The sequence below is a fragment of the Ranitomeya variabilis genome, chromosome 4 (assembly GCF_051348905.1).
Source record: "Ranitomeya variabilis isolate aRanVar5 chromosome 4, aRanVar5.hap1, whole genome shotgun sequence".
NCBI lineage: Eukaryota > Metazoa > Chordata > Amphibia > Anura > Dendrobatidae > Ranitomeya > Ranitomeya variabilis.
This window is the reverse complement of record NC_135235.1, coordinates 718,413,692-719,567,124: the sequence shown is the minus strand read 5'-3', so window position 1 is coordinate 719,567,124 and position 1,153,433 is coordinate 718,413,692. Positions and strand designations below refer to the sequence as shown.

Genomic DNA, 1,153,433 nt, shown 5'->3' with positions numbered 1-1,153,433 from the left:
TTTTATTCATTTTTTGATGTATTATTTTCATTTGTTTGTTTCCTTAATAAAAACTTTTTTAGAATAATTTCTTACTTATGGTTGGCTTCTTGAAGGTGACAGTGATTCTACTGCCATCTTGTGGTTGTTTACTTGTACTGTAGAAGTACCATCTTGAGTGATAAAAAAGGACTTTTGTGGATTATTTAAGTAAAACCAGTAGGGAGCACCTTTAAGAAGGTGCAAACTATTTACAAGCAGTTTGTATCATACACTGTTCATGATTCAGCAGTTCTGGATAACTTGTGCAAAAAGTAGAAAACAAACAAAAAGGAATAGGGATCCCGGGTCAACAAAGGGATCCCTTTAAGAGTAACCCTGAACGGGTTTTAGCAGCAAAAAGCAGGAACAAACAGTTAACTATGTACAGTTTCAGGTTTCCGAGGTTTAGTTGGACGGCTTCCAGGGCTGCACCTGGCACTTAACCCTTCTTGGCCTGGGAAAAGTGAGGTCCAGGGTTATACCCAGTGCTGGACAAACGCCGTTAATCCGTCTTGCATGTACGGTTAAATCGGACGCAGCGATGGAGGTCTGCGCAGCTTGAGTAGGGGCATTTGCTGCAGCAGAGGTAGCGGCTGCTGCAAGATCAGTCACTGGAACGGAGTCAGCAGCCGTGGCACTAGCAGTCGCGGGAGTGGTGTCAGTCATCAGGGCAGGGTCGTCTTTCATACCTGCTTCAAATGCGGTCCCTCCGGTGCCGATCTGCTCCGTCTCCACTGGGGTCTGGACCGCTGGTTGCGGGGCCTTGTGCTGCGACGTTATCATCTCCGTTTGCAGCACCTCGCTTTCCGGCAGGGCCTTGCTTTCTGGCTTCGGAGCGCTGGAACTTCTTTCTTGCTCCGGACCAGATGAGGCTGCCGACAGACGTCTGGCGAGGCTCCCGACGATGGTCTTCTTCCACCCGGCCTCAGTGCTCAGCTGCATCTGCAGGAGTTGGTGGGCCAGCTCATCCGCTCCGGCCTGCAGGAGGTCAGCGTCAACTGCGGAGGTCTGGCTGCAGTGCCTCTCCAGGTAGCTGGGGGAGTCCTCGGCTCCGACCCCACGCTCCGGCTCCAGGCGGCTGGCCATGGTGTCCTCCATGTCGCTGACTTCTTCTTCCTGGTCCTTTTCCCGCTCTCTCCTTCGTGGGCGGTTTCGCTTTCATTGTCTCCGCCCCCCATTGAGGATCAGTAGGCGGATCTCGGCTGCTGACGGACACGTCCTCAAGGGGCAGAAATATTTAGACTGGGCGGCCATTGTCTTTCGCGCTCTCCAGCTTGTCTACGCCCACTCCACGCCCTTCTTCTTCTCCTGCGCTCTCCTTAACGCTGTAATGGCGGTGGTTTTGGCGGGAACTTCTGGCGGCAAGTGGCAATACACAGTCTTTGCAATAAGTCACAGTCCAAGCATAATAAATCACAGTTCCAAGGCACACATGACCCGATTCATCAGGCTTAAGTAGATCCTGTTCGTGACGCCAAGTTTGTAGCGCCCCCACTGCCGCAGGGCCGAGGGGTACCCGGTACCGGGCCTCTGAGTCTCTGTTCTGGGGTTGTCACGGTGGCTAGGCCCGGTCCGTGACCCTGCTGAGGGGCGTACAGTGAATGATAGTTGCGGATGGTGGTGGTGGTGCGGTGCAGTAAATAACGAGGACACCAGGTTGCAGTCTCTTTACCTCTTTACTTAAGGTCTCTGGGTCCTCAGTCCGGAATACGGTTCACCAGGCTGCGCAAGTCCGGCCGGTCCAATGGCAGCTCCAGAGTTCTCTTTGCAGGTGGAAATCTGTGCCTACCTGCTAGCGCTATGTGTTGTGGTCCTTCCCTGCTGTGCTTACGGAAAGTCCCCACAACTGTTGTGTCTGTTTCTTAAGTTCCCTCACAACTCGATTAGATGATGTTCTGCTAATCTTCCGTCCCTCCCTGATGTTACGGTTAGGATGGCACCCGTATGACGGGTAGGCTCGGAGCTCTTCCGGGACCCTAGAGTCGCCCCTCTCCACAAGTTGCCCCCCAAGACTGCATAGGTGATTTAGGTGAGACAGCCCGCCTATGACTGACTGTCCTGCCGTTGGTTTGAAGTATTGCCTGAAGCTGAATATAGTAATACTTCCTCGGCGTTCCGGCCGCCGGTTGTGCGCCTCAGTAGGATGTTGCCTCGGTCTTACAGCACGACTCCTACTGGTATTTCTCCTTCTTGCTTTGATCTCGTTTCTCACTCAGCACAATATATCTCGCTTCTGTTCCTTTCTTAGGGCACCGCCGCTATGCTGAGCAGGCACGGTCCCGTGACGTTCCTTCTTGTAGCCAGGCCTCTGTCAGGGTCCCAAACCTGACAGGGACCCTATCGAATCTTCCCCCACAACACCCTCTGCCACCAGGTGTTGTCTGGTCCAACCCAGTCAGCTTTCTGTCTAACTTCCTGCCTGACCCCCAGTTTTCCCACAGTGGTGAGGAGTGGCCTAATAAATAGCACCCTTAGCTCCCCCTGGAGGCCCGACTGTGAAATGTATTGGTGTATGTGATACCTGGTCAGATGAACTCCTTCAGTGCCATCAGACGTACCATAGCCCCCCTTAGCGGCGGAGCCACAGTACTGCAACGACCAGGACTCTGGGGCGCTGCACAAGCACACCACTGAAAAGAGGTATATTAAAAAGTATATAATTTTATTCAAGGGTTTAATACACATAGTAAAACATCATGAATCAAAAAGTAGCATGAAACATGTAGGAGGAGATGAACAAGAGGAAAATACTGAAGCAAGTAAGAGTGGTGGAGTGGAATAGTAACAGGCTATGGGTTGGTGAATAGTGTTAAATATGCTTATTTTGCACATTTATTTAATCAGGACTATTTACCAGGTGTGTTACTCTTAAAGAAAAATGTCATGATATTTTCATAAAAAATGTAGTGGTTTATTAAATTGTCCACAGAAAAACCACATTACAGCAAAACATAAAATAGATGAAATAGTTACGAACAGATTGTCCATTTGTTCCTTTCAGCGTTTGTTCCACATCTTTCCCAAAGTTCTGAATGGTAAAAGCCATCTGTCTGTGTGAAGTCTGAAGTCATCATGGCTTCCAGTTGTTCCTTACTTCTGTGACTTGTCTGACCTCCATGAAAAATGATGGTGAAGGCAGGAGACAACCCCCACGTGACAGCCCCCTCCCTCCTTAAGAGACGTAATTATATATGTCCCACATAACCACGTGTTCTCTCTATATGGTGTTAACTTATACTCTGAGCTACAGTATATGTACAGTACATAAATAGCTTTTGTAATGTCAGCGAACGACAATGTGTTCATAACAGAATTGAGAATAAGAATAATTAATATTTAACAATTCCCCCTTTTGATGGTGACAGACATTGATTGGAACCCTCAAAGTAATCATATTAATAAGATCTTCTTTGGCAAAATAATTTAATGTTCATAATAATATAAATAATAATATTGTTGTACATACTCAATAACATAATGATATGTTGTTTAGTATGTTATATATTTTAAATGATTTCAACACTCCAATTAATATGAATTATAGAGCTATTGATATGGTTTCAATCAGATATATATATAATTCCCCCACGTGTTCAGAGGCCCATCCCGCAGTTGCTGAATTTCTGCCGTGTGTCCTACATGAAGCCCCCTCCTCCAGTTGCAAAGGTTCAGGGTCAGGCTTCATTGGGGATTGAGGGGATGTAAGTTTGCCAGTGGACAATAGACAGGTGACATCATTCCCCACACGTGGGGGCTGGACACACCTCGGATAGCTGGAGAGATATAACAGAGGACATGTGCTTGGGCCCGGTCTCTTGCTTCCTGGACGATCAGTGATGAACTCCTACCATGCTAATGTATCACTTATGACTTTATTGATTATGTGTTATTTTGAGTGACTATATTTATTATCTTTTATTAAGTAAATTCATTTTAGTTTATTCAATTGTCGTGTGAGCATTTATTTATTCATCACAATTCTTTGAACCTTAACAAAACATATGTAAATTCATGTTATAGTAAACTGTGACCAATATTCATATAAAATATATAATTATACTTCCCTATACATAATTGAAGCATCTCAGGTTCAATCATCATCTGATGTCATCTGGTCTTCATCTTGATGTCTTCTTCTTGGTTCTTTTCAAACAATCTTTATTATAATTCTTTTGAAATAGATGATAGCATGTAGCTATTGTAGAAACCGTGTATCATGTGTCAATCAAAGTCCATAAATTCAAATGTTGATAAGAAAACAAAGTTCATAAATGAAATGTAGCTTTAATATCTGTGCAGTGTCACCTTTAGAGACCTGGACTTACGTTGGCTCGCCTTGGATGTCATCTGGAATCTTCCACATCATCATCACTGGTCTTGGAACAGGTGTGATGTCTTTGGTCAGCACAACAAGAGTTAAATTGACTCTTCCTTGCTAAACATAGCACCATAGCCAGTCCTTAGTGCACAAAACACATGTCAACATTGTAGTGACAATTACCTTATTGTTCACCAGCTTTCATGGAAGTCTTATAGGTGATAGGAAACCACTGAAACATGATAAAACGTAATAACACAGTTCATTTTAGCATCATAGGATCATCGTCCTCTCCAATTGTGGGCGTCAGTTTAGATACTGTACTCATAGTTGTCAGTGATGGATACTGCAGTTGTGATTGTCAGTGGTGACATGAATTGCAATTGACAGTCTATTATTATTCAGAAATCTTAGCATTGTTACCTTGTGGAATTACTGGATAGCGGCTTTTTCTTCTTGCAACCATTAAGAATCAATTGAATTTGGAAATATGAAGTCTTTATTAACGTAACTTCTGTATCTTGATTTAAGTCTTCATTAGGCAGTGAACTGGTTCATGCAGCTTTACATGAACACCCGAGCCTTACACTATGGCTGGCCCGAATAACTAAAGCAATTGTTACCATCCACCTCTCATGTCTCCCCTTTTCCTCCTAGTTTTTAAGCTTGCGAGCAGGGCCCTCATTCCTCTTGGTATCTATTTTGAACTGTGATTTGTTATGCTGTAATGTCTATGGTCTGTGCAAGTCCCCTCTATAATTTGAAAAGTGCTGTGGAATATGTAGGCGCTATATAAATAAAATTATTATTATTGATTCCCTATTCTATACCAAATCTGGTAATTTACCTAACTTATAATATCACAGTGTACCATAGCAATCAATAATATCCATATAATTGTTATCAGAATGTTAATATGGAATTTATATTTGGAAAAATAAAAAATATAAATGATAATACATTATTAATAGTGTTGAGCGATACCGTCCGATATCGGAAAGTATCGGTATCAGATTGGATCGGCCGATATTCAAAAAATATCGGATATCGCCGATACTGATACCCGATAACAATGCAAGCCAATGGGACCAAAATATCGGAATTAAAATAAACCCTTTATTTCCTTGTAGGTTCATTCTACATGAAGGAAAACAACTAAGAATAATGTAGGATGTATTGGGGGAGGTGGTGGAGACATTAAAGGCATATAGGTTTAGCCCAATCAAATAGAATAGCAGGAATTTTTATTTTTTATTTTTTTTTAAGACGTTCGGAGTTACAAAGATATTGACTATGTTAAGATTTTTTTTATTTTGTCAGATATTGATGTTTCACTTCTTCCATGCTCTTCACCTTCATTTTTTAATTCTCAAACACTTTCTTCTTCATCATTCTCAGCAGCAGCATCTTTGACATCAACTTCTTCTTCTTCACCTTATTCATCTTCTTCTTCATCTTCTACCTATTATTTTTTTTTGTTACATTCTTATTCTTTTTATTAAACTATTCTTCTTCTTCATATTCTACTTCTTCATCATATTTGTTGTGAGTTTGGATTCTGGGCTCCCCCGGTGGCCGCTTGTGGAATTGGACTTGTCATCCTCTTTCCTGTTTCACCTGGTTCCATCAGTAGTGGGTGTCGCTATTTAAGCTCATTTCTCTGGTGGTTTCTTGCCGGTCAACAATGTTATCTGATGCCTCTCAGTGCTTGTTCCTGCTTCTAGACAACTTCTAGATAAGTTGGACTTTTGTCCATGTTTTGTTTTGCCTATTTGTTCCAGTTCACAGCTGAAGTTTTGTTACTGTGTCTGGAAAGCTCTCGTTGATCAGGGATTGCTACTCTGGCGTTATGAGTTAATGCCAGAGTTTAAGGTAATCTCTGGATGGTGTTTTGTTAGTGTTTTTCTGCTGACCATGAAAGTATACTATCTGTCTTCTGCTATCTAGTAAGCGGACCTCAAATTTGCTAAGACTATTTTCCTGCTGCGTTTGTTGTTTCATCTGAACTCACCGTCATTATATGTGGGGGGCTACTGTCTTCTTTGGAATATTTCTCTAGAGGTGAGCCAGGTCTTATATTTCCCTCTGCTAGCTATTTAGGTCTTAGGCCAGAGCTGGGCATCTAGCGATAAATAGGAAATGCTACCTGGCTATTTCTAGTTGCGCGGCAGGCTTAGTTCATGGTCAGTATAGTTCCATCTTCCGAGAGCTTGTCCCTCTATAGGCTTGCTATGATCTCTGCCTGCAGAGATCATGATAGTTTGACCGGCCAGTTAAGTGTTAAAGACCCAGGTTGAGAAAGGAGAGTTATAAGAAGTCTGCTGGAATTTTTTTTTTTTTTTTCCTCCAGTCTGCTTTGCTGCAGTCTTTTTTCTCTCTCTCCTCCTAATCTCTGTATGCTCTGTGTGCACCTGACAATAATGGATCTCCAGAGTGTAACTGCGGGTTTGAATAATCTCATCACGAAAGTACAAAATTTACAAGATTTTGTGGTACATGCTCCGGTATCTGAGCCGAGAATTCCTTTGCCGGAGTTCTTCACAGGGAATAGAGCTAGCTTCCAGAATTTCCGAAATAATTGTAAGCTTTATTTGTCCCTGAAGTCTCGTTCAGCTGGAGACCCTGCTCAGCAGGTTAGGATTGTGATTTCCTTGCTCAGGGGTGACCCTCAAGATTGGGCCTTCTCATTGCCAGCAGGGGATCCTGCGTTACGCGATGTGGATGCGTTTTTTCTGGCCTTGGGCTTGCTTTATGAGGAACCTCATTTGGAACTTCAGGCAGAAAAAACTTTGATGGCACTATCTCAGGGGCAAGACGAAGCTGAAGTTTTCTGCCAAAAATTCCGTAAATGGTCTGTGCTTACTCAGTGGAATGAGTGCGCCTTGGCGGCAACTTTCAGAGAAGGTCTCTCTGATGCCGTTAAGGATGTTATGGTGGGGTTCCCTTTGCCTGCAGGTCTGAATGAGTCCATGACAATGGCTATTCAGATTGATAGGCGTCTGCGGGAGCGCAAACCGGTGCACCATCTGGCGGTGTCTATGGAAAAGACGCCAGAAAGTATGCAGTGTGATAGAATTCTGTCCAGGAGCGAGCGACAGAATTTTAGACGGAAGAATGGATTGTGTTTCTATTGTGGGGATTCTACTCATGTTATATCAGCATGCTCTAGGCGTACAAAGAAGCTTGATAAGTCTGTTTCCATTGGCACCATTCAGTCTAAGTTTATTTTGTCTGTAACCCTGATTTGTTCTTTGTCATCCATTGCCACGGACGCCTATGTTGACTCTGGCGCCGCTCTGAGTCTTATGGATTGGTCCTTTGCCAATCGTTGTGGTTTTGATTTAGAGCCTTTGGAGACTCTTATTCCTCTGAAGGGGATTGACTCCACCCCATTGGCTAATAATAAACCACAATACTGGACACAAGTAACCATGCGTATCGATCCGGATCACCAGGAGATTATTCGTTTCCTGGTGCTGTATAATTTACATGACGATTTGGTACTGGGATTGCCATGGTTGCAGTCTCACAACCCAGTCTTGGACTGGAGAGCAATGTCTGTGTTGAGCTGGGGATGTAAGGGTATTCATGGGGACGTACCTTTGGTTTCTATTTCGTCGTCCATTCCCTCTGAAGTCCCTGAGTTCCTCTCTGATTATCAAGACGTCTTTGACGAACCCAAGCTTGGGTCGTTACCTCCGCACCGTGAGTGCGATTGTGCCATAGATTTGATACCGGGTTGTAAATATCCAAAGGGTCGTTTGTTTAATTTGTCTGTGCCGGAACATGCTGCTATGCGGGAATATATAAAGGAGTCTTTGGAAAAGGGACATATTCGTCCATCTTCTTCTCCCTTGGGAGCTGGGTTTTTCTTTGTCTCAAAAAAAGACGGCTCTTTGAGACCATGTATTGATTATCGGCTTCTGAATAAGATCACTGTTAAGTATCAATACCCATTGCCATTGCTTACTGATTTGTTTGCTCGTATAGAGGGTGCTAAGTGGTTCTCTAAAATTGATCTTCGTGGGGCGTATAATTTGGTGCGGATCAGGCAGGGGGATGAGTGGAAGACCGCATTTAATACGCCCGAGGGCCACTTTGAGTATTTGGTCATGCCTTTTGGTCTTTCTAATGCCCCTTCAGTTTTCCAGTCTTTTATGCATGATATTTTCCGCGATTTTCTGGATAAATTTATGATAATATATCTGGATGATATTCTGATTTTTTCTGATGACTGGGACTCTCATGTCCAGCAGGTCAGGAGAGTTTTTCAGGTTCTGCGGTCTAATTCTTTATGTGTGAAGGGGTCTAAGTGCGTTTTTGGGGTCCAGAAAATTTCCTTTTTGGGGTATATTTTTTCTCCCTCTTCCATTGAGATGGATCCCGTCAAGGTGCAAGCTATTTGTGACTGGACTCAGCCCTCCTCTCTTAAGGGTCTTCAGAGATTTTTGGGCTTTGCCAACTTTTACCGCCGATTTATTGCTGGTTTTTCGGATGTCGTTAAACCACTGACTGATTTGACCAGACAAGGCGCTGATGTTGCTAATTGGTCCCCTCATGCTGTAGAGGCCTTTCAGGAGCTTAAGCGCCGTTTTGCCTCTGCCCCTGTGTTGCGTCAGCCTGATGTGAATCTGCCTTTTCAGGTTGAGGTTGACGCTTCGGAGATCGGAGCTGGGGCAGTGTTGTCGCAGAAAGGTTCCGACTGCTCCGTCATTAGGCCTTGTGCCTTCTTTTCTCGCAAATTTTCGCCCGCAGAGCGGAATTATGATGTTGGGAATCGGGAGCTTTTGGCCATGAAGTGGGCTTTTGAGGAGTGGCGCCATTGGCTCGAGGGGGCTAGGCATCAGGTGGTGGTATTGACTGACCACAAAAATTTGATTTATCTTGAGACTGCCAGACGCCTGAATCCTAGACAGGCGCGCTGGTCTTTATTTTTTTCTCGCTTTAATTTTGTGGTGTCATACCTACCGGGTTCTAAGAATGTTAAGGCAGATGCCCTTTCTAGGAGTTTTGACCCGGACTCTCCTGGTAATTCTGAACCCACAGGTATCCTTAGGGAGGGAGTAATTTTGTCGGCCGTTTCTCCTGATCTGCGGCGGTCCTTGCAAGAGTTTCAGGCGGATAGACCGGATCGTTGTCCGCCTGATAGACTGTTTGTTCCGGATGATTGGACCAGCAGAGTCATCTCTGAGGTACATTCTTCTGCATTGGCAGGTCATCCCGGAATTTTTGGTACCAGGGATTTGGTGGCAAGATCCTTCTGGTGGCCTTCCCTGTCACGAGATGTGCGAGTCTTTGTGCAGTCATGTGACGTTTGTGCTCGGGCCAAGTCTTGTAGTTCTCGGGCTAGCGGACTGCTGTTGCCCTTGCCTATTCCTAAGAGGCCTTGGACACACATCTCGATGGATTTTATTTCAGATCTGCCTGTTTCCCAGAAGATGTCTGTCATCTGGGTGGTCTGTGACCGTTTCTCTAAAATGGTCCATTTGGTTCCTCTGCCCAAGTTGCCTTCTTCTTCTGAGTTGGTTCCTCTGTTTTTTCAGAATGTTGTCCGATTGCACGGTATTCCTGAGAATATTGTTTCTGACAGAGGTACCCAATTTGTGTCTAGATTTTGGCGGGCATTCTGTGCTAGGATGGGCATAGATTTGTCTTTTTCATCTGCTTTTCACCCTCAGACTAATGGCCAGACCGAGCGGACTAATCAGACCCTTGAGACATATCTGAGGTGTTTTGTCTCTGCTGACCAGGATGATTGGGTTGCTTTTTTGCCATTGGCAGAGTTCGCCCTCAATAATCGGGCCAGTTCTTCCACCTTGGTGTCCCCGTTTTTCTGTAATTCGGGGTTTCACCCTCGATTTTCCTCCGGTCAGGTGGAATCCTCGGATTGTCCTGGAGTGGATGCGGTGGTGGAGAGATTGCATCACATCTGGGGGCAGGTTATGGACAATTTGAAGTTGTCCCAGGAGAAGACTCAGCGTTTTGCCAACCGTCATCGTCGTGTTGGTTCTCGGCTTTGTGTTGGAGATTTGGTGTGGTTGTCTTCTCGTTTTGTCCCTATGAGGGTCTCTTCTCCTAAGTTTAAACCTCGGTTCATCGGCCCTTATAGAATATTGGAGATTCTTAATCCTGTTTCTTTCCGTTTGGACCTCCCTGCGTCCTTTTCCATTCATAACGTTTTTCATCGGTCGTTATTGCGCAGGTATGAGGTACCTGTTGTACCTTCAGTTGAGCCTCCTGCTCCGGTGTTGGTTGAGGGTGAGTTGGAGTACGTTGTGGAGAAAATTTTGGACTCTCGTGTTTCCAGACGGAAACTCCAGTATCTGGTCAACTGGAAGGGTTACGGCCAGGAGGATAATTCTTGGGTCAATGCATCTGATGTTCATGCTTCTGATCTTGTTCGTGCCTTCCATAGGGCTCATCCTGGTCGCCCTGGTGGATCTGGTGAGGGTTCGGTGCCCCCTCCTTGAGGGGGGGGTACTGTTGTGAGTTTGGATTCTGGGCTCCCCCGGTGGCCGCTTGTGGAATTGGACTTGTCATCCTCTTTCCTGTTTCACCTGGTTCCATCAGTAGTGGGTGTCGCTATTTAAGCTCATTTCTCTGGTGGTTTCTTGCCGGTCAACAATGTTATCTGATGCCTCTCAGTGCTTGTTCCTGCTTCTAGACAACTTCTAGATAAGTTGGACTTTTGTCCATGTTTTGTTTTGCCTATTTGTTCCAGTTCACAGCTGAAGTTTTGTTACTGTGTCTGGAAAGCTCTCGTTGATCAGGGATTGCTACTCTGGCGTTATGAGTTAATGCCAGAGTTTAAGGTAATCTCTGGATGGTGTTTTGTTAGTGTTTTTCTGCTGACCATGAAAGTATACTATCTGTCTTCTGCTATCTAGTAAGCGGACCTCAAATTTGCTAAGACTATTTTCCTGCTGCGTTTGTTGTTTCATCTGAACTCACCGTCATTATATGTGGGGGGCTACTGTCTTCTTTGGAATATTTCTCTAGAGGTGAGCCAGGTCTTATATTTCCCTCTGCTAGCTATTTAGGTCTTAGGCCAGAGCTGGGCATCTAGCGATAAATAGGAAATGCTACCTGGCTATTTCTAGTTGCGCGGCAGGCTTAGTTCATGGTCAGTATAGTTCCATCTTCCGAGAGCTTGTCCCTCTATAGGCTTGCTATGATCTCTGCCTGCAGAGATCATGACACATATTCTTATTTGTGACAGTCATTCCTGTAGTTGTTATCTATAAAAGTTTGAAGATTACACCTTCTGTTCTGCCTGTCACAAAAGAGATACAAAACGATTTGTCCGCGTTCAGTTAGGCCTGCAGCAGCAGGCTTTTTCCAGGGGCACCACGAGGAGGAACGGACTCACCCCCATACACTGCTTAGTCTTCTTCTGCTTATAATTTAGATAATATCTTTTGCTCTGATGTTTAGTCTTATGCTTAATGTTCTTCTGCTCTTTGTTCTGCAGCCTCTTGTTCTTCTGCTTCTCGGTCTTCCGGGTCGTCGTCTTTAGGGTCATGAACTTGGAAATGAAGCAGAAGGTACAAGAAGGCTGAGAAAATGCAGAGAACCAGCTGATTGAACTGGAACTCGGATGGCTACCCGAAAGGTCCAAGAGCCAATGGAACTACCGAGGACCAGCTGACGTTACTGGAACCCGGATGGGTAGCCGAAGGTCCAACAGCCAATGCAACTACCGAGGACCACCTCACGTTACTGGAACCCAGTTACTAAGCAGGAGGTACCCGTGCCAGAAAGCACTACCAAGGACCACCTGACGTTGGTGGAACATGGATACCGAGAAGGAGGCACCTAAGCAAAAGGCTCTGCCTGGAAACAGCTGACGTTACTGGAACCCGGATGGGTAGCCGAAGGTCCAACAGCCAATGCAACTACCGAGGACCACCTCACGTTACTGGAACCCAGTTACTAAGCAGGAGGTACCCGTGCCAGAAAGCACTACCAAGGACCACCTGACGTTGGTGGAACTCGGATACCCAGAAGGAGGCACCTAAGCCAAAGGCTCTGCTGGAAACCAGCTGATGGTACTGGAACCAGGGGGACCTATTCAAGGTTGTCTTCCTAGAGCCCCAACTAGCGGTGTTGGAGACAAGGGTCAGCAGGGGGAGCAGAGTGTAGGCCGAAGCCTGCACTGGATGCAGCTAAGTGTCTGTTGTGTCTGCGTGGCGTTTGCAGGACACATTGCCGGCTACACAGCAGGGGAACAGCTGACGTTACTGAACCCCACTGACACAGTGGCGAGTGTTTTTCTCTATGCAGCCAGCACTTCCAAGCACCAACTGGCGGTGTTAGAGCCCAGGGACTCAAGGAGGAGCAGAGTGTAGGCCTAAGCCTGCACTGGAGGCAGCTTAATGTCTATTGTGTCTACGTGGCGTTTGCAGGACACGTTGCCAGCTAAGCAGCAGGGGAACAACTGGCATTACTGAACCCCACTGACACAGTGGCGAGTGTTTTTCTCTGTGCAGCCAGCACTTCCGAGCACCAACTGGCGGTTTTAGAGCCCAGGGAATCAAGGAGGAGCAGAGTGTTGTGTCTGCTTGACTCTTTGTTTCTGCAGGTATTTTTTGCCACATTAGATGCTTGTTGTACAAGAATCATACCTTGTCCCATGGTTTCGATTATCTGAAAGGGACCTTCCCAGTTACTTTCCCATGGTCCATTCTTCCTGAAAGTTTTAATCATCACTAGAGCCCATTTCTTGAATTTGGATTCATATGGTGGCTCCATTCTCTGCATTCTTGATGCAACATGTGGAAGAATAGTTTTCCGGCAACAATTGCAACCATTTGGACCTTGCAACAGCATCTTTTTGAGGTGTGAACAAAAATGGTTCAATTGGAAAAATCAATGGCATTTTTCTTCCTGTCATTAGTTCAAAAGAAGTAAATTGAGTTGTGGAAGAAGTTGTTCCTCTCACACTCAACAGTACCAAAGGTGCGGCATCGACCCAAGTATTGCCTTTGTCCAATAACATTTTGGCAATTCTGGATTTTATTGTTCTGTTCATCTTTTCCACAATAACAGCAGGCTGTGGATGGTAAGGTACATGGAGTTGTTGTTGTTCCCCTAGAATAGTACAAAATGCTTGCATGATTTTTCCTGTAAAGTAAAGGCACAGATGATTGGCCTCAGGGAGACCAAAACATCCAACACCGCGGAGACACCATCACGTGTTTCTCAACGCAGTGATCCAGAACACTGCCCCCATCCCTTATGGGAAATATGCACATGCATGTAGGATAGCTGCGGAGACACCATCACGTGTTTCTCAACGCAAGCAGTGAATAGCCAGACCTTTCCCCGGGAAGGAACAACCACGGGAAGGGCAGCATCCAATAAAGGAAAACATCCAATACCGGAAAACCACCTATGCCAAGCATGGTATCCATCCACAGACAGCTGTTTCGGGGTGTTTGCCACTCATCAGTGTGGAGTAGGAATCTGGCTATTAGGAGCAATGTAAATAAAATACGTAGAGTAGGACTGCCCCATTATGAGATTGCCGTGAAGTGGCGGGGTAGCTCAAAGAATTGATCAATTATTTGCTAAATGTCTCATATTTGAAATACAGTTAGAATTCAGTATGTGCATGTGCACCTTTTGTATTGCGTTCTGACCATAAGCAGTGCTGGCTTCTCCCCCTTTTTTTTTGCTTTTACATTGGTAAGTGGCTGACCACCACTGTTGCCGCGCACGCTAGGTTATGTACACCATTCTTTCTGTTTCATTGTGATTGATAGGCTGCTGTTCACACACACAGCAGCCCTGCCCTGCCTCAGACTCTAGTTAATTAGGCAGCTGTGTCTCAGCCAGTCTCATCCTTTAACTTTGGTGTTGGTTTGGCAGTGTGGAGGCCAGATCTGAAATGTCCGCACAGGAGCTGATCGGCCTTTACCTGCGCTCGCCTTCCTGGCACCAAGGGAGTGATTCTGTAAATGCTCCAGGTACAGTTTGTCATGTAATGTTATGTAATGTGGTCTTTCCTTTTTTTTTTCTCACTCTCTATACATTTAGGAGGCCGTAATGTAAATAAAATACGTAGAGTAGGACTGCCCCATTATGAGATTGCCGTGAAGTGGCGGGGTAGCTCAAAGAATTGATCAATTGTTTGCTAAATGTCTTATATCTGAAATACAGTTAGAATTTATTATGTGCATGTGCACTTTAGATATTGCGTTCTGACCTTTAGCAGTGCTGGCTTCTCCCCTTTTTTTGAATCACTATTTCCACCTTTTAAAGATCATACAAAGGCCTGGCCTTGTCTGCAAAATATTCAATTAAGTCCCTTGAAAAGTTCATAAGACCCACAAAATGTCACAATGCCTTGTGTGATGTTGGAATTGGTAGAGAAGTAATTGCCTCTATTCTTTCTTGCAGTAGCTGTCTTTTTCCTGGACTCAACAACAGTCCTAAAAACCTGACCTTGGATTGGATCAATTTGACCTTTTTGGTGTTCAATTTCAACCCTGCATCATGCAGCAGCTCAAACAATTCTGTCAGAAGAGAAACATGTGATTCTTTATCATCAGTAGACAACAGAATATCATCAACATATTGCAAAATACAATCAGGCCTAGAAAATCTAGATAATACCTTTGCCAACGCCTGATGGAAAACACTAGGTGACAAATGTGCTCCTTGAAGTAACCTGCAAAACAGATATTGTTCATCCAGGAAAGTAAATGCAAACTTGTACTGACACCTCTTTTCAAGAGGTATACTGAAAAAACATTACTGATGTCCAGTACAGAGAAGTATTTTGCCTCTGCATTGAACCTTGCCATCATGTCATGAGTATCTGCAACAATGGGTGCTACATTGGGAGTATGTTTGTTAAACATCCACAAATCCAATATCATTTGATAAGAACCATCAGATTTTAAGACACACCACAAAGGATTGTTACTTACAGAATTAGCCTTTCGGATTACACCTTGATCTAACAATTCCTGTATGATCTTTGACATAGAATCAATTGATTCTGGAGGCAATTTATACTGACGTTGTGGTGAAGATCTCGCCCTTCAACATTTACAACAACATCCTTCATTGTACCAACCTCATTCCTGAACTGAGCCCAAAGGGAAGGAAAAAGCTGTACAATTCTGTCAATACCTCATCACCACCAGTTTCAGGCCACAAATGATCGGTTGACACAACATCATTTAAGCAAATACTTCCAACATGGCTATAATCACTAGGGTCAATGACTACAGGTTTATAACCATTAGAATCTTTCCAGATCACTTGATTTCCTAGATTGACTACCCATCCGAATTTCTGCACAAAATCTGTGCCAAGTATATTTTCAGAATCACGACAATACCAAATGTCAATTCCTGTTTTGAAAGAACTAGGTATTTCCAATATCACATTGGTAACTAAGGTTGCTTTATTTCCACTAAAACCAACAACTGTACAAACTGGTGAATCTGGTTGTAGCTTCAAATCAAGATTTGTAACACTTAATTGAGCTCCTGTATCAATAAGAAATACAACATTCTGTCCTGCGAAATTTCCATTGATAAATGGTCTTCCACAGTCATCCAATGTAATGAGTCACAAACTCCAATGGATGGGGTGTAGGAGTAGTCTGTGATTGTCAGAAGATGGAGGAGATGGGAGAAGACCAGTGTCCTTTTTAAAAGCACTTGGAATTCTGTCCCTGGACTCAGTCTCCTTCACGGTCATCTCTCTAGTCTGATTAATGGTGCATACGGTGACTGCGTTTGTCTGCTGTCAGTGTTAGTGAGTGCAGAAGAATGTAATGGAGGTGCAGAAGGTTTGGTGGATGATTTTGGCATGAGTCCATTTTCCCTTCCAAGCTTACCTGTTCCTTGTGTCCCTGTCTCTGTTTCTGCTCTCAAGAATTTTCTGCACTGCCATTTTAAGTGTCCAGGAATACCACAAAAATAACAATGGATATTGTTCCTTTGTGTAGTATTTTTACCTCTATGATCAATGTAATCTCTGTTCTTGGATGTTACTGTGGGTCTAGGTTTCAGCTGACTTCTTTCTCATGAACTACAGCTATTTTAGTCAATAAAAACTGTGGCTTCTTGTAACGATGGCTGAGCACTAGCCAATTGCTCTGAGGCAAGATCTAAATATTTGAACTTTTTTACAAAAAATCTGATCATGGATGTTGGCTCCGGATGAGGCCTAAGATCCATCACCATCCTAAAGGCCTGTTCAAATTTTTACCAAAAATGCAAATGGGTCATCATTAATATTAGTTCGTACATTTTCCAGAACATCAATTGTAGGCGTGGCTTCGCCAGTCGTAAACAGTATTAATTGTCTAAAGGTACCGTCACACTAAACAATATCGCTAGCGATCCGTTGTGTTTGACAGGCAGCAGCGATCAGGATCCTGCTGTGATATCGCTGGTCGTTGAATAAAGTTCAGAACTTTATTTGGTCGTCAGACCGGCGTGTATCGTCGTGTTTGACACCAAAAGCAACGATGCCAGCGATGTTTTACACTGGTAACCAGGGTAAATATCGGGTTACTAAGCGCAGGGCCGCGCTTAGTAACCCGATGTTTATCCTGGTTACTAGTGTAAAATGTAAAAAAAAAAAAACACTACATACTCACCTTCACGTCCCCCGCCGTCCGCTTCCTGCACTGACTGAGCCCCGGCCGTAAAGTGAAAGCACAGCACAGCGGTGACGTCACCGCTCTGCTGTTAGGGCCGGTGCTCAGTCAGTGCAGGAAGCGGACGCCGGGGGACGTGAAGGTGAGTATGTAGTGTTTGTTTTTTTTACATTTTACACTGGTAACCAGGGTAAACATCGGGTTACTAAGCGCGGCCCTGCGCTTAGCAACCCGATGTTTACCCTGGTTACCCGGGGACTTCGGCATCGTTGGTCGCTGGAGAGCTGTCTGTGTGACAGCTCTCCAGCGACCAAACAGCGACGCTGCAGCGATCGGCATTGTTGTCTGTATCGCTGCAGCATCACTTAGTGTGAAGGTACCTTTAGTCTGTCTTGTGCTATGTGTCGAATCATTATCATTTAACCTGGGTGTGGTCTGTAACCTTTTTCCCATATGTGAGGGTAACCATACTTTGAATATCTTGTTTTTTGTTCATCATTAAGATTGAATTCATCTGTGTTTGATTCAAAAATGTCCACATTATAAAAGGCATCCATCTTGTCATTAAAGTTTGGAATGTCTTTTACAATTTTCATTAACTGATCGTGTATTTTCAGATTAATTTGTGCTGCTCTGTCATGGAATTTTTTCTGTTGTAGTTCATCTGCCTGTAAATCTTCTACTGAAACATCTGGATTTTGTGTGTCTGGTACCAATGATGTGCTGGCATTGTCTTCCTGTTTGTTTGATCGTGTAACAACAGAAGCCTTTTTTATATCTTGGTGCAATTTGGACAATAATTCTGTAAAAGTATCAATTTGATCTTCCAATTGTTCATTATGTTCTGACAATATTAAACAATTTGGACAATCTAAGTAATCCCCGTCATACTCTTGTGTGTCACCTTGTGTGTCAGTATGACCAATGTCTTGTGTGATAGTAGATGCTTTATGTACAGTGGGGAAAAAAAGTATTTAGTCAGTCAGCAATAGTGCAAGTTCCACCACTTAAAAAGATGAGAGGCGTCTGTAATTTACATCATAGGTAGACCTCAACTATGGGAGACAAACTGAGAAAAAAAATCCAGAAAATCACATTTTCTGTTTTTTTTATCATTTTATTTGCATATTATGGTGGAAAATAAGTATTTGGTCAGAAACAAACAATCCAGATTTCTGGCTCTCACAGACCTGTAACTTCTTCTTTAAGAGTCTCCTCTTTCCTCCACTCATTACCTGTAGTAATGGCACCTGTTTAAACTTGTTATCAGTATAAAAAGACACCTGTGCACACCCTCAAACAGTCTGACTCCAAACTCCACTATGGTGAAGACCAAAGAGCTGTCAAAGGACACCAGAAACAAAATTGTAGCCCTGCACCAGGCTGGGAAGACTGAATCTGCAATAGCCAACCAGCTTGGAGTGAAGAAATCAACAGTGGGAGCAATAATTAGAAAATGGAAGACATTCAAGACCACTGATAATCTCCCTCGATCTGGGGCTCCACGCAAAATCCCACCCCGTGGGGTCAGAATGATCACAAGAACGGTGAGCAAAAATCCCAGAACCACGCGGGGGGACCTAGTGAATGAACTGCAGAGAGCTGGGACCAATGTAACAAGGCCTACCATAAGTAACACACTACGCCACCATGGACTCAGATCCTGCAGTGCCAGACGTGTCCCACTGCTTAAGCCAGTACATGTCCGGGCCCGTCTGAAGTTTGCTAGAGAGCATTTGGATGATCCAGAGGAGTTTTGGGAGAATGTCCTATGGTCTGATGAAACCAAACTGGAACTGTTTGGTAGAAACACAACTTGTCGTGTTTGGAGGAAAAAGAATACTGAGTTGCATCCATCAAACACCATACCTACTGTAAAGCATGGTGGTGGAAACATCATGCTTTGGAGCTGTTTCTCTGCAAAGGGGCCAGGACGACTGATCCGGGTACATGAAAGAATGAATGGGGCCATGCATCGTGAGATTTTGAGTGCAAACCTCCTTCCATCAGCAAGGGCATTGAAGATGAAACGTGGCTGGGTCTTTCAACATGACAATGATCCAAAGCACACCGCCAGGGCAACGAAGGAGTGGCTTCGTAAGAAGCATTTCAAGGTCCTGGAGTGGCCTAGCCAGTCTCCAGATCTCAACCCTATAGAAAACCTTTGGAGGGAGTTGAAAGTCCGTGTTGCCAAGCGAAAAGCCAAAAACATCAGTGCTCTAGAGGAGATCTGCATGGAGGAATGGGCCAACATACCAACAACAGTGTGTGGCAACCTTGTGAAGACTTACAGAAAACGTTTGACCTCTGTCATTGCCAACAAAGGATATATTACAAAGTATTGAGATGAAATTTTGTTTCTGACCAAATACTTATTTTCCACCATAATATGCAAATAAAATGATAAAAAAACAGACAATGTGATTTTCTGGATTTTTTTTCTCAGTTTGTCTCCCATAGTTGAGGTCTACCTATGATGTAAATTACAGACGCCTCTCATCTTATAAAGTGGTGGAACTTGCACTATTGCTGACTGACTAAATACTTTTTTGCCCCACTGTATTTGTGTTTCAGTTTTCTCAAAGACTAAATTATTGTACTCTCGGACCATGTGTGTGACATTTTGAAGCTTTCTCTGTAACTTGTTTTACTGAGAAAAACCTCTTATCAATTTTAAGATTCTATCTTCACATTGGCTACACAAACTAGACCATAATTGTGAATCTGTATGGCTATGAACAAACTTAACCCCTTCATGACCCAGCCTATTTTGGCCTTAATGACCTTGCCGTTTTTTGCAATTCTGACCAGTGTCCCTTTATGAGGTAATAACTCAGGAACGCTTCAACGGATCCTAGTGATTCTGAGATTGTTTTTTCATGACATATTGGGCTTCATGTTAGTGGTAAATTTAGGTCGATAATTTCTGAGTTTATTTGTGAAAAAAACGGAAATTTGGCAAAAGTTTTGAAAATTTCGCAATTTTCACATTTTGAATTTTTATTCTGTTAAACCAGAGAGTTATGTGACACAAAATAGTTAATAAATAACATTTCCCACATGTCTACTTTACATTAGCACAATTTTGGAAACAAATTTTTTTTTGCTAGGAAGTTATAAGGGTTAAAATTTGACCATTGATTTCTCATTTTTACAACAAAATTTACAAAACCATTTTTTTTTAGGGACCACCTCACAGTTGAAGTCAGTTTGAGGGGTCTATATGGCTGAAAATACCCAAAAGTGACACCATTCTAAAAACTGCACCCCTCAAGGTGCTCAAAACCACATTCAAGAAGTTTATTAACCCTTCAGGTGTTTCACAGCAGCAGAAGCAACATGGAAGTAAAAAATGAACATTTAACTTTTTAGTCACAAAAATGATCTTTTAGCGAAATTTTTTTTATTTTCCCAAGGGTAAAAGGAGAAACTGGACCACGAACTTTGTTGTCCAATTTGTCCTGAGTACGCTGATACCTCATATGTGGGGTTAACCACTGTTTGGGCGCACGGCAGGGCTCGGAAGGGAAAGAGCGCCATTTGACTTTTTCAATGAAAAATTGGCTCCAATCTTTAGCGGACACCATGTCGCGTTTGGAGAGCCCCCGTGTGCCTAAACATTGGAGCTCCCCCACAAGTGACCCCATTTTGGAAACTAGACCCCCCAAGGAACTTATCTAGAAGCATAGTGAGCACTTTAAACTCCCAGGTGCTTCACAAATTGATCCGTAAAAATGAAACAGTACTTTTTTTTCACCAAAAAATTATTTTAGCCTCAATTTTTTCATTTTCACATGGGCAACAGGATAAAATGGATCCTAAAATTTGTTGGACAATTTCTCCTGAGTACACCGATACCTCAAATGTGGGGGTAAACCACTGTTTGGGCACATGGTAAGGCTCGGAAGGGAAGGAGCGCCATTTGACTTTTTGAATGAAAAATTATCTCCATCGCTAGCAGACACCATGTCACATTTGGAGAGCCCCTGTGTGCCTAAACATTGGAGCTCCCCCACAAGTGACCCCATTTTGGAAACTAGACCCCCCAAGGAACTTATCTAGAAGCATAGTGAGCACTTTAAACCCTCAGGTGCTTCACAAATTGATCCGTAAAAATGAAAAAGTACTTTTTTTTCACACAAAATTTCTTTTAGCCTCAATTTTTTCATTTTCACATGGGCAACAGGATAAAATGGATCCTAAAATTTGTTGGGCAATTTCTCCTGAGTACGCCGATACCTCATATGTGGGGGTAAACCACTGTTTGGGTGCACGGCAAGGCTCGGAAGGGGAGGCGTGCCATTTGACTTTTTGAATGGAAAATTAGCTCCAATCGTTAGCGGACACCATGTCGCGTTTGGAGAGCCCCTGTGTGCCTAAACATTGGAGCTCCCCTACAAGTGACCCCATTTTGGAAACTAGACCCCCCCAAGGAACTTATCTAGATGCATAGTGAGCACTTATAACCCCCAGGTGCTTCACAGAAGTTTATAACGCAGAGCCGTGAAAATAAAAAATAATTTTTCTTTACTCAAAAATGATTTTTAGCCCAGAATTTTTTATTTTCCCAAGGGTAATAGGAGAAATTGGACCCCAAATGTTGTTGTCCAGTTTGTCCTGAGTACGATGATACCCCATATGTGGGGGTAAACCACTGTTGGGCGCACGGCAGGGCTCGGAAGGGAAGGCACGCCATTTGGCTTTTTGAATGGAAAATTAGCTCCAGTAATTAGCGTACACCATGTCGCGTTTGGAGAGCCCCTGTGTGCCTAAACATTGGAGCTCCCGCACAAGTGACCCCATTTTGGAAACTAGACCTCCCAAGGAACTAATCTAGATGTGTGGTGAGCACTTTGAACCCCCAAATGCTTCACAGAAGTTTATAACGCAGAGCCATGAAAATAAAAAATAATTTTTCTTTTCTCAAAAATGATTTTTTAGCCCACAATTTTTTATTTTCCCAAGTGTAACAGGAGAAATTGGACCCCAAAAGTTGTTGTCCAGTTTCTCCTGAGTACGCTGATACCCCATATGTGGGGGTAAACCACTGTTTGGGCACATGCCGGGGCTCGGAAGGGAAGTAGTGACGTTTTGGAATGCAGACTTTGATGGAATGGTCTGCGGGCATCATATTACGTTTGCAGAGCCCCTGATATGCCTAAACAGTAGAAAACCCCCACAAGTGACCCCATTTTGGAAACTAGACCCCCCAAGGAACTTATCTAGATGTGTGGTGAGCACGTTCAACCCCCAAGTGCTTCACAGAAGTTTACAACGCAGAGCCGTGAAAATAAAAAATCATTTTTCTTTCCTCAAAAAAGATGTTTTAGCAAGCAATTTTTTATTTTCACAAGGGTAACAGGAGAAATTGGACCCCAATATTTGTTGCCCAGTTTGTTGTGAGTACGCTGATACCCCATATGTGGGGGTAAACCACTGTTTGGGCACACGTCAGGGCTCGGAAGGGAAGTAGTGACATTTGAAATGCAGACTTTGATGGAATGGTCTGCGGGCGTCACATTGCATTTGCAGAGCCCCTGATGTGCCTAAACAGTAGAAACACCCCACAAGTGACCCCATTTTGGAAACTAGACCCCCGAAGGAACTAATCTAGATGTGTGGTGAGCACTTTCAACCCCCAAGTGCTTCACAGAAGTTTATAACGCAGAGCCGTGAAAATAAAAAATAATTGTTCTTTCCTCAAAAATTATGTTTTAGCAAGTAATTTTTTATTTTTGCAAGGGTAACAGGAGAAATTGGACCCCAACAGTTGTTGCCCAGTTTGTCCTGAGTACGCTGGTACCCCAAATGTGGGGGTAAACCACTGTTTGGGCGCACGTCGGGGCTTGGATGGGAGGGAGCACCATTTGACTTTTTGAACGCAAGATTGGCTGGAATCACTGGTGGCGCCATGTTGCGTTTGGAGACCCCTGATGTGCCTAAACAGTGGAAACCCCTCAATTCTAACTTCAACACTAACCCCAACACACCCCTAATCCTAATCCCAACTGTAGCCATAACCCTAATCACAACCCTAACCCCAACACACCCCTAACCACAACCCTAACCCCAACACACCCGTAACCCTAATTCCAACCCTAACCCTAATTCCAACCCTAACCCGAATCCCAACCCTAACCCTAATCCCAACCCTAACCACAACTGTAACCCCAACACACCCCTAACCCTATCCGTAACCCTAACCACAAGCCTAATCTTAACCATATTTCCAACCCTAGCCCTAATTCCAACCCTAACTCTAATTCCAACCCTAACCCTAAGGCTATGCGCCCACGTTGCGGATTCGTGTGAGATTTTTCCGCACGATTTTTGAAAAATCTGCAGGTAAAAAGGCACTGCGTTTTACCTGCGGATTTACAGCAGATTTCCAGTGTTTTTTTGTGCGGATTTCACCTGCGGATTCCTATTGAGGAACAGGTGTAAAACGCTGCGGAATCCGCGCAAAGAATTGACATGCTGTGGAAAATACAACGCAGCGTTTCTGCACGGAATTTTCCGCACCATGGGCACAGCGGATTTGGTTTTCCATAGGTGTACATGGTACTGTAAACCTGATGGAAAACTGCTACGAATTCGCAGCGGCCAATCCGCTGCGGATCCGCGGCCAATCCGCTGCGGATCCGCGGCCAATTCACTGCGGATCCGCAGCCAAATCCGCACTGTGTGCACATGCCATAACCCTAACCCTACCCCTACCCGTAACCCTACCCCTAGTTCTAACCCTAGTTGAAACCCTAACCCTAGTGGAAAAAGAAAAAAAAATATTTTCTTTATTTTATTATTGTCCCTACCTATGGGGGTGATAAAGGGGGGGGGTTTATTTATTATTTTTTTTATTTTGATCGCTGTGATAGAACCTACCACAGCGATCAAAATGTACTTGTAACGAATCTGCCGGCCGGCAGATTCGGCGGGCGCACTGAGCATGCGCCCGCCATTTTGGAAGATGGCGGCGCCCATGGAGAAGACGGACCGACACCGGGAGCCTCGGTAAGTATAAGGGGGGGAGATCGGGGCACGGGGGGGCGTCGGAGCACGGGGGGGGGTGACATAGGAGCACGGGGGGAGCGGACAGGAGGACGGGGGAGCGGAGCATAGGACGGAGGGGACTACGGGACAGATCGGTGGCTTGGGGGGGGCGATCGGTGGGGTGGGGGTCACATCAGTGTTTCCAGCCATGGCCGATGATATTGCAGCATCGGCCATGGCTGGATTGTAATATTTCACCAGTTTTTTAGGTGAAATATTACAAATCGCTCTGATTGGCTGTTGAAAGTGAAACTGCCAATCAGAGCGATCGTAGCCACGGGGGGGTGAAGCCACCCCCCCTGGGCTGAAGTACCACTCCCCCTGTCCCTGCAGATCGGGTGAAATTGGAGTTAACCCTTTCACCCGATCTGCAGGGACGCGATCATTCCATGACGCCACATAGGCGTCATGGGTCGGATTGGCACCGACTTTCATGACGCCTACGTGGCGTCAAAGGTCGGGAAGGGGTTAAACTCTATATTACTTTTCTTAGAATAATCATGAACAAAATCCATTTTCTCACCTATGGAATGTCTTTTCCGCTAGTGGATTGATCCAACCGTCAATGGATGGTCCTCCGTATCTTTACTGACTCCTCAGACCTCCGCCTGTATGGGACACATGCAGCTCTTTATGGTTGGAGACACAAATCTTCACTCCTCTGTAGGCTCTGTCTGATCCTTGTGACGTGAAATAGTGGAATTCCTGCGCCTTGAACAACAGGTGTTTAGCAGAGCTCTCCTCCCCCTGTGTGCAAGGAAAAGGAATCCACCCAAAATAGCACAAAAATCAGATTTGGCTGGGCTCCCCAAAATGTTAGAAAAAAAAACAAAAAAGTAAGAAAGTTTTAAGTAAGAGCACGGTGAGGATAGAAAGGAACGCAGTATTGAATTATGTGGATAAAACAAATCTTGTTTAATGTTTATTCAAAACGTGATTACAAAAATGAAGAACAGTAAGTTCATAGCACCCAAAAATAAGTATTAGATTATAAAAGAGAAAACAAGCATTCAGTGGTTCTTACATATGGTCTTGAAGTTGATGTGGTCCGGGTTGGAGATTCTAGAAGTATGAGAGATCTCCTGAACAAGAGTTAGGTCGGCTTATATACTATTTTGACCCATAGACTTACATTGGTTTCTATTTTTCCTGTCTCATAACAACATAAGATGATCTGACGCTATGTTCATAGCCTCTACCATATTAGAACACTAGTAACTTGCGGAATATGAATTAGTTTTTTGTACATTACCTCATTTTGAAATGCTTAAGCATATAGCCTGTGACCTTTAAGAACCATTTACTAACTCCAAATGGCCACATATTGACAGTTCTGACAAAAGCCCTATAGTCCTGACAAACAGAGAACAGATGTATCGGCTAAAATCCTCAGAATTAACTCATTCTCTCAATATACAGAGTATCTATTTGCTAGTTAGAACCTGCATATGTTAAGTAATTTATATTTTTTTATTATTGAAATACTAATATTTTACGGTGGCTTACCCTCCTTCTGGAGTGTGTCAATGACTGCCTTCTAGACATCTGTCCAGTGAGCAGTCTTCCTCATGATTGTGGAGCCTACTGAAACAGACTAAGGGACCTTTTTTAAATGTTTAGGAAGCCACTGCAGGTGTTTTTATTCTAATTTACTGACATAATGACTTTTGGGTTTTCATTGGCTATAGGATATAGTCATCAACAGAAATAAACGCTTGAGATAGATCACTCTGTAATGACTAATATAAGAGTTTCATTTTTTGCATTGAAGAACTGAAATAAATTAACTTTTTGATAATATTCTAATTTAGTTAGAAGCACTTGTATGTGACTATGTAAAAACAATTAAGAACTTAAAAAAAGCTTCTGCCCTGTGTGAATTCTTTGGTGGCTAGAAAGAGATGGTTTCTTCACAAAACATTTCCCACATTCTGAAAATGAAAAAGGCTTCTCCCCTGTGTGGGTTTTCTGGTGGCTAACAAGATTCGATTTCTGGTTAAAACATTTCTCACATTCTGAACAGGAAAAAGGCTTCTCCCCTGTGTGGGTTTTCTGGTGGCTAACAAGATGCACTTTCCTGGTAAAACATTTCCCACATTCTGAACAGGAAAAAGGCTTCTCCCCTGTGTGGGTTTTCTGGTGGCTAACAAGACTCACTTTGTGGTTAAAACATTTCCCACATTCTGAACATGAAAAAGGCTTCTCCCCTGTGTGGGTTTTCTGGTGGCTAACAAGACTCGCTTTGTGGTTAAAACATTTCCCACATTCTAAACAGGAAAAAGGCTTCTCCCCTGTGTGGGTATTCTGGTGGCTAACAAGATTCGCTTTGTGGATAAAACATTTCCCACATTCTGAACAGGAAAAAGGCTTCACCCCTGTGTGGGTTTTCTGGTGGCTATCAAGATTCGCTTTCCTGGTAAAACATTTCCCACATTCTGAACAGGAAAAAGGCTTCTCCCCTGTGTGGGTTTTCTGGTGGCTAACAAGATGCGCTTTGTGGTTAAAACATTTCCCACATTCTGAACAGGAAAAAGGCTTCTCCCCTGTGTGGGTTTTCTGGTGGCTAACAAGATTCGATTTCTGGTTAAAACATTTCCCACATTCTGAACAGGAAAAAGGCTTCTCCCCTGTGTGGGTTTTCTGGTGGCTATCAAGATTCGCTTTCCTGGTAAAACATTTGCCACATTCTGAACAGGAAAAAGGCTTCTCCCCTGTGTGGGTTTTCTGGTGGCTAACAAGATGCGCTTTGTGGTTAAAACATTTCCCACATTCTGAACAGGAAAAAGGCTTCTCCCCTGTGTGAGATCTATGATGTCTGACAAGAAATGATTTAGCTAGAAAACATTTCCCACATTCTGAACAGGAAAAAGGCTTTTCCCCTCTGTGGGTTTTCTGGTGGCTAACAAGATTCGCTTTGTGGTTAAAACATCTCCCACACTTGGAACAAGAAAATCTATTGTCTGCTTTGTGAAGTTTTTGTTGTTTGAGAAATGACTTTTCTAGGGGAAAACTATTTCCATATTCTGAAAATGAAAATGTCTTCATTGCTTTAGGGGCAGTTCGATTTTTAATGCTTATTTTGTGACTTTGATTTTTATTAGTACTAGGCAATGAATCAGAAGACAGGACCTGTTCCAAATGATCAGATGACAGATCTTTGCTGTGAAGGGATGATGGTATATTTGGAGTAATGGCATTCACTTCAATTGTATCCTGAGGGATCTCAAGATTATCTGATTTAAACATTGAAGATGTCAGCTGTCCTGCTGATCTCCTGGTACGGTCATCTGCCAAGAATAAAACCAATTATTTTAGAATAAAATATCCTTGAATTCTACATTTTTGAACATTTCTACTTAAACGGTCTGCAAAAATGGCAAGTTATGAAAAATTATTAAATTATTCACCAAGACAATGACAGTTTACTAGACTGTGTTCAAACCACATTAAGCATCCATGCTCCTGGAGCACAATCTGGGCACTATGTGTTGGGTAATAACTTGGGATATTTGCAATTTTCACTCTCCAACATCCACTGCGCGTACTAATATCTGGAAACTGCAGTGCAGTCAAAATAGTCACTATTCCTATAGATTAATTTATTGAGGGTTATAATTTACAAAATGGAGTCACTTTATAGGGATTTCATCAGATCTGGTTTTCTGCAATTTTGTCATATTAGGGATTCTGCAAATGGTGTGCCCCATCTCCTCTGGGATCTGCTCCTGCAATGTCTGCTTCGGAAATCAGACGCGGCTTACTAATTCTGCAGGCGATGCTGGTAACAGAGGTGGGGTTGGAACCAGAAGCTATTGGTGGTGCAGGCTCTTCCCAGCCACTAAGATTAGGGTGCCTGGCATCTGTAGTACCATCCAGTCTGGCAGTATGGGTGTGTATATTCAGCTGCAGTAATCTCTTCCCTGTTTTAGCCAATTGGAAAGCACCACACCTTTTTAATCAGATAAATTTGTATTAACCATAACAAGATTTACAACAGATCACATGTTCATACTCATTTTATGTTTTACAGTAAAATTACCCCCCCATGGAGGCCATATCAGGAGCAAACAATAATTCGTCCATAGTTGACAATATCAAACAGAGTTCCAGTTTACCATAAGTTGTACTCTATAATACTATATACTGGTATAACATTAATTAATCCTATCCAACCACGGCTGCCATACCGTATTTTTCGGACTACAAGACGCACTTTTTCCCCCCAAAAAAAGGGGGGAAAATGGGGGGTGCGTCTAATAGTCGCAATGCAGGCTTACCGTGGCGGCAGAGGTGCGGCGGCAGAGGTGTGGCAGCAGAGGTACGGAGATGAGGAGGCGCAGTGAGCGGGGTCCCTTTTCCCGGTGAGGTGATGCAGCAGCCCGGTAAGGCAGCAGAGCCGGGTGAATCCTGATGTTATCGGTGGGCGCGGCCATCTTCCTGAGGCCGCGCGTTCGCAGATGGAGCTCTGCTGCCCGGGGCTTCAGGAAAATGGCCGCGGGATGCCGCGCGTGCGCAGATGGGGATCGCGGCGGCCATTTTCCTGAAGCCCCGGGCAGCAGAGCTCCATCTGCGAATGCGCGGCCTCAGGAAGATGGCCGCGCTTACCAATAACATCAGGATTCACCCGGCTCTGCTGCATTACCGGGCTGCTGCATCACCTCACCGGGACTTTGGACTCTGTATACTCCATCCTTTTGCTTCCCAGGATGGGTGCAGCAAGGTTCAGGAAGGATCTCGTGGGCACATGGACTGGAGATGATAGAGGTAGTGGTGTACATTGTGAAGCGAGTATTCCACAGGCGCTCAGATGTCTGAGTCCTTGCTGCTTCCCGGCGCTCCTCAGCACCGCATGGCACGGCCGGCTCTCCGCCTCCAGCAGGGCTCGCAGCAGTACAGAGGCGCTTTTCCCACAGTGTCCGGTCATGGCGGCTGTGTCTCGGTAGCGGAGCTCCTCACTTATTTCCGGCTTCTGAAATAATTATTGCGCTGAGGAGCGCCGGGAAGCGGCAAGGACTCAGACATCTGAGCTCCTGTGGAATACTCGCTTCACAATGTACACCACTACCTCCATCATCTCCAGTCCATGTGCCCACGAGATCCTTCCATCACCTCACCGGGGAAAGGGACCCCTCTCACGCCATACCTCTCACTGTGCCTCCTCATCCCAGCACCTCTGTCGGTAACCACTGCTGCCACCCTCCCATGGACACCAGGCCGTGGCGTCGCCCACCTAAGCAGGAAGGGACCCTGCTCAGGTGCACGCCGTACCGCATCACCCCACCTCTGCCGCCACCATGCCTCCTGTGACCCTGCTCTGCCACCACCAGCCCTCAGGTAAGATACTGTAAATTCGGACAATAAGACGGACCCCCATCTTCTAAAAAAATCTTTTTTTCTGCAATTTTCACCCCAAATTTGGGGTGCGCCTTATGGTCCGGTGCGTCTTATAGTCCGAAAAATACGGTAATTTATGGAAGAAATTCAGCTTGTCCCTCCTGGTGTAAATACTTTTCTCAAGTTGAATTATGTGGTTCGTTTGAGCAATGAATTCACGTCTGGACAGAGGCTCCTCTCTAATCCAATATTTTGCAATCAGTTTCCTTGCAGCAAACAATAATCTTGCAATTACAGTTTTAGTCGTATTGTCAGTTAATATTTCCTCCACATACCCTAATATAGATATCAACGGATCCCTAGGGATAACGTACCCATACACCACTCCAATGCAGTTCAACACTACAATCCAATAGGACAAAATCTGGGACAATCCCAAAGCACATGCAATATGTCCGCCTGAGATTGAGAACACCTTGGGCAATCAGAATTGGAGTTCGAAAGCCCCACACCTTACTACAGCTTGAAGCATATTGCCGGAATCTGCCAGATACAGCCTAGATCTCCTCTAGCTCAGTCCTCTGTGCTCAGCTCCCGGCTTGTGTATTTGTTTCCTGTTGTGACCCCGGCCTGTTTACTGACTACTCCTATGTCTCCTGAATTATTATTTTCTCTGGCCTCTTGGTTCTGACACGGTTATCTGTCTATTCTTCTTCCCATCTTACTCCACAGAACAGTAGGTAACACTGTGCCCCAAGCCTAAGGGTCTCTGTATAAGTCCAAATCCATGTAGAGGGGTTACAGATGTTAAAGGGTAATGGGCAAAACGGTGACTATAGACAATAACACATCTACTGAAATGATCAAGCTGAACAATCATCCTCAGAAAAAAAAATGAGTAGTGGTGAAACTTCTCTGGAGTAATTGGAGTATGGGACTTGGTGGCTCTAAGCAATATAAACTATCGTAAGGACCAATATTTTCTGTCAGATAAATGTCAAGAAGAAATATTAGACATTTAAATAGAACTTCTTATAATAGTGCAGAGCTGAGGGATCTTAAATTTAGATCTCAGGCATTTGGTAACTGAAACCTTTTTCTAAACACTTCCAGGGAGTTACAGACTCAGATAAGTGAGGCAGGCCGATCCCACCACAATCAAATTATCATAAAAAATGAACAGCAGCTACCGGTAAATGTCAAAAATAAAAATAGATACCAATAAAAGTAAAATTAATTGAGACATCAGTAGGTTAAGTGTTTTTGAATATCCATATTGAATCAGGAGCCCCATATAATGCTCCATACAGTTCATGATGGGCCCCATAAGATGCTCCACACAAAATACACCCCATATAATGCTGCACAAGTGCTGATTATGGCCCCATAAGATGCTCCATACAGACATTTGCCCCATATAATGCTCCATAAATGCTGATTATGGCCCCATAAGATGCTCCATACAGTCATTTGCCTCATATAATGCTCCATAAATGCTGATTATGGCCCCATAAGATGCTCCATACAGTCATTTGCCCCATGTAATGCTCCATAAATGCTGATTATGGCCCCATAAGATGCTCCATACAGTCATTTGCCCCATATGCTGTTGCTGCGATAAAAAAAAAAATTACATACTCACCTCTCGTCGCTCAGGCACCTGGCACTTACTATATTCACCTGCTCCGCGTTCCACCGCTGCCAGCCGCCACTACGTTCCACGTCCACTGCACTGACTGCTCAGGCAGAGGGCGGCGCACACTAATTGCGTCACCGCGCCTTCTGACCTGAGCATCAATGCAGTGGACGGGGAACGTAGCGGCGGCTGGCGACGGTGGAACGGGGAGCAGGTGAATATCGCGCACTGCTTATACTCATCTGCTTCTGGCGCGGTCCCTGCTTCCCTGACGCCGGCAGCTTCTTCCTGTAGTGAGCGGTCACATGGTACCACTCATTACAGTAATGAATATGCTGCTCCACTCCTATGGGAGTGGAGTCGGGTCCATATTCGTTACTGTAATGAGCAGTACCATGTGACCGCTCACTACAGGAAGAAGCTGCTGGCGCCAGGGAACCAGGGACACTGCACCAGGAGCAGATGAGTATGCTTAGACAGCTGCCACTCCACCTCCCCTGCCGACCCCTGGGTATGACTCGAGTATAAGCCGAGAGGGGAAATTTCAGCCTAAAAAAATGGGCTGAAATTCTCGGCTTATACTCGAGTATATACGGTGTTTAGGATTGAAAACATAATGTATTTTATGACATGGAGTGAATCCATGAAACCAGGGCTCGAGCCATGCCAACACATCTCCTGCAGGCGTGAATAAATGTACAGTGGGTACAGAAAGTATTCAGACCCCTTTCAATTTTTCATTCTGTTTCATTGCAGCCATTTGGTAAATTCAAAAAAGTCCATTTTCTCATTAATGTACACTCTGCACCCCATCTTGACTGAAAACAAAACAGAAATGTAGAAACTTTTGCAAATTTAATCTAAAAGAAAAACTGAAGTATCACATGGTCATAAGTATGCAGACCCTTTGCTCAGACACTCATATATAAGTCCCATGCTGTCCATTTCCTTGTGATCCTCCTTGAGATGGTTCTACACCTTCACTGGAGTCCAGCTGGGTTTAATTGACCCCCGAAGCCTTTTTCAGTTTTGCGTTTTCGTTTTTCACTCCCCTTCTTCTCAGAGCCATAACTTTTTTATTTTTCCATCAATATGGCCATGTGAGGACTTGTTTTTGCGGGACGAGTTGTACTTTTGAATGACACCATTGATTTTACCTTGTTGTGTACTAGAAAATGGGAAAAAATTCCAAGTGCGATGAAATTTAAAAAAAAAAAATGGAATCTCACACTTGTTTTTGTTTGGCTTTTTTGCTACGTTCACTAAATGCTGAAACTGACCGGCCATTATGATTCTCCGGGTCATTACGAGTTCATAGACACCAAACATGTCTAGGTTTTTTTTTATCTATGTGGTGAAAAAAAAAAACTTGGTTAAAAAATAAAATTTGCGCAATTTTCCGATACCCGTAGTGTCTCATTTTTCGTGATCTCGGGTTGGGTGAGGGCTTTTTTTTTTTGCGCGCCGAGCTGACGTTTTTAATGACACCATGTTGGTGCAGATACGATCTTTTGATTGCCCGTTATTGCATTTTAATGCAATGTCACGGCGACCAAAAAAACATACTTCTGGTGTTTTGACTTTTTTCTCGCTATGTCGTTTAGCAATCAGATTAATCCTTTTTTTTATTCATAGATCAGGCGATTCTGAGCGCAGCGGCGCCAAATATGTGTATGTTTGATTTTATTTTTATTTTATTTTGAATGGGAAAAGGGGGGTGATTTAAATTGTTATATTTCTAAAAACTTTTTTTTTTTTAACTTTTGGCATGCTTCAATAGTCTCCATAGGAGACTAGAAGCTGCCACAACCCGATTGGCTCTGCTACATAGAGGCGATGATGTTCAGGTCATCTCTATGTAGCTGATTTACTCACTTGCTATGAGCGCCGACCACTGGGTGGCGCTCACAGGAAGCCGGCACTGATAATCATAGGGGTTTCCAGGAGATCTCAGATTGTCATGCCAACACACCGGTGACCCGCGATCACCTCACCTGACAAGTTGTCACCGGTGTGCGTATTTCCTTCGCGATTGCCAGAAGCAAAATTTAAATGCAGCTTCACAGTTTGACAGCGGCATTTAACTGGTTAATAGCCGTGGCTGGATCTCGATTCCACCCATGGCTATTGCGGGCACATGTCAGCTGTTCAAAACATGATGAAAGATGTGGGCTCACCACCGGAGCCCACATCAAAGGGGGGAAGTCTGACATCGGCATACTATTACGCCCGATGTCAGTAAGGGGTTAAACTGATAGGACTTGATTGGGAAAGGCACACACCTGTCTACATAAGACCTCATAGCTCACAGTGCATGTCAGACCAAATGAGAATCATGAGGTCAAAGGAACTGGCCAAGGAGTGCAGAGACAGAATTGTGGCAAGGCACAGATCTGGCCAAGGTTTCAAAAGAATTTCTGCAGTACTCAAGGTTCCTAAGAGCACAGTGGCCTCCATAATCTTTAAATGGAAGAAGTTTGGGACCATCACAAGTCTTCCTAGACCTGGCCGTCCACCAAATTGTGCAATCGTGGGAGAAGAGCCTTGGTGAGAGAGGTAAAGAAGAACCCCAAGATCAGTGTGGCTGAGCTCCACAGATGCAGTAGGCGGATGGGAGAAAGTCAACTATCACTGCAACCCTCCACCAGTCAGGCCTTTATGGCACAGTGGCCCGGAAGCCTCTCCTCAGTGCAAGACATATAAAAGCCCGCATAGAGTTTGCTAAAAAACACATGAAGGACTCTCAGACTATGAGAAATAAGATTCTCTGGTCTGATGAGACAAAGATGGACCTTTTTAGTGAAAATTCAAAGCGGTATGTGTGGAGAAAACCAGGTACTGCTCATCACCTGCCCAATACAATCCCAACAGTGAAACATGATGGTGGCCGCATCATGTTATGGGGGTGTTTTTCAGCTGCATGGACAGGATGACTGGTTGTGATTGAAGGAAACATGAATGCGGCCAAGTACAGAGATATCCTGGATGAAAACCACTTTCAGAGTGCTCTGGACCTCAGACTTGGCCGAAGGTTCACCTTCCAACAAGACAATGACACTAAGCAGACAAAGGAGTGGCTTCAGAAGGATCCCCAAATCCAGATGTGAAAAACTTGTTGCATCATTCCCAAGAAGACTCATGGCTGTACTAGCTCTATAGGTGCTTCTACTCAATACTGAGCAAAGGGTCTGAATACTTATGACCATGTGATATTTCAGTTTTTCTTTTTTAACAGATTTGCAAAAATTACTACATTCCTGTTTTTTTTCAGTCAATATGGGGTGCAGAGTGTACATTAATGAGAAAAAAAATGAACTTTTTTGAATTTACCAAATGGCTGTTATTGTAAATTCGCACTTGCTCTCACTGCACATTAATGTTGTCAATCATAAAAGCGAAGTTTGCTCAGAAAGACTGGACCTGGTCTTGTAGGGACCATATGAGCACATTCAGGAGCACAGAAGGGGGAGAAGGTGGATTCATCCAATATCAGGGATCTAAAAATGACCCAAGCGATCCATAATAGGATGACCAGCCAGAGACATAATATTAGGAAAGGTGTAATCTGTCTGTTTAGACATTTCATTTTAGAATATGAACGAGATCCCACCAGATTAATCTATCTAATAGGTCCCAAAGACTATACACACTTAAACCGGAGGATTTTCCATGTACATATATTTTTCTTTATATGTATTTTATTGTGCATCCAATATGCATTTTACATCTATTTGTATAGTTTTGTATATGAAGAAAGGTTTCTATACAAAATACTGCACCATGGCGCGGTTTAATTAATGAATTAAGCAATTGGATCAGTGACGCCGTTCTGGAGGATATAAAACACCCACAATGTATCATTTGTATATGCCTGAGGAAGGAGCTGGTTCACATCGGAAATGGGTAGAATATTAAAATGAAAAGTTTGTTGTTTTTTTTTTACGTTCATTTGTTTTGATGCCCAACTTTATGGCTCAGCACTTGGCAGCACTTTTCAAAGCCCTGATTTTTTCCTTCTTCCCACATCAGGGATTTTGGAAGCCAACAGCATCATTACCCTCCGTTTTCTCTAAAAGGCTCCTCATAATATTTTTCTAACTTGTCAGCACATTCTACGTACACTGTCATTTGGCTTTGTAGTTTACGGATCTGGGCAGGTAACGGTCAGAGTCTTCTAATCTCAGGGGGTAGTTGGATCCTCCAGGTTGTAAGTTCTATAGAAAAGGGCTTTCAATGCCCAAAGCCACTTGGACAGTTTTGGGTGGAGGAGAATGTTGTGGTCTAGAGGCAAAATGGTGATCACACGGTTGTGATACGGCCGGACCACACCACCGATAAAGCAGCCACAGCCGGTGACTGAGAAGAATCTGTGACTTCTCTGCATTTAGTGGTCACTACTCACCTGGGTAGTCATATGTAGGAATCTCCTCTTTACACCGCTCATGACCCCTCACATATGTCTCTGTAGTATTAATATGGGTCAGATCTTCACCCTAAAACAAATATTGTAAGAGTCACAGACAGACGGAGAAGTCACATCTATGATCAGCTCTAATCCTGCCATCTCCACCGTTCTCATTACACAAGTATAAAACATATAATACTGGTGGATAAAGTAACACTGAACACAAGACCTTCACAGCCGTCTACACATTGTGACAGTCACTGGTAACGTGATAGAGGAGAGATATGTGTCACTGCGCTTAACGGTGTCAGTGGTGTGAAACCAGAGCATTGTTCTCCAGCACACTACATTTTGTGAGGGTTAAGTTGCATAAACAGGGCTGGTTTTATGTGGACCTTCACAGAGCGGGTGGGAGAAGGTCCACTTTATCTCCCCTGGCAGACCTGCCAGGACCTGCATGAGACATGTGCAGCACCCCAGAGTCCTGGTTGTTGCAGTACTGTGGCTCCGCCACTATGGGGAGCTATGGTACGTCTGATTGCACTAAGGAGTTTCTCTGACCAGGTACACTCACACCACACTTCACACTCCGGCCACCAGGGGGGGTGGTCCTATCTAGTAGGCCACTCCTCACAACTCTGGTAAAACTGGGGGTTGGACAGGAAGACAGGGAGAAGTAGCTGGGAAGAGCTAGTGAGAGGACCTGTCAGGGATGGGATCCTGGCAGACTCCTCAGAGCAGAACAAACCAGTGAACAACGGGAATACAGTAAAGAGGAATTAGAACCAGAAGGAGTCGTGCTGTTAGACCGAGGCAACATCCTTCTGAGGCGCAAACAGTCGGTGGCCGGAACGCCGAGCAAGTAAGAGACTTTAAGTACTACTGCAAACCACGGCCGGACAGCTAATTACAGGTTGGCTGTCTCACTTAACACCTAAGCAGACAACGGAGGCAGCTGTGGGAGAGGGGCGACTCTAGGGTCCCGGAAGAACTCCAGGCCTACCCCGTCATACGGGTGCGTCCTACCATATCATCTGGGGGACGGAGAAAGCGAACATCAGAGACAGACAGAAACAGTTGTGAGGACTATCCCGGGAGCTCAGCAGGGAAGAACTACAACACATAGCGCTAGAAGGTAGACACTGATTCCCACCTGTAAAGAGAACTCCTGATGTACCTTTGGACCGGCCGGTCTCTGACAACCCAGTTAACAGCGCTCTGGACTGAGGTCTCCAAAACCTTCAGTAAAGAGGTAAAGAGACTGCAACCTGGTGTCCTCATTATTTACCGCGACCTGCACCCCACAACTGCACCGTTACAACACCACTTATTGCACCGGACGTCCCCCACTGACAGACAGGGCCACGGACCGGGTCTAGCCACCGTGACAACCCCAGAACTGAGACTCAGAGGCCCGGCTCCGGGTACCCCTCGGCCCTGCGGCGGTGTGGGGGCGCTCCAACTTGGCGTCACGAACAGGATCTACTTAAGCCTGAAGAATCAGGTCATGTGTGCCTTGGAACTGTGATTTATTGCGCTTGAATTGTACTTTATTGAAAAGACTGTGTATTGCCATTTACCGCCAAAATTCGCCATTGCCGCGCACGGAGGGAGGAGCCTTAGCTACGTGGGCGGAATCAGCCAAAAGAAGCGCGGAACGGAAAGCGCGGTAAGGCGCCAATCCCGGAAGAGGAACTCCGACCTCCAGCAGGTTCGTGGGAGGGAGGGACAGCCATGTCTGAGTCGGGAGGAGAGGAGGTGGCGGTCGCAGCCGCGGACGCAGGGGCAGCTCCGGTCCCCGCAGCGGACGGAGCCGCGGCCCTAATACCACCACCGGTAGCCGCAGAACCCGCTGTTCCTCCCAACCAGCCGGACGCTGCCGCTAACACAAAATCCATAATGCCCTTCTCTATGCCGTACCTGCCCGGAGCGGCTTGGCTTCCGCGATACTCTGGGGAGTCGCATACGTTCACTGACTTTAAAGAGGGGCTCTGCAGCCTGCTCGAGTTCTATCCCCTAACCGAGCCTCAGAAGGTCCATATGATAACCGGCCAACTCTTTGGGGCGGCTCTGAAAGAATTGAAATCCTGGCCCGCTGAGGATAAAGAAACTGCACAACAGATTTTTGCCAAGCTTAAAGCCACCTTTGATACTCGCACTGCTACAGAAATTAAACTGACTTTTTATGGATGCAAACAAAGGCCACAGGATAGCTTACGGGACTATGCCCTTAATCTCCAGGAAGCGATGCGGGCCATTAAGCAGAGTGACCCCGGCAGCATGCAGGATGAGGATAAAATCCTGAAGGAGCGGTTCATTGACGGGCTCCTGTGCAGTCACCAGCGGGGCCAATTGCACTTCCTGGCCATGCAAAATCCAGACTTGACTTTTGCGCAGTTTAAAGATAAAGCTATCCAGGCATTGCAGGAGCGACAGCCCAGCCGCGCAGTACCACCCAGGCGCCCCGCTCTCACATACCACCAGGAGGTGGCATCGGATACCCCAGTTGCCGCGGAGGCCGACGCCCAGAGCTTCGAGGACGACTCCCCTGCAGGACTCCGTCTCCAGATGCAAGAGCTAACCAAGAGCGTTGCTGCCCTGGCCCGGACGGTGCAGTCCCTACAGGAGGCCCCCAAAGAGAAGATCCAGTTGGCTTCCAGCCCGGAGGATGTCCCTTGGATGCGACAGAGGAGGACTCCGCCGACCAGGAGCCGGCCCGACAATCGCTTCCACCAGGATGGACGACCCATCTGCCGCCGCTGTCACCAGGTGGGCCATCTTGCAAGGTACTGTCCTTTAAACGAGCAACCCCTGGGGCAAAGGGCCAACCCCCAGGAGTAGGACGGTCAGGCCCGCAGCATTGGAGAACCAAGTATATTGGAGGACGACCAGTTCTCCCTGTAGTGATTGATGGAATCCCCTTGAATGCTTTGCTGGACACCGGTTCTCAGGTGACGACTATACCTTATGTGCTCTACAAACGGTATTGGGAGGACGCTGATATTACTCGTGGCCCTGACGATGATTTCACCATAATCGCCAGTAATGGTCAGCCGTTGCCACAAGTGGGGTATAAGGAGGTCACCATCAAAGTGGGGCGGGTGGAATTGAAAGCCCAAGGGATTGTGATTGTAGATATTGATCGTCGAGAATGTAATCCCATGATGACTCTTGGTACTAATGTTATAGAAAATTGTCTTGCAGAAGTGATTGTTTTGTTGCAACAGGTGGCAGAAACCGCTGGCCACAGTGAGCAACGTGCCCTGCAGAAGGAAATCAGAGCTCTGATGCAGAGACAGCAGGTAGAGCTGACTGGTGGTGAGATTGGTCGTGTCACTGTGAGTGATTCAAACCCCATCGCGATACCCCCCAAGAGTGAAATGTTAATATGGTGTCGAGCAGCCATAGGCCTCAGGGGTAAGGACTACCAGGCCTTGGTAGAACCCGTATATTCAGACAATAGGCCTACTGTTCTGACAGCCCGGGGGGTGGTCGATGTCCGACAGGGGAGAGTGCCCGTACGTGTCCTCAATTGTGGGGAGGAAGAGGTTCACCTCACCAAGTATACCACGCTCGCCAAACTGTTCACTGTCAATAATAGTGCAATACAGACACCTGAACCCTTGGTCCCGTCAAACGTGGCGGAGAACAAAGGTTCTGCAGAGCACTCGAAAGACTGGTGTCGGGAATTGCATGTGGGCACTGACTCTACCCCATCTCATCAAATACAGGGGGCTTACAGGGTGGTACACGAGTACGAGCAGGTATTCAGCAAACACCCCTCAGATTTTGGGCAGGTGAAAGGGATCCAACATCACATCCCCACGGGAGATCACCGACCCATAAAAGAGAGATATCGCCCTGTACCCCCAGCTCATTACCAGTGTGCCAAGGACATGTTACGGGAAATGAAGGAGGCTGGGGTGGTGAGAGACAGCTGTAGCCCCTGGGCAGCTCCGTTAGTCCTTGTTAAAAAGAAAGATGGTACAATGAGGATGTGTGTTGATTACAGGCAGTTGAATCGCATTACACATAAGGACGCATACCCACTGCCCAGGATAGAGGAGTCTCTGGCTGCCTTAAAATCTGCTAACTACTTCTCTACCTTAGATCTCACCAGTGGGTACTGGTAGGTTCCTGTAGCGGAGGCGGACAAAGAGAAGATGGCCTTCACGACGCCAATGGGTCTCTGTGAGTTCAACTACATGCCCTTCGGATTGTGCAATGCTCCCGGAACGTTCCAGAGGATGATGGAGTGCTGCCTGGGACACCTGAACTTTGAAACCGTGCTGCTATATCTGGATGACGTCATAGTCTTCTCTAAAACCTACGAAGACCATCTGAAGCACCTGGCCGAGGTGTTTGAAGCCTTGTCCAACTTCGGCCTAAAAGTGAAACCGTCCAAGTGTCATCTGCTGAAACCTAAAGTGCAGTACCTGGGCCATGTGGTGAGCGCTGAAGGAGTGGCCCCAGACCCCGACAAGGTCACAGTGATCAAGGACTGGCCAAAGCCCAGTGACCTCCACGAAGTCCGGCAGTTCCTCGGGCTGGTAGGCTATTACCGGAGGTTCATTAAAGACTTCACCAAGAAGGCCGCACTCTTGCAAAACTTGTTGGTGGGCCAACCAAAGAAGACCAAGGGGAAGAACACCCCCTTTGACTGGAACGGGGAGCTGGAGGAATCCTTCACCTGCTTGAAGTCGGCGCTGACGGGAGAAGAGGTACTGGCTTACCCCGAATACGACCAACCGTTTGTGCTGTACACAGATGCCAGTAATGTGGGACTAGGAGCCGTGCTGTCTCAAGTCCAGAAAGGCAAAGAAAGAGTGATCGCTTACGCCAGCAGGAAACTCCGTCCCACGGAAAGGAACCCTGACAACTACAGTTCCTTCAAACTGGAATTCCTTGCCCTTGTCTGGGCAGTGACAGAGAGGTTTAAGCACTACCTGGCCTCCGCGAAATTCACCGTCTTCACGGACAACAATCCGCTAACGCATCTGGATACTGCCAAACTCGGGGCTTTGGAACAGCGGTGGATGGCCCGGCTGTCCAACTATGATTTCACCATCAAATATCGGGCAGGACACCAGAATGCCAATGCCGATGCTCTGTCCCGAATGCCCAATTTACCAGAAGTGGGAGAAGACCCGGAGGCACTTGAAGAGGTGGAGCTGCCTGCCTTCCATCGCCCCAAGGCCACTCAGAACTCTCACCATGTGAAGAACAGGCACAAGAACTAACCGGATGCCACGCTGAATCCCCTGCCCCACCACGGATGGGCAGAAACCCAGGATAGTGACCCCACGGTCCGTCAGGTGAAGGAACTCTTGACGCAGGCTGGGTTGCACCCTGGCCCAGATGATCCACAAGAAACCCAACAGCTGTGGAAGGGGAGAAGCAAACTGTTTATCCATGATGGCAAGTTGTGCAGGAGGAGCATCGACCCACGTACTCATGAATTGGTGTGGCAGATAGTGGTGCCAAGGCGAGATGCGCCCATGGTTCTGGGAGCCTACCATGATGGAGCCGGACACTTCGGATGGAGGAAGCTGGAGAAGCTGCTCCGAGGGAGGTTCTATTGGATTGGCATGAAGAGAACCATTGAGAAGTGGTGTCGGGAGTGTGGTCCATGTAGTCTGCGCAGGAAGGACCGTGACAGTCAACGGGCTCCCCTGCGGCCTATCATCACCAAACGGCCGCTCGAACTGGTCGCGCTGGATCATGTGAAGCTGACACCTAGCCGGTCGGGCTATATCTACGCCCTTACCATCGTGGACCACTACTCCAGGTTTTTGGTGGTTGTGCCTGTCAAGGATCTAACAGCTAGGACTGCCGCCAGGGCCTTCCAGCAGCACTTTTGTAGGCCCCATGGCTACCCAGAGAAAGTACTGACCGATCAGGGGCCTGCATTCGAAGCGGAAGTGTTCCAAGAATTCTGCCAGTTGTACGGGTGTAAGAAGATCAGAACTACACCGTACCACCCTCAAACCAACGGGATGTGCGAGAAGATGAACCAGGTAGTAATCGATTTATTGAAGAACTTGCCTGTGGAGGAACGGAACCTGTGGCCGACAAAGTTGCCTGACTTGGTGGATATGTACAACCACATCCCAGTAAGTTCCACCAACTGTACTCCAGCGTACCTGATGCGAGGAAGGTCTAGTCGGTTACCCGTTGATGTGGACATGGGGGTCCTAGTACCCGAAGATACCTCGCCGGATGCAGATTGGGATGCAGAAAGGCAGCAAAGGTACCGCGAAGTACAGGAGTGTGTAGAGAGAAGTCTCGCCCAGGCTAGGCAGAAGCAAGAAAGGGACTACAACCAACACGCTCCTGCGATTCCCCTGTCACCTGGTGAGCAAGTACTTAAACGAAAGAGGAGATTACACAAGCTCGATGACCAATGGGAAGCAGAACCGTATACCATCCTGCCATCCGACTTCGACAACACAAAGGTCTGTCTCATCAGCAAGGACAGAGGGGAGACCTCGACAGCGGTATCCAGGGATCACCTTAAGGTCTGCCCTGATAAGTTAAAAGAGAGGGGCACGGCCCCAGAAATCTCCCCGCCGGTGGAAAAGGAGAAGATGTTCCATACTGTCCTTGGTGACTTTCCCCAGTCCTGGACTCAGATAAACCAAGCCGTCGTGGTACCTGTCATAATGTTTCAACAGCCGGACCCGCCAGAAACGATGGTGGTACCAGATCATCTGGCCCCGCTACCTCAACAAGCCTTACCTGATGAAGCCATGCCAACCATTGAGCCGGCAAATCCTCCCTCTGCTATCAGTGAATCTGCTGTACCCACTGTTGATAACCGCAGCTCTGAGAGCCCAAACCTGCCAGTGCTACCCAGACTCGCTAGAAGTGTAATTAGAAGACAGTGCACTACACCAGCGGTAGCAAGCATAGCGGGCCCTGTTAGGCCAATAGCAACCCCTGCGCTGCGAAGGTCCACACGCAGCACTCAAAATCAAACTCCCCTCCGCTACAAAACTTGGAGGTATTGATAAGGGCTGCTATTTAATTGAAAATGTTTGTATGCATATCTTTTTGTTACAGGTTTTTAAATGGACACTAGAGTAATGGACGGTGAATTGCTCAAAAACTTTCATAAGGGGGACCCCTTTGTTTACCCGGGGTCCCCGCTGTTTCAACCACTGAACTGAGAGTCATAAACTGTGCATGACCTAACTTTTGCAACGTTCAAGAATCCTCACCTCCCGTAAAGGGAAGCATAGTTATATTCAATTGTTATGCTATTTCAAAAATTTGTGTGTTTCCTGTTAACATGTATTATTGTTCTTGTTTTCCCAGTCCCGGAGTACTGGATTTAACCGAGGGGGAGTGCAGCACCCCAGAGTCCTGGTTGTTGCAGTACTGTGGCTCCGCCACTATGGGGAGCTATGGTACGTCTGATTGCACTAAGGAGTTTCTCTGACCAGGTACACTCACACCACACTTCACACTCCGGCCACCAGGGGGGGTGGTCCTATCTAGTAGGCCACTCCTCACAACTCTGGTAAAACTGGGGGTTGGACAGGAAGACAGGGAGAAGTAGCTGGGAAGAGCTAGTGAGAGGACCTGTCAGGGATGGGATCCTGGCAGACTCCTCAGAGCAGAACAAACCAGTGAACAACGGGAATACAGTAAAGAGGAATTAGAACCAGAAGGAGTCGTGCTGTTAGACCGAGGCAACATCCTTCTGAGGCGCAAACAGTCGGTGGCCGGAACGCCGAGCAAGTAAGAGACTTTAAGTACTACTGCAAACCACGGCCGGACAGCTAATTACAGGTTGGCTGTCTCACTTAACACCTAAGCAGACAACGGAGGCAGCTGTGGGAGAGGGGCGACTCTAGGGTCCCGGAAGAACTCCAGGCCTACCCCGTCATACGGGTGCGTCCTACCAAATCATCTGGGGGACGGAGAAAGCGAACATCAGAGACAGACAGAAACAGTTGTGAGGACTATCCCGGGAGCTCAGCAGGGAAGAACTACAACACATAGCGCTAGAAGGTAGACACTGATTCCCACCTGTAAAGAGAACTCCTGATGTGCCTTTGGACCGGCCGGTCTCTGACAACCCAGTTAACAGCGCTCTGGACTGAGGTCTCCAAAACCTTCAGTAAAGAGGTAAAGAGACTGCAACCTGGTGTCCTCATTATTTATCGCGACCTGCACCCCACAACTGCACCGTTACAACACCACTTATTGCACCGGACGTCCCCCACTGACAGACAGGGCCACGGACCGGGTCTAGCCACCGTGACAACCCCAGAACTGAGACTCAGAGGCCCGGCTCCGGGTACCCCTCGGCCCTGCGGCGGTGTGGGGGCGCTCCACATGATCATGTGATCAATCACATGATGGGGAAGTTACAGGGTTGGGTTGTAATAACCGAGCTCTACAGGCAGTCTGGGCTCAGCTAGCCTGGAGTGAGGACTCCAGAGGCTTTGTGGCTCCTCGAGAACAGACTGAACCTGTCCTGCTCCAGATCGGGGGGCCACTAGCAACACACGGACTGTGCTGCAGCATTTTTGTATTCCTTTATCATTTTGTTCCTGTTTTATCCAAGAAGGCTGAGTTTGTTTTCCCCACAAGTTGGTTTATGCTGCCTTACAATAACTCAATGAGGATTTAAAGAGACGGTGTTCCCATTTTTCCTACCTGTGTGCCACCACGTGAGTGAACTACCACAACATCATAAAGCCTCTTTCACACGTCCGTGTCTCCGGTACGCGAGGTGACAGTTTTCACACGTACAGGAGAAACGTACACATGTACACCCACTCAAATGAATGGGTCTGTGCACGTCAGTGTGTTTCCATGGACCGTGTGTCCGGCAAGTAGTCATGTCCGTTTTTTACTGTCAGCATGGACGGAAAAACGTACTGCACATGTGCACACGGAGAACACACATTGATGTCCTCCGTATGACACACATCAGCACCAGGGAAGAAGCGCTACAGTAACCGCTGTTCCCCGGCGGCAGGTGCTGAAAACGGCTCTCATCATTCTCCCCTGCTCTGCTGGCAGTCGGCGCGAGCAGAGGAGAAATATGAGAGTTATATTAAAGTCGAAACGATGACAGCAGGTGGGGGCTTTCGGGACTATTACTCCCATCATCCGACACTTGCTGCCGCTATAACAGTGACAGCAGGAGCCGATGATCGGGGTATTCCTCAGCCGCCACTTGCGATATAATGAAATAAATTAATGAAAAACTCGGTGTGGGTTCCCCCCTATTTTCTTGAACCAACCTGGCAAATATCACAGCTGGGGGCTGCAACCCTCAGCTGTCAGCTTCAGCAAGGCTGGTTATCAAGAATAGAGGGTGTGGAGATCTGGGGTTGTGGGTTATAAAAATCACCTAGGCAGGTTAACGATGCAACTAATTTTTTTGATTCCATACATCCATTGTTGTACAACAAATTAGACTGAGGCAGCACATGTTTGCCACACGTGTGCCGCAAGTATTACACACACGGACACGGATATCTCCGGTATTGGGTTTTCCAGGACCGGAAATGAACGGAAGTGTGAAATCGGCCTAAGGGAGATCTCATGACACCTTCTCTCCATCTACCTGATGATCCTGAGGAACATTGGGATCTTCCTGTTTACAGTCCTGTGGAAGAAGAGGACGGGGACATCTCTCTGGTGTTGTCCTCTTACTGGATAGATCTGGAGGAAACACATACAGGGACTGAATTCATTCTTTACATACAGATAATTATAGGCCGTGTGTATTTAGTCCAGTCTATTACCTGGTGATGTGAGGGGCTGGGGAACCTCCATCATGACGTCCTTGTACAGATCTTTGTGTCCTTCTAAATACTCCCACTCCTCCATGGAGAAATAGACGGCGACATCCTGACATCTTATAGGAACCTGACACACACAATGATACCGTCATCCCCCCGATCCCTTCATAGTGTTACTGTATAATGTCCCAGCATTGCCAGCAGTGTCACCTCTCCAGTCAGCAGCTCAATCATCTTGCAGGTGAGTTCTAGGATCTTCTGGTCATTGATGTCCTCATATATCAGGGGGTGAGGTGGAGGCCTTGTGATTGGGCTCAGGGGTCTTCCCCATCCCTCAGACACAGGGTCCTGACAGCGCTCACTAGAGGTCTTCTTCACTACTGTGTAATCCTGGTAATGGAGAGACACATTAATAAATCTCACTACAGACATTCCCAGAGTCCTCACCTCTCCAGTTCTGTCCATCTGTTATTCCCATAGATAAGAATGATGTAATGTGACGTCATCAGAATCTCTCACCTCTCCAGTAAGCCGGAAGAGGATCTCTAGGGTGAGGTGTAATATCCTTTCCGCCATCTTGTCTCTGTCCATATCTATCCTTAATGGGTAAATCAGGAAATTCTCTTATATAGAAGATCTTCACTGAGAGGATCCGATATTGTAGAGACCTGAATGAGAAGAAGATGAGCCGATGTAACATCATAAGAATCCTGTGTAATAATACAATTACTGGAGATAATAAGGGAAACATATGAGGAGATTTATTATTTTACAGTATTTAGTTTCCTTCTTTTCATCTACTAATAAAACCTATATATTTCGGCCACAGACAACAAGCAGTTTCTCCCTCGGAGTCGGCAGCTGAATACGTTCCTCATAGACTCATCTTCCATAACGCTAATTCTCGTCTCATTTCCCGACCCTGGAATCGGCATTAGTAATACTGCAGGAGATATTCATTACACGTGACAGGAGAAATAACGACTTCATGATGAGGACGACATCTTCATCTTCTACTACGGCTCTAGAGACAGATTTGTCCAGAATCCATCACTGACTCCATCCCCACCGGCCTCTATATGGAGGTTTCCCGTCTTCCCCGCACTGGAATCTTCTATCACGTTAGATCTCAGCTCTGAGTCACACACAGAAGTTTGAGGCTTTTATAGGAGATTGTCGGTAAGAACAAGACAGGAGATATCTGAGGCCAATGTCTCCATGTACGGGGTTTATTTCTCCGGATATGATGGTTTTCTTTGGTACTTTCCCCCATTAGAAGGGACACCGGTGGATATTGGGGTCTTTACCTGCTACAGTCCTGGTGGGATTTACTCGGTACAGTGGCCGTTGGACAAATATCACCATCAATTCCCCTCAGACTGAAGGAACATCGCTCCTCTACTCGGCTCTATGGATCCAGGATGAAATCCACTGCGGCCCCTGCAAGAAAAGAAGGAGGAAGAGCAGAAGTTGGGGGAGACCACCGTGGCCTGAGATTTCTACGGCTGCTCTGTGCACACAGGACCTGTGATGAGGTCACAGGAGGGGAGGAGTCAGGGGTCACATGATCAGGGCCCTCAGTGTATGCAGGACTCTGCTGTGCTGGTTGTCATGGTGCTGGATGAGGGGAAGTTCATGTGTGGGGTCAGGAGGGGTTTACAGTGTGGATGTAGCAGAGCCGTGTGTGTACGAGGTGTACGGAGCGGAGCCGTGTGTGTACGAGGTGTACGGAGCGGAGCCGTGTGTATACGAGGTGTACGGAGCGGAGCCGTGTGTATACGAGGTGTACGGAGCGGAGCCGTGTGTGTACGAGGTGTACGGAGCAGAGCCGTGTGTGTACGAGGTGTACGGAGCGGAGCCGTGTGTGTACGAGGTGTACGGAGCGGAGCCGTGTGTGTACGAGGTGTACGGAGCAGAGCCGTGTGTGTACGAGGTGTACGGAGCAGAGCCGTGTGTGTACGGAGCAGAGCCGTGTGTGTACGAGGTGTACGGTTAATCTCAGCTAGAAGAGTATAACCCATACATTTAAAACATAACTTTTACTGTCATCATTAAAATTGGACAAACAAATAATAAACAAAGTGCTCACGCCGAAAACAGTGCAGGTAAAAAACTGGTCGTATCTCACCAATTGTAGACTGAGGTACCCATATAGATGGATCAGGGTGCCCGGGAGGGTCCAGTAACAAGATGGAGCAATGTGAAAGGGGATGGGGAGTAATTACCTATTCCCCTGTCGTGCCCCAGCATTAACTCCTGTCCTTACAAGGACAGGCCCAGATGAGCCCTACACTGGACACCCCCCGCCAAATGTGTTAGTGAAAAGCACCTCCTAGGGAGGTAATTACTACCCATCCCCTTTCACATTGCTCCATCTTGTTACTGGACCCTCCCGGGCACCCTGATACATCTATATGGGTACCTCAGTCTACAATTGGTGAGATACAACCAGTTTTTTACCTGCACTGTTGTCGGCGTGAGCACTTTGTTTATTATTTGTTTGTCCAATTTTAATGATGACAGTAAAAGTTATGTTTTAAATGTATGGGTTATACTCTTCTAGCTGAGATTAACGGATTCCCCAAGAGTTGTGCAATAGCTTGGTCACTGCGAACTATAGCTGTAGCTGCATATATACGATGTGTACGGAGCAGAGCCGTGTGTGTACGAGGTGTACGGAGCGGAGCCGTGTGTACGAGGTGTACGGAGCGGAGCCGTGTGTGTACGAGGTGTACGGAGCGGAGCCGTGTGTACGAGGTGTACGGAGCGGAGCCGTGTGTGTACGAGGTGTCTGGAGCGGAGCCGTGTGTGTACGAGGTGTACGGAGCAGAGCCGTGTGTGTACGAGGTGTACGGAGCGGAGCCGTGTGTGTACAAGGTGTACGGAGCGGAGCCGTGTGTGTACGAGGTGTGCAGAGCCGTGTGTGCGAGGTGTACGGAGCAGAGCCGTGTGTGTGTACGAGGTTTATGGACCCCCCTGTTATGATTCCAATGGCAAAGAATCTCAGAAATTACAGCAAAGTCTGCAAACATAAATACCAGCTCATAGGGACGTGGTAACTAGGCTGACCATATACCTGATCCTAGCGCAAACACTAACAGCAGTGTCATGATCTCCATGGCCAGAGAACTAGCATAAGCCTCTATAGGAACAAGCTCTTGGAAGATGTAACTGTACTGACCATGAACTAAACCTACCGCATCATCTAGAAGTAGCCAGGTAGCATGTCCTACTTTTTATCCCTATATGCCCAGCGCCGGCCGGAGAACTAAATAATGCTAGCAGAGGGAAATATAAGACCTGACTCACCTCTAGAGAAATGCCCAAAAGGAGACAGAAGCCCCCCACATATATTGGCGGTGATATGAGATGAAACAACAAACGCAGCAGGAAAATAGTTTTAGCAAATTTGAGGTCCGCTTTCTAGATAGCAGAAGACAGAAAGCATACTTTCATGGTCAGTAGAAAACCCTAACAAAACACATCCAGAAATTACTTTAGGACTCTGGCATTAACTCATAATACCAGAGTGGCAATTCCTGATCAACAAGAGCTTTCCAGACACAGTAACGAAACTGCAGCTGTGAACTGGAACCAAAATACAAAAACAAAACATGGACGAATGTCCAACTTATCTAGTAGATGTCTGGGAGCAGGAACAAGCACAGAGAGGCTTCTGATAACATTGTTGACCGGCAAGCATCTAACAGAGAAGCCAGGTTATATAGCGACACCCAGATCTAATCAGAACAGGTGAACAGGGAAGATGATGTCACAAGTTCAATTCCACCAGTAGCCACCGGGGGAGCCCAGAATCCAAATTCACAACAGTACCCCCCCCTCAAGGAGGGGGCACCGAACCCTCACCAGAACCACCAGGGCGATCAGGATGGGCCCTATGAAAGGCACGAACCAGATCAGAGGCATGAACATCAGATGCAGTGACCCAAGAATTATCCTCCTGGCCGTATCCCTTCCACTTGATCAGATACTGGAGTCTCCGTCTGGAAACACGGGAGTCTAGGATTTTTTCCACAACGTACTCCAACTCACCCTCAACCAACACCGGAGCAGGAGGCTCAACGGAAGGCACAACCGGTGCCTCATACCTGCGCAATAACGACCGATGAAAAACGTTATGAATAGAAAAGGATGCAGGGAGGTCCAAACGGAAGGAAACAGGGTTAAGAATCTCCAATATTTTATACGGACCGATGAACCGAGGCTTAAACTTAGGAGATGAGACCCTCATAGGGACAAAACGAGAAGACAACCACACCAAATCTCCAACACAAAGCCGAGGACCAACACGACGGTGACGGTTGGCAAAAAGCTGAGTCTTCTCCTGGGACAACTTTAAATTGTCCATCACCTGCCCCCAGATATGATGCAATCTCTCCACCACCGCATCCACTCCAGGACAATCCGAGGATTCCATCTGACCGGAGGAAAATCGAGGATGGAACCCCGAATTACAGAAAAACGGGGAAACCAAGGTGGCAGAGCTGGCCCGATTATTGAGGGCGAACTCCGCCAATGGCAAAAAAGCAACCCAATCATCCTGGTCAGCAGACACAAAACACCTCAGATATGTCTTCAGGGTCTGATTAGTCCGCTCGGTCTGGCCATTAGTCTGAGGGTGAAAAGCAGACGAAAAAGACAAATCTATGCCCATCCTAGCACAAAATGCCCGCCAAAATCTAGACACAAATTGGGTTCCTCTGTCAGAAACGATATTCTCAGGAATACCATGCAAACGAACAACATTTTGAAAAAACAGGGGCACCAACTCGGAAGAAGAAGGCAATTTGGGCAGGGGAACCAAATGAACCATCTTAGAAAAACGGTCACACACCACCCAGATGACAGACATCTTCTGAGAAACAGGCAGATCTGAAATAAAATCCATCGAGATGTGTGTCCAAGGCCTCTTAGGAATAGGCAAGGGCAACAATAATCCACTAGCCCGAGAACAACAAGGCTTGGCCCGAGCACAAACGTCACAAGACTGCACAAAGCCTCGCACATCTCGTGACAGGGAAGGCCACCAGAAGGATCTTGCCACCAAATCCCTGGTACCAAAAATTCCAGGATGACCTGCCAACGCAGAAGAATGCACCTCAGAGATGACTTTACTGGTCCAATCATCAGGAACAAACAGCCTATCAGGCGGACAACGATCCGGTCTATCCGCCTGAAACTCCTGCAAGGCCCGCCGCAGGTCTGGAGAAACAGCTGACAAGATAACTCCCTCCTTAAGAATACCTGTGGGGTCAGAGTTGCCAGGTGAATCAGGCTCAAAACTCCTAGAAAGGGCATCCGCCTTAACATTCTTAGAACCTGGTAGGTACGATACCACAAAATTAAACCGAGAAAAAAATAATGACCAGCGCGCCTGTCTAGGATTCAGGCGCCTGGCGGTCTCAAGATAAATCAAATTTTTGTGGTCAGTCAATACCACCACCTGATGTCTGGCCCCCTCGAGCCAATGGCGCCACTCCTCAAACGCCCACTTCATGGCCAAAAGCTCCCGATTCCCAACATCATAATTCCGCTCAGCGGGCGAAAATTTACGGGAAAAGAAGGCACAAGGCCTCATCACGGCGCAGTCAGAACTTTTCTGCGACAACACTGCCCCAGCTCCGATCTCAGAAGCGTCGACCTCAACCTGAAAAGGAAGAGTCACATCAGGCTGACGCAACACAGGGGCAGAAGAAAAACGGCGCTTAAGCTCCTGAAAGGCCTCCACAGCATCAGGGGACCAATTAGCAACATCAGCACCCTGTCTAGTCAAATCGGTCAATGGCTTAACGACATCCGAAAAACCAGAAATAAATCGACGATAAAAGTTGGCAAAGCCCAAAAATTTCTGAAGACTTTTAAGAGAAGAGGGCTGCGTCCAATCACAAATAGCTTGAACCTTGACAGGATCCATCTCAATGGAAGAGGGAGAAAAAATATATCCCAAAAAGGAAATTCTCTGAACCCCAAAAACGCACTTAGAACCCTTGACACACAGAGAATTAGACCGCAAAACCTGAAAAACCCTCTTAACTTGCCGGACATGAGAGTCCCAGTCATCCGAAAAAATCAGAATATCATCCAGATACACTATCATAAATTTATCCAAAAAATCGCGGAAAATATCATGCATAAAGGACTGGAAGACTGAAGGGGCATTAGAAAGACCAAAAGGCATCACCAAATACTCAAAGTGGCCCTCGGGCGTATTAAATGCGGTTTTCCACTCATCCCCCTGCCTGATCCGCACCAAATTATACGCCCCACGGAGATCAATCTTAGAGAACCACTTGGCCCCCTTTATGCGAGCAAACAAATCAGTCAGCAACGGCAATGGGTATTGATATTTAACCGTGATTTTATTCAAAAGCCGATAATCAATACATGGTCTCAAAGAGCCGTCTTTTTTTGACACAAAGAAAAAACCGGCTCCTAAGGGAGATGACGATGGACGAATATGTCCCTTTTCCAAGGACTCCTTTATATATTCTCGCATAGCAGTATGTTCAGGCACAGACAGATTAAATAAACGACCCTTTGGGTATTTACTACCCGGAATTAAATCTATAGCACAATCGCACTCACGGTGCGGAGGTAGTGAACCCAGCTTGGGTTCTTCAAAGACGTCACGATAATCAGACAGGAACTCAGGGATTTCAGAGGGAATAGATGATGAAATGGACACCAAAGGTACGTCCCCATGAGTCCCCTTACATCCCCAGCTCAACACAGACATAGCTCTCCAGTCAAGGACTGGGTTGTGAGACTGCAGCCATGGCAATCCCAGCACCAAATCCTCATGTAGATGATACAGCACTAGAAAACGAATAGTCTCCTGGTGATCCGGATTAATACACATAGTCACTTGTGTCCAGTATTGTGGTTTATTATTAGCCAATGGGGTGGAGTCAATCCCCTTCAGAGGAATAAGAGTTTCCAAAGGCTCTAAATCATACCCACAACGATTGGCAAAGGACCAATCCATAAGACTCAAAGCGGCGCCAGAGTCGATATAGGCGTCAGTAGTAATAGATGACAAAGAGCAAATCAGGGTCACAGACAAAATAAATTTAGACTGCAAAGTGCCAATGGAAACGGATTTATCAAGCTTTTTAGTACGCTTAGAGCACGCTGATATAACATGAGTAGAATCCCCACAATAGAAACACAACCCATTTTTCCGTCTAAAATTCTGCCGCTCGCTTCTGGACAGAATTCTATCACACTGCATGCTTTCTGGTGTCTTCTCAGTGGACACCGCCAGATGGTGCACAGGTTTGCGCTCCCGCAGACGCCTATCGATCTGAATGGCCATTGTCATGGACTCATTCAGACCCGCAGGCACAGGGAACCCCACCATAACATCCTTAATGGCATCAGAGAGACCCTCTCTGAAAGTAGCCGCCAAGGCACACTCATTCCACTGAGTAAGCACAGACCATTTACGGAATCTTTGGCAGTAAATTTCAGCTTCATCTTGCCCCTGCGATAGGGACATCAAAGTTTTTTCTGCCTGAAGTTCCAAATGAGGTTCCTCATACAGCAAGCCCAAGGCCAAAAAAAACGCATCCACATTGCGCAACGCAGGATCCCCTGGTGCCAATGCAAAAGCCCAGTCTTGAGGGTCGCCGCGGAGCAAGGAAATCACAATCCCAACCTGCTGTGCAGAGTCTCCAGCAGAACGAGATTTCAGGGACAAAAATAGCTTACAATTATTTCTAAAATTCTGAAAGCTAGATCTATTCCCTGAGAAGAATTCCGGCAAAGGAATTCTCGGCTCAGATACCGGAGCATGAATAATAAAATCTTGCAAATTTTGTACTTTCGTGGTGAGATTATTCAAACCTGCAGTTACACTCTGAAGATCCATTATTAACAGGTGAACACAAAGCCATTCAAAGATTATAAGGAGAGAGAAAAAAAAGAAAGACTGCAGCATAGACAGACTGGCAAGTGATCCAATTAAGAGCACAGAGGAAAAAAAAAAAAAAAAAACTCTCAGCAGACTTCTTATTTCTCTCCTTTCTCAGCCAAGGATTTTAACCCTTTAGTGGGCCGGTCAAACTGTCATGATCTCCATGGCCAGAGAACTAGCATAAGCCTCTATAGGAACAAGCTCTTGGAAGATGTAACTGTACTGACCATGAACTAAACCTACCGCATCATCTAGAAGTAGCCAGGTAGCATGTCCTACTTTTTATCCCTATATGCCCAGCGCCGGCCGGAGAACTAAATAATGCTAGCAGAGGGAAATATAAGACCTGACTCACCTCTAGAGAAATGCCCAAAAGGAGACAGAAGCCCCCCACATATATTGGCGGTGATATGAGATGAAACAACAAACGCAGCAGGAAAATAGTTTTAGCAAATTTGAGGTCCGCTTTCTAGATAGCAGAAGACAGAAAGCATACTTTCATGGTCAGTAGAAAACCCTAACAAAACACATCCAGAAATTACTTTAGGACTCTGGCATTAACTCATAATACCAGAGTGGCAATTCCTGATCAACAAGAGCTTTCCAGACACAGTAACGAAACTGCAGCTGTGAACTGGAACCAAAATACAAAAACAAAACATGGACGAATGTCCAACTTATCTAGTAGATGTCTGGGAGCAGGAACAAGCACAGAGAGGCTTCTGATAACATTGTTGACCGGCAAGCATCTAACAGAGAAGCCAGGTTATATAGCGACACCCAGATCTAATCAGAACAGGTGAACAGGGAAGATGATGTCACAAGTTCAATTCCACCAGTAGCCACCGGGGGAGCCCAGAATCCAAATTCACAACACAGCAGCCGGGGAACGTGCCTACGTTGATTCTAGACGTCTTGCGCCAGCCGGAGAACTAACTACCCCTATCAGGGAAAATAAGACCTCTCTTGCCTCCAGAGAAAAGACCCCAAAGTAATACAAGCCCCCAACAAATAATAACGGTGAGGTAAGAAGAAAAGACAAACGTAAGAATGAACTAGATTTAGCAAAGAGAGGCCCACTGACTAATAGCAGAATATAGTAAGAAGACTTATATGGTCAGCAAAAAACCCTGCAAAATATCCACGCTGAATATCCAAGAACCCCCAAACCGACTGACAGTGTGGGGGGAGAATATCAGCCCCCCTAGAGCTTCCAGCAATAACAGGAATCACATATTGTACAAGCTGGACAAAAAATATGAACAATGCAAATGATCAAGAGTACGAAAGCAGGACTTAGCTTATCTTGCAAAGAACCAGGACCTGAAGACAGGAGCAAACAGAAGTGAACTGATTACAACGATGCCAGGCACTGGACTGAGAATCCAGGAAGTTTAAATAGCAACACCCCAGGCCTAACGAAGCAGGTGAGCACAAACCTGGTAAAAGACAATCCAAGTGCCAAATCACTAGTGACCACAAGAGGGAGGCAAAAAGTATAGTTCACAACAGTACCCCCCTTTAAGGAGGGGTCACCGAACCCTCACCAAGACCACCAGGGCGACCAGGATGAGCAGCGTGGAAGGCATGAACCAAATCGGCCGCATGAACATCAGAGGCGGCCACCCAGGAATTATCCTCCTGACCATAGCCCTTCCATTTGACCAAATACTGGAGCCTCCGTCTAGAGAGACGAGAATCCAAGATCTTCTCCACCACGTACTCCAACTCGCCCTCAACCAACACCGGAGCACGAGGCTCAACAGCAGGAACCACAGGCACAACGTACCGCCGTAACAAAGACCTATGGAACACGTTGTGAATGGCAAACGACACCGGAAGATCCAAACGAAAAGAAACCGGGTTAAGAACTTCCAAAATTTTATAAGGACCAATAAAGCGAGGCTTAAACTTAGGAGAGGAAACCTTCAGAGGGACATACCGAGAAGACAACCAAACCAAATCCCCATCACGAAGTCGGGGGCCCACACCGCGGCGGCGGTTGGCAAAACGCTGAGCCTTCTCCTGTGACAACTTCAAGTTGTCCACCACATGATTCCAAATCCGCTGCAACCTATCCACCACGGAATCCACCCCAGGACAGTCAGAAGACTCAACATGACCCGAGGAGAAACGAGGATGAAAACCAGAGTTGCAGAAGAATGGCGAAACCAAAGTAGCAGAACTAGCCCGATTATTAAGGGCAAACTCCGCCAATGGCAAGAAGGTCACCCAATCATCCTGGTCCGCAGAAACAAAACATCTCAAATAAGCCTCCAGTGTCTGATTAGTTCGCTCCGTTTGACCATTAGTCTGAGGATGGAAGGCAGATGAAAACGACAAATCAATGCCCATCTTAGCACAAAAAGATCGCCAGAATCTGGACACAAACTGGGATCCTCTGTCGGACACGATATTCTCCGGAATGCCGTGTAAACGAACCACATTCTGAAAAAACAAAGGAACCAGAGCGGAAGAGGAAGGCAACTTAGGCAAGGGTACCAAATGGACCATCTTGGAAAAACGAGCACACACCACCCAGATGACAGACATTCCCCGAGACACCAGAAGATCAGAAATGAAATCCATGGAAATGTGCGTCCAAGGCCTCTTCGGGACGGGCAAGGGCAAAAGCAACCCGCTAGCACGAGAACAACAAGGCTTAGCCCGAGCACAAGTCCCACAGGACTGCACAAATGACCGCACATCCCGTGACAAGGAAGGCCACCAAAAGGACCTAGCCACCAAATCTCGGGTACCAAAAATTCCCGGATGCCCTGCCAACACCGAGGAATGAACCTCGGAAATGACTCTGCTGGTCCATTTATCAGGAACAAACAGTCTGTCGGGTGGACACGAGTCAGGTCTACCAGCCTGAAATCTCTGCAACACACGTCGCAAATCCGGAGATATGGCCGACACGATCACTCCCTCTTTAAGAATACCAGCTGGCTCCGAGACTCCAGGAGAGTCAGGCACAAAGATCCTAGAGAGAGCATCAGCCTTAACATTCTTCGAACCAGGCAGGTATGAGACCGCAAAGTCAAAACGAGAGAAAAACAATGACCAACGAGCCTGTCTAGGATTCAGACGCTTAGCAGACTCGAGATACATCAGATTTTTGTGATCAGTCAAGACCACCACCCGATGCTTAGCACCCTCGAGCCAATGACGCCACTCCTCAAATGCCCACTTCATGGCCAACAACTCCCGATTACCAACATCATAGTTCCGCTCAGCAGGCGAAAACTTCCTAGAGAAAAAGGCACATGGTCTCATCACAGAACAACCAGAGCCTCTCTGCAACAAAACAGCCCCAGCACCGATCTCAGAAGCATCCACTTCAACCTGAAAGGGAAGTGAGACATCAGGCTGGCACAAAACAGGCGCCGAAGTAAACCGGCGCTTCAGCTCCTGGAAGGCCTCCACGGCTGCAGGAGCCCAATTAGCCACATCAGAACCTTTCTTGGTCATATCCATCAAAGGTTTAACAACGCTAGAAAAATTAGCGATAAAGCGACGGTAGAAATTAGCGAACCCCAAGAACTTCTGAAGACTCTTAACAGACGTGGGCTGAGTCCAATCATGAATAGCTCGGACCTTGACTGGGTCCATCTCCACGGCAGAAGGGGAGAAAATAAAACCCAAAAAGGAAACCTTCTGCACTCCAAAGAGACACTTTGAGCCCTTCACAAACAAGGCGTTATCACGCAAAACCTGAAACACCATCCTGACCTGCTTTACATGAGAATCCCAATCATCCGAGAAAACTAGAATATCATCAAGATACACAATCAAAAATTTATCCAGATACTTCCGGAAGATATCATGCATAAAGGACTGAAACACTGAAGGGGCATTAGAGAGCCCAAAGGGCATCACCAAGTATTCAAAATGACCTTCGGGCGTATTGAATGCAGTTTTCCATTCATCTCCCTGCCTAATGCGCACAAGGTTGTACGCACCACGAAGATCTATCTTGGTGAACCACTTGGCGCCCTTAATCCGAGCAAACAAGTCTGACAATAGCGGCAACGGATACTGAAACTTAACAGTGATTTTATTCAGAAGCCGATAGTCTATACAAGGTCTCAAAGACCCGTCTTTCTTGGCCACAAAAAAGAATCCCGCACCGAGAGGGGAAGAGGATGGACGAATATGCCCCTTCTCCAAAGACTCCTTGACATAAGAACGCATTGCGGCATGCTCGGGTACAGACAAATTAAATAATCGTCCCTTAGGAAATTTACTGCCAGGAATCAAATCTATAGCGCAGTCACAGTCCCTATGAGGAGGAAGAGCACTGGACCTGGACTCACTGAATACATCCTGATAGTCACACAAATACTCAGGAACTTCTGAAGGAGTAGAAGTAGCAATAGACACCGGCGAAGAATCGCAATGAATTCCCTGACAACCCCAACTTGAGACAGACATAGCCTTCCAATCCAAAACAGGATTATGGGTCTGTAACCATGGCAGACCTAAAACGACCAAATCATTCATTTTATGCGGAACAAGAAAACGAATCACCTCCCGATGTTCAGGAGTCATGCACATGGTCACTTGTGTCCAATACTGCGGTTTATTTTCCGCCAGTGGCGTAGCATCAATTCCTCTGAGAGGAATCGGAACCTTTAAAGGCTCCAGGACAAAACCGCAGCGCTTGGCAAACGATAAGTACATAAGACTCAGGGCAGCACCTGAATCCACAAATGCCATAACAGGGTAGGAAGACAATGAACAAATTAAAGTCACAGACAAAATAAATTTAGGCTGCAAATTACCAATGGTGACAGGACTGACAACCTTGGTTAGGCGTTTAGAGCATGCTGATATAACATGTGTAGAATCACCACAGTAAAAACACAGCCCATTCTGACGTCTATGATTTTGTCGTTCGGTTCTAGTCAGGATTCTATTGCATTGCATTGAGACAGGTGTCTGTTCAGACAACACCGCCAGAGGTTTAGCGGATTTGCGCTCCCGCAAACGCCGATCAATCTGAATAGCCAGCGCCATAGAATCATTCAGACTTGTAGGAATTGTAAAACCCACCATCACATTCTTAATGGCTTCAGAAAGGCCATTTCTGAAATTTGCGGCCAGAGCACATTCATTTCTGCAGCAAAGCTTCAAGCCACTCAGAGATAAAGGGGAGGAAGAAAAAAAAAAAAAAACTCAGAACTTCTTTTCCTTTTAATCCCACTTCAGCAATGCATTAACTATTTATAGGCCTGGCATACTGTTATGATTCCAATGGCAAAGAATCTCAGAAATTACAGCAAAGTCTGCAAACATAAATACCAGCTCATAGGGACGTGGTAACTAGGCTGACCATATACCTGATCCTAGCGCAAACACTAACAGCAGCCGGGGAACGTGCCTACGTTGATTCTAGACGTCTCGCGCCAGCCGGAGAACTAACTACCCCTATCAGGGAAAATAAGACCTCTCTTGCCTCCAGAGAAAAGACCCCAAAGTAATACAAGCCCCCAACAAATAATAACGGTGAGGTAAGAAGAAAAGACAAACGTAAGAATGAACTAGATTTAGCAAAGAGAGGCCCACTGACTAATAGCAGAATATAGTAAGAAGACTTATATGGTCAGCAAAAAACCCTGCAAAATATCCACGCTGAATATCCAAGTACCCCCAAACCGACTGACGGTGTGGGGGGAGAATATCAGCCCCCCTAGAGCTTCCAGCAATAACAGGAATCACATATTGTACAAGCTGGACAAAAAATATGAACAATGCAAATGATCAAGAGTACGAAAGCAGGACTTAGCTTATCTTGCAAAGAACCAGGACCTGAAGACAGGAGCAAACAGAAGTGAACTGATTACAATGATGCCAGGCACTGGACTGAGAATCCAGAAAGTTTAAATAGCAACACCCCAGGCCTAACGAAGCAGGTGAGCACAAACCTGGTAAAAGACAATCCAAGTGCCAAATCACTAGTGACCAGAAGAGGGAGCCAAAAAGTATAGTTCACAACACCCCCCTGTGTACACTGTATACACCCATATACCCCCAGCATCAGTCGTAGACCCCTCTGTGTATGCTGTATACACCCGTATACCTCCACCTTCGGTCGCAGACCCCTCTGTGTAGGCTGTATACACCCGTATACTTCCAGCTTCGGTCACAGACTCCTCTGTGTACACTGTATACACCCTTATACCCCCAGCTTCGGTCACAGACCCCCTTGTGTACGCTGTATACACCCATATACCCCCAGCTTCAGTTACAGACCCCTCTGTGTACACTGTATACACCTGTATACCCACAGCTTCGGTCACAGACCCCTCTGTGTACACTGTATTCACCCGTATACCCCCAGCTTCAGTCGCAGACCCCTCTGTGTACTCTGTATACACCCGTATACCCCCAGCTTCGGTCATAGACTCCCCTGTGTACACTGTGTACACTGTATACATCCGTATACCCCCAGCTTCAGTCGCAGACCCCTCTGTGTTCACTGTATACACCTGTATACCCCCAGCTTCGGTCGCAGACCCATCTGTGTTCACTGTATACACCCGTATACCCCCAGCTTCGGACACAGACCCCCCTGTGTATGCTGTATACACCCATATACCCCCAGCTTCAGTCGCAGACCCCCTCTGTGTATGCTGTATACACCCATATACCCCCAGCTTCGCTCACAGACCCCCCCCAGCTCTCTATCCCCCTGTAGAACTGACCCTGGACACACACGGTAACACTGCGGTCGTCGGCCTCTCGTCTCTCGCACATCTACTGATAACATAAGATGAACAGAATCCAGCCCTACTCACTGAATTCTGCCCGTCAGCGCAGCTCGACACCCTATTAATTCGACATTGGCGCCCCCACTGCTCGGCCGCTGTCCCTCTAATATCCTATAAATATAATAAAGCCCAACACTTTGCCGGCTCAAAAGGTTAAAAAATATCATAAACCCCATTTGTTTGGAGGCTCAGTTATTAAATGGATCCTTTATATCCACAACTAGCACCACCCAATTATAACACACCGATAACGTATTAAATATGGAGCAATCTGAGCAGGGAAACAAGAAGATTAGCACTCATCCATCAAAGTGTGCCTCAACGTGTTTCACCCTGCCGCATCATCAGGAGGCCCAATATAATGATGTCAGCTCATGATATATGATGCACATGTGTCCTCTATCGGAGGGTCCTTTTCAATAGCCCACTTGGCCAGACCACTAGTGTTGAGCGATACCTTCCGATATCGGAAAGTATCGGTATCGGAAAGTATCGGCCGATACCGTCAAGGTATCGGATCCAATCCGATACCGATACCCGATCCCAATGCAAGTCAATGGGACGAAAATATCGGAATTAAAATAAACCCTTTCTTTCCTTGTAGGTTTATTCTACATGAAGGAAAACAACTAAGAATAATGTAGGATGTATTGGGGAGGTGGCGGAGACATTAAAGGCACAGAGGTTTAGCCCAATCAAATAGAATAGCCGGAATTTAAATTTTTTTTATGACGTTCGGCGTTAGAAAGATTTTCACTATGTTAATTTTTTTATTTTGTCAGCTATTGATGTTTCACTACTTCCACGCCCTTCACCTTCTTTTTTACTTCTCCCACACTTTCTTCTTCATTATCCTCATCATTAGCTTCTTTGACATCAACTTCTTCACCTTATTCATCTTCTTCTTCATCTTCTACCTATTATTTTTTTTGTTACATTGTTCATATTCTTTTTATTTAACTATTTACTTCTTCATATTCAACTTCTTCATCATATTCTTATTTGTGACAGGCATTCCCATAGTTGTTATCTATAAAAGTTTGAAGATTACACCTTCCGTTCTGCTTTCACAAAAGAGTTACATTTGTCCGCGTTCAGTTTGGCCTGCAGCATCAGGCTTTATCCAGGGGCACCACGAGGAGGAACGGACTCACCCCCATACACTGCTTAGTCTTCTTCTGCTTATAATTTAGATAATATCTTTTGCTCTGATATTTAGTGTTATGCTTAATGTTCTTCTGCTCTTTGTTTTGCAGCCTCTTGTTCTTCTGCTTCTCAGTCTTCCAGGTCGTTGTCGTCTCCAGGGTCGTCGTCTCCGGGGTCGTCGTCATCGGGGTGGTCTTCAGGGTCATCGTCTCCAGGGTCGTCGTCATCTCGGTGGTTGTCATCTCTGGTGTCGTCGTCATCTTAGGGGTGGTCTTCCGAGTCATCGTCTTGAGGGTCTTGAACTTGGAAATGTAGCAGAAGGTACAAGAAGGCTGAGAAAATGCAGAGAAACAGCTGATGGAACTAGAACTCGGATGGATACCCGAAGGTCCAAGAGCCAATGGAACTACCGAGGACCAGCTGACGTTACTGGAACCCGGTTACTAAGCAGGAGGTACCTGTGCCAGAAAGCACTACCAAGTACCACCTGACGTTGGTGGAACTCGGATACCCAGAGGGAGGCACCTAAGCCAAAGGCTCTGCCGGAAACCAGCTGACGGTACTGGAACCAGGATGGGGAGCAGAAGGTACAAGAGCAAAAGACACTGCCGAGAACCAGCTGACGGTACTGGAACCCGGATGGGTAGTCGAAGGTCTAAGAGCCAATGGAACTACCGAGGACCAGCTGACGTTACTGGAACCCGGTTACTAAGCAGGAGGTACCCGTGCCTGAAAGCACTACCAAGGACCACCTGACGTTGGTGGAACTCGGATACCCAGAGGGAGGCACCTAAGCCAAAGGCTCTGCCCGGAACCAGCTGACGGTACTGGAACCAGGATGGGGAGCAGAAGGTACAAGAGCAAAAGACACTGCCGAGAACCAGCTGATGGTACTGGAACCCGGATGGGTAGCCGAAGGTCCAAGAGCCAATGGAACTACCGAGGACCAGCTGACGTTACTGGAACCCCGTTACTAAGCAGGAGGTACCCGTGCCTGAAAGCACTACCAAGGACCACCTGACGTTGGTGGAACTCGGATACCCAGAGGGAGGCACCTAAGCCAAAGGCTCTGCCCGGAACCAGCTGACGGTGCTGGAACCAGGATGGGGACCTATTCAAGCTTGTCTTCCTAGAGCCCCAACTAGCGGTGTTGGAGCAAAGGGTCAGCAGGGGGAGCAGAGTGGCACTGGCGGCAGCTTTGGGTCTGTTGTGTCTGCGTGGCTGTTGCAGGACACGTTGCCGGCTGCACAGCAGGGGAACAGCTGGCGGTGCTGAACCCCACTGACACATTGGAGAGGTGTTTGGCTCGGTGCAGCCAGCACTTCCGGACAGCAACTAGCGTTGTTGGAGCCCGGGCTCTGCAGGTGGAGCAGAGTGTAGACCGAAGCCTAATTGAACCGATTTTAAAGGTAACCTTTAACCCCCCCTCAGGGGATACAAACTACAAGAGCCACAGCTTGGGCAGCAGTAATGCTGCACAAGTCAAAGGTTGCTCTTTTAATTTTGCCCCTTGCACACGCAGAAAGAACCACGTATAACATTTAGGCCCTTAAACAGTCAAACTGTTTTGGAGGCGTGAGTTCCCTTCGTAATGAGACGCAGCACAGCTGGCAAACATGCCACCTTGGTGCTTGGCGTGGCCTCCTGAGCGTCGTTATTTGCTGCACAGGAGTCTGCGCTGTCGTGTTATCCCTTGGCCTTGCGCTGTTAGCGCTGCCCGTCCTCTGACATCATTTCATGTCGGCCGGTGTGGTTCGCGATGCCCATGAATCCCAGCCCCGCAGTGTCTTAACATTGTTAAAACACTGCGGGGCTGGGATTCATGGCCTGGCGCAGTACATATGTTCACCTCTCGCTTGGGTTCTTACACCTGCTTCAGACTATGCGGCGTCAGCTAATCCCTTATCGCATGCCACGGCCATGAAGCCGCACAGTCCGAAGAAGGCGGAAGGAGATGAGGGACAGGCGAAGAAATGCACCGCTCATGCCCGTAAATCACACCCTCGCAGTCAAAATAAATAAGACACCGAGGGGCGTTGTGTGGGGCAGGGCGGCCGCAGAGGCGCAGCCAGCCAAACAATGATGTCAGAAGACGGGCAGCGCTACCAAGGAGGTTGTTGCGTGTCATTACAAAGGAAAGTCACACCTGAAGGACGTTTTAATGGTCTCAGGGGACACATTTTTGACGTGTTCTGTTCCACGTGTGCAAGGAGAATAAGTGTATGAGCCACCTTGCACACATGCGGCATTACTGTTGTACAAGGTGGCTGTGAAACATACAAATGCCTGGGGGAGGGGGGAAAGGTTCCCTTCAATTTCAGTTCTTGTGTCTGCGTGGCTGTTGCAGGACACGTTGCCGGCTACACAGCAGGGGAACAGCTGGCGGTGCTGAACCCCACTGACACATTGGCTGGTGTTTTTCTCTGTGCAGCTAGCACATCTGGGCCCCAACTGGCGGTGTTAGAGCCCAGGGTCAGCAGGAGGAGTAGAGGGAGCAGAGTGTAGGCCGAAGCCTGCACTGGCGACAGCTTTGGGTCTGTTGTGTCTGCGTGGCTGTTGCAGGACACGTTGCCGGCTGCACAGCAGGGGAACAGCTGGCGGTGCTGAACCCCACTGACACATTGGCTGGTGTTTTTCTCTGTGCAGGTAGCACATCTGGGCCCCAACTGGCGGTGTTAGAGCCCAGGGTCAGCAGGAGGAGTAGAGGGAGCAGAGTGTAGGCCGAAGCCTGCACTGGCGGCAGCTTTGGGTCTGTTGTGTCTGCGTGGCTGTTGCAGGACACGTTGCCGGCTGCACAGCAGGGGAACAGCTGGCGGTGCTGAACCCCACTGACACATTGGCGAGGTGTTTGGCTCTGTGCAGCCAGCACTTCCGGACAGCAACTAGCGTTGTTGGAGCCCGGGCTCTGCAGGTGGAGCAGAGTGTAGACCGAAGCCTAATTGAACCGATTTTAAAGGTAACCTTTAACCCCCCCTCAGGGGTTACAAACTACAAGAGCCACAGCTTGGGCAGCAGTAATGCTGCACAAGTCAAAGGTTGCTCTTTTAATTTTGCCCCTTGCACACGCAGAAAGAACCACGTATAACATTTAGGCCCTTAAACAGTCAAACTGTTTTGGAGGCGTGAGTTCCCTTCGTAATGAGGCGCAGCACAGCTGGCAAACATGCCACCTTGGTGCTTGGCGCGACCTCCTGAGCGTCATTATTTGCTGCACAGGAGTCTGCACTGTCGTGTTATCCCTTGGCCTTGCGCTGTTAGCGCTGCCCGTCCTCTGACATCATTTCATGTCAGCCGGTGCGGTTCGCGATGCCCATGAATCCCAGCCCCGCAGTGTCTTAACATTGTTAAAACACTGCGGGGCTGGGATTCATGGCCTGGCGCAGTACATATGTTCACCTCTCGCTTGGGTTCTTACACCTGCTTCAGACTATGCGGCGTCAGCTGATCCCTTATCGCATGCCACGGCCATGAAGCCGCACAGTCCGAAGAAGGCGGAAGGAGATGAGGGACAGGCGAAGAAATGCACCGCTCATGCCCGTCAATCACACCCTCGCAGTCAAAATAAATAAGACACCGAGGGGCGTTGTGTGGGGCAGGGCGGCCGCAGAGGCGCAGCCAGCCAAACAATGATGTCAGAAGACGGGCAGCGCTACCAAGGAGGTTGTTGCGTGTCATTACAAAGGAAAGTCACACCTGAAGGACGTTTTAATGGTCTCAGGGGACACATTTTTGACGTGTTCTGTTCCACGTGTGCAAGGAGAATAAGTGTATGAGCCACCTTGCACACATGCAGCATTACTGTTGTACAAGGTGGCTGTGAAACATACAAATGCCTGGGGGAGGGGGGACAGGTTCCCTTCAATTTCAGTTCTTGTGTCTGCGTGGCTGTTGCAGGACACGATGCCGGCTACACAGCAGGGGAACAGCTGGCGGTGCTGAACCCCACTGACACATTGGCTGGTGTTTTTCTCTGTGCAGCTAGCACATCTGGGCCCCAACTGGCGGTGTTAGAGCCCAGGGTCAGCAGGAGGAGTAGAGGGAGCAGAGTGTAGGCCGAAGCCTGCACTGGCGGCAGCTTTGGGTCTGTTGTGTCTGCGTGGCTGTTGCAGGACACGTTGCCGGCTGCACAGCAGGGGAACAGCTGGCGGTGCTGAACCCCACTGACACATTGGCGAGGTGTTTGGCTCTGTGCAGCCAGCACTTCCGGACAGCAACTAGCGTTGTTGGAGCCCGGGCTCTGCAGGTGGAGCAGAGTGTAGACCGAAGCCTAATTGAACCGATTTTAAAGGTAACCTTTAACCCCCCCTCAGGGGTTACAAACTACAAGAGCCACAGCTTGGGCAGCAGTAATGCTGCACAAGTCAAAGGTTGCTCTTTTAATTTTGCCCCTTGCACATGCAGAAAGAACCACGTATAACATTTAGGCCCTTAAACAGTCAAACTGTTTTGGAGGCGTGAGTTCCCTTCGTAATGAGGCGCAGCACAGCTGGCAAACATGCCACCTTGGTGCTTGGCGCGACCTCCTGAGCGTCATTATTTGCTGCACAGGAGTCTGCGCTGTCGTGTTATCCCTTGGCCTTGCGCTGTTAGCGCTGCCCGTCCTCTGACATCATTTCATGTCAGCCGGTGCGGTTCGCGATGCCCATGAATCCCAGCCCCGCAGTGTCTTAACATTGTTAAAACACTGCGGGGCTGGGATTCATGGCCTGGCGCAGTACATATGTTCACCTCTCGCTTGGGTTCTTACACCTGCTTCAGACTATGCGGCGTCAGCTGATCCCTTATCGCATGCCACGGCCATGAAGCCGCACAGTCCGAAGAAGGCGGAAGGAGATGAGGGACAGGCGAAGAAATGCACCGCTCATGCCCGTCAATCACACCCTCGCAGTCAAAATAAATAAGACACCGAGGGGCGTTGTGTGGGGCAGGGCGGCCGCAGAGGCGCAGCCAGCCAAACAATGATGTCAGAAGACGGGCAGCGCTACCAAGGAGGTTGTTGCGTGTCATTACAAAGGAAAGTCACACCTGAAGGACGTTTTAATGGTCTCAGGGGACACATTTTTGACGTGTTCTGTTCCACGTGTGCAAGGAGAATAAGTGTATGAGCCACCTTGCACACATGCGGCATTACTGTTGTACAAGGTGGCTGTGAAACATACAAATGCCTGGGGGAGGGGGGACAGGTTCCCTTCAATTTCAGTTCTTGTGTCTGCGTGGCTGTTGCAGGACACGATGCCGGCTACACAGCAGGGGAACAGCTGGCGGTGCTGAACCCCACTGACACATTGGCTGGTGTTTTTCTCTGTGCAGCTAGCACATCTGGGCCCCAACTGGCGGTGTTAGAGCCTAGGGTCAGCAGGAGGAGTAGAGGGAGCAGAGTGTAGGCCGAAGCCTGCACTGGCGACAGCTTTGGGTCTGTTGTGTCTGCGTGGGTGTTGCAGGACACGTTGCCGGCTGCACAGCAGGGGAACAGCTGGCGGTGCTGAACCCCACTGACACATTGGCTGGTGTTTTTCTCTGTGCAGGTAGCACATCTGGGCCCCAACTGGCGGTGTTAGAGCCCAGGGTCAGCAGGAGGAGTAGAGGGAGCAGAGTGTAGGCCGAAGCCTGCACTGGCGGCAGCTTTGGGTCTGTTGTGTCTGCGTGGCTGTTGCAGGACACGTTGCCGGCTGCACAGCAGGGGAACAGCTGGCGGTGCTGAACCCCACTGACACATTGGTGAGGTGTTTGGCTCTGTGCAGCCAGCACTTCCGGACAGCAACTAGCGTTGTTGGAGCCCGGGCTCTGCAGGTGGAGCAGAGTGTAGACCGAAGCCTAATTGAACCGATTTTAAAGGTAACCTTTAACCCCCCCTCAGGGGTTACAAACTACAAGAGCCACAGCTTGGGCAGCAGTAATGCTGCACAAGTCAAAGGTTGCTCTTTTAATTTTGCCCCTTGCACACGCAGAAAGAACCACGTATAACATTTAGGCCCTTAAACAGTCAAACTGTTTTGGAGGCGTGAGTTCCCTTCGTAATGAGGCGCAGCACAGCTGGCAAACATGCCACCTTGGTGCTTGGCGCGACCTCCTGAGCGTCATTATTTGCTGCACAGGAGTCTGCGCTGTCGTGTTATCCCTTGGCCTTGCGCTGTTAGCGCTGCCCGTCCTCTGACATAATTTCATGTCAGCCGGTGCGGTTCGCGATGCCCATGAATCCCAGCCCCGCAGTGTCTTAACATTGTTAAAACACTGCGGGGCTGGGATTCATGGCCTGGCGCAGTACATATGTTCACCTCTCGCTTGGGTTCTTACACCTGCTTCAGACTATGCGGCGTCAGCTGATCCCTTATCGCATGCCACGGCCATGAAGCCGCACAGTCCGAAGAAGGCGGAAGGAGATGAGGGACAGGCGAAGAAATGCACCGCTCATGCCCGTCAATCACACCCTCGCAGTCAAAATAAATAAGACACCGAGGGGCGTTGTGTGGGGCAGGGCGGCCGCAGAGGCGCAGCCAGCCAAACAATGATGTCAGAAGACGGGCAGCGCTACCAAGGAGGTTGTTGCGTGTCATTACAAAGGAAAGTCACACCTGAAGGACGTTTTAATGGTCTCAGGGGACACATTTTTGACGTGTTCTGTTCCACGTGTGCAAGGAGAATAAGTGTATGAGCCACCTTGCACACATGCGGCATTACTGTTGTACAAGGTGGCTGTGAAACATACAAATGCCTGGGGGAGGGGGGAAAGGTTCCCTTCAATTTCAGTTCTTGTGTCTGCGTGGCTGTTGCAGGACACGATGCCGGCTACACAGCAGGGGAACAGCTGGCGGTGCTGAACCCCACTGACACATTGGCTGGTGTTTTTCTCTGTGCAGCTAGCACATCTGGGCCCCAACTGGCGGTGTTAGAGCCCAGGGTCAGCAGGAGGAGTAGAGGGAGCAGAGTGTAGGCCGAAGCCTGCACTGGCGGCAGCTTTGGGTCTGTTGTGTCTACGTGGCTGTTGCAGGACACGTTGCCGGCTGCACAGCAGGGGAACAGCTGGCGGTGCTGAACCCCACTGACACATTGGCTGGTGTTTTTCTCTGTGCAGCTAGCACATCTGGGCCCCAACTGGCGGTGTTAGAGCCCAGGGTCAGCAGGAGGAGTAGAGGGAGCAGAGTGTAGGCCGAAGCCTGCACTGGCGGCAGCTTTGGGTCTGTTGTGTCTGCGTGGCTGTTGCAGGACACGTTGCCGGCTGCACAGCAGGGGAACAGCTGGTGGTGCTGAACCCCACTGACACATTGGCGAGGTGTTTGGCTCTGTGCAGCCAGCACTCCCGGACAGCAACTAGCGTTGTTGATGCCCGGGCTCTGCAGGTGGAGCAGAGTGTAGGCCGCAGCCTGCACTGGAGCAAGTTGAAAGGGAACCTTTAACCCCCCCCCCTTCCCCCAGGCGTTTGTAGCTGAAAGAGCCATCTTGTACAGCACTAATGCTGGAAAAGGTAAACTTAGCTCTTTTAATTATGGTCCTTGCACATGCTGAACCTAACACTTATGAAATGTGTCCCCTCACACGGTTAAACCGTCCGGTCGGTGGAACTTTCCTTTGTCATGTGACACAGCGCAGCCGTCATTCTTACCCCCTTGGCGCCGTGCGCCTCCTCCTCAGCGTTGTTTGAATCTGTCCCGGAGTCTGCGCTGTTATGTTATCCCTTGGCCAGGCACACTTAGCGCTGCCCGTCTTCTGACATCATTTGGTGTCAGGATGGCTGCGCCTGTGCGGCCTCGCTGGGCAAGATCCCGCCTCGCTGTGTCATCTAATGTAATCACTCTGCGGACCTGTGATCCATGGGCATGAGCAGTGCATATCCTCGCCTCTCACTCCCCTCCCTACGGCTTCTTCAGACTGTGCGGCGTCACGGCCGTGGCATGCTATTAGGGATCAGCTGACGGTGCACAGTCTGAAGAAGGCGTAGGGAGATGAGTGAGAGGCGGAGGTTAAGATATGCACTGCTCATGTCCATGGATCACAGGTCCGCAGTGGGATTAAATCAGAAGACACTACGAGGCGGGATCTCGTCCAGCGCGGCCGCACAGGCGCAGCCATCCTGACACCAAATGATGTCAGAAGACGGGCAGCGCTAAGTGTGCCTGGCCAAGGGATAACATAACAGCGCAGACTCCGGGATAGATTCAAACAACGCTGAGGAGGAGGCGCACGGCGCCAAGGGGGTAAGAATGACGGCTGCGCTGTGTCACATGACAAAGGAAAGTTCCACCGACCGGACGGTTTAACCGTGTGAGGGGACACATTTCATAAGTGTTAGGTTCAGCATGTGCAAGGAGCACCATGAAAAGAGGCACTTTTTCCCTTTGCATCATTACTGCTGCACAAGGTGGCTCCTTCAGTAACAAATGCCTGGGGGGGGGGACAGGTTCCCTTAAATTTAACTTGTTGTGCCTGCGTGGCGGTCGCAGGACACGTTGCCGTATACACAGCAGGGGAGCAGCAGGCATTACTGAACCCCACTAACACATTGGCGAGGTGTTTGGCTCTGTGCGGACAGCACTTCTGGACGGCAACTAGCGGTGTTGGAGCCCAGGGACAGCAGCAGGAGGAGGAGGTGGAGGAGATAGGAGGGATTGCCACACACACAGCTGGGGAACAGCTGACGTTACTGAACCCCAATAACAGAGGAGGGACTGTTGGGACTGTGCGGACAGCACTTCTGGACGGCAACTAGCGGTGTTGGAGCCCAGGGACAGCAGCAGGAGGAGGAGGTGGAGGAGATAGGAGGGATTGCCACACACACAGCTGGGGAACAGCTGACGTTACTGAACCCCAATAACAGAGGAGGGACTGTTGGGACTGTGCGGACAGCACTTCTGGACGGCAACTAGCGGTGTTGGAGCCCAGGGACAGCAGCAGGAGGAGGAGGTGGAGGAGATAGGAGGGATTGCCACACACACAGCTGGGGAACAGCTGACGTTACTGAACCCCAATAACAGAGGAATGACTGTTGGGACTGTGCGGACAGCACTTCTGGACGGCAACTAGCGGTGTTGGAGCCCAGGGACAGCAGCAGGAGGAGGAGGTGGAGGAGATAGGAGGGATTGCCACACACACAGCTGGGGAACAGCTGACGTTACTGAACCCCAATAACAGAGGAGGGACTGTTGGGACTGTGCGGACAGCACTTCTGGACGGCAACTAGCGGTGTTGGAGCCCAGGGACAGCAGCAGGAGGAGGAGGTGGAGGAGATAGGAGGGATTGCCACACACACAGCTGGGGAACAGCTGACGTTACTGAACCCCAATAACAGAGGAAGGACTGTTGGGACTGTGCGGACAGCACTTCTGGACGGCAACTAGCGGTGTTGGAGCCCAGGGACAGCAGCAGGAGGAGGAGGTGGAGGAGATAGGAGGGATTGCCACACACACAGCTGGGGAACAGCTGACGTTACCGAACCCCAATAACAGATGAGCGACTGTTGGGACTGTGCGGACAGCACTTCTGGACGGCAACTAGCGGTGTTGGAGCCCAGGGACAGCAGGAGGAGCAGAGGAACACAGTGTAGGCCGAAGCCTTATTGGAGAAAGTCTAAAGGGAACCTTTAACCCCCCCCCCAAGGCGTTTGTAGCTGAAAGAGCCAGCTTGTGCAGCACAAAGGATGCAAAAGGAAAAGGTGGCTCTTTTCATTATGCTCCTTGCAAACACAGAACTAAACACTTATAAAATGTGTCCCCTGATACCGTGAGACCGTCCCGGAGGTGGGACATTCCTTTGTAATATGACGCAGCACAGCTGTCATTCCTACCCCCTTGGCGCCGTGCCCAGGGTCCTCAGCATTGTTTGATTCCGTCACGGAGCCTGCGCTGTAATATTATCCCTTGGCCAGGCACACTTAGCGCTGCCCATCTTCTGACATCATTTGGTGTCAGGCTGGCTGCGCCTGTGCGGCCGTGCTGGCCGAGAGCCCGCCTCGCAGTGTCGTCTAATGTAATCCCACTGCGGGCCTGGGATCCGTGGCCATGCACAGTGCATATCCTCGCCTCTCCCTCCCCTCCCTACGGCTTCTTCAGACTGTGCGGCGTCACGGCCGTGGCATGCTATTAGGGATCAGCTGACGGCGCACAGTCTGAAGAAGGCGTAGGGAGATGAGTGAGAGGCGGAGGTTGAGATATGCACTGCGCATGTCCATGGATCTCAGGCCCGCAGTGGGATTAAATCAGAAGACACCGCGAGGCGGGGTCTCGGCCAGCGCGGCCGCACAGGCGCAGCCAGCCTGACACCAAATGATGTCAGAACAGGGGCAGCGCTAAGTGTGCCTGGCCAAGGGATAACATAACAGCGCAGGCTTCGAGACAGAATCAAACAATGCTGAGGTGCCGGCGCACGGTGCCGGGGGGGTAAGAATGACGGCTGTGCTGCGTCACATTACAAAGGAAAGTCCCACCTCCGGGACGGTTTTACGGTATCAGTGGACACATTTTATAAGTGTTAAGTTCTGCGTGTGCAAGGAGCTAAACAAAAATAGCTACCTTTTCCTTGTGCATCATTACTGCTGCACAAGGTGGCTCTTTCAGTAACAAACGCCTTTGGGGGGGGGACAGGTTCCCTTACATTTCAGTTGTTGTGTCAGCGTGGCGGTCGCAGGACACATTGCCGGCTACACAGCTGGGGATCAGCTGACGTTACTGAAACCCAATAACACTGGGTCGTATGTTTTGACTGTGCAGACGGCACTTCTGAGCCTCAACTGGCGGTGTTGGAGCCCAGGAATTTAAGTTCAGGTGGTAGAAAGATGAACACAACAGGAGACCTGGATAACGTAGACAGTCACCTAATTATTTAATCAGGAAGAGGAGTGGCAAATTCCTGCGAGATCCAGGCCTTGTTCATTTTCAGGAAAGTAAGCCGGCCAACGTTATCGGAGGATAGTCGCATGCGACGGTCAGTTAGTACACCACCTGCAGCACTAAAGACGCGTTCCGATAATACACTAGCCGCAGGGCAAGCCAGCACCTCCAATGCATACTGGCCTAGCTCTGGCCATGTATCCAGCTTTGAGACCCAAAACTTGAAAGGTGAAGAGCCGTCTGGGAGTACAGCAAGAGGGCAAGACATGTAGTCTGTCACCATCTGACGGAACCGTTGCCTCCTGCTGACTGGAGCCGTCTGTGATGGTGTAGACTTTTGTGGCAGGCACAGAAAACTGTGCCACAGTTGGGCCATACTGGTCTTGCCTTGGGCAGAGGCACTGCTTCTGCTCCCTCTTTGTGCAGAGCCTCCACCACTGCCTGGACGCACTGAGCTGCTTTGTAATGCACTAGCAGCACTTCTCTCACTTGGAATGGAGAAGATGATGGAATTCACCAGTGTGTCTTGGTACTCCCGCATTTTTCGCTCCCGGTTCAACGGTGTGATGAGGCTTTCTACGTTGTCCCGGTAGCGAGGATCGAGGAGGGTGAACACCCAATAATCAGACATGTTGAGAATGTGGGCGATGCGGCGGTCGTTTCTCAGGCACTGCAGCATGTAATCCACCATGTGCTGCAGACTGCCAACTGGCCAAGAAACGCTGTCCCCTGCTGGAGGCGTGATCTCTGCCCGCTCGTTATCACCCCACCCTCGCTGTACACACTGAGTACTGGACAATTGTGTAACTCCCTCCTCTGGACGGATGTCTTCCTCCTCCATTGACTCCTCCTCATCCTCCTCACAAACTGTCCCCTGCCTACGCATTTGTGAGGAACCACGTGGCGCTGACTGTCCAGAAGATGATGGAAATGGTGAATCCTCATCCTCCACCTCTTCCACAACATCATCCCTTAGCGCTTGCAGTGATTTTTCAAGCAGGCAGATAAGGGGGACAGTCATGCTGACTAGTGCATCATCTGCACTCGCCATCCGCGTAGAATAATCGAAGGGACGCAAAACCTGGCAGACGTCCTTCATAGTGGCCCACTCTGTGGTTGTGAAGTCTGAACGGCGCGGAGTGCGACTTCTTTGCGCCTGATGCAGCTGGTACTCCATTACAGCTTGCTGCTGCTCACACAACCGCTCCAACATATGTAACGTGGAATTCCACCTGGTAGGTAGGTCACATATGATGCGATGTTCCGGCAGGTGGTGTCGGCGCTGCAGAGCCGCAATGCGCACTTTTGCCGTGCTGGAACGCCGCAAGTGAGCACACTCTAGGCGGACCTTGTGCAGCAGTGCATCAAGATCCGGATAGTCCCTCAAAAAACTCTGCACGACCAAATTGAGCACATGTGCCAGACATGGGATGTGAGTGAGGTTGCCGAGGCCCAGAGCTGCCACCAGATTTCGGCCATTATCACACACTACCATGCCTGGCTGGAGATTCGCTGGCACAAACCACACATCGCTCTCCTGCTTGATGGCATTCCAGAGCTCCTGCGCTGTGTGGCTTCGATTCCCCAAAGAAATTAATTTCAAGACGGCCTGTTGACGTTTGGCCACAGCTGTGCTCATGTCGGTCATAACAGGTAAACGTTCATCACGGGTCCATGTGGAGGTGGACTGTGACGGCTCCTGCAGCGAGGATTCTGAGGAACTGGTGTAAGAGGAGGAGTCAATGCGTACAGAATGGATTCCTGAAATCCTTGGAGTGGGCAGGACACGTCCTGCGCCACTCGCACGATCTGTACCCGGCTCAACGACATTAACCCAATGGGCAGTTAGGGAAAGGTATCTCCCCTGTCCATGTTGACTGGTCCACGCATCGGTGGTGAGGTGGACCTTGCTACTGACGGCATTCAGTAGCGCGTGTTTTATGTGTCCCTCCACATGCTTGTGCAGGGCAGGGACAGCTTGCCTGCTGAAGTAAAAGCAGCAGGGCACATTGTACTGTGGGACTGCCAATGACATCAAGTCACGGAAGCTGTCAGTCTCCACCAGCCTGAATGACAGCATTTCCAGTGACAGAAGTTTGGCAATGCCTGCAGTCAGAGCCTGTGCTCGTGGGTGGTTTGACGAGAAAGGCCGCCTTTTCTCCCATGCCTGTACTACCGATGGCTATAGACTGGGCTGGGAGTGTGTGGATGACTGGGAAAGTGGTGCTGCGGGTGGAATTACAGTGGGTCTCTGGACAACAGGGCCAGAGGTTCTTCCACGGCGATCCTGGGAGGAAGCCGAACCAGCTGCGTGTGAGCTGGAGGAAGAGGCAACACGAGCTGAAGAGGTCGTAGCTGCCGCTGTTCGTTGGCCTAGCTCTTCAGTGTGTTTTTCTAACTCCGCCGCGTGCCTGTTGCGCACATGTTTCCACATGTTGGAGGTATTGAGGTTGCTGACATTTCGACCTCTTTTGACTTTGTGATGACACACCTTGCATTTGACATAGCAAATGTCATCTGCAACTGTGTCAAAAAAGGGCCAGACACTGCAAGTCTTGGGAGCGCCCTTTTTGGCTTTTGGAACAGACATGCTCCTAACGGGTGCCAAAGTGGAGGCTACAGGCTGCGCAGTCTTCCCCCTCCCTCTACCTCTTTGGCCCGTTCTAGGAATCTCTTCCTCGGAGCTGCTCCCACCACCTTCCTGTCCCTCACGCCACGATGGGTCAAGGACCTCATCATCTAAACTACCCTCTGCCACCAACTGCTCCTCCTGAGTAGTCTCAGCAGCAGAGCACACACCAGAAAGTGACACCTGAGTGTCATCATCAGCGGATGCGGCCTGCGATGTGGTGACCGGAGGCACTGGCCCACCCGCCTCTTCAGAGGAACAGAGAAAAAGCTGTTGGGCATCACTGCACCCTGCCTCTTCTTCCATTTCTCCAATGCTGCTTGGCTGGCCCCCTGTTTCCAAGCCAAGAGATTCAGAGAACAGAAGTAGAGATGGCTCCTGTCCTGGGCTCTCTGTCTGCCTGGGCAATTTGGCAGGTGGTGAAGAGACAGATGGCTGCTCTCCAGTGCTCTGTGTCTGAGAGGATGTGGCACTAATTGAAGTCGATGCGTTAGCTGCCATCCATCCGACAACGGCTTCAATTTGTTCTTCACGCAGCAGCGGTGTACGGCGCTCTACGACAAAGCTGCGCATGAAGGACTGTTCCCTGGTGAAACTGGGTGCTGATGAGTCACCGGTGCCCGCAGCAGGCACAGAATCCCCACGTCCTCTCCCTGCTCCGCACCCACGTGCCTTACTCACTGCATTCTTCATCTTGGTTGACTGATAAAGATAAGCAGAAAAGTACTAACGGCTTTGTGTGCTTATTCCTGAACAGCTCCTAACAGGTATAAGAAACACTAATTTTCTAAAGTGTGGACTAGACTTTAATATGAGCTAATGTGGCCTACACAAATGTAAAATGGTGTCACTGGTGTGTTTGGTGAACTTTATTATTTATTTATTTTTTGGGGGCTGAACTGACAACAGAGAGAGCTGCAGTCACACGGAGACCGTGCAGACAGCCGTAAACGGCGCCGCAAGGCCCAAAAACCCTCCTCTATGTTATCCTATGTAGTGTTTTTCCACAAGTTAGCTGGATACGGGTGGAAAGACACTAATAGGAATTTTTGGAAAAAATGTGCAGCAGCCTGCACTACTTAAAACAAAAGGAAAATTGATTTTACGGTATGACGCAGTGAACAACCCTGAGCTGGATACAACCAGGCTATGGCTGCTCACAGACTACAGGGCGAGCTGCAGTCACACGGAGACCGTACAGACAGCCGTAAACGGCGCTGCAAGGCCCAAAAACCCTCCTCTACGTTATCCTATGTAGTGTTTTTCCACAAGTTAGCTGGATACGGGTGGAAAGACACGAATAGGATTTTTTGGAAAAAATGAGCAGCAGACTACACTACTTGAAAAAAAAAAAAAAAAGAACAGTATGAGGCAATGAACCACCCTCCCTGAACTGAATACAACCAGCTATGGATGGCCTATGGCTGCACTTAGACTAGAGAGTGGGCTGCACTCACACACACACACACAGACCTTGCAGATCGCTGTGAAAACAGTGCTACAAGGCAAAATCAAGGTGATTAGTAGGTGAACACAGCGGTTGCTAAATTAGCCTTTGAAAAGCACAAAGAAGCAAATTGCTATCTCTAAACTGGCCCTCAGTCAGCAAACAGCGTCCTGTCACTAACTGAATTCACAGCAGAGTGAGCGCAAAATGGCGCCAGCGACTTTTAAACTGCATCATGACATCATTTCAGCAGCCAATCACCGCCTTGCCAGTAGTTTCAGGCCCTCCATGCTGAACAGGATGTGCCCATGGAGCGCCCCCACTGCCGCAGGGCCGAGGGGTACCCGGTACCGGGCCTCAGGGTCTCTGTTCTGGGGGGTTGTCACAGTGGCTAGGCCCGGTCCGTGGCCCTGCCTGTCAGAGGGACGTCCGGTGAAAGAGTGGTGAATGATGGTGTGGTTGTGAAGTGCCGGTCGTAGTAAATAACGAGGACACCAGGTTGCAGTCTCTTTACCTCTTAACTGAAGATCTCTGGGTCCTCAGTCCGGAATCCGGATAACCAGGCTGCGCAAGTCCGGCCGGTCCAATGGCACCTCCAGAGTTCTCTTTGCAGGTGGAAATCTGTGCCTTCCTACTAGCGCTATGTGTTGTCGTCCTTCCCTGCTGTGCTTACGGAAAGTCCCCACAACTGTTGTGTCTGTTTCTCATGTTCCCTCACAACTCGATTAGATGATGTTCTGCTAATCCACCGTCCCTCCCGGTGTTATGGTTGGGACGCACCCGTATGACGGGTAGGCTCGGAGCTCTTCCGGGACCCTAGAGTTGCCGCTCTCCACAAGTTGCCCCCTATGTCTTCTTAGGTGATTTAAGTGAGACAGCCCGCCTATGACTGACTGTCCTGCCGTTGGTTTGAAGTATTGCTTAGGGCTAGATATATAAATACTTTCTCGGCGTTCCGGCCGCCGGTTGTGCGCCTCAGTAGGATGTTGCCTCGGTCTTACAGCACGACTCCTACTGGTATTCTCCTTGTTGCTTTGATCTCGTTTCTCACTCAGCACAATCTATCTCGCTTCTGATCCTTTCTTAGAGCACCGCCGCTATGCTGAGCAGACACGGTCCCGTGACGTTCTTCCTTGTTGCCAGGCCTCTGTCAGGGTCCCAAACCTGACAGACCCTACCGAATCTTCCCCCACAACATCCGCTGCCACAAGGTGTTGCCTGGTTCCAACCCAGTCAGCTTTCTGAACTAACTTCCTGCCTGACCCCCAGTTTACCCGCAATGGTGAGGAGTGGCCTAATAAATAGCACCCTTAGCTCCCCCTGGAGGCCCGACTGTGAAATGTATTGGTGTATGTGATACCTGGTCAGATGAACTCCTTCAGTGCCATCAGACGTACCATAGCTCCCCTTAGCGGCAGAGCTTCAGTACTGCAACGACCAGGACTCTGGGGCACTGCACTCCCCCCCGGTTAAATCCAGTACTCCGGGACAGGGAAGAAAACAACAATACAGGTTAGCAAAAGACATACAATTTTTGTGAGTGCAATAACAATAAGCATACTTGAACAGAGCTTCCCTTTATGGGAGGTGAGGACACTTGAACGTTACAAACATGGTTAAATACTTTGGATAACTTACTATAAATAACTTTTCTTACCCAACCGGGTATTCTACTTAGTGCAAATTCTCGAACAATAATTTAACATTGCCTTTAAGGACGTACACTCTGCATCCACAAAAGACCTTCTTTTAATCACATTATAAGGCAATTAACTTCATTCTCCTTCTTTAAGTCTGCAGGACCGCCTGTCCTAACGGCTCCAGACCTACTGCCTCTCCTTTCTATGCAGGACCGCCCCGTTCAGCCCGGGCCTACTGCCCTTCCACAACTATACACAGTATAGAACATATCATTTTTCTTTCAGTTTGAGGTCACCGAGCCATCTCTATATGGCTCCTAGGAGGACTCACTAACTAACCCTGTACGGGTTCACTTTCTGTCCTCATTCTTCTATCAACATTATCAAACACTTCTTACAATCAACTAGTTGGATACATATAACTTCTTCATATCAGCATTATTACTTTCTTTCATAACATCATTACCACTTTACTGTTTTAAGACAGTACTACCCATAAGTGCACAGGTAAACATCCCCTTTAAGAGGGGACCAAGTCTTTATAAGGTAGCACAGCTTCTTCAGCTACCAGTCCGTACACAGTAAGAACTCCGGTGCGGTATCTTCACAAAGAGTCCTTCTTTTATGTAAAACCAGTAAGGAGCACCTTTAAGAAGGTGCAACTATTTACAAGCAGTTTGTATCATGCATCGTTCATGATTCCAGCAGTTCTTTTCAACAGGAAAAAAAAGTAGAAAAACAACCAAAAAGCAATAGGGATCCCGGGTCAACAAAGTAATCCCTTTAAGAGTAACCCTAGACGGGTTTTAGCAGCAAAAGCAGGAAACAAACAGTTAACTATTTACATACTCGTGGTTCCGAGGTTTATCCTCATAGTAGGTTGCAAGGCATCGGTTGGTAGCGAACACTTCCTGGCCTGGGAAGATCTCTGTTCGACTTCTCATCCGATGCGGTATCAATGTCACTAGTCGGTTTTTCAGGTATAATCTGGGTTCGAATGTCAATTTTGGTAGTAAGTTCAGTGGTAGAGATAATGCACTCTGTAGTAGTAGTGCTGGAACTCGTCGGTTCAGAGGTAGTCTCAGTCAGGGCAGCAGGTAGCGCTGCTGCAAGATCAGTCGCTGGAACAGAGTCAGTAGCGGTGGCACTAGCAGTCACTGGAGTGGTGTCGGTCGTCAGGGCAGGGTCGTCCTTCATACCTGCTTCAGATGCGGTCCCTCCGTTGCCGGTCTGCTCCGCCTCTGCTGGGGTCTGGAACGCTAGTTGCAGGGCCTTGCGCTGCGGCGTTGTCATCTCCGTTTGCAGCATCTCGCTTTCTGGCAGGGCCTTGCCTTCTGGCTTCGGAGCGCTGGAACTTCTTTCTTGCCCCGGACCAGACGAGGCTGCCGACAGACATCTGGTGAGGCTCCCGATGAAGGTCTTCTTCCACTCAGCCTCAGTGCTCAGCTGCGTCCGCCGGAGTTGGTCGCCGAGCTCGTCCGCTCTGGCCTGCAGGAATTCAATATCAGCGGTGGAGGCCTGGTTGCGGTGCCCCTCCAGGTAGCTGGGGGAGTCCTCTGCTCCTACCCCACGCTCCGGCTTCGGGCGGCTCGCCATGGTGTCCTCCATTTCGCTGACTTCTTCTTCCTGGTCCTTTTCCCACTCTCTCCTTCGTGGGCGGTTTCGCTTTCATTGTCTCTGCCCACCATTGAGGATCAGGAGGCGGATCTCGGCTGCTGATGGACACATCCTCAAGGGGCCGAAATATTTAGACTGGGTGGCCATTGTCTTTCGCGCTCTTCAGCTTGTTCACACCCACTTCCACGCCCTTCTTCTTCTCCTGCGCTCCTCGTGGCACTGTAATGGCGGCGATTTTGGCGGTAATCCTTGTGGTAATGGCAATACACAGTCCTCTCAATAAAGCACAGTCCAAGCACGATAAATCACAGTTCCAAGGCACACATGACCTGATTCTTCAGGCTTAAGTAGATCCTGTTCGTGACGCCAAGTTGGAGCGCCCCCCACTGCCGCAGGGCCAAGGGGTACCCGGTACCGGGCCTCAGGGTCTCTGTTCTGGGGGGTTGTCACGGTGGCTAGGCCCGGTCCGTGGCCCTGCCTGTCAGGGGGACGTCCGGTGAAAGAGTGGTGAATGATGGTGTGGTTGTGAAGTGCCGGTCGCAGTAAATAACGAGGACACCAGGTTGCAGTCTCTTTACCTCTTTACTGAAGATCTCTGGGTCCTCAGTCCGGAATCCGGATAACCAGGCTGCGCAAGTCCGGCCGGTCCAATGGCACCTCCAGAGTTCTCTTTGCAGGTGGAAATCTGTGCCCTCCTACTAGCGCTATGTGTTGTGGTCCTTCCCTGCTGTGCTTACGGAAAGTCCCCACAACTGTTGTGTCTGTTTCTCATGTTCCCTCACAACTCGATTAGATGATGTTCTGCTAATCCACCGTCCCTCCCGGTGTTATGGTTGGGATGCACCCGTATGACGGGTAGGCTCGGAGCTCTTCCGGGACCCTAGAGTTGCCCCTCTCCACAAGTTGCCCCCTATGTCTTCTTAGGTGATTTAAGTGAGACAGCCCGCCTATGATTGACTGTCCTGCCGTTGGTTTGAAGTATTGCTTGGAGCTAGATATATAAATACTTCCTCGGCGTTCCGGCCGCCGGTTGTGCGCCTCAGTAGGATGTTGCCTCGGTCTTACAGCACGACTCCTACTGGTATTCTCCTTGTTGCTTTGATCTCGTTTCTCACTCAGCACAATCTATCTCGCTTCTGATCCTTTCTTAGAGCACCGCCGCTATGCTGAGCAGGCACGGTCCCGTGACGTTCTTCCTTGTTGCCAGGCCTCTGTCAGGGTCCCAAACCTGACAGAGACCCTACCGAATCTTCCCCCACAACACCCGCTGCCACAAGGTGTTGCCTGGTTCCAACCCAGTCAGCTTTCTGAACTAACTTCCTGGCTGACCCCCAGTTTACCCGCAATGGTGAGGAGTGGCCTAATAAATAGCACCCTTAGCTCCCCCTGGAGGCCCGACTGTGAAATGTATTGGTGTATGTGATACCTGGTCAGATGAACTCCTTCAGTGCCATCAGACGTACCATAGCTCCCCTTAGCGGCAGAGCTTCAGTACTGCAACGACCAGGACTCTGGGGCGCTGCACCCACACTTGGAATCATTCTCATTGGCTGATTTCGTACAAATTTGTGCAGTTTGAATCTTGGGAACTTCCGATTCCGGTATCCGATACGCGGCAAGTATCGGATCTCGGTATCGGAATTCCGATACCGCTAAGTATCGGCCAATACCCGATACTTGCGGTATCGGAATGCTCAACACTACAGACCACTCCTCAAGCAGTCCCTCATTATCTGTTGAATGAACACAAAGATTCAATCGTCCTGCACATGCTCCGCACCACAACATGTGTTCCACACAGGGACTCATAGATGGAAGCATACTGGAGGGCGCGCCAAGTTCCAGGGAACATGCCCGGAAATAACACGAAGTGCTGGAGCGCCTGAGCATCCCCTGATTCGTGTCATACTCCAGCCCTGGAACGCATGGACCAGAAGATCACTTGCTCCCATACTGGATTGATGTGTCCCAAGCTAGAACGCATGCCCAGCATATACCTGTAGTGATCAATGCCAATGTCAAATCAAAAGGAACTGACAATAGATATATGGGAGAGTCTGTGGGGCCATATAGTACCAACAGCTTCCTAAAGTGGGACAGCCACCACCCAGCCACCTCAGAAAGGTATACCCAAAGGGCAATTCCTCGGATTCAGGAGGAGCTGCTCTAGTATCTGGAAATTTCATAGACAAGAAGGTGAGATGTATGGCTGGATAAAGGATAAAGGTTATCCCCAATATATTCTAGATTCAGTCCGCACTTCTGCAGAAAATAAGAATAGACAGACCCTTTTACTGAATGAACAAAAGGAAAAAGAAGGCAGTTCCCAAAATTACATTACAAGGCTTATTGGCACGTTTGATAGAAAACATGACCACGTCAGAAATGTACTTAGGAGACATTAGGACATCCTAAGAATGGATCCGGACCCTAGGGAGATGGTGGGGACTACACGCACGATCACCTATAGGAGAGGACAATCTATGAGGAACCATTTTGTACAGTCTCCACAAAAAAACTACATATGGGGGTACATGGCTCAATAGGAAGACGTGTGGATTCTATAAGTGTGGAGACTCATTTCTGTAAATGGATGAGATCCAACAAATCTTTCACAAGGTCATCCACTGGGAGAACAGAGGGACTTCTCAAATTGTAAGACTGCGGGCGTAGTCTACGTAGCCACATATCTCTATCCCTTGGATTATCTGGGGAAAATGGAGAGTTTAGAAGGAGGGAGAGTGAACCTTTGGGAGACAAATGATCATGATTCTATAAGTTGTAAAGCGCTGCGGAATATGTTGGCGCTATATAAATAAAATTATTATTATTATCATGATACCCCACTAGCGAGACTACTGAGAGGGACACACTATGGGGGATGAATACAATCTGCTTCTCTGTGATAGAAGTGGTCAAACCTAGTCCCGGGTGGGAGATCATGGTAGGAATATGCTGAGAAGAGAAAGTGAGTGGATTTTCAGAATGGATTCACTTACCCTAAAAGGATTAAGTGAACAGATATCGTATGCTTGTTTTTGTAAACATAACCCGTGTTTGGACCGTTCATCCGGACTTTCTCAAGCCATTTGCTACTTCTTTCCCTTTGTAGAGCCTAGAAAATGGATTACAAGTATCCAAGCACACCACTGAAAAGAGGTATATTAAAAAGTATATAATTTTATTCAAGGGTTTAATACACATAGTAAAACATCATGAATCAAAAAGTAGCATGAAAATGTAGGAGGAGATGAACAAGAGGAAAATACTGAAGCAAGTAAGAGTGGTGGAGTGGAATAGTAACAGGCTATGGGTTGGTGAATATTGTTAAATATGCTTATTTTGCACATTTATTTAATCAGGACTATTTACCAGGTGTGTTACTCTTAAAGAAAAATGTCATGATATTTTCATAAAAAATTTAGTGGTTCATTGAATTGTCCACAGGAAAACCACATTACAACAAAACATAAAATAGATGAAATAGTTACGAACAGATTGTCCATTTGTTCCTATCAGCATTTGTTCCACATCTTTCCCAAATTTCTGAATGGTAAAAGCACTCTGTCTGTGTGAAGTCTGAAGTCATCATGGCTTCCAGTTGTTCCTTCCTTCTGTGACTTGTCTGACCTCCATGGAGAATGATGGTGAAGGCAGGAGGTGACAGCCCCCACGTGACAGCCCCCTCCCTCCTAAGAGACGTAATTATTTATGTCCCACAAAACCACGTGTTCTCTCTATATGGTGTTAACTTATACTCTGAGCTACAGTATATGTACAGTACATAAATAGCTTTTGTAATGTCAGCGAACGACAATGTGTTCATAACAGAATTGAGAATAAGAATAATTAATATTTAACAATTCCCCCTTTAGATGGTGACAGACGTTGATTGGAACCCTCAAAGTAAACATATTAATAAGATCTTCTTTCTTCTTTGGCAAAATAATTTAATGTTCATAATAATATAAATAATAATATTGTTGTACATACTCAATAACATAATGATATGTTGTTTAGTATGTTATATATTTTAAATGATTTCAACACTCCAATTAATTAATACGAATTATAGAGCTATTGATATGGTTTCAATCAGATATACATATAATTCCCCCACATGTGTTCAGTGGCCCATCCCCCAGTTGCTGAATTTCTGCCGTGTGTCCTACATGAAGCCCTCTCCTCCAGTTGCAAAGGTTCAGGGTCAGGCTTCATTGGGGATTGAGGTGATGTAAGTTTGCCAGTGGTCAATAGACTCCGGGATCGCCTTTGCTGGGGTCAAAGGTCACGTGGTTTGCGCATTGAACTCTGAGGCGTACAGCAGGTTTCGAGTAAGCTGACCTCAGGTCAGGTTTATTAATGTGAAAGCAACAAAACAAAACATAAAAATAAACCCTAGCCTGTCCGGCACTAACTCAACCAATGCGTTACTAAACTAACAACTGGGGGGGCTGCTCCCTCCCAGCTAACATCACACAGTACGTTACAAGCACCAACCATTCGTGGAGGTACCTTATGGGAGCTCCTGCTCCAACTGCTGACTCCTTGTCAGTCCTCTGGGGAAGCTGCCTCACGGGAATCCCCAACTTGCCTTTATGGCATAACTTCGTTAGTCCAGACCCTCCAGAGGACTGTAGCTTCCCCAAGTTCCACTGTGCGCGGCTCAGGGATATGGTCCTCCTCCCAGGACCTCCCACGCCAGCACGCACTTTCCAGGAAGCCTCCTCCCAGGCTTCCAACACAGGAACATACACAGCCCGTACACCGGGCCCTCAGGGAACCATGTGACCCACACCCTGGCCACACTATGTACCTGTATCCACGCTCACAGTAATGGATCACATGGGCTGGTCATGTGATCCTGACATCACTGCAGGTCCTCATAATCCTGCAAGGAACAAGGTACAGTGAGTGCCCTCACACAGTGGTGAGGAATATGGGTGGCCAGACCCCACATCAGGGGAGACTTATAGTACAGAGGACCTCCTCCTCTGCGACACATACCCCCCATTAACCACCATGCCGGACACTGTCTCATTATTACATCCACGCATACAACTGCCATGGATTCTCACGGCCTCAATACGAGTCCGTGCGCATACTGGGGAAACCATGCAGTGCCCCCTACCTGTTACAGGGGTCACTGTATCACATATCCCCCCCCTTTGTTCAAACTTATGGGGTTGAACACCTGTCACACACTTGGGGACCCGAGACCGGGTACGCAAGTCACCTTGCCCTACCAGCCGAAAGGGCTCACTCAGTCGGGTTTGGGCATCACGGTCAATCTGGCGTCGCAATCCTCTTGCACCCATATGACCTGTCTGGATCGACTCTTTGTCAACACGTCCGCTACCGGGTCTCCCACCTAAGTTACTCAGGCCTGAGCTAACTGAGACAACACTACTTTTATCTCTTTCATCAGGCCTCTTTCTGTAACCTCTCTGCTGGCCATTTCTTCCACGGTATTTATATCTTCTGTTAGTTTCATCTTGAGGACCTTCAGCCCTTAGCGAACCTCTTCGCCTCTCTAACCCGTGAGATGATGCTGGCAGCCACCTGTTTCCCATTTTCTGCAGCTCTTTATGGATCTGTTCCCTTTCACGTTTTAGCTGCACGATTTCTTTTAGGTACGCCACGCGATACCCCAGCAGCATCCAGATATTCTCAATGCTCTCTACGGACCCGACAATAACGAATGGTACCATCCCATCTTCACCCACGTACTGGGTCTCGTCATCTGCCGGAATCCTTAGTCTCTTCACACCGGATTTATTCACTATCTCCTGCATCACTCTCCCAAGTCTTCCGACGACTTTCGCCACCAGAGCCTTGGGCACTTGGATCACTTCTTCCACAAGGCCTAGCTGACTTTGCGCTTCTTTCGCAAGCTTCAGACGTCGAGCAGCTTCCTCATTTCTCAACAGGATCATCCGTTTCGTGTGGAGGCACTGTAGGTGCATGTCTCTCAGGACAGCCACCCTCTTCACTGTGACTTCCTTAGTCGACAGTATCACCAACTGCTTCGTCTCCAGTGCCCAGTGCACACTACATGCTTCTACTGCCCTTTTAAAGGCCTCATGCACACCCTCACTGGTACATGCATCTCGCGCCTCTTCGGGTACATCTATCACGCACTTGAAGAGCGGAGTCTCACTTTCTTCAGGAACAGATGGCTCCTGCTTTGCCATGGACCTTTCCCTCAAAACACCTGTCACAACCGGGTGACTATCTTGTTCTGCTTTTAGTGCCAACTCCTCTTCAGCTTTACCCTCTTCCAGACCCCTGGTCAAGATGGGCATTAGCAGCTTCACCTCGTTACCACTCTGGTAATGGCCCGGGAAGTCTGCGACCACCACCTCTTTCTCTTGTAGAGGGCCTTTTAGTGCTTCTCCGAGCACTACAATGTCTTCCTTTAGGGTCTTACACATACTTTGCCATCTGAACAGGTGACCTCTGAGCTCAGAGACTTCCTTCTCCAGCTCATCCAGCCTGTGCTCAGCCACTTGCCTCAAGACCCTTTCTCGTTCAACATGGTCTTTTACTGTCTCTTTAATCAATTCTATCTTGCTTCTCCCATCTTCTGGATTGGTGGAACATCCATCACTTGAGGAGGTATTTACTTCAGGCACCACTTCTTTGGTGGCCTCCTCCACTTCTATACCCTCAGTCTCTGCACTGTCAGCGTCGGCCCTCTCTTGGGTCTCAGCGGTGACATCATTAGGTTTGTCCCTTTTCCCTGGGACTTCAGAGTACTTCATACACCCCAGGTCCTCAGCACCTTCCGTCAATTCTTCACACGGTGCAACTGGTTCAGCCCCTTTGCCTCTTTTACGTCTCCGGCGACGGGAGGAAGACTTGCCATTTGTACCTGAGTCAACCTTCTTGCACTCTTTCCCACTGGCATCACCGTCTGAACGGGAGTCACCACCACCCGAACGGTCATCCAGGAACCAGCCATCCCCATCTAAACAGGTCATGTTCTCTGGAATAGCTGCCACCATTATCATGACTTCAGCCTGTGGAGCCCTGTCGTTTCTCTGTGTCAGTACGTCTGATAGCACAGCGTCATACTCCGCTCTAGTGCTTGTCACTGGCCATGACTTGTCACAGTCACCCCCAGAGTCTGTGTCACACCCCACAGTATGTGGACCCCGCAAGTCACTGTCTGGGTGTCAGCTCCACTTGTTTTATCCACCAGACCACTACCAGTCGTATCGTGGCACACTTCAGGTGACGTCAGGTCAGTTAGTTGGGCAGTCGCACCTTTACCTCTGGTCACCAACATATCTGACCTTTCAACTTTGGGAGGAACTAATGCTAACGTTGCGTCACTAAGTTGAGCTCGTTCACCATTTCCCTTGGTCAGGCCTACCTTAGGACTGTCAACTCTAGAGGGCGCATTCTCAACATTCTTACCTCCCATCCACATTATATCCACAAACACTTCACCCTTTTCCCACTTTGCTTCCAAATCTTGTCCTATTAACATAGGACACGGCAAGTTCGGGACTAAAGCCACCTCATGGTATGTGGAAACACCAGCTGCGACAACGTAGAGAGTGGCTACCTGAAGACGTTTAGTGTCCCCAGGTGACACCGAACTTCCTGGAAGGGTTCTCAGCAAAGACGCTTCTCTCCCCGGGTCTATCAACCCCCGCACACACTCTCCATCCAGACAAAAAGAACACAGTCGTGACTCCTCACTGATTGCCGCCCCTTTTTGGCTCTGCCCCCTTTTTGGGCAAGTGCTCCGCTTTTTGACACCACCCCTGTTTGGGATTCAGCCCCCTTTCGGGATTCCACCCCTTTTTGGGCCATTACCCCTGTTCGGGTTACCGCCCCTTTTTGGGACTCCGCCCCCTTTTGGGCAACCATCTCCTTTTGGGTCACTGCTCACTATTAGGGACACACCCCTCCCTGGGATACTCCCCGTGAATTTCCCCACGGCACTCAGGCCCCAGTTCGCACAGTACACCCCTTTGTCTCTGGGCTTGTACTGGCCCTTTAAGAGTCAGCACAACTTAGAAGAAAAAGGGGGAAAAAAAAAACATTTTTTTTTTCCTTTTATACGTCACCTCACCAGCTCCTGCTGGTACCGCCACAGCTCCCGCTGCAGTCACACAAAAACGGCACCTCCGGCTGCCAACCACAAGACACTGCAGCTCCGCCTGCTGTGGACCCTCTTGCTGCAATGGCAGCTATGCTCCACAAGGTTCTACCGCCGAATTCGTGGACCCGCCAATCCACAGGACGCCGCTTGTCCCCTTCGTAACCCCGCCGAGTTACAGCCAGACGCTTGTCAGCTTCGTAACCCCGCCGCGTTACAGCCAAACGATTGTCAGCTTCGTAACCCCGCCGAGTTACAGCCAGACGCAACCTTCGTGGCCCTGCCGAGCCACAGCAATTAAGTCCACGTGTGCCCGCATTCTCCACCACAATGTGACAACACACTCCGCGATCGCCTTTGCTGGGGTCAAAGGTAACGTGGTTTGCGCATTGAACTCTGAGGCGTACAGCAGGTTTCGAGTAAGCTGACCTCAGGTCAGGTTTATTAATGTGAAAGAAACAAAACATAAAAATAAACCCTAGCCTTTCCGGCACTAACTCAACCAATGCGTTACTAAACTAACAACTGGGGGGGCTGCTCCCTCCCAGCTAACATCACACAGTAAGTTACAAGCACCAACCATTCGTGGAGGTACCTTATGGGAGCTCCTGCTCCAACTGCTGACTCCTTGTCAGTCCTCTGGGGAAGCTGCCTCACGGGAATCCCCAACTTGCCTTTATGGCATAACTTCGTTAGTCCAGACCCTCCGGAGGACTGTAGCTTCCCCAAGTTCCACTGTGCGCGGCTCAGGGATCCGGTCCTTCTCCCAGGACCTCCCACGCCAGCACGCGCTTTCCAGGAAGCCTCCTCCTAGGCTTCCAACACAGGAACATACACAGCCCGTACACCGGGCCCTCAGGGAACCATGTGACCCACACCCTGGCCACACTATGTACCTGTAACCACGCCCACAGTAATGGATCACATGGGCTGGTCATGTGATCCTGACATCACTGCAGGTCCTCATAATCCTGCAAGGAACAAGGTACAGTGAGTGCTCTCACATAGTGGTGAGGAATATGGGTGGCCAGACCCCACATCAAGGGAAACTTATAGTACAGAGGACCTCCTCCTCTGCGACACATACCCTCCATTAACCACCATGCCGGACACTGTCTCATTATTACATCCACGCATACAACTGCCATGGATTCTCACGGCCTCAATACGAGTCCGTGCGCATACTGGGGAAACCATGCAGTGCCCCCTACCTGTTACAGGGGTCACTGTATCACAACTGGTGACATCATTCCCCACACGTGGGGGCTGGACACACCTCGGGTAGCTGGAGAGATATAACAGAGGACATGTGCTTGGGCCCGGTCTCTTGCTTCCTGGACGATCAGTGATGAACTCCTACCATGCTAATGTATCACTTATGACTTTATTGATTATGTGTTATTTTGAGTGACTGTTTATATTTATTATCTTTTATTAAGTAAATTCATTTTAGTTTATTCAATTGTCATGTGAGCATTTATTTATTCATCACAATTCTTTGAACCTTAACAAAACATATGTAAATTCATGTTATGGTAAACTGTGACCAATATTCATATAAAATATATAATTATACTTCCCTATACATAATTGAAGCATCTCAGGTTCAATCATCATCTGATGTCATCTGGTCTTCATCTTGATGTCTTCTTCTTGGTTCTTTTCAAACAATCTTTATTATAATTCTTTTGAAATAGATGATAGCATGTAAATATTGTAGAAACCGTGTATCATGTGTCAATCAAAGTCCATAAATTCAAATGTTGATAAGAAAACAAAGTTCATAAATGAAATGTAGCTTTAATATCTGTGCAGTGTCACCTTTAGAGACCTGGACTTACATTGGCTCGCCTTGGATGTCATCTGGAATCTTCCACATCAGCACTGGTCTTGGAACAGGTGTGACGTCTTTGGTCAGCACAGCAAGAGTTAAATTGACTCTTCCTTGCTAAACATAGCACCATAACCAGTCCTTAGTGCACAAAACACATGTCAACATTGTAGTGACAATTACCTTATTGTTCACCAGCTTTCATGGAAGTCTTATAGGTGATAGGAAACCACTGGAACATGAAAAAAAGTAATAACACAGTTCATCTTAGCATCATAGGATTATCATCCTCTCCAATTGTGGTCATCAGTTTAGATACTGTACTCATAGTTGTCAGTGATGGATACTGCAGTTGTGATTGTCAGTGGTGACATGAATTGCAATTGACAGTCTATTATTATTCAGAAATCTTAGCATTGTTACCTTGTGGAACTTCTGGATAGCGGCTTTTTCTTCTTGCAACCATTAAGAATCAATTGAATTTGGAAATATGAAAAGTCTTTATTAACGTAACTTCTGTATCTTGATTGAAGTCTTCATTAGGCAGGGAACTGGTTCATACAGCTTTACATGAACACCCAAGCCTTGCACTATGGCTGGCCCAAATAACTAAAGCAATTGTTACCATCCACCTCTCGTGTCGCCCCTTTTCCTCCTAGTTTGTAAGCTTGCGAGCAGGGCCCTCATTCCTCTTGGTATCTATTTTGAACTGTTATTTCTGTTATGCTGTAATGTCTATTGTCTGTACAAGTCCCCTCTATAATTTGAAAAGTGCTGCGGAATATGTTGGCGCTATATAAATAAAATTATTACTATTATTCATTCCCAATTCTATACCAAATCTGGTAATATACCTAACTTATAATATCACAGCGTACCATAGCAATCAATAATATCCATATAATTCTTATCAGAATGTTAATATGGAATTTATCTTTGGAAAAATAAAATAAATATAAATGATAATACATTATTAATAGTGTTGAGCCATACCTTCCGATATCGGAAAGTATTGGTATCAGATTGGATCGGCCGATATTCAAAAAATATCGGATATCGCCGATACCGATACCCGATACCAAAGCAAGTCAATGGGACCAAAATATCAGGATTAAAATAAACCCTTTATTTCCTTGTAGGTTCATTCTACATGAAGGAAAACAACTAAGAATAATGTAGGATGTATTGGGGGAGGTGGTGGAGACATTAAAGGCATATAGGTTTAGCCCAATCAAATAGAATAGCAGGAATTTTATTTATTTTTTTTAAGACGTTTGGAGTTACAAAGATATTGACTATGTTAAGATTTTTTTTATTTTGTCAGATATTGATGTTTCACTACTTCCATGCCCTTCACCTTCTCTTTTACTTCTCCCACACTTTCTTCTTCATCATCCTCAGCAGCAGCATCTTTGACATCAACTTCTTCTTCACCTTATTTATCTTCTTCATCTTCTACCTATTATTTTTTTGTTACATTCTTCTTATTCTTTTTATTAAACTATTATTCTTCTTAATATTCTACTTCTTCATCATAAACTTATTTGACAGGCATTCCTGTAGTTGTTATCTATAAAAGTTTGAAGATTACACCTTCCGTTCTGCCTGTCACAAAAGAGTTACAAAACGTTTTTTCCGCGTTCAGTTAGGCCTGCAGCAGCAGGCTTTTTCCAGGGGCACCACGAGGAACGGACTCACCCCCATACACTGCTTAGTCTTCTTCTGCTTATAATTTAGATAATATCTTTTGCTCTGATGTTTATTCTTATGCTTAATGTTCTTCTGCTCTTTGTTCTGCAGCCTCTTGTTCTTCTGCTTCTCGGTCTTCTGGGTCGTCGTCTTTAGGGTCTTGAACTTGGAAATGAAGCAGAAGGTACAAGAAGGCTGAGAAAATGCAGAGAACCAACTGATTAAACTGGAACTTGGATGGCTACCCGAAGGTTCAAGAGCCAATGGAACTACCGAGGAGCAGCTGACGTTATTGGAACCCGGTTACTAAGCAGGAGGTACCCGTGCCAGAAAGCACTACCAAGGACCACCTGGCGTTGATGGAACTCAGATACCCAGAAGGAGGCACCTAAGCCAAAGGCTCTGCCCGGAACCAGCTGACGGTACTGTAACCAGGATGGGGAGCAGAAGGTACAAGAGCAAAAGACACTGAATAGAACCAGCTGACGGTAATGGAACCCGGATGAGTAGCCGAAGGTCCAAGAGCCAATGGAACTACCGAGGACCAGCTGACGTTACTGGAACCCGGTTACTAAGCAGGAGGTACCCATGCCAGAAAGCACTACCAAGGACCACCTGACGTTGGTGGAACGCGGACACCCAGAAGGAGGCACCTAAGCCAAAGGCTCTGCCGGAAACCAGCTGATGGTACTGGAACCAGGGGGACCTATTCAAGATTGTCTTCCTAGAGCCCCAACTAGCAGTGTTGGAGACAAGGGTCAGCAGGGGGAGCAGAGTGTAGACCGAAGCCTGAACTGGAGGCAGCTTAGTGTCTGTTGTGTCTGCGTGGTATTTGCAGGACACGTTGCCAGCTACACGGCAGGGGAACAGCTGGCGTTACTGAACCCCACTGACACAGTGGCAAGTGTTTTTCACTATGCAGCCAGCACTTCCGAGCACCAACTGGCGGTGTTAGAGCCCAGGGACAGCAGGAGGAGCAGAGTGTAGGCCAAAGCCTAATTGGAGCAAATTGAAAGGGAACCTTTAAACCTCCCCAGGCGTTAGTAACTAGAAGAGCCACCTTGTGCAACAGTAATGCTGCAAAAGGAAAAGGTGGCTCTTATAATTATATTTATTGCACACGCTGAATGAAACACTTCTAAAATTTTGCCCCTCATACCGTGAAACCGTCTCGGAGGTGGGACTTTCCTTCTTAATGAGACGAAGCACAGCTGTCAAAAATCCCCCCTTGGTGCTGGGCGCAGCCTCCTGAGCGTTGCTTTTTTGTGTTCCGGAGTCTGCGCTGTTGTGTTATCCCTTGGCCATGCGCTGTTACATGCCCATGAATCCCAGCCCCGCAGTGTCTTCTGATTTATTCACACTGCGGGGCTGGGATTCATGGCCTTGCGCAGTAAATATCTTCGCCTCTCAGTCATGTCCTTACGCCTGCTTCAGACTGTGCGGTGTCAGCTGATCCCTTATCGCATGCCATGGCCGTGAAACTGCAGAGTCTGAAGAAGACGGAAGGAGATGAGTGAGAGGCAAAGATATGCACTGCGCATGCCCATGAATCCCAGCCCTGCAGTGAGAATAAATAAGACACTTCGGGGTGTGATCTCGGGCAGGGCGGTCACACGGGCGCAGCCAGACTGACAACAAATGATGTCAGAAGACGGGCAGCGCTAACTGCGCATGGCCAAGGGATAACATAACAGCGCAGGCTCCGGGACAGATTCAAACAATGCTGAGGAGGCGGCACACGGCGCCAAGGGGGTTGCTGCGTGTCATTACAAAGGAAGTTCACAGCTCCGGGACGGTTAATCGGTATCAGGGAACACATTTTATAAGTGTTTAGTTCTGCGTGTGCAATGAGTATAACAGAAAGAGCCACCTTGTCCAAATGCAGCATTAGTGCAGATTCCCTTTAATTTTTGTTGTAGTGTCTGCGTGGCGTTTGCAGGACACGTTGCCGGCTACACAGCAGGGGAACAGCTGGCGTTACTGAACCCCACTGACACAGTGGCGAGTGTTTTTCTCTGTGCAGCCAGAACTTCTGAGCACCAACTGGCTGTGTTAGAGCCCAGGGAATCAAGGAGGAGCAGAGGAGCAGAGTGTAGGCCGAAGCCTGCACTGGAGGCAGCTTAGTGTCTGTTGTGTCTGCGTGACTCTTTGTTTCTGCAGGTATTTTTTTTTTTAACCATAAAATTTTTATTTTATTAAACATTGTATAACAAAACAGCGTCGTACAAGTATTTAGTTTCTGTAAAGTGTGCATGAATAATAAAGGATATAAACTATGTAAGGCTATAAATGACCTTAATTTTACAAAGACGTAAATGACAAAGACAAGACAGTAAGGGGTAGAAGGAGGGGAGGGCAAAGAAAAAAAAAAAAGGGGAAAAACCTCAGTTAAATCGACTAATCAAGTCCGAACTCAGCCGCACTACAGGTCGGATCCCGCTGCATAATAATCCCACGGGGACCATATTGCCTGGAAGCGCACCACCGAGTCATTTAGTAAGGCTGTAAGGTGTTCCATCCTTCTGACATCCATGATCCGTCTAATGAGGATCTGAAGCGAAGGGGGACTCGGCAGCCTCCAAAAACGCGCAATCATCATCTGGCCGCCGTAAGGATATGTTGCAATAATGTTGGAGAGTTTGCCCATACCCGGCGCCCCGTGACCCAGGAGAAGCACCAGCAGGTTTAGTTCTATATCTGTATGCAATACTTTGTCAATGAGGGACTTAGCTTGACCCCAAAAAGGCACAATTTTTGGGCACGACCAGAATATGTGCATGAGGGACCCAGTGCTTCCTCCACATCTCCAACAGGAGGGAGGGACAGAGGGATTCAGTCCATGCAGAAACTCTGGAGTGTGATACCAATGCATTAGTATCTTATAGATATTTTCTTTATAGAGTACACACTGATGATTTTGCGGCATTCCTCCAAATGACAGACCACTCTCGGGGAGAAATACGCCGCTCCAGGGCGGCCTCCCACTTGCGCATGTATAGAAAAGATTCACCAGACACATCCCGTGGATCCGATAAAAGGTTATACATTTCTGAGAACAGACCCCTGGTTGTTATGGACCTGGTGGTTAGGTGCACCCGGAATGACCTGATGGTTAAACTAGTAATCGGGACAAGCTCTGGGGAAGTGGGAACTCTGCTGACCACAAACCCTACTCCTATCACACACACTAGAAATAGCCGTGGAGCGTACCTAACACTCCCTAGACGCCTCTTCACAGCCTAAGAGCTAACTACCCCTAAAGATAGAAATAGAAGCCTTACCTTGCCTCAGAGAAATTCCCCAAAGGAAAATGCAGCCCCCCACATATATTGACTGTGAGTTTAGAGGAAAGTCACAAACACAGGAATGAAACAGGTTTTAGCAAAGGAGGCCAGTCTTCACTAAATAGTCAGAGGATAGAAAAGGGAACTATGCGGTCAGCACAAAAAACTACAAAAACCACGCAGAGTATGCACCCCCAGAGCTTCCAGCTAGCAAGGAAATATCATTATAGCAAGCTGGACTAGAATTAGCAGTACTAAGAAATATATTCAGGAAGCAGTACAACAAATGAACTAGCAGGAACTTAGCTTCTGCTGGAGTAGACAGGTCATCTGAGAAGTCCAAGAGAGATCTGAACCAATACTGAGACATTGACAGCTGGCATGAAGTAACGATCTGAGTGGAGTTAAATAGGAAAGCCAGCCTAGCAATAAACGAGGGCAGCTGAGAAAGCCAACCTCAAGGACCAGCAGTTCCACTCAAAGCCACTAGAGGGAGTCCAAGGAAAGAACTCACCAAAGTACCATTCATGGCCACAGGAGGGAGTCCGAGAACAGAATTCACAACTGTACCCCCCCCCTTGAGGAGGGGTCACTGAACCCTCACCAGGGCCCCCAGGCCGATCAGGACGAGCCAAATGAAAGGCACGAACTAAATCGGCAGCATGGACATCGGAGGCAACAACCCAGGAATTATCCTCCTGACCATAGCCCTTCCATTTAACCAGGTACTGAAGCTTCCGTCTCGAAATACGAGAAACCAAAATCTTCTCTACCACATACTCCAACTCCCCCTCGACCAACACCGGAGCAGGAGGATCAACGGATGGAACCATAGGCGCCACATATCTCCGCAACAACGACCTATGGAACACATTATGGATGGCAAAAGAAGCTGGAAGGACTAAACGAAATGACACAGGATTAAGAATTTCAGAAATCTTATAAGGACCAATGAAACGAGGCTTAAACTTAGGAGAAGAAACCTTCATAGGAACATAACGAGAAGACAACCAAACCAAATCCCCAACACGAAGTCGGGGACCAACACAGCGACGGCGGTTAGCGAAACGTTGAGCCTTCTCCTGGGACAACGTCAAATTGTCCACTACATGAGTCCAAATTTGCTGCAACCTGTCCACCACAGAATCCACACCAGGACAGTCAGAAGGCTCAACCTGCCCTGAAGAAAAAGGAGGATGAAAACCAGAATTGCAAAAGAAAGGTGAAACCAAAGTAGCCGAACTAGCCCAATTCTTAAGGGCGAACTCAGCCAAAGGCAAGAAGGTCACCCAATCATCCTGATCAGCAGAAACAAAGCATCTCAGTTAGGTTTCCAAAGTCTGATTGGTTCGTTCGGTTTGGCCATTTGTCTGAGGATGGAAAGCCGAAGAAAAAGACAAATCAATGCCCATCTTCGCACAAAAAGACCGCCAAAACCTAGAGACAAACTGGGAACCTCTGTCCGACACAATGTTCTCCGGAATGCTATGCAAACGAACCACATGCTGAAAAAATAATGGGACCAAATCAGAGGAGGAAGGTAATTTAGGCAGGGGTACCAAATGGACCATCTTTGAAAAGCGATCACAGACCACCCAGATGACAGACATCCTTTGAGAGACAGGAAGATCAGAAATAAAATCCATGGAAATATGCGTCCAGGGCCTTTTCGGGACCAGCAAGGGCAAAAGCAACCCACTGGCATGAGAACAGCAGGGCTTAGCCCGAGCACAAGTCCCACAGGACTGCACAAAAGAACGCACATCCCGTGACAAGGAAGGCCACCAGAAGGACAAAGCCACCAAATCTCTGGTACCAAAAATCCCAGGATGACCAGCCAACACCGAACAATGAACCTCAGAAATAACTCTACTAGTCCATCTATCCGGGACAAACAGTTTCTCCGCTGGACAACGGTCAGGTCTATGAGCCTGAAACTCCTGCAGCACCCGCCGCAAATCAGGGGAGATGGCAGACAGAATTACCCCCTCTTTGAGAATACCAGCCGGCTCAGGGACTCCCGGAGAATCAGGCACAAAACTCCTAGAAAGGGCATCAGCCTTCACATTCTTAGTACCCGGAAGGTAGGAGACCACAAAATCGAAACGGGAAAAAAACAGCGACCATCGAGCCTGTCTAGGATTCAACCGCTTGGCAGACTCGAGATAAGTCAGATTCTTGTGATCCGTCAAGACCACCACGCGGTGCTTGGCTCCCTCAAGCCAATGTCGCCACTCCTCGAATGCCCACTTCATAGCCAGCAACTCCCAATTGCCAACATCATAATTACGCTCAGCAGGCGAAAACTTTCTAGAAAAGAAAGCACATGGCTTCATCACAGAGCAATCAGAACTTCTTTGAGACAAAACAGCCCCTGCTCCAATCTCAGAAGCATCCACCTCGACCTGAAAAGGGAGCGAAACATCTGGCTGACACAACACAGGGGCCGACGAAAAGCGACGTTTCAACTCCTGAAAAGCCTCTACGGCTGCAGAGGACCAATTCACCACATCAGCACCTTTCTTTGTCAAATCAGTCAAAGGTTTAACCACACTAGAAAAGTTAGCGATGAAGCGACGGTAAAAATTAGCAAAGCCCAGGAATTTCTGAAGGCTCTTCACAGATGTAGGTTGAGTCCAATCATAAATGGCCTGAACTTTAACAGGATCCATCTCGATAGTAGAAGGGGAAAAAATGAAGCCCAAAAAGGAAACCTTCTGAACTCCGAAGAGACATTTAGACCCCTTCACAAACAGGGAATTAGCACGAAGGACCTGGAATACCATTCTGACCTGCTTGACATGAGACTCCCAATCATCCGAAAAGACCAAAATATCATCCAAATATACAATCATGAATCTATCCAGACACTTTCGGAAGATGTCATGCATAAAGGACTGAAACACAGATGGAGCATTAGAAAGCCCAAAAGGCATCACCAGGTACTCAAAATGGCCCTCGGGCGTATTAAATGCTGTTTTCCATTCATCGCCCTGTTTAATACGCACAAGATTATACGCCCCTCGAAGATCTATCTTGGTGAACCAAATAGCCCCCTTAATCCGAGCAAACAAATCTGACAGCAGAGGCAAAGGGTACTGAAATTTGACCGTGATTTTATTGAGAAGGCGGTAATCTATACAGGGTCTCAGAGAACCATCCTTCTTAGCCACAAAAAAAAACCCTGCTCCCAACGGTGACGAAGACGGGCGAATATGCCCCTTCTCCAAGGACTCCTTTATATAACTCCGCATAGCGGCGTGTTCTGGCACAGATAAATTGAAAAGTCGGCCCTTAGGAAACTTACTACCAGGAATCAAATTAATAGCACAATCACAATCCCTATGAGGTGGTAGAGCACTGGATTTGGGTTCATCAAATACATCCCGGTAATCCGACAAGAACTCAGGGACTTCAGAAGGAGTGGAAGAAGAAATTGACATCAACGGAACATCGCCATGTACCCCTTGACAACCCCAACTAGACACAGACATTGATTTCCAATCCAATACTGGATTATGAACCTGTAGCCATGGCAAACCCAACACGACCACATCATGCAAATTATGCAACACCAAAAAGCGAATATCTTCCTGATGTGCAGGAGCCATGCACATGGTCAACTGAGTCCAGTACTGAGGTTTATTCTTGGCCAAAGGCGTAGCATCAATTCCCCTGAATGGAATAGGATACTGCAAAGGCTCCAAGGAAAAACCACAGCGCCTGGCAAACTCCAAGTCCATCAAATTCAGGGCAGCGCCCGAATCCACAAATGCCATAACAGAGTAGGACGACAAAGAGCAAATCAGAGTAACAGACAAAAGAAATTTAGGCTGTACAGTACCAATGGTGACAGACCTAGCAAACCGCTTAGTGCGCTTAGGACACTCAGAGACAGCATGAGTGGAGTCACCACAGTAAAAACACAGCCCATTCTGACGTCTGTGTTCTTGCCGTTCAGCTCGGGTCAAAGTCCTATCACATTGCATAGGCTCAGGCCTCTGCTCAGAGGACACCGCCAAATGGTGCACAATTTTGCGCTCGCGCAAACGCCGATCAATTTAAATGGCCAAGGACATTGATTCATTCAAACCAGCAGGCGTGGGGAACCCCACCATAACATCCTTAAGGGCTTCAGAAAGACCCTTTCTAAAAATTGCTGCCAGGGCACACTCATTCCATTGAGTAAGCACAGACCATTTTCTAAATTTCTGGCAATATACCTCCGCTTCATCCTGACCCTGACACAAAGCCAGCAAGATTTTCTCTGCCTGATCCACTGAATTTGGTTCGTCATAAAGCAATCCAAGCGCCAGAAAGAACGCATCTACATTAAGCAATGCAGGATCTCCTGGCGCAAGGGAGAATGCCCAGTCTTGAGGGTCGCCACGTAACAAAGAAATAATAATTTTTATTTGCTGAATGGGGTCACCAGAGGAGCGGGGTTTCAAAGCAAGAAACAGTCTACAATTATTTTTGAAATTCAGAAACTTAGATCTATCCCCAGAAAACAAATCAGGAATTGGAATTCTAGGCTCTAACATTGGATTCTGAACTACATAATCTTGAATGCTTTGTACCCTTGCAGTGAGTTGATCCACACAAGAGGACAGACCTTGAATATCCATATCTACACCTGAGTCCTGAACCACCCAGAGGTTAAGGGGAAAAGAGAGACAAAACACACTGCAAAGAAAAAAAAATGGTTTCAGAACTTCTATTATCCCTCTTTTGAGATGCATTAACACTTTGTGGGCCAGCTGTACTGTTATGGACCTGGTGGTTAGGTGCACCCGGAATGACCTGATGGTTAAACTAGTAATCGGGACAAGCTCTGGGGAAGTGGGAACTCTGCTGACCGCAAACCCTACTCCTATCACACACACTAGAAATAGCCATGGAGCGTACCTAACACTCCCTAGACGCCTCTTCACAGCCTAAAAGCTAACTACCCCTAAAGGTAGAAATAGAAGCCTTACCTTGCCTCAGAGAAATTGCCCAAAGGAAAAGGCAGCCCCCCACATATATTGACTGTGAGTTTAGAGGAAAGTCACAAACACAGGAATGAAACAGTTTTTAGCAAAGGAGGCCAGTCTTCACTAAATAGTCAGAGGATAGAAAATGGAACTATGCGGTCAGCACAAAAAACTACTAAAACCACGCAGAGTATGCAAAAAGACCTCCACACCGACTCACGGTGTGGAGGTGCAACTCTGCACCCCCAGAGCTTCCAGCTAGCAAGGAAATATGATGATAGCAAGCTGGACTAGAATTAGCAGTACTAAGAAATATATTCAGGAAGCAGTACAACAAATGAACTAGCAGGAACTTAGCTTCTGCTGGAGTAGACAGGTCATCTGAGAAGTCCAAGAGAGATCTGAACCAATACTGAGACATTGACAGCTGGCATGAAGTAACGATCTGAGTGGAGTTAAATAGGGAAGCCAGCATAGCAATAAACGAGGGCAGCTGAGAAAGCCAACCTCAAGGACCAGCAGTTCTACTCAAAGCCACTAGAGGGAGTCCAAGGACAGAACTCACCAAAGTACCATTCATGGCCACAGGCGGGAGTCCGAGAACGGAATTCACAACACCTGGTGTTCACGCCCCTCCTGCAAATATTCTCGAATTCCATGGGGATCGAAGCTCCCGCTTTACCATATAGGGAGTTAGCAAAATCTCTGATTTGTAGGTATTGAAAAAATTCCCTGTTGGAAATTGAGAAATGTTGCTTAAGATGATCAAAGGAGTGAATCTCCATGGTCTCCCCGTCTATAATATCCGCAAATCTAAATAGGCCCGCTTTAAGCCAAGGGTGAACCATAGGAGACTCTAAACTGCTTGGGAGCTGTGGATGATAGATAAAGGACACCAGGGGGGAGCAAGGTGACATGAGGGCGAATCTCCGTGTGCAGGTGTTCCAAATGTCACGCGTGAACTGCATGGGGCCTAAAAGGGGCGAAAAGGACTTAAATTGTGCTGGCGACCATAAAAGAGAGTTAGGGTGTATTGGGGCAATGTTGTGAATTCCGTTCTCGGACTCCCTCTTGTGGTCATGAATGGTACTTGGGTGAGTTCTATTCTTGGACTCCCTCTGGTGGCTTTGAGTGAAACTGCTGGTCCTTGAGGTTGGCTTTCTCAGCTGCCCTCGTTTACTGCTATGCTGGTTTCCCTATTTAACTCCACTCAGATCGTTACTTCATGCCAGCTGTCAATGTCTCAGTATTGGTTCAGATCTCTCTTGGACTTCTCAGATGACCTGTCTACTCCAGCAGAAGCTAAGTTCCTGCTAGTTCATTTGTTGTTACTGCTTCCTGAATATATTTCTTAGTACTGCTAATTCTAGTCCAGCTTGCTATCATGATATTTCCTTGCTAGCTGGAAGCTCTGGGGGTGCAGAGTTGCACCTCCACACCGTGAGTCGGTGTGGAGGTCTTTTTGCATACTCTGCGTGGTTAGTAGTTTTTTGTGCTGACCGCATAGTTCCCTTTTCTATCCTCTGACTATTTAGTGAAGACTGGCCTCCTTTGCTAAAACCTGTTTCATTCCTGTGTTTGTGACTTTCCTCTAAACTCACAGTCAATATATGTGGGGGGCTGCCTTTTCCTTTGGGGAATTTCTCTGAGGCAAGGTAAGGCTTCTATTTCTATCATTAGGGGTAGTTATCTCTTAGGCTGTGAAGAGGCATCTAGGGAGAGTTAGGTACGCTCCACGGCTATTTCTAGTGTGTGTGAAATGAGTAGGGATTGCGGTCAGCAGAGTTCCCACTTCCCCAGAGCTTGTCCCGATTACTAGTTTAACCATCAGGTCATTCCGGGTGCTCCTAACCACCAGGTCCATAACAGTACAGCTGGCCCGCAAAGTGTTAATGCATCTCAAAAGAGGGATAAGAGAAGTTCTGAACCCATTTTTTTTTCTTTGCAGTGTGTTTTGTCTCTCTTTTCCCCTTAACCTCTGGGTGGTTCAGGACTCAGGTGTAGATATGGATATTCAGGGTCTGTCCTCTTGTGTGGATCAACTCACTGCAAGGGTGCAAAGAACTCAAGATTATGTAGTTCAGAATCCGATGTTAGAGCCTAGAATTCCAATTCCTGATTTGTTTTCTGGGGATAGATCTAAGTTTCTGAATTTCAAAAATAATTGTAGACTTTTTCTTGCTTTGAAACCCCGCTCTTCTGGTGACCCCATTCAGCAAGTCAAAATTATTATTTCTTTGTTACGTGGCGACCCTCAAGACTGGGCATTTTCCCTTGCGCCAGGAGATCCGGCATTGCTTAATGTAGATGCGTTTTTTCTGGCGCTTGGATTGCTTTATGAAGAACCGAATTCAGTGGATCAGGCAGAGAAAATCTTGCTGGCTTTGTGTCAGGGTCAGGATGAAGCGGAGGTATATTGCCAGAAGTTTAAAAAATGGTCTGTGCTTACTCAATGGAATGAGTGTGCGCTGGCAGCAATTTTTAGAAAAGGTCTTTCTGAAGCCCTTAAGGATGTTATGGTGGGGTTCCCCACGCCTGCTGGTTTGAATGAATCAATGTCCTTGGCCATTCAAATTGATCGGCGTTTGCGCGAGCGCAAAGTTGTGCACCATTTGGCGGTGTCCTCTGAGCAGAGGCCTGAGCCTATGCAATGTGATAGGACTTTGACCAGAGCTGAACGGCAAGAACATAGACGTCAGAATGGGCTGTGTTTTTACTGTGGTGACTCCACTCATGCTATTTCTGAGTGTCCTAAGCGCACTAAGCGGTTTGCTAGGTCTGTCACCATTGGTACTGTACAGCCTAAATTTCTTTTGTCTGTTACTCTGATTTGCTCTTTGTCGTCCTACTCTGTTATGGCATTTGTGGATTCGGGCACTGCCCTGAATTTGATGGACTTGGAGTTTGCCAGGCGCTGTGGTTTTTCCTTGGAGCCTTTGCAGTATCCTATTCCATTGAGGGGAATTGATGCTACGCCTTTGGCCAAGAATAAACCGCAGTACTGGACTCAGTTGACCATGTGCATGGCTCCTGCACATCAGGAAGATATTCGCTTTTTGGTGTTGCATAATTTGCATGATGTGGTCGTGTTGGGTTTGCCATGGCTACAGGTTCATAATCCAGTATTGGATTGGAAATCAATGTCTGTGTCTAGTTGGGGTTGTCAAGGGGTACATGGCGATGTTCCGTTGATGTCAATTTCTTCTTCCACTCCTTCTGAAGTCCCCGAGTTCTTGTCGGATTACCGGGATGTATTTGATGAACCTAGATCTAGTGCTCTACCTCCTCATAGGGATTGTGATTGTGCTATTAATTTGATTCCTGGTAGTAAGTTTCCTAAGGGCCGACTTTTCAATTTATCTGTGCCAGAACACGCCGCTATGCGGAGTTATATAAAGGAGTCCTTGGAGAAAGGGCATATTCGCCCGTCTTCGTCACCGTTGGGAGCAGGGTTCTTTTTTGTGGCTAAGAAGGATGGTTCTCTGAGACCCTGTATAGATTACCGCCTTCTCAATAAAATCACGGTCAAATTTCAGTACCCTTTGCCTCTGCTGTCAGATTTGTTTGCTCGGATTAAGGGGGCTAGTTGGTTCACCAAGATAGATCTTCGAGGGGCGTATAATCTTGTGCGTATTAAACAGGGCGATGAATGGAAAACAGCATTTAATACGCCCGAGGGCCATTTTGAGTACCTGGTGATGCCTTTTGGGCTTTCTAATGCTCCATCTGTGTTTCAGTCCTTTATGCATGACATCTCCCGAAAGTATCTGGATAGATTCTTGATTGTATATTTGGATGATATTTTGGTCTTTTCGGATGATTGGGAGTCTCATGTTAAGCAGGTCAGAATGGTATTCCAGGTCCTTCGTGCTAATTCCCTGTTTGTGAAGGGGTCTAAATGTCTCTTCGGAGTTCAGAAGGTTTCCTTTTTGGGCTTCATTTTTTTCCCTTCTACTATCGAGATGGATCCTGTTAAAGTTCAGGCCATTTATGATTGGACTCAACCTACATCTGTGAAGAGCCTTCAGAAATTCCTGGGCTTTGCTAATTTTTACCGTCGCTTCATCGCTAACTTTTCTAGTGCGGTTAAACCTTTGACTGATTTGACAAAGAAAGGTGCTGATGTGGTGAATTGGTCCTCTGGGGCCGTAGAGGCTTTTCAGGAGTTGAAACGTCACTTTTCGTCGGCCCCTGTGTTGTGTCAGCCAGATGTTTCGCTCCCTTTTCAGGTCGAGGTGGATGCTTCTGAGATTGGAGCAGGGGCTGTTTTGTCTCAAAGAAGTTCTGATTGCTCTGTGATGAAGCCATGTGCTTTCTTTTCTAGGAAGTTTTCGCCTGCTGAGCGTAATTATGATGTTGGCAATCGGGAGTTGCTGGCTATGAAGTGGGCATTCGAGGAGTGGCGACATTGGCTTGAGGGAGCCAAGCACCGCGTGGTGGTCTTGACGGACCACAAGAATCTGACTTATCTCGAGTCTGCCAAGCGGTTGAATCCTAGACAGGCTCGATGGTCGCTGTTTTTCTCCCGTTTCGATTTTGTGGTCTCCTACCTTCCGGGTACTAAGAATGTGAAGGCTGATGCCCTTTCTAGGAGTTTTGTGCCTGCTTCTCCGGGAGTCCCTGAGCCGGCTGGTATTCTCAAAGAGGGGGTAATTCTGTCTGCCATCTCCCCTGATTTGCGGCGGGTGCTGCAGGAGTTTCAGGCTGATAGACCTGACCGTTGTCCAGCAGAGAAACTGTTTGTCCTGGATAGATGGACTAGTAGAGTTATTTCTGAGGTTCATTGTTCGGTGTTGGCTGGTCATCCTGGGATTTTTGGTACCAGAGATTTGGTGGCTAGGTCCTTCTGGTGGCCTTCCTTGTCACGGGATGTGCGTTCTTATGTGCAGTCCTGTGGGACTTGTGCTTGGGCTAAGCCCTGCTGTTCTCGTGCCAGTGGGTTACTTTTGCCCTTGCCGTTCCCGAAAAGGCCCTGGACGCATATTTCCATGGATTTTATTTCTGATCTTCCTGTCTCTCAAAGGATGTCTGTCATCTGGGTGGTCTGTGATCGCTTTTCTAAGATGGTCCATTTGGTACCCCTACCTAAATTACCTTCCTCCTCTGATTTGGTCCCATTATTTTTTCAGCATGTGGTTCGTTTGCATGGCATTCCGGAGAACATTGTGTCGGACAGAGGTTCCCAGTTTGTCTCTAGGTTTTGGCGGTCCTTTTGTGCGAAGATGGGCATTGATTTGTCTTTTTCTTCGGCTTTCCATCCTCAGACAAATGGCCAAACCGAACGAACCAATCAGACTTTGAAAACCTATCTGAGATGCTTTGTTTCTGCTGATCAGGATGATTGGGTGACCTTCTTGCCTTTGGCTGAGTTCGCCCTTAATAATCGGGCTAGTTCAGCTACTTTGGTTTCGCCTTTTTTCTGCAATTCTGGTTTTCATCCTCGTTTTTCTTCAGGGCAGGTTGAGCCTTCTGACTGTCCTGGTGTGGATTCTGTGGTGGACAGGTTGCAGCAAATTTGGACTCATGTAGTGGACAATTTGACGTTGTCCCAGGAGAAGGCTCAACGTTTCGCTAACCGCCGTCGCTGTGTTGGTCCCCGACTTCGTGTTGGGGATTTGGTTTGGTTTAAGCCTCGTTTCATTGGTCCTTATGAGATTTCTGAAATCCTCAATCCTGTGTCATTTCGTTTGGCCCTTCCAGCTTTTGCCATCCATAATGTGTTCCATAGGTCGTTGTTGCGGAGATATGTGGTGCCTATGGTTCCCTCCGTTGATTCTCCTGCTCCGGTGTTGGTCGAGGGGGAGTTGGAGTATGTGGTAGAGAAGATTTTGGATTCTCGTATTTCAAGACGGAAGCTTCAATACCTGGTTAAATGGAAGGGCTATGATCAGGAGGATAATTCCTGGGTTGTTGCCTCCGATGTCCATGCTGCCGATTTAGTTCGTGCCTTTCATTTGGCTCGTCCTGATCGGCCTGGGGGCCCTGGTGAGGTTTTGGTGACCCCTCCTCAAGGGGGGGGATACTGTTGTGAATTCCGTTCTCGGACTCCCTCCTGTGGTCATGAATGATACTTTGGTGAGTTCTGTTCTTGGACTCCCTCTGGTGGCTTTGAGTGAAACTGCTGGTTTATTGCTATGCTGGATTCCCTATTTAACTCCACTCAGATCGTTACTTCATGCCAGCTGTCAATGTCTCAGTATTGGTTCAGATCTCTCTTGGACTTCTCAGATGACCTGTCTACTCCAGCAGAAGCTAAGTTCCTGCTAGTTCATTTGTTGTTACTACTTCCTGAATATATTTCTTAGTACTGCTAATTCTAGTCCAGCTTGCTATCATGATATTTCCTTGCTAGCTGGAAGCTCTGGGGGTGCAGAGTTGCACCTCCACACCGTGAGTCGGTGTGGAGGTCTTTTTGCATACTCTGCGTGGTTTTTGTAGTTGTTTGTGCTGACCGCATAGTTCCCTTTTCTATCCTCTGACTATTTAGTGAAGACTGGCCTCCTTTGCTAAAACCTGTTTCATTCCTGTGTTTGTGACTTTCCTCTAAACTCACAGTCAATATATGTGGGGGGCTGCCTTTTCCTTTGGGGAATTTCTCTGAGGCAAGGTAAGGCTTCTATTTCTATCTTTAGGGGTAGTTAGCTCTTAGGCTGTGAAGAGGCGTCTAGGGAGAGTTAGGTACGCTCCACGGCTATTTCTAGTGTGTGTGATAGGAGTAGGGTTTGCGGTCAGCAGAGTTCCCACTTCCCCAGAGCTTGTCCTGATTACTAGTTTAACCATCAGGTCATTCCGGGTGCTCCTAACCACCAGGTCCATAGCAGGGCAAGCCATAATTTCTCTATTTCATTCCACTTGCTGTAGGCCCATAGGGACGTCCAGCAGGGGATTCTCCTCAGGTGAGTAGCCCAGTAGTATTTAAGAATATTTGGCACAGAAAGCCCTCCCCTGGTCTTATGAGCTGTGAGAACCTCCTTGGCCACTCTATGGCGCTTTTGTTGCCATATGAACCTAATAATAGCCACCTGAAGGGACTTAATTCCAAGACCGGAACTCTAACTGGGAGGGTCTCAAAGGCGTAAATCAGTCTGGGTAAAAGGCTCATTTTTACCGCCGCTATCCGACCCATCCACGAGAGAGGGAGTGATTGCCATTTAGACAGGCGGGCTTTTGATTCTTTAAAGAGGGAGGGGAAATTTAGTTTGTAGAGGGTCTTATATGAGGACGGAATATTCACCCCCAGATATTTCACAGCATCCTGTTTCCACCTGAATTTAAAATACAGGCGTAGGTGGTCCCATACCTCAGGGGGGATGTTCAGCGGCATAGCCTCTGTTTTGCTGGAATTGATTTTATACCCAGATAAGTCCCCATATCTCCTCAAAGCCCTCATGAGGTTCGGAAGAGACACGTGGAGATTAGTGAGCGTCAATAGGACATCATCGGCAAATAGTGCGATCTTAAAAGATTTACTCCCAACCATCACCCCAGAAATATTGGGGTCCCGTCGTATGGACGCTGCCAGAGGCTCTATGCAGAGGGCAAACAGGAGAGGCGACAAAGGACACCCTTCTTGGTGCCATTCGATATAGTGAATGGTTTGGATGTACAGAGAGGGAGTTTTATGGCTGCTGTAGGGTGGTTATATAGGGATCTCAGCACGGACAAAAATCCGCCCGAGATGCCAAAGACCCGCATTGTACTAAAAAGGAATGGCCAGGAGAGGCGATCGAAAGCCTTCTCGGCATCAAGGCTCAATACTAGTGTTTGCAATTTCTTTCGGTTTGAGACATCCACCAAGTCCACAACCCTCCTGGTGTTATCACCCCCTTGACGGCATGCAATAAAGCCTACTTGGTCTTTATGTATAATCGAGGGTAGCCATTTATTAAGTCTGGAGGCCAGTAGCTTGGTGAACACCTTCAAATCCGTATTCAAAAGGGCTATTGGCCTATAGTTTGCACAGTCCAAGGGGTCCCTAGGCGGCTTTGGAAGGAGGATGAGGTGGGAATGTAGCATTGTGGACGGGATTGGGTCGCCTTGCAAGAAGAAGTTAAATAATGAGGTCAAGTGAGGAAGAAGTGTTTTGGCGAATGTCTTAAAGTAAAAGTACATCAGACCATCAGGGCCAGGTGATTTTCCCATGGGCAGGGACTCCAAAACCTCCTCTACCTCTTCAGAGGAAACTGCACTATTTAGAGATTCAATCGCTTCACTAAGTAGGGAGGGGAGGTCTAAGGTAGCAAGATAGTCTCCAACAGCCCCTGAACCCTGGGATCCATCAGCCGATGGGGGACCAAGATTGTACAATTTTTTGTAGAAATTATAAAAAATATCAGCTATGGCATCAGGGTGATAGTGCGTCACCCCTGCAGCGTCTCGCAAGGCCTGAGGACATGAGGCCGTGGAGCGTTCCTTCAGCTGGCGTGCCAGGAGGTTATGTGCCTTATTGCCCCTTTCATAGAATTTCTGTCTAGAGAAAGTTAGCAGCTTCTCTGCCTCCGCCACATCTTTTAATTTTTCCCTTAGTCTGACCACCTCTTTCAAAGCGGCCAGAGAGGGAGATTCAGCGAGTGTCCTCTCATGAAGCTTTAGTTGAGAAGTCAAATGTGCCTTCTGGATCCCCGCGGATCTCTTGGCCCTGGCGCCCTCCCTAATACAATGGCCCCTCATCACCGCCTTATGTGCCTCCCACAGAATTCCCAGGGAGGAGACTGAGCCCGTATTGAGCTGGAAGAATTCCTCCAGTTGCTTATGCAATGAGGCCCTGACTTCGGGGTCCTTGAGTAAAGATTCATTTAAGCGCCAGTGGCCAAATCTAGGTCGCGAATGGGCTCCCTCAAGTTCCATGATCACAGGAGCATGATCTGACCAGGTAATGGAGCCCAGTTCCACCCCCCCAGCCTCTTGAGAATAGCAGAGTTTACAAAGAAGTAATCGATCCTGGTATGGGTCTGGTGTGGGTGTGAAAAGAAGGTAAAGTCCCTCTCTCCAGGGTGTGCCACCCTCCATGCGTCAAAGAGAACCTCAGATCTTATAATCCTCCGGAAGCCCAAAGACAGCTTCTTTACAGAGTCAGAGGGCGGCAACCCCCTGAGAGAAAGCCTGTCAAATGTTTCAGAGAATGGAAGATTGAAATCTCCACCTACTATCGTCACAGCATGGGGAAGCCCCCCTATGAGTGAAAATACCCCCCTCAGAAAGCGAATCTGTCCCTCGTTCGGGGCATAAATGTTAGCGAGAATATGGGGTGAGCCCCCCACCTGTGCCTCCAGGATCACGTAATATCCCTTAGGATCAGAGTGATTTCCGGTGACTTGTATAAGGCAATTTTTTGCAATCAGGATTGCAACCCCCATTTCTTAGTATTCGTGCTTGCTAGATATTGTTGGGGATATAAGTGGGCTGCAAACTTAAATGAGCCTGTAGAATCAAAGTGGGTCTCTTGGATGAAAGCCACGTCTGCCCTAGTGGAGCGCAGCTCCTGTAACAGCAATTTCCTCTTGCGGGGAGAATTAAGACCCCGCACGTTAATAGATACAATACGTGTCATCTTAGTTGCATTAAGTGGAATGTAGTGCAGGTGTCGGGACAGTTACCTTTGAAGGTGTAGGTTAACATAGAGGTTGTCTCAGCGTGGCTGGTCCACCAGATGAAGGCTGTGAAGGATCGAACTGAGGGTGGAAACAAAATTTGGATGGTTGGGTAGGATAAGAACAACAAGGAGAAGGGAAGACATAGACACTCAGTTAGTAAATTACATAACCAAAAAGTGAAAAAACATAGAAAAACAATTGAGAACATTACCCGGGGTTTAACCCGGAGAGGGATCCCCTGAGGAAACCCACTCTTGGCTCGGTGGGCCAGAGTGGTAGAAAGAGTCGGTCTCAATATCAATCCCAGGGAAGCCCTAGGATAGGTGGAAGTCTCCGAATCCGAGAGAGCCAGTCTATCTCCAGCCAGCTGCCCCTCCAATGTAAAGGGGCAACTGGGAAGCAACCGAAGTGGCCTTGGCGAAGCCCCCGCCACCCACCTTCCCGGGTGACCTGCTACAATTGTTTCAGTAAATGATGCGGCTCCAGAAACACAGAAGCAGCATTGTGTCCATCCCCCGGCAGGGTTTGGATGTCCCATTTCCAGCATCACAGGCCAGAAAGCAGAGGGGCCAGTCAGTAAGGGGGGCTTAGAGAAAAAGAATATGCGGCCTGTTCTAAACAAGCCTAAACTAAGAGTCAACGGGTATGAGGGGAAGACGGGGCGCGGCCGCCTCTCCCCCGCCTCCCCCACGCGCCCCGCGCCTTCCTCCCCCCAACTTGGTCCACACCGGTGGAGGGGGAGCCCCAGGTGCATGCAGGACCCATAGTGGAATGTTGACCACCGGGATCTCCAGGGTTGTACAGAAGGCCGTCACATCAGCAGGGGTGCGCAGAGTCGCGGACTTTCCATCTTTCCTGGCTGCCAGGGCAAATGGGAACCCCCATCTATACTTAATTTGGTGTTCCTGGAGTATTAGCAAGAGGGGCCTGAGGTGTCTCCGCTTCTGCAGGGTTATACGGGAGAGATCAGGGAAGAGCTGAACCTCTGTTCCCCGAAATGAGGGGGTCTGGTTCCGGGTCCTGGCTTTGGACATGATGTTCTTTAGTAGTAAAGTCGTGAACACAGCATATATCTCGGGGTTGAGTAGACATGTTCTTAGGCTGTAGCGCCCTGTGTGCTCTGTCCAACTTCGTTATATTGGTTGAAGGTGCACCCAGAATATTAATAAAGATGTCCTGCAGGATCAAATGAGGAGACTCAGAGTCCTCCACCTCAGGCACTCCTATCACACGTATGTTGCATCTGCGTCCCCTATTGTCCAAATCCTCCAAGTGGGACTGCATTTCCTCCATCACTTCTTGTTGTGAGGACACTAGCTGGTGAATTTCTGTCAGATGATTTCTTGTGGAGTCATGTTCCTCTTCCAGGGCCTCAATCCTCCCATTTAAGTGTTGTAGATCTCGTCTTACGTTGGCTATTTCTGCCCTGCATATGTCTTTGACCTCACTAATGAGGATCTTAAAGTCCTCTTTAGATGGTAGGGTTGCCAGAATAGACTGCCAGTCTTGGGAGGGAGGGGCAGGCCCCCTGAAGCTGCCATCAGGCTGCGAGTTAGGAGGATAGTTAACTGAACAATGTGGATGATGAGAGAAGTAGTATCCCTGATGGGGTTGGATATAGGCAGTGTCCTGTGTATTATTCTGTCCATGGACCTCCTGATGTAATGAGGAGCTGTTTGTTTGTGTGGGCTGATATGAAGGGTAAAGGAGGGGGGGGGGGCAACACCCTCCGGGGGGGGGGGGCAACACCCTCCCTCCCCCTCACCTCATGGCTGCTGTCAGCAGCAGTGCTGATCTGATCTCCATGAAGTCCTGCTCCTTCTGTGTACGGCTCATCCCCCGATGTAGAGGGGGAGATCTCCTCCTCCTCCCTGCAACCACCTGTCTCCTGAGTGCCATCCTGATGCAGAGCGTCGTGCCGGGAAGCTTTCTCCTCACTGCCCTATCTCTGTAAAGATGGCGCCTGTGTATCTCCCTGGACTTGTTCAAGGCCCAGAAAAGCATCCACAGCCGTCCGCTGTGCCGGCTGGTCCACCGCTGGCTGCTGTGTGGGTCTAGGTCTCCTGGGCCCCATGCTGACTGTGGAACCTGGTGATGCAGGGTGATATTATGCTATTTATAGCTGGGAGATGGCAGGAGCTCCCTCACCACACGTCTGCTTAGCTCGGCATCCGGACACGCCCCCTCTGCAGGTATTTTTAACCACATTAGATGCTTGTTGTACAAGAATCATACCTTGTCCCATGGTTTTGATTATCTCAAAGGGACCTTCCCAGTTACTTTCCCATGGTCCACACTTCCTGAAAGTTTTAATCATCACTAGAACCCATTTCTTGAATTTGGATTCATATGGTGGCTCCATTCTCTGCATTCTTGATGTAACATGAGAAGAATAGTTTTCCGGCAACAACTGCAACCATTTGGACTTTGCAACAGCATCTTTTTGAGGTGTGAACAAAAATGGTTCAATTGGAAAAATAAATGGCATTTTTCTTCCTGTCATTAGTTCAAAAGGAGTAAATTGAGTTGTGGAAGAAGTTGTTCCTCTCACACTCAACAGTACCAAAGGGACGGCATCGACCCAAGTATTGCCTTTGTCCAATAACATTTTGGCAATTCTGGATTTTATTGTTCTGTTCATCCTTTCCACAATAACAGCAGACTGTGGATGGTAAGGTACATGGAATTGTTGTTCCCCTAGAATAGTACAAACTGCTTGCATGACTTATCCTGTAAAGTGACATCCTCAATCAGAGATCATTCTTGGGATCCCCAAGTACAAAAGACATGATATACTAATGCTCTAACTGTAGACAAAGCATCATCTTTCCTGACAGGTAATATTTCGACCCATTTAGAAAAAACATTTACTACAACCAATGCATACCTGAGACCATTTTTACCTGATGGTAACGGTCCAACGTAGTCGATTTGTAACGTAGACCATGGACCATCTGCAGGTACGGTTCGGAGTAGTGGCGGTTTCTGTCCTTTTGGTCTTGGATAAATTTGGGCACAAATGAGACATAATTGAACAATAATTTATACAGTCTCTTCCATCTTTTCCCAGTAAAATATCTCTCTGAGAATGCCTAACAATTTCTGTTGACCCATGATTATATTTTGTGAACTCAACCTGTAGATGTTTTGGTACAACAGGACGCAACTCCCCGTTTAAGTCATGGCACAAAACCCCGTTTTCACAAACAAAGGGAGGTTTTGGATCAACCCGGGAAGCAACAAGAGATGTGTCTTTTTCTTGTTCTTCCACAAAAGAAGGGATATGCATGTCTGTTCTTTGAACTGCTAAAATCTCAAAAGTTTCAGGGTGAAACACTTCTTCTCCTGTCAGGGCTGCCTCTTTGGCTAACACATCTGTGGTTGCATTTCCAACAGATATTTCGTCAGATTTTTTATGGGCAGGGACTTTGACAATAGCAAAACCATTAGGGTTTTTTGATGTTATTTCAAAAATTGTTTTCAGTGTGTCACTATGTACAAGAGTCTCATTAGAAGAATCTACATAGCCTCTTTTCCCCAAACTGGCAAATAATCTGTCAGTGATCTAACAACATAGGAGCTATCACTGTAGATTACAATGGGACACTGATCATCAGCTTCGTTCAGCTGTAGTACCATTTTTATCACTTCTAGCTCTGCCCTTTGAGCGAAAAAATGACACAGTAATTTGTGTTTTACAACCTGTCCTATTTTGGGATAAAAAAATGTCATATTCTGAATAGTAGTGCCCATCTGAATAACATCTGGAACCATCTACAAAAATTGGTTCATCTGTTGCCTCTGGCTTCTGTCTGAAAAGCAATGGACTAGGATCATGAAAAGACTGTAAACAATCATGAGTTTGTCCTTCATATTGCATCAACTAAGGAGTAACAGATTTGGCTTTATAATCTACCTCAATTTGTATGGGAGACAATGACAATAACCAAATCTCTGTGACACACCTGGGATATTATTCTCAAAGAGAAGTTATAGTGTAGAATGAGGAGTTTGCAAAGTGATTTTGTTGAACCCAACAATGTGTTCAGTTACTTTAACTGCAAAGTATTCACCTACCAAGTGTCTTGCACAGGTCTCAAATCCTCTTTCAACAGGTGAGAGAAGCTTAGAAAAATAGCCCAAAATTCTCCACTCTTCTCCCTACAACTATAGCAGCACAGCAGACACAGATGTCTCTGATGTGTGTACTTGCAAAGCAAATGGAGCCGAAGGATCTACTGTGGACAAAGCAGGTGCATTTTGTAAATTCATTTTCAATTGTTCAAATGAAGTTTGTTGTTCATCACCCCAAGGACCAAAGTAATCACTATTTTCACCCTTTAAAAGATCATACAAAGGCCTGGCCTTGTCTGCAAAATATTCAATGAAGTCCCTTGAAAAGTTCGTAAGACCCACGAAATGTCACAATGCCTTGTGTGATGTTATAATTGGTAGAGAAGCAATTGCCTCTATTCTTTCCTGTAGTTGCTGTCTTTTTCCTGGACTCAACAACACTCCTAAAAACCTGACCTCGGTTTGCATTAATTTGTCCATTTTGGTGTTCAATTTCAACCCTGCATCATGCAGCAGCTCAAAACAATTCTGTCAGAAGAGAAACATGTGATTCTTTATCATCAGTAGACAACAGAATATCATCAACATATTGCAAAATACAATCTGGCCTAGAAAATCTAGATAATACCTTTGCAAATGCCTGATGGAAAACACTAGGCGACAAGTGTGCTCCTTGAAGTAACCTGCAAAACAGTTATTGTTCATCCAAGAAAGAAAATGCAAACTTGTACTGACAATTCTTTTCAAGAGGTATACTGACAAAACATTACTGATGTTCAGTACAGAGTATTTTGCCTCTGCATTGAACCTTGCCATCATGTCATGAGTATCTGCAACAATGGGTGCTACATTGGGAGTATGTTTGTTAAACATCCGCAAATCCAATATCATTTGATAAGAACCATCAGATTTTAAGACACACCACAAAGGATGGTTACTGACAGAATTAGCCTTTCGGATGACACCTTGATCTAACAATTCCTGTATGATCTTTGACATAGAATCAATTGATTCTGGAGGCAATTTATACTGATGTTGTGGTGAAGATCTCGCCCTTTCACATTTACAACAACATGCTTCATTGTACCAACCTCATTCCTGAACTGAGCCCAAAGGGAAGGAAAAAGCTGTACAATTATGTCAATACCTCATCACCACCAGTTTCAGGCCACAAATTATCTGATGAAACAACATCATTTAAGCAAATACTTCCAACATGGCTATAATCATTAGGGTCAATGACTTCAGGTTTACAACCATTAGAATCTTTCCAGATCACTTGATTTCCTAGATCGACTACCCATCCGAATTTCTGCACAAAATCTGTGCCAAGTATATTTTCAGAATCACGACAATACCAAATGTCAATTTCTGTTTTGAAAGAACTAGGTATTTCCAACATCACATTGGTAACCAAGGTTGCTGTAGTTCCACCTTTCCACTAAAACCAACAATAGTACAAACTGGTGAATCTGGTTGTAGCTTCAAATCAAGATTTGTAACACTTAATTGAGCTCCTGTATCAATAAGAAATACAACATGGATGGGGTGTAGGAGTAGTCTGTGATTGTCAGAAGATGGAGGAGATGGGAGAAGACCAATGTCCTTTTTAAAAGCACTTGGAATTCTGTCCCTGGACTCAGTCTCCTTCACGGTCATCTCTCTGATCTGTCTGATTAATGGTGCATACGGTGACTGCGTTTGTCTGTTGTCAGTCTGAGTGAGTGCAGAAGAATGTAATGGAGGTGCAGAAGGTTTGGTGGATGATTTTGGCATGAGTCCATTTTCCCTTCCAAGCTTACCTGTTCCTTGTGTACCGGTCTCTGATTCTGCTCTCAAGAATTTTCTGCACTGCCATTTTAAGTGTCCAGGTATACCACAAAAATAACAATGGATATTGTTCCTTTGTGTAGTATTTTTACCTCTATGATCAATGTAATCTCTGTTCTTGGATGTTACTGTGGGTCTAGGTTTCAGCTGACTTCTTTCTCATGAACTACAGCTATTTTAGTCAAAAACTGTGGCTTCTTGCAATGATGGCTGAGCACTAGCCAATTGCTCTGAGGCAGGATCTAAATATTTCAAACTTTTTTTACAAAAAATCTGATCATGGATGTTGGCTCCGCATGAGGCCTAAGATCCATCACCATCCTAAAGGCCTGTTCAAATTTTTACCAAAAATGCAATTGGGTCATCATTAATATTAGTTCGTACATTTTCCAGAACATCAATTTTAAGAGTGGCTTTGCCGGTTGTAAACAGTATTAATTGTCTAAGTCTGTCTTGTGCTATGTGTCAATTCATTATCATTTAATCTGGGTGTGGTCTGTAACCTTTTTCCCATATGTAAGGGTAACCATACTTTGAATATCTTGTTTTTTTGTTCATCACTAAGACTGAATTTATCTGTTTGATTGAAAAATGTCCACATTATATAAGGCATCCATCTTGTCATTGAAGTTTGGAATGTCTTTTACAATTTTCATTAACTGATCGTGTATTTTCAGATTAATTTGTGCTGCTCTGTCATGGAATTTTTTCTGTTGTTGTTCACCTGCTTGTAAATCTTCTACTGAAACATCTGGATTTTGTGTGTCTGGTACAAATGATGCGGCGGCATTGTCTTCCTGTTTGTTTGATCGTTTAACAACAGAAGCCTTTTTTATATCTTGGTGCAATTTGGACAATAATTCTGCTCGAGTATCAATTTGATCTTCCAATTGTTCATTATGTTCTGACAATATCAAACAATTTGGACAATCGAAGTAATCCCCGTCAGACTCTTGTGTGTTACCTTGTGTGTCAGTATGACCAATGTCTTGTGTGATAGTACATGCTTTATGTATTTGTGTTTCAGTTTTCTCAAAGACTAAATTATTGGACACTCGGACCATGTGTGTGACATTTTGAAGCTTTCTCTGTAACTTGTTTTACTGAGAAAAACCTCTTATCAATTTTAAGATTCTCTGCTTCACATTGGCTATACAAACTAGACCATAATTGTGAATCTGTATGGCTATGAACAAACTTAAACTCTATATTACTTTTCTTAGAATAATCATGAATAAAATCCATTTTCTCACCTATGGAATGTCTTTTCCTCTAGTGGATTGATCCATCCGTCAATGGATGGTCCTCCGTACCTTTACTGACTCCTCAGACCTCCGCCTGGATGGGACACATGCAGCTCTTTATGGTTGGAGACACAAATCTTCACTCCTCTGTAGGCTCTGTCTGATCCTTGTGACGTGAAATAGTGGAATTCCTGCACCTTGAACAACAGGTGTTTAGCAGAGCTCTCCTCCCCCTGTGTGCAATCAAAAGGAATCCACCCAAAATAGCACATAAATCAGATTTGGCTGGGCTCCCCAAAATGTTAGAAAAAAATAACACTTTCTTACTTTTTTTTTTTTTTTTTTTTTTTTTTTTAAAGTAAGAGCACGGTGAGGACAGAAAGGAACGCAATATTGAATTATGTGGATAAAACAAATCTTGTTTAATGTTTATTCAAAAAGTGATTACAAAAATGAAGAAAAGTAAGTTCATAGCACCCAAAAATAAGTATTAGATTATAAGAGAAAACAAGCATTCAGTGGTTCTTACAAATGGTCTTGAAGTTGATGTGGTCCGGGTTGGAGATTCTTGAAGTATGAGAGATCTCCTAAACAGGAGTTAGGTCGGCTTATATACTATTTTGACCCATAGACTTACATTGGTTTCTATTTTTCCTGTCTCATAACAACATAAGATGATCTGACGCTATGTTCATAGCCTCTACCATATTAGAACACTAGTAACTTGCGGAATATGCATATTAGTTATTTGTACATTACCTCATTTTGAAATGCTTAAGCATATAGCCTGTGACCTTTAAGAACCATTAACTATCTCCAAATAGCCACATATTGACAGTTCTGACAAAAGCCCTATAGTTCTGACAGATAACAGATGTATCGGCCAAAATCCTCAGAATAACTCATTCTCTCAATATATAGAGTATCTATTTGCTAGTTAGAACCTGCATATGTTAAGTAATCTATACTTTTTTATTATTGAAATACTAATATTTTACAGTGGCTTACCCTCCTTCTGGAGTGTGTCAATGACTGCCTTCTAGACATCTGTCCAGTCAGCAGTCTTCCTCATGATTGTGGAGCCTACCGAAACAGACTAAGGGACCTTTTTTAAATGTTTAGGAAGCCACTGCAGGTGTTTTTATTCTAATTTACTGACATAATGACTTTTGGGTTTTCATTGGCTATAGGATATAGTCATCAACAGAAATAAACGCTTGAGATAGATCACTCTGTAATCAAATTACAGGCCTAAATTTCCCCATAAGAATAAATCTACTGTCTGTCCATCCTTCTCTATTATACCAGCTATTAAGATTTTCTTTGAGATGGTAAAACAGGATATTGAAGCATTACCCTCAAGTATGGGTTCTATGCCTAATTTAACAGTTCAGGAGCAACGGGCCCTTTCTGGTTTACGTTCCAACAATAAATTTGTAATTAAGGAGGCAGACAAAGGGGGTAATGTTGTCTTGTGGCCTCATGATTTGTACCTCGAAGAAGCCCTTAGACAACTTGACAACCAGCGTTTCTATCGGAGACTCCCTGCTAACCCCATGGGTGTTTTTTCCACTAAAATGAGAGCCCTCTTGGATAGGGCCTTTGAATTGGGAGTCATTAGTGTCAGTGAACGAGATTTCATTTGGGTAGAGGAACCAATTGTATCAACATTCTATATGCTACCCAAAGACTACAAGGACCTGAATAAACTTCCAGGTCGACCAATTGTGTCAAGTATCGGGAGTTTGTGCGAAAAGGCGTGTATATACATTGATTTTTTTCTACAGCCATTCGTTCTCAAACTGCCCTCTTATATCAGGGACTCTTCTCACTTTCTCAGCATATACAAAGGTATCGCCTTATCCCCAGGTGAACTAATGGTCACTTGTGATGTAGACACTCTTTATTCTAACATTAACCATGATGACGGTTTGCGGGCGGTCACATTCTTTCTTGACCAACAGTCAAATTCTGACAGAGTGCATGACTCTTTCATTATTGACTTACTTAATTTTGTTTTGAGACACAATTTCTTCTTATTTGATAGGTCCTTTTTTCTACAGACATCAGGCGAGGCCATAGGGGCACGCTGCGCCCAAGCTTTTGCGAATCCTTTTTTAGGGTGGTCCACGGTCGTCTATGTTTCCAGCCTGCTCACCAACAAGGTACGACATTGTTTGCGGTTCATAGACGATATTTTCTTTATTTGGTCAGGTTCCCCAGAGGAATGTCTGGAATTTCTGGACTTTCTCAACCAGAATCCTTTCAATATTTTTTTGACTCACCAATTTTCCTCTGTTGCAGTTTGTTTTCTAGATCTAGAGGTCAAATGTCAGGACGGCATACTGTCTGCTTCCCTTTATCGTAAATCCACAGCGGTGAATTGTTTGTTGGAATATCGCAGTTTTCACCCTAGACATGCAAAAGATGGAATTCCCAAGGGCCAATTCCTTCGGGTGAGACGGAACTGTACTAATGATGAAGACTTTCGGAGAGAAGCCCACGACCTCACAGAAAGACTCAGAAAGAGGAATTATCCCAAGAAATGCATTTCTCGGGCATACCAGGGAGCAAGGTCACAGTCACAAGATGGCTTATTGGTCTCCACACAGAAAAAAGCGGACAACTATGCGCGCTTTATTACAGGATATCATACTCAGTGGACTCAGGTAAGGAATATCATGAATAACCATTGGAGAATTTTGACTACGGACTTGCAAACAGCACAAGTAGTTAGCCCACGACCCTTGGTGACCGCCAGAAGGGCTCCCAACTTTAGGGACATAATTACGAGGAGCCACTACACCAGACCCATATGTAGACTCAATCGTGGAATTGTCCGCAGAGGTTCATTCCCATGTGGTAATTGACCTGTATGTCAATACATGCATCCCACTCGTGACTCCTTTATTAATCCTACTGATCAGGTGCCGCACAGATTAAAATCTTATATTAATTGCAAAACCTCTAATGTTATATACACCATCATCTGTCCTTGCCCCCGTATTTATGTAGGCCAGACCTCCCAAGAGCTACGCCGGAGGATCCAAAAGCATTTCTCCACGATCAATACTGCAGAAATTGACAGGCAGAAAGGTAAGACTCTCACCACGGTGGCATCCCATTATTTCACTCATCATTTTGGGAGCTACATTAATACAAGGGTGGTTGGATTGGAACATCTAAGGGCTTCTGGTAGGGGTGGATCATTGCAGAAGAAACTGTTACAGGTAGAATCCCACTGGATTTACCTGCTCCACTCTATGGCACCTCATGGAATTAACGAGGATCTCCTCTTTACAGGTTTCTTGGGATGACTTCCTTTTTGCAGACAGACAGCCGGACCTTGTCTAGTGATAATTGTGCACATACCTCGCTGGATTACAACGTGCAGGACCACATCCTTCTATGTCCATTTATATTGGCGTATGAAGATGTATCTTCCTATCTCCCTTTTGGCCTTCGTGATGATGAGCGCCCTGGATATGAACAGTGGAAGAAATATGATTATTTCTGTTTCACCTGGATGCGCATGACTCATCAACCTAACTTGGATAAGGACTACTGTTAATATTGGAGGACTTTATGTATGGGACTGGGTGCACATTGGGGTATGTGCAAAATCTTATGTCTATATGATGTGGGTTTCATATTGTATATTTACATTAATTATCAAGTTTCCTTTCAGATCCTAGACAGCCAGCCGACTGCTTTTTACACAATCTAGGCAGTTTTTTCTTAACAACCCGGTTTCAGCGCATGTTATTTCTCCTATGTCCTTCTCTGCTCCATCTAGATATAGGCCCTTTTATCCCAATAGGCTTTTTTCTCCTGGTGTTTTGACAGTTATGCATTTATGGCTGCCATATCACCTGCTCCCGGGAGCCGCGCATGCGCCCTAGCAGCCTTTCCTCTATTGGTCCTCGATCCTCGGTTCTTTCACAGTCCGCCGACCTTTTGACCGGCGCCTGCGCAGTTCATTACTACAGGCACGCCTCCTTGTCCTCTCTCATGTGTCACTCCCTGCGCTTCCACTCCCGAACTTGATCAGCCACACACTGGTTCAGATTGATTCTCGTCACACCAGGTATTTATAAGCTTTATTGGTCAGTCTATGGCCACTTCCCCTGACGAAGCTTGTGACGGGGTGTACAACAGGCCGAGGGATGATTCAACAGATTTATTATCAAGAACACTGGAACAACACATGCAGGTAGATCTACAGAGTCCACAATTAGTCCAACGGAACAGGTTCAGGGGCACCTCCCGACAATCCTTGTGCCAGCTAACAAAGCAATAGTCCACAATTAGTCCAATAGAACAGATTCGGGGGCACCTCCCGATAATCCATGTGCCAGCTAACAAAGCAATAGTCCACACGAGTCCTAGGGATCCCAAAAAACAATCTCACAAACGACGAGATATGTCCTCAGCTCAAGTCTTGCCCCGTTCGCTTCCACAGTCACAGATGGACATGGAGTCTTGCCTCAGCTAAAAATCCCCACTCCTTCTCCTTCAAGGGTCAACTCACATCTGATCTCAAAAATAAGAATGGATTGTCTGAGCTCCTGGGATCAGCCCATGAAAGGGGTAGGGGTCACACCTTCTATTCAATGGTTGGGTCCACCAGAAGATTTTAGACTGGTTGGCTCCGCTTAGTCTATCCAGTCTGTGCATTTGACTAGCCACCTGCTGTGAGGCAGAATGGCTATTCCTTCACTAGTGGTGTTGACAAAGCTTAATTACATTATAGCTCAGGGCTGCAAGTATTGGGGGAAGGAGACAGGTTAATTTACAGTAAATACAACCAAAGAGAAGTCGCACCACATCATGACATATTATACAAAATACAGGACAGAGAAAAAAAAGTACATGACAAAGCTGTCTTAGAAACAGCGACACGCGTTGGGCCCTCCCTCCGTTACAGCCTACTCCTTGGGCGCTCAGCTTTATTCCATCCTTCTGGATTATTTGAGTCACTTATGCCCTCAACATCATCTGGTTGTCTCAGCATGGTCCCTCATCACCACATTCCAGGTGATGTCCGTGTGTGATCTGGAGATTACATTTTCTTGTACTTTTCCTGGGGCAATTGTCTGACCCCACTTGTGGCACCTTCATACATTGTTTTTTGGGGGCCATAGGACATGTGAGGATCGCAGTATTGCTGAGCCCTTATTAGGTGGTTTATTGAGTGAGGCAGCTGATACAATGCAGTTATAGCCTTACTACTTGTGGGCACTTCTCTGAGCACCAGGTGGCTTATTTGCTTACAACTACCAATATTGTATACATATTATAATGCTATTTTGTCTTGCGTTTGATGTATGCTCCATCATTACATGATAAGTCTGCTGTTACATGTGGTAGTTTCAGGAGTATGGACAAGGAGGGAGTCATTTTTGTATGTTTTAAATTGTTTTTATTCATGTTACCAATAACACTTTATTGTTGGTGGTGTGCAAATGCTATAGTGGCTTCTTTCTTGCGTTTTTCATAGATCACTCTGTAATGACTAATATAAGAGTTTCATTTTTTGCATTGAAGAACTGAAATAAATTAACTTTTTGATAATATTCTAATTTAGTTAGAAGCACTTGTATGTGACTATGTAAAAACAATTAAGAACTTAAAAAAAACTTCTCCCCTGTGTGAATTCTTTGGTGGCTAGAAAGATGGTTTCTTCACAAAACATTTCCCACATTCTGAAAATGAAAAAGGCTTCTCCCCTGTGTGGGTTTTCTGGTGGCTAACAAGATTCGCTTTGTAGTTAAAACATTTCCCACATTCTGAACAGGAAAAAGGCTTCTCCCCTGTGTGAGATCTATGATGTATGACAAGAAATGATTTAGCTAGAAAACATTTCCCACATTCTGAACAGGAAAAAGGCTTCTCCCCTCTGTGGGTTTTCTGGTGGCTAACAAGATTCGATTTCTGGTTAAAACATTTCCCACATTCTGAACAGGAAAAAGGCTTCTCCCCTGTGTGGGTTTTCTGGTGGCTAACAAGATTCGATTTCTGGTTAAAACATTTCCCACATTCTGAACAGGAAAAAGGCTTCTCCCCTGTGTGGGTTTTCTGGTGGCTAACAAGATTCGATTTCTTATTAAAACATTTCCCACATTCTGAACAGGAAAAAGGCTTCTCCCCGGCGTGGGTTTTATGGTGGCTATCAAGAGTCGCTTTCCTGGTAAAACATTTCCCACATTCTGAACAGGAAAAAGGCTTCTCCCCTGTGTGGGTTTTCTGGTGGCTAACAAGATTCCTTTTCTGGTTAAAACATTTCCCACATTCTGAACAGGAAAAAGGCTTCTCCCCTGTGTGGGTTTTCTGGTGGCTAACAAGATTCGCTTTGTAGTTAAAACATTTCCCACATTCTGAACAGGAAAAAGGCTTCTCCCCTGTGTGAGATCTATGATGTATGACAAGAAATGATTTAGCTAGAAAACATTTCCCACATTCTGAACAGGAAAAAGGCTTCTCCCCTGTGTGGGTTTTATGGTGGCTATCAAGAGTCGCTTTCCTGGTAAAACATTTCCCACATTCTGAACAGGAAAAAGGCTTCTCCCCTCTGTGGGTTTTCTGGTGGCTAACAAGATTTGCTTTGTAGTTAAAACATTTCCCACATTCTGAACAGGAAAAAGGCTTCTCCCCTCTGTGGGTTTTCTGATGGCTAACAAGATTCGCTTTGTGGTTAAAACATTTCCCACATTCTGAACAGGAAAAAGGCTTCTCCCCTGTGTGAGATCTATGATGTATGACAAGAAATGATTTAGCTAGAAAACATTTCCCACATTCTGAACAGGAAAAAGGCTTCTCCCCTCTGTGGGTTTTCTGGTGGCTAACAAGATTCGCTTTGTGGTTAAAACATTTCCCACATTCTGAACAGGAAAAAAGCTTCTCCCCTCTGTGGGTTTTTTGGTGGCTAACAAGATTCGCTTTGTGGTTAAAACATTTCCCACATTCTGAACAGGAAAAAGGCGTCTCTCCTGTGTGAGTTCTTTGGTGGGTAACAAGCTGCGCTTTTCGAATAAAACATTTCCCACATTCTGAACAGGAAAAAGGCTTCTTCCCTGTGTGAATGCTCTGGTGACTGACAAAATCTGATTTCTGGTTAAAACATCTCCCACACTTGGAACAAGAAAATCTTTTGTCTGCTTTGTGAAGTTTTTGTTGTTTGAGAAATGACTTTTCTAGGGGAAAACTATTTCCATATTCTGAAAATGAAAATGTCTTCATTGCTTTAGGAGCAGTTCGATTTTTAATGCTTATTTTGTGACTTTGATTTTCATTGGTACTAGGCAATGAATCAGAAGACAGGACCTGTTCCAAATGATCAGATGACAGATCTTTGCTGTGAAGGGATGATGGTATACTTGGAGTAATGGCATTCACTTCAATTGTAACCTGTGGGATCTCAAGATTATCTGATTTAAACATTGATGATGTCAGCTGTCCTGCTGATCTCCTGGTACGGTCATCTGCCAAGAATAAAACCAATTATTATTTTAGAATAAAATAGCCTTGAATTCTATATTTTTGAACATTTCTACTTAAACGGTCTGCAAAAATGGCAAGTTATGCAAAATTATTATATTACTAGATGGTGGCCCGATTCTAACGCATCGGGTATTCTAGAATATGCATGTCCACGTAGTATATTGCCCATTTACGTAGTATATTGCCCAGTCACGTAGCATATTGCCCAGCGACGTAGCATATTGCCCAGCCACGTAGTGTATTGCCCAGCCACGTAGTATATTGCCCATTTACGTAGTATATTGCCCAGTCACGTAGCATATTGCCCAGCGACGTAGTATATTGCCCAGCCACGTAGTGTATTGCCCAGCCACGTAGTATATTGCCCAGACACGTAGTATATTGCCCAGCCATGTAGTATATTGCCCATTTACGTAGTATATTGCCCAGCCACGTAGTATATTGCCCAGCCACGTAGTATATTGCCCAGCCACGTAGTATATTGCCCATTTACGTAGTATATTGCCCAGCCACGTAGTATATTGCCCAGCCACGTAGTATATTGCCCAGCCACGTAGTATATTGCCCATTTACGTAGTATATTGCCCAGCCACGTAGTATATTGCCCAGCCACGTAGTATATTGCCCAGCCACGTAGTATATTGCCCATTTACGTAGTATATTGCCCAGCCACGTAGTATATTGCCCAGCCACATAGTATACAGCACAGCGACGTAGGATATTGTGCAGCTACGTAGTATATTGCACAGAGCCACATAGTATATTGCACAGCTTTGTAGTATATTGCCCAGCCTTGTAGTATATTGTCCAGCCACGTAGTATATTGCCCAGCCTTGTAGTATACAGCAGAGCCACGTAGTATATTGCCCAGTCACGTAGTATATTGCCCAGCGACGTAGTATATTGCCCTGCCACGTAGTGTATTGCCCAGCTACATAGTACACAGCACAGCGACGTAGTATTTTGCACAGAGCCACATAGTATATTGCCCAGCCTTGTAGTATATTGTCCAGCCACGTAGTCTTGTAGTATACAGCAGAGGCACGTAGTATATTGCCCAGCCTTGTAGTACATTGCCCTGCCACGTAGTGTATTGCCCGGCTACATAGTATACAGCACAGCGACGTAGGATATTGCGCAGCTACGTTGTATATTGCACAGAGCCACATAGTATATTGCACAGCTTTGTAGTATATTGCCCAGCCTTGTAGTATATTGTCCAGCCACGTAGTATATTGCCCAGCCTTGTAGTATACAGCAGAGCCACGTAGGATATTGCCCAGTGACGTAGTATATTACCGAGGCACGTATGTCACAGGGCCAAAAAATAAAAAATAAACATACTCACCTAACGATCCGAGGGCCCCTTGTAGTGTATCATACTCACCATTCTTGTCGCTGCTCCTCTGCGTCCTGCCTCTCCTCTTCCTGGGATCCTGTGCAGATGGTAGTGCTCGGCTTCAGGAAAATGGCCGCGGGATGCCGCGCGTGCGCAGATCGAGATCGCGGCGGCCATTTTCCTGAAGCCGAGTTCCATTGCAAGTGCCAGGGCTGGTGGGAGCAGGACCTATGAAGATGTCGCGGTCACATGACCGTGACGTCACGGAAGGTCCTTGCCGCACACCAGCCCTGGGACGGGACCTCACCGCAAGCTGACGCTTGTCATGGAGCGGTCCGGGGAGCGTGGCGAGGAGCGAGAAAGGCGGCAGAGGGTGAGTATAGCAGGTTTTTTTTTTTTATTTATTATTTTTAACATTACATTTTGTACTATTGATGCCGCATAGGTAGCGTCAATAGTACAAAGTTGGGGACACACAGGGTTAATAGCAGCGGTAACGGAGTGCGTTACCCGCGGCATAACGCGGTCCGTTACCGCCGGCATTAACCCTGTGTGAGTGGTGTATGCGGGCGCCGGCGCCCGGCAGTGAGTGCGGGGAGTAAGCGGCCATTTTTTTCTGGACTGTGCGCGTCGCTGATTGGTCGCGGCAGCCATGACAGGCAGCTGCCGAGACCAATCAGCGAGCGAATAACCGTTACAGAAGGACAGACGGAAGTGACCCTTAGGCAATTATATAGTAGATTCACCAAGACAATAACAGTTTACAGTTTACTAGACTGTGCTCAAACCACATTAAGCATCCATGCTTTTGGCATTACTATAGTGAGAAGAAACCACTTATTTTACGGCATGTGTATCTCCTGGAGCACAATCTGGGCACTATGTGTTGGGTAATAACTTGGGATATTTGCAATTTTCACTTTCCAACATCCACTGCGCATGCTAATATCTGGAAACTGCAGTGCAGTCAAAATAGTCACTATTTCTATAGATTAATTTATTGAGGGTTATAATTTACAAAATGGAGTCACTTTATAGGGATTTCATCAGATCTGGTTTTCTGCAATTTTGTCATATTAGAGATTCTGCAAATGGTGCGTCCCATCTCCTCTGGGATCTGCTCCTGCAATGTCGGCTTCGGACACCAGACGCGGCTTACTAATTCTGCAGGCGATGCTAGTAACAGAGGTGGGGTTGGAACCAGAAGCTCTTGGCGGTGCAGGCTCTTCCCAGCCACTAAGATTAGGGTGCCTGGTATCTGTAGTACCATCCAGTCTGGCAGTATGGGTATGTGTGCTGTCAGCTGCAGTAATCTGCTCCCTGTTTTAGCCAATTGGAAAGCACCACACCTTTTTAATCAGATAAATTTGTATTAACCATAACAAGATTTACAACAGATCACATGCTCATACTCATTTTATGTTTTACAGTAAATTAACCCCCCCATGGAGGCCATATCAGGAGCAAACAATAATTCATCCATAGTTGACAATATCAAACAGAGTTCCAGTTTACCATAAGTTGTACTCTATAATACTATATACTGGTATAACATTAATCCTATCCAACCACGGCTGCCATAATTTATGGAAGAAATCCAGCTCGTCTCTCCTGGTGTAAATACTTTTCTCAAGTTCAATTATGTGGTTAGTTTGAGCAATGAATTCGTCGGCTCCTCTCTAACCCATATTTTGCAATCCGTTTCCTTGCAGCAAACAATAATCTTGCAATTACAATTTTAGTCGTATTGTCAGTTAATATTTCCTCCACATACCCTAATATACATATCAATGGATCCCTAGGGATAACGTACCCATACACCACTACAATACAGTTCAACACTACAATCCAATAGGAGGACAATCTGGGACAATCCCAAAGCACATGCAATATGTCCGCCTGAGATTGCGAACACCTTGGAAAATCAGAGTTGGACTTCAAAAGCCCCACACCTTACTACAGCTTGAAGCATATTGCCGGAATCTGCCAGATACAGCCTTGATCTCCTCTAGTTCAGTCCTCTGTGCTCAGCTCCCGGCTTGTGTATTTGTTTCCTGTTGTGACCCCGGCCTGTTTACTGACTACTCTTATGTCTCCTGAGTTAGTATTTTCTCTGGCCTCTTGGTTCTGACACGGTTATCTGTCTATTCTTCTTCCCATCTTACTCCACAGAACAGTAGGTAACACTGTGCCCCAAGCCTAGCGGTCTCTGTGTAAGCCCAAATCCATGTAGAGGTGTTAAAGAAGTTAAAGGGTAATGGGCAAAACTGTGACTATAGACAATTACACATCTACTGAAATGATCAAGCTGAACAATCATCCTCAGGAAAAAAAAAAAGAGTAGTGGTGAAACTTCTCTGGAGTAATTGGAGTATGGGACTTGGTGGCTCTAAGCAATATAAACTATCGTAAGGACCAATATTTTCTGACAGATAAACGTCAAGAAGAAATATTAGACATTTAAATAGAAATTTTTTATAATAGTGCAGAGCTGAGGGATCTTAAATTTAGATCTCAGGCATTTGGTAATTGAAACCTTTTTCTAAACACTACCAGGGAGTTACAGACTCAGATAAGTGAGGCAGGCAAATCCCACCACAATCAAACTATCATGCAGAATGAACATGTATCAAAAAAAAAAAAAGTTACATCCTCAACAACAACATATGTATGAGGGGAGAACTCCAACACTATACCGGAGTTGTTCTCATTTATGGTGGACTACTGGAGCTACTATGAGTCCTGACCAGAAGAGTAGAGAAAGTATTAGCACCCCCATTTCAGGAGAGATTACTGCACAATCCGAATTAACGTATATACTCGAGTATAACCGACCCGAGTATAAGCCGAGACCCCTAATTTTGCCACAAAAATTGGGAAAACTTAATGACTCGCATATAAGCCTAGGGTGGAAAATGCAGCAGCTACCGGTAAATGTCAAAAATAAAAATAGATACCAATAAAAGTAAAATTAATTGAGACATCAGTAGGTTAAGTGTTTTTGAATATCCATATTGAATCAGGAGCCCCATATAATGCTCCATGCAGTTCATGATGGTCCCCATAAGATGCTCCATACAAAATATGCCACATATAATGCTGCACAAATGCTGATTATGGCCCCATAAGATGCTCCATACAGACATTTGCCCCATATAATGCTCCACAAATGCTGATTATGGCCCCATAATATGCTCCATACAGTCATTTGCCCCATATAATGCTCCATAAATGCTGATTATGGCCCCATAAGATGCCCCATACAGTCATTTGCCCCATGTACCGCTCCATAAATGCTGATTATGGCCCCATAAGATGCCCCATACAGTCATTTGCCCCATGTAATGCTCCATAAATGCTGATTATGGCCCCATAAGATGCTCCATACAATCATTTGCCCCATGTAATGCTCCATAAATGCTGATTATGGCCCCATAAGATGCTCCATACAATCATTTGCCCCATATGCTGTTGCTGCAATAAAAAAAAATTACATACTCACCTCTCGTCGCTCAGGCCCCTGGCACTTTCTATATTCACTTGCTCCGCGTTCCACCACCGCCAGCCGCCGCTACGTTCCCCGTCAACTGCACTGACTGCTCAGGCAGAGGGCGACGCGCACTAATCGCGTCACCGCGCCCTCTGACCTGAGCATCAGTGCAGTGGAAGGGGAACGTAGCGGCGGCTGGCGACGGTGGAACGGGGAGCAGGTGAATATCGCGCACTGCTTATACTCATCTGCTTCTGGCGCAGTCCCTGCTTCCCTGACACCGGCAGCTTCTTCCTGTAGTGAGCGGTCACATGGTACCGCTCATTACAGTAATGAATATGCTGCTCCACCCCTATGGGAGTGGAGTCGGGTCCATATTCATTACTGTAATGAGCAGTACCATGTAACCGCTCACTACAGGAAGAAGCTGCCGGCGCCGGGGAACCAGGGACACCGCGCCAGCAGCAGGTGAGTATGCTTAGACAGCTGCCACTCCACCTCCCCTGCCGACCCCTGGGTATGACTCGAGTATAAGCCGAGAGGGGAAATTTCAGCCTAAAAAAATGGGCTGAAATTCTCGGCTTATACTCGAGTATATACGTTATTTAGGATTGAAAACAATGTAATTTATGACGTGGAGTGAATCCATGAAACCAGGGCTAGAGCCATGCCAACACATCTCCTGCAGGCGTGAATAAATGTACAGTGGGTACAGAAAGTATTCAGACCCCTTTACATTTTTCACTCTTTATTTCATTGTAGCTATTTGTTAAATTCAAAAAAGTTCATTTTTCTCATTAATGTACACTCTGCACCCTATCTTGACTGAAAACAAAACAGAAATATAGAAATTTTTGCAAATTTAATATAAAAGAAAAACTGAAATATCACATGGTCATAAGTATGCAGAGCCTTTGCTCAGACACTCATATACAAGTCACATGCTGTCCATTTCCTTGTGATCCTCCTTGAGATGGTTCTACTCCTTCATTGGAGTCCAGCTGTGTTTAATTAACCCCCGGAGCCTTTTTTAGTTTTGCTTTTTCGTTGTTCACTCCCCTTCTTCTCAGAGACATAACTTTTTTATTTTTCCATCAATATGGCCATGTGAGGACTTGTTTTTGCGGGACGAGTTGTACTTTTGAATGACACCATTGATTTTACCATGTTGGGTACTAGAAAACGAGCAAAAATTCCAAGTGCGGTGAAATTTAAAAAATAAAAGTGCAATCTCACACTTGTTTTTGTTTGGCTTTTTTGCTAAATGAATGAATGAAACTGACCTGCCATTGTGATTCGCCAGGTCATTACGAGTTCATAGACACCAAACATGTCTAGGTTATTTTTTATCTATGTGGTGAAAAAAAAACAAAAAACTGTTAAAAAATAAAATTTGCGCCATTTTCCAATACCCTTAGCATCTCATTTTTCGTGATCTAGGGTTGGGTGAGGGCTTACTTTTTGCGCGCCGAGCTGACGTTTTTATTGATACCATGTTGGTGCAGATACGTTCTTTTGATCACACGTTATTGCATTTTAATGCAATGTCGCGGCGACCAAAAAAAGCATAATTCTGTTGTTTTTGACTTTTTTCTCGCTATGTCGTTTAGCAATCAGATTAATCCTTTTTTTTATTGACAGATCAGGCGATTCTGAATGCAGCGGTGCCAAATATGTGTATGTTTGATTTTATTTTTATTTTATTTTGAATGGGCGAAAGGGGGTGATTTTAATTTTTAAAAACTTTGTTTTACTTTTGGCATGCTTCAATAGTCTCCATAGGAGACTAGAAGCTGCCACAACCCGATCGGCTCTGCTACATAGAGGCGATGTTCAGATCATCTTTATGTAGCTGATTTACTCACTTGCTATGAGCGCTGACCTCTGGGTGGCGCTCACAGGAAGCCGGAACTGATAACCATAGGGGTTTCCAGGAGACCTCAGATTGTCATGCCAACACACCGGTGACCCGCGATCACCTGACGAGTTGTCACCAGTGTGAGTATTTCCTTCGCGATTGCCAGAAGCAAAATTTAAATGCCACTTCACAGTTTGGCAGCAGCATTTAACCGCACAACACCTATAATATACCCTACGGTGGTTAGCCGCACATCAAATATCCACCTATAGAAAAGGCACCACACATCAATAATGTAAAAAAACACTTTATTAGTATCAATCAAGACCACAAATGGTCATAAAAAGCCTAATTAGGCAACAGGTGAGAGATAACAGAAAAAAGGGGTAGACAATTGGCAATAATTACAAACATATGTATATAAATTATCACTCTAATATCCAGATAACTCTCATTACAAAACAGAGGGGGGAACATGATGAATTTTATAGTTAAATACAGCAGGGTAGTTTAATAGATAACAAGTACAACATATCATAAATAGGAATGAGCATGTAATCTAAGTATAAAAGGCTAAAGTGCCATATGTTATTGCATGCACGGTATCCAAGGAGCACCACTTAGTGTAAGAACGCTATTTTACATAGTTACATAGTTATTAAGGTTGAAGGAAGACTTTAAGTCCATCTAGTTCAACCCATAGCCTAACCTAACATGCCCTAACATGTTGATCCAGAGGAAGGCAAAAAAACCCATGTGGCAAAGAGTAAGCTCCACCTTGGGGAAAAAAATTCCTTCCCGACTCCACATGCGGCAGTCAGACTAGTTCCCTGGATCAACGCCCGATCAAAGAATCTTGTGTATATACCCTGTAACATTATACTTTTCCAGAAAGGCATCCAGTCCCCTCTTAAATTTAATGAATGAATCACTCATTACAACATCATACGGCAGAGAGTTCCATAGTCTCACTGCTCTTACAGTAAAGAACCCGCGTCTGTTATTATGCTTAAACCTTCTTTCCTCCAGACGTAGAGGATGCCCCCTTGTCCCTGTCTCAGGTCTATGATTGAAAAGATCATCAGAAAGGTCTTTGTACTGTCCCCTCATATATTTATACATTAAAATAAGATCACCCCTTAGCCTTCGTTTTTCCAAACTAAATAGCCCCAAGTGTAATAACCTATCTTGGTATTGCAGACCCCCCAGTCCTCTAATAACCTTGGTCGCTCTTCTCTGCACCCGCTCCAGTTCAGCTATGTCTTTATTATACACCGGAGACCAGAACTGTGCACAGTATTCTAAGTGTGGTCGAACTAGTGACTTGTATAGAGGTGAAATTATGTTCTCCTCATGAGCATCTATGCCTCTTTTAATGCATCCCATTATTTTATTTGCCTTTGTAGCAGCTGCCTGACACTGGCCACTGAATATGAGTTTGTCATCCACCCATACACCCAGGTCTTTTTCATTGACGGTTTTGCCCAGAGTTTTAGAATTAAGCACATAGTTATACATCTTATTACTTCTACCCAAGTGCATGACCTTACATTTATCCCCATTAAAGCTCATTTGCCATTTATCAGCCCAAGCTTCTAGTTTACATAAATCATCCGGTAATATAAAATTGTCCTCCCCTGTATTGATTACCCTGCAGAGTTTAGTGTCAGCTGCAAATATTGAAATTGTACTCTGAATGTCCCCTACAAGGTCATTAATAAATATGTTAAAAAGAAGAGGGCCCAATACTGACCCCTGTGGTAGCCCACTGCTAACCGCGACCCAGTCTGAGTGTGCTCCATTAATAACCACCCTTTGCTTCCTATCCCTGAGCCAGCTCTCAACCCACTTACACATATTTTCCCCTATCCCCATTATTCTCATTTATGTATCAACCTTTTGTGTGGCACCGTATCAAAAGCTTTGGAAAAGTCCATATACACTACGTCTACTGGGTTCCCTTGGTCCAGTCCGGAACTTACCTCTTCATAGAAACTGATCAAATTAGTCTGACATGAACAGTCCCTAGTAAAGCCGTGCTGATACTGGGTCATGAGGTTATTCCTCTTCAGATACTCCAGTATAGCATCCCTTAGAATGCCCTCCAGGATTTTACCCACAGTAGAGGTTAAACTTACTGGCCTATAATTTCCGAGTTCAGTTTTTGCCCCTTTTTTGAATATTGGCACCACATTTGCTACACGCCAGTCCTGTGGTACAGACCCTGTTATTATGGACTCTTTAAAGTTTAAAAATAATGGTCTATCAATGACTGTACTTAATTCCTGCAGTACTCGGGGGTGTATCCCATTCAGGCCTGGAGATTTGTCAATTTTAGTGATTTTTAGACGCCGCCGTACTTCCTGCTGGGTTAAGCCGGTGACATTTAATGGGGAATTTTTATCACTAGCCATTTTGTCTGCCATGGGATTTTCTTTTGTAAATACTGATGAAAAAAAGTCATTTAGCATATTGGCTTTTTCCTCATCCTCATCCACCATTTCACCCAGACTATTTTTAAGGGGGCCAACACTGTCATTTTTTAGTTTCTTACTATTTATGTAGTTAAAGAATATTTTGGGGTTATTTTTGCTCTCTCTAGCAATGAGTCTCTCTGTCTCAATCTTTGCTGCCTTGATTTGCTTTTTACAGAATGTATTTAATTTTCTGTATTTATTTAATGCCTCATCACTACCTACTTCCTTTAATTCTCTAAATGCTTTCTTTTTGTCCCTTATTGCGCCCCTTACAGCTCTATTTAGCCATATTGGTTTCCTCCTATTTCTAGTATGTTTATTCCCATACGGTATATACTGCGTACAGGTCCTATCCAGGATGCTAATAAACGTCTCCCATTTTCTTTGTGTATTTTTATGTCTCAGGACATCGTCCCAGTTAATTGCACCAAGATCCTCTCTCATCCGTTGGAAATTTGCCCTCCTGAAGTTTAGTGTCCTTGTCACCCCCCTACTACCCATCTTATTAAAGGTTACATGAAAACTTATTATTTTGTGATCACTATTCCCCAAGTGACCCCCAACCCTTATATTTGATATGCGGTCTGGCCTGTTGGTTAATATTAGGTCTAGCAGTGCCCCCCTCCTTGTTGGGTCCTGAACCAGTTGTGAAAGGTAATTGTCTCTCATAGTTGTCAAAAACCGATTACCTTTGCTGGAACTGCAGGTTTCTGTTCCCCAATCTATTTCAGGGTAGTTGAAGTCCCCCATAATAATGACTTCTCCTTGAGTCGCAGCTTCATCTATTTGCTTTACGAGGATATTCTTCATTGCTTCCATTATTTTTGGAGATTTATAACAAACCCCTATCAGTAATTTATTATTTTTCCCCCTCCCCTCATCTCCACCCACAGGGACTCTACATTTTCATTAAATTCACCTATATTATCACGCAGGATGGGTTTTAAGGACGATTTTACATATAGACACACCCCTCCCCCTCGCTTATCTGTACGGTCATTTCTGAAAAGGCTATAGCCCTGCAAGTTAACAGCCCAGTCATGGCTCTCATCCAGCCACGTCTCAGATATCCCCACTATGTCATAATTATGCTCCAACAACATTAGTTCTAATTCATCCATTATTTTGGCGAGGCTTCTGGCATTAGTATACATGCACTTGATGATGTTACTCTCTATACCTCTATTCTTTCTTAAATTATTAACTGTTCTAACCCCACCCCCCATTCCACCGCCACCCCCAACTTCCTTATTTGTGCCCAGGTCTCTATCTGAACTATCTTCCCCTCCTATAAATTGAATACCCTCCCCCCCAATTCCTAGTTTAAGCACTCCTCCAACCTTCTAACCATTTTCTCCCCCAGCACAGCTGCACCTTCCCCATTGAGGTGCAGCTCCGTCCCTAGCGTAGAGCCTGTAGCCAACTGAGAAGTCAGCCCAGTTCTGCAGGAACCCAAACCCCTCCTTCCTACACCAATTCTTGAGCCACTTATTATACTCCCTAATCTCCCGTTGTCTCTCTGGCGTGGCACGTGGTACAGGCAGTATTTCGGAAAATACCACGTTGGAGGTCCTTGCTTTCAGCTTGCAGATCAGATCAGGACTAGCCTCCCTGGCACTCTTCCCTCTACCCCGCCTTCTATCTGTCACCCAGCTAACTGCCTCACTGTCCTGCAGCTCCATCCTACCATCCTCCCCCCTCATCTATCCCATTGAGCGTCTGCTCAGTGAGCAGAAGACTCCTCTCCATATTGTCTATGGATCTCAGTGTTGCCAGCTGCACATTTAGATCCAGAATCTGGGCTTCCAAACGCACAACTTGCTCACATCTCGCACAGCAGTATGCACCCTCGACCGGCTGATCAAGGATTGCATACATGTGGCAAGATGTGCACTGGATGGCATTAACAATAGTGGAGCACATTTCCTAATGGGGATTGCACAACACAGAAACGTTATTTAAAAATAAATACAAAGTATTAATTTAAAAAAAAAAACAGACAGCAATTCCTCCCTTGGAAACTCCCTGATTCCAAAGTCACTGAATCACAAGTCACACTTACTGCCGTTCACACTTACGCTCAGGTCACACTCGCTAAGCTGAAGATTTATAGATTTTTTTTTTTCCTATCTCCCCTCAACAGCAATCCACCTTGCTGTTCAAATGCACTTCCAAAAAGGAGTCCACCACTGTGGTGGACTCCTGGCCTCCTCTTTATTACTTGGTAAATATGGGTTGTTGTACAAAATAGCGTTCTTACACTAAGTGGTGCTCCTTGGATACCGTGCATGCAATAACATATGGCACTTTAGCCTTTTATACTTAGATTACATGCTCATTCCTATTTATGATATGTTGTACTTGTTATCTATTAAACTACCCTGCTGTATTTAACTATTAAAGTTATCATGTCCCCCCCTCTGTTTTGTAATGAGAGTTATCTGGATATTCCAGTGTTTATTTATATACATATATGCTTGTTTTTATTGCCAGTTGTCTACCCCTTTTTTCTGTGTTTGTTATCTCTCACCTGTTGCCTAATTAGGCTTTTTATGACCATTTGTGGTCTTGTTTGATACTAATAAAGTGTTTTTTTACATTATTGATGTGTGGTGCCTTTTCTATAGGTGGATATATAGCGGCATTTAACTGGTTAATAGCCGTGGCTGGATCTCGATTCCACCCGTGGCTATTGCGGGCACATGTCAGCTGTTCAAAACATGATGAAAGATGTGGGCTCACCACCGGAGCCCACATCAAAGGGAGGAAATCTGACATCGGCATACTATTATGCCCGATGTCAGTAAGGGGTTAAACTGATAGGAATTGATTTGGAAAGGCACACACCTGTCTATATAAGACCTCATAGCTCACAGTGCATGTCAGACCAAATAAGAATCATGAGGTCAAAGGAACTGGCCAAGGAGCGCAGAGACAGAATTGTGGCAAGGCACAGATCTGGCCAAGGTTACAAAAGAATTTCTGCAGTACTCAAGGTTCCTAATAGCACAGTGGCTTCCATAATCTTTAAATGGAAGAAGTTTGGGACCATCACAAGTCTTCCTAGACCTGGCCGTCCGCCAAATTGTGCAATCGTGGGAGAAGAGCCTTGGTGAGAGAGATAAAGAAGAACCCCAAGATCAGTGTGGCTGAGCTCCACAGATGCAGTAGGCGGATGGGAGAAAGTCAACTATCACTGCAACCCTCCACCAGTCAGGCCTTTATGGCACAGTGGCCCGGAAGCCTCTCCTCAGTGCAAGACATATGAAAGCCCGCATAGAGTTTGCTAAAAAAAAACACATGAAGGACTCTCAGACTATGAGAAATAAGATTCTCTGGTCTGATGAGACAAAGATGGACCTTTTTAGTGAAAATTCTAAGCGGTATGTGTGGAGAAAACCAGGCACTGCTCATCACCTGCCCAATACAATCCCAACAGTGAAACATGATGGTGGCCGCATCATGTTATGGGGGTGTTTTTCAGCTGCATGCACAGGAAGACTGGTTGTCATTGAAGGAAACATGAATGAGGCCAAGTGTCATGAAATCCACAGGGATTCCTGACCGCTGCCACCAATATGTCACGGATTCACACCGTGACCGTCACCCCTACGTCACGGATTGGGCTGACTTTAGGCCAACAGACGGCTATCACATGTGCAGGGGGCTTATCTTAGTTATCCCTCTACTGCTACAATGTGATGAAAAAACACACACAAGGCTATTGACCTCTTAGTTTACAGCAGGGGCTTATTTTAGGTATCCCACTGCTCTTCCATATACCACGAACTGCAGGGATCTATGTGTATCCCGCTTACAATTCCACTTAAAACTTGCAGCTCTCTGGCGCCCCCCTTTTCTCTCAGGTCAGATTAGGTACTGCACCTAGGGTAATTAGTCGCCAGAAAGGCTGCCTGCTATGTACTGGCTATTGGGCACGCTGCAGCGATGCAATAAACTACTCCCGCTCAGGCAGGAACAATACTTATCAACGCCGCAGTCGCTACAATGCCACCCAAAGACCTGCATGGTAAGCTGCCACCAGCTTCGATTAAACGGGTCCGAAGCTAACCCAAAACAGTAGCGTAATTCCCTTCAGGAGACAGGGTACGTTTTAGAACAGGAAGAATGAATTAGTATTAAATATTATACTCCATAAATGATTTTCAGGCAGTGTTTATAAAAAGTTATATAAAGATGTTACAATATGAGACAATTGCAAATATGTACAAGGTAATTATAAAGAAACAGGGAATAACTGAGAAATAACACTTACATGTGTTCAGAGCATTGCAGGCAACCAGGCTATTGGAGTTCCCATATGTCCCAGTGCATTAGGACTTGCAGTCAGGGCTCTTCAGGTAAAAACTGCCTGCTGGAAGCCTGCCAGAAACTTATAACCTGCAGCCTGTGACATCACAGAAAGGGCTGAGTTAAGATCACCCTCCTCTTTCTTCAGTCTTGGTAACTCTAACACAAGTTACTCTAATGGCTGTATCTCCGCTACAGAACATGTCATAATCATAACACACCCAGCATTCATCTCGTATTAACGTTGGCATTCTAATGAGATCACATATGTCTTATTTGTGATGCATAATTACAGAGAAATCCAAACTTTTTACCTGATGGAGTTAGAAGCTCATGTTTACAGCGGTTGACAGATCCACCGAGGGACGTTAAGAATATGTAGTTATTATTCTCCTATCTTACATCGTTTGCCTAATATCTTACAAAAACAGAACAAAGGACTTTCATGGATTCTGGAAGCTTCTCTACCAGTTTTAAGCTGGTACAACTGTCTATGCAGCTATGCCGGTCGTAAAAATTCCTCTCTTCAATAAAACTCCCCCACATACATTGGCAAGGCAAGGTCTTGCCTGAGTGAAAGGGAAGGGGGTTTTTTAGCCCACATCCTGGGTAAACAAGAGAAACTAAACTTATATGATATTTCATACAATATCGTGACACCAAGTACAGAGATATCCTGTATGAAAACCACTTTCAGAGTGCTCTGGACCTCAGACTTGGCCGAAGGTTCACCTTCCAACAAGACAATGACACTAAGCACACAAAGGAGTGGCTTCAGAACAACTCTGTGACCATTCTTGACTGGCCCAGCCAGAGCCCTGACCTAAACCCAATTGAGCATCTCTGGAGAGACCTGAAAATGGCTGTCCACCAACGTTAACCATCCAACCTGTCGGAACTGGAGAGGATCTGCAAGGAAGAATGGCAGAGGATCCCCAAATCCAGATGTGAAAAACTTGTTGCATCATTCCCAAGAAGACTCATGGCTGTACTAGCTCTAAAGGTGCTTCTACTTAATACTGAGCAAAGGGTCTGAATACTTAATGACCATGTGATATTTCAGTTTTTCTTTTTTAATAAATTTGCAAAAATTACTACATTCCTGTTTTTTTCAGTTAATATGGGGTGCAGAGTGTACATTAATGAGAAAAAAAAAAATGAACTTTGAATTTACCAAATGGCTGTTATTGTACAGAAATTCACACTTGGCCTCACTGCACATTTAATGTTGTCAATCATAAAAGCGAAGTTTGCTCAGAAAGACTGGACCTCGTCTTGTAGGGACCATATGAGCACATTCAGCAGCACAGAAGGGGAGAAGGTGGATTCAACCAGTATCAGGGATCTAAAAATGACCCAAGCGATCCATAATAGGATGACCAGCCATAGACATAATATTAGGAAAGGTGTAATCTGTCTGTTTAGGCATTTCATTTTAGAATATGAACGAGATCCCACCAGATTAAGACTCAATATATTAGAACAAATATCGGAACGTGTGTCTAATCGGTCCCAAAGACTTGTGAATAGGGAATCCTATTGGATTTTTAAACTATCCACACTTAAACCGGAGGATTTTCCATGTACATATATTTTTCTTTATATGGATTTTATTGTGCATCCAATATGCATTTTACATCTATTTGTATTGTATTGTTTACAAAGTAAGGTTTTAACACAAAAAAACTGCACCATAGGCGCGGTTTAATTAACGAATTAAGCAATTGGATCAGTGACGCCGTTCTGGAGGATATAAAACATCCACAATGTATCATTTGTATATGCCTGAGGAAGGAGCTGGTTCACATCGGAAATGGGTAGAATATTAAAATGAAAAGTTTGTTGCTTTTTTTTTAACGTTCATTTGTTTTGATACCTAACTTTATGGCTCAGCACTTGGCAGAGCTTTTCAAAGCCCTGATTTTTTCCTTCCGGCCATATCAGGGATTTTGGAAGCCAACAGCATCATTACTAGAGATGAGCCACCTCCCTAGTGTTCGGGTTCGGTTCGTCGAACAGGGACGTGTTCGATGAACTGTTCGTCGAACGTTCGACTAACACCGTCGAACCCCATTGAAACCAATGGCAGGCAAACACAAACACATACAAACACATGGAAAACACCTTAAAAGGTGTTCAAAAGCTGACAAACTGCTCAGAGAACACAACAAACACATGGAAAAGTCACAACTACATATAGTCATGCGAAAAGAAAAGAGGTGGAGGAGAAAAAGGAGGAGGAGACACAGATATAGGCATGTCATAAACTTCTAAAATCAAGAAAGGCTGGAGTAAAAATTTAAACTCACTCTACCAACACCCAGACGTCTTGACAAAAAAAATAAAAATCTTTAGGTAGAATGACGGCGGGTCCATTCAGAACACTTTCCTTAGTAGACGTAGTGGTACCCCCGTTGGGAGTTGTGCCAAAAAATGAACCCAATACATTCAGACTAATCCACCATTTGTCATATCCAAGGGGCAGGTCAGTAAACGACAACATCGACGCAGAACCAAGTACAGTACTATGTACTGTACCTCCTTTGACGAGGCAATCAGGCGGGTCAAGAAGTTGGTAAGGGGCACCCTAATAGCCAAAACAGACATTCAGGGGGCGTTCCGGTTACTACCTTTGCCTTCGAAGAGTGTCCTCCCATTGGGCTGCTTCTGTGAAGTAGCATACTACATAGATCGCTGTTTGCCCATGGGGTGCTCCATATCCAGCTCACTATTTCAGCCGTTTAGTTGCTTCCTCGAATGTGTCGTCATGGACGTTTGCAAGGCTAATTATCCATTACCTCGATGACTTCTTATGCCTGGGCCCAAAAGATTCGCCACAGTGTGAAAACACGCGGTAGTCCACCTGTCAGAAGGAGAGAGCTGGACACCCCAGAGCCGAGGGGTTAGATTGAGAAAGAAAGAAGGCGGTGTAGCTTGCTTCATGGGTGGGGTACTCTGCTGAGTAGCAGAAATTGCTACTAGGCCCAAAAGGATTTCCTGGGCCAGATGCCATTACAAAATAGTACTTAGGTAAACAGGCGGTGTGTGGCTGGGTTACTCTGCTGACTAGCAGACACTGAAGCTTTGGAGCAGACCTCTGAATCCCAGGCCATAGTATGAGTAAACAACTCTGCAGACGACCCCACCCACCTGGAATGGACGATGACAACGTCATGTAAAACTCAGCAAGGGGACTAAATAAAAGAGCCTCCATTTTTTCAAAAAATTCGGCCACAGACACCACTTAAGTGGCATCAATTTCGCCAGAGTTTTTTAAAACGGTTGGTGAGGTGATTTTCAAAAATCATCAAGCTTTTAGTCTCCCTAAGATGACACAGGGGTGGAAAAGTCCTTGCGGATCCAGGATTTGTTCATCTTGATGAACGTTAGTCTGTCTACATTGTCACTGAACAGCCGCGTGCGCTTATCTCTCAGCACACCACCAGCAGAGCTGAACACACGTTCAGAGAGAACGCTGGCTGCGGGGAACGACAAGATCTCCAAGGCGTGAGTGGCGAGCTCAGGCCTTTTTTCAAGATTGGAAGCCCAAAATGAGCAAGGGTCAAGTTCTACAGTCATGGCATCGATGTTATCTTGGAGATACTCTTGTACCATCCTCTCTAGGCGTTGGCTATGCGTCAGACTTCTTGTCTCCTGTGGCCTTGCAAAGGATGGTCTAAAAAAATCTTGAAACGATTGGAAAAAATTGCTGTTACCACCAGATACGATGTTACTGTTACGGTTAGAGTGATGACTCGATAGTCCCACGGTTGGCAAGTTAGAACTCAGAGATTGACTACGTGCACCACTGGTGTTTTGTAGAAAAGCAGATGTTAGATTCTGTAACAGTCTCTGCTGATACTCCTGCATGCGTGAATCCCTTTCTATGGCAGGAATTATTTTGCCAAATTAGCTTTTGTACCGGGGATCTAAGAGTGTGGCAACCCAGTAGTCAGCATTACTTCGGATTCTGACAATCCGAGGGTCATGTTGCAGGTAGTGCAGCAAGAAGGCACTCATGTGTCTTGCGCATCCAGGAGGACCAAGTCCTTCTTGTCTTGGTGGTGGCGAGGTGAGAATCATGCTTCCTTCGTCTGCCCTCTCCCCCCAACCATGCACAACAGAAATTTGATCAAGGTCTCCCTCATCTGATGAGTCTTCCATGCCCAGCGCCAGTTCGTCCTCCACTTCTTCCTCGCCTCCTGCACCTTCCTCAACAGTTTGGCAGCTACCATGCGCCCTCGGTAATTCTTCACCCCCAGCCTCCAATGCCAGCCGCCTTGGGGCAGCCAACCTTCTTGACCTTGGAGATATTATCCCTTCCGCATACGACTCCTCCTGTTCCTCCTCCTCCTCTTGTTCCACCACCTTACTCCGAACACTGTGTAAGGTGTGCTCCAGCATGTAAATCACCGGAATGGTCATGCGGATAATGGCATCGTCAGCACTAAACATCTTCGTTGCTATTTCAAAACTGTGCAGAAGGGTGCATAGGTCCCTGATCTGAGACCACTCCTGCAGCATGATTTGCCCCACCTCTTGAGCTCATTGGCCCAGGCTATACATCATAACGCATTGCACCAGGGCTCGTCGGACAGTGTAGACACTGCTCCTAGGCCCCAAACTATTAACTGGATGAGATGCAGTAAAAATAGAGATACACAGGCAGTATAGTTAGTTGCACAGGAGGGCTACTCTGCTGACGTGCAGACACTGCTCCTAGGCCCAAAACTATTAACTGGATTAGATGCAGTAAAAATAGAGATACACAGGCAGTATAGTTAGTTTCACAGGAGGGCTACTCTGCTGACGTGCAGACACTGCTCCTAGGCCCTAAACTATTAACTGGATTAGATGCAGTGAAAATAGAGATACACAGGTGGTGTAGCTAGCTTCACAGGCGGGCTACTCAGATGACTATCAGACAATGCTACTAGCCCAAAAGGATTTGCTGAGCTAGATTACACCAAATGCTGTGACAAACACTTGCACAGCACTGGTTCAGACCTGCCTGGCAAACAGTGCTATGAACTGCTGTAACCTACCCTGAAAAGGGCTGATATTACAACTAGTCCCGACTCCTCCCGACTCCCTAAACCTATCTCTCTGACAATTCGCTCCAAAAAAAAACACTCTTATACTGTATAGCGCCCACAGCAGCAGCAGTGCCGTCTAACACTAAGCTGCAGCAGTGAGGAAATGGTGGCGACGGGGCAAATGGCTGGTTCTTATAGGGCAAGGATATGTGACATACACAGCCAATGACACATGCCCTTGCTTGTGTGCATCACATGCACATTGCTGTGTGTGTGCACTGCTGATAGGCTGAGAGACTGCACTGCCCCTCTGTAAATGCGGGAAAGAAAAAAAAAAAAGGGAGATTGGCGCTATTTCAGCACAGATCTATCCTCGCCCCCCCCGCCCACTATACACTGAAGCAGTCTATTAACAATGATAAACAGTTTTAATGTGCAAATCCATCTAGGCTTTTGGTGAACAAATAGTTATCGAACAGAAACTCGAACAGCCGAATTTTAAGCAAATTGTTTGGGTTCGTCGAACGACTTGAACACCGCCCAAAACAGCTCGAATTTGAAATTGGCGAACAGTTCGACTCGAACACCGCTCATCTCTAATCATTACCCTCCGTTTTCTCTAAAAGGCTCATCATAATATTTTTCTAACTTGTCAGCACATTTACGCACGCAGGTAACGGTCAGAGTCTTCTAATCTCAGGGGGTAGTTGGATCCTCCAGGCTATACGTTCTATAGAAAAGGGCTTAAAATGCCCAAAGTCACTTGGACAGTTTTGGGTGGAGGAGAATGTTGTGGTCTAGAGGCAAAATGGTGATCACACGATTGTGATACGGCCGGACTACACCACCGATAAAGCAGCCACAGCCGGAGACTGAGAAGAATCTGTGACTTCTCTGCATTTAGTGGTCACTACTCACCTGGGTAGTCATATGTAGGAATCTCCTCTTTACACCACTCATCACCCCTCACACATGTCTCTGTAGTATTAATACGGGTCAGATCCTCACACTGAAACAAATATTGTAAAAGTCACAGACAGATGGAGAAGTCACATCTATGATCAGCTCTAATCCTGCCATCTCCACCGTTATCATTACACAAGCATAAAACATATAATACTGGTGGATAAAGTAACACTGAACACAAGACCTTCACAGCCATCTACACATTGTGACAGTCACTGGTAAGGTGATAGAGGGGAGATATGTGTCACTGCGCTTAACGGCGTCAGTGATGTGAAACCAGAGCATTTTTCTCCAGCACACTATGTGTTGTGAGGGTTAAGTTGCATAAACAGGGCTGGTTTTATGTGGACCTTCACAGAGTGGGTGGGAGAAGGTCCACTTTATCTCCCCTGGCAGACCTGCCAGGACCTGCATGAGGACATGATCATGTGATCAATCACATGATGGGGAAGTTACAGGCTTGGGATGAAATAACCGAGCTCTACAGGCAGTCTGGGCTCAGCTAGCCTGGAGAGAGGACTCCAGAGGCTTTGTGGCTCATCGAGTACAGACTGAACCTGTCCTGCTCCACAGCGGGGTGCCACCCACAACATACACACTGTGCTGCAGCATTTTGTTTTCTTTTGTTGTTTTGTTCCTGTTTTAGCCAAAAAGGCTGTTTGTTTTCCCCACAAGTTGGTTTATGCTGCCTTACATTAAAGAGACGGTGTTCCCATTTTTCCTACCTTTGTGTGCCGCCATGTGAGTGAACTGCCACAACATCATAAAGCCTCTTTCACACGTCCGTGTCTCCGGTATGTGTGGTAACAGTTTTCACACGTACCGGAATGAATGGGTCTGTGCACATGTCACCGTGTTTCCATGGACCGTGTGTCTGTGTGAACCACACGTAGACAAGTCCGTTTTTTCACTGTCAGCATGGAGGGCAAAACATACTGCACACGTGCAAATGGAGAACACACATTGATGTCCTCCATGAGACACGCATCAGCACCGGAGAAGAAGCGCTACAGTAAGCGCTGTTTACCCTCGGCAGGTGCTGAAGATGGCTCTCATCATTCTCCCCTGCTCTGCTGGAGGTCGGCGTGAGCAGAGGAGAATGATGAAAGTTATATTAAAGTCCAAAAGATATTAAAGTCCGAACGATGACAGCAGGTGGGGGCTTTGGGGACTATTACTCCCATCATCTGACACCTACTGCCGCTAATAACAGTGACAGCAGGAGCGGATGATCGGGGTATTCCTCACCCGCCACCTGCAATATATCGAAATAAATGAATGAAAAACCCGGTGTGGGTTCCCCCTATTTTCTTGACCCAACCACGCAAAACTCACAGCTGGGGGCTGCAACCCCAGCTGTCAGATTCAGCAAGGTTGGTTATCAAGAATAGAGGGGTACCCACAATATTTTTATATTTATTTAAACAAATCATTTTAAAAAATGGCGTGGAGTCCCCCCCATTTTTGACAACCAGCTTTGCTAAAGCTCACAGCTGGGGACTAGTATTCTCAGGCTGGTATGGGGTCATGGATATTGACCCCCAGCCTAAAAACAGCAGCCTGCAGCTGCCTAGAAAAGGTGCATCTATTAGATGTGCCAATTTTTGCGCTTTGACCGACTCTTCCCACTTGCCCTGTAGCGGTGGCAAGAGGGGTTAATATTTGTGGGGTTGATTTCATCTTTGTATTGTCAGGTGACATCAAGCCCACAGTTTAGTAATGGAGAAGTGTCTAAGACATCTCTCCATTACTAATAATATAGTTATATGGTAAATAAAGACACAGCCAGAATAAAGTCCTTTAATTGAAAAAATTACTCCTTTAATTTTCTCAATTAAACCATACTTATGACCTTGACTAATTCCACCAAAGCCCTCGATCTCCTGTAATAAAAATAAAATAACAAAACAATAATATACCATACCTGTCTGTCATTCTGTTCCACGCCGTAATCCATGTCTGGGGGATAATTAGTTTTCAACCTGGATGGTGCCAAGATGCGACCGTCCAGGCTGACAACCACTGGTAAATGAGCTGATGAGAGCGCAGCATCATTTACCATCGGTGACATCATCGAGGCCGGGCTGAACTGCGGTGACCTCAGGACGTGGGAAAATGCCAGTGATGACATCACTGCTAGTCACTGAGGCTGCGCTCGCAGCAGCTCATTCACCAGTGGTTTTCAGCCTGGACGGTCGCATCTTGGCACTGTCCAGCTTGTAAACTATTTAGCCCCCAGACATGGATTACAGCATGGGACAGAACAACAGACAGGACAGGTATGGTAGATTGTTGTTTTTTATTTTACTTTTATTATAGATTGAGGGCTTCGGTGGAATTAGATGATGCAGTAACTATGGTTTAATTGAGATTAATAAAGGAGTCTGTCATTTTTTCAATTAAAGGATTTTATTCTGGCTGTGTCTTTATTTACATACTGTATAGCTATAGGATTAGTAATGGATAGGTGTCTTCAGGGCTGCCACTAGGAATTTCGGGGCCCCATACTGGCAAAATTTTCGGGGCCCTTTGAGACTCCGCCCAGGCTCCACCCCAGCCCCGCCTCCACCCCTCAAACTGTCCAAAGTCCCACCGCTCTCTCTTGAAAAAACTCCACTTCTCACCACACATTAACAGTTCCCATCACCAGATCACACATATAGCCAGCAGCTTTTGTTTTATCCAAAATATTTTTCTAATCTGCCACCACAAGGCAGAGCTCTACTCTACGCTAACCTATTAAAAATTTGTTAAAATATGCAATACAATTTAGGTATATTTTTATTTATTTTTCAATTTTTAATATGACCAATAATATCATATACAAGGGACACATACCACTGCACCATGACCAGATCACATATTACCACCACAGTGACCTGTAACACCACATACAAGGAACTAATACTGCCACACCATGTCCAGACCACATATTACCACCACAGTGACCTATACCACATACAAGGAACAAATACCGCCACACCATGACCAGACCACATATTACCACCACATGGTGACGAATAATACCACATACAGGGAACAAATACTGCTACACCATGGCAGGACAACATATTAGCACCACATGGTGACAATACTAAAATACTGATCATTAATAAAAAAAACGCAATACTATCACCAAAAGGACCTTTATACACAGGAGATCTGTACTAAGTATGCAGTGTCTGTGTACAGGTAATACAGTGATCACCGGTGACATTATACACAGGAGCTCTGTATATAGTGTCAGTGTAAAAGTAATACAGTGAGCACTGGTGACATTGTACACAGGACCACTGTATATAGTATACAGTGTATAGTCTCAGTGTACAGGTAACACACTGACTCACCAGTGACGTCTCTAGGTGTATTTCTTCAGCTTCCCTTTTCATCTTAATCCAGCACAGACCACCGTCACTTCTGCCAGCCAGGAGTCGTCTCTGCAGGAAATAACAGTTATCTACAGCTCTGATGGCAGAACACATTACTTAATTTTACTTATCATAGTGTTGCTCTGCACAGTAACAGGACCGCCGCCCCCCCCCCCCATTTAAAACAGTATACTCAAAAAATAAAATAAATACATCTCTGCAGTAATAATATCCCTTTATTAGCCCCTAAGGTAATAATATCCCCCAGCCTGGCCCCATGTATCTCATTCCTGGCTCCAGCCATATGTTTTCCCATTCTGCCCTCATGAGTATTCATCCTGCCCCATGATCCTGCACCATCTGTTCCCATGATCCTGCTCCATCTGTCCCCATGATCCTGCTCCATCTGTCCCCATGATTCTGCCCCATCTGTCGCCATGATCCTGCTCCATCTGTCCCCATGATCCTTCCCCATCTGTCGCCATGATCCTGCCCCATCTGTCTCCATCGTATCCATCCTGCACCATGATCCTGCCCCATCTGTCTCCATCCTGCCCCCGTGTCTCACATTCTGCTGTCTCCCATCCTGCTCCCGTGTCACATTCTTCCCCGTGTCTCACATTCTGCCGTGTCTCACATTCTGCCCCGTGTCTCACATTCTTCCCCGTGTCTCACATTCTTCCCCGTGTCTCACATTCTACCCCCGTGTCATATGCTGCCCCGTGTCTCACATCCTGCCCCGTGTCCCACATTCTTCCCGTGTTGTTTCCATTCCTTCTCCCTGTTTTCATTCTGCCCCCGTGTTGTTTCCATTCCTGCCCCATGTTGCTTCCATTCCTGCCCCGTGTTTTCATTCTGCCCCGTGTTGTTTCCATTCCTGCCCCATTTTCATTCTGCCCCGTTGTTTTCATTCTGCCCTGTGTTTTCTTCATTCTACCCAGTGTTTTCATTCTGCCCCCTGTGTTGTTTTCATTCTGCCCCGTGTTTTCTTTATTCCTGCCCTCTGTGTCTCCAATCTGCCCCGGGCTTGCCGCATTCAGTAAAAAAAACCCCAAAAAAACAGCTTTCTTCTTACCTGGCCAGGCTCCAGCTCAGATCTCCATCCCAGACATTTCAGCGCGGACTCACCGGCAAATGACAATGACGTCATACGCAGGCGACGTGCGCGCTGACGTCAGCTGCCAGCCTCAGATTGGCTGGCGGCTTTAACTTTTGCCTTGCGGGCCCAGACGGGCACGCAAAGCAATAGAACCTGCGTCTCGGGGCCGGGCCCGATGGGCAGATGAGATGGGGCTCCCTCTGCCCACTGGGCCCCATACGCCAGTCAGGGCAGTAATGCCCTGATAGCGGCCCTGGGTGTCTTATAGACACTTCTCCATTAGTAAGCCATGGGCTTCATGTCACCTGACAATATAAAGGTGACATTAACCCCACAAATATTAACCCCAATTGCCACTGCTACAGGGCAAGTGGGAAGACCCAGGCAAAGCACCATATTTGGCGCATCTAATAGATGCGCCTTTTCTGGGCAGCTGTGGGCTGCTGTTTTTAGGCTGGAGGGGGGTGAAAAGCAATGACCCCTTACCAGTATGAGAATACCAGCCCCCAGCTGTGAGCTTTAGTGAGGTAGGTTGCCAAAAATGCGGGGGGACCCCAGTGTGAGGATATGGCCGCTTACTGAAGACTATCGGACAAATTAACGTAGAGCAGAGTCCACCGCTCTAAGGCTGCCGTCACACTAGCAGTATTTGGTCAGTATTTTATATCAGTATTTGGAAGCCAAAACCAGGAGTGGGTGATAAATGCAGAAGTGGTGCATATGTTTCTATTATACTTTTCCTCTAATTGTTCCACTCCTGGTTTTGGCTTACAAATACTGATGTAAAATACTGACCAAATCCTGATAGTGTGACGGCAGCCTAAGACATAAAGACTTTTTCCAGCACAGAGCACCGGTTACATTAATATCATTGTACTTTAATAGTTAATTTGCTTGATGTGTTTTATTAGTGATTTGCTTGCTTTATTTTATTAGTGATTTTCTTGCTCAGCAGGTCATGCTCAGGAATCAATATTTCTACTCAGTGGCAGTCAGCAGAGGAAGACGAGCAGGCTAGAGTTTATGTGAACCTAAAGGCTGAGTCACACTAAACGACTTACCAACGATCACGACCAGCGATATGACCTGGCCGTGATCGTTGGTAAATCGTTGTGTGGTCGCTGGGGAGCTGTCACACAGACAGCTCTCTCCAGCGACCAACGATCAGGGGAACGACTTCGGCATCGTTGAAACTGTCTTCAACGATGCCGAAGTCCCCCTGCAGCACCCGGGTAACCAGGGTAAACATCGGGTTACTAAGTGCAGGGCCGCGCTTAGTCACCCGATATTTCCCCTGGTTACCATTGTAAAAGTAAAAAAAAAAACAAAAAAACACTACATACTCACATTCTGATGTCTGTCACGTCCCCCGGCGCCGTCCACAGGGTTAAAACTGCTTTCGGCAGAAGTGCTGCTAATGCACGCGCTGCTGCCGAGAGCTTCCTGCACTGAATGTGTCAGCGCCGGCAGTAACATCGGTGACGTCACCGCTTGTGCTCTGCTTTACGGCCGGCGCTGACACAGTCAGTGCAGGGAAGCTCTCGGCCGGAGCGCGTGCATTAGCAGCACTTCTGCTAAAAGCAGTTTTAACCCTGTGGACGCCGGGGAACGTGACAGACATCAGAATATGAGTATGTACTGTTTTTTTTTTTAACTTTTACAATGGTAACCAGGGTAAATATCGGGTTACTAAGCGCGGCCCTGCGCTTAGTAACCCGATGTTTACCCTGTTTACAAGTGAACACATCGCTGGATCGGCGTCACACACGCTGATTCAGCGATGACAGCGGGTGATCAGCGACCAAAAAATGGTCCTGATCATTCCCCAACGACCAACGATCTCCCAGCAGGGGCCTGATTGTTGGTCGCTGTCACACATAACGAGATCGTTAGCGGGATTGTTGCTACATCACCAAAAGCGTGACGTTGCAACAATATCGTTAACGATATCGTTATGTGTGACTCCAGCTTAAAGGTACCGTCACACTAAACGATATCGCTAGCGATCCATGACGTTGCAGCGTCCTGGCTAGCGATATCGTTTAGTTTGACAGGCAGCAGCGATCGGGATCCTGCTGTGATGTCGCTGGTCGTTGAATAAAGTTCAGAACTTTATTTGGTCGTCCGATCGCCGTGTATCGTTGTGTTTGACAGCAAAAGCAACGATACCAGCGATGTTTTACACTGGTAACCAGGGTAAATATCGGGTTACTAAGCGCAGGGCCGTGCTTAGTAACCCGATGTTTACCCTGGTTACCAGTGTAAAATGTAAAAAAACAAACACTACATACTCACCTTCGCGTTCCCCGCCGTCCGCTTCCTGCAGCCACTGAGTCTGACTGAGCGCTCACACAGTGCAGGGAAGCGGACGCCGGGGGACGTGCAGGTGAGTATGTACTGTTTGTTTTTTTACATTTTACACTGGTAACCAGGGTAAACATCGGGTTACTAAGCGCGGCCCTGCGCTTAGCAACCCGATGTTTACCCTGGTTACCAGGGGACTTCAGCATCGTTGGTCGCTGGAGAGCGGTCTGTGTGACAGCTCTCCAGCGACCAAACAGCGACGCTGCAGCGATCGGCATCGTTGTCTATATCGCTGCAGCGTCGCTATGTGTGACGGTACCTTAAGGCCAGACTCTATCAATCTCATTTGTATCAAGGTCTCGCTCCCATTGTACTCCCAAACCTAGGCCCATTGTGTGGTTGGGGATACTAGATTCAGGGGAACCATCACCACGGGAGGTCTCACATACAGTCCCAGCTGATGGAATATGCCTTGTTCTGTGAGCTAAAGGAAAATGTTTAAGGGGGCGGGAGAAAAAGACATCGGGTTGAATCAGGCAGTTGTTGGAAGGATTTCGATGGAAGAGGATCCAAGCTGGAATGGATGGATGATCTATGGAGCTTTGGAGATTGTTGGCTGGAGGGGTATCCATGAGCTACGGTCGGGATATCCATTGTCTGGAGGAACATAGGCTGTGACTGCACACTATAGCAGCTGGAGATACAAAATCTGTGGGCCAACCAAAAGTTGGGAGACAGTGGGCATCGCCTGGTATGGAGCCAGTGGAACTACCGATCTCAGATTGGGAACTTGTGGACTGAGGGCATTGTATGTTGGCCTTCCACCTGGATTTGTTGTACAACCATGGATGTATGGAATAAAAAAATTAGTTGCATCGATAACCTGCCTAGGTGATTTTTATAACCCACAACCTCAGATCATCACACCCTCTATTCTTGATAACCAGCCTTGCTGAAGCTGACAGCTGAGGGTTGCAGCCCCCAGCTGTGATATTTGCCAGGTTGGTTCAAGAAAATAGGGGGGAACCCACACCGGGTTTTTCATTAATTCATTTCATTATATCGCAAGTGGCGGCTGAGGAATACCCCGATCATCCGCTCCTGCTGTCACTGTTATTAGCGGCAGCAAGTGTCGGATGATGGGAGTAAGAGTCTCAAAAGCCCCCACCTGCTGTCATCGTTCAGACTTTAATATAACTCATCATTCCCTTCTGATCCTGCTGATCGCTGGCAGAACAGGGGAGAACAATGAGAGTCGTCTTCAGCACCCGCCACGGGGGAACAGCGCTTACAGTAGCACTTCTTCCCCAGCGACCGTCTGTGTGGTACTGAGGCAGCACGTGTTTGCCACACGTGTGCCGCAAGTATTACACACACGGACACTGATATCTCCGGTATTGGTTTTTCCAGGACCGGAAATAAACGGAAGTGTGAAATCAGCCTAAGGGAGATCTCATGACACCTTCTCTCCATCTACCTGATGATCCTGAGGAACATTGGGATCTTCTTGTTTACAGTCCTGTGGAAGAAGAGGACGGGGACATCTCTCTGGTGTTGTCCTCTTACTGGATAGATCTGGAGGAAACACATACAGGAACTGAATTCATTCTTCACAGATAATTATAAGCCATGTATATTTAGTTCTATTACCTGGTGATGTGAGGGGCTGGGGAACCTCCATCATGATGTTCTTGTACAGATCTTTGTGTCCTTCTAAATACTCCCACTCCTCCATGGAGAAATAGACAGCGACATCCTGACACCTTATAGGAACCTGACACACACAATGATACCGTCATCCCCCCGATCCCTTCATAGCATTACTGTATAATGTCCCAGCAGTGTCACCTCTCCCGTCAGCAGCTCAATCATCTTGTAGATGAGTTCTAGGATCTTCTGGTCATTGATGTCCTCATATATCAGGGGGCGAGGTGGAGGCCCCGTGATTGGGCTCAGGGGTCTTCCCCATCCCTCAGACACAGGGTCCTGACAGCGCTCACTAGAGGTCTTCTTCACTACTGTGTAATCCTGGTTATGGAGAGACACATTAATAAATCTCACTACAGACATTTCCAGAGTCCTCACCTCACCAGTTCTGTCCATCTGTTATTCCCATAGATAAGAATGATGTAATGTGACGTCATCAGAATCTCTCACCTCTCCAGTAAGCCGGAAGAGGATCTCCAGGGTGAGGTGTAATATCCTCTCCGCCATCTTGTCTCTGTCCATATCCATCCTTGAGGGGTAAATCAGGAAATTCTCTTATACAGAAGATCTTCACTGAGAGGATCCGATATTCTAGAGACCTGAATGAGAAGATGAGCCGATGTAACATCATAAGAATCCTGTGTAATAATACAATTACTGGAGATAATAAGGGAAACATATGAGGAGATTTATTATTTTACAGTGTTTAGTTTTCTTCTTTCCATCTACTAATAAAACCTATATATTTCGGCCACAGACAACAAGCAGTTTCTCCCTCGGAGTCGGCAGCTGAATACGTTCCTCATAGACTCATCTTCCATAACGCTAATTCTCGTCTCATTTCCCGACCCTGGAATCGGCATTAGTAATACTGCAGGAGATATTCATTACACGTGACAGGAGAAATAACGACTCCATGATGAGGACGACATCTCCATCTCCTACTGCGGCTCTAGGAACAGATCTGTCCAGAGTCGGTCACTGACTCCATCCCCACCGGCCTCTATATGGAGGTTTCCCGTCTTCCCCGCACTGGAATCTTCTATCACGTTAGATCTCAGCTCTGAGTCACACACAGAAGTTTGAGGCTTTTATAGGAGATTGTTGGTAAGAACAAGACCGGAGATATCTGAGGCCAATGTCTCCATGTACGGGGTTTATTTCTCCGGATAGGATGGTTTCTTTGGTACTTTCCCCCATTAGAAGGGACACCGGTGGATATTGGGGTCTTTACCTGCTACAGTCCTGGTGTGGACCCTCCACCTGCAGAGCTGGACTCCAGTCCACATATATGGCTGCTCTGTGCGCACAGGACCTGTGATGAGGTCACAGGAGAGGAGGAGTCAGGGGTCACATGATCAGGGGCCTCAGTGTATGCAGGACTCTGCTGTGCTGGTTGTCATGGTGCTGGATGAGGGGAAGTTTATGTGTGGGGTCAGGAGGGGTTTACAGTGTGGATGTAGCAGAGCCGTGTGTGTACGAGGTGTACGGAGCGGAGCCGTGTGTGTACGAGGTGTACGGAGCAGAGCCGTGTGTGTACGAGGTGTACGGAGCGGAGCCGTGTGTGTACGAGGTGTACGGAGCGGAGCCGTGTGTGTACGAGGTGTACGGAGCAGAGCCGTGTGTGTACGAGGTGTGCGGAGCGGAGCCATGTGTGTACGAGGTGTGCGGAGCCGTGTGTGTGCGAGGTGTACGGAGCGGAGCCGTGTGTGTATACGAGGTTTATGGACCCCCCTGTGTACAATGTACACACCCGTATATCCCCAGCTTCGGTCGCAGACCCCCTGTGTACACTATATACCCCGTATACCCCCAGCTTCAGTCACAGACCCCTCTGTGTACACTGTATACACCTGTATGCCCCCAGCTTCGGTCGCAGACCCCTCTGTGTACACTGTATACACTGTTATGACCCCAATGGCGAGGGTCTCAGAGGAACGTGGAAGTCTGCAGAATACAAAAATCCAGCTCATAGGGCAGTGGTAACTGGGTTGACCATATATCTACTCCTAACGCCAACACTAGAAGTAGCCGGGGATCATTCCTACGTTGATTCTAGATGACACGCGCCAGCCGGAGAATCTAGCTACCCCTAGTAGAGGAAAACAAAGACCTTTCTTGCCTCCAGAGAAGGGGACCCCAAAGCTGGATAGAAGCCCCCCACAAATAATGACGGTGAGGTAAGAGGAAATGACAAACACAGAAATGAACCAGGTTTAGCACAGAGAGGCCCGCTTACTGATAGCAGAATAAAGAAAGGTAACTTATATGGTCAACAAAAACCCTATCAAAATCCACACTGGAAATTCAAGAACCCCCGAACCGTCTAACGGTCCGGGGGGAGAACACCAGCCCCCTAGAGCTTCCAGCAAAGGTCAGGATATAGATTAGGAACAAGCTGGACAAAAATACAAAACCAAAACAAATAGCAAAAAGCAAAAGGCAGACTTAGCTGATATAACTGGAACCAGGATCAGTAGACAAGAGCACAGCAGACTAGCTCTGATAACTACGTTGCCAGGCATTGAACTGAAGGTCCAGGGAGCTTATATAGCAACACCCCTAACTAACGACCCAGGTGCGGATAAAAGGAATGACAGAAAAACCAGAGTCAAAAAACTAGTAACCACTAGAGGGAGCAAAAAGCAAATTCACAACAGTACCCCCCCCTTAGTGAGGGGTCACCGAACCCTCACCACGACCACCAGGGCGATCAGGATGAGCGGCATGAAAGGCACGAACTAAATCGGCCGCATGAACATCAGAGGCGACCACCCAGGAATTATCCTCCTGACCATAGCCCTTCCACTTGACCAGGTACTGAAGCCTCCGCCTGGAGAGGCGAGAATCCAAGATCTTCTCCACCACGTACTCCAACTCGCCCTCAACCAACACCGGAGCAGGAGGCTCAGCAGAAGGAACTACAGGCACAATGTACCGCCGCAACAAGGACCTATGAAATACATTGTGAATAGCAAACGACACAGGAAGATCCAGACGAAAAGATACAGGATTAAGGATTTCCAATATCTTGTAAGGCCCAATAAAACGAGGTTTAAATTTGGGAGAGGAGACCTTCATAGGAACAAAGCGGGAAGAAAGCCACACCAAATCCCCAACGCGCAGTCGGGGACCCACACCGCGGCGGCGGTTGGCAAAGCGCTGAGCCTTCTCCTGTGACAACTTCAAGTTGTCCACCACATGATTCCAGATCTGCTGCAACCTATCCACCACAGAATCCACCCCAGGACAGTCAGAAGGCTCCACATGACCCGAAGAAAAGCGAGGATGGAAACCAGAGTTGCAGAAAAAAGGCGAAACCAAGGTGGCGGAACTAGCCCGATTATTAAGGGCAAACTCAGCCAACGGCAAAAATGTCACCCAATCGTCCTGATCAGCAGAGACAAAACACCTCAAATAAGCCTCCAAAGTCTGATTGGTTCGCTCCGTCTGTCCATTAGTCTGAGGATGGAAAGCAGACGAAAACGACAAATCAATGCCCATCCTACTACAAAAGGATCGCCAGAACCTGGAAACGAACTGGGATCCTCTGTCTGACACAATATTCTCAGGGATGCCGTGCAAACGAACCACGTTCTGGAAAAACACAGGAACCAGATCGGAAGAGGAAGGCAGCTTAGGCAAAGGAACCAAATGGACCATCTTGGAGAAGCGATCACATATCACCCAGATAACGGACATGCCCTGAGATAGCGGAAGATCAGAAATGAAATCCATGGAGATATGTGTCCAAGGTCTCTTCGGGACAGGCAAGGGCAAGAGCAAACCGCTGGCACGAGAACAGCAAGGCTTAGCTCGAGCACAAGTCCCACAGGACTGCACAAATGACCGCACATCCCTTGACAAGGAAGGCCACCAAAAGGACCTGGCCACCAGATCTCTGGTGCCAAAAATTCCCGGGTGACCTGCCAACACCGAGGAATGAACCTCGGAAATGACTCTGCTGGTCCACTTATCCGGGACAAACAGTCTGTCAGGTGGACAAGACTCAGGCCTATCAGCCTGAAATCTCTGCAACACACGTCGCAGATCCGGAGAAATAGCTGACAAGATAACTCCATCTTTAAGAATACCAACAGGATCAGCGACTCCAGGAGCATCAGGCACAAAGCTCCTAGAAAGAGCATCGGCCTTCACATTCTTTGAACCTGGTAAATACGAGACAACAAAATCAAAGCGGGAGAAAAACAATGACCAGCGGGCCTGTCTCGGATTAAGGCGTTTAGCAGACTCGAGATACATCAGATTTTTGTGATCAGTCAAGACCACCACACGATGCTTAGCACCCTCGAGCCAATGACGCCACTCCTCAAATGCCCATTTCATGGCCAACAACTCCCGATTGCCCACATCATAATTTCGCTCGGCAGGCGAAAACTTCCTAGAGAAAAAGGCACAAGGTTTCATAATAGAGCAACCAGGGCCTCTCTGCGACAAAACGGCCCCTGCCCCAATCTCCGAAGCATCCACCTCAACCTGAAAGGGAAGCGAGACGTCAGGCTGGCACAAAACAGGCGCCGAAGTAAACCGGCGTTTCAACTCCTGGAAAGCCTCCACGGCAGCAGGAGCCCAGTTAGCTACATCGGAGCCCTTCTTGGTCATATCCGTCAAAGGTTTCACAATGCTAGAAAAATTAGCGATAAAACGACGGTAGAAGTTAGCGAAGCCCAAGAACTTCTGAAGACTCTTAACTGACGAGGGCTGAGTCCAATCAAGAATAGCTCGGACCTTGACTGGGTCCATCTCCACAGCAGAAGGGGAAAAAATGAACCCCAAAAAGGGAACCTTCTGTACACCAAAGAGACACTTTGAGCCCTTGACAAACAAAGAATTTTCACGCAAAATTTTAAAGACCAACCTGACCTGCTCCACATGCGAATCCCAATTATCAGAAAAAACCAAAATATCATCCAGATAAACAATCAAAAATTTATCCAGATACTTCCGGAAGATGTCATGCATAAAGGACTGAAAAACTGAAGGCGCATTGGAGAGCCCAAAAGGCATCACCAAGTACTCAAAATGACCTTCGGGCGTATTGAATGCGGTTTTCCATTCATCACCTTGCTTAATGCGCACAAGGTTGTACGCACCACGAAGGTCTATCTTGGTGAACCACTTGGCACCCTTAATCCGGGCAAACAAGTCAGACAACAGCGGTAAAGGATACTGAAATTTGACAGTGATCTTATTTAAAAGCCGATAATCAATACAAGGTCTCAAAGATCCGTCCTTTTTTGCCACAAAAAAGAATCCCGCACCAAGAGGGGAAGAAGACGGACGAATATGTCCTTTTTCCAGAGACTCCTTGATATATGAACGCATAGCGGTATGTTCAGGTACCGACAAATTAAACAGTCTTCCCTTAGGAAATTTACTGCCTGGGATCAAATCTATAGCACAGTCACAGTCCCTATGAGGAGGCAGTGCACTGGACTCAGACTCACTGAAGACATCCTGATAATCAGACAAATACTCCGGAACTTCCGAAGGCGTAGAAGAAGCAATAGACACAGGCAGGGAATCCTCATGAATACCACGACAGCCCCAACTTGAGACTGACATAGCCTTCCAGTCCAGGACTGGATTATGGGTCTGTAACCATGGCAGCCCTAAAACGACCAAATCATGCATTTTATGTAAAACCAGGAAACGTATCACCTCGCGGTGTTCAGGAGTCATGCACATGGTAACCTGAGTCCAATACTGCGGTTTATTTGCTGCCAATGGTGTAGCATCAATACCCCTAAGAGGAATAGGATTTTCTAATGGTTCAAGAGTAAATCCACAGCGCTTAGCAAATGAGAGATCCATGAGACTCAGGGCAGCACCTGAATCTACAAACGCCATGACAGGATAAGATGACAGTGAGCAAATCAAAGTTACAGACAGAATAAATTTAGGTTGCAAATTACCAACGGTGACAGGACTAACAACCTTAGCTATACGTTTAGAGCATGCTGAGATAACATGTGTAGAATCACCACAGTAGTAGCACAAGCCATTCCGGCGTCTATGAATTTTCCGCTCATTTCTAGTCAGGATTCTATCACATTGCATTAAATCAGGTGTCTGTTCAGACAACACCATGAGGGAATTTGCGGTTTTTCTATCACATTGCACCGAATTAGGTGTCTGTTCAGACAACACCATGAGGGAATTTGCGGTTTTGCGCTCCCGCAACCGCCGGTCAATTTGAATAGCCAGTGCCATAGTATCATTCAGACCTGTGGGAATGGGAAAACCCACCATAACATTCTTAATGGCTTCAGAAAGGCCATTTCTAAAATTAGCGGCCAGTGCACACTCGTTCCAATGTGTCAGCACGGACCATTTCCGAAATTTTTGGCAATACACTTCAGCCTCGTCCTGCCCCTGAGACATAGACAGCAAGGCCTTTTCTGCCTGAATCTCAAGATTGGGTTCCTCATAAAGTAAACCGAGCGCCAGAAAAAACGCATCAAGATCAGCCAATGCCGGATCTCCTGGCGCCAGCGAAAAAGCCCAATCCTTAGGGTCGCCCCGTAAGAACGAAATAACAATTTTTACTTGCTGAGCAGAATCTCCTGATGAACAGGGTCTCAGGGACAAAAACAATTTACAATTATTCACGAAATTCCTAAACTTAAACCTGTCTCCGGAAAACAGTTCAGGAATCGGTATTTTAGGTTCTGACCTAGGATTTCTGATAACATAGTCTTGTATGCCCTGCACACGAGTAGCCAGCTGGTCCACACTTGTAATCAAGGTCTGGACATTCATGTCTGCAGCAAGCATAGCCACTCTGAGGTAAAGGGGAAGGAGAAAAAAAAAAAAAACTCAGAATCTTCTTTCTTATAATCCCTCTTCTGCAATGCATTAAACATTTAATACTGGCCTGGCAAACTGTTATGACCCCAATGGCGAGGGTCTCAGAGGAACGTGGAAGTCTGCAGAATACAAAAATCCAGCTCATAGGGCAGTGGTAACTGGGTTGACCATATATCTACTCCTAACGCCAACACTAGAAGTAGCCGGGGATCATTCCTACGTTGATTCTAGATGACACGCGCCAGCCGGAGAATCTAGCTACCCCTAGTAGAGGAAAACAAAGACCTTTCTTGCCTCCAGAGAAGGGGACCCCAAAGCTGGATAGAAGCCCCCCACAAATAATGACGGTGAGGTAAGAGGAAATGACAAACACAGAAATGAACCAGGTTTAGCACAGAGAGGCCCGCTTACTGATAGCAGAATAAAGAAAGGTAACTTATATGGTCAACAAAAACCCTATCAAAATCCACACTGGAAATTCAAGAACCCCCGAACCGTCTAACGGTCCGGGGGGAGAACACCAGCCCCCTAGAGCTTCCAGCAAAGGTCAGGATATAGATTAGGAACAAGCTGGACAAAAATACAAAACCAAAACAAATAGCAAAAAGCAAAAGGCAGACTTAGCTGATATAACTCTAACCAGGATCAGTAGACAAGAGCACAGCAGACTAGCTCTGATAACTACGTTGCCAGGCATTGAACTGAAGGTCCAGGGAGCTTATATAGCAACACCCCTAACTAACGACCCAGGTGCGGATAAAAGGAATGACAGAAAAACCAGAGTCAAAAAACTAGTAACCACTAGAGGGAGCAAAAAGCAAATTCACAACAATACACCCGTATAACCCCAGCTTTGGTCTCAGACCCCCTGTGTACGCTGTATACACCCACATACTACCAGCTTCAATTACAGACCCCTCTGTGTACGCTGTATACACCCATATACCAACAGCTTCAATTACAGGCCCCTCTGTGTACAATTGATGCACCTGTATACCCCCAGCTTCGGTCGCAGACCCCTCTGTGTACTCTATATTATAGAAGGAGAAATAAGAGTTATACTAGGCATATATACAGTAAAAAGGATTCAAAGTTTATTGAGAGTTCACATAACATATACTGCGCATAAAATTACACACATAGAGTAAAGTGATACATGTGCAGAGACAACACAATAGGGTAAACGAGACCCTCCAAAAACCCCTAGTCCCTTGGTACCTATCAATCCATCTATAAAGTGCATGTGCATACCGTCCTGGCACAGATAAGTATATCTATCGCCATACAGAACCCTTATATAAATATAGCCCCGCAATGGGGTAATGATCAATACATGGTGAGTTGGCGGACACTTACCACTAACAGGGGTTGGAGGGTGCTAAGCCGGGTGTGAAGAGAAGCCCCCCGACGCGCGTTTCGCGTCCCTAATCGACCGCTTTTTCAAGGGAGTACCTAATCACTAGCCAGTAGGACCTTTTAAGGTCAAAGAGTGTGTCACATGTCAAATTTGGGCCAATCTGAGTGGTTAGAAAACGGCGCATGCGCATCGCGTACCACAGGTCCTGGAAGTGTACCGGAGCGTCACGCACTACTGCGCACGCGCGGGGAACAAAAGGAATCCCCAGGCGTGCGAGCAGGGCAAAAAGACGCGCCGCTGCATATCAGGGATCCCGGGCCACGGCGCGCATGCGCACAACCACTGCATCACCAATATATGATGTTACAACCAAAACATTAGACCGGAAATGCTGCTGGTGAGAATTAGAATACAAGACTTAATAGTAGCACAGGAGACATCTACAGAGGTACAAATCACACAATAGCAGAGCAGAGATATCACAAAATATACATAGTACAGCTTTTAGATTTCGGTCAATTAAAGAGCAGTTCTCTCTCTGCTGGTTCCAGTAAGTGTCCTCTGCAGTGTTCTCCAAAATGATCATTCCAGTGATGCATGTGGTGTGAGTCTATACCCCAAATCCAACTCAGATACGGAAGATAGAGTCCCATAGATTTTTTGGTCCCACTGCAAGGTCATAAGTATAAACAGTGAACATTCAAGGACAAATACCAAATTAAAAACAATAAAACTAAAAACACCCTAAGCATAAAACAGTGGGCAGCCGGCAGATATAATAATACTAAAAGACAACAAGATGTACAATAGATGTATAGTAATCAGGACCCCAAAAAAGAGGAAAAGGACAAGGATTCATTCAAACCCCTAGGGGTCAGAGTGGCTTCAACCTGCGCCAGTATTTTTTTATAATCCCCCCCTCTTATGCCAAGATGGATTGCATCTATCCCCCTCACCTTCAATGATGATGGATCACTATTATGATGTTGTCTAAAGTGACGGGGGACAGTTTTGAGGAGGGTCACATCGGTCGCCGTCTTGGCCGCACAAATGTCCCGCACATGCTCTCGCACCCTTACTCTGAGTTCCCTTGACGTAAGTCCTAAATAGATTTTAGAACACCCACATGTAGCGTAATAGATCACGTTTGTGCTACTGCAGGAAATTCGGTGTCTTATGTCAAAGGTTTTTTTACCGTCGGAACTACAGAAGGTGGAGCAGCGCAGGACATTTGCGCAGGCAAGACAGCGACCGCATGGTATGGATTCTGGTGTCGGGCCTATAGAGCCAAATGGGTGCTTCATAGTAGGCACATAGTGACTACTGACAAGAAGGTCCTTCAAATTTTTGGACCTTCTTGCAGTCATAAGGGGGTAATCACCCAAAAGTGTTCCCAGGGAGGGCTCGGCACTCAAAATAGACCAATGTTTAGAAAGGATCCGTCGCATATCCTCCCATTCATGATTGAATGTCGATATGAACCGAATAGGTCCATTACTGATGGTATTAGTTCGAGCTCTGGTACCTTTGAGAAGGTCGCCACGTGGAGTAGCCCACGCCCTGCGATATCCATATTTGATGCACCGTTTCAAGTAGCCACGTGCTACAAATCTAGATTTAAGATCAGAGGCCTGTGCTTCAAATTTCGCATCCGACGAACAGATCCGCCTCATCCGGAGGAACTGTCCGACCGGGACGGCCCTAATGGTAGAGGAAATGTGAGCTGAAGACGCATGGATCAAGGAATTGACAGATGTCGGTTTGCGATATACGTCTGTCTGAATAGACCTATTTGCATCTACTTCAAAACTGACATCCAGAAAGTTAACCTTTTTGACGTCATAATTATAGGTCAAGAATATGTTCAAGGAATTCCGATTCAGCGTCTCCATAAATTCCCCCAGCTGCTGCACCGTCCCATCCCATAGAAAGAAAATATCATCTATATATCTATGCCAGCACAGCACATGGGAAGCGGCCCGTGGGCCCTCGTCACCAAAAATAAATCTCTCCCAGGACCCCAGGAAGAGATTTGCGTACGAGGGCGCACAGGCCGCGCCCATGGCTGTGCCACGCCTCTGTAAATAAAAATGATCTTTATAGACGAAAAAATTATGGGTAAGGACGTAGTGCAGCAACTCGAGGATAAAGTCACATAATGGGCCGTCACGGTCGGAGGTCCCCAGGAAGAGGCGGACCGCGTCAATGCCGTGTTGGTGGTCAATGCAGGTATACAGGCTCTCCATGTCGGCGGTTACCATCAAAGTATCATGATCCACAAAAATGCCATCGACCCTCGCCAGGGCGTCCGTTGTGTCCCGTACATAGGATGGTAATGACTCCACTAAGGGTTTAAGGTAAAAGTCAATGAATTGGCATATGGGTTACAAAGCCCCCCAATACCAGACACAATAGGATGCCTCGAACCAAGATGCCCTGGAGACCGAGAGAGAAAGAAGCCAGAGGGTTATAGGATAGTCTGGAATATGTTTCAGGATCCCTCAATTGTCTGAGGGCCTCACGTTCATATTTATCCTGCGGCCAGATCACAATGTTCCCCCCCTTGTCTGCTGGCTTAAAAACAACGTCAGGCAAAGATTGTAATTGAGATAAAGCCAGACGTTCCTTATGTGTCAGATTATCATAACGTCTCCTCGTTGAGAGCTTTTTGAAGTCCTCACTAAGGGTACAGTCTCACAGTGGCACTTTTGTCGCTACGACGGTACGATCCGTGACGTTCCAGCGATATCCATACGATATCGCTGTGTCTGACACGCAGCAGCGATCAGGGACCCTGCTGAGAATCGTACGTCGTAGCAGATCGTTTGGAACTTTCTTTCGTCGCTGGATCTCCCGCTGTCATCGCTGGATCGTTGTGTGTGACAGCGATCCAGCGATGCGTTCGCTTGTAACCAGGGTAAACATCGGGTTACTAAGCGCAGGGCCGTGCTTAGTAACCCGATGTTTACCGTGGTTACCAGCGTAAAAGTAAAAAAAAAAAAAACAGTACATACTTACATTCCGGTGTCTGTCCTCCGGCGTTCTGCTTCTCTGCATTGAGCGCCAGCCAGCCGGAAAGCGAGCACAGCGGTGACGTCACCGCTGTGCTTTCCGGCTGGCGCAGACACAGTGCCGAGAAGCAGAACGCCGGGGGACAGACACCGGAATGTAAGTATATACTGTTTGGTTTTTTTTACTTTTACGCTGGTAACCACGGTAAACATCGGGTTACTAAGCGCGGCCCTGCGCTTAGTAACCCGATGTTTACCCTGGTTACCCGGGACCTCGGCATCGTTGGTCGCTGGAGAGCGGTCTGTGTGACAGCTCCCCAGCGACCACACAACCACTTACCAACGATCACGGCCAGGTCGTATCGCTGGTCGTGATCGTTGGTAAATCGTTATGTGAGACGGTACCCTAACACATCTAGTGAAGACCTCAATCGCCGGGCTTAGAGACAAGGGGGGGAACCTTGTAGATCTGGGTAAGGATGAAGCAGAAAATCTGTTCACATGTGGACCAACCTGTTCATTCAAAAGATCCTCTAAATTCTGGAGAGTCTCTCTCTCGGTCTCACTCATGGGTTCACATAAATTCTTTTTGTGATGTAATTTCTTCAAAAGTAATTTTCGGGAGAATAAGTGCAGGTCCTTTACAGCTGTGAAAAAATGAAATGAGTTAGTAGGAGAAAAAGAAAAACCCTTTGATAAAAGTTTTAACTGAACAGCTGTAAGTTGATAAGAAGATAAATTAACTACCTGCAGCCCTCCCTGGGAATCGGATGGCGCCCCACTATTAGTTTTAGATTTGACAGTCTGTCTCGTTGTCCGTTTAAAATTGGATGTACCTCCTGAAGCACCACTCTGTTTGGCATTTTTTGAGATCACCTCCTCATCCCCTGAGAAGTTAGATCTATTAGATGTCGATCGTGACCTAGAATATGACGAGTTTCTAAATTGAGGCCTTGATCGCTCATTAGTATTTCACCATCTATAGACCCGTGAGAGCCTTTTGTCTTCCACATCTCTCTGAAATTTCTTACTTTTAGTGGTCTGAATTTCATTAGCCCACTTCTGAGAGAGGGAGTCCATCTCCTCGTTGAACTTTTTGAGGGCATCAGTTGTCATGTCCCTCCGTAGGATAACCTGTAGCTCCTCTATCTCGACCTCAAGAGAGGTCAAGGAGTCCTGGTTCATGTTTTTCAACAGTTCCAGGAAACCTCTCGAACATATGTTAGTTAAGGTTTCCCACTTATTCTTAAAGGTCTCATCTTCGATAGGGAAGGAGGAAAAGACCTGCACTCGTAAACCTCGGGGTATCAGATCCGTTTGTAAATACTTCTCCAAAAATGCTTGATTCCACCAAATACGTGTCCTTTTTCTTAAAAGGTCCTTAAATTTATTAATAGCATCTTGTATATTACTATCGGATCCCACAGAACACCCCCCAGTGTCATCCTGCACCGTATCATTGATTAAAGCCCGCCACGTCTGATCGCGAGCACGAAAGTCCATATTAGCACAGAGGTCAGCTGTGAAAAACACAGAGATAATTAGTAGCCACAAAAACCTCTCTGACATATTTTTGTCAGAAGACAAGGCTATAGTTAGCCCTTTTAAAGATAAGGGTATACCCACTCAGGATAACATATTATAGAAGGAGAAATAAGAGTTATACAAGGTATATATACAGTAAAAAGGATTCAAAGTTTATTGAGAGTTCACATAACATATACTACGCATAAAATTACACACATAGAGTAAAGTGATACATGTGCAGAGACAACACAATAGGGTAAACGAGACCCTCCAAAAACCCCTAGTCCCTTGGTACCTATCAATCCATCTATAAAGTGCATGTGCATACCGTCCTGGCACAGATAAGTATATCTATCGCCATACAGAACCCTTATATAAATATAGCCCCGCAATGGGGTAATGATCAATACATGGGGAGTTGGCGGACACTTACCACTAACAGGGGTTGGAGGGTGCTAAGCCGGGTGTGAAGAGAAGCCCCCCGATGCGCGTTTCGAGTCCCTAATCGACCGCTTTTTCAAGGGAGTACCTAATCACTAGCCAGTAGGACCTTTTAAGGTCAAAGAGTGTGTCACATGTCAAATTTGGGCCAATCCGAGTGGTTAGAAAACGGCGCATGCGCATCGCGTACCACAGGTCCTGGAAGTGCACCTGAGCGTCACACACTACTGCGCACGCGCGGGGAACAAAAGGAATCCCCAGGCGTGCGAGCAGGGCAAAAAGACGTGCCGCTGCATAGCAGGGATCCCGGGCCCCGGCGCGCATGCGCACAACCACTGCATCACCAATATATGATGTTAACCAAAACATTAGACCGGAAATGCTGCTGGTGAGAATTAGAATACAAGACTTAATAGTAGCACAGGAGACATCTACAGAGGTACAAATCACACAATAGCAGTATCACACAATATTCCGTATCTGAGTTGGATTTGGGGTATAGACTCACACCACATGCATCACTGGAATGATCATTTTGGAGAACACTGCAGAGGACACTTACTGGAACCAGCAGAGAGAGAACTGCTCTTTGATTGACCGAAATCTAAAAGCTGTACTATGTATATTTTGTGATATCTCTGCTCTGCTATTGTGTGATTTGTACCTCTGTAGATGTCTCCTGTGCTACTATTAAGTCTTGTATTCTAATTCTCACCAGCAGCATTTCCGGTCTAATGTTTTGGTTGTAACATCATATATTGGTGATGCAGTGGTTGTGTGCATGCGTTCCGCGGCCCGGGATCCCTGCTATGCAGCGGCGCGTCTTTTTGCCCTGCTCGCACGCCTGGGGATTCCTTTTGTTCCCCGCGCGTGCGCAGTAGTGCGTGACGCTCCGGTGCACTTCCAGGACCTGTGGTACGCGATGCGCATGCGCAGTTTTCTAACCACTCGGATTGGCCCAAATTTGACATGTGACACACTCTTTGACCTTAAAAGGTCCTACTGGCTAGTGATTAGGTACTCCCTTGAAAAAGCGGTCGATTAGGGACGCGAAACGCGCGTCGGGGGGCTTCTCTTCACACCCGGCTTAGCGCCCTCCAACCCCTGTTAGTGGTAAGTGTCCGCCAACTCCCCATGTATTGATCATTACACCATTGCTTGCGAGGCTATATTTATATAAGGGTTCTGTATGGCGATAGATATACTTATCTGTGCCAGGACGGTATGCACATGCACTTTATAGATGGATTGATAGGTTCCAAGGGACTAGGGGTTTTTGGAGGGTCTCGTTTACCCTATTGTGTTGTCCCTGCACATGTATCACTTTACTCTATGTGTGTAATTTTATGCGTAGTATATGTTATGTGAACTCTCAATAAACTTTGAATCCTTTTTACTGTATATATACCTAGTATAACTCTTATTTCTCCTTCTATAATATGTTATCCTGAGTGGGTATACCCTTATCTTTAAAAGGGCTAACTATAGCCTTGTCTTCTGACAAAAATATGTCAGAGAGGTTTTTGTGGCTACCCTCTGTGTACTCTGTATACACCCATATACCCCCAGTTTCAGTCACAGACCCCCCTGTGTACGGTGTACACACCCGTATACCCCCAGCTTCGGTCACAGACTTCCCTGTGTACGCTGTATAAACCCGTATACCCCCAGCTTCAGTCATAGACCCCTCTGTGTACACTGTATACACCCGTATACCTCCACCTTCGGTCACAGACCCCCTCTGTGTACACTGTATACACCCGTATACCCCCATCTTCAGTCACAGACTCCTCTGTGTATGCTGTATACACCCGTATACTTCCAGCTTCAGTCACACACCCCTCTGCATACTCTGTATACACCCGTATACCCCCAGCTTCGGCCGCACACCCCTCTGTGTACGCTGTATACACCCGTATACCCCCGGCTTCATTCACAGACTCCTCTGTGTACACTGTATACACCTGTATATCATCAGCTTCGGCCGCACACCCCTCTGTTTACGCTGTATACACCCATATACCCCCAGCTTCATTCACAGACCCCTCTGTGTACACTGTATACACTCGTATACCCCGAGCTTCGGTCGCAGACCCCTCTGTGTACTCTTTATGCACTCGTATACCCATACCTCCCAACCATCCCGGATTCAGCGGGACTGTCCTGATTTTGACAGTCAGTCCTGCGATCCCGGGCGGGACATGAGTTGTCCCGCACTGGTTGGGAGGTGTGTTATCACCCGCTCAGCTCCCTGAGTCCCTGCACCTGCGAAGCAGCTTATTCAGGCTGCTCTCGCTCTGTGCGCACAGGACCTGTGATGAAGTCACAGGATGGGAGGAATCAGGGCAGCGTCGGACTGGGGTGTCTGCACTGCCCCCAGTGTGTCCAGCATTCTGCCCCCAGTGTGTCCAGCATTCTGCCCCCAGTGTCCAGCACTGCCCTTAGTGTCCAGCACTGCCCTTAGTGTGTCCAGCACTGCCCCTAGTGTGTCCAGCACTGCCCCTAGTGTGTCCAGCACTGCCCCTAGTGTGTCCAGCACTGCACCCAGTGTCCAGCATTCTGCCCCCAGTGTCCAGCATTCTGCCCCCAGTGTCCAGCATTCTGCCCCCAGTGTCCAGAGTTCTGTCTCCAGTGTGTCCAGCGTTCTGCCCCCAGTGTGTCCAGCGTTCTGCCCCAGTGTGTCCAGCGTTCTGCCCCCAGTGTGTCCAGCGTTCTGCCCCCAGTGTCCAGCGTTCTGCCCCCAGTGTGTCCAGCGTTCTGCCCCCAGTGTGTCCAGCGTTCTGCCCCCAGTGTGTCCAGCGTTCTGCCCCCAGTGTGTCCAGCGTTCTGCCCCCAGTGTGTCCAGCGTTCTGCCCCCAGTGTGTCCAGCGTTCTGCCCCCAGTGTGTCCAGCGTTCTGCCCCCAGTGTGTCCAGCGTTCTGCCCCAGTGTGTCCAGCGTTCTGCCCCAGTGTGTCTCCAGCATACTGCCCCAGTGTGTCTCCAGCATTCTGCCCCAGTGTGTCTCCAACATTCTGCCCCAGTGTGTGTCCAGCAATCTGCCCCAGTGTGTCTCCAGCAATCTGCCCCAGTGTGTCTCCAGCATTCTGCCCCAGTGTGTCTCCAGCATTCTGCCCCAGTGTGTTTCCAGCATTCTGCCCCAGTGTGTCTCCAGCAATCTGCCCCAGTGTGTCTCCAGCATTCTGCCCCAGTGTGTCTCCAGCATTCTGCCCCAGTGTGTCTCCAGCATTCTGCCCCAGTGTGTGTCCAGCATTCTGCCCCAGTGTGTCTCCAGCATTCTGCCACAGTGTTTCTCCAGCATTCTGCCCCAGTGTGTGTCCAGCATTCTGCCCCCCCAGGGTCCCCCACTGCTCCGGGGGCCCCCCCCCCACCCTCCTTGAAGACGATACTCACCCTGCTGCCTGCTCCAGCGATGGTCTCGGGCTCTCGGCGTCAGCTCTGCACTGCATCTTCTTCCTGCTTGAGCTTGTGCGGTCATGTGATACTGATTAAAGTCATGAATATGCGCATATTCATGACCTTAATGAAGCGGTACCACGTGACCGCACAAGCAGGAAGAAGATGCAGTGCAGAGCAGACGCCGAGACCATCGCTGGAGCAGGGTGAGTATTGTCTTCAAGGAGGGTCGTGGGGGGCCCCCGGAGCAGTGGGGGCCCCCGGAGCAGTGGGGGCCCTGCCAGCAGATGTCAGTGCCTGGGCCCACCGGAGGATCCTCCGGTTCTCCGGTGGGCCAGTCCGAGCCTGAATCAGGGGGTCACATGATCGGGAGGACCTCGTGTACAGGACTCTGCTGGTTGTCACGGCGCTGGAGGAAGGTAAGCGCGGTATGTGTGAGGTCATGAGGTGTTTACAGTGTGGATGTAGCAAAGTCGTGTGTGTACGAGGTGTACAGAGCGGAGCCGTGTGTACGAGGTGTACAGAGCGGAGCAGCGTGTGAAAGGTGTATGGAGCAGAGTCCTGTGTGTAAGACATGTACGGAGCGGAGCCACATGTGTACAGAGAGTGGAGCAGCGAGTGTAATGTGTATGGAGCGGAGCCGTGTGTGTACGAGGTGCACGGAGCGGAGCCGTGTGTGTACGAGCTGTACGGAGCGGAGCGGTGTGTGAACGAGGTGTACGGAGCGGAGCCGTGTGTGTACGAGCTGTATGGAGTGGAGCAGCGTGTGCAATGTGTATGGAGCGGAGCCGTGTGTGTACGAGGTGTATGGAGCGGAGCCATGTGTGTACGAGGTGTACGGAGCGGAGCCGTGTGTGTATGAGATGTACGGAGCGGACCTGTGTGTGTATGAGGTGTACGGAGCGGAGCCATGTGTGTGCAAGGTATACGGAGCGGAGCAGCGTGTGCAATGTGTATGAGGCGGAGCCGTGTGTTTATGAGGTGTAGGGAGCGGAGCCGTGTGTGTACGAGGTATACGGAGTGGAGCCGTGTGTGTATGAGGTGTATGGAGCGGAGCCGTGTGTGTATGAGGTGTATGGAGCGGAGCCGTGTGTGTATGAGGTGTATGGAGCGGAGCCGTGTGTACGAGGTGTATGGAGTGGAGCCGTGTGTACGAGGTGTACGGAGCGGAGCCGTGTGTGTACGAGGTGTAAGGAGCGGAGCCGTGTGTGTACGAGGTGTAAGGAGCGGAGCCGTGTGTGTATGAGGTGTATTGAGCGGAGCCATGTGTGTATGAGGTGTATGGAGTGGAGCCGTGTGTGTATGAGGTGTATAAGGTGGAGCCGTGTGTGTATGAGGTATGAAGCGGAGCCGTGTGTGTATGAGGTGTATGGAGCGGAGCTAAATGCGTACGAGGGGTATGGAGCAGAGCCGTGTGTGTATGAGGTGTACGGATCAGAGCCGTGGGTATGAGGTATATGGAGCGGAGTTGTGTGTGCAAAGTGTACGGAGCGGAGCCGCGTGTATAGGAGTAGCTATGTGTGGCCATTATATGGTACGAAGAATCATGTGCGGTCATTATACAGTATGGAGCATCATGTGTGGTCATTATACAGTATGGAGCATCATGTGTGGTCATTATACAGTATTGAGCATCATGTGCAGCCAATATACAGTATGGAGCATCATGTGCGGTCATTATACAGTATGGAGCATCATGTGTGGTCATTATACGGTATGGAGCATCATGTGCGGTCATTATACAGTATGGAGCATCATGTGCGGTCATTATACAGTATGGAGCATCATGTGTGGTCATTATACAGTATGGAGCATCATGTGTGGTCATTATACAGTATTGAGCATCATGTGCAGCCAATATACAGTATGGAGCATCATGTGCGGTCATTATACAGTATGGAGCATCATGTGTGGTCATTATACGGTATGGAGCATCATGTGCGGTCATTATACAGTATGGAGCATCATGTGCGGTCATTATACAGTATGGAGCATCATGTGTGGTCATTATACAGTATGGAGCATCATGTGTGGTCATTATACAGTATTGAGCATCATGTGCAGCCAATATACAGTATGGAGCATCATGTGCGGTCATTATACAGTATGGAGCATCATGTGTGGTCATTATACGGTATGGAGCATCATGTGCGGTCATTATACAGTATGGAGCATCATGTGCGGTCATTATACAGTATGGAGCATCATGTGTGGTCATTATACAGTATGGAGCATCATGTGTGGTCATTATACAGTATTGAGCATCATGTGCAGCCAATATACAGTATGGAGCATCATGTGCGGTCATTATACAGTATGGAGCATCATGTGTGGTCATTATACAGTATGGAGCATCATGTGTGGTCATTATACGGTATGGAGCATCATGTGCGGTCATTATACAGTATGGAGCATCATGTGCAGTCATTATACAGTATGGAGCATCATGTGCAGTCATTATTAGTGTTGAGCATTCCGATACCGCAAGTATCGGGTATCGGCCGATACTTGCGGTATTGGAATTCCGATACCGAGATCCGATACTTGCCGCATATCGGATACCGGAATCGGAAGTTCCCAGGATTCAAACAGCACGAATTCAGCCAATGAGGAATGATTCCAAGTGTGGGCACATCCTGTTCAGCATGGTGGGCATGTAACTACTGGCAAGGCTGTGATTGGCTGCTGAAATGATGTCATGATGCACTATAAAAAACGCTGCCGCCTTTTCGGGCTCACTCTGCTGTGAATTCAGTTAGTGACAGGACGCTGTGTGCTGACTGAGGGCCAGTTGAGATAGCGATTTGCTTCATTGCTTTACCCAGGCTAATTTAGCAACCGCAGCGTTTGCGTTTAAAGAACCTTGCTTTTGCCTTGCAGCGCTGTTTTCACAGCGATCTGCAAGGTCTCTGTGTGTGTGTGAGTGCAGCCCACTCTGTAGTCTGTGTGCAGCCACAGCCAGTTGTATTCAGCTCAGGGTGGTTCACTGCCTCATACTGTTCTATCCATTTTTTTTTTTTTCTTAATAGTGCAGCCTGCTGCACATTTTTTCAAAAATTTCCTATTAGTGGCTTTCCACCCGTCTCCAGCTAAATTGTGGAAAAACACTACATAGGATAACATAGAGGAGGTTTTTTGGGCCTTGCAGCGCCGTTTACGGCTGTCTGCACGGTCTCCGTGTGAGTGCAGCTTGCCCTGTAGTCTGTGTGCACCCACAGCCAGTTGTATCCAGCTCGGGGTGCGTCACTGCCTCATACCGTAAAATAAATTGTCTTTTTTTGCTAATAGTGCAGCCTGCTGCACATTTTTTCTAAAATTTCCTATTAGTGGCTTTCCACCCGTCTCCAGCTAAATTGTGGAAAAACACTACATAGGATAACATAGAGGAGGTTTTTAGGGCCTTGCAGCTTGCTCTTTAGTCAGATCTGCAAAAAAATAAATAAATAAAGTTCACCAAACACACCACTTTGTGTAGGCCACATTAGCTCTTATTAAAGTCTAGTACACACTTTAGAAAATTAGTGTTTCTTATACCTGTTAGGAGCTGTTCAGGAATAAGCACACTAAGCCCTTAGTACTTTTCTGCTTATCTTTATCAGTCAACCAAGATGAAGAAGGCAGGGAGTAAGGCACGTGGGTGTGGGCGCGGAGCAGGGAGAGGACGTGGGGATTCTGTGCCTGCTGCGGGCACCGGTGACTCATCACCCAGTTTCAGCAGGGAACAGTCCTTCATGCGCAGCTTTGTAGGAGAGCGCCGTACACTGCTGCTGCGTGAAGACCAAATTGAAGCCGTTGTCAGTTGGATGGCAGCTAACGCATCGACTTCAATTAGTGCCACATCCTCTCAGGCACAGAGCACTGGAGAGCAGCAATCTGTCTCTTCACCACCTGCCAAATTGCCCAGGCAGTCAGAGAGCCCAGGACAGGAGCCGTCTCTACTTCTGTTCTCTGAATCTCTTGGCTTGGAAACAGGGGGCCAGCCAAGCAGCATTGGAGAAATGGAAGAAGAGGCAGTGTGCAGTGATGCCCAACAGCTTTTTCTCTCTGACTCTGAAGAGGCGGGTGGGCCAGTGCCTCCGGTCACCACACCGCAGGACGCATCTGCTCATGACACTCAGGTGCCACTTTCTGGTGCGTGCTGTGCTGCTGAGACTACCCAGGAGGAGCAGTTGGTGGCAGAGGGTAGTGTAGATGATGAGGTCCTTGACCCATCGTGGCGTGAGGGACAGGAAGGTGGTGGGAGCAGCTCTGAGGAAGAGATTCCCCGAACGGGCCAAAGAGGGAGGGGGAAGACTGCGGAGCCTGTAACCTCCACTTCGGCACCCGTTCGGAGCATGCCTCTTCCAACAGCCAAAAAGGGCGCTCCCAAGACTTGCAGTGCCTTTTTTGACACAGTTGCAGATGACATTTGCTTTGTCAAATGCAAGGTGTGTCATCAGAAAATCAAAAGAGGGAGAAATGTCAGCAGCCTCAATACCTCGAATATGTGGAAACATGTGCGGACCAGGCATGCGGCGGAGTTACAAAAACACACTGAAGAGCTAGGCCAACCAACAGCGGCAGCTACCACCTCTTCAGCTCGTGTTGCCTCTTCCTCCAGCTCACACACAGCTGGTTCGGCTTCCTCCCAGGATCGCCATGGAAGAACCTCTGGCACTGTTGTCCAGAGACCCACTGTAATTCCACCCGCAGCACCACTTTCCCAGTCATCCTCACACTCCCAGCCCAGTCTACAGCCATCGGTAGTACAGGCATGTGAGAAAAGGCGGCCTTTCTCGGCAAACCACCCACGAGCACAGGCTCTGACTGCAGGCATTGCCAAACTTCTGTCACTGGAAATGCTGTAATTCAGGCTGGTGGAGACTGACAGCTTCCGTGACTTGATGTCATTGGCAGTCCCACAGTACAATGTGCCCAGCCGCTGTTATTTCAGCAGGCAAGCCGTCCCTGCCCTGCACAAGCATGTGGAGGGACACATAAAACACGCGCTACTGAACACCGTCAGTAGCAAGGTCCACCTCTTATAGTTTAATTATATTAAACCTTAATTTTGAAACGGCGATACAAAATTAGCAAAGCCCAAAAATTTCTGAAGACTCTTCACGGACGTGGGCTGAATCCAATCATGAATGGCCTGAACCTTATCCGGATCCATCTCTATAGATGAGGGAGAAAAAAATAAAGCCCAAAAAAGAAACCTTCTGAACTCCAAAAAGGCACTTAGACCCCTTCACAAACAAAGCATTAGCACGAAGGATCTGAAATACCATCCTGACCTGTTTCACATGAGACTCCCAATCATCGGAAAAAATCAAAATATCATCCAAATATACAATCATGAATTTATCAAGATAATTCCGGAAGATATCATGCATAAAGGACTGAAACACAGATGGAGCATTAGAGAGCCCGAATGGCATCACAAGGTATTCAAAATGGCCTTCAGGCGTATTAAATGCTGTTTTCCATTCGTCACCCTGTTTAATCCAAAGACATACTGATAGGGAATTTAGATTGTGAGCCCCCATCGGGGACAGCGATGATAATGTGTGCAAACTGTAAAGCGCTGCGTAATATGTTAGCGCTATTTAAAAATAAAGATTATTATTATTATTAATATGAACAAGATTATACGCCCCTCGACGGTCAATCTTAGTAAACCAACTAGCCCCCTTAATCCGAGCAAACAAATCAGAAAGCAAAGGCAAAGGGTATTGGAATTTGACCGTGATCTTATTGAGAAGGCAATAATCAATACAGGGTCTCAAGGAGCCATCCTTCTTGGCAACAAAAAAGAATCCCGCTCCCAATGGTGACGAAGACGGGCGAATATGCCCCTTCTCCAAAGACTCCTTAACATAACTCCGCATGGCGGCATGCTCTGGCACAGACAGATTGAGAAGTCGTCCCTTAGGGAACTTACAGCCAAGAATCAAGTTAATAGCACAATCGCAGTCCCTATGAGGAGGAAGGGAACTGGACTTGGGCTCATCAAATACATCCTGGAAATCCGACAAAAACTCAGGAACTTCAGAAGAAGGGGAAGAAGAAATTGACATTAAAGGAACATCACTATGTATCCCTTGACAACCCCAACTAGTCACAGACATAGATTTCCAATCCAGCACCGGATTATGTACCTGTAACCATGGAAAACCCAGCACAACAACATCATGCAAATTATGCAACACCAGAAAACGACAATCTTCCTGATGTGCTGGAACCATGTACATAGTCAACTGTGTCCAATACTGAGGTTTATTCTTGGCCAATGGTATAGCATCAATCCCCCTTAAGGGAATAGGGCTTTGCAAAGGCTGCAAGGAAAAACCACAGTGTCTGGCGAACTCTAAGTCCATTAAGTTCAGGGCAGTGCCTGAATCCACAAATGCCATAACAGAAAAGGACGATAATGAGCAAATCAGGGTAACAGACAAAAGAAATTTAGGCTGTACAGTACTAATGGTGACAGACCTAGCGACCCTCTTAGTACGCTTAGGGCAATCAGAAATAACACGAGCAGAATCACCACAGTAAAAACACAGCCTATTCTGACGTCTAAATTCTTGCCGTTCTGCTCTAGTCAAAATCCTATCACATTGCATAGGCTCAGGACTCTGCTCAGAGGACACTGCCATATGGTGCTCAACCTTGCGCTCGCGCAGGCGCCGATCAATCTGAATGGCCAGAGACATTGATTCGTTCAAACCAGCAGGCTTGGGGAACCCCACCATAACATCTTTAAGGGCTTCAGAAAGACCCTTTCTGAAAATTGCTGCCAGGGCATACTCATTCCATTTAGTGAACACAGACCACTTTCTAAATTTCTGGCAGTATACTTCTGCCGCTTCCTGACCCTGACACACAGCCAGCAAGGTTTTTTCTGCCTGATCCACAGAATTAGGTTCGTCATACAGCAATCCGAGCGCTTGAAAAAATGCGTCTACATTAAGCAATGCCGGATCCCCTGATTCAAGGGAGAATGCCCAGTCCTGAGGGTCTCCACGCAGCAGAGAAATGACAATCTTCACCTGCTGAATGGGGTCACCAGAGGAACGGGGTCTCAAAGCAAAAAACAATCTGCAGTTATTTTTAAAGTTCAAAAATTTGGATCTATCCCCATAAAACAAATCAGGAGTAGGAATTCTAGGCTCTAAAGCCGGAGTCTGAACAACATAATCTTGGATACTCTGTACCCTTGCAGCGAGTTGATCCACACGAGAAAACAAACCCTGAACATCCATGTCAGCGCCAAAATCCTGAACCACCCAGAGATTAAGGGGAAAAAAAAGACAAAACAGGCTGCAGAAAAAAAAAATGGCTCAGACCTTTTTTTTCCCTCTTTTGAGATGCATTCAACACATTGCTGGCCAGCTGTACTGTTATGACCTGGTGGTTAAGGAGCAACATGGGACGAGCTCTGAGGAGGTGGTATCTGTACTGACCGCAGTTCCTGATCCTAACACCAACACTAGAAGTAGCCGTGGGATGTTCCTGTCACTCCCTAGACACCTCATCACAGCCTGAGAACTAACTACCCCTGAAGATGGAAACAGAAAGCCATCTTGCCTCAGAGAAAATCCCCAAAGGAAAGATAGCCCCCCACAAATATTGACTGTGAGTGGAGAGGGAAATGACATACACAGAATGAAAACAGTATTTAGCAAAGGAGGCCAATTCTAACTAGATAGACAGAACAGGAAAGAATACTGTGCGGTCAGTATTAAAAGCTAAAAATCCACACAGAGTTTACAAAAATAATCTCCACACCGATTCACGGTGTGGAGGGCAAATCTGCTTCCCCAGAGCTTCCAGCTAAGCTGAATATATCATACTGACAAGCTGGACAAGAAAAAACATAACATGAGCTGAGCGATTAAGTCCACAGCAAGTGGACAACCAAAAGAACAAGCAAGGACTTATCTTTGCTGAAAAGGCAGGCCATCAGAGAAATCCAAGGAGAGATCTGAATCCAACCAAGAAACATTGACAGCTGGCACTGGCTGAAGACTAGAGCCAGGCTAAATAGCAGAGCCAGGAGAGACGATCAGTGGAAACAGCTGCTAATGCTAAACCCAAGGAGCAGCAGTTCCACTTAAAACCACCGGAGGGAGCCCAAGGGCAGAATTCACAAAAGTGCCATTTATAACCACCGGAGGGAGCCTGTTATGGACCTGGTGGTTAGGAACACTTGGAATGACCTGGTAGGTAAACCAGAAATATAGGACAAGCTCTGGGGATGTGGGAACTTTACTGACCGCAACCCTGATCCTATCACACACACTATAGGCAGCCGTGGAGCATTTCCTAACTCTCCCTAGACGCCTCTTCACAGCCTGAGAGCTAGCTACCCCTAGAGAGAAACAAAGCCTCACTTGCCTCAGAGAAATTTCCCCAAAGTAAGGCAGCCCCCCACAAATAATAACGGTGAGTTAAGAGGAAAATACAAACATAGGAATGAAAACAGGTTTTAGCAAAGGAGGCCCGCTAATAACTAAATAGACAGAAGATAGCAAGGGAACTGTGCGGTCAGTATAAAATACTACAAAAATATCCACGCAGAGAATACAAAAGACCCTCACACCGACTCACGATGTGAGGGGCGCAACTCTGCACCCCAGAGCTTCCAGCTAGCAAGGAAATAGCATATAAGCAAGCTGGACTGAACTCATCATATACTGAGAAACATTTTCCAAAAACAATGAGCAAAAGTGAACTAGCATGAACTTAGCTTCTCCAGGAGGAGACAGGTCACAAGAGAAGTCCCAGAGAGATCTGAACCAATACTGAACACAACGACAGCTGGCAACAAGTAAAGACCTAGGTGGAGTTAAATAGGCAGCGAGCATAGCAGAAAACGAGGCAGCTGTGAGCCCAGCTAAAGGCCAGCAGTATCACTCAAAGCCACCAGAGGGAGCCCACGAACAGAACTCAACAAAGTACCATTCATGACCACAGGAGGGAGCCCGAGAACGGAATTCACAACAGGAGCCCAAGAACGGAATTCACAACAGTAGGATCCTTCAATCCCTGCCAGTTGTCCATTGTATCTTGGAGGGATTGCATCTCTGTCTGGCTCCTCTTGCCCTGCTGTCATTTCAGCTAAGATAAGTGTCTGTTTTTTTGTTCTCTGTTGCACGCATGCAGTGTGCTTTTATGTGCAGTGCAATCTATTGTGTTTTTGTCCAGCTTAGACTTTGTTTGGATTTTTCTGTCTTGCTGGATTCTCTGGGGATGCAGATATACATTCTATGTCTTTAGTTAGATGTAGAATATAGTATACTCTGCTGTGGATTTTTCTAGAGTTTTATACTGACCGCTTAGAACTCTGTCCTATCCTTTTCTATCTAGCTAGAAGTGCCTCTTTTGCTAAATTCTGTCTTTCTGCCTGTGTACGTATTCCTCTTAAACTCACAGTCAATATTTGTGGGGGGCTGCCTATCCTTTGGGGATCTGCTCTGAGGCAAGATAGTATTTCCCATTTCCATCTTTAGGGGTATTTAGTCCTCCGGCTGTGTCGAGGTGTCTAGGCCATGTTAGGAACATCCCACGGCTACTTCTAGTTGCGATGTTAGTATTAGGATTGCGGTCAGTACAGGTACCACCTACTCCAGAGATAGTCTCATGCGGCTCCAGGGTCACCGGATCATAACACACAACGGGCCTCTTGCGGGATCTGGCTCCAAGAAAACCAGAGTAACGGATTTCTCCTGAACCGTGTGGGATAGTTAGATCACGTTTGGATTCAATGGTAAGCTAATTTCGATATAAGATGATGGATGTGTGTGCCATGATTCTGTTAGGTTTGCAAGCATATCTAGGAGTTTTATAAGTTTTTGGTTCTAAAATGTGCACCCTGGTATCTAGGGGAGGGCGCAGGCAAACCAGCCCCTTTGGTGATGTCACAAGCCTGCAGGTATAAGTTACTGCACTCAACCCAACCTTTTTCTTGCCTGGGATTTCACTACAGAAAAACCCTCTGATGCACTGGGATATTTGGCTCCATGTACCAGCTTGGTTAGCTGAAATGATCTAAGCAAATGGGAGTTTTATCTTTCTTTAATCCATGTTTTTTTTTTATAATTGCTGTACATACTTTAAATTGTCTCATATTGTAAAATCTTTATATACCTTTTATAAACACTGCCTAGTCTTTTATGGAGTAAAATATAAAAAATTTACTAGCTTCGTTTTCCTTGCTCTAAAGCCCTAAGTCCTCTGAAGTTAATTATGCTACAAAATTGGGTTGGCTCTGAACCCTCTCTGTGAGAAATCTGAGCTGGTGGCAGCGAAGTGTGTTCTGGGCTAGGTGAATACCGCTGGCAGTGATGGAACCAGGTTTTATAAGCTATTGTCTAGCTGCGGCCTGAGCATTTATAATTCCCTCACTGCAGTGTGCCTGCTAGCCAGTCCACAGTGAAGCGGCCTGTCCGGCGACTAATTAGCCCAGGTGTAGTTCCCTGACTGACCTGAGGGTAAGGGGGGCACTGGAGAGCTGCAAGTTCCAAAGCAGAACTGGAAAGTGGGATATACATAAATCCTTGCAGTTCTTGATATTATAGCAGCAGTGGGATAACTAAAATAAGCCTCTGCTGTAAATTGATAGGTCAATAGCCTTGTTTGTATTTTCATCACTTTGTAGCAGTGGAGGGATAACTAAGATAAGCCCCCCTGCACATGTGATAGCCGTGTGCTGGCCAAAGGTCACCCCTGATCCGTGACATATTGGTGGCAGCACGGTGGGTATCGTGACAATCCTTCTACAATGTGATAGCCCTTGAGATATTTGTAGACAGCTATTAAGCCTCCTCTCAGTCATCTTTTTTGCAAGCTAAACAATCCCAAATCCTGTAAATGTTCCTCATAGGACATGGTTTGCAGACCGGTCACCATTCTGGTCGCTCTTCTCTGAACTTGCTCCAGTTTGTTGATGTCTTTTTTAAAATGTGGTGTCCAAAACTGGACATAGTATTCCAGGTGAGGTCTGACCAAAGAGGAGTAGAGGGCAATAATGACATCGGGTGATCTAGACTGTATGCTTCTGTTTATACAGTTAGGTCCATATATATTTGGACAGAGACAACATTTTACTAATTTTGGTTATAGACATTTCCACAATGAATTTTAAACAAAACAATTCAGATGCAGTTGAAGTTCAGACTTTCATTTGAGGGTATCCACATTAAAATTGGATGAAGGGTTTAGGAGTTTCAGCTCCTTAACATGTGTCACCCTGTTTTTAAAGGGACCAAAAGTAATTGGACAGATTAAATAATTTTAAATAAAATGTCATTTCTAGTACTTGGTTGAAAACCCTTTGTTGGCAATGACTGCCTGAAGTCTTGAACTCATGGACATCACCAGACGCTGTGTTTCCTCCTTTTTGATGCTCTGCCAGGCCTTCACTACCATGGTTTTCAGTTGCTGTTTGTTTGTGGGCCTTTCTGTCTGAAGTTTAGTCTTTAACAAGTGAAATGCTGCTCAATTGGGTTGAGATCAGGTGACTGACTTGGCCATTCAAGAATATTCCACTTTTTTGCTTTAATAAACTCCTGGGATGCTTTGGCTTTATGTTTTGGGTCATTGTCCATCTGTAGTATGAAACGACGACCAATCAGTTTGGCTGCATTTGGCTGGATCTGAGCACACAGTATGGCTCCGAATACCTCAGAATTCATTTGGCTGCTTCTGTCCTGTGTCACATCATCAATAAACCATAGTGACCAAGTGCCACTGGCAGCCATGCATGCCCAAGCCATCACACTGCATCCGCCGTGTTTTACAGATGATGTGGTAAGCTTTGGATCATGAGCTGGACCACGCCTTCACCATACTTTTCTCTTTCCATCATTCTGGTAGAGGATGATCTTAGTTTCATCTGTCCAAAGAATGTTCTTCCAGAACTGTGCTGGATTTTTTAGATTTTTTTTAGCAAAGTCCAGTCTAGCCTTTTTATTCTTGATGCTTATTAGTGGCTTGCACCGTGCAGTGAACCCTCTGTATTTACTTTCATGCGGTCTTCTCTTTATGATAGATTTGGATATTGATACGCCGATCTTCTGGAGAGTGATGTTCACTTGGTTGGCTGTTATGAAGGGGTTTCTCTTCACCATGGAGATTATTCTGCAATCATCTACCACTGTTGTCTTCCGTGGGCGCCCAGGTCTTTTTGCATTGATGAGTTCACCAGTGCTTTCTTTCTTTCTCAGTATGTACCAAACTTTAGATTTTGCCACTCTTAATATTGTAGCAATTTCTCGGATGGGTTTTTTCTGTTTTCGCAGCTTAAGGATGGCTTGTTTCGCCTGCATGGAGAGCTCCTTTGACCGCATGTTTACTTCACAGCAAAACCTTCCAAATGCAAACACCACACCTCAGATCAACTCCAGGCCTTTGATCTGCATAATTGAGAATGACATAACGAAGGGATTGCCCACACCTGTCCATGAAATAGCCTTGGAGTCAATTGTCCAATTACTTTTGGTCCCTTTAAAAACAGGGTGGCACATGTTAAGGAGCTGAAACTCCTAAACTCTTCATCCAATTTTAATGTGGATACCCTCAAATGAAAGCTGAAAGTCTGAGCTTCAACTACATCTGAATTGTTTTGTTTAAAATTCATTGTGGTAATGTCTATAACCAAAATTAGAAAAATGTCTCTGTCCAAATATATATGGACTTAACTGTATATCACAGAATTGAATTTGCCTTTTTTTGCTGCTGCATCACACTGTTGACTCATGTAAGAAAGACTTGGGTATACTAATAGATCACAGACTGAACATGTGCTGTTGCTAAGCCCTATTCCTCTCATTCTGTATATGTTTTTTCATTTTTATTGCCAGATGTAGTACCCGTATTTTCCGGCGTATAAGACGACTGGGCGTATAAGACGAACCCCCAACTTTACCAGTTAAAATATAAAATCTTCTTAAAAGTCGGGGGTCTTCTTATACACCGTATGTCGTCTTATAGGGCCGGTGACTAATGTGCCTCTTGGGGGGGGGGGGGGGAGTGGTCCTGATGACGACGAGGGGGCGTCTCACAGGAGAGTGAGTATCCCCCATTACCTCATCGTAGCGCTGCAGCGTGGGGTCTCTCTGCTGGGAGCAGCGGCTGCTGTGCTGTGGGGCGGCGGCTCCTCTTCTGCAGTGTGGGGCCTCTGTGCTGTGGGGTGGCGGCGGCGGCGTATCTTCATGCAGTCGGGCTCCTCCGGCATCTCCTTAAAGCCCGGAGGCCCCGCCGGCAGCTCCATCGGTGCAATGCGGTGGCCTCCGGGAAAATGGCCGCTGCTCAGACTCAGATCTCGTCCCGAGATCTCGGGAGACGAGATCTGAATCTGAGCAGCAACCATTTTCCCGGAGGCAGCTCAATAGGTGCGATGCGGTGGCCTCCGGGAAAATGGCCGCTGGGGGCGGCGCATGCTCAGACTCAGATCTCGTCCCGAGATCTCGGGACACGAGATCTGAATCTGAGCAGCGGCCATTTTCCCGGAGGCCACCGCATCGCACCTATTGAGCTGCCTCCGGGAAAATGGCCGCTGCTCAGATTCAGATCTCATCTCCCGAGATCTCGGGACGAGATCTGAATTTGAGCAGCGGCCATTTTCCCGGAGGCCACCGCATTGCACCGGCGGGGCCTCTGGGCTTTAAGGAGATGCCGGAGGAGCCCCGACTGCATGAAGATACGCCGCCCCACAGCACAGAGGCCCCACACTGCAGAAGAGGAGCCGCCGCCCCACAGCACAGCAGCCGCCGCTCCCAGCACAGAGACCCCACGCTGCAGCGCTACGATGAGGTAATGGGGGATATTCACTTTCCTGTGAGACGCCCCCTCGTCGTCATCAGGACCACTCCCCCCCCCCACCCACCATATACACCCGGCGTACAAGGCGATACCCAGCGTATAAGACGACCCCCGACTTTTAAGATTTTCAGGGGTTAAAAAGTCGTCTTATACGCCGGAAAATACGGCACATTTTTCCTGGTTAAAAACCATTCTCTTAGTTGCTGCCCACTGCTCCAGTTTATTTATATCTTTTAGAATCCTCTCTCTCTCTTCTGTAGCATAAGGGTACCTTCACACTGAACAACATTACAACGATAACGACAGCGATCCGTGACGTTGCAGCGTCCTGGATAGCGATATCGTTGTGTTTGAGACGCAGCAGCGATCAGGATCCTGCTGTGATGTCGCTGGTCGTAGCTAGAAGGCCAGCACCTTATTTCGTCGCTGGATCTCCCGCTGTCATCGATGGATTGGCGTGTGTGACACCGATCCAGCGATGTGTTCACTGGTTACCAGGGTAAACATCGGGTTACTAAGCGCAGGGCCGCGCTTAGTAACCCGATATTTACCCTTGTTACCATTGTAAATGTAAAAAAAAAACCACATACTCACATTCCGGTGTCCGGCATCCGCTTCCCTGCACTCCTCCTGCATCCTGTGTAACTGCCGGCCATAAAGCAGAGCGGTGACGTCACCGCTGTGCTCTGTGGGAGATGCCGGAGATGTTCGGCGCTGACACAGGATGCAGGAGGAGTGCAGGGAAGCGGACGCCGGGCACCGGAATGTGAGTATGTGGTTTTTTTTTTACATTTACAATGGTAACCAGGGTAAACATCGGGTTACTAAGCGCGGCCCTGCGCTTAGTAACCCGATGTTTACCCTGGTTACCCGGGGACTTCTGCATGGTTGGTCACTGGAGAGCTGTCTGTGTGACAGCTCTCTAGTAACCACACAACGACGAAACAGCGACACTGCAGCGATCGCCATCGTTGTCTATATCGCTGCAGCGTCGCTTAATGTGACGGTACCTTTAGGTATCCCAGCTAGCTTTGTGTCATCAGCAAATTTAATCAGTTTACCCTCAATTCCTTCATCTAAATCATTGATAAAGATGTTGAACAATACAGGGTCCAGGACCGAGTCCTGTTGTACCCCACTTGAGACATTCTTACAACTGGATGGCAGCCATTTACCACTCTTTGGGTCCGATCACTAAGTCAGTTATAAATCCACCTGAGGGTATGTGCACACGTTGCGGATTCTCTGCGGATCCGCAGCGTTTTTGATGTGCAGAAACGTTGCAGATCCGCATTTGATTTACAGTACAATGTAAATCAATGAGAAAAAAATGCTGTACACACTTTGTGGAAAATCTGCTGCGGAAACGCTGCGGTTTAAAAGAAGTAGCATGTCACTTCTTTTTTGTTACTCTGCAGCGTTTTTGTACCCATTCCATTATAGAAAACCGCAGGGGTAAAAAACGCAGCAAATCCGCAAGAAAACCACAGCAAAAATGCACAAAAAACGCTGCGGAGCCGCACAAAAAATGCGACATCCGCAGGTGAGTTTTCTGCCAGGAGAGGCAGAATCCGCACCAGAAATTCCTAAGCCTAATCTGCAACGTGTGCACATAGCCTAACAGTTGCCTTGTACATTTCATACTTAGTCATTTTTTTCAATAAGGATTGTGTGAGATACTTTGTCAAATGCTTTGCTGAAGTCAAAATATGCTATATCTACAGCATTTCCCTGATCCACTCAGTCAGTGATTCTGTTATAGAAGGAAATTAAGTTAGTCTGACATTACTTATTAGTTACAAACCATGCTGACTGTTTAATCACTTCATTCTTATCCAGATACTTACATACATGTTGTTTAATAATTTGTTCAAATATCTTGTCTGGTATAGAAGTCAGACTCACCGGCCTACAGTTCCCTGGGTACACCTTCTTCCCCCTTTTTGAAGATAGGAACAACATTTGCTCTTCTCCAGTCTTGTGGGGCTTCTCCTGTTCTCCAAGAATTTTCAAAGATTATGGAGAGTGGTTCAAAAATTTCTTCTGCTATCTCCTTCAGTACTCTGGGGTGTAATTCATCTGGACCTGGAGACTTGAATTCATTTATGTTAGCTAAGTGTTTCCTAACTATCTTTCTGTTTATAGATATCTTGTATTTTTCTATTCCCTTAATAGGACAGTGAAAATCAGTTGATGTTACATTTCCTTTCTGAGAGAAAACAGATGAAAAATAGGAATTTAAAAGTTTGGCCTTCTCAACATCCTTTCTTACCATTTTATCATTTCCATCCTGTAAAAATCCTATAGCATCTTTGACTTTTCTTTTACTTTTGACATATCCCCAAAATCCTTTTTTATTGCTTTTGACATCTCTTGCAAGCCTTAATTAATTGTCAGCTTTAGTTAATCTGACTCGTGCCCTGCAGGTTCTGCAGACAGCATTATATTCTTCTTTAGGGTATGTGTCCACGTTCAGGATTGCATCAGGATTTGGTTAGGATTTTTCATCAGTATTTGTAAGCCAAAACCAGGAGTGGGTGATAAATGCAGAAGTGGTGCATATGTTTCTGTTATACTTTTCCTCTAATTGTTCCACTCCTGGTTTTGGCTTACAAAAACTGATGAAAAATCCTGAACAAATCCTGATGCAATCCTGAACGAGGACACATACCCTTAGATAGGCCTCCCTCTTTCCATTTGATAAACATTTCTTTCTTCCTTTTTAGCATGTGTTTAAGTTCTGTGTTCATCCATCCTGGTTTACTTAAATGCTTCCTATTGTTCCCTCTTTTCGGAATTGTTAACGATTGTGCTTTGAGAATCTCATTTTTCAAGATTTCCCAAGTCATTTCAAATGGCAACTTTCTGGCATAAACCCCTTAACGATCGCCTATACACCTTTTAACGGCGGCAGTTAAGGGTACTTAAACTACAGCTCCGTTAATTAACAGCACGGTGGAAAATGTGTATAGCACCCCCAGAGTCGGATTTTCTCTGGGATTTCGGTTGCCGGGGGTAGCCGAGACCCCAGTGAACATGATTTGGGTCGGGTTTTACCAACCCCCGGGTTGCGATAGTCGGTAATTAACCGTTTACCGGCGGCCACAAAAAAAACCCTAAAACGCAATTTCCCATTTAATGTCTCTGTCCTCCGATGTGATCGCACATCAGAGGACAGAGAAATGGGGTCCCCGAACGCCCCCCGATACTCACCCGTCTCCCCCGATGCTCCTAGTGGTTCCCAATGGGCGCCACCATCTTTTTCCGGGGGAAAAATGGCGGGCGCATGCGCAGTGCGCCCACCGGCATCCGGCAGATCTTTGGGGTCTCAGCTGCCGGGGGTAGCCGAGACCCCAAAGAACATGATCAGGGTTGATTTTTACCGACCCCTGTTTTGCGATCGCCGGTAATTGACCGTTTACCGGCAACCGCAAGATGAAAAAAAAAGGCGGTTTGTCATTCTCTGTCCTCTGATGTGATCGCACATCAGAGGACAGAGAAATAGGTGGATTGGGGACCCTGTTATACTTACCGGTGTCCCTGGGTCCTCCTGCGTCCCCTCCTGGCCGCCGGCTTCTTCCTCCGTGAAGAAAATGGCGGGCGCATGCGCAGTGCGCCCGCCGTGATCTGCCGGCTGGCAGAGGAACATTCTTCCTCTTGTTTTATTTTGGTCACTGTGAGATCCTATCACAGTGATCAAAATAAAAATAATAGTAAATAACCCCCCTTTATTACCCCCTTAGTTAGGGAAAAACAATAAAATAAAAAAGTATGTATTTCTATTTTCCAATTAGGGTTAGGGCTAGGGTTAGGGTTGGGGCTAAAGTTAGGGTTAGAGTTGGGATTAGGATTAGGGTTGGGATTAGGGATACGTTTGGGATTAGGGTTAAGGTTAGAGTTGGGATTAGGGTTAGGGGTGTATTGGGATTAGGGTTAGGGTTGAGGTTAGGGTTGAGATTATTAGGGGTGTGTTGGGCTTAGGGATTTGATTAGGGTTAGGGTTGGGATTAGGGTTAGGAGAGTTTTGGCGTTGGGGTTTGATTAAGGTTATGGATTGGGTTGGGATTAGGGGTGTGTTGGGGTTAAGGTTGGAGTTAGGGGGGTTTCCACTGTTTAGGTACATCAGGGGGTCTCTGACGCGATAGCCAATTTTGCGTTCAAAAAGTCAAATGGTGCTCCCTCCCTTATGAGCTCTGCCGTGCGTCTAAACAGTGGTTTACCCCCACATATGGGGTATCAGCATACTCAGGACTAATTGGACAACAACTTTTGGGGTCCAGTTTCTCCTGTTACCCTTGTGAAAATAAAAAAAAATGTGGGCTTAAAAATCATTTTTGTGGAAAAAATATGATTTTTTATTTTCACTGCTCTGCGTCAAACTTCTGTGAAGCACTTGGGCGTTCAAAATGCTCACCACATATCTAGATAAGTTCCTTGGGGGGTCTAGTTTCCAAAATAGGGTCACTTGGGGGTTTCTACTGTTTAGGTACATCAGGAGCTCTGCAAATGCAACGTTACACCCCCGCAGACCATTCCCTCAAAGTCTGCATTTTAAAACGCCATTACTTCCCTTCCGAGCCCTGAGGTGTGCCCAAACAGTGGTCCCCCCCACATATGGGGTATCAGCGTACTCAGGACAAATTGGACAACATATTTTGGGGTCCAATTTCTCTTGCTACCCTTGGGAAAATAAAAAATTGGGGGCTAAAAAAATCATTTTTGTGGAAAAAAAATATATATTTTCACAACTCTGCAGTATAAACTTCTGTGAAGCACTTGGGCATTCAAAGTGCTCACTACACATCTAGATAAGTTCCCTGGAGGATATAGTTACCAAAATGGGGTCACTTGGGGGTTTCTACTGTTTAGGTACATCAGGGGCTCTGCAAACGCAAAATTTTGCCCGCAGACCATTCTATCAAAGTCTGCATTCCAAAACAGTGCTCCTTCCCTTCTGAGCTCTACCATGCGCCCAAACAGTGGTCCTCCCCCACATATGGGGTATCAGCGTACTCAGCATAAATTGCACAATTATATTTTCATTTTTTCATGGCTGTACATTATAAACTTCTGTGAAGCAGTTGGGGCTTAAGAGTGCTCACCACACATCTAGTTAAGCTCTTTGGGAGGTCTAGTTTCCAAAATGGGGTCACTTTTGTTGGGTTTCTGTTTAGGTACATCAGGACCTTTGCAAATTCAACATGATGCCCGCAGACCATTCCATCAAAGTCTGCATTTTAAAATGTCACTACTTCCCTTCCGAGCTTCGATGTGTGCCCAAACAGTGGTCCCCCACATATGGGGTATCAGCATGCTCAGGACAAACTGAACAACAAATTTTGGGGTCCAATTCCTCCTGTTACCCTTGGAAAATAAATAGTGAGCTAAAACATCATTTTTGAAAAAAAATGATTTTTTATTTTCTCGTCTCTGCATTATAAAGTTCTGTGAAGCACTTGGGCGTTCAAAGTGCTCACCACCATCTAGATAAGTTCCATAAGGGGTCTAGTTTTCAAAATGGTGTCAATTGTGGGGGGTTTCCACTGTTTAGGCACATCAGTGGCTCTCCAAACGCGACATGACGTCCGATCTCAATTCCAGCCAATTCTGCATTGAAAAAGTCAAACGGTGCTCCTTCTCTTCCAAGCCCTGCCGTGCGCCCAAACAGTGGTTTACCCCAACATATGGGGTATCGGCGTATTCAGGAGAAATTGGACAATAAATTTTGTGGTTCATTTTCTCTTTTTACACTTGTGAAAATAAAAAAAATTGGTTCTGAAATAAAATGTTTGCAAAAAAAAGGTTAAATGTTCATTTTTTCCATCCACATTGTTTCAGTTCCTGTGAAGCACGTAAAGGGTTAATAAACTTCTTGAATGTGGTTTTGAGCACTTTGGGGGGTGTAGTTTTTAGAATGGTGTCAAGTTTGGGTATTTTCTGTCATGTACACCCCTCAAAGTGACTTTACATGTGAGATGGTCCCTAAAAAAATGGTTTTGTAAATTTTGTTGTAAAAATGAGGAATCACTGGTCAACTTTTAACCCTTAAAAATTCCTAACGAAAAAAAAATTGTTTCCAAAATTGTGCTGATGTAAAGTAGACATGTGGGAAATGTTATTTATTAACTATTTTGTGTGACATATCTCTCGGATTTAATTTTTTCAAAATTTGAAAATTGCAAAATGTAAAAAATTTGCCATATTTCCATTTTTTTCATAAATAATTGCAAGTAATATCGAATAAATGTTACCACTAACATGTACAATATGTCATGAAAAAACAATGTCAGAATCAGCGGGATCCGTTAAAGCATTCCAGAGTTCTAACCTCATAAAGTGACAGTGGTAAGAATTGCAAAAATTGGCTCTGTCACTAAGGGGTTAAGAAACACTTAAAGAAATCAAGAACAAAAAATGTGATAGTCAGTAATGGTTACTTTTTTTAACCAAGCATAGGGAAAAAATTATAGAATCATGAAAAACAAACAAACACTCCAAAACATCACTAGTATGTTGTTGCACCACCTCTGGCTTTTATAACAGCTTGCAGTCTCTGAGGTATGGACTTAATGAGTGTCAAACATTACTCTTCATCAATCTGGCTCCGACTTTCTCTGATTGCTGTTGCCAGATCAACTTTCCAGGTTTGAGCCTTGTCATGGACCATTTTCTTCAACTTCCACCAAAGATTTTCAATTAGATTGAGATCCAGACTATTTGCAGGCCATGACATTGCATTGACCTTATATGTCTTTTTTTCAAGGAATGTTTTCACAGTTTTTGCTCTATGGCAGGATGCATTATCATCTTGAAAAATGATTTCATCATCCCCAAACATCCTTTCAGTTGATGAGATAAGAAAAGTGTCCAAAATATCAACATAAACTTGTGCATTTATTGAAGACTAGATGGTGGCCCGATTCTAAAGGTAGCGTCACACTCAGCGACACTGCAGCGATATAGACAACGAGCCGATTGCTGCAGCGTCGCTGTTTAGGTCGCTGTAGAGATGTCAAACACAGCAGCTCCACAATGATGCAGGAGCGATCCTGTGACGTAGCGGTGACTCACTTATCGTTCTCACAGGTCGTTAGCTCCATGTTTAACATTGCTGACATCATTGCTTTTGCTGTCAAACACGACGATACACGCCGATCTGACGACCAAATAAAGTTCTGGACTTCTAGCTCCGACCAGCGATATCACAGCGGCATCCAGATCGCTGCTGTGTGTCAAACACAACGAGATCACTATCCAGGATGCTGCAACATCACGGATCGTTGTCATTCTCATTGTAAAGTTGCTGAGTGTGAAGGTACCTTAACGCATCGGGTATTCTAGAATATGTATGTCCACGTAGTATATTGCCCAGCCACGTAGTATATTGCCCAGCCACGTAGTATATTGTCTAGCCACATAGTATATTGCCCAGCCATGTAGTATATTGCCCAACCACGTAGTACAGTATATTGCCCAGCGATGTAGTATATTGCCCAGCGACGTAGTATATTGCCCAGCGACATAGTATATTGTCCAGTGACGTAGTATATTGCCCAGTTAGAGTATATTGCCCAGTGATGTAGAATACAGTACAGAGCCACGTAGTATATTGCCCAGTGACGTAGTATATTGCCCAGAGCCACGTAGTATATTGCCCAGCCACGTAGTATATTGGGCAGTCACGTAGTATATTGCCCAGCTACATAGTATATTGCCCAGCCACGTATGTCACAGGTTAAAAAATTAAAAAATAAACATATACTCACCTTCCGCAGGCGCGTTGTAGTTCTGTCGCCTGTGTGGGGTGCAGGCGGCAGCTTCCGGTCCCAGGGTGTGATGACGTCGCGGTCACGGGACTGTGACGTCATGGCAAGTCCTTTTCGCGCAGGACCTGTCATGACGTCGCGGTCACATGACCGTGTCCCGGTCAAATGACCGTGACGTCACAGCAGGTCCTTCTTGCGCAGGACTTGTGATGACGTCGCGGTCACATGACCGTGACGTTATGGCAGGTCCTTCCCCCAGACCATCCTTGCCACCAGAACGTGCCGCTTGCATGGACCGGCCGGAGCATCACGAGGAGCGGGAAAGGCGGCGGAAAGGTGAGTATCTAATGATTTTCTATTTTTTTTAATTATTTTTAACATTAGATGTTTTTACTATTGACGCTGCATAGGCTGCGACAATAGTAAAAACTTGGTCATACAGGGTTAATAGCGGCAGTAACGGAGTGCGTTACCCGCGGCATAATGCGGTCCGTTACCACCAGCATTAACCCTGTGTGAGCGGTGACCGGAGGGGTGTATGCGGGCGCCGGGCACTGAGTGCGGGGAGTAAGGAGCGGCCATTTTCTTCCAGATTGTGCACTTTGCTGATTGGTCGTGGGTAGGGTTGAGCGAAACTGATCGGACATTTTCAAAAATCGCCGACTTTCAGCAAAGTCGGGTTTCATGAAACCCGATCCGATCCCGCTGTGGGATCGGCCATGCAGTCGGCGATCTTTGCGCCAAAGTCGCGTTTCATATGACGCTTTCCCCACCATTTTTCAGCAAATGAAGGAGTGCGGGCAGCGTGATGAGATAGGTTCCGGCTTGCTTTCTGCGGCCATCCTACCGTTTGGGAGGTAGCAATTTCCACAGTCAAACACAACCTATGCTTTGCAGGGAGAGAGAGAGAGAGAGAGAGAGAGAGAGATTTGATTCCCCATTGACTTACATTGGGTTTCGTGTGGTTCGGTCGATCCCCGACTTTGCGTGATAATCGGCCGATTTCACTTGACTCGACTTTTGAGAAAGTCGGGTTTCGCGAAACCCGACTCGATCCTAAAAAGGTAAGTCGCTCAACCCTAGTCGTGGGCGTTTTGCCATGACCAATCAGCGACTTGGATTCCATGACAGACAGAGGCCGCGACCAATGAATATCCGTGACAGACAGAAAGACAGACAGAAGGACAGACGGAAGTGACCCTTAGACAATTATATAGTAGATGTAATGACAGCCATCTCCCCAGTGCCTTTCCCTGACATGCAGCCCCATATCATCAATGACTGTGGAAATTTGCATGTTCTCTTCAAGCAGTCATCTTCATAAATCTCTTTGGGACGGCACCAAGCAAAAGTTCCAGCATCATCACCTTGCCCAATGCAGATTCGCGATTCATCACTGAATATGACTTTCATCCAGTCATCCACGGTCCACAATTGCTTTTCCTTAGCCCATTGTAACCTTGTTCTTTTCTGTCTAGGTGTTAATGATGGCTTTCGTTTAGCTTTTCTGTATGTACCGTATATACTCGAGTATAAGCCGACCCCCCTAATTTTGCCACAAAAAACTGGGAAAACTTAATGACTCGAGTATAAGCCTAGGGTGGGAAATGCAGCAGCTACCGGTAAATGTCAAAAGTAAAAATACATACCAATAAAAGTAAAATTAATTGAGACATCAGTAGGTTTAGTGTTTTTGAATATCCATATTGAATATATTAAATCAGGAGCCCCATATAATGCTCCATGCAGTTTATGATGGCCCCATAAGATGTTCCATATTAAAATATGCACCATATAATCCTGAGTAAAGGTTAATAAAGGCCCCATAAGATGCTCCATAGACACATTTGCCCAATATAATGCTGCACAAATGCTGATTATGGCCCCATAAGATGCTCTATAAAGATATGTGCCCCTTATAGTGCTGCACAAACCTTGATTATGGCCCTATAAGATGCTCCATACAGACACTTGCCCCATATGCCGTAGTGCCCTACAAACGTTAATTATGGCCCCATACAGACACTTGCCCCATATAGTGCTGCACAAACTTTATGGCCCAATAGATGCCCCATACAGACACTTGCCTCATATAGTGCTGCACAAACGTTATGGCCCCATATAGTGCTGCATAAACGTTATGGCCCCCATATAGTGCTGCACAAACATTATGGCCCCATATAGTGCTGCATAAACGTTATGGCCCCCATATAGTGCTGCACAAACATTATGGCCCCATATAGTGCTGCATAAACGTTATGGCCCCCATATAGTGCTGCACAAACATTATGGCCCCATACAGTGCTGCACAAACATTATGGCCCCATATAGTGCTGCACAAACATTATGGCCCCATATAGTGCTGCTCAAACATTATGGCCCCATATAGTGCTGCATAAACGTTATGGCCCCATATAGTGCTGCATAAACATTATGGCCCCCATATAGTGCTGCACAAACATTATGGCCCCTTATAGTGCTGCTCAAACATTATGGCCCCATATAGTGCTGCATAAACGTTATGGCCCCATATAGTGCTGCATAAACGTTATGGCCAACATATAGTGCTGCACAAACATTATGGCCCCAAATAGTGCTGCACAAACATTATGGCCCTATATAGTGCTGCTCAAACATTATGGCCCCCATATAGTGCTGCACAAACATTATGGCCCCACATAGTGCTGCATAAACGTTATGGCTCCATATAGTGCTGCTCAAACGTTATGGCCCCATATAGTGCTGCATAAACATTATGGCCCCATATAGTGCTGCTCAAACGTTATGGCCCCATATAGTGCTGCTCAAACGTTATGGCCCCATAGATGCTCCATACAGACACTTGCCCCATTTGCTGCGATAAAAAAAAATAAATCACATACTCACCTCTCCGTCGCTCAGGCCCCCGGCACTTTCAATAGTCACCTGCACCTCGTTCCGGTGCCACCCCATGTTCAGCACTGACGTTCAGCAGAGGGCGCGCACTAACTACGTCACCACGCCCTCTGACCTGAGCGTCACTGCTGAAGAGATCGGTGCCCAGAACGAGGAAAGGTGACTATCGCGCAGCGCAGCGCTCCCCTCCCCGTATACTCACCTGGTCTTGGCGCTGTGTAGTCCCTGCTTCCCCGACGCCGCAGCGCTTCAGCCTGTACTAAGCGGTCACCGTTTGTTGTGAATTCCGTTCTCGGGCTCCCTCCTGTGGTCGTGAATGGTACTTTGGTGAGTTCGGTCCTTGGACACCCTCTGGTGGCTTTGAGTGGAACTGCTGATCTTTGAGGTTGGCTTTCTCAGCTGCCCTCGCTTATTGCTTCTGCTGGCTTCCCTATTTAACTCTGCTCAGATCGTTAGTTTATGCCAGCTGTCAATGTCTCAGTACTGGTTCAGATCTCTCTTGGATTTCTCAGATGACCTGTCTATTCCAGCAGAAGCTAAGTCCCTGCTAGTTCATTTGTTGTTCATTGGTTTTTGAATATATTTCTCAGTACATGCTATGTTCTAGTCCAGCTTGCTATTATGATATTTCCTTGCTAGCTGGAAGCTCTGGGGGTGCAGAGCTGCACCTCCACACCGTGAGTCGGTGTGGAGGTCTTTTTACAAACTGTGTGGTTTTTGTAGTTTTTAATACTGACCGCACAGTTCCCTTTCCTATCCTCTGTCTTTCTAGAGAAGATTCGGCCTCCTTTGCTAAAATCTGTTTCATTCCTGGTTTGTCACTTCCCTCTTAACTCACAGTCAATATTTGTGGGGGGCTACCTTTTCCTTTGGGGAATTTCTCTGAGGCAAGCTAGGCTTCTATTTCTCTCTTTAGGGGTAGTTAGCTCTTAGGCTGTGAAGAGGTGTCTAGGGAGAGTTAGGCACGCTCCACGGCTATTTCTAGTGTGTGTGATAGGATTAGGGATTGCGGTCAGTAGAGTTACCACCTCCTCAGAGCTTGTCCCAGGTTTTCCGTTGTAACCATCAGGTCATTCCGGGTGCTCCTAACCACCAGGTCCATAACAGTACAGCTGGCCCACAAAGTGTTAATGCATCTCAAAAGAGGGATAAGAGAAGTTCTGAGTCAATTTTTTTTCTTTGCAGCTTGTTTTGTCTTTCTTTTCCCCTTAACCTCTGGGTGGTTCAGGACTCAGGTGTAGATATGGATATTCAAGGTTTGTCCTCTAGTGTGGATCAACTCACTGCAAGGGTACAAAGTATTCAAGATTATGTAGTTCAGAATCCGATGTTAGAGCCTAGAATTCCAATTCCTGATTTGTTTTCTGGGGATAGATCTAAATTTCTGAATTTCAAAAATAATTGCTCTGAAACCCCGCTCCTCTGGTGACCCCATTCAGCAAGTAAAGATTATTATTTCTTTGTTGCGTGGCGACCCGCAAGACTGGGCATTCTCCCTTGAGCCAGGAAATCCTGCATTGCTTAATGTAGATGCATTTTTTCTAGCGCTTGGATTGCTTTATGACGAACCAAATTCTGTGGATCAGGCAGAGAAAACCTTGCTGGCTCTATGTCAGGGTCAGGATGAAGCAGAAGTATATTGCCAGAAGTTTAGAAAGTGGTCTGTGCTTACAGAATGGAATGAGTGTGCCCTGGCAGCAATTTTCAGAAAGGGTCTTTCTGAAGCCCTTAAAGATGTTATGGTGGGGTTCCCCACGCCTGCTGGTCTGAATGAATCAATGTCCTTGGCCATTCAGATTGATCGGCGTTTGTGCGAGCGCAAAGTTGTGCACCATTTGGCGGTGTCCTCTGAGCAGAGGCCTGAGCCTATGCAATGTGATAGGAATTTGACCAGAGCTGAACAGCAAGAACACAGACGTCAGAATGGGCTGTGTTTTTACTGTGGTGACTCCACTCATGCTATATCTGATTGTCCTAAGCGCTCTAAGAGGTCCGCTAGGTCTGTCACCATTAGTACTGTACAGCCTAAATTTCTCTTGTCTGTTACTCTGATTTGCTCATTGTCTTCCTACTCTGTTATGGCATTTGTGGATTCTGGCGCTGCCCTGAACTTGATGGACTTGGAGTTTGCCAGGCGCTGTGGTTTTTCCTTGGAGCCTTTGCAGAATCCTATTCCCTTAAGGGAGATTGATGCTACGCCATTGGCCAAGAATAAGCCTCAGTACTGGACTCAGCTGACCATGTACATGGCTCCCGCACATCAGGAAGATATTCGCTTTTTGGTGTTGCATAATTTGCATGATGTTGTCGTGTTGGGTTTGCCATGGTTACAGGTTCATAATCCTGTACTGGATTGGAAATCATTGTCTGTGTCTAGTTGGGGTTGTCAAGGGATACATAGTGATGTTCCTTCGATGTCAATTTCTTCTTCCACTCCTTCTGAAGTCCCTGAGTTTTTGTCGGATTACCAGGATGTATTTGATGAGCCCAAGTCCAGTGCCCTACCTCCTCATAGGGACTGTGATTGCGCTATTAATTTGATTCCAGGTAGTAAGTTCCCTAAGGGCCGACTTTTCAATTTATCTGTGCCAGAACATGCCGCTATGCGGAGTTATGTAAAGGAGTCCTTGGAGAAAGGGCATATTCGCCCGTCTTCGTCACCGTTGGGAGCAGGGTTCTTTTTTGTGGCCAAGAAGGATGGCTCTCTGAGACCCTGTATAGATTACCGCCTTCTCAATAAAATCACGGTCAAATTTCAGTACCCCTTGCCTCTGCTGTCTGATTTGTTTGCTCGGATTAAGGGGGCTAGTTGGATTAACAAGATTGACCTTCGAGGGGCGTATAATCTTGTGCGTATTAAACAGGGCGATGAATGGAAAACAGCATTTAATACGCCCGAGGGCCATTTTGAGTACCTGGTGATGCCATTCCGGCTTTCTAATGCTCCATCTGTGTTTCAGTCCTTTATGCACGACATCTTCCGGAAGTATCTGGATAGGTTTATGATTGTATATTTGGATGATATTTTGGTCTTTTCAGATGATTGGGAGTCTCATGTGAGGCAGGTCAGGATGGTATTCCAGGTCCTTCGTGCTAATGCGTTGTTTGTGAAGTGGTCTAAATGCCTCTTTGGAGTTCAGGTTTCCTTTTTGGGCTTCATTTTTTCCCCTTCTATTATCGAGATGGACCCTGTTAAAGTTCAGGCCATTTATGATTGGACTCAACCTATATCTGTGAAAAATCTTCAGAAGTTTCTGGGCTTTGCTAATTTTTACCGTCGCTTCATCGCTAATTTTTCTAGTGTGGTTAAGCCTTTGACTGATTTGACGAAGAAAGGTGCTGATGTGGTGAATTGGTCCCCTGCGGCCGTTGAGGCTTTTCAGGAGCTTAAACGTCCCTTTACTTCAGCCCCTGTGTTGCGTCAGCCAGATGTTTCGCTCCCTTTTCAGGTCGAGGTTGATGCTTCTGAGATTGGGGCAGGGGCTGTTTGTCTCAGAAGTTCTGATGGCTCTGTGATGAAGCCATGTGCTTTCTTTTCTAGAAAGTTTTCGCCTGCTGAGCGTAATTATGATGTCGGCAATCGGGAGTTGTTGGCTATGAAGTGGGCATTCGAGGAGTGGCGACATTGGCTTGAGGGAGCCAAACATCGCGTGGTGGTCTTGACTGATCACAAGAATCTGACTTACCTCGAGTCTGCCAAGCGGTTGAATCCTAGACAGGCTCGATGGTCGCTGTTTTTCTCCCGTTTCGATTTTATGGTCTCATACCTTCCGGGATCTAAGAATGTGAAGGCTGATGCCCTTTCTAGGAGTTTTTTACCTGATTCTCCGGGAGTCCCTGAGCCGGCTGGTATTCTCAAAGAGGGGGTAATTCTGTCTGCCATCTCCCCTGATTTGGGGCGGGTGCTGCAGGAGTTTCAGGCTGATAGACCTGACCGCTGTCCAGTGGAGAAACTGTTTGTCCCTGATAGATGGACTAGTAAAGTTATTTCTGAGGTTCATTGTTCAGTATTGGCTGGTCATCCTGGGATTTTTGGTACCAGAGATTTGGTTGCTAGGTCCTTTTGGTGGCCTTCCTTGTCACGGGATGTGCGTTCTTTTGTGCAGTCCTGTGGGACTTGTGCTCGGGCCAAGCCTTGCTGTTCTCGTGCCAGTGGGTTACTTTTGCCCTTGCCAGTCCCAAAAAGGCCCTGGACGCACATTTCCATGGATTTTATTTCTGATCTTCCTGTCTCTCAAAGGATGTCCGTCATCTGGGTGGTTTGTGATCGGTTTTCTAAGATGGTCCATTTGGTACCCTTGCCTAAATTGCCTTCATCCTCTGATTTGGTTCCATTATTTTTTCAGCATGTGGTTCGTTTGCATGGCATTCCGGAGAACATTGTGTCTGACAGAGGTTCCCAGTTTGTTTCTAGGTTTTGGTGGTCCTTTTGTGCGAAGATGGGCATTGATTTGTCTTTTTCTTCAGCGTTCCATCCTCAGACAAATGGCCAAACCGAACGAACCAATCAGACCTTGGAAACCTATCTGAGATGCTTTGTTTCTGCTGATCAGGATGATTGGGTGACCTTCTTGCCATTGGCCGAGTTCGCCCTTAATTATCGGGCTAGTTCGTCCACTTTGGTTTCGCCTTTTTTTTGTAATTCTGGTTTTCATCCTCGTTTTTCTTCAGGGCAGGTTGAGCCTTCTGACTGCCCTGGTGTGGATTCTGTGGGGGACAGGTTGCAGCAAATTTGGACTCAAGTGGTGGACAATTTGACGTTGTCTCAGGAGAAGGCGCAACGTTTTGCTAACCGCCGTCGCTGTGTTGGTCCCCGACTTCGTGTTGGGGATTTGGTTTGGTTATCTTCTCGTTATGTTCCTATGAAGGTTTCTTCTCCTAAATTCAAGCCTCGTTTCATTGGTCCTTATAAGATTTCTGAAATTATCAATCCTGTGTCGTTTTGTTTGGCCCTTCCAGCTTCTTTTGCCATCCATAATGTTTTCCATAGGTCGTTGTTGCGGAGATATGTGGCGCCTATGGTTCCTTCCGTTGATCCTCCTGCTCCGGTGTTGGTTGAGGGGGAGTTGGAGTATGTGGTGGAGAAGATTTTGGATTCTCGTATTTCGAGACGGAAGCTTCAGTACCTGGTTAAATGGAAGGGTTATGGTCAGGAGGATAATTCCTGGGTTGTTGCCTCCGAAGTTCATGCTGCCGATTTGGTTCGTGCCTTTCATTTGGCTCGTCCTGATCGGCCTGGGGGCTCTGGTGAGGGTTCGGTGACCCCTCCTCAAGGGGGGTACTGTTGTGAATTCCGTTCTCGGGCTCCCTCCTGTGGTCGTGAATGGTACTTTGGTGAGTTCGGTCCTTGGACACCCTCTGGTGGCTTTGAGTGGAACTGCTGATCTTTGAGGTTGGCTTTCTCAGCTGCCCTCGCTTATTGCTTCTGCTGGCTTCCCTATTTAACTCTGCTCAGATCGTTAGTTTATGCCAGCTGTCAATGTCTCAGTACTGGTTCAGATCTCTCTTGGATTTCTCAGATGACCTGTCTATTCCAGCAGAAGCTAAGTCCCTGCTAGTTCATTTGTTGTTCATTGGTTTTTGAATATATTTCTCAGTACATGCTATGTTCTAGTCCAGCTTGCTATTATGATATTTCCTTGCTAGCTGGAAGCTCTGGGGGTGCAGAGCTGCACCTCCACACCGACTTTTTGCACACTCTGCGTGGTTTTTGTAGTTTTTAATACTGACCGCACAGTTCCCTTTCCTATCCTCTGTCTTTCTAGAGAAGATTCGGCCTCCTTTGCTAAAATCTGTTTCATTCCTGTGTTTGTCACTTCCCTCTTAACTCACAGTCAATATTTGTGGGGGGCTACCTTTTCCTTTGGGGAATTTCTCTGAGGCAAGGTAAGGCTTCTATTTCTATCTTTAGGGGTAGTTAGCTCTTAGGCTGTGAAGAGGCGTCTAGGGAGAGTTAGGCACGCTCCACGGCTATTTCTAGTGTGTGTGATAGGATTAGGGATTGCGGTCAGTAGAGTTACCACCTCCTCAGAGCTTGTCCCAGGTTTTCCGTTTTAACCATCAGGTCATTCCGGGTGCTCCTAACCACCAGGTCCATAACAACCGTTACCGCTCAATACAGTAATGAATATGCGGCTCCACCCCTATGGGAGGTGGAGCCGCATATTCATTTACTGTAATGAGCGGTACCATGTGACCGCTCAGTGCAGGAAGAAGCTGAAGCTGCTGCTGCTGCCAGTGCCGGGGAAGCCAGGGACCTGCAGGGACCGCGCCTGGACTAGGCGAGTATTTTTAGCAAAGCCCCCACTCCCCCTCTGACCCCCGGGTATAACTCGAGTATAAGCCGAGAGGGGGACTTTCAGCCCAAAAAAGTGGGCTAAAAATCTCGGCTTATACTCGAGTATATACGGTAAATCCCATTTCCTTTAGGCATTTTCTTACAGTTTGGTCACAGACGTTGACTCCAGTTTCCACCCATTCGTTACTCATTTGTTTAGTTGTGCATTTCCTGTTTTGGAGCATATTGCTTTAAGTTTCCGGTCTTGACGCTTTGATGTCTTCCTTGGTCTACCAGTATGTTTGCCTTTAACAACCTTCCCATGTTGTTTGTATTTGGTCCAAATTTTAGACACAGCTGACTGATGATTTCCCCTCTATTAAGGGTTTGATAATCCTCTCCTTTGTTTCAATTGACATCTCTCCTGTTGGAGCCATGATTCATGTCAGTCCACTTGGTGCAACAGCTCTCCAAAGTGTGATCACTCCTTTTTAGATGCAGACTAACGATCAGATCTAATTTGATGCAGGTGTTATTTTTGTATATGAAAATTTACAGGGTGATTCCATAGTTTTTTCATCAGAATTGAGTGATTCCATAATTTTTCCCTTATGCTTGGTTAAAAAAAGGAACCATTACTGACTACCACATTTTTTGTTCTTGATTTCTTTTAGTGTTTCTTAAAGACAGAAAGTTGCCATTTGAAATTAGTTTAGTTTTGTGCCATGTCTGTGATCTGCTTTTTTTTCTACTAAATTAAACAACTGAATGAACATCCTCCAAGGCTGGTGATTCCATAATTTTTGCCAGGGGTTGTATACATACGCACACACACATACACACACAAGTGCATCTCACTAAATTAGAATATCATCAAAAATTTAATTTATTTCAGTTCTTCAATACGAAAAGTGAAACTCCTATATTCTATAGTCATTACAAACAGAGCGATCTATTTTGTGTGCTTATTTCTGTTAATTTTTATGATTATGGCTTACAGCCAATGAAAACCCAAAAGTCATTATCTCGGTAAATTATAATACTTTATAACAGTAGCTAGAAAAATGATTTTAAAATCCAAAATGTTGGCCTACTGAAATGTATGATCAGTAAATGCACTCAATACTTGGTCAGGGCTCCTTTTGCATCAGTTAGGCTAAGTACACATTTGAATTCGGCAGTTGGAAGGGCTAGCAGAACGCACCGAGTAAATATAGAGATTTAATTATAATTGATGCGTTCGTAGCCCGGGGTCCACTGTGCAGGAGAACCTGCTGCTAGCAAAGGGCGAACTATATGGCGGTATGAGCTAACCCTGTTACTTCACAGAGTAGCCGAAACTCAAAGCACTGCGCCCTGTTAGACTTCACAGTGGCACAGGCTAACTACCCAACTGAGAGCAGTCAGTGGTCATGCATGCACACAAACTCCGTGCGGCCATGCGAGCATTAAAAATAGTTGCAGCACGTACAGGACCTTCCTAGAAGGACCAATGAGAGGCTGCCACAGAGCGTGAGCACCTACAGGACCTTCCTGAAGGACCAATGGCCTTAGCTGCAGTACCTGATTATGTACACAAAAATGTCCATAAACATAGTAATGCTAATCAGAGGGTTCCTCCACCATGAAAGGAAATCCCATAGGAAGCATGAAAGGGGTGTGGAAAACTTACACTGTCCCAAAAGATACAAGTAGGGTTGAGCGACCTTTAGTTTTTTAGGGTCGAGTCGGGTTTTGTGAAACCCGACTGTCTTAAAAGTCGAGTCGAGTGAAATCGGCCGACCACCGTGAAAAGTCGGGTTTCGGACGAAACATGAAACCCAATGCAGGAATTTTTTTTTTTTTTTCCTCTCTCTCTCGCTCTCTCTCTCTCTCTCTCTCCCTCCTCCGTCCCAGCACAGAAAATTTCGTATTGCATTCCAAATCCCTACTGCGTACAAGCGATAACATGACGATAGGCGTTCACTCCCCTAAGACCTATGTCATCACTCTGCCCACGTTCATTCATTGGCTGAAAAAATGGCGCTAAACGCGTCATATGAAACGCGACTTTGCCGCCAAGATCTCGTACCGCATGGCCGACCCCGCACAGGGATCGGGTCGGGTTTCATGAGACGCCGACTTTGCCAAAAATCAGCGACTTATGAAAATGCACGACTCGTTTCGCTCAACCCTAGATACAAGTATCATAACACACCACTCAGGAGACGATATAAAAATATAACAAATTTTATTGAAATATATTAATGCTAAAAGATGTAACAACAAACAATGAGCAGTAAGAGGAAGGATTATTAATACCCGAGTAAAGTGCATTAATCATGTGACCCTCGATCTCCACTGAGAGATCTTTCTCTGGGCATGCTCAGAACGAGAAAAGTAGGACTTAGTCCCAGAAGCATCTGCTCCCCGCTGCCCAGCACTGGCTTCAATGGCAGAAGCTGGAAAAGCAGCAGTAACCCTTTGCACATAGTCAGACTGAGCGAGACGCTGGGACCGACGTCTCCGCTGAGCAGGCTCCACTGCGGCAGGAGAAGAATGGGAGACCGCAGTGGAGATGGCCCGAGATTCCTCCTTTGCAGAGGCGGGAACTCGACCCCTAACATTACCCCCCCTCCTTGGGCCTCGCTACATTCGAAGGCAGCAATGAGCTGCGGAGCCCGAATGTGCTCAGCAAGCTCCCAGGACCTATCCTCAGGACCGTAACCCTTCCAGTCCACCAAATAAATTTTTTTGCCACAAACCACCTTGCACCCCAAAATAACATTCACCTCGTAATCGTCTGTAGACGAACCTAAGGTCCCGGCAGATGACTCAGAAAACCGGGACATGTATACGGGCTTAAGGACTTAAGGAGGGACACATGAAAGGTGTCGGTGATACCTAGGCGTGGAGGAAGGGCTAGACGGTAGACCACAGGATTAACCTGTTCGAGGACCTTGAAGGGACCCAAGTAGCAAGGTGCAAACTTAGTGGACTCAACATGCAGCCTGATGTTACGGGCGGAGAGCCATACTAAGTCGCCAGGAGCAAAGGTCGGGGCAGGGCGCCGATGTGCATTGGCGGAGGACCTCATTCTCTCCTTGGAGGCCCGGATAGCATCCTGAGTGCGGTCCCAAATGTCTCATGCCTCCACTGCCCAGTCTGCCACCCTGGAATTAGCAGAGGACACGGGCATAGGCACAAGAACCCGCGGATGTTGGCCGTAATTAAGGAGGAAAGGAGTCTGACCGGTGGAGTCAGCTACAGCATTGTTAAGGGCAAACTCAGCCCACGGTAACAAGGATGCCCAGTCATCCTGCCTGGCAGAAACAAAATGTCGTAAATAAGTGACCAGAGTCTGATTGGCCCTCTCAACCAACCCATTTGTCTAGGGATGATAAGCCGAGGAGAGATTTAACTCAATACTGAGTAGACGACAAAGCTCCCTCCAGAATCGAGACGCAAACTGGGGACCCCGGTCACTGACAATCTTGTCCGGCATACCGTGTAAGCGAAAGATATGCTTGATGAACAAGGCTGCTAGAGCCCGTGCAGAAGGAAGTCATGGAAGAGGCACCAAATGAACCATTTTGGAAAAATGGTCCGTGATCACCCAGATAATGGTGCAGTTACGAGACTTGGGTAAGCCCACCACAAAGTCCATCCCGACCATCTCCCAGGGCCTGTCCGCCACCGGCAGAGGGTAAAGCAACCCAGCTGGCCATTGCCGAGGGGACTAGTTCTTGGCGCAAGAGACATATGCCCGAACATAGTCTGTGACATCACGAGCCATATGCGGCCACCAGTATGTCCTCGCCAGTAACTCAGATGTCCTTTTGGAACCAAAATGTCCACCCACCCTGGACGAGTGTGCCCAAGAGAGAACCTCCGGTCGTAAACTGGATGGTACAAAAGTCTTGCCCGGAGGCACAGACTCTAGCAAAACCGGGGCCACAGTTCTCAGGCTCTCAGTGGGAACAATAAGCCGAGGCTCCTCTTCCTCCTCCACAGATGACACAATGGAGCGAGAGAGAGCGTCGGCACGAATGTTCTTCTTCCCAGAAAGAAAATGGAGGGTGAAATGAAACCGGGAGAAGAACAAGGACCATCTGGCCTGGCGAAAATTTAACCGCTGGGCTGTCTGCAGGTACACCAAATTTTTATGATCTGTGAAGACTTGGAAGGGAAAACGAGCTCCCTCCAAGAGATGTCTCCACTCCGAGAAAGCCAACTTAATGGCTAGCAACTCCCTGTCCCCGATGGAATAATTCCTCTCTGCTGGTGAGAAGGTCTTAGAAAAGAAGAAGCAAGGATGCTTCCGACTTTGAGCATCCTTTTGGAAGAGGACTGCTCCAGCACCAACAGATGAGGCATCCACATCCATGATAAATGGCTTATCTACATCGGGGCGATGTAGGATGGGAGCGCTAGCGAAGTGTGACTTTATGGAGTTAAAGGCCTTGGAGATCTCCTCAGACCACAATTTGGGATTTGCTCCCTTCTTGGTGAGGGCAACCAAGGAAGCTACCAAAGTTGAGAAGTGTGGAATGAACTGGCGATAATAATTAATGAACCTCATAAAGCGCTGCACCGCTTTAAGAGAATGGGTTTCCTGCCAGTCCATCACAGCCTGTAGTTTGGCCGGATCCATAGCCATTCCCTGGGAGGAGATGATATAGCCTAAGAAAGGTAAGGACTCCTGCTCGAACATACACTTCTCCAACTTGGCATAGATGGAGTTTGCCCGTAGGAGGTCGAAGACCTCTCCGGTGGGAGTCAATATCTGGAGAGTAGATGAGAATATCATCCAGATAGACTACGACTGAGGTGGAGAGCATATCCCGGAAGATGTCGTTCACAAAGTCTTGGAAAACGGCTGGGGCATTACAGAGCCTGAAGGGCATCACCAGATATTCATAGTGCCCATCTCTGGTGTTAAAAGCCGTCTTCCATTCATCCCCCTCACGGATGCGAATCAGGTTGTAAGCACCCCGCAGATCTAATTTAGTAAATACCCTTGCTCCCCGAAGCCTATCGAAGAGCTCAGATATCAAGGGCAAAGGATACTTATTCTTAACGGTGATGGCATTAAGACCTCTATAATCTATGCATGGACGCAGTTCCCCATTCTTCTTCTGTACAAAGAAGAACCCAGCCCCAGCAGGTGACACTGACTTCCTCATGAACCCTCTTGCCAGATTCTCTTGAATGTACTGAGACATTGCCTCCATCTCTGGGAGAGATAATGGATAGACTCGACCCCGGGGAGGCTCAGCACCAGGCAAGAGGTCAATAGGACAGTCATAGGGGCGATGGGGCGGAAGGGTCTCCACCGCCTTTTTGGAGAACACGTCCACGTAAGACCAGTATTGCTTGGGGAGAGAGGATAGATCTGTGGGTACCTCTGTAGTAGCAACCTGAACGCACTCCCTCTGTCACCTACCCCCACAAGATTCACCCCATCCCAAAATTCTGCCTGAGGACCACTCGATATGAGGAGAGTGGTACCGTAACCAAGGTATCCCCAACAGGACCTCATCAATTCCCTCAGGAATGACGAGCAGAGATATAATCTCCTGATGGGATGGTGACATGGACAGAGTAAAAGGGATGGTCTGGTGTGTTATCTGTGAGGGCAGACCCATTCACCACTCGTACCGTTACTGGTTGAGCTAGCATAACCAGGGGTATTGCGTGATGTTGGGCGAAGGCAGAAGACATAAAATTGCCCTCCGCCCCAGAATCCACGCAGAGCTCTACCGAGTGGGAAGATGAGCCTATAATAATTGTCCCCTTAAAGGACAATTTGGAGGCAAACGTCGCCGTGTCTAGTGTACCACCACCTACTACCACTAGACGCAGAACGTTTCCTCAACCGCTGGGGACATCTGGTGGCAAGATGTCCTGACTGCTGGCAAACATGACAGACCTTGAGTGCACAAGCGGTCCGGGACTTAGATCCCGCTTGTGACACTTCCATGGCCTCATGTGACTCAGGAACCGGGACCGGAGATTCCAGAGGTTTGGCGAAGGTTTGAGCCAGCAGAAACCTCTGCCTACACTGGGCTCGCTCTAACCTCCGCTCGTTAAAATGGAGGTCAATACGAGTAGAGAGTTATTAACTCCTCCAGTGTGGCAGGAATTTCCCTAGTGGCCAGAGCATCCTTAACGTGATCAGCCAGCCCCCTCCAAAATATGAGGATAAGGGCTTTATCCGACCACTCCAGCTCAGAAGCTAAAGTACGGAAGTGGATGGCAAATTGGCTGACCAAGGACTCACCCTGAGTTAATGCCAGCAGTTCGAGTGCCGTGTCATGGGTGACTCGAGGTCCTAAAAAGACCTGTTTCAGAGTGCTCAGGAACAGCGGAGCACTCTGCACCACACGATCGCCACGCTCCCACAGCGGCGTCACCCATTCCAACGCCCTGTCTAACAAGAGAGACACAATAAATCCCACCTTAGCCTGCTCTGTGGGAAAACGTGCAGCCAGGAGCTTGAGGTGAATAGAGCACTGACTCACGAATCTCCTACAAATTTGCTATCTCCAGAAAATTTTTCTGGCAGCGGGAGGCGAGATAATGTCGGAACAGGGGTGGCAGTGGACAAGGTTGCTGCAGCCACGCTAGCAGCCTGTACAGCAACTGCGGTAACATCCACAGCTGAGGTTGAGCTCTCGAGAGCCGCCAACCTACCCTCCAGCTGCTGGATATACCGCAAGGATTGCTGAATGTCCGCCATTTACTAGCCAGACCCTGGCGCTTGTATTATGTTAGGGCTAGCGGAACGCACCGAGTAAATATAGAGGTTTTATTATAATTGATGCATTCGCAGCCCGGGGTCCACCGTGCAGGAGAACCTGCTGCTAGCAAACGGCGAACTATATGGCGGTACGAGCTAACCCTGTTACTTCACAGAGTAGCCAAAACGCAAAGCACTGCGCCCTGTTAGACTTCACAGTGGCACAGGCTAACTACCCAACTGAGAGCAGTCAGTGGTCATGCATGCACACAAACTCGTCGCCGGAGGTGCCAGCATTCTAGGGGCTTATTTCAGCCAGGTCCCTGAACACAAACTCACATGACCACACTGGTGCAAAGCACATAAGTTAGAACAATACTAGCGCATGGCCGTGCGGCCATGCGAGCCTTAAATAGTTGCAGCATGTACAGGACCTTCCTAGAAGGACCAATGAGAGGCTGCCACAGAGCGTGAGCACCTACAGGACCTTCCTGAAGGACCAATGGCCTTAGCTGCAGTACCTGATCATGTGACCCTCGATCTCCACTGAGAGATCTTACTCTGGGCATGCTCAGAACGAGAAAAGCAGGACTTAGTCCCAGAAGCGTCTGCTCCCCATTGCCCTGACTTCAATGGCAAGCTCTGACTTCAATGGCAGAAGCAGGAAAAGCAGCAGTAACTCTTTGTACAGAGTCAGACTGAGCAAGACGCTGGGACCGACGTCGCTGCTGAGCAGGCTCCACTGCGGCAGAAGAATGGGAGACCACAGCGGAGATGGCCCGAGATTCCCCCTGTGCAGAGGCGGGAACTCGACCCCTAACAGCAGTCCTGCGTAGGGCTGCATACTTTTTCCCTTCACATCCTCACAGCTGCGCATGCGTCCTGCGTACCTATCTTAATATTGGGTATGCAGGGATATACGTTTGTCTGAGGATGTTTCCACATGCATCATTTTGACGTGCCGCTGAACGCAACATATTACGTTCCCGTGCAGTCGGCAGGCATGTCAAAATGATTCATGCTGACGTATCTGAAGACAAACGCATGTTCCTGAGTAACCAATGTTAAAGATAGGTATGCAGGACACATGCGCAGCTGTGCGGATACGAAGGGAAAAAGTATGCAGCCCTATGCAGGGCTGTCGAACGTAAATGTGTCCTTAGCCTTACTGCATCAATGTGGCGTGGAATGGAGGCGATCATCCTGCGACACTGCTGAGGTGTTATGGAAGCCCAGGTTGCTTTGATAGCAGCCTTCAGCTCGTCTGCATTGTTGGGTCTGGTTTCTCCTTTCTTCCTCTTAACAATACCCCATAGATTCTCTAAAGGGTTAAGGTCAGGCGCCTTTGCTGGCAAATCAAGCACAGTGACACTGTTGTTTTTAAGCCAGGTATTGGTACTTTTGGCAGTGTTGATGGGTGCCAAGTCCTGCTGTAGAATGAAATTTCCATCTCCAAAAAGATTGTCAGCAGAGGGAAGCATGAAGTGCTCTAAAATTTCCTGGTAGATGGCTGCGCTGACTTTGGTCTTGATAAAAAAACAGTGGACCTACACTGATTGTGAAACCTTCACACTAGACCTCAAGCAGCTTGGATTGTGTGCCTTTCCACTCTTCATCCAGACTCTGGGACCTTGATTTCCAAATAAAATGCAAAATGAACTTTCATCTTAAAACAACACCTTGGACCACTGAGCAACAGTCCAGTTCTTTTTCTCCTTGGCCCAGGTACGATGCTTCTGGTGTTGTCTATTGGTCATGAGTGGCTTGATACAAAAGAATGCGACACTTATATCCCATGTCCTGGATATGTCTCTGTGTAGAGGCTCTTGAAGCAATGACTCCAGCAGCAGTCCACTCCTTGTGAACCTCTCCAAATTTTTGAATGGCATTTTCTAAACAAACCTTTCAAGGCTGCGGTTATCCCGATTGCTTCTGCACCTTTTTCTACTGCACTTTTTCCTTCCACTCAACTTTTCATAAATATGCTTGGATTCAGCACTCTGTGAACAGCCAGCTTCTTTAGCAATGACCTTTTGTGGCTTATCCTCCTTGTGGAATGTGTCAATGACTGCGTTCTGGACATCTGTCAGGTCAGCAATCTTCCCCATGATTGTGGAGCCTAATGAAACAGACTAAAGGACCTTTATAAACCATTAGGAAGCCTTTGCAGATGTTTTATGTTAAATAATTCTATTTACTGAGTTAATAACTTTTGGGTTTTCATTGGCTGTAAGTCATAATCATCAACATTAACAGAAATAAACACTTGAAATAGACCACTCTGTTTGTAATGACTATATAATATATGAGTTTCACTTTATACTTTAAAGGGAACCTGTCACCCCATTTTTTGAAGATGAGCTAAAAATAGCGTTAAATATGGGCAGAGCTGGGCATTACATTAGTGTCTTTTGTGTGCCTTTATTACCCACCTATGCTGCCGAAATACCTTTGTAAAGTCACCGTTTTGTGCTGTCACTCACGCTGGTCTGGTCCTATGGGCATGGTGACAGCGCTGTTTCTCCCCCAGATCAGGCTCATCATTCCGTTGGTGGTGTAGTGGTGTGCGCATGTCCAACAGAGAATATCCACTGCCCAGGTGATGAAAAACAGCGCGATCTGCGCTATTCAGCCGTTTACCGGTGGGTGCGGCCATCTTTCTGTGGCCGCGCGTGCGCAGATGGAGCGCTCTGCTGCCTGGGGCTTCAGGAAAATGGCCACGGGATGCCGCGCGTGCGCAGATGGAGATCGCGGCAGCCATTTTCCTGAAGCCCCGGGCAGCAGAGCGCTCCATCTGCCACAGGAAGACGGCCGCGCCCACCGGTAAACGGCTGAATAGCGCAGATCGCGCTCTTTTTCATCACCTGGGCAGTGGATATTCTCTGTTGGACATGCGCACACCACTACGCCACCAACGGAATGATGAGCCTGATCTGGGGGAGAAACAGCGCTGTCACCACGCCCATAGGACCAGACCAGCGTGAGTGACAGCACAAAACGGTGACTTTACAAAGGTATTTCGGCTGCATAGGTGGGTAATAAAGGCACACAAAAGACGCTAATCTAACGCCCAGCTCTGCCCCTATTTAACACTATTTTTAGCTCATCTTCAAAAAACGGGGTGACAGGTTCCCTTTAATACTATTGTATTGAAGAACTGAAATAAATTACTTTTTGCTGATATTCTAATTTAGTGAGTATATAAATATATATATATATATACATATATATATATATATATATACACACACACACATATATACACACACATACATACATATACACACAGTACAGTAAATATATATATATATATATATATATATATATATATATATATACTTCTTACTAAATTAGAATATCATCAAAAAGTTAATTTATTTCAGTTCTTCAATACAAAAAGTGAAACTCATATTATATAGAATAATTGCAAACAGAGTGGTCTATTTCAAGTGTTTATTTCTGTTAATGTTGATGATTATGGCTTACAGCCAATATAAACCCAAAAGTCTTCAACTCAGTAAATTAGAATAATTAACAAAAAACATCTGCAAAGGCATCCTAATGGTTTATAAAGGTCCTATATATCCCCTTTTTTTCACGATTTGCATTCAGTGGATTATTAAAACCTTCCTCTAGTGTTAGCTTTCTGTTACTCTTTCTTATGTTAACGGGTCAGTTTTGACCCGTGTCTTAAATCACCCCTAGGTGTCACGGGGGAGCCTAGGTAGGCGAAAGTTAATAACCCGGGCTCCTGCGATATCCCTCAGACTAGGGAAACCCTGTCTGTCCCTCTCCCAGAGATTACACTGATGGTGTGCTTGTCTGGGCCGCCAGGCCTGACCCTGACTCCTGTTTCAGTACTAATCTAAAACCTCCACCCAGTGATAATTCCTCACACCAACCCTTACAGAAAGCACAGACAGGGAAAACTAAAAACTCACCACGCCGCAGACACAGGAAAAAGCTATAATGTGCACAGGGCAAAACAAACACAAATATAGGAAGGATAAATATGACAAAGGATTATACACCCCCAGATACGATATTTCCTCTCCAAAACCACCACTCCAGACCGAGATTACCAGGCACAAGTCACAAGCTATAATCGGCGACGCCCAAAGCCCAGCAAAACTATTTAAAGGCAGTGGGCGTGACAGCCTCCAACCCGAGTACCAGCTAGATTAACCCCGGGCAACCTGGATCAAGTATAGCCGGCGCCACTGAGCATATAGTGGACGAATGAGGAATTACCGCTGTCTGTCGGACGCCCTAGTGTGAATAGCGTCCGACATGACAGTACCCCGCCTTCTACGAGGGACCCCAGGGCCCTCACGACTTATAGGACTCGGCTTGTCTGGATGGCGGCGGTGAAACATACTGACCAGCCGGTCTGCATGTATGTCCGAGGCTGGTACCCAAGACCTCTTCTCCGGCCCATAACCACGCCAGTGTACCAGGTACTGTAATGTGCGGCGAACCATTCAAGAGTCAACCACCTTGGAGACTTCAAACTCTAAATTGCCATCCACCAAGACTGGAGGTGGCATCGGCGCCGCGTCCACGGAACCCACCACCTTCTTTAATAAGGATCTGTGGAACACGTTGTGAATCTTATATACTGTAGGGAGCTCCAATCGGTAGGCTACCGGGTTAATGATGGCGGCGACCCTAAACGGACCAATAAATCTTGGACCCAATTTAAGGGATGGTATTTTGAGTCTTATGTTTTTTGTGGACAACCACACCCAGTCACCCACACTCAGGTCCGGACCTGGCACACGTCTACTGTCAGCCACACGTTTGTACCTTGCACCCACGCTTAACAGGCTCTGTTTCACTCTCCTCCAGACGGATGACAGTTGTGCTCCTAAATGGTCCTCCTCAGGGACGCCGGAAGAGCCCCCCTGACTAAGAGTACAAAATTGAGGATGGTGCCCGTAAACACAAAAGAATGGAGACTCCCCAGAAGATTCCTGGCGGTGATTATTTAAGGCAAACTCAGCCAAAGGAAGGAACGTCGACCACTCCTCCTGATTGCCAGAAACAAAACAGCATAAGTACTGCTCCAAATTCTGGTTCATACACTTGGTCTGACCATTAGGGTCCCTTTCCACTTGCAAGAGAAAAAACGGTCCGTAATCTGGACCGAAAAAACGGATGTAGAGTATGCGATTGTCATGCGAGTGTTATGCGAGTGCAATGCGATTTTTAATTGCGCCATCCGTTTTACATCCGTATGGCATCCGTATGCAATCCGTTTTTTTTCTCTGCAACTATTTTTATACAGTCATTTACAGGACCATTTGACAGTGTTCAATGCCACAGAATGGTAATGTATCCGTAAAAAACGAACGGAATACGGATGGTCCGTATTCCATGCGTTTTTTTTCACGCACCCATTGACTTGCACTGGCGAGTCTCGTCCGAGAATCGCAGCAATACGCAGCATGCTGCAATTTTTTTCTCAGCCGATCCAGATTTTTCTCAGTCCGATTTTGGCTGAGAAAAAAAATCGCAAATGAAAAGACACCTATTAAATAACATTGGTCCGAGTGCAATCCGATTTTTTATCGGATTGCACTCGTCCGTTTTCCTCGCAAGTGGAAAGGGGCCCTTAGACTGAGGATGAAACGCCGAAGAATGTGACATCTTGATCCACAGCCGTGAGCAAAATGCTTTCCAAAATTTTGCCACAAACTGAGTACCCCTATCAGACACGATGTCAGACGGGACCCCGTGAAGTCTGACCACCTCCTGCACAAATACCTGAGCCAGAGTCTTAGCGTTAGGCAACAAAGGCAAAAACACAAAGTGCGACATCTTTGAGAACCGATCAACAATCACCATGATGACCGTGTTCCCAGCTGAGGAGGGCCAGTCTGTGATAAAATCCATGGAGATCTCCGTCCATGGCCTGGCCTACTGGGTACCCCGAGAGGAAGTAGTGTGCCAGCAGGACGGGAGCGGGGCGTCTTAGCCCTAGCACACGTGGTGCATGCTGACACGTACGAGACCACGTCCTGTCGGATTTTGGGCCACCAAAACCGACGCGACACCAAATCCAAAGTACCCCTAACCCCTGGGTGGCCAGCCAGGACAGCATCATGATGCTCCGCCAACACCTTTAGGCGAAGATGGAGCGGTACAAACGACTTGTTAATGGGAAGCTCATGTGGTACCTCCTCCTGAACCTCGGCAATCTCAGCCTCAACCTCGGTCGTGAGAGCCGAGACCACTACACCCTTTTGGAGGATGGGTACCGGTTCTTCCCGAGGTTCTCCCCCCGGAAAACACCTGGACAAAGCATCCGTCTTAGCGTTCTTAGGCTAAGTTCACATTAGCGTCGGGCGACGCAGCGTCGGGCGCTGCTGCGGCGACGCATGCGTCATGCGGCCCTATATTTAACATGGGGGGCGCATGGACATGCGTTGTGCTGCGTTTTGCGATGCATGCGTTTTTTTTTGCCGCAAGCGTTGGGCGCAGAAAACGCAGCATGTTGCATTTTTTTGCGTCCAACTTTCGGCAAAAAAGGACGCATGCGTCGCAAAACGCAGCGTTTTAGCGTGCGTTTTGCTGCATTTTTGTTTGCGTTGTGCGTTGCGTCGCTGACGCTGCGGTGCACAACGCAAATGTGAACGTAGCCTTAGACCCAGGTCGGTAAGTGACAAAAAAGTTGAATCGCGTGAAAAACAATGCCCAGCGGGCCTGCCTGGGGGACAGACGCTTGGCTGACTCCAAATAAAGCAGATTCTTATGGTCGGTAATAACAGTAACCTGGTGAACCGATCCCTCCAAAAAGTGTCACCATTCCTCAAAGGCCAACTTGATAGCCAACAACTCCCTGTTGCCGATATCGTAGTTACGTTCGGCGGGCGACAGTTTCTTGGAGAAATAGGCGCATGGACGCAACTCACTCAAGGATGAGCCTTGTGACAGCACCGCCCCCACTCCAACCTCAGACGCATCGACTTCCATGGTAAATGGTTTCAATATGTCCGGTTGCACCAGAATGGGGGCTGAAGCAAAACTGTTCTTCAGAAACTCGAATGCGCGCACAGCAGCCTCAGACCAGGCGGAGAAATTGGTACCTTTTTTTGTCATGTCAGTGAGCGGTTTAGCAATGGTAGAAAACTTTTTGATAAACTTTCTATAATAGTTAGAAAACCCAAGGAACCGCTGGAGCGCTTTTAGGTTATCAGGCCGTTCCCAACGCAGCACCGCTTGCACCTTAGCAGCGTCCATTTTAAATCCTGAAGCGGACACAATATAACCCAAGAAAGGCAACTCCTGAACCATAAATACACATTTCTCAAGTTTTGCATAGAGCTTATTCTCTCTGAGTAGCTGTAACACCTGCATAACATGCTCTAAATGAGTATCACAGACGCATGAATAGATGAGAATGTCATCAAGGTACACAATGAAGAATTTCCCCAGGAACTGAGAGAACACATCGTTTATGAAATGTTGAAATACAGCAGGCGCATTTGTCAACCCAAATGGCATCACCAGATTTTCAAAATGACCCTCAGGAGTATTAAAAGCAGTTTTCCACTCATCCCCTTGACGGACTCTTATGAGGTTGTACGCCCCCCTGAGGTCAAGCTTAGCGAACCACCTAGCACCAGCCACCTGGTTGAACAAATCAGGTATCAGTGGCATAGGGTATGGATCACGAACCGTAATCTGGTTTAACTCCCTGAAATCCAGACACGGGCGTAATCCACCATCTTTCTTCTTAACGAATAAGAACCCCGCTGCCACAGGCAATGACGAAGGCCTGATGTGCCCTTTGCTCAGACTCTCAGCAATGTAGTCTTTTAAAGCTTGCCTCTCAGGACCAGAGGTGTTAAACATCCTTGCTTTCGGCAATTTGGTCCCTGGTTTTAACCTAATAGTACAGCCATAGGGGCGATGTGGTGGCAATTCTGAGCAACCCTTCTCAGAAAACACATCTGTGAAATCCTGCAGAGACTCAGGAATACTAGGAGTCACAGCGGACACACACGTGGCCAGGCAATTCTCCTGGCAGAATCCGCTCCACTGGATTATGTCCTGGGTTTTCCAGTCAATCAGCGGGTTGTGCATAGTCAACCATGGAAAACCCAGAACCATTTGTGCAGGTAGATTGCTGAGCACCCTACATGTAACCTGCTCAAAATGAAGGACCCCAATGTGGAGTTTAACCTCAGCCACAAACTCCGTAATCTCCCCCGTGGGAGAGGAGCGGCATTGATGGTGACCACCCGGATAGGATGAGGCAGTTTTTCGATCCTGAAACCGGCAGTGCGCACAAACTCCTCATCAATGAGATTAGTGGCCGACCCACTATCCACAAAAACAGTGATTGGCAGCTCTCTGCCAGCGATCATAACTTTGGCAGGGAGCATGCATTGAGAAACCACTATGGAGGATATGCATAAGCTCAGATTGGCCTCCTCCACACCAACCCCTACAGAAAGCACAGACAGGGAAAACTAAAAATGCACCACGCCGCAGACACACTCAGGAAAAAACTATAATATGCACAGGGCAAAACAAACACAAATATAGGAAGGAGAAATATGACAAAGGATTATACTCCACCAGATATGATATTTCCTCTCCAAGACCACCACTCCAGACCGAGATGACCAGGCACAAGACACAAGCTATAATCGGCGACGTCCAAAGCCCAGCAAAACTATTAAAAGGCAGTGGGCGTGACTCAGCCTCCAACCCGAGTACCAGCTAGATTAACCCCGGGCAACCTGGATCAAGTCTAGCTGGCGCCACTGAGCATATAGTGGACGAATGAGGAATTACCGCTGTCTGTCGGACGCCCTAGTGTGAATAGCGTCCGACATGACACTAGGATACCCTAAAAACAGTTATTTATGATCCAATTTGTTTCTTACCTCTTAGTTACCTTGTTAGGGTTTTTCGTCCATGGAAGGATTGATTTTAGTATTTTGTTGTGGCCCCCTGGGCCTCAAGAGAATAATATAAACTTAAAAAAGTTTGTTATATTACCTGACTATTACTGAAGGGTTTTAGAACACATTTCTTAAATGTAAAAAAATACACATATATATATTTTATATTATTAACTCTAGTAACATCTATGGTGTTATGGGTCAATTTTGACCCATATCTAACTTCTTTATGAAAAAGGCAAAAAAACGGATTTATTTTATAGCACTTTAATAGAAATAAAAGATGAAAATTATATTAACATTAATAGCAATAATAATAAAAAGTAGCTTTTCTAGGTCAAACAAACAAACAAACAACAATCAATCAAGCAAATCAAATCAACAGAAATCAAGTACTAGTTTTTAGATGCATTAGTATTTAGATGCATGTGTGGCAAAAAGTGACACTTTTTGTGTGTTCTTTGCAGAGGTATTTTTTGCAGGCGAAGCACGATGTGTTTGTCTTTCTGTCCTTATTGCTAGGGCAGACCTGACACCTCTTTCTTTTAGAATCAAGTGGTCTCACTAGGGTTGTGGCTGTTGTGGTTGATGTTGAGGCAGGTCAGGTTGAGGAGGATGCTGGTGATGATGCTCTTTGTGTTGCTGTGGGTGTGGACGAAGCACTTGTTGAGCTCTGGAGTTTTCTGACCAAGGCTGCAGCGGCTGGATCTCGGAGCACTCGTTCCCTTTGGTCAATGTGTGCCTTGACAAGGGATCTTCCTAGTTCCTCAAGAAACATCCTCCGCTTGTTTTTTTTCTTTGAATTCCATCCTTGGTGAATGTGGGTCCACAACACAAATGAATTGCATGCTGACACATCAAGGATGTTGTAAAATACAACCATTGGCCATCTCCTAGTCATTCGCTGGCAAGTGTAGGTGGCAGTCAGCTTGTCCACTCCTCATTTGTTTTTGTTATAGTCCAGGATGATTCTGGGCTTTTTGTCACTACCTGATGACACAGCTGCATCTTTGTGAAGTGTGGACATCAGTACCACATTCTGTCGTTTTTTGGGGCAGTATGAAACAGCAGTGGTGGTGTCTGTAAAAACAAACTTTTAGGAAAGTGGAGCCCTGTCCTTCATCTGCAACAATTCAGCGGGCAGCTCAGGTTTGTTTTTTTCACTGTGCCCACCATGGTGATTTTCCTCCTGAGAAGTTCTTGTCCAAGGTCATAGCTGGTAAAAAAAATTGTCACAAGTAATGTTGTGACCCTGCAGTCCAGTAGTCATATTGAGGACTACACGTTTTCCTTGGTTTTTTTCAGGGATGCCGTTTGCAGATTTGCCTGTGTAAATCTGTAGATTCCATGCATAGCTAGTTTTTGCATCACAGGCTGCCCAGATTTTTATGCCGTATTTGCCTGGCTTACTTGGCATGTATTGCCGGAAGGGGCATTTTCTGCGGAAAGGGAGAAAACGTTCGTCTACTGTCACCTCTGGCCCTGGGTTGAACATCAGTGGAAGGAGCTGCACCCATTTCTCCCAAACATCCCTGATGGGAGCAAGTTTGTCAGATTTTGTTCTGGTGTCTCTGTTGTCAAATCTGAGGACTCTTGATATCATTTGAAACTTTTGAAGTGACATTGTTGCCCGGATAATATTCCTGCCTGTCGATGCGTCCCAGAGACTATCAGTGGCCTCATTGCAGGATTTGTACACTCCAGCAAGGAGAAGAACACCAATGTAGGCATCCAGGACATCATCATGAAGGTCATTCCACATGTTGCCGTGGACTTTTTTTCCTTCAAGGTTTGTCATAGCAATAATGACTTTTTTTTTATTGACAATGGCATAAACAGATCAAAACATGTCTTGATGTCACTTACTCTTGTCACAGCAAACCTTGTGATCCCAGGGGTCATTTTTATGACATGTGCAGCATCTGCCCTGCCATGTACATCTGGAGGTACTGAGCTCCAACTGATCTTGCCACTTTTGGATTTGAATCTTTCAGCGGGAGCAGCTTCAGCACCAGTGACCTCCTCATCAGACTGATCAGAACTGTCTGTGTCTTCCGGTTGATACTCCACATCATCTTCCTCCTCAGAAATCTGTTCATCTGTATCAGTTTGCTGCTGTGTGTCCTCTGATTCATTATCATCTAAGATATAATCCAGAATTTGGCTTACATCAAATCTTCTCCTCATTGTTGCATGTGTAAACTGGAGATGTATACTCTGCAAAGTACCAACTCTAAAGGTACCTTCACACATAACGATATCGTTAAGGATATCGTTGCAACGTCACGCTTTTTGGTGACGTAGCAACGATCCCGCTAACGATCTCGTTATGTGTGACAGCGACCAATGATCAGGCCCCTGCTGGGAGATCGTTGGTCGTAGGGAGTGATCAGGACCTTTATTTCGTCGCTGAACACCCGCTGTCATCGCTGGATCGGCGTGTGTGACGCCGATCCAGCGATGTGTTCACTTGTAACCAGGGTAAATATCGGGTTACTAAGCGCAGGGCCGCGCTTAGTAACCCGATATTTACCCTGGTTACCATTGTAAAAGTAAAAAAAAAAAACAGTACATACTCACATTCTGATGTCTGTCACGTCCCCCGGCGTCCACAGGGTTAAAACTGCTTTCGGCAGGAGCACTGCTATGCACGCGCTGCTGCCGAGAGCTTTCTGCACTGAATGTGTCAGCCCCGGCCGTAAAGCAGAGCACAGCGGTGACGTCACCGCTGTTACTGCCGGCGCTGACAGATTCAGTGCAGGGAAGCTCTCGGCAACAGCGCGTGCATAGCAGCGCTCCTGCCGAAAGCAGTTTTAACCCTGTGGACGCCGGCGGGGGACGCGACAGACATCAGAATGTGAGTATGTAGTGTTTTTTTTTTCACTTTTACAATGGTAACCAGGGTAAATATCGGGTTACTAAGTGCGGCCCTGCACTTAGTAACCCGATGTTTACCTTGGTTACCCGGGTGCTGCAGGGGGACTTCGGCATCGTTGAAGACAGTTTCAACGATGCCGATGTCGTTCCCCTGATCGTTGGTCGCTGGAGAAAGCTGTCTGTGTGACAGCTCCCCAGCGACCACACATCGACTTACCAACGATCACGGCCAGGTCGTATCGCTGGTCGTGATCGTTGGTAAGTCGTTTAGTGTAACGGTACCTTAAGCTGATTTGGCCATACATGCCTGGACATGTCCATAACTCAAGTTGTTGGAGATAGAGCTGGCTGTGGGCTGTTGGTTTATATTGTGTTTATGAGTTCAGTTTTGGGACTTATTGTTTTTTAACTTATACTAGACCTGGGTCGAAATTGACCCCAACAACACAAATGTTATAATTTTAATGAGAGCATTTTACAATTTAGTAAAATAGTTTTATTTTATTGTATTTTGTTTAAAAATAAGTTCCTGAAAAAGTAAAAAAGTCTTGATGCAATAAACAAATGTATGTAGAATTTGTATGCATTTAAAACCTAAAACGGGTCAGTCACGACCCTAACACTAGAGGAAGGTTTGGGGCAAAATGTTTTCTCAGACCCTCCTCAGCATGTCTTCCCAGGTGTGTTGCAGTTCCTTCTAATTTTTGCTGAATAGGAGGATTTGTGGGTTATGTTCCCTGCTGCCAGCTAATCCAAAACCAGACCAATTGTATAGTTGAAAAGTGGTTTATTCTACGCGTTTTGGAGTACACATGACTCCTTCAGGAAATATCACAAATACTCCGAAATGCGTAGAATAAACCACTTTTCAACTACACAATTGGTCTGGTTTTGGATTAGCTGGCAGCGCGGATCATAACCCACAAATCCTCCTATTCTGCGATTTAGCTACTGTCACATGCCGACCAGTGGATCTACGGCAGCCAACAATTTATGCTTGTGAATATTCTACATCAGGTGAGCAGTTAATTTTACAGGTAAATCTATAATTTGTGAGATAAAACACTATCTGCACTCCTTGTTCCTACAAGTTATTTTACTAGTCCTAATTTTTGGCAGCTCTTGCACTTAGTGTTTAGTCTTTATAAGGAGGCTATGTTATTGTAGGGCTAGCTGCTGGATAAGGGATAGCTTAGCATTAGAGGCATATAGGCAGGGTTTATTGCCTTACAGTCTTTGCTGCTGTAAGTTAAAACCAAAAGTCCTTTTTTTCGGGCTACGTCTATTCTTTTCCATGTTAATACCGCTGTTACCTGCACTGATTATAGGGAGAGTTGCTCTAGGAGGGATAGTATAGTATTAGAGACATAAAGGTAGGATTTATGGGCTTCCACTCCTTTCATAGGTCTACTGCTGAGGCAAGCTTAAAACCAAAAGTCCTTTTCAAGACTACATATTTTATTTTACCAAATAATACTGTAAAGTTTGCAGGTATTTATTATCTAACGACTTTAAAATGTGCAAGGCGTGAGGTAAGGGAAGATGGCTGTAGGCCGTGCCTGCAGGCCAGGATAAACTGTGTTTGCTGCGGGAGAGCACTATTTTTAAAACTGTCAAAAAATTATTCTAAGGCCCTCCTCTACATCAGTCCAGGGTATATTGCAGTCCCTCCCTCTATTTTTTGGCAGCCCTTGTACATAGTTCATAGGCTTTAGCAGTCTAGGAGTCCCACTGTTTTGAAAATTCTTTCTTTCTTTCAAGTTAAGTTCTTGCTTTTTCCCATCTTGTTCTTTCTTTCTTTCAAGTTAAGTTCTTGCTTTTTCCCATCTTGTTCTTTCTATTTCTCATTGTCTCAGGTCAGTATCATCTAATGGAAATGAGTTTTCCTTCTGCTCACATAAATCTCTTCCACAGTCATGACAGCTGGTTTCCATGAATTCTAGGACAAATGTAGGCTGTTTGTGGTCATCTGTAGACAGATATTCACAATGCAGCAAAATGTAATGTGGCCCAAGGAGGTAGTCATGGGAGAGGGCTTCATCACAATCTTTATAAAATTGTCAAAAAAATTAGCCCCACGTCATCCTCTAAGTGTCTTTGTAAGGGATCTCACAGGGGAAGGGGGCGGGTCAACTTCGCTCACCACGGGGGAGGGGAGAGAAGGACCCAGCAGGGATCTGCTTTCTGGCGCCACCACCTGCCTCAGGTCAGTCATGGAACTGCACAGAAGGCAAATAGTCGCTGAAAAGGCTTCCATTATAGATACGAGTTAGTGAGGTGCTCCCAGTGAGGGGGGATATATATCACCAGTCCAGGCTGGGGATATATATCTAAACTTCCAGGATGTCGCTGCCAGAGTTGCTCACTAAAACAGTACAACAGTATGGTATTCTGCCACCAGTTCTTCATTAGAAATAAGCCCCTTCCGACAGCAGGCTTATATCAGGTCAGGAACCAACCATGGGGTAGCCTATAATATACTGTAACCAACTGAGTGTGAGGACGTGGGGATTCGTGGACAGAGATAAAAGAGCAGCCCAAGATTAATTTTATATTTAATCGCCAAGAAGGCGCACTAGAAAATACAGTTATATATACAAGAGCAAAAATATACAGTGAGGAGTGTAGTACAAAGATAGGGTATAGATAGGTTGCAATTACCGTGTTATGTAGCATGTGACCACAGGAAGGCGCTGATGGATCACAGGTCAAAATCTTAGTAACAGGCTTTCCGGGCTACATCAGCTAATGTATCCTCCAGCCATCAGAAAAACTGAGGGGCTGCCTTATTTTTCCTAGGCTGCTACCTCACACATTTGCTCCCACCCCTGGGTGGTGCAGCCTCTCTCCTCCCATCTCTGAGAACATGATTGTCTGTCCAGAACTGTGGCTGGCCCATAACTTTGCGGCTAAAGCTCTGAATGGGTTGGTTGTACCGCCACTAGATTCCGCTGGATGTTATCTGTGCATAGAGTAAATTTGCCTACCGTATGTAATTCCTGGTAGCTATGCTTTATAACTCCATAATCGAGAGTGCTACATGTGGCTAAATAATATGGGCACGTGGGGAAAGGAATGCCGATTTGGATTATGTGCTTGGCTAGTCTCAGAGATATTGCATTCTGCTATTATAAACCATTTTCCAGATTCAATACCTCAGAGCTTGCTGTGACTTATTGTACCATGTGCTTAGTCACACAAAGGGACCAGCTGGCTTGCAGCTGCAGAATATTTCACACCATTGTGTCAAGAGCTTCAAAGAGCTTGAGTTAATTAAAGGTAAACAATGATCATGGGGAATGAATGCCAAGGGTGGGGGCACATTTCAGGAGTGGAGAAACATTTACTTTGTCCCTCACAATCTTCCATAGTGCATTGCAGTCCCTCTGTGGAGACATTGGGGTCAGCAGGTGCTCTAGTCCGCCAGCCGAAATCGCATGGACCAGAGCTCATCCCGCTGAATGCCCTCTCTCTTTTTACCTTGTGCGTAATACTAGTCAGACAACATAGGATAAGGGTAAAACAATGTGGCAATTCTTCATTGAACCACAAAACAGGCAAATATCACATAGATAAGTATTATGAATATTCACACTGATACACCTAGGTAAAATTGAAAAATGACTGGTGAACAGTGTGAGCTAGCTTTGGGCCTTGTACCGGTTCACACCAGTCAGTACAAAGAGGACCCATAAGATAGTATAACATATAGAATGGTCTGTGGGCAGTGTGGATAAAGGGGGAAGTGAACAGGATTAAAATACTGTAGACCTTGTGCCTATTCACACTAGTTTAATTGTAAAAGTCAGTCAATTTTCAATTTTACCAAGGTGTATCAGCACGAATATTCATAATACTTAGCTTTCAGGTAATTGTCTTATTTGCTGCAGATAAAACCTTAACACTTGCACCACTATTTTCATTTTATACTTCTAAATAACACATAGAACAGTAACAGCAAAATACCCAAGATGGTGCAAATTACAGTCTCAGCTGCTCTTATCCCAGCGAGTCAGTGGGTGTGACTTAAGAGCTTCCAGGGCCAACTACCTCAACCTCTCCCTCGGACAGGGAGGAGGTAACGGCAAGCTGAGGAAGCTGACAGTCCATTGAGGTACAAGGCCAGGTGCCGGGAAGGTCACAACCTGGCTTCTCCGAACATCTCCATGGAGCCAGGTGACCGGTGAGTCCCATTCCTGGCTTTCACAAATGTATCCATGGGCCTCCGGTGACCGGTGGATCCAAAGCCTGACTACCCCAAATGTATTCATGGGTTCAGTGATATTCAGTGATGGTCAGTGAAGCAGATGTATATTCTTTCAGCTGGGGCCTGGCTGGCATCCTGTAGAATGTCAGATCTGTGTCACTCGTGATAGAGCCACGATCTGGCAGCTATCCTGTAAAGTGTTCCTAGCTGTGGTAAATGTAAAGAGTCTCTAGTTCTTTGGATCTCTTGGCTATCTGGATGTATATTGTTAGAGGCATATCCCACTTATATAGCTCACAATTGTTGTCTTTCAAGCCAGCATCCAGACGTCAAGAGGAAGACGTGATGAGGTTAACTCATATCATTTGACCATTTAATCTATTTGCATAGTTCTTATTCCTTTGTTTTGTAAGTCAAAAAGCCACAAGGCCCACAAAATGGTCATTCAATAAATAAAGCAAACATCCATTGTTCAATAATCCTGCTTCAATGTCTTGCAAAGAAAGCAGACAATAAGTTGTAGGAGCTGATGTAAGAGGCAAACATTAGCCATTTAAAATGATCAAAAATGAACAATTAAGACACATGACAACAGCGTATGGTTTTTGAGCAACTGAAGAATAATTGCATAAATTCAAAAGTTGCCATAAAGATAACAGTATTCCTTACTGAAAATAGACATCTGGTTAATTAAAATAAAATGCTGTCATCACACCCTCATTTAAATTTTTGTTACACCTTGCACTTAGTGCATAGACTTTATGAGTCTAGAAGTCCCACTTCCTAACAATTTTAAAAGAACGTTTGAGATCCTCCTTTATGTCTAATACAGGGTGTATCAGAGTCCCTCTTCCTTCTAAGGCCGGCGTCACACTAGTGAGTTTTACGGACGTATGAGAGGTGCAGAAAATACGGATTGCATACGGTACAATGATTCTCTATGGCCCAGCTCCTATCTGCCGTAGTTTACTGATCCGTGTTATACGGTCTTGTACGGCTGTAGAAAATCGCAGCATGCTGTGTTTGTCAGGGTATTGCGCAAAAAAAAAAAAAATCACCAATGAAAGTCTAAATACAGATTACACACATACCATGCGTGTGACTTGCGAGAAATACGCACCCGTGTTCTATAGAAAAGCTGGTAATTCAGTGCGGTGTACAGTAAAATCATACTGACAGGTTAGAATAGAATAGGTAGAATAAATGTGTACACATTTTTATTTTTTTTTTTAATTCAGCGCTAGATTGCAGAAAAGCCGGTAATTCAATTGAAATCATATGAACTCGAGCCTGGGAACTTTTCAGAATATTTTCCCATGCTCGAGTTCATCCAGCAGAGGGTGCATCACCGCGACTTGAGGCAACTACAGGACATTACCCTGCATTCCATTCATTCACAAAGGAAAGAAAGAAAGGAAAAGCCGGCAATTGAATTACCGGCTTTTCTGCCATCTCGCGCCGAATTAAATATAAATAAATACAGTATATATATATATATATATATATATATATATATATATATATATATATATATATATAAGAGACTGTATATATGTTTTAACGAACATTTGAGCCCATGGATCCATTGTATGTCGGTTTTGCAAGTCTGCGAGAAAATCTCGCAGTACGGATGCCATACGGATTACATACGGAGGATGACATGCGCAAAATACGCTGCCACACCCTGCCTACGGATGACATACGGATCACTATTTTGGGAACATTTCTGCATATTATGGCCGTAAAAAACGGACCGTATTTTCATACGCTGAGTGTGACGCCGGCCTAATTCTTGGAAGTTCTTGCATTGTCTGCATAGGATTTGTGATTTTCAGAGTCCCTTCATAAAGTAAACAGGATGTGTCTCACTATGTCACACACCACATTTCCAGATAAGGTATTAAAATAACATTTACAATGAATGCTTTTTTCATCATTGTAAGCAATGAGAAAATGGAAAAATGCAGCAAAGGGGCTAAGTTTAAACACAAACTAAGGAAGTTTATTTTTTCTCTTTTTTAAATTGCCTTATATACAAGAACGAATGGTTTTACTTGTAAAGCACATTATATTTTCGTAATGCAAATGCTGAACCAGCAAATCACAATGGCGCTAGTCACAATGTGCCTGAAGCCAAAGCAGCAGGCAATCTGACAGGTGTGGTGTGTAAAACTGCCTTAAAACCGGTAAATAAATGTACAGTAGAAGATAGATTGCCGCGCTGAGAGGCACTTACAAGTGCACGTGTGGTCCTGTAAAGGGTGGTCGGACTTGCGTGGTAGTTTCCTACCCAATGTCCACTTGTATCAGATGTGGGAGCGTCCTCCCAAAGCTGCAACACCCCGTGAAAATGCTGGTGTTCACAGCGGTTAGCCTCGGCTGATGGCGCCGCTGTAGGAGTAGCGTGGTGAGCAGGGGGCGTGACTGAACGGTGACGTCACCTGTCCGTTAATGACAGATGTGTGTAGGGGCCAATCACCCTGTACATTTTTTTTTTGGTTTTGGATGTTTTGTTGTCACTCCTTAAAAGTGGCGTAATACTCCAACAACATTGATCCCAAAAGCGACCTGAGAGTCAGAGATGCATCCAGCCATCTTCCCCATGCTGTTGTCATTCCAATTTAGTGCAGTTTTCATCCATTTCAGCAATTTTCCTGCCCCCTCAGTCTTCCTGGAAAAGTCTGCTGAGCATGCGACCTGCTGACTCAAATATCGAGCACTGAAGTATTTTACCGCTCGCTCATAGCTAATAATGACTGCTATCTGTGTGGGATTTTAGATGTTTAAAAGGGTTGTCCACTACTAGGACAACCCCTTCTTATTCCCCATGATTGGTCTATTTAACCCCTTAAGAACCAGGGTTATTTCCATTTTTGAGTTTCCCCTTTTTCACACAGCCATAGTTTTTTTATTTTTCCGTCAATATGGCCATGTGAGGGCTTGTTTTTTGCAGGACAAGTTGTACTTTTGAAAGGCACCATTTATTTTACCATACCATGTAAGGGAAAATGGGAAAAAAAAATCCAAATGCGGTGAAATTGCAAGAAAAGTGCAATTCCACCAGAGGTTTTTTTTTTTTTTTTTTTTTTTTCCTTTTACTTTTTTACCATGTTCACTAAATGCTAAAACTGACCTTTTTTATTTAAGTGGTGAAAAAAAATTCCAAAGTTTGTAAAAAAAAAATAAATTTGCGTTTTCCCGAGACCCATAGCCTTTCCATTTTTCAGGACCTGGGGCTGGGTGAGGGCTTATTTTTTGCACACCGGTCTGACGTTTTTATTGTTACCATTTTGGTGTAGATATGATCTTTTGATTGCCCGTTAATGCATTTTTGCATTTTATTGCAATGTTGCAGCGACAAAAAAAAACATAATTCTGGCGTTTCAATCTTTCTTTTCTCGCTACACCGTTTACTGATTGGATAAAAAAATTTTATATATTGATAGAGCAGGCGATTCTGAATGCGGTGATCTCAAATATGTGTATTTTTTTTTTTATTATTATTACCGTATTTTCCGGCGTATAAGACGACCCCCCAACTTTTCCAGTTAAAATATAAAATCTTCTTAAAAGTCGGGGGTCTTCTTATACGCCGTATGTCGTCTTATAGGGCCGTGACTAATGTGCCTTTTGGGAAGGGGGGAGTGGTCCTGATGACAACGAGGGGGCGTCTCACAGGAAAGTGAGTATCCCCCATTACCTGATCGTAGCGCTGCAGCGTGGGGTCTCTGTGCTGGGAGCGGCGGCTTCTTCTCCGCTTTGTGCCGCGTGGGTGCTGTGGGGCGGCGGCTCCTCTTCTGCAGTGTGGGGCCTCTGTGCTGTGGGGAGGCGGCGGCGTATCTTCTTGCAGTCGGGGCTCCTCCGGCATCTCCTTAAAGCCCGGAGGCCCCGCCGGCAGCTCCATCGGTGTAATGCGGTGGCCTCCGGGAAAATGGCCGCTGCTCAGATTCAGATCTCGTCCAGAGATCTCGGGAGACGAGATCTGAATCTGAGCAGCGGCCATTTTCCCGGAGGCAGCTCAATAGGTGTTATGCGGTGGCCTCCGGGAAAATGACCGCTGGGGGCGGCGCATGCTCAGACTCAGATCTCGTCCCGATATCTCGGGACACGAGATCTGAATCTGAGCAGCAGCCACGACCCCCGACTTTTAATTAGATTTTCAGGGGTTAAAAAGTCATCTTATACGCCGGAAAATGCGGTATTTTTTTGAATAGGGCGAGGGGGGTGATTTAAACTTTTATATTTTGTTATTTTTTAATATTTTTAAAAACATTTTTTTACTATCTACTTGCTTCAATAGTCCCCATGGGAGACTAGAAGCTGCACTTGTCTGATTGCTTCTGCTACATAGAGCAGGGCTGCAGCTCTGCTCTATGTAGCAGATATGCTCACTTGCCATGAGCGCTGACCGCTGGGCGATTCTCATAGCTATACGGCTATGACAACCACAGGAGTCTCCTGCTGACCACAGGTTGTCATGCCAACCCATTGGCGACCCACGGTCATGTGGGAGGACTCTATCCTTCATTGGACGTTAAGGGGTTAAAATAAAAATATTTATTGTCACCTCCCATGCTGGATTGGCTTCTCCCCATGTGGATTCTAAGATGTTTAACAAGATGTGATTTCTTCACAAAACGTTTTCCATATTATGAACAGGAAAAGGCTTCTGCCCTGTGTGGGTTCTCTGGTGTTTAGCAAGATCCGATTTCCGGATAAAATATTTCCCACATTTTGAACATGAAAAAGGATTCTCTCCTGTGTGGGTTCTCAGGTGTCTAACAAGGAGATATTTCTCTACAAAATATTTTCCACATTCTGAACATGAAAATGGCTTATCCCCGGTGTGGAGTCTCTGGTGTCTAACAAGATCTGATTTTGCCACAAAACGTTTTTCACATTCTGAACAGAAAAAAGGCTTCTCCCCTGTGTGACGTTTCTGGTGTCTAACAAGATCTGATTTTGCCACAAAACATTTTCCACATTCTGAACAGAAAAAAGGCTTCTCCCCTGTGTGGCGTTTCTGATGTAGGATAAGATGTGATTTCTCTACAAAACATTTCTCACATTCTAAACATGAAAAAGGCTTATCCCCGGTGTGGAGTCTCTGGTGTCTAACAAGATCTGATTTCGCCACAAAACGTTTTTCACATTCTGAACAGAAAAAAGGCTTCTCCCCTGTGTGGCGTTTCTGGTGTCTAACAAGATCTGATTTCGCCACAAAACGTTTTTCACATTCTGAACAGAAAAAAAGCTTCATCCCTGTGTGGCATCTCTGATGTTGGATAAGATGTGATTTCTCTACAAAACATGTCTCACATTCTAAACATGAAAAAGGCTTCTCCCCTGTGTGGAGTCTCTGGTGTATAACAAGATCTGATTTTGTCACAAAACATTTTCCACATGCTGAACAGAAAAAAGGCTTCTCCCCTGTGTGGGTTCTCTGGTGATTATCAAGACACCATTTCCGGGTAAAACATTTCCCACATTCTGAACAGGAAAAAGGCTTCTCCCCTGTGTGGGTTCTCTGGTGTTTATCAAGATTCGATTTCCCGTTAAAACATTTCCCACATTCTGAACAGGAAAATGGCTTCTCCCCTGTGTGAATTCTCTGGTGCTTAACCAAATCTGCTTTCTGGTTAAAATATTTTCCACATTCTGAACAGGAAAAAGGCTTCTGCCCTGTGTGGGTTCTCTGGTGCTTAACCAAATCTGATTTCTGGTTAAAATATTTTCCACATTCTGAACAGGAAAAAGGCTTCTGCCCTGTGTGGGTTCTCTGGTGTCTAACAAGGAAATATTTCTCTACAAAATATTTTCCACATTCTGAACATGAAAAAGGCTTCTCCCCTGTGTGGTGTCTCTGGTGTCTAACAAGTTCTGATTTCGCCACAAAACATTTTCCACATTCTGAACAGAAAAAAGGCTTCTCCCCAGTGTGGCGTCTCTGATGTTGGATAAGATGTGATTTCTCTACAAAACATTTCTCACATTCTAAACATGAAAAAGGCTTCTCCCCTGTGTGAGTTCTATGGTGGCTATCAAGATGCGCTTTCTTATTAAAACATTTCCCACATTCTGAACATGAAAAGGATTTCCTTGCTTTAGGAGCAGCTTGTTTTTTAATGCCTCTTTTGGGTCTTTGATTTTCCTTAGTAGCCGGTACTGAATCAGATGACAGATCTTTGCTGTGAAGGGATGATAGTATATCTGGAGTAATGGCATTCACTTCAATTGTATCCTGTGAGATCTCAAGATCATCTGATTTTAAAATTGAAGATGTCAGCTGTCCCTCTGATCTCCAGGTACAGTCATCTGTCAAGAATAAAACCAAATATTTTTCAATAAAATATCCTTGAACTTTATATTTTTGAACATTTATCCTAAAACTGTCTGTAAAAATGGTCATTTGATGTATATACTCGAGTATAAGTAGAGGTTTTCAGCACATTTTTTTTGTGCTGAAATCACCCCCCTCAGCTTATACTCGAGTGAGGTGTCCAGAACATAGAGGGGGAGAGGCAGCGGCAGAGCAGCGGGTCACAGAGGTAGGACCCGGCTGCTGCAGCTAACTCCGGTGCCCGCTGCTAAAAAGAAATTAATATTCATGTCTCTGTAAAAGCTCGCTCAGTGTCAGCTGCAGCAGCCGAGAGGTCACGTGTGCTGCTACTTAACAGAGATGAATATTCATTCTGAATATTAATTTCTCTGAGGGTATGTGTCCACGTTCAGGATTGCATCAGGATTTGACGCAGGTAAAATCTGTACCAAATCTGCACCTGACATCACTGGCAGGTCACCTGCGTTTTTCATGCATTTTTGATGCCCCTTTTTTCATGCGGATTTGTGTGTTTTTGTAAGCTCAATAAAGATATACCTAAAAAAAAGGGTGATGTCATTTCTTGTCCAACCTCTTCATTTACATACTCCATTTTAGAATAATGTTTACACACACACAGACAGATAGATGATAGATAACAGATAGATCTACCGTATCCATCTATCGTATCTATTATCTATATATAAATAAATCTATGGATAGATATGCAAATGTGAAGAAAACAGCCGGACTGCACCACAGCCCAAAGGATATAGTGGGAACCGCTCACCTGCGCTTGATGGCCAAGATGTCTGATCATCGGGGGTGCTGTACAAAGAGTGCGGCGTGCTGGACGACGGGCGTTTCGCGCCTGGCTGACCTGTTGAAGCACCAGCCAGGCGGGAAAACGGCCGTCGTCCAGCACGCCGCACTCTTTGTACAGTACCCCCGGTTGTGAAGATGTTTTACAGTGTTTGAATAAAGTTACCTGCACCGGATGACCAGTGAGTGCGCTCCTTTTCTTCATTTGGGATTACTATGGATAGATATATCTATAGTTGGCTAGATAGATCGATAGATAGATAATAGATAGATACGATAGATAATTCCAAGCCCGATGTTTAGTATATCTATGTATCTATAGATATATCTGCATCGCCCCAGAGTCCTGGTTGCTGCAGTAGTATTATTCCTCCACCAGGGGGAGTGATATTACGTCTGGAGGCAATAAAGGAGATCTCCTGTCCAGGTATCACAAAACACACTACACACTTCACACTCCAGCCACCAGGGGGAGCAAAAGGTTCTATCTATTAGGCCACTCCTCACAGTTAGGTAAAACTGGTGGGTTGGTTAGGAAAGGGAGTCAGAGAGTTCCTGGCTGGAGACAGAGGGAGAAACGTCTCCAGGCCGAGCTGTCTGGAGTGATCTCCAGCAGATCCAGACTCCAGAAACGAAGGCATAGCAACAAGTGGATACCAGAGAGGATAATAGACGAGAGGAGCTGCATCCTTCTGGTGCGCGTTCCAGTAGAAAGGATACCGAGGGAGTAAAGTGCTCTATGCCATTGCTTCAGAGACTGGCAGGACAGTCAATTTCAAGTTGGCTGCCCGACCTTAATACCTAAGAAGACAGGTGGAAAACTGTGGGGGTCGGGGAGTCTCTAGGGTCCCTATAAACAAGCCTCAGGCCATCAGTCATACAGGTTTTTTTCTATCCGACCACGGGGAACAGAGAGAGAAGAGTAATAACAGTGAGGACTTCATTAGAGCTTAAGCAAGTGAGGACCTACTGTGTTACTGTGCGCATAGGAAGGATATTGCATTCCACCTGGATAAGGAGACTCTGGATTTGCCTTCAGACCAACCGTATTCTGCCTCCCCCGTGATCCTCAGTAAAAGGTAGAGACTGCAACCTTGTGTCCTCGTTATTCACCGCACCTTACACCATCACCATCCACACTCTGGGAAGCCCTGGGGATACACTTCACCTGTGGGAAGGTATACCATCAAGCTGCCATAACATGACCCCAGCGGACCCCTAAGCAGCGTCGGTCACCCTGACCGAATACCACAGGTGGCGTCACGAACACTCATTCTATAAACTCTTGTCCTGTCATTACTGGACGCCCCTCAAAGGGCCACGGGCCGAGTCGGGCCACCGTGACATCCCTCGAACCGAAGGACCCGGTACCGAGTACCCCATTGCCCTACTCTGGGGGCGATCCATTTCTATCTATAAATATATTTATAGATAGAGGATTATATAGATAGATGGATAATCTAAGGGGTACTTTCGTCTGTCTGTCTGTAACAAAAATTCCGAGTCGCTGATTGGTCGCGGCCGGCAGTCCGGCCGCAAATTGGCCCCTCCCTACTCCCCATCCCGGACCACCTTTTTTACTATTGATGCTGGCTATGCAGCATCAATAGTAAAAAGATATAATGGTAAAAGTAATAAAAAAAAATAAAAAAAATCACGCTATTCTGACCTTCCGTCATCTCGGCAGCTTTCCCGCTCCTCCTGATGCTCTCGGCAGCTTCAGTTCCCAGAGATGCATTGCGAAATTACACAGATGACTTAGCGGTCTCTGGCAAAGAGAGCCAAGTCATCTGGGTAATTTCGCAATGCATCTCTCGTAACGGAAGCTGCCGGCCGCATCGCGAGGAGCGGGACAGCTTTGTGGACAACGGAAGGTGAGTATATAACTATTTTTTAATTTAATTATTTTTGTGGGCTGTGTTCTTTACTACGTGGCTGCTATAAACTATGTGGCTGTGCTATACACTACGTGGCCGGCCGCGACCAATCAGCGATATTGGCGCGGAATTTAACCCCCACTCACAGCGCGAAATACATACATAGATGCATATTCTAAAATACCCAATGCGTTAGAATCGAGCCACCATCTAGTGTATATATATATATATATATATATATATATATATATATATATATAATCATCTAAGGGTCTGTTTATCTGTAACGGAAATCCCGCGTTGCTGATTGGTCGCAGAAGGCTGGCGCGACCAATCAGCTACAGGTACAGTCCGGCCATGAATTGGGGCTGGATTTAAACCACGCTTCACTGATTGCTCGCGCCCGGCCGGTCGCGACCAATCAGCGATATTGCAGCGGGATTTAAACACCACTTCGTAAATAAACTACATACCGTATTTTCCGCTTTGTAAGACACACTTTATTTCCCCCAAATTTGGGGGGGAAATGGGGGTGCGTCTTACAAAGCGGATATACCGCTTACCGTTACAGGCTGGGATGAGGGGGTGTCCACTGCCGCCCGCCACCGCTGTCGCCCGCCACCGCTGCCGCGATTGTCCGCTGCTGCCCCGGGTGATCCTGGAAACTCCGGTGCTGCGGGGGGCTCTGGCGACATTTTGTGAAAGACCAGAGCCCCCCGGCAGTTCCTCCATGCGTTCCTGTATGACTGACCCCGGGAAAATGGCCGCCGGAATCTCGGGAGATGAGATTTCAGCGCTGAGATCTCATCTCTCGAGATTCTGGTGGCCATTTTCCCGGAGTCAGTCATACAGGAACGCATGGAGGAACTGCCTGGGGGCTCTGGTCTTTCACTATATGTCGCCAAAACCCCCCCTGCCCCGGAGACAGCCCTGCAGCCCCGGGAACAGCCCTGCAGCACCGGAGCCCCCCTGCCATACCGGAGCCCCCCAGCAGCACCGGAGCCCCCCAGCAGACCCCCTCATCCCATCCTGCAGCAATGCTCCACTCCTGCCTCCAGAACGACCCTGGGACCCTGATCCACCGCAGCCACAACCCCTGGTGAGTAATAAGACGCATGGATTATAAGACGCCCCACCAATTTATTAAAAAAGTTTTTTCCTATTTTTCTCCTCAAAATTTGGGGTGCGTCTTATAATCCGGAGTGTCTTACAAAGCGAAAAATACGGTACATATTCTAGAATACCCGATGCGTTAAAATCAGGCCACCATCTAGTAGATATGTAATAGCAAGGCCGATGTTTATGAGTGAACGTTTAAATTTAAAAATAAAAAATGGGGGAAAAAAAATGGCGTGGGCTCCCGCGCAATTTTCTGCGCCAGAGGGGAAAAGCCGATGGCTGGGGGCCAATATTTGTAGCCTGGGAAGGGGGTAATACTCATGGCCCCTCCCAGGCTATGAATATCAGCCCACAGCTGTCTGTGTAGCCTTTACTGGCTATAAAGATAGGGGGACACCCCCCCCCCAAAAAAAAAAAAAAAAAACGAAAAAAAAACAAAACGTGGGGTCCCCCTATATTTTATAGCCAGAAACGCTATGCAGACAGCTGTGGGCTGATATTCATAGCCTAGAGAGGGGCCATGATTATTGCCCCCTTCCCCCCCCCGGCTACAAATACCAGCCCCAGCCGCCCCAGAAATGGCGCATCTATAAGATGCACCAATTCCGGCACTTAGCCCCTCTCTTCCCACTCCCGTGTAACGGTGGGATATGGGGTAATAAGGGGTTAATGTCACCTTGCTATTGTAAGGTGATATTAAGCCGGGTTAATAATGGAGAGGCGTCAATATGACGCCTATCCATTATTAATCCTAGAGTAGTGAAAGAGTTAAAAACAAAATAAAGACACAGCTTGAAAAAAGTATTTTAATATTCTTAATTTAACCATACTCGATCACCTGCAAAAAATGTAAAATAATAAACCGTATACTCCCTGTCCGACACAGTCCAATTAATAACGAGTGTCCCACGACGATCTCCCCTATAGAACAGTAACATCGGGTGATGTCACTGCTCTATAGGACCCTCAGTGACACACTGACAGGAGACAATGGCTCCTGCTGTGTATCACTGAGGTTACCTTAGTTCAGGGTCTCACATTATGGCATTGCTGCGTGGGATCTTTCTTACACAGCAGTGCCACAAGTGAGACTAGGGACTATTTTTTACAGTGGCCGAGGAATACAGTGCGGAAGGATACCCTTCCTTCATTGTATTCCTGGAGCCCCTGGAGAGCGGTCACATGAGCTGATGCTGCTTGCTCTTCATGGGAGTTCGTCGAGGGACACTCGTTTTAATTGGATTTCTGCGGATCAGGGAGTATATGGTTTGTTTATTATTTTAATATTTTTTACAGGTGACACTCGCTTCGGCGATCAAAGTGACAAGTGATGGTGAGTATGTACTCTATGTTTAATGTACTGTATGTATGTGTTGTATGGTCTATGTTGCATGTTGTATGGTGCATGTCACATTTTGTGCATGTTGCCGCATGACGTATGTCGCATGTCGCTTGTCACATGTTGCATGGTGTATGTTGTGTGTTGTATGTGCACACAGTGTAGATGAGTCCAGCTCTGCTACATCTGGATGCCTGACATCCAGATGTAGAAGAGCCGGTAGATGATTGCCGGAGATAACTCTCCAGCTATCACCTTCACTACAGTGTTCTCACAAACAGCTGATCAGCTGATAACTCCTGGTCACCTGCACGGCAGTTCTCGCGATAACATAAGTTATCGCGAGAACTGCAGTGGACGAGGGACTTCCCGCGGCGGGACAGGTGAGCCGGCAGACATGCGTAGTAATCTGCTTGTACACAGTTTCTACGCATGTGACTAATCATTAGATGCGATTTTATCGCATCTAATGATTATCTATGTGAATTTTACGGTGCGGCGAAGGAGTGTCTCCACATTGTAAACAGACATGCTGCGTTCTGAAAAGACGCGCCGCATGTCCGTTTACGCGGGTCTGCAGCCTGCATGTTTTACCGCATAGTGGAGACAGGATTTCATGAAATCCTCTCCACTATGCTGTTACATCAAGACGCTGCGGCTCTACGCAGCGTTTCCTGAATGTGGAAACATACCCTGAAGTAGCGGCACACATGACCGCCTGGCGGTTGACGCTGTGTGCGCTACTTAATACTCACTGCCCCACACACATAGTTCCGGCATTGGGAGCGGTGAGTATTCTGGAAGCTGTGCTCTGCTTGTGAGCAGCGCATGACGTCCTGGCCATGTAATGCTTACAAGCATAAAGCAGCTGCTGGCATCGAGACAAGACGCGGCGAGGGAACAAAGGAAGGCAAGTGTAATGGTTTATTTGTTTTATGATGGGGCCAATCATACAAGGATAGGGATGGGGCCATGCACACAAGGATAGGGATGGAGCCATGCATACTAGGATAGGGATGAGGGCCATGCATACAAGGATAGGGATGGGGCCGTGCACACAGGGATAGGGATGGGGCCGTGCACACAAGGATAGGGATGGAGCCGTGCAGACAAGGATAGGGATGGGGCCGTGCACACAAGGATAGGGATGGGGCCGTGCACACAAGGATAGGGATGAAGCTATGCACACTAGGATAGGGATGGAGCCATGCATACTAGGATAGGGATGGGGCCGTGCATACAAGGATAGGGATGGGACCATGCATACAAGGATAGGGATGGGGTCATGCATACAAGGATAGGGATGGGGGCCAATCATACTAGAATAGGGATAAGGAGCTTTGCATACAACAATAGGGATGAGGAGCCACGCATACAAGGATAGGGATGAGGGGACAATGCATACCCGGCTTATACTCGAGTCAATAAGTTTCTTAGCTTTTTTTTTGTTTTTGTTTTTTAGGTAAAATTAGGTGACTCGGCTTATACTCGAGTATATATGCGGCGCCCCAGTGTCCTGGTCGTCGCAGTGATGTCATTATCCTTTCAGGGGAGAAGTGATGTCATGTCTGAAGGCAATGAAAGACAACCACATTCAGGTATCACACACATGCAACATGTTCACACTCCAGACCAGAAGGGGGAGCTCCAAGCCTGTTTAGGGTGAACTTCCTTATTTAACATCCTGATCTGGAGGGAAAAGGAGTTCAGTTCCTGTCAGGCAGACGGGAGAGGAGCTATGCTGGCATGAAGTGCTGCAACTCCTGGGAAAAGACACTAAAAGGTGAACATACTGCAGAGACTGTGCAGGAAAGCAGAGCACAGGAGAGGAATATCAGAGGGAGATCAGCCAGGAACAAGCTGCTCCTTTCTGAGGCACAGAAGACAGTAGCCAGAAACACCGAGGGAGTAACTGTCTCCAAGCCTTGCTCCAGAGACCGTCAGGACAGTCAATTCCAAGTTGGCTGCCCAACCTTAATACCCAAGAAGACACAGAGGCAACTTGCGGGGGCCGGGGCGTCTCTAGGGTCCCTATAAAAAGCCTCAGGCCATCAGTCATATGGGTTTGTCCTATCCATACCATCTGGGGGACAGAGAGGAAGAAATAACATCTAGAACATCTACAAGAGTTGTGAGGACCTTACCGGGAGGCTCAGCAGGGAGGTACTACAACACACAGGCGCTAGTAGGAAGGCTACTGATTTCCACCTGGATAAGGGGACTCTGGATTTGCCTTCAGACCGACCGGACTCTGCCTGCCCTGTCATCTGGCGCTCCAGGCTGAGGATACCATCTGAAGTCTTCAGTAAACAAGGTAAAAAACTGCAAATCTGTCTCCTCGTTCTATACTGCACCTTGCCCATATATAAACTCTTTTACTGGACAGCCCAGAGGGCCACGGACCGGGTCAGCCACCGTGACATCTCCCGAACCGTAGGACCCGGTGCAGAGTACCCCATTTCCCTACTCTGGGGGCGATCCATATACGGTATGTAAAAATAGCTTTATTGATTTATTCTCATTTTCACAAGGAATGATAAGAAGCAATGGGATGAAACTGAAGTGGAGGAGACACAGATTGGATATTAGAAAAAAACCTTTTGACAGGGAGGGTGATCAACGAGCGGAACAGGCTGCCACGAGAGGTGGCGAGTTCTTCTTCAATGTAAGTGTTCAAATAGCAATATGACTTTTATAAACCAATCCATCTATATCCACTTTCACAAAGTCAAATCTTCCCGTCGCTTCAGAGCCTTTCAGCGTGCCCAAATCAAAATTAGTACCCATGTAGTTGTCATTATTATAGTGAGAAGAACCCACTTCATTTATGGTGTGTGTCTCTTGGAGCACAATCTGAGCACTATGTGGTGAGTAATAAAATGGTATATTCGAAGTTTTCACTCTCCAACATCCACTGCATGCTAATTTTTGGAAAGTGGCTGTGGAGTCAAAATAGTCACTTCTATAGATTAGTTCACTGAAGGTTAATGTAGCACCCCAGGAAACTGGTTGCTACAGTGATGTTGCTTTTCTTCCTTCGGGGAAAGTAATGTCATGATCAGAGGCAAGGGAGTTCACTTCACCAGGTAAGGCACCCACATATGCAACACATTCTGAATCCAGGTCAGGAGGGCGAGCTCAAGACCCGGATTCAGGGGAACGTCCCCTAGCTATATGTATCCTGACCTGGAGGAGGAGTTAGGTTAGTTGGAGAGGAACACTGAAGTGGAAGGACGTCTAGGAGAGCCGCAGAGCAAAAGAGAGGTCTGACAGCCACAAGGGAGCTGCAGCCTCTGGGAAAGGAGAAAGAACCTGGAGGGTTGGATGTGGCGTACCTGAAGAGGAAAGGAGCAAAGGAGAGTAACAGGGCTCAGAGGGGAACTGTGACCGGGCACCCTCAAAGCCGAAGCACAGGAACCAGGTACCGGGAGACCGAGGCTTTTGTGGAACTCTTGGACAGAGCAGAACCGGAGGGCCAGGAACTGTATGTAATTGGCCCACACTTCGCCTGAGACGCAGCAGCACCTAAGGAGCCCGGGGCATGATAGAGTCCCTGTAAAACAGCTCGAGTTGCCCGTCGTGCAGGTACCTGTCCCAGGACTGGGGGAAACTGGAGTACACTGTAGGAAACTTCAGGCAGCAGGGAATTCATCTTCAAGAGGCGATAGAGGAAATGCTCACGGACCTCACCCTCCATTGCCTCTGAGCTGGCTGGGCCATACCACCACCCATGCCTGGTGCCCTGGACTGTGGCCAGCCAACTGCAGTAAACCAGGTAAAGACTTACAAATTGTGTCCTATCTTTATTCACCGGCACATACCATCCACACCTTACATCTTAGGACCCTGCTTCACCTGTGGGAAGTGTAACATCAGTGCTGCCACAACATCCCCCAGAGGACTCCTTTAATGCAGCATCAGTCCCACTATTGACCGAACTCCACAGGTGGCGTCACAACAGACTTTAAACACTTTTCCCTTAAAAGACCGTTCCCCTTTATCGTTGAGGCCAAGGGCCACGGACCAGGTTGCAGCCACCGTGACATTCCCCCTCGAGACCGGACCTGGTACCGAGTAACCCCCTGCCCTGGGGGCGACTCATCATTTCCAAAATAGAGTCATTTTATGTGGTTTTAAACTGCTCTGCTTTTCTGCATTTTGTCATATTAAGGCTTGTGAAAATGATATGTACCAATTTGCCTGGGATCCGCACCTGCCACCCCTACTTCTGTCACCAGGCATGGCCTCATTCATTCTGCAGGCAGCTCTGGGGATGGAGGAGATATCGGAACCAGATACTCTGGATGGTGCAGGCTCTGTTCAGCCACTTAGATTGGGGTTGCTGTGAACTGTATTGCCATCCAGTCAGGCATTATGGGTGTGTGTGCTGTCCATCTGGAGTAATCCGCTTCCTGCTTTCGCCAATTGGAAAGCACCCCACCCTACTAAAGCTCAAAGCAAATTGCAGGAAGATGCCATATATAGCCTTGTTCTCCTCTGGTTCAGTCCTTTCTGTGCTCAGCTGCTGTGACCCCTTAGTGACTAATCTTGCTTCTTATGATTTTGTATTTTCTCTGCCCTCGTGGATCTGACCCAACTACTTGACTATTCGTCATCTCACCTCACTCCACAGAACAGCAGGTAACACCATGGCCCAAGCCTAGGGATCTCTGTGTAAGAACAGATCCATGTAAAGAATGTTGAGCAAGGCCATCTGCAGCGCCCCAGAGTCCTGGTCGTTGCAGTACTGATGCTCCGCCGCTAAGGGGGGCTATGGTACGTCTGATGGCACTGAAGGAGTTCACCTGACCAGGTATCACAGACACCAATACACTTCACAGTCTGGCCTCCAGGGGGAGCTAAGGGTGCTATGTATTAGGCCACTCCTCACAATCTGGTAAAACTGGGGGTTGGATAGGAAGTTAGACAGAAAGCTGACTGGGTTGGAACCAGGCAACATCCTGTTGCAGAGGGTGTTACAGGAGAAGATTCAGGGGGGTCCCTGTCAGGGGTGGGATCCTGACAGAGGCCTAGCGAACAGAGAGAATGTTACGGGACCGCGCCTGCACCTGATCGCGGCGGTACCCTAAGAAAGGACAAGAAGCGAGGTTTATTGTGCTGAGTGAGAAACGAGGTCAACGCAACAAGGAGAAATACCAGTAGGAGTCGTGCTGTAAGACGAGGCAACATTCTATTGAGGCGCGTAGCCGGTGGCCGGAACGCCGAGGAAGTACTAGGCTCCAAGCAATACTTCAAACCTACGGCAGGACAGTCAGTTATAGGCGGGCTGTTTCACTCAAATCACCTAAGAAGACACAGGGGGCAACAATAGGGGAGGGGCGACTCTAGGGTCCCGGAAGACCTCCGAGCCTACCCGTCATACGGGTGCGTCCTAGCCATATCATCTGGGGGACGAAGAAGAACATCATAATAGAGTTGTGAGGGAACTTCAGAAACAGGCACAACAGTTGTGGGGACTATCCCATAAGCACAGCAGGGGAGGACCACAACACACAAGCGCTAGAAGGTAGGCACAGATTTCCACCTGCAAAGGGAACTTTGTAGGTGCCATCGGACCGGCTGGACTTGCGAAGCCCGGTTAACCGTATTCCGGACTGAGGATCCTGAAAACTTCAGTAAAGAGGTAAAGAGACTGCAACCTGGTGTCCTTGTTATTTACTGCGACCTGCACCGCACCACCGCAACATCACCACCAGCCACCACCTTTCACTGGACGCCCCTCAGCAGGGCCACGGACCGGGTCTAGCCACCGTGACAACCCCAGAGCAGAGACTTAGAGGCCCAGTACCGGGTACCCTTCGGCCCTGCGGCAGTGGGGGCGCTCCACATCCTTGGGATCTGCAAAGCTGAGTAGATAGTGCCAAGCCTGATTGTGGTAGCCATATCTTGAGCTGCCAGGTAACCAATACATTGTGTCTGGAATGTATTCCAACAAGATATGCATTCAAATAGCTAAATGGCGCTCCTTCCCTTCTTAACCCTGCCATGTGCCCAAACAGTAGTGTACAACCGTATACAGGGTATTGTTGGATTTAAGAGATGTTGGAAAATAATTTGTGAGATCCATTTGTTTCCTATTATCCTTTGTGAAGAATTCCAAAGTTATCACCACAAAAAGCGACATGTCAGATGTGAAAAATGGGAGTATTTTGGGCAGTAACTACTGTAGTCAAAAACTGTGACTATGGACAATAACACATCTATCAAAATGTTCTAACTCAACAGTCTCCATCAGTAAAATATCAGTAGTGGTATCAAATCTCTGGAGTAATTAGAGTATGGGGCTCGGTGGCTCTTGGCAATCTAAACTATCGTAAGAGCCAATATTTTCTATCAGATAAGTTTCAAGAAAAAATATTAGACATTTAAAGAGAACTTTTTATAATACTGCAGAGCTGGGGCATCTTCAAATTTAGATCTCGCACATTTGGAAAAGGTAATGGAGACTAAAAAAAAAAAAAAAATACCAGGGAGTTCCAAACTTACAAACTCACCTAACTGAGGCAGGCTGATCCTACCACAATCAAACTATCAACGAGAATGAACATGTAAAAAAACAAACAAAAAAAACATAGAACAAAAAATATGTTACATCTCCCCAAAAAAAGTATGTACGAGGAGAGAACTCCAACACTAAACTGGAGTTGCATTCATTTATGGTGGACCATTGGAGATACTATGAGTCCTGACCAGAAGAGTAGAGAAAGTATTAGCGCCCCCATTTCAGGAGAGATTGTGCAGTAATCTGAATTCCTTAGGATGGAAAACATAATGGCATTTATGACGTGGGGTGAATCTATGAAACCAGGACTCGAGCCAACACATCTCCTGCAGGCGTGAGTAAATGTATATTACAGCCATCAGCCACGCACAGCTTAGAGATACATCATGGCACAGGTGTAATGGTTTTTATGTAGTTTGTCACAATCCTCCTTGAAATTAGTTAGTTTTTAACCCCTTCATGACCCAGCCTATTTTGACCTTAATGACCTGGCCGTTTTTTGCAATTCTGACCAGTGTCCCTTTATGAGGTAATAACTCCTGAATGCTTCAACGGATCCTAGCGGTTCTGAGATTGTTTTTTCGTGACATATTGAGCTTCATGTTAGTGGTAAATTTAGGTCGATAATTTCTGAGTTTGTGAAAAAAACGGAAACTTGGCGAAAATTTTGAAAATTTCACAATTTTCACATTTTGAATTTTTATTCTGTTAAACCAGAGAGTTATGTGACACAAAATAGTTAATAAATAACATTTCCCACATGTCTACTTTACATCAGCACAATTTTGGAATCAAATTTTTTTTTTGCTAGGAAGTTATAAGGGTTAAAATTTGACCAGTGATTTCTCATTTTTACAACAAAATTTACAAAACCATTTTTTTTTTAGGGATCACCTCACATTTGAAGTCAGTTTGAGGGGTCTATATGGCAGAAAATACCCAAAAGTGACAACATTCTAAAAACTGCACCCCTCAAAGTGCTCAAAACCACATTCAAGAAGTTTATTAACCCTTCAGGTGTTTCACAGCAGCAGAAGCAACATGGAAGGAAAAAATGAACATTTAACTTTTTAGTCACAAAAATGATATTTTAGCAACAATTTTTCTATTTTCCCAAGGGTAAAAGGAGAAACTGGACCACGAACTTTGTTGTCCAATTTGTCCTGAGTACACCGATACCTCATATGTGGGGGGGAGGGGGGGGGGACCACTGATTGGGCACACGGCAGGGCTCGGAAGGGAAGGAGCGCCATTTGACTTTTTGAATGAAAAATTGGCTCCAATCTTTAGCGGACACCATGTCGCGTTTGGAGAGCCCCCGTGTGCCTAAACATTAGAGCTCCCCCACAAGTGACCCCATTTTGGAAACTAGACCCCCCAAGGAACTTATCTAAAAGCATAGTGAGCACTTTAAACCCCCAGGTGCTTCACAAATTGATCCGTAAAAATGAAACAGTACTTTTTTTGTTTTTTCCCCCACACAAAATTTCTTTTAGCCTCAATTTTTTCATTTTCACATGGGCAACAGGATAAAATGGATCCTAACATTTTGTGGACAATTTCTCCTGAGTACACCGATACCTCACATGTGGGGGTAAACCACTGTTTGGGCACATGGTAAGGCTCGGAAGGGAAGGAGCGCCATTTGACTTTTTGAATTAAAAATTAGCTCCAATCGTTAGCGGACACCATGTCGCGTTTGGAGAGCCCCTGTGTGCCTAAACATTGGAGCTCCCCTACAAGTGACCCCATATTGGAAACTAGACCCCCCAAGGAACTTATCTAGATGCATAGTGAGCACTTTAAACCCCCACATGCTTCACAGAAGTTTATAATGCAGAGCCGTGAAAATAAAAAATAATTTTTCTTTCCCCAAAAATGATTTTTAGCCCAGAATTTATTATTTTCCCAAGGGTAACAGGAGAAATTGGACCCCAAATCTTGTTGTCCAGTTTGTCCTGAGTAAGATACCCCATATGTGGGGGTAAACCACTGTTTGGGCGCACGGCAGGGCTCGGAAGGGAAGGCATGCCATTTGGCTTTTTGAATGGAAAATTAGCTCCAATCATTAGCGGACACCATGTTGCGTTTGGAGAGCCCATGTGTGCCTAAACACTGGAGCTCCCCCACAAATGACCCCATTTTGGAAACTAGACCTCCCAAGGAGCTAACCTAGATGTGTGGTGAGCACTTTGAACCCCCAAGTGCTTCACAGAAGTTTATAACGCAGAGCCATGAAAATAAAAAATAATTTTTCTTTTCTCAAAAATGATTTTTTAGCCCACAATTTTTAATTTTCCCAAGGGTAACAGAAGAAACTGGACAACAACTTTTGGGGTCCAATTTCTCCTGAGTACGCCGATACCCCATATGTGGGGGTAAACCACTGTTTGGGCACACGTCGGGGTTCGGAAGGGAAGTAGTGACGTTTTGAAATGCAGACTTTGATGGAATGCTCTGCGGGCGTCACGTTGCGTTTGCAGAGCCCCTGATGTGCCTAAACAGTAGAAACTTCCCACAAGTGACCCCATTTTGGAAACTAGACCCCTAAGGGAACTTATCTAGATGTGTGGTGAGCACTTTGAACCCCCAAGTGCTTCACAGAAGTTTATAACGCAGAGCTGTGAAAATAAAAAATTTTTTTTCATTCCTCTAAAATTATGTTTTAGCAAGCAATTTTTTATTTTCGCAAGGGTAACAGGAGAAATTGGACCCCAATAATTGTTGCCCAGTTTGTTCTGAGTATGCTGGCACCCCATGTGTGGGGGTAAACCACTGTTTGGGCGCACGTCGGGGCTCGGAAGAGAGGGAGCACCATTTGACTTTTTGAATGCAAGACTGGCTGGAATCAATGGTGGCGCCATGTTGCGTTTGGAGACCCCTGATGTGCCTAAACAGTGGAAACCCCTCAATTCTAACTCCAACACTAACCCCAACACACCCCAAACCCTAATCCCAACTCTAGATATAACCCTAACCCCAATACACCCCTAACCACAACCCTAATCCCAACCCTAACCCCAACACACCCCTAACCATAACCCTAACCACAAGCCTAATCTTAACCCTATTTCCAACTCTAGCCCTAATTCCACCAACCCTAACCCTAAGGCTATGTGCCCACATTGCGGATTCGTATGAGATTTTTCCGCACTATTTTTGAAAAATCCGCAGGTAAAAGGCACTGCGTTTTACCTGCACAATTACTGCGGATTTCCAGTGTTTTTGTGCAGATTTCACCTGCGGATTCCTATTGAGGAGCAGGTGTAAAACGGAATCCGCACAAAAAAATTGACATGCTGCGGAAAATACAACACAGCGTTTCCGCGCGGTATTATCCGCACCATGGGCACAGTGGATTTGGTTTTCAGTAGGTTTACATGGTACTGTAAACCTGATGGAAAACTGCTACGAATCCGCAGCGGCCAATCCGCTGCGGATCCACAGCCAAATCCGCACCATGTGTGTACAGTCTAATCTAACCCTAAGGCCATGTGCACACGCTGCGGATTTTGCTGCGGATCCGCAGCGGATTTGATGCTGTGGATCCGCAGCAGTTTTCCCAAAGTTTACAGTACCATGTAAACCTATGGGGAAAAAAAAAAAACGCTGTGCACATGCTGCGGAAAAATCCGCGCGGAAACGCAGCGGATTATTTTCCGCAGCATGTCAATTCTTTCTGCGGATTCCGCAGCGGTTTTTAACCTGCACCAATAGGAAAGTGCAGTTGAAAACCCACAGAGGAATCCGCAGAAGAAACCGCGAGAAAATCCGCAGTGGAAACCGCAGTGGTTATGCACTGCGGATTTTCCAAGTCCGCTGCGGAAAAATCCACAGCAGAATCCACAACGTGTGCACATAGCCTAACCCTAACCCTAAAACCCTAACCCTAGTGGGGTAAGAAAAAAAAAAATATATATATATATATATATATATATATATATATATATATATTTTCTTTATTTTTATTATTGTCCCTACCTATGGGGGTGATGAAGGGGGGGGTTCATTTACTATTTTTTTTATTTTGATCACTGTGCTAGGTTTTATGACAGTGATCAAAATGTACTTGGAACGAATCTGCAGGCCGATTCGGCGGGCGCACTGTGCATGCGCCCGCCATTTTGGAAGATGGCGGCGCCCGTGAAGAAGACGGACGGACACCACGAGGCTCGGTAAGTATACGGGGGGGGGGGAATCGGAGCACGGCGGAGGTAGATCGAAGCACGGGGGGGGGGCAGACAGGTGGACGGGGGAGCGGGCAGGCGGACAGAGGGGAGTACGGGGCAGAAAGGAGGACTGGGGAGGCGATCGGTGGCGGTGGGGGGGGGGGGGGGGGGGAAGGGGGCAGATTTGGTTTTCCAGCCATGGCCGATGATATTGCAGCATCGGCCATGGCTGGATTGTAATATTTCACCATTTTCATAGGTGAAATTACAAATCGCTGATTGGCTGTTTCACTTTCAACAGCCAATCAGAGCGATCGTAGCCACCCCCCTGGGCTGAAGTACCACTCCCCCTCTCCCTGCAGATCGGGTGAAATTGGAGTTAACCCTTTCACCCGATCTGCAGGGACGGGATCATTCCATGACGCCACATAGGCGTCACAGGTCGGATTGGCACCGACTTTCATGACGCCTATGTGGCGTCAAAGGTCGGGAAGGGGTTAATACAAATTGAAAAGTCAGGGTAAAGGGAAACTCTGTTGTTATTGTACAGAAATTCACACTTGGTCTCACTGCACATTTAATGTAGTCGATCATAAAAGCAAAGTTTGGCCAGAAAGACTGGACCTGGTCTTGTAGGGACCATATGAGCACATTCAGTAGCACAGAAGGGAGAGAAGGGAGATTCATTCAATAAGATATCAGGGTTCTAGGAAGCCAACAACATCATTACCCTCCGCTTTCTCTTACAGGCCCTTCATAATATCTTGTCAGCACATACTATGTACGTTGTTATTTGGCTTTGAAGTCTACAGACCTGGGCAGGTAACGGTCAGCGTGATATAATCCCTGGGGTTAGGTGGATCATGTGTAAGAAGGTGGCGGGGACCCTCGTGTGCCTTCTCTCTCCTGGACTCTGTTCGCACGTTCACATGTGGCACCTCACTGTGTATTACTGTTCATATATTGCAATGTGATGTAATGTTTATATACCATAATGTGAATGTACTCAATGGGTACTGTTTATAAGATTGGGGCTAGAATAGGATATAGGATAGGCTAGAACTGTAGTGGGGCTATAATAGAGGGGGGCACAGTAGTGATAGATGATAACATAGAATTGAGCAGGATGTAGGCAGCCCAGGGATTAACTAAAGGGGAGGTACACCAAGGAGCAGGGAAGTATAATCAGGATACTTCCTGATTAGAGACAGATACCCGGGCAGCCTTGCCCAGGGTAGGGTGCATACCGTGTATGAGACAGCTACAGGCCGGGGGGGGGGGGAAAGCTGCAGATGGCAATAAGGGGCCCCAGGCTGGAGAATAGTACAGTCAGGCATCAGCTCAATAGGATCATCCTCCTCAGGGCGGTTCTGGGATCTACGACTGGGGCGGATGTCAGTAAGATGGAACTCCCGGCACCTTTGCAAGATGGAATCGGACAAAGGGCTGACAGGGAGCTGGTGATGCAGGAAGTACGGAAGGGTCACAGATTGTCCACAGAGATGGCATGGATTGCCAGGAGAGAAGGAGAGGTTATAGAGGAAATGGAGTCTGTCCAGAAGGCAGGGAAAGTGCAAGATATGATGCTTTGTGTGAAATGTGCTGCAAAAGTGATGGGTGCCCATGTTATCAGTAAAGTTGAACTGTTTGAAAAGGACGGTGACTTTGCAGTGTTTTATGGAACCTGGAATCCTGAAGCTGGGGTTAGAGAGACCGAGGGAACTCCAGCAACTGAAATGAGTACTCTGCTGCACAAATCACACACACACCCGAAAGGACTCTGTATTTCATCTGCGGGGCGCCAGGGTGTGGAAACACTACAGCTCATTGCCACGACTACCACCCTGGCCGCCTTACACCTGCAGGTTGTAAGAGCTATACAAAAGGGTTTTCACAATTTCACAAAGCCATTTAAATATTTTCGGATGGAGGAGAAAGTTATGCTCTACCGGCAAAATGGGGATCACATGATGGTGCCACGTCCGAACTACACCATTGATAAAGCAGCCACAGCCGGAGACTGAGAAGAATCTGTGACTTCTCTGTAGTTAGTGGTTACTACTCACCTTGGTAGTCATATGTAGGGGTCTCCTCTTTACACCACTCATCACCCCTCACATATGTCTCTGTAGTATTAATATGGGTCAGATCTTCACCCTGAAATAAATAATGTAAAAGTCACATCTATAATCAGCTCTAATCCTGCCATCACCACCGTTCTCCTGACACCAGCATGAAACATGTAATACTGGTGGATAAAACAAGACTGAGCACAAGACCTTCACCACCGTTTACACATCATAGGAGAGATCAGACGACACCTTCTTTCCATCTACCTGATGATTCTGAGAGACATTGGGATCTTCTTGTTTACAGTCCTGTGGAAGAAGAGGACGGGGACATCTCTCTGGTGTTGTCCTCTTACTGGATAAATCTGGATGAAACACATACAAGGACTGAATTCATTCCTTAAATACAGATAATTATAGGCTGTGCGTATTTAATCCTATTACCTGGTGATGTGAGGGGCTGGGGAACCTCCATCATGACGTCCTCGTACAGATTATTATGTAATTCTAAATACTCCCACTCCTCCATGGAGAAATAGACAGCGACATCCTGGCACCTTATAGGAATCTGACACATACAATGATACCGTCATCACTCTGATCCCTTCATAGTTTTACTGTATAATGTCCCAGCATTCCCAGCAGTGTCACCTCTCCAGTCAGCAGCTCAGTCATCTTGTAGATGAGTTCTAGGATCTTTTGGTCATTGATGTCCTCATGTATCAGTGGGTGAGGTGGAGGCCCTGTGATTGGGCTCTGGGGTCTTCCCCATCCCTCAGACACAGGGGCCTGACAGCGCTCACTAGAAATTTTTTTCACTACTGTGTAATCCTGGTTAAGGAGAAACACATTAATAAAGGTCACTACAGACATTTCCAGATTCCTCACCTCTTGAGTTCTGTCCAACAGTTTTATTGCCATAAATAAAAATTATGTAATGTGACGCCATCAAAATCTCTCACCTCTCCAGTAAGCCGGAAGAGGATCTCTAGGGTGAGGTGTAATATCCTCTCGGCCATCTTGTCCCTCTTCATATCCATTCTTGATGGGTAGTTAAGAAAAATTCTCTTAATATAGAAGATGTCTACTGAAAGGATCGGATATTGTAGGGACCTGAACAGGAAGACGATGAATCATTATAAAGAATTCTGTGTAATAATAAAATTACTGGAGATAACAAGGGAAACATTTCAGAAGACAGAATGTGTAGATGTTGTATTCTCTAGTCTTGTATGGACTGGAACATAAGCTGAGTTACAGAGTAAGACATCTCCTCCATGCAACCAATCACTGGCTATGTTACTCACTGCTTCGGCAATTAATTTGCTGTAGGAACCACAAGTTCGTTGGGACAGACCAGAAAATACAGAGTCTGGCGGGGACCCAAGCAGCAATTACCATATTTTTCGGACTACAAGATGCACTTTTTCCCAAAAAAAATTTTGGTGGAAAATGGGGGTGCATCTTCTAGTCGGAATATACTTACAATTAATGTGACGGCAGCAGGAGTCGGGTGATTCTACGGCGGTCCGACACTCCAGGGAGATCCCACTCCCTTCCTAGGCTGGTGCGGCAGTATTCGGCGGTGTGCAGTGGTGCGGGGCTCCGCCAACATTTTTGTAAATCCCAGAGCACTGCACATCCACACTGCTGCCATGTGGTAGCCCCTGGTAAAATGGTCTCTGGGAAAATGGCCACCAGGTTGGCACATGCACACATTGACATCTCGGGTGATGAGATTTGGAGCCAAGATCTCAATTTGCAGCGGCATTTTCCCAGAGGCCATTTTACCGGAGGCCACCGCATCGCAGCAGTGGGGGTGTGCGGGGCTCGAGGGCTTTCACAAAATGACAGCGTAGCCTCTTATGATCCGGTGACTTTGGAGCCGCATGAAACTTTCTCTGGAGTAGGTGGAAACTGTACTGACCGCAAACCCTGAACTAACACCGCAACTAGAAGTAGCCGTGGGGTGTGCCTAACAAACCCTAGACACCTCGACACAGCCGGAGAACTAAATACCCCTATAGATGGAAATAGGAATACTATCTTGCCTCAGAGCAGAACCCCAAAGGATAGGCAGCCCCCACGAATATTGACTGTGAATAGGAGAGGAAAGACACACGCAGGCAGAAAACAGAATTAAGCAAAAGAGGCCACTCTAGCTAAATAGGGAAAGATAGGACAGAATACTAAGCGGTTAGTATTAAAACCCTTCCAAAAATATCCACAGCAGATAATACAAAAAGTTCCACAATCTAACTAAAGACATGGAATGTATATCTGTAACTCCTGAGAATCCAACAAGACTGAGAAAATACTGACACAATCTAAGCTGGACAAAAAAATTAATAGCACCAAATTATTGAGCACACAGCATGTGTGCCACAGAAACAAAACCAGACACTTATCTTTGATGATTTGGCAGCAAGGCAGAAGGGACCAAACAAGGACCAACACCTCCCAACAACCATGGACAACTGGCAAGGACTAATGAATCCTGCACGCCTAAATACCCCAGTCAGAACTGCAATCAGCAGATACACCTGACCAGGACTGCAACTGAGGGACAACTGCATTACCACCTACAACCACCGGAGGGAGCCCAAAAGCAGAATTCACAACAGTACCTCCCCTTGAGGAGGGGTCACCGAACCCTCACCAGAGCCCCCAGGTCGATCAGGACGAGCCAGATGAAAAGCATGAACCAAATCAGCAGCATGGACATCAGAGGCAAAAACCCAAGAATTATCCTCCTGGCCATAACCCTTCCATTTGACAAGATACTGAAGCTTCCGCCTCGAAAAACGAAAATCCAAAATCTTCTCAACAACATACTCCAACTCCCCATCAACCAACACAGGGGCCAGAGGATCAACAGAGGGAACAACGGGTACCACATATTTCCGCAATAAAGATCTATGGAAGACATTATGGATAGCAAAAGAGGCCGGAAGCGCCAAACGAAAAGACACCGGATTAATAATCCCAGAAATTTTATAAGGGCCAATAAACCGAGGCTTAAACTTAGGAAAAGAAACCTTCATAGGAACATGTCGGGAAGACAACCAGACCAGATCCCCAACCCGAAGCCGGGAACCAACACACTGACGACGGTTAGCAAAACGTTGAGCCTCCTCCTGGGACAACACCAAATTGTCCACCACATGAGCCCAAATCTGCTGCAACCTGTCAACCACAGAATCCACACCAGGACAGTCAGAAGGCTCAACCTGCCCAGAAGAAAAACAAGGATCAAAACCAAAATTACAAAAAAAAGGAGAAACCAAAGTAGCCGAACTAGCCCGATTATTAAGGGCAAACTCTGCCAATGGCAAAAAGGCCACCCAATCATCCTGATCAGCAGACACAAAGCATCTCAAATAAGTCTCCAAGGTCTGATTAGTTCGCTCGGTTTGGCCATTTGTTTGAGGATGAAATGCAGAGGAAAAAGATAAATCGATGCCCAGCCTAGCACAAAAGGCCCGCCAAAACCTAGAAACAAACTGGGAACCTCTGTCGGACACAATATTCTCCGGAATACCATGCAAACGAACCACATGCTGAAAAAACAACGAAACCAAATCTGAAGAGGAAGGCAATTTAGGCAAAGGCACCAAATGAACCATCTTAGAGAACCGATCACAAACAACCCAGATAACAGACATCCTCTGGGAAACAGGAAGATCAGAAATAAAATCCATAGAAATATGCGTCCAGGGCCTCCCAGGGACCGGCAATGGCAAAAGCAACCCACTAGCACGAGAACAACAAGGCTTGGTCTGCGCACAAGTCCCACAGGACTGCACAAAAGAACGCACATCACGTGATAAAGAAGGCCACCAAAAGGACCTACCAACCAAGTCTCTGGTACCAAAAATACCAGGATGACCAGCCAACACAGAACAGTGAACCTCAGAAATCACTCTACTAGTCCATCTGTCAGGAACAAACAGTTTCTCCACTGGACAGCGGTCAGGTCTGTCAGCCTGAAATTCCTGAAGAACCCGTCGTAAATCAGGGGTAATGGCAGAAAGAACCACCCCTTCTTTCAGAATGCCGACCGGTTCAAGGACCTCAGGAGAATCAGGCAAAAAACTCCTAGAAAGGGCATCAGCCTTAATATTCTTAGAACCCGGAAGATACGAGACCACAAAATCAAAACGGGAAAAAAACAAGGACCATCGATCCTGTCTAGGATTCAGCCTTTTGGCAGACTCGAGGTAAATCAAATTCTTATGATCGGTCAAGACCACAATACGGTGCTTAGCTCCCTCAAGCCAATGTCGCCACTCCTCAAATGCCCACTTCATAGCCAACTCCCGATTGCCGACATCATAATTGCGTTCAGCAGGCAAAAATTTACGGGAAAAGAAGGCACACGGTTTTATCAAGGAACCAACAGGATCCCTCTGAGACAAAACGGCCCCTGCCCCATTCTCAGAAGCGTCAATCTCAACCTGAAATGGAAGAGAAACATCCGGTTGGCGCAACACCGGAGCAGGAGTAAATCGACGCTTAAGCTCCTGAAAGGCAGAAACAGCCGCAGAGGACCAATTCGCCACATCAGCGCCTTTCTTCGTCAAATCGGTCAAGGGTTTAACCACGCTGGAAAAGTTAGCAATGAAACGGCGATAAAAATTTGCAAAACCCCAAAATTTCTGAAGGCTCTTTACGGACGTGGGTTGAATCCAATCATGAATGGCCTGAACCTTAACCGGATCCATCTCAATAGATGAAGAAGAAAAAATAAAACCCAAAAAAGAAACCTTTTGTACCCCAAAGAGACACTTAGACCCCTTCACAAACAAAGCATTGTCACGAAGGATCTGAAATACCATCCTGACCTGTTCCACATGAGACTCCCAATCATCAGAAAAAAAAATCTAAATATCGTCCAAATATACAATCAAGAATTTATCAATATAAGTCCGGAAGATATCATGCATGAAAGATTGAAAAACAGATGGAGCATTAGTGAGCCCGAACGGCATCACAAGGTATTCAAAATGGCCTTTGGGCGTATTGAACGCAGTTTTCCATTCATCACCCTGCTTAATCCGAACAAGATTATACGCCCCCGAAGGTCAATCTTCGTAAACCAACTAGCCCCCTTAATCCTAGCAAACAAATCGGAAAGCAAAGGTAAAGGGTATTGAAACTTGACCGTGATCTTATTCAAGAGGCGATAATCAATACAGGGTCTCAAGGAGCCATCCTTCTTAGCAACAAAAAAAATCCCGCTCCCATCGGTGAAGAAGATGGCCGAATATGCCCTTTCTCCAAAGACTCCTTAACATAACTCCGCATAGCGGTATGTTCAGGCACAGACAGGTTGAAAAGTCGGCCCTTAGGAAACTTACAGCCTGGAATCAAATCAATCGCACAATCACAGTCCCTGTGCGGTGGAAGAGAACTGGACTTGGGCTCATCGAATACATCCTGACAATCAGACAAAAACTCTGGAATTTCGGAAGAGGAAGAAGAGGAGATGGACATTAAGGGAACATCATTATGAACCCCCTGACAACCCCAACTAGTCACAGACATAGACTTCCAATCCAACACAGGATTATGTACCTGCAACCACGGAAAACCCAACACGATAGCATCATGTAAATTATGCAACACCAGAAATCGACAATCTTCCTGATGGGCTGGCGCCATACGCATGTTCACCTGTGTCCAAAACTGAGGCTTATTTTTAGCCAAAGGTGTAGCATCAATGCCCCTTAAAGGAATAAGGTTCTGCAAAGGCTGCAAGGGAAAACCACAACGCCTGGCAAACTCAAAGTCCATTAAGTTCAAAGCGGCGCCTGAATCCACAAACGCCATGACAGAAAATGATGACAATGAGCAGATCAAGGACACAGATAACAGAAATTTAGGTTGTACAGTACTCATGGTAAATGAACTAGCGATCCTCTTTGTCCGCTTAGGGCAGACTGAAATGACATGAGAAGCATCGCCACAATAATAACACAACCTATTCTGACGTCTGAATCCTTGTCGTTCTGTTCTAGACAGAATCCTATCACACTGCATTGGCTCAGGACTCTGCTCTGAGGACAACGTCACAGCGAGCACAGTTCTGCGCTCCCGCAAGCGCCAATCAATCTGAATGGCCAGAGACATAGAATCAGTCAGACCGACAGGCGTGGGAAACCCCACCATAACATCTTTAACGGATTCAGAAAGACCCTTTCTGAAAATTGCCGCCAAAGCATCATCATTCCATTTAGTCAACACAGACCATTTTCTAAATTTCTGACAATACAATTCTGCCGCCTCTTGACCCTGAGACAGGGCCAACAAGGTCTTCTCCGTTGATCCACAGAATTAGGTTCATCATATAATAGTCCTAAAGCCTGAAAAAAGGAATCTACATTAAGCAAAGCCGGATTCCCAGATTCCAGGGAAAATGCCCAATCCTGTGGGATCGCCACGCAGCAGGGAAATGACGATTTTAACCTGCTGAATGGAATCACCAGAGGATCGAGGTCTCAAAGCAAAAAACAGTTTACAGTTGTTTTTAAAACTCAAAAATTTGGACCTGTCACCAAAAAAAAGCAGGAGTAGGAATCTTCGGCTCTAAAACAGGAGTCTGAACAATATAATCAGAAATTCCCTGTACCCTAGCAGCAAGCTGGTCTACACGAGAAGCTAATTCCTGAACATCCATGCTAACACAAGACTCCTCAGCCACCCAGAGAAAAAGAGGGAAGAAAAGGCAAAGCAAACTGCAGAAAAAAAAATGACTCAACACCTTTCTTCCCTTCTTCTGAGATGCATTTAACTCATTGTTGGCCAGTTGTACTGTTATGATCCGGTGACTTTGGAGCCGCATGAAACTTTCTCTGGAGTAGGTGGAAACTGTACTGACCGCAAACCCTGAACTAACAAAGCAACTAGAAGTAGCCGTGGGGTGTGCCTAACAAACCCTAGACACCTCGACACAGCCGGAGAACTAAATACCCCTATAGATGGAAATAGGAATACTATCTTGCCTCAGAGCAGAACCCCAAAGGATAGGCAGCCCCCCACGAAAATTTACTGTGAATAGGAAAGGAAAGACACACGCAGGCAGAAAACAGAATTCAGCAAAAGAGGCCACTCTAGCTAAATAGGGAAAGATAGGACAGAATACTAAGCGGTCAGTATTAAAACCCTTCCAAAAATATCCACAGCAGATAATACAAAAAATTCCACAATCTAACTAAAGACATGGAATGTATATCTGCAACTCCTGAGAATCCAACAAGACTGAGAAAATACTGACACAATCTAAGCTGGACAAAAAAATGAATAGCACCGAATTATTGAGCACACAGCATGTGTGCCACAGAAACAAAACCAGACACTTATCTTTGATGATTTGGCAGCAAGGCAGAAGGGACCAAACAAGGACCAACACCTCCCAACAACCATGGACAACTGGCAAGGACTAATGAATCCTGCACGCCTAAATACCCCAGTCAGAACTGCAATCAGCAGATACACCTGACCAGGACTGCAACTCAGGGACAACTGCATTACCACCTACAACCACCGGAGGGAGCCCAAAAGCAGAATTCACAACAGTAGCCCCTGCAACCCTGACCACCGACGAACCTGCCGTATCAGCCTGGGATGGGATTTCCCAGAGGCCATTGCTTCACAGCAATGGATGTGCGGGTGCTCCGGGCTTTCAGAAAATGTTGGAGGAGCCACCGCACCACGAGAACCACAGAACCTACCACATCAGTCTGCGATAGGAGTCATATCACTGCCGGCCCACAGAACACCCCCTGTGACCACCCTCCACCAGCGCTACTGATTTCCCACGGTAAGCTGAATTCATATTCTTATGAATTCATGCATACCAAACCGTCAGAACATATTAACAGTCAATGTCACTCGATGTATCCTCTCAAGATCAAATACATCCCTTTAAAGACTCAACGCGTTTACCCTCTTCCAATTATAAGAGGTTTATCAGGAGTGAAACAGATATTAAAGGGTTACTTATCTTAGTCAGATTTGGCGTATTTTAACAATATAGTCAGCAGCACCACCGGGCCAGTCCCCTATCAATGTAGTGCTTACGACATAGATAGGGGACTGGCCCGGTGGTGCTGCTGACTATCGTTAAAATACGCCAAATCTGACTAAGATAAGTAACCCTTTAATATCTGTTTCACTCCTGATGAACCTCTGATTATTGGAAGAGGGGAAACGCGTTGAGTCTTTAAAGGGATGTATTTGATCTTGAGAGGATACATGGAGTGACATTGACTGTTAATATGTTCTGACGGTTTGGTCTGCCCTTGTGGGGAAGTATGCTGGTGGGATACCCACTGAAGGTTTAATCTATGAGATGGAAATTGATTACTGTTTTTGACATGAATATGGGATCTCTCGTGTAATAGTGTTATTTTTTGTTTCTATTAACATTCATTTTGTATGGCTAATTGAGGTGTGATTGATTTTCACAGTAGGGTTTTCCCTCTATAGCCAGAGTAGCGCCCCAAGCAGCACCCCTAGTGTGCATAAACAAACTTAGGATACATATACATTTTCTCGACACTTGGAGATAAGCACTGTAGCACCTTTACCTAAGGGCGAGGTTAGAGCTCAACTACGAGATGTTAGGGACATCGTTTGCCTAAATAGAAGAGGTTATGAATCCCCTCTTTAGATAGATAGTAGTAAAGATTTATCAAACTACCTTTATCGACTCAAGAAGAAAACCTTAGTGGGGCACTGTGTGTATGATCTTTTTTCTATCCCCTATCCCAGCAGGGCCCAGTAGGGGTAGCAGGAAGAGTCGACGAGGAGCGGGGGCACCAATGCGCAGGATATAGGGTGCCAACCTCCACTGGTAAGTAGGGTGCACCCAATGGAGTGCAGGGCTTCGCACCATCCTGGCCTTTCTCTTTAGTTTGTTAGAGTTTTGGTGATGGTTTTAGTAGTGCACATATGTGGTTATTTTATCGATTGGTTTAATAAAGGTTAATTTTTATCTTTTAAATCTTTTTGGGGATTTTTTCTGAGAGTGATGGGGTGCTACGCTAGATGACCTGGCCTCCACAGTCACCAGACCTGAACCCAAACGAGATGGTTTGGGGTGAGCTGGACCACAGAGTGAAGGCAAAAGGGCCAACAAGTGCTAAGCATCTCGGGGAACTCCTTCAAGATTGTTGGAAGACCATTTCCGGTGACTACCTCTCTTGAAGCTCATCAAGAGAATGCCGAGAGTGTGCAAAGCAGTCATCAAAGCAAAAGGTGGCTACTTTGAAGAACCTAGAATACAAGACATATTTTCAGTTGTTTCCCACTTTTTTTGTTAAGTATACAATTCCACATGTGTTAATTCATAGTTTTGATGCCTTCAGTGTGAATGTACAATTTTCAGAGTCATGAAAATACAGAAAAATCTTTAAATGAGAAGGTGTGTCCAAACTTTTGGTCTGTACTGTACATGGCCACAATCCCCATTTTGGTAAACATGGCTCCCGTCATTATCATGGTATGGATGACAACCAATCCTGGTAAACATGGCCCCATCACACTGCTGACATAAAAAAAAAATAAAATAAAAGATTTTACTCACCTTCCCTCTGCTCAGCGCCATGTTTGATTCCATCAGCTGATTTTGGAGTGTAAGCAGCGCACAACGTGTAAGTAGCCTCCACACGCCGAGATCAGCTGCCAGAATATTCACTGCTCCCCACGCCCATATTTTTGGGCGTGGTGAGCAGTGAATATTCATTTTCTTTAATAGTGGTTGGGCGATCATGTGTGCCCGCTATTAAAGAGAATGAATATTCACTGCTCCACAGGCCCAGTGAGAGGGACTATGGGTGAGAGGAACTATGGGGGTGGGGAGCAGTGAATATTCATGTTCTTTAATAGTGGTTGGGCGATCATGTGTGCCCGCTATTAAAGAGAATGAATATTCACTGCTCCACAGGCCCAGTGAGAGGGACTATGGGTGAGAGGAACTATGGGGGTGGGGAGCAGTGAATATTCATGTTCTTTATCAGTGGGCAGACGTGTTAGCCACAGCTGCTGGCTCCTGCCTCCTGCTCCTCCGTCTCTGCCACTTCCCCCCGGCCCATAGCCACTATAAGGTACATCTGGGCTATAAGACGCACCCTTTTCTCTAAAATTTGGGATGGAAAAAGAAAAAGTGCTTCTTATTGTCCAAAAAATATGGTACTTGACACCAAAGTCTCCATATACAGTGTTTTATGGGATTTATTTCTGGCCTTAGGCTTTCCTACATTACAAGAAAGACACCAGAAAAAAAAACAAATATTACAATGTTTGAAAAAGAAAATAGACACCAACAATTCTTGGTAGAAGAAGAAAAAAAAAAACATAAAAAAGCAGAAGACACTTTCTATTATTTTTAACACGCTAAACATTTGTTTTTAAATTAACTCTTTTGGACTCCAGAACATAGATGTACACCGCAGGGACAGAACAGGTGCGGCTGCAACAAAAACCCTGGCAGTTTAGGGGTGGATGACTGTATGAAAATAGGTAGCCCTGGCCAGTGGCATCCCTGGATACAAGCGGTAACCCTGATGAAGAAGGATGCCGCTCCTTCGAAACGCATCGGATACCCTCTTGGTCTCAGCACCGCTACGTAGTTCCTGTGACGTCACATGTCAGGCTTTCCCACCAGCCGCTCTTCCCCCGCTCGTACCCACGGATGCCACCGTGCGGGGCTCTCCCTGGCTCTATGCAGCTTCTTTGCATTCCTGCTGTGCCGCGGCGGCCACTAGTCCGCCTTCCTGCCATCTGAACACCAGGACCGCCACCACGGATCTTTTCAGGCAGCAACATATAAAGCAGCACCACATCCACAACGCCTTTGAAACCTGGTGAGTCCCCAGCTGGCCCTACCGGTGTTTGTGGTTTACACGATTTACATGTGTGCATATATACGCCACACACTCATACCCTGAGGTGTGCAGAGCACCTTAGTCGGGTCACATTTAGGTTAATATCCTGTGGGATGACAATACCTGCGCGAGGCACAGGATCCACTAGGCGCACATAGTGGAAGCCTGAACGCACGACTATTTTCATATAGTCATCCACCCCTATTCAGCAGGGGTCCTACTCATAAACCCCCCCACAAGCCCCCACTAGGTGCACTTCCTTTCCTCTCATTTTTTGAGCAAATTCCCTTCACGGTTGTCATACCCTCAAGCACGGTTTCCTCTTCACTATCATAATTGGTTACAACACACGACAGTTCTGGCACCTATCTGTCTCGATTCCAGCTGCTGAGGGTAGCATTCAGGAGTTAGCGCTTGTGTGTTTTTCCTATATACAACCCTGGCAGTTTAACCACTTGCTCTTGTCAAAAGCAAACATGACATCTCAGAAGGTGTGACAAATTTCGGCTGAGTGCCCTGAATGCTCGATAGTATGGGGCGGCCTAGATACTACGAGACTTACATGCCTAATCATGGTCAAACAACAGAATCTCAAATACAGATACCATCATAAGAAATCAGGATTAAAGCAACCCGTATACATATGGGTACAACCCTGCGGAGCTCCCAAACAACATTCAACCGCCAAAACATGGAGCAAAAACACCACCAAAAAAAAAACAAAGAAAAAGTTTTCTTGATTAGAATAAAATTGCATTCTTTTATTGCAAAAAAATGAGTAAAAACAGAAGTCATTAAGTTATAAGGGTATGTGCACACGTTGCAGATTTTCCTGCGGATTTTTCTGCACTAAATCTGCAGCTCTTGGCAGAAAACGCAGGTGCGTTTTTGATGCATTTTTGTGTGCGGTTTTGTAAGCTAAATAAAGATGTATTATTGAACAAAAAAAAAAAAAAAGATTTGTGATGTCATGTCTTGTCCAACCTTCTTTTGTTACATTTGTGCAACCCACACTCCATTACACAGATAGATGTAGATAGATAGATGGATAGTTAGGCTACTTTCACACCTCAGGTTTTTGCCGTCAGGCATAATCCGTCGAGTTTTGAAAAAAAAAAACAGATCAGTTTTTGGGGTTTTTTCGCCGGATCCGTTTTTTCTCTCACAGAATTGTATTAGCGCCGGATTGCGCCTGATGGCCACGTTTCATCCGTTTTTTGACAGATTTGTAAAAAAAAAAAAAAAAAAAAACAGCGACGGATCCGGCGAAAAACATATAAAACTGAGATATGAAATGATGAATCCGGCCTCCGAATCCGGTTTTTCATGCATTTTTTCCGTTGAAATCATGCACATTTTCCATTCTCTCTCTAAAAAAAAACAAAAAAACAAAACGGATCAGTTGCATCCGTTTTTCATTATTTGCAACGGATCCGTTTTTTAAAAAATTCGCCCAATCCTGCCTGATGGAAACAAACTGATGTGTGAAAGTAGCCTAACTATCCATATATCTTTCCATCAGGCAGGATCCGGTGAATTTTTGAAACAAAAAAAAGATCCGTTGCAAATAGTGAAAAACTGATGCAACTGATCCGTTTTTTTGAGAGAGAACGGAAAACGTACATGATTTCAATGGAAAAATGCATGAAAAACCGGATTCGGAGGCCGGATTCATCATTTCACATCTCAGTTTCATACGTTTTTCGCCGAATCCGTCGCTGGGCGTTTTTTCACCGGACAGAAAAAACATTCTTCTGTACGTTTTCTCCGTCCACTGGAAACAGCTTTTCTGACGGATCCGGCAAAAAAAAAACTGATGAAACGTGTGACCATCAGGCACAATCCGGCGCTAATACAACTCTATGAGAAAAAAAACGGATCCGGTGGAAAAAAAAAAACAGAGATCCGTTTTTTCAAAACTCACCGGATTGTGCCTGACAGCAAAAACCTGATGTGTGGAAATAGCCACATCGATATATCTATGTTTCTACAGATATATCTATAAATATATCTATAGATCGATATAGCCATAGCTATATCTATAGATACAGTTATGGCCAAAAGTATTGACACCCCTGCAATTCTGTCAGATAATACTCAGTTTCTTCCTGAAAACGATTGCAAACACAAATTCTTTGGTATTATCTTCATTTAATTTGTCTTAAATAAAAAAAAACACAAAAGAGAATGAAGCAAAAAGCAAAACATTGATCATTTCACACAAAACTCCAAAAATGGGCCAGACAAAAGTATTGGCACCCTCAGCCTAATACTTGGTTGCCCAACCTTTAGCCAAAATAACTGCGACCAACCGCTTCCAGTAACCATCAATGAGTTTCTTACAATGCTTTGCTGGAATTTTAGACCATTCTTCTTTGGCAAACTGCTCTAGGTCCTTGATATTTGAAGGGTGACTTCTCCAAACTGCCATTTTTAGATCTCTCCACAGGTGTTCTATGGGATTCAGGTCTGGACTCATTGCTGGCCACCTTAGGGTATGTGTCCACGTTCAGGTTTGCTTCAGGCTTTGGTCAGGATTTTATGCATGTAAAATCCTGACCAAAAATGCACCTGAGGTCACTGGCAGGTCACCTGCGGTGTTCCTGCGTGTTTTGCTCATTGTAGCAACATGCTGCGTTCTGTAAAAACGCGTCGCATGTGCGTTTTTGCGGGAAAAACGCATGCGTTTTTTAATGCACAGTGGAGACGGGATTTCATTAAATCCCCTCCACTATGCTGTAACATCTGGACGCTGCGTTTTTGACGCTGTGGCTCAGCGCTGCGTCAAAAACGCAGCGTTTCCTGAACGTGGACACACCCTTAGAAGTCTCCAGTGCTTTCTCTCAAACCATTTTCTAGTGCTTTTTGAAGTGTGTTTTGGGTCATTTTCCTGCTGGAAGACCCATGACCTCTGAGGGAGACCCAGCTTTCTCACACTGGGCCCTACATTATGCTGCAAAATTTGTTGGTAGCCTTCAGACTTCATAATGCCATGCACACGGTCAAGCAGTCCAGTGCCAGAGGCAGCAAAGCAACCCCAAAACATCAGGGAACCTCCACCTTGTTTGACTGTAGGGACAGTGTTCTTTTCTTTGAATGCCTCTTTTTTTCTCCTGTAAACTCTATGTTGATGCCTTTGCCCAAAAAGCTCTACTTTTGTCTCATCTGACCAGAGAACATTCTTCCAAAATGTTTTAGGCTTTTTCAGGTAAGTTTTGGCAAACTCCAGCCTGGCTTTTTTATGTCTCAGGGTAAGAAGTGGGGTCTTCCTGGGTCTCCTACCATACAGTCCCTTTTCATTCAGACGCCGACGTATAGTACGGGTTTACACTGTTGTACCCTCGGACTGCAGGGCAGCTTGAACTTGTTTGGATATTAGTCGAGGTTCTTTATCCAACATCCGCACAATCTTGCGTTGAAATCTCTTGTCAATTTTTCTTTTCCGTCCACATGTAGGGAGGTTAGCCACAGTGCCATGGGCTTTAAACTTCTTGATGACACTGCGCACGGTAGACTGTTGTGAGTTCCGTTCTCGAACTCCCTCCTGTGGTCATGAATGGTACTTTGGCGAGTTCTGTCTGTGAACTCCCTCTGGTGGCTGTGAGTGGAGCTACTAGCCATTGAGGTGCTTTCCTCACCTGCTCCTCATTTGTTGCTAGTCTGGCTTCTCTATTTAACTCCACTCAGATCGTTAGTGGATGCCAGCTGTCGATGTCTTAGCCTTGGTTCAGATCTCTCTGGGACCTTTCTGAGGACCTGTCTATTCCAGCAGAAGCTAAGTTCCTGCTAGTTTATTAGTTTCTCATTGTTTTCTTGCTAATTTTCTAATCCAGCTTGTTACCATGATATTGTCTTGCTAGCTGGAAGCTCTGGGGGTGCAGAGTGGCACCACCGCATCGTGAGTCGGTGCGGGGGTCTTTTTGCACACTCTGTGTGGTTATTTGTAGTTTTTTGTGTTGACCGCAAAGATTCCTTTTCTGTCCTCAATCTGTTTAGTTAGACTGGCCTCCTTTGCTGAAACCTATTTCATTCCTGTGTTTATGTATTCCTCTTAACTCACAGTCAATACTTGTGGGGGGCTGCCTTTACCTTTGGGGAATTTCTCTGAGGCAAGGTGAGGCTTTGTTTCCTATCTTTAGGGGTAGTTAGCTCTTAGGCTGTGAAGAGGCGTCTAGGCAGAGTCAGGCACACTCCACGGCTATTTCTAGTGTGTGTGACAGGAGTAGGGTTTGCGGTCAGCAGAATTCCCACTTCCCCAGAGCTAGTCCCAATTCCGTGTATAACTATCAGGTCATTCCGGGTGCACCTAACCACCAGGTCCATAACAGTACAGCTGGCCCACAAAGTGTTAATGCATCTCAATAGAGGGAAAAGAGAAGTTCTGAGACCATTTTTTCTTCCCTCTGCAGTGTGTTTTGTCTCTCTTTTCCCCTTAACCTCTGGGTGGTTCAGAACTCAGGTGCAGATATGGACATTCAGGGTCTGTTCTCTAGTGTGGATCAACTCACTGCAAGGGTACAAAGCATTCAAAATTATGTGGTTCAGAATTCGATGTTAGAGCCTAGAATACCAATTTCTGATTTGTTTGCTGGGGATAGATCTAAGTTTCTGAGTTTCAAAAATAATTGTAAACTGTTTCTTGCTCTGAAACCCCGCTCTTCTGGTGACCTGTCATGATTCCCAATGGCAGGGAAAAATCAGAACACAAAAATAACGGACGAGCTCTGGGTGATGGAATCTCGAGCTGACCGTGAGCTAAATCTACCACACAACTAATAGTAGCCAGGGAGCATACCTACGACTTCCTAGATGCCACGCGCCAGCCGGAGGACTAAATACGCCTGGTAGAGGAAGGAACAGACCTGGCTTACCTCTAGGGAAATACCCCAAAAGATGATAGCAGCCCCCCACATGTAATAACGGTGAGTTAAGAGGAAAAGACACACACAGTATGAAAGTAGATTTAGTAAAGAGAGGTCCACTTACTAGATAGCAGAAGGATACAAAAGAGGACTTCACGGTCAACTGAAAACCCTTTCAAAAAACCATCCTGAAATTACTTTAAGACTCCTGTGTCAACTCATGACACAGGAGTGGCAATTTCAGCCCGCAAGAGCTTCCAGCTACAGAGAATAACAAAAACTGCAAACTGGACAAAAGATACAAAACAAAAGGACAAAGTCCACTTAGCTGATCAGCAGACTAGTAGCAGGAACATGCAACCGAAGGCTCTGGTTACAATGATGACCGGCAAGGAAATGACTGGAGAGCAAGGCTAAATAGGAAACTCCCAAACACTGATCGGAGCAGGTGAACTGAGACAGCAAAGCACACACAAGTCACCAGTACCACCAGCAACCACCAGGGGAGCCCAAAAAGCGGATTCACAACAGTGACCCCATTCAGCAAGTAAAAATCATTATTTCTTTGTTGCGTGGCGACCCTCAAGACTGGGCATTCTCCCTGGCGCCAGGAGATCCTGCATTGTGTTAATGTAGATGCGTTTTTTCTGGCGTTGGGATTACTTTATGATGAACCGAATTCTGTGGACCAGGCAGAAAAAATTTTGCTGGCTTTGTGTCAGGGTCAGGATGAAGCGGAAGTTTATTGCCAGAAGTTCAGAAAGTGGTCTGTGCTTACTCAATGGAATGAGTGTGCCCTGGCAGCAATTTTCAGAAAGGGTCTTTCTGAAGCCCTTAAGGATGTTATGGTGGGGTTCCCCACGCCTGCTGGTCTGAATGAATCAATGTCTTTGGCCATACAGATCGATCGGCGTTTACGTGAGCGCAAAACTGTGCACCATTTGGCAGTATCCTCTGAGCAGAGGCCTGAGCCTATGCAATGTGATAGGACTTTGACCAGAGCTGAACGGCAAGAACACAGACGTCAGAATGGGCTGTGTTTTTACTGTGGTGACTCCACTCATGTTATCTCTGATTGTCCTAAGCGCACTAAGCGGTTCGCTAGGTCGGTCACCATTGGTACTGTACAGCCTAAATTTCTTTTGTCCGTTACTCTGATTTGCTCTTTGTCGTCCTACTCTGTTATGGCATTTGTGGATTCAGGCGCTACCCTGAATTTGATGGACTTGGAGTTTGCCAGGCGCTGTGGTTTTTTCTTGGAGCCATTGCAGCATCCTATTCCTTTGAGGGGAATTGATGCTACGCCTTTGGCCAGGAATAAGCCTCAGTACTGGACCCAGTTGACCATGTGCATGGCTCCTGCACATCAGGAGGTTATTCGCTTTTTGGTGTTGCATAATCTGCATGATGTGGTCGTGTTGGGTTTGCCATGGCTACAGGTCCATAATCCAGTATTGGATTGGAAATCAATGTCTGTGTCCAGTTGGGGTTGTCAAGGGGTACATGGGGATGTTCCATCGCTGTCAATTTCTTCCTCCACTCCTTCTGAAGTCCCTGAGTTTTTGTCGGATTACCGGGATGTATTTGATGAGCCCAAGTCCAGTGCTCTACCTCCTCATAGGGATTGTGATTGTGCTATTAATTTGATTCCTGGTAGCAAATTCCCTAAGGGACGACTTTTCAATTTGTCTGTGCCAGAACACGCCGCTATGCGGAGTTATATAAAGGAGTCCTTGGAAAAGGGGCATATTCGCCCGTCGTCGTCACCATTGGGAGCAGGGTTCTTTTTTGTGGCCAAGAAGGATGGTTCTCTGAGACCTTGTATAGATTACCGTCTTCTCAATAAAATCACGGTCAAATTTCAGTACCCTTTGCCTCTACTGTCTGATTTGTTTGCTCGGATTAAGGGGGCTAGTTGGTTCACCAAGATAGATCTTCGAGGGGCGTATAATCTGGTGCGTATTAAACAGGGCAATGAATGGAAAACAGCATTTAATACGCCCGAGGGCCATTTTGAGTACTTGGTAATGCCATTCGGGCTTTCTAATGCCCCCTCTGTGTTTCAGTCCTTTATGCATGACATCTTCCGAAAGTATCTGGATAGATTCATGATTGTATATTTGGATGATATTTTGGTCTTTTCGGATGATTGGGAGTCTCATGTGAAGCAGGTCAGAATGGTGTTCCAGGTCCTTCGTGCTAATGCCTTGTTCGTGAAGGGATCTAAGTGTCTCTTTGGAGTTCAGAAGATTTCCTTTTTGGGCTTCATTTTTACCCTTTCTACTATCGAGATGGACCCTGTTAAAGTTCAGGCCATTTTTGATTGGACTCAGCCTACATCTGTGAAGAGTCTTCAGAAATTCCTGGGCTTTGCTAATTTTTACTGTCGCTTCATCGCTAATTTTTCTAGTGTTGTTAAACCGTTGACCGATTTGACCAAGAAGGGTGCTGATGTGGTGAATTGGTCCTCTGCGGCCGTTGAAGCTTTTCAGGATTTGAACGTCGTTTCTCTTCGGCTCCTGTGTTGTGTCAGCCAGATGTTTCGCTCCCTTTTCAGGTCGAGGTTGATGCTTCTGAGATTGGAGCAGGGGCTGTTCTGTCTCAGAGAAGTTCTGATGGCTCTGTAATGAAGCCATGTGCTTTCTTTTCTAGAAAGTTTTCGCCTGCTGAGCGTAATTATGATGTTGGCAATCGGGAGTTGTTGGCTATGAAGTGGGCATTCGAGGAGTGGCGACATTGGCTGGAAGGAGCCAAGCATCGCGTGGTGGTCTTGACTAGGGTTGAGCGAAACGGGTCGATCATTTTCAAAAGTCGCCGACTTTTGGCTAAGTCGGCGTCTCATGAAACCCGATCCGACCCCTGTGCTTGTCGGCCATGCGGTACGCGACTTTCGCGCCAAAGTCGCGTTTCAATGACGCGAAAAGCGCCATTTCTCAGCCAATGAAGGTGAACGCAGAGTGTGGGCAGCGTGATGACATAGATCCTGGTCCCCACCATCTTAGAGAAGGGCATTGCAGTGATTGGCTTGCTGTCTGCGGCGTCACAGGGGCTATAAAGGGGCGTTCCCGCCGACCGCCATCTTACTGCTGCTGATCTGAGCTTAGGGACAGGTTGCTGCCGCTTCATCAGAAGCAGGGAGAGCGTTAGGCAGGGTCCACTAACCACCAAACCGCTTGTGCTGCAGCGATTTCCACTGTCCAACACCACCTTCGGTGTGCAGGGACTGTGGAAGCTATTTATTTATTTTTTTCCCCTCAGCGCTGTAGCTCATTGGGCTGCCCTAGAAGGCTCCGTGATAGCTGTATTGCTGTGTGTACGCCACTGTGGAAACCAACTGCTTTTTTCAAAGCACATATCCTCTTGTTCCTTCCTTTCTGCACAGCTATCTTTTTTGTTTGTCCACACTTTTTATTTAATTTGTGCATCAGTCCACTCCTATTGCTGCCTGCCATACCTGGCTTACATTACTGCAGGGAGATAGTAATTGTAGGACAGTTTTTTTTTTTTTTTTTTTTTTTTTTTGTGGGAGATTAAGATTGGCATTTCTGCTACAGTGCCATCCCTGTGTGTGCCATCTCTCACTGAGTGGGCCATAGAAAGCCTATTTATTTTTTCCGTGATTTGTGTTCTAAAATCTACCTCAACACAGAAACACTACATCAATCAGTGGGAGAAAAATATTGGCCTCAGTCAGGGCTTGTGTGCCACTGCTGTGTGTGCGCTATCTCTCATTCAGTGGGCTATAGCAAGCCTATATTTTTTTTTTTTTTTTTTTTTAATATTATTTGGTTTCAAAAGTCTCCCTGAAAAAAAAAACAAACCTAAAAAAACAGTGGGAGAGTAATATTGCCCTTTCAGCTTGTGTGCCAGTCTTGACTCCTGGGTGTGCCACCTCTCTCCCTCTCATTCAGTGGGCCATAGAAAGCCTATTTTTTTTTTTTTTTTAATATTATTTGGTTTCTAATTCTCCCTGAAAAAAAAAAAAAAACCTAAAAAAACAGTGGGAGAGTAATATTGCCCTTTCAGCTTGTGTGCCAGTCTTGACTCCTGGGTGTGCCACCTCTCTCCCTCTCATTCAGTGGGCCATAGAAAGCCTATTTATTTTTTTTTTTAAATATTATTGGGTTTCTAAAGTCTCCCTGAAAAAACAAAAAATACATAAAAAAACAGTGGGAGAGTAATATTGCCCTTTCAGCTTGTGTGCCAGTCTTGACTCCTGGGTGTGCCACCTCTCTCCCTTTCATTCAGTGGGCCATAGAAAGCCTATTTATTTTTTCCGTGATTTGTGTTCTAAATTCTACCTCAACACAAAAACACTACATCAATCAGTGGGAGAAAAATATTGGCCTCAGTCAGGGCTTGTGTGCCACTGCTGTGTGTGCTATCTCTCATTCAGTGGGCTATAGCAAGCCTATTTTTTTTTTTTTTTTTTTTTTTTTAATATTATTTGGTTTCTAAAGTCTCCCTGAAAAAAAAAAAAACCTAAAAAAACAGTGGGAGAGTAATATTGCCCTTTCAGCTTGTGTGCCAGTCTTGACTCCTGGGTGTGCCACCTCTCTCCCTCTCATTCAGTGGGCCATAGAAAGCCTATTTATTTTTTTTTTTAAATATTATTGGGTTTCTAAAGTCTCCCTGAAAAAACAAAAAATACATAAAAAAACAGTGGGAGAGTAATATTGCCCTTTCAGCTTGTGTGCCAGTCTTGACTCCTGGGTGTGCCACCTCTCTCCCTCTCATTCAGTGGGCCATAGAAAGCCTATTTATTTTTTTTTTTAAATATTATTGGGTTTCTAAAGTCTCCCTGAAAAAACAAAAAATACATAAAAAAACAGTGGGAGAGTAATATTGCCCTTTCAGCTTGTGTGCCAGTCTTGACTCCTGGGTGTGCCACCTCTCTCCCTTTCATTCAGTGGGCCATAGAAAGCCTATTTTTTTTTTTTTTTTAATATTATTTGGTTTCTAATTCTCCCTGAAAAAAAAAAAAAAACCTAAAAAAACAGTGGGAGAGTAATATTGCCCTTTCAGCTTGTGTGCCAGTCTTGACTCCTGGGTGTGCCACCTCTCTCCCTCTCATTCAGTGGGCCATAGAAAGCCTATTTATTTTTTTTTTTAAATATTATTGGGTTTCTAAAGTCTCCCTGAAAAAAACAAAAAATACATAAAAAAACAGTGGGAGAGTAATATTGCCCTTTCAGCTTGTGTGCCAGTCTTGACTCCTGGGTGTGCCACCTCTCTCCCTTTCATTCAGTGGGCCATAGAAAGCCTATTTTTTTTTTTTTTTTAATATTATTTGGTTTCTAATTCTCCCTGAAAAAAAAAAAAAAACCTAAAAAAACAGTGGGAGAGTAATATTGCCCTTTCAGCTTGTGTGCCAGTCTTGACTCCTGGGTGTGCCACCTCTCTCCCTCTCATTCAGTGGGCCATAGAAAGCCTATTTATTTTTTTTTTTAAATATTATTGGGTTTCTAAAGTCTCCCTGAAAAAACAAAAAATACATAAAAAAACAGTGGGAGAGTAATATTGCCCTTTCAGCTTGTGTGCCAGTCTTGACTCCTGGGTGTGCCACCTCTCTCCCTTTCATTCAGTGGGCCATAGAAAGCCTATTTTTTTTTTTTTTTTAATATTATTTGGTTTCTAATTCTCCCTGAAAAAAAAAAAAAAACCTAAAAAAACAGTGGGAGAGTAATATTGCCCTTTCAGCTTGTGTGCCAGTCTTGACTCCTGGGTGTGCCACCTCTCTCCCTCTCATTCAGTGGGCCATAGAAAGCCTATTTTTTTTTTTTTTTAAATATTATTGGGTTTCTAAAGTCTCCCTGAAAAAAACAAAAAATACATAAAAAAACAGTGGGAGAGTAATATTGCCCTTTCAGCTTGTGTGCCAGTCTTGACTCCTGGGTGTGCCACCTCTCTCCCTTTCATTCAGTGGGCCATAGAAAGCCTATTTTTTTTTTTTTTTTAATATTATTTGGTTTCTAATTCTCCCTGAAAAAAAAAAAAAAACCTAAAAAAACAGTGGGAGAGTAATATTGCCCTTTCAGCTTGTGTGCCAGTCTTGACTCCTGGGTGTGCCACCTCTCTCCCTCTCATTCAGTGGGCCATAGAAAGCCTATTTATTTTTTTTTTAAATATTATTGGGTTTCTAAAGTCTCCCTGAAAAAACAAAAAATACATAAAAAAACAGTGGGAGAGTAATATTGCCCTTTCAGCTTGTGTGCCAGTCTTGACTCCTGGGTGTGCCACCTCTCTCCCTCTCATTCAGTGGGCCATAGAAAGCCTTTTTTTTTTTTGGTTTTTTTAATATTATTTGGTTTCTAAAGTCTCCCTGAAAAAAACAAAAAAAACATAAAAAACAGTGGGAGAGTAATATTGCCCTTTCAGCTTGTGTGCCAGTCTTGACTCCTGGGTGTGCCACCTCTCTCCCTCTCATTCAGTGGGCCATAGAAAGCCTTTTTTTTTTTTGGTTTTTTTAATATTATTTGGTTTCTAAAGTCTCCCTGAAAAAAACAAAAAAAACATAAAAAACAGTGGGAGAGTAATATTGCCCTTTCAGCTTGTGCGCCAGTCTTGACTCCTGGTTGTGCCACCTCTCTCTCTCTAATTGTGGGCCATAGAAAGCCTTTTTTTTTTTTTTTTTTTATATTATTTGGTTTCTAAAGTCTCCCTGAGAAAAAAAAATAAATAAATTAGGTGGGAGATTAATATTGACATTAGTGCTTGAGTGACAGTCCTGCGTGTGTGTCATCTCTGTGATTTTGTGCCACAGAAAACAGAGTGTGTAACATTGTGCCTGATTTTCCTTGTGGTCTCACCAACCTGTTAAGGGATATTGAAATCATACTGAAGTTATAGCTCACCGTGTAAGTTGTTTGATAGCAACAAATAAAGTTACTTTGGTTAAGATTTTAAAACAATGAGGAAGTCTGGTGCAAGAGGTCGTCGTGGGCGTTCATTGTCAGCTGGTAATGATGGTAGTGGTAGTGGAGCATCAGGTGGTCGTGGGGATAAAAATATTCCACCTAAGTCTGGAGCTGTGGAGCCAGTTTCGTCGTCAGGCTACACAAGGCCTCGAACGCTCTCTTTTCTGGGAGTAGGAAAACCGCTTTTAAAGGCGGAGCAGCAACAGCAAGTTTTGGCTTACATTGCAGACTCAGCCTCTAGCTCTTTTGCCTCCTCTTCCGAAACTGGTAAATGTAAAAGCAGCGCGTCGCTTGTGGATGTTCACGGTCAGGGACAAGTCGCTTCCTTGTCCTCCTCAGCAAAAACTACAACAAGAGAGAAGGATGCAGCAGGCGACACAACGGGTCACTCCATGGAGCTCTTTACACATACCGTCCCTGGCTTAGAAAGTGAAACATTTAACAGGCCATGCCCATTACAAGTATATTCTGACATGGAGTGCACTGATGCACAGCCACAGCCAGAGTACTATGCTGCTCCTTTGACTCAGACCACCACATTGCCCTCTCAGGGTACAGATCCACAATCAGACCCTGATGAGACTATGTTGCCCCGCCACGAACGCTATACCACCGACCGACACAGTGACACAGACGAAGTTGCACACGAGCTCGAAGAGGAGGTAATAGATGACCCAGTTATTGACCCCGATTGGCAGCCATTGGGGGAACAGGGTGCAGGCGGCAGTAGTTCAGAAGCGGAGGTGGAGGAGGGGCCGCAGCAGGCATCAACATCGCAACAGGTTCCATCTGCCGGGCCCGTATCTGGACCAAAACGCGTGTCAAAGCCAAAACCTGTTGGAGCACAGCGTTGCCATCCGGTTAAAGCTCAGTCTGCAATCCCTGAAAAGGGATCAGAGTCTAGGAAGAGTGCAGTCTGGCATTTTTTTAAACAACATCCAACTGATCAGCGCAAAGTCATCTGTCAAAAATGTTCAACTAGCTTAAGCAGAGGTCAGAATCTGAAAAGTCTAAATACTAGTTGCATGCATAGACACTTAACCACCATGCATTCTCAAGCCTGGACTAACTACCAAACGTCCCTCAAGGTTGTAGCACCCTCGGCCAATGAAGCTAGTCAGCAACGCAACATCCCTTCCGTCACTGTAAGGCCACCATTTTCCGCACCACCGGCAGTATCTGTGCAGGTTTCTTTGCCAGCCAAAAGCAGTCAGGGTCAGGGAATCACCAGTTTTGTAGGAGGAAATATTGCATGTAGGGCACCGGCGGAAACAATACCGTCTCCAACCGTCTCTCAGTCTGCCATGTCCACCGGCACACCCGAAAGTTCCACGATCTACAGCTCTCCAGTCCAGCTCACCCTACATGAGACTCTGGTTAGAAAAAGGAAGTACTTATCCTCGCATCCGCGTACACAGGGTTTTAACGCCCACATAGCTAGACTAATCTCGTTAGAGATGATGCCCTACCGGTTAGTTGAAAGCGAAGCTTTCAAAGCCCTGATGGAGTACGCTGAACCACGATACGAGCTACCCAGTCGACACTTTTTTTCCAGAAAAGCCATCCCAGCCCTGCACCAGCATGTTAAACAGCGCATCGTCCATGCACTCAGGCAATCTGTGAGTACAAAGGTGCACCTGACTACAGATGCATGGACCAGTAGGCATGGCCAGGGACGTTATGTGTCCATCACGGCACACTGGGTGAATGTGGTGGATGCAGGGTCCACAGGCGACATCAATTTAGGGACAGTTGTGCCTAGCCCACGGTCTAGGAAACAGTTGGCTGTAGGCGTTCGCACCCCCTCCTCCTCCTCCTCGTCCTCCTGCAGAAGCTACAGCTCTTCCACAGAACGCAGTCGGCCAACCACTCCATCGGCAGATGACACTGTTGCACACCAGTTGTCCCATTATGGGCCAGCTACTGCCAAGCGTCAGCAGGCTGTATTGGCTATGAAGTGTTTGGGCGACAACAGACACACCGCGGAAGTTCTGTCCGAGTTCTTGCAACAAGAAACGCAGTCGTGGCTGGGCACAGTAGATCTTGAGGCAGGCAAGGTAGTGAGTGATAACGGAAGGAATTTCATGGCTGCCATCTCCCTTTCCCAACTGAAACACATTCCTTGCCTGGCTCACACCTTAAACCTGGTGGTGCAGTGCTTATTGAAAACTTATCCTGGGTTCTCCGACCTGCTCCTCAAAGTGCGTGCACTTTGCTCACATATCCGACGTTCGCCTGTACACGCCAGCCGTATGCAGACCTATCAGCGGTCTTTGAACCTTCCCCAGCATCGCCTAATCATAGACGTTGCAACAAGGTGGAACTCAACACTGCACATGCTTCAGAGACTGTGCGAACAGAGGCGTGCTGTTATTTATTTGTGGGAGGATACACGGGCAGGCAGTAGGATGGCAGACATGGAGTTGTCAGGTGTGCAGTGGTCGAAGATACAAGACATGTGTCAAGTCCTTCAGTGTTTTGAGGAATGCACACGGCTGGTTAGTGCAGACAACGCCGTAATAAGCATGAGCATCCCCCTAATGCGTCTGCTGATGCAAAGTTTGACGCACATAAAGGAGCAGGCGTCTGCACCAGAGGAAGAGGGAAGCCTTGATGACAGTCAGCCATTGTCTGGTCAGGGCAGTGTACAGGACGAGGTAGCGGGCGAAGAGGAGGTGGAGGACGAGGAGGATGATGGGGATGAGTATATTTTTAATGCGGAAACTTTCACGGGGGCACAGGAAATTGGTTGCGTGTCACGGCCGGGTTCTGGTTTTTTGAGGGACACAAGTGACGTAGATTTGCCTGCAACTGCCCCTCAACCAATCACAACCGGAGATTTGACAACTGGAACTTTGGCCCACATGGCGGATTATGCCTTACGTATCCTAAAAAGGGACACACGCATTACGAAAATGATGAACGATGACGATTACTGGTTGGCCTGCCTCCTTGATCCACGCTATAAAGGCAAATTGCAAAATATTATGCCACATGAGAACTTGGAACTAATATTAGCAACCAAACAATCAACTCTTGTTGACCGTTTGCTTCAGGCATTCCCAGCACACAGCGCACGTGATCGTTCTCACACGAGCTCCAGGGGGCAGCAGACTAGGAGTGTTAGGGGTGCACACATCAGAAGTGGCGTTGGACAGAGGGGTTTTCTGACCAGGTTGTGGAGTGATTTTGCTATGACCGCAGACAGGACAGGTACTGCTGCATCAATTGAAAGTGACAGGAGACAACATTTGTCCAGTATGGTTACTAACTATTTTTCATCCCTTATCGATGTTCTCCCTCAACCGTCATTCCCATTTGATTACTGGGCCTCCAAATTAGACACCTGGCCAGAATTGGCAGAATATGCATTGCAGGAGCTTGCTTGCCCGGCAGCAAGTGTCCTATCAGAAAGAGTATTCAGTGCTGCAGGGTCAATATTAACCGAAAAAAGGACTCGTCTGGCTACCCAAAATGTTGACGATCTAACATTCATTAAAATGAACCACAACTGGATTTCAAAATCTTTTGCCCCACCTTGCCCGGCCGACACCTAGCTTTCCTATGAAAAGCTCTTGCCTGTGAATTACTTTTCTAATGTCTAATTTGCTGCTGCAGATTGTACAGCATACGACATGTTTACACCTCCCTAAATGGCCAAACTCCCCACACGGGGCCGTGGTATCGCGACTTGGCGCAAGCACCCGTGAGACTGCTGTTTGTCTGAAGAGGTGGGTGTGCTCGCTTTTGGTTGACGGCATTGCTACTGGGTCCCTCATAGTACAATGTAGTGTCTCTGGCGGTGGTGGTGCGCACCCAACGTCAGACACACCGTTGTAACATGAGTGGCCCTGGGGCGGTCCCGCCGGCCTCAAGAGAGTTCCCCCCTACCCCAGCTCAAACTGGGCTCTACCACGTGCAAAATTATGTCGCACAGCTCCACCAATCTTTAGTCTATTCGCTGACATCATTCAATGTCTGGCACTGACAATACAAATTTGTAGACATCTATGATGCAACTTAAAGTAGTCTGTGTCTGTGTCCTATATTGGCACCATTAAATAGTTACTGCCAAATTACTATGTCAGAAACACAGCAGATGAGCCCACCCCTGTACCTAAGTATGCCACCTTTTTTTTTGTTTTGGTTGTTTTGCGAGACATTAACATCTATTTATATTTTGGGAGTACTGGGACAGACACTCCTTGCACTACTCCTCCACTCAGCACCAAGCTGCCTGCCCGTGTATCCATGTAACCGCTGTAAAACTGCCATGAGCCTATTGTTTGTTATTTTAGGCCTTTGAAGCCTTTCTGCGCTCCCTCCTTCCACTAGTCCTCCACTGACCAGACCACTGCTGCCCGTGTACCCCTGGAACCAATTTTAAAGTGCCTACAGCCAGCCCATTTTATTGTGTTAGGCCTTCGAAGCCTGTCTGCGGTCCATACTTTAAATACTCCTCCACTCACCACCAAGCTGCCTGCCCGTGTATCCATGTAACCGCTGTAAAACTGCCATGAGCCTATTGTTTGTTATTTTAGGCCTTTGAAGCCTTTCTGCGCTCCCTCCTTCCACTAGTCCTCCAGTGACCAGACCACTGCTGCCCGTGTACCCCTGGAACCAATTTTAAAGTGCCTACAGCCAGCCCATTTTATTGTGTTAGGCCTTCGAAGCCTGTCTGCGGTCCATACTTCCACTAGGCCTCCACTGACCAGACCACTGCTGCCCGTGTACCCCTGGAACCAATTTTAAAGTGCCTACAGCCAGCCCATTTTATTGTGTTAGGCCTTCGAAGCCTGTCTGCGGTCCATACTTTAAATACTCCTCCACTCACCACCAAGCTGCCTGCCCGTGTATCCATGTAACCGCTGTAAAACTGCCATGAGCCTATTGTTTGTTATTTTAGGCCTTTGAAGCCTTTCTGCGCTCCCTCCTTCCACTAGTCCTCCAGTGACCAGACCACTGCTGCCCGTGTACCCCTGGAACCAATTTTAAAGTGCCTACAGCCAGCCCATTTTATTGTGTTAGGCCTTCGAAGCCTGTCTGCGGTCCATACTTCCACTAGGCCTCCACTGACCAGACCACTGCTGCCCGTGTACCCCTGGAACCAATTTTAAAGTGCCTACAGCCAGCCCATTTTATTGTGTTAGGCCTTCGAAGCCTGTCTGCGGTCCATACTTTAAATACTCCTCCACTCACCACCAAGCTGCCTGCCCGTGTATCCATGTAACCGCTGTAAAACTGCCATGAGCCTATTGTTTGTTATGTTAGGCCTTTGACAGCCTGTCTGCGGTCCCTACTTTAAATACTCCTCCACTCACCACCAAGCTGCCTGCCCGTCTATCCATGTAACCGCTGTAAAACTGCCATGAGCCTATTGTTTGTTATGTTAGGCCTTTGATAGCCTGTCTGCGGTCCTTACTTTAAATACTCCTCCACTCACCACCTAGCTGCCTGTGTATCCATGTAACCGATGTAAAACTGCCATGACTGCCTACTGTTTGTTATTTTAGGCCTTTGATAGCCTGTCTGCAGCCCCTACTTGCAATACTCCTCCACTGACCACACCAATGCTGCCCGTGTACCCCTGGAACCTATTTAAAAGTTCATAGAGCCTAGTTATATATTTTATTTACTATTAATAAGGCCATGATGGACTACGCTGTACCACGCTACAAGCTAACCAGTCGACACTTCTTTTGCGAGAAAAGCCATCCCAACCCTCCACCAGCATGTAGAAGACCGCATTGTCCATGCACTCTGGCAATCTGTGAGTACAAAGGTGCACCTGACAACAGACGCATGGACCTGTAGGCATGGCCACGGAAGATTACGTGTCCATTACGGCGCAATGGGTTAATGTGGTGGATGCATGGTCCACAGGGGACAGCCTACTAAGTCTGTCTGCAGTCCCTAATTCAAATTGTCCTCCACTGTCTAAATCGGAACTTCCACCTTCTGGCTTTCGGCCTATAGTATCAGAAATTAAACTGCATTTGGCCTTCAACTTTGGTTAGGGCCTACTAACGGCTTCTGCCCCTCCCTGGTGTTGCCCTCAACTAAATAAAGCTGAGCTTCAACCTTCTGCTCCAAATTACCATTTTGAAAAATGCAATAGGCTTTTCAGGCCTACTAAAGGAGTATGTCTGTGTGCCCCTGCCTGGTGTTGTCCTCAACTAAATAAAGCTGAGCTTCAACCTTCCGGCTCTCATTAAGTGGTTTTAAAAAAAAAAATGGTGGTTAGGGCCTACTAACGGCTTCTGCCCCTCCCTGGTGTTGCCCTCAACTAAATAAAGCTGAGCTTCAACCTTCTGCTCCAAATTACCATTTTGAAAAATGCAATAGGCTTTTCAGGCCTACTAAAGGTGTCTGTCTGTGTGCCCCTCCCTGGTGTTGTCCTCAACTAAATAAAGCTGAGCTTCAACCTTCCGGCTCTCATTAAGTGGTTTTAAAAAAAAAAAAAATGGTGGTTAGGGCCTACTAACGGCTTCTGCCCCTCCCTGGTGTTGTCCTCAACTAAATAAAGCTGAGCTTCAACCTTCAGGCTCTCATTAAGTGGTTTTAAAAAAAAAATGGTGGTTAGGGCCTACTAACGGCTTCTGCCCCTCCCTGGTGTTGTCCTCAACTAAATAAAGCTGAGCTTCAACCTTCCGGCTCTCATTAAGTGGTTTTAAAAAAAAAATGGTGGTTAGGGCCTACTAACGGCTTCTGCCCCTCCCTGGTGTTGTCCTCAACTAAATAAAGCTGAGCTTCAACCTTCCGGCTCTCATTAAGTGGTTTTAAAAAAAAAAAAAATGGTGGTTAGGGCCTACTAACGGCTTCTGCCCCTCCCTGGTGTTGTCCTCAACTAAATAAAGCTGAGCTTCAACCTTCAGGCTCTCATTAAGTGGTTTTAAAAAAAAAATGGTGGTTAGGGCCTACTAACGGCTTCTGCCCCTCCCTGGTGTTGCCCTCAACTAAATAAAGCTGAGCTTCAACCTTCTGCTCCAAATTACCATTTTGAAAAATGCAATAGGCTTTTCAGGCCTACTAAAGGTGTCTGTCTGTGTGCCCCTCCCTGGTGTTGTCCTCAACTAAATAAAGCTGAGCTTCAACCTTCCGGCTCTCATTAAGTGGTTTTAAAAAAAAAAAATGGTGGTTAGGGCCTACTAACGGCTTCTGCCCCTCCCTGGTGTTGCCCTCAACTAAATAAAGCTGAGCTTCAACCTTCCGGCTCTCATTAAGTGGTTTTAAAAAAAAAAAAAATGGTGGTTAGGGCCTACTAACGGCTTCTGCCCCTCCCTGGTGTTGTCCTCAACTAAATAAAGCTGAGCTTCAACCTTCAGGCTCTCATTAAGTGGTTTTAAAAAAAAAATGGTGGTTAGGGCCTACTAACGGCTTCTGCCCCTCCCTGGTGTTGCCCTCAACTAAATAAAGCTGAGCTTCAACCTTCTGCTCCAAATTACCATTTTGAAAAATGCAATAGGCTTTTCAGGCCTACTAAAGGTGTCTGTCTGTGTGCCCCTCCCTGGTGTTGTCCTCAACTAAATAAAGCTGAGCTTCAACCTTCCGGCTCTCATTAAGTGGTTTTAAAAAAAAAAAATGGTGGTTAGGGCCTACTAACGGCTTCTGCCCCTCCCTGGTGTTGCCCTCAACTAAATAAAGCTGAGCTTCAACCTTCCGGCTCTCATTAAGTGGTTTTAAAAAAAAAAAAAATGGTGGTTAGGGCCTACTAACGGCTTCTGCCCCTCCCTGGTGTTGTCCTCAACTAAATAAAGCTGAGCTTCAACCTTCAGGCTCTCATTAAGTGGTTTTAAAAAAAAAATGGTGGTTAGGGCCTACTAACGGCTTCTGCCCCTCCCTGGTGTTGCCCTCAACTAAATAAAGCTGAGCTTCAACCTTCTGCTCCAAATTACCATTTTGAAAAATGCAATAGGCTTTTCAGGCCTACTAAAGGTGTCTGTCTGTGTGCCCCTCCCTGGTGTTGTCCTCAACTAAATAAAGCTGAGCTTCAACCTTCCGGCTCTCATTAAGTGGTTTTAAAAAAAAAAAATGGTGGTTAGGGCCTACTAACGGCTTCTGCCCCTCCCTGGTGTTGTCCTCAACTAAATAAAGCTGAGCTTCAACCTTCCGGCTCTCATTAAGTGGTTTTAAAAAAAAAATGGTGGTTAGGGCCTACTAACGGCTTCTGCCCCTCCCTGGTGTTGTCCTCAACTAAATAAAGCTGAGCTTCAACCTTCCGGCTCTCATTAAGTGGTTTTAAAAAAAAAAAAAATGGTGGTTAGGGCCTACTAACGGCTTCTGCCCCTCCCTGGTGTTGTCCTCAACTAAATAAAGCTGAGCTTCAACCTTCAGGCTCTCATTAAGTGGTTTTAAAAAAAAAATGGTGGTTAGGGCCTACTAACGGCTTCTGCCCCTCCCTGGTGTTGCCCTCAACTAAATAAAGCTGAGCTTCAACCTTCTGCTCCAAATTACCATTTTGAAAAATGCAATAGGCTTTTTAGGCCTACTAAAGGTGTCTGTCTGTGTGCCCCTCCCTGGTGTTGTCCTCAACTAAATAAAGCTGAGCTTCAACCTTCCGGCTCTCATTAAGTGGTTTTAAAAAAAAAAAATGGTGGTTAGGGCCTACTAACGGCTTCTGCCCCTCCCTGGTGTTGCCCTCAACTAAATAAAGCTGAGCTTCAACCTTCCGGCTCTCATTAAGTGGTTTTAAAAAAAAAATGGTGGTTAGGGCCTACTAACGGCTTCTGCCCCTCCCTGGTGTTGTCCTCAACTAAATAAAGCTGAGCTTCAACCTTCCGGCTCTCATTAAGTGGTTTTAAAAAAAAAAAAAATGGTGGTTAGGGCCTACTAACGGCTTCTGCCCCTCCCTGGTGTTGTCCTCAACTAAATAAAGCTGAGCTTCAACCTTCCGGCTCTCATTAAGTGGTTTTAAAAAAAAAATGGTGGTTAGGGCCTACTAACGGCTTCTGCCCCTCCCTGGTGTTGTCCTCAACTAAATAAAGCTGAGCTTCAACCTTCCGGCTCTCATTAAGTGGTTTTAAAAAAAAAAAAAATGGTGGTTAGGGCCTACTAACGGCTTCTGCCCCTCCCTGGTGTTGTCCTCAACTAAATAAAGCTGAGCTTCAACCTTCAGGCTCTCATTAAGTGGTTTTAAAAAAAAAATGGTGGTTAGGGCCTACTAACGGCTTCTGCCCCTCCCTGGTGTTGCCCTCAACTAAATAAAGCTGAGCTTCAACCTTCTGCTCCAAATTACCATTTTGAAAAATGCAATAGGCTTTTCAGGCCTACTAAAGGTGTCTGTCTGTGTGCCCCTCCCTGGTGTTGTCCTCAACTAAATAAAGCTGAGCTTCAACCTTCCGGCTCTCATTAAGTGGTTTTAAAAAAAAAAAATGGTGGTTAGGGCCTACTAACGGCTTCTGCCCCTCCCTGGTGTTGTCCTCAACTAAATAAAGCTGAGCTTCAACCTTCCGGCTCTCATTAAGTGGTTTTAAAAAAAAAATGGTGGTTAGGGCCTACTAACGGCTTCTGCCCCTCCCTGGTGTTGTCCTCAACTAAATAAAGCTGAGCTTCAACCTTCCGGCTCTCATTAAGTGGTTTTAAAAAAAAAAAAAATGGTGGTTAGGGCCTACTAACGGCTTCTGCCCCTCCCTGGTGTTGTCCTCAACTAAATAAAGCTGAGCTTCAACCTTCAGGCTCTCATTAAGTGGTTTTAAAAAAAAAATGGTGGTTAGGGCCTACTAACGGCTTCTGCCCCTCCCTGGTGTTGCCCTCAACTAAATAAAGCTGAGCTTCAACCTTCTGCTCCAAATTACCATTTTGAAAAATGCAATAGGCTTTTCAGGCCTACTAAAGGTGTCTGTCTGTGTGCCCCTCCCTGGTGTTGTCCTCAACTAAATAAAGCTGAGCTTCAACCTTCCGGCTCTCATTAAGTGGTTTTAAAAAAAAAAAATGGTGGTTAGGGCCTACTAACGGCTTCTGCCCCTCCCTGGTGTTGCCCTCAACTAAATAAAGCTGAGCTTCAACCTTCCGGCTCTCATTAAGTGGTTTTAAAAAAAAAATGGTGGTTAGGGCCTACTAACGGCTTCTGCCCCTCCCTGGTGTTGTCCTCAACTAAATAAAGCTGAGCTTCAACCTTCCGGCTCTCATTAAGTGGTTTTAAAAAAAAAAAAAATGGTGGTTAGGGCCTACTAACGGCTTCTGCCCCTCCCTGGTGTTGTCCTCAACTAAATAAAGCTGAGCTTCAACCTTCCGGCTCTCATTAAGTGGTTTTAAAAAAAAAATGGTGGTTAGGGCCTACTAACGGCTTCTGCCCCTCCCTGGTGTTGTCCTCAACTAAATAAAGCTGAGCTTCAACCTTCCGGCTCTCATTAAGTGGTTTTAAAAAAAAAAAAAATGGTGGTTAGGGCCTACTAACGGCTTCTGCCCCTCCCTGGTGTTGTCCTCAACTAAATAAAGCTGAGCTTCAACCTTCAGGCTCTCATTAAGTGGTTTTAAAAAAAAAATGGTGGTTAGGGCCTACTAACGGCTTCTGCCCCTCCCTGGTGTTGCCCTCAACTAAATAAAGCTGAGCTTCAACCTTCTGCTCCAAATTACCATTTTGAAAAATGCAATAGGCTTTTCAGGCCTACTAAAGGTGTCTGTCTGTGTGCCCCTCCCTGGTGTTGTCCTCAACTAAATAAAGCTGAGCTTCAACCTTCCGGCTCTCATTAAGTGGTTTTAAAAAAAAAAAATGGTGGTTAGGGCCTACTAACGGCTTCTGCCCCTCCCTGGTGTTGCCCTCAACTAAATAAAGCTGAGCTTCAACCTTCTGCTCCAAATTACCATTTTAAAAAATGCAATAGGCTTTTCCGGCCTACTAAAGGTGTCTGCCCCTCCCTGGTGTTGTCCTCAACTGAACAAAGCTGAGCTTCCACATTCTGGCTTTCGCCCTATACTATCAGATATTAAACTGCATTTGGCCTACTAGTGTGGTTAGGCCCTTGAAACAGTGTCTGCTGCTCTTGGGTTTGCTACTCCACTGAACAAAGCAATGCCGCCTGTTTAGTCCTGTTACCAATTTTGAACTGCATGTAGCCTACTTTATTCTTTGGCCCTATATCTGTTTCCTCCTCATCCTGCCCATTGCCCAGCCACTGCTAAATGAGTCTGCTGGTACATTGACCTAGACCACTACATTCCCCTTGTACTCTACACAGCCAGAATCTGTCCCTGCTGAAAGTAAGGTTCCCCTTCCCGCATGTTATACCACCTTACACAGGGACAAAGAGGAAGGTGCAGATGAAAGTGCAGGTTCCTTCATCAGGTGGGGGGGCATACTCGTTGGCGACGTCACTGGCACAGGGCCCCTCAGAGTACGCAAAAGTGTCGCTGCTGGTGGGAGGCGCCCCCGCCATGCAAACACACCGCCGTACTTTGAGGGGCCCTGTGCCAGTGGCAATGCGAACGAGTGGGCCCCCCCTGCTTGCTCAGGATCACAGCACTTGCAACTTTTAAATACTTACCTTTCCCTGCAACACCGCCGTGACGTAGTCCGCATTTCCTGGGCCCACGAAAAACTTGAGCCAGCCCTACTCCCCCCACAACTTTCCCCCAATTCCCTATGCCCAACTATTATTATACAGTTAATTAAGATTGGCAAGCTTCAGAAACAAGAATGGATGTTTTTGGCATTAAAATGGGCACTGTAGGTGTTTTCCTGGCCTCCACTCACTGCCGACTATGCTTCCCCATTGACTTGCATTGGGTTTCGTGTTTCGGTCGATCCCCGACTTTTAGCGATAATCGGCCGACTGCACTCGACTCGACTCTGGACAAAATCGGGTTTCCCAAAACCCTACTCGATCTTAAAAAAATGAAAGTCGCTCAACCCTAGTCTTGACCGATCATAAGAATCTGATTTACCTCGAGTCTGCCAAGCGGTTGAATCCTAGACAGGCTCGTTGGTCGCTGTTTTTCTCCCATTTCGATTTTGTGGTTTCATACCTTCCGGGTTCTAAGAATGTGAAGGCTGATGCCCTTTCAAGGAGTTTTGTGCCTGATTCTCCTGGAGTTCCTGAACCGGCTGGTATTCTTAGAGAAGGGGTGGTTCTGTCTGCCATCTCCCCTGATTTGCGGCGGGTGCTGCAGGAGTTCCAGGCTGATAGACCTGACCGTTGTCCAGCGGAGAAACTGTTTGTCCCTTATAAATGGACTAGTAGAGTTATTTCTGAGGTTCATTGTTCGGTGTTGGCTGGTCATCCTGGGATTTTTGGTACCAGAGATTTGGTGGCTAGGTCCTTTTGGTGGCCTTCCTTGTCGCGGGATGTGCGTTCTTTTGTGCAGTCTTGTGGGACTTGTGCTCGGGCTAAGCCCTGCTGTTCTCGTGCCAGTGGGTTACTTTTGCCCTTGCCGGTCCCGAAAAGTCCCTGGATGCATGTTTCCATGGATTTTATTTCAGATCTCCCTGTTTCTCAAAGGATGTCGGTCATCTGGGTGGTTTGTGATCGTTTCTCTAAAATGGTCCATTTGGTACCCTTGCCTAAGTTGCCTTCCTCCTCTGATTTGGTTCCATTGTTTTTCCAACATGTGGTTCGTTTGCATGGCATTCCGGAGAACATCGTGTCTGACAGAGGTTCCCAGTTTGTTTCAAGGTTTTGGCGGTCCTTTTGTGCCAAGATGGGCATTGATTTGTCTTTTTCTTCGGCCTTCCATCCTCAGACAAATGGCCAAACCGAACGAACCAATCAGACTTTGGAAACATATCTGAGATGCTTTGTTTCTGCGGATCAGGATGATTGGGTGACCTTCTTGCCATTGGCCGAGTTCGCCCTTAATAATTGGGCCAGTTCGGCTACTTTGGTTTCGCCTTTTTTTTTGTAATTCTGGTTTTCATCCTCGTTTTTCTTCAGGGCAGGTTGAGTCTTCGGACTGTCCTGGTGTGGATTCTGTGGTGGACAGGTTGCAACAGATTTGGACTCATGTGGTGGACAATTTGACTTTGTCCCAGGAGAAGGCTCAACGTTTCGCTAACCGCCGTCGCAGGGTTGGTCCCCGACTTCATGTTGGGGACTTGGTTTGGTTGTCGTCTCGTCATGTTCCTATGAAGGTTTCTTCTCCTAAGTTTAAGCCTCGTTTCATTGGTCCGTATAAGATTTCTGAAATTCTCAATCCTGTGTCATTTCGTTTGGCCCTTCCTGCTTCTTTTGCCATCCATAATGTGTTCCATAGGTCATTGCTGCGGAGATATATGGCGCCTATGGTTCCCTTCGTTGATCCTCCTGCTCCGGTGCTGGTCGAGGGGGAGTTGGAGTATGTGGTGGAGAAGATCTTGGATTCTCGTATTTCGAGACGGAAACTTCAGTACTTGGTCAAATGGAAGGGTTATGGTCAGGAGGATAATTCCTGGGTTGTTGCCTCTGATGTCCATGGTGCCGATTTAGTTAGTGCCTTTCATTTGGCTCGTCCTGATCGGCCTGGGGGCTCTGGTGAGGGTTCGGTGACCCCTCCTCAAGGCGGGGGTACTGTTGTGAGTTCCGTTCTGGAACTCCCTCCTGTGGTCATGAATGGTACTTCAGCGAGTTCTGTCTGTGAACTCCCTCTGGTGGCTGTGAGTGGAGCTACTAGCCATTGAGGTGCTTTCCTCACCTGCTCCTCATTTGTTGCTAGTCTGGCTTCTCTATTTAACTCCACTCAGATCGTTAGTGGATGCCAGCTGTCGATGTCTTAGCCTTGGTTCAGATCTCTCTGGGACCTTTCTGAGGACCTGTCTATTCCAGCAGAAGCTAAGTTCCTGCTAGTTTATTAGTTTCTCATTGTTTTCTTGCTAATTTTCTAATCCAGCTTGTTACCATGATATTGTCTTGCTAGCTGGAAGCTCTGGGGGTGCAGAGTGGCACCACCGCATCGTGAGTCGGTGCGGGGGTCTTTTTGCACACTCTGTGTGGTTATTTGCAGTTTTTTGTGTTGACCGCAAAGATTCCTTTTCTGTCCTCAATCTGTTTAGTTAGACTGGCCTCCTTTGCTGAAACCTATTTCATTCCTGTGTTTGTGTATTCCTCTTAACTCACAGTCAATACTTGTGGGGGGCTGCCTTTACCTTTGGGGAATTTCTCTGAGGCAAGGTGAGGCTTTGTTTCCTATCTTTAGGGGTAGTTAGCTCTTAGGCTGTGAAGAGGCGTCTAGGCAGAGTCAGGCACGCTCCACGGCTATTTCTAGTGTGTGTGACAGGAGTAGGGTTTGCGGTCAGCAGAGTTCCCACTTCCCCAGAGCTAGTCCCGATTCCGTGTATAACTATCAGGTCATTCCGGGTGCACCTAACCACCAGGTCCATAACAGTAGACACAGGAACATTCAGGTCTTTGGAGACGGACTTGTAGCCTTGAGATTGCTCATGCTTCCTCACAATTTGGTTTCTCAAGTCCTCAGACAGTTCTTTGGTCTTCTTTCTTTTCTCCATGCTCAATGTGGTACACACAAGGACGCAGGACAGAGGTTGAGTCAACTTTAATCCATGACAACTGGCTGCAAGTGTGATTTAGTTATTGCCAACACCTGTTAGGTGCCACAGGTAAGTTACAGGTGCTGTTAATTACACAAATTAGAGAAGCATCACATGATTTTTCGAACAGTGACAATACTTTTGTCCACCCCCTTTTTTTATGTTTGGTGTGGAATTATATCCAATTTGGCTTTAGGACAATTCTTTTTGTGCTTTTTTCATTTAAGACAAATTAAATGAAGATAATAATACCAAAGAATTTGTGCTTGCAATCATTTTCAAGAAGAAACTTAGTATTATCTGACAGAATTGCAGGGGTGTCAATACTTTTGGCCACAACTGTATATCTATACATATATCCATAGATATCCATGTATAGATATATAGATTTATCTGTTGTATGTTATGTTATGTGTTTGTGTGTTTTTTTTTTTTTTGTTTTTTTTTTACACTCAACACATTAGCCGGATGATGGGACTACTACTGTCCCATCATTGGCTAATGTGTCAATCACTGTCATTGTAGCAGGCAGAGCCCAATGGGACTTGTAGTCCCATAGGACGATGCCTACAGACACCCACACAGACACCCGGCAGCCCGCACAGACCCCCTGAGAGGCCCCCACAGACAGATACACACAGTCTCTGCCCACACACTCCCCCTTCCCGATCTGCAGCGTTTTCACCTGCTGCTAAACCGCAGATCTTTTTTACATCTGTGGTTTTGCTGCTGAAGTGCCCGACTCAATACAAGTCAATGGGTGCAGAAACGCTGCAATTCCGCACAAAGAATTGACATGCTGCGGAAAAAAACAACGCTGTGTTTCCGCGCTTTTTTTTATGCAGCATGTGCACTGCGGATTTGGTTTTCCATAGGTTTACATGGTATTGTAAACCGCATGGGAAACTGCTGCAGATCCGCAGCGTTAAAAACACCGCGGTAAAAACCGTAACGTGTGAACATGGCCTAAATATGTGTAAACAGAGCTATTCGAATATGGCCACAGATGCCAAGATGTACAAATGCTACAGACCAAGACATAGGCAAAAGTAATACATAATCATCAGCAATATCCCCAATCAAAATATCAATCCAATCTAAAGTGCCAGTGCATAAACTCCAGAGATATAGGGATGGCCAAATCCTAAGTGTCCTGGAGGTAAGTATACAATAGTAACAGAGGATTTCTCACTGTTCTTCGATCAGTGACCTGTCATAGAAAACTCACCACCTAAAACACTAAGGGGCCATACATATTGTAAGTAGTCTAACCCATATAGATGTCCATCTGTAGCCACGCGCCCCGATGCGCGTTTTGCAATGGCTTCCTCGGGGGGGGGGGGGGGGGATTTAATTCGAATCACCTGGAAAACTAATTATCACATGTGTTTAAGATTGATTTCAGTGATCCATTGAGCCCTGAGACACAATGCCATCCACGAGTTTATTTGAAAAACAAAACAATTAAATCTTTATGACACTTAAATCCAATTTGCATAATAATTTGGAAACATTATCCTGTGTGAATGGCAAGCTGCTATTGTTGGAAAATTCTACTATGTAGGAGGATGGTGGTACTGTGGGAACATTACACTGTGTGTGGTGGGATGATGGTACTATGGAAACATACTGTGTGGAGAGAATGGCTGGACTGTGAGATTATACGATGTTTGGGGGTGTGGTGAAACTGTGGAAATATATTTTGTGTAAGACATGCCAGTACTGTGGAAACTTTATACTGTGTGAGGGGAATCATATATACTGTATAAGGGGTGTAAAAACATGTGTCATAAGAAGAACAAATCCTCAGGGCTGTGCGGCATTTCTACAAAAAGACTGCCATCTGCCATTCAGACAGGACCCTACAGAATCAATGGGAAGAGAAAGAGTTTCAGGAAGAAAGTGTAGATGGTACACCAGGTCAGGTGACCTTGATGACACAGTTTCCTGTTATTATAAAGGCCATAGCCCCAAAAGCCAAAACATGTTTGGCACCAAGCAAAAAAACATGGTGCCAGTGAAGAATCTAAGTTACCAGGCCATGGTAAAGTGCCCGAGGCACCTGGTTGTGTTGGCAGTACCCAGGCGGCACCAGATGAGTCCCAGAGTCCAGACTATGACAGCCAAGGCCCGAGAACCAGACCTGCGCTGATCAAGACCCAGGGTCCAGACTATGCCAGCCAAGGCCCGAGAACCACACCTGCGCTGATCAAGACCTGGAGTCCAGACTATGCCAGCCAAGGCCTGAGAACCAGACCTGCTCTGGTCAAGACCCGGAGTCCAGACTTTGCATGTCAATTCCTGAGAACCTAACCTGCGCTGGTCAAGACTCAGAGTCCAGATTACGCCAGGCAAGAGCAGAGTCCCAGCTCTTGTTACTTCTGGTACAAGAGACGGATGTGCCAATGATCTGTGAGGAGAGTCTGCTCAGTAGTATACGCCTGCATTAAAGAGCAGGAGGCGCGAGTGAGCCGGCCATTGCTTTCAGCACTGAAATTAGTACAGGTGTTGGTCCAGGGTGTACAAGAGACAAGGTGAAAGCTGGTAGAAGTGAAGGCGGCCCAGCGAGCCTTGATAGGCTTTATTAGGAGGGCTTATGGCCTAACGGGAAGAGGCGGAGACCCCGCTATGGCCGGTGTTCGCAGAGTAGAGTGTTGTCGACTATATGTGTCAGGAAAATCCCCCTTGTCAGTAGCTAAAGTCACATGTGGTTAGAGGCTGCTATTACAGTGAGAGTGAGGCGGAGAATTCATTGTGTATCTGATATTGGATATTTCACCTCGTAATCACCCTGTTCTGCATTATTCACTGTTGCCGTAGTGACCACAATTCCCATTATCAGGAAATAAATAATTATATTGGTTACTTCCGCCTTGTGTTTGTCGGTGTGTTGTATCCGGTCACCTGATTACAGGGGCATTATGGGGGCATTATACTGTGTGGGGGCATCATATATACTGCATAAGGGGCATATTGGGGGCATTATACTGTGTGGGGGCATCATATATACTGCATAAGGGGCATATTGGGGGCACTACACTGTGTGGGACCAAGAAAGGGGCCCTGTACTGTAAGAACAATCCGCTCCCTCACTTCCTGTCCTCCATAGTTGGGTCGTATGTATTAATTACAGGAAATAGAACAAAACCGTTATGATTCCTATAAAGTGGCAACAAAAACCTCAAGAGTCTCAGTGCTGAAGGGGTTAATGTCCCCCGTGCTCAGTAATGGGGAATCTCCAGCACCGACCTCCACCCGCAGAGCCGCACTCCACATAGAGAATAATGGGGCCTCCAGCACCGACCTCCACCCGCAGAGCCGCACTCCACATAGAGAATAATGGAGCCTCCAGCACCGACCTCCACCCGCAGAGCCGCACTCCACATAGAGAATAATGGGGCCTCCAGCACCGACCTCCACCCGCAGAGCCGCACTCCACATAGAGAATAATGGAGCCTCCAGCACCGACCTCCACCCGCAGAGCCACACTACACATAGAGAATAATGGAGCCTCCAGCACCGACCTCCACCCGCAGAGCCGCACTCCCCATAGAGAATAATGGAGCCTCCACCACCGACCTCCACCCGCAGAGCCGCACTCCACATAGAGAATAATGGAGCCTCCAGCACCGACCTCCACCCACAGAGCCGCACTCCACATAGAGAATAATGGAGCCTCCAGCACCGACCTCCACCCGCAGAGCCACACTACACATAGAGAATAATGGAGCCTCCAGCACCGACCTCCACCCACAGAGCCGCACTCCACATAGAGAATAATGGAGCCTCCAGCACCGACCTCCACCCGCAGAGCCGCACTCCACAGAGAATAATGGAGCCTCCAGCACCGACCTCCACCCGCAGAGCAGCACTCCCCATAGAGAATAATGGAGCCTCCAGTACCGACCTCCACCCGCAGAGCCGCACTCCACATAGAGAATAATGGGGCCTCCAGCACCGACCTCCACCCGCAGAGCCGCACTCCACATAGAGAATAATGGGAGCCTCCGGCACCGACCTCCACCCGCAGAGCCACACTACACATAGAGAATAATGGAGCCTCCACCACCGACCTCCACCCGCAGAGCCACACTACACATAGAGAATAATGGAGCCTCCAGCACCGACCTCCACCCGCAGAGCCGCACTCCCCATAGAGAATAATGGAGCCTCCAGCACCGACCTCCACCCGCAGAGCCGCACTCCACAGAGAATAATGGAGCCTCCAGCACCGACCTCCACCCGCAGAGCAGCACTCCCCATAGAGAATAATGGAGCCTCCAGCACCGACCTCCACCCGCAGAGCCGCACTCCACATAGAGAATAATGGGGCCTCCAGCACCGACCTCCACCCGCAGAGCCGCGCTCCACAGAGAATAATGGGGCCTCCAGCACCGACCTCCACCCGCAGAGCCGCACTCCACATAGAGAATAATGGAGCCTCCAGCACCGACCTCCACCCGCAGAGCCGCACTCCACATAGAGAATAATGGAGCCTCCAGCACCGACCTCCACCCGCAGAGCCGCACTCCACACAGAGAATAATGGAGCCTCCAGCACCGACCTCTACCCGCAGAGCCGCACTCCCCATAGAGAATAATGGAGCCTCCAGCACCGACCTCCACCCGCAGAGCAGCACTCCCCATAGAGAATAATGGAGCCTCCAGCACCGACCTCCACCCGCAGAGCCGCACTCCACATAGAGAATAATGGGGCCTCCAGCACCGACCTCCACCCGCAGAGCAGCACTCCCCATAGAGAATAATGGAGCCTCCAGCACCGACCTCCACCCGCAGAGCCGCGCTCCACATAGAGAATAATGGAGCCTCCAGCACCGACCTCCACCCGCAGAGCCGCACTCCACACAGAGAATAATGGAGCCTCCACCACCGACCTCCACCCGCAGAGCCGTACTCCACAGAGAATAATGGAGCCTCCACCACCGACCTCCACCCGCAGAGCCGCACTCCACATAGAGAATAATGGAGCCTCCAGCACTGACCTCCACCTGCAGAGCCGCACTACACATAGAGAATAATGGAGCCTCCAGCACCGACCTCCACCCGCAGAGCCGCACTCCACATAGAGAATAATGGGGCCTCCAGCACCGACCTCCACCCGCACTCCTCATAGAGAATAATGGGGCCTCCAGCACCGACCTCCACCCGCAGAGCCGCACTCCACATAGAGAATAATGGAGCCTCCAGCACCGACCTCCACCCGCAGAGCCGCACTCCAAATAGAGAATGGAGCCTCCAGCACCGACCTCCACCCGCAGAGCAGCACTCCCCATAGAGAATAATGGAGCCTCCAGCACCGACCTCCACCCGCACTCCACATAGAGAACAATGGAGCCTCCAGCACTGACCTCCACCTGCAGAGCCGCACTCCACATAGAGAATAATGGGGCCTCCAGCACCTACCTCCACCCGCAGAGCCGCACTCCACACAGAGAATAATGGAGCCTCCACCACCGACCTCCACCCGCAGAGCCGCACTCCACAGAGAATAATGGAGCCTCCAGCACCGACCTCCACCCGCAGAGCCGCACTCCACATAGAGAATAATGGAGCCTCCAGCACTGACCTCCACCTGCAGAGCCGCACTACACATAGAGAATAATGGGGCCTCCAGCACCGACCTCCACCCGCACTCCTCATAGAGAATAATGGGGCCTCCAGCACCGACCTCCACCCGCACTCCTCATAGAGAATAATGGGGCCTCCAGCACCGACCTCCACCCGCAGAGCCGCACTCCACATAGAGAATAATGGAGCCTCCAGCACCGACCTCCACCCGCAGAGCCGCACTCCAAATAGAGAATGGAGCCTCCAGCACCGACCTCCACCCGCAGAGCAGCACTCCCCATAGAGAATAATGGAGCCTCCAGCACCGACCTCCACCCGCAGAGCCACACTCCACATAGAGAATAATGGAGCCTCCAGCACCGACCTCTACCCGCAGAGCCGCACTCCCCATAGAGAATAATGGAACCTCCAGCACCGACCTCCACCCGCAGAGCAGCACTCCCCATAGAGAATAATGGAGCCTCCAGCACCGACCTCCACCCGCAGAGCCGCACTCCACAGAGAATAATGGAGCCTCCAGCACCGACCTCCACCCGCAGAGCCGCACTCCACATAGAGAACAATGGAGCCTCCAGCACTGACCTCCACCTGCAGAGCCACACTACACATAGAGAATAATGGAGCCTCCAGCACCGACCTCCACCCGCAGAGCCGCCCTCCACATAGAGAATAATGGGGCCTCCAGCACCTACCTCCACCCGCAGAGCCGCACTCCACACAGAGAATAATGGAGCCTCCACCACCGACCTCCACCCGCAGAGCCGCACTCCACAGAGAATAATGGAGCCTCCAGTACCGACCTCCACCCGCAGAGCCGCACTCCACATAGAGAATAATGGAGCCTCCAGCACTGACCTCCACCCGCAGAGCCGCACTACACATAGAGAATAATGGAGCCTCCAGCACCGACCTCCACCCGCAGAGCCGCACTCCACATAGAGAATAATGGGGCCTCCAGCACCGACCTACACCTGCAGAGCCGCACTCCACATAGAGAATAATGGAGCCTCCAGCACTGACCTCCACCTGCAGAGCCGCACTCCACATAGAGAATAATGGGGCCTCCAGCACCGACCTCCACCCGCACTCCACATAGAGAATAATGGGGCCTCCAGCACCGACCTCCACCCGCACTCCACATAGAGAATAATTGGGCCTCCAGCACCGACCTCCACCCGCACTCCACATAGAGAATAATGGAGCCGCCAGCACCGACCTCCACCCGCAGAGCCGCACTCCCCATAGAGAATAATGGAGCCTCCAGCACCGACCTCCACCCGCAGAGCAGCACTCCCCATAGAGAATAATGGAGCCTCCAGCACCGACCTCCACCCGCAGAGCTGCACTCCACATAGAGAATAATGGGGCCTCCAGCACCGACCTCCACCCGCACTCCACATAGAGAATAATGGAGCCGCCAGCACCGACCTCTACCCGCAGAGCCGCACTCCCCATAGAGAATAATGGAGCCGCCAGCACCGACCTCCACCCGCAGAGCCGCACTCCCCATAGAGAATAATGGAGCCTCCAGCACCGACCTCCACCCGCAGAGCCGCACTCCACATAGAGAATAATGGAGCCTCCAGCACCGACCTCCACCCGCAGAGCCGCACTCCACATAGAGAATAATGGAGCCTCCAGCACCGACCTCCACCCGCAGAGCCGCACTCCACATAGAGAATAATGGAGCCTCCAGCACCGACCTACACCTGCAGAGCCGCACTCCACATAGAGAATAATGGGGCCTCCAGCACCGACCTACACCTGCAGAGCCGCACTCCACATAGAGAATAATGGAGCCTCCAGCACCGACCTCCACCTGCAGAGCCGCACTCCACATAGAGAATAATGGGGCCTCCAGCACCGACCTCCACCCGCACTCCACATAGAGAATAATGGGGCCTCCAGCACCGACCTCCACCCGCACTCCACATAGAGAATAATTGGGCCTCCAGCACCGACCTCCACCCGCACTCCACATAGAGAATAATGGAGCCGCCAGCACCGACCTCCACCCGCAGAGCCGCACTCCCCATAGAGAATAATGGAGCCTCTAGCACCGACCTCCACCCGCAGAGCAGCACTCCCCATAGAGAATAATGGAGCCTCCAGCACCGACCTCCACCCGCAGAGCCGCACTCCACATAGAGAATAATGGGGCCTCCAGCACCGTCCTCCACCCGCACTCCACATAGAGAATAATGGGGCCTCCAGCACCGACCTCCACCCGCACTCCACATAGAGAATAATGGAGCCGCCAGCACCGACCTCCACCCGCAGAGCCGCACTCCCCATAGAGAATAATGGAGCCTCCAGCACCGACCTCCACCCGCAGAGCAGCACTCCCCATAGAGAATAATGGAGCCTCCAGCACCGACCTCCACCCGCAGAGCCGCACTCCACATAGAGAATAATGGGGCCTCCAGCACCGACCTCCACCCGCACTCCACATAGAGAATAATGGAGCCGCCAGCACCGACCTCTACCCGCAGAGCCGCACTCCCCATAGAGAATAATGGAGCCGCCAGCACCGACCTCTACCCGCAGAGCCGCACTCCCCATAGAGAATAATGGAGCCTCCAGCACCGACCTCCACCCGCAGAGCCGCACTCCCCATAGAGAATAATGGAGCCTCCAGCACCGACCTCCACCCGCAGAGCCGCACTCCACATAGAGAATAATGGAGCCTCCAGCACCGACCTCCACCCGCAGAGCCGCACTCCACATAGAGAATAATGGAGCCTCCAGCACCGACCTCCACCCGCAGAGCCGCACTCCACATAGAGAATAATGGAGCCTCCAGCACCGACCTCCACCCGCAGAGCCGCACTCCACATAGAGAATAATGGGGCCTCCAGCACCGACCTACACCTGCAGAGCCGCACTCCACATAGAGAATAATGGAGCCTCCAGCACCGACCTCCACCTGCAGAGCCGCACTCCACATAGAGAATAATGGGGCCTCCAGCACCGACCTCCACCCGCACTCCACATAGAGAATAATGGGGCCTCCAGCACCGACCTCCACCCGCACTCCACATAGAGAATAATTGGGCCTCCAGCACCGACCTCCACCCGCACTCCACATAGAGAATAATGGAGCCGCCAGCACCGACCTCCACCCGCAGAGCCGCACTCCCCATAGAGAATAATGGAGCCTCCAGCACCGACCTCCACCCGCAGAGCCGCACTCCACATAGAGAATAATGGGGCCTCCAGCACCGACCTCCACCCGCACTCCACATAGAGAATAATGGAGCCGCCAGCACCGACCTCTAACCGCAGAGCCGCACTCCACATAGAGAATAATGGAGCCTCCAGCACCGACCTCCACCCGCAGAGCCGCGCTCCACATAGAGAATAATGGGGCCTCCACCACCGACCTCCACCCGCAGAGCCGCGCTCCACATGGAGAATAATGGGGCCTCCAGCACCGACCTCCACCCGCAGAGCCGCACTCCACATAGAGAATAATGGAGCCTCCAGCACCGACCTCCACCCGCAGAGCCGCACTCCCCATAGAGAATAATGGAGCCTCCAGCACCGACCTCCACCCGCAGAGCCGCACTCCCCATAGAGAATAATGGAGCCGCCAGCACCGACCTCTACCCGCAGAGCCGCACTCCCCATAGAGAATAATGGGGCCTCCAGCACCGACCTCTACCCGCAGAGCCGCACTCCCCATAGAGAATAATGGAGCCTCCAGCACCGACCTCCACCCGCAGAGCCGCACTCCACATAGAGAATAATGGAGCCTCCAGCACCGACCTCCACCTGCAGAGCCGCACTCCACATAGAGAATAATGGAGCCTCCAGCACCGACCTCCACCCGCAGAGCCGCACTCCACATAGAGAATAATGGGGCCTCCAGCACCGACCTCCACCCGCAGAGCCGCACTCCACATAGAGAATAATGGAGCCTCCAGCACCGACCTCCACCCGCAGAGCCGCACTCCCCATAGAGAATAATGGGGCCTCCAGCACCGACCTCCACCCGCAGAGCCGCACTCCACATAGAGAATAATGGAGCCTCCAGCACCGACCTCCACCCGCAGAGCCGCACTCCCCATAGAGAATAATGGGGCCTCCAGCACCGACCTCCACCCGCAGAGCCGCACTCCACATAGAGAATAATGGAGCCTCCAGCACCGACCTCCACCCGCAGAGCCGCACTCCACATATATGGCTGCTCTGTGCACACAGGACCTGTGATGAGGTCACAGGAGGGGAGGAGTCAGGGGTCACATGATCAGGGGCCTCAGTGTATGATATCGGAGTGCAGACTATTACTTACCCAGGGGTGGTCCTTCTGTGGTCCGGGTCCGATGGACGTCGTGGTCCGGTGTCTCCCATCTTCTTACGATGACGTCCTCTTGTCTTCACGCTGCGGCTCCGGCTTTGTCTTCCCTGTTGAGAGCAAAGTCCTGCAGTGCTGGGGAAGGTCAGAGAGGTCGGCGCCTGCGCACTGCAGCACTCTGTTCTGACCTTTTCCTTGGGGGACCAAGACTGCCTGGATACGGCCATACACCATTTACCTATCTCCTACCTTTATATTTGCTGTAGTTGCCATATGTCTGTGTGTCCCATGTGAGGGAATACGTCATTTATATACAGGACTTTTGGTCTATGCATTGTGGAGCTGTGATGCCCTCAATATACTATTGTATATATGTAGTGAACCAGACCTCTAATATCTTAGGGGAACCCCCCAGATATCTGCTTTGTACCTGCACAGACTCTATGGCTACAGCATTACATGCATTGTAGGCTGCTGATCGGTTATACTGGATAATTAGACATGGGATTTGGCGCTGTCAGGCAGTAATATTGGACATGTGCTCCTTTTTACTTGTATGGATTTGATGTATTTGTATTAATAACATTTATTGATTTTACTTCATGGCTTAGACTTCTTCTTCTAGTTGGATACTATTTAAGTTTGGAAGTGCCATTGATTTAGGCCATTCTTTCTTCGGTGGTATTGCTTTTATAATGGAGGTGGATGCCTCATACGTCGGTGCTGGAGCAGTCCTATTTCAAAAGGAGGCTCAAGGTCGGAAGCATCCTTGCTTCTTTTTCTCTAAGACCTTCACACCAGCGTAGAGGAATGATTCCATCGGGGACAAGGAGTTGCTAGCTATGAAGTTGGCCTTTTCGGAGTGGAGACACCTCCTGGAGGCGGCTCATTTTCCCTTCCAAGTGTACACCGACCACAAAAATTTGATTTACTTACAGACAGCCCAGCGGCTAAACTCTCGCCAGGCTAGAAGGTCCTTGTTCTTCTCCGGCTTCCACTTCACCCTCCATTATCTTTCCGGGGAGAAGAACATCCGTGCCGACTCTCTCTCCCGTTCCGTAGTGTCATCAGTGGAGGAGGAGGAGCCTCGGCTAATTGTCCCCTCAGAGAGCCTGAGAACTGTGGCCCAGGTCTCCTTATAGTCTGTACCTCCAGGCTAGACTTTTGTTCCACCTAATTTGCGAACGGAGGTTCTCTCTTGGGCTCACTCGTCCAGGGTGGGTGGACATTTTGGGACCAAGAGGACATCTGAGCTCCCGGCAAGGACGTACTGGGGGCAGCAATGGCCTGTGATATAGTAACATAGTTATTAAGGTTGAAGGAAGACTTTAAGTCCATCTAGTTCAGCCCATAGCCTAACCTAACATGCCCTAACATGTTGATCCAGAGGAAGGCAAAAAAAAAAAACCCATGTGGCAAAGAGTAAGCTCCACATTGAGGAAAAAAATTCCTTCCCGACTCCACATACGGCAATCAGACTAGTTCCCTGGATCAACGCCCAATCAAGGAATCTAATATATATACCCTGTAACATTATACTTTTCCAGAAAGGCATCCAGTCCCCTCTTAAATTTTAGTAATGACTCACTCATTACAACATCATACGGCAGAGAGTTCCATAGTCTCACTGCTCTTACAGTAAAGAATCCGCGTCTGTTATTATGCTTAAACCTTTTTTCCTCCAGACGTAGAGGATGCCCCCTTGTCCCTGTCTCAGGTCTATGATTAAAAAGATCATCAGAAAGGTCTTTGTACTATCCCCTCATATATTTATACATTAACATAAGATCACCCCTTAGCCTTCATTTTTCCAAACTAAATAGCCCCAAGTGTAATAACCTATCTTGGTATTGCAGACACCCCAGTCCTCTAATAACCTTGGTCGCTCTTCTCTGCACCCGCTCCAGTTCAGCTATGTCTTTCTTATACACCGGAGACCAGAACTGTGCACAGTATTCTAAGTGTGGTCGCACTAGTGACTTGTATAGAGGTAAAATGATGTTCTCCTCATGAGCATCTATGCCTCTTTTAATGCATCCCATTATTTTATTTGCCTTTGTAGCAGCTGCCTGACACTGGCCACTGAATGAGTTTGTCATCCACCCATACACCCAGGACTTTTTCATTGATGGTTTTGCCCAGAGTTTTAGAATTAAGCACATAGTTATACATCTTATTACTTCTACCCAAGTGCATGACCTTACATTTATCCCCATTAAAGCTCATTTGCCATTTGTCAGTCCAAGCTTCTAGTTTACATAAATCATCCTGTAATATAAAATTGTCCTCCCCTGTATTGATTACCCTGCAGAGTTTATTGTCTTCTGCAAATATTGAAATTCTGCTCTGTATGCCCCCTACAAGGTCATTAATAAATATGTTAAAAAGCGGGCCCAATACTGACCCCTGTGGTACCCCACTGCTAACCGCGACCCAGTCCGAGTGTGCTCCATTAATAACCACCCTTTGTTTCCTATCCCTGAGCCAGCTCATTATTCTTATTTTAAGTAACAACCTTTTATGTGGCACCGTAACAAAAGCTTTTGAAAAGCCTATATACACTACGTCCACTGGGTTCCCTTGGTCCAGTCCGGAACTTACCTCTTCATAGAAATTGATCAGATTAGTCTGACATGAACGGTCCCTAGTAAACCCGTGCTGATATTGGTTCATGAGTAGTGTTGAGTGATACCGTCCGATACTTGAAAGTATCGGTATCGGATAGTATCGGACGATACCCGAAAAATATCGGATATCGCCGATACCGATACCCGATACCAATACAAGTCAATGGGACACAAGTATCGGAAGGTATCCCTGGATGGTTCCCAGGGTCTGAAGGAGAGGAAACTCTCCTTCAGGCCCTGGTATCCGTATTAATGTGTAAAGTAAAGAATAAAAATAAAAAATAGGGATATACTCACCCTCTGACGCGCCCTGGTTGTAACCGGCAGCCTCCGTTCCTAAGAATGAGCGGGTTAAGGACCTTCGATGACGTCGCGGCTTGTGATTGGTCACGTGAGTGCTTATGTATACATGACGTTTGGTGGATGGGCTCACAACTTTTGGCCAAATCTTGTGCTAAGAATCTCATGTGTTTTTTCATAAATTTCCCAAGCCATTATGCTATTCACATTTCATGTATTGCACATTTCCTTGCCTTAGCACAGTACATTTTGAGTGAAGCCATTGATCTATTTGCTATATGACTTTTTTTGGTTATGCACCAGTTCAGACTAGATGGCTGTTCAGTCAGTTTTTCTATATTTACTATGTATTGCTTTTTCTGACTTGAATGCCCCGCCTTTCACCATGCTGTGATTTTAACTACATCCAAACACAGTTGGTTCTAACCTTCCTATAAATGCAGGCTTTACCATGTTATTAGCCATAGGTAAGTGTTCACACTAGGCAGACAGGTTAGTTACCCATCCGTTCTGAGATTACCTTGACGTTTGGTGGATGGGCTCACAACTTTTGGCCAAATCTTGTGCTAAGAATCTCATGTGTATTTTCATATATTTCCCAAGCCATTATGCTATTCACATTTCATATATTGCACATTTCCTTGCCTTAGCACAGTACATTTTGAGTGCAGCCATTGATCTATTTGCTATATTCGGGCGTGTGTCTCCTGCGCCAAGAATCGGTCTCCTCGGCAAAGGCCTGCTGGGCTACTTTACCCCCTGCTGGTGGGGGACAGGCCCTGGGAAATGGTCGGGATGGACTTTGTGGTGGGCTTACCCAAGTCTCGTAGCTGCACAGTTATCTGGGTAGTCACAGACCATTTTTCCAAAATGGTGCACTTGGTGCCTCTTCCTCAGCTACCTTCTGCACGGGCCTTGGCGGCGTTGTTCATTAAGCATGTTTTTCGCCTACACGGTATGCCATTCAAAATTGTCAGTGACCGGGGTCGCCAGTTTACGTCTCGGTTCTGGAGAGAGCTCTGTCGTCTACTCAGCATTGAGCTGAATCTCTTTTCAGCTTACCATCCTGAGACGAATGGGTTGGTAGAAAGGGCCAACCAGACCCTGGTCACATACCTGCAACATTTTGCTTTGGCCAGGCAAGATGACTGGGCATCCTTGCTACCGTGGGTGGAGTTTGCACTGAACAACGCCGTAGCTGACTATACTGGACTGACCCCATTCCTCCTTAACTACGACCAGCATCTGCGTGTCACTGTGCCCATGCCTGTGTCGTCCACCAATTCTAGGGTGGCAGACTGGGCGGTGGAGGCACGTGACATTTGGGACCGCACACAGGATCCTATCCGGGCCTCCAAGGAGAGAATGAGGGTTTCCACCGATGCACACCGACGCCCCGCTCCGACTTTTGCTCCTGGAGACTTAGTGTGACTATCCGCCCGTAACATCAGGCTGCGAGTTGAGTCACTAAGTTTGCGCCTCATTACATAGGTCCCTTCAAGGTCCTGGAACAGGTCAACCCTGTAGTCTATCACCTGGCCCTTCCTCCATGCCTTGCTATCACCGATACCGTTCATGTGTCCCTGCTAAAGCCCGTCAACATGTCCCGGTTTTCTGAGTCACCTGCTGGGACATTGGGTTCGTCCACGGACGATTATGAGGTGAATGCTATCATTGGGTGCAAGGTGGTTATGAGGCAAAAAGTACTATCTGGTGGACTGGAAGGGTTATGGTCCCGAGGACAGGACCTGGGAGCCTATTGGGCTCCGCAGCTCATTGCAGCTTTTGAGCATAGTGAGGCTTAAGTAGGGGGGCCATGTTAGATGTCGAGTTCCCGCTGCTGCACAGGAGGAATCTCACACCATGTCCTCTACAGTCTCCCATTCTTCCCCAGCCGCAGTGGAGTCTGCTCAGCAGATACGTCGGTCCCAGCATCTGGCTCAAGCTGATACTGTGCATCTGGTTACAGCTGCCGTCCCAGGTTCAGCCTTTGTAACCAGCATTGATCAGCAGCCGACAGACGTTCCAGGGACTAAGGGTACCGTCACATTAAGCGACGCTGCAGCGATAGCGACAACGATGCCGATCGCTGCAGCGTCGCTGTTTGATCGCTGGAGAGCTGTCACACAGACCGCTCTCCAGCGACCAACGATGCCGAGGTCCCCGGGTAACCAGGGTAAACATCGGGTTGCTAAGCGCAGGGCCGCGCTTAGTAACCCGATGTTTACCCTGGTTACCAGCGTAAAAGTAAAAAAAACAAACAGTACATACTCACCCAGCGTCATACCTCCCCCAGCGTCTGCTTCCTGACACTGACTGAGCTCCGGCCCTAACAGCACAGCGGCTTTCACTTTCACTTTAGGGCCGGCGCTCAGTCAGTGTCAGGAAGCAGAAGCTGGGGGAGGTATGACGCTGGGTGAGTATGTACTGTTTGTTTTTTTTACTTTTACGCTGGTATCCAGGGTAAACATCGGGTTACTAAGCGCGGCCCTGCGCTTGGTAACCCGATGTTTACCCTGGTTACCAGTGTAAAACATCGCTGGTATCGTTGCTTTTGGTGTCAAACACAACGATACACGGCGATCGGACGACCAAATAAAGTTCTGGACTTTATTCAGCGACCAGCGACATCACAGCAGGATCCTGATCGCTGCTGCGTGTCAAACTAAACGATATCGCTAGCGAGGACGCTGCAACGTCACGGATCGCTAGCGATATCGTTTAGTGTGACGGTACCTTAAGTCCTGCTTTTCATCTACTGAGCATGCCCATGGGACGACCTCTCATTGGAGGACAGAGGTCACCTACCCAGATCCAGTAGCAGCTCTGATTGGACCACCAGGAAGGTCCTAGATGTCTGCGACTATAAAAGGTTTGCATGGCCGCTCAGGCATGCGCTAGTATAGACTTGACTAGGTATGTGTGTGCTGAGAGATTGATACTGGTGAATGCTCTTACATGATCCCCATACCTTTGGTTGTTGTCTGGATATTAGGGTGAGTGGAGCAAGCAGTCAGTGCCCAATAATAGCTTCTCAGCTACATTAACACTACTGGTCAGTGTAGGGTGGGAATTCCCACTTGATCTCAACATCTGACTCTGGGCGTCCTCAGGCGCAGGCTCAAAAGCCACCGAGGGTCAGAGCGAGTTCAATCACCAGCGTAGTGGGGGTGAATTTCAGGGATCCCACTAGGGTCCATCTGCTGCATCCTGTAACAGGTACAAGCATTTCCTCTGTTTCTCTGCGTCTCTATGAAGCAACAGAGTTCGCGTTAGTTCATACCGGGTGACGGAACCCGTGTTTGTTCCGGCGCTGTACCACCATATAGTGCCGCCATTACCTAGCAGCAGGTTCCATCTCTGCACGGTGGACCCCGAGCTGTGAAAACACCTTATTATTGTCTTTATAATTATTCGGTGCGTTCCGCCAGCCCTAACAGAGAGTTTGGCTTAAGATATTCGATAGCGTCATCACTCCTATTCTGCTGCATGGTGGCGAGGTTTGGGACCCAGCAACTTACCCAGGCCACACAAAGTGGGATTCCAGCCCAACCGAAGTTTTCCACCTGGAGTTCTGCAAATATCTCCTCCACGTACATCGCAGCACCTCAAACAGAGCCTGTCAGGCAGAGTTCCTTTTATGGCTAACTATAAACTAGAGGCCGCTATCATACCAGGTGTACATACAGAGCAGCAACCCCAGCTCCTACCATCGTAAAGCCCTACTGAGCCAAAGCCCAGAGCAAGCCACGAAACCCAGCAGCTAATCCCGTCAAAGTCAGCAACACAACATGACAAAAGCTGAAATAAAGAAGATCTCAGAGAGCTGCAAGATGCAATATATAGAGGGTTGGCAGAGTGAACTAGAGAACTCCCAGAAACTCACTATCTACCGGTCACTGCGGAGGGCCTATACTCTGGCCCCATATCTGGAGAGGTTACACCACCTCAAAGACAGGCAGACCCTGAGCCTATACAGACTGAGTGCCCACAGTCTAGAGGTAGAAACAGGGCGGCACCGACAGACATACGAGCAATGGGACAACAGACTGTGCCAGCAGGGGGCACTGGAGGATGAGGCGCACTTCCTGCTTCACTGCAACAAATTCTCAGCAGTGAGGGCCTCCCACTTCCAGAGACTTTCCATTCATAACCCGGACTTCCCATCCATGGACAAGAGGAAACTCTGCATCCTACTGGGGGAAGAGGAATCAACAGTGGAGATGGCCGCCCGACGCGTCACCATATGTCATAAGCTGAGAGGAACTTAAAACCCCCACATGGACTATTTTTCCCAAATTGTGCTCCCAACATGCCATTCCCATAATCCCCAATCTCCTCCCCTGTCACATCTATTTCCTTGCTTTGGCAACACTAAATGTATTTTGTTCCTGCCAAAAAAGCCTATTTGAGTTTGAGTCTGTGCTGGTTGTTATGGTGCTGGATGAGGGGAAGATTATGTGTGGCCGGGGTCAGGAGGGCTTTACAGTGTGGATGTAGCAGAGCCGTGTGTGTACGAGGTGTACAGAGCGGAGCCGTGTGTACGAGGTGGATGGAGTGGAGCCGTGTGTGTACGAGGTGTACGGAGCGGAGCCGTGTGTGTACGAGGTATATGGAGCGGAAATGTGTGTACGAGGTGTACGGAGCAGAGCCGTGTGTATACGAGGTGTACGGAGTAGAGCTGTGTGTGTACGAGGTGTATAGAGCGGAGCCGTGTGTGTACGAGGTGTATAGAGCGGAGCCACGCATGTACTAGGTGTGCGGAGCGGAACTGTGTGTGTACGGAGTGGAGCCGTGTTTATACGAGGTGTACGGAACAGAGCTGCATGTGTATGGAGTGAAGCCGCACATCTACGAGGTGTACGCAAAGAGGTGCAGCAAAGAGATTCTGCAGCAGCAAGAGCCAGCATGAATAGAGCCGCATGTATACAGAGCTAAGCCACGCATGTGCGATGTGTGGGATGACGGCGGTACTGTGAAAACATTATACAATATGTAGGGATATGGTGGTATTATGAGGTGATTGGTGTATGTTACCATGCATGTTATGGGGGGTTTACTACACTATACACTGTGTGGGGGATTTTACACTGCACTGTTCTGTCAATAGACAATTGGTCCTCATCAAATAGGGAGACACAAAACTAATATGTAAATCTAAAGTGCATCATCTGGAAGGGTCTTATCCCACATAGAGCAGGTGGCCACAGTGACAACATGAAGAGAATATCTGCACATAAAGAACATAACAGACACTGATAATGGATGATAAAATCAGGAGCCTCTATTGTGAGAGACACAAGGACATTGTACCCAGCGCATGTGAGTAACGACATCCTACACAACAATAGAGTCTCCCTACTTACAGAATACAGTGCTAGAAATTGAGACACAGGGCCGGTGTCAGCACCCGGCATACCCGGGCAAGTACCGGGGCCATGGCGAGACAGGGGGACCCATTCAGGGCCAGTGTAAGGGGCAGGCAGCTGCCTAGGGCCCCCGCTCCCCCAGGGGCCTTCAGCAAGTGGCACTTCACACAGCCGCTATGGGGCCTCTGTGAGGCAGGGGGACCCGCCTGTCGCCAGCACCAACTCCCCCGCCGCTGCATTGAACTATACCGGCATCTGTTCAAAGCAAATGATGGAGGAGAGAGTGTCATCTGTGTGACGGTGAAAGTGCTCAGTATTGAGGTCATAGTAACGACCGCACTGCGTGCCAGCAGGGTCCGGTAGCCAAAGACAAGCAGGTCAAGAGGCCTGGTCCGAAGAAGCATGAGCTCCGTTAACCCAAGCCTGGATATATAATGTGTAGTGATGAGCGAACGTGCTCGCCACTACTCGTTACTCGCCCGAGTATCACTGTGCCCGGTGTACTCGGCGAGCAGCGAGCATTTCTGGGATTATTCAGCGGTAACTGGTGTCTCCACCTAGCATTTTTGGCAGACTTTAGAGACCAAATCACGTTGCAGGGATTGTCTGCTAGGCCATGAAATGCCGCAGCCATCTTTGTTGTGGTCGTGCAGTGATTGGCTTAGCTGCACAGCATCATCCCGAGTATAAGAGACCTGATGCCACCCTGCTCGCCGCATTCTGCTCTGGATTCAGCGAGAGTAAGGAGAGCTGCTGCTGAGATAGGGTCGGAATCGTGCTTTTAATAGTTAGTGTAAGTCTGCAACTGTTAATTCCACAACTCCTCAGAAACCAAGAGTCCTTTTTAGGGCTAATTCATGGGTCCCGAGATTGCAGCGCTAGGTAGGCAGGGCACAGCATATCCACATCAGTGCAAGGCCTGCAGGCACTGTATGTGAGTACATAGCTCTCACTGCATACATCCAAAAGCTCCATAACTGTCTGCTGCTGCTTATTTACTATATACCTAGCTGCAGTTTTCATTTTTTTTTCCTTTTTTCCAAAAATTCACCCCCCCCAAAAAAATATACAGTCTGTCATAAAACAATAATCAAAAAAATGAGAATGTACTCATCCAAATAAGACACTCATCCAAATAAGACGCCCATCCCGACGCATTTCCCCCAGGAAAATAAGCTGTGGTTCATCAGGGGAAGGAACAGAGCTTCTCCCAGTACGAGGCAGCTGCCGTGAGCCGCATTTCACCGTCACCGCTTGCAATAATGGGCTACATGTGTCCTGTCATATGTTCACTTAAATACCTTTTGCCGCCATGATTATCGTATGTTCAGCCCGGAAGTGACATATTGCTACTCGGGCCACGTCACCATACATCCAGTAAGTAAAGGGCACAGCGTTCCACTCAGCCGACACTCCCACCATCTAGGAGATAGGGGCGGTAAGAGCCAAAATATCGCTGCTCCAGGCGTACCACCATGATTCCAGTGAGTGAAGCGCAAAGCGTTCCACTCAAAGGATCTGGAGGTTAGAAGCGGTACCAAATGAGCACCACGTGTATTATCTCATGATACTGGTGCCCGCATATTGTATTCTGGGGGCGCTTTATTGATGAAATCCTCATACTCTGGTCAGGGGATGGTGATTCATTTAGAAAGTTTGTGGACCATTTGAACATCAACAATTTGGGCCTAGGATTTACCTGTTGTCAAGCTCACGCCCTTTTCGGTGGGCGTGAGCTCGGGGGGTTTGTGGCCTCACTGTGCCACAAACCAGATTACCCCGGAAGGGGCGTGACTAGGACCGCTACCTTGGTTTTCACTGGAGCCTCTGATGGTGAGGTCAGGCTTGTGCGGCTGGCAGCTGCCAGGTGCTACTCCAGGGTGGTGTCTGGCTGTGGCTGCTGATCCCACTTGGGAAACAAGAACACCAGGACAGGTGCAGGGGACAGGCAGGACTGGCAGATGAGCACAGCTGAAACTCCAATGAGTAGGCAAGCAGGCACGGCTGAGACACAGGGCAGGCACGGCCAAGACACAGGGCAGGCAGGCATGGCTGAGACACAGGGCAGGCAGGCACGGCTGAGACACAGGGCAGGCACGGCTGAGACACAGGGCAGGATGGTGTGTATGAGGGAATAGGTAGGGACCTGTTCACACAAGAGGTGCAGGTATGAAAGCAAGCAGAAAGGAACGAAGTATGAAGGAACAGGTTTGGGCCTGTTCACACAGGAGGTACAGGTACGGATGCAAGCAGAAAGGAACGAAGTATGAAGAAACAGGTTTGGGCCTGTTCACACAGGATGTACAGGTACGGATGCAAGCAGGAAGGAACAAAGTAGGAACAGGTTGGAACCTGTTCACACGGGTGAACCGCAAGGTATGAGCAGAGGAGCTGCAGCAAGAGATACTGCAGCAAGAGCAGAGCGAAACCACAAGGTATGCGGAGAGGAGCTGCAGCAAAGAGATTCTGCAGCAGCAAGAGCCAGCATGAAGCAGAATCACAGGAGTAAGGAGCACAGGTAGAGCTGCAGAGAGACAAGGGTAGTGTCAGGGCTCTGAACATTTTTTATTACCTTTTATGCATTACTGCCCTTTTTCAAGATGGTGTCTTTGGTTTCATGTGCACTTGTCTTCCTGCTATAAAACTCCACACCAGCCTTAAGTCTGTGCTAGAGTATTCTGCTTTGCATCCAGCTCCTGATTACTCCCTGGCCTTGCACCTGCACCTGCTCCTGTGAACCTGTGTTGGAGATCCTGCTACTCTGCTCTGAGTTCACTGCATACACCAGTGTTCAGTAATCCTCCTTCATCTGCTGATATTGTCCATCTCATTACTTCCTTCATAAAGAAGGAAAAGCCCTTTAAGTGGTCATCACAGGCTCAAGAAGCTTTTGATCGGCTGAAGATCTGTTTCACATCAGCACCGCTGTTGATACACCCAGATCCAACACATCCTTTCATTGTGGAGGTGGACGCTTCTGATAATGCTTTGGGGGCTATTCTCTCCCAAAGAACTGGAGAGTAGGGTCTGCTACATCCTTGTGCTTTCTTTTCCTGTAGACTAACCTCAGCAGAGAAGAATTACGATGTGGGAGACAAGGAATTGCTGGCTATTATTGCGGCTTTCAAAGAATGGAGGCATCATCTGCAAGGAGCTGCACAACAGATCATAGTGCTAACTGACCATCGCAATCTAGAGTTCCTTAGATCCGCTAGATGTCTTTCTCCTCATCAGGCTCATTGGAACTTATTCTTAAATCAATTTAACTTTGTTATCTCGTACCGTCCAGGTTCTCGTAATGGGAAAGCTGATGCTTTATCCCGAATCCATGCTACAGATTCCGTACCTGGAGCCCTGTCCAAGACCATTCTATCTGATGCCAATTTCATCGGAGTTATCCACGATCAGGACTTGTGGAAGGAGTACAGGGAGGCCTATGAAGGTGATGTATTTCTGGCCAACCCACCTGTGGATATTAATCTTGTCTTTAAGGGTGGCATGTGGTTCAGAGATCGACGTATCTACGTCCCGGAGGTCATCCATCTGCAGATCCTCAAGTTGGTACATGACTCCAAGTTGGCTGGTCACAGGGGGTACAGAAGACACAAGAGTTCCTGAGCCGATTCTTCTGGTGGCCAACTTGCCTGAAGGATACCAAGGACTATGTTCTCTCTTGCGAGGTATCTGCCAGTTACAAGACTCCTCATGTGGCACCTACGGGTCTTCTACAACCATTACCTGTTCCATCCCACCCTTGGGGGTCTATATCAATAGACTTTATTGTGGAGCTGCCTACATCGGGGGGCATGAATACAATCATGGAGGTAGTTGATCGCCTGACTAAAGCTGCTCATTTTGTTCCGTGCACCGGCCTCCCCTCAGCTAAAGATACAGTGAACTTGGTTATACAGAATGTCTTTCGGTTGCATGGGGTCCCTGATGAGATCATCTCTGACCGTGGAGTACAGTTCACTTCAAGATTCTGGAAGGGGTTTTGCTCTGCACTCAATATTAATGTCTGTCTCTCTTCCGCTTATCATCCCCAGACAAATGGTCAGACTGAGCGTACCAACCAAACGCTGGAACAATATCTAAGATGCTATGTCAGCCATCTCCAGGATGATTGGTTGGAGTTGTTGCCATTAGCCGAATTTTCATATAATAATTCTCAGAGCGCCTCCACTAAATTTAAACCTTTCTTTGCCAATCTGGGTTATCATCCGTGTATTTTACCTAGGACTCCAATTAATTCTCCGGTTCCAGCAGTGGAGGAAAGGCTGACTGCAATGAAACAAAATCTGGAGGTTCTGAAGGAATCCCTGACCACGGCTCAAGAACGTTATAAGAGATCGGCTGATAGATTCCGTAAACCTGCACCCATGTTCAAGGTAGGAGATTCCGTGTGGTTAGCAACTAAGAATCTGAAGTTAAACGTTCCTTCACAAAAACTTGGACAGAAATTCATTGGCCCTTTCAAGATCAACGGTATTGTGAGCTCTGTGGCCTGCCGGCTGAAGTTACCTAGGACAATGAAGGTACACCCAGTTTTTCATGTATCTTTACTAAAGCCTGTATCTCCTAATACCTTCCAGGGACGTGTTGTGCCACCTCCGCAGCCTGTGGTGATTGATTGGCAAGAACAGTTTGTGGTGGAGGAAATTATTGATTCCAGGATTCGCAGGAATCGGCTCCAATATCTGATAAGATGGCAGGGATATCCCCTGAGAAACCAGGTCCAGGATCGTCCTGAGGCCGCTTCTAAGGAGGGAGTAATGTCAGGACTCTGAACATTTTTTATTACCTTTTATGCATTACTGCCCTTTTTCAAGATGGCGTCTTTGGTTTCATGTGCACTTGTCTTCCTGCTATAAAACTCCACCCCAGCCTTCAGTCTGTGCTAGAGTATTCTGCTTTGAATCCAGCTCCTGATTGCTCCCTGGCCCTGCACCTGCTCCTGTGAACCTATGTTGGAGATCCTGCCACTCTGCTCTGAGTTCCTGCTGCATACACCAGTGTTCAGTAATCCTCCTTCATCTGCTGCTCGTGTTACTTCCATCTGCATTTGCTGGACATGTAAGCTGTTTGCTGCTCTGCAAAACCTGAGACTATTAACCAGGCCTCCCTGGTTGAGCTAAGATATGATTTGAACTGCCTTATAGCATATCTATCTGTGTCTGGACTAAGTCAAGGATCTATTCGTGTCAAGTTTCCTCAAGAATAACTGTGCTTCATAGACATTCTGTTTGTTTGCATCTACCTCTGAAGTTTCCTATTGACTGCTAAGCTGCGTTTATTATTTGCACCAAGTGTTGTGGACTTGAGTTCCTCTCTGCACCTGTTTGAATCACCGTGTGATAATATAAACTTTACCACTTATAAAACTGTGTCCTGTTGTCTTGTTCCACGCAAAGAGTCTCCTGAATTATCCCCTATAACTATTACAGGATAATCTAGCCATAAAAAAACAAGGAGACTGCTGGAACAATGACTGCAGAGAGCAGATTAGAGCAGGTGTTTTCCATAATTAGATCACTGCAGAAAGATGTGGAAGGTCTGCAAAAGAAGTTTGGAAGCTTTGAACACAATCAACAAGTGTTTGGACAAACTTTGCAGGACTTAAGCAATCACATGGCAGCCCAGGAAAACAAACTTGCTGGCATAGAGTCCCAGTATGGACGGGCTTTTCAGGACATAAGCACGCAAATAGCTGCACAAGTGACTTTACCCTCTGGGCAACCGCCACCAGCTAGCCCACCTAAGTTGCCCCCATTCAGATTTAATGGTGATCGCGACAAATTTCGTGGCTTTGTGAATCAATGTATGCTATATATTGATGTGAATGCTGACCATTTTCCTACTGATAGATCCAAAGTATTGTGTGTAATAATGCTACTGACCTCACGAGCGCTCGCCTGGGCGAATCCGATGATTGAGTCTCGTGACCCACGGTTAAATGACTTGGATGATTTCTTGGCCGCTATGGCATTAATGTTTGATGACCCTAATCGCCGTGCAACCGCTGAATCTGCTTTGTTGTCTTTACGCCAGGCTAAACGTTCTGTTATTGAGTATGCCACTGAATTAAGGAGATTGGTGGTAGATACCAATTGGGACAGTTATGCACAATTGCCTATTTTTAAAAGGGGTCTGTCTAGTATTATAAAAGATAAACTAGCTCGCTCGGAGTCACAAGAACTAGAGACATTTATACAGCATTGTGTGCGCATAGACATTCGCCTTACTGAGCGTAGGCAGGAGAAATTTGCTGCATATAACCGTATTTCTAACTTTTCCCTTCCTTCCAAAGAGCCTGCAGGTAAAACATCTCGGGAAGTGGAGGAGTTGCCCATGCAAATTAATTCCGTTCAGAGATGCGAGATCAATGAGCACCGGGAGCATCGCCTTCGTGAAAGTCTGTTTCTACTGCGGCCAGTCTGACCACTTTATCAATTGTCCTAAGTGTCCTAGACGGCCTAACAAGGTGCTAGCAGCAATAGGGGAGTATGACAACTGTGATGAATCTGACATCTCTGAATTTAGCCTGCCTTTAAACGCTGTATTCCATTCACTTTCTATGACTTCACCCCCCAAGGAGCTGAAGGAAAAGAACTCTCACTGTTCTCTCCCTATTAAGATCCTGTGTTCAGGACAGTGGATTTCCAGTTCAGCTATGATTGACTCTGGTGCAGGTGCAATTTCATGGATATCGCATTTGCCAAGGAACATGGTATTAAAATTCAGCAAAGAGCCTCTCCAATTACCATGGAAACAGTGGATGGGTCACCTTTAATCTCTGGGCCTGTGGATCAGGAGACCGTACCCCTTGAAATTTTGTTGGAGCCTAATCATCAGGAGCAACTTTTTATTTCTTGCTAATTTCTCCTCATTTTCCTGTGATTTTAGGCATTCCTTGGTTGCGTTCTCAGAACCCAATTATCAACTGGGAGACAAAGGAGATTATCTTTCCAACAAGGAGCAACTCAGCGTTAACAGAAGCTGTCCCTGAGTCCACAGCTACGGAACCACATGTACAGGTATTTTCTTTACCTCCAGCATATAAACCGTTTTCTGACCTCTGTGACAAGAAGAATGCAGATCAGCTTCCTCCACACAGACATTATGACTGTTCCATTGAGTTGCTTCCTGGGGCAGATATTCCTTTTGGTCACGTATACCCTTTGGTGGCACCTGAGCTTCAAGCCTTAAAGGAGTATATTGATGAAAATCTGGCCAAAGGCTTCATACGTCCTTCTTCCTCACCAGAAGGGGCACCCATTTTTTTTGTAAAGAAGAAGGATGGGACCCTGAGACCCTGTGTTGACTATCGGGAACTCAATATTCCTGAATTACTGGAAAGAGTCGGCCATGCTAAGGTGTTCTCTAAGCTGGATCTTCGTGGGGCTTATAATTTGGTGCGTATTCGTCCAGGGGATGAGTGGAAGACAGCATTCAGATGCCGGTATGGACACTTTGAATGTCTTGTCATGCTCTTCAGGCTTTGTAACGCCCCTGCAGCATTTCAACACCTTGTTAATGACATCTTCAGAGATTTGTTGGACCAGTTTGTGGTGATCTATTTGGACGATATACTAATCTTTTCGGACTCTCTACAGGAACATGAAGAACATGTCAAAACTGTTTTAAGACGTCTGAAAGAGAACCAACTGTATATCAAGCCGGAGAAATGCGAGTTCCATCATTCTGAGATACAGTTCTTGGGTTATATCATCTCTCCCCAGGGGCTGAACATGGAATCTGGTAAGATTCAAGCTATCCTTGACTGGCCGGCACCCAAGAACGTTAAGGAGGTCCAACATTTTATTGGTTTTGCAAATTTCTACAGACGCTTCATTCGAAAGTTTTCTGATATTGTCCGTCCCATTACTTCCTTGACAAAGAAGGAAAAGCCCTTTAAGTGGTCATCACAGGCTCAAGAAGCTTTTGATTGGCTGAAGATCTGTTTCACATCAGCACCGCTGTTGATACACCCAGATCCAACACATCCTTTCATTGTGGAGGTGGACGCTTCTGATAATGCTTTGGGGGCTATTCTCTCCCAAAGAACTGGAGAGAAGGGTCTGCTACATCCTTGTGCTTTCTTTTTCTGTAGACTAACCTCAGCAGAGAAGAATTACGACGTGGGAGACAAGGAATTGCTGGCTATTATTGCGGCTTTCAAAGAATGGAGTCATCATCTGCAAGGAGCTGCACAACAGATCATAGTGCTAACTGACCATCGCAATCTAGAGTTCCTTAGATCCGCTAGATGTCTTTCTCCTCGTCAGGCTCATTGGAACTTATTCTTAAATCAATTTAACTTTGTTATCTCGTACCGTCCAGGTTCTCGTAATGGGAAAGCTGATGCTTTATCCCGAATCCATGCTGCAGATTCCGTACCTGGAGCCCCGTCCAAGACCATTCTATCTGATGCCAATTTCATCGGAGTTATCCACGATCAGGACTTGTGGAAGGAGTACAGGGAGGCCTATGAAGGTGATGTATTTCTGGCCAACCCACCTGTGGATATTAATCTTGTCTTTAAGGGTGGCATGTGGTTCAGAGATCAACGTATCTACGTCCCGGAGGTCGTCCGTCTGCAGATCCTCAAGTTGGTACATGACTCCAAGTTGGCTGGTCACAGGGGGGTACAGAAGACACAAGAGTTCCTGAGCCGATTTTTCTTGTGGCCAACTTGCCTGAAGGATACCAAGGACTATGTTCTCTCTTGCGAGGTATCTGCCAGTTACAAGACTCCTCATGTGGCACCTACGGGTCTTCTACAACCATTACCTATTCCATCCTGCCCTTGGGGGTCTATATCAATGGACTTTATTGTAGAGCTGCCTACATCGGGGGGCATGAATACAATCATGGAGGTAGTTGATCGCCTGACTAAAGCTGCTCATTTGGTTCCGTGCACTGGCCTCCCCTCAGCTAAAGATACAGTGAACTTGGTTATACAGAATGTCTTTCGGTTGCATGCGGTCCCTGATGAGATCATCTCTGACCGTGGAGTACAGTTCACTTCAAGATTCTGGAAGGGGTTTTGCTCTGCACTCAATATTAATGTCTGTCTCTCTTCTGCTTACCATCCCCAGACAAATGGTCAGACTGAGCGTACCAACCAGACGCTGGAACAATATCTAAGATGCTATGTCAGCCATCTCCAGGATGATTGGTTGGAGCTGTTGCCATTAGCCGAATTTTCATATAATAATTCTCAGAGCGCCTCCAGTAAATTTACACCTAATATTACACCTTTCTTTGCCAATCTGGGTTATCATCTGTGTATTTTACCTAGGTCTCCAATTAATTCTCAGGTTTCAGCAGTGGAGGAAAGGCTGACTGCGATGAAACAAAATCTGGAGGTTCTGAAGGAATCCCTGACCACGGCTCAAGAACGTTATAAGAGATCGGCTGATAGATTCCGTAAACCTGCACCCATGTTCAAGGTAGGAGATTCCGTGTGGTTAGCAACTAAGAATCTGAAGTTAAACGTTCCTTCACAAAAACTTGGACAGAAATTCATTGGCCCTTTCAAGATCAACGGTATTGTGAGCTCTGTGGCCTGCCGGCTGAAGCTACCTAGGACAATGAAGGTACACCCAGTTTTTCATGTATCTTTACTAAAGCCTGTATCTCCTAACACCTTCCAGGGACGTGTTGTGCCACCTCTGAAGCCTGTGGTGATTGATGGGCAAGAACAATTTGTGGTGGAGGAAATTATTGATTCCAGGATTCACAGGAATCGGCTCCAATATCTGATAAGATGGCAGGGATATCCCCCTGAGGAAGACTCTTGGGAACCTGTGGAAAACATCAATGCCCAACAGAAGATTTCTCGTGTTCATCAGAGATTCCCTGAGAAACCAGGTCCAGGATCCTGAGGCCGCTTCTAAGGAGGGAGTAATGTCAGGACTCTGAACATTTTTTATTACCTTTTATGCATTACTGCCCTTTTTCAAGATGGCTTCTTTGGTTTCATGTGCACTTGTCTTCCTGCTATAAAACTCCACCCCAGCCTTCAATCTGTGCTAGAGTATTTTGCTTTGAATCCAGCTCCTGATTACTCCCTGGCCTTGCACCTGCTCCTGCTCCTGTGAACCTGTGTTGGAGATCCTGCCACTCTGCTCTGAGTTCCTGCTGCATACACCAGTGTTCAGTAATCCGCCTTCATCTGCTGCTCGTGTTACTTCCATCTGCATTTGCTGGACATGTAAGCTGTTTGCTGCTCTGCAAAACCTGAGACTATTAACCAGGCCTCCCTGGTTGAGCTAAGATATGATTTGAACTGCCTTATAGCATATCTGTGTCTGGACTAAGTCAAGGATCTATTCGTGTCAAGTTTCCTCAAGAATAACTGTGCTTCATAGACTTTCTGTTTGTTTGCATCTACCTCTGAAGTTTCCTATTGAATGCTAAGCTGCGTTTATTATTTGCACCAAGTGTTGTGGACTTGAGTTTCTCTCTGCACCTGTTTGAATCACCGTGTGATAATATAAACTTTACCACTTATAAAACTGTGTCCTGTTGTCTTGTTCCACGCAAAGAGTCTCCTGAATTATCCCCTATAACTATTACAGGTAGAACCACAAAGTGCAGAGTGAAGGCACAGAGTCCAGAGCCAAGAGAAGAGTGAAGGCACAGAGTGCAGAGTGTTGTGAACTCTATTTTTGGGCTCTCTCTAGTGGTCACAAGCGGTACTGTGTAGTGTTGTCTTTCAGCAGGTTGGCTTCATCAGCTGGTTCGTTATCCTTGGTTGGTTTCCTATTTAGCTCACCTGGATACTCAGTTCCTTGCCTGCTATCAATGTATTCAGTGCTCTTCAGATTCCTTGTGACTACCTTGCTCCCAGTCTCTCCAAGACAAGCTAAGTTCTTGTTTGTTCATTTTTTTGATTATCAGCGTTCATCATGTTTTTTTGTCCAGCTTGCTAAAATGTGATTTCTTGCTTGCTGGTTGCTCTAGGGGACTGAGTTTCTCCCCCCACACCGTTAGTTGGTGCGGGGGTTCTTGAAATCTCAGTGTGGATATTTTGTAAGGGTTTTTTACTGACCGCATAGACCCCTTTTCTATTTTCTGCTATCTAGAATTAGTGGGCCTCTTTTGCTTAATCTGCTTTCACCCCTATGTATGTGCCTTCCTCTTACCTCACCGTTATTATCTGTTTGGGGCTTCTATATCTTTGGGGATTATTTCTCTGGAGGCAAAAGAGGTCTTTCTTTCTCTCTAGGGGTAGTTAGTTCCTCAGGCTGGCTCGAGACGTCTAGGATTTTAGGCACGTTCACCGGCTACCTCTAGTGTGTTTGGATAGGTTCAGTTTTGCGGTCAGTCCAGTTTTCCACCTCCCTAGAGCTTGTCCTATGTTTAGTCACCTTGCTGGAGTAATTTGTGATCCTCAACCACTAAGGATCATAACAGCAGAGCCAATAGCAGAGTGGAGGCACAGAGTGCAGAACAAGGTCACAGGTTGCAGAGCAAGAAGCAAAGCAAGGTCGCAGAGTGCGGAGTCGAGAGCAGAGCAGAGAGGAACTGCAGGGAAAAAAACCACAGACAAGGAGACAGAGGTAGGTCAGAATTCAGACAAGGTAATGATACTATACAAGGTACAGAAACAAAGACACAAGGACCAGGATATTCTGCCTCCTGGAGGGCAGACAGACAAATGCAAAGCGAGGCTATAACTAGGACACAAGGACCAGGATATTCTGCCTCCTGGAGGGCAGACAGACAAGAACAAGGCAAGGAGTAAAGCCTACAGAGAAGGCAAAACACAGAGCAAGGCCTGGCAGCTCAGAGCAAAACACTGAGTTTAACACATTGCACAGGCGCAGTCCACAGGGTGGAGTTGCCCTAAATACTAGAGGCCTCTTGGCAATTGGTCAGGGACACATTAGACAGGTGCACCCTGATTCCATAAGAATCAGAGTTCTGGCGCAGCCCCCCATGCACACAGCCAGGAAGCATGCAGAGAGCAAGCAGAAAGCAAGAGACACAGAGCATGGAGCCAGCAGCAGACAGAGACCACAACATGACCTAGAGCAGTGGGTAAGATTGTGTGTGAGGGATGGGAGGCCATGCAGTGATGCCAGCAGAGTTGTTACACCTGTGAGGTGGGGGGAGATAGCATCCCCTTCCTGGATGTACTTCTTTTGAAAAGTAATCAGGGCACATTAAATAGCAATATGTATCGCAAGAAGAAAGCTTCTAACAGCCTCGTCAGGTCGGAGAGCTGCCATGCAACAAATATGAAAAGAGGCAAAGTGAAGGGTCAATTTCTTAGACTCCTTAGGAATTGCTCCTCGTTGCGAGATTTTGAACAACAAGCGAATGCCATGAAGCAACGATTCAGAGAAAGGGGATACCCCGAACAGGTTGTCGAAAAGGGATATGAAGCAGCATGAAATTCAAAACGCATGCGACTACTCACGCCTAAACCAAAAAGGGAAATAGGAGGGATGACCAGGCTAGTTGGAACGCATGATGATCAGAATAGTAAAGTAATGGGTATTCTGAAACAATATTGGGATGTCCTAAGGGCAGACCCAGATATAGCCGAATGTATCCCTAAATTCCCCCCAGTGACATATAGAAGGAGGAAATCTTTACGGGATTATGTGGTCTATAGCCACCTGAACCCTCCAGAAGTAGAGAGTATTTGTTTGGAACGCAGAAGTTTGGGCACCTTCAGATGCAGAGGTTGCAACATATGTATCTAATCAAATACATTTTGTAGTGTAACCACAGAACGTGTCTTTAAAATTAGGGACTTTGCTAGTTGTAGGACAACAGGGGTGGTTTCCCTATGTACGTGTAGCTGTCTGTTATGGACCTGGTGGTTAGGAGCACCCGGAATGACCTGATGGTTAAACTGTAACACAGGACAAGCTCTGGGAAGTGGGAGCTCTGCTGACCGCAACCCCTAATCCTATCACACACACTAGAAATAGCCGTGGAGCGCACCTAACTCTGCCTAGACGCCTCTTCACAGCCTAAGAGCTAACTACCTCTAAAGATAGAAAAGAAAGCCTTACCTTGCCTCAGAGAAATTCCCCAAAGGAAAAGGCAGCCCCCCACAAATATTGACTGTGAGTTAAGATGAAAGTCACAAACACAGGAATGAAACAGGTTTCAGCAAAGGAGGCCAGACTTCACTAAACAGACTGAGGACAGAAAAGGTATCTTTGCGGTCAGCACAAAAAACTACAAAAAACCACGCAGAGTGTGCAAAAAGACCCCCGCACCGACTCACGGTGCGGAGGTGCCACTCTGCATCCCAGAGCTTCCAGCTAGCAAGGCAATATCATGATAGCAAGCTGGACTAGAAAACAATGAACAACAAATAAACTAGCAGGGACTTAGCTTCTGCTGGAGTAGACAGGTCATCAGAAAGATCCAAGAGAGATCTGAACCAGTACTAGGTGTTGTGAATTTGGTTTCTGGGCTCCCCCGGTGGTTTCTGGTAGTACTGCACTTGTGTGCTTCATCTCCTCTGTTCACCTGTTTTCCATCTGGATGTGGGAGTTTTCTATTTAGCCTTTCTCCTCAGTCATTTCTATGCCGGCCAACAATGTTACCAGAAGCCTTTCTGTTGCATGTTCCTGCTCCTAGACAACTATCAGCTAAGTTGGACTTGTTGTCCTAAGTTTGTTTTGCATTTTTGTTCCAGTTCTCTGTGATTGAATATTTCTGAGGCTGGAAGCTCTTGTGAGCTGAAATTGCCACTCTGGTGTCATGAGTTGATATTAGAGTCTTAAAGTAATTTCAGGATGGTATTTTGAAAGGGTTTTCAGCTGACCGTGAAGTTCCCTTTTCTGTCTTCCTACTATCTAGTAAGCGGACCTCAATTTGCTGAACCTATCTTCATACTTCGTATGTCAATTTCCTCTAAAATCACCGCCAATATATGTGGGGGCTACTGTCTGCCTTTTGGGGAAAATTTCTCTAGAGGTAAGCTAGGTCTGTGTTTTCCTCTGCTAGGGTCAGTCAGTTCTCCGGCTGGCGCTGGGCGTCTAGGGATAAAACGTAGGCACGCTACCCGGCCACTGTTAGTTGTGCGGTAGGTTTAGCTCATGGTCAGCTCGAGTTCCCATCTTCCAAGAGCTAGTCCTTTTGTATGCTTTATTACGTTCTCTTGCCATTGAGAACCATGACAGTTTGGCCAGCCAAGAGTTAAAATAATTGGCAGAAGAAAGGAGAGAAAAGAAGTCTGCAGAGATTTTTTTTTTTTTTTCCTGAGTTTGCTCATTAGTTGATTCACTAGCATCTCTGCTTACTGCAGCCTTCGTCTCTCTCTCCTTCTAATCCTTGAATGGTTCTGATTTCACCTGATTAATATGGATCCTCAGAGTTTAGCTACAGGTTTGAATAATCTCGCTATGAAGGTTCAAAGCTTACAGGATTTCGTTATTCATGCTCCTACATCTGAACCTAGAATTCCTTTACCTGAATTTTTCTCTGGGGATAGATCTCGCTTCCAGAATTTCAAACATAATTGTAAATTATTTTTGTCTCTGAGATCTCGCTCCGCTGGAGATCCTGCACAGCAGGTCAGGATTGTAATTTCCTTGCTCCGGGGCGACCCTCAGGATTGGGCATTTGCTTTGGCACCAGGGGATCCTGTGTTGCTCAATGTGGATGCGTTTTTCCTGGCTTTGGGGTTGCTTTATGAGGAACCTCATTTAGAAATTCAGGCTGAAAAAGCCTTAATGGCCCTGTCTCAAGGGCAAGATGAGGCTGAAATATACTGCCAAAAATTTCGTAAGTGGTCTGTGCTTACTCAGTGGAATGAGTGCGCCCTGGCGGCGAAATTCAGAGAGGGTCTCTCTGATGCCATTAAAGATGTTATGGTGGGGTTCCCTGTGCCTACAGGTCTGAATGAGTCCATGACAATGGCTATTCAGATTGATCGGCGTTTGCGGGAGTGCAAACCTGTGCACCATTTGGCGGTGTCTACTGAGAAGACGCCAGAGATTATGCAATGTGATAGAATTCTGTCCAGAAGCGAACGACAGAATTTTAGGCGAAAAAATGGGTTATGTTTCGATTGTGGTGATTCAACTCATGTTATATCAGCATGCTCTAAACGTACTAAGAAGGTTGATAAGTCTGTTTCAATTGGCACTTTACAGTCTAAGTTTATTCTATCTGTGACCCTGATTTGCTCTTTATCGTCTATTACCGCGGACGCCTATGTCGACTCTGGCGCCGCTTTGAGTCTTATGGATTGGTCCTTTGCCAAACGCTGTGGGTTTGATTTAGAGCCTCTGGAAGTTCCTATACCTCTGAAGGGTATTGACTCCACGCCATTGGCTAGTAACAAACCACAATACTGGACACAAGTAACTATGCGTATTAATCCGGATCACCAGGAGATTATTCGCTTCCTTGTGTTGTATAATCTACATGATGTGTTGGTGCTTGGATTGCCATGGCTGCAATCTCATAACCCAGTCCTCGACTGGAAAGCAATTTCTGTGTTAAGCTGGGGATGTCAGGGGACTCATGGGGACGTACCTTTGGTTTCCATTTCGTCATCTATTCCCTCTGAGATTCCGGAATTTTTATCTGATTATCGTGACGTTTTTGAGGAGCCTAAACTTGGTTCACTACCTCCGCACCGAGATTGCGATTGTACTATAGATCTGATTCCGGGCAGTAAGTTTCCAAAGGGTCGTTTATTTAATCTATCTGTGCCTGAACATGCTGCTATGCGGGAATATATTAAGGAGTCCTTGGAAAAGGGACATATTCGTCCTTCGTCATCTCCCTTAGGAGCCGGTTTTTTCTTTGTAGCTAAAAAAGATGGCTCTTTGAGGCCGTGTATTATCGGCTTTTGAATAAAATCACGGTTAAATATCAGTATCCTTTGCCACTGCTTACTGATTTGTTTGCTCGAATAAAGGGGGCCAAGTGGTTCTCTAAGATTGATCTTCGTGGGGCGTATAATTTGGTGCGAATTAAGCAGGGGGATGAGTGGAAAACCGCATTTAATACGCCTGAGGGCCATTTTGAGTATTTAGTAATGCCTTTTGGTCTTTCAAATGCCCCTTCAGTCTTTCAGTCCTTTATGCATGACATTTTCCGTGATTATTTGGATAAATTTTTGATTGTGTATAACTAAAGCAATTGTTACCATCCACCTCTCGTGTCTCCCCTTTTCCTCATAGATTGTAAGCTTGCGAGCAGGGCCCTCATTCCTACTGGTATCTGTTTTGAACTGTGATTTCTGTTATGCTGTAATGTCTATTGTCTGTATAAGTCCCCTCTATAAGTTGTAAAGCGCTGCGGAATATGTTGGCGCTATATAAATAAAATTATTATTATTATTATTATTATTATTGATGATATTTTGATTTTTTCGGATGACTGGGACTCTCATGTCCAACAGGTCAGGAGGGTTTTTCAGGTTTTGCGCTCTAATTCTTTGTGTGTAAAGGGTTCTAAGTGCGTTTTTGGGGTTCAAAAGATTTCGTTTTTGGGGTACATTTTTTCCCCCTCTTCCATTGAGATGGACCCTGTCAAGGTTCAGGCTATTTGTGATTGGACGCAACCCAATTCGTGTCTAGATTTTGGCGAGCGTTCTGTGCTAGGATGGGCATTGATTTGTCTTTTTCATCTGCTTTCCATCCTCAGACTAATGGCCAGACCGAGCGAACTAATCAGACCTTGGAGACTTATTTGAGGTGTTTTGTGTCTGCGGATCAGGATGATTGGGTTGCCTTTTTGCCCTTGGCGGAGTTTGCCCTCAATAATCGGGCTAGTTCTGCCACCTTGGTTTCTCCTTTCTTCTGTAATTCGGGGTTTCATCCTCGTTTCTCTTCCGGTCAGGTGGAGTCTTCGGATTGTCCTGGAGTGGATGCTGTGGTGGAGAGGTTGCATCAGATTTGGGGGCATGTGGTGGACAATTTGAAGTTGTCCCAGGAGAAGACTCAGCATTTTGCCAACCGCCGTCGTCGTGTTGGTCCTCGTCTTTGTGTTGGGGACTTGGTGTGGTTATCTTCTCGTTTTGTCCCTATGAAGGTTTCTTCTCCTAAGTTTAAGCCTCGGTTCATCGGCCCGTACAAGATATTGGAGATTCTTAACCCTGTGTCCTTTCGTTTGGACCTCCCTGCATCTTTTTCTATTCATAATGTCTTCCATCGGTCATTGTTGCGCAGGTATGAGGTACCGGTTGTGCCTTCCGTGGAGCCTCCTGCTCCGGTGTTGGTTGAGGGTGAGTTGGAGTACGTTGTCGAGAAGATCTTGGACTCCCGTGTTTCCAGACGGAGACTTCAGTATCTGGTCAAGTGGAAGGGCTACGGTCAGGAGGATAACTCTTGGGTGACAGCCTCTGATGTTCATGCCTCCGATTTGGTCCGTGCCTTTCATAGGGCTCATCCTGATCGCCCTGGTGGTTCTGGTGAGGGTTCGGTGCCCCCTCCTTGAGGGGGGGGTACTGTTGTGAATTTGGTTTCTGGGCTCCCCCGGTGGTTTCTGGTAGTACTGCACTTGTGTGCTTCATCTCCTCTGTTCACCTGTTTTCCATCTGGATGTGGGAGTTTTCTATTTAGCCTTTCTCCTCAGTCATTTCTATGCCGGCCAACAATGTTACCAGAAGCCTTTCTGTTGCATGCTCCTGCTCCTAGACAACTATCAGCTAAGTTGGACTTGTTGTCCTAAGTTTGTTTTGCATTTTTGTTCCAGTTCTCTGTGATTGAATATTTCTGAGGCTGGAAGCTCTTGTGAGCTGAAATTGCCACTCTGGTGTCATGAGTTGATATTAGAGTCTTAAAGTAATTTCAGGATGGTATTTTGAAAGGGTTTTCAGCTGACCGTGAAGTTCCCTTTTCTGTCTTCCTACTATCTAGTAAGCGGACCTCAATTTGCTGAACCTATCTTCATACTTCGTATGTCAATTTCCTCTAAAATCACCGCCAATATATGTGGGGGCTACTGTCTGCCTTTTGGGGAAAATTTCTCTAGAGGTAAGCTAGGTCTGTGTTTTCCTCTGCTAGGGTCAGTCAGTTCTCCGGCTGGCGCTGGGCGTCTAGGGATAAAACGTAGGCACGCTACCCGGCCACTGTTAGTTGTGCGGTAGGTTTAGCTCATGGTCAGCTCGAGTTCCCATCTTCCAAGAGCTAGTCCTTTTGTATGCTTTATTACGTTCTCTTGCCATTGAGAACCATGACAACTAGGACATTGCCAGCTGGCATGAAGTAACGATCTAAGTGGAGTTAAATAGAGAAGCCAGCCTAGGAATAAACGAGGTCAGCTGAGGAAGGAACCTCAGAACCAGCAGCTCCACTCACCGCCACCAGAGGGAGTCCATGGACAGAACTCGCCGAAGTACCATTCATGACCACAGGAGGGAGTTCGAGAACAGAATTCACAACAGCTGTCCATTAAACTATGTTGGAAAAACAAAAAGACAACTAAGAGTCAGGATAGGCGAACACGTGGCAGACATAAAACACAAACGTGACACCCCTTTGGCACGCCACATGGTGGAAAAACACCGGGGGGACCTGGGGTCGTTCTCGTTTAAGGTGATAGAGATCGTACCCCAATCGGTCAGACTTGGCGACTGGGATTGCAAAATAATCCAACGAGAGACTAGGTGGATCTTCCTGATGGAATCCATATCCCCTCTGGGTCTAAATGAACAACTCTGTTTTACGAGTTTTATTTGAATTGTTTATATTCAAAATATGGTCTGGATGATGGGAAATTTACTGGCATGCTGTATAGGTCTTCCAGAAGACCACAATATAGTTTCTACTAAAAATGGAAACAATAACTTTAATGGTTCTTTCAGAGTTTAACCCCACTGATTTAATGGTGGATAATAGAACTTACCATAAATTGAATTGAGAGCTATGCGATTGTGTCATTGTCCCTTCTGCCATCAGTATTATATTAATGATTACTTTTGCCTAAACATAATATGGGTCATCTGGGTGATGACGCGGGTATCAGACGTTGTTTTATCTCTGTCTGATGAATATACGAGATCGGGAGTTTAGTATCATTTGATAATACCCATGGTGCTCGTTTGGTACCGCCTCTAACCTCCAGATCGTTTGAGTGGAACGCTTTGCACTTCACTCACCGCAATCATAGCGTTACGCCTGGATCAACGATATTTTGGCTGGTACTGCCCCTAACTCCTAGATGGTGGAAGTTCCAGCTGAGTGGAACACTGTGCACTTCACTTGCCGAAAGTATGGTGACGCGGCCCGAGTAGCGATACGTCACTTCCGGGCCGAACAACGATAAATATGGCGGCAAAAGGCATTTAAGTGAACATATGACAGGACACGTGTAGCCCATTATTGCAAGTGGTGATGGCGAGATGTGGCTCACCGCAGCTGGCTCGTACTGGGAGAAGTCCTGTTCCTTCCTCTGATGAACCCGGCTTATTTTCCTGGGGGGAAACGCATCGGGATGGGCGTCTTATTTGGATGAGTGTCTTATTTGGATGAGTACAATCTCATTTTTTTTATTATTGTTTTATGACTATATTCCTGCATCAGTCTGGTTAGTGAAACTAGGGGTTATATGTATTGAGAAAGCAAAATTATGATACTTTAAAGATGCACATTTAGGCTATTTTTCTACCCTTGTTTATTATTTGATGAAAGGTTAACAGGAAAAAGGGGGTTATTTATACTGTAATAGCTATGGTAATTTTGAGAATTTTCTCTGTCTTTGGTATTGTGCACACATTCCCCTACCATATATAAGGTACCAGGGTTTCTGAAAACCAAAAAACCCTGAAAATTTGGGAACTACCCAAAATAGACTGATGCAGTCTCTGATTAAGCACTTTTACACAACTGCACTTTAGGGAATCATTGGTGTTGGTGGTGGTTTTTCTTTGTTTAGTTCCCCTCTAGGGTCTGAAGGGAGAGCCGTCAGTGAACGTCAAATTTAGGGTGCCAACCTCCGCTATGAGTTAGCGTGAGTAGGGAGAGATCACCCCCCCACCACATTAGTCTCTATCCATTTTAGTATTGTGTAAGAGTGTTTAGACTATAGTATTAAGGTTGTTATTGTCTCCTGACCCTATATAGGGTAATTTTACCCAGCAAATTAAAGGTTATATTTTAGGGGTATTCTTTTTGATTTTTGGTTTATACCTAATTATACTCCAGCAATATTTTTTTTTTCGTACGAATATTGAATCTACTTATATACAGCACTATTTTACATTTAAAAAAATACAGGCTCCAAGTTTGGACATTTTAGGTCAGTTTCCCACTTTTTTTGCTGTCTGTTACTCTACTTATATACACCATATTTTGCATTAAAAAATACAGGCCACATATTAGGCAGTGTGGAATTTCCGTGACAGGCCTCATATATCTGCGTGCCCCAAATTTGAGCATTGTAGGCCGGTTTCCCACCTTTTTTGCTGTCTGTTACTCTACTTATATACAGCACTATTTTGCATTAATAAAAATACAGGCCACATATTTGGCAGTATTGAATTTCCGTGACAGGCCTCATATATCTGCATGCTCCAAGTTTGTGCATTTTTGGCCGGTTTCCAACCTTTTTTGCTGTCTGTAAGGCTACTTTCAGACATAGCGCATTTTTGAGCGCTATTTTGCGGGCGCTTTTCAAAAATGCGCAATGTCATTTTCGTCTGCCGGCAAAGTGAATGAGAAATTCACTTTGCCGTTCAGACACACCGCAAAAAAACGCGGCGCTTTTGTCTGCAAACACGCCGGCGTAAAAAGAATTGACATGTCAATTCTTTACGCAGCGGCGTGTCTGCGTATCCCCCTAGGGCCCCATATTACCTTCCACACACAGCGCCTTTGTCCTGGGTGTCGGCGTCTTTGTACGGAGGGGTTGACACCCAGGACCGGACGTGACGTCGGACAGGAAGAGGGAAGCCCCGCCCCCCAGTGAAGCAGCATGGAGAGTGTGTGTGTGTGTGTGTGTGTGTGTGTGTAGAGCGTGTGTAGCGACGCTGCAGCGATAGAGACAACGATGCCGATCGCTGCAGCGTCGCTGTTTGATCAACGATGCCGAGGCCCCCGGGTAACCAGGGTAAACATCGGGTTGCTAAGCGCAGGGCCGCGCTTAGTAACCCGATGTTTACCCTGGTTACCAGCGTAAAAGTAAAAAAAACAAACAGTACATACTCACCTGCGCGTCCCCCAGCCTCTGCTTCCTGACACTGACTGAGCGCCGGCCTTAACAGCAGAGCGGTGACGTCACCGCTGTGCTTTCACTTTCAGTTTAGGGCCGGCGCTCAGTCACTTTGATACGTGGCACTTTGATACGTGGCACTGAAATATGTGGCACTGAAATATGTGGCACGTGGCACTTTGATACGTGGCACTTTGATACGTGGCACGTGGCACTTTGATACGTGGCACTGAAATATGTGGCACGTGGCACTTTGATACGTGGCACTTTGATACGTGGCACTGAAATACGTGGCACTGAAATACGTGATACGTGGCACTTAAATACGTGGCACGTGGCACTTAAATACGTGGCACGTGGCACTTAAATACGTGGCACGTGGCACTGAAATACGTGGCATGTGGCACTGAAATACGTGGCACTGAAATACGTGGCACTGAAATACGTGGCACTGAAATACGTGGCACTGAAATACGTGAAACGTGGCACTGAAATACGTGGCACGTGGCACTTAAATACGTGGCACGTGGCACTGAAATACGTGGCACTGAAATACGTGGCACTGAAATACGTGGCACTGAAATACGTGGCACTGAAATACGTGGCACTGAAATACGTGAAACGTGGCACTGAAATACGTGGCACGTGGCACTTAAATACGTGGCACGTGGCACTGAAATACGTGGCACTGAAATACGTGGCACTGAAATACGTGGCACTGAAATACGTGGCACTGAAATACGTGGCACTGAAATACGTGAAACGTGGCACTGAAATACGTGGCACGTGGCACTTAAATACGTGGCACGTGGCACTGAAATACGTGGCACTGAAATACGTGGCACTGAAATACGTGGCACTGAAATACGTGGCACTGAAATACGTGGCACTGAAATACGTGGCACTTAAATACGTGGCACGTGACACTTAAATACGTGGCACGTGGCACTGAAATACGTGGCACGTGGCACTGAAATACGTGGCACTGAAATACGTGGCACTTAAATACGTGGCACTTAAATACGTGGCACTTAAATACGTGGCACTTAAATACGTGGCACTTAAATACGTGGCACTTAAATACGTGGCACTTAAATACGTGGCACTTAGGCTATGTTCACATTTGCGTTGTGCGCCGCATGCGTCCTTTTTTTGATTGATTTTGGACGCAGCAAAAATGCAACTTGCTGCGTCCTCTGCGGCCGGATGCGTGCGCTGCAGTGACGCATGCGGCGCAAAACGCAAGTGCGACGCATGTCCATGCGCCCCCATGTTAAATATAGGGGCGCATGACGCATGCGGCGCCCGACGCTGCGGCGCAGACCGCAAATGTGAACGTAGACTTAAATAGCTGGATAGAGCTGGATCCGCGGGCTGTGATCTGGCCTACGCTCAGCACTCTGCGGAGCGCTGTCATTCAAAACACGTCCACTCATTTTGGTGTTTAGTCCCAAAATGAAGGATGGAAGAAGAAAAGGGTTGGACAAGGAAATGACATCATTTCTTTTTTTTTTCCCCCACTGCAGTTAAAGCTTTATTTGTGTCAAACACAGACAATCTGCAGAGAAAACTGCATAAAAAAACCGCACTAAAAACCGCATCAAAAACGCACCAAAAACGCACCTGCGTTTTCTGCCAAGAGCTGCGGTTTTTGTCCTGAAAAAAAAGGATTGAAATCAGGATCGTGTGAACATACCCTTACCGTACAGGGTTACGAGGGGGGGCGTCTGACTGACGCCTGCCCTAGTAACCTGGGGTTAGTGACAGTGGGGTTAGTAAACCCCAGCTGATGTCTGTTCCGCTTGCTGAGGCGTCTTTGGCTCAAGGCCATTGCAGCTGGCAGAATCGACATGATGTTAACTCCAGTGTGTATTGTATTCTGAGTCATAAAGACAGGAAATGACCTCAATGACTCTTTTTTTTTTTTCCCCTTTTTTTTTTTTCAAACAAACTTTATTTTCAGTACACAATGCTGAAAAAAACGCAGCTGCAAAAAACGCAGCAAAAAACGCTGTGTGTGAAAGCAGCTGCGTTTTTTGCCTGCGTAAAAAAACGCAGGTAAAGCAGCAGCAAAATACGCGCGCGTAAAAATACGCAGCAAATATGCTGTGTGTGAAAGTAGCCTTACTCTACTTATATACAGCACTATTTTACTATTTTGCATTTTAAATAATTCTACAAAACCCTCCAAAAAATGTAAGACAGTCTGTTATGTCAGACTGAGGCCTGTTGTATCTGTGTTTGAAAAATCGTAGCTTGAGAGGCATAAGTTTCATAGTTCTGTCTGCTAGCCTTGCTCTTTTTTTTTTTTTAATTATACAAAACCCTAAAAAAAGTTGATACAGTCTGTTATGTCAGGCTGAGTTCTGTTGTATCTGGTTTAGAAAAATCGTATTTCAGAAGGCATACGTAGCATAGTTCTGTGTGCTAGCCTTGTGTCATTCTTTTCTGGAGGCCTGGTGTTTGTGTTTGAAAAATCGTAGCTTTGCAGGCATACTGATCAGATATCATTTAGCTCCAAATAAATACATTTGTGTTGAGCTTTTGAAATAATGCAGTAGTCCATTTAAAATGAGCAAGGCAAGGGACGGAGAAGTGGACGTGATGCTGATGGTGCAGAGGACGAGCCCGTGGCTAAGATGAAAGTGGGCCACAACAAAGACCCACATCTTCTCGCTCGACCTTCCTGTCCCAGTTTCTAGGGGACCACAGCACACCACTATTGAAGCCAGAGCAGGGTGAAATGGTTGTTGTTTGGATAGCAGATAATGCTTTCAGTCACATAGCCACCACCACCACCGTGTCTTCCACACAGGCAAGTCTGAGTAGCCATGAGCATGGCCCGGATATTCCTCACCCTGATCCTACTTCCTCCCACCATGCAAAGTGCACTGAGCCAACTGATCCCACACTTGGACACTCTGAAGAGCTGTTCAGTTTTCCATTTCAAGATTCCAGACTTTCAGCAGGTCAACTTGAAGTGGGGCCAGATGAGGTCGCATGTAGCGATGCCCAAAGCTTGGACCAGCCACAGTCACACGAAAGCGATGGCGGGAAAGTGTCAGAAGAGGTGGACGATGATGAGACACAATTGCCAGAAAGTCAGGAGGAGGAGCATGGTGTAGATGTGGAAGACGAGGTGGTAAATTACATAATAACTTACTCAACCTAGCTGGAGGACATGCAGAGCGAGGGCAGCAGCCCACATGGGGGAGGAGGCATATCCCCAACAGGCAGGAAGACACAGTGTGGTGGCCACAGACAGAAGGCGTGCATCCGTTCCCCGTAACACCAACATGAGGGAACTTGCCATTCCAACTTTTAGATCTTCTCGAGTGTGGTTATTTTATAAAGACTCTGCCGGTAACCCAAACAGGTCATTTGCAGCACCTGCCATGCCTGCATCAGCAGGGGTAGCAAAACAACCAGCCTGACCACCACCAGCATGATCAAGCACATGGCAGCAAAGCACCTGACTTTGTGAGCCAAACCCCAGGCTCCAGGAACACTGCAGGTGACACCACTAATTCTTCCACTGTTTTGCGTAGAAGGCGAAGCCAATCCCCAGTCCACCGTGAATGTGAAGATACTTCTAGTCCTGCACCTGTTGTTAAACCACCACTGTCCCTGTTATATAACTGGCACTTCCAAACACATGCTCAAAACCTTCGGTCTGACATAATAGACATCCGAAAAATGAAGAGATCCAGAGTACAATTAAAATAAGGCTTTATTTATGGAAAACATATCCAGTGCCACAGTGCACAAGCACCTAAACAAGAAGTGGGAGGCCACAACATATACCATGCTAAAAGCATATAGTGCACTGTAGTGGAAAGCAATGCCACACATAAGTCCAGTATATTACACTTTAGTTGCCTAAGCATACATACAGTGAAACCATTACATATATGTACCACATAAAAGGACAATTGCCATATCTACCTGCCACTGGACCAGCGTCCCACCTCACCCCAACGAGCATTTTGCAACCAGCCCCCGGAAGAAGCTGGATATGTTTTCCATAAATAAAGCCTTATTTTAATTGTACTCTGGATCTCTTCATTTTTCGGCTGTCTATTATGTCAGACCGAAGGTTTTCTGCACCTGTTGTTGCCCACAGTCAAGCAGCACCATCATTAAGCCCGTCCACGTCCTTGTCCCAGCACAACCTTCAGTTGTCTATACCCCAGTCTTTGGAATGCAAGCAGAAATACCCAGCCAACGCCCCACAGGCCACAGTCCTAAATTGTAACATTTCTCTTCTGCTTGCGCTAGAAATGTTGCCTTTTAGGCTCGTTGAGACGGAAGCTTTCCGCAACCTGAGGGCGGCTGCCATACCAAGGTACTCGGTCCCCAGTTGCCACTATTTCTCCCAGTGTGCTGTATCGGCATTACACCAGCATGTGTCCCACAATATTACCCGTGCCCTCAACAATGCTGTTACAGAGAAAGTCCACCTAACCTTGGACACGTGGACAAGTGCTTGTGGGCAGGGATGGTACATCTAGTGGAAGCCAGGACCTCTACAGCAATGTACTACGTGGCTGGGCAATGTACTACAAGGCTGGGCAATGTACTACGTGGCTGGGCAATGTACTACGTGGCTGGGCAATATACTACGTGGCTGGGCAATGTACTACGTGGCTGGGCAATGTACTACGTGGCTGGGCAATATACTACGTGGCTGGGCAATATACTGCGTGGCTGGGCAATATACTACGTGGTTGGGCAATATACTATGTGGCTGGGCAATAAGCCAGGCATGGTTGTGTGTAACAATGGCCAGAACCTGATGGCGGCTCTGAGGCAAGGTGAGCTCACACACGTACCTTGCTTGGCCCATGTGCTTAACCTCATGGTTAAACGTTTTCTGAAAAGCGAAAAGCTACCAGGAGCTGCCGGATCTGCTAGTGAAAGTACGCCATCTGTCTGCCCATTTTAGAAAGTCAGCTACAGCTTCAGCAGCATTTGCAGCTACTAGCTCACCGACTGATGTGTGATGTCCCCAAGTGCTGGAATTATACGCTGCATATGTTGGAAAGGATTTGTGAGCAGAAGAGGGCAGGAGTGGACATGGATGTCAAACATATGTACCATCCAAAACTTTGAGGACTGCACCAAGATGGTGAGCGGCGATGACGCCGTAATTAGCATTACCATCCCGCTTCTCAGAATTACATCACAATTAAGGAGGATGCATTGCAGGCACGAGGACATAGAGCAAGGAACCATAGAGGGGGATTACACTCAGCCCAGCCTCATGTCTTCTCAAAGTGGATTGGTAGGCAGTGCTATAGCCGGTACTACAAGCACAGCTGTCATACCATCTGTTCAGTGGGGATGGCCTGAGGAAAGGGAGGATGAGGATGAGGATGAGGAGGACAGCATGGTTAGCCGTCCTGTTGGTGAGGACATGGAAGTCTTGCCTGTCAGCAGTCTAGCACGCATGGTTGACTTTATGTTGCGCTGCGTTTCACGTGACCCTCGCATTATAAAAATTTTGAGTGACACTCATTACTGGTTGGTGACACTTCTAGACCCACGCTACAAGGAAAACTTTCAATCTCTTCTGCCAGAGGGAGAGAGGTGTACTTAAATGTTGCAGTACTAGAGGGCCCTTGTAAATCATTGTGGCTTTTATATTCTAGGGGTTTATGGCCCCTCGTCTGATGACTTAATGATATCTCAGTTTCATACAACTTCGAAAGCTGGCCACTTGAAGGGCTGGGTGAAACTAGAGTTACTACATAGTGTAAATCACTATATAAGACCAGAGAAACATGACTAAGACAGATGCCAAAACTGGGGTACCTGTACATGTACAGTGTGCTCATAACTGCATAATTGGGGACGCCCATGCAGTGTAGGTAATCTCCCAGGGGTTCTCTGTCTTGGTGTTGCTTCTCTGATATTCCAGACGGATGATGTTTAAAATTCTCTTGATGATGTAAGCATACTGTATGTAGTTAATCTTTATATATTCGTAATCATTATATGTATTTAATCCTTATATGTACTTATTAACCTTTGTATGTTAAGTACATAAAAAAAGTGTACGGATTCATACTATTCAATCATACTATTCCTTGAATTTTGTAATTTGCAATAAAATTGCGTTGTATTGCAAGTATTAGCCTTCTTTAAAGCCGTATCTGAACCTTAGTGTTAAAAACGTGGCAAATAAAATTGCCAAATTCTCCTGTAAACCATCATACCATTAAAAAATGCAAGTTGATTTTCATGGGCCCATCCAGTATGTCGGTTCAAAGGCGTAATGGGGTGCATATGACTATGCACATGACTATGCAGCAGGGCTGGCCTTGCTGCCAATGTGTAAAACAAAGGAGTACGGGAGAACAAAATGAATATTGTGAAGTGGATTTTCATGGGCCCATCCAGTATGTGGGTTCCAAGGCGTAATGGGGTGCATACGACTATGCAGCAGGGCTGGCCTTGCAGCCAATGTGTAAAACAAAGGAGTTTATGGGAGTACAAAATGAATATTGTGAAGTCAATTTGCATTGGCCCATCCAGTATTTGGGTTCCAAGGCGTAATGGGGTGCATATGATTGACTATGCAGCAGGGCTGGCCTTACTACCAATGTGTTAAACAAAGGAGTATGGGAGTACAAAATGAATATTGTAAAGTGGATTTTCATGGGCTCATCCAGTATGTGGGTTCCAAGGCGTAATGGGGTGCATATAAATTGATAGCAGGGCAGGCCTTGCATTCAATGCAACATTTTTTCAGGAGGCCCTCCTGGACATCTTATGACAGGGGTATTGTGGTGCATTGTAATTCTTGGCAGCCCATCCACTCACAGTATAGGCTACAACAGTTTAGGAGACCCACTGTTTAATAATAGCCATTTAAGGGTATGTGTCCACGTTCAGGATTTGGTCAGGATTTTACTCAGGTAAAATCCTGACCAAATCTGCACCTGAGGTCACTGGCAGGTCACCTGCGTTGTCTTTGCGTTGTTTCAGCAATGTAAGGACATGCTGCGTTCTTAAAAGACGCGCCGCATGTCCGTTTCCGTGGGTCTGCCGCATGTGTCTTTTAATGCTTAGTGGAAACTGGATTTCATGAAATCCCCTCCACTATGCTGTAACTTCTGGACGCTGCGTGTTTGACGCTGTGGCTCAACGCAGCGTCAAACACGCAGCGTTTCCTGAAGGTGGAAACATACCCTAAGAAGATTAATGCCGCCTGATGCACCAGTAAAAATAGGCTCTGTGACTTTAAGGCTAAGTGCACACATTACAGTATTGCTGCGGAAATTTCCGTGGCAATTCCGCAACTCCTGCCACGGGTATATTGCATGTGGAATTGGCATGCGTTTTCCCGATAAAGACTAGCGTTTTGCAAGCATAATTAGTTTGTAGAATGCTAGCATTTTCCAAGCGATCTGTAGCATCGCTTGGAAAAGTGATTGACAGGTTGGTCACACTTGTCAAACATAGTGTTTGACAAGTGTGACCAACTTTTTACTATTGATGCTGCCTATGCAGCATCAATAGTAAAAATATATAATCTTAAAAGTAATTTAAAAAATAATAAATCGTGATATTCTCACCTTCTGGCGTCTCCGACAGCCTTTCCCGCTCCTTGCGATGCTCCGGTCACAGTAATGCTTTGCGGCATGACCCCAGATGATGTAGCGGTCTCGCGAGACCATACGTCATCACAGGTCATTTTCGCAATGCATTACTGTGACCAGAGCATCGCGAGGAGCAGGAAGCCTGCTGGGGGATGCTGGACGGTGAGAATATCATTATGTTTTATTTTAATTATTTTTTTTAACAATTATATGGTACCCAGGGCCTGGAGGAGAGTCTCCTGTCCTCCACCCTGGGTACCAACCGCACATGATCCACTTACTTCCCACATGGTGGGCATAGCCACATGTGGAAAGTAAGCAGATCAATGCATTCCTATGTGTGCGGAATCCCCACGATTCCGCACAAGGAATGAACATGCTGCGTTTTTTGTGATTCCGCTGCGGAAAAAAAGCATGTGCACAAAAAATGCAGAATGCATTCTAATAATAGGATGCTTAATGTATGCGTTTTTTCGCGGCTTTATTGCGTTTTTTATAGCGAAAAACGAGAAAAAAACGCGAAAATTCCAAAAACGTGCGCACACAGCCTAAGAGTCCCTCCTTCATAAATGAAACAAGATGCGTCTGCTTATGTGTCACACACCACATGGCCAGCTAGGGTTGTTAAATGTTACAATGACATTTTCTAGTGAATGTATTTGTAGTGGTTGAAAGCAATGTTAAAGTTGAAAAACGCTTCAAAAACGCTGCGTCTGAACTAAGCCCAAGTGGGGGAGGAAATTTTCGGTCTGGGGTTCATTATTTGGCCTTACAGGCAAGTCATTAACCTGCAAAGGATGTGCCTTAACATATTTCCCAGCAAAATCCGTTTTAGTTTTGTTTTCATGTGTTTTTTGTGGCACCAGGAAAAATGGCATGAATCTCAGAAAAAATTGTTTAAAGCTGTGAACTAGGAGTCAGGAATGCTTCCAGGGGCGATCCCCATGATGTTCCTGTGTCATTTGAGCAGTGTTTCCATCATTTTCATATGTTTTTAGACCTTAAAAGGACCCCAGGGGGGAATCGCGGTAAAAATACTCGGGTCTCCCATAGACTTACATTGGGCTCGTTGCTCGGGTCGAATACCCGAGTATTCCAATTTGCTCAACCTGAGCAACGAGCACCCGAGCATTTTAGTGCTCGCCGCTCATCCTACTATATAATTGTCTAAGGGGTACTTCCGTCTGTCTGTCCTGGATATTAATTGGTCGCAGCCTCTGTCTGTCATGGAATCCAAGTCGCTGATTGGTCGTGGCAAAACGCCCACGACCATTGCCATGACCAATCTACGACGGGCGCAGTCCGACGGCAACATGGCCTCTCCTTCCTCCCCGCAGTCAGTGCCCCCTCCATACTCCCCTCCAGTCAGCGCTCACACAGGGTTAATGGCAGCGCTAGTGGACCACGTTATTCCGCGGTGTAACGCACTCCATTAACGCTGCTATTAACCCTGTGTGACCAACTTTTTTACTATAGATGCTGCCTATGCAGCCTCAATAGTAAAAAAATCTAATGTTAAAAATATTAAAAAAAAATAAAAAATGAGCATATGCTCACCTTCCGGCGCCTTTCCCGCTCCTCGCAACGCTCCGGTAACCGCTCCATGTATTGCAATCTCGCGAGATGATGACGTAGCAGTCTTGTGAGACCGCTACGTCATCATCTCGCGAGACTGCAATGCACTCTTCAGACCGGAGCGCACGAGGAGCATTGGTTAATACTTCCTGGATCCAGGGGCCAACAAAAGGTGAGTATATAACTACTTTTTTTTTAATTCTTTGTTTTTAACAGGGATATCATGCCCACATTGCTATATACGTGGGCTGCGCAATATACAACGTGGGCTGCGCAATATACTACGTAGGCTGCGCAATATACTACGTAGGCTGCGCAATGTACTGCGTGGGCTGCGCAATGTACTACGTGGGCTGTGCAATGTACTACGTGGGCTGTGCAATGTACTGCGTGGGCTGCACAATGTACTACATGGGCTGCGCAATGTACTGCGTGGGCTGCGCAATGTACTACATGGGCTGCACAATGTACTACATGGGCTGCGCAACGTACTACGTGGGCTGCGCAATGTACTGCGTGGGCTGCACAATGTACTACGTGGGCTGCGCAATGTACTGCGTGGGCTGCACAATGTACTGCGTGGGCTGCGCAATGTACTGCATGGGCTGTGCAATGTACTGCGTGGGCTGCACAATGTACTGCGTGGCTGTGCAATTTACTACATAGGTTGTGCTATACACTACGCATACATATTCTAGAATACCCGATGCATTAGAATTGGGCCACCATCTAGGAATTGCGGTAAAAATACTCGGGTCTCCCATAGACTTACATTGGGCTCGTTGCTTGGGTCGAATACCCTGGTATTCCAATTTGCTCAACCCGAGCAATGAGCACCCGAGCATTTTAGTGCTCGCTCATCTACTATATAATTGTCTAAGGGTCACTTCCGTCTGTCCTTCTGTCTTTCTGTCTGTCACGGATATTCATTGGTCACGGCTAGGGTTGAGCGACTTTTATTTTTATAGGATCGGGTCGGGTTTCACGAAACCCGACTTTCTCAAAAGTCGGGTCGAGTGAAATTGGCCGATCCTATAAAAAAGTCGGGGTCGGGGTCGGCCGAAACACGAAACCCAATGCAGTGCAATGGGATACTATGGTTCCCAGGGTCTGAAGGAGAGGAAACTCTCCTTCACGCCCTGGGATCCATATTAATGTGTAAAATAAAGAATCAAAATAAAAAATATTGATATACTCACCCTCGGATGCGCCCTGGTACTAACTGGCAGCCTTCCTTCCTAAGAATGAGCGCGTGAATTACCTGCGGTGACGTCGCGGCTTGTGATTGGTCGCGTGAGCGGTCACATGGGCGGTCGCGACCAATCACAAGCCGCGACGTCATCTAAGGTCCTTCACGTGCTCATTCTTAGGAAGGAAGGCTGCCGGAAAGAAGCAGGGCGTGTCCGAGGGTGAGTATATTCCTATTAGGTATATACTCACCCTCGGACGCGCCCTACTTCTTTCCGGCAGCCTTCCTTCCTAAGAATGAGCGCGTGAAGGACCTTAGATGACGTCGCGGATTGTGATTGGTCGCGACCGCCCATGTGACCGCTCACGCGACCAATCACAAGCCGCGACGTCACCGCAGGTCATTCACGCACTCATTCTTAGGAAGGAAGGCTGCCAGTTAGTACCAGGGTGCGTCCGAGGGTGAGTATATCAATATTTTTTATTTTGATTCTTTATTTTACACTTAAATATGGATTCCGATACCGATTCCCGATATCGCAAACATATCAGAACTCGGTATCGGAATTCCGATACCAGATTCAGAAGATCGCCGACCTCATGGCCGACCCCACACAGGGGTCGGGTCGGGTTTCATGAAACCCGACTTTGCCAAAAGTCGGCGACTTCTGAAAATGGCCGACCTGTTTCGCTCAACCCTAGTCACGGCCTCTGTCTGTCATTGAAATCCAAGTCGCTGATTGGTCGTGGCAAAACTGCCACGACCAATCAGCGACGGGCACAGTCCGGCGGAAAAATGGCCGCTCCTTCCTCCCCGCAGTCAGTGCCCGCTGCGTACTCCCCTCCAGTCAGCGCTCACACAGGATTAATGGCAGCGTTGACCTCGGTGTAACGCACTCGGTTTACGCTGCTATTAACCCTGTGTGACCAACTTTTTACTATTCATGCTGCCTATGCAGCATGAATAGTAAAAAGATCTAATGTTAAAAATAATTAAAAAAATAAAAAATAGTTACATACTCACCCTCCGTTGGCCCCCGGATCGAAGCGGTTACCGACGCTCCTCGCGATGCCCCGGTGACCGCTCCATGCATTGCGGTCTCGCGAGATGATGACGTGTGGTCTCGCGAGACCGCTCCGTCATCATCTCAGGAGACCGCAATGCACTCTTCAGACCGGAGCACGCGAGGAGCATCGGTAACCACTTCGGTAACCGCTTCGATCCGGGGCCAACGGAGGGTGAGTATGTAACTATTTTTTATTTTATTTTTTTTTTTAACAGGGATATGTGCATACTACGTGACTGGCCAATATAATACGTGACTGGGCAGTATACTACGTGACTGGGCAATATACCATGTGGCTGGGCAATATACTATGTGGCTGGACAATATACTACGTCGCTGGGCAATATACTACGTGACTGGGCAGTATATTACGTGACTGGGCAATATACTACGTGTCTCTGCTGTATACTACGTGTCTGTGCTGTATACTACGTGGCTCTGTGCTGTAAACTACTTGACTGGGCAATATACTATGTGGCTGGGCAATATACTCTGTGGCTGGGCAATATACTATGTGGCTGGACAATATACTATGTGGCTGGACAATATACTACATCGCTGGGCAATATACTACGTGGCTGGGCAATATATTACGTGGCTGGGCAATATACTACGTGGTTGGGCAATATACTGCATGGCTGGGCAATATACTACGTGGCTGGGCAATGTACTACGTGGCTGGGCAATATACTACGTGGTTGGGCAATATACTACGTGGTTAGGCAATATACTGCGTGGCTGGGCAATATACTACGTGGCTGGGCAATATACTATGTGGCTGGGCAATATACTAAGTGGCTGGGCAATATACTACGTGGCTGGGCAATATACTACGTGGTTGGGCAATATACTACGTGGCTGGGCAATATACTACGTGGTTGGGCAACATACTACGTGGCTGTGCAATATACTACGTGGCTGGGCAATATACTACGTGGACATGCATATTCTAGAATACCCGATGCGTTAGAATCGGGCCACCATCTAGTCACTAATAATGTGCCGTCAGTAAATAGAATGGCAAGGGAATGGATAATGGGTGCTGGGCCTAATATGTATGGAGATAAACATGAAAAAGGACACATTATACATATAGAGGGGGGAGTGGTGAAGAAAGTGTTTTCTCTATGAGCAACCTATTAATGTGTGTGAATATTAGCGGTGAGCTGTTTAGTGTTACAGTGTGGATAAACACTTAAGAAAAATTAAGATATGGGTGTGTGGCTTGAGCTCTGGCTATGTAGGAGGCAGAAGGTCTGAGCTCCCACCCTGACATCTTAAAAGCGTCTCTTAAAGCCTACAAGAGGATTATCTAACTGAACCTTCCTGATCCAGAACAGTTTCTCATCGTGCCTGGACCATTTTGATACCAAAATCGGGGTTTTTGGTCAAAGAAATCAGAAGACACAGCGTTTTAAAATCTGAGGACAACAGCGGTTCAGGAGAGGCGGAGGGATCCTCTCTTTCATCCTCCGTCACATACAATATCGGTTCTAACGAGTTCACATACAATGTGACTGTCAGGCGCAGGCTAGAAAAATACCTATAATATCTAATGTTTGCAATTTCAGTGCTCTAAAAGTGATCAGTGACCTTCATAGGGATGTAAAAAAAGAGACTACACATAATCAGGTGCAAAAAAAAAACCATTTACTTAACATAAAACTAATAACTCTGAAATACAAACATTTCAAAACTCCCGCCAAATAGTCCCCAGTTCGACTCTGTCAAAAAACTCTACAAAGAAAATTTATGGAAACAAACTTAATTTTAAGGTACCTTCAGTACTATTAAACACATATTCAATCAGAATTAGATCCTGAAGTTTCCCCAGAAAAATCACACTTGCAGAGCAAAGAGCAAGAATTACACATCATTTTTGCATGTGTCAGGCAGATTGCATTATGACATTTGTGACATTCATAATTAGAAAGCCTTCTGATTCCGCTTTCCGTGGTGCAGGTGGTGCATCTCCTTCTTTTGGGAGGTGGTGCAGTTGGTGAATTTTCATCATCTTCTGGGCGGAATCTTTTGAGCTGAACTTGAAGGCGAGAGGGGATACCGATTGTTTTCATACTTCTCCTGCGTAGCTCTCCAAGCACTAGTTCGTGGGCCAATTTTTTCAGATACAATCGTCTACGGAGTGGTTCAAGCTTGTTTTCAAGGTAAATGACTTGTGAATTTATACCACCCAAATTCAACATAGCAAAAAATATGACCATTGGCCAGCGTTTGGTGTTTCTGCTGACGTTGAAAGTGGAGCACATCTGATCTGCTGTATCCACACCCCCTTTGGTGGCATTATAAAATGTAATTATCTCCAGGTTTTTTTGTGCCTCAGTCCCAGGATCGATGGCATCATCATGAAGTGTTGATAGAAGAAGTACAATTTTTTTTGCTTGTGGTACATAGGAAACCAAAACCTTTCCATTATGGAATGCAAACATACTGCTGTACTGTTGTCTCCCTTTCACACTTACAAACTGTGTAGGCAATTCTTTTTTATTTTTTCTTACAGTTCCGACATATGAAAGCTTCTGCATTTTCAGATAATCAATCAGATCACAATTTGAAAACCAATTGTCAGCTGTTATATTGCGACCCGATCCAAATAAGGGCTCAGCCAGTCTTTTTACAACATCACTGGGTTTGTTGCTGACACAGTAAGGACCTTCTGGTTGTTTTCCTGCATAAACTTCCAGGTTGTAAGTGTAGGTCTTACTGGCATCAACAAGGGCATACATTTTTATTCCATATTTGTTAGGCTTTGATGGAATATATTGACGAAAGGCACATCTACCACGAAAACCAGGGAGCATTTCGTCAATAGTGAGATTCTCCCCAGGGCAATAGCTTTTTTTACAGTTTTCAACAAATTTTTGGAATATATCACGAATTGGAGCAAGTCGGTCATGTGTTTTACGTTCGGTTCGGGTAGTTCTGTCGTCAAACCGAAGGCAACGAATTAGAAGCTTGAATCTGTTTATGGACATAACAAGGCCAAATTTTTCAACTCCATCCCCATCTTTACTCCAAAGTTCCTCCAAACTTTGTCTATTTGCCCTATAAGCTCCTGCAAGGTATAATAATCCAAAAAAAGCACGCAGTTCTATTTCATCTGTGGCCTTGATGGTTCTGTTGCAGATGAACTTGTCCTTTATAATGTCTATATATTGGTTGGTATATGTGACAATAGAGTCCAGAATGTCATCTGTGAATAAACTATTCCAGCATTCAACTGCAGTTTTTGCATTACTTGCAGTTCCTATAACTGCAGGAATGTGAGTAATAATGTTTTGAGATTCCCTACGTTTTTTCTGGAGTGGCTTCTTGTTCCATTGGGTTTTTTTATCTTTTCCCATATAATAAGATTCTACATCTTCATCCTCATCACTGTCACCATCTTGCTCTGTTTCAGAATCCACTTCACATACTTCCACCTCATCATGAGAATCAATCTCACTTTCCTCTCCTAAATCCTCATTCAGTGTGGGGTCTGCATCGTCTAACAGTATGTTTGTTACTTCCTCAACATCAAGGTTTTTTGATAAATTGTACATTTTCCTCTCCATTTCAGCAGATAATCTGAAGCAAGAGAAGGAATATGTGTTAGGGAACTACTGTATATGCCTGAGCAGCACACTTTCTTTTTAATCTGCCTTATTTCTATGAAATATCCTCACACTTTGTGCTATACATTCATAAAACAAGCTAAATAAACAATTGTGATCAATAAAAACATAAAATACCAACCTTATTGAGTGTGACGTGTTCACATACAATGAGCCTGAGAGATTAGCGCAGTTATATCTGTCCTCCTGAAGCTCTGCAATCCAACTGTGGTATGTGGTTTCACAGAGCTGCTAGAGACAGGAGACTACCTGGAGGGAGGGGATTTCCTCACAATCTGGTGTGGAAGGAGAAATGAAAGTAAAAGAGATGTGCCTGTCAGGCCTATTGTATGTGACGGAGGGTTTAATCTTTGTGGAGCACTTCTCCGCCATAGTGCCAACGTTACCCACCCAGAGGACACACAAGAAGGACTTCCCCAGCATCAAGGGACCCACAGCAACGTCTTAAGGTGAGGCACAACAGGAATCTCACTCGATAACCGCGGCAGGCCTGCAACGCACTGGGCTGTGCTTACCGCGAGGTGCAGAAAGTAGATCCGGCCGCGTCCAGGCGCCATCTTGCAACAGAGCCAGGATCAGACGTGACAGCAGCTCTCGGCGCTCCTTGCATCTAGCTGCAGCATGACACAGAAGAGACTGCAGAGTCTGCCGGTGAACCTCTTGTGAGGAGCCCTGTGGTCAGTGACTGATCCAATGTTGCCCACCGCAACCCATCAAGGAGCGATGCAAAGAATTCGGCAGCGGCAGACCCTAAAGTACAAGGGAACCCTCCCAGCAGGACTAACCGAGAGACGGAGTAGGGAAGGCCCGAAGCATAACAGAATAAAGGGGGACTCGGTGCTGCTCAGTGCTGACAGGGAGGATAAACCTGAAAACCAATAGGCCTGCATTTCCTCCTATAAGATTCACACAACACCCTGTTTGGGATGACAGTCAGATAATCACTGAAGCAATTTAACCTATATACCGGAGGCAACAGTACTGTATTGAGCTCCGAGGTTAAAGACCCGAGATATAACTAACTCTGCGAGTCCTAATATAAATAAACCAGAGCAGATACTCTACTTTGTCTATATTGCCTTAACCTTGCAGTCTACTTAAAGGCATATTCATTATAAATCTTACCCTGTGGCACCACATGGCTTGAGGAGTATAGTCTACCTGGCATTGTACTACACCAGAGTACGACCCTCTTACACCTGAGACCCTTATAAATAAGACATATAAGCCTGTATCAATGAGAAGATTGGTTGTCTATCTTCACCAACAGATCTCCTTATTGGGAAACAGCCATCTTCATCATCGCAACCTCTCTATCTACTTAAAGGGATCACTCACCTGACCTACTTGCCTACCTACCATCTTTGCCACAATACTGTATGGTCATAGTGTACCCACTTGTCTATGTGTCAACTTTAATTCTATTGCAAGTATATTGAAATCTTGTTTGTATTATTCTATATTGCAGGTGAAAAATTCTACATACAGTACAGACCAGAAGTTTGGACACACCTTCTCATTTAAAGATTTTCTGTATTTTCATGACTATGAAAATTGTACATTCACACTGAAGGCATCAAAACTATGAATTAACACATGTGGAATTATACACTTAACAAAAAAGTGTGAAACAAATCAAATTATGTTTTATATTCTAGGTTCTTCAAAGTAGCCACCTTTTGCTTTGATGACTGCTTTGCACACTTTTGGCATTCTCTTGATGAGTTTCAAGATGTAGTCACCGGGAATGGTGTCCCAACAATCTTGAAGGAGTTCCCAAAGATGCTTAGCACTTGTTGGCCCTTTTGCCTTCACTCTGCGGTCCAGCTCACCACAAACCATCTTGATTGGGTTCAGGTCTGGTGACTATGGACGCCAGGTCAAATAGCCCTTACACAGCCTGGAGGTGTGTTTGGGGTCATTGTCCTCTTGAAAAATAAATGATGGTCCAACTAAATGCAAACCGGATGGAATAGCATGCCGCTGCAAGATGCTGTGGTAGCCATGCTGGTTCAGTATGCCTTCAATTTTGAATAAATCCCCAACAGTGTCACCAGCAAAGCACCCCCACACCATCACACCTCCTCCTCCATGCTTCAAGGTGGGAACCAGGCATGAAGAGTCCATTTCACCTTTTCTGCGTCGCACATAGACATGGTGGTTGGAACCAAAGAGCTCAAATTTGGACTCATCAGGCCAAAGCACAGGTTTCCACTGGTCTAATGCCCATTCCTTGTGTTCTTTAGCCCAAACAAGTCTCTTCTGCTTGTTGCCTGTCCTTAGCAGTGGTTTACTAGCAGCTATTTTACTATGAAGGCCTGCTGCACAAAGTCTCCTCTTAACAGTTGTGGTAGAGATGTGTCTGCTGCTAGAACTCTGTGTGGCATTGACCTGGTCTCTAAACTGAGCTGCTGTTAACCTGCGATTTCTAAGGTTGGTGACTCGGATAAACTTATCCTCAGAAGCAGAGGTGACTCTTGGTCTTCCTTTCCTGGGGTGGTCCTCATGTGAGCCAGTTTCTTTGTAGCACTTGATGGGTTTTGCCACTGCACTTGGGGACACTTTCAAAGTTTGCCCAATTTTTCGGACTGACTGACCTTCATTTCTTAAAGTAATGATGGCCACTCATTTTTCTTTACTTAGCTGCTTTTTTCTTGCCATAATACAAACAGTCTATTCAGTAGGACTATCAGCTGTGTATCCACCAGACTTCTGCTCAACACAACTGATGGTCCCAACCCCATTTATAAGGCAAGAAATCCCACTTATTAAACCTGACAGGGCACACCTGTGAAGTGAAAACCATTCTCGGTGACTACCTCTTGAAGCTCATCAAGAGAATGCCAAGAGTGTGCAAAGCAGTCATCAAAGCAAAAGGTGGCTACTTTGAAGAACCTAGAATATAAGACATAATTTAATTTGCTTCACACTTTTTTGTTAAGTATATAATTCCACATGTGTTAATTCATAGTTTTGATGCATTCAGTGTGAATGTACAATTTTCATAGTCATGAAAATACAGAAAAAATCTTTAAATGAGATGGTGTGTCCAAACTTTTGGTCTGTACTGTATATACTTTGAACTGCACTATCATATACAGCTCTCGTGAAAATTACTGGTTGACGGCTTTTTGGGGGCAGTGGACTTAAAATGGAGTCAGCTGGAGGGAAGTTCAAAAACAAATCTCAACAAAACAGACAGACCTCCCTGGGAGCTCTTTCAAAATCATATGAGGACTTCCCAAACCTATTAAGTCCTATTAAATCTAGGTCTCCACTAAAAGGAGATGATTCAAAACCTTCCTATCCAAAACAATCATACTGTATATCCCGACATGTAATAAGACAATAAAAGGAGGGGTTGGCCCAAAAAAAAAAAAAAACAACTAAAACAAATCCCAGCTCACTTTCTTTCAAAAGTGACACTAAAGGAGACACCAAACCACTGACGCCATCTGTGATACCTACAGAGGAAATGGACACCTCTAAATCGTATAAAAGAAAGGGTCTTAGTGACCAAGAGAATAAAGCTAACCCATGTACAGATGAGTCAGATAGCCTTTCAGACGATTACTCACCTAACAAAGACTTTAATAAAATTGAACAAGTTATGAAATTTCCTCTACACTTATTAGCTTTAATAATTAACCTCCCTCTGACCGAATCATGGAACAAATCTGGGATTAGGAGAATTGGGAATATTCACAATGGGACTAAATTCCTTACATTCAGCGAGATAAAATCTAAATACAACTTACCCTCTTCTGAACTGGTCCTTTTTATTATGCTAAAGGACAGTATACAAAAACTCCCGACGGTAAAGCCTTGAATCTTGAAATCCTTTCTTCACTGCTGTGCAACCTAAATAATAAAAACATTTGGAGCCGAAGTAACCTACCGTATTTTTTGGCATATAAGACGCACTTTTTCCCCCCAAAAAAAGGGGGGAAAATGGGGGGTGCGTCTTATATTCGCAATGCAGGCTTACCGTGGACCGTGGCGGCAGAGGTGCGGCGGCAGAGGTGTGGAGATGAGGAGGCGCAGTGAGCAGGGTCCCTTTCCCCGGTGAGGTGATGCAGCAGCCCCGGTAATGCAGCAGAGCCGGGTGAATCCTGTTGTTATCGGTGCCATCTTCCTGAGGCCGCGCGTTCGCAGATGGAGCTCTGCTGCCCGGGGCTTCAGGAAAATGGCCGCGGGATGCCGCGCGTGCGCAGATGGGGATCGCGGCGGCCATTTTCCTGAAGCCCCGGGCAGCAGAGCTCCATCTGCGAACGCGCGGCCTCAGGAAGATGGCCGCGCGCACCGATAACAACAGGATTCACCCGGCCCTGCTGCATTACCGGGGCTGCTGCATCACCTCACCGGGGAAAGGGACCCCGCTCACTGCGCCTCCTCATCTCCACACCTCTGCCACCACGGTAACAACAGGATTCACCCGGCTCTGCTGCATTACCGGGGCTGCTGCATCACCTCACCAGGGAAAGGGACCCCGCTCACTGCGCCTCCTCATCTCCACACCTCTGCCACCACGGTAACAACAGGATTCACCCGGCTCTGCTGCATTACCGGGCTGCTGCATCACCTCACCAGGGAAAGGGACCCCTCTCACGCCATACCTCTCACTGTGCCTCCTCATCCCAACACCTCTGCCAGTAACCACTGCTGCCACCCTCCCATGGACACCAGGCCGTGGCGTCGCCCACCTAAGCAGGAAGGGACCCTGCTCAGGTGCACGCCGTACCGCCTCACCCCACCTCTGCCGACACCATGCCTCCTGTGACCCTGCTCTGCCACCACCAGCCCACAGGTAAGATACTGTAAATTCGGACAATAAGACGGACCCCCATCTTATAAAAAATCTTTTTTTCTGCAATTTTCACCCCAAATTTGGGGTGCGTCTTATGGTCCGGTGTGTCTTATAGTCCGCGAAATACGGTATATAGTTACAGTGCCTTGCAAAAGTATTCGGCTCCCTGGAACTTTTCAACCTTTTATCACATATCATGCTTCAAACATAAAGATACCAAATGTACATTTTTGTTGAAGAATCAACAACAAGTGGAACACAGTTGTGAAGTTGGACAAAATGTATTGGTTATTTAAAATTTTTGTGGAAATTCAAAAACTGAAAAGTGGGGCATGCAATATTATTCTGCCCCTTTACTTTCAGTGCAGCAAACTCACTCCAGAAGTTCATTGTGGATCTCTGAATGATCCAATGTTGACCTAAATGCCTAATGATGATAAATATAATCCACCTGTGTGTAATCAAGTCTCTGTATAAATGCACCTGTTCTGTAATAGTCTCAGGGTTCTGTTTGAAGCACAGAGAGCATCATGAAGACCAAGGAACACAACAGGCAGGTCCGTGATACTGTTGTGGAGAAGTTTAAATCCGGATTTGGATACAAAATGATTTCCAAAACTTTAAACATCCCAAGGAGCACGGTGCAAGCGATCATATTGAAATGGAAGGAGTATCATACCACTGCAAATCTACTAGAAGCGGCCGTCCCTCTAACTTTCATCTCAAACAAGGAGAAGACTAATCAGAGATGCAGCCAAGTGGCCCATGATCACTCTAGATGAACTGCAGAGATCTACAGCTGAGGTGGGACAGTCTGTGTCCATAGGACAACAATCAGTCGTACATTGCACAAATCTGGCCTTTATGGAAGAACGGCAAGAAGAAAGCGATTTCTCAAAGATATCCATAAAAAGTGTTGTTTAAAGTTTGCAAGAAGCCACCTGGGAGACACACCAAACATGTGGAAGAAGGTGCTCTGGTCAGATGATCCCAAAATCAGGTGCTCTGGTCAGATGAAACCAAAATCGAACTTTTTGGCAACACAGCTCATCACACTGAACACACCATCCCCACTGTCAAACATGGTGGTGGTAGCATCATGGTTTGGGCCTACTTTTCTTCAGCAGGGACAGGGAAGATGGCTAAAATTGATGGGAAGATGGATGAAGCCAAATACAGGACCATTCGTGAAGAAAACCTGTTGGAGTCTGCAAAAGACCTGAGACTGGGACGGAGATTTGTCTTCCAACAAGATAATGATCCCAAACATAAAGCAAAATATACAGTGGAATGGTTCACAAATAAACGTATCCAGGTGTTAGAATGGCCAAGTCGAAGTCCAGACCTCAATCCAATCGAGCATCTGTGGAAAGAGCTGAAAACTGCTGTTCAAAAACGATCTCCATCAAACCTCACTGAGCTCGAGCTGTTTGCCAAGGAAGAATGGGCAAGAATTTCATCTCTCGATATACAAAACTGATAGAGACATACCCCAAGCGACTTGCAGCTGTAACCGCAGCAAAAGGTGGCGCAACAAAGTATTAAGTTAAAGGGGCCGAATAATATTGCACGCCCCACTTTCAGTTTTTGAATTTCCACAAAAATTTAAAAAAACAATAAATTAAATTCAACTTCACAATTGTGTTCTACTTGTTGATTCTTCACCAAAAATTTGCATTTGGTATCGTTATGGTTGAAGCATGATATGTGAGAAAAGGTCAAAATGTTCCAGGGGGCCGAATACTTTTGGAAGGCACTGTACTTTATCAAGGACAATGTTAGCTCTAAAAACGTATATATGAAGAGGTGGAAGTCCGACCTTGGTACAGACTTGTGAACTGAACAATGGGACAGCGCTTTAAAAAACACATGCCAGTCAAACATATCAATGGTGTTCCATGAGTCCTACTTTAAAATAAGGACAAGATGGTATCTAACTCCCATCGGATTGTCACATATAAACCTGGAACACTCTCCCTTATGTTGGAGAGACTGCGGACAACGGGGTAATCTCTTTCACTTTTTTGGGGTTGTCCGATAATAAAAAATCTCTGGTACCAGGTATCGCGCCATATTAACTCCTTTTTGTGAAAACTTTGGGATCACTCCTCAAAGGGCGCTTCTTTCCCTTGACATGGAGCAATTTGACCCCTCGGTTAGATATGTCATCCTACAGATCCTCCTAGTTGTCAAAAATGCATTGGCATTCTGGTGGGAAAAACCCGAAACACCCAAATTGTCAGATAATTTGGACAAAATTCACCAACATAGCGCTCTGGAATGGAGATTTGCGGCTAACAATAGCAGTGTTTACAAATATTCTAAGAAATGGAAGATCTGGAACAGCAAATATAAGTTTTAAAATTGCCATTTTGTGCCTCTTTCCTCAGAATTGTATACTTTTAAGTATGACATCTACATACAACATTCTTCATATTGCAAATCAGTATTTGTTTGTTAGAGACTGTTATTAGGGTTCTCTAATTTTATTGATCCCTTCCTTTGTCTACTGTTAACCCTTCCCTTCCCCTCCCTCATTTCCCTAATCCCAGTTTTTAATACAAAAGCTAAAACAAATTTAAAAAAGAAAAATGAAAATATGGGACTAGTGTATGCAATATTACTGTGCAAAAAGGGAAATAATAAAAGTGCAGATGTGCTGCTAAGTGCTAAACTGAAAATTATCCCAAATGTAAAAGATATTTTTTGCTGTTATTGTGAACAGTTAAGCAAATTAAAGATTAAATGATGTCTAAAAGGCCTAAAGTTAAAGATGACACATGTCCTTTGTATTTTAGGCATGTAGATATATATATATATATATATATATATATATATATATATATATATATATATATATATATATATATATATATATGTATATATATATATATATATATATATATATATATATATATATATATATATATATACAGTACAGACCAAAAGTTTGGACACATCTTCTCATTTAAAGATTTTTCTGTATTTTCATGACTATGAAAATTGTACATTCACACTGAAGGCATCAAAACTATGAATTAGCACCAAAAATGAAAAAGGAAAAAAAACACTTCCGCACTGCTGTTATAAGTTAGACCCTTGAGTCTCCCTATGTTATTGCCAATTGCCGCTTTAGCCTGAAATATGGAACAAATTTACCGGGGTGCTGCTGTATGATAGTCCATAAATGATATCCAAAAAAGAAAAAAGATGAAGCGCACTCACCGGTAGTAAATCCAAGTCTTTATTCCAAGTCTTTAGGACCTGTTGAAGTGCATTAAGCACGAAACAGCTGTCGTCCGAGTGTCCACCACCCTCCCTGCAGCACATTAAGTTATGTCCGAATAAAGACTTGGAATAAAGACTTGGATTTACTACCGGTGAGTGCGCTTCATCTTTTTTCTTTTTTGGATAAAACTATGAATTAACACATGTGGAATTATATACTTAACAAAAAAATGTGAAACAACTGAAATTATGTCTTATATTCTAGGTTCTTCAAAGTAGCCACCTTTTGCTTTGATGACTGCTTTGCACACTCTTGGCATTCTCTTAATGAGATTCAAGAGGTAGTCACGGGAAATGGTTTTCACTTCACAGGTGTGCCCCGTCAGGTTTAATAAGTGGGATTTCTTGCCTTATAAATGGCTTTGGGACCATCAGTTGTGTTGTGCAGAAGTCTGGTGGATACACAGCTGATAGTCCTACTGAATAGACTGTTAGAATTTGTATTATAATAATAATAATTTTTATTTATATAGCGCCAACATATTCCGCAGCGCTTTACAAATTATACAGGGGACTTGTACAGACAATAGACATTACAGCATAACAGAAATCACAGTTCAAAACAGATACCAGGAGGAATGAGGGCCCTGCTCGCAAGCTTACATCCTATGAGGAAAAGGGGAGACACGAGAGGTAAATGGTAACAATTGCTTTAGTTATTTGGACCAGCCATAGTGTAAGGTTCGGGTGTTCATGTAAAGCTGCATAAACCAGTTAACTGCCTAAGTGTGTAGCAGTACAGACACAGAGGCTATTTACTGCATAAAGTGTATGAGCACATGATGCGAGGAACCTGATTATGTTTTATTTTATATATATATATATATATATATTTTATTTTTTTTTATATTTTAATAGGCCACACAGAGATAGTTAGGTTAATGTGTTGAGGCGGTAGGCCAATCTGAACAAATTAGTTTTTAGAGCACGCTTAAAACTGTGGGGATTGGGGATTAATCGTATTAACCTGGGTAGTGCATTCCAAAGAATCGGCGCAGCACGTGTAAAGTCTTGGAGACGTGAGTGGGAGGTTCTGATTATTGAGGATGCTAACCTGAGGTCATTAGCGGAGCGGGGGGCACGGGTAGGGTGGTAGACTGAGACCAGAGAGGAGATGTAGGGCGGTGCTGAGCCATGGAGTGCTTTGTGGATGAGGGTAATAGTTTTGTACTGGATTCTGGAGTGGATGGGTAGCCAGTAGTGTTGAGCGATACCGTCCGATACTTGAAAGTATCGGTATCGGAAAGTATCGTCCGATACCGGCAAAGTATCGGATCTAATCCGATACCGATACCCGATACCAATACAAGTCAATGGGACTCAAGTATTGGAAGGTATCCCTGATGGTTCCCAGGGTCTGAAGGAGAGGAAACTCTCCTTCATGCCCTGGGAACCATATTAATGTGTAAAATAAAGAATTAAAATAAAAAATATTGATATACTCACCTCTCCGACGCAGCCTGGACATCACCGCTAGTAACCGGCAGCCTGCTTTGTTTAAAATGAGCGCGTTCAGTACCTTCCATGACGTCATGGCTTCTGATTGGTCGCGTGCCCCTCATGTGACCGCCACGCGACCAATCAGAAGGGAATTTAGGACCTGAGGGATGACGTTGCGGCTTGTGATTGGTCGCGTGGCGGTCACATGAGCGGCACGCGACCAATCACAAGCCGTGACGTCATGGAAGGTACTGAACGCGCTCATTTTAAACAAAGCAGGCTGCCGGTTACCAGCGGTGATGTCCAGGCTGCGTCGGAGAGGTGAGTATATCAATATTTTTTATTTTAATTCTTTATTTACACATTAATATGGTCCCGATACCGATTCCCGATACAACAAAAGTATCGGATCTCAGTATCGGAATTCCGATACGGCAAGTATCGGCCGATACCTGATACTTGCGGTATCGGAATGCTCAACACTAGTAGCCAGTGTAATGACTGGCACAAGGTAGAGGCATCGGTGTAACGGCTGGTGAGGAATATGATCCTGGCTGCAGCATTCAGTACAGATTGGAGAGGGGAGAGTTTGGTAAGAGGGAGGCCGATTAGTAGAGAGTTACAATAGTCCAGACGAGAATGAATAAGTGAAACAGTAAGAGTTTTTGCAGAGTCGAAAGTAAGAAAAGGGTGAATTCTAGAAATGTTTTTGAGATGCAGATAAGAAGAGCGAGCCAGTGATTGGATGTGGGGGTGAATGAAAGCTCGGAATCAAGTATGACCCCAAGGCAGCGGGCATGTTGCTTTGGAGTAATGGTGGAACTGCACACGGAGATGGCAATGTCAGGCAAAGATAGGTTAATAGAGGGAGAAAGCATGAGGAGTTCAGTTTTTGACAGGTTCAGTTTCAGATAGAGGGAGGACATGATGTTAGAGACAGCAGTAAGACAATCACTGGTGTTTTCTATAAAGGTCGGCATGATAACAGGAGAAGAGGTGTACAATTGGGTGTCATCAGCATAGAGATGGTACTGGAAACCAAATCTACTGATTGTTTGTCTAATAGGGGCAGTATACAAAGAGAAGAGGAGGGGGCCTAGGACTGATCCTTGAGGAACCCCAACAGTAAGGGGAAGGTGAGATGAAGAGGAACCAGCAAAACATACAGTGGATCGGATCCGTCAGAGAGATAGGAGGAGAACCAGGAGAGAACGGTGTCCTTGAGGCCGATGGAGCGGAGCATAGTGAGGGGGAGCTGATGATCCACAGTATCGAATGCTGCGGAGAGATCCAAGAGAATTAGCATGGAGTAGTGACCATTAGATTTAGCTGTTAGTAGGTCATTAGAGACTTTAGTGAGGGCAGTTTCAGTAGAGTGTAAAGAGCGGAAGCCAGATTGAAGAGGGTCGAGAAAAGAGTTATCTGAGAGATAGCGGGTAAGATGCGAGTGGACCACGCGTTCGAGGAGTTTGGAGATGAAGGGAAGGTTAGAGACAGGTCTATAATTAGCAGCACAGTTTTGGTCGAGGGATGTTTTTTTAAGCAACGGATGTATGATGGCATGCTTAAATGAGGAGGGAAAAATACCGGAAGTGAGAGAAAGGTTGAATATTTTTATTAGGTGAGAGGTGACAGCCGGGGAAAGGGACTGGAGGAGGTGTGATGGAAGGGGATCACTGGTGCAAGTGGTCGGGCGAGAAGATGCAAGGAGCCTGATTACTTCTTCTTCTGTAACTGGATTCAGAGAGTGAACTAGATGCAGTGGGGGAGGGAGGACAGTGCATGGTATGAAGAGATTGGGAGATGATTTCCTGTCAAATGTGGTCAATTTTTTCTTTGAAGTAATTGGCCAGATCGTGAGCGCGGAGATCCGTGGTTGGGGCCTGCTCTCTTGGGTTGAGTAGGGACTGGAAAGTGTCAAAGAGATGTTTAGGGTTATTGGACTGCGAGGTGATGAGGGTGTTGAAATAGGTTTGTTTGGAGAGGTGAAGGGCAGAGTTGTATGTTTTTAGGATGAACTTATAATGGATGAAATCTTCGGGTAGATTAGATTTTCTCCACAGACGTTCGGCGCACCTGGAGCACCGCTGCAGGAAACGTGTTTGCAGCGTGTGCCACGGTTGTCGCCGTCTGTGCCGAGTTATTCTATGTATAGGAGGTGCAGCTTTATCCAGGGCACTTTGCAGGGTTTCATTGTAATGCTTCAGAGCAGAATCAGGACATGAGATGGAGGAGATTGGGGCAAATGAGGACTGCAAGTTCTTCATAAGTTTCTGGGTGTTAATGGCCTGTATGTTTCTATAAGTGTGGAAAGTGGGGGTAACCTGAGCGGGATGGCAGTTCTTGATAGAGAATGAAAGAAAGTTGTGGTCAGAGAGCGGGAGAGGGGAGTTTGTGAAATCGTCCACTGAGCAAAGCCGGGAGAAGACCAAGTCAAGGGAGTTTCCATCTTCATGCATTGGAGAGTTAGTATGCTGCGAGAGGCCGAAAGAGGTTAGAGATAAAAGGTGAGAAACAAATGGGGAGAGGGGAGAAGCAATGGGGATATTGAAATCAACCATTATAAGGGTGGGGGTGTCACAGGAGAGAAAGTGTGGAAGCCAGGTGGCAAAATGATACAGGAACTGATGAGAGGGGCCGGGAGGACGATACACCACCGCCACTCGCATGGAGAAGGGGACGTAGAGTCTGACAGCATGGACCTCAAAGGAAGGGAAAACAAGTGAGGCTACTTGGGGGATAACTTGGAAGGTACATTTGGGTGAAAGGAGCAGACCAACACCTCCACCTGCTCTGTTGTCTGTTCTTGGGGTATGAGAAAAGTGTAGTCCACCATATAAAAGAGCAGCAGCAGCAGCGGTGGTGTCTGACTGCTGGATCCAGGTTTCAGTAAGAGCCAGGAGATTAAGAGAGTTAGAACTGAAAAAGTCATGAATGAAGGAGAGTTTATTACACACAGAGCGAGAATTCCAAAGGGCACAATTGAAAGAGACAGAAGGCATGCATGGAATATTAATAAGGTTTGAGGGGTTTCTGGGTGTAGCAATTGGGAGGTTTGACTGGCTATAACATGGGGGGCCGGGGTTCGGAGAGATGTCTCCAGCAACTAGGAGGAGGATAGAAAGAGTGAGCAGATGGTTAAGTGATTTGTGAGAGCGTCTCTTGTGTTGGATGGTGGGACTGAATGGATCTGCGCTGTTAAGCAATGTGAACAGAGCATGAGTGCTATACATAGGATAGGAGAGGACAGAGGGGCCGATATGGATGGAGTGTAAAGTGTCATGATTCTCAATGGCGAGAGAACATAGCCCAGCATATATGAGAACTAGCTCTTGGAAGATGGAAACTATACTGACCATGAACTAAACCTGCCGCACAACTAGAAGTGGCCGGGTAGCATGCCTACGTTTTTTTATCCCTAGATGCCCAGCGCCAGCCGGAGAACTACCTAATCCTAGCAGAGGAAAAGACAGTCCTGGCTCACCTCTAGAGAAATTTTCCCAAAAGGCAGACAGAGGCCCCCACATATATTGGCGGTGATTTTAGATGAAATGACAAACGTAGTATGAAAATAGGTTTAGCAAAATCGAGGTCCGCTTACTAGATAGCATGAAGACAGAAAGGGCACTTTCATGGTCAGCAGAAAACTCTATCAAAACACCATCCAGAAATTACTTTAAGACTCTAGCATTAACTCATAACACCAGAGTGGCAATTTCCGCTCACAAGAGCTTTCCAGACACAGTAACGAAACAGCAGCTGTGAATAGGAACAAAATACAAAAACACACAAGGACAAAAGTCCAACTTAGCTGGGAGTTGTCTAGTAGCAGGAACATGCACAGAAAGGCTACTGATTACATTGTTGACCGGCATGAAACTGACAGAGGAGCAAGGTTATATAGCGACTCCCACATCCTGATAGGAGCAGGTGAACAGAGGGGATGATGCACACAAGTTAAATTCCACAAGTGGCCACCGGGGGAGCCCAGAATCCAATTTCACAACAGTACCCCCCCCTCAAGGAGGGGGCACCGAACCCTCACCAGAACCACCAGGGCGATCAGGATGAGCCCTATGAAAGGCACGGACAAGATCGGAGGCATGAACATCAGAGGCAGTGACCCAAGAATTATCCTCCTGACCGTATCCCTTCCATTTGACCAGATACTGGAGTTTCCGTCTGGAAACACGAGAGTCCAAGATCTTTTCCACAACGTACTCCAACTCACCCTCAACCAACACCGGAGCAGGAGGCTCAACGGAAGGCACAGCTGGTACCTCATACCTGCGCAACAATGACCGATGAAAAACATTATGAATCGAAAAGGATGCAGGGAGGTCCAAACGGAAGGACACAGGGTTAAGAATCTCCAATATCTTGTACGGGCCGATGAACCGAGGCTTAAACTTAGGAGAAGAAACCCTCATAGGGACAAAACGAGAAGACAACCACACCAAGTCCCCAACAAAAGCCGAGGACCAACACGACGACGGCGGTTGGCAAAAAGCTGAGTCTTCTCCTGGGACAACTTCAAATTGTCCACCACCTGCCCCCAAATCTGATGCAACCTCTCCACCACAGCATCCACTCCAGGACAATCCGAAGATTCCACTTGACCGGAGGAAAATCGAGGATGAAACCCCGAATTACAGAAAAACGGGGACACCAAGGTGGCAGAGCTGGCCCGATTATTGAGGGCGAACTCCGCCAAAGGCAAAAAAGCAACCCAATCATCCTGATCCGCAGACACAAAACACCTCAAATATGTCTCCAAGGTCTGATTAGTCCGCTCGGTCTGGCCATTAGTCTGAGGATGGAAAGCAGACGAAAAAGACAAATCTATGCCCATCCTAGCACAGAATGCCCGCCAAAATCTAGACACGAATTGGGTCCCTCTGTCAGAAACGATATTCTCCGGAATACCATGCAAACGAACAACATTTTGAAAAAACAGAGGAACCAACTCGGAAGAAGAAGGCAACTTAGGCAAGGGAACCAGATGGACCATCTTAGAGAAACGGTCACACACCACCCAGATGACAGACATCTTCTGAGAAACAGGCAGATCCGAAATAAAATCCATCGAGATGTGCGTCCAAGGCCTCTTCGGGATAGGCAAGGGTAACAACAATCCACTAGCCCGAGAACAACAAGGCTTGGCCCGAGCACAAACGTCACAAGACTGCACAAAGCCTCGCACATCTCGTGACAGGGAAGGCCACCAGAAGGACCTTGCCACCAAATCCCTGGTACCAAAGATTCCAGGATGACCTGCCAACGCAGAAGAATGAACCTCAGAGATGACTCTACTGGTCCAATCATCAGGAACAAACAGTCTACCAGGTGGGCAACGATCAGGTCTATCCGCCTGAAACTCCTGCAAGGCCCGCCGCAGGTCTGGAGAAACGGCAGACAATATCACTCCATCTTTAAGGATACCTGTGGGCTCAGAATTACCAGGGGAGTCAGGCTCAAAACTCCTAGAAAGGGCATCCGCCTTAACATTCTTAGAACCCGGTAGGTAAGACACCACAAAATTAAACCGAGAGAAAAACAACGACCAGCGCGCTTGTCTAGGATTCAGGCGCCTGGCAGACTTAAGGTAAATTAAATTTTTGTGGTCAGTCAATACCACCACCTGATGTCTGGCCCCCTCAAGCCAGTGACGCCACTCCTCAAAAGCCCACTTCATGGCCAAAAGCTCCCGATTCCCAATATCATAATTCCGCTCGGCGGGCGAAAATTTACGGGAAAAAAAAGCACAACCCATTTTTTCGTCTAAAATTCTGCCGCTCGCTTCTGGACAGAATTCTATCACATTGCATATTTTCTGGCGTTTTCTCAGTAGACACCGCCAAATGGTGCACAGGTTTGCGCTCCCGCAGACGCCTATCGATCTGAATAGCCATCGTCATGGACTCATTCAGACTCGCAGGCACAGGGAACCCCACCATAACATCCTTAATGGCATCAGAGAGACCTTCTCTGAAAATCGCCGCCAGGGCGCACTCATTCCACTGAGTAAGCACAGACCATTTGCGGAATTTTTGGCAGTATATTTCAGCTTCATCTTGCCCCTGAGACAAGGACATCAAGGCCTTTTCCGCCTGAAGCTCTAAATGAGGTTCCTCATAAAGCAACCCCAAGGCCAGAAAAAACGCATCCACATTGAGCAACGCAGGATCCCCTGGTGCCAATGCAAAAGCCCAGTCTTGAGGGTCGCCCCGGAGCAAGGAAATTACAATCCTGACCTGCTGTGCAGGGTCTCCGGCAGAGCGAGACTTCAGGGACAAAAACAATTTGCAATTATTTTTAAAATTTTGAAAGTGAGATCTATTCCCCGAGAAGAATTCAGGCAAAGGAATTCTAGGCTCAGACATAGGTGCATGAACAACAAAATCTTGCAAATTTTGTACCTTTGTGGCGAGATTATTCAAACCTGTAGCTACACTCTGAAGATCCATTTGAAACAGGTGAACACAGAGCCATTCAAGGATTTAGAAGGAGAGGAAGAGAGGAAGGCTGCAGTATAGGCAGACTAGCAAGTGATTCAATTAAGAGCACACTCAAAACTAGAGGGGAAAAAAAAAAAAAAAAAAAAAAAAAAAAAAAAATTGTAGCAGACTTCTTTTTTCTCTCCTTTCTCAGCCAGTAATTTAACCCTTTTTCGGGCCGGTCAAACTGTCATGATTCTCAATGGCGAGAGAACATAGCCCAGCATATATGAGAACTAGCTCTTGGAAGATGGAAACTATACTGACCATGAACTAAACCTGCCGCACAACTAGAAGTGGCCGGGTAGCATGCCTACGTTTTTTTATCCCTAGATGCCCAGCGCCAGCCGGAGAACTACCTAATCCTAGCAGAGGAAAAGACAGTCCTGGCTCACCTCTAGAGAAATTTTCCCAAAAGGCAGACAGAGGCCCCCACATATATTGGCGGTGATTTTAGATTAAATGACAAACGTAGTATGAAAATAGGTTTAGCAAAATCGAGGTCCGCTTACTAGATAGCATGAAGACAGAAAGGGCACTTTCATGGTCAGCAGAAAACTCTATCAAAACACCATCCAGAAATTACTTTAAGACTCTAGCATTAACTCATAACACCAGAGTGGCAATTTCCGCTCACAAGAGCTTTCCAGACACAGTAACGAAACAGCAGCTGTGAACAGGAACAAAATGCAAAAACACACAAGGACAAAAGTCCAACTTAGCTGGGAGTTGTCTAGTAGCAGGAACATGCACAGAAAGGCTACTGATTACATTGTTGACCGGCATGAAACTGACAGAGGAGCAAGGTTATATAGCGACTCCCACATCCTGATAGGAGCAGGTGAACAGAGGGGATGATGCACACAAGTTAAATTCCACAAGTGGCCACCGGGGGAGCCCAGAATCCAATTTCACAACAGTAAAGAGTTTATGCAAGGGCGGTGAGTGTGAGTGAATGCAGAGACCAGGATGTAGATTATACAAATACATATGGTGAGTATTTGTTCTGTTTCAAATGAATAGTGAATAGATTTAGATTGTCTTACCTGTCTCCTGCCCTAACTGCCATGTTATAACTGCCGAATACTAAGAAAAAAGTACTTTGAATAAATGTACACGAATAATAGTGCACGAATGCACCCCTGCACGAATGCATCCCCAAAGTAGGTCTACATTTATAGAAGACTAGCTCTTAGATCTCTCTTCACCCCCCCCCCCTCTCGTTACCAATCTAACTCAGTTGAGACAGCAGGACACAATAAATGTAGTGATCAGATAAACAAATGTCCAGGTCTACATGGATCATGCACCGCTTTGAAACAGTTATGTGATCTCTCTGCATGAGGACAGGCAGAAGTGAGTTAAATATCTATAAACATAAACAATTGCATAATAAGCTGGCTAACATATATAGACATATGCAGGATTCAATGCCGAAGATAGAATGACTCAGATACCATTCAGGCTGCTTGCTGTCAGTGAGTGGAGCAATAGACATGCAGGATATTTCAGTTCAGAGAATGAATGATATGGCAAGAAAAAAGCAGCTAAGTAAAGGAAAATGAGTGGTCATCATTACTTTAAGAAATTAAGGTCAGTGAGTCCGAAAAATTGGGAAAACTTTGAAAGTGTCCCCAAGTGCAGTTGCAAAAACCATCAAGCACTACCAAGACACTGGCTCACATGAGGACCGCCCTAGGAAAGGAAGACAAAGAGTCACCTCTGCTTCTGAGGATAAGTTTATCCGAGTCACCAGCCTAAGAAATCACAGGTTAACAGCAGCTCAGATTAGAGACCAGGTCAATGCCACACAGAGTTCTAGCAGCAGACATCTCTACAACAACTGTTAAGAGGAGACTTTGTGCAGCAGGCCTTCATGGTAAAATAGCTGCTAGGAAACCACTGCTAAAGACAGGCAACAAGAAGAAGAGACTTCTTTGGGCTAAAAAACACAAGGAATGGACATTAGACCAGTGAAAATCTGTGCTTTGGTCAGATGAGTCCAAATTTGAGATCGTTGGTTCCAACCACCGTGTCTTTGTGCGATGCAGAAAAGGTTAACGGATGGACTCTACATGCCTAGTTCCCACCGTGAAGCATGGAGGAGGAGGTGTAATGGTGTGGGGGTGCTTTGCTGGTGACACTGTTGGGGATTTATTCAAAATTGAAGGCATACTGAACCAGCATGGCTACCACAGCATCTTGCAGCGGCATGCTATTCCATCTGGTTTGCGTTTAGTTGGACCATCATTTATTTTTCAACAGGACAATGACCTCAAACACACCTCCAGACTGTGTAAGGGCTATCTGACCAAGAAGGAGAGTGATGGGGTGCTACACCAGATGACCTGGCCTCCACAGTCACCAGATCTGAACCCAATCGAGATGGTTTGGGGTGAGCTGGACCACAGAGTGAAGGCAAAAGGGCCAACAAGTGCTAAGCATCTCTGGGAGCTCCTTCAAGACTGTTGGAAGACCATTCCCAGTGGCTACCTCTTGAAGCTCATTAAGAGAATGCCAAGAGTGTGCAAAGCAGTCATCAAAGCTAAATGTGGCTACTTTGAAGAGCCTAGAATATAAGACATAATTTCAGTTGTTTCACACTTTTTTGTTAAGTATATAATTCCACATGTGTTAGTTCATAGTTTTGATGCCTTCAGTGTGAATGTACAGTTTTCATAGTCATGAAAATACGGAAAAATCTTTAAATGAGAAGATGTGTCCAAACTTTCGGTCTGTACTGTATATATATATATATACATATATATATATATATATATATATATATATATATATATACATTCTTCACATTTTAGAAAGTACAAAAAGGAAAAGGCGGTGATGAAAAAGTTTGGACATGCTTGGAGATGTGTGCGCTCAGTTAACTTTGACCCAGGTTTCACACCTTAATTAACCTGTTAGGCTTCTTTCACACTTCAGTCGTTTGGTGTCAGTCACTTCCGACAAAGTGTTGGATCGACGGATCCGTCACAATTGTTGAAAAAACGGATGTAACGGATCCGTTTTTTTGACGGATCCGTTACTCGGGGGTTGTATATACTTTTTGGAGCATGCGCAATTGAAAAAAATTGAAAAAACGGATTGGGGCGACGGATCCGTCGAAATAACGGTCGCGACGGATCCGTCGCCCATAGGTGGCCATTCTATGGAATGACGGACGCGACGGATCCGTCGCGATCCGTCATTTCAACGGAGACAAAAAACGTTGCAATGACCGTCAATGTCTAGATGACGTCCGCTAAATTTTGACGGATCCGTCGCATGACAGATGGAACGGACGACCATCCGTCACAATCCGTCGCTAATGCAAGTCTATGGGGAAAAAAACGGATCCATCGGAAAAAAAACGGATCCGTTTTTTGAGGAAAATGACGGTTTTAGACTGACGCCAAACAACTGAAGTGTGAAAGAGGCCTTAGGGTTACGACTTGTTCGCTATCATTGTTAGGAAAGGCCAGGTGATGCAAATTTCCCAAGTTTGTAAAAACCCAGCCTCCTCTAACCTTGTGCCAAAAAACAACAGCCATGGGTTCTAAGCAGCTCCCTAGCACTCTGAAAATGGTGGAGGCCACAAAGCTGGAGAAGGTTATAAGAAGATAACAAAGTGTTTTCAAGTTGCCCTTTCCTCAGTCCTAAATGTAATTACAAAATTGCGGTTAACAGGAACAGTGGAGGTCAAGATAAGGTCCGGAAGACCAAGCAATATATTTCTAATATTAATACGCCAGTAATGGGGAATCTCCACATACCTTCACTTCCAGAGCCGCACACCACATATATGGCTGTTCTGTGCTCAAAGGACCTGTGATGAGGTCACAGGAGGGGAGGAGTCAGGGGTCACATGATTGGGGCCTCAGTGTAGACAGGACTCTGCTGTGCTGGTTATAATGTTGCCTGATGAGCTGATGTTTATGTGTGGGGTCAGGAGGGGTTTACATTGTGGTTGTAGCTGAGCCGTGTGTGTATGAGGTGTATGGAGCAGAGCCGTGTGTGTACGAGCTTTACGGAGTGGAGCCGTGTGTGTACGAGATATATGGAGTGAAGCCGCCTGTGTACAGGGTGTGTTCAGTGGAGCTGCACGTGTACAGGGTGTACGGTGCTGAGCCGTGTGTGTACAGTATGTACAGAGCGGAGTTGTTGTGTATGGACAGGAGCCATGTTTGTATGGAGTGGAGCCATGTGTCTACGACATGTACTGAGCTGAGCTGTGTGTACAATGTGTATGTAGCGGAGCCGTGTGTGTATGGTGCAGAGCTTTGTTTGTTTAATAAGTAGATTATTTTTATAAATCAATGATTGGATCCATCTCAATATTACATGTATTGTTTTCCAATATTTCCTCTCATTATTCCTATCTGTGTATTATTGTCTTGCGTCTTTTTCCTTCTTCCTAATATTATTCTGTGTTCCGCAGCTGCAGGAGAAAATGGCGAAAGTGATGACTATCATGAAGGAGAATCTTCTCCAGGCACAGGCGAGGGTCTATGACCAACAGCGAGACTGAGGCAGTTCCAACCTGGGAACCCCATGCTAGTGCTTTCACATGTAAAGCGCCATGGAATAAATGGTGGTACACAAAATGTATACTAATAATAAAATAATAATAGTGCTTATCTGTATGGTGGAGAGCAAGTTCCTAGCTAAGTGGCAAGGCCCATATGAGGTGGTGGAAAAACTGGGTGAAGTTAATTACAAGGTACACAGCTGGGCCGAAGGAAGCCGCACCAAGTCTTATCATGTGAACTTGCTAAAACCTTGGTGAGACCGAGAATCGTTGGACGTCCCTTACCTGGGAGCCAGTCCCTAAGCCACAGTGGACAGTGTCACTGTTGCAGAGACTAACAGCCACCCAGAGGCAACAGTGTCGGGAGCTGTTGCAGCAGAACTATGACCTGTTTTCGGAGCTGTCAAGGCATACTCAGGTGGTAGAGCATGACATGTTAACAGGACCGCATGTCAGGGTGAACCTCAAGCCCTATAGAATTCCAGAAGCACCTCAGGAGGGGATTTCAAATGAGGTGAAGAGGTTGCTAGATCTCGGGGAGATAGAGGAGTCGAAAAGTGGATGATCGAGTCCAGTCGTCCTCGTGCCAAAGCCTGATGCTGAGTGGCGGTTCTTCAATGACTACCGCAAGCTGAATGAAGTCTAAAGATTTGATGCTTACCCGATGTCTTATGTGGATGAGCTCATTGAGAGACTTGGTCCCGCAAGGTACATTACAATCCTAGATCTGACGCAGGACTATTGGTAAATCCGCATGTCCCATAGTCTCAAGGAGAAAATGGCATTCTCAATGCCTGATGGGTATTTTTAATACACCAGAATGCCCTTCGGTCTGCAGAGGGCCCCGGTAACCCTCCGTGGGCGATGGATCGGATCTTGACTCCGCATAAGAAGTATGCTGCAGCGTACGTCGATGACATTGTTGTCTTTAGCCCTGACTAGGCTAGTCATCAGCCAAAAGTACAGGCGGTTCTGGATGCTTTAAGAAATGCGGGGTTCACCATAATTCTGAAAAAAATATGCCAAGTACCTAGTTCACTAGACATATTTAAGCCTGTTTCAGAAGAAGAAGTTTCCAAGCTCCTCTCTTCTGCTCGGCCTACAACCTGCAACAGTAACCCCATTCCTTCACATCTCCTGCAGTCTCTCTCAACCATGGTCACCACTCACCTGACTAAAATATTTAACCTCTCTCTTTCTTTAGGTATCTTTCCCTCCTCATTTAAACATCTCATCATAACCCCTTTACTTAAAAAGCCATCCGTGGAGCAGAACTGCACTGCTAACTACAGACCTGTCTCTAACCTTTCCTTCATCTCTAAACTCCTGGAACGCTTGGTCCACTCCCGTCTAATCCGCTATCTCTCAGAGAACTCTCTTCTTGACCCTTTACAATCTTGTTTCTGCTCTTTACATTCCACTGAATCTGCCCTCACTAAAGTCTCTAATGATCTGATAACAAGTAAATCCAAAGGTCATTGCTCCTTGCTGATTCTCCTTGATTTCTCTGCCGCATTTGACACTGTGGAACACCAACTCCTCCTCACTATTCTCAGCTCTATAGGCCTCAAGGACACAGCCCTCTCCAGGTTCTCCTCCTACCTCTCTGACCGCTCCTTCACTGTATCTTTTGCCGGCTCCTCTTCCTCTCCTTGTCCCCTTACAATCGGGGTTCCACAGGGCTCAGTCCTAGGTCCCCTCCTTTTCTCTCTATACACTGCCCCATTGGACAAACAATCAGCAGATTGGGTTCCAGTATCATCTCTATGCTGATGACACCCAATTATACACTTCTTCCCCTGACATCACACCTACCATAATTCAAAATACCAAGGATTGTCTATCTAACATCATGCCCTCTCTCTATCTGAAACTAAATCGCTCCAAAACTGAGCTTCTTGTGTTTCTCCCCTCTACTAACCTCACTCTACCTAACATCGAAAAAACCCTGGAGGGTTCAACCATAACTCCCAAGCAGCATGCCCACTGTCTTGGGGGTCATATTCAACACCGAACTTTCCTATACTCCTTATATCCGATCACTCACTCTCTCTTGTCACCTGCATCTTAAAAACATCTTCAGAATCCGACCTTTTCTCACCTTTGAAACTGCTAAGACTCTTACTGTCACTTTTATTCATTCTCGTCTGGACTACTGCAACTCTCTTCTGATCGGTCTCCCTCTTACCAAACTTTCTCCTCTCCAATCCATCTTGAATGCGGCAGCTAGGGTCATATTTCTGTCCAGCCGCTTCACCGATGCCTCCATCTTGTGCCAGTCATTACACTGGCTACCCATTCGCTACAGGGTCCAGTATAAACTCATCTCTCTCACCCACAAAGCCCTCCACAGTTCTGCACCGCCTTATATCTCCTCTCTCATCTCTGTCTATCGCCCTACATGTGCCCTCCGTTCTACAAATGACCTAAGACTAACATCCCCCGTGATCCGAACCTCGCACCTCCGTCTCCAAGACTTCTCTTGTGGGGCGCCAGCTCTCTGGAATGCAGTTCCCCAGATGATCAAACTGATAGTTAGCCCCGACCTATTCAAGCGCACTTTGAAAACCCATCTCTTCAAACAAGCCTACCACATCAACTACTCAGTAAACTAACTTTGCCCTGTTCCCTCCTTCCAAATATTATTCTGAATCTGCACCCCACTATTCATCTCTCTCCACACCCTCCATGCACACGATAACTGCACTTAATACTTGACTATTGCACTTAAACACATGGGCTGATGACCGGATAATGCAGCTTTATATGAAAATCCCTATTTATTATAATTGCCAAACTTGAAATAACAAGCACTTTTCACCTATTGTGTCCCCCCCATTTCCTTGTAGATTGTAAGCTTGCGAGCAGGGACCTCACTCCTAATGTCACTGTTTAAATTGTCTTAACTTGTATTGAATTTATTGTCTGTACATGTCCCCACTTAATTGTAAAGTGCTGTGGAATATGTTGGTGGAGCGCCCCAGTAGGGCTATGGGGTACTCGGAGCCGAGTCCCTCGGTTCTCAGTGGGGATGTTACGGTGGCTTACCCCGTCCGTGGCCCTAGGGGAGTCCGTTGATAAATTGAGGGGAAAGGTCTTTAAAGGGAAAATGTTCATGACGCCACCTGTGATATTCGGTCTGGGTGACCGACGCTGCTTAGGGGTCCGCTGGGGTGATGTTATGGCAGCTAGATGGTATACCTTCCCACAGGTGAAGTGTATCCCCAGGGCTTCCCAGAGTGTGGATGATGGATAGTGTGAGGCGCAGTGAAGAACGAGGACACAAGGTTGCAGTCTCTTTACCTTTACTGAAGGCTTCAGCGTCCTCAGTCCAGAGCACCGGATCAGAGGGTAGGCAGAGTCCGGCCGGTCTGAAGGCAAATCCGGAGTCCCCCTTATCCAGGTGGAATTCAGTAGCCTTCCTCTAGCGCCTGTGTGTTGTAGTCCCTTCCTGCTGAGCTTCTCGGTAAGGTCCTTACAACTGATGTTGGGGTTCTAGATGTTATGTCTCTTTCTCTCTGTCCCCCTGATGGATAGGATAGGACAAACCGGTATGACTGATGGCCTGAGGCTTTTTACAGGGACTCTATCACGCCCCGGCCTCCGCAGTTGCCACCGTGCCTCCTGGGTGTAAGATCGGGCAACTAATATGGAACTAGCTGTCCTGCCGGTCTCTGGAGCCAGGTGTAATAATTATAGGGGATAACTCAGGAGACTCTTTGCATGGAAAAAGACAACTACAGGACACAGTTTTATAAGTGGTAAAGTCTATATTATCACACGGTGATTCAAACAGGTGCAGAGAGAAACTCAAGTCCACAACACTTGGTGCAAATAATAAACGCAGCTTAGCAGTCTATAGGAAACTTCAGAGGGAAATGCAATCAAGCAGAATGTCTATGAAGCACAGTATTCTTGAGGATACTTGACACGAATAAATCCTTGTCTTAGTCCAGACACAGATAGATTTAGGCAGTTCAAATCATATCTTAGCTCAACTAGGGAGGCCTGGTTAATAGTCTCAGGTTACTGCAAAGCAGCAACAGCTTACATGTCCAGGAAATGCAGATGGAAGTGAACACGAGCAGCAGATGAAGGAGGATTACTGGAAACTTGTGTATGCAGCAGGAACTCAGAGCAGAGTAGCAGGATCACCACACAGGTTCATAGGAGCAGGTGTATAGCCAGGGAGTAATCAGAGGTCAGGAGCTGGATGCAAGGCAGAATACTCTAGCACAGACTGAAGGCTGGGGTGGAGTTTTATAGCAGGAAGACAGTGCACATGAGACCAAAGACGCCATCTTGGAAAAGGACAGTAATGCACAAAAGGTAAAAAATGTTCAGAGTCCTGACATTACTCCCTCCTTAGAAGCGGCCTCAGGACGATCCTGGACCTGGTTTCTCAGGGAATCTCTGATGAAAACGAGAAATCTTCTGTTGGGCATTGATGTTTTCCACAGGTTCCCAAGAGTCTTCCTCAGGGGGATATCCCTGCCATCTTATCAGATATTGGAGCCGATTCCTGCGAATCCTGGAATCAATAATTTCCTCCACCACAAATTGTTCTTGCCCATCAATCACCACAGGCTGCAGAGGTGGCACAACACGGCCCTGGAAGGTATTAGGAGATACAGGCTTTAGTAAAGATACATGAAAAACTGGGTGTACCTTCATTGTCCTAGGTAGCTTCAGCCGGCAGGCCACAGAGCTCACAATACCGTTGATCTTGAAAGGGCCAATGAATTTCTGTCCAAGTTTTTGTGAAGGAACGTTTAACTTCAGATTCTTAGTTGCTAACCACACGGAATCTCCTACCTTGAACATGGGTGCAGGTTTACGGAATCTATCAGCCGATCTCTTATAACGTTCTTGAGCTGTGGTCAGGGATTCCTTCAGAACCTCCAGATTTTGTCTCATCGCAGTCAGCCTTTCCTCCACTGCCGGAACCGGAGAATTAATTGGAGACCTAGGTAAAATACACGGATGATAACCCAGATTGGCAAAGAAAGGTGTAAATTTAGTGGAGGCGCTCTGAGAATTATTATATGAAAATTCGGCTAACGGCAACAACTCCAACCAATCATCCTGGAGATGGCTGACATAGCATCTTAGATATTGTTCCAGCGTCTGGTTGGTACGCTCAGTCTGACCATTTGTCTGGGGATGGTAAGCAGAAGAGAGACAGACATTAATATCGAGTGTAGAGCAAAACCCCTTCCAGAATCTTGAAGTGAACTGTACTCCACGGTCAGAGATGATCTCATCCGGAACCCCGTGCAACCGAAAGACATTCTGTATAACCAAGTTCACTGTATCTTTAGCTGAGGGGAGGCCGGTGCACGGAACAAAATGAGCAGCTTTAGTCAGGCGATCAACTACCACCATGATTGTATTCATGCCCCCCGATGTAGGCAGCTCCACAATAAAGTCCATTGATATAGACCCCCAAGGGCGGGACGGAACAGGCAATGGTTGTAGAAGACCCGTAGGTGCGACGTGAGGAGTCTTGTAATGGGCACATACCTCGCAAGAGAGAACATAGTTCTTGGTATCCTTCAGTGTTATGAACTGGTGGCCTAGGAGCAGCATGAGACGTACTCTGGAGAAGGTGGTACCTGTACTGACCGCAGACCCTGAGCTTAACACCGCAACTAGAAGTAGCCGTGGGAAGTTCCTGTCACTCCCTAGACACCTCGTCACAGCCGGAGGACTAATTACCCCTAGAGATAGAAACAGAAAACTATCTTGCCTCAGAGAAAATCCCCTAAGGATAGACAGCCCCCCACAGATATTGACTGTGAGAGGAGAGGGAATTAACATACACAGACTGAAATCAGGATTTAGCAAAGGAGGCCATTCTAGCTAGATAGAAAGGATAGGACAGAGTACTATGCGGTCAGTATTAAAAGACTAGAAAATATCCACCACAGAAGATACAAAATCTCCAAATCTAACTAAAGATATGGAGGGTATTTCTGCATCTCCAGAGATTCCAACTTAGCTGAATAAATCCTTACACAGAAAAAGCTGGACAAGAAAAAACATAGAAATGCACTGAACTATAAAGCCCACAGCATGTGGACTGCAAAAACAAAGCCAGAACTTATCTTTGTAGATTGGAACAGCATAGCAGAAGAAACCAGGCTGAGATGTGAATCCTCCAAAAACAATGGACAACTGGCACTGACTAAAGGGTTCAGCAAAACTAAATAGCCCAGTGGAATGAATTAAGTGGACCCACCTGATAAAATGCTGTGATTGAAGATAGCAGCGCTACCACTTACAACCACCGGAGGGAGCCCAAGAGCAGAATTCACAACACTTCAGGCAAGTTGGCCACCAGAAGAACCGGCTCAGGAACTCTTGTGTCTTCTGTACCCCCCTGTGACCAGCCAACTTGGAGTCATGTACCAACTTGAGGATCTGCAGACGGACGACCTCAGGGACGTAGATATGTCGATCTCTGAACCACATGCCACCCTTAAAGACAAGATTAATATCCACAGGTGGGTTGGCCAGAAATACATCACCTTCATAGGCCTCCCTGCACTCCTTCCACAAGTCCTGATCGTGGATAACTCCGATGAAATTGGCATCAGATAGAATGGTCTTGGACAGGGCTCCAGGTACGGAATCCGCAGCATGGATTCGAAAATCAGCCTTCCCATTACGAGAACCTGGACGGTACGAGATAACAAAGTTAAATTGATTTAACAATAAGTTCCAACGAGCCTGACGAGGAGAAAGACATCTAGCGGATCTAAGGAACTCTAGATTGCGATGGTCAGTTAGCACTATGATCTGTTGTGCAGCTCCTTGCAGATGATGCCTCCATTCTTTGAAAGCCGCAATAATAGCCAGCAATTCCTTGTCTCCCACGTTGTAATTCTTCTCTGCTGAGGTTAGTCTATGGGAAAAGAAAGCACAAGGATGTAGCAGACCCTTCTCTTCAGTTCTTTGGGAAAGAATAGCCCCCAAAGCATTATCAGAAGCGTCCACCTCCACAATGAAAGAAAGTGTTGGATCTGGGTGTATCAACAGCGGTGCTGATGTGAAACAGATCTTAAGCCGATCAAAAGCTTCCTGAGCCTGTGATGACCACTTAAAAGGCTTTTCCTTCTTTGTCAAGGAAGTAAAGGGATGGACAATATCAGAAACATTTCGAATGAAGCGTCTGTAGAAATTTGCAAAACCAATAAAACGTTGGACCTCCTTAACGTTCTTGGGTACCAGCCAGTCAAGGATAGCCTGAATCTTACCAGATTCCATGTTCAGCCCCGGGGGAGAGATGATATACAGTAACCTAAGAACTGTATCTCAGAACGATGGAACGCGCATTTCTCCATCTTAATATACAGATGGTTCTCTTTCTGACATCTTAAAACAGTCTTGACATGTTCTTCATGTTCCTGTAGAGAGTCAGAAAAGATTAATATATCGTCCAAATAGAACACCAAAAACTGATCCAACAAATCTCTGAAAATGTCATTAGCAAGGTGTTGAAACATTGCAGGGGCGTTACAAAGCCCGAAGGGCATCACAAGATATTCAAAGTGTTCATACCGGCATCTGAATGCTGTCTTCCACTCATCCCCTGGATAAATACGCACCAAATTATAAGCCCCACGAAGATCCAGTTTAGAGAACACCTTAGCATGGCGGACTCTTTCCAGTAATTTGGGAATGAGAGGCAAAGGGTAACGGTTTCGTACGGTTACCTTATTAAGTTCCCGATAGTCAACACAGGGTCTCAGGGTCCCATCCTTCTTTTTTACAAAAAATATAGGTGCCCCTGCTGGTGAGGAGGAAGGACGTATGAAGCCTTTGGCCAGATTTTCATCAATATACTCCTTTAAAGCTTGAAGCTCAGGTGCCGCCAAAGGGTATACCTTACCAAAAGGAATGGCTGCCCCAGGAAGCAGCTCAATGGGACAGTCATAATGCCTGTGTGGAGGAAGATGATCTGCATTCTTCTTGTCACAGATGTCAGAGAACTCTTTATATGCTGAGGTAAAGAAAATACCTGTACATCTGGTTCCGTAGCTGTGGACTCAGGGACAGCTTCTGTTAACGCTGAGTTGCTCCTTGTTGGAAAGATAATCTCCTTGGTCTCCCAGTTGATAATTGTGTTCTGAGAATGCAACCAAGGAATGCCTAAAATCACAGGAAAATGAGAAGAAATTAGCAAGAAAGAAAGTTGTTCCTGATGATTAGGCTCCAACAAAATTTCAAGGGGTATGGTGTTGTGAACTATATTTTTTGGCTCCCTCTTGTGGTCACTAGCGGTATGGCACTTGGATTGTCTTTCCCCAGGTTGGTACCCACCTGGTTCGTTAAGCCTTGGGTGTTCCTATTTAGACTTCCTGGAAACTCAGTCTTGTGCCTGGAACCGATGTAATCAGTCTATGCCTGTTTTCTCCTGACTCCTGGTTTCCTGATTTTTGCAAGATAAGCTAAGTTCTGCTTTCTTATTTTTGTTCATTTGCATTTGCTCTTATCTTGTTCCAGCTTGTTCAATATGTGATCTCTGTTTTGCTGGAAGCTCTAGGGGGCTGATATTCTCCCCCCACACCGTTAGTCGGTGCGGGGATTCTTGGATATTCAGCGTGGATATTTTTGTAGGGTTTTTGCTGACCGCATAAGTCCGCTTCCTATTTTCTGCTATTAATTAGTGGGCCTCTCTTTGCTAAATCTAGTTAATTCTTACGTTTGTCTTTTCTTCTTACCTCACCGTTATTATTTGTTGGGGGCTTGTATTTTAACTTTGGGGTCTTTTCTCTGGAGGCAAGTGAGGTCTTATTTTCTCTGAAAGGGTTAGTTAGTTCTCCGGCTGGCGCGAGACATCTAGAATCAACGTAGGTACGTTCCCCGGCTGCTTCTAGTTGTTGTGCCAGGATCAGGTATGCGGTCAGCCATGTTACCACCTTCCTATGAGCTGGTTTTTGTGTTTGCAGACTTAGCTGGAACTCCTGAGATCCTCTACCACTAGGATCATAACAGTATTCCAGGCCAAAAAGAGAATATTTAATGCATTGCAGAAGCGTGATTAAAAGAAAAGAAGTTCTGAGTTTGTTTTTTTTTGTTTTTTTTTTCTTCTTCCCCTTTTTCTCTGAGTGGCTTGAAGCTCTGCTGCAGACATGAATGTTCAGACTCTGATTACTAGTGTGGATCAGCTTGCTGCACGAGTGCAGGGTATTCAGGATTTTGTTACTTGTAGTCCTATGTCAGAGCCTAAGATACCTATTCCTGAGCTGTTCTCTGGAGATCGATTTAAATTTAGGAATTTTAGGAATAATTGTAAATTGTTTCTATCTTTGAGACCTCGTTCGTCTGGAGACTCAGTCCAGCAAGTTAAAATTGTTATCTCCTTCTTGCGGGGCGACCCTCAGGATTGGGCTTTCTCATTGGCGCCAGGAGATCCTGCATTGGCAAATATTGATGCGTTTTTTCTGGCGCTCGGATTGCTTTATGAGGAGCCTAATCTTGAAATTCAGGCAGAAATAGCGTTGCTGGCTATCTCTCAGGAACAGGGTGAAGCTGAAGTGTATTGCCAAAAAGTTCGGAAATGGTCCGTGCTTACTCAATGGAATGAGTGTGCTCTGGCCGCAAATTTCAGAAATGGCCTTTCTGAGGCCATTAAGAATGTGATGGTGGGTTTTCCCATCCCTACAAGTCTGAATGATTCTATGACTCTTGCCATTCAGATTGATCGGCGTTTGCGGGAGCGCAAATCTGCTAATCCTCTGGCAGTATTGTCTGAACGGACACCTGACTCAATGCAATGTGATAGAATTCAGACTAAAACTGAACGACAAAATCATAGACGTCAGAATGGGTTGTGTTTTTACTGCGGTGACTCTACACATGTTATCTCAGCATGCTCTAAACGCCTAACAAAGGTTGTTAGTCCTGTCGCCATTGGTAATTTGCAGCCTAAGTTTATTTTGTCCGTGACTTTAATTTGCTCATTGTCTTCCTACCCTGTTATGGCATTTGTGGATTCTGGTGCTGCCCTGAGTCTTATGGACTTGTCGTTTGCCAAGCACTGTGGTTTTGTCCTGGAGTCTTTAAAAAATCCTATTCCTCTTAGAGGAATTGATGCTACGCCATTGGCGGAGAATAAACCGCAGTATTGGACACAAGTGACCATGTGCATGACTCCTGAACATCGGGAGGTGATTCGTTTTCTTGTTCTGCATAAAATGCATGATTTGGTCGTTTTGGGTCTGCCATGGTTACAGACCCATAATTTTGGATTGGAAGGCTATGTCTGTGTCAAGTTGGGGTTGTCAGGGAATTCATTGCGATTCCCCGCTGGTGTCTATTGCTTCTTCTACTCCTTCTGAAGTTCCGGAGTATTTATTGGACTATCAGGATGTATTCAGTGAGTCCAGGTCCAGTGCCCTTCCTCCTCATAGGGACTGTGACTGCGCTATAGATTTGATTCCTGGTAGTAAATTTCCTAAGGGACGATTATTTAATCTATCTGTACCTGAGCATGCCGCAATGCGTTCTTATATAAAGAAGTCTTTGGAGAAGGGACATATTCGTCCATCCTCTTCCCCTCTTGGTGCGGGATTCTTTTTTGTGGCCAAGAAAGACGGGTCTTTGAGACCTTGTTTTGACTATCGGCTTCTGAATAATATCACGGTCAAATTTCAGTATCCTTTGCCACTATTGTTGGACTTGTTTGCTCGGATTAAGGGTGCCAATTGGTTCACCAAGATAGATCTTCGTGGTGCGTACAACCTTGTGCGAATTAAGCAGGGAGATGAATGGTAAACTGTGTTCAATACGCCCGAAGGTCATTTTGGGTACTTGGTGATGCCTTTTGGGCTCTCTAATGCTCCTTCAGTGTTTCAGTCCTTTATGCATGACATCTTCCGGAAGGATCTAGATAAATTTATGATTGTTTATCTGGATGATATTCTGGTTTTTTCTGATGATTGGGATTCTCATGTAAAGCAGGTCAGGATGGTGTTTCAGGTTTTGCGTGATAATGCTTTGTTTGTGAAGGTTTCAAAGTGTCTCTTTGGAGTGCAGAAGGTTTCCTTTTTGGGTTTTATTTTCTCCCCTTCTACTGTGGAGATGGACCCAGTCAAGGTCCGAGCTATTCATGATTGGACTCAACCCACGTCTGTTAAGAGTCTTCAGAAGTTCTTGGGTTTTGCTAATTTCTACCGTCGTTTTATTGCTAATTTTTCTAGCGTTGTTAAACCTTTGACGGATATGACCAAGAAAGGTTCTGATGTTGCTAATTGGGCTCCTGCAGCCGTGGAGGCTTTTCGGGAGCTGAAGCGCCGGTTTACTTCGGCGCCTGTTTTGTGCTAGCCTGATGTCTCACTTCCCATTCAGGTTTAAGTGGATGCTTCTGAAATCGGTGCCGGAGCTGTTTTGTCGCAGAAAGGCTCTGGTTGCTCTGTGATGAGACCATGTGCTTTTTTCTCTAGGAAATTTTCGCCTGCTGAGTGGAACTATGATGTTGGTAATCGGGAGTTGTTGGCCATGAAGTGGGCATTTGAGGAGTGGCGTCATTGGCTCGAGGGAGCTAAGCATCGTGTGGTGGTCTTGACTGATCACAAAAATCTGATGTATCTCGAGTCTGCTAAGCGCCTGAATCCTAGACAGGCTCGTTGGTCGTTGTTTTTCTCCCGTTTTGACTTTGTTGTCTCGTACCTGCCTGGTTCAAAGAATGTGAAGGCTGATGCTCTTTCTAGGAGCTTTGTGCCTGACTCTCCTGGCGTCTCAGAGCCAGCTGGTATTCTTAAAGAGGGAGTAATCTTGTCGGCCATTTCTCCTGATTTGCGACGTGTGTTGCAGAGATTTCAGGCTGGTAGACCTGACCCTTGCCCACCTGATAGATTGTTTGTTCCTGATAAATGGACCAGCAGAGTTATCTCTGAGGTTCATTCCTCGGTGTTGGCAGGGCATCCTGGGATTTTTGGTACCAGAGATTTGGTGGCTAGGTCCTTTTGGTGGCCTTCCCTGTCACGGGATGTGCGTTCTTTTGTGCAGTCCTGTGGGATTTGTGCTCGGGCTAAGCCTTGCTGTTCTCGTGCCAGCGGGTTGCTTTTGCCCTTGCCCGTCCCGAAGAGGCCTTGGACGCACATTTCCATGGATTTCATTTCAGATCTTCCGGTGTCTCAAGGAATGTCTGTCATCTGGGTGGTGTGTGATCGTTTTTCCAAGATGGTCCATTTGGTGCCCTTGCCTAAGTTGCCTTCCTCTTCCGATCTGGTTCCTTTGTTCTTTCAGAATGTGGTTCGTTTGCACGGCATTCCTGAGAATATCGTGTCTGACAGAGGATCCCAGTTTGTGTCCAGATTCTGGCGATCTTTTTGTGCTAAGATGGGCATTGATTTGTCATTTTCATCTGCCTTTCATCCTCAGACTAATGGCCAAACGGAGCGAACTAATCAGACGCTGGAGGCTTATTTGAGATGTTTTGTTTCTGCGGATCAGGATGATTGGGTGACCTTCTTGCCATTGGCTGAGTTTGCCCTCAATAATCGGGCTAGTTCCGCTACTTTGGTTTCTCCATTTTTCTGCAACTCTGGTTTTCATCCGCGTTTTTCCTCGGGTCATTTTGAACTTTCTGACTATCCTTTTGTGGATTCCGTGGTGGATAGGTTGCAGCGGATTTGGAATCATGTGGTGGACAACTTAAAGTTGTCACAGGAGAAGGCTCAGCGTTTTGCCAACCGCCGCCGCGGTGTGGGTCCCCGACTTCGTGTTGGGGATTTAGTTTGGTTGTCTTCTCGGTTTGTCCCTCTGAAGGTTTCCTCTCCTAAGTTTAAGCCTCGCTTTATTGGTCCTTATAAAACGTTGGAAGTCCTTAATCCGGTGTCTTTTTGTTTGGATCTTCCTGTGTCGTTTGCCATTCACAATATGTTCCATAGGTCTTTGTTGCGGCGGTACGTTGTGCCTATGCTTCCTGTTGTGAATTATATTTCTTGGCTCCCTCTTGTGGTCACTAGTGGTATGGCACTTGGATTGTCTTCCCAGGTTGGTACTCACCTGCTTCGTTAGGCCTGGGGTGTTGCAATTTAATCTTCCTGGATTCTCAGTCCAGTGCCTGGCATCGTTGTAATCAGTTCATTTCTGTTTGCTCCTGTCTTCAGGTCCTGGTTCTTTGCAAGATAAGCTAAGTCCTGCTTTCTTATTTTTGATCATTTGCATTGTTTATATTTTTGTCCAGCTTGTACAAAATGTGATTCCTGATATCGCTGGAAGCTCTAGGGGGCTGATATTCTCCCCCCACACCGTTAGTCGGTTTGGGGGTTCTTGGATATTCAGCGTGGATATTTTGCAGGGTTTTTTGCTGACCATATAAGTCATCTTACTATATTCTGCTATGTTGTGAATTTGCTTTTTGCTCCCTCTAGTGGTTACTAGTTTTTTGACTCTGGTTTTTCTGTCATTCCTTTTATCCGCACCTGGGTCGTTAGTTAGGGGTGTTGCTATATAAGCTCCCTGGACCTTCAGTTCTATGCCTGGCAACGTAGTTATCAGAGCTAGTCTGCTGTGCTCTTGTCTACTGATCCTGGTTCCAGTTATATCAGCTAAGTCTGCCTTTTGCTTTTTGCTATTTGTTTTGGTTTTGTATTTTTGTCCAGCTTGTTCCAAATCTATATCCTGACCTTTGCTGGACGCTCTAGGGGGCTGGTGTTCTCCCCCCGGACCGTTAGACGGTTCGGGGGTTCTTGAATTTCCAGTGTGGATTTTGATAGGGTTTTTGTTGACCATATAAGTTACCTTTCTTTATTCTGCTATCAGTAAGCGGGCCTCTCTCGGATTAAGGCGTTTAGCAGACTCGAGATACATCAGATTTTTGTGATCAGTCAAGACCACCACACGATGCTTAGCACCCTCGAGCCAATGACGCCACTCCTCAAATGCCCATTTCATGGCCAACAACTCCCGATTGCCCACATCATAATTTCGCTCGGCAGGCGAAAACTTCCTAGAGAAAAAGGCACAAGGTTTCATAACAGAGCAACCAGGGCCTCTCTGCGACAAAACGGCCCCTGCCCCAATCTCCGAAGCATCCACCTCAACCTGAAAGGGAAGTGAGACGTCAGGCTGGCACAAAACAGGCGCCGAAGTAAACCGGCGTTTCAACTCCTGGAAAGCCTCCACGGCAGCAGGAGCCCAGTTAGCTACATCGGAGCCCTTCTTGGTCATATCCGTCAAAGGTTTCACAATGCTAGAAAAATTAGCGATAAAACGACGGTAGAAGTTAGCGAAGCCCAAGAACTTCTGAAGACTCTTAACTGACGAGGGCTGAGTCCAATCAAGAATAGCTCGGACCTTGACTGGGTCCATCTCCACAGCAGAAGGGGAAAAAATGAACCCCAAAAAGGGAACCTTCTGTACACCAAAGAGACACTTTGAGCCCTTGACAAACAAAGAATTTTCACGCAAAATTTTAAAGACCAACCTGACCTGCTCCACATGCGAATCCCAATTATCAGAAAAAACCAAAATATCATCCAGATAAACAATCAAAAATTTATCCAGATACTTCCGGAAAATGTCATGCATAAAGGACTGAAAAACTGAAGGCGCATTGGAGAGCCCAAAAGGCATCACCAAGTACTCAAAATGACCCTCGGGCGTATTGAATGCGGTTTTCCATTCATCACCTTGCTTAATGCGCACAAGGTTGTACGCACCACGAAGGTCTATCTTGGTGAACCACTTGGCACCCTTAATCCGGGCAAACAAGTCAGACAACAGCGGTAAAGGATACTGAAATTTGACAGTGATCTTATTTAAAAGCCGATAATCAATACAAGGTCTCAAAGATCCGTCCTTTTTTGCCACAAAAAAGAATCCCGCACCAAGAGGGGAAGAAGACGGACGAATATGTCCTTTCTCCAGAGACTCCTTGATATATGAACGCATAGCGGTATGTTCAGGTACCGACAGATTAAACAGTCTTCCCTTAGGAAATTTACTGCCTGGGATCAAATCTATAGCACAGTCACAGTCCCTATGAGGAGGCAGTGCACTGGACTCAGACTCACTGAAGACATCCTGATAATCAGACAAATACTCCGGAACTTCCGAAGGCGTAGAAGAAGCAATAGACACAGGCAGGGAATCCCCATGAATACCACGACAGCCCCAACTTGAGACTGACATAGCCTTCCAGTCCAGGACTGGATTATGGGTCTGTATCCATGGCAGCCCTAAAACAACCAAATCATGCATCTTATGTAAAACCAGGAAACGTATCACCTCGCGGTGTTCAGGAGTCATGCACATGGTAACCTGTGTCCAATACTGCGGTTTATTTGCTGCCAATGGTGTAGCATCAATACCCCTAAGAGGAATAGGATTTTCTAATGGTTCAAGAGTAAAACCACAGCGCTTAGCAAATGAGAGATCCATGAGACTCAGGGCAGCACCTGAATCGACAAACGCCATGACAGGATAAGATGACACGCGCCAGCCGGAGAATCTAGCTACCCCTAGTAGAGGAAAACAAAGACCTTTCCTGCCTCCAGAGAAGGGGACCCCAAAGCTGGATAGAAGCCCCCCACAAATAATGACGGTGAGGTAAGAGGAAATGACAAACACAGAAATGAACCAGGTTTAGCACAGAGAGGCCCGCTTACTGATAGCAGAATAAAGAAAGGTAACTTATATGGTCAACAAAAACCCTATCAAAATCCACACTGGAAATTCAAGAACCCCCGAACCGTCTAACGGTCCGGGGGGAGAACACCAGCCCCCTAGAGCTTCCAGCAAAGGTCAGGATATAGATTTGGAACAAGCTGGACAAAAATACAAAACCAAAACAAATAGCAAAAAGCAAAAGGCAGACTTAGCTGATATAACTGGAACCAGGATCAGTAGACAAGAGCACAGCAGACTAGCTCTGATAACTACGTTGCCAGGCATAGAACTGAAGGTCCAGGGAGCTTATATAGCAACACCCCTAACTAACGACCCAGGTGCGGATAAAAGGAATGACAGAAAAACCAGAGTCAAAAAACTAGTAACCACTAGAGGGAGCAAAAAGCAAATTCACAACATGCTATTAGTCAGTGGGCCTCTCTTTGCTAAAATCTAGTTCATTCTTACGTTTGTCTTTTCTTCTTACCTCACCGTTATTATTTGTTGGGGGCTTGTATTACTTTGGGGTCTTTTCTCTGGAGGCAAGAGAGGTCTTATTTTCCCTGATAGGGTTAGTTAGTTCTCCGGCTGGCGCGAGACGTCTAGGATCGACGTAGGCACGTTCCCCGGCTATTGTTAGTGTTTGTGCTAGGATCAGGTATATGGTCAGCCTAGTTACCACTTCCCTATTGAGCTGGTACTTATGTTTGCAGACTTTGCTGTAATCTTTGAGATTCCCTGCCATTGGAATCATAACAGTATGCCAGGCGAATAAATAGTTAATGCATTGCTGAAGTGGGATTAAAAGAAAAGAAGTTCTGAGTTTTTTTTTGTTTTTTTTTCTTCTTCCCCTTTATCTCTGAGTGGCTTGAAGCTTTGCTGCAGACATGAATGTTCAGACCTTGATTACTAGTGTGGATCAGCTTGCTGCACGTGTGCAGGGCATTCAGGATTTTGTTGTTAGCAGTCCTATGTCAGAGCCTAAGATACCCATTCCTGAGCTGTTCTCTGGAGATCGATTTAAATTTAGGAATTTTAGGAATAATTGTAAATTGTTTCTATCTTTGAAACCTCGTTCGTCTGGAGATTCAGCTCAGCAAGTTAAAATTGTTATCTCCTTCTTGCGTGGCGACCCTCAGGATTGGGCTTTCTCGTTAGCGCCAGGAGATCCGGCATTGGCGGATGTTGATGCGTTTTTTTCTGGCGCTCGGATTGCTTTATGAGGAGCCTAATCTTGAAATTCAGGCAGAAAAAGCTCTACTGGCCATCTCTCAGGGACAGGATGAAGCTGAGGTGTACTGCCAAAAATTTCGGAAATGGTCCGTGCTTACTCGATGGAATGAATGTGCTCTGGCCGCAAATTTCAGAAATGGCCTTTCTGAAGCCATTAAGAATGTGATGGTGGGTTTTACAATTCCTACAAGTCTGAATGATTCTATGGCGCTGGCTATTCAGATTGATCGGCGTTTGCGGGAGCGCAAATCCGCTAAACCTCTGGCGGTGTTGTCTGAACAGACACCTGTCTCAATGCAATGTGATAGAATCCTGACTAGAACCGAACGACAAAATCATTGACGTCAGAATGGGCTGTGTTTTTACTGTGGTGATTCTACACATGTTATATCAGCATGCTCTAAACGCCTAACCAAGGTTGTCAGTCCTGTCACCATTGGTAATTTGCAGCCTAAATTTATTTTGTCTGTGACTTTAATTTGTTCATTGTCTTCCTACCCTGTTATGGCATTTGTGGATTCAAGTGCTGCCCTGAGTCTTATGGACTTGTCCTTTGCCAAGCGCTGCGGTTTTGTTCTGGAGCCTTTAAAAGTTCCGATTCCTCTCAGAGGAATTGATGCTACGCCACTGGCGGAAAATAAACCGCAGTATTGGACACAAGTGACCATGTGCATGACTCCTGAACATCGGGAGGTGATTCGTTTTCTTGTTCTGCATAGAATGAATGATTTGGTCGTTTTAGGTCTGCCATGGTTACAGACCCATAATCCTGTTTTGGATTGGAAAGCTATGTCTGTGTCAAGTTGGGGTTGTCAGGGAATTCATTGCGATTCTCCGCCGGTATCTATTGCTACTTCTACTCCTTCAGAAGTTCCTGAGTATTTGTGTGACTATCAGGATGTATTCAGTGAGTCCAGGTCCAGTGCTCTTCCTCCTCATAGGGACTGTGACTGCGCTATAGATTTGATTCCTGGCAGTAAATTTCCTAAGGGACGATTATTTAATTTGTCTGTACCCGAGCATGCCGCGATGCGTTCTTATGTCAAGGAGTCTTTGGAGAAGGGGCATATTCGTCCATCCTCTTCCCCTCTTGGTGCGGGATTCTTTTTTGTGGCCAAGAAAGACGGGTCTTTGAGACCTTGTATAGACTATCGGCTTCTGAATAAAATCACTGTTAAGTTTCAGTATCCTTTGCCACTATTGTCAGACTTGTTTGCTCGGATTAAGGGTGCCAAGTGGTTCACCAAGATAGATCTTCGTGGTGCGTACAACCTTGTGCGCATTAGGCAGGGAGATGAATGGAAAACTGCATTCAATACGCCCGAAGGTCATTTTGAATACTTGGTGATGCCCTTTGGGCTCTCTAATGCCCCTTCAGTGTTTCAGTCCTTTATGCATGATATCTTCCGGAAGTATCTGGATAAATTTTTGATTGTGTATCTGGATGATATTCTAGTTTTCTCGGATGATTGGGATTCTCATGTAAAGCAGGTCAGGATGGTGTTTCAGGTTTTGCGTGATAATGCTTTGTTTGTGAAGGGCTCAAAGTGTCTCTTTGGAGTGCAGAAGGTTTCCTTTTTGGGGTTTATTTTCTCCCCTTCTGCTGTGGAGATGGACCCAGTCAAGGTCCGAGCTATTCATGATTGGACTCAGCCCACGTCTGTTAAGAGTCTTCAGAAGTTCTTGGGGTTTGCTAATTTCTACCGTCGCTTTATCGCTAATTTTTCTAGCGTTGTTAAACCTTTGACGGATATGACCAAGAAAGGTTCTGATGTGGCTAATTGGGCTCCTGCGGCCGTGGAGGCCTTCCAGGAGCTGAAGCGCCGGTTTACTTCGGCGCCTGTTTTGTGCCAGCCTGATGTCTCACTTCCCTTTCAGGTTGAAGTGGATGCTTCTGAGATCGGTGTTGGGGCTGTTTTGTCGCAGAGAGGCTCTGGTTGTTCTGTGATGAGACCATGTGCCTTTTTCTCTAGGAAGTTTTCGCCTGCTGAGCAGAACTATGATGTTGGTAATTGGGAGTTGTTGGCCATGAAGTGGGCATTTGAGGAGTGGCGTCATTGGCTCGAGGGTGCTAAGCATCGTGTGGTGGTCTTGACTGATCACAAAAATCTGATGTATCTCGAGTCTGCTAAGCGCCTGAATCCTAGATAGGCTCGTTGGTTATTGTTTTTCTCTCGTTTTGACTTTGTGGTCTCGTACCTGCCTGGTTCAAAGAATGTTAAGGCTGATGCTCTCTCTAGGAGCTTTGTGCCTGACTCTCCTGGAGTCTCGGAGCCAGCTGGTATTCTTAAAGAGGGAGTAATCGTGTCGGCCATATCTCCTGATTTGCGGCGTGTGTTGCAGAGATTTCAGGCTGGTAGACCTGACTCGTGTCCACCCGACAGACTGTTTGTTCCTCATAAATGGACCAGCAGAGTCATTTCCGAGGTTCATTCCTCGGTGTTGGCAGGACATCCGGGAATTTTTGGTACCCGAGATTTGGTGGCTAGGTCCTTTTGGTGGCCTTCCTTGTCACGGGATGTGCGGTCATTTGTGCAGTCCTGTGGGACTTGTGCTCGGGCTAAGCCTTGTTGTTCTCGTGCTAGCGGGTTGCTTTTGCCCTTGCCCGTCCCGAAGAGGCCTTGGACACACATTTCCATGGATTTCATTTCTGATCTTCCGGTGTCTCAAGGAATGTCTGTCATCTGGGTGGTGTGTGATCGTTTTTCCAAGATGGTCCATTTGGTACCCTTGCCTAAGTTGCCTTCCTCTTCCGATCTGGTTCCTTTGTTTTTTCAGAATGTGGTTCGTTTACACGGCATTCCGGAGAATATCGTGTCCGACAGAGGATCCCAGTTTGTGTCCAGATTCTGGCGATCTTTTTGTGCTAAAATGGGCTTTAATTTGTCGTTTTCATCTGCCTTCCATCCTCAGACTAATGGTCAAACGGAGCGAACTAATCAGACGCTGGAGGCTTATTTGAGATGTTTTGTTTCTGCGGATCAGGATGATTGGGTGACCTTCTTGCCATTGGCTGAGTTTGCCCTCAATAATCGGGCTAGTTCCGCTACTTTGGTTTCTCCATTTTTCTGCAACTCTGGTTTTCATCCGCGTTTTTCCTCGGGTCATGTTGAACCTTCTGACTGTCCTGGGGTAGATACCGTGGTGGATAGGTTGCAGCGGATTTGGAATCATGTGGTGGACAACTTGAAGTTGTCAGAGGAGAACGCTCAGCGTTTTGCCAACCGCCGCCGCGGTGTGGGTCCCCGACTTCGTGTTGGGGATTTGGTTTGGTTGTCTTCTCGGTATGTCCCTCTGAAGGTTTCCTCTCCTAAGTTTAAGCCTCGCTTTATTGGTCCTTATAAAATTTTGGAAGTTCTTAACCCGGTTTCTTTTCGTTTGGATCTTCCTGTGTCGTTTGCCATTCACAACGTGTTCCATAGGTCTTTGTTGCGGCGGTACGTTGTGCCTGTGGTTCCTGCTGTTGAGCCTCCTGCTCCGGTGTTGGTTGAGGGCGAGTTGGAGTACGTGGTGGAGAAGATCTTGGATTCTCGTCTCTCTAGACGGAGGCTTCAGTATCTGGTCAAATGGAAGGGCTATGGTCAGGAGGATAATTCCTGGGTGGTCGCCTCTGATGTGCATGCGGCCGATTTGGTTCGTGCCTTTCACGCTGCTCATCCTGATCGCCCTGGTGGTCTTGTTGAGGGTTCGGTGACCCCTCCTTAAAGGGGGGGTACTGTTGTGAATTATATTTCTTGGCTCCCTCTTGTGGTCACTAGCGGTATGGCACTTGGATTGTCTTTTCCCAGGTTGGTACTCACCTGCTTCGTTAGGCCTGGGGTGTTGCTATTTAATCTTCCTGGATTCTCAGTCCAGTGCCTGGCATCGTTGTAATCAGTTCATTTCTGTTTGCTCCTGTCTTCAGGTCCTGGTTCTTTGCAAGATAAGCTAAGTCCTGCTTTCTTATTTTTGATCATTTGCATTGTTTATATTTTTGTCCAGCTTGTACAAAATGTGATTCCTGATATCGCTGGAAGCTCTAGGGGGCTGATATTCTCCCCCCACACCGTTAGTCGGTTTGGGGGTTCTTGGATATTCAGCGTGGATATTTTGCAGGGTTTTTTGCTGACCATATAAGTCATCTTACTATATTCTGCTATTAGTCAGTGGGCCTCTCTTTGCTAAAATCTAGTTCATTCTTACGTTTGTCTTTTCTTCTTACCTCACCGTTATTATTTGTTGGGGGCTTGTATTACTTTGGGGTCTTTTCTCTGGAGGCAAGAGAGGTCTTATTTTCCCTGATAGGGTTAGTTAGTTCTCCGGCTGGCGCGAGACGTCTAGGATCAACATAGGCACGTTCCCCGGCTATTGTTAGTGTTTGTGCTAGGATCAGGTATATGGTCAGCCTAGTTACCACTTCCCTATTGAGCTGGTACTTATGTTTGCAGACTTTGCTGTAATCTTTGAGATTCCCTGCCATTGGAATCATAACAGGTTCCTGCTGTTGAGCCTCCTGCTCCGGTGTTGGTTGAGGGCGAGTTGGAGTACATGGTGGAGAAGATCTTGGACTCTCGTCTCTAGATGGAGGCTTCAGTATCTGGTCAAATGGAAGGGCTATGGTCAGGAGGACAATTCCTGGGTGGTCGCCTCTGATGTTCATGCGGCCGATTTGGTTCGTGCCTTTCACGCTGCTCATCCTGATCGCCCCGGTGGTCTTGGTGAGGGTTCGGTGACCCCTCCTTAAAGGGGGGGTACTGTTGTGAACTATATTTTTTGGCTCCCTCTTGTGGTCACTAGCGGTATGGCACTTGGATTGTCTTTCCCCAGGTTGGTACCCACCTGGTTCGTTAGGCCTTGGGTGTTCCTATTTAGACTTCCTGGAAACTCAGTCTTGTGCCTGGAACCGATGTAATCAGTCTATGCCTGTTTTCTCCTGACTCCTGGTCTCCTGATTTTTGCAAGATAAGCTAAGTTCTGCTTTCTTATTTTTGTTCATTTGCATTTGCTCTTATCTTGTTCCAGCTTGTTCAATATGTGATCTCTGTTTTGCTGGAAGCTCTAGGGGGCTGATATTCTCCCCCCACACCGTTAGTCGGTGCGGGGGTTCTTGGATATTCAGCGTGGATATTTTTGTACGGTTTTTGCTGACCGCATAAGTCCGCTTCCTATTTTCTGCTATTAATTAGTGGGCCTCTCTTTGCTAAATCTAGTTCATTCTTACGTTTGTCTTTTCTTCTTACCTCACCATTTTTATTTGTTGGGGGCTTGTATTTTAACTTTGGGGTCTTTTCTCTGGAGGCAAGTGAGGTCTTATTTTCTCTGAAAGGGTTAGTTAGTTCTCCGGCTGGCGCGAGACGTCTAGAATCAACGTAGGTACGTTCCCCGGCTGCTTCTAGTTGTTGTGCCAGGATCAGGTATGCGGTCAGCCAAGTTACCACCTCCCTATGAGCTGGTTTTTGTGTTTGCAGACTTAGCTGGAACTCCTGAGATCCTCTACCACTAGGATCATAACAGTACGGTCTCCTGATCCACAGGCCCAGAGATTAAAGGTGACCCATCCACTGTTTCCATGGTAATTGGAGAGGCTCTTTGCTGAATTTCAATACCATGTTCCTTGGAAAAAGCGATAGCCATGAAATTGCCACCTGCACCAGAGTCAATCACAGCTGCACTGTAAATCCACTGTCCTGAACACAGGATCTTAATAGGGAGAGAACAGTGAGAGTTCTTTTCCTTAGGCTCCTTGGGGGGTGAAGTCATAGAAAGTGAATGGAATACAGCTTTTAAAGGCAAGCTACATTCAGAGATGTCAGTTTCATCATCACAGTTGTCATACTCCCCTACTGCTGCTAGCACCCTGTTAGGTTGTCTAGGACACTTAGGACAATTGATCAAGAAGTGGTCAGACTGGCCGCAGTAGAAACATAGACTTTCACGAAGGCAATGCTCCCGGCGCTCATTGATCTCGCGTCTCTGAACGGAATCAATTTGCATGGGCACCTCCTCTACCTCCCGAGATGTTTTACCTGCAGGCTCTTTGGAAGGAAGAGAAAAGTTAGAAATACGGTTATATGCAGCAAACTTCTCCTGCCTACGCTCAGTAAGGCGAATGTCTATGCACACACAATGCTGTATAAATGTCTCTAGCTCTTGTGGTGACTCAGAGCGAGCTAGTTCATCTTTTACAATACTAGACAGACCCCTTTTAAAAATAGGCAATTGTGCATAACTGTCCCAATTGGTATCTACCGCTAATCTCCTGAATTCAGTAGCATACTCAATAACAGAATGTTTAGCCTGGCGTAAAGATAATAAAGCAGATTCAGCGGTTGCACGGTGATTAGGATCATCAAACATTAATGCCATAGCGGCCAAGAAATCATCCAAGTCATTTAACCGTGGGTCACGAGACTCAATCATCGGATTCGCCCAGGCGAGCGCTCGTGCGGTCAGCTGCATTACACACAATACTTTGGATCTATCATTAGGAAAACGATCAGCATGCACATCAAAATATAGCATACATTGATTCACAAAGCCACGAAATTTATCGCGATCACCATTAAATCTGAATGGGGGCAACTTAGGTGGGCTAGCTGGTGGCGGTTGCCCAGAGGGTAAAGTCACTTGTGCAGCTATTTGCGTGCTTATGTCCTGAAAAGCCCATCCATACTGGGACTCTATACCAGCAAGTTTGTTTTCCTGGGCTGCCATGCGGGTGCTTAAGTCCTGCAATGTCTGTCCAAACACTTGTTGATTGTGTTCAATGCTTTCAAACTTCTTTTGCAGACCTTCCACATCTTTCTGCAGTGATCTAATTATGGAAAACACCTGCTCTAATTTGCTCTCTGCAGTCATTGTTCCAGCAGTCTCCTTTTTTTGTGGCTAGATTATCCTGTAATAATTATAGGGGATAACTCAGGAGACTCTTTGCGTGGAACAAGACAACTACAGGACACAGTTTTATAAGTGGTAAAGTCTATATTATCACACGGTGATTCAAACAGGTGCAGAGAGAAACTCAAGTCCACAACACTTGGTGTAATTAATAAATGCAGCTTAACAGTCTATAGGAAACTTTAGAGGAAAATGCAATCACGCAGAAAGTCTATGAAGCACAATTATTCTTGAGGATACTTGACACAAATAAGTCCTTGTTTTAGTCCAAACACAGATAGCTATGCTTATAAGGCAGTTCAAATAATATCTTAGCTCAACCAGGGAGGCCTAGGTAATAGTCTCAGGTTTTGCAGAGCAGCAACAGCTTACATGTCCAGCAAATGCAGATGGAAGTAAACACGAGCAGCAGATGAAGGAGGATTACTGGAAACTGGTGTATGCAGCAGGAACTCAGAGCAGAGTAGCAGGATCACCACACAGGTTCACAGGAGCAGGTATATAGCCAGGGAGTCACCAGGATGTGGAGCTGAATGCAAGGCAGAATACTCTAGCACAGACTGAAGGCTGGGGTGGAGTTTTATAGCAGGAAGATACAGTGCACATGAGACCAAAGACGCCATCTTGGAAATGGGCAGTAATAAAAATGTTCAGAGTCCTGACAAGAAGAAGGCCTCACATGTATCCGCAATCCTCTTAGGATTAGTTGTTGGGGAAGATCATTTCCAGGAAAGCTTTGTTCCACCACGTTTTGGTTCGTATAAAGAGTAGATTGTTTTCTCAAAACATTAAAATCCTTCATGCTCTGAGTCCCAGAGCCGCCAGTTGTTGGTGGTTTGTTATTGGAAACTGGATTTAAGTGTCGGAGCCAAGACTGTTCCTGGGCTTTGTAGTCTATAGTCTTTACACAACACCTAATAATATCCATGCATATAAGCCATGAAGCATATATCAGAAAAACACCAAATGGTAGGCTTCACACTAGGCAATTGAATATGAATAATTTTATTGAATACAAGAAAACATCTTTATAATAGCAGTAAGGGCATACTTCCAAGTACAGGAACATGGAGGGCTATCCAAACAGGGATTACCATTATTATGATAGTATCATGATACAGACAAAAAAATGACCATGTGATAAGGTCACTGTGCCAGTAATCGCATGTAATACCGCTAAATAGCAACATACATAGATATGAACAGAAGAAAGTAATGGTATAGTTACCAATGGAAAACACTGCAGGACGGCCCACCAACACCCGACGCGCATTTCGCACTGAAATGCTTCGTCTGGGGGATGGTTTGGGCTCTGGCCAGATGGTATTTAAGTATAAAAGACCCAATCAAAAACTGCCTGCCAAAGGACTGATAGGAATCTGCTGTGCGCGCATGCGAAGAGGCACTATACCGACGCTGAAGCAATCAACAAGTACTCACATGTACCACCGACCCGCATGTAACCAGTGGGTAGTGCGGGAAGCCATTATGGCACTTACCCGCACAGAAAAACATAACCGGGAAGAAGCCGGAAGTCATGTGAGTGTATTCGTCACAGGGTGCAACGTCACATCCGGCTCGTCCCGAGTTGTAGTCAGGACAACCAACGACGCATAGGGCATGCGCAGAAGACCCAAAAAGAAAGCATAGAGCCGGCAACAGATCATGTAGTCAAGACAACAATGGCGTTACTGATCTAATGCGCAAAAGTGAGTAACTGATGTGATATCGTGCACCGACAATATGGTGCAAGCAAAAAGATTTTTTATTATTATTACAACAGAGACACGTGAAAAAGTGAAGTGGTGCGCAGTGAAAACCGAAACAAAAATAAATAATTAAAATCTGAAAGAAAAATACATTAATGGACAACACCAACAGATATAATATATACAATAATATACAACCAACAATTTATACCAAATACACTATATCAATTTTAGTAGCAGCATATAATGTAAACAAACATATTAATGAAAGGGATGGAACTAACACATCCCATATAAGAAAGTGTCAACAGTGATATACATGTTCAGAATGCCATAAGGGCAATACTAATACTGAGCATTAAAATTAATATAAATTAATATAAAAATGGCAACAGTGATATAAAATTACAAAATGCCATAAAAGCAATACTAATAGTGACTATAAATATTAAAATACCTTACCATATACAGTGTCAAACGCTATGTCATAGAAAACAGAAGAATACAAAAAAGAAAAGTATTCATGGACACTGGCACAGTAACAACCACCACAGTAAAAATACACAAATAGCTGAATCCGGAAAAGATGATATGATAGACACTTGTCCTTAGAAGATCTTATGATGCGCATCCCAGTAAGAAAACAATCAGTCCTAAGGAAAAATATAAGCATATTGAATAAAAACAGCCTAAAACCAGTTAAAACCAAAAAGTAACTAATCACAAATACTAAAAAAATATAAAAACAAAAACAAAAAGACTGCACAAAAATTATGATTACCCTATAATAGCCAATGAAGAAACCGCAAAAAGGTATGTAGACAAAGGGAACACCCCTATGAGTGTGCCAAACAAGGGGACACTAGACCGGTAAGAATGGAGTAAAGCTATTATGGTCATTAAGATCCATGGGGGCAATGGTATCCAACTTAAAAATCCATCTGGCCTCTCTCTGGGCCAGCAACCTCTTCCAATTGCCCCCTCTAGGTCCAATAAATACCCGGTCAATGCCTCTGACTAATAACCCCTTAGGGTCACATCCATGTAAGGCCTTAAAATGCCTAGGAATAGGTTTAAGCTTGTTAACATCAGTTTCCGTGGCTGCCCCTTCAATGTCAAGTACATGTTCCCGTATCCTCCTGCGAAGCTCCCGTGTGGTCATTCCAATATAGATAAGACCACATGGGCAGGTAGCATGATACACTACAGCCTTGGCAGTACAGGTGATAGTATGTGTGATACGGTAAACTCTATCTCCCTTTGAGTTGGGGAAGTCAGTGGCTGTCTGGATGTTATAACATGCAACGCATTTGCCACAACTGGTACATCCCCATTTTGGTTTATTAGCTCCGAAGATAAAACTGGGGCCAGATCCTCTGTGATAACTGTGTACCAACTGGTCACGTAAGTTTTGTGATCGCCTATAAGTAATAGAAGGACGAGGACCAACAAATTTAGCAATAGTTTGGTCCAGTTGAAGTATAGACCAATGTTTGGTGATGGCTCTCCTAATATCCTCACTCCTAGAATTAAAATCTAGGATACAACGTACCTGGTCCGTCTCGTTATTTCTTTTCTGTTTTTGAAGGAGGGCATTCCGTTGACTATGATGAGCTCTTTGATATGAGCGACAGATACTCTTTTTTCCATAACCACGATCCCTAAAACGTGAACACAGATCTTGAGCCTGTTTCTCGAACAAATCATCATTGGAGCATATTCTTCTGGCCCGTAGGAACTGTCCCGTTGGAATGTTCCTAATCAAATGGTGTGGATGTTGTGAGGAGGCATGTAGGAGGGAGTTGACTGATGTTTCTTTTCGAAATAGGTCTGTATGGATTGTACCATCACTATCGACCATGATTGAGATATCCAAGAAATCAATCCTCTTGGTTTCATACTTATAGGTCAACTTAATGTTTTTGTCATTTAGGTTTAAAACCTCCATAAATTGTTTTAAGTCCTCCTGTGTACCCTGCCACACCATGATCACGTCATCGATGTATCTCCACCATGAGATCACTCGCTGACACAAAGGATGTGGATTTGTCTGGAAAATGTCCCGCTCCCATAAGCCCAAAAATAAATTAGCATAAGAGGGCGCACAAGACGCCCTGTCATGATCTCTGCAGGCAGAGATCATAGCAAGCCTATAGAGGGACAAGCTCTCGGAAGATGGAACTATACTGACCATGAACTAAGCCTGCCGCGCAACTAGAAATAGCCAGGTAGCATTTCCTATTTATAGCTAGATGCCCAGCTCTGGCCTAAGACCTAAATAGCTAGCAGAGGGAAATATAAGACCTGGCTCACCTCTAGAGAAATATTCCAAAGAAGACAGTAGCCCCCCACATATAATGACTGTGAGTTCAGATGAAACAACAAACGCAGCAGGAAAATAGTCTTAGCAAATTTGAGGTCCGCTTACTAGATAGCAGAAGACAGATAGTATACTTTCATGGTCAGCAGAAAAACACTAACAAAACACCATCCAGAGATTACCTTAAACTCTGGCATTAACTCATAACGCCAGAGTAGCAATCCCTGATCAACGAGAGCTTTCCAGACACAGTAACAAAACTTCAGCTGTGAACTGGAACAAATAGGCAAAACAAAACATGGACAAAAGTCCAACTTATCTAGTAGTTGTCTAGAAGCAGGAACAAGCACTGAGAGGCATCAGATAACATTGTTGACCGGCAAGAAACCACCAGAGAAATGAGCTTAAATAGCGACACCCACTACTGATGGAACCAGGTGAAACAGGAAAGAGGATGACAAGTCCAATTCCACAAGCGGCCACCGGGGGAGCCCAGAATCCAAATTCACAACAGTACCCCCCCCTCAAGGAGGGGGCACCGAACCCTCACCAGATCCACCAGGGCGACCAGGATGAGCCCTATGGAAGGCACGAACAAGATCAGAAGCATGAACATCAGATGCATTGACCCAAGAATTATCCTCCTGGCCGTAACCCTTCCAGTTGACCAGATACTGGAGTCTCCGTCTGGAAACACGAGAGTCCAGAATTTTCTCCACAACGTACTCCAACTCACCCTCAACCAACACCGGAGCAGGAGGCTCAACTGAAGGCACAACAGGTACCTCATACCTGCGCAATAACGACCGATGAAAAACGTTATGAATGGAAAAGGACGCAGGGAGGTCCAAACGGAAAGAAACAGGATTAAGAATCTCCAATATTCTATAAGGGCCGATGAACCGAGGTTTAAACTTAGGAGAAGAGACCCTCATAGGGACAAAACGAGAAGACAACCACACCAAATCTCCAACACAAAGCCGAGAACCAACACGACGATGACGGTTGGCAAAACGCTGAGTCTTCTCCTGGGACAACTTCAAATTGTCCATAACCTGCCCCCAGATGTGATGCAATCTCTCCACCACCGCATCCACTCCAGGACAATCCGAGGATTCCAACTGACCGGAGGAAAATCGAGGGTGAAACCCCGAATTACAGAAAAACGGGGACACCAAGGTGGAAGAGCTGGCCCGATTATTGAGGGCGAACTCTGCCAATGGCAAAAAAGCAACCCAATCATCCTGGTCGGCAGAGACGAAACACCTCAGATATGTCTCCAGGGTCTGATTAGTCCGCTCGGTCTGGCCATTAGTCTGAGGGTGAAAAGCAGATGAAAAAGACAAATCTATGCCCATCCTAGCACAGAATGCCCGCCAAAATCTAGACACAAATTGGGTACCTCTGTCAGAAACGATATTCTCAGGAATACCGTGCAATCGGACAACATTCTGAAAAAACAGAGGAACCAACTCAGAAGAAGAAGGCAACTTGGGCAGAGGAACCAAATGGACCATTTTAGAGAAACGGTCACAGACCACCCAGATGACAGACATCTTCTGGGAAACAGGCAGATCTGAAATAAAATCCATCGAGATGTGTGTCCAAGGCCTCTTAGGAATAGGCAAGGGCAACAGCAGTCCGCAAGCCCGAGAACTACAAGACTTGGCCCGAGCACAAATGTCACATGACTGCACAAAGACTCGCACATCTCGTGACAGGGAAGGCCACCAGAAGGATCTTGCCACCAAATCCCTGGTACCAAAAATTCCGGGATGACCTGCCAATGCAGAAGAATGTACCTCAGAGATGACTCTACTGGTCCAATCATCCGGAACAAACAGTCTATCAGGCGGACAACGATCCGGTCTATCCGCCTGAAACTCTTGCAAGGACCGCCGCAGATCAGGAGAAACGGCCGACAAAATTACTCCCTCCCTAAGGATACCTGTGGGTTCAGAATTACCAGGAGAGTCCGGGTCAAAACTCCTAGAAAGGGCATCTGCCTTAACATTCTTAGAACCCGGTAGGTATGACACCACAAAATTAAAGCGAGAAAAAAATAAAGACCAGCGCGCCTGTCTAGGATTCAGGCGCCTGGCAGTCTCAAGATAAATCAAATTTTTGTGGTCAGTCAATACCACCACCTGATGCCTAGCCCCCTCGAGCCAATGGCGCCACTCCTCAAACGCCCACTTCATGGCCAAAAGCTCCCGATTCCCAACATCATAATTCCGCTCTGCGGGCGAAAATTTGCGAGAAAAGAAGGCACAAGGCCTAATGACGGAGCAGTCGGAACCTTTCTGCGACAACACTGCCCCAGCTCCGATCTCCGAAGCGTCAACCTCAACCTGAAAAGGCAGATTCACATCAGGCTGACGCAACACAGGGGCAGAGGCAAAACGGCGCTTAAGCTCCTGAAAGGCCTCTACAGCATGAGGGGACCAATTAGCAACATCAGCGCCTTGTCTGGTCAAATCAGTCAGTGGTTTAACGACATCCGAAAAACCAGCAATAAATCGGCGGTAAAAATTGGCAAAGCCCAAAAATCTCTGAAGACCCTTAAGAGAGGAGGGCTGAGTCCAGTCACAAATAGCTTGCACCTTGACGGGATCCATCTCAATGGAAGAGGGAGAAAAAATATACCCCAAAAAGGAAATTTTCTGGACCCCAAAAACGCACTTAGACCCCTTCACACATAAAGAATTAGACCGCAGAACCTGAAAAACTCTCCTGACCTGCTGGACATGAGAGTCCCAGTCATCAGAAAAAATCAGAATATCATCCAGATATATTATCATAAATTTATCCAGAAAATCGCGGAAAATATCATGCATAAAAGACTGGAAAACTGAAGGGGCATTAGAAAGACCAAAAGGCATGACCAAATACTCAAAGTGGCCCTCGGGCGTATTAAATGCGGTCTTCCACTCATCCCCCTGCCTGATCCGCACCAAATTATACGCCCCACGAAGATCAATTTTAGAGAACCACTTAGCCCCCTCTATACGAGCAAACAAATCAGTAAGCAATGGCAATGGGTATTGATACTTAACAGTGATCTTATTCAGAAGCCGATAATCAATACATGGTCTCAAAGAGCCGTCTTTTTTTGAGACAAAGAAAAACCCAGCTCCCAAGGGAGAAGAAGATGGACGAATATGTCCCTTTTCCAAAGACTCCTTTATATATTCCCGCATAGCAGCATGTTCCGGCACAGACAGATTAAACAAACGACCCTTTGGATATTTACAACCCGGTATCAAATCTATGGCACAATCGCACTCACGGTGCGGAGGTAACGACCCAAGCTTGGGTTCGTCAAAGACGTCTTGATAATCAGAGAGGAACTCAGGGACTTCAGAGGGAATGGACGAAGAAATAGAAACCAAAGGTAAGTCCCCATGAATACCCTTACATCCCCAGCTCAACACAGACATTGCTCTCCAGTCCAAGACTGGATTGTGAGACTGCAACCATGGCAATCCCAGTACCAAATCGTCATGTAAATTATACAGCACCAGGAAACGAATAATCTCCTGGTGATCCGGATTGATACGCATGGTTACTTGTGTCCAGTATTGTGGTTTATTATTAGCCAATGGGGTGGAGTCAATCCCCTTCAGAGGAATAAGAGTCTCCAAAGGCTCTAAATCAAAACCACAACGATTGGCAAAGGACCAATCCATAAGACTCAGAGCGGCGCCAGAGTCAACATAGGCGTCCGTAGCAATGGATGACAAAGAGCAAATCAGGGTTACAGACAAAATAAACTTAGACTGAATGGTGCCAATGGAAACAGACTTATCAAGCTTCTTTGTACGCCTAGAGCATGCTGATATAACATGAGTAGAATCCCCACAATAGAAACACAATCCATTCTTCCGTCTAAAATTCTGTCGCTCGCTCCTAGACAGAATTCTATCACACTGCATACTTTCTGGCGTCTTTTCCATAGACACCGCCAGATGGTGCACCGGTTTGCGCTCCCGCAGACGCCTATCAATCTGAATAGCCATTGTCATGGACTCATTCAGACCTGTAGGCACAGGGAACCCCACCATAACATCCTTAACGGCATCAGAGAGACCCTCTCTGAAAGTTGCCGCCAAGGCGCACTCATTCCACTGAGTCAGCACAGACCATTTACGGAATTTTTGGCAGTAAACTTCAGCTTCGTCTTGCCCCTGAGATAGTGCCATCAAAGTTTTTTCTGCCTGAAGTTCCAAATGAGGTTCCTCATAAAGCAAGCCCAAGGCCAGAAAAAACGCATCCACATCGCGCAACGCAGGATCCCCTGCTGGCAATGAGAAGGCCCAATCTTGAGGGTCACCCCTGAGCAAGGAAATCACAATCCTAACCTGCTGAGCAGGGTCTCCAGCTGAACGAGACTTCAGGGACAAATAAAGCTTACAATTATTTCGGAAATTCTGGAAGCTAGCTCTATTCCCTGTGAAAAACTCCGGCAAAGAAATTCTCGGCTCAGATACCGGAGCATGTACCACAAAATCTTGTAAATTTTGTACTTTCGTGATGAGATTATTCAAACCCGCAGTTACACTCTGAAGATCCATTATTGTCAGGTGCACACAGAGCCATACAGAGATTAGGAGGAGAGAGAGAAAAAAGACTGCAGCAAGGCAGACTGGAGGAAAAAAAAAAAAAAATTTCAGCAGACTTCTTATAACTCTCCTTTCTCAACCTGGGTCTTTAACACTTTATTGGCCGGTCAAACTGTCATGATCTCTGCAGGCAGAGATCATAGCAAGCCTATAGAGGGACAAGCTCTCGGAAGATGGAACTATACTGACCATGAACTAAGCCTGCCGCGCAACTAGAAATAGCCAGGTAGCATTTCCTATTTATAGCTAGATGCCCAGCTCTGGCCTAAGACCTAAATAGCTAGCAGAGGGAAATATAAGACCTGGCTCACCTCTAGAGAAATATTCCAAAGAAGACAGTAGCCCCCCACATATAATGACTGTGAGTTCAGATGAAACAACAAACGCAGCAGGAAAATAGTCTTAGCAAATTTGAGGTCCGCTTACTAGATAGCAGAAGACAGATAGTATACTTTCATGGTCAGCAGAAAAACACTAACAAAACACCATCCAGAGATTACCTTAAACTCTGGCATTAACTCATAACGCCAGAGTAGCAATCCCTGATCAACGAGAGCTTTCCAGACACAGTAACAAAACTTCAGCTGTGAACTGGAACAAATAGGCAAAACAAAACATGGACAAAAGTCCAACTTATCTAGTAGTTGTCTAGAAGCAGGAACAAGCACTGAGAGGCATCAGATAACATTGTTGACCGGCAAGAAACCACCAGAGAAATGAGCTTAAATAGCGACACCCACTACTGATGGAACCAGGTGAAACAGGAAAGAGGATGACAAGTCCAATTCCACAAGCGGCCACCGGGGGAGCCCAGAATCCAAATTCACAACAACGCCCCCATTGCCGTGCCCTGTAACTGAAGAAAAAACGAATCCCGAAACATAAAAAAATTGTGCGTGAGAACAAAATCCAAAGCTTTAACCAAAAAGTTGGAAAAATCCTGATCAAAATCACTATTATTGAGAAAAAAGGAGGTAGCTTCCAAACCATCATGGTGGCGGATTGAGGTATACAATGACTCCACATCACAAGTGACTAGAGCCATGTTATCCTCAAGCTGTACACCATCAAACTTTCTCAGAACATCAGTGGTGTCCTTGAGAAATGACGGTAATTCCTCCACCAGTGGTTTCAGGTAAAAGTCAATCAATTTGGAAATTGGGTCACACAGACTGTTGACACCAGACACAATGGGCCTACCTGGAGGTGTAATAAGATCCTTATGTATTTTCGGTAATAAGTATATGCTTGCTATTGTTGGATCTTCATTCCACAGGCCGTCTTTCTGTTTGGACGTTAAAATCCCATTGGACACAGCTTCCTCAAGTAGGTTCAAGAGCTCACTCCTAAATTTACACAAGGGGTTAAACGTTCATTTTTTGTAGCACAAAGGATTCCTGAGTTGTCTTATCATTTCCTTCTCGTAGGCCTTTCTTGACCACACCACCACATTACCACCTTTATCGGATGGTTTTATAGTTACCTCCTTCAAATCCTTCAGTTCTTTCAAGGCGTCTTTCATCATGGCTGAGGTTATCTCTTTTAATAGACTCTGGGATGGCAGTAATTTCCTTCATAACCAACTGTACAAATAAATCAATAGTGGGTACCAGGTTTGTCTGTGGGAATTTTTTGGATTTAGGAAGTAAGTATTTTGGATATTGCTTACAGACATCAGACTCCGCGGCTAAGTCCTCTAAAATCTGGAGTACTTCCGCCTCTGATTCTATGGGAGATAAATCAACAGATGGTTGTTGGTACACTTTTTAAAAAAATAACTTACGTGCAAACAACTGTAAATCTTTTAAAATAGAAAAATGGTCAGGGGCCGAGGATGGAGAAAAAGAAAGGCCCTTACTTAGTATTGCCAATTGTGACTCTGTAAGTTCAACATCTGAAATATTGATTACCTTCATAGTATTGGTTGATGATATCCCATCTCCATTATCAGAGTTAGCCTTCAGACGTCTTCTGGTATTATACCTTTGGAATCGATCATCCTTTCTCCTTTGACCGAACCGCTGATGGTTCTGTTCTCCCATACCAGAGGATGATATGGATGTACCAGTACTCGATGTACTTGCCACTTCTGACGTAGGATCACCTTTATCTTGAGCAGTCACATGGCTCCACTTATATACCTTATTTTCATTCTTGTCCTGAAGATCTCTCTGAAACTTTTTATTTTTACTAGCGGAAATATCTTTCTCCCACTCATCGCAAGAACCATCAATTTCTTTCTTAAAGGCATCAAATTCTTCCTGGGTACATTCCTTCCGTAACTTACTATAAATCTCATCAATCTCAAGTCCAAGGTCGCTAATGGATTTAGCATTAATATCAATCAAGATGGACATAAAGGCCACAGAACAAGTGTGGCATGCTGCCTCCCAGCGAGTCCTCAACACCACATCATTGACAGGGAAGGAGGGAAAAATTTGCACTCGTAGCCCTCTCGGAATTAAATTTTTTGATATATAATTTTCTAAGGACATCTTATTCCACCAAATGCGTGTGCGGCGGTTTAACAGATTTTTGAAGGTTTTTTTTAATGCAATCTTCAGTACTGGTTCCTGTGCCTGAGAACTACCCTCACTGAAAACATTCTGAGCAAAAACAGTCCTAGAAGCGTCTCTGCTTCTAAAATCCATATTGGGTCAGGATAAGCACTTGACCTAAAAGTCAATAAGCAATGACACAACACCTAATAATATCCATGCATATAAGCCATGAAGCATATATCAGAAAAACACCAAATAGTAGGCTTCACACTAGGCAATTGAATATGAATAATTTTATTGAATACAAGAAAACATCTTTATAATAGCAGTAAGGGCATACTTCCAAGTACAGGAACATGGAGGGCTATCCAAACAGGGATTACCATTATTATAATAGTATCATGATACAGACAAAAAAATGACCATGTGATAAGGTCACTGTGCCAGTAATCGCATGTAATACCGCTAAATAGCAACATACATAGATATGAACAGAAGAAAGTAATGGTATAGTTACCAATGGAAAACACTGCAGGACGGCCCACCAACACCCGACGCGCGTTTCGCACCGAAATGCTTCGTCTGGGGGATGGTTTGGGCTCTGGCCAGATGGTATTTAAGTATAAAAGACCCAATCAAAAACTGCCTGCCAAAGGACTGATAGGAATCTGCTGTGCGCGCATGCGAAGAAGCACTATACCGACGCTGAAGCAATCAACAAGTACTCACATGTACCACCGACCCGCATGTAACCAGTGGGTAGTGCGGGAAGCCATTACGGCACTTACCCGCACAGAAAAACATAACCGGGAAGAAGCCGGAAGTCATGTGAGTGTATTCGTCACAGGGTGCTAGCGTCACATCCGGCTCGTCCCGAGTTGTAGTCAGGACAACCAACGACGCATAGGGCATGCGCAGAAGACCCAAAAAGAAAGCATAGAGCCGGCAACAGATCATGTAGTCAAGACAACAATGGCGTTACTGATCTAATGCGCAAAAGTGAGTAACTGATGTGATATCGTGCACCGACAATATGGTGCAAGCAAAAAGATTTTTTATTATTATTACAACAGAGACACGTGAAAAAGTGAAGTGGTGCGCAGTGAAAACCGAAACAAAAATAAATAATTAAAATCTGAAAGAAAAATACATTAATGGACAACACCAACAGATATAATATATACAATAGTATACAACCAACAATTTATACCAAATACACTATATCAATTTTAGTAGCAGCATATAATGTAAACAAACATATTAATGAAAGGGATGGAACTAACACATCCCATATAAGAAAGTGTCAACAGTGATATACATGTTCAGAATGCCATAAGGGCAATACTAATACTGAGCATTAAAATTAATATAAATTAATATAAAAATGGTAACAGTGATATAAAATTACAAAATGCCATAAAAGCAATACTAATACCAGAAGACGTCTGAAGGCTAACTCTGATAATGGAGATGGGATATCATCAACCAATACTATGAAGGTAATCAATATTTCAGATGTTGAACTTACAGAGTCACAATTGGCAATACTAAGTAAGGGCCTTTCTTTTTCTCCATCCTCGGCCCCTGACCATTTTTCTATTTTAAAAGATTTACAGTTGTTTGCACGTAAGTTATTTTTTTAAAAAGTGTACCAACAACCATCTGTTGATTTATCTCCCATAGAATCAGAGGCGGAAGTACTCCAGATTTTAGAGGACTTAGCCGCGGAGTCTGATGTCTGTAAGCAATATCCAAAATACTTACTTCCTAAATCCAAAAAATTCCCACAGACAAACCTGGTACCCACTATTGATTTATTTGTACAGTTGGTTATGAAGGAAATTACTGCCATCCCAGAGTCTATTAAAAGAGATAACCTCAGCCATGATGAAAGACACGCCTTGAAAGAACTGAAGGATTTGAAGGAGGTAACTATAAAACCATCCGATAAAGGTGGTAATGTGGTGGTGTGGTCAAGAAAGGCCTACGAGAAAGAAATGATGAGACAACTCAGGAATCCTTTGTGCTACAAAAAATTAATGTTTAACCCCTTGTGTAAATTTAGGAGTGAGCTCTTGAACCTACTTGAGGAAGCTGTGTCCAATGGGATTTTAACGTCCAAACAGAAAGACGGCCTGTGGAATGAAGATCCAACAATAGCAAGCATATACTTATTACCGAAGATACATAAGGATCTTATTAGACCTCCAGGTAGGCCCATTGTGTCTGGTGTCAACAGTCTGTGTGACCCAATTTCCAAATTGATTGACTTTTACCTGAAACCACTGGTGGAGGAATTACCGTCATTTCTCAAGGACACCACTGATGTTCTGAGAAAGTTTGATGGTGTACAGCTTGAGGATAACATGGCTCTAGTCACTTGTGATGTGGAGTCATTGTATACCTCAATCCGCCACCATGATGGTTTGGAAGCTACCTCCTTTTTTCTCAATAATAGTGATTTTGATCAGGATTTTTCCAACTTTTTGGTTAAAGCTTTGGATTTTGTTCTCACGCACAATTTTTTTATGTTTCGGGATTCGTTTTTTCTTCAGTTACAGGGCACGGCAATGGGGGCGTCTTGTGCGCCCTCTTATGCTAATTTATTTTTGGGCTTATGGGAGCGGGACATTTTCCAGACAAATCCACATCCTTTGTGTCAGCGAGTGATCTCATGGTGGAGATACATCGATGACGTGATCATGGTGTGGCAGGGTACACAGGAGGACTTAAAACAATTTATGGAGGTTTTAAACCTAAATGACAAAAACATTAAGTTGACCTATAAGTATGAAACCAAGAGGATTGATTTCTTGGATATCTCAATCATGGTCGATAGTGATGGTACAATCCATAAGACCTATTTCGAAAAGAAACATCAGTCAACTCCCTCCTACACGCCTCCTCACAACATCCACGCCATTTGATTAGGAACATTCCAACGGGACAGTTCCTACGGGCCAGAAGAATATGCTCCAATGATGATTTGTTCGAGAAACAGGCTCAAGATCTCTGTTCACGTTTTAGGGATCGTGGTTATGGAAAAAAGAGTATCTGTCGCTCATATCAAAGAGCTCATCATAGTCAACGGAATGCCCTCCTTCAAAAACAGAAAAGAGATAACGATAAGGACCAGGTACGTTGTATCCTAGATTTTAATTCTAGGAGTGAGGATATTAGGAGAGCCATCACCAAACATTGGTCTATACTTCAACTGGACCAAACTATTGCTAAATTTGTTGGTCCTCGTCCTTCTATTACTTATAGGCGATCACAAAACTTACGTGACCAGTTGGTACACAGTTATCACAGAGGATCTGGCCCCAGTTTTATCTTCGGAGCTAATAAACCAAAATGGGGATGTACCAGTTGTGGCAAATGCGTTGCATGTTATAACATCCAGACAGCCACTGACTTCCCCAACTCAAAGGGAGATAGAGTTTACCGTATCACACATACTATCACCTGTACTACCAAGGCTGTAGTGTATCATGCTACCTGCCCATGTGGTCTTATCTATATTGGAATGACCACACGGGAGCTTCGCAGGAGGATACGGGAACATGTACTTGACATTGAAGGGGCAGCCACGGAAACTGATGTTAACAAGCTTAAACCTATTCCTAGGCATTTTAAGGCCTTACATGGATGTGACCCTAAGGGGTTATTAGTCAGGGGCATTGACCGGGTATTTATTGGACCTAGAGGGGGCAATTGGAAGAGGTTGCTGGCCCAGAGAGAGGCCAGATGGATTTTTAAGTTGGATACCATTGCCCCCATGGATCTTAATGACCATAATAGCTTTACTCCATTCTTACCGGTCTAGTGTCCCCTTGTTTGGCACACTCATAGGGGTGTTCCCTTTGTCTACATACCTTTTTGCGGTTTCTTCATTGGCTATTATAGGGTAATCATAATTTTTGTGCAGTCTTTTTGTTTTTGTTTTTATATTTTTTTAGTATTTGTGATTAGTTACTTTTTGGTTTTAACTGGTTTTAGGCTGTTTTTATTCAATATGCTTATATTTTTCCTTAGGACTGATTGTTTTCTTACTGGGATGCGCATCATAAGATCTTCTAAGGACAAGTGTCTATCATATCATCTTTTCCGGATTCAGCTATTTGTGTATTTTTACTGTGGTGGTTGTTACTGTGCCAGTGTCCATGAATACTTTTCTTTTTTGTATTCTTCTGTTTTCTATGACATAGCGTTTGACACTGTATATGGTAAGGTATTTTAATATTTATAGTCACTATTAGTATTGCTTTTATGGCATTTTGTAATTTTATATCACTGTTACCATTTTTATATTAATTTATATTAATTTTATTGCTCAGTATTAGTATTGCCCTTATGGCATTCTGAACATGTATATCACTGTTGACACTTTCTTATATGGGATGTGTTAGTTCCATCCCTTTCATTAATATGTTTGTTTACATTATATGCTGCTACTAAAATTGATATAGTGTATTTGGTATAAATTGTTGGTTGTATATTATTGTATATATTATATCTGTTGGTGTTGTCCATTAATGTATTTTTCTTTCAGATTTTAATTATTTATTTTTGTTTCGGTTTTCACTGCGCACCACTTCACTTTTTCACGTGTCTCTGTTGTAATAATAATAAAAAATCTTTTTGCTTGCACCATATTGTCGGTGCACGATATCACATCAGTTACTCACTTTTGCGCATTAGATCAGTAACGCCATTGTTGTCTTGACTACATGATCTGTTGCCGGCTCTATGCTTTCTTTTTGGGTCTTCTGCGCATGCCCTATGCGTCGTTGGTTGTCCTGACTACAACTCGGGACGAGCCGGATGTGACGCTAGCACCCTGTGACGAATACACTCACATGACTTCCGGCTTCTTCCCGGTTATGTTTTTCTGTGCGGGTAAGTGCCGTAATGGCTTCCCGCACTACCCACTGGTTACATGCGGGTCGGTGGTACATGTGAGTACTTGTTGATTGCTTCAGCGTCGGTATAGTGCTTCTTCGCATGCGCGCACAGCAGATTCCTATCAGTCCTTTGGCAGGCAGTTTTTGATTGGGTCTTTTATACTTAAATACCATCTGGCCAGAGCCCAAACCATCCCCCAGACTAAGCATTTCGGTGCGAAACGCGCGTCGGGTGTTGGTGGGCCGTCCTGCAGTGTTTTCCATTGGTAACTATACCATTACTTTCTTCTGTTCATATCTATGTATGTTGCTATTTAGCGGTATTACATGCGATTACTGGCACAGTGACCTTATCACATGGTCATTTTTTTGTCTGTATCATGATACTATTATAATAATGGTAATCCCTGTTTGGATAGCCCTCCATGTTCCTGTACTTGGAAGTATGCCCTTACTGCTATTATAAAGATGTTTTCTTGTATTCAATAAAATTATTCATATTCAATTGCCTAGTGTCTATAGTCTTTAGCAAGACCCCTTGTGCGGAGCAAAGTATAATATTAGGAAGAAGGAAAAAGACACAAGACAATAATACACAGATGGGAAAAATAGAGAGGAAATATTGGAGAACAAAACTTGTGTTATTCAGATGGATCCAATCATTGTCTTATACAAAATCTACTTATTAAACGAACCAAAACATTGAACAAAGCTCAGCTCCGTACACACACTGCTGCACTGCATACACCTCGTAACCACATGGCTCCGACTACATACACCTCATACACACGCAGCTCGGCTCTATATGCCCCCCACACACATGGCTCCGCTCCGTACACCTTGCACACACACGGCTCCGCTCCGTACACCTTGTACACCCACAGCTCTGCGCCGTACACATGTGGCTCCGCTCCATACACCTCGTACACACACGGCTCTGCTCCGTACACCTCGTACACACACAGCTCGGCTCCGTACAACTCGTACACACACGGCTCTGCTACATCCACACTGTAAACCCCTCCTGACCCCACACAGAAACTTCCCCTCATCCAGCACCATGACAACCAGCACAGCAGAGTCCTGCATAGGGTACATTTCCACTGCCGAGAGACAAATCGGTCCGTAATCTAGACCGAAAAAACGGATGTAACGTATGCGATTGTCATGCGAGTGTCATGCGAGTGCAATGCGATTTTTAATCGCATCATCCGTATGACATCAGTATGACATCCGTATTGCTGTCCGATTTTTACGCACCAGTGTCCTTTGAAAAGCCGGCAAATCAGCGCCGTGTACAATCACACTGACAGGTTAGAATAGAGTAGATATATGCACATAGAATGTGTATATATACATATATATATGTCAGTGAGACCCCTATATATGTATATTTATATTTAATGCAGCGCTAGATAGCATTAAAGCCGCTAATTCAATAGCCGGCTTTTGCTCTCTCCTTCACAAACCCGACAGGATATGAGACATGGTTACACACAGTAAACCATCTCATATCCCCTTTTTTTTTTGCATATTCCACACTACTAATGTTAGTAGTGTGTATGTGCAAAATTTGGCCGCTGTAGCTGCTCAAATAAAGGGTTAAATGGCGGAAAAAAATTGGCGTGGGCTCCCGCGCAATTTTCTCCGCCAGAATGGTAAAGCCAGTGACTGAGGGCAGATATTAATAGCCAGGAGAGGGTCCATGGTTATTGGCCCCCCCTGGCTAAAAACATCTGCCCCCAGCCACCCCAGAAAAGGCACATCTGGAAGATGCGCCTATTCTGGCACTTGGCCACTCTCTTCCCACTCCCTGTAGCGGTGGGATATGGGGTAATGAAGGTTTAATGCCACCTTGCTATTGGAAGGTGACATTAAGCCAGATTAATAATGGAGAGGCGTCAATTATGACACCTGTTGTGGATTCTGTTTTTGGGCTCCCTCTGGTGGTTACAACTGGTACTGGGTGACTTTGGTGGGTTGCGGTCTCTGGTTTCCACCTGTCCATCAGTGGCTGGGTGTTTCCTATTTAACCTGGCTTTCCTGTCATTCCCTTGCCGGCTATCAATGTATCAGTGTGTGATATGGCACATGAGTTGGCACATGAGTTCAAGTAATTTCAGGATGGTATTTTGAAGGGTTTTTCAGCTGACCGCGCAGTTCACCTTTTGTATCCTCTGCTATCTAGCTTAAGCGGGCCTCATTTCGCTGAATCTGTTTTCATAACTACGTTTGTGCCTTCCTCTCATTTCACCGTCATTATATGTGGGGGGCTGCTATCTCTGTGGGAATATTTCTCTGGAGGCAAGTGAGGTCTGTTATTCTTCTGATAAGGGAAGCTAGATCTCCGGCTGGCGCGAGACGTCTAGGGGCCCCCCAGGAACGTCCCCCGACTACTGTTAGTTGAGTGTTGAGGTTCAGGATCGCGGTCAGCTCAGGTTCCATCACCCTAGAGCTCGTCCTGTTTTTGCCCGTGTTATGTTGACAAATTCCCTGCCATTGGGAATCATGACAGTATAGCCGGCCCACAAAGTGTTAATTGTTTGGGCTGAAGCAGGAGAAAAAGAAGTTTTGCTGCCTAGCCCTTAATTGCTGTCTAGCTGCTTCTTACCTCCTCTTAACCCTTGAATGGCTCTGACCTTAGCTGTTTAACATGGATGTCCAGAGTTTGGCTTCCAGCCTGAATAATCTTGTTGCAAAGGTTCAAAATATACAGGATTTTGTTGTTCACACTCCTATGTCTGAACCTAGAATTCCTATTCCAGAGTTTTTTTCTGGAGATAGATCTACCTTCCTGAATTTCAGGAACAATTGCAAATTGTTTCTTTCTTTGAAATCTCGCTCCTCTGGAGACCCTGCTCAGCAGGTCAAGATTGTAATATCTTTCCTGCGGGGCGACCCTCAGAATTGGGCATTTGCATTGGCACCAGGGGAACCTGCATTGCTCAGTGTGGATGCATTTTTTTGGCACTGGGATTGCTCTATGAGGAACCTAACCTGGAGATTCAGGCTGAAAAGGCTTTATTGGCCCTCTCTCAGGGGCATGATGAAGCGGAAGTATATTGTCAAAAATTTCGGAAATGGTCGGTGCTTACTCAGTGGAATGAGTGCGCCCTGGCTGCAAACTTCAGAGATGGTCTTTCTGAGGCCATTAAGGATATTATGGTGGGGTTCCCTGCGCCTACAGGTCTGAATGAGTCTATGACTATGGCCATTCAGATTGATCGGCGTTTACGGGAGCGCAAACCTGTGCACCAGTTGGCGGTGTCTTCTGAACAGGCACCTGAGACTATGCAATGTGATAGAATTCAGTCCAGAAGTGAACGGCAAAATTATAGGCGGAAAAATGGATTGTGTTTTTATTGTGGTGATTCAGCTCATGTTATATCAGCATGCTCTAAACGCACAAAAAAGGTTGATAAATCTTTTGCCATTAGTACTCTGCAGTCTAAGTTCATTTTGTCTGTAACTCTGATTTGTTCACTGTCATCCATTTCCGTCGATGCCTATGTGGATTCGGGCGCTGCCCTGAGTCTTATGGATTGGTCTTTTGCCAAACGCTGCGGTTTTAGTCTGGAGCCTCTGGAAGTTCCTATTCCTTTGAAGGGAATTGACTCTACACCATTGGCTATGAATAAACCGCAGTACTGGACACAAGTGACCATGCGCATGACTCCCGTTCATCAGGAGGTGATTCGCTTCCTTGTACTGTATAATTTACATGATGTACTAGTGCTTGGTCTGCCATGGTTACAAACTCATAATCCAGTCCTGGATTGGAAAACAATGTCTGTGTTAAGCTGGGGATGTCAGGGGGTTCATGATGATGCACCTCTGATTTCAATTGCTTCATCTACTCCTTCTGAGGTCCCTGCATTTTTGTCTGACTATCGGGATGTTTTTGAGGAGCCTAAGCTCAATTCGCTCCCTCCTCATAGGGATTGTGACTGTGCTATAGAATTAATTCCTGGCAGTAAGTTCCCTAAGGGTCGTTTATTTAATCTGTCAGTGCCAGAGCATACTGCTATGCGGAATTATATTAAGGAGTCCTTGGAAAAGGGACATATTCGTCCATCTTCGTCCCCTCTGGGAGCAGGTTTTTTTTTCGTGGCTAAAAAAGAGGGTTCCCTGAGGCCTTGTATAGATTATCGCCTTCTGAATAAGATTACAGTCAAATATCAGTATCCATTGCCATTATTGACTGATTTGTTTGCTCGCATTAAGGGGGCTAGGTGGTTCACTAAGATAGATCTTCGCGGTGCGTATAATCTTGTGCGGATAAAGCAGGGTGATGAGTGGAAAACCGCATTTAATACGCCTGAGGGCCATTTTGAATATTTGGTAATGCCTTTTGGACTTTCTAATGCTCCTTCAGTCTTTCAGTCCTTTATGCACAATATTTTCCGTGAATATCTGGATAAGTTTATGATTGTGTATTTGGATGATATTTTGGTGTTTTCTGATGACTGGGAGTCTCATGTTCTACAGGTCAGGAAGGTGTTTCAAGTCCTGCGGGCCAATTCTCTGTTTGTGAAGGGCTCAAAATGTCTCTTCGGAGTCCAGAAGATTTCTTTTTTGGGGTACATTTTTTCTCCTTCTACTATTGAGATGGATCCCGTCAAGGTTCAGGCAATTTGTGACTGGACACAACCTACATCTGTTAAGAGTCTTCAGAAGTTCTTGGGTTTTGCTAATTTTTATCGTCGGTTCATTTCTAATTTTTCCAGTGTTGTTAAACCTTTGACTGATTTGACTAAAAAGGGTGCTGATGTTGCTAATTGGTCTCCTGCGGCTGTGGAGGCCTTTCAGGAACTTAAGCGCCGGTTTTCTTCTGCTCCTGTGTTGTGTCAGCCAGATGTTTCACTTCCTTTTCAGGTTGAGGTTGATGCTTCCGAGATTGGAGCGGGGGCGGTTTTGTCACAGAGAAGTTCCGATGGCTCAGTGATGAAGCCATGTGCGTTCTTTTCTAGAAAATTCTCGCCCGCCGAGCGCAATTATGATGTGGGTAATCGGGAGCTTTTGGCCATGAAGTGGGCATTTGAGGAGTGGCGTCATTGGCTTGAGGGTGCTAGACATCGTGTGGTGGTCTTGACTGATTACAAAAATCTGATTTACCTTGAGTCTGCCAGGCGTTTGAATCCTAGACAGGCTCGTTGGTCGTTGTTTTTTTCTCGTTTCAATTTTGTGGTTTCATACTTGCCAGGTTCAAAGAATGTGAAGGCAGATGCTCTTTCCAGGAGTTTTGTGCCTGACTCTCCTGGAGACTCTGGGCCTACTGGCATCCTTAGGGATGGGGTAATATTGTCCGCCGTCTCCCCAGACTTGCGACGTGCATTGCAGGAGTTTCAGGCGGATAAACCTGATCGGTGTCCACCAGAAAGACTGTTTGTTCCGGATGATTGGACCAGTAGAGTCATCTCCGAGGTCCATTCTTCTGTGTTGGCTGGTCATCCTGGAATATTTGGTACTAGAGACTTGGTGGCCAGGTCTTTTTGGTGGCCTTCCTTGTCTAGGGATGTGCGTACCTTTGTGCAGTCTTGTGAAGTGTGTGCTCGGGCTAAGCCTTGCTGTTCTCGGGCCAGTGGGTTGTTGTTATCCTTGCCTATCCCGAAGAGGCCTTGGACGCACATTTCCATGGATTTTATTTCAGATCTCCCTGTCTCACAGAAAATGTCCGTTATCTGGGTTGTGTGTGACCGCTTTTCTAAGATGGTTCATTTGGTACCCTTGCCTAAGTTGCCTTCCTCCTCTGAGTTGGTCCCTTTGTTTTTTCAGAACGTGGTTCGTTTGCATGGGATTCCGGAGAATATCGTTTCGGACAGGGGATCCCAGTTTGTGTCTAGATTTTGGCGGACGTTTTGTGCTAAGATGGGCATTAATTTGTCTTTCTCATCTGCATTCCATCCTCAGACGAATGGCCAGACGGAGCGAACTAATCAGACCTTGGAAACTTATTTAAGGTGTTTTGTTTCTGCTGATCAAGTTGACTGGGTTGCCTTTTTGCCACTGGCCGAATTTGCCCTTAATAATCGGGCTAGTTCTGCTACTTTGGTTTCTCCTTTCTTTTGTAATTCGGGGTTTCATCCTCGTTTTTCCTCTGGTCAGGTGGAGCCTTCGGATTGTCCTGGAGTGGACGTGGTGGTGGATAGGCTACATCAGATTTGGAATCAGGTGGTGGACAATTTGAAGTTGTCTCAGGAGAAGGCTCAGCAGTTTGCTAATCGTCGTCGCTGCGTGGGTCCCCGACTTCGTGTTGGGGACTTGGTGTGGTTGTCTTCTCGTTTTGTCCCTATGAAGGTCTCTTCTCCCAAGTTTAAGCCTCGGTTCATCGGTCCTTATAAGATCTTGGAGATTCTTAACCCTGTATCTTTTCGTTTGGATCTCCCAGCATCGTTTGCTATTCATAATGTGTTCCATCGGTCATTATTGCGGAGGTATGAGGTGCCCGTTGTTCCTTCGGTTGAGCCTCCTGCTCCGGTGCTGGTGGAGGGAGAATTGGAGTATGTTGTTGAGAAGATCTTGGATTCTCGTGTTTCCAGACGTAAACTCCAGTATTTGGTTAAGTGGAAGGGTTATGGTCAGGAGGATAATTCCTGGGTGGTCGCCTTTGATGTTCATGCGACTGATTTGGTCCGCGCCTTCCATAGAGCTCATCCTGATCGCCCTGGGGGTTCTCGTGAGGGTTCGGTGACCCCTCCTCAAGGGGGGGGTACTGTTGTGGATTCTGTTTTTGGGCTCCCTCTGGTGGTTACAACTGGTACTGGGTGACTTTGGTGGGTTGCGGTCTCTGGTTTCCACCTGTCCATCAGTGGCTGGGTGTTTCCTATTTAACCTGGCTTTCCTGTCATTCCCTTGCCGGCTATCAATGTATCAGTGTGTGTCTCTATTACCTGCTCCTAGGCCTTCAAGACAAGCTAAGTCTGTATTTCCCTGTTTCATGATAGCTTTCATGTTTTTTAGTCCAGCTTGCAGATATGTAATTCTCTGCTGCTGGTTGCTCTAGTGGGCTGAAATTACCACTCATGTACCATGAGTTGGCACATGAGTTCAAGTAATTTCAGGATGGTATTTTGAAGGGTTTTTCAGCTGACCGCGCAGTTCACCTTTTGTATCCTCTGCTATCTAGCTTAAGCGGGCCTCATTTTGCTGAATCTGTTTTCATAACTACGTTTGTGCCTTCCTCTCATTTCACCGTCATTATATGTGGGGGGCTGCTATCTCTGTGGGAATATTTCTCTGGAGGCAAGTGAGGTCTGTTATTCTTCTGATAGGGGAAGCTAGATCTCCGGCTGGCGCGAGACGTCTAGGGGCCCCCCAGGAACGTCCCCCGGCTACTGTTAGTTGAGTGTTGAGGTTCAGGATCGCGGTCAGCTCAGGTTCCATCACCCTAGAGCTCGTCCTGTTTTTGCCCGTGTTATGTTGACAAATTCCCTGCCATTGGGAATCATGACAGACACCTATCCATTATTAATCCAATTGTTTGAAAGGGTTAAAAAACACACACACACATGATTACAAAGTATTTTAATGAAAGAAACAAATAGGTTGTTTTAGTATTTTATTGCTCTCTCAATCCATCAGCAACACCCTCGCTTGGCAAAATAATAAACGCACAATATACATGCCCTCTCTGATGAACTGTCACGTCCCACGAAGTAATCCATCTGAAGGGGTTAACTAATATTACAGGCATGAGCTGCGATAAACCACTCGCTCGTGCCTGTAATCCCCGGGTGCTGAAAGGAAAGCAGAGTGATCTATACTTACATTCAGTCGCGGTGATGCGCCCCTGCTGGATGTTCTCATGAACTGCAGCCTGGGAACTTTTTCCCACGCTCCAGGTCATATGAGGACATCCACCAGGGGGCGCATCACCGCGACTGAAGGAAATGTAGGTCAATGACCTACATTTCCTTCATTCGCCGGGGAATTACAAGCACGAGCACACAGCTGCATTTGCAGGGCTCCTGCTTGTAAATTATTTTAACCCCTTCAGATGGATTACTTCGTGGGACGTGACGGGTCAGCAGAAGGTATGTATATTGTGTGTTTATTGTTTTGCCAAGCGAGGGTGTTGCTGATGGATTGAGAGAGCAATAAAATACTAAAACAACCTGTTTGTTTCTTTCATTAAAATACTTTTAAATCATGTGTGTGTGTGTTTTTTAACCCTTTCATACAATTGGATTAATAATGGATAGGTGTCATAATTGACGCCTCTCCATTATTAATCTGGCTTAATGTCACCTTACAATAGCAAGGTGACATTAACCCTTCATTACCCCATATCCCACCGCTACACGGGAGTGGGAAGAGAGTGGCCAAGTGCCAGAATAGGCGCATCTTCCAGATGTGACTTTTCTGGGGTGGCTGGGGGCAGATGTTTGTAGCCAGGGGGGGCCAATAACCATGGACCCTCTCCTGGCTATTAATATCTGCCCTCAGTCACTGGCTTTACCACTCTGGCGGAGAAAATTGCGCGGGAGCCCACGCCAATTTTTTCCGCCATTTAACCCTTTATTTGAGCAGCTACAGCGGCCAAATTTTGCACATACACACTACTGACATTAGTAGTGTGGAATATGCAAAAAAAAGGGGATATGAGATGGTTTACTGTATGTGGGGACACAGTGCATTCTAGTACAAATGAGAATGGGCAAAAAACTGAGCTTAGTAACACGCTTAAACACCTTTTAAAAAGAAGAACCAAGACCTGGTGGAACAAAGCCTCTTTAGAAAGTTACCTAGCAAAAGGCCTCATACCTAGGGGACTACGCATACGCACTATGCCCTCCTTCCCCATTGATGACCCAATTTTTAAAACAAAGTGGGAGGAATCCTGTACTACTTGCTCCAAATCATTTATTGAACTTCTCGTAGGGAATAACAAAAAAACCCTTGAGCAACTTGATACAGATATTGAATCCACTCGCCTCAAGTTACTAGACAATCTCCCGCCAGCTGAAATTGAAGCTATTAATAAAGATCTTGACAGCCAATTCACTATATGGGAAAAGGAGGTTAAAGAAGTAAAGGCAAAAAAATTTCAAAGAGACTTAAATGATTTCAAATATGGTTCCATCTACAAATGGCCATTAGGAGGTAGGCGTGAAAGAACCCCTACACGAACCTCCTCTATATCATCCACATCCTCTCATGACAGTGGCGACTCCCACCAACGTACATACAACCTACGCAAAAATAACTTTTTCAGAAGGAATGATACCCCCAAGAAACCTCCAAATCGTCCTAATTACATTTCATCTTCTAAAATGCAGGTAATTAATCTGTCTAACATTACTCTTACTCCATCTCAGATTGAGGTCCTCAGTTTGGGCCTGTCCTTCTCACCTTCTAATGCTTTTGACTCCTTCTCAGCCATCAAAGACCTCCAGCTCTTTGCCCGTAAATTAGTCCTAAAGAAACTGCATGACAAGTCCCACTCTGGGGAAACCTGGACTGAGGATGAGCTACGGGCGATATCCATTCTCGAAGAACCTAGTGACGAACCACCCGAACCAAAAATTACAGGTAAATTTATACCACCTACCCCTAAAAAGTTCCCCCCGATTAATCTCTACCCCAACATCGAGTCATTTGTTAAACTCGTTACTCAGGAATTTGAGCGGATAAACATCTCCCACTCTAAACAAAATCTTTCATTTGTACAAAGGGAAGCTTTAACTGAATTGGAAAAAAATCAAAGGGGTAGTATTTAAACAAGCTGATAAGGGGGGCAACGTAGTAGTGTGGCCCATACAGATGTATGAAAAGGAGGCATTCAGGCAGCTCAGGGACACAACCTGCTATAAGAAATTAACATTTAACCCCACAATCAGATTCAAGGGGGAGTTACAGGACATTTTGGATAAGGCCTTTGATCAAGGACTTATTACGGCTGATCTCAAAAACCATCTGGTCCCCCCCTATCCTAAAATGGCCTGCATATATTTCATCCCCAAGGTCCACAAAAATGTCAATAACCCACCAGGACGTCCAATCGTCTCCGGCAACGGGAGCTTATCTGAAACCATCTGTAAGTATTTGGAATTCCATCTTAAACCGTTAGTCGCCGACCTTCCCTCATACGTCAAAGACACTGGGGATGTCCTCAGGAAAATCGAAGGCATCCCTCTGGAAGCCGATATGTGGTTGGTAACTATGGATGTAGAATCCTTATATACCTCCATACAACATCACGATGGCATACGGGCTACTAAAACATTCCTGGGGATGTCTGAGTATCAAACTGAGTTTACAGAGTTCCTCCTTATACTACTTCGATTTGCCCTCGAGCACAATTTTTTCATCTTTAAACAGGGCATTTACCTACAACAGCAAGGGACCGCAATGGGGGCTTCTTTCGCATCTTCATACGCTAACTTATTTATGGGCATGTGGGAGAGGGAGATTTTCTTCTCCAAACCGGTGGCACACATTGAACAGGTCCTGTTCTGGGCCCGCTACATAGATGACATCCTTTTGATATGGCAGGGCCCAGAGCAGGACCTGTTGGATTTTATTGGGACCCTCAATCAAAATCCGTACAACATAAAGTTGTCTCATAAACGCAGCCAAACATCAATAGACTTTCTTGATGTTGAAATCACCGGCACCCCCGATACTTATTTGGAAACTAGTATTTACCGCAAAGACACAGCGGTGAACTCTTTTTTGCATGCCTCTTCTTCCCATCCGCAGCCCCTTATTTCAAGTATACCGATAGGACAATTCCTTAGGGCCAAACGTATTTGTTCTAGTGAGGAAAGCTTCTACAAGCAAGCCAATATTTTAACCTCCCGATTTCAAGAGAGAGGTTATTCTAACAGAAGCATTAAAAGGGGCCTAAAGAGGGCCGAGCAAGCTAACCGAATGGAACTTTTAAAACCGCGTTCCAAGACCGTCTACGACGCACCGGTACGATTCATTACCACCTATAATAGCAAATGGCGGGATATGAAGACAGCCCTTGTGAGGTACTGGCCTCTACTGGAGATGGACAAGACCCTTGCTAAACATCTACCTAAATATCCCCCCATTACATACAGAAAGTCACCCAATCTCAAGGATTTGCTGGTTCGAAGCTATTATCCTGGCCCCTCTTTGGATAGGGCTTTTTCATCTAAGGGACCTAAATGGGGGTTCTACCCTTGTGGCAGCTGCATTGCCTGCCCTAACATGCTCCGATCTACCACTTTTCAATCATGTGACGGTAAAACAACATTTACCATCACACAACACATTACATGCAACACCGCTGGGGTGGTATATTATGCCACATGCCCCTGCCCCAAGGTCTACGTAGGCCTCACCTCTCGGCCCTTAAAAGTAAGGATTAGGGAGCATTACCGTGACATCATCAATGCTAAGGAGGTTGAGGACCCTATGTTCCTCAAATCTATACCAAAACACTTCAAAATGGCCCATAATTGTGACGCCTCCCTGCTGAAAGCCACCGGCATTGATAAAGTACACATTGATACCAGGGGGGGTAATTGGAGGAAATCCCTCGCACAACTGGAGGCCCGTTGGATCTATAGAGTAGGATCGATTCAACCAGTTGGTCTCAATGAAGTACTCAGTTTTGCACCATTTCTCTAAACATCATTGTTTTTTAGCTGTTCTATCATGGTTTTTAACTTCTTTATTTTATTTATTTATTGTTTTTAGATTGGATCCTTATCTTGCATTTTAATTATGTGGCTATTTTTCGAACACTGTTGGCGGCGTATTATCCATCCACGGAACCCTGAGATATACAGACAGGATTAACAACACGCCTTTCGTGGTTTAAATAACGGACTCTGTCTTTCAAGGCAACGGACTACCTTCCTGTATTCCCTTTTTCCCCCCCTCCCTTTTTCTACAATTACGTTATGTATGATTCCATTGTATTATATATGGCACATCAATAGATTTGTATTTTATATTTAGTATATTTAATTTGTATATTAACAATTAATGGTTAATGTTTCTTCACTATATGTACATTTCATCCACTGTATTAATGCAATCTTATCCCATAACCGAGTTTTTTCACACTGAGAGACCATTATTTTGTTATTCCCCAGAGATATGAATTTTTCATTCTTTTTTAATCCTTGTTTAATCCCTTCCGTCACTGCCCGCACTTTTATCACTCCCACTCGTTGGTTAAATTATATTTTTCACTTCCCTCTCGCACCCTCTCTGCTCCCTTATCACAGGACAAAAACATCTCTTTCTGACGCCTAGTCCCTCATACCTTTCCGACATTTGTACACTGGTCTCAACGGTGAGCGCTGCTTCCGGGATTTCCTGCTCCGACGTTGCCGGGGCAACGCGTCTGTAGCTGCCCGGCTTCTCCTCCCTTGCCCTGACGCGTCGAGCGGGGAGGAGCGCCGGCGCCGCGTGACGCCGAGACCCGGTGACGTGGGCGGACTTCCTGTATGGAGCGCCGTCACAGCCGCTGCCACCAATGTTCGTCTATTCCATGATATATAAAGCGCCTTATCACATCTCCCTCCACATTCACCCCTTGAGAAAGCTGCACGCGAAACGCGCGTCGGGGAACCGGTCCATGCCCACGGAGGTAATGTAACCACGCTATTGAGCGCATATCTGTTTTTCTGGGGGATCCTTTATACCTAGGGCAATTAACCCTTCATATTCAATCGCACTTTAAGCTGCACTTGCACCTTAAACCTTTTGTATATTGCAAGCTTTGTCGCTGCATCTGACTTCTATAAAGGCCTCCTTAGCACCTTACCCTCCATAGGCTGGTCCGCTTATATTGTACACTGTGTCCCTGCTGAGAGATTGTTCTCTCCCCTTTTTTATTCTCAGCATCTTCATGCATGTTTTTACATATTGAATTAAATAAAATGTTTACCTTTTTAAGCCATAGCTCCCTCTGTTTTTTTCTGATGTATATGTTTCATACGAGCTAGCTATACCTAGGCATGACAAATCTTCTGAAGTCATGTCTCATATCCTGTCGGGTTTGTGAAGGAGAGAGCAAAAGCCGGCAATTGAATTAGCGGCTTTTATGCTATCTAGCGCTGCATTAAATATAAATATACATATATAGGTGTCTCACTGACATATATATATGTATATATACACATTCTATGTGTATATATCTAGTCTATTCTAACCTGTCAGTGTGATTTTACTGTACACCGCGCTGAATTGCCGGCTTTTCAAAGGACACCGGTGCGTAAAAATCAGACAGAACTCGCATGGTGCGAGTGCTGTGCGATTTTTTTCTCGCACCCATTGACTTGCATTGGCGAGTCTCGTCCGAGACTCGCAGCAAATCGCAGCAAGCTGCGATTTTTTTCTCAGTCCGATTTCGGCCGAGAAAAAAATCGCAAATGAAAAGACACCTATTGAATAACATTGGTCCGAGTGCAATCCGATTTTTTATCGGATTGCACTCGTCCGTTTTCCTCGCCAGTGGAAATGTACCCATACACTGAGGCCCCGATCATGTGACCCCTGACTCCTCCCCTCCTGTGACCTCATCACAGGTCCTGTACGGCTCTGCAGGTTGAGGCTCCACACACCAGAACTGTAGCAGGTAAAGATCCCAATATCCACAGGTGTCCCTTCTAATTGGGGGGAAACTATCACCTCTAATAATCCTCAGACAGTTCTGACAAACACAGAAAAGTGCCCCTTTATGGAGGTGACAGAAAGTCTGTTTAGTCTCTTTAGCTTCATAGTATCAGCTCTAATCCAATGGTGAGAGAGCGATTTACCCTGAAGAGTCACAGATTGTGGGGTTGTTATAAAATGTTATATTTAGGGGGTTTGTGTTGTCTCCCTATAAGAATCACAATGGTTTTGTTCCTTTTGGCTGATAGATACAAACGACCCAACTATGAAAGACGGGAACCAAGGAAACCGTTATTACTCAAATAGTACACCCCCCCCCACACACACACACACACAGAGTGTAATGTCCCCACAGCACCAACATTCCCCACAGACCCAGTACAATGTTTTCCCAGAACCTCCATTCCTAATTTTATTTTTGTAGCATTTTAACACCTGTTTTGTTTGGGTGTTTTTCATGTAACATGTGAAAGCCTACAGAAAAATGCCAAAAAACTCTCCACTATATTTATAAACTTGTTGCTTTTACAATAAAACCTTTTATAAAAGCCTCAAACTTCTGTGTGTGACTCAGAGCTGAGATCTAACGTGATAGAAGATTACAGTGCGGGGAAGACGGGAAACCTCCATATAGAGGCCGGTGGGGATGGAGTCAGTGACCGACTCTGGACAGATCTGTTCCTAGAGCCGCAGTAGGAGATGGAGATGTCGTCCTCATCATGGAGTCGTTATTTCTCCTGTCACGTGTAATGAATATCTCCTGCAGTATTACTAATGCCGATTCCAGGGTCGGGAAATGAGGCGAGAATTAGCGTTATGGAAGATGAGTCTATGAGGAACGTATTCAGCTGCCGACTCCGAGGGAGAAACTGCTTGTTGTCTGTGGCCGAAATATATAGGTTTTATTAGTAGATGGAAAGAAGGAAACTAAATACTGTAAAATAATAAATCTCCTCATATGTTTCCCTTATTATCTCCAGTAATTGTATTATTACACAGGATTTTATGATGTTACATCGGCTCATCTTCTTCTCATTCAGGTCTCTACAATATCGGATCCTCTCAGTGAAGATCTTCTATATAAGAGAATTTCCTGATTTACCCATCAAGGATGGATATGGACAGAGACAAGATGGCGGAGAGGATATTACACCTCACCCTAGAGATCCTCTTCCGGCTTACTGGAGAGGTGAGAGATTCTGATGACGTCACATTACATCATTCTTATCTGTGGGAATAACAGATTGACAGAACTGGAGAGGTGAGGACTCTGGAAATGTCTGTAGTGAGATTTATTAATGTGTCTCTCCATAACCAGGATTACACAGTGGTGAAGAAGACCTCTAGTGAGCGCTGTCAGGACTCTGTGTCTGAGGGATGGGGAAGACCCCTGAGCCCAATCACGGGGCCTCCACCTCACCCCCTGATACATGAGGACATCAATGACCAGAACATCCTAGAACTCATCTACAAGATGATTGAGCTGCTGACTGGAGAGGTGACACTGCTGGGAATGCTGGGACATTATACAGTAACGCTATGAAGGGATCGGGGGATGACGGTATCATTGTATGTGTCAGGTTCCTATAAGGTGTCAGGATGTCGCCGTCTATTTCTCCATGGAGGAGTGGGAGTATTTAGAAGGACACAGAGATCTGTATAAGGACATCATGATGGAGGTTCCCCAGCCCCTCACATCGCCAGGTAATAGACAGGACTAAATACACATGGCCAATAATTATCTGTATGTAAAGAATGAATTCAGTCCCTGTATGTGTTTCCTCCAGATCTATCCAGTAAGAGGACAACACCAGAGAGATGTCCCCGTCCTCTTCTTCCACAGGACTGTAAACAAGAAGATCCCAATGTTCCTCAGGATCATCAGGTAGATGGAGAGAAGGTGTCATGAGATCTCCCCTATGATGTGTAGACGGCTGTGAAGATCTTGTGCTCAGTCTTGTTTTATCCACCAGTATTATATGTTTTATACTTGTGTAATGTGAACGGTGGAGATGGCAGGATTAGATCTGATCATAGATGTTACTTCTCCATCTGTCTGTGATTGATACAATATTTGTTTCAGGGTGAAGATCTGACCCATATTAATACTTCAGAGACATATGTGAGGGGAGATGAGCGGTGTGAAAAGGCGACTCCTACATATGACTACCCAGGTGAGTAGTGACCACTAAATACAGAGAAGTAAAGAAGTAGTTCAGTCATATCACACTCATGTGATCACAATTTTGCCTTGTAAGATTGTGCTCACTAACGCGTTGCGGAATACTCGGTTGGCACGGGATTCAAGCTCTCAGGCATGTTTTCAGGCATGGTTTTTTCACTTAAATACAGTCCATGCAGTTTATTATAGCATCATAAACCGGGTTATGCACAGTTCATTATAAACTCCAGAGAACACAATAGGCACCAACCGGTGGCATTAAATTGCAGCTTTGACTCAGATATTTAATATGTGGCTTTAACTCACAGTTCAGACACTACACCCGCCAGCCCTCCTTGACTAGTTCCCGGGATGTCCTTATGCCGAGTCAATGTCCGTGTTATATAGCGCACACGACATTGGTTCGCCATCTCTAATCACGCTGGACTTCACTTCATACAGTTACCATGGGAGACCGCACAGTTCATCACTATCCATGGAACACAACAAGCACCAACAGTCTGTTCCACTGGCAGATACGTCTCTGCTGTTATAATAGCCCCCCCGTCCCAGGTGTGACCTTTCTGGAGCTCCTGCTCCACATGCTGACCTCCTGGCAGTCCTCTCTCTCTCTCTCTCTCTCTCTCAGGGAAGCTGCCTTACGGGGTTCACCAACTTGCCTGGCAGGCACACATAAGTTAGTCCAGAGCCACCGAAGGTCGGTAGCTTCCCCAACACAGACCGTCCAGGTCCACGGTCTCTCAGGTGCTCCAGGAAGATCACTCACAGGAGCTTCCAACACAGACCGTCCAGGACCACAGTCTCACTGTGCGCTATTCAGGACGTCCATCCCACCTGGGACCATCCAACACACTGGCATGTGCTCTTCAGGAAGCCTACTCCCAGGACTTCCAACACGGGCTACTCAGTGCGCTATTCAGGACGTCCATCCCTATCGGGGACCGTCCAACGCACAGGCATGTGACCTGTTCGGGTGCTATTCAGGACGTCTGTCCAACACCCCCACCACATAAGCTCTCCAGGACCTTCCAGCATAGACCATTCAGGTCCACACTCAGAGAACATGTGACTCACACCCTGGTCACATTATAGACCTGTAACCACTCCCACAGGTGGGAGTGTGTGTGTGGCTAGTTCGACCCGCCCATCTCTCATAACTAGCCCAGTAAGTCTCCCTTGTTAAACAACACAATTTACTTGTAAGACTACAGGTCCCAGAACAACATTACTTCAGACTTACCATGCAGACTCCCTCTGCGACACATATCGGCCACTTACAATTCTGCCAATCGCTGTTTCACCACCATTATAACCACAGATATGCCTCCATCATATCCCGAGGAGCACACACAAGGCTCCCTAGCTGCCACATGGGTCACTGCATCACAGCCTCTAGACCACAACATCCACCCAAAACTGTCCAAATGACTTTGGGTATTGAAAGCTCTTTTCTATAGAGCTTATAATCTGTGAAATCCACCTACCAACATAAATTAGGAGATACTGACCCTCACCTGTCCAGGTCTGTAAACTACAAAACCAAATGACAGCGCAAGTAGAATGTGCCGAAAAGAAAATCACTTGAAGAAAAATTTGTAATGGGCCTGTAAGAGAAATCAGAGGGTAATGATGCTGTTACATTTGTAAAGGCAATTCTAACTTCCCAATGTGGTCCTTCTCCCTCCTGTGGCACGGATGACAACATGCTCAATGTCCCGGCCAATCGGCAGTGTATCTGTTTCCTGTTGTGCGTTCCTGCTTCTCTAGGTCTGCGTACACTCGCTCCGATTCTTAAAAGAGCAATGCTCGCACTTTGGGAATGCCTCCAGCCAAAAGCTGGTAGGCATCAGGTACAGGTGCTTCTCACAAAATTGGAATATCATCAAAAGTTAATTTAATTTAGTTCTTCAATGCAAAAAAGTGAAACTGATATATTATAATAGTCATTTCTAACAGAGTGATCGATTTCAAGTGTTTATTTATGTTAATGTTGATGATTATGGCTTACAGCAAATTAAAACCCAAAAGTAATTATGTCAGTAAATTATAATAATTAACGAAAAACACCTGCAAAGGCTTCCTAAGCTTCACAAAAGGTCCCTTAGTCTGTTTCAGTAGCTCCACAATTATGTGGAAGACTGTTGACTTGACAGATGTCCAGAAGGCAGTCACTGACACACTCCGTAAGGAGGGTAAGCCACAAAACGTCATTGCTAAAGAAACTGGCTATTCACAGAGTGCTATTAAGGGAAGGTTGAGTGGAAGGAAAAAGTGTGGTAGAAAAAAGTGCACAAGCAACCAGGATAGCTGCAGCCTTGAAAGGATTAATTTAAAAATTTTGGGGAGATTCACAAGGAGTGGACTGCTGCTGGAGTCATTTCTTCAAGGGCCGCCGCACACAGATGTATCCAGGACATGGGCTTCAAGTGTTACATCCTTGTGTGAAGCTACTCATGACCAATAGACAATGCCAGAAGTGTCTTACCTAGGCCAAGGAGAAAAAGAACTGGACTGTTGCTCAGTGGTCCAAGGTGTTGTTTTCAGATGAAAGTAAAATTTGCATTTCATTTGGAAATGAAGGTCTCAGAGTCTGGAGGAAGAGTGGAGAGGCCACAATCCAAGCTGCTTGAGGTCTAGTGTGAAGTTTCCACAATCAATAATGGTTTGGGGAGCCATGTCATCTGCTGGTGTAGGTCCACTGTGCTTTATCAAGACCAAAGTCAGCGCAGCCGTCTACCAGGAAATTTTAGAGCATTTCATGCTTCCCTCTGCAGACAAGCTTTTTGGAGACAGAAATTTCATTCTCCAGCAGGACTTGGCACCTGTCCACTCTGCCAAAAGTACCAATACCTGGTTTAAAAACATCAGTATCCCTGTGCTTGATTAGCCAGCAAACTCACCTGACCCTAACCCCATAGAGAATTCATGGGGTATCTGTTGTGAATTCCGTTCTTGGGCTCCATCCTGTGGTTATGAATGGTATTTTTGGGAGTTCTGCTCTTGGGCTCCCTCTGGTGGTTTTGAGTGGAACTTAGCAGCTGCATTCGCTAATCGGTTCCCTGGTCTTGTTATTTAACTGGGCTCTAGTCTGTAGTCAATGCCAGCTGTCAATGTTTTTCCTGTGGATTCAGTCCTTTCCTGGAAGTACTCTGTTGGCCAGTCCATTTCAGCTTAAGATAAGTTCTGCTAGTTTTATGGGTGTTTCCCTGCTTTTGACCTTCTGTTCAGGTTTATGTTATGTCTCTTTTGTCCAGCTTGTCATTATGAATAATTCAGGCTAGTTGGAAGCTCTGGGGTAGCAGATTTGCCCCTCCACACCGTGAGTCGGTGTGGAGGTTATTTTTTGTAAACTCTGCGTGGACATTTAGTTTTTATACTGACCGCACAGTAGCCTTTTCTATCTCTGTCTATTTAGATAGTAATGGCCTCCTTTGCTAAAATCTAGTTTCATTTCTGAGTTTGTCATTTTCCTCTCCACTCACCGTCAATATTTGTGGGGGGCTATCTTTCCTTTGGGGTTTCTCTGAGGCGAGATAGTTTTCCGTTTCCATCTTCAGGGGTAGTTAGTTCTTAGGCTGTGACGAGGCGTCTAGGCAGAGATAGGAACGCTCCACGGCTATTTCTAGTGTTGGTGTTAGGTGTAGGGATTGCGGTCAGTAAAGTTACCACCTCCTCAGAGCTTGTATATTATTTGTTTTACCCACTAGGTCATTTCAGTGCTGCTCCGTAATCACCAGGTCATCATAGTGATTACTGTCGGTGGAGCTGCCACCTCCTCTGAGCTTGTCCATGATTGGTCTTACCCACCAGGTCATCTCAGCACTGCTTCGTAACCATCAGGTCATAACAGGTATCGTCAAGAGGAAGATGAGACACCAGACTCAACAATGCAGACGAGCTGAAGACTGCTATCAATGCAACCTGGGCTTCCATAACACCTCAGCAGTGCCACAGGCTGATCGCCTCCATGTCACACCGCATTGATGCAGTAATTGATGCAAAAGGAGCCCCAGCTAAGTATTGAGTGCATTTACTGAACATACATTTTGGTTGGCCAACATTTTCGATGTTAAAATCATTTTTCAAGCTGGTGTTATAAGGTACTAGATGGTGGCCCGATTCTAACGCATCGGGTATTCTAGAATATGTATGCGTAGTGTATAGCACAGCCCACGTAGTACATTGCGCAGCCCACGTAGTACATTGCGCAGCCCACGCAGTACATTGCGCAGCCCACGTTGTACATTGCGCAGCCCACATAGTATATTGTGCAGTCCACGTAGTATATTGCGCAGCCCACGTAGTATATTGCGCAGCCCAGGTAGTATATTGTGCAGCCCACGTAGTATATTGCGCAGCCCACGTTGTATATTGCGCAGCCCACGTAGTATATTGCGCAGCCCACGTAGTATATTGCGCAGCCCACGTTGTATATTGCGCAGCCCACGCTGTATATTGCGCAGCCCACGTTGTATATTGCGCAGCCCACGTAGTATATTGCGCAGCCCACGTTGTATATTGCACAGCCCACGTTGTATAGTCACGTAGTATATTGCCCAGCCACGTAGTGTATATAGCACAGCCCATGTAGTATATTGCCCAGCCCATATAGTATATTGCCCAGCCTCGTAGTATATAGCACAGCCCATGTGGTATATTGCCCAGCCACGTAGTATATAGCACAGCCCATGTAGTATATTGCCCAGCCACGTAGTATATAGCACAGCCCATGTAGTATATTGCCCAGCCACATAGTATATAGCACAGCCCATGTAGTATATTGCCCAGCCACGTAGTATATAGTACAGCCCATGTAGTATATTGCCCAGCCCATATAGTATATTGCCCAGCCTCGTAGTATATAGCACAGCCCATGTGGTATATTGCCCAGCCACGTTGTACTTAGCACAGCCCATGTGGTATATTGCCCAGCCACGTAGTATATAGCACAGCCCATGTAGTATATTGCCCAGCAACGTAGTATATAGCACAGCCCATGTAGTATATTGCCCAGCCACGTAGTATATAGCACAGCCCATGTAGTATATTGCCCAGCCACATAGTATATTGCCCAGGCCATGTAGTATATTGCCCAGCCCACGTAGTATATAGCAATGAGGGCATCATATCCCTGTTAAAAAATAAAATAAAATAATAAATAGTTATATACTCACCTTCCGGAGCCCCCGGATCCAAGCGAAGCGGTTACCGACGCTGCTCGTGCGCTCCGGTCCCAAGAGTGCATTGCGGTCTCGCGAGAGCGCTACGTCATCATCTCGCGAGATCACAGCATGGACCGGTTACCGGAGCGTCGCGAGCGGGAAAGGCCTGTTGTCGATCCGGGGGCCGACGGACGGTGAGTATATAATGATTTTTTTTTATATTATTATTTTTAACATTACATCCTTTTACTATTCATGCTGCATAGGCAGCATGAATAGTAAAAAGTTGGTCACACAGGGTTAATAGCAGCGGTAACGGAGTGCATTACACCGCGGCATAACGCGGACCGTTACCGCTGCATTAACCCTGTGTGAGGGCAGACTGGAGGGGAGTACGGAGCGGGCACTGACTGCGGGGAGGAAGGAGCGGCCATTTTTCCGCCGGACTGTGCCCGTCGCTGATTGGTCTTGGCTGTTTTGCCACGACCAATCAGCGACTTGGATTCCATGACAGACAGAGGCCGCGACCAACACGGGATTTCCGGGACAGACAGACGGAAGTGACCCTTAGACAGTGCCGGCGTCAGCACCCGGCGCACCTGGGCAAGTGCCAGGGCCATGGTGAGACGGAGGGCCCCACTCACGCTGTCTGGGATACAGCGCACACACACTGGTGTAAGGGGCCTGCAGTCAGAATTTTCACAAACTAGAGCGGTGTGTGCGAGGGAGCAGGAGTCAGCATTGTGACAGACAGCTGGAGCCTGGGAGAGGCAGCCAGTGTTGAGCAACAGGAGGGCGGGACTTTCCAGCATCCAATCCCAGCTGAGCGCGGGCTTAGTGCAGTTCCAGTATTCTCCCATCACACAGTTACAGTCGGGAGTGAGTCACTCAGCAGCCCCCCTCCCCCGGTAAGTGTTGTCTGAGCCTGTATGGTTTAAGTGTATGGACGGTGTCCTGACAGCCTCTAGTCCAGTCCCTGCAGCCGACCATCCTCAGTGAGTTGGCTACTGTGCTCATTGACAGCAATCATAACAGCAGCTGTTATGTCCTGAGTCTGACCCGTCTGTATCATGAAAAGAGCAGAGCTGAGTGCCCCTTCCCCCTTCACCTCCTGCAGAGAAGCATAAGGGTATGTGCACACGTCAGGATTTCTTGCAGAAATTTCCTGAAGAAAACCGGAAATTTTCTGCAAGAAATCTGCATTTTTTTTTGCGTTTTTTCCCCGTTTTTTTTTTTAGCATTTTGCAAGCGAAATTAGCTTGCAGAATGCTAAAGTTTTCCATGCGATCTGTAGCATCGCTTGGAAAACTGACTGACAGGTTGGTCACACTTGTCAAACATACTGTTTGACAAGTGTGACCAACTTTTTACTATAGATGCTGCTTATGCAGCATCAATAGTAAAAAGATATCATGTTAAAAATTATAAAAAAATTAAAAAATGGTTATACTCACCCTCTGCAGACAGCCGATCTCCTCAGCGGCATCCGTTCGTATAGATGGTGTGTGCAGGACCTTCGATGACGTCGCGGTCACGTGACCGCGACGTCATCGCAGGTCCTTCAGACACACCATCTATAGGAACGGAAGCGGCAGCATGCACCTCTGAGCGGCGGGAAGACTCCGGGGGCCATCGAAGTTGAGTATATGACTATTTTTTATTTTAATTCTTTTTTTTTACCAATTATATGGTGCCCAGTCCGTGGAGGAGAGTCTCCTCTCCTCCACCCTGGGTACCAACCACACATGATCCGCTTACTTCCCGCATGGTGGGCACAGCCCCGTGCGGGAAGTAAGCAGATCAATGCATTCCTAGGTGTGCGGAATCCCTGCAATTCCACAAATTTAATGAACATGTTGCTTTTTTTTCCGCGATGCGATTTTTTTCGTGGAAAAAAATGCAACATTTGCACAAGAAATGCGGAATACACTTAAAATAATGGGAGGCATATGTAAGCGTTTTTTTGCGTTTTTTTCGTGTTTTTATAGCAAAAAAACACGAAAAAAACGCGAAAAATACTGAACGTGTGCACATGGCCTAAGACTGCTGAGCCCAACCTGCCCCTGACAGGACACATCAACCCCCTCACTGTATTCAGCAAATCAATCCACAATGTCATAATTACAATAATATGCGAGACTAGTGGTAAAGAGTGGTGCCATAAATCAGACCATAGTATAAAATAGACGACCGCATAATTTACCCACCACAATGCAGATAGTCACTCCTGGGACCGCGCCTCCGCCCCAACGCGCGTTTCGGAAAACACAACCTTTGTCAGGGGGCATCCTATTACATGTTGTACTATCACCAATATTAATAGTATATGCCTCTTACCCTTTCTAAATTGTTTCCTTATAGAGGCTCTTTCTTATTCGACAGCTTGTGGTGTCCCCTAAGGCATTTTTTTGCTTTTTATTTTCTCTTAATTGTTGTTTTAATATTGTCACTAATACAAATTGTTTTATGGTTGTTTACATATGGGATCTCTTCTTTTCTCCACATTTATGTACATGCGGGAATGGTAGTATCGGGACAAAACATTAGCCTTGGTGTTTTTAACTCCTGGATGAAAAGTGACCAGAAAATTTAATCTTGTAAAGAACAGGGACCACCTAACTTGCCTTGGGTTGAGATGTTTAGCCGATTGAAGATATGACAGGATCTTTTGGTCCATGATAACCGTAATAAGATGGACTGCCCCCTCCAACGAATGTCGCCATTCCACGAACGCCAATTTATTTGCTAGAAACTCACCCATGTCATAAATTCTCTCAGCCGAGGATAATTTTTGGGAAAAGAAGGCACATGGACGCCGTTTACCAGGTGACAGTACAGCCCCAACCCCCGCCTCCGACGCATCCACTTCTACGATAACAGGTTGAAAAACATCCAGTTGACTGAGTATAGGTGCTGTGTCAAAACAACTCTTTAAGGAGGAAAAAGCCTGCTGAGCAGCATTCGACCATTTAGAAAAATCAAACCCCTTCCTTGTCATTACAGTAAGGGATTTCACCATTACCAAATAATGAGCTTAGCTAAGGTAGAGCAACAAGCCCATGAGTTTTAGCAAACTCAGCATCAACCATCTTGACTTCAGCTCCACTGTCTACAAACACCGAAATTCTCTGTTTTGCTCTCTAGCACCACCTCTGCTGTCAGGACAAACCGAGAATTACAGGTTGGCGATGAGCATACCCCTTGATTATCCAACTCCAGACTCCCAAGGGTTAATCGAGACTTTTTTAGCTTAGGAATCAAGGGGCAGGCCCCAATAAAATGTCACGCTCCCTTTTTCTTGCGAATCTCAGGGAAGATATATGATGCAGAAGCACCTCCTAACTGCATGGGTTCCTCTAACTCCACAAGTACTGTTTCATCCCCAGACCATCCCCCTGGCATAGGAGTATTGTCCCGGAAAGAGGGCTCTGGAAAAGGTGGTCTTACCCATCTATCCCGCAGGATGCTGTCTACATGTGTAGCCAATTACATGGCAGCCTTCAAGGACTCTTGTAACCTTTCTGTAAGGTCTGCCTTGCTAAAAGTGGCTTCTATGGCTGGGTCATTCATTTGGTATCGGTTGCCCACCTGCGGAATTCATAGCTGAAAGTCTTCACTGAACTATTCTCCTGCTGAAGGCGACGCAGCCTGGAAAATCAGCCAGGGAAATGCAGTCAGGATAAACATAGATAAGGGCTAAAGCCCCCACAGTAGGAGTCTGCAGCTGCTGCCATTGCTGCTGAACCTCAGAACGCAAGTCAGTCACTTCCAGTGACAACCTCTACAGCTGCTCTGCCAGTACAGAAACGGGATCCATGAACCCGGAAGAAGAAAAAAAAAAAAGCACAAAAAAAACCAATGTCAGTTTTTTTTTTTCTAATAATTGTGTACGGCCGGTGATAATGTCACGCAGGGTGACTTAGATGCTAGGTGCACAACAACGGGAAAGGGTTGGGGAGGCCCAAACACTAGGGAAGGGGGAAGTGGATAAACTTAGGTAGATATGACTACACTTTGTCTCCCCTAACTTCCCTAAATAGGTCCCTCACCTATTTCCGAGCAGCAGGATAATCCCTGACTGCCCCTAGTGATATGCCCTGGGTAGGAAAGGGACGGGGTGAGCACTTGTCAGCCTCCACTACAAATAATGACAAATAAGGTAAACACACAAGGGAATACACTTAGTTTGAGAAGACACCAAAGAGATCAGCCAGCTATCCTTCCAAGAGAGCACAAAGAAGGAATTAGTCGACTACTAGTACTTCCAACCAGACAAAGGGAAAGAGAACTATCACGGGCACCTTGTTGAAGCGAATAAAGGTACTTAAACATCCAGCAAAGGTGTGTTAATAAGCAGGATATTGTGGAGTTCACCTTCAGGTCCTAGAGGGAGAAGGATATCACTCCACAGCAGAGATGCAAGAGCCAGAAAGTGCTTGCAGAGCTAAGCGCAATGACCTTCATCATCTGGATCCAGAGTAACGACTGTCACACATGACACACCCGTGACATTCTGTCTATAAGCCACTATGCCGTCTGGTTCTTCACAAGGTCTTCCGAACTTGGTTGGAACAACGAAGCTTTGGTAGCTTCCTTCTGGGAGGGTTTGTCCAGAAGGGATAAGGACAAATTGGCTAGTCGAGATATCACTGCTACTCTAGACAACCTTATTTCCCTGGCAATAAGGATCGACCTCAGGTTCCAGGAATGAATCAGACATGTGAGAGGAAACTGTCACATCTGGCTCCTTCCTTCCAGAGACCACTCTTTCCCCAGCCTTTTGAAACATTTATCTTTGAACATATGCAGGTCGATCGTGTTAGGCTGGCTTAGGAGCAGCTGGGATACAGTCATGCCAAGGGATTATGCTACATAGTAACATAGTAAGGCTGAAAAAAGACATTTGTCCATCCAGTTCAGCCTATATTCCATCATAATAAATCCCCAGATCTACGTCCTTCTACAGAACCTAATAATTGTATGATACAATATTGTTCTGCTCCAGGAAGACATCCAGGCCTCTCTTGAACCCCTCGACTGAGTTCGCCATCACCACCTCCTCAGGCAAGCAATTCCAGATTCTCACTGCCCTAACAGTAAAGAATCCTCTTCTATGTTGGTGGAAAAACCTTCTCTCCTCCAGACGCAAAGAATGCCCCCTTGTGCCCGTCACCTTCCTTGGTATAAACAGATCCTCAGCGAGATATTTGTATTGTCCCCTTATATGCTTATACATGGTTATTAGATCGCCCCTCAGTCGTCTTTTTTCTAGACTAAATAATCCTAATTTCGCCAATCTATCTGGGTATTGTAGTTCTCCCATCCCCTTTATTAATTTTGTTGCCCTCCTTTGTACTCTCTCTAGTTCCATTATATCCTTCCTGAGCACCGGTGCCCAAAACTGGACACAGTACTCCACAGTACCACTGCTGTGGTAATGCTGAACATTTCATTCATTTTAGTACTGAGAAGTCTGAAAAACTCCAAAGCCTAGGATCTGTAAGAGAGGCTACCCTAGGCGAGAGTAATACTCTCCACCATTGACTCTGATTGTATCTGTATCATGTGGAGGCTTTCAGTTTGTGGAAACAGTCTACTTTGACTTTGGCGAGAAATTTCTTGCAGCAAGCTGTGATAGATGTGGTATCAGATTCCCATCTGTCGCCTCCAGAGTCATTTGTTTTTTTCAGTCAAGACACAGGCCCCATCCAAAGCTGTTCAAGTAGTTACTCAGCAAGTAGAACTCTGGGTAGGAATGTTGCATATGGAGAAGATCACCTTCTATGTGCTGTTTGGTCTATTTCATCCATGTCTCTTGGGTCTTCCGTGGCTACGAACTCATGAACCCATTCTATACTGGAACTCTGGTGATGTGCTTTATTGAGGACAGTCGTGTCATGAGAAGTGTCTGGTCCTTGTGGTTCAATTCGACTGCCGATGAAGCCATCTTCTACTCCAGTACTGCCATCTGTGGACTGGTTGTACGCTGACGTCTCCGATTGGAAGGAAGCAGAAATATTACTTCCACACAGACCGGGCGATAGTTCCATAGACCTAATCCCAGAATCCTCACTGCCTTGAGGACTTATCTTCGTGGACACCGGTTTGGAAATTTACTCAGAGAGGGTATCTTCGATTCCCATTTGGCCGTCTGACAAGAACATCAAGGCTGATGTGCTTTTCAGGTCTTTTCTATCCAGCGACCACGGATAAGAATCCCAACTTGTCTTTGATTCTTCCAAGATGGTGGCTGGATATACCAGGCAGGGAGAGACTTTGCAATTCAAGGATACTGTTACTACGCCTGCTTCAGTCTGCTCTGATGGTAAGAAGCATCCTGGCCTTGGTGAAACCTTTTTCCTTGTGGATTGAGGAGCACGTGGCCCTAAAGAGCGTTCATGGGAGTTCAAGGAGAATATTAATTCCCCACTTCTGCGGAGAAAAGAGTGTAAATGTAACGCCAATGCCAGCATCACTGCATGGTCCTTCTCCCTCCTCCAGGGAGGGCAGCCAACATATTCATTGCCTAATTCTTAAAGGGGCCACGCTCGCACTTTGGAAATGCCCCCACCAAATAGCTGGGAGGCATCAGGTATGTAAATCTCCCTCCACAGTAGGGAGGTAGCTGAGCAACTCCTGTTTTTTTTTCTTCTTAGTGTGTGTGCAAGTAGTATGTTGTCAGGTCCCTGTCCGTGAATCCCGTATTGTCTGAAACTGAACCTGTTCCTGAAACCCCGTGTGTTCTGAATCTGAACACTTTCCTAAAAGCCTTGTTGTCTGAACTAGCACCAGTGTCCATCCTGGATAGTGTTCCCGAATCTGCACTGTCTGACTGGTGATCTATAATCCATAAAGTCTGCACCGGTTCTGTTGTCTGGTCTACCAGTATATGAATCCTGTCCTGCCACTGACTCAGAGTTCGTAACTGCAATCCTTTCCCTTGGGGTCAGCTGCTGCAGTACCTGGGACTACCCAGTAATGGTACCTGATGGCTATCTACAACGCAACATTAACTCCACTATCAGGGTCTCTAGTGAAAACCAGGTAGCTGCTAGGCCTCACCCCTCCTGGATAAGCTGAGTTCTTGGCACAGAGAGTCCATGATCCAGGTGTGTGACAGTTATTCCTAGAACTCTGATATCTTATTGGATGAATTTACCTTCTCTTTTTTTTGTGCTGCTGAATGTGCTCATATGGTCCCTACAAAACCAGGTCCAGTCTTTCTGGCCAAACTTTGGTTTTATGTTCAAAAATGTTAAATGGGCAGTGAGGGCCAAGTGTGAATTTCTGTACAATAACAGGGTTTGCCTTTATCCTGACTTTTCAATTTCTTTTAAAACTAACTTCATAGAGAATTGTGATAAACTACATAAAAACATTACACCTGTATCATATAATATCTCTAAGCTGTGCATGGCTTCTTGAAACTCTATTGACAGAATTGGCCCTTACGATAGTTTAGATTGCCAAGAGCCACCGAGCCCCATACTCTTATTACCACAGAGAGGTTTCACCATTAGTTACTCTTTTTTTTTTAATCTTTTTTTTTTTTAACTGATGGAGACTGTTGAGTTTGATCATTTCAGTAGGTTTGTTCTTGTCTATACTTTATTATGTATTATTTACTTTATGATTATAGTAGTTAGTTCCCAATTTATTCTGATTTAACCACTTTCCGCAATGAGTTTTATGTTCCTAAGCAGGTTCCATTTTTAAAATCTGACTTGTCACTTTATGTGGTGATAACATTGGACTTCTTCACAAATGCAGGAGATGTGTTGGCATGGCTTAAGCACTGGTTTCATGGCATCACTACACGTCATAAATTCCATTATATTTTCAATCCTAAGTAATTCAGATTAATGCACAATCTTTCCTGAAATGGAGAGCATTAAAACGTTCTCTACTTTTCTGGTCAGAACTCATAGTAGCTCCATTGGTCCACCATAAATGAGTGCAACTGTGATTTAGTGTTGGGAGTTCTCTCCTCATACATACGATATTGTCGGGGATGTAACATGTTTTTTCTATTCAATGTCTTTATTTACGAGCTCATACGTATGATAATTTGTGGAGGAATCGGCCTGCCTCACTTTTGTGAGTCCTTAACTCCCTGGTAGTTTTTTTTTTTTAAATATCTCCATTACCTCTTCCAAATGCCGTGTGCAACATAAAGCACCCAAGAAAAATGAATATATTCAGAGATGAAAGAATAGTAATTAAACAGTTAAAAGAGAATAAAGAAATAGAGATCGGGAAGCTGATAAGGGTGGAGGAATCGTCCTACAAAATCAGAATGATTGATACAAGATCCACTGATTCATTTCAAAATTATCCTAAATTGCAATGTGCCAGTCCCATAGACCAATTATAGGTAATGCAGACACTCCTACACAGAAAAACGGAGTACAAGTCCAAACAAAATATTATTTTAAAATAAGCCAATATTTTTATTAACATTTATAATAATTGAACATACAAAACTAAGTAAACAAAAACAGACTAGGCACATACAAAAAACTCGTGTGGAAGGACACAACTACTGTAGTAACAGAACAGGATGGCTAGTAAGCCACAGATACACAATCTGTAACAACTGTTAAAGTAGCAAGAATATTAATAAAGTGCAAAGTATTTGTCAGTGTGTGTCCATTGGCAGCCCCAACGTGCGTTTCGCGTCGGCTTCTTCGTGGGGCTGTCAGTGCATCGAAACGTGTGTCGGGGCTGCCACTGGAAAAACACTGAAAGATACTTTCATGTGTGAGTGTAGTAACCCTCAAAGGGACACTGTCTTAAACTTTGTAGTGAGGTTGCAGGCTAGAATGAGAGTTGAGAACATCTCATGCCTGGTGCACATATGGATTAGAACTGTCTGGATTATGTGCAATAGTTTTCTTACACTATGCACTTTATTAATATTCTTGCAACTATAACAGTTGTTACGGATTGTGTTTCTTTGGCTTACTAGCCATCCTGTTCTGTTACTACAGTAGTTGTGTCCTTCCACACATGAGTTTTTTATATGTGCCTTGTCTGTTTTTATTTACTTAGTTTTGTATGTTCAGTTATTGTTGAGGGAGGATCTAAAGTGATCCTTCACGGTTAACTCAGTGATTTCCAAATTAATCTACAGGGCGTTGCCGGCAACTGAAAATGACCAGACGGAGACGTGTGCCTCTGTATGGGGGATCGAGCAGATCTCTGGACCCCGTTTTATTCTGTATCGCTTTTCATAATCATAGAAATTATACTTCAACCAATCGGCATAAGAACACGCTCACAGTTCTTAACCTATAAGAATGCAGGAAAATATTAATCCATGAGTATACAGAAAAACCGGAAACTACATATATGGTCATATCTTCTTGGCATAGAAAAACACATACTAACAGGTGCCTCAATCTTGTATAGCAATACACCCCCGAATCTATTATCTGGTTCGAGTCTAAAGACTCAAGGTCTTTATACCAATTATGAACCATAGCCTAGTTGAATAACAGGCTTGTGAACAACAAGATAAAATTATTTCATGGCAGCTATAACCTTTTGCCTAATTAAATAACAGAATTTATCTTTAAGTAACAAGAAAATAGAGTCGAAAAGCACAAAATGGAGAATCTTTCTTAATTTCTTCCTTCACGTTATTATATATGTTAATAAAAATATTGGCTTATTTTAAAATAATATTTTGTTTGGACTTGTACTCCATTTTTCTGTGTAGGATATAAAATCGGAACAATTACCTAAGGGAGGCATACAATATACTCTCAGATGAGAGGTATTATAGGAAATTGGATACAGATTAGTGAGGAGCGAGCATGCTCGCCACTACTCGGTGCTCGCCCGAGCATCTCACTGCTCGAGATGCTCAGCGCTCGCAAAGTATTTCCGGGGTTGCTTGGCGGGAGCTCAGGTCCCTGCCCTGCATGTTTGGCGCTCTTTAGAGAGCCAGTGAACATGCAGGGATTGTCTGCAACACACTGTAATGCCGCAGCTATGTTGGCAGCACGGTGACTCAGCCTTGCAGTGCTGGAGTCCTGGGTTCAAATCCTACCAAGGACAATATCTGCAAGAAGTTTGTATGTTCTCCCTATGTTTGCGTGGGTTTCTTCAGGGTTCTCCGGTATCCTTCCACATTCCAAAGACATACTGATAGGGAATTTAGATTGTGAGCCCCATCGGGGGACAGCCATGATATGTGTAAACTGTAAAGCGCAGCAGAATATGTTAGCGCTATATAAAAATAAAGATTATTATTATTATTATTACAGTAATTGGCTGGCCGCACAGCGGCATCAGGTCCGCTATATAAAAATAAAGATTATTATTATTATTACAGTAATTGGCTGGCTGCACATCGGCATCAGGTCTATATCAAACCTGGCGCCGCCATGCTCATCAAAGTCTGCTCCGGAATCAGGCAGTGTAGTGAGAGTTGCTGCTAAGCTAGGGAGAGATTTACTTGGTTCTTACTTAGTGTGGGTATACCATATATGATACACATATCCCAGATCTCAACTAACAGTCCTGAAGAGGACTAATAAAGCTGCATAGATATCAGTGCTAGGCAGGCAGTGTATGTGGCAGACTGCAGTGCATATAGCAAGAGGGTCCATTCCAGTTCTGTCTGCTGCTGCTGCTATTAAATATATTTGTAGACATAGCCCCAGGTCAGGGGCCAGGAATAATTTTTTACAGGACAGCTATTTACAACTGGGTTTTGTCCGTCGCACGGATCAGAGATAAAAAGTGCACTCAAAATTCTGCCATTTCTGGCCTCCATTTAATTTTTGTTGCAGTGTGTTAGTGAAGCTATTAACACCAGTTTAAAAATAGTTACCTACAGACCAGCTATTTCAAACTGGTTTATCCGTCACACGGATCACATATAAGTTCGCTCCAAATTCAGCCATTTGTAGTGAACGTGGAAAATGTTGTCCTCCATTTAGAATGGGCAAGGCACGTGGCAAGGGACGGGTAACTAGATGTGATGGTCATGGTGCATGCAGAGGCCATGGCCAAGCTGAAATTGTGCCACAACAAACACCCACATCTTCTCGCCCGACCTTCCTGTCCCAATTACTACGGGACAGCGGCACATCACTATTGAACTCAGAACAGTGTCAAAAAGTTGTTTGGTTGGATAGGTGACAATGCTTCCAGTCGCTTTGCCACCACCACCACCCTGTCTTACACACGTTCAAGTCTCAGTAGCTGTGAGTCTGTACCACATATTCCTCACTCTGATCCTTCTTCCTCCCACCATGCCGAGTGCCCGGAGACAACTGATCCCACACTTGGACACTACGAAGAGCTGTTCACTTTTCCAGGTATAGATTAGGCCTCTTGCCCAGTTTACTTGAAGCGGGGCAAGAGGAGATCGCATGTAGCGATGCTCAAATATTTCAGCAGCCACGGTCACAAGAAGGTGACTGTGAGAAAGTGTCACAAGAGGTGGACGATGATGAGGCACAATTGCCAGAAAGTCAGGAGGAGGGCCAGGGTGCGGAAGTGGAAGATGAGGTGGTGGATTATATAGTAACTGACCCAAGCATGCAGGAGAACATGCAGAGTGAGGACAGCAGAACACAGTTGGAGGGAGGCATAGCACCCCAACAGGCAGGAAAAAGCAGTGTTGTGGCCGCAGACAGAAGGCGGGCAACCGTTCCCCATAACACCAACACGACCGAAGTTGCCAGTACAACTGTTAGGTCTTCCTGAGTCTGGATGTTTTAAAGACTCTGCCTATAACCCCAAAAAGGCCATTTGGACCACCTGCCTTGCCAGCATCAGCAGGGGTAGCTAATCTACCAGCCTGACCACCACTAGAATGATCAGGCACATGGCAGCAAAGCACCCGACTTTGTGGGCCGAACCCCAGGGTCCAGGAACAGTGTCTGTGGGTGACACGACTGCTTCTTCCTCTGTTGTGCGTGTAAGCCAATCCCCTGTCCATGGTGTATGCGAAGATGCCTCCTGCCCTCCACCTGTCATTGCACACATTCAACTAGCCCCATCGGCTAGCTCATCCATGTCCAGTTATCCATACCCCAGTCCTTGGAACGGAAGCACAAATACCCAGCCAATGCCCCACAGGCCGCAATACTAAATTCACACATTTCGCAACTGCTTGCACTCGAAATGTTGCCTTTTAGTCTCGTGAAGATGGAAGCTTTCTGCAACCTGATGGCGGTGGTCTTCCTTCGGTACTCGGTCCCCAGCCACCACTATTTCTACCGGTGTGTCCCACAACATTAGCTGTGCCCTCAACAATTCAGTTACTGGGAATGTCCTCCTAACCACGGACTCGTGGACATGTGCTTGTGGGCAGGGAAGGTACATCTCGCTGACGGCACACTGGGTTAACAAAGTGGAAGCCGGGACCCAGTCAAACCTTGGGATTGAACACGTCATCCTGACGCTGAGAATTGCGGGCCCTAGGTCAATCAGGGTTGCCCCCATATTCGCCTCTTTCTCCTCCTCTGCCTCCATCTCTGAAATGAGCACATCAGTCATAAGCTGGAAGCACTGCAGCACTGCCTCAGCTAAGCGGCAACAGGCTGTGCTGAAGCTAATCTGCTTAGGTGATAAACCACACACAGATTTGTGGCTAACACAGCTGAACCTACAGCCAGACATGGTCGTGTGTGACAATGGCCGTAACCTGGTGGCGGCTCTGAGGCGAGGTGAGCTCACACACGTACCATACCTGGCTACCTGGCACATATGCTTAACCTTGTGGTTCAGCGGTTTCTCAAAACCTACCCAGAGCTTCCGGATCTGCTTGTCAAAGTACGCTGCCTGTGTGCCCATTTTTAGAAAGTCAGCTACAGCTTCCACCGCCCTTGCCGTGCTTCAGCAGCGTTTGCAGCTTCCGGCTCATTGACTGGTGTGTGATGTCCCCTTGTGTTGGAACTCTACACTGCAGATGTTGGAAAGGATTTGTGAGCAGAAGAGGGCAGTTGTTGACTACCAGCATCAACAAGGCTGTCAGTATTCAGTTCAGACTCCGCACATAAGACCTCAAGAGTGGACATGGATGTCAGACATATGTGCCATCCTACAAAACTTTGAGGACTCCACCAAGATGGTGAGCAGCGAGGACACCATAATTAGCATCACCATAGTGCTTCTCTGTGTTCTGAAATGCTCTCTGCTCACAATCAAAGAGGATGCATTGCAGGTGGAGCAAGATGGGATGGAGCAAGGAACCATACAGAGTGATTACACAGAGCCCAGCCTCCTCTCATCCCAATGTGGATTGGGTGACAATGAGGAAAAGGAGGAGGAAGAACAGGAGCTAGTTTCATACGTTATACACTGTACTACCTGCACAACTGTCATATTATCTGTTCAGCGTGGATGGCCTGAGGACAAGGAGTAGGAGGAGGAGAGCATGGTCAGTCATCCTCTTGGTGAGGACATGGAAGTCTTGCCTGTTAGCAGTCTGGCACGCATGGCTGAGTTTGTTACACTGCCTTTCCCGTGACCCTCGCGTTCTCAAAATTTGGGTGACAGTCATTACTGGTTGGTGACTCTTCTAGACCCACGCTACAAGGAGAACTTTCTATCTCTTATTCCCATGGCGGACAGGTCTACTAAAATGGGGCAGTACCAGAAGGCCCTTGTTGCGGAATTATTTAAAAAATTCACATCTGAAAACGCTGGCGGCAGAGGTCACAGTTCATTGGACAACCAAGGAGTACAGGCAAGAGAGACACCACTTCAATCCAGCAAAGGCAGGGGAACACTGGCAAAGTTCTGGGAGAGTTTTCTTAGACCCTCCCATCGCACAGGCCCTGAGGCGCGGGGTACTCTCACAAGGAGTACAAAGTTGGGAAGATGCTGAGGGAGTACCTTGCTGACCGTACCAACGTCCTCCTAGATTCCTCTGTGCCTTATAATTATTGGGTATCCAAGCTGGACACGTGGCATGAACTAGCTCTCTATGCCTTGGAGGTCCTGGCCTGTCTTGCTGCTAGTGTTCTGTCAGAGCAGGTTTTTAGTGCCGCTGGTGGAATTATAACTGATAAGCGCATCCGTCTGTCAACTGAAAATGCTGACAGGCTGACTCTTATAAAAATGAACAAGGGCTGGATTAGGCCAGACTTCTCAACATTACCGAATGATGGCAGTGTAACATAAACTCAAATCCAGTGTATTTTTTGGGGAGCTCTATTCCCATCCACCTCTTCACACCCACACCTGGGTATACGTTTCCTGATTTTGGCTATTTGCTATTGTCCTCCTCGTTCTCCTCATCCTCATCTTTCACCACCATATCACCAGGGTGACCGTGGTCGGTGATGCAACACCCACATAATTTTTTTAAAGGGTGTTTATTATGCCCCTAAAAAAATGGTTATACAGTATGCTCATGTATACCCCCCAGGGATAAATGTTTGTCCACCTATGCACTTAGTGCATGGGCATTACAAGTATAGGAGACCCGCCCCTTTCTAATGGGAACATTTTTCTTATGAGGCCCTACTCTGCGCCTCTTCAAAGGGGCATTGGAGTGGCTCCAAATTTTTGGCAGCCCTTAAATTCACTGCATAGGCAAACACTATGGGAGGCCCACTTCCTAATAATGGGAGCATTTTTTCATGAGGCCCTCCTGTACGTCTCTTCTAAGGGGTATTGGGGTGCGTCCAATTTTTCGGCAGCCCTGCCACTCACTGCATACACAATAACAGTATAGGAGACCCACTGTTTAATAATGTGAACAACAAAGCATAGCCAGCTTGTGGCTGTCTAAGAATAGTGAGGACCGCCTGGTGGCCCTATAAAAATAAACTTTGTCTTTCAGAGTCCCTCCTTCATAAATGAAACAGGATGTGTCTGATGATGTGTCACACACCACATGGGCAGATAAGGTTGTAAAATGGTAAAATGACATTTCCCAGTGAATGCATTTGTCTTGGTTGAAAGCAATGGTAAAGTTCAAAAACGCATCAAAAACACAATTTGTGAACATAGCCCACGGTGTGGAGGAGCATTTTTGTTTTTGGTTATTTATTTTGCCTTACATACAATTCATTACAATGGAAAAGATGTTCCTTAACATATTTCCCAGGAAAATCCATTTTGGTTTAGTTTTTGTATGTTTTATTGTGAGTCTGTATAAGTGTCGTAAGACCCTGACAACATTGTTCACAGCAGTGACCTGGGAGTCAGAAATGCTTCCAGGGGTCTTCTCCATGCTGTTCCCATGTCATTTAAGCACTGGTCCCATCGATTTCTGCAATTTCTAGTCCCTCTGCAGACCACCAGTGGGGCCACCGGAAAAATGCTCAAGTTTCCCATGGACTTACATAGGGCTCGTTGCTCGTGTCGAGCACCCGAGCATTCCAATTTGCTCGACCCGAGCAACGAGCACCCAAGCATTTTAGTGCTCGCCCATCGATAATACAGATCCCTGAAAAATTTTTTAAGGAGGATTATGACAGTTTGATTAATAATGCCTTCAAACAAAACATCTTACACAAAAAAGAAAAATTATTTTTGACAAATACCCGAATAAGACCCTATTTTACACCTACCAAAGGTTCATAAAGATTGAATCCACCAGGGCGCCCGACTATATCAGGCATAGGATCATTGACTTGCTACTAGTGATGAGCGAGTGTACTCGTTGCTTCAGATTTCCAGAGCACGCTCGGGTGACCTCCGAGTATTTATGACTGCTCGGAGATTTAGTTTTTGTTGACTCAGCTGCTGGATCTAAAGCTGGTAGCCAGCCTAAGTACATGTGGGGTGTTGTGAACTCTGTTCTCGGACTCCCTCCTGTGGTTGTGAGTGGTACTGTGTGAGTTATGTCTTTGGGCTCCCTCTGGTGGCTCTTTTGTCATTCTGCGGGTCTGTGGCTGGGATCAGCTGCCTCGTTACCTGCTAGTCAGGTTTCCTATTTAACTCACCTGGACCTTCATTTTTTGCCTGCTGTCGTTGTATTCAGTGCTGTTCTGGTCTCTCCTGACTTCATTCGTTTTCAGTCTCTCCAAGAGAAGCTAAGTTTTTGCTCGTTCATTTTTTGCTCATCTGTGTTCTATATGTTTCTCAGTATACGATGAGTTCTGTCCAGTTTGCTAATATGTGATCTTTTGCTTGCTGGTAGCTCTGGGGTGCAGAGTTTCTCCCCTCACATCGTTAGTTGGTGTGGGGGTTCTTGCATCCTCTGAGTGGATATTTTTTGGATAGGGTTTTTTACTGACCGCAGATTCTTGCTATCCTCTTTCTATTCAGTGATTAGTGGGCCTCCTTTGCTGAACCTGTTTTCATTTCTACGTTTGTGCCTTCTCCTTTACTCACCATTATTATTTGTGGGGGGCTGTTCTAAACTTTGGGGTTATTTCTCTGAGGCAAGTGAGGCTTTTATTTCTCTCTAGGGGTAGTCAGTTTCTCAGGCTGTGAAGAGACGTCTAGGAATTTAGGAACGTTCCACGGCTGCCTATAGTGTGTGCGGTTAGGATCAGGGTTGCGGTCAGTCCAGTTACCACATCCCCAGAGCTCGTCCTATGTTCTCTTACTTAGCTGGTCAGATTTGTGATCCTAAGCCACTAAGGATCATAACAGTACAGCAGGCCATAAAGTGTTAAATGCATCGCAGAAGCGGGATAAGAGAAGTCCTGAGTGCATTTTTTTTTCTTTGCTGCAGTTTGTCTTGCTTCTCTCCTCCCCTTAATCTCTGGGTGTCTCTGAATTCAGCTGCAGACATGGATATTCAGAGTTTGACTTCTAATATGGATCATCTTACTGCAAGGGTACAAAGCATTCAGGATTATGTTGTTCATAGTCCTATGTCAGAGCCTAAGATACCTATTACTGAGTTGTTTTCTGGAGATAGATCTAGGTTTTTGAATTTTAAGAATAATTGCAAGTTATTCCTTTCTTTGAGACCTCGTTCCTCTGGTAATCCAGCTCAGCAAGTTAAAATTATTATTTCTTTGTTACGTGGTGACCCTCAGGATTGGGCATTCTCCCTGGCGCCAGGAGATCCTGCATTGCTGAATGTGGATGCGTTTTTTCTGGCGCTTGGATTACTTTATGAGGAACCTAATCTTGAGGACCAGGCAGAAAAGGCTTTGCTGGCCCTCTCTCAGGGTCAGGATGAAGCAGAGGTTTATTGTCAGAAATTTAGGAAATGGTCAGTGCTTACTCAATGGAATGAGTGTGCCCTGGCAGCAATTTTCAGAAAAGGTCTTTCCGAAGCCCTTAAGAATATTATGGTGGGGTTCCCCATGCCTGCGAGTCTGAATGAGTCAATGGCTTTGGCCATTCAGATTGATCGGCGTTTGTGGGAGCGCAAACCTGCGCACCATCTGGCGGTGTTTCCTGAACAGAAACCAGAGTCTATGCAATGTGACAGGATTCTGACCAGAATTGAACGGCAAAATCATAGACGTCAGAATGGGTTGTGCTTCTACTGTGGTGATTCTGCTCATGTCATCTCAGATTGTCCTAAGTGCTCAAAAAAGTTCGCTAAATCTGTCACCATTGGTACTGTGCAGCCTAAATTCATTTTGTCTGTTACGTTGATTTGCTCTCTGTCATCCTACTCTGTTATGGCTTTTGTGGATTCGGGTGCTGCCCTGAATCTGATGGATTTGTCTTTTGCCAGGCGCTGTAGTTTTGTTTTAGAGCCTTTGCAGTTCCCTATTCCATTGAAGGGAATTGATGCCACGCCATTAGCCAAGAATAAACCTCAATACTGGACTCAAGTGACCTTGTGTATCGACTCCTGCACATCAGGAGGTGATTCGCTTTCTTGAGTTATATAATTTGCATGACGTTGTCGTGTTAGGTCTGCCGTGGCTGCAGGCTCATAATCCAGTCCTGGATTGGAAAGCAATGTCTGTGTTAAGTTCGGGTTGCCAGGGAATTCATGGCGATGCTCCTTTGGTATCAATTGCTTCCTCTACTCCTTCTGAGGTCCCTGAGTTCTTGTCGGACTACCAGGATGTATTTGATGAGCCCAAATCCAGTGCCCTACCTCCTCATAGGGATTGTGATTGTGCTATAAATCTGATTCCTGGTAGTAAGTTCCCTAAGGGACGACTGTTTAATTTGTCTGTGCCAGAACATGCCGCTATGCGGAGTTATGTAAAGGAGTCTTTGGAGAAGGGACATATTCGCCCGTCCTCGTCCCCTCTTGGTGCAGGATTCTTTTTTGTGGCCAAGAAGGATGGTTCTTTGAGACCCTGTATAGATTATCGCCTTCTAAATAAGATCACGGTCAAATTTCAGTACCCTTTGCCATTGTTGTCTGATCTATTTGCTCGGATTAGGGGGGCTAGTTGGTTCACCAAGATAGATCTTCGTGGTGCGTATAATCTTGTGCGTATAAAGCAGGGCGATGAATGGAAAACAGCATTTAATACGCCCGAAGGCCATTTTGAGTACTTGGTGATGCCTTTTGGACTTTCTAATGCCCCTTCTGTGTTTCAGTCCTTCATGCACAACATCTTCCGAGAATATCTGGATAAATTTATGATTGTGTATCTAGATGATATTTTGGTCTTTTCGGAGGATTGGGAGTCCCATGTGAAGCAGGTCAGGATGGTATTTCAGGTCCTGCGTGCCAATGCCTTATTTGTGAAGGGCTCAAAATGTCTCTTTGGAGTCCAGAAGATTTCCTTTTTGGGCTTTATTTTTTCTCCTTCTACTATCGAGATGGACCCAGTCAAGGTCCAGGCTATTCATGATTGGACTCAACCTACATCGGTTAAGAGTCTTCAGAAGTTCTTGGGTTTTGCTAATTTTTACCGTCGCTTTATCGCTAATTTTTCTGGTGTGGTTAAGCCTTTGACGGATTTGACCAAGAAGGGTTCTGATGTGACTAACTGGTCTCCTGCGGCCGTGGAGGCCTTTCAGGAGCTGAAGCGCCGGTTTTCTTCGGCTCCAGTCTTATGTCAGCCAGATGTCTCTCTTCCCTTCCAGGTCGAGATTGATGCTTCTGAGATTGGAGCAGGGGCTATTTTGTCACAGAGAAGCTCTGATTGCTCTGTGATGAAGCCATGTGCTTTCTTTTCAAGAAAATTTTCGCCTGCCGAGCGAAATTATGATGTTGGTAATCGGGAGTTGTTGGCAATGAAGTGGGTATTTGAGGAGTGGCGACATTGGCTAGAGGGAGCTAAGCATCGTGTGGTGGTCTTGACTGATCACAAGAATTTGATTTATCTCGAGTCGGCCAAATGGTTGAATCCTAGACAGGCTCGTTGGTCGTTTTTCTCCCGTTTCGATTTTGTGGTCTCGTACCTTCCTGGTTCGAAGAACGTGAAGGCTGATGCTCTTTCTAGGAGTTTTGTGCCTGACTCTCCTGGAGTTTCAGAGCCGGCTGGTATCCTCAGAGAGGGGGTGATTGTGTCTGCCATTTCCCCAGATTTGCGACGGGTGTTACAGGAATTTCAGGCGGATAGACCTGACCGTTGTCCACCAGAGAGACTGTTTGTCCCAGATAGATGGACCAGCAGAGTTATTTCCGAGGTTCATTCTTCGGTGTTGGCGGGTCATCCTGGGATTTTTGTTACCAGAGATTTGGTGGCTAGGTATTTCTGGTGGCCTTCTTTGTCGCGGGATGTGCGTTCCTTTGTGCAGTCCTGTGGGATTTGTGCTCGGGCTAAGCCTTGTTGTTCTCGTGCCAGTGGATTGCTTTTGCCCTTGCCGGTTCCGAAGAGGCCTTGGACGCATATTTCCATGGATTTTATTTCGGATCTTCCGGTCTCTCAGAGAATGTCTGTCATCTGGGTGGTTTGTGATCGTTTTTCTAAGATGGTCCATTTGGTGCCCTTGCCTAAGTTGCCTTCCTCCTCCGATTTGGTTCCACTGTTTTTTCAGAATGGTTTGTTTGCACGGCATACCTGAAAACATTGTGTCTGACAGAGGATCCCAGTTTGTGTCCAGATTTTGGTGGTCCTTTTGTGCTAAGATGGGCATTGATTTATCTTTTTCGTCGGCCTTCCATCCTCAGACGAATGGCCAAACCGAGCGAACTAATCAGACTTTGGAAACTTATTTAAGATGTTTTGTTTCTGCTGATCAGGATGACTGGGTGACTTTTTTGCCATTGGCCGAGTTTGCCCTTAATAATCGGGCCAGTTCTGCTACTTTGGTTTCGCCTTTTTTTTGTAATTCTGGTTTTCATCCTCGTTTTTCCTCGGGTCAGGTTGAGCCTTCTGACTGTCCTGGGGTGGATTCTGTGGTGGATAGGTTGCAGCAGATTTGGAACCATGTGGTGGACAATTTGACATTGTCACAAGAGAAGGCTCAGCGCTTTGCTAACCGCCGTCGCTGTGTGGGTCCCCGACTCCGTGTGGGGGACTTGGTGTGGTTGTCTTCTCGTTATGTTCCTATGAAGGTTTCTTCGCCTAAGTTTAAGCCTCGCTTCATCGGTTCTTATAAAATTTTGGAAATCCTCAACCCGGTGTCATTTCGTTTGGACCTCCCAGCATCGTTTGCCATTCATAATGTGTTCCATGTCTTTGTTGCGGAGGTATGTGGTGCCTGTGGTTCCTTCAGTTGATCCTCCTGCTCCGGTGCTGGTTGAGGGAGAATTGGAGTACGTGGTGGAGAAGATCTTGGATTCTCGAATTTCAAGACGGAGGCTTCAGTACTTGGTTAAGTGGAAGGGCTATGGTCAGGAGGATAATTCCTGGGTTGTCTGTTATGACCCCAATGGCAGAGGGTCTCAGAAGTACATACCAAGTCTGCAAACACAAAAAACCAGCTCATAGGGCAGTGGTAACTGGGCTGACCGTATATCTAATCCTAGCACCACAAATAGCAGCAGCCGGGGAACGTGCCTACGTTGGTTCTAGACGTCTCGCGCCAGCCGGAGAACTAACTAACCCTAGAAGGGAAAAGATAGACCTTTCTTGCCTCCAGAGAAAAGACCCCAAAAGTTGGATACAAGCCCCCAACAAATAATAACGGTGAGGTAAGGAGAAAAGACAAACGTAAGAATGAACTAGATATTTAGCAAAGAGAGGCCCACTGACTAATAGCAGAATATAGTAAGATGACTTATACGGTCAGCAAAAACCCTATCAAAATTCCACGCTGGATATTCAAGAACCCCCGAACCGTCTAACGGCCCGGGGGGAGAACACCAGCCCCCTAGAGCTTCCAGCAAAAAACAGGAATCACATTTAGTACAAGCTGGACAAGAAATAAGAGATAAGCAAATAACAAAAAACAAAGAAGCAGGACTTAACTTAATTTTGCAAGAACCAGGACCAGCAGACAGGAGCAAACAGAAAGGAACTGATTACAACGATGCCAGGCACTGGACAGAGAATCCAGGAAGTCTATATAGCAACACCCCTGGACTAACGACCCAGGTGGGTGCCAAACTGAGGAAAGACAATCCCAGAGTCATATCACTAGTGACCACAAGAGGGAGCCAAAAAAGTCTAATTCACAACAGTACCCCCCCTTTAAGAAGGGGTCACCGAACCCTCACCAAGACCACCAGGGCGATCAGGATGAGCAGCGTGAAAGGCACGAACTAAATCGGCCGCATGCACATCAGAGGCAACCACCCAGGAATTATCCTCCTGACCATAGCCCTTCCACTTGACCAGATACTGAAGCCTCCGCCTGGAGAGACGAGAATCCAAGATCTTCTCCACCATGTACTCCAACTCGCCCTCAACCAACACCGGAGCAGGAGGCTCAACAGAAGGAACCACAGGTACAACGTACCGCCGCAACAAAGACCTATGGAACACGTTGTGAATGGCAAACGACACCGGAAGATCCAAGCGAAAGGACACAGGATTAAGGATTTCCAATATCTTGTAAGGACCGATGAAGCGAGGCTTAAATTTAGGAGAGGAGACCTTCATAGGAACAAATCGAGAAGACAGCCATACCAAATACCCAACACGAAGTCGGGGACCCACACCGCGGCGGCGGTTGGCAAAACGCTGAGCCTTCTCCTGTGACAACTTTAAGTTGTCCACCACATGATTCCAGATCTGCTGCAACCTATCCACCACGGAATCTACCCCAGGACAGTCAGAAGGCTCCACATGTCCCGAGGAAAAAAGAGGATGGAAACCAGAGTTGCAAAAAAATGGCGAAACCAAAGTAGCGTAACTAGCCCGATTATTAAGGGCAAACTCAGCCAACGGCAAGAAGGTCACCCAATCATCCTGATCTGCAGAAACAAAACACCTCAAAAAAGCCTCCAGAGTCTGATTAGTTCGCTCCGTTTGTCCATTAGTCTGAGGATGAAAGGCAGACGAAAACGACAAATCAATGCCCATCCTAGCACAAAAGGATCGCCAGAACCTGGAAACAAACTGGGATCCTCTGTCAGACACAATATTCTCAGGAATGCCGTGTAAACGAACCACATTCTGAAAGAACAAAGGAACCAGATCGGAAGAGGAAGGCAGTTTAGGCAAAGATACCAAATGGACCATCTTGGAAAAGCGATCACATACCACCCAGATGACAGACATGCCCTGAGACACCGGAAGATCTGAAATGAAATCCATGGAAATGTGTGTCCAAGGCCTCTTCGGGACAGGCAAGGGCAAGAGCAACCCGCTGGCACGAGAACAGCAAGGCTTAGCTCGAGCACAAGTCCCACAGGACTGCACAAATGACCGCACATCCCGTGACAAGGAAGGCCACCAAAAGGACCTAGCCACCAGATCTCTGGTGCCAAAAATTCCCGGATGCCCTGCCAACACCGAGGAATGAACCTCGGAAATGACTCTGCTGGTCCATTTATCAGGAACAAACAGTCTGTCAGGTGGACAAGAGTCAGGTCTACCAGCCTGAAATCTCTGCAACACACGTCGCAAATCCGGAGAAATGGCTGACAAGATAACTCCCTCTTTAAGAATACCAACTGGCTCTACGACTCCAGGAGAGTCAGGCACAAAGCTCCTTGAAAGAGCATCAGCCTTCACATTCTTTGAACCTGGTAAATACGAGACCACAAAGTCAAAACGGGAGAAAAACAATGACCAGCGGGCCTGTCTAGGATTCAGGCGTTTAGCAGACTCGAGATACATCAGATTTTTGTGATCAGTCAAGACCACCACACGATGCTTAGCACCCTCGAGCCAATGATGCCACTCCTCAAATGCCCACTTCATGGCCAACAACTCCCGATTGCCAACATCATAATTCCGCTCAGCAGGCGAAAACTTCCTAGAGAAAAAGGCACATGGTCTCATTACAGAGCAACCAGGGCCTCTCTGTGACAAAACGGCCCCTGCCCCAATCTCAGAAGCATCCACTTCAACCTGAAAGGGAAGTGAGACATCAGGCTGGCACAAAACAGGCGCCGAAGTAAACCGGCGCTTCAACTCTTGGAAAGCTTCCACGGCTGCAGGAGCCCAGTTAGCAACATCAGAACCTTTCTTGGTCATATCCGTCAGAGGTTTAACAACGCTAGAAAAATTAGCGATAAAACGACGGTAGAAGTTAGCAAAACCCAAGAACTTCTGAAGACTCTTAACTGACGTGGGTTGAGTCCAATCATGAATAGCTCGGACCTTGACTGGGTCCATCTCCACCGCAGAAGGAGAAAAAATAAAACCCAAAAAGGGAACCTTCTGTACTCCAAAGAGACACTTTGAGCCCTTAACAAACAAAGCATTCTCACGCAAAACCTGAAACACCATCCTGACCTGCTCTACATGCGAGTCCCAATCATCGGAAAAAAACAGAATATCATCCAGATAAACAATCATAAATTTATCCAGATACTTCCGGAAAATATCATGCATAAAGGACTGAAACACTGAAGGAGCATTAGAGAGCCCGAAAGGCATCACCAAGTACTCAAAATGGCCTTCGGGCGTATTAAATGCAGTTTTCCATTCATCTCCTTGCTTAATGCGCACAAGGTTGTACGCACCACGAAGATCTATCTTGGTGAACCACTTGGCACCTTTAATCCGGGCAAACAAGTCCGACAACAGAGGCAAAGGATACTGAAATTTAACAGTGATTTTATTCAGAAGCCGATAGTCAATACAAGGTCTCAAAGATCCGTCCTTCTTGGCCACAAAAAAGAATCCCGCACCAAGAGGGGAAGAGGATGGACGGATATGCCCCTTCTCCAGAGATTCCTTGATATACGAACGCATTGCGGTATGCTCAGGTACAGACAGATTAAATAATCTTCCCTTAGGAAATTTACTACCTGGAATCAAATCTATAGCGCAGTCGCAGTCCCTATGAGGAGGAAGAGCACTGGACCTAGACTCGCAGAATACATCCTGATAATCAGACAAATACTCAGGAACTTCCGAAGGAGTAGAGGAAGCAATAGTCACCGGCGGAGAATCACCATGAATTCCCTGACAGCCCCAACTTGACACAGACATTGCCTTCCAATCTAAGACTGGATTATGGGTCTGTAACCATGGCAGATCCAAAACGACCAAATCATGCATTTTATGCAGAACAAGAAAACGAATCACCTCCCGATGTTCAGGAGTCATGCACATGGTTACCTGTGTCCAAAACTGCGGTTTATTTTCCGCCAATGGCGTAGCATCAATACCTCTAAGAGGGATAGGATTTACCAACGGCTCAAGAAAAAAACCACAGCGCTTGGCAAATGACAGATCCATAAGACTCAGGGCAGCACCTGAATCCACAAACGCCATAACAGGGTAGGAGGACAATGAGCAGATTAAAGTTACAGACAAAATAAATTTAGGTTGCAAATTTCCAATGGCGACAGGACTAACAACCCTAGTTAGGCGTTTAGAGCATGCTGATATAACATGTGTAGAATCACCACAGTAAAAACACAACCCATTCTGACGTCTATGATTTTTCCGTTCATTCCTAGTCTGAATTCTACCACATTGCATTAAATCAGGTGTTTGTTCAGACAACACCACCAGAGGATTCGCGGCTTTGCGCTCCCGCAAACGCCGGTCAATTTGAATAGCCAGCGCCATGGAATCATTCAGACTTGTAGGAATGGAGAAACCCACCATCACATTCTTAATGGCTTCAGAAAGGCCATTTCTGAAATTTGCGGCCAGAGCACACTCATTCCACTGAGTAAGCACGGACCATTTCCGAAATTTTTGGCAATACTCTTCAGCTTCATCCTGACCCTGAGAAATAGCCAGCAAGGCTTTTTCTGCCTGAATTTCAAGATTGGGTTCCTCGTAAAGCAATCCGAGCGCCAGAAAAAACGCATCAATATTTGCCAATGCCGGATCTCCTGGCGCTAGCGAGAAAGCCCAATCCTGAGGGTCGCCCCGTAAGAAAGAGATAACAATTTTAACTTGCTGAGCTGAGTCTCCAGATGAACGGGGTCTCAGAGATAGAAACAATTTACAATTATTCCTGAAATTCCTAAACTTAAATCGGTCTCCAGAGAACAGTTCAGGAATAGGTATTTTAGGTTCAGACATAGGACTACTGGTAACAAAATCTTGTATGCCCTGCACACGAGCAGCAAGCTGATCCACACTTGTAATCAAGGTCTGGACATTCATGTCTGCAGCAAGCACAAGCCACTCAGAGGTAAAGGGGAGGAAAAAAGAGAGGAAGAAAAAAAAAAAAAAAAAAAAACTCAGACTTTCCTTTCTTATAATCCCACTTCTGCAATGCATTAAACATTCAATGTTGGCCTGGCATACTGTTATGACCCCAATGGCAGAGGGTCTCAGAAGTACATACCAAGTCTGCAAACACAAAAAAACAGCTCATAGGGCAGTGGTAACTGGGCTGACCGTATATCTAATCCTAGCACCACAAATAGGAGCAGCCGGGGAACGTGCCTACGTTGGTTCTAGACGTCTCGCGCCAGCCGGAGAACTAACTAACCCTAGAAGGGAAAAGATAGACCTTTCTTGCCTCCAGAGAAAAGACCCCATAAGTTGGATACAAGCCCCCAACAAATAATAACGGTGAGGTAAGGAGAAAAGACAAACGTAAGAATGAACTAGATATTTAGCAAAGAGAGGCCCACTGACTAATAGCAGAATATAGTAAGATGACTTATACGGTCAGCAAAAACCCTATCAAAATTCCACGCTGGATATTCAAGAACCCCCGAACCGTCTAACGGCCCGGGGGGAGAACACCAGCCCCCTAGAGCTTCCAGCAAAAAACAGGAATCACATTTAGTACAAGCTGGACAAGAAATAAGAGATAAGCAAATAACAAAAAACAAAGAAGCAGGACTTAACTTAATTTTGCAAGAACCAGGACCAGCAGACAGGAGCAAACAGAAAGGAACTGATTACAACGATGCCAGGCACTGGACAGAGAATCCAGGAAGTCTATATAGCAACACCCCTGGACTAACGACCCAGGTGGGTGCCAAACTGAGGAAAGACAATCCCAGAGTCATATCACTAGTGACCACAAGAGGGAGCCAAAAAAGTCTAATTCACAACAGTTGTCGCCTCTGATGTTCATGCGGCCGATTTGGTTCGTGCCTTCCATGTGGCTCATCCTGATCGCCCTGGAGGCTCTCATGAGGGTTCGGTTACCCCTCCTCAAGGGGGGGTACTGTTGTGAACTCTGTTCTCGGACTCCCTCCTGTGGTTGTGAGTGGTACTGTGTGAGTTATGTCTTTGGGCTCCCTCTGGTGGCTCTTTTGTCATTCTGCGGGTCTGTGGCTGGGATCAGCTGCCTCGTTACCTGCTAGTCAGGTTTCCTATTTAACTCACCTGGACCTTCATTTTTTGCCTGCTGTCGTTGTATTCAGTGCTGTTCTGGTCTCTCCTGACTTCATTCGTTTTCAGTCTCTCCAAGAGAAGCTAAGTTTTTGCTCGTTCATTTTTTGCTCATCTGTGTTCTATATGTTTCTCAGTATACGATGAGTTCTGTCCAGTTTGCTAATATGTGATCTTTTGCTTGCTGGTAGCTCTGGGGTGCAGAGTTTCTCCCCTCACATCGTTAGTTGGTGTGGGGGTTCTTGCGTGGATATTTTTTGGATAGGGTTTTTTACTGACCGCAGATTCTTGCTATCCTCTTTCTATTCAGTGATTAGTGGGCCTCCTTTTCTGAACCTGTTTTCATTTCTACGTTTGTGCCTTCTCCTTTACTCACCGTTATTATTTGTGGGGGGCTGTTCTAAACTTTGGGGTTATTTCTCTGAGGCAAGTGAGGCTTTTATTTCTCTCTAGGGGTAGCCAGTTTCTCAGGCTGTGAAGAGACGTCTAGGAATTTAGGAACGTTCCACGGCTGCCTATAGTGTGTGCGGTTAGGATCAGGGTTGCGGTCAGTCCAGTTACCATATCCCCAGAGCTCGTCCTATGTTCTCTTACTTAGCTGGTCAGATTTGTGATCCTAAGCCACTAAGGATCATAACAGTGGGGATTCTCTAGCAATCAGGCCACCCCCACATGTATTCAGCCTGGCTAGTAGCTGTAAATCATTCAGCTTCCAGCGATGAAAACTAAATCTCCGAGCAGTGATAAATACTCGGTCACCCGAGCATGCGCGGGAAATCTCGAGCAACGAGTACACACTCTCATCACTTTTTGCTACCTGTCACACTACATAGATCTGTTCTTACAATAACAGGTCAAGAAATTACCCTCTTTCTTGCTAGGTTCTGGTCAACTCATTACACAATGTAGGAATGTCATATGGGAAGAAGACTGCATATTTAGAACCATGGATGATAATACACTCTTCTCTAATGTAGAGCACGATTTGGATATACAATCAGTTGCACATTATTTAACAAAAATAACCGATATGCCAGCAAAACAAAAGGAGTTTTTGTTGGATGGTCTAAAGTTTATTTTGGAGCATAACTTGTTCACTTTTCAGGAACATCAGTATTTACAACGGCTTGGCACAGCGATGGGAAGTTTTGCAAACCTCTTTATGGGGCGCTTTAAATCCTCATCACCAATTTGCCAGCCGCCATATTGCCATCACATGATATATTATGGTCGCTATATAGATGATCTTTTTTTCGAAAGGTGAAGTGAAGGAGTCACTAGAGTTCATTAAAGCAATGAACATGAACACCTGGGGGATCTCCTTCTCTGCAGAGACAAACAAAGAAAAAATAATTTTTTGGGACTTGGAAACAAAAAAATTTATACTAAAACCTTGTTTAAAAAAAACTGATACTAACGGCTTTCTGGACTATTGCTGTTCCCATTATCCAAAATGGAAACAAAATATTCATTTTGGTCACTTTCGCCATAAAAGAAGGAACAATACTATGACAAAGACTGTATAGAACAATCTAAACTATTGTACAATAGATTATGAACAAAAGATTCCCTACAAATCTTAGAATGGGGGCACGCAAATCCAAATTGAAAAAAAAATCAGGATGAATGCCTCAGCAGGAAAGAGGTTAAAGAACATCAAACAATAGATGATAAAGGGGAGGAAAATAGTATAAAGTGGCGTTATAATTGTATTACTGCCTTCAATAGTGACATTTAAATAAGAAATATTTTAAACATATATTGGTATTTGCTAAAGAAAGATCAATTTTAATAATTCTACACCAGCCAGAAAAGCCCGGGATTACCTTTCATAGGGGCCGTACGGTTAAGAGTATTATAGCACCAAGTAACCTCAGAAAAACATCGAACGAGGGACAAAACCAAAAAAACAAAGAGAAAAAATTCTCTAACAAAAAAAAAAAGATGTAAAACCAGGGGTGAATAAATGTGATGTGACGAAATGCTGTAGTTGTAACATCATTGGACATAATAGCAGATCTATCATATCCTACAGCACCGGTGAGACATAGGAAACAACGCAAAATTTAACATGTGACAAAGACTTCGTCATATATGTGATTACTTGTGCCTGTGGCCTACAATATGTGGGCGGCACAGCACAATCCTTGCGGGCCCGCATGAACGGCCACAGGCACAATGGAAAAAATGGAATACTTAGAACACCGTCTATGTGTAAGACATAATAAACAATTCAATGTTATTGTCACCCCAGTTGAACAAATAACTCCAAATTGTTTAAACAGAATACAAACGCTTAATCGGAAAGACTCCTTTTGGATCTTTCGATTAAGAACATTATATCCTGATGGGCTGAATGATGTGGTAGAAGGGGTTTAAGAAAGAGGAGGAGAAGTGGGAAGGAAGGAGTGGGAGAAAAAGAAAGAGGGGAGAAAAGGAAGGGGGAAGGAGAAAGGAGAAAAAAAAGGAAAAGTTTAAATTTTTTTTCTATTTTTGAGAAGACAGGAGGGAAGGAGTTAAGAGAAACAATTGAAATCCCATTGTACCACATCTGTCTTGTTTTTTCTACCTCCCAAGAAAGAGACAAATAATTAAAAGGTGATAACGTTTTTTTGTATAGGGCTTTTTGTGTAGAAAATATTTGCTTTTAGAAAATATTATATTTATAAAAATTTATATTTACATATTTATATATACATTTTGAAAAAAAAAAGGAAAATAATTTTTATTGAGATATGAAATATTTTCTTTATGAATTTCGTAAATGCCATTAGAAAAATATTTTAGAATTTTTTTAAATTGGATTTGATTTGGATTAGCTTTTTAATGTTTATGCTTTTATGCATGTAAAGCTGTGAATAAGGTTGGAGTGATATGGGTGTATCTGAAAATGGTTAAACCCTGGTATGGCACCCGCCCCAAAATGATATGCACTGACTTCCTTTATATATAAAATGCACAAAGCAGTAATAGTTTATATGTAATACCTGAAGAAGACTCATAATAAGAGTTGAAACGCGTTGTATGCTGTATTAATAAATCTTGGCTTTGGAATATATAATTGTATCCTACCTACTGATGCGCACATTACCTGGAGAATAACTACATAAGAAGACAAGTCAGGTAGCCGGGTCAGAACCAGGAGGGGAGATAAAATACAAAATCAGAAGATGGAAGATTAGTCAGCAAATAGTTCCGGATTACAACAGGAAATAAACAAGCTGGGAGATGAGCATAGAAGACTGTACTAGATGAGAACAAGGCTGTGTCTGGCAGATGCCGTCAATATGCTTTGAGCTGTAGTATGGTGTGGTGCTTTCCAATTGGCTTAGGTAGGGAGCAGTTAATTTCAGCTGGACAGCACACAAACTCATACTGCCAGACTGGATGGTATTACTGGTCCCAGGCACCTCAATCTCAGTGGCTGGACAGAGCCTGCGCAGCCCAGAGCTTCTGGTTCCGACATCTCCTTCATCACCAGTGCTGCCTGCAGAATAAATAAGGCCGCTCTTGGTACCAGAAGTAGATGTCATGAGAGCAGATCCCAGAGGAGATGGGACACAGGATTTGCAGAAGCCATAACACAACTAAATGGCAAAAACGCAGAGCAGTAGATATCACCATAAAGTGACTCCACTTTGGAAATTATAACTTTAATGAATTAATCAATAGGACTAGTGACTATTTTGACTCCAAAGACACTTTCTGGAAATTAGCACGCAGTGGATGTTGAAGAGTGAAAATTGCACATTTGCCATTTTATTGCCCAACACATAGTTCCTAGATTGTGCTCCAGGAGACACGCATGCCATAAATTAAATGGGTTCATCTCACGGTAGTAATGCCAAATAGATGGATGCCAGATATGGTTTGGTCACACTGCAAGGCTCGGAAGCGAAAGGGAGATTTGACTTTGGGAGAGCAGATGTTGCTGGATTGGTTTATGGAAGCCATGTTTCTTTTCAAGAGCCTTTCGGCCACTAAAATGTGGAAACCTCTTTTCTTCTTCGCCTCATTGGGGGACACAGACCATGGGTTGTATGCTGCTTGCCACTAGGAGGCTGACACTAAGTTAACACAAAAAAGTTAGCTCCTCCTCTGCAGTATATACCCTCGTGCTGGCTCCCAGAGAACCAGTTCTTGCTTAGTGTCCATAGGAGGCACACGGACGGGTCTGCTATTCAGACCCCAAACTCTTCATTATTTTACATTGTTACATTTTGTATTTTTTTTTACAAAGGACGAAGGGGCAATGGATCATTTCAAGGCTCTGATCTCCCTGAACCATCAACAGGCGAGCACAGAGAGTGTCGCGTCTCCGTATCCTCTCCTGTGACATGGAATGCCATGCCTGAGCTAATTCTTTGGTGCAACTGGTCCCTTCAAGGGCACCGATGTCCCCACTCCTTCAACGGATGAGCACATGGAGTGTCACCTCCACGTATCCTCTTCCGCAACCAGACCTATTGCCGGACATTCAGCCCCGTCCCATCATAGGGGATTAACCCATTGGATGTAAAGAGGCCCACCTCGTGGCATCCAAGCAGCCCCCACTGCACCACCACTGTTAAAGCTGATGGTACAAGGAGGCGGACGGTTCCTCTCCACCTCCCTCCTAAAGGGATGGTGGATTGAGGGATTACCCCCCTATCCCTGCACCATCCAAACCAGCAGCAGCACAGGAGGACCTGCAGCAAGGTGCCTGACTTGCCACCCGGCAGCCTCTCTGGAGGGCTCCTTTTAGGTGGTCTGGGGGGGCGCTGGGTAAGAGGGACCCATTCTCATTGCAGGGGCGCGCATCGGCTCCTTCCTGCATCGGCCGGCACCGCAAATTTAGTCCCCAGCTTCGGCCCTGTTCTAGGCTGCAACCCCTGACTCCGCCCACGCAATGAAGCGATGTGGAGACTCCGCTCACCCGTCCTGGCGCTTCATGCACAGCACGAGAAGCACCTCTCGAATCTCTGGGGCCATCTTTCTCCCCCCAGACCACCTCAGCACACACTCTATCTGCCATCAGGATGAAGGGAGCAGGTGTTGCGCAGAGTCCATGCAGTAGGAATAACGCAGGAGGAACAGGGACACAAACCTGGGTAAGGGAGCGCTGCATTTTACAGATGTGATCCTCCTCCCTGCTGTAACCCCTTCTTTTCTCAGCAGTATCTCTTCTCAGCAGCCCCTAATATTATAGTTCACATAGAAGGGTACATCATGTCTCAGCCTAATGCATCAAAAAAGTCTAACAAGACATTCCAAAGACATACTGTTAGGGAAGTTAGATTGTGAGCCCCATCGGGGACAGTGATGATAATGTGTGCAAAACTGTAAAGCGCTGCAGAATATGTTAGTGCTATATAAAAATAAAGATTATTATTATATCCTTTACTTCATGCTCCTCCTGCCAATCTGTGTTTCCTAAGGCTGAGTTCACCACTCAGCAATGCCTGTAACCCCAACTGCGCTCAGGAGCCCTCTGCCGCCACCAAGCCCAGTGTACCTAGTCCCCCTGAGTGGGCTTCTTCACTGTCTCAATCCATGTGCCGCTTATCCCTGAAGGTCAAACAGACTCTCAGGTGGTGGACATTGAACTCTTCCCTCAACCAGGGGAAGTCTTTTCTACCCGTTCAATGGCTAGTGGTGACTACCGATGCCAGTCTTTTGGGCTGGGGAGGAGTCTTCTGCCGCCACACTGCTCAGGGTCGCTGGTCAATTCAGGAATGAAAGCTACCTATCAACGTTCTGGAGATCCGTTCTATTTGAATGGCCCTGCAACACTTCCATCATCTTCTGGCGGGTCACCCCATCTGTATCCAATCAGACAACGCCATGGCTGTGGCATACATCAATCATCAGGGGGGTACCCACAGCAGCCGGCCATGTCCGAGGTAACTCGCATCCTTCGCTGGGCAGAGAACAACCACTTGGTGATTTCAGCGGTGCACATTCCAGGAGTGGAAAACTGGATGGCAGACTTCCTGAGCCATCAGGGTCTCACTTTGGGGGAGTGGGAGCTCCATCTGGAAGTCTTCAACCAGATCTGACTTCACTGTGGGATCCCTGGTGTGGACCTCATGTTTTCCAGACTGAATGCCAAGGTTCCCCAGTTTATAGTGAGGTCTCGAGATCCAAGAGCCATCGGTGTCGACGCTCTGGATCTTTCATGGCGCCAATTCCGCTTTCCATACATTTTTCCTCCTCTACTGTTACTCCCCAGAGTAATTAGGAAAATCCAGGCAGAAGGCGTACCAGTGATCCTGGTCTCTCCCGATTTGCCTTGCCGTGCGTGGTTCGCAGAGTTGGTATGCCTCGTCGTCGACATTCCCTGGAGACTGCCGGATCAGACAGATTGCTCTCCCAGGCCCCCATCTACCACCAGAACTCAGGGGCCCTGTGTTTAACGGCGTGGCCGTTGAATCCTGGGTCTTAACCCAGGCAGGGTTTTCTCAACAGGTCATTTCCACCATGATTAGTGCCCCTTAAACCCTCATCGGTACGCATCTATCATTGTAACTGGATGACATTTTTTGCTTGGTGCAAGGATCGTGGTCTTTCTCCTCTCGACTTCTCAGTTCCCACCATTTTAGAGTTCCTACAAGCCAGTCTGGACTCCCGGCTGGCACTAGGCTCTCTCAAGGGCCAAATCTCGGCTCTCTCAGTCTTATCTCAGAGACTCATTGCGAAAAGACTTCAGGTTAAGACTTTTCTTCAGGGGGTCTTTCATGTCGTTCCTCCCTATCGCATGCCTTTAGAGCCTTGGCACCTCAACTTGGTGCTAAGTGCCCTTCAGGAACCTCCATTTGAACGGCTTCAGGACATTTCGCTGGTATTTCTGTCCTGGAATGCTGCCTTCCTTGTTGCGATCGCATCGATCAGAAGGGTTTCGGCATTAGCCACCTTATACTGCCGGGCGCCTTTCCTTATCTTCCATCAGGACAAGGTTGCCCTCAGGCCATCGCCATCCTTTTTTGCCAAAGGTAATTTCATCCTTCCATCTTAAAGAGGACATTGTTCTTCCTTCCTTTTGTCTGGCCCCTATTCACAGAGTTGAAAGAGCTCTCCACACTCTGGACCTGGTCAGAGCTCTGTGAAGGTACGTCTCAAGGACGGCATCCTTCAAAGGAACAGATGCTCTGTTCCCTTTCCTAGGAAGTCACACCCTTCGGTCTTGCAGCTTCTAAAGCCACGATAGCCAGGTGGATTCGTTCAACCATCCAGGAGTCATACCGAGTCAGAAGTCAGCCCATCCCAACGGGGATCAGAGCACACTCCACTTGGGCTGTGGGGGCTTCTTGGGCCATTCAGCATCAGGTGACGGCAGAGCAGGTCTGTAAACCTGCAACTTGATCCAGTTTACATACCTTTGCAAAGCACTATAATATTCACTCTCAGGCTTTAGCGGATGCGAGCCTGGGCAGAAGAATTCTGCAGGCAGCGGTGGCGCACATTTAGGCAGTTGTTGCATGAAGCCTAATCCTTTGTGTTGTTTTCCGACCCAGGGACTGCTTTGGGACATCCCATGGTCTGTGTCCCCCAATGAGGCAAAGGAGAAACAGGGATTTTTGTGTACTCACCGTAAAATCCTTTTCTCCGAGCCACTCATTGGGGGACACAGCACCCACCCTGTTAGCCTATCGGCTTATACAGCTTTGGCCTGTTCTTTTTAAGTTGACATGTTGTACTCTTCTGTGTTGTTACTATTTGTTCCTACTGCTTTTGCACCGAACTGGTTCTCTGGGGAACAGCACGAGGGTGTATACTGCAGAGGTGGAACTAACTTTTTTTGTGTTAACTTAGTGTCAGCCTCCTAGTGGCAAGCAGCATACAACCCGTGCTCTGTGTCCCCCAATGAGTGGCTTGGAGAAAAGGATTTTACAGTGAGTACACAAAAATCCTTGTTTTCCTGCCTACATAATAATGTATGGTTTTTTATTGCATGTTTAGGTTTCTATTACACTGTGAACTCTCGTTGTCTATGGAAATGATTCAATATTTTTACATAACTTGCCATTTTTACTAATTGTTTAACTATAAATGTTAAAAATCAGACTTTTTATTCAAAAATCATAATTTATTTTATTCTTTGCAGATCACTGTACCAGGAGATCAAAGCCACAGCTTGCAGCCTCAATTTTAAAATCAGATGATCTGGAAATCCCACAGGATACAACTGAAGTGAATTCCATTACTCCAGATATATCATCCCTTCACAGCAAAGATTTGTCATCTGATTCTTTGAAACAGGTCCCGTCTTTTGATTCATTACCAACTACTAAGGAAAATCAAAGTTGCAAAATAAGCATTAAAAAGCAAAATGCTCCTAAGGCGAGGAACCCATTTTCATGTTTAGAACATGGAAATCGTTTTCCCCATGAAAAGTTTTTTGTTAAACATAAAAAAAGTCGCACAGTGGAGAACAGATTTTCTTGTTCCAAGTGTGAGAAATGTTTTAACCATAAATCAGATCTTTTTAGCCACCAGAGAAATCACACAGGGGAGAAGCCTTTTTCTTGTTCAGAATGTGAGAAATGTTTTTCCCATAAATCACATTTGGTTAGGCACCAGAGAAGTCATACAGGGGAGAAGCCTTTTTCCTGTTCAGAATGTGGGAAATGTTTTAACCGGAAATCACTTCTTGTTATACACCAAAGAACTCACACAGGAATTAATCCTTTTTCTTGTTCAGAATGTGGGAAATGTTTTAACCAGAAATCACTTCTTGTTATACACCAAAGAACTCACACAGGAATTAAACCTTTTTCTTGTTCAGAATGTGGGAAATGTTTTAACCGGAAAAGACTTCTTGTTATACACCAAAGAACTCACACAGGAATTAAACCTTTTTCTTGTTCAGAATGTGGGAAATATTTTACACAGAAATCAAATTATATTAGGCACCAGAGAATTCACACAGGGGAGAGGCCTTTTTCCTGTTCAGAATGTGGGAAATGTTTTAAGCTGAAGGCGCATCTTAATAACCACAAAAAAACCCACACAGGGGAAAAGCCTTTTTCATGTTCAGAATGTGGGAAATGTTTTAAGCTGAAGGCGCATCTTAATAACCACAAAAAAACCCACACAGGGGAAAAGCCTTTTTCATGTTCAGAATGTGGGAAATGTTTTAAGCTGAAGGCGCATCTTGATAGCCACAAAAAAACCCACACAAGGGAAAAGCCTTTTTCATGTTCAGAATGTGGGAAATGTTTTTTGAATATATCACAGCTTCTTAGTCATCATAGAACTCACACAGGGAAGAAGCTTTATTCATGTTCAGAATGTGAGAAATGTTTTAACCAGAAATCAGATTTAGGTAAGCACCAGAGAATTCACACAGGGGAGAAGCCTTTTTTATGTTTAGAATGTGGGAAATGTTTTAACCAGAAATCGCATCTTAAAAGCCACCAGAGAATACACACCGTATAGAAGCCTTTTTCCTGTTCAGAATGTGAAAAATGTATTGCTAAGAAATCATCTCCTCATAGTCAACAGAGTAGTCACACAGGGGAGAAGCCTTTTTCATGTTCAGAATGTTGAAAATGTTTTAACCGAAAATTGTATTTTCTTAAAGGGGTTTTCCACTACTTGGACAACCCTTTGTCATTCTTGTTGGCTCTCATTAAAATAAAAACACTCATACTAAGCTCCCATGCCGATGCCACTCCAGCAGTGTCAGGATTCGCGTTCCCGGGGCTCACGTGAGGTTCTTGCATTAAACGAGCCCTGAGCTCTGCCACTGCCAGCTTCAATATCCCCGCCTTCTAATGAATATCAACAGGAAGCCAGGGCTGATGTGGCTGCTCTCAGACTTTCTCTTATTGTTCGATTTGTCCAAAGGAGGGGACAGTGATACCAGTACAGGGCTCGCATGATTTTACAACCTCACATGAGTCCCGGGTACGCAAGTGCTGACACCGCTGTAATGGCGCATCATTGGGAGGTGAATATAATGTTTTAATTTTAACTGGACCAAACATGAGAAATAAGAAGGGTTTGAGCAAGTTGTTGACAACCCCTTTAAATATCAAAAATCCCACACCGAGGGAAGTCATTATCATACCTAGATTGTGAAAAAAAATGAATTACTGGAAAATTGTATTTTGTTGACCATCAAAAATAACTTGGACTGGGAGAAACTATATGTTATTTGCAAATTGTACAAACAGATATAACACAGTTCTATAACTAAATGAGAAAGGGACATTTTTATAGAACTTACCATATTTTTTGGTCTATAAGACACACTTTTAGGAAAAAACAATCTTGCTAATAAGTGAGTGCGTCTTATAGACTGGAAGCAGATCCTGTGACAGAGGAGAACACTGAAACAGTGTCCTTTCTTATCACTGAGAGAACTGCTCTCTCCTCCTGCTCCACACTTATCTAACTGATTGGTGCAGGGCAGGAGAGGAAGGTACCAAGACCTCCACAGATGCTGCATATCATGAGTGAGCAGCTGAAGAACTTTCCACCTGACTAGCTCAAGGAATTTTCAGATCATGTAATCAATCACACGATATGGAAGGAACCACAAAATGGGGTAATCTTTATATAGTGGGGATAATAAGTATTCGATGCACTGCGGATTTTGCAGGTTTTCCCTTCTACAAAGAATGGAGAAGTTTGTAATTTATTGTAGTTACACTTCAACTGTGAGACATAGAATCTAAAAATAAAAAAACAGTAAATCACATTGTAATTAGAGATGGGAGGACACTTGGATGTTCGGGTCTGGTGGTTTCAGCCGAACAGTTACAAAAAGTAATGGTTTGGGTATGCTTCTGCTTCTGATCGGCGGTGAAATCATCCCGGCTGGTAAGAGAGCCGTGGTTCCCACACTGTCAAAAGACAGCGTGACGCACAGCTGTAATCGGAGGTATAAACTTCACCTTCTGTCACTGGTGTCAGCTGATGGGACTACTGCTCCCATCAGCTGACACCTGCTGCCGCTAATAACAGTGAGTGCAGGAGCGGCTGATGGGAGTATTCATTAGCCGGCTCCTGCACTGTAAATAATTGAAAAAAAAAAAAACGGTGTGGGTTCCTCCCTATTTTTGATAAATAGCCAGGGACATCTGATAGCTAGGGGCTGCAATCCTCAGCTGTCAGCTTCAACAAGGCTGGCTATCAAGAATACAGGGGTAAATAATTAAATAAACAACGTAAGGTCCCCCCCCATTTTTGAAAACCAGCCCTGCTAAAGCAGACAGCAGGTGGCTGGTATTCTCAGGCTGGTAAGGGGCCATACATAACAAAAATCCAGCCGTTGACTAGCCACCTCCAACAACAATTTTTAAACAAAAACACCACATCAATTGCAGGTGAAAAAGAGGCATAAGCAAATTTATAAAAAATGTATATATACTTTATTAAACATAAATAAAAGACAAGACTAGGAAATTCATTAAAATACTGAAGGCATACAGAACAGGAAATAAATATAGCTGCAAAAAACTGCACCACCTTTATGCTATCCGCAATAAGTATTAACAAACCCACATTATGACTCTTATTAGTCTATAAATGTAGGGCATACCACTGGACATTAAACTCCACCCTCTAGGCTATAATTAATTAAGAGGATAATCCATACATATACACTGCTGAATGGATGGTGACTTAGTACTATACCAACCAGAATCCTATAAGGCTCACATAATCTGGAGAGGTAATCTATCATATACAAGGTATACCGTGCAGGCAAGTCCGCTGATGTAAGTATAAGGCCGGGGTCACACTGGCGAGTTTTACGGACGTAAGAGCGCTGAAAATACGTCTGTAAAACTCGCAAAATAAACGGCACAATTATTCTCAATGGGGCTGCTCCTATCAGCCGTATATTACGGTTCAGTATTATACGGCTTTCTACGGCCGTACAAAATCGCAGCATGCTGCGTTTGTCAGCGTATTGCGCAAAAAAAATCGCCAATGAAAGTCTATGGGGGCGAGAAAAATACGGATTCCACACGGACCAGCAGTGTGACTTGCGAGAAATACGCAGCGGTGTTAGTGAAAAGTCAGTAATTCAATTGCCGGCTTTTTATTTCTCGTGCCTAAACCCGACATGATATGAGACATGGTTTACATACAGTAAACCATCTCATATCCCCTTTTTTTTGCATATTCCACACTACTAATGTTAGTAGTGTGTATGTGCAAAATCTGGGCGCTGTAGCTGCTAAAATAAAGGGTTAAATGGCGGAAAAAATTGGCGTGGGCTCCCGCGCAATTTTCTCCGCCAGAGTGGTAAAGCCAGTGACTGACGGCAGATATTAATAGCCAGGAGAGGGTCCATGGTTATTGGCCCCCCCCGTGGCTAAAAACATCTGCCCCCAGCCACCCCAGAAAAGGCACATCTGTAAGATGCGCCTATTCTGGCACTTGGCCACTCTCTTCCCACTCCCTGTAGCGGTGGGATATGGGGTAATGAAGGGTTAATGCCACCTTGCTATTGTAAGGTGACATTAAGCCAGATTAATAATGGAGAGGCGTCAATTATGACACCTATCCATTATTAATCCATTTGTCTGAAAGGGTTAAAAAACACACACACACATGATTAAAAAGTATTTTAATGAAAGAAACAAACAGGTTGTTTTAGTATTTTATTGCTCTCTCAATCCATCAGGAACACCCTCGCTTGGCAAAATAATAAACACAATATACATACCTTCGGATGTCCTGTCACGTCCCACGAGGTAATCCATCTGAAGGGGTTAACTAATATTACAGGCATGAGCTGCGCTAAACCACTCGCTCGTGCCTGTAATCCCCCGGGTGCTGAAAGGAAAGCTGAGTGATCTATACTTACATTGAGTCGCGGTGAGGCGCCCTCTGGTGGATGTCCTCATGAACTGCAGCCTGGGAACTTTTTCCCACGCTCCAGGTCATATGAGGACATCCAGTAGAGGGCGCATCACCGCGAATGAAGGTAACTATAGGTCATTGACCTACATTTCCTTCATTCGCCGGGGATTACAGGCACGAGCACAGCTGCATTAGCAGGGCTCGTGCCTGTAAAATATTTTAACCTCTTCAGATGGATTACCTCGTGGGAGGTGACAGGACATCAGAGGGTATGTATATTGTGTGGTTATTATTTTGCCAAGCGAGGGTGTTCCTGATGGATTGAGAGAGCATTAAATTATTAAAACAACCTGTGTGTTTATTTCATTAAAATACTTTTTAATAATGTGTGTGTGTTTTTTTAACCCTTTCTGACAATTGGATTAATAATGGATAGGTGTCATAATTGACGCCTCTCCATTATTAATCTGGCTTAATGTCACCTTACAATAGCAAGGTGGCATTAACCCTTCATTACCCCATATCCCACCGCTACAGGGAGTGGGAAGAGAGTGGCCAAGTGCCAGAATAGGCGCATCTTCCAGATGTGCCTTTTCTGGGGTGGCTGGGGGCAGATGTTTTTAGCCACGGGGGGCCAATAACCATGGACCCTCTCCTGGCTATTAATATCTGCCGTCAGTCACTGGCTTTACCACTCTGGCGGAGAAAATTGCGCGGGAGCCCATGCCAATTTTTTCCGCCATTTACCCCTTTATTTTAGCAGCTACAGCGCTGAACTTTTGCACATACACACCACTAACATTAGTAGTGTGGAATATGCAAAAAAAAAGGGAATATGAGATGGTTTACTGTATGTAAACCATGTCTCATATCATGTCGGGTTTGTGAAGGAGAAAGCAAAAGCCGGCAATTGAATTACCGGCTTTTCACATATATCGCGATGAAGTAAATATAAAAACAGAATATATATATATATATGTGTCTCAATGACACATATATATATATATATATATATATATATATATATATATATATATATATATACTGTATATATGTTTAAACGGACATTTGAGCCCATAAATCCATTAGATGTCGGATTTGCAAGCCTGCGAGAAAATCTCGCAGTACGGATGCCATACGGATTACATACGGAGGATGCCATGCGCAAAATACGCTGACACACCCTGACTACGGATCACTATTTTGGGAACATTTCTCCGTATTACGGCCGTATTACGGCCGTATAATACGTTCCGTATTGTCTTACGCTGAGTGTGACTCCAGCCTAAGACTCACAGCTAAACATCAGTATTACTCACATAAATATATATCCTGTCCTGGGTGTTCTTCAGTAACCCCGATAGCGCCGTTTCGCCATCATGGCTTCCTCAGATAGGGGCATGTATGTACGCTGCATATCATGGCATATAAATACCCCCACCCACAGCTGCAAATAATATCGGTAATCCCGGCTTGTTTCTGCGCATGTGCCGATTGATGAACTTCCCTCTAAACAAGTGACTTCCTGTTCTCCGCGCTTGGAACGCAAGCATGAGACGCTCTACGTCACCCTGTGTGAGCGGAGCAGGAAAGCACGGGACTGTTCCTATTAGCGCATGCGTCAACCAGGTACCGAGATGAATCATTGTAACCAGAACATTAAAAAAAGCGGCCGGACAGTGGGTATTTAATAGAGATAGAAGGCACACTAATATACTAAATACAATTCCCAAAACCCTAAATCTAAACAGTGTCTCTATTGCAGGATAAGGCCATGTATATTGGCCCCCCTAGCCTAAAAATATTAGATGCACCAATTCTGGTGCTTTGCCTGGCTCTTCCCACTTGCCCTGTAGCGGTGGCAAGTGGGTTTTATATTTTTGTAGTTGGTCACCTTTGTATTTTCCTGTGACATCAAGCCCACGGATTAGTAATGGAGAGCCATCTATAAATATACTTCTCCATTACTAATTCTATAGTTGTATGGTAGATAAACACACAGCCAGAATTAAGTCCTTTATTAGAAATAAAACAAAACACACTTTTACTTTTTTATTTAAAAAATAACAACACATTCATACTCACCTAACACCTAATTCCACTGAATCCCTCGTCTCCTGTAAGAAAATAAAAAGCAATATCCCTCACCTGTCCGTCGTTCTGTCCAATGGTATAATCCACGTCTGGGGGATAAACAGTTTTCAACCTGGACGATGCCAAGATGACACCGTCCAGGCTGAGAATCACCGATGAATTATCTGCTGCAAGCCCAACCTTAGTGACTAGCGGTGACGTCATCGAGGTTACCTACGGTCACTGAGGCTGCATTCCCAGCTGGGCAAACTGCGGTGACCTCGGTGAGATCCCCGCTAGCACCGTGAGAAAGTCTCATAGTAAATAGGCGAGTTCATCGCAGTTCAAATTCACCGCAGTGAAATTCTCCCGGTGAATTGCAGTGAACTTGCCTCTGTACCATGAGACTTTCTCGCGGTGCTAGCGAGGATCTCACCGAGGTCACCGCAGTTCAGCCCGCCTGGGAACGCAACTTCAGTAACTGGAGGTAAGATCGATGACGTCAACACTAGGCACTGAGTCTGTGTTTGTAGCAGCTCATTCATCAGAGGTTCTCCCCCAGACGTGAATTACGCCCTGGGACAGAATGACAGACAGGTGAGAGATATTGTTGTTTTTTAGTTTTGCGTTATGGGAGACGAGGGATTCAGTGGAATTACGCATTAGATGAGTATAACTGTTATTTTTAAATAACAAAGTAAAAGTGCATTTTATTTTTAATAAAGGACTTAATTCTGGCTGTGTGTTTATTTAACATATAACTATAAGATTAGTACTGGATAGATGTTTTATAGCCGCCTCTCCATTAGGCTAGGTTCACACTGCGTTAGCAGCAGCCCGTTCAGCACATACGCTAACGGGCTGCTGTTAACGCAAGTGCCGACGTTACATCGCGCTAGCGCAGATAGCATCTGCTAGCTCTATCTGCGCTAGCAGTGACGGACCCGGAAATGCTGCAGCCCGCGTCTCAGGGTCCGTCACTCAATGACGGCACATCCCTAGCGCACGCCCATTGCAGTCAATGGCGGCCGTAATGGACTACGTTACACCGCGTTTATGCCGCGGTGTAACGTAGTCTGTCTAACGGACACCATTAACGCAGTATGAACCCAGCCTTAGTAATCCGTGAACTTCATTTCAAAGTTCAAAGGTGACATCAACCCCACAAAATATGAACCCCAATTACCACCGTTACAGGGCAAGTGGGAAGTGCTGGGCAAAGCACCAGAATTGGCACATCTAATAGATGCGTTTTTCTCGGCGGCTGCGGGCTGCTGTTTTTAGGCTCCTTACCAGCCTAAGAATACCAACCCCCAGCTGTCTGCTTTAGCAAGGCTGGTTGTCAAAAATGAGGGGACCCTACACCAATTTTTTTCATTATTTACAAAATTTAAAAAAATCAGAGTGGGGACCCCTCTTTTCTTGATAACTAGCCTTGCTGAAGCTGAGGATTGCAGTCCCCAGCTGTGAGTTTTGCCTGGCTGGTTAGCAAAAATACAGGGGAACCCACGCTGTTTTTTTTTTATTATTTACAGCTCAGGAGTCTGAATACTCCCATCAGTCGATCCTGCTTTCACTATTATTTTTTTGAATCAGATAATTTTGTTATTGAACATAAGAACATTAGAAACAGATATCACCTATCAATACTCATTTTAATTTTTTTTTAGTAAATTACCCCTCCCCCCACCATTCCAGGAGCAGACAACATCTCGACCATAGTTTATAATGAGAAATATTGGTTCAGTTCGCCGTGAATTTAATTCTACATTTCTGTATACTGGTGCAACATTAATAAGTCTTGTCCAACCACGGCTGCCATAGTTTGTGAAATAGATCCAGCTTATTGCTCTTGGTGTAAATACTTTTTTCCAGTTGAATTATATGGTCTGTTTGAGCAATAAATTCACGTCTGGATGGAGGCTCCTCTCTAACCCAAAATTTTGTAATCAATTTCCTTGCAATAAACAATATTTTTGCTATTGCAATTTTGGTCGTATTGTCCGTTATTATTTACTCTACATACCCCAGTATACATACCAGCGGATCCCTAGGGACTACACACCCATACAACACTCAAATACGGTTCAGCACTACAATCCGGAAGGCTGACAGTCTGGGACAATGCCAGAGCATATGTAATATGCCTGCCTGAGATTGTGAACACCTTAGGCAGTCAGAGTTAGACATTAGCCCAGCTTTGAATAACATTTCAGGGGTTCTATACACCCTATGGATCACATAGATCTGTAGAATGTAAGCCCGCAAGGGCAGGGTCCTCTTCCCTCTGTATCAGTCTGTCATTGTTGGTTTGCTTACTGTAAGTGATATTTGTATTTTCATGTAACCCCTTCTCATGTACAGCACCATGGAATTAATGGTGCTATATAAATAAATAATAATAATAACATACAATTGTGACAGTCTCCCAGGTTCACTCATGGATATCTTAGGTACGTATTCTAGAATAGATTCCCAACTATCATAGTTTATCTCCCACTTCCTTTTAGCTTTAACCCCTTCATGACCGTGGGATTTTTTTGTTTTTCCGTGTTCGTTTTTCACTCCCCTCCTTCCCAGAGCCATAACTTTTTTATTTTTCTGTCAATTTGGCCATGTGAGGACTTATTTTTTGCGGGACGAGTTGTACTTTTGAACGACATCATTGGTTTTGCCATGTTGTGTACTGGAAAACAGGAAAAAAATTCCAAGTGCGGTGAAATCGCAAAAAAAGTGCAATCCCACACTTGTTTTTTGCTTGGCTTTTTTGCTGGGTTCATTAAATGCTAAAACTGACCTGCCATTATGATTCTCCAGGTCATTACGAGTTCATAGACACCTAACATGACTAGGTTATTTTTTACCTAAGTAGTGAAAAAAAATTCCAAACTTTGCTAAAAAAAAAAATTGCGCCATTTTCCGATACACGTAGCGTCTCCATTTTTCATGACCTGGAGTCAGGTGAGGGCTTTGTTGTGAATTCCGTTCTGAAGCTCCCTCCTGTGGTTGTTAATGGTACTTTTGTGGGTTCTGCCCTTGGGCTCCCTCTGGTGGTGTCGTGTGGAACTGCTGCTCCTTGAGGTTGGCTGTAGCAGCTGCCTTCACTAATCGTCTTGCCTGGATTTGTTAGTTAAACTGGCTCTGGGCTTTAGTTCATGCCAGCTGTCAATGTTCTGGGTTGGATTTAGATCTCTCTGGATTTCTCATATGGCCTGTCCATTTCAGCAAAAGATAAGTTTTTGCTAGTTCTTTGGTTGTCCATTTGTTTTGGACTCTATTGCTCAGCTCATGTTATGTGTCTTTTTGTCATTATGTTATATTCAGGCTAGCTGGAAGCTCTGGGGAAGCAGATTTGCCCCTCCACACCGTGAGTCGGTGTGGGGTTCATTTTTGTAAACTCTGCGTGGATTTTTAGTTTTTTATACTGACCGCACAGTGTCCTTTTCTATTCTGTCTATCTAGATTAGTATTGGCCTCCTTTGCTAAAATCTGATTTCATTTTTGTGTACGTCATTTCCCTCTCCACTCACAGTCAATATTTGTGGGGGGGCTATCTTTCCTTTTGGGGTTTTCTCTGAGGCAAGATAGCTTTCTATTTCCTTCTTTAGGGGTAGTTAGTTCTTAGGCTGTGACGAGGTGTCTAGGGAGAGTCAGGAACATCCCACAGCTATTACTAGTGTTGTTGTTAGGATTAGGGATTGCGGTCAGTAAAGATACCACCTCCTCAGAGCTCGTCCCATGTTGCCGTTTAGCCACCAGGTCATATCAGTGTGGCTCCTTAACCACCAGGTCATAACAGTACAGCTGGCCCACAATGTGTTAAATGCATCTCAAAAGAGGGAAAAGAAAGTTCTGAGTCATTTTTTTTTTCCTTTGCAGCCTGTTTTGTCTTTTTTTTCCCCTTAATCTCTGGGTGGTTCAGGATTCTGGTGCTGATATGGAGGTTCAGGGTCTGTCCTTGCGCGTGGATCAACTCGCTGCAAGGGTACAGAGTATCCAAGATTATGTTGTTCAGACTCCGGTTTTAGAGCCTAGAATTCCTATTCCTGATTTGTTTTCTGGGGATAGATCTAAATTTTTGAACTTTAAAAATAACTGCAGATTGTTTTTTGCTCTGAGACCCCGTTCCTCTGGTGACCCCATTCAGCAGGTGAAGATTATTTTTTTGCTGCGTGGAGACCCGCAGGACTGGGCATTCTCCCTAAAGCCAGGAAATCCTGCATTGCTCAATATAGACGCATTTTTTCAAGCGCTCGGATTGCTGTATGACGAGCTTAATTCTGTGGATCAGGCAGAAAAAACCTTGCTGGCCCTGTGTCAGGGTCAGGAAGCAGCAGAAGTATACTGCCAGAAATTTAGAAAGTGGTCTGTGCTCACAAAATGGAATGAGTATGCCCTGGCAGCGATTTTCAGAAAGGGTCTTTCTGAAGCCCTTAAAGATGTTATGGTGGGGTTCCCCACGCCTGCTGGTTTGAACGAATCAATGTCTTTGGCCATTCAGATTGATCGACGCCTGCGCGAGCGCAAGGTGGTGCCCCATATGGCAGTGTCCTCTGAGCAGAGTCCTGAGCCTATGCAATGTGATAGGATTTTGACTAGAGCAGAACGGCAGAAATTCAGACGTCAGAATGGGCTGTGCTTTTACTGTGGTGACTCTACTCATGCTATTTCTGATTGTCCGAAGCGTATTAAGAGGGTCGCTAGGTCTGTTACCATTAGTACTGTACAGCCTAAATTTCTCTTGTCTGCTACCCTGATTTGCTCATTGTCATCCTTCTCTGTTATGGCATTTGTGGATTCTGGCGCTGCCCTGAACTTAATGGACTTAGAATTTGCCAAGCGCTGTGGTTTTTCCTTGGAGCCTTTGCAGAGCCCTATTCCCTTAAGGGGGATTGATACTACGCCATTGGCCAAGAATAAACCTCAGTACTGGACACAGTTAACCATGTACATGGCTCCAGCACATCAGAAAAATATTCGCTTTTTGGTGTTGCATAATTTGCATGATGTGGTTGTGCTGGGTTTTCCATGGTTACAGGTACATAATCCAGTGCTGTATTGGAAATCTATGTCTGTGACTAGTTGGGGTTGTCAAAGGATACATAGTGATATTCCTTTGATGTCAATTTCCTCGTCCCCTTCTTCTGAAGTTCCTGAGTTTTTGTCGGATTTCCAGGATATATTTGATGAGCCCAAGTCCAGTTCCCTGCCTCCTCATAGGGACTGTGATTGCACTATTAATTTGATTCCTGGCTGTAAGTTCCCTAAGGGCCGACTTTTCAATCTGTCTGTGCCAGAGCATGCCGCTATGCGGAGTTATGTAAAGGAGTCCTTGGAGAAGGGGCATATTCGCCCGTCTTCGTCACCGTTGGGAGCGGGGTTCTTTTTTGTTGCCAAGAAGGATGGCTCCTTGCGGCCTTGTATAGATTATCGCATTCTCAATAAGATCACGGTCAAATTCCAGTACCCTTTACCTTTGCTTTCTGATTTGTTTGCTCGGATTAAGGGTGCTGGTTGGTTTACTAAGATCGACCTTCGAGGGGCGTATAATCTTGTTCGTATTAAACAGGGTGATGAATGGAAAACCAGCATTTAATACGCCCGAAGGCCATTTTGAATACCTTGTGATGCCATTCGGGCTCTCTAATGCTCCATCTGTGTTTCAGTCCTTTATGCATGATATCTTCCAGAATTATCTGGATAAATTCATGATTGTATATTTGGATGATATTTAGTTTTTTTCTGATGATTGGGAGTCTCATGTGAAGCAGGTCAGGATGGTATTTCAGGTCCTTCGTGCTAATGCGTTGTTTGTGAAGGGGTCTAAGTGCCTCTTTGGAGTTCAGAAGATTTCTTTTTTGGATTTCATTTTTTCTCCCTCGTCTAATGAAATGGACTCTGTTAAAGTCCAGGCCATTCATGATTGGACTCAACCCACATCTATAAAGAGCCTTCAGAAATTTTTGGGCTTTGCTAATTTTTATCGCCGCTTTATTGCTAATTTTTCCAGTGTGGTGAAGCCTCTGACCGATTTGACGAAGAAAGGCGCTGATGTGATGAATTGGTCCTCTGCGGCTGTTGAGGCCTTTCAGGAGCTTAAACGTCGTTTTACTTCTGCCCCTGTGTTGCGTCAGCCAGATGTTTCTCTCCCTTTTCAGGTTGAGGTTGACGCTTCTGAGATTGGGGCAGGGGCCGTTTTGTCTCAGAGAAGTTCTGATGGCTCTTTGATGAAACCGTGTGCTTTCTTCTCCAGAAAGTTTTTGCCTGCTGAGCGTAATTATGATGTCGGCAATCGGGAGTTGTTGGCTATGAAGTGGGCATTTGAGGAGTGGCGACATTGGCTTGAGGGAGCCAAGCATCGCGTTGTGGTCTTGACTGATCATAAGAATCTGATTTACCTCGAGTCTGCTAAGCGGTTGAATCCTAGACAAGCTCGATGGTCTCTGTTTTTCTCCCGTTTTGATTTTGTGGTCTCGTATATTCCGGGATCTAAGAATGTGAAGGCTGATGCCCTTTCTAGGAGTTTTTTGCCTGATTCTCCGGGAGTCCTTGAGCCGCCTGGTATTCTCAAGGAGGGGGTGATTCTTTCTGCCATCTCCCCTAATTTGCGGCGGGTACTTCAGGAGTTTCAGGCTGATAAACCTGACCGCTGTCCAGTGGGGAAACTGTTTGTTCCTGATAGATGGACTAGCAAGGTAATTTCTGAGGTTCATTGTTCAGTATTGGCTGGTCATCCTGGGATTTTTGGTACCAGAGATTTGGTTGCTAGGTTCTTTTGGTGGCCTTCCTTGTCGCGGGATGTGCGTTCTTTTCTGCAGTCCTGTGGGACTTGTGCTCGGGCCAAGCCTTGCTGTTCCCGTGCTAGTGGGTTGCTTTTGCCTTTGCCGATCCCTGAGAGGCCCTGGATGCATATTTCCATGGATTTTATTTCTGATCTTCCTGTTTCTCAGAAGATGTCTGTCATCTGGGTGGTTTGTGACCGGTTTTCTAATATGGTCCATTTGGTACCTTTGCCTAAGTTGCCTTCCTCCTCTGATTTGGTTCCATTATTTTTTCAGCATGTGGTTCGTTTGCATGGTATTCCGGAGAATATTGTGTCTGACAGAGGTTCCCAGTTTGTTTCTAGGTTTTGGCGGTCTTTTTGTGCTAGAATGGGCATTGATTTGTCTTTTTCTTCAGCATTTCATCCTCAGACAAATGGCCAAACGGAGCGAACCAATCAGACCTTGGAAACCTATTTGAGATGCTTCGTGTCTGCTGATCAGGATGATTGGGTGACCTTTTTGCCGTTGGTTTTGCTACCTTGGTTTCGCCTTTCTTTTGTAACTTTGGTTTTCATCCTCGTTTTTCTTCGGGGCAGGTTGAGCCTTCTGACTGTCCTGGTGTGGATTCTGTGGTGGACAGGTTGCAGCAAATTTGGACTCATGTGGTGGACAATTTAACGTTGTCTCAGGAAAGGGCTCAACGTTTTGCTAACCGTCGTCGGTGTGTTGGTCCCCGGCTTCATGTTGGGGATTTGGTCTGGTTGTCTTCTTGTCATGTTCCTATGAAGGTTTCTTCCCCTAAGTTCAAACCTCGCTTTATTGGTCCTTATAAGATTTCTGAAATTATCAATCCGGTGTCTTTTCGTTTGGCCCTTCCAGCTTCTTTTTCCATTCATAATGTGTTCCATAGATCTTTGTTGCGGAGATATGTGGTACCTATGGTTCCCTCCGTTGATCCTCCTGCTCCGGTGTTGGTTGAGGGGGAATTGGAATATGTGGCGGAGAAGATTTTGGATTCTCGTTTTTCGAGGCTGAAGCTTCAATATCTGGTCAAGTGGAAGGGTTATGGCCAGGAGGATAATTCTTGGGTTGTTGCCTCCGATGTCCATACTGCCGATTTGGTTTGTGCTTTTCATTTGGCTCGTCCTGATCGGCCTGGGGGCTCTGGTGAGGGTTCGGTGACCCCTCCTCAAGGGGGGGGTACTGTTGTGAATTCCATTCTGAAGCTCCCTCCTGTGGTTGTTAATGGTACTTTTGTGGGTTCTGCCCTTGGGCTCCCTCTGGTGGTTTCGTGTGGAACTGCTGCTCCTTGAGGTTGGCTGTAGCAGCTGCCTTCACTAATCGTCTTGCCTGGATTTGTTATTTAAACTGACTCTGGGCTTTAGTTCATGCCAGCTGTCAATGTTCTGGGTTGGATTTAGATCTCTCCTTGGATTTCTCATATGGCCTGTCCATTTCAGCAAAAGATACGTTTTTGCTAGTTCTTTTGGTTGTCCATTTGTTTTGGACTATTGCTCAGCTCATGTTATGTGTCTTTTTGTCCAGCTTGTCATTATGTTATATTCAGGCTAGATGGAAGCTCTGGGGATGCAGATTTGCCCCTCCACACCGTGAGTCGGTGTGGGGTTCATTTTTGTAAACTCTGCGTGGATTTTTAGTTTTTTATACTGACCGCACAGTGTCCTTTTCTATTCTGTCTATCTAGATTAGTATTGGCCTCCTTTGCTAAAATCTGATTTCATTTCTGTGTGCGTCATTTCCCTCTCCACTCACAGTCAATATTTGTGGGGGGGGTGTCATGGTTCTCAATGGCAAGAGACCGTAGTAAAGCATACAAAAGGACTAGCTCTTGGAAGATGGGAACTCGAGCTGACTGTGAGCTAAACCTACCGCACAACTAACCGTGGCCGGGTAGCGTGCCTACGTTTTATCCCTAGACGCCCAGCGCCAGCCGGAGGACTGACTGACCCTAGCAGAGGAAAATACAGACCTGGCTTACCTCTAGAGAAATTTTCCCCAAAAGGCAGACAGTAGCCCCCACATATATTGTCGGTGATTTTAGAGGAAATTGACATACGAAGTATGAAGATAGGTTTAGCAAATTGAGGTCCGCTTACTAGATAGTAGGAAGACAGAAAAGGGAACTTCACAGTCAGCTGAAAACCCTTTCAAAACACCATCCTGAAATTACTTTAAGACTCTAATATCAACTCATGACACCAGAGTGGCAATTTCAGCTCACAAGAGCTTCCAGCCTCAGAAATATTCAAACACAGAGAACTGGAACAAAAATGCAAAACAATCTTAGGACTACAAGTCCAACTTAGCTGATAGTAGTCTAGGAGCAGGAACATGCAACAGAAAGGCTTCTGGTAACATTGTTGGCCGGCATAGAAATGACTGAGGAGCAAGGCTAAATAGACAACTCCCACATCCTGATGGAAACAGGTGAACAGAGGAGATGAAGCACACAAGTGCAGTACCACCAGAACCACCGGGGGAGCCCAGAAACCAAATTCACAACAGTACCCCCCCCTCAAGGAGGGGGCACCGAACCCTCACCAGAACCATTAGGGCGATCAGGATGAGCCCTATGAAAGGCACGGACCAAATCGGAGGCATGAACATCAGAGGCAGTCACCCAAGAGTTATCCTCCTGACCGTAGCCCTTCCACTTGACCAAATACTGAAGTCTCCGTCTGGAAACACGGGAGTCCAAGATCTTCTCGACAACGTACTCCAACTCACCCTCAACCAACACCGGAGCAGGAGGCTCAACGGAAGGCACAACCGGTACCTCATACCTGCGCAACAATGACCGATGGAAGACATTATGAATAGAAAAAGATGCAGGGAGGTCCAAACGAAAGGACACAGGGTTAAGAATCTCCAATATCTTGTACGGGCCGATGAACCGAGGCTTAAACTTAGGAGAAGAAACCTTCATAGGGACAAAACGAGAAGACAACCACACCAAGTCCCCAACACAAAGACGAGGACCAGCACGATGACGGCGGTTGGCAAACTGCTGAGTCTTCTCCTGGGACAACTTCAAATTGTCCACCACATGCCCCCAAATCTGATGCAACCTCTCCACCACAGCATCCACTCCAGGACAATCCGAAGACTCCACCTGACCGGAAGAGAAACGAGGATGAAACCCCGAATTACAGAAGAAAGGAGAAACCAAGGTGGCAGAACTAGCCCGGTTATTGAGGGCAAACTCCGCCAAGGGCAAAAAGGCAACCCAATCATCCTGATCCGCAGACACAAAACACCTCAAATAAGTCTCCAAGGTCTGATTAGTTCGCTCGGTCTGGCCATTAGTCTGAGGATGGAAAGCAGACGAAAAAGACAAATCAATGCCCATCCTAGCACAGAACGCTCGCCAAAATCTAGACACGAATTGGGTTCCCCTGTCAGAAACGATATTCTCCGGTATACCATGCAAGCGAACCACATTTTGAAAAAACAGAGGAACCAGCTCGGATGAGGAAGGCAATTTAGGCAAGGGAACCAAATGGACCATCTTAGAGAAACGGTCACACACCACCCAGATGACAGACATCTTCTGAGAAACGGGGAGATCAGAAATAAAATCCATGGAGATGTGAGTCCAAGGCCTCTTCGGAATAGGCAAAGATAACAACAATCCACTAGCCCGAGAACAACAAGGCTTGGCCCGAGCACAAACATCACAAGACTGCACAAAACCTCGCACATCTCGCGACAGGGAAGGCCACCAGAAGGACCTAGCCACCAAATCCCTGGTACCAAAGATTCCAGGATGACCAGCTAACGCAGAAGAATGGACCTCCGAGATGACTCTACTGGTCCATTCATCCGGAACAAACAGTCTACCAGGCGGGCAACGATCAGGTCTATCCGCCTGAAACTCCTGCAAGACCCGTCGCAAGTCTGGGGAAACAGCAGACAACATCACTCCATCCTTAAGGATACCTGTAGGTTCAGAATTACCAGGGGAATCAGGCTCAAAACTCCTAGAAAGGGCATCCGCCTTCACATTTTTAGAACCCGGTAGGTAAGAAACCACAAAATTAAACCGAGAGAAAAATAACGACCAGCGCGCCTGTCTAGGATTCAGGCGCCTGGCAGACTCAAGATAAATCAAATTCTTGTGGTCGGTCAATACCACCACCTGATGTCTAGCCCCCTCAAGCCAATGACGCCACTCCTCAAAAGCCCACTTCATAGCCAAGAGCTCCCGATTACCAATATCATAATTTCGCTCAGCGGGCGAAAATTTACGAGAAAAGAACGCGCAAGGTCTCATCACGGAGCAGTCGGAACTTTTCTGCGACAAAACCGCCCCAGCTCCGATTTCTGAAGCGTCGACCTCAACCTGAAAAGGAAGAGTAACATCAGGCTGACGCAATACAGGGGCGGAAGAAAAGCGGCGCTTAAGCTCCCGAAAGGCCTCCACAGCAGCAGGGGACCAATCAGCAACATCAGCACCCTTCTTAGTCAAATCAGTCAACGGCTTAGCAACATCAGAAAAACCAGTTATAAATCGACGATAAAAATTAGCAAAGCCTAAAAACTTCTGAAGGCTCTTAAGAGAAGAGGGTTGCGTCCAATCACAAATAGCCTGAACCTTGACAGGGTCCATCTCAATGGAAGAGGGGGAAAAAATGTACCCCAAAAACGAAATCTTTTGAACCCCAAAAACACACTTAGAACCCTTTACACACAAGGAATTAGAGCGCAAAACCTGAAAAACCCTCCTGACCTGTTGGACATGAGAGTCCCAGTCATCCGAAAAAATCAAAATATCATCCAGATACACAATCATAAATTTATCCAAATATTCACGGAAAATGTCATGCATAAAAGATTGAAAGACTGAAGGGGCATTTGAAAGACCAAAAGGCATTACTAAATACTCAAAATGGCCCTCAGGCGTATTAAATGCGGTTTTCCACTCATCCCCCTGCTTAATTCGCACTAAATTATACGCCCCACGAAGATCAATCTTAGAGAACCACTTGGCCCCCTTTATTCGAGCAAACAAATCAGTCAGCAGTGGCAAAGGATACTGATATTTAACCGTGATTTTATTCAAAAGCCGATAATCAATACACGGCCTCAAAGAGCCATCTTTTTTAGATACAAAGAAAAAAACGGCTCCTAAGGGAGATGACGAAGGACGAATATGTCCCTTTTCCAAGGACTCCTTAATATATTCCCGCATAGCAGCATGTTCAGGCACAGATAGATTAAATAAACGACCCTTTGGAAACTTACTGCCCGGAATCAGATCTATAGTACAATCGCAATCTCTGTGCGGAGGTAGTGAACCAAGTTTAGGCTCCTCAAAAACGTCACGATAATCAGATAAAAATTCCGGAATCTCAGAGGGAATTGATGACGAAATGGAAACCAAAGGTACGTCCCCATGAGTCCCCTGACATCCCCAGCTTAACACAGACATTGCTTTCCAGTCGAGGACTGGGTTATGAGATTGCAGCCATGGCAATCCAAGCACCAACACATCATGTAGATTATACAACACAAGGAAGCGAATAATCTCCTGGTGATCCGGATTAATACGCATAGTTACTTGTGTCCAGTATTGTGGTTTATTACTAGCCAATGGCGTGGAGTCAATACCCTTCAGAGGTATAGGAACTTCCAGAGGCTCTAAATTAAACCCACAGCGTTTGGCAAAGGACCAATCCATAAGACTCAAAGTGGCGCCAGAGTCGACATAGGCGTCCGCGGTAATAGACGATAAAGAGCAAATCAGGGTCACAGATAGAATAAACTTAGACTGTAAAGTGCCAATTGAAACAGACTTATCAACCTTCTTAGTACGTTTAGAGCATGCTGATATAACATGAGTTGAATCACCACAATAGAACCATAACCCATTTTTCCGCCTAAAATTCTGTCGTTCGCTTCTGGACAGAATTCTATCACATTGCATAATCTCTGGCGCCTTCTCAGTAGACACCGCCAAATGGTGCACAGGTTTGCGCTCCCGCAAACGCCGATCAATCTGAATAGCCATTGTCATGGACTCATTCAGACCTGTAGGCACAGGGAACCCCACCATAACATCCTTAATGGCATCAGAGAGACCCTCTCTGAAATTCGCCGCCAGGGCGCACTCATTCCACTGAGTAAGCACAGACCACTTACGAAATTTTTGGCAGTATATTTCAGCCTCATCTTGCCCTTGAGACAGGGCCATCAAGGCTTTTTCAGCCTGAATCTCTAAATGAGGTTCCTCATAAAGCAACCCCAAAGCCAGGAAAAACGCATCCACATTGAGCAACGCAGGATCCCCTGGTGCCAAAGCAAATGCCCAATCCTGAGGGTCGCCCCGGAGCAAGGAAATTACAATCCTGACCTGCTGTGCAGGATCTCCAGCGGAGCGAGATCTCAGAGACAAAAATAATTTACAATTATGTTTGAAATTCTGGAAGCGAGATCTATCCCCGGAGAAAAATTCAGGTAAAGGAATTCTAGGTTCAGATATAGGAGCATGAATTACAAAATCCTGTAAACTTTGAACCTTCATAGCGAGATTATCCAAACCTGTAGCTAAACTCTGAGGATCCATTTTAATCAGGTGAAATCAGAACCATTCAAGGATTAGAAGGAGAGAGAGACGAAGGCTGCAGTAAGCAGAGATGCAAGTGAATCAACTAATGAGCAAACTCAGAAAAAAAAAAAAAAAAAAAATTCTCTGCAGACTTCTTTTCTCTCCTTTCTTCTGCCAATTATTTTAACCCTTGGCCGGCCAAACTGTCATGGTTCTCAATGGCAAGAGACCGTAGTAAAGCATACAAAAGGACTAGCTCTTGGAAGATGGGAACTCGAGCTGACTGTGAGCTAAACCTACCGCACAACTAACAGTGGCCGGGTAGCGTGCCTACGTTTTATCCCTAGACGCCCAGCGCCAGCCGGAGGACTGACTGACCCTAGCAGAGGAAAATACAGACCTGGCTTACCTCTAGAGAAATTTTCCCCAAAAGGCAGACAGTAGCCCCCACATATATTGTCGGTGATTTTAGAGGAAATTGACATACGAAGTATGAAGATAGGTTTAGCAAATTGAGGTCCGCTTACTAGATAGTAGGAAGACAGAAAAGGGAACTTCACAGTCAGCTGAAAACCCTTTCAAAACACCATCCTGAAATTACTTTAAGACTCTAATATCAACTCATGACACCAGAGTGGCAATTTCAGCTCACAAGAGCTTCCAGCCTCAGAAATATTCAAACACAGAGAACTGGAACAAAAATGCAAACCAATCTTAGGACTACAAGTCCAACTTAGCTGATAGTAGTCTAGGAGCAGGAACATGCAACAGAAAGGCTTCTGGTAACATTGTTGGCCGGCATAGAAATGACTGAGGAGCAAGGCTAAATAGACAACTCCCACATCCTGATGGAAACAGGTGAACAGAGGAGATGAAGCACACAAGTGCAGTACCACCAGAACCACCGGGGGAGCCCAGAAACCAAATTCACAACAGGGGGGATATCTTTCCTTTTGGGGTCTTCTCTGAGGCAAGATAGCTTTCTATTTCCTTCTTTAGGGGTAGTTAGTTCTTAGGCTGTGACGAGGTGTCTAGGGAGAGTCAGGAACATCCCACGGCTATTACTAGTGTTGTTGTTAGGATTAGGGATTGCGGTCAGTAAAGATACCACCTCCTCAGAGCTCGTCCCATGTTGCCGTTTAGCCACCAGGTCATATCAGTGTGGCTCCTTAACCACCAGGTCATAACAGGGCTTATTTTTTGTGTGCCGAGCTGGCGTTTTTAATTATTCCAATTCGGTGCAGATACGTTCTTTTGATCGCCCGTTATTGCATTTTAATGCAATGTTGCAGCGACCAAAAAAACGTAATTCTGGCGTTTCGATTTTTTTCTCGTTACGCCGTTTAGCGATCAGGTTGATGCTTTTTTTTATTGATAGATCGGGCGATTCTGAACGTGGCGATACCAAATATGTGTAGATTTGATTTTTTTTTTTTTATTGATTTATTTTGATTGGGGCGAAAGGGGGGTGATTTAAACTTTGATATTTTTTTTATTATTTTCACATTTTTTTAAACTTTTTTTTTAACTTTTGCCATGCTTCAATAGCCTCCATGGGAGGCTAGAAGCAGACACAGCCCGATCGCCTCTGCTACATAGCAGTGATCTGCTATGTAGCAGAAATGCAGGTGTGCTGTGAGCGCCGACCACAGGGTGGCACTCACAGCTGCCGGGGATCAGTAACCATAGAGGTCTCAAGGACCTCTATGGTTACAATACTGAAGCATCGCCGACCTCCGATCATGTGACGCGTGCAGCACTGAGAGGTGAGTATATCATTATTTTTTACTTTAATTCTTTTTTTTTACACAAATATGGTTCCCAGGGCCTGGAGGAGAGTCTCCTCTCCTCCACCCTGGGTACCATCCGCACATGATCCGCTTACTTCCCGCATGATGGGCATAGCCCCATGTGGGAAGTAAGCAGATCAATGCATTCCTATGTGTGCAGAATCGCCGCGATTCCGCACAAAGAAGTGACATGCTGCGGAATGTAAACCGCTGCGTTCCCACACAGTTTTTTCCGCAGCATGTGCACAGCGTTTTCGGTTTCCCATAGGTTTACATTGAACTGTAAACTCATGGGAATCTGCTGCGGACCCGCAGCTGCAGAAACGCTGCGGATCCGCAGCAAAATCCACAACGTGTGCACATACCCTAATAGTATGGTACTGTGGTCCCAATTTTTTGAAAAGTCCCGCCTCCAGACCCATACTCAACGGCAGACCCAAGAGTACGATCACATTTATCATTGCTGCGCACTGTGTACGGCATCAATGGAGGGAGCAGCGGAGATTCTCTTATCACTGGGATCCCACTCCACTCGCTCCTCACACTCAGCAAGTGTCTGCACTGCGGCCTATATACCCGAAGCCTCACACCCGGATCCGCTCTGTGCGCAGCGTACACCCAGTACTTCTGTTATATACACTATGTTCCAAATTATTATGCAAATGAAATTTTTCTCGGATTTTCCTAAATGGTCGGTGCAAATGACAGTCAGTCTAATAAAAGTCATCACCCGTTAGATTATACATTGAATTTTATTGAAGAAACCTCCCAATGATAACAGTATAATCTCCAAAATGAATAAAAACTCAAAATGCACTGTTCCAAATTATTAGGCACAGTAGAATGTCTAAACATTTGATATGTTTTAAAGAACTGAAAATGCTCATTTGTGGAATTTGCAGCATTAGGAGGTCACATTCACTGAACAAAAAGCTATTTAACTCCAAAACATCCTAACAGGCCAAGTTACATATTAACATAGGAACCTTCTCTGATGTCACCTTCACAATTCTTGCATCCATTGAACTTGTGAGTTTTTGGAGAGTTTCTGCTTGTATTTCTTTGCATGAAGTCAGAATAGCCTCCCAGAGCTGCTGTTTGGATATGAACTGCCTCCCACCTTCATAGATCTTTTGCTTGATGATACTCCCAAGGTTCTCTATAGGGTTGAGGTCAGGGGAAGATGGTGGCCACACCATGAGTTTATCTCCTTTTATGCCCATAGCAGCCAATGACTCAGAGGTATTCTTTGCAGCATGAGATGGGGCATTGTCAGCATGAAGATGATTTTGCTCCTGAAGGCACGTTTCTGCTTTTTAGACCATGGAAGAAAGTTGTCAATCAGAAACTCTATTTACTTTGCTGAGGTCATTTTCACACCTTCAGGAACCTTAAAGGGCCCCACCAGCTGTTTCTCCATGATTCCGGCCCAAAACATGACTCCACCACCTCCTTGCTGACGTTGCAGCCTTGTTGGGACATGGTGACCATCCGCCAACCATCCACTACTCCATCCATCTGGACCGTCCAGGGTTGCTCGACACTCATCAGTAAACAAGACTGTTTGAAAATTAGTTTTCATGTATGTGTGGGCCCAATACAATCATTTCTGCTTGTGAACACTGTTTAGGAGTGGCCGAATAGTAGGTTTATGCACCACAGCAAGCCTTTGAAGGATCCTACACCTTGAAGTTCGAGGGACTCCAGAGGCACCAGCAGCTTCAAATAACTGTTTGCTGCTTTGTAATGGCTTTTTAGCAGCTGCTCTCTTAATCCAATGAATTTGTCTGGCAGAAAACTTCCTCATTATGCCTTTATCTGCATGAAGTCTGTCTGTGCTCCGTTTCAGTCACAAATCTCTTCACAGTATGATGATCACTCTTAAGTTTTCGTGAAATATCTGATGTTTTCATACCTTGTCCAAGGCATTGCACTATTTAATGCTTTTCAGCAGCAGAGAGATCCTTTTTATTTCCCATATTGCTTGAAACCCGTGGCTTGCTTAATAATGTGGAACATAATTTTTAAATAGTTTTCCTTTAATTAGAATCACCTGGAAAACTAATTATCACATGTGTTTAAGATTGATTTCAGTGATCCATTGAACCCTGAGACACAATACCATCCATGAGTTTATTTGAAAAACAAAACAATTAAATCTTTATCACACTTAAATCCAATTTGCATAATAATTTGGAACACAGTGTACAGTCTGCTCCATACACCTCGTACACACACGACTCTGCTATATCCACACTGTAAACCCCTCCTGACCCCACACATAAACTTCCCCTCATCCAGCACCATGACAACCAGCACAGCAGAGTCCTGCATACACTGAGGCCCCTGATCATGTGACCCCTGACTCCTCCCCTCCTGTGACCTCATCACAGGTCCTGTGCGCACAGAATAGCCATATATGTGGAGTGCGGCTCTGCGGGTGCAGGTTGGTTCTGGAGGCTCCATTATTCTCTATGTGGAGTGCGGCTCTGCGGGTGGAGGTCGGTGCTGGAGGCTCCATTATTCTCTATGTGGAGTGCGGCTCTGCGGGTGGAGGTCGGTGCTGGAGGCTCCATTATTCTCTATGTGGAGTGCGGCTCTGCGGGTGGAGGTCGGTGCTGGAGGCTCCATTATTCTCTATGTGGAGTACAGCTCTGCGGGTGGAGGTCGGTGCTGGAGGCTCCATTATTCTCTATGTGGAGTGCGGCTCTGCGGGTGGAGGTCGGTGCTGGAGGCTCCATTATTCTCTATGTGGAGTACAGCTCTGCGGGTGGAGGTCGGTGCTGGAGGCTCCATTATTCTCTATGTGGAGTGCGGCTCTGCGGGTGGAGGTCGGTGCTGGAGGCCCCATTATTCTCTATGTGGAGTGTGGCTCTGCGGGTGGAGGTCGGTGCTGGAGGCTCCATTATTCTCTATGTGGAGTGCGGCTCTGCGGGTGGAGGTCGGTGCTGGAGGCTCCATTATTCTCTATGTGGAGTGCGGCTCTGCGGGTGGAGGTCGGTGCTGGAGGCTCCATTATTCTCTATGTGGAGTGCGGCTCTGCGGGTGGAGGTCGGTGCTGGAGGCTCCATTATTCTCTATGTGGAGTGCGGCTCTGCGGGTGGAGGTCGGTGCTGGAGGCTCCATTATTCTCTATGTGGAGTGCGGCTCTGCGGGTGGAGGTCGGTGCTGGAGGCTCCGTTATTCTCTATGTGGAGTGCGGCTCTGCGGGTGGAGGTCGGTGCTGGAGGCTCCATTATTCTCTATGTGGAGTGCGGCTCTGCGGGTGGAGGTCGGTGCTGGAGGCTCCATTATTCTCTATGTGGAGTGCGGCTCTGCGGGTGGAGGTCGGTGCTGGAGGCTCCATTATTCTCTATGTGGAGTACGGCTCTGCGGGTGGAGGTCGGTGCTGGAGGCTCCATTATTCTCTATGTGGAGTGCGGCTCTGCGGGTGGAGGTCGGTGCTGGAGGCTCCATTATTCTCTATGTGGAGTACAGCTCTGCGGGTGGAGGTCGGTGCTGGAGGCTCCATTATTCTCTATGTGGAGTACAGCTCTGCGGGTGGAGGTCGGTGCTGGAGTCCCCATTATTCTCCATGTGGAGTGTGGCTCTGCGGGTGGAGGTCGGTGCTGGAGGCTCCATTATTCTCTATGTGGAGTGCGGCTCTGCGGGTGGAGGTCGGTGCTGGAGGCTCCATTATTCTCTATGTGGAGTGCGGCTCTGCGGGTGGAGGTCGGTGCTGGAGGCTCCATTATTCTCTATGTGGAGTGCGGCTCTGCGGGTGGAGGTCGGTGCTGGAGGCTCCGTTATTCTCTATGTGGAGTGCGGCTCTGCGGGTGGAGGTCGGTGCTGGAGGCTCCATTATTCTCTATGTGGAGTGCGGCTCTGCGGGTGGAGGTCGGTGCTGGAGGCTCCATTATTCTCTATGTGGAGTGCGGCTCTGCGGGTGGAGGTCGGTGCTGGAGGCTCCATTATTCTCTATGTGGAGTACGGCTCTGCGGGTGGAGGTCGGTGCTGGAGGCTCCATTATTCTCTATGTGGAGTGCGGCTCTGCGGGTGGAGGTCGGTGCTGGAGGCTCCATTATTCTCTATGTGGAGTACAGCTCTGCGGGTGGAGGTCGGTGCTGGAGGCTCCATTATTCTCTATGTGGAGTGCGGCTCTGCGGGTGGAGGTCGGTGCTGGAGGCTCCATTATTCTCTATGTGGAGTGCGGCTCTGCGGGTGGAGGTCGGTGCTGGAGGCTCCATTATTCTCTATGTGGAGTGCGGCTCTGCGGGTGGAGGTCGGTGCTGGAGGCTCCATTATTCTCTATGTGGAGTGTGGCTCTGCGGGTGGAGGTCGGTGCTGGAGGCTCCGTTATTCTCTATGTGGAGTGCGGCTCTGCGGGTGGAGGTCAGTGCTGGAGGCTCCATTATTCTCTATGTGGAGTGCGGCTCTGCGGGTGGAGGTCGGTGCTGGAGGCTCCATTATTTTATATGTGGAGTGCGGCTCTGCGGGTGGAGGTCGGTGCTGGAGGCTCCATTATTCTCTATGTGGAGTGCGGCTCTGCGGGTGGAGGTCGGTGCTGGAGGCTCCGTTATTCTCTATGTGGAGTGCGGCTCTGCGGGTGGAGGTCAGTGCTGGAGGCTCCATTATTCTCTATGTGGAGTGCGGCTCTGCGGGTGGAGGTCGGTGCTGGAGGCCCCATTATTTATGTGGAGTGCGGCTCTGCGGGTGGAGGTCGGTGCTGGAGGCTCCATTATTCTCTATGTGGAGTGCGGCTCTGCGGGTGGAGGTTGGTGCTGGAGGCTCCGTTATTCTCTATGTGGAGTGCGGCTCTGCGGGTGGAGGTCGGTGCTGGAGGCTCCATTATTCTCTATGTGGAGTGCGGCTCTGCGGGTGGAGGTCGGTGCTGGAGGCCCCATTATTCTCTATGTGGAGTGCGGCTCTGCGGGTGGAGGTCGGTGCTGGAGGCCCCATTATTCTCTATGTGGAGTGCGGCTCTGCGGGTGGAGGTCGGTGCTGGAGGCTCCATTATTCTCTATGTGGAGTGCGGCTCTGCGGGTGGAGGTCGGTGCTGGAGGCTCCATTATTCTCTATGTGGAGTGCGGCTCTGCGGGTGGAGGTCGGTACTGGAGGCTCCATTCTCTATGTGGAGTGCGGCTCTGCGGGTGGAGGTCGGTGCTGGAGGCCCCATTATTCTCTATGTGGAGTGCGGCTCTGCGGGTGGAGGTCGGTGCTGGAGGCCCCATTATTCTCTATGTGGAGTGCGGCTCTGCGGGTGGAGGTCGGTGCTGGAGGCCCCATTATTCTCTATGTGGAGTGCGGCTCTGCGGGTGGAGGTCGGTGCTGGAGGCCCCATTATTCTCTATGTGGAGTGCGGCTCTGCGGGTGGAGGTCGGTGCTGGAGGCTCTATTATTCTCTATGTGGAGTGCGGCTCTGCAGGTGGAGGTCAGTGCTGGAAGCCCCATTATTCTCTATGTGGAGTGCGGCTCTGCGGGTGGAGGTAGGTGCTGGAGGCTCCATTATTCTCTATGTGGAGTGCGGCTCTGCGGGTGGAGGTTGGTGCTGGAGGCTCCGTTATTCTCTATGTGGAGTGCGGCTCTGCGGGTGGAGGTCGGTGCTGGAGGCTCCATTATTCTCTATGTGGAGTACAGCTCTGCGGGTGGAGGTAGGTGCTGGAGGCCCCATTATTCTCTATGTGGAGTGCGGCTCTGCGGGTGGAGGTCGGTGCTGGAGGCTCCGTTATTCTCTATGTGGAGTGCGGCTCTGCGGGTGGAGGTCGGTGCTGGAGGCTCCATTATTCTCTATGTGGAGTACAGCTCTGCGGGTGGAGGTCGGTGCTGGAGGCCCCATTATTCTCTATGTGGAGTGCGGCTCTGCGGGTGGAGGTCGGTGCTGGAGGCTCCATTATTCTCTATGTGGAGTGCGGCTCTGCGGGTGGAGGTCGGTGCTGGAGGCTCCATTATTCTCTATGTGTAGTGCGGCTCTGCGGGTGGAGGTCGGTGCTGGAGGCTCCATTATTCTCTATGTGGAGTGCGGCTCTGCGGGTGGAGGTCGGTGCTGGAGGCCCCATTATTCTCTATGTGGAGTGCGGCTCTGCGGGTGGAGGTCAGTGCTGGAGGCCCCATTATTCTCTATGTGGAGTGCGGCTCTGCGGGTGGAGGTCGGTGCTGGAGGCTCCATTATTCTCTATGTGGAGTGCGGCTCTGCGGGTGGAGGTCGGTGCTGGAGGCTCCATTATTCTCTATGTGGAGTGCGGCTCTGCGGGTGGAGGTCGGTGCTGGAGGCTCCATTATTCTCTATGTGGAGTGCGGCTCCGCGGGTGGAGGTCGGTGCTGGAGGCTCCATTATTCTCTATGTGGAGTACAGCTCTGCGGGTGGAGGTCGGTGCTGGAGGCCCCATTATTCTCTATGTGGAGTGCTGCTCTGCGGGTGGAGGTCGGTGCTGGAGGCTCCATTATTCTCTATGTGGAGTGCGGCTCTGCGGGTGCAGGTCGGTGCTGGAGGCTCCATTATTCTCTATGTGGAGTGCAGCTCTGCGGGTGGAGGTCGGTGCTGGAGGCTCCATTATTCTCTATGTGGAGTGCGGCTCTGCGGGTGGAGGTCGGTGCTGGAGGCTCCATTATTCTCTATGTGGAGTACAGCTCTGCGGGTGGAGGTCGGTGCTGGAGGCTCCATTATTCTCTATGTGGAGTGCGGCTCTGCGGGTGGAGGTCGGTGCTGGAGGCTCCATTATTCTCTATGTGGAGTGCGGCTCCGCGGGTGGAGGTCGGTGCTGGAGGCTCCATTATTCTCTATGTGGAGTACAGCTCTGCGGGTGGAGGTCGGTGCTGGAGGCTCCATTATTCTCTATGTGGAGTGCGGCTCTGCGGGTGGAGGTCGGTGCTGGAGGCTCCATTATTCTCTATGTGGAGTACAGCTCTGCGGGTGGAGGTCGGTGCTGGAGGCTCCATTATTCTCTATGTGGAGTGCGGCTCTGTGGGTGGAGGTCGGTGCTGGAGGCCCCATTATTCTCTATGTGGAGTGCTGCTCTGCGGGTGGAGGTCGGTGCTGGAGGCTCCATTATTCTCTATGTGGAGTGCGGCTCTGCGGGTGGAGGTCGGTGCTGGAGGCTCCATTATTCTCTATGTGGAGTGCGGCTCTGCGGGTGGAGGTCGGTGCTGGAGGCCCCATTATTCTCTATGTGGAGTGCGGCTCTGCGGGTGGAGGTCGGTGCTGGAGGCTCCATTATTCTCTATGTGGAGTACAGCTCTGCGGGTGGAGGTCGGTGCTGGAGGCTCCATTATTTTATATGTGGAGTGCGGCTCTGCGGGTGGAGGTCGGTGCTGGAGGCTCCATTATTCTCTATGTGGAGTGCGGCTCTGCGGGTGGAGGTCGGTGCTGGAGGCTCCATTATTTTATATGTGGAGTGCGGCTCTGCGGGTGGAGGTCGGTGCTGGAGGCTCCATTATTCTCTATGTGGAGTGCGGCTCTGCGGGTGGAGGTCGGTGCTGGAGGCCCCATTATTCTCTATGTGGAGTGCTGCTCTGCGGGTGGAGGTCGGTGCTGGAGGCTCCATTATTCTCTATGTGGAGTACGGCTCTGCGGGTGGAGGTCGGTGCTGGAGGCTCCATTATTCTCTATGTGGAGTGCGGCTCTGTGGGTGGAGGTCGGTGCTGGAGGCCCCATTATTCTCTATGTGGAGTGCTGCTCTGCGGGTGGAGGTCGGTGCTGGAGGCCCCATTATTCTCTATGTGGAGTGCGGCTCTGCGGGTGGAGGTCGGTGCTGGAGGCTCCATTATTCTCTATGTGGAGTGCGGCTCTGCGGGTGGAGGTCGGTGCTGGAGGCCCCATTATTCTCTATGTGGAGTGCGGCTCTGCGGGTGGAGGTCGGTGCTGGAGGCTCCATTATTCTCTATGTGGAGTACAGCTCTGCGGGTGGAGGTCGGTGCTGGAGGCCCCATTATTCTCTATGTGGAGTGCGGCTCTGCGGGTGGAGGTCGGTGCTGGAGGCTCCATTATTTTATATGTGGAGTGCGGCTCTGCGGGTGGAGGTCGGTGCTGGAGGCTCCATTATTCTCTATGTGGAGTGCGGCTCTGCGGGTGGAGGTTGGTGCTGGAGGCTCCGTTATTCTCTATGTGGAGTGCGGCTCTGTGGGTGGAGGTCAGTGCTGGAGGCTCCATTATTCTCTATGTGGAGTGCGGCTCTGCGGGTGGAGGTCGGTGCTGGAGGCTCCATTATTCTCTATGTGGAGTGCGGCTCTGCGGGTGGAGGTCGGTGCTGGAGGCCCCATTATTCTCTATGTGGAGTGCGGCTCTGCGGGTGGAGGTCGGTGCTGGAGGCTCCATTATTCTCTATGTGGAGTACAGCTCTGCGGGTGGAGGTCGGTGCTGGAGGCTCCATTATTCTCTATGTGGAGTGCGGCTCTGCGGGTGGAGGTCGGTGCTGGAGGCTCCATTATTCTCTATGTGGAGTGCGGCTCTGCGGGTGGAGGTCGGTGCTGGAGGCTCCGTTATTCTCTATGTGGAGTGCGGCTCTGCGGGTGGAGGTCGGTGCTGGAGGCTCCATTATTCTCTATGTGGAGTGCGGCTCTGCGGGTGGAGGTAGGTGCTGGAGGCTCCATTATTCTCTATGTGGAGTACAGCTCTGCGGGTGGAGGTCGGTGCTGGAGGCTCCATTATTCTCTATGTGGAGGGTGGCTCTGCGGGTGGAGGTCGGTGCTGGAGCCTCCATTATTCTCTATGTGGTATGAGGGTCTGCGGTTGGACGTAGGTGGAGAGATTCCACATTACAGGGCTTGGGGGGACATTAACCCATTCAGCACTGATGAGACTCTTTTGGGGTCTCGGTGTGGTGTGAACAGTGATGTAACAGCTGCGGATAGGGAGGTCAGACTGATTACAGATACATCATCTATTGGAGCTTTCTGGTAAACAGTGTTTTCCGTTTTCCCTCATATATGGAGATTTTGGGGTCACCGCCCTAGAACAAGCAGCGTAGAGTTTCCTATGTGACGTCTCCCCCAAATTCCTCGGCTCCTGTCAGTGATTGACCTTGTGCTTTGTTTCTGGTCATAGTAAATACAAGTCGGATTGGGACCTTCAGGAGCCTATAATGGGGGACGTGTCGATTTATAACGAGGGGGAAGACGCAGGATGGAAACCTTTCCCCCTTAGTTTCCCATAAGAATAGAGGCCCCAATAACGCTGGGCTGAGACTTGGACACACGACCTTGCGCCGTTACACAATTTGTGGTGAAGGTTCCTCAGTAATATTATTGGAGCTCCTATCCTTATAGTGAGCCCCTGCGGTGACATCTGGGAGACCCCAAAGAATTCAGGAACTCTAATGGGAACATTCTGGCTTGTTCACTCCCCATGACTGAAGCAACGGACATGTGCTCGCTGGACTGTCTCCCCTGTATCTGTAGATTATGGAGCTGACACTGGCATTTTTAGGCGCTAGGATTGTGCGATCACAAAGCCGCTGATGGGAGTTACAGTTGTTACAAATATCGGGGAAAACTTGGTCAGTGACCTCCAGTACCGAGGACGTCCTTCTGTAAAAGTCTTCTGGGAAGGAGATTAAGCCAGTAGTGAAATCTTTAGGGAACCTGTTGTTTCCGAGGCATAGTAGGTGGCAGGTAAACTTGTCTGCAGTAGTATTTCCCATCACATGAACTCGCAAATTAGTCAGAGTTACTTCTGAATATGTCTACATAGATAAGATTTTAAACAGCCATTCAGCTCGTTTTTTGGTGTTATTCACTGAAGAAAAGGTAAAGTTTGTCAGATGTCATCTATAAAAAGCACAACAATTCCCCTAATAAGCAATGGATCCCCGCAGATCTCTCAAGGTGTGATCTAGGGTCTTGACTGCTTTCTTGTGCGCCATGGTACATTCGTCCCAAACAATTAATTTCCAAGTCTGTAATACTATACTTACTATGTACTGTATATACTATGTAATAACTGAACATGAGGTTCTTAGTTTAATATTCTGATCAGACTGTATGAAGCTCACTGCCACTTCACGGTGAACCTCTTAGGCCGGGGACACACTTAACGTATAAAAAAACGGTCCGTTTTTCACGGCCGAGAATCGCACAAATGTTTCAAAAACAGTGATCCGTGTGCAGTGCGAGGATGCGATTTCCTCGCATCAAATGATCCGTGTGACATCCGTGTGACATCCGTATGGCATCCGTATGCCGAGATTTTCTCGCAAGCTTGCAAAACCAACATCTAATGGATTTATGTGCTCAAATGTTCGGGAAAACATATATACAGTATATATATATATATATATATATCATTGAGACACATATATATATATTCTGTATTTATATTTCATTCAGTGCGATATCTGTGAACAGCCGGTAATTCAATTGCCGGCTTTTCATTTCTCCTGCACAAACCCGACAGGATATGAGACATGGTTTACATACAGTAAACCATCTCATATCCCCATTTTTTTTGCATATTCCACACTACTAATGTTAGTAGTGTGTGTATGCAAAATTTCAGCGCTGTAGCTGCTGAAATAAAGGGTTAAATGGCGGAAAAAATTGGCGTGGGCTCCCGCGCAATTTTCTCCGCCAGAGTGGTAAAGCCAGTGACTGAGGGCAGATATTAACCCCTTCCCGACATTTGACGTACTATCCCGTCGAGGTGGGGTGGGCCCGTATGACCGCCGACGGGATAGTACGTCATCACCGATCAGCGGCGCTCATGGGGGGAGCGCGGCCGATCGCGGCCGGGTGTCAGCTGCATATCGCAGCTGACATCCGGCACTATGTGCCAGGAGCGGTCACGGACCGCCCCCGGCACATTAACCCCCGGCACACCGCGATCAAACATGATCGCAGTGTACCGGCGGTATAGGGAAGCATCGCGCAGGGAGGGGGCTCCCTGCGGGCTTCCCTGAGACCCCCGGAGCAACGCGATGTGATCGCGTTGCTGCGAGGGTCTCCTACCTCCTTCCTGGCTGCAGGTCCCGGATCCAAGATGGCCGCGGCATCCGGGTCCTGCAGGGAAGGAGGTGGCTTACCGAGTGTCTGCTCAGAGCAGACACTTGGTAAGCCTGCAGCCCTGCACAGCAGATCGTCGATCTGGCAGAGTGCTGTGCACACTGCCAGATCAATGATCTGTGATGTCCCCCCCTGGGACAAAGTAAAAAAGTTAAAAAAAAATTTTTCCACATGTGTAAAAAAAAAAAAAAAAAAATCCTAAATAAATAATAATAAAAAAATATATATTATTCCCATAAATACATTTCTTTATCTAAATAAAAAAAACAAAACTATAAAAGTACACATATTTAGTATCGCCGCGTCCGTAACGACCCAACCTATAAAACTGCCCCACTAGTTAACCCCTTCAGTAAACACCGTAAGAAAAAAAAAAAAAAAACGAGGCAAAAAACAACGCTTTATTACCATACCGCCGAACAAAAAGTGGAATAACACGCGATCAAAAAGACTGATATAAATATCCATGGTACCGCTGAAAACGTCATCTTGTCCCGCAAAAAACAAGCCGCCATACAACATTATCAGCAAAAAAATAAAAAAGTTATAGTCCTGAGAATAAAGCGATACGAAAATAATTATTTTTTCTATATTTTAGTTTTTATCGTATAAAAGCGCCAAAACATAAAAAAATGATATAAATGAGATATCGCTGTAATCGTACTGACCCGAAGAATAAAACTGCTTTATCAATTTAACCAAACGCGGAACGGTATAAACGCCTCCCCCAAAAGAAATTCATGAATAGCTGGTTTTTGGTCATTCTGCCTCACAAAAATCGGAATAAAAAGCGATCAAAAACGGTCACGTGTCCGAAAATGTTACCAATAAAAACGTCAACTCGTCCCGCAAAAAACAAGACCTCACATGACTCTGTGGAGCAAAATGTGGAAAAATTATAGGTCTCAAAATGTGGAGACGCAAAAACTTTTTTGCTATAAAAAGCGTCGCTGGTTTCACACTTGCGTTTTTGTCTGCAGCGTTTTTTGCACAAAAAAACGCATGCGTTTTTTCCCTATATTTAACATTGAAAACGCATGCGGTTTTTTTGTACGCGTTTGGTCGCGTTTTCAAACGCATGCGTTTTTTTTCTGCATGCGTTCATTTTCAGAAATACAACCTGCAGTATTTTCTTGCGTTTTTAAGCACATGCGTTTGTTTGCTTTAAAAACGCATGCATTTAAACACACTGAAAAGCCACCCACCACCATCAAGGTGATAAAGGGATCCAAACCCTAACCCTAACTCTACCCCTAACCTCACCCCTAACCGTTTAATGAACATTTTCTGACAGTCATAGTGCCACGTATTTCAGTGCCACGTATTTCAGTGCCACGTATTTCAGTGCCACGTGTTTCAGTGCCACGTATCACATATTTCAGTGCCACGTATCACGTATTTCAGTGCCACATATTTTAGTACCACGTATTTCAGTGCCACGTATTTCAGTGCCACGTATTTCAGTGCCACGTATTTCAGTGCCACGTATTTCAGTGCCACGTATCACGTATTTCAGTGCCACGTATTTCAGTGCCACGTATCACGTATTTCAGTGCCACGTATTTCAGTGCCACGTATCACGTATTTCAGTGCCACGTATTTCAGTGCCACGTATCACGTATTTCAGTGCCACGTATTTCAGTGCCACGTATTTCACTGCCACGTATTTCAGTGCCACGTATCACGTATTTCAGTGCCACGTGTTTCAGTGCCACGTATTTAAGTGCCACGTATCACGTATTTCAGTGCCACGTATTTCAGTGCCACGTATTTCAGTGCCACGTATCACGTATTTCAGTGCCACGTATTTCAGTGCCACGTATTTCAGTGCCACGTATTTCAGTGCCACGTATTTCAGTGCCACGTATTTCAGTGCCACGTATTTCAGTGCCACGTATTTCAGTGCCACGTATCACATATTTCAGTGCCACGTATTTCAGTGCCACGTATTTCAGTGCCACGTATTTCAGTGCCACGTATTTCAGTGCCACGTATTTCAGTGCCACGTATTTCAGTGCCACGTATCACGTATTTCAGTGCCACGTGTTTCAGTGCCACGTATTTAAGTGCCACGTATCACGTATTTCAGTGCCACGTATTTCAGTGCCACGTATTTCAGTGCCACGTATTTCAGTGCCACGTATTTCAGTGCCACGTATTTCAGTGCCACGTATTTCAGTCACGTTTAGGGTTAGGGTTAGGGGTAGGGTTAGGGTTAGGGTTAGGGCTAGGGTTGGAGGTAAAGTTAGGGTTGGGGCTAAAGTTAGGGTTGGGGCTAAAGTTAGGGTTAGGGTTTGGATTACATTTACGTTTGGATTAGGGTTGGGATTAGAATTATGGGTGTGTCAGGGCTAGGGGTGTGGTTAGGGTTACCGTTGGGATTAGGGTTAGGGGTGTGTTTGGGTTAGGGTTTCAGGTAGAATTGGGGAGTTTCCACTGTCCAGGCACATCAGGGGCTCTACAAGCGCGACATGGCGTCCAATCTCAATTCCAGCCAATTCTGCGTTGAAAAAGTAAAACAGTGCTCCTTCCCTTCCGAGCTCTCCCGTGCGCCCAAAAAGGGGTTTACCCCAACATATGTGTTATCAGCGTACTCGGGACAAATTGAACAACAACTTCTGGGGTCCAAGTTCTCTTGTTATCCTTAGGAAAATAAAAATTTGGGGGGCTAAAAATCATTTTTGTGGGAAAAAAAAGATGTTTTATTTTCACGGCTCTGCGTTATAAACTGTAGTGAAACACTTGGGGGTTCAAAGTTCTCACAACACATCTAGATAAGTTCCTTGGGAGGTCTAGTTTCCAATATGGGGTCACTTGTGGGGGGTTTGTACTGTTTGGGTACATCAGGGGCTCTGCAAATGCAACGTGACGCCTGCAGACCAATCCATTTAAGGCTGCATTCCAAATGGCGCTCCTTCCCTTCCGAGCTCTGTCATGCACCCAAACAGTGGTTCCCCCCCACATATGGGGTATCAGCGTACTCAGGACAAATTGGACAACAACTTTTGGGGTCTAATTTATCCTGTTACCCTTGTGAAAATACAAAACTGGGGGCTAAAAAATCATTTTTGTGAAAAAAAAAAAGAATTTTTATTTTCACGGCTTTGCGCTATAAACTTTAGTGAAACACTTGGGGGTTCAAAGTTCTCAAAACACATCTAGATAAGTTCTTTGGGAGGTCTAGTTTCCAATATGGGGTCACTTGTGGGGGGTTTGTACTGTTTGGGTACATCAGGGGCTCTGCAAATGCAACGTGACGGCTGCTGACCAATCCATTTAAGTCTGCATTCCAAATGGCGCTCCTTCCCTTCCGAGCTCTGTCATGCGCCCAAACAGTGGTTCCCCCCCACATATGGGGTATCAGCGTACTCAGGACAAATTGGAAAACAAATTTTGGGGTCCAATTTATTCTGTTACCCTTGTAAAAATACAAAGCTGGGTGCTAAAAAATCATTTTTGAGAAAAAAAATAAAAATTATTTTCACGGCTCTGCGTTATAATCTGTAGTGAAACACTTGGGGGTTCAAAGCTCTCAAAACACATCTAGATAAGTTCCTTAGGGGGTCTACTTTCCAAAATGGTGTCACTTGTAGGGAGTTTCAATGTTTAGGCACATCAGGGGCTCTCCAAACGCAACATGGCGTCCCATCTCAATTCCAGTCAATTTTGCATTGAAAAGTCAAATGGCGCTCCTTCCCTTCCAAGCTCTGCCATGCGCCCAAACAATGGTTTACACCCACATATGGGGTATCAGCGTACTCAGGACAAATTGCACAACATTTTTTGGGGTCCAATTTCTTCTCTTACCCTTGGGAAAATAAAAAATTGGGGGTGAAAAGATCATTTTTGTGAAAAAATATGATTTTTTATTTTTACGGCTCTGCATTATAAACTTCTGTGAAGCACTTGGTGGGTCAAAGTGCTCACCACACATCAAGATAAGTTCCTTAGGGGGTCTACTTTCCAAAATGGTGTCACTTGTAGGGGGTTTCAGTGTTTAGGCACATCAGGGGCTCTCCAAACGCAACATGGCGTCCCATCTCAATTCCAGTCAATTTTGCATTGAAAAGTCAAATGGCGCTCCTTCCCTTCCAAGCTCTGCCATGCGCCCAAACAATGGTTTACACCCACATATGGGGTATCAGCGTACTCAGGACAAATTGCACAACATTTTTTGGGGTCCAATTTCTTCTCTTACCCTTGGGAAAATAAAAAATTGGGGGCAAAAAGATCATTTTTGTGAAAAAATATGATTTTTTATTTTTACGGCTCTGCATTATAAACTTCTGTGAAGCACTTGGTGGGTCAAAGTGCTCACCACACATCTAGATAAGTTCCTTAGGGGGTCTACTTTCCAAAATGGTGTCACTTGTAGGGAGTTTCAATGTTTAGGCACATCAGGGGCTCTCCAAACGCAACATGGCGTCCCATCTCAATTCCAGTCAATTTTGCATTGAAAAGTCAAATGGCGCTCCTTCCCTTCCAAGCTCTGCCATGCGCCCAAACAATGGTTTACACCCACATATGGGGTATCATCGTACTCAGGACGAATTGCACAACATTTTTTGGGGTCCAATTTCTTCTCTTACCCTTGGGAAAATAAAAAATTGGGGGCAAAAAGATCATTTTTGTGAAAAAATATGATTTTTTATTTTTACGGCTCTGCATTATAAACTTCTGTGAAGCACTTGGTGGGTCAAAGTGCTCACCACACATCAAGATAAGTTCCTTAGGGGGTCTACTTTCCAAAATGGTGTCACTTGTAGGGGGTTTCAGTGTTTAGGCACATCAGGGGCTCTCCAAACGCAACATGGCGTCCCATCTCAATTCCAGTCAATTTTGCATTGAAAAGTCAAATGGCGCTCCTTTCCTTCCGAGCTCTGCCATACGCCCAAACAGTGGTTTACCCTCACATATTGGGTATCAGCGTACTCAGGACAAATTGTACAACAACTTTGGGGGTCCATTTTCTCCTGTTACCCTTGGTAAAATAAAACAAATTGGAGCTGAAATAAATTGTGTGTGAAAAAAAGTTAAATGCTCATTTTTATTTAAACATTCAAAAAATTCCTGTGAAACACCTGAAGGGTTAATAAACTTCTTGAATGTGGTTTTGAGCACCTTGAGGGGTGCAGTTTTTAGAATGGTGTCACACTTGAGTATTTTCTATCATATAGACCCCTCAAAATGACTTCAAATGAGATGTGGTCCCTAAAAAAAAATGGTGTTGTAAAAATGAGAAATTGCTGGTTAACTTTTAACCCTTATAACTCCGTCACAAAAAAAAAATTTTGGTTCCAAAATTGTACTGATGTAAAGTAGACATGTGGGAAATGTTACTTATTAAGTATTTTGCGTGACATATGTCTGTGATTTAAGGGCATAAAAATTCAAAGTTGGAAAATTGCGAAATTTTCAAAATTTTCGCCAAATATTCGTTTTTTTCACAAATAAATGCAAGTTATATCGAATAAATTTTACCACTAACATGAAGTACAATATGTCACGAGAAAACAATGTCAGAATCGCCAAGATCCGTCAAAGCGTTCCAGAGTTATAGCCTCATAAAGGGACAGTGGTCAGAATTGTAAAAATTGGCCCGGTCATTAACGTGCAAACCACCCTTGGGGGTGAAGGGGTTAATAGCCAGGAGAGGGTCCATGGTTATTGGCCCCCCCGTGGCTAAAAACATCTGCCCCCAGCCACCCCAGAAAAGGCACATCTGGAAGATGCGCCTATTCTGGCACTTGGCCACTCTCTTCCCACTCCCTGTAGCGGTGGGCTATGGGGTAATGAAGGGTTAATGCCACCTTGCTATTGGAAGGTGACATTAAGCCAGATTAATAATGGAGAGGCGTCAATTATGACACCTATCCATTATTAATCCTATTGTTGGAAAGGGTTAAAAAACACACACACACATGATTTAAAAGTAGTTTAATGAAATAAACACAGCGGTTGTTGTAATAATTTATTGTTCTCGCAATCCATCAGGACCACCCTCGCTTGGAAAAATAATAAACGCACAAGATACATACCCTCAGCTGACCCGTCACGTCCCACGAAGTAATCCATCTGAAGGGGTTAACTAATATTACAAGCAGGAGCCCTGCAAATGCAGCTGTGCTCCGTGCCTGTAATCCCCGGCGAATGAATGAAATGTAGGTCATTGACCTACATTTCCTTCAGTCGCGGTGAGGCGCCCTCTGCTGGATGTTCTCATGAACTGCAGCCTGGGAACTTTTTCCCACGCTCCAGGTCATATGAGGACATCCACCAGGGGGCGCCTCACCGCGACTGAAGGAAATGTAGGTCAATGACCTACATTTCATTCATTCGCCGGGGATTACAGGCACGGAGCACAGCTGCATTTGCAGGGCTCCTGCTTGTAATATTAGTTAACCCCTTCAGATGGATTACTTCGTGGGACGTGACGGGTCAGCTGAGGGTATGTATCTTGTGCGTTTATTATTTTTCCAAGCGAGGGTGGTCCTGATGGATTGCGAGAACAATAAATTATTACAACAACCGCTGTGTTTATTTCATTAAACTACTTTTAAATCATGTGTGTGTGTGTTTTTAACCCTTTCCAACAATAGGATTAATAATGGATAGGTGTCATAATTGACGCCTCTCCATTATTAATCTGGCTTAATGTCACCTTCCAATAGCAAGGTGGCATTAACCCTTCATTACCCCATATCCCACCGCTACAGGGAGTGGGAAGAGAGTGGCCAAGTGCCAGAATAGGCGCATCTTCCAGATGTGCCTTTTCTGGGGTGGCTGGGGGCAGATGTTTTTAGCCACGGGGGGGCCAATAACCATGGACCCTCTCCTGGCTATTAATATCTGCCCTCAGTCACTGGCTTTACCATTCTGGCGGAGAAAATTGCGCGGGAGCCCACGCCAATTTTTTCCGCCATTTAACCCTTTATTTCAGCAGCTACAGCGCTGAAATTTTGCATACACACACTACTAACATTAGTAGTGTGGAATATGCAAAAAAAATGGGGATATGAGATGGTTTACTGTATGTAAACCATGTCTCATATCCTGTCGGGTTTGTGCAGGAGAAATGCAAAGCCGGCAATTGAATTACCGGCTTTTCTATAGAACACCGCTGCGTATTTCTCGCAATGCACACGCATGGTCCGTGTGTAATCCGATTTTTTCTCGCACCCATAGACTTGCATTGGCGAGTCTCGGCCGAGATACGCTGACAATCGCAGCAGGCTGCGAGTTCCCTCGGATCCGAAATACGGTGGAGAAAATATCGGATGATGGGAGCTGCACCATAGATTAACATTGTGCCGAGTGCTATGCGATTTTTTATCGCATAGCACTCGTCCGTATTACGGTCTAGTGTGACCCCGGCCTTAGTGGTTCTCTATCGCCCTAATGGATCCAACTACCCTCACCAGTGGCACCCCTCTTTTGGCGGGCACCCACAAAGAGGAGATAACAAACAGCTTATGAATCTGAAAGTCCTTTGAGGCACGGTGCCAGGTGACCTGATGGTCCCAAACTGGTTCCTCCAAACATCTCAATGGGTCCAGGTGACCTGAGGGTCCCAACCTGGCTTCGCCAGCATCTCCATGGGTTCAGTGATGGTCAATTGAGCAGATCTGTATTCTTCCAGCTAGGGCAGTGGTCACTTAAACTGGCATCCTGTAGAATGTCAAATCTGTATCCTTCGTGATGGAGCCATAGTGCCTTTGCTGTTCTGTAGAGTCTCTTAGCAGTAGGATAGAGATCATTTTTATACCCAAAGCTGTCCTCCAGACCATCATCCACAGGTCAGGGGGAATTTGGGATGAGATTAGCTGTCATTGTTTGAGTATTTAATCAATGTGGATAGTTTGCCTTCCACTGTTTTGCAGGCAAACAAGCTATATGGATTTATACAATTGGTAATCAACATATTAGCAGACATTGATTGTCCAAAGGCCCTGCATCCCGATCTTTCAAAGATAGTAACACAATAAACAGTAAGAGCTGATATGAAATGTAAACAGCAGCCATTCAACAATTCACAAACATCAATTTCAAGAGTCTACTTTCAGACTCGTGTGGCAATAGTCTGTCTCTTGACCTACTAAAAATATACGTCTGGCATAATTAAGATTAAATGCTGTGTCGATACAACATCTAAGATCTAGTTTCCCCAAAAATTTGACTCTTTGTAATTACTTCAATGACCATGACCAATTTTTGAATAAATTGCTGTTTAATCATGTTGATCAGTGGGGCTCTGACCATTCAGAAGCTCTTCCTTTATTCCTGGCCAAGTTGGATTACACATACCGTATATAATTGAGTATAAGCCGAGAATTTCAGCCCATTTTTTTAGGCTGAAAGTGCCCCTCTCGGCTTATACTCAAGGCATTGTCCCAGGGAGGTCGGCGGGGGAGGGGGAGCGGCGGCTGTGACATACACACCTGCTCCTGGCGCGTCCCTGCATCTCCGATGGTCTCTGGGCACGGCAGCTCTTCCAGCTTTGAGCGGTCACATGGTACCGCTCATTACAGTAATGAATATGGATGCTACTCCACTCCCATAGAGGTGGAGCCACATATTCATTACTGTAATGAGCGGTAACGGTGACCGCTCAACCCTGGAAGAGCTGCCGCGCCCGGGAGCACGGAGATATTCACCTCTCCTCGTTCCATCGCCGGGCGCTGTCTTCCACGTCATCTGCCTGTGACGCTCAGGTCAGAGGGCGCGATGATGTGGTTAGTGCTACCCCTCTGCTTGAATGTCAGTGCAGAAGACAGGGAAGACAAAGTGGCACCTGGTGGTGGAACGGTGAAAGGTGACTATAGCAAGTGCCTGGGGCCTGAGCAACGAGAGGTGAGTATGTGATATTTTTTTTATTTATTTTTTATCGCAGCAATAGCATATGGGGCATAATAGTCTAAGGAGCATCTTATGGGGCCATAATCAGCATTTGTGCAGCATTATATGGGGCAAATGTGTCTATGGAGCATCTTATGGGGCCATAATCATCATTTGTGCAGCATTACATGGGGCATAATAGTCTATGGAGCATCTTATGGGGCCATAATCAGCATTTGTGCAGCATTGTATGGGGCAAATGTCTCTTTGCAGCATCTTATGGGGCCATAATCAGCATTTGTGGAGCATTATATGGGGCAAGTATCTGTATGGAGCATCTTATGGGGTCATAATCAACATTTCTGCAGCATCCTATGGGGCAAATATCTGTATGGAGCATCTTATGGGGCCATAATCGGAATTTGTGCAGCATTATATGGGGCAAATGTGTCAATGGAGCATCTTATGGGGCCATAATCAACATTTCTGCAGCATTGTATGGGGCAAATGTCTCTTTGGAGCATCTTATGGGGTCATAATCAGCATTTGTGGAGCATTATATGGGGCGTATTTTGTATGGAGCATCTTATGGGGCCCATCATGAACTATATGGGGCTCCTGATTCAATATGGATATTCAAAAACACTTAACTTACTGATGTCTCAATTAATTTTACTTTTATTGGTATCTATTTTCCAAAAAAAAAAAAAAGGGTTCCAGCTTCTCAATAAAATCGTAAACTTTATTCCAACATGTTAAAATGGGATAGACTCCTGGGACAACACCTAAACACTGTCAGAGGCAAGCTACGCGTTTAGACCGACACAGCGGTCTTTATCACATATATGGTAACTGTAATAAACAAATCTGTACTCGAGTATATGTGTTCCTGTTTGTAAATGTAGCCGGTAAAAATAGCCATCCACTGAAACTTTTTGCTGGTTCTGTCATGTACAAAATACACTCGCTTTCCACCTTGGCATACATATCTACTATAAATTGATGAAAAAGTTGCCGGCATTGTTGAATGTGGTTTGATGAGCCATGTTTGATCATTATTTGGTAGGCGTAGATATCCATAGCTGATATTTTATTGGTTGGCCTTGCAGTATTGTGATCAGTCTGCATTAGATTATAGTGATCGCCATCTTGGCCATTCCACGATATTATAGGATATTGCAGAGCATTATATGATCTATGTGTTTCTGCAATACTTTGAAGATTCTCTCCATTGCTGAATACCATAAGCCTACCCAAGTAAGCCTACCTAAGTATAAGCCGAGGCACCTAATTTTGGCATGGAAAACTGGGTAAACTTATTAACTTGAGTATAAGACGTGTATGCATTGTCCCCTCATCCCTGTCGTGGTATGTGTGGCTCCCCCTGTTGTGTACATGGCTCCTCCTTCCTCCCCCCCCCCCCCCATTGTGGGCATTGCTCCACTCTGCTCCTCCGTCCTCCTCACCCTGCTCGCGCTGTCACTGCATGTCCTTGCATCTCTGTTGTCCCGTGACCGGCAGCTTCTTCCTGTGTTCAGTGGTCACATGGTACCGCTCATTAAAGTAATGAATATGTGCTCCACCTCTATGGGAGTGGAGGCGCATCCATATTTATTACTTTAATGAGCGGTACCACGTGACCGCTGGACACAGGAAGAAGCTGTGATGGGGAGGGCTTGTGCAGCGCCCCAGGGTCCTGGTCGTTGCAGTAATGAAAGAAAGAGACACAAACAGCAAATTGTATTGTAGAGAGTGAGAAGAAGTCATAGCAAAAGGAGAGGGAACCAGAAGGAGTCCTGCCCTACACAGGCTGCCTCCTTCTGAGGCGCAGGATCACGGAGCCAGAACACCGAGGGAGCAACAGTTCTCTATGCCTTGCTCCAGAGACGGGCAGGACCGCTAATTCCACGTTACCTGCCTGCCATATACCCAGGAGGCAAGGTGGCACCCACGAGGGGCTGGGGCATGATAGAGTCCCTGTAAAAAGCCTTACGCCACCAGTCATACGGGTTTGTCCTATCCATCTGGGGGACAGAGAGAGATACAACATCTAGAACACCAACAACAGTTGTGAGGACCTTATGAGAGGCTCAGCAATAAGGTACTACAACACCCAGTAGCTAGAGGAAGGCTACTAATTTCCACCTGGATAAGGGGACTCTGGATTTGCCTCCAAACCGGCCGGGCTCTGCCTGCCCTGTGATCTGTGTTCTGGACTGTGGATGCTGAAGCCTTCAGTAAAAAGGTAAAGACACTGCAACCTTGTGTCCTCGTTCTTCACTGTGCCTCACACCATCCACCATCTACACACTGGGAAGCCCTGGGGACATACTTCACCTGTGGGAAGGTATACTATCTAGCTGCCATAACATCACCCCAGCGGACCCCTAAGCAGCGTCGGTCACCCTGACTGAATACCACAGGTGGCGTCACAAACATTTCCCCCTTTAAAGACCTTTCCCCCCTTTTTCACCGGACCTCCCGAGGGCCACGGACCGGGTCAGCCACCGTGACATCCCCCTTGAGAACCGAAGGACCCGGTACCGAGTACCCCACTGCCCACGGGGGCGCTCCACTAGCAGCAATTGCGCGAGGAGTGGGTGAGTATGATGTGACAGCTGCCGACTCCTGCCGCTCTCCCTCCCCCTCCGACCCCCCCCCCCCCCCCCCCCCGGGACACTAACTCTTGTATAAGCCGAGGGGGCGTTTTCAGCACAAAAAAGTGTTAAATCTCAGCTTGTACACGAGTATATACGGTAATTGTATCCCGTCCAACCATTACAATAGCTACTTCGTTAACACTGGGGGAAGTAAATCTCCTTTTGTGCCACCAACCGGTGTCTTGACTGCTCTTATTATAATCTGATATTCGGCACTTGGCATTCTTTCTAAGGCTGTATTACAAAGGTTTACAAACTGATTGTGTTCATTCAAAAATCTTTGCAAATTCAAAATAATGTTTTTTTGTGTCTCAGGTATAGCTTCACAGTGTGGAACAGCTTGTATCTGTTCATCTGCCAAACAGTAAACTTGTAAAAAAAATGTTGGGTCTTGATTTGCTACAGGAAGCATCAAACCTATGTTGTATTATATTTGGCCCTGGATTTCAAAAGTCGTCATAAATCCTGCTTCCTCCAGGCCAGCTGTCGTACCAAAGGATGTCATCTGGAAAGATGAATTGTGTCTCCTAATAATTTGCAGTAAATGCTTAGACTCATGTGTTGTTCCTACATGTATGAAAAAAGTGGTTTGTCAGGTAGAGTTAAAGGTGGCAAACTGACTTAACCCTTTGAGCAGCACATAGCAGGCGATTCCAAGTTAAACTTTTTTTTTTGCTTGATAATGTTCACATATTACGTCCTTTATGCTCATTGTGACTGTCAGATGTAACCTACAGTCCTGAATTGGGTCGTAGTGAAACCCTTCCAAACGCAAGTCAACGTGCCTACGTCTTTGCATAAGTTGCATATGTCGTATGCGGTCGTTTTTACGACATTCATCTTTTTTTTTTTTTTTTTTTCCTGATGTTGCCGCATCCCTTGATTCAGCCTGTCTCATCCGTTTCCTTTCAAGCTGAGACTCGTATTGTTCACTTATCTAAGCTGTTTGAGACAGTTTTTGCTTTCTTAGCTTTTGGATTAAATTGCCCAATAGATGGTCATTCTTTGGGAGGCATTTAAAAAAAAAAATCCTTAGTACTATGACCCTTAGTAATAACCTCACGCTGATATTAGTGGAAAAAAAAATTTATATGTGTATGTGAGAGAGGGCTTCCTGAGTGCTTTGGGGGACACTCGCTTGGAAATGGGATTAACGCACTCAGGCATGGTTTCTCACAAAACAGTCTATTTGGTTTATTTAGGCATCATAAACTACATAACATAAAGTCCATTTCATTACATCCATGAACATTTCACGACCACCAGTCTGTTCATGCAGCACATAAACCTCTCTGTTGTATATTACAACTCCCCCCTTGTCTGGGGTTACCTTCCAGGAGCTCCGCTCCTCACGCTGACTCCTTGTCAGTCCTGGCTTTGCCAACACAGGAGCCGTCCCAGATCTGCAGGTACATAGCCTCTCTGTGTGCTCTTCAGGACGTCCGTCCCCAGGTGGGACCATCCAACACACAGGACACTCAGTGATAAAGCCCCACCACGTGCTATTCAGGGAGATATCACTCCCAACACATAGGCTTCCAGGACCTTGCACATGGACCAAACAGATCCATACACTCTCAACCATGTAACCAAACCCTGATCACATTATGTAGCTGTAACCACCCCCAGAGGTGGGAGGTGCGTGGTTAGCCAGTCCCGCCCAGCTCTGACTAACCCTGCAAGCCTCCTTTTTAACTATACAAATACTTGTGGGACTACAGGTTCCAGAACAACAATACTACAGGCTTACAGCGCAGACTCCCTCTGCGATACATACCGGCCATTTACAATCATGCCGGACACTTTCAATATCACCATTACAGATCCGCCTCCATGCTTATCCCGAAGAGCACATACAGGCTGTAACATGGGTCACTGCATCACAATATACACTCACCGGCCACTTTATTAGGTACACCATGCTAGTAACGGGTTGGACCCCCCTTTGCCTTCAGAACTGCCTCAATTCTTCGTGGCATAGATTCAACAAGGTGCTGGAAGCATTCCTCAGATATTTTGGTCCATATTGACATGATGGCATCACACAGTTGCCGCAGATTTGTCGGCTGCACATCCCAAAGATGCTCCATACAAGGCAGGATGGATCCATGCTTTCATGTTGTTTACGCCAAATTCTGACCCTACCATCCGAATGTCGCAGCAGAAATCGAGACTCATCAGACCAAGCAACGTTTTTCCAATCTTCTACTGTCCAATTTCGATGAGCTTGTACAAATTGTAGCCTCAGTTTCCTGTTCTTAGCTGAAAGGAGTGGTACCCGGTGTGGTCTTCTGCTGCTGTAGCCCATCTGCCTCAAAGTTCGACGCACTGTGCGTTCAGAGATGCTCTTAGGCCTACCTTGGTTGTAACGGGTGGCGATTTGAGTCACTGTTGCCTTTCTATCAGCTCGAACCAGTCTGCCCATTCTCCTCTGACCTCTGGCATCAACAAGGCATTTCCGCCCACAGAACTGCCGCTCACTGGATTTTTTTTCTTTTTCGGACCATTCTCTGTAAACCCTAGAGATGGTTGTGCGTGAAAATGCCAGTAGATCAGCAGTTTCTGAAATACTCAGACCAGCCCTTCTGGCACCAACAACCATGCCACGTTCAAAGGCACTCAAATCACCTTTCTTCCCCATACTGATGCTCGGTTTGAACTGCAGGAGATTGTCTTGACCATGTCTACATGCCTAAATGCACTGAGTTGCCGCCATGTGATTGGCTGATTAGAAATTAAGTGTTAACAAGAAGTTGGACAGGTGTACCTAATAAAGTGGCCAGTGAGTGTATATATATATATTATCTCATAATACCCCAGCCCGTTCTCCTACACATAGGGTGGGCAACACTTGATCAAATATACAAAGATACTGACCATTTGGATATTAAACCAGATGAAATGAAGAAGTCTTTTACTTTTTAATTACAAAATAACCTTTATTTACACATATAAACACACAACAATAGCATGGTGCCTCTACACCAGTGACTACTAATCCTTAGGGTACCGTCACACAGTGGCACTTTTGTCGCTACGACGGTACGATCCGTGACGTTCCAGCGATATCCATACGATATCACAGTGTCTGACACGCAGCAGCGATCAGGGACCCTGCTGAGAATCGTACGTCGTAGCAGATCGTTTGGAACTTTCTTTCGTCGCTGGATCTCCCGCTGTCATCGCTGGATCGTTGTGTGTGACAGCGATCCAGCGATGCGTTCGCTTGTAACCAGGGTAAACATCGGGTTACTAAGCGCAGAGCCGCGCTTAGTAACCCGATGTTTACCGTGGTTACCAGTGTAAACGTAAAAAAAAACAAACAGTACATGCTTACATTCCGGGGTCTGTCCCCCGGCGCTGTGCTTCCCTGCACTGTGAGCGCCTGCCGGCCGGAAAGCACAGCAGTGACGTCACCGCTGTGCTTTCCGGCTGGGGCTGATACAGAGCAGAGAAGCAGAACGCCGGGGGACAGACACCGGAATGTAAGTATGTACTGTTTGTTTTTTTTACATTTACGATGGTAACCAGGGTAAACATCGGGTTACTATGCGCGGCCCTGCGCTTAGTAACCCGGTGTTTACTCTGGTTACCCGGGGCCTTCGGCATCGTTGGTTGCTGGAGAGCGGTCTGTGTGACAGCTCCCCAGCAACCACACAACGACTTACCAACGATCACGGCCAGGTCGTATCGCTGGTCGTGATCGTTGGTAAATCGTATAGTGTGACGGTACCCTTATAATCCTTAAAGGTCAGCTGAAGAATGTGCATACAACTATTCAAAAATGTGATTTGGGACAGAAACAATTCTCTGCTACTCATACACTTATTATATGTTGCTTACCAACAAGATAAAGGACATTAATGTTCAACCTATTAATTGTACATACTGTAGGTTATTTAAGAAAAAATTATTGTCCTAAAAATAGCTACTTGAAATAAACTGTGTATTCAAACATACTAATGAGGAGCACAGAAGAGAACGTGTATACAGTATATGACTATGAACAAATTGTAATACAATCAAAATACGTGGCAAATCCACTACACAGATGTATCAACCCCTCCATTCTGTGGCTATATCTGAATCATGCACGTGCATGGCAAGCTCCATTGCACAACGAATCCATTGCTAAGTTCCATAATATACCGCAACACCATTAATCATGGATAGTGCTGAACAACTCCCTGCAATATATCAATCCCAAACCTTACATATTACCTTAGTGGATGCACAGCTTCCTAAATGTAATGTCTGGTGTCACGCTGATCCTTCTGCTGCCCGACGCGCGTTTCGCGTTGTGCTTCTTCCTGGTGTCCAAGGATACTGCGTCATGGAATTTAACTCCCAGGATGACCAATGGGATACTAACAAGGCGAGATCTGATATTGTGCCCGTCATTTGACGGTATTATATGCATCTAAGGTCAACCGGGGTGTATACAATGTCCAAACAGTGCAAAGGGGACTGTAAGATTTATATCGCCGCAAATTAGCATGCATATCTAGCTAGTCAACCACAGCTACTATTTAACGAAACCGCTCCCATGAATGCTTCTCTGTATGACGAGTCATGCAACTTAAATTCAAAGATAACCAACGAAATAACGCAACAGGGACTTACGGTCAGTATTTAGACATCTATCCATATCTATATATAGTGATTAGTTTCCGTCTTGACATGACTGAATACCGCTCAGTACTTCTGAACATAAATCTATTAATCCCAGTTATAGATCCTCCGTGAGATTACTGCCGCGGCGTACAAAACGGGACATTATTTTATGGCACAGTAAGTTGCCAAAGGCAACACATATAAAGTGACACAGACTAAATGCATCGTCATATATGCAATATAAAATATACTTAAAGTTACCGCCACGATGTACAAGGTAGGGCAGATAATGAGTATATATAAGAAGTACAGTATGTGAATAAATTAGTGCAAGCAATACACAAGAATGGTATATCTATATACACCATGGTGCAGGTTATTTTCTGGCACAATAGGTTGCCAAGTGCAACACACATAACGTGACACAGACCAAGTGCATAATTAAATCTGAAAGTGTATATTATGTCAATGAAACTTAAAGGGGACCTGTCACCTGAATTTGGCGGGACCAGTTTTGGGTCATATGGGCGGGGTTTTTGGGTGTTTGATTCACCCTTTTCTTACCCGCTGGCTGCATGCTGGCCGCAATATTGGATTGAAGTTCATTCTCACTTCAATCCAATATTGCGGCCAGCATGCAGCCAGCGGGCAAGGAAAGGGTGAATCAAACACCCGAAAACCCCGCCCATATGACCCAAAACTGGTCCCGCCAAATTCAGGTGACAGGTCCCCTTTAAGATAAAGCCGGACCAAAAGTTGATAGTGAGGAGTGACTGCCGCTTCCCCTGCAGGTTAGAGGCAAACAATCAATACCATCACCCCTTTAAATGGTCCTACCCCATATTATAAATAATATTTAATATTCTATAAAGCTATCTAATTATATAACAAAACATGTACCTCATATACACCCTATGTACCAAAGTGAAAGAAAGGGCTTTTTATTTTTTCTATCTAAATACCTTTACTGAATTGACCCATATCCACACCTAAAAGGTGGGTCAATCAATATCACTCCATGTGGCAATGTCTGTATATCATACAAAATATATATTATCACACAGACATTCCGTATATAGTGATTGTTATTAATATGTACTGTATCACAGACTATATATAAAAACAGTCCAGAACCTCTAAACAAAATAGGCCCAAATTTCCTTCTTCCTGAAGATCAGATATCAGATTTTGTATGACTGCATCGCAGTCAGACTGCTCTAGTTGTCTATAGCAACCAATCAGCGCTCCGCTTTCATTTTAACTCAGCAGCTTCAATGCTGAACATTGCACTGTGGTTGCCATAGACAACCAAAATGATCTTACTATGAGGCATTTCTCATATATGAGGACCCAGTTTCTTCAACAGCCGTTGCTATAATTACAGACTTTAGACTGACTTATCAGGTTGCACCACCTTAGCGACTATATAGTTACTGCCACTTTAAGACCATTTAGGCAAAAACTATGGTTTTGCATTCAACACACAGAAACCTATTTTCTCCTTTACTTCTATAGAACCTAAATTCAGAAGGCCAAATCTCATGAAGGGGGAACTTTTGAGTTTAAGGCTATGTGCACACGTTCGGAATCGTTGCGGAAATTTCCGCGGCAATTCCAGAACTCCCTGCCACGGGTATATTGCATGCGGAATTCGCATACATTTTCTCGCTAAACACTAGCGTTTTGCAAGCGTAGTTAGCTTGCAGAATGCTAGCGTTTTCCAAGCGATCTGTAGCATCGCTTGGACAACTGATTAAGAGGTTGGTCACACAAGCATAGTGTTTGACGTGTGACCAACTTTTTACTATTGATGCTGCTTATGCAGCATCAATAGTAAAAAGATAGAATGTTACAAATAATAAAAATAAAAAATCATGCTATTCTCACCTTCCGGCGTCCCCTGCAACCTTCCCGCTCCTCATGATTCTCCCGTTCCCAGTGATGCCTTGCGACAATGACCCCAGATGACATAGCATCACGCTAGACCGCTACGTCATCACAGGTCATTGTCGCAAGGCATCACTGGGAACAGGAGCTGGGGGGAGCATCGCTAAGGCCGGTTTCACATTTGCGGTTGTGTCCGCAGCGTTTCTTCCGCAAATATCCGCATGTGTTGTGTACTCCTATATTTAACATTAGGGACGCATGCGTCTGCGATCGTTTGCGTTTTGCCGCGTTTGACGACGCATGCATCGTTTCGTCGTCTGCGGTTTGTCGCGGAAATGCTACATGTAGTAATTTTTAGAGGCATCAATTTGCCGCCTAGAAACGTATGCGGTCGATTGCGTAAGGAATGCGCCAAAAAAACGCATTGCTGTCTATGTGAACGCATGTGTTCACAAGCACATTCGTTTGCTTGCGTTCGTGAACGCATGTGTTGCACCAGAGAAAAACCTGTCTAGACACTGATAAACCACCCCCCACATACAAGGTGATAAAGGGAGGGAGTGGACATTTGCAGGTCACTACTCAGCAGACAGCCAAGCAGAGTAGACAGACCACATCACTTTGGAGCAAACAAGCCTCTGAACAATGTGAGTATATCCTAGCCAATGCCTTTATTTTCTATTTTCTGTCTCTACATGTCCTAATTTCTGCCATTTCTTTCTTTCTGCATGCATCAGAATGTCGTCTTCTTCTGATGAGGAGCAACGTCCTGGGCCTTCTGAAGTAGAACATGTCAGTGAAGTGTGTACTCACCTCCTCAGATTGGTAAGTATTCACTGTCACATCTACACATATGACAATTTTTGTTTTTCATTTTTTTTAGAGCACTTCTACTGTGGCAGAGACTGGGCAGGAGCAGCGGAGTCACGGTCGGTTGGCAAGGCGGCAGCGTGTACGTATACAAGGCTGACTGTTTACTGTATCCTCACTTTAGTATTCTTGAATCTTCCTTTCTTTACATTCCTATTTCTTTACATTTTTCTTCTGGAATCCTTTTGTATCTTGACTTTCCTTATTCATGCCATTTCTCAGCCTCTGTTTTCTTTATTTTCCTTTGGTTAGTGTATCCAACATTAATGTCTTTATTTAATTTTTAGGTTTCAGAACGGGATGAAGACCTCATAGAAAATGACCTCCTCATCTCCCTGGTCCAGGAGAGAGTCATGTTGTGGGACACCCGGGTTCCACAGCACTCGGACATCGTGACGATCCGGCACCTATGGAATGAGGTGGCCAAAGAGATATGGGATGGCTGGGACAATGCCCCGACTCGGGTCCAAAATGCATTTGGTAAGTATTGCAATGCAGTGTGAAGCAGCAGAGACCTTGGCCGTGCTCACACAACTGTGTGTGATGAGATAAACTCTCAGGAGTTTCTCTCATCACACACAGTTGTGTGAGCACGGCTAAAAGTCCATTGTCTGACCATTATGTTTTGTTTTTTTCAACAGTGGCCAGAGTCAAAACACGTTGGCGTTCGATGAAGGACCGCTTCAACAAGGACCTGCGTCAAGAGAGCCTTGTTCCCAGTGGTTCAGGAGCAAGGATCAGAAAGGACAAATACCATCGTGTTCTGGCATTTGTAAGACCGGTCCTTGCCCAGAGAACGTAAGTATTTCTTCCGTGCATTAGGTTGTGTTGTTTAGCAATAATCTGTATGTTTCTATTCCACAGGAGTTGGCGTCTGGTTAATTTTTGTAATTAATTTTTTTTTTTCACAGCACATGGAACAGCACTGTTGGCCCAGGTTCTGGAGCGGTCCTTCATCAGACAGCCACGGACCCGTCCCAGCCATCCAGCAGCTCTGCAGCAAGTGGGCCTGCCACACAAACTGGAGACCAGGAAGCTGGTCCATCAGGTCTTCCCCTTTCCCAGTCCTCTGCTACTGCCCCTTTTTTTTTTTTTTTTGGGCTCCTCCCGGCAGCGGCAGAGGGCATCGGACAGGTCCCTCATGCCCGAGTTTTTGCACTTGAGCTCGATTTTTCACGAAGGACTCAAGGCTTTGGGTGACCGAATGGATATTTCCCTTAGCCACATGAATACACGTATCCAGGAGGTCACCAAAAGCCTTGACCAAGTAAAAGCCGACCTCCAGAGGCCAGCACATCATTTTTTTAACCAAATTGAGCAGGGCAGGTCGGAACACCTTACTCCTGATCTCCAGCTTAGTGTCATGCAGGCCTGCAATGCTGCTTTCGTGCAGGCTATGCAGCAGAGTCGGTATTTTCAGCAGACCGTGACGGCATATCCACCTGTGCCTTTACTGTCACGATTAACCTCAATGCCGACCTCTGCTGCATACCACTGCACGGCCACCTCTATTCCTAGCACTGCCGGACACCAGTACTGCACCAACACCATGCCGAGTGCTGTTGGACAGCCCACTGCCTCCACCATGACAACCGCTGCTCCTGCTTGGACCTCCTCCACTGACACCACGATGCAGCAGGACCCAGGCATGGCCTTCCGTACCGCCACCACCACGATGCAGCAGGACCCAGGCATGGCCTTCCTTACCGCCACCACCAAGATGCAGCAGGACCCAGGCATGACTTTCCGTACCGCCACCACCACGATGCAGCAGGACCCTGGCATGGCCTTCCGCTCTACAAGCGCTATGGACTCTGGCATGGCTGCACGCTCTATGAGCACTATGGACTCTGGCATGGCTGCACGCTCTATGAGCACTATGGGCTCTGGCATGGCTGCACGCTCTACGAGCACTATGGACTCTGGCATGGCTGCACGCTCTACGAGCACTATGAACTCTGGCATGGCTGCACGCTCTACGAGCACTATGGACTCTGGCATGGCTGCACGCTCTACGAGCACTATGGACTCCGGCATGGCTGCACGCTCTACGAGCACTATGGACTCTGGCATGGCTGCACGCTCTACGAGCACTATGGACTCTGACACAGCGCAGCCGGACCCTGACAGGTCACCCACCACAACCATGCCACGACATATGAGCCCACCGAGGCTTACCAGAACCCGGCAATCCAAGAAAGGAAAAAAAGAAAAAAACAGCGGACTCTTAGTATTCCTCCCCCTTCACCTCCCAGTGTGTCTGTAATGTTAGGTTAGTCTGACCCTTCCAGTGCGTCTCAAGCCTCTCATGTGTCAAACACTATCCCCGAACTACCAGACCCCACAAGTTTCATTGCCCCTTCTCCTGCCACCTCTGCGTCGTCCACAGTTAGCCAGGCCTCACTGCTTCATACCCCCCGTTTACATCACTCTACCCCAAGCAGGCGCAGTAAATAAAAATTTTGTCTATAACAGAATAAATAATATTGTTTTTTGCCCCCAATTTTTGCGTGGTTTACTTGTGTATTTCGCTGCCGTTAACACACACCGTGCGCCGAACACTTAATTTTTTGGCCACATCATAGCTCCAGTAGTTAGCAAATAAAAGACTGCAGCTTTGTGTGTCTTTAGTATAGAGATATGAGGTGGGCCATAATATTTATACTTGTATTATCTCCATAATCTCTTCCTTCTGCTTAGTCTGTGACTAGTGTTGCAGAGTGAAGAGAAAATGGCGGAAATAAAATGCAGAACTATACTGAACAGGTCAGGTGTCCACAAACTCATTATTTTTAGGACACCTGACCTGGTGAGTAGAGAACTGCCTTGTATAACCTCCATTTTCTCTTCTGTGTACATAATCTAGTTCACACAAACTGAAGGGACGATGGCGGTCATACACGGCATATCTATGCTCACCTGTACATGTGTCAGAAATAGTGAATTTATGAGGCTATGTGCATCATGAATTCATTATTTCTGACACCTGACTTGATGAGTATAGACCTCTTTTGTATGACAGTCATTGTCTCTTCAGTCTGTGTCCAATGGATACTGCAGAACAGAATCCGGAAGCAATGACATCAACAACCTTTAAAACAACATGGCTGTCGTCACATTAACAGTTTGTGGTCAGTATTTTATATCAGTAAGTCAAAACAATGATTGGAACAATTAGAGGAAAATGTTAAGAGGAAACTTATAATAATAATATATCTAGCACCTCCGCTATTATCACCCACTCCTGGTTTTAGATTTAAAATACTGATATGAAATACAGACCAAATACAGCTAGTGTAAGGACAGCCTTGGTTTGTAGAGGACATAGGAGACACGGTCAAGACACCAAAAAATAAAGTTTATTAACGAGAAATATTAGTAACATTTTAGAAAATAACTGGTACAGATAAAATCCCAACAGGACATTTACACAACATTGTCCTGCCATGACACACGCCCAATATCCGAATAAAAAAAGGCAGCAAATTGGTTCCGCATGTGGCCAACTTCAGCTGTTGACCGCAGCGGGTTATGTTGGCAATCGGGCAGTGGGTGTGCAACTGGTTCATCCAGTTCAATGTTGGGCTGCTCCTTAGCCATTATGTAATTGTGCAGAACCACACAGGCTTTGACCACCTCGTCGACTGTCTCCATTTTTAGATTAATGGCTGATGCAAGAATGCGCCATTTTGAGACCAGAATCCCAAAGGTACACTCTACTGTTCTTCGTGCCCTGGTCAGTCTGTAGTTAAAAATCCTTGTAGTGTGGTTCAAGTCACGACTGAAATATGGCTTCACTAGGTTTCACACATCTGAAAGGCCTCATCACCAACCATAATAAATGGCATTGGTGGACCTTGAGTGTTGGGGAGCGGTCGTGGCCGTGGAAAATTAAAATTTTTGCCATACACACGGTGGCCCATATCAGAGTTCTTAAAAGTCTGGGAATCGTTGCCACGGCCAAATGCTCCAATGTCCACAACAATGAAGCGACAGTCCGCATCGGCTATTGCCATGAGCACAACAGAAAAATATTTTTTGTAATTGAAGTACTCCGATCCTGTTCTGGCTGGTTTGATAATGCGGATGTGCTTTCCATCCACTGCTCCCAAACAGTTGGGGAAATCACACACACTCCAGAATTTTTCCGCAATTTCAATCCACATGTCCAAGGTGGGTAGGGGAATAAACTCATCCCGGAGTACATTCCACAAAGCCCGGCAGGTGTCCGCAACTATTACGGACAGGGTGGAAATTCCAAGCCGGTATTTGAAGTGGAGGGATGATAAACTCTCTCCGGTTGCCAGAAATCTGGAAGAAAAAAAACAAAAAAAAAATTACAATCAATTCTATTTATGGTGTTGTTATGCTAAAGACATAAAGGAAAATACCAAAAAAAAAAACATGCCAGAACACCCAAACTTAGCACTGTCATTGGTTTAGATTTGTTACGTACCTTAATGTAACCAGCAGACGTTCCTCTGGTGGAATCTCTCTACGGAGCTGGGTGTCCTGTCTCCGTATGGCTCCTTGGACACGAGCAAGCAAATCCCGGAACGAGTCTTGCGACATCCTTGTATATTCCGAGAATTTGTCCAGGTTGTCAGTAAGCTCGCCATACAGCGTGTGATAGGTTCCACGGCTCTCACGTAATTCGATAATGGGGTGTCTCCAAAAATGCCTACGATGTCTCCTTCTCCATCTTTCGCGATTTCTGTCTTGCTCCCAAGCAAATGCACAGGCAAGAAACAGCTTGATGCTTAAATCCAGGTTGAAATAAAAGCTCTCCATGCAAAGATCCATTATGACACAGGATACAGGAGCAAAATCTGAAGATTTCAGCAGTCCTAGGGTCTATATATAGAGATCCTATAATACACGCCCTCTGTAGTCCCATTGGCGGTGTCTGGTTATTTAGATTTTTCTCCTGTAAAATTTGTCACCATGCGCAACAAAAACGCAAACAAAGGAAAAAACGCATTGAGAAGCGTGCAAACGCGGCGTTTTTTTAACTGCATGCGCTCCCGCATGCGTCTAAAAAAATGCCGCATTTGGACGTGTTTCTATGCGTTTTTTCCTGCACTTGCGCATGCGGATTAAACACTGCGGATTCTAACGCAAATGTGAAACTAGCCTAAGGCCTGGGCTGGATTCAGGGGCCGCCAGAAGGTGAGTATTATAACTTTTTTTATTCCCAGTGCCTGGAGGAGAGTCTCCTCTCCTCCACACCCGGGTACCATCCGCACATGAACCGCTCACTTTGCGCATGGTGGGCATAAAAAAACAGCAAAAAGGCAGAGATGCTTACCTGCCTAGGCCTCAAAACAAATGCACTATCAGGATGCAGTAGACCCATGTGGTTAAGATGGCGGCAACACAGGTGCAGAAATACCGATGAGGCAACCGCTCACAGCCTACCGAACTAATGGAGGGGGTGGCTGCTTGGCATATTACTGCACATAAAGGACTTTTATGTGGCGCTGTTCACACAATGGAGATGCACAGCATCCAGGTTAACAGCCTATTAGTGACACCCTTCTATTAGATCAGGCGGGCTTCCCAGCACTATTCAAATGCACCCCATGTGAACAGACACCACAGTTTACAAGACAAAATGGGCCCAACTGCACCCCGAAAAAAGTGCAAAAACACATATAAAATATATATGTGAGGTATCAGTTTATATTTTGGCCAAAATACGCAAGCTCGTAACCCACATCACGGGTCACCACGCTTACGAGTCCTAATTCTAAACAGCAATAGCACAAAAAGAGGATTCAGAGATCCTCCAAAAATTCAGAAAAAACAGCAAAAAGGCAGAGATGCTTACCTGCCTAGGCCTCCAAACAAATGCAACAGGATGCAGTGGTTAAGATGGCGGAAACCAGGGCCGGACTGGCCATCTGGCAAATACCAGAAGGGCCTGCCTGGTCGTAGGCCACTTAGTCTGCTATATTATTAACAGAATCGATGTTCTCTAGATACCCATACTGTTAAGAGATGTGATGGAGCACAAAGCTGCTGACTCCATCACTTACCCCGGCAGCCACGGGTATCATTAGAAATATTGGTCTTGTAGTAAATCTTGCTTTCCTCCACGCAGGGTAATATTAGTAATAGACAGTTAGGTCCATATATATTTGGACAGAGACAACATTTTTCTAATTTCGGTTATAGACATTACCACAATGAATTTTAAACAAAACAATTCAGATGCAGTTGAAGTTCAGACTTTCAGCTTTCATTTGAGGGTATCCACATTAAAATTGGATGAAGGGTTTAGGAGTTTCAGCTCCTTAACATGTGCGACCCTGTTTTTAAAGGGATCAAAAGAAATTGGACAGATTCAATAATTTTAAATAAAATGTTCATTTTCAGTACTTGGCTGAAAACCCTTTGTTGGCAATGACTGCCTGAAGTCTTGAACTCATGGACATCACCAGGCTCTGTGTTTCCACCTTTTTGATGCTCTGCCAGGCCTTCACTGCGGTGGTTTTCAGTTGCTGTTTGTTTGTGGGCCTTTCTGTCTGAAGTTTCGTCTTTAACAAGTGAAATGCATGCTCAATTGAGTTGAGATCAGGTGACTGACTTGGCCATTCAAGAATATTCCACTTCTTTGCTTTAATAAACTCCTGGGTTGCTTTGGCCTTAGGTTTTGGATCATTGCCTATCTGTAGTATGAAACGACGACCAATCAGTTTTGCTGCATTCGGCTGGATCTGAGCACACAGTATGGCTCTGAATACCTCAGAATTCATTCGGCTGCTTCTGTCCTGTGTCACATCATCAATAAACACTAGTGACCCAGTGCCACTGGCAGCCATGCATACCCAAGCCATCACACTGCCTCTGCCGTGTTTCACAGATGATGTGGTATGCTTTGGATCATGAGCTGTACCACACCTTCCCCATACTTCTCTCTTTCCATCATTCTGGTAGAGGTTGATCTTGGTTTCATCTGTCCAAAGAATGTTCTTCCAGAACTGTGCTGGCTTTTTTAGATGTTTTTTAGCAAAGTCCAGTCTAGCCTTTTTATTCTGGATGCTTATGAGTGGCTTGCACCATGCAGTGAACCCTCTGTATTTACTTTCATGCAGTCTTCTCTTTATGGTAGATTTGGATATTGATACGCCTACCTCCTGGAGAGTGTTGGTCACTTGGTTGGCTGTTGTGAAGGGGTTTCTCTTCACCATGGAGATTATTCTGCGATCATCCACCACTGTTGTCTTCCGTGGGCGCCCAGGTCTTTTTGCATTGATGGGTTCACCAGTGCTTTCTTTCTCACGATGGACCAAACTGTAGATTTTGCCACTCCTAATATTGTAGCAATTTCTCGGATGGGTTTTTTCCTGTTTTCGCAGCTTAAGGAAGGCTTGTTTCACCTGCATGGAGAGCTCCTTTGACCACATGTTTACTTCACAGCAAAGCCTTCCAAATGCAAGCACCACACGTCAAATCAACTCTAGGCCTTTTATCTGCTTAATTGAGAATGACATAACGAAGGGATTGCCCACACCTGTCTATGAAATAGCCTTGGAGTCAATTGTCCAATTACTTTTGGTCCCTTTAAAAACAGGGTGGCACATGTTAAAGAGCTGAAACTCCTAAAGCCTTCATCCAATTTTAATGTGGATACCCTCAAATGAAAGCTGAAAGTCTGAACTTCAACTGCATCTGAATTGTTTTGTTTAAAATTCATTGTGGTAATGTCTATAACCAAAATTAGAAAAATGTTCTCTCTGTCCAAATATATATGGACCTAACTGTATTTCATCTGGTGCTTGGGGATGAGGACAGCATAGGCCTGGTGGCAACACAGCCCTATGCGGAAAGTATAATGCAGTGCATTCCTATGTGAGCATGCTGCGTATTTTTCCGCGATGTGATTCCACTACGTTAAAAAAAAACTGCAGCATTAGCACAGCATTGCGGAATCCCATTTGAATTCAATGGGTCGTGTTGTGTGTGAGTTTTTGCAGCGAAAAAATGTGGCAAAAACGCCTACAATCCGCAATGTTTGCAGTATTTTTAGTCTGGTGTTAAAGACGAACTGTGCAAAATTTCACTCTAAGCAGGTGAAAAATGTACTTTTGTATTGCACGGGCCACCACACACAGATATATATATATATATATTGTAGCATGGCTAAAGGGTGTGTAGTCGACGGGAGGTATGTGCCACATAGGTGCCTTGTTGCTGTGATGTAGCCCGGAGTATTTCTTTGTTGTATATAACCATATATATATATGTGTGTTCAGGACCTGTGGTGATGTCAGACCACATGGCTAATCATGTGATGGGTTACTGGGTGTGGTTAGCTCTATATAAGACAGGCTAATGCCTAACACAGGGGGATATGTGTGGAGGTGAAACCCTCCTGAGTGTGTTAAGGCTATAGGACTGAGCCTGGTGGACTGGACGCTTTGTTTTTCCTTTTTCCTGAACTAAAGGCTATTTGTTTGCTATTATTCTTCCATGTGGTTTATGACGTAATAAACCCGGTGAACTTTAAAGGAAGTGCCTTCTGAGTGTCAGCCGTCGCACCTGAGTGAGTCAAATCTGTTGTGATTCGGTTCGTGGGCTCCCCCGGTGGTCTCTTGTGGTACTGGTGTCCTGCAAGCTTTGCCTTCTCAGTTCACCTGTTCCTATCAGGATGTGGGAGTATCCTATTTAACCTTGCTCCTCAGTCATTCTAATGCTGGCCATCAATGTATCCAGAGTGACTCTGTTGCATGTTCCTGCTCCCAGTTTTCTGCTCAGCTAAGTTGGACACTTTAGTCCTTAAGTCTATTTTTGTATGTTTTGTCCAGTTTGCACTTATGTGAATCTCTGCAGCTGGAAGCTCTTGTTGGGCTGAAATTACCACTCCAGTGGCATGAGTTGTCACATGAGTTAAGGTAATTTCAGGATGGTGTTTTGAAGGGTTTTGCAGCTGACCGCGAAGTCCTCTGTTGTATCTTTCTGCTATTTAGTTAGCGGGCCTCTCTGTGCTAAATCTGCTTTCATACTACGTGTGTCTTTTCATCTGCTCTCACCGTTATTATATGTGGGGGGCTGCTATCTCCTGTGGGGACATTCTCTGGAGGCAAGCCAGGACTGTGTTTTCTTCTACCAGGGGTAGTTAGTTCTCCGGCTGGCGCGCGGCATCTAGAGACAACGCAGGAATGCCCCCTGGCTACTTCTAGTGTGGTGTGTAGGTTTAGCATCGCGGTCAGCTCTAGTTTCCATCACCCGAGAGCTTGTCCGTTTATTCTATGCTTCTGATGTTTCCTTGCCATTGGAAACCATAACACAAATCCCTACAATATATATATAATCTATTTAGATTAAGATGTATATATATATCTAAATAAATCTCCCATGTTTCCCTTATTATCTCCAGTAATTTTGATACACAGGATTTTTATGATATTACATCGGCTCATCTTCTTCTCATTCAGGTCTCTACAATATCGGATCCTCTCAGTGAAAATCTTCTGTAGAAAAGAATTTTCCTGATTTACCCATCAAGGATGGATATCAACAATGACAAGATGGCGGAGAGGATATTACACCTCACCCTTGAGATCCTCTTCCGTCTCACTGGAGAGGTGAGAGATTCTGATGACGTCACATTACATCATTCTTATCTATGGGAACAACAGAAGGACAGAACTGGAGAGGTGAGGACTCTGGAAATGTCTGTAGTGAGATTTATTAATGTGTCTCTCCATAACCAGGATTACACAGTAGTGAAGAAGACCTCTAGTGAGCGCTGTCAGGACCCTGTGTCTGAGGGATGTAAAAGACCCTTGAGCCCAATCACGGGGCCTCCACCTCACCCCCTGATCCATGAGGACATCAATGACCAGAAGATCCTAGAACTCACCTACAAGATGATTGAGCTGCTGACTGGAGAGGTGACACTGCTGGGAATGCTGGGACATTATACAGTATATGAAGGGAGCGGGAGGATGACTGTATCATTGTATGGGTCAGGTTCCTATAAGGTGTCAGGATGTCGCTGTCTATTTCTCCATGGAGGAGTGGGAGTATTTAGAAGGACACAGAGATCTGTACAAGGACGTCATGATGGAGGTTCCTCAGCCCCTCACATCACCAGGTAATAGACAGGGCTAAATACACACGGAATATAATTATCTGTATGTAAAGAATGAATTCAGTCCCTGTGTGTGTTTCCTGCAGATCTATCCAGTAAGATGACAATACCAGAGAGATGTCCCCGTTCTCTTCTTCCACAGGACTGTAAACAAGAAGATCCCAATGTTCCTCAGGATCATCAGGTAGATGGAGAGAAGGTGTCATGAGATCTCTCCTATGATGTGTAGACGGTGGTGAAGGTCTTGTGCTCGGTCTTGTTTTATCCTCCAGTATTATATATTTTATACTTGTGTAATGAGAACGGTGGAGATGGCAGGATTAGAGCTGATTATAGATGTGACTTCTCCATCTGTCTGTGACTTTTACAATATTTGTTTCAGGGTGAAGATCTGACCCATATTAATACTACAGAGACATATGTGAGGGATGATGAGCGGTGTAAAGAGGAGATTCCTACATATGACTACCCAGGTGAGTAGAAACTACTAAATGCTGAGAAGTCACAGATTCTTCTCAATCACCGGCTGTGGCTACTTTATTGGTCATGTATTTTGGCCGTATCACATTCGTGTGATCACCATTTTGCCTCTAGACCACAACATTCTCCTCCACCAAAAACTGTTCAAATTACTTTGGGCATTGAATGCACTTCTATAGAAATAGCAACTTTGAAGATCCACCTAGCTAAATTAGAAGACATTACCTGCCCAGATCTGTAAACTACAAAGCCAAAAGACAGCATACGTAGAATGTGCTGACAAGTTAGAAAATCACTTGCAGAAAAATATGATGGGCCTGTAAGAGAAAGCGGAGGGTAATGATGCTGTTGGCTTCCTAGAACCTTGATATCTTATTGGATGAATCTACCTTCTCTCCCTTCTGTGCTGCTGAATGTGCTCATATGGTCCCTACAAGACCAGGTCCAGTATTTCTGGCCAAACTTCACTGTAATGCTCGACAACATTAAAGGGAACCTGTCATCAGAATTTTGCTAATTAAACTACAGGCATTGTCAGGTTGGTTCCATTACACTTATTAAAATAATACCATATTTGATGAAATCTGTCTTGTGGTTGTTGTTTAACCCCTTAATGACAGCCACATTTTTAAAATCTGAACAGTGTCACTTTATGTGGAAATAACTCTGGAATGCTTCATGCTTCAACAGATCTCAGTCAATTTTGAGATTGTTTTCTTTCGTGACACATTTATGCGTACTTTATGTTAATGGTAAATTTATTGTATTTATTTATAAAAACTTCAGAAATTTGCTGAAAAAATTCAAAAAATTAGCAATTTTCAACCTTTGAATGATTACCTATAACACAGAGAGTTATACCACATAAAATAGTCATTACATAACATTTCCCTTATGTCTGTTTTACACCAGCACCGATTTTAAAATATTATTTTATTTTTTAAAGAAGTTAGAAGGTTTAAAATTGTAGCATCATATTTTTCATTTTTTCAAGGAAATTTACAAAACTTATTTTTCCAGGTCACCACCTGATAGCACCATGGAGGACGACCTTCTTATCCATAGTGGGACAGGAAACCACGAGAGTTTAAAAGGCCCTCCCCCTACCACCCTTCAGTGTTTTTCCTGTCCCACTGCCAATAGGAACGACGAGCGATCCATCTGTCCCGTGCAGAGGGTGAGGATCGGGGGGGGGCTCAGCCTCTTCCTTCCCACCTCAAGAACTCTGCTAAGCTGACACCCGATTAGAGGGTCCCTCCGCAGCACCAGGGACGGTGTGTGTGTGGCTGCAGGATCCAGGAGCGTGGCTGCCGTGTGCACTCACTTCCGGGTCGCGGCTCCCGCACGCTTCACTTCTGGGCTGCGCCACGCGTCCCTTCCGGGTCACGTGGGGCAGCATCTCCTCCTCTCCTACTCTTTGGAGCAGCAAGAGGCATCTAAATTTATGTATTATAGGGACTTTCCTCCACGATGGAAAAGAATAAGAAGTCCGGAAAGTATAAGAAGTGCCCCATTTGAGGCTTAAGGACTCCTGGCAGAAATCTCTCTGCGAGACATGCACCAGTCAAATTGTGGGGGAGGAACACGCTTCACTCATGACTAATATGAGGGCTATTGTCAGAGAAGAGGTGCAGGCCTCGATATCTGTCTTGGAATTCCCCCAGCCTGTGCAGTCAGACCCCCAAGGATCCAGAAAAAGACAGAGGGAATCGGATCTGTCATCTGAGGAGAGCCTTTCCGGATCAGATCTTGAAGAAGAGTTAAGCAGAGATCTTCCAGAGAAAGGGGAGAGATATTTGTTCTCATCTAGGGACATAGATGAGCTCCTGGGGGCAGTAAGACAGACTATGCAGATTGAGGAGCCCTCAACTACTCCGACAGTTCAGGACGAGATGTTTGGGGGGGCTACGTTCTCAGACCTCCAAGGTATTCCCAGTAAACTCCCATATTCGGTCCATGATTTTAGAAGAATGGGAAGAGGCGGAAAAGAGACTATCGATTCCTAGACACTTTAGGCTTCGCCTGCCATTTGATCATGAGGAGATCAAGGACTGGGAGGCTGTTCCCAAAATAGACATTCCGCTGGCCAAGGTGTCTAAAAGACCAGCCATTCCTTTTGAGGACTCCTCTAACCTGAAGGAGCCTATGGATCGCAAAGCGGATGGGCTCTTGAAGAGAGCCTGGTGGAGTTCAGCAGCGGTCGTCCCGTACAAATATAGTAGCAACATCTGTAGCGTGTGCTATATATTTGTGGGTGGATGATTTTAAAGAACAGCTGTCAGCCAGAACCCCTAGAGAGTTTATCCTAAATTCTCTTCCCCTACTAAAGCTGGAAACTGGCTTTCTAGAAGATGCTACTGCAGAGTCTGTTAGATTCACAGCTAGGGGCCAGTCTTTATCCAATGCAGCCAGAAGAGCTATCTGGCTAAAGAACTGGTCGGGAGATATTCATTCTAAAAATAAGCTATCCCTTTCTTAGGGGGTAGGGTCTTTGGCCCCATCCTTGATGACATTCTAAAGAAGGCCTCAGATGAAAAGAAGAGGTTTCCAGAAGAGAAACGTAAAAAGTACCAGCCATTTTGCAGACCCTATTATAGTCAAAGATCAGACTATAGGGGGAAGGGAAGCAAGGGAGGTGGAGCTATCCTAAAGGGGGAGAAAGTAGGAACAAAAATAGAGATTTGGGTTCCTCAACCTCAACGTCTGGGTTCTGACGGCTGTCAAAATTCCTGGAAGAGTGGAAAAAGATTTCCAGGAGTCCTTGGGTACTCCAGGTTATCTCCCAAGGGTACAAAATAGAATTTGACTCCCTTCCCCCAGAAAGATTCTTTGTGTCCCACGCCCATCTCTTCTCAAGCTCCCCTATGTGGTTGGACATTCAGGACCTCCTACACGTGACAGCAATCTGTCCTGTACCTCCTCAGGAAATAGGAAGAGGACATTACTCGGGCCTCTTCTCCATAAAAAAGCCGTCAGGGGAATCCAGAACAATAATAAACCTCAGACCCCTAAACAGATGGCTAGGGTACAAGAGGTTCAAAATGGAATCTATAAGGTCCACAAAATTCCCCTCTTAGGGAAATGTGCACTTTAGACTTAAAAAGTGCATATTACCACGTGCCAATGTTTTCAGATCACCAAAAGTATCTCAGATTTGCGGTGGAGAAAGAAGGAAGGGTCTACCACTATCAGTTTCGTTGCCTCCTATTTGGCTTAGCATCAGCATCCAGAATATTCATAAAGCTTATGGTAGAGGTAGTGGCTTATTTAAGAAATCAGAACATCACAATAGTCCCTTATTTAGACGATTTCATAATAGTGGCAGATTCTGTAAGTCAACTCAGAAACGACTGTCAATCGTGGTCTCCACGCTGCAGAAATTGGGATGGGTAGTGAACTGGTCAAAATCAGACCTAGTACCCCAACCAAGAATAAGATTTCTAGGAGTCATCCTAGACTCAAGGGTGAGAAAATCTTTTCTCCCAGAAGAACACTGACCGATTTGATAAAAAAGGTTCGCCAGTTCTCAAGAAGCCGGGTCTCCATCAGGGATGCAATGAAGATCCTCGGTCTAATGACATCCTGCATTCTTTGTGTCAACTGGAGACAGTTTCATTCATTTCAATTACAGCGGACAGTTCTCGCTTCCTGGGACAGGTGGCAGAGCTCACTGGGCAAAGAGTTCCATCTATCCCATCAGGTCAGAAGATCCCTACATTGTTGGACCATTCCCAGAAATCTCCGAGTCTTGGTTTAGTGGATTCAGTCTCCAGAAGTCACAGTAACCACGGACGCAAGCAAGCAGGGATGGGGTGGATAAGTCCAGGGAATATATTATCAGGAACAGTGGAGTTCGGAAGACATCAAGAATTCCTCAAATCACAGAGAACTGCATGCAGTTTGGAAAGTCCTTTCTTCAGCGCAAGCTTTACTGAAGAACAAACACATAAAGATACTGTCAGACAACACAACGACGGTAGCTTTCCTTCGTTATCAGGGGGGTCCAAAACATACAACATTGCAACAGCTAGCAGATCGGATCTTCAGATGGGCAGAAAAATCTGTACTTTTGATCTTGGCGGTTCACCTTGAAGGTACAAAGAACCAGATTGCAGAATTCCTAAGCAGGAAAAAATTATCAGCAACGGAATGGAAGTTGAACAACGAAGTATTCAGTGAGCTGTGCCAGCGCTGGGGAACACCGGAGGTAGACCTATTCGTGGTCAGACGGAACGCAAAGGTCAGAACTTTCTATTCTCTGAACCCCTGAGAAAACCCTGCGAAAAGGTCCTGCAAGAAGTCCCCGACCAGGAAAAAGGCAAGGGATTCTACTCCCCTCTGTTTCTTCAAAGAAAACCAGACGGAACATACAGGACAATTATAAACTTAAAAAAACTAAATAAATGTCTGGTTACTCAACATTTCAAAATGGAGACAATAAAAACATGCATAAGAATGCTTTTTCTGTCTTGTTTCATGACTGTGTTAGGCTTGGAAGATGCATATTACCATGTGCCCATCCACTCAGACCATCAGAAATTTCTCAGAGTGGCAGTAACAATTCAAGGGGAGTTAAGACACTACCAGTTCAGTGCTCTCCACTTCGGCCTAGCCATAGCCCTGAGGATGTTCACCAAAATAATGGCGGAGGTTATGGCCCACATAAGAGAACAAGACATCCTTATAGTTTCATACCTGGATGATCTCCTGGTAATAGACAAATCCTCTCACCATTGCAAACAACAACTGGACAAAGTGATGAGATCTCTGACAAGCTTGGGTTGGCTGTTAAACTTATCCAAGTCCCGAATTATTCCATCTCAGGTACAGGAGTACTTGGGAATAATAATAGACTTGAACAGATAGGAATGTCATCTCCCTCGGGGAAAAATTCTGAAGATGATTCCGCTGGTATCACAGTTGAGAAGCTCCCCTGTCACCACATTGCGAAAAGCGATGTCCCTACTAGGGTTGATGACAGCTTGCATTCTGGCTGTCCAGTGGGCTCAAAGCCACACCAGAGAGCTACAGTGGGAAACAAAATCCATCCTTCTGTTAGCAGAAACCTGTCTGGGCTCATTATCAGCTCTACACATAAAAGGCACGGAAAATCAGACGGTGGATTTTTTAAGTCGAACACAACTGAGACAGGGGGAGTGGGAATTTAATCAGGGAGTATTCAATCAGATAGTAAAACTTTGGGGTCAACCAGAAATAGATCTATTCGCAAACAGCCTAAACCGAAAAGTACAGACCTTCTGCTCAATCGACCCCTGGGGGAGCCCAGTGACCCTGGACAGCCTATGCTTTCCCCCCAATAGCCCTGATTCCCTTAGTATTGAGGAAGATTCAGGAGGACAAAGCAAGTGTGATTGTAATAGCCCCTTTTGGCCAAAGAGGACATGGTTTTCGTGGCTGAGGGTGATGTCAATATCAGACCCTTGGGTTCTCCCGGACATTGCGAACCTATTGTCACAGGGGCCGGTAGTTCATCCACAAATAGAAAACTTGCATATGACGGCCTGGAATTTGAAAGGGAACTTCTGATTAAGAGGGGGTTATCTTCAAACCTAGTCTCCACCTTCCTTCTAAGGTGGAAACCCGTAACTACTAGAGCGTATGGGAGGGGTTTGGAGGAGGTTTATCTCAGTCTCGGGTGCCAGCCTGACCGGGGAAGTTCCAATTAGGAAAATACTAGAGTTCCTTCAAAAGGGACTAGAACAGGGCCTAGCCACAAGTACACTGAAAGTACAAGTTGCTGCACTAGGGGCTTTGTACAACTGCGACCTATCCGGGAATCGCAGGGGAGCAAGATTTATTAAGGCCTCGAGTAGGTAAAGACCCATTTCTGCTTTCCGCTTTAACAAAAGCTCTCTTTGAACCACTGTCACAAGCCTCACTGAAAATCATATCCCTCAAAACCTCTCTACTGGTAGCTCTGACTTTGGCTCGCAGAATCAGCGATATACAGGTTTTATCGGCAATACCCGCTTTTAACACAGATACTTGACTATAGAGTTGTCCTTAAAACCGACCCAGCCTATCTTCCGAAAGTTACATCACAGTTCCACAGGTTGCAAGAAATCTCCCTGCCCTCCTTCTGCCCCAACCCCAGAAATAAAAAAGAGGAAGTCATACATACGTTAGACGTTAAAAAATGCCTGGTCCAGTATCTGTTGGCTTCAAGAAGTGTAGGAAGGATTGGGTCTCTTTTTGTATGCTACCAGAGTTCAAAGAAAGGACAGAAAGCATTGAAGGCCACACTGGCAAGATGGATAAGAGACGCTATAATTCTTTCCTATTCCTCATGTGGGGCAGCCGTTCCGGAAGGGATCTGAACCCATTTGACCAGAGTGGTGGCAACTTCTTGGACAGAGAGAGAGCTGGAGCCTCGATAGAGCAGATATGTAGAGCCGCTACTTGGTCTTCTCCCTCTACATTCTTTAATCATTATCGGCTTGACCTGGCCTCTTCAGATCTTATCTTTAGGAGAAGGGTTCTGAAGGCAGTGGCCCCCCTCTAATGTACAATCTACAGTTAAGTCCATATATATTTGGACAGAGACAACATTTTTCTCATTTTGGTTATAGACATTACCACAATGAATTTAAAACAAAACAATTCAGATGCAGTTGTAGTTAAGACTTTCAGCTTTCATTTGAGGGTATCCACATTAAAATTGGATGAAGGGTTTAGGAGTTTCAGCTCTTTAACATGTGCCACCCTGTTTTTAAAGGGACCAAAAGGAATTGGACAGATTAAATAATTTTAAATAAAATGTTCATTTCTAGTACTTGGTTGAAAACCCTTTATTGGCAATGACTGCCTGAAGTCTTGAACTCATGGACATCACCAGACGCTGTGTTTCCTCCTTTTTGATGCTCTGCCAGGCCTTCACTGCGGTGGTCTTCAGTTTCTGTTTGTTTGTGGGTCTTTCTGTCTGAAGTTTAGTCTTCAACAAGTTAAATGCATGCTCAATTGGGTTGAGATCAGGTGACTGACTTGGCCATTCAAGAATATTCCACTTCTTTGCTTTAATAAACTCCTGGGTTGCTTTGGCTTTATGTTTTGGCTCATTGTCCCTCTGTAGTATGAAACGACGACCAATCAGTTTTGCTGCATTCGGCTGGATCTGAGCACACAGTATGGCTCTGAATACCTCAGAATTCATTCGGCTGCTTGTCCTGTGTCACATCATCAATAAACACTATTGACCCAGTGCCACTGGCAGCCATGCATGCCCAAGCCATCACACTGCCTCCGCCGTGTTTTACAGATGATGTGGTATGCTTTGGATCATGAGCTGTACCACGCCTTCGCCATACTTTTCTCTTTCCATCATCTGGTAAAGGTTGAGCTTGGTTTCATCTGTCCAAAGAATGTTCTTCCAAAACTGTGCTGGCTTTTTTAGACGTTTTTTAGCAACGTCCAGTCTAGCCTTTTTATTCTTGATGCTTATGAGTGGCTTGCACCGTGCAGTGAACCCTCTGTATTTACTTTCATGCAGTCTTCTCTTGATGGTAGATTTGGATATTGATACGCCGACCTCCTGGAGAGTGTTGTTCACTCGGTTGGCTGTTGTGAAGGGGTTTCTCTTCACCATGGAGATTATTCTGCGATCATCCACCACTGTTGTCTTCCGTGGGCGCCCAGGTCTTTTTGCATTGATGAGTTACCAGTGTTTTCTTTCTTTCTCAGGATGTACTAAACTGTAGATTTTGCCACTGCTAATATTTCAGCAATTTCTCGGATGGGTTTTTTCTGTTTTCGCAGCTTAAGGATGGCTTGTTTCACCTGCATGGAGAGCTCCTTTGGCCGCATGTTTTCTTCACAGCAAAACCTTCAAAATGCAAGCACCACACCTAAAATCAACTCCAGGCCTTTTATCTGCTTAATTGAGAATTACATAACGAAGAGATTGCCCACACCTGTCCATGAAATAGCCTTGGAGTCAATTGTCTAATTACTTTTGGTCCCTTTAAAAACAGGGTGGCACATGTTAAGGAGCTGAAACTCCTAAACCCTTCATCCAATTTTAATGTGGATACCCTCAAATGAAAGCTGAAAGTCTGAACTTCAACTGCATCTGAATTGTTTTGTTTAAAATTCATTGTGGTAATGTCTATAACCAAAATTAGAAAAATGTTGTCTCTGTCCAAATATATATGGACTTAACTGTATGTAATTCTCTCCGTGGTGCTGTCATGGGGGAAAGAGAAAATCATAGTTACTTACCGATAACGGTAGTTCTCTGATCCCATGACGGCACCCGTACATTCCCTCCCTTCACGTGTGGGTGTGCACACTGAAATTAGTTAGCTAATTGAACACTTAGCCACGTGGAGCCTCTATAAAGTTTACTGATAAATAATTTGATTAATCATTTTGATTGCAGTCTGTAGTTCAATTAATGCTCTGTAAACCAACTGATGTGGGAGAGAGGTACCGCCTTTTTATCTGTAGGTTTCCTGTCCCTGAGGGGCAGATCCCTCTCTCTCCGTGGACGCCGTCATGGGATCAGAGAAATATCGTTAAGTAACTGATTTTTTGCCACCTAAATGTTGCTAACGTTTGAACAGGCCGCTTATAGCCCACAGACTCTAGGGCCATTATTTAGCCTTGAATTGCAATGGCAAACATCAGGACCGCACAGTCATAATCTCAGGATGCTGATGGCGTTGAAGAGTAAGCCCCCACACTCTGTTAACCATCTAGATGCCGTAGTCACTATTGACAGCAGCGTCTAAAGGGTTAACCCCTTTCTGACATCTGACGTACTATCCCGTCGAGGTGGCATGAGGCCCTATGACCACCGACGGGATAGTACGTTATCACCGATCAGCCACGCTCATGGGGGGAGTGCGGCTGATCGGGGCCGGGTGTCAGCTGAGTATCACAGCTGACATCCGGCACTATGTGCCAGGAGCGGTCACGGACCGCTCCTGGCACATTAACCCCCGGAACACTGCGATCAAACATGATCGCAGCGTTCCGGCGGCATAAGGAAGCATCGCGCAGGGAGGGGGCTCCCTGCGTGCTTCCCTGAGACCCTCGGAGCAACGTGGTGTGATTGCGTCTCCTCCGTCCTCCCTGCAGGCTCCGGATCCAAAATGGCCACGGGGCTCCTTCCAGGTCCTGCAGGGAGGTGGCTTGCAAGCGCCTGCTCAGAGCAGGCGCCAGCAAGCCTCCTGCAGTGCCTGTCAGATCGCTGATCTGACACAGTGCATTGCAAAGTGTCAGATCAGCGATCTGACACTATACAGTGATGTCCCACACTGGGACAACGTCAAAAAGTTAAAAACAAAAATATTTACATGTGTAAACAAAAAAAAAAATCATAAATAAAGAAAAAAAAATATTGTTCCAATAAATACATTTCTTTATCTAAATAAAAAAAAACAACACATATTTAGTATCGCCGCGTCCGTAACGACCCGACCTATAAAACTGTCCCACTAGTTAACCCCTTCACTGAATACCGTAAAAAAAGAGGCAAAAAGCAACGCTTTATTATCATACCACCGAACAAAATGTGGAATAACACGTGTTTAAAAAAAACATGGTACCGCTGAAAACGTTATCTTGTCCTACAAAAAATGAGCCGCCATACAGCGTCATCAGTGAAAAAATAAAAAAAGCGATGCAAAAATAATTATTTTTTATATAAAATAGTTTTTATCGTATAAAAGCGCCAAAACCTTAAAAAAAATATAAGTGAGGTATCGCTGTAATCGTACTGACCCAATAAATAAAAATACTTTATCAATTTTGCCAAATGTGGAACGGTATAAACGCCCCCCCCAAAAGAAATTCATGAATTGCTGTTTTTTGGTCATTCTGTCTCACAAAAATTGGAACAAAAAGCGATTAAAAAATGTCACGTGCCCGAAAATGGTACCAATAAAAACGTCAACTAATCCCTCAACTCAAGACCTTACATGACTCTGTGTACCAAAATATGGAAAAATTATAGCTCTCAAAATGTGGAGACGCAAAAACATTTTTTTGCAATAAAAAGCTTCTTTTAGTGGGTGACAGCTGCCAATCATAAAAATCCACTAAAAACCCCGCTATAAATACAAACCCCCCTTCATCACCCCCTTAGTTAGAGGAAAAATAATAAAATAAAAAAAATGTATTTATTTCCATTTTCCCATTAGGGTTGGGGTTGGGGCTAAAGTTAGGGATGGGGCTAAAGTTAGGGTTTGGATTACATGTACGGTTGGGATTAGTGTTAGAGGTGTGTCAGGGTTAGGGGTGTGGTTAGGGTTATGGTTGGGATTAGTGTTAGGGGTGTGGTTAGGTTTTTCATTAGGGTTAGGGGTGTGTTGGGGTTAGGGGTATGATTAGGGTTATGGGCGTGTTCAGGTTAGGGGTTAGGACTAACTCCTAGCTGCGGTGAAGTATAGCGTGGCACAGCTGTGTTGGTGCTCAAGATAGGTTGCCCACACCAGTAACGTATATATAATAAATAACTTGGCACTCAACTTGTATGTGGTGATAATGAAAGAAAGATAAATATTTATTACTTGAATGGCAGTCCAGTAAAAAACGTTTCGGTCATAATCATAAGACCTTCCTCAGTAAACCGACTGCTTATATGAAATGGAGTATCACTGGACATAGACAGAATCATGTGTGATGATTGTGGAGAACCAAATGAGCTGGGTAAGTATACCTAGCATGCCACGCGTCTGGTGGAGTAGAATTTGGTAAGGATGGGAACGGGTTGTGTCCGCGTTGATGTGCACCCTGCATCTGCCTTATCCAGGAGCCACAGATATAGGCTACCCTATTCCAGGATATTTTCCATATGAGCCCCACACTAATGGGTGAGTCATTTTTCTCACCTTACTACTGGGCACAGCAGGTAACCTATGCGCATAACGCCAGACTACTTTATCCTCAGGCCAGAAATACTGACCACTGATTGTCTATTTATGAGATCCTGTCTCCTTCCACTGTGGTATATCCTGTGCCATATTTTTATATATCCAATGCGTCCCAGTTCCTGATAGAACGGACACATATATTCCAGCATCATTGTGCTAGTTCCCATCCTTACCAAATTCTACTCCACCGGACGCGTGGCATGCTAGGTATACTTACCCAGCTCATTTGGTTCTCCACAATCATCACACATGATTCTGTCTATGTCCAGTGATACTCCATTTCATATAAGCAGTCGGTTTACTGAGGAAGGTCTTATGATTATGACCGAAACGTTTTTTACTGGACTGCCATTCAAGTAATAAATATTTATCTTTCTTTCATTATCACCACATACAAGTTGAGTGCCAAGTTATTTATTATATATAACTCCTAGCTGCGGTCTGCGGACCAAACATTGGGCATTTTCTTTAGGAATAGGGCTATGGGATAGCTCTACCCGTTCACTTTCTTCATGGATAGCACTATCTGATAGCTCTACCCGAACAGTATTAACTACAGAGCTTTTTCATACAAAAGGTAAGAGTGGCAGGAGAGGTATACCAGTATAACAGGCCAGATTAACCCCCCCGCCCAGAATATACCCGGGGTTAAAGTGGCCTATGCCAGATTATACCTCGGGTATATTCTGGCCTAGCCCAAACTATACCCCGGGGTATAAATTGGGCTAGTCCAGTTTATACCCCTCTGGGCCAGATTATACCCCTCCAGGTCAGAATATACCCCAGCTACTGTAGATCAGATTTTACAACCTTTTGAGAACCATTGAGTGATATAATCAATAACTGGGCCCCAGGCAGTGCACGGGTCCCCAGGCAGCGCACGGGTCCCCAGGCAGCGCACAGGGCCCCAGGCAGCCCACAGGGCCCCAGGCAGCCCACAGGGGCCCAGGCAGCTCACAGGGGCCCCAGGCAGCCCACAGGGCCCCAGGCAGCCCACAGGGGCCCCAGGCAGTGCACAGGGCCTCAGGCAGCACACGAGGTCCCAAGCAGCACACGAGGCCCCAGGCAGCACACGGAGCTCCAGGCAGCACATGGGGCCCCAGGAAGAGCACAGGGCCCCAGGCAGCCCAAGGAGCCCCAGGCAGACCAACAGACACCAGGCAGCCCACAGGGGGTCCCAGATAGCGCACAGGGGGGGGCAGAGACAGTGAGCAAGGGGGTAAGAGATAGCACTCAAGGGGGGAAATAGACAGCGCATGTCCCCTGTGCGCTGTCTGGGACCCACTGTATGCTGTCTGGGACCCCCTTTGCGATGTCTGGGGCCCTGCTCTTGAGTATATCACTCAATCCTGTAAGGCTAGTTTCACATTTGCGTACAGCCATGCGCATGCGTACGCTCTCAGTGAAGCCTTGACCACTGCTGCGCCCCGCCGGTTAAGCTCCGCCCACGTTCTTTTGACGTTGCTGCAACCCGCGGCGAAGGCAACAAGTTGGATTTTATTGCGTTCACCGAATCGTCTAAACAACGCATGCGGATGCAAACACAGACATCCGCAGGGCCTGCGTACCCAATGATAAAGATAGGGTATGCCGGCCGCATGCGTACCTGGGCGGAGCTTAACTGATGGGCGCGGCAGTGGGCGGGGCTTCACTAAGTGTACACAGCCGTGCGCAAATGTGAAACTAGCCTAAGATGTCTAGGGCCCCTGTGCGATGTCTGGGGCCTCGTTCTTGAGTACATCACTCAATGGTTCTCATAAACGTGAAAAATCTAATCTTTAATATGCTTTAATCTTTAATATACTCAAGAACGGGGCCACAGACATCACACAGGGGGTCCCAAACAGCGCACATGGGATCCCAGACAGCGCACAGGGGCCAGAGACAGCGCACAGGGACCCTGTGCGCTATCTCTTCTACCCCTTTCACACTGTCACTTCCCCCTCCCTTGTGCACTGTCTCTGCCCCCCTGTGCGCTGCCTGGGGCCCTGTGTGCTGCCTGGGTCTCCGTTCACTGTCTCTTCCCCCCTTGCATGCTGTCTCTTCCCCCTCCCTTGTGCACTGTCTCTGCCACTCCGTGTGCTGCCTGGGGCCTCGTGTGCTGCCTGGGGCCTCGTGTGCTGCCAGGGACCCCTGTGTGCTGCCTGGTGCCCTGTGTGCTGCCTGGGGCCCCATTCGCTGTCTCTGCCCCGTGTGCTGCCTGGGGCCCCAGGTGCCGCCTGGGGCCCCTGTGCGCTCCCTGGAGCCCATGTGCTGCCTGGGGCCCTGTGCTCTGCCTGGGGCCTCTGTGTGCTGCCTGGGGCCTCTGCTCTGCCTGGGGCCCTGTGTGCTGCCTGGGGCCCCTGTATGCTGCCTGGGGCCCCGTGTGCTGCCTGGGGCCCCCGTGCTCTGCCTGGCCCCCCGTGCTCTGCCTGGGCCCCCGTGCTCTGCCTGGGGCCCTGTGCTCTGCCTGGGGCCCCGTGTTCTGTCTGGGGCCCTGTGCGCTGCCTGGGGCCCCTGTGCTCTGCCTGGGGCCCCCGTGCTCTGCCTGGGGCCCCGTGCGCTGCCTGGGTCCTCGTGTGCTGCATGGGTCCCTATGCGCTGCCTAGTGTACCCCCTAGTGTGTACCCCCTAGTGTGTACCCCCTAGTGTGTACCCCCTATGTGTACCCCCTAGTGTACCCCCAAGTGCTTCACAGAAGTTTATAATGTAGAGCCGTAAAAATAAAAAATCATATTTGTTTCACAAAAATCATCTTTTCGCCCCCAATTTTTTATTTTCCCAAGGGTAACAGGAGAAATTGGACCCCAAAAGTTTTTGTGCAATTTGTCCTTAGTACGATACCCCATATGTGGGGGTAAGCCACTGTTTGAGCGCATGGAAGAGCTCGGAAGGGAAGGAGCACCGTTTGACTTTTTCAACGCAGAATTGGCTGGAATTGAGATCAAACACCATGTCGCGTTTGGAGAGCCCTTAATGTGCCTAAACAGTGAAGAAACCCCACAACTGACCCCATTTTCGAAACTAGACCACCTAAGGAACTTATCTAGATGTGTTGTGAGAACTTTGAACCCCCAAGTGTTTGACTAAAGTTTATAATGCACAGCCGTGAAAATAAAAAATCATTTTTTCCCACAAATTATTTTTTAGCCCCCAAATTTTTATTTTCGCAAGGCTTACAAGAGAAATTGGACCACAAACATTATTGTCCAATTTGTCCTGAGTACGCTGATAACCCCATATGTGGGGGTAAACCACTGTTTGGGCACACAGCAGAGCTCGGAAGGGAAGGAGCGCCGTTTTACTTTTTCTACACAGAATTAGCTGGAATTGAGATCGGACGCCATGTCGTGTTTGGAGAGCCCCTGATGTGCCTAAACAGTGGAAACTCCCCAATTCTAACTCCAACCCTAACCCCAACACACCCCTAACCCTAATCCCAACCCCAACACACCCCTAATCCCAACCCTAACCATAACCCTGACACACCCCTAACCCAACTATAAACATAATCCAACCCTAACTTTAGCCCCAACCCTAACCCTAATGGGAAAATGGAAATAAATACATTTTTTAAATTATTTTTCCCTTACTGAGGGGGTGATAAAGGGGAGTTTGATTTACTATTTATAGCTGGTTTTTATAGCGGATGTTTGTTTGGAAGCTGTCACACACTAAAAGATGCTTTTTATTGCAAAACATAGTTTTTGCGTCACCACATTTTGAGAGCTATAACTTTTCCATATTTTGGTCCAGAGTCATGTGAGGTCTTGTTTTTTTTGTGGGACGAGTTGACGTTTTTATTGGTACCATTTTCAGGCACATGATATTTTGATTGCTTTTTATTCTGATTTTTTAGGCAGAATGATCAAAAACCAGCAATTCATGAATTTCTTTTGGGGGGGCGTTTATACCGTTCTGCATTTTGGTAAAATTGATAAAGCAGTTTTATTCTTCGGGTCAGTACGATTACAGCGATACCTCATTTATTTCATTTTTTTAATGTTTTGGCACTTTTATACATTAAAAACTATTTTATATAAAAAATAATTGTTTTTCCATCATACATGATGGCACCACGAGAGAGAGGGGATCCGCCCTTCAAGGACAGGAAATCTTCAAGATAAAAGGGGCTGCTCCTACCCTCAAATTGGAAGATCTTGAAGATAGAAGAGGATGCCCGGGCCTGGGTTGGATGGGTTTGGGAAGGCATTGGTCTGCTGCATCCATCACCAGGTGCTGGTAGTCGCCTCGGGGGCCATGTATATCCATGCCCCCCACTGAGAGAAGCATGGCCACAGCCCGTGAGGCAAATGCCCGGGTGAAAATAGAGCCTTGGAGGCCACATTGATTGCACCCTCCCTGATGCCGGAAAAACCCCACATGCAGGTCCTCGGAGGTCACAGTTGATGTGCCTTCCCTATCGACATACAGTGGCCATGAGGCACATCAGTGCCCGGGCAAAATAAGACTCCTTGGCGGTCACATGCAGTGCCCTCCCTGTTGAGCACAAAGCGCAAGTCACAGCACCTGCTGGAATCAATGGCAGCAGCGTGGGTGTTCCCTCCAGGTGAAGCCATGAACAGGTATGGAGGGGGCAGCATTGCCAGGTGTCATGACGCTGGAACGCCGAGAATAGGACAGCGGCACAGCGTGCGTACCGGAAGTGAGGTGCGTGCATGGCACCCAGAGAACACCAGCAGCCAGCCGGGAACAGGAGGAGCGCGCACCGGAGGTAGTCCGGCATGCTCCAGAAATGAACCCCTGGTGCACGCGAGGTCTGCAGAGCGTGTGCATCGGGGGGGAGGGGGGGGGACGAAAGATCAGTGGTTGCCAGGTGTGCGCACAGACTAGAATACAGCGTGCAGGTGTCGGGGCGCTAAGCGGCCAGCAGGTGCAGGATCAACCAGGTGATCAATTAATTAAGTAAAAAAAAAAAGAGGGACAGTTAGAACGGAAGCAAACCCTCCCAGTCTCTGTACTCCAATCACTCAGGTGGTGGTTACAGATAGTCATCTCCGAGAGGAGTCACCTGGACATACACAGCCTCCAAGGTAGTCACAACGGACGCCAGTCCTTGGGGGTGGGGAGCCCACCTAGACACACTATGGCTCCAGGATCCCTTGGCCCGGGAGGAAAGAAATCTATCCTCAAATGATTGGGAGCTTCTAGCAATCGAAAAAGCACTAAGGAGGTTACTACCACACTTAACAGGGCATCACGTGAGAGTCCTATCGGACAACTGAAAAGCGGTTGCATATATAAACCACCAGGGGGGCACCCGTTCTCGGTCATTGAAGCAGATAACAAAGAGGATCATGACTCTGGCAGAACACCATTTCCTTTCATTGTCGGCCCTGCATATCCGAGGTGTAGACAACCTGAAGGCAGATTTTCTGAGAAGGAACCACTTGAGGCAAGGAGAATGGTCCCTAAAAGAGTCAATTTTTCTTTGCTTCAAAAGCCAACAAGAAGGTTCAGAAATTATGTTCCCTAAGTCCAGCAGACAGGCCATTGGCAGTAGATGCCTTCAGGATAGAGTGGTAGAAGAGAAAATACCGCACACTCAAAATTTGATATGATGCAAAAAGGTAAATGCCAGATTTATTAACACAAAAAAAGGTCAACAATTGCCACTGTATTGGTTTGTAGTAAGGAAACCCTTTTTCTTACTACAAACCAATACAGTGGCAATTGTTGACCTTTTTTTGTGTTAATAAATCTGGCATTTACCTTTTTGCATCATATCAAATTTTGAGTGTGCGGTATTTTCTCTTCTACTATTGACTTGACCACACGGTCTGATCTACCAGCAACTCCTCAGCTTTCGACCAGAGTGCACACCATTCCTCTTTTTTTTTTCAGGATAGAGTGGACATCAAGACTAGGGTTGAGCGACTTTCATTTTTTTCAGATCGAGTAGGGTTTTGGGAAACCCGATTTTGTCCAGAGTCGAGTCGAGTGCATTCGGCCGATTATCGCTAAAAGTCGGGGATCGACCGAAACACGAAACCCAATGCAAGTCAATGGGGAAGCATAGTCGGCAGTGATTGGAGGCCAGGAAAACACCTACAGTGCCCATTTTAATGCCAAAAACATCCATTCTTGTTTCTGAAGCTTGCCAATCGTAATTAACTTTATAATAATAGTTGGGCATAGGGAATTGGGGGTCATTTGGCAAAAGTTGTGGGGGGAGTAGGGCTGGCTCAATTTTTTCGTGGGCCCAGGAAATGCGGACTACGTCACGGCGGTGTTGCAGGGAAAGGTAAGTATTTAAACGTTGCAAGTGCTGTGATCCTGAGCAAGCAGGGGGGGCCCACTCGTTCGCATTGGCACTGGCACAGGGCCCCTCAAAGTACGGCGATGTGTTTGCATGGCGGGGGCGCCTCCCACCAGCAGCGACACTTTTGCGTACTCTGAGGGGCCCTGTGCCAGTGACGTCGCCAACGAGTATGCCCCCCCCCACCTGATGAAGGAACCTGCACTTTCATCTGCACCTTCCTCTTTGTCCCTGTGTAAGGTGGTATAACATGCGAGAAGGGGAACCTTACTTTCAGCAGGGTCAGATTCTGGCTGTGTAGAGTACAAGGGGAATGTAGTGGTCTAGGTCAATGTACCAGCAGACTCATTTAGCAGTGGCTGGGCAATGGGCAGGATGAGGAGGAAACAGATATAGGGCCAAAGAATAAAGTAGGCTAAATGCAGTTCAAAATTGGTAACAGGACTAAACAGGCGGCATTGCTTTGTTCAGTGGAGTAGCAAACCCAAGAGCAGCAGACACTGTTTCAAGGGCCTAACCACACTAGTAGGCCAAATGCAGTTTAATATCTGATAGTATAGGGCGAAAGGCAGAATGTGGAAGCTCAGCTTTGTTCAGTTGAGGACAACACCAGGGAGGGGCAGAAGCCGTTAGTAGGCCCTAACCACCATTTTGTTTTTTCAAAACCACTTAATGAGAGCCGGAAGGTTGAAGCTCAGCTTTATTTAGTTGTGGGCAACACCAGGGAGGGGCAGAAGCCGTTAGTAGGCCCTATCCACCATTTTGTTTTTTCAAAACCACTTAATGAGAGCCGGAAGGTTGAAGCTCAGCTTTATTTAGTTGTGGGCAACACCAGGGAGGGGCAGAAGCCGTTAGTAGGCCCTATCCACCATTTTGTTTTTTCAAAACCACTTAATGAGAGCCGGAAGGTTGAAGCTCAGCTTTATTTAGTTGTGGGCAACACCAGGGAGGGGCAGAAGCCGTTAGTAGGCCCTATCCACCATTTTGTTTTTTCAAAACCACTTAATGATAGCCGGAAGGTTGAAGCTCAGCTTTATTTAGTTGAGGGCAACACCAGGGAGGGGAAGAAGCCGTTAGTAGGCCCTATCCACCATTTTGTTTTTTCAAAACCACTTAATGATAGCCGGAAGGTTGAAGCTCAGCTTTATTTAGTTGAGGGCAACACCAGGGAGGGGAAGAAGCCGTTAGTAGGCCCTATCCACCATTTTGTTTTTTCAAAACCACTTAATGATAGCTGGAAGGTTGAAGCTCAGCTTTATTTAGTTGAGGGCAACACCAGGGAGGGGAAGAAGCCGTTAGTAGGCCCTATCCACCATTTTGTTTTTTCAAAACCACTTAATGATAGCCGGAAGGTTGAAGCTCAGCTTTATTTAGTTGAGGGCAACACCAGGGAGGGGAAGAAGCCGTTAGTAGGCCCTATCCACCATTTTTTTTTTTCAAAACCACTTAATGAGAGCCGGAAGGTTGAAGCTCAGCTTTATTTAGTTGAGGGCAACACCAGGGAGGGGCAGAAGCCGTTAGTAGGCCCTATCCACCATTTTGTTTTTTCAAAACCACTTAATGATAGCCGGAAGGTTGAAGCTCAGCTTTATTTAGTTGAGGGCAACACCAGGGAGGGGAAGAAGCCGTTAGTAGGCCCTATCCACCATTTTGTTTTTTCAAAACCACTTAATGATAGCCGGAAGGTTGAAGCTCAGCTTTATTTAGTTGAGGGCAACACCAGGGAGGGGAAGAAGCCGTTAGTAGGCCCTATCCACCATTTTGTTTTTTCAAAACCACTTAATGATAGCCGGAAGGTTGAAGCTCAGCTTTATTTAGTTGAGGGCAACACCAGGGAGGGGCAGAAGCCGTTAGTAGGCCCTATCCACCATTTTGTTTTTTCAAAACCACTTAATGATAGCCGGAAGGTTGAAGCTCAGCTTTATTTAGTTGAGGGCAACACCAGGGAGGGGAAGAAGCCGTTAGTAGGCCCTATCCACCATTTTTTTTTTTCAAAACCACTTAATGAGAGCCGGAAGGTTGAAGCTCAGCTTTATTTAGTTGAGGGCAACACCAGGGAGGGGCAGAAGCCGTTAGTAGGCCCTATCCACCATTTTGTTTTTTCAAAACCACTTAATGATAGCCGGAAGGTTGAAGCTCAGCTTTATTTAGTTGAGGGCAACACCAGGGAGGGGAAGAAGCCGTTAGTAGGCCCTATCCACCATTTTGTTTTTTCAAAACCACTTAATGATAGCCGGAAGGTTGAAGCTCAGCTTTATTTAGTTGAGGGCAACACCAGGGAGGGGAAGAAGCCGTTAGTAGGCCCTATCCACCATTTTTTTTTTTCAAAACCACTTAATGAGAGCCGGAAGGTTGAAGCTCAGCTTTATTTAGTTGTGGGCAACACCAGGGAGGGGCAGAAGCCGTTAGTAGGCCGTAACCAAAGTTGAAGGCCAAATGCAGTTTAATTTCTGATACTATAGGCCGAAAGCCAGAAGGTGGAAGCTCCGATTTAGACAGTGGAGGACAATTTGAATTATGGACTGCAGACATACTTAGTAGGCTGTCCTCTGTGGACCATGCATCCAACACATTAACCCATTGTGCCGTAATGGACACGTAATCTTCCGTGGCCATGCCTACAGGTCCATGCGTCTGTTGTCAGGTGCACCTTTGTACTCACAGATTGCCAGAGTGCATGGACAATGCGGTCTTCTACAAGCTGGTGGAGGGTTGGGATGGCTTTTCTCGCAAAAGAAGTGTCGACTGGTTAGCTTGTAGCGTGGTACAGCGTAGTCCATCATGGCCTTATTAATAGTAAATAAAATATATAACTAGGCTCTATGAACTTTTAAATAGGTTCCAGGGGTACACGGGCAGCATTGGTGTGGTCAGTGGAGGAGTATTGCAAGTAGGGGCCGCAGACAGGCTCACAAAGGCCTAAAATAACAAACAGTAGGCAGTCATGGCAGTTTGAAATCGGTTACATGGATACACAGGCAGGCACTCCAGGCAGCATTGTGGTCAGTGGAGGAGTATTGCAAGTAGGGGCCGCAGACAGGCTCACAAAGGCCTAAAATAACAAACAGTAGGCAGTCATGGCAGTTTGAAATCGGTTACATGGATACACGGGCAGGCAGCTTGGTGGTGAGTGGAGGAGTATTTAAAGTATGGACCGCAGACAGGCTTCGAAGGCCTAACACAATAAAATGGGCTGGCTGTAGGCACTTTAAAATTGGTTCCAGGGGTACACGGGCAGCAGTGGTCTGGTCAGTGGAGGCCTAGTGGAAGTATGGACCGCAGACAGGCTTCGAAGGCCTAACACAATAAAATGGGCTGGCTGTAGGCACTTTAAAATTGGTTCCAGGGGTACACGGGCAGCAGTGGTCTGGTCAGTGGAGGACTAGTGGAAGGAGGGAGCGCAGAAAGGCTTCAAAGGCCTAAAATAACAAACAATAGGCTCATGGCAGTTTTACAGCGGTTACATGGATACACGGGCAGGCAGCTTGGTGCTGAGTGGAGGAGTAGTGCAAGGAGTGTCTGTCCCAGTACTCCCAAAATATAAATAGATGTTAATGTCTCGCAAAACAACCAAAACAAAAAAAAAGGTGGCATACTTAGGTACAGGGGTGGGCTCATCTGCTGTGTTTCTGACATAGTAATTTGGCAGTAACTATTTAATGGTGCCAATATAGGACACAGACACAGACTACTTTAAGTTGCATCATAGATGTCTACAAATTTGTATTGTCAGTGCCAGACATTGAATGATGTCAGCGAATAGACTAAAGATTGGTGGAGCTGTGCGACATAATTTTGCACGTGGTAGAGCCCAGTTTGAGCTGGGGTAGGGGGGAACTCTCTTGAGGCCGGCGGGACCGCCCCAGGGCCACTCATGTTACAACGGTGTGTCTGACGTTGGGTGCGCACCACCACCGCCAGAGACACTACATTGTACTATGAGGGACCCAGTAGCAATGCCGTCAACCAAAAGCGAGCACACCCACCTCTTCAGACAAACAGCAGTCTCACGGGTGCTTGCGCCAAGTCGCGATACCACGGCCCCGTGTGGGGAGTTTGGCCATTTAGGGAGGTGTAAACATGTCGTATGCTGTACAATCTGCAGCAGCAAATTAGACATTAGAAAAGTAATTCACAGGCAAGAGCTTTTCATAGGAAAGCTAGGTGTCGGCCGGGCAAGGTGGGGCAAAAGATTTTGAAATCCAGTTGTGGTTCATTTTAATGAATGTTAGATCGTCAACATTTTGGGTAGCCAGACGAGTCCTTTTTTCGGTTAATATTGACGCTGCAGCACTGAATACTCTTTCTGATAGGACACTTGCTGCCGGGCAAGCAAGCTCCTGCAATGCATATTCTGCCAATTCTGGCCAGGTGTCTAATTTGGAGGCCCAGTAATCAAATGGGAATGACGGTTGAGGGAGAACATCGATAAGGGATGAAAAATAGTTAGTAACCATACTGGACAAATGTTGTCTCCTGTCACTTTCAATTGATGCAGCAGTACCTGTCCTGTCTGCGGTCATAGCAAAATCACTCCACAACCTGGTCAGAAAACCCCTCTGTCCAACGCCACTTCTGATGTGTGCACCCCTAACACTCCTAGTCTGCTGCCCCCTGGAGCTCGTGTGAGAACGATCACGTGCGCTGTGTGCTGGGAATGCCTGAAGCAAACGGTCAACAAGAGTTGATTGTTTGGTTGCTAATATTAGTTCCAAGTTCTCATGTGGCATAATATTTTGCAATTTGCCTTTATAGCGTGGATCAAGGAGGCAGGCCAACCAGTAATCGTCATCGTTCATCATTTTCGTAATGCGTGTGTCCCTTTTTAGGATACGTAAGGCATAATCCGCCATGTGGGCCAAAGTTCCAGTTGTCAAATCTCCGGTTGTGATTGGTTGAGGGGCAGTTGCAGGCAAATCTACGTCACTTGTGTCCCTCAAAAAACCAGAACCCGGCCGTGACACGCAACCAATTTCCTGTGCCCCCGTGAAAGTTTCCGCATTAAAAATATACTCATCCCCATCATCCTCCTCGTCCTCCACCTCCTCTTCGCCCGCTACCTCGTCCTGTACACTGCCCTGACCAGACAATGGCTGACTGTCATCAAGGCTTCCCTCTTCCTCTGGTGCAGACGCCTGCTCCTTTATGTGCGTCAAACTTTGCATCAGCAGACGCATTAGGGGGATGCTCATGCTTATTACGGCGTTGTCTGCACTAACCAGCCGTGTGCATTCCTCAAAACACTGAAGGACTTGACACATGTCTTGTATCTTCGACCACTGCACACCTGACAACTCCATGTCTGCCATCCTACTGCCTGCCCGTGTATCCTCCCACAAATAAATAACAGCACGCCTCTGTTCGCACAGTCTCTGAAGCATGTGCAGTGTTGAGTTCCACCTTGTTGCAACGTCTATGATTAGGCGATGCTGGGGAAGGTTCAAAGACCGCTGATAGGTCTGCATACGGCTGGCGTGTACAGGCGAACGTCGGATATGTGAGCAAAGTGCACGCACTTTGAGGAGCAGGTCGGAGAACCCAGGATAAGTTTTCAATAAGCACTGCACCACCAGGTTTAAGGTGTGAGCCAGGCAAGGAATGTGTTTCAGTTGGGAAAGGGAGATGGCAGCCATGAAATTCCTTCCGTTATCACTCACTACCTTGCCTGCCTCAAGATCTACTGTGCCCAGCCACGACTGCGTTTCTTGTTGCAAGAACTCGGACAGAACTTCCGCGGTGTGTCTGTTGTCGCCCAAACACTTCATAGCCAATACAGCCTGCTGACGCTTGGCAGTAGCTGGCCCATAATGGGACAACTGGTGTGCAACAGTGTCATCTGCCGATGGAGTGGTTGGCCGACTGCGTTCTGTGGAAGAGCTGTAGCTTCTGCAGGAGGACGAGGAGGAGGAGGAGGGGGTGCGAACGCCTACAGCCAACTGTTTCCTAGACCGTGGGCTAGGCACAACTGTCCCTAAATTGATGTCGCCTGTGGACCCTGCATCCACCACATTCACCCAGTGTGCCGTGATGGACACATAACGTCCCTGGCCATGCCTACTGGTCCATGCATCTGTAGTCAGGTGCACCTTTGTACTCACAGATTGCCTAAGTGCATGGACGATGCGCTGTTTAACATGCTGGTGCAGGGCTGGGATGGCTTTTCTGGAAAAAAAGTGTCGACTAGGTAGCTCGTATCGTGGTTCAGCGTACTCCATCAGGGCTTTAAAAGCTTCGCTTTCAACTAAACGGTAGGGCATCATCTCTAACGAGATTAGTCTAGCTATGTGGGCGTTAAAACCCTGTGTACGCGGATGCGAGGATAAGTACTTCCTTTTTCTAACCAGAGTCTCATGTAGGGTGAGCTGGACTGGAGAGCAGGAGATCGTGGAACTTTCGGGTGTGCCGGTGTACATGGCAGACTGAGAGACGGTTGGAGACGGTATTGTTTCCGCCGGTGCCCTAGATGCAATATTTCCTCCTACTAAACTGGTGATTCCCTGACCCTGACTGCTTTTGGCTGGCAAAGAAACCTGCACAGATACTGCCGGTGGTGCGGAAAATGGTGGCCTTACAGTGACGGAAGGGATGTTGCGTTGCTGACTAGCTTCATTGGCCGAGGGTGCTACAACCTTAAGGGACGTTTGGTAGTTAGTCCAGGCTTGAAAATGCATGGTGGTTAAGTGTCTATGCATGCAACTAGTATTTAGACTTTTCAGATTCTGACCTCTGCTTAAGCTAGTTGAACATTTTTGACAGATGACTTTGCGCTGATCAGTTGGATGTTGTTTAAAAAAATGCCAGACTGCACTCTTCCTAGACTCGGATCCCTTTTCAGGGATTGCAGACTGAGCTTTAACCGGATGGCCACGCTGTCCTCCAACAGGTTTTGGCTTTGACACGCGTTTTGGGCCAGATACGGGCCCGGCAGATGGAACCTGTTGCGATGTTGATGCCTGCTGCGGCCCCTCCTCCACCTCCGCTTCTGAACTACTGCCGCCTGCACCCTGTTCCCCCAATGGCTGCCAATCGGGGTCAATAACTGGGTCATCTATTACCTCCTCTTCGAGCTCGTGTGCAACTTCGTCTGTGTCACTGTGTCGGTCGGTGGTATAGCGTTCGTGGCGGGGCAACATAGTCTCATCAGGGTCTGATTGTGGATCTGTACCCTGAGAGGGCAATGTGGTGGTCTGAGTCAAAGGAGCAGCATAGTACTCTGGCTGTGGCTGTGCATCAGTGCACTCCATGTCAGAATCTACTTGTAATGGGCATGGCCTGTTAAATGTTTCACTTTCTAAGCCAGGGACGGTATGTGTAAAGAGCTCCATGGAGTGACCCGTTGTGTCGCCTGCTGCATCCTTCTCTCTTGTTGTAGTTTTTGCTGAGGAGGACAAGGAAGCGACTTGTCCCTGACCGTGAACATCCACAAGCGACGCGCTGCTTTTACATTTACCAGTTTCGGAAGAGGAGGCAAAAGAGCTAGAGGCTGAGTCTGCAATGTAAGCCAAAACTTGCTGTTGCTGCTCCGCCTTTAAAAGCGGTTTTCCTACTCCCAGAAAAGAGAGCGTTCGAGGCCTTGTGTAGCCTGACGACGAAACTGGCTCCACAGCTCCAGACTTAGGTGGAATATTTTTATCCCCACGACCACCTGATGCTCCACTACCACTACCATCATTACCAGCTGACAATGAACGCCCACGACGACCTCTTGCACCAGACTTCCTCATTGTTTAAAAATCGTAACCAAACTAACTTTATTTGTTGCTGTCAAACAACTTACACGGTGAGCTATAACTTCAGTATGATTTCAATATCCCTTAACAGGTTGGTGAGACCACAAGGAAAATCAGGCACAATGTTACACACTCTGTTTTCTGTGACACCAAATCACAGAGATGACACACACGCAGGACTGTCACTCAAGCACTAATGTCAATATTAATCTCCCACCTAATTTATTTATTTTTTTTTCTCTGTGAGACTTTAGAAACCAAATAATATTTAAAAAAAAACAAAAAAACAAGGCTTTCTATGGCCCACTGAATGAGAGATGGCACGCACAGGAGTGGCACACAAGCCCTGACTGAGGCCAATATTTTTCTCCCACTGATTGATGTAGTGTTTTTGTGTTGAGGTTGATTTTAAAACACAAATGAAGGAAAAAAATAAAAAGGCTTTCTATGGCCCACAATTAGAGAGAGAGGTGGCACACCCAGGAGTCAAGACTGGCACACAAGCTGAAATGGCAATATTACTCTCCCACTGTTTTTTTATGTATTTTTTTTTTATTTTCAGGGAGACTTTAGAAACCAAATAATATTAAAAAAAAAACAAAAAAACAAGGCTTTCTATGGCCCACTGAATGAGAGGGACAGAGGTGGCACACCCAGGAGTGAAGACTGGCACACAAGCTGAAAGGGCAATATTACTCTCCCACTGTTTTTTTATGTATTTTTTTTTTTATTTTCAGGGAGACTTTAGAAACCAAATAATATTAAAAAAAAAAAAAAAAAACAAGGCTTTCTATGGCCCACTGAATGAGAGGGACAGAGGTGGCACACCCAGGAGTCAAGACTGGCACACAAGCTGAAATGGCAATATTACTCTCCCACTGTTTTTTTATGTATTTTTTTTTTATTTTCAGGGAGACTTTAGAAACCAAATAATATTAAAAAAAAAACAAAAAAACAAGGCTTTCTATGGCCCACTGAATGAGAGGGACAGAGGTGGCACACCCAGGAGTGAAGACTGGCACACAAGCTGAAAGGGCAATATTACTCTCCCACTGTTTTTTTATGTATTTTTTTTTTTATTTTCAGGGAGACTTTAGAAACCAAATAATATTAAAAAAAAAAAAAAAAAAACAAGGCTTTCTATGGCCCACTGAATGAGAGGGACAGAGGTGGCACACCCAGGAGTCAAGACTGGCACACAAGCTGAAATGGCAATATTACTCTCCCACTGTTTTTTTATGTATTTTTTTTTTTTATTTTCAGGGAGACTTTAGAAACCAAATAATATTAAAAAAAAACAAAAAAAAACAAGGCTTTCTATGGCCCACTGAATGAGAGATGGCACGCACAGGAGTGGCACACAAGCCCTGACTGAGGCCAATATTTTTCTCCCACTGATTGATGTAGTGTTTTTGTGTTGAGGTTGATTTTAAAACACAAATGAAGGAAAAAAATAAAAAGGCTTTCTATGGCCCACAATTAGAGAGAGAGGTGGCACACCCAGGAGTCAAGACTGGCACACAAGCTGAAATGGCAATATTACTCTCCCACTGTTTTTTTATGTATTTTTTTTTTATTTTCAGGGAGACTTTAGAAACCAAATAATATTAAAAAAAAAACAAAAAAACAAGGCTTTCTATGGCCCACTGAATGAGAGGGACAGAGGTGGCACACCCAGGAGTCAAGACTGGCACACAAGCTGAAATGGCAATATTACTCTCCCACTGTTTTTTTATGTATTTTTTTTTTTTATTTTCAGGGAGACTTTAGAAACCAAATAATATTAAAAAAAAAACAAAAAAACAAGGCTTTCTATGGCCCACTGAATGAGAGATGGCACGCACAGGAGTGGCACACAAGCCCTGACTGAGGCCAATATTTTTCTCCCACTGATTGATGTAGTGTTTTTGTGTTGAGGTTGATTTTAAAACACAAATGAAGGAAAAAAATAAAAAGGCTTTCTATGGCCCACAATTAGAGAGAGAGGTGGCACACCCAGGAGTCAAGACTGGCACACAAGCTGAAATGGCAATATTACTCTCCCACTGTTTTTTTATGTATTTTTTTTTTATTTTCAGGGAGACTTTAGAAACCAAATAATATTAAAAAAAAAACAAAAAAACAAGGCTTTCTATGGCCCACTGAATGAGAGGGACAGAGGTGGCACACCCAGGAGTCAAGACTGGCACACAAGCTGAAATGGCAATATTACTCTCCCACTGTTTTTTTATGTATTTTTTTTTTATTTTCAGGGAGACTTTAGAAACCAAATAATATTAAAAAAAAAAAAAAAAAACAAGGCTTTCTATGGCCCACTGAATGAGAGGGACAGAGGTGGCACACCCAGGAGTCAAGACTGGCACACAAGCTGAAAGGGCAATATTACTCTCCCACTGTTTTTTTATGTTTTTTTTATTTTTATTTTCAGGGAGACTTTAGAAACCAAATAATATTAAAAAAAAAAAAACAACAAGGCTTTCTATGGCCCACTGAATGAGAGGGACAGAGGTGGCACACCCAGGAGTCAAGACTGGCACACAAGCTGAAATGGCAATATTACTCTCCCACTGTTTTTTTATGTATTTTTTTTTTTATTTTCAGGGAGACTTTAGAAACCAAATAATATTAAAAAAAAAAAAAAAAAGGCTTTCTATGGCCCACTGAATGAGAGGGACAGAGGTGGCACACCCAGGAGTCAAGACTGGCACACAAGCTGAAAGGGCAATATTACTCTCCCACTGTTTTTTTAGGTATTTTTTTTGTTTCAGGGAGACTTTAGAAACCAAATAATATTTAAAAAAAAAAAATAAATAAATAGGCTTTCTATAGCCCACTGAATGAGAGATAGCACACACAGCAGTGGCACACAAGCCCTGACTGAGGCCAATATTTTTCTCCCACTGATTGATGTAGTGTTTTTGTGTTGAGGTAGATTTTAGAACACAAATGAAGGAAAAAATAAATAGGCTTTCTATGGCCCACTCAGTGAGAGATGGCACACACAGGGATGGCACTCTAGCAGAAATGCCAATCTTAATCTCCCACAAAAAAAAAAAAAAAAAAAAAAAACAGGGACTGTCCTACAATTACTATCTCCCCTGCAGTAATCTCAGCCAGGTATGGCAGGCAGCAATAGGAGTGGACTGATGCACAAATTAAATAAAAAGTGTGGACAAACAAAAAAGATAGCTGTGCAGAAAGGAAGGAACAAGAGGATATGTGCTTTGATAAAAGCAGTTGGTTTCCACAGTGGCGTACACACAGGAATACAGCTATCAGGGAGCCTTCTAGGGCAGCCCAATGAGCTACAGCGCTGAGGGGAAAAAAAAAAAAAAATAGCTTCCACTGTCCCTGCACACCGAAGGTGGTGTTGGACAGTGGAAATCGCTGCAGCACAAGCGGTTTGGTGGTTAGTGGACCCTGCCTAACGCTCTCCCTGATTCTGACGAAGCGGCAGCAACCTCTCCCTAAGCTCAGATCAGCAGCAGTAAGATGGCGGTCGGCGGGAATGCCCCTTTATAGCCCCTGTGACGCCGCAGACAGCAAGCCAATCACTGCAATGCCCTTCTCTAAGATGGTGGGGACCAGGACCTATGTCATCACGCTGCCCACACTCTGCGTTCACCTTCATTGGCTGAGAAATGGCGCTTTTCGCGTCATTGAAACGCGACTTTGGCGCGAAAGTCGCGTACCGCATGGCCGACAAGCACAGGGGTCGGATCGGGTTTCATGAGACGCCGACTTAGCCAAAAGTCGGCGACTTTTGAAAATGATCGACCCATTTCGCTCAACCCTAATCAAGACTCCTGTACGCCTTCCCACCATTATGCCTCATACCAGCAGTTCTAAGGAAGATCAGAGAGGGCAAGGGCGAAGTGATTGTGATAGCCCCCTTTTGGCCAAAGAGGCCATGGTTCTACTGGCTGAGAGTGATGTCAGTGACGGACTCGTGGGTACTCCCAGAAGATCAGGACCTTCTAACACAGGGCCCCTTCAGTCACCCTCAGAAGTCCGGGCTGCATTTCACAGCCTGGAATTTGAAAGGTCATTGTTAGAAAAAAGGGGTTCTCAACCTTACTCAGTAGCAGAAAGCCAGTAACTTCCAGGATTTATGGGAGGATATGGAGAAAATTCTTATCTGTCTCAGGGCCAATACGGGAAGGGGAAGTTCCGATGGTGGCAATACTGGAGTTCCTGCAGAACGGTGTAGAGCTGGAATTAGCTGTCAGTACCAGCAAAGTGCACGTCTCAGCCTTGGCAGCATTATTCAACTGTAACCTGGCAAACAATAGGTGGGTGGCCAGGTTTATCCGAGCCTGTAGTAGAGCTGACTCTGTTCCATCCCCTACTCCTCCACCATGGGATCTAAATTTAGTTTTATCAGCTTTGACAGAGAGCCCCTTTAAGCCATTAAACACAACGTCAGATAAGATACTAATATTAAAAACAGCCTTGTTAGTGGGGCTTACGTAGGCCCGTAGGGTTGGGGATTTACACGCATTATCAGCAGACCCTCCCTACACTCAGATCATGGACGATAGAGTTGTATTAAAATTAGATCCAGCATATCTCCCCGAGGTGGTGTCAAGTTTCCACAGGGCTCAGGAGATAATCCTGCCCTCTTTTTGTCCTAACCCTAGCAACAAGGAGGAGAGGCCACATTGCCTGGATGTGAGGAGATGTCTCCTACAGCATTTAGAGGTGACAAGGCTTTGGAGAAAGCAGAGGGCTTTATTTGTTTCATTCCAGGGGTCAAGAAAGGGCCTTAAATCCTCAAAACAGACTATAGCTAGATGGGTGAGAGAGGCCATTATGCTAGAGTATAGTAGTGCAGGCAGGGCTGTTCCAGAGGGTCTAAAAGCCTACTCCACGAGAGCCATGGCGACGTCTTGGGTGGAGAGACCAGATGCTACCATCGACCAAATCTGTAAGGCGGCCACTTGGTCTTCTCCGTCTACCTTTTTCAAACATTATAGGTTAAACCTATCTGCTACCTCTGATCTCACATTTGGGAGAAGAGTGTTACAAGCAGTGATCCCTCCCTAAGAGACTACAAATCTCTGTAACTCTCTCGTGGTGCCGTCATGTATGATGGAAAAACACGGGTATTACTTACTTGGTAATGTGTTTATTCATGAGACATGACGGCACTCCTGTATTCCCACCCTTTTTGATCACGTCATTAGTTGGGTGCATTATACACTCCCTTGGGTGTTTGTGATTAGAATCATAAAGGATGTATTATTTATGTGTACACTAAACTGCGGAGTTCCTCTCATGCTCTGTGAAACAACTGATGCGGAGAGAGAGGAGCTGCCCCTTTTATCTTGAAGGTTTCCTGTCCTTTAAGGGCGGATCTCCTCTCTCCTGGTGCCGTCATGTCTCACGAAAAAACACATTACCAGGTATGTAATACCCGAGCTTTTGCATCGGTTTATTCTGAGAGCTATAACTTTTTTTATTTTTTCGCTGATGGCACTGTACGGCGGCTCGTTTTTTTTGCGGGACAAGATGTCGTTTTCAGCGGTGTCATGTTTATTTATATCCGTCTTTTTGATCGTGTGTTGTTCCACTTTTTGTTCGGCGGTATGATGATAAAGCATTGTTTTTTGCCTCATTTTTTATTTATTTATTTTTTTACAGTGTTCACTAAAGGGGTTAACTAGTGAGACAGTTTTATAGGTCGGGTCGTTACGGACTCGGCTATACTAAATATGTGTACTTTTATTGTTTTTATTATTATTATTTACATAAAGAAATGTATTTATTGGAACAATATTTTTTTTCTTTATTTAGGAATTTTTTAAAAAAAATATTTTTACACAGTGTAATTTATTTTTCTTTTTTACTTTGTCCCAGGGTGGGACAGTACTATATAGTGTCAGATTGCTGATCTGACACTTTGCAGAGCACTGTGTCAGATCAGCGATCTGACAGGCAGTGCAGGATGCTTGCCGGGACCTGCTCTCGGCAGCCACTGACAAGCCACCTCCCTGCAGGAGACGGAAGGACCCCGCGGCCATCTTGGATCCAGGGGCCTGCAGGGAGGAGGACGTAGAAGACCCTTGGAACAACGCGATCACATCGTGCTGTTCTGAGGGTCTCGGGGAAGCATGCAGTGAGCCCCCTCCCTGCGCGATCCTTCCCTATGTCACCGGAAGGGTGCAATCTTGTTTGATCGCAGTGTTACAGGGGTTAACGTGCTGGGAGCGGTCAGTGACCGATCCTGGCACATAGTGCCGGATGTCGGCTGTGATAGTCAGCTGACACCTGGTCGCAATCGGCCACCCTCCCCCTGTGAGCGCGGCTGATCGCATATGACGTACTATCTTGTCGATGGTCATACAGGTCCAGGTCACCTCGACGGGATAGTACGTCTGTCAGAAAGGGGTTAAAGCAATGATCTTAATCTGCACAAGTCCCACCCCCTAGTGCTCAGTGCTTGCACAGATTGAAAGTATCGCTTGCCCATAGATGCTACTGCACATGTGCCACCGTTGGCGCCATTTTCTTGCAGCAAAAAATAATAAATTTGGCTCCTGCAAGATGGCTGCGGCGCATGTGCAGAAGCATCTATCGGTAAGCTTTTTTCAAAGCCAACACTATTATATGCAGTATTTAAAATAGGAGACAGGTCACTGAAGGATCAATGACCTGTGAGTTAGGCCCATGAGGATGAATATGAGAACAGAGCACCAAATAAAGCCCTACCCACAGAAACGAGAATCTCATTAACTGAAAACTGGAAATGCAGATTACTCAATAAGTACAAGATGGATTTCGTCAACCAAGGTATCATTTTAATCAGTGTAACGACGCCGACCTGACAATGCCTGTAGTTAACTTAGCAAAATCCTGATGCAGGTTTGATTTAAATGTGCAGTGAGGCCAAGTGTGATATTTCTGTACAATAACAGCAGTTTCCCTTTATCCAGACTTTTCAATTTCTTTTAAAACCGACAAACTTTAAACAGGATTGTGATAAACTACTTAAAAAACATTACACCTGTGCCATGATATATCTCTGATGATATAATCTGATGATTTTGCAAGTTTCCCCACATACAAAGAATGGAGAGGTCTGTAATTTTTTATTGTAGGTACACTTCGACTGTGAGAGACAGAATAAAAAAAAATCCAGAAAATCACATTGTATGATTTTTTACATTATTAATTTGCATTTTATTGCATAAAATAAGTATTTGATACAATAGAAAAACAGAACTTAATATTTGGTACTGAAACATTTGTTGGCAATTACAGAGACCGCTCCATTCTTTGTAGGTGGGAAAATGAGATGTTGGCATGACTTGTGCCCTGGTTTAATGGATTCACTCCATGTCATAAATTCCATCATGTTTTCCAACCTAATCAGTTCAGATTACTGCACAATCTCTCCTGAAATGGAAGTGCTAATATCGTATTTTTTCGCTTTGTAAGATGCACTTTTTTTCCCCCAAACTTGGGGGGAAAATGGGGTGCGTCTTAGGCCGGTTTCACATTAGCGTTTTGAGGAGCTGCAGACTTCCTCCATGAAGCCCCACCTCTGGCCGCACCTCCGCCGCTAGCTTCTGCATGCTGCGTACCTATCTTTAACCCTTTTACCCCCAAGGGTGGTTTGCACGTTAATGACTGGGCCAATTTTTACAATTCTGACCACTGTCCCTTTGAGGTTATAACTCTGGAACGCTTTAACGGATCCTGATGATTCTGACATTGTTTTCCCGAGACATATTGTACTTCATGATAGTAGCAAAATTTCTTTGGTATTACCTGCGTTTATTTGTGGAAAAAATGGAAATTTGGCGAAAATTTTGCAATTTTACAACTTTGAATTTTTATGCCCTTAAATCACAGAGATATGTCACACAAAATACGTAATACGTAACATTTACCACATGTCTACTTTACATCAGCACAATTTTGGAACCAACATTTTTTTTGTTAGGCTAGTTTCACACTAGCGTTTTGAGGAGCTGCGGAGAGCTGCGGAGGGCTGCGGACTTCCTCCATGAGGCCCCGCCCTCGGCCGCACCTCCACCGCTAGCTCCGCCTACTTCTGCATGCAGCCTGTGTACCTATCTTTAACATTAGGTACGCAGGTCGTGCCGCTGTATGCGAATGCTTCCGCATGCGTCGTTTTGACAATGCGGCGACCAGCGTAGAACTCAGCTTGTAGCAATTTTTTTTTCTCCGCATTGTCAAAACGACGCATGCGGAAGCATCCGCATACAGCCGCACGACCTGCGTACCTAATGTTAAAGATAGGTACGCAGGCCGCATGCAGAAGTAGGAGGAGCTAGTGGCCGAGGGCGGGGCTTCACGGAGGAAGACCGCAGCCCTCCGCAGTTCCTCAAAACGCTAGTGTGAAACTAGCCTTAGGGAGTTATAAGGGTTAAAAGTTGACCAGCAATTTCTCGTTTTTACACCACCATTTTTTTCTTTTAGGGACCACATCACATTTGAAGTCATTTTGAGGGGTCTATATGATAGAAAATAACCAAGTGTGACACCTTTCTAAAAACTGCACCCCTCAAGATGTTCAAAACCACATTCAAGAAGTTTATTAACCCTTCAGGTGTTACACAGGAATGTTTGGAATGTTTAAAAAGAAATGAACATTTAACTTTTTTTCACAAAAAATTTAGCTCCAATTTGTTTAATTCTACCAAGGGTAACAGGAGAAAATGGACCCCAAAAGTTGTTGTACAGTATGTCCTGAGTACGCCGATACCCCATATGTGGGGTTAAACCACTGTTTGGGCGCATGGCAGAGCTCGGAAGGGAAGGAGCGGGGTTTGACTTTTCAATGCAAAATTGACTGGAATGGAGATGGGATGCCATGTTGCGTTAGGAGAGCCCCTGATGTGTCTAAACATTGAAACCCCCCACAAGTGACACCATTTTGGAAACTAGAGCCCCCAAGGAACTTATCTAGATGTGTGGTGAGCACTTTGACCCACCAAATGCATCACAGAAGTTTATAATGCAGTCGTAAAATTAAAAAAATCATATTTTTTCTCAAAAATGATCTTTTCGCCCCCAATTTTTTTTTCCCAAGGGTAACAGAAGAAATTGGACCGAAAAGTTGTTGTGCAATTTGTCCTGAGTACGCTCATATTAGATATGTGGGGGTAAACCACTGTTTGGGCGCATGGCAGACCTCAGAAGGGAAGGAGCGCCGTTTGACTTTTCAATGCAAAATTTACTGGAATTGAGATGGGACACTATGTCGCGTTTGGAAAGCCACTGATGTGACTAAACATTTAAACCCCCCACAAATGACACCATTTTGGAAAGTAGACCCCCTAAGGAACTTGTCTAGATGTGTTCTGAGAGCTTTGAACCCCCAAGTGTTTCACTACAATTTATAACGCATAGCCGTGAAAATACAAATTCATTTTTTTTCACAAAAATTATTTTTTAGCCCCTAGTTTTGTATTTTCCCAAGGGTAACAGGAGAAATTGGACCCCCAAAGTTGTTGTCCAATTTGTCCTGATAACAGTGATACCCCATATGTGGGGGGAACCATCGTTTGGGCGCATGGCAGAGCTCGGAAGGGAAGGAGCGCCGTTTGGAATGCAGACTTAGATGGAATGGTCTGCAGGAGTCACATTGCATTTGCAGAGCCCCTAATGTACCTAAACAGTAGAAACCCCCCACAAGTGACCCCATATTGGAAACTAGACCCCCCAAGGAACTTATCTAGATGTGTTGTGAGAGCTTTGAACCCCCAAGTAACATAGTAACATTGTTAGTAAGGCCGAAAAAATACATTTGTCCATCCAGTTCAGCTTATATTCCATCATAATAAATCCCCAGATCTACGTCCTTCTACAGAACCTAATAATTATATGATACAATATTGTTCTGCTCCAGGAAGATATCCAGGCCTCACTTGAACCCCTCGACTGAGTTTGCCATCACCACCTCCTCAGGCAAGCAATTCCAGATTCTCACTGCCCTAACAGTAAAGAATCCTCTTCTATGTTGGTGGAAAAACCTTCTCTCCTCCAGACGCAAAGAATGCCCCCTTGTGCCCGTCACCTTCCTTGGTATAAACAGATCCTCAGCAAGATATTTGTATTGTCCCCTTATATACTTATACATGGTTATTAGATCGCCCCTCAGTCGTCTTTTTTTAAATAATCCTAATAATCCTAATTTCGCTAATCTGTCTGGGTATTGTAGTTCTCCCATCCCCTTTATTAATTTTGTTGCCCTCCTTTGTACTCTCTCTAGTTCCATTATATCCTTCCTGAGCACCGGTGCCCAAAACTGGACACAGTACTCCATGTGCGGTCTAACTAGGGATTTGTACAGAGGCAGTATAATGCTCTCATCATGTGTATCCAGACCTCTTTTAATGCACCCCATGATCCTGTTTGCCTTGGCAGCTGCTGCCTGGCACTGGCTGCTCCAGGTAAGTTTATCATAAACTAGGATCCCCAAGTCCTTCTCCCTGTCAGATTTACCCAGTGGTTTCCCGTTCAGTGTGTAATAGTGATATTGATTCCTTCTTCCCATGTGTATAACCTTACATTTATCATTGTTAAACCTCATCTGCCACCTTTCAGCCCAAGTTTCCAACTTATCCAGATCCATCTGTAGCAGAATACTATCTTCTCTTGTATTAACTGATTTACATAGTTTTGTATCATCTGCAAATATCAATATTTTACTGTGTAAACCTTCTACCAGATCATTAATGAATATGTTGAAGAGAACAGGTCCCAATACCGACCCCTGCGGTACCCCACTGGTCACAGCAACCCAGTTATAGACTATACCATTTATAACCACCCTCTGCTTTCTATCACTAAGCCAGTTTCTAATTCATTTACACACATTTTCCCCCAGACCAAGTATTCTCATTTTGTGTACCAACCTCTTGTGCGGCCCGGTATCAAACGCTTTGGAAAAATCGAGATATACCATGTCCAATGACTCACCGTGGTCCAGCCTATAGCTTACCTCTTCATAAAAACTGATTAGATTGGTTTGACAGGAGTGATTTCTCATAAACCCATGCTGATATCTCATAAACCCATGCTGTGTTTCACTACAGTTTATAACGCAGAGCCGTGAAAATAAAAAATAATTATTTCCCACAAAAAGGGTTTTTTAGCCCCCCAAATTTTTATTTTCCCAAGGGTAACCAGAGAAATTGGACCCCAAAAGTTGTTGTCCAATTTGTCCTGAGTACACTGATGCCCCATATGTTGGGGTAAACCCCTGTTTGGGCGCACGGGACAGCTCGGAAGGGAAGGAGCACTGTTTTACTTTTTCAATGCAGAATTGGCTGGAATTGAGATCGGAAGCCATGTCGCGTTTGGAGAACCCCTGATGTGCCTAAACAGTGAAAACCCCCAATTCTAACTGAAACCCTAACCCAAACACACCCCTAACCCTAATCCCTACCGTAAACGTAATCCAAACCCTAACTTTAGACACAACCCTAACCCTAAATTTAGCCGCAACCCTAACTGTAGCCCTAACCCCAACCCTAACCCTAGCCCCATCCCTAGCCCCAACCCTAACACTACCCCTAGCCCTAACCTTAATGGGAAAATGGAAATCTATACATTTTTTAATTTTATTATTTTTCCCTACCTAAGGGGGTGATGAAGGGGGGTTTGATTTACTTTTATAGCATTTTTTAGCGGATTTTTATGATTGGCAGCTGTCACACACTAAAATACACTTTTTATTGCAAAAAATAGTTTTTGCGTCTCCACATTTTGAGAGCTATAATTTTTCCATACTTTGGTTCACAGAGTCATTTGAGGTCTTGTTTTTTGTGGGACGAGTGGACATTTTTATTGGCACCATTTTTGGGCATGTGACATTTTTTGATCGCTTTTTATTCCGATTTTTGTGGGGCAGAATGACCAAAAACCAGCTATTCAAGAATTTCTTTTTTGGGGGGGCGTTTTGATAAAGCAGTTTTATTTTTTTCGGGTCAGTACGACTACAGCGATACCTCATTTATATCATTTTTTTATGTTTTTGGCGCTTTTATGCGATAAAAACTATTTTATATAAAACATAATTATTTTTGCATCGCTTTATTCTGAGGACTATAACTTTTTTATTTTTTCTTTGATGACGCTGTATGGCAGCTTGTTTTTTGCAGGACGAGATGACGTTTTCAGCGGTACCATGGTTATTTATATTCGTATTTTTGATCCACTTTTTGTTTGGCGGGATGATAGTAAAGCGTTGTTTTTTGCCTTGTGTTTTTTTTTTACCGCGTTCACTGAAGGGGTTAACTAGCGGGACACTTTTATAGGTGGGGTCGTTACGGACGCAGCGACACTAAATATTTGTACTTTTATTGTTTTTATTTTTTATTTAGATAAAGAAATGTATTTTTGTGAGCAATATACAGTTAGGTCCATATATATTTGGACAGAGACATCATTTTTCTAATTTTGGTCATAGACATTACCACAATGAATTTTAAACAAAACAATTCAGATGCAGTTGAAGTTCAGACTTTCAGCTTTCATTTGAGGGTATCCACATTAAAATTGGATGAAGGGTTTAGGAGTTTCAGCTCCTTAACATGTGCCACCCTGTTTTTAAAGGGACCAGAAGTAATTGGACAGATTCAATAATTTTAAATAAAATGTTCATTTTTAGTACTTGGTTGCAAACCCTTTGTTGGCAATGACTGCCTGATGTCTAGAACTCATGGACATCACCAGACGCTGTGTTTCCTCCTTTTTGATGCTCTGCCAGGCCTTCACTGCGGTGGTTTTCAGTTGCTGTTTGTTTGTGGGCCTTTCTGTCTGAAGTTTAGTCTTTAACAAGTGAAATGCATGCTCAATTGGGTTGAGATCAGGTGACTGACTTGGCCAAGAACATTCCACTTCTTTGCTTTAATAAACTCCTGGGTTGCTTTGGCTTTATGTTTTGGGTCATTGTCCATCTGTAGTATGAAACAACGACCAATCAGTTTTGCTGCATTTGGCTGGATCTGAGCACACAGTATGGCTCTGAATACTTCAGAATTAATTTGGCTGCTTCTGTCCTGTGTCACATCATCAATAAACACTAGTGACCCAGTGCCACTGGCAGCCATGCATGCCCAAGCCATCACACTGCCTCCGCCGTGTTTTACAGATGATGTGGTATGCTTTGGATCATGAGCTGTACCACACCTTTGCCATACTTTTCTCTTTCCATCATTCTGGTAGAGGTTGATCATGGTTTCATCTGTCCAAAGAATGTTCTTTCAGAACTGTTCTGGCTTTTTTAGATGTTTTTTAGCATAGTCCATTCTAGCCATTTTATTCTTGATGCTTATGAGTGACTTGCACCGTGCAGTGAACCCTCTGTATTTACATTCATGCAGTCTTCTCTTTATGGTAGATTTGGATATTGATACGCCGACCTCCTGGAGAGTGTTGTTCACTTGGTTGGCTGTTGTGAAGTGGTTTCTCTTCACCATGGAGATTATTCTGCGATCATCCACCACTGTTGTCTTCCGTGGGCGCTCAGGTCTTTTTGCATTGATGAGTTCACCAGTGCTTTCTTTCTTTCTCAGGATGTACCAAACTGTAGATTTTGCCACTCCTAATATTGTAGCAATTTCTCGGATGGGTTTTTCTGTTTTTGCAGCTTAAGGATGGCTTGTTTCACCTGCAAGGAGAGCTCCTTTGACCGCATGTTTACTTCACAGCAAAACCTTCCAAATGCAAGCACCACACCTCAAATCATCTCCAGGCCTTTTATCTGCTTAATTGAGAATGACATAACAAAGGGATTGCCCACACCTGTCCATGAAATAGCCTTGAAGTCAATTGTCCAATTACTTTTGGTTCCTTTAAAAACAGGGTGGCACAGGTTAAGGCGCTGAAACTCCTAAACCTTTCATCCAATTTTGAATGAAAAGCTGAAAGTCTGAACTTCAACTGCATCTGAATGGTTTTGTATAAAATTCATTGTGGTAATGTCTATAACCAAAATTAGAAAAATGTTGTGTCTGTCCAAATATATATGGACCTAACTGTATATACACTATGTTCCAAATTATTATGCAAATTACATTTTTCTCGGATTTTCCTAAATGGTCAGTGCAAATGACAGTCAGTCTAATAAAAGTCATCACCCGTTAGAGTATACATTGAATTTTATTGAAGAAACCTCCCAATGATAACAGTATAATCTCCAAAATGAATAAAAACTCAAAATGCACTGTTCCAAATTATTAGGCACAGTAGTATTTCTAAACATTTCATTTGTTTTAAATAACTGAAAATGCTCATTTGTGGAATTTGCAGCATTAGTAGGTTATATTCACTGAACAAAAAGCTATTTAACTCCAAAATATCCTAACAGGCCAAGTTACATGTTAACATAGGAGCCCTTCATTGATATCACCTTCACAATTCTTGCATCCATTGAACTTGTGAGTTTATGGAGAGTTTCTGCTTGTATTTCTTTGCATGAAGTCAGAATAGCCTCCCAGAGCTGCTGTTTTGATGTGAACGGCCTCCCACCCTCATAGATCTTTTGTTTGATGATACTGCAAAGGTTCTCTATAGGGTTGAGGTCAGGGGAAGATGGTAGCCACACCATGAGTTTATCTCCTTTTATGCCCATAGCAGCCAATTACTCAGAGGTATTCATTGTCATGCATGAAGATGATTTTGTTCCTGAAGGCACGTTTCTGCTGTTTAGACCATGGAAGAAAGTTGTCAGTCAGAAACTCTATTTACTTTGCTGAGGTCATTTTCACACCTTCAGGAACCTTAAAGGGTCCTACCAGCTGGTTCCCCATTATTCCAGCCCAAAACATGACTCTTCCACCTCCTTGCTGATGTCGCAGCCTTGTTGGGACATGGTGGCCATCCACCAACCATCCACTACTCAATCCATCTGGACCGTCCAGGGTTGCTCGACACTTATCAGTAAACAAGAATGTTTGAAAATTTAGTGTTCATGTATGTCTGAGCCCACTGCAACCGTTTCTGCTTGCGAACACTGTTTAGGAGTGGCCGAATAGTAGGTTTATGCACCACAGCAAGCCTTTGAAGGATCCTACACCTTGAGGTTCGAGGGACTCCAGACACACCAGCAGCTTCAAATAACTGTTTGCTGCTTTGTAATGGTATTTTGGCAATCCAATGAATTTGTCTGGCAGAAAACTTCCTCATTATGCCTTTATTTGCATGAACTCTGTCTGCGCTCTGTTTACATCGCGTTGCTCCGAGGGTCTCAGGGAAGCGCACAGGGAGCCCCCTCCCTGCGCGATGCTTCCCTATACCGCCGGAACACTGCGATCATGTTTGATCACTGTGTCCCGGGGGTTAATGTGCCAGGGGCGGTCCGTGACTGATTCTGGCACATAGTGCCGGATGTCAGCTGTGATAATCAGCTGACACCTGACCGCGATCGGCTGTGCTCCCCCCGTGAGTGCGGCCGATCACATATGATGTACTATCCCGTCGGTGGTCATATGGGCCCACCCCACCTCGACGGGATAGTATGTCATATGTCAGAAAGGGGTTAACATTAGGTACGCAGGTCCGTGCGGCTGTATGCGGATGCTTCCGCATGCGTCGTTTTGACGATGCGGCAACCAGTGTAGGACGCAGCTGGTTGCAATTTCTTTTTTTCTCCGCATCGTTAAAACGATGCATGTGGAAGCATCCGCATACAGCCGCACGACCTGCGTACCTAATGTTAAAGATAGTTACGCAGGCCGCATGCAGAAGTAGGCAGAGCTAGCGGTGGAGGTGCGGCCGAGGGCGGGGCTTCACGGAGGAAGTCCGCAGCTCCTCAAAACGCTAGTGTGAAACTAGCCTTAGAAAGCGAACATGCCTTACCGGGAGGGGGGTGTCCCGGTGCCTGGCGGTTGCTGGCCATTGCTGCGGGTGTCTCCGGTGCCCAGCAGTGCTGCGTGGGTGTTCGGCACTGCCAGGGGCTCTGCCGACATTTTGCGACAGGCCAGAGCCCCGGCATTTCCAGAGTTCCACGTGCGCTGGTCTCGGGAATATGGCCGCCGGGGGCGGTGCATGCGCTGATAGGAATCTCGGGATCAAATCTCGAGAGATGAGATTTCAGGGTTAATAAACTTCTTGAATGTTGTTTTGAGCACCTTGAGGGGTGCAGTTTTTAGAATGGTGTCACACTTGGGTATTTTCTATCATATAGACTCCTCAAAGTGACTTCAAATGTGATGTGGTCCCTAATAAAAAAAAAATTGGTGTTGTAAAAATGAGAAATTGCTGGTCAACTTTTAACCCTTATAACTCCCTAACAAAGAAAAAAAATTGGTTCCAAATTGTGCTGATGTAAAGTAGACATGTGGGAAATGTTACTTATTAAGTATTTTGTGTGACATATCTCTGTCATTTAAGGGCATGAAAATTCAAAGTTGGAAAATTGCAAAATTTTCTACATTTTCGCCAAATTTCCATTTTTTTTCACAAATAAACTCAAGTAATGTCAAGGAAATTTTACAACTAACATAAAGTGCAATATGTCACGAGAAAACAGTGTCAGAATCACTGGGATCCGTTGAAGTGTTCCAGAGTTATAACCTCATAAAGGGACAGTGGTCAGAATTGTAAAAATGGGCCCTTTCACTAACATGAAAACCACCCTTGGGGGTAAAGGGGTTAATCTATATTAGTAGTGACTATTTTGACTCCACAGGCGCTTTCTGGAAATTAGCATGCAGTGGATGTTTGAGAGTGAAAATTGTATATTTGCCATTTTATTACCCAAAGCTGTGTGCCCAAATTGTGCTTAGGAGACACACACACCATAAATTACATAGGTTCTTCTCACTATAGTAATTCCAAATACATGGAGGACAAATGTGGTTTGGGCACACTGCAAGGCTCAGAAGTGATGATGAGATTTGAATTTGGGAAAGAGGATATTGCTGCTGGATTGGTCTATGGAATCCATATTGCTTTCCAAGAACCTTTTGAGCCACCAATAACATGGAATATTAACAACTAGCACACTCCAATGGATGTGATACAAAAAGGGGGGTTTGTTTAATGTACATACAGTAGTCACAAACGTTTCGGTCTGCACTGGACCTTCATCAGTGTGCTACAGAAAAAAATAATATAAACGTGCCCCAGCCTAATGAAAGGAGTAGTGTCACCTCAGTTGGCTCAGGGCTGAGTGACCGAGGTGGGAGACCTGGTAGCGAAGGGTCAGACTCAGACCAGACAGTCAGCTCGACTGTAAGTGGGTTGACCAAAAAGGGGTCTGCTGACACACAGGTGGTGACTCAAGGGTTGAAGCTCAAGGCCAACAAACTGACCGCTGGGGGCGGGGGAGGCCTATCAAAGGTGACGTGGGTTCCCGGTATAGTAGTCCCACGTATGATTGTGTAGTTGTAATGGGAGATTATATATTATTATATATATACACATGAATAAATCCATAGGGATGGGTACATATAGAGGAGTCTGAAGGACCACGGTAGTTGTGGGAGGCAAGTTACAAGGACAAGTCCGTGTGGGAGAGGTTTATGACTGAAGAGATTACATACCTAAATATAATGGTACAAATGGTAGGACCCCGGTGGTAATTGGTTAATTTGCATCTAAAGTGAAAAGCATATAGTGTGTAATAAAGGTTCGTAGTACCGATGTGTCATTTATGTGAACTAAATAGGACTGTACCTACCCAAATAAAGTGAACTTAACTGGGAATGTACATGCCAGTATTAAGCAGCAGGTCGGTCTGTGGAAGAAAATATATGCAGTTTGAATTACGTGGAGCTTTGTCCGGGAAACACCGGTGCTGACCGCCAGTAAGAGAAAGTGCCGCACGGTAGACTTACCCGACTTGCGGGAGGGAAGGAAGCATGGAAGCTACGCGGTATCCACTGCAAGTAGAATGAGGAAGTGGTGCACCTGTGTTCTCTATATATAGAGAGAGAAGGCATGGTGAGCGTGCTATGAGACCGGCATGTAGAGCCGGAAGGGGCGGAGCGGTAGTGAAGCGTGTGTCACATGACTGCTGGGGCGGCGTGCTGTGCGTTCCACAGATGCTGAAAAAAGATGGTGGTGCGTTCCAGGGCAGAAGAGTGATCTGATGTGAGTAGATCTTGTGGCCGGAGGGTGTCACAGGATACAGGGAAAAGGAAATCAGAATGGACGGTTCTGTAGGGAGAGACAATAAATTAGTGTCGGCATACATCAGCATTACAAACTCTGCATAATACCGCCGTAAGACATAATAAATAAATAAATATGGTATGCGGCAAACGCAGGAGTGGACCCCAGTATTTTGATTTCTGTATAATACCACAATATGGTATGTGACCAGAAAGGCGGCATGAACAAAGATAAGGTACAGTAGTGATATGCATATCACAATGGATAACCTGGCAACTGGACATCACAAAATACAGCAGTGATATATTCCTCGTACTAGTCCCAATTGATGACCTGGCAGGAGGGCACTGAAAATTGTAAAATACAGCAATGACATATATACAACACAAATAAATGATGTAAACAATGGTGTTTTATTTACTGCATCCTATAGTGCAGTGGTCACTCTCTAACAGAGCCACTATAATTAATATGGTATGTGCCCGGTGGGGGAAGGCATGAAGTGGTGTGACCTAAAACAATAACGGGCATAAATATGATATTTTTCACTACACTGGTATCCTAGAACAGGGTACATGTTTCAAATAAAAGATTGCAGCTCGTAGTCCCTATTGAGTCCTTTTGGACTGAGAGTGTTTAGTTCATGAATCCAGTATGCCTCTCTGCGTTTAAGCATAGAGATGCGGTCCCCGCCTCGCCGAGGGGGTGTCACTTGTTCAATTATTTGAAATCTCAGTTGAGACAAATTGTGGCCTTTGTCGATGAAATGTGACGGTATGGGGAGCAGAAGGTCCTTACACCGGATGGTCGATTTATGTTTCGATATTCTGGACTTAACCGGTAGGGTAGTTTCTCCCACGTATAATAGGCCGCAAGGGCACTTGATAAGGTAGACTGCAAAGTTGATGTCACACGTGAAGAAGTTATCAATATGATATCATTTGCCTGTATTAGGATGGTGAATGGTATTGCCTTTGAGTACGTTGTTGCACTGGTTGCAATTTAAACAGGGAAATGTACCTGTCTTGGGGTTGCTCAAAAAACGTTGGGTGGAAGGAGGATGTGTGGGACCAATATCTGCTGGAACCAAGCTGTCTTTAATGTTGCGTGGTCGTTTGAAACACGGTAAAAAGGGCTGTTGGAATTCTTTAACTGTGGGATATGCTGTTTGGAGAATGTGCCAGTGTTGGCGGATAGTTCTATGTAATCTGTATGCCGAAGGATGATACTGGTGTACAAATGGTATATGAGAGGTAGCAGAGTTGTCCCTACTCGCAGTGCTCACGTTCTGGGTGTCGAGGATATGTGGGGGGTATCCTCTATCGCGGAATTTGGACTTCATTTCTAGAGTCATTTGTTCCTTTAGCACTGGATCGGAAATAATTTTGGCTTCTCTGTGTAGCTGGGATTTTGGTATGTACTTCTTCATATTGTTCGGATGGAAACTGTCGTAGTGCAACAAGCTTTTGCGGTCAGTTGGCTTAGAGTACAGGTTGGTGGACAGATTGCCATTGGCATCTTTCATGACCAGTGTGTGCTTGCTGTGGATCGGCGGGTCCACGAAGGTGACAAGCGGCTTGCTGTAGATCGGCGGGTCCACGAAGTTTGCGGTGCAGAGCCTTGTGAAGGGTAGCTGCAGTTGCAGCAAAGAAAAAAAAAATAGACATTGCTGGTTTAGAGTGTGCAGACTCTTAAAGGGCCAGTGTCACATTGGTGTGCTGTGCGAACTGGGGCCTGAGAGTGCTGTGGGAAGTCCACGGGGTGTACCCCAGAGTGGGGTGGTGTCCCTAAAAGGGGGTGGAGTCCCAAAAACGAAGCAGTGCCCAAATAATTATGGTTGGCCAAAAAGGGGCTGCGTCTCAAAAGGGGGTAGTTGCCCGGAAGCGGGTGGAGTCCCTAAAAGGGGTGGTGGCCCTAAAGGAGAAAATGGTCCACAAGGGGGCGGTAACCCAAAAGGGCGTGGAGTCCAAAAAAGGGGCGGCGGCAAATGTGCTGATGGACTGTTGCCGAGTTCAGTGTTTGAACAGCGCATGTTCAGAATGTTGTACTGACTTTTCATCTGACAAAATGACACAGAGCTGTTCTGTAGAAGTCAATGGAGTGTGCGTGACTGGACTTTTGGACTCAGGGAGCCTGGTGACGCTGGGGAGCGCCACACTCCCTGTCTATTTGATTCCCGGAAGGAAGATGGAAGTCCACTGCGTTCATGGGGTCGCTAGGGATTATCCAGTGTGCAGGGTAATCATTGAGACGCCCACTATTATTGCCAGCCATGATGTACCTGTAGTCCCAGACTTGCCATTCCCTGTTGTAATAGGCCAGGACTTTGAAAGGTTTTGGGACTTGTGGGAGGAAAGGGGAGTGTCTGGTTGCTCAAAAAGGATCCAGAATGATCCTAAGGGAGCCTCACCACAACAGGTGGATGTAGTGATTCCGAGTGGTGTGATGTGTGAAAAGGAGATAGCGACACCTAAGGTCGATAGTCTAGAGTTCCGGCTGACTGGAAGAAAGTGTGGGTCCGACACGTGTTTAAATCGGGAATTGCTGTTCCAGGATGACAGAGTGAGAGGGGGTGACTCCTATCCAGACTGTGACTCGAGCGCAAGTGGAAAGGAGTGCAGTAAGGAGGAGCCCAGTAAAAATCGCAGGTCTTCATCTCGTCGCAGGGGACGCAAAAAGGCGAGACAGGTTACACCCTCTGAGAAGAGAGATGATAACGAAGAGACAGGGTCAGGTACAGATAACGTTATTGTCCTTGATGAGGAGGCCACTTTATCTCTGACAAACCCTAGCACTGAGGTAGTTAGTGACGGCCTGGGGTTAGAACAGACCTGTAGTAGACCCACATCTGCAATGCCCGGAAAGACTGAACTGGCTCAGTATAATGAAGTACCTGATGCTGAAGAGATGGAGAACTCTGAAGTTACCAAGAGTCCAGAGGTACCGAAGCGTTAACAGACAGAAAGCCCAGGAGAGACCATAGAGGTGGTTGCGGAAACAGGTGGAACTCTGAAGAGGCAGTGTGGGTGGGCAAGAGCCCCCGTTTGAAAGTTTAATTAAAGAACTGGTGGTGCGACATGTGCTGGCCAAAAGAGAACAGGACCATAACATAGAGCTGCTTAAAGAAACTGTTGAAGAAGAAAGGATCCTGAGGCAAGCAATTGAGCACAAAATGGGTGACCTAGAGAAGGAGGTCGTTGAACTCAGAGGTCACCTATCAGCGTGTCAGGCCATGAATAGGGCCATATTGAAAGATATGGATGTGCTCAGAATGGCTCAAGAAAAGCATCAGCAGGAGCTTCTCCAGAGAGAGAAGGAACGTCGCTGCCTGGCAGAGGAGTTGCCAATGCCCATCTTGGCGAAGGCTCAAGCGGAAGAAAAGACTGAGGAAGAGTTCGTGCTAAAACCGGAACAAGAGAGTCACCCGGTCGTGACAGACGTCTTGGTGGAAAGGTCAGAGGAAAAAAGGGAGCCATCTGTCTATGAAGAGAGTGAGACCTCGCTCTTCAAGACTGTGATTGATGTACCCGAAGACATGCGGGAAGCGTGCGCCAGGAAGGGTGTGCATGAGGCATTTAGAAAGGCAGTAGAGGCGTGTAGTGTGCACTGGGCGCCTGAGACTCAGCAATTGGTCATATTGTCGACTAGGGAAGTCACAGTGAAGCGGGTGGCTGTCCTGAGGGATATGCACCTACACTACCTCCGTACAAAACAGAGGATCATTGTGAAGAATGACGAAGCCGTTCGACGTTTGGAGCGTGAAAGGAAAGCTCTTAGTCGGTCAGGCTTAGTGGAAGACACAGTCCAAGTACCCAAAGTTCTGGTGGTGAAAGTCATTGGGAAACTTGGGAGAGTGATGCAGGAGATAGTGGATAAAGCCGGTCTGAAGAGACTGAGGATACCGGCTGATGAAGAGGTCCAGGCCATGGGTGAAGATGAGATGGTTCCGTTCCTGGTTGTCGGATCCAGAGAGAGTCTTAGGAATATCCGCATGCTCCTGGAATATCGCATGGCATACCTAAGGGAGGTAGAACAGCTGAGACTTGAGAGACTGCAAGTTAATAAACAGCTGCCAGAGAGGCGAAAAGGTGCTCTAAAGCCTGGAAGTCCTCAAGCTGAAGTTAACAGAGGATATAGACGTAAAGAGGAGAGCTGCTCTCCGAAGAAAGACAATAGGAGAGATCAACGACTGAGAGAGAACCGAAGGTGGTCAGATGGAAGAGCTAGAAATAGTGACTCCTCAGTTAGCTCAGGGCTCAGTGACTTAAGCGGGAGATCCTGTAGCGGACGAGATGACAAGGGGTCATCGTTATCAAAGGATGTGATGGAAAGGGTTGACGATTGCCGACCAAAGGGTTTAATAACAGGCCCTGACTTAGACAGACGGTGTGGCTGTCAGGGACGACTGAGAGGGGTCTCTAGTCGGTTTAGGACAAGTGCCAAGCCCCACGGCTTTAGGCAGAGGGGGGAGGTATGTAGCGTGGCTAAAGGTTGTATAGTCGACGGGAGGTATGTATCACAGAGAAGGCTTGTCGCTGTGATGTAACCCAGAGTGTTTTCTGTAATGCACATAAAGCAATGAGGCATTGTTTGGTATATTTGGGTCCGGGTTACGAGTAGCTATGAGATATGTGAGGGTCTGGCTACCCATATACCTTACCCCTGGGTAAGGGGCATAACCATGCCTATCTATGTATGTGTGTCAGGACCTGTGGTGATGTCACAACCACATGTCTAATCATGTGGTGGGTTCTGGGTGTGGTTTCAGACTACTTAATGTTGTGATTGGCACATGGGAGTGAGTGTGGGAATCTGTCATGGTGGACAGATTTCCATGTGTCCAGGGCGGACACTACAGACAGGAGTCTGTGTGTGTGTGGAGGGGCAAGCCTCCACAGTGTGTTAAGGCTTCAGGACTGAGCCTGAAGGAACGTACATTTGTTTCCCTATGCCTGAGCCAAAGGCTATTTGTAAGACTGTTTACCTTTATTTTGCTGACTTAAATGGTTTATGGACTGAATAAACCTACATGAACGCTGAAGAGAATGTGCCTCCTGTTTCCTCCAATGCACGTGAGCAAGTGAACCCCTACAATATATATATATATACTCTGCTATACGTCTATTGAGCATATATGTGTTGTTGGTATCACTCGACGGTTGTCTTCTCAATACCATTCATGACCTTGTTTTCCTTGATGTATATACTTTTATTTTCTGTTTTTATTTTTTTGTTTATGCACGTTTATATTATTTTTTTCTGTAGCACACTGATGAAGGTCCAGTGCAGACTGAAACATTTGTGACTACTGTATGTACATTAAGCAAATCCCCCTTTTTGCATCACATCCATTGGAGTGTGCTGGTTGTTAATATTCCACATATTAAGGTTTGGGAACCTATATCTGTGCACCTCCCCCTCTAGGCTGTGCTGAACATTTTCTATACCAATAACATGGAGACCTCTGTTTTTCCATTGACAGATGATGAACCTGAGTGGGGAATTGTTTTTTTTTAGATGAGTAGAAGCTGTTATTGGTATTATTTTCATTTACATAAAATTATTTGGTCACTTTTTATTCCATATTTTTGAGGCAGAATAAGCAGTTGAACACCACGGTCTACTGGTTCGTCCTATGATGTTTTCTATTACACTGTGAACTGTCATTGTCTTGGTGAATAACTCAATATTTTTACATAACTTGCCATTTTTTCCGACAGTGTAAGTAGAAAAAATAGAAATTTCAAGAATATTTTAGTCAAAGATAATAATTGATTTTATTCTTGGCAGATGACTGTACCTGGAGATCAGAGGGACAGCTGACATCTTCAATTTTTAACTCAGATGATCTTGAGATCACACAGGATACAATTGAAGTGAATTTCTTTACACCAGATATACCATCATCTCTTCACAACAACGATCTGTTATCTGATCCCACGAAACAGATCCTGTCTTCTGATTCATTACCAACTACTAAGGAAAATCACAGTCACAAAATAAGCATTAATAAACAAACTGCTCTTAAAGTAAAGATGCCATTTTCACGTTCAGAATATAGAAATAGTTTTCCTATTGAAAGGTCTTTTCTTAAACATCAAAAAAATCACACAGCGGAGAATAGATTTTCTTGTTCCAAGTGTGGGAAATGTTTTAACCTTAAATCAAATCTTCTTAGACACGAGAGATCTCATACAAGATCTCATACAAGGGAAAAGACATTGTCATGTTCAGAATGTGGAAAATGTTTTAACCTTAAATCAAATCTTCGTAGACACCAGAGAATTCACACAGGAGAGAAGCCTTTTTCCTGTTCAAAATGTGGAAAATGTTTTACACACAAATCACACTATGGTACCCACCTAAGAACTCACACAGGGGAGAAGCCTTTTTCATGCTCAGAATGTAAAAAATGTTTTAATCAGAAATCAGACTTGGTTAACCACCAGAGAATTCATACAGGAGAGAAGCCTTTTTCCTGTTCAGAATGTGGGAAATGTTTTAACCAGAAATCAACTTTGGTTAGGCACCAGAGAATTCACACTGGAAAGAAGCCTTATTCCTGTTCAGAATGTGGAAAATGTTTTACAGAGAAATCAAGTCTTATCAAACATCAGAGGACTCACACAGGGGAGAAGCCTTTTTCATGTTCATAATGTGGGAAATGTTTTACAGAGAAATCAGATGTTGCTATACACCAGAGAACCCACACAGGATAGAAGCCTTATTCATGTTTAGAATGTGGAAAAAGTTTTATACAGAAATCAAATCTTATCTCACATCAGAAAATTCACATTAATAATAATAATAATTTTCTTTATATAGCGCCAACATATTCCGCAGCGCTTTACAAATTATAGAGGGGATTTGTACAGAAAATAGACATTACAGCATAACAGAAATCACAGTTCAAAATAGATACCAATAGGAGTGAGGGCCCTGCTCTCAAGCTTACAAACTATAGGAAAAAGGGGAGACACGAGAGGTGGATGGTAACAATTGCTTTCGTTGTTCTGACCAGCCATAGTGTAAGGATCGGGTGTTCATGTAAAGCTGCATGAACCAGTTAACAGCCTAAGGATAAACTTGTTTAGAGTGTGGGAGATTTTTTAACTCGAAATCGCATCTTGTTAGACACCAGAGCAGTCACACAAGGGAGAAGCCTTTTTCATGTTCAGAATGTGGGAAATGTTTTACCAGATAGTGCATCTTGATAGCCACCAGAGAACCAATAAAGGGAAGAATGCCGTAACAATACCCAACGGATTAGAAAGGCCCTAGCTGCAACAACTAAAAACACCAATTCAGACCTAGCTTCCTAATAGGCCGTTGAGGGATTTCTAATACCTCTTGAGGAATCAGAGGGGATTCTGCATGACACTGTCAACAAGTAGAAAGGAAAATGTCAAGTGGGAAATGAAAATCCTACGGGAAAAACTAAAAAACATTCATTTAGGGCAGGCCTGGGCAAACTGCTGCCTGCGAGCCACATCCAGCCCCCTGACTGTTCCTGTACAGCCCGCTGACACTGCCAGACAGCTGGAGAAGAACTGATGTTCTTCAGAATCGTCATTGCAACTGTAGCCCCGCCCCCGTCTTCTCATTGGTGGATGAGGGGCTGCTCAGTTCCTGGCTTGCGGAGCTGCTGAAACCTGTGCAGGAGGCAGAGCGGTCAGGACAGGAGGAGGGAGGAAGGGCTACAACACCCAACTGCTGCAGATAATGGGCGAGTAGCTTCTAAGGCTACTTTCACACATCAGGTTTTCTCAGTCAGGCATATTCTCGCGAATTTTGAAAAAAAGGGATCCGGCAAAATTTGCCGCCGGATGTGTTTTTTTTTTTTTCTCTTAGACTTGTATTAGCGCCGGATTGTGACGGATGGCCTAATGTTTCATCCGTTTTTTGCCGGATCCGTCGAAAATTAGTTTTCTGGCGGCCGGAGAAAACGTACAGAGGAATGTTTTTTCTGTCGGTGAAAAAACGCACAGCAACGTATCCGGCGGAAAACGCATGAAACGTGAGATGAAATGACTGAATCCAGTTACCGATTCCTGTTTTTTCATTGAGCATTTCCCGTAGCTGCATTTTCCGTTCTGGAGTTTCTCTCTCTCTCTCTGTCTGTCTCTCGCTCTCGCTCTTTTTCTTTTTTTTTTTTTTTAATTCGCCAGATTCTGCCTGACGGCTGAAAACTGATGTGTGAAAGTAGCCTTAGAGGACCCAGATACCACCTGGGAAGGCAGCATTGTGTCTGCTGTGTTGAGGAGGTCATACCACCTGCGTTGCCTCCTTTCACACTGTGGAATGAAAGTTGTGGGACTGCAGTTTATGTTCAGGGAGAGCAGCTTATTAGTAGCCACTGGATCTCCCTGGATCTTCCTGGCAGCTGATAGGCGATAAAACACCGGGGCTGAGTATTCCTACTGAATACAGACTCAAGCAGTGAAGTGCCCCCTCACCTCCGCTACGTACAGCCTGCAGATGGGATATTCTGTGTGCTCCCCAAACTGCTCTTCTGCCCCACCAGGTACTCTGCTGCCTCCTCACCTTTGTATGTGGGGGTTAACCCTTACCTCCCTCTTTGCTCCCAGCTTGTACTGTTGTATATCCTGTGCAGGAGAGGTAAGGGTTAAGTCCCCCATAGTGCTGGCCCCTGTGATCACTCCATAGACTGCAGTAAAGGTACCTTCACACTAAGCGACTTTGCAGCGAGAACGACGACGATCCGTGACGTTGCAGCGTCCTGGATAGCGATCTCGTTGTGTTTGACACGCAGCAGCGATCTGGATCCCGCTGTGATATCGCTGGTCGGAGCTAGAAGTCCAGAACTTTATTTCGTCGCTGATCACCCGCTGTCATCGCTGTATCGGCGTGTGTGACGCCGATCCAGCGATGTGTTCACTTGTAACCAGGGTAAATATCGGGTTACTAAGCGCAGGGCCGCGCTTAGAAACCCGATATTTACCCTGGTTACCATTGTAAAAGTAAAAAAAAAAAAAACACTACATACTCACCTTCTGATGTCTGTCACGTCCCCCGCCGGCGGCTTCCCTGCACTGAATGTGTCAGCGCCGGCCGGCCGTAAAGCAGAGCACAGTGGTGACGTCACCGCTGTGCTCTGCTTTACGGCCGGCCGGCGCTGACACATTCAGTGCAGGGAAGCCACCGGCGGGGGACGTGACAGACATCAGAAGGTGAGTATGTAGTATTTTTTTTTTACTTTTACAATGGTAACCAGGGTAAATATCGGGTTACTAAGCGCGGCCCTGCACTTAGTAACCCGATGTTTACCCTGGTTACCCGGGTGCTGCAGGGTGACTTCGGCATCGTTGAAGACAGTTTCAACGATGCTGAAGTCGTTCCCCTGATCGTTGGTCGCTGGAGAGAGCTGTCTGTGTGACAGCTCCCCAGCGACCACACAACGACTTACCAGCGATCACGGCCAGGTCGTATCGCTGGTCGTGATCGTTGGTAAGTCGTTTAGTGTAACGGTACCTTAAGGCTTTCTTACCCCCTGCCTGTCACCTCCTGCCCCATATGTGATGTGGATCTATGCATGTGGAACAGAGGTGGGGAACAACATTTTTCCAATGTTCCCAATTTATTGCAACATGTATTGTCAGGCTATGTTCACACTACTGTAATATTGATCCAAGTGCGGTCTGTGAAAAAAGAAATAAACCCGACCTCAGACAGAGCACTAGGAGCAATGTTATGCAATTGGGCTATCCAGATTACAGTGTGAAAATGTGTGAGAAATGTCTCAGCACCCACCGGCCTCTTCTGTATTTAAAATGAGACTCGCTTGTTGAAGTCTATGGGTGTGCAAAAATAAAATAAAAAATGGATCCCGTATGAATCATCCGAATAGCATCCGATTTTTAATACATAGTAGTAATCTATATTTTTATATAGCGTTAACATATTCTGCAGTGCTTTACAGTTTGCACACATTATCATCACTCACAATCTAAATTCCCTATCAGTCTTTGGAATGTGGGAGGAAACCGGAGAACCCGGGGGGGAAACCCACGAAACACAGGGAGAACATACAAACTCCTTGCAGATGTTGTCCTTGGTGGGATTTCAAACCAGGACTCCAGCTCTGCAAGGATACAGTGCTAACCACTGAGCCACCGTGCTGCCTCTCCATTACTAACAATGGACACTGTATTTTATAAATTTTGTTCACTTCTGATGTATAAAAATGAATGCTGTACAGTTGACAATACAGATGGAAAATAGTCTTTTTCTAGATGAAAATAACAATTTTTTTATACGCTCATGTAAACTTAATCACATAAGCAACTGCTTTTTATAAAGTGATGAAATTAATATTATGCAGGGTGATCCGAAGCCAAAGGTGACTTTCATACTAGATTTAATTCAATAATCTAATCACTTTTCTAATATATTTCAGTTAAAAAAAAATGTCTACCTTACCCTCTATACTTTTTTTTTTTTTTACTTTCAATGACATTCCCAGTGCATTTAGGGGTACTAATATGGGACGTCATTAGTGGGCAGAGGCTGCGGTCACAAAGCATCATCATTTTCAGAGACTGGACAACTGGTTCCTGCCAGTTCATCACTTCTCTTTAGAGCCAGCAAGGGAGCGCACTGTCACTGTGCAGTCAGAGGAATATAGCACATGGAGCTCGTGCTGAGTATGCCTCAGAATTTACAACCCACACATTATCAGGTGAGCAGGACTAGCCCAGCCTCCAAAACAGACATCACTGATGGTGTTTCATTTCAGAGAGGGCGCAGAGGCTGCGGCAGTGATTGCAGCTTCTGCCCCCGTAAACGGCTCAATTGAGTATCCCAGCATGCACTGGTGTATCTCAAGCAAAATGTCATGGTACATTAAAAAAATAAAAATAAAGACAAGTCAGAATGTAGAGGGTACATTAGGGAATTTTTAATTTAAGTATATTAGAAAGCAAGATTAGATTATTACACTGAATATATAAACATTTAATATGAAATTCACCTTTTGGTTTCGGACCACCCCTTTAATTTCAGCCGATTGGTTCGGCCCTCCATAGCAGTGCCAGTTTCTCATGCGGCCACTTTTGCCCCCTAGAAAGTAATAATTCCCCCTGTGTGCCCCTTTGACAGTCACAGTAACCTTAGTTCTCCAATAACAATAAGTGCCCACTTTACATTTAATAATGTCCCAAGCCTCCCCCTCTACAGCTCCCCTATACACAGTATGATGCTCTTATACAGAGTATAATGCCCCCTCTCCATATATATATACTGACCTCTCCCCATAGGCAGATTCTATAGTATTATGCAGCACCCCATAGGCAGACTATATAGTATAATGCAGACCCCTATGGGCAGACTCTAATATAATGTACCCCCCATAGGAAGACTCTATAGTATAATGCAGCCCTTCATAGGTGGACTCTATAGTATAATGCAGCCCCCCATAGGCAGACTCTATAGTATAATGCAGTCCACAATAGGCATAGGCAGACTAATATAATGCAGCCCCCCAAAGACATGCTGAACATGGGGAGGCTATGGGGGTGACATGCAGTGTATATAGGTAGACTGTGTGAGGCTCATGCCATGTGTATAGGGAGGCTGTGTGGGGCTCATGCAGTATATAGGGAGGCTGTGTGCAGCTCATGCAGTATATAGGGAGGCTGTGGGGCTCATGCAGTATATAGGGAGGCTGTGGGGCTCATGCAGTATATAGGAAGGCTGTGTGGGCCTCATGCCACATATGGGGGAGGCTGTGTGGGGCAAATGCCGCATATAAGGGGCTGTTGGGGGCTCATACGATATACAGAAGGGACTGTACAGTGGTTCAATCGATATATAGGGGATGTCAGCATACTTAATTCTGCTCAATATTAAGTGATACAATTAATATTAATATAATTATCAATAATATAATAATTATAATCCATCCTATTGGTTCGGCGTCCACAACAGTCACGGTCTCTCATGTGGCCCCACGGGAATATTAATTGTCCACCCCTGGTCTAAACAGATCTTGAGCTTGTTCCAGAAAAGTATTCTCTTCAGAGCATATTTTTTTGATCCTCATAAATTGGCCAGTGGGAATACCATTTATGGCGGATTGATGATGGGAAGAGGAGGCATGTAACAGGGTGTTGGTGGCAGATGGTTTCCTAAAGACATTAGTGCTGATCTTGCCATCTAGAAGGGTAGAGATATGTAGATCTAAAAAGTCTAGCTTTTACCATATTTAAATGTTATTTTAATGTTCAAATGGGTATCATTAAGATGAATCATGAATGTTGTCAATTGTTCAATTGTCCCCTCCCACAAAAAAACTCTTCCCCCTCTTTCGTTGTTCATTATGAAAAATTTCCTTTGCCCAAGCCCCTAGGCAAAGTTTGGCATATGAGGGGGCGCATGTCGCCCCCATGGCCGTTCCTTGCAACTGTTGACCTGTCTGGCCATGAAATGTAAAACTTATTATGTTCTAAGAATTTGAGTAAAATCATAAGAAGAAATCATCAATGGCCTCGCCAAATTGCTTTCTGACAAAAAGAGGGAAGGGAGGGTCCCACCTCCCGACTGTCTCCCCACCCTGCCCCTTTCACTGGTAAGTGAAGCACCTTCTTTAATCACCACAATCAATGGTGTTATTGTGGAGTTCCATTATGGACATCCGTGTTGCATACATAGGTGTTTCTCTTTAGGCTTGGCACACTGTGGTCTCTTTTTTGCCTATACTCAGCGTTTGGTTACATACGATCTCCCCTGTTTTTAAAAAGGGGGGGCAGTGGTTCTTTGTATGCCCTTACATCGGCAGCAATACTTGGGGGGTTGTGGGGATGGGGGCTTCGCCAGCATTTTTCAGGCATTCATTTTTGCTCTAGTTATTAAATAATGTTATTTCTATTTACATGTTTTTGTACTACTTATGGAATAAAAGTTTGTTTAATGAAATGTTCATCGATGCTCTGTATTTTTCTCCTTGAATCACAGTTCTATAATTACCCATCGATTCTTCACTTTCCATTGGTGTCGGCTTGTGCGCATGTTGGTTCTGACGCCACCATAACTTCCGGTCCTGCACATCATGGAATGACATGCGGTCCAAGCGTGTGCTCCAGCGCAGTGCTACCGGAAGTCATTTTCACAACAGGAAGGACATACAGTCATGGCCAAAAGTATTCACACCCCTACAATTCTTTCAGATAATACTCAGTTTCTTCCTGAAAATGATTGCAAACACAAATTCTTTGTTATTATTATCTTCATTTAATTTGTCTTAAATGAAAAAACACAAAAGAGAATGAAGCAAAAAGCAAAACATTGATCATTTCACACAAAACTCCAAAAATGGGCCAGACAAAAGTATTGGCTGTTATGACCCCAATGGCGAGGGTCTCAGAGGAACGTGGAAGTCTGCAGAATACAAAAATCCAGCTCATAGGGCAGTGGTAACTGGGTTGACCATATATCTACTCCTAACGCCAACACTAGAAGTAGCCGGGGATCATTCCTACGTTGATTCTAGATGACACGCGCCAGCCGGAGAATCTAGCTACCCCTAGTAGAGGAAAACAAAGACCTTTCTTGCCTCCAGAGAAGGGGACCCCAAAGCTGGATAGAAGCCCCCCACAAATAATGACGGTGAGGTAAGAGGAAATGACAAACACAGAAATGAACCAGGTTTAGCACAGAGAGGCCCGCTTACTGATAGCAGAATAAAGAAAGGTAACTTATATGGTCAACAAAAACCCTATCAAAATCCACACTGGAAATTCAAGAACCCCCGAACCGTCTAACGGTCCGGGGGGAGAACACCAGCCCCCTAGAGCTTCCAGCAAAGGTCAGGATATAGATTTGGAACAAGCTGGACAAAAATACAAAACCAAAACAAATAGCAAAAAGCAAAAGGCAGACTTAGCTGATATAACTGGAACCAGGATCAGTAGACAAGAGCACAGCAGACTAGCTCTGATAACTACGTTGCCAGGCATTGAACTGAAGGTCCAGGGAGCTTATATAGCAACACCCCTAACTAACGACCCAGGTGCGGATAAAAGGAATGACAGAAAAACCAGAGTCAAAAAACTAGTAACCACTAGAGGGAGCAAAAAGCAAATTCACAACAGTACCCCCCCCTTAGTGAGGGGTCACCGAACCCTCACCACGACCACCAGGGCGATCAGGATGAGCGGCATGAAAGGCACGAACCAAATCGGCCGCATGAACATCAGAGGCGACCACCCAGGAATTATCCTCCTGACCATAGCCCTTCCACTTGACCAGGTACTGAAGCCTCCGCCTGGAGAGGCGAGAATCCAAGATCTTCTCCACCACGTACTCCAACTCGCCCTCAACCAACACCGGAGCAGGAGGCTCAGCAGAAGGAACTACAGGCACAATGTACCGCCGCAACAAGGACCTATGAAATACATTGTGAATAGCAAACGACACAGGAAGATCCAGACGAAAAGATACAGGATTAAGGATTTCCAATATCTTGTAAGGCCCAATAAAACGAGGTTTAAATTTGGGAGAGGAGACCTTCATAGGAACAAAACGGGAAGAAAGCCATACCAAATCCCCAACGCGTAGTCGGGGACCCACACCGCGGCGGCGGTTGGCAAAGCGCTGAGCCTTCTCCTGTGACAACTTCAAGTTGTCCACCACATGATTCCAGATCTGCTGCAACCTATCCACCACAGAATCCACCCCAGGACAGTCAGAAGGCTCCACATGACCCGAAGAAAAGCGAGGATGGAAACCAGAGTTGCAGAAAAAAGGCGAAACCAAGGTGGCGGAACTAGCCCGATTATTAAGGGCAAACTCAGCCAACGGCAAGAATGTCACCCAATCGTCCTGATCAGCAGAGACAAAACACCTCAAATAAGCCTCCAAAGTCTGATTGGTTCGCTCCGTCTGTCCATTAGTCTGAGGATGGAAAGCAGACGAAAACGACAAATCAATGCCCATCCTACTACAAAAGGATCGCCAGAACCTGGAAACGAACTGGGATCCTCTGTCTGACACAATATTCTCAGGGATGCCGTGCAAACGAACCACGTTCTGGAAAAACACAGGAACCAGATCGGAAGAGGAAGGCAGCTTAGGCAAAGGAACCAAATGGACCATCTTGGAGAAGCGATCACATATCACCCAGATAACGGACATGCCCTGAGATAGCGGAAGATCAGAAATGAAATCCATGGAGATATGTGTCCAAGGTCTCTTCGGGACAGGCAAGGGCAAGAGCAAACCGCTGGCACGAGAACAGCAAGGCTTAGCTCGAGCACAAGTCCCACAGGACTGCACAAATGACCGCACATCCCTTGACAAGGAAGGCCACCAAAAGGACCTGGCCACCAGATCTCTGGTGCCAAAAATTCCCGGGTGACCTGCCAACACCGAGGAATGAACCTCGGAAATGACTCTGCTGGTCCACTTATCCGGGACAAACAGTCTGTCAGGTGGACAAGACTCAGGCCTATCAGCCTGAAATCTCTGCAACACCTACTGTTGTGAATTTGCTTTTTGCTCCCTCTAGTGGTTACTAGTTTTTTGACTCTGGTTTTTCTGTCATTCCTTTTATCCGCACCTGGGTCGTTAGTTAGGGGTGTTGCTATATAAGCTCCCTGGACCTTCAGTTCAATGCCTGGCAACGTAGTTATCAGAGCTAGTCTGCTGTGCTCTTGTCTACTGATCCTGGTTCCAGTTATATCAGCTAAGTCTGCCTTTTGCTTTTTGCTATTTGTTTTGGTTTTGTATTTTTGTCCAGCTTGTTCCAAATCTATATCCTGACCTTTGCTGGAAGCTCTAGGGGGCTGGTGTTCTCCCCCCGGACCGTTAGATGGTTCGGGGGTTCTTGAATTTCCAGTGTGGATTTTGATAGGGTTTTTGTTGACCATATAAGTTACCTTTCTTTATTCTGCTATCAGTAAGCGGGCCTCTCTGTGCTAAACCTGGTTCATTTCTGTGTTTGTCATTTCCTCTTACCTCACCGTCATTATTTGTGGGGGGCTTCTATCCAGCTTTGGGGTCCCCTTCTCTGGAGGCAAGAAAGGTCTTTGTTTTCCTCTACTAGGGGTAGCTAGATTCTCCGGCTGGCGCGTGTCATCTAGAATCAACGTAGGAATGATCCCCGGCTACTTCTAGTGTTGGCGTTAGGAGTAGATATATGGTCAACCCAGTTACCACTGCCCTATGAGCTGGATTTTTGTATTCTGCAGACTTCCACGTTCCTCTGAGACCCTCGCCATTGGGGTCATAACAGTTACTGTTGTGAATTTGCTTTTTGCTCCCTCTAGTGGTTACTAGTTTTTTGACTCTGGTTTTTCTGTCATTCCTTTTATCCGCACCTGGGTCGTTAGTTAGGGGTGTTGCTATATAAGCTCCCTGGACCTTCAGTTCAAGGCCTGGCAAACTGTTATGACCCCAATGGCGAGGGTCTCAGAGGAACGTGGAAGTCTGCAGAATACAAAAATCCAGCTCATAGGGCAGTGGTAACTGGGTTGACCATATATCTACTCCTAACGCCAACACTAGAAGTAGCCGGGGATCATTCCTACGTTGATTCTAGATGACACGCGCCAGCCGGAGAATCTAGCTACCCCTAGTAGAGGAAAACAAAGACCTTTCTTGCCTCCAGAGAAGGGGACCCCAAAGCTGGATAGAAGCCCCCCACAAATAATGACGGTGAGGTAAGAGGAAATGACAAACACAGAAATGAACCAGGTTTAGCACAGAGAGGCCCGCTTACTGATAGCAGAATAAAGAAAGGTAACTTATATGGTCAACAAAAACCCTATCAAAATCCACACTGGAAATTCAAGAACCCCCGAACCGTCTAACGGTCCGGGGGGAGAACACCAGCCCCCTAGAGCTTCCAGCAAAGGTCAGGATATAGATTTGGAACAAGCTGGACAAAAATACAAAACCAAAACAAATAGCAAAAAGCAAAAGGCAGACTTAGCTGATATAACTGGAACCAGGATCAGTAGACAAGAGCACAGCAGACTAGCTCTGATAACTACGTTGCCAGGCATTGAACTGAAGGTCCAGGGAGCTTATATAGCAACACCCCTAACTAACGACCCAGGTGCGGATAAAAGGAATGACAGAAAAACCAGAGTCAAAAAACTAGTAACCACTAGAGGGAGCAAAAAGCAAATTCACAACAGTACCCCCCCCTTAGTGAGGGGTCACCGAACCCTCACCACGACCACCAGGGCGATCAGGATGAGCGGCATGAAAGGCACGAACCAAATCGGCCGCATGAACATCAGAGGCGACCACCCAGGAATTATCCTCCTGACCATAGCCCTTCCACTTGACCAGGTACTGAAGCCTCCGCCTGGAGAGGCGAGAATCCAAGATCTTCTCCACCACGTACTCCAACTCGCCCTCAACCAACACCGGAGCAGGAGGCTCAGCAGAAGGAACTACAGGCACAATGTACCGCCGCAACAAGGACCTATGAAATACATTGTGAATAGCAAACGACACAGGAAGATCCAGACGAAAAGATACAGGATTAAGGATTTCCAATATCTTGTAAGGCCCAATAAAACGAGGTTTAAATTTGGGAGAGGAGACCTTCATAGGAACAAAACGGGAAGAAAGCCATACCAAATCCCCAACGCGTAGTCGGGGACCCACACCGCGGCGGCGGTTGGCAAAGCGCTGAGCCTTCTCCTGTGACAACTTCAAGTTGTCCACCACATGATTCCAGATCTGCTGCAACCTATCCACCACAGAATCCACCCCAGGACAGTCAGAAGGCTCCACATGACCCGAAGAAAAGCGAGGATGGAAACCAGAGTTGCAGAAAAAAGGCGAAACCAAGGTGGCGGAACTAGCCCGATTATTAAGGGCAAACTCAGCCAACGGCAAGAATGTCACCCAATCGTCCTGATCAGCAGAGACAAAACACCTCAAATAAGCCTCCAAAGTCTGATTGGTTCGCTCCGTCTGTCCATTAGTCTGAGGATGGAAAGCAGACGAAAACGACAAATCAATGCCCATCCTACTACAAAAGGATCGCCAGAACCTGGAAACGAACTGGGATCCTCTGTCTGACACAATATTCTCAGGGATGCCGTGCAAACAAACCACGTTCTGGAAAAACACAGGAACCAGATCGGAAGAGGAAGGCAGCTTAGGCAAAGGAACCAAATGGACCATCTTGGAGAAGCGATCACATATCACCCAGATAACGGACATGCCCTGAGATAGCAGAAGATCAGAAATGAAATCCATGGAGATATGTGTCCAAGGTCTCTTCGGGACAGGCAAGGGCAAGAGCAAACCGCTGGCACGAGAACAGCAAGGCTTAGCTCGAGCACAAGTCCCACAGGACTGCACAAATGACCGCACATCCCTTGACAAGGAAGGCCACCAAAAGGACCTGGCCACCAGATCTCTGGTGCCAAAAATTCCCGGGTGACCTGCCAACACCGAGGAATGAACCTCGGAAATGACTCTGCTGGTCCACTTATCCGGGACAAACAGTCTGTCAGGTGGACAAGACTCAGGCCTATCAGCCTGAAATCTCTGCAACACCTACTGTTGTGAATTTGCTTTTTGCTCCCTCTAGTGGTTACTAGTTTTTTGACTCTGGTTTTTCTGTCATTCCTTTTATCCGCACCTGGGTCGTTAGTTAGGGGTGTTGCTATATAAGCTCCCTGGACCTTCAGTTCAATGCCTGGCAACGTAGTTATCAGAGCTAGTCTGCTGTGCTCTTGTCTACTGATCCTGGTTCCAGTTATATCAGCTAAGTCTGCCTTTTGCTTTTTGCTATTTGTTTTGGTTTTGTATTTTTGTCCAGCTTGTTCCAAATCTATATCCTGACCTTTGCTGGAAGCTCTAGGGGGCTGGTGTTCTCCCCCCGGACCGTTAGATGGTTCGGGGGTTCTTGAATTTCCAGTGTGGATTTTGATAGGGTTTTTGTTGACCATATAAGTTACCTTTCTTTATTCTGCTATCAGTAAGCGGGCCTCTCTGTGCTAAACCTGGTTCATTTCTGTGTTTGTCATTTCCTCTTACCTCACCGTCATTATTTGTGGGGGGCTTCTATCCAGCTTTGGGGTCCCCTTCTCTGGAGGCAAGAAAGGTCTTTGTTTTCCTCTACTAGGGGTAGCTAGATTCTCCGGCTGGCGCGTGTCATCTAGAATCAACGTAGGAATGATCCCCGGCTACTTCTAGTGTTGGCGTTAGGAGTAGATATATGGTCAACCCAGTTACCACTGCCCTATGAGCTGGATTTTTGTATTCTGCAGACTTCCACGTTCCTCTGAGACCCTCGCCATTGGGGTCATAACAGTTACTGTTGTGAATTTGCTTTTTGCTCCCTCTAGTGGTTACTAGTTTTTTGACTCTGGTTTTTCTGTCATTCCTTTTATCCGCACCTGGGTCGTTAGTTAGGGGTGTTGCTATATAAGCTCCCTGGACCTTCAGTTCAAGGCCTGGCAAACTGTTATGACCCCAATGGCGAGGGTCTCAGAGGAACGTGGAAGTCTGCAGAATACAAAAATCCAGCTCATAGGGCAGTGGTAACTGGGTTGACCATATATCTACTCCTAACGCCAACACTAGAAGTAGCCGGGGATCATTCCTACGTTGATTCTAGATGACACGCGCCAGCCGGAGAATCTAGCTACCCCTAGTAGAGGAAAACAAAGACCTTTCTTGCCTCCAGAGAAGGGGACCCCAAAGCTGGATAGAAGCCCCCCACAAATAATGACGGTGAGGTAAGCGGAAATGACAAACACAGAAATGAACCAGGTTTAGCACAGAGAGGCCCGCTTACTGATAGCAGAATAAAGAAAGGTAACTTATATGGTCAACAAAAACCCTATCAAAATCCACACTGGAAATTCAAGAACCCCCGAACTGTCTAACGGTCCGGGGGGAGAACACCAGCCCCCTAGAGCTTCCAGCAAAGGTCAGGATATAGATTTGGAACAAGCTGGACAAAAATACAAAACCAAAACAAATAGCAAAAAGCAAAAGGCAGACTTAGCTGATATAACTGGAACCAGGATCAGTAGACAAGAGCACAGCAGACTAGCTCTGATAACTACGTTGCCAGGCATTGAACTGAAGGTCCAGGGAGCTTATATAGCAACACCCCTAACTAACGACCCAGGTGCGGATAAAAGGAATGACAGAAAAACCAGAGTCAAAAAACTAGTAACCACTAGAGGGAGCAAAAAGCAAATTCACAACAATTGGCACCCTCAGTCTAATACTTGGTTGCACAACCTTTAGCCAAAATAACTGCTACCAACCGCTTCCAGTAACCATCAATGAGTTTCTTACAATGCTCTGCTGGAATTTTAGACCATTCTTCTTTGGCAAACTGCTCCAGGTCCCTGATATTTGAAGGGTGCCTTCTCCAAACTGCCATTTTTAGATCTCTCCACAAGTGTTCTATGGCATTCAGGTCTGGACTCATTGCTGGCCACCTTAGAAGTCTCCAGTGCTTTCTCTCAAACCATTTTCTATCGCTTTTTGAAGTGTGTTTTGGGTCATTGTCCAGCTGGAAGACCCATGAGGGAGAACCAGCTTTCTCACACTGGGCCCTACATTATGCTGCAAAATTTGTTGGTAGTCTTCAGACTTCATAATGCCGTGCACACGGTCAAGCAGTCCAGTGCCAGAGGCAGCAAAGCAACCCTAAAACATCAGGGAACCTCCGCCATGTTTGACTGTAGGGACCGTGTTCTTTTCTTTGAATGCCTCTTTTTTTTCTCCTGTAAACTCTATGTTGATGCCTTTGCCCAAAAAGCTCTACTTTTGTCTCATCTGACAAGAGAACATTCTTCCAAAACGTTTTAGGCTTTTTCAGGTAAGCTTTGGCAAACTCCAGCCTGGCTTTTTTATGTCTCACGGTAGGAAGTGGGGACTTCCTGGGTCTCCTACCATATAGTCCCTTTTCATTCAGATGCCGACGGATAGTAAGGGTTGACACTGTTGTACCCTCGGATTGCAGGGCAGCTTGAACTTGTTTGGATGTTAGTCGAGGTTCTTTATCCAACATCTGCACAATCTTGCGTTGAAATCTCTTGTCAATTTTTCTTTTCCGTCCACATCTAGGGAGGTTAGCCACAGTGCCATGGGCTTTAAACTTCTTGATGACACTGCGCACGGTAGACGCAGGAACATTCAGGTCTTTGGAGATGGACTTGTAGCCTTGATATTGCTCATGCTTCCTCACAATTTGGTTTCTCAAGTCCTCAGACAGTTCTTTGGTCTTCTTTCTTTTCTCCATGCTCAATGTGGTACATACAAGGACACAGGACAGAGGTTAAGTCAACTTTAATCCATGTCAACTGGCTGCAAGTGTGATTTAGTTATTGCCAACAGCTGTTAGGTGCCACAGGTAAGTTACAGGTGCTGTTAATTACACTAATTAGAGAAGCATCACATGATTTTTTGAACAGTGCCAATACTTTTATCCACCCCCTTTTTTATGTTTGGTGTGGAATTATATCCAATTTGGCTTTAGAACAATTCTTTTTGTGTTTTTTCATTTAAGACAAATTAATTGAAGGTAATAATACCAAAGAATTTGTGTTTGCAATCATTTTCAGGAAGAAAATGAGTATTATCTGACAGAATTGCAGGGGTGTCAATACTTTTGGCCATGACTGTATTGTGCTGACATGCGCCAACAACCGCTGACCACCAATGTGTCAGCCAATCACTGTACTCCACTGGGATATTTAAAGACACGCCATTAGCCCCTTCTGAGAAAGCATTTGGAGAAACGGTGTGGTCAAGGGTGGTGGTAACTGCACCTATACCTAAAGGCACTGGGCACTTTGTAAGTATGTCTGCTCTGCAGCACTTTTGACTTTATGTATAACCTTATGAATTATGCACTTGCACTTTATATTAGGCTTTCAAATACTATGTGTTCATGATTAGCTTTGTGGCATGGACTTTATGGGTAGATTAAGCCAGGATAGTGCAATATTGAATATTTTACCCTATTATAAAGGCTCTATACCGGATGCACACCCTCATTTTTTTGTAAGTAAGCCACTATTGTTCTATCTGCTTCAATTTTTAGCATTATTTTAATGACTCAATAAAATAATTTATTTTTAAAATTTTATTTTTGTGCAATGAATCCTCTTTTCCCCTAAAAATAATCATTTATTTGGGGATGTTTGATTTGACATCCAAATTGGAGGTAGTTTTTTGCTTTATCAAACAATTTTTGGACTGCATTATATCAGAGTCTGCCTATGGAGGGCTGCATTATACTGTAGAGTCTGCCTATAGGGGACTGCATTATACTACAGTATATAGAGTCTGCCTATAGTGGGCTGGATTATACTACACTGTGTGCAGAATTATTAGGCAAGTTGTATTTTAGAGGATTCTTTTTATTATTGATCAACAACTATGTTCTCAATCAACCCAAAAGACTCAAAAATATCAAAGCTTAATATTTTTGGAAGTTGGTGTTTTGTTTTTTTTTTGGCTATCTTGGGAAGATATCTGTTTGTGCAGGTAACTATTACTGTGAAGAATTAATAATAAATTAATAAAAACCAAATATATTCCCATCTCACTTGTTTATTTTCACCAGGTAAACCAATATAACTGCACAAAATTTAGAAATAATCATTTCTGACATGCAAAAACAAAACCAAAAAAATGAGTGGCCAATATAGCCACCTTTCTTTATGATGACACTCAACAGCCTTCCATCCATAGATTCTGTCAGTTGCTTGATCTGTTTACAACATTGCGTGCAGCAGCCACCACAGCCTCCCAGACACTGTTCTGAGAGGTGGACAGTTTTCTCTCCTGTAGATTTCACATTTTATGAGGGACCACAGGTTCTCTATGGGGTTCAGATCAGGTGAACAAGGGGCCATGTCATTATTTTTTCTTCTTTGAGACCTTTACCGGCCAGCCACGCTGTTGAGTAGTTGGGGGCATGTGATGAAGCATTGTCCTGCATGAAAATCATGTTTTTCTTGAATGATACCGACTTCTTCCTGTACCACTGCTTGAAGAAGTTGTCTTCCAGAAACTGGCAGTAGGTCTGGGAGTTGAGCGTCACTCCATCCTCAACCTGAAAAGGTCCAACAAGTTCATCTTTGATAATACCAGCTCATACCATTACCCCACCTCCACCTTGCTGGCGTCTGAGTCGGAGTGGAGCTCTCTGCCCTTTACTGATCCAGCCTCTGGTCCATCCATCTGGCCCATCAAGAGTCACTCTCATTTCATCAGTTTATAAAACCTTTGACCTTGGTCCAGTCTTGACGTTTTATCTTATGTTTCTTGTTCAAAGGTGGTCGTTTTTCAGCCTTCCTTACCTTGGCCATGTGCCTGAGTATCATATACCTTGTGCTTTTGTTTACTCCAGTAACATTGCAGCTCTGAAATATGGCAAAACTGGTGGCAAATGGCATCTTGGCAGCTTCACGCTTTTCCTCAATTCTTGGGCAGTTATTTTGCGCCTTTTTTGCCCAACACGCTTCTTGCAACCCTGTTGGCTATTTGCCATGAAACGCTTGATTGTTCAGTGGTCACGCTTCAAAAGTTTGGCAATTTCAAGACTGCTGCATCCCTCTGCAAGACATCACAATTTTGGACTTTTCTGAGCCCGTCAAATCTCTCTTCTGACCCATTTTGCCAAAGGAAAGGAAGTTGCCTAATAATTAAGCACACCTTATATAGGATTTTGATGTCATTAGACAACACTCCTCCTCATTACAGAGATGCACATCACCTCAGGGCCGTATTTGCCACTAGGCACGCTAGGGCACGTGCCTAGGGCGGCGACATTGCGGGGGGGCGGCACCTGAGCAAGGTGTTTTTTTTTTAAGTCCTGGGTCAAAAACGCGACCGACGAAGCCCCGCCCCCCCGCCTCCGAGTACCACCCACCCTCCTTGAAGACGATACTCACCTGCTCCAGCCTCCAGCGATGCCTGGTCTTAGCGTCTGTAGCGCGTCCTGAGTGAGCGGTCACGTGGTAGCGCTAATTAAGGTCATGAATATGCGCATATTCATGACCTTAATTAGCGCTACCACATGACCGCTCACTCAGGATGAAGGCGCTGCGGCGGGACAGAGCCGGAGTGTCAGCGCGGCGTGTGAGACAGCTGACAGGTGAGTATGAGGGATGGGGGACGGGGGGAGAATGGTAAGCCGCCCGCGCCATGCAAGATGGCCCGGGAGAAGGAGCGGGGGAGGGGGTGGAGAGATGAGCCATGCATAGGGAGGTGGGATTATGAGCCATCAGCCATGCATACGGGGGGGGGAATTATGAGCCATCAGCCATGCATACGGGGGGGAATTATGAGCCATCAGCCATGCATACAGGGGGGGGATTATGAGCCATCAGCCATGCATACGGGGGGGGGGAATTATGAGCCATCAGCCATGCATACGGGGGGGGGAATTATGAGCCATCAGCCATGCATACGGGGGGAATTATGAGCCATCAGCCATGCATACGGGGGGGGAATTATGAGCCATCAGCCATGCATACGGGGGAAGATTATGAGCCATCAGCCATGCATACAGGGGGGGGGGAATTATGAGCCATCAGCCATGCATACAGGGGGGGGGGGAAATTTTTGAGCCATCAGCCATGCATACGGGGGGGGGGGAATTATGAGCCATCAGCCATGCATACAGGGGGGGAATTATGAGCCATCAGCCATGCATACGGGGGGGGGGGAATTATGAGCCATCAGCCATGCATACAGGGGGGGGGGGAATTATGAGCTATCAGCCATGCATACGGGGGGGGGGTGGAATTATGAGCCATCAGCCATGCATACAGGGGGGGTGAATTATGAGCCATCAGCCATGCATACAGGGGGGGTGAATTATGAGCCATCAGCCATGCATACAGGGGGGGGAATTATGAGCCATCAGCCACGCATGGGGGGAATTATGAGCCATCAGCCATGCATACACGGGGGGGGAATTATGAGCCATCAGCCATGCATACGGGGGGGGGGAATTATGAGCCATCAGCCATGCATACAGGGGGGGGGAATTATGAGCCATCAGCCATGCATACAGGGGGGGGAATTATGAGCCATGCATACGGGGGGGGAGAATTATGAGCCATCAGCCATGCATACGGGGGGGGGAATTATGAGCCATCAGCCATGCATACGGGGGGGATTATGAGCCATCAGCCATGCATACAGGGGGGGGAATTATGAGCCATCAGCCATGCATACAGGGGGGGAATTATGAGCCATCAGCCATGCATACAGGGGGGGGGAATTATGAGCCATCAGCCATGCATACGGGGGGGGGGGAATTATGAGCCATCAGCCATGCATACAGGGGGGGAATTATGAGCCATCAGCCATGCATATGGGGGGGGATTATGAGCCATCAGCCATGCATACAGGGGGGGGGAATTATGAGCCATCAGCCATGCATACAGGGGGGGGGAATTATGAGCCATGCATACAGGGGGGGGGGAATTATGAGCCATCAGCCATGCATGGGGGGGAATTATGAGCCATCAGCCATGCATACAGGGGGGGGAAATTATGAGCCATCAGCCATGCATACGGGGGGGGGAATTATGAGCCATCAGCCATGCATACGGGGGGGGAATTATGAGCCATCAGCCATGGATACGGGGGGGGGGGGGAATTATGAGACATCAGCCATGCATACAGGGGGGGAATTATGAGCCATCAGCCATGCATACAGGGGGGGGAATTATGAGCCATCAGGCATGCATACAGGGGGGGAATTATGAGCCATGCATACAGGAGGAGGGGGGGATATGAGCCATGCATATGGGATGGGAAGGAGATGAGCCATGCATACAAGATGGGAGGGGGGGCATTATACACTATTGAGCATCATGTGGGGTCATTATACAGTATGGAGCATCATGTGGGGCCATTATACAGTATGGAGCATCATGTGGGGCCATTATATAGTATGGAGCATCATGTGTGGCCATAATGCCATATGGAGCATCATGTGGGCCATTATAAAGTATGGAGCATCATGTGTGGCCTTTATAAAGTATGGAGCATCATGTGTGACCATTATACAGTATTGAGCATCATGTGTGGCCATTATACAGTATTGAGCATAATGTGTTGCTATTATACAGTATGGAGCATCATGTGTGGCCAATGGCCATTATACAGTATTGAGCATCATGTGTGGCCATTATACAGTATGGAGCATCATGTGTGGCCATTATACAGTATGTGGAGCAATGCGTAGCCATTATACAGTATGGAGCACTGTGTGGCCATATTTTGTTTGGGTTTTAATTATTGTATATGAAACAGTGTGATCAGCAGTGCTAAATGGGTGTGGTTGGGACTTGGATATGGGTGTGACTAGTTGTGAAATGGGTGTGGTTTGAGGTGTGGCCTAAAATTAGCCGCGGCGCACTACGTGCGCCGCAACCTTTAGACCTCTCCCTTCAAAAGTTGGGAGGTATGGCACCGCTTTTCCCAGATCACAGCAAGTATCGCAAATCCCATAGGGAATGAATGAGGCCAAACGAAATGTTGCCGTAAGTGATCCGTTACGCGGCAGATGCAGAAAAACTGCCCGATCTGCTGCAAAAGGCAACTTTCACAACAACGATTCTTGCCAAAGTCTATGCGGATAGTGTCATACTCGCCAATGGGGGAGGCAGCACTAAAAGTGCCTAGGGCAGCAGAAACTCTAAATACGGCCCTGCATCACCTGATTTACTTAACTGGTAGTTGGCTGTCAAGCCTGAACAGCTTGGAGTAGGACAACATGTATAAAAAGTATCATGTGAACAAAATACAACTTGCCTAATAATTCTGCACATAGTGTATAGAGTCTGTCTATGGAGAGAGGTCAGTATATATACAGTCAGGGGGCATTATACTGTGTATAAGAGCATCATACTGTGTATAGGGTAACTTTACAGGGGGGAGACTCGGAACATTATTAAATGTAAAGCGGGCACTTATTGTTAGAGGGGAACTCAGGTTACTGTGACTGTCAAAGGGACACACTGGGCACTATTACTTTCTAGGGGGCAAAATGTGGCACTGTTTTCTAGGGCACTTGCACCCGGCATTACTATATTCTAGAGGTTTGCATTACCATGTAGAGGTCACACAGAACCACACAGCAGGTGTAGTAATAGTGACACATACAGCAGCATCGGCTCAGTATTGGGATATCAGCAGGATGAGGAGGTTGTGCAGGTTGGGAGTAGATGAATATGGTGCTGAAAATATGAGACATGAAATGTGTCTTTGGCAGGGGTCACACTTGCGAGAAACTCATGCGAGTCTCTTGCATCAATACCCACCACTGCCGCTGGCACTCGGGACCGGAGCGTGCGGCTGCATGTATTTCTATGCAGCCGAACGCTCCAGTCCGAACCTCCGATGGCAGTGCCCGGGTATTGTTGCGAGAGACTCGCGCAAGTTTTTCACATTACACTCGCAAGTGTGACCCCTGCCTTTGTTGCATTTTCTGCAGTCGAGTACTGGCTGGAGAAGTCGTCGTGTCAGTCTGGGCCAGATGGAAAAGATTAGAAAAGTGAAAGATTCCATCAGAAAGAGCGTCAGCGGTAAGTCATCATCTATAACTGCTGTGATCTCTTATATGTTCATTAGGTCTGGTATCTACTCTGACCATATGGCCGTAATATCACTGTTGGCCCCTTTAACACATACCACGATTCATGATACACAGATACAGCAGAGAAATATAAGTATAGTTCAATGACAAATTTTTCACTTCTTATATTATATGAGTGATATGAATAGTTCAGAAACTGGACCGTATACATACAGTATTATGGACACCACATAGCGCTCCATATAGAATCATGAGCCCCATACATTGCTCCACACAGAATAATGCGCTCCATATAATGTTCCATACAGTATAATGAGCCCCATATATTGCTCCATACAGAATGAGCCCCTTATGTTGCTCCATACAGCATAAGGAGCCCCACATATTGCACCATACAGTATAATGAGCTCCATATAATGCTCCATACAGTATAATGAGCCCCATATATTGCTCCATACAGAAAAGGCCCCATATAATGCTCCAGTATATAGTGGGCCCCATATATTGCTCCATACAGTGTAATGAGACCCATATATTGCTCCATACAGTGTAACGAGCCTCATATATTGCTCCATACAGAATAATGAGCCCCATATATTGCTCAATGCAGTATAATGAGCTCCATATAACGCTCCATACAGTATAATTACCCCCATATATTGCTCCATACAGAATAGGCCCCATATATTGCTCCATACAGAAAAATGAGCCCCATATATTGCTCCATACAGCATAATGAGCCCAATATATTGCTCCATACAGAATAATGAGCACCATATATTGCACCACACAGTATAATGAGCTCCATATAATGCTCCACACAATATAATGAGCTCTCACACAGTATAATGAGCCCCATATATTGCTCCATTCAGTATATTGGGCTCCATATCATGCTCCATACAGTATAATAAGCCCCATATATTGCTCAATACAGTATAATGAGCTCCATATAATGATCCATACAGTATAATGAGCTCCATATAATGCTCCACACAGTATAATGAGCGCCATATAATGCTCCATTATATAGTGGGCCCCATATATTGCGCCATACAGTGTAATGAGACCCATATATTGCTCCATACAGTGTAATGAGCCTCATATTGCTCAATACAGAATAATGAACCCCATATATTGCTCCATACAGTGTAATGAGCCCCATATTTTGCGCCATACAGTATGAGCTCCATATAATTCTCCATACAGTATGAGCCCCATATATTGCTCCATAGAGAATAATGAGCCCCATATATTGCTCAATAGAGAATGAGCCCCATATAATGCTCCATACAGAATAATGAGCCCTATATATTGCTCCATACAGTATAATGAGCTTCATATAATGCTCCATACAGCATAATAAGCCCCATATATCGCTCAATACAGTATAATGAGCTCCATATAACGCTCCATGCAGTATAATTAGCCCCATATATTGCTCCATACAGAATAGGTCCCATATAATGCTCCAGTATATGATGGTCCCCATATATTGCTCCAAACAGAATAGGCCTCATATAATGCTCCATGTATAATTGGCCCCATAAGATGCTTTATTTAAAATGGGCCCCGTATACTGCGCCACATGTAATTGGCCCCATAAGATGCTCAATATAATGCAAAGCTAGGAGGGATAGCTAACACTAGAGAAGACAGAAAGGATTCAGAAGGGTCTAGATAAGCTTGAACAATGGGCAGCGACTGATAGAATGGTATTTAACAAAGAGAAATGCAAAATTCTACATCTGGGCAAGAAAAACGAAAATTACATCTATAGAATGGGAGGAATAGAACTAAGCAACAGCACGTGTGAAAAAGACTTGGGTATACTAATACATCACAGGCTGCACATGAGTCAACAGTGGAATACATCAGGCCATAAAAAAGCAAACACAATTCTGGGGTGTAATAAGAGAAGCATAGAGTCTAGATCACATGAAGTAATTACCCCCTCTACTCCTTGGTCAGGCTTCATCTGGAATACTGTGTCCAGTTCTGGTCACCACATTTTAGGACATTGAAAAACTGGAGGAAGTTCAGAGAAGAGCTATGAGGATGGTAAGCGAACTGCAAAGTATGTCCTACGAGGAACGGTTAAAGGGAACCTGTCACCCCCTCGGGTAATTGTAACTAAAAGAGCCATCTTGTGCAGCACTAATGCTGCATTCTGACAAGGTGGCTTTTTAGTTACAAATGCCTGCACACGCTGAAATAAACACTTATAAAATGTGCCCCCACATACCCTGAAATCGTCCTGGGGGCGGGACTTTCCGTCATAATCAGACGCAGCACAGCCGTCACACTGGGCCTGTGCGCACCAGGCGCCGCATCCTCGTGCTGCATTATCGTCCCGGCACCTGCGCTGTACAGGTCCTTCTCAAAAAATTAGCATATAGTGTTAAATTTCATTATTTACCATAATGTAATGATTACAATTAAACTTTCATATATTATAGATTCATTATCCACCAACTGAAATTTGTCAGGTCTTTTATTGTTTTAATACTGATGATTTTGGCATACAACTCCTGATAACCCAAAAAACCTGTCTCAATAAATTAGCATATTTCACCCGTCCAATCAAATAAAAGTGTTTTTTAATAACAAACAAAAAAACCATCAAATAATAATCTTCAGTTATGCACTCAATACTTGGTCGGGAATCCTTTGGCAGAAATGACTGCTTCAATGCGGCGTGGCATGGAGGCAATCAGCCTGTGACACTGCTGAGATGTTATGGAGGCCCAGGATGCTTCAATAGCGGCCTTAAGCTCATCCAGAGTGTTGGGTCTTGCGTCTCTCAACTTTCTCTTCACAATATCCCACAGATTCTCTATGGGGTTCAGGTCAGGAGAGTTGGCAGGCCAATTGAGCACAGTAATACCATGGTCAGTAAACCATTTACCAGTGGTTTTGGCACTGTGAGCAGGTGCCAGGTCGTGCTGAAAAATGAAATCTTCATCTCCATAAAGCATTTCAGCCAATGGAAGCATGAAGTGCTCCAAAATCTCCTGATAGCTAGCTGCATTGACCCTGCCCTTGATGAAACACAGTGGACCAACACCAGCAGCTGACATGGCACCCCACACCATCACTGACTGTGGGTACTTGACACTAGACTTCAGGCATTTTGGCATTTCCTTCTCCCCAGTCTTCCTCCAGACTCTGGCACCTTGATTTCCGAATGACATGCAAAATTTGCTTTCATCAGAAAAAAGTACTTGGGACCACTTAGCAACAGTCCAGTGCTGCTTCTCTGTAGCCCAGGTCAGGCGCTTCTGCCGCTGTTTATGGTTCTAAAGTGGCTTTACCTGGGGAATGTGGCACCTGTAGCCCATTTCCTGCACACGCCTGTGCACGGTGGCTCTGGATGTTTCCACACCAGACTCAGTCCACTGCTTCCTCAGGTTCCCCAAGGTCTGGAATCGGTCCTTCTCCACAATCTTCCTCAGGGTCCGGTCACCTCTTCTCGTTGTACAGCGTTTTCTGCCACATTGTTTCCTTCCAACAGACTTACCATTGAGGTGCCTTGATACAGCACTCTGGGAACAGCCTATTTGTTGAGAAATTTCTTTCTGGGTCTTACCCTCTTTCTTGAGGGTGTCAATGATGGCCTTCTTGACATCTGTCAGGTCGCTAGTCTTACCCATGATGGGGGTTTTGAGTAATGAACCAGGCAGGGAGTTTTTAAAAGCCTCAGGTATCTTTTGCATGTGTTTAGAGTTAATTAGTTGATTCAGAAGATTAGGGTAATAGGTCGTTTAGAGAACCTTTTCTTGATATGCTAATTTATTGAGACAGGTTTTTTGGGTTATCAGGAGTTGTATGCCAAAATCATCAGTATTAAAACAATAAAAGACCTGACAAATTTCAGTTGGTGGATAATGAATCTATAATATATGAAAGTTTAATTGTAATCATTACATTATGGTAAATAATGAAATTTAACACTATATGCAAATTTTTTGAGAAGGACCTGTAAGTACGAAGGGCAGCACAACTGCGCACGCAAGGAAAAAACACCGCCTAGGCGCCGGGGACGATAATGCAGCAAGAGGAGGCGGCGCCTGGCGTGCACAGGCCCGAAGTGACGGCTGTGCTGTGTCTGATTAGGAAGGAAAGTCCTGCCCCGGGACGATTTCAGGGTATGGGGGGGGGGCACATTTTATAAGCGTTTATTTCAGCGTGTGCAGGCTTTTGTAACTAAAAAGCCACCTTGTCAGAATGCAGCATTAGTGCTGCACAAGATGGCTCTTTTAGTTACAAACGCCTGAGGGGGTGACCGATTCCCTTTCAAGGATCTAGGAATGTTTAGCTTGCAAAAAAGAAGGCTAAGAGGAAACTTCATAGCTGTCTACAAATATCTGAAGGGTTCTCACAGTGTAGAGGGATCATCCTTATTCTCATTTGCACATGAAAACATGAGTAGTGATGAGTGAATTTGTTCGGAAAATGATCGCCAAACATAAATTCAGCACGAATATGGCACATTCGGATTTGTGACCAGAAAACAGCAACATTTTATAAAATCGGTAAAAATTGGTAACATTCGGTAAAAGTGCAGGAAAATATTTGCATTGCCGCAAACTATTTTCAGCACTTTAGCAACGATAATGGGGGTGTATCATGAGTGTTTAGCAAATGATGAGGTGAAGGGGTTTGCAGAGCTCAGAGGTGCGGCGTTCTAGTAAGCAGTCATTTTTTTATGTGTGCACATTGCGGCTAGCCAATCAGGGCACAGGAAACAATGTTCTGACACAACTGCTTGTGTCATTAGCTGCTGCAATCACATGTCCCTCTACATATAAATGACAGACATCTTGCTTTAGGGCCATTTTGACACTGAAACAGCGCAGAGGCTGATCCTGAAGCTGGCTCTGTTAACAGCAAAGTTTTAGCTAGTTAGTTAGGCGGTTGTATATCAGTCAGATACTGTAGGTAGCTACTGTCCAGTGTGGCTGTTAAATTTATCTTCCAGCATTTTTTTTCTTTTTTTTGGACATTACTGAGGTCCACAATAAAGCCAGCAGGTCATGTGTTGTGCACTGCTTCTATTGTGCTCCATGCACGAGTATAGCATTCTAATTCACATGTAGATAGTAAAAAAATATTAAACAGCCTGCTGTATCCCACCTTGTCATTTAGTGCTGTGGTCAAATAAAACTGTCTGCCGACCTAAGGCACATTTAAAAAAAAGTTATATTTTTTTCTGTTGCTAAATGTGAAACAGCCTGTTTGTAGCATCTAGTGTGTTATAGAGGCTTGATCCATAGGCCACAAAAAATGATTCTGTTATTAACGTCACACAGTAAGGGACCTGACTTTAAAAATAGTTTGTAGCATCTAGTGCAGAGGTGTCAAACTGCATTCCTCGAGGGCCGCCAACAGGTCATGTTTTCAGGATTTCCTTTTATTGCACAGGTGATAATTTAATCACCTGCACAGAATGATTCCAGCACTTGTGGAATGCTAAGGAAATCCTGAAAACATGACCTGTTGGCGGCCCTCGAGGAATGCAGTTTGACACCTCTGATCTAGTGTGTTATAGAGGCCTGATCCGTAGGCCACAAAAAATGATTCTGTTATTAACGTCATACAGTAAGGGATGTTAGGTTGGTCTCAAATAGACCACCAGGTATATTGGATTGCTGTAAAATTGTGAGGATGTTCGAGCAAGTGATGGATAGAGACAGTGTATCTGTATCAAATGCCATAAATTTATTCACATCAGCCCTTATATACTCTTCTGAGTGGGCGTATACATCCTTGTTATAAATCCTGTTATGCACACATCATCTGTTTATTACAAATGAGATCATTATTATTGATCAGGTGATTTTCCATCAGAAGTGAACTGTGAACAATGTAAGGTACCAATGTCCATGTAATTAGCCTCACCCTAATACAGTTTATAACCTGTAATCTGTATAAGATGGCTATTTCTAGCCCCACCATCCATCAGTAGTTACCTTTAGGTCAACATATCTAGGCGTAGTCTGTAATGTCAGCAACTTGATTCAAAGGTCAGAATGACATAGGAACGCCAACATGTCCTAACATGTCTTGTTACAATTAGATATATATAATCAAGTGAATAAGTTAAGGTGGTCTCTGACTTCCCTATCAGTCCCCCTTTTGAGAACAGATATGACTCTTCCCCTGACCTACAGGTACTTCAAAGGCCTAATGTCAGTGTTGGACTTTCTTCTCATTTTCTTCTGCACAAATTCCCCATACGGTGGGGAGATCATATCCTATTCCAAATTATACCATTGTTTCATATTCATCAGTCCGGGGATTCAGTTCGATGTACATAGTTTTACTAATGGACGCATCCATCAGTCTTTGAAGGGTCACAAGTATCGCTACCACGACTGCCAAAGAGATGAAGAGACTTGATGATAGATGACCACACATTTCGAACCATGACTCAAGCCAATCTGAAAACGGGTTGTCGATACCAGAATTTTCTGCTAGTTCGTCAGACAGTGATGTAACAGCCTCCAATGCCTTTGTGATGCCTCCATCAGGAACTGTATTATTCGGAATGAAAGTACAACAGTAAGTGCCAAACATTTTACAGACTACTCCTTTTTCTGCTAGAAACATGTCTAAGGCAATCCTATTCTGCCATGTCATATATAATTTATCCAGCTCACATTTTTATTGAGTGTAACCCACCAAAAGAAAACTGATTCAAACCCTGCTGCGATCTTGTTTCTAGCTTTATATTCATCTGGTACCCCTCTAGGGACTCCTATATTATCTATATAAATTCTTCGATCAAAATAACCAGCAGGTGATGACCTTTTGTTTCTGCGTAGTCCCAGCATTCATCTTACACCTTTGTAGCTCTTCTGATGAAATTATCTGGACTGGCATGAGTATCTTGGCAAAAGCACAGCTGCCAATCCAATCGGTTGGCAACCCGGCCCTGAGCTTCATGTCTCCACATAACCACCATATATCACTTCTTCCTGCAGTCTGTCCCGGAAACCATTTTAGCGTTAAACCCCCCCCCCCCCCATATCTGTGTCTATGGGGAAGGTGGTTTCACAGAACTCCAAAGTTAGGTTTCCTACAAGTCTCCCTGTCCCTGTCCCTTTCCTTTGGAAACAGGTATAGTTTCCTGGATATGAGAAAACTCTAGGGGGTACTTGATCAGTTTTTACTTGCGGGTATAGGGCTGAGAGAGCATAACATAGAGTATTATCAGTGGGGTCATATGTGGCATTATACAAGGCCAAAATACATTGCAAATCTGTTTGGTCTTGCTCTGACAGTCTGTGGGGAATTGTCGCTAACTGGGGTCTGGCAGTTGCGCATGCAATACAGTTGGATTTATTATATTGCTCCGCAGTATATTTCATCCACATAAGCCATTCGTTTCTCTCTGTATAACCTGTTTCTATGGCTACCTTCTCCTTGTAACTCACACCCCCAAATACTTTGAACTTTGATTTTTCTATTGCTGACTCTTGGGAGCTCCCTTCCTCACTCTCACTGTCCTGTTGAGGAATAGCCCTTAACCAGAATGTTCCCACCTGAGCCCTTCTACCTGGTACGTATGGTCCTAATATGTAAAAACCTTTGTCTCCAAGAGAGGGTTCATCTATAGTTATGAGGAGAGGATTACAAGATGATCTCCAGGTCAGAAGCTCCGGATCGCAATCCCATTTTGGGAGAACTATAGCAATCTTTATCCTCTCAAGAAGAGGCTTCCCCAATAAGCTAACACAATTCATAGCTTCCTCTGGCTTATATTCCCATGAGGTCCCAATGTTCCAGGCTGCATCTGACCAAGAGTTACAATTCTCATTCCCTGGTCTAGTTACACAGATATACAGTATATTACAGCCCCTTCGATCCCTGTTAGAAATTTATAGTTAGGATTACTAGTTTTCCTACCAAATTTAAGATTCCATTGGCATTTCACTATTCTACAAAGAGAAAATCTAAAATTAGCAGATTTCTTGGAAGCATCAAACCACATAGTTATTTCTGTGTCATTTTGGGTTATCTTAGGCTAGGTTCACATTGCGTTAGTGGGTGTCCGCTAACGGAATCCGTTTCATAGCGGCACTAACGCAATGTAACGGATCCGTTAGCGCACCCATTGACCGCAATGTATGTAACGCATCCCTAACGCATGCCATTTTTGGCCTGCGTTAGCGATGTTCCGTTATTTTGTGATGGACCTCGAATGCTCTCTGCAGCGTTTTTGGGTCCGTTTTCGCTAGCGCAGATCGGGCATCTGTGCTAGCGCGATCGATAAACGCGATCCCTTTTTGGACATTGCGTTAACGCAGTCCGTTAGCGTATGCGCTAAACGGACTGCACTAACGCAATGTGAACCTAGCCTTAGCCATCTGTCTCTCCTGAGGTGAGGTCACCAACATCATCAGGATCATCATTCTTCCTTTCCAGGACCGTTCAATGGCTTGCATGGATCCAAGCAGGATTTCCCTCAAGCTTTACTGATGCGGCTGTAGTGAGGGGCACTTGGAAAGGACCGTCAGACCTTGGCTCCAGTGGTCTCCTTGTATGTCTTTCGACCACTACCCAATCTCCTGGAATAGAGTCAGACTTCTTTATGCATGAGCAAGAGTCTCTTCTGGAGACTCTGGACATAGCTGTAGAGGTTGTCACACTGCAGTTGTGATGTCTTGTGAGAAATATAGGCCTGGCATTGGTGTTGACTCTCCAAAACCTAAAACCTCTATAGGGGACATTTTCATCTTTCTGCTGGGTGTGCACCTGATGCAGATCAGAGCTAACGGTAAACACTCTGTCCAGGGTTTCCCCAATACCTCACTTGCTTTGTGGCCTGTGTGGCTCCCAACATTTCCATAACCTTTTGCATTACCTCTCCAGCAAAATGGGTAGCTCCGCTGCAGTGGCTTTTGGCATCTGAAAGGCTTCAGGCCACCCTGAGAAAAGATCAACACACAAGAGCACATACGTCCTTACCTGAGGTAGTTGTATGAAGCCAATCTGCAGTCGTTGAAATGGGTAGATGGGCTAAGGCATGTGTTTGTGGTGCCTTTACTATACTACCTGTGTTGTGCACATGTTAAACATGTCTGTGTAAATTTAGTAGTAACCATTATGCAACCAGGGGCGACCCATTACTTATCTACCAGAGCACACGTGATATTCAGGTGCGTTGGACCATGAGCCGCTTAAGCCATCATAGGGTATAATGATCTTGGCATGCATGCCCGCTGTCGCACCTCAGCCTCAGGGGTCTCACTTTGCCTTGGCTTTCTTGCAGCTTCCTTGGCTGCTCGGTCTGCCTTGTCATTGCCTCGTGCTTCGTCGGTAGTGAGTTTTGTATGTGCCTTTACCTTAACTATGGCGACCTCTTTTGGGAGTAGTGCATCCATTAACTGTTTAATGAGGTGACCATGTTTGATAGGAGTACCTGTTGGTGTAAGAAAGTCTTTTGCCCTCCATATGTGACTGTAGTCATTGGTCTCCCCAAAACAGTACCTAGAGCCAATGTATATTATTATTATTATTTATTGTTATAGCACCATTTATTCCATGGCGCTTTACATGTAAGGAGGGGTATACATAATAATAACAAATATAATAATCTTAAACACTATAAGTCATAACTGGTACAGGAGGAGAGGACCCTGCCCGCGAAGGCTCACAATCTACAAGGGATGGGTGAAAATACAGTAGGTGAGGATAGAGCTGGTCATGCAGCGGTTTGGTCGATCGGTGGTTACTGCAGGTTGTAGGCTTGTCGGAAGAAGTGGGTCTTCAGGTTCTTTTTGAAGATTTCGATGGTAGGCGAGAGTCTGATGTGTTGTGGTAGAGGGTTCCAGAGTAGGGGTGATACGCGAGAGAAATCTTGTATACGATTGTGGAAAGAGGAGATAAGAGGGGAGTAGAGAAGGAGATCTTGTGAGGATCAGAGGTTGCATGTAGGTAAGGAGACGAGGTCACAGATGTATGGAGCAGACAGGTTGTGGATGGCTTTGTACGTCAAGGTTAGGGTTTTGTACTGGAGTCTCTGGGCAATGGGGAGCCAGTGAAGGGATTGACAGAGGGGAGAGGCTGGGGAATAGCGGGGGGACAGGTGGATTAGTTGGGCAGCAGAGTTTAGAATAGATTGGAGGGGTGTGAGAGTGTTCGAGGGGAGGCCACAGAGCAGGAGGTTGCAGTAGTCAAGGCGAGAGATGATGAGGGCATGGACTGGGGTTTTTATCAGATTCTTGGTTGAGGAATGAACGGATTCGTGAAATATTTTTGAGTTTAAGTCGGCAGGAAGTGGAAAGGGCTTGGATATGTGGTTTGAAGGAGAGATCAGCATCAAGGATTACCCCGAGGCAGCGAGCTTGTGGGACTGGGGAGAGTGGGCAGCCATTTACTGTAATGGTTAGGTTCGTTGGGGGGGGGGTCGCGTGAGATGGGAGAAAGATGATGAATTCTGTTTTGTCCATGTTACGTTTCAGAAATCTAGCGGAGAAAAAGGATGAAATAGTGGACAGACATTGAGGGATTCTGGTTAGTAGGGAGGTGATATCTGGTCCAGAGATGTAGATCTGTGTGTCATCAGCATAGAGGTGATACTGAAAGCCAAGAGATTCTATGAGCTGTCCCAGGCCAAAGGTGTAAATGGAGAAGAGCAGGGGCCCAAGGACTGAACCTTGTGGGACTCCGACAGATAGGGGGCGAGGTGAGGAGGTGGTGTGTGAGTGGGAGACGCTGAATGTCCGGTCTGTTAGGTATGATGAGATCCAGGATAGGGCCAAGTCTGTGATGCCAAGGGATGAGAGGGTCTGTAATAATAAGGAATGGTCCACTGTGTCAAAGGCAGCCGACAGGTCGAGGAGGAGGAGGACAGAGTAGTGTCGCTTGCTCTTGGCGGTTAAGAGGTCGTTGGTGACCTTAGTTAGGGCAGTTTCAGTGGAATGGTGTTACCGGAAGCCAGATTGTAAGTGGTCAAAGAGGGAGCAAGAAGAGAGATGGGAGGACAGTTCAAGGTAAATGTGTTGTTCCAGTAGTTTGGCGGCATAAGGGAGAAGTGATATAGGGCGATAGCTAGATACAGAGGATGGGTCAAGAGAGGGCTTTTTGAGGATAGGTGTGATGGAGGTATGTTTAAACCTTGAGGGGAAAACACCAGTTGTTAGTGATAGGTTGAAGAGATGGGTTAGGGTTGGGATGAAGACTGTGGTGAGGTTTGGGATGAGGTGGGATGGGAGTGTATATGGTGTATCGTTTACATTCTGCCCCTTTAAGTGCTTCAATGAGTGCCATCAACTCCGCCTCTTTTGCAGACATGTGAGGAGGGAGTGGTTCTGCTTTTATTACCTCATGCTGTGTGACCACTGCATACCCAGTGTAGAACCGACTGTCCTCACCGATGCTCCTTGAACCATCTACAAAAATCTCAACATCTGGATTAGTGAGAGGTACATGAGAAACATGTGAGAAATCTACAGTTTCTTGAGCCATAAGAAATATACAGTCATTTTCATGGTATAAATCTAATGACAAACAAATTTTGTAAAAACAGTGGTTTTCCTTGTCCCTCCCGTCCTTCTCCCACCTTTGGAATCCACTACATCAATTGGCATTGGAGTAGCTGGATTCAAAGTTATGCATTGTTTTAAGGTTACATTGGGAGGTATTAAAAGTTCGCATTGAAGTTTGAGATGTCTGGCTACAGAAGTAAAGTTAGATAGAGACTAAGGAAAGAAGAAAAAAAAGTTTGTCAAAAAGCCACATTTTTAGAACTTCAATAATTTTTTTAAGTAAATAAGTGCAATTTTGTTTATAGGGTAACATGCCTTTTGGGCACAGAACCCGTGTGCCAATTTTTGACAGTTGGCAGATTGCCAACATTTATTCACAATATTTTGCTGTCCCGTCTGGGGTGTATCTTATTCCTCTCTGAGTTCCTGTATTCATCTAACAACCTTCCTCTTATCCTTGTCATTGCACTTTCCAATTTCCTTCATCAATATTTCACACTGATTCAAACTGAACATTCCTTTAAAACCATACCTTTTTATCCAACATACTTTACACATTCTGGATCGACTTAACATCACCTTCTAGTGGTCTGTCCTTGTGACAAACATCAAACAGTCCCATTCTATTCTTTAACCTGACACGTTACCCATTTTATAGTGTAAATTCACTGAGGAGAACAGAAAGTTTTGCAGACTGGGTGTGATCCTCTGGTTTTCCGTTATTTGGAGAACACCTGAATGGTATGTTTTTAGAATACCATGTTCCTCTATGTGATTCAACAATAGTGATGAGTGAATATACTCATTACTCTACACGTTACGCTCGGGGGTCCTCCGTGTATTTTTTAGTGCTCGTAGATTTAGTTTTCATCGCCGCAGCTGAATGATTTACATCTGTTACCCAGCATAAGTACATGTGGGGGTTGCCTGGTTGCTAGGGAATCCTCACATGTACTCAGGCTGGCTAAGAGATGTAAATCATTTAGCTGCAGCGAAGAAAACTAAATCTCCAAGCACTAAAAAATACTCTGAGGTCATCCGAGCGTAACGTGTAGAGTAACGAGTATATTCGCTCATCACTATTCAGCAATGTTCCAGGGATCCACTGAACAATGGGGATCCCATGAACATTAAGTCGGAATTAGTGATGAGTGAGCACTGAAATGCTCGGGTGCTTGTTGCTTGGGTCGAACAATTTGTAATACTCGCATACTCGGACAGAACAAAGAGCCCAATGTAAGTCTATGGGAGACCCGAGCATTTTTACCTAGATCCCCCCCGGGGGCCTTTTTTAGGTCTAAAAAGTGTGAAAATGATAGAAACACTGCTCAAATGACATGGGAACATCATGGGGATCACCCCTGGAAGCGTTTCTGACTCCTAGGTCACAGCTGTAAACAATGTTGTCAGAGTTTCATGCCATTTTTACAGGTGCACCAAAAAACATACAAAAAAGAAACCCAAATGGATTTTGATGGGAAATATGTTAAGGCACATCCTTCCCAGGGTAATGACTTGTACATAAGGCAAAATAATGAACCCCAAGCAAAAATGCTCCTCCACCACTTTGGCTATGTTCACATGCAGCGTCTTTCAACCAATACAAATGCATTCACTGGGAAATGTCATTGTAACATTTAACAACCCTAGCTGGCCATGTGTTGTGTGACACATAAGCAGACCCATCTTGTTTCATTTATGAAGGAGGGATTCTTAAAGTCAGAGCCTACTTTTACTGGTGCATCAGGTGGCATTAATCTTCCTAAAAAGCCAATATTAAACGGTGGGTCTCCTTTGCTGTTGTTGCCTATGCAGTGAGTGGCTAGGCTGCCAAAAATTAGGACGCACCCCAATACCCCTTTCACGAGACGTACAGGAGGGCCTCCTGAAAAAATGTTGCATTGAATGCAAGGTCTGCCCTGCACCAATGTTACATGCACCCCAATAACCCTTTCAGTAGACGTAGGTGAGGGCAAAATGACAAAATTGTTCCCATTAGAAGAAAGTGTGTCTCCCATACTGTTTGCTTATGCATTGAATGCAAGGCCTGACCTGCACCAATATTGCATGCACTCCAAAAACCCTTTGAAACCACGTACTGGATGTCCACATGAAACAAAAGTTCACATTATTATTTTTTTTTAATACCATAAATTTTGTCCATGAAGTGAATGCAAGGCCTGGCCGTAATTTGCATGCAACACAATCCCCCTTGGAAGAAACGTGGAGGAGGGTCTCATAAAAAAATTGTCACATTAAAAAGGAGCGCTTCACCTATACTTGGAATGCCCATACTAAGTGAATGTGCTGATAAGGCGGCCATTTTCCTGAAGCAGAGTTCGCATCTCGGCTTCAGGAAAATGGCCGCCGCGATCTCCATCTGCGCACGAGCGGCATCCCGCGGCCATTTTCCTGAAGCCGCGGCAAGCAGAGCGCCGCTTCTGCGCACGCGCGGCCAAAGGAAGATGGCCGCGCCCACCGATCACCAATGAAATAGTGCACATCGCGATCTTTCCACTCCCCTGTGCAGTGGATTCAGGACCTTGGACATGCGCACACCACTACACCACCAACGGAAAACTAAGCAAAATCTGGGGGAAGACACCACGCCCTTTTGACCAGACCAGCCTGATTGACAGGCGAAAACGACTACTTTGGTAACGTATTTCGGCAGCATAGGTGGGGAATCGGGGTCCACAAAATACACTATTGTAATGCACAGCTCAGGCCCTATTTAACAGTATTTTTATCTCATACGGAAAAAACGGGGTGACAGGTGCCCTTTAATGTCGAAGAAACACAAACTCCTCCAGTGTGGCTTAAAATCCTTCAGCTGAAGTTGACCCTGATACTATCTTACAATCACTCTTTAAATCCTCAGGGTCATCAGCAGTCATTCAACAATCTGCATTTAAGATTAAGCTCTGATGAGACCAACACAACTTGGAGGCTGTAATAATGAGATTCACAATTCACATATGGGCCCAGAGACTCCTTTAAAAAAAAAATCATTTTTCTTTTTTGGTTTTGTTTAATGGTGGTGATGATCACCAGAAGGTAGTTGATGTTTGAAGGAGTGTGGCATCAGACATTGGACAACTTATCCTGTTGTCAAGTTGCGTTATTGCAACAAGAATTTCCGTTTTCCCCTTGCTTTAGTATTGTGATACAGCAGAATTATGGTTCTACTGTGCTGTAAAGGGAAGCTAAATAAATGTTGAATAACTTGTTCACTAATCTTTTTCAAATGAAAAAATAATCTTAGTTGTGGTTTTGTACTTTTAAAATTGGAATTCCTACAAATGGATCTCATTCCTTCATATTCCTTTAAAATGGTGGGGGGACTACTAAGTGTCCACTGACTGTGTTTTAGCCAAAAACATTTTTTGTACAAATGTAATCCAGAACAGTTCAATCGTAGGAAATACTTTTTGCCCTGCGGCTGAAGCATTTTGTGATATCTGTGATATGAAGACAGAGAAATGCAGATGGGAAAGAGATCACGGTAATAGTGATCTAAATACTGAGATGTGTACAGCGGAATTCTGGGAGGACACAGATTGTGGTTTTATATCCACTTTTGTTATGTAATGTTGGTAATTAAAAAAAATTACTGTAGTGTTAGCAGGGCGCTGTGCGATACCACAGCTACCTATTTGCTCTTCCTGTCCAATTCTATAATTTTTTTTTTTTATTGATTTTTTTTTAGCTACTCATTGGGAGGTGGGAGAAACGATAGGTGAACTCTGGAAAGACCTCAAACAACCGTTTGCAAACAATAACGTGGCTGTTGCATTACGGAATAAGTTCACCCTCGTGTTCTAGTGGTGGTGGATGTCCTCCTATAAATCTTTTCACAATTTAAAGGAGTGGGTCTCCTGTACTTGGAATGCCCATACCCTAAGTGCATGGGCTGACATACATTTCCCCATGGGGGTACATTTTTTAAAAAAAATTTATGGGCCTCATAGACACCCTTTCCAAAAAATGGACTGGCTGTAGCATCGCAGAACACGTTCACCCTGGCATTCTAGTGGTGGTAGATGATGAGGAGGAGGACACAAAATGACCAAAATCAGGAAGCGTATACCCATGTGTGGGTGTAAAGAGGTGCATGGGAATATACCTCCCAAAAAGACACTGTATTGGAGGTTATGTTTCGCTGTCATTTGGTGGTATAGAGAAGTCTTGCCCATTCCAGCCCTTGTTCATTTCTATAAGAGTCAGCCTGTCTGCATTTTCAGTTGACACGCAAATTATCTGTTATAATTCCACCAGCAGCACTAAAAACCCGCTTTGACAAAACGCTAGCAGCAGGCCAGGACCTTCAAAGCGTAGACTGCCAGTTCATGCCACGTGTCCAGCTTGGATACCCAATAATTAAAAGGCACAGAGTGTTAGGGTTGGTGGAACGCATAAATATATATAAAACAGGTGCGTTCGCAACCCGGGGTCCACCGTGCAGGAGAGAAACCTGCTGCTAGTAACAGGCGGTAATATATGGCGGTATAAGCAAACTCTGTTACTTCACAGATTCACTAAGAAAAGAGAACGCCGTGCCCTGTTAGGCTACTTTCACATTTCCGTCTGTAGTTGGCCGTCACAAAGTGTTGGCGCGACGTACCGACGGACATTTGTGAAATAGTGTATATCGTGAGCAGCGGACGCAGTTTTTCAACAGGCCCGCTGTCCAGTCTAAAGTCCCGGGGAGGGAGGAAAGAGAGAGAGAGAGAGATCCGACCGGGCATGCGCAGTCGGAAACACGGGATACAACATACAGAAAAATGTTCCCTTGAATGTTTTTTTGCAAAAGACGGACCGTCACATTTTGCAGGATCCAGACAAAACGTGAGTCCATACGTCACTAATACAAGTCTATGGGAAAATGCAGGATCCTGCAAATTTTTTTGCAAGATCCTGCATTTTCAAAAATCGACGTATTGTGACAGTAGCAGAAAGATGGAAATGTGAAAGAAGCCTAAACCTCACAGGAGATCACAGCTACCTAATAGAGCCAACAGTGGTCATGCAGTCAGAATAGCACACAAGCAACTCCTCTCCTGTGGAGCTGGAATTCTAATGGCTATACGCCAGCCCTGAATCCACATACACAAAACTCCTCACCGGAGGTGCCGGTATTCTAGGGCCTTATTTCAGCCAAACCCTGACCACATACAACCATGACCACACTGGCGCTGAGCTCATAACATAGGTTTGATACTAGCGCATGGCCATGCAAACCTTTTATAGTTTTAGCACTCAAGGACCTTCCTAGTGGTCCAACAGAAACCGCTTCAGGACTTGCGTATGTGACCCCCGACCTCCAATGGGAGGTCGTCCCTTGGGCATACCCAGTATGGGAAAACCAGGGCTTAGGCTACTTTCACACTTCCGTCTTTTTGTGTCCGTCGTAGTGCAGCAAAATGACGGATCGACGGACGACATGAAAATAGTGAAAAACGTGTGACACATCCAGTGTGATGATGGATGCATCGTACACAAATTCCGGGAAAATAAATGTCCGGGGACGAGAGAGAGAGAAGAGAGAGAGAGACTTTTTCCCGGGCTTGAAAATCCTTCCGGGCATGCTCAGAGGGGAAAAACTGGATCCGTCGCTGGATTCCAGTGTGCGACGGATCCTGCGTCCATAGGCTTTCATTCTAGTGAACGACGTATGACGCAGGATCCGTCGGTACACATTTTCCCAACGCAGACAAAAAACATTACATTGAACGTTTTTTCCAGACAACGGTCTGCCAAAACACGACGGATGCGACGTGTGGCCATCCGTCGTGATCCATTGCTAATACAAGTCTATGGGAAAATGCAGGATCCTGCATTCTCAAAAATCGACGAATTGTGACGGGAGCTGAAAGACGGAAGTGTGAAAGTAGCCTTAGTCCCAGAAAGATCTGTTCGCTGCTGCTCAGCGCTGGCTACAAAGGCAGAGTCTGGAAGAACAGTAGTAACCAGTCAGCCTGAGTCAAACGCTGGGACCGATGTCTCCGCTAAGCAGGCTCCACTGCGGAGATGGTTCAAGACTCCCCCTGTGCAGAAGCGGGAACTCGACACCTAACATTACCCCCCTAGGGCCCACCTCCTTGGAACTCGCTACGCTCGAAGGCAGCAATGAGCTGCAGAGCCCGAATGTGCTCAGCAGGCTCCAGGACCTGTCCTCTGGGCCATAACCCTTCCAGTTTACCAAATAAAATTTTTTGCCACATACCACCTTGCACCCCAAAACAGCATTCACCTTGTAATCGTCTGTAGATGAACCCGATGTCCCAGCAGATGACTCGGAAAATCGGGACATGTATACGGGCTTTAAGAGGGACACATGAAAGGTGTCAGTGATAGCGTGGAGGACGGGCCAGACGGTAGACCACAGGGTTATATTGTCCGAGGATCTTGAAGGGACCCAAGTAGCGAGGTGCAAACTTAGTGGACTCAACTCGCAGCCTGATGTTACGGGCAGAGAGCCACACTAAGTCACCAGGAGCAAAGGTCGGAGCAGGACGCCGATGTGCATTGGCGGAGGACCTTATTCTCTCCTTGGAGGCCCAGATGGCATCCTGTGTGTGGTCCCAAATGTTCCGTGCCTCCATAGCCCAGTCTGCCTCCCTGGAGTTGGCGGAAGAAACGGGGATAGGCACAGGAACCCGCGGATGCTGGCCTTAAATAAGGTGGAAAGGAGTCTGACCGGTGGAGTCAGCTATGGCGTTGTTAATCGCAAACTCCACCCACGATAGCAAGGATGCCTAGTCATCCTGCCTGGCAGAAACAAAATGTCATAGATATGTGACCAGGGTCTGGTTAGCCCTCTCTACCAACCCATTCGTCTCGGGATGATATGCTGAGGAGAGACTCAACTCAATGCTGAGTAGACAACAAAGCTCTCTCCAGAATCAAGACTCAAACTGGGGACCCCGGTCTCTGACAATTTTGTCCAGCATACCGTGTAGGCGAAAGATATGTTTGATAAACAACGCCGCCAGAGCCCATGCAGAAGGTAGACGTGGAAGAGGCACCAAGTGCACCATTTTGGAAAAATGGTCGATCACCCAAATAATGGTGCAGCTATGAGACTTGGGTAAGCCCACCACAAAATCTATCCCGACCATCTCCCAGGGCCTGTCCGCCACCGTCAGTGGGTGAAGCAACCCAGCTGGCCAGTGACAAGGAGACTTGTTCTTGGCGCAGGAGACACATGCCCGAACATAGTCTGCGATGTCACAGGCCATATGCGGCCACCATTATGTCCTCGCCAATAGCTCAGATGTCCTTTTGGTCCCAAAATGTCCACCCACCCTGGACGAGTGAGCCCAAGAGAGAACCTCCAGACGTAAACGTGATGGTACAAAAGTTTTGCCCGGAGGCACAGACTCTAGCGAAACCGGGGCCACGGTTCTCAGGCTCTCGGAAGGGACAATAAGCTGAGGGTCCTCTTCCTCCTCCTGAGATGATACAATGGAGTGAGAGAGAGCATCGGCACAAATGTTCTTCTCCCCAGAAAGAAAATGGAGGGTGAAATGGAACCAGGAGAAGAACAAGGATCATCTGGCCTGGGAAGAATTTAACCTCTGGGCTGTCTGTAAATAGACCAAATTATTGTGGTCTGTGAATACTTGGAAAGGGAAAGCAAGCCACCTCCAAAAGATGTCTCCACTCTGAGACCGAGGTGGAGAGCATATCCTGGAAGATATCGTTTACTAAGTCTTGGAAAATGACTGGAGCATTACAGAGCCCAAAGAGCATCACCAGATGTTCATAGAGCCCATCCCTGGTGTTAAAAGCCGTCTTCTATTCGTCCCCTCACGGATGCGAATCAGGTTGTAAGCACCCCGCAGATCTAGTTTAGTAAATACCCTTGCTCCCCGAAGCCTATCAAAAAGCTCAGATATCAGGGGCAGGGGATTCTTATTCTTAACGGTGATGGCATTAAGACCCCTGTAATCTATGCATGGACGTAGTTCCCCTTTCTTCTGCATGAAGAAGAACCCAGCCCCTGCAGGTGGCACTGACTTTCTAATGAATCCTCTTGCCAGATTTTCCTGGATGTACTGCGACATTGCCTCATCTCCGGGAGAAATTGCTCAGCACCAGGCAAGAGGTCAATAGGACAGTTATAGTGGCGATGAGGGGAAGGGTCTCCGGAGCCCTTTTGGAGAACACGTCCGCATAGGGCCAATATTGCTTGGGGAGCGAGGATAGATCTGCGTGTACCTCAGTAGTAGCAACCTGATCACTTTCCCTCTGATATCTACCCCCACAAGATTCACCCCATCCCAAAATTCTGCCTGTGGACCACTCAATATAAGGAGAGTGGTACCGTAGCCAAGGTATCCCTAACAGGACCTCATCAATTCCCTCAGGAATGATGAGCAGAGATATAATCTCCTGATGAGATGGCGACATGGACAGAGTGAAAGGGATGGTCTGGTGTGTTATCTGTGAGGGCAGTGTCGACCCATTCACTACTCATACTGTCACTGGTTTAACTAGCATTACCAGGGGTATTGCGTGACGTTGAGTGAAGGCAGAAGAGATAAAATTGCCCTCCGCCCCAGAATCCACGCAGAGCTCTACTGAGTGAGTGAATGAGCCTATCGTAATTGTCCCCTTAAAGGACAATTTGGAGGCAAACATCGCCGTGTCTAGTGTACCTCCACCTACTACCACTAGATGCTGACGTTTCCTCGCTCGCTGGGAACATCTGGTGGCAAGATGTCCTGACTGCTGGCAAACATGACAGACCTTGAGTGCATGAGCGGTCTGGGACACTTCCATGGTCTCATGTGACTCAGAGACCTGGACCGGAGATTCCAAAGGTTTGGCGAGGGTGGGAGCCAGCCGAAAACCTCTGCCTACACTGGACCCGCTCTACCCTCCGCTCGTGAAAATGGAGGTCAATACAAGTAGACACAGTTATTAACTCCTCCAGTGTGGCGGGAATCTCCCTAGAAGCCTGAGCGTCCTTCACGTGGTCAGCCAGCCCCCTCCAAAATATAGGGATAAGGGCTTTATCTGACCACTCCAGCTCAGATGCTAGGGTGCGGAAGTGGGCGGCAAAATGGCTGACCAAGGACGAGCTCTGAGACAATGCCAACATTTGGAGCGCCATATCCTGGGTGACTCAAAGTCTTAAAAAGACCTGTTTCAGAGTGCTCAGGAACAGCGGAGCACTCTGCACCACAAGATCGCCACGCTCCCACAGTGATGTAGCCCATTCCAACGCCCTGTCCGACAGGAGAGACACAATAAGTCCCACCTTTGCCCGCTCTGTGGGGAAACCCTGACCACATACAACCATGACCACACTGGTGCTGAGCTCATATCATAAGTTTGATACTAGCGCATGGCCGTGTGGCCATGCGAACCTTTTATAGTTTTAGCACTCAAGGACCTTCCTAGTGGTCCAACAGGAGCCGCTTCAGGACTTGCGCATTTTACCCCCGACCTCCAATGTGAGGGCGTCCCGTGGGCATGCCCAGTATGGGAAAAGTAGGACTTAAGGTACCGTCACACTCAGCGACGCTGCAGCGATATAGACAATGAGCCGATCGCTGCAGCGTCACTGTTTAGGTCGCTGGGGAGCTGTCACACAGACAGCTCTCTCCAGCGACCAACGATCAGGGGAACGACTTCGGCATCATTGAAACTGTCTTCAACAATGCCGAAGTCCCCCTGCAGCACCCGGGTAAACATCGGGTTACTAAGTGCAAGGCCGTGCTTAGTAACCCGATATTTACCCTGGTTACCACTGTAAAAGTAAAAAAAAAAAAAACAGTACATACTCACCTTCTGATGTCTGTCACATCCCCCGGCATCCACAGGGTTACGCGCTGCTGCTCAGAGATTCCTGCACTTAATGTGTCAGCGCCGGCAGTAGCAGAGCACAGCGGTGACGTCACCGCTGTGCTCTGTTTTATGGCCGGCGCTGACACAGTCAGTGCAGGAAGTTCTCGGCAGCAGCGCGTAACCCAGTGGACGCCGGGGGACGTGACAGACATCAGAAGGTGAGTATGTACTGTTTTGGTTTTTTTACTTTTACAATGGTAACCAGGGTAAATATCGGGTTACTAAGCACGACCCTGCACTTAGTAACCAGATGTTTACCCTGGTTACAAGTGAACACATCGCTGGATCGGCGTCACACACGCCGATCCAGTGATGACAGCGGGTGATCAAGCGACTAAATAAAGTTCTGGACTTCTAGCTCCGACCAGCGATATCGCAGCGGGATCCAGATCCAGGTCACGGATCGTCGTCGATCTCGCTGCAAAGTCGCTTAGTGTGAAAATACCTTTAGTCCCAGAAAGATCGATTCGCTGCTACTCAGCGCTGGCTACAAAGGTAGAGCCTGGAAGAACAGTAGTAACCAGTCGCCCAGTATCAGCCTGAGTCAGATGCTGGGACTGATGTCTCCGCTGAGCAGGCTCCACTGCGGCTGGAGAAGAATGGGAGACCGCAGCAGAGATGGTTCAAGATTCCCCCTGTGCAGAGGTGGGATCTTGACAACAAAGAGGAATCTCAGAGGACGTTGGTACAGTCAGCAAGGTATTCCCTCACCTTCTTCCCAAACATTCCGATCCTTGTGACATTACCCCACGCCTCTGGGCCAGGGCGATGGGAGGGTCTGAGAAAACTGTCCCTGAACTTTGCCAGTGTTGCCCTGACACTGCTGGATTGTAGTTGTGTCTTTCGCATGTACTCCTTAGTTGTCCAACGCACTGTGACATTTGCCACCAGCATTTTCAGATGGGAATTTTTTAAACAATTCTGCAACAATGGCCCTTTGGTACTGCACCATTTTAGTACATCTGTCTGCCTCTGGAACAAAAGATTGAATGGTCTCCTTGTAGCATGGGTCTAAAAGTGTCACTACCTAGTAATGACTGTCACCCAAAATTTTTACAATACGAGGGTCACGGGAAAGGCAGCGCAACATAAAGTTAGCCATGCGTGCCAGACTTGTAACAGGAAAGCCTTTCATGTCCTCAAGAACAGGATGAGTGACCAAGGTATCCTCCTCCTCCTCCCTGTCCTCAGACAGATGGTATGACAGTTGTGCTTGTAGTACGTCTATACCGCATGAAAGTAGCTCCTGTTCTTCCTCCTCCTCATTGCAAACCAATCCATGTTGGGATGACATGAGGCTGTGTGTAATCACCTTGCATGGTTCCTTGCTCCATGTCCTCGTGCTGTACCTGCAATGCATTCTCTTTAATTGTGAGCAGAGAGCTTTTCAGAATGCAGAGAAGCGGGATGGTGATGCTAATTATGGCATCATCGCTGCTTAGCATCTTGGTGGGCTCCTCAAAATTTTGCAGGATGGTACAGATATCTGACATCCATGTCCACTCCTGAGGTCTTGTCTGAACTGAATAACGATGGCCTTGTTGATGCTGGTAGTCAACAACTGCCCTCTTCTGCTTACATATCCTTTCCAACATACGCAGTGTATAATTTCAATGCGTGGGGACATCACACACCAGTCGGTGATCCGGAAGTTGCAAACGCTGCTGAAGCACGGCAAGTAGCTGACTTTCTAAAATGGGCACACAATCGGCGTACTTTCATAAGCAGATGCGGCAGCTCCGGGGAGGTTTTGAATAAACTCTGAACCACAAGGTTAAGCACATGGGCCAGGCAAGGCACGTGTGTGAGCTCGCCTCAGAGCTGCCACCAGGTTCCGGCCATTGTCACACACGACCATGCCTGGCTGTAGGTTCAGCGATGTCAGCCACAGATCTGACTGCTCTTTCAGAGCTGTCCACAACTCTTCAGCATTGTGCGGTTTGTCACCTATGCAGATTAAATTCAGCACAGCCTGTTGGCGCTTGGATGAGGCACTGCTGTAGTGCTTCCAGCTTGTGACTGATGTGCTATTTTCGGAGATGGAGGCTGAAAAGGAGGCAGAAGAGGCGGTGCAGAAGCTGTAGACTGTGGGGGCAACCCAGATTCACTTTGGGCCCGCAATCCTCGGGGTTGGGAGGACATGCACCATCCTATAGTCCAACTGGGTCCCGGCTTCCAATATGTTAACCCAGTGTGCCATCAGTGAGATGTACCGTCCCTGCCCACAAGCACTTGTCCACGTGTCCATGGTTAGGTGGACTTTCCCAGTAACAGCATTGTTGAGGGCATGGGTAATGTTGGGACGGCACACTGGGAGAAATAGTGGCGGCTGGGGACCGAATATCTTGGGACAGCCGCCGCCATCAGGTTGCGGAAAGCTTCTATCTCCATGAGCCTAAAAGGCAAAATTTCAAGCACAAGCAGATGAGAAATTTCTGAACGTAGTACTGTGGCTTGTGAGGCGTTGGAGGCATACTTCCTCTTGCATTCCAATGACTGTGGTATGGACAACTGAAGGCTGAGCTGGGACAAGGACGTGGATGTGCTCAATGGTAGTGCTAGTTGAGTCTGGGTAATGGCAGCTGCAGGGCAGGAGCCATCTTCACATGCACCATGGTCAGGGGATTGGCTTTCATGCACAAGAGTGGAAGGAGTGTTGTTACCCGCAGCCACTGGTGCCTGTGGTTCGGCCCACAAAGTCGGGTGCTTTGTTGCCATGTGCTTGATCATGCTGGTGGTGGTCAGGCTGGTAGTTTTGCAACCCCTGCTGATGCGAGCCTGGCAGGTGTTGTAAATTGCCTGTTTGGGGTTAGCGGCAGTCTTTAAAAAAAGCAACCAGACTCGTGAAGACCTTACAGTTAGATTGGCAACTTCCATCATGTTGGTGTTGCATGGAACGGAACTGTGTGCTGCTGTCTTCGCTCTGCATGTCCTCCTGCCAGGTTGTGTCAGTTACTATATCATCCACCACCTTTTCTTCCACTTCCGCACCCTGGTCCTCCTCCTGATTTTCTGGCAATTGTCTCATCATCGTCCACTTCTTGTTACACATTAATACCATCGCCTTCGTGTGACCATTTCTGTTAAAATATTTGGGCATCGCTACATGGAATCTCCTCTTGCCTCGCTTTAAGTGGACCGTGAGAGAGGCCTGAATCGATAAATGGAAAAGTGAACAACTATTCGGAGTGTCCAAGTGTTAGATCAGTTGTCTCAGGGCACTCAGCATGGTGGAACGAAGGAGGATCAGGGAGAGGAATATGCTGTGCAGAGTCATGGCTACTCAGACTTGACCGTGTGGAAGACAGGGTGCTGCTGGTGGTGACAAAGTGACTTGAAGCATTACCTGCCATCCAACCAACTACCTTTTCACGCTGCTCTGGTGTCGATTGTTCTGCCATGCCCTATGAATTCTGACAAGAATCTGTTGCGAGAAGATGTGGGTGTTTGATGTGACCCACTTTCAGCTTGCCCATGGGCTCAAGCTCTGCATGCACCATCACATCCACTTCCCTGTCCCTTGCCATACGCCTTGCCCATTTTAATAAAACGGTGAATGCAAGCCTCGATTCTAATGATACAATTTGTAGGCCACAGATAGATGAGGTATGTCACAGCTATACCACTGTTCAATATGTGGCCTGTATTTTTTTTATTTTTTACCCCAAAAATAGTGTATAGACCTAGGGTAGCAGACAGCCCAAAAAGTGGAATGTAGTCCTGAAAAGCAACTATTTGGAGAGCACAGATAGACTAGGAGTCTTACGGAGATATTACACTCTTCAATATGTGGCCTGGAGTTCTTTTTTATTTTTTTTACTCAAAATACTGTATAGACCTAGGGTAGCTGACAGCCAAAAAATAGGAATGTAGGCCTAAAAATCAACTATTTGTAGAGCATAGATAGATCTGGCGTCTGACGGAGAAAGAACACTGTTAAATATGTGGCCTGGATTTTTTTGGGGCGCACCAAAATTGTCAATAAGTAGACTATGACCCTAAAAAAAAATGTAGCACGAAAATTGTAAAATATTTAGCCTAATGATATTTGATGCGTGTGGCGTACAAAACATAGTGATAAATATAAGAACTGTAGCTAAATATTTTTTGGCCAGATAAAGATTTTTGGTCAGCAAAATGGTGTCCAAAAATGAAACACAAAAAAGGCCCAGTAAAACAAAAAAATCTCTGTTGCAGAAAATATCAGTAAACATCAAGTGCTAGTAAAAAGATGGAAAAACACAGGGTATTTGGTTAATACGTTTTTTGAAAAAAAAAAAGTATATTAAGCCGCTCTATCAAACGTCAAGGTATACCCATATTAGAGCAGTCCTAACTAATGTATGTAATCCCTATCTGATGTATTTAAAAACCTGGTCATATGTTTAGTATCTGTATAAGCAGGATTCAGAAAGGAAATGTCCAATGTGGACATGTAGCATGGAATGGCTTTTATGTGCACGGCTCACAAGGAGGGGTGGGAACCTCCCTAGTCTTGTAGAAACAAGAAACAATTGGTTAAAACAAACACATGAGCCGTTCACACGGTAAACAAGCCTGTAGGGACACTGTTCACATCACCAAGAAACTGAAACACAAAAAAGGCACAGTAAAGCCAAAAAATACTCTGTTGCGGAAATTATCAGTAAACAGCAAGTGCTAGTAAAAAGATGTCCAAAAATGTAAGACACTCCAAAAAATACTACAGGAAAAAAAAGGCCACATCTGATACCTGGGACAAAAAAAAGCAGTTTTAAATCGCTCGATTTTCATGCTATTGTATTAAAATGAACTGGCTGTAGTCTGCAGTGTGACCAAGCAAATAAATGTAGAAAAAAAAGGGGGTTTGGATTGCTTTGTAATAAAATTAACAGGATTCAGGTGCCAAAAAAATTGAATCCTAGCCACAGATACCTACAGCTACGTGTATATAAAATAGGCAGCAGCAGACAGTAATGGGGCCTCTTGATGGAGCAGACTGCGGCAAGCAGGGTGGCGTCAGGTCTCTTATAGACCTGATGACTGTGCGGCTAGCCAATCACTGTAATACCACAACAAAGATGGCTGCGGTATAAGGCTATGTGCACACGTTGCGTTTTTTTTAGTGTTTTTTCTGCCTATTTTCCCTGCGGAAACGCTTAAAATAACGCTTACCAAATGCATTCCATTATTTTTAGTGGAATTCCGCATTGTTGTCACGGAAAAAAACGCAGCATGTTTATTAATTTGGTGGAATTTCGGTGATTTTGACGCTATATAATTGTATTGGGAAGCATGGGGAAAAAAACGCTAGAGAAACGCGAGCGGATTTCCTGCTAATGTAGTCCGATTTTGATGAGGAAAATTCTGCTTGCATTCTGCAACGTAGAATGTAAGCCTTACAGTGCATGGCAGACAATCCCTGCATATTCATTGGCGCTCTAAAGACCGCCAAAATTTCAGGGCGGAGACCCGAGCGCCAAATAATCCCGGAAATGCTCGGTGGTCGCCGAGTACCGTGATACTCGGGCGAGTAACGATTAGTGGCGAGCATGCTCGCTCATCACTAGTGAGATCCTGTTGGTGCATTGGAGACTCCGAATGGCCGGATGAGATTTCCCAATAATCCTCAGAAGGTAAAAACACCGTTTTCCACTGATCGCCCTTCATGATGCATCAAATTGTAAGACCCTCTAAGGGCAAGGTTAGAAAACCAATTACCTCCAAAGGCTGATTATAGCCACGGCGCCACTCTATACACGCTCCGTACACCTCGTACACACACGGCTCCGCTCCGTACACCTCGCACACACACGGCTCCACTCCGTACACCTCGTACACACACGGCTCCGCTCCATACACTTCGTACACACACGGCTCCGCTCCGTACACCTTGTACACACACGGCTCCGCTCCATACACTTCGTACACACACGGCTCTGCTCTGTACACCTATGGCTCTGCTACATCCATCTCGTACACACGGCTCTGCTCCGTACACCTTGTACACACACGGCTCCGCTCCGTACACCTCGTACACACACGGCTCTGCTACATCCACACTGTAAACCCCTCCTGACCCCACACATAAACTTTCCTTCATCCAGCACCATGACAACCAGCACAGCAGAGTCCTGCATACACTGAGGCCCCTGATCATGTGACCCCTGACTCCTCCCCTCCTGTGACCTCATCACAGGTCCTGTGTGCACAGAGCAGCCATATAGGTGGAGTGCGGCTCTGCGGGTGGAGGTCGGTGCTGGAGGCTCCATTATTCTCTATGTGGAGTGCGGCTCTGCAGGTGGAGGGTCCACACCAGAACTGTAGCAGGTAAAGACCCCAATATTCACAGGTGTCCCTTCTAATTGGGGGGAAACTATCACCTCTAATAATCCTCGGACAGTTCTGACAAACACGGAAAAGTGCCCCTTTATGGAGGTGACAGAAAGTCTGTTTAGTCACTTTAGCTTCATAGTATCAGCTCTAATCCAATGGTGAGAGAGCGATTTAGGCTACTTTCACACTTGCGTTTTTTTCCCATAGATTTGTATTGCCGACGGATCGTGACATATGGCCATACGTCTTGTCCTTCGTGCACTGCATGCATCATGTTTTGGTGGACCGTCGGCACGAAAAAAACATTCAATGTGTTTTTTCGTATGTCGCGTCCGCCATTTGCGACCGCACAAATGCCGCCGGAACTCCGCCCCCTCCTCCCCAGGACATAGAATGGGCAGCGGATGCGTTGAAAAACTGCATCCGCTGCCCACGTTGTGCCGAATTTGCACAACGTACGTCGGGCCGACGCTTTGCGACGACCCCGTACCAACGCAAGTGTGAAAGAAGCCTTACCCTGAAGAGTCACAGATTGTGGGGTTGTTATCAAATGTTATATTTAGGGGGTTTTGTGTTGTTTCCTTATAAGAATCACAATGGTTTTGTTCCTTTTCCGCTGATAGATACAAACGGCCCAACTATGAAAGACGGGAACCAAGGAAACCTGTATTACTCTCATAGTACGGGGCCCACACAGTATTGTCGGGAAACCTTCATATAGAGGCCGGTGGGGATGGAGTCAGTGACCGACTCTGGACAGATCTGTTCCTAGAGCCGCAGTAGGAGATGGAGATGTCGTCCTCACCATGAAGTCGTTATTTCTCCTGTCACGTGTAATGAATATCTCCTGCAGTATTACTAATGCCGATTCCAGGGTCGGTAAATGAGGCGAGAATTAGCGTTATGGAAGATGAGTCTATGAGGAACGTATTCAGCTGCCGACTCCGAGGGAGAAACTGCTTGTTGTCTGTGGCCAAAATATATAGGTTTTATTAGTAGATGGAAAGAAGGAAACTAAATACTGTACAATAATAAATCTCATATGTTTCCCTTATTACCTCCAGTAATTGTATTATTACACTGGATTCTTATGATGTTACATCGGCTCATCTTCTTCTCATTCAGGTCTCTACAATATCGGATCCTCTCAGTGAAGATCTTCTATAGAAGAGAATTTTCCTGATTTACCCATCAAGGATAGATATGGACAGAGACAAGATGGCGGAGAGGATATTACACCTCACCCTAGAGATCCTCTTCCGGCTTACTGGAGAGGTGAGAGATTCTGATGACGTCACATTACATCATTCTTATCTATGGGAATAACAGATGGACAGAACTGGAGAGGTGAGGACTCTGGAAATGTCTGTAGTGAGATTCATTAATGTGTCTCTCCATAACCAGGATTACACAGTAGTGAAGAAGACCTCTAGTGAGCGCTGTCCGGACCCTGTGTCTGAGGGAAGACCCCTGAGCCCGATCATAAGGCCTCCACCTCACCCCCTGATACATGAAAACATCAATGACCAAAAGATCCTAGAACTCATCTACAAGATGATTGAGCTGCTGACTGGAGAGGTGACACTGCTGGGAATGCTGGGACATTATACAGTAACGCTATGAAGGGATCGGGGGATGACGGTATCATTGTATGTGTCAGGTTCCTATAAGGAGTCAGGATGTCGCCGTCTATTTTTCCATGGAGGAGTGGGAGTATTTAGAAGGACACAGAGATCTGTACAAGGACGTCATGATGGAGGTTCCCCAGCCCCTCACATCACCAGGTAATAGACAGGACTAAATACATACGGCCTATAATTATCTGTATGTAAAGAATGAATTCAGTCCCTGTATGTGTTTCCTCCAGATCTATCCAGTAAGATGACAACACCAGAGAGATGTCCCCGTCCTCTTCTTCCACAGGACTGTAAACAAGAAGATCCCAATGTTCCTCAGGATCATCAGGTAGATGGAGAGAAGGTGTCAGGAGATCTCCCCTATGATGTGTAGACGGCTGTGAAGATCTTGTGCTCAGTCTTGTTTTATCCACCAGTATTATATGTTTTATACTTGTGTAATGAGAACGGTGGAGATGGCAGGATTAGAGCTGATCATAGATGTGACTTCTCCATCTGTCTGTGACTTTTACAATATTTGTTTTAGGGTGAAAATCTGACCCATATTAATACTACAGAGGCATATGTGAGGGGTGATGAGTGGTGTAAAGAGGAGATCCCCACATATGACAACCCAGGTGAGTAGTAACCACTAAATACAGAGAAGTCAGATTCTCATCAGTCACCGGCTGTAGCTGCTTTATCGGTGGTGTATCACAATTGTGTCATCACCATTTTGCCTCTAGACCACATCATTCTCTACCCTCCAAAACTGTTCAAGTGACTTTCGGCATTAAAAGCCCTTTTCTATAGAATGTATAGCCTGGAGGATCTACAGTGCCTACAAGTAGTATTCAACCCCCTGCAGATTTAGCACGTTTACACATTTGGAATTAACTTGGCATTGTGACATTTGGACTGTAGATCAGCCTGGAAGTGTGAAATGCACTGCAGCAAAAAAGAATGTTATTTCTTTGTTTTTTGTTTTTTTTTAAATTGTGAAAAGTCTTTTCAGAGGGTCATTTATTATTCAACCCCTCAACCCACCAGAATTCTGTTTGGTTCCCCTAAAGTATTAAGAAGTAGTTCAGGCACAAAGAACAATGAGCTTCACATGTTTGGATTAATTATCTCTTTTTCCAGCCTTTTCTGACTATTTAAGACCCTCCCCAAACTTGTGGACAGCACTCATACATGGCCAACATGGGAAAGACAAAGGAGCATTCCAAGGCCATCAGAGACAAGATCGTGGAGGGTCACAAGGCTGGCAAGGGGTACAAAACCCTTTCCAAGGAGTTGGGCCTACCTGTATCCACTGTTGGGAGCATCATCCGGAAGTGGAAGGCTTATGGAACTACTGTTAGCCTTCCATGGCCTGGACAGCCTTTGAAAGTTTCCTCCCGTGCCGAAGAGTCAAGGCTAACCCAAGGACAACAAGGAAGGAGCTCCGGGAAGATCTCATGGCAGTGGGGACATTGGTTTCAGTCAATACAAAAAGTAACGTACTCCACCGCAATGGTCTCCGTTCCAGACGAGCCCGTAAGGTACCTTTACTTTCAAAGCGTCATGTCAAGGCTCGTCTACAGTTTGCTCATGATCACTTGGAGGACTCTGAGACTGACTGGTTCAAGGTTCTCTGGTCTGATGAGACCAAGATCGAGATCTTTGGTGCCAACCACACACGTGACGTTTGGAGACTGGATGGCACTGCATACGACCCCAAGAATACCATCCCTACAGTCAAGCATGGTGGTGGCAGCATCATGCTGTGGGGCTGTTTCTCAGCCAAGGGGCCTGGCCATCTGGTCCGCATCCATGGGAAGATGGATAGCACGGCCTACCTGGAGATTTTGGCCAAGAACCTCCGCTCCTCCATCAAGGATCTTAAGATGGGTCGTCATTTCATCTTCCAACAAGACAACGACCCAAAGCACACAGCCAAGAAAACCAAGGCCTGGTTCAAGAGGCAAAAAATCAAGGTGTTGCAGTGGCCTAGTCAGTCTCCTGACCTTAACACAATTGAAAACTTGTGGAAGGAGCTCAAGATTAAAGTCCACATGAGACACCCAAAGAACCTAGATAACTTGGAGAAGATCTGCATGGAGGAGTGGGCCAAGATAACTCCAGAGACCTGTGCCGGCCTGATCAGGTTTTATAAAAGACGATTATTAGCTGTAATTGCAAACAAAGGTTATTCCACAAAATATTAAACCTAGGGGTTGAATAATAATTGACCCACACTTTTATGTTTAAAATTTATAAAAATTTAACTGAGCAACAAAACTTTTTGGTTTGTAAGATTTATCCATCTGTTAATAAATCCTGCTCTTGTTTGAAGTTTGAAGGCTCTAACTTATTTGCATCTTATTAAACCTGCTAAATCTGCAGGGGGTTGAATACTACTTGTAGGCACTGTACCTTCCTCCTGGGATTAGAAGACGCTGACAGTTACCTGCCCAGATCTGTAAACTACAAAGCCAAATGACAGCATACGTAGAATGTGCTGACAAGTTAGAAAATCCCTTGAAGAAAATATTACGATGGCCTGTAAGAGAAAGCGAGGGTAATGATGCTGTTGGCTTCCTAGATCCCTGATATCTTATTGGATGAATCTCCCTTCTCTCCCTTCTGTGCTGCTGATTATTCTCATATGGTCCCTACAAGACCAGGTCCAGTCTTTCTGGCCAAACTTTACTTTTATGATCGACAACATTAAATGTTCAGTGAAGCCAAGGGTGAATTTCTGTACAATAACAACAGAGTTTCCCTTTATCCTGACTTTTCAATTTCTTTTAAAGCCGACTAACTTCAAGAAAGATTGTGATAAACTATGGAAAAAAACATTACACATGTGCCATGATATATCTCTAAGCTGTGCGTGGCTGATGGCTGTAATATACATTTATTCACGCCTGCAGGAGATGTGTTGACATGGCTCGAGCCCTGGTTTCATGGATTCACTCCACATCATTAATTCCATTATGTTTTTCAATGCTAAAGGATTCGCATTACTGCACAATCTCTCCTGAAATGGGGGCACTAATACTTTCTCTACTCTTCTGGTCAGGACTCACATTAGCTCCAATGGTCCACCATAAATAAGTGCAAGTCCAGTTTACTGTTGTAGTTATCCCCTCATACATATGTTGTTTTTAGGGATGTATCATATTTTTTAATTCTATTTTTTTTGCATGTTCATCTGTATGATAGTTTAATTGTGGTGGGATCGGTCTGCCTCACATATGAGTCTGTAACTCCGAAGTAGTCTTTAAAAAAAAAAAAAGTTTCCTTTGATTTTTCCAAATGCTCAAGATCTGTAGTTATGACACCTCAGCTCTGCGCTATTATAACTAGTTCTCTTTAAAAGTCTAATATTTTATTCTTGAAACTCATGTGATAGAAAATATTGTCCTTTATGATAGTTTATCTAGCCCAGAGCCACCGAGCCCCATATTCTTATTACTCCAGAGAGGTTTCATCACTAGTTACTCATTTTTTTTCACTTAAAAGACTGTTCAGCTTGATTATTTCAGTAAATGCGTTATTGTCTATAGTCACAGTTTTGCCCATCACCCTTTAACTGCTTTAACCCCTATTCATGAATCTGGAATTACATACAGACCCCTAGGATGGGCCACATTGATACTTGCTTTTCTGTAGTATGAGATGGCAAGAACAGTAGTCAGGTTGTCTGCTCTCAACCAGGAGGATAGAGAAAATACAAAATCAGAAGACACGAGTACTCAGTAAACGGGTCTGGGTCACAACAGGAAACAAATACACAAGTCAAGAGCTGAGCACAGAGGACTGAACCAAAGGAGAATAAGGCTGTATTTGGCAGCTTCTGGCAATATGCTTCGAGCTTTAGTATGGTGTGGTGCTTTCGAGGTGGCTGAAGCAGGGAGCAGATTACTTCAGCTGGACAGCCCACACACCCATACTGCCAGAGTGGATGGTACCACAGGTTGCAGGCACCTTAATCTTAGTGGCTGGACAGAGTCTGCGCCGCTCAGATCTTCTGGTTCCAATGTCTCCTCTATTACCAGTGGCGCCTGGTGACAGAAGCAGATGTCATTGAAGAAGATCCAAGAGGAGATGGGACATACCATTTGCAGATGCACTAATATGTCAAAATGGCAGAAAACCAGAGTAGTAGAAATCTCCACATAAACCAATGTGGTTTGGGCACACTACAATGCTCAGAAGCGAGGAGGAAATTTGTCTTTGGGAGAGTGGATTTTGCTGGATTGGTTTATGTAAGCCATGTCTCTTTTAAAGAGACTTTGAGCACTAATAATGTGGAAACCTCTCTTTTACCATTGACAGATTATGGACTTGAGTTCGTATTTGTTTTTTGTAAGATGAGTAGAACTTTTTACTGGAATTATTTTCACCTACATAACATTGTTTGGTGTTTTTTTACACCCAATTTGGGAGGCAGAATGAACAAACAGTTTAACACTATGCTCTACTGGTTCGTCCTATGGGGTTTTCTAATAAATTGTAGACTGTCATTGTCTTGGTGAATAATTCAATATTTTTACATAACTTGCCATTTTTACAGATTAAATAGAAATGTTCAACAATATAAAATGTGAGGTTATTTTATTTAGAAATATTAATTGGTTTTATTCTTAGCAGATGACTGTACTAGGAGATCAGAGGGACAGCTGACATCTTCAATTTTTAAATCAGATAATCTAAAGATCCCACATGATACAATTGAAGTGAATGCTATTACTCCAGATATACCATCATCTCTTCACAGCAAAGATCTGTCATCTGATCCTTCCAAACAGGACCCAGCTTCTGATTCATTACCGACTACTAAGAAAAATCAAAGTCGCAAAACAAGCATTAAAAAACTAACTGCTCCTAAAGCAAAGAAGCCATTTTCAAGTTCAGAATATGGAACTAGTTTTCCCCTTGAAAAGTCTTTTCTTAAACATCCAAAAATTCACATAGCAAACAGTTTTTCTTGTGCCAAGTGTGGGAAATGCTTTAACCAGAAATCAGATTTTGTTATACACCAGAGAACTCACACAGGGGAGAAGCCTTTTTCTTGTTCAGAATGTGGGAAATGTTTTAACCAGAAATCAGATTTGGTTAAGCACCACAGAATTCACACAGGAGAGAAGCCTTTTTCATGTTCAGAATGTGGGAAATGTTTTACCCAGAAATGCAGTCTTGCTATACACCAGAGGATTCACACAGGGGAGAAGCCTTTTTCTTGTGTAGAATGTGGGAAATGTTTTGGTCATAAATCAGATGTGGTTAAGCACAAGAGAATTCACACAGGGGAGAAGCCTTTTTCATGTTCAGAATGTGTGAAATGTTTTAACCATAAATCAGATTTGGTTAAGCACCAGAGAATTCACACAGGGGAGAAGCCTTTTTCATGTTCAGAATGTGGGAAATGTTTTAACCAGAAATGCAGTCTTGTTATACACCAGAGAATTCACACAGGGGAGAAGCCTTTTTCTTGTTTAGAATGTGGGAAATGTATTAATCATAAATCAGATTTTGTTACGCACCAGAGAATTCACACAGGGGAGAAGCCTTTTTCTTGTTTAGAATGTGGGAAATGTTTTAATCATAAATCAGATTTGGCTAAGCACCAGAGAATTCACACAGGTGAGAAGCCTTTTTCATGTTCAGAATGTGGGAAATGTTTTAATCATAAATCAGATTTGGTTAAGCACCAAAGAATTCACACAGGAGAGAAGCCATTTTCATGTTCAGAATGTGGTAAATATTTTAAGCAGAAATCAGATTGTGTTAAGCACCAGAGAACCCACACAGGGGAGAAGCATTATTCATGTTCGGAATGTGGCAAGTGTTTTAACCAGAAATCAAATTTGGTTAAGCACCATAAAATTCACACAAGGGAGAAGCCTTTTTTATGTTCTTAATGTAGGAAATGTTTTAAAGAGAAATTGTAGTTTCTTAAAGAGGTTGTGATCATGTTTGGCCTCGTTAAAATAAAAAAAAATCATATTCACCTTCCATGCCGTTGCTGTTCCATTGGTACCTGCTCTCACTTTCTTGGAGCTCATATGAGGTTGTTGCATCACACGAGCCTTGTGCCCAATCAGTCCCTGCTTCAGTGTCCCCACCTTCGGATGTATTGAACATCAACAGGAAGCTATGGCTACGACTTCTCTTTGACTTCTTATTGTTCGATTTGTCTGAAGGTGAGAACAGTGAAGCCAGTGTTAATTGGACACAGGGCTCACATTACATAACAATCTTATATGAGTCCCCAAAACACAAGTGCTGACACCGCTGGAACCGCACCAGTATGGGAGGTTTATAGAAGTGTTTTTATGTTAATGGGACCAAACATGAGGAATAAGAAGTCAAAATCCCACACAGAGGAGAAGTCATTATCATACCTAGAGTGTGAAAAATAATTACTGGAAAATCGTATTTTGTTGACCATCAAAAATAACTCGGATGCAGAGAAACTATATTCGTTATTGACAAATTGTACAAAAATATATAACAGATGGTCGTATAATTGAATGAGAAAGGGAAATTACTTTAGAACTTACCGTATTTCTTGGACTATACGACGCACTTTTTTTAATTAGATCATTCTTATTAAGAAAATTACACAGTAATGTTTTTACAAAGAGACATCAGTAGAATAAAGATATTTGTAATGTTACATAGTATCATTTATATGTTATTGTTATACATAAAATACAATAAAGTTGTCATCTTCCAGTGATTAAATTTTTTTTCAATCAAACTAATGCAACCCCTCTCCCCCGATAACACTCCAGAGAAAACTGTATTCATATGTTTTTTATGATGTGTATACATTAGAATATGTGCCATTCAGCTATAGTACAGGGTGGGCCATTTATATGGATACACCTAAATAAAATGGGAATGGTTGGTGATATCAACTTCCTGTCTGTGGCAATTTAGTATATAGTTGGGGGAAATCTTTTCAAGTTGGGTGGTGATCATGGCGGCCATTTTGAAGTCAGCAATTTTGGATCCAGCCTTATTTTTTTTAATGGGAAGAGGGTCATGTGACATCAAACTTATTGAGAATTTCACAAGAAAAAACAATTGTGTGCTTGGTTTAACGTAACTTTATTCTTTCATGAGTTATTTACAAGTTTATGACCACTTATAAAATGTGTTCAAAGTGCTGCCCATTGTGTTGGATTGTCAATGCAACCCTCTTCTCCCACTCTTGACACACTGATAGCAACACCGCAGAAGAAATTCTAGCACAGGCTTCCAGTATCCGTTGTTTCAGATGCTGCACATCTCGTACCTTCACAGCATAGACAATTGCCTTCAGATGACCCCAAAGATAAAAGTCTAATGCGGTCAGATCAGGAGACCATGGTGGCCATTCAACTGGCCCACGATGACCAATCCACTTTCCAGGAAACTGTTCATGTAAGAATGCTCGGACCTGACACACATAATGTGGTAGTGATACAAGATGTGCAGTATCTGAAACAACGGATATTGGAAGCCTGTGCTAGCATTTCTTCTGCGGTGTTGCTATCGGTGTGTCAAGAGTGGGAGAAGAGTTGACAATACAACACAATGGGCAGCACTTTGAACACATTTTATAAGTGGTCATAAACTTGTAAATAACTCATGAAAGAATAAAGTTATGTTAAAACCAAACACCATTGTTTTTCTAGTAGATTTCTCAATAAGTTTGATGTGTCACATGATCTTCTTTCCATTGGAAAAAATAAATTTGGATCCAAAATGGCTGACTTCAAAATGGTCACCACCCATCTTGAAAAGTTTCCCCTCTCCCATATACAACCCCTGGCAAAAATTATTTCAAATTACAACTTTCTGGCTTCATGAAACACTAACAGAAATCAAGCACAAAAAATGTGGTAGTCAGTAGTGGTTACTTTTTTTAACCAAGCATAGGGGAAAAATTATGGAGTCGCCCAATTCTCAGGAAAAAAATATGGAATCATGAAAAACACACAAATAAACAGCCATCTTTTCCAACATTGCGTGATGATTTACCCTCTTTTAAGAGTTTGATAATCCTCTCCTTTGTTTCAATTGACATCTGTCATGTTGGAGCCATGATTCATGTCAGTCCACTTGGTGCAACAGCTCTCCAAGGTTTGATCACTCCTTTTTAGATGCAGACTAACGAGCAGATCTAATTCGATGCAGGTGTTATTTTTGGGTATGAAAATTTACAGGGTGATTCCATAAGTTTTTTTCCTCAGAATTGAGTGATTCCATAATTTTTCCCCTATGCTTGGTTAAAAAAGTAACCATTACTGACTACCACAATTTTGGTCTTGATTTCTTTTAGTATTTCTTAAAGCCAGAAAGTTGACATTTGAAATGACTTTAGTTTTGTGCCATGTCTGTGATCTGCTTTTTTTTCTACAAAATTAAAAACAACTGAATGAACATCCTCCAAGGCCGGTGATTCCATAATTTTTGCTAGGGGTTGTACTAATGTGCCATAAACAGGAAGTTGATATCACCAACTATTCCCAATTTATTTAGGTGTATCCATATAAATGGCCCACCCTGTAATTAGTTTGCATGTGTACTGGCCCTAGTTATATCATTTAACCTGGAATGATCATACCATGAGTGTTCCTGAAGTCGGAAATTGCCATATGCTATCCCTCAGGAGTACTCCAGATGGCAGGCCTGGACATTCAACCTGGGTCCCTAGATGTTGTCAAATTTCTTGATTGTTTTTCTCTTTCTATATAACCTTTATCAACCAAATAATATTGTTTAGCTTATTTATTAACTCTTTAACGGTCGGCAGTTGGGCGATGTTTTGCAATAATTTTGCGAGCTTCATACAATGTTTGCAAAAGACCTATAGCCAGTGGGGATTCAAAATCAATTCTCCCAAATATCCCAATATGCATATCTTGGGATCTGCTTGGATTTGCACACCAAATACCCTTTTTATTGTAGATATTGTATTTTTCCAGTAGGAGCCCAATCTCCTGCACTCCAGAACATGTGTAACAAATGTGCATCTCCAGTTCCACATCTTGGAAATCTACATTTGGATGTACCCCAATTCTAAAAAGAAAGCTTGGCGTTCTATATACTATGTATAAAGGTATACCCGGAGGAGCCTCTGAGATTCGCATGGGGACAGTCTAGGAGTGAGTTCAAACACCACTTTCCACTGTTCTTCAGTAATCGGACCTCACATCTGCTTCCTATTTTAATGTAGCTGTCGGGATGGTCGCTCATGTGAGACTGTAAGAGTTTCTGATAGATGTTTGAAATGAAACAGATCTTGTATTTTGCCTCCGCTATTGAGTCTAGTAAATAATTTTTTCGTATATATCCGGTGTTTCAGCACTAAGTTGAGTCAGATATGCATGCCTAAGTTGTAGGCATTGATAGTAGAGGCCGTGAGGCAATCCAAACTCTTGTAGTTTGTTAAAGCTTTTGAGTGTTTGATTTCCTACTAAATTATCTAAAGTCTGAATTCCCCTTTATTCCCAACCTCTGAAACCAGCCAACTTGTCAAACTCCAACAGTCGCTGATTTTGCCATAATGGGGTAAAATTAGAGTATTCCCTAATCCCCAACAGTCTTTCCCTGTCCCACACCTTTGTACATCATTGCTAAGGTCAATCTCTATCTGTGTATTTAGCGCCCACCCAGGGGTGAACCTAGCCCCTCTGCAGCCTGAGGCGAACTGCAAAATGGTGCTCCCCCCCTCGTAAAATCAGTACAAATAAATCTGGTTTACTCTTTACTAGCCTAACCTGACGCACATGTATAATACATACACTTTTAAATATATTTAGGAAATAGGAAAGATTTTTTGAGCCTCCACCACGACAAGTCAGACTCTTTTGGCCCAGCTCTACTCTACTCTAACATATTAAACATTTGTTAAAATATCCAATACAATTTAGGTATATTTTTATTTTTCAATTTTTAAAATGATCGATAATATGACATACAGGGGACAAATACCACCGCACCATGACCAAACCATATATTACCACTACATAGTGACCTATAATACCACATACAAAGGAACAAATACCACCACACCATGTCCAGACAACATATTAACACCACAAAGAGGCCTATAAAACCATATACAAGGAACAAATACCACCACATCATGTCCAAACACCATATTACCACCTCAGTGACCGAATAATACCACATACAAGGAACAAATACCACCACACCATGACCAGACCACATATTACCACCACATGGTGACCAAATAATACCACATACAAGGAACAACTACCACCACACCATGACCAGACCACATATTACCACCACATAGTGACTGAATACTACAATACTGATCATTAACAAAAAAAACAATACTAATATCACCTTAAGTGCTGTTATACACAGGAGATCTGTACTTAGTATGCAGTGTCTGTGTACAGGTAATACAGTGATCACTGGTGACATTATACACAGGAGCTGTCTATAGTGTCAGTGTACAGGTAATATAGTAATCACCAGTGACATTATACACAGGAGCTCTGTATATAGTATCAGTGTACAAGTAATATAGTGATCACCGGTGACATTTTACACAGGAGCTCTGTATACAGTGTACAGGTAATACAGTGATCACCAGCGACGTACACAGGAGCTCTGTATATAGTGTCAGTGTACAGGTAATATAGTGATCACCAGTGACATTATACACAGGTGCTCTGTATACAATGTCAGTGTGCAGGTAATACAGTGATCACCGGTGACATTATACACAGGAGCTCTGTATACAGTGTCAGTGTACAGGTAATACTGTGATCACGGCAGTGGTGACATTATACACAGGAGCTCTGTATATAATGTATAGGTAATACAGTGATCACCGGTGACATTATACACCGGACCGCTGTATGTAGTATGCAGTGTATAGTCTGCATGTATATGTAATACACTAACTCACCAGTGACATCTCTTGGTGAAGTCCTTCATCTTTGCTTTTAATCTTCATCCAGCACAGACCGCCATCACGTCTTCCAGCCAGGTCACATCTCTGCAGGAAATAACAAAAGTTCTCTAGAGCACCGCTTCCAAAACACATTACTTAATTTTATCCCAAATTGTAAACTACACCAGATGAAGAAAAATGTGACAGTGTTACTCTGCACATTAACAGGACCGCCTTCTCCATTTAAAAAAGTACCCTCAAAAAAGGGGCATATTAAAACTTATCCTTTATTACGTAAAATTGTAAAAAAACAAATTGTCAAACAAAAACAAAGGGGTACCACAGTGAAGGAAGTGCCCTATAACCAATGAACAGAAAAAGGGGGGGTTGTTAAAAAGGTACCACTGCCCTCTCAGATCCTCAATATTAATCTGACCTGATAGCAAAATGACTATAGTTGTTATAGAGAAAGGAAGAACAGAGAGAGAGAAAGAAAGGAGAGATAGAGTAAGAACAGAGAGAGAACGAAAGAGGGGAAAGAAAGAAAGAGGGGAAAGAAAGAACAGAGAGAAAGAAAGAGAGGAAAGAAAGAACAGAGAGAGAGAGAAAGGAAGAACAGAGAAAGAAAGAGGAGAAAGAAAAAGCAGAGAGCAAAAGAAAGAACAGAGAGTAAGAGGGGAAAGAAAGAACAGAGAGAGAAAGAGGGGAAAGAAAGAACAGAGAGAGAAAAAGAAAACAGAGCGAGAAAGAAAGAGGGGAAAGAAAGAACAGAGAGAAAGAAAGAGAGGAAAGAAAGAGAACAGAGAGAGAAAGAAAGAACAGAGAGAGAGAGAAAGGAAGAACAGAGAAAGAAAGGAGAAAGAAAAAGAGCAGAGAGCAAAAGAAAGAACAGAGACAGAGTAAGAGGGGAAAGAAAGAACAGAGAGAGAAAGAGGGGAAAGAAAACAGAAAAAGAAAACAGAGCGAGAAAGAAAGAGGGGAAAGAAAGAAACAACAGAGATAGAAAGAACAGAGAGCGAAAAATGAAAGGAGAGAGAGAAAGAACAGAGAAAAAAAGAACAGAGAGAAAGATTAGAGAGAGGAAGAAACAGAGAGAGAAAGAAAGATTCTATAAAGATACTACAGGACATATGCGTATTATCATACCGCCAAGCAAAAAGTGGAATAACACGCGATCAAACAGACGGATATAAATAACCATTGTACCGCTGAAAACGTCATCTTGTCCCACAAAAAACAGTGTCATCAGCGAAAAAATAAAAAAGTTATAGTCTTTAGAATAAAGCGATGCAAAAATAATTATTTTTTATATAAAATAGTTTTTATCGTATAAAAGCGCGAAAACATAAAAAAATTATATAAATGAGGTATCGCTGTAATCGTACTGACCCGAAGAATAAAACTGCTTTATCAATTTTACCAAATGTGGAACGGTATAAGCTCCTCCAAAAAAGAAATTAATGAATAACTGGTTTTTGTTCATTCTACCTCACAAAAATCAGAATAAAAAGCGATCAAAAAATGTCATGTGCCTGAAAATGGTACCAATAAAAATGTCAACTCGTCCCGCAAAAACAAGACCTCACATGACTCTGTGAACCAAAATATGGAAAAATTATAGCTCTCAAAATGTGGAGACACTAGAACAAATTTTTTGCAATAAAAAGTGTCTTTTAGTGTGTGACGGCTGCCAATCATAAAAATCCGCAAAAAAAACGCCATGAAAGTAAATCAAACCCCCCTTCATCACCCCCTTAGTTAGAGTAAAATAATAAAGTTAGGGTTAGGGTTGGGGCTAAAGTTTGGGTTGGGGCTAAAGTTAGGGTTGGGGCTAAAGTTAGGGTTTGGATTACATTTACGGTTGGGATTAGGGTTGGGACTAGGGTTGGGATTAGAGTTAGGGGTGTGTCAGGGTTAGGGGTGTGGTTAGGGTTATGGTTGGGATTAGAGTTAGGGGTGGGTTTTGGATGGGTTTCAGTTAGAATTGTGGGGTTTCCACTGTTTAGGCACATCAGGCGCTCACCAAACATGACATGGTATCCGATCTCAATTCCAGCCAATTTTGCGTTGAAAAAGTAAAACAGTGCTCCTTCCCTTCCGAGCTCTCCCGTGCGCCCAAGCAGGGGTTTACCCCAACATATGGGGTATTAGCGTACTCAGGACAAATTGGACAACAACTTTTGGGGTTCAATTTCTCCTGTTGCCCTTGGGAAAATACAAAACTGGGGGCTAAAAAATATTTTTTGTGGGGAAAAAAAGAATTTTTATTTTCACGGCTCTGCGTTATAAACTGTAGTGAAACACTTGGAGGTTCAAAGTTTTCAGAACACATCTAGATAAGTTCCTTGGGTGGTCTTTCCAAAATGGTGTCAATTGTGGGGGGTTTCAATGTTTAGGCACATGAGGGGCTCTCCAAACGCGACATGGCGTCCCATCTCAATTCCAGTCAATTTTGCATTGAAGAGTCAAATGAAGCTCCTTCCCTTCCGAGCTCTGCCATGCGCCCAAACAGTGGTTTACCCCCACATATGGGGTATCAGCGTACTTAGGACAAATTGCACAACTTTTGGGGTTCAGTTTCTTCTGTTACCCTTTGGAAAATATAAAATTGGGGGCGAAAAGATAATTTTTGTGAAAAAATATGATTTTTTTTTTATTTTTACGGCTCTACATTATAAACTTCTGTGAAGCACTTGGTGGGTCAAAGTGCTTACCACACATCTAGATAAGTTCCTTAGGGGATCTACTTTCCAAAATGGTGTCACTTGTGGGGGGTTTCAATGTTTAGGCACATCAGGGGCTCTCCAAACGCGACATGGCGTCCCATCTCAATTCCAGTCAATTTTGCATTGAAAAGTCAGATGGTGCTCCTTCCCTTCTGAGCTCTGCCATGCGCCCAAACAGTGGTTTACCCCCACACATGGGGTATCAGCGTACACAGGACAAATTGGACAACTTTGGAGGTCCAATTTCTCCTGTTACCCTTGATAAAATAAAACAAATTGGAGCTGAAGTAATTTTTTTGTGACTAAAAATTGAATGTTCATTTTTTTTAAACATTCCAAGAATTCCTGTGAAACACCTAAACGGTTAATAAACTTCTTGAATGTGGTTTTGAGTATTTTGAAATGTGCAGTTTTTAGAATGGTGTCACACTTGGGTATTTTCTATCATATAGACCCCTCAAAGTGACTTCAAATGTGATGTGGTCCCTGAAAAAAATGGTGTTGTAAAAATGAGAAATTGCTGGTCAACTTTAACCCTTATAACTCCCTAACAAAAAAAATTTTGGTTCCAAAATTGAGCTGATGTAAAGTAGACATGTTGGAAATGTTACTTATTAAGTATTTTATTTGACATATATCTGTGATTTAAGGGCATAAAAATTCAAAGTTGGAAAATTGCGAACCTTTCAAACTTTTTGCCAAATTTCCATTTTTTTTTTTTTACAAGTAAACGCAGGTAATATCAAAGAAATTTTACCACTATCATGAAGTACAATATGTCATGAGAAAACAATGTCAGAATCATCAGGATCCGTTGAAGCGTTCCAGAGTTATAAACTCATAAAGGGACAGTGGTCAGAATTGTAAAAATTGGCCCGGTCATTAATGTGCAAACCACCATTGGGGGTAAAGGGGTTAATGAGATTCCCCCTACCTATTACAGAGGAAATTTACACCACACAGTTATTTTGAATCTAAATCTCTCTAGTAAGGGGTTAATGTTTAATGCTATATAGTCTGTAATATTAGACCCGACCACCACACTGAGATATTTAATCTGTTCCACCACTTGTGTCCGAGCTGGTGCAATTGTTTCCATATGTGGGAGAGGCAAAAAAAAAAAGGTCAGAGTAAATCAACATAGATCAAGCCCAGCTGGAGCTCCGCAGAGTAAAGGGACTGTATCATAAATTAAAGGCAAAACTTACCAAGCCCAGTGCACAACACTACTCAGGTGGTAATGAGCCCCAAATGATGGCGGGTGATTTTTGCCTTACTTTTGGCTTTAAACCTTGCTATAGAGCTCCCGCTGCTTCTGTGGATCCCCGCATTGTTATACAATACTTGAGCTTTATTTATTGTGCCTTATTTTTGGCTCTACTTACCTAGCACATGGACAAGTATTCAAATGTAAATCAGATAGATGTACTACCTCTGAACTCCCATGTGCACCTCACTACTGTATGTACTTCTGTGTCCTTGTCCTGATTGACAATTTTTTTTTTCTTTGATTTTTTGAAATAAATTTTGTACTTTCTTACTTATTTATTGATTACTCCAGTTTTTCTCCTATTTATATAGTTACATTACGGAGTCAATAAAATATTGTGAATGTGGGTTGATACTACTTAGTATCCCCACTTTTGGCATATTAAATATGCAATGGGGTTTTTTTCTTCTATGTATATACAGTGGGGCAAAAAAGTATTTAGTCAGTCAGCAATAGTGCATGTTCCACCACTTAAAAAGATGAGAGGCTTCTGTAATTTACATCATAGGTAGACCTCAACTATTGGAGACAAACTGAGAAAAAAAAATCCAGAAAATCTCATTGTCTGTTTTTTTTAACATTTTATTTGCATATTATGGTGGAAAATAAGTATTTGGTCAGAAACAAAATTTCATCTCAATACTTTGTAATATATCCTTTGTTGGCAATGACAGAGGTCAAACGTTTTCTGTAAGTCTTCACAAGGTTGCCACACACTGTTGTTGGTATGTTGGCCCATTCCTCCATGCAGATCTCCTCTAGAGCAGTGATGTTTTTGGCTTTTCGCTTGGCAACACGGACTTTCAACTCCCTCCAAAGGTTTTCTATAGGGTTGAGATCTGGAGACTGGCTAGGCCACTCCAGGACATTGAAATGCTTCTTACGAAGCCACTCCTTCGTTGCCCTGGCGGTGTGCTTTGGATCATTGTCATGTTGAAAGACCCAGCCACATTTCATCTTCAATGCCCTTGCTGATGGAAGGAGGTTTGCACTCAAAATCTCACGATACATGGCCCCATTTATTCTTTCATGTACCCGGATCAGTCGTCCTGGCCCCTTTGCAGAGAAACAGCCCCAAAGCATGATGTTTCCACCACCATGCTTTACAGTAGGTATGGTGTTTGATGGATGCAACTCAGTATTCTTTTTCCTCCAAACACGACAAGTTGTGTTTCTACCAAACAGTTCCAGTTTGGTTTCATCAGACCATAGGACATTCTCCCAAAATTCCTCTGGATCATCCAAATGCTCTCTAGCAAACTTCAGACGGGCCCGGACATGTACTGGCTTAAGCAGTGGGACACGTCTGGCACTGCAGGATCTGAGTCCATGGTGGCGTAGTGTGTTACTTATGGTAGGCCTTGTTACATTGGTCCCAGCTCTCTGCAGTTCATTCACTAGGTCCCCCCACATGGTTCTGGGATTTTTGCTCACCGTTCTTGTGATCATTCTGACCCCACGGGGTGGGATTTTGCGTGGAGCCCCAGATCGAGGGAGATTATCAGTGGTCTTGAATGTCTTCCATTTTCTAATTATTGCTCCCACTGTTGATTTCTTCACTCCAAGCTGGTTGGCTATTGCAGATTCAGTCTTCCCAGCCTAGTGCAGGGCTACAATTTTGTTTCTGGTGTCCTTTGACGCTCTTTGGTCTTCACCATAGTGGAGTTTGGAGTCAGACTGTTTGAGGGTGTGCACAGGTGTCTTTTTATACTGATAACAAGTTTAAACAGGCACCATTACTACAGGTAATGAGGGGAGGAAAGAGGAGACTCTTAAAGAAGAAGTTACAGGTCTGTGAGAGCCAGAAATCTTGATTGTTTGTTTCTGACCAAATACTTATTTTCCACCATAATATGCAAATAAAATGTTAAAAAAACAGACAATGTGATTTTCTGGATTTTTTTTTCTCAGTTTGTCTCCCATAGTTGAGGTCTACCTATGATGTAAATTACAGACGCCTCTCATCTTTTTAAGTGGTGGAACTTGCACTATTGCTGACTGACTAAATACTTTTTTGCCCCACTGTATATGTGTCTAACTGACATATATATACAGTATATAGACTGTATATATGTTTTTATGAATATTTGTTGCCATGGATCCATTCTATGTCCATTTTGCAAGCTGGCGAGAAAATCTCACCGTATGGATGCCATACGGATGACACACGGATAATTTTTGGAGAAAAAATTGCATCCTCGCATTGAATACGGATATACTGTATATATACCTATACTATTTGGATACATTAATTTTATCTGTTCTATTCTAACCTGTCAAGTGTGATTTTACTGTACACCGCGCTGAATTACCGGCTTTTCTATAGAACACCGCTGCGTATTTCTCGCAAGTCACACTGATGGTCCGTGTGTAGTGTTGAGCATTCCGATACCGCAAGTATCGGGTATCAGCCGATACTTAGCGGTATCGGAATTCCGATACCGAGATCCGATACTTGCCGCGTATCAGATACCGGAATCGGAAGTTCCCAGGATTCAAACTGCACAACTTTGTACGAAATCAGCCAATGAGACTGATTCCAAGTGTGGGCACATCCTGTTCAGCATGGAGGGCCTGAAACTACTGGCAAGGCTGTGATTGGCTGCTGAAATGATGTCATGATGCAGTTTAAAAGTCGCTGGCGCCATTTTGCGCTCACTCTGCTGTGAATTCAGTTAGTGACAGGACGCTGTTTGCTGACTGAGGGCCAGTTTAGAGATAGCGATTTGCTTCTTTGTGCTTTTCAAAGGCTAATTTAGCAACCGCTGTGTTCACCTACTAATCACCTTGCTTTTGCCTTGTAGCGCTGTTTTCACAGCGATCTGCAAGGTCTGTGTGTGTGTGTGTGTGAGTGCAGCCCACTCTCTAGTCTGAGTGCAGCCATAGGCCATCCATAGCTGGTTGTATTCAGTTCAGGGAGGGTGGTTCATTACCTCATACTGTTCTTTTTTTTTTTTTCCAAGTAGTGTAGTCTGCTGCTAATTTTTTCCAAAAAATCCTATTAGGATTTTCTAGGATAATCCTATTAGGATAATCTTTCCACCCGTCTCCAGCTAACTTGTGGAAAAACACTACATAGGATAACGTAGAGGAGGGTTTTTGGGCCTTGCAGCGCCGTTTACGGCTGTCTGCACGGTCTCCGTGTGACTGCAGCTCGCCCTGTAGTCTGTGAGCAGCCATAGCCTGGTTGTCTCCAGCTCAGGGTTCTTCACTGCGTCATACCGCAAAATCAATTTTCCTTTTGTTTTAAGTAATGCAGGCTGCTGCACATTTTTTCAAAAAATTCCTATTAGTGTCTTTCCACCCGTGTCATGATTCCCCAATGGCATGGGAACATCTGAAACACAAAAATAACAGACTAGCTCTCGGGTGATGGAAACTCAAGCTGACCGTGACCTAAATCTACCACACAACTAACAGTAGCCAGGAAGCATTCCTACGGCTGCCTAGATGCCATGCGCCAGCCGGAGAACTAACTACGCCTGGAAGAGGAAGGAACAGACCTGGCTTACCTCTAGAGAAATTCCCCAAAGATGATAGTAGCCCCCACGTATATTAACGGTGAGTTCAGAGGAAAAGACATACACAGTATGAAGGTAGATTTAGCAAAGCGAGGTCCACTTACTAGATAGAGGAAGGATACAAAAGAGGACTTCACGGTCAGCTGAAAAACCCTTTAAAAAAACCCATCCTGAAATTACTTTAAGACTCCTGTGTCAACTCATGACACAGGAGTGGCAATTTCAGTCCACAAGAGCTTCCAGAAACAGGAAATGACAAAACTGTAAACTGGACAAGAAAAACAAAACAATAAGGACAAGAGTCCACTTAGCTGATCAGCAGACTAGTAGCAGGAACATGCAACTGAATGACTCAGGTTACAATGATGACCGGCAAGGAAGTGACTGGAGAGCAAGGCTAAATAGGGAACTCCCAAAACTGATGGAAGCAGGTGAGCTGAGGAAGAAAAGCACACACAAGTCTCCAGTACCACCAGCCACCACCAGGGGAGCCAAAAAGCGGATCACAACAGTACCCCCCCCTTAAGGAGGGGGCACCGAACCCTCACAAGAACTGCCAGGGCGACCTGGATGAGCCCTATGAAAGGCACGAACCAAATCCGAGGCATGAACATCAGAGGCAGTTACCCAAGAATTATCTTCCTGACCATAGCCCTTCCATTTAACCAGGTACTGGAGTCTCCGCCTGGAAATACGGGAGTCCAAGATCTTCTCAATAACGTACTCCAATTCACCCTCAACCAGCACAGGAGCAGGAGGCCCAGCAGAAGGAACCACCGGCACCTCGTATCTCCGCAACAACGACCGATGGAACACATTATGGATAGCGAAAGATGCCGGAAGGTCCAAACGAAAGGAAACAGGGTTAATAATCTCCAAAATCCTATAGGGACCGATGAACCAAGGCTTAAATTTAGGAGAAGAAACCCTCATTGGGACAAAACGGGAAGACAACCACACCAAGTCCCCAACACAAAGGCGAGGACCAACCCGACGCTGGCGGTTAGCAAACCGCTGAGTCCTCTCCTGGGACAAATTCAAATTGTCCACCACTTGTTCCCAAATCCGATACAACCGATCCACCACAGCATCTACTCCAGGACAATCCGAAGACTCCACCTGACCAGAAGAAAAACGGGGATGAAACCCCGAATTGCAAAAGAAAGGGGAAACCAAAGTGGCAGAACTGGCCCGATTATTAAGAGCAAACTCCGCCAACGGTAAAAAGGCAACCCAATCATCCTGATCCGCAGACACAAAACACCTCAAATACGTCTCCAAAGTTTGATTAGTTCGCTCCGTCTGGCCATTAGTCTGAGGATGGAAGGCAGACGAAAAAGACAAATCAATGCCCAACCTGGCACAGAATGCCCGCCAAAATCTAGAAACGAACTGGGTACCGCTATCAGAAACGATATTTTCAGGAATACCATGCAAGCGAACCACATTTTGAAAAAACAAAGGAACCAACTCAGACGAGGAAGGCAACTTCGGCAATGGCACCAAATGAACCATCTTAGAAAAACGGTCACACACCACCCAGATAACAGACATCCTCTGAGAGACAGGAAGATCAGAAATAAAGTCCATCGAGATGTGCGTCCAAGGCCTCTTCGGAATAGGCAAGGGCAACAACAACCCGCTAGCCCTAGAACAACAAGGCTTGGCCCGAGCACACACATCACAAGACTGCACAAAAACACGCACATCACGAGACAGAGATGGCCACCAGAAGGATCTAGCCACCAAATCCCTGGTACCAAAAATTCCAGGATGACCCGCCAGCGTAGAAGAATGAACCTCCGAGATGACTCTACTGGTCCAATCATCAGGAACAAACAGTCTACCAGGTGGACAGCGATCAGGTCTATCCGCCTGAAACTCTTGCAAAGCACGTCGCAGATCTGGGGAAATAGCGGATAATATCACCCCATCCTTAAGGATACCTGTAGGTTCAGAATCACCAGGGGAATCAGGCTCAAAACTCCTAGAAAGAGCATCCGCCTTCACATTCTTAGAACCTGGTAGATATGAGACCACAAAATTAAACCGAGAGAAAAACAACGACCAGCGCGCCTGTCTAGGATTCAGGCGCCTGGCAGACTCAAGATAAATCAGATTCTTGTGATCAGTCAAAACCACCACCTGATGTCTAGCACCCTCAAGCCAATGACGCCACTCCTCAAATGCCCACTTCATGGCCAAAAGCTCCCGATTACCGACATCATAATTTCTTTCGGCGGCAGAAAATTTTCGAGAAAAGAACGCACAAGGTCTCATCACTGAGCAATCGGAACTTTTCTGCGACAAAACCGCCCCCGCTCCGATCTCGGAAGCATCGACCTCAACCTGAAAGGGGAGAGAGACATCGGGCTGGCGCAACACAGGGGCAGACGAAAAGCGGCGCTTAAGTTCCCGAAAGGCCTCCACAGCGGCAGAGGACCAATTGGCAACATCAGCACCCTTCTTAGTCAAATCCGTAAGAGGCTTAGCAACACCAGAAAAACCAGTTATAAATCGACGATAAAAATTAGCAAAGCCCAAGAACTTCTGAAGACCCTTTAGAGAAGTAGGCTGCGTCCAGTCACAAATAGCTCGAACCTTGACAGGGTCCATCTCAACAGAAGAAGGGGAAAAAATGTACCCCAAAAAGGAAATCTTTTGAACCCCAAAAACACACTTAGAACCCTTTACACACAGAGAATTCTCCCGCAAGACCTGAAAAACCCTCCTGACCTGCTGAACATGAGACTCCCAGTCCTCAGAAAAAATCAAAATATCGTCCAAATACACAATCATGAATTTATCCAGATATTCACGGAAAATATCATGCATAAAGGACTGAAAAACTGAAGGCGCATTAGAAAGGCCGAAAGGCATTACTAAATACTCAAAGTGGCCCTCAGGCGTATTAAATGCGGTTTTCCACTCATCCCCTTGCTTAATTCGCACCAAATTATACGCCCCACGGAGATCAATCTTGGAGAACCACTTAGCCCCCTTATGCGAGCAAACAAATCAGTAAGCAGTGGCAACGGATACTGATATTTGACAGTAATTTTATTCAGGAGTCGATAATCAATACAAGGCCTCAGCGAGCCATCCTTTTTAGAGACAAAGAAAAACCCAGCTCCTAAAGGTGATGAAGAAGGACGAATATGTCCCTTTTCCAGGGACTCCTTAACATATTCTCGCATGGCAGCATGCTCAGGTACAGATAGGTTAAACAAACGACCCTTTGGAAATTTACTGCCTGGAATCAGATCTATGGCGCAATCACACTCTCTGTGGGGAGGGAGAGAACCAATTTTAGGCTCTTCAAAAATATCCCCAAAATCCGACAAAAATGCAGGAATCTCAGAGGGAATAGATGACGAGATAGGAACCAAAGGTATGTCCCCATGAGCCCCCCGACATCCCCAGCTTAACACAGACATAGTTTTCCAGTCCAGTACTGGGTTATGAGATTGTAACCATGGTAATCCAAGCACTAAAACATCATGTAAATTATACAACACGAGGAAGCGAATCATCTCCTGATGGTCTGGAGTCATACACATAGTCACTTGCGTCCAGAACTGTGGTCTATTACAAGCCAGAGGTGTAGAATCAATACCCTTCAGAGGTATAGGAACTTCCAGAGGCTCCAAATCAAACCCACAGCGCCTGGCGAAGGACCAATCCATGAGACTCAGAGCGGCGCCAGAGTCCACATAGGCATCCACGGTAATAACTGATAATGAACAAATCAGAGTTACAGACAGAAGAAATTTAGACTGTAAAGTGCCAATAGAAACAGACTTGTCAACCTTCCTAGTACGTTTAGAGCATGCTGATATAACATGCGCGGAATCACCACAGTAGAAGCACAAGCCATTTTTGCGCCTATAATTCTGCCGCTCGCTTCTTGACAGAATTCTGTCACATTGCATTTTCTCTGGCGTCCCTTCAGAAGATACCGCCAAATGGTGCACGGGTTTGCGCTCCCGCAAACGCCGATCAATCTGAATCGCCATTGTCATGGACTCATTCAGACCTGTGGGCGTAGGAAACCCCACCATGACATCCTTAACGGCATCAGAAAGGCCCTCTCTGAAATTTGCCGCTAGGGCACACTCATTCCACTGAGTAAGCACAGACCATTTACGAAATTTTTGGCAGTATATCTCAGCTTCATCTTGCCCTTGAGACAGGGCTATTACAGCTTTTTCGGCTTGAATCTCCAAATTAGGTTCCTCATACAGCAACCCTAAAGCCAGAAAAAACGCATCCACATTGAGCAACGCAGGATCCCCTGGTGTCAATGAAAATGCCCAATTTTGAGGGTCACCTCGCAGCAAAGAAATCACAATCTTAACCTGCTGAACAGGATCTCCAGAGGAGTGAGGTCTGAGAGAAAGGAATAATTTACAATTACATTTGAAATTCAGAAACCGAGATCTATCTCCGGAAAATACCTCTGGTGTAGGAATCTTAGGTTCAGAAATAGGAGTACGCATAACATAATCTTGCAAATTCTGAACCTTCGTAGCAAGATTATTTAAACCTGCAGCCAAACTCTGAGGGTCCATCCTTAAACCGGAGAGATCAGAGCCATTCAAGGATTAGAAGGAGAGAAAGGCAAGGTTGTAAATAGAGCAGAAATACAACTGAGCCAACTAAGTAGCAAACATGAGAGGGGAAAAAAAAAAAAAAAAAAAAATCTACAGACTTCTTTTACTCTCCTTTCTTCTGCCAATTACTTTAACAGTGGTCCGGTCATACTGTCATGATTCCCCAATGGCATGGGAACATCTGAAACACAAAAATAACAGACTAGCTCTCGGGTGATGGAAACTCAAGCTGACCGTGACCTAAATCTACCACACAACTAACAGTAGCCAGGAAGCATTCCTACGGCTGCCTAGATGCCATGCGCCAGCCGGAGAACTAACTACGCCTGGAAGAGGAAGGAACAGACCTGGCTTACCTCTAGAGAAATTCCCCAAAGATGATAGTAGCCCCCACGTATATTAACGGTGAGTTCAGAGGAAAAGACATACACAGTATGAAGGTAGATTTAGCAAAGCGAGGTCCACTTACTAGATAGAGGAAGGATACAAAAGAGGACTTCACGGTCAGCTGAAAAACCCTTTCAAAAAACCCATCCTGAAATTACTTTAAGACTCCTGTGTCAACTCATGACACAGGAGTGGCAATTTCAGTCCACAAGAGCTTCCAGAAACAGGAAATGACAAAACTGTAAACTGGACAAGAAAAACAAAACAATAAGGACAAGAGTCCACTTAGCTGATCAGCAGACTAGTAGCAGGAACATGCAACTGAATGACTCAGGTTACAATGATGACCGGCAAGGAAGTGACTGGAGAGCAAGGCTAAATAGGGAACTCCCAAAACTGATGGAAGCAGGTGAGCTGAGGAAGAAAAGCACACACAAGTCTCCAGTACCACCAGCCACCACCAGGGGAGCCAAAAAGCGGATCACAACACACCCGTCTCCAGCTAACTTGTGGAAAAACACTACATAGGATAACGTAGAGGAGGGTTTTTGGGCCTTGCAGCGCCGTTTACTGCTGTCTGCACGGTCTCTGTGTGACTGCAGCTCGCCCTGTAGTCTGTGAGCAGCCATAGCCTGGTTGTGTCCAGCTCAGGGTTCTTCACTGCGTCATACCGCAAAATCAATTTTCCTTTTGTTTTAAGTAGTGCAGGCTGCTGCACATTTTTTCAAAAAATTCCTATTAGTGTCTTTCCACCTGTCTCCAGCTAACTTGTGGAAAAACACTACATAGGATAACGTAGAGGAGGGTTTTTGGGCCTTGCAGCGCCGTTTACGGCTGTCTGCACGGTCTCCGTGTGACTGCAGCTCGCCCTGTAGTCTGTGAGCAGCCATAGCCTGGTTGTCTCCAGCTCAGGGTTCTTCACTGCGTCATACCGTAAAATCAATTTTCCTTTTCTTTTAAGTAGTGCAGGCTGCTGCACATTTTTTCAAAAAATTCCTATTAGTGTCTTTCCACCCGTCTCCAGCTAACTTGTGGAAAAACACTACATAGGATAACGTAGAGGTGGGTTTTTGGGCCTTGCAGCGCCGTTTACGGCTGTCTGCATGGTCTCTGTGTGACTGCTGCTCTCTCTGTTGTCAGTTCAGCCCCCAAAAAATAAATAAATAATAAAGTTCACCAAACACACCAGTGACACCACTTTACATTTGTGTAGGCCACATTAGCTCATATTAAAGTCTAGTCCACACTTTAGAAAATTAGTGTTTCTTATACCTGTTAGGAGTTGTTCAGGAATAAGCACACAAAGCCGTTAGTACTTTTCTGCTTATCTTTATCAGTCAACCAAGATGAAGAAGGCAGTGAGTAAGGCACGTGGGCGTGGGCGCGGAGCAGGGAGAGGACGTGGGGATTCTGTGCCTGCTGCGGGCACCGGTGACTCATCAGCACCCACTTTCACCAGGGAACAGTCCTTCATGCGCAGCTTTGTCGCAGAGCGCCGTACACCGCTGCTGCGTGAAGACCAAATTGAAGCCGTTGTTGGATGGATGGCAGCTAATGCATCAACTTCAATTAGTGCCACATCCTCTCAGACACAGAGCACTGGAGAGCAGCCATCTGTCTCTTCACCACCTGCCAAATTGCCCAGGCAGACAGAGAGCCCAGGACAGGAGCTGTCTCTACTTCTGTTCTCTGAATCTCTTGGCTTGGAAACAGGGGGCCAGCCAAGCAGCATTGGAGAAATGGAAGAAGAGGCAGGGTGCAGTGATGCCCAACAGCTTTTTCTCTCTTCCTCTGAAGAGGCGGGTGGGCCAGTGCCTCCGGTCACCACATCGCAGGCCGCATCCGCTGATGATGACACTCAGGTGCCACTTTCTGGTGCGTGCTCTGCTGCTGAGACTACCCAGGAGGAGCAGTTGGGGGCAGAGGGTAGTGTAGATGATGAGGTCCTTGACCCATCTTGGCGTGAGGGACAGGAAGGTGGTGGGAGCAGCTCTGAGGAAGAGATTCCCCGTAAGGCCCAAAGAGGGAGAGGGAGGGGGAAGACTGCGGATCCTGCAGCCTCCGCTTTGGCACCCGTTAGGAGCATGTCTCTTCCAAAAGCCAAAAAGGGCGCTCCCAAGACTTGCAGTGCCTGGTCCTTTTTTGACACAGTTGCAGATGACATTTGCTATGTCAAATGCAAGGTGTGTCATCACAAAGTCAAAAGAGGTCGAAATGTCAGCAACCTCAATACCTCCAACATGTGGAAACATGTGCGCACCAGGCACGCGGCGGAGTTAGAAAAACACACTGAAGAGCTAGGCCAACCAACAGCGGCAGCTACCACCTCTTCAGCTCGTGTTGCCTCTTCCTCCAGCTCACACGCAGCTGGTTCGGCTTCCTCCCAGGATCGCCGTGGAAGAACCTCTGGCCTTGTTGTCCAGAGACCCGCTGTAATTCCACCCGCAGCACCACTTTCCCAGTCATCCACACACTCCCAGCCCAGTCTACAGCCATCGGTAGTACAGGCATGGGAGAAAAGGCGGCCTTTCTCGTCAAACCACCCACGAGCACAGGCTCTGACTGCAGGCATTGCCAAACTTCTGTCACTGGAAATGCTGTCATTCAGGCTGGTGGAGACTGACAGCTTCCGTGACTTGATGTCAATGGCAGTCCCACAGTACAATGTGCCCAGCCGCTTTTACTTCAGCAGGCAAGCCGTCCCTGCCCTGCACAAGCATGTGGAGGGACACATAAAACACGCGCTACTGAATGCCGTCAGTAGCAAGGTCCACCTCACCACCGATGCGTGGACCAGTCAACATGGACAGGGGCGATACCTTTCCCTCACTGCCCATTGGGTTAATGTCGTTGAGCCGGGTACAGACCGTGCGAGTGTCGCAGGACGTGTCCTGCCCACTCCAAGGATTGCAGGAATCCATTCTGTATGCATTGACTCCTCCTCTTACACCAGTTCCTCAGAATCATCGCTGCAGGAGCCGTCACAGTCCACCTCCACATGGACCCGTGATGAACGTTTACCTGTTACGACCGACATGAGCACAGCCATGGCCAAACGTCAACAGGCCGTCTTGAAATTAATTTCTTTGGGGAATCGAAGCCACACAGCGCAGGAGCTCTGGAATGCCATCAAGCAGGAGAGCGATGTGTGGTTTGTGCCAGCGAATCTCCAGCCAGGCATGGTAGTGTGTGATAATGGCCGAAATCTGGTGGCAGCTCTGGGCCTCGGCAACCTCACTCACATCCCATGTCTGGCACATGTGCTCAATTTGGTCTTGCAGAGTTTTTTGAGGGACTATCCGGATCTTGATGCACTGCTGCACAAGGTCCGCCTAGAGTGTGCTCACTTGCGGCGTTCCAGCACGGCAAAAGCGCGCATTGCGGCTCTGCAGCGCCGACACCACCTGCCGGAACATCGCATCATATGTGACCTACCTACCAGGTGGAATTCCACGTTACATATGTTGGAGCGGTTGTGTGAGCAGCAGCAAGCTGTAATGGAGTGCCAGCTGCATCAGGCGCAAAGAAGTCGCACTCCGCGCCGTTCAGACTTCACAACCACAGAGTGGGCCACTATGAAGGACGTCTGCCAGGTTTTGCGTCCCTTCGATTATTCCACGCGGATGGCGAGTGCAGATGATGCACTAGTCAGCATGACTGTCCCCCTTATCTGCCTGCTTGAAAAATCACTGCAAGCGCTAAGGGATGATGTTGTGGAAGAGGTGGAGGATGAGGATTCACCATTTCCATCATCTTCTGGACAGTCAGCGCCACGTGGTTCCTCACAAACGCATAGGCAGGGGACAGTTTGTGAGGAGGATGAGGAGGAGTCAATGGAGGAGGAAGACATCCGTCCAGAGGAGGGAGTTACACAATTGTCCAGTACTCAGTGTGTACAGCGAGGGTGGGGTGATGACGAGCGGGCAGATATCACGCCTCCAGCAGGGGACAGCGTTTCTTGGGCAGTTGGCAGTCTGCAGCACATGGTGGATTACATGCTGCAGTGTCTGAGAAACGACCGCCGCATTGCCCACATTCTCAACATGTCTGATTATTGGGTGTTCACCCTCCTCGATCCTCGCTACCGGGACAACGTAGAAAGCCTCATCACACCGTTGAACCGGGAGCGAAAAATGCGGGAGTACCAAGACACACTGGTGAATTCCATCATCTTCTCCATTCCAAGTGAGAGAAGTGCTGCTAGTTCATTACAAAGCAGCTCAGTGCGTCCAGGCAGTGGTGGAGGCTCTGCACAAAGAGGGAGCAGAAGCAGTGCCTCTGCCCAAGGCAAGACCAGTATGGCCCAACTGTGGCACAGTTTTCTGTGCCCGCCACAAAAGTCTACACCATCACAGACGGCTCCAGTCACCAGGAGGCAACGGTTCCGTCAGATGGTGACAGACTACATGTCTTGCCCTCTTGCTGTACTCCCAGACGGCTCTTCACCTTTCAAGTTTTGGGTCTCAAAGCTGGATACATGGCCAGAGCTAAGCCAGTATGCATTGGAGGTGCTGGCTTGCCCTGCGGCTAGTGTATTATCGGAACGTGTCTTTAGTGCTGCAGGTGGTGTACTAACTGACCGTCGCATGCGACTATCCTCCGATAACGTTGACCAGCTTACTTTCCTGAAAATTAACAAGGCCTGGATCTCGCAGGAATTTGCCACTCCTCTACCTGATTAAATAATTAGGTCACTGTCTATGTTATCCAGGTCTCCTGTTGTGTTCATCTTTCTACCACCTGAACTTAAATTCCTGGGCTCCAACACCGCCAGTTGAGGCTCAGAAGTGCCATCTGCACAGTCAAAACATACGACCCAGTGTTATTGGGTTTCAGTAACGTCAGCTGATCCCCAGCTGTGTAGCCGACAATGTGTCCTGCGACCGCCACGCTGACACAACAACTGAAATGTAAGGGAACCTGTCCCCCCCCCAAGGCGTTTGTTACTGAAGGAGCCACCTTGTGCAGCAGTAATGCTGCACAAGGAAAAGGTAGCTATTTTTGTTTAGCTCCTTGCACACGCAGAACTTAACACTTATAAAATGTGTCCACTGATACCGTAAAACCTCCGGGACTTTCCTTCGTAATATGACGCAGCACAGCCGTCATTCCTACCCCCTTGGCGCCATGCCCCGGCTCCTCAGTGTTGTTTGATTCCATCCCGGAGCCTGCGCTGTTATGTTATCCCTTGGCCAGGCACACTTAGCGCTGCCCATCTTCTGACATCATTTGTGTCAGGCTGGCTGCGCCTGTGCGGCCGCGCTGGCCGAGAGCCCGCCTCGCAGTGTCTTCTGATTTAATCCCACTGGGGGCCTGAGATCCATGGACATGCGCAGTGCATATCTGAACCTCCACCTCTCACTCATCTCCCTACGGCTTCTTCAGACTGTGCGGTGTCAGCTGGTCCCTAATAGCATGCCACGGCCGTGACACCGCACAGTCTGAAGAAGCCGTAGGGAGGGGAGTGAGAGGCGAGGATATGCACTGCGCATGGCCATGGATCCCAGGCCCGCGGTGGGATTACATTAGACGACACTGCGAGGCGGGCTCTCGGCCAGCGCGGCGGGCTCTCGGCCAGCGCGGCCTGTCATGATTCCCAATGGCCGGGAAACATCAGAACACAAAAATAACGGACGAGCTCTGGGTGATGGAATCTCGAGCTGACCGTGAGCTAAATCTACCACACAACTAATAGTAGCCAGGGAGCATACCTACGACTTCCTAGATGCCACGCGCCAGCCGGAGGACTAACTACGCCTGGTAGAGGAAGGAACAGACCTGGCTTACCTCTAGGGAAATACCCCAAAAGATGATAGCAGCCCCCCACATGTAATAACGGTAAGTTAAGAGGAAAAGACATACACAGTATGAAAGTAGATTTAGCAAAGAGAGGTCCACTTACTAGATAGCAGAAGTATACAAAAGAGGACTTCACGGTCAACTGGAAACCCTTTCAAAAAACCATCCTGAAATTACTTTAAGACTCCTGTGTCAACTCATGACACAGGAGTGGCAATTTCAGCCCACAAGAGCTTCCAGCTACAGAGAATAATAAAAACTGCAAACTGGACAAAAGATACAAAACAAAAGGACAAAGTCCACTTAGCTGATCAGCAGACTAGTAGCAGGAACATGCAACCGAAGGCTCTGGTTACAATGATGACCGGCAAGGAAATGACTGGAGAGCAAGGCTAAATAGGAAACTCCCAAACACTGATGGGAGCAGGTGAACTGAGACAGCAAAGCACACACAAGTCACCAGTACCACCAGCAACCACCAGGGGAGCCCAAAAAGCGGATTCACAACAGCGGCCGCACAGGCGCAGCCAGCCTGACACCAAATGATGTCAGAAGATGGGCAGCGCTAAGTGTGCCTGGCCAAGGGATAACATAACAGCGCAGGCTCCGGGAAGGAATCAAACAACACTGAGGAGCCGGGGCACGGCGCCAAGGGGGTAGGAATGACGGCTGTGCTGCGTCATATTACGAAGGAAAGTCCCACATCCGGGACGGTCTCACGGTATCAGGGGACACATTTTATAAGTGTTCAGTTCTGTGTTTGCAAGGAGCATAATGAAAAGAGCCACCTTTTCCTTTTGCATCCTTTGTGCTGCACAAGCTGGCTCTTTCAGCTACAAACGCCTTGGGGGGGGGGTTAAAGGTTCCCTTTAGACTTTCTCCAATCAGGCTTCGGCCTACACTGTGTTCCTCTGCCCCTCCTGCTGTCCCTGGGCTCCAACACGGCTAGTTGTTGTCCAGAAGTGCTGTACGCACAGTCAACAGTCGCTCCTCTGTTATTGGGGTTCAGTAACGTCAGCTGTTCCCCAGCTGTGTGTGTGGCAATCCCTCCTATCTCCTCCACCTCCTCCTCCTCCTCCTGTCCCTGGGCTCCAACACCGCTAGTTGTTGCCTGGTAGTGCTGTACGCACAGTCCCAACAGTCCCTCCTCTGTTATTGGGGTTCAGTAACGTCAGCTGTTCCCCAGCTGTGTGTGTGGCAATCCCTCCTATCTCCTCCACCTCCTCCTCCTCCTCCTGTCCCTGGGCTCCAACACCGCTAGTTGTTGCCTGGTATTGCTGTACGCACAGTCCCAACAGTCCCTCCTCTGTCATTGGGGTTCAGTAACGTCAGCTGTTCCCCAGCTGTGTGTGTGGCAATCCCTCCTATCTCCTCCACCTCCTCCTCCTGTCCCTGGGCTCCAACACCGCTAGTTGTTGCCTGGTAGTGCTGTACGCACAGTCCCAACAGTCCCTCCTCTGTTATTGGGGTTCAGTAACGTCAGCTGTTCCCCAGCTGTGTGTGTGGCAATCCCTCCTACCTCCTCCACCACCTCCTCCTCCTGTCCCTGGGCTCCAACACCGCTAGTTGTTGCCTGGTAGTGCTGTACGCACAGTCCCAACAGTCCCTCCTCTGTTATTGGGGTTCAGTAACGTCAGCTGTTCCCCAGCTGTGGTGTGGCAATCCCTCCTATCTCCTCCACCTCCTCCTCCTCCTCCTGTCCCTGGGCTCCAACACCGCTAGTTGTTGTCCAGAAGTGCTGTATGCACAGTCAACAGTCGCTCCTCTGTTATTGGGGTTCAGTAACGTCAGCTGTTCCCCAGCTGTGTGTGTGGCAATCCCTCCTATCTCCTCCACCACCTCCTGTCCCTGGGCTCCAACACCGCTAGTTGTTGCCTGGTAGTGCTGTACGCACAGTCCCAACAGTCCCTCCTCTGTTATTGGGGTTCAGTAACGTCAGCTGTTCCCCAGCTGTGTGTGTGGCAATCCCTCCTATCTCCTCCACCTCCTCCTCCTCCTCCTGTCCCTGGGCTCCAACACCGCTAGTTGTTGCCTGGTAGTGCTGTACGCACAGTCCCAACAGTCCCTCCTCTGTTATTGGGGTTCAGTAACGTCAGCTGTTCCCCAGCTGTGTGTGTGGAAATCCCTCCTATCTCCTCCACCACCTGCTCCTCCTCCTCCTCCTGTCCCTGGGCTCCAACACCGCTAGTTGCTGTCCAGAAGTGCTGTCCGCACAGAGCCAAACACCTCGCCAATGTGTTAGTGGGGTTCAGTACCGCCAGCTGTTCCCCTGCTGTGTATACGGCAACGTGTACTGCGACCGCCACGCAGACACAACAAGTTAAATTTAAGGGAACCTGTCCCCCCCCCCCAGGTGTTTGTTACTGAAGGAGCCACCTTGTGCAGCAGTAATGATGCAAAGGGAAAAAGTGCCTCTTTTCGTGGTGCTCCTTGCACATGCTGAACCTAACACTTATGAAATGTGTCCCCTCCTACCGTGATACCGTCCGGTAGGTGGAACTTTCCTTTGTCATGTGGTGCAGCACAGCCGTCATTCTTACCCCCTTGGCGCCGTGCGCCGCCTCCTCAGCGTTGTTTGAATCAGTCCCGGAGCCTGCGCTGTTAGGTTAGCCCTTGGCCATGCACACATTTTGCGCTGCCCGTCTTCTGACATCATTTGGTGTCAGGCTGGCTGCGCCTGTGCGGCTGCGCTGGCCAATATCCCGCCTCGCAGTGTCTTCTGATTTAATCCCACTGCGGACCTGTGATCCATGGACATGCGCAGTGCATATCTGAACCTCCGCCTCTCACTCATCTCCCTACGGCTTCTTCAGACTGTGCGGTGTCAGCTGATCCCTAATAGCATGCCACGGCCGTGACACCGCACAGTCTGAAGAAGCCGTAGGGAGGGGAGTGAGAGGTGAGGATATGCACTGCGCATGGCCACGGATCCCAGGCCCGCGGTGGGATTACATTAGACGACACTGCGAGGCGGGATCTCGGCCAGCGCAGCCGCACAGGCGCAGCCAGTCTGACACCAAATGATGTCAGAAGACGGGCAGCGCAAAATGTGTGCATGGCCAAGGGCTAACCTAACAGCGCAGGCTCCGGGACTGATTCAAACAACGCTGAGGAGGCGGCGCACGGCGCCAAGGGGGTAAGAATGACAGCTGTGCTGCGTCACATGACAAAGGAAAGTTCCACCAACCGGACGGTATCACGGTAGGAGGGGACATATTTCATAAGTGTTAGGTTCAGCATGTGCAAGGACCATAATTAAAAGAGCTAAGTTTACCTTTTCCAGCATTAGTGCTGTACACGATGGCTCTTTCAGCTACAAACGCCTGGGGGGGGGGGTTAAAGGTTCCCTTTCAACTTGCTCCAGTGCAGGCTTCGGCCTACACTCTGCTCCCTCTCCTCCTCCTGCTGACCCTGGGCTCTAACACCGCCAGTTGGGGCCCAGATGTGCTAGCTGCACAGAGCCAAACACCAGCCAATGTGTCAGTGGGGTTCAGCACCGCCAGCTGTTCCCCTGCTGTGTAGCCGGCAACGTGTCCTGCAACAGCCACGCAGACACAAGAACTGAAATTGAAGGAAACCTGTCCCCCCTCCCCCAGGTGTTTCTATGTTTTACAGCCACCTTGTACGGCAGTAATGCTGCATGTGTGCAAGGTGGCTCAGAAACTTATTCTCCTTGCCCATGTTGAACTGAACACGTCTAAAATGAGTCCTCTGCGACCATTAAAACGTCCCTCAGGTGTGATTTTCCTTTGTATTGACACGCAACAAGCTCCTTGGTAGCGCTGCCCGTCTTCTGGCATCATTGTTTGGCTGCCTGCGCCTCTGCGGCCGCCTTGCCCCACACAACGCCCCTCGGTGTCTTATTTATTTGGACTGCGAGGGTGTGATTGACGGGCATGAACGGTGCATTTCTTCGCCTGTCCCTCATCTCCTTCCGCCTTCTTCGGACTGTGCGTCTTCATGGCCGTGGCATGCGATAAGGGATCAGCTGACGCCGCATAGTCTGAAGCGGGTGTGAGAACCCAAGCGAGAGGCAAACATATGTAATGCGCCAGGCCATGAATCCCAGCCCCGCAGTGTTTTAACAATGTTAAGACACTGCGGGGCTGGGATTCATGGTCATCGCAAACCGCACCGGCCGATATGAAATGATGTCAGAGGACGGGCAGCGCTAACAGCGCAAGGCCAAGGGATAACACGACAGCGCAGACTCCTGTGCAACAAATTACGATGCTCAGGAGGCCGCGCAAAGCACCAAGGTGGCATTTTTGACAGCTGTACTGCGTCTCTTTACGAAGGGAACTCACGCCTCAAAATCAGTTTGACTGTGTAAGGGCCTAAATGTTATACGTGTTCCTTTCAGCGTGTGCAAGGAGCAAAATTAAAAGAGCAACCTTTGACTTGTGCAGCATTACTGCTGCATAAGCTGTGGCTCTTCTAGTTTGTAACACCTGAGGGGGGGTTAAAGGTTACCTTTGAAATTGGTTCAATTAGGCTTCGGCCTACACTCCGCTCCCTCTCCTCCTCCTGCTGACCCTGGGCTCTAACACCGCCAGTTGAGGCCCAGATGTGCTGGCTGCACAGAGCCAAACACCTCGCCAATGTGTCAGTGGGGTTCAGCACCGCCAGCTGTTCCCCTGCTGTGTAGCCGGCAACGTGTCCTGCAACAGCCACGCAGACACAACAGACCCAAAGCTGCCGCCAGTGCAGGCTTCGGCCTACACTCCGCTCCCTCTCCTCCTCCTGCTGACCCTGGGCTCTAACACCGCCAGTTGGGGCCCAGATGTGCTAGCTGCACAGAGAAAAACACCAGCCAATGTGTCAGTGGGGTTCAGCACCACCAGCTGTTCCCCTGCTGTGTAGCCGGCAATGTGTCCTGCAACAGCCACGCAGACACAAGAACTGAAATTGAAGGAAACCTGTCCCCCCTCCCCCAGGTGTTTCTATGTTTTACAGCCACCTTGTACGGCAGTAATGCTGCATGTGTGCAAGGTGGCTCAGAAACTTATTCTCCTTGCCCATGTTGAACTGAACACGTCTAAAATGAGTCCTCTGCGACCATTAAAACGTCCCTCAGGTGTGATTTTCCTTTGTATTGACACGCAACAAGCTCCTTGGTAGCGCTGCCCGTCTTCTGGCATCATTGTTTGGCTGCCTGCGCCTCTGCGGCCGCCTTGCCCCACACAACGCCCCTCGGTGTCTTATTTATTTGGACTGCGAGGGTGTGATTGACGGGCATGAACGGTGCATTTCTTCGCCTGTCCCTCATCTCCTTCCGCCTTCTTCGGACTGTGCGTCTTCATGGCCGTGGCATGCGATAAGGGATCAGCTGACGCCGCATAGTCTGAAGCGGGTGTAAGAACCCAAGCGAGAGGCGAACATATGTACTGCGCCAGGCCATGAATCCCAGCCCCGCAGTATTTTAACAATGTTAAGACACTGCGGGGCTGGGATTCATGGTCATCGCAAACCGCACCGGCCGACATGAAATTATGCCAGAGGACGGGCAGCGCTAACAGCGCAAGGCCAAGGGATAACACGACAGCGCAGACTCCTGTGCAACAAATAACGATGCTCAGGAGGCCGCGCAAAGCACCAAGGTGGCATTTTTGCCAGCTGTACTGCGTCTCTTTACGAAGGGAACTCACGCCTCTAAATCAGTTTGACTGTGTAAGGGCCTAAATGTTATACGTGTTCCTTTCAGCGTGTGCAAGGAGCAAAATTAAAAGAGCAACCTTTGACTTGTGCAGCATTACTGCTGCATAAGCTGTGGCTCTTCTAGTTTGTAACACCTGAGGGGGGGTTAAAGGTTACCTTTGAAATTGGTTCAATTAGGCTTCGGCCTACACTCCGCTCCCTCTCCTCCTCCTGCTGACCCTGGGCTCTATCACCGCCAGTTGGGGCCCAGATGTGCTAGCTGCACAGAGAAAAACACCAGCCAATGTGTCAGTGGGGTTCAGCACCGCCAGCTGTTCCCCTGCTGTGTAGCCGGCAACGTGTCCTGCAACAGCCACGCAGACACAAGAACTGAAATTGAAGGGAACCTGTCCCCCCTCCCCCAGGCGTTTGTATGTTTTCCAGCCACCTTGTACAGCATTAATGCTGCATGTGTGCAAGGTGGCTCATAAACTTATTCTCCTTGCACATGTGGAACTGAACACGTCTAAAATGTGTCCTCTGTGTGACCATTTAACCGTCCCGGAGGTGTGACTTTCCTTTGTAGTGACACGCTGCAACCCCCTTGGTAGCGCTGCCCATCTTCTGGCATCATTGTTTGGCTGCCTGTGCCTCTGCGGCCGCCCTGACCCACACAACGCCCCTCGGTGTCTTATTTATTTGGACTGCGAGGGTGTGATTGATGGGCATGAGCAGTGCATAAGTTCGCCTGTCCCTCATCTCCTTCCGCCTTCTTCAGACTGTGCGGCTTCATAGCCGTGGCATGCGATAAGGGATCAGCTGACGCCGCACAGTCTGAAGCGGGTGTAAGGACCCGAGTGTGAGAGGCGAACATATGTACTGCGCCAGGCCATGAATCCCAGCCCCGCAGTGTTTTAACTATGTAAAGACACTGCGGGGCTGGGATTCATGGTCATCGCAAACCGCAACGGCCGACATTACATGATGTCAGAAGATGGGCAGCGCTAACAGCGCAAGGCCAAGGGATAACACGATAGCGCAGACTCCTGTACAGCAAATAACAACGCTCAGGAGGCTGCGCCCAGCACCAAGGTGGGATTCTTGACATCTGTGCTGCGTCTCATTACGAAAGGAACTCTCGCCTCCAACACAGTTTGACTGTATAAAGGGCTAAATGTTATACGTGTTTCATTCAGCGTGTGCAAGGAGAAAAATTAAAAGAGCAACCTTTGACTTGTGCAGCACTACTGCTGCATAAGCTGTGGCTCTTCTAGTTTGTAACACCTGAGGGGGGGTTAAAGGTTACCTTTGAAATTGGTTCAATTAGGCTTCGGCCTACACTCCGCTCCCTCTCCTCCTCCTGCTGACCCTGGGCTCTAACACCGCCAGTTGGGGCCCAGATGTGCTGGCTGCACAGAGCCAAACACCTCGCCAATGTGTCAGTGGGGTTCAGCACCACCAGCTGTTCCCCTGCTGTGTAGCCGGCAACGTGTCCTGCAACAGCCACGCAGACACAACAGACCCAAAGCTGCCGCCAGTGCAGGCTTCGGCCTACACTCCGCTCCCCCTGCTGACCCTTTGCTCCAACACTGCTAGTTGGGGCTCTAGGAAGACAAGCTTGAATAGGTCCCCATCCTGGTTCCAGCACCGTCAGCTGGTTACGGGCGGGTTCCAGTAACGTCAGCTGGTCCTCGGTAGTTCCATTGGCTCTTGGACCTTCAGCTACCCATCCGGGTTCCAGCACCGTCAGCTGGTTCTCGGCAGTGTCTTTTGCTCTTGTACCTTCTGCTCCCCATCCTGGTTCCAGTACCGTCAGCTGGTTCCGGGCAGAGCCTTTGGCTTAGGTGCCTCCCTCTGGGTATCTGAGTTCCACCAACGTCAGGTGGTCCTTGGTAGTGCTTTCAGGCACGGGTACCTCCTGCTTAGTAACCGGGTTCCAGTAACGTCAGCTGGTCCTCGGTAGTTCCATTGGCTCTTGGACCTTCAGCTACCCATCCGGGTTCCAGCACCGTCAGCTGGTTCTCGGCAGTGTCTTTTGCTCTTGTACCTTCTGCTCCCCATCCTGGTTCCAGTACCGTCAGCTGGTTCCGGGCAGAGCCTTTGGCTTAGGTGCCTCCCTCTGGGTATCTGAGTTCCACCAACGTCAGGTGGTCCTTGGTAGTGCTTTCAGGCACGGGTACCTCCTGCTTAGTAACCGGGTTCCAGTAACGTCAGCTGGTCCTCGGTAGTTCCATTGGCTCTTGGACCTTCGGGTAGCCATCCGAGTTCCAGTTCCATCAGCTGTTTCTCGGCATTTTCTCAGCCTTCTTGTACCTTCTGCTACATTTCCAAGTTCAAGACCCTAAAGACGATGACCCGGAAGACCACACCTAAGATGATGACAACACCAGAGACGACAACCACCGAGATGACGACGACCCTGGAGACGATGACCCTGAAGACGACCCCGATGACGACGACCCCGGAGACGACGACGACCTGGAAGACCGAGAAGCAGAAGAACAAGAGGCTGCAGAACAAAGAGCAGAAGAACATTAAGCATAAAACTAAATATCAGAGCAAACGATATTATCGAAATTATAAGCAGAAGAAGACTAAGCAGTGTATGGGGGTGAGTCCGTTCCTCCTCGTGGTGCCCCTGGATAAAGCCTGATGCTGCAGGCCAAACTGAACGCGGACAAATGTAACTCTTTTGTGACAGGCAGAACGGAAGGTGTAATCTTCAAACTTTTATAGATAACAACTACGGGAATGCCTGTCACAAATAAGAATATGATGAAGAAGTTGAATACGAAGAAGATAATAGTTAAATAAAAAGAATATGAACAATGTAAGAAAAAAAATAATAGGTAGAAGATGAAGAAGAAGATGAATAAGGTGAAGAAGTTGATGTCAAAGAAGCTGATGATGAGGATAATGAAGAAGAAAGTGTGGGAGAAGTAAAAAAGAAGGTGAAGGGCGTGGAAGTAGTGAAACATCAATATCTGGCAAAATAAATAAAAAATTAACATAGTAAAAATCTTTCTAACGCCGAACGTCATAAAAAAATATAAAAATCCTGCTATTCTATTTGATTGGGCTAAACCTCGGTGCCTTTAATGTCTCCGCCACCTCCCCCAATACATCCTACATTACTCTTAGTTGTTTTCCTTCATGTAGAATTAACCTACAAGGAAAGAAAGGGTTTATTTTAATTCCGATATTTTCGTCCCATTGACTTGCATTGGGATCGGGTATCGGTATCGGATTAGATCCGATACTTTGACGGTATCGGCCGATACTTTCCGATACCGATACTTTCCGATATCGGAAGGTATCGCTCAACACTATATGTGTGTAATCTGTTTTTTTTCTCGCCCCCATAGAATTGCACTGACGATTCTCGGCCGAGATACGCTGACAATTGCAGCATGCTGCGATTTCACTCGGCTCCTGAATACGGCCGAGAAAACAACGGATAATAGGAGCTGCCTCATAGATTAACATTGGGCCGATTTTTTTTTTATCGCATTGCACTCGTCCGTATTACGATCTAGTGTGACTCCGGCTTTAGAGCAGTCCTAACTAATGTATTTAATCCCTCTCTGATGTATTTAAAAACTTGGTCATATGTTTAGGTGGGAACCACCCTAGTCTTGTAGAAACAAGAAACAATTGGTTAAAACAAACACATGAGTCAGTAGCGTAGGTACTGGGGGGGCAGAGGGGGCCATCACCCCAGGCCCTGTCACATGAAGGGGCCCACTGGGAGCCAGGGCAGGGCCACTTCTGTGACGAGGCAGAACACCGCATAGGAGCAGAGCAGTATAATGTTTGCTCCCGTCTGACAGAGACTCTGCACGCTGCTAGCACAGTGGCCGGCTGCAGTCTCCCTCCTGCAGTGAATGGTGCTAGCTGCCGTGCCTGTCTGACCTGATGAAGCTTTTCCCTGGCTGCAGTTTTTCTTCACTCTGTGCATGCTGGGATTGGCTCAGGCATGCTGGCTCCTAGTGCCCACACCTTGCATTTCACCTAGACCCTAGACACTTCCTGGTCCTGCCTGCAAACTTCATCAGTAAGTGGGGATGGAACATTTTAGGTTTATTAAATTCAGGTATGTCACTGTGAGGTGAATGTGAGACCATTGGGGTATTGTGGGCGCTGAAAGTGGGTGAAGGGGGGACAGGGTACTGAGGGGGTGGATGTGAGACCATGGGGGTATTGGGTACTGAAGTGGGAAAGGGGAGACAGAGCACTGGGGGGTAAATGTGAGACCATGGGGGTGTTGTGGGAGCTGAAAGTGGGTGAAGGGGGGACAGGGTACTGAGGGGGTGGATGTGAGACCATGGGGGTATTGGGTACTGAAGTGGGAAAGGGGAGACAGAGCACTGGGGGGTAAATGGGAGACCATGGGGGTGTTGTGTGGGAGCTGAAAGTGGGTGAAGGGGGGACAGGGTACTGAGGGGGTGGATGTGAGACAATGGGGGTATTGGGTACTGAAGTGGGAAAGGGGAGACAGGGCACTGGGGGGTAAATGTGAGACCATGGGGGTGTTGTGGGAGCTGAAAGTGGGTGAAGGGGGGACAGGGTACTGAGGGGGTGGATGTGAGACCATGGGGGTATTGGGTACTGAAGTGGGAAAGGGGAGACAGAGCACTGGGGGGTAAATGTGAGACCATGGGGGTGTTGTGGGAGCTGAAAGTGGGTGAAGGGGGGACAGGGTACTGAGGGGGTGGATGTGAGACCATGGGGGTATTGGGTACTGAAGTGGGAAAGGGGAGACAGAGCACTGGGGGGTAAATGGGAGACCATGGGGGTGTTGTGTGGGAGCTGAAAGTGGGTGAAGGGGGGACAGGGTACTGAGGGGGTGGATGTGAGACCATGGGGGTATTGGGTACTGAAGTGGGAAAGGGGAGACAGGGCACTGGGGGGTAAATGTGAGACCATGGGGGTGTTGTGGGGGCTGAAGGTGGGTGAAGTGGGACAGGGCACTGAGGGGGTGGATGTGAGACCATGGGGGTATTGGGTACTGAAGTGGGAAAGGGGAGACAGGGCACTGGGGGGTAAATGTGAGACCATGGGGGTGTTGTGGGGGCTGAAGGTGGGTGAAGTGGGACAGGGCACTGAGGGGGTGGATGTGAGACCATGGGGGTATTGGGTACTGAAGTGGGAAAGGGGAGACAGGGCACTGGGGGGTAAATGTGAGACCATGGGGGTGTTGTGGGGGCTGAAGGTGTGTGAGGGGGACAGGGCACTGAGGGGGTGGATGTGAGACCATGGGGGGGTATTGGGTACTGAAGTGGGAAAGGGGAGACAGGGCACTGGGGGGTAAATGTGAGACCATGGGGGTGTTGTGGGGGCTGAAGGTGTGTGAAGTGGGACAGGGCACTGAGGGGGTGGATGTGAGACCATGGGGGGGTATTGGGTACTGAAGTGGGAAAGGGGAGACAGGGCACTGGGGGGTAAATGTGAGACCATGGGGGTGTTGCGGGGTCTGAAGGTGGGTGAGGGGGACAGGGCACTGAGCGGGTGGATGTGAGTTGATGGGGGCATTGGGGCTGAAGTGGGGGAGGGGGGACAGGTCACTGGAGGCTGAATATTATAATGTTTTGTTATGATATTATATGTACTCCATCACATGTAATATTTGCTCTCTGGGGAGGCTGGAGATGGGGGGGTAGGGGGCTTTTGATACGTACCACCTGGGTCTTTTATGAGTATTAGTATAAGGAGCCCGCATACAGTAAACAAGAGCTGCATCACATTTACAGCACCACTCCAGTATTTTTTTTATTTCATTGCTGGAGCGGTGCTGAAAATCCCCGTCCCCTGCCCCCTGTCTGATACTCACCTTCTGGCGTCTTCATCTGTTTTAGTCTCCCCTCGGCTCCGTCTCCTGCAGTTTGTGACCTGTCCGCGGCTCCAGTGTTTCATGGAGCAGCGCAGAGGTCACTAATCAATGTGAGTCTATGGGAGCCTCGTTCTGGCCTCTTTCTCACTCTCAGGGTATGTGCACACGGTGTGGATTTGGCTGCGGATGCGCAGCAGTTTTCCGTGCGTTGTACAGTACCATGTAAACCTATGGAAAACCAAATCCGCAGTGCACATGGTGCTGAAAATACCGCACGGAAACGCTACATTGTATTTTCCGCAGCATGTCAATTGTTTGTGCGGATTCCGCAGCGTTTTACACCTGCTCCTGTATAGGAATCCGCAGGTGTAAAAACACAGGCGAAATCCTCACTAAAAAACGCAGAAAATCCACGGTAAATCCACAGGTAAAACGCAGCACGTTTTACCTGTGGATTTTGCAAAAACGGTGCGGAAAAATCCGCAACGTGTGCACATAGCCTCATAGTCTTACATTGAGCGCTTGTGACATAGCTTCTAACTTCTGGCCTGTCAGAAGCTGCGCTCACAAGTTTGAGCCGTGGGACTGCAGCAGTGCCACAAAATAGTGAATATGCCGGAGGATGAGTAAATGACCGGGGACGGGGACTTGCGCTTAAAACACCACTCCAGCGGTGGAAAAAAACCCTGCTAGAGTGATGCTTTAATAATTTAACAATAAGCAATTTATTACTATAAAGTTGATAAAGGCTTGGAATAAATGTCTGCAGTCACTTTATGTGACTGCAGACTGCCAAATCAAGACAGGGATCTGCGGGCCCATCATACTGTGTATAAGGGAGCTGCGGGCCCATCATACTGCGAATAAGGGAGCTGTGAGTCCATCATACTGTGTATAAGGGAGCTGCGGGCCCATCATACTGTGTATAAGGGAGCTGCAGGCCCATCATACTGTGTATAAGGGAGCTGCGAGCCCATCATACTATGTATAAGGGAGCTGCAGGCCCATCATACTGTGTATAAGGGAGCTGCGGGCCCATCATACTGTGTATAAGGGAGCTGCAAGCCCATCATACTGTGTATAAGGGATCTGCTGGCCCATCACACTGTGTATAAGGGAGCTGTGAGTCCATCATACTGTGTATACGGGAGCTGCGGGCCCATCATACTGTGTATAAGGAAGCTGCGGGCCCATCATACTGTGTATAAGGGAGCTGCGGGCCCATCATACTGTGTATAAGGGAGCTGCGGGCCCATCATACTGCGTATAAAGGAGCTGTGAGTCCATCATACTGTGTATAAGGGAGCTGCGGGCCTATCGTACTGTGATAAGGGAGCTGCGGGCTCATCATACTGTGTATACGGGAGCTGCGGGCTCATCATACTGTGTATAAAGAAGCTGCGGGCCCATCATACTGTGTATAAGGCAGCTGCGGGCCCATCATACTGTGATAAGGGAGCTGCGGGCCCATCATACTGTGTATAAGGGAGCTGCAGGCCCATCATACTGTGTATAAGGGAGCTGCGGTCCCATCATACTGTGTATACGGGAGCTGCGGGCCAATCATACTGTGTATAAGGGAGCTGCAGGTCCATCATACTGTGTAGAAAGAAGCTGCGGGCCTATCATACTGTGATAAGGGAGCTGCGGGCCCATCATACTGTGTATAAGGGAGCTGCGGGCCCATCATACTGTGTATAAGGGAGCTGCGGGCCCATCATACTGTGATAAGGGAGCTGCGGGCCCATCATACTGTGATAAGGGAGCTGCGGGCTCATCATACTGTGTATAAGGAAGCCGTGGCCCCATCATACTGTGTACAGGGGAATTGTGAGGGACATCATACTGTTTGACGGAAGCTGCAGGCCCGTCATACTGTGTATAAGGGAGCTGTGGACCCACCATACTGTGTATAGGGAACTGTGAAGGCATATTGTGCATATGGGAGCCGTTGGCCCATTACACTGTATATAGGGGAGCTCTGGGGGGGCATTATACTTTCTATAGTGGAGCTCTGTCAGCATTATACTGTGTAAAGGGGAGCAGTAAGAACATCATATGGTGAACCGGGGAGTTATAAAATCATCATGCTGTGTACAGGGGAGCTGTGGGTGCCTTATACTGTGTATAGGGAAGCTTTGAGCTCACCATACTGTGTACAGTCATGGCAAAAAGTTTTGAGAATGACACCAAAATTATATTTTCACATGATCTGCTGCCCTCTGGTTTTTATTAGTGTTTGTCTGATGTTTATATCACATACAGAAATATAATTGCAATCATATTATGAGTACCAATAGGTTATATTGACAGAATGAGTTAATGCAGCAAGTCAATATTTGCAGTGTTGACCCTTCTTCTTCAAGACCTCTGCAATTCTCCCTGGCATGCTCTCAATCAACTTCTGGACCAAATCCTGACTGATTTCAGTCCATTCTTGCATAATCAATGCTTGCATTTTGCCTGAATTTGTTGGTTTTTGTTTGTCCACCCGTCTCTTGATGATTGACCACAAGTTCTCAATGGGATTAAGATCTGGGGAGTTTCCAGGCCATGGACCCAAAATCTCTGTTTTGTTCCATGAGCCATTTAGTTATCACCTTTGCTTTATGGCAAGGTGCTCCATCATGCTGGAAAAGGCATTGTTGGGCGCCAAACTGCTCTTGGAGGACATTCTGGTACCATTCTTTATTCATGGCTGTGTTTTTAGGCAAGACTGTGAGTGAGTCGATTCCCTTGGCTGAGAAGCAACCCCACACATGAATGGTTTCAGGATGCTTTACAGTTGGCATGAGACAAGACTGGTGGTAGCGCTCACCTCTTCTTCTCCGAATAAGCTATTTTCCAGATGTCCCAAACAATCGAAAAGGGGATTCATCAGAGAAAATGACTTTGCCCCAGTCCTCAGCAGTCCACTCCCTGTACCTTTTGCAGAATATCAGTCGGTCCCTGATGTTTTTTCTGGAGAGAAGTGGCTAATTTGCTGCCCTCCTTGAAACCAGGCCTTGCTCAAAGTGTCTCCGCCTCACAGTGCGTGCAGAAGCACTCACACCAGCCTGCTGCCATTCCTGAGCAAGCTCGGCACTGCTGGTAGTCCGATCCCGCACCTGAAACAGTTTTAAGATACGGTCCTGGCGCTTGCTGGTCTTTCTTGGGCGCCCTGGAGCCTTTCTGACAACAATGGAAGCTCTCTCCTTGATGTTCTTGATGATGCGATAGATTGTTGACTGAGGTGCAATCTTTGTAGCTGCGATACTCTTCCCTGTTAGGCCATTTTTGTGCAGTGCAATGATGGCTGCACGTGTTTCTTTAGAGATAGCCATGGTTAACTGAAGAGAAACAATGATACCAAGCACCAGCCTCCTTTTAAAGTGTCCAGTGATGTCATTCTTACTTAATCATGACTGATTGATCGCCAGCCCTGTCCTCATCAACACCCACACCTGTGTTAATGGATCAATCACTAAAACGATGTTAGCTGCTCCTTTTAAGGCAGGACTGCAATGATGTTGAAATATGTTTTGGGGTTAAAGTTCATTTTCTGGGCAAATATTGACTTTGCAAGTACAGTAATTGCTGTTAAGCTGATCACTCTGACATTCAGGAGTATATACAAATTGCCATTAGAAAAATTGAAGCTGTAGACTTTGGAAAAATTAAGATTTGTCTCATTCTCAAAATTTTTGGCCATGACTGTATAGTGGAGCTGTGGGGGCCTTATACTGTGTATATGGAAGCTTTGAGCTCACCATACTGTGTATAATGGAGCAGTACATGAGGGAACTTAGGGGACATTATTAAATGTAAAGTGGGCACTTAAGCATTACTGTATTGTTATAGGGGCACTCAGAGTATTGCAACAATCAAATTTGCATATCATCACAATATGGCGGTAAAATCAACATTCGTTTTTGTATATAGATTTATTTTCAATAACAGTGCGGTCATATTCTGAGGTTCCCCTATATTCACAATTAGAGTACGCAACCGTAACTGTAATCAGGGTTAACCCATTATCTACCAATGTCCTTTTTTTGGGGATGCCTAATCTTTAGCTTCTAGCAACTTAAATTTTATAATTTTTATAATTAGGTCCAATTTTTTGTGTTGCCTTTGTAAAATGAATGTTTTCAAAATAGGATATCATGTCATTGTCATTTTTAAATGAATATTGGGATGCCCTTTTCTGAAAAATCCGTACTTGTAAAAATTTTAATTTGGCAAGTAAAGGGTTAACTGGTTAGGGGCCCACTCAGATGTTTCGCCCCCCCTAAGTTGAAACCCTAGCTACGCCTCTGACATGATCTGTTCACATGGTGAACAAGCCTGTAGGGACACTGTTCACTCCACCAAGAAACTGAAACACAAAAAAGGCACAGTAAAGCCAAAAAATACTCTGTTGCAGAAAATATCAGTAAACAGCAAGTGCTAGTAAAAAGATGTCCGAAAATGTAAGACACTCCAAAAAATACTACAGAAAAAAAAGGCCACATCTGATGCCTGGGACAAAAAAAGCAGTTTTAAATTGCTAGATTTTCACGCTATTGTATTAAAATGACCTGGCTGTAGTCTGCAGTGTGACCAAGCACATAAATGTAGAAAAAAAAAGGGGGTTTGGATTGCTTTGTAATAAAATTAACAGGATTCAGGTGCCAAAAAAATGTAATCCTAGCCACAGATACCTGCAGCTAGGTGTATATAAAATAGGCAGCAGCAGACAGTAATGGGGCCTCTTGATGGAGCAGACTGCGGCGAGCAGGGTGGCGTCAGGTCTCTTATAGACCTGATGACTGTGCGGCTAGCCAATCACTGTAATACCACAACAAAGATGGCTGCGGTATTAGGCTATGTGCAAACGTTGCTGTTTTTTTAGTGTTTTTTTTCTGCCTATTTTCCCTGCGGAAACGCTTAAAAAACTCCTATCAAACGCATTCCATTATTTTTAGTGGAATTCCGCATTGTTGGCGCAGAAAAAAACGCAGCATGTTCATTAATTTTGCAGAATTTCGGTGATTTTGCCACTATATAATTGTATTGGGAAGCATGGGGAAAAAAACGCTAGAGAAACGCGAGCGGATTTCCTGCTACGGGAGTCCGGTTTTGCTGAGGAAAATTCTGCTTGCATTCTGCAACGTGGGCACATACCGTTACAGTTCATGGCAGACAATCCCTGCATGTTCATTGGCGCTCTAAAGACCGCCAAAATTGCAGGGCAGAGACCCGAGCTCCAGCCGAATAATCCCGGAAATGCTCGATGCTCGCCGAGTACCGTGATACTTGGGCGAGTAACGATTAGTGGCGAGCATGCTCGCTCATCACTAGTGAGATCCTGTTGGTGCATTGGAGACTCCGAATGGCCGGATGAGATTTCCCAATAATCCTCAGACGGTAAAAACACCGTTTTCCACTGATCACCCTTCATGATGCATCAAATTGTAAGACCCTCTAAGGGCAAGGTTAGAAAACCAATTACCTCCAAAGGCTGATAATAGTCATGGCGCCACTCTGTACATGCTCCGTACACCTTGTACACACACGGCTCTGCTCTGTACACCTCATACACACGCGGCTCCACTCCATACACACGTGGCTCCGCTCCGTACACCTTGTACACACACGGCTCTGCTCCGTACACCTCATACACACACGGCTCCTCTCCATACACCTCGTACACACGCGGCTCCACTCCATACACACGTGGCTCTGCTCCGTACACCTCGTACACACACGGCTCTGCTCAGTACACCTCGTAAACACATGGCTCCGCTACTTACACCTCGTACACACACGGCTCCGCTCCGTACACCTACGGCTCTGCTACATCCACCTCGTACACACGGCACTGCTCCGTACACCTCTTAAATTCAGCGAAAAAACAGCCGCACTCAAAATTTGGATTTTCAAATGCAAATCATGATCAGACGTTTATTAGGGGTCACCATAGTAAAACATAATGGTATCGAGGTAACGTTTCGACCCTAAGACGGGTCTTTTTCAAACCTCGCTTGAGAGAAGATAATACGAAAAGGGAGAAGAACCGCAGTACGAAGCAGCCAAGTACATGCTCCAAAGGAGAGCTTTTTCTATAGCAGGTAAGGATCCGGAAAGGCACGGTAAGGGGGTGCGGTCCCTATAGAAACTGCAGGTACAGAGTTCCCTGTGGTGCGGTGTACACCTCTTACACACGGCTCTGCTCCGTACACCTCTTACACACGGCTCTGCTCCGTACACCTCATACACACACGGCTCTGCTCCGTACACCTCATACACACACGGCTCTGCTACATCCACACTGTAAACCCCTCCTGACCCCACACATAAACTTCCCCTCATCCAGCACCATGACAACCAGCACAGCAGAGTCCTGCATACACTGAGGGCCCTGATCATGTGACCCCTGACTCCTCCCCTCCTGTGACCTCATAACAGGTCCTGTGCGGCTCTGCAGTTTGAGGCTCCACACACCAGAACTGTAGCAGGTAAAGACCCCAATATCCACAGGTGTCCCTTCTAATTGGGGGAAACTATCCCCTCTAATAATCTTCGGACAGTTCTGACAAACACGGAAAAGTGCCCCTTTATGGAGGTGACAGAAAGTCTGTTTAGTCACTTTAGCTCCATAGTATCAGCTCTAATCCAATGGTGAGAGAGCGATTTACCCTGAAGAGTCACAGATTGTGTTGTTGTTATAAAATGTTATATTTAGGGGGTTTGTTTTGTCTCTTTATAAGAATCACAATGGTTTTGTTCCTTTTCTGCTGATAGATACAAACGACCAAAATATGAAAGATGGGAACCAAGGAAACATGTATTACTCCCATAGTACGGGGCCCCCACACAGTATTGTTGGGAAACCTCCATATAGACGGCCTTATGAATATCTCCTGCAGTATTGCTAATGCCGATTCCAGGGTCGGTAAATGAGACGAGAATTAGCGTTATGGAAGATGAGTCTATGAGAAACGTATTCAGCTGCCGACTCCGAGGGAGAAACTGCTTGTTGTCTGTGGCCTAAAATGTATAGGTTTTATTAGTAGATGTCGAGAAGAACTAAATACTGTAAAATATTAAATCTCCTCATGTTTCCCTTATTATCTCCAGTAATTGTATTATTACACAGGATTTTTATGATGTTACATCGGCTCATCTTCTTCTCATTCAGGTCTCTACAATATCGGATCCTCTCAGTGAAGATCTTCTGTAGAAAAGAATTTTCCTGATTTACCCATCAAGGATGGATATGGACAAAGACAAGATGGTGGAGAGGATATTACACCTCACCCTAGAGATCCTCTTCCGGCTTACTGGAGAGGTGAGAGATTCTGATGACGTCACATTACATCATTCTTATCTATGGGAATAACAGATGGACAGAACTGGAGAGGTGAGGACTCTGGAAATGTCTGTAGTGAGATTTATTAATGTGTCTCTCCATAACCAGGATTACACAGTAGTGAAGAAGACCTCTAGTGAACGCTATCAGGACCCTGTGTCTGAGGGATGGGGAAGACCCCTGAGCCCAATCACGGGACCTCCACCTCACCCACTGATACATGAGGACATCAATGACCAGAAGATCCTAGAACTCACCTACAAGATGATTGAGCTGCTGACTGGAGAGGTGACACTGCTGGGAATGTTGGGACATTATACAGTAACACTATGAAGGGATCGGGGATGATGATATCATTGTATGTGTCAGGTTCCTATAAGGTGTCAGGATGTCGCCGTCTATTTCTCCATGGAGGAGTTTGAGTATTTAGATGGACACAAAGATCTGTACAAGGACATCATGATGGAGGTTCCCCAGCCCCTGACATCACCAGGTAATAGACAGGACTAAATACACACGGCATATAATTATCTGTATGTAAAGAATGAATTCAGTCCCTGTATGTGTTTCCTCCAGATCTATCCAGTCAGAGGACAACACCAGAGAGATGTCCCCGTCCTCTTCTTCCACAGGACTGTAAACAAGAAGATCCCAATGCTCCTCAAGATAATCAGGTAGATGGAGAGAAGGTGTCATGAGATCTCCCCTATGACGTGTAGACGGCTGTGAAGGTCTTGTGCTCAGTCTTGTTTTATCCTCCAGTATTATATGTCTTATACTTGTGTAATGAGAACGGTGGAGATGGCAGGATTAGAGCTGATCATAGATGTGACTTCTCCATCTGTCTGTGACTTTTACAATATTTGTTTCAGGATGAAAATCTGACCCATATTAATACTACTGAGACATATGTGAGAGGTGATGAGTGGTGTAAAGAGGAGATTCCTACATATGACTACCCAGGTGAGTAGTAACCACTAAATACAGAGAAGTCACAGATTCTTATCAGTCACTGGCTGTGGCTGCTTTATTGGTGGTGTATCACAATTGTGTCATCACCATTTTGCCTCTAGACCACATCATTCTCTACCATCCAAAACTGTTCAAGTAACTTATAAAAGCCCTTTTCTATAGAATGTATAGCCTGGAGTATCCACCTTCCTCCTGAGATTAGAAGACGGTGACCGTTACCTGCCCAGATCTGTAAACTACAAAGCCAAATGACAGCGCACGTAGAATGTGCTAACAAGTTAGAAAATCCCTTGAAGAAAAATATTACAATGGGCCTGTAAGAGAAAGCGGAGGGTAATGATGCTGTTGGCTTCCTAGATCCCTAATATCTTAATGGATGAATCTCTCTTCTCTTCCTTCTGTGCTGCTGATTGTGCTCATATGGTCCCTACAAGACCAGATCCAGTCTTTCTGGCCAAACTTCACTTTTATGATCGACAACATTAAATGTGCAGTGAGGCCAAGTGTGAATTTCTTTACAATAACAACAGAGTTTCCCTTTATCCTGACTTTTCAATTTTTTTTAAAGCCGACTAACTTCAAGAAAGATTGTGATAAACTATGGAAAAACATTACGCCTGTGCCATGATATATCTCTAAGCTGTGCGTGGCTGATGGCTGTAATATACATTTATTCACGCCTGCAGAAGATGTGTTGACATGGCTCGAGCCGTGGTTAAATGGATTCACTCCACATCATTAATTCCATTATGTTTTCAATACTAAAGGATTCGCAATACTGCACAATCTCTCCTGAAATGGCGGGCTCTAAGGCTATGTTCACACGATGCGGTTTTTGCTGCGGATCCGCAGCGGATTTGCAGCTGCGGATCCGCAGCAGTTTTCCATGCAGGGTACAGTACAATGTTACCCTATGGAAAACAAAATCCGCTGTGCCGACGATCCTTTTTTTCGCAGGCAAAACTGCGTGGATTTGCCTGCAGAAAAAAAGAAGTACCATGTCAATTCTTTCTGCGGATTCCGCTGCGGGTTTCCAACAGCACCAATAGGAAACTGCAGTTGGAAACCCGCAGTGGAATCCGCAGTAGAAAAAGGACACAAATCCGCGGAGAAAAGCACCGCGGGTTTTCACTGCGGATTTTCCCAAAAAAGGACCTGAAAAATCCGCAGTGAAAAAAGTATCGTGTGAACAAGCCCTAATACTTACTCTACTCTTCTGGTCAGGACTCATATTAGCTCCAATGGTCCACCATAAATAAGTGCAAGTCCAGTTTAGTGTTGTAGTTATCCCCTCAAACATATGTTTTTGTTAGGGATGTATCATATTTTTTAATTCTATTTTTTTTACATGTTCATCAGTATGATAGTTTAATTGTGGTGGGATCGGTCTGCCTCACATATGAGTCTGTAACTACGAAGTAGTCTTTAAAAATAAAAAAAAAAGGTCTCCTTTGATTTTTCCAAATGCTCGAGATCTGTAGTTATGACACCTCAGCTCTGCGCTATTATAACTAGTTCTCTTTAAAAGTCTAATATTTTATTCTTGAAACTCATGTGATAGAAAATATTGTCCTTTACGACAGTTTATCTAGCCCAGAGCCCCCGAGCCCATATTCTTATTACTCCAGAGAGGTTTCATCACTAGTTACTCATTTTTTTACACTTAAAAAGACTGTTCAGCTTGATTATTTCAGTAGATGCGTTATTGTCTATAGTCAGAGTTTTGCCCATCACCCTTTAACTGCTTTAACCCCTATTCATGAATCTGGAATTACACACAGACCCGTTGGTTGGGCCACGTTGATACTTGCTTTTCTGTAGTATGAGATGGCAAGAACAATAGTCAGGTAGTCTGCTCTCAACCAGGAGGATAGAGAAAATACAAAATCATAAGACACAAGAGTAGTCAGTAAACGGGTCTGGGTCACAACAGGAAACAAATACACAAGTCAAGAGCTGAGCACAGAGGACTGAACCAAAGGAGAATAAGGCTGTATTTCGCAGCTTCCGGCAATATGCTTCAAGCTTTAGTATGGTGTGTTGCTTTCCTGTTGGCTGAAGCAGGGAGCAGATTACTTCAGCTGGACAGCCCACACACCCATACTGCCAGAGTGGATGGTACCAAAGGTTGCAGGCACCTTAATCTTAGTGGCTGGACAGAGTCTGCGCCGCCCAGATCTTCTGGTTCCGATGTCTCCTCTATTACCAGTGCCACCTGCAGAATGAATAAGGGGGCGCCTGGTGACAGAAGATGTCATAGAAGAAGACCCAAGAGGAGATGGGACATACCATTTGCAGATGCACTAATATGACAAAATGGCAGAAAACCAGAGCAGCAGAAATCTCCACATAAACCAATGTGGTTTGGGCACACTACAATGCTCAGAAGCGAGGAGGAAATTTGTCTTTGGGAGAGCGGATTTTGCTGGATTGGTTTATGTAAGTCATGTCTCTTCTAAAGAGACTTTGAGCACTAATAATGTGGAAACCTCTCTTTTACCATTGACAGATTATGGACTTGAGTTCGTATTTGTTTTTTGTAAGATGAGTAGAACTTTTTACTGGAATTATTTTAACCTACATAACATTGTTTGGTGTTTTTTTACACCCAATTTGGGAGGCAGAAAGAACAAACAGTTTAACACTATGCTCTACTGGTTCGTCCTATGGGGTTTTCTAATAAACTGTAGACTGTCATTATCTTGGTGAATAATTCAATATTTTTACATAACTTGCCATTTTTACAGATTAAATAGAAATGTTCAACAATATAAAATTTGAGGTTATTTTATTTAGAAATATTAATTGGTTTTATTCTTAGCAGATGACTGTACGAGGAGATCAGATGGACAGCTGACATCTTCAATTTTTAAATCAGATAATCTAAAGACCCCACAGGATACAATTGAAGTGAATGCTATTACTCCAGATATACCATCATCTCTTCACAGCAAAGATCTGTCATCTGATCCTTCCAAACAGGACCCAGCTTCTGATTCATTAGCGACTACTAAGAAAAATCAAAGTCGCAAAATAAGCATTAAAAAACTAACTGCTCCTAAAGCAAAGAAGCCATTTTCAAGTTCAGAATATGGAAATAGTTTTCCCCTTGAAAAGTGTTTTCTTAAACATCCAAAAAGTCACAGAGTAAACAGTTTTTCTTGTGCCAAGTGTGGGAAATGCTTTAACCAGAAATCAGATTTTGTTATACACCAGAGAACTCACACAGGAGAGAAGCCTTTTCCATGTTCAGAATGTGGGATATGTTTTACCCAGAAATCAGATTTGGTTAAGCACCAGAGAATTCACACAGGAGAGAAGCCTTTTTCATGTTCAGAATGTAGGAAATGTTTTACCCAGAAATGCAGTCTTGCTATACACCAGAGGATTCACACAGGGGAGAAGCCTTTTTCCTGTTTAGAATGTGGGAAATGTTTTAAGCAGAAATCAGATTTGGTTAGGCACCAGAGAATTCACACAGGGGAGAAGCCTTTTTCATGTTCAGAATGTGGGATATGTTTTACCCAGAAATCAGATTTGGTTAAGCACCAGAGAATTCACACAGGAGAGAAGCCTTTTTCATGTTCAGAATGTAGGAAATGTTTTACCCAGAAATGCAGTCTTGCTATACACCAGAGGATTCACACAGGGGAGAAGCCTTTTTCTTGTTTAGAATGTGGTAAATGTTTTAATTATGAATCAGAGTTGGTTAAGCACCAGAACATTCACACAGGGGAGAAGCCTTTTTCATGTTCAGAATGTGTGAAATGTTTTAACCATAAATCAGATTTGGTTAAGCACCAGAGAATTCACACAGGGGAGAAGCCTTTTTCATGTTCAGAATGTGGGAAATGTTTTAACCAGAAATGCAGTCTTGTTATACACCAGAGAATTCACACAGGGGAGAAGCCTTTTTGTTGTTTAGAATGTGGGAAATGTATTAATCATAAATCAGATTTGGTTACGCACCAGAGAATTCACACAGGGGAGAAGCCTTTTTCATGTTCAGAATGTGGGAAATGTTTTAACCAGAAATGCAGTCTTGTTATACACCAGAGAATTCACACAGGGGAGAAGCCTTTTTCTTGTTTAGAATGTGGGAAATGTTTTAATCATAAATCAGATTTGGTTAAGCACCAGAGAATTCACACAGGGGAGAAGCCTTTTTCATGTTCAGAATGTGGGAAATGTTTTAATCGTAAATCAGTTTTGGTTAAGCACCAGAGAATTCACACAGGAGTGAAGCCATTTTCATGTTCAGAATGTGGGAATTATTTTAAGCAGAAATCAGATTGTGTTAAGCACCAGAGAACCCACACAGGGGAGAAGCATTATTCATGTTCAGAATGTGGGAAATGATTTAACCCCTTCCCGACATTTGACGTACTATCCCGTCGAGGTGGGGTGGGCCCGTATGACCGCCGACGGGATAGTACGTCATAGCCGATCGGCCGCGCTCACGGGGGGAGCGCGGCCGATCGCGGCCGGGTGTCGGCTGCATATCGCAGCTGACATCCGGCACTATGTGCCAGGAGCGGTCACGGACCGCCCCCGGCACATTAACCCCCGGCACACCGCGATCAAACATGATCGCGATGTGCCGGCGATGCAGGGAAGCATCGCGCAGGGAGAGGGCTCCCTGCGGGCTTCCCTGAGCCCCCCGCAGCAACGCGATGTGATCGCGTTGCTGCGAGGGTCTTACCTCCCTCCCTGCCTGCTCCAGACCCGGATCCAAGATGGCCGCGGATCCGGGTCCTGCAGGGAGGGAGGTGGCTTCACAGACGCCTGCTCAGAGCAGGCACTGTGAAGCAGCCTGCACTTTCCTCAGATCGGTGATCTGTCAGAGTGCTATGCAAACTGACAGATCACCGATCTGTATTGTCCCCCCTGGGGCAAAGTAAAAAAGTAAAAAAAAAAAATTTCTAAATGTGTAAAAAAAAATTAAAAAAAATATTCCAAAATAATGAAAAAAAAAAATATATATTATTCCCATAAATACATTTCTTTATCTAAATTAAAAAAAAACAACAATAAAAGTACACATATTTAGTATCGCCACGTCCGTAACGACCCAACCTATAAAACTGCCACACTAGTTAACCCCTTCAGTAAACACCGTAAGAAAAAAAAAAAAAAAACGAGGCAAAAAACAACGCTTTATTACCATACCGCCGAACAAAAAGTGGAATAACACGCGATCAAAAAGACTGATATAAATATGCATGGTACCGCTGAAAACGTCATCTTGTCCCGCAAAAAACAAGCCGCCATACAGCATCATCAGCAAAAAAATAAAAAAGTTATAGTCCTGAGAATAAAGCGATACCAAAATAATTATTTTTTCTATAAAATAGTTTTTATCGTATAAAAGCGCCAAAACATAAAAAAATGATATAAATGAGGTATCGCTGTAATCGTACTGACCCGACGAATAAAACTGCTTTATCAATTTTACCAAACGCGGAACGGAATAAACGCCTCTCCCAAAAGAAATTCATGAATAGCAGGTTTTTGGTCATTCTGCCTCACAAAAATCGGAATAAAAAGCGATCAAAAACGGTCACGTGTCCGAAAATGTTACCAATAAAAACGTCAACTCGTCCCGCAAAAAACAAGACCTCACATGACTCTGTGGAGCAAATGTGGAAAAATTATAGGTCTCAAAATGTGGAGACGCAAAAACTTTTTTGCTATAAAAAGCGTCGCTGGTTTCACACTTGCGTTTTTGTCTGCAGCGTTTTTTGCACAAAAAAACGCATGCGTTTTTTCCCTATATTTAACATTGAAAACGCATGCGGTTTTTTTGTACGCGTTTGGTCGCGTTTTCAAACGCATGCGGTTTTTTTCTGCATGCGTTCATTTTCAGAAATACAACCTGCAGTATTTTCTTGCGTTTTTAAGCACATGCGTTTGTTTGCGTTAAAAACGCATGCATTTTTATCGAAAAAAACAGAAAACACACTGAAAAGCCACCCACCACCATCAAGGTGATAAAGGGATCCAAACCCTAACCCTAACTCTACCCCTAACCTCACCCCTAACCGTTTAATGAACATTTTCTGACAGTCATAGTGCCACGTATTTCAGTGCCACGTATTTCAGTGCCACGTATTTCAGTGCCACGTATTTCAGTGCCACGTATTTCAGTGCCACGTATTTCAGTGCCATGTATTTCAGTGCCACGTATCACGTATTTCAGTGCCACGTGTTTCAGTGCCACGTATTTCAGTGCCACGTATCACGTATTTCAGTGCCACATATTTTAGTACCACGTATTTCAGTTGCACGTATTTCAGTTGCACGTATTTCAGTGCCACGTATTTCAGTGCCACGTATCACGTATTTCAGTGCCACGTGTTTCAGTGCCACGTATTTAAGTGCCACGTATCACATATTTCAGTGCCACGTATTTCAGTGCCACGTATTTCAGTGCCACGTATTTCAGTGCCACGTATTTAAGTGCCACATATCACATATTTCAGTGCCACTTATTTAAGTGCCACGTATTTCAGTGCCACGTATTTCAGTGCCACGTATTTCAGTGCCACGTATTTCAGTGCCACGTGTTTCAGTGCCACGTATCACGTATTTCAGTGCCACGTATTTCAGTGCCACGTATTTCAGTGCCACGTATTTCAGTGCCACGTATTTAAGTGCCACATATCACATATTTCAGTGCCACTTATTTCAGTGCCACGTATTTCAGTGCCACGTATTTCAGTGCCACGTATTTCAGTGCCACGTATTTCAGTGCCACGTGTTTCAGTGCCACGTATTTAAGTGCCACGTATCACGTATTTCAGTGCCACGTATTTCAGTGCCACGTATTTCAGTGCCACGTATTTCAGTGCCACGTATTTCAGTCACGTTTAGGGTTAGGGTTAGGGGTAGGGTTAGGGCTAGGGTTGGAGGTAAAGTTAGGGTTGGGGCTAAAGGTAGGGTTGGGGCTAAAGTTAGGGTTAGGGTTTGGATTACATTTACGTTTGGATTAGGGTTGGGATTAGAATTATGGGTGTGTCAGGGCTAGGGGTGTGGTTAGGGTTACCGTTGGGATTAGGGTTAGGGGTGTGTTTGGGTTAGGGTTTCAGGTAGAATTGGGGGGTTTCCACTGTCCAGGCACATCAGGGGCTCTCCAAGCGCGACATGGCGTCCAATCTCAATTCCAGCCAATTCTGCGTTGAAAAAGTAAAACAGTGCTCCTTCCCTTCCGAGCTCTCCCGTGCGCCCAAAAAGGGGTTTACCCCAACATATGTGTTATCAGCGTACTCGGGACAAATTGAACAACAACTTCTGGGGTCCAAGTTCTCTTGTTATGCTTAGGAAAATAAAAATTTGGGGGGCTAAAAATCATTTTTGTGGGAAAAAAAAGATGTTTTATTTTCACGGCTCTGCATTATAAACTGTAGTGAAACACTTGGGGGTTCAAAGTTCTCACAACACATCTAGATAAGTTCCTTGGGAGGTCTAGTTTCCAATATGGGGTCACTTGTGGGGGGTTTGTACTGTTTGGGTACATCAGGGGCTCTGCAAATGCAACGTGACGGCTGCTGACCAATCCATTTAAGTCTGCATTCCAAATGGCGCTCCTTCCCTTCCGAGCTCTGTCATGCGCCCAAACAGTGGTTCCCCCCCACATATGGGGTATCAGCGTACTCAGGACAAATTGGAAAACAAATTTTGGGGTCCAATTTATTCTGTTACCCTTGTAAAAATACAAAGCTGGGGGCTAAAAAATCATTTTTGAGAAAAAAAAAAAAAAATTATTTTCACGGCTCTGCGTTATAATCTGTAGTGAAACACTTGGGGGTTCAAAGCTCTCAAAACACATCTAGATAAGTTCCTTAGGGGGTCTACTTTCCAAAATGGTGTCACTTGTAGGGAGTTTCAATGTTTAGGCACATCAGGGGCTCTCCAAACGCAACATGGCGTCCCATCTCAATTCCAGTCAATTTTGCATTGAAAAGTCAAATGGCGCTCCTTCCCTTCCAAGCTCTGCCATGCGCCCAAACAATGGTTTACACCCACATATGGGGTATCAGCGTACTCAGGACAAATTGCACAACATTTTTTGGGGTCCAATTTCTTCTCTTACCCTTGGGAAAATAAAAAATTGGGGGCAAAAAGATCATTTTTGTGAAAAAATATGATTTTTTATTTTTACGGCTCTGCATTGTAAACTTCTGTGAAGCACTTGGTGGGTCAAAGTGCTCACCACACATCTAGATAAGTTCCTTAGGGGGTCTACTTTCCAAAATGGTGTCACTTGTAGGGAGTTTCAATGTTTAGGCACATCAGGGGCTCTCCAAACGCAACATGGCGTCCCATCTCAATTCCAGTCAATTTTGCATTGAAAAGTCAAATGGTGCTCCTTCCCTTCCAAGCTCTGCCATGCGCCCAAACAATGGTTTACACCCACATATGGGGTATCAGCGTACTCAGGACAAATTGCACAACATTTTTTGGGGTCCAATTTCTTCTCTTACCCTTGGGAAAATAAAAAATTGGGGGCAAAAAGATCATTTTTGTGAAAAAATATGATTTTTTATTTTTACGGCTCTGCATTATAAACTTCTGTGAAGCACTTGGTGGGTCAAAGTGCTCACCACACATCTAGATAAGTTCCTTAGGGGGGTCTACTTTCCAAAATGGTGTCACTTGTAGGGAGTTTCAATGTTTAGGCACATCAGGGGCTCTCCAAACGCAACATGGCGTCCCATCTCAATTCCAGTCAATTTTGCATTGAAAAGTCAAATGGCGCTCCTTCCCTTCCAAGCTCTGCCATGCGCCCAAACAATGGTTTACACCCACATATGGGGTATCAGCGTACTCAGGACAAATTGCACAACATTTTTTGGGGTCCAATTTCTTCTCTTACCCTTGGGAAAATAAAAAATTGGGGGCGAAAAGATCATTTTTGTGAAAAAATATGATTTTTTATTTTTACGGCTCTGCATTATAAACTTCTGTGAAGCACTTGGTGGGTCAAAGTGCTCACCACACATCTAGATAAGTTCCTTAGGGGGTCTACTTTCCAAAATGGTGTCACTTGTAGGGAGTTTCAATGTTTAGGCACATCAGGGGCTCTCCAAACGCAACATGGCGTCCCATCTCAATTCCAGTCAATTTTGCATTGAAAAGTCAAATGGCGCTCCTTCCCTTCCAAGCTCTGCCATGCGCCTAAACAATGGTTTAAACCCACATATGGGGTATCATCGTACTCAGGACAAATTGTACAACAACTTTGGGGGTCCATTTTCTCCTGTTACCCTTGGTAAAATAAAACAAATTGGAGCTGAAATAAATTTTGTGTGAAAAAAAGTTAAATGTTCATTTTTATTTAAACATTCCAAAAATTCCTGTGAAACACCTGAAGGGTTAATAAACTTCTTGAATGTGGTTTTGAGCACCTTGAGGGGTGCAGTTTTTAGAATGGTGTCACACTTGAGTATTTTCTATCATATAGACCCCTCAAAATGACTTCAAATGAGATGTGGTCCCTAAAAAAAAATGGTGTTGTAAAAATGAGAAATTGCTGGTCAACTTTTAACCCTTATAACTCCGTCACAAAAAAAAATTTTGGTTCCAAAATTGTACTGATGTAAAGTAGACATGTGGGAAATGTTACTTATTAAGTATTTTGCGTGACATATGTCTGTGATTTAAGGGCACAAAAATTCAAAGTTGGAAAATTGCAAAATTTTCAAAATTTTCGCCAAATTTCCATTTTTTTCACAAATAAACGCAAGTTATATCGAATAAATTTTACCTTTAACATGAAGTACAATATGTCACAAGAAAACAATGTCAGAATCGCCAAGATCCGTCAAAGCGTTCCAGAGTTATAGCCTCATAAAGGGACAGTGGTCAGAATTGTAAAAATTGGCCCGGTCATTAACGTGCAAACCACCCTTGGGGGTGAAGGGGTTAAAGAGAAATTGTAGTTTCTTAAAGAGGTTGTGATCATGTTTGGCCTCGTTAAAATAAAAAAAATCATATTCACCTTCCATGCCGGTGCTCTTCCAGTGGTACCTGCACTCGCTTTCTTGGAGCTCATATGAGGTTGTTGCATCACACGAGCCTTGCGCCCAATCAGTCCCTGCTTCACTGTTTCCACATTCGGATGTATTGAACATCAACAGGAAGCTAGGGCTGCTACTTCTCTTTGACATCTTATTGTTCGATTTGTCTGAAGGTGAGAACAATGAAGCCAGTGTTAATTGGACACAGGGCTCACATTGCATAACAAACTTATATGAGTCCCCAAAACACAATTGCTAATACCGCTGGAGCTGCACCAGTATGGGAGGTTTATAGAAGTGTTTTTATGTTAACAGGACCAAACATGAGGAATAAGAAGTCAAAATCCCACACAGAGGAGAAGTCATTATCATACCTAGAGTGTGAAAAATGAATTACTGGAAAATCGTACTTTGTTGACCATCAAAAATAACTCGGATGCGGAGAAACTATATTCGTTATTGACAAATTGTACAAACATATATAACAGACAGTCGTATAATTGAATGAGAAAGTGAAATTACTTTAGAACTTACCTTATTTCTTGGACTATACGACGCACTTTTTTTAATTAGATCATTCTTTGTAAAAACATTACTGTGTAATTTTCTTAATTAGAGACATCAGTAGAATAAAGATATTTTTAATGTTACATGGTATCATTTATATGTTATTGTTATACATAAAATACAATAAAGTTGTCATCTTCCAGTGATTACATTTTTTTCAGTCAAACTAACACAACCCTACTCCCCCGATAACACTCCAGAGAAAACTGTATTTATATGTTTTTTTATGATGTGTATACATTAGAATATTTGCCATTCAGCTATAGTACAGGGTGGGCCATTTATATGGATACACCTAAATAAAATGGGAATGGTTGGTGATATCAACTTCCTGTTTGTGGCAAATTAGTATATAGGTGGGGGAAAACTTTTCAAGTTGGGTGGTGACCATGGCGGCCATTTTGAAGTCAGCAATTTTGGATCCAACTTTATTTTTTTCAATGGGAAGAGGGTCAGGTGACACATCAAACGTATTGAGAATTTCACAAGAAAAAACAATTGTGTGCTTGGTTTTAATGTAACTTTATTCTTTCATGAGTTATTTACAAGTTTATGACACTTATAAAATGTGTTCAAAGTGCTGCCCATTGTGTTGGATTGTCAATGCAACCCTCTTCTCCCACTCTTGACACACTGATAGCAACACCGCAGAAGAAATTCTAGCACAGGCTTCCAGTATCCGATGTTTCAGATGCTGCACATCTCATATCTTCACAGCATAGAATATTGACTTCAGATGACCCCAAAGATAAAAGTCTAATGGGTAAGATCAGGAGACCTTGGTGGCCATTCAACTGGCCCACGATGACCAATCCACTTTCCAGGAAACTTCATGTAAGAATGCTCGGACCTGACACCCATAATGTGGTGGTGATACGAGATGTGCAGCATCTGAAACAACGGATACTGGAAGCCTGTGCTAGCATTTCTTCTGCGGTGTTGCTATCGGTGTGTCAAGAGTGGGAGAAGAGGGTTGCATTGACAATCCAACACAATGGGCAGAACTTTGAACACATTTTATAAGTGGTCATAAACTTGTAAATAACTAATGAAAGAATAAAGTTATATTAAAACCAAACACACCATTGTTTTTCTTGAAGAATTCTCAATAAGTTTGATGTGTCACATGATCCTCTTCCCATTTTAAAAAATAAATTTGGATCTAAAATGGCTGACTTCAAAATGGTCACCACCCATCTTGAAAAGTTTCCCCCCTCCCATATACAACCCCTGGCAAAAATTATTTCAAATGGCAACTTTCTGGCTTCATGAAACACTAACAGAAATCAAGCACAAAAAATGTGGTAGTCAGTAATGAGGAAAAAATTACGGAATCATGAAAAACAAACAAATTAAAAAACACTCCAAAACATCAGTAGTATTTTGTTGCACCACCTCTGGCTTTTTGGAAGCTTGCAGTCTCTGAGACAGGGATTTAGTGGGTGTCAAACAGTACTCTTCATCAATATGGCTCCAAATTTCTCTGATTGCTGTTGTCAGATCAGCTTTGCTGGTTGGAACCTTGTCATGGACCATTTTCTTCAACTTTCACCAAAGATTTTCAATTGGATTGAGATCCAGACTATTTGCAGGCCATGCCATTGACCTTATGTGTCTTTTTTCAAGGAATGTTTTTGCTCTATGGCAGGATGCATTATCATCTTGAAAAGTGATTTCATCATCCCCAAACATCCTTTCAATTAATGGGATAAGAAAAGTGTCCAAAATATCAACATAAACTTGTGCATTTATTGAAGATGTAATGACAGCCATCTCCCCAGTGCCTTTACCTGACATGCAGCCCCATATCATCAATGACTGTGGAAATTTGCATGTTCTCTTCAGGCAGTCATCTTTATAAATCTCATTGGAACGGCACCAAGCAAAAGTTCCAGCATGATCACCTTGCCCAATGCAGATTCGTAATTCATCACTGAATATGACTTTCATCCAGTCATCCACAGTCCACAATTGCTTTTCCTTAGCCCATTGTAACCTTGTTTTTTTTCTGTTTAGGTGTTAATGATGGCTTTCGTTTAGCTTTTCTGTATGTAAATCCCATTTCCTTTAGGCAGTTTCTTACAGTTCGGTCAGAGACGATGACTCCAGTTTCCACCCATTCATTCCTCATTTGTTTTGTTGTGCATTTCCTGTTTTGGAGGCATATTGCTTTAAGTTTCTGGCCTTGACGCTTTGATGTCTTCCTTGGTCTACCAGTATGTTTGCCTCTAACAACTGTAACAACTCTGCTGGCATCACTGCATGGTCTCCCATCCCCCACCTCCATTACACTCAAACTCACTTCTCTGGGCCTTGTTGTGACTTCTCTCTGCTGCCAGCTCCATGCTGTGTGCCTCATGTCTGCTGTTTGCTCTGTGCATGCTCTGTCTGTGTGCATAGGGGGGCAGCGCCGGCAACTCCTGTTTCTTATAGAGACTGTGTGCATCTTGCTAAGGTGTCCCTGGCCAATCGCCTTGAGGCTTCCTGTATTTAAGACATCCCCACCCATTGGTGGTGGCCTGTGCAACTTACTCCCTCAGTCAGTTCCTAGCTGCTGAGGTGCCAGGCCCTGTCTCGCTTACTCTCATGTCTGCCACCCAAAGGGGCATTGTACCCTGGTCTATGTCCTTGTGTAGCCACCCAGCGGGGCTTTGTACCCTGGCCTATGTCTGCCACCCAGAGGGGCGTCGTACCCTGGCTTGTGTCCATGTCTTTGTGTCTTGTCCGGTTCCTGACTTTGTCTTAGCCTAGTCCCGTTCCTGTGTCTGTTTATATCCCTGCCTTGGTTTCCTTTCCCTGCTGTGCGTACTCTGTGTCTTGCTTTGCTCTGCTTTCGGCTCCGCTTTCTGCAACCTTGGTTTTGCTCTGGGCTCTGCACTCTGTGTCTTGCTCTGCACTCTGACTTTGCTCTGCTCTCAGCTCTGCACTCTGTGGCTTTGCTTTCAGCTCTGCTCTCTGTAGCTTTGCTCTGCACTTTGCTGTGTCCTCTGACTTCGCTCTGCTCTCAGCTCTGCACTCTGTGGCTCTGCTCTCTTTAAGCTTTGCTCTGCACTTTGCTTTGTACTCTGACTTTGCACTGCACTCTGTGGCCCTGCTCTGCGGCTCCGCTCAGCTCTTGCTCTGTGGCTCTGCTTCTTGTGGTTCTACCTGGCTCCGCTCCTTGCGGTTCTACTTCTCCCGCTCTTGGCTCCGCCTCCTGCATTTCTGCACTTGGCTCCGTTCCCTGCGTTTCTGCACTTGGCTCCGCCTCCTGCGTCTCTGCACCTGGCTCCGCCTCCAACTCTTGGCTCCACCTCCTGCATTTCTGCACTTGGCTCCGCCTCCTGCATCTCTGCACTTGGCTCTGCCTCTAGCTCTTGGCTCCGCCTCCTGCATTTCTGCACTTGGCTCCGCCTGCAGATCTTGGCTCAGTCTCCTGCGTTTCTGCTCTTGGCTCCGCCTCCTGCGTTTCTGTTCTTGGCTCCGCCTCCTGCGTTTCTGTTCTTGGCTCTAGCTCCTGTGCTTTTGCTCTGTCTGAACAGTTTCCTACCTGTTTCACATACCTGCCTGCATCCCGGTCCCTACCGGATCTTCCAGTGTACCAGTCTTGTCCGCCCGTCCTTCCAGAGAGCCAGCCGTACCTGCCTGCCTACCAGAGAGCCAGCCGTGTCCGCCTGCCTGCCAGTGTCTCTGTTGTACCCATCTGCCTGCCTGAGTCCCAGCCGTGCCCGCCAGAGTGCCAGCCGTGCCCACTTGCCTATCTATATTCCGTTCTCCGGTGGGATCAGCAGCCACAGCCAGACACCACCCTGGAGTGGTACCTGGTAGCTTCCTATTGCACAAGTCTGACCTCACCATCAGAGGCTCCAGCGAACACCTAGGAAGCTACTTAGTTACGCCCCTTCCAGGGAAGTTTGGTCTGTGGTCCAGTGGGGCCCGCACCAACCAGTCTGGGCGCGAGCGTGACAACAACCTTCCCATGTTGTTTGTATTTGGTCCAGATTTTAGACACAGCTGACTGTAAACAGCCATCTTTTCCAACATTGCGTGATGATTTACCCTCTTTTAAGAGTTTGATAATCCTCTCCTTTGTTTCAATTGACGTCTCTCGTGTTGGAGCCATGATTCATGTCAGTCCACTTGGTGCAACAGCTCTCCAAGGTTTGATCACTCCTTTTTAGATGCAGGTGTTATTTTTGGGTATGAAAATTTGCAGGCTGATTCCATAAGTTTTTTTCCTCAGAATTGAGTGATTCCACAATTTTTCCCCTATGCTTGGTTAAAAAAGTAACCATTACTGACTAACACATTTTTTGTTCTTGATTTCTTTTAGTGTTTCTTAAAGCCAGAAAGTTGCTATTTGAAATGACTTTAGTTTTGTGCCATGTCTGTGATCTGCTTTTTTTCTACAAAATTAAACAACTGAATGAACATCCTCCAAGGCCGGTGATTCCATAATTTTTGCCAGGGGTTGTACTAATGTGCCACAAACAGGAGGTTGATATCACCAACCATTCCCATTTTATTTAGGTGTATCCATATGTACTATATGTACTGGCCTTAGTTATATCATTTAACCTGGAATGATCATACCACGAGTGTTCCTGAAGTCAGAAATTGCCATATGCTATCCCTCAGGAGTACTCCAGATGGCAGGCCTGGAACATTCAACCTGGGTCCCCAGATGTTGTCAAATTTCTTGATTGTTTATCTCTTTCTATATACCCCTTTATCCAACCAAATAATATTGTTTAGCTTATCTATTAACTCTTTAACGGTCGGTAGTTGGGCGATGTTTTGCAATAAGTTTGCAAGCTTCATACAATGTTTGCAAAAGACCTATAGCCATTGGGGATTCAAAATCAATTCTCCCAAATATCCCAACATGCATATTTTGGGATCTGCTTGGATTTGCACACCAAATAGACTTTTTATTGTAGATATTGTATTTGTCCAGTAGGAGCCCAATCTCCCGCACTCCAGAACATGTGTAACAAATGTGCATCTACAGTTCCACATCTTGGAAATCTACATTTGGATGTACCCAAATTCTAAAAAGAAAGCTCGGCGTTCTATATACTATGTAAAGGTATACCTGGAAGAGCCTCTGAGATTCACATGGGGACAGTCTAGGAGTGAGTTACACCTCTTTCCACTGTTCTTCAGTAATCGGACCCACATTTGCTGTCAGGGGATGGTCGCCCATGTGAGACTGTAAGAGTTGCTGATATATGTTTGAAATGAAACAGATCTTGTATTTTGCCTCCGCTATTGAGTCTAGTAAATAATTTTTTCGTATATATCCGGTGTTTCAGCACTAAGTTGAGTCAGATATGTATGCCTAAGTTGTAGGTATTGATAGAAGAGGTTGTGAGGCCAATTCAAACTCTTGTAGTTTGTTAAAGCTTTTAAGTGTTTGATTTCCTACTAAATTATCTAAAGTCTGAATTCCCCTTTATTCCCAACCTCTGAAACCAGCCAACTTGCCAAACTCCAACAGTCGCTGATTTTGCCATAATGGGGTAAAATTAGAGTATTCCCTAATCCCCAACAGTCTCTTTCCCTGTCCCACACCTTGTAAATCATTGCTAAGGTCGGTCTCTGTGTACTTAGTGCCCACCTCCAGGGCTGGCGTCAGGACCCAGTGCTCCCGGGCAAGTGCCGGGGCCCTGACGAGATGGGGGGCTCATTCACGATACGATACACTGAGACTCCAGGGGGCCCCTGCAGGCAGGGCTGACGTTAGGGGCAGGCAGCTGCCTAGGGCGCCCGCTCCTCGAGGGGCCCTCAGCTAGCAGCACATCACGCAGCTGCTATGGGGCCCCTGTGAGGCAAGGGGGCCCGCCTGACACCAGCGCTGACTCCCCCGCTGCCACCACATTGAACTATACCAGCGTCTGCCTTTCTGACATATGACGTACTATCCCGTCGAGGTGGTATGGGCCCATATGACCACCTATGGGATAGTACGTCATCACCGATCAGCCGCGCTCACGGGGGGAGCATGGCCGATCGGGGCCGGGTGTCAGCTGACTATCGCAGCTGACATCCGGCACTATGGAGTGGTCATGGACCGCTCCTGGCACATTAACCCCCGGCACACTACGATCAAAGATGATCGCAGCATTCCGGCAGCACAGGGAAGCATCGCGTAGGAAGGGGTCTCCTTGCGTGCTTCCCTGAGACCCTCGGAGCAACTCGATGTGATCGCATTTCTCCGAGGGTCTCCTACCTCCTCCTCCCTGCAGGCCCAGATCCAAAATGGCCGCGGGGGGCCTTCCGGGTCCTGAAGGAGGTGGCTTCCAAGCGCCTGCTCAGAGCAGGCGCCATGAAGCCTCCCTGCACTGCCTGTCAGATCGCTGATCTGACACAGTGCACTGCAAAGTGTCAGATCAGCGATCTGTCACTTTACTGTGATATCCCCCCTGAGGCAATGTAAAAAAGTAAAAATAAAAAAATTTTACATATGTAAAAAAAAAATAAAAAAAAAAATTCCTAAATAAAGAAGAAAAAAATTTTGTTCCAATAAATACTTTTCTTTATCTAAATAAAAAAAACAATAAAAGTAAACATATTTAGTATCGCCGCGTCTGTAACGACCCGACCTATAAAACTGTCCCACTAGTTAACCCCTTCAGTGAACACTGTTAAAAAAAAAAGGCAAAAAACGACGCTTTATTATCATACCGCCAAACAAAAAGTGGAATAACACGCGATCAAAAAGACGGATATAAATAACCATGGTACCGCTGAAAACGTCATCTTGTCCCACAAAAAACAGCTTCATCAACGAAAAAATAAAAAAGTTATGGTCCTCAGAATAAAGCGATGCAAAAATAATTATTTTTTATATAAAATAGTTTTTATCGTATAAAAGCGCCAAAACCTAAAAAAATGATATAAATGAGGTATTGCTGTAATCGTACTGACCCGAAGAATAAAACTACTTTATCAATTTTACCAAACGTGGAACGGTATAAGCGCCCCCACAAAAGAAATTCGTGAATAGCTGGTTTTTGTTCATTCTATCTCACAAAAATCGGAATAAAAAGAGATCAAAAAAGTCACGTGCCTGAAAATGGTACCAATAAAAACGTCAACTCGTCCTGCAAAAAACAAGACCTCACATGACTCTGTGAACCAAAATATGGAAAAATTATAGCTCTCAAAATGTGGAGACGCAAAAACAAATTTTTTGCAATAAAAAGCGTCTTTTAGTGTGTGACGGCTGGCAATCATAAAAATCCGCCATAAAACGCTATAAAAGTAAATCAAACCCCCCTTCATCACCCCCTTAGTTAGGGAAAAATAATAAAATGTAAAAAAAATATTTATTTCCATTTCCCATTAGGGTTAGGGTTAGGGTTGGGGCTAAAATTAGGGTTAGGGCTAAAGTTAGGGTTGGGGCTAAAGTTAGGGTTTGGATTACATTTACGGTTGGGATTAGGGCTGGCATTAGGGTTAGGGGTGAGTTTGGGTTTGGGTTTCAGTTAGAATTGGGGGGTTTCCACTGTTTAGGCACATCAGGGGCTCTCCAAACGCGACATGGTGTCCGATCTCAATTCCAGCCAATTCTGCGTTGAAAAAGTAAAACAGTGCTCCTTCCCTTCCGAGCTCTCCCGTGCGCCCAAACAGGGGTTTAGCCCAACATATGGGGTATCAGCGTACTCAGGACAAATTGGACAACAACTTTTGGGGTCCAATTTCTCCTGTTACTCTTGGGAAAATACAAAACTGGGGGTTAAAAAAAAAATTTTGTGGAAAAAAAAGAATTTTTATTTTCACGGCTGTGTGTTATTTACTGGAGTGAAACACTTGGGGGTTCAAAATTCTCACAACACATCTAGATAACTTCCTTAGGAAGTCTACTTTCCAAAATGGTGTCAATTGTGGGGGGTTTCAATGTTTAGGCATATCAGGGGCTTTCCAAATGCGACATGGCGTCCCATCTCAATTCCAGTAAATTTTGCATTGAAAAGTCAAATGGTGCTCCTTCCCTTCCGAGCTCTGCCATGCACCCAAACAGTGGTTTACCCACACACAAAGGGAATCAGTGTACTCAGGACAAATTGGATAACAACTTTTGAGGTCCAATTTCTCCTGTTACCCTTGGTAAAATAAAACAAATTGGAGCTGAAGTAAGTTTTTGTGACTAAAAGTTGAATGTTCATTTTTTTTAAACATTCCAAAAATTCCTGTGAAACACCTGAAGGGTTAATAAACTTCTTGAATGTGGTTTTGAGTACCTTGAGATGTGCAGTTTTTAGAATGGTGTCACACTTGGGTATTTTCTATCATGTGGACCCCTCAAAGTGACTTAAAATGTGATGTGGTCCCTGAAAAAAAATGGTGTTGGAAAAATGAGAAATTGCTGGTCAACTTTAACCCTTATAACTCCCTAAAAAAAAAAATTTTGGTTCCAAAATTGAGCTAATGTAAACTAGACATGTGGGAAATGTTACTTATTAAGTATTTTGTGTGACCTGTCTCTGTGATTTAAGGGCATAAAAATTCGAAGTTGGAAAATTGCGAAATTTTCAAAATTTTCACCAAATTTCTGTTTTTTTCACAAGTAAACCCAGGTAATATCAAAGAAATGTTACCATTAGCATGAAGTACAATATGTCACGAGAAAACAGTGTCAGAATCATCAGGATCTGTTGAAGCGTTCCAGAGTTATAACCTCATAAAGGGACAGTGGTCAGAATTGTAAAAATTGGCCCGGTCATTAACGTGCAAAACACCCTTGGGGGTAAAGGGGTTAATGAGATTCCCCCGACCTATTACAGACAGAGGAAATTTACACCACACAGTTATTTTGAATTAAATCTCTCTAGTAAAGGGTTAATGTTTAATGCTATATAGTCTGTAATATTAGACCCGACCACCACACTGAGATATTTAATCTGTTCCACCACTTGTGTCCGAGCTGGTGTAATTGTTTCCATATGTGGGAGAGGGTCAGTGGGAATATAGATGACTTACCCGAATTGATGTTTGTCTGATCTTGGATCAAACTCCTCTAGATCTGTCATTATTGGCCACAGATGACTTTATATCGCCCACATACAGTAGCGTCATCGGCACACAGACTCCTCTATGATGTTATTAACTTATTACACATAAAACCGATGAAGTCCTTGGAATCTCTCAGTTTACATGCCAGCAGCTCATTGCTAATGCAAATAGGAGAGATGAGAGCGGGCGCCCCTGTCGTGTACCCCTGCCCAACTCACATGGCCCTGACAATCGAACATTTACTCTCAATCTAGCGGACGGTGACCCATAGAGAACATTGACCCAATTTATAAGCTTATGACCAAATCCCATTTTGCCCAACACTTTCCATAAATAATTCCACTGGCCGCTGTCGGAAGCTTTCATAGCGTCATGGACATTATTGCTCTATTTCCAGCCTCGTTATTACTCATCTGTATAGTAAGATATCACTGTCTGATGTTGGTGCCGTAGATCTGATCGGTATGAATCCTGTTTGTCTTCATGGATCACTTTTATTTGCCTATTGGCGAGTACTTTGGCTAATATTTCATTATCTGCAGGGAGTCGGGATATCGGACGATATTTGCTTAATTCCTAGATGTGAGCGATCTTCCTACTGATGCGGCTCCTCAAAGACCCCAATAATTCTGGTAACAAGATCCCCCATATTCTTTATAGGATTCTCCTGGGAAACCATTGGACCCCCTGGGCTTCTTCATTCTGGAGTTTACTCACTGCCTCCTCCAACTCCTCCACTGTTCATGGCCCGTCCAAGAGCAAACTAGGATCTATGGACAGTTCAGGGAGCGAAGAGCAAACTAGGATCTATGGACAGTTCAGGGAGCGATATACTCTGTAATTAGAGAGATACATCGTCCTCCTGCACTGTGGAATTAGATTGGTATATTCCTCTATAGTGTGTACTTAACGTGGGCAATACATCTGCTAGGTCCATACACACATGGCTCCGTACACACACGGCTCCGCTCCGTACACTTCGTACACACACATACCTCCCAACTTTTGAAAATGGAAAAGAGGGACATAGTTTGCGGCACGCTGTGGCAAATTTTAGGCCACGCCTCTGACCACACCCATTCATAACTAGCCACACCCATATCCACGTCCCAACCACACCCATTTAGAACTGCTGCTCACACTGTTTCATAAAGAATAATTATAAACAAAAAAATATGGCCACACAGTGCTCCATACTGTATAATGGCCACACATGATGCTCCATACTGTATAATGGCACCACATGATGCTCAATACTGTATAATGACCGCACATGATGCTCCATACTGTATAATGGCCCCACATGATGCTCCATACTGTATAACGGCCACACATGATGCTCCATACTGTATAATGGCCACACATGATGCTCCATACTGTATAATGGCCCCACATAATGCTCAATACTGTATAATGGCCCCACATAATGCTCAATACTGTATAATGGCCCCACATGATGCTCAATACTGTATAATGACTGCACATGATGCTCCATACTGTATAATGGCCCCACATGATGCTCCATACTGTATAACGGCCACAAATGATGCTCCATACTGTATAATGGCCACACATGATGCTCCATACTGTATGATGGCCCCACATGATGCTCAATACTGTATAATGGCCCCACATGATGCTCCATACTGTATAACGGCCACACATGATGCTCCATACTGTATAATGGCCACACATGATGCTCCATACTGTATAATGGCCGCACATGATACTTCGTACCGTATAATGGCCACACATAGCTACTCCTACACACGCGGCTGTGCTTTGTACACACGCGCTCTGCTCCATATACCTCGTACACACGTGGCTCTGCGCCATACACCTCGTATACATTTAGCTCCGCTCCATACACCTCATACACACACGGCTCTGCTCCGTACACCTCATACACACACGGCTCCGCTCCGTACACCTCATACACACACGGCTCCGCTCCGTACACCTCATACACACACGGCTCCGCTCCGTACACCTCATACACACACGGCTCTGCTATATCCACACTGTAAACCCCTCCTGACCCCACACAGAAACTTCCCCTCATCCAGCACCATGACAACCAGCACAGCAGAGTCCTGCATACACTGAGGCCCCTGATCATGTGACCCCTGACTCCTCCCCTCCTGTGACCTCATCACAGGTCCTGTTCCCACAGAACAGCCATATATGTGGAGTGCGGCTCTGCAGGTGGAGGTAGGTGGAGAATCCCCATTACTGAGTGTGGAGGGGACATTAACCCCTTCAGCACTGAGACTCTTTTGGGGTTTTTGTTGCCACTTTATAAGAATTATAACGTTTTTGTTCTGTTTCCTGTAATAGATACATACGACCCAACTATGGGAGACAGGAAGTGAGGGAACGGATTGTTCCCATAGTACAGGGCCCCTTTCTTGGCCCCACACATTGTAATGCCCCCAATATGCCCCTTATGCAGTATATATGATGCCCCCACACAGTATAATGCCCCCATTATGCCCCTGTAAGCAGGTGACCGGATACAACACACCGACAAACACAAGGCGGAACCAATATAATTATTTATTTCCCTGATAATGGGAATTGTGATCACTATGGCAACAGTGAATAATGCAAAACATGGTGATTACAAGGTGAAATATACAATATCAGATATAAAAGTCAAACATATGGATCCTATTGTAATTGCCCACAACAGAATCAAGAAGTGTTTCTAAGCAAAATATTTAAAACAATGATTTTTTTATTTAACATCAATAAATTACAACAATAAAACAGATTGGTGCCTCAAACTACAACAACAGAGGCCAGCAGAATATGGAACTACGCAAAGTCACTGGATCAGGGAATCTATCCACTAAGGTTGAGATATTTTAATAATATAGGTATACATATACAGTCAATAGAATGTTGCATACTCTCAATTAGACAATAATAATACAATATTTGCAACTAAGCACTGTCTGTATTACCAGTGTGACACGTGTGGGAGGTTGGAACAATATCCACAATTTCATAACAGGTACTAGGGGTGCAGTTTAACTATACACAAAAGCACCCATAGCCAAATACTATTACCTCGTCCCTTCAAAAACCCACATGCACGCAAACTGCACAGTATCCATTCCTCAACATATTACCTCTAAGCGTATCCAGCAAAAAGATATACTGCCAAGTGACAGGCCGTGCCTCCGGACCCCAACGCGCGTTTCTCTGTTGCTTCTTCCTGGGCGTGTTAGGCGTCTTAGGACTTATACCATCACACAACCAATCAAAATTAAGTGGGAGGAGTTACACCATCCTGAGACCAATAAGTGTAAGCGGGCTTGTTTATATATGAGAGTCATATGACTCATGCCGTCAAGCGGGCAATCAAATTCGAGTGGGGGGAGCTTTCCCATCATGCCACCAATGAATGCAGGCAAAAAAGATTGTGAATGACCGATGCTTCGCAGAAACTGCGAGATGGAACAAAGAACTCCAAAGTAACCATCAAGTCAGCCACCAAGAAAACCGGAGGAAGAGTTACATATATTCACATCACTGTTAGAGGGTGATGCTTCACAAAGGTTGTAGGACAGAGCAGAGAAACTGTAGTATAACCATCCGGGCAGCCACCAGGAAGACCGGAGGGGGAGTTAGATGTGCTCACACCACAGATGTCACTATTAAAGGGTGATTCAGCCCTGGTACATTATAGGATGTTATAAAGGACCTATATTGCGCAATCACACAAAATGACCGCACGTACACAAATACATTAAAAACATAAATAAAAAAAATACCAGCATATCCCATACTAATAACTAGCCTTAACACACCTCTACCAGGCTTAAAGTTCTATTTAAGAGATGGAACGGGCTTATGCCATCACATAACCAATCAAACTTAGGTAGGAGGGGTTATACCATCATTCATCCAGCAAGTGAATGTGAGAGGGTGTATCAATGAATGAGAGTCAAATGACTCATGCCATGAAACGGCCAATTAAATTTAAGTGGGAGGAGAACCGACATCTGCCCCCCCCCCGCAGGGGTACATGAACATCACCTGGCGAGATTCAGTAAAGAAAAAGGAAAAAAAACATCAAATAATTAGTGAATAAATAGACACAAGACATAAGAAGAGAAGTTAATAAAAATTATTGAGGGTGTCAAACAACTTATACATAAAAAAGAAAATTATATACATCTATGGTCCTAAATTGTTCTTCAAGATCAACCACCAAAAAAAGAAAAACATGTCCCCACAATTTGCTGAATTAATTAATAGTCCCATAATGTCTGAAACAAACCCTCACCTATACAAGTAATGACGTCTACCCACCCACAATAAATTGAAAACATATCCAACCAACAAGGCCCAAATCCTACCCTAGTATTATAACAGGCCGTATATATTAAATAAGATAAAATGTCAAAGATAAACATCAGTCCATGTAATCTTCTCAAAACAACTGCTGAATATTAGGCCATCAGTTAGGTTGTGATGCTTCTTTTCCTTTCTATTTTTATTTTAATTTTTTCTATCTATCTATCTATCTATCTATCTATCTATCTATCTATCTATCTATTTATAATTTTATATATAAAATCAGAAAAAAACAGACAGCACTCCAAAAATCAAAGTGAAAAACCGTGACTTTACTCCATTAGCAACATTTTGGCAGATTTCTCTGCCTTTCTCAAGCCATATACGCACTGCTCAAAAAAATAAAGGGAATGTTTAAACAACAGAATATAACTCCAAGTAAATCAAACTTCTGTGAAATCAAACTGTCCACTTAGGAAGCTACACTGTTTGACAATCAATTTCACATGCTGTTGTGCAAATGGAATAGACAACAGATGGAAATTATTGGCAATTATTAGTGATGAGCGAGTGTACTCGTTGTTCGGGTTTTCTCGAGCACGGTCGGGTGGTCTCAGAGTATTTGTTAGTGTTCGGAGATTTAGTTTTTATCGCTGCAGCTGAATGATTTACAGCTACTACCCAGCTTGATTACATGTGGGGATTCCCTAGCAACCAGGCAACCCCCACATATACTCAGCCTGGCTAGTAGCTGTAAATCACTGAAACTAAAAACTAAATCTCCGAGCAGTCATAAATACTCGGAGGTCACCCAAGCGTGCTCGGGAAAACCCGAGCAGCGAGTACACTCGCTCATCACTAGCAATTATCAATACACCCTCAATAAAGGAGTGGTTCTGCAGGTGGGGACCACAGACCACATCTCAGTACCAATGCTTTCTGGCTGATGTTTTGGTCACTTTTCAATGTTGGTTGTGCTTTCACACTCGTGGTAGCATGAGACGGACTCTACAACCCACACAAGTTGCTCAGGTAGTGCAGCTCATCCAGGATGGCACACAATGAGAGCTGTGGCAAGAAGGTTTGCGGTGTCTGTCAGCGTAGTGTTCAGAGGCTGGAGGCGCTAGCAGGGGACAGGCCAGTACACTAGGAGACGTGGAGGGGACTGTAGGAGGGCAACAACCCAGCAGCAGGACTGCTACCTCAGCTTTTGTGCAAGGAGGAACAGGAGGAGCACTGCCAGAGCCCTGCAAAATGACCTTTAGCAGGCCACAAATGTGCAAAGGTTTGTTTTAAAAGTGAAAAGAAAAAGAAGATGCAAATAGAGGTGCACACACCAAATATACATGTGAACAAAGGCTTTATTGAAACAATCACGAGTGCACATAATGTACATGTATAAAAAGAATTTAAAAACATATAAAACACACACAAGTCATGGCTCAATAGGGTCATGGCGGCGAAATATAGACAAAAAATCCATGAGTGATACTGTGACTGCTTAGTAATCTATAAATCACGTAGCTGCTCACTAAGAGCAGTTTTAAATACTTTTTCTTATTTCAGAAAATACATAATAATAAATACCAGGCTTAGATATAGCCCATTAGTGAAAATTCTGAAATGTATACAATATTACAAGTGCAGCACAGTTCCACTTAGAGAAAAACACTCTTATCATCTTATAAAAAGCAGTACTCAGATACACTCATGAAGAGAATGTGCAAAACAGATAATCAATGTATAGCCATAGACAATAACCCTAATAATACCAATAGGCATGCATATAAACAAAATTCATACTTGCCAAGCGATCAGTATGTAGCCATGTGGGGCATCCCTATGCATATCGTTACCATATGTAGCTTCGTCAGGGGAGGGGATGATCCCGGTGACTACCTCTTGAAGCTCATCAAGAGAATGCCAAGAGTGTGCAAAGCAGTCATCAAAGCAAAAGGTGGCTACTTTGAAGAACCTAGAATATAAGACATAATTTCAGTTGTTTCACACTTTTTTGTTAAGTATATAATTCCACATGTGTTAATTCATAGTTTTGATGCCTTCAGTGTGAATGTACAATTTTCATAGTCATGAAAATGCAGAAAAATCTTTAAATGAGAAGGTGTGTCCAAACTTTTGGTCTGTACTGTAAGGGTACCGTCTCACAGTGGCACTTTTGTCGCTACGACGGTACGATCCGTGACTTTCCAGCGATATCCATACGATATCGCTGTGTCTGACATGCAGCGGCGATCAGGGATCCTGCTGAGAATCGTATGTCGTAGCAGATCGTTTGGAACTTTCTTTCGTCACTGGATCTCCCGCTGTCATCGCTGGATCGTTGTGTGTGACAGCGATCCAGCGATGCGTTCGCTTGTAACCAGGGTAAACATCGGGTTACTAAGCGCAGGGCCGCGCTTAGTAACCTGATGTTTACCGTGGTTACCAGCGTAAAAGTAAAAAAAAAAAAACCGTACATACTCACATTCCGGTGTCCTTCAGGTCCCTTGCCGTCTGCTTCCCGCTCTGACTGACTGCCGGCCAGAAAGTGAGAGCAGATCACAGCGGTGACGTTGCCGCTGTGATCTGCTTTCACTTTACGGCGGCACTCAGTCAGAGCGGGAAGCAGACTGCGAGGGACCTGGCGGACACCGGAATGTGAGTATGTACGGTTTTTTGGTTTTTTTACATTTACACTGGTAACCAGGGTAAACATCGGGTTACTAAGCGCGGCCCTGCGCTTAGTAACCCGATGTTTACCCTGGTTACCCGGGGCCTTCGGCATCGTTGGTCGCTGGAGAGCTGTCTGTGTCACAGCTCCCCAGCGACCACACAACGACTTTCCAACGATCACGGCCAGGTCGTATCGCTGGTCGTGATCGTTGGAAAGTTGCAGAGTGTGACGGTACCCTAAGTGTTGGCTGAACAGTCATTTGACAGATGGCTATCTCTTCTGACTCCCCCATACACAAATATTCCAGCTTTCCTGTGGTCTGTATGAGAGAGTCACCTCCAGACTCCTGTAGTGTAGGATTATCTACAGGAAGCCTCTGAAATTCAGGATGCCAGATCCTTCTCTGCCCTGATATCATTTGTCAGGAGGCCCCCAAATACATTATACAGTTGCCTAAACCCCCCAAAATCAGTGCTTTCATTCAACTTTACTCTAATGTGCTTGGGGGCATTAAAAGGTAACTTTTTGGATGCTGCCTCTGGCCCGGCCTAATAGACCTTTGTACATTGCAGCCCAGACACCATTATTAGCCATGTAAGTATTGTTGTAACTAGGCCGCCCCATACTATCGAGTACTTTGGGCATTCAGCCGGACTCTGTCACACCTTCTTAGATGCCATGTTTGCATTTCACAGCAGCAAGTGGTTAAACTGCCAGAGTTTTTGTTGTAGCCGCACCTGTGCCATCCCTGCGGTGTACTTCTATGTTCTTGGGCCCAAAAGAGTTATTTTGTAAAAAAAAAAAGTTTCACTTGTTAAAAAATAATAAAATTGTCTTCTGTTTTTTTTATTTTTTTTTTAATTTTACAAGAATTGTTGGAGCCAATTTTCTTTTGAGACTTTTTAATATCTGCTTTTTCTGGTGTTTTTCTTGTAATATAGGAAAGCCTAAGGCCAGAAATAAACCTCATAAAACACTGTACATGGAGACTTTGGGATGAGATCATTTCTGTCTGCGGTGTTGGTGCAAACAAAAAATCTTTTATAAAAGCCTCAAACTTCTGTGTGTGAATCAGACCTGAGATCTAACGTGATAGAAGATTACAGTGCGGGGAAGACGGGAAACCTTCATATAGAGGCCGGTGGTGATGGAGTCAGTGACCGACTCTGGACAAATCTGTTTCTAGAGCCGTAGTAGAAGATGAAGATGTCGTCCTCATCATGAAGTCGTTATTTCTCCTGTCACGTGTAATGAATATCTCCTGCAGTATTGCTAATGCCGATTCCAGGGTCGGGAAATGAGACGAGAATTAGCGTTATGGAAGATGAGTCTATGAGGAACGTATTCAGCTGCCGACTCCGAGGAAGAAACTGCTTGTTGTCTGTGGCCTAAATATATAGGTTTCATTAGTAGATGGAAAGAAGAAAACTAAATACTGTAAAATAATAAAAATATGACTGCTGCTTGGGTCCCCGCCGGTCTCTGTATTTTCTGGTCAGTCCCAACGATCTTGTGTTTCCTACAGCAATCAGTTGACAAAGCAGTGAGTAACATAGCCAGTGATTGGGAAAATGGAGATGTCTTAGTCAGCAATTCCAATTATGCTCCAGGCCATACAAGACTAGAAAATAGAACATCTACACGTTCTATCTCCTGATATGTTTCCCTTATTATCTCCAGTAATTGTATTATTACACAGGATTTTTATGATGTTACATCGGCTCATCATCTTCTCATTCAGGTCTCTACAATATCGGATCCTCTCAGTGAAGATCTTCTATATAAGAGAATTTTCCTGATTTACCCCTCAAGGATGGATATGGACAAAGAAATGATGGTGGAGAGGATATTACACCTCACCCTAGAGATCCTCTCCCGACTTACTGGAGAGGTGAGAGATTCTGATGACGTCACATTACATCATTCTTATGTATGGGAATAACAGATGGACAGAACTGGAGAGGTGAGGACTGGAAATGTCTGTAGTGAGATTCATTAATGTGTCTCTCCATAACCAGGATTACACAGTAGTGAAGAAGACCTCTGGTGAGCGCTGTCAGGACCCTGTGTCTGAGGGATGGGAAAGACCCCTGAGTCCAATCACGGGTCCTCCATCTCACCCCCTGATACATGAGGACATCAATGGCCAGAAGATCCTAGAACTCACCTACAAGATGATTGAGCTGCTGACTGGAGAGGTGACACTGCTGGGAATGCTGGTACATTCTACAGTAACGTTATGAAGGGATCGGGGGGATGACTGTATTACTGTATGTGTCAGGTTCCTATAAGGTGTCAGGATGTCGCAGTCTATTTCTCCATGGAGGAGTGGAAGTATTTAGAAGGACACAAAGATGTATACAAGGACATCAAGATAGAGGTTCCCCAGCCTCTCACATCACCAGGTAATAGACAGGACTAAATACACACAACATATAATTATCTGTATGTAAAGAATGAATTCAGTCCCTGTATGTGTTTCCTCCAGATCTATCCAGTAAGAGGACAACACCAGAGAGATGTCCCCGTCCTCTTCTTCTACAGGACTGTAAACAAGAAGATCCCAATGTTCCTCAGGATCATCAGGTAGATGGATAGAAGGTGTCATTAGATCTTTACAATATGTAGACAACGGCTGTGAAGGTCTTGCACTCAGTCTTGTTTTATCCACCAATATTATATGTTTTATACTTGTGTATGTAACAACCCTGCTGGCATCACTGCATGGCCTCCCATCCTCCACCTGCATTACACTCAAACTCAATTACTTCTCTGGGCCTTGTTGTGACTTCTCTCTGCTGCCAGCTCCATGCTGTGTGCCTCATGTCTGCTGCTTGCTCTGTCTGTGTGCATAGGGGGGCGGCGCTGGTAACTCCTGTGTCTTATTGAGACTGTGTGCACCTTGCTAAGGTGTCCCCGGCCAATCGCCATGAGGCTTCCTGTATTTACGATATCCACACCCATTGGTGGGGGCCTGTGCAACTTACTCCATCAGTCAGTTCTTAGCTGCTGAGGTGCCAGGCCCTGTCTCTGTTACTCTTATGTATGCCACCCAGAGGGGTGTTGTACCCTGGTCTGTGTCCTGTGTTTGCCATCCAGTGGGGCTTCGTACCCTGGCCTATGTCCGCCACCCAGAGGGGCGTCGTACCCTGGCTTGTGTCGTGTCTCTGTGCCTTGTCCTGTTCCTGACTTTGGCTTAGCCTAGTTCTGTTCCTGTGTCCGTTTATATCCCTGCCTTGGTTTCCTTTCCTCTGGGCTCTGCACTCTGTGTCTTGCTCTGCACTCAGACTTTGTTCTGCTCTCATCTCTGCACTCTGTGGCTTTGCTCTCAGCTCTCCTCTTTGTAACTTTGCTCTGCACTCTGTGGCTTTGCTCTGTGGCTCCGCTCCTTGCGGTTCTACCTGGCTCTGCTCCTTGCGGTTCTATGCCTCTTGCTCTTGGCTCCGCCTCCTGCGTTTCTGCACGTGGCTCTGCCTCCTACTCTTGGATCCACCTCCTGCGTTTCTGCACGTGGCTCTGCCTCCTGCGTTTCTGCACTTGACTCCTCGTCCTGGCTCCGCCTCCTGCATCTCTGTTCTTGGCTCCTGTGCTTTCGCTCTGCATCCGCTCTTGCGGTCTTTCTCTACCTATTCTTAAGTCCACCTGTCTGAACAGGTTCTTACCTGTTTTACATACCTGCCTGCAGAGCGGTCCCTACCGATTCTTCCAGTGTACCAGCCTAGTCTGCCTGTCCTGCCAGAGAGCCACCCATACCTGCCTGCCAACCAGAGAGCCAGCCATGTCCGCCTGCCTGCCAGTGTCTCTGTAGTACTCGTACCTGCCTGCCAGAGAGCCAGCCGTGCCCGCCTGCCAGTGTCTCTGTTGTACCCGTCCGCCTGCCTGTGTCCCAGCCATGCCCGCCTGTCTGTCTATGTTCCGTTCCCCGGTGGGATCAGCAGCCACAGCCAGACACCACCCTGGAGTGGTAACTGGTAGCTTCCTGATGCACAAGTCTGACCTCACCATCAGAGGCTCCAGCGAAGACCAAGGAAGCTACTTAGTTACACCCCTTCCAGGGTAGTCTGGTCTGTCGCCCAGTGGGGCCACACCCCCACATGCCCGCGCCAACCAGTCTGGGCGCAAGCGTTACAGTATACTGAAAACGGTGGAGATGGCAGGATTAGATCTGATCATAGATGTGACTTCTCCATCTCTCTGTGACTTTTACAATATTTGTTTCAGAGTGAAGATCTGACCCATGTTAATACTACAAAGACATCTGTGAGGGGTGATGAGCGGTGTAAAGAGGAGATTCCTACATATGACTACCCAGGTGAGTAGTGACCACTAAATGCAGAGAGGTCACAGATTCTACTCAGTCACTGACTGTGGCTGCTTTATTGATGGTGTAATCCGGCCATATTAAAATGATGTGATCACCATTTTTCCTCTAGACCATAACATTTTCCTCCACTCAAAACTGTTCATATAACTTTGGTGATTGAAAGCCCTTTTCTATAGAACTTACAACCTGGAGGATCCACCTACCCCCTGAGATTAGAAGACGTTGACCGTTACCTGCCCAGATCTGTAAACTACAAAGCCAAATGACAGTGTACGTAGAATGTGCTGACAAGTTAGAAAATCACTTGAAGAAAAATATCATGACGGTCCTGTAAGATAAAGTGGAGGGTAATGATGCTGTTGGTTTCCTAAAACCCTGACATCTTATTGGATGAATCTACCTTCTCTCCCTTCTGTGCTGCTGAATGTGATCATATGGTCCCTACAAGACCAGGTCCGGTTTTTCTGGCCAAACTTCACTTATGATTGACAAGATTAAATGTGCAGTGAGGCCAAGTGTGAATTTCTGCACAATAACAGAATTTCCCTTTATCCTGACTTTTCAATTTCTTTTAAAACTGACTAACTTCAAACAGGATTGTGATAAACTACACATAAGGCATTACACCTGTGCCATGATATATCTCCAAGCTGTTCGCGGCTGATGGCTGTATTATACATTTATTCACACCTGCAGGAGATGTGTTGGCATGGCTCGACCCTGGTTTCATGGATTCACTTCACGTCATAAATTCCATTATATTTTCGATCATAATGAATTCAGATTACTGCACAATCTCTCCATAAATGAGGAGCACTAATAGTTTCTATACTCTTGTGGTCAGGACTTATAGTAGCGCCAATGGTCCTCCATAAATGAGTGCAACTCCAGTTTAGTGTTGTAGTTCTCCTCTCATAGATACATTGTTGTTGGGGATATAACTTTTTTTTATTCTATATCTTTTTTTACAGGTTCATTCTGTATGATAGTTTGATTGTGGTGGGATTGGCCTGCCTCACTTATGTGAGTCTGTAACTCCCTGGTAGTCATTAAAAAAAAAGGTCACCATGGCTTCTTGCAAATCCCCAAGACCTAAATTTAAGACACCTCAGTTGGGCACTATTATAAAAAGTTCTCTTTGAATCTACTATATAATTGACTAAGGGTCACTTCCATCTTTCTGTCTGTCTGTCTGTCGCGGATATTCATTGGTCATGGCCTCTGTCTGTCATGAAAATCCAAGTTGCTGATTGGTCATGGCAAAACGCCCACGACCATTGCCACGACCAATCAGCGACGGCCATAGTCTGGCAGCGAAATGGCCGCTGCTTTACTGTCCTGCAGTCAGCGCTGAGCCCTCACACGGGGTTAATGCCAGCGTTAACGTACAGCGGTGTAACGCACTCCGATAACGCAGCTATTAACCCTGTGTGACCAACTTTTTACTATTGATGCTGTTTATGCAGCATCAATAGTAAAAAGATCTAATGTTACAAATAATAATAATAAAAAAGGTTATTATCACCTTCCGACATGGCACACTGTCCTCGGCAGTGCAAGCGGCAGGTTCCGGTGCCAAGGATGCTATGCGAGAAGGACCTGCCATGATGTCACGGTCATGTGACCACGACATCATCACAGTTCCTGTTTTCATACCAACCCTGGGACCGGAAGCTGCCGCGTCCACTGCACACAGGCGCCAGGACTTCAAGGGGCCTTCGGAAGGTGAGTATATGTTTATTTTAAGTCTTTTTTAACCACGCATATAGTGCCCCCATTGCTATATACTACGTGGGCTGTGTTACATACTGCCTGGGCTCTGTTATATACTACATCTCTGTGCTATATACTATGTAGCTGGGCAATATACAACGTGACTGTGCAATATGCAACGTGACTGTGCAATATGCAACGTGACTGTGCAATATACAATGTGACTGTCCAATATACTATGTGGCTGTGCAATGTACTACGTGCTCTGTGTTATACACTACGTAGCTGTGCAATATACTACGTGGCTGTGTCAGTTCTGTTATATACTACGTCGACTGTGCAATATACTATGTGGCTCTGTTATATACTACGTGGCTGTGCAATATACTAGGTAGCTATGCAATATACTACGTGCCTCTACAATATACTACGTGGCTATGTTATATACTACATGGCTCTGCTATATACTATGTCGCTGACCAATATACTCAGAGCTGTGCAATACACTATGTAGCTGTGCAATACACTACGTGACTGTGTTATATACTACGTGGCTGTGCAATATACTACGTGCCTGTGCAATATACTACGTGGCTCTACAATATACTTCGTGGCTATGTTATATACTACGTGGCTCTGCTATATACTACGTGCCTATGCAATATACTATGTGGCTCTACAATATACTTCGTGGCTATGTTATATACTACGTGGCTCTGCTATATACTACGTGGGTGACCAATATACTATATACCTGTGCAATACATTATGTGGCTATGTTATATACTACGTGGCTGTGTTATATACTACGTAGCTCTGCTATATACTACGTACGCTGTGTTACATACTACGTAGCTCTGTTATATACTACGTAGCTATGTTATATACTACATCGGTTGTGTTATATACTACGTCACTGTGCAATACAGTACATAGCCTGTGCTATATACTACCTACATATTCTAAAATACCCGATACGCTAGATTCGGGCCACCATCTAGTGTCTCATATTTGTCCTTGAAACTCATCTGAAAATATTGGCCCCCGACGATAACTTAGTTGCCAGTGAGCCACATTCTCTCCACCACTAGTTACTCTTTTTTTGTGAAGAAAATAAATTGTTGTTTGGTCATTTCAGTAGATATGATTGTCTATAGTCACAGTTTTGTCCATAATCCTTTAACGACTCCATATAGATTTGGACTAACACAGACACGCCCAGAGCTTCTGGTTTTAATGTTTCCTCAATCACTAGCATGCCCTGCAGAATTAATAAGGCCTAGCTTGTTGACAGATGCAGACATCGCTGGAGAAGATCCCAGAGAATATTTGACACACCATTTGAACAAGCCTTAATATTACACAATGGCAAAAAAAAAAACAGAACAGTAGACTTATCCATAAAGTGACATCATTTTGAAGATTATAACACTCATTGAATTAATCTATTGGACTATTTTGACTCCACAGGCATATTCTGGAAATAAGCACGCAATGGATGTTGGAGTGAAAATTTCAAATATAACATTTTATTACCCAACACACGGTGCCCAGATTGTGCTCCAGGAGACACACACACTAATTTAAGTGGGTTCTTCTTACTATAGTAATACCAAATACATGGATACTAAATGTGGTTTGGGCCCACTGCAAGGCTCAGAAGCGAGGGGTAGATTTGACTTTGGTAGAGGGGATATTGCTGGATTGGTTTATGAAAGCCATGTTGCTTTTCAAGACCCTTTGTAACACGTGGATATCGGGACAAAGAGGGGCCAGACAATCGCGGCATCTGGTTTCAAAAACTCCTGCACTGGTTAAAATTACTTCTCCATCTTATTAAACCATGCAGTTTTTTCCTTGCCAGCAGTTTTGTTGCTTAATATGTTCAGTTGAAGCTCCTGAAGCTTTCCTATCTGGATTGTATCAGCTGTTCAGTTTTTCCCACTTCCCTCTGCTATGTATGCTCACCTCTGGCACTTAGGGGTGCCAGCGTTAGTTCTTACTGCCTGTTGTGTAGCTGAAGGTATTGTCTGTGGTTGAAGATGGCATTTGGAGCTTTGGTCAGGAGATTGTTGCTTGGAGTTTTGTTTGCATGCACATCCCCATCGTCTGCTATTTGGTTTCTCCTTCCTTTAACTTTCCTGTGTTCCCTTTTGTTGTTTTGTGAGTGTATTTTATATGATTGTTATTTTCATTTATCCCTGTCCGTCATCCCCTTATTTGTCTGGTTAGTGCATTCCTATACTCTTCAGTGGGGACTTGTTTTTGTGAGATGGATAGAAGTTTTTATTGGTATTTTCACCTTCTTAACATTATTTGGTGACTTTTTATTCCATATTTGAGAGGCAGAATGGACAAACAGTTGAACAACACACTCCACTGGTTCATGCTATGCAGTTTTCTATTATAGAGCAGCAAATGTGGGGCAGTAACAGTACATGGGAGTTTTAAGGATAGGCAAAACATCAATATAAACTAAACTATTTTTTTTCTACACAACTTGCTATTTTTATGGTCAGCTTAACTATAAATGTTCAAAAATAAGAAAGATTAATGATATTTTATACAAGAATAATTGGTTTTATTTTTGGCAGATAACAGTACCAGGAAATCGGAGGGACAGCTGATATCTTCAGTTTTTAAATCAGATGATTTTGAGATCCCACGGGAAACAACTGAAGTGAGTGCCATTACTCCAGATATATCATCATCCCTTCACAGCAAAGATATGTCTTCTGATTCATTTCCAACTACTAAGGAAAATCAAAGTCACAAAATAAGCATTAAAAAACAAAATGCTCTTAAAGAAAATACACTGTTTTCATGTTTAAAATATGGCAATAGCCTTCATCTCGAAAAGTATGTTCTTAAACATCAAAAAATTCACACAACAGAGAATAGATTTTTTTGTTCCAAGTGTGGGAAATGTTTTAACCAGAAATCAAATCTAGTTCGTCACCAGAGAACTCACACAAGTGAGAAGCCTTTTTCATGCTCAGAATGTGGGAAATGTTTTATCCATAAATCAGTTTTGGTTAATCATCAGAGAATTCACACAGGGGAAAAGCCTTTTTTATGTCAAGAATGTGGGAAATATTTTAAACTGAAAGGAAATCTTGTTAAACACCAAAGAACTCACACAGGGGAGAAGCCGTTTTCATGCTCAGAATGTGGCATATGTTTTAACCGGAAAGGGAATCTTGATAGCCATCAGAGAACCCACACAGGGGAGAAGCCATTTTCATGTTCAGAATGTGGGAAACATTTTAGCCAGAAATCATATTTGGTTAAACATCAGAGTACTCACACAGGGGAGAAGCCTTTTTTATGTTCAGAATGTGGGAAATATTTTAAACAGAAAAGAAATCTTGTTAGCCACCAAAGAACTCACACAGGGGAGAAGCCTTTTTCATGTTCAGAATGTGGAAAATGTTTTAACCAGAAACCCGATATTGTTAAGCATCAGAGAACTCATACAGGGGAGAAGCCTTTTTCATGCTCAGAATGTGGGAAATGTTTTAACCATAAATGGAATCTTGTTGTACACAAAAAAACTCACACAGGAGAGAAGCCTTTTTCATGTTCAGAATGTGGGAAATGTTTTAACCAGAAATCGCAACTTAATAGACATCAGATATACCACACAAGGGAGAAGCCTTTTTCATGTTCAGAATGTGGAAAGTGTTTTGTGAAGAAATCATCTCTTCTTAGTCACCATAGCAGTCACACAGGGTAGAAGCCTTTTTCATGTTCTTAATGTGGGAAATGTATTACAGGGAAATCAACTCTAAATAAACATCAGAGAAGTCACATGGGGAGAAGCCTTTTTCATGTTCAGAGTGTTGAAAATTATTTACACAAAAATGTTATCTTCGTAAAGGGATTGTCCACTAGTAGGATAGATTTTTGTCATACCTCATGTTTGGCCTCGTTAAAAACAAAAACAAAAACACTCATACTCACCTTCCAAGACAGTGCCATCCCAGCGGTGGTAGCAATCGCTTTCCCAGGGCTTATGAGAAGTTTTTGCATCACACAAGCCCTGCACCTAGTAAGCGCCAGCTTCACTGTCCCCACCTTCGGACATATGCTTTCTGACTTCATCTTATTGTTCAATGTGTCCAAATGTGGGATAGTGACTCCAGTGCTGATTGGGCAGGCATGAGAGGTTTGAGTAAGTGTTTTTATTTTAATTGCAACAAACATAAGGAATGATAAGGGCTTGTCCAAGTAGCTGACAACCCCTTCAAAGATCAAAAATCCTACACAAACATACCTAGAGTGTGAAAAATGATGTACTGTAAAATAATTTTTTGTTAACCATCAAAAATAACTCAGATAGGGGAGTGTGATCTAGCTGCTATGAGGAGAAGACGTGCTCTACGTGAGATGGGCATGAGTAAGATCCAGTGTGATCGAAACGCGTTGCCATAATCTGTGCAATCACCTGTCTTGTCTACAATCTGTAAGGATTATCCTGTTATGACTATGTTGGATCAATAAAGAATTTCATCATTTTACCGGAGCTGGAGTACCCACGTTTTTTTATATTTGCCTCTACGTGAGCTCCTGCTTAAATCAGAAGAAAAAACAGGAAAAGACAGACTTTTTTTCTATACTAACTCCCCTGAGTCTAGCTGGAACCCCTCAGCACCCTTTGGGGGAGACTCTTTGTGGAAAAACAAAAAAGAGGCATCTTCCAGGTCCTTCAAGACACTGAAATGCTGAACAGGTGGGACCCACAGTGAAAAGGACTCAATATTTCTACCTGAAGCCCCTGCTGAAGATGGCGACACAGAGGCAGCAGAGAATACCCTCAAGGTATTAAAGGTGCGGCTACCACTCAGAAGCTCCAACCCCTGCTCCTGCCCGATAATACACCCCCTCTTCTCCCCTCCAGACTCCTGTGACCATGGGCCTGACGGTCCCTCATGTGCCGCCTGTCTCCCTCCCACTCTGAACGGGCAAGGGTGTGTGATCCACTCGGGGACACTCTGGCCAGACCACGGCTAGGAAGCGTGTCACCGTCCAGCTTTATCTCTCCAATGCCTGGGCTGAGCTCTGGGCATTCTTGGACTGGGGCTGCAGCTTTGGCGTCCTGTGGCTCCTCCTTCTGTCTGACACCATATTTGAGAGCTGGGCTCGACGACGTGCTGGGACACCTGGAGCCGTGGTGGTGAGACCTTCTTCCTTCCTGGACTTGCAGGAGGCAAAGGCTTTGCGCTTGTCTTGACTGCACCTGTCGTTTCAGCGGAGAGAGGTGAGGAGATTCATTTGGGCTGGGGGAGAGGTGATGAGGGGAGAAGTAAAAAGAAGATTAAAGAGTAAAGAACAAGAAGTGAAAAGAAAGAGACTGGAGGATCTAAGTAATCTAGTTAGGTGGCATCTCTGGGAGAAAGTTTTTGTTGCCATCTACTGACCAGTCTTGGTATAGCAAGTGTAACTGTTTTTGATTATTATACATTTCCTTCGCTTTAGAATAAGGGATCCCTTTTTTCTCTTACAACAACAATAACAACCTTTATCTAACTCCTGAAATTGATCATTTCAAATCACTTAAAAGCAGTACATTTAAGATCCGAACATATATCTAAATGTTATAAAATTAAAAAAATTATATAAAAAAAATCTCATTTAAATAGCCATGGTAACCAACTGAATGATTTGATTTTACCAAATTCCCCCGATTGAGTTTTAGTTAGACCAGATTTAACAATGGGCAAATCCGCCAGATCACAACCTGAAGAGACAGTCAAAACTACAAAAACTCCCCAAAAAAGTCAAGAAAAAAAATCTAGAAAACAAATATCCCTTTACATGCAAATTAGCAAATGAAGTATTACCTTACAATCACATAAACAGGGCTCTTCCTCTATTGCTCAATGGTTGGATAGTGATGAAGAAGAAGACTCCATGCAGGAAGGAACAATTCTAAGAGAATACATAAAAGCTCTACCTACTATGGACTGTATAAGGAATCTCTTCAAAGAATTCACCCAATGTCATGCTTCTGCAATGCAGTACAGTATAGTGCAACCTCCACCAGGGGGATCTTGTGAGGGAAGTTAGGCTGCACACACAGAGCAGCAGCACAGGTGCCACCAAGTGGCGAGAGAGTGGTCAGACAAGCCTTGTCAAAAAGCAGTCAGAAGCAGAAATACCAGAAGGTGCAGCAGTACACGTGGTCAGGAACAAGCCAGGGGGTTCAGCAACGGTCGAAAGCGGAAAAGACAAAAACAGAAGGCAGAAGCGAGTCCAAATACAAGCTGAGTCAAAAGCCAGAGAATCAAACCAACTAACAGGGAAACACTGGGAAAGGACAGACAGAGGGAGTCAACAGACACGGGGCAAGTCAGGGATCACAGCAGAACAAATCAAGATCGTCCAGGGTCAGGTACACACGCCAAAGGCAGAACTATAGCTGACACTGCCAGTAGGATGCATCGGAGCTAAATAGCAAACCTGAACCCAGAACGAGGTAGAGCAAGGTTAACCCTTGACATGATCCACCCGGAAAAAGGGCAGACAAGACAAAAACCCCAGAATGGATCATGACACCCAAACTGTCAAGGAGGAAATAGCTGAACTTAAAAATGATGTCAAGCAGGTACATATGAGACTACAAACATTGGAAGATTTGATCAAATCTCTAGACATTCTGAATGGGTTACATAAATCCTAATTGATAAACAAAAAGAAAGTTTCCTTTAAAAAATTCATATAGATGATCTTGAAAATAGGTCAAAGAGAAATAACGTAAGAGTCAGAGGACTTTTGAAAAAAATATCAGATAAGGATATTTCTACAACTCTCACCAAAATATTTAATGACCTACAGGGAAAAGATGACCCCAATATAATAGGATTGGAAAGAGCTCAGAGAATGCAGGCCAAGGAACATAAACCCAGGCAAACCAAGGGATGTACTTTGTTGCCTACAGAGCTTTAAAGTCAAAGAAGCAGTTTATCATAAAGCCAGACATGCCACTAAAATCGAAAATATGAAGAAAATGACATTCAAATCTTCCAAGACCTCTCTAAATTAAGTCTCGACCGTAGAAGACAACTCCAACCCTTGACAAGGATCTTAAGAGATAGAAACATAATCCACAAATGGATGTTTCCGTTTGGACTCGCTATCTCTCTTGAAAACAAATCTCTAATCGTTAAAACTCCAGAAGTTTTACCCTTTATTCTTAATAAACTAGACCTTCCTCAACTTCAAATACCAGACTGAACATCAGCGGAAGACTTTCTTAGTCTCCCACCATTACAAAAAGATGGAAATTGGTCTACGGTCACATCAAGCAAGCCCAGAAAAAAATTAAAAAAGAACTCTGATTCCAATAAAACTCCAAACAGGAACAACACCAGAACGCTGAATGGACCCGGTGTATAATGACGCTTAACAAGGAAGAAACGCTTTGTTCAGTCATTCCCTTGGTTATAATGTTATCTGGCTCCTCGAACTATTCTTTGTAGCAAGGACATTTCCTTTACATGGAAAGATATTTCATAGGAGCCACTTGAAGGTCTGGGTGAAACTAGAGTGACTGTCACGAATCCCACCGTGCTGCCACCAATATGTCACGAATCGGGGGTGACCTTTGGCCAGCACACATCTATCACATGTGCAGGGGGCTTATCTTAGTTATCCCACCACTGCTACAATGTGATGAAATCACAAACAAGGCTATTGACCTATCAATTTACAGCAGGGGCTTATTTTAGTTATCCCACTGCTGCCACAATATATCACGAACTGCAGGGATTTATGTATATCCCGCTTTCCAGTTCCGCTTTGGAACTTGCAGCTCTCTGGCGCCCCCCTTACCCTCAGGTCAGTCAGGGAACCAGAAGCGTAGCTAGTTTGTGGTTCAGGGGGGGCGAAGCTTCAGAGTGGACCCCTAACCAAGTAACCTTGATTATAACTGGGTGACACACTCTAATAGTGGAGGAGAACCTCAGCAGATGACCGCGCTATTACTAAAGATAATCTCTATATGAAGACCAACATAGATATTACCGCCATATGGTCAGTGGTAGATACCAGCCCTGCAGAACATATAACAGATCACTGCACAGTTACAGATAATAACTTACCGCTGACATCCTTTCTGATGGAATCGTTCACTTTTCCTGTCTTTTCCATCTGGCCCAGACCGACATGACAACTTCTTCCATTACAACTCGTCTGCAGAGAATACAACAAAGACACGTTTCACTTCTCATATTCCAGCCCCATCACCATCTATTCCCAATCTGCACAAACTCCTTATCCTGCTGATACCCAGGGGTGGATTAAGGGTAGCCAGGGCCCCGGGCTGTTCAGACACTGTGGGCCCCCCAGTCATGTGACAGGCTCATGTGACGGGGTCATCATATACCTGAACCAGATTATTCCAGAAAAATAGTTGCTGTGTGAAACTATAACCTGTCAAACATCCATTGACCTAGTCAATTTACCCTTCAGTTCAGTATATACAGTAGTATACAGTGTATAGTGTCAGTGTATAGGTAACACTGACTCACCAGTGACGTCTCTAGGTGAAGTCCTTCATCTTTCATCCAGCACAGACCGCCATCACTTCATCCAGCCAGGACTCATGTCTGCAGGAAATAACACAGTTATCTCGAGCTCCGCTTGTAGAACACATTACTTAATTTTTCCCAACTTCTACATTACACCACATAAAGAAAAACAGACAACATAGTGTCACTCTACACAGTAAAAGGACCGCCACCCCCCATTTAAAACTGTGTCCTCAAAAAATAAAATAAATACATCACTGCAGTAATAATATCCCTTAATTAGCCCCTATGGTAATAATAATATCCCCCATCCTGGCCCCGCGTTTCTCATTCCTGGCTCCAGCCATATGTTCTCCCATCTTGCCCTCATGAGTATCCATTCTGCCCCATATGATCTCCCCATCCTGCCCCATCTGTCTCCATCGTATCCATCCTGCCCCATGATCCTGCACGATCTGTCTCCAATCCTGCCCCATGTCTCCAATCATGCCCCGTGTCTACATTCTGCCCATGTCTCCAGTCCTGCCCCGTGTGTCCAGCATCTCTGCCCCCAGTGTCCAGCATCTCTGCCCCCAGTGTCCAGCATCTCTGCCCCCAGTGTCCAGCGTCCTGCCCCCAGTGTCCAGCATCTCTGCCCCCAATGTGTCCAGCATCTTGGCCCCCAATGTGTCCAGCATCCTGCCCCCAATGTGTCCAGCATCCTGCCCCCAGTGTGTCCAGCATCCTGCCCCCAGTGTGTCCAGCATCCTGCCCCCAGTGTGTCCAGCATCCTGCCCCCAGTGTGTCCAGCATCCTGCCCCCAGTGTTTCTAGCAAAAGCAAAAAAAATGGGGAAGCCAGCACTGCTGAAGGTCAGAACGCAATACTAAAAGTGCAATTGCACATACTGAATTCTAACTGTATTTCAAATATGAGACATTTAGCAAACAATTGATCAATTCTTTGAGCTACCCCGCCACTTCATGGCAATCTCATAATGGGGCAGTCCTACTCTACGTATTTTATTTGTATTGTGCCATTACGGCCTCCTAAATGTATAAAGAGTATAAACAGAAAGACCACATTACATTCCATGCAAACTGTACCTGGAGCATTTTCAGAATCACTCCCTTGGTGCCAGGAAAGGCAAGCGCAGGTAAAAGCCGATCAGGTCCTGTGCGGACATCTCAGATCTGGCTTCCACACTGCCAAACCAGCACCAAAGTTAAAGGGTGAGACAGGCTGAGACACAGGTGCATAATTAACTGGAGCCTGAGGCAGGGCAGGGCTGCTGTGTGTGTGCTCAGCAGCCTATCAATCACAGAGAACACAGAAAGAATGGCGTACATAACCGAGCTTGCGTGGCAACAGTGGTGGTCAGCCACATACCAATGCAAAAGCAAAAAAAAAGGGAGAAGCCAGCACTGCTGAAGGTCAGAACGCAATACTAAAAGTGCAATTGCACATACTGAATTCTAACTGTATTTCAAATATGAGACATTTAGCAAACAATTGATCAATTCTTTGAGCTACCCCGCCACTTCACGGCAATCTCATAATGGGGCAGTCCTACTCTACTGTTATGACCTGGTGGTTACGGAGAAGCACTGATATGACCTTGTTGGGTAAAATGAATCATGGGACAAGCTCTGAGGAGGTGGTAGCTTTACTGACTGCAGTTCCTAATCCTAACACCAACACTAGAAATAGCCGTGGAGTGTTCCTGACTCTCCCTAGACACCTCGTCACAGCCTAAGAACTAACTACACCTAAGGATGGAAACAGAAAACTATCTTGCCTCAGAGAAATTCCCAAAAGGAAATATAGCCCCCCACAAATATTAACTGTGAGTAGAGAGGTTAATGACATACACAGAAATGAAAACAGATTTTAGCAAAGGAGGCCAATTCTAATCTAGATAGACAGAAATAGAAAAGGATACAGTGCGGTCAGTATTAAAAACTAAAAATCCACGCAGAGTTTACAAAAATGATCTCCACACCGACTCACGGTGTGGAGGGGCAAATCTGCTTCCCCAGAGCTTCCAGCTAGCCTGAATATTTCATAATGACAAGCTGGACAAAAAGAAACATAACTTAAACTGAGCAGTAAAGTCCAAAGCAAATGGACAACCAAAGAACTAGCAAGAACTTATCTTATGCTGAAATGGTCAGGCCATCAGAGAAATCCAAGGAGAGATCTGAATCCAACCCAGAGAACATTGACAGCTGGCATGAACTACAGACCAGAGCCAAGTTAAATAGCAAGGCCAGGGGTGCCGATTAGTGAAAGCAGCTGCTACGGCTAAACTCAAGGAGCAGCAGTTCCACTCGAAACCACCAGAGGGAGCCCAAGGGCAGAACTCACAAAAGTACCATTCATAACCACAGGAGAGAGCCCAAGAACGGAATTCACAACACTCTACGTATTTTATTTGTATTGTGCCATTACGGCCTCCTAAATGTATAAAGAGTATAAACAGAAAGACCACATTACATTCCATGCAAACTGTACCTGGAGCATTTTCAGAATCACTCCCTTGGTGCCAGGAAAGGCAAGCGCAGGTAAAAGCCGATCAGGTCCTGTGCGGACATCCCAGAACTGGCTTCCACACTGCCAAACCAGCACCAAAGTTAAAGGGTGAGACAGGCTGAGACACAGGTGCATAATTAACTGGAGCCTGAGGCAGGGCAGTGCTGCTGTGTGTGTGCACAGCAGCCTATCAATCACAGAGAACACAGAAAGAATGGCGTACATAACCGAGCGTGCGTGGCAACAGTGGTGGTCAGCCACATACCAATGCAAAAGCAAAAAAAAAGGTAGAAGCCAGCACTGCTGAAGGTCAGAACGCAATACTAAAAGTGCAATTGCACATACTGAATTCTAACTGTATTTCAAATATGAGACATTTAGCAAACAATTGATCAATTCTTTGAGCTACCCCGCCACTTCACGGCAATCTCATAATGGGGCAGTCCTACTCTACGTAATTTATTTGTATTGTGCCATTACGGCCTCCTAAATGTATAAAGGGTATAAACAGAAAGACCACATTACATTCCACGCAAACTGTACCTGGAGCATTTTCAGAATCACTCCCTTGGTGCCAGGAAAGGCAAGCGCAGGTAAAAGCCGATCAGGTCCTGTGCGGACATCTCAGATCTGGCTTCCACACTGCCAAACCAGCACCAAAGTTAAAGGGTGAGACAGGCTGAGACACAGGTGCATAATTAACTGGAGCCTGAGGCAGGGCAGGGCTGCTGTGTGTGTGCATCTCTGCCACAGTGTCTGCAATATTGCCCTCAGTGTGTCCAGCAATCTGCCCCAGTGTCCAGCATATTGCCCCCAGTGTGTCCAGCAATCTGCCCCAGTGTGTCCAGCATTGCCCCCAGTGTGTCCAGCAATCTGCCCCAGTGTGTCCAGCATTGCCCCCAGTGTGTCCAGCAATCTGCCCCAGTGTGTCTAGCATTCCCCCCGTGTGTCCAGCAATCTGCCCCAGTGTATCCAGCATTGCCCCCAGTGTGTCCAGCAATCTGCCCTAGTGTGTCCAGCATTGCCCCCAGTGTGCCCAGCAATCTGCCCCAGTGTCTCCAGCATTTCCCCCAGTGTGCCCAGCAATCTGCCCCAGTGTCTGACTCCAGCATATTGCCCCCAGTGTGTCCAGCAATCTGCTCCAGTGTCTCCAGCATTGCCCCCAGTGTGTCCAGCAATCTGCCCCAGTGTGTCCAGCATTGCCCCCAGTGTGTCCAGCCATCTGCCCCAGCGTCTCCAGCATTGCCCCCAGTGTGTTTAGCAATCTGCCCCAGTGTGTCCAGCATTTCCCCCAGTGTGTCCAGCAATCTGCCCCAGTGTGTCCAGCATATTGCCCCCAGACAGTGTCCAGCATTCTGGCCCAGGCCCCCCGGATTGCCGTTTGCAAAAAAAAAACGAGTCCTCCTCACCTGACCTGCGCTCCAGCGGCGAAGCTCCCTCCAGCAGCGCGCACTCGCCGGCAACTGACAATGATGTCAGACGCCGGCGACGTGTGCGCTGCGCCTGCGGCCGACTTCAGCTGCCAGCCTCCAATTGGCTGGCGGCTGTTGTTAACTATTGACGTGCGGGCACGCGCCCACACGTCAATAGGTGAAACTGCCGCAGCGCCGGTAGGGGCCCGGTGAGCAGATGAGACGGGGCCAATGCGGGCCTCCTCTCTGCCCACCGGGCCCATACGCCAGTCAGGGCAGTAATGCCCTGATGGCGGTGGGCAATCTGAGCGGTAGCCCAGGGCCCCCCCACACCACTGGGCCCTTGGCTACCGCCCAAATTGACCCTATTATAATCCGCCCCTGCTGATACCCCAAATACTGAGCCGCTGCTGCCTTATGTGACCCTATTACTGTACCCGATACCCCAATACTGAGCCACTGCTGCCGTATGTGTCCCTATTACTGCACCTGATACCCCAATACTGAGCCACTGCTGCCATATGTGTCCCTATTACTGCACCTGATACCCCAATACTGAGCCACTGCTGCCATATGTGTCCCTATTACTGCACCTGATACCCCAAATACTGAGCCGCTGCTGCCGTATGTCCCTGTTACTGCACCTGATGCCCCAATACTGAGCCGCTGCTGCCTTATGTGACGCTATTACTGCACCTGATACCCCAATACTGAGCCACTGCTGCCATATGTGTCCCTATTACTGCACCTAGCACCCCAATACTGAGCTGCTGCTGCCATATGTGTCCCTATTACTGCACCTGATACCCCAATACTGAGCCGCTGCTGCCATATATGTCCCTATTACTGCACCTGCTGTGTGGTTCTCTGTACCTTCTAAAGTAATGCCAGGTGCAAGTGCCCTAGAAAACCCACATTTTGCCCCCTAGAAAGTAATATTGCCCTGTGTATCCCTTTGATAGTCACAGTATCCTGAGTTCCCCTATAACGATAAGTGCCCACTTTACATTTAATAATGTCCTGAGTCTCCCCCTGTACAGCTCCCCTATACAGTTTAATGCCCCCTCACTGTATAGTACCATCCACACAGTATACTGACCCCTTATTAGCCTCCAAACTGTTTGATGGCTCCAACACTGTATGAAGGCCCCTTCACTGTAATTCCCACACTGTACGATGCCCCTTCACTGTAATCCCCATACTGTATGATGGCCCCATAGATAACCTGCATAAAGTATAATGTGTCAGATAGTCCTCAATGTAGTACAAGGCAGCACCTCCATAGGCAGACCCTGTAGTATAAGACAGTACCCCTATAGGCAGACCCTGTAGTATAAAGCAGCACCCCAATTGGTAGACCCTGTAGTATAAGGCAGCACCCCATAGGCAGACCCTGTAGTATAAGACAGCACCCCCATAGGCAGATCCTGTAGTATAAGACAGCACCCCCATAGGCAGATCCTGTATATAAGGCAGCACCCACCCATAGGCAGATTCTTTATACAAGGCAGCACCCCCCATAGGCAGATCCTGAATATAAGGCAGCACTCCCCCATAGGCAGATCCTGTATATAAAGCAGCACCCCCATCCCCAGAGGCAAATACTGTATATAAGGCAGCACCCCCCCAAAAGGCAGATCCTGTGTATAAGGCAGCACCCCCCCAATAGGCAGATCCTGTATATAAGGCAGCACCCCCCCAAAGGCAGATCCTGTATATAAGGCAGCACCCCCAATAGGCAGATCCTGTATATAAGGCAGCACCCCCCAATAGGCAGATCCTGTATAAGGCAGTACCCCCCCATAGGCAGATCCTGTATATAAGGCAGCATCCCTCATAGCCAGATCCTGTATATAAGGCAGCACCCCCATAGCCAGATCCTGTATATAAGGCAGCACCCCCACAAAAGGTAGATCCTGTGTATAAGGCAGCACTCCCCATAGCCAGATCCTGTATATAAGGAAGCACCCCCCTAATAGGCAGATCTTGTATATATGGCAGCACCCCCCCAATAGGCAGTTCCTGTATATAAGGCAGCACCCCCCCAACAGGCAGATCCTGTATATAAGGCATCACCCCCCCAATAGGCAGATCCTGTATATAAGGCAGCACCCCCCAATAAGCAGATCCTGCATATAAGGCAGCACTCCCCAATAGGCAGATCCTGCATATAAGGCAGCACCCCCCTCCCATAGGCAGATCCTATAAATAAACAATAAATACTCACCTCATTGCCTCCCTGTTCCAGCGGCGCTCCCTTCTCCTGCTCATCTACTGACAGCGGGCACCGGGCGGTGACGTCATCGCGCCTGCTGTCAGTGTGGGGGATGATGGGAGAAGCAGCGCAGCGCTCCTTCCCTCATCAATGCGGTGAACTGTATCGGCTAGTTGCCGATACAGCTCACCTTGCGATAACGGGCGGGGGGCCCACTGCTGGCACCGGGCTTCCCCCGCCTGCTCAGGGGCCCCATAGCGGCAGACGATGGCTACACGCGCTGATGCAGTTACAGTAGCATAGCCCCGGGTGGGCCCCCTCAGAGCGCGGGACCCAGGGCGATGGCCCCCTCTGCCCCCCCGGTAGCTACACTACTCCAGGGAACTACACCTAGGATAATTGGTCGACGGATGGGCTGCTTCACTGTGGACTGGCTAGCAGGCACACTGCAGCGAGGGAATTCTAAATGCCGCAGCCAGACAATAGCTTATAAAACCCCGTTCCATCGCTGCCAGCTCACCTGCCTAGCCCAGAACACACTTCGCTGCCATCAGCTCAGATTTCTCCACAAAGGGGTTCAGAGACAACCCAAATTAGTAGCGTAATTAACTTCAGAAGACTTAGGGTACGTTTTGGAGCAAGGGAACAAACTAGTAAATATTATAACTTTTACTCCATAAAACGATTAGGCAGTGTTTATAAAAGGTATATCAAGATTTTACAAGATGAGACAATTTAATGTATGTACAGCCATTATAAAAAAACAGAGATTAAAACAGAAAGTAACACTCACATGTGCTCAGATCATTTCAGCTAACCAGGCCGGTGGGTGGAGCCAAATGTCCCAGTTCATTAGAGGGACCTGCTGTAACAGCTCCTCAGGCAAGACTGAATGTTGGGTTGAGTGCCGTGCCTTATACTTGCATGCTTGTGACATCACTAAAGGGGCTGGTTTACCTGCACTCTCCTCAAAGTTACATATTTTACCAGCAATACTTATAATTCTCATAACTTGGCTCACGTATCTAGCAGACTAACGGCACACACCTCACTCATCTTATTTTGAAATTAGCTTTCTAATGATACCACATTTTTACTAGTTGTTCCACACGGTTGAGAAATCCGCACTATGTACTCGTTGTGTTTAGCTGCTAGCACTTACAGTGGTTGACAGATCTACTGATGGAAATTAGCAATATGTACTCCTTATTTTTCTAGCCCAAATCGGTGGCCCAATATCTTACTATAATAGAACAAAGAACCTCATGTCTTTTGAGAGAGACTATACCAATTTTAGCTGGTACTAGATGGGAGAATTGTCTACCGCAGCTACAGGGGTAATAAACATTCTTTTGGTGGTACGGACTGAGAGGTTTGGGATTCACACACACACACAGCAGCAGGAGTGAAGAGAGAAGGGGGTCAGAGCCCAGGGGTTCTCTGTCTTGGTGTTGCTTCTCTGATATTCCAGATGGATGATGTTTAAAAGCCTCTTGGTGATGATCTAAGTATACTGTATGTTGTTAATCTTCATATATATGTAATTCCTATATGTATTTAATCCTTATATGTACTTATTAACCTTTGTATGTTAACATATACTAAAGTGTACTCACTCGCACTGTTCAATCATAATATTCCTTGAATTTTGTCGTTTGCAATAAAATTGTGTTTTATTGCAAGTATTAGCTTTTTTAAAGCCATTTCTGAACCTTACTGTTAAAAAAATGGCAAATAAAATTGCCAAATTCGACTGCAAATAATTGTGCAAAGAGGGAACCATCATACCATTAAAAAATACAAGTGGATTTTCCTGGGTCCATCTAGTATGTGTGTTCAAAGGTGTAATGGGGTGCATATGACTATGCAGCAGGGCTGACCTTGCTGCCAATGTGTAAAACATAGGAGTACGGAGTACAAAATGCATATTGTGAAGTGGATTTTCATGGGCCCATCCAGTATGTGGGTTCCAAGGCCTAATGGGGTGCATATGACTGACTATGCAGCAGGGCTGGCCTTGCTTTTAATGTGTAAAACAAAGGAGTACGGGAGTACAAAATGCATATTGTGAAGTGGATTTTCATGGGCCCATCCAGTATTTGGGTTCAAAGGCTTATTGGGGTGCGTACAGGAGTCCCCCTTGGACATCTTATGACAGGGGTATTGTGGTGCGTCGTAATTCCTGGCAGCCCATCTACTCACAGCATAGGCTACAACAGCTTAGGAGACCCACTGTTTCATAATGGCCCTTTAAGAAGATTAATGCTGCCTGATGCACCAGTAAAAATAGGATCTGTGACTTTAAGAGTCCTCCTTCATAAATGAAACAAGATGGGTCTGCTAATGTGTCACACACCACATGGCCAGCTAGGGTTGTTACATGCTACAATGACATTTCCCAGTGAACGCATTTGTGGTGGTTGAAAGCAATGTTAAAGTTGAAAAACGCTTCAAAAATGCTGCGTCTGAACTAAGCCTAAGTGGGGGAGGAAATTTTCGTTCTGGGGTTAAATATTTGGCCTTACAGGCAAGTCATTAACCTGCAAAGGATGTACCTTGACATATTTCCCAGCAAAATCCGTTTTGGTTTCGTTTTCATGTGTTTTTTGTGGCATCGGGAAAAATGGCGTGAATCTCGGAAAAATTGGATTAAAGCTGTGAACTAGGAGTCAGGAATGCTTCCAGGGGTGATCCCCATGATGTCCCTGTGTCATTTGAGCAGTGTTTCCATCATTTCCAGATGTTTTTAGACCGTAAAAGGACCCCCGGGGGGGGGATCACGGTAAAAATATTCAGGTCTCCCATAGACTTACATTGGGCTCGTTGTTCTGGCCGAGTACCCGAGTATTCCAATTTGCTCGACCCGAGCAACGAGCACCCAAGCATTTTAGTGCTTGCTCATCGCTAGTAATAATGTCCCCTGATTGGCCCCTACAGTAATTATGTCCCCACTTGCCACCATAAACCAATAATGTATTTTCCTCATCCTGACCTCCATACAGTACTTATGTCACCCCTTTATTAAATAAGGTGCCAGATCTTGGGCCCCTTTATTTAATGTCCCCATCTTGGACCCCAATATCACTTTAATAAGATTCCCATCCTGGGCCCCTTCCAGTGATAATGTCCCCATCCAGGGCCCATTTATTCAATATCCACATCCTAGGCCCTTATGTCCACTTTAATAATGTCCCCGCCCTGGGCCTCAAGTGCACCCCTATGGCCACTACCTTGCAGTGGGGGGATTCTCTTCACCTTCTTGCTCTCCCCGGCATCCTCTTGTGGCTTCATAATTGGCGTGGTCGTTAAAATGGCTGCTGACTGTGGCTGTGACAGGGTGCTCTGCTTTGTGACAGAGTCAGATAGCAGTAACACTGAAAGGCCGGCGGCCTACCAAAGACTGCAGGAGTCATTTAACGTAACTGCTATGTGACGTCAACGCATGGCCTGTCACAGAGCAGAGTGCCCTGTCATAGCTGCAGCCATCATTCATCTTGATGTGCGTCGTCGCCAGGGTTGGCTCCAGGTTTTCGTGGACCGCAGGCAAAAGAGTATCAGTAGGCCCCTTTAGCACATGCCACGATTCCTCGTGCACACATAAAAAATACAGGTATAGCACAATATATAGGCACCACATAGTCCTCCATACAGTATTATGGTCACCACACAGTGCTCCATATGGTATTATGGGCAACCACATAGTCCTCCATACAGTATTATGGGCAACTACATAGTCCTCCATACAGTATTATGGTCACCACACAGTGCTCCATATGGTATTATGGGCAACCACATAGTCCTCCATACAGTATTATGGGCAACTACATAGTCCTCCATACAGTATTATGGGCAACCACATAGTCCTCCATGCAGTATTATGGGCAACCACATTGTGCTCCAACCAGTATTATGGGCACCTCATAGTCCGCCATACAGTATTATGGGCAACCACACAGCCCTCCATACAGTATTATGGGCAGCACCATAGTCCTTCATGCAGTATTATGGGCACCACATAGTCCTCCATACAGTATTATTGTCACCACATAGTGCTCCAACCAGTATTATGGGCACCTCATAGTCCGCCATACAGTATTATGAGCAACCACATAGTCCTTCATACAGTATTATGGACACCTCATAGTCCGCCATACAGTATTATGGGCAGCTCATAGTCCGCCATACAGTATTATGGGCAACCACTTAGCCCTCCATGCACTATTATGGGCAACCACATAGTCCACCATACAGTATTATGGGCCGCATATAATGCTCCTCCATACAGTATTATTGGCCCCATGCTCCTCCATAGAGTATTATGCGTAGTACTACATACATAGAAAAAAAAAATAAAAATTACTCACCTGAGACGTTCCCGCCGCATGTACACTCAGTGTCTCTCCCAGCTCGGCAATGCTCAGGACAGAGAAGCTGAGCACGCAGTGACGTCATAGCTCCCTCTGCCCTGAGACATCGTAGAGTCAGAGGGCACTGAAGACAGTACAGCTGCCGGGAACCAGGAAAAGGGAGTATTAACCCTTTAATCCCATATGACGTACTATCCCGTCAAGGTGACCTGGGACTTAATTCCCAGTGACGGGATAGTACGTCATAGCTGATCGGCCGCGCTCACGGGGGGAGCGCGGCCGATCGCGGCCGGGTGTCAGCTGCCTATCGCAGCTGACATCCGGCACCATGTGCCAGGAGCGGTCACGGACCGCCCCCGGCACATTAACCCCCAGCACACCGCGATCAAACATGATCGCGGTGTACCGGAGGTACAGGGAAGCATCGCGCAGGGAGGGGGCTCCCTGCGGGCTTCCCTGAGACGATCGGTACAAGGGAATGTACTCACCTTGTACCGAGTGTCTCCTCCCTGCAGGCCCCGGATCCAAAATGGCCGCGGGGCTGCATCCGGGTCCTGCAGGGAGTACTTCCGGGTCCGGAGCAGGCTGCAGATGAAAGCTGCAGCCTGCAGCGATGTGAGTGAGAGCGCCGATCTGATAGAGTGCTATGCAAACTATCAGATCGGCGATCTGTGATGTACCCCCCTGGGACAAAGTAAAAAAGTAAAAAAAAAAATTTCCACATGTGTAAAAAAAAAAAAAAAAATTCCTAAATAAAGAAGAAAAAAAAAATATTATTCCCATAAATACATTTCTTTAAAAAAAAAAAACATTAAAAGTACACATATTTAGTATCGCCGCGTCCGTAACGACCCAACCTATAAAACTGACCCACTAGTTAACCCCTTCAGTGAACACCATAAGAAAAAAAAAAAAAAACGAGCCAAAAAACAACGCTTTATTATCATACCGCCGAACAAAAAGTGAAATAACACGCGATCAAAAAGACGGATATAAATAATCATGGTACCGCTGAAAACGACATTTTGTCCCGCAAAAAACGAGCCGCCATATAGCATCATAACCGAAAAAATAAAAAAGTTATAGTCCTCAGAATAAAGCGACGCCAAAATAATTATTTTGTAATCGTGCTGACCCGACGAATAAAACTGCTTTATCAATTTTACCAAACGTGGAACGGTATAAACGCCTCCCCCAAAAGAAATTCATGAATGGCTGGTTTTTGGTCATTCTGCCTCACAAAAATCGGAATAAAAAGTGATCAAAAACGGTCACATGTCCGAAAATGTTACCAATAAAAACGTCAACTCGTCCCGCAAAAAACAAGACCTCACATGACTCTGTGGACCAAAATACGGAAAAATTATAGGTCTCAAAATGTGGAGACGCAAAAACTTTTTTGCTATAAAAAGCGTCTTTTAGTGTGTGACAGCTGCCAATCATAAAAATCCGATATAAAAAACGCTATAAAAGTAAATCAAACCCCCCTTCATCACCCCCTTAGTTAGGGAAAAATAATAAAATAAAAAAAATGTATTTATTTCCATTTTCCCATTAGGGCTAGGGTTAGGGCTAGGGTTAGGGTTAGGGTTAGGGCTATTGTTAGGGCTAGGGTTAGGGTTAGGGCTAGGGTTAGGGTTGGGGCTAGGGTTGGAGCTAAAGTTAGGGTGGGGCTAAAGTTAGGGATAGGGTTGGGGCTAAAGTTAGGGTTGGGGCTAAAGTAAGGGTTAGGGTTTGGATTACGGTTGGGATTAGGATTGAGATTAGAATTAGGGGTGTGTCAGGATTAGGGGTGTGGTTAGGGTTACAGTTGGGATTAGGGCTAGGGGTGTGTTTGGATTAGTTTCAGGTAGAATTGGGGAGTTTCCACTGTTCAGGCACATCAGGGGCTCTCCAAACGCGACATGGCGTCCGATCTCAATTCCAGACAATTCTGCATTGAAAAAGTAAAACAGTGCTCCTTCCCTTCCGAGCTCTCCCGTGCGCCCAAACAGGGGTTTACCCCAACATATGGGGCATCAGCGTACTCGGGACAAATTGGACAACAACTTTTGGGGTCCAAGTTCTCTTGTTATCTCTGGGAAAATAAAAATTTGAGGGGCTAAAAATCATTTTTGTGGGAAAAAAAGGATTTTTTATTTTCACGGCACTGCGTTGTAAACTGTAGTGAAACACTTGGGGGTTCAAAGTTCTCACAACACATCTAGATAAGTTCCTCAGGAGGTCTAGTTTCCAATATGGGGTCACTTGTGGGGGGTTGTACTGTTTGTGTACATCAGGGGCTCTGCAAATGCAACGTGACGCCTGCAGACCAATCCATCTAAGTCTGCATTCCAAATGGCGCTCCTTCCCTTCCGAGCTCTGCCATGCGCCCAAACAGTGGTTCCCCCCCCACATATGGGGTATCAGCCTACTCAGGACAAATTGGACAACAAGTTTTGGAGTCCAATTTATCCTGTTACCCTTGTAAAAATACAAAACTGGGGGCTAAAAAAATCATTTTTCTGAAAAATAATTTTTTTTTATTTTCACGGCTCTGCGTTATAAACTGTAGTGAAACACTTGGGGGTTCAAAGCTCTCAAAACACATCAATATAAGTTCCTTAGGGGGTCTACTTTCCAAAATGGTGTCACTTGTGGGGGGTTTTAATGTTTAGGCACATCAGGGGCTCTCCAAACGCAACATGGTGTCCCATCTCAATTCCAGTCAATTTTGCATTGAAAAGTCAAATGGCGCTCCTTCCCTTCCGAGCTCTGCTATGCGCCCAAACAGTGGTTTACCCCCACATATGGGGTATCGTTGTACTCAGGACAAATTGAACAACAACTTTTGTGGTCTAATTTCTTCTCTTACCCTTGGGAAAATAAAAAATTGGGGGCGAAAAGATCATTTTTGTGAAAAAATATGATTTTTTATTTTTACGGCTCTGCATTATAAACTTCTGTGAAGTACTTGTTGGGTCAAAGTGCTCACCACACATCTAGATAAGTTCCTTAAGGGGTCTACTTTCCAAAATGGTGTCACTTGTGGGGGGTTTCAATGTTTAGGCACATCAGGGGCTCTCCAAACGCAACATGGCGTCCCATCTCAATTCCAGTCAATTTTGCATTGAAAAGTCAAATGGCGCTCCTTCCCTTCCGAGCTCTGCCATGCACCCAAACAATGGTTTACACCCACATATGGGGTATCAGCGTACTCAGGACAAATTGCATAACAATTTTTGGGGTGCAATTTCTTCTCTTACCCTTGGGAAAATAAAAAATTGGGGGCGAAAAGATCATTTTTGTGAAAAAATATGATTTTTTATTTTTACGGCTCTGCATTGTAAACTTCTGTGAAGCACTTGTTGGGTCAAAGTGCTCACCACACATCTAGATAAGTTCCTTAAGGGGTCTACTTTCCAAAATGGTGTCACTTGTGGGGGGTTTCAATGTTTAGGCACATCAGGGGCTCTCCAAACGCAACATGGCGTCCCATCTCAATTCCAGTCAATTTTGCATTGAAAAGTCAAATGGCGCTCCTTCGCTTCCGAGCTCTGTCATGTGCCCAAAAAGTGGTTTACCCCCACATATGGGGTATCGGCGTACTCAGGACAAATTGTACAACATATTTTGGGGTCCATTTTCTCCTGTTACCCTTGGTAAAATAAAACAAATTGGAGCAGGAAGTAAATTTTGTGTGAAAAAAAAGTTAAATGTTCATTTTTATTTAAACATTCCAAAAATTCCTGTGAAACACCTGAAGGGTTAATAAACTTCTTGAATGTGGTTTTGAGCACCTTGAGGGGTGCAGTTTTTAGAATGGTGTCACACTTGGTTATTTTCTATCATATAGACCCCTCAAAATGACTACAAATGAGATGTGGTCCCTAAAAAAAAATGGTGTTGTAAAAATGAGAAATTGCTGGTCAACTTTTAACCCTTATAACTCCCTAACAAAAAAAAATTTTGGTTCCAAAATTGTGCTGATGTAAAGTAGACATGTGGCAAATGTTACTTATTAAGTATTTTGCGTGACATATCTCTGTGATTTAAGGACATAAAAATTCAAAGTTGAAAAATTGTGAAATTTTCAATATTTTTGCCAAATTTCCATTTTTTTCACAAATGAACACAAGTTATATCAAATAAATTTTACTGCTAACATGAAGTACAATATCTCACGAGAAAACAATGTCAGAATCGCCAAGATCCGATGAAGCGTTCCAGAGTTATAACCTCATAAAGGGACAGTGGTCAGAATTGTAAAAATTGGCCCTGTCATTAACGTGCAAACCACCCTCGGGGCTTAAGGGGTTAAAGGGGATTTTTATCCACAACAGGTATAGCCAGGAATTAGGCGTGTAAACATAAATTCGCTCTAAAACTAGCTTTATTTTACAAAAATTAAAAAATACACCTACCCAGTGAAAAAAAAGGTTTGATACCAATATAATACACTGACCAACATTAATTTGCCAACAGATTCCCTGCAACAAACCTGGATAAATCCCTGCCTGGCTGTGGAGGTTGGTACCCTAAAGAGCGATCTGGCGCCCCCACTCAACGTGGTCTATCCCTCACTTCTCCATCACAGCCCTCTTAACAAAAACTAAAGCACAACCAGAGCACATGTTAAAACGAACAAGGGACTTATTAACACTGAATAGTGAAAAAAGGCCCAGGGCCTACACAGGAGGCCACCCACTCCATACAGATAATAAAAATAAGGAGAACTAAGGAGTATAAAGGGTATCAAAATGTATTTAAATATACAAAAAAGTGAATGCACTTCAAATACTAATCAAATACATAAAAAAATGCATATGGACAGAGGATGGAAACAAAGTCCACCCCGGCGGACGGCGCCCAAATAGTAATTTAGTGAGCAATCACTGACAGATTGTATTACATACAACCGCGGGACACACTCAGATACATATAATGTGATGGAGCGACATAAAGTCACTAGTAATACACCATACAGGGTGTGCTTACCGCGATTTAGGGTGGGCGAACCAGGACACCGGGCTGGAACCAGGATAAAAGAGCCCCCGACGCGCGTTTCGCTTGAAAAGTAACCTGCTTTATCAAGGGGATGAGTGTAGAGGCCGAGAAGGACCTTAATATGGGCCGGACTCGGAGCACGTGACGTCTCACATGCTGCGAGGCGGCCAATGAGAGGCGGCGATGCCGGCGCATGCGCAGATCAAACCGCAGGTCCTGAAACCAAGAACGGCGTCCAGCGTCACAGCACGTGGGCGGGGGGAGGCCCCGGTCACGTGTGGGAGGCCGGGCTGACGCCGTCCTGGAGCAGGAACCGGCAAGCCGGACCGACGCACGCGCACTGCCACCAATGTAAAAGGAATGGTGACAATAGGTAAAAAGAGGGAAAGCTACCCAGGAGGACAAAAAATGTATATGGCCACTAATACATGGAACAGGCGATACATAAGATAACAGCTTGGCACCCCACATAAATAGACAATAGATAATACCATAATGTCAAATCATAAATCCGATGTAGTCATGTATGACAAGTACAGCATGTCGATATGATGTCATAGGGTGTCTTCAGTATTTCCTTAAGAGCATTAGTGCCAGGTCCTCCACAGAAGAAGACGAATGAAAACAATGTAAAATGTAGATCTCGGCACCAGAAATATATGAAAACTAAAGAACAAAATAAAGAAAAATACCAAATTAATAACACAAATAGAGACACAAACAAATTAAAAACAGAATAAAAATACGGCCCAGCAAGGGAACCCTGTTCCAATAGGATGGGGGTGAGGACGGGGCAAAAAATCAAAGCATAAGGGAGAGGAGGAACAGGAAAAACTCCAAACAGGAGTTGACCCTGACCTAAACAAAATATAAAATAGTGAACTAATAAGCGTACATCTAAGAAACTAAAGAAAGGAGGCAAAGCTTAGCGATTCATTTAGACCGCTAGGTGCGACCGTATTCAATCTAACAATCCAGGCCGCTTCACGCTGTGCCAATATCTTCTTATAGTTTCCCCCACGGGTGCCCAAGTGGACGCAGTCGATGCCCCTGACCCGAAGCGACCCCGCGTCACACCCATGGCACATCTTAAAGTGACGCGGTATCGTCTTCAGGAGAGAGGCATCGACCACGCCCCTAGCCGCTTGGATGTCACGTACGTGCTCCCTAGTGCGTATGCGAAGTTCCCTCGACGTTAAGCCCACATAAATTAAGGGGCAACTGCACGTTGCGTAATATACCACATTCTTCGTGCTACACGATATATGATGTCTGATGGAATATGTCCTAGTGCCATCAGATGATGCAAAGGTAGTCGTCCTGACAATATTGGCACAAGCCATACAGTGACCGCACTGGAAGCAGCCAAGAGTAGGGCCCCTGGAGCCAAATGGATTGGTAGCAGGGGGAACGTAGTGACTCCGCACAAGCATGTTGTTAAGATTCGGGGATCTCCTTGCTGTCATCGAGGGAAAGTCGCCCAAGGCGGGGCCCAGGGATGGTTCGGTACCTAAAATGGGCCAATGCCGGGTCAGGATCTCCCTTATATTGTGCCATTCGTGATTGAATGTCGTTATAAATCTTATTTTGGTGTCCCCTGGTCCGGCATTGGTTTTACGGCCTATGTTATAAAGAAGGTCCCTACGTGGTGTCCTCCTGGCTCTGTCATAGCCACGCCTGACGCATATGCGGCTGTAGCCGCGTGCCTCAAAGCGAGCTTTAAGAGCCACAGCCTGGGCCTGAAACTTGTCCTCTGTGGAACAAATCCGCCTCATCCTTAAGAACTGTCCGACCGGGACGGCCCTCACTGTTGCTGGATTATGTGCCGAATCGGCGTGCAACAGAGCATTAATGGCCGTCGGCTTTCTAAAGACGTCAGTCTGGACGCGACGGGTGTGGTCGATCTCCAGGCTGAAGTCAAGGAAGTCGACATGCTTAGCATCGTATTGATAAGTTAATGTGATGTTATAAGGATTGTCATTAAGTTGACACATAAAATCCTCAAGCTGCTGCGCCGAGCCCCCCCACAGGAATAGAATGTCATCTATATATCTGAGCCAGCACAGCACATGATCAGCGGCCTGGGCCCCCCCGTCGCCAAACAAGGATCTCTCCCAGTGACCCAGGAAGAGATTGGCATACGAAGGGACACAGGCCGCGCCCATGGCTGTGCCGCGCTTCTGAAGATAATAGGAATCCTTAAATACAAAGAAGTTATGTGTGAGGACAAAGCGCAGCAGCTCGAGGATAAAATCACATAGAGGGCCGTCCAGGTCGGAGGATCCAAGGAAGAGGCGGACGGCCTCCAGGCCATGCTCATGGTCAATGCAGGTGTACAGTGTCTGCACATCTGCAGTGACGAGGAGGACACCTGGGTCCGCAAGGATACCGTCCACCCTAGTAAGAACGTCCGTCGTGCCCCTGACATACGACGGGAGGACCTCGACCAATGGTTTGAGGTAAAAATCTATGAATTTACAGATCGGGTCACAAAGGCCGTCGATGCCGGACATGATCGGACGCCCCGGGGGGTTGACGGCATCCTTGTGGACCTTTGGTAAAAGGTAAAAAGTAGGAATCTTAGGGCACCTGACAGATAATCCCTCCCACACCTTTTTGCTAATGATGCCTTCATCTAACGCATAAGTAAGTATCACTTGTAACTGAGACGTGAAAGAGAGCAATGGGTTATGGGTGAGTTTGGTATATGTTGTGAACTATATTTCTTGGCTCCCTCTTGTGGTCACTAGCGGTATTACACTTGGATCATCTTTCTCCAGGTTGGTACCCACCTGGTTCGTTAGGCCTTGGGTGTTCCTATTTAGACTACCTGGAAACTCAGTCTAGTGCCTGGAACCGATGTAGTCAGTCTATGTCTGTTTGCTCCTGACTCCTGGTCTCCTGTTCTTTGCAAGATAAGCTAAGTCCTGCTTTCTTATTTTCGTTTATTCGCTTTGCTTCTATTTTGTTCCAGCTTGTTCATAATGTGATTCCTGATTTTTGCTGGAAGCTCTAGGGGGCTGATATTCTCCCCCCACACCGTTAGTCAGTGCGGGGGTTCTTGGATATTCAGCGTGGATATTTTTGTAGGGTTTTTGCTGACCGTATAAGTCCGCTTCCTATTTTCTGCTATTAATTAGTGGGCCTCTCTTTGCTAAATCTAGTTCATTCTTACGTTTGTCTTTTCTTCTTACCTCACCATTATTATTTGTTGGGGGCTTGTATTATAACTTTGGGGTCCTTTCTCTTGAGGCAAGTGAGGTCTTATTTTCTCTGAAAGGGTTAGTTAGTTCTCCGGCTGGTGCGAGACGTCTAGAATCAACGTAGGTACGTTCCCCGGCTACTTCTAGTTGTTGTGCCAAGATCAGGTATGCGGTCAGCCACGTTACCACCTTCCTATGAGCTGGTTTTTGTGTTTGCGGACTTAGCTGGAACTTCTGAGATCCTCTACCACTAGGATCATAACAGTATTCCAGGCCAAAAAGTGAATATTTATTGCATTGCAGAAGCGGGATTAAAAGAAAAGAAGTTCTGAGTTTTTTTTTTTTTCTTCTTCCCCTTTTTCCTCTGAGTGGCTTGAAGCTCTGCTGCAGACATGAATGTTCAGACTCTGATTACTAGTGTGGATCAGCTTGCTGCACGAGTGCAGGGCATTCAGGATTTTGTTATTAGTAGTCCTATGTCAGAGCCTAAGATACCTATTCCTGAGCTTTTCTCTGGGGATCGATTTAAATTTGGGAATTTTAGGAATAATTGTAAATTGTTTCTATCTTTGAAACCGCGTTCGTCTGGAGACTCAGCTCAGCAAGTTAAAATTGTTATCTCTTTCTTGCGTGGTGACCCTCAGGATTGGGCTTTTTAATTGGCGCCAGGAGATCCGGCATTGGCAAATATTGATGCATTTTTTCTGGCACTCGGATTGCTTTATGAGGAGCCCAATCTTGAAATTCAGGCAGAAAAAGCGTTGCTGGCTATCTCTCAGTGCCAGGATGAGGCTGAAGTGTATTGCCAAAAATTTCGGAAATGGTCCGTGCTTACTCAATGGAATGAGTGTGCTCTGGCCGCAAATTTCAGAAATGGCCTTTCTGAAGCCATTAAGAATGTGATGGTGGGTTTTCCCATTCCTACAAGTCTGAGTGATTCTTTGGCTCTGGCCATTCAGATAGATCGGCGTTTGCGGGAGCGCAAATCTGCTAATCCTCTGGCAGTGTTGTCTGAACGGACACCTGACTCAATGCTATGTGATAGAATTCAGACTAGAACTGAACGACAAAATCATAGACGTCAGAATGGGTTGTGTTTTTACTGTGGTGATTCTACACATGTTATCTCAGCATGCTCTAAACGCCTAACAAAGATGGTTAGTCCTGTCGCCATTGGTAATTTGCATCCTAAGTTTATTTTGTCTGTAACTCTAATTTGCTCATTGTCTTCCTACCCTGTTATGGCATTTGTGGATTCAGGTGCTGCCCTGAGTCTTATGGACTTGTCGTTTGCCAAGCGCTGTGGTTTTGTCCTGGAGCCTTTAAAAAATCCTATTCCTCTTAGAGGAATTGATGCTACGCCATTGGTGGAGAATAAACCGCAGTATTGGACACAAGTGACCATGTGCATGACTCCTGAACATCGGGAGGTGATTCGTTTTCTTGTTCTGCATAAAATACATGATTTGGTCGTTTTAGGTCTGCCATGGTTACAGACCCATAATCCAGTTTTGGATTGGAAGGCAATGTCTGTGTCAAGTTGGGGTTGTCAGGGAATTCATTGCGATTCCCCGTCAGTGTCTATTGCTTCTTCTACTCCTTCTGAAGTTCCGGAGTATTTGTTGGACTATCAGGATGTATTCAGTGAGTCCAGGTACAGTGCCCTTCCTCCACATAGGGACTGTGACTGCGCTATAGATTTGATTCCTGGTAGTAAATTTCCTAAGGGACGATTATTTAATCTATCTGTACCTGAGCATGCCGCAATGCGTTCTTATATAAAGGAGTCTTTGGAGAAGGGACATATTCGTCCATCCTCTTCCCCTCTTGGTGCGGGATTCTTTTTTGTAGCCAAGAAGGATGGGTCTTTGAGACCTTGTATAGACTATCGGCTTCTGAATAAAATCACGGTCAAATTTCAGTATCCTTTGTCACTATTGTCGGACTTGTTTGCTCGGATTAAGGGTGCCAAGTGGTTCACCAAGATAGATCTTCGTGGTGCGTACAACCTTGTGCGCATTAAGCAGGGAGATGAATGGAAAACTGCGTTTAATACGCCCGAAGGTCATTTTGAGTACTTGGTGATGCCTTTTGGGCTCTCTAATGCTCCTTCAGTGTTTCAGTCCTTTATGCATGACATCTTCCGGAAGTATCTAGATAAGTTTATGATTGTTTATCTGGATGATATTCTGTTTTTTTCTGATGATTGGGATTCTCATGTAAAGCAGGTCAGGATGGTGTTTCAGGTTTTGCGTGATAATGCTTTGTTTGTGAAGGGCTCAAAGTGTCTCTTTGGAGTGCAGAAGGTTTCCTTTCTGGGTTTCATTTTCTCCCCTTCTACAGTGGAGATGGACCCAGTTAAGGTCCGAGCTATTCATGATTGGACTCAACCCACGTCTGTTAAGAGTCTTCAGAAGTTCTTGGGTTTTGCTAATTTCTACCGTCGTTTTATTGCTAATTTCTCTAGCGTTGTTAAACCTTTGACGGATATGACCAAGAAAGGTTCTGATGTGGCTAATTGGGCTCCGGCAGCCGTGGAGGCTTTCCGGGAGCTGAAGCGCCGGTTTACTTCGGCGTCTATTTTGTGCCAGCCTGATGTCTCACTTCCCTTTCAGGTTGAAGTGGACGCTTCTGAGATCGGTGCAGGGGCTGTTTTGTCGCAGAAAGGCTCTGGTTGCTCTGTGATGAGACCTTGTGCTTTTTTTTCTAGGAAATTTTCGCCTGCGGAGCGGAACTATGATGTTGGTAATCGGGAGTTGTTGGCCATGAAGTGGGCATTTGAGGAGTGGCGTCATTGGCTCGAGGGAGCTAAGCATCGTGTAGTGGTCTTGACTGATCACAAAAATTTGATGTATCTCAAGTCTGCTAAGCGCCTGAATCCTAGACAGGCTCGTTGGTCGTTGTTTTTCTCCCGTTTTGACTTTGTGGTCTCATACCTGCCTGGTTCGAAGAATGTGAAGGCTGATGCTCTTTCTAGGAGCTTTGTGGCTGACTCTCCGGGAGTCTCAGAGCCAGCTGGTATTCTTAAAGAGGGAGTAAACTTGTCGGCCATTTCTCCTGATTTGCGACGTGTGTTCCAGAGATTTCAGGCTGGTAGACCTGACCCTTGCCCACCTGATAGACTGTTTGTTCCTGATAAATGGACCAGCAGAGTTATCTCCGAGGTTCATTCCTCAGTTTTGGCAGGGCATCCTGGGATTTTTGGTACCAGAGATTTGGTAACTAGGTCCTTTTTGTGGCCTTCCTTGTCGCGGGATGTGCGTTCTTTTGTGCAGTCCTGTGGGATTTGTGCTCTGGCTAAGCCTTGCTGTTCTCGTGCCAGCGGGTTGCTTTTGCCCTTGCCCATCCCGAAGAGGCCCTGGACACACATTTCCATGGATTTCATTTCAGATCTTCTGGTGTCTCAAGGAATGTCTGTCATCTGGGTGGTGTGTGATCGCTTTTCCAAGATGGTCCATTTGGTGCCCTTGCCTAAGTTGCCTTCCTCTTCCGATCTGGTTCCTTTGTTCTTTCAGAATGTGGTTCGTTTGCATGGCATTCCTGAGAATATCGTGTCTGACAGAGGATCCCAGTTTGTGTCCAGGTTCTGGCGATCTTTTTGTGCTAAGATGGGCATTGATTTGTCGTTTTCATCTGCCTTTCATCCTCAGACTAATGGCCAAACGGAGCGAACTAATCAGACGCTGGAGGCTTATTTGAGATGTTTTGTTTCTGCGGATCAGGATGATTGGGTGACCTTCTTGCCATTGGCTGAGTTTGCCCTCAATAATCGGGCTAGTTCCGCTACTTTGGTTTCACCATTTTTCTGCAACTCTGGTTTTCATCCTCGTTTTTCCTCAGGTCATGTTGAATCTTCTGACTGTCCTGGGGTGGATTCCGTGGTGGATAGGTTGCAGCGGATTTGGAATCATGTGGTGGACAACTTGAAGTTGTCGCAGGAGAAGGCTCAGCGTTTTGCCAACCGCCGCCGCGGTGTGGGTCCCCGACTTCGTGTTGGGGATTTGGTTTGGTTGTCTTCTCGGTACGTCCCTCTGAAGGTTTCCTCTCCTAAGTTTAAGCCTCGCTTTATTGGTCCTTATAAAATTTTGGAAGTCCTTAATCCGGTGTCTTTTCATTTGGATCTTCCGGTGTCGTTTGCCATTCACAATGTGTTCCATAGGTCTTTGTTGCGGCGGTACGTTGTGCCTGTGGTTCCTGCTGTTGACCCTCCTGCTCCGGTCTTGGTTGAGGGCGAGTTGGAGTACGTGGTGGAGAAGATCTTGGATTCTCGTCTCTCTAGATGGAGGCTTCAGTATCTGGTCAAATGGAAGGGCTATGGTCAGGAGGATAATTCCTGGGTGGTCGCCTCTGATGTTCATGCGGCCGATTTGGTTCGTGCCTTTCACGCTGCTCATCCTGATCGCCCTGGTGGTCTTGGGGAGGGTTCGGTGACCCCTCCTTAAAGGGGGGGTACTGTTGTGAACTATATTTCTTGGCTCCCTCTTGTGGTCACTAGCGGTATTACACTTGGATCATCTTTCTCCAGGTTGGTACCCACCTGGGTGTTCCTATTTAGACTTCCTGGAAACTAAGTCTAGTGCCTGGAACCGATGTAGTCAGTCTATGTCTGTTTGCTCCTGACTCCTGGTCTCCTGTTCTTTGCAAGATAAGCTAAGTCCTGCTTTCTTATTTTCGTTTATTTGCTTTGCTTCTATTTTGTTCCAGCTTGTTCATAATGTGATTCCTGATTTTTGCTGGAAGCTCTAGGGGGCTGATATTCTCCCCCCACACCGTTAGTCGGTGCGGGGGTTCTTGGATATTCAGCGTGGATATTTTTGTAGGGTTTTTGCTGACCGTATAAGTCCGCTTCCTATTTTCTGCTATTAATTAGTGGGCCTCTCTTTGCTAAATCTAGTTCATTCTTACGTTTGTCTTTTCTTCTTACCTCACCGTTATTATTTGTTGGGGGCTTGTATTATAACTTTGGGGTCCTTTCTCTTGAGACAAGTGAGGTCTTATTTTCTCTGAAAGGGTTAGTTAGTTCTCCGGCTGGTGCGAGACGTCTAGAATCAACGTAGGTACGTTCCCCGGCTACTTCTAGTTGTTGTGCTAGGATTAGATATACGGTCAGCCAAGTTACCACCTCCCTATGAGCTGTTTTTTGTGTTTGCGGACTTAGCTGGAACTTCTGAGATCCTCTACCACTAGGATCATAACAGGTATATGTGACAGTGTCCTTTAGTTGGCGATACACCTCTTTTTCATATTTATCACTTGGCCAGATCACGATGTTTCCCCCCTTGTCAGCTGGTTTATAGACCACGTCGGTATAAGATTGTAACTCTTTAATGGCAGAGCGCTGACTATATGTCAAATTGTCGAAACGACGCTTAGATGAAAGCTTTTTTAGGTCAGCGCTTACCACCTTGGTAAACAGATCAACCGCTGGACAGAATGACAAGGGGGGAAACCTCGTTGATCTGGGCATGATGGCAGGTGGAAACCTACCCTGAGGTGTTGAAGACTGCTCATCCAACAACTCCTCCAAAATCCGCAGTGTTTCTCTTTCAGTCTCAGTCAAGGGATCATTCGGATCTTGGCTCCTGTGGTGTAGTTTCCGCAGGATCAATTTCCTTGAAAAAAGATGAAGGTCTTTCAATGCTGTAAAAAAATCAAAGGGGTGGGTGGGAGAAAAAGTCAGGCCCCTACTTAACACCGCAATTTGTGCAGTAGTAAATGATCTCCCAGATAAATTCAGTACCTGGAGACCCCCCTGGGCACCCGTCCCTTGGCGCCTAGCAGCTGAGTTTTTGTTCTTAGCGGTCTGTCTGGTGGTGATTCTATTCTGTGAAGTCATAGCTCAAGTGGGTCTTCTGACGCTAGGGGCGTGGTCGATGCCTCTCTCCTGAAGACGATACCGCGTCACTTTAAGATGTGCCATGGGTGTGACGCGGGGTCGCTTCGGGTCAGGGGCATTGACTGCGTCCACTTGGGCACCCGTGGGGGAAACTATAAGAAGATATTGGCACAGCGTGAAGCGGCCTGGATTGTTAGATTGAATACGGTCGCACCTAGCGGTCTAAATGAATCGCTAAGCTTTGCCTCCTTTCTTTAGTTTCTTAGATGTACGCTTATTAGTTCACTATTTTATATTTTGTTTAGGTCAGGGTCAACTCCTGTTTGGAGTTTTTCCTGTTCCTCCTCTCCCTTATGCTTTGATTTTTTGCCCCGTCCTCACCCCCATCCTATTGGAACAGGGTTCCCTTGCTAGGCCGTATTTTTATTCTGTTTTTAATTTGTTTGTGTCTCTATTTGTGTTATTAATTTGGTATTTTTCTTTATTTTGTTCTTTAGTTTTCATATATTTCTGGTGCCGAGATCTACATTTTACATTGTTTTCATTCATCTTCTTCTGTGGAGGACCTGGCACTAATGCTCTTAAGGAAATACTGAAGACACCCTATGACATCATATCGACATGCTGTACTTGTCATACATGACTACATCGGATTTATGATTTGACATTATGGTATTATCTATTGTCTATTTATGTGAGGTGCCAAGCTGTTATCTTATGTATCGCCTGTTCCATGTATTAGTGGCCATATACATTTTTTGTCCTCCCGGGTAGCTTTCCCTCTTTTTACCTATTGTCACCATTCCTTTTACATTGGTGGCAGTGCGCGTGCGCCGGTCCGGCTTGCCGGTTCCTGCTCCAGGACGGCGTCAGCCCGGCCTCCCACACGTGACCCGGGGCCTCCCCCCGCCCACGTGCTGTGACGCTGGACGCCGTTCTTGGTTTCAGGACCTGCGGTTTGATCTGCGCATGCGCCGGCATCGCCGCCTCTCATTGGCCGCCTCGCAGCATGTGAGACGTCACGTGCTCCGAGTCCGGCCCATATTAAGGTCCTTCTCGGCCTCTACACTCATCCCCCTGATAAAGCTGGTTACTTTTCAAGCGAAACGCGCGTCGGGGGCTCTTTTATCCTGGTTCCAGCCCGGTGTCCTGGTTCGCCCACCCTAAATCGCGGTAAGCACACCCTGTATGGTGTATTACTAGCGACTTTATGTCTCTCCATCACATTACATGTATCTGAGTGTGTCCCGCGGTTGTTTGTAATACAATAAGTCAGTGATTGCTCACTAAATTACTATTTGGGCGCCGTCCGCCGGGGTGGACTTTGTTTCCATCATCTGTCCTTATGCATTTTTTTATGTATTTGATATATGTTCTATATTTATAGAGTTTATGTGCATTCACTTTTTTGTATATTTAAATAAATTTTGATACCCGTTATACTCCTTAGTTCTCCTTATTTTTATTAGCCCTCTTAACAAGGTTGGAAAACAATGTATAATAGAGTAGGGATGAAGAGAGCCTTTTGGATAAACACACTCTATAAAACACTTTACAGAGATCTTGTATGGCAACAATAATCATAGACCATCCGTAATAATCATAGCTCATACTCCACAAAGCAGTCCACTTTACACATATATAATATATCCGTCAGGTATGTGCCCTGGTGGGCAATATTAACCACGCTAGGCAGTAAAGAGTGACCGGTTTGCATGGATCAGATATCTCCTGCCAACACCCCACAATAATAAGCTGAACATACCATGCTAAACACATGAACGAAATCCAAAAAATAAGATTCAGGCAAAGCAAACATTGGTTTTTAGATATTAATGAGTGAACTTATCTGAGTCGGATGCACGCACCCCAATGCGTTTCCCCATAAATACTGTTCATCAGGAGGTATTATCAATGTTAAAGAGGCCGGATGTCATGATAAATGGTGACCTATCCCAGCGGTCAAAAGGGTGGACTTAAATAACCACCATGATTACGGCTCATATAATACGCTCCGCCCCAAATTTCAGGCGGTTACAATTACCGTGTAACATACTTAGCACTCCAAAAACATGATACACCCTTGCCCGTCTCAGCGTGCGTTCCATTTGGAGGGAAGTGATGCAACTTCCGGCCACCAGAAGGGGGTATGCGTTCCACTATGTGGAGTGCAGAACGTCATTTCCTGCTGCGCCTCCTGCTCACCGGATAGCCGTGGGTACATATTACAGAGTGCGTTCCAAGCAGTGGAACGCACATGTTTATAAAACATCTGGTCAAAGCCCCGACTGTAACATATCAGCGGCACCAAAATAAATAAAATCCTTTTTTGGCTACACCCCTTCTGCTTTTTAGGGGCAATCGATGTACTGCGCAATGTATTGGTGTAAAAAAGACTTATATACCAATGACGTATATTAAACCCTCTGAAGGTAGTAATCATTACAGCCTTGATTCCACATCATTCTTCTAGGAAAGGGGGCCCGTGCCAACACTGGCACTGGGCTCCCCACGACTCACAGACCCCATAACGTGTCCCACCCCCAGTTCGCCCAGGGCCCCCAGCGCTTACCTGGGTTTGCCGGGTGGTGCTGCCAGCCCTGGTCATTGCAGTGGGTCAGGATTGCTTACATGCGCCCGTGAGCACCTCTGCCTCCTCCATTTTTAAAGGGCCACGTCCCTTTTTTTTTTTTTCCTCCTTCTCTCTGGTGCCCGGTGTCGCAACGCTGGTTGCACTGTTGTATGATGACTGTCAGTTGCGCTCTGTTATGCTGACTGTCGGTGCCACTCTATTAGGTAGACTGTCGGTTGTGCTCTTTTATGATGACTGTTAGTTGCGCTCTTGTATCTTGTATGATGACTGTCGGTTGCGCTCTTGTATCTTGTATGATGACTGTCGGTTGCGCTTTGTTATGATGACTCTGTCGGTTGCGCTCTGTTATGCTGACTGTTGGTGCCACTCTATTAGGTAGACTGTCGGTTGTGTTTTTTTATGATGACTGTTAGTTGCGCTCTTGTATGATGGCTGTCAGTTGCGCTTTGTTATGATGACTCTGTTGGTTGTGCTCTGTTATTGTGACTGTTGGTTGAGCTCTATTATGGTGACTCTCGGTTGTTCTCTTTTATGATGACTCAGTGGTGCTCTCTTATGGTGACTGTTGGTTGTGCTCAGTTATGATGACTGTTGGTGGCGCTTTATTATGAGGACTGTCGGTTGTGCTCTGCTATGGTGACTGTCGGTTGCGCTCTTGTATGAGGACTCTGTTGGTTTTGCTCTTTTATGATGACTGTCGATGGCACTCTGTTATGATGACTGTTGGTTGTGCTCTGTTATGATGACTGTCGGTTGCGCTCTATTATGGTGACTGTCGGTTGCACTCTGTTATGCTGACTGTCGGTGCCACTCTATTAGGTAGACTGTCAGTTGTGCTCTTTTATGATGACTGTTAGTTGCGCTCTTGTATGATGACTGTCGGTTGCGCTTTGTTATGATGACTCTGTTGGTTGTGCTCTGTTATTGTGACTGTTGGTTGAGCTCTATTATGGTGATTCTCGGTTGTGCTGTTTTATGATGACTCAGTGGTGCTCTCTTATGGTGACTGTTGGTTGTGCTCGGTTATGATGACTGTTGGTGGCGCTTTATTATGAGGACTGTCGGTTGTGCTCTGTTATGGTGACTGTCGGTTGTGCTCTGTTATGGTGACTGTCGGTTGCGCTCTTGTATGAGGACTCTGTCGGTTTGCTCTTTTATGATGACTTTATGAGGTCACAATGTGTTTGATCATGTAATCACCCCCTGGTGTGCTGGCCCCAGCTACCAAATTATCCCCACCCTGGTCCCACAATCCATCTCTTCTGACCCAGCAGTCTGGACTATAAATGTAGAACCATCCTTAGGGGAGCACGCAAGTGGGGGATGCACGCAAGCGTCCCAGAAGCAAAGCGTCACGGAAGATAAGCATCGTGGTAAAGCAGTTATTTCATGGCAGTTAGTCAGGGCAGGAGTCAGGTAACCCACACTCTGTTCTCCCTTTTATCCATGTGCTTTATTCCTATCCTCCTATGCTCCCTTGCAATGCACATTCACCGCCCAATCCCCCTCCACCACGACTCATACACATCAGCTCCTCTCTCCTTCCCTCTCCCATGTATAGCTCCCATGCACTTCTCACCTTCCTGAAAAACCTCAGCCCATCTTACCCAAACACACTGCACAAAAAAACTTTGTACACTTCCAAAAACTACTTGCTTTTTATCTTGTTACTCCTACTGATTTCAGGGGACATATCCCCTAACCCCTGTCCCCCATCCCCCAACCTCAACCGCTACCCTACCTCATATCAAAACCATACTAACCTTATTAATATTACTTGCATCCCCTCATCTCTCCCTTTCAATTGTGCCCTTTGGAATCCACGGTCTGTATGTAACAAGCTTCCTTTCCTGCACAACTACTTTCTGAACAACTCTCTGAGTCTGTTGGCCCTCACTGAAACCTGGATCCAGGACTCTGACGCTGTCTCCCCTGCTGCCATTTCCCATGGTGGCTTACAATTCTCCCATTCCCCAAGACCCACAAACAGACCTGGTGGTGGAGTCGGCATACTCCTGTCCCCACAATGCACGTTCCAGTTTATACCCCCAGTTCCATCACTCTCATTCCCTTCTTTTGAGGTCCACATCATCAGGCTCTTCCGTCCCCTCTCCCTCAGAGTAGCGGTCATATACCGGCCCCCAGGCTCACCCACCCAGTTCCTGGACCATTTCTCTGCCTGGCTGCCACACTTCATGTCCTCAGAACTACCAACCCTTATCCTGGGAGACTTCAACATTCCCATTAACAGCCCCACCTCCACATCTGCATCCCAGCTTCTATCACTAACCACTTCCCTAGGCCTCTCACAGCTCTCAACCTCTGAAACACAAAGACGGTAACACCCTGGACCTGGTCTTTGTCCGGCTCTGTTCAATCTCTTGCCTAGATAACTCACCGCTTCCCCTCTCTGACCACAACATTCTATCCTTCACACTCACAATTCCTCGCCCACCCCAGCACTCTCCTACCTACCACACATTCAGAAATCTACAAGCCATTAACCCTCATACACTTTCAGACTCCTTACACTCATCACTGTCCCCAATCTCCTCTTTTTCCTGTCCTGATCTGGCTGTACATCACTACAATGACACTCTTAGAAGCACCCTTGACCAAGTAGCTCCCCTCACCCTCAGAACCTCCAAACACAGAGTGAAACAGCCCTGGCTCACATCACAAACCCGATTTCTCCAGCGATGCTCTAGGTGTGCTGAACGTTTATGGAGGAAAACACGCACACCAGAAGACTTCATCCACTTCAAATTTATACTAAAGACCTATAACTCTGCCCTTCACCTCGCCAAACAGTCCTACTACACCACCCTGATCTCCTCACTATCCAACAACCCCAAGAAACTTTTTAACACCTTCCACTCCCTCCTCAGGCCAAAAGCACAAGACCCTATCACAGACACTTGTGCTGATGACCTGGCCTCCCACTTTATAGAGAAAATAGACAATATCCGTCAGGAAATCCGCTCCCAGACACCAAGTGCAATGACTCCCATTCCTCCCTGCATCTCCCCTGGCTCACTCTCCTCTTTCGATCCAATCACAGAAGGAGAAGTCTCCAAGCTCCTCTCCTCTTCTCGTCCGACTACATGCACCACCGACCCCATTACCTCACACCTCCTCCAGTCTCTCTCTCCAGTCATCACAGCTCACCTAACTACAATTTTTAATCTCTCCCTTTCCCCTGGCATTTTTCCCTCCTCCTTCAAACACTGTATCATTACTCCATTACTAAAAAAACCCACCCTTGACCCATCATGCACAAACAACTACAGACCGGTCTCCAATCTCCCATTCATCTCAAAACTCCTGGAGCGCCTAGTCTACTCCCATCTTACCCGTTACCTCTCCACTCACTCCCTCCTAGACCCTTCACAGTCCAGGTTCCGCCCCCTACATTCAACAGAAACTGCACTCATCAAGGTGACCAGTGACCTTCTGACAGCAAAATGTAACGGTGACCACTCTGCTCATTCTCCTTGATCTTTCTGCAGCTTTCGACACTGTTGACCACCCTCTCCTACTCTCTAGGCTCCAGTCACTAGGCATCAAGGACACTGCCCTCTCCTGGTTCTCTTCCTATCTTTCTGAACGCTCCTTCAGTGTTCTATTCTCCGGCTCCACTTCATCTCCTCTTCCTCTCACTGTTGGGGTACCTCAGGGCTCAGTACTTGGCCCCCTTCTCTTCTCCCTCTACACGGCCCCAATTGGACAGACCATCATCAGATTTGGCTTTCAGTACCATCTTTACGCTGATGACACACAACTATACACGTCATCCCCTGACCTTACCCCCGCTGTACTACAGAACGCTACTGACTGCCTGTCCGCAGTCTCCAACATCATGTCCGCTCTCTATCGGAAACTCAACCTCTCCAAAACTGAACTTCTTCTGCTCCCGCCTTCTACTAACCTCCCTAAATCTGACATTTCTCTCTCTGTGGGTGGCACCATAATAACACCCCGGCAGCAGGCGCGCTGTTTGGGTGTTATGTTTGACTCCGATCTCTCCTTCACCTCCCACATACAATCTCTTGCCCGATCGTGCCGCTTACACCTAAAGAACATCTCTAGAATCCGCCCTTTTCTCACCATGGAGACAACAAAAACCCTCACTGTCGCCCTGATCCACTCCCGCCTGAACTACTGTAACGCTCTATTAATTGGCCTCCCCCTCACGCGACTTTCCCCTCTCCAGTCTATCCTTAATGCAGCAGCCAGGGTTGTCCATCTGGCTAATCGTTACTCGGACGTGTCCGCTCTTCGCCAGTCATTACACTGGCTGCCCATTCATTACAGAATACAATTCAAAGTACTTGTTCTCACCCACAAAGCTCTCCACAGAGCAGCACCCCCTTACATCTCCTCCCTCATTTCTGTCTATCTGCCTAACCGACCACTGTGCTCTGCAAACGACTTTCGACTAACCTCTGCACTAATCCGCACCTCACACTCCTGACTCCAAGACTTCTCCCGTACTGCGCCAATCCTCTGGAATGCTCTACCCCAAAATATTAGAACCATCCACAATTTGCATAGTTTTAGGCGCTCGCTCAAAACTCATTTGTTCAGAGCGGCCTATCACCTTCACTAATCAAACTAATTTTATGTTTGTGTGTGTGTAGCCCATTCGCTATCTCCATCTACCCCCCACCCCCTGAAGATGGCTGGACCATCATTGTAAATACATCATTGTAAATACACACCTGTACTTTATATCTCCCCACCTTATTGTAGATTGTAAGCTCTCACGAGCAGGGTCATCTTATTTTGTTTTATTCTGCTTTATTACTGTATTGTTAACATTGTTACCTATGACTGTTGTGTTTGAAACTGTTAAACTGTAAAGCGCTGCGGAATATGTTGGCGCTATATAAATAAAGATTATTATTATTATTATTATGACTGTCGATGGCACTCTGTTATGATGACTGTTGGTTGTGCTCTGTTATAATGACCGTTGCTTGCGCTCTATTATGGTGACTGTCGGTTGCGCTCTGTTATGGTGACTTGTCGGTTGCACTCTATTATGGTGACTGTCGGTTGCGCTCTATTATGATGACTGTCGGTTGCGCTGTTATGGTGACTGTCGGTTGCGCTCTATTATGGTGACTGTTGGTTGCGCTGTTATGAGGACTGTCGGTTGCACTCTTATGATGACTGTCGGTGGTGCTCTGTTATGATAACTGTCGGTTGCACTCTGTTATGATGATGATCGGTGGTGCTCTATTATGATGACTGTTGGCGGCACTCTGTTATGATGACTGTCGGTTGCACTCTGTTAGGATGACTATCAGTGGCGCTCTATTATGATAACTGTCGGTTGCACTCAGTTATGATGACTGTCGGTGGCGCTCTGTTATGATGACTGTCGGTGGCGCTCTGTTATGATGACTGTCGGTTGCACTCTGTTATGATAACTGTCGGTTGCACTCTGTTATGATGACTATCGGTGGCACTCTTTTATGATGACTGTCGGTGGCGCTCTGTTATGATGACTGTCGGCGGCGCTCTGTTATGATGACTGTCGGTGGCGCTCTGTTATGATGACTGTCGGTTGCACTCTGTTATGATGATTGTCGGCGGCGCTCTGTTATGATGACTGTCGGTGGCGCTCTGTTATGATGACTGTCGGGTGCACTTTGTTATGATGACTGTCGGGTGTGCTCTTTTACGCCTCTCCGCGTGAAGCCCCGCCAATACAATATTGCGGCTGTAGACAGGAGTGGTGACAGACGGGAGACGTCACATTCTGGTGACACTGAACAATCAGCGATAAACATCATTATTTATATTACAGAAAGTGATAATAAAAATGTAATATTTATAAATCAGGAAAAAAATTAATTTTACCCAAATACATAAAATATAGAACAGTGTAATGAACCTTCCTGTATGACCGGTGATGTCTGCGCTATTAACACCTGGAGAAATTCCAGAAAAAAAAGCATCAAAAAGCCAGAAGAGACGACTATAATGGAGTCTGTATGAGTCGCTGAAGGAATCAACTCCGATCTAGTCACTTCAGCACTGAACCATCTAGATCGGAAGTGATAAAATGAGAATCACAAAAAAATCACCTCCGATCTAGAAGCAAGCCACTGTAATCCCCTCCTGACCCCACACATAAACTTCCCCTCATCCAGCACCATGACAACCAGCACAGCAGAGTCCTGCATACACTGAGGCCCCTGATCATGTGACCCCTGACTCCTCCCCTCCTGTGACCTCATCACAGGTCCTGTGCGCACAGAGCAGCCATATATGTGAAGTGCGGCTCTGCGGGTGGAGGTAGGTGGTGGAGGCTCCCCATTACTGGACCTAGGTGACAGTAATCTCTCCAGTCAGGGCCGGCTCCAGGTTTCCGTTGGCCCTGGGTCAAAGAGTCTCAGTGGCCCCTTTACCACATACCACAATTCATGATGCACAAATACGGCAGAGAAATAGTGTAGAACAATGCCAAAGAGTTCACTTACTTAAATGAGTGATATCAATAGCTCAGAAACCGGACAGTATAGTCCTCCATACAGAATAATGAGCCCCATATATTGCTCCATACAGAATAATGAGCCCCATATATTGCTCCATACAGTATTATGGGCACCACGTAGCTCTCCATACAGAATAATGGGCCCCATATAATGCTCCGTACAGAATAATGAGCCCCATATATTGCTCCATACAGAATAATGAGCCCCACATAATGCTCCATACAGAATAATGAGCCCCATATATTGCTCCATACAGAATAATGAGCCCCATATATATTGCTCCATACAGTATTATGGGCACGACATAGCTCGTGATACAGAATAATGGGCCCCATATAATGCTCCATACAGAATAATGAGCCCCATATACTGTATTGCTCCATACAGAATATTGAGCCTCATATATTGCTCCATACAGAATAATGAGCTCCATATATTGCTCCATACAGAATAATGAGCCCCATACTCCATACAGAATAATGAGCCCCATATATTGCTCCATACAGAATAATGAGCCCCATATATTTCTCCATACAGTATTATGGGCACCACATAGCGCTCCATACAGAATAACGGGCCCCATATAATGCTACATACAGAATAATGAACCTCATATATTGCTCCATAAGGAATAATGAGCCCCATATACTGCTCCATACAGTATTATGGGCACTACATAGCACTCCATACAGAATAATGAGTCCCATATATTGCTCCATACAGAATAATGAACCCCATATATTGCTCCATACAGAATAATGAGTCTCATATATTGCTACATACAGAATAATGAGCCCCATATATTGCTCCATACAGTATTATGGGCACCACATAGTGCTCAATACAGAATAATGAGTCCTGTTGTGAATTCCGTTCTCAGGCTCCCTCCTGTGGTCATGAGTGGTACTGTGTGAGTTTGTTCTTGGGCTCCCTCTGGTGGCCTTTAGCGATATGGCTGGTCTTGGCTGGGCTCAGCTGCTTCATTTCCTGCTATGCTGGGCCTATTTAATTCACCTGGACCTTCACTTGTTGCCTGCTGTCGGTGTATTCAGTCCTGATTCTCAGCTCTCCTGAATATTCCTTGTGACCAGTCTCCTGCTGGAGAAGCTAAGTTTGCTTGTTCATTTTGCTCATTATTTCCTTGAAAACGTTTCTCTGTATATGATGAGTTCAGTCCAGCTCGCTTTTATGTGATTTTTTGCTTGCTGGTTAGTTCTGGGGTGCAGAGTGCGCCCCACACATCGTGAGTCGGTGTGGGGGTTCTTGCATTCTCTGCGTGGCTTATTTTTGATAGTTTTTGTACTGACCGCACAGACTCCTATCTATTTTCTATCTATCTAGTGTTAGCGGGCCTCATTTGCTAAACCTGTTTCATTTCTACGTTTGTATTTTCCCCTTAACTCACCGTTATTATTTGTGGGGGGCTCTCTAAAACTTTGGGGTTATTTCTCTGAGGCAAGTGAGGTCTTTGCTTTCTCTCTAGGGGTAGTCAGTTTCTCAGGCTGTGAAGAGGCGTCTAGGTTTTTAGGAACGCTCCACGGCTGCCTTTAGTGTGTGGATAGGACCAGGATTGCGGTCAGTATAGCTTCCACATCCCCAGAACTTGTCCTTATATTCTGGTCATATGTGTCTGGTCAGTTTTGAGATCCTACCACCGGATCATAACAGAGTCCCATATATTGCTCTATACAGAATAGTGAGCCCCGTATATTGCTCCATACAGTATTAGGTGCACCACATAGCGCTCCATACAGAATAATGGGCCCTATATATTGCTCTAAACATTAAAAAAATGAAATACTTCTCCTTGCTGGCCAAAGGACCGGACTCCCCAGAGTCGCCGTCTACTGGCTCTCTGCACTGTGACTTTTCAGAGCAGAAGACGCCGCAGTGGACAAACAGGGAGAGGTAAGTATTGCAAGTACTGGGGCCCTGAGCAAGTGGGGTGGGGGTCCACTCATGAGCACAGGCACCGGGCCCCTTAGCGTATCGGTGTCCTCAATAGCCAGTGGACACTGGCCCTGCCTTCAGCCCAGAGACTCTTTTGGGGTTTAGTTGCCAATTTATAAGAATCATGGTTATGTTCCTTTTACACTGATAGATACGAGCCAAATATGAAAGACGGGAACCAAGGAAACCTGAATTACTCTCATACTACAGTGCCCACACACAGTATAATGTTCCCACAGTACTGACATACCCAATTTTATGTTATATTTTTGTTTTTCATGTAATATATAAAAGCCAAAGCAAAAATGGTAAAAAAAAATCCCCATCATATCCAGAGAAAAGAAACACTGCACATGGAGACATTGACAACAGATATCTCCTGTCTTGTTATTCTTACAAACAAGCTTTTCTAAAAGCCTCAGACTTCTGTGTGTGAATCAGAGCTGAGATCTAACGTGATAGAAGATTGCAGTGCGGGGAAGACGGGAAACCTTCATATAGACGGCCGGTGGTGATGGAGTCAGTGACCGACTCTGGACAAATCTGTTCCTAGAGCCGCAGTAGAAGATGAAGATGTCGTCCTCATCATGAAGTCGTTATTTCTCCTGTCACGTGTAATGAATATCTCCTGCAAAATTGCTAATGCCGATTCCAGAGTCGGTAAATGAGACGAGAATTAGCGTTATGGAAGATGAGTCTATGAGGAACGTATTCAGCTGCCGACTCCGAGGAAGAAACTGCTTGTTGTCTGTGGCCTAAATATATAGGTTTTATTAGTAGATGTCAAGAAGAAAACTAAATGCTGTAAAATAATAAATCTCATATTTTTCCCTTATTATCTCCAGTAATTGTATTATTACACAGGATCCTTATGATGTTACATCGGCTCATCTTCTTCTCATTCAGGTCTCTACAATATCGGATCCTCTCAGTGAAGATCTTCTGTATAAGAGAATTTTTCTTAATTACCCATCAAAGATGGATATGGATAGAGACAAGATGGCAGAGAGGATATTACACCTCACCCTAGAGATCCTCTTCTGGCTTACTGGAGAGGTGAGAGATTCTGATGACGTCACATTGCATCATTCTTATCTATGGGAATAACAGACAGAACTGGAGAGGTGAGGACTCTGGAAATGTCTGTAGTGAGATTTATTAATGTGTCTCCATAACCAGGATTACACAGTAGTGAAGAAGACCTCTAGTGAGCACTGTCAGGACCCTGTGTCTGAGGGATGCAAAAGACCCCTGAGCTCAAACACAGGGCCTCCTCATCACCCCGTGATTCATGAGGTTATCAATGACCAGAAGATCCTAGAACTCACGTACAAGATGATTGAGCTGCTGACAGGAGAGGTGACACTGCTGGGAATGCTGGGACATTATATAGTAATGCTATGAAGGGATCGGAGGGATGACGGTATCATTGTATGTGTCAGGTTCCTATAAGGTGTCAGGATGTTGCTGTCTATTTCTCCATGGAGGAGTGGGAGTACTTAGAAGGACACAAAGATCTGTACAAGGACATCATGATAGAGGTTCCCCAGCCTCTCACATCACCAGGTAATAGACAGGACTAAATACACACGGCCTATAATTATCTGTATGTAAAGAATGAGTTCAGTCCCTGTATGTGTTTCCTCCAGATCTATCCAGTAAGAGGACAACACCAGAGAGATGTCCCCGTCCTCTTCTTCCACAGGACTGTAAACAAGAAGATCCCAATGTTCCTCAGGATCATCAGGTAGATGGAGTGAAGGTGTCATGAGACCTACCCTATGTGTAGGCAGCTGAGAAGGTCTTGTGCTCAGTCTTGTTTTATCCCCCAGTATTATAAGTTTTATACTTGTGTAATGAAAATGTTGGAGATGGCAGGATTAGATCTGATCATAGATGTGACTTCTCCATCTGTCTGTGACTTTTACAATATTTGTTTTAGGGTGAAGATCTGACCCATATTAATACTACAGAGACATATGTGAGGGGGGATGAGCGGTGTAAAGAGGAGATTCCCACATATGACTACCCAGGTGAGTAGTAACCACTAAATGCAGAGAAGTCACAGATTCTTGTCAGTCACCGAGTGTGGCTGGTTTATCGGTCCTGTAGTCCGGCTGTATCACAATTGTGGGATCATAATTTTGCCTCTAGACCACAACATTGTCCACCTTCTTAAATTAAATTAAATTAAATTAGAAGATGCTGACCCTTACCTGCCCAGGTCTGTAAACTACAAAGCCACATGGTCGCGCACGTAGAATGTGCTGACAAGTTAGAAAGTCACTTCAAGAAAAATATTACAATGGGCCTGAAAGAGAAAGCGGAGGGTAATGATGCTGTTGGCATCTTAGAACACTGATATCTTATTGGATGAATCTACCTTCTCTCCCTTCTGTGCTGCTGAATGTGATCATATGATCTCTACAAGACCAGGTCCAGTTTTTCTGACCAAACTTCGCTTTTATGATCAACAACATTAAATGTAGAATGCCTCTGTGGCCGGACTGGACCATTTGGAAAAATCTGTCCCTTTCCTGGTCATATCCATCAGAGGTTTTGCCACTATCGAAAATATTTTGGTGAACTTACGGTAGTAGTTGGCAAAACCAAAAAACCTTTGTAACACCTTCAAATTCTTAGGATGATCCCAATCCAGTACTGCCCAGACTTTCACCGGATACATGTGAAAACCGGTGGACAATAAAACATATTCTGGAAAAGGGATCTCCTCAGCCGAGAACATACATTTCTCTGGTTTGACAAATAATTTGTCGCTGAGTATCTGTAAGACCCGCCTGACATGTATCTGATGTTACTCAAGGTCAGGTGAATTAATTGTCATCAAGATAGGTAGATTTGTGGTAATCTATCAGATGACTAAAGATGTAATTTACAAGATGATGGAAGACGGCAGAAGCATTATTCAGTCCTAATGGCATCACAAGGTTCTCATTGTCCCTCAGGTGTATTGAAAGCTGTTTTCCACTCATCCCCCTCTTTTATACGAATGAGATTGTATGCCTCCCTGAGATCCAGTTTAGAAAACCATTTTGCTCCTACAATCTGGTTAAAGAGGTCTGGGATGACAGGGAAAGGATACGGATCCCGGACTGTGATGTGATTGAGTTTGCGGAAATCTAGGCAGGGGCGTAACCCTTCTTTTTTTACTTTACAAAGAAAAACTCGCAGTAACGGGCACTGCAGCAACTGGGGATGAGGATGGTCTGATATGATCCTTTGCCAGACTTCCCGCGATATAGTTCTTTGTGGTCTGCCTCTCTGGACCACAGTTATAATATAGTCTGCTAGACGACTTGAGTAAAATACTTCTGGCTCAAGAGTGTGGAGTCAATGGCGATTTTGGGTATATGTCTAGACAGAGTATGTGGTTTTAAGCCCCGGACCTGCACGAACGTAGCGTCAATCAAATTAAACCCTGCCCAACTGTCCAAAAAGGCATAAATAACCACCTTATTTTTGTCCAGATGGATCTCAGCCAGTAGAAAATATTGTGACTTACCCATGGAGGAGATATGTATCCTCAAGTTGCTAATCTCCTCGCAACCCGGGCTCCATAGTTTTCCGATAGCTGTTTATGGTGAGGTAGGGAAGGACAATCATCCACAAAATTACCCTTTCCACCACAGTAAAAACACACTCCCCTTTATGCCGAACTACAGTTTGAATAACAGAATGTCACCCCACCCATCTGGATGGGTTCCTCAGATGACTTATACCTGGTTCCCTTAACCCCTGAACCCCCACAAATTGGATTGTCTCTTCATGTCTCTGTTGAAGTCCGTGATCCACCTGCATAACCAGAGACATGGCCACCTGAAGGAAAACCAAAGTCTCATACGAAGCAAAGGCATTCTTAACCCTTATAGATAGCCTTTGACATAACTGGCTACGGAGCACAAAGTCTTTCCACTTAGTATCTGTGGACCACCTCCGAAACTTGGAGCAATACTCCTCAGGCCAGTCTCCCTGCTGAAGTTTACGTAGCGTGAACTCAGTCAGGGATACCAGGTCTGGGTCGTCAAATACATGACCCAGCTCCAGAAAAAATTCCTTCACCGTCCGGAGCAACTGAGAGTCAGATAGGAGAAAAAATGCCCATGCGTGGGGTCACTCTAAAGGAGTGAGATTATTATCACCACCCATTGCTCCTCGGTTCCTGAGGAGTGAAGATGTAACTTAAAGTAAATCTTGCAGGACTCCCATAAAAGAACAAACTTGTCAAGCCCCCAGAGAACCTTTCAGGCTAAGCAATTTTAGGCTCCACTAGGGATTGCTTGAGAGTCACAGTCCGCAAACCTGATGTGTTAGGGTCCTGCAAAACTAAAGTATGTAGATCTGCCACCTCCAGGCTGAGTTACGTACATTGCTGAGCTTCTAAATCTGCCCTCAGTTTGTTCTCCGCCCACCCACCCAGTGAAGAAGCGAGTAGTGGTGTATGGTAACACACCAATCAGAATAAAAAGGTAATACATACAGGAATAAATGAAAATACCAATCATACAAATATGCTCTCCCAAACAACAGAGCGAAACAGCAGGAGTGAAGGAAGGGTAAAACCAAAATAGGAGAGGATTTGCACACAAGCAACAGTCTTTAGCTAAATCTACCAAACTCCTTTTTGAACAGCAAAACTCCACCAACTCTTGAACCATGCACATGAAGTTAACTCTGGCAACACCTGCTTGCCAGAGGCGAGGCAAGTATATATAGGGGAGGGGAGAGGACAACACTGAACAGCTGAGAGTATCAAGGCATGTAAACTTCAGGAGCTCTCAACATTGCTAGAATAAACCTGCTCCATTTAATATGAAGCTGAAGTGCGTCTTATCAGTGCAGGAGAAGGAGAAATAAGACGATATGGTCTTCTGGATCCTCTCGGTCGTGGTAAAGCCGTGACAAATACTTCTTCCACTCTTCTGGTCAGAACTCATAGGAGTTCCAATGGTCCACCATAAATGAGTGCAACACTTTTTAATGTTGGAGTGCTCCTCGCGTACATACATTGTTGTTTTGGATGTAACACGTTGTATTATTTTATATCATTGTTTACAGGTTAATTCTGTATGATAGTTTGATTGTGGTGGGATCAGTCTACCTCGCTTATCTGATTCTGTAATTCCCTGGTAGCCTATAAAAAAGGTCTCCATTGCCTTTTCCAAATGCTGAGAAACAAATTTAATACCCCTCAGCTCTGCACTATTATTAAAAGTTCTCTTTGAATGTCTAATATTTATTCTTGAAACTCATCTGATAGAAAATACTGGCCCTTAAGATAGTTTAGATTGCCAAGAGCCACTGAGCCCCGTACTCTAATTACCCATAGAGAGGTTTTCCCCACTGTTTACTTATTTTAAATGATGAAGACTGTAGTTGCTAAAATACCCTGATTTAACCATTTCCTGTAGCCTGTTTTGTTTTCCTAATCAGGTCCAAATCTGATGCGTGTGACTTTGTGGTGATAACTTCGGAATTCTTTACAAAGAATAATAGGAAACAAATGGACCTTACAAATTACAAACAAACAAACAATATATGGTTGTAAACTACTGTCTGTGCACATGAGTCTGTGCACAGGTTAAGAAGGGAGGAAGCGCAATTTAGCTAATTGAATGAAGATCTTGATGGAATAGTTTGCAGACACAATGTATTGGGGCACTGTTCGTGGTCATATGGCAGCTCAAAGATGGCAAAGAGGCTTGGCACTATGTACTCAGTATTCCAGATCCCAGGGATTGCCTTGCTCATCATCCTTTAATCAAGCTACAGGGATCTGGACTTACACAGAGACTGCTAGGTTTTGGCCAGTGTGTTACCTGCTGTTCTGTTGTGTGAGATGCTAAATAGAAAAATCAGGTAGCCAGGTCAGAACCAGGAGAGCAGAGAAAATATGAAAACAGGCACGAGTAGTCAGTAAACGGGCCGGGACCACAACATGAAACAAATTTACAAGACGGGTGTTGAGCACAGAGGACTGAATCAGCAGAGAACAAGGCTGTATCTGGCAGATTCCAGGAATATGCTTTGAGCTTTAGTAGGGTGTGGTGCTTTCCAATTTGCTTATGCAGGGAGCAGATTACTTCAGCTGGACAGCACACACTCCCATACTGCCAAACTGGAAGGTAATGCAGGTCCCAGGCACTCTAATCTTAGTGGCTTGACTGAGCCTGCACTGCCCTAGAGCTCCTGGTTCCAACATCTTCTCCATTACCATCACTGCCTGCAGAATGAATACGGCATCACCTTTTGACAGAAGCAGCCGTCGCAGGATCAGATCCCAGAGTAGATGAGACACATTATTTGCAGAAGCTCTAATATGATTAAATGTCAGAAAACAAGAGCAGTAGATATCCACATAAAGTGTCTTAATTTTGCAAATTATAACTCTCAATTAATTAACTATAGCTGCAGTGAATATGTTGACTCCATAGTCACTTTCCAGAAATTATCACACATTACCCAAGACATGGTGCCTAGATTGCTGTTGTGAACTATACTTCTTGGCTCCCTCTTGTGGTCACTAGTGGTTTGGCACTTGGATTGTCTTTTCCCAGGTTGGTACTCACCTGGTTCGTTAGGCCTGGGGTGTTGCTATTTAAACTTCCTGGATTCTCAGTCCAGTGCCTGGCATCGTTGTAATCAGTTCATTTCTGTTTGCTCCTGTCTTCAGGTCCTGGTTCTTTGCATGATAAGCTAAGTCCTGCTTTCTTATTTTTGTTTATTTGCATTGTTCATATTTTTGTCCAGCTTGTACAAAATGTATTCCTGATATCGCTGGAAGCTCTAGGGGGCTGATATTCTCCCCCCTCACCGTTAGTCGGTTTGGGGGTTCTTGGATATTCAGCGTGGATATTTTGCAGGTTTTTTTGCTGACCATATAAGTCATCTTACTATCTTCTGCTATTAGTCAGTGGGCCTCTCTTTGCTAAAATCTAGTTCATTCTTACGTTTGTCTTTTCTTCTTACCTCACCGTTATTATTTGTTGGGGGCTTGTATTATTACTTTGGGGTCTTTTCTCTGGAGGCAAGAGAGGTCTTATTTTCCCTGACAGGGTTAGTTAGTTCTCCGGCTGGCGCGAGACGTCTAGAATCAACGTAGGCACGTTCCCCAGCTACTGTTAGTTGTTTGTGCTAGGATCAGGTATATGGTCAGCCTAGTTACCACTTCTGTTATGGTTACCCCAATGACCATGGGAAAAAAAATACAAAACGGACTAGCTCTCGGGTGATGGAAACTAAGGTCGACCGTGACCTGAACCTGACCCAACACTTACAGTAGCCGGGGGATGTACCTACGATGCCCTAGACACCACGCGCCAGCCGGAGATCTAACTACCCCTATAAGAGGAATATACAGGCCTGCCTTACCTCCAGTGAGGAACCCCAAAAGATGATAGTAGGCCCCCACAGATATTGACGGTGAGTTCAGAGGAAATGACATACGTAGGATGAACAGCAGATTTAGCACAGTGAGGTCCGCTTACTAGATAGCAGAAGGACAGGAAAGAGTTACTTCACGGTCGACCTAAAAATCACTATTCAAAAACACCATCCAGAAATTACTTTAAACTCCAGTGACAACTCATGCCACTGGAGTAGTAATTTTCTGTCCACAAGAGCTTCCAGCACTGAAGAGTCAAATTGCAGATAGCTGGACAAAAATAGCAAAACAAGAAACAAAATTCAACTTAGCTGAACTGGAACTTGAGGCAGGTGAATGCAACAGAATGCTACTAGCACATTGTTGGCCGGCATGTGACTAACAGCCAAGCAGCCTTAAATAGGAAACTCCCCAAGAGGGTGGCGACAGGTAATCAGAGATGGAGGAAGGCACATAAGAGACACTACCATAACAGACCACCGGGGGAGCCCACAAACCGAATTCACAACAGTACCCCCCCCATAAGGAGGGGGCACCGAACCCTCACCAGAACCACCAGGGCGACCTGGATGAGCACTATGAAATGCACGAACCAAATCGGGAGCATGAACATCGGATGCTGTCACCCAAGAATTATCCTCCTGGCCATAACCTTTCCACTTAACCAGATACTGAAGTTTCCGTCTGGAAACACGGGAGTCCAAGATCTTTTCCACCACATACTCCAATTCACCCTCAACCAACACAGGAGCAGGTGGATCAGCAGAAGGAACAACCGGTACCTCATACCTCCGCAATAATGACCGATGGAAAACATTATGGATATTAAAAGATGCTGGGAGGTCCAAACGAAAGGACACAGGATTAAGAACCTCCAGAATCCTATAAGGACCGATAAACCGAGGCTTAAACTTAGGAGACGAGACCTTCATAGGAACAAATCGAGAAGACAGCCACACCAGGTCCCCAACACAAAGACGAGGACCAATACGCCGATGACGATTAGTGAACTGTTGAGTCTTCTCCTGGGACAACTTCAGATTGTCCACAACCTGTCCCCAAATCTGATGCATCCTATCAACCACAGCATCCACTCCAGGACAATCCGAAGACTCCAATTGACCGGACGAAAACCGAGGGTGAAACCCTGAATTACAAAAAAATGGAGAAACCAAAGTGGCAGAACTAGCCCGATTGTTAAGGGCAAACTCTGCCAATGGCAAAAAGTCAAGCCAATCATCCTGATCAGCGGACACAAAACACCTCAAGTAAGTCTCCAAGGTCTGATTAGTACGCTCAGTCTGGCCATTAGTCTGAGGATGGAATGCAGACGAAAAAGACAAATCGATACCCATCCTGGCACAGAACGTCCGCCAAAATCTAGACACAAACTGAGTACCCCTGTCAGACACTATATTCTCAGGAATACCATGCAAACGCACCACATTCTGAAAAAATAGAGGAACCAACTCAGAGGAGGAGGGCAATTTGGGCAAAGGTACCAAATGAACCATCTTGGAAAAACGGTCACAAATCACCCAGATGACAGACATCCTACGAGAAACCGGAAGGTCAGAAATAAAGTCCATAGAGATGTGCGTCCAAGGCCTCTTAGGAATAGGCAAGGGCAACAACAACCCACTGGCCCTAGAACAGCAGGGCTTGGCCCGAGCACAAACATCACAAGACTGCACAAACATGCGCACATCTCGAGACAAAGAAGGCCACCAGAAGGACCTAGACACCAAATCCCTGGTGCCAAAAATTCCAGGATGACCTGTCAACGCGGAAGAATGAACCTCCGAGATAACTCTACTGGTCCAATCATCAGGGACAAACAGTCTACCAGGCGGACAGCGATCAGGCCTATCCACCTGAAACTCCTGCAAAGAACGCCGCAGGTCTGGGGAGACAGCTGACAATATCACCCCATCCTTCAGGATGCCGGTAGGTTCGGAATCACCAGGCGAGTCAGGCTCAAAACTCCTAGAGAGGGCATCCGCCTTCACATTCTTGGACCCAGGCAGATATGACACCACAAAGTTAAATCGGGAGAAAAACAACGACCAGCGCGCCTGTCTAGGATTCAGACGCCTGGCCGACTCAAGATAAATTAGATTCTTGTGGTCAGTGAGGACCACCACCTGGTGTCTAGCACCCTCAAGCCAATGACGCCACTCCTCAAACGCCCACTTCATGGCCAGAAGTTCCCGATTTCCCACATCATAATTTCGCTCAGCGGGCGAAAACTTTCGGGAGAAAAACGCACATGGTCTCATTACTGAGCAGTCAGGATCTTTCTGCGACAAAACTGCACCTGCTCCGATCTCCGAAGCATCCACCTCAACCTGGAACGGAAGTAACACATCAGGTTGGCGCAACACAGGAGCGGAAGAAAAGCGGCGCTTAAGCTCTTGAAAGGCCTCCACAGCCGCAGAGGACCAATTAGCAACATCAGCACCCTTTTTGGTCAAATCAGTCAAAGGTTTAGCAATGGCAGAAAAACCCGCTATAAATCGGCGATAGAAATTAGCAAAACCCAAGAACTTTTGCAGACTCTTCAAAGAAGTAGGTTGCATCCAATCACAAATAGCCTGGACCTTGACAGGGTCCATCTCCATAGATGAAGGGGAAAAAATATATCCCAAAAAGGAAATTCTCTGAACTCCAAAACTACACTTTGAGCCCTTTACAAAAAGAGAATTAGCTCGCAAAACCTGAAAAACTCTCCTGACCTGTTGAACGTGAGATTCCCAGTCCTCCGAAAAAACAAGAATATCATCCAAATACACAATCATAAACTTATCCAGATATTCACGGAAAATATCGTGCATAAAGGACTGAAAAACGGAAGGGGCATTTGCGAGACCAAAAGGCATTACCAAATACTCAAAATGGCCTTCAGGCGTATTAAATGCGGTCTTCCACTCATCCCCCTGCTTAATCCGCACCAAATTATACGCACCACGTAGATCGATCTTAGTGAACCACTTAGCCCCCTTTATACGAGCAAACAGATCAGTCAGTAAAGGTAACGGGTACTGGTATTTAACTGTAATCTTATTCAAAAGTCGATAGTCGATACAAGGTCTCAATGAACCATCCTTTTTACCTACAAAGAAAAATCCTGCCCCTAGTGGAGACAACGAGGGGCGAATATGACCCTTTTCCAAGGATTCTCTGATATACTCCCGCATAGCAGTATGTTCAGGTACAGACAAATTAAACAATCGACCCTTAGGAAACTTACTACCGGGGATCAATTCAATAGCGCAGTCACACTCTCTGTGGGGAGGGAGAGAATCAACTTTAGGCTCTTGAAAGACATCATAAAAATCTGACAGAAATGCTGGGATCTCAGAGGGAGTAGATGAAGAAATAGGAACCAAAGGTGCATCCCCATGAATACCCCGACATCCCCAGCTCAACACAGACATAGATTTCCAGTCCAAGACGGGATTATGAATCTGTAACCATGGTAATCCAAGCACTAAGACATCATGTAGGTTATATAATACAAGGAAACGAATAATCTCCTGATGGTCTGGGGTAAGACGCATAGTCACTTGTGTCCAATATTGTGGTTTATTGCTAGCCAAAGGTGTAGAATCAATACCCTTCAGGGGAATAGAAACTTCCAACGGCTCCAAATCAAACCCACAACGCTTGGCAAAGGACCAATCCATGAGACTCAGAGCGGCGCCAGAATCCACATAAGCATTCACAGTCACAGATGATAAGGTACAAATCAATGTCACGGACAAAAGAAATTTTGACTGCAAGGTACCTGTAGAAAAAGATTTATCAACCCTTTTATCAACCTTATTTATACGTTTAGAGCATGCTGATATAACATGAGCTGGATCTCCACAGTAGAAGCACAATCCATTTTTGCGCCTGTAATTTTGACGTTCGCCTCTAGACAAAACACGATCGCATTGCATATGCTCTAATGCCTTTTCAGAGGTCACCGCCAAATGGTGCACAGGTCTTTGCTCAGAAGACACCGCCATATGGTGCACAGATTTTTGCTCAGAAGATACCGCCATATGGTGCACAGATTCTTCCTCAGAAGACCCCGCCATATGGTGCACAGATTTGCGCTCCCGCAAACGCCGATCAATCTGGATAGCCAATTTCATGGCATCATTCAGACCTGTAGGCACAGGGAACCCCACCATGACATCCTTCACGGCATCAGAGAGACCTTCTCTGAAATTAGCTGCTAAAGCGCACTCATTCCATTTAGTAAGCACCGACCATTTACGGAATTTCTGGCAGTATATCTCAGCTTCATCTTGCCCTTGGGAAAGAGCTATCAAGGCTTTCTCAGCCAAAATCTCCAAATTAGGTTCTTCATAAAGCAACCCCAAAGCCTGAAAAAACGCATCTACATTTAACAACGCAGGATCCCCTGGCGATAATGCAAATGCCCAACTTTGTGGGTCGCCGCGCAGTAGAGAGATAACAATTTTAACTTGTTGAGTCTGATCACCAGCAGAGTGAGATCTCAGAGACAAAAACAATTTGCAATTTTCTCTGAAACTCAAAAACCGGGATCTGTCTCCGGTAAAGTATTCAGGCAGAGGAATCTTAGGTTCAGACATTGGAGCACGTACAACAAAATCTTGTAGGTTCTGTACTTTTGTCGCAAGGTTATTCAAACCCGCAACTAAACTCTGTGGATCCATGTTTCAAATGGGTGTAACCCAAGCATTCAGAGGTTAAGAGGAGAGGAGAAAAAAAAAGGTTGAAGACTGCAGTTTAAGCAAGGAATACAAATGATCAAACTAAGTGCACTTTCAAACACAGAAAAAAAAAACCTTTTCTTCTCCTTCCTACTTTAGTGCATATTTTAACACATAGATTTTTTACAGGCCGGCCAAACTGTTATGGTTACCCCAATGACCATGGGAAAAAAAATACAAAACGGACTAGCTCTCGGGTGATGGAAACTAAGGTCGACCGTGACCTGAACCTGACCCAACACTTACAGTAGCCGGGGGATGTACCTACGATGCCCTAGACACCACGCGCCAGCCGGAGATCTAACTACCCCTATAAGAGGAATATACAGGCCTGCCTTACCTCCAGTGAGGAACCCCAAAAGATGATAGTAGGCCCCCACAGATATTGACGGTGAGTTCAGAGGAAATGACATACGTAGGATGAACAGCAGATTTAGCACAGTGAGGTCCGCTTACTAGATAGCAGAAGGACAGGAAAGAGTTACTTCACGGTCGACCTAAAAATCACTATTCAAAAACACCATCCAGAAATTACTTTAAACTCCAGTGACAACTCATGCCACTGGAGTAGTAATTTTCTGTCCACAAGAGCTTCCAGCACTGAAGAGTCAAATTGCAGATAGCTGGACAAAAATAGCAAAACAAGAAACAAAATTCAACTTAGCTGAACTGGAACTTGAGGCAGGTGAATGCAACAGAATGCTACTAGCACATTGTTGGCCGGCATGTGACTAACAGCCAAGCAGCCTTAAATAGGAAACTCCCCAAGAGGGTGGCGACAGGTAATCAGAGATGGAGGAAGGCACATAAGAGACACTACCATAACAGACCACCGGGGGAGCCCACAAACCGAATTCACAACACACTTCCCTATGAGCTGGTATTTATGTTTGCAGACTTTGCAGTAATCTCTGAGATCCTCTGCCATTGGGATCATAACAGTATGCCAGGCCAAGTGAATAGTTAATGCATTTCAGAAGCGGGATTAAAAGAAAAGAAGTTCTGAGTTTTTTTGTTTTGTTTTTTTTTCTTCTCTTTCTTCCTTCCCTTTTTTCTCTGAGTGGCTTGAAGCTTTGCTGCAGACATGAATGTTCAGACCTTGATTACTAGTGTGGATCAGCTTGCTGCACGAGTGCAGGGCATTCAGGATTTTGTTGTTAGTAGTCCTATGTCAGAGCCTAAGATACCTATTCCTGAGCTGTTCTCTGGAGATCGATTTAAATTTAGGAATTTTAGGAATAATTGTAAATTGTTTCTATCTTTGAAACCTCGTTCGTCTGGAGATTCAGCTCAGCAAGTTAAAATTGTTATCTCCTTCTTGCGTGGCGACCCTCAGGATTGGGCTTTCTCGTTGGCGCCAGGAGATCCGGCATTGGCGGATGTTGATGCGTTTTTTCTGGCGCTCGGATTGCTTTATGAGGAGCCTAATCTTGAAATTCAGGCAGAAAAAGCTCTACTGGTTATCTCTCAGGGCCAGGATGAAGCTGAAGTGTATTGCCAAAAATTTCATAAATGGTCCGTGCTTACTCAATGGAATGAATGTGCTCTGGCCGCAAATTTCAGAAATGGCCTTTCTGAAGCCATTAAGAATGTGATGGTGGGTTTCACAATTCCTACAAGTCTGAATGATTCTATGGCGTTGGCTATTCAGATTGATCGGCGTTTGCGGGAGCGCAAATCCGCTAATCCTCTGGCGGTGTTGTCTGAACGGACACCTGTCTCAATGCAATGTGATAGAATCCTGACTAGAACCAAACGACAAAATCATAGACGTCAGAATGGGCTGTGTTTTTACTGTGGTGATTCTACACATGTTATATCAGCATGCTCTAAATGCCTAACCAAGGTTGTCAGTCCTGTCACCATTGGTAATTTGCAGCCTAAATTTATTTTGTCTGTGACTTTAATTTGCTCATTGTCTTCCTACCCTGTTATGGCGTTTGTGGATTCAGGTGCTGCCCTGAGTCTTATGGACTTGTCGTTTGCCAAGCGCTGTGGTTTTGTCCTGGAGCCTTTAAAAGTTCCTATTCCTCTCAGAGGAATTGATGCTACGCCACTGGCGGAAAATAAACCGCAGTATTGGACACAAGTGACCATGTGCATGACTCCTGAACATCGGGAGGTGATTTGTTTTCTTGTTCTGCATAAAATGAATGATTTGGTCGTTTTAGGTCTGCCATGGTTACAGACCCATAATCCAGTTTTGGATTGGAAGGCTATGTCTGTGTCGAGTTGGGGTTGTCAGGGAATTCATTGCGATTCTCCGCCGGTGTCTATTGCTTCTTCTACTCCTTCAGAAGTATTTGTGTGACTATCAGGATGTATTCAGTGAGTCCAGGTCCAGTGCTCTTCCTCCTCATAGGGACTGTGACTGCGCTATAGATTTGATTCCTGGCAGTAAATTTCCTAAGGGACGATTATTTAATTTGTCTGTACCCGAGCATGCCGCGATGCGTTCTTATGTCAAGGAGTCTTTGGAGAAGGGGCATATTCGTCCATCCTCTTCTCCTCTTGGTGCGGGATTCTTTTTTGTGGCCAAGAAAGACGGGTCTTTGAGACCTTGTATAGACTATCGGCTTCTGAATAAAATCACTGTTAAGTTTCAGTATCCTTTGCCACTATTGTCAGACTTGTTTGCTCGGATTAAGGGTGCCAAGTGGTTCACCAAGATAGATCTTCGTGGTGCGTACAACCTTGTGCGCATTAGGCAGGGAGATGAATGGAAAACTGCATTTAATACGCCCGAAGGTCATTTTGAGTACTTGGTGATGCCCTTTGGGCTCTCTAATGCTCCTTCAGTGTTTCAGTCCTTTATGCATGATATCTTCCGGAAGTATCTAGATAAATTTATGATTGTTTATCTGGATGATATTCTGTTTTTTTCTGATGATTGGGATTCTCATGTAAAGCAGGTCAGGATGGTGTTTCAGGTTTTGCGTGATAATGCTTTGTTTGTGAAGGGCTCAAAGTGTCTCTTTGGAGTGCAGAAGGTTTCCTTTTTGGGTTTTATTTTCTCCCCTTCTGCTGTGGAGATGGACCCAGTCAAGGTCCGAGCTATTCATGATTGGACTCAACCCACGTCTGTTAAGAGTCTTCAGAAGTTCTTGGGGTTTGCTAATTTCTACCGTCGTTTTATCGCTAACTTTTCTAGCGTTGTTAAACCTTTGACGGATATGACCAAGAAAGGTTCTGATGTGGCTAATTGGGCTCCTGCAGCCGTGGAGGCCTTCCAGGAGCTGAAGCGCCGGTTTACTTCGGCGCCTGTTTTGTGCCAGCCTGATGTCGCACTTCCCTTTCAGGTTGAAGTGGATGCTTCTGAGATCGGTGCTGGGGCTGTTTTGTCGCAGAGAGGCTCTGGTTGCTCTGTGATGAGACCATGTGCTTTTTTCTCTAGGAAGTTTTCGCCTGCTGAGCGGAACTATGATGTTGGTAATCGGGAGTTGTTGGCCATGAAGTGGGCATTTGAGGAGTGGCGTCATTGGCTCGAGGGTGCTAAGCATCGTGTGGTGGTCTTGACTGATCACAAAAATCTGATGTATCTCGAGTCTGCTAAGCGCCTGAATCCTAGACAGGCTCGTTGGTCATTGTTTTTCTCTCGTTTTGACTTTGTGGTCTTGTACCTGCCTGGTTCGAAGAATGTTAAGGCTGATGCTCTTTCTAGGAGCTTTGTGCCTGACTCTCCTGGAGTCTCGGAGCCAACTGATATTCTTAAAGAGGGAGTAATCGTGTCGGCCATATTTCCTGATTTGCGACGTGTGTTGCAGAGATTTCAGGCTGGTAGACCTGACTCTAGTCCACCCGACAGACTGTTTGTTCCTGATAAATGGACCAGCAGAGTTATTTCCGAGGTTCATTCCTCGGTGTTGGCAGGGCATCCGGGAATTTTTGGAACCCGAGATTTGGTGGCTAGGTCCTTTTGGTGGCCTTCCTTGTCACGGGATGTGCGGTCATTTGTGCAGTCCTGTGGGACTTGTGCTCGGGCTACGCCTTGTTGTTCTCGTGCTAGCGGGTTGCTTTTGCCCTTGCCCGTCCCGAAGAGGCCTTGGACACACATTTCCATGGATTTCATTTCTGATCTTCCGGTGTCTCAAGGAATGTCTGTCATCTGGGTGGTGTGTGATCGTTTTTCTAAGATGGTCCATTTGGTGCCCTTGCCTAAGTTGCCTTCCTCTTCCGATCTGGTTCCTTTGTTTTTTCAGAATGTGGTTCGTTTACACGGCATTCCTGAGAATATCGTGTCCGACAGAGGATCCCAGTTTGTGTCCAGATTCTGGAGATCTTTTTGTGCTAAAATGGGCATTGATTTGTCGTTTTCATCTGCCTTTCATCCTCAGACTAATGGCCAAACGGAGCGAACTAATCAGACACTGGAGGCTTATTTGAGATGTTTTGTTTCTGCGGACCAGGATGATTGGGTGACCTTCTTGCCATTGGCTGAGTTTGCCCTTAATAATCGGGCTAGTTCCGCTACTTTGGTTTCGCCATTCTTCTGCAACTCTGGTTTTCATCCTCGTTTCTCCTCGGGTCATGTTGAGTCTTCTGACTGTCCTGGGGTGGATTCCGTGGTGGATAGGTTGCAGCGGATTTGGAATCATGTGGTGGACAACTTGAAGTTGTCACAGGAGAAGGCTCAGCGTTTTGCCAACCGCCGCCGCGGTGTGGGTCCCCGACTTCGTGTTGGGGAATTGGTTTGGTTGTCTTCTCGGTATGTCCCTCTGAAGGTTTCCTCTCCTAAGTTTAAGCCTCGCTTTATTGGTCCTTATAAAATTTTGGAAGTTCTTAACCCGGTTTCTTTTCGTTTGGATCTTCCGATGTCGTTTGCCATTCACAACGTGTTCCATAGGTCTTTGTTGCGGCGGTACGTTGTGCCTGTGGTTCCTGCTGTTGAGCCTCCTGCTCCGGTGTTGGTTGAGGGCGAGTTGGAGTACGTGGTGGAGAAGATCTTGGATTCTCGTCTCTCTAGACGGAGGCTTCAGTATTTGGTCAAATGGAAGGGCTATGGTCAGGAGGATAATTCCTGGGTGGTCGCCTCTGATGTTCATGCGGCCGATTTGGTTCGTGCCTTCCACGCTGCTCATCCTGATTGCCCTGGTGGTCTTGGTGAGGGTTCGGTGACCCCTCCTTAAAGGGGGGGTACTGTTGTGAACTATACTTCTTGGCTCCCTCTTGTGGTCACTAGTGGTTTGGCACTTGGATTGTCTTTTCCCAGGTTGGTACTCACCTGGTTCGTTAGGCCTGGGGTGTTGCTATTTAAACTTCCTGGATTCTCAGTCCAGTGCCTGGCATCGTTGTAATCAGTTCATTTCTGTTTGCTCCTGTCTTCAGGTCCTGGTTCTTTGCATGATAAGCTATGTCCTGCTTTCTTATTTTTGTTTATTTGCATTGTTCATATTTTTGTCCAGCTTGTACAAAATGTATTCCTGATATCGCTGGAAGCTCTAGGGGGCTGATATTCTCCCCCCTCACCGTTAGTCGGTTCGGGGGTTCTTGGATATTCAGCGTGGATATTTTGCAGGGTTTTTTGCTGACCATATAAGTCATCTTACTATCTTCTGCTATTAGTCAGTGGGCCTCTCTTTGCTAAAATCTAGTTCATTCTTACGTTTGTCTTTTCTTCTTACCTCACCGTTATTATTTGTTGGGGGCTTGTATTATTACTTTGGGGTCTTTTCTCTGGAGGCAAGAGAGGTCTTATTTTCCCTGACAGGGTTAGTTAGTTCTCCGGCTGGCGCGAGACGTCTAGAATCAACGTAGGCACATTCCCCGGCTACTGTTAGTTGTTTGTGCTAGGATCAGGTATATGGTCAGCCTAGTTACCACTTCCCTATGAGCTGGTATTTATGTTTGCAGACTTTGCAGTAATCTCTGAGATCCTCTGCCATTGGGATCATAACAGATTGCGTTCCAGGAGACACACATGCTGTAAATTAAGTGGGTTCTTTTCAATATAGTAATGTCAAATACATGGAGGCTAAATGTGGTTTGAGCACACTGCTCAGAAGCGAGGGGGAGATTTGACTTTGGGAGAGCGAATATTGCTGAATTGGTTTATGGAAGCCATGTTCCTTTTCAAGAGCCTTTGAGCCACAAATAACATGGAAACCTCTGTTTTGCAACTGGCAGATGATAGGCCTGAGCGAGGACTTGTTTTCTGTGAAATGAGTAGAAGTTTTTATTGGTATTATTTTCACCTACATAACATTGTTTGGTGGCTTTTTATTTCATATTTGGAAGACCGAAAGAGCAAATAGTTGAACCCCATGCTCTACTGGTTCATTCTGTGAGGTTTTCTATTAGAACTGTCATTGTCTTGATGAATAATTCTATATTTTTACATAACTTGCCATTTTTACAGACAGTTTAAGCAGTGATATTAAAAAATATAAAGTTGGAGGATATTTCATTAAAAAAAATAATAATTGGTTTTATTCTTGGCAGATGACTGTACCAGGAGATCAGTGGGACAGCTGACAGCTTTAATTTTTAAATCGGATGATCTTGAAATCCCAAAGGATACAATTGAAGTGAATGCCATTACTCCTGATATACCATCATCCCTTCACATCAAAGATCTTTCATCTGTTCCTTTGAAACAGGTCCTGTCTTCTGATTCATTACTGACTACTAAGGAATATCAATGTCAAAAATTAAGCATTCAAAAACAAACTGCTCCTAAAGCAAAGAAGCGATTTTCACATATTGAATATGGAAATAGTTCTCCCCTTGAAAGGTCTTTTCTTAATCCAATAAATCACACAGTAGAAAAGCCTTTTGCCTGTTCAGAATGTGGGAAATATTTTAACCATAAATGGAATCTTGTTATACATCAGAGAATTCACACAGGGGAGAAGCCATTTTCATGTTCAGAATGTGGGAAAAGTTTTAATAGTAAATCAGATTTTGTTAAGCACCAGAGAACGCACACAGGGGAGAAGCCTTTTTCCTGTTCAGAATGTGGGAAAAATTTTAACCATAAATGGAATCTTGTTATACATCAGAGAATTCACACAGGGGAGAAGCCATTTTTATGTTCAGAATGTGGGAAAACTTTTATCGGTAAATCAGATTTTGTTAAGCACCAGAGAACCCATACAGGGGAGAAGCCTTTTTCATGTTCAGAATGTGGGAAATGTTTTAACGGTAAATCAGATTTTGTTAAGCACCAGAGAACCCACACAGGAGAGAAGCCTTTTTCATGTATAGAATGCGGGAAATGTTTTAACCAGAAATCATATTTTGTTAGGCATCAGAGAACCCACACAGGGGAGAAACCTTTTTCATGTTCAGATTGTGGAAAATGTTTTAACCAGAAAGCATATCTTGAAAGACACCAGAGAACTCACACAGGGGTGAAACCTTTTTCCTGTTCAGAATGTGGAAAATGTTTTAACCGGAAATCAAATCTTAATAGCCACCAGAGATCCCACACAGGGGAGAAGCCATTTTCATGTTCAGAATGTGAAAAATGTTTTGTGAAGAAATCATCTCTTTTTTATCACCTAAGAATTCACACAGTGGAGAAGCCATTTCCCTGTTCTTAATGTGGGAAATATTTTAATTGAAAACTGTATCTTAAAGGAGTTGTCTACTACTAGGACAACCACTTGTCATTCCTCATTATTGGTCTTGTTAAAATAAAAACACTCATACTCACCCTCAGTATTAGGCTGAGGGTGCCAATACTTTTGTCCGGCCCATTTTTGGAGTTTTGTGTGAAATGATCAATGTTTTGCTTTTTGCTTCATTCTCTTTTGTGTTTTTTCATTTAAGACAAATTAAATGAAGATAATAATACCAAAGAATTTGTGTTTGCAATCATTTTCAGGAAGAAACTGAGTATTATCTGACAGAATTGCAGGGGTGTCAATACTTTTGGCCACAACTGTACATCACATGAGCCCTGCGTTCAATCGGCTTAACGGTCCTCGCATTTGGACTTGTTGACCATCAACAATAAGACAGGGCTGCAGCTGCTCTCCGACTTCTTAATGTTTGATTTGTCTGAAGGTTGGGTCAGTGACGCCAGAGCTGATTGGGCGCAGGGCTCACATAACATAACCATGCACAAATAGAAAAATTAGGGTGTCACTCACCGTCCCATAAAATCCACTTTATTCCGGCTATTAAAACATCCAGGACAGGAAAGTCACATGTGGAGGATGGCGGACGACTATTGTTTCATGCAAATGCGCTTCTACGGGCCCTCATGGGCCCTAATGTTCTTCCTCGGTATATATGTAATAGAAAAGTTAAATCTGGTTAAGAACAATGCCCATCTTGCCTGTCTAGGTGTCAGGCTTTTTACAGACTTTAGATATAGAAGATTTCTATGATCCGTGATTACCATGACTGGATGAACTGACCCCTCCAGAAAATGTCGCCACTCTTCAAAGGCCCACTTGATTGCCAAGAGTTCACTGTTCCCTGTTATGTAATTGTTTTTTGCAGTGGATGACAGTTTTCTAGGAAAATATGCACATTCACGCCATTTACGTGGAGATGCACTCTGTGACAACACATGCCCCACCACCACTTCCGACTCATCAACTTCTCCAATAAATGGCTGAGTGATGTCAGGCTGTATGAGAATCGGTGCAGATGCAAAACACTCCTTCAAGAATTGAATGCCTCCGTGGCCGGATTGGACCATTTGGAAAAATCTGTCCCTTACCTGGTCATATTCATCAGAGGTTTGGCCACTATCGAAAATGTTTTGATGAACTTACGGTAGTAGTTGTCAAAACTCAAAAACCTTTGTAACACCTTCAAATTCTTAGGATGATCCCAATCCAGTACCGCCTGAACTTTCATCGGATCCATGTGAAAACTGTGGACAATAAAACATACAGGTCCTTGCGAAAGTATTCCGCCCTCTGGAACTTTTCAACCTTTTCCCACATATCATGCTTCAAGCATAAAGATACCAAATGTAAATTTTTGGTGAAGAATCAACAACAAGTGGAACACAATTGTGAAGTTGAACAAAATTTATTGGTTATTTTAAATTTTTGTGGAAATTCAAAAACTGAAAAGTGGGGCGTGCAATATTATTCGGCCCCTTTACTTTCAGTGCAGCAAACTCACTCCAGAAGTTCATTGTGGATCTCTGAATGATGCAATGTTGTCCTAAATGCCTAATGATGGTAAATATAATCCACCTGTGTGTAATCAAGTCTCCGTATAAATGCACCTTCTCTGTGATAGTCTCAGGGATCTGTTTGAAGCACAGAGAACATCATGAAGACCAAGGAACACAACAGGCAGGTCCGTGATACTGTTGTGGAGAAGTTTAAAGCCGGATTTGAATACAAAATGATTTCCAAAACTTTAAACATCCCTAGGAGCACTGTGCAAGCGATCATATTGAAATGGAAGGAGTATCATACCACTGCAAATCTACCAAGACCGTCCCTCTAAACTTTCATCTCAAACAAGGAGAAGACTGATCAGAGATGCAGCCAAGAGGCCCATGATCACTCTGGATGAACTGCAAAGATCTACAGCTGAGGTGGGACAGTCTGTCCATAGGACAACAATCAGTTGTACACTGCACAAATCTGGCCTTTATGGAAGAGTGGCAAGAAGAAAGCCATTTCTCAAAGATATCCATAAAAAAATGTAATTTAAAGTTTGCAACAAGCCACCTGGGAGACGCACCAAACACGGAAGAAGGTGCTCTGGTCGGATGAAACCAACATCAAACTTTTTGGCAACAATGCCAAACAATATGTTTTCCGTAAAGGCAACACAGCTCATCACCCTGAACACACCATCCCCACTGTCAAACATGGTGGTGGCAGCATCATGGTTTGGGCCTGCTTTTCATCAGCAGGGACAGGAAAGATGGTTAAAATTGATGGGAAGATGTATGGAGCCAAATACAGGACTATTCTTGAAGAAAACCTGTTGGAGTCTGCAAAAGACCTGAGACTTGGATGGAGATTTGTCTTCCAACAAGACAATGATCACAAACATAAAGCAAAATCTACAATGGAATGGTTCACAAATAAACATATCCAGGTCTTAGAATGGCCAAGTCAAAGTCCAGACCTGAATCCAATCGAGAATCTGTGGAAAGAGCTGAAAACTGCTGTTCACAAATGATCTCCATTAAACCTCACTGAGCTAGAGCTGTTTGCCAATAAAGAATGGGCAAGAATTTCAGCCTCTCGATGTACAAAACTGATAGAGACATACCCCAAGCGACTTGCAGCTGTAATTGCAGCAAAAGGTGGCGCAACAAACTATTAAGTTAAAGGGGCCAAATAATATTGCACGCCCCACTTTTCAATTTTTTAATTTCCACAAAATTTAAAATAACCAATAAATTTCGTTCAACTTCACAATTGTGTTCCATTTATTGTTGATTCTTCACCAAAAATTTACATTTGGTATCTTTATGTTTGAAGCATGATATGTGGGAAAAGGTTGAAAAGTTCCAGGGGGCTGAATACTTTCGCAAGGCACTGTATTCTAGAAAAGGGATCTCCTCAGCTGAGAACATACATTTCTCAGGTTTGACAAATAATTTGTCTCTGAGTATCTGTAAGACCCGCCTCACATGTATCTGATGTGGCTCAAAATCAGGTGAATAAATTAATATGTCATCAAGATAGGTAGATTTGTGGTAATCTATCAGATGACTAAAGATGTAATTTACAAAATGATGAAAGACGGCGGAAGCATTATTCAGTCCCAATGGCATCACAAGGTTCTCATATTGTCCCTCAGGCGTATTGAAAGCTGTTTTCCACGCCTCCCCCTCTTTAATACGAATGAGATTGTACGCCTCCCTGATATCCAGTTTAGAAAATCATTTTGATCCTACAATCTGGTTAAAGAGGTCCGGGATGACAGGGAGAGGATACGGATCCTGTGATGTGATTGAGTTTGTGGAAATCTAGGCAGGGGTGTAACCCCTCATTTTTTCACTTTACAAAATAAAACCCACAATAACTGGCACTGCAGCAATGGGGGATGAGGATGCTCTTATATGACCCTTTGCCAGACTTTCCGCGATATAGTTCTTCGTGGTCTGCCTCTCTGGACCACAGTTATAAAATAGACTGCTAGACGACTTGAGTAAAATACTTCTGGCTCAAGAGTGTGGAGTCCATGGCGATTTTGGGTATATGTCTAGACAGAGTATGTGGTTTGAAGCCCCAGACCTGCACGAACCTAGCGTCAATCAAATTGAACCCTGCCAACTATCCAAAATGGCCGAAATAACCACCTTATTTTTGTCTAGATGGATCTCAGCCAGTAGAAAAAATTGTGACTTACCCACAGAGGAGATATGTATCCTCAAGTTGCTAATCTCCTCGCAACCCGGGCTCTTAGTTTTCCGGTGGCTGTTTACAGTGAGGTAGGGAAGGACAAGCATCTGTAACACCTCAGGTAACTGATGTTGCCTTCCTTTCGGCGAGGGTGATGTCATGCCTGGAGGCAAGGAGGATTCCCTTTAACAGGTAATACACTTACATGCAACACATTCTGAATCCAGGCCAGAAGGGGGAGCTGTGAACCCAGATTCAGGGGTGCTTTCCCCAGATTTATAAATATTCTGGTCTGGAGGAGGAGTTAGGGAGTTGATCCAGGGAGCTGGAGAGAGACAGAGAAGGAGAGAGGATTGTGAGCAGAGAGTGGGGCCATGCAGCCACGTGTGGTGCTGCAGCTCCAGGACAGAAGAGAACCAGACAAGTTGCATTGATAGCAAGTGTGAGAGGGGAGAAGCAAAGGAGAACAAAGAAGTTGAAGCGCAGGAACCGGGCACCGGGAGCCCGAGGCTGTGTAGAAATTCACATTCCACAGCAGAATCGGAGGGCAGAGGACTTTATGTAGTCTGTCCGTACCCACACTCAAAGGTGCAGCAGTACACAGAGACCAGGTCATGATAGAGACCTTGTAAAAAGGCTCGCATTGTCTCCATGTCTACATGGTACTGTCCCAGGACAGGAGAGAGAGGACCTTGTAAGGGAGCCACAGGAAGCAAGGATGTCGCATAAGAGCGCGAAAAGGAAGCCTTAGAAACCTCGCCTGGGAGAGGGATCCATCATTGCCTCCAGGCTGGCCGGACCACACCAACACCTGTTGCTGGTACCCTGGATTGTAAAGAAACTGCAACCTGGCACCACACCATCCTTGCTGTTATGATCCGGTGACCTTGGAGCCGCATGAAACTTTCTCTGGAGTCGGTGGAACCTGTACTGACCGCAAATCCTGAACTAACACTGCAACTAGAAGTAGCCGTGGGGAAATAGGAATGCTACCTTGCCTCAGAGCAGACCGCCAAAGGATAGGCAGCCCCCCACGAATAATGACTGTGAGTAGGAGAAGAATAGACACACGCAGGTAGAAAACAGGATTTAGCAAAAGAGGCCACTGTAGCTAAATAGGAAAGGATAGGACAGATTACTAGGCGGTCAGTATTAAAACCCTTCCAAAAATATCCGCAGCAGATAATACAAAAAGTTCCACAATCTAACTAAAGACATGGAATGTATATCTGCCACTCCAGAGAATCCAACAAGACTGAGAAAATACTGATGCAATCTAAGCTGGACAAGAAAACACAAAGAATAGCACTGAATTGTGAAGCACACAGCATGTGTGCCACAGAAAAAAAAAACCAGACACTTATATTTGCTGATTTGGCAGAAAGGCAGGAGGAACCAGGCAGAGGTCCATAACCTCCCAAGAACAATTGACAACTGGCAAGGACAAATGAATCCTGCACGCCTAAATACCCCAGTCAGAACTGCAATCAGCAGATACACCTGACCAGGGCTGCAACTCAGGGGCAACTGCATTACCACCTACAACCACCGGAGGGAGCCCAAAAGCAGAATTCACAACACCTTGCCAAATACATCGGGAGCCCTGGGGACCAAGCTTCGCCTGTGGGAAGCCATACCATCCCTGCTGCCATAACATCACCCCAGAGGACCCATTTAAGCAGCGTCAGTCACCCCTGACCGAGTAACACAGGTGGAGTCACAAACTTTTATTATTTCGCAAACCCCTTTAAAGACCATCCCTTTTACTTGGGCGCCCAGAGCAACGGACCGGGTCACCGCCGCCGTGACACATCCCTTTAAGTACTGGACCCGATACCGAGTACCCTACGGCCCTAGCTGTTTACGGTGAGGTAGGGAAGGACAAGCATCCACAAAATTACCCTTTCTACCACAGTAATAACACACTCCCCTTTATGCTGAAGTACAGTTTGAATAACAGAATGTCACCCCACCCATCTGAATGTGTCCCTCAGATGACTTATACCCTGGTTCCCTTAACCCCTGAACCCCCACAAATTGGAGTGTCTCTTTATGTCTCTGGTGAAGACCGTGATCCACCTGGATAACCATGGGCATGGCCACCTGAAGGAAAACCAAAGTCTCATAATAACCAAAGGCATCCTTATCCCTTATAGATAGCTTTTGACATAACTGGCTACAGAGCACACGGTCTTTCCACTTAGTATCTCTGGACCACATCTGAAACTTGGAGCAATACTCCTCCTCAGGCCGGTCTCCCTGCTGAAGTTTAACTCAGCCAGGGAGACCAGGTCTGGGTCGTCAAATACATGACCCAGCTCCAGAAAAAATTCCTCCACCGTCTGGAGCAACTGAGAGTCAGACAGGAGAAAAAATGCCCATGCGTGGGGTGGGGTGGAGGATTGAGATTATCACCACCCGTTGCTCCTCGGTTCCTGAGTGAAGATGTAACTTAAAGCAAATTTTGCAGGACTCCCATAAAACAACAAACTTGTCACCCCCCCCCCAGAGAACCTGTCAGGCAAAGCAAGGTTGGGACAGTGACGCCAGAGCTGATTGGGCGCAGGGCTCACATAACATAACCATGCGCAAATAGAAATATGAAAAAAAAAATCCACTTTATTTCGGCAATTAAAACATCCAGGACAGGAGAGTCACATGTGGAGGATGGCGGACGATCGTTTCGTGCAAATCCGCTTCTACGGGCCCTCATGGATGCTAGAAACGGATATTGATACCTGAATCAGGTGCTTCTTCCAGCTGCAGGTCCATAAAAATGGAACATTGTTTACTTTGAAAGATCCAAGCGACATGAGACTATTCTGTGATGCCCTGGACATTCCCAGAATCCGTATATCTGACTGGCCACCTGCTCCACCATTGCCACAGAGAGTTCCAGCACATCGCAGAAAAAGCTCAATGGATCAAGAACTGGGGCAATAAAAACTAAAACTCCAAGCACTAAAAAATACTTGGGGACACCCGAGCGTGCTCGGGAAATCTCAAGTAACGAGTATATTCGCTCATCACTACTTACTATATATTCCATTGTTTCCCTTAAAAGGATCCCTAGAACTGACAGTTTTACTTACGCCTGTAAAGACAAGCCCCAGTTAGGTACTTGCATTGGGGTTTGCTTGTTTCGCAGTTTTCTTGTGTTCGATATATTCATAATCTATACCTCTTAGACACTGAGAGGTAGATGTTACTATCTAACATCTATACTTCCATCTTACTCTTAATCTTTCTATCCTTTTTTCCTTCACCCTTTTTTCCATATACCGTAATATGGCATAACCGAAAACGTCCTCATTGAATGTCAGAGGACTTAATTTTCCAGAGAAAAGAGCTCAAGTGTTTTATCAGATACATAAACTACACGTAAATTTTCTCTCTTCCGGAGACCCACTTTCGGGGTGATCAGTTACGAACAGATATTATTAGTTTTGGGGCAACAGTGCAAATGCTGTTTCGAAGTCTAAAGTGCTGAGTATACGCTGAAACCAATTCACTGCCGCATACTATTTTAGAAACACTGTCTGACATGGAGGGGAGGTGTGCGTTTGTTAAGATCTCCAGCTACTGCAAAATGTTGACTTTGACAAACTTCTATCTCCCTAATTGTGACCAAACTAAGACATGCTGTAAGTATTAAACTCCTTCATGATATGCGCCATATATGTACGGCACATGTCGGGTCTCTCTCGTTGATGTGGGCTCCAGCGCGTCCACATCTTTCCCAGCACGTCAGCTGATTTGAACAACTGTCAGATGCCCCTAACAGCTGCGGATAGAATCGCGATCCAACCTCAGCTGTTAACCTGTTAAATGCTGCTGTCAATCTCTGACAGTGGCATTTAATGTGATTGCTCCGGAAGTGCGTCCTTAATCTCACCCATGTCACATGACCGTGGGTAACTGATGGGTTGACAACCGGGGTCGGCAGCAGACTCCTATGATTGTCATTGCTGGATTGCTATGATCGCTACCCAGCGGTCGGCGCTCATAGCAAGTTAGCATTTCTGCTACATAGAGAAGGGCTGAAGCCCTGCTCTATGTAGCACATATGATCGGATGATCGCAGCTTCTAGTGTACCATGGAGACTATTGTAACAAGCGAAAAGTTAAAAAAAATTGTTTTTAAAAAATAAAAAAAAATCAAAGTTCAAATCACCCCCCATTCAAAATAAAACAATTAAAAAATACACATATTTGGTATCACCATGTTCAGAATCGCCCGATCTATCAAGATATAAAAATAATGAATCCGATCAGTAAAAGGCGTGGTGAGGAAAAAAAGTCAAAACGCCATAATTACGTTTTTTTTGTCGCTGCAACATTGCATTAACCCCTTAACGACCGCCGATACGCCTTTTAACGGCGGCAGTTAAGGGTACTTAAAACACAGCGCCGTTAATTAACGGCGCTGTGAAAAAAGTGAATAGCGCCCCCCAGAGTCTAATTTTCTCTGGGGTCTCGGTTACCGGGGGTAACCGAGACCCCAGAGAACATGATTCGGGTTTTTTTTACCAACCCCCGGGTTGCGATCGCCGGTAATTAACCATTTACCGGCGGTCGTAAAAAAACGCGATTTCCCATTTAATTTTTCTGTCCTCCGATGTGATCGCACATCAGAGGACAGAGAAACGGGGTCCCCAATTGCCCCCCGATACTCACCTGTCTCCCCCGGTGCTCCTCATGGCTTCCGATGGGTGCCGCCATCTTGTTCCGGCCCAAAAATGGCAGCCGGCACGCGGACGATCTTTGGGGTCTCGGCTGTCGGGGGCAGCCGAGACCCCGAAGAACATGATCGGGGTCGATTTTTACCGACCCGTTTTGCGATCGCTGGTAATTAACTGTTAATCGGTGTGTCATTCTCTGTCCTCTGATGTGATCGCTCATCAGAAAACACAGAAATAGGGGGATTCGGGGACCCTGTTATACTTACCGGTGTCCCTGGGTCCTCCTGCGTCCCCTCCTGCCCGCCGGCTTCTTCATCCGGAAAGAAAATGATGGGCGCATTTCGGCAGCTAGAGGAGTTGGGGCTAAATTTGGGGTTAGGGTTAGGGTTGGGGCTAAATTTAGGGTTAGGGTTGGGGCTAAATTTAGGGTTAGGGTTAGGGTTGGGGCTAAATTTAGGGTTAGGGCTAGGCTTCTTTCACACTTGCGTAGGCCCAATGTACCGACGCACATTGTGAAAATTGTGCACAACGTGGGCAGCGGATGCAGTTTTTCAACGCATCCGCTGCCCAGTCTATGTCCTGGGGAGGAGGAGGCGGAGTTACAGCCGCGCATGCACGGTCGGAAATGGCAAACGCAACGTACAAAAAAGTTACATTGAACTTTTTTTGTGACGACGGTCCGCCAAAACACAATGGATCCTGTGCACGACGGACGCGACGTGTGGCCATCCTTCGCGATCCATTGGCATTACAAGTCTATGGGCAAAAAAACGCATCCTGCGGGCACGTTTGCAGGATCCGTTTTTTGTCCAAATCGACGGATTGCGACGGATGCCACACGACGCAAGTGTGAAAGTAGCCTTAGGGCTAGGGTTAGGGTTGGGGCTAAAGTTAGGGCTAGGGTTAGGGTTGGGGCTATCAGCCTACTCAGCATAAATTGCACAATAAATTTTGCGGTCCAATTTCTCCTGTTACCCTTGTGAAAGTAAAAATTTGGGGGTGAAAAGATAATTTTTGTGGAAAAAATATGATTTTTTTATTTTCATGGCTCTACATTATAAACTTCTGTGAAGCAGTTGGGGGTTCATAGTGCTCACCACACATCTAGATAAGCTCTTTGGGGGGTCTAGTTTCCAAAAATGGGGTCACTTGTGGGGGGGTTTCTACTGTTTAGGTACATCAGGAGCTCCTTCCCTTCCGAGCCCCGATGGGTGCCCAAACAGTGACCCCCCCACATATGGGGTATCAGCGTACTCAGGACAAACTGGTCAACAGATTTTGGGGTCCAATGTCTCCTGTTACCCTTGAGAAAATAAAAAATTGCAGGCGAAAAAAATCATTTTTGAGGAAAAAAAAAGGATTTTTTTATTTTCACGGCTCTACTTTATAAATTTCTGTGAAGCACTTGGGGGTTTAAAGTGCTCACCACACATCTAGATAAGTTTCTTAAGGGGTCTAGTTTCCAAACTGGGGTCACTTGTGGGGAGTTTCTACTGTTTAGGCACATCAGGGGCTCTCCAAACGTGACATGGTGTTTGATCTCAATTCCAGCCAATTCTACATTGAAAAAGTGAAACGGCACTCCTTCTCTTCCAAGCTCTGCGTGCGCCCAAACAGTGGTTTACCCCCACATATGGGGTATCAACGTACTCAGGAGAAATTGCACAACAACATTTGTGGTCTAATTTCTCCTGTTACCCTTGTGAAAATAAAAATTTGGGGGCAAAAGATCATTTTTGTAGAAAAAATGTGATTTTTTATTTTCACGTCTCTACGTTATTAACTTCTTTGAAGCACCTGGGGGTTTAAAGTGCTCACCACACATCTAGTTAAGTTCCTTAAGGGGTCTAGTTTCCAAAATGGTGTCACTTGTGGGGGGTTTCCACTGTTTAGGCACATCAGGGGCTCTCCAAACGCAACATGGCGTCCGATCTCAATTCCAGCCAATTCTACATTGAAAAAGTAAAACGGCACTCCTTCTCATCCAAGCTCTGCGGTGCGCCCAAACAGTGGTTTACCCCCACATATGGGGTATCGACGTACTCAGGAGAAACTGCACAACAACTTTTGTGGTCTAATTTCTCCTGTTACCCTTGTGAGAATAAGAATTTGTGGGTGAAAAGATCATTTTTGCGTAAACAAATGCGATTTTTTATTTTCACGGCTCTACGTTATAAACTTCTGTGAAGCACTTGGAGGCTCAAAGTGCTCATCATACAGGTCCTTCTCAAAAAATTAGCATACAGTGTTAAATTTCATTATTTACCATAATGTAATGATTACAATTAAACTTTCATATATTATAGATTCATTATCCACCAACTGAAATTTGTCAGGTCTTTTATTGTTTTAATACTGATGATTTTGGCATACAACTCCTGATAACCCAAAAAACCTGTCTCAATAAATTAGCATATTTCACCCGTCCAATCAAATAAAAGTGTTTTTTAATAACAAACAAAAAAAACCATCAAATAATAATGTTCAGTTATGCACTCAATACTTGGTCGGGAATCCTTTGGCAGAAATGACTGCTTCAATGCGGCGTGGCATGGAGGCAATCAGCCTGTGACACTGCTGAGATGTTATGGAGGCCCAGGATGCTTCAATAGCGGCCTTAAGCTCATCCAGAGTGTTGGGTCTTGCGTCTCTCAACTTTCTCTTCACAATATCCCACAGATTCTCTATGGGGTTCAGGTCAGGAGAGTTGGCAGGCCAATTGAGCACAGTAATACCATGGTCAGTAAACCATTTACCAGTGGTTTTGGCACTGTGAGCAGGTGCCAGGAAGCATGAAGTGCTCCAAAATCTCCTGATAGCTAGCTGCATTGACCCTGCCCTTGATGAAACACAGTGGACCAACACCAGCAGCTGACATGGCACCCCACACCACTGACTGTGGGTACTTGACACTGGACTTCAGGCATTTTGGCATTTCCTTCTCCCCAGTCTTCCTCCAGACTCTGGCACCTTGATTTCCGAATGACATGCAAAATTTGCTTTCATCAGAAAAAAGTACTTGGGACCACTTAGCAACAGTCCAGTGCTGCTTCTCTGTAGCCCAGGTCAGGCGCTTCTGCCGCTGTGTATGGTTCAAAAGTGGCTTTACCTGGGGAATGCGGCACCTGTAGCCCATTTCCTGCACACGCCTGTGCACGGTGGCTCTGGATGTTTCCACACCAGACTCAGTCCACTGCTTCCTCAGGTTCCCCAAGGTCTGGAATCGGTCCTTCTCCACAATCTTCCTCAGGGTCCGGTCACCTCTTCTCGTTGTACAGCGTTTTCTGCCACATTGTTTCCTTCCAACAGACTTACCATTGAGGTGCCTTGATACAGCACTCTGGGAACAGCCTATTTGTTGAGAAATTTCTTTCTGGGTCTTACCCTCTTGCTTGAGGGTGTCAATGATGGCCTTCTTGACATCTGTCAGGTCGCTAGTCTTACCCATGATGGGGGTTTTGAGTAATGAACCAGGCAGGGAGTTTTTAAAAGCCTCAGGTATCTTTTGCATGTGTTTAGAGTTAATTAGTTGATTCAGAAGATTAGGGTAATAGGTCGTTTAGAGAACCTTTTCTTGATATGCTAATTTATTGAGACAGGTTTTTTGGGTTATCAGGAGTTGTAGGCCAAAATCATCAGTATTAAAACAATAAAAGACCTGACAAATTTCAGTTGGTGGATAATGAATCTATAATATATGAAAGTTTAATTGTAATCATTACATTATGGTAAATAATGAAATTTAACACTATATGCTAATTTTTTGAGAAGGACCTGTACATCTAGATAAGTTCCTTAAGAGGTTTAGTTTCCAAAATGGTGTCATTTGTGGAGCGTTTCCACTGTTTAGGCACATCAGGGGCTCTCTAAACGTGACATGGCGTCCGATCTCAATTCCAGCCAATACTGCATTGAAAAAGTCAAATGGCGCTCCTTCTCTTCCAAGCTCTGCGGTGAGCCCAAACAGTGGTTTACCCCCACAAATGGGGTATCAGCGAATTCAGGAGAAATTGCACAACACAATTTATGGTTAAATTTCTGTTTTTACACTTGTGAAAATAAAAAAAATGGTTCTGAAGTAAAATGTTTGCAAAAAAAAGTTAAATGTTCATTTTTACCTTCCACGTTGTTTCAGTTCCTGTGAAGCACATAAAGGGTTAATAAACTTCTTGAATGTGGTTTTGAGCACCTTGAGGGGTGCAGTTTTTAGAATGGTGTCACACTTGGTTATTTTCTATCATATAGACCCCTCAAAATGACTTCAAATGTGATGTGGTCCCTAAAAAATATGGTGTTGTAAAAATGAGACATTGCTGGTCAAATTTTAACCCTTATAACTCCCTAACAAAAAAAAATTTGGTTCCAAAATTGTGCTGATGTAAAGTAGATATGTGGGAAATGTTATTTATTAACTATTTTTGTGACATATCTCTCTGATTTAAGGGCATAAAAATACAAAGTTTGAAAATTGCTAAATTTTAAAAATTTTCGCCATATTTCCGTTTTTTTCATAAATAATCGCAAATAATATTGAAGAAATGTTACCACTAACATGAAGTACAATATAGCAAATAGATCAATGGCTGCACTCAATTTTACTGTGCTAAAGCAAGGAAACGTGCGATACATGAAATGTGAATAACATAATGGCTTGTGAAATCTATAAAAAAACACATGAGATGCTTAGCACAAGATTTGGCCAAAAGTTGTGAGCCCATCCACGTCAAGGTAATCTCAGATCGGATGGGTACCTGACCTGTCTGCCTAGTGTGAACACTTACCTATGGCTAATAACATGGTAAAGACTGTATTTTTACGAAGGTCGGAACCAACTTTGTTTGGATGTAATTAAAATCACAGCATGGTGAAGGGCGGGGCATTCAAGTCAGAAAAAATAGTACATAGTAAATATAGGTAAACTGACTGAACAGCCATCTAGTCTGAACAGGTGCATAACCAAAAAAGACTTACATAGCAAATAGATCAATGGCTGCACTCAACTGTACTAAAGCAAGGAAATGTGCGATACATGAAATGTGAATAGCATAATGGCTTGTGAAATCTATGATAAGTTAAGACCTTCTTGCGGTGTCACACATGGCAAAGAGCCTCCTTTATATATTGCTGCCATTTAATAACTGAGCAGTTCTATAAAATATGCTTCATTTCTCTGGACTTTGAGAGTTTAGATACATCAACAAGAATATAAATGTAATCTCTGATATTCCTCCACAATCTCCTATAACTCCTGGACTTTCACATATAGTGTAGAAACTTCTGAACAGCTTGAGGTCTAATTGTCGGGAGAAAGGTGTTGGTGGCAGTCATACATATCTTACTGGATCTGTGAATATGCAAATCAAGAGTGAATTACAACTGGATTAAAGTAACATCTTCAGCATGGACAGGTATCACTCTGGCACTGTGTAATATCAAAGACTGGTTATAAAGATTAGTCTTCTCACAAAATATCAGTAGATGAGTATATATCTACTACTGTGCTCGCTCACTGATTGATGGCTGTCTAACTAACTCACTGTGCCTCTATAAGAGAGCACAAAAAAGGAAAGAAAAGTGCTTCTGACACACTGTATTTTTATTGTATTTTTAACTGGATTCATATATGAAGCTCTGCTAAGTAAAGCACAAAGAGAATCTCCCTGTCCATAAGGTCTCTCAGACTGGGACGCTTAGATAGCTGGCTTGGATTAAAGGGAACCTGTCACCCCCCCGTTGTTTTTAACTAAAAGCCTTGCGCAGCACTAATGCTGCATTCTGTCAAGGTGGCTCTTTTATTTGTCTTTTTTTCCCCCAGACACAAACGCCTCCCAGCCATTACTCATTTCCTCCCTGCGCCACCTCCTCTGCATTCATTTACATCCCCGACGCCTGCAGTGTAAGTTTCTTTTTCGGGCAGGCGCAGTTTGCGCTGCCCTTTGACTCACATCACATGATGGGAACTTACAGCGCAGGCGCCGGGGACGTTAATGAAGGAAGTGGAGGTGGTGCCCGGAGGGCCTGAGTGATGGCTGGGAGGCGTTTATGTCCGGGGGGAAAAGACGCGCCCCCCGGACAGACTAGAGGTATAGCAGGCAAATTATAAAAAGTAAAAGTTTGCAGCGTTGGAAGAGACCCCAAATAAAAGAGCCACCTTGACAGAATGCAGCATAAGTGCCTCACAAGGTGGCTTTTAGTTAAAAACGACAGGGGGTGACAGGTTCCCTTTAATACTATGCCTAGGCATTGCATAATCCTTCACAGTGATATATGCAGGGCTGTCGTTAGGGGCAGGTGAACCAGGCAGCTGCCTATGGCCCACGCTCCCCCAGGGACCCCAGCTAGCGGCACATCACGCAGCCACTATGGGGCCCCTGTGAGGAAGGGGGGGCCCGCCTGCCATCAGCGCCGACTTCCCCGCTGCATTGAACTATACCGGCGTCTGCCGGTACAGTTCAAAGCAATATTGGAGGAGAGAGCGTCAGCTGACGCTCCCTCTCCCATCATTCCCCGCTCTGCCTCTGACACTGCGGGTGCACAATGACGTCATTGCGCACTCACTGTGGTCCAGGCAGTGCAGCCGATGAGACAGGAGCAGGGAGCAGAGCGGGCACAAGGACAGGTGAGGAGTGTGTTGTTATTTGTTTTTTTTACTATAACAGTGAGTACTGGTCTGTGGGGCCATTCTCGGGGGGATGTTGGCTGTGTTATATATTTTGCGGGCTGTGCTATATACTATGAGGCTGTGTTATATACTATGAGGGGTATATTATATTCTATGGGGGAGGCTGTGTTATATACTATGGGGGAATATTATATTCTATGAGGGAGGCTGTGTTATATGCTATGGGGGTATATTATATTCTGTGGGGGAGGCTGTGTTATATGCTATGGGGGTATATTATATTCTATGGATGAGGCTGTGTTATATAGTATGGGTGGTATATTATATTCTCTGGGGAGGCTGGGTTATATACTATGCGGGCTGTGCTATATACTATGCAGGCTGTTATATACTATGCGGTCTGTGTCATATACTATGCGGGCTGTGCTATATACTATGCAGGCTGTGCTATATACTATGAGGCTGTGCTATATACTATGTGGGCTCTTTTACATACTATGGAGGTATATTATATTCTATGGAGGAGGCTGTGTTATATACTATGAGGGGTATATTATATTCTATGGTGGAGGCTGTGTTATATACTATGGGGTATATTATATTCTGTGGGAAAGGCTGTGTTATATAGTATGGGTGGTATATTATATTCTATGGGGAGGACGTGTTATATACTATGGGGGTATATTATATTCTATGGGGAGGCTGGGTTATATACTATGCGGGCTGTGTTATATACTATGCGGGCTGTGCTATATACTATGCAGGCTGTGTTATGTACTATGCGCTCTGTGTCATATACTATGCGGGCTGTGCTATATACTATGAGGCTGTGTTATATACTATGCGGGCTGTTTTATATACTATGGGGGTACATTATATTCTATGGAGGAGGCTGTGTTATATACTATTGGGGGTATATTATATTCTATGGGGGAGTCTGTGTTATATACTATGGGGGGTACATTATATTCTATGGGGGAGGCGGTGTCATACTATGGGGGGTACATTATATTCTGTGGGTGAGGCTGTGTTATATACTATGGGGGGTACATTATATTCTATGGGGAGTTGGGCTGTATTATATTCTATGGATGGGAGCTACATTATATTCTATGGGGGCTGTATTCGATTTTATGAGGGAGGATTGCATCATACTCTTTGATGGGGCTACATTATATTCTATGGGGAGGTGGGCTGTATTATATTCTATGCGGGGCTACATTATAATCTATGGGGGGCTGTATTATATTTATATTCTATGAGGGGTGATTGCATCATACTCAATGAGGGGGCTACATTATACTATATGAGGGGGGCTGCATTTTATTCTATGGGGGTTACATTATACTCTGTGGGGTGGTTGCATTATGCTCTATGGCGTGGCTGCATTATACTATATGTGGGCTGCATAATACTGTTGAGGAATATGGGGAATACATTATACTATATGATGAACTATGGAGTACATTATACTATCGGAAGTGAATTGTACCACATGGATGACTATGGCGATGCATTATACTATATGGAGCACTATGAGGAGTGTATTATACTATGTGGAGGACAGAGCAGTGTATTTTAATATATTGAGGACTATGAGGAGTGTATTATACTATATGGAGGGCTATGGGAAGTGTATAATACTATATGGAGGACTGAGGAGTGTATTATACTAGATGGAGGGCTATGGGGCATATTATATTATATGGGGGACTATGGGGTGTGCATTTTACAATATGGAGGACTGTGGTGCACATTATACTATGTGGAGGACTATGGGGTACATTATACTAAACAAGCAAAATGCTGCCTATTCATCAAGTGATTGGATTGTTTATGCCAGAACAAAAATCACTGTTCTCAGCAGCACATCGCCGGTGTAAACTGCAGATGTGCTGCTGATAGCATGATACTGTATGGTGATCTATTAGTGATCATTCTGCCCCCATCATTCTTTCTCAGATGGTGGAAAGAGGCTGGGAAACAAGCATCCAACGACTTCAGTATTGTCGATCACACTCATTTAGCGGCCAGAGATCAGCGCATGTAAATACAACCGAAATGCTTCTGTGTGATGTGCAATATTTTAGCATTTGGGGCCCCATTTTAAACTTTGCCCCACTTCATTATTACAACTACAAAGCAAATTAACTTGTCAGCATTACCTGTTCTCAGAAATCTGTGTGGAGTTTTAATCTATTCTGAGATAACAAGACTTGTCTGCGGGAAGATAGCAGTGCTGAGAAGCATCTCCCTGCCTGTCAGGACTCTTAGTGCAGAGCGCAGGGACTCCTAAGGGTACCGTTACACAAAACGATTTACCAACGATCACGACCAGCGATACGACCTGGCCGTGATCGTTGGTAAGTCGTTGTGTGGTCGCTGGGGAGCTGTCACACAGACAGCTCTCCAGCGACCAACGATGCAGAAGTCCCCGGGTAACCAGGGTAAACATCGGGTTACTAAGCGCAGGGCCGCGCATAGTAACCCGATGTTTACCCTGGTTACCATCGTAAATGTAAAAAAAACCAAACCGTACATACTCACATTCCGGTGTCCGTCAGGTCCCTCGCCGTCTGCTTCCCGCACTGACTGAGTGCCGGCCGTAAAGTGAAAGAAGAGCACAGCGGTGACGTCACCGCTGTGTCTGCTTTTACTTTCCGGCAGTCAGTCAGTGCGGGAAGCAGACGGCTAGGGACCTGACGGACACCGGAATGTGAGTATGTACGGTTTGTTTTTTTTACATTTACGATGGTAACCAGGGTAAACATCGGGTTACTAAGCACGGCCCTGCGCTTAGTTACCCGATGTTTACCCTGGTTACAAGCGAATGCATCGCTGGATCGGTGTCACACACACCTATCCAGCGATGACAGCGGGAGATCCAGCGACGAAATAAAGTTCCAAACGATCTGCTACGACGTACGATTCTCAGCAGGGTCCCTGATCGCTGCTGCGTGTCAGACACAGCGATATCGTATGGATATCGCTGGAACGTCACGGATCGTACCGTCGTAGCGACAAAAGTGCCACTGTGAGACGGTACCCTAAGCATTAGCACTGTGTTCCCTGCTGGATCATCTTATAGAATACAGTGCAAACATATATTATATTGCCATACCTTGCTAAAGATCTGTATTGTCTGATATCAGCAGTAGTGAACGTCTTCTGCAGAACAGTACAGTGTTATAACTACCTACAAAGCTGTCTGTGCTTCTAATACTGTACCTTACTGATCCCAGTACATGAGAAAGTGTTCTCTTACCTGTCAGGACTCCCAGCAGAGAGAAGGGACTCTTAAGCAGTGAAACATCTCTGTCTGTCAGGACTCTTAGTCCAGAGTGCAGGGAATCCTAAGCATCAGCACTGTGCTGTGTTGTGAATAATCTTATATAGCATATTACATTGCCTTACCCTGGTATTGTCCTGAATTGTCAGTTATAAGTCACAATGAATCTCCTGCAGAACAGTACAGTATTATTTGTTTTTAAATCAAATCGTTTTTATTATTTGATTTTATAAAAAATTACATACATTATACATTATAGTACAAACACAATACACTTTATAAACTTTAAGGGTTAAACTTGTTTAGGTAGTCCATGCCAAAGTTATCAATTTTGTCCAAATGAAGATTTTCCCAAAGACTGGTGACATGTTATTAAATACAGGGATTATAGCAAAACTAGTATTGGTTGTATGTTCACTAACAACATGTTTACGAACAGAAAATAATTGGTATCTATATGTCCTCAACATATTTAAAAAGCTGAAATAGCCAACCGGTCTAGTTCAGTTATTTTGAGTAGCGCCACAGATGCCACCCCATGGGTGACCAGCCACCGTTCCCAGAAATTTATAAACTTTTTTATTGAGTTCCTTTTAATGTAAGTACCTCTCTCCAGGCATATGGTATTATTCATTTTAGCTTTCAATTCCTCCAATGTTGGGGGATTACGGTCTAACCAGTGCAATGTTAACAATTTTCTGGCCAGAAATAGTATTCTCAGAATGGCAGTAGTCACAGGGGATCTTAAATCTGCTCCCACCCCCGGAAGGCCCAGTGTACACACCTTAGGATCAAGTTGTATGTGTGTCCCGAAACCTTGTTTAATCAGAGAGATCACTTCCACACAGTAGTGGCCTATATCAGCACATTCCCATGGCATATGCATCAGATGGGCCATATTCATACCGCAGCTCGGACTTGAGTCTTCACTCTATTAGGTGTCTTATATACCCTGTGGATAAGGAAAATTTGGGACATTCTTTGGGACTCAGATAGTGATAGCATAGGTGTGGTTTCTAGTATTTCATTCCATTGTTCTTCAGATATGGGGCTGTGATGGTGTGATATGCTATGTGGGTATCATTTTGTGTATATTTCTATTTTACTTATTTTCATGGTGTGGAGTTGTTATTTGCCATCTGATATGCTCCACACAGTTCTGTACTGTTATCTCTCCACAGGGTCAGTGAATAATGTTGTTTGCTAATATGCTAATGACATGTTGACCTAGCTTGTTGAAACAATGAGCCCCTGCGACCCACCCCCCCTAACCTGTGAATGGGGAGGTGAGACACAGATCAGTCTTGTTTGGAACTATGAAGTGAACACAGCACGTCAGAGAGAGAAAGAAGGGAATATGGACTGTTATCCTCTGTGCTGGATTGTTGGACTTTTATCCTGTAACTGAACTGCATTTGTGTTCTGGAATATTTTTATCCTTTGTGTGGTGGATTGTATATGGACCTTTCGTACTTTTGCCTAAATAAAGGTCTTGGGATTGCTCACTCTTCGCTGGCTCTGTTGATTGTGTCGTACCGGAGAAGGAACCTGTGACAGGGCCAACATCTTCTTCCCACTTTGATCTGACCAACATGGGATGCTTATTTAGATACAAGGGTAATAATATCCTGTAAATGGGGGAAATAAGGCCCTTCATATTAGATGCTGTAGCGATTAAATCTAAGATATAGCGATTAGTGATATCTACCTTAGTAGCCTTAATTTGTGTCTGGAAAGCATGACAAAGCTGCAAATACTTATAGGACGCCCTATGTGGAATGCCAAACAAAGAGCGAATCTGATCAAAACTTTGGATTGATCTGTCACGTATTATTTGGGTCAATAGCAAAATCCCTCTGCGTTCCCACTCACAAGAGCCCTCTAGTTAAGCTATTTTGCTTAGTTTAGAATTGTGCCACAGGGGGAAATAGTTTGTAAATCCCTTGATACAGAGAACGTCCTTGCCCCTATCCCAGATTTTATAGATCAAATTTAGAGTGTGAGCCGTTGAGGCTGGTTTTCTCAGGAAAAATGAGTCAAGAGCCAATAGTGGTGCCCTCCTTAATTAGCTGACCCAAAGCTCCACAGTGGTCAGTTGTACGCCAGCCCTGAAACTGCTGTAGCTGAGAGGATATGAAGCATAACCAAGCTTTTGGAACTGCTAGGCCCCCCATTATCCTTTCCCCTTTGCTGGGTTTCAAGTTTAATTCTGGGTTGCTGGTTTTTCCTGATGAGTTCCCAACTCAGCCCATGTATTTTATGAAAGAAAGACATAGGAATCCAAATCGAAGTATTATGAAGAAAATAAAATAGTTGTGGCATTAGGATAATTTTCAAAAGTTTACTTCTTCCCATTGGAGACATTGGGAGGTGACACCATGTATCCACCTTAAGCCCCCGTCACACTAAGCGAGGTCGCTAGCGAGATCGCTGCTGAGTCACTAGTTTTGTGATGCAACAGCTACCTCAGTAGCGATCTCGCTATGTTTGACACGTAGCAGCGACCAAGCCCCTGCTGTGAGATCGCTGGTCGTGTCGGAATGGCCTGGACCTTTTTTTGATCGTTGAGGTCCCGCTGGGTAGCACACATCGCTGTGTTTGACACCTTACCAACGACCTCGTTGACGACTCCGACACCGACACATAGGCGTGCATTTGCGTTGCCTTTTCCGCCCCCCTCCGCTCCAATTGGTGGTCGCTACTGCGTTCTGATTGGCGGTCATGCCTTCAACAGAAGGCGACATAGTAGCGCTTCCATCCTTTGTTCCTGACCGCGTGGTCAGGAACAAAGGACGGAAGGGCTATTGTGTCGCCTCATAAGGCAAGGCCGCCACCATTTAGAACGCAGTAGCGACCACCAATCAGAACTGAATGGGCGCGGAAAAGGCAACGCAAATGCACGCCTGTGTGACTACAACGTCACACAGGACGTCCCTCATCGAGGTCTGAATCGTCATAATAGCTGCCATGTGACAGGGTCACAACGACCAACGACATCGTTGTACAGGTCGCTACAGGTCGCCGCATCGCTGCTGCGTCGTTGGGAAGATCTCACTGTTTGACATCTCACCAGTGACCACATAGCGACGCAGCAACGATCCCTGACAGGTCGTATCGTTGTCGGGATCGCTTTAGCGTCGCTAAGTGTGACGGGGCCTTTAGACCTAAATTTTAACAGCAGGGGGGCTAAATTATGTGAATGAAAGTCCTGAGGGTTATCAGAGACTATTACCCCCAAATATTTAGAGTATAAGAGTTTACTATTTGTGTATGCTCCAATGAGCATGCCTCTGGAAGAGGATCAACAGGCATAAGTACCAATTTGCTCCAGTTAATTAGAAGGCCCGAACATTTCCCGTATATTATAAATATGGCCATTACAGGTCCTGTGAAGTGCCTATGTTCCCCCAACAAAGAAGCATATCATCTGCGTATAGAGAGATCTTCGTCTCTATTGACCCACACTGAAAAATGTAAAGAACAGTCAAAAAGCCTCCAGCACAAATTTTTAGAAAGAATAAATAATTTTATTGACTTACATAATTTTAAGAGCAATTAAAAATGGAGATGCAATCTGACCCTACAGGCGATGGAAAAAAAGCAAACACTGGACATGAAGAATATAGGATTGGTACCCCAACAGAGTAAATCATACCATGAAAAACATGTGTCAACCAGTCAAAAAATATAAGCAAATTAAATTAATACATGCAGGTTAAGGTGCGTAATGCAAAGTAGTTGAATAGTATGCAAGAATGCAAGATGATAAAACAAATAATTATGCACAACCTGAAATATATCTACCTATTAGTAGAATTTTGCCTATAGAATAAAGTGCACAATGCACAGTTTGAGGTATAGCTATTCATTTATATTAACTGTGTCAGGTTTCACTGGAAGCAAAAAAATATCAATATGGGTATGTGCACACGTCAGGATTTCTTGCAGAAAGTTCCTGACAAAAAAACAGACATTTCTGCCAGAAATCCGCATGCGTTTTTTTTTTGCGTTTTTTATGCGTTTTTGCGTGTTTTTTGTGCGTTTTTTTCGCGGTTTTTCCCAATGCATTAAATAGAGGGAAAAACGTGAAAAATCCGCAAAATTAATTAACATGCTGCTTTTTTTTACCGCGATGCATTTTTTTTGCGGAAAAAAACGCATCATGTGCACAAAAATTGTAGAATGCATTCTAAATGATAGGATGCATATGTATGAGTTTTTTATGTGTTTTTATCTCGAAAAACCATAAAAAAATTACGAAAAAACCTGAGCGTGTGCACATACCCTAAAGGTGATATAGTGAAATCATAAAAGGTATGCAGCTCCCAGGGGAAAACAGAGACAGTAATGTGCACACCATAGCCCAAGGTAGCTAAATACAACAATGTCAATAAACAGTATGAATACCGAGAGCTAGTATAAATACCCTGCATGTGGTCAAGTCCAGCGTAACCCTTGACGCGCGTTTCGATGTTAGATCTTCCTCAGAAGGGGTGCATAAGCTTCCTAATAGAATGGACCACCTATTTATACCCAAATCTGTACTCGTAACACATACCTAATGAAGGACACCTGTCGGTCCGCATTTTCACCCTCCGTAAAATATGTTTGTTTTTCAAAGAAATGTTTTTTGTGCAGCTAGTCCCAATAGGTGATTTTTCATAAGTTTTTGAGATTCTTTTATATTTTCCACAGTGCTAGCTGAGGGGTTTGATATAAATTCTGATTCTACTAGGCAGACATGTTCTTGTAACTTTTGGGTGTATTCTCTTGTTTTAGTTTTCTGTTTACTAATTTCACCAATATAGAGCCTTCTAACAAATGCTTTCCTAGCATCCCATACTATTAACCTCGAAGTGGAGTCCATATTATCTTAAATTATTCCCTCATTCTGTTGTGTAGAGAACATCCAATAGTCTGAATCCAAAATGGGTTTAACCACCATATGTTCTTGGTGACCAAGCCCTCCGTGCCCAATCTCAGTTGTACCCTTATGGGGGAATGATCCGACATAGTTCTTAATAAATATTCAACATCCTTTACCAGAGACATCATATTCACATTTCCAACCGCCAAGTCAATTCTGGATATCGAATGGTAAGACGTTGAGTAACAAGAGTATTGTTTGGTATTGGGGTGCTTAGTGCGCCAAATATCTAGCAACTCCAGCTCTCGCAGAACTCTAAATAGGGAGGTCTGTGAGGCTGACTCAGATATGGTTCCTGTATGAAATTTATCCCAGTATGGGTGTAAAAACATATTGAAATCCCCCATCATGAGCAAAGGCAAGTGTGGAAGTGTGGAGGAGAGAGTATTTATTTCAGCACCTCACCGGAGTAAGGTGGGGGGATATGAATGGCTACTATAATGATTGGGGTTTTATGTATAGTACAAAATATATTATTCTACATTTTTTTAGCGCCATTTATTCCATGGCGCTTTACACGTGAAAGGGGCAAATATAGACAAGTACAATAAACATGAGCAAAACCAGGCACACACAATTATAGAAGGAGAGAGGACCCTGACCGCGAGGGCTCACAGTCTACATGGGATGGGTGAGGATACACTAGGAGAGTGTAGAGCTGGTTGTGCATTGGTTCAGCAGGCTAAGGATCAGTGCAGGTTGTAGGCTTGTCGGAAGAGGTGGGTCTTCAGGTTCTTTTTAAAGGTTTCCGTGGTAGGCAAGAGTCTGATGTGTTGAGGTAGAGAGTTCCAGAGTATGGGGGAAGCACGGGAGAAGTCTTGTAGGCGGTTGTGTGAAGAAGAGATAAGAGGGGAGTAGAGAAGGAGATCTTGAGAGGATCCAAGGTTGCGTGTGGGCAAGTACCAGGTGACCATGTCACAGATGTATGGAGGAGACAGGTTGTGGATGGCTTTGTATATCATAGGGTTTTGAACTGGAGCCTCTGGACAATAGGAAGCCAGTGAAGGGCTTGGCAGAGAGGGGAGGCTGGGGAATAACGGGGAGACAGGTGGATTAGTTGGGCAGCAGAGTGTAGGATGGATTGGAGAGGTGCCAGAGTGCTATAGGGGAGGCCAGAGAGTAGGAGGTTGCAGTAGTCAAGGTGGGAGATGATAAGGGTGTGCACTAGTGTTTTTGTGGTTTCATGGTCAAGGAATGCACGGATCCAGGAAATATTTTTGAGTTTGCGTCGGCAGGAGGAGGCAAGGGCTTGGGGATGTGGCTTGAAAGAGAGGGCAGAGTCGAGAATCACCCCGAGGCACCGAGCATGTGGGACTGAGGAAAGTGAGCAGCCATTGACATGGATGGTCTCATGGAGGGGCATAGTGAGATGGGGGAAAGATGATGAATTCTGTTTTGTCCATGTTCAGTTTTAGAAAGCAAGCAGAAAAGAAAGCTGAAATAGCAGACATTGTGGGATTTTGGTCAGTAAGGTCAGGTCCAGAGAGGTAGATCTGCGTGTCTTCAGTGTAGAGAGGATACTGTAAATCATGGGATTCTCTGAGCTGTCCCAGGCCAAAGGTGTAGATGGAGAAGAGCAGGGGCCCTAAAACTGAGCCTTGGGGAACACAGACATACAGGGGGAGAAGTGAGGAGGTGATGTGGGAGAGGGAGACACTGAATATTCGGTCTGTTAGATGTGATGAGATCCAGGATAGGGCCAAGTCTGTGATGCCAAGAGATTAGAGAATCTGTAGCAGGAGAGGATGGTCGACAGTGTCGAAGGCAGAAGACAGGTCCAGGAGAAGGAGGACAGAGTAGTGTTGCTTGCTCTTGGCGGTTAGAAGGTCATATAAATATAGAAACAAAGCGACCCTCTGAGTCTACCATGACTTTAATGCACGTGAATGGGATGGGCCTATGAACCAGAAGACTCACTCCTCTTGAGTGCGTGCGATAGACTGAATGATATTCAAATGACATCCATGATCTATACAACAGATGTGTCTTTTCCTTCACCATATGGGTATGTGCACACGCTGCGGATTTTGCTGCGGATCCGCAGCGGATTGGCCGCTGCAGATTCGCAGCAGTTTTTCATGCGTTTACAGTACCATGTAAACCTGTGGAAAAAAATCTGCAGTGCACATGCTGCGGAAAAAAACGCACGGAAATGTAGCGTCGTTTATTCCGCAGCATGTCCATTCTTTGTGCGGATTCCACAGTGGTTTACACCTGCTCCATAATAGGAGTCTGCAGGTGTAAAACCGCAGGTGCAATCCGCACAAAAACCGCATAGAATCCGCAGTAAATCCACAGGTAAAACACAGTGCTTTTTACCTGCGGATTTCTAAAAATAGGTGCTGAAAATTCCACAGAGGTTCCATCTACGTGTGCACAAACACTATGTGTTTCAATTAAGCATATTATTGCATGTTGGTAAGTATGCCACCAGGAAAATATTGCACATCTCTTGGATGGGTCACCCAGTCCTCTGACATTCCAAGCTATAAAATTTACGTTTTTGGATATTTTGGACAAAAAGCAAAAGTATCTAGCATATGATATCACTGTTTCCACTTGCAGAGAGAGCACCCTGTCAGGTAGCTGGTCATGCATACAGTAGTTCCCTAAACCAACTACATATAAAAAACTAATAACACATATATAAACAAAATAATAGACATTCCTCTTCTAATAAGAGGATTGAGGCTCAGTATGTTCCTGGAGTTGTGTGATGGGCTACCTCTATTGCGGTTATATAGCTCACCATCCATTTGAATTCCAGCCATTCTGCTTATCTAAACAGGTATTAAGTGGCTACCTGCCATAGAACAGACTGACATAAATTGAAAAATATATGCAGGGAAGGGATAAAAAAAGAAACTACAACTGTCCTCTTGTTTCGGGATCATACAGCTCTCAGGGACGCCTGTTCCATAGGTCTTTTTCAATATTGTCCATCCACACCAAAGCATCATGCAGGGTCTCAAATATATGTATCTCTCCTTTTGCAGCTACTCGGAGATTTGCAGGATAAAGCATGGAGTAGGGCACTTTACTATCTCTCTATCTTTTTTTTAATATCAAAAATATTTGCTCTCCTTTTTTGTACTTCGGCATAAAAGTCCGGGTAAATAGAAGTTTTATATCCATTAATAGAGAGATCTTTAAGTTCCCTGTCTTTTTTTTTTTTTAAATAGCATCACTGTCACGGTAGTGCAACATGCGGATAATGACTGGACTTGGGGGAGCACCTGGTTGGAGGGGTCTGCTGGGGATCTTTTGCGCTCATTCAATTGCAAAAACTGACGAGAGTGACTCCTTTCCTATGGTATTATATAGCCACTTTTTAAAAAATCCCACAGGATCCTTTCCTTTCACTTTTTCTGGGATGCCCACCAGCCTTATAGTAATTTCTACGATCCTGTTTTATAAATTGTCCGTTTTTTCCAACAGTAGGGAAATGTTGTGCACAGTTTTTTTAACATCTCTTATGATTTGAGGCATTTCATACTCCATGCATCCAACCCTCTCCTCCAGCTCATCCACTCTTTCATTTAGTGTATGGAGGTCTTGTTTAATGCAGTGTATATCCTCCTTCATGCTACCCATTTCTTCACTAATCATCGCTAGAGTAGTGTTAGACAAGGAGACTGCTGCAAATACATCTCTCATAGTTGGTTCAGGGACATCATCCTGTGAGGGAGCACATAGCACAGACTTGCTCCCTTTGGTCTGCAGGGGTGATCTTTCCTTACATGCTGTGAGTGTCAGAACCATGTTACCATCTTGTAACTCTTTTTCCATCTCCAGTTGCTGCTCATTGTTTTTGTGAGCATCTTCCAAGCCTGATTGTGCCTCAAGCTGCAGGGGAGTCACAGAGACTCTTGCAAAATGTTCTAGTCCTGCAGCAGCATCTACTGCTCTGCCTGTCGCTGGAGTACCTTGTGTAGTTGCCATTTTGGAGGATTCATCTTCCCTCGGCCGGGTCTCCTTTTCTCCCACTTTACTACTGCGTGTCATGATTTGTCTCCTCAGCAATGTCCCAGGAGCACAGACTGCAGTTAGACAAGACACACTGGTCACTTCTCAGCTGCAGGAGTAAGTCTATAGCCAGGTAACCGAGGATTTTTCAGGAAGGAAAGCAGGAGCTGTTTAAAACACTTCTTTACATGCTGTCCAGGCCACGCCCCCACCTGCTCTGTGCTTTTATTTTTGAAACAGACTACAGGATGGTAGTAGGGAAGTCCGTTTCCTTCCCAGCCGGGTTTTCCATATGGCCTATGGCCACAGGTTCCTTGTAAAAAACCCTGAAGCAGAAGGTTGGGTGTGTCAGCTTGGTTTTGCAAGTGTGCAGAGCAGTTTGCTCTGCAGAGCTCCACCTGTGTGATGTAACACAGGCAAGCGGAGCCAAGCAGCCAAGCAAAGCCAAAATGCCTGGCACCCACAGCATACAGCGATTAAGTGTTGGCGGTGCCAAGGGTCCAGACATGTGGCTGCCAACTGTCTCCTGATACCTGAACCCATGAACTGCTGGTATACTAGCCGTGTGTCCAGCCAGTCTGTACCACCACTACAGGCACTGCCGACAGTGAACCCCAGCTGTGCCATGTACTCGTGAATGGGTACCCAACAGAGGCTCTCCTGGACTCGGGGAGCTTAGTGACTTTGGTCCATGGATCCCTTGTTGACAGGGACAATCCCAAAGAACGGAAAGTGGAGGTGATGGGTATCCATGAGGAAATCCGAAAGTACCCGACCGCGTGGGTTATTTTTTCCACACCGTGTGGAGACATCAAACATGTGGTGGGAGTGGTAAAGACTTCCATATGGGACTGTGTTGGGAAGAGACTTGCCCCTGTTCTGTTCCCTGTGGGATACCAGGGTTAACCCTCCCAAGGTAAATGTTCCTGGGGCAGAATCCGAAGATCCCAAGTCAGGGATACCTGCCACAGGGGTTGCCAACCTAGGAACAGAGTGTAACCCTGATAGGTTACCCTTAGAGATTTTGGAAGAAGAGGTCGAAGAGACCATACCGAACTCAGAGATGGAAATGTCCCCCGGTAAGTTTGGGACAGTTCAGTTCCAGGGTCCCACTCAGAGACACAAGTATAAAAAGAAAGCCTGGAGGAACCGGGAATGGGTGGTCACAGAGGTGACTACAGTCGTACCCACGGAGAACCCTCTGGTACCGGCCAAGGATGTAGCCGGGGGTAAGGATAAAATGAATAGAGCTCTCGCTAATCAGCAGCGACGGGAGGTTCAGGTGCGATCTAATATAGGTGTATGTCCGTGACATAGTCACAAAGGCACGGGTAAGAGTACGGAGGAAATAGTACTGAGTGCAAGGAGCCAGGTACTTAGGCTACGGGATGAGCTGTATGGTTATCAAACCCAAAATAAACAAGGTCGAGGCCACCCAAAACTGGTCCAAATCTACTGTCAGTCAGGAAAGTGGGCATGTCTTTTGCAACGGAGAACGGTAAGGCGGTTGGTCACGTAACAAAGCGTGGATGAGAAATGCAAAGGGGAGGAATGCTCACTTCAACAGATGGTTCTGGTCCCTACAAAACTTTAGTTTCTCAGTAGAGCATTGGGCAGAGAAGTCACAGGGACATGAGGATGCAATGACAGGTGTTCAATCCCTCAAGTTTGAACAGAGGGGGGTATGTGAGGCAGTCACCAGTGTCACATGCGAGAGTTGCTATGTGTCCCCCCAGGATGCACACAGAGGTGTATTGAGGCCGAGAGAGTGCTGGGTGTATCAGCTTGGTTTTACAAGTGTGCAGAGCAGAAGGCTCTGCAGAGCTCCACCTGTGTGAGGTAACACAGGCAAGCAGAGCCAAACTTCCAAGTGAAGCCAAAACGCCTGACATCCACAGTGTATAATGTGGTGTAGTTGCCCACGGTAACAAGGTCTCGGATGTGGACTGTCTTGTTTCCCAGGCTGCGATCTGGAGGATATCATGTGCTGTGTATTTTCTGTATTTTGAACATTGCTGGGTCACTGCCTCATCACTGCACAGTGTGGATACTGCTGCATTACAATACAGTACTTCATAGATTTAATTACAGGGATAACTCAATTTAGGAGAGTTTGATACTGGCTTCTGATAAAATTTTACACTGTCTCATTTAACAAATTTAGCACGACTAATTTTCCTTTCACGATTCTCATGTTTTCTAGCAAAATCAAGAGATTACGCACATTCAAATAAAAAATCCCATTGTGACGCAATAACATGAGATATAAAATTTCAGAATCCAAATTTGTTTACACAAGTTTTTAGCATTGATTGTTATTTGAAATTTTTAATGAGAGTTCTGTACAACCGTCCAGATATGGACATGAATATAAACGTACATTCTTTCCGACCAATCTTTAATTTTTGAAGAATATCAATAACTGGACAATTCTCTTTCATTGCACAAAAGATCAGATTTCTCAATCTGTCTGTACCATTTAACTCGTCATGTGACTCATTATCACACTGAATTTTTAACGTTAAACGTCTGGAAAGTCACAGGAAGACACATTTTAAACAACCGATTCTTATCATTAGTTAAATCAAACCTATCAGCAAAACTATCAAATTATCTGAAATTCTACACACATGGATTTTGTCATCATATGTAGGAATGATTTCACATAATTTTAACAAATTTTTCCTAACTTTAATTTGGAGTTGGGCCTCTGAGACTTCTAAGTTGTCATATTTTTACTGGCCTTTGTACATCTGTTCCTACATCACTTCCTCATATGCTAGTTCTGAAGTCTCCTCCCACGTTTCCTCCATTATTTTTATGCCATCAGACACCTTGAGTGGCTGTTACAGACACGTGCCTCACATCTTGTTCAATCTCCACATTACAGTCAATCTTGGTAACATCACAAGTATCATTTGACACTATTTCTACAGTCATTTTTGGATTTGATAACAGCAGGAGGACAAAAAGAGCAAACTGATTACAGGTAGTCCTCGACTTACGATGTTGATCCGTTCTTACGCGTCGTCGTAAACCGAATTTCGACGTAAGTCGTACCATACGTTCACACAGTACTGTACCATAACAGTACAGTGCTGCAAACACTTAGCCTATCCAAACACCTATCCTAACAAAGTACCCTACATTATCAATAAACATAGGTACAGTAAAATATTGTGCAGTACAGTACGTTTAATAATGAAGTACAGTACTACTATACTGTAAGTGCTGTAACAGTAATAAACAGTGTACTGTACAGTACTGTAATAAACAAAGATAACAATTCCAAAGAGAGAACAGGCTTATTGGGAGGAAGCTGCAGAAGGTGCTGGAGATACTGGGTCAGGTGAGTCAAGAGGGGCAGGTGAGTCAAGAGGGGCAGGTGAGTCAAGAGGGGCAGGTGAGGTAGAGGGTACAGGTACAGGATCTGTTGCAGGCCTCTCTACCTTCTTGAAGTACTGCTGCAGGTTAGTTTGGAAGGAGACCATCTTCTTCTCCAAGATCTCCTTGTAACACCTAAGGAAATCCATGACTCCTCTGGCAACCCTAGTGTACCTTTCCATGTTGGGATCCTCAGCCTCAAACCTTGACAATCCTTCCTGTATCAAGGCAAAACCTCCTGCCAAGCCCTGCCTTGTAAATCTCTTACGTTCTGGGGTTGGTATGTCTTCCTCTATCATCTGCTTCTCCAGTTGAATAAGGTCCTCAGCAGATAACTCCTCTCCATGAGATGCCAGTAGCTCTGTGACATCATCCTCCTCCACCTCCAGATTCATTGTCTTACTCATATCAACGTTCTTTATGACACTAGTCACTGACTCTTGGACCTCTGTGACATCATTCACAAACTGGGGACACAGTTTTTTCCCACACACCATTCATACTGGTCTGCTTAACCTCATCCCAGGAATCATCAATGTTATTCACAGCATCAAGGATGTTGTATGTTTTCCAAAAGGCCTTTAGGGTCAAGTCCTTATTCTTTTCAGTTGCTGCTAAAGCATTACCAATGACCCTTCGGAGGTAGTAGGCCTTGAATGTAGCAATGACTCCTTGGTCCATAGGCTGTATTAGGGCAGTGTTATTACTTGGAAGGTAAACCACCTTGACATTACGGTTAAAGTCATCCAGATGGGCAGGGTGTCCAGGGGCATTGTCCAGAATTAGCAACACCTTAAAGGGGATATCCTTGGAGGTACAATACCGCTCCACGCCTGGCACAAAATGGTTGGTGAACCAGTCATCAAACACTGCAAGTGTCACCCATGCCTTCCTATTAGACTTCCAGATGACTGGTAGTTGACTCTTTAAAATGCCCTTGGGTGCCCCTGGATTCTCAGCCTGATACACCAGCATGGGCTTCAGTTTGTAGTCGCCAGCAGCATTGCCCCCAAGAAGCAAAGTCAGTCTCTCCTTGCCGACTTTATGACCTGGTGCTGACTTCTCCTTGGCGATGTACATACGGTTAGGCAAACATTTCCAAAACAAGCCTGTCTCATCCACGTTGAACACTTGTTGAGCACAGTAACCACCCTCCTCAATTATCTCAGTAAATGCTTTAGGAAACCCAGTTGCTGCTTTCTCATCAGCACTAGCAGCTTCACCTTGCACTTTAATGTTATGGAAATTGGCACGATCCTTAAACCTCATAAACCAACCCCTACTTGCCACAAATTCTTCACTTTCACTTCCTTCCCCCTTTTCTCTTTTCAACGCCTCAAACAGTCGCCTAGCCTTCTGAATAACCATAAGGCTCACAGGGATACGGCGTTGATTTTGGTCTTCCAACCAAAGCACCAGTAGTCTTTCCATCTCAATAATAAGCCCACTCCGCTGCTTTGTTATCACTGTCGCTTTCATAGGAGCAGATCCTTTCACATGTTCAAGGATACGATCTTTATCCTTGATAATCGTAGCGACAGTCGAACGACTAAGTCCTAATGACCTGCCAATTTCTGTTGGTGTTTCCCCCTTATCAGATCGCCTTATGATATCCACTTTCACCTCCATGGTGATGGCCTTCCTTTTCTTTGATGCACTGGTATCAGATGAGTCTACCTTACGTTTGGGAGCCATAATGAAGGGTGTTATGGCGTGCAGGAGACTCGGTTTCCTCTGTAACCGGGTACAGTGTACAGTACTGGACTCTATAGTTCCGCCCCTGCACGTAGTTCGACTTACGACGCAAAACGTCGTAAGTCGGAATGAGGCGTCGTATAAAGCGTCGTAAACACGAAACGACGTAACCCGAGACCGTCGTAAACCGAGGACTAACTGTATATCTAAAAGATATCATATAATTTTATTATATCATAGAAAAGGTAAAATGTCACAACAATATATAGAACACCAAAAAACAATGCAGACTGTTATGAACCCTACCCACACATATCCCCACCGCACATATACACTTCAGTCCCTGGAAAGATAAATAAAGGTCCAAAGACCGTAACTCAGGGAAAAGATAGTGCATCCAAACATGGACGTCAGGGAAGCAGCATGCATGAACCAGATGATCGGGAATAAAGTTACACCCGTCTATCTAACATCTAAGGTGCAATAGTGCATGGCAAGAAATGCAGCGCTTACCAACAGATGAGTGGAAACGAGGGGGTGGATGGAGGGACCCTCCATCCACCCCCCTCCTTGTTTCCACTCATCTGTTGGTACTGCTACATCCAGTGAAGAGATGAAAAAGTGTAGGTAGGATTGGACCTATTCGGTTCATCTCTACCTACAATCACGAATGGCACAACATGCGTGCCATTCTAAACAAACGTTGGCCCATTTTGGGAGTTGATCCCGCCCTGAGGGCCTCCCTGGGCAGCTTTCCTTTGAGGACCCCTAAAAAATCCAAAAATCTTCGTGACTTGCTGGTTAGGAGCCACTATGTTCCGGCTCCCAGCAATCCCTTTGGCACTAGTGGTCCTAAGTTTGGATCCTTCTCATGTGGGCACTGTCTTGCCTGCGCCAATGTCCTACGCTGTTCTACCTTTGCCTTATCAGATGGGTCAAGGGAATTTAAAATCAGACAACGTATCGCTTGTGGTACTTCTAATGTTATATGCTATGCCACCTGTTCATGCCCCAAAAAATATGTGGGCCTTACCACAAGAGAATTAAGAATACGGGTACGTGAACATGTGCGGGGCATTGGCGTGGCCAAGACAGTGTCCGATACTTTGGAATTGGATACTATTCCTCGTCATTTCAAGTCACATCACAATTGTGACGCCAGTACTTTGAAAGTGAGGGGGATTGATGCCCTCCATCTTGGTATAAGAGGGGGCGACAATAAAAAACTTCTTGCACAAATCGAGACAAGATGGATCGTCCAATTAGATACCATGATACCGAAAGGCCTCAATGAATATTTAAGCTTTGCCCCTTTTTTGTAGTCCTCCTGATATTTGGTTTCCTAGACTCCTGTTCCCACATGCCCCCATGTTTATCAACCCCATGGATGTGTTTGGGACCCTCCATCCACCCCCCTCGTTTCCACTCATCTGTTGGTAAGCGCTACATTTCTTGCCATGCACTATTGCACCTTAGATGTTAGATAGACGGGTGTAACTTTATTCCCGATCATCTGGTTCATGCATGCTGCTTCCTTGACGTCTATGTTTGGACTCACTATCTTTTCCCTGAGCTACGGTCTTTGGACCTTTATTTATTTATCTTTCCAGGGACTGAAGTGTATATGTGGGGTGGGGATTGGTGTGGGTGGGGTTCATAACAGTCTGCATTGTTTTTTGGTGTTCTATATATTGTTGTGACATTTTACCTTTTCTATGATATAATAAAATATGATATCTTTTAGATATAATCAGTTTGCTCTTTTTGTCCTCCTGCTGTTATCTGATACTGTTTGGAGCTGATTTTTGATTTGGGTTTGCAGGCAGATATTCTCTGCCACCCTGGTCTCTAAGTATGTACATGGTATTTTGGTTGCTATCATTTTTGGATTTCTTTGACACAAACTTGTGAAATACATCAACCAACTGTAAAATATTTTTCAATTTCTCTCTATTAAGGGACGCCAGCTTAGAATCTAACTTTAGATTTTCCATTTCACATTTTGCATATAAGCTGAGCCACAAAACTTCTAAGTTAGATTCATCTAAAGACAAATCTCAGTCTACTTTGCTTAGAAGTAATTACATCCATTTTTCTTACCTTGAAATATCTCAGTTTTAGTTCCTTTGTTAGTCCACGCTGAGCTCTGCTCAACAGCACGTCTACCTTCAGCACATCTGGCACTTTAGTACTTGTCAATCCATCTGACACTTCTTAGTCATCACTCAAGAGATTCTGTCTGATCCTTGTGACTTGAAAAAGTGGAATTCCTGACACTTGGACAACAGACATTTAGCAAAGCTCTCCTCTCTTCCCCATGTGCAAATAGAAGTAAATCCACTCCAAATAGCACAAAAAAAAAATCAGGAAAAGCTAGTTTGCCAATGTTAAAGATACTTATTTTGTATATTTATTGATTCAGGACTCTTTACCAGATGCAATACTCTATAAAGAAAATGTCATCATGTTTCTTATAAAAAAAAAAAATGTAGTGGTTTATTGGATTGACCACTAAAAAGTATCATTGCAGCAAAACATAAAATTGATGAAATAGTTATGAAGAGATTGTCCATTTGTCCATATCGAAGTTTGTTCCCCATCTTTCCTGGGATCATGAATGGTCTGTCTGTGTCAATAGCATGGATATCAGCTGTCCAGTGTTGTACAACCTCCTGTCCATGTGGTGTCTGTATCAAGTGCGCCCTCCTTCATATGGGTCACAACTTTATATATGTCCCACATAGCACATGTTCTCTCTATATGACGTTAACATCTACCCTGAGCTAAATACAGGAATAACACATGTAATGTCAGCTAAACCTTCCATGAGGCAATGTGCTCAGTACCGAACTGAAAATAAGTATAAATCAATTACCAATAATTAATATTTAACCCAAGCCATTGTAAGTGTGAGACTGGAGGAGAGAGAGTAGTTCTCTCTGATCAGGAAAGACACTGTCTCAGCTTTCTGCAGTCTACAAGATGTACTCACTTATGAGCAAGATTTTTTTCTTGCTAAATGGGTGTCTTATAGGCAAAAAATATGGTAAGTTCTAAAGTAAATTCCCTTTCACATCATTCCAGCATTGTCAGCATTAGAGTTCTCGGGGCTCATGAGAGATTGCTATGTCACTTGAGCCCTGTGCCCAATCTGAGGTGGCGTCACTGTCCACGCTTTCAGACAAATCAAACATTACCAGGAAGTCAGTGAGCAGCCGCCTCCCTGGCTTCTTGTTGATGTTCAATATGTCCAAAGGTTGGGACAGTGAAGCTGGCACTGATTGGGCACAGGGCTTGTGTGATGTAACAACCTCACGTAAGCCCCAGGAATACAAGTCCAGGCACCGCTGAAACAAAGCCGACACGGGTGCTTAGTATGAATGATTTTATTTTAATGAGGCCAAACATGAGGAATGACGAGGGGTAGTCCTAGTAGTGAACAACCCCTTTAAAGAAGATACAATTTTAGGTTAAAACATTTCTAACATTCTGAACATAAAAAGGCTTCTCTGATGCTTATTAAAGGGAACCTTTCACCAGCAATAACGCTATTAACCTGCAGATATGGGCTTAAACTTCAGTTCAATAGTGCTACTAATCCAAAAATCCGAAATTAAAAGAGTGCCTTATTTATTATCAAAATCTCACACCTATGATAACCGCATGGCAGTTGCTTCCACCAACGGGCTATAGTCCATACAAAACAAAAAAAAACGACAAGTTTTTCTATCCAAAAATTCAATATATATACAGTAGGGAAAATAAGTATGATACACTGCAGATTTTGCAAATTTTCCCAACTACAATGAATAGAGAGGTCTGTAATTTTTATTATTATTCAACTGTGAGAGACAGAATCTGAAAAAAAAAAACAAAACCATATTGTATGATTTTTAAATAGTTAAATTGTATTTCCTACTAACCGGGAATATATTCTAATGGTACAAATCCCCTCTGCTTGCTGCCTCATCTGCTGCAATATATTCTAATTGTACAAATCCCCTCTGCTTGCTGTCTGCCGTCTGTCATCTGCCGCTTTACCATCTAGCAACATATTTTAATGTGCCTGCTAAATCATTGGTATAATTAATTTGCTTCATTGTACTTAATACTCATTGTTGCATATCCATGACTGGGATTAGTCTAGATGTTATCTGGTGGTAGGTGCTATAGCACTTAAGGCCCCGTCTCACTAAGCGATTTACCAACGATCACGACCAGCGATATGACCTGGCCGTGATCGTTGGTAAGTCGCTGTGTGGTCGCTGGGGAGCTGTCACACAGACAGCTCTCTCCAGCGACCAACGATCAGGGGAACGACTTCGGCATCGTTGAAACTGTCTTCAACGATGCCGAAGTCCCCCTGCAGCACCCGGGTAACCAGGGTAAACATCGGGTTACTAAGCGCAGGGCCGCGCTTAGTAACCCGATGTTTACCCTGGTTACCAGCGTAAATGTAAAAAAAAACAAACAGTACATACTCGCCTTCTGATGTCCGTCAGGTCCCTTGCCGTCTGCTTCCTGCTCTCACTGACTCCCGGCCGTACAGTGAGAAGTGAGAGCACAGCAGTGACGTCACTGCTGTGCTCTCACTTCTCACTGTACGGCGGCTCAGTCAGAGCAGGAAGCAGACGGCAAGGGACCTGACGGACATCAGAAGGCGAGTATGTACTGTTTGGTTTTTTTTACATTTACGCTGGTAACCAGGGTAAACATCGGGTTACTAAGCGCGGCCCTGCGCTTAGTAACCCGATGTTTACCCTGGTTACCAGTGAAGACATCGCTGGATCGGTGTCACACACACCGATTCAGCGATGTCAGCGGGACCTCAACGACCAAAAAAAGGTCCAGGCCATTCCGACACGACCAGCGATCTCGCAGCAGGGGCCTGATCGCTGGTACGTGTCACACATAGCGAGATCGCTATGGAGGTCGCTGTTGCGTCACAAAACTTGTGACTCAGCAGCGATCTCGCTAGCGATCTCGCTATGTGAGACGGGGCCTTAAGATGTAGCCAAGCCCAATGTCTTTGATCATCTAGCCACCCCCTGGTGTGCTGGCCCCAGCGCCAAATTATCCCAAACCAGCTCCCACAATCCATCTCTGCTGAGCCTGTATTGTGACCTATACATTTAGAAATATCTTAAGGGGTGCACGCAGGGCAGGTTGCAAGCATGCATCCCATAAGCAAAGTATCACAGAAGCTAAGCATCAAGATAAAGCAGTTATTCCATGGCAGTTAGTCAGGGCAGGAGTCAGGTAAGGCTGGTTTCACATTTGCGTTTTTTGCAGCTGCGTTTTTCCGCAAAAAAAGCATGCTTTTTTTCCCTATGTTTAACGTTAAAAACGCATGCGGTTTTTTTTGCATGCGTTTTGCCGCGTTTGACAACGCATGCTTTTTTTTCATGCTTGCTTTTTGTTGCAGAAATGCAACATGTAGTAAATTTCTAGAGGCGTCATAATTGATGCCTCTCCATTATTAATCTGGCTTAATGTCACCTTACAATAGCAAGGTGACATTAACCCTTCATTACCCCATATCCCACCGCTACACGGGAGTGGGAAGAGAGTGGCCAAGTGCCAGAATAGGTGCATCATCCAGATGTGCCTTTTCTGGGGTGGCTGGGGGCAGATGTTTTTAGCCAGGGGGGGCCAATAACCGTGGACCCTCTCCAGGCTATTAATATCTGCCCTCAGTCACTGGCTTTACCACTCTGGAGGAGAAAATTGCGCGGGAGCCCACGCCAATTTTTTCCTCGATTTAACCCTTAAATTTAATAGCTACAGCGCCGAAATTTTGCACATGCACACTACTAACATTAATAGTGTGGAATATGCAAAAAAAAGGGGGATATGACATGGTTTACTGTATGTAAACCATGTCTCATATCATGTCGGGTTTTTAGGCAGGAGAAATGAAAAGCCGGCAATTGAATTACCGGCTTTTCACATATATCGCGCTGAAGTAAATATAGCTTTTTCTATTTATATTGCGTTTTCTAGATGATTTTGATGATTGGCAGCTGTCACACACTTCTCAGCATGCGTTTCAAAAACGCAAACGCAGGAAAAAACGCATGTAAACGTGTCAAAACGCCACGTTTTTTACCGCATGAGAAAAACGCATGCGTATAAAAAATGCAGCGTTTACATGCGTTTTTTCAACACCTGCGTTTGTGTTTTAAACGCTGCGTTTTTAAACGCAAATGTGAAACCAGCCTAACCCTCACTCTGCTCTCCCTTCTATCCATGTGCTTTATTCCTATCCTCCCATGTTCCCTTGCCATCAAAATTCACTGCCCCATCCCCCTCCATCACGACTCATACACATCTGCCCCTCTCTATTTCCCTCTTACATGTACAGCTCCCATGCACTTCTCACCTTCCTGAAAAACCTCAGCCCATCTTGCCCAAACGCATTGCACAAAAAAACTTCTTACAATTCCAAAAACTACTTGCTCTCTATCTTCCTACTCCTACTGATTTCAGGGCACATCTTCCCCAACCCCGGTCCACTATCCCCAACCTCAACCCCTACCTTACCTCACATCGAAACCTTACTAACCTTATTAATATTAGCTACACTCCATCTCCTTTTAATTTTGTCCTTTGGAATCCAGTCTGTATGTAACAAGCTTCCTTTCCTACACAAATACTTTCTGAACAACTCTCTTAATCTGTTGGCCCTCACGGAAAAAAGTATTCAGGATTCTGACACTGTCTCCCCTGCTGCCATTTCCCATGGTGGCTTACAATTCTTACATTCCCCGAGACCCACAAACACTCCTGCCCCCACAATGCACTTTCCAGGTCATCTCCCCAGTTCCATCACTCTCTTTCCCTTCTTTTGAGGTCCATACCATCAGCCTATTCCGTCCCCTCTCCCTCAAAGTAGCAGCCATATACCGGCCCCCAGGCTCACCCACCCACTTCCTAGGCCATTTCTCTGCCTGGCTGCCACACTTCTTGTCTTCTTGTTCTCAACTACCCTTATCCTGGGAGACTTCAACATCCATATTAACAGCCCCACTTCCACATCTGCATTCCAGCTTCTATCACTACCCGCTTCTCTAGGCCTCTCACAGCTCTCAACCTCTGAAACACACTTGACCTGGTCTTTGTCCGGCTCTGTTCAATCTCCTACCTAGACAGCTCACCACTTCCCCTCTCTGACCACAACATTCCCTCCTTCACGCTCACAATTCCTCGCCCACCCTAGCACACTCCTACACATTCAGAAATCTACAAGCCATTCACTCTCACACTTTTAGACTCCCTACACTAATCACTGACCCCAATCTCCCCTTTTTCCTGTCCTGATCTGGCTGTACATCATTACAATGACACTCTTAGAAGCACCATTGACCAAGTAGCTCCCCTCACCCTCAGAACCTCCAAGCACAGATTAAAACAACCCTGGCTCACATCGCAAACCCGATTTCTCCAGCGATGCTCGTGGTGTGCTGAACGCTTATGGAGGAAAACTCGCACACCAGAAGACTTCATCCGCTTCAAATTTATGTTAAAGGGAACCTGACACCTGAATTTGGCAGGACTGGTTTTCAGTCATATGGGCAGGGTTTTCGGGTGTTTGATTCACCCTTTCCTTACACGCTGGCTGCATGCCGGCTGAAATATTGGATTGAAGTTCATTCTCTGTCCTCCGTAGTACACGCCTGCGCAAGGCAATCTTGCCTTGCGCACGCGCAGTATGCTTTGCCCAACTGCGGGCAAAGCTGAAAAGCATTAGTGCGCATGCGCCGGCGCACTATGTCCCGGAAGTATTTCGCTGTGTTCCGTGTATACGGAACTACGGAGGACAGAGAATGAACTTCAATCCAATATTGCAGTCAGCATGCAGCCAGCGGGTAAGGAAAGGGTGAATCAAACACCCGAAAACCCCACCCATATGACCGAAAACCGGTCCGGCCAAATTCAGGTGACAGGTTCCCTTTCAGAATCTATAATTCTGCCCTTCACCTCGCCAAACAGACCTACTTCACCACCCTGATCTCCTCACTATCCAACAACCCCAAGAAATGTTTTGACACCTTTCACTCCCTCCTCAGGCCAAAAGCACAAGCCCCTATTAAAAACATTTGTGCTGATGACCTGGCCTGCCACTTTATAGAGAAAATAGATAATATCCATCAGGAAATCCGCTCCCAGCCACCAAGTGCAGTGACTCCCATCCCTCCCGGAACTTCCCCTGTCTCACTCTCCACATTCGATCTCATCACAGAAGAAGTCTCCAAGCTCCGCTCTTCTTCTCGTCTGACTATATGCACTACTGACCCCATTCCCTCACATCTCCTCCAGTCTCCCTCTCCAGTCATCACAACTCACCTAACTACAATCTTTAATCTCTCTCTCCTCTCTGTCATTTTCCCCTCCTTCTTCAAACACATCATTCCCTCCTAGACCCTTCACAGTCCGGTTTCCACCCGCTACATTCAACAGAAACTGCACTCAAAGTGACCAACGACCTTGGCGCTGCGTGTGGGAGTCAGGTCAGTGCGTCAACCCCGACGCGCATTTCGGAGGCTTGCTCCTTAGTCAGGGGGCAAGCAAGCCTCCAAAACGCGTGTCGGGGTTGATGCACTGACCTGACTCCCACACACAGCGCCACTGGCTCTGACGTAAAACCCGTATGAGATACCACTGGTGGATATAGTCATTATGTTCATACTAATGGATGCTGGTGGATAGGAGCAGCTGAGACTATGTTAATAGGAGATTTTCTGTTTATACTGCTTATCTATGGTGCACAGCACAATAGGCAACCTAATTTTAGGCATAATATATAGATAAGCGTCATATATATTTCTGTGGCATTTATTATCAAGCTGCATACCAGAATATCTTGAGGTGCCTCTCTATTGGTTCATCACCATCTAGATGGTGGGTGTTGATCCTCTTCTACTCACCGCCCTTAAATAGATTACCCTCTACAACAGATTGATAGTGGTGTGGTGCATTGTAGTCAGAGCGTCTTGTTTTTTTGCACTATTGCTTGTATTTGCACATGTTCCCCATGAATCCCATTTTTGTCTCTGTTTTGAATATGCAATAAAGCAAATTTTTTATCTACATCTTGGATCTTTGGTCACATTTGTGGTTTCCACATCCCCGTTTTTGCTTGAGTCTTCAGTGACTGATCCGGTTAAATGTCCAAGACATTAGTAGGCATGTTTTGATTACTAGAATCACTGAATACTGAATGATATGATGCTGCTATATACCATTTTCTTTGTTCTACATCCTTAATGCATCAGCCAGGGTCATCCACCTGGCTAATCATTACTCAAACATGTCCGCTCTTCGCCAGTCGTTACACTGGCTGGCCATTCATTATAGGCTCCAATTCAAAGTACTTGTACTCACCCACAAAGCTCTCCACAGTGTGGCACCCCCTTACATCTCCTCCCTCATTGCTGTCTATCGGCCTAGCCGATTGTTGCGTTCTGTAAACGACTTTCGACTAACCTCTGCACTAATCTGTACCTCGCACTCCCGACTCCAAGACTTCTCCCACGTTTCACCAATCGTCTGGAATGCTCTACACCAAGAAATTAGGACAAGCTACAACTTGCACAGTTTTAGGCGCTCCCTCAAAGTGTAAGTGTGCGTGTGTAGTCCATTCACTATCTCCACCTATCCCCCACCCCCTGAAGATAGCTGGACCTTCACTGTAAATACATCATTGTAAATACACCTGTACTTTGTATCTTCCCCACCTCATTGTAGATTGTAAGCTCTCAAGAGCAGAGTTGTTTTACTTTGCTTTAATCATTATATCATTGTTAACGCTGTTACTATGTTACCCATGACTGTTGTAATTGGAACTGTTTAACTGTAAAGCGCTGCGGAATATGTTTGCGCTATATAGATAAAGCTTATTATAGTTAACCAGCAAGAATTCTGGCTCAGACAGACCGGTTAGTTTTTCTTTAAGAAGCCCTCCCACTCTGCACTCATTAGCTTGATGAGAAGGCAACAACTGTTGGCACAATTATTAGAAAATGGGAGAAACACAAGATGACTGTCAATCTTCCTCGGTCTGGGGCTCTATGCAAGATCTCACCTCATGGGGTAAGGATGATTCTGGGTGTGGGTGATCTCTTTGCAGACTTGAACTTCCATAGTTTGAGCATGAAAGCAGGGATACTGACCGATTACTAACCCGCCCGATGCCTGCATGCAGCCGAATACTTCTGGGAAAAAATGTACTTTATTCTCACCGTCAGCATTCGGCTTCAGTCAGAGGGGCGGCGCCAGAGCTAGTTTAGTCACCACTCTGAGAACGCAGAGCAGTGGCTATAACCACTCCCCGACACGGACTGGCCGCCGGCCTCAATGCAGAGCCAGTGTTAGTCAGGCCGGGGGCACAATTACAGCCTCAGAACGGTAAATGAAACCGCGCCAGCGACACCACTTTGACTAAAACCGAATGCTGCCACGAAGAGTAAAGTTAATTTTCTCCCAGCAGCGTTCAGCTATTTGCAGGCACTAATCAAGTTAGTAATGCAATTAACCTGCAGATTACGCCTGTATATTATTATTATTACTATTTATTATTATAGCGCCATTTATTCCATGGCACTTTACATGTGAGGAGGGGTATACATATAAAAACAAGTACAATAATCTTAAACAATACAAGGCACGACTAGTACAGTAGGAGAGAGGACCCTGCCCGCGAGGGCTCACAATCTACAAGGGATATGCAGGTTAATAGCCATTTTGCTGGTGACAGGTTCCCTTTTAAGAGTTGATTTCCAAGCAAAACATTTCCCACTTTAAGAACATGAAAAAGGTTTTTCCCCTGTGTGTCTGCTCTGGTGTCTAAGCAGAGATGATTTTGTCACAAAACATTTTCCGCATTCTGAACAGAAAAAAGGCTTCTCCCCTGTGTGGGTTCTCTGGTGGCCATCAAGATATGCTTTCCGGGTAAAACATTTCCCACATTCTGAACAAGAAAAAGGCATATCCCCTGTGTGGGTTCTCTGGTGGCCATCAAGATATGCTTTCCGGGTAAAACATTTCCCACATTCTGAACAGAAAAAAGGCTTGTCCCCTGTGTGGGTTCTCTGGTGCGCAACAAAATCTGATTTCTCGCTAAAAAATTTCCCACATTCTGAACATGAGAATGACTTCTCCCCTGTGTGGGTTCTCTGGTGTCTATGAAGATGAGCTTTCCGGTTAAAACATTTCCCACATTCTGAACATGAAAAAGGCTTCTCCCCTGTGTGGGTTCTGTGGTGGACAACAAGATATGCTTTCCGGTTAAAACACTTCCCACATTCTGAACATGAAAAAGGCTTTTCCCCAGTGTGGGCTCTTTGGTGTTTAATAACATCTGATTTCCAGGTAAAACATTTCCCACATTCTAAACATGAAAAAGGCTTCTCCCCTGTGTGGGTTCTCTGGTGGCCATAAAGATGCTTTTTCTGGTTAAAGCATTTCCCACATTCTGAACATGAAAAAGGCTTTTCCCCGGTGTGGGTTCTTTGGTGTATAATAACATCTGATTTCTTTGTAAAACATTTCCCACATTCTGAACATGAAAAAGGCTTCTCCCCTGTGTGGGTTCTCTGGTGGCCAGCAAGCTGCGCTTTCCGGCTAAAACATTTCAGACATTCTGAACATGAGAAAAGCTTCTCCCCTGTGTGAATTTTCTGATGTCTGTTAAAACTTGATTTCTCTGTAAAACATTTTCCACATTCTGAACATGAAAATGGCTTCTCCCCTGTATGAGTTCTCTTGTGAATAACAAGCTTTGATTTCCGGCTAAAACGTTTCCTACAAATGGAACAAGAAAATCTATTCTCCGCGGTCTGAATTTTTTGATTATGTTTAAGAAAATACTTTTTGAGGGGAAAATTATTTCCAAGTTTTGAATGTGATAATGGCTTCTTTGCTTTAGGAGCAGTTACATTTTTAATGATTATTTTGTGAGTGTGATTTTTCTTAGCAGTCGGTAATGAATCAGAAGACAGGACCTGTTTCAAAAGATCAGATGACAGATCTTTGCTATGAAGGGATGATGGTATATCTGGAGTAATAGCATTCACTTCTGAAGAATCCTGTTTGATCTCAAAATCATCTGATTTAAAAATTGAAGATGTCAGCTGTCCCTCTGATCTCCAGGTACATTCATCTGCCAAAAATAAAACCAATTATTATTTTTGAATAAAATATCCTTGAATTTTAGTTTTTTGACAATTTCTACTTAAACTGTCTGTAAAAATGGCAAGTTATGTAAAAAAATATTGAACTTACAAGACAATGACAGTTCACAGTCTAATAAAAAAAACTCTTTCACCAAGATAAGGACAGTTTACAGTCTAATAGAAATAGCATGAACCAGTAGAGCGTGGTGTTCAACTGTTTGTTCATTCTGCCTCACAAACATGGAATAAAAAGCCACCAAGCAATGTTATGTAGGTGAAAATTATACCAATAAAAACTTCTACTCATCCCGCAAAAACAAGTCCCCACTCAGGTCCATCATTTGTCAATGGAAAACCATATGTTTCCATATTATTAGTGGCTTAAAGGTTTTTGAAAAGCAAAAAGACTTCCATAACCCAATCCAGCAACATTCGCGCTCCCAAGGGCAAATCTCCCCCTCGCTTCTGAGCTTTGCAGTGTGCCCAAATCACATTTAGCATCTATGTATTTGGCATTACTATTGTGAGAAGATCCCACTTAATTTATGGTGTGTGTCTCCTAGTGCACAATCTGGGCACTATGTGTGGGGAATAAAATAGCAAATGTGCCTGTGGAGTCAAAATAGTCACTACTCCTATAAATTAATTCACTGAGGCTTTTATTATAAAAAATGGAGTCACTTTTTGGGGATTTCTGCTGCTCTGATTTTCTGCCATTTTGTCATATAAGGGTATGTGCACATGTAGATGGGACCTCTGTGGATTTTTTCACACCTGTTTTGAGAAATCCGCAGGTAAAAAGCACTGCGTTTTACCTGCAGATTTACCGCGGATTTTATGCGGTTTTTGTGCGGATTTACACCTGCAGATTCCTATAATGGAGCAGGTGTAAACCGCTACGGAATCCGCTCAAAGAATGAACATGCTGCGGAATAAACAACGCAGCTTTTCCATGTGTTTTTTTCCGCAGCATGTGCACTGCGGATTTTGTTTTTGATAGGTTTACATGGTACTGTAAACTCATGGAAAACAGCTGCGAATCCGCAGCGTCAAAACCACTGCGGATCCGCAGCAAAATCCGCAACGTGTGCACATACCCTTAGAGCTTCTGCAAATGGTGTGTAACATCTCTGACATCTGCTCCTGCGGCATCTGCTTCTGGCACTAGACACGGTGTCAAAGATACACAGCCCTCAACACAGATCCACCCGCTGTTATCACTTCAATCAAGGGAATGCAACTCGTCAGGACAGTATGAAATTGATCAATTATTGATGGAAGAGACCGCAGCCACTTCCACTACGTGGTATATACACCCCCCAATTCCAAAGCATAAATTATATGTATATACAGTACCCCGTATGATCACTTCCAACTTCACTATAACACAGAAACGACTCACTGTCACCACCAATCATTTATACAGGCTGATTGGACACCCATTGCAGATAGAGTACGGATTCGGGGTGCAGTTTACAGAGCAAAAGCAACAGCACTATAAAACGTTATATTTACTCCGGAAAGATAGGCAGTGTTTATAATAAATATACAAAATGGCAATAAAACAATACAATATATACAATTACATGAAATAAAAGCGGGAAAACATCAGAAAATTACCAAATTTAGTCACAGAAATGGCTCAGAGCTTAGCGAAGGGAAACACTTTGATTGGGAATTGGACAGAACCTGCATAGCGAACTACGCCTTCCCAGGTACTGACAATAACCCAGACCAAGGATCTGCTTTTTATTAGCTCCTAAGTTTTACCCATACACTTCACTTAGATTTCCTCATGTGGGATTGTTTGTGAAATGTTTTCAGCTTCAGAATTTTAGGATATTCCCAACTTTTCAAGACATCTTAGCTTCTAAAGATCACAGGCACCAGATAATGACAACATATCTTTATCATGATTTTACATATACTGTATTTTTTGGACTATAAATATGCACTTTTTTCCTCCCAAAATGTGGACGAAAATGGATATGTCTTATAGTCTGGATATATTGGCTATGGTTGTGGTGGGGAAGCGGTATCGGAGGAGCAGCGGGTCACAGAGGCAAGAGCCGGAGGCTCTGTCTAACTCCTGTGCCCGCTGCTAAAGAGAAATGAATATGCACTGCATTCACGCCCATGGGCGTGGAGGGCAATGAATATTCATTTCTTTCTGGCATCCTGGTATGACTGACTAGCCCCATCCAAGTCCTCGTATCCATGGCCCCATCAGAAAAGATTAAAGGGAACCTGTCACCTGAATTTGGCGGGACCAGTTTTGGGTCATATGGGCGGGGTTTTCGGGTGTTTGATTCACCCTTTCCTTACCCGCTGGCCGCAATATTGGATTGAAGTTCATTCTCTGTCCTCTGGAGTACACACCAGCGCAAGGCAATATTGCCTTGCGCAGGCGTGTACTCCGGAGGACGTAGAAGGAGCTTCAATCCAATATTGCGGCCAGCATGCAGCCAGCGGGTAAGGAAAGGGTGAATCAAACACCCGAAAACCCCGCCCATATGACCCAAAACTGGTCCCGCCAAATTCAGGTGACAGGTTCCCTTTAAAAAAAAAAAACCTTTTACTCTTACCTTCCTCTGCTCCCTTGCAGTTGCAGCGTCCTGCTTCGGTGCCAGCAGTTGATTAATGCTTGTACGCAGCACTTGGCAGGGACATCATGTGCTGCTCCCAAGCAGAGCACAGCTGCCGGAATACTCATTGGGTGTTCATCAGAGATCCCGGTGAGTAACCATTCCTCTTCAGTATTGCTCACTGTCAGCCGCCTGCTTCCTGCTGCTGCTAGCGGTCACGTTTGCCGATACTTAAGAGCAATGAATATTCAGAATATTCATTTCTCTTAAGTATTGGCAAACGTGACTGCTGTAAGCAGCAGGAAGCAGGCGGCTGACAGTGCCCGCTACTGAAGAGAAATGGTTATTCACCACTCTCTGCGATGAATGGTCCCAGTGAGTATTCCAGCAGCTGTGCTCTGCTTGGGAGCAGCGCCTAATGTCCCTGCTATGTGTTGGTTTCAAGCATTAAGCAGCTGCTGGCACCGGAGCAGAACGCTGCGATTGCAAGGGAGCGGAGGAAGGTAAAAGTAAAGGTTTGTTTTAAATCTTTTCTGATGGGGCCATGGATACCAGTACTGGGATGGAGCCAATCATACCAGGAACTGGATGGGGCCAGTCAATTCTACCAGGATCTGAATGGGACCAGTGAACCTACCAGGAACTGAATGCGGCCAATTGATCATACCAGGAACAGGATGGGACCAATCAATCATATGAGAATAAGAATTGGACCATGCTTACCAGGATTAGGATGGGGCCATGCATACCAGAACGAAGATGGGGCCATGCATACCAGAATGAGGATGAGGGCCATGCATACCAGGATAGGAATGAGGGGGACCATATTTGACAGGACAGGTGATCTTAAGATCTGGACACACTGGGGCAGATTGCTGGACACACTGGGGCAGATTGCTGGACACACTGGGGCAGATTGCTAGACACACTGGGGCAGATTGCTGGACACACTGGGGCAGATTGCTGGACACACTGGGGCAGATTGCTGGACACACTGGGGCAGATTGCTGGACACACTGGGGCAGTACTGGACACACTGGGGCAGTACTGGACACACTGGGGCAGATTGCTGGACACACTGGGGCAATGCTGGACACTGGGGCAGATTGCTGGACACACTGGGGGCAGTGCTGGACACTGGGGCAGATTGCTGGACACACTGGGGGTAATATGCTGGACACACTGGGAGCAGGACTGGAGGCATGGGCAGTATGTAGATACGGGGCATGATTGGAGACACGGGGCAGAATGAAAGACATGGGGCAGGATGGATACGATAGAGACAGAATGGGGCAGGATGGGGAGATCATATGGGGTAGAATGGATACTCATGAGGGCAGGATGCGAGAACATATGGCTGGAGCCAGGAATGAGACACACGGGGCCAGGATGGGGGATATTTACCATAGGGGCTAATTAAGGGATATTATTACTGCAGTGATGTATTTATTTTATTATTTGAGGACACTGTTTTAAATGGGGGGGCGGTCCTGTTAGTGTGCAGAGTGACACTATATCGCCTCTTTTTCTTCATGTGGTGTAATGTAGAAGTTGTGAAAAATTAAGTAATGTGTTCTGCAAGCGGAGCTCGAAATAACTGTGTTATTTCCTGCAGAAAGGAGTCCTGGCTGGAAGAAATGATGGCGGTCTGTGCTGGATGAAAGATGAAGGACTTCACCTAGAGACGTCACTGGTGAGTCAGTGTTACCTATACACTGACACTATACACTGTATACTATATACAGAGGTCCTGTGTACAAGGTCACCAGTGATCACTGTATTACCTATACATTATATACAGAGCTCCTGTGTATAATGTCACCAGTGATCTCTGTATTACCTCTACACAGACACTGCATACTAAGTACAGATCTCCTGTGTATAATGTCACTTAGGCTGCCGTCACACATTCAGTATTTGGTCTGTAACTTACATCAGTATTTGTAAGCCAAAACCAGGAGTGGGTGATAAATACAGAAGTGGTGCATATGTTTCTGTTATACTTTGCCTCTGATTGTTCCACTCCTGGTTTTGGCTTACAAATGCTGATGTAAAATACTGACCAAATACTGCTAGTGTGACGGAAGCCTTATGGTGATAGTATTGTGTTTTGTTTTTGTTTTTTTTTATTTCTGATCAGTATTGTAGTATTCAGTCACTATGTGGTGGTAATATGTGGTCTGGAAATGGTGTTGTGGTATTTGTCCCTTGTATGTGCTATTTGGTCACCAAGTGGTGGTAATATGTGGTCTTGACATGGTGCGGTGGTATTTGTCCCTTGTATGTAGTATTATTCGGTCACTATGTGGTCTGGTCATGGTGTGGTGGTATTTCTTCCTGTATGTGGTATTATTGGTCTTGGTATAGTGGATTGTGTTGTGTATGGCGGTCATTTGTTCTCTCTGATATTAATTAGGAGAAGATTCTTTATTTCCATTAGAGTTTTAATGCTTTGTACACAGCGGCGGAGATGCACTTACAGGGGTTTCCTGTGGAAAAAAGTAATCACCTCTCCACAGGATAAGTGATAACGTATTGATTGGTGGGGGTCTGACTGCTTGGACCCATTCAGCAAAATGTGGAACTTTTTATCCCCATTAGACTGGAGTGGCATGTCCGACTAGATCACTGATCCATTCATTCCCTCAGTGGCTGCACTTGTTTTTTTCTGGAAGCCCCAAAGAGAATGAATGGAGCTGCGGTCAGAAATCCCACCTGCCGCTGCATTTTAAACTAGTGATAAAAGTGTCCTGTCAGGGATAAAACTTCCCCATTCTTCCGATCGGTGCAGTTTCTAATGGTCAGATCTAAGCGATCACCAATCCTGTGGAGCCCATGGATCAGTGATAACTTGTTTTAACCAAGAACCCCATTAATGTAAACTACCGTAATTATACATCCCAGTTATTACCGTGTTTTACAGCCGATGCTCCACTATAATGACAGATATTTGCATATAGCTGTAGGGTGGGCCCCTAGAGTCCATTCCTCTGGTGGGCCCCAGACACCCCAGTCCGACACTGTACATATCTGATTGATACCAACCCCAATATTCCTATGTGAGCCCTAGAGCCGGGATGGCTACAATCTGTGATGTGTGAATAGTAGTTCGGTGCCTGGGAAAAGCACACTTCTCAAGTAAACTCTTCTCCTTTTGGTATCTCTTTTCCCCTAGAAGACATTTCCTGTTTAATTACCTATAAACTACAGGGGTCCTCTGCTTCAAAAGAAGTTAAAGCGTTTCTCTCACTTTCCCATATGTTCCATTGTGAGGTCTTACAAAAGGAGTTTAAAATGTCAGCTATGCCTGTGTCTTAATTAGTATTGCTTACTTCCTAGCTATATGTAATTCTCCCTCTTCACCACATGTTAATTTGTGAGGGGAGGGGGGCATCTCACTGGAGATGCATTATGGGTTTTAATTTTTCTATGAAAGGTGGCTTTATTCATTCTGCAGGTAGTGCTAGTAATGGAGGAGACATTAGAAACAGGGGCTCTGTCCAGCCACTAAGATTATGGTGCTTGGGACCAGTAGTACCATCCAGTTTGGCATATGAGTGTGTGTGCTGTCCAGATGAAGCTATCTGCACCCTGTTTTAGGCATTTGTAAAGCACCACACCCTGCTAAATACTTGCAACATATTGCCGGAAGCTGCCAGATACAGCCTTAATCTCCTCTGGTTCAGTCCTCTGTGCTCAGCTCCTAGCTTCTGTATTTGTTTCCTGCTGTGAACCTGGCCTGTTTACTGACTGATTTTGCATTATTTGATGTTGTATTTACCCTGCCCTCCTGGTTCTGACCCGGCTACCCGAGAATTCTTCTTGCTATGTCACACTACCAAACAAAATGTAACACCGTGGCCCAAGTCTAGTGGTCTCTGTGCAAGTCCAGATCCATGTGCATGGGGCAGGATGATGAGTAAAAACAATCCCTGGGATCTGGAAAATGAAGTAGATAATGCCAAGCTTGTTTGTGGTGGCCATCTTTTGAGATGACCATGAACAGTGCTCCCAATGCAGTGTGCCTGCAAACTATTCCAGCAAGATCTGCATTCAAATAGCTAAATGGCGCGCCTTCCTTTCTTAACCCTGCCATATGCCCAGACAGTAATGTACCACCGTGTATAGTCGGATTCAAGAGAAGGTGGAAAATAATTTGTAAGGTCCATTTGTTTCCTATTGTCCTTTGTGAAGAATTTCAAAGTTGTCACCACATAAAGTGACACACATCAGATTTGAAAAATGGGAACTGATTAGACAGCAGCACAGAAGTGAGAGAAGGTAGATTCATCCAATATCAGGGATCTAAAAACGACCCAAGCGATCAATAGTAGGATGACCAGCTATAGACATAATATTAGGAAGGGTGTACTCTGCACAGTCTGTTTAGGCATTTCGTTTTAGAATGTAAACGAGATCCCACCAGTTTAAGACTCAATATATTAGAACAAATATCAGAACATGTGTCTAATAGGTGCCAAAGACTTGTGAATAGGGAATCCTATTGGATTTTTAAACTATTCACAATTAAACCAGAGGGCCTGAATGAGAGCATTGAAAATACGACATAATAAGGATCATTAAAAAAAAAATACCCCTAAGTATTTTGGTTGTTGCCATGTACAGTACAGACCAAAAGTTTGGACACACCTTCTCATTTAAAGATTTTTCTGTATTTTCATGACTATGAAAATTGTACATGGAGACTGAAGGCATCAAAACTATGAATTAACATATATGGAATTATATACTTAACAAAAAAGTGTGAAACAAATGAAATTATGTCTTGTATTCTAGGTTCTTCAAAGTAGCCACCTTTTGCTTTGATGACTGCTTTGCACACTCTTGGCATTCTCTTGATGAGCTTCAAGAGGTAGTCACCGGGAATGGTTTTCGCTTCACGGGTGTGCCCTGTCAGGTTTAATAAGTGGGATTTCTTGCCTTATAAATGGGGTTGGGACCAAAAGTTGTGTTGTGCAGAAGTCTGGTGGATACACAGTTGATAGTCCTACTGAATAGACTGTTAGAATTTGTATTATGGCAAGGAAAAAAGCAGCTAAGTAAAGAAAAACGAGTGGCCATCATTACTTTAAGAAATGAAGGTCAGTCAGTCCGAAAAATTGGGCAAACTTTGAAAGTGTCCCCAAGTGCAGTGGCAAAAACCATCACATGAGGACCGCCCCAGGAAAGGAAGACCAAGAGTCACCTCTGCTTCTGAGGATAAGTTTATCCGAGTCACCAGCCTCAGATATCGCAGGTTAACAGCAGCTCAGATTAGAGACCAGGTCAATGCCACAGAGTTCTAGCAGCAGACATCTCTACAACAACTATTAAGAGGAGACTTTATGCAGCAGGCCTTCATGGTAAAATAGCTGCTAGGAAACCACTGCTAAGGACAGGCAACAAGCAGGAGAGACTTGTTTGGGCTAAAGAACACAAGGAATAGACATTAGACCAGTGGAAATCTGTGCTTTGGTCTGATGAGCCCAAATTTGAGATTTTTTATTCCAACCACCGTGTCTTTGTGCGACGCAGAAAAGGTGAACGGATGGACTCTACATGTCTGGTTCGCACCGTGAAGCATGGAGGAGGAGGTGTGATGGTGTGGGGATGCCTTGCTGGTGACACTGTTGGTGATTTATTCAAAACTGAAGGCATACAGAACCAGCATGGCTACCACAGCGTCTAGCAGCGGCATGCTATTCCATCCGGTTTTCGTTTAGTTGAGCCATTATTATTTACCTCCAGGATGTGTAAGGGCTATTTGACCAAGAAGGAGAGTGATGGGGTGCTACGCCAGATGACCTGGCCTCCACAGTCACCAGACCTGAACCCAATCGAGATGGTTTGGGGTGAGCTGGACCGCAGAGTGAAGGCAAAAGGGCCAACAAGTGCTAAGCATCTCTGGGAACTCCTTCAAGATTGTTGAAAGACCATTCCCGGTGACTACCTCTTGAAGCTCATCAAGAGAATGCCAAGAGTGTGCAAAGCAGTCATCAAAGCAAAAGGTGGCTACTTTGAAGAACCTAGAATACAAGACATAATTTCAGTTGTTTCACACTTTTTCGTTAAGTATATAATTCCACATGTGTTAATTCATAGTTTTGATGCCTTCAGTGTGAATGCACAATTTTCAGTCATGAAAATACAGAAAAATCTTTAAATCAGATGGTGTGTCCAAACTTTTGGTCTGTACTGTATGTTCGTTATATATATTTTATTGTACATCCAATATGCATTTTACATCTATTTGTATTGTTTTGTACAAGAAGAAAGATTTAAAAGCAAAAAAACTGTGTACCATAAGCGCAGTTTAACCCCTTCCCGACATGTGACGGTATAGTACGTCACATGTCGGGACCCCCGCTTTGATGTGCGCTCCGGCGGTGAGCGCACATCAAAGTCGCGACATGTCAGCTGTTTTTTACAGCTGACATGTGCGCGCAATAGCGGCGGGTGAAATCGCGATCACCCGCCGCTATTAACTAGTTAAATGCCGCTGTCAAACTCAGACAGCGGCATTTAACTACCGCATCCGGCCGTGCGGCCGGATATGAGCGCATCGCCGACCCCCGTCACATGATCGGGGGTCGGCGATGCTCCTCCATTGTAACCATAGAGGTCCTTGAGACCTCTATGGTTACTGATTGCCGGTGGCTGTGAGCGCCCCCCTGTGGTCGGCGCTCACAGCACACCTGCAAATCTGCTGTGTAGCAGCGATCTTATGATCACTGCTGCATAGCAGAGCCGATCGGGCTGTGCCTGCTTCTAGCCTCCCATGGAGGCTATAGAAGCATGGCAAAAGTAAAAAAAAAAAGTTTTTAAAAATGTGAAAAAAATAAAAAAAATATAAAAGTTTAAATCACCCCCCTTTCGCCCCAATCAAAATAAATCAATAAAAAAAAAAACCAACCTACACATATTTGGTATCGCCGCGTTCAGAATCGCCCGATCTATCAATAAAAAAAAAGCATTAACCTGATCGCTAAATGGCGTAATGAGAAAAAAATTTGAAACGCCAGATTTACGTTTTTTTGGTCGCCACGACATTGCATTAAAATGCAATAACGGGTGATCAAAAGAACGTATCTACACCAAAATGCTATCATTAAAAACGCCAGCTCGGCACGCAAAAAATAAGCCCTCACCTGACCCCAGATCACGAAAAATGGAGACGCTACGAGTATCGGAAAATGGCGCAATTTTGTTTTGTTTTGTTTTTTGCAAAGTTTGGAATTTTTTTTCACCACTTAGGTGAAAAATAACCTAGTCATGTTAGGTGTCTATAAACTCGTAGTGACCTGGAGAATCATAATGGCAGGTCAGTTTTAGCATTTAGTGAACCTAGCAAAATAGGCAAGCAAAAAACAAGTGTGGGATTGCACTTTTTTTGCAATTTCACTGCACTTGGAATTTTTTTCCCGTTTTCTAGTACACGACATGCTAAAACCAATGATGTCGTTCAAAAGTACAACTCGTCCCGCAAAAAATAAGCCCTCACATGGCCAAATTGACGGAAAAATAAAAAAGTTATGGCTCTGGGAAGGAGGGTAGCGAAAAACGAAAATGGAAAAACGGAAAAAGCTCCGGGGGTGAAGGGGTTAATTAATGAATTAAGCAATTGGATTAGTGACGTCATTTTGGAATATATAAAAGATCCACAATGTATTTGTATATGCCTGAGGAAGGAGCTAGTTCACATCGGAAATGTGAAGCATTTTAAAATGAAAACAATTTTTTATGTTCATTTGTTTTGATACCCAATTTTATGGCTCCACACTTGGCAGCGCTTTTAGAAGCCCTGATTTTTTCCCTGTTCCCATATCAGGGATCTTGGAAGCCAACAGCATCATTATTTTCTGGCTTCTCCAAGAGGTCAGTTATAATATAGTAGATGGTGGCCCGATTCGAACGCATTGGGTATTCTAGAATATGTATGCGTAGTGTATAGCACAGCCCACGTAGTATATTGCGCAGCCCACGCAGTACATTGCACAGCCCACGCAGTACATTGCACAGCCCACGCAGTACATTGCACAGCCCACGCAGTACATTGCACAGCCCACGCAGTACATTGCACAGCCCACGCAGTACATTGCACAGCCCACGCAGTACATTGCACAGCCCACGCAGTACATTGCACAGCCCACGCAGTACATTGCACAGCCCACGCAGTGCATTGCACAGCCCACGCAGTGCATTGCACAGCCCACGCAGTGCATTGCACAGCCCACGCAGTGCATTGCACAGCCCACGCAGTACATTGCACAGCCCACGCAGTACATTGCACAGCCCACGTTGTATATTGCCCAGCCCAAGTAGTATATTGCGCAGTCCTCGTAGTATATTGCACAGCCCACGCAGTATATTGCGCAGCCCACGTTGTATATTGCGCAGCCCACGTTGTATATTGCGCAGCCCACGTGGTATATTGCGCAGCCCACGTATTATACTGCCCAGCCCATGTAGTATATTGCGCAGCACACGTTGTATATTGCGCAGCACACGTTGTATATTGCGCAGCCCATATAGTATATTGCGCAGCCCACGTATTATACTGCCCAGCCCATGTAGTATGTTGCGCAGTCCACGTAGTATATTGCCCAGCCTACGTTGTATATTGCGCAGCACACGTTGTATATTGCGCAGCCCATATAGTATATTGCGCAGCCCACGTATTATACTGCGCAGCCAACGTAGTATATTGCCCAGCCCATGTAGTATATTGCGCAGGCCACGTTGTATATTGCGCAGGCCACGTATATAGTAATGTGGGCATGATATCCCTGTAAAAAAAAAAGAATTAAAATAAAAAATAGTTACCGTATATACTCGAGTATAAGCCGACCCCCCTAATTTTGCCACAAAAAACTGGGAAAACTTATTGACTCGAGTATAAGCCTAGGGTGGAAAATGCAACAGCTACCGGTGAATTTCAAAAATAAAAATAGATGCTCCATACCATTCATTATGACCCCATAGATGCTCCACATAAAGCTGTGCCATATATAATGCTCTGCACCGTTCATTATGGTCCCATAGATGCTCCATATAAAGCTGTGCCATATATAATGCTCTGCACCATTCAGTATGGCCCGATAGATGCGCCACATAAAGCTGTGCCATATAGAATGCTCTGCACCGTTCATTATGGCCCCATAGATGCTCCACATAAAGCTGTGCCATATATAATGCTCTGCATTGGTCATTATGGTCCCATAGATGCTCCACATAAAGCTGTGCCATATATAATGCTCTGCACCGTTCATTATGGTCCCATAGATGCTCCATATAAAGCTGTGCCATATATAATGCTCTGCACCATTCAGTATGGCCCGATAGATGCTCCACATAAAGCTGTGCCATATAGAATGCTCTGCACCATTCATTATGGCCCCATAGATGCTCCACATAAAGCTGTGCCATATATAATGCTCTGCATTGGTCATTATGGTCCCATAGATGCTCCACATAAAGCTGTGCCATATATAATGCTCTGCACCGGTCATTATGGCCCCATAGATGCTCCACATAAAGCTGTGCCATATATAATGCTCTGCACCATTCAGTATGGCCCCATAGATGCTCCATAGAAAGCTGTGCCATATATAATGCTCTGCACCGTTCAGTATGGCCCCATAGATGCTCCATAGAAAGCTGTGCCATATATAATGCTGCTGCAATAAAAAAAAAAAATTACATACTCACCTCTCTTGCTGCCCGCAGCTCCTCAGCTTCCCGTCTCGGCGTCTCTCCACACTGACTGTTCAGGCAGAGGGCGGCGCGCAGATTAGTACGTCATCGCGCCCTCTGACCTGAACAGTCAGAGCAAGAGGACGCGGAAGACAGAGCGGCGCTCGGCGGGTGGAACGCGGACAGGTAACTATGACATACTTACCTGCTCCCGGCATCCCTGGCTCCTTATCCCGGACAGCTGGTCTCCGGGTGCCGCTGCCTCTTCCTCTGTCAGCGGTCACCATTACCGCTGATTAGAGGAATGAATATGCGGCTCCACCCCTATGGGAGTGGAGTCCATATTCATAACTTTAATGAGTGGTCCCACGTGAACGCTGAACCTGGGGAAGAGCTGCGGCACCGAAGACCGTGGGATGGGCAGGGGGAGCGCCAGGAGCACCGGGACTAGGTGAGTATATGACAGACCTCTCTCCCCCTCACCCGCCAACCGCACCGCTGATCATGACTCGAGTATAAGCCGAGAGGGGCAATTTCAGCCCAAAAATTTGGGCTGAAAATCTCGGCTTATACTCGAGTATATACGGTATATACTCACCTTCCGTTGACGCCTGGATCCAGGAAGCGGTTACCGACGCTTGGGATCCACCGGAGCTCCGCCGAGCCGCTGGCGCCGGCCGCCATCTTCCTTTCCCAGGATGCATTGCAAAATTACCCAGAAGACTTAGCGGTCTCGCGAGACCGCTAAGTCTTTTGGGTAATTTCGCAATACATCGCCGGGAACGGAAAATGGCGGCCGGCGCCAGCGGCTCGGCGAAGTACGGAGGGTGAGTATAGCAGGTTTTTTGCTTTTTATTATTTTTAACATTACATTTTTTTACTATTGATGCCGCATAGGCAGCATCAATAGTAAAAAATTGGGGACACACAAGGTTAATAGCAGCGGTTATGGAGTGCGTTACCCGCGGCATAACGCGGTCCGTTACCGCCGGCATTAACCCTGTGTGAGCGGTGACCGGACAGCGTATGCGGGCGCCGGGCAGTGAGTGCGGGGAGTAAGGAGCGGCCATTTTCTTCCGGATTGTGCGCGTCGCTGATTGGTCGTGGCAATGGTCATGGGCGTTTTGCCACGACCAATCAGCGACTTGGATTCCATGACAGACAGAGGCCGCGACCAATGAATATCCATGACAGACAGACAGAAGGACAGACAGACGGACGGAAGTGACCCTTAGACAATTATATAGTAGATTTCTAACTTGTCAGCACATTCTACGTACGCTATCATTTTACTTCGTAGTTTACAGATCTGGGCAGGTAACGGTCTTCTAACCCCAGGGGGTAGATGGATCCTCCAGGTTGTAAGTTCTATAGAAAAGGGCTTAAAATGCCCAAAGTGATTAGATCAGTTTTGGGTGGAGGAGAAAGTTGTGGTCTAGAGGCAAAATGGTGATTACACGATTGTAATATCGTCGGACTACAACACTGATAAAATTGCCACAGCCGGTGACTGAAAAGAATCTGTGATTTCTCTGCATTTAGTGGTTACTACTCACCTGGGTAGTCATATGAAGGAATCTCCTCTTTACACCACTCATCACCTCTCACATATGTCTCTGTAGTATTAATAGGGGTCAGATCTTCACCCTGAAACATATATTATAAAAGTCACAGACAGATGGAAAAGTCACATCTATGATCAGCTCTAGTCCCACCATCTCCACCTTTCTCATTATACAAGTATGAAACATATAATACTGGTGGATAAAACAAGACTGAGCACAAGACCTTCACAACCGTCTACACATCAAAGGGAAGGTCTCCTGACACCTTTTCTCTATCTACCTGATGATCCTGAGGAACACTGGGATCTTCTTTTTTACAGTCCTGTGGAAGAAGAGGATGCGGACATCTCTCTGGTGTTGTCCTCTCACTGGATAGATCTGGAGGGAACACATACAGGGACTGAATTCATTTTTTACATACAGATAATTATAGGCCGTGTGTATTTAGTCCTGTCTATTACCTGATGATGTGACGAGCTGTGGAGCCTTCATCATCATGACGTCCTTGTACAGATCTTTGTGTCCTTCTAAATATTCCCACTCATCCATGGAGAAATAGACGGCGACATCCTGACATCTTATAGGAACCTAACACATAGAATGATACATTCAACTCTCTGATCCTTCATAACGTTACTGTACAATGTCCCAGCATTCCCAGCAGTGTCACCTCTCCAGTCAGCAGCTCAATCATCTTGTAGGTGAGATCTAGGATCTTCTGTTCATTAGGGTCCTCAAGTATCAGGGGGTGACGTGGAGGCCCCGTGATTGGACACAGGGGTCTTCCCCATCCCTCAGACACAGGGTCCTGACAGCGCTCACTAGAGGTCTTCACTACTATGTAATCCTGGTTATGGAAAGACACATTAATAAATCTCACTACAGACATTTCCAGAGTCCTCACCTCTCCAGTTCTGCCCATCTGTTATTCCCACAGATAAGAATGATGTAATGTGACGTCATCAGAATCTCTCACCTCTCCAGTAAGCCGGAAGAGGATCTCTAGGGTGAGGTGTAATATCCTCTCTGCCATCTTTTCTCTGTCCATATCCATCTTTAAGTAATTCAGAAAAATTCTCTTAAAACAGAAGACCTTCACTGAGAGGATCCGATATTGTAGAGACCTGAATGAGAAGAAGATGAGCCGATGTAACATCATAAAAATCCTGTGTAATAATACAATTACTGGAGATAATAAGGGAAACATATGAGATTTAAAATTTTATTCAGTTTACATTACATGTACAGCTACTAATGAAACCTATATATTTAGGCCACAGACAACAAGCAGTTTCTTCCTCGGAGTCGGCAGCTGAATACGTTTCTCATAGACTCATCTTCCATAACGCTAATTCTCGTCTCATTTACCGACCCTGGAATCGGCATTAGTAATACTGCAGGAGATATTCATTACACGTGACAGGAGAAATAACGACTTCATGATGAGGACGACATCTCCATCTTCTACTGCGGCTCTAGAAACAGATCTGTCCAGAGTCGGTCACTGACTCCATCCCCACCGGCCTCTATATGAAGGTTTCCCGTCTTCCCCGCACTGTAATCTTCTATTACGTTAAGGCCCCGTCTCACATAGCGAGATCGCTAGCGAGATCGCTGCTGAGTCACAAGTTTTGTGACGCAACAGCGACCTCAGTAGCGATCTCGCTATGTGTGACACGTACCAGCGATCAGGCCCCTGCTGCGAGATCGCTGGTCGTGTCGGAATGGCCTGGACCTTTTTTTGGTCGTTGAGGCCCCGCTGACATCGCTGAATCGGTGTGTGTGACACCGATCCAGCGATGTCTTCACTGGTAACCAGGGTAAACATCGGGTTACTAAGCGCAGGGCCGCGCTTAGTAACCCGATGTTTACCCTGGTTACCAGCGTAAATGTAAAAAAAAAAAAACAGTACATACTCACCATCTGTTGCCCGTCAGGTCCCTTGGCGTCTGCTTCCTGCTCTGACTGAGCGCCGCAAAGTGAGAGCACAGCAGTGACGTCACCGCTGCGCTCTGCTCTCACTGTACGGCGGCTCAGTCAGAGCAGGAAGCAGACGCCAAGGGACCTGACGGGCAACAGATGGTGAGTATGTACTGTTTGTTTTTTTTGGTAACCAGGGTAAACATCGGGTTACTAAGCGCGGCCCTGCGCTTAGTAACCCGATGTTTACCCTGGTTACCCGGGTGCTGCAGGGGGACTTCGGCATCGTTGAAGACAGTTTCAACGATGCCGAAGTCGTTCCCCTGATCGTTGGTCGCTGGAGAGAGCTGTCTGTGTGACAGCTCCCCAGCGACCACACAGCGACCACACAGCGACGCTGCAGCGATCAGCATCGTTGTCTGTATCGCTGCAGCGTCGCTGTGTGAGACGGGGCCTTTAGATCTCAGGTCTGATTCACACACACAAGTTTGAGGCTTTTATAAAAGATTTTTTGCTTGCACAAACACCGAAGACAGAAGTTATCTGATACCAAAGTCTCCATGTACAGTGTTTTAGGGGGTTTAGTTCCCCCATTAGGCTTTCCTATATTACAAGGAAAACACCAGAAAAAAAGATTATTAACCCCTTCATGACATGCGCCGTACATGTAAGGAGCATGTCGGATCTCCCCATTTGATGTGGGCTCAGGCGCTGAGCCCACATCTTTTCCGGCACATGTCAGCTGATTTCAACATCTGACTTATGCTGCTAACATCCGCGGGTGGAATGGTGATCCACCTGCGGCTGTTAAACCTGTTAAATGCTGCTGTCAATCTCTGACAGCAGGATTTAACACAATTGCGCAGGAAGCGTGTCACTAACATGATCGCGGGTTACCGATGGATTGGCATGACAACCCGAGGTCTGCAGGAGATCCCTGTGATTGTCATTGCTGGACAGCTATGAGCACCGGGCCAGCCATCGGCGCTCACAGCAAGTGAACATTTCTGCTATCGGAACAGGGCTGAAGCACTGTATAACCAAAAGGCTTCACGAGTCAGTAAGAGGAGTCTGATATCGCCACCCCGCAATGGTTTATTAACTCATTTTAATCCGCAAACCCAGAGAGAGACAATACTGCGTGAGCGTTGGTATATGAAAGGTTTGGCCACTAAATTGAAATTACAGTTGCTATACAAACAAAGACTCGAACAAAGAAGACCCAGGAAAACATACTCAGGAGGGAGGTAAGAACATTTCTAAAACAATCCACAGCGAGGAGATTGTAACAAAACAAAATCCTCTAAACTGCATGCTCGCAAATGCCAGAAGCCTGACAAACAAGATGGAAGAACTAGAAGCAGAAATATCTACAGGTAACTTTGACATAGTGGGAATAACCGAGACATGGTTAGATGAAAGCTATGACTGGGCAGTTAACTTACAGGGTTACAGTCTGTTTAGAAAGGATCGTAAAAATCGGAGAGGAGGAGGGGTTTGTCTCTATGTAAAGTCTTGTCTAAAGTCCATTTTAAGGGAGGATATTAGCGAAGGTAATGAGGATGTCGAGTCCATATGGGTCGAAATTCATGGAGGGAAAAATGGTAACAAAATTCTCATTGGGGTCTGTTACAAACCCCCAAATATAACAGAAATCATGGAAAGTCTACTTCTAAAGCAGATAGATGAGGCTGCAACCCATAATGAGGTCCTGGTTATGGGGGACTTTAACTACCCGGATATTAACTGGGAAACAGAAACCTGTGAAACCCATAAAGGCAACAGGTTTCTGCTAATAACCAAGAAAAATTATCTTTCACAATTGGTGCAGAATCCAACCAGAGGAGCAGCACTTTTAGACCTAATACTATCTAATAGACCTGACAGAATAACAAATCTGCAGGTGGTCGGGCATCTAGGAAATAGCGACCACAATATTGTACAGTTTCACCTGTCTTTCACTAGGGGGACTTGTCAGGGAGTCACAAAAACACTGAACTTTAGGAAGGCAAAGTTTGACCAGCTTAGAGATGCCCTTAATCTGGTAGACTGGGACAATATCCTCAGAAATAAGAATACAGATAATAAATGGAAAATGTTTAAGAACATCCTAAATAGGCACTGTAAGCGGTTTATACCTTGTGGGAATAAAAGGACTTGAAATAAGAAAAACCCAATGTGGCTAAACAAAGAAGTAAGACAGGCAATTAACAGTAAAAAGAAAGCATTTGCACTACTAAAGCAGGATGGCACCATTGAAGCTCTAAAAAACTATAGGGAGAAAAATACTTTATCTAAAAAACTAATTAAAGCTGCCAAAAAGGAAACAGAGAAGCACATTGCTAAGGAGAGTAAAACTAATCCCAAACTGTTCTTCAACTATATCAATAGTAAAAGAATAAAAACTGAAAATGTAGGCCCCTTAAAAAATAGTGAGGAAAGAATGGTTGTAGATGATGAGGAAAAGGCTAACATATTAAACACCTTCTTCTCCACGGTATTCACGGTGGAAAATGAAATGCTAGGTGAAATCCCAAGAAACAATGAAAACCCTATATTAAGGGTCACCAATCTAACCCAAGAAGAGGTGCGAAACCGGCTAAATAAGATTAAAATAGATAAATCTCCGGTTCCGGATGGCATACACCCACGAGTACTAAGAGAACTAAGTAATGTAATAGATAAACCATTATTTCTTATTTTTAAGGACTCTATAGCGACGGGGTCTGTTCCGCAGGACTGGCGCATAGCAAATGTGGTGCCAATATTCAAAAAGGGCTCTAAAAGTGAACCTGGAAATTATAGGCCAGTAAGTCTAACCTCTACTGTTGGTAAAATATTTGAAGGGTTTCTGAAGGATGTTATTCTGGATTATCTCAATGAGACTAACTGTTTAACTCCATATCAGCATGGGTTTATGAGAAATCGCTCATGTCAAACCAATCTAATCAGTTTTTATGAAGAGGTAAGCTATAGGCTAGACCACGGTGAGTCATTGGACGTGGTATATCTCGATTTTTCCAAAGCGTTTGATACCGTGCCGCACAAGAGGTTGGTACACAAAATGAGAATGCTTGGTCTGGGGGAAAATGTGTGTAAATGGGTTAGTAACTGGCTTAGTGATAGAAAGCAGAGGGTGGTTATAAATGGTATAGTCTCTAACTGGGTCGCTGTGACCAGTGGGGTACCGCAGGGGTCGGTATTGGGACCTGTTCTCTTCAACATATTCATTAATGATCTGGTAGAAGGTTTACACAGTAAAATATTGATATTTGCAGATGATACAAAACTATGTAAAGCAGTTAATACAAGAGAAGATAGTATTCTGCTACAGATGGATCTGGATAAGTTGGAAACTTGGGCTGAAAGGTGGCAGATGACGTTTAACAATGATAAATGTAAGGTTATACACATGGGAAGAAGGAATCAATATCACCATTACACACTGAACGGGAAACCACTGGGTAAATCTGACAGGGAGAAGGACTTGGGGATCCTAGTTAATGATAAACTTACCTGGAGCAGCCAGTGCCAGGCAGCAGCTGCCAAGGCAAACAGGATCATGGGGTGCATTAAAAGAGGTCTGGATACACATGATGAGAGCATTATACTGCCTCTGTACAAATCCCTAGTTAGACCGCACATGGAGTACGGTGTCCAGTTTTGGGCACCGGTGCTCAGGAAGGATATAATGGAACTAGAGAGAGTACAAAGGAGGGCAACAAAGTTAATAAAGGGGATGGGAGAACTACAATACCCAGATAGATTAGCGAAATTAGGATTATTTAGTCTAGAAAAAAGACGACTGAGGGGCGATCTAATAACCATGTATAAGTATATAAGGGGACAATACAAATATCTCGCTGAGGATCTGTTTATACCAAGGAAGGTGACGGGCACAAGGGGGCATTCTTTGCGTCTGGAGGAGAGAAGGTTTTTCCACCAACATAGAAGAGGATTCTTTACTGTTAGGGCAGTGAGAATCTGGAATTGCTTGCCTGAGGAGGTGGTGATGGCGAACTCAGTCGAGGGGTTCAAGAGAGGCCTGGATGTCTTCCTGGAGCAGAACAATATTGTATCATACAATTATTAGGTTCTGTAGAAGGATGTAGATCTGGGGATTTATTATGATGGAATATAGGAATATAGGCTGAACTGGATGGACAAATGTCTTTTTTCAGCCTTACTAACTATGTTACTATTAGTACTTGTAATATTGCTTATATCATTCAAATGTTCAGCAATACAAGTTTTAATTTCCTCGATGTACATCCAACATGTGCCAAGTTACATGCAGTACAATCAATTTTAAAAATAACCTGATGTGTTACAGCTGATAAACTTATTAAATTTGCGGGTATTATCATAATTTAAAAAAATTTGGTGTTAACAATTTGTTTACAGATTTTACAATTTACCACAACAAGAATAGTACTTAGTAACATCTTATCAATCAATGATTACATGAATGTTTATATCTTTAACCATATTTGCTAATGATCATGGACCTTGAATGGATCAGTCGCTAACACATAGAACACAAAGAAGGGGGAGGTGTGGAAACCACAAAATACGACCACGTGATCCAATAATAGATATTGAAAAAACTTTATTATAAACATGGAACAGAATTGGGATTACATGGTTAACGTGTGCAAATTCAAGCAAAAGTACAATCATGCAAGAAAAGACGCCATGACCTGGACTCACCACACTAATATATCAGCATATTCTGCTCAAAAAGTGATGTTGTAATATATGAGGTTACGTTAGCAAGTATTAATGACAACACAAAGATTATACTATATCATTGTAAACTGCACCTGGGCAAAACACCTTAATATAAATATGTATAACAATTATAACACAATCGTGCCCTAGCCTTTAATTAAGCAGACTTTACATCATGAAGAAATGCCTGTATCAATCATCATTGGAGTCAGTGTCCTAAAGGCATTACATTATGGCTAGTGATATATGTCGACTTCTATACTATATGGAGAACAACATATCAATGTTTACCTCAAAAAATCAGCAACACCGTGTGTGGGCGTCCAGGTCAGCGCGTCACCCGACGCGCGTTTCAGAGTCTTACTCCTTCGTCAGGGGATTTTGAGGTAAACATTGATATGTTGTTCTCCATATAGGATAGAAGTCGACATATATAGCATCGCTAGCCATAATGTAATGCTTTTAGGACACTGACTCCAATGATGATTGATACAGGCATTTCTTCATGATGCAAAGTCTGCTTAATTAAAGGCTAGGGCACGATTGTGGTATAATTGTTATACATATTTATATTAAGATGTTTTGCCCAGGTGCAGTTTACAATGATATAGTATAATCTTTGTGTTGTCATTGATACTTGCTATTGTAACCTCATATATTACAACATCACTTTTTGAGCAGAATATGCTGCTACATACAACCCCTGGCAAAAAATTATGGAATCACTGGCCTTGGAGGATGTTCATTCAGTTGTTTAATTTTGTAGAAAAAAAAGCAGATCACAGACATGGCACAAAACTAAAGTCATTTCAAATGGCAACTTTCTGGCTATAAGAAACACTAAAAGAAATCAAGAACAAAAAAATGTGGTAGTCACTAATGGTTACTTTTTTTTACCAAGCTTAGGGAAAAAATTATGGAATCACGCAATTCTCAGGAAAAAAAATTATGGAATCATGAAAAACTAAAACAAAAAAACACTCCAAAACATCACTAGTATTTTGTTGCACCACCTCTGGCTCTTATAACAGCTTGCAGTCTCTGAGGAATGGACTTAATGAGTGTCAAACAGTACTCTTCTTCAATCTGGCTCCAACTTTTTCTGATTGCTGTTGCCAGATCAGCTTTGCGGGTTGGAGCCTTGTCATGGACCATTTTCTTCAACTTCCACCAAAGATTTTCAATTGGATTGAGATCCGGACTATTTGCAGGCCATGACATTGACCTTATGTGTCTTTTTTCAAGGAATGTTTTCACAGTTTTTGCTCTATGGCAGGATGCATTACCATCTTGAAAAATGATTTCATCATCCCCAAACATCCTTTCAATTGATGGGATGAGAAGTGTCCAAAATATCAACATAAACTTGTGCATTTATTAAAGATGTAATGACAGCCATCTCCCCAGTGCCTTTACCTGACATGCAGCCCATATTATCAATGATTGTGGAAATTTGCATGTTCTCTTCAGGCAGTCATCTTTGTAAATCTCATTAGAACGGCACCAAACAAAAGTTCCAACATCATCACCCTGCCCAATGCAGATTCGCGATTCATCACTGAATATGACTTTCATCCAGTCATCCACAGTCCACGATCGCTTTTCCTTCGCCCATTGTAACCTTGTGTTTTTCTGTTTAGGTGTTAATGATGGCTTTCGTTTCACTTTTCTGTATGCAAATCCCATTTCCTTTAGGTGGTTTCTTACAGTTTGGTCACAGACGTTGACTCCAGCTTCCACCCATTCGTTCATTTGTTTTGTTGTGCATTTCCTGTTTTGGAGACATATTGCTTTAAGTTTCCGGTCTTGACGCTTTGATGTCTTCCTTGGTCTACTAGTATGTTTGCCTTTAACAACCTTCCCATGTTGTTTGTATTTGTTCCAGATTTTAGACACAGCTGACTGTGAACAACCAATATCTTTTGCAACATTGCGTGATGATTTACCCTCTTTTAAGAGCTTGATAATCCTCTCCTTTGTTTCAATTGACTTCTCACGTGTTGGAGCCATGATTCATATCAGTCCACTTGGTGCAACAGCTCTCCAAGGTGTGATCACTCCTTTTTAGATGCAGACTAACGAGCAGATCTAATTTGATGCAAGTCTTATTTTTGGGTCTGAAAATTTACAAGGGGATTCCCTGATTTTTTCCTCAGAATTGAGAGATTCCATAATTTTTTCCTATGCTTGGTTAAAAAAGTAACCATTACTGACTACCACATTTTTTGTTCTTGATTTCTTTTAGTGTTTCTTAAAGCCAGTAAGTTGCCATTTGAAATGACTTTAGTTTTGTGTCATGTCTGTGATCTGCTTTTTTTCTACAAAATTAAACAACTGAATGAACATCCTTCAAGGCCAGTGATTCCATAATTTTTGCCAGGGGTTGTATATTTAGTGTGGTAAGTCCAGGTCATGGCATCTTTTCTTGCATGATTGCACTTTTGCTTGAATTTGCACATGTTCCCCATGTAATCCCAATTCTGTTTCATGCTTATAATAATACGTTTTCAATATATATTATTGGATCACGTGGACGTATTTTGTGGTTTCCACACCTTCCCCTTCTTTAGGTTTTACAATTTGTAGTTCCGCATTTGTAACTACTTTTAATATCAAGCCATGTTCCATGTGAAGTTTTCGATAGGAACATGCTAGGAGATAGCATCTTCCCTACAGTAGGGGCTCTTCTTGCAACCACATTGTATCTTGATTGCAATATGGAAGCCAAGATAGGATCTTCATGAAGTATTGGCAAAAAGTCATTGATAACACGCCTAATTTAATAAAGTAGAGGGCTGTATTAGAGACACATAAAAGGTTTATTAGCCAGAGAGTTCGCTTTATTCCTAGAGGAGTGATCACACAGAGAAGAGATCAGTTCCTCATGATTTTTAGATGAGATCACATTTAAAGTCTTGTTCAGCATCCAATTTGGATATTTTCTGTTTTTAAGTTTCCTGCATGATTGTTTTAACTCCTTGCTGTTACTACAATTTATTTTAATTCTAGTCAATTCCCCTACGGATTGTGTGTTTGGAGTGACTGCTGTCAGCATGCAGAATTGTATTGCCAGTTAACGATTTGGAGTAGGTTTGCATCAAAATTGTTTGATCCTGCACACCAACAAGTTTTAAGTCCAGAAAATAAATTTGACGATTATCGATTACATACATAAATTTAAGGTTAAGATTATTAGAATTGACATATTTGATAAAGTCTGGTAATGCAGACACATCCCCCCTCCAAATAATGAAGGTGTCATCGATGTATCTGTAATACCAGACAATTGAAGACATATTTTGGACACAGAAAATAAATGGTGAAATTCCCAAAAAGCCATGACCAAACTTGCCACTGTCAAGTTGCGTATAACTATAAATTTGTTAACATCCAGAATTGTGGTAAAAAGATTAAATTCTTGATCTGGAACAAAATTTAATCCATATGATAAAAGCTCCAGTTGTTCTTTGGAAAACTCTTTTGCTGTTAAATTTAAGACAATATTAGAAATTATTCCATCATGAAGTTTTTTCTTGCAGTGTGTAGTCATGCAAGAAATATTTTCTGTTCTTGCGGCAGGCGCGTCTTTTACATTTTTTGGTAACTTATATTGTCTATTTTTGGTAAATTGAACTGATTCATTTAATGAAGTGTCAGATGCACTAAGATTGTCCGATGAATCATAATTAGACAAATTGAAACTGACAAGTGATTTGTTATGAATGTTTTTATAATTATTTCCACGTTTGAGAATTGATTTGGGAGTCTTCAAGGCACCCTCCCAGTAATTCCAGTCATATACTTTATTTTGTGAATCACACAGGTCTACAAAAAAATATTTTTTGTAATCATCGCAGGTGACTTTGTACTTTTCTGAATAATTTTTTGTCCGGATTTTAAAAATGTATATAGTTTTATGTAGCACGCATAGTTTCCATGGAGCAGCGTCATTATTATAAGGTATAGGAAATGTACTGGCGACATTAAGAAAACAGTAATCTACATATCAGAAAAAAATGCTTCACCTTACAAAACAGTTTTTATTGAACCAAAATAATTTCACATGCAAAATAGAAACCAAAATATGAGCAGAAATTAAAAGTGCTTGAAATTAGACTGTCCTTGATATGATTTTTCAGGGTTGTCCCTATATAACATCCGACAGTAATCTGCCACCATTGAGTCATTCCAAAAACCCAGGTAGCGGTGTTCCATTACTTTAATGTCCTGGTGAAACTGCTCACCTTGTTCATCGCTTACATCCCCAAGGGAAGAAATCTAAATGTGAATGCAAAAAGTGCATTTTCAGAGACATGCGACATCCAAGACACTGGAATGCATTTAGCAGTTCCTCAACACCTTCAACATATTCTGGAGATTTTTGTTTTCCTAAGTTTTCACACATCTACTTGAAGCTTTTCCAAGATCTCAATTCCTTATCATTTAGAGTTCCTTCAAACACATCATCTCTCATAAGCTCTCTGATCTGAGGACCAACAAATACCCCTTCCTTCAAGTTTGATGGTGAAATGCTGGAGAATTTCTGTGAAATGTACTGGAACCCTTGTGAATTTGTCTTTGCCATGGCTTTCACAAAGTTTTTAATCAATCCCAACTTTATATGTAGTGGAGGAAGATTTATTATTTTTTTTTGGAGCAACTAAAGGATTATGCTGAACATTGTCTCTACCTGGAGCATAGATGTTTCTCTGTCCCCAATCATGATGAACACAATGCTCTACTGTATTTGTACTGTTCCATAAACAGAAGAAGCAACAATATTTTGTGAAACCTCCTTGCATTCCCATTAGCAGACCAATCACTTTAAAATCTCCATAGATATTCCACTGATGATGCTTATATTGTACAGCATCCAGAACAACTGACAGATTTTCAGAACTTTCCTTTAGATGACATGAGTGAGCAATAGGGATTGATTGTTTCACATTTCCATTGTGAAGCAACACTGCTGTCAAACTCTGGGATGAGTCAATAAACAATCGCCAATCTGCAACAATATACTCTTGCTTGTGCCATGTGACATGTTTCATTGGTTTAGCTTTCCTATAAAAAATGTATGTCCTAAGGGTAGCAGCTTTGATAAAGATCGAAAAGCGTCGCTCAGTTGTCCCAGTGTGCTCTATAGTGCGGTCTAGGAGCATATGATGTTTTAAATTGCTTGAATACATTTTAAGAATTTTTTTATCCCAAGGAGCTGGAACGAACAGTTTTTTTAAATTTTTTTTTCTTTCTTCTCAAATGCATACAGTGCACCTTGAAGTATCAGTGAGCTGGCTTGCTTTCTTCTCAGTGTATTATACAGTATGGAGGCCTATGGGGAGCGTATCATTCTACATGGAGGACTATAGGCTGTGTAGTATACTATATGGAGGACTATAGGCTGTGCAGTATGCTATTTGGAGGATGATGGGGAGTGTATTATACTAAATGGAGGACTATTGGGAGTGCATTATACAATTTGGACAACTATGAGGAGTGTATAATATTATATGGAGAACTATGGGGAGTGCATTACATGGTATGGAGGCCTATGAGGGGACTATACTATATGGAGGACTATAGGCTGTGTAGTATGCTATATGGAGGATGATGGGGAGTGTATTATACTATATGGAGGACTATTGGGAGTGAATTATACAATTTGGAGGACTATGAGGAGTGTATTATATTATATGGAGAACTATGGGGAGTGCATTACACTGTATGGAGGCCTATGAGGAGTGTATGATATTATATGGAGGAATATTGCGAGTGCATTATACTGTATGGAGGCCTATGAGGAGTGTATTATATTATAGGAAGACCTATGGGGAGTGCATTATACTGTATGGAGGCCTATAGGGAGTGTATTATACTATACGGAGGCCTATGGAGGCATGCAGTATACTATATAGAAGACTTCGGGGTGCATTATACAATATGGGGTAATTTAGGGGGCCATCGTACAGTGATTGGACCATCGATCAGTTTGGGGGCTACTAAGGGGTCAATATACTGTGAGGGGGTAATATACAGTAAGGGGGCATTAAACTGTGTATAAGAAAGCATACTGTGGAGAGGGGAGCTGAACAGGGGGGGAGAATCGGGACATTATTAAATGTGAAAGGGAACCTGTAACCTGAATTTGGCAATATTGCCTTGCGCAGGCGTGTACTCCGGAGGACAGAGAATGAACTTCAATCCAATATTGCGGCCAGCATGCAGCCGGCGGGTAAGGAAAGGGTGAATCAAACACCCGAAAACCCCGCCCATATGACCCAAAACTGGTCCCGCCAAATTCAGGTGACAGGTTCCCTTTAAATCAACACTTTTTGTTATAGGTGCATTCTGGTTATTTTGAGTGTCAAAGGGGCATACAAAGCATTATTACTTTCTAAAGGAGAAGAGGGCATTACTATATTCTAGAGGTTTGTTATAACCATAGAGAGGACACAAAGAACCACATAGTAGGCAGCAGCTCAGTACTGGGGAATCGGCAGGATTAGGAGGTTCTTTGGGTTGGGAATAGATGGTGACGGGGCTGGAAATGTGAGAAGTGAAATGTGTCTGTGCTGTAATCTCTGCAGAGGAGTGCTGGCTGGAGAAGTTGTCATGTCAGTCTGGGCCAGATGGAAAAGACGTCAGCTGTAAGTCACCATCTGTAACTGTGCTATAATCTCCTATATGGTCTGCAGGGCTGAGATCTATCACTATATGTCACCATATGGCAGTAATATCAGTGCAGGTCTTTGTATAGACATTTTCCGTAACAGCTCGGTCACCTGCTGAGGTTCTCCTACATCCACTACTAGGCCAGAGTCACATTACTGTATAACACGGCCGAGGGCTATGGGCTAAAACCTCACACAGCACTCGGCCCCGTGTTACTCTATAGGGCAGCGAGGATCTAAGATTGTCAGCGAGACTCGGCTCACTCGCCCCCATACAAGTCTACGGTGTCACCTGAGTGCAGTGCGACATACACCAACACCGGCAGCAGAGGAGATGGAGAAGTTACAGCTGTGCTCCGATCCCGTCATGTGAGAGAATCAGAGCACCGAGCACTGACACCTAGATCACAGCAGAACAGGAGCCGAGGGCATCAGCATCTCACATCCGATGCCATACACCGGCCTGAGGGGGGCGCCACATAGTGTAATCAGGGTTACCTGGTTATGGGGCCACTCAGAAGGTTCTCCCTGATCCAAACCCACTAGATGCCCCCAGTAATGGGGAATCTCCACATCCCTCCACCCGCAGAGCCACACTCCACATAGAGAATAATGGAGTCTCCAGCACCGACCTCCACCCGCAGAGCCGCACTCCACATAGAGAATAATGGAGCCTCCAGCACCGACCTCCACCCGCAGAGCCGCACTCCACATAGAGAATAATGGAGCCTCCAGCACCGACCTCCACCCGCAGAGCCACACTCCACATAAAGAATAATGGAGCCTCCAGCACCGACCTCCACCCGCAGAGCCGCACTCCACACAGAGAATAATGGAGCCTCCAGCACCGACCTCCACCCGCAGAGCCACACTCCACATAGAGAATGGAGCCTCCAGCACCGACCTCCACCCGCAGAGCCGCACTCCACATAGAGAATAATGGGGCCTCCAGCACCGACCTCCACCCGCAGAGCCGCACTCCACATAGAGAATAATGGGGCCTCCAGCACCGACCTCCACCCGCAGAGCCGCACTCCACATAGAGAATAATGGAGCCTCCAGCACCGACCTCCATCCGCAGAGCCGCACTCCACATAGAGAATAATGGAGCCTCCAGCACCTACCTCCACCCGCAGAGCCGCACTCCACACAGAGAATAATGGGGCCTCCAGCACCGACCTCCATCCGCAGAGCCGCACTCCACATAGAGAATAATGGAGCCTCCAGCACCTACCTCCACCCGCAGAGCCGCACTCCACATAGAGAATAATGGAGCCTCCGGCACCTACCTCCACCCGCAGAGCCGCACTCCACATAGAGAATAATGGGGCCTCCAGCACCGACCTCCATCCGCAAAGCCGCACTCCACATAGAGAATAATGGAGCCACCAGCACCGACCTCCACCCGCAGAGCCACACTCCACATAGAGAATAATGGAGCCTCCAGCACCGACCTCCACCCGCAGAGCCACACTCCACATAAAGAATAATGGAGCCTCCAGCACCGACCTCCACCCGCAGAGCCGCACTCCACACAGAGAATAATGGAGCCTCCAGCACCGACCTCCACCCGCAGAGCCGCACTCCACATAGAGAATAATGGGGCCTCCAGCACCGACCTCCACCCGCAGAGCCGCACTCCACATAGAGAATAATGGGGCCTCCAGCACCGACCTCCATCCGCAGAGCCGCACTCCACATAGAGAATAATGGAGCCTCCAGCACCGACCTCCACCCGCAGAGCCGCACTCCACATAGAGAATAATGGGGCCTCCAGCACCGACCTCCACCCGCAGAGCCGCACTCCACATAGAGAATAATGGGGCCTCCAGCACCGACCTCCACCCGCAGAGCCGCACTCCACATAGAGAATAATGGGGCCTCCAGCACCGACCTCCATCCGCAGAGCCGCACTCCACATAGAGAATAATGGAGCCTCCAGCACCGACCTCCACCCGCAGAGCCGCACTCCACATAGAGAATAATGGAGCCTCCAGCACCGACCTCCACCCGCACTCCACATAGAGAATAATGGAGCCTCCAGCACCGACCTCCACCCGCAGAGCCACACTCCACATAGAGAATAATGGAGCCTCCAGCACCGACCTCCACCCGCAGAGCCACACTCCACATAGAGAATAATGGAGCCTCCAGCACCGACCTCCACCCGCAGAGCCACACTCCTCATAGAGAATAATGGAGCCTCCAGCACCGACCTCCATCCGCAGAGCCACACTCCACATAGAGAATAATGGGGCCTCCAGCACCGACCTCCATCCGCAGAGCCGCACTCCACATAGAGAATAATGGAGCCTCCAGCACCTACCTCCACCCGCAGAGCCGCACTCCACATAGAGAATAATGGGGCCTCCAGCACCGACCTCCACCCTCAGAGCCGCACTCCACATAGAGAATAATGGGGCCTCCAGCACCGACCTCCACCCACAGAGCCGCACTCCACATAGAGAATAATGGAGCCTCCAGCACCGACCTCCACCCGCAGAGCCGCACTCCACATAGAGAATAATGGAGCCTCCAGCACCGACCTCCACCCGCAGAGCCACACTCCACATAGAGAATAATGGAGCCTCCAGCACCGACCTCCACCCGCAGAGCCGCACTCCACATAGAGAATAATGGAGCCTCCAGCACCGACCTCCACCCGCAGAGCCACACTCCACATAGAGAATAATGGAGCCTACAGCACCGACCTCCACCCACAGAGCCGCACTCCACACAGAGAATAATGGGGCCTCCAGCACCGACCTCCACCCGCAGAGCCGCACTCCACATAGAGAATAATGGGGCCTCCAGCACCGACCTCCACCCGCAGAGCCGCACTCCACATAGAGAATAATGGGGCCTCCAGCACCGACCTCCACCCGCAGAGCCGCACTCCACATAGAGAATAATGGGGCCTCCAGCACCGACCTCCATCCGCAGAGCCGCACTCCACATAGAGAATAATGGAGCCTCCAGCACCGACCTCCACCCGCAGAGCCGCACTCCACATAGAGAATAATGGAGCCTCCAGCACCGACCTCCACCCGCACTCCACATAGAGAATAATGGAGCCTCCAGCACCGACCTCCACCCGCAGAGCCACACTCCACATAGAGAATAATGGAGCCTCCAGCACCGACCTCCACCCGCAGAGCCACACTCCACATAGAGAATAATGGAGCCTCCAGCACCGACCTCCACCCGCAGAGCCACACTCCTCATAGAGAATAATGGAGCCTCCAGCACCGACCTCCATCCGCAGAGCCACACTCCACATAGAGAATAATGGAGCCTCCAGCACCGACCTCCATCCGCAGAGCCGCACTCCACATAGAGAATAATGGGGCCTCCAGCACCTACCTCCACCCGCAGAGCCGCACTCCACATAGAGAATAATGGGGCCTCCAGCACCGACCTCCACCCTCAGAGCCGCACTCCACATAGAGAATAATGGGGCCTCCAGCACCGACCTCCACCCACAGAGCCGCACTCCACATAGAGAATAATGGGGCCTCCAGCACCGACCTCCACCCTCAGAGCCGCACTCCACATAGAGAATAATGGGGCCTCCAGCACCGACCTCCATCCGCAGAGCCGCACTCCACATAGAGAATAATGGAGCCTCCAGCACCTACCTCCACCCGCAGAGCCGCACTCCACATAGAGAATAATGGGGCCTCCAGCACCGACCTCCACCCTCAGAGCCGCACTCCACATAGAGAATAATGGGGCCTCCAGCACCGACCTCCACCCACAGAGCCGCACTCCACATAGAGAATAATGGAGCCTCCAGCACCGACCTCCACCCGCAGAGCCGCACTCCACATAGAGAATAATGGAGCCTCCAGCACCGACCTCCACCCGCAGAGCCACACTCCACATAGAGAATAATGGAGCCTCCAGCACCGACCTCCACCCGCAGAGCCGCACTCCACATAGAGAATAATGGAGCCTCCAGCACCGACCTCCACCCGCAGAGCCGCACTCCACATAGAGAATAATGGAGCCTCCAGCACCGACCTCCACCCGCAGAGCCACACTCCACATAGAGAATAATGGAGCCTCCAGCACCGACCTCCACCCGCAGAGCCACACTCCTCATAGAGAATAATGGAGCCTCCAGCACCGACCTCCATCCGCAGAGCCACACTCCACATAGAGAATAATGGAGCCTCCAGCACCGACCTCCATCCGCAGAGCCACACTCCACATAGAGAATAATGGGGCCTCCAGCACCGACCTCCATCCGCAGAGCCGCACTCCACATAGAGAATAATGGAGCCTCCAGCACCTACCTCCACCCGCAGAGCCGCACTCCACATAGAGAATAATGGGGCCTCCAGCACCGACCTCCACCCTCAGAGCCGCACTCCACATAGAGAATAATGGGGCCTCCAGCACCGACCTCCACCCGCAGAGCCGCACTCCACATAGAGAATAATGGAGCCTCCAGCACCGACCTCCACCCGCAGAGCCACACTCCACATAGAGAATAATGGAGCCTCCAGCACCGACCTCCACCCGCAGAGCCGCACTCCACATAGAGAATAATGGAGCCTCCAGCACCGACCTCCACCCACAGAGCCGCACTCCACACAGAGAATAATGGAGCCTCCAGCACCGACCTCCACCCGCAGAGCCACACTCCACATAGAGAATAATGGAGCCTCCAGCACCGACCTCCACCCGCAGAGCCGCACTCCACATAGAGAATAATGGAGCCTACAGCACCGACCTCCACCCACAGAGCCGCACTCCACACAGAGAATAATGGGGCCTCCAGCACCGACCTCCACCCGCAGAGCCACACTCCACATCTATATATATAATTGTCTAAGGGTTTTTCTGTCTGTCTGTCTGTCTGTCCTGGAAATCCCGCCTCTCTGATTGGTCGAGGCCGCCGGGCCTCGACCAATCAGAGACGGGCACAGCCTGGCGGCCTCGACCAATCAGAGACGGGCACAGTATCGACGTAGATGTCATAATGGTTGCCATGGCGACGATGATGTCATAAAGGTTGCTTCGACCAATCAGCAACGGGCACAGTCTGCCGCGAATCACATACTACGGGGACATGCATATTCTAGAATACCCGATGCTTTAGAATCGGGCCACAGTCTAGTAGAGAATAATGGAGCCTCCAGCACCGACCTCCACCCGCTCTCCACATAGAGAATAATGGAGCCTCCAGCACTGACCTCCACCCGCAGAGCCGCACTCCACATATACGGCTTCTCTGTGCGCACAGGACCTGTGATGAGGTCACAGGAGGGGAGGAGTCAGAGGTCACATGATCAGGGGCCTCAGTGTATGCAGGACTCTGCTGTGCTGGTTCTCATGGTGCTGGATGAGGGGAAGTTTATGTGTGGGGTCAGGAAGGGTTTACAGTGTTTTTGTAGCAGAGCCGTGTGTGTACGAGGTGTACGGAGCGGAGCCGTGTGTGTAAGCAGGTTGTGGGATTCAGTGATGCAAGGGAGGCAGAGTAGGGGTTAACACAAAAGAGAAACTCCTCACAGAGAGATAAACAGTTAAATTGAAAAAATAAGAAAATGTAAGATAACAGCAGTCCAGTTATCCAACTTATACTGTCCTTATGTTCCTCCACCACAGATGTTCCATTGGGGGTTGTAGTACTGGCGACGGCTGGGGAGATGTCCGCAGATAGAGTCCCTCAAACAATGATCCGTCTTTTTGCGGTAACAGGCGGTCTCCGGTTTTACCCATTGAGCCCCTAGTCCATGAGCCTGCGCAGCCAAAGCAAACAGGGCTGCAGCAATCCCAGGGTTCCACGTGGGCTGACGTGCACTGGCCAGGTGAAAGGACCGCAGCCTACTGTCCTGTAACCCTCGCTTCTCTGCACGTGCGTGGTATTAACTGTCACTGGGCGAGCGGGGTTCTGTACACTCACTGTCCCGCTAATGGTAAAAGGATATGTCAGTTGCAGTCCGTTGCAAAACCGGCACTCGGGGTGCGGAGCAGGCTACTCACCTTCCTGCACTTTCTCTGACGGCTAGAAACGCACTGCAACTTTGCGCGGTTTCCCCTTAGCTTCCGGTTCACCCGGGCTCCTCCTTCCAGTTCATGGGACATGTCCAGTCCCCTATTCCTTCCCCCGGGCAACATGGGACACAGCCTTGACAGTTCCGGACCCGGCTCAATACAGGTACCCGCTGCCCGGTCTTCCTCCTTACACTCCCCGTCTCTTTTAGCTCGCCATTCCACAGGCGAGAGCTCCTTCATCAGACATTGATACTCCTTCATCTTTCGTACAATTCATTTCCAAATAAACTGGTCTTGTTTATACTGAGTGGGAGGTATTCCAGCTGTTGCCCGCTCAGTAAGGCGTGGTTCAGATTGAGTGGTAGAGCTAAGTGGAGAAGTGGAATCAGGTTGAATGGCAGAAGATGGGAGCACGTCTGAGTCCAATGAATCAGCCGTTTCTAAAGCTTCAATCCCACACATTTCCCTTGGGTTGGCGAGTGGCGGAGTATCCAAGTCTGAGAGCGATACAAGTGGTTCTTCTTCATCACAATCAGGAGCCGTGGGATCAAGGATTTTGGTGAGGCCTGACTCTTCTCCAGGGTCCCATGACAGGCAAGGGCGCAACATGATACGGTGGACTATTCGGGTAGGTGCCTCCCCTTCCCCTTCAGGTTGAACTTCATACACTGGACCATGATTTCCAACTCGGCATTTCACCTGATACGGAGTTTTCTGCCATCGATGCTCTTGATGTGCCCCAAGGCCTCTTGTTTTAGACCAGCACTCGATCTCCTGCCTTAAGAGCTGTCGCTCGAAGAGTCGGCGCTTCATGGTGCTCGAATTCTCGAAACTGGGTCTGCACCAGCCGATGAAGAGTCTGCAGCCGATGTCCATGTTCTCGGACCCAGTAAGACACCCCATCAGTGGGTAGTCTTCTTCTGAATCCAGTTCCAGCTCTGTGATCTCCTGTCCTTTCTGCCCGAACAGCAGGGTATACGGAGTGTATCCTGTTGTACTGTGCATTCAGTTGTTGTACACCCAGACAAATTCAGCCACATATTCAGGCCAACGGACATTCCGATCTTCTTCCAATGTTCTCAACATCTGAATCAGCGTCAGGTTGAAGTGTTCACAGGATCCATTCCCTTGTGGATGGTAGAGCATCGTCCTTGGTTTCTAAATCTGGCACAGACAATGTAACTGTTCCATCACTCGGCCTTGAAAACAAGCGCCTTGATAGGAATTAATTCCCTGCGAGCTGACGTTTTTAATGATGCCATGTTGGTGCAGATACGATCTTTTGATCGCCCGTTATTGCACTTTAATGCAATGTCGTGGCGAACAAAAAAAGTAATTTTCTGGCATTTTGACTTTTTTCTCGCTATGCCATTTAGCAATCAGGTTAATCCTTCTTATTTTATTGATAGGTCAATTCTGAATGTGGCGATCCTAAATATGTGTATGTTTGATTTTATTTTTGAATGGGGTGAAAGGGGGGTGATTTGAATTTTTTATATTTTTTTATTTTTATATTTTTAAAACTCTTTTTTGTTAAACTTTCGGCATGCATCAATAGTCTCCATAGGAGACTAGAAGCTGCCACAACCCAATCGACTCTGCTACATAGAGGTGATGTTCAGATCGCCTCTATATAGATTTACTCATTTGCTATGAGCGCCGACCACTGGGTGGCGCTCACAGGAAGCCGGCACTGACAACCATAGAGGTCTCCAGGACACCTCAGGTTGTCATGCCAACACACCGGTGACCCACGACAGGGGTCACTGGTGTGCGTATTTCCTTTGTGATTGCCAAAAGCAAAATTTAAATGCCGCTTCAGAGTTTGACAGCGGCATTTAACTGGTTAGTAGCCGTGAGTGAATCTCAATTCCACCCGAGGCTATTGCGGGCACATGTCAGCTGTTCAAAACAGCTGATATGTCCCCGGAAAGATGTCGTCTCACCGCCAAAGCCCAAATGAAAGGGAGAGTCCGACTTCAGCGTACTATTACTCCCGATGTCGGTAAGGGGTTAATCTGATAGGACTTGATTTGGAAAGGCACACACCTGTCTATATAAGACCTCATAGCTCACAGTGCATGTCAGACCAAATGAGAATCATGAGGTCAAAGGAACTGGCCAAGGAGCTCAGAGACAAAATTGTGGCAAGGCACAGATCTGGCCAAGGTTACAAAAGAATTTCTGCAGTACTCAAGGTTCCTAAGAGCACAGTGGCCTCCATAATCCTTAAATGGAAGAAGTTTGGGACCAACAGAAGTCTTCCTAGACCTGGTCGTCCAGCCAAACTGAGCAATCATGGGAGAAGAGCCTTGGTGAGAGAGGTATAGAAGAATCCCAAGATCACTGTGGTTGAGCTCCACAGATGCAGTAGGGAGATGAGAGAAAGTTCCACAAAGTTAACTATCACTGCAGCCCTCCAACAGTCGGATGCCTCTCCTCAGTGCAAGAAATATGAAAGCCCTTATAGAGTTTGCTAAAAAACACATGAAGGACTCCCAGACTATGAGAAATAAGATTCTCTGGTCTGATGAGATGAAGATAGATCTTTTTGGTGATAATTCTCAGCGGAATGTGTGGAGAAAACCAGGCACTGCTCATCTCCTGCCCAATACAATCCCAACAGTCAAACATGGTGGTGGCAGCATCATGCTATGGGGGTGTTTTTCAGCTGTAGGGACAGGACGACTGGTTGTCATTGAAGGAAACATGAATGCGGCCAAGTACAGAGATATCCTGGATGAAAACCTCTTCCAGAGTACTCTGGTCCTCAGACTTGGCCAAAGGTTCACCTTCCAACAAGACAATGACCCTAAGGACACAGCTAAAATAACAAAGGAGTGGATTCAGAACAACTCTGTGACCATTCTTGCCTGGCCTAGACAGAGCCCTGACCTAAACCCAATTGAGCAGCTCTGCAGAGACCTGAAAATGGCTGTCCACCAACGTTCACCATCCAACCTGACAGAACTGGAGAGGATCTGCAAGTAAGAATGGCAGAAGGATCCCCAAATCCAGGTGTGAAAAACTTGTTGCATCATTCCCAAGAAGACTCATGGCTATACTAGCTCTAAAGGTGCTTCTACTCAATATTGAGCAAAGGGTCTGAATACTTATGACCAGTTTACGAAAGAGTGAAAAATGTAAAGGGGTCTGAATACTATCCGCACCAACTGTATATTACAGCCATCAGCCACGCACAACTTAGAGATATATCATGGCACAGGTGTACTGTTTATTATGTAGTTTATCACAATCCTGTATGAAGTTAGTAGGTTTTATAAGAAATTGAAAAATTAGGATAAAAGGAAACTCTTCTGTTATTGCACAGAAATTCACACTTGGCCGCACTGCAAATTTAATGTTGTCAATCTGAAAAGTGAAGTTTGGTCATAAAAACTGGACCTGGTCTTGTAGGGACCATATGAGCACATTCAGCAGCACAGAAGGGGGATAAGGTAGATTCTTCCAATATCAGGGATCTAAAAACGACCCAAGTGATCCATAATAGGATGAACAGCCACAGACATAATAATATTAGGAAAGGTGTGATCTGTCTGTTTAGGCATTTCATTTTAGAATATGAACGAGATCCCACCAGTTTAAGACTCAATATATCAGAACATGTGTCTAATAGGTTCCAAAGACTTGTGACTAGAGAATCCTATTGGATTTTTAAACTATCCACACTGAAACCGGAGGATTTTCCATGTACATATATTTATCTTTATATGGATTTTATTGTGCATACAATATGCATTTTACATCTATTTGTATTGGTTTTTTTTATAGGAAGAAAGGTTTCTATACAAAAATGTGGTATCCCCAAAGGAAAATGTTTGAGGCTGAGGAGGAACTGCTCCGATATGGATGATTTCCAGAGACAAGCCAGTGATATGAGTAATAGGTTTGATGACAAGGGGTACCCGAGACACATGGTGGAGAAGGCTTTCCAGCATGCTGTCTCCTGCAATAGAACCAGATTGCTTCAGACCTGTGTTAAACCGATGAAACGAACCCCGGATTATACCCGTGTAATTGGCACATTTGACTGTCAGAGGCAGATGTGTTATGACAGTCCTCAAAAGGCATTGGGGCATTTTGAAGGCTGACCAAGACCTGACTGACGTGATAGGGCCTTCACCTATGATTACTAAAGGAGACGGCGTTCCATTAGGGACAATTTGGTACATAGCTTTTCAGGAGTTACACTCCAGAGGGCACCTGGTTGGAACGTAAAACTTGTGGTTTCTTTGTGGCAACTGTGTCAATTGTAGATTGATGAAATCTTGCAAATTTATGTGCAGCTCCTCTTCTGGTAAGAAATTCTACCAGCGTGATTTTTCCAATTGCAAAAGCAGTGGTGTAGTTTACATGGCCACATGTACATGTCCAATGGATTATGTGGGTAAGACTGGTAGGGAGGTCAGAAGAAGGATGGGTAAGCACATTGGAGATATAAAAAGCCAGCGGGACACCCCCCTGGTGGGACACATGAATGGAACTCATCAGGGGAATCTAAGACAGGTTTCTTTTTGTGTCCTGGAGGTGGTTAAGCCAAATCCAAGGTGAGGAAACTACGATAGACATCTATCACAATGGGAAGGTGAATGGATTTTTTGTATGGGTTCCCTAGCCCCTTTCGGGCTCAATGAATAAATTTCATATGCCTGTTTTCTCGGAACAACCAAAGCTATTAAGTCTGCCAATTGAGTTATTTTGCAGCCATATCTCTTCGTAATGTCCCAGATTAGGGACGTTCACCTATTATGGTGTGCTAGCCATGGGTATTTTGTGATTCATTCCATTAATGGTTGGGACTGTCATTGCATCTTAGTTTGAAACTCTGTCCATTGGATACCCCATTTTCCCTTTAATACTATGTTAACTCTGTATGCGCTGGCTCTTTTGTGTTCCTGCCATTTATTCAGGATGGCTGGACCAAAGATATGGCAAAACTAATGGCATATATCAAATTGATTCTATATATTGATATTGTATATTGGCACTGCAGTATCCTTTGAATCTTGTGACAATGCAGGGCGCATGCGTATTAATGTCCATTGAACGTAGGCTGATCCAGCACAAACCTGCGGGTCACACGCGCAATATCATATAACTAGGAACATGGTCCAGCATATGCAAGCTGGCACACGTGCAGTGACATTTTACTAGGTATGCGTTCCAGTATTTGGAACACAAGCTGACCCAATGCATGTGCAGTATCATGGGCATCGTCACTTCCGGTATCGTGATGACGGAAGTGCGCTGAATGGAGAGGGCACATGGCTCCGGGTGCGTTCCTGGTTGGAAAGCACGCGCACGCTGCCATCAGTAATGGCGGCAGCCTTTCCTGAATGAAGCTAGCACACTATGTGAGTAATGCAGTTGCCGTTTTTGAGTGGCCATGTTCTATCTATAAGGCTTATGTAGCTAAATGTATCTATATAGGGTAATTATTGCTGTGTACATAGCCTGGAAACTATTGGTGGGTTGATTGGGGGAGGAGTTTGAAAACTTCCACTCTATAAATACATAGTGGGTTTGCATTGACACCATGCAGTATCTATCTAACCTCCCGAGGAGCCGTCAGGCGAAACGCGTAGAGGTTTCAGGATATCTGTGTTTGATAAATACCCCTTTTATCCATTCCCAATGTTTACATTAACTTTGTCTATGATTCATTCCTATCATTGAATATGGTCAAGCTGTGTTGTTCCACTTTGATGGTAATACCCCTTGGATGTGTCTATTGTGGCCGGTTTATCAGTAGGGTCTTCTAGGATTAGACGTCATGGAGCGGGGGCACCATATCCGCTGACAAGTAGGGTGCCAACCTCCACTGATAGGTAGAGAGCAGCGGAGGTACAGATTAGAGAGAGGGGTTTTCTTATCAATTTCTGACATTTATCATCTGTATCAAGCATGGTGTTTCACCTTTTTTCCCTGATCTGAATATATATACACAGGTGCACTGCCTGTTGTTTCTGACCTATACTATTGGGTACTGTCCTTACATGTTGTGAAAGTGTATCAGCTGGCACTTATTGGTAGGACACAATAGCGGGGGAGCCATTAGCATGTGGGTTGTTATAGGGTGCCAACCTCCGCAGCCAGGCAGGCACACAGACCAGGGTTCATCTTTAGGGCGAGTGTAGTGTGCACTTTTTTAGTGTGGTGTTTGTAATTGTCGTATGTCCCATTTTTAGTACTGTTTATTAAAAGTTATATTTTATCTCAATCTTTTTTTTTTTTTTTTTCTCATGTTAGAGGATATAAAACATCCACAATGTATCATTTGTATATGCCTGAGGAAGGAGCTGGTTCACTTTGGAAATTAGTAGAATTTTAAAATGAAAAGGTTTTTTTACGTTCATTTGTTTTCATACCCAACTTTATGGCTCAGCACTTGGCAGCACTTTTCAAAGCCCTGATTTTTTCCTTCTTCCCATATCAGGGATTTTGGAAGCCAACAGCATCATTACCCTCCGTTTTCTCATCATAATATTTTTCTAACTTGTCAGCACATTCTACGTACGCTGCCATTTGGCTTTGTAGTTTACAGATCTGGGCAGGTAACGGTCAGAGTCTTCTAATCTCAGGGGGTAGTTGGATCCTCCAGGTTGTAAGTTCTATAGAAAAGGGCTTTCAATGCCCAAAGTCACTTGGACAGTTTTAGGTGGAGGAGAATGTTGTGGTCTAGAGGCAAAATGGTGATCACACGATTGTGATACGGCCGGACTACACCACCGATAAAGCAGCCACAGCCGGAGACTGAGAAGAATCTGTTACTTCTCTGCATTTAGTGGTCACTACTGTAGCCATATGTAGGAATCTCCTCTTTACACCGCTCATCACCCCTCACATATGTCTCTGTAGTATTAATATGGGTCAGATCTTCACCCTGAAACAAATATTGTAAGAGTATAATAAGGCAGATATGGAGGGCACCGCAAATAAATGCCAAGAGGGAAGGTTCACTGTGGGCTTGGAATCAAACATGAAAAGCAGGAAGATAAAGATCATGCGCACATAAATAGGAACACCTCCATGTATAACAATATCAAATTGTACTTTATTGGCAAACCTCACAATATATACATGTGAAGAAAAAAACAACACGATTAAAAACAATTAAAATTTGCAAACATGCAAAGAGTACCTATACATATATCATACCCTAGTATAGGGGAAATGACAACCCACAAAACATGTCACCCACAACAGAGATGTCAAAATGATGTAACTGCAAGACTATAAATAATACCGAAGCTCATGGCCCCTTTATGCAATATGCATGATAGTGTCGATATCACAGTACCATACAACCCAAGATAAGGTGCATAACTCTCGTTCAGAAATATTTAGCAGTTCAAGACATCAAAGCACATGACAAAAAATATATAAAGATTATTGGTATTAATATAAGAAATGCGGAGAGGGGTAGGGAGAGGGGGAACCAAAGAATACAGGAACCCACCCTCAGACCAAAAACCCCATCATACCCACAGTCCGAAAAAATATACATGAAGCCATGTGGAGTGAGGAAACAAGATGTGGGATGAACTCCACGCATATCGCCACCCAAATAGCGGCTTCCTCAGGGAAAAAATAGCATGTTGTGTTAGGCATCCTTCACAGGAATATATACAATTCTCTAACAATGGTAAGGATATTCACCTGTGTGAAGAGACTTCAGGGAATGCGCACATGGGGCGCAGCATGGCTGCGGCCATCTTGTAAATGTCAAGATCTGAGTGGTACAATAAAGTTCAGCCAAATAACTACTGCGCATGCGCAAGAAAACAAAGACAAATGCGGCGTACCTCAGCAGCCAAGAGCTGGTAGATGTGGGGATTACTGCGCAAGTGCAGAAAAAAGATACTTGCAGGTCATGTGATCGATTACATGATCTAAAAGCTCCTTGAGCTAGTTGGCTGCAAGGTTATTCAGCTGCATGCAGCCTCTGTGCAGGTCCCACCACCTTCCTCTCCTGCTCTGCACCAGTTAGATAAGTGTGGGGCTGGAAGAGAGAGAGCAGTTCTCTCGGTGATCAGAAAGGACACTGTCCCATTGTTCTGTCACAGGAAGCTGCCTATGGTCTATAAGACACACTCACTTATTAGCAAGATTTTTTCTTTCTAAAAGTGTGTCTTAGGCTGCCATCACACTAGCAGTATTTGGTCAGTACCGGTATTTTACATCAGTATTTGCAAGCCAAAACCAGGAGTGGGTGATAAATCCAGAAGTGGTGCATATGTTTCTATTATACTTTTCCTCTAATTGTTCCCCTCCTGGTTTTGGCTTACAAATACTGATGTAAAATACTGACCAAATACTGCTAGTGTGACGGCAGCCTTATAGCACAAAAAATGCAGTAAGTTCTAAGGCAATTTCCCGTTTTCATTTAATTATATGACTGTCTGTTGTATGTTTTTGTGCAATTTGTTAATAAGATACATATATAGTTGCTCCCTGTCTGAGTTAGTTTTGATGGTCAACACAATACGATTTTCCAGTAATTCATTTTTCACACTCTAGGTATGATAATGACTGTCACGCTCACGCCCTGACTGGTTGGCGTGAGCCAAGGGGGGTTTGTGGCCCCACTGTGCCACGAATCAGACTACCCTGGAAGGGGCGTGACTATGATAGCTGCCTTGGTCTTCACTGGAGCCTCTGATGGTGAGGTCAGGCTTGTGCGGCAGGGAGCTGCCAGGTGCTACTCCAGGGTGGTGTCTGGCTGTGGCTGCTGATCCCACTTGGAGAACAGGAACACTAGGACAGGTGTGGGCATCAGGCAGGACTAGCAGATGAGCACGGATGAAACTCAGATGAGTAGGCTGGCACGGCTGAGACACAAGGCTGGCAGAGACACATGGCTGGCAGGCACGGCAGAGACACAGGGCTGGCAGGCACGGCAGAGACACAGGGCTGGCAGGCACGGCAGAGACACAGGGCTGGCAGGCACGGCAGAGACACAGGGCTGGCAGGCACGGCAGAGACACAAGGCTGGCAGGCACTGCAGAGACACAGGGCTGGCAGGATCAAAAGAGACCCAGGGCAGGTTGGTGTGGTGTATGAAAGAACAGGTAGGGACCTGTTCACACAGGAGGTGCAGGTACGGATATGTAGTATGAAGGAACAGGTAGGGACCTGTTCACACAGAAGGTGCAGGTATGGATATGTAGTATGAAGGAACAGGTAGGGACCTGTTCACACAGGAAGTGCAGGTAAGGAAACAAGCAGGAAGGAATAAAGTATGAAGGAACAGGTTGGGACCTGTTCACACAGGAGATGCAGGTAGGAAACAAGCCAGAAGGAAAGGAGAATGAAGGAACAGGTAGAGCAAAAAGAGATAGCGCAGCAACAAAAGCTAAGCAGAGCGGAACCGCAAGGAATGCAGAGAGGAGCTGCAGCAAGAGATTTCTGCAGCAGCAGGAGCAGAGCAGAGTAGAACGGAGCAGAACCGCAGGCGTGCGGAGCAGAGGCAAAGCCACAGAGAGACAAGGGTAGAACCACAAAGTGCAGAGTCAAGAGCAGAGTGAAGGCAGAGTGCAGAGCCAAGAGCAGAGTGAAGGCACAGAGTGCAGAGCCAAGAACAGAGTGAAGGCACAGAGTGCAGAGCCAACAGCAAAGGCACAGAGTGCAGAGCCAAGGGCAAAGGCACAGAGTGCAGAGCCAAGAGCAAAGGCACAGAGTGCAGAGCCCAGAGCCAAGGCACAGAGTGCAGAGTAAGAAGCAAAGCAAGGTCGCAGAGTGCGGAGCCGAGAGCAGAGCAGAGAGGCACTGCAGGGAAAGAAACCACAGACAAGGAGACAGAGGTAGGACAAAGTTCAGACAAGGTAATGGAACAAGACAAGGTATAAGAACAAAGACACAGGGACCAGGATATACAGTCTCCTGGAGGACAGACAAACAAGATACAAGGCAAAGCAAGGAGAACAGCCTTCAGAGAAGGCAAGACACAGAGCAATGCCTGGCAGCTCAGAAGCAAAACACAAACTGACTTAACACATTGCACAGGCCCAGTCCACTGGGTGGAGCTGCACTAAATACTGGAGGCCTCTTGGTTATTGGTCAGGAACAGATTAGACAGGTGCACCTGATTCCTATAAGAACCAGAGAGTTCAGGTGCCGCCCCCCTATGCACACAGCCAGGAAGCATGACGAGAGAAAGAAACAGAAACCACAACATGACCTGGAGCAGTGGGTAAGATAGTATGAGATGAGAGGCCATGCCGTGATGCCAGCAGAGTTGTTACAATGACTTCTCCCGGTGTGGGATTTTTGACATTTAACCCCTTTTCACCTTCCTGACTAGGCCAATTTTTACAATTCTGAACACATTTTATAAGGTAATAACTCTGGAACGCTTGATTCTGAGACTGTTTATGACATATTGTACTTCATGATAGTGGTAAAATTTATTTGATATGATAAGTTTATTTGTGAAAAAAAATCTGAAATTTGCAGAAAATTTTGCAATTTTCAAACTTTTAAATTTGTATACCCTTAAATAAGAGGTGTTATGTCACACAATAGTTAATAAATATTATTTTCCCACATGTCTACTTTACATCAGCACAATTTTTGAAACATAAACATGACAGAAAATACCCAAAAGTGACACCATTCTTAAAATTGCACCCCTCAAGGTGCTCAAAAGAACATTAAAGAAGTTTAAAACTTCAGGTGCTTCACAAGAAATTTTTGGAAAGTGGAAGGAAAAAAATAAACATTTAACTATTATTCACAAAAAATTCCTTTAGACCCAATTTTTTTTACTTTCATAAGCGTAACAGAAGAAAATGGACCATACAATTTGTTGTGCAATTTCTCCTGAGCACGCCATTACACCATATGTGGGGGAAAATCAATGTTTGAGAAAACGGCAGGGCTCAGAATCGAAGATGTGCCATTTGATTTTTTTATGCAAAATTTGCTGACATAAATAGCGGTTGCCATGTCGCATTTGGAGAGCCCGTGATGTGCCTAAACAGTGAAACACCCCACAAGTGACATCATTTTGAAAAGTAGACCCCTCACGGAACCTATTTAGATGTGTATTGAGCACCTAGAACCCCCAGGTGCTTCACAGAAGTTTATAACATTGAGCTGTGAGGAAAAAAAAAAACACATTTTTCACACAAATTTTTTTTAGCCAAAATATTGCATTTCAGAAGGTTAACAGGAGAAATTGCATCATACAATTTGTTGTGCAATTTCTCCTGAGTATACCATTACCCAATATCTGGAAGAAAAACTACTTTTGATGCATAGTTATGTTGAGGAGAGCCATAAGATCAAATACTTAATTAACCTCAAGACATAAGAGATTGAGAGAAGCAACCCATAACATGTACTGTTTAACCTTAAGTTTTCCCAGATCAAAGTGAGACACTAAAGATGGCTGCCATTTCCTGTATCAGCATGCCATGTGCTGGTATCCAAGATGACGCCCACCCTGATGACCTCATGGATCCACCCACAGTGACGCCCACCCTGATGACCTCATGGACCAACCCACCCTGATGACCTCATGGATCCGCCCATGGACTTGCTCATTGCCCAACCCACTAACCAATGGAATACATCCGATCACTCCCATTTTAGAGCTAAACGAGCCCCCTTACAGGAAATATATAAACTTGTGTTCTGACTAATAAAGGCCCTTTTGGAGCTGAGCCATAGATTGATCAAGGAGAGTTTACATATGACTGTGTGTTGTCATATGTTTATTTCTTTTGGTGCGCACCTGATCAATATCCATTAGGCCAGGAGTAGGCAACTGAAGTGAAGTGAACATTTTATTAATTGTTCAACCAAACAGTTAAAGCTCAGAAAGAAAGAAGCGCCATATTGGAGTTAAGATTTTGCTAGACTGGTTTGACTGTGCCATGTCACATTAGAAGAGCCCCTGAGGTCTCAGACCAGCAGAACCCCCATAATTGACTCATTTTACAAACCACACCATTCAATTAATTCATCTAGGGGTGCAGTGATCATACTGACACCACATGTGTTTCACAGAATTTTAACCCCTGCTTTAAGGTGGGCTCCGGCGGCGAGCCCACCTTAAAGCCGCGACATGTCAGCTGTTTTGTACAGCTGACATGTGCGCGCAATGAGCGCGAGCGGAATCGCGATCCGCCCGCGCCCATTAACTAGTTAAATGCCGCCGTCAAGCGCTGACAGCGGCATTTAACTAGCGCTCCCGGCCGTGCGGCCGGAACTGCTCGCACTGCTGGCCCCCGTCACATGATCGGGGGGCAGCAGTGCATCGCCATAACAACCAGAGGTCTCCTTGAGACTTTTATGGTTGTTGATCGCCGATTGCTTTGAGCGCCACCCAGTGGTCGGCGCTCAAAGTACACCTGCCTTTCTGCTACATAGAGGTGATCTGTATGTCACCTCTATGTAGCAGAGCCAATCGAGTTGTGCATGCTTCTAGCCTCCTATGGAGGCTATTGAAGCATGCCAAAATTAAAAAAAAAAGTGGTTAAAAATCTAAAAAAAATAAAAAATAAATAAAAGTTCAAATCACCCCCCTTTTGCCCTAATCAAAATAAGACTATTAAAAAAATATCAAACCTACACATATTCAGAATCGCCCGATCTATTAATAAAAACAAAGGATTAACCTGACCGCTAAATGGCGTAGCGAGAAAAAAAATCAAAACGCCAAAATTACGTTTTTTGGGTCGCCGCGACATTGCATTAAATTGCAATAACGGGCAATCAAAAGAATGTATCTACACCAAAATGGTATAATTAAAAACGCCAGCTTGGCACGCAAAAAATAAGCCCTCACCCGACCCCAGATCATGAAAATTGGAGACGCTACGGGTATCGGAAAATCACGCAATTTTTTTTTTTTTTTTTTTAGCAAACTTTGGAATTTTTTTTCACCACTTAGATAAAAAATAACCTAGACATGTTAGGTGTCTAAGAACTCGTAATGACCTGGAGAATCATAATGGCAGGTCAGTTTTAGCATTTGGTGAACCTAGCAAAAAAGCCAAACAAAAAACAAGTGTGAGATTGCACTTTTTTTGCAATTTCATCACACTTGGAATTTTTTTCCCGTTTTCTGTTACACGGCATGGTAAAACCAATGGTATCGTTCAAAAGTACATCTCGTCCCGCAAAAAATAAGCCCTCACATGGCCATATGGACAAAAAAATATAAAAGTTATGACTCTGGGAAGGAGGGGAGCGAAAAACGAAAACGAAAAAAGCTCCGGGGGTGAAGGGGTTAAACCATTGGGCAGTGAAGAAAAAATAATTAAATTTTTCCCGTCTCCCATGACAGCACACCTGAGAGAGGGATCCGCCCAGTCAGGACAGGAAACCTACTGAAATAAAAGGGCGGTACCTCTCCCTCGCTTCAGTTGGGTTTCCTGTCCTGATGGGAACCCCTTGTGCTGAAGAACGGCGGCGACGGACTTTTATTTCAACACCCCAAAGAAAAACCCCGGAAGAGCAGCTAGCCTTGGAAACAGAGGTACTAGAGCTGGTTTCAAAACGTGTTTTGATAGAAGTCCCGTGCAAGGAACAGGGAAAAGGTTTTTATTCCCCTCTTTTTTTGATAAAAAAACCAGACGGGTCACTAAGAACTATCGTCAATCTAAAACGCCTCAATCAATCGGTAGTAAACTGTTCCTTCAAAATGGAGTCTGTAAATACAGCGATAAAACTCTTGTTCCCACAGTGCTTCATGGCAGCTATCGATTTAAAAGACGCCTATTATCACGTCCCAATTCATCAAGATTTTCAAAAATTCCTAAGGGTAGCGGTTTATGTCCAAGGTTGTCTCAGGCACTATCAGTACACTGCCCTCCCATTCGGCCTGTCAATAGCGCCAAGAATTTTTACCAAGCTGATGTCAGAGGTCATGTCCTTCCTCCGCTCACGGGACGTGGTAATTGTTCCATATCTGGACGACTTCCTGATAATAGGGAACTCAGCGGCGCACTGCCTGTCACAAATAGAAGAGGTTATGACGACACTAGAATTGCTGGGGTGGAAAATAAATCTTGCCAAATCAAGGTTGACGCCGGAGCCGGTTCAGTCCTTTCTAGGCCTGGTTCTGGACTCCGGGCGTCAGCTTTGTCTTCTACCAGAAAACAAGCTGGTCAAAATCCAAAATCTTGTGGAAACAGCAATTCAACACCCTGTAATGACTTTGAGAAAAGCAATGTCCTTGCTGGGCTCTCTGACGTCCTGTATACCCGCAGTAAGATGGGCTCAATTCCACCTAAGATTATTACAGTGGGAGGTCCTGTCGGCGCAAAAACTGTTAAAAGGGCGTTTAGAGGGCAAGCTGTGTCTTTCATTGGGGGTAACGGATTCGCTAAAATGGTGGACCATAAGAAATCATTTAACATCTGGGGTCCAGTGGGTAACTCCGATAGAACAGGTCATCACCACAGACGCAAGCGGTACAGGATGGGGAGCTCATTTAGGGACTCTCTCTGTTCAGGGATCGTGGTCCCATCTAGAGTCACAACAAGCGTCAAATTTAAGGGAATTATGGGCCGTAGAAAGAGCTGTGAAACACTTCCTTCCCATCATTCAGGGCCACCATACCAGGGTCATGTCGGACAATCGCGCAGTGGTGGCATATATCAACCACCAGGGGGGGACGAGATCCCCTTCCCTAATGAAGTCAGCGTCTGTCCTCCTACAAATAGCAGAACACCACCTGCTATCCCTCTCTGCTCTTCACATAAGGGGAATCGAGAATTCGAGAGCAGACTACCTAAGTCGCAAGGCACTGAGGCAGGGGGAGTGGTCTTTAAATCCCCGGGTCTTTCAAGAAATAGTGCAGGCCTGGGGCTTACCTGTGATAGATTTGTTTGCCACTCTAAACAACAGGAAGGTAGACAGGTTCTGTTCACTAGACCCGAGGGAGAATCCCTTCGCAGTAGATGCCCTGCAGATTCAATGGGATTTCAGTCTCGCGTATGTGTTTCCACCAATAGCAATGATACCAGCAGTAGTGAGGAAAATCAGAATGGAGCAAGCGAGAGTAATATTGATTGCTCCATTTTGGCCGAAAAGACCTTGGTTCTCCCTCCTGAGACAAATGTCTATAACCGATCCGTGGATCCTACCAGAGATTCCGGACCTACTAACCCAGGGCCCAATATGCCACTCTCAGGTGAAGGGCTTCCATCTTGCAGCCTGGAATTTGAGAGGGCATTACTAAGTAGGCGGGGGTTTTCGCCGGGGTTAGTTTCCACCTTATTAAAAAGTAGAAAACCAGTAACATCTAGAATTTATGGTAGAACGTGGAAAAAGTTTCTGGATTTTTCGGGGCAACCTTTGGGGGACAAGGCTCCTGTGGGTACCATCTTAGAATTTTTACAAGCGGGTTTACAACTGGGGTTGGCAACCAATACACTCAAGGTCCAGGTGTCGGCATTAGGTGCCTTATATAATTGCAATCTTGCCTCCAATAGATGGGTGTCCCGCTTTATTAAATCCTGTAGTAGGTCTAGACCGATAAAAATTCAGAGACTTCCCCCGTGGGATTTAAATCTGGTATTAAATGCTCTAACCAATAGTCCATTTGAACCCCTGCAGGAATCATCATTAAAGATACTCACTCTTAAAACGGTACTCCTGGTTGCGTTAACATCAGCCCGTAGGGTGAGTGATTTACAGGCCCTGTCCGTCTCCCCTCCTTACACGCAAATTTTTGATGACAGGGTAGTACTCAGACCAGATCCGGCATACCTTCCAAAGGTTGTACTTAAATTTCATAGAAGTCAAGAGATTGTGTTGCCCTCCTTTTGTAATAATCCTAGGAACCCAGGGGAGGAAAAATTTCATACACTGGATGTGAGGAGGGCTATTGTGCAGTACATATCCTTGACTAATCAGTGGAGAAAAGATCAATCCCTTTTCGTAGCCTTCCAGGGTAGTAGGAAAGGATATGGGGTATCCAAGTGTACTATTGCCAGGTGGATTAGGGAGGCTATTTCCTTATCCTATGCTTCCTGTGGCGCCCCGATCCCTGATGGCATCAAGGCTCACTCCACCAGGGCCGTGTCTACTTCCTGGGCTGAAAAAGCAGAGGTATCGATAGATCAAATTTGTAAAGCCGCTACCTGGTCCTCTCCGTCTACCTTCTTTAGACACTACCGGCTAGATCTATCCTCCTCGTCTGACCTTACCTTTGGTAGAAGGGTGCTACAAGCGGTGGTCCCTCCCTAAGGTGTTCTTTCTCCAAAAATCTCTCAGGTGTGCTGTCATGGGAGACGGGAAAACACCAAGGTTACTTACCGGTAGCCGGTTTTTCCGGAGCCCATGACAGCACCTGTATATTCCCTCCCTTCTTTTTTCACCCTTTGGTGTGCACTTTTTAGCTGGGTGTATTTTGTTATATTTATAATGTGGTGATGGATTACCATGTACTAACCAAAAGGGCCTCTCATGCTCTGGAAAACCAACTGAAGCGAGGGAGAGGTACCGCCCTTTTATTTCAGTAGGTTTCCTGTCCTGACTGGGCGGATCCCTCTCTCAGGTGTGCTGTCATGGGCTCCGGAAAAACCGGCTACCGGTAAGTAACCTTGGTGTTTTCCCACCAAGATTGTGTGTTAAGGCTACTTTCACACTAGCGTCGTGCACTGCACGAAAAAAACGCATCCTGCAAAGTTGCCCGCAGGATGCATTTTTTCTCCATAGACTTATTAGCGACGCAGTTGTCGTGCGACGGTTGCGCCGTGTTTTGGCGCACCGCCGCCACAAAAAGAACTTTACATGTAACGTTTTTTTGTGCGTCGAGTCCGCCATATTCGACCGTGCATGCGCAGCCCAAACTCCGCCCCCTCCTCCCCGGACCTTGCAATGGGGCAGCGGAAGCGTCGTAAGACTGCTTCCGCTGCCCACGTCGGGCATTTTGTGCACAGTATGCGTCGGTACGTCGGGCCAACGCAGGGCGACGGCCCCGTACCGACGCTAGTGTGAAAGAAGCCTAACCCGGGGTTTTACATTTTCATTCTGGAAAATGGGTAAATATGATGGCAATATGTGTCCCACAATTTCTGCTGAATGTAAAAATACCCTATGTATGGCTGTAGAGTACTGCTTAGCCACACGGCGAGACTCGGCAGGGACAGAGCGCTAATTACCTCCTGATGCGCAGATTTTCCAAGAATAGTTTGCAGACTCCATATACAGAGACCCTAAGTGCTATAAAAACATAATCCCCATCAAGTAATCCCCTTTTGGAAATTATAGCCCTATGGTAAGTTATCTACAGGTGTAGTGACGATTTTGACTCAATGGGTGTTTTCCAGAAACAAGCAGCAGTGATTATTGCTGAGTGAAAATTGCTAATCTGCTATTGTAGTGCCTAGTATGTTGTAGTCACCAGTATGTTATATCCAGCTTGTGCTTCTGGACACACGCATCTGTAAATTAGGAGGGCTCTCATCGCTACAGAAATGCCAAACATGTGGATATTTTAAGCACACTGGGGCTCAGAAGAGAAAGGGGGGCATTTGAATTTGGGAGTGCAGAACTCACTGGATTTCTTTAGGATGGTGAAGTGCCACACTGCTTTTCCGTAGCCTTTGTACTATTAGTAATGTGGAATCCCCCAATATTTCTGTTAACAGGTGACAGACCCGAGTGGGGACTTGCTTTTTTGTGGTTTGAGTGGAAGTTTTTATTGAGAACATTTTACATGACATTTAAGATCACGTTTATGAGGCGCTCTATGCTGAGCACCTACTTTAGAGATTCCAACTATTAGTCTCTGAGTGACATCACAGATGAAACCCCAGAGGGATCCATTCACTATAACGAGGCAGCAGAGTTACTCTGGATGCTGTCTGGCCTTTGTTCAGAGGTGTCCTTTTCAGAAGTGAACAAAACTGTGGCCGACCGCACTTTTCTGCTCACCTAAAAAGATGGACAACGCCAGATCACAGGTCCTATGGCATCCACAGTGCCTTCATTTGCTTCATTATAGGAAATCTTCTGACTGGGGTTCCATCTGAGTCACATATTTCAGAGATTTAAACAGAAACCCTGGAGAAAGCACTCATTGTAGAGTGCAGGATAAAGTGCGCCAAGCCTTACTGTGATCTTTGGGAAGCAGAATGAAAAAGGCAATAGCAGGTGAAGAATTGGTTTTATTAATTTTTTACACCATTCCTCGTAATTAGACAATTTTATTCTTCAGGTCAGTACGATTACAGCAATATCACATTTATATCATTTTTTTATGTTTTGGAGCTTTTACACAATAAAATTTTTTTTTGTATTACTTTATTCTGAACGGCTTATTTTTTGCCGGACAAGCTTGTTTTCAGTGGTACCATTTTAATTTCCAATCGTCTTTGTCGCGTTTTATTGCACTTTCAGTTCGGCGGTATGATGATAAAGCATAGTTTTTGCCTCTTTTTTTTCCCTTGTTATTTTTTTTACAGTGTTCACTGAAGGGGTTTACTAATATAACAGTTTTATAGGTCGGGTCACTCTGGACGCGACAATACCAAATATGTGTAATTTTTTTACATAAATGTATTTATTGGATTAATATTTATAATTGAGAGTCCTCGGTGGTTGATACCTTTTAATGGCTATCTGAAAAGATGGTAACAAATTGCAAAATTTCGAGACTACTCAGGTCTCTTTATCAGGCATAGAATAACACAAAATCTGAAGAATCACATATTTATACTCAACACAGCACAGAAATAATGCAATAGATAAGACAAGTGACGTGAAGCAGAACTATCATTATGGGAGAGGGTTAAACAGTGGTGGCCTTAAATATTGTAACAGTTCAAAATAAGGAGTGTGAAAAATGTATTGTCCTCTGATTGGGGTCTACTTCTGTGTTGTGATGCCCTATAAGGTCTGAGGAGCAAATTCCTTAATTGATTTAAAAATACATAAATCCATGTGACACATTCATTCCTGCACTGAGTGTGTCAAAGGTTGTCATAAGGTTATACTCCCAGACTTTTCTGTCTCTCTGAGATTTGAAGTTACCTTTTAATACCTGTAATTTCATGACCATGGTGCTGTGATCAGGGAGACAAAAATATGTGGCCACAGGTACAGTAGATCCATTTTTATTTCTCTTATTGTGTGGCGATGAGGATTCATCCTTGTTCTAAGCTTTTGCCCTGCCCTGATGAATGTGATTCTTCAGATTTTGTATTAGTCTATGCCTGATGATGAGACCGGGGAATGTTTTAAATAGTTTTTACAATTTTTAATATTTTGTTTCTTCTTTTTAACATTCTTCCACTATGGTACATCATCCTTACACTGACAGATCACCCACCAGATACTCTGCAATGCTTCTGCAGTGCAGGGCATCAGAGCACTGTCTGACAGGAAGGGAGGAGGTGTGTCAGCTCCTGTTCTTAGCAGGCGCTCACAGGCTACCTTCCCTGAAGGACCCTGCGGCCATCTTGCGGCCCTGGGTCACCATTGAGACAAATCGGCACAACACGAACGCATTGCGTTGTGCTGCTTGGAGCAGACAGGGAGCTCACTCCCTCTGTGATGCTCCTCAATGTTGCTATGTTACTATATATGTTGGTGCATGTTGGCAAGGGGTTAAAGGGGTTGGACAACCCCCTTCTCATTTCTCATGTTTGGTCCTGTAAAAATAACACCACTTAAATAAACCTCCCATGCTGGCATCGTTCCAGTGATGTCGGCACTTGCGTTTCTGGGGCCCATGTGAATCCTGCACCCAATCAGCGCTTGCTTCACTGTCCCCAACTTCAGACAAATTGAACAATAAGAGGAAGTCAGAGAGCACCTGCAGACTTGGCTTCCTGTTGATGTTCAATATGTCAGAAGGCCGACACAATGATTGGACCCAAGGCTCGTGCGATGTAACAACTTCACATGAGCACAGGGAACACGAGTGCCGACACAGCATGGAAGAGGAGTATAAGTGTTTTTATTTTAACAAGGCCAAGCTTGAGGAATGACATAGGGTTGCCCTGGTAATGGACAACCCCTTTAAGAAAATATAATTTTTCGTTAAAACATTCTGGACATGAAAAAATGCTTCTCCCCTGTGTGAATTCTCTGGTGGTCAACAAGAGACGATTCACGATTAAAGCATTTCCCACATTCTGAACATGAAAAAGGCTTCTCCCCTGTGTGGATTCTCTGGTGCCTATCAAGATGCGCTTTCCGGCTAAAACATTTCCCACATTCTGAACACGAAAAAGGCTTCTCCCCTGTGTGAATTTTCTGATGTCTCATAAAACTTGATTTCTGGTTAAAACATTTCCCACAATTTGAACATGAAAAAGGCTTCTCCCCTGTGTGAATTCTCTGATGTCTGATAAAGCTTGATTTCCCTGTGTGAGTTCTTTGGTGACTATCAAGATGCACTTTACGGTCAAAACATTTTCCACATTCTGAACATGAAAAAGGGTTCTCTTCTGTGTGACTTCTCTGATGTTTAATAAGAGCTGATTTCTGTGTAAAACATTTCCCGCATTCCAAACATGAAAATGGCTTCTCCCCTGTGTGAATTCTCTGGTGCTTAACCAAATCTGATTTCTGCTTAAAACATTTCCCACATTCTGAGCATGAAAAAGGCTTCTCTCCTGTGTGAATTCTCTGGTGGTCAACAAGAGACGATTCACGATTAAAGCATTTTCCACATTCTGAACATGAAAAAGGTTTCTCCCCTGTGTGGATTCTCTGGTGCCTATCAAGATGCGCTTTCCGGCTAAAACATTTCTCACATTCTGAACAAGAAAAAGGCTTCTCCCCTGTATGGGTGTTCTGGTGCTTAACCAATTTTGGTTTCTGTGTAAAACATTTCCCACATTCTGAACATGAAAAAGGCTTCTCCCCTGTGTGGGTTCTCTGGTGTATAACAATATCTGATTTACGGCTAAAACATTTCCCACATTCTGTACATGAAAAAGGCTTCTCCCCTGTATGGGTTCTTTGATGCATAACAACAACTGATTTCTGGTTAAAACGTTTCCCACATTCGGAACATGAAAATGGCTTCTCTCCTGTGTGAATTCTCTCATGCCTAACAAGATCTGATTTCTGGTTAAAACATTTCCCACACTCTGAACAAGAAAATCTATTTGCTGCTATGTGCATTTTTTGATGTTTAAGAAAAGACTTTTCAAGGGGAAATCTATTTCCATTTTCTGAACGTGAAAATGGCTTCTTTGCTTTAATAGCAGTTTGTTTTTTAATGATGATATTTTGACTTTGATTTTCCTTAGTAGTCGGCAATGAATCAGAAGACAGGACCTGTTTCAAAGGATTGGATGATAGATCTTTGCTGTGAAGAGATGATGGTATATCTGGAGTAACGGCTTTCACTTCCATTGTATCCTGTGGGATCTCAAGATCATCGGAATTAAAAATTGAAGATGTCAGCTGTCCCTCTGATCTCCTGGTACAGTCATCTGCCAAGAATAAAACCAATTCTTTTTTATTAAAATATCATTGAATTTTATATTTTGGAACATTTACTACTTAAACTGTCTGTAGAAATGGCAAATTGTGTAAAAATATTGAATTATTGACAGTCTAATAGAAAATCTCATAGGATGAACAAACAAAGCGTGGTGTTCAACTGTTTGTTCATTCTGCCTCTCAAATATGGAATAAAAAGCCACCAAATAATGTTACGTAGGGAAAAAATATTACCACTAAAAGCTTCTACTCAACTTGCAAAAAAACAAGTCGCAACTCAGGTTCATCATCTGTCAATGGAAAAACAAAGGTTTCCACGATATTAGTGGCTCAAATCTTGAAAAGCAACATGACTTTCAATAACCAATCTAGCATAATTCACTCTTTCAAAGTCAAATCTCTCCCTCACTTCTGAGTCTTGCAGCGTGCCTGTGATGGTGGGATATGGTATCTGGATATCATTTTATTTGTATTAGTATTTTACTGATTATCATGGTGTTCTCTTGTAGGATGAGTTATTTCCTAATTGATGAATAGCTGTGGCTGCCATCTGATATCAGCTCTCACAGTACTGTATTATTGTCTTCTCACAGGGTCAGTGAATAATCCTGTTTGCTAATATGCTAATTACATATTGAACTAGCTTGTTGAAACAATGAGCCTCTGAGACCTTCCCCCCTAACTTGTAAATGAGGCGGGGGACCTTTATAATATCAGTGAGGAGAGACACAGATCAGATTGTGTGTGAAACTATGATGTGAACACAGCACCTCAGAGAGAAAGAAGCGTATATGGACTGATCCTCTGTCTGCTGGATTGCTGGACTTTTATCCTCTTACTGAACTGCAATTGGGTTCTGGACTATCTTGTCCTTTGTGTGGTGGATTGTATATGGACCTTTCGTATTTTCGCCTAAATAAAGGTCTTGGGATTGTTCACTCTTCTCTTCCTCTGTTGATTGTGTGATACCGGAGAAGGACCCCGTGACAACTGGTGGCAGCATCGGGATCAACAGAGTGTAACCCAATGGAGAACCATCCACAGAGTGAGTACAGAAATTGGACTGTATCCAGTTTACAGGAGAGAGCCAGAGACCTGGGCCTGAACTACCAGGGACTGACTAAAAAGGCCTTAATTGATCTACTGGTTGGTGCTAGCCAGACCACCTACTCCCATATGTCTGAAGGAAAAGCCCAGGAGACGAGGACCCCCACCCCAAAGAGCCAGTGGGTGGTGTGGTATGAAGAGGAGATGGCGGTTCTGGGCTCAGGTGCCTCTCAGGAGTATAAGGAGGAGGCTGCCCACCGGGCACAGCGAAGACAAGAAGCGATGGAGATCAAAAGAGGGAGTAATGTGATGTGGAGTGGAAACCCCACGATCCAGGAGCCTGTACGGATCACCCGGACAGACTTTAAGCCATGTGATGAGGCTTCCCTAGATGTGGAGGGGTTCTTCAAGGACTTTGAGCAGCAGTGTGCTGTGATGGAGGTGCCCCACTCTGGCTGGATGCGTTTGTTAGTGGGACTCCTGAACGGCAGCATGGCGGAGGCTTACCGAACCAATGACTCACAGCGGAATCGAGATTATAACATTGTAAAGCGAACTATCCTGGACTACCATGCTATCACCCCAGACTCATATAGGGCCAAGTTCCGAGACCTCCCATGCACCACAGGGGGATCGTTTAGGATGTATGCACATAAGATGTCCCAGGCATGTCTGAGATGGCTGGAAGCAGAAAACGCCTTTACTGTGGAAGATGCTATACAGGCGTTCCTTAAAGAACAATTTCTTGCCAAGTGCCCTGCAGAGGTATGGGAATGGGTCCGGGAGCGCACGCCGTGTACTGTGGACAGAGCTGCAGCCCTTGCAGATGAAGCACTTACCATCCGGCCGCAATGGAGGAGGCTTCTGGACATTGAACCACGGCCTTCTCCCGCGCCCCGTCCCCCTCTGATTATATCTGCCCTTCTACCTAGTCAGAAGCCGATGACAATCACGCCTCACAATCCTGGGCCCCAACAGTTCCGACCACGACCTGGGGGTATCACAAAGAGGAGATGTTACGGGTGTGGGCAACCTGGACATTTGCAGTCTGGCTGTCTCTCAAGGATTCGGAGGGAGCCCCATCTTGTGCACTCCATACCACCTGAGGAAGAGTTACCACCACCCCCACCAGAGTGGACCACCAGCCACGGCACCATAGATACCCCTCCCGGAGTGTACGGACTCCGGCCTTCGTCCCTTAGCTACCCAGAGCAACGGCAACGCCACCTGCAGGATGTTTTAATTGATGGATACAAAGTGTCGGGATTTAGAGACACGGGGCATTCCTAACTATCGCTGACCCCCGTGTAGTTCGACCCGAGGCAATTCATCAGGGTCCGGAATTTCCCATTGTCCTGGCGGGGGGTGTCCGCAAATATATACAGCGAGCTTTGGTATGTTTGGCTTATGGTTTCGGAGAAAAACGGTGTTGGATTAGAGTCATGAGAGGACTTCCTGCAGATATCCTCCTTGGAAATGACATTGGGGAGTTACAGTGTAATTTTGTGGGAGCAGTCACCCGACTACAAGCCCCTCAAGCACCACGACATCCGGACCTCACCGAGGAGCAATTTGTTTGGCCAGAAGGTCCGTGGGCCTCTCACTCTTCTGAAAGAATAATTGGAGGGAGATATCGCAGGCACCGGAACGCCCATTATTCCCTACATTCTAGAGTTCAGAGACTGTCTCGCCCAGCTAGCTACCTTGGCATATGAACATCAGCGAACTGCCCAGTCCAGTCAAAAAACCTGGTACGACCGTTAATCCAAGACCTGGGAATTTATGGACTACAAGTGTGTTATGATCCCAGTGGCTTAGGATCACAAATCTAACCAGCTAAGTCAGAGATAATAGGACGAGCTCTGGGGATGTGATAACTGGACTAACCGCAAACCTGATCCTAACCAAACACACTAAAGGTAGCCATGGAACGTTTCCTGAAATCCTAGACGTCTCTTCACGGCCTGAGAAACTGACTACCCCTAAAGAGAAAGTACAGACCTCACTTGCCTCAGAGAAATAACCCCAAAGATATAGAAGCCCCCACAAATAATAACGGTGAGTTAAGAGGAAAAGACAAACGCAGAGATGAAACAGATTAAGCAAATGAGGCCCGCTAACGCTAGATAGCAGAAAATAGCAAGGGATCTGTGCGGTCAGTAAAAAAACCCTATGCAAAAATATCCACGCAGAGAATGCGAGAACCCCCACACCAACTAACGATGTGGGGGGAGCAACTCAGCACCCCAGAGCACCAGCAAGCAGGGAAATCACATATTAGCAAGCTGGACTAAACACATCATATACTAGGACACATCTTGAACACAGATGAGCAAAAATAAGCAAACAAAACTTAGCTTCTCTTGGAGAGACTGATAACGAATGTAGACAGGAGCAATCAGAATAGCACTGAATACAACGACAGCAGGCAATAACTGAGAGTCCAAGTGAACTAAATAGGAAACCAGCTAACAGATAACGAGACAGCTGATCCAGCCTCAGACCTGCAGAATGACACTCACACAGTACCACTTGTGACCACAAGAGGGAGCCCAAAAACAGAGTTCACAACACAAGTGCTCATGATTATTGCATCCCCTGCCACTATACAAGGAACTATAAACAGTGGAGCAATGTGGACTACAGTGAACAGGCCAGAGGTCTGTGTAGACCTCATGGCGTGCTCACTTATTATGAGGGGGGAGAGGTTGTGATGGTGGGATATGGTATGTGGATATCATTTTATGTGTATTAGTATTTTACTGATTATCATGGTGTTCTCTTGTAGGATGAGTTATTTGCTAATTGATGAATGGCTGTGGTTGCCATCTGATATCAGCCCCCACAGTACTGTATTATTGTCTTCTCACAGGGTCAGTGAATAATCCTGTTTGCTAATATGCTAATGACCTATTGAACTAGCTTGTTGAAACAATGAGCCCCTGAGACCTTCCCCCCTAAACTGTGAATGAGGAGGGGGACTTTTAAAATATCAGTGAGGAAAGACACAGATCAGATCCTGTGTGGAACTATGATGTGATCACAGCACCTCAGAGAGAAAGAAGCATATATGGACTGTTATCCTCTGTCTGCTGGATTGTTGGACTCTCATCTCCCAGGGCTTTTATCCTGTTACTGAACTGCATTCAGTTTTTGGACTATTTTATCCTTTGTGTGGTGGATCGTATATGGATCTTTCATATTTTTGCCTAAATAAAGGTCTTGGAATTGTTTACTATACTCTAGCCCTGTTGATTGCGTGATACCGGAGAAGGACCCCGTAACAGTGCCCAAACCACATTTAGCATCCAGGTGTTTGGTATTACTACAATGTAAAGAACCCACTTAATTTACGGTGTGTTTGTGTGTCTCCTGAAGCACAATCTGGGCACTATGTGTGGGGTAATAAAATGGCAAATGTGCAATTTCTACTCTCCAACTTCCACTGCGTGACAATTTCAGGAAAGTGTGTGTGGAGTCAAAATAGTCACTCCTCTTATAGATTAATTCACTGAGGGTTGTAATTTCCAAAATGGAGCCACTTTATGGGGATTTCTAGTGCTTTGGTTTTCTGCCATTTTATTATATCAGGGCTTTCTGCTAATGGTGTGTTCCATCTCCTCTGGGATCAGCTCCTGAGACATCTGCTTCCATCACCAGGAGCCGCCTTATTGATTCTGCAGGCAGCGCTGGTAATGGAGGAGACGTCGTAACTAAAAGCTCAAGCCACTAATGTTAGGGTGCCTGGTACCTGTAGTACCATCCAATCTGGCTGTGTGTGCTGTCCAGCTGGAGTAATCTGCTCATTACTTCAGCCAATTGGAAAGCACCAGACCCTACCAAAAGCATATTTCTGGAAGCTGCCAAAGTCTTTTACTCCTCTGGTTCAGTCCTCTGTGCTCTGCTTCCAGCTGGTGTATTTGCTTCCTGTTGTAACCCCAGCCTGTTTACTGACTACTCTTGTGTGTTTTGATTTTGTATTTATTCTACCATCCTGATTCTGACCCGGCTGCCTGACTATTCTTCTTCCCATCTTACACTACCAAACAGTAGGTAACACTGTGGCCCAAGCCTAGGGGTCTTTGTGTAAATCCAGAACCATGTAGAGGGGTTAAAGGGTGATGAGCAAGATAATACCTGGGATTTGGAAAATGAAGAAGTCTGCTTATGGTGGCCATATTTGAAGCTGCCAGATAACCCCAAATAGTGCTCTCAATACATTGTGCCTGCAAACTATTCCAGCAAGATCTGCATTTAAATAGCTAAAGGGCACTCGTTATATTCTTAATCCTGCCATGTGCTCAGACAGTAGTGTACAACCGTATATAGGGTATTGTCCAATTCAAGAGAAGCTGGAAAATAATTTGTACAGTCTACTTGTTTCCTATTATCCCTTGTGAAGAATTCCAAAGTTATCACCACGTAAAGTGACACATCAGATTTGAAAAATGGGCCCTGATTAGGATCACAAAACTGGCTCCGTGAAGTGGTTAAATCAGAGGATTAGAGACAATAACATCTACTGAAATGATCAAACTCAGCAGTCTTCATGGGTAAAAAATTAGTAACTAGTGGTGAAACCTCTCTGGAGTAATTAGAGTATGGGGCTCGGTGGCTCTTCGCAATTTAAACTATCGTAAGGGCCAATATTTTTTGTCAGATGAGTTTCAAGAAGAAAAATTAGACATTAAAAAATAACTTTTTAAAATACTGCAGAGCTGAGGTGTCTTCAATTTAGATCTCAGGCATTTGGAAGAGATAATGGAGATCTTTTTTTTCAGAGACACCAGGAAATTGTAGACTCACATAAGTCTAACAATCAAACTATCATACAGAAATAACTTGTAAAAAAAGACAAAGAATAAAAAAAGTTATATCCCCTACAATAATGTATGTCTTGGGGGAGAACTCCAACATTACACTGGAGTTGCACTCATTTATAGTGGACTATTAGAGCTACTATGAGTTCTGACCAGAAGAGTAGAGAAAATATTAGCGACCCCATTTCAGGAGAGATTGTGCAGTAATCTGAATTCCTTATGATCAAAAACATAATGGAATTTATGACGTGGAGTGATTCCATGACACCACTGCTCGAGCCAACACATCTCCTGCAGGCGTGAATAAATGTATTTTACAGCCATCAGACACACACAGCTTAGAGATATATCATGGCACAGGTGTAATGGTTTTATGTATTTTATCACAATCCTGTTTGAAGATAGTCGTTTTTAAAATTGAAAGTCAGGATAAAGGGAAACTCTGTTGTTATTGTACAGAAATTCCCACTTGGCCGTCACTGCACATTTACTGTTGTCAATCATAAGTGAAATTTGGCCAGAAAAACTGGACCTGGTCTTGTAGGGACCATATGAGCACATTCAGCAGCACACAAGGGAGAGAAGGTAGATTCATCCAATAAGATATCAGGATCTAGGAAGCCAACAGCATCATTACCCTCCGCTTTCCCTTACAGGCCCATCATAATATTTTTCTTCAAGTGATTTTCTAACTTGTCAGCACATTCTACATGAGGTTATTTGTCTTTGTAGTTTACAGATCTGGGCAGGTAACGGTCAGCGTCTCCTTATCCCAGGGGGTAGGTGAATCCTCCAGGTGGTAAGTTACATAGAAAAGGGCTTTCAATTACCAAAGTCATTTGAACAGTTTTGGGTGGAGGAGAATGTTGTGGTCTAGAGGGAAAATGGTGATCACACAATTGTGAAACGGCCGCACTACACCACCGATAAAGCAGCCACAGCCGGTGACTGAGAAGAATCTGTGACTTCTCTGCATTTAGTGGTTACTACTCACCTGGGTAATCATATGTAGGAATCTCCTCTTTACACCACTCATCACCCCTCACATATGTCTCTGTAGTATTAATATGGGTCAGATCTTCACCCTGAAACAAATATTGTAAGTCACTGACAGATGGAGAAGTCACATCTATGAGCAGCTCTAATTCTACCATCTCCACCATTCTTATTACACAAGTATAAAACAGACAGCCATGGTTGAAAGTGTTGGCACCCTTTAAATTGTTGCAGAAAATGTAGTATTTCTTCCAGAAAATTATTGCAATTACACGTTTTGTTATACATCTGTTCATTTATTTTGTGTGTATTAGAACAACACAAAAAAAAAGAAATACAAATTTGGCAGAATTTCACACAAAACCCTCAAAATGGGTAGGACAAAATTGTTGACACCTTTCCAAAATTGCAGGTAAATAACTTTCTTTCAAGCGTGTGATGCCCATTTAAACTTACCTGTGGCAAGTAACAGGCGTGGGCAAAATTAAAAATCACACCTGAAACCAGATAAAAAGGGGAGAAGTTGACTTAATCTTTGCATGGTGTGTCTTTGTGTGCCACACTAAGCATGGAGAACCGAAAAAGAAGAAGAGAACTGTGTGATGCCTTGAGAATCAAAATTGTTGAAAAATATCTACAATCTAAAAGTTACAAGTTCATCTGCAGAAATTTTGATGTTCCTTTGTCCACAGTGTGTAACATAATCAATAAGTTAACAGCCCATGGAGCTGTATCTTATCTCCTTGGACGTGGTCGGCAGAGAAAAACTGATGAGAAGTTGTAATGCATGATAGTCCAGATGGTGGATAAGCAGCCGCAATCAAGTTCCAAAAAAATTCAAGCTGTCCTGCAGCTGCAAAGTGCATCAGCGCAAACTATCCTTTGACATTTTAATTAAATTAAACATTATGGCATGAGACACAGGAGGACCCCACTGCTGACATAGAGACATAAAAAAGCTAGACAGCAGTTTGCCAAAATGTATGTGACTAATCAAAAATCCCTCTAGGAAAGTCTTGTGAACAAATGAGATCAAGGTAGAGCTTTTTGGCAAAGCACATAATTCTACTGTTTACCAAAAACATAATGAGCCCACAAAGAAAAGAACACAGTACCTACAGTCAAATATGATGGATGTTCAAAGATGTTTTGGGGGTCTCTGGCACTGGATTTTTTGCCTGTGAGCAAGCCATCATGAAACGTGAAGATTACTCAAATGATTTTGGATAGCAATGTAGGTCTTCCAGCATGACCATGACCCCAAACATACTTCAAGAAATAGATTGAAACAAAGCCCTGGAGAGTTCTGAAGTAGCCAGCAATGAGCCCGGGTCTAAATAGCATTGAACATCTGTGGAGAGATCTTAAAATTGCTCTTGGGAGAAGGCACCCTTCAAATATGAGAGAGCTGTAACAGGTTGCAATAGAAGAGTGGTCCAAAACTCCAGTTGAGAGTTGTAAGAAGCTTGTTGATTGTTATAGGAAGTGATAGGTTGCAGTTATTTATTCCAAAGGATGTGCAAGCAAACATTAAGTTGATGGTACAACACAAAATCCCCTTAGCATATAGATAGGGACGAAACGCGCGTTGGGGCGCTTTGGAAAACCACGCTGGTCAGGTCACCTCTCCAGTAAGTGCTTACTTTATATGTCTTTATAACCATTTAGGGATTCCGGTGTCTATCTTGCGAGGACATCACCAGGGTTAGTATTGAGAGTAGCACGGTGCACTTTTTTCATGGAGGGTAGACCAGACCTACGTTGATGCATTTTCCTAATCTATCAAGTAGTGTTCATGTACTAATACCTATTGGTAATTGATATAAAAGTAATTTAATGATTTGGCTACATATTGTAGTATTTGTTCAATAAAGGCAATTCTTTTTATAGCACAGTATACTGTTCTTTCTTGTGTGTGATTTGTATCTTGGTCAGTTATATGTGCCACTATATGCTAAGGGGATTTTGTGTTGTGCTAATTTATTTTCTGTTTCTTAACAGATTCTGTACCCCAAATTCCACTATGGATTTAAAAGCTAGGGAGCTGTCCTGGCAAAATAAGGCCAGTGATATGTTTAAACATGGCACTACTTGCAATTTTAATGATACCAACCCGGATTTTAAAGAGTTGACCAAAAAATACAAGAACTTGGTCCACAAAAAAACGAGACTATGGTGGACAAAGGCCTCTATAGACAACTATCTGAAACTTAAGATAATACCTAGGGGCCTTCGTATCCAAATATACCCCACTTTTTCCCTAGAGGATGAAAATCTGACCAATAGATGGAAGGAGGCAGCCACGGCATGTTCTCTTGCATTTATGCAGATAATTAATGAGAAAAACAGTAAATTATTAGAGGACATTGATTTGCAACTTATAAACTCTTATACACAGCTAGGTCAAAAATTTCAAAAAGAAGCAGTGGAATCCTTCTTCAAAGATCTTGATAGGGACCTGAGTAAGTGGGAAAAGGAGATAAGTGACAATAAAATGAAAAAATATCAAAGAGATGCCCACGACTATGAGACAAAGAGAATCTATAGATGGCAATATAGATCTGGACAATCACATGGATCTCTCAAAAGAAAGGCATCCAATATATCACTTTCCTCACAAACTAGCAACGCTTCCACCAGCTCAGAGAGGGAGGAAACAAGCCAGCGGACAATTAAAACTAGATTTGGGGGTACTGGACCTCAAAAAGACTTTTTCAATCAAGGTCGTAAGAAAGGGGAACACCCAAAGGTATTGAATTTATCATCTCATGTCTTAACTGATATTCAAGTGAAGACCTTAGAAAAAGGCCTAACATTTTCTCCTGATGCCCCTTTAGATACATTCATAATAGTTAAGGACATACATCTGTTCGCACGGAAAATGATGTTAAAACGGTTCAATGAAAAAACGGACATTGAACCCATGGTATCTGACACTGAGGAGGATCAGGAGACGTTGGCTATTCTTGAATCCCTAGCTGAGGAAGGCTCAACAATGGTAAGCAATTTCCCTACCCATATGTTTACTAAATCTAAGACTTTCCCCAGTTTCAATTCATGCTCAGCCATAGACATATTTGTCAAACTTGTTACTGAAGAGGTGGAGAAACTGGGGAAAAATGTAAAACATAGGGCTGATAAACAAATGATGAGGGCCATCAAAGAAATGCAATCGTGGTCTGATGTTTGCTTTAAGCCAGCTGACAAGGGTGGCAACCTTGTCATATGGCCTAAGGCACTATACGAAAAACAAGCCATGAAGTTGCTGATGGACAGAAATTGTTATAAAAAACTTTCAGGCAACCCACTAGTGAAATTCCAGGGGGAATTGACTACCATTGTGACCAGAGCATATGAAAATAATGTCATTCCCAAAAAAATGATGGAAACCATCATATCTGTAAAACCGAGACTGCCCACTTTTTACTTAGTTCCAAAAGTGCACAAGAATCCAACAGACCCTCCGGGGCGCCCAATTGTGTCGGGTATTGGGGGGCTTAGTGAAGTGGTATGTCAGATGATTGACTTCTATCTTAAACCTCTGGTCTCTGCATTACCTTCATACACTAGGGACACTACCTCAGCATTAGGACACTTTGATGGGTTGACTCTACATGAAGGGATGATAATGGTGACGGCTGATATCGAAATCCTCTATACATCAATCAGGCACACAGATGGCATCAGGGCCGTCTCCTGGTTCCTCCAGTCCAGTAACTTGGATAGATCCCTCGCAGACCTCATCATCGAACTCTTGGACTTCATACTGAAGCATAATTGCTTCATATTTAACAACCAAATTTATCTCCAGACCCAGGGAACGGCGATGGGGGCCACATGTGCCCCCTCGTACGCAAATTTGTTCCTTGGGTTCTGGGAACGAGACATCTTTCAAAGTAACCCTATAGGGAATGCGGACAAGATTCATCACTGGATCCGCTATATAGATGATGTGTGGTTTATCTGGGAGGGATCTAAGGAGGAACTGAGGGACATGATGGATGTGCTGAATGACAACGACCAAAACATCAAACTCACATATACATGCGGTCGAGAGGTCAACTTTCTCGACATAAATGTTCGAGTTGATGAACATGGGGTTCTGGTTACGGATGTATACAGAAAACCCACGGCCACAAATACCATCTTACATGCCGAGTCATCTCACCCATGCAAAACAATAAGGGGTATTCCAATAGGCCAGCATCTCCGTATCAGGAGAATTTGTTCTACTGAAGCAAATTTTCAGAGGCAATCTAGGGATCTCTATTCTAGGTTTCGGGATAGAGGCTATAGTCACAGAACAATACGTGAGGGCTACCAGACAGCTAATCAGTCCTCCAGAAATACTCTTTTGTATAAACCCTCTCCCCCAATGGATAATAAGAAGAGAGATCAACTAAGGTTCATAACCTCATATACTAATCAGTGGGATGCTGTGAGGGAAATATTTCGTAAACACTGGGGTGTTCTAAAAACAGACCCCATACTAAGAAAGGTGATCCCTCCTGAACCACTGATAACGGCAAGGAGATCCAGAAATCTCAGGGACCTCCTGGTGAACAGCCACTATACGGCGGATCATCAGAAGAACAAAGGATCTGATTTGATGGCATTAAAAGGCTTTTTCCCATGTGGCCTATGCAAGGCCTGTAAGAACCTGATTAAATGTAGGGATTTTCAAAATTCTGAAGGCACACATACATTTAAAATATGGCACAGACTCACATGTTCATCCACGGGTGTCGTCTACTATGCCCAATGTCCATGTGCAAAAATATACGTGGGGATGACTACCCGTGAACTCAAAATTCGAGTTAGAGAACACGTAAGGGATATTGAAAAATCTAAGTCCAACAAGAACACCAGTGAGGAGCCTCTGAAAACAATACCGAGGCACTTCAGGGATTTTCACAATTCGGATTCAAGCCTGCTGAAAATAAGAGCAATAGATCAGGTATCAGTAGGACAGAGGGGTGGGGACCTTTTCAAAAAGTTGGCACAAATTGAAAGTCGCTGGATATATCGTCTAAAAACAGTGACACCATTGGGGTTAAATGAGAATTTTGGATTCAGCTCTTTCTTGTAGACTTCTTTTGGTGAATATAAATAATCTAGGGTTGGTAATTTTAACTTTTAGGGTGGGTGTTTTTATAGTATATGGTCTGGAAGAACCGGGTCCATATTGTTATTATTGTCATTGTTGTTGTTTTTTATTTTTTCTAATGTTTTATTGTTGTAATTATGTTATAGGTTACTCTATATCAATATCGCTGGTGGTCCATATATTTTATCTACTGTACATGGGATGCAATTATACAGCGCCTGTATTGGATCTGGACACCTATTGATCCAGGAGGAGAAAGCCCACTATTTGAAGGCTCACAATTTGCATTTTCATTATTCATTTTTCTTTCACCTGTATGTTTTTACCGATACCCCCTGACTGGATATCAGGTTATTATGTATATATTATGTAACTTTTAGCCTTAATTAATGTCACTTTATTCACTATATGATATGGTGAATATGCTGCTATTATTCTGTTTTAAAATATTTTTGTAATTGTTATTAATGGTAGCTTGGCGATTGGTGGAGCTGATTGCCCTTAAGTAGTATGTGAGCACAGTATAGGTAGGCACATGATGACGGATCTTCTGCCAACAGGCGGAATGGCAATCTATCATCAGCCGGTTTTAATTACATTTGCACTATTTCACTAAGCACGATGGCACTTTAAATTTTGAAGTGGACTTTTTTACCTCCATTCATTCTGTTGTGACGTGTGCGCAGCTGTCACTTCCGTCGGTGCGATGGCAAGCGGGCATTAGGAGCAGGACGCCTGCGCTGTCTCCATGACGGCCCAGATATGTGCTTGCGTTTCACGGCCGCAAACCAGGACACCTATGAGACGGAGATTGCCGGCTGCGCACGCGCAGTATACAACGGATATGATGTCCGGATTAGTAACAGGCGGGACCATGTTAAAACGAAACTGGTTCCCCCATTGGATATTGGTTCCTATTTAAGATGTACACACTCTCCCTATAACGTTCGCCTCCTGACGAAGGGACGAAACGCGCGTTGGGGCGCTTTGGAAAACCACGCTGGTCAGGTCACCTCTCCAGTAAGTGCTTACTTTATATGTCTTTATAACCATTTAGGGATTCCGGTGTCTATCTTGCGAGGACATCACCAGGGTTAGTATTGAGAGTAGCACGGTGCACTTTTTTCATGGAGGGTAGACCAGACCTACGTTGATGCATTTTCCTAATCTATCAAGTAGTGTTCATGTACTAATACCTATTGGTAATTGATATAAAAGTAATTTAATGATTTGGCTACATATTGTAGTATTTGTTCAATAAAGGCAATTCTTTTTATAGCACAGTATACTGTTCTTTCTTGTGTGTGATTAAGTTGATGGTGCAAATAATTTTGCCAAGCCCAGTTTGGGGGTTTTGGGAGAAATTATGCAAAACTTGCCATTGATTTATCATTTTTTTTTGTGTTCTTACAATACACACAAAGGAAATAAAAGTGTATATCAGAACATGTGTAATTGCAATAATTTTCTGGGAGAAATACTTCACTTTCTTTTAACAATGCCAACAGTTTCGGCCATGACTTTATAATACTGGTGGATAACACAAGACTGAGCACAAGACCTCCACAGCTGTTTACATATCATAGGTGACATCTCATGACACCTTCTCTCCATCTACCTGATGATCCTGAGGAACATGGGGATCTTCTTGTTTACAGTTCTGTGGAAGAAGAGGACGGGGACATCTCTCTGGTGTTGTCCTCTTACTGGGTAGATCTGGAGGAAACACATACAGGGACTGAATTCATTCTTTACATACAGATAATTATAGTCCTGTCTATTACCTGGTGATGTGAGGCGCTGGGGATCCTCCATCATGATGTCCCTGTACAGATCTCTGTGTCCTTCTAAATACTCCCACTCCTCCATGGAGCAATAGACGGCGACATCCTGACACCTTAAAGGAACCTGACACATACAATGATACCGTCATCCCCCGATCCCTTCATAGTGTTACTGTATAATGTTCCAACATTCCCAGCAGTGTCACCTCTCCAGTCAGCAGCTCAATCATCTTGTAGGCAAGTTCTAGGATCTTCTGGTCGTCGATATCCTCACGTATTAAGAGGTGAGATGGAGGTCCCTTGATTGGGTTTAGTGGTCTTCCCCATCCCTCAGACACAGGGTCCTGACAGCACTCACTAGAGGTCTTCTTCACTACTGTGCAATCCTGGTTATGGAGAGACACATTAATAAATCTCACTACAGACATTTCCAGAGTCCTCACCTCTCCAGTTCTGTCCATCTGTTATTCCCATAGATAAGAATGATGTAATGTGATGTCATCAGAATCTCTCACCTCTCCAGTAAGTCGGAAGAGGATCTCTAGGGTGAGGTGTAATATCCTCTCCGCCATCTTGTCTCTGTCCATATCCATGTTTCATGGGTAAATCAAGAAATTCTCTTATATAGAAGATCTTCACTGAGAGGATCCGATATTGTAGAGACCTGAATGAGAAGAAGATGAGCCGATGTAACATCATAAAAATCCTGTGTAATAATACAATTACTGGAAATAATAAGGGAAACATATTTATTATTTATTATAGATTTACTATTTTACAGTATTTAGTTTTCTTATTTACATCTACTAATAAAACCTATATATTTAGGCCACAGACAACAAGCAGTTTCTCCCTCGGAGTCGGCAGCTGAATACGTTCCTCATAGACTCATCTTCCATAACGCTAATTCTCGTCTCATTTACCGACACTGGAATCGGCATTAGCAATACTGCAGGAGATATTCATTACACGTGACAGGAGAAATAACGACTCCATGATGAAGACGACATCTCCATCTCCTACTGCGGCTCTAGGAACAGATCTGTCCAGAGTCGGTCACTGACTCCATCCCCACCGGCCTCTATATGGAGGTTTCCCGTCTTCCCCGCACTGGAATCTTCTATCACGTTAGATCTCAGCTCTGATTCACATACAGAAGTTTGAGACTTTTATAAAAGATTTTTTATTTCCACAAACACAGTGGACAGAAATTATCTGATCCAAAAGTCTTCATGTACAGTGTTTTATGGGATTTATTTATGGCCTTAGGATTTCCTATATTACAAGAAGAACACCAGAAAAAGCAGATATTAAAATGTTTCAAAAGAAACTTGGTACCAACAATTCTTGTAAAAAAAAACAAAACATAAAAACATAAAAAGCAGAAGACACTTTTTATTATTTTTTAACACGTTAAACATTTGTTTTTTAAAAAAAATTAACCCTTTTGGGCCCCAGAACATAGATGTACACCGCATGGACAGCACATGTGCAGTTGCATCAAAAACCCTGGCACTTTAACCTCTTGCTGCCATCAAAAGATAACATGGCATCTAAGAAGGTGTGACACAAGTTTGGCTGAATGCCCCTCTGCCCCAAGTACTCAATAGTATGGGGTGGCCTAGTTATTACCATACTTACATGCCTAATAATGGTGTCTGGGCCTGCAATGTATGAAGGTCTATTAGGCCGGGCCAGAGGCAGCGTCCAAATTACCTTTTAATGCCCCAAACACATTAGACTAGAGTTACTTGAAAGCACTGATTTTGGGGGAATTTGGTCGACTATATAATATATTTGGGGGCCTCCTGACAGATGATGTCAGGGCAGAGAAGGATCGGACATCCTGAATTTCAGAGAATAATCCATTTGTTCTTCCTGTAGATAATCCTCCTCTAGAGGAGTCTGGAGGCGACTCTCTCATAGAGACCACAGGAAAGCTGGAATATTTGTGTGTATGGGGGAGTCGGGAGAGATGGCCGTCTGCCAAATGACCGTTCAGCCAACACTTATCTCATGTGTATGGGGCTGTTAGTATTACACTGACAGGCAGGGATGATACATGGCACCAATCTAACCCAAGAAGAGGTGCGAAACCAGCTAAATAAGATTAAAATAGATAAATCTCCGGGTCCGGATGGCATACACCCACGAGCACTAAGAGAACTAAGTAATGTAATAGATAAACCATTATTTCTTATTTTTAGGGACTCTATAGCGACGGGGTCTGTTCCGCAGGACTGACGCATAGTAAATGTGGTGCCAATATTCAAAAAGGGCTCTAAAAGTGAACCTGGAAATTATAGGCCAGTAAGTCTAACCTCTACTGTTGGTAAAATATTTGAAGGGTTTCTGAAGGATGTTATTCTGGATTATCTCAATGAGAATAACTGTTTAACTCCATATCAGCATGGGTTTATGAGAAATCGCTCCTGTCAAACCAATCTAATCAGTTTTTATGAAGAGGTAAGCTATAGGCTGGACCACGGTGAGTCATTGGACGTGGTATATCTCGATTTTTCCAAAGCGTTTGATACCGTGCCGCACAAGAGGTTGGTACACAAAATGAGAATGCTTGGTCTGGGGGAAAATGTGTGTAAATGGGTTAGTAACTGGCTTAGTGATAGAAAGCAGAGGGTGGTTATAAATGGTATAGTCTCTAACTGGGTCGCTGTGACCAGTGGGGTACCGCAGGGGTCGGTATTGGGACCTGTTCTCTTCAACATATTCATTAATGATCTGGTAGAAGGTTTACTCAGTGAAATATTGATATTTGCAGATGATACAAAACTATGTAAAGCAGTTAATACAAGAGAAGATAGTATTCTGCTACAGATGGATCTGGATAAGTTGGAAACTTGGGCTGAAAGGTGGCAGATGAGGTTTAACAATGATAAATGTAAGGTTATACACATGGGAAGAAGGAATCAATATCACCATTACACACTGAACGGGAAACCACTGGGTAAATCTGACAGGGAGAAGGACTTGGGGATCCTAGTTAATGATAAACTTACCTGGAGCAGCCAGTGCCAGGCAGCAGCTGCCAAGGCAAACAGGATCATGGGGTGCATTAAAAGAGGTCTGGATACACATGATGAGAGCATTATACTGCCTCTGTACAAATCCCTAGTTAGACCGCACATGGAGTACTGTGTCCAGTTTTGGGCACCGGTGCTCAGGAAGGATATAATGGAACTAGAGAGAGTACAAAGGAGGGCAACAAAATTAATAAAGGGGATGGGGGAACTACAATACCCAGATAGAATAGCGAAATTAGGATTATTTAGTGTAGAAAAAAGACGAATGAGGGGCGATCTAATAACCATGTATAAATATATAAGGGGACAATACAAATATCTCGCTGAGGATCTGTTTATACCAAGGAAGGTGACGGGCACAAGGGGGCATTCTTTGCGTCTGGAGGAGAGAAGGTTTTTCCACCAACATAGAAGAGGATTCTTTACTGTTAGGGCAGTGAGAATCTGGAATTGCTTGCCTAAGGAGGTGGTGATGGCGAACTCAGTCGAGGGGTTCAAGAGAGGCCTGGATGTCTTCCTGGAGAAGAACAATATTGTATCATACAATTATTAGGTTCTGTAGAAGGACGTAGATCTGGGGATTTATTATGATGGAATATAGGCTGAACTGGATGGACAAATGTCTTTTTTCGGCCTTACTAACTATGTTACTATGTTACTATGGCTCTACAGTAGTACAGGGCATCACCGGAGTCAGAGGCTTGTATGTTGTATGATCGCACTAATCAGTTTAAAAAAAGTTTTAAAAAAAGTTTAATGTGAAAAAAAAAATCACAGTTTTAGCAATAAGAAATATCCTTCACTATAGGGAAAACAGAATCACTGCACAATGTTCGTTAAGTCACGTCCATAACAACTTTATTATACTCTATTATCCTATACACAGTGGTGTAGATAGAAATCACAGGTCCCACAGCAATAGCTGGAAGTGGGCTCTACAACTTAAAGGGAAAATATATATATATATATATATATATATATATATATATATATATATATATATATATATATATATATATATATATATATATATATATATATATATATATATATATATATATATATATATCCGGATGAGATGGTATGGAGATAAATGAGGGAAATCAAAGTACAAAAAATAAACTTTATTTTACTTAACAAGAACTTGATGAGAAGTTTATACATCAGATTGCAGGCACATCACTCTATAAAATGCTTCTTCTGCATTATGCAGAGTCAGGAACTTTCTGGTTACGTGTGGGGGTACATAACTTTTGTCATAAGCCGCAACAGTCCAGCAAACATGAGCTAAGAACCTCACCCTACTTTTTGTTTCTTCTATTCTCTCTGCCTGCAATCCAGATTCTCACTGCCATTATATCTTTGCTTTCCTTCAGAACGTACTATCTGATGTCTCCCTCTTGACACACAACACCATATCAATTCAGGACTGCAATCAGATAGAAAATGATAAATACAGACCTTTGGTCTATCTGACTCATCACAAAGAAATTGTTCTCCTATGTGCCCATGTAGCTCCCCTACAGCAACTCATGCAGTATCATGGCCATCACAACCTGCTACACAAAATAAGGACCCCCAGTCAGTATGGAGGTATTTACAGTCCACCACAGTCCCATACTCAGTATAATGACCCCTACCAGCCATACACTCAGAATGAAAGCCCAAACATCTCTTAATATTATGCCTCACAATCCTTCTATATTATTTCAAAACACTCTTTTTCGGTGATTCATTTGTATCTCCGTTCATACTGCATCCACACACAAATGATACACAATTTGAAAGGTAAACTTGTCCCCTGCAGCAAGAAAATAGCTAAACAAACCACACATCCACTATGTCATCGCAAAATACAGGTTAAAAATTAATTTTCATAAACCTGCAGCAAGGAAAAATGACCTGCAGGTGGCACCACACTACCCAAAAGAACACTACCACAAAGCTGCTTTCAGACATCACAAAGAAATCTAAACAGATTGCACACTTCACTGCAGGTGAGTCACATATGCAAACACATTTGGAAACATGCACTGCTTATTCTATTGGAAACATGCACTGCCTATTGTACATTTCAAGCTGCATTTGGAGGGCAGAGACCTGACATTGTTTGGGTTTGGAATTACTTTGCAGGAGGACTAGTAAGAGGCGTATAAAAAGCAGGCCTTGAGGCAGGCCAACTCGAATGAGAAGTCCCAGACCTCTTTAGACACCATCTCAGCGAACATGAAACAGACTACACAGGCTCAACAGAAGCACAGACAACAGATAGTGAATCAGGGCAGAACACTCCTGCAAGAGCACTGTATTGATTTAGTTCCACCTGATTACTTCCTGCATCTACAACAAGACATCTGTGCAAGGAGGTGCCAACATTCACTTCCAAAGACATTGTTGTGCTCGCTTATTACTTCCAGACAATGAAGTTAAAACACACACTATTGGGAGTATGGATAAAGTGTGTCCACATTGATCAGCAAAGCTCTATTTAGGTGAAGTTGGTCGTGACCAATCTGCTTCCATCTGTTGCCACAAGGGAAAGGTTACATTACATACCATTACTGTTTGTACAGAACTTCAGACATTTATTGAAAAGAATGATCACGTAGCTCAAACCGGTCTGTGTTCATTATCTTTTTAAATACATTTACATTTGACCAGATTGCTATTTTGGAAATTGCCTGCGCCCCCGATGTGCGAATGTTTCGCACCGGCCAACTAGTTCATATTTAAAAAAAAACAAAAACAAACACTACTCACTCAACCCTGTTCCCAAGGTGAACTGCTCCAGTCTGTGCATTGTGAGTACTGATGTTACATACCTCAGGTGTGATGTAGTGACATCATTGTGCCTGCTGTGCACAGAGTCTCAGACTCACAAGCAAACTCTGAATGGTAGATCAGAAGCTTTCGACACCCTGATTCACTATTCTGTTCAATGGTTTCACCATCATGGGAGTGTGGATATCGCTGAAATTGTTATGATGGGAAGGAGAGGGTGCCAATGGCAAACGTACACTAAGTCCTCTCAATACATGGACATCATAGCAACAGAGTGGGCTACAGTTCTGGATGATCCATGTCACGGAGTCCTTCTCAAATATCACACAATCAACAGAGCAAGAGAAGAGTAAACAATCCCAAGTCCTTTATTTAGGCAAAAATACGAAAGGTACATATACAATCCACCACACAAAGGATAAGACTGCCCAGAACCCGAATGCAGTTCAGTAACAGGATAAAAGCCCTGGGAGATGAAAGTCCAACAATCCAGCAGACAGAGGATAACATAGTCCATATACTCTGCTTTCTCTCTGAGGTGTTGTGATCACATCATAGTTCCACACAGGATCTGATCTGTGTCTTTCCTCACTGATATTTTAAAAGTCCCCCTCCTCATTCACAGGTTAGGGGGGGGGGAGAAGGTCTCAGGGGCTCATTGTTTCAACAAGCTAGTTCAATAGGTCATTAGCATATTAGCAAACAGGATTATTCACTGACCCTGTGAGGAGACAATAATACAGTACTGTGGGGGCTGATATCAGATGGCAACCACAACTCAGCAGACAGAGGATAACATAGTCCATATATTCTTCTTTCTCACTGAGGTGCTGTGTTCACATCATAGTTCCACACATGATCTGCTTTCGGATCTCACCGCACTGATATTTTAAAAGTCACTCTCCTCATTCACAGGTCGGGGGGGGGGGGGGGGGGTCACAGGGGTCATTGTTTCAACAAGCTAGTTCAATATTTCATTAGCATATTAGCAAACAACATGATTCACTGACCCTGTGGAAAGATAACAGTACAGTACTGTGGGAGGGTATCAGATGCAACAACAGCCATTCATCAATTAGCAAATAACTCATCCTACAAGAGAACACCATGAAAATCTGTAAAATATTAATACAAACAAAATGATACCCACATACCATATCCCACCATCACAACCTCTCCCCCTCTTAATAAGTGAGCAAGCCATGAGGTCTACACAGACCTCTGGCCTGCTCACTTTAGTCCACTTTGCTCCACTGTTTATAGCAGAGGTCTCAAACTGCATTCCTCAAGGGCCACAAACAGATCATGTTTTCAGGATTTCCTTGTACTGCACAGGTGATAATTTAATCACCTACACACATAATGATTACAGCACCTTGTGCAATGCTAAGGAAATCTTAAAAACATGCATGGTTTGAGGCTCTCAAAGAATGCAGTTTGAGACCCCTGGTTTATAGTTTCTTGTACAATGGCAGGGGTTGCAATAATCATGAGAACTTGTTGTCCTTCCATAAATTCCCGGGTCCTGGCGTTACGGTCATACCAGTTTTTTTCAGAGTTTTTTTTTTTACTGAACTGGGCCTTTCACTCATGTTCGTTAGCCAAGGTAGTTAGCTGGGCGAGATGGTCTCTGAACTCTAGAACATAGGGAATGGTGGGTGTTCTGATGTCTGTGATATCTCCCTCCAATTGTTCTTTCAGAAGAGTGAGAGGCCCACGGGCCTTCCGACCAAACAGATTGCTCCCCGGTGAGGTCCGGATGTTGTGGTGCTCCCAGAAAATGACACTAATTCCCCAATGTCATTTCCAAGGAGGATATCTGCAGGACGTCCTCCCATAACTTCAATCCAACACAGTTTTTCTCCAAAACCATAATCCAAACGCATCAAAGCTCGATGTATATATTTGCGGACACCCCCTGCAAGGACAATGGGAATTCCTGGGCCCTGGTGAATTGACTCAGGTCAAACCACACAGGGGTCAGCGATAGTCAGGAATGCCCCGTGTCTCTAAATCCTGACACCTTGTATCCAGCAATTAAGACATCCTGCAGGTGGCTTTGCCGTTGTTCTGTATTTCTGAGGGACAAAGGCCGGAGTCTGTGCACTCCAGGAGGGAGCCCGGGTCTGTGGTAACTCTTCCTCAGGCAGGATGGAGTGCACAAGATTCACTGGATGAGGTGGGGCTGTGTTGGATTCCCTCTGAATCCTTGAGGGACATCTGGATTGCAAATGTCCAGGTTGCCCACACCCATAATATCTCCTCTCGGTGATACCCCCACTTCGTGGTCAGAACTGTTGGGGCCCAGGAATGTGAGGCATGATTGTCATCGGTATGCAGCTAAGTGGAAGGGCAGATATAGTCTGAGGGGGCCTGGGCGAGGACGCAGGCTGTGGTTTATTGTCCAGAAGCCTCCTCCATTGCAGTCAGATAGTAAGGGCGTCATCGGCCAAGGCTGCAGCTCTGTCCACTGTGCACGGCGTGCGCTCCCGGATCCATTTCCGTAATTCTGCAGGGCACTTGGTAAAAAACTGTTCTATAAGGAAAGCCTGTATAGCATTTTCCACGGTAAAGGTGTTTTCTGCTTCCAGCCATCTCCGACATGCCTGTGACATCTTATGGGCATACATCCTAAACAACCCCCTGTGGTGCATGTAAGGTCTTGGAACTGAGCCCTATGTGAGTAAACCAGGATAGTTCAGTTCACATTGTTATAATCCCGTTTCCGCTGTAACAATCATGTAGGTACTAGGGAATCTGATAGCGTGGGAAAAAACCAGTCTGAGAACAAAGCTACAGCAAAAAGGTGTATTTAACAAAATAGAAATGCAAACAGACTCCAACAAAGTGTTAATCCATACAGCGTGGAAGCCCACTCAGTGCACAGGTAACTGCATGAACTGATGCTGCAAGCATGTATACAGCAGTAAGTGCTCTGTGAGTCGGGGTGCAACTCCAAAGAAAGTAGCCACAATGGATTCAAAAATTGAAAGGAACGGCTGGCACTCACTAGTTAAAAAAAACTTCTTTATTCCAATACTTTAAAACATCGGCATTTGTGACCAGTAGAAGCGCCACTGCAGCGTGAAGCGGCTGTAGTCCATTCCACTCCTGCTCCCATCCTCCTGAAAACTGAATAGTGGGGTGCAACAATAGTATGAACCAGTCCAGCAAGGATATGATGCGAGAGGGAATGCACACAGTACTTAAACGAGGAAGTCCAGCAATAACTTGATCACACGTGCGCACAGCATTGGTTTGTGGAAGTTCAATAATATGCAGATGGTGTGTTGTGAGAATGAAGTCCTGGGAAAGAGAAGATGAGAGGAAAAAGAGGCAGAGCACTATCTAAGCATAGCAGATGAGTAAATCTTTCTTGGTGAGAAAAGTACAACTTGAATCTTGCTCACCTGGTGTGGTTGTGCAAGGAAGCACAACACTGGGAAAAGTTTTGCAAACAAGGGTGTTCTTCCCCTGGGGTGCTGCCATCACAGCAGTCCCAGAGGCAAGAGGCAGCACCCAAGACAACCCCAGGAGATGGAAGGCAGCTGAACGTGGCAAGGCAGACCTTGTCAGGATATTTCTGATGGAACAGAGTAATTATTTGAGGAGCAAAGATATTGCCCACCGGCTCCCAAGAGTTCACCTCAGACAGCTATCCTTGCCATTTGATGAGGTACTGCAGTTGATTCCTGCGGATCCTAGAATCCAGAATCTTCTCTACAACACACTGTTCTTGTCCGTCCACTAACACAGTCTGAGGAGGAGGTGTAATACGACCTTGAAAAGTATTTGGAGACACTGGTTTTAACAGGGAGACATGATGAAACACAGGATGTACCTTCAAGATCCTTGGCAACTTTAGAAGACAGGCAACGGAACTAACGATCCCAGAGATCTTGAACGGGCCGATTCATTTTTTTCCCAGTTTCTGTGTTGGAATGTTCAATCTCAAGTATTTAGTAGATAACCACACAGAGTCCCCTTCCTTGAACATAGGTGCAGGCCTCCGAAACCTATAGGCAGATCTCATATCTCTCCTGTGCAGTAGACAGCGATTCCTTCAGGGTTACCAGATTATGTCTCATTGCCGCCAACCTCTCATGAACTGCAGGCACTGCTGCATCGATCGGGGATCTGGGAAGAATACTTGGATGAAAACCCAGGTTGGCAAAGAAAGGTGTTACTTTAGTAGATTAACTCTGAGAGTTGTAACAAAATTCTGCTAGGGGAAGCAACTCCAACCAGTTATCCTGCGAATGGCTGACTGTTATGCTGTAAGAATCTGGCTGCACTCAGATGTCATCCGAGTGCAGTCCTATTGTGAGTGTGATGATTCAAAGAGGGAAAACGGAAAATGGACCCTCTAGACCGCAACGACGAAACCCTCACGGACGAGCTGACCAGATACACCGCCCCCTATACAGGGAGAGTTAGGGGCAGGCCCGTGAGGGACTATCGCCACGAAAGCTGGAGGACCAGGACGGGAGAAGACCAAGAGGAGGCGGAGATAGTAGGACCACAGGATAAGTGAGTACTGCAGAGACACAGGACTGGTGGGTAAACTGCAGCAGTGCAGGGACTGGCGGAGGAACCGAGGGAACGCAGGAAAGACAGGATAAACCCAAAGTCAGAGGGAAAACGAACTTCACAGAGACTAAGAGCGGCCAGGAACATCAGAAGGAACAAATGATAACCAGGCACAGAGGGACGGCAGGAAGCAGTTTAAATATCTAAAGGCAGGGTAGCACTTCCGGGTAACAGACCTCCAGAACCATAGAGAGGACAATAAGGAGGACCGACTTCCGGGTGCTAGTCCTCCAGGACCATAGAGGAGACGAAGAGGAGCGCCGACAGAAGATCAGAAGTGCACACGCACAGCACTGAACCTGGTATGCGCACGCGCACGAGAAGCAGAGGCCGGGAGAGAGCGAGGAGGCGGCAGCAGCGGTATGATAGTACCCCCTGTCTTTACATCCCTCCCTCCTCTTGGAAAAGAAACCACAGGGCACAAGACGACCAGTAGAAGACTTCTGAGAAAGCACAGCTCAGGCACTGACAGCAGAGGCGTCAACCTCTAGGAAGAAGGGTTTATTAGCTTCAGGGCGATGGAGTAAAGGAGCGGAGGCGAATGCTTCTTTGAGAGAATGAAAAGCCTTTTCAGCCTCTGCTGGCCAAAGACGAGGATTGGTATCCTTCTTTATCAAAGAAGAGATGGAAGCCGACAAGGAGGAGAAATGAGGAATAAATTGCCGATAGTAATTCGCGAATCCTAGAAAAGGCTGAATCGCCTTAACCCCAAGCGGACGTGGCCAGTTGAGTACGGCAGAAACTTTAGCCGGATCCATACACAGACCAGAATCAGAGATGATGAAGCCCAGGAACGGCAGGGACGACTGTTCGAAGGCACACTTCTCAAGTTTAGCATATAGACGATTCTCCCTCGGACGGAGAAAAACTTGCCACACATGTCTCCTATGAGAAAGCAGATCCGGTGAAAACACAAGGATGTGGTCCAAGTACACCACTACACAGGTGTAAAGTAGGTCGCGAAAAACATCATTCACCAACTCTTGAAAAACTGCAGGAGCATTACATAAGCCGAAAGGCATCACCAAATACTCATAATGACCATCTCTGGTGTTAAACGCAGTCTTCCATTCATCTCCCGAACGAATTCGGATCAAGTTGTAAGCTCCTCTGAGATCCAGTTTAGTGAAGATTCGTGCTCCACGCAGACGATCAAAAAGTTCTGGGATGAGAGGAAGTGGGTACTTGTTTTTAATGGTGATGTTATTGAGGCCACGGTAATCAATGCAGGGACGAAGGGAACCATCCTTCTTCTTGACGAAGAAAAAAACAGCGCCTACAGGTGAGGAGGACTTCCATATAAAGCCTCTGGCCAGATTCTCTTGAACGTATTCAGACATGGCTTGAGTTTCGGAGGGTGACAGAGGATAAATACGACCTCTAGGAGGAGTAGAGCCGGATACAAGATCTATTGGACTGTCGTATGGGCGATGCGGAGGTAAGACCTCTGCTTCCTTTTTGTTGAAAACGTCCGAAAAAGAGTGATAAGCTGCGGGTAGATTCGCTAGTTCCTGAGCCGAGGGAGAGAAACTAGGAGGTTTGACGGGAAGCAGGCATCTGTTTTGACAAAACTGTCCCCAGGATAGGACATCCCCAGTACGCCAATTCAGAGTAGGTTCATGGTATCTTTGCCAGGGGAGTCCTAAAAGAAATGCATGGGATAAAGACGGTAAAACATAAAATGCCAACTTTTCTCGATGCAAAGCTCCAATTTGAATCTCAATGTCCTCTGTGACAGAAGAAACGACCTCCCGCAAAGGCTGACCGTCGACAGAAGCTATTTGCCTAGGAACCTCCAAGGATCTGACAGGAATCCCAAGCCTATCGACCAGCTCAAGTTGAACAAAATTCCCAGCCGCACCAGAATCTACATAAGCCTCAAGAGAGAAGCGACTGGAACCCATGTGTAAAATAACAGGCAAAATCAAAGGTGGAGAGGAATCATGGCTACCTAGGGAGGCCTCTCTTACCTGACCTAGGCGGAGGCGTTTCCCGGCTTCTGGGGACAAGAATGCAGAAGATGAGAAGCGCTGCCACAATAAAAGCATAAGCCCTGTGCGAGTCCCTCCTTTCGGCGTTGTTCGGCAGGCTTGAGGCGATCAACTTGCATAGGCTCAGGGGAAGAAGAGGAAGAAGCTGCAGTGGTTTGGGAAAGAGAAGTACCACGTGTAACGGAGGATAAACGAGGAGATCTCCTCTCTCTGAAAACCTCACGAGAACGCTCCTGGAACCGCAAATCAATGCAAGTCGCCAAAGAGATAAGGTCATCTAAAGCAGAAGGAGTATCCCGCCCTGCCAGCTCATCCTTAATACGAGAAGACAAACCTTGCCAAAATGCTCCCACCAAAGCCTCATTATTCCAACCTAAATCAAAGGACAGAGTCCGGAAACGGATGGCATATTGAGCTACAGAAAGGGTCCCCTGACTAAGGTTGAAAAGGGACTCAGTAGTCGATACCAGACGACCAGGTTCATCAAACACCTTGCGGAAGGTGTCTAAAAAGAGAGCAAGTTGAGAAACCACTGGATCATCTCGCTCCCAAAGAGGGTTCACCCAAGCCAAAGCCTCACCCTCCCCCTCCAAATGGGACATCACAAAAGCCACCATAGCTCGGTCAGTTGGGTACAGTAGCCGGGATAATTCAAAGTGTAGTTGACACTGGTTGAGAAACCCGCGACATAATTTAGGATCCCCAGCATGCCGAGGTGGCCTGGCAAGACGGGGCGAGGGCTGTGGAGCGGACGCCTGTACAGGAGCAGAAGCGGCAGTCTGAAGAGAGAGAAGTCGATTATCGACAGAGGCCATAAAATTCAAAATATTGGACTGAGTGTCCCGTTGTTGACTTAACTCTTGCTGAAGAGCCGCCAACTGAGTAGCGTTACCAGGGTCGGTAGACTGTAACGTCGCGAGACGAGACTCCATGTTCTTGAGAAAGGACATGATTCTAGTCTGGTTCTCCCGCAAAAAAACTAACTCCTTTTGAGTGGTAGAGACACCAGCGGGGTCCATGGCCTGGTTATACTGTTATGCTGTAAGAATCATCCGAGATGTCATCCGAGTGCATTCCTATTGTGAGTGTGACGATTCAAAGAGGGAAAACGGAAAGTGGATCCTCTAGACCGCGACGACGAACCCCTCACGGACGAGCTGACCAGATACACCGCCCCCTATACAGGGAGAGTTAGGGGCAGGCCCGTGAGGGACTATCGCCACGAAAGCTGGAGGACCAGGACGAGAGAAGACCAAGAGGAGGCGGAGATAGTAGGACCACAGGATAAGTGAGTACTGCAGAGACACAGGACTGGTGGGTAAACTGCAGCAGTGCAGGGACTGGCAGAGGAACTGAGGGAACGCAGAGGCAAACAGGATACAGGAAAGACAGGATAAACCCGAAGTCAGAGGGAAAACGAACTTCACAGAGACTAAGAGCGGCCAGGAACACCAGAAGGAACAAATGATAACCAGGCACAGAGGGACGGCAGGAAGCAGTTTAAATACCTAAAGGCAGGGTAGCACTTCCGGGTAACAGACCTCCAGAACCATAGAGAGGACAATAAGGAGGACCGACTTCCGGGTACTAGTCCTCCAGGACCATAGAGGAGACGAAGAGGAGCGCCGCCAGAAGATCAGAAGTGCACACGCGCAGCACTGAACCTGGTATGCGCGCGCGCGCGCACGAGAAACAGAGGCCGGGAGCAAGCGAGGAGGCGGCAGCAGCGGTATGGTACTGACATAGCATCGAAGATACTGTTCCAGAGTCTGATTAGTCCTCTCCATCTGTCCATTAGTCTGAGGATGATATGCAGAAGACAGACAAACATTAACACCCAGTGCAGAGCAGAATCCCTTCCAGAACCTGGACATAAACTGCAATCCCGGATCAAATATGATTTCGTCCGGAACTTTCTCTCCCACTCTCTGTGAGAGAATGGTCCCTAGAGCACAGTCTGAAGCGTCCACTTCTACGATGAAAGGATGTGCCGGGTTAGGGTGAATCAATACAGGTGCAGGAGTAAAGCGGGAGTTAAGACAATCAAAGGCTTCCTGAGCCTGCGCAGACCACAAGAAAGTCTTTTCCTTCTTGGTTAGCTGTGTAATTGTTTGAACTATTTCAGAAAAATTACGAATAAATGGCCTATAAAAGTTTGCGAATTCAGTGAAACACTGAACCTCCTTGACATTTTTAGGTGCGGGCCAATCAAGAATAGCCTGGATCTTACTTTCCTCAATGTTAAGCCCCTGTGGCGAGATGACATACCCCAGAAAACAAATCTCATTGCAATGGAATTCGCATTTCTCAGGCTTAATGTAGAGGTGATTCTCTTTCAGACACAACAGGACGGTTTTAACATGCTCCTGATGTTCCTGCAAAGAATCAGAAAAAATTAAAATGTTGTCCAGATAAATCACAACAAAATGGTCCAAAAGATCTCTGAAAAGATCATTAGCCAGATGTTGGAAGGTTGCCGGAACATTGCAGAGACCGAAAGTCATCACCAGATATTCGAAATGCCCATACCGACATCTAAGTGCAGTTTTCCATTCATCTCCAGAGCGAATCCTAATTAAATTATACACTCCTCGAAGATCCAACTTGGAGAAGATCTTAGCCTATCGAACTCTTTCCAGCAGTTCAGGAATCAACGGTAACGGATAGCAATTCCGAATGGTCACCTTATTGAGCTCCCGATAGTCAATACATGGTCTAAGAGTTCCATCCTTCTTCTTAAAGGGAACCTGTCACCCCGTTTTTTCAGTTTTTTTATAAAAATACTGTTAAATAGGGCCTGAGCTGTGCATTACAACAGTGTATTTTGTGGACCCCGATTCCCTACCTATGGTGCCAAAATACGTTACCAAAGTAGCCGTTTTCGCCTGTCAATCAGGCTGGTCTGGTCAAAAGGGCGTGGTGTCTTCCCCCAGATCTTGCTTAGTTTTCCGTTGGTGGCGTAGTGGTTTGCGCATGCCCAAGGTCCCGAATCCACTGCACAGGGGAGTTAAAAGAGCGCGATGTGCACTATTTCATTGGTGATCGGTGGGGGTGGCCATCTTCCTTTGGCAGCGCGTGCACAGAAGCAGCGCTCTGCTGGCCGCGGCTTCAGGAAAATGGCCGCGGGATGCCGCGCGTGCGCAGATGGAGATCGCGGCGGCCATTTTCCTGAAGCCGAGATGCGAACTCTGCTTCAGGAAAATGGCCGCCGCGATCTCCATCTGCGCACGCGCGGCATCCCGCGGCCATTTTCCTGAAGCCGCGGCCAGCAGAGCGCCGATTCTGCGCACGCGCGGCCAAAGGAAGATGGCCGCCCCCACCGATCACCAATGAAATAGTGCACATCGCGCTCTTTTAACTCCCCTGTGCAGTGGATTCGGGACCTTGGGCATGCGCAAACCACTACGCCACCAACGGAAAACTAAGCAAGATCTGGGGGAAGACACCACGCCCTTTTGACCAGACCAGCCTGATTGACAGGCGAAAACGGCTACTTTGGTAACGTATTTTGGCAGCATAGGTGGGGAATCGGGGTCCACAAAATACACTGTTGTAATGCACAGCTCAGGCCCTATTTAATAGTATTTTTATCTCATACTGAAAAAACGGGGTGACAGGTGCCCTTTAACAAAAAAGATGGGTGCTCCTGCCAGTGATGAGGAGGGGCAAATAAAACCCTTAGCCAAATTCCCATTTATGTATTCCTTTAAAGCCTGCATCTCTGGAGCTGCTAGTGGGTAGACATTTTTAAATGGAATAGCGGCCACTGGAAGTAACTCAATGGATCAATCATACGGTCTGTGAGGAGGAAGCTGGTCTGCCATCTTCTTCTCACAAATGTCCGAAAATTCACTTTAACCCCTTCACCCCCGGAGCTTTTTCCGTTTTTCCATTTTCGTTTTTCGCTACCCTCCTTCCCAGAGCCATAACTTTTTTATTTTTCCGTCAATTTGGCCATGTGAGGGCTTATTTTTTGCGGGACGAGTTGTACTTTTGAACGACATCATTGGTTTTAGCATGTCGTGTACTAGAAAACGGGAAAAAAATTCCAAGTGCAGTGAAATTGCAAAAAAAGTGCAATCCCACACTTGTTTTTTGCTTGCCTATTTTGCTAGGTTCACTAAATGCTAAAACTGACCTGCCATTATGATTCTCCAGGTCACTACGAGTTTATAGACACCTAACATGACTAGGTTATTTTTCACCTAAGTGGTGAAAAAAAATTCCAAACTTTGCAAAAAACAAAACAAAACAAAATTGCGCCATTTTCCGATACTCGTAGCGTCTCCATTTTTCGTGATCTGGGGTCAGGTGAGGGCTTATTTTTTGCGTGCCGAGCTGGCGTTTTTAATGATAGCATTTTAGTGTAGATACGTTCTTTTGATCGCCCGTTATTGCATTTTAATGCAATGTCGTGGCGACCAAAAAAACGTAAATCTGGCGTTTCGAATTTTTTTCTCATTACGCCATTTAGCGATCAGGTTAATGCTTTTTTTTTATTGATAGATCGGGCGATTCTGAACGCGGCGATACCAAATATGTGTAGGTTGGGTTTTTTTTTTATTGATTTATTTTGATTGGGGCGAAAGGGGGGTGATTTAAACTTTTATATTTTTTTTATTTTTTTCACATTTTTAAAAACTTTTTTTTTTTACTTTTGCCATGCTTCTATAGCCTCCATGGGAGGCTAGAAGCAGGCACAGCCCGATCGGCTCTGCTATGCAGCAGTGATCATAAGATCGCTGCTACACAGCAGATTTGCAGGTGTGCTGTGAGCGCCGACCACAGGGGGGCGCTCACAGCCACCGGCAATCAGTAACCATAGAGGTCTCAAGGACCTCTATGGTTACCTTCCTGACACATCGCCGACCCCCGATCATGTGACGGGGGTCGGCGATGCGCTCATATCCGGCCGCACGGCCGGATGCGGTAGTTAAATGCCGCTGTCTGAGTTTGACAGCGGCATTTAACTAGTTAATAGCGGCGGGTGATCGCGATTTCACCCGCCGCTATTGCGCGCACATGTCAGCTGTAAAAAACAGCTGACATGTCGCGACTTTGATGTGCGCTCACCGCCGGAGCGCACATCAAAGCGGGGGTCCCGACATGTGACGTACTATACCGTCACATGTCGGGAAGGGGTTAAACAGATGGTAGAGAAGATACCTCAGTGTCACATTCCGTATCTAGAGGACTTGCCTGGCTTGTTACCGGTGTCTCCTTTGATGGGAAAGTAATTTCCTTAGTCTCCCAGTTGATAATAGGATTTTGCAACTGCAGCCACAGAATTCCTAAAATTAAAGGGAAATGTGGTGAAGAGATCAACATAAATGACAGCATTTCCTGATGATCAGGCTCTATGAAGACCTCCAGGAGCACAGTCTCTTGATCTACTAGTCCAGAGACTAGAGGGGAGCCATCTACCATTTCCATAATTACCAGGGCGGCTCTCTGCTGGGTCTGTATGCCATGTTCCCGGGCAAAAGTTAAGTCCATAAAATTTCCTCCTGCCCCTGAATCCACCATAGCTGGACAATCCATAGTGACAACGACCGCATCTTAACAGGAAGGGAGCAATGTGTGTCCTTACCCTTAAGCGTATTGGGGGAGGCAGTCATAGATAGAGTATGAAAGATGACATTCACTGAAAAACTAGACTCCGACATAAGGTATTCAGCATCCTGATTCTCAAATTCTCCTAACGTGGCTAGTACCTTGCGAGGCTGCTTGGGACAAATGATCAGGAAGTGATCTGACTGCAGTAAAAGCACATACTCTCCCAAAATCTATGCTCCCTGCGCTTCTTACTCTCACACAGCTGAAGCGCATCCACCTGCATAAGAAATGGTTCAGCCTCCCAAGAGGATTTGCCTGTAGATTCTTTAGAAGGAAGGGAAGAGTTAGTGACACAATTAGAGGCTGCAAACTCTCCTGTCTATGCTCAGTAATGCTCAGTAATGCGTATATCAATGCGTACGCAATGCTGTATTAAATGCTGTATTAAAGCGTCTAACTATTCCGGAGCATCTGCATGAGATAATTCATCTTTCAACACATTAGACATTCCCCTCTTAACCCCTTCAAGACGCAGTCCTTTTTCGTTTTTGCGTTTTCGTTTTTCGCTCCCCTGCTTCCCAGAGCCATAACTTTTTTATTTTTCTGTCAATATGGCCATGTGGGGGCTTATTTTTGCTGGACGAGTTGTACTTTTGAACGACATCATTGGTTTTACCATGTCTTGTACTAGAAAATGGGAAAAGAAATTCCAAGTGTGGTGAAATTGCATAAAAAGTGCAATCCCACACTGCTTTTTTGTTTGGCTTTTTTGCTAGGTTCACTAAATGCTAAACTGAACTGCCATTGTGATTCTCCACGTCACTGCGAGTTCATAGACACATATCATATCTAGGTTATTTTTTATCTAAGTGGTGAAAAAAAATTCCAAACTTTGCTAAAAAAAAAAAAACCAATTGCACCATTTTCCGATACCCGTAGCGTTTCCATTTTTCGGAATCTCGGGTCAGGTGAGGGCTTATTTTTTGCGTGCCGAGCTGACGTTTTTAATTATACCAATTTTGTGCAGATACATTCTTTTGATTGCCCATTATTGTATTTTAATGCAATGTCGCGGCGATCAAAAAAAACGTAATTCTGGCGGTTTTAATTTTTTTCTCGCTACGCTGTTTAGCGATCAGGTTAATCCTTTTTTTTTAATTGATAGATCGGGCGATTCTGAACACGACAATACCAAATATATGTACGGTATGTTTGATTTTTAGTTTTTTCACATTTTTTTAAAACATGCAGATTTGCCTATGCGAGAGCTCGAGAAGTAAGCAACATGATAATACATACCTTAGATCGATCCATAAGGAAATGGGCAGCATGCACATCAAAATACAAAAGACGAGGCGCATGCGCGGACTCTAATGGAGCAGGAAGTGCTCGGCTGAGCTCCGCATCCCGAGGCTTGATTTCCCCCCTTTTGGACGCCGGAATCGGGTTCTTTTCACGGCGGTTCGCTTCTCCTCACCTCCGAGAGCGCCGAGGTCCGCAATGCCCAGGAAAGGTGGCGCAGGACAGCCGGCAAGTCGCCCGATATTAGAACTCTTGGCGGGCGGCGGTGCAGGTAAAATGGCCGCCGCGCCTGTCCTCACTCTCTCTCACACCCCGGCGCTGCAGCTCACTGAAGGGGCAGACGATGAGGATCTGAATAATGGAGGGGACGCTGTTATCTCAACTGCAGCACTCACCAAATCACTCCAGGAGACCTTCCGCACAGAACTCTCTGCAGCCATGAATGCAGTCTCCACCCAGCTGCAAGATATCTCCCAGCGCACAGTATGTTTGGAGGAGAAAATGGAGGCCACTGCAGAGGCCCTTAGTGAAGACCAAGAGACCCTCACACTTCATGCTGACCGCATCATGGACCTAGAGCTGAGAAGTGAGGACCTAGAGAACAGGTCTAGAAGAGGTAATATTAGAGTGCGTGGCTTACCAGAATCCTATGTGACATTAAAAGAGACAGTCACTACCCTATTTATTGCGCTCCTGCCGCAGGCAGATCCGTCCTCATTACATGTCACAAGAATCCACAGGGCACTAGGCAGAACACGTTCCGCAGACATTCCCAGAGACGTGATCCTCAAAATGCAATATGAAGAATCTAGAGATTTAATTCTTAATGCTGCGAGATCTTTATCTACACTTCCTGGACTTCCAGACTCTGTGAAATTGTTTGCGGACATAGCGCCAGCCACGTTGTTTCGCAGGAGAGCCCTTAAACCAATCACCATGGCACTACAGTCAGTGCAAGTGAAATACCGCTGGGGATTCCCATTCTCTTTATCTTTTACACATAAGAATGAGCAGCATATTTGTCGTACACTGGATGAAGGCAAAAAGGTGCTAGAGCAAGCTGGAATTCCGCTTCCTGATGTTCTGCCTCCACTTCCGCAAAGAAGACCCAGACCAGCTAAAGAATGGCAGCAGGTTCCTGCGACCAGAAGCCAACGTTCACGAATCACTTGACTGTTTCCTGGATTTTTTGGGTTTAATTCCTAAGACGTGGCTTTACATTGACTCCACCGGTTGACTACATTGAATTATTTACAGTTGTCTGTTAATGATCATTAGACTGATCTATATTTTTCCCGATTTCGAACTTTTCTGAATATGCCCGCACCAGTTTATTCTTTCTATTTCACTTATTTATTATTTTTATACTAGATTTCCCATCCTCCCCCTCCTTCTCCCCCCCCTCCTTCCCCCTCCTTCTCCCCCCCCCCTTCTTCTCTCCCCCTTCCTTCCCCCCCCTCCTTCCTTCCCCCTCCCCCCCCCCTCCTTTTCCTTTCCTCTTCCCTCTCTTCCCCTCCCCCCTCTCCTTTCCCCTCCCCCCCCCCCTTTTTTTTTTTTTTTTTTTTTTTTTTTTTCTCCTTTCTCCCTTTTCTCCATCCCCCTCCCCTCCTTGGCTGGGCTTGTAATCATAACGGGTGCGGCCTCGGGTTTACTACATGTTGCCCTATTTTGGTGATCCCCGGTTTACTTTTAATATGGTATTCCGGATCTCCATATTTCGTGAGGCTAGAACTCACACTATTGTTCTATTAATGTTATATGTGTTTGTTTTCCCTTGTTTTGTCTCTCTCCCTTTGTTTTCTTGTAGACTCACCCCATGTCGTTCGCTTCGCAGCTTCCAACGGTGGAGATCTGGCAGGACTAGTCGAGTGTCTGAGTTTGTAAGCATTACTTGTATCTTTACTAATGTGTAGGGTTATTTCTCACAACGTAAAGGGTCTTAACTCTCCCATTAAACGGAGGAGAGCATTCATAGATTACCATAAACACAAGCCAGATATCTTGTGTTTACAAGAAACCCATTTCTCCTCTTCTTCCTCACCTAAATTTTTTGACTCGAGCTATTCCCGCTATTTCCTTGCCTCTTGGGACAGAAAAACCAGAGGCGTTGCTATATTACTAAAAAACTCCTTCCCCTTCCACTTGACTGACTCATACTCAGATCCAGAAGGAAGGTTTCTAATACTACAGGGAACCCTTCAGGGTAAAAAAATCTGTATTATTAATAGTTATCTCCCCGCTACCTCCCAGGTCCGGGTTTTTAAATTAATTCTATCAAAGCTCTCTCAAATCTCATACCACCACCTGATATGGTGTGGAGATTTCAACATGGTCCTTGATCCAACCCAGGACAGTAGTGCAGTACGGAGGTCTGATGTTTCCAAGAGAGATAGGAAACAAATTTTGCATTTGATGAGGGAGAACAGATTGGTGGATGTCTGGCGGGAGATTAACGGGCAGGCAAGGGGCTTCACGTTCTACTCACCGGTACACAAATCGTACTCTCGCATTGACTTACAGTTAACGACTGCAAACACTCTAACATCAGCCTTATACTCACGACATGTCCCATCAGCTTGGTCAGATCATGATTCTGTTCTGTCGGTCTTTAAATTTGATATTACCACGTCTGGCCTTTTTAAGTGGCGCTTAAATGAATCTCTGCTTACAGACCCCACTATTTCCTCTCAACTCAAAGAAGATCTTAAACTTTTCTTTCAAACTAATGTAACTAATGACTCCTCCCCTGGTAACATCTGGATGGCCCATAAAAAATTCATAACTGGCTCTATAATCAAGATAGCTTCCACCCGAAAAAAAAACAGATCAGCCCTCCAAAATAGACTGGAAACCAAACTGTTCAAGCTAGAACAGGCTAATCAGCTTTCGACATCTCGCTATCTAATAAAACAAATCTCAGATGTTAAAAAACAGCTGAAATCACTGCTCACTGTTAAAACAGAGAAAGCCCTCGCCTGGACTAGAGCCTCCTTTTACAAGCAGGCAAACAAACCTTCCAAAATGTTAGCGCGCCAGCTACGCGCAAGAGAGTTTTTAAACTCTATCCCCTCCATCAGGGATAACTCTGGACGCATATCAGCTCATCCAGAGGTTATCTATAAAGTCTTTTATGAATATTATCAAAAATTGTACTCCTCCCCTCAAGACACCCCCTTGAACTCCCTGAACTCTTTTTTACAAGGTGTTTCCCTTCCAAAAATCTCTGAACCTGCTATACAGCAACTCCAGTCAGAAATCCTTCCTGAGGAAATTATTACAATAATCAAAAAATTAAAGTCGGGCAAGGCTCCGGGTCCAGACGGCCTGTCAGCCCTTTATTACAAAAAATTTGGAGATCTCCTAGTACCCCACATTAAAAATTTCTGCAACGCCCTTCTTTCAGGCTCCCAAATGCCCCCTGAGTTCTACATCGCCCACGTAACTGTCATTCCTAAACCAAAACGAGATCACTTATTAGTTAAAAACTACCGCCCCATTTCTTTATTAAACGTCGACTTAAAAATTTTCACTTCCCTTATCACTGATAGACTGAACAAAATACTTCCCTCGCTTATACATCGGGATCAGGTGGGTTTTATCCCGATGAGACAAGGACCTGACAACATACGTAGAAATCTCAACATTATCCACTCAGCGAACCGTACGCAGAAGCCTTTGATGGTACTGGCTCTAGATATCGAAAAGGCTTTTGATACAGTTCTTTGGCCTTATCTTTTTTCAGTGTTGGACAAATTTAATTTCCCTCAAAAGCTGATTTCCTGCCTTCAACTAATATATGATAACCCATCAGCATACCTCAAACTCCCATCCACTAAACCGTTATCTATAAATATACAAAGAGGTACTCGTCAGGGATGTCCGTTATCCCCAGCATTATTTGCTTTAGCCATGGAGCCGTTGGCCGCAGCCATAAGAGAAAATCCAAACATATTAGGACCCACAGGTCTGGGTGAAAAATACAAACTGAGCCTTTTTGCAGATGACCTTTTACTCACATTGTCTAACCCCTACTCTACTCTGCCCAACCTATTTTCGCTTCTACGTACATTTGAAAAAATATCAGGTCTCAAGATAAATGTTGATAAGTCAGAGGCCCTATTCGTCAACACCTCTAAGACTGACCAAGACAATTTGATCTCACAGTTCGGATTTACGAGAAGGGAACATTCCCTATCCTACTTGGGAATTAACCTTACGACTCATAAATCCTCCCTTTTCAAGTGGAACTATTCCCCTTTAATTGCAAAATTTAAGACTGACATAGCAAAATGGTCTCGCTTAAAAATTTCATGGCTTGGCCGGTTACACACTATAAAGATGGTTACTTTGCCGAGATTCCTATACCTATTTAGGTCACTACCTGTTGCGGTCCCTTTGAAATGTCTCCGAGAGATCCAGTCAATTATTTCCAAATTTATATGGAATGGAAAGAGACCCCGTATCAAACAAAACATAATGTGTTTACACAGAAAGTATGGAGGCATGTCATTGCCTAATCTCTTGATATATTTCAAAGCAGCCCAAATAGCTCAATTGTCCAAACTTTCTTCTAACAGTAATACTCCCAGGTGGGTGCAATTAGAATCCTACTTCCTGCAACCATATTCTCTTTGTGGCCTCTTGTGGTCTACGGTAAGACTCCCGCCGGGCATTCAGGTCACAGCTCCATTTTCCGCCCTCTCTCTGATCATATGGAGAAAGGAGAGATTTAAGCATAATCTTCAATCTAAGTCTTCACCCCTTACATCATTGTTTCGAAATCCTATGTTTCAACCGGGGTTGGAGCCTGCACTGTTCTCCTGGTGGATCGGGAAGGGGAACACCATGCTAAAACACCTCTGCTCCCCTTTTAATATTTTACTCACTAAGCAAGAATTTATACAATGTCATGGCCCTCCGACTGGGGAGGTTATGCGCATCAATCAAGTTTTTCACTTTGCCAGACAGTATCTGTCACGAGGGGCCCCTTTTAAGCTCACTGGTTTTGAACAAAGGTATTCTGGAAACCCTATGGGTAATGGGATAATCTCGCTAATATATTCCACGATGAATGCTGCTCATACATCAGGGAAACTAAATTATATGCTGCAATGGGAGAATGATCTGGAGCTCGTCTTGCCTCTAGAGACGTGGCATAAATGCAGTGAAACCTTGTCTAGAGGCAGCCATCAAACATCTCTGACTGAAACATCACTTAAGGTGTTACATAGGGCATACTATGTTCCAACCAAATTACATGCCATTTATCCGCACATCTCTAAAGATTGCTTTAGGGGCTGTAATATCCCTGGGGATATGCTCCACATTTGGTGGAAATGTCCGATTGTTGAGAAACTATGGCAAGAAGTTAATTCAATTATTAACCAATTATTTGGTAAACCAATTATCATGGACCCCACAGTATTCCTATTGGGTAAGATGCCACATGGATTCTCGAAGAACCTTCAGAGATTAGCGAATACATTGTGCATGGCAGCTAAAATTCATATAGCTTCTAAATGGAGAACTCAGACACTGTCCATTTCGATGGTGAGAGACAGAATGAATGAAATTTTAATGTGCGAGAGAATCCAAGCAACTAGGTGTGATGACATGAGTGCCTTTTTTCGAATCTGGAGCCCTTGGCTCGATCTCGACTCCAGCACACCCCTGACACGGACCCTCCTACTGTCTCCATGAATTTCTTACATCTTATATCTGTAATAGCCCATTAACATAATTAGTATACTACGATTAATCAGCACTCGCCCAATTATCTGCGCCTGATGCCATGACATGTTGGATTTCCCCCCATATTTGGTAAATCGAAGTGATGCTATTCCCCCTGTTGTTTCTATCCCTAGTCTGTCCTGTCTCGTCTTTCTTGTTCGGTTTATATGATTGACCTTTATGGATATGGTTACTTTTACATTTCTGTCAAGATGCTCTGAAAATAACTATGCCTTCTTTACATGGAAGGTCGTTTTTGTTATATATTGTTATGAAAACTTTAAATAAACATATTGAAACAAAAAAAAAATACAAAAGACATTGATTTACAAACCCACAAAACTTGTAACGATCCCCACTGAACCTAACTGGGTGGACTAGTTGGCCGTAGCAGTCCCTGGGGTGGAGCTGCCCGTGCAGCCATCAGATTAGTCACCTGATTACTTAAGTCCACAGCAAAATATAGTAAATCACAGCAAACTGAATAGCGGGGAGCGAGGAAGTCCAGTACGGATATTAGTGCGAATGAACACAGTACTTTGCCGGGAATCCAGCAGTAACTTGATCACACATGCACACAGCACTTGTTTGTGGAAGTTCAATAATACACAGATGGTGCGTTGTGAGAATGAAGTCCTGGGAAAGTGAGGATGAGGGGAAAAAGAGGGAGCACGCTATCTAAGCATAGCAAATGAGTAAATCTTTCTTGGTGAGAAAAGTACAACTTGAATCATGCTCACCTGGTGTGGTTGTGCAAGGAGGCATAACACTGAGAAAAGTTTTGCAAACAAGGGTGATCCTTCCTCTGGTGTGCTGCCCGTCACCGCAGTCCCAGAGGCGAGAGGCATCACCCAAGGCAACACCGGTCAGGATCCAGGAGCACCCAGGAGATGGAAGGAAGCTGAACGTGGCGAGGCAGACCACCGAGTAATGAACAGCAGAAGCCGGGAGTTCACCAGCAAACAGGCAGAAGCTCAGGAGCCAACAGCACAAAATACTCAGGCACAGGAGAACATATGACCCAGACTTAAATAATTAGGACAGATATGAAGTTCAATAACAGGGCGAGATCCAAGACTCCATCTTGGATCAGGACGAACAGATACAAGGAAAGTCCGGAATCCTTACATCCGCTGGGAGTCAATGGTTCAGTAAGCCTCCACTGCGCTTCCGTTCAGGAGTCTCACTAATAAATGCATCCAGCCAGAGTGGGGTACCTCTTTTACAGCAAACTGCTGCTCAAAGTCCTTTAAGAACCCCTCCACATTTCCGGAAGCCTCAGCAAATGGCTTAAAGTCTGTCCGGGTGATCCGTATAGGATCCCGGATCGTGGGGATTACACTCCACATTGCATTACTCCATATTTTGATCTCCATTGCTTCTCGTCTCCGCTGTGTTCGGCGAGCAGCCTCCTCCTCATACTCCTGAGAGAAGCGTGGTCCCAGAACCGCCACCTCTTCTTCATACGAAACCACCCACTGGCTTTTTGGGGTGGGGTCCTCGTCTCCTGCGCTTGTCTTTCAGACATATGGGAGCTGGCTAGCACCCACCAATAGATCAACTAAGGCCTCTTTAGTCAGTCCCTGGTAGTTCAGGCCCAGGTCTCTGGCTCTCTCCTGTAAACTGGATACAGTCCAATTTCTGTAGTCACTCTGTGGGTGGTTCTCCATTTGGTTACGCTCTGTCCCACCGCTGCCAAAAGTTGTCACGGGGTCCTTCTCCGATATCAATCAACAGAGCAAGAGAAAAGTAAACAATCCCAATTCCTTTATTTAGGCAAAAATATGAAAGGTCCATATACAATCCACCACACAAAGGATAAGAAAGTCCAGAACCCAAATTCAGTTCAGTAACAGGATAAAAGCCCTGAAAGATGAGAGTTACACAATCCAGCAGACAGAGGATAACATAGTCCATATATTCTTCTTTCTCACTGAGGTGCTGTGTTCACATCATAGTTTCACACGCGATCTGCTCTCATGTATCACCTCCCTGATATTTAAAAAGTCCCTCTCCTCATTTACAGATCGGGGGGGGGGGGGAAAAATCGCAGGGCCTCATTGTTTCAACAAGCTAGTTCAATACGTCATTAGCATATTAGCAAACAACATGATTCACTGACCCTGTGGAAAGATGACAGTACAGTACTGTGGGGGGGGGGGATATCAGATGACAACAACAGCCATTCATCAATTAGCAAATAACAACTCATCCTACAAGAGAACACGATGAATATCAGTAAAATATTAATACAAACAAGATGATACCCACATACCATATCCCACCATCACAATACACTCCTGCCTATCCAACTATGAGAACCAAGAATGCAACAAGAATGAGGCAAAGTAAGCATTTATTAATTAGCTGTGAGGTTGTCAGTGGGATAGATACCATATTATGCATGTACGGAATGTTAGGGTTGGCAGATTGCACTAAATAAATGTAATAAAGTGCAATCACAACCCAGGGTCCACAGTGCAGAGATGTAAAACTGCAGCTAATGTGAACAGTGGCAGAACACACAGCGAGCGATGGCTAGCTCGCACTGAGTTACACGTCACTCAGTGAACAGCACACAAAGCTGTGTCACTTGCAAACAGAAACAGAATAGATGCTCTGCTATAGAGCTGTGTCACTCGCACACAGTAATGAAGTAGATGCTCTGCAATAGAGCTGTGTCACTCGCACACAGTAAAGAAGCAGATATGATGCTAGATGCGATCCCTGTTAACCTCACAGGGGATCGAAGCCCACTAACGGGGTAAGTAGCAAACAGTGGTCACAAAGTCAGCAACAGCACTCCTCTCTGTAGGTACTGGAATTCTAATGGCTAGACGCGAGCCCTGAATCCATATAGAAAAACTCCTCTCTGGAGGTGCCAGAATTCTAACGGCTTACCTCCAACCCTGAGCACATGCTGACAAGGACCACACTGTTGCAATGTCTCATTCACACATAGAAAGAGGTTGATACTAGTCTTTTATACGTAAAGCTCATGTCCAGTCAGACAAGACCTTGCCTGTGGACCAATCTGGAGCTGCCACATGACCAGAGCAGTTGACGACCGAACACCAATGAGACTTTGCCACATCATGAGCATGCTCAGTAGGGTGATTTCTGGACTTAGTCTCCAGAGCGATTGCTCGTCGCTGCCTACCGCTGGTTACCATAGGCTTGGCTGAAGAGCCTGCAGTAACCAAACGAATAGTACGAGCCTGAGCAAGATGCTGGGACCGTCGTCTATGCTCAGCAGCACCCGTAGTGGCCAAAGTTTTGGGATCTAGCCCGTGCAGCTGGAGAATCCCGGCGCCTAACAGGGGGTAGTGACACTGTGACATCATTAGAAAGTGGGAGGAAGGCAGTACTGTAGGGACATTAAACTGGAAGTGAGGGGATGCCAGTCCTGTGGAAACATTATCTTGTGTGTATTGAAACAAAATACTGTGTGTGGTGGTACTGTGGGAACATTATACTGTGTGGAGAGAATGGCGTGACTGTGAGAAGATTATACTGCGTATGGTGGTACTGTGAGAACATTATACTGTGTGTGGGGCTATGGCGGTAGTGTGGAAATATATTTTGTATGAGAGATACCAGTACTGTGGAAATATTTTACTGTGTGAGGGGCATTATACATACTGCATAAGGGGTGTAAAAATTTGTGTCATAAGAAGAAAGAATTCTCATGTCTGTGCTGCATTTGTGCAAAAAGGCTGCCATCCAGACTGGGCTCTGCGGAATCAATGGAAGAGGGAGACTTTCTGGAAGCAAGAGTCTAGATCAGGGGTGGGGAACCACCGGCCTACGTGACTTTTCACGTGGCCCGTGGGCAGGTCTCCAGAGTCCCCAATGCTAGGGCGGCAGCCGTATCCTGATGGCTGCCATCTCTTTAACCCCCAATTGCATGGCACGCAGCGTTCATTATAGAACGCTGCCTGCCCTGCACATGAATGATGACGTCATATGGGTAGGCGGGGTTAGCGTCGAGGTGGGTGGGGTTAGCGCCCAATGCTCTCCTGTACCAGCAGAAGACGAGCTGCTGCTGAGTCCAGAGCAATCTCTGTCCTTCCCCAGGGATCTGTGTGCCGCCAGTTCTGTGCTTTTCTACTGGTGATATGTGCCCCCCAGTTATGCAGCTATGTGCCCCCTTATGATCTCTGTGCCCTCCAGCTATATGTCCACATGTGATCTTATTACCCCCTGTGATCTGTAACCCCAACTATATGCCACCCTGTGATCTTTGTGCCTCCTAGCTATGTGCCCCATGTGATCTGTACCCCCGTCATCTCTGTGGACCCAAATATGTGCCCCCGTGATCTCTGTTCCCTATAGCTATATGTCCCCCTGTGATCCCTGTTCCCCCCAGCTATGTGCCCCCTGTGATTTCTGTGCCCCCTCAGCTATATGCCCCCATGTAATTTCTGTGCTCTCCAGCTATATGCCACCTGTGAACTCTGTGCCCTCCTGCTTTGTGCTCCCCTGTGATCTGTGCCTCCCAAACATATGCCCCTTGTGATCTGTGCCCTCCAGCTACGTGCCCCTTGTGATCTGTGCTACCCAGCTCTGTGCACCCCTGTGATATCTGTGGCTCCCAGTTTTGTGCCCCGTTATCCCTGTGCCTCCCTGCTATGTACCCCTGTGATATTTGTGCCCCCATATGATCTCTGTCCCCTCCAGCTATGTGCCCCTTTGGTGATCTATGAGCCCCCACCCCAGTGATCTATGTGCCTCCCCAGCGATGCCTATCTCCCCAGTGCTGTATAACCCACTCACGGCTGTATGTGCCCCCAAGTGATGTGTATATTCCCCAATGCTGCATTTACCCCAAAAGTGCTGTATATCCCCCCCACCTGTGATATATATAACCCCCAGTGATGTATGTGACCCCACCAGTGATGTATATCCACCCCAGGGACATGTATACCCCCAGTGCTGTCTGTGCTTCCTAGTGATGTATGTAGCCCCTCAGTGATGTCTATTCCTCCCAGCCACCCCTTTGATGAATATGTCCCAGTATCTCCTGTGATGTCTATGCCTCTCCAGCCCCTCCTGTAATTTATATGACTCCAGTCTCCTGTGATGCATATATAGCAGTCTCAATGTTTCCTATGTTATGTACAGGTCCTTCTCAAAAAATTAGCATATAGTGTTAAATTTCATTATTTACCATAATGTAATGATTACAATTAAACTTTCATATACTATAGATTCATTATCCACCAACTGAAATTTGTCAGGTCTTTGATTGTTTTAATACTGATGATTTTGGCATACAACTCCTGATAACCCAAAAAACCTGTCTCAATAAATTAGCATATTTCACCCGACCAATCAAATAAAAGTGTTTTTTAATACCAAACAAAAAAACCATCAAATAATAATGTTCAGTTATGCACTCAATACTTGGTCGGGAATCCTTTGGCAGAAATGACTGCTTCAATGCGGCGTGGCATGGAGGCAATCAGCCTGTGACACTGCTGAGATGTTATGGAGGCCCAGGATGCTTCAATAGCGGCCTTAAGCTCATCCAGAGTGTTGGGTCTTGCGTCTCTCAACTTTCTCTTCACAATATCCCACAGATTCTCTATGGGGTTCAGGTCAGGAGAGTTGGCAGGCCAATTGAGCACAGTAATACCATGGTCAGTAAACCATTTACCAGTGGTTTTGGCACTGTGAGCAGGTGCCAGGTCGTGCTGAAAAATGAAATCTTCATCTCCATAAAGCATTTCAGCCGATGGAAGCATGAAGTGCTCCAAAATCTCCTGATAGCTAGCTGCATTGACCCTGCCCTTGATGAAACACAGTGGACCAACACCAGCAGCTGACATGGCACCCCACACCATCACTGACTGTGGGTACTTGACACTGGACTTCAGGCATTTTGGCATTTCCTTCTCCCCAGTCTTCCTCCAGACTCTGGCACCTTGATTTCCGAATGACATGCAAAATTTGCTTTCATCAGAAAAAAGTACTTGGGACCACTTAGCAACAGTCCAGTGCTGCTTCTCTGTAGCCCAGGTCAGGCGCTTCTGCCGCTGTTTATGGTTCAAAAGTGGCTTTACCTGGGGAATGCGGCACCTGTAGCCCATTTCCTGCACACGCCTGTGCACGGTGGCTCTGGATGCTTCCACACCAGACTCAGTCCACTGCTTCCTCAGGTTCCCCAAGGTCTGGACTCGGTCCTTCTCCACAATCTTCCTCAGGTTCCGGTCACCTCTTCTCGTTGTACAGCGTTTTCTGCCACATTGTTTCCTTCCAACAGACTTACCATTGAGGTGCCTTGATACAGCACTCTGGGAACAGCCTATTTGTTGAGAAATTTCTTTCTGGGTCTTACCCTCTTGCTTGAGGGTGTCAATGATGGCCTTCTTGACATCTGTCAGGTCGCTAGTCTTACCCATGATGGGGGTTTTGAGTAATGAACCAGGCAGGGAGTTTTTAAAAGCCTCAGGTATCTTTTGCATGTGTTTAGAGTTAATTAGTTGATTCAGAAGATTAGGGTAATAGGTCATTTAGAGAACCTTTTCTTGATATGCTAATTTATTGAGACAGGTTTTTTGGGTTATCAGGAGTTGTATGCCAAAATCATCAGTATTAAAACAATAAAAGACCTGACAAATTTCAGTTGGTGGATAATGAATCTATAGTATATGAAAGTTTAATTGTAATCATTACATTATGGTAAATAATGAAATTTAACACTATATGCTATTTTTTTGAGAAGGACCTGTATGTACAGCCTTCCCAGCTTCTCCTGTGATGTATATACAACAGCCCCAGCATCTCCTGTGTGATGTATATACAGAAGTCCCAGTGTCTCCTGTGAGATGTATATATAGCTGTCTCTGCGTCTCCTGTGTGATATATATACAGCTGTCCCTGCGTCTCCTATGTGATGTATAAACAGCTGTCTCAGTGTCTCTTATGTGGTGTACATACAGTAGTCCCAGCGTCTCCTATGTGATGAATATGATTTACAAAACTTATTATGACAAAAATTTGACTGCTCTCCTGGCCGACACAAACCTGGAAAAGCAGCTGCGGGAAGCAACATGATCAGTATCACCTAACATCACAGGTCTAGATGATACACCAGGTCAGGTGACCTTGATGTCGCAGTTTACTGTTATTATAAAGGCCAGAGCCCCAAAGGCAGAACAGATTTGGCGCCAAGCAAAGGAAAGGGGTGCGGGGAAGAATCTGAGGTACCAGCTCATGGTAAAGTGCCCGAGGCAGCTGGTTGTGGTGGCAGAACCCTGCTTACAGGGCATAATGGGGGCATTACACTGTGTGGGGCCAAGAAAGGGGCCCCATACTGTGAGAACACTCTGTGTCCTCCATAGTTGGGTTGTGTGTATCTATTACAAGAAACAGAACAAAGCGTTATGATTCTTATAAAGTAGCAACGAAAACACCAGAAGAGTCTCAGTGCTGAAGGGGTTAATGCCCCCCCCCGGCGCTCAGTAATGGAGAATCTCCAGCACCTACCTGCAGAGCCGCACTCCACATATATGGCTGCTCTGTGCGCACAGGACCTGTGATGAGGTCACAGGAGGGGAGGAGTCAGGGGTCACATGATCAGGGGCCTGATTTCCGCAGTGAAGACGCTACATGGAAACTTCTCCTCAGTCAGTGACATTCCCGCCATTATTCCCCTCACTACTGGCACAATTACCTCACGCCGCCTTTTCTGCACAGTGTTATGTGTGGACTGTAACGTGTGATTTCTCTGGAGACAAATAGACCCCACACATGAGGGAATTATCACCAGTTACCGGACGTCCAGTATATGGCGGCATATGATTGTGCTAGCGACTCCACACCATAAGCTAAAATACATAAATCTTTTTTATTTAACCCCTTCTAGAGTCCTGCTAAGGCTAGGTTCACATTAGCGTTTGAGTCCGCCGCGTATCATCCGCATATGCAAACGCGTGTTTACGCAGCATTTTTTATCCGCATCAGCTTACTCATGATGGCAAAAAACGAAGTGCATGCGTTTGTATGCGTTTTTTGCCTACGTTTGTGTTTTTTATGCCCATGCGTTCAACATTTCCAGGAGGGCGTGCTTCAATCAGTTCCTGGACATGTGCAGTCCGAAGTACGCAAGCTCATTGAACGCATGCGTATGCAAGGATATGCGTACACATGCGTTCCCATAGACAGTAATGAGTTTTTTAACGCACTCATGCGCATGCCTGCGCATATTTGATGGATTTTTGACGCTTCCAAAAATGCAACATGTTGCGTCCGCCGGACCCCACCTCACATGGAGAAATGACGCATGCTTACGCATGCGAATTGATGCAAACGCATGTCCCTGCGTACGCCATGTTAAAGATAGGTATGCATGACGCATGCAGATCTGTGTGGATGATAGGCTGCGCACACAGACGCAAATGTGAAACCAGCCTAAGGCTCATATACCACCATCCACCTCTCCAGTCACCATGATGTTTTTTGGTTAAAAGGATGGAGGGCTGCGTCCATGATTGGATTTTAGAGAGATTAATAAAATCATGGTTCACAATCCCTAGCCTTCATCCCTTATACCTGAGCTGTTTAACCAATTATCTGGATTTAAAAGATTTTTCAAACTTAACGTGAGAGGGGCATATAACCTTATACGTATACACCATAGTGACGAATGGAAGACCGCATTCAATACACCTGAGGGTCAAATTGAAAATTTTGTGCGGCCATTCGGGATATCCAATGCTTCGGCAGTCTGAAAATATCATTAATTATATTCTTTTCACTAATTGGTAGATTTGTGATAATTTACCCGGATGATATATTGAATTACTCACAAACTCTGGAGGAGCATCATGAGAATGTCAGACAGATTCTCCAGGTTCTATGTGACAACTATTTATTTACTAACCTGGAGAAATGTCAATTTGAGGTACAGCAGGTCCAGTTTTTGGGACATTTAGCTTCTGCAGTGGGTTTCAGATTGACCTCGTTAAGGTCCAAGCAGGCTTTGATTGGTTTAACAAGTATCCTCAAAGCGTTACAGAGATTCTTGTAGCCGAGATACTGGGGAGCAAAGGACTGCAATATAGGGTCTTAACCGATAACAAAATATAATGAAAATAGGGGAGTATTACGCTCACCTGATGCAGTTGCGCCTTTGTAACATGTTCAACACATAAATCAGCTGCTACAGAACACGGGTCCAGACCAAGCAGAATAGTTGATCCAAGTATAAATTGTCTGTACCTGCACTGCTGGTGAAGACTGCCAGATATGGAGATTTTCCTTAAAAATGTTTATTTAAATAGGTTTTCAAAGTCAACGCGTTTCAAAGTCACACAGGACCTCTTCCTCAGGACAAAACCTGATAATAGATAAACATTTCAAGCTTGGAACATTTTACATGCAGTCTTTTTGAAAAAAAAAAAAAAAAAAAACGCCAACAAAGCACGATATGTCACAGTTCATGAGAAAGTCTGTCAAACTAAGATAAACTATAGTTCATGAAAAACACACATACATTAATTATATTAAAAAGTACCTATGAACTTAGTGAGGTGACCTAAATGAATGAATAAAAATGTACCGTATTTTTCGGACCATAAGATGCAACCAAAATTTTCAGATGGAAAATAGGGAAAAAATGAATGTGTCAAATGGGCTGCCGTTGTCATGTCGGACGCTGTTCAGACCAGGTCGTCCGACAGACAGCGGTAATTCCGCTTTTGTCCACTATGTGCTCATTGGCATCGGCTAGATTTTATCTAGCTGGTCCGGGGTTAATTTACCTGGTGCTCTGATTGGAAGCTGGGCCATGCCCACTGCCTTTAAATAGTTCTCCTGAACATTGGGCGTCGCCGATTATAGCTTCTGTCTTGTGCGTGGTTATCTCGGTCTGGAGTGGTGAGCTAGTAGTTGGAGTATCGTTGCTGGTGGTGTATTTCCCTTTGTCTTATTTGCTCCTTCCCATATTTGTATTTGTTTTGCCCTTTGCATTTATAGTGTATTCCTGAGTGACTGCGGCGTGGTGCTTATTTTTCCGTTATCCTTGTTTGTGCTAACTGTGGGTATTGGAGTGTGGTCTCTTCACTGGGTGGTGGGTTGTGGTTTCAGCCTAGGGTTGAAACAGGAGATAGGGCGAGGGTGGAGGCCCAGACATGCACACCATCAGTGTAAACTCTGGGAGAGGGTCAGTCAGGGTTTCCCTAGTCTGAGGGAAATCGCAGGGGCCCGGGTTATTAGCTCTTTCCTACCTAGGTCTCCCATGACAGCTGTCTTACAGTCCGAATTCAGCTTACATGGGGGGGGGGAATTGGCAGCGCTGATGGAGCAGGGTCACAGGAGGTGTTCGGTGGTCTGGGGATGATCTGATTCTCATCCGGGGCTGGTGCAGCAGGTTCAGCGGTGTTTTATGGTTCGGGGGCTCAGCCGACATTTTGTCAAAGCCCGGAGCCCCTGCTCAGCCATTGCTGAATGCAGTGGCCTCTGGGAAAATGGCTGCCAGAGGTGGTGCATGTGCTGAATGAGCTCAGGACCTGGATTCAGGGGAGCTCCCATACACTTTATGTATCCTGATCTGGAGGAGGAGCTAGTTAGTTGGTCCAGAGGGACCAAAGAGGACAGTAGTGGAGAAGGACATCTGGAGCAGACGTGGGGGCCGAGCAACCACGTTGAAGCTGCTACCCCCAGAAAGAGAAACAGAAGGAGAGTTGAATTGTGGAGGAGCTTAGAGGAAAGAATCACAGAGGAGGAAAGGGCTCAGGAGGGGAACAGCGGAAGGACACCCTCAGAGCCAGAGCGCAGAAGCCGGGTACCGGGAGCCCGAGGTCGTGTTGTTCTCCAGGATGTGCGACAGAACCGGAAGGCATAGTACTTTATGTCAATTGCCTGTAACAAGTCTGAGGTGAAGCAGTGACCTTAAGAGCTGGGTCATCTAAGAGATCCTATAAACAGGCTCAAACTGCCTATTGTACAGACATCTGTCTTAGGACAGGAGAGAGGGGACTTGCACTGAGCTTCAAGCAGCAGAGACCTAACCAACTAAACGGCACTAGCAGGAAAGGCTTACGGACCTCACCTAGTAAAGGGATCTCTTATTGCCTCCAAGCCGGCCGGACCACAGCTACCCTGCACTTGGTACCCTGGACTGATGACTACTACTACCATCAGTAAACCAGGTAAAGACTGCAAACCTGTGTTCTCGTTCTTTGCTCATTTATCAGCTTACACCATCTTTACATACACTTGGGAATCCCTAGGGACCCCGCTTCACCTGTGGGAAGCGTCACCATCTTGCTGCATACCATCACCCCAGAGGACCCCTTTAACCCCTTTCTGACCTCGGACGGGATAGTACGTCCGAGGTCAGAAGCCCCGCTTTGATGCGGGCTCCGGCGGTGAGCCCGCATCAAAGCCGGGACATGTCAGCTGTTTTAAACAGCTGACATGTGCCCGTAATAGGCGCGGGCAGAATCGCGATCTGCCCGCGCCTCTTAACTAGTTAAATGCTGCTGTCAAACGCAGACAGCGGCATTTAACTACCGCATCCGGCCGGGCGGCCGGAATTGATGGCATCGCCGACCCCCGTCACATGATCGGAGGTCGGCGATGCTGCAGAATAGTGACCATAGAGGTCCTTGAGACCTCTATGGTTACTGATCCCCGGCAGCTGTGAGCGCCACCCTGTGGTCGGCGCTCACAGCACACCTGATTTTCTGCTACATAGCAGCGAACAGCAGATCGCTGCTATGTAGCAGAGGCGATCGCGCTGTGCCTGCTTGTAGCCTCCCATGGAGGCTATTGAAGCATGGCAAAAGTAAAAAAAAAAAGTTAAAAAAAAGTGAAAAAAATAAAAAAATATATAAAAGTTTAAATCACCCCCCTTTCGCCCCATCTAATATATAGTTGCCTAGAATACTACTTCCTGCAATTTGTGCCAACTTCCGTGGCTTTGTCCGGAGCTAATGTTCGGAGATAATGTTCGGAGCTAATGTCCGGAGCTAATGTCCGGAGCTAATGTCCGGAGATTAATTGCCTAGAATACTACTTCCTGCAATTTGTGCCAACTTCCGTGGCTTTGTCCGGAGCTAATGTCCGGAGCTAATGTCCGGAGCTAATGTCCGGAGCTAATGTCAGGAGCTAATGTCCGGAGCTAATGTCTGGAGATAAGTGACGTCACCAGTGTCCTACACCCAGGCAGAGCACAGGGGCCCCAGGCAGAGCACAGGGGCCCCAGGCAGCATATGGGGCCCCAGGCAGAGCACAGTGGTCCCAGGCAGAGCACAGGGGCCCCAGGCAGCCTATGGGGCCCCAGGCAGAGCACAGTGGCCCCAGGCAGAGCACAGGGGCCCCAGGCAGCATATGGGGCCCCAGGCAGAGCACAGTGGCCCCAGGCAGAGCACAGGGGCCCCAGGCAGCATATGGGGCCCCAGGCAGAGCACAGTGGTCCCAGGTAGAGCACAGGGGCCCCAGGCAGCATATGGGGCCCCAGGCAGAGCACAGGGGCCCCAGGCAGCATATGGGGCCCCAGGCAGAGCACAGTGGCCCCAGGCAGAGCACAGTGGCCCCAGGCAGAGCACAGGGGCCCCAGGCAGCATATGGGGCCCCAGGCAGAGCACAGTGGTCCCAGGCAGAGCACAGGGGCCCCAGGCAGCCTATGGGGCCCCAGGCAGAGCACAGTGGCCCCAGGCAGAACATGGGGCCCCAGGCAGAGTACAGGGGCCCCAGGCAGAGCACAGGGGCCCCAGGCAGCATATGGTGCCCCAGGCAGAGCACAGGGGCCCCAGGCAGCATATGGGGCCCCAGGCAGAGCACAGGGGCCCCAGGCAGCGCACAGGGGCCCCAGGCAGAACATGGGGCCCCAGGCAGAGCACAGGCAGAGCACAGGGGCCCCAGGCAGCATATGGGGCCCCAGGCAGAGCACAGGGGCCCCAGGCAGCATATGGGGCCCCAGGCAGAGCACAGTGGCCCCAGGCAGAGCACAGGGGCCCCAGGCAGAACATGGGGCCCCAGGCAGAGCACAGGGGCCCCAGGCAGAGCACAGGGGCCCCAGGCAGCATATGGGGCCCCAGGCAGAGCACAGGGGCCCCAGGCAGCATATGGGGCCCCAGGCAGAGCACAGTGGCCCCAGGCAGAGCACAGGGGCCCCAGGCAGAGCACAGTGGTCCCAGGCAGAGCACAGGGGCCCCAGGCAGCCTATGGGGCCCCATGCAGAGAACACTGTGGCCCCAGGCAGAACATGGGGCCCCAGGCAGAGCACAGGGGCCCCGGGCAGCATATGGGGCCCCAGGCAGCATATGGGGCCCCAGGCAGAGCACAGTGGCCCCAGGCAGAGCACAGGGGCCCCAGGCAGAGCATGGGGCCCCAGGCAGAGCACAGGGGCCCCAGGCAGCATATGGGGCCCCAGGAAGAGCACAGGGGCCCCAGGCAGCATATGGGGCCCCAGGCAGAGCACAGTGGCCCCAGGCAGAGCACAGGGGCCCCAGGCAGCATATGGGGCCCCAGGCAGAGCACAGTGGTCCCAGGTAGAGCACAGGGGCCCCAGGCAGCCTATGGGGCCCTAGGCAGAGCACAGGGGCCCCAGGCAGCATATGGGGCCCCAGGCAGAGCACAGTGGTCCCAGGCAGAGCACAGGGGCCCCAGGCAGCCTATGGGGCCCCAGGCAGAGCACAGTGGCCCCAGGCAGAACATGGGGCCCCAGGCAGAGCACAGGGGCCCCATGCAGAGCACAGGGGCCCCGGGCAGCATATGGGGCCCCAGGCAGAGCACAGGGGCCCCAGGCAGCATATGGGGCCCCAGGCAGAGCACAGTGGCCCCAGGCAGAGCACAGGGGCCCCAGGCAGAACATGGGGCCCCAGGCAGAGCACAGGGGCCCCAGGCAGAGCACAGGGGCCCCAGGCAGCATATGGGGCCCCAGGCAGAGCCACACTCAGCCACACTCACGCAGTACAGCCGCACTCTCGCCGTACAGCCACATGCAGCCGCACTCACACAGTACAGCCACACTCACACAGTACAGCCACACGCAGTACAGCCGCACTCACACAGTACAGCCACACTCAGCCGCACTCACGCAGTATAGCCACACTCAGCCGCACTCACACAGTACAGCCACACTCAGCCGCACTCACGCAGTACAGCCACTCTCAGCCACACTCACACAGTACAGCCACACAGTACAGCCACACTAACACAGTACAGCCACACTCAGCTGCACTCGCGCAGTAGAGCCACACTCAGCCGCACTCACACAGTACAGCCACACAGTACAGCCACACTCACACAGTACAGCCACACTTACGTAGTACAGCCGCACTTACACAGTATAGCCGCACTCACACAGTACAGCCACACTCCCACAGTACAGCCACACTCACGCAGTACAGCCACACTCACCCGCACTCACGCAGTACAGCCACACTCAGCCACACTCACACAGTACAGCCACACTCACACAGTACAGCAACACTCAGGCACACTCACACAGTACAGCCACACGCAGTACAGCCACACTCAGCCAAACTCACACAGTACAGCCACACTCGCACAGTAGACCCACACTCAGCCGCACTCACGCAGTAGAGCCACATTCAGCCGCACTCACACAGTACATCCACACTCAGCTGCACTCACACAGTACAGCCACACAGTACAGCCACACTCACAGTACAGCCACACTCAGCCACACTCACGCAGTACAGCCGCACTCTCGCCGTACAGCCACATGCAGCCGCACTCACACAGTACAGCCACACTCACACAGTACAGCCACACGCAGTACAGCCGCACTCACACAGTACAGCCACACTCAGCCGCACTCACGCAGTATAGCCACACTCAGCCGCACTCACACAGTACAGCCACACTCAGCCGCACTCACGCAGTAGAGACACACTCAGCCACACTCACACAGTGCAGCCACACTTGGCCACACTAACGCAGTACAGCCACACTCAGCCGCACTCATGCAGTACAGCCACTCTCAGCCGCACTCACACAGTACAGCCACACTCGCACAGTACAGCCACACTCGCACAGTATAGCCACACTCAGTCGCACTCACACAGTACAGCCACACTCAGCTGCACTCACGCAGTACAGCCACACTCAGCCGCACTCACGCAGTACAGCCACGCTCAGTATAGCCGCACTCAGTATAGTCGCACTCATGCAGTACAGCCACGCTCAGTATAGCCGCACTCAGGCAGTACAGCCACACTCAGCCGCACTCAGGCAGTACAGCCGCGCTCAGTATAGCCGCACTCAACAGTACGGCCGCGCGCAGGATGGAGTAGCATATGACAGGATGGGGACGCAGGATGGAGCAGCACATGACAGGATGGGGGAGCGAGATGGGAGCAGCACATACCAGGATGGAGACCATATATCAATATAAATGCTCGCTACCCGGGTGTAGAACGGGATCAATAGCTAATTATAACAAGCCAACAAGCAAGATGTATCAAGTCAGGATACTTCAAAACAATCTCTAGTAAAGAATGTATAAATAGCCAAGAGAATACCTTATCAAATAAGTTAAAACATAACCTTTAATACTACTGTTATAAAAACATTTTTATGGACAGTAAACGTGAACGTGATAAAGTGCAGACAGTGCATAAATACCAGTGCTCAATAAAAAAATGGTTTTGTCTCACCAAATTAGTTGTTTGTTCCTGGCAGGAGCCTATTGATGCTTGAAGGGGGAGAGGGGAAATGGTCACTGTACTACCCCAGTCGTGCCCCTGTATTGCTCCTGCCCTGACAAGGGCAGTACCCAAGTCAGGCTAGATACTTGTACCCACCACACAAAAAGGTTAGACTTCCCTACGCGTTTCCTCTCGCATCAGCGAGATTCATCAGGGGAACATAAGAAATTGTGGGATATTCTATTCAGAAAAAGTGCCCCTCCATCGGGAGGTGACTACTATGTGTCCGATGCACCCGGTTTTAGGTATGGACTAATGGTAGGGTGAGACACAGGACGGAAATGCTCCCCCTTATATAGTTTCCTCTTTTGAAAAGATGGTTATATGGCGTCCTACCTTTATTTCCATAGGGCCACGTGTTTTTATGCAAGCGTGGTGTTTCATGGCGTTGTATCGCCATTACCCTGAGTGTGCATTTCCGGTACCGGAGTTACTGCATTAATCATGCTTGCGTTCTCTAACGCCATGCACACACTCAGGAAGTTGATCCGGTGTCACTTCCGGTTTGCGCTACCCGGACTGCTACATAATGCGCATGCGCCATTCAAATAAAGAAGAAAAATGACTTCCTGTGTGACGGAGTCCTCGTCTCCTTGGTAACGCCCGTATTATAGCGATTAGAACCATTGCGCAAACGTTTGCAAATAAACTGGTTAACCGTAATATATGGAAAGATACCGTGTGAGCATTCATCACCTCTCAAAATATCCCTATTATCCATAGATTATATTCTCCCTGTATATAATACATGTGTGCTTAATCAAAAAAAGGCCAAGTAAGCTTATGCTGTTATTACACTGCAGGTATGGATATTATAGGAAGGATAAATGATATAGATGTGGAGGCCCGTATGTTTACATAGTAGGCACATACAAATATTGTTACACCGGTGCTTATTGTTACTGTATATAGATAACATACTTTCATGTTTCATAATAAAGTGGTATGATAAATGAACCTATGGCCTCAATATCACTCGTAAACAATGCTCTCTATGTGACAGAACCCCAATATCCATATAAGCTCCATTTTAAGCTAAGGCTATATTGTGACGCACAATAAAAAATTAATCTATAAAGGGTATAAACACGATAATACTATATTAAGCAAATACTCCAAACCCATGGGCTAAATCTAAACTTCTGGGTTTGTCTAACATCCTGATCCTTGAGCCCAATTGTATAAAATCAGGATTTGTAAAGAAATATTTTTCCAAAGGACAAAAGGCAGATACTCCATACACAAGAGGAAAACTATATGAGAAATGAAGGGAGAAAGACAGTCCTAATAAAACTGTCCATAAAAGACACATAATTCTCAATTTCATGCCTCATACGTCAGGGCCAGAGATGCTGATATGCAAAATGGAAGCACTCCATACTCTGGAAAGGGACACATCTATAGTGGTTAAACCCTCCGATAAGGGGGGTAACATAGTTATAATGAATACTGATGGATACAAAGAGATGTGCCTGTCTCTGTTAAGTGACCCAATAACATATACCAGAGTTCCAAACAATCCGATGGAGAGAGCTAGGAATGAATTAAAAAATATCCTGGATGAAGCCAAGACTAATGAATTAATCAGCCAGGCAGAATATGATTTTCTTCTCCCTAAACATCCGGTGGCGGCCACTTTTTATGCACTTCCAAAGTTACATAAGGGGGTTTGCCCCCTTAAGGGTAGACCTATCGTATCAGGTATAGGGAGCATAAGTCATAATGTAGGCACATACCTTGATGAGATACTTAGACCCTTTGTGAGTTCCCTACCGTCATATGTGAGAGATACGGCTGACCTATTAAGTAAACTGGATAACATCAATGTGGAACCAGGGGTGTTCCTGGCCAGTATCGATATTGAGGCACTCTATTCCTCTATCCCACACAAATTTGGCATGAGAGGTGTCGAACACTTTCTGGTTACAAGAGGCCTTCAGTGTGTCCCTCACAATAGGTTGGTCATTTCCCTCCTTGATTTTGTCTTGCACCAAAATTATTTTACCTTTGATGGTAAAGTCCTCCACCAGCTCAGGGGCACAGCCATGGGTAATCCATGTGCGCCAAGTTACGCCAATTTGTTCCTGGGCTGGTGGGAGGACACCATCGTTTTCTCTGAGAAATCTATGAATCTGACAAGCAACGTGGATCTTTGGGTCAGATTCATAGATGATGTTTTTATCTTATGGCGGGGCACTGTGGCTGAATTTGAGGAGCTTATTGACCTTTTGAATCACAATGAGATGGGTCTAAGGTTCACGTACGAGATTGATTAAAAAAAACTGGCTTTTTTGGACGTCTTAATTACGAAATCAGAAAATGGGGATGCCTTGGAGACTACCATTTTTCGTAAACCGACCTCCACAAATTCTTTATTAAAGTGGGACAGTCACCATCCTTACTCTTTAAAAAAAGGTATACCTAAGGGCCAGTACCTTAGGTTAAAAAGGAACTGTTCAAATGAAAAAGATTTTAAAATCAAGGCGGATGATTTGCGTCAAAGGTTCCGTATTAAAGGCTACCCCGACTGTGTACTCAGAGAGGCGTTTAGACATGCTAACAAACAAGATAGGAGAGGACTTTTGGTACCAAAAAAGAGAGTCGAGAACTCGGAGGGGAGGGCTAGACTCATTTGTACCTTTGATAATGGTGCCCAGATGGTCAAAGAGGTAATCCAAAAATATTGGGGTATCCTCCAGATGGATGAGGATATCAAAGATTTTGTAGGCGAGAGACCACATATTACCTACAAAAAGAGCCGTACGATAGGAAACTGATTGGTACATAGCCACTTTGTCACACCCACGGCTAGGGGAACATGGTTGCCGGTTAGAACCAAGGGATGCTACCGTTGTGGGGAATGCATTGCCTGTGAGCACATTGTGGTGGGTAAGAACTTTGAAAGCGCTAGTGAGTCCTTTGAGATCAGAGACTTCATTAATTGTAAAACTAAGGGCGTAATCTATCGTATTACCTGCAGATGTGGTAAGGCCTACGTGGGTAAAACCATAAGAGAGTTCAGGAGGAGGATAGGAGAACATTTGGGTGACATCCGCAACAAAAGAGATACATCTGTAGCGAGACATGTCAACGGATTACATACTGGGGATGTGAGGGCCATACATTTCATGGGCATTGAGAAAGTGATGCCACCAAGAAGGGGTGGAGATTACGACAGGGTTTTGCTCCAAAGAGAATCAAGGTGGATATTTCACCTCAATACGTGTCATCCACATGGTTTAAACGAGCAATTGAGTTATAGCTGCTTCCTTTGAATTTAAACAGCACACCTCATGATTTATGTAGAAAAAATCTTGTTTTTACTGCTGCAGATTTATAGGTTAGTGTTTTGGATTTTGTCCTTTAGGAGTACTGAGCCAATTAAACAGATGTCGTCTATTAGGATGGGAGTAGTAAGATATTAGCCACTGCTGTATTTTGCATATCAGCATCTCTGGCCCTGACGTATGAGGCATGAAATTGAGAATTATGTGTCTTTTATGGACAGTTTTATTAGGACTGTCTTTCTCCCTTCATTTCTCATATAGTTTTCCTCTTGTGTATGGAGTATCTGCCTTGTGTCCTTTGGAAAAATATTTCTTTACAAATCCTGATTTTATACAATTGGGCTCAAGGATCAGGATGTTAGACAAACCCAGAAGTTTAGATTTAGCCCATGGGTTTGGAGTATTTGCTTAATATAGTATTATCGTGTTTATACCCTTTATAGATTAAATTTTTATTGTGCGTCACAATTTAGCCTTAGCTTAAAATGGAGCTTATATGGATATTGGGGTTCTGTCACATAGAGAGCATTGTTTACGAGTGATATTGAGGCCATAGGTTCATTTATCATACCACTTTATTATGAAACATGAAAGTATGTTATCTATATACAGTAACAATAAGCACCGGTGTAACAATATTTGTATGTGCCTACTATGTAAACATACGGGCCTCCACATCTATATCAGTTATCCTTCCTATAATATCCATACCTGCAGTGTAATAACAGCATAAGCTTACTTGGCCTTTTTTTGATTAAGCACACATGTATTATATACAGGGAGAATATAATCTATGAATAATAGGGATATTTTGAGAGGTGATGAATGCTCACACGGTATCTTTCCATATATTACGGTTAACCAGTTTATTTGCAAACGTTTGCGCAATGGTTCTAATCGCTATAATACGGGCGTTACCAAGGAGACGAGGACTCCGTCACACAGGAAGTCATTTTTCTTCTTTATTTGAATGGCGCATGCGCATTATGTAGCAGTCCGGGTAGCGCAAACCGGAAGTGACACCGGATCAACTTCCTGAGTGTGTGCATGGCGTTAGAGAACGCAAGCATGATTAATGCAGTAACTCCGGTACCGGAAATGCACACTCAGGGTAATGGCGATACAACGCCATGAAACACCACGCTTGCATAAAAACACGTGGCCCTATGGAAATAAAGGTAGGACGCCATATAACCATCTTTTCAAAAGAGGAAACTATATAAGGGGGAGCATTTCCGTCCTGTGTCTCACCCTACCATTAGTCCATACCTAAAACCGGGTGCATCGGACACATAGTAGTCACCTCCCGATGGAGGGGCACTTTTTCTGAATAGAATATCCCACAATTTCTTATGTTCCCCTGATGAATCTCGCTGATGCGAGAGGAAACGCGTAGGGAAGTCTAACCTTTTTGTGTGGTGAGTACAAGTATTTAGCCTGACTTGGGTACTGCCCTTGTCAGGGCAGGAGCAATACAGGGGCACGACTGGGGTAGTACAGTGACCATTTCCCCTCTCCCCCTTCAGGCATCAATAGGCTCCTGCCAGGAACAAACAACTAATTTGGTGAGACAAAACCATTTTTTTATTGAGCACTGGTATTTATGCACTGTCTGCACTTTATCACGTTCACGTTTACTGTCCATAAAAATGTTTTTATAACAGTAGTATTAAAGGTTATGTTTTAACTTATTTGATAAGGTATTCTCTTGGCTATTTATACATGGGATCAATAGCCCGATTTAAAATAAACAAACTGTTTTATTATAGTAGAAATGTATTAAAACTGTATTAGAAATAAGGGTGATAAAAAAGATGACAAATTTATGAATGTATTAGAAGTATGTTAAAAATATTCAAATAATTAAGATCTCCAATGAATAGACCAATAATATGATGAATATGACAATAAAATATAATAAATAATACAATTAATTAAGGCAAAAAGTTGGTGACAAAACTACATCTGTGATTTCATTGAGTCCATGTGGAGTAAGGATGTTTAGTTTATAAATCCAAAAGATTTCTTTCCGATGTAGTTGTCCAATGCGATCCTGAACCTGTGGGGGAATCTCCTCTGTGGGGAATATTTTCAGTTGTGCGTAATCTTTATTGTGTTTGGTGGTGCAGTGGCGTGAAAGCCCATGTTTGAGAAAACCCTATTGGATCTTGGAACAGTGTGAGTTCTGCCTTTTGTGGAGGAGTTGGGTCGTCCTTCCCACATGTAAATTCTGACATTAGCATATAATCACGTATATAACGTAACTGGTGGAACATGACATGGGACTTTTTATAGGGAGAATTTCACCTGTAGAATTATGGCTGAATTCAGAGACACCATGGCAGATCGTGTGACAACATAGACAATTTTTCAGATTGCATGTAATGACTTTATTCGGAAGACATGCCACTTTTAGTGAATCTTCCATCTTCTTTTTTATCTTTCTTGGTGCTAGGACATTTTTTAATGATGGAGTCGAAATGTCAAAAACGGATTCCTAGGTAATGTTTTTCCCACTCCAGCTGTCTGACATGCTCGTGATGCTCCTCCAGAGTACGTGAGTAACTCAATATATCATCCAGGTAAATTACCGCAAATCTACTCACCAGTGAGAAAAACATATCATTTATGAAATTTTCAAAGACTGTCGGAGCATTGCTTAATCCGAATGGCAGCATCAAATTTTCAATCTGCCCCTCAGGTGTATTGTGTGCGGTCTTCCATCCTTCACCACGGCGTATACGTATAAGGTTATATGCCTCTCTCATGTTAAGTTTGTAAAATCATTTATCTCCATATAATTGGCTAAACAGGTCAGGTGTAAGGGGTAAAGGATAGGGAAGGTGAGCTGTGATTTTATTAATCTCTCTGAAGTCCAAGCATGGACGCAGCCCTCCATCCTATTAACAAAAAACAAAACATGATTACTGGAGAGGTGCATGGCCGTATATGACCCTTAGCTGGACTCTAGAAGGGGGTAAATAAGCGAGATTTCGGCATTTTAGCTGCTGGTGTGGAGTCGATAGCACAATCATATGCCGCCATATACTAGACGTCCGATAACTGGTGATAATCCCCTCATGTGTGGGGTCTATTTGTCTCCAGAGAAATCACACGTTACATTCCACACATAACACTGTGTAGAAAAGGCGGCGCGGGGTAATTGTGCCAGTAGTGAGGGGAAATAATGGCGGGAATGTCACTGACTGAGAAGAAGTTTCCATGTAGCAGGGCAGCACGGTGGCGCAGTGGTTAGCACCGCAGCCTTGCAGAGCTGGAGTTCAAGCCCCACCCTGGACAACATCTGCAAAGAGCTTGTATGTTCTCCCCGTGTTTGCGTGGGTTTCCTCTCACATTCCAAAGACTGATAGGGAATTTAGATTGTGAGCCCCATTGGGGACAGCAATGATAATGTGTGCAAACTGTAAAGCGCTGCAGAATATGTTAGTGCTATAGAAAAATAAAGATTATTTATTTATGTAGCGTCTTCACTCTGGATATCATTCACTCCCCTGATCATGTGACCCCTGACTCCTCCCCTCCATGACCTCATCACAGGTCCTGTATGCGCAGAACAGCCATACATGCGGAGTGCGGGTGGAGGTAGGTGCTGGAGATTCCCCACTACTGAGCGTGGGGGGGGGACATTAACCCCCTTCAGCACTGAGACTCTTGGGTTTTTTGTTGCCACTTTATAAGAATCATTGCGTTTTTGTTTTTTTTTCCCTGTAATTAATACATACAACCAAACTATGGAAGACAGGAAGTGAGGTAGCGGATTGTTCTCATAGTACAGGGCCCCTTTCTTGGTCCCACACCGTGTAATGCCCCCAATATGCCCCTTATGCAGTATATATAATGCCCCCCACACAGTATAATGCCCCTGTAATCAGGTGACCGGATACAACACACCGACAAACACAAGATGGAAGTAACCAATATAATTATTTATTTCCTGATAATGGGAATTGTGGTCACTATGGCAACAGTGAATAATGCAGAACAGGGTGATTACGAGGTGAAATATACAATATCAGATACACAATGAATTCTCCGCCTCACTCTCACTGTAATAGCAGCCTCTAACCACATGTTACTTTAGCTACTGACACATATAGTCGACAACACTCTACTCTGCGAACACCGGCCATAGCGGGGTCTCCGCCTCTTCCCGTTAGGCCATAAGTCCTCCTAATAAAGCCTATCAAGGCTCCCTGGGCCGCCTTCACTTCTACCAGCTTTCACCTTGTCTCTTGTACACCCTGGACCAACACCTGTATTGAACATGGGGAAAGGGAAAAAGGAATTATTCAGTGCTCACCATAGTATCACAAGACCATGGGTGCAATGTGGCTGGAATCCACTAGTAAATGCAGGCAAAGAAGAAAAAAAACAGTACGAGGTGATTTTCATTAAAAAAAATCAGATTTGTCTTTTTATTTAATCCATAGTTTGCAAAAAGTTAAAAATATATATCATTAAATATCAAGGGGCAAACATCCCCCACACGTCTAACGCGCTTCAGACTTCATGTCCTTACTCATAGGCACAGATGCCTTGATATTCAATGTGATTTTTTTTCATGGAAATCACCTGGTGCTGTTTTTTGTCTTCTTTACCTGTACTGACGTCAGTGCTGGAAGCAATAGCCCCTGTTACTCGCCCCTCCTGCTCTTCACCTCAGGCCTATACTACTGAGTGGAATCTCCTCACAGATCTTCAGTGCTTGACCAAAGGCGGATGTGTCTTGTCCCAGAAGTAATAAGAGCTGTGACTCTGCTCTTGCCTGGCATAGTTTGCACTCTGGGTCTTGACCGGCACAGGTCAGGTTCTCAGGCCTTGACAGGCATAGTTTGGACTTTGGGTCTTGACCGGCGCAGGTCAGGTTCTCAGGCCTTGACAGGCATAGTTTGGAATCTGGGTCTTGACCGGTGCAGGTCTGGTTCTCGGGCCTTGGCTGGTTCTCGGGCCTTGGCTGGCGTAGTCTGGACTCTGGGACTCGTCTGGTGCCGCCTGGGTTCTGCCACCATAACCAGCTGCCTCGGGAACTTTACCACCATGGCCTGGTACTTCAGATTCTTCTCTGGCACCCAGTTGTTTGGCTTGGTGCCAAATCTGACCTGGTTGTAGGGCTATGACCTTCATGATAACCGGAAACTGTCATCAAGGTCACCTGATCTGATGTACCATCTAGACACTTTCTTCCTGAAACTTTCCCTTTTCCCATTGATTCCGCAGGGTCCCGTCTGGATGGCAGATGGCAGTTATTTTGTACAAATGCTGCACAGCCCGAGGATTTGTTCTTCTTATGACACACCATTTTACACCCCTTATGCAGTATATATGATGCCTCTCACATACTATAAACTTTCCACAGTACTGGCATTTCTCACACAAAAGATATTTCCACAGTTCTGCCATACCCCCACACATACAGGTGCATCTTGCTAAATTAGAATATCATCAAAAAGTTTATTTATTTCAATTCTTCAATACAAAAAGTGAAACTCATATATAGAGTCATATAGGATAATAAGGTATAATAAAATTGTTATGAACGTAACTTAACTAACATTCTGCAGTGACTCTGTTTTCCATATAGTGACAGATATTTTTTGTTGCTAAAACTGATTTTTTTTTCAATTTGAAACTTTTTTAAACCCCTCTGATCAGTGTGATCATACAACATACAAGCCTCTGATGGCTCCGGTGATGCCCTGTACTACTGTAGTGCCGTGTATCATCACTGCTGTCAGTGTAATACTAACGGCCCCATACACATGAGATAAGAGTTGGCCAGGGCCGGACTGGCCATCGGGCAGTTCTGGCAAATGCCAGAAAGGCCGGTGCCAGTAGTGGGCCGCTGCACGCCGACTCACCCTTCCCTCCCCCAGCGCCGCCGCCGCATTCAACTATACTGGCGTCTATGACGCCGGTACAGTTCAATGCAATGATGGAGGAGAGAGCGTCACCTGACGCTCCCTCTCCTATCATTCCCCGCTCTGCCTCTGACACGCGGGTGCGCGCGCACTCACTGTGTCCCAGGCAGTGCAGCAGCAGCCGCCGAGACAGGAGCAGGGAGCACCGCGGGCACGAGGAAAGGTGAGGAGCTTGTGTTTTTTTATTTTTTTTTACTGGACTGTAGGGCCCATTCTAGGGGGGAGGAGAGATGCGGGCTCTGCTGTATACTACTATGTGGGCTCTGCTGTATACTACTATGTGGGCAGTGCTGTATACTACTCTGTGGGCTCTGGTGTATACTGCTATGTGGGCAGTGATGTATACTACTGTGTGGGCTCTGCTTTATACTACTTTGTGGGCTGTGCTATATACTACTGTGTGGGCTGTGCTATATACTACTATGTGGGCTCTGCTGTATACTACTATGTGGGCAGTGCTGTATACTACTATGGGCAGTGCTGTATACTACTGTGTGGGCTCTGCTGTATACTACTGTGGGCAGTGCTGCATACTACTATGTGGGTTGTGCTATATAATACTGTGTGGGCTCTGCTGTATACTACTATGTGGGCAGTGCTATATACTACTGTGTGGGCTGTGCTGTATACTACTATGTGGGCAGTGCTGTATACTACTGTGTGGGCTGTGCTGTATACTACTATGTGGGCAGTGCTGTATACTACTGTGTGGGCTCTGCTGTCATGTGTGGCCAGTGCTGTATACTACTATGTGGGCTGTGCTATATACTACTATGTGGGCTCTGCTGTATACTACTATGTGGGCAGTGCTGTATACTACTATGTGGGCTCTGCTGTATACTACTATGTGGGCAGTGCTGTATACTACTATGTGGGCTGTGCTGTGAACTACTGTATAGGCTGTGCTGTATACTACTGTGTGGGCAGTGCTATATACTACGATGTGGGCTCTGCTTTATACTACTGTGTGTGCTCTGCTGTATACTACTGTGGGCTGTGCTATATACTACTGTGTGGGCTCTGCTGTATACTACTGTGTGGGCTGTGCTGTATACTATTTTGTGGGCAGTGCTGTATACTACTATGTGGGCAATGCTGTATACTACTGTGTGGGCTGTATACTACAGTTTGGGCTGTGCTGTATACTGCTATGTGGGCTGTGCTGTATACTGCTACGTGGGCTGTGTTATATGCTATGCGGGTTGTGCTATATACTATGGGGGGTATATTATATTCTATGGGGGAGGCCTTGTTATATACTGTATGGTTGTTATATAAAAAAAAAATTTAGAACTACAACAACCCAGAGGTTCTGTTCTGAATCTATCTGACTCTAAATATAGACTAAATGCAGCAAAGTCAGCCCTTAAATCTTCATTAAAACTTAACATTTAATATGCATACCTAAAAGACATAAATAAACAATAAATAAAGTGCTCGTGATTCCCAGTGCACTAGATAAAAAATGGCACAATCTCACCCAAATTGTTGTTTGCTGGCACTCGGGAGTTTACTACAGCATTATGGTTGCTGAGACCAGGAAATGGGGAGAAAGGACATAAAGACCAAAAGCAAAGGAGGGCCGGGGGGAGACACGGGGGCCTATTTACCCTGTTGTGCCCTCTGCAACCAACTCCCGCCCTTACAAGGGCAGTACCCAAGTGTGAGCCTGTTTTGTGATGCCCATGATCAGATATAGCCACCCTGAAAAAAGTGTCTTCCCTACGCGTTTCCCCTCCCGTTTGGGAGGTTCATCAGGGGAAGTTATCCAGGCTAATAAACGAAGTCTCCTGCAGTGGCAGGGTATGACCTCTCTGTATGCCAAAATCCTCTATGTGAGGAAAAAGGAGAGACCATTTTTTCAGATTGTATATTCAGATTGTTTTTGCTGGAACAAAAATCCTTGTTCTCAGCAGTACATCACTGGTGTAAACTGTAGATGTGCTGCTGATAACATGATACTGTGTGGTGATCTGTTAGTGATCTATTAGTGATCGTTCTGTCCCATCATTATTCCTCAGCTGGTGGAAAGAGGCCGGGAAACAAGCGTTGAACAACTTCAGTATTGTCGATCACACTCATTTAGCGGCCTGAACTCAGGGAATGTTAATACAACCGAAATGCTTTTGTGTGATGTGCAATCTGTTAGCATTTGGGGCCCCATTTTAAACTTTGCCTAGGCGTAGGGCTCCACTTTGCCTAAAACCGGCCCTGCCTACAAGTGTACAAAGATATTATACAGTCACCATGTGACAAGTGGGCCTGTGTAACTTCAAATGCCAGGGCTGAATTTTAGTCCCAGTCCGGCCCTGGTGTTGGCTGAAGGGTCATTTGGCAGACGGCTATCTCTCCCGACTCCCCCATACACACAAATATTCAAGCTTTCCTGTGGTCTGTATGAGAGAGTCGCCTCCAGACTCCTCTAGCGGAGGATTATCTACAGGAAGAACAAATGGATTAGCCTCTGAAATTCAGGATGTCAGATCCTTCTCTGCGCTGACATCATCTGTCGTGAGGCCCCCAAATATATTATATAGTCGCCCAAACCCCCCAAAATCAGTGCTTTCATGTAACTTTAGTCTAATGTGTAAGATGGCTGCCGGACTAGTCCTTGAGGGGATATATGTGTCATTGCGGCTATTAACTGCTATGATGTGAGCTCGGAAGAATGCTCCAGCACATATAGTGCTGAGAGAGTTATTAAGCCATTCCAGGGCTGGGTTTTACGAGCTGTCATAAGAGACTGCTCGCATATCCCAACCCCAGGGGCATGATTTGGCAGATAAAATGGAGGCCGAGTCTCTCATTCAGTGTCTGGAGCTGGATGTGTGGATCTCCTGTGTGTTGGTCTGTGATAAAGAATCGGACACTATCCTGAGCGGGCGGACCTGCTGTATGTTGTATGTACTTTTTACTCTATGTTTTCACTTTGTGCCGGAAAAGGCTGTTCTTTTGTTTTACTATCCTGAGCGGTTTATGAAGTTTAAATAAACTTGCCTGGACATTGCAGCAATATCACTGTCTGTGCCGAGAGTTAAAAGGTAACTTATTGGACGCTGCCTCTGGCCCGGCCTAATAGACCTTCGTACATTACAGGCCCAGCAGCACTCTGTCACACCTTCTTAGATGCCATGTTTGCTTTTCAGAGCAGCAAGTGGTTAAACTGTCAGGGTTTTTGTTGGAGCGTCATCTGTGCTGTCCCTGTGGTGCACGTCTATGTTCTGGTGCTCAAAATAATTAATTTGTAGAAAAATGTTTCACTTGTTAAAAAATAATAAAATGTGACTCCTGCTTTTTTATATTTTTTTTTTTATTTTTACAAGAATTGTTGAAGCCAATCTTCTTTTGAAACATTTTAATATCTGATTTTTCTGGTGTTTTTCTTATAATATAGGAAAGCCTAAGGCCAGAAATAAACCCCATAAATCACTGTACATGGAGTCTTTGGGATCAAATGATTTCTGTCCGCGGTGTTTGTCAAAACAAATTTTTTTAATAAAAGCCTCAGACTTCTGTGTGTGACTCAGAGCTGAGATCTAACGTGATAGAAGATTACAGTGCGGGGAAGACGGGAAACCTCCATATAGAGGCCGGTGGGGATGGAGGCAGTGACCGACTCTGGACAGATCTGTTCCTAGAGCCGTAGTACGAGATGAAGATGTCGTCCTCATCATGAAGTCGTTATTTCTCCTGTCCCGTGTAATGAATATCTCCTGCAGTATTACTAATGCCGATTCCAGGGTCGGTAAATGAGGCGAGAATTAGCGTTATGGAAGATGAGTCTATGAGGAACGTATTCAGCTGCCGACTCCGAGGAAGAAACTGCTTGTTGTCTGTGGCCTAAATATATAGGTTTTATTAGTAGATGTAAAGAAGAAAACTAAATACTGTAAAATAATACATCTCCTCATATGTTTCCCTTATTATCTCCAGTAATTGTATTATTACACAGGATTGTTATGATGTTACATTGGCTCATCTCCTTCTCAATCAGGTCTCTACAATACCGGATCCTCTCAGTGAAGATCTTCTATATAAGAGAATTTTCCTAATTTATTCATCAAGGATTGATATGGACAGAGACAAGATGGCGGAGAGGATATTACACCTCACCCTAGAAATCCTCTTCCGGCTTACTGGAGAGGTGAGAGATTCTGATGACATTGCATTACATCATTCTTATCTATGGGAATATCAGATGGACAGAACAGGAGAAGTGAAGACTCTGGAAATGTCTGTAGTGAGATTTATTAACCCCTTCACCCCCAAGGGTGGTTTGCACGTTAATGACCGGGCCAATTTTTACAATTCTGACCACTGTCCCTTTATGAGGCTATAACTCTGGAACGCTTTGACGGATCTTGGCGATTCTGACATTGTTTTCTCGTGACATATTGTACTTCATGTTAGTGGTAAAATTTATTCGATATAACTTGCGTTTATTTGTGAAAAAAATGGAAATTTGGCGAAAATTATGAAAATTTTGCAATTTTCCAACTTTGAATTTTTATGCCCTTAAATCACAGACATATGTCACGCAAAATACTTAATAAGTAACATTTCCCACATGTCTACTTTACATCAGTACAATTTTGGAACCAAAATTTTTTTTTGTGACGGAGTTATAAGGGTTAAAAGTTGACCAGCAATTTCTCATTTTTACAACACCATTTTTTTTTAGGGACCACATCTCATTTGAAGTCATTTTGAGGGGTCTATATGATAGAAAATACTCAAGTGTGACACCATTCTAAAAACTGCACCCCTCAAGGTGCTCAAAACCACATTCAAGAAGTTTATTAACCCTTCAGGTGTTTCACAGGAATTTTTGGAATGTTTAAATAAAAATGAACATTTAACTTTTTTTCACACAAAATTTATTTCAGCTCCAATTTGTTTTATTTTACCAAGGGTAACAGGAGAAAATGGACCCCCAAAGTTGTTGTATAATTTGTCCTGAGTACGCTGATACCCCATATGTGGGAGTAAACCATTGTTTGGGCGCATGGCAGAGCTTGGAAGGGAAGGAGCGCCATTTGACTTTTCAATGCAAAATTGACTGGAATTGAGATGGGACGCCATGTTGCGTTTGGAGAGCCCCTGATGTGCCTAAACATTGAAACTCCCTACAAGTGACACCATTTTGGAAAGTAGACCCCCTAAGGAACTTATCTAGATGTGTGGTGAGCACTTTGACCCACCAAGTGCTTCACAGAAGTTTATAATGCAGAGCCGTAAAAATAAAAAATCATATTTTTTCACACAAATGATCTTTTCGCCCCCAATTTTTTATTTTCCCAAGGGTAAGAGAAGAAATTGGACCCCAAAAAATGTTGTGCAATTTGTCCTGAGTACGCTGATACCCCATATGTGGGTGTAAACCATTGTTTGGGCGCATGGCAGAGCTTGGAAGGGAAGGAGCGCCATTTGACTTTTCAATGCAAAATTGACTGGAATTGAGATGGGACGCCATGTTGCGTTTGGAGAGCCCCTGATGTGCCTAAACATTGAAACTCCCTACAAGTGACACCATTTTGGAAAGTAGACCCCCTAAGGAACTTATCTAGATGTGTTTTGAGAGCTTTGAACCCCCAAGTGTTTCACTACAGATTATAACGCAGAGCCGTGAAAATAATTTTTTTTTTTTTTCTCAAAAATGATTTTTTAGCCCCCAGCTTTGTATTTTTACAAGGGTAACAGAATAAATTGGACCCCAAAATTTGTTTTCCAATTTGTCCTGAGTACGCTGATACCCCATATGTGGGGGGGAACCACTGTTTGGGCGCATGACAGAGCTCGGAAGGGAAGGAGCGCCATTTGGAATGCAGACTTAAATGGATTGGTCAGCAGCCGTCACGTTGCATTTGCAGAGCCCCTGATGTACCTAAACAGTACAAACCCCCCACAAGTGACCCCATATTGGAAACTAGACCTCCCAAGGAACTTATCTAGATGTGTTTTGAGAACTTTGAACCCCCAAGTGTTTCACTAAAGTTTATAGCGCAAATCCGTGAAAATAAAAATTCTTTTTTTTTTTCACAAAAATGATTTTTTAGCCCCCAGTTTTGTATTTTCACAAGGGTAACAGGATAAATTGGACCCCAAAAGTTGTTGTCCAATTTGTCCTGAGTACGCTGATACCCCATATGTGGGGGGGAACCACTGTTTGGGTGCATGACAGAGCTCGGAAGGGAAGGAGCACCATTTGGAATGCAGCCTTAAATGGATTGGTCTGCAGGCGTCACGTTGCATTTGCAGAGCCCCTGATGTACCCAAACAGTACAAACCCCCCACAAGTGACCCCATATTGGAAACTAGACCTCCCAAGGAACTTATCTAGATGTGTTGTGAGAACTTTGAACCCCCAAGTGTTTCACTACAGTTTATAACGCAGAGCCGTGAAAATAAAACATCTTTTTTTTTCCCACAAAAATGATTTTTAGCCCCCCAAATTTTTATTTTCCTAAGGATAACAAGAGAGCTTGGACCCCAGAAGTTGTTGTTCAATTTGTCCCGAGTACGCTGATAACACATATGTTGGGGTAAACCCCTTTTTGGGCGCACGGGAGAGCTCGGAAGGGAAGGAGCACTGTTTTACTTTTTCAACGCAGAATTGGCTGGAATTGAGATTGGACGCCATGTCGCGCTTGGAGAGCCCCTGATGTGCCTGGACAGTGGAAACTCCCCAATTCTACCTGAAACCCTAACCCAAACACACCCCTAACCCTAATCCCAACGGTAACCCTAACCACACCCCTAGCCCTGACACACCCATAATTCTAATCCCAACCCTAATCCAAACGTAAATGTAATCCAAACCCTAACCCTAACTTTAGCCCCAACCTTAACTTTAGCCCCAACCCTAACTTTAGCCCCAACCCTAACTTTACCTCCAACCCTAGCCCTAACCCTAACCCTACCCCTAACCCTAAACGTGACTGAAATACGTGGCACTGAAATACGTGGCACTGAAATACGTGGCACTGAAATACGTGGCACTGAAATACGTGGCACTGAAATACGTGGCACTGAAATACGTGGCACTGAAATACGTGGCACTGAAATACGTGGCACTTAAATTCGTGGCACTGAAATACGTGGCACTGAAATACGTGGCACTTAAATACGTGGCACTTAAATACGTGGCACTTAAATACGTGGCACTGAAATATGTGATACGTGGCACTTAAATACGTGGCACTGAAACACGTGGCACTGAAATACGTGATACGTGGCACTGAAATACGTGGCACTGAAATACGTGGCACTGAAATATGTGATACGTGGCACTTAAATACGTGGCACTGAAATACGTGGCACTGAAATACGTGGCACTGAAATACGTGGCACTGAAATATGTGATACGTGGCACTTAAATACGTGGCACTGAAACACGTGGCACTGAAACACGTGGCACTGAAATACGTGATACGTGGCACTGAAATACGTGGCACTGAAATACGTGGCACTGAAATACGTGGCACTGAAATATGTGATACGTGGCACTGAAATACGTGGCACTGAAATACGTGGCACTGAAATACGTGGCACTGAAATACGTGGCACTGAAATATGTGATACGTGGCACTTAAATACGTGGCACTGAAACACGTGGCACTGAAATACGTGATACATGGCACTGAAATACGTGGCACTGAAATACGTGGCACTGAAATACGTGGCACTGAAATACGTGGCACTGAAACACGTGCAACTGAAATACGTGGTACTAAAATATGTGGCACTGAAATACGTGATACGTGGCACTGAAATACGTGGCACTGAAACACGTGGCACTGAAATATGTGATACGTTGCCCTGAAATACATGGCACTGAAATACATGGCACTGAAATACGTGGCACTGAAATACGTGGCACTGAAATACGTGGCACTGAAATACGTGGCACTGAAATACGTGGCACTGAAATACGTGGCACTATGACTGTCAGAAAATGTTCATTAAACGGTTAGGGGTGAGGTTAGGGGTAGAGTTAGGGTTAGGGTTTGGATCCCTTTATCACAATGATGGTGGTGGGTGGCTTTTCAGTGTGTTTTCTGTTTTTTTTTCGATAAAAATGCATGCGTTTTTAACGCAAACAAACGCATGTGCTTAAAAACGCAAGAAAATACTGCAGGTTGTATTTCTGAAAATTAACGCATGCAGAAAAAAAACGCATGCGTTTGAAAACGCGACCAAACGTGTACAAAAAAAACGCATGCGTTTTCAATGTTAAATATAGGGAAAAAACGCATGCGTTTTTTTGTGCAAAAAACGCTGCAGACAAAAACGCAAGTGTGAAACCAGCGACGCTTTTTATAGCAAAAAAGTTTTTGCGTCTCCACATTTTGAGAGCTATAATTTTTCCACATTTTGCTCCACAGAGTCATGTGAGGTCTTGTTTTTTGCGGGACGAGTTGACGTTTTTATTGGTAACATTTTCGGACACGTGACCGTTTTTGATCGCTTTTTATTCCGATTTTTGTGAGGCAGAATGACCAAAAACCAGCAATTCCTGAATTTCTTTTGGGAGAGGCGTTTATACCGTTCCGCATTTGGTAAAATTGATAAAGCAGTTTTATTCTTCGGGTCAGTACGATTACAGCGATATCTCATTTATATCATTTTTTTATGTTTTGGCGCTTTTATACGATAAAAACTATTTTATAGAAAAAATAATTATTTTGGTATCGCTTTATTCTCAGGACTATAACTTTTTTATTTTTTTGCTGATGATGCTGTGTGGCGGCTTGTTTTTTGCAGGACAAGATGACGTTTTCAGTGGTACCATGGTTATTTATATATGTCTTTTTGATCGCGTGTTATTCCACTTTTTGTTCGGCGGTATGGTAATAAAGCGTTGTTTTTTGCCTCGTTTTTTTTTTTTTTTTCTTACGGTGTTTACTGAAGGGGTTAACTAGTGGGGCAGTTTTATAGGTGGGGTCGTTACGGACGCGGCGATACTAAACATGTGTACTTTTATTGTTTTTTTTTTTTATTTAGATAAAGAAATTTATTTATGGGAATAATATATATTTTTTTTTTTTCATTATTTTGGAATATTTTTTTTTATTTTTTTTTACACATTTGGAATTTTTTTTTTTTACTTTTTTACTTTGCCCCAGGGGGGGACAATACAGATCGGTGATCTGTCAGTTTGCATAGCACTCTGACAGATCACCGATCTGCGAGAGGTGCAGGCTGCTTCACAGTGCCTGCTCTGAGCAGGCGTCTGTGAAGCCACCTCCCTCCCTGCAGGACCCGGATCCGCGGCCATCTTGGATCCGGGTCTGGAGCAGGCAGGGAGGGAGGTAAGACCCTCGCAGCAACGCGATCACATCGCGTTGCTGCGGGGGGCTCAGGGAAGCCCGCAGGGAGCCCCCTCCCTGCGCGATGCTTCCCTGCACCGCCGGCACATCGCGATCATGTTTGATCGCGGTGTGCCGGGGGTTAATGTGCCGGGAGCGGTCCGTGACCGCTCCTGGCACATAGTGCCGGATGTCAGCTGCGATATGCAGCCGACACCCGGCCGCGATCGGCCGCGCTCCCCCCGTGAGCGCGGCCGATCGGCTATGACGTACTATCCCGTCGGCGGTCATGGGGGCCCACCCCACCTCGACGGGATAGTACGTCGGATGTCAGGAAGGGGTTAATGTTTCTCTCCATAACCAGGATTACACAGTAGTGAAGAAGATTTCTAGTGAGCGCTGTCAGGACCCTGTGTCTGAGGGATGCGGAAGACCCCTGAGCCGAATCATGGGGCCTCCACCTCACCCACTGATACATGAGGAAATCAATGACCAAAAGATCCTAGAACTCACCTACAAGATGATTGAGCTGCTGACTGGAGAGGTGACACTGCTGGGACATTATACAGTAATGTTATGAAGGAATCGGGGGGATGATGGTATCATTGTACAGTTAAGTTCATATATATTTTGACAGACACAACATTTTTCTAATTTTGGTTATAGACATTACCACATTGAATTTTAAACAAAACAATTCAGATGCAGTTGAAGTTCAGACTTTCAGCTCTCATTTGAGGGTATCCTCATTACAATTGGATGAAGGGTTTAGGAGTTTCAGCTCCTTAACATGTGCCACCCTGTTTTTAAAGGGACCAAAAGTAATTGGATAGATTTAAACAATTTTAAATAAAATGTTCATTTCTAGTATTTGGTTGAAAACCCTTTATTGGTAATGACTGCCTGAAGTCTTGAACTCATGGACATCACCAGATGCTGTGTTTCCTCCTTTTTGATGCTCTGCCAGGCATTCACTGCGGTGGTTTTCAGTTGCTGTTTGTTTGTGGGCCTTTCTGTCTGAAGTTTAGTCTTTAACAAGTGAAATGCATGCTCAATTGGGTTGAGATCAGGTGACTGACTTGGCCATTCAAGAATATTCCACTTCTTTGCTTTAATAAACTCCTGGGTTGCTTTGGCTTTATGTTTTGGGTCATTGTCCATCTGTAGTATGAAACGACGACCAATCAGTTTGGCTGCATTCGGCTGGATCTGAGCACACAGTATGGCTCTGAATACCTCAGAATTCATTCGGCTGCTTCTGTCTTGTCACATCATCAATAAACACTAGTGACCCAGTGCCACTGGCAGCCATGCATGCCCAAGCCATCACACTGCCTCCGCCGTGTTTTACAGATGATGTGGTATGCTTTGGATCATGAGCTGTACCACGCCTTCGCCATACTTTTCTCTTTCCATCATTCTGGTAGAGGTTGATCTTAGTTTAATCTGTCCAAAGAATGTTCTTCCAGAACTGTGCTGGCTTTTTTAGATGTTTTTTAGCAAAGTCCAGTCTAGCCTTTTTATTCCTGATGCTTATGAGTGGCTTGCACCGTGCAGTGAACCCTCTGTATTTACTTTCATGCAGTCTTCTCTTTATGGTAGATTTGGATATTGATACGCCGACCTCCTGGAGAGTGTTGTTCACTTGGTTGGCTGTTGTGAAGATTGGAGAATGGAGATTATTCTGCGATCATCCACCACTGTTGTCTTCCGTGGGCGACCAGGTCTTTTTGCATTGATGACTTCACCAGTGCTTTCTTTCTTTCTCAGGATGTACCAAACTGTAGATTTTGCCACTCCTAATATTGTAGCAATTTTTCGGATGGGTTTTTTCTGTTTTCGCAGCTTAAGGATGGCTTGTTTCACCTGCATGGAGAGCTCATATGACCGCATGTTTACTTCACAGCAAAACCTTCCAAATGCAAGCACCACACCTCAAATCAACTCCAGGCCTTTTATCTGCTTAATTGAGAATGACATAACGAAGGGATTGCCCACACCTGTCCATGAAATAGCCTTGGAGTCAATTGCCCAATTACTTTTGGTCCCTTTAAAAACAGGGTGGCACATGTTAAGGAGCTGAAACTCCTAAACCCTTCATCCAATTTTAATGTGGATACCCTCAAATGAAAGCTGAAAGTCTGAACTTCAACTGCATCTGAATTGTTTCGTTTAAAATTCATTGTGGTAATGTCTATAACCAAAATTAGAAAAAGGTTGTCTCTGTCCAAATATATATGGACTTACCTGTATGTGTCAGATTTCTATAAGGTGTCGGGATGTCGCCGTCTATTTCTCCATGGAGGAGTGGGAGTATTTAGAAGGACACAAAGATCTGTATAAGGATGTTGTGATGGAGGATCCCCAGCACCTCACATCACCAGGTAATAGACAGGACTAAATACACACGGCCTATAATTAGCTGTATGTAAAAAATGAATTCAGTCCCTGTATGTGTTTCCTCCAGATCTTTCCATTAAGAGGACAACACCAGAGAGATGTCCCCATCCTATTCTTCCACAGGACTGTAAAAAAGAAAATCCCAATGTTCCTCTGGATCATCAGGTAGATGGCGAGAAGGTGTCAGGAGATCTCCCCTATGATGTGTAGACGGCTGTGAAAGTCTTCTGTCCATTCTTGTTTTATCCACCAGTATTTATATGTTTTATACTTAGATTCATAGTTTCACATATATATTCCATTGCTCCTTGGGTTTCCATGTGTAAACTAGAATAAGGATGACCCCTCTACACTGTGACATCCATTCAAATATTTGTAGACAGTTATTAAGTCTCCTCTTAGCCTTCTTTTCTCTGACGCCCATGACGGCACCACAGAGAGGGGATCTGCCCACCAAGGACAGGAAACCTACAGATAAAAAGGCGGTACCTCTCTCCCGCATCAGTTGGTTTCCTGTCCTTGATGGGAGACGTACAGACTTACTGACAGAAGACGAATGTTGTGGGATTCCGGGGCCAATCAGTCTGACTCAGGTAGCGGGGGTTCCCCTGCCTCGGCTGGTGTGGTGACCCGAGGCGCCACCGCTGGGGCTAGTGGGCCTCTTGGGTGTGTGGGGGAGGTGGCATGGAGTTTGCGGCCACCTCCCTAGGTAAGATCCACTGCAGCAGCGACAGCATCCAGGGGGTCCCTCTGTGGATGGGGGGAGTGGCGCGGCTCTCCCCCCGGAGCGTCAGCCTGCTCTCTGGAAGATCCAGGGGTTCCGGTGTGCAGCGTCCCACGCATGATGCGCAGCGCCATTTTGGAGGACGGGTTCGGTCTGCGCACGCTCGGGACTTGGTCACGTTTCTCGTGTGAGTACGGGCCATTGCGCATGCTCAGTTTCGGCGGGGCCTCAGAGCTGAGCAGCGTTACTGCGCAGACGCAGGTTTAAATAGACGGCGGGAATCACCGCCGCATAAATGGGGGGGAGAAGTAGCCCAGGCAGGCGCTTCTGTGAGCTCAACCAGGTAACATGAGCGACCTAGAGGCATCACCCCTATCAAAATCACCACCACTAGCGTCGCCGCAGCAGAAGCAACAAAAGCGACGGCCGCAAAAAGGACACCAAGATGTCACCGGTATAGGACGCTAAAGGTCCCTGCATAGCAAGGAGTCCAGTCCGGCACAAGGATGACAGATGCAGAGCATCCCCAACCGGTATTTATGGGTCCGCAAGCTGGTAAGTGATCTCCGTGAAAGTCTGTGACAGTAAGGACATACTTGTCTTTTCTTACTTTAGGGGAAGAAAAGCTTAGGCAAATCTAAGCATAGGATTTGCACCTTTTGTAGAGAGGACCATCCGACTACCTGGGAAAATAGGCTTTGTAGCATGTGTATACAGCGGACAGTATCTGAAGTGCTTCCTGGGTTCGCAGCCGACCTCAAAACCCTGATAAAAAATCAGGTGGAAGACACCTTTAGATCCCTAAAGGGTGGTAAAAAGCGGAGGAAGACCAGGCACAGGTCCTCATCTCCTGCGTCTAATATTACGGATAGTGAAGATGTGGACTCAGATACATCTAACTCCTCTTCTTCTTTATTATCCTCTTCTTCCTCTGGGGGTCACAGCTGTTTTCCTTTGGAAGGCACAGACGGCTTCATTAAAGCGGTTAGAAGCACTATGGGGCTAGCGGACCCTCACCCAAAGAGATCAGTTCAGGACATCATGTTCGGGGGTCTTGAGCAAAGGAGGAGAGCATTTCCCCTTAACGAGACAATATCTGCATTAATCAAAAAAGAGTGGAAAAAACCCATAAGGAAAGCGTTACTAACACCGAAAAGAAAATACCCTTTTGAGGATGAATCTTGCTCCTTCTGGGAAAAAGCCCCTAAACTTGATGTCGCCATAGCTAAGGCATCAAAGAAATTTGCCCTCCCATTTGAGGACATGGGGGTCTTGAAAGATCCCATAGACAAAAAGGCAGACGCTTTTCTCAAAAGTTCCTGGGAAGCAGCTGGGGGACGTCTAAAACCGGCGGTTGCCGCCGCATGTACGTTCCGTTCATTAATGGCATGGTTAGACCAATTGGAAAGCCAGCTAAAAGGGAAATCAAGTGTTGGCCAGGGGACCTACAGACAAAATCCAAATTGTGTACCATCCTTTGTGAGGGCGAATTCTTATTTGGCCCCACCTTAGACGACATCTTAGAAAAGGCAGGGGATAAAAAGAAATCTTTCCCCTCCCTGGGTTTCCCTTCCTACAGAAGGCCCTTTCGGAGCAAGAGGTTTTTCCGAAGGAAGCCGGGGAAAAACCAAGACAAGTGGGAGGATAAGAGAAACAAGAACAAAGGGTTTTTGTTCAATAAGAGCCCCAGTGACAAAAAAAACCTTCCCAATGAATGTTTGCCCCAGGTGGGGGGAAGAGTGTCCCTCTTTCTCTCGGCCTTGGAGAAAATTACCAGCAGTACATAGATTTTGAACATAATAAAATCGGGACTAAAACTAACATTTCTCAAACTTCCTCGTCCCTCCTTTATGGTGACATCACCAAGATCTTCAGGGGAGGAGCAGCTAGCATTAGAAAAGGAGGTCATTGGACTGGTGAACAAGGGGGTTCTCCTAGAAGTTCCCCCTCAAGAAAAAGGGTAAGGATATTATTCCCCTCTGTTCCTAAGGAAGAAGCCAGATGGGTCATACAGGACTATCAAACCTGAAAAATCTAAACAAATACCTAGAGGTCCAAGCGTTCAAGATGGAAACAATAAAGACGTCTATAAAAATGTGGTTTCCTCTGTGTTTCATGGCAGTCCTGGACCTGACGCCTACTATCATGTCCCTATCCACAGAGATCACCAAAGATTTCTCAGGATAGCACTGCACATCGGGGGGTGTTATGCCACTTTCAATTTTCAGCTCTCCCCTTCAGGCTAGCCATAGCTCCAAGAGTATTCCCCAAACTAGTCGCGGAGGTAATGGCTCACCTGAGGGAACAGGACACCCTGATAGTGCCATACCTCGATGACTTCCTGGTAATCAGCACCTCTCCCCAACACTGCGGCAACAGCTAGAAACAATAATACACTCACTATTGGTTGGTAAACTTAAAAAAATCCAAGTTATTACCATCCCAAATCCAAGAATATCTACAGTAGGTCTTACTCTAGACTCCGTAAAACAAGAATGCCGCCTTCTAGCGGAAAAAATACAAAACATATCGGGGCTAGTGTCCAGAATGCAAGATCTCTCCTCCATAACCCTCCACCAAGCCATGACCCTCTTGGGATCCATGACATCATGCATCCCTGCAGTCCAATGGGCTCAAATCCATGCAAGGGACCTTCAATGTCAAATCTTGTCAGAAGAAGTCTCTCTAAAAGGGAATTTAGAAGGTTGGTTCAGTTTATCTCCGCACACAACTCGGTCACTAAACTGGTGGACATCGCAAAACAATCTTTCTCAAGGGGTCCTGTGGGTAACTCCAATTTCAAAAATAGTAACCACGGACGCAAGCCCCAGCGGGTGGGGGGCTCATCTGAATGACCTATTAGCCCAAGGTACTTGGCCACCGACTCTGGCAGAAGCATCTTCCAACCTGAAAGAACTGCTGGCAATCGAGTTTGCACTACTGGAGTTCTTAGGCCCCCTTCACTCCCACCATGTCAGGATTATGTCAGACAACAGGGTAGTGATAGCGTACCTGAATCATCAAGGGGGTACTCGCTCTCAAAAACTGCTGGAAGTAGCCAAATCAATATTCCACATAGCCGAAAGCAACCTTCTATCCCTGTCAGGCCTTCATATATTAGTGGTGGACAATTACAGAGCGTACTTTCTGAGTCATTCCCGCCTAAAGCAAGGGGAATGGGAGCTAAATCATTTAGTGTTCACACAGATTGCAGAAAAGTGGGGTGTTTCGAGCATACACCTCTTCGCAAACAACCTTAACAAAAAAGTAAATACTTTCTGCTCCATAACCCCATTGGGGAACCCAGTATCATTAGATGCGTTCCTGATTCCTTGGCTCCATCAACTAGCATATGCATTTCCCCCAATTGCTCTGATTCCGGTGGTGCTGAGGAAGATTCGGGAGAATGGGGCTCATGTGATCTTAACAGCCCCGTTCTGGCCGAAGAGGCCTTGGTTCTCTTGGATGATGAGAATGTCAATCTCCGACCTGTGGGTACTTCCAGATCTTCCAAACCACCTCTCCCAAGGTCCAGTTCATCATCCGCAAGTTGCAAGCTTACACTTGACAGCCTGGCATTTGAGAGGGAGCTACTACAAAGTACAGGATTTTCTCCGGGACTGGTTTCTACTCTACTACAAAGTAGGAAACCAATTACAACGAAACAGTATGGAAAAAATTCCTCTCATCCTCAGGTGCTAAAATAGATGAGGGAGTCCCTCTTAAATCCATACTAGAATTCCTACAAAATGGGTTGGAAATCGGTCTGACCACAAGTACCCTGAAAGTCCATGTGGCAGCATTGGGAGCTCTATTTAACTATGATTTGGCAATGAATCGGTGGGTTTCCAGGTTCATCAGGGCAGCAGGTAGATCGAGACCTCTTCCTGTAAGGGTTACCCCTCAATGGGATTTAAATTTGGTCCTTAAGGCCCTGACTAAACATCCCTTTGAACCCTTAGGCCATGTTCCCACTTTGCGGTTTTTACCGCGGAACCGCTGCGATTTTGATGCTGCGGGTCCGCAGCAGTTTCCATAGCGTTTACATTAACATGTAAACCCTATGGAAACCGCAAACCGCAGTGCACATGCTGCGGGAAAAACCGCGCAGAAACGCAGCGGTTTACAACCCGCAGCATGTCACTTCTTTGTGCAGAATCGCTGCGATTCTGCACCCATAGGAATGCATTGAACCGCTTACTTCCTGCATGGGGCTGTGCCCACGTTGCGGGAAGTAAGCGGTTAATGTGCGGGTGGTACCCGGGGTGGAGGAGAGGAGACTCTCCTCCAGGCCCTGGGAACCATATTTGGGTGTAAAAAAAAGAATTAAAATAAAAAATAATGCTATACTCACCTCTCAGCGCTGCCCGCGGCGTCCGGTCTCAGTTGCTGTGCCGAACAGGACCTGTGGTGACGTCGCGGTCACATGACCGTGATGACGCCGCGGTCACATGACCGTGACGTCACGAAGGTCCTTGTCGGCACAGCCGCTTGCAGCGCCGGAAAGATCGCGACGTCAGAGGGTGAGTATAGCCAATTTTTATTATTTTTAACATTACTATTGATGCTGCATATTGCTGCATATGCAGCATCAATAGTACAGGAGTAATCCCGCAGCGGAAACCGCGGAACAAACCGCGATAAATCTGCAGGGATAACCGCAGCGGTTTTGCCCTGCAGATTTTCAATTCCGCTGCGGGATTAACCCGCAGAGGAACCCGCAGCGTGTGAACGTGGCCTAAGAGGATATCCCATTGAAAATCTTAACCCTCAAAACATCCCTGCTAGTCGCCATCACCTCTGCACGTAGAGTTAGCGACATACAGGCTCTATCTGCTAACCTTCCTTGCACCCAGTTTTTGGAGGATAGTGTTGTTCTCAAAACAGACCCAGCATACCTCCTGAAAGTAGCATCCCGATTCCATGGAACTCAAGAGATATCTCTTCCCTCTTTTTGTCCCAACCCTAAAAACAAGGAGGAAGAATCCTTACATACACTAGATGTCAGAAGATGCCTCATGCATTACATAGAAGCCACCAGAGAGAGTAAGGAGGACGCCTCTCTTTTTGTGTAATTTCAGGGTCCCCAGAAGGGGAAAAAAAGCCTCCAAAGCCACTTTGGCGAGATGGATCACGGACGCCATCAGCCTATCATACTCTGCAAGTGGGATACCCGTCCCGGGAGATGTCAAGGCACACTCAACGAGAGCAGTAGCAACCTCTTTGGCGGAGAAGGCCGGAGCTTCAATTGACCAGATACGATACGATACGATACGATACACTTTATTGATCCCGTGGGAAATTATGGGAGAGATATGTAGAGCTGCTACCTGGTCCTCACCATCTACAATCTATAGGCACTATAGATTGGACCTTATCTCCTCTTATCAGACCTTACCTTTGGTAAAAGGGTTCTGGAAGCGGTGGTCCCTCCCTAAATGTACAATCTCTGCAAATCTCTCCGTGGTGCCGTCATCGGCGTCAGAGAAAAATATAGTTCTTACCGATAACGGTATTTCTCTGAGCCCATGACTGCACCCATACATTCCCTCCCTTCACTTATGGGTGTGCACATTAATATAGTGCCATATGCTAATTATCTGAATAGCCACGCGGTATCTCAATTAAGTTAAGTAATGTTAAAAGTAAGACTCAGTTCCTTAGTCTCCCATCATTCTCTAGTAAACAACTGATGCGGGAGAGAGGTATCCCCTTTTTATCTGTAGGTTTCCTGTCCTTGGTGTCCCCTCTCTCCGTGGTGCCGTCATGGGCTCAGAGAAATACCGTTATCGTTAAGAACTATATTTTTTGCAAAACAAACATTTCTAAATCCTTTAACCGTTCCTCGTAGCACATACTTTGCAGTCCGCTCACCATCCTGGTAGCTCTTCTCTGAACTTGCTCACTCTTTTCAATGTTTTTTTATTTTTTTTTTAAATGTGGTGCCCAGAACTGGACACAGTATTCCAGAAGAGATCTGACCACGGAGGAGTAGACGAGAATAATTACTTGACATGATCTAGACCAGGGGTCTCAAACACGCGGCCCCTCCGGCTGCTTCATGCTGCCCGCCGGCACATAGACCCTGTAACGATCGCGCTCGCTCCAGCAGCCGCCGACATCCACGCTGTAGTGCAGTGTATTGCCGCGCAGACACCGGCTCTCTGCACAGCAATACTAGTGTCAGCCGCCGGCCTATCAGGGGCCAGCAGCTGACATCTGTGCATGGCAGTGACGTCATACGCCGCTGCGCCGGGATGCAGATGTCACCTGCCGGTCTCTGCGCGGCAATACACTGAACTACAGCGCGGATGTCGGCGGCTCCTGTACTGGGCTGCGATCATCAAGGGGTCTATGTGCCTGCGGGCCACAGGAGCAGAAAGGACGCCGAGGGAACGGAGGACAGGTGAGAAGAATCTTTTTTTTCTTCTGTTATGTCTATGTGAAAATAGGTGGGACCTGGATGGGGGACATGTCTGCAATATGGGGGGGACCTGGATGGGGCACATGTCTGCAATGTATGGGGGAACCTGGATGGGGCACATGTCTGCAATATGGGGACATGGATGGGGGGACATAACGAAAAAAAAGGTATCACTAAAAATGTCATTTTGTCATGCAAATAATGCGGCTTCTGAAATTAAATGTTTTTCTATGTGCGGCCCATATACCCAGCCGAGTTTGAGACCCCTCATCTAAACTCTATGCTTCTCTTAATACATCCCAGAACATGTGTAATGAGAACGGTGGAGATGGCAGGATTAGAGCTGATCATAGATGTGACTTCTCCATCTGTCTGTGACTTGTACAATATTTGTTTCAGGGTGAAGATCTGACCCATATTAATACTACAGAGACATATGTAAGGGGTGATGAGTGCTATAAAGAAGAGATTCCTACATATGACTACCCAGGTGAGTAATAACCACTAAATGCAGAGAAGTCACAGATTCTTCTTAGTCATCGGCTGTGGCTGCTTTATCGGATCATGTAGTCCGGCTGTGTCAAAATCGTGTGATCACAAGTATTCCTCTAGACCACAACATTCTCCTCCGCCAAACTATGTTCAAATGGATTTGGACATTGAAAGCCCTTTTCTATAGAACTTACAACCTGGAAGATCCACCTACTTCAAATAGAAGACGCTGACAGTTACCTGCCCAGATCTGTAAACTAAAAAGCCAAATGACAGTGTATGTAGAATGTGCTGACAAGTTAGAAAATCTCTTGAAGAAAAATATTATGAAGGGCCTTTAAGAGAAACGGAGGGTAATGATGCTGTTGGCTTACTAGTACACTGATATCTTATTGGATGAATCTACCTTCTCTCCCTTCTCTCCCTTCTGTGCTGCTGAATGTGCTCATATGGTCCCTACAAGACCAGGTCCAATCTTTCTGGCCAAACTTCACTTTTATGATCAACGACATTAAATGTGCAGTGAGGCCAAGTGAGAATTTCTGTACAATAACAGAGTTTCCTTTATCCTGACTTTTCAATTTCTTTTAAAATTAACTAACTTCAAGCAGGATTGTGATAAACTACATAAAAAACATTACACCCATGCCCTGATATATCTCTAAGCTGTATGTGGCTGATGGCTTTAATTATAGTGCTTTGGAACAAAGCACTATACTGTTATTCCATCGTGGTAAACTTCTTCTTATTCTTATTATTATAGTGCTTTGGAACAAAGCACTATACTGTTACTCCACCGTGGTAAACTTCTTATTATAGTGCTTTGGAACAAAGCACTATACTGTTATTCCACCGTGGTAAACTTCTTCTTCTTATTATTATTATTATAGTGCTTTGGAACAAAGCACTATACTGTTATTCCACCGTGGTAAACTTCTTATTCTTATTATTATTATTCAGTCTGCACGTAATGCGGCCCGAACCGCTAAACTCACAGACTCCAGTGAGGTGTCATTTCGAAGCCAGCGTTCCTGAGAGGTGTGCTAAGTATTTTTCGTGTCGATCGGATTTGTAGTTTTGGCGCAATTTGCGTTTGAAAAAAGTGTCTCAATGCATTTCAATAGGGAAATTTTCCAATACGTTTATAATGGGCCTGATTTCTGAGGCAATTTCTAAAAATAACTGCCACCTGGCTGATTACCTCATTGATATGCGCAGTGAGACCCAGTTACTATGCCAACGCCTATAAACTCTACCAGCCCACCAGGTCACAAGTTTTGTCAGATAATATCAGCTCTTAAAGTGACAGTACAGCACAATTACAAAGCACTATCTGTAGTCTTATCATTATTGCCCCGCTCACCAAATCGGACCCAGCCCACCAAATCGGACGAGAGTGCCCCCGCTTGCCAAATCGGACCCAGAGTGCCCCCGCCCGCCAAATCGGACCCAGAGTGGCGCCGCCCGTCAAGTCGGACCCAGAGTGGCGCCGCCCGCCAAATCGGACCCAGAGTGGCGCCGCCTGCCAAATCGGACCCAGAGTGGCGCCGCCCGCCAAATCGGACCAAGAGTGGCGCCGCCCGCCAAATCGGACCCAGAGTGGCGCCGCCCGCCAAATCGGACCCAGAGTGGCGCCGCCCGCCAAATCGGACCCAGAGTGGCGCCGCCCGCCAAATCGGACACAGAGTGGCGCCGCCCGCCAAATCGGACACAGAGTTGCGCCGCCCGCCAAATCGGACCCAGAGAGGCGCTGCCCGCCAAATCGGACCCAGAGTGGCGCCGCCCGCAAAATCGGACCCAGAGTGGCGCCGCCCGCCAAATCGGACCCAGAGTGACCCGGGCCGCCAAATCGGACCCAGAGTGACCCGGGCCGCCAAATCGGACCCAGAGTGACCCGGGCCGCCAAATCGGACCCAGAGTGGCGCCGCCCGCCAAATCGGACCCAGAGTGGCGCCGCCCGCCAAATCGGACCCAGAGTGGCGCCGCCCACCAAATCGGACCCAGAGTGGCGCCGCCCGCCAAATCGGACCCAGAGTGGCGCCGCCCGCCAAATCGGACCCAGAGTGGCGCCGCCCCCAAATCGGACCCAGAGTGACCCGGGCCGCCAAATCGGACCCAGAGTGGCGCCGCCCGCCAAATCGGACCCAGAGTGGTGCCGCCCGCCAAATCGGACCCAGAGTGGCGCCGCCCGCCAAATCGGACCCAGAGTGACCCGGCCCGCCAAATCGGACCCAGAGTGACCCGGCCCGCCAAATCGGACCCAGAGTGACCCGGCCCGCCAAATCGGACCCAGAGTGACCCGGCCCGCCAAATCGGACCCAGAGTGACCCGGCCCGCCAAATCGGACCCAGAGTGACCCGGCCCGCCAAATCGGACCCAGAGTGACCCGGCCCGCCAAATCGGACCCAGAGTGACCCGGCCCACCAAATCGGACCCAGAGTGGCGCCGCCCACCAAGTCGGACCCAGAGTGGCGCCGCCCGCCAAGTCGGACCCAGAGTGGCGCCGCCCGCCAAGTCGGACCCAGAGTGGCGCCGCGCGCCAAGTCGGACCCAGAGTGGCGCCGCCCGCCAAGTCGGACCCAGAGTGGCGCCGCCCGTCAAATCGGACCCAGAGTGGCGCCGCCCGTCAAATCGGACCCAGAGTGACCCGGGCCACCAAATCGGACCCAGAGTGACCCGGGCCACCAAATCGGACCCAGAGTGACCCGGGCCACCAAATCGGACCCAGAGTGACCCGGGCCATCAAATCGGACCCAGAGTGACCCGGGCCACCAAATCGGACCCAGATTGACCCGGGCCACCAAATCGGACCCAGAGTGACCCGGGCCACCAAATCGGACCCAGAGTGACCCGGGCCACCAAATCGGACCCAGAGTGACCCGGACCACCAAATCGGACCCAGAGTGACCCGGGCCACCAAATCGGACCCAGAGTGACCCGGGCCACCAAATCGGACCCAGAGTGACCCGGGCCACCAAATCGGACCCAGAGTGACCCGGGCCACCAAATCGGACCCAGAGTGACCCGGGCCACCAAATCGGGCCCAGAGTGACCCGGGCCACCAAATCGGGCCCAGAGTGACCCGGGCCACCAAATCGGGCCCAGAGTGACCCGGGTTGACCAAATCGGGCCCAGAGTGACCCGGGCCACCAAATCGGGCCCAGAGTGACCCGGGCCACCAAATCGGACCAAGAGTGACCCGGGCCACCAAATGGGACCCAGAGTGACCCGGGCCACCAAATGGGACCCAGAGTGACCCGGGACACAAAATGGGACCCAGAGTGACCCGGCCCACCAAATGGGACCCAGAGTGACCCGGCTGTCATGATTCTCAATGGCGAGAGAACATAGCCCAGCATATATGAGAACTAGCTCTTGGAAGATGGAAACTATACTGACCATGAACTAAACCTGCCGCACAACTAGAAGTGGCCGGGTAGCATGCCTACGTTTTTTAACCCTAGATGCCCAGCGCCAGCCGGAGAACTACCTAATCCTAGCAGAGGAAAAGACAGTCCTGGCTCACCTCTAGAGAAATTTTCCCAAAAGGCAGACAGAGGCCCCCACATATATTGGCGGTGATTTTAGATGAAATGACAAACGTAGTATGAAAATAGGTTTAGCAAAATCGAGGTCCGCTTTCTAGATAGCAGGAAGACAGAAAGGACACTTTCATGGTCAGCAGAAAACCCTATCAAAACACCATCCAGAAATTCCTTTAAGACTCTAGCATTAACTCATAACACCAGAGTGGCAATTTCCAATCACAAGAGCTTTCCAGACACAGTAACGAAACAGCAGCTGTGAACAGGAACAAAATGCAAAAACACACAAGGACAAAAGTCCAACTTAGCTGGGAGTTGTCTAGTAGCAGGAACAAGCACAGAAGGCTTCTGATTACATTGTTGACCGGCAAGAAACTGACAGAGGAGCAAGGTTATATAGCGACTCCCACATCCTGATAGGAGCAGGAGAACAGAGGGGATGATGCACACAAGTTCAATTCCACAAGTGGCCACCGGGGGAGCCCAGAATCCAATTTCACAACAGTACCCCCCCCTCAAGGAGGGGGCACCGAACCCTCACCAGAACCACCAGGGCGATCAGGATGAGCCCTATGAAAGGCACGGACAAGATCGGAGGCATGAACATCAGAGGCAGTGACCCAAGAATTATCCTCCTGACCGTATCCCTTCCATTTGACCAGATACTGGAGTCTCCGTCTGGAAACACGAGAGTCTAAGATCTTTTCCACAACGTACTCCAACTCACCCTCAACCAACACCGGAGCAGGAGGCTCAACGGAAGGCACAACCGGTACCTCATACCTGCGCAACAATGACCGATGAAAAACATTATGAATCGAAAAGGATGCAGGGAGGTCCAAACGGAAGGACACAGGGTTAAGAATCTCCAATATCTTGTACGGGCCGATGAACCGAGGCTTAAACTTAGGAGAAGAAACCCTCATAGGGACAAAACGAGAAGACAACCACACCAAGTCCCCAACACAAAGCCGAGGACCAACACGACGACGGCGGTTGGCAAAAAGCTGAGTCTTCTCCTGGGACAACTTCAAATTGTCCACCACCTGCCCCCAAATCTGATGCAACCTCTCCACCACAGCATCCACTCCAGGACAATCCGAAGATTCCACTTGACCGGAGGAAAATCGAGGATGAAACCCCAAATTACAGAAAAACGGGGACACCAAGGTGGCAGAGCTGGCCCGATTATTGAGGGCGAACTCCGCCAAAGGCAAAAAAGCAACCCAATCATCCTGATCCGCAGACACAAAACACCTCAAATATGTCTCCAAGGTCTGATTAGTCCGCTCGGTCTGGCCATTAGTCTGAGGATGGAAAGCAGACGAAAAAGACAAATCTATGCCCATCCTAGCACAGAATGCCCGCCAAAATCTAGACACGAATTGGGTCCCTCTGTCAGAAACGATATTCTCAGGAATACCATGCAAACGAACAACATTTTGAAAAAACAGAGGAACCAACTCGGAAGAAGAAGGCAACTTAGGCAAGGGAACCAGATGGACCATCTTAGAGAAACGGTCACACACCACCCAGATGACAGACATCTTCTGAGAAACAGGCAGATCCGAAATAAAATCCATCGAGATGTGCGTCCAAGGCCTCTTCGGGATAGGCAAGGGCAACAACAATCCACTAGCCCGAGAACAACAAGGCTTGGCCCGAGCACAAACGTCACAAGACTGCACAAAGCCTCGCACATCTCGTGACAGGGAAGGCCACCAGAAGGACCTTGCCACCAAATCCCTGGTACCAAAGATTCCAGGATGACCTGCCAATGCAGAAGAATGAACCTCAGAGATGACTCTACTGGTCCAATCATCAGGAACAAACAGTCTACCAGGTGGGCAACGATCAGGTCTATCCGCCTGAAACTCCTGCAAGGCCCGCCGCAGGTCTGGAGAAACGGCAGACAATATCACTCCATCTTTAAGGATACCTGTGGGCTCAGAATTACCAGGGGAGTCAGGCTCAAAACTCCTAGAAAGGGCATCCGCCTTAACATTCTTAGAACCCGGTAGGTACGACACCACAAAATTAAACCGAGAGAAAAACAACGACCAGCGCGCCTGTCTAGGATTCAGGCGCCTGGCAGACTCAAGGTAAATTAAATTTTTGTGGTCAGTCAATACCACCACCTGATGTCTGGCCCCCTCAAGCCAGTGACGCCACTCCTCAAAAGCCCACTTCATGGCCAAAAGCTCCCGATTCCCAATATCATAATTCCGCTCGGCGGGCGAAAATTTACGGGAAAAAAAAGCACAAGGTCTCATCACGGAGCAGTCGGAACTTCTCTGCGACAACACCGCCCCAGCTCCGATTTCAGAAGCGTCGACCTCAACCTGAAAAGGAAGAGCAACATCAGGCTGACGCAACACTGGGGCGGAAGAAAAGCGGCGCTTGAGCTCCCGAAAGGCCTCCACAGCATCAGGGGACAGATCAGCAACATCAGCACCCTTCTTAGTCAAATCAGTCAATGGTTTTACAACATCAGAAAAACCAGCAATAAATCGACGATAAAAGTTAGCAAAGCCCAAAAATTTCTGAAGACTCTTAAGAGAAGAGGGTTGCGTCCAATCACCAATAGCCTGAACCTTGACAGGATCCATCTCGATGGAAGAGGGGGAAAAAATGTATCCCAAGAAAGAAATCTTTTGAACCCCAAAAACACACTTAGAACCCTTCACACACAAGGAATTAGACCGCAAAACCTGAAAAACCCTCCTGACCTGCTGGACATGAGAGTCCCAGTCATCCGAAAAAATCAGAATATCATCCAGATACACAATCATAAATTTATCCAAATAATCGCGGAAAATGTCATGCATAAAGGACTGGAAGACTGAAGGGGCATTTGAAAGACCAAAAGGCATCACCAAATACTCAAAATGGCCCTCGGGCGTATTAAATGCGGTTTTCCACTCATCCCCCTGCTTGATTCGCACCAAATTATACGCCCCACGGAGATCAATCTTAGAGAACCACTTGGCCCCCTTTATACGAGCAAACAAATCAGTAAGCAGTGGTAACGGATATTGATATTTAACCGTGATTTTATTCAAAAGTCGATAATCAATACACGGCCTCAAAGAGCCGTCTTTCTTAGACACAAAGAAAAAACCGGCTCCTAAGGGAGATGACGAAGGACGAATATGTCCCTTTTCCAAGGACTCCTTTATATATTCTCGCATAGCAGCGTGTTCAGGCACAGACAGATTAAATAAACGACCCTTAGGGTATTTACTACCCGGAATCAAGTCTATGGCACAATCGCACTCCCGGTGCGGAGGTAGTGAACCAACCTTGGGTTCTTCAAAAACGTCACGAAAGTCAGACAAGAATTCAGGAATCTCAGAGGGAATAGATGATGAAATGGAAACCAAAGGTACGTCCCCATGAGTTCCTTTACATCCCCAGCTTAACACAGACATAGCTCTCCAGTCGAGGACTGGGTTATGAGATTGCAGCCATGGCAATCCCAGCACCAAAACATCATGTAGATTATACAGCACCAGAAAGCGAATAACCTCCTGGTGATCCGGATTAACACGCATAGTCACTTGTGTCCAGTATTGTGGTTTATTACTAGCCAATGGGGTGGAGTCAATCCCTTTCAGAGGTATCGGAGCCTCCAGTGGCTCCAAATCATACCCACAGCGTTTGGCAAAGGACCAATCCATAAGACTCAAAGCAGCGCCAGAGTCGACATAGGCGTCCGCGGTAATAGATGACAAAGAACAAATCAGGGTCACAGATAGAATAAACTTAGACTGTAAAGTGCTAATTGAAACAGACTTGTCAGGCTTCTTAGTACGCTTAAAGCATGCTGATATAACATGAGTTGAATCACCACAATAGAAGCACAACCCATTTTTTCGTCTAAAATTCTGCCGCTCACTTCTGGACAGAATTCTATCACATTGCATATTTTCTGGCGTTTTCTCAGTAGACACCGCCAAATGGTGCACAGGTTTGCGCTCCCGCAGACGCCTATCGATCTGAATAGCCATCGTCATGGACTCATTCAGACTCGCAGGCACAGGGAACCCCACCATAACATCCTTAATGGCATCAGAGAGACCTTCTCTGAAAATCGCCGCCAGGGCGCACTCATTCCACTGAGTAAGCACAGACCATTTGCGGAATTTTTGGCAGTATATTTCAGCTTCATCTTGCCCCTGAGACAAGGACATCAAGGCCTTTTCCGCCTGAAGCTCTAAATGAGGTTCCTCATAAAGCAACCCCAAGGCCAGAAAAAACGCATCCACATTGAGCAACGCAGGATCCCCTGGTGCCAATGCAAAAGCCCAGTCTTGAGGGTCGCCCCGGAGCAAGGAAATTACAATCCTGACCTGCTGAGCAGGGTCTCCGGCAGAGCGAGACTTCAGGGACAAAAACAATTTGCAATTATTTTTAAAATTTTGAAAGTGAGATCTATTCCCCGAGAAGAATTCAGGCAAAGGAATTCTAGGCTCAGACATAGGTGCATGAACAACAAAATCTTGCAAATTTTGTACCTTTGTGGCGAGATTATTCAAACCTGTAGCTACACTCTGAAGATCCATTTGAAACAGGTGAACACAGAGCCATTCAAGGATTAGAAGGAGAGAAAGAGAGGAAGGCTGCAGTATAGGCAGACTAGCAAGTGATTCAATTAAGAGCACACTCAGAACTAGAGGAAAAAAAAAAAAAAAATTGTAGCAGACTTCTTTTTTCTCTCCTTTCTCAGCCAGTAATTTAACCCTTTTTTGGGCCGGTCAAACTGTCATGATTCTCAATGGCGAGAGAACATAGCCCAGCATATATGAGAACTAGCTCTTGGAAGATGGAAACTATACTGACCATGAACTAAACCTGCCGCACAACTAGAAGTGGCCGGGTAGCATGCCTACGTTTTTTAACCCTAGATGCCCAGCGCCAGCCGGAGAACTACCTAATCCTAGCAGAGGAAAAGACAGTCCTGGCTCACCTCTAGAGAAATTTTCCCAAAAGGCAGACAGAGGCCCCCACATATATTGGCGGTGATTTTAGATGAAATGACAAACGTAGTATGAAAATAGGTTTAGCAAAATCGAGGTCCGCTTTCTAGATAGCAGGAAGACAGAAAGGACACTTTCATGGTCAGCAGAAAACCCTATCAAAACACCATCCAGAAATTCCTTTAAGACTCTAGCATTAACTCATAACACCAGAGTGGCAATTTCCGATCACAAGAGCTTTCCAGACACAGTAACGAAACAGCAGCTGTGAACAGGAACAAAATGCAAAAACACACAAGGACAAAAGTCCAACTTAGCTGGGAGTTGTCTAGTAGCAGGAACAAGCACAGAAGGCTTCTGATTACATTGTTGACCGGCAAGAAACTGACAGAGGAGCAAGGTTATATAGCGACTCCCACATCCTGATAGGAGCAGGAGAACAGAGGGGATGATGCACACAAGTTCAATTCCACAAGTGGCCACCGGGGGAGCCCAGAATCCAATTTCACAACACCCGGCCCACCAAATGGGACCCAGAGTGACCCGGCCCACCAAATGGGACCCAGAGTGACCCGGCCCACCAAATGGGACCCAGAGTGACCCGGCCCACCAAATCGGACCCAGAGTGACCCGGCCCACCAAATCGGACCCAGAGTGACCCGGCCCACCAAATCGGACCCAGAGTGACCCGGCCCACCAAGCCTCAACCCTGAGGGGCTACAACTACCAAACCAGCGCCTGAGGGGCACCCAAGTGTGAAAGTCTTGCAGGGGCAGCCCGGGCACCATTCCAAAGCACTATCTGTAGTTCCTTCAGGAAATACCCATCTAGTTATTATTATTCAGTCCGCACGTAATGCGGCCCGAACCGCTTCACTCACAGACTCCAGTGAGGTGTCATTTCGAAGCCAGCGTCCCCAAGAGGTGTGCTAAGTATTTTTCGTGTCGATCGGATTTGTAGTTTTGGCGCAATTTGCGTTTGAAAATGTTTTTTCCCCTCATTGTAATGCATTTCAATAGGGAAATTTTCCTATACGTTTAAAATGGGCTGGTTTCTGAGGCAATTTCTAAAAATAACTTAACTGCCAAATGCCACCTGGCTGATTAGCTCATTGATATGCGCAGTCAGACACAGTTACTATGCCAACGCCTACCAGGCCACAGTTTTGTCAGATAATATCAGCTCTTAAAGTGACAGCACAGCACAATTTCAAAGCACTATCTGTAGTCTTATTATTATTACAGTATACAGCGCAGAGCCCCGCAGCATACAGCGCAGAGCCCCGCAGCATACAGCGCAGAGCCGCGCATTATACAGCGCGGAACCCCGCAGCATACAGCGCAGAGCCGCGCATTATACAGCGCGGAGCCGCGCAGCATACAGCGCGGAGCCGCGCAGCATACAGCGCGGAGACGCGCAGCATACAGCGCGGAGCCCCGCAGCATACAGCGCGGAGCCGCGCAGCATACAGCGCGGAGCCCCGCAGCATACAGCGCAGAGCCCCGCAGCATACAGTGCAGAGCCGCGCAGTATACAGCGCAGAGCCCCGCAGCATACAGCGCAGAGCCCCGCAGCATACAGCGCAGAGCCGTGCAGCATACAGCGCAGAGCCGCGCAGTATACAGCGCAGAGCCCCGCAGTATACAGCGCAGAGCCGCGCAGTATACAACGCAGAGCCGCGCAGTATACAGCGCCCACCAAATCGGCCCCTGAGGGGCCCCACCCACCAAATCGGACCCAGAGTGGCTACAACTACCAAACCAGCGCCTGAGGGGCACCCAAGTGTGAAAGTCTTGCTGGGGCAGCCCGGGCACCATTCCAAAGCACTATCTGTAGTTCCTTCAGGAAATACCCATCTATTTCTCTCTGTTATCAGCCATTCCCCGTACTGCTGTCAGTCTATTTCTCTCTGTTATCAGCCATTCCCCTGTCCTGCTGTCAGTCTATTCTCTCTGTTATCAGCCATTCCCTGTCCTGCTGTCAGTCTATTTCTCTCTGTTATCAGCCATTCCCCGTACTGCAGTCAGTCTATTTTTCTCTGTTATCAGCCATTCCCCGTCCTGATGTCAGTCTATTTCTCTCTATCAGCAATTCCCCTGTCCTGCTGTCAGTCTATTCTCTCTGTTATCAGCCATTCCCTTGTCCTGCTGTCAGTCTATTCTCTGTTATCAGCCATTCCCTTATCCTGCTGTCAGTCAGAGTGACCCGGCCCACCAAATCGGACCCAGAGTGACCCGGCCCACCAAATCGGACCCGGAGTGACCCGGGCCACCAAATCGGACCCGGAGTGGCCCGGGCCACCAAATCGGACCCGGGCCACCAAATCGGACCCGGCGTGGCCCGGCCCACCAAATCGGACCCGGAGTGGCCCGGCCCACCAAATCGGACCCGGAGTGACCTGGGCCACCAAATCAGACCCGGAGTGACCCGGGCCACCAAATCGGACCCGGAGTGACCCGGGCCACCAAATCGGACCCGGAGTGACCCGGGCCACCAAATCGGACCCAGAGTAGCCCGGCCCACCAAATCGGACCCAGAGTGACCCGGCCCACCAAATCGGACCCAGAGTGACCCGGGCCACCAAATCGGACCCAGAGTGACCCGGGCCACCAAATCGGACCCAGAGTGACCCGGGCCACCAAATCGGACCCAGAGTGGCCCGGGCCACCAAATCGGACCCAGAGTGACCCGGGCCACCAAATCGGACCCAGAGTGACCCGGGCCACCAAATCGGACCCAGAGTGACCCGGGCCACCAAATCGGACCCAGAGTGGCCTGGCCCACCAAATCGGACCCAGAGTGACCCGGGCCACCAAATCGGACCCAGAGTGACCCGGGCCACCAAATCGGACCCAGAGTGACCCGGGCCACCAAATCGGACACAGAGTGACCCGGGCCACCAAATCGGACCCAGAGTGACCCGGGCCACCAAATCGGACCCAGAGTGACCCGGGCCACCAAATCGGACCCAGAGTGACCCGGGCCACCAAATCGGACCCAGAGTGACCCGGGCCAACAAATCGGACCCAGAGTGACCCGGGCCAACAAATCGGACCCAGAGTGACCCGGGCCACCAAATCGGACCCAGAGTGACCCGGGCCACCAAATCGGACCCAGAGTGACCCGGGCCACCAAATTGGACCCATAGTGGCCTGGCCCACCAAATTGGACCCATAGTGGCCCGGCCCACCAAATCGGACCCAGAATGACCCAGCCCACCAAATCGGACCCAGAGTGGCTCCACCCCCCAAATCGGACCCAGAGTGGCCCGCCCACCAAATCCTCAACCCTGAGGGGCTACAACTACCAAACCAGTGCCTGAGGGGCACCCAAGTGTGAAGGTCTTGCAGGGGCAGCCCGGGCACCATTCCAAAGCACTATCTGTAGTTCCTTCAGGAAATACCCATCTAGTTATAGTGCTTTGGAACAAAGCACTATACTGTTATTCCACCGTGGTAAACTTCTTATTCTTCTTATTATTATTCAGTCCGCACGTAATGCGGCCCGAACCGCTAAACTCGCAGACTCCAGTGAGGTGTCATTTCGAAGCCAGCGTTCCTGAGAGGTGTGCTAAGTATTTTTCGTGTCGATCGGATTTGTAGTTTTGGCGCAATTTGCGTTTGAAAAAAGTGTCTCAATGCATTTCAATAGGGAAATTTTCCAATACGTTTATAATGGGCCTGATTTCTGAGGCAATTTCTAAAAATAACTGCCACCTGGCTGATTACCTCATTGATATGCGCAGTGAGACCCAGTTACTATGCCAACGCCTATAAACTCTACCAGCCCACCAGGTCACAAGTTTTGTCAGATAATATCAGCTCTTAAAGTGACAGTACAGCACAATTACAAAGCAATATCTGTAGTCTTATCATTATTGCCCCGCTCACCAAATCGGACCCAGCCCACCAAATCGGACCAGAGTGCCCCCGCTTGCCAAATCGGACCCAGAGTGCCCCCGCCCGCCAAATCGGACCCAGAGTGGCGCCGCCCGTCAAGTCGGACCCAGAGTGGCGCCGCCCGCCAAATCGGACCCAGAGTGGCGCCGCCCGCCAAATCGGACCCAGAGTAGCCCCGCCCACCAAATCCTCAACCCTGAGGGGCTATAACTACCAAACCAGCATCTGAGGGGCACCCAAGTGTGAAAGTCTTGCAGGGGCAGCCCGGGCACCATTCCAAAGCACTATCTGTAGTTCCTTCAGGAAATACCCATCTAGTTATTATTATTCAGTCCGCACGTAATGCGGCCCGAACCGCTTCACTCACAGACTCCAGTGAGGTGTCATTTCGAAGCCAGCGTCCCCAAGAGGTGTGCTAAGTATTTTTCGTGTCGATCGGATTTGTAGTTTTGGCGCAATTTGCGTTTGAAAATGTTTTTTCCCCTCATTGTAATGCATTTCAATAGGGAAATTTTCCCATAGGTTATAATGGCCGGGTTTCTGAGGCAATTTGAAATGTACCTGCCACTTGCCACCTGGCTGATTAGCTCATTGATATGCGCAGTGAGACCCAGTTACTATGCCAAAGCGTATAAACTCTACCAGCCCATCAGGTCACAAGTTTTGTCAGATAATGTCCGCTCTTAAAGTGACAGTAGAGCACAATTCCAAAACACTATCTGTAGTCTTATAATTATTGCCCCGCTCACCAAATCGGACCCAGCCCACCAAATCGGACCAGAGTGCCCCCTCTTGCCAAATCGGACCCAGAGTGGCGGCGCCCGCCAAATCGGACCCAGAGTGGCGCCGCCCGCCAAATCAGACCCAGAGTGGCGCCGCCCGCCAAATCGGACCCAGGGTGGCGCCGCCCGCCAAGTCGGACCCAGAGTGGCGCCGCCCGCCAAGTCGGACCCAGAGTGGCGCCGCCCGCCAAATCGGACCCAGTGGCGCCGCCCGCCAAGTCGGACCCAGAGTGGCGCCGCCCGCCAAATCGGACCCAGTGGCGCCGCCCGCCAAATCGGACCCAGAGTGACCCGGCCCGCCAAATCGGACCCAGAGTGACCCGGCCCGCCAAATCGGACCCAGAGTGACCCGGCCCGCCAAATCGGACCCAGAGTGACCCGGGCCACCAAATCGGACCCAGAGTGACCCGGGCCACCAAATCGGACCCAGAGTGACCCGGGCCACTAAATCGGACCCAGAGTGACCCGGGCCACCAAATCAGACCCAGAGTGACCCGGGCCACCAAATCGGACCCAGAGTGACCCGGGCCACCAAATCGGACCCAGAGTGACCCGGGCCACCAAATCGGACCCAGAGTGACCCGGGCCACCAAATCGGACCCAGAGTGACCCGGGCCACCAAATCGGACCCAGAGTGACCCGGGCCACCAAATCGGACCCAGAGTGACCCGGGCCACCAAATCGGACCCAGAGTGACCCGGGCCACCAAATCGGACCCAGAGTGACCCGGGCCACCAAATCGGACCCAGAGTGACCCGGGCCACCAAATCGGACCCAGAGTGACCCGGGCCACCAAATCGGACCCAGAGTGACCCGGGCCACCAAATCGGACCCAGAGTGACCCGGGCCACCAAATCGGACCCAGAGTGACCCGGGCCACCAAATCGGACCCAGAGTGACCCGGGCCACCAAATCGGACCCAGAGTGACCCGGGCCACCAAATCGGACCCAGAGTGACCCGGGCCACCAAATCGGACCCAGAGTGACCCGGCCCACCAAATCGGACCCAGAGTGACCCGGCCCACCAAATCGGACCCAGAGTGACCCGGCCCACCAAATCGGACCCAGAGTGACCCGGGCCACCAAATTGGACCCAGAGTGACCCGGGCCACCAAATCGGACCCAGAGTGACCCGGGCCACCAAATCGGACCCAGAGTGGCCTCAACCCTGAGGGGCTACAACTACCAAACCAGCGCCTGAGGGGCACCCAAGTGTGAAAGTCTTGCAGGGGCAGCCCGGGCACCATTCCAAAGCACTATCTGTAGTTCCTTCAGGAACTCTTTTATTATAAAAATACAAAACACATACATTACAAAAGAAACCGAGAAATACAAAACATACTGTACAACAAAAATAAACCAGCATTTCTTTTTTTTAAAAACAACCAACCAGAAGGAAATTCTTCATCAAACCAGCAGAGTCTCTTATTTAAAACTTTACAGTTTTAAAGAACCCCCAGCAGGAACAGTACCACACCTCACTATATGTTAAATAAAATAAAGAAAAAATAAAGAAAAAATAAAGCACACTCACACATATTCACTCATACCCCCACTCATATCATGTTATACATAAAAAACTATAAAAGAAAAACTGGCCCATACTGCCCAAAAATAAAAATAAAGACCCACCTGGCCATATAAAGCTTAACACATTATTACACAGCAAAACACACCCTTTTTTTTTTATTTTTTATTTTTGTTTTTTTTTTTCCCTCCACCTTTTTTTAGGTCCATGTCAGTTCATGCCTTTATTAATCTATACACCACGGGTCCATGTAAGTTCATGCCCAATATATTTTTTATCACACCTACCCCTGGGTCCATGCTTTTTGGAAAGTTTCATGCCCACAGTTCTTGGGTCCATGTGCCCATATAAAGAAAAACCCCTCCCAGCACACCACACCCCCCTCCCAACCTAAACTGTACCCCCATCATACTAACTATATACATTATTACAAAAAACAAAATACACACATATACATACAGTAATTTAACAATACTATACACTTTTTTTTAACAACCTACCATTACAAGACAAAACACACTACAATATCATAACTACATAACACAGCATGAACAAAAATACAAGGCCCAAGTTCAGCACCTGTAAGCCCAATATCCATTAACTTTTTTATACAAAACAAAAAGCTAATCATGCCACACACCAGCCCACCACCAGGAAAAAGGAGTCTGAAGAGGCCCTGACCCTAACACCAACACAAACACCCTGTCCCTACTTAACTAAGACTGTCCCTCAAAAAGCTGACCCTAACTATCCCTACCTGCCCCTATCTATCCCTACTCTACCTATCTTAACAATGCTAACTATCTGACTATCCCTAAACTGTCCCTCCCTATCCCTATCTATCCCTATATAACTGTCCCTCAACACACCACACCACCTTATCTTTCCCTATCCCAATCACACAACCAGTCTATCCCTAGAGTAAGAAGAGAAACCCCTCCAAAGTGAAGAGGCCCCCTTCCCACCCAGCCTCCCACACTCCTTGGAAGCCCCTAATCACTCAAGCCAAGCTTTCCCTCGGGTACGTATTAAAATGAGAGACCCCTCCAAAGCCAAGAGGCCCTCCTCGCACCCAGCCTCCCAAACTCCAAAGAGCGCACCTTACCCAGGTCACCCAAGATGTTACTAACCACCTCATCCCGGGGGAGGGTTTTATGCTGTATTGAAACTAGGCACCGTGCATTCCAGGTGTAGAACCTAACAACTACACTAACTAGGAATAAAGTGCCCCGATCTCGGCCACCAAGGGATCTGAATGCCCCATAAGCCCACTCCGGATAGGAAAGGGATGCCAGCCTAGGCCAGCCTATGGAAGCACGCACCCGGTTATAGACCCCTGTATTAAAGGGACATTGAAGGAGGAAGTGCTCCATGCTTTCCAGCATGTCGCCACACTCTTCACGGGGACAACCCCGATCATCAGAGTTCCTGTACTTCAGATTGTCCCTCACATACAGCCTCCCATGGAAGCAGCGCCAGGCCAAGTCCCAAAACTTCGAGGGGATCCGTGAAGAATTTAACAACCCGAGCCCCCCCTCCAGATCCCGGCCTGGGCAATCTCTGAGCACCAGGGGCTTCTGGAAATGGGTCAACAGGACCCTACTGTCAAGGGATTTCCTCGACATGGTCCTGATTTCCCACATTCCCAGACCCCACCGGCGGATCACCTTCAGAGCCGGGGTAGCATAAGCTGGGAGATGTCCATGTGGTGTTCGTAGGTCCTTCACCTGCCCTCCTGTCTCCCATTCCTGGAAGAAAGGCCGAAACCATCCCCTGCAGGAGAATACCCACGGAGGAGCCCTCTCTGTCCAGAGGTTGGCAATGTTGGTCTTAAGAAAGGTGTTCACTAAGAACACCACTGGGTTGACCATACCCAACCCACCTAGTCTCCTCGTGCGGTACGTGACCTCCCTCTTGATTAGGTTAAGCCTGTTCCCCCATAACAGTTGGAAGAACAGGCTATAGACCCGCGTCCAGAGAGATTCTGGCAAGATGCAGACGCTGCCCAGGTAAATTAACAAAGGAAGCAAATAACCCTTGGCCAAGCTGACCCTTTCCCTCAGGGTTAAAGACCAACCCTTCCACTGGTCCACCTTCTGGGCGGCAATCTTGAGCCTGCCTTCCCAATTTTGTTGGGGATAGTCCCCTGGGCCAAAATTGATGCCTAAGATCTTAGCGGAGGACTGGGGCCCTGGAAGGGTGTCCGGGAGATCAAAACTTGGATCTCCCCCTCCCAGCCAGAGACTCTCGCACTTTTCCCGGTTGATCATGGACCCGGATGCCTCCGAGTAGCGCACGACCTCAGACATGACCCAATCCGCCTCCTCTCTCGAGGATACAAAAAGGGAGACGTCGTCGGCGTACGCTACCACCCTCAGAGTGGCCCCCGGCTCCGCCCGGTCCATCCCGACTCCCACCAACGGTCCACGATCTACCCTCCTTAAGAAGGGATCGATCGCGAACACGTATAAAAGTGGGCTCAGAGGACAGCCCTGACGGACCCCGGAGCTCACCTCAAAAGAGTGACCAACCCAACCGTTCACGAGCGGGAAAGTCTCAGCCCCCTCATACAAGGTCTTTAACCAATTTACAAACCTCCCCGGCAGACCATACCTCAGAAGGACAGACCAGAGGTACTCATGATCCACCCGGTCAAAAGCCTTTGCCTGGTCTAAGGACAGCAAGTACCCCTTCCAGCGACCTGCAATGCCCTGCTCCACTGCCTCTCGGACACCAAGCACAGCACTAAAAGTACTGCGGCCTGGAACAGAACAGTGCTGAGCCCCCGAAAGGAGCCGAGGTGCAAACTTCACCAGCCGATTAAACAACACCTTTGCCAGAATCTTTCGGTCCGTATCGAGGAGCGCTATGGGACGCCAATTCTCGATACGGGACGGGTCCTTACCCTTTGACAAGATAATCAGGGCTGACTTCCTCATTGAACTGGGAAGAGCACCCGAGGAGAGGCACTCATTAAACACCTCAGTCAAGAGGGGGACCAAGGAGTCCCTAAAAGTCTTGTAAAACTCGGATGTTAAGCCATCCGGACCTGGCGATTTCTTGGGCCGGAGCCCATCAATGGCCAGTCTCACTTCCTCTTCCCTGATTACCTCGGCCAAAACATGAAGAGAGGGGTCATCTCCTGGCTCAGGAACAGTTTCAGCCAGGAAAGCCGACATCCCATCTCGATCCAGATCCCTCTTCCTCAAGAGGCGTGAGTAAAAGGACCTGACCACCTCCAGGATCCCTGATTTGGATCTGTTCAGGGAACCCGTACTGTCGATCAGTCCTGTCACCACCTTACAATTCACTGACATCTTACAGTTTCTGTAAGGGTCGGGCGAGCGGTACTTCCCGAAATCCCTCTCAAAAACTAAAGATGCGTGCCTATCATACTGACACCCCTTGAGCAAAGATTTCACTCTGGAGATTTCCTCTCGGTCACCTCCAGTCGAGACGAGCTGCTCGAGTTTCCTCCTCAGGTCTTGATACAAGCGATGCCTGTTCAGACTTCTGAGGCTCGAGAGCTGACGGAAGAACCCCGCCACCCTTTTCTTGAAGATCTCCCACCACTCAGACTTAGTACTACAGAGATCCAAAAGCGGTACCTGGCTCTGAAGAAAAGCCTCAAAGGATTGTCTCACCTCCGCCTCTTCCAGAAGGGATGAATTCAGCTTCCACAGCCCTCTTCCCATCCGGGGGGTCTCTGTAACATTCAGAGAAAAGAAAATTAAACAGTGATCGGAGAACTCCACCTCAACGGCGGACACTGCAGAAAAGATGGCGTCCTCCTTCAAAAAAAACCTGTCTATTCTAGACCTACTGCTACCTCTATGAAAGGTGAAACCCTCGTGACCTGGGGTGTGCCGTATGTGGACATCCACCAGGCGAGATTCACTAGCTAGACTATTTAGGGCTATGCTATCATAAGCCAGGCGGCCTCCGGGACCTCCCCTATCACGGGATCTCGTAATGGTGTTGAAATCCCCACCGAAGACCACCTGCCGGCTCGTAAAAAGAAAGGGCTTGATCTTCATGAAGAGACATTTACGGTCCCACTTAGACTGTGGGCCGTAGATGTTTATGAGCCGAAGCTCCTGTCCCCTCATGAAGACGTCTAAGACCAGGCACCTCCCCATTTCTATCTCAATAACCTGTCGGCATTCCACCTCAGCGGTCTTAAAAAGGACCGCCACCCCGCTATACGGCTCGGCCGCAAGAGAACAGTATGAGGGCCCACACCTCCACTCCTTTTTTGCCTTGTGGATGACCCCCATGTCCGTTAGTCTGGTCTCCTGCAAAAACAAAATTTCAGCCTCAATTCGGGTGAAAAAATCAAAGGCCGCAAATCTAGCCGCATCAGACTTTATGCTGGCGACATTAATCGACGCCAGAGTCAACGGGGTGAGTTCAGCCATCATGGGTGATTAAGTTAGACAGCCTTCTTTTTCCCCACCCCATCCTCTTTACTTTTCCCCCCCGAAGAAGGGACTGGATCGGACATATTCTTCCTCTTTAAAGAGGATGAGGTATCCATTTTATTGGTATCCTCGCCTCTGGGTTCCGGGTCAGTCCCCCCCCCAGAGGAAACAACGTCCTCCGGAGGACAGACTGCGCCGCCCCCCGAAAGCCCCCCAGGTGCCGCCCCCGGCCCCTCACCCTCGACCTCCGACTCAGCAGAGTCCTCAAGGGCTTGGAACCGGTTGGAGAGGGCAACCAGAGGGGAGCCGGTGAGCCCTTCCGTTGGCACACCCACGGTCAGGGGAGGGGGCGAAGGACCAGAAGGCTTAACAACCTTCCTTTTCTTCTTCCCCCTTTTTTTGGTACGGTTTGCGTTACCACCCTGTTTTAATGTCGGCTGATCCGTGACCTCCTCATCCACACTTTCATACTGGGAGGAGTTGTCGGAGTCAGCCCTGTTGTCCTCCCTCTCCATCCTCCTGATCTCCTCGCACACTTCCGCCTCCCCCGGGGCCTCAGCGACAACAGCCGATGCCTCAGAGGGGGGAGCAGACATTACCCCAGTTGCCTGAGGCTCTCCCTGCCCCCCACCCCCGTGGCGCCTTTCCTGCCTCCTTTGGCGGGCAGGACCCCGGGCTCTGTCTCTCCTCACTGGCCCCTCAGCCCCTCCCCCGCCACCACCGCCTACCACGGCAGAGGTTGAACCGCCAGAGGTTTCCCCCTCACGGCCTCCCCCCACCCAGCCAGCAGCAGAATTGGAGAAAGAGCGAGGGCAGCGGCTGTACGGGTGACCAAGATCACCACACAGGTTACACCGAATATCCTTACAGGATGCAGCGAGATGGCCTACCCCGCCACACAAGGCACATTTCTGCACCTTGCAGCTTGCGCTGAAGTGGCGGGGATCACCGCACCTGTGACAGACCTTCGGCTGCCCCTGGTAGAAGATCAGGATCCGGTCCCTTCCTATGAATGCCGAGGAAGGGATGTGGGTGACAGTACCCCCTGAGACCTTCAACTTCATCATGAAGGTCCAGCCCCCTGACCAAATGCCAAATTCGTCCCGATTTTTTTTGGGGACGTCCGTGACTTCCCCATAGCGGGAAAGCCACGTCAGGATATCCACCCCAGAAAGTGACTCGTTACAGGTCACCACGGTCACTTTCTTCACGCCATTTTGGCGAGACACCGCTTGTACAGCGAAGTCTCGCCAGCCGGGCTCCCCCTTCACCAGCTCGTAATTTGACCAGAAGAGCTCAAGCCCCTCCGGCCGCACGAAACTGATGTCGAAGAAGAGGGTGGCCGCAGGATGAATTAGGGCAAAGATGTCAACTGCCCCAAAGCCCATCTTCATGAGGAGCTCCACCACCCTACTCCTGGGTGGGCAAGCTTCACTGCCCCTCCAGCGAAGACGGACTACATTCCTCCTCGCCACCCCCTGCCCGGCTGTCGGGAGGGACCATACGGTTTCCCCCTCCCTTCTATCTTGGAAGGCGGCCAGGCCATGTCTCTCCAGCCAGAAAGACAGGTCCACCTCTCTTCCCTCTACCAAGATCGACCGCTCTCCATTTTTTAGGGCTTCCAGAAAACGGCGCTGCAAAACGCCGTCCCCGGAACCCAGAGGCGAGGAGACCCCCCGAGCCCCCCGTGAACCCCCTGGAGCCCCAGCCACCACCCTCGCAAAAGAAAGGGGGAGGGGAGCGACTGGGGGGGGAGATGGGCCAGCCCCCCCCCACTGCCTACATCCATACCACCATCCGCACCACCATCCGTACCACCATCCGCACCATTCATACCCGCAACATTTGTGACACCATTCATACCCACCCCCACATCCTCAACACACAGCACACCATCCATACCGTCATTCATATCCCCAGTCGCCGCGGCCACATTCACCTCAGTATTATTTTTATTTTTATTATTTTTATTATTATTATTAACAGTATGTTTTTTTTTCTCTGTAACTTTCTCTCCTGCTGGGGGCCCCTGCTGCACGCTTCCTGGTGCAGCTTTACTGTTTATTTTTCCCAGGGGTGCCGCTGCCCCTTTAAGGCCCGCAGAGCAGAGCTGAACAGTCATTCCGCTCTGCCCGGGCTCAGGAGCAGCAGCACCTCCCGAGCTTTCTGCAGCAGCCATTTTTTTTTCTTTGTTAGCTGAAGCAGGGCCGGACTCTGCCTCCGGACCCTGCTCCACACCGGGAACACGGGCAGCCATAACTTCAGGCACCGGAGCCCCCGCACCACCAGATGATGGTAAGTGGGCAGGGGACCCCGGCACCCCCTTGCCGGCTTTACTTTTTACTGCCGCAGCACTGTAATTTTTTTGAGTGGGCGGAGCCACTCGCGGCCGACCCGCCGAGGCCACGCCCCCTCCGCTGGACACAGCACCAGTGGGCGGGGCCGCAGCCGCACAGGCCACGCCCCCTCCACCGGTGATCACAGCGGGGGGTCCCGCGATCACAGCGGGGGGTCCCGCGACCACCGAGGCTGCGCCCCCCCCGCCGGCCGCAACCACAGCGGCGGGTGGGACAGCAGCCGAGGAGGGCACCCCCCCCGCATGCCACAACCACAGCAGGCCGGGCAACACTCGGGGAGGCCACGCCCCCCTCACGGGCCACTGGCACAGGCATGGAGGGGACAACTGGGGCCGCAGCTGGGGAAGCCACGCCCCCCGACGCCACCCGCACCGGAGACCCCAGGGTTCGCCCAGGGCCCCCCACGGTACTGACGCCAAGGGGCATAGCTCCCGCACCAGCCGCCACCACCGCTGACCCCCTCAGCACAGGCCACTCCCCCTCGGCGTCCAGCGGCGGCGGGGGGGTCCCCGGCACAGACCCATCACTGGCTCTGCGCACGGAGGTCCCCGACCCAGCCACAGACACCGCCAGGGGAGCGACCAGCACTTTGCACTGTGCCTTTAATTTAGACGCGCCCTTTCCTGGTCTCCGGGTCCCTGAAAAAGATCCAGCCTTTTGAGCGGATCCGCATGTGGGGGACCCGGACACCCCAGCTCTCGCCGCCGGAGATGCGGCCCCGGCTGCCTGCACACCAGGTGCCAGGCCAGCCCCCCCTGCCACAGGGGACTTGGCCCAAGCACCTCCACCACAAACACTACCACCGGCTCTGCCGGCACCGCACTCCATATCACTGCCCGAATCAGAACTACCACCACCAGGCATGGCACTCCGATCCGGGCAGACTTTCCTCTCCCCGCTCCCTCGCTGCGGACCCACAACAGGGCCCGAGCCGGGGTGGGTAGCGGGTTCCGTACAACGGGACAGGGGAGCCCCGGGAAGGGGGACGTAGACAAATTTATCTACCACGGATACTTTCGCCTTCTTACGTTTTTTCCCCCTCCCGGTTGCCCCATCCTCGCAGACCTCGTCCCCAAACAACAGCTCGCCAAACCGTGCTGGGGACTCAATCTGCCGCACTTGCTGCAGGATGAGGCAGCCCCCCTGACTGCTAGTACCACCACCATCCTCCCCCTCGCTCCCGCTTTCCTCCGAGTTACTGGAGTCCGACGGGAGGGCCACTTGCTCAGGGGCTATCCCGCTATACGATACCTGGGTGCTGTTACTCCCCAGGCCTTCAGGTGGGTATGGCGCAGATGGACCGCCATCCTCCTCCTCCTCTTCCTCCACCTGGTCGGGGTCTCCTGACCCCTCAGAAGACCCACCGGTCATGGCCCTAAACCGGTCGTCGTTTTTTAGCTTCTCCTCAAAGGGGCCGCTTCCCGCCAGGATCTCCGCTCTGCGATTTTCCAGGGAGGCTATGGACCCCTTCGGCCTCTTCACCATGGCGGCGACCTCTGCTCTCCTTGAGGCAGGGAGCCTGCACTTAGAAGATGCCCTGGCTCCCTTCAACTCCTCCCGGAGTATCCTCAGCTGTTTGGCGGCCTCCTCGTACTCGTGGACGTGCGCGCGTATTCGGGAGCCGTAGGTGGTGATCGGCTCCCCAGCCACCTTAGAGCCCCATATCTGGGGGCTCACCGCCGCACCTCCACTGGCCGCCTCTCCTCCTCCGGGAGGAGGAACCGCCACGGCCTCGGCCTTAGGGGTCCCCGTCTTCTGGGGCCTGCGGCCCCCCGAGCTTTTGCCACTTTTTCCCATGGCTTTTTTGGTCCCGGGACTGGCTAGATGGTACACGGGGCTTCCTGATGATATGCACGCCTCCCACCCCCAGCCGGCTTGCACCGGGGGGTGGGAGCCAGGGGCTCAGCCCCGAAGCTCAGTCCCAGGAACAGTCTCTGCTTCCTGGGAAGGGGCAGGCAAAGAGTCCCAGGTGAAAAATCTCCCTTCCCAGGAGCACACGGTCCACAGCCAAGCACACAGCCGACCCTCCGTTCAACAGCCACGCCTCTTCCTCTGGGGCCCGAACCGCTGCACTCACAGACTCCAGTGAGGTGTCATTTCGAAGCCAGCGTTCCTGAGAGGTGTGCTAAGTATTTTTTGTGTCGATCGGATTTGTAGTTTTGGCGCAATTTGCGTTTGAAAAAAGTGTCTCAATGCATTTCAATAGGGAAATTTTCCAATACGTTTATAATGGGCCTGATTTCTGAGGCAATTTCTAAAAATAACTGCCACCTGGCTGATTACCTCATTGATATGGGCAGTGAGACCCAGTTACTATGCCAACGCCTATAAACTCTACATCAGCCCACCAGGTCACAAGTTTTGTCAGATAATATCAGCTCTTAAAGTGACAGTACAGCACAATTACAAAGCACTATCTGTAGTCTTATCATTATTGCCCCGCTCACCAAATCGGACCCAGCCCACCAAATCGGACCCAGAGTGGCGCCGCCCGCCAAATCGGACCCGGAGTGGCGCCGCCCGCCAAATCGGACCCAGAGTGGCGCCGCCCGCCAAATCGGACCCAGAGTGGCGCCGCCCGCCAAATCGGACCCAGAGTGGCGCCGCCCGCCAAATCGGACCCAGAGTGGCGCCGCCCGCCAAATCGGACCCAGAGTAGCCCCGCCCACCAAATCCTCAACCCTGAGGGGCTATAACTACCAAACCAGCATCTGAGGGGCACCCAAGTGTGAAAGTCTTGCAGGGGCAGCCCGGGCACCATTCCAAAGCACTATCTGTAGTTCCTTCAGGAAATACCCATCTAGTTCTTATTATTATTCAGTCCGCACGTAATGCGGCCCGAACCGCTTCACTCACAGACTCCAGTGAGGTGTCATTTCGAAGCCAGCGTCCCCAAGAGGTGTGCTAAGTATTTTTTGCGTCGATCGGATTTGTAGTTTTGGCGCAATTTGCGTTTGAAAATGTTTTTTCCCCTCATTGTAATGCATTTCAATAGGGAAATTTTCCCATAGGTTATAATGGCCGGGTTTCTGAGGCAATTTGAAATGTACCTGCCACCTGGCTGATTAGCTCATTGATATGCGCAGTCAGGCCCAGTTACTATGCCAACGCCTGCGAACTGTACATGACCACACCAGCACAGTTTTTTTTGCCAGATAATATCAGCTCTTAAAGTGATAGCACAGCACAATTTCAAAGCACTATCTGTAGTCTTATTATAATTATTGCCCCGCTCACCAAATCGGACCCAGAGTGGCGCCGCCCGCCAAATCGGACCCAGAGTGGCGCCGCCCGCCAAGTCGGACCCAGAGTGGCGCCGCCCGCCAAGTCGGACCCAGAGTGGCGCCGCCCGCCAAGTCGGACCCAGAGTGGCGCCGCCCGCCAAGTCGGACCCAGTGTGGCGCCGCCCGCCAAATCGGACCCAGTGTGGCGCCGCCCGCCAAATCGGACCCAGAGTGGCGCCGCCCGCCAAATCGGACCCAGAGTGGCGCCGCCCGCCAAATCGGACCCAGAGTGGCGCCGGCCGCCAAATCGGACCCAGAGTGGCGCCGGCCGCCAAATCGGACCCAGAGTGGCGCCGGCCGCCAAATCGGACCCAGAGTGGCGCCGGCCGCCAAATCGGACCCAGAGTGGCGCCGAACGCCAAATCGGACCCAGAGTGGCGCCGAACGCCAAATCGGACCCAGAGTGGCGCCGCCCGCCAAATCGGACCCAGAGTGGCGCCGCCCGCCAAATCGGACCCAGAGTGGCGCCGCCCGCCAAATCGGACCCAGAGTGGCGCCGCCCGCCAAATCGGACCCAGTGTGGCGCCGCCCGCCAAATCGGACCCAGTGTGGCGCCGCCCGCCAAATCGGACCCAGAGTGGCGCCGCCCGCCAAATCGGACCCAGAGTGGCGCCGCCCGCCAAATCGGACCCAGAGTGTCGCCGCCCGCCAAATCGGACCCAGAGTGTCGCCGCCCGCCAAATCGGACCCAGAGTGTCGCCGCCCGCCAAATCGGACCCAGAGTGTCGCCGAACGCCAAATCGGACCCAGAGTGGCGCCGCCCGCCAAATCGGACCCAGAGTGGCGCCGCCCGCCAAATCGGACCCAGAGTGACGCCGCTCGCCAAATCGGACCCAGAGTGGCGCCGCCCGCCAAATCGGACCCAGAGTGTCGCCGCCCGCCAAATCGGACCCAGAGTGTCGCCGCCCGCCAAATCGGACCCAGAGTGTCGCCGCCCGCCAAATCGGACCCAGAGTGTCGCCGCCCGCCAAATCGGACCCAGAGTGGCGCCGCCCGCCAAATCGGACCCAGAGTGGCGCCGCCTGCCAAATCGGACCCAGAGTGGCGCCGCCTGCCAAATCGGACCCCGAGTGGCGCCGCCCGCCAAATCGGACCCAGAGTGGCTGCAACTACCAAACCAGCGCCTGAGGGGCACCCAAGTGTGAAAGTCTTGCTGGGGCAACCCGGGCACCATTCCAAAGCACTATCTGTAGTTCCTTCAGGAAATACCCATGTAGTATTATTATTATTATGCATTTTTATAGCGCCATTTATTCCATGGTGCTTTACATGTGAATACGGGGCAAATATAGACAAATACATCAAACATGAGCAAAAAACAAGGCACACAGGTACATAAGGAGGGAAGACCCTGCCCGCGAGGGCTCACAGTCTGCAGGGGATGGGTGAAGATACACTAGGAGAGGGTAGAGCTGGTTGTGCAGCGGTTCCATAGGTTAAGGATCACTGCAGGCTGTAGGCTTGTCGGAAGAGGTGAGTCTTCAGGTTCTTTTTGAAGGTTTCTATGGTAGGCAAGAGTCTGATGTGTTGGGGTAGAGAGTTCCAGACTATGGGGTAATCACAGAAGATGTCTTGGATGCGGTTATGGGAAGAAGAAATGAGAGTGGAGTAGAGAAGGAGATCTTGAGAGGATCGGAGGTTGCGTGTAGTTAAGTACCAGGAGACCATGTCACAGATGTATGGAGGAGAAAGGTTGTGGATGGCTTTGTATGTCGTTGTAAGGGTTTTGTACTGGAGTCTCTGGACGATCGGAAGCCAGTGAAGGGCTTGGCATAGGGGACTGGCTGGGGAATAGCAGGGAGACAGGTAGATTAGTCGGGCAGCAGAGTGTAGGATGGATTGGAGTGGTGCCAGAGTGTTAAAGGAGAGGCCAGAGAGTAGGAGGTTGCAGTAGTCAAGGCGGGAGATGATGAGGGCATGCACTAGTGTTTTTGTGGTGTTACGGTCAAGGAATGCGCGGATCCGGGAAATATTTTTGAGTTTAAGACGACATGAGGAGGCAAGGGCTTGGATGTGTGGCTTGAACGAGAGGATCACCCCGAGGCACCGGGCATGTGGGACTGTGGAAAATTATCAGCCATTAACCCCTTAAGCCCCGAGGGTGGTTTGCACGTTAATGACCAGGCCAATTTTTACAATTCTGACCACTGTCCCTTTATGAGGTTATAACTCTGGAACACTTCAACGGATCTTGGCGATTCTGACACTGTTTTCTCGTGACATATTGTACTTCATGTTAGTGGTAAAATTTCTTCGATATAACTTGCGTTTATTTGTGAAAAAAACGAATATTTGGCGAAAATTTTGAAAATTTCGCAATTTTCCAACTTTGAATTTTTATGCCCTTAAATCACAGACATATGTCACACAAAATACTTAATAAATAACATTTCCCACATGTCTACTTTACATCAGCACAATTTTGGAACCAAAATTTTTTTTTGTGACGGAGTTATAAGGGTTAAAAGTTGACCAGCAATTTCTCATTTTTACAACACCATTTTTGTTTAGGGACCACATCTCATTTGAAGTCATTTTGAGGGGTCTATATGATAGAAAATACCCAAGTGTGACACCATTCTAAAAACTGCACCCCTCAAGGTACTCAAAACCACTTTCAAGAAGTTTATTAACCCTTCAGGTGTTTCACAGGAATTTTTGGAATGTTTAAATAAAAATGAACATTTAACTTTTTTTCACACAAAATTTATTTCAGCTCCAATTTGTTTTATTTTACCAAGGGTAACAGGAGAAAATAGACCCCAAAAGTTGTTATACAATTTGTCCTGAGTACGCTGATACCCCATATGTGGGGGTAAACCACAGTTTGGGCGCATGGCAGAGCTTGGAAGCAAAGGAGCGCCATTTGACTTTTCAATGCAAAATTGACTGGAATTGAGATGGGACGCCATGTTGCATTTGGAGAGCCCCTGATGTGCCTAAACATTGAAACCCCTAACAAGTGACACCATTTTGGAAAGTAGACCCCCTAAGGAACTTATCTAGATGTGTGGTGAGCACTTTGACCCAACAAGTGCTTTACAGAAGTTTATAATGCAGAGCCGTAAAAATAAAAAATCATATTTTTTCACAAAAATGATCTTTTCACCCCCAATTTTTTATTTTCCCAAGGGTGAGAGAAGAAATTGGACCCCAAAAATTGTTGTGCAATTTGTCCTGAGTACGCTGATACCCCATATGTGGGTGTAAACCATTGTTTGGGCGCAGGGCAGAGCTCGGAAGGGAAGGAGCGCCATTTGACTTTTCAATGCAAAATTGACTGGAATTGAGATGGGACGCCATGTTGCATTTAGAGAGCCCTTGATGTGCCTAAACATTGAAACCCCTAACAAGTGACACCATTTTGGAAAGTAGACCCCCTAAGGAACTTATCTAGATGTGTGGTGAGCACTTTGACCCAACAAGTGCTTTACAGAAGTTTATAATGCAGAGCCGTAAAAATAAAAAATCATATTTTTTCACAAAAATAATCTTTTCACCCCCAATTTTTTATTTTCCCAAGGGTAAGAGAAGAAATTGGACCTCAAAAATTGTTGTGCAATTTGTCCTGAGTACACTGATACCCCATATGTGGGTGTAAACCATTGTTTGGGCGCAGGGCAGAGCTCAGAAGGGAAGGAGCGCCATTTGACTTTTCAATGCAAAATTGACTGGAATTGAGATGGGACGCCATGTTGCGTTTGGAGAGCCCCTAATGTGCCTAAACATTGAAACCCCCCACGAGTGACACCATTTTGGAAAGTAGACCCCTTAAGGAACTTATCTAGATGTGTGTTGAGCACTTTGACCCAACAAGTGCTTCACAGAAGTTTACAATGCAGAGCCGTAAAAATAAAAAATCATATTTTTTCACAAAAATGATCTTTTCACCCCCATTTTTTTATTTCCCCAAGGGTAAGAGAAGAAATTAGACCACAAAAGTTGTTTTGCAATTTGTCCTGAGTACGACGATACCCCATATGTGGGTGTAAACCATTGTTTGGGCGCATAGCAGAGCTCAGAAGGGAAGAAGCGCTATTTTACTTTTCAATGCAAAATTGACTGGAATTAAGATGGGATGCCATGTTGCGTTTGGAGAGCCCCTGATGTGCCTAAACATTAAACCCCCCCACAAGTGACACCATTTTGGAAAGTAGACCCCCTAAGGAACTTATCTAGATGTGTTTTGAGAGCTTTGAACCCCCAAGTGTTTCACTACAGTTTATAACGCAGAGCCATGAAAATAAAAATTATTTTTTTTTTGCACAAAAATTATTTTTTAGCCCCCAGTTTTGTATTTTCACAAGGGTATCAGGATAAATTGGACCCCAAAAGTTGTTGTCCAATTTGTCTGGAGTACGCTGATACCCCATTTGTGGGGGGGGACCACTGTTTGGGCGCATGACAGAGCTCGGAAGGGAAGGAGCGCCATTTGGAATGCAGACTTAAATGGATTGGTCTGCCGGCGTCACGTTGCATTTGCAGAGCCCCTGATGTACCCAAACAGTACAAACCCCCCACAAGTGACCCCATATTGGAAACTAGACCCCCCAAGGAACTTATCTAGATGTGTTGTGAGAACTTTGAACCCCCAAGTGTTTCACTACAGTTTATAACGCAGAGCCGTGAAAATATATATATATTTTTTTTCACAAAAATGAAATTTAGCCCCCAGTTTTGTATTTTCACAAGGGTATCAGGATAAATTGGACCCTAAAAATTGTTGTCCAATTTGTCCTGAGTACGCTGATACCCCCTATGTGGGGGGGAACCACTGTTTGGGCGCATGACAGAGCTCGGAAGGGAAGGAGCGCCATTTGGAATGCAGACTTAAATGGATTGGTCTGCAGGCGTCACGTTGCATTTGCAGAGCCCCTGATGTACCCAAACAGTACAAACCCCCCACAAGTGACCCCATATTGGAAACTAGACCCCCCAAGGAACTTATCTAGATGTGTTGTGAGAACTTTGAACCCCCAAGTGTTTCACTACAGTTTATAACGCAGAGCCGTGAAAATAAAAATTATTATTTTTTTTCACAAGGGTATCAGGATAAATTGGACCCTAAAAGTTGTTGTCCAATTTGTCCTGAGTACGCTGATACCCCCTATGTGGGGGGGAACCACTGTTTGGGCGCATGACAGAGCTCGGAAGGGAAGGAGCGCCATTTGGAATGCAGACTTAGATGGATTGGTCTGCAGGCATCACGTTGCATTTGCAGAGCCCCTAAGGTACCCAAATAGTACAAACCCCCCACAAGTGACCCCATATTGGAAACTAGACCTCCCAAGGAACTTATCTAGATGTGTTGTGAGAACTTTGAACCCCCAAGTGTTTCACTACAGTTTACAACGCAGAGCTGTGAAAATAAAACATATTTTTTTTCCCACAAAAATGATTTTTAGCCCCCCAAATTTTTATTTTCCCAAGGATAACAAGAGAACTTGGACCCCAGAAGTTGTTGTTCAATTTGTCCCTAGTACGCAGATACCCCATATGTTGGGGTAAACCCCTTTTTGGACGCACGGGAGAGCTCGGAAGGGAAGGAGCACTGTTTTACTTTTTCAACGCAGAATTGGCTGGAATTGAGATTGGACGCCATGTCGCGTTTGGAGAGCCCCTGATGTGCCTGAACAGTGGAAACTCCCCAATTCTACCTGAAACCCTACCCCTAACCTCACCCCTAACCGTTTACTGAACATTTTCTGACAGTCATAAGTGCCACGTATATAAGTGCCACGTATATAAGTGCCACGTATTTAAGTGCCACGATATTTCAGTGCCACGATATTTCAGTGCCACGTATTTCAGTGCCACGTATTTCAGTGCCACGTATTTCAGGCACTGAAAAATACGTGGCACGTAAATACTTCAGTGCCACGATATTTCAGTGCCACGATATTTCAGTGCCACGTATTTCAGTGCCACGTATTTCAGGCACTGAAAAATACGTGGCACGTAAATACGTGGCACGTAAGTACGTGGCACTGAAATACGTGGCACTTAAATACGTGGCACTTAAATATGTGGCACTTAAATACGTGGCACTTAAATACGTGGCACTTATATACGTGGCCACTGAAATATCGTGGCACTTATATACGTATATACGTATATAAACGTATATTTCAGTGCCACGTATTTCAGTGCCACGTATTTCAGGTTAGGGGTAGGGTTAGGGGTAGGGTTAGGGTTTTTTGTTTTTTTCTTGTTTTCTTGTGTTTTTCTATAAAAACGCATGCGTTTTACCGCGTTTACATGCATTTTTTCACACATGCGGTTTTTTAAAAAAACGCATGCAGATAAAAACGCAAGTGTGAAACCAGACTAAAAGACGCTTTTTATAGCAAAAAAGTTTTTGCGTCTCCACATTTTGAGACCTATAATTTTTCCACATTTTGGTCCACAGAGTCATGTGAGGTCTTGTTTTTTGCGGGACGAGTTGACGTTTTTATTGGTACCATTTTCGGACACGTGACCATTTTTTATCACTTTTTATTCCGATTTTTGTGAGGCAGAATAACCAAAAACCAGCTATTCATTAATTTCTTTTGGGAGAGGCGTTTATACCGTTCTGCGCTTGGTAAAATTGATAAAGCAGTTTTATTCATCGGGTCAGTACGATTACAGCGATACCTCATTTATATCATTTTTTTATGTTTTGACGCTTTTATACGATAAAAACTATTTTATAGAAAAAATAATTATTTTGGCATCGCTTTATTCTGAGGACTATAACTTTTTTATTTTTTTGCTGATGACGCTGTATGGCGGCTCGTTTTTTGCGGGACAAGATGACGTTTTCAGCGGTACCATGGTTATTTATATCCGTCTTTTTGATCGCGTGTTATTCCACTTTTTGTTCGGCGGTATGGTAATAAAGCGTTGTTTTTTGCCTCGTTTTTTATTTTTTTTTCTTACGGTGTTTACTTGAGGGGTTAACTAGTGGGCCAGTTTTATAGGTCGGGTCGTTACGGACGCGGCGATACTAAATATGTGTACTTTTATTGTTTTTGTTTGTTTTTTTTAGATAAAGAAATGTATTTATGGGAATAATATTTTTTTTATTATTATTATTTATTTAGGAATTTTTTTTTTTATTTTTTTTTACACATGTGGAAATTTTTTTTTTTACTTTTTTACTTTGTCCCAGGGGGGGACATTACAGATCGCAGATCTGATAGTGTGCACAGCACTCTATCAGATCCGCGATCATACTTTCATCGGAGCAGGCTGCAGCTTTCATCTGCAGCCTGCTCCGACCCGGAAGTGCTCCCTGCAGGACCCGGATACAGCCCCTCGGCCATTTTGGATCCGGGGCCTGCAGGGAGAAGACGTTCGGTACGAGGTGAGTACATCACCTTGTACCGATCGTCTCAGGGAAGCCCGCAGGGAGCCCCCTCCCTGCGCGATGCTTCCCTGTACCGCCGGTACACCGCGATCATGTTTGATCGCGGTGTGCCGGGGGTTAATGTGCCGGGGGCGGTCCGTGACCGCTCCTGGCACATAGTGCCGGATGTCAGCTGCGATAGGCAGCCGACACCCGGCCGCGATCGGCCGCGCTCCCCCCGTGAGCGCGGCCGATCGCGTATGACGTACTATCCCGTCACCGGGAATTAAGGCCCACCCCACCTCGACGGTATAGTACGTCATACGGGCTTAAGGGGTTAACATTGATGGATAGGTCTGGTGGAGGGGTAGAGTGAGATGGGGGAAGGATGATGAATTTTCTTTTGTCCATGTTCAGTTTTAGAAAGCGAGCAGAAAAGAAGGCCGAGATAGAGTGGGATTTTGGTAAGTAAGGAGGTCAGGTCAGGATAGGTAGATCTGCGTGTTGTCGGCGTAGAGATGGTACTGCATACCGTGGGATTCTATGAGCTGCCCCAGGCCGAAGGTGTAGATGGAGAAGATTAGAGCCTTGAGGAACACCGACAGACAAGGGGCGAAGTGAGGAGGTGGCATAGGGGAGGGAGACACTGAATGTTCGGTCTGTCAGATATGACGAGATCCAGGATAGGGCCAAGTCTGTGATGCCAAGAGATGAGAGGATCTGTAGCAGAAGGGAGTGGTCCACAGTGTCAAAGGCAGAAGACAGGTCCAGGAGAAGGAGGACAGAGTAGTGTCGCTTGCTCTTGGCGGTTAGTGGGTCATTGGTGACTTTAGTTAGGGCAGTTTCAGTTGAGTGATGGGGTCGGAAGCCAGATTGTAACCGGTCAAAGAGGGAGCAGGAGGAGAGGTGGGAGGACAATTCAAGACAGACATGTTGTTCCAGTAATTTGGAGGCATAAGGGAGAAGAGATAGCTAGACACAGAGGATGGGCTGAGAGAGGGCTTTTTGAGGATGGGTGTGATCTTGGCATGCTTGAAGGATGAGGGGAAGACACCTGTTGTGAGTGAGAGGTTGAAGAGGTGCTTTAGGATTGCGATGAAGACCGTGGCAAGGTTAGGGATGAGGTGGAATGGTAGTGGGTCAAGCTCACAAGTGGTGAGGTGTGATCTTGACAGGAAGGTGGAGAGATGATCTGTCATGGTGGAGAAGCTGCTTTTGGAGGAACAGGGTTGAGCAGCTAAGAGGGGCATAGGGCGCTGCAGGCCAAAGCTTTCTCTGATCGTATCGATCTTCTGTTTAAAGAAAGAGGCAAAGTCTTCGGCAGAAATGAGAGGGGAGGGAGGGGGTGCAGGGGGGAAGGAGTAGAGAATTGAAAGTGTTGAAAAGCTGTTTAGGGTTGTAAGACAGGGAGGATATGAGCGATGAGAAGTAAGTTTGTTTTGCGGCAGTGAGCGTGGACTTGAAACTGGCGAGGGACTGCTTGTATGCACTGAAGTGGTCAGCATAGCGCGATCACTTCCATCTCCTCTCAGCGATCCTGGAAGCCCGTCTCAGTTCTTTGGTCAGGCTGGTCAGCCAGAGCTGCCTGTTGAGTGTACGAGTTTTGCTATGCATGAGCGGGGCGGCCGAATCGAGTGCTGCTGTTATTGTAGTGTTATAAAAAGTGGCAGGAGCAACTGTGTCATGAAGGGAGGCTATGTCTGTAAGAGGGAGAAGGGACTCAGAAAGTGATTGTAAGTAGAGGTGTTTGAGATTTCAGTGAGGGTGAGTGAGTTTGTGGAGTGGGGGTTGCACACTAGGAGAGGAGAGGGAAGAGAATGTCAGTAGGTTGTGGTGAGACAGGGGGAGGGGTGAGTTAGTGTGATTAGTAAGGGAGCAGAGGTGAGTGAAGATGAGGTCCAGCATGTGGCCATCTTTGTGAGTGGCCTCAGAGGACCATTGAGTGAGACCAAAAGAGGCAGGGAGCGATAAAAGTTTAGTGGCAGCTGGGTTGGAAGTGTCAATGGGGATATTGAAGTCACCCATGATGATAGTGGGGATGTCAGCAGAGAGGAAATGAAGCAGCCAGGTGGTGAAGTGGTCGAGAAAGGTGGAGATGGCTAGTTCTGGGGGCGGTAGATGACAGCCAGCTGGAGGTTGGAGGGGAATAGATGCGGACGGAGTGCACCTCGAACGAGGGAAGAGTAGCGGAGGGTGGTATCGGGATTGGAGTAAAGGAACAGGTGTCGGACAGGAACAAGCCAACCCCTCCACCGCGTTTGTTGTTGGGGCGAGGGGTGTGAGAGAGGTGGAATCCACCATAGGAAAGCGCAGCTGGAGAGGCTGAGTCAGAGGGGGTGAGCCAGGTTTCAGTGATGCCGAGGAAGGAGAGTTTGTTGGTGATGAAGAGGTCATGGATAAATGGCAGTTTGTTACAGATGGAGCATGCACCAGGTAGGGGGACCGGGGGAGTGGGGTCTGGATGAATGGGTATGAAGTTATCATGGTTGGGAAAACATGCAGATGATCATGGCAGGGGGTTAGAAATGAGTGTGGGGATATTTTGAGGAGGGTTGGGATTTGGGGATACATCACCAGCAATGAGGAGTAGCAGACAGAGCGTTGGAAGGTGGGCGCAGGATAGGACATGATGCGGCCGTGATTGTCTGGCGAAAAAGGATTGTATGTTGAGGAACAGTTCTGAGGAGAAGGTGAGATTGAGGAAGAAATGACTAGTTCTTTACTAGGTGAAGGGATTGCAAGAGATTGTAAGAAGGAAAGTAGTATGGGGTGAAAGAGAAGAGAAACATAAACATTGTAGTGGTTTGGTATTCTGTTAACTTCCAGTCAATTGCAGTCCAATTCAGTCTAATTCAAAGTAATTAAAAAGATGTAAAAAGATGGAAGTTAAAAGATGAGTGGAGCAGACAATATACATTTCCAGGTCACCACATGACAGCACGATGGAGGACGTCCTTCTTATCCATAATGGGACAGGAAACACGAGAGGTTAAAAGGACCCTCCACCTACCACCTTTCAGTGTTTTTCCTGTCCCATTGTGGATAGGAATGGCGAGAGTGAAAGTCTGAGCGGGGGGTGTGGATCGGTGGGGCTCGGCTTCTCCCTTCCCATGGTGAAATGCCCGCAGGCCGACACCCGCCCAAGGGTCCCTCAGCCTACCAGTACAGCGCTGCTCCTGGTCTGAGGGTCGCTTCCTCCTGGCGGGAGCTCTCGACCCTTCCATCACGTCCCTGGTGTACCTGGCTCCGGACCACCTCTGTTGATGCGGAACATCTCCACGCGGCTTTCCGGAGGAAGTCACATGGGGTTCGCTATGCAAGCGCCGGCCGCGCATCACTTCCGGGTTGCGGCTGAGAGTGGCGGGACTGCATCTCCTCCACAGAGGGATACCTCCGGAGCTGTCGGAGGGCGTGGGAGCGCCGCTTCATCGACAGAATATAATGAGGTAATGGGGACTGTGGGGTTGAGTGAAACTCAGGCGATCCTCAGGATGGAGGATACGGTTAAAGCTGATATGGGGCAGGAGAACCTGGGACACGTAAATGGCACAGAATAGTGTCCCCAAGTGCACATACATACAGCTCCACAGTAGCAGCTACAATTATCTTTTGTAGGCTCTCTCCTTGCCAGAGAAGAGTGTAAAGAAACCAAGCAAAAATAGGAAATGCCCTATTTGCGCTACAAAACTGAAGGATTCCTGGCAGAAACCCTTACGTGAGACGTGCACCAGCCGGATTGTGGGGGAGGAACAGGCATCTCTTATGTCTAATATGAGAGCCATTATAAGAGAGGAAGTGCAGGCCTCGGTGTCAGGGCTGATACTCCCTCAAGCCTCACATTCTGACACCCAGAGACCCAGGAAAAGATCAAGGTAAGAGTTTTCTTCTGTGGACTCGACCCCTTCTGATTCAGACCTGGAGGAGGAGGATGAAAAGAGTAGAGAGCCTCCAGAAAAAGGAAGGAGAAATTTGTTTTCTGCTGGGGATACAGAGGAGCTCCTTGAAGCAATAAGACAAACTATGCAAATGGAGGAGCCTCAGGCGACGTGTTCAGTACAGAATGAAATGTTTGGGGGGTTACGTTCCCAGACTTCTAAGGTCTTTCCAGTAAACTCCCATATCCGCTCTATGATTTTAGAGGAATGGGAGGAGGTGGAAAAGAGACTAACAATTCCCAGAGACTTTAGACTTCGTTTGCCATTTGACCCAGAAGAGGTCAAAGAATGGGTAGATATTCCCAAAATAGACATCCTGCTTGCTAAAGTGTCCAAGAGAATGGCCATCCCTTTTGAAGACTGCTCTAATTTAAATGTGCCTATGGACAGGAAGGCAGATGGCCTCTTAAAAAGGGCCTGAGAGAGTTCAGCAGCGAATATAGGGGCAAATATAGCTGCAACATCGGTAGCTGGCTCCACGCATCTGTGGATAGATGATCTCCAGGATCAATTATCAGCCAAATCCCCTAGGGAAACTATAATAAAATCCCTTCCCCTTCTGAAATTGGCAACCGCCTTTCTGGCAGATGCCTCTGCAGAGTCGGTTAGATTTGCGGCTAGAAGTCAATCCCATTTCTAACGCAGCCAGAAGAGCTATCTGGCTTAAAAGCTGGTCCAGGGATATGCACTCTAAGAACAAACTTTGTTCCATACCATTTTCCGGAGGTAGAGTCTTTGGGCCTGTCCTCGATGATATTTTAGACAAGGCCTCAGAAGAAAAGAAGAGGTTTCCAGAGGAAAAGCCCAAAAGATATCAGCCCTGTCATAATCAAAAACAGATTACAGGGGGAAAGGGAAGCAAGGCAGATGGGGTTATCAGAAAGAGGGAGAGAGCAAAGTCAAGAATAAGGACTCGAGCTACTCAGGTTCTGGATCTAGCTTCCGAAGGAAATGACTCCATCAGAGTAGGGGACCGACTGACCGATTTTCTGGGGGGATAGCAGGAAGTTACCACAAGTCCTTGGGTATTACAGGTTGTTTCCCAGGGATACAGAATAGAGTTTGTGTCTCCTCCTCCCGAAAGATTCCTAGTCTCATGCTCCCATCTAAATTCAACTTCCCCTATGTGGTCAGATATTCAGGACCTCTTAGACATAGCTGCAATTGTTACGGTACCCCCTCGAGAAGAACGCAGAGGTCACTACTCAAATCTCTTCTCGATAATAAAACCATCAGGAGCATCCAGAACAATAATAAACCTCAAGTATTTAAACAAATGGGTAAAATACAAGAGTTTCAAAATGGAGTCGATTCTTTCCACCATTCCTCTGTTAGGGAAAGGTGTGGTATAATGTGTACTCTAGATCTAAAGAGTGCATACTATCATGTGCCAATGTACCCCAGACCACCAAAGGTTTCTGAGGCTTGCAGTAAAAAAGGGGAGAAAAATCTACCACTACCAGTTTTGCTGCCTCCCCTTCGGCTTAGCGTCAGCCCCCAGAGTGTTTACAAAGCTCATGGTAGAAGTAGTCACTTATCTAAGGAATCAGGACATCACGGTGATTCCTTACTAAAGGTACCGTCACATTAAGCGACGCTGCAGCGATATAGACAATGATGCCGATCGCTGCAGCGTCGCTGTGTGGTCGCTGGAGAGCTGTCACACAGACAGCTCTCCAGCGACCAACGATGCCGAAGTCCCCGGGTAACCAGGGTAAACATCTGGTTACTAAGTGCAGGGCCGCGCTTAGTAACCCGATGTTTACCCTGGTTACCAGTGTAAATGTAAAAAACAAAAAACACTACATACTTACATTCCGGTGCCTGTCGCGTGCCCAGGCGTTCTGCTTCCCTGCACTGTAAGCGCCGGCCCTAAAGCAGAGCGGTGACGTCACCGCTGTGCTTTGCTTTACGGCCGGCACTGACACATTCAGTGCAGGAAGGTCTGAGCAGCAGTGCGGACGCCTGGGGACGTGACAGACATCAGAAGGTGAGTATGTAGTTTTTTTTTTTTTTACTTTTACGATGGTAACCAAAGTAAATATTGGGTTACTAAGCGCGGCCCTGCGCTTAGTAACCCGATGTTTACCCTGGTTACCATTGTAAAACATTGCTGGCATCGTTGCTTTTGCTGTCAAACACAACGATAAACACCGATCTGACGACCAAATAAAGTTCTGGACTTCTAGCTCCGACCAACGATATCACAGCAGGATCCAGATCGCTGCTGCGTGTCAAACACAACGATATCGCTATCCAGGACGTTGCAATGTCACAGATCGTTATCGTTGGAAAGTTGGTCAGTGTGAAGGTACCTTTAGACGATTTCCTAATAGCAGCAGAGTCCGTGGCCGAGCTCAGAATCAACTGTCAATCCTTGATCTCTACACTGCAAAAACTGGGGTGGTTCATAAACTGGACCAAATCTGGACTAATACCAAAACCAAAAATAAAATTTTTGGGTGTCATACTAGATTCAGAATCAAGGATGTCTGACCTTCCAGAAAAAAGGCTAACAGACATAGTGCAGAAAGTTCGTCATTTTGCCTGAAGTCAAATTTCTATCAGAGACGCAATGAAAATCTTAGGACTAATGACAGCCTGCATTCTTTGTGTGAATTGGAGTCAGTTTCATTCCCGATTACTACAGGAACTTCTTGCATCCTGGAACAGAAAGCAGAGCTCGCTAAACCAGGGATTAAGACTGTCTCCTCGGGTCAGGAGATAATTAAAGTGGTGGACTCTTCCCAGAAATCTCAGAGTCGGTGTTACGTGGCTTCGGACCCCGGAGGTCTCAGTCACGACAGACGCAAGTCAGGAGGGCTGGGGAGGTCACGTCCATTGAAGATACTTTCAAGGACGATGGAGCCAGAAGGAAAGCAGAAGATCATCAAATTACAGAGAACTACACGCAGTCTGGAAGGTCTTATCAGCCGCCCAGTCTTTGGTAAAGAACAGGCAGGTGAAAATCTTCTCAGACAATACAATGACGGTAGCCTTCCTTCACCATCAAGGCGGCCCAAGACATAGCGTTGCAGGACCTGGCAGAACGAATCTTCAAATGGGCAGAAGAGTCGATGCTCTCGATCTCGCCTGTACATCTGGAAGGCACTAAAAATCAGCTCGCAGACTTCCTGAACAGGAGATAAGTGATCCCAACAGAGTGAGAACTAAGCAACGAAGTCTTCAGCAGTCTATGTCAACGGTGGGGAAGATCCAATGTGGACCTATTTGCAGTAAGCCGGAATGCAAAAGTCAAAACCTTTTACTCTCTAAACCCTCTTGAGGTCCAGCAGGGATCGATTCCTTCTCACATCCCTGGAGCAGGGGGTTGCTGTATGCATTCCCTCCCCTAGCGATGATCCCAAGAGCTCTCAGGAAAATTTGCGAGGACAGAGCCAAAGTCATTTTCATAGCGCTCCTTTGGCCAAAGAGGAGCTGGTTCCCCTTACTAAAAAAGTTATCAAAAGCGGAACCCTTCCTGCTACTGAAAATAAGAGATCTTCTTTATCAGGGATCGGTTCTACACCAAAACCCAGAAGCTCTGCGGTTGGCAGCCTGGATCATGAATGGCAGGTCCTAAAAGCAAAGGGGCTATCGGATGATGTTATTTTTACCCTTCAAGCCAGTAGAAAACCTGTGACTTCTGCAATTTATTTAAAAATATGGAAACGATTTTGCAGTTACTGTGGGGAAATGACAGTTGATACTGACCAACCTGATGGTCCCAAGATCCTTGAATTTTTGCAGTCAGGTTTCAGGAAAGGGCTTAGACATAGTACGTTAAGGGTCCAAGTAGCAGCCCTGAGCATATTTTATGATTCTCCTTTGTCATCTCACCCTTGGATAAGTCGATTTTCTAGGGCAGTTCAAAGACTGAAACCTCTAATTAGGAAAACAGTGCCACCCTGGGATCTTAAAGGGAACCTGTCACCTCAAATTGGCTGGATATTTAAATTAGTTTTTACCGGTCCAATGGGCGGCGTATCCTCTTCATTTCTCCACCCCGTCCGTCCCTGTTGTCCACAATATGTTAGTGAATTAGAGTACGTGTGCGCCATAGTTGGCGCGCGCAGTGCAATCTTTGGTGGCGCACGCGCAGTATGATTTGCCCAACTGCGGGCAAAGCTGGAAAGCATTACTGTGCATGCACCTGCGCACTATGTTCCGGAAGTATTTCGCTGTGTCGCGCCACCGAAGATTGCATTGCGCACGCGCCAACTATGGCGCACACGTACTCTAATTCACTAACATATTGTGGATAACAGGGACGGGCGGGGTGGAGAAATGAAGACGATACGCCACCCATCGGACCGGTAAAAACTCATTTAAATATCCCACCAATTTAAGGTGACAGGTTCCCTTTAATTTGGTCCATAATGATCTATGTAAACTCCCATATGATTTAGCAGGGGATATAGAGATCAGTAAACTTTCTCTTAAAACGGGATTTTTAGTGGCAATTACGTCAGCAAAGAGACTGGGAGAATTACAGACTTTATCCATCCAGAATCTGTATTTACAAATATTCGATGATAGGCTAGTTGTGAGACTAGATCCTGCTTTTCTCTCTAAAGTGGTCTCAAACGCAAATATGAATCAGGAGATTGTTCTCCCTTCTTTTTGTCAGTTCCCTAAAAATCAGAAGGAAAATTTTTACCATAATCTGGATGTTAGGGAAACTGTGCTCAAATATCTAGACTCAACTAGGCCCTGGAGACAGGATAACAATCTTTTTGTTCAGTTTAGAGGCTCAAATAAAGGGAAAAAGGCATCTAAAGCAACCATTGCGAGATGGATCAAATCTATAATTGGATTAGCCTATGAAGCGCAGGGAAAGAGTTCCCTAGTGAATCTAAGGCCCCGTCTCACATAGCGAGATCGCTAGCGAGATCGCTGCTGAGTCACAAGTTTTGTGACGCAACAGCGACCTCAGTAGCGATCTCGCTATGTGTGACACGTACCAGCGATCAGGCCCCTGCTGCGAGATCGCTGGTCGTGTCGGAATGGCCTGGACCTTTTTTTGGTCGTTGAGGTCCCGCTGACATCGCTGAATCGGTGTGTGTGACACCGATCCAGCGATGTCTTCACTGGTAACCAGGGTAAACATCGGGTTACTAAGCGCAGGGCCGCGCTTAGTAACCCGATGTTTACCCTGGTTACCAGCGTAAATGTAAAAAAAACCAAACAGTACATACTCACCATCTGATGTCCGTCAGGTCCCTTGCTGTCTGCTTCCTGCTCTGACTGAGCGCCGCAAAGTGAAAGTGAAAGCAGATCACAGCGGTGACGTCACCGCTGCGCTCTGCTCTCAGTGTACGGCGGCTCAGTCAGAGCAGGAAGCAGACGACAAGGGACACCGAAAGGCGAGTATGTACTGTTTGTTTTTTTTGGTAACCAGGGTAAACATCGGGTTACTAAGCGCGGCCCTGCGCTTAGTAACCCGATGTTTACCCTGGTTACCCGGGTGCTGCAGGGGGACTTCGGCATCGTTGAAGACAGTTTCAACGATGCCGAAGTCGTTCCCCTGATCGTTGGTCGCTGGAGAGAGCTGTCTGTGTGACAGCTCCCCAGCGACCACACAGCGACTTACCAACGATCACGGCCAGGTCGTATCGCTGGTCGTGATCGCTGGTAAATCGCTATGTGAGACGGGGCCTTTAGAGCTCATTCATCTAGGGCCATGGCCACGCCATGGGCAGAAAAAGGGGGGCCTCGGCAGAACAGGTTTGCAAGGCTGCATCTTGGTCCAGCCTTAATAGCTTCTCGAAACATTATAAGCTAGATGTAGTGTCAACACAGTTAGCTTTTGGTAGAAAGGTGCTTCAGGCAGCAGTCCTGCCCTAATACCGTTCTCCGCTGGTATTTCTCCATGGTGCTGTCAGGTGATGACCTGTAAAACGGTAATTAGACCTACCGGTAATTGTATTTCCAGGAATCCATCCTGACAGCACTATTAATTCCCTCCCTACTGCATTATCTTTATACTAATGTGATGTAACATTTGTATGATTGATTATTTTGCTGGAATAAACCTTATTTTTTGCATGCATCCTGATGTGTTACTTTGAAAAGCACTGAGGGGTGGTGGGGGGGGTGTCCTTTTAACCTCTCGTGTTTCCTGTCCCATTATGGATAAGAAGGACATCCTCCATGGTGCTGTCAGGATGGATTCCTGGAAATACAGTTACCGGTAGGTCTAATTACCATTTTTTTTACTCCTGCAAGAGATGTGTTGGCATGGCTCGAGCCCTGGTTTCATAGATTCACTTCACGTAATAAATTCCATTATGTTTTCGATCATAAGGAATTGAGATTACTACACAATCTCTCCTGATATGGGGAGCAATAAATAATTTCAGAGCTCAGTAGCTCCAATGGTCCACCATAAATAAGTGCAATTCTGGTTTAGTGATGGACCTTTCTCCAAAACATATGTTGTTGGGGATATAACATGTTTTTTTTATTCTAGTTCTTTTTGTACAGGTTCTTTTTGTATGGTAGTTTGATGATGTGGGATCGGCCTGCCTCACTTATGTGAGTCTGCATTTACCTGGTAGCCTTTAAAAGAAGGTCTCAATTACCGCTTTCAAAATGCCTCAGATCTAAATTTAAGACACCTCAGCTCTGCACTATTATAAAAAGTTCTCTATGAATGTCTAATATTTCTTCTTGAAACTCATCTGACAGAAAATATTGGCCCTTATGATTGTTTAGATTCCCAATAGCCACCAAGCTACATACTCTAATAACCCAGAGAATTTTCACCAGGATAATAGTAAACCAATGGACCTTCGAAATTATTTTTCAACGTCTCTTGAATCCGACAATACCCTATATATGGTTATAGACTACTTATTGGGCACATGGCAGGGCTAAGAAAGGAAGGAGCGCCAATTAGCTATTTGAATGCAGATCTTGCTAAAATAGTTTGCAGGCACAATGTATTGGGAGCACTGTTAGTGATCACCTAGCAGATCAAAAGATGGCCACCATGAGAAGCCTTGGCTACCTACTCCATTTTCCTGATACCAGGGATTGCTTTGCTCATCATCCTTTAACCCTTCTACATGGATCTGGACGAACACAGAGACCCCTAGGCTTGGGCCATGGTGTTACCTGCTATTCTGTAGTGTGAGATGGCAAGAAGAATATTCAAGTAGTTGGGTCATAACCAGGAGGTCAGAGAAAGTACAAAATTAGACACCGCAAGAGTATCAGTAACCGAGCTGGGATCACAACAACATACAAATACAACAGCAGGGAGCTGAGCACAGAAGACTGAACCAGAGGCAAACAAGGCTGTATCTGGCACCTTTTGACAATATGCTTCAAACTTTAGTAGGGTTCGGTGCTTTCTAATTGGCTTAAGCAGGTAGCAGATTGCTCCAGCTGGACAGCACACAACCCCACACTGCCAGACTGGATGTTACCACTGGTCTCAGACACCCTAATCTTAGTGGCTGGACAGAGCCAGCACCAACCAGAGCTTCTAGTTTCGACGTCACCTCTATTACCAGCAACGCCTGCACAATAAATAAGGCGCTGCCTGGTGATATAATCAAACATTGCAGTAGCAGATTCCAGTGGAGAGGGGAAACACCATTTGCAGATGCCCTAATATAACAAAATTACAGAAAACTAAAGCAGTAAAAATCCCCATAAAGTGACTCCATTTTGGAAATTATAACCCTCAGTAAATTATTCTATGGGAGTAGTGACGATTTTGACTCCACTCCCACTTTACAGAAATTAGCTTGCACTGGATGTTGCAACGTGAAAATTGCACATTTGCCATCTTATTATCCAACACATAGTGCCCAGATTGTGCTCCAGGAGACACACGCATCGTAAATTAAATGGATTCTTCTCACTATAGTAATGGCAAATATATGGATGCTAAATGTGGGTTGGGCACACTACAAAGCTCAGAAGTGAGAGGAAATTTGACTTTGGGAGAGCGGATATTGCTGGATTGGTTACATATTACTTTTCAAGAGGTTTTGAGCCACAAATAATGTGGGAACCTTTTGTTTTTTTCCACTGGCAGATGAAGGGACCTTAGTGGTGTCTTGTATTTCGTGAGATAAGTAGAAGTTTTATTGGTATAATTTACACCTACATAACATTGTTGGTGGCTTTTTATTCCATGTTTGGGAGGCAGAATGAACAAACAGTTGAACACCACGCTCCACTGGTTCATACCATGAGGCTTTCGATTAGACTGAACTGTCATTGTCTTGGTGAATAATTCAGTATTTTTAAAAAGCTTGTAACTTTTACGGACAGCTTTAAGTAGAAATGTTCAAAAGTATAAAATTTGAGGATATTTTATTCAAAATTATTAATTGGTTTTATTTTTAGCAGATGGCTGTACCAGGAGATCAGAGGGACAGCTGACATCTTCAGTTTGTAAATCAGATGATCTTGATAATACACAGGATACAATTGAAGTGAATGCCATTACTCCAGATATACCATCATCCCTTCATAGCAAAGATCTGTCATCTGATCCTTTGAAACAGATTCTGTCTTCTGATTCATTACCAACTACTAAGGAATATCAAGATAACAATATAAGCATTAAAAAACTAACTGGTTCAAAAGGAAAGAAGCCATTTTCATATTCAGAATATGGAAATAGTTTTCTCAAAAATAGTTTTTTAAAACATGAAAAAATTCACATAACAGAGACAAGATTTTCATGTTCAGAATGTAGGAAATGTGTTAACCAGAAATCCGATTTGGTTAAGCACCAGAGAATTCACACAGGGGAGAAGCCTTTTTCCTGTTCAGAATGTGGGAAATGTTTTATCGAGAAATCGGATTTGGTTAAACACCAAAGAACTCACACAGGGGAGAAGCCTTTTTCCTGTTCAGGATGTGGGAAATGTTTTATCCAGAAATCAGATTTGATTAAGCACCAAAGAACTCACACAGGGAAGAAGTCTTTTTGCTGTTCAGAATGTGGGAAATGTTTTGTAGATAAATCACGTCTTGTTAATCATCAGAGAACTCACACAGGGGAGAAGCCTTTTTCCTGTTCAGAATGTGGGAAATGTTTTAACCAGAAATCAGATTTGGTTAATCACCATAGAACTCACACAGGGGATAAGCCTTTTTCCTGTTCAGGATGTGGGAAATGTTTTATCCAGAAATCAGATTTGATTAAGCACCAAAGAACTCACACAGGGAAGAAGTCTTTTTGCTGTTCAGAATGTGGGAAATGTTTTAACCAGAAATCAAATTTTATTAATCATCAGAGAACTCACACAGGGGAGAAGCCTTTTTCCTGTTCAGAATGTGGGAAATGTTTTAACCAGAAATCAAATTTTATTAATCATCAGAGAACTCACACAGGGGAGAAGCCTTTTTCCTGTTCAGAATGTGAGAAATGTTTTAACCAGAAATCAGATTTGGTTAATCACCATAGAACTCACACAGGGGATAAGCCTTTTTCCTGTTCAGGATGTGGGAAATGTTTTATCCAGAAATCAGATTTGATTAAGCACCAAAGAACTCACACAGGGAAGAAGTCTTTTTGCTGTTCAGAATGTGGGAAATGTTTTGTAGATAAATCACGTCTTGTTAATCATCAGATAACTCACACAGGGGAGAAGCCTTTTTCCTGTTCAGAATGTGGGAAATGTTTTAACCAGAAATCAGATTTGGTTAATCACCATAGAACTCACACAGGGGATAAGCCTTTTTCATGTTCAGAATGTGGGAAATGTTTTAACTACAAATCACATTTTGTTAAGCACCAGAGAACTCACACAGGGGAGAAGCCTTTTTCCTGTTCAGAATGTGGAAAATGTTTTATCCAGAAATCAGATTTGGTTAAGCACCAGAGAACTCACACAGGGGAGAAGCCTTTTTCCTGTTCAGAATGTGGGAAATGTTTTAATGATAAATCAAGGTTTGTTAAGCACCAGAGAACTCACGCAGGGGAGAAGCCTTTTTCCTGTTCAGAATGTGGGAAATGTTATATCCAGAAATCAGATTTGGTTAAGCACCAAAGAACGCACACAGGGGAGAAGCCTTTTTCCTGTTCAGAATGTGGGAAATGTTATATCGAGAAATCAAATTTTGTTAAGCACCAGAGAACTCACACAGGGGAGAAGCCTTTTTCCTGTTCAGAATGTGGGAAATGTTTTAACCAGAAATCAAATGTTATTAATCATCAGAGAACTCACACAGGGGAGAAGCCTTTTTCATGTTCAGAATGTGGGAAATGTTTTAACCAGAAATCAAATTTTGTTACGCACCAGAGAACTCACACAGGGGAGAAGCCTTTTTCCTGTTCAGAATGTGGGAAATGTTTTAACCTGAAATCAAATCTTATTAGTCATCAGAGAACTCACACAGGGGAGAAGCCTTTTTCATGTTCAGAATGTGGGAAATGTTTTAACCAGAAATCAAGTCTTGTTAATCATCAGAGAACTCACACAAGGGAGAAGCCTTTTTCATGTTATTAATGTGGGGAATCCTTTCCACTGAAATCAACTCTTAATAAACATCAGGGAAATCACACAGGGGAGAAGTCTTTTTCATGTTCAAAATGTTGGAAATATTTTAACTGAAAATTATATCTTCTTAAAGGGGTTGACCACTGCTAGGACAACCTCTTGTCATTCCTCATGTTTGGCCATGTTAAAATATAAACACTCATTGTACAAGAATGATCTGTACTAAATATGTTGAACAGCCATATCGGAGTGAGCTGCCATCTTGGAAAACCTTTCGTTAACTAGCTTTGCAGCTATTGAAATGCCGTTATCGGAGCTCTAGCCAGAATGGAGACATAAAATGACATCAAAGTCATTAGCATGTATGGTTGGCATGCACAAAGGTTGATAGGAGGAGCTGCAGGGCATTGTGAGAGTGAATAAGTGGTGTCATATGGTAGTACGTAGTGTCTGTGACAAGGACAATACCGTTGTCAATATGTGAAGAGTTATGTGAGTAACGACATTAGTTAACCCCTTCCTCACCTGTGACACAGTGTATGCGTCATGAAAGTCGGTGCCAATCCGACCTGTGATGCATATGCTGCGTCACAGAATGATCGCTTCCCTGCAGGCTGGGTGAAAGGGTTAACTGTAATTTCACCCGACCTGCAGGGACAGAGGGAGAGAGACTTCAGCCGGGGGGGGGTGGCTTTGCCCCCACGTGGCTACGATCACTCTGATTGGCTGTTTCACTTTCAACAGCCAATCGGAGCAATTTGTAATGTTTCACCAGTGAAACATGCTGAAATATTACAATCCAGCCATGGCCAATGCTGCAATATCATCGGCCATGGCTGGAGACCCCGATCCACCACCGACTGACAGCGGCGATCTGCCACCGCCGTCAGCCCTCCTTTCCCCTCCATCCTGTCCTCCACCCCATCCTGTCCTCCGTCCCCCCGCTGTCTGATCTCACCCCCTCTGTCTTCCGAGTCCTGGCATCCCTCCCAGTGCCGGCGGTCTTTAGCGATGGGCACCGCCATCTTCCAAAATGCCGGCCGGCAGATTCATTCATTCCCGAGGTACATTTTGATCACTGTGATAGAACGTATCACAGTGATCAAAATAAAAAAATAGTAAATAACCCCCCCTTTATCACCCCCACAGGGTTAGAACTAGGGTTAGGGTTAGAATTAGGGTTAGGGTTAGAACTAAGGTTAGATTTAGGGTTAGGCTTAGAATTAGGGTTAGGGTTTGAACTAGGGTTAGGGTTGGAACTAGGGTTAGGGTTAGAATTAGGGTTAGGGTTAGAATTAGTGTTAGGGTTAGAATTAGGGTTAGAACTAGGGTTAGGGTTAGAACTAGGGTTAGAATTAGGGTTAGGGATAGAATTAGGGTTAGATTTAGGGTTAGTATTAGGGTTAGAACTAGGGTTAGGGTTAGAATTAGGGTTAGAATTAGTGTTAGGGTTAGAATGAGGGTTAGGGTTAAAATTAGGGTTAGAATTATGGTTAGGGTTAGATTTATGGTTAGAATTATGGTTAGATTTAGGGTTAGAATTAGGGTTGGAATTAGGTTTAGGGTTGGAATTAGGGTATGTGCACACGGTGCGGATTTGGCTGCGGATTTGCAGCAGTTTTCCATGCGTTGTACAGTACCATGTAAACCTATGGAAAACCAAATCCGCTGTGCCCATGATGCTGAAAATACCGTGAGGAAATGCTGAGTTGTATTTTCCTCAGCATGTCAATTCTTTGTGTGGATTCCGCAGCATTTTACACCTGCTCCTCAATAGGAATCCGCAGGTGTAAAACCGCAGGTGAAATTCTCACAAAAAACGGTGCGGAAAAATCCACACACGAATCCGCAACGTTGGCACATAGCATTAGGGTTAGGGTTGGAATTAGAGTTAGGGTTGGAATTAGGGTATGTGCACACGGTGCGGATTTGGCTGCGGATCCGCAGCGGATTGGCCGCTGCTTATTTGCAGCAGTTTTCAATGTGTTGTACAGTACCATGTAAACCTATGGAAAACAAAATCCGCTGTGCCCATGGTGCGGAAAATACCGTGCGGCAACACTGAGTTGTATTTTCCGCAGCATGTCAATTCTTTGTGCGGATTCCGCAGCGTTTTACACCTGCTCCTCAATAGGAAAAAAAAACGGTGCGGAAAAATCCGCACACGAATCCGCAATGTTGGTACATAGCCTTAGGGTTAGGGTTGGAATTAGGGTTGGGATTAGAGTTGGGGTTGGGATTAGGGTTAAGATTAGGGTTGCGTTGGAATTAGGGTTAGGCTTGTGGTTAGGGTTGGGATTAGGGTTAGGGGTGTGTTGGGGAAGTGTTGTGGTTAGGGTTGGGATTAGAGTTGGGATTAGGGTTAAGATTACGGTTAGGGGTGTGTTAGAATTAGGGTTAGGCTTGTAGTTAGGTTTGGGATAAGGGTTAGGGGTGTGTTGGGGTTAGGGTTATGGTTAGGGTTGGGATTAGGGTTAGGGGTGTGTTGGGATTAGGGTTGGGATTAGGGTTAGGGGTGTGTTGGGGTTAGGGTTGTGATTAGGTTTATGGTTAGGGTTGGGATTAGGGTTAGGGGTGTGTTGGAGTTAGAATTGAGGGGTTTCCACTGTTTAGGCACATCAGGGGGTCCCAAACGAGACATGGCTCCACCATTTATTTCAGCCAATCTTGTGTTCAAAAAGTCAAACGGTGCTCCCTCCCTTCCGAGCCCCATTGTGCGCCCAAACAGTGGTTTACCCAAACATATGGGGCATAAGCGTACTCTGGAAAAATTGCACAACTTTGGGGGTCTAATTTTTCCTGTTACCCTTTGGAAAATAAAAAATTGGGGGCTAAACATTTATTTTTGTGGGGAACAAAATTTATTTTTTATTTTCACGGCTCTACGTTGTAAAATTCTGCGAACCACTTGGGAGTTCAAAGTGCTCACCACACATCTAGATAAGTTCCTTGGGGGGTCTAGTTCCCAAAATGGGGTCACTTCGGGGGGTTTCTACTGTTCAGGCACATCAGGGGCTCTGCAAACCTAACATGATGCCCGCAGACCATTCCATCACCAAACATAGATGACACTAGCACACCCGCGTTAGCCACTGATAGCCAGGGCCATATTTGCCACTAGGCACGTGAGGGCACGTGCCTAGGGCGCCAGGATGCGGGGGGCGGCACCTGAGCAAGGGTTTTTTTTTTAAAGCCTGGGGTCAACTGAGCCATGCATACAAGGATGTGAGGGAGGAGCAGAGCCACGCATTCAAGGATGGGAGGGGGGAGCAGAGCCAAACAAACAAGATGGAAGGGGGGAGCAGTGCCAAGCATACAAGATGGGAGGGGGGAGCCATGCATAAAACGGGAAGCCACACATGATGGACAGTGATCAGGGAACAATACATACCCGGCTTATACTCGAGTCGATAAGCTTACCCAGTTTTTTGAGGCAAAATTAGGTGCCTCGGCTTATACTCGGGTCAGATTATACTCGAGTATATACGGTATGTAATATATAAACATGTACAGTGGGGCAAAAAAGTATTTAGTCAGTCAGCAATAGTGCAAGTTCCACCACTTAAAAAGATGAGAGGCGTCTGTAATTTACATCATAGGTAGACCTCAACTATGGGAGACAAACTGAGAAAAAAAAATCCAGAAAATCACATTGTCTGTTTTTCTAACATTTTATTTGCATATTATGGTGGAAAATAAGTGTTTGGTCAGAAACAAACAATCAAGATTTCTGGCTCTCACAGACCTGTAACTTCTTCTTTAAGAGTCTCCTCTTTCCTCCCCTCATTACCTGTATTAATGGCACCTGTTTAAACTTGTTATCAGTATAAAAAGACACCTGTGCACACCCTCAAACAGTCTGACTCCAAACTCCACTATGGTGAAGACCAAAGAGCTGTCAAAGGACACCAGAAACAAAATTGTAGCCCTGCACCAGGCTGGGAAGACTGAATCTGCAATAGCCAACCAGCTTGGAGTGAAGAAATCAACAGTGGGAGCAATAATTAGAAAATGGAAGACATACAAGACCACTGATAATCTCCCTCGATCTGGGGCTCCACACAAAATCCCACCCCGTGGGGTCAGAATGATCACAAGAACGGTGAGCAAAAATCCCAGAACCACACGGGGGGACCTAGTGAATGAACTGCAGAGAGCTGGGACCAATGTAACAAGGCCTACCATAAGTAACACACTACGCCACCATGGACTCAGATCCTGCAGTGCCAGACGTGTCCCACTGCTTAAGCCAGTACATGTCCGGGCCCGTCTGAAGTTTGCTAGAGAGCATTTGGATGATCCAGAGGAGTTTTGGGAGAATGTCCTATGGTCTGATGAAACCAAACTGGAACTGTTTGGTAGAAACACAACTTGTCGTGTTTGGAGGAAAAAGAATACTGAGTTGCATCCTTCAAACACCATACCTACTGTAAAGCATGCTGGTGGAAACATCATGCTTTGGGGCTGTTTCTCTGCAAAGAGGCCAGGATGACTGATCCGGGTTCATGAAAGAATGAATGGGGCCATGTATCGTGAGATTTTGAGTGCAAACCTCCTTCCATCAGCAAGGGCATTGAAGATGAAACGTGGCTGGGTCTTTCAACATGACAATGATCCAAAGCACACCACCAGGGCAACGAAGGAGTGGCTTCGTAAGAAGCATTTCAAGGTCCTGGAGTGGCCTAGCCAGTCTCCAGATCTCAACCCTATAGAAAACCTTTGGAGGGAGTTGAAAGTCCGTGTTGCCAAGCGAAAAGCCAAAAACATCACTGCTCTAGAGGAGATCTGCATGGGGGAATGGGCCAACATACCAACAACAGTGTGTGGCAACCTTGTGAAGACTTACAGAAAACGTTTGACCTCTGTCATTGCCAACAAAGGATATATTACAAAGTATTGAGATGAAATTTTGTTTCTGACCAAATACTTATTTTCCACCATAATATGCAAATAAAATGTTAAAAAAACAGACAATGTGATTTTCTGGATTTTTTTGTCTCAGTTTGTCTCCCATAGTTGAGGTCTACCTATGATGTAAATTACAGACGCCTCTCATCTTTTTAAGTGGTGGAACTTGCACTATTGCTGACTGACTAAATACTTTTTTGCCCCACTGTATTTGTGTGTGGCTATATCTATATAGCTTTGTCGCCATAAAACGAGGGGGGCCCAGACACAGTTCTTGCACAGGGGCCCCAAGCTGTCAGTGTCCGCCCCTGCCCAGGTAACAATTGTACTTGCATCTTACAGAAGTGAGTACAATTGAGGCTCTGACTGCCGGGTCAGAGCGATGTGAGCAGCATGATCGGATCATGTGATCACGCTGCTGACGTCGCTCACTCGCGCTGCAGAGGCGAACAATAGTGGTAAGTGCTCTAGTTGAGCAAAAGACACCGAAGATTAAGTGCACGGGAGGGGGAGACAATTTGAGTTGGGATGGGGGGATTTATTATGTGTGGGGAGAACTGGAGTGGGGATGGGGGTGCTTAATGTGTGGGGTGAGATTTAAGGGCACAAAATGAAGAGCAAAGGGGGAGATGGGGAAACAGTACTGGGGGAATGGGGGCATGTATGAGTAAACAGTACTGGGGGAATGAGGGGCATGTATGCGGAAACAGTATGGGGGATGGGTGCAGACATGTGGAGCGACGGGGGAATGTATGTGGACACAGTATGAGTAGCGATGTGAAAAATGTATGTGGACAGAGTACGGGGAGTGAGGGTGATGGGATGTGTGCAGACACAGTATGGGGAGTCAGGTGAGCAGGCAGTATAGAAAGTGAGGGGGGAAGTATATGAGGAGACAGTATGGTGAACAGGAGGGATGTGAGAGGAGACAGTATGGGGGGAAAAAAGTGAGTGGGCACAGAATAGAAAGTGAGTAGTGGGTTTGTAGCATGGGGGGACAGTGTAATGGCACAGTCAGGAAAGGACAGTATACCAAGGAGGGGGTGTGTGATGAGAGTACAGTGTAAATACTGAGCCCTATAGGGGGGGACACAGTGTGAGAGGACAGTGTGAAGAGGGGGCCAGTATGGAAAGGAGAGGTCAGTGTGAAGAGCATGTACCATAAGAGGGACAGTGTGGGGGGTCATATTTTGTGCAGGCAATATAGTGAGGGGCAATTTTTTATTCAGGAGCATTATAATGACACTTGTATCTTTAAGGGCATCATGTGGAGATTTTCTGCAAAAGAGCGGAGAAGATGGAAGTCTGCAGAGACGAGCTGTGGATGAGAAAACTCATCATGAGGTCTGGACAAGATGAAGAAAAGAAGGAGAACGACTCCAGAGACGACATCATCTAAAAGGTACCTGGATGTAAATGTTATTTGTGATACTAACTAACTCTCATGTTCTTATTTATATTAGGAGCATTAAAGGGAATGTCCAGGTTTGTAATGAGTCTGCAGTCATTATTTGTGACTGCAGACTTCTGAATTCTCACAGTGCGCACTGCACGCTGTCAGGATTCTCTCGTGCTGGCGATTTACATACTTGCGGTCATGCGCTGACTAGACATGTGGCCTCACTCAATGAAAATGAACTGAGCGAGGTCGGGCACGTCTAGTCGGAATGTGTTCAGAAGTATACAAATTACATACTTGTGCTGACATCACTGTCCACCGGCAAGGGAGAATCCTAAAAGTGTGCAGTGCATTAGTTGTGAAAATTCAGAAGCCTGCGATGTTAGGATTCAGCGCTGCAGGTTCCAGTAGTCGTCACATGGACACTTCACTCATATGTCACTTTCATACTTGTGGTCCTGTGACAATGAGCTTCTCTTCCTGCTTCTCTGTTTTTCACTGAATATTGAGAACATTAGGGAGACGAGGTCGTTGGTACATGACTAAGCGTGCAAATCGCATATGTCCTTGGGAAGGGGGGGCGCCAAAACGGATTCTTGCCCCGGTGCCAGAAACCCTAGATACACCTCTGCCTGTATGCTACTTCGAGCGGTGATTAACGGGTCCGGTGGAGGGATGTCTGTGCACAAGCAGTGAAGCAGGGACTGAGGGTGTGCACAGAGAGAGAATAAAGACCCGCAGACTGCCCGTCCCAGTCTACGCTGTAGCCTGGAGCCTCATTATCAGAGGAATATGTCTGTTAAAGGGAGTCTGTCACCCCAAAAATCGTATATGAGATAAGGCCACCAGCATCAGAGGCTTATCTACAGCATTCTGTAATGCTGTAGATAAGCCCACGATGTATCCTGAAAGGTAAGAAAAACAGGTTATATTATACTCACCCAGAGGCGTTCCCGCTGCGGTCCCGCAGAGTGTTTGGGGTGGAGCCTAGAAAAGGCTATCAGAGTACTGCAGTGCTCAGGCGCCGGGCCTCTCTGACCTTTCCCGGCGCCTGCGCACTGCAGTACTTTGCTCTGCCCTCAAAGTAAGGGCAGACAAAGTATGCCTGCGCCAGAGCCGCTGCGTGAAGACAAGAAGAAGATGTCATCTGATGAAGATAGGAGGCGCTAGACCAGACCGCGACGGGACCGCCCCTGGATGAGTATAATATAACCTGTTTTTCTTACCTTTCAGGATACATTACAGAATGCTGTAGATAAGCCCCTGATGCCGGTGGCGTTATCTCATATACCATTTTTGGGGTGACAGATTCCCTTTAATAAATTGTTTTTCTAAAGCTTTATAGTGTAGTTTTAGGTCAGGGAGGGATGGTTAGGGATGAGCTAGCAAGGTGCAGGGACAGGTAGTGATGGCTACTTGCGGACATGTGCGGCATTTGCGGTTTTACACTTGCGGTGAGACAAAAACACTGCTGGCAGTGTTTTTTTACCATTGCTGCAAGTACCGCATTTGCCGGATCACAGGAAAACGGCAAGTGCCGCACATGTCCGCAAGTCCCATAGGGAATGAATGAGGCCGAACGCAGCAGATGCGGAAAAACTGCTGGATCTGCTGCAAAAGGCTACTTTCACATCAGCGATTTTTGCCAAAACCAAAGTCACTGCCGATAGTGTCATACTCACCATTGGGGGAGGCAAAACTAAAAGTGCCTAGGGCAGCAGAAACGCTAAATAAGGCCCTGCTGATAGCCTTTTATACGCTAGGCTCCACCCCAAACACACGCCCAGTCGGGTGAGACATCGCCCACGGGCCCATCCGGAGTTGCCACATCACCAGACCAGCTAACGTCCGGCTACCAATGAGAATCCGCCACATCATGAACATGCTCAGTAAGGTGATCTCTGGACTAAGACTCCAGAGCACTAGACTGCACCTGTACATCACTGGTTATCATAGACTTGGCTGAAGAGCCAGCAGTAACCAAAGGTATACCATGAGTCTGAGCAAGACGCTGGGACCGACGTCTGTGCTGAGCAGCAGTCGCAGCAGCCGAACCAGAATGGGAGACCATAGTACCAGATAATGCTTGGGATCTATCCCGCACAGCGGGAGAATCCCGGCGGCTAACATTGGGTGTGGAAATTTAAAGACCCCTTTAAATTTTTCACTTTTTGTTTAATTGCAGCCATTTCGTAAATTAAAAAAAGTTCATTTTTTTCTCATTAATGTACACTCTGCGCCCCATCTTGACTGAAAAAAAACAGAAATGTAGACATTTTTGCAAATTTATTAAGAATGAAAAACTAAACTGAAATATACATGGTCTTAAGTATTCAGACCCTTTGCTCAGTATTGAGTAGAAGCACCTTTTGAGCTAGTACAGCCATGAGTTTTCTTGGGAATAATGCATTACGTTTTTCACATCTGGATTTGGGGAACCTCTGCCATTCTTCCTTGCAGATCCTCTCCAGGTCTGTCAAGTTAGACGGTGGACAGCCCTTTTCAGGTCTCTCCAGAGATACTCAATTGGGTTTAGGTCAGGACTCTGGCTGGGCCAGTCAAGAAAAGTCACAGAGTTGTTCTTTGTTATTTTAGCTGTCTGCTTAGGGTCATTATCTTGTTGGAAGGTGAACCTTCGGCCAAGTCAGAGAATCTTATTTCTCATAGTTTGGGAGTCCTTCATGTGTTTTTTTAGCAAACTCCATGCGGGCTTTCATATGTCTTGCACTGAGGAGAGGCTTCTGTTTTGCAGTAACGGTGACCGCTCAGTACAGGAAGAATATGTAATGCCGGGAGAAGCAGGGACTGCACCGCGCCAGGAGCAGGTGAGTATACGAGGAAGGGGGAGCGCTGCGCGATATTCACCTCTCCTCGTTCCGGTGCGGCTCCATCTTCAGCGTCCTCTGGCTGTGACGCTCAGGTCAGAGAGCGTGATGACGTGGTCAGTGCGCGCCCTCTGCTGAACGTCAGTGCTGAAGACGGAGCCGCACCCGAACGAGGAGCAGGTGAAAGTGCCGGGGTCCTGAGCGACGGAGAGGTGAGTATGTGATTTTTTTTTTTTTTTTAATAGCAGCCACAGCATATGGGGCAAGTGACTGTATGGAGCATCTTATGGGGCCATAACGTTAGTGCAGCACTATAAGGGGCATGTGACTGTATGGAGCATCTTATGGGGCCATAACGTTTGTGCAGCACTATAAGGTGCAAGTGACTGTATGGATCATCATATGGGGCCATAACGTTTGTGCAGCACTATATGGGGCAAGTGACTGTATGGAGCATCTTATGGGGCCATAACGTTTGTGCAGCATTATATTGGGCAAATGTGTCTATGGAGCATCTTATGGGGCCCTTATTACCCTTTATGCAGGATTATATGGGGCATATTTTAATATGGAGCATTTAATGGGGCCCTCAAACTTTATGGAGCATTATATGGGGCTCCTGATTCAATATGGATATTCAAAAACACTTAACCTACTGATGTCTCAATTAATTTTACTTTTATTGGTATCTATTTTTACTTTTGACATTTACCGGTAGCTGCTGCATTTTCCACCCTAGGCTTATACTCGAGTCATTAAGTTTTCCCAGTTTTTTTGTGGCAAATTTAGGGGGGGTCGGCTTATACTTGGGTCGGCTTATACTCGAGTATATACGGTATTCAAATAAAACGCAGTAGCTAAAGTCAACATTTTAATATGTTGGGTCATATTGACCCGAAACAGTACAAGTGTATAGTAAATGTGATCAAAACAGCAGGGTTAATGTGTTCCCGAACTCTCACTGTTAGTTGTCTAGTTGTGAGTCCTAGTGATCAGCGAGTATACTCGTAACTCAAGATTTCCCGAGCATGCTTGGGTGATCTCCGAGTATTTGGATGTGCTAGGAGATTTAGTTTATGTTGACGTAGCTGCATGATTTGCCGTCTGCTAGCCAGACTGAATACATGTGGGGGTTGCCTGTTTGTTAGATAATCCCCCCATGTATTCAGCCTGTCTAGCAGCCAGAAGTCATGCAGCTACGGTGACAGAAACTAAATCTCTGAGCACATCCAAGTACTCGGAGATCAACTGAGCATGCTCGGGAACTCTTGAGTAACAAGTACACTCGCTCATCACTAATGAGTCAAACATAAATCTTAAGACATGGACTAGTAACGTAATAAATGATCGTCCTAGTAGAACAAGTGATATCATGTTGTATCTTAAAAGTTCATGTCCAGTTGAGTCCGAGAATACATTAGTTCTTTCAATATTTGGACCCGCTACACACTTACCACATGGTGTGCAACCAAGAGGAGGGAGAGCATTGTTAAAAAAAATGGCCCTTTCATTTGTATAATGACTGCTGACCAGGTGATCCCAGATTTTTTTTTTGACAGACAATAAGTAATACTAGGTGGTTTTAGTAAATATTGGGATAAAGTCGCATCAGCTAATAAAATAGTCCACAATCTTTCTAGGCATTGTCTCATCATGGATGAATGAGTACGATGGTTTGTAATAAACCGTATTACATTTGTCGGGGATGATATACGAGGGGTATATAGTAATTGTTCTCCAAATCTATTCTTAGCTCTATAATATGCTCTCTTTATACTTCAATGGCTAAAGCGTCATTCACAAAATCTGGTTTCATGATCTTTAGCTTGTGTTTCAAAATCCGCCTCAGTTGAGCATAATCTTTTAAGGCACAAAAATGGACCCACTGGAATCGATAAGGGAACTTGGATGAAACTAAGAAGAGAGCAGTAGTGCATTTACTGATGTGGGTTTTCTGTAAATGCCAGTCTACAACCTATTCATAGTGTCTCTCTTATAATGTCCAAAAAAATCAATCACCTATGAGTCATATTGATATGTCAGATGTATGTTTATGCAATTGTTGTTAAGAAATGACATAAAGCTGTGTAACTCCTCGAATGAACCCTTCCAGATGAGGAGGATGTTGTCGATGTACCGCTCCCAAAACAAGACATGGTCCATCCATGTGTAGTGATATGACAGGAAGTGGTCCCTCTCCCACAGCCGTAGGAACAGGTTGGCACGTGAGGGTGCGTAGGTAGCTCGGAATAGCCATGCCCTGGAGCTACAGGTAGAAGCACCCCTTGAAAACAAAGATATTACGTGTCAAACTAAATTCCAAATTCATCACTGAGTCACCAGTATCACAAATAAAAGATGGTAAACATTCAACTAGAGGCTGTAGTTTGGCATAAATTAATTTACATGCGATCAAGGGTTTTTATAAATGAGGCACACTTAAGGGCAAAACATGTAAACATGCCCAAACCAGTAAAATGTTTAATAACCCAAACAACTCACAAACGTTAATCAGTTTATTAACACAACTAATGTTATTTACAAGATAGAGTGTACCAACTGCCAACTATCGTACATAAGCTGCCCTACAAGAAAATCGAAGACTCGTATATCTGAACATATTAGGGATATAGTAAATAATAATAGCAATCGTAATATCTCTACGGCAGCTAAACATTTTATATCTCACCATTCCAGTAATACGTCTTCTCTAAAAGTCACGGGTTTAGAGCAGGGTAGAAATCCTCAGCGAGGAGGAGATGTAAAAAGACGTCTTCCTACGCGTGAGGCTTTTTGGATTTATAATTTAGAAACTAGATTTCCTACCGGCTTAAACAGACGAAACGAGATCATGTTTCATTATTAATGGTGAATTGTTTTTATTTCAATGTATTATTTTAATCCAAGATGAATGTTTTTAACATTGTGTTTTTAACATGTGTTCATACAGACCTTGCAGGACCTTACCATTAAGTCATCTGACACTAGTGGCCTATTTGATTGGTCCGCATGCACTATATGGATCTCATACTGTTGATCACAGTTTAGTTGTGACAAAGATCTATCTATAGATCGAAACGCGTCTCTAGACTTTCACCCTTCTGTGTGCGTCCACATCATCTGAGGATTTTGCCAATTACATGGATTTTAAAATGGATAAAGATTACAATTTTAAGGAGCTGGAACAACCATCTTTCCTTTTCTGGAAAGACGAGGTTCCGCGCACCTGTGGCTGTCGCTGAGCTGGCTGTGGCCATTTAGCCTATTTGTTTTATATACTGGATACATTGGTTTCTCATAGTGTAGGGCCAATGCCAATTCTTTTGTAATGATTCCTTTATCTTTGGCTTTTTTTATCATATGACAAAATTGTGCTGACTATGATAGCGGGGCATTATATGTCAGCTTCTATAACAATCCTTATTTTTATATGGTGGAATGTCTCAGACTCATACAGAGTTTTTGGCAATATCACTATGTTCCCGCCTTTGTTCGCGGGTTTAAAAACAACATTGTCTAATATTTTTAGGTTATTTAGACTGTTGCATTCATCTCTGCTTAAATTCTCTTTTTTAATTGTATAAGGAATTTTCTCAAAGCCTGCGCTGACCAACTGAACGGATAAATCCACACTAGGACAGATAGATGGAGGTGGACGTTTTTTGACCTTGGGGCAATACTAGATGGAATCTTCCTTCCTTTCTCTGTTTTATGATCATGAGCTAATTCTTCCAAGATCTTTGGAGCTTCCTGTTCTGATTCTGTTGGAAACAATTTATGTAAGGATTGGTCATGGAAATGTTTTATAAAGGTCAGAGATCGTGCAAAAAGCTGCAGATCTTTGATACTTGTAAATAAACCAAATTTAATGTCAGGGAAAAAAAGTAAGACCCTTATTAAGGACATCATAATCAGCTTAAGATAATACATGAGTGCTCAAATTAATGACCTCAAATTAATGACTTCCCCTGACGAAGCGGTCTTGGAAACCGCGATACGCGTTGGGTCCTCCCACCACTTGGTCCAGCTCTTTCCACTGGCCGCCCAGGTCACTTTCCTTATTCCAGGTTATTCTTGGGCAATCTTAACACTGCTTGGGTTGCAGTCCTGCCAGGGTTTCAACAGCTGCAATACCTCTCTTTATTTATATCAGTGGCCACCTTGCATGGTGCATTAGGGTTGGGGCCCCCTTTATACTTGGGGCAATATCCACGCATCAGTAGTGCAATGGGGATCTTGTCATCTGCTGGGATTTAGCACACTTAAAGGGCTTACATTCCTCTTATAGTAGTACGTGTATTTCATATGTTACCCAGCAGTATACTTTATTGCATGTGTATATTTGTATTTTTGCCTAGTGCCATGTGGATTAATTTGGTTATATATGCAGATTGTATCATGAGCAGACCCTATGGGGGAGGTTCTTCTGTTTTGTACTGGTTTTAATTGTTTTTAGCATTTGTTACCAATAAAGTTTGTTCCTTTTTCATATATTTGATTGGTGGTGTGCAGATTTTATAGTGGCCTCTTTTCTTCTTTTGGTGGTCATTATTACTAGCCACTTACCTGCACCCTCTCCTTTGAATTAATCAGTATACAGATTGTAGTGCACCAGCAACATTGTCTTAATCAAATTGATGACCTTGTTACGCTTATTGTTAGATGACGGATGGCCTCTATTATGGAATTGACGCTTATATTTACGTCTGAATAAATTATTCCTTTTAAAAATTGTTACAGACAAAGACGTTTCCAGAACTTTGCTCTAGGACGTAGCAGAAGATAATGATTCTGAACTCATATTTTCATGTGTTTGTTGTTTTCTCCGTTATTCGCCGCAGGTCTTTGGGGTCTCGTGTGAATTTAGTAACTTGAGTCTGCTGAATGTTTTTAACCCAAGTATCCACATGTTTACCCGATTGGGAATGAATGGATTCAAGGTCATCTGCTGAGAATTCTGATGTAGCAGATGTACAGTAGCATGTAAAAGTTTGGGCACCCCTGACACCCAGACAATTTTGTGTTTTCCATGAAAACTCATACTTTTATTAATCAAATGAGTTGCAAAATGAATTGAAAATCTAGTCCAGACATTGACAAGGTTCAAAAGAAAGAATTTTATTTGAAATAATAATTTTCTCCTTCAAACTTTGCTTTCATCAAAGAATGCTCCCTTTGCAGCATATACAGCATTGCATGCTTCCAGAAGCCCCTCCCACAAGTTGGTCAAGCTGCTCCCACAGCAGCTCAATGGGGTTGAGATCTGGTGACTGCACTGGCCACTCCATTACAGATAGAATACCAGCTGCCTGCTTCTTTCCTAAATAGTTCTTGCATAATTTGGAGGTGTGCTTTGGGTCATTGTCCTTTTGTAGGACGAAATTGGCTCCAATCAAGCGTAGTCCACAGGGTATGGCATGGCATTGCAAAATGGAGTGATAGCCTTCCTTTTTTAAAATCACTTTTACCTTCTACAAATCTCCCTCTTTACCAGCACCAAAGCAACCCCAGACCATCACCATGTTTAACAGATGGCGTCAGGCACTTTTCCAACATCTTTTCAGTTGTTCCGCGTCTCACAAATGTTCTTCTGTGTGATCCAAACACCTCAAACTTGGATTTGTCTGTCCATAACACTTTTTTCCAATCTTCCTCTGTCCAATGTCTGTGTTCTTTTACCCATATTAATCTTTTCCTTTTATTAGCCAGTCTCAGATCTAGCTTTTTCTTTGCCACTTTGCCCTGAAGGCCAGCATCCCGCAGTCGCCTCTTCACTGTAGACGTTGACACTGGCGTTTTGCTTGTACTATTTAATGAAGCTGCCAGTTGAGGACTTCGATTTCTCAAACTACAGACTCTAATGTACTTGTCTTGTCTTGTTGCTCAGTTGTGCAGCGGGGCCTCCCACTTCTCTTTCTACTCTGGTTAGAGCATGTTTGTGCTCTCCTCTGAAGGGAGTAGTACACACCGTTGTAGGAAATCTTTAGTTTCTTGGCAATTTCTCTCATAGAATAGCCTTCATTTCTAAGAACAAGAATAGACTGTCAAGTTTCACATGAAAGTTATTTTTTTCTGGCCATTTTGAGTTTAATGGAATCGACAAATTTAATGCTCCAGATTGTGAACTAGCTCAAAGGAAGGTCAGGTTTATAGGTTCTCTAATCAGCCAAACTGTTTTCAGCTGTACTAACATACTTGCACAAGGGTTTTCAAGGGTATTCTAACCATCTGTTATCCTTCTTATACAGTTAGCAAACACAAAGTACCATAAGAACACTGGAGTGATGGTTGTTGGAAATGGGCCTCTATACACCTATGAAGATATTGCATTATAAACCAGACATTTGCAGCTAGAATAGTTATTTACCACATTAACAATGTATAGAGTGTATCTCTGAATCATTTAATGTTAGCTTCATTGGAGAAAACTGCTTTTCTTTCAAAAATAAGGAAATTTCTAAGTGACCCTAAACTTTGGAACGGTAGTGTCACGATCGCTGCAGCGTGCCCAATAGCCAGTACACAGCAGGCAGCCTTTCTGGCGACTAATTACCCGAGGTGCAGTACCTAATCTGACCTGAGAGTAAGGGGGGCGCCAGAGAGCTGCAAGTTTTAAGTGGAACTGTAAGCGGGATATACATAAATCCCTGCAGTTCGTGGTATATTGAAGAGCAGTGGGATACCTAGAATAAGCCCCTGCTGTAAACTAAGAGGTCAATAGCCTTGTGTGTTTTTTCATCACATTGTGGAGTGGAGGGATAACTAAGATAAGCCCTCCTGCACATGTGATAGCCGTCTGTTGGCCTAAAGTCACCCCGATCTGTGACGTAGGGGTGACGGTCACGGAGGGAATCGTGACAGGTAGTGTATATATATAAAATGGGCTGATGCAAACATTTAGGCACCCTGAATGGTTAGTACCTAGTAACACCCCCATTTGCAAGTATCACAAGTTGTAAATGCATTTTGTTGCCAGACAAGAGTCTTTGTTTTTTTTAGAGGGTTGATTGTGACTTGTAGGATCGCTACTTCCAACAGGTGGCACTATAGAGTTAAGTCCTCTTTTTCTCAAAAGAGGCAATTTGCATATCTTTTTTTTAGGTATTTTCATGATGTTCACATCAGGGGGCTGTGAGGGCCATTGTAAAACCTTCAGCTTATGCCTTTTGAGGTTGTCTATTGTGGATTGTGACGTGTGTTTAGGATCTTAATCCATTTGTAGAAGCCATCCTCTTTTCACCTTTAGCTTTTTACATTTGGTGTTATGTTTGCATCAATAATTTGTTGAAATTTCATTGAATCCATTCTTCCCTCTACTTGGGAAATGTTCCTCGTGCTATTAGCTGCAACACAACCCAAAGCATGATTGATCCACCTCATGCATGGTTGGGTAGATGTTCTTTTCCTGAAATTCTGTGCCCTTTTTCTCCACACATACCTTTGATCATTGAGGCCAAAAAATTCTATTTTAACCCTATCGGTCCACAGAATACAAAATTCATCAGGCTTGTTTAGATATTCTTTTGCATACTTCTGATGCTGATTTTTATGGTGAGGACGTAGGAGAGGTTTTTTCTGATTACTCTTCCATGAAGGCTACATTTATGCAGGTGTCTCTGAACAGTAGAACAAAGTACCACAACATCGGAGTCTACTAAATCTTTCTGGAGGACTTTTACAGTCATGCGAGGTGCAGATTTGCTCTTCTAGAAATCCTACAAACAGCTCTCACTGAAATTTTGCTTGGTCTTCAAGACCGTACCTTGACCTCCATTGTTCCTGTTAAATGCCATTTCTTAATTACATTTCGAACTGAGGAAATGGCAACTTGAAGAAAACGCTTTGCTATCTTCTAACAGCCTTCTCCTGCTTTGTGAGCCTCCACCATTTTAATTTTCAGAGAGCTAGGCAGCTGCTTAGAAGAACACATGGCTGCTGTTTTTTGGCACAAGGTTAGAGGAGGCTGGGTTTTATAAGGCTGGGAAATTTGCATCACCTGGCCTTTCCTAATCCTAACAATGAGGCTGCCGTCACACTAGCAGTTTCTGGTCAGTATTTTATATCAGTATTTGTAAGCCAAAACCAGGAGTGGAACAATTAGAGGAAAAGTATAATAGAAACATATGCACCACTTCTGTATTTATCACCCACTCCTGGTTTTGGCTTACAAATACTGATGTAAAATACTGACCAAATACTGCTAGTGTGATGGCAGCCAGATACTTAACAAGCCATAACCCTAACAGGCTAATTAAGGTCTGAAACCTTGATCAAAGTTATCTGAGCAGACTAATCTTCAATGGTGCCCACACCCTATAGGCATTGGCCTATTTTCCTTTTTGTCATTTTTAAAATGTAAAAAAATGACACTATATAATGTATTTTTTGCCTAAAATACAAAGGAAATGTGATATCTTTAACTTTAGGCCTTTTAGAGATTTAGAGATCTTTCCATCTTCAACTTGCTTAATTGTTCACAATAACTAATTTTGACCAGGGGTGCCCAAACTTTTACATGTCACTGTAAATGCTTCATCCAGTTGGTGTTCAATATGTAATAGGGTCTTGCTATAAATCTTAATGAAAGTTCCATGATTTTCTTTGAGCTGTTATTGCAAATATTTCCCAATTATTGATTAACTCCTGGTCCTCAATAAGGCTAGGGTCACATTGCATTAGGGCAATCCGTTAAGCGCATAGCGCTAGTGGATTGCGCTAACGCAATGCTTCTCTAGGGTCCGCGTTCGGCGTCCCCGCTAGCGCAGATCCCCGATCTGCACTAGCGCGGAACGGACCTCGGGCGCGCCGCGGACGCTGCAAGCAGCGTCCGAGGTCCGTCACTCAAATGACGCGACATCGCTAGCGCACGCCCAGTGTGGGCGGGCGCTAGCGACGCACTCACCATTATAGGCTATGGCGGTGTTACCGGACTACGTTAACACCGCGTTATGCCGCGATGTAACGTAGTCCGTTAAACGCGGTCACATAACGCAATGTGACCCTAGCCTAAGAGAAGAAGTTCTCACACGTATCCGCAATCCTCTCAGGATTAGTTGTTGGGGAAGATCATTTCCAGGAAAACTTTGTTCCTAAAGGTTTTGGTTCGTTTAAAGAGTAGATTGTTCTATCAAAATGTTAAAATCCTTCATACTCTGAGCCCCAGAGCCGCCAGTTGTTGGTGGTTTGTTATTGGAAACTGGATTTACATGTCCGAGCCAAGACCTGTCCTGGGCTTTGTAGTCCATGGTCTTTAGCAAGACGCCTAGTGCGGAGCAAAGTATAATATTAGGAAGAAGGAAAAATACACAAGATGATAATACTCAGATGGGAATAATAGAGAGGAAATATTGGGGAACAAAACGTGATATTCAGATGGATCCAATCACTGTTTTATAAAAAAATTGCTTACTAAATGAATCAAAACATGGATCAAAGCTTGGCTCCATATACACACTGCTACACTACATACACCTCGTAACCACACTGCTCTGCTCCATAAACCTCGTACACACGGCTCAGACTACATACACCTCATACACATGCAGCTCAGCTTTATACACTACACAAATACATGGCTTCGCTCCGTAAACCTCGCACACACACGCCTCTGCTCCGTACACCTCATACACACGGCTCTGCTCCGTACACCTCATACACACACGGCTCCGCTCCGTACACCTCGTACACACATGGCTCCGCTCCGTACACTGTTGTGAATTTACTTTTTGCTCCCTCTAGTGGTTACTAGTTTTTTGACTCTGGTTTTTCTGTCATTCCTTTTATCCGCACCTGGGTCGTTAGTTAAGGGTGTTGCTATTTAAGCTCCCTGGACCTTCAGTTCAATGCCTGGCAACGTAGTTATCAGAGCTAGTCTGCTGTGCTCTTGTCTACTGATCCTGGTTCCAGTTATATCAGCTAAGTCCGCTTTTTGCTTTTTGCTATTTTGTTTTGGTTTTGTATTTTTGTCCAGCTTGTTCCAAATATATATCCTGACCTTTGCTGGAAGCTCTAGGGGGCTGGTGTTCTCCCCCCGGACCGTTAGACGGTTCGGGGGTTCTTGTATTTCCAGTGTGGATTTTGATAGGGTTTTTGTTGACCATATAAGTTACCTTTCTTTATTCTGCTATCAGTAAGCGGGCCTCTCTGTGCTAAACCCAGCTACCACTGCCCTATGAGCTGGATTTTTGTATTCTGCAGACTTCCACGTTCCTCTGAGACCCTCGCCATTGGGGTCATAACAGTTTGCCAGGCCAGTATTAAATGTTTAATGCATTGCAGAAGAGGGATTATAAGAAAGAAGATTCTGAGTTGTTTTTTTTTTTTTCTTCTTCCCCTTTACCTCAGAGTGGCTATGCTTGCTGCAGACATGAATGTCCAGACCTTGATTACAAGTGTGGACCAGCTGGCTACTCGTGTGCAGGGCATACAAGACTATGTTATCAGTAATCCTAGGTCAGAACCTAAAATACCGATTCCTGAACTGTTTTCCGGAGACAGGTTTAAGTTTAGGAATTTTGTGAATAATTGTAAATTGTTTTTGTCCCTGAGACCCTGTTCATCTGGAGACTCTGCTCAGCAAGTAAAAATTGTTATTTCGTTCTTACGGGGCGACCCTCAGGATTGGGCTTTTTCGCTGGCGCCAGGAGATCCGGCATTGGCTGATATTAATGCGTTTTTTCTGGCGCTCGGTTTACTTTATGAGGAACCCAATCTTGAGATTCAGGCAGAAAAGGCCTTGCTGGCTATGTCTCAGGGGCAGGACGAGGCTGAAGTGTACTGCCAAAAATTTCGGAAATGGTCCGTGCTGACACATTGGAACGAGTGTGCACTGGCCGCTAATTTTAGAAATGGCCTTTCTGAAGCCATTAAGAATGTTATGGTGGGTTTTCCCATTCCCACAGGTCTGAATGATACTATGGCACTGGCTATTCAAATTGACCGGCGGTTGCGGGAGCGCAAAACCGCAAATTCCCTCATGGTGTTGTCTGAACAGACACCTAATTCGGTGCAATGTGATAGAAAAATCGCAAATTCCCTCATGGTGTTGTCTGAACGGACACCTGATTTAATGCAATGTGATAGAATCCTGACAAGAAATGAGCGGAAAATTCATAGACGCCGGAATGGCTTGTGCTACTACTGTGGTGATTCTACACATATTATCTCAGCATGCTCTAAACGTATAGCTAAGGTTGTTAGTCCTGTCACCGTTGGTAATTTGCAACCTAAATTTATTCTGTCTGTAACTTTGATTTGCTCACTGTCGTCTTTTCCTGTCATGGCGTTTGTAGATTCAGGTGCTGCCCTGAGTCTTATGGATCTGTCATTTGCTAAGCACTGTGGTTTTACTCTTGAACCATTAGAAAATCCTATTCCTCTTAGGGGTATTGATGCTACACCATTGGCAGCAAATAAACCGCAGTATTGGACACAGGTTACCATGTGCATGACTCCTGAACACCGCGAGGTGATACGTTTCCTGGTTTTACATAAAATGCATGATTTGGTTGTTTTAGGGCTGCCATGGTTACAGACCCATAATCCAGTCCTGGACTGGAAGGCTATGTCAGTCTCAAGTTGGGGCTGTCGTGGTATTCATGGGGATTCCCTGCCTGTGTCTATTGCTTCTTCTACGCCTTCGGAAGTTCCGGAGTATTTGTCTGATTATCAGGATGTCTTCAGTGAGTCTGAGTCCAGTGCACTGCCTCCTCATAGGGACTGTGACTGTGCTATAGATTTGATCCCAGGCAGTAAATTTCCTAAGGGAAGACTGTTTAATCTGTCGGTACCTGAACATACCGCTATGCGTTCATATATCAAGGAGTCTCTAGAGAAAGGACATATTCGTCCGTCTTCTTCCCCTCTTGGTGCGGGATTCTTTTTTGTGGCTAAAAAGGACGGATCTTTGAGGCCTTGTATTGATTATCGGCTTTTAAATAAGATCACTGTCAAATTTCAGTATCCTTTGCCGCTGTTGTCTGACTTGTTTGCCCGGATTAAAGGTGCCAAGTGGTTCACCAAGATAGATCTTCGTGGTGCGTACAACCTTGTGCGCATTAAGCAAGGTGATGAATGGAAAACCGCATTCAATACGCCCGAAGGTCATTTTGAGTACTTGGTGATGCCTTTTGGGCTCTCCAATGCGCCTTCAGTTTTTCAGTCCTTTATGCATGACATTTTCCGGAAGTATCTGGATAAATTTTTGATAGTTTATCTGGATGATATTTTGGTTTTTTCTGATAATTGGGACTCGCATGTGGAGCAGGTCAGGTTGGTCTTTAAAATTTTGCGTGAAAATTCTTTGTTTGTCAAGGGCTCAAAGTGTCTCTTTGGTGTACAGAAGGTTCCCTTTTTGGGGTTCATTTTTTCCCCTTCTGCTGTGGAGATGGACCCAGTCAAGGTCCGAGCTATTCTTGATTGGACTCAGCCCTCGTCAGTTAAGAGTCTACAGAAGTTCTTGGGTTTCGCTAACTTCTACCGTCGTTTTATCGCTAATTTTTCTAGCATTGTGAAACCTTTGACGGATATGACCAAGAAGGGCTCCGATGTAGCTAACTGGGCTCCTGCTGCCGTGGAGGCTTTCCAGGAGTTGAAACGCCGGTTTACTTCGGCGCCTGTTTTGTGCCAGCCCGATGTCTCACTTCCCTTTCAGGTTGAGGTGGATGCTTCAGAGATTGGAGCAGGGGCCGTTTTGTCGCAGAGAGGCCCTGGTTGCTCTGTTATGAAACCTTGTGCCTTTTTCTCTAGGAAGTTTTCGCCTGCCGAGCGAAATTATGATGTGGGCAATCGGGAGTTGTTGGCCATGAAATGGGCATTTGAGGAGTGGCGTCATTGGCTCGAGGGTGCTAAGCATCGTGTGGTGGTCTTGACTGATCACAAAAATCTGATGTATCTCGAGTCTGCTAAACGCCTTAATCCGAGACAGGCCCGCTGGTCATTGTTTTTCTCCCGCTTTGATTTTGTTGTCTCGTATTTACCAGGTTCAAAGAATGTGAAGGCCGATGCTCTTTCTAGGAGCTTTGTGCCTGATGCTCCTGGAGTCGCTGATCCTGTTGGTATTCTTAAAGATGGAGTTATCTTGTCAGCTATTTCTCCGGATCTGCGACGTGTGTTGCAGAGATTTCAGGCTGATAGGCCTGAGTCTTGTCCACCTGACAGACTGTTTGTCCCGGATAAGTGGACCAGCAGAGTCATTTCCGAGGTTCATTCCTCGGTGTTGGCAGGTCACCCGGGAATTTTTGGCACCAGAGATCTGGTGGCCAGGTCCTTTTGGTGGCCTTCCTTGTCAAGGGATGTGCGGTCATTTGTGCAGTCCTGTGGGACTTGTGCTCGAGCTAAGCCTTGCTGTTCTCGTGCCAGCGGTTTGCTCTTGCCCTTGCCTGTCCCGAAGAGACCTTGGACACATATCTCCATGGATTTCATTTCTGATCTTCCGCTATCCCAGGGCATGTCCGTTATCTGGGTGATATGTGATCGCTTCTCAAAGATGGTCCATTTGGTTCCTTTGCCTAAGCTGCCTTCCTCTTCCGATCTGGTTCCTGTGTTTTTCCAGAACGTGGTTCGTTTGCACGGCATCCCTGAGAATATTGTGTCAGACAGAGGATCCCAGTTCGTTTCCAGATTCTGGCGATCCTTTTGTAGTAGGATGGGCATTGATTTGTCGTTTTCGTCTGCTTTCCATCCTCAGACTAATGGACAGACGGAGCGAACCAATCAGACTTTGGAGGCTTATTTGAGGTGTTTTGTCTCTGCTGATCAGGACGATTGGGTGACATTCTTGCCGTTGGCTGAGTTTGCCCTTAATAATCGGGCTAGTTCCGCCACCTTGGTTTCGCCTTTTTTCTGCAACTCTGGTTTCCATCCTCGCTTTTCTTCGGGTCATGTGGAGCCTTCTGACTGTCCTGGGGTGGATTCTGTGGTGGATAGGTTGCAGCGGATCTGGAATCATGTGGTGGACAACTTGAAGTTGTCACAGGAGAGGGCTCAGCGCTTTGCCAACCGCCGCCGCGGTGTGGGTCCCCGACTACGCGTTGGGGATTTGGTATGGCTTTCTTCCCGCTTTGTTCCTATGAAGGTCTCCTCTCCCAAATTTAAACCTCGTTTTATTGGGCCTTACAAGATATTGGAAATCCTTAATCCTGTATCTTTTCGTCTGGATCTTCCTGTGTCGTTTGCTATTCACAATGTATTTCATAGGTCCTTGTTGCGGCGGTACATTGTGCCTATAGTTCCTTCTGCTGAGCCTCCTGCTCCGGTGTTGGTTGAGGGCGAGTTGGAGTACGTGGTGGAGAAGATCTTGGATTCTCGCCTCTCCAGGCGGAGGCTTCAGTACCTGGTCAAGTGGAAGGGCTATGGTCAGGAGGATAATTCCTGGGTGGTCGCCTCTGATGTTCATGCGGCCGATTTAGTTCGTGCCTTTCATGCCGCTCATCCTGATCGCCCTGGTGGTCGTGGTGAGGGTTCGGTGACCCCTCACTAAGGGGGGGGTACTGTTGTGAATTTACTTTTTGCTCCCTCTAGTGGTTACTAGTTTTTTGACTCTGGTTTTTCTGTCATTCCTTTTATCCGCACCTGGGTCGTTAGTTAAGGGTGTTGCTATTTAAGCTCCCTGGACCTTCAGTTCAATGCCTGGCAACGTAGTTATCAGAGCTAGTCTGCTGTGCTCTTGTCTACTGATCCTGGTTCCAGTTATATCAGCTAAGTCCGCTTTTTGCTTTTTGCTATTTTGTTTTGGTTTTGTATTTTTGTCCAGCTTGTTCCAAATATATATCCTGACCTTTGCTGGAAGCTCTAGGGGGCTGGTGTTCTCCCCCCGGACCGTTAGACGGTTCGGGGGTTCTTGTATTTCCAGTGTGGATTTTGATAGGGTTTTTGTTGACCATATAAGTTACCTTTCTTTATTCTGCTATCAGTAAGCGGGCCTCTCTGTGCTAAACCCAGCTACCACTGCCCTATGAGCTGGATTTTTGTATTCTGCAGACTTCCACGTTCCTCTGAGACCCTCGCCATTGGGGTCATAACAGTACACCTCGCACACACACGCCTCCGCTCCGTACACCTCATACACACGGCTCCGCTCCGTACACCTCGTACACACACGGCTCTGCTCTGTACACCTCATACACACACGGCTCCGCTCCGTACACCTCGTACACACATGGCTCCGCTCCGTACACCTCGTACACACATGGCTCCGCTCCGTACACCTCGTACACACATGGCTCCGCTCCGTACACCTCGTACACACACGGCTCCGCTCCGTACACCTCATACACACACGGCTCTGCTCCATACACCCCACACACACGACTTCGCTCCGTACACCTCGTACACACGGCTCAGACTACATACACCTCATACACATGCAGCTCAGCTTTATACACTACACAAATACATGGCTTCGCTCCGTACACCTTGTACACCCACGGCTCTGCTCCGTACACCTTGCACACACACGCCTCCGCTCCGTACACCTCATACACACGGCTCTGCTCCGTACACCTCATACACACACGGCTCCACTCCGTACACCTCATACACACGGCTCCGCTCCGTACACCTCGTACACACACGGCTCTGCTCCGTACACCTCATACACACACGGCTCCGCTCCGTACACCTTGTACACACACGGCTCCGCTCCGTACACCTCGTACACACATTGCTCCGCTCCGTACACCTCGTACACACACGGCTCCACTCCGTACACCTCATACACACGGCTCCGCTCCGTACACCTCGTACACACACGGCTCTGCTCCGTACACCTCATACACACACGGCTCCGCTCCGTACACCTCGTACACACACGGCTCTGCTACATCCACACTGTAAACCCCTCCTGACCCCACACATAAACTTCCCCTCATCCAGCACCATGACAACCAGCACAGCAGAGTCCTGCATACGCTGAGGCCCCTGATCATGTGACCCCTGACTCCTCCCCTCCTGTGACCTCATCACAGGTCCTGTGCGGCTCTGCAGGTTGAGGCTCCACACACCAGAACTGTAGCAGGTAAAGACCCCAATATCCACAGGTGTCCCTTCTAATTGGGGGAAACTATCACCTCTAATAATCCTCGGACAGTTCTGACAAACACAGAAAAGTGCCCCTTTATGGAGGAGACAGAAAGTCTGTTTAGTCCCTTTAGCTCCATAGTATCAGCTCTAATCCAATGGTGAGAGAGCGATTTACCCTGAAGAGTCACAGATTGTGGGGTTGGTATAAAATGTTATATTTAGGGGGTTTGTGTTGTCTCCTTATAAGAATCACAATGGTTTTGTTCCTTTTCCGCTGATAGATACAAACGACCCAACTATGAAAGACGGGAACCAAGGAAACAAGTATTACTCTCATAGTACGGGGCCCCACACAGTGTAATGTTCCCACAGTTCCTCCATTCCCCCACACAATATTCTACCACCTAAACCAATAGATAGTAAATCCTCACTTATCCCCATTGTTGATACATTACAGTGCCTTTTCTTGGTTCCTGCCCACAGTGTAATGTTCCCACAGACACAGTGCAATGTTTTCCCAGAACCTCCATTCCTAATTTTATTTTTGTAACATTTTAACACCTGTTTTGTTTGGGTGTTTTTCTTGTAACATGTGAAAGACTATGGAAAAATGCCAAAAAACCCTCCACTATATTTATAAACTTGTTGCTCTTACAATAAAACCTTTTATAAAAGCCTCAAACTTCTGTGTGTGACTCAGAGCTGAGATCTAACGTGATGGAAGATTCCAGTGCGGGGAAGACGGGAAACCTCCATATAGAGGCCGGTGGGGATGGAGTCAGTGACCGACTCTGGACAGATCTGTTCCTAGAGCCGCAGTAGAAGATGAAGATGTCGTCCTCATCATGAAGTCGTTATTTCTCCTGTCACGTGTAATGAATATCTCCTGCAGTATTACTAATGCCGATTCCAGGGTCGGGAAATGAGACGAGAATTAGCGTTATGGAAGATGAGTCTATGAGGAACGTATTCAGCTGCCGACTCCGAGGGAGAAACTGCTTGTTGTCTGTGGCCGAAATATATAGGTTTTATTAGTAGATGGAAAGAAGGAAACTAAATACTGTAAAATAATAAATCTCCTCATGTTTCCCTTATTATCTCCAGTAATTGTATTATTACACAGGATTTTTATGATGTTACATCGGCTCATCTTCTTCTCATTCAGGTCTCTACAATATCGGAGCCTCTCAGTGAAGATCTTCTATATAAGAGAATATTCCTGATTTACCCATCAAGGATGGATATGGACAGAGACAAGATGGCGGAGAGGATATTACACCTCACCCTAGAGATCCTCTTCCGGCTTACTGGAGAGGTGAGAGATTCTGATGACGTCACATTACATCATTCTTATCTATGGGAATAACAGATGGACAGAACTGGAGAGGTGAGGATATAAACCGAAAAAAAGATGGACACCAAAGCTAAAAATAACAATTTTTATTTTAATTGAAAAACCATTAAAAAGTACATGAATAAACAATTCAGCGTATGAGTAAAAAAGATGCAATAAGGGAAAGAAAGGCAACACTAGTGCCACGTAGGTATATATACAGCAAGGGAGCACAAAAGTAGGTATATACTTGTCCCACAGCGATAAGCAAAAAAAAAATAAAAAAAAAAAAATATATATATATATGGCTGGTAATAACCTTAGAATATTCGTGGTGACAAAGTCAACCAAAGATATAATAGCAATTATGCAAAACAAAAGCTCACCGATAATAGGCTGATGCAGGGAAGAGCTGAGGGTGCATAAGAATCAAAATATAGAAAAGCACATAGGTGCACAGATATATCGGGAAAGTCCCGTTAGCATGTATGCGTACATAAGTATAGCCAAGTTATATACTTACTATATATAAGATGCACACACAGCTCCTCCCTGCATCAGCCTATTATCGGTGAGCTTTTGTTTTGCATAATTGCTATTATATCTTTGGTTGACTTTGTCACCACGAATATTCTAAGGTTATTACCAGCCATATATATATATATATATATATTTTTTTTTTATTTTTTTTTTGCTTATCGCTGTGGGACAAGTATATACCTACTTTTGTGCTCCCTTGCTGTATATATACCTACGTGGCACTAGTGTTGCCTTTCTTTCCCTTATTGCATCTTTTTTACTCATACGCTGAATTGTTTATTCATGTACTTTTTAATGGTTTTTCAATTAAAATAAAAATTGTTATTTTTCGCTTTGGTGTCCATCTTTTTTTCGGTTTATATTACTTCTGTGATGGCGGAGCATTTATTTGGAGTGCCCTGTGTATCGGTATACTAATGGAGAGGTGAGGACTCTGGAAATGTCTGTAGTGAGATTTATTAATGTGTCTCTCCATAACCAGGATTACACAGTAGTGAAGAAGACCCCTAGTGAGCGCTGTCAGGACCCTGTGTCTGAGGGATGGGGAAGACCCCTGAGCCCAATCACGGGGCCTCCACCTCACCCCCTGATCCATGAGGACATCAATGACCAGAAGATCCTAGAACTCACCTACAAGATGATTGAGATGCTGACTGGAGAGGTGACACTGCTGGGAATGCTGGGACATTATACAGTAACACTATGGAGGGATCGGGGGGATGACGGTATCATTGTGTGTGTCAGGTTCCTATAAGGTGTCAGGATGTCGCTGTCTATTTCTCCATGGAGGAGTGGGAGTATTTAGAAGGACACAAAGATCTGTACAAGGACATCATGATGGAGGTTCCTCAGCCTCTCACATCACCAGGTAATAGACAGGACTAAATACACACGGCCTATAATTATCTGTATGTAAAGAATGAATTCAGTCCCTGTGTATTTCCTCCAGATCTATCCAGTAAGAGGACAACACCAGAGAGATGTCCCCGTCCTCTTCTTCCTCAGGACTGTAAACAAGAAAATCCTTATGTTTCTCAGGATCATCAGGTAGATGGAGAGAAGGTGTCAGGAGATCTCCCCTATGATGTGAAGACGGCTGTGAAGGTCTTGTACTCAGTGTTGTTTTATCCACCAGTATTATATGTTTTATACTTGTGTAATGAGAACGGTGGAGATGGCAGGATTAGAGCTGATCATAGATGTGACTTCTCCATCTGTCTATGACATTTACAATATTTATTTCAGGGTGAAAATCTGACCCATATTAATACTACAGAGACATATTTGAGGGGTGATGAGAGGTGTAAAGAGGAGATTCCTACATATGACTACCCAGGTGAGTAGTAATCACTAAATACAGAGAAGTCACAGATTCTTCTCAGTCACCTGTTGTGACTGCTTTATCGGTGATGTAGTCCGGCCGTATTACCATGATCGCCATTTTGCCTCCAGACCACAACATTCTCCTCCACCCAAATGACTTTGGGCATTGAAAGCCCTTTTCTATAGAACTTACAACCTGGAGAATCCACCTACAGCCTGGGATTAGAAAACGCTGAATGTAACCTGCCCAGGTCTGTAAACTATAAAGCCAAATGACAGCGTACGTTGAATGTGATGACAAGTTACAAAATCATTTGAAAAGTATTATAATGGGCCTGTAAGAGAAAGTGGAGGGTAATGAGGCTGTTGGCTTCCTAGATCCCTGATATTGGATGAATCTACCTTCTCTCCCTTCTGTGCTGCTGAATGTGCTCATATGGTCCCGACATATCCAGGTCCAGTCTTTCTGGCCAATCTTCACTTTTATGATCGACAACATAAAATGTGCAGTGAGGCCAGGTGTGAATTTCTGTACAATAATAAGAGTTTCCCTTTATTCTGACTTTTGAATTTGCATTAAAACTAATTTCAAGGAGGATTGTGATAAACTACATAAAAAATATTACACATGTGCCATGATATATCTCTAAGCTGTGTGTGGCTGATGGCTGTAATATACATTTATTCACCCCTGCAGGATATGTGTTGGTACCACTAGTTACTAATTTTTGTTATACCTGAGGAGACTATTCAACTTGATCATTTCAGTAGATGTGTTTTTTTCTATAGTCAAAGTTTTTCCCATCACTCTTTAACTTCTTTAACCCCTCTACATCTGGACTTACACAGAGACTTCTAGGTTTGGTCCTGCTGTTACTTGCTTTTCTATAGTGTAAGAAGAATAGTATGGTAGTCGGTTCACAACCAAAAAGTCAGAAAAAACAAAATCAGAAAACACGAGTAGTTTGTAAACGGGCTGGGGTCATAACAGGAAACAAATACACAAGCCGGGAGCTGAGTACAGAGGACTGAACCAGAGGAGAACAAGGCTGTGTCTGGCAGTTTCCGGCAATATGTTTCAGGGTATGTGCACACGCTGCGGATTTTGCTGTGAATCCGCAGCGGATTGGCCGCTGCAGATTCGCAGCAGTTTTCCATACATTTACAGTACCATGTAAACCTATGGAAAACAAAATCCGCAGTGCACATGCGGAAAAAAACACTCGGAAAAGTAGCGTTGTTTATTCCGCAGTATGTCAATTCTTTGTGCGGATTCCGCAGCGGTTTACACATGCTCCATAACTGGAATCCGCAGATGGAATCCGCGCAAAAACTGCAAAAAAAAGTGATAAATTCATGGTAATTCTGCAGAAAATCCGCACTGTGGATTTCCTGCGGATTTACCAAAATAAGTCTGGAAAAATCCGCAAGACTTTCCGCAACGTGTGCACGTAACCTCAGGCTTTAGTAGGGTGTGGTGCTTTCCAACTAGCTGAAGCAGGGAGTAGATTACTTCAGCTGGACATCACACACATGCATAGTATCAGACTGGATGGTACTACACGTCCCTGACTTTAGTGGCTGGACAGAACTGGTGCCACTCAGAACTTCAGGTTCTGACATCTCTATTAACACAACATGAAGAGCAGACTCACCAAAACCTTGTCAAATGACAAATGCACTCGCAGGGTGCAGCAGGCCCCCGATAATAAATGCTAAAGAAGCACAGGTGCAAGCTACTGATGAGAGCAACCACCCACTCGCCCAAACATTAGAGGGGTTGGCTGCCAAGTAGCAAAAATGCACACAGGTAAGGCTTGCATAAGACACTATTCACACAGATAAATGTGATGCACAGTGTCCGGACAACCTATTGATCACGCCCATAGTATTAGCAGGCGGGTCGTCCAGCACTATATATATATATATATATATATATATATACATGCAACACACAAGGAACGAAATAAAGGCCCTGCCACACCCTGTAAAAAGATGATAAAAAGTGCAAAAAAAGATGAAAAATTAACCCCTTACTGACATCGGACGGAATAGTACGTCCGATGTCAGCTCCCCCGCTTTGATGCAGGGCTCCGCGGTGAGCCCGCATAAAACGCCGGGACATGTCAGCTGTTTTGAACAGCTGACATGTGCCCGCAATAGGCGCGGGCAGAATCGCGATCTGCCCGCACCTATTAACTAGTTAAATGCCGCTGTCAAACGCAGACAGCGGCATTTAACTACCGCATCCGGCCGGGCGGCCGGAAATGACGTCATCGCCGACCCCGTCACATGATCGGGGGTCGGCGGTGCACATATTTGGTATCGCCGCGTTCAGAATCGCCCGATCTATCAATAAAAAAAAAGCATTAACCTGATCGTTAAACGGCGTAACGAGAAAAAAATCGAAACGCCAGAATTACGTTTTTTTGGTCGCCGCGATTTGCATTAAAACGCAATAACGGGCGATTTAAAGAACGCATCTGCACCAAATTGGTATCATTAAAAACGCCGTCTCGGCACGCAAAAAATAAGCCCTCAACCGACCTCAGATCATGAAAAATGGAGACGCTACGAGTATCGGAAAATGGCGCAATTTTTTTTTTTTTTTTCTTATAGCAAAGTTTGGAATTTTTTTTCACCACTTAGGTAAAAAATAAACTAGTTATGTTAGGTGTCTATGAACTCGTAATGACCTGGAGAATCATAATGGTAGGTCAGTTTTAGCATTTAGTGACCCTAGCAAAATAGCCAAGCAAAAAACAAGTGTAAGATTGCACTTTTTTTGCAATTTCACCGCACTTGGAATTTTTTTCCCGTTTTCTAGTACACGACATGGTAAAACCAATGATGTCGTTCAAAAGTACAACTCCTTCCGCAAAAAATAAGCCCTCACATGGCCAAATTGACGGAAAAATAAAAAAGTTATGGCTCTGGGAAGGTGGGGAGCGAAAAACGAAAAAAACGGAAAAAGCTCCGGGGGTGAAGGGGTTAAATAATGTATATAATACATTAGATGAGGTATTAGTTACAATTTTGGCCAAAATGGATAAGCTTGCAGCCCAACGTCAAGGATCCTCACCAACCTGCAAGTCCTACTCTAATATCAAAAACAGCTAACATAGAAAACCTGTTTTTGATACTGTGCATCACATTCACGCAGTGGATGTTGGAGAGTAAAAATTGCAAATATGCCATTTTATTACCCAGCACATAGTGCCCATATTGTGCTCCAGGAGACACACACAGCAAATTAAGTGGGTTCTTCTCATTACAGCAATTCCAAATACATGGATGCAGTGGCGTAACTTGAAACTCATGGGCCCCGATGCGAAAGCTCCAACGGGGCCCCCAAATATTTTAAATCTTTAATAGCAATAGTCTTTTTCTATAGGCCAAAGGGACTTGTAGGGCCCCCTAGGCTCCAGGGCCCGGGTGTGGTTACAATCCCTTCACCTGTTGTAGTTATGCCCCTGCGGATGCTAAATGTGGTTTGGGCACACTGCAAGGCTCAGAAACGAGGGGGAAATTTGACTTTGGGAGTGTGGATATTGGTGGATTGGTTTATGGAAGCCTTGTTGCTTTTCAAGAGCCTTTGAGCCACTAATAATGTGTAAACCTCTGTTTTTCTTTGAGAGGTGGTGGGCCTGAGTAGGAACTTGTTTTTTGTAAGATGAGTGAAACTTTTTTTGGTACTTGCCTACACAACATTGTTTGGTGGCTTTTCATTCCATATTTGCGAGGCAGAATGAACAACAGTTGAACACCACACTCCTCTTGTTCATGTCATGAGGTTTTCTATTAGACTGTGAACTGGCATTGTCTTGGTGAATAATTAACTTTTCTCCTTCGCCTCATTGGGGGACACAGACAGTAGGTGTATGCTGCTGCCACTAGGAGGCTGACACTAAGTGATACAAAGAAAGTTACACCCTCCTGCTGGCTCTCAGCTAACCAGTTCTTGCTTAGTGTCCGTAGGAGACACACGGACAGGTCTGCTATTGAGACCTAAAACTCTTTATTATTTTATTTTTACTTTTTACACTTTTGATTTTACTTTCTACAAGGAAGGGGCGACAGATCCTTTCAAGGCTCTGATCTCCCCGAACCATCAACAGGTGAGCACGGAGAGTGTCGGCTCTCCATATCCTCTCCTGCGACGTGCCACGCCTGAGCTGATTCTTAGGGGCGAAGGGTCCCTTGAAGGGCACCGATCTCCCCGCACCCTGAACAAACGAGCACATGGAGCGTCTCCTCCACGTACCCTCTTCACCAGCCAGGCCTATTGCCGGACAACTGGCCCTGTCCACCCGGGGGCTTTATCTCCGTGGATGTACAGAGGCACCCTTTCTTTGGCGTCTGAGCAGCCCTCACTGTACCACCTCTGTTAAAGCGGATGGCACAGGGAGGCGGACGGTTCCTCTCCACCTCCCTAACAAAGAGATGTTGGATTGAGGTTCATCCCTCTATCCCTGCACCGTCCACACTGCATTACCTGACCTGCAGCAGAACAGTAGAGTGCGCGCATTTTCCTCGGTGCTAAAACCCAGTCATCGCGGCAGCTCCATGGCGGGACGCGCACTGATGGTGAGTGGATCCAGTCAGCGATGGGCCTCTGCAGTGGGATATTCACATGCTGACAGGCATCCTCAGCTTCCCTATGGCCCACCTTTCTGAGGTAACGCTCCGGCCGGCTGCAAAAATTTAGCCCCCGGCTTCGGCCGATGTGTAGGCCACATCCCGTATGTCAGGACTCTGAACATTTTTATTACCTTTTGTGCATTACTGCCCTTTTCCAAGATGGCGTCTTTGGTCTCATGTGCACTGTGTCTTCCTGCTATAAAACTCCACCCCAGCCTTCAGTCTGTGCTAGAGTATTCTGCCGTGCATCCAGCTCCTGACTGACTCCCTGGCTATATACCTGCTCCTGTGAACCTGTGTGGTGATCCTGCTACTCTGCTCTGAGTTCCTGCTGCATACACCAGTTTCCAGTAATCCTCCTTCATCTGCTGCTCGTGTTTACTTCCATCTGCATTTGCTGGACATGTAAGCTGTTTCTGCTTTGCAATAACCTGAGACTATTAACCAGGCCTCCCTGGTTGAGCTAAGATATGATTTGAACTGCCTTATAAGCTTATCTATCTGTGTTTGGACTAATACAAGGATTTATTCATGTCAAGTATCCTCAAGATAAATTGTGCTTCATAGACTTTCTGCTTGATTGCATTTTCCTCTGAAGTTTCCTATAGACTGCTAAGCTGCGTTTAATATTTACACCAAGTGTTGTGGACTTGAGTTTCTCTCTGCACCTGTTTGAATCACCGTGTGATAATATAGACTTTACCACTTATAAAACTGTGTCTTCTAGTTGTCTTGTTCCACGCAAAGAGTCTCCTGAGTTATCCCCTATAATTATTACAGGGATGAAGGAGGATTACTGGAAACTGGTGTATGCAGCAGGAACTCAGCAGAGTAGCAGGATCACCACACAGGTTCACAGGAGCAGGTATATAGCTAGGGAGTCAGAGTCAGGAGCTGGATGCACGGCAGAATACTCTAGCACAGACTGAAGGCTGGGGTGGAGTTTTATAGCAGGAAGACACAGTGCACATGAGACCAAAGACGCCATCTTGGAAAAGGGCAGTAATGCACAAAAGGTAGTAAAAATGTTCAGAGTCCTGACACCGTAAGCCGCGCCCGCACTATGGCGTGCTAAGGCGGCTCCGCCCACCTTTTCTCACGCTTCTTCCCTGGCATGGGAGTGATCGCTTCTCTTGGCAACGCCCCTCTATTCTACCCCTGGTATTGCTCGCGCCGGCTGCAGAAATTTAAGCCCCGACTTGGGCCTATTCATGGAAGCCACAAGGCTCCAACCACATGGCATCTGTGGCTCCGCCCCCGAATTGGCGCGTCTCGCTCTCTCTGCGAGACATTACCACCTCTGCAACTCCCGGTGGCCATCTTGGTCCACCCTGCTGGCACACACGCACGCTATGGTTTTGCATTAAAGGGGCACAACAACTCTGCAACTGGGTAAGGAAGTGCTGCTCTCTTCCCCTGCATCTTGCCCCTGTGCTTAAAGGCACATGACCAGTATCTCCTGCCTGGTATTAACCCCTTTCTGACATTAGACGTACTATCCCGTTGAGGTGGGGTGGACCCGTATGACCACCGATGGGATAGTACGTCATATGCGATCGGCCGCGCTCATGGGGGGAGCGCGGCCGGGTGTCAGCTGACTATCGCAGCTGACATCCGGCACTATGTGCCAGGAGCGGTCACGGACCGCCCCCAGCTCATTAACCCCCGGCACACTGCGATCAAACATGATCGCAATGTTCTGGCGGTATAGGGAAGCATCGTGCAGGGAGGGAGCGCCCTGCGTGCTTCCCTGAGACCCCCGGAGCAAATCGCGTTGCTCCGTGGGTCTCTTACCTCCTCCTCCCTGCAGCAGGCCCGGATCCAAAATGGCCACTGCATCCGGGTCCTGCAGGGAGGTGGCTTCACAGCGCCTGCTTAGAGCAGGCGCCTGTAAGCCTGGAGCTGTGCACGACAGATCGCTGATCTGACACAGTGCACAGCAAAGTGTCAGATCAGTGATCTTAGACTATAACATGATGCTCCCCGGGGCAATGTTATAGTGTAAAAAAAATATTCACATGTGTAAAAAAAATAAATAAATAAATAAATAAATAAAAATGTTCCTATAAATACATTTCTTCATCTAAAAAAACCCCAAAACAATAAAAGTACACATATTTAGTATCGTCGCGTCCGTACCGACCCGACCTATAAAACTTTCCCACTAGTTAACCCCTTCAGTGAACATCGGAAAAAAAAATTTTTACGAGGCAAAAAACAACGCTTTATTATCATACCGCCAAACAAAAAGTGTAATAACACGCGATCAAAAAGATGGATATAAATAACCATGGTACCGCTGAAAATGTTTTCTTGTCTTGCAAATAACGAGCCGCCATACAGCATCAAAGAAAAAATAAAAAAGTTATAGTCCTCAGAATAAAGCGATGCAAAAATAATTTTTTCCTATAAAATAGTTTTTATCGTATAAAAGCGCCAAAACATAAAAAAAGATATAAATGAGGTATCGCTGTAATCGTACTGACCCGAAGAATAAAACTGCTTCATCCATTTTACCAAACGTGGAACGGTATAAACGCCCCCCCAAAAGAAATTAATGAATAGCTGGTTTTTGGTCATTCTGCCTCACAAAAATCGGAATGAAAAGCGATCAAAAAATGTCACGTGCCCGAAAATGTTACCAATAAAAACGTCAACTCGTCCCGCAAAAAACAGGACCTCACATGACTCTGTGGACCAAAATATGGAAAAATTATAGCTCTCAAAATGTGGTAAAGCAAAAAATATTTTTTGCAATAAAAAGCATTTTTCAGTGTGTGACGGCTGCCAATCATAAAAATCCGCTAAAAAACCCACTATAAAAGTAAATCAAACCCCCCTTCATCACCCCCTTAGTTAGGGAAAAATAAAAAAATAAAAAAAAAATGTATTTATTTCCATTTTCCCATTAGGTTTAAGGCTAGGGTTAGGGCTACGGTTAGGATTGGGCCTAGGTTTAAGGCTACAGTAAGCGTTGGGGCTAAAGTTAGGGTTAGGGTTTGGATTACATTTACGGTTGGGATTAGGGTTAGGGGTGTGTGAGGGTTAGGGGTGTGGTTAGGGTTACCATTGGGATTAGGGTTAGGGATGTGTTTGGATTAGGGTTTCAGTTATAATTCGGGGGTTTCCCCTGTTTAGGCACATCAAGGGCTCTCCAAAAGCGACATGGCGTCCGATCTCAATTCCAGCCAATTCTGCGTTGAAAAAGTAAAACAGTGCTCCTTCCCTTCCAAGCTATCCCGTGCACCCAAACAGGTGTTTACCCCAACATATGGGGTATCAGCGTACTCAGGACACATTGGACAACAACTTTTGGGGTCCAATTTCTCCTGTTACCCTTGGGAAAATACAAAACTGGGGGCTAAAATATAATTTTTGTGGAAAAAAAAAGTGTTATTTTCACGGCTCTGCGTTATAAACTGTAGTGAAACACTTGGGGGTTCAAAGTTCTCACAACACATCTAGATAAGTTCCTTGGGGGGTCTAGTTTCCATTATGAGGTCACTTGTGGGGGGTTTCTACTGTTTAGGTACATTAGGGGCTCTGCAAATGCAATGTGACGCCTGCAGACCAATCCATCTACGTTTGCATTCCAAATGACGCTCCTTCCCTTCCAAGCTCTGCCATGCGCTCAAACGGTGGTTCCCCCCCACATATGGGGTATCAGCGTACTCAGGACAAATTGGACAACAACTTTTGGGGTCCAATTTTTTCTCTTACCCTTGGGAAAATAAAAAATTGGGGGCGAAAAGATCATTTTTGTGAAAAAATATGATTTTTTATTTTTACAGCTCTGCATTATAAACTTCTGTGAATCACTTAATGGGTCAAAGTGCTCACCACACATCTAGATAAGTTTCTTAGGGTGTCTGCTTTCCAAAATGGTGTTATTTGTGGGGGGGGTTTCAATGTTTAGGCACATCAGGGGCTCTCCAAACGCAAAATGGCATCCCATCTCAATTCCAGTCAATTTTACATTGAAAATTCAAATGGCGCTCCTTCGCTTCCGAGCTCTGCCATGCGCCCAAACAGTGGTTTATCCCCACATATGGGGTATCGGCGTACTCAGGACAAATTGTACAACAACTTTTGGGGTCCATTTTCTCCTGTTATGCTTGATAAAATAAAAAAAAATTGGAGCTGAAGTTAATTTTTTGTGAAAAAAAGTTAAATGTTCATTTTTATTTAAGTCCTAAGTCATATTGCACGACTCGTTAGAGGGTTGATTGTGACTTGTAGGATCGCTACTTCCAACAGGTGGCGCTATAGAGTTAAGTCCTCTTTTTCTCAGAAGAGGCAATTTGCATATTTAATTTCCCAGAGGAGCATTGTACGGCAAATAAGTCTCCTTACCTTGACAAGCCAGAGATGGTATGTCACTCTCCATAAGGAGAAACGATACCCCTTAGACCCCAGTCCAGAGCCTCTCACCTAGCCAAATCAGTTCTCATGCTTCGCACTGACGAGGGCCAACAGCCCGAAACACCGTGTCTGCGAATTGAGATACTAATTTGGCTTTTATCCTAAGTCATATTGCATGACTCGTTAGAGGGTTGATTGTGACTTGTAGGATCGCTACTTCCAACAGGTGGCGCTATAGAGTTGCGTCCTCTTTTTCTCAGAAGAGGCAATTTGCATTTTTATTTAAACATTCCAAAAATTCCTGTGAAACACCTGAAGGGTTAATAAACTTCTTGAATGTGGTTTTGAGCACCTTGAGGGGTGCAGTTTTTAGAATGTTGTCACACTTGGTTATTTTCTATCATATAGACCCCTCAAAATGACTTCAAATGAGATGTGGTCCATAAAAAAAAATGGTGTTGTAAAAATGAGAAATGGCTGGTCAATTTTTAACCCTTATAACTCCCTAACAAAAAAATTTTGGTTCCAAAATTGTGCTGATGTAAAGTAGACATGTGGGAAATGTTACTTATTAAGTATTTTGTGTGACATATCTCTGTGATTTAATTGCATAAAAATTCAAAGTTGGAAAATTGCGAAATTTTCTAAATTTTCGCCAAATTTCCTTTTTTTTCACAAATAAACGCAGGTAATATCAAAGAAATTTTACAACTATCATGAAGTACAATATGTCACGAGAAAATAATGTCAGAATCACCGGGATCCGTTGAAGCATTCCAGAGTTATAACCTCATAAAGGGACAGTGGTCAGAATTGTAAAAATTGGCTTGGTCATTAACGTGCAAACCACCCTTGGGGGTAAAGGGGTTAAAGGTACATGACCAGTATTCCCTAGTCTTAAAGGTACACGAACAGTATTCACTAGTCTTAAAGGTACATGACCAGTATTCCCTGGACTAAAGGGCATATGACCAGCATTTCCTGGTCTTAACCCCTTCATGACCCAGCCTATTTTGGCCTTAATGACCTTGCCGTTTTTTGAAATTCTGACCAGTGTCCCTTTATGAGGTAATAACTCAGGAACGCTTCAACGGATCCTAGCGATTCTGAGATTGTTTTTTCGTGACATATTGGGCTTCATGTTAGTGGTAAATTTAGGTCGATAATTTCTGCGTTTATTTGTGAAAAAAACGGAAATTTGGCAAAAAATGTGAAAATTTCGCAATTTTCACATTTTGAATTTTTATTCTGTTAAACCAGAGAGTTATGTGACACAAAATAGTTAATAAATAACGTTTCCCACATGTCTACTTTACATCAGCACAATTTTGGAAACAATTTTTTTTTTTTGCTAGGAAGTTATAAGGGTTAAAATTTGACCAGTGATTTCTCATTTTTACAACAAAATTTACAAAACCATTTTTTTTAGGGACCACCTCACATTTGAAGTCATTTTGAGGGTTCTATATGGCTGAAAATACCCAAAAGTGACACCATTCTAAAAACTGCACCCCTCAAGGTGCTCAAAACCACATTCAAGAAGTTTATTAACCCTTCAGGTGTTTCACAGCAGCAGAAGCAACATGGAAGTAAAAAATGAACATTTAACTTTTTAGTCACAAAAATGATCTTTTAGCAACAATTTTTTTATTTTCCCAAGGGTAAAAGGAGAAACTGGACCAGGAACGTTGTTGTCCAATTTGTCCTGAGTACGCTGATACCTCATATGTGGGGGTAAACCACTGTTTGGGCGCACGGCAGGGCTCGGAAGGGAAGGAGCGCCATTTGACTTTTTGAATGAAAAATTGGCTCCAATCTTTAGCGGACACCATGTCGCGTTTGGAGAGCCCCCGTGTGCCTAAACATTGGAGCTCCCCCACAAGTGACCACATTGTGGAAACTAGACCCCCCAAGGAACTTATCTAGAAGCATAGTGAGCACTTTAAACCCCCAGGTGCTTCACAAATTGATCCGCAAAAATGAAAAAGGACTTTTTTTTCACACAAAATTTCTTTTAGCCTCAATTCTTTCATTTTCACATGGGCAACAGGATAAAATGGATCCTAAAATTTGTTGGGCAATTTCTCCTGAGTATGCCGATACCTCATATGTGGGGGTAAACCACTGTTTGGGTGCACGGCAAGGCTCGGAAGGGGAGGCGTGCCATTTGACTTTTTGAATGGAAAATTAGCTCCAATCGTTAGCGGACACCATGTCGCGTTTGGAGAGCCCCTGTGTGCCTAAACATTGGAGCTCCCCTACAAGTGACCCCATTTTGGAAACTAGACCCCCCAAGGAACTTATCTAGATGCATAGTGAGCACTTATAACCCCCAGGTGCTTCACAGAAGTTTATAACGCAGAGCCGTGAAAATAAAAAAATAATTTTTCTTTCCTCAAAAATGATTTTTAGCCCAGAATTTTTTATTTTCCCAAGTGTAATAGGACAAATTGGACCCCAAATGTTGTTGTCCAGTTTGTCCTGAGTACGATGATACCCCATATGTGGGGGTAAACCACTGTTTGGGCGCACGGCAGGGCTCGGAAGGGAAGGCACGCCATTTGGCTTTTTGAATGTAAAATTAGCTCCAATCATTAGCGGACACCATGTCGCGTTTGGAGAGCCCCTGTGTGCCTAAACAGTAGGAACTCCCCACAAGTGACTCCATTTTGGAAACTAGACCCCCAAGGGAACTTATCTAGATGTGTGGTGAGCACTTTGAACCCCCAAGTGCTTCACAGAAGTTTATAACGCAGAGCCGTGAAAATAATAAATGTGTTTCCTTTCCTCAAAAATATTTTTTTAGCCCAGAATTTTTTATTTTTGCAAGAGTAACAGGAGAAATTGGACCCCAAAAGTTGTTGTCCAGTTTCTCCTGAGTACGCTGATACCCCATATGTGGGGGTAAACCACTGTTTTGGCACACGTCGGGGTTCGGAAGGGAAGTAGTGACGTTTTGAAATGCAGACTTTGATGGAATGCTCTGCGGGCATCAGGTTGCGTTTGCAGAGCCCCTGATGTGCCTAAACAGTAGGAACTCCCCACAAGTGACTCCATTTTGGAAACTAGACCCCCAAGGGAACTTATCTAGATGTGTGGTGAGCACTTTGAACCCCCAAGTGCTTCACAGAAGTTTATAACGCAGAGTGTTGTGAATTTGGTTTCTGGGCTCCCCCGGTGGTCACTGGTGGTACTGAACGTGGGTTTGTCATGTCCTCTGTTCACCTGTTTCCATCAGGATGTGGGAGTTTCTATTTAGCCTTTCTCCTCAGTCATTTCTATGCCGGCCAACAATGTTACCAGAAGCATTTCTGTTGCATGTTCCTGCTCCTAGACTACTTTCAGCTAAGTTGGATTTTTGTCCTAAGTTTGTTTGCATTTTTGTTCCAGTTCTCTGTGTTTGAATATTTCTGAGACTGGAAGCTCTTGTGAACTGAAATTGCCACTCTGGTGTCATGAGTTGATATTAGAGTTCTAAAGTAATTTCAGGATGGAATTTTGAATAGGGTTTTCAGCTGGCCGTGAAGTCCCCTTTTCTGTCTTCCTTCTATCTAGTAAGCGGACCTCAATTTTGCTAAACCTATTTTCATACTTCGTATGTCAATTTCCTCTTATATCACCGACAATATTTGTGGGGGCTACTGTCCGCCTTTTGGGGAAAATTTCTCTAGAGGTGAGCCAGGTCTGTATTTTCCTCTGCTAGGGTCAGTCAGTTCTCCGGCTGGCGCTGGGCGTCTAGGGATAAAACGTAGGCACGCTACCCGGCCACTTTCAGTTGTTGTGATAGGTTTAGCTCACGGTCAGCTCGAGTTCCCATCTTCCAAGAGCTAGTCCTTTTGTATGCTCAACTATGTTCTCTGTGTGTTGAGAACCATGACAGTTTGGCCGGCCAAGGGTTAAAATAATTGGCTGAAGAAAGGAGAGAATTAGAAGTCTGCAGAGAATTTTTATTTTTTTTTTTTCCCCTGAGTTTGCTTCTCTGCTTATACTGCAGCCTTCGTCTCTCTCTCCTTCTAATCCTTGAATGGCTCTGATCTCACCTGATTAATATGGATCCTCAGAGTTTAGCTACTGGTTTGAGTAATCTCGCTAATAAGGTTCAAAGTTTACAGGATTTTGTTATTCATGCTCCAATATCTGAACCTAGAATCCCTTTACCTGAATTTTTCTCCGGGGATAGATCTCGCTTTCAGAATTTCAAACATAATTGTAAATTGTTTTTGTCTCTGAGATCTCGCTCCGCTGGAGATCCTGCACAGCAGGTCAGGATTGTAATTTCCTTACTCCGGGGCGCCCCTTAGGATTGGGCATTTGCTTTGGCACCAGGGGATCCTGCGTTGCTCAATGTGGATGCGTTTTTTCTAGCTTTGGGGTTGCTTTATGAGGAACCCCATTTAGAGATTCAGGCTGAAAAAGCCTTGATGGCCCTGTCCCAGGGTACAGATGAGGCGGAAATATACTGCCAAAAATTTCATAAGTGGTCTGTGCTTACTCAGTGGAATGAGTGCGCCCTGGCGGCGATTTTCAGAGAGGGTCTCTCTGATGCCGTTAAGGATGTTATGGTGGGGTTCCCTGTGCCTGCAGGTCTGAATGAGTCCATGACAATGGCTATTCAGATTGATCGGCGTTTGCGGGAGCGCAAACCTGTGCACCATTTGGCGGTGTCTACTGAGAAGGCGCCAGAGAATATGCAATGTGATAGAATTCTGTCTAGAAGCGAACGGCAGAACTTTAGGCGAAAAAATGGGTTATGCTTCTATTGTGGTGATGCAACTCATGTTATATCAGCATGCTCTAAACGTACAAAGAAGGTTGATAAGTCTGTTTCAATCAGCACTTTACAGTCTAAGTTTATTCTATCTGTGACCCTGATTTGCTCTTTATCGTCAATTACCGCGGACGCTTATGTCGACTCTGGCGCCGCTTTGAGTCTTATGGATTGGTCCTTTGCCAAATGCTGTGGTTATGATTTAGAGCCTTTGGAAGTTCCTATACCTCTGAAGGGTATTGACTCCACGCCATTGGCTAGTAATAAACCACAATACTGGACACAAGTGACTATGCGTATTAATCCGGATCACCAGGAAATTATTCGCTTTCTTGTATTGTATAATCTACATGATGTTTTGGTGCTTGGATTGCCATGGCTGCAATCTCATAACCCAGTCCTCGACTGGAAAGCAATGTCTGTGTTAAGCTGGGGATGTCAGGGGACTCATGGGGACGTACCTTTGGTTGCCATTTCGTCATCTGTTCCCTCTGAGATCCCGGAATTCTTATCTGATTATCGTGACGTTTTTGAGGAACCTAAACTTGGTTCACTGCCTCCGCACAGAGATTGCGATTGTACAATAGATCTGATTCCGGGCAGTAAGTTTCCAAAAGGTCGTTTATTTAATCTGTCTGTGCCTGAACATGCTGCTATGCGTGAATATATTAAGGAGTCCTTGGAAAAGGGACATATTCGTCCTTCGTCATCTCCTTTAGGAGCCGGCTTTTTCTTTGTATCTAAAAAGGATGGCTCTTTGAGGCCGTGTATTGATTATCGGCTTTTGAATAAAATCACGATTAAATATCAGTACCCTTTGCCATTGCTTACTGATTTGTTTGCTCGCATAAAGGGGGCCAAGTGGTTCTCTAAGATTGATCTTCGTGGGGCGTATAATTTAGTGCGAATTAAGCAGGGGGACGAGTGGAAAACCGCATTTAATACGCCTGAGGGTCATTTTGAGTATTTAGTAATGCCTTTTGGTCTTTCAAATGCCCCTTCAGTCTTTCAGTCCTTTATGCATGACATTTTCCGTGAATATTTGGATAAATTTATGATTGTGTATTTGGATGATATTTTGATTTTTTCGGATGACTGGGACTCTCATGTCCAGCAGGTCAGGAAGGTTTTTCAGGTTTTGCGCTCTAATTCCTTGTGTGTAAAGGGTTCTAAGTGCATTTTTGGGGTTCAAAAGATTTCTTTTTTGGGGTATATTTTTTCCCCCTCTTCCATTGAGATGGATCCTGTCAAGGTTCAGGCTATTTGCGATTGGACGCAACCCTCTTCTCTTAAGAGCCTTCAGAAATTCTTGGGCTTTGCTAATTTCTACCGTCGATTTATAACTGGGTTTTCTGATGTTGCTAAACCACTGACTGATTTGACTAAGAAGGGTGCTGATGTTGCTGATTGGTCCCCTGCTGCTGTGGAGGCCTTTCGGGAGCTTAAGCGCCGCTTTTCTTCCGCCCCTGTATTGCGTCAGCCTGATGTTACTCTTCCTTTTCAGGTTGAGGTCGACGCTTCAGAAATTGGAGCTGGGGCGGTTTTGTCGCAGAAAAGTTCCGACTGCTCCGTGATGAGACCTTGCGCGTTCTTTTCTCGTAAATTTTCGCCCGCGGAGCGAAATTATGATATTGGTAATCGTGAACTCTTAGCTATGAAGTGGGCTTTTGAGGAATGGCGTCATTGGCTTGAGGGGGCTAGACATCAGGTGGTGGTATTGACCGACCACAAGAATTTGATTTATCTTGAGTCTGCCAGGCGCCTGAATCCTAGACAGGCGCGCTGGTCGTTATTTTTCTCTCGGTTTAATTTTGTGGTTTCATACCTACCAGGTTCTAAAAATGTGAAGGCGGATGCCCTTTCTAGGAGTTTTGAGCCTGATTCTCCTGGTAATTCTGAACCTACGGGTATCCTTAAGGAGGGAGTGATTTTATCTGCTGTTTCCCCAGACCTGCGACGGGCCTTGCAGGAGTTTCAGGCGGATAGACCTGATCGTTGCCCGCCTGGTAGAATGTTTGTTCCTGATGATTGGACCAGTAGAGTCATCTCGGAGGTCCATTCTTCTGCGTTGGCAGGGCATCCTGGAATCTTTGGTACCAGGGAGTTGGTGGCTAGGTCCTTCTGGTGGCCTTCCCTGTCACGAGATGTGCGAGGTTTTGTGCAGTCTTGTGATGTTTGTGCTCGGGCCAAGCCTTGTTGTTCTCGGGCTAGTGGATTGTTGTTGCCCTTGCCTATTCCGAAGAGGCCTTGGACTCACATCTCGATGGATTTTATTTCTGATCTCCCTGTTTCTCAGAAGATGTCTGTCATCTGGGTGGTGTGTGACCGTTTCTCTAAGATGGTCCATTTGGTTCCCTTGCCTAAGTTGCCTTCCTCATCCGAGTTGGTTCCTCTGTTTTTTCAAAATGTGGTTCGCTTGCATGGTATTCCGGAGAATATCGTTTCTGACAGGGGGACCCAATTCGTGTCTAGATTTTGGCGAGCGTTCTGCGCTAGGATGGGCATTGATTTGTCTTTTTCGTCTGCTTTCCATCCTCAGACTAATGGCCAGACCGAGCGAACTAATCAGACCTTGGAGACTTATTTGAGGTGTTTTGTCTCTGCGGATCAGGATGATTGGGTTGCCTTCTTGCCCTTGGCGGAGTTTGCCCTCAATAATCGGGCTAGTTCTGCCACTTTGGTTTCTCCTTTCTTCTGTAATTCGGGGTTTCATCCTCGTTTCTCTTCCGGTCAGGTGGAGCCTTCGGATTGTCCTGGAGTGGATGCTGTGGTGGAGAGGTTGCATCAGATTTGGGGGCAGGTGGTGGACAAATTGAAGTTGTCCCAGGAGAAGACTCAGCATGTTGCCAACCGCCGTCGTCGTGTTGGTCCTCGTCTTTGTGTTGGGGATTTGGTGTGGTTATCTTCTCGGTTTGTCCCTATGAAGGTTTCTTCTCCTAAGTTTAAGCCTCGGTTCATCGGCCCGTACAAGATATTGGAGATTCTTAACCCTGTGTCCTTTCGTTTGGACCTCCCTGCATCTTTTTCTATTCATAATGTCTTCCATCGGTCATTGTTGCGCAGGTATGAGGTACCTGTTGTGCCTTCCGTTGAGCCTCCTGCTCCGGTGTTGGTTGAGGGTGAGTTGGAGTACGTTGTGGAGAAGATCTTGGACTCCCGTGTTTCCAGACGGAGACTTCAGTATTTGGTCAAGTGGAAGGGCTACGGTCAGGAGGATAATTCTTGGGTGACAGCCTCTGATGTTCATGCCTCCGATTTGGTCCGTGCCTTTCATAGGGCTCATCCTGATCGCCCTGGTGGTTCTGGTGAGGGTTCGGTGCCCCCTCCTTGAGGGGGGGGTACTGTTGTGAATTTGGTTTCTGGGCTCCCCCGGTGGTCACTGGTGGTACTGAACGTGGGTTTGTCATCTCCTCTGTTCACCTGTTTCCATCAGGATGTGGGAGTTTCTATTTAGCCTTGCTCCTCAGTCATTTCTATGCCGGCCAACAATGTTACCAGAAGCATTTCTGTTGCATGTTCCTGCTCCTAGACTACTTTCAGCTAAGTTGGATTTTTGTCCTAAGTTTGTTTGCATTTTTGTTCCAGTTCTCTGTGTTTGAATATTTCTGAGACTGGAAGCTCTTGTGAACTGAAATTGCCACTCTGGTGTCATGAGTTGATATTAGAGTTCTAAAGTAATTTCAGGATGGAATTTTGAATAGGGTTTTCAGCTGGCCGTGAAGTCCCCTTTTCTGTCTTCCTTCTATCTAGTAAGCGGACCTCAATTTTGCTAAACCTATTTTCATACTTCGTATGTCAATTTCCTCTTATATCACCGACAATATTTGTGGGGGCTACTGTCCGCCTTTTGGGGAAAATTTCTCTAGAGGTGAGCCAGGTCTGTATTTTCCTCTGCTAGGGTCAGTCAGTTCTCCGGCTGGCGCTGGGCGTCTAGGGATAAAACGTAGGCACGCTACCCGGCCACTTTCAGTTGTTGTGATAGGTTTAGCTCACGGTCAGCTCGAGTTCCCATCTTCCAAGAGCTAGTCCTTTTGTATGCTCAACTATGTTCTCTGTGTGTTGAGAACCATGACAGCAGAGCCGTGAAAATAATAAATGTTTCCTTTCCTCAAAAATATTTTTTTAGCCCAGAATTTTTTATTTTTGCAAGAGTAACAGGAGAAATTGGACCCCAAAAGTTGTTGTCCAGTTTCTCCTGAGTACGCTGATACCCCATATGTGGGGGTAAACCACTGTTTGGGCACATGCCGGGGCTCGGAAGGGAAGTAGTGACGTTTTGGAATGCAGACTTTGATGGAATGGTCTGCGGGCATCATGTTACGTTTGCAGAGCCCCTGATATGCCTAAACAGTAGAAACCCCCCACAAGTGACCCCATTTTGGAATCTAGACCCCCCAAGGAACTTATCTAGATGTGTGGTGAGCTCATTCAACCCCCAAGTGCTTCACAGAAGTTTACAACGCAGAGCCGTGAAAATAAAAAATCATTTTTCTTTCCTCAAAAAAGATGTTTTAGCAAGCAATTTTTTATTTTCACAAGGGTAACAGGAGAATTTGGACCCCAATATTTGTTGCCCAGTTTGTTGTGAGTACGCTGATACCCCATATGTGGGGGTAAACCACTGTTTGGGCGCACGTCAGGGCTCGGAAGGGAAGTAGTGACATTTGAAATGCAGACTATGATGGAATGGTCTGCGGGCGTCCCATTGCATTTGCAGAGCCCCTGATGTGCCTAAACAGTAGAAACACCCCACAAGTGACCCCATTTTGGAAACTAGACCCCCGAAGGAACTTATCTAGATGTGTGGTGAGCACTTTCAACCCCCAAGTGCTTCACAGAAGTTTATAACGCAGAGCCGTGAAAATAAAAAATAATTGTTCTTTCCTCAAAAATTATGTTTTAGCAAGTAATTTTTTATTTTTGCAAGGGTAACAGGAGAAATTGGACCCCAACAGTTGTTGCCCAGTTTGTCCTGAGTACGCTGGTACCCCAAATGTGGGGGTAAACCACTGTTTGGGCGCACGTCGGGGCTTGGAAGGGCGGGAGCACCATTTGACTTTTTGAACGCAAGATTGGCTGGAATCAATGGTGGCGCCATGTTGCGTTTGGAGACCCCTGATGTGCCTAAACAGTGGAAACCCCTCAATTCTAACTTCAACACTAACCCCAACACACCCCTAATCCTAATCCCAACTGTAGCCATAACCCTAATCACAACCCTAACCCCAACACACCCCTAACCACAACCCTAACCGCAACACACCCGTAACCCTAATTCCAACCCTAATCCTAACCCTAATCCCAACCGTAACCCTAATCCCAACCCTAACCACAACTGTAACCCCAACACACCCCTAACCCTATCCGTAACCCTAACCACAAGCCTAATCTTAACCCTATTTCAAACCCTAGCCCTAATTCCAACCCTAACTCTAATTCCTACCCTGACCCTAAGGCTATGTGCCCACGTTGCGGATTCGTGTGAGATTTTTCCGCACGATTTTTGAAAAATCTGCAGGTAAAAGGCATTGCGTTTTACCTGCGGATTTACAGCAGATTTCCAGTGTTTTTTTGTGCGGATTTCACCTGCGGATTCCTATTGAGGAACAGGTGTAAAATGCTGCGGAATCCGCACAAAGAATTGACATGCTGCGGAAAATACAACGCAGCGTTTCTGCACGGAATTTTCCGCACCATGGGCACAGCGGATTTGGTTTTCCTTAGGTGTACATGGTACTGTAAACCTGATGGAAAACTGCTTCGAATTCGCAGCGGCCAATCCGCTGCGGATCCGCGGCCAATCCGCTGCGGATCCGCGGCCAATCCGCTGCGGATCCGCTGCCGATCCGCTGCGGATCCGCTGCGGATCCGCGGCCGATCCGCGGCCGATCCGCTGCCGATCCGCTGCGGATCCGCTGTGTATCCGCTGCGGATCCGCGGCCGATCCGCTGCGGATCCGCTGCCGATCCGCTGCGGATCCGCGGCTGATCCGCTGCGGATCCGCTGCCGATCCGCTGCGGATCCGCTGTGTATCCGCTGCGGATCCGCGGCCGATCCGCTGCGGATCCGCGGCCAAATCCGCACTGTGTGCACATGCCATAACCCTAACCCTACCCCTAACCCTACCCCTAGTTCTAGTTCTAACCCTAGTTCTAACCCTAACCCTAGTGGAAAAAAAAAATATATATATTTTCTTTATTTTATTATTGTCCCAACCTATGGGGGTGATAAAGGGGGGGGGGGGTTTATTTATTATTTTTTTATTTTGATCGCTGTGATAGAACCTACCACAGCGATCAAAATGTACTTTGCCGGCCGGCAGATGCGGCGGGCGCACTGCGCATGCGCCCGCCATTTTGGAAGATGGCGGCGCCCAGGGAGAAGACGGACCGACTTCGGGAGGCTCGGTAAGTATGAGGGGGTGGTGGGGGGGTGGATCGGAGCACAGGGGGGGGGATCGGAGGACCGGGGGAGCGGACAGGAGCACGGGGGAGCGGACAGGGGGACGGAGGGGGGTACCGGAGAGAACAGAGGACTGGGGAGGAGATCGGGGGCGGTGGGGGGGGGCAGAACATGATTTCCAGCCATGGCAGATGCTATTGCAGCATCGGCCATGGCTGGATTGCAATATTTCACCATTTTCATAGGTGAAATATTGCAAATTGCTCTGATTGGCTGTTGCACTTTCAACAGCCAATCAGAGCGATCGTAGCCACGTGGGGGCAAAGCCACCCCCCCTGGGCTGAAGTACAACTCCCCCTCTCCCTGCAGATCGGGTAAAATAGGAGTTAACCCTTTCACCCGATCTGCAGGGATGCGATCATTCCATGACGCCATATAGGCGTCATGGGTCGGATTGGCACCGACTTTCATGACGCCTACGTGGCGTCAAAGGTCGGGAAGGGGTTAAAGGAACAGGACCTGCATCCCTTGGTCTTAAAGGCTCATGACCAATATTCTCTTGTCTTAAAGGCACATGACCAGTCCAAAGCCGGGCACCCTAAATGAGCTCAGGAGCCCTCCGCCGCCGATCCCAGCTTATCCCAGAGTACCTAGTTCCCTGAGTGAGCTTTGTCACTGCCGCAACCCATAGTGTTATGATCCTTAGTGGTTGAGGATCACAAATTACTCAGCAAGGTGACTAAACATAGGACAAGCTCTAGGGAGGTGGAAAACTGGACTGACCGCAAATCTGAACCTATCCAAACACACTAGAGGTAGCCGGTGAACGTGCCTAAAATCCTAGACGTCTCTAGCCAGCCTGAGGAACTAACTACCCCTAGAGAGAAAGAAAGACCTCTCTTGCCTCCAGAGAAATAATCCCCAAAGATATAGAAGCCCCCAACAGATAATAACGGTGAGGTAAGAGGAAGGCACATACATAGGGGTGAAAGCAGATTCAGCAAATGAGGCCCACTAATACTAGATAGCAGAAAATAGAAAAGTGATCTATGCGGTCAGTAAAAAAAACCCTTACAAAATATCCACACTGAGATTTACCCTCGCACCAACTAACGGTGTGGGGGGAGAACCTCAGTCCCCTAGAGCAACCAGCAAGCCAAGAAATCACATTTTAGCAAGCTGGACAAAAAACATGATGAATGCTGATAATCAGAAAATAAACAAACAAGAACTTAGCTTGTCTTGGAGAGACTGGGAGCAAGGTAGTCACAAGGAATCAGAAGAGCACTGAATACATTGATAGCAGGCAAGGAACTGAGTATCCAGGTGAGCTAAATAGGAAACCAACCAAGGATAACGAACCAGCTGATGCAGCCAACCTGCAGAAAGACAACACTACACAGTACCGCTTGTGACCACTAGAGGGAGCCCAAAAATAGAGTTCACAACAGTACCCCCCCCTTGAGGAGGGGTCACCGAACCCTCATCAAGACCCCCAGGGCGATCAGGATGAGCCGCGTGGAAGGCGCGAACCAAATCGGCCGCATGAACATCAGAGGCGACAACCCAGGAATTATCCTCCTGACCATAGCCCTTCCACTTAACCAGATACTGAAGTCTCTGTCTAGAGATACGAGAATCCAAAATCTTCTCCACCACGTACTCCAACTCGCCCTCGACCAGCACCGGAGCAGGAGGCTCAACAGAAGGAACCACAGGTACCACATACCTCCGCAACAAAGACCTATGGAGCACATTATGGATGGCAAACGATGCTGGGAGATCGAAACGAAAAGACACCGGGTTAAGGATTTCCAAGATCTTATAAGGACCGGTGAAGCGAGGCTTGAATTTAGGAGATGAGACCTTCATAGGAACATACCGAGAAGACAGCCACACCAAATCCCCAACACGAAGTCGGGGACCCACACCGCGGCGGCGGTTGGCAAAGCGCTGAGCCTTCTCCTGTGACAATTTCAGATTGTCCACCACAAGGTTCCAAATCTGGTGCAACCTATCCACCACAGAATCCACCCCAGGACCGTCAGAAGACTCAACCTGACCCGAGGAAAAACGAGGATGGAAACCAGAATTGCAGAAAAAAGGCGAAACCAAGGTAGCAGAACTAGCCCGATTATTAAGGGCAAACTCGGCCAATGGTAAAAAAGTCACCCAATCATCTTGATCAGCAGAAACAAAACATCTCAAATAAGTTTCCAACGTCTGATTAGTTCGCTCGGTTTGGCCATTGACCTGAGGATGGAAGGCCGACGAAAAAGACAAATCAATGCCCATCTTAGCACAAAAAGTTCGCCAAAACCTGGACACAAACTGGGATCCTCTATCAGACACAATATTTTCAGGAATGCCGTGCAAGCGAACCACATTCTGAAAAAATAGAGGAACCAAATCGGAGGAGGAAGGCAACTTAGGCAAGGGCACCAAATGGACCATCTTGGAAAAACGATCACACACCACCCAGATGACAGACATTTTCTGAGATATTGGAAGATCCGAAATAAAATCCATGGAAATGTGCGTCCAAGGCCTTTTCGGGACAGGCAAAGGCAAAAGCAAACCGCTGGCACGAGAACAGCAAGGCTTAGCCCGAGCACAAATCCCACAAGACTGCAGAAAGGAACGCACATCCCGCGACAAGGAAGGCCACCAGAAGGACCTAGCCACCAAATCTCTGGTACCAAAAATCCCAGGATGACCCGCCAACACCGAAGAATGAACCTCGGAAATAACTCTGCTGGTCCATCTATCCGGGACAAACAGTCTCTCTGGTGGACAACGGTCAGGTCTTTCCGCCTGAAATTTCTGCAGCACTCGTCGCAAATCTGGAGAAATGGCAGACAAAATCACTCCATCTCTGAGAATACCAGCCGGCTCAGAAACTCCCGGAGAGTCAGGCACAAAGCTCCTAGAAAGTGCATCAGCTTTCACGTTCTTCGAACCAGGCAGGTATGAGACCACGAAGTTGAAACGGGAGAAAAACAACGACCAACGAGCCTGTCTAGGATTCAGGCGCTTGGCAGATTCGAGGTAAATCAGATTTTTGTGATCAGTCAGGACCACCACACGATGTTTAGCTCCTTCGAGCCAATGTCGCCACTCCTCAAATGCCCACTTCATAGCCAACAACTCCCGATTACCAACATAATTTCGCTCGGCAGGCGAAAACTTTCTTGAAAAGAAAGCACACGGCTTCATCACAGAGCCATCAGAGCTTCTCTGCGACAAAACAGCCCCTGCTCCAATCTCAGAAGCATCAACCTCAACCTGGAAGGGGAGAGAGACATCTGGCTGACATAAGACTGGAGCTGAAGAAAACCGGTGCTTCAGCTCCCGAAAGGCCTCCACGGCCGCAGGAGACCAATTAGTCACATCAAAACCCTTCTTGGTCAAATCCGTCAAAGGTTTAACTACGCTAGAAAAATTAGCGATGAAACGACGGTAAAAATTAGCAAAACCCAAGAACTTCTGAAGACTCTTAACAGACGTGGGCTGAGTCCAGTCATGAATAGCCTGGACCTTGACAGGGTCCATCTCCACAGTAGAAGGAGAAAAAATAAAACCCAAAAAGGAGACCTTCTGTACTCCGAAGAGGCATTTTGAGCCCTTCACAAATAAAGCATTAGCACGCAGGACCTGAAACACCATCCTGACCTGCTTCACATGGGACTCCCAATCATCAGAAAAGACCAAAATGTCATCCAGATAAACAATCATAAATTTATCCAGATATTCTCGGAAAATGTCATGCATGAAGGACTGAAACACAGAAGGAGCATTAGAGAGTCCAAAAGGCATCACCAAGTACTCAAAATGGCCTTCGGGCGTATTAAATGCTGTTTTCCATTCATCTCCCTGCTTAATGCGCACAAGGTTATACGCACCACGGAGATCTATCTTGGTGAACCAACTGGCACCCTTAATCCGAGCAAACAAATCAGACAATAGTGGCAAAGGATACTGAAATTTGACTGTGATTTTATTCAGAAGACGATAATCTATACAAGGTCTCAAAGAACCGTCTTTCTTGGCCACAAAAAAGAATCCTGCACCAAGAGGGGAAGAGGATGGGCGAATATGTCCCTTCTCCAAAGACTCCTTTATATAACTGCGCATCGCGGCATGCTCTGGTATAGACAAATTAAAAAGTCGTCCCTTACGGAATTTACTACCAGGAATTAAATTTATAGCACAGTCACAATCCCTATGAGGGGGCAGGGCACTGGACCTGGGCTCATCAAATACATCCTGGTAGTCAGACAAAAACTCAGGGACCTCAGAAGGAGTGGAAGAAGCAATAGACACCAACGGAGTATCGCCATGAATTCCCTGACAACCCCAACTTGACACAGACATAGCTTTCCAATCTAAAACTGGATTATGAGCCTGCAGCCATGGCAGACCCAAAACGACAACATCATGCAAATTATGCAGAACAAGAAAGCGAATCACCTCCTGATGAACGGGAGTCATGCACATGGTCATTTGCGTCCAATACTGAGGTTTATTCTCAGCCAATGGTGTAGCATCAATTCCCCTCAGAGGAATAGGAAATTCCAAAGGCTCCAGGACAAAACCACAGCGCCTGGCAAACGACAAATCCATCAGATTCAGGGCAGCACCTGAATCCACAAAAGCCATAACCGAGTAGGACGACAAAGAACAAATCAAAGTAACAGACAAAATAAATTTAGGCTGTATAGTACCAATGGTGACAGGTTTAGCAATCTTTTTTAAGTGTTTAGAGCATGCTGAGATAACATGAGTAGAATCACCACAGTTAAAGCACAACCCATTTTGACGTCTATGACTTTGTCGCTCAGTTCTGGTCAGAGTTCGGTCACATTGCATAGACTCAGGTCTCTGTTCAGAAAATACCGCCAAAGGATGAACAGATTTGCGCTCCCGCAAACGCCGATCAACCTGAATGGCTAAAGCCATAGAATCACTCAGACTTGTAGGGGTGGGAAACCCCACCATAACATTCTTAATGGCTTCAGAAAGACCTTCTCTGAAATTTGCAGCCAGGGCACACTCATTCCATTGAGTAAGCACTGACCATTTCCGAAATTTTTCACAATACACCTCTGCTTCATCCTGACCTTGAGAGAGTACCAGCAACGCTTTTTCTGCCTGATTCTCAAGATTAGGCTCCTCATAAAGCAGTCCAAGAGCCAGAAAAAATGCATCAGCATTCAGCAATGCAGGATCTCCTGGCGCCAGAGAGAAAGCCCAATCCTGAGGGTCGCCACGCAACAAGGAGATAACAATTTTAACTTGCTGAGCGGAATCACCAGAGGAACGAGGTCTCAGAGATAGAAATAACTTACAATTATTCTTAAAATTTAGAAACCTAGATCTATCTCCAGAAAACAACTCAGGAATGGGTATCTTTGGTTCTGACATAGGGCTATGCATAACAAAATCTTGAATACTTTGCACCCGTGCAGTAAGATGATCCACACTAGAAGTCAGAGTCTGAATATTCATGTCTGCAGCTGAGCTCAAAACCACCCAGAGTTCAAGGGGATGAAAGAAGCAAAACAGACTGCAGCAAAGGAAAAGCGGGAGAAGAAAAAAAAAAAAAAAGTACTCAGGTCTTCTTTTAATCCCACTTCTGCGATGCATTAAACACTTACTGGCCTGCTATACTGTTATGATCCTTAGTGGTTGAGGATCACAAATTACTCAGCAAGGTGACTAAACATAGGACAAGGTCTAGGGAGGTGGAAAACTGGACTGACCGCAAATCTGAACCTATCCAAACACACTAGAGTGTTGTGAATTTGGATTCTGGGCTCCCCCGGTGGCTACTGGTGGAATTGAACTTGTGACATCATCTTCCCTGTTCACCTGTTCTGATTAGATCTGGGTGTCGCTATATAACCTGGCTTCTCTGTTAGATGCTTGCCGGTCAACAATGTTATCAGAAGCCTCTCTGTGCTTGTTCCTGCTCCCAGACATCTACTAGATAAGTTGGACATTCGTCCATGTTTTGTTTTTGTATTTTGGTTCCAGTTCACAGCTGCAGTTTCGTTACTGTGTCTGGAAAGCTCTTGTTGATCAGGAATTGCCACTCTGGTATTATGAGTTAATGCCAGAGTCCTAAAGTAATTTCTGGATGTGTTTTGTTAGCATACTTTCATGGTCAGTAGAAAACCCTTTCTGTCTTCTGCTATCTAGAAAGCGGACCTCAAATTTGCTAAAACTATTTTCCTGCTGCGTTTGTTGTTTCATCTCATATCACCGCCAATATATGTGGGGGGCTTCTGTCTCCTTTTGGGCATTTCTCTAGAGGTGAGTCAGGTCTTATATTTCCCTCTGCTAGCATTATTTAGTTCTCCGGCCGGCGCTGGGCATATAGGGATAAAAAGTAGGACATGCTACCTGGCTACTTCTAGATGATGCGGTAGGTTTAGTTCATGGTCAGTACAGTTACATCTTCCAAGAGCTTGTTCCTATAGAGGCTTATGCTAGTTCTCTGGCCATGGAGATCATGACAGTTTGACCGGCCTACTAAAGGGTTAAAATCCTTGGCTGAGAAAGGAGAGAAATAAGAAGTCTGCTGAGAGTTTTTTTTTTTTTTTTTTTCCTCTGTGCTCTTAATTGGATCACTTGCCAGTCTGTCTATGCTGCAGTCTTTCTTTTTTTTTCTCTCTCCTTATAATCTTTGAATGGCTTTGTGTTCACCTGTTAATAATGGATCTTCAGAGTGTAACTGCAGGTTTGAATAATCTCACCACGAAAGTACAAAATTTGCAAGATTTTATTATTCATGCTCCGGTATCTGAGCCGAGAATTCCTTTGCCGGAATTCTTCTCAGGGAATAGATCTAGCTTTCAGAATTTTAGAAATAATTGTAAGCTATTTTTGTCCCTGAAATCTCGTTCTGCTGGAGACTCTGCACAGCAGGTTGGGATTGTGATTTCCTTGCTCCGCGGCGACCCTCAAGACTGGGCTTTTGCATTGGCACCAGGGGATCCTGCGTTGCGCAATGTGGATGCGTTTTTTTTGGCCTTGGGCTTGCTGTATGAGGAACCTCATTTGGAACTTCAGGCAGAAAAAACTTTGATGTCCCTATCGCAGGGGCAAGATGAAGCTGAAATTTACTGCCAAAGATTCCGTAAATGGTCTGTGCTTACTCAGTGGAATGAGTGTGCCTTGGCGGCTACTTTCAGAGAGGGTCTCTCTGATGCCATTAAGGATGTTATGGTGGGGTTCCCTGTGCCTGCGGGTCTGAATGAGTCCATGACAATGGCCATTCAGATCGATAGGCGTCTGCGGGAGCGCAAACCTGTGCACCATCTGGCGGTGTCCACTGAGAAGACGCCAGAAAGCATGCAGTGTGATAGAATTCTGTCCAGAAGCGAGCGGCAGAATTTTAGACGGAAAAATGGGTTGTGTTTCTATTGTGGGGATTCTACTCATGTTATATCAGCGTGCTCTAAGCGTACTAAAAAGCTTGATAAATCCGTTTCCATTGGCACTTTACAGTCTAAATTTATTTTGTCTGTGACCCTGATTTGCTCTTTGTCATCTATTACTACTGACGCCTATATCGACTCTGGCGCCGCTTTGAGTCTTATGGATTGGTCCTTTGCCAATCGTTGTGGGTATGATTTAGAGCCTTTGGAAACTCTTATTCCTCTGAAGGGGATTGACTCCACCCCATTGGCTAATAATAAACCACAATACTGGACACAAGTGACTATGTGTATTAATCCGGATCACCAGGAGACTATTCGTTTTCTAGTGCTGTATAATCTACATGAGGATTTGGTGCTGGGATTGCCATGGCTGCAGTCTCACAACCCAGTCCTTGACTGGAGAGCTATGTCTGTGTTGAGCTGGGGATGTAAGGGGACTCATGGGGACGTACCTTTGGTGTCCATTTCATCATCTATTCCCTCTGAAATCCCTGAGTTCCTGTCGTGACGTCTTTGAAGAACCCAAGCTGGGTTCACTACCTCCGCACCGTGAGTGCGATTGTGCTATAGATTTAATTCCGGGTAGTAAATACCCAAAGGGTCGTTTATTTAATCTGTCTGTGCCTGAACATACTGCTATGCGAGAATATATAAAGGAGTCCTTGGAAAAGGGACATATTCGTCCATCGTCATCTCCCTTAGGAGCCGGTTTTTTCTTTGTGTCAAAAAAAGACGGCTCTTTGAGACCATGTATTGATTATCGGCTTTTGAATAAAATCACGGTTAAATATCAATACCCATTGCCGTTGCTGACTGATTTGTTTGCTCGCATAAAGGGGGCCAAGTGGTTCTCTAAGATTGATCTCCGTGGGGCGTATAATTTGGTGCGGATCAGGCAGGGGGATGAGTGGAAAACTGCATTTAATACGCCCGAGGGCCACTTTGAGTATTTGGTGATGCCTTTTGGTCTTTCTAATGCCCCTTCAGTCTTCCAGTCCTTTATGCATGATATTTTCCGCGATTTTTTGGATAAATTTATGATAGTGTATCTGGATGATATTCTGATTTTTTCGGATGACTGGGACTCTCATGTCCGGCAAGTTAAGAGGGTTTTTCAGGTTTTGCGGTCTAATTCTCTGTGTGTCAAGGGTTCTAAGTGCGTTTTTGGGGTTCAGAGAATTTCCTTTTTGGGATATATTTTTTCTCCCTCTTCCATTGAGATGGATCCTGTCAAGGTTCAAGCTATTTGTGATTGGACGCAGCCCTCTTCTCTTAAAAGTCTTCAGAAATTTTTGGGCTTTGCCAACTTTTATCGTCGATTTATTTCTGGTTTTTCGGATGTCGTTAAGCCATTGACCGATTTGACTAGACAGGGTGCTGATGTTGCTAATTGGTCCCCTGATGCTGTGGAGGCCTTTCAGGAGCTTAAGCGCCGTTTTTCTTCTGCCCCTGTGTTGCGTCAGCCTGATGTGACTCTTCCTTTTCAGGTTGAGGTCGACGCTTCTGAGATCGGAGCTGGGGCAGTGTTGTCGCAGAAAAGTTCTGACTGCGCCGTGATGAGGCCTTGTGCCTTCTTTTCCCGTAAATTTTCGCCCGCTGAGCGGAATTATGATGTTGGGAATCGGGAGCTTTTGGCCATGAAGTGGGCGTTTGAGGAGTGGCGCCATTGGCTCGAGGGGGCCAGACATCAGGTGGTGGTATTGACTGACCACAAAAATTTGATTTATCTTGAGACCGCCAGGCGCCTGAATCCTAGACAGGCGCGCTGGTCATTATTTTTTTCTCGGTTTAATTTTGTGGTATCGTACCTACCAGGTTCTAAGAATGTTAAGGCGGATGCCCTTTCTAGGAGTTTTGAGCCTGATTCACCTGGCAACTCTGACCCCACAGGTATTCTTAAGGAGGGAGTTATCTTGTCAGCTGTTTCTCCAGACCTGCGGCGGGCCTTGCAGGAGTTTCAGGCGGATAGACCGGATCGTTGTCCGCCTGATAGGCTGTTTGTTCCTGATGATTGGACCAGTAAAGTCATCTCTGAGGTGCATTCTTCTGCGTTGGCAGGTCATCCTGGAATTTTTGGTACCAGGGATTTGGTGGCAAGATCCTTCTGGTGGCCTTCCCTGTCACGAGATGTGCGAGGCTTTGTGCAGTCTTGTGACGTTTGTGCTCGGGCCAAGCCTTGTTGTTCTCGGGCTAGTGGATTATTGTTGCCCTTGCCTATTCCTAAGAGGCCTTGGACACACATCTCGATGGATTTTATTTCAGATCTGCCTGTTTCTCAGAAGATGTCTGTCATCTGGGTGGTGTGTGACCGTTTTTCTAAGATGGTTCATTTGGTTCCCCTGCCCAAATTGCCTTCTTCTTCCGAGTTGGTGCCCCTGTTTTTTCAAAATGTTGTTCGTTTGCATGGTATTCCTGAGAATATCGTTTCTGACAGAGGAACCCAATTTGTGTCTAGATTTTGGCGGGCATTTTGTGCTAGGATGGGCATAGATTTGTCTTTTTCGTCTGCTTTTCACCCTCAGACTAATGGCCAGACCGAGCGGACTAATCAGACCCTGGAGACATATCTGAGGTGTTTTGTGTCTGCTGACCAGGATGATTGGGTTGCTTTTTTGCCATTGGCGGAGTTCGCCCTCAATAATCGGGCCAGCTCTGCCACCTTGGTTTCCCCGTTTTTCTGTAATTCGGGGTTCCATCCTCGATTTTCCTCCGGTCAGATGGAATCCTCGGATTGTCCTGGAGTGGATGCGGTGGTGGAGAGATTGCATCATATCTGGGGGCAGGTGATGGACAATTTAAAGTTGTCCCAGGAGAAGACTCAGCTTTTTGCCAACCGTCACCGTCGTGTTGGTCCTCGGCTTTGTGTTGGAGATTTGGTGTGGTTGTCTTCTCGTTTTGTCCCTATGAGGGTCTCATCTCCTAAGTTTAAGCCTCGGTTCATCGGTCCGTATAAAATATTGGAGATTCTTAACCCTGTTTCCTTCCGTTTGGACCTCCCTGCATCCTTTTCTATTCATAACGTTTTTCATCGGTCGTTATTGCGCAGGTATGAGGCACCGGTTGTGCCTTCCGTTGAGCCTCCTGCTCCGGTGTTGGTTGAGGGTGAGTTGGAGTACGTTGTGGAAAAAATCCTAGACTCCCGTGTTTCCAGACGGAGACTCCAGTATCTGGTCAAGTGGAAGGGATACGGCCAGGAGGATAATTCTTGGGTCACTGCATCTGATGTTCATGCCTCTGATCTGGTTCGTGCCTTTCATAGGGCCCATCCTGATCGCCCTGGTGGTTCTGGTGAGGGTTCGGTGCCCCCTCCTTGAGGGGGGGGTACTGTTGTGAATTTGGATTCTGGGCTCCCCCGGTGGCTACTGGTGGAATTGAACTTGTGACATCATCTTCCCTGTTCACCTGTTCTGATTAGATCTGGGTGTCGCTATATAACCTGGCTTCTCTGTTAGATGCTTGCCGGTCAACAATGTTATCAGAAGCCTCTCTGTGCTTGTTCCTGCTCCCAGACATCTACTAGATAAGTTGGACATTCGTCCATGTTTTGTTTTTGTATTTTGGTTCCAGTTCACAGCTGCAGTTTCGTTACTGTGTCTGGAAAGCTCTTGTTGATCAGGAATTGCCACTCTGGTATTATGAGTTAATGCCAGAGTCCTAAAGTAATTTCTGGATGTGTTTTGTTAGGGTTTTCTACTGACCATGAAAGTATGCTTTCTGTCTTCTGCTATCTAGAAAGCGGACCTCAAATTTGCTAAAACTATTTTCCTGCTGCGTTTGTTGTTTCATCTCATATCACCGCCAATATATGTGGGGGGCTTCTGTCTCCTTTTGGGCATTTCTCTAGAGGTGAGTCAGGTCTTATATTTCCCTCTGCTAGCATTATTTAGTTCTCCGGCCGGCGCTGGGCATATAGGGATAAAAAGTAGGACATGCTACCTGGCTACTTCTAGATGATGCGGTAGGTTTAGTTCATGGTCAGTACAGTTACATCTTCCAAGAGCTTGTTCCTATAGAGGCTTATGCTAGTTCTCTGGCCATGGAGATCATGACACTAGAGGTAGCCGGTGAATGTGCCTAAAATCCTAGACGTCTCTAGCCAGCCTGAGGAACTAACTACCCCTAGAGAGAAAGAAAGACCTCTCTTGCCTCCAGAGAAATAATCCCCAAAGATATAGAAGATCCACACTAGAGGTAGCCGGTGAACGTGCTTAAAATCCTAGACGTCTCTAGCCAGCCTGAGGAACTAACTACCCCTAGAGAGAAAGAAAGACCTCTCTTGCCTCCAGAGAAATAATCCCCAAAGATATAGAAGCCCCCAACAGATAATAACGGTGAGGTAAGAGGAAGGCACATACATAGGGGTGAAAGCAGATTCAGCAAATGAGGCCCACTAATACTAGATAGCAGAAAATAGAAAAGTGATCTATGCGGTCAGTAAAAAAACCCCTTACAAAATATCCACACTGAGATTTACCCCCGCACCAACTAACGGTGTGGGGGGAGAACCTCAGTCCCCTAGAGCAACCAGCAAGCCAAGAAATCACATTTTAGCAAGCTGGACAAAAAACATGATGAATGCTGATAATCAGAAAATAAACAAACAAGAACTTAGCTTGTCTTGGAGAGACTGGGAGCAAGGTAGTCACAAGGAATCTGAAGAGCACTGAATACATTGATAGCAGGCAAGGAACTGAGTATCCAGGTGAGCTAAATAGGAAACCAACCAAGGATAACGAACCAGTTGATGCAGCCAACCTGCAGAAAGACAACACTACACAGTACCACTTGTGACCACTAGAGGGAGCCCAAAAATAGAGTTCACAACACCATAGATTCTCTGACAAGAGATTGAATCCCTCTGTGAACCCTCTGTGGCTCGGAGTGCTCGCAGGACCAATATAGATGGTCCCTTTCCTTCATGCGAGTTGTCGGCTAGCAGGAGCCGCAAATTTTCTAGAAACGTACAGGCGTCTAGAAACGTACACATGCCTAGAAAACGAAAGTTTCTTTTCCTGGTCCCTCACCAATGATTTGCTGAGAACAAGTCTCTGAATATGGATCGGATATTGCTTTGGTACTGGACTCACCAGAACTTCAGAAAAGGATGGATTCGCCTTTTATATCATCAACCAATCTCTGTAGCTTGATGAGGATTTCGGTTCTACTCTAGAGCACGCAGTGTCCCTCATGAGGAAATTAAACTCCCTCGCAGAGCATTTGCCATTCACTCGGACAGGGAGCGTCCGGATAAGCGATCCACTAGACATAAAGCTCTGGAAGTGCGGTATCCTTTTTCAGCCAATATGCAAACACGCGGGGTGTCCCCTCCACCTATACCCACCTAAGACGTGAGATGCCATGCCTGGTCTGATTCTTAAGGGCACCAATATCCTCACACCATCAATAGACGAGCACATCATGTATCCTCTTCTACAACCAGGCCTAACGCCGGACAACCAGCCCTGTCCACCCAGGGACCTTAACTCTGTGGATGTACAGAGGCTCCCTTTTTGGCATCCGAACACCCCCTCTGCATCTCCACTATTTAGCAGATGATGCAAGAAGGCGGACGATCCCTCTCCACTTCCCTGTTAAGAGGATGGTGGATCGAGGGTTCATCATTTTAACACTGCACCGTCAAAAGAGAGTGGTGATTGCAAAAGACGGCTATTCCTGACCTTCCAGATGCAGCCACGCATTCTGCCACTTGGCAGATTAACCAGGTAGAATCTCCTGTGGTTTACCTTACAGTATCCCTGCCCGATGGGTCATCAATTAAAAATACAACGGACTGTCAGATAGCAAATCTGGTTAGTTCCGTCTTGCAACCTTGGGTTCAGCGCTCTACCCTTTCTTAGCTGCCGCATGGGTTGCTACAGCAATGGTCTTCTGGTCAGAGACCTTAACTTCCTTGATTCACAACAGTAACCTTCTCCCGAAAACAGTACAGCTAGTCAATCAAATTTCTTGAGTGGGAGACTAGCTGCTTCACGCTTCTTGGATGCGGCTATTTGCGGGGCGCTGTCAGCAGCAAATGCCATTACACTCAGGAGAACTTTTCAGCTCAGAGAATGGAAGTGTACTCTGCGTTTAAAAAGCCTCTGACATCACTCCCTTACCAGGGTGATCGGTTATTCAGTGAGAAGTTGAGAGCGTTCCCCACGCAGCATCAAAGGATCGCATGATTCCTATAGATCCAACCAGCAGTGGATGAGTTGACCAGGGCGGTCTAGATCTAAGGGATTTTGGTTCCAAAAAGGAGACGAAAAGTAAGACTGATCCTGAACCTCAAACTTCTACCAAGCTTGACAAGGTCCCCCTTCTTCGGATGGAGTTCCTCCACTCAGCCATTACTTCAACGGAAAAAGGTGGAGTTTCTGGCATCCACCGACATTCGGGATGCTTACCTTCACATTCCTATTTTTTCCCTCTTCAAAAATTCCTTCGCTTTTCCATTTGCGAACAGCATTTTCAAACCATGACCTTGTCCTTCGGCCATGCTGTTGGAGCGCCCCCAGATGCAGGGCCGTGGGGTACTCGGTACCGGGCCTCTCTGTCTCGGTCCTGGGGTTGTCACGGTGGCTAGACCCGGTCCGTAACCCTGCTAAGGGGCGTCCAATGAAAGATGTGAAGATGGTGCGTGGTGCAAGGTGCGATGAATAACGAGGACACAGGGTTGCAGTCTCTTTACCTCTTTACTGAAGGCTTCGGGATCCGCAATCCAGAGCACTGCTAACGGCTGGCTGAGACCGGACGGTCCGAAGGCACATACAGAGTTCACTTTGCAGGTGGAAATCAGTGCCTCCCTTCTAGAGCCTGTGTGTTGTAGTACCTCCCTGCTGAGCACCACGGGATAGTCCTCACAACTGTTGTTTCTGTTTCTGATGTTCTTTCTCTTTCCATCCCCCAGATGATTTGGCTAGGACGCACCCGTATGACGGGGTAGGCCTGGAGTTATTTTATAGGCACCCTAGTGACGCCCCTCTCCCACAATTGCCTCCGTTGTCTGCTTAGGTGATTTAGGTGAGACAGCCAACCTAAAGTCAACTGCCCTGCCGCTGTTTGAAGTAATGCGTGGAGCCCAATACTTCCTCGGTGTTCCGGCCACTGACTACACGCCTCAGTAGGATGTTGCCGATCTCGGGGCACGACTCCTACTGGCTCTATTCTCTTTTGTGCTGTGATCTCGTTTCTCACTTCTCCACAATAAACCTCGCTTCTTATCCTTTCTTAAGATACCGCCGCAATGAAGTGCAGGCGCGGTTCCATAACAATCTGTCCTTTTCGCTAGGCCTCTGTCAGGATCCCACCCCTGACAGGGACCCCCTGAATCTTCCCAAGCAACCTCTTCTCTCACTAGGTGTTGCCTGGGCAAAACCCAGTAAGCTTCTCTCTAACTTCCTATCCAGCCCCCAGTTTTACCAAAGTGTGAGGAGTGGCCTAATACATAGAACCCTTTGCTCCCCCTGGTGGCCAGAGTGTGAAGTGTAGTGTGTGACTGTGATACCTGGTCAGGTGAACTCCTTAAGTGCCATCAGACGTACCATCACTCCCCTTAGTGGCGGAGCGTCAGTACTGCAACGACCAGGACTCTGGGGCGCTGCACTACCGCACCAGGAGTGTTCGCAGGGGTTATTACGGCTGTCATGTTCCTCTTGCACCCTAGAGGCATGGTCATCCTGCCCTATCTGGTCGACCTTTTAGCCTCTCTTCCCGGACTGCTGAGTCGTCTATATCTCTTGCGATATCCTTTCTCACCTGGGCTGGCAGCTAATCTTAGACAAATGTTTTCTCATTTCCAGCCCAGCAGATATCCTTTTTAAGGATGATCCTGGACACTTCCAGAAGGTTGGTTATTCTCCCTTGAGACAAGGCCGTGGCCTTTCAACAGGGAGCTTGCGCACTTTTTCACTCATCCCTTCATTCCATTCCATTCGATTTGCTAGGAGGGTTCCGAGGGAAAATGATGACGACAATGGAAGCGGTTTCCTTCGCTCCTCTCATTTTCTGCAGGTCAAACAGGCTTTCAGAGGGTAGTCTCTGAGCTCCTTCCTCATCCAGGGGAGATCCTTTCTCCAGGTTCAATGCCAATCCACTTCTCCTGATCATTGTTCTGGGGATCCGAATGACGCAGCTAATTCTACAGCAGATCCACTGCCTTTTGGCGGGTCACCCCATCCAAATTCAATCGGACAATATCACGGCTGTGCCATACGTCAATCATCTAGCAGGTAGTCATGGTCTGGCGTCATGGTCGAGGTATCTCACATTCTCTGATGGGCCGAGATCTATCAGGTGATTTCGGCACTACACATCCCAGGAGTAGAACTCTAGATGGCAGGCACCGTCAGGGTCCCGCCTCAAGTGAGTGGGATCTTCACCTGGAAGTCTTCCATCAGATCTGCCTTCTCTGGAGCACTCCAGATGTAGGTAGGATGACATCCAGACTGAACGCCAATGTACTCTAGTTCATAGTTCGGCCTTGAGATCCAAAAGCCATAGCAGTTCATGCTCTGGTTCTTCCATGGTACTAGTTTTCATAACCCCTCTTCCACTACTTCTGAGAGCCTTTCGGAAGCAGGAAGGGCCCCAGTGATCCTGGGAGATCCGCACTGACCATGTCAGGTATTCTCATTTGCGGAACTAGTATTTTTCCATGTTATTGCAACAAAACTGCAAGTAGGGACTTCCTCGCAGGGAGTTTTCATATGTGGTTATTCCCTATCACATACCGTTAGATCTTTGGGACCTTAATGGTCCTGGGAGTCTTATAGTAGACTCCTTTTGATCCGGACAGACTTTACTATCAGGGAAGGTCGCCCTTTTTTCTCTGCGATCTCGTCATCCTGACGACTCTTCAAAGCTAGCCACTCTGTTCTTTCGGACTTTTTTTCCCTTACTACCTTCAAGGCAAGGTTGTCCTCAGGCCATCCCCGTCCCTTGTTACCAAGGTGGTATTGTATTCCCACTGTTATGAGGGCATCGTTCTTCGTCATCTCTTTCGGCACCAGTCCACAAAACGGAATGGGTTCCCCATATTCTGGACGAAGTGAGTGCTCTGAGTAGGTATGTCTCGAGGACGGCATCCTTCTGAAGGTTGGACGCTTTATTTGGGCTTCCTGACGGTAAGAAGAAGACTTCCTGATGGTTACAGGAAGGGTTTAGCCGTTTCATCGGCCATGTTAGCCTGGTGGATTCGTTACACCATTCAGGAGTCCTTCCTTGTTAGATGTCAGCCTATCTCCCTGTCTATCGAGGTTTCGTGGGTTCTAGGCACCAGGCGTTGGCAAAGTACACCTGCAAGCTTGCGGGTTCATCCAGTCCACATGCATTCTTGAAGCACTAAAATTCCCAGACTTCCACAGGTGTGAGTCTAGGCAGGCGGACTCTGCAGGCCGCGGTGCCGCACTTGTAAGTAGCGGTTACACAGGGCCTGATCTGATTTTGTCCACACCCAGGGACTTCTTTGGGACGTCCCACGGTCTGTGTCCCCCAATGAGGCGAAGGAGAAATAGGGATTTTTGTGTACTCACCTTAAAATCTTTTTCTCCGAGCCATTCATTGGGGGACACAGCTCCCACCCTGTTATTAGCTTGTGCTTGTTTTATAATTTGACATGCTATAGTCTCATAATGTGACATGCTATACGCTCAAATGTTGTTATTGATCTCCTACTGCTTTTACACCGAACTGGTTAGCTGAGAGCCAGCAGGAGGGTGTATACAGCAGAGGAGGAGCTAACTTTCTTTGTATCACTTAGTGTCGGCCTCCTAATGGCAGCAGCATACACCCATGGTCTGTGTCCCCCAATGAATGGCTTGGAGAAAAGGATTTTCCGGTGAGTACACAAAAATCCCTATTTCATGTTTCTAGGATTAATGTGTGTTATTGAACTTTGACTTTAAGTGTTATGCCTAGCATTGTGCTCTCTGCTAGCTGGCAGAGCCAGAAACTCACATTCCATAATAACCATTCGTGGAAGGGAGGGGTTAAGAGAGGAAATTCAGAGGGGGGAAGGGACTGCAAGAAGGATTTTAGTTTTACAGAAACCATTGGTGGGAGGAGTAGCAGCTCTGGCTGTGTACCATGAACAATGGAAAATCATATTTTCCTGACAAGTAATGACTATTTTGACTCCACAGTTAGTTTCTGGAAATCTGCACACAGTGGATGTTTTATAGTAAAAATTACTAATATGCCATTTTATTACCCAACACATAGTGCCCGTATAGAGCTGCAGGAGACAGACACAGACCGTAAATTAAGTGGGTTCTTCTCACTATAGTAATGGCTAGGGTTGAGCGACCTTTAGTTTTTTAGGGTCGAGTCGGGTTTTGTGAAACCCGACTGTCTTAAAAGTCGAGTCGAGTGAATTCGGCCGACCATCGTGAAAAGTCGTGTTTCGGCCGAAACACGAAACCCAATGAAGGAAATATATATATATAATTTTTTTTTCTCTCTCTCTCTCTCTCTCTCTCTCTCTCTCTCTCTCTCTCTCTCTCTCTCTCTCTCTCTCTCTATCTCTCTCCCCCTCCATCACCAGCACAGAAAATTTCGTATTGCACTTTCCAAATCCCTACTGCGCACAAGCGATAACATGACGATGGGCGTTCACTCCCCTAAGACCTATGTCATCACTCAGCCCACGCTCCTTCATTGGCTGAAAAAATGGCGCTAAACGCGTCATACGAAACGCGACTTTGGCGCCAAGATCGCGTACAGCATGGCCGACCCCGCACAAGGATCGGGTCGGGTTTCATGAGACGCCGACTTTTCCAAAAGTCGGCGACTTATGAAAATGAACGACCCGTTTCGCTCAACCCTAGTAATGGCAAGTAAATGGATGTTAAATGCGGTTTGGGCACACTGCAAGGCTCAGAAGTGAGGGGGAGATTTGACTTTACTAGAGTGGATTTCACTAGATTGTTTTAAGGAAGCCATGTTGCTTTTCTAGAACCTTTGAGCCACTAATAATATATGTTTTGCCACTGGCAGATGATGGCCCCCTGAGTGGGGATTGTTTTTTTGTGAGATAAGTAGAGTTTCTATTGGTATTGCTTACGCCTACATAACAGTCTCTGGTGGCTTGTTATTCCATTATTTCCATTAATTCCTATTAGACTGTGAACTGTCATTTGTCTTGGTGAATAATTCAATATTTTTATATATAATTGTCTAAGGGTTTTTCCGTCTGTCTGTCTTTCTGTCTGTCTGTCCTGGAAATCCCGCGTCTCTGATTGGTCGAAGCCGCCAGGCCTCGACCAATCAGCGACGGGCACAGTATCAACGTAGATGTCATAATGGTTGCCATGGCGACGATGATGTCATAAAGGTTGCCTCGACCAATCAGCGATGGGCACAGTCTGCCGCGAATCACATACTACGGGGACATGCATATTCTAGAATACCCGATGCTTTAGAATCGGGCCACAGTCTAGTTTTTATATAACTTGCCATTTCTACAGATAGTTGAAATGTTCAAAAATATGAACTTCAAGGACATTTTATTCAAAAAGAATTGGTTTTATTCTTGGCAGATGACTGGACAAGGAGATCAGAGGGACAGCTGACATCTTCAATTTTTACATTGGATGATCTTGAGATCCCACAGGATACAATTGAAGTGACTGCCATTACTCCAGATATACCATCATACCTTCACAGCAAAGATCGATCATCTTATCCTTTGAGACAGGTCCTGTCTTCTGATTCATTAGTGACTACTAAGGAAAATCAAAGTCACAAAATAAGCATTAGAAAACAAAGTGTTCCGAAAGCAAAGAAGCCATTTTCACTTTCAGAATATGGAAATAGTTTTCCCTATGAAAAGTCTTTTCTTAAACATCAAAAAATTCACCTAGCAGATAATAGATTTTCTTGTTCCAAGTGTGGGAAATGTTTTAACCAGGAATCAGATCTTGTTAGTCATCAGAGAAGTCACCCAGGTGAGAAGCCATTTTCATGTTCAGAATGTGGGAAATGTTTTTCATGGAAATCACACTTTGCTGCACATCAGATAACTCACACAGGGGATAAGCCTTTTTCCTGTTCTGAATGTGGGAAATGTTTTAACCAGAAGTCAAATTTTATTAGGCACCAGAGAATTCACACAGGAGAGAAGCCTTTTTTCTGTTCAGAATGTGGGAAATGTTTTAACAAAAAATCAACTTTGGTTATTCACCAGAGAACCCACACCGGGGAGAAACCTTTTTCCTGTTCAGAATGTGGAAAATATTTTGCACAGAAATCAAGTTTTGTTAACCACCAGAGAACTCACACAGGGGAGAAACCTTTTTCCTGTTCAGAATGTAGGAAATGTTTTAAACAAAAATGGCATCTTGTTATACACCAAAGAACTCACACAGGGGAGAAACCTTTTACATGTTCAGAATGTGGGAAATGTTTTAACCACAAATCAGATTTTGTTAAGCACCAGAGAACCCACACAGGTGAGAAGCCTTTTCCCTGTTTAGAATGTGGGAAATATTTTACACAGAAATCAAATTTTGTTAAGCACCAGAGAACTCACACAAAGGAGAAGCCATTTTCATGTTTAGAATGTGGAAAAAGTTTTGTGAAGAAATCATCTCTTCTTCGTCATCAGAGAAGTCACACAGGAGAGAAGCCTTTTTCCTGTTCAAAATGTGGGAAATGTTTTACAAGTAAATGTTTTACATGTATGTAAGTGTGCATATGTAGCAGAGCTATGTGTATGTCAATGTGCATATGTAGCAGAGATGTCTGTATTTAAATATGCATATACAGCAGAGAGCTGTGTATGTAAATGTTGGTTTGTACCAGAGCTGTGTGTGAATGTAAATATGCTAATATAGCAAAGATGCATGTATGGAAATGTGCATATGTAGCAGAACTGAGTGTGCGTGCACTGTCTATGCAGCAGTGTTGTGTATGTACAGTGCCTTACGAAAGTATTCGGCCCCCTGGAACTTTTCAACCTTTTCCCATATATCATGCTTCAAACATAAAGATACCAAATGTAATTTTTTTAGAGAAGAATCAAGAAGTTGAACACATTTGTGAAGTTGAATGAAATTTATTGGTTATTTAAAATTTTTGTGGAAATTCAAAAACTGAAAAGTGAGGTGTGCAATATTATTCGGCTCCTTTACTTTCAGTGCAGCAAACTCACTCCAGAAGTTCATTGTGGATCTCTGACTGATCCAATGTTGTCCTAAATGCCTAATGATGATAAATATAATCCACCTGTGTGTAATTAAGTCTCCTTATAAATGCACCTTCTCTGTGATAGTCTCAGGGTTCTGTTTGCAGCTCAGAGAGCATCATGAAGACCAAGGAACACAACAGGCAGGTGATACTGTTGTGGAGAAGTTTAAAGCCAGATTTGGATACAAAATGATTTCCAAAATGTTAAACATCCCAAAGAGCACTGTGCAAGTGATCATATTGAAATGGAAGGAGTATCATACCACTGCAAATCTACCAAGACCTGGCCGTCCCTCTAAACTTTCATCTCAAACAAGTAGAAGACTGATCAGAGATGCAGCCAAGAGGCCCATGATCACTCTGGATGAACTGCAGAGATCTACAGCTGAGTGGGGCAGTCTGATTGTTGTCCTATGGACAGTCGTACTCTGCACAAATCTGGCCTTTATGGAAGAGTGGCAAGAAGAAAGCCATTTCTCAAAGATATCCATAAAACGTATTGTTTAAAGTTTGCAACAAGCCACCTGGGAGAGACACCAAACATGTGGAAGAACGTGCTCTGGTCAGATAAAACCAAAATCACAATGCCAAACGATATGTTTGGCGTAAAGGCAACACAGCTCATCGCCCTGAACACACCATCCCCACTATCAAACATGGTGATGGCAGCATCATTGTTTGGGCCTGCTTTTCTTCAGCAGGGACAGGGAAGATGGTTAAAATTGATGGGAAGATGGATGGAGTCAAATACAGGACCATTCTTGAAGAAAACCTGTTGGAATCTGAAAAAGACCTGATACTGGGACGGAGAATTGTCTTCCAAAAAGACAATAATCCCAAACATAAAGCAAAATCTACATTGGAATGATTCACAAATAAATGGGCTCAATTTGGGAACTCAATTGCCTGAAATGTATACAGTCTCTTTAACAGATGGTGAGCTGTATTACCTTAGACTCCTTTTACTTCACGTAAGAGGAGCAAAGTCTTATGCTGACTTAAGGACTGTCAATGGAGTCGTACATGACACATATAAAAATGCGTGCATTGATCTTCATCTTTTGGAAGATGATTCCCAAAGGGAAGACGGTATAATGGATGCAATTGCTTTTCAAATGCCCTACCAACTTCGTGAATTATTTGCTATAATTTGTGTATATGGGGAACCAGCTAAACCATTGGCATTATGGCAAAAATATAAAACCGAATTTATAGAGGATTACATTAGGTGGTATACTCCAAAAATTGCTGAGCAACTGGCTCTTTGTAATATTAATGAAGTGGGGGCGTGGCCTAGCCTTGGACGTGAGAGGCAGCAGGATTCTGTGCTCCCTCCCAGACCCCTCATATTAAGCTGTTAATAAGCGTTTTTCTGCAGTGAGAAAATAACTTTTGCCTCATCTAGCACCTGCACAGACGACTGGCCTTAAAGGGACTCTGTCACCTGAATTTGGAGGGAACAATTTTTTGCCATAGAGGTGGGGTTTTCAGGTGTTTGATTCACCCTTTCCTCACCCACTGGCTGCATGCTGGCTGCAATATTGGATTGAAGTTCATTCTCTGTCCCCCGTAGTACATGCCTGCACAGGGCAATCTTGCCTTACGCAGGCGTGAACTATTGAGGACAGAGAATGAACTTCAATCCTATATTGCAGCCAGCATGCAGCAAGCGGGTAAGGAAAGGGTGAATCAAACACCCGAAAACCCTGCCTCTATGGCTGAAAATTGTTCCCTCCAAATTCAGGTGACAGAGTCCCTTTAAGTGGAATCCAGTTTTATCTGGCTCGTGTGCTTTTATCTTTGCTGCTACGGAGGACACCTCTCCGGGACAAGGAGTGATGGAGAATCGGCCATCTTGCTTTGGATACCGGGGCTTTGTACACCTCTGATAAGGAGAACATGTGGCTCACTGCCGTCAGGGATCGACCTCAGAGTTCCAGGGCTCAACTCCTTAATTTGACTACCGCCAGGAGACCCCTCAACCCAGGAACCCTCCCGCTGCCTGAGTTCCCGCCGGTCCCGCCATCTTGGTGAAGAGGCCGCCTGCCACGTGAGTCAGCCCCCTCCACCAACAAAGACAACCGGTGTCTATTCAAGGGCCCCGCTAGCCCAGCGTCACTCACCCAGCTTGCCGTGAAGAGTCCTGCGGCACCTGCTTGGTGCTGGTCGGCCGGGGCATCCATCCCATGAAAGGCGGCTTTACCTCCAGCAGGGCGACCTTCCTGATGCTGCGACGGTCATCCGCAAGAGTCCTCTCCTCCCGACCACGGCGGGAGATCCTGGGGCTCAGCGCCGTCTTCAGGGGTGATCTCAGAGCAGCCTCTCGGTCTTCCGGTAAGGTGCTTTACGGCCCCTCTGTGTCGGGCGGCGAGTCTGGCCTCAGTGTGCCTGTGGAGGGACCCCGGAACTCTAGTAGCTCTTTCATCGTGCTTTGGCGCCATCTTAGCTGGGCTCCTATGGCGGTGGGGCTGTGTGTGTCTCGCTGGGCTGGAGAAGTGGAGCCGGCATTCTCCCCCCCTGCATACTGTGCCTAGCTTTACTGCCTGCTGCCCCATACCTTTTGTCAGCAACACCGGAGCCGCCGGGTCTGTGTGGATAACCCTTGGCAGCAACTACCTGCAATAAATAAGCTATATATTTGGCGGATATCTGAGACTTTCCACAGGCCTTTACTTTTCTATATTTGTGCCATACACAACAATCTGCCTATTCACTTAGTGTAAACTTTTCATCCTTTCATAATTATGTGACATTTTCTATACTCTGCTAGCACAATTTCGATTTCTATCTCATTTTGTGCTCCTCCAGTGACATCCAGTGGCCATGCTAGGTACTTCGTTCAAATTCTAGATATAATGCCCTATTAAACAAGTTTCTCATATGTCCAAGTTGTGAACACAGCCTTCACTTTATCAGAAGTCTCATAATGGTTAAATCACAAAAAGAACGCGAAAAACTAGCTAATAAAGCAGCAGCAGACGAACAGAAAAAAAAACATGCATGGAGACTTAGATAAATATCTAAAGAAAAAATCAGAAACCTCCCAAACCTCTGCAAGAAGGTCACTTAAAAAATCAACTTCTTTCGAGAACCTGGATGATTCTGATTCTAGTGGTGACGACTTCGACAGCGACTCTATGATGGAAGACGCAGCACCCATCTCTAGAGCTTTTATGAAAAAACTGATGGCCCAAAATATGAAACCCATCCTGGAGGAGCTGTCCGGCATGCATTCAGATCTCCAACATTTGGGTCAAAGAGTTGAGGCCTTGGAGTCTGCAAATTCAGAACAAATGGACGCTCTTAACTGTCTTAACGAGCAAGTCCTCAAACAACAACAACAGCTTAATGTAGCTCTATTAGCAGCAGAAGACCAAGAAAATAGGATCAGACGTAAGAATATCCGTATAAGAGGCATTCCTGAATCTTTCGCACATGAAACTTTGGGAAAAGTGTCCAAAGAAATTTTCGCCAACATTCTCGATCAGGACAGACCCGCCACTATCACTATTGAACGAGTACATCGTGCTCTGAGACCTAAACCAAAGCAGGATGAACTACCAAGGGATGTTATCTGTGGCCTCCTTAGCTATGTGGATGTAGCGCCCCCACTGCCGCAGGGCCGAGGGGTACCCGGTACCGGGCCTCTGAGTCTCTGCTCTGGGGTTGTGACGATGGCTAGACCCGGTCCGTGACCCTGCTGAGGGGCGCCCAATGAAAGGTGTGGATAGGGGTGATGTTATGATGCAGCGTAGGTCGCAGTAAATAACGAGGACACCAGGTTACAGTCTCTTTACCTCTTTACTGAAGGCTTCGAGGTGCTCAATCCGGAGCACTGTTAACAGGGCTGTCTGAGACCGGCCGGTCCAAAGGCACATCAGGAGTCCCCTTTGCAGGTGGGAATCAGTGTCTACCCTCTAGCGCCTGTGTGTTGTAGTCCTTCCCTGCTGAGCACCCCGGGATAGTCCTCACAACTGCTGTGTCTGTCTCTGATGTTCATTCTCTCCGTCCCCCAGATAATATGGCTAGGACGCACCCGTATGACGGGGAAGGCCTGGAGTTCTTCCGGGACCCTAGAGTCGCCCCTCTCCCACAGCTGCCTCCGTTGTCTGCTTAGGTGTTTAAGTGAGACAGCCAACCTGTAATTGGCTGTCCGGCCGTGGTTTGAAGTAATGCTTGCAGTCTCTTACTTGCTTGGCGTTCCGGCCACCGACTGTTTGCGCCTCAGAAGGATGTTGCCTCGATCTTACAGCACGACTCCTTCTGGTCCTATTGCCTCTTTGCTGTATTCCCGTTGCTCACTGGTTTGTTCTGCTCTTAGGAGTCTGCCAGGATCCCATCCCTGACAGGTCCTCTCTCTAGCTCTTCCCAGTTACTACTCTCCTGTCTTCCTGTCCAACCCCCAGTTTTACCAGAGTGTGAGGAGTGGCCTACTAGATAGAACCACCCCCCCTGGTGGCCGGAGTGTGAAGTGTAGTGTGAGTGTTACCTGGTTAGGTGAACTCCTTTAGTGCAATCAGACGTAACATCACTCCCCTTAGTGGCAGAGCGACATTACTGCAACAACCAGGACTCTGGGGTGCTGCACTCCCCCCCCCGGTTAAATCCAGTACTCCCGGACTGGGAAAACAAGAACAGCAATACATATTAACAGAAAACACACAAAATTTTGCAATATTATAAACAATTAAACATAACAGTGCTTCCCTTTATGGGAGGTGATGACTCTTGAACGTTGCGAAAGTTAGGTCATGCACAGTTTATGACTCTCAGTTCAGTGGTTGAAACAGCGGGGACCCCGGGTAAACAAAGGGGTCCCCTTTTAGAAGTTTTTGGAGCAATTCACTGTCCATTACTCCGTTGTCCATTTTTAAAGCCTGCAACAGAAGATATGCACACAAACATTTTCAACTAAATAGCAGCCCTTATTAATACCTCCAAGTTTTGTAGCGGAGGGGAGTCTGATTCTGAGTGCTGCGTGTGGACCTTCGCAGCGCGGGGGTCGCTATTGACCTAACAGGGCCCGCTATGCTTGCTACCGCTGGTGTAGTGCACTGTCTTCTGGCTACACTTCTAGTGAGTCTGGGTAGCACTGGCAAGCTGGAGCTCTCAGGGCTGCTGCTGCTAGCAACAGTGGGTACGGCAGGATCGCCGATAGCAGAGGGAGGATTTGCCAGTTCAACGATCGGCACGGCATCGTCAGATAGGGCTTGTTGAGGTTGCGGGGCCAGATGATCTGGTACCACCATTGTTTCTGGTGGGTTCGGCTGGTGGAACGTTAGAACAGGTACCACGATGGCCTGATTTTTCTGAGTCCAGGACTGGGGAAAGTCACCAAGGACGGTGTGGATCATCTTCTCCTTTTCCACAGGCGGGGAGATTCCTGGGGCCGTGTCCCTCTCTCTCAACTTATCGGGGCAGACCTTAAGGTGATCCCTGGATATCGCTGTCAAGGTCTCCCCTCCGTCCTTGCTGATGAGACAGACCTTCGTGTTGTCGAAATCGGATGGCAGGATGGTATACGGTTCCGCTTCCCATTGGTCATCGAGCTTGTGTAGTCTCCTCTTTCGTTTGAGTACTTGCTCACCAGGTGACAGGGGAATCGCAGGAGCGTGCTGGTTGTAGTCCCTTTCTTGTTTTTGCCTAGCCTGGGCGAGACTTCTTTCCACGGACTCCTGTACTTTGCGGTACCTTCGCTGCCTTTCTGCATCCCAATCTGCATCCGGCGAGGTATCTTCGGGGTCTAGGACCCCCATGTCCAGATCAACGGGTAACTGGCTAGACCTTCCTCGCATCAGGTACGCTGGAGTACAGTTGGTGGAATTTACTGGGATGTGATTGTATATATCCACCAAGTCAGGCAACTTTGTCGGCCACAGGTTCCGTTCCTCTACGGGCAAGGTCTTCAATAAGTCGATCACCACTTGGTTCATCTTTTCGCACATCCCATTGGTTTGAGGATGGTACGGTGTGGTTCTGATCTTCTTACACCCGTACAGTTGGCAGAACTCTTGGAACACTTCTGCTTCGAATGCTGGTCCCTGATCGGTCAGGACCTTCTCCGGGTAGCCATGGGGCCTACAAAAGTACTGCTGGAAGGCCTTGGCGGCAGTCCTGGCCGTTAGATCCTTGACAGGTACAACCACCAAAAATCTGGAGTAGTGATCTACGATGGTAAGAGCGTAGATATAGCCTGACCGACTAGGGGTCAGCTTCACATGATCCAGCGCGACCAGTTCGAGCGGCCGTTTGGTGATGATAGGCCGCAGGGGAGCCTGTTGGCTGCCACGGTCCTTCCTGCATAGGCTACATGGACCGCACTCCCGACACCACTTCTCAATGGCTCTCTTCATGCCAATCCAATAGAATCTCCCTCGGAGTAGCCTCTCTAGCTTCCTCCATCCGAAGTGTCCGGCTCCATCGTGGTAGGCTCCCAGAACCATGGGTGCATCTCGCCTTGGCACCACTATCTGCCACACCAATTCATGAGTACGTGGGTCGATGCTCCTCCGGCACAGCTTGCCATCATGGATAAACAGTTTGCTTCTCCCCTTTCACAGCTGTTGGGTTTCCTGTGGATCATCTGGGCCGGGATGCAACCCTGCCTGCGTCAAGAGCTCTTTCACCCGACGGACCGCGGGGTCACCATCCTGGGTTTCCGCCCACCCGTGATGGGGCAGGGGATTCAGCGTGGCATCCGGTTGGTTCTTGTGCCTGTTCCTCACATGATGGGAGTTCTGAGTGGCTTTAGGGCGATGTAATGCAGGCAGCTCCACCTCTTCAAGTGCCTCCCGGTCTTCCCCTGCTTCTGGCAAATTGGGTATTCGAGACAAGGCATCGGCATTTGCATTCTTGTGTCCTGCCCGGTACTTGACGGTGAAGTTGTAGTTGGACAGCCGGGCCATCCACCGCTGTTCCAAGGCCCCGAGCTTGGCGGTATCCAGATGCGTTAGCGGATTGTTATCCGTGAAGACGGTGAATTTCGCTGAGGCCAGGTAGTGTTTGAACCTCTCTGTCACTGCCCAGACGATGGCAAGGAACTCCAGTTTAAAGGAACTATAGTTGTCAGGGTTCCTTTCCGTGGGACGGAGCTTCCTACTGGCGTAAGCGATCACCCTCTCTTTGCCTTTCTGGACCTGGGACAGCACGGCTCCCAATCCCACATTGCTGGCATCCGTGTACAGCACAAATGGTTGGTCGTATTCGGGGTAGGCCAGTACCTCTTCTCCCGTCAGTGCCGACTTCAAACAAGTGAAGGATCCTTCCAGCCCCTCGTTCCAGTCAAATGGGGCGTTCTTCCCCTTGGCCTTCTTTGATTGGCCCACCAACAGGTCTTGTAAGGGTGCGGCCTTCTTGGTGAAGTCCTTGTTGAACCTTCGGTAATAGCCTACCAGCCCGAGGAACTGCCGGACTTCGTGGAGGTTGCTGGGCTTCGGCCAGTCTTGGATCACCGTGACCTTGTCGGGGTCTGGGGCCACTCCTTCAGCGCTCACCACATGGCCCAGGTACTGCACTTTGGGTTTCAGCAGATGACATTTGGGCGGTTTCACCTTTAAGCCAAAGTTGGACAGGGCTTCAAACACCTCAGCCAGGTGCTTCAGATGGTCTTCGTAGGTCTTAGAGAAGACAATGACATCATCCAAATACAGCAGTACGGTTTCAAAGTTCTTGTGCCCCAGACAGCACTCCATCATCCTCTGGAACGTCCCCGGGGCATTGCACAATCCGAAGGGCATGTAGTTGAATTCACAGAGCCCCATCGGCATCGTGAAGGCCGTCTTCTCCTTGTCCGCCTCCGCCACGGGAACCTGCCAGTACCCACTGGTGAGATCTAAGGTAGAGAAGTAGTTAGCGGATTTTAAGGCAGCCAGAGACTCCTCTATCCTGGGCAGTGGGTATGCATCCTTATGTGTAATGCGATTCAACTGCCTGTAATCAACGCACATCCTCATGGTGCCATCTTTCTTTTTAACAAGGACTAATGGAGCTGCCCAGGGGCTACAACTGTCTCTCACCACCCCAGCCTCCTTCATTTCTCGCAACATGTCCTTGGCACACTGGTAATGAGCTGGGGGTACAGGGCGGTATCTCTCTTTTATGGGCCGGTGATCTCCCGTGGGGATATGATGTTGGATCCCTTTTACCTGTCCAAAATCTAAGGGGTGTTTGCTAAATACCCGCTCGTACTCGTGAACCACCCTGTAGGCCCCCTGTTTCTGATGGGATGGGGTGGAGTCAGTGCCCACATGCAATTCCCGACACCAATCTTTCGAGTGCCCTGCAGAACTGTTGTCTTCCGCCACGTCTGACGGGACCAAGGGTTCAGGTGTCTGGATCACACTATTATTGACAGCGAACAGTTTGGCGAGCGTGGTGTCATGATCTCCATGGCCAGAGAACTAGCATAAGCCTCAATAGGAACAAGCTCTTGGAAGATGTAACTGTACTGACCATGAACTAAACCTACCGCATCATCTAGAAGTAGCCAGGTAGCATGTCCTACTTTTTATCCCTATATGCCCAGCGCCGGCCGGAGAACTAAATAATGCTAGCAGAGGGAAATATAAGACCTGACTCACCTCTAGAGAAATGCCCAAAAAGGAGACAGAAGCCCCCCACATATATTGGCGGTGATATGAGATGAAACAACAAACGCAGCAGGAAAATAGTTTTAGCAAATTTGAGGTCCGCTTTCTAGATAGCAGAAGACAGAAAGAACACTTTCATGGTCAGTAGAAAACCCTAACAAAACACATCCAGAAATTACTTTAGGACTCTGGCATTAACTCATAATACCAGAGTGGCAATTCCTGATCAACAAGAGCTTTCCAGACACAGTAACGAAACTGCAGCTGTGAACTGGAACCAAAATACAAAAACAAAACATGGACGAATGTCCAACTTATCTAGTAGATGTCTGGGAGCAGGAACAAGCACAGAGAGGCTTCTGATAACATTGTTGACCGGCAAGCATCTAACAGAGAAGCCAGGTTATATAGCGACACCCAGATCTAATCAGAACAGGTGAACAGGGAAGATGATGTCACAAGTTCAATTCCACCAGTAGCCACCGGGGGAGCCCAGAATCCAAATTCACAACAGTACCCCCCCCTCAAGGAGGGGGCACCGAACCCTCACCAGAACCACCAGGGCGATCAGGATGGGCCCTATGAAAGGCACGAACCAGATCAGAGGCATGAACATCAGATGCAGTGACCCAAGAATTATCCTCCTGGCCGTATCCCTTCCACTTGACCAGATACTGGAGTCTCCGTCTGGAAACACGGGAGTCTAGGATTTTTTCCACAACGTACTCCAACTCACCCTCAACCAACACCGGAGCAGGAGGCTCAACGGAAGGCACAACCGGTGCCTCATACCTGCGCAATAACGACCGATGAAAAACGTTATGAATAGAAAAGGATGCAGGGAGGTCCAAACGGAAGGAAACAGGGTTAAGAATCTCCAATATTTTATACGGACCGATGAACCGAGGCTTAAACTTAGGAGATGAGACCCTCATAGGGACAAAACGAGAAGACAACCACACCAAATCTCCAACACAAAGCCGAGGACCAACACGACGGTGACGGTTGGCAAAAAGCTGAGTCTTCTCCTGGGACAACTTTAAATTGTCCATCACCTGCCCCCAGATATGATGCAATCTCTCCACCACCGCATCCACTCCAGGACAATCCGAGGATTCCATCTGACCGGAGGAAAATCGAGGGTGGAACCCCGAATTACAGAAAAACGGGGACACCAAAGTGGCAGAGCTGGCCCGATTATTGAGGGCGAACTCCGCAAATGGCAAAAAAGCAACCCAATCATCCTGGTCAGCAGACACAAAACACCTCAGATATGTCTCCAGGGTCTGATTAGTCCGCTCGGTCTGGCCATTAGTCTGAGGGTGAAAAGCAGACGAAAAAGACAAATCTATGCCCATCCTAGCACAGAATGCCCGCCAAAATCTAGACACAAATTGGGTTCCTCTGTCAGAAACGATATTCTCAGGAATACCATGCAAACGAACAACATTTTGAAAAAACAGGGGCACCAACTCGGAAGAAGAAGGCAATTTGGGCAGGGGAACCAAATGGACCATCTTAGAAAAACGGTCACACACCACCCAGATGACAGACATCTTCTGAGAAACAGGCAGATCTGAAATAAAATCCATCGAGATGTGTGTCCAAGGCCTCTTAGGAATAGGCAAGGGCAACAATAATCCACTAGCCCGAGAACAACAAGGCTTGGCCCGAGCACAAACGTCACAAGACTGCACAAAGCCTCGCACATCTCGTGACAGGGAAGGCCACCAGAAGGATCTTGCCACCAAATCCCTGGTACCAAAAATTCCAGGATGACCTGCCAATGCAGAAGAATGTACCTCAGAGATGACTCTACTGGTCCAATCATCAGGAACAAACAACCTATCAGGCGGACAACGATCCGGTCTATCCGCCTGAAACTCCTGCAAGGCCCGCCGCAGGTCTGGAGAAACGGCTGACAAGATAACTCCCTCCTTAAGAATACCTGTGGGGTCAGAGTTGCCGGGTGAATCAGGCTCAAAACTCCTAGAAAGGGCATCCGCCTTAACATTCTTAGAACCCGGTAGGTACGATACCACAAAATTAAACCGAGAGAAAAATAATGACCAGCGCGCCTGTCTAGGATTCAGGCGCCTGGCGGTCTCAAGATAGATCAAATTTTTGTGGTCAGTCAATACCACCACCTGATGTCTGGCCCCCTCGAGCCAATGGCGCCACTCCTCAAACGCCCACTTCATGGCCAAAAGCTCCCAATTCCCAACATCATAATTCCGCTCAGCGGGCGAAAATTTACGGGAAAAGAAGGCACAAGGCCTCATCACGGCGCAGTCAGAACTTTTCTGCGACAACACTGCCCCAGCCCCGATCTCAGAAGCGTCGACCTCAACCTGAAAAGGAAGAGTCACATCAGGCTGACGCAACACAGGGGCAGAAGAAAAACGGCGCTTAAGCTCCTGAAAGGCCTCCACAGCATCAGGGGACCAATTAGCAACATCAGCACCCTGTCTAGTCAAATCGGTCAATGGCTTAACGACATCCGAAAAACCAGAAATAAATCGACGATAAAAGTTGGCAAAGCCCAAAAATTTCTGAAGACTTTTAAGAGAAGAGGGCTGCGTCCAATCACAAATAGCTTGAACCTTGACAGGATCCATCTCAATGGAAGAGGGAGAAAAAATATATCCCAAAAAGGAAATTCTCTGAACCCCAAAAACGCACTTAGAACCCTTGACACACAGAGAATTAGACCGCAAAACCTGAAAAACCCTCTTAACTTGCCGGACATGAGAGTCCCAATCATCCGAAAAAATCAGAATATCATCCAGATACACTATCATAAATTTATCCAAAAAATCGCGGAAAATATCATGCATAAAGGACTGGAAGACTGAAGGGGCATTAGAAAGACCAAAAGGCATCACCAAATACTCAAAGTGGCCCTCGGGCGTATTAAATGCGGTTTTCCACTCATCCCCCTGCCTGATCCGCACCAAATTATACGCCCCACGGAGATCAATCTTAGAGAACCACTTGGCCCCCTTTATGCGAGCAAACAAATCAGTCAGCAACGGCAATGGGTATTGATATTTAACCGTGATTTTATTCAAAAGCCGATAATCAATACATGGTCTCAAAGAGCCGTCTTTTTTTGACACAAAGAAAAAACCGGCTCCTAAGGGAGATGACGATGGACGAATATGTCCCTTTTCCAAGGACTCCTTTATATATTCTCGCATAGCAGTATGTTCAGGCACAGACAGATTAAATAAACGACCCTTTGGGTATTTACTACCCGGAATTAAATCTATAGCACAATCGCACTCACGGTGCGGAGGTAGCGAACCCAGCTTGGGTTCTTCAAAGACGTCACGATAATCAGACAGGAACTCAGGGATTTCAGAGGGAATAGATGATGAAATGGACACCAAAGGTACGTCCCCATGAGTCCCCTTACATCCCCAGCTCAACACAGACATAGCTCTCCAGTCAAGGACTGGGTTGTGAGACTGCAGCCATGGCAATCCTAGCACCAAATCATCATGTAGATTATACAGCACCAGAAAACGAATAGTCTCCTGGTGATCCGGATTAATACACATAGTCACTTGTGTCCAGTATTGTGGTTTATTATTAGCCAATGGGGTGGAGTCAATCCCCTTCAGAGGAATAAGAGTCTCCAAAGGCTCTAAATCATACCCACAACGATTGGCAAAGGACCAATCCATAAGACTCAAAGCGGCGCCAGAGTCGATATAGGCGTCCGTAGTAATAGATGACAAAGAGCAAATCAGGGTCACAGACAAAATAAATTTAGACTGTAAAGTGCCAATGGGAACGGATTTATCAAGCTTTTTAGTACGCTTAGAGCATGCTGATATAACATGAGTAGAATCCCCACAATAGAAACACAACCCATTTTTCCGTCTAAAATTCTGCCGCTCGCTTCTGGACAGAATTCTATCACACTGCATGTTTTCTGGCGTCTTCTCAGTGGACACCGCCAGATGGTGCACTGGTTTGCGCTCCCGCAGACGCCTATCGATCTGAATGGCCATTGTCATGGACTCATTCAGACTTGCAGGCACAGGGAACCCCACCATAACATCCTTAATGGCATCAGAAAGACCCTCTCTGAAAGTAGCCGCCAAGGCGCACTCATTCCACTGAGTAAGCACAGACCATTTACGGAATCTTTGGCAGTAAATTTCAGCTTCATCTTGCCCCTGCGATAGGGACATCAAAGTTTTTTCTGCCTGAAGTTCCAAATGAGGTTCCTCATAAAGCAAGCCCAAGGCCAGAAAAAACGCATCCACATTGCGCAACGCAGGATCCCCTGGTGCCAATGCAAAAGCCCAATCTTGAGGGTCGCCGCGGAGCAAGGAAATCACAATCCCAACCTGCTGTGCAGGGTCTCCAGCAGAACGAGATTTCAGGGACAAAAATAACTTACAATTATTTCTAAAATTCTGAAAGCTAGATCTATTCCCTGAGAAGAATTCCGGCAAAGGAATTCTCGGCTCTGATACCGGAGCATGAACAACAAAATCTTGCAAACTTTGTACTTTCGTGGCGAGATTATTCAAACCTGCAGTTACACTCTGTAGATCCATTATAGACAGGTGAACATAGAGCCATTCAAAGATTAGAAGGAGAGAGAAAAAAAAGAAAGACTGCAGCATAGACAGACTGGCAAGTGATCCAATTAAGAGCACACTAACTACTAGAGAAAAAAAAAAAAAAAAAAAAAATTTCAGCAGACTTCTTATTTCTCTCCTTTCTCAGCCAAGGATTTTAACCCTTTAGTGGGCCGGTCAAACTATCATGATCTCCATGGCCAGAGAACTAGCATAAGCCTCAATAGGAACAAGCTCTTGGAAGATGTAACTGTACTGACCATGAACTAAACCTACCGCATCATCTAGAAGTAGCCAGGTAGCATGTCCTACTTTTTATCCCTATATGCCCAGCGCCGGCCGGAGAACTAAATAATGCTAGCAGAGGGAAATATAAGACCTGACTCACCTCTAGAGAAATGCCCAAAAAGGAGACAGAAGCCCCCCACATATATTGGCGGTGATATGAGATGAAACAACAAACGCAGCAGGAAAATAGTTTTAGCAAATTTGAGGTCCGCTTTCTAGATAGCAGAAGACAGAAAGAACACTTTCATGGTCAGTAGAAAACCCTAACAAAACACATCCAGAAATTACTTTAGGACTCTGGCATTAACTCATAATACCAGAGTGGCAATTCCTGATCAACAAGAGCTTTCCAGACACAGTAACGAAACTGCAGCTGTGAACTGGAACCAAAATACAAAAACAAAACATGGACGAATGTCCAACTTATCTAGTAGATGTCTGGGAGCAGGAACAAGCACAGAGAGGCTTCTGATAACATTGTTGACCGGCAAGCATCTAACAGAGAAGCCAGGTTATATAGCGACACCCAGATCTAATCAGAACAGGTGAACAGGGAAGATGATGTCACAAGTTCAATTCCACCAGTAGCCACCGGGGGAGCCCAGAATCCAAATTCACAACAGCGTGGCATACTTGGTGAGGTGAACCTCTTCCTCCCCACAATTGAGGACACGTACGGGCACCCTCCCCTGGCGGACGTCGACCACCCCCCGGGCTGTCAACATAGCAGGCCTATTGTCTGAATATACGGGTTCTACCAAGGCCTGGTAGTCCTTTCCCCTGAGGCCTATGTGTCATGGTTCCCAATGGCAAGGGAACGTAAGAAACATATAAGTAACGAACGAGCTCTCGGGTGATGGAAACTCGAGTTGACCGTGAGCTAAATCTACCACACAACTAACAGTAGCCAGGGAGCATACCTATGGCTTCCTATATGCCACGCGCCAGCCGGAGGACTAACTACGCCTGGTAGAGGAAGAAACAGACCTGGCTTACCTCTAGGGAAATACCCCAAAAGATGATAGCAGCCCCCCACATGTAATAACGGTGAATTAAGAGGAAAAGACATACACAGTATGAAAGTAGATTTAGCAAAGAGAGGTCCACTTACTAGATAGCAGAAGGATACAAAAGAGGACTTCACGGTCAACTGAAAACCCTTTCAAAAACCATCCTGAAATTACTTTAAGACTCCTGTGTCAACTCATGACACAGGAGTGGCAATTTCAGCCCGCAAGAGCTTCCAGCTACAGAGAATTACAAAAACTGCAAACTGGACAAAAGGTACAAAACAAAAGGACAAAGTCCACTTAGCTGATCAGCAGACTAGTAGCAGGAACATGCAACCGAAGGCTCTGGTTACAATGATGACCGGCAAGGAAATGACTGGAGAGCAAGGCTAAATAGGAAACTCCCAAACACTGATGGAAGCAGGTGAACAGAAGCAGCAAAGTGCAAACAAGTCACCAGTACCACCAGCAACCACCAGGGGAGCCCAAAAAGGGGATACACAACAGTACCCTCCCCTTAAGGAGGGGGCACCGAACCCTCACAAGAACCGCCAGGGCGATCTGGATGAGCCCTATGAAAGGCACGAACCAAATCCGAGGCATGAACATCAGAGGCAGTTACCCAAGAATTATCTTCCTGACCATAGCCTTTCCATTTAACCAGATATTGAAGTCTCCGTCTGGAAATACGGGAGTCCAAGATCTTCTCTACGACGTACTCCAATTCACCCTCCACCAGCACAGGAGCAGGAGGTTCAGTAGAAGGAACCACCGGTACCTCATATCTCCGCAACAACGACCGATGGAACACATTATGGATAGCGAAAGATGCCGGGAGGTCCAAACGAAAGGAAACAGGGTTAAGAATCTCCAAAATCCTATAAGGACCGATGAACCGAGGCTTAAATTTGGGAGAAGAAACCCTCATAGGGACAAAACGGGAAGACAACCACACCAAATCCCCAACGCGAAGGTGGGGACCAACATGACGACGACGGTTAGCAAACTGCTGAGTCCTCTCCTGGGACAATTCCAAATTATCCACCACTTGTCCCCAAATCCGATGCAACCGATCCACCACCGCATCCACTCCAGGACAATCCGAAGATTCAACCTGACCAGATGAAAAACGCGGATGAAACCCTGAATTGCAAAAGAAAGGAGAAACCAAAGTGGCAGAACTAGCCCGATTATTAAGAGCAAACTCCGCCAACGGCAGAAAGGCAACCCAATCATCCTGATCCGCAGACACAAAACACCTCAAATAAGTCTCCAAAGTTTGATTAGTTCGCTCCGTCTGGCCATTGGTCTGAGGATGGAATGCAGACGAAAAGGACAAATCAATGCCCAACCTGGCACAGACTGCCCGCCAAAATCTAGACACGAACTGGGTACCCCTGTCAGAAACGATGTTTTCCGGAATACCATGCAAGCAAAAGACATTTTGAAAAAACAGAGGGACCAACTCAGATGAGGAAGGCAACTTAGGCAATGGCACCAAATGAACCATTTTAGAAAAACGGTCACACACCACCCAGATGACAGACATCTTCTGAGAAACAGGGAGATCCGAGATAAAGTCCATAGAGATGTGCGTCCAAGGCCTCTTCGGAATAGGCAAGGGCAACAACAACCCACTAGCCCTAGAACAACAAGGCTTGGCCCGAGCACATACATCGCAAGACTGCACAAAAACACGCACATCTCGAGACAGGGAAGGCCACCAGAAGGATCTAGCCACCAAATCTCTGGTGCCAAAAATTCCCGGATGACCTGCCAGAGTAGAAGAATGAACTTCCGAGATGACTCTAGTGGTCCACTCGTCAGGAACAAACAGTCTACCAGACGGACAACGATCAGGTCTATCCGCCTGAAATTCTTGCAAAGCACGTCGCAAATCTGGAGAGACAGCAGACAAAACCACTCCATCCTTAAGGACACCAGCAGGTTCAGAATTCCCAGGAGAGTCAGGCTCAAAACTCCTAGAAAGAGCATCTGCTTTCACATTCCTAGAACCCGGTAAGTACGAGACCACAAAATTAAACCGGGAAAAGAACAACGACCAACGTGCCTGTCTAGGATTCAGGCGCCTGGCAGACTCCAAATAAATTAAATTCTTGTGATCAGTCAAAACTACCACCTGATGTCTGGCACCCTCAAGCCAATGACGCCACTCCTCAAATGCCCACTTCATGGCCAAAAGCTCCCGATTACCAACATCATAGTTTCGCTCGGCGGCCGAAAATTTTCGCGAAAAGAACGCACAAGGTCTCATCACTGAGCAGTCGGAACTTTTCTGCGACAAAACCGCCCCCGCTCCGATCTCGGAAGCATCGACCTCAACCTGAAAGGGAAGAGAAACATCAGGCTGGCGCAACACAGGGGCAGACAAAAAGCGGCGCTTAAGCTCCCGAAAGGCCTCCACGGCAGCAGGGGACCAATTGGCAACATCAGCACCCTTTTTAGTCAAATCCGTCAGAGGTTTAACAACGCCAGAAAAACCAGCTATAAATCGACGATAAAAATTAGCAAAGCCCAAGAATTTCTGGAGACTCTTCAGAGAAGTAGGCTGCGTCCAGTCGTAAATAGCCCGAACCTTGACAGGGTCCATCTCAATAGAAGAAGGGGAAAAAATATACCCCAAAAATGAAATTTTTTGAACCCCAAAAACACACTTTGAACCCTTTACACACAAAGAATTCTCCCGCAAAACCTGAAAAACCCTCCTGACCTGCTGAACATGAGACTCCCAGTCATCAGAAAAAATCAAAATATCATCCAAGTACACAATCATAAATTTATCCAAATATTCACGGAAAATATCATGCATTAAGGACTGAAAGACAGAAGGTGCATTAGAAAGGCCGAAAGGCATTACCAAATACTCAAAATGGCCCTCAGGCGTATTAAATGCGGTCTTCCACTCATCCCCCTGCTTAATTCGCACCAAATTATACGCCCCACGAAGATCAATCTTAGAGAACCACTTAGCCCCCCTTATGCGAGCAAACAAATCAGTCAGCAAAGGCAACGGATACTGATATTTGACTGTAATATTATTCAGGAGACGATAATCAATACAAGGCCTTAGAGAGCCATCCTTTTTAGAGACAAAGAAAAAACCGGCTCCTAAAGGTGATGAAGAAGGACGAATATGTCCCTTTTCCAAGGACTCCTTAATATACTCGCGCATAGCACCATGTTCAGGTACAGATAGGTTAAACAAACGACCCTTTGGAAATTTACTGCCAGGAATCAGATCTATGGCGCAATCACAATCCCTGTGAGGAGGGAGTGAACCAATCTTAGGCTCTTCAAAAATATCACGATATTCAGACAAAAATGCCGGAATCTCAGATGGAATAGATGACGAAATGGACACCATAGGAGTGTCCCCATGAGCCCCCCGACATCCCCAGCTTAACACAGACATAGCCTTCCAGTCAAGGACTGGGTTATGAGACTGTAACCATGGTAATCCAAGCACCAAAACATCATGTAAATTGTACAACACAAGGAAGCGAATCACCTCCTGATGGTCTGGAGTCATACGCATAGTCACTTGCGTCCAGAACTGTGGTTTATTACAAGCCAAAGGTGTAGAATCAATACCCTTCAGAGGTATAGGGACTTCCAGAGGCTCTAAATCAAACCCACAGCACCTGGCAAAGGACCAGTCCATAAGACTCAGAGCGGCGCCAGAGTCCACATAGGCATCCACGGTAATAACTGATAATGAACAAATCAAGGTTACAGACAAAATAAATTTGGACTGTAAAGTGCCAATTGAAATGGACTTGTCAACCTTCCTAGTACGCTTAGAGCATGCCGATATAACATGAGCAGAATCACCACAATAGAAGCATAACCCATGTTTACGCCTATAATTCTGCCGCTCGCTTCTGGACATAACTCTGTCACATTGCATTTTCTCTGGCGTCTCTTCAGAAGATACCGCCAAATGGTGCACGGGTTTGCGCTCCCGCAAACGCCGATCAATCTGAATTGCCATTGTCATGGACTCATTCAGACCTGTAGGCGCAGGGAACCCGACCATAACATCTTTAACGGCATCAGAAAGGCCCTCTCTGAAATTTGCCGCTAAGGCGCACTCATTCCACTGAGTAAGCACAGACCACCTACGAAATTTTTGGCAGTATATCTCCGCTTCATCTTGCCCTTGAGATAGGGCTATCAAAGCTTTTTCAGCTTGAATCTCCAAATTAGGTTCCTCATAAAGCAACCCTAAAGCCAGGAAAAACGCATCCACATTGAGCAACGCAGGATCCCCTGTTGCCAATGAAAATGCCCAATTTTGAGGGTCACCTCGCAGCAAAGAGATTACAATCTTAACCTGCTGGACAGGATCTCCTGAGGAGTGAGGTCTGAGAGAAAGGAATAATTTACAATTATATTTGAAATTCAAAAACCGAGATCTATCTCCGGAAAACACCTCTGGTGTAGGGATTTTAGGTTCAGAAATAGGAGCATGTATAACAAAATCTTGTAAATTTTGAACCTTCGTAGCAAGATTATTTAAACCTGCAGCCAAACTCTGAGGATCCATCCTTAAACAGGTGAGCTCAGAGCCATTCAAGGATTATAAGGAGAGAAAGGCAAAGGCTGTAATTAAAGCTGAAATACAACTGATCCAACTATGGAGCAAGCATAGAGGAAAAAAGGAAAAAAAAAAAAATTTACAGACTTCTTTTTTCTCTCCTTTCTTCTGCCAATAAGTTTAACAGTGGCCGGTCATACTGTCATGGTTCCCAATGGCAAGGGAACGTAAGAAACATATAAGTAACGAACGAGCTCTCGGGTGATGGAAACTCGAGTTGACCGTGAGCTAAATCTACCACACAACTAACAGTAGCCAGGGAGCATACCTACGGCTTCCTATATGCCACGCGCCAGCCGGAGGACTAACTACGCCTGGTAGAGGAAGAAACAGACCTGGCTTACCTCTAGGGAAATACCCCAAAAGATGATAGCAGCCCCCCACATGTAATAACGGTGAATTAAGAGGAAAAGACATACACAGTATGAAAGTAGATTTAGCAAAGAGAGGTCCACTTACTAGATAGCAGAAGGATACAAAAGAGGACTTCACGGTCAACTGAAAACCCTTTCAAAAACCATCCTGAAATTACTTTAAGACTCCTGTGTCAACTCATGACACAGGAGTGGCAATTTCAGCCCGCAAGAGCTTCCAGCTACAGAGAATTACAAAAACTGCAAACTGGACAAAAGGTACAAAACAAAAGGACAAAGTCCACTTAGCTGATCAGCAGACTAGTAGCAGGAACATGCAACCGAAGGCTCTGGTTACAATGATGACCGGCAAGGAAATGACTGGAGAGCAAGGCTAAATAGGAAACTCCCAAACACTGATGGAAGCAGGTGAACAGAAGCAGCAAAGTGCAAACAAGTCACCAGTACCACCAGCAACCACCAGGGGAGCCCAAAAAGCGGATACACAACACCTATGGCTGCCCGACACCATATTAACATCTCACTCCTGGGGGGTATCGCGATGGGGTTTGAATCACTCACAGTGACACGACCAATCTCACCACCAGTCAGCTCTACCTGCTGTCTCTGCATCAGAGCTCTGATTTCTTTTTGCAGGGCGCGTTGTTCACTGTGGCCAGCGGTTTCTGCTACCTGTTGCAACAAAACAATAACTTCTGCAAGACAATTTTCTATAACATTGGTACCGATAGTCATCATGGGATTACATTCTCGGCGATCAATATCAACAATCACAATCCCTTGGGCCTTCAATTCCACCCGCCCCACCTTGATGGTGACCTCTTTATATCCCACTTGTGGCAACGGCTGACCATTACTGGCTATGATGGTGAAATCGTCATCGGGGCCACGAGTAATATCGGTGTCCTCCCAATACCGTTTATAAAGCACATAAGGCATAGTCGTCACCTGAGAACCGGTGTCCAGCAGAGCGTTCATGGGGATACCGTCGACCACAACAGGAAGAACTGGTCGCCCTCCAACGTATTTGGTTCTCCAATGCTGTGGGCCTGATCGTCCTACTCCTGGGGGTTGGCCCTTTGCCCCAGGGGTTGCTCGTTTAAAGGACAGTACCTTGCAAGGTGGCCCACCTGGTGACAGCGGCGGCAGATGGGTCGTCCGTCCTGATGGAAGCGATCGCTGTCCCGGCCTCTGGTCGGTGGAGTCCTCTTCTGTCGCATCCAGGGGACATCTTCTGGTCTGGAGGCCAGCTGGATCTTTTCCTTGGGGGCCTCCTGTAGGGACTGCACCGTCCGGACCAGGGCAGCAAAGCTCTTGGTCAGCTCCTGCATCTGGAGGCAGAGTCCTGCAGGGGAGTCGTCATCTAGGCTCTGGGCGTCGGCCTCGGCGGCAACTGGAGTATCTGACGCCACCTCCTGGTGGTATGTGAGAGCGGGACGCCTGGGTGGTATTGCGCGGCTGGGTTGTCGCTCCTGCAGCGCCTGGATAGCTTTATCCTTGAATTGCGCAAAAGTCAAGTCTGGATTCTGCATGGCCAGGAAGTGTAATTGGCCCCTTTGGTGACTGCACAGGAGCCCCTCAATGAACCGCTCTTTCAGAAGTTTATCCTCATCTTGCATGCTGCCGGGGTCACTCTGCTTAATGGCCCCCAGCGCCTCCTGGAGATTAAGGGCATAGTCCCGTAAGCTATCCTGCGGTCTCTGTTTGCATCCATAGAAAGTCAATTTAATTTCTGTAGCAGTACGGGTATCGAAGGTGGCTTTAAGCTTTGCAAAAACCTGCTGTGCCGTCCCCTTATCCGCGGCGGGCCAGGACTTCACTTCTCTCAGAGCCGCCCCAAAGAGTTGGCCGATGATCATATGAACCTTCTGAGGCTCTGTCAGGGGATAGAACTCGAGCAGGCTGCAGATCCCTTCTTTAAAGTCAGTGAATGTATGCGACTCCCCAGAGTATCGTGGGAGCCAGGCCGCTCCGGGCAGGTACGGCATAGAGAAGGGCATTATGGCTTTTGTGGTAGCAGCAGCGTCCGACTGGCTGAGGGGGACAGTGGGTTCTGCGTCAACCGGTGGTGGTATTAGGGCCGCGGCTCCGCCCGCTGCGGGGACCGGAGGTGCCCCTGCGTCCACGGCTGCGACCGCCACCTCCTCTCCTCCCGACTCGGACATGGCTGTCCCTTCCTCCCACTAACCTGCTGGAGGTCGGAGTTCCTCTTCCAGGATTGGCACTTTACCACGCTTTCTCGTTCCGCGCTTCTTTTGGCCGGTTCCGCCCACGAAGCTAAAGCTCCTCCCTCCGCGCATGGCAATGGCGAATCGTGGCGGGAACTCTTGGCGGCAATTGGCAACACAGTCTTTGTGATAAGTCACAGTCCAATCACAATAAATCACAGTTCCAAGGCACACATGACCCGATTCTTCAGGCTTAAGTAGATCCTGTTCGTGACGCCAAGTTGTAGCGCCCCCACTGCCGCAGGGCCGAGGGGTACCCGGTACCGGGCCTCTGAGTCTCTGCTCTGGGGTTGTCACGATGGCTAGACCCGGTCCGTGACCCTGCTGAGGGGCGTCCAATGAAAGGTGTGGATAGGGGTGATGTTATGATGCAGCGTAGGTCGCAGTAAATAACGAGGACACCAGGTTACAGTCTCTTTACCTCTTTACTGAAGGCTTCGAGGTGCTCAATCCGGAGCACTGTTAACAGGGCTGTCTGAGAACGGCTGGTCCAAAGGCACATCAGGAGTCCCCTTTGCAGGTGGGAATCAGTGTCTACCCTCTAGCGCCTGTGTGTTGTAGTCCTTCCCTGCTGAGCACCCCGGGATAGTCCTCACAACTGCTGTGTCTGTCTCTGATGTTCATTCTCTCCGTCCCCCAGATAATATGGCTAGGACGCACCCGTATGACGGGGTAGGCCTGGAGTTCTTCCGGGACCCTAGAGTCGCCCCTCTCCCACAGCTGCCTCCGTTGTCTGCTTAGGTGTTTAAGTGAGACAGCCAACCTGTAATTGGCTGTCCGGCCGTGGTTTGAAGTAATGCTTGCAGTCTCTTACTTGCTCGGCGTTCCGGCCACCGACTGTTTGCGCCTCAGAAGGATGTTGCCTCGATCTTACAGCACGACTCCTTCTGGTCCTATTGCCTCTTTGCTGTATTCCCGTTGCTCACTGGTTTGTTCTGCTCTTAGGAGTCTGCCAGGATCCCATCCCTGACAGGTCCTCTCTCTAGCTCTTCCCAGTTACTACTCTCCTGTCTTCCTGTCCAACCCCCAGTTTTACCAGAGTGTGAGGAGTGGCCTACTAGATAGAACCACCCCCCCCCCTGGTGGCCGGAGTGTGAAGTGTAGTGTGAGTGTTACCTGGTTAGGTGAACTCCTTTAGTGCAATCAGACGTAACATCACTCCCCTTAGTGGCAGAGCGACATTACTGCAACGACCAGGACTCTGGGGCGCTGCATGGACACTGCAGCCATCCTAACAAACGCTAGAGAACAGGACAAAATCCTGTATGAGAACTCACAACTGCAACTCTTTCAGGATTTGGCTCCATCGACTAGCTAAGAGAAGGATTCTCAGACCACTCCTTTCAGCTTTAAAAGCCAAGAATCTTAACTACAAATGGCTGTACCCCTTTGGCCTTGCAATAAACGCACGAGGCAGACAAATCTCGATGCGCTCCCTGGAGGATTTACCCAAAGCTTGGGACTCTTTGGGCATTTCACCAATTGACCTGCCTTCATGGATGCCGATCGACTCCAACTGGAATCTCCCTCCTCTTACTAGATCGCAAGAATGGTCCGTGAATAAGAAACATACTTCTCCTAAAACCAAGAAGCAGGACCCAAGAAACACCCACCTTGAAATGCAGAGAAACCTCGAGTCTGCATTAACTTCATCTATTCTGCTGTCTAGACTTTGCTTTATTAATGTCCTGGAATTTCTTTGGATGTTCCTCCATTTAATTTAGCTTTTTTATTGTTTCATTTCGTCTGCGATATATACTTTTCTTCCCTCATTCTCTATCCTAGTTCACAACTTGGACTACCTTGCATGTTTGGGTTCTTGTACCCCCCCTATGGTAGGCGAGTCAATGATTGTAAAAGTTTATTGTTCGTGATGTTCTTTTTTTTTTTCCAGATGAGACAGAATTCCTTATGAGATTCACTAATCATGAGTAGTCAGGTGAGCCCGGGCTCTGTCACAGTGGCATCGTTTAATGTCAAAGGACTGATCTCCCCTGCTAAACGCAACCAAATCCTTAATCTCTTAAAAAAACAGAATGCACAAATTCTGTTCTAACAGGAAACCCACTTCAAAATAGGCAGAGTCCCTAATACATCCTTTTCTTCTTATCCTGTCTTTTTTATCAGTTGTAATTCCTCTTCCTCTAATGGGGTTAGTGTGGCAATAAAGGTCTCCCATTTGCCCTAAAAGACAGTTTAAGTGACCAAGAAGGCCGATATATATTCATTAAGGGAATTCTAGCTAATACAATGGTCACCTTTGCCAATCTATACGCCCCCAACACTCAGAAAGTGCATTGGATTATAAAAACACTAGACACACTGCAACTATTTAAGTAAGGGCTACTGATCGTGGGTGGCGATTTCAACCTTACCCTCCAACCTGAAATGGATGCTACCAGTGGTTCCTCTCCCATTTCTCAGGCCTTAAGACGTAAACTTTTATATAGATTAGAAACGCTTCAACTTATAGATCCCTGGAATCTTCTCCACCCCACTACGAAAGATTTAACGTTTTTCTCACCTCCCCACTCCTCATACCACCAAATTGACCTTCTCTTAGTCCAAGCACAAGCTCTGCAATTAACTAAATCTGCTTAAATAGGTGTCATTACTATCTCAGACCATGCTCCCATCTTTATTGACCTCTATTGACACGTTACCCCGTCCCGCCATGTCATGGCGATTTAAACGAATCTCTTCTAGACAAACCAAATATTATTGAGAAATTAAAAACTACTATTTCACAATTTTTTGCTGAAAATATCGCTGATAATCAGCTTACTCCCAATATTTGGGAGACTCATAAAGCTGTCATTAGGGGGGAGCTTATTTCAATTGCATCCTACCATAAGGGGCAAAGGGACAAGAAACTCATGTCGCTACTACAACAAATTAGTACTGTGGAACGCCTCCACAAAAAAGCAAGTTCTCAGAGTTCTCTTCAAGACCTCACATCTCTTCGCAGCAAACTAAAAGATTTATTAAATGTGAACTCTGCAAAATTATTTATGCATTGCAGACACAGATTTTATTTGCATGGGAATAAATGAAGTAAGCTCACTTCCCATATACTCAAAAAACAAAAAGAAAAAACGTTTATAAAGCATATCTTTACTAAAGCCAACAAGAAGGTGTTCAGGTCCGACTAAATTGCTGAGACATTTAGACAATACTACGAATCTCTTTGCAATTTAGATACACCTGAACCGATGCTAGAATGCTCTACTGCAGCAGACAGGATACAGAAATTTTTAGCCCCCTTTCCCTCCTCAAGGTCCTACTAGAAAACCGCAAATCTCTTCTCTCTAAAATTACTTTCCAAGAAATACAGGACACCCTCCACACTATCCCAAATAATACAACGCCAGGCTCAGATGGTTTCCCTGTGATTTATTACAAAAAATTTGCAGATATTCTCCTCCCACAACTAGTTGACTTGTTTAATGCATTTCTGGAACGGAAAATCCCAGCTAGACAATCCCTGGAGGCCTATATAACTATTATACACAAGGAGGGAAGAGACGGCAGCCTTTGTAGCAATTATCGGCCTATCTCTTTATTAATTCTAGAGGCTAGAATCTTAGAAAATAAGTTCAGATCAGTATTAAGTAGTGTCCTGGAAACATTGATCCACCCTGACCAAGTGGGTTTTGTAAGGGGAAGGGGAGGAAAAGACAATGCTACAAAAGCTCTTCTTGCTATCTCTCATGCTAAACGCTCTGGCATTCCTTTAACTATTCTGTCAACAGACGCTGAGAAGGCCTTCGATAGAATTAGCTGGCATTATATGATTTGCACTCTACAAAAATTCGACTTTCCTCCATTTATAGAAGCCATTATGACTCTCTACACAACTCCAACTGCTAAGGTCAGGGTAAATGGATTATTTTCAAATTCTTTCAAGATTACCAACGGCACTAGACAAGGCTGCCCTCTCTCCCCCTCCCTTTTTGTGTTAGTGATGGAAACCTTGATACAGAAAATTAGGCAGGACCCTGATATTAGGGGATTAGTGGTGGGCCAGATCGAACTCAAGACAGCAGCTTTTGCGGACGACCTCCTACTCTTGATTACGAACCCCAAAACAGCTTTTTCACACCTCTTAGATAGATTTATTTACTGAATTTGGAATTCTAACTTCAAAATTAACATGAGTAAATCTGAAATTTTGAATATCTCGGCATCAAAAAAAGAGATCTCGAGGCTAAAACAAACGACCCCTTTTTATTGGCCTCCCGAGAAATTAAAATTCCTGGGAATTTATATAACCGCAGACCCCTCTGCTCTATATAAATTTAATTTTCTCCCTCTCTTGTCCAACTTACAAACTTTACTCAACTCATATGAATTACCTTATCTTTCTTGAATAGGAAGGATTAATGTTGTCAAATCCTATATTCTTCCAAAAAACTTTTATGTTATGAATATGGTCCCTATCCCTCTTCCCAATTCCTTTTTTACCATTGTGAACAAATTAGTTTCAAAATTCATATGGAGAAACAAAAGGGCCAGATTGCCTCCCAGAATTCTATTTTTACCCAAAAATAAAGGGGACTTGGCCTTCCTGACTTCATGAAATACTACCAGGCCATCCACCTTTCCCGTTGGCTATGTATGGTAATATTAATGAAGTGCTCTTAAACAATAAAAAGTCCTGTGCTGACTACGGATTGCCAACTCCAGTAAATGTTCCAGATGAAATACTGGACCAACTGAATTATGCTGTAATTAAGCAGGAGGCTGAGCAATTGAAAGCTATGCTTAATGAAGCTCAGAAATCCGCTTTTGATGTAATTATGCAACAGTCAATGCTGCATCACAGCCAGACGACACTAGCTCACACTCTTTTTTTTTCTGGATGGCCAAGGAGGCACTGGGAAGACATTTTTGTACAACTGCTTGCACAAGACTCTACAAGCAGAAAATAAGTCTATTTGCTCAGTAGCCTCCACTGGATTGGCGACTACATTACTACATAACGGTAGCACCTACCATTCCAAGTTTGGCCTTGCAATTACAACAAATGAGACCACAGTGTCAAATTAAGCCAACCTCACTTCAAGCAAAGAAGCTTAGGGAGTCATCTGACGGTATTTGGGACAAAGTAGCAATGACTCCCTGTTTTAATATGAATGCTGTGGATAATTTGTTCCAAGACATATGTGGAAAAAAAAGACCATTTGATGGAAAAGTATTCATAAACGGTGGTGACTTTTATCAAACCCTACCAATAGTGGAAGGTGGAAAAAGAGCCCAAATTGTACAGTCCACCATTAAAAACTCAAAATCCTGGAATCAGTTTTCACGGTTCCAGTTACAACAGAATATGAGAACATCTCAGGACGAAGTTAAGTACAACTCATGGTTACTGAAACTTGGCAGTGGAGAGTTGTCAAATGTATATGGTCTACCAGAAGACAATTGAAATCCTTTTATTGAAGAGGGTGATTTTAATTACAGCTATTTTTGGCGACTCAATTGAGATTACCGATGCAACGGTAGAAGCAATTGCTAATAAAGCAATTCTTACACCATTGAATGATGACGTTCACACCTTTGAATGACAAAATTGTTAGTCAAGTTCAAGGTGAACAATGAACATATTTCTTCATCAATACAATTGCGGAAGAGGAGGGTGTGATTCTCACAGATTACCCTGTAGAGTTTCTTAACTCTTTGAATCCCACTTGGATGCCTCCTCATGAACTAAAGCTGAACCAGGAGCAGTGATTATGCTCCTGCGTTATCTTAACAGAAAGCATTGCCTTTGTAATGGCACAAGGCTTTATGTGAAAAGCTTAAAAGTAAACTTTATTCATGCCTTTGCTTTAAATGGAAAACCGAAAACAAGAAGCATGCAGTCATAGAATCCCATAAGATTGAATTTTATTAATAATACATCACAAAAAAATCACAAAAAAACAGACAAAGTGTAGTGAGGCTGGTAGATGACAAACAGATGCCAGTAGCAACATGAAAGAAGTAGTAGTCACCCAAGGTGTATATTGACCGCTAACGCTAGCCCAGGTTCACCATAGGATCAGAATAGCAGACAACATGTCATAACAATAATATATATTCAGTAGAAAAATAGCCACAGTAACTAGTACTATAAAGCTCACATATCGTAGGGAAATCATGTGGCTACAGACATGAAGAAAACAGAGTAGTCAACATATCACCTGAAATGGAGGACCTGAGCCAACGCAGGGGACACCGGACCACCCCGACGCGCGTTTCGGTGCGTATACCTTCCTCAGGGGGCGCTTGGTGGTGGGTGAACACAACCGCGCTATTTATAATGGACCCATACCTAAAAACCCGGCGCAGCTGCGCAGCGCAGATCGCGCCAGTCCCGCTGAGCCGATCAAACGACAACCGGAAGCACATGGGGCCCCACGTGACCCGGAAGTACGTGATCGGCCAGCAGAGCCGGCAGAAACCGAGCAGCGTCTGCACAGAAGGAGCCAAGGTATATGGCGGACATATTGAAGCAGGGCAGGAGCGAGGGCAAAGATACTATAGACGATAATAGCAAAGGGTGAAAGTAAACAGAACATATCTGCAAGCGACCAGCGGTCCTCATATAAGGGGAGGCAACAAATAACCAGCAGGCATAGAAACAATTTGGATCAGCATGACCCCATGTACCCAGCGCCAGAAAATGACATAGTAAAACACAAGGTAACATGGGGGAAGACATACCATAGTACAGTGTCAGTACAAAAATGTACGTCATAATGGACGCTCACAAATATATAGAAAAAACATCATAGGTATAAAGAGTGAGAAGCCCAGTATTAACTAATCATGCGGTTCTTAGAAGACCTAACAAAATAGTATTATAATACGATTATGAACTAAAATGAGCATATAGAGAGTAAGGGCAATACGTATACAATAGCTACAGAGGTAGGCCCATGTAACAAAGGAGAACAGTCTTGACTCATGTTCCAAATTCAAAGTTGGTTCCACAGATCTTCCCCTTTGGATCCTGTCCATACAATTCCGACGACCAGCATTCAATATGCCACAATATAGAAATATACGGGTCCTAAATAGCACAAAACAAAAAGAATAAAAGTTAAAATCAATTAAAAACAACATGATGCGGAGGGCAAGAGCAGGCACAGCAGTATGATGACTATAAAAAAGGGGCATAGCTAATATTTTCGTTAAGGCCCAATGGATGTACTGTGTTCAGGAACCATATCCAGCGGGTCTCTAGTTGCCCAAGATGTTTGAAGAGGTTCCCCCCACGGATATCGACATTCAACATGTCGATACCACGGACTCGCAGCAATGAGCTATCGCAATGGTGTAGAGCCAAAAAATGTTTGGGGATGGTTTTGAGGACAGAAGTGTCCTCCTGAGTAGCAGCCGCCTCGATCCCCAGGACGTGCTCCCTAATCCTAACTTTTAACTGTCTAGTGGTCATCCCGACATAAATCAGGCCACACGGGCAGGTGGCGTAATAAATGACATATCTGGAGGTGCATGTAATGCGCCTCCGGATAGTATACTCCTTAGACCCACTAGAATTGAGGAATTTACCACACTTATCCATATTAGGGCATGCGATGCATCGTCCACATGGGACCGAGCCTACAGGAGCCGGTATATCATCCAAAAATGTTCTGGGTCCCTGACAGGTATGATGACTCTTGGTTAGAAGGTCTCTCAAGTTCTTTGCTCATCTAAATGTAAGAAGGGGTCTCTTGGGGAGGAATTTAGAAATAGTGGGGTCAGTTAGCAGAATGGGCCAGGCTTTAGTGAGTGCAGATCTCACTTTATCAGCCTGGGGACTAAAAGTTGTAATGAATCGAAGCTGGTTACCCTCATTCGTTCTTCCCTCACCCTGGGGTTTGTATAGAAGATGATTCCGGGTAGAGTATTTGGCCCTATGATAAGCCTTTTTAATAGTGCGTCTACTGTAACCGCGTTCCGAGAACCGTGCTGTTAGTTCTACAGCACGCTTCTCAAAGTCACGCTCTGTTGAGCAGATCCTTCGCAGACGGAGGAACTGCCCAACAGGTATAGATGATACCATATGCCGAGGGTGACAGGATGAGGCATGTAACACCATATTGGTGGATGTTGTCTTACAGTAGATGTCAGTATGTATATTCCCAGAATCATCCTTACTAACCATTACATCCAAAAAGCTAATCTTAGAGCCATCCCAAGCACACGTGAGCTTGATATTGAGATCGTTGCTGTTGAGATGCTCGATGAACTGTCTCAGGTCGACGGCCTCACCCTGCCAGACAAAAAGGATGTCATCGATGTACCGCAGCCACAAAGGGATGCGGTCCATCGATGACAGCCCGTCCGACAGGAAGAGGTCCCTCTCCCACAGCCCCAGGAACAGGTTGGCATAGGCCGGCGCGAAGGCCGCACCCATGGCTGTCCCTTGGAGCTGCAGGTAGAAGGACCCCTTAAACACAAAAGTTCACATGTTCAAGGTAGTTGCCCCTCCCTGAAACTATAGGTCGGCCGGGTGGTGACTTCAGGTCTTTATGGACTTTAGGAAGGAGGTAGAAGGTGGCTATAGTGGGGTCCTTAATGAGAAGAGAGGAGGCGAGTTCCTTTGTAATAATATCACCTTGTAGGGCATCCTTAATAATAGACTCTAGCTGACCAGAGTAAGCACTCAACGGGTTATATGTTAACTTTTTGTAGCAGATAGAGTTATTAAGTTGCCGGAATGCCTCCTTCTCATAGGACCTCACTGGCCACAGAACAACGTTCCCTCCCTTATCAGCGGGTTTAACCACTATATCAGGGAGGTTTTTGAGATATTCAAGTCGTTCCCGCTCCTTCCTAGATAGATTGTCTGAACGGGAGAATCTCGGAATTCGACCCAGTTCCTGAGTCACCACCCGGACAAAGAGATCAATAGAGGAGCACCACGCCAAAGGGGGAAATTTGGTAGACCGAGAACGAATAGACGGAGGGATCTTACCCCCCTCGTGGATATGTTCCACCGCCAGCTCCTCCAGGATCCTCAGCGTAGCTTGTTCTTCCTCTGTAGGAAAAAGTAGATTACTCTCATTATCAAAGTAATGACGTTTCAACAGCAGCGATCTAGCAAATAGATTAAGATCTTTCACAGCAGTGAACCTATCAAACTCAGGTGTGGGTGAGAACGAGAGACCCCTACCAAGAAGAGACAGGTCATTAGATGTAAGTTCGTAATGGCTCAAATTAATTACCCGTTTATTGGTACTCTCTGGCTCCGCCTGATGTCTAAAATGTCTTCTATACGGATGGTATGTATGATCTCTTAGACGAGTAGATCCAGAGGAGGCAGATATATCCGACTGCCCACTTACAGATGATATAGATGTATTCGAGGGAGTTCGTACTATGTTAGCCTTTCTCCACAGATACACCCTATTCGTCTGGTAATCCTTAATGTCTCTGTTGTGCTTGACCAACTGATTCTCTTGTATCTTTTTGGCCAGGGAATCTAAAGATTTTTCCAGATCCACATCAAACTGGTGCAGCTTCTCCTTAGGGCAATCGGTCTTGACGACCATCTGTAATTCATCAATCTTCCTATCCAGTTCTGTAATGTTAGTCGTATTGAGATCGATCAAAAGCTGCAGGGTAAAGGAGCATAGATTACTCGCCTCCTCCCATTTCTTAATAAAGACATCATCACTGATAGGGAAGGTCGGTATAACACGGACCCGTAGACCCCTTGGTATCATCTTATTGGCTGAATACTTTTCTAAGAAAATACGGTTCCACCATAGCTTTGAGCATTTTAGTAGGGAATCCTTCATTGCTGATAGATTCTCATTAATTTTATCACCGTCATCACACTGCTGTGCACCAGCCCCTCCAGCAGCAAAAGTCTGGTCCAGTTGGTTGAGCCAAGCTTTTTCCTTGGCCCGGTAGTCCATTATATCGGAAAGAAAACCTGTGCATAACACAGAAATGTAAATGAACTGCAAAGTTCCAATAGACATCATTGGTGGAGTATATACATCAAAACCAAACCACAACACAAGGATTCCTAAAATATAACTTTTAATATATAAAGTTAAAATAACAAAGTTCTAAAATTGCAGACAGCATAATACAGATAAATAACCAACAGGGAAAACAAATAACCCCTACTAGATACCCTACTCTTGTCCACTACCTACTTACGGGGGTAGGCACCCTAAGTTACTGCGGTTGGTGCCCCCGTTCCACGAAGACTAGCCCTACTAGCCCTACAAATAACCTACTGTCTTTGAAGGTAGTATCACAGATATAATTTGACCCAAAACCAAAATAATCATAAAAAATTAGCAAAATAGTTCGTATAAAGAATAAGAAAAAAATAGAAAAAACAAACTAAGCAAAAAAACAAAAATATTAGTATAGCCAAAGGCTGAGGACCCTTAATAAGGTATTAATATACAATGAATGGTTACACAGAGAAAAATATCATGATCCTATTCATATAAAACCATTGATGTATCGTGTATAATTTTCAAAAGTAGATCATCATTATCCTATCCATATAGATCCATAAGGGCAAATCCCAATAGTACCATAATTAACATATAAAAAATTAGCAAAATAGTTCAAACCAATACCGAAAAAAATAGAAAAATCAACCAAACAAAAAAACAAAATGCTATATGTTATGTAGCCAACACGCTACAAGCCCTTAATAGGATATTCATAGAGATATTATATAGGATATAGAAAAGGAAGATATTATTCTCCCCTTTACACAGAGCAGACAAGTAAAGCCACTCAGTGCACAATACAAACCACCTCTGTTAGTTTGGTGGCCCAATAGCTTTTACCCAGAAAAAATAACATATTATAAAAAATTAGCAAAAAACTATGTGAAAAACATAGATGAAAAAATGAAAAAAACAAAACCAAGCAAAAAAACTAAAAAATAGTCTTGTACGCCACAGCCTTTGTATCCTTAGTCAGGAACTCAAAAATTATTTAGGGCAAATGAAGAGAAAAAGAAAATAAATGTCCTCTTTATGCATAAATACCAATCATGGGGAAACACTCAAATGACCGCAGTGTTGGTGTATAAATCTCACACAATGGTGATATCAGCCAGAGTCAGTTTATATAGACCGGCTAGTTTATATCCAAAGTAGAATCATTATATAGAGTGGAAACCCCAAAGTATAATGAAAAAAAGAAAAAAGGAAAAAACAATGAAAAAAAGAGATTCTTATCCCAGGGAGATGTATAACATTTAGCTGGCCTCGACTAATGCAGTTCAGACAGTTAATCAGCCACATAGAGCACTTATCCGCAGAGAGAAAAAATGAAAACATGGCCTTCTGATCCATACAAGTCCTTCAATACCGTTGTGGATATTAATCCAATCGTCGTCAGAATGTCCACATCCCAGCAGTTAGGGCAATCATAGATTAATGACAAGCACTAGAGATACCAGTTCAATAGTAGTTTCAAAAACCTCTGGCAGCCATAATCCATGCAGCTACAATATTTAGTTTGCCGCAACAAGCACTTTTACTCATCTGCTTAGTCGAAGTCCTCCAGTAGCATTTCAAATCCATTCAGCCAACAGTCGGCCTCTCCATACCATAGTCAATCGGCCATATCCACTGTTCATCTGATATACGGAAATCCTTCAGCCGCACTATAAGTATTGATCCGGCCACTAACGAAACATCTCCACATGGGAATATTTCCTATAATACCCAACGCGTTTCCCCCCCGTGGAAAAACCGGGGGTTCATCAGGGGGTACGACCGTCCAAGTGGTGCACAGATAATAGACACCATTCGCAGCCACTTCCTATAAATAGCCTCATAGCGGTTACAACTCCACGTGGAGAAGTCTCCACCCACCAATAATTGCGCGCCTCGTCGCACATCCAAGTGGAACGCAAATGCGCTCCAGTCCACATAGATGACATAAAAGCCATCACAGTTCATGTCGAAATAGGCTCCGCCCATCCGGGCGTTCACCATCCTGCCTCGAGTAAGAACGCCGTAAAGGATCCAAGTCCTACGGTAATACATCAGACAGCGCATGCGTCATATGGACCGCATCTGCGCTCCAACAGAAGAACCAAGAGGCGATCTCACCGCATCTACCGAGGAATGCTAAATAATGCTTTTGCCCTCCCAAAACAGTATGTGATGTACAGCATATATAACTGCTAGATTCCTAGAGTCAGTAAACAACGGAGGCCGGTACCCAGAAAAAACCGGAGGGCCAGTCTACCAAATATACAGACTGTGCCATTTTTACATTAAAGTACACCCATATTCTTCTTACAATAATCCTAAGTTGGTACAGACAGGATTTGACACCCAAAAGATAGTACTAAAGGCAGTACCTAAAGCCAAATATAAATAACCTCGCAATATATGAAGTGGATGAGAATCCAATCTAAAGCATAAAGACAAAAAAAGAACTATGATATACCAATTATAAATAAATTATAAATAATCCCCATTATAAAAAATAACAGAGAAAAGGGTCACAATTAACCCTGGCAGTAATCCATACATAACTTAAACCGTGTTAAATAAAACTAGCAAAGGACAGCTGTTCATTAAGGCCTGAGGGACTCACCGACCCCATCAAATAGATCCACCTTGTCTCTCGTTGAACAATTCTTTGATCCCAATCCCCCAATCTGATGGACGGAGAAATAACTTCCATAACCATAAAAGTAAGACACCCAGGGTCACCACTATGCACTGTGTTAACATGTCGAGCCAGGGGGGTTTCTCTTTTGTGTCTGATGTCCCCCAGATGTTCTCCAATACGGACGCGAAATTCGCGTTTAGTTTTTCCCACGTAATCTTTGGGACACCCACAAGTACAGAGATACACCACCCCCTTCGTTCTACAGTTAGCGAATTGTCTGGTCCGAAAAATTCTACCAGTTGCTGAACTCCTGAACGTATTTGCAACTCTGATGTGTTTACAGTAAGAACAATGTCCACATCTGAATGTTCCGAGTGACCTGTTCTCCAGCCAAGTGCCCTGTCTCTTAGGGGGTTCAAAATGGCTACGTACCACTATATCCCTAATTGACCTACCACGTCTGTATGTAACCGAGGGATAGGTAGATATGTGCCCGCCAATATCAGGGTCGGATTTCAAAATTCGCCAATACTTTCTCAAAATCTGAGAGATCCGACCAGATTGGTCATCATAAGTACCAATTAGACGTGTAATCGGTGCCACATTCTCATTTCTTCTCTGTACCAACAGAGAGGTCCGGTCAGTATTCTGTGCAGCATAGTAAGCGGAATTAACAATATCCCTGGGATAACCCCTATCCTCAAACCGATGTCTGAGGTCCAGGGATTTTGTTTCAAAGTCCCCCATCCTAGAGCAGTTTCTACGCAGTCTAAGAAACTGCCCCTTAGGAATCCCTCTCTTAAGGGGGCATGGGTGATGGCTCTCCCATCTTAAGAGACTATTGGTCACTGTTGGTTTCCTAAATATGGTGGTACTCAAAAGGCCATCACTCTGTCTTGAGATGAGAACATCAAGAAAGGTGATCTTATCCACCCCAATCTCGTATGTAAACACCATACCATTGATGTTGGTATTGAGGTACTGCATAAATCCTTTAAAGGACTCAATGTCCCCCTTCCAAAAAACCAAAATATCATCTATGTAACGGCCCCAGAAAACTATTCTGGGGCCCCATAGATCATCTTCATCTCGAAAGACAAAAGTGTCCTCCCACCAGCCCAGGAGCAAATTAGCATATGTGGGGGCACAAGGGCTCCCCATTGCTGTGCCCCTGAGCTGGTGGTAGAACTTCCCATTAAAAAGAAAAAAATTCCGCTTAAGCACAAAATTAAGGAGCTCCATCAGGAATCCATTGTGTGGCCCAAGATGTAAACCCCTCTCACTCAGAAAGAGCTTTACAGCTTTTAAACCATCTTGATGTCTGATGCTACTGTACAGTGCCTCGACATCAATCGAGGCAATGATAGTGCCATCATCAATTGTAATACCCTCCAATTTTGTAAGGAGGTCACCTGTATCCCTGATGTACGAGGGGAGGGCCAACACAAAGGGGCGCAGAAGTTTATCCAGGTAAATGCTACAATTTTGTGCCAAGGCACCCACCCCCGATACAATATGGCGACCCCTCAAGGGGGTGGTGCCCTTATGCACCTTTGGGAGAGCATAAAATGTAGCAATAGTGGGTGATTTAGGTAAAAGAAAATCAAACTCACTCCTGGAAATTAATCTCTGTTCTAATGCTGATGTCAAAATACCTGAGAGCTCCTGTAAGAATACCCGAGTTGGATCATATCTAAGAATCTCATATGAATCCCTGTCCGACACGATAGTCAAGCACATATCCACATATCCCTGAGTGTCCATAACAACCACATTTCCGCCTTTATCTGAAGGCTTTATCACGATTAAATGATTATTTTTCAGGCCATCCAGCGCTCTCCTTTCTACACCCGTCAAATTAGGAAAGGTTGAATCAAAACTTGGGTCTATCTTATTAATCTCATCAGTCACCAGTTTTTGAAAAATCTCAATACTACCATACTCGCTTGGAGGAGGCATTTTCCTACTAATGGGTTTCAATTCTGAAAAAAGTAGTATGGAGTATATACATCACACATTTATTAGTAGTATATACACACGTAAATACGCCACCCATGTATGGACGAAGGATAACTGCCAAAAAACTCAAAACCGAAAACAAGAAGCATGCAGTCATAGAATCCCATAAGATTGAATTTTATTAATAATACATCACAACAAACATCACAAAAAAACAGACAAAGTGTAGTGAGGCTGGTAGATGACAAACAGATGCCAGTAGCAACATGAAAGAAGTAGTAGTCACCCAAGGTGTATAGTGACCCCTAACGCTAGCCCAGGTTCACCATAGGATCAGAATAGCAGACATGTCATAACAATAATATATATTCAGTAGAAAAATAGCCACAGTAACTAGTACTATAAAGCTCACATATCGTAGGGAAATCATGTGGCTACAGACATGAAGAAAACAGAGTAGTCAACATATCACCTGAAATGGAGGACCTGAGCCAACGCAGGGGACACTGGACCACCCCGACGCGTGTTTCGGTGCGTATACCTTCCTCAGGGGGCGCTTGGTGGTGGGTGAACACAACCGCGCTATTTATAATGGACCCATACCTAAAAACCCGGCGCAGCTGCGCAGCGCAGATCGCGCCAGTCCTGCTGAGCCGATCAAACGACAACCGGAAGCACATGGGGCCCCACGTGACCCGGAAGTACGTGATCGGCCAGCAGAGCCGGCAGAAACCGAGCAGCGTCTGCGCAGAAGGAGCCAAGGTATATGGTGGACATATTGAAGCAGGGCAGGAGCGAGGGCAAAGATACTATAGACGATAATAGCAAAGGGTGAAAGTAAACAGAACATATCTGCAAGCGACCAGCGGTCCTCATATAAGGGGAGGCAACAAATAACCAGCAGACATAGAAACAATTTGGATCAGCATGACCCCATGTACCCAGCGCCAGAAAATGACATAGTAAAACACAAGGTAACATGGGGGAAGATATACCATAGTACAGTGTCAGTACAAAAATGTACGTCATAATGGACGCTCACAAATATATAGATTCCGGGTAGAGTATTTGGCCCTATGATAAGCCTTTTTAATAGTGCGTCTACTGTAACCGCGTTCCGAGAACCGTGCTGTTAGTTCTACAGCACGCTTCTCAAAGTCACGCTCTGTTGAGCAGATCCTTCGCAGACGGAGGAACTGCCCAACAGGTATAGATGATACCATATGCCGAGGGTGACAGGATGAGGCATGTAACACCATATTGGTGGATGTTGTCTTACGGTAGATGTCGGTATGTATATTCCCAGAATCATCCTTACTAACCATTACATCCAAAAAGCTAATCTTAGAGCCATCCCAAGCACACGTGAGCTTGATATTGAGATCGTTGCTGTTGAGATGCTCGATGAACTGTCTCAGGTCGACGGCCTCACCCTGCCAGACAAAAAGGATGTCATCGATGTACCGCAGCCACAAAGGGATGCGGTCCATCGATGACAGCCCGTCCGACAGGAAGAGGTCCCTCTCCCACAGCCCCAGGAACAGGTTGGCATAGGCCGGCGCGAAGGCCGCACCCATGGCTGTCCCTTGGAGCTGCTGGTAGAAGGACCCCTTAAACACAAAAAAATTGTGTGAGAGGGTGAACTCCAGTAGTTCCAGCAGGAGTCCTCTAAGCGCAGTGGACAAAGTTGAAGTTTCTAGAAAAAATTTCACTGCAGCAATGCCATCCTTGTGTCTGATACTTGTATATAGGGACTCCACATCTGCTGAAACTAGTAGAGCCCCACCCTCACAATGGAGGCCGTCGACCCATCGAAGCAGCTCACCGGTGTCCTTAAGATACGATGGGAGAGCCGTAACGAGGGGCTGGAGGTGGAAGTCAATCCACGAGTTCACATGTTCAAGGTAGTTGCCCCTCCCTGAAACTATAGGTATACCTTGGCTCCTTCTGCGCAGACGCTGCTCGGTTTCTGCCGGCTCTGCTGGCCGATCACGTACTTCCGGGTCACATGGGGCCCCATGTGCTTCCGGTTGTCATTTGATCGGCTCAGTGGGACTGGCGCGATCTGCGCTGCGCAGCTGCGCCGGGTTTTTAGGTATGGGTCCATTATAAATAGCGCGGTTTTCTTCATGTCTGTAGCCACATGATTTCCCTACGATATGTGAGCTTTATAGTACTAGTTACTGTGGCTATTTTTCTACTGAATATATATTATTGTTATGACATGTTGTCTGCTATTCTGATCCTATGGTGAACCTGGGCTAGCGTTAGCGGTCAATATACACCTTGGGTGACTACTACTTCTTTCATGTTGCTACTGGCATCTGTTTGTCATCTACCAGCCTCACTACACTTTGTCTGTTTTTTTGTGATGTTTTTTGTGATGTATTATTAATAAAATTCAATCTTATGGGATTCTATGACTGCATGCTTCTTGTTTTCGGTTTTGAGTTTTTTGGCAGTTATCCTTCGTCCATATATGGGTGGCGTATTTACGTGTGTATATACTACTAATAAATGTGTGATGTATATACTCCACCAATGATGTCTATTGGAACTTTGCAGTTCATTTACATTTCTGTGTTATGCACAGGTTTTCTTTCCGATATAATGGACTACCGGGCCAAGGAAAAAGCTTGGCTCAACCAACTGGACCAGACTTTTGCTGCTGGTGGGGCTGGTGCACAGCAGTGTGATGACGGTGATAAAATTAATGAGAATCTATCAGCAATGAAGGATTCCCTATTAAAACGCTCAAAGCTATGGTGGAACCGTATTTTCTTAGAAAAATATTCAGCCAATAAGATGATACCAAGGGGTCTACAGGTCCGTGTTATACCGACCTTCCCTATCAGTGATGATGTCTTTATTAAGAAATGGGAGGAGGCGAGTAATCTATGCTCCTTTACCCTGATGCAGCTTTTGATCGATCTCAATACGACTAACATTACAGAACTGGATAGGAAGATTGATGAATTACAGATGGTCGTCAAGACCGATTGCCCTAAGGAGAAGCTGCACCAGTTTGATGTGGATCTGGAAAAATCTTTAGATTCCCTGGCCAAAAAGATACAAGAGAATCAGTTGGTCAAGTACAACAGAGACATTAAGGATTACCAGACGAATAGGGTGTATCTGTGGAGAAAGGCTAACATAGTACGAACTCCCTCGAATACATCTATATCATCTGTAAGTGGGCAGTCGGATATATCTGCCTCCTCTGGATCTACTCGTCTAAGAGATCATACATACCATCCGTATAGAAGACATTTTAGACATCAGGCGGAGCCAGAGAGTACCAATAAACGGGTAATTAATTTGAGCCATTACGAACTTACATCTAATGACCTGTCTCTTCTTGGTAGGGGTCTCTTGTTCTCACCCACACCTGAGTTTGATAGGTTCACTGCTGTGAAAGATCTTAATCTATTTGCTAGATCGCTGCTGTTGAAACGTCATTACTTTGATAATGAGAGTAATCTACTTTTTCCTACAGAGGAAGAACAAGCTACACTGAGGATCCTGGAGGAGCTGGCGGTGGAACATATCCACGAGGGGGGTAAGATCCCTCCGTCTATTCGTTTTCGGTCTACCAAATTTCCCCCTTTGGCGTGGTGCTCCTCTATTGATCTCTTTGTCCAGGTGGTGACTCAGGAACTGGGTCGAATTCCGAGATTCTCCCGTTCAGACAATCTATCTAGGAAGGAGCGGGAACGACTTGAATATCTCAAAAACCTCCCTGATATAGTGGTTAAACCCGCTGATAAGGGAGGGAACGTTGTTCTGTGGCCAGTGAGGTCCTATGAGAAGGAGGCATTCCGGCAACTTAATAACTCTATCTGCTACAAAAAGTTAACATGTAACCCGTTGAGTGCTTACTCTGGTCAGCTAGAGTCTATTATTAAGGATGCCCTACAAGGTGATATTATTACAAAGGAACTTGCTTCCTCTCTTCTCATTAAGGACCCCACTATAGCCACCTTCTACCTCCTTCCTAAAGTCCATAAAGACCTGAAGTCACCACCCGGCCAACCTATAGTTTCAGGGAGGGGCAACTACCTTGAACATGTGAACTCGTGGATTGACTTCCACCTCCAGCCCCTCGTTACGGCTCTCCCATCGTATCTTAAGGACACCGGTGAGCTGCTTCGACGGGTCGACGGCCTCCATTGTGAGGGTGGGGCTCTACTAGTTTCAGCAGATGTGGAGTCCCTATATACAAGTATCAGACACAAGGATGGCATTGCTGCAGTGAAATTTTTTCTAGAAACTTCAACTTTGTCCACTGCGCTTAGGGGACTCCTGCTGGAACTACTGGAGTTCACCCTCTCACACAATTTTTTTGTGTTTAAGGGGTCCTTCTACCTGCAGCTCCAAGGGACAGCCATGGGTGCGGCCTTCGCGCCGGCCTATGCCAACCTGTTCCTGGGGCTGTGGGAGAGGGACCTCTTCCTGTCGGACAGGCTGTCATCGATGGACCGCATCCCTTTGTGGCTGCGGTACATCGATGACATCCTTTTTGTCTGGCAGGGTGAGGCCGTCGACCTGAGACAGTTCATCGAGCATCTCAACAGCAACGATCTCAATATCAAGCTCACGTGTGCTTGGGATGGCTCTAAGATTAGCTTTTTGGATGTAATGGTTAGTAAGGATGATTCTGGGAATATACATACCGACATCTACCGTAAGACAACATCCATCAATATGGTGTTACATGCCTCATCCTGTCACCCTCGGCATATGGTATCATCTATACCTGTTGGGCAGTTCCTCCGTCTGCGAAGGATCTGCTCAACAGAGCGTGACTTTGAGAAGCGTGCTGTAGAACTAACAGCACGGTTCTCGGAACGCGGTTACAGTAGACGCACTATTAAAAAGGCTTATCATAGGGCCAAATACTCTACCCGGAATCATCTTCTATACAAACCCCAGGGTGAGGGAAGAACGAATGAGGGTAACCAGCTTCGATTCATTACAACTTTTAGTCCCCAGGCTGATAAAGTGAGATCTGCACTCACTAAAGCCTGGCCCATTCTGCTAACTGACCCCACTATTTCTAAATTCCTCCCCAAGAGACCCCTTCTTACATTTAGACGAGCAAAGAACTTGAGAGACCTTCTAACCAAGAGTCATCATACCTGTCAGGGACCCAGAACATTTTTGGATGATATACCGGCTCCTGTAGGCTCGGTCCCATGTGGACGATGCATCGCATGCCCTAATATGGATAAGTGTGGTAAATTCCTCAATTCTAGTGGGTCTAAGGAGTATACTATCCGGAGGCGCATTACATGCACCTCCAGATATGTCATTTATTACGCCACCTGCCCGTGTGGCCTGATTTATGTCGGGATGACCACTAGACAGTTAAAAGTTAGGATTAGGGAGCACGTCCTGGGGATCGAGGCGGCTGCTACTCAGGAGGACACTTCTGTCCTCAAAACCATCCCCAAACATTTTTTGGCTCTACACCATTGCGATAGCTCATTGCTGCGAGTCCGTGGTATCGACATGTTGAATGTCGATATCCGTGGGGGGAACCTCTTCAAACGTCTTGGGCAACTAGAGACCCGCTGGATATGGTTGCTGAACACAGTACATCCATTGGGCCTTAACGAAAATATTAGCTATGCCCCTTTTTTATAGTCATCATACTGCTGTGCCTGCTCTTGCCCTCCGCATCATGTTGTTTTTAATTGATTTTAACTTTTATTCTTTTTGTTTTGTGCTATTTAGGACCCGTATATTTCTATATTGTGGCATATTGAATGCTGGTCGTCGGAATTGTATGGACAGGATCCAAAGGGGAAGATCTGTGGAACCAACTTTGAATTTGGAACATGAGTCAAGACTGTTCTCCTTTGTTACATGGGCCTACCTCTGTAGCTATTGTATACGTATTGCCCTTACTCTCTATATGCTCATTTTAGTTCATAATCGTATTATAATACTATTTTGTTAGGTCTTCTAAGAACCGCATGATTAGTTAATATTGGGCTTCTCACTCTTTATACCTATTATGTTTTTTCTATATATTTGTGAGCGTCCATTATGACCTACATTTTTGTACTGACACTGTACTATGGTATGTCTTCCCCCATGTTACCTTGTGTTTTACTATGTCATTTTCTGGCGCTGGGTACATGGGGTCATGCTGATCCAAATTGTTTCTATGTCTGCTGGTTATTTGTTGCCTCCCCTTATATGAGGACCGCTGGTCGCTTGCAGATATGTTCTGTTTACTTTCACCCTTTGCTATTATCGTCTATAGTATCTTTGCCCTCGCTCCTGCCCTGCTTCAATATGTCCGCCATATACCTTGGCTCCTTCTGCGCAGACGCTGCTCGGTTTCTGCTGGCTCTGCTGGCCGATCACGTACTTCCGGGTCACGTGGGGCCCCATGTGCTTCCGGTTGTCGTTTGATCGGCTCAGCGGGACTGGCGCGATCTGCGCTGCGCAGCTGCGCTGGGTTTTTAGGTATGGGTCCATTATAAATAGCGCGGTTGTGTTCACCCACCACCAAGCGCCCCCTGAGGAAGGTATACGCACCGAAACGCGCGTCGGGGTGGTCCGGTGTCCCCTGCGTTGGCTCAGGTCCTCCATTTCAGGTGATATGTTGACTACTCTGTTTTCTTCATGTCTGTAGCCACATGATTTCCCTACGATATGTGAGCTTTATAGTACTAGTTACTGTGGCTATTTTTCTACTGAATATATATTATTGTTATGACATGTTGTCTGCTATTCTGATCCTATGGTGAACCTGGGCTAGCGTTAGGGGTCACTATACACCTTGGGTGACTACTACTTCTTTCATGTTGCTACTGGCATCTGTTTGTCATCTACCAGCCTCACTACACTTTGTCTGTTTTTTTGTGATGTGTTTTGTGATGTATTATTAATAAAATTCAATCTTATGGGATTCTATGACTGCATGCTTCTTGTTTTCGGTTTTGAGTTTTTTGGCAGTTATCCTTCGTCCATACATGGGTGGCGTATTTACGTGTGTATATACTACTAATAAATGTGTGATGTATATACTCCACCAATGATGTCTATTGGAACTTTGCAGTTCATTTAAATGGAAAAGCAAAGGGTCAGACAGTTCTTATTCCAAGAATTGACCTGTTTTTCAAAAATAAAAACTTGTCAGTCCAGATGCGACGGCGTCAGTTTCCTGTAATGTTGGCTTTTGCAATGACCATCAATAAATCTCAGGGACAGTCCTTGGATATTGTAGGAATTTATTTGCCTCTCTCAGTGTTTTCACTTAGGCAGGTATATGTGGCTGTCTCCAGGGGAAGGAAAAGCCAACAAATAAGGGTCAAAATATTTGAGACACAGAAGGTAAACTTATTCCCAACATTGACAAATGGTTTACTGTCAACTGTGTGTACAAAGAAGTCTTTTATTAAGCTTTTTAGCAATTGTAAAAGCAAAAAAAAAATTGTACACAAAAGCGGGACTAACTCCTAGCCGCAGTCTGCGGACCAAACATTGGGAATGGGAAGGGCATTGGGGGCAGATCCCAAGTGCGCTCAACCATGTGAAATAGCTTACGTTCAGGAACATTGAGGAATAGCGCTATTGGATAGCTCTACCCATTCAATTCCTTTAGGATTAGGGCTATGGGATGGGATAGCTCTACCCGTTCACTTTCTTCATGGATAGCGCTATCGGATAGCACTACCCGAACAATATTAACTACAGAGCTTTTTCATACACCAGGTAGGAGTGGCAGGAGAGGTACACCAGGTATTTATGTTTGCTGTTAGTCTGTGCAGCGCCCCAGAGTCCTGGTCGTTGCAGTAATGTCGCTCCGCCGCTAAGGGGAGTCATGGTATGTCTGATGGCACTAAAGGAGTTTACCTGACCAGGTATCACAGACACACAGTACACTTCACACTCCGGCCACCAGGGGGAGTGGTTCTATCTAGTAGGCCGCTCCTCACACTCTGGTAAAACTGGGGGTTGGATAGGAAGTTAGTCATAAAGTAGCTGGGAAGAGCTCGAGAGAGGACCTGTCAGGGGTGGGATCCTGGCAGAGTCCTAGAAAGGGACAGATCATTACGGAGTCGTGCCTGTGCCTTACAGCGGCAGACTCCTAAGAAAGGACAAGAAGCGAGGTTTATTGTGGAGAAGTGAGAAACGGGATCACAGCAAAAAGGAGATAATACCAGAAGGAGTCGTGCCTCAAGAACAGCAACATCCTTCTGAGGCACGTAGCCAGCGGCTGGAACGCCGAGAAAGTAAGAGACTCCACGCATTACTTTAAACTAGGGCCGGGCAGTTAACTATAGATTGGCTGTCTCACCATTACACCTAACGAAGACAACGGAGGCAAACTGTGGGAGAGGGGCGTCCCTAGGGTCCCTATAAAATAGCTCCAGGCCTACCCCGTCATACGGGTGCGTCCTAGCCATAACATCTGGGGGACGGAGAGAGAGAAAAACAGAAATATACACGACAGTTGTGAGGACTATCCCGTGGTGCTCAGCAGGGAAGTACTACAACACACAGGCGCTAGAAGGTAGACACTGATTTCCACCTGAAAAGGGAACTCTGGATGTGCCTTCGGACCAGCCGGTCTCAGCCAGCCCTGTTAGCAGTGCTCTGGATAGCAGATCCCAAAGCCTTCAGTAAAGAGGTAAAGAGACTGCAACCCTGTGTCCTCGTTATTCATCGCGACTTGCACCACGCACCACCATCACATCTTTCATTGGACGCCCCTTAGCAGGGTCACGGACCGGGTCTAGCCACCGTGACGACCCCAGAACCGAGACAGAGAGGCCCGATACCGAGTACCCCGCGGCCCTGCGTCTGGGGGTGCTCCATCTGCACATAGGCCAGTCTGGTGCATGGGTACACACCATTGCGAGGTCGGTCTGCTGCGTGGTTACACCCCATTGCGTGGTTCGTAATCACAGCGTGCACCCGAAGGGCTCGCAATCACTCGTATGCAACTAACAAATTAGAGCTACACTGTGAGAAGCAACATTATGTAAACATTGGATACAGTTATATGAAAAAGTTTGGGCACCCCTATTAATCTTAAGCTTAAAGGGGTTGTCCACTACTTTCAATTAACCCCTCAATGTATCCCCCGGGACCCCTGATGAATTGTGTGATTACCTTCCGTTGCCGTTTTCGCCTGTGAGCGGCGCTATTCCGGCGGCTGAGTCCGGGTCACGTGACCCCAGGCTGCAGCCGCCGCTTATTTCCACCGACGTCACGTCAATTTCCAGACTCTGGAAATTGACGTGACGTCAGCAGCAGGCATGTCCCAATCGCACAGTCAGCAGTCACTCAAGAGTGACTGGGCTGTGGGCGGGACTGTGGGCTGCCTGCGGGGCTGTGCTGGGGGCGGGCGGGACTTGCTGGGGCGGGGCTAGGCAGGGAATACACGATGTGATGTGCGGGGCTCTGCGTGCCGGCTCCGGTATGTGCGGGCCGGCGCCGGTATGTGCGGGCAGCACTGGCCCGCACATGCCGGCACGCAGAGCCCCGCCCCGCACATACCGGCGCGGGCATGCAGAGCCCCGGCCCCGCTGCCTGCGGGCTGTGCTGGGGGCGGGCGGGGCTGTGCATGTGCTGGGGGCGGGGCTAGGCAGGGAATCCTCGATGTGATGTGCGTGGCTCTGCGTGCCGGTGCCGGTATGTGCGGGCGGCACCAGTACGTGCGGGCCAGGGCTCTGCGTGCTGGTATGTGCGGACGGCGCCGGCCATCACATGCTGGCACGCAGAGCCACGGCCTGCACGTAGCCTGCGCCGCCCGCACATACCGGGGCTCTGCGTGCCGGCGCCGGTATGTGCTGGGGTCTGCTGCGGGGGTGGTCTTTGGGGTGTGTGTGTATGTGTGTCTCTGTGCAGGCATCGTCCGATGGGACTACAAGTCCCATCGGGCTCTACCTGCTACAGTGACAGTGAGTGACACATTAGCCAATGATGGGACAGTAGTAGTCCCATCATCCGGCTAATGTGTTGAATGTAAAAAAAAAACACATATACAGTACATACACACATACAGAACATGCGCCAACATGCAGCATGCGACAACATGCGCCATGCGACGACATGTGCCATGCGACGACATGCAGCATGCGACGACATGCAGCATGCGACGACATGCGCCATGCGACGACATGCGGCATGCGACAACATGCGCCATGCGACGACATGCACCATGCGACGACATGCAGCATGCGACGACATGCAGCATGCGACAACATGCAGCATGCGACAACATGCGCCATGCGACGACATGCAGCATGCGATGACATGCGCCATGCGACGACATGCGACGACATGCAGCATGCAACAACATGCTACATGCGACGACATGCAGCATGCGACGACATGCAACATGCGACGACATGCAGCATGCGAGAACATGCGACGACATGCAGCATGCGACAACATGCGCCATGCGACGACATGCAGCATGCGACGCCATGCAGCATGCGACGACATGCGACAACATGCGCCATGCGACGACATGCAGCATGTGACGACATGCAACATGCGACAACATGCGCCATGCGACAACATGCGCCATGCGACAACATGCGCAATGCGACGACATGCAGCATGTGACGACATGCGGCAACATGCACCATGCGATGACATGCAGCATGCGACAACATGCGCCATGCGACGACATGCAGCATGCGACGACATGCAGCATGCAGCAACATGCAGCATACGACGACATGCGCCATGCAGCATGCGATGACATGCGCCATGCGACAACATGCAGCATGCGACGACATGCAGCATCCGGCAACATGCAGCTTGCGACGACATGCGCCATGCAGCATGCGACGACATGCGCCATGCGACGACATGCAGCATGCGACGACATGCAGCATGCGACGACATGTGACATCATGCGACATGCCACATACAGTACATACATACATACAACATACAGTACATATAACAGATTACATACTCACCATTACTTGTCACTTTGATCCCCGAAGCCATTGTCATCTGTAAAAAATATTAAAATAATAAACAAACACTATACTCCCTGATCCGCAGAAATCCAATTAAAACGAGTGTCCTTCGACGATCTCCCGTGGAGAGTAGGAGCATCAGGTGATGCAACCACTCTCCAGGGGCTCCAGGAACACAATGAGAGAGGAAGGTATCCTTGCACAATGTATTCCCCACAATGTATTCCTACGCCCCTGTGAGAAAATAGTCCCTAGTCTCACTTTATGGCATGCTGTATGAGAAAGTTCCCACGCAGCTTTTTGCCATAAAGTGAGACCAGTGAACTATAGTAACCTCAGGGATGCACTGCAGGAGCCATTGTCTCCTGTCAGTGTGTCACTGAGGGTCCTATAGAGCAGTGACATCACCCGATGTCACTGTTCTATAGGGGAGATCGTCGTGGGACACTCGTTATTAATTGGACTACGGCGGACAGGTAGTATACGGTTTATTATTTTAAGTTTTTTGCAGGCGCTGAAGTATGGTAAGTATGGTTAAATGAAGAATATTAAAATACTTTTTCCTAATGTTTGCGTGTTTTATTAACCCTTTATTAGTATTGGATTAATAACGGATAGGCGTCTTATTGACGCCTCTCCGTTAGTAACCCGGCTTAATGTCACCTTACAATAGCAAGGTGACATTCACCCCTTATTACCCCATATCCCACCGCTACACCGGAGTGGGAAGAGAGGGGCTAAGTGCCGGAATTGGCGCATCTTACAGATGCGCTATTTCTGGGGCGGCTGCGGACTGGTATTTGTAGCCGGGGGGGGGACCAATATCCATGGCCCCTCTCTAGGCTATGAATATCAGCCCGCAGCTGTCTGCGTAGCCTTTCTGGCTATAAAATATAGGGGGACCCCACGTTATTTTTTTGGGGGGGTCCCCCTATTTTAATAGCCAGTAAAGGCTACGCAGACAGCTGCGGGCTGATATTCATAGCAGGCTACAAATATTGGCCCCCGGCCGTCGGTTTCCCCCTCTGGCGCAGAAAATTGCGCGGGAGCCCACGCCGTTTTTTCTGTTTCTTTATTAAATTAAACGCTCATTAAGGCCTGTTTCACACTTGCGTCAGTACAGGTCCATCGCTATGCGTTGGGCCTACATACTGACGCACGTTGTGAAATTTGTGCACGTCGTGGGCAGCGGATGCAGTTTTTCAACGCATCCGCTGCCCATTCTGAAGTCCGGGGAGGAGAGGGCGGAGTTTTGGCCGCGCATGTGCGGTAGAAAATGGCAGACGCGAGGGACGTGCCAACGGTCCGCCAAAACACGACGCATCCGTTGCACGACTGACCCGATGTGTGGCAATCCATCTCGATCCCTCACTAATACAAGTCTATGGGTAAAAAACGCATCCTGCGAGCACATTTGCAGGATCCGTTTTTTTCCCAAAAAGACGGATTGCTAAAAAGGCAAGTGTGAAAGTAGCCTTAGGCTGCTTTCACATTAGCATCGGGGCCGTCGCGCTGCGTCGCTAATAAAAGTCTATGGAGAGAAAACGCATCCTGCAGACAACTTTGCAGGACGCGTTTTTCTCCACGACGCATTGCGATGTGCAGTGCACGGCGCTAGTTTGAAAGAGGCCTTAGAAACATCGGCCTTTCTATTATATATCTATGGATATATCTATCTATAGATATATGTTATGGTTCTCAATGGCAAGAGAACATAGCCCAGCAAACATAAGAACTAGCTCTTGGAAGGATGGAAACTAAACTGACCATGAACTAAACCTGCCGCACAACTAACAGTAGCCGGGTAGCGTAGCCTGCGTTTTATCCCTAGACGCCCAGCGCCGGCCGGAGGACTAACTAATCCTGGCAGAGGAAAATATAGTCCTGGCTCACCTCTAGAGAAATTTCCCCGAAAGGCAGACAGAGGCCCCCACAAATATTGGCGGTGATTTTAGATGAAATGACAAACGTAGTATGAAAATAGGTTTAGCAAAATTGAGGTCCGCTTACTAGATAGCAGGAAGACAGAAAGGGCACTTTCATGGTCAGCTGAAAACCCTATCAAAAACACCATCCTGAAATTACTTTAAGACTCTAGTATTAACTCATAACATCAGAGTGGCAATTTCAGATCACAAGAGCTTTCCAGACACAGAAACGAAACTACAGCTGTGAACTGGAACAAAATGCAAAAACAAACAAGGACAAAAGTCCAACTTAGCTGGGAGTTGTCTAGCAGCAGGAACATGCACAGAAAGGCTTCTGATTACAATGTTGACCGGCATGGAAGTGACAGAGGAGCAAGGCTAAATAGCGACTCCCACATACTGATGGAAACAGGTGAACAGAGAGGATGATGCACACCAGTTCAATTCCACCAGTGGCCACCGGGGGAGCCCAAAATCCAATTTCACAACAGTACCCCCCCCTCAAGGAGGGGGCACCGAACCCTCACCAGAACCACCAGGGCGATCAGGATGAGCCCTATGAAAGGCACGGACCAAATCGGAGGCATGAACATCAGAGGCAGTCACCCAAGAATTATCCTCCTGACCGTATCCCTTCCATTTGACCAGATACTGGAGTTTCCGTCTGGAAACACGGGAGTCCAAGATTTTTTCCACAACGTACTCCAACTCGCCCTCAACCAACACCGGAGCAGGAGGCTCAACGGAAGGCACAACCGGTACCTCATACCTGCGCAATAATGACCGATGAAAAACATTATGAATAGAAAAAGATGCAGGGAGGTCCAAACGGAAGGACACAGGGTTAAGAATCTCCAATATCTTGTACGGGCCGATGAACCGAGGCTTAAACTTGGGAGAAGAAACCCTCATAGGGACAAAACGAGAAGACAACCACACCAAGTCCCCAACACAAAGCCGAGGACCAACCCGACGCCGGCGGTTGGCAAAAAGCTGAGTCTTCTCCTGGGACAACTTCAAATTGTCCACTACCTGCCCCCAAATCTGATGCAACCTCTCCACCACAGCATCCACTCCAGGACAATCCGAAGATTCCACCTGACCAGAAGAAAATCGAGGATGAAACCCCGAATTACAGAAAAAGGGAGACACCAAGGTGGCAGAGCTGGCCCGATTATTGAGGGCAAACTCCGCTAAAGGCAAAAAAGCAACCCAATCATCCTGATCTGCAGACACAAAACACCTCAAATATGTCTCCAAGGTCTGATTCGTCCGCTCGGTCTGGCCATTAGTCTGAGGATGGAAAGCAGACGAGAAAGACAAATCTATGCCCATCCTAGCACAGAATGCTCACCAAAATCTAGACACGAATTGGGTACCTCTGTCAGAAACGATATTCTCCGGAATACCATGCAAACGGACCACATTTTGAAAAAACAGAGGAACCAACTCGGAAGAAGAAGGCAACTTAGGCAGGGGAACCAAATGGACCATCTTAGAGAAACGATCACACACCACCCAGATGACAGACATCTTCTGAGAAACAGGAAGATCCGAAATAAAATCCATCGAGATGTGCGTCCAGGGCCTCTTCGGAATAGGCAAGGGCAACAACAATCCACTAGCCCGAGAACAACAAGGCTTGGCCCGAGCACAAACGTCACAAGACTGCACGAAGCCTCGCACATCTCGAGACAGGGAAGGCCACCAGAAGGACCTTGCCACCAAATCCCTGGTACCAAAGATTCCAGGATGACCTGCCAACGCAGAAGAATGAACCTCAGAAATGACTTTACTGGTCCAATCATCAGGAACAAACAGTCTACCAGGTGGGCAACGATCAGGTCTATCCGCCTGAAACTCCTGCAAGGCCCGCCGCAGGTCTGGAGAAACGGCAGACAATATCACTCCATCCTTAAGGATACCTGTAGGTTCAGAATTACCAGGGGAGTCAGGCTCAAAACTCCTAGAAAGGGCATCCGCCTTAACATTCTTAGAACCCGGCAGGTAGGACACCACAAAATTAAACCGAGAGAAAAACAACGACCAGCGCGCCTGTCTAGGATTCAGGCGTCTGGCGGACTCAAGATAAATTAGATTTTTGTGGTCAGTCAATACCACCACCTGATGTCTAGCCCCCTCAAGCCAATGACGCCACTCCTCAAAAGCCCACTTCATGGCCAAAAGCTCCCGATTCCCAACATCATAATTCCGCTCGGCGGGCGAAAATTTACGCGAGAAAAAGGCACAAGGTCTCATCACGGAGCAATCGGAACTTCTCTGCGACAAAACCGCCCCAGCTCCGATTTCAGAAGCGTCGACCTCAACCTGAAAAGGAAGAGCAACATCAGGCTGACACAACACAGGGGCGGAAGAAAAGCGGCGCTTAAGCTCCCGAAAGGCCTCCACAGCAGCAGGGGACCAATCAGCAACATCAGCACCCTTCTTAGTCAAATCAGTCAATGGTCTAACAACATCAGAAAAACCAGCTATAAATCGACGATAAAAGTTAGCAAAGCCCAAAAATTTCTGAAGACTCTTAAGAGAAGAGGGTTGCGTCCAATCACAAATAGCCTGAACCTTGACAGGATCCATCTCGATGGAAGAGGGGGAAAAAATATATCCCAAAAAGGAAATCTTTTGAACCCCAAAAACGCACTTAGAACCCTTCACACACAAGGAATTAGACCGCAAAACCTGAAAAACCCTCCTGACCTGCTGGACATGAGAGTCCCAGTCATCCGAAAAAATCAAAATATCATCCAGATACACAATCATAAATTTATCCAGATAATCACGGAAAATGTCATGCATAAAGGACTGAAAGACTGAAGAGGCATTTGAAAGACCAAAAGGCATCACCAAATACTCAAAGTGGCCCTCTTTATGCGAGCAAACAAATCAGTCAGCAGTGGCAACGGATATTGATATTTAACCGTGATTTTATTCAAAAGCCGATAATCAATGCACGGCCTCAAAGAGCCATCTTTCTTAGCCACAAAGAAAAAACTGGCTCCTAAGGGAGATGACGAAGGACGAATATGTCCCTTTTCCAAGGACTCCTTTATATATTCTCGCATAGCAGCATGTTCAGGTACAGACAAATTAAATAAACGACCCTTAGGGTATTTACTACCCGGAATCAAATCTATGGCACAATCGCACTCCCGGTGCGGAGGTAATGAACCAAGCTTAGGTTCTTCAAAAACGTCACGATATTCAGTCAAGAATTCAGGAATCTCAGAGGGAATAGATGATGAAATGGAAACCACAGGTACGTCCCCATGCATCCCCTTACATCCCCAGCTTAACACAGACATAGCTTTCCAGTCAAGGACTGGGTTATGAGATTGCAGCCATGGTAATCCAAGCACCAACACATCATGTAGGTTATACAGCACAAGAAAGCGAATAATCTCCTGGTGATCCGGATTAATCCGCATAGTTACTTGTGTCCAGTATTGTGGTTTATTGCTAGCCAATGGGGTGGAGTCAATCCCCTTCAGGGGTATAGGAGTTTCAAGAGGCTCCAAATCATACCCACAGCGTTTGGCAAAGGACCAATCCATAAGACTCAAAGCGGCGCCAGAGTCGACATAGGCATCCGCGGTAATAGATGATAAAGAACAAATCAGGGTCACAGACAGAATAAACTTAGACTGTAAAGTGCCAATTGAAACAGACTTATCAAGCTTCTTAGTACGCTTAGAGCATGCTGATATAACATGAGTTGAATCACCGCAATAGAAGCACAACCCATTTTTTCGTCTAAAATTCTGCCGTTCACTTCTGGACAGAATTCTATCACATTGCATATTCTCTGGCGTCTTCTCAGTAGACACCGCCAAATGGTGCACAGGTTTGCGCTCCCGCAGACGCCTATCGATCTGGATAGCCATTGTCATGGACTCATTCAGACCCGCAGGCACAGGGAACCCCACCATAACATCCTTAATGGCATCAGAGAGACCCTCTCTGAAATTCGCCGCCAGGGCGCACTCATTCCACTGAGTAAGCACAGCCCATTTACGAAATTTCTGGCAGTATATTTCAGCTTCGTCTTGCCCCTGAGATAGGGACATCAAGGCCTTTTCCGCCTGAAGCTCTAACTGAGGTTCCTCATAAAGCAACCCCAAGGCCAGAAAAAACGCATCCACATTGAGCAACGCAGGATCCCCTGGAGCCAATGCAAAAGCCCAATCCTGAGGGTCGCCCCGGAGCAAGGAAATCACAATCCTGACCTGCTGAGCAGGATCTCCAGCAGAGCGAGATTTCAGGGACAAAAACAACTTGCAATTATTTTTGAAATTTTGAAAGCAAGATCTATTCCCCGAGAAAAATTCAGGCAAAGGAATTCTAGGTTCAGATATAGGAACATGAACAACAAAATCTTGTAAATTTTGAACTTTCGTGGTGAGATTATTCAAACCTGCAGCTAAACTCTGAATATCCATTTTAAACAGGTGAACACAGAGCCATTCCAGGATTAGAAGGAGAGAGAGAGAGAGAAAGGCTGCAATATAGGCAGACTTGCAAGAGATTCAATTACAAGCACACTCAGAACTGAAAAAAAAAAAAAAAAAAATCTTCAGCAGACTTCTCTTTTCTCTCCTTTCTCTGTCAATTAATTTAACCCTTTTTGGGCCGGTCAAACTGTTATGGTTCTCAATGGCAAGAGAACATAGCCCAGCAAACATAAGAACTAGCTCTTGGAAGGATGGAAACTAAACTGACCATGAACTAAACCTGCCGCACAACTAACAGTAGCCGGGTAGCGTAGCCTGCGTTTTATCCCTAGACGCCCAGCGCCGGCCGGAGGACTAACTAATCCTGGCAGAGGAAAATATAGTCCTGGCTCACCTCTAGAGAAATTTCCCCGAAAGGCAGACAGAGGCCCCCACAAATATTGGCGGTGATTTTAGATGAAATGACAAACGTAGTATGAAAATAGGTTTAGCAAAATTGAGGTCCGCTTACTAGATAGCAGGAAGACAGAAAGGGCACTTTCATGGTCAGCTGAAAACCCTATCAAAAACACCATCCTGAAATTACTTTAAGACTCTAGTATTAACTCATAACATCAGAGTGGCAATTTCAGATCACAAGAGCTTTCCAGACACAGAAACGAAACTACAGCTGTGAACTGGAACAAAATGCAAAAACAAACAAGGACAAAAGTCCAACTTAGCTGGGAGTTGTCTAGCAGCAGGAACATGCACAGAAAGGCTTCTGATTACAATGTTGACCGGCATGGAAGTGACAGAGGAGCAAGGCTAAATAGCGACTCCCACATACTGATGGAAACAGGTGAACAGAGAGGATGATGCACACCAGTTCAATTCCACCAGTGGCCACCGGGGGAGCCCAAAATCCAATTTCACAACAGATATATTTATAGATAGATATATCTATAGAAACATAGATGTATCTATCCATATATTTGGCTGCTTTCACACATCAGGTTTTTGCCGTGAGGCACAATCCGGCAAGTTTTGAAAAAAACGGATCCATTTTTTTCCGCCGGATCCGTTTTTTTCTCATAGAGTTGTATTTGCGCCGGATTGCGCCTGATGGCCACACGTTTCATCCGTTTTTTACCGGATCCGTCAAAAAAGCTGTTTCCGCCGGATGGAAAACACATACAGAGGAACGTTTTTTCTGTCCGGCGAAAAAACGCACAGCGACGGATCCGGCAAAAAAACCTATGAAACTGAGCTGTGAAATGATGAATCCGGCCTTGGAATCCGTTTTTTCATGCATGTTTCCATTCAAATCATGCACATTTTCCGTTTATTTACTTATTTTCAAAAACTGCATTAAAACCGTGCATAAACCGCATCAAAACTGCACCAAAAACTGCATCAAAACTGCCCCAAAAACTGCATCAAAACCTGGTGCAGTTTGCAGTTTTGGTGTGGTTTTGATGCAGTTTTTGGTGCGGTTTTGATGCAGTTCTTGGTGCGGTTTTGATGCAGTTTTTGGTGCGGTTTTTGCGCAGTTTTTGGTGCAGTGTTGATGCAATTATGGTGCGGTTTTGATGCGTTTTTTTCAGTTTTGATGCGTTTTTTATGCAGTTTTTTGCACGGTTTTGATGCGTTTTTTAATTCGCTTTTGTTGCGGTTTTTGCGCGGTTTTTAGGCGTTTTGGTGCGTTTTTGAAAGGTAAATAAAGATGTATTATTGAACAAAAAAAAAAGATTTGTGATGTCATTATTGTCCAACCTCCTCTTTTACATTTGTCCAACCCACACTCCATTAAACACACAGACAGACAGATAGATGATAGATGAAATGGATAGACAGATCTACATATAGATAGATCTATAGATGCATACATCTATCTATTCATATATCTATCTGTAGATGTGTCTGGATAGATATGTCTATTGATAGATCTATGGATAGCGTAGGGTGTGTGTCCACTGTCCGGATTACATCCGAATGAGCTGCAGATTGGATGCTGTGTACTTGTAGTCCCATCGGATGATGCCTGCACACACACACCAAAAGACCCCCCCCCACACATCCGAACAGCCCACAGACCCCGCACACACCTGAACAGTCCCGCACAGCGCCGCACACATCCGAACAGCCCGCAGACCCCGCCCGCCCACACATAGACGCACACCGTCACCGCCCACACACTTCCATCCTCCCGAGCTGCAGCGTTTCTCGGACCCACATCCGCAGCAAAACTGCAGATCTTTTTTACATCTGCGGTTTTGCTGCGGATGTGCCCGACTCAATGAAAGTCTAAGGCCATGTTCACACATAGCGGTTTTTACCGCGGATCCGCGGCGATTTTGATGCTGCGGGTCCGCAGCAGTTTCCATTGCGTTTACATTAACATATAAACCCTATGGAAACCGCAAACCGCTGTGCACATGCTGCGGGAAAAACCGCGCAGAAACGCAGCGGTTTAAAACCCGCAGCATGTCACTTCTTTGTGCAGAATCGCAGCGATTCTGCACCCATAGGAATGCATTGAACCGCTTACTTCCTGCATGGGGCTGTGCCCACGATGCGGGAAGTAAGCGGATCATGTGCGGTTGCTACCCGGGGTGGAGGAGAGGAGACTCTCCTCCAGGCCCTGGGAAGCATAAATAGTGTAAAAAAAAAGAATTAAAATAAAAAATAATGATATACTCACCTCTCAGCGCTGCACGCGGCCGTCCGGTATCAGGGTTGGTGTGCGAGCAGGACCTGTGGTGACGTCGCGGTCACATGACCGTGATGACGCCCGGGTCACATGACCGTGACGTCACGAAGGTCCTTCTCGGCACAGCATCTTTGGAACTGGACCGCCGGGTGCAGCGCCGAGGAGATCGGGACGTCAGAGGGTGAGTATAAACCATTTTTATTATTTTTAACATTACTATTGATGCTGCATATTGCTGCATATGCAGCATCAATAGTATAGGAGTAATCCTGCAGCGGAAATCGCGGAACAAACCGCGATAAATCTGCAGGGATAACCGCAGCGGTTTTGCCCTGCAGATTTATCAATTCCGCTGCGGGAGAACCCGCAGAGCACACCGCAAAGTGTGAACATGGCCTAAAGGTGCAGAAACGCTGCAGTTCCGCACAAAAGAAGTGACATGCTGCGAGAAAAAAAAGCTGCGTTTCGGTGCGGCCTTTTCCGCAGCATGTGCACAACAAGTCTGCGGCTCCCATAGACTTACCGTATATACTCGAGTATAAGCCGAGATTTTCAGCCCAAATTTTTGGGCTGAAAGTGCCCCTCTCGGCTTATACTCGAGTCATGATCGGTGGTGGGGTCGGCGGGTGAGCACTGTCATATACTTACCTAGTCCCGGCGATCCTGGCGCTCCCCCTGCCCGTCCCACGGTCTTCGGTGCCGCAGCCTCTTCCCCTGAGCGGTCACGTGGGACCGCTCATTAGAGAAATGAATAGGCGGCTCCACCTCCCAAAGGGGCGGAGCCGCCTATTCATTTCTCTAATGAAGCGGTGCCGGTGACCGCTGATAGAGAAAGAGGCTGTGGCACCGAAGACAGGCAGGGGGAAGGAGCGGGACGCCGGGAGCAGGTAAGTATGACATATTCACCTGTCCTCGTTCCACACGCCGGGCGTCGCGCCATCTTCCCGGCGTCTCTCCGCTCTGACTGTTCAGGTCAGAGGGCGCGATGACGCATATAGTGTGCGCGCCGCCCTCTGCCTGATCAGTCAGTGCGGAGACGCCGGGAAGATGGCGCCGAGGAGCTGCAAGCAAGACAGGTGAGTATGTTTTTTTTTTTTTTTATTGCAGCAGCAGCAACAGCTATGGGGCAATAATGGACGGTGCAGAGCACTATATGGCACAGCTATGGGGCAACGGTGCAGAGCACTATATGGCACAGCTATGGGGCAATGGTGCAGAGCACTATATGGCACAGCTATGGGGCAATGGTGCAGAGCACTATATATATGGCACAGCTATGGGGCAACGGTGCAGAGCATTATATATATGGCACAGCTATGGGGCAATGGTGCAGAGCACTATATGGCACAGCTATGGGGCAATGGTGCAGAGCACTATATGGCACAGCTATGGGGCAATGGTGCAGAGCACTGTATGGCACAGCTATGGGGCAATGGTGCAGAGCACTATATGGCACAGCTATGGGGCAACGGTGCAGAGCATTATATATATGGCACAGCTATGGGGCAACGGTGCAGAGCATTATATATATGGCACAGCTATGGGGCAACGGTGCAGAGCATTATATATATGGCACAGCTATGGGGCAACGGTGCAGAGCATTGTATATATGGCACAGCTTTATGTGGAGTATCTATGGGGCAATGGTGCAGAGCATTGTATATATGGCACAGCTTTATGTGGAGCATCTATGGGGCCATAATGAACGGTGCAGAGCATTATATGTGGCACAGCTTTATGTGGAGCATCTATGGGGCCATAATGAACAGTATGGAGTATCTATTTTTAATTTTGAAATTCACCGGTGCCTGCTGCATTTTCCACCCTAGGCTTATAGTCGAGTCAATAAGTTTTCCCAGTTTTTTGTGGCAAAATTAGGGGGGTCAGCTTATACTCGGGTCGGCTTATACTCGAGTATATACGGTACATTGGTTGTACACTACACTGCGGATTTGATGCAATTCAGTGCGGCAAAAAACGCTGCGGATCTGCAATCAAATCCGCAACGTGTGCACACAGCCTTAGCATTTAGGGAACCTAGCAAAAAAGCCAAGCAAAAAACAAGTGTGGGATTGCACTTTTTTTGCCATTTCATTGCACTTTGAATTTTTTTCACATTTTCTGTTACACGACATGGTAAAACCAATGGTGTCGTTCAAAAGTAGAACTTGTCCCGCAAAAGATAAGCCCCCACATGGCCATATTGACGGAAAAATTATGGCTCTGGATAGAAGGGGAGCGATAAACGAAAACAAAAAAGCTCCAGGGGTGAAGGGGTTTAGAAACATGGATATGGACATATCTATCTGTCTATCTATCTGTCCTATCCCTCTATCTGTGTGTAATGGAGTGTGGGTTGGACAAATGTAAAAGAGGTTGGACAGAAATGACATCACAAATCTGTTTGAAGCTAGAGGAGGGAGGGGAGGGAGGGGTTGGGGTGTGTTTTGGAGTGGGTGTGCTAGGTTCGGGCTTAGAGGACAGTGCAATGCATCATGGAACTTGTAGTATTAGAGCACAATAACTCAGAAGAAAGGAAGTTGTCTATTAACCCCATGAGAGCTGAGTCCAGCACTAAAGTGGGCTGCTACAGCATGATAAAAGGTAATATTGCTAAAATAAACACAGTAGATGTTTTCAGTGGCACATAATAGTAAGATTTATGAAAAAAAAAAAAAAAAAAGGTTATAGTAGTGGACAACTTCTTTAATGTTTTATAAAAAGTTTTTTTTTGCAACAGCTATTTCAGTTTCATATATCTAATAACTGTTGGACACAGTAATGTTTCTGCCTTGAAATGAGGTTTATTGTACTAACAGAAAATGTGCAATCTGCATTCAAACTAAATTTGACAGGTGCATAAGTATGGGCACCTCACCAGAAAAGTGACATTAATATTTAGTAGATCCTCCTTTTGCAAAAATAACAGCCTCTAGTCGCTTCCTGTAGCTTTTAATGAGATCCTGGATGAAGGTATTTTTGACCATTCCTCTTTACAAAACAATTCCAGTTCAGTTAAGTTTGATGGTCGCCGAGCATGGAAAGCCCTCTTCAAATGATCCCACAGATACCGCCGTTGTCCCTGCAACCACCGTGAATTCCCCAGACCGCCTGCGTTGTCTTCTGGGAAAAAATGGTGGGCGCAGTGTGCCGGCCGAGATGTACCGGCTGGCACCCGCCAACAATAGGAAATTTTTCCTATTGGTTCATTTGGATTACTTTGAAAGAGCCTATCACAGTGATCAAAATAAAACAAATAGTAAATCAATCCTGTTTTATCACTCCCTTAGTAAGGTAAAAGTGATAAAATAAAAAAGTATTTATTTCCATTTTCCCATTAGGGTTAGACTTGGGCTAAAGTGAGTTGGGCTAAAGTTGGTTGGGACTAAAGATAAGGTTAGGGTTGGGGCTAAAGTTGTAGTTGGGGTTAGGGCTAGGATTACGGTTAGGTTTGTGGTTAGGGTTATGGTTGGGTTTAGGGTTAGCAGTGTGTTGGGGGTTAGGGCTATGGTTGGGGTTAGGGTTGGAGTTAGAATTGGGGGGCTTCCACTGTTTAGGTACATCAGAGGATCTCCAAACACGACATGGTGCCACCATTGATTCCAGCCAATTTTGTGTTCAAAAAGTCAGATGGTGCACCTTCCCTTCTGAGCCCTGCCATGCACCCAAGCAGTGCCTTTACCCACATATGGGGTATCGGCGTACTCAGGAGAAATTGCACAACAAATTATATGGAAGGGGACAGAGGAGGAAGCGGCATAATTAATAAATGAGCTCAATAATAACACCTGGGGGATTACCTTTACATCACAAATTAATAAAGAAAAAATTATGTTTCCTGATTTAGAGATCGGCCATAGTGGGGAAAAAATGATTACAAAAATCCACTTCAAAAATGTGGATTCAACTGGCTTTTTAGATTTCAAAAGTGCACAGTACAAGAAGTGGAAGGTTAATATACCCCACAGCCAATTTTTTCATATAAGAAAGCATTGTACGAGAGAATCTTATTATGTAGCTCAGTCTAAAATTCTAAAAAGAAAATTTAAGGAAAAAGATACCCCAAAAATTTGATAAATGGTTCATATAGGGATAACCAAAATAAAAAACACAGGAGGAATGTTTAAAAGGAAAAAATAGGAAGGGGGATAATTTGACTGTTGGTAAAGAAAAAAGCTAAGATCTCTGGAAATTGAATTTTGTGAGAAAATTCAATAGGGGAAATAAAGTCATAAGAACTGTGCTTTCAAAATATTGGTATATCTTGAAAATATCTCCATGATAAACCAGGGATTACATATAGAAGGGGGGGAAACTTTAAAAAACAATTGGATTAAAAAAAAAAAAAAAACATTAATAAAACTAAGGATCAAATTATATGTGGTCTTCTTCAAGGAACCAAATTTTTTAAATGCAACTCCATAAAATGTTGTACCTGTGGGATCCTAGATCACGGGGCTAAAACTATCAAATGTAATAATACTGGTGATGTTTTTGAGATCTCACAAAGACTCACCTGTAGTAGTTATCATGTTGTATATATCACCACATGCAGTTGCGGTTTGCAATATGTGGGACGCACTGTGCAGACACTGCGGTCCCACATTAATGGTCACAGAAATGGAGCAAAAAACAGCTTTTTAAAACAGTCTCTAAAGGCATCTGCTAATTAAACATAACATTTTTAACATAAAAGTAACCCCAGTGGAGCAGATACCTTCTGGTGTTGCAAATAGGAATGCTCTTTTAAACCGGAAAGAAACATTTTGGATATATCATCTGGGAACATTATATTCAAATGGATTGAATGATATCATAGAGTTTAAAAAGTTTTTTTCTGTGTTTTTTTTTTGTTTTTTTTCTTGCATCTGCTGCAAGGTTGGATCAATCAGTGGGTGTCTTCCTGAATTTGGTACACACCCCAAATCAAGTTTCTGAGGCTGGGATAAAAGGTTTGCTACTATATGTGTAATTGAATTTTATACTAGTAGGATTTGTACTGTGTTTTTAGGATACCTGAAGGAGGATATATACTGTATCGGAAATAGGTTGTATCTCCTCTTTTAAGTTATCAAATAAAAAAATATGAAATATCATCTTTGGATTTGAGTCCTGGAAAGTGCTGCCATTCATGGTCTGGATGTGCTTTTCTTGATTTACCTTTAAAAAAAAAAAAAATAAATAAAAGGTCTCTTCTGATCCTATAATTCACGTGGCTAACAACCTAAGTGATGTGTAGGATAATTGCTTTAGCTGGATTGTAACGCTCCATATTATTCTGTTAGAATTTTAATGATGTATTCCATTCACTTGCATTTAATAATATACATTTTATAATATTCTGTAGGAAATAAGAATTGTAATGATATATAGCAGTTGTAATGCTTTTTATATTATTGAATTGTCTTGTGTATACATAAAATCTGTGACTGGACCATTCCGAGATGTAATTATTTTCAGAACCATAAAATCTTTTCAAACTTTTACAATATTGCATCTCTCCTTTTTCACAAACCTACAAAACACACACTTTATACTTGGGAAGGTGATTTGAAAGAGCTGAATAATAGATTTATGGGCCATATAAATAAGATGCCCAATCGGTGAGAATCACACTATCAAATAAGAATGACAAATGATCTGATAGGTATATCAAACTCATAAAATACTGCATACATAGTGAATACAAACCCAATCAACGAGAATCGCGCTATCAAATAACAATGACAAATGATCTGATGGGTATATCAAACTCATAAAATATAGGGAACAGCACAAAGGATGGTCTGATAGGGGAGCGGGAGTGTGTTTGTAGAGGGGGCAGAACACACAGTTTTTGATAGGGCATGGCACCTGTCATATTAAGTTTGATGAATAATATGTAAGCTACACTAATTTTTTCAGTCAGGGCCATTGACACCGTAGACTGGCATCCTTCAGAATGACAAATCTGTGTCCCACAAGATGGAGCCATGCTGTCCTGTAGAGAGTCACTGGTTCCTTGGATGTATATCTGTATATGGAGGTATATGTTATAGAGGCGCATAAATCCTCTTTTTATAGTTTACAACCTAGCACAGGAGAAGAGAGCGGTGTCACCCACTGGCACCAATCATGGACCCAGGCTTCAGGTGCTTAGATGACGTGCTTGATCATGCTAATGGTGGTTAGGCTCTTAGTGGTCAGGGCTCAGAACTCTCTTTATAAAAGTCCAAGACTGGGGAACTCCTAACTCTTCGATGGAGAAATTCATAAGTGTCAGTACTCTATGGAACAGTTGCCTACCTTCTCCTTCTGGTCACCCCACTGCCTTTCTGCCTTCTTCGGTGCTACTGATCCATCCCCCTCAGCGCTTCTAAACTCACTCTGCATGCCACCTTGGGTCAGTGACTTCGTCATCCACCACCTCATGTTCCACCACCAAATCCTGTTCCTCCTGACTTGGTAACTTAACAACCTGACTTGTCAACAATTGTGCCTCATCATCATCTTCCTCGTTAGACAAAATGTGGGTACTCTAAGTTTTGTGCATCATTAAACAGAAATTCCAAGAGAGACAAGGGAATAATGCAGGTTGAGAGGCCACAATCAAGAAATTATGTTTTATAGAGCTGCTTGGAGTATCCTAGTGTGGGATCACTAATCTCCTGTGACTCAACATAGGAGGATCAGTGTGAGGATTAAGTGATTCAGACACTTGGCTGGTGAGACTGGACCATGTGGAAGACTGGGTTGTGCTGCCAAGCATGCTGAAAACATCTGCTATCCAACTGACCACTTGTTCGCACTGTTGTGACTTCAGAAGTGGTGTACTTTACCTACCTGCAAAGTGGGACAGAAACCTAGGTGATGTAGATGGGCGTAGTTCTTGTGCTTCAGCAACTGGCGTGGTCACATCTGCTCCATATCCTCCATCATTAGCACCTCCACTTCCCCGATCTTTACCGCACGCATTACAAATTTTCTAATTGCTAGGTCTCTGGAAACCAAGTTTATTTTTGATAAAACAAAAATTGGTCACCTGCAGCAGTCAAAGCGGTTTTTTTGGGAGTTTAATATTACCATAATGTAACACAAACCACGTAAAAATGCATGAATGACAAATTAAATCCAGAAAAATTTCTCAACACTTAATTTTAGTGTTATATACCTCCAGAATGCACCACAAAGCACGTAATACTCTATGGATAACACTATAGTCTATTTTTTCACCCACCAAAAGAATATGGTCAACTGCCAATGCTATATATTTAGCAACGGACAGCAAAGCACTAAGCCCTGCCTAGAGGCAGTATTCAGCCACTCTCCCTGCTTATGCAACTGTCCCTCCCTAGGCTAAATGCAGAATGTATCTGATACAAATAAAGCACAAGATTAGCCCTTACAAGGACTGTTAATAGGATGGTTCATCTTTGGCACCAGTATCAACACTACAGGACTTCGTTATACTGTGCACAGAAAGGCCTGCACAACGACACTCTTCTTCCAATAAGAACGGTCCCTGAACAGTGCACTGGCGTCAGTGTGCCAAGTGTGGTGGCACCTGTTCTTTTATAACCCCTGATTATATAATACAGCCAATCACAGTAATGCCACTACCGAGATGACTAAGGCATTAAAGTGACTGGCAGGAAATCTCCTGCATGTTTATTCGCTATGTAACAGACACCAAACATGCGGAGTGGGGATTCGAACTTCAAATCCGAGCAATGACTAATGCTCACCGAATATTTCCAACCACGCAGATATTCAAGTGGTATCCGAGTATCACAGAACAAGTTTGCTCATCCCTAGAATTACCCTTTCTCATTTAACCCCTTAACGACCGCCGATACGCCTTTTAACGGCGGCCGCTAAGGGTACTTAATCCACAGCGCCGTTAATTAACGGCACTGTGGAAAAAGTGAATAGCGCCCCCCAGAGTCGGATTTTCTCTGGGGTCTCGGTTGCCGAGGGTAGCCGAGACCCCAGAGAACATGATTCGGGGGGGTTTTACCGACCCCCGAGTTGCGGTCGCCGGTAATTAACCGTTTACCGGCGGTCGCAACAAAAAAAAAAAAAACGCGATTTGCCGTTTAATTTCTCTGTCCTCCGATGTGATCGCACATCGGAGGACAGAGAAATGTGGTCCCCGATGGCCCCCAATACTTACCTACCTCCCCCGGTGCTCCTCGTGTCTCCCCATGGGCGCCGCCATCTTTCTTCCGGGAAAAAATGGCGGGCGCACGCGCAGTGCGCCCGCCGCCCGGATGTTCTTTGGGGTCTCGGCTGCCGGGGGTAGCCGAGACCCCAAAGAACATGATCGGGGTCGGTTTGCACCGACCCCTGCTTTGCGATCGCCGGTAATTAACAGTTTACCGGCGACCGCAAAAAAAAAAAAAAAAAAAAGCGATCAGTTATTTCTCTGCCCTCTGATGTGATCGCACATCAGAGGACAGAGAAATAGGGGGATTCGGGGACCCTATCATACTCACCCGGGGTCCCTGGGTCATCTTCTGTCTTCTCCTGCCAGCCGGCTTTTTCATCATGGCGGGCGCATGCGCAGTGCGCCCGCCATCTGCTGCCATCTGCCGGCCGGCAGGAGAAGACAAGTTGGGGCTAAAATTAGGGTTAGGGTTAGAGTTAGGGTTGGGGCTAAATTTAGGGTTAGGGTTAGGGCTAGGGTTAGGGTTAGGCTACTTTCACACTAGCGTTTTTTGGCTTCCGTCGCAATGCGTCGTTGGAGAAAAAACGCATCCTGCAAAAGTGCTTGCAGGATGCGTTTTTTCTCCATTGGCTTGCATTAGCGACGCATTGCGACGGATTGCCACATGTCGCATCCGTCGTGCGACACAAAAAAAACTACATGTAACTTTTTTGTGCGACGTGTCCGCCATTTCCGACCGCGCATGCGTGGCCGGAACTCCGCCCCCGCCTCCCCGCACCTCACAATGGGGCAGCGGATGCGTTGAAAAAACAGCATCCGCTGCACCCGTTGTGCGGCGCTTACAACGCTAGCGTCGGTACGTCGGCCCGACACACTGCGATGGGCCGAGTACGACGCTAGTGTGAAAGTAGCCTTAGGCTTCTTTCACACTTGCGTCGGTACGGGGCGGTCGCAATGCGTCGGCCCGATGTACCGACGCACGTTGTGAAAATTGTGCACAACGTGGGCAGCGGATGCAGTTTTTCAACGCATCCGCTGCCCAGTCTATGTCCTGGGGAGGAGGGGGCAGAGTTACGGCCACGCATCCGCGGAAATGGCGGACGCGACGTACAAAAAAAAGGTTACATTGAACTTTTTTTGTGACGACGGGGGCTAAAGTTATGGTTAGGGTTGGGGCTAAAGTTAGGGTTGGGGCTAAAGTTAGGGTTAGAGTTGGGATTAGGGTTTGGATTAGGGTTGGGATTAGTGTTACGTTTGGGATTAGGGTTGGGATTAGGGTTAGGGTTGGGATTAGGGTTAGGGGTGTGTTGGATTTAGGGTTTTGATTAGGGTTATGGTTAGGGTTGAGATTAGGGCTGTTTTGGGGTTAGGGTTGTGATTATCGTTAGGGTTGTGATTAGGATTATGGATCGGGTTGAGATTAGGGTTAGGGCTGTGTTGGGGTTAGGGTTGGAGTTAGAATTGGGGGGTTTCCACTGTTTAGGTACATCAGGGGGTCTCCAAACACGACAGCCAATTTTGCGCTAAAAAAGTCAAATGGTACTCCCTCCCTTCTGAGCTCTGCCGTGCGCCCAAACAGTGGTTTACCCCCACATATGGGTTACCAGCATACTCAGGACAAATTGGACAACAACTTTTGGGGTCCAATTTCTCTTGTTACCCTTGTGAAAATAAAAATTTGGGGGCTAAAAAAATCTTTTTTGTGGGAAAAAAAATATTTTTTATTTTCACTACTCTGCATTATAAACTTCTGTGAAGCACTTGGGCATTCAAAGTTCTCACCACATATCTAGATAAGTTCCTTGGGGGGTCTATTTTCCAAAATGGGGTCACTTGTTGGGGGTTTCTACTGTTTAGGTACATTAGGGGTCTGCAAAGGCAACATAACGCCCGCAGACAATTCTATCAAAGTCTGCATTCCAAAATGGCGCTCCTTCCCTTCCGAGCTCTGCCGTGCGCCCAAACAGTGGTTTACCCCCACATATGGGGTACCAGCATACTCAGGACAAATTGGACAACAACTTTTGGGGTCCAATTTCTCTTGTTACCCTTGTGAAAATAAAAACTTGGGGGCTAAAAAATCTTTATTGTTAAAAAATATATATTTTTTATTTTCACGACTCTGCATTATAAACTTCTGTGATGCACTTGGGCATTCAAAGTTCTCACTACACATCTAGATAAGTTCCATGGGGGGTCTAGTTTCCAAAATGGGGTCACTTTTGGGGGGTTTCTGCTGTTTAGGCACATCAGGGGCTCTCCAAACGCGACATGGCGTCCGATCTCAATTCCAGTCAATTTTGCATTGAAAAGTCAAATGGCGCTCCTTTGCTTCCGAGCTCAGCCATGCGCCCAAACAGTGGTTTACCCCCACATATGGGGTGTCGGCGTACTCAAGACAAATTGTACAACAGCTTCTGGGGTCCATTTTCTCCTGTTACCCTTGGTAAAATAAAAATTTGGAGGCAAAAAGATCATTTTTGTAGAAAAAATGCGATTTTTTTATTTTCACGGCTCTACGTTATAAACTTCTGTGAAGCACCTGGGGGTTTAAAGTGCTCACCACACATCTAGATAAGTTCCTTAAGGGGTCTAGTTTCCAAAATGGTGTCATATGTGGGGGGTCTCTACTGTTTAGGCACATCAGCGGCTCTCCAAACGTGACATGGCGTCCGATCTCAATTCCAGCCAATTCTACATTGAAAAAGTAAAACGACACTCCTTCTCTTCCAAGCTCTGCGGTGCGCCCAAACAGTGGTTTACCCCCATATATGGGGTATCGACGTACTCAGGAGAAATTGCACAACAACTTTTGTGGCCTAATTTCTCCTGTTACCCTTGTGAAAATAAGAATTTGTGGGCGAAAAAATCATTTTTGTGAAAACAAATGCGATTTTTTATTTTCACGGCTCTACGTTATAAACTTCTGTGAAGCACTTGGGGGTTCAAAGTGCTCACCACACATCTAGATAAGTTCCTTGGGGGGTCTAGTTTCCAAAATGGTGTCACTTGTGGGGGGTTTCCACTGTTTAGGCACATTAGGGGCTCTCCAAACGCGACATGGCGTCCGATCTCAATTCCAGCCAATTCTGCATTGAAAGTCAAACGGTGCTCCTTCACTTCCAAGCTCTGCGGTGCGCCCAAACAGTGGTTTACCTCCACATATGGGGTATCGGTGTACTCAGGAAAAATTGCACAACAAAATTTGTGGTTAAATTTCTGTTTTTACACTTGTGAAAATTAAAAAAAATGGTTCTGAAGTAAAATGTTTGCAAAAAAAAGTAAAATGTTCATTTTTTTCTTCCACATTGTTTTAGTTCCTGTGAAGTACGTAAAGGGTTAATAAACTTCTTGAATGTGGTTTTGAGCAGCTTGAGGGGTGCAGTTTTTAGAATGGTGTCACACTTGGTTATTTTCTATCATATAAACCCCTCAAAATCACTTCAAAGGTGATGTGGTCCCTAAAAAAAACATGGTGTTGTAAAAATGAGAAATTGCTGGTCAACTTTTAACCCTTATAACTCCCTAACAAAACAAAAAATTGTTTCCAAAATTGTGCTGATGTAAAGTAGACATGTGAGAAATGTTATTTATTAACTATTTTTTGTGACATATCTCTCTGATTTAAGGGCATAAAAATACAAAGTTTGAAAATTGCAAAATTTTAAAAATTTTCGCCATATTTCCATTTTTTTCATAAATAATCGCAAGTAATATCGAAGAAATGTTACCACTAACTTGAAGTACAACATGTCACGAAAAAACAATCTCAGAATCAGCGGGATCCGATAAAGCGTTCCAGAGTTATAACCTCATAAAGTGACACTGGTCAGAATTGTAAAAATTGGCTCGGTCATTAAGTACCAAATTGGCTCTGTCACTAAGGGGTTAATTATACGACTATCTGTTATGTTTTTGTACAATTTGTCAATAATGTATGTATGTATGTATGTATGTATTGTCTCCTTCCCTTGAGTTATTTTTGACGGTCAACAAAATACGATAGGTATGATAATGATTTTTTTCTCTGTGTGGGATTTTTGATGTTGGACAATCCCTTCTCACAGGAAAGTAAAAGTTTTATCCAGCTTCTACTCCCAAGACATCTTTAAAATGATGAATTCTTTCATTTTTTTCAAAGTTAAAATATAGTCATACCAAAAAGTCTTCTTTCTTTGGTTGAACCATGTAGGAAAAATGTATTTAAGGATCATAGGGAACATAGGGAAAAGACTAATGGAATACCAAACGCGTTTCGAAAGCAAGTGTATTCTTAAACTTGGTTCACTGCCTCCACTTTTGGACATATCAAGCAATAAGAGTGAGTCACAAAGCAGCCGCAGCCTTGGCTTCCTGTTGTTCAATGCATCCGAATGTAGGAATAGTGAAACCAGCACTGATTTGGCGCTGGGCTCGTGTTATGTAACAACCTCACATGAGCCCCGGCAACGTGAGTGCCAAGACCACTTGATCAGCGCCTGCATGGAAAATGAGTACGAGTTCTGTTATTTGATATAGGACAAACATGATGAATTATAAGGTGTTGTCTTAGTAGTGGACAAGCCCTTTTAGAAATACAATTTTTGGTTAAAACATTTCCAACATTCGGAACATAAAGTCTTCTCCCCTTTGTGACTTCTCGGATGTTAAGGAGTTGATTTTAGTGTAAAACATTTCCTATATTATGAACACGAAAAAGACTTTTTTCTTGTGTGGGTTCTCTGGTGCTTAACCAAATCGGATTTCTGTGTAAAACATTTTCCACATTCTGAACATGAAAAAGGCTTGTCGCCTGTGTGAGTTCTTTGGTGTTTAACAAGATTACATTTCTGGTTAAAACATTTCCCACATTCTAAACATGAAAAAGGCTTCTCTTCTGTGTGGGTTCTCTGGTGGCAATCAAGATGCGCTTTCCGGTTAAAACGTTTTCTACATTCTGAACATGGAAAAGGCTTCTCTCCTGTGTGAGTTCTCTGATGCCTATTCAAACCTGATTTCTGGTTAAAACATTTCCCACATTCTGAACAGGAAAAAGGCTTCTCCCCTGTGTGTACTCTCTGGTGCTTAACAAAATCTGATTTATGGTTAAAACATTTCCCACAATCTGAACATGAAAAAGGCTTTTCCCCTGTGTGAATTCTCTGGTGTTTAACCAAATCTGATTTCTGTGTAAAACATTTCTCACATTCAGAACATGAAAAAAGTTTCTCTCCTGTGTGGGTTCTTTGGTGTACAACCAGATTCCATTTCTGCTTAAAACATTTCCCACATTCTGAACAGGAAAAAGGCTTCTCCCCTGTGTGGGTTCTTTGGTGTCTAAGATGATGTGATTCGTGTTTAAAACATTTCCCACACTTGGAACAAGAAAATCTTTTCTCCACTGTGTGAATTTTTGGATGTTTAAGAAAAGACTTTACGATGGGAAAATGGTTTCTATATTCTGAATATGAAAATGGCTTCTTCGATTGAGGAGTATTTCCATTTTTAATGCTTTTTTTGTGATTCTGATTTTCCTTAGTTGTCGATAATGAATCAGAAGACTGGACCTGTTTCAAAGGATCATTTGACAGATCTTTGCTTTGAAGGGATGATGGTACATCTGGAGTAATAGCATTCACTTCAATTACATCAGGTGGGATCTCAAAATCATCTGATTTAAAATTTGAAGATGTCAGCTGTTCCTCCGATCTCCTGGTACAGTCATCTGCCAAGATGTAAACCAATTATTATTTTTGAATAGATGGTCTTTGAATGTCATTTAACATTTCTACTTAAACTGTCTGTCAGGTTATGTAAAAGTGTTGAATTCTTCACCAATACAATGACAGTTCATAGTCTAATAGAGAATCTCATAGGATGAACCAGTGGAGTGTGGTGTTCAACTGTTCGTTCATTCTGCCTCCCAAATATGGAATAAAAAGCCACAAAGAAACATTATGTAGACGAACATAATACCAATAAAAACTTCTACTCATTTCACAAAAAAAAACAAGTCCCCACTCAGGTCCATCATCTGTCAGTGGAAAAACAAAGGTTTCCATATTATTAATGGCTCAAAGGCTCTTGAAAAGCAACATGGCTTCCATAAACCACTCTCCCAAAGTGAAATCTCCCCCTTGCTTCTGAGTCTTGCAGTGTGCCCAAACCACATTTAGCATCCATGTATTTGGCATTACTATCGTGAGAAGAACCCACTTAAAGGGAACCTGTCACCCCCAAAATCGAAGATGAGCTAAGCCCACCAGCATCAGGGGCTTATCTACAGCATTCTGTAATGCTGTAGATAAGCCCCGATGTATCCTGAAAGATGAGAAAATGAGGTTAGATTATACTCACCTGGGGGGGGGGCGGTCCGGTCCGACAGGAGACCGGACTGCATCGCCCATCTTCATAGGATGACATCCTCTTCTTGTCTTCACGCTGCGGCCCCAGCGCAGGCTTACTTTGTCTGCCCTGTTGAGGGCAGAGCAGAGTACTGCAGTGCGCAGGGGCTCTCTGACCTTTCCTGGCACCTGCACACTGCAGTACTTTGCTCTGGCCTCAACAGGGCAGACAAAGTACGCCTGCGCCGGAGCCGCAGCGTGAATACAAGAAGAGGACGTCATCATAAGAAGATAGGAGGCCCCGGACCGGACCACGACGCCCACCGGACCACAGCGGGACTGCCCCTGGGTGAGTATAATCTAACCTCTTTTTCTCATCTTTCAGGTTACATCGGGGGCTTATCTACAGCATTACAGAATGCTGTAGATAAGCCCCTGATGCCGGTGGGCTTAGCTCATCTTCGATTTTGGGGTGACAGATTCCCTTTAATTTACAGTGTGTTTCTCCTGGAGCACAATCTGGGCACTATGTGTTGGGTAATAAAATGGCATATTTGCATTGTTTTTTCTCCCACATCCACTGCGTACTAATTTCCAGAAAGTGCCTGTGGAATAAAAAATAGTCACTACTTTAATAGATTAATTCTCTGAGGGTTATAACATGGGTAGCAGCGGTGGATAAACCATATGTCCTGGGTGAAGGCGGCTACATGGATGGAACAATGGTCAGACAAAATGGAGGAGCAGCAGGTACAGCAGGGTTAAAACATTTGATCCTTTGTCCTGAGGAGGTGAGCCGGATTATAGAGCTTTTATCAGCATAAATGTCCAATTTGGTGGTGCTCAGCATATATCAACATGTAGATATGAATGATACAGAAAAAAGTTTGTGGCACTCACCTTGGCAGCTTGAATGAAAAGTCTTTTATTTCGTGACTATCATAGATGGTAAGGTTCAGTGGTGGGCATCTGTCTCAGACACCGAGCTTACACCTGTGGGGACGCCCACATTCCAGGGTCCATGGTATGCGCACTCAGCCAACTATATTGACTTGATTGTTATTTTATTATTTATGGCTGGATTGTTATGACCTTATTATTATTATAGCGCCATTTATTCCATGGCGCTTTACATGTGAGGAGGGGTATACATAATAAAAACAAGTACAATAATGTTAAACAATACAGGTCACGACAGGTACAGGAGGAGAGAGGACCCTGCCCGCGAAGGCTCACAATCTACAACCTTATGATAACTTTTTGGTGTTTGTTTACATTATTCATGCATATTGCACTACCATTATGAGTGCCTATGTTGCTATGGTATCATGTCCTAGGGTCACATAGATGTATTATTGTACATGGATGGGGGTGCTATCATTGTTTTTAAATATTTTTAATCATGTTTGTGCTTTGGTGATAAAGTAGTTTATAATATTTTTTGTACCTCGGGTGTGCTCTTTCAACATACGCATTAGTCTTTCCTCCAGTACATGTCTTGAGGGGCATCTAGGCATAGATGAAATTCAAGAGTGAGTCCTTCAGAGGTTCTACTGGCCTGGGTGTCACAGGGACATTGTTAATTTTTGCCTGTCCTGCCCTATCAGCTAACTGCCCCCATATCCCACTTCTGCAGTCCCCTTGTCCCGATACCCATAATTGAAGCCCCATTTAACTGGATTGCCATGGACCTGGTTGTGTCCTTAGTTAAGTCCACCAGGGGTCATCAATATATCCTGGCAGTACCTCTAAGAAACTCCTCCACCTATAGTATAGCACAAGAGATAGTCCAAATTTTCTCCCAGTCGGGCATGCCGAATGAGATCCTGACAGATCAAGGGACACCGTTCATATCCAAGGTAATGAGGGAGTTGTGCAGAGCCCTCCAGATTACTCAACTTAGGACCTCGGTGTACCATCTGCAGACAGGAAGCCTGGTAGAGAGGTTCAATAAGACCTTGAAGTCCATGTTGAAGAAGGTTATGGAGAAGGATTGCCTCCTGCCATACCTACTGTTCTCCATCAGATAAGTCAAACAGGCCTCTACAAGGTTCTCACTGTTCGAGCTGTTATACGGACGACTTCCAGATGTTGCAAAGGAGACCTGGGAAGCAGAAGTTACACCCCATCATAGCATCATGTGGCCCAAATGCGGGACCGGATCGCAAGGCTGATGCCGATTGTGAAGGACAGCCTCCTTCAAACACAAGAAGCCCAGGTGAGGGTCTACAACTGAGCCGCAAGGCCGAGACAATTTAGCCCTGGAGACAGGGTGTTGATATTTATCCCCACTGTGGAAAGTTCCTGGCCAAGTGGCAAAGGCCATATGAGGTGGTTGAGAAGATGAATGATGTCAACTTCAAGGTCCACCCACTAGGGAGAACAAAGCCATACCATGTGTACCACATCAGCATGCTCAAACCGTGGAGAGAAAGGGATCTGGTTGTCAGGACTCTGAACATTTTTTACCTTTTGTGCATTACTGCCCTTTTCCAACATGGCATCTTTGGTCTCATGTGCACTTGTCTTCCTGCTATAAAACTCCACCCCAGCCTTCAGTCTGTGCTAGATTATTCTGCTTTGCATCCAGCTCCTGATTACTCCCTGGCCTTGCACCTGCTCCTGTGAACCTGTATTGGAGATCCTGCCACTCTGCTCTGAGTTCCTGCTGCATACACCAGTGTTCAGTAATCCTCCTTCATCTGCTGCTCGTGTTACTTCCATCTGCATTTACTGGACATGTAAGCTGTTTGCTGCTCTGCAAAACCTGAGACTATTAACCAGGCCTCCCTGGTTGAGCTAAGATATGATTTAAACTGCCTTATAGCATATCTATCTGTGTCTGGACTAAGTCAAGGATCTATTCGTGTCAAGTTTCCTCAAGAATCACTGTGCTTCATAGACTTTCTGTTTGTTTGCATCTACCTCTGAAGTTTCCTATTGACTGCTAAGCTGCGTTTATTATTTGCACCAAGTGTTGTGGACTTGAGTTTCTCTCTGCACCTGTTTGAATCACCGTGTGATAATATAAACTTTACCACTTAGAAAACTGTGTCCTGTTGTCTTGTTCCACGCAAAGAGTCTCCTGAAGTATCCCCTATAGTTATTACATGATAATTTAGCCATAAAAAAAAGGAGATTGCTGGAACAATGACTGCAGAGAGCAGATTAGAGCAGGTGTTTTCCATAATTAGATCACTGCAGAAAGATGTGGAAGGTCTGCAAAAGAAGTTTGGAAGCTTTGACCACAATCAACAAGTGTTTGGACAAACTTTGCAGGACTTAAGCAATCGCATGGCAGCCCAGGAAAACAAGCTTGCTGGCATAGAGTCCCAGTATGGATGGGCTTTTCAGGACATAAGCACGCAAATAGCTGCACAAATGACTTTACCCTCTGGGCAACTGCCACTAGCTAGCCCACCTAATTTTCCCCCATTCAGATTTAATGGTGATCGCGACAAATTTTGTGGCTTTGTGAATAAATGTATGCTATATTTTGATAATAATAATAAATAATCTTTATTTTTATATAGCGCTAACATATTCCGCAGCGCTTTACAGTTTTCACACATTATCATCGCTGTCCCCAATGGGGCTCACATTCTAAATTCCCTATCAGTATGTCTTTGGAATGTGGGAGGAAACCGGAGTACCCGGAGGAAACCCACGCAAACATGGAGAGAACATACAAACTCTTTGCAGATGTTGTCCTTGGTGGGGTTTGAACCCAGGACTCCAGCGCTGCAAGGCTGCAGTGCTAACCACTGAGCCACCGTGCTGCCCATGATGTGCATGCTGACCGTTTTCCTACTAATAGATCCTAATCGCCGTGCAACCGCTGAATCTGTTTTGTTGTCTTTACGCCAGGCTAAACGTTCTGTTATTGAGTATGCCACTGAATTCAGGAGATTGGCGGTAGATACCAATTGGGACAGTTATGCACAATTGCCTATTTTTAAAAAGGGGTCTGTCTAGTATTATAAAAGATGAACTAGCTCGCTCGGAGTCACCACAAGAACTAGAGACATTTATACAGCATTGTGTGCGCATAGACATTCGCCTTACTGAGCGTAGGCAGGAGAAATTTGCTGCATATAACCATGTTTCTAACTTTTCCCTTCCTTCCAAAGAGCCTGCAGGTAAAACCTTTCGGGAGGTGGAGGAGGTGCCCATGCAAATGGATTCCGTTCAGAGGCGCGAGATCAATGAGCGCCGGGAGCATTGCCTTCGTGAAAGTCTGTTTCTACTGCGGGCAGTCTGACCACTGCTTGATCAATTGTCCTAAGTGTCCTAGACGGCCTAACAAGGTGCTAGCAGCAATAGGGGAGTATGACAACTGTGATGTTGAATCTGACATCTCTGAATGTAGCCTGCCTTTAAACACTGTATTCCATTCACTTTCTATGACTTCACCCCCCAAGGAGCTGAAGGAAAAGAACTCTCACTGTTCTCTCCCTATTAATATCCTGTGTTCAGGACAGTGGATTTCCAGTGCAGCTATGATTGACTCTGGTGCAGGTGGCAATTTCATGGATATCGCATTTGCCAAGGAACATGGTATTAAAATTCAGCAAAGAGCCTCTCCAATTACCATGGAAACAGTGGATGGGTCACCTTTAATCTCTGGGCCTGTGGATCAGGAGACCGTACCCCTTGAAATTTTGTTGGAGCCTAATCATCAAGAGCAACTTTCTTTCTTGCTAATTTCTTCTCCTCATTTTCCTGTGATTTTAGGCATTCCTTGGTTGCGTTCTCAGAACCCAATTATCAACTGGGAGAGAGAGGAGATTATCTTTCCAACAAAGAGCAACTCAGCGTTAACAGAAGCTGTCCCTGAGTCCACGGCTACGGAACCACATGTACAGGTATTTTCTTTACCTCCAGCATATAAAGAGTTCTCTGACCTCTGTGACAAGAAGAATGCAGATCAGCTTCCTCCACACAGGCATTATGACTGTTCCATTGAGTTGCTTCCTGGGGCAGATATTCCTTTTGGTCACGTATACCCTTTGGCGGCACCTGAGCTTCAAGCCTTAAAGGAGTATATTGATGAAAATCTGACCAAAGGCTTCATATGTCCTTCCTCACCAGCAGGGGCACCCATTTTTTTTGTAAAGAAGAAGGATGGGACCCTGAGACCCTGTGTTGACTATCGAGAACTCAATAAGGTAACCGTACGAAACCGTTACCCTTTGCCTCTGATTCCCGAATTACTGGAAAGAGTCCACCATGCTAAGGTGTTCTCTAAGCTGGATCTTCATGGGGCTTATAATTTGGTGCGTATTTGTCCAGGGGATGAGTGGGAGACAGCATTCAGATGCCGGTATGGACACTTTGAATCTCTTGTCATGCCCTTCGGGCTTTGTAATGCCCCTGCAGCATTTCAACACCTTGTTAATGACATCTTCAGAGATTTGTTGGACCAGTTTGTGGTGATCTATTTGGACGATATACTAATCTTTTCTGACTCTCTACAGGAACATGAAGAACATGTCAAAACTGTTTTAAGACGTCTGAAAGAGAACCAACTGTATAACAAGCCGGAGAAATGCGAGTTCCATCGTTCTGAGAGACAGTTCTTGGGTTATATCATCTCTCCCCAGGGGCTGAACATGGAATCTGGTAAGATTCCGGCTATCCTTGACTGGCCGGCACCCAAGAACGTTAAGGAGGTCCAACGTTTTATTGGTTTTGCAAATTTCTACAGAAGCTTCATTCGAAATTTTTCTGATATTGTCCGTCCCATTACTTCCTTGACAAAGAAGGAAAAGCCCTTTAAGTGGTCATCACAGGCTCAAGAAGCTTTTGATCGGCTGAAGATCTGTTTCACATCAGCACCGCTGTTGATACACCCAGATCCAACACATCCTTTCATTGTGGAGGTGGACGCTTCTGATAATGCTTTGGGGGCTATTCTCTCCCAAAGAACTGGAGAGAAGGGTCTGCTACATCCTTGTGCTTTCTTTTCCTGTAGACTAACCTCAGCAGAGAAGAATTACGACGTGGGAGACAAGGAATTGCTGGCTATTATTGCAGCTTTCAAAGAATGGAGGCATCATCTGCAAGGAGCTGCACAACAGATCATAGTGCTAACTGACCATCGCAATCTAGAGTTCCTTAGATCCTCTAGATGTCTTTCTCCTCGTCAGGCTTGTTGGAACTTATTCTTAAATCAATTTAACTTTGTTATCTCGTACCATCCAGGTTCTCGTAATGGGAAGGCTGATGCTTTATCCCGAATCCATGCTGTGGATTCCGTACCTGGAGCCCCGTCAAAGACCATTCTAATCTGATGCCAATTTCATCAGAGTTATCCACGATCAGGACTTGTGGAAGGAGTGCAGGGAGGCCTATGAAGGTGATGTATTTCTGGCCAACCCACCTGCGGATATTAATCTTGTCTTTAAGGGTGGCATGTGGTTCAGAGATCGATGTATCTACGTCCCGGAGGTCGTCCGTCTGCAGATCCTCAAGTTAGTACATGACTCCAAGTTGGCTGGTCACAGGGGGGTACAGAAGACACAAGAGTTCCTGAGCCGTTTCTTCTGGTGGCCAACTTGCCTGAAGGATACCAAGGACTATGTTCTCTCTTGCGAGGTATGTGCCCGTTACAAGACTCCTCATGTGGCACCTACGGGTCTTCTACAACCATTACCTGTTCCATCCCGCCTTTGGGGGTCTATATCAATGGACTTTATTGTGGAGCTGCCTACATCGGGGGGCATGAATACAATCATGGTGGTAGTTGATCGCCTGACTAAAGCTGCTCATTTTGTTCCATGCACCGGCCTCCCCTCTGCTAAAGATACAGTTAACTTTGTTATACAGAATGCCTTTCGGTTGCATGGGGTGCCGGATGAGATCATCTCTGACCGTGGAGTACAGTTCACTTCAAGATTCTGGAAGGGGTTTTGCTCTGCACTCAATATTAATGTCTGTCTCTCTTCTGCTTACCATCCCCAGACAAATGGTCAGACTGAGCGTACCAACCAGACGCTGGAACAATATCTAAGATGCTATGTCATCCATCTCCAGGATGATTGGTTGCAGTTGTTGCCGTTAGCCGAATTTTCATATAATAATTCTCAGAGCGCCTCCACTAAATTTACACCTTTCTTTGCCAATCTGGGTTATCATCCGTGTATTTTACCTAGGTCTCCAATTAATTCTCCGGTTCCAGCAGTGGAGGAAAGGCTGACTGCGATGAGACAAAATCTGGAGGTTCTGAAGGAATCCCTGACCACGGCTCAAGAACGTTATAAGAGATCGGCTGATAGATTCCGTAAACCTGCACCCATGTTCAAGGTAGGAGATTCCGTGTGGTTAGCAATTAAGAATCTGAAGTTAAACGTTCCTTCACAAAAACTTGGACAGAAATTCATTGGCCCTTTCAAGATCAACGGTATTGTGAGCTCTGTGGCCTGCCGGCTGAAGCTACCTAGGACAATGAAGGTACACCCAGTTTTTCATGTATCTTTACTAAAGCCTGTATCTCCTAATACCTTCCAGGGACGTGTTGTACCACCTCCACAGCCTGTGGTGATTGATGGGCAAGAACAATTTGTGGTGGAGAAAATTATTGATTCCAGGATTCGCAGGAATCGGCTCCAATATCTGATAAGATGACAGGGATATCCCCCCTGAGGAAGACTCTTGGGAACCTGTGGAAAACATCAATGCCCAACAGAAGATTTCTCGTTTTCATCAGAGATTCCCTGAGAAACCAGGTCCAGAATCGTCCTGAGGCCGCTTCTAAGGAGGGAGTAATGTCAGGACTCTGAACATTTTTTACCTTTTGTGCATTACTGCCCTTTTCTAACATGGCGTCTTTGGTCTCATGTGCACTTGTCTTCCTGCTATAAAACTCCACCCCAGCCTTCAGTCTGTGCTAGATTATTCTGCTTTGCATCCAGCTCCTGATTGCTCCCTGGCCTTGCACCTGCACCTACTCCTGTGAACCTGTATTGGAGATCCTGCCACTCTGCTCTGAGTTCCTGCTGCATACACCAGTGTTCAGTAATCCTCCTTCATCTGCTGCTCGTGTTACTTCCATCTGCATTTGCTGGACATGTAAGCTGTTTGCTGCTCTGCAAAACCTGAGACTATTAACCAGGCCTCCCTGGTTGAGCCAAGATATGATTTGAACTGCCTTATAGCATATCTATCTGTGTCTGGACTAAATCAAGGATCTATTCGTGTCAAGTTTCCTCAAGATTCACTGTGCTTCATAGACTGTTTGTTTGCATCTACCTCTGAAGTTTCCTATTGACTGCTAAGCTGCGTTTATTATTTGCACCAAGTGTTGTGGACTTGAGTTTCTCTCTGCACCTGTTTGAATCACCGTGTGATAATATAAACTTTATCACTTAGAAAACTGTGTCCTGTTGTCTTGTTCCACGCAAAGAGTCTCCTGAATTATCCCCTATAATTATTACACTGGTAGAAGCAACGTGCCTAGGGCCGATCCTGAAGCCAAGGTTGAGGATGTCACAGTGGCCGAGACATTGTATCCAGCCCAGAAACAACAGTGCCGTGAGCTGCTTTAGCGGAACAGAGACCTGTTTTCAGATTTACCAGGATGTACAAAGGTTGTGGAGCACAAAATCCTAACTGAACCGCATGTGAGGGTGAAACAAAGGAAGTATTGGATTCCTGCAGCTCACCGCGAGGTGATCTCCAAAGAGGTGAAGAGAATGTTTAGCTTGGGCGTCATCGAGGAGTTAAAGAGTGGCTGGTACAGCAAACTTGTCCTTGTGCCGTAGCTGGACAGAGTGGCACTGTAATGATTACAGGAAGCTAAATGAGGTATCCAAGTTCGATGCATATCCGATGCCCCGTGTTGATGAGCTTATTGAGGATACATCACAACCCTGGACCTAACGAAAGGGTACTGGCAAATCTCATGTCTCCAAGTTCCAAGGAGAAGACAGCCTTCTCTACACCCGATGGGTGCTTTCAGTATACCCAGATGCTGTTCGGTTTACAAAATGTCCTAGCTACCTTCCAAAGGGCTATGGACTGGATACTATTCCCTCACAAGAAGTACACTACTGCTTACTTGGACGACATTGTAATCTTCAGCATGGATTGGGGAAGGCACCTGCAGAAGGTCCAGGCAGTACTGAGGTAGGCAGGGTTTACTATAAACCCAAAGAAGTACGCTCTCGGCAAAGAACTTGGGCTCCATCATTGGAAGAGGTGAGATAAAGCCACATATAGACAAAGGGGAGGCAATCCAAAAGTGGTCGCAGCCGATTTCCCAGAAACAGGTTAGGGCGTTTCTGAGAATTGTGGGATATTATCGGCGATTTGTCTAGAATTTCACCATGATAGCAGCATCCCTGACGGATCTGCTCAAGGGCACAAGTACATCGATGGTCAGGTGGTCCTCTGAAGCAGAGATGGCATTCCAGGAGTTGAAGCTCGCCCTGTGCAGACAACTGGTCTTGGTAGCAAATTATTTCACTAAGGAATTTGTGCTCCAGATGGATGCCTCTGACATTGGGGTGGGAGCTTTGTTGTCCCAGGAAATAGATAGGGATGAACATCCATTCCTATACCTCCTGTGAGAAAAACTATGCCATCGTTGAAAAAGAGTGCTTGGCCATAAAGGTACTACCTGCTAGGCCGTAAGTTCAGGCTAGTATCAGATCTTGCACCACTGAGATGGAAGAGGGAAAGGAAGGGGAAGAAGCCAGGTGACTAGATGGTTTTTCGCACTCCAGGATTTTATTTTTCATGTGTAGCACAGGCTAGCGATGTTCTATGGAAATGCAGATGCCCTGTCGGAAGTCCACTGCTTAGCCAGTGAAGGTGCCAAAATCCCCAGCTTTGGGCAGAGGGGGGCTGGGATATGAGACAAAGTAATTGGTAAAGTAATGGAAGGGAGATATGGGTCACTGCACTTAATGGTGGCAGTGATGAAAAACCAGAGTATTTTCTTCCAGCACAATGTGTTGGGAGGGTTAAGCTAAAGATTCATACATGGGCTGGTTTTATGTGGGCATCTATAGAGTGGGTGGGAAGATGCTCACTTTATCTCCCCCTGCACCGCTGTGTACTGACAGGACCTGTGTGATGTCAAAATCATGTGGCTAGTCACATGATGGATAGGAGTCACATGGTCTAGGGTTTAAGTGGCAGGCTTTGCAAGACAGCAGTGTGCAGTGTACCTGCAGAGCAAACACTCCAGGAAAGTGTTTGTGCTCGTGTAGCATGTTATGGATCTGTAACGTAGACGCTATACCCGTGAGTGGGCTGAACCCGCTGGATAAGGACTGTGTTTTCTTCCTTTTTTATTTTGTTTTTCTGTTTTGCACCGAGGGCTGCATTTATTTTTCTCTGCTTGGTTTATGTTGCATCAATAAACCAAGCAGGTTCTTAAAGAGACTTTGTTCCGTTTATACCTTTGTGTCCAGCCGAGTGAGACGCACTACCACATAGGGTATTGTCGGATTCAAGAAAAGTTGTAAAATAATTTGTGAGGTCCATCCGTTTGCTATTTCCCTTTGGGAAAGTGCGAAATTGGGGCTTATATTTTGGTGAAGAATTCCAAAATTATCACCACAAAGTGAAACACGTCAGATATGAAAAAAGAGCCCCAATTGGGAACACACAACTGGCTGCGGGAAGTGATCAAAGTATTTTGGGCACTACCTACTGTAGTCAAAAAACTGTGACTATAGACAATAACACATCTACTGAAATGATCAAACTCAACAATCTTCATCAGTAAAAAATGAGTAACTAGTGGTGAAACCTATCTGGGGTAATTACAGTATGTGGCTCTTGGCAATCTAAACTATCATCGTAAGGGCCAATATTTGATGAGTTTCAAAATATTAGATAGTCAAAGATAAGAGTAGAGAAAGTATTAGTTCTCCTCATTTCAGGAGAAATTGTGCAGTTAGCTGAATTTCTTTTGATCAAAAACAAATTTATAATTTTATGACGTAGAGTGAATCCATGTAACCAAGGCTCGAGCCATGCCAACACATATCCTGCAGGCGTGACTAAATGTATATTACAGCCATCAGCCACGCACAGCTTAGAGATACAGGTGCTTCTCACAAAGTTAGAATACCTTCAAAAAGTTAATTTATTTCACTTCGTCAATACAAAAAGTGAAATTCATTATGTAAAGTCATTACAAACAGAGTGATCTATTTCAAGCGTTTATTTCTGTTAATATTGATGATTATGGCTTACAGCCAATGAAAACCCAAATGTCATTATCTCAATAAATTAGAATACTTCATAACACCAGCTTGAAAAATTCTTTTAAAATTAGAAATGTTGGCCTACTGAAATGTATGTTCAGGGCTCATTTTGCATCAATTAAGGCATCAATGCGGCATGGCACAGAGGCGATCAGCCTGTGGCACTGTTGAGGTGTTATGGAAGCCCAGGTTGCTTTGATAGCAGTCTTCAGCTCATCTGCATTGTTGGGTTTGGTGTCTCTCATCTTCCTCTTGACAATACCCCATAGATTCCCTATGGGGTTAAGGTCAGGCAAGTTTTGTGGCCAATCAAGTACAGTGACACTGTTGTTTTTAAACCAGGTATTGGTACTTTTGGCAGTGTGGACAGGTCCAAAGTCCTGCTGGAGAATGAGATTTCGATCTCCAAAAAGCTTGTCGGCAGAGGGAATCATGACGTGCTGTAAAATTTCCTGGTGGACGGCTGCGCTCACTTTGGTCTTGATAAAACACAGTGAGCCTACACCAGCAGATGACATGGCTCCCCAAACCATGACTTATTGTGGAAACTTTACACTAGACCACAAGCAGCTTGGACTGTGGCCTCTCCACTCTTCCTCCAGACTTTGGGACCTTAATTTCCAGATGAAATGCAAAATTTACTTTCATCTGAAAACAACACCTTGGAACACTAAGCGACTGTCCAGTTCTTTTTTTCATTGGCCCCGGTAAGACCCTTCTGGCGTTGTTTATGAGTAGCTTGAGACACGGAATGCGACACTTGTAGCCCATGTCCTGGATACCGCTATTTGTGGAGGCTCTTGAAGCAATGACTCCAGCAGCAGTGCACTCCTTGCGAATATCCCCCAAATTTCTCAATGGCCTTTTCTTAAAGGGAACCTGTCACCCCGTTTTTTCCGTATGAGATAAAAATACTGTTAAATAGGGCCTGAGCTGTGCTGGACAATAGTGTATTTTGTGGACCCCGATTCCCCACCTATGCTGCCGAAATACGTTACCAAAGTAGTCGTTTTCGCCTGTCAATCAGGCTGGTCTGGTCAAAAGGGCGTGGTGTCTTCCCCCAGATCTTGCTTAGTTTTCCGTTGGTGGCGTAGTGGTGTGCGCATGCCCAAGGTCCCAAATCCACGTCACAGGGGAGTGGAAAGAGCGCGATGTGCTGTATTTCATTGGTAATCAGTGGGCGCGGCCATCTTCCTTTGGCCGCGCATGCGCAGAAGCGGCGCTCTGCTGGCCGCGGCTTCAGGAAAATGGCCGCGGGATGCCGCGCGTGCGCAGATGGAGATCGCGGCGGCCATTTTCCTGAAGCAGAGTTTGCATCTCGGCTTCAGGAAAATGGCCGCCGCGATCTCCATCTGCGCACGCGCGGCATCCCGCGGCCATTTTCCTGAAGCCGCGGCCAGCAGAGCGCCGCTTCTGCGCACGCGCGGCCAAAGGAAGATGGCCGCGCCCACTGATCACCAATGAAATACAGCACATCGCGCTCTTTCCACTCCCCTGTGACGTGGATTTGGGACCTTGGGCATGCGCACACCACTACGCCACCAACGGAAAACTAAGCAAGATCTGGGGGAAGACACCACGCCCTTTTGACCAGACCAGCCTGATTGACAGGCGAAAACGACTACTTTGGTAACGTATTTCGGCAGCATAGGTGGGGAATCGGGGTCCACAAAATACACTATTGTCCAGCACAGCTCAGGCCCTATTTAACAGTATTTTTATCTCATACGGAAAAAACGGGTTGACAGGTGCCCTTTAACAATTCTTTCAAGGCTGCGGTTATCCCGGTTGCTTGTGCAACTTTTTCTACCACACTTTTTCTTTTGGATACAGCACTCTGAACAGCCAGCTTCTTTAGCAATGACCTTTTGTGGCTTATTCTCCTTGTGGAGTGTGTCAGTGACTGCCTTCTGGACATCTGTCAAGTCAGCAGTCTTCCACATGATTGTAGAGCCTACTGAAAAAGACTAAGGGACCTTTTTAAAGCATAGGACGCATTTGCAGGTGTTTTTTGTTAGTCATTATCTCAGTAAATTAGAATAATTATCATGTTTTCATTGGCTGTAAGTCATAATCATCAACATTAACAGAAATAAACACTTGAAATAGATCACTGTTTGTAATGACTAATATATGAGGTTCACTTTTGTATTGAAGAACTAAAATAAATTAACTTTTGGGTTATTCTCTAATTTTGTGGGAAGCACCTGTATATCATGGCACAGGATAAAAATGATAAAGGGAAACTCTGCTGTTATTGTACAGAAATTCACACTTGCCCTCACTGCACATTTAATAATGTCGATCATAAAAGTGAAGTTTGGCCAGAAAGACTGGACCTTGTCTTGTAGGGACCATATGAGCAGCTCAGAAGGGAGAGAAGGCAGATTCATCCAATAAGATATCAGGGTTCTAGGAAGCCAACAGCATCATTACCCTCCACTTTCTCTTACAGGTCCATTATAGTATTTTTCTTCAAGTGATTTTCTAGCATGTCAGCACATTCTACGTACATGATCATTTGGCTTTATAGTTTACGTATCTGGTCAGGTAATGGTCACCAGCTTTCACAAAGTAATTTCAACATTTCCAAATGGAGGAGAATGTTGTGTTCTAGAGGCAAATTGGTGATCATACGATTGTGACACGGGCAGATTACATGACCGATAAAGCAGCTACAGCCAGTGACTGTAAAGAATCTGTGTAAAGAAGAAGAGTCGCGATCTTAATGGAGCACTTCGGGTGAAGATGAAAAAGGCATACCGTATTTTTCGGACTATAAGACGCACCAGACAATAAGGCGCACCCCAAATTTGGGGTGAAAATTGCAGAAAAAAAGATTTTTTATAAGATGGGGGTCAGTCTTATTGTCCGAATTTACAGTATCTTACCTGAGGGCTGGCGGTGGCAGAGCAGGGTCACAGGAGGCATGGTGTCGGCAGAGGTGGGGTGATGCGGTACAGCGTGCACCTGAGCAGGGTCCCTTCATGCTTAGGTGGGCGACGCCATGGCCTGGTGTCCATGGGAGGGTTGCAGCAGTGGTTACCGGCAGAGGTGCTGGGATGAGGAGGCGCAGTGAGAGGTATGGCGTGAGAGGGGTCCCTTTCCCCGGTGAGGTGATGCAGCAGCCCGGTAAGCAGCAGAGCCGGGTGAATCCTGTTATCAGTGGTGGCAGCCATCTTCCTGAGGCCGCGCGTGCGCAGATGAAGCGCTCTGCTTCCCGGGGCTTCGGGAAAATGGCCGCGGGAGGCCGCGCATGCAAAGATGGAGATCGCGGCGGCCATTTTCCTGAAGCCAAGATCTAAATCTGCGAACTCTGCTTCAGGAAAATGGCCACCGCGATCTCCATCTGCGCACACGCGGCCATTTTCCTGAAGCCCCGGGAAGCAGAGCGCTTCATCTGCGCACGCGTGGCCTCAGGAAGATGGCCGCCACCACCGATAACAATATGATTCACCCGGCTCTGCTGCTTACCGGGCTGCTGCATCACCTCACCGGGGAAAGGGACCCGCTCTCTGCGCCTCCTCATCCCCGCACCTCTGCCGCCACACCTCTGCCGCCACGGTAAGCCTGCATTGCGACTATTAGACGCACCCCCCATTTTCCCCCCTTTTTTTGGGGGGAAAAAGTGCGTCTTGTAGTCCGCAAAATACGGTATATGATTAAAATGAGCAAACCTTTAATACAAAATTATCCAGTGGTACCTGATGAAGACGGCGGCTTGCCATTGAAACGCGTTGTTGACAACTACTATATTAAAGGTTTCCTCATTTTAATCATATATGCCTTTTTCATCTCTAGCCTAAGCGCTCCATTAAGACCAAGACTCTTCTTCTTTATTCATTACCTATCCCTCTGTGAGGGTTCGCGGCTTGAGCTGCAGCGGTAGAGGCATTTACCTTCATCCCATTGAGGACCTGAGGTCACATGATCTTCCAACATCAACTCACGCCTATCACCAGGGTTATGCAGGGCTTGCATAACCCTTAGGGTATGTGTCCACGTTCAGGATTGCATCAGGATTTGGTCAGGATTTTTCATCAGTATTTGTAAGCCAAAACCAGGAGTGGGTGATAAATGCAGAAGTGATGCATATGTTTCTGTTATACTTTTCCTCTAATTGTTCCACTCCTGGTTTTGGCTTACAAAAACTGATGAAAAATCCTGATGCAATCCTGAACGTGGACACATACCCTTAAAGGTTAGTAGTCCTTTGGCTATTCATATGCTAATTCATGAACACATTGTTCCAACTAGTACCATGTGCGCTCCCCAAACCTTTTATTTTGCATGAAAAGAATCTGTGACTCCTCTGCATTTAGTGGTCACTACTCACCTGGGTAGTCATATGTAGGAATCTCCTCTTTACACCGCTCATCACCCCTCACATATGTCTCTGTAGTATTAATATGGGTCAGATCTTCACCCTGAAACAAATATTGTAAAAGTGAGACAGAGGTAGAAGTCACATCTATGATCAGCTCTAATCCTGCCATCTCCACCGTTCTCATTACACAAGTATAAAACATATAATACTGGTGGATAAAGCAACACTGAACACAAGACATTCACAGCCATCTACACATTATAGGGGAGATCCCATGACACCTTCTCTCCATCTACCTGATGATCCTGAGGAACATTGGGATCTTCTTGTTTACAGTCCTTTGGAAGAAGAGGAAGGGGAAAACTCTCTGGTGTTGTCCTCTTACTGGATAGATCTGGAGGAAACGCAAACAGGGAATTAATTCATTATTTATATACAGAAAATTATAGCCCAAGTGTATTTTGTCCTGTCTATTACCTGGTGATGTGAGGGGCTGGGGAACCTCCATCATGACGTCCTTGTACAGATCTTTGTGTCCTTCAAAATACTCCCACTCCTCCATGGAGAAATAGACGGTGACATCCTGACACCTTATAGGAACCTGACACATACAATGATACCATCATCCTCCTGATCCCTTCATAGCGTGACTGTATAATGTCCCAGCATTCCCAGCAGTGTCACCTCTCCAGTCAGTAGCTCAATCATCTTGTAGGTGAGTTCTAGGATCTTCTGGTCATTGATGTCCTCATGTATCAGGGGGTGAGGTGGAGGCCCCGTGATTGGGCTCAGGGGTCTTCCCCATCCCTCAGACACAGGGTCCTGACAGCGCTCACTAGAGGTCTTCTTCACTACTGTGTAATCCTGGTTATGGAGAGACACATTAATAAATCTCACTACAGACATTTCCAGAGTCCTCACCTCTCCAGTTCTGTCCATCTGTTATTCTCATAGATAAGAATGATGTAATGTGACGTCATCAGAATCTCTCACCTCTCCAGTAAGCCGGAAGAGGATCTCTAGGGTGAGGTGTAATATCCTCTCCGCCATCTTATCTCTGTCCATATCCATCCTTGATGGGTAAATCAGGAAATTCTCTTATATAGAAGATCTTCACTGAGAGGATCCGATATTGTAGAGACCTGAATGAGAAGAAGATGAGCCGATGTAACATCATAAGAATCCTGTGTAATAATACAATTACTGGAGATAATAAGGGAAATATATCAGGAGATAGAACGTGTAAATGCATTCTTAGTCTTTCATGGAGTGGAACATAAGTTGAATTGCTGACTAACATCTCCTCCATGCTCCCAATCACTGGCTATGTAAAGGTACCTTCACACGAAATGACTTTGTAACGATATCGCTAGCGATCCGTGACGTTGCAGCGTCCTGGATAGCGATATCGTTTAGTTTGACACGCAGCAGCGATCTGGATCGTGCTGTGATATCGCTGGTCGCTGAATAAAGTTCAGAACTTTATTTGGTCGTCCGATCGCCGTGTATCGTTGTGTTTGACAGCAAACGCAACGATACCAGCGATATTTTACACTGGTAACCAGGGTAAACATCGGGTTACTAAGCGCAGGGCCGCGCTTAGTAACCCGATGTTTACCCTGGTTACCAGCGTAAACGTAAAAAAACAAACAAACAGTACATACTCACCATCTGATGTCCGTCAGGTCCCTTGCCGTCTGCTTCCCACACTGACTGAGCGCCGCAAAGTGAAAGTGAAAGTACAGCACAGCGGTGACGTCACCGCTGTGCTCTGCTCTCACTGTACGGCGGCACTCAGTCAGAGCAGGAAGCAGACGGCAAGGGACCTGACGGACATCAGATGGTAAGTATGTACTGTTTGGTTTTTTTTACTTTTACGATGGTAACCAGGGTAAACATCGGGTTACTAAGCGCGGCCCTGCGCTTAGTAACCCGATGTTTACCCTGGTTACCCGGGGACCTCGGCATCGTTGGTCGCTGGAGAGCGGTCTGTGTGACAGCTCTCCAGCGATCAAACAGCGACGCTGCCGCGATCGGCATCGTTGTCGCTATTGCTGCAGCGTCATTTCGTGTGAAGGTACCTTTGCTCACTGCTTCGGGAACTGATTAGCTGAACGAATAACAAGTTTGTTGGGACTGAGCAGGAACTACAGAGACTGGCGGGGAACCAAGAAACAATGGTATTTTTATTATTTTACAACATTTAGTTTTTTCCCCTGACATCCACTAATAAAACCTATATATTTAGGCCACAGACAACAAGCAGTTTCTCCCTCGGAGTCGGCAGCTGAATACGTTCCACATCTTCCATAACGCTAATTCTCGTCTCATTTACCGACCCTGGAATTGGCATTAGCAATACTGCAGGAGATATTCATTACACGTGACAGGAGAAATAAAGACTCCATGATGAGGACGACATCTTCATCTTCTACTACGGCTCTAGGAACATATTTGGCCAGAGTCGGTCACTGACTCCATCACCACCGGCCTCTATATGAAGGTTTCCCGTCTTCCCCGCACTGTAATCTTCTATCATGTTAGATCTCAGCTCTGATTCACACACAGAAGTTTGAGATTTTTTTAAAAGCTTTTTTTGTAAGAACAAGACAGGAGATATTTGAGGCCAATGTCTGCAAGTAGCGTGTTTTTTTTCCTGTGGAAATGATGTGGGGTTTCTTGTAGGCTTCCATATATTAGATGAAAAACACTAAAACAAAAATTGGGGATGGAGGTTTTCTGGGAACATTATACTGAGTTAGGAACAGGAAAGTGGCACAGTACTATAAGAGTATTACATGTTTCCTCCACAAAACCCCCCTAAATATAGCATTTTATAACAACTCCACAATTTGTGACTCGTCAGGGTAAATCGCTTTCTCATCATTGGATTAAAGCTAGTGATGAGCAACTATACTCGTTGCTCGGGTTTTCCCGAGCACGCTCAGGTGGTCTCCGAGTATTTGTGTCTCCTGAGAGATTTAGTTTTTGTTGACTCAGCTGCATGATTTACAGCTACTAGCCAGCCTGAGCACATGTAGGGGTTGCCTGGTTTGCTAGGGAATCACCACATGTAATCAACCTGTCTAGTAGCAGCAAATCATGCAAATGCGGCAAGGAAAACTAAATCTCCGAGCAGTCACAAATAGTCGGAGACCACCCGAGCAACGAGTACACTTGATCATCACTAATTAGAGCTGATATTATGAAGCTAAAGTGATTAAACAGACTTTCTGTCACCTCCATAAAGGGGCACTTTTCTGTGTTTGTCAGAACTGTCCGAGAATTATTAGAGGTGATAGTTTCCCCCCAATTAGAAGGGACACCTGTGGGTATTGGAGTCTTTATCAAGTAAATCCCACCAGAACTGTAGCAGGTAAAGTGCTGGAATCACTGTCTCCCAAAGGGTTAAATAGTGTCTAACTTCTATGCCTTTCTATGAAGCTTCTTCTCTAAACTTTCTTCCTCTGTTTTCTGCCGTATTTCTATTACTCTCCAGAATTAGAAATGTATTAAGCCCTATAGAAACTGCGGAGAAAGAATAATTTCTAATTCTGTGTTTCCAGGATTCTTCTTGTCGGAATTGGCTGCGATATCCCCTGTGCAATATATTTCTAGTATTAATGTAATGGGGAATCACCACATCCCTCCACCCGCAGAGCCGCACTCCACATAGAGAATAATGGGACCTCCACCCGCAGAGCCGCACTCTACATAGAGAATAATGGAGCCTCCAGCACCGACCTCCACCCGCAGAGCCGCACTCCACATAGAGAATAATGGAGCCTCCAGCACCGACCTCCACCCGCAGAGCGGCACTCCACATAGAGAATAATGGGGCCTCCAGCACCGTCCTCCACCCGCAGAGCCGCACTCCACATAGAGAATAATGGAGCCTCCAGCACCGACCTCCACCCGCAGAGCGGCACTCCACATAGAGAATAATGGAGCCTCCAGCACCGACCTCCACCCGCAGAGCGGCACTCCACATAGAGAATAATGGGGCCTCCAGCACCGACCTCCACCCGCAGAGCCGCACTCCACATAGAGAATAATGGGGCCTCCAGCACCGTCCTCCACCCGCAGAGCCACACTCCACATAGAGAATAATGGAGCCTCCAGCACCGACCTCCACCCGCAGAGCCGCACTCCACATAGAGAATAATGGGGCCTCCAGCACCGTCCTCCACCCGCAGAGCCGCACTCCACATAGAGAATAATGGAGCCTCCAGCACCGACCTCCACCCGCAGAGCCGCACTCCACATAGAGAATAATGGAGCCTCCAGCACCGACCTCCACCCGCAGAGCCGCACTCCACATAGAGAATAATGGAGCCTCCAGCACCGACCTCCACCCGCAGAGCCGCACTCCACATAGAGAATAATGGGGCCTCCAGCACCGTCCTCCACCCGCAGAGCCGCACTCCACATAGAGAATAATGGGGCCTCCAGCACCGTCCTCCACCCGCAGAGCCGCACTCCACATAGAGAATGGGGCCTCCAGCACCGACCTCCACCCGCAGAGCCGCACTCCACATAGAGAATAATGGAGCCTCCAGCACCGACCTCCACCCGCAGAGCCGCACTCCACATAGAGAATAATGGAGCCTCCAGCACCGACCTCCACCCGCAGAGCCGCACTCCACATAGAGAATAATGGAGCCTCCAGCACCGACCTCCACCCGCAGAGCCGCACTCCACATAGAGAATAATGGAGCCTCCAGTACCGACCTCCACCCGCAGAGCCGCACTCCACATAGAGAATAATGGAGCCTCCAGCACCGACCTCCACCCGCAGAGCCGCACTCCACATAGAGAATAATGGAGCCTCCAGCACCGACCTCCACCCACAGAGCCGCACTCCACATAGAGAATAATGGAGCCTCCAGCACCAACCTCCACCCGCAGAGCCGCACTCCACATAGAGAATAATGGGGCCTCCAGCACCGACCTCCACCCGCAGAGCCGCACTCCACATAGAGAATAATGGGACCTCCAGCACCGACCTCCACCCGCAGAGCCGCACTCCACATATATGGCTGCTCTGTGCGCACAGGACCTGTGATGAGGTCGCAGGAGGGGGGGAGTCAGAGGTCACATGATCAGGGGCGTTAGTGAATGATATCTGGAGTGTAGACCCTACATGGAAACTTCTCCTCAGTCAGTGACTTTCCCGCCATTATTCGCCCCTCACTACTGGCACAATTACCCGACGCCGCCTTTTCTGCACAGTGTTATGTGTGGAATGTAACGTGTGATTTCTCTGCTTGGAGACAAATACACCCCACACATGAGGGAATTATTGCCGGTTACCGGACGTCTAGTATATGGCGGCATATGATTGTGTGATCAACTTCATGCCAGGAGGTAATATTCCGAAATGTCATCTGTTTAACCTCGTCCAGGGAGGGCGGACCGCACAGGCTATATTCAGAGTCCGGCTAAGGGCGCGTTCACATCAGCGTATTATAAATCGATCCGATGTTCATCCTGGAGAGTTGGACGAGTGTCATGAGAGTGTGAAATGTTTTCTCTCCTACCGTCAGTATTCAATGCGTTTCTAACATCACTTGTTACTTACTATAAAGCTCCACGTAATGTAAAGCTGTTTACAGAACTAAGAAAACAATATATAGAGGACGTAGAAAGCAATCTTATATACAGGACTAAGAAATCAATCTTATATACAGAACTAAGAAATCAATCTTATATACAGAACTAAGAAAACAATATTATATAGAGGACTTCGAAAGCAATCTTATATACAGGACTAAGAGAGCAATCTTATATACAGAACTAAGAAAGCAATCTTATATACAGGACTAAGAGCAATCTTATATACAGGACTAAGAGCAATCTTATATACAGGACTAAGAAAGCAATCTTATATACAGGACTAAGAAAGCAATCTTATATACAGGACTAAGAAAGCAATCTTATATACAGAACTAGGAAAGCAATCTTATATACAGAACTAAGAAAGCAATCTTATATATAGAACTAGGAAAGCAATCTTATATACAGAACTAAGAAAGCAATATTATATAGAGGACTTAGAAAACAATCTTATATACAGAACTAAGAAAGCAATCTTATATACAGGACTAAGAAAGCAATCTTATATACAGAACTAAGAGAGCGATCTTATATACAGAACTAAGAAAGCAATCTTATATACAGGACTAAGAAAGCAATCTTATATACAGGACTAAGAAAGCAATCTTATATACAGGACTAAGAAAGCAATCTTATATACAGGACTAAGAAAGCAATCTTATATACAGAACTAAGAAAGCAATCTTATATACAGAACTAGGAAAGCAATCTTATATACAGAACTAAGAAAGCAATCTTATATATAGAACTAGGAAAGCAATCTTATATACAGAACTAAGAAAGCAATATTATATAGAGGACTTAGAAAACAATCTTATATACAGAACTAAGAAAGCAATCTTATATACAGGACTAAGAAAGCAATCTTATATACAGAACTAAGAGAGCGATCTTATATACAGAACTAAGAAAGCAATCTTATATACAGGACTAAGAAAGCGATCTTATATACTGGACTAAGAAAGCAATCTTATATACAGGACTAAGAAAGCAATCTTATATACAGAACTAAGAAAGCAATCTTATATACAGAGCTAAGAAAGCAATATTATATAGAGGACTTAGAAAACAATCTTATATACAGAACTAAGAAAGCAATCTTATATACAGGACTAAGAAAGCAATCTTATATACAGAGCTAAGAAAGCAATCTTATATACAGAACTAAGAGAGCAATCTTATATACAGGACTAAGAAAGCAATCTTATATACAGGACTAAGAAAGCGATCTTATATACAGAACTAAGAAAGCAATCTTATATACAGGACTAAGAAAGCAGTCTTATATACAGGACTAAGAAAGCAATCTTATATACAGGACTAAGAGAGCAATCTTATATACAGGACTAAGAAAGCAATCTTATATACAGGACTAAGAAAGCGATCTTATATACAGAACTAAGAGAGCGATCTTATATACAGAACTAAGAGAGCAATCTTATATACAGGACTGAGAAAGCAATGTTATATACAGGACTAAGAAAGCGATCTTATATACAGAACTAAGAAAGCAATCTTATATACAGGACTAAGAAAGCAGTCTTATATACAGGACTAAGAGAGCAATCTTATGTACAGAACTAAGAAAGCAATCTTATATACAGAACTAAGAGAGCAATCTTATATACAGAACTGAGAAAGCAATCTTATATACAGAACTAAGAGAGCAATCTTATATACAGGACTAAGAAAGCAATCTTATGTACAGAACTAAGAAAGCAATCTTATATATAGAACTAAGAAAGCAATCTGATATACAGAACTATGAAAGCAATCTTATGTACAGAACTAAGAGAGCAATCTTATATACAGAACTAAGAAAGCAATCCTATATACAGAGCTAAGAAAGCAATCTTATATACAGAACTAAGAAAGCAATCTTATATACAGAGCTAAGAAAGCAATCTTATATACAGGACTAAGAAAGCAATCTTATATACAGGACTAAGAAAGCAATCTTATATACAGAGCTAAGAAAGCAATCTTATATACAGAACTAAGAAAACAATATTATATAGAGGACTTAGAAAACAATCTTATATACAGAACTAAGAAAGCAATCTTATATACAGGACTAAGAAAGCAATCTTATATACAGAGCTAAGAAAGCAATCTTATATACAGAACTAAGAGAGCAATCTTATATACAGGACTAAGAAAGCAATCTTATATACAGGACTAAGAAAGCGATCTTATATACAGAACTAAGAAAGCAATCTTATATACAGGACTAAGAAAGCAGTCTTATATACAGGACTAAGAGAGCAATCTTATGTACAGAACTAAGAGAGCAATCTTATATACAGAACTAAGAGAGCAATCTTATATACAGGACTAAGAAAGCGATCTTATATACAGGACTAAGAAAGCGATCTTATATACAGGACTAAGAAAGCGATCTTATATACAGAACTAAGAGAGCAATCTTACATACAGAACTAAGAAAGCAATCTTATATACAGAACTGAGAAAGCAATCTTATATACAGGACTAAGAAAGCGATCTTATATACAGAACTAAGAAAGCAATCTTATACAGGACTAAGAAAGCAGTCTTATATACAGGACTAAGAGAGCAATCTTATGTACAGAACTAAGAAAGCAATCTTATATACAGGACTAAGAAAGCAATCTTATATACAGAGCTAAGAAAGCAATCTTATATACAGGACTAAGAAAGCAATCTTATATACAGAACTAAGAAAGCAATCTTATATACAGAGCTAAGAAAGCAATCTTATATACAGAACTAAGAAAGCAATCTTATATACAGGACTAAGAAAGCAATCTTATATACAGGACTAAGAAAGCAATCTTATATACAGAGCTAAGAAAGCAATCTTATATACAGAACTAAGAAAGCAATCTTATATACAGGACTAAGAAAGCAATCTTATATACAGGACTAAGAAAGCAATCTTATATACAGGACTAAGAAAGCAATCTTATATACAGAACTAAGAAAACAATATTATATAGAGGACTTAGAAAACAATCTTATATACAGAACTAAGAAAGCAATCTTATATACAGGACTAAGAAAGCAATCTTATATACAGAGCTAAGAAAGCAATCTTATATACAGAACTAAGAGAGCAA

At 45.8% G+C, this 1,153,433-nt stretch overlaps 12 protein-coding genes across 18 annotated transcripts; 6 read left to right on the top strand and 6 right to left on the bottom strand.

Moving 5' to 3' along the window:
- Positions 1-24,904: 24,904 nt before the first annotated feature.
- Positions 24,905-46,664, bottom strand: LOC143766579 (uncharacterized). Its single transcript, XM_077254356.1, has 7 exons — positions 46,458-46,664; positions 45,670-45,818; positions 45,361-45,540; positions 45,154-45,277; positions 44,973-45,070; positions 35,384-35,474; positions 24,905-27,298 (listed from the first exon to the last, which is right to left on the bottom strand). Exons 2-7 carry the CDS (start codon positions 45,739-45,741, stop codon positions 25,857-25,859), a joined length of 2,007 nt encoding a protein of 668 aa, XP_077110471.1. The 5' UTR covers positions 45,742-45,818; positions 46,458-46,664; the 3' UTR covers positions 24,905-25,856.
- A 73,296-nt stretch (positions 46,665-119,960) lies between these two features.
- LOC143766628 (uncharacterized) lies at positions 119,961-152,558 on the bottom strand. The gene is made up of 7 exons (XM_077254433.1): positions 152,485-152,558; positions 151,701-151,849; positions 151,392-151,571; positions 151,194-151,317; positions 151,021-151,118; positions 142,725-142,815; positions 119,961-123,276 (listed from the first exon to the last, which is right to left on the bottom strand). Exons 2-7 carry the CDS (start codon positions 151,776-151,778, stop codon positions 121,463-121,465), a joined length of 2,385 nt encoding a protein of 794 aa, XP_077110548.1. The 5' UTR covers positions 151,779-151,849; positions 152,485-152,558; the 3' UTR covers positions 119,961-121,462.
- A 70,697-nt stretch (positions 152,559-223,255) lies between these two features.
- Positions 223,256-1,148,526, bottom strand: LOC143766587 (uncharacterized). The gene is made up of 7 exons (XM_077254374.1): positions 1,148,409-1,148,526; positions 246,475-246,625; positions 246,164-246,343; positions 245,957-246,080; positions 245,780-245,877; positions 245,510-245,600; positions 223,256-227,590 (listed from the first exon to the last, which is right to left on the bottom strand). Exons 2-7 carry the CDS (start codon positions 246,550-246,552, stop codon positions 225,906-225,908), a joined length of 2,256 nt encoding a protein of 751 aa, XP_077110489.1. The 5' UTR covers positions 246,553-246,625; positions 1,148,409-1,148,526; the 3' UTR covers positions 223,256-225,905.
- On the top strand, positions 410,823-674,951 carry LOC143766599 (uncharacterized). Of its 6 annotated transcripts, none has more exons than XM_077254391.1 (8): positions 410,823-410,933; positions 412,012-412,160; positions 412,290-412,469; positions 514,793-514,916; positions 515,000-515,097; positions 515,296-515,386; positions 619,864-621,179; positions 674,182-674,951. In XM_077254391.1, exons 2-7 carry the CDS (start codon positions 412,083-412,085, stop codon positions 621,135-621,137), a joined length of 1,845 nt encoding a protein of 614 aa, XP_077110506.1. In that variant the 5' UTR covers positions 410,823-410,933; positions 412,012-412,082; the 3' UTR covers positions 621,138-621,179; positions 674,182-674,951. The 6 variants fall into 6 exon arrangements, with proteins under 6 accessions (XP_077110506.1, XP_077110507.1, XP_077110505.1 ...); XM_077254396.1 differs by lacking the exons at positions 410,823-410,933; positions 412,012-412,160; positions 412,290-412,469; ... (2 more) ...; positions 515,296-515,386; positions 674,182-674,951 and adding exons at positions 482,395-482,526; positions 613,575-613,603; positions 614,735-614,884; ... (2 more) ...; positions 615,477-615,574; positions 615,773-615,863 and having other exon boundaries at positions 619,867-621,957; XM_077254392.1 differs by lacking the exon at positions 674,182-674,951 and having other exon boundaries at positions 619,867-621,951.
- Positions 412,571-457,004, top strand: LOC143766608 (uncharacterized). The gene is made up of 4 exons (XM_077254410.1): positions 412,571-412,675; positions 412,759-412,856; positions 413,055-413,145; positions 453,068-457,004. Exons 1-4 carry the CDS (start codon positions 412,591-412,593, stop codon positions 454,399-454,401), a joined length of 1,608 nt encoding a protein of 535 aa, XP_077110525.1. The 5' UTR covers positions 412,571-412,590; the 3' UTR covers positions 454,402-457,004.
- LOC143766586 (uncharacterized) lies at positions 662,348-989,408 on the top strand. Its single transcript, XM_077254373.1, has 7 exons — positions 662,348-662,402; positions 663,086-663,235; positions 933,039-933,218; positions 934,935-935,058; positions 935,142-935,239; positions 942,622-942,712; positions 987,139-989,408. Exons 2-7 carry the CDS (start codon positions 663,158-663,160, stop codon positions 989,250-989,252), a joined length of 2,685 nt encoding a protein of 894 aa, XP_077110488.1. The 5' UTR covers positions 662,348-662,402; positions 663,086-663,157; the 3' UTR covers positions 989,253-989,408.
- Positions 685,969-701,352, top strand: LOC143766602 (uncharacterized). The gene is made up of 7 exons (XM_077254402.1): positions 685,969-686,022; positions 692,532-692,681; positions 692,809-692,988; positions 693,072-693,195; positions 693,279-693,376; positions 695,012-695,102; positions 699,422-701,352. Exons 1-7 carry the CDS (start codon positions 685,996-685,998, stop codon positions 700,561-700,563), a joined length of 1,812 nt encoding a protein of 603 aa, XP_077110517.1. The 5' UTR covers positions 685,969-685,995; the 3' UTR covers positions 700,564-701,352.
- LOC143766606 (uncharacterized) lies at positions 738,517-760,927 on the top strand. Its single transcript, XM_077254408.1, has 7 exons — positions 738,517-738,786; positions 741,843-741,992; positions 742,116-742,295; positions 742,379-742,502; positions 742,586-742,683; positions 742,879-742,969; positions 759,525-760,927. Exons 2-7 carry the CDS (start codon positions 741,915-741,917, stop codon positions 760,625-760,627), a joined length of 1,674 nt encoding a protein of 557 aa, XP_077110523.1. The 5' UTR covers positions 738,517-738,786; positions 741,843-741,914; the 3' UTR covers positions 760,628-760,927.
- LOC143766593 (uncharacterized) lies at positions 801,560-820,217 on the bottom strand. Its single transcript, XM_077254385.1, has 6 exons — positions 819,920-820,217; positions 819,614-819,790; positions 819,405-819,531; positions 819,224-819,321; positions 818,935-819,025; positions 801,560-805,087 (listed from the first exon to the last, which is right to left on the bottom strand). The coding sequence occupies exons 1-6, from the start codon at positions 820,148-820,150 to the stop codon at positions 803,727-803,729; spliced, it is 2,085 nt and encodes a 694-aa protein (XP_077110500.1). The 5' UTR covers positions 820,151-820,217; the 3' UTR covers positions 801,560-803,726.
- On the bottom strand, positions 854,920-906,005 carry LOC143766595 (uncharacterized). Its single transcript, XM_077254387.1, has 7 exons — positions 905,942-906,005; positions 873,979-874,127; positions 873,670-873,849; positions 873,464-873,587; positions 873,298-873,395; positions 866,571-866,661; positions 854,920-859,699 (listed from the first exon to the last, which is right to left on the bottom strand). Exons 2-7 carry the CDS (start codon positions 874,054-874,056, stop codon positions 858,294-858,296), a joined length of 1,977 nt encoding a protein of 658 aa, XP_077110502.1. The 5' UTR covers positions 874,057-874,127; positions 905,942-906,005; the 3' UTR covers positions 854,920-858,293.
- LOC143766603 (uncharacterized) lies at positions 1,014,300-1,058,416 on the top strand. Of its 2 annotated transcripts, none has more exons than XM_077254404.1 (7): positions 1,014,300-1,014,390; positions 1,015,561-1,015,710; positions 1,016,750-1,016,929; positions 1,017,013-1,017,136; positions 1,017,218-1,017,372; positions 1,017,514-1,017,604; positions 1,056,747-1,058,416. In XM_077254404.1, the coding sequence occupies exons 2-7, from the start codon at positions 1,015,633-1,015,635 to the stop codon at positions 1,057,892-1,057,894; spliced, it is 1,776 nt and encodes a 591-aa protein (XP_077110519.1). In that variant the 5' UTR covers positions 1,014,300-1,014,390; positions 1,015,561-1,015,632; the 3' UTR covers positions 1,057,895-1,058,416. The 2 variants fall into 2 exon arrangements, with proteins under 2 accessions (XP_077110519.1, XP_077110520.1); XM_077254405.1 differs by having other exon boundaries at positions 1,014,346-1,014,390; positions 1,017,218-1,017,315.
- Positions 1,126,745-1,146,070, bottom strand: LOC143766609 (uncharacterized). Its single transcript, XM_077254411.1, has 6 exons — positions 1,145,713-1,146,070; positions 1,145,404-1,145,583; positions 1,145,197-1,145,320; positions 1,145,016-1,145,113; positions 1,144,729-1,144,819; positions 1,126,745-1,128,554 (listed from the first exon to the last, which is right to left on the bottom strand). The coding sequence occupies exons 1-6, from the start codon at positions 1,145,788-1,145,790 to the stop codon at positions 1,127,533-1,127,535; spliced, it is 1,593 nt and encodes a 530-aa protein (XP_077110526.1). The 5' UTR covers positions 1,145,791-1,146,070; the 3' UTR covers positions 1,126,745-1,127,532.
- Positions 1,148,527-1,153,433: the final 4,907 nt, after the last annotated feature.

Bases quoted from the DNA above. Each gene is read 5' to 3' on its own strand.
- LOC143766628 (XM_077254433.1), bottom strand. From the start codon at position 151,778: ATGGATATGGACAGAGACAAGATGGCGGAGAGGATATTACACCTCACC. The intron at 151,119-151,193 runs GTAATAGAACTA...TGTTTCCTCCAG, and splicing joins CCAGCCCCTCACATCACCAG to ATCTATCCAGTAAGAGGACA. The intron at 142,816-151,020 runs GTAGATGGAGAG...TATTTGTTTCAG, and splicing joins ATGTTCCTCAGGATCATCAG to TGTGAGGATCTGACCCGTAT.
- LOC143766586 (XM_077254373.1), top strand. From the start codon at position 663,158: ATGGATATGGACAAAGACAAGATGGTGGAGAGGATATTACACCTCACC. The intron at 663,236-933,038 runs GTGAGAGATTCT...CTCCATAACCAG, and splicing joins TCTTCCGGCTTACTGGAGAG to GATTACACAGTAGTGAAGAA. The intron at 935,059-935,141 runs GTAATAGACAGG...TGTTTCCTCCAG, and splicing joins CCAGCACCTCACATCACCAG to ATCTTTCCATTAAGAGGACA.
- LOC143766609 (XM_077254411.1), bottom strand. From the start codon at position 1,145,790: ATGGATATGGACAGAGATAAGATGGCGGAGAGGATATTACACCTCACC. The intron at 1,145,114-1,145,196 runs GTAATAGACAGG...CGTTTCCTCCAG, and splicing joins CCAGCCCCTCACATCACCAG to ATCTATCCAGTAAGAGGACA. The intron at 1,128,555-1,144,728 runs GTGAGTAGTGAC...ACATCTTGGCAG, and splicing joins TCCTACATATGACTACCCAG to ATGACTGTACCAGGAGATCG.
- LOC143766599 (XM_077254391.1), top strand. From the start codon at position 412,083: ATGGATATGGACAGAGACAAGATGGCGGAGAGGATATTACACCTCACC. The intron at 412,470-514,792 runs GTGACACTGCTG...TGTATGGGTCAG, and splicing joins TTGAGCTGCTGACTGGAGAG to GTTCCTATAAGGTGTCAGGA. The intron at 514,917-514,999 runs GTAATAGACAGG...TGTTTCCTGCAG, and splicing joins TCAGCCCCTCACATCACCAG to ATCTATCCAGTAAGATGACA.
- LOC143766595 (XM_077254387.1), bottom strand. From the start codon at position 874,056: ATGGATATGGACAGAGACAAGATGGCGGAGAGGATATTACACCTCACC. The intron at 873,588-873,669 runs GTGACACTGCTG...TGTATGTGTCAG, and splicing joins TTGAGCTGCTGACTGGAGAG to GTTCCTTTAAGGTGTCAGGA. The intron at 866,662-873,297 runs GTAGATGGAGAG...TATTTGTTTCAG, and splicing joins ATGTTCCTCAGGATCATCAG to GGTGAAGATCTGACCCATAT.
- LOC143766606 (XM_077254408.1), top strand. From the start codon at position 741,915: ATGGATATGGATAGAGACAAGATGGCAGAGAGGATATTACACCTCACC. The intron at 742,503-742,585 runs GTAATAGACAGG...TGTTTCCTCCAG, and splicing joins CCAGCCTCTCACATCACCAG to ATCTATCCAGTAAGAGGACA. The intron at 742,970-759,524 runs GTGAGTAGTAAC...TATTCTTGGCAG, and splicing joins TCCCACATATGACTACCCAG to ATGACTGTACCAGGAGATCA.
- LOC143766593 (XM_077254385.1), bottom strand. From the start codon at position 820,150: ATGTTTCCCTTATTATCTCCAGTAATTGTATTATTACACAGGATTTTT. The intron at 819,791-819,919 runs GTGAGAGATTCT...TTCCATAACCAG, and splicing joins TCTTCCGGCTTACTGGAGAG to GATTACATAGTAGTGAAGAC. The intron at 805,088-818,934 runs GTGAGTAGTAAC...TATTTTTGGCAG, and splicing joins TCCTTCATATGACTACCCAG to ATGAATGTACCTGGAGATCA.
- LOC143766608 (XM_077254410.1), top strand. From the start codon at position 412,591: ATGGAGGAGTGGGAGTATTTAGAAGGACACAGAGATCTGTATAAGGAC. The intron at 412,676-412,758 runs GTAATAGACAGG...TGTTTCCTCCAG, and splicing joins CCAGCCCCTCACATCGCCAG to ATCTATCCAGTAAGAGGACA. The intron at 412,857-413,054 runs GTAGATGGAGAG...TATTTGTTTCAG, and splicing joins ATGTTCCTCAGGATCATCAG to GGTGAAGATCTGACCCATAT.
- LOC143766579 (XM_077254356.1), bottom strand. From the start codon at position 45,741: ATGGACAGAGACAAGATGGCGGAAAGGATATTACACCTCACCCTAGAG. The intron at 45,071-45,153 runs GTAATAGACTGG...TGTTTCCTCCAG, and splicing joins CCAGCCCCTCACATCACCAG to ATCTATCCAGTAAGAGGACA. The intron at 27,299-35,383 runs GTGAGTAGTGAC...TATTCTTGGCAG, and splicing joins TCCTACATATGACTACCCAG to ATGACCGTACCAGGAGATCA.
- LOC143766603 (XM_077254404.1), top strand. From the start codon at position 1,015,633: ATGGATATGGACAGAGACAAGATGGCGGAGAGGATATTACACCTCACC. The intron at 1,017,137-1,017,217 runs GTAATAGACAGG...TATTTCCTCCAG, and splicing joins TCAGCCTCTCACATCACCAG to ATCTATCCAGTAAGAGGACA. The intron at 1,017,605-1,056,746 runs GTGAGTAGTAAT...TATTCTTGGCAG, and splicing joins TCCTACATATGACTACCCAG to ATGACTGGACAAGGAGATCA.
- LOC143766602 (XM_077254402.1), top strand. From the start codon at position 685,996: ATGTGGAGTGCGGCTCTGCAGGTGGAG. The intron at 686,023-692,531 runs GTAGGTGGAGAA...CTTCTCATTCAG, and splicing joins GTGCGGCTCTGCAGGTGGAG to GTCTCTACAATATCGGATCC. The intron at 693,377-695,011 runs GTAGATGGATAG...TATTTGTTTCAG, and splicing joins ATGTTCCTCAGGATCATCAG to AGTGAAGATCTGACCCATGT.
- LOC143766587 (XM_077254374.1), bottom strand. From the start codon at position 246,552: ATGGATATGAAGAGGGACAAGATGGCCGAGAGGATATTACACCTCACC. The intron at 246,344-246,474 runs GTGAGAGATTTT...CTCCTTAACCAG, and splicing joins TCTTCCGGCTTACTGGAGAG to GATTACACAGTAGTGAAAAA. The intron at 245,601-245,779 runs GTAGATGGAAAG...TATTTATTTCAG, and splicing joins ATGTCTCTCAGAATCATCAG to GGTGAAGATCTGACCCATAT.